This window comes from Bufo bufo, chromosome 7 (assembly GCF_905171765.1).
Source record: "Bufo bufo chromosome 7, aBufBuf1.1, whole genome shotgun sequence".
In the NCBI taxonomy this organism is placed as follows: domain Eukaryota; kingdom Metazoa; phylum Chordata; class Amphibia; order Anura; family Bufonidae; genus Bufo; species Bufo bufo.
Window position 1 is genome coordinate 214732327 of NC_053395.1, and position 1153433 is coordinate 215885759.

General features: G+C 44.6%; 5 protein-coding genes, 1 long non-coding RNA gene and 1 pseudogene across 7 annotated transcripts; 2 read left to right on the forward strand and 5 right to left on the reverse strand.

Annotated features, from left to right (window-relative positions):
- Positions 1-3861: 3861 nt before the first annotated feature.
- LOC121009085 lies at positions 3862-3961 on the forward strand (annotated as a pseudogene).
- Positions 3962-6791: 2830 nt separating this feature from the next.
- On the reverse strand, positions 6792-23112 carry LOC121008827 (histamine N-methyltransferase-like). The gene is made up of 4 exons (XM_040441525.1): positions 23011-23112; positions 9403-9533; positions 7626-7719; positions 6792-7144 (listed from the first exon to the last, which is right to left on the reverse strand). The coding sequence occupies exons 2-4, from the start codon at positions 9526-9528 to the stop codon at positions 6792-6794; spliced, it is 573 nt and encodes a 190-aa protein (XP_040297459.1). The 5' UTR covers positions 9529-9533; positions 23011-23112.
- On the reverse strand, positions 16780-278036 carry LOC121008100 (histamine N-methyltransferase B-like). 2 transcript variants are annotated; one of them, XM_040440448.1, is made up of 8 exons: positions 277953-278036; positions 192807-193037; positions 30105-30249; positions 23885-23937; positions 23011-23118; positions 22011-22141; positions 20317-20410; positions 16780-17390 (listed from the first exon to the last, which is right to left on the reverse strand). In XM_040440448.1, exons 3-8 carry the CDS (start codon positions 30239-30241, stop codon positions 17032-17034), a joined length of 882 nt encoding a protein of 293 aa, XP_040296382.1. In that variant the 5' UTR covers positions 30242-30249; positions 192807-193037; positions 277953-278036; the 3' UTR covers positions 16780-17031. The 2 variants fall into 2 exon arrangements, with proteins under 2 accessions (XP_040296382.1, XP_040296381.1); XM_040440447.1 differs by lacking the exons at positions 192807-193037; positions 277953-278036 and adding an exon at positions 127407-127685 and having other exon boundaries at positions 30105-30382.
- On the forward strand, positions 33725-56384 carry LOC121008105. The gene is made up of 3 exons (XR_005780517.1): positions 33725-33852; positions 37650-37654; positions 56373-56384. It is a non-coding gene; the product is annotated as an uncharacterized LOC121008105 (long non-coding RNA).
- Positions 178703-189562, reverse strand: LOC121008828 (histamine N-methyltransferase B-like). Its single transcript, XM_040441527.1, has 6 exons — positions 189342-189562; positions 187649-187701; positions 186785-186907; positions 185834-185964; positions 179646-179739; positions 178703-179280 (listed from the first exon to the last, which is right to left on the reverse strand). Exons 1-6 carry the CDS (start codon positions 189476-189478, stop codon positions 178937-178939), a joined length of 882 nt encoding a protein of 293 aa, XP_040297461.1. The 5' UTR covers positions 189479-189562; the 3' UTR covers positions 178703-178936.
- Positions 197583-211908, reverse strand: LOC121008103 (histamine N-methyltransferase B-like). The gene is made up of 6 exons (XM_040440449.1): positions 211665-211908; positions 209960-210012; positions 209136-209243; positions 207114-207244; positions 199706-199799; positions 197583-197966 (listed from the first exon to the last, which is right to left on the reverse strand). Exons 1-6 carry the CDS (start codon positions 211799-211801, stop codon positions 197623-197625), a joined length of 867 nt encoding a protein of 288 aa, XP_040296383.1. The 5' UTR covers positions 211802-211908; the 3' UTR covers positions 197583-197622.
- Positions 278037-339572: 61536 nt separating the features above from the next.
- Positions 339573-934333, reverse strand: THSD7B (thrombospondin type 1 domain containing 7B). Its single transcript, XM_040440450.1, is given in 29 exon segments — positions 339573-340027; positions 340728-340815; positions 344853-345042; positions 347042-347068; positions 347070-347125; positions 356764-356859; positions 360061-360234; positions 362707-362866; positions 392007-392152; positions 407031-407148; positions 409543-409658; positions 420087-420228; positions 432199-432352; positions 442787-442920; positions 472182-472360; positions 527751-528014; positions 542261-542455; positions 591625-591728; positions 598026-598158; positions 604770-604885; positions 605246-605471; positions 607072-607260; positions 647883-648083; positions 648279-648434; positions 676116-676279; positions 707722-707967; positions 712135-712945; positions 768555-768721; positions 934250-934333. Coding segments are annotated over 29 exon segments (4848 nt in total). The 5' UTR covers positions 934264-934333; the 3' UTR covers positions 339573-339945.
- Between the last annotated feature and the right edge of the window lie 219100 nt (positions 934334-1153433).

Consider the following 1153433-nt stretch of genomic DNA (forward strand, 5'->3'; position numbering starts at 1 on the left):
AAAGTGGGACAAAAAATAAAGTAAAAAAAAATTTGAAAAAATAAAGTCCCCCCCCAAAAATTTTTTTTTTAAAAGTTTCAAGTAAAAATAAACAAAGGCGTAATTTTCCCCAAATAAAGTAAAATAAAATTAGTAAAAATTAGGTATCGCCGCATCCATATCGACCGGTTCTATAAACATATCACATGACCTAACCCCTCAGATGAACACCGTAAAAAATAAAAACTGTGCTAAATAAACAATTTTTTTGTCACCTTACATCACAAAAAGTATAACAGCAAGCGATCAAAAAGGCGTATGCCCACCAAAATATTACCAATCTAACCGTCACCACAAAAAATGAGCCCCTACCTAAGACAATCGCCCAAAAAAAAAAAAAAAACTATGGCTCAGAATATGGAGACACTAAAACATAATTTTTTGGGTTTTAAAAAAGCTGTTATTGTGTAAAACTTAAGTACATTTTAAAAAATATGCATATTAAGTATCGCCGCATCCGTAATCTGCTCTATAAAAATATCACATGACCTAACCCCTCAGGTGAATACCGTAAAAAAAAGCAATTTTTTGTCACCTTACATCACAAAAAGTGTAATAGCAAGCGATCAAAAAGTCATACACACCCCAAAATAGTGCCAATCAAACCGTCATCTCAGCCTGCAAAAATAATACCCTACCCAAGATAATCGCCCAAAAACTGAAAAAACTATGGCTCTCAGACTATGGAAACACAAAAACATGATTTTTTTTTGTTTCAAAAATGAAATCATTGTGTAAAACTTACATAAATAAGTAAAAGTATACATATTAGGTATCGCCGTGTCCGTGACAACCTGGTCTATAAAAATACCACATGATCTAACCTGTCAGATGAATGTTGTAAATAACAAAAAATAAAAATGGTGCCAAAACAGCTATTTCTTGTTACCTTGCTTAACAAAAAGTGTAATATAGAGCAACCAAAAATCATATGTACCCTAAAATAGTACGAACAAAACTGCCACTCTATCCCGTCGTTTCTAAAATGGGGTCCCTTTTTTGGAGTTTCTACTCTAGGGGTGCATCAGGGGGGCTTCAAATGGGACATGGTGTCAAAAAACCAGTCCAGCAAAATCTGATTTCCAAAAACTGTATGGCATTCCTTTCCTTTTGTGCCCTGTCGTGTGCCCGTACAGCAGTTTACGACCACATATGGGGTGTTTCTGTAAACTACAGAATCAGGGCCATAAATATTGAGTTTTGTTTGGCTGTTAACCCTTGCTTTGAAACTGTAAAAAAATTATTAAAATGGAAAATATACCAAAAAAGTGAAATTTTATCTCTATTTTCCATTCATTCTTGTGGAATACCTAAAGGGTTAACAAAGTTTGTAAAATCAGTTTTGAATTCCTTGAGGGGTGTAGTTTCTAGAATGGGGTCATTTTGGGTGGTTTCTATTATGTAAGCCTCACAAAGTGACTTCAGACCTGAACTGGTTCTTAAAAAGTGGGTTTTTAAAAATTTCGGAAAAATTTCAAGACTTGCTTCTAAACTTCTAAGCCTTATAACATCCCCAAAAAATAAAATATCATTCCCAAAATGATCCAAACATGAAGTAGACCATATGGGGAATGTAAAGTAATAACTATTTTTGCAGGTATTACTATGTATTATAGAAGTAGAGAAATTGAAACTTGGAAATTTGATAATTTTTCCAGATTTTGGGCAAATTTTACTCCATTTTACCAGTGTCATGAAGTAAAATATGTGATGAAAAAACTATCTCAGAATGGCCTGGATAAGTCAAAGCGTTTTAAAGTTATCACCACATAAAGTGACACTGGTCAGATTTGCAAAAAATCGCATGGTCCTTAAGGTGAAAATGAGCCCGATCCCTAAGGGGTTAACTGTTGGTTGTAACATCCTATCTATATATTGAGATAGATTCGATTATATGGATCCTATGCCAGATATATTAGGTCTACCGGGTGGATTTCTTGGATCTTTATGGATTTTTGGAATACAATAGAATACCGGTATTCTCTGTTGTGTCTTCATTAATATTTTCAGATTTTTGTAATTGTTTAATAGCGTGAATCTCCTGTTTCGATTGTTTCTCATGTTTTATTACCCAATGTCCGATTCAACACATTTTGAAATGTAGCCATTTCTTGCCCGATTTGTTGTTTGGGATATCTTCGGGATTTATGTCTTAATTCCATATGTGTATATTTTGGAGGGTCCATATTAGTTTTTAAAATTGGATTTTTCATATAAAATGTTTTCAAACAAAGCTTTCTTATAAATTTCTCTATCCCAATATAAATGTTGAATCTATCTATACCTATAATGGGTGAAAATGTTAAACCTTTATTTAACAATTTGTTTTGAGATTGTCAAATAAATTTTACTTAAATTACTGACCATATCCTCTTTTAATAACGTGTCCGGTGTCTTCTGGGAATTTCTCCCTCATCTGCCTCTCTCCGTATCTTTTTGTGTTGTTGTTTGTATGTGGTGTTCTGTGATGTTGACTCCTTTACCATTGGTGTGTTTCCTTTCAATAATGTTGTACATCCTGTGAATGTGTCGGTCTTTGTGGCTGAATCGGTGATGTATTTCTCACATATTTTTGTTTGTGATGTACAGTACAGACCAAAAGTTTGGACACACCTTCTCATTCAAAGAGTTTTCTTTATTTTCATGACTATGAAGGCATCAAAACTATGAAATAACACATGTGGAATTATATACATATCAAACAAGTGTGAAACAACTGAAAATATGTCATATTCTAGGTTCTTCAAAGTAGCCACCTTTTGCTTTGATTACTGCTTTGCACACTCTTGGCATTCTCTTGATGAGCTTCAAGAGGTAGTCACCTGAAATGGTCTTCCAACAGTCTTGAAGGAGTTCCCAGAGATGCTTAGCACTTGTTGGCCCTTTTGCCTTCACTATGCTGTCCAGCTCACCCCAAACCATCTCGATTGGGTTCAGGTCCGGTGACTGTGGAGGCCAGGTCATCTGGCGCAGCACCCCATCACTCTCCTTCATGGTCAAATAGCCCTTACTTTCAAAGTTTTCCCAATTTTTCGGCTGACTGACTGACCTTCATTTCTTAAAGTAATGATGGCCACTCGTTTTTCTTTACTTAGCTGCTTTTTTCTTGCCATAATACAATTCTAACAGTCTATTCAGTAGGACTATCAGCTGTGTATCCACCTGACTTCTCCTCAACGCAACTGATGGTCCCAACCCCATTTATAAGGCAAGAAATCCCACTTATTAAACCTGACAGGGCACACCTGTGAAGTGAAAACCATTTCAGGGGACTACCTCTTGAAGCTCATCAAGAGAATGCCAAGAGTGTGCAAAGCAGTAATCAAAGCAAAAGGTGGCTACTTTGAAGAACCCAGAATATGACATATTTTCAGTTGTTTCACACTTGTTTGTTATGTATATAAAGCCACATGTGTTATTTCATAGTTTTGATGCCTTCAGTGTGAATCTACAATTTTCATAGTCATGAAAATAAAGAAAACTCTTTGAATGAGAAGGTGTGTCCAAACTTTTGGTCTGTACTGTATGTGTCTGAGATTGTATCTGTGTGCTGGTGATGGTGATCTCTGGTGTCTGTTCTCCATTATTTGTGATTGTGTCAATTTCTTGACCGATGGTAAGGTGGTTTCCTGTCTAAAAAATGTACATCCGTGTGTGATTCAAGTCGGTCTGTTACTGGGATATTATATTGAATTTTTGTTTTATTCCGATTTCTATCCGTTTCTTTGTTGACTAAAACATCTGATTGTGATTGTATTATATCCAAGGAATAAAATAGAAATCGGAATAAAACTAAAATTCTATATAATACCCCGGTAACAAACCGCTTCTAGGCCTTTTGGCTAAGATCAAGTGTAGTATCAGTTCTGGAGGTAGATCTGGGCCTTTAGACTGTAAGGCAGAGAACCACACAGCATCCCTAGGGTGTACGGCTTGGGCCGTTAGTGTCCTATGCTAGGTGACCAAGGGCTCTGCTGGATCGAAGCCAGGGGCTGAGATGTTTGAAAGCCTGAGGTGCAGAAGTGCCCCAGGAGTGGTGAACCTGGGGTGCCTGAACTCACTGGGAGTGGGAGCCCACTGAATGATGGCCCATTTGCACGCCTCAGAACTCATCCATTATTTATTTAAGTTTTTGTTCACTGTGTGTTCACTTTCCATGTTTGTTTGTCACTAGGATTTCTTGGGTTGCGGCGCCCTTACGGGTACACCCCTAGAGGTCTAGGCAGGATGTGTGTGGCCATTCTAGTTCCGTACCCCCCTGCAAAACTCCTTGCACTCTCCCTCCGGGAAGAGTCCAGCCTAGTAGTAGAATCTCCGTGCCGACACCTGGGGTGGCACCTAAGTGGAAGCCGGAGCACAGACTTGGCGTAACCCCAGCTTCGGGATGCCTGGGCGTACCCCTGGCTCCGACTGGGGGTTGCCTGTTTTGTCTCAGTCCCTTGCGGGAGCCTTCTAGCCCTGAGGGACTGGGAAAGGTTTATGAAGGGCCCTTCTCCTTTGGAGAGGGCCTGCGATGGACCGTAACCTAGTGCACGTTTTTTGTGTGGCACGCTGCACGATTTTGTTGCATGGGTGTAGAAAGCACGCTCCTCGAGCTTTTAATAAAAAAAATGTAAATGATTAATGTAAGCTCTGTACAGACACACAGCCTGCAGGCAAAGTTGGGGGATTTCAGCTCTGAAGGCTGCAGAATAGTGAAAGCAGCTCTGAAATATAATACAGAATGTAACTCAGGATCAGTACAGAATAAGTAATGTATGTACACTGTGACTGCACCAGCAGAATAGCGAGTGCAGCTCTGGAATATAATACAAGATGTCATTTTCCGGCAGGGCAGACTGGGAACTTAAAGTGGCCACATGTTTGAGGTTGGTCCAAATTGACAAAAGGTGGGACAACAGAATTAGGCAGGGCTAGCAATACCATAGTGCTGAACAAAATACTGCCCCAGCAGTACCAGATATCACAGTGCAGCACAACATACTGCCGCCCATGCTACAGTATGAAATTGCATCATCGTCCTGAGAAAGGCAATACAGTTTATAACTGAGCATTGCAAAAAGCATATTTCAGTGTGTCAATAGCAGCGTTCTGTATATTTCTTCCAAATTACGCCTGTTTTTTTTCCAAAAACCAGTCCAAAACCTCCCAAAAAAATTCTACTGTTTATAATAAAAAAATAGAGACATCAGAGTCATACTCAATTTTTCAGGCTGATTGAAGCACTGGCATGTCCATCTATTCAAGTTTCATCCAATGTCAAAAGCAGGAGGACCAGCTGGAAGCCATCATATACATAAAACCCCAAAATAAGAAACTGGCTCTTTAAAAAGTTCAAACTTTACCAAAAGTTTTAAAAAGTAAAAAAAAAAAAAAAGTATAGAGCCAGGTTTATTGTTCTACATTGTCACATTTATTAAACATTATACATTAATCAAAGCAGAATCGCAAATCTAAAATAAAAGCCATTACAAGAATTAATAAGACGAGTGGCGAGGAGCGAGGCACCAGCCTTTGCAGGAGCACTTGACATGGCGGCGTGACCCAGAGACTCTACTCAATATCGCTGTTATTCCTTTTAGCACAACCAGCCCGTAATAACCAAGTGACTCATTAACAAGATGGTGCAATATTTAAAAATCAGAACTATGGAAAACAGGAACAGCCTTACCAGAGCTCATATTATAAGCATTGAGATTCTTAAGGTCACCAGCACCTGGGTCTCAGGTCTCAAAGGGGTGGTTGTATTGTCTTTGTCTTAGGTAAGGTTGGTTCCTTGACTTGTACAAGACATTCACTAGGAATATTGTTTTTCTTAAAGGGGTTGTCCAGCCAAAACATGTGGCATGGAAAGGCGTGGCTGCATGGCAGACGGGGCAGCTGCCGATCCGACATCGAGCATGTAGAGGCGCCGCTGCACAGCGCTCAGGACGGTTGCTGGGTAGAGATGAGCAAATTCATTCGACACTAATGAAATTCATTACGAATTCCCTTAAAACGTTGGTTGCCAGCTAATTCAAAACTTTTAAAATTCAACCAACATGAACCGCTCAAAATGTTGTCTGCCATTTTACAGATCAGAAGGCTCTTCAATTCCTGGCCCCGAATCGACTTGTCCGATCACTTGTGGTGGACTACTTTAGCCCGTGATTGGCTTTTCCAGGTATTTCTGGTGCATTAAACTGGGACCAGGAATTGAAGAGCAGCAGGGACTGGAGCATGGTGAAATCAGTATGGCCTTTATTTTTAAGCCACTGGGAGTCCTAAACAAAAAAGATTAATACAACGGGACAATCCTTTAGTAGGACACATGCACAAAACTAGGTGTTGGACCCATCTTTGTGACTCTTACCTATTTAAAAGAATCCTGTTGCCGCTTCTGTGTGTCTAGTGCCCCATATATTTAAACAGAGGGCTGGTTATGCTTGGATATGGTGCTCTGCATTAAATGTGTATAAGACTTACGGAAGGGGCATTGAGTAAATAATGGAGGAAGAGATTGTAGGTTTTGCCCTTGACCCAAAAAAACTAAATAAGAGGAAAAAGCATAGAATATGGAGGTGTAGAGAAGCCCCAAGCCTTCCCACCTTGATCCTGAATTCCACTACACTAACAGTCCCCATAATAGCAAAAAGGGTGACCCCCAATCTTTTTAAACATCGCATCTAAAAACAGTAAAAATTTGTTAAGATTTAGAGAATTTTTGCAATCCCTGAGACCAGTTGCATGGACGTGCCCATTGTTCCTCATATCTATCCACTCCCCACCACTATAGTGCTAAGACTATTATTTAAAATGATCTTTCCCTCTTTAACAGAGCTGTACTTTGGGCACTTGAGATATTGAATTATTTCCTCTCTCAGCTCGGGAGGGGCGTTTTTGTTAAAATCATACGACAACGTGAGAAAATCCAACATCAAGTCCCCGTTCCTGTTCCCATCGATGAAGCATTCGGTGATGTTAATGTAAGATGGCAGCTCATAGCTCTGATACTTTGTGCCCTCTGATCTCAGCATGTCTGCAATGTTGTCCGCTGAGATGCCCTGGTCGTTTCGGGGCAAACGTGGTCCATACTTCTTCCATAAAATAGAAGATCCGCTGTTTCCTGATTGGAAGAAAGAAAATTTGGATGGAACTTGAGGAAGGGACATAACTTATATAAAATGATGTGATATAAAACCAGGCCCGATCAATAGGATCTGCTTAAATAAAAGCTCTAAGTGGCCATGACTTGACAGCCGCTCCTATAGATCTTTAGGAATGAATCGGCTGTCACATGGCAGTCACTCCTTTCTGTACCAATATCTGTGGATCATCCTCCTGTTTTGAGCTAGCTAACCAGTTGGGGAGGTATACCTGCACAGACTGAAATTGGCAGCACTGATTGAATAGAGTGAGTCTGTGCAGGTACACACCCCCAACTGGTTACCTCCCTCTGTGCCCTTACTGCAGACTGCTAGCAATTCATTCATAACTTCTAGCAGGAATAATAAAGGAATGGCACAACATAGAGCCATAAGAATAGATGCTCCAGAACTATTATTACATGTGGAATGCATGAAGCTATTAAAACAGGCATGTCTTACCGGATATAAGTATTATAAGGAGTTTTCCATTCGGTGCCAATAGGCTCCTGAAGAAGGTCAGTGTTGCTGGCACATCTTCTACGTAGTACAGCATCTGGAAGCATAAAAGAACAATAGACGTCTATGCCGAGGACATATTTCCACTTGTGTACTCTTCATGTAGATGCCGTCAGTCTTTTGTGTATTATATTTTGCTACTGTTGTGTATGCATGGCCCTGTTGAAATAAATGCACCTCAAGTATGTAGGTGGGCATGAGGTTTCAAAACTGAGCCGTCACTTCTCCTGACATTTCTGTTTTTAGTTACAACTTGCATTTCCCATGCAATAACAATTCTGGAGCATCTATTCCTATGACTCTGTGGTGTGCCGTTCCTTTATTTTTCCTGCTAGAAGTTATGAATTGCTATCAGTTTGCAATGAAGGTCCAGCTAAGTGTTACCAGTTGGGGGGGGGGGGTGTCTCTGCACAGTCTGACACTGGCAGCACTAATTGGATAGTTTCAGACTGTACTGGGACACACCCCTAACTGGTAACACCCATCTGGATCATCATTGCAAACTGATAGCAATTCATAACTTCTAGCAGGAATAATAAAGGAATCGCACAACATAGAATCATAAGAATAGATGCTCCAGAATTGTTATTACATGTGAGTAGTTACTAAAACGAACATGTCAGGAGAGAAAAAAAAACAAAAAACTTTCATGTGTAGTACCCCACATTGGACACTACCATTCCTACACCGTGGTACTGTCCTGAATGGCTAACCAATAATGTCATCTGTGTATTTATTCCAGGTCCTCCTTTTTGTGCATTAATAATATTGCTATGTAACTTATGTATTGTTATTACATGTAATCATGTAATGTGCCTGGTTCACCAGCAGGTGGCAGTCTATCTGGCAAAGAGATCTTTAGATAGAATGGAACTTACCATTCCATTCTCTCTACATCCCCCCCCCCCCCTGCATTGAGCAGAAGTGGGCTAGTCCTGCTTCCTACCAAGGGAGGGGTTGCAGGAAGCTACAGTTAGTTGAGTCAAGAGTCGGAACCAGGCAAGTCAAGTCATGGGGCAGTGAGGGAAATGCCCCCCCCCCTCCTGCATCAGAGGTCTCCCAAAGGAAACAGCTCATAGATCACCCTGACTCCTTACAGATACAGAGCATTACGAGGGGGTCAATAGCAAAAGGTACCCCCTCAAAGGTTCCAGAACTGACATAGAGTCCAGCTACCAGAACGAAGCCAGTCTAGCACAGCAGTGAAAGAGAAAGTAAGGTATCTAAGTTTGCCTGCCAGTTTACCCCAAAACCTGCTGGAGTCAAGAGAAAGACCAAATGTTGTCTGGATGCAAGTTTATTCAAGTAAAGCTGTTGAACTTTTACCAGATTTGGACTCTTACTCCACCAACTATCACTCTCCCCTTTATTGCTACGGAGCCTAACCATGGGGGGCAATGGTATCCAGGTAGGAGCACCATGACAAAACAACTAATAAGGCCACATCGGCATTTCTAAAAACCTGGGACATGATCGGCCCTGGGGGGCGGAATGCTGCACATGCCTAAAGTTCATTATTGCTCAGGAAAGGCTTGTGCACAAGTCATGTGCAGGGGTATTGGAACTGATGTGGTGATCGCCCACTGTGTACAGCGCTGCAGAATATGTAGGCGCTGTATAAACCATGGGAAACAAGTGAGTGTAATCACACAAATCATCCCGGCTTTTGTCTCATTGGCTCTCATCAGCACAGAATACATGATCTCTACGGTTCACTTACATGTATCATATGGATGAAATCATACTTTCTTTCTGACTTCTCTTCCTTCACTTGAAGCTCAAAGTCAAAAGCTGTTTTGTTGATCCAGTTAAAATGAACATTTTCAAGTCCCGGGGTCTTGGCCATGTTCTCTGCAACACATGGAGCAGAATCAGATTACTGCCATAAAACAGCCAGAGAAGGTTTTGCTCTGTCCAATGTCCACAGAAAAGTGATTCAGCGAGCCCCGGAAGAGTTGGTGCAGAGAATGGGAGTGGTAGTAGTCCTAATGATGTGTCACAGTGTACTCCCTCAAGCTATTGCTTCCTTGGGATTGGTTTAGTGGAATTTTAATAGTGAAGAATGAGGACAGAATTAAATGTATAAGGGTCTATTTTACTAAGTGCAATGTAGAACTTCAAATACATTCAATAGCACCTGATTTTAAGTGCAATCTTCTCTCCTGCACCAGTAAGTATGATGGAGGCAGATTGTTTGGCTAAAGTTTAACACTATGTATTACTGGCCTAGTAGTATTCTAGACAATGGGTGCCTTAGCTGTAGTCCCTCACCTAACCTATGTCTTTAACCCCTTAGGGACGCATGACGTACCGGTACGGCATGTTTCCCGAGTCCTTAAGGACCTATGACGTACCGGTACGTCATGAGTTTAAAACGAGATTGCAGAGCTGCAGGGGTTAATCGGAACAGGATGCTCGCTAAAATCATTCAGCGGGCATCCTGTCACAACGCCGGGGGGGGGTCATATGACCCCCCCGTATCGGCGATCGCAGCAAACCGCAGGTCAATTCAGAGCTGCGGTTTGCTGCGCTTTCTGCAGATTCTGATCCGCGGGGATCAAACTTTAAAATCCCCCAAATAAAGTATTTTTCACCCCCCCCTGCACCCCTGAATGATTTTATGCTGGCGGGTGGTGCAGGGGGGGTGTTGCAGGCGGTGCGGGAGGCGGGATCGCGATCCCTCGCCCGCCTCCTCTTGAATATTCATTGGCGTCCAGTGGGTATACCAGAGTGTCAGCACATTGCTGACACTCTGGTATAAACGGCTGACATCTGTGCTGTGTTGTCAGCCGTTTAACCCTTTCCATACCGCGGTCCATACGGACCGCTGTATGGAAAAGGTTAACAGTAAGAGGGGGGCTGCTGTGCCTTTGCAGCCCCCCGACAGGATGGGGTCACAGAGGGAGGGAGCCCCCCTCCTTATCCTTCCCCGTCTGCTCAGTTGTGGCCACAACTGAGCAGACGGGGAAGGTTCCCATGGCAACAGGACGCCTTCTCAGGCATCCTGCTGTCCATGGTGCTGAACAGATCTGTGCTAAAGGCATAGATCTGTTCAGACAAAGTGTAAGTAAAATACAGTACAATACACTATATAGTGTACTGTACTGTATTATACAGACATCAGACCCACTGGATCTTCAAGAACAAAGTGGGTCTGGGTCAAAATAATGTAAAAAAAAGTGAAAAAAGTAAAGATTAAAAAAAAAAAACATTATCACTGAATAAAAAATAAAATAAAAAATACACTACACATATTAGGTATCGCCGCGTCCGTAACGAGCTGATCTATAAAACGGTCATGTTACTTTCCCCGCACGGTGAACACCATAAAAAAAAAAAAAAACTATGAGGAAATTGAAATTTTGCCCACCTTACTTCCCCAAGAAGGTAATAAAAGTGATCAAAAAAGTTGCATGTACGCCAAAATAGTACCAATTAAATTGTCATCTCATCCCGCAAAAATCATACCCTACCCAAGATAATCGCCCAAAAACTGAAAAAACTATGGCTCTTAGACTATGGAAACACTAAAACATGATTTTTTTTGTTTAAAAAATGAAATCATTGTGTAAAACTTACATAAATAAAAAAAAGTATACATATTAGGTATCTCCGTGTCCGCATCGACCGGCTCTATAAAAATATCACATGACCTAACCCCTCAGGTGAACACAGTAAAAATAATAAAAATAAAAATGGTGTAAAAAAAAGCCATTTTTTTGTCATCTTACGTCACAAAAAGTGTAATAGCAAGCGATTAAAAAGTCACACGCACCCCAAAATAGAGCCAATAAAACCGTCATCTCATCCCGTAAAAATCATACCCTACCCACGGTAGGCCCAAAAACTGAAAAAATTATGGCTCCTAGACTATGGAAACACTAAAACATGATTTTTTTTTGCTTCAAAAAAGAAATCATTGTGTAAAACTTACATAAATAAAAAAAAGTATACATATTAGGTATCGCCGCATCCGTGACAACCTGGTCAATAAAAATATCACATGTTCTAACCTGTCAGATGAATGTTGTAAATTACAAAAAATAAAAACAGTGCCAAAACAGCTATTTCTTGTTATCTTGCCTCACAAAAAGTGTAATATAGAGCAACCAAAAATCATATGTACCCTAAACTAGTACCAACAATACTGCCACCCTATCCTGTAGTTTCTAAAATGGGGCCTTTTTTTGGAGTTTCTACTCTAGGGGTGCATCAGGGGGGCTTCAAATGGGACATGGTGTCAAAAAAAACAGTCCAGCAAAATCTACCTTCCAAAAACCGTATGGCATTCCTTTCCTTCTGCACCCTGCCGTGTGCCCGTACAGCTGTTTTCGACCACATATAGGGTGTTTCTGTAAACTACAGAATCAGGGCCATAAATATTGAGTTTTGTTTGGCTGTTAACCCTTGCTTTGTTACTTGGAAAAATTGTTAAAAATGGAAAATTTTCCAAAAAATTTAAATTCTGAAATTTCATCTCCATTTGCCAATAACTCTTGTGGAACACCTAAAGGGTTAACGACGTTTGTAAAATCAGTTTTGAATACCTTAAAGGGTGTAGTTTCTTAGATGGGGTCACTTTTATGGAGTTTCTACTCTAGGGTTGCATCAGGGGGGCTTCAGATGGGACATGGTGTAAAAAAAAACAGTCCAGCAAAATCTGCCTTCTAAAATCTACCAAAAAAGTGAAATTTTGAAATTGTATCTCTATTGTCCATTAATTCTTGTGGAACACCTAAAGGGTTAACAAAGTTTGTAAAATCAGTTTTGAATTCCTTGAGAGGTGTAGTTTCTAGAATGGGATCATTTTTGTGTGGTTTCTATTATGTAAGCCTCACAAAGTGACTTCAGACCTGAACTGGTTCTTAAAAAATGGGTTTTTGAAAATTTCTGAAAAATTTCAAGACTTGCTTCTAAACTTCTAAGCCTTATAACATCCCCAAAAAATAAAATGTAATTCCCAAAATGATCCAAACATGAAGTAGACATATGGGGAATGTAAAGTAATAACTATTTTTGCAGGTATTACTATGTATTATAGAAGTAGAGAAATTGAAACTTGGAAATTTGCACATTTTTCCAGATTTTTGGCAAATTTGGTATTTTTTTATAAATAAAAAAAAATAATTTACTCCATTTTACCAGTGTAATGAAGTAAAATATGTGACGAAAAACAATCTCAGAATGGCCTGAATAAGTCAAAGCTTTTTAAAGTTATCACCAAATAAAGTGACACTAGTCAGATTTGCAAAAAATGGCATGGTCCTTAAGGTGAAAATGAGCCCGATCCCTAAGGGGTTAACTGTTGGTTGTAACATCCTATCTATATATTGAGATAGATTCGATGATATGGATCCTATGCCAGAGATATTAGGTCTACCGGGTGGATTTCTTGGATCTTTATGGATTTTTGGAATGCAATAGAATACCGGTATTCTCTGTTGTGTCTTCATTATATATGTGTATTCTTGCTCTAGTAGAACACGCTTATCAAGTTATTTTTTACAGTATTTAATAAGTTCTTTCAAATAATCTAAAATAAAAAGGGATCCCTTTTCAACGGCCTGTATGTATCGCTATCGGACAATTGTTTCATACATTCCCTATTAAAATCCAATGGCCCCCCTGTCCCTTCCGCTGGTCTAATTGTAATATTTTCAGATTTTTGTAATTGTTTAATAGCGTGAATCTCCTGCTTCGATTGTTTCTCATGTTTTATTACCTAATGTCCGATTCAACACATTTTCGAAATGTAGCCATTTCTTGCCCGATTTGTTGTTTGGGATATCTTCGGGATTTTTGTCTTAATTCCATATGTGTATATTTTGGAGGGTCCATATTAGTTTTTAAAATTGGATTTTTCATATAAAATGTTTTCAAACAAAGCTTTCTTATAAATTTCTCTATCCCAATATAAATGTTGAATCTATCTATACCTATAGTGGGTGAAAATTTTAAACCTTTATTTAACAATTTGTTTTGAGATTGTCAAATTAATTTTACTTAAATTAATGACCATATCCTCTTTTAATAACGTGTCTGGTGTCTTCTTAGAATTTCTCCCTCGTCTGCCTCTCGCCGTATCTTTTTGTGTTGTTGTTTGTATGTGGTGTTCTGTGATGTTGACTCCTTTACCATTGGTGTGTTTCCTTTCAATAATGTTGTACATCCTGTGAATGTGTCGGTCTTTGTGGCTGAATCGGTGATGTATTTCTCACATATTTTTGTTTGTAATGTATGTGTCTGAGATTGTATCTGTGTGCTGGTGATGGTGATCACTGGTGTCTGTTCTCCATTATTTGTGATTTTGTCAATTTCTTGACCGATGGTAAGGTGGTGTCCTGTCTAAAAAATGTACATCCGTGAGTGATTTAAGTCGGTCTGTTACTGGGATATTATATTGAATTTTTGTTTTATTCCGATTTCTATCCGTTTCTTTGTTGACTAAAACATCTGATTGTGATTGTATAATATCCCAGGAATAAAATAGAAATCGGAATAAAACTAAAATTCAATATAATACCCCGGTAACAAACCGCTTCTAGGCCTTTTGGCTAAGATCAAATGTAGTATCATTTCTGGAGGTAGATCTGGGCCTCTAGACTGTAAGGCAGAGAACCACACAGCATCCCTAGGGTGTACGGCTTGGGCCATTAGTGTCCTATGCTAGGTGACCAAGGGTTCTGCTGGATCGAAGCCAGGTGCTGAGATGTTTGAAAGCCTGAGGTGCAGAAGTGCCCCAGGAGTGGTGAACCTGGGGTGCCTGAACTCACTGGGAGTGGGAGCCCACTGAATGATAGCACATTTGCATGCCTCAGAACTCATCCACTATTATTTAATTTTTTGTTTACTGTGTGTTCACTTTCCATGTTTGTTTGTCACTAGGATTTCTTGGGTTGCTCTAGAGGTCTAGGCAGGGTGTGTGTGGCCATTCTAGTTCCGTACCCCCCTGCAAAACTCCTTGCACTCTCCCTCCGGGAAGAGTCCAGCCTAGTAGTAGAATCTCCGTGCCGACACCTGGGGTGGCACCTAAGTGGAAGCAGGAGCACAGACTTGGCGTAACCCCAGCTTCGGGATGCCTGGGAGTACCCCTGGCTTTGACTGGGGGTTGCCTGTTTTGTCTCAGTCCCTTGCGGGAGCCTTCTGGCCCAGAGGGACTGGGAAAGGTTTATGGGGGGCCCTTCTCCTTTGGAGAGGGCCTGCGATGGACCGTAACCTAGTGCACGTTTTTTGTGTGGCACGCTGCACGATTTTGTTGCATGGGTGTAGAAAGCACGCTCCTCAAGCTTTTAATAAAAAAAATGTAAATGATTAATGTAGGCTCTGTACAGACACACAGCCTGCAGGCGAAGTTGGGGGATTTCAGCTCTGAAGCCTGCAGAATAGTGAAAGCAGCTCTTAAATATAATACAGGATGTAACTCAGGATCAGTACAGAATATGTAATGTATGTACACTGTGACTGCACCAGCAGAATAGTGAGTGCAGCTCTGGAGTATAATAGAAGATGTGATTTTCCGGCAGGGCGGACTGGGAACTTAAAGTGGCCACATGTTTGAGGTTGGTCCAAATTGACAAAAGGTGGAACAACAGAATTAGGCAGGGCTAGCAATACCATAGTGCTGAACAAAATACTGCCCCAGCAGTACCAGATACCACAGTGCAGCACAACATACTGCCGCCCATGCTACAGTATAAAATCGCATCATCGTTCTGAGAAAGGCAATACAGTTTATAACTGAGCATTGCAAAAAGCATATTTCAGTGTGTCAATAGCAGCGTTCTGCATATTTCTTCCAAATTACACCAGTTTTTTCTCCAAAAACTAGTCCAAAACCTCCATGTCCATCTATTCAAGTTTCATCCAATGTCAAAAGCAGGAGGACCAGCTGGAAGCCATCATATACATAAAACCCCAAAATAAGAAACTGGCTCTTTAAAAAGTTCAAACTTTACCAAAAGTTTTAAAAAGTAAAAAAAAAAAAAAAGTATAGAGCCAGGTTTATTGTTCTACATTGTCACATTTATTAAACATTATACATTAATCAAAGCAGAATCGCAAATCTAAAATAAAAGCCATTACAAGAATTAATAAGACGAGTGGCGAGGAGCGAGGCACCAGCCTTTGCAGGAGCACTTGACATGGCGGCATGACCCAGAGACTCTACTCAATATCGCTGTTATTCCTTTTAGCACAACCGGCCCGTAATAACCGAGTGACTCATTAACAAGATGGTGCAATATTTAAAAATCAGAACTATGGAAAACAGGAACAGCCTTACCAGAGCTCATATTATAAGCATTGAGATTCTTAAGGTCAGCAGCACCTGGGTCTTAGGTCTCAAGGGGCTAGTTGTATTGTCTTTGTCTTAGGTAAGGTTGGTTCCTTGTCTTGTACAAGACATTCACTAGGAATGTTGTTTTTCTTAAAGGGGTTGTCCAGCCAAAACATGTGGCATGGAAAGGCGCTGCTGCATGGCAGACGGGGCAGCCGCCGATCCGACATCGAGCATGTAGAGGCGCCGCTGCACAGCGCTCAGGACGGTTGCTGAGTAGAGATGAGAAAATAAATTCTACACTAATGAAATTCATTACGAATTTCCTTAAAACTTTGGTTGCCAGCAAATCCAAAACTTTTGAGATTCAACCAACATGAACCGCTCAAAATGTTGCCTGCCATTTTACAGATCAGAAGGCTCTTCTATTCCTGGCCCCAAATCGACTTATCCGATCACTTGTGGTGGACCACCTTAGCCCGTGATTGGCTTTTCCAGGTATTTTTGGTGCATTAAACTGGGACCAGGAATTGAAGAGCAGCAGGGACTGGAGCATGGTGAAATCAGTAGGGCCTTTATTTTTAAGCCACTGGGAGTCCTAAACAAAAAAGATTAATACAACGGGACAATCCTTTAGTAGGACACATGCACACAACTAGGTGTTGGACCCATATTTGTGACTCTTACCTATTTAAAAGAGTCCTGTTGCCGATTCTGTGTGTCTAGTGCCCCATATATTTAAACGGAGGGCTGGTTATGCTTGGATATGGCACTCTGCATTGGATGTGTATGAGACTTACGGAAGGGGCATTGAGTAAATTAGGGGAGGGAGAGATTGTAGGTTTTGCCCTTGACCCAAAAAAAACTAAATATGAGGAAAAAGCATAGATTATGGATGTGTAGAGAAGCCCCAAGCCTTCCCACCTTGATCCTGAATTCCACTACATTAACAGTCCCCATAATAGCAAAAAGGGTGACCCCCAATCTTTTTAAACAGCAAAAAGGAGTCAAGATTTAGAGAATTTTTGCAATCCCTGAGACCAGTTGCATGGACGCGCCCGATGTTCCTCATATTTATCCACTCCCCACCACTATAGCGCTAAGATTACTATTTAAAATGATCTTTCCCTCTTTAACAGAGCTGTACTTTGGGCACTTGAGATCTTGAATTATTTCCTCTCTCAGCTCGGGAGAGGCATTTTTGTTAAAATCATAAGTCTCCGTGAGAAAATCCAACATCAAGTCCCCGTTCCTGTTCCCATCGATGAAGCATTCCGTGATGTTCCTGTAAGATGGCAGCTCATAGCTCTGATACTTTGTGCCCTCTGATTTCAGCATGTCTGCAATATCGTCCGCTGAGATGTACAGGCAGTGGTCGTTTCGGGGCAAACGGGGTCCGTACTTCTTCCATAAAATTGAAAATCCGCTGTTTCCTAATGGGAAGAAAGAAAATTTGGAAGGAACTTGAGAAAGGGACATAACTTATAGTGATGAGCGTCAGGGGCAATATTCGAACTCGTGATATATCACGAATATTTAGCCGAAAATTATTTTCAATTGCGCTATTATACGTACGCACGCACTATTAGCTACATAAGTGATGAAAATGGTTGGCAGCAACTTTCGAGATAGTGAGGAAGAACTCCTGATCACGGTAAGTAATTGTATATTACAGCACTGTTTTAGATTAAAATTACATGCATGTCATAACAATAGCTTTATATGCAGACAGAGTTTTTCAAAGTATTCGAGATCGTGCAAATCGCCACTACTGATTCGAATGTTTTAGCACAATACATACAACTTCACCTTTAATCAGGTCTGACAACATAATACTGATTGCTGAACTTAGTATTGTTGGGACATCACAGCACTATTTCTGTAGCATGTATGTATGGACAGCAGAGAAATCTCTCTCACATGCACATTATAGAAACATAGAAACATAGAATGTGTCGGCAGATAAGAACCATTTGGCCCATCTAGTCTGCCCAATATACTGAATACTATGAATAGCCCCCCGCCCTATCTTATATGAAGGATAGCCTTATGCCTATCCCATGCATGCTTAAACTCCTCCACTGTATTTGCAGCTACCACTTCTGCAGGAAGGCTGTTCCATGCATCTCCTACTCTCTCAGTAAAGTAATACTTCCTGATATTACTTTTAAACCTTTGCCCCTCTATTGCACTTTTTTTTTCCTGCCGCACACTATAACCTATACTATCTAACACTAACTATATGGATTATATATTTCAGCTAACTATCTCTATAACCTACACTACACCCTGCACTGGACCCTATCAGCTATTCAGCTACACAATTCCCTATTACTATCTAAGGGTACTTTCACACTAGCGGCAGGACGGATCCGACAGGCTGTTCACCCTGTCAGATCCGTCCTGCCGCTATTTCGCTGTGTCGCCGGACCGCCACTCCGTCCCCCATTGACTATAATGGGGACAGGGGCGGAGCTCCGGCGCAGCACGGCGAAAGGCCGCCGGACTAAAACTACAACATGTCCGACTTTTTAGTCCGACAGTCTCTCGCCGTGCACTGCCGTGCTGCGCCGGAGCTCCGCCCCCATCCCCATTATAGTCAATGGGGATGGACTGGCGGTCCGGCAGCACTGCGAAATAGCGGCAGGACGGATCCTAAGGGTACTTTCACACTTGCGTTTTTCTTTTCCGGTGCTGAGTTCCGTCCTAGGGGCTCTATACCGGAAAAGAACTGATCAGTTTTATCCCCATGCATTCTGAATGGAGAGTAATCCGTTCAGGATGCATCAGGATGTCTTTAGTTCAGTCTTTTTGACTGATCAGGACAAAGATAAAACCGCAGCATGCTACGGTTTTATTTCCGGCCCAAAAAACTGAAGACTTGCCTGAATGCCGGATCCAGCATTTTTTTCTATAGGAATGTATTAGTGCATTCAAAATACCGGAATGCTGGACCCGTCCTTCCGGTCTGCGCATGCGCAGACCGAAAAAAAAAGGTAAAAAAAATTAATGCCGGATCCATTTTGCCGGATGACACCGGAAAGACGTATCCGCCATTTTAATGCATTTTTCAGACTGATCAGGCATTTTTCAGACTGATCAGGATCCTGATCAGTCTTACAAATGCCATCAGTTGGCATACGTTTTGCCTGATCCAGCAGGCAGTTCCAAATTACTTATATTTGGAATGTAATTTGAAAAACCCAGCACAGTATTCACAAGGTCCTCTCTCTCTTTCACATAAAACTCAAAAAAATGGCTGCTGGGGTGTGTCTTAATTTATATACAGTAGTGAAGGGGTAGGCAACTTTTCTATTGGTTGCTAGGGATGCTGCTAAGCTGTGACAAAGCCTTCTCATTGGCCCACAAACTAGAAGAAGGAAGGGATGATCACCTGATGTGTACGGTGAAAAAAAAAAAAATAAATTATTATATTCGTCATTATGAATATATAGCACTATATTCTAAATATTCACAAATTTTCAAAGTGCTGATATTCGTGATAAAATACACTAATAACTTATAGAAAATGACGTGATATAAAACCAGGCCCGATCAGTAGGATCTGCTTAAATAGAAGCTCTAAGTGGTCACTTGACAGCCGCTCCTTCAGATCTTTAGGAATGAATCGGCTGTCACATGGCAGTCACTCCTTTCTGTACTGATATCTGTGGATCAACCTCCTGTTTTGAACTAGCTATCTCAAGTCTAGCTCTCCAGTAATGAAGCCCGGGAGTCTTGCCCAAATGATCCGTCTTCAATCTGGTCATATGGGACCTTATACTGAGGTAAGACCTAAATAATCTGCCAATAGGCTCTTTACATCACATTTTGCTCTTTCGGCTGTTCCACAAATACAGATGCTTGGAGACGCCTCTGGATGATGGGGAGTAAAATGTTACGTTTTTAAAGAGGACCTCTCCCCGCTCCTGTTTTAATAGCTTCATGTATTCCCCATGTAATAACAATTCTGGAGCATCTAATCTCATGGCTCTATGTTGTGCCATTCCTTTATTATTTGCACTATAAGTTATGAATTAATTACTAGCAGCCTTCAGTAAGGGTACAGAGGGGAGGTAACCAGTTGGGGGGTGTGTACCTGCACAGTCTGACAATGGCAGCACTGATTGGATAGAGTGAGTCTGTGCAGGGACACACTCCCAACTGGTTACCTCCCCTCTGTACACTTACTGAAGGCTGATAGCAATTCAATTATAACTTCTGGTAGAAAAAATTAAGGAATGGCACAACATAGAGCCATAAGAATAAATGCTTCAGAACTGTTATTACATGGGGAATGCATGAAGCTATTAAAACAGGCAGGTCAGGAGAGGGGACAGGTCCTCTTAAATCTCTTACCAGATCCAAGTATTATAAGGAGTTTTCCATTTGGTGTCAATAGGCTCTTGAAGAAGGTCAGTGTTGCTGGCAAATCTTCTACGTAGTACAGCATCTAGAAGCATAAAGAACGATAGACGTCTATGCCGAGGACATATTTCCAGGGTTAACAAGGGGTAGAAAGAAGACAGGAATAGGTTAAGGAAGGAGGGGGCCGGGTTAGTATAGGGGGCGGAGCTTTAGGTTTTTAAGAAGAAGAAGCGGGAAAGCGGGTGCCATTTTAGGTTTGAAAACTCCCGCCCACCCTCCCCTTTTTTCTGGTAGGTTTGTGGGTGGCGGGGGGGGGGGGGGGTTTGGGGTATTTTGGGTCAGGTTTTGGGTAATTGTTTGTCATAGCAGTCTGGCGGTAGGAGGTCCTGGAAGACGGTGGTAGGGCTTGGTGTTTGTGGATGGGGGGCCTCAAACGGTGGGCCTGGACTCCCAAATGTGGAAAGTTGGTTGGTTTCAGTGGGTGACCATCACTCGGTGTCTCCGAGCTGGAGTGATACGGCTGGAGGCAGGGTGGCTTAACCGGGTGTTTGGGGCACCAGCTGGAATCGAATCGGGGCTTCTAGGACCTCCTTTGTCAGGGTTTATATATATTGTTATATATATATTTATATTGATCTTTACATGTTATGTTTGTATTAATAAAAGGCTGCTGTGGCCATTTAATTCCAACATACGGTGTTGTGTCATTTTTGGTGGGGTTTTTAGGTGAGTGGTAAGGTAGTTGGGGAGATGATATTATAAGGTGGGTGTAGAGGACCCGAGGAAATTCCCCAATAACCCTATCATGCTTCCTACTAAGGGAGGGGTTGCAGGAAGCTACAGTTAGTTGAGTCAAGAGTTGGAACCAGGTGAGTCAAGTCATGGGGCAATGAGGGGAATGCCCTTCCCCCTCCTGCATTAGGAGTATCCCAAGGGAAACAGCTCATAGAGCACCCTGACTCCTTACAGATACAGAGCATTACGAGGGGGTCAATAGCCAAAGGTACCCCCTCAAAGGTAAAAGAACTGCCATAGAGTCCAGCTACCAGAACAAAGCCAGTCTAGCACAGCAGTGAAAGAGAAAGTAAGGTATCTAAGTTTGCCTGCCAGTTTACCCCAAAACCTGCTGGAGTCAAGAGAAAGACCAAATATTGTCTGGATGCAAGTTTATTCAAGTAAAGCTGTTGAACTTTTACCAAGTTTGGACTCTTACTCCACCTATCACTCTCTCCTTTATTGCTATGGAGCCTAACAATGGGGGGCAACGGTATCCAGGTAGGAGCACCGTGACACACACAAAACTAATAAGGCCACATCACCACTTGGCATTTCTAAAAACCTGGGACATGATCAGCCCTGGGGGGCGGCATGTTGCACATGCCTAAAGTTCATTATTGCTCAGAAAAGGCATGACGAAGAAAACCTAGAGCACTAAGGCATTGGCTGGTCAGGTGCAATTAGCATGTACTGGTTCCTTAAAATGGAGGGATTTTGTACATGTGCACAAGTCATGTCCAGGGATATAAGAACTGATGTGGTGATCGCCCACTGTGTACAGCGCTGCAGAATATGTAGGCGCTGTATAAACCATGGGAAACAAGTGAGTGTAATCATACAAATCATCCCGGCTTTTGTCTCATTGGCTCTCATCAGTGCAGAATACATGATCTCTACGATTCACTTACCTGTATCATATGGATGAAATCATACTTTCTTTCTGACTTCTCTTCCTTCACTTGAAGCTCAAAGTCAAAAGATGTTTTGTTGATCCAGTTAAAATGAACATTTTCAAGTCCCGGGGTCTTGGCCACGCGCTCTGCAACACATGGAGCAGAATCAGATTACTGCCATAAAACAGCCAGAGAAGGTTTTGCTCTGTCCAATGTCCACACAAAAGTGATTCGTCGACCCCCGGAAGAGTTGGTGCAGAGAATGGGAGTGGTAGTAGCCCTAATGATGTGTTGTGTCGCAGTGTACTCCATCAAGCTATTGCTTCCTTGGGATTGGTTTAGTGAAATTGTAATAGTGAAGAATGAGGCCAGAATTAAATGTATAAAGGTCTCTTTTACTAAGTGCAATGTAGAACTTCAAATACATTCAATAGCTGTCACGACCATGCTGTTGTCCTGGCCGAGCAGCGACTAACATCTCGTGGCATCACACGGCTGAGAGTTTTCCCCATCCTTAGCCGTGACAATAGCACCTGATTTTAAGTGCAATCTTCTCTCTTGCACCAGTAAGGATGATGGAGGCAGATTAATTGGCTGAAGTTTAACACTATGTATTACTGGCCTAGTAGTATTCTAGACAATGGGTGTCTTAGCTGTAGTCCCTCATCTAACCTCTGTCTTTAATGCTGGTTGTAGCTGTTCAGTCTGTTGTCTGTCTTCTCAATGATATACTTGATGCTGTGTTTAGCTGTTATTCAGTTTGGAGAATCCTTCTTAGGAGCAGGAGCACTCCAACCAAGAGGAGCAGAACAGGGTGGTTAGCCGTGGTCCTGTCAACCTTTGCCAACCATATCCTTACTGGTAATAACTGCCATAACATACAAAACACATAAGAATATATACATAACTATATACAATTGTAGTACCCACATGTCTGGGGTACTAGAGTGACTCCTTGACAGGCACCAAATGAGAGCAAAGTACAAAGAATAATGAGCAGGGAGGACACACTTACCCTTGTAGCTGAGGATCTGCTCTGGGCTTGGCTCAACAATGTCAGTATGGATGGGGACTCCAGGATATCGAGCTTGTATTTTGGAGAAGATTTTTAGGTCTATTTCACCTAAATATGGAATTTACAAGAAAGTGTTTCAAAGAAACCAATAAAGTCTATCATGTAATATCTTCTAACAACAAAAGAAAGTGCCTCTGCATGTAAATTAAAGTATTGCAAGGCACCTATTCCAATCACTGAATGTCTACTCCAGCTGCAAACATCGCTTATATTGACAAAACCGTATCAGTTGGTGGTCAGTCTAACCTGTATGTGGGAATCCAGCAGAAAGAGATGGATCAGCGGTATCCTCTTCATGATGTCTGCTCCTGCCCCTCCTTGCACCTGATGTAATAATCCGTTCTTCAATTAGTCCCACTTGGTGGCAAGCTCGGGACCAAAAATTAAACCGAGCTGGGACAAGGCACCTGATGAAGGGAGGTGTACCTTCGAAAATGAGAATTGTTTGCCCCTCTGGACTATCCTTAGTGGTAGTGACATCACCCTACCGATCAGTCAGATTCACCTCTGATGGGTACAGGCTGACCAATTACCGATATAGTTTTGTCAATATAGATGCTGTTTACAGTTGGTCCAGGCACAGAGTGTATCCGCTGGGTTTTTGAGGTTTAGGAAGTGCAAGTTATGTTCCGATTTTCTTGTAAAAGGTTTTTAGCGCTTAGGTGGGCCAATATTTTCACTTGCAGCAGTTTCTGGTAACCCATGTAACTGCATTTGTCCATTGACCATTATATTCACTACTACATGTTGTCTTCCGATTTCTGCCCTGTACACAGACTTTACAATGACTCTACGGCACTAACATTGCTCTTACCTGATCCACTTCCTACTCCAAGGACATTGATGGTCGTCTTTCCATCCCCTATACTGGAAAACAGATACTGGTTGATATACACAATCCAGGAATACCTAGAGGCATAACTTGTGTTATTCTGGACTAGAAAAACTGAAGACCTAGTGATAGGCCAGCCATTTAAGATCAGTGGGATAAAAGTCTACAGAACCACTGGCCATCAGCTGATGAAGGTGCTCCAGCAAGCACTATATCCCTTTCGTATTGTACCAGGCACAGCGCCATACTTTTAGTTTTGCATCTCAGTCCCATTCACTATGGTACTAAGCTGTTCATACTTATTTTCTGTAAGGGTCAGCCATAGAGAAAATGTTTATATTGGTTATTGGGGAATACATAATTTCTAACAGGTGTGTGCAGCCTGCCTCTGCTAATGAAAGGATCATCCTTACCTGCTCCCCGCCACTGTGCACTTGCTCCTACACCTCAATCTTCTGGTCCAGGGCTTGTTTACTTCCTCCCTGGCATGGTCATGGTCACCTGATCCTCCTCAGCCAACTGCTGTCCACAAGAGACACATCGTTGTCAAAGTCAGCAGTTGGCTGAAGAGGATCGGGTGACGATGCCCGTGACAGTGAGGAAGTAAACAAGCCCTGGAGTGAAAAATGGAGACGTGGGACCAACACGCTACAATGGAGAAGCTCACCACCAAAATGAACAGGGGCCACCAGACGTGTGTCTAACACAACAGTTTAGTGAACCCTACTGGGTATGGGGATCCAGAGCAGACGGACAGTCACTGCACCTCTGATAACAAAGCTGCATCAACAGAAAAGGCTTAACCAATTCATATCAGAATTGGACCTCTACTGATTGGTAAAGGGTTGTCTTCTCCGATGAGTCACATTTTCTGCTTCATGGAACGGATGGACGTTGGCAGGGCCGGACTGGCCATAGGGCAGACCGGGCATTTGCCCGGTGGGCCGGGCCGCCTGCCTCAAGGCTTGAGTCGAGGGGGAACGGGTGGGAACCATGGGTATAGGAAGCGGGGGGGACGGATCCCCTCCAGGAAATAATCCCCCCCCAGCGGCAGTGTGTGCGGCGGCGGCGGGGCAGGCACTGAGATGAGCGCTTCCATTGTGGAAGCGAAGCGCTCATCTCCATAGTGATCTCTCTGTTTGTATCGCCGTCCTCAGGACAGCGATACAAACAGAAGGCTGTGTGGAGGGGCAGGGCAGGGAGGTGTGTTTTTTTTCCTGTTCCTCTGATAGGCTGCCGGCACTACTAGGCCGGCAGCCTATCAGGGGCCGGCGTAGGCAGCGCGATGACGTCATCGCGCCGCCTGAGCCGTACAGCGCTTGAGGCCTGCATTGCATCGCTCCAAAGAGGTAAGTATAAGTGTTAATTTTTTTTTAAACTATATACAATACTTCGTTTTTTTACTGGCACATAATGGGGGGGCCCTGTTATTACTGGCACATAATGGGGGGGGGGCCTGTTATTACTGGCACATAATGGGGGGGGGCCCTGGTATTACTGGCACATGATTTGGGGGGCCCTGGTATTACTGGCACATGATTGTGGGGCCCTGGTATTACTGGCACATGATTGGGGGGGCCCTGGTATTACTGGCACATGATTGGGGAGAGGGGCCCTGGTATTACTGGCACATGATTGGGGGGGGGGGCCCTGGTATTACTGGCACATGATTGGGGGGGTCTGGTATTACTGGCACATGATTGGGGGGTCTGGTATTACTGGCACATGATTGGGGGGGTCTGGTATTACTGGCACATGATTTGGGGGGGTCTGATGTTACTGGCACATGATTGGCGGGGGTCTGGTATTACTGGCACATGATTGGGGGGTCTGGTATTACTGGCACATGATTGGGGTGGTCTGGTATTACTGGCACATGATCGGGGGGGTTGTTATATACTATACTTATACAATGCTTAGTTTTTTTACTGGCACATAATAGGGGGGGTCTGGTATTACTGGCACATGATTTGGGAGGGGGGGTCTAGTATTACTGGCACATGATTGGAGGGGTCTGGTATTACTGGCACATGATTGGGGGGGTCTGGTATTACTGGCACATGATTGGGGGGGTCTGGTATTACTGGCACATGATTGGGGGGTCTGGTATTACTGGCACATGATTGGGGGGGTCTGGTATTACTGGCACATGATTGGGGGCGTCTGGTATTACTGGCACATGATTGGGGGGTCTGGTATTACTGGCACATGATTGAGGGGGTCTGGTATTACTGGCACATGATTGAGGGGGTCTGGTATTACTGGCACATGATTGGGGGGGTCTGGTATTACTGGCACATGATGGAGGGGGGCTGTTATTACTGGCTGATGAGAGGCGCTGGGGGGGCTGATGAGAGGAACTGGGGGGCTGATGTGAGGCACTGGGGGGGCTGATGAGAGGCACTGGGGGGGCTGATGAGAGGCACTGAGGGGGCTTATGAGAGGCACTGGGGGGCTGATGAGAGGCACTGGGGGGGCTGATGAGAGGCACGGGGGGGCTGATGAGAGGCACGGGGGGGCTGATGAGAGGCACTGGGGGGGCTGATGAGAGGCACTGGGGGGGGGCTGATGAGAGGCATGGGGGGGCTGATGAGAGGCACTGGGGGGGCTGATGAGAGGCACTGGGGGGGGCTGATGAGAGGCACTGGTGAGAGGCACATGATTGGGGGGGCTGTTATTACTGGCTGATGAGAGGCGCTGGGGGGGCTGATGAGAGGCACTGGGGGGGCTGATGAGAGGCACTGGGGGGCTGATGAGAGGCACTGGGGGGCTGATGAGAGGCACTGGGGGGGCTGATGAGAGGCACTGATGAGAGGCACATGATTGGGGGGCTGTTATTACTGGCTGATGAGAGGCGCTGGGGGGGCTGATGAGAGGCACTGGGGGGGCTGATGAGAGGCACTGGGGGGGCTGATGAGAGGCACTGGGGGGCTGATGAGAGGCACTGGGGGGCTGATGAGAGGCACGGGGGGGCTGCTGGAGAGGCACTGGGGGCTGCTATGAAGCATGGGGCTCTTATCTGAGATCTGATTGGGGGTCATTCATATTGGGGTGTGAGCTGAGGTGTGATCTGAGGTCTTATTAACATTGGGGATCTTATTGGGGCTGTTAGCTGAGGTCTGATTAACATTGGGGGTCTGATTGGTGGTCTGACCTGAGGTGTAATGAAAAACATTTTTTTCTTATTGTCCCCCTCTAAATTGATTGGGGGGGTCTGGTATTACTGGCACATGATTTGGGGGGGTCTGATATTACTGGCACATGATTGGCGGGGGTCTGGTATTACTGGCACATGATTGGGGGGTCTGGTATTACTGGCACATGATTGGGGTGGTCTGGTATTACTGGCACATGATCGGGGGGGTTGTTATATACTATACTTATACAATGCTTAGTTTTTTTACTGGCACATAATAGGGGGGGTCTGGTATTACTGGCACATGATTTGGGAGGGGGGGTCTAGTATTACTGGCACATGATTGGAGGGGTCTGGTATTACTGGCACATGATTGGGGGGGTCTGGTATTACTGGCACATGATTGGGGGGGTCTGGTATTACTGGCACATGATTGGGGGGTCTGGTATTACTGGCACATGATTGGGGGGGTCTGGTATTACTGGCACATGATTGGGGGCGTCTGGTATTACTGGCACATGATTGGGGGGTCTGGTATTACTGGCACATGATTGAGGGGGTCTGGTATTACTGGCACATGATTGAGGGGGTCTGGTATTACTGGCACATGATTGGGGGGGTCTGGTATTACTGGCACATGATGGAGGGGGGCTGTTATTACTGGCTGATGAGAGGCGCTGGGGGGGCTGATGAGAGGAACTGGGGGGCTGATGTGAGGCACTGGGGGGGCTGATGAGAGGCACTGGGGGGGCTGATGAGAGGCACTGAGGGGGCTTATGAGAGGCACTGGGGGGCTGATGAGAGGCACTGGGGGGGCTGATGAGAGGCACGGGGGGGCTGATGAGAGGCACGGGGGGGCTGATGAGAGGCACTGGGGGGGCTGATGAGAGGCACTGGGGGGGCTGATGAGAGGCACTGGGGGGGGGCTGATGAGAGGCATGGGGGGGCTGATGAGAGGCACTGGGGGGGCTGATGAGAGGCACTGGGGGGGGCTGATGAGAGGCACTGGTGAGAGGCACATGATTGGGGGGGCTGTTATTACTGGCTGATGAGAGGCGCTGGGGGGGCTGATGAGAGGCACTGGGGGGGCTGATGAGAGGCACTGGGGGGCTGATGAGAGGCACTGGGGGGCTGATGAGAGGCACTGGGGGGGCTGATGAGAGGCACTGATGAGAGGCACATGATTGGGGGGGCTGTTATTACTGGCTGATGATAGGCGCTGGGGGGGCTGATGAGAGGCACTGGGGGGGCTGATGAGAGGCACTGGGGGGGCTGATGAGAGGCACTGGGGGGCTGATGAGAGGCACTGGGGGGCTGATGAGAGGCACGGGGGGGCTGCTGGAGAGGCACTGGGGGCTGCTATGAAGCATGGGGCTCTTATCTGAGATCTGATTGGGGGTCATTCATATTGGGGTGTGAGCTGAGGTGTGATCTGAGGTCTTATTAACATTGGGGATCTTATTGGGGCTGTTAGCTGAGGTCTGATTAACATTGGGGGTCTGATTGGTGGTCTGACCTGAGGTGTAATGAAAAACATTTTTTTCTTATTGTCCCCTTCTAAAACCTAGGTGCGTCTTATGGGCCGGTGCATCTAATAGGGCAAAAAATACAGTACTTGCTTGCTCCAGCCCTCCCCTGCCCTTTGCGAACACGGCGCTCTGACATCACGCGGAGGCACTTGGGTGAGTTCCCACACTTTTTTTCCCAGGACTTGACTCCTGGCTAGCCTGATTGTGTTCGGCCGGGCACGGCCGCTATTCCCGAGCACGGCAGCTATTCCATTTCCCGGGCACGGCCGTTATGCCCGATGCACATGTTGAGGTAGCTCCTCCCTCTCATTGCCCTGCTCAGAGGCCGAGCAGGCAGATGTAAACGAGCGTTGGTCATCTGAGCAGGCTGATGCATACTGCACTAGGACCTGACAGACCGGCGCTCGTTTACATCTGTCTGCTCTGCCTCTGATAACATTTTATCACCTGTATGCTAGCTCCACATTCTGCAAGCATCCACCTGAGTGTCAGCATTCTCTGCTTCCAACAAAGCTTTCAATTTGGAGAGGAAATTGTGTATCACAGCAGACTTCCCAGCCAATAGAGAATTGTCTTTGACAGACCAGGAAAAAGCTGTCAGTGAGGTGGTGTTGTGGTTCGCCTGTGTACGGAATTGGTGGTATTTGCCAGAGTTGCTGGAGAACTGTGAGTGCTATTTCGGGGGCACTGACCTGTACAGGGTGTGGAGGATGGGGAGGTTGAGATCCACTGAGGATATTATAAGACTTTTCTGTAGCTTCCTATATTGTTGCAAGGTCTGTATGTTGGTTGTTGCAAAGCTTGTGTGTTGGCTGAAGCCTTCCTATCTTACTGGTGGCTGGCCCTGCCCCTCAATTGTGCTTGTGGTTTTGGCTCCGCCCCTAGACTGCAAGGGGGTGGGGCCTGTTGGGGGTCATGTGATTGGGCTGCTCAGTCAATAATTCCCGGGCCTATTTTTTGTCCCAGTCCGGCCCTGGACGTTGGCGTGTCAGGAGAGAAACATCAGAGAACAAACACCCTGCACCCATTAGTGGAAGAGCACATGCTGGTTGAGGCAGCTTTATGGTTTGGGGGAAGGTTTTCCTGTCATTCTCTGGGCCAGTTATCCCTGTGGAAGGCACTCTCAACCGATTTGGGTAAGAATCCATACTTGCAGATCACGTATACCCATACATGCTGATTGTTGTCCCTCGGGTGGATAGGATCTTCCAGCAAGATAAGGCAACATGTTGCATTGCTAGAAATGTCCGATATTGGTTGGAAGAACCTTCCCCAGACTTGAACCCAACTGAGCATCTGTGGGGCCACCTGGATGGTCATGTTCTCTCCATCGATTTCCCCCACGTCCCCTCCAGCAGCTGTGGGATGCTCTGTAGTCAGCATAGCTCCAGATACCTGTGACAACCTACCAGAACCTTTATGGAGTCAGCCCCAGCCCGTCTAGCTGCTGTCCGTGCTGCACACAGTGGTTACTCTAGATATTATCTGGTGGTCAGAATAATGAGACTTGCCTGTCTATAAAGTGAGGGTGACTTACCTGGAAATGACGTCCGGCAGCCTGGTCTCTATAAACTGCTGCATGCACTGGTGCTCAGTGGAATTCTTAAGGAAGAAGTGGAAGGACTCGAGGTATCTGCTGTTATCTGACAGAAGGCTCCGCATTGCAGTCTCCATCTTTCTTCCTGAGCAGCGAGGAGGAGAGCAGTGAATGAGCTGTTCTTGAGTTTCTTGTCCTCAGCACAAGTATCTGTCTTATTGCTCCTCCAGGGGATAGGCTGCTCTGTCAGGAAATATCCTTTAAATCAGGCAACATTCCTTTAAATCAAGCATTTCATAATTATAGATAGTTGAAAGTCATGGCAACCCTTACAATTGGTCAATTTTGCGGCATTTCATGTCCCTCGCCACTTTTCAAAGTGGTCTATGTTTAAGAGCTAAAAGTGAGATTAGACTTTTGCAAAAGTGACAACCTACAGCAGGCATCCCCCTGCTCTACTTCTACACTCACACCACATATATTATTGCTGTGTGCCGTTTCAGAAATTTGGTGCAACCACACAATGCAAAACCAGACTTAAAAGTGCCATTAAAATGATCTGAAATGAATCATGACCCCCATAGCGTCTGTGGCAGATAGCGTCAAAAAAGGCCCAGAGGTCTAACTTAAAGCTCCTGGGCGCCAATGCAAAATCTATAAGAGGATCCCCCCACGAACATGTACCATTTATAAAACTGGTGTCTTCCTGAGCCTTTGGGTCTATTAAAGGTGCTGTGCAGTGGGTACATATTGAGGACTAATTCTAAGGATAGGTCATCAACATTAGATTGGTGGAGGTCTGACTCCTAGGATTTCCTGCCGATCAACTGTTGGAAGAGGAAGCTGTGTTCGTGCGGGCGCTGCTTCCCCCCTCGAAATTAACTGCTGGGGGAGGGGGGGAGGGGGGGGAGGGTGTTGGTGGTGTTGATATTAATGATGTATCCTGAGGTTAGGTCTTCAACGCAAACACGACTGCACAACCTTTTTAAGATGGGACTGCTACTACTTCTACACCCTGTATCTAGGCAAAGGTCATAATCCAGGTCATCTGCCACATTTATGGGGGCTGGTACACACCGTTACAGTACGTGACTTACTTTTATTAATACGACTGTAAAGGCTCTGTGCTCGTGCTATGGACTGCTAATAGCGGTCCGCAATGCACCCGCGCTTGCCATGTAAATCCCATATTGCGGGATTTACTTGAATGGGTCCATGATCTTCAAAATACGGCAAAAGATAAGACATGTCCTATCTTCGGCAGTGCGGAAGCACGGACCCAAAAGCACTTCTTAGTGTTTCTGTGGGCTTCCGAACCATGCCTCCACTCCGTAGAAAATAGGACATGTCCTATCTTTCGCTTTATCTTGCACATCGCTGAACCATTTAAGTCAATTGGCGCTTATCCACAGCATGGAGTACACATGGCCGGCAGCCGTTTATTGCGGACCCGCCGTTTGCAGGAGCCGTTACGTTCATGTGGATGAGCCCTAAAACTTCATGAAAAATTAGAGCCTCCTGATTACACACCAATGGTAATTCCCCAGAAAACCAAAATACTGTGAGACTGTGGCGGAAAAGACACGGCTGTCACATCCACATGTCATGCATTGACTTCTCAGCATCATTTATAAACGTGGACACGTGGGACTTAGGGAGTAATTTATTATACTGAAATACATCTATATTAGGTGGATTTCAGGTGCAGATGGTGGCGCAATGGTTAGTTGTGTCGCCATCTGCAACTTTTCCCTGCTCACATCAGGTCTAAACCAGGGCTTGTGGGCGTGGTGTGGGGGGGGAAGGGCCGGCACACCCGCCTCATTTACCATTTTTTACGCCTGTTTCAGATGTAGAAAAAGATCTAAATGTAAGACAGTTTGGAAGTGGTCTTACATTTCAAAATGCCCGATCCACCGCCGAAGTTATGAAAAGGAAGGCGCCTCTTCATAACTTTGGCGGATCCACCTCCAGCTATAGGGCTTTATTAAGACCGGCTCCTAAAACCCAATTTTTAATAAATGTGCCCCATAGGCCTCTTGAATATATAATAAAACTATGTATGAAGGTATACGTCCCTAGTAATCAAACAGAACAAATATTGAAGAGGGACGTTAAAAGGGCAAAAATAATAAAAGGTTTATTAGTGCTACAGGGATGGGGGTGAATGCCTACATTAATCATGAGACATAGTAACAAATCCGTCTAACCAGCTAGTACAACCAAAATATTGTTATTCAGGAACCAACCAGACCAGGGTTAATTGGAGGATCACTGTATAGTAGTTAGCGGATAGACGGACTAATATGTTAAAAAATATATATAAATCCACTGCATAGAAACCATTTGTGGTCTATTGAGATTCATGGGGAATGTCACTCAGTGGTAACCTATGCAGACGGACTATGGACAAAATGGTATGGTCACTGAGTTGGTCAAAGTGTGGATGACCTATATAACCATCAGGACCCTACCACATACAGCGCACATCTACCACTAACCAGAGACAGTGGTATCGCTGGGCAGTAAGGGATAGTATGAGGAGCAGTAGTATGTAATACCGTGCCTCCCAATACCTATCTCCGATGTGGAAGTGTATAATCACAGGTGAGAGGCTATTGCTGCCAAGGCGCATGCAGCAAACCGCCCACCCGTGCGAACTGAGCTACGGCTCGGAGCTGTTGCCGTCAGAGTATATGCAGCAAACAACCCGCCCGTATGTGTTGAACTACGGCTCATAGGCCTCTTGCACACAAACATATGCTGCCTGTGCTGCGGACCGCAAAATGCCTGCTGCATGATGATCACGACCGCATTCCCTTGAATGGGGTCCGCGATCCGTCTGTCCCGCAAAAATATAGGTCAAGTACTATCTTTTTGCGTAACGGAAGCATGGAACGGAACACAAAAGAAGCACTCCATAGTGCTTCCGTTCTGTGGTTCCATTCCGTTCTGCACTGCATCTCCAGATTTGCGGACCCATTGAAGTGAAAGGGTCCGCATCCGTGATGCGGAATGCACACAGCCGGTGTCCTGTGTATTGCGGACCCGCAGTATGCAGCCACGGGGGACAATACGGTCATGTGCAAGAGGCCTTAGTACCGTATATATTTTGAATGCATAGTCCCACTCACCACGTCAAGGTGGCTTCTATTCAGTGGGTCCCTTCTCTAAATCTACCACTGCAGCACCCACAGGTAGGCCCACATTGGCGGTCTGCCTTGCCGGGCAGATTCTCGGTGGGCCACACTGCCTGATAGGGGCTCATGCACACAGCCGTTGCAGTTTTGCGGTCTGCAAACCATTGATCTGCAAAATACGGATACCGACCATGTACCCGTTCTGCGGGCTATACTGTAGAAATGCCTATTCTTGCCCACAAAATGGACAAGAATAGGACATGTTCTCTCAGTGGGCTGAACGGCATGAATCCAGACAGCAAACGGATGACATCCGTGTCCTGTCCAAATTTGCAGGCAAATGGGTTTGTTTGAGATCTGCAAATATTGTGGATTGGACGCAGGCCCAATATGCGGTCATGTGCATGAGCCCTTACCGCGTGGCCTGCTCTGATGCTATAATTGATGTTCATTTTTCTTGAAGCTTGTGTTACAGGCAAAGGGAGATTTATCAAAACTGGTGTAAAGTAGAACTGGCTTAGTTGCCCATAGCAACCAATCAGATTCCACCTTTCATTTTTTTGAGCTCCTTTGGAAGATAAAAGGAGGAAGCTGATTGGTTGCTATGTGTAGCTGGCCAGCTAAGACCTGTCCTAGGTTGCTTGTATAGCTTATTTGTGTATACAGCTAGACCTGCCAATAGCCTTAATACAGTTCCTATCTTTATGTGTTAAAGACAAAAGCAGAGTAATTTACTGTGACATCATGTTTTGGATGTCATATAACTGTTATATTTTGTGTTCACAGAAGCAGAAAAAGATAATATGCCTTTAAGATTCATTTTGTAATGTAAGGTAAGCTCAGTGACACAGCAGAAACAACAGAAAGCATAGTGTTAATATGTTGTTGCTGGGCAGAAGTCTAGAGCAATCACAGCCAGCCTCACACACAGCCTGTCTGGGAATTCACCTAGCAGGAGCTGCTGGAATCATTACTCACCAGAGAGAGGAGCTGAACAGACACACAGTTCCAGTCAGAGTCCAGTTTTATGGGAACAAGAGGCCAAAATAGGTATTTAGAACAGTTATATAAAGTTCATATTGTTAGTATTGTGATTAGAACTGTATACTGAACCAGTTATATATGTGTTTACTTACAGTTCCACCAAATTGCAAGCATACAAGCCAGATTCCATACAAATTGCATACAAACTGTGAACTGCTCATACCAGATCATAAGCAATTGCATACTGTAAACCAAGTTGAGCAAGCAGAACTATTAGTTAAACCAATAAAGATACATAGATCAAATCCTAAATAACAAATTATAACTCCATAGTTAATCATAGTTCAAAAAAATACTCAATTTTATTAGTACTTACAGAGTCATAACCATTTCTGGCCACACAGAAAATTTAAGAACATTTAAAATTACAATCAGACTGCGGGTATATGGCAATTGCTGTTACAAACATATAAAGTGCAAGTGCAACAATGGGAAAATATAATCAGTGCATACAGGGTTTATTATTCTATCCACATAATATGGGCACAGTCTGACGGGTTGTGGCAAAACTTTGGGTCAGTATGCAATATTCTCTGCTAGATATATGCACTTTATTATGGCAGTAGGTAGGGTAATGTCCCATGGATCCAGGATCGGAACTCTGATTCTGTGACCATATTATGAAAACCTGAAAAACCTCCAGGTCATATTTGCAGCCACAAAATACTTACTAGATGTGCACACATAGTCCCACAACATGGACACTGACATACCAGAAGTATTAAGCGAATCTGCGATCTACATGCATAATTTTTTTAATCAGCGAAATTTCGGCAAAGTATTAATCGCAAGAGCACATGTGCTAGGAAGGCGTGGCCTACAGCAACTGGTTTGCACCGACTAGCAATTAAATGGATGTGATGGTTGGAACCAAGTTCAGCGACGAAGAGGAAGAACTCCTGGTGACTGTAAGTTATCTTACATTAAAGTAGTGTATTTGATTACATTTCACCTGCATGTCTGAACAATCGCTTTATATGCGACCTTCTGCGATTCAAATTTTTCTTAAGTGCACAAAACTTCACATTTTAAAAGGTCTCACTAGATATTAGTGATTGTTGCACTAAGTATTCCTGTGACATCACACCCACTATGTTAGTAGCATATTTGTATGGAAAGCATAGAAATATATTTCACATGCACATTGCACATCCATTGTCATGCCGCACACTATATACCACACGCACACATACACACTATATACCGCACAGACACACTATACCCCACACACACACTATATACCGCACACACACAGACACACACTATATACCGCACACACACACACACACACACACACAGTCTATAGATTATAATTTGTGTCCTGTTGGTCAGGACTCGGGAGAAGCTTTCTTTGTCTAACCGCCAGTATTTGCTGGTTCATTTAGAGTTACTCAGGGTGCATCCCGGGGAGGCGAACCAGCTGTACACCCCATACCGTACCGTCACTTCACTAGACAGGTACATCTCTGCTTAGCTGGACAATATCTGATAGCTCCAACCTCACCCACATATAGTCGTAATACAATCCCATTTTCTAACCGTAACAGTTAGGCCGCATGCACACGGGTGTGTTTTTTCACAACTACGGACCGTAAAAACCCAGGCTGATGTCCTGCAGAGTGGACGAGCGCACGGCGTCATTGGTTACTAACTCGCTATGACGCCGTGTGCTTCTTGCCGCCACCGCTGTACAGTAATACACTTGTATAGATCATACAACTGTATCACAGTACAGCAGTGATTGCCAGAAGCGCACGTCGTCATAGCAACCAATGACGCCGAATGCTCGTCCACTCTGCAGGACGGAAGGCCGGGTTTGTACAGTCCGTAGTTGTGAAAAAACACGCCCGTGTGCAGGCGGCCTAAATCTAATATTTCCACTTCAAAGCATTAAATACTTTTTGCAGTTTACTTGAGTAGAGTATTTTTAATACTATTATTGTTAAAAATTGGGATTATATGCTTGCATTTTTATCTTGCAGCGGATGTTAGGGCGGGGATATGACCGCACCCGGTCCCACACCGAGAAGCAGCGGATTGTGCAGGAGCTGGCATTTGAGATCTGGCGCAAAGCGGGTCTCAAACACCGCCGTCTGGCCATCATTAAAAAATTCTCAGACATGAAGCGAAGACACCCCTGGTTTGTAAAAAGAATGCGGGACGAAAAATGCCCAGGTAGATGCGTAAATAACTTTTGTATGTTTTGCCAACACTCTGTAATGTATACAGTGCTAAGCAAAAGTATTCACCCCCCCTTGACTTCGTTCTTTTTTTTATTGTCTCACATCCTGGAATTAACATCGATTGTTTGAGGATTTGCATCATTTAATTTGTAGAAGATGCCCACAACTTAGACCTTTTTTTTAAATTGGTTAATTGTAAAGCATACAACAAATAGGACAAAATAACAGAAAAGGTCAATGTGCATAACTATTGACCCCCTAAAGTCAATACTTTGTAGAGCCACCTTTTGCGGCAATCACAGCTCCAAGTCGCTTTGGATAAGTCTCTATGAGCAGTTGCCACATCTTACCACAGTGATTTTTGGCCATTCCTCCTTGCAAAACTGATTCAGCTCCTTCCAATTGGATGGTTTGCACTTGTGAACAGCAATCTTTAACTCTGACCACAGATTTTCCTATTGGATTGAGATCTGGGCTGTGACTAGGCCATTCCAACACATTTACATGTTTCCCCTTAAATCACTCAAGTGTTTCTTTAGTCGTGTGTTTGGGGTCATTGTCCTGCTGGAAGGTGAACCTCCGTCCTAGCCTCAAATCACACACAGAGTGGGACAGGTTTTGCTCAAGAATATCCCTGTATTTAGCACCATCCATCTTTCCCTCAACTCTGACTAGTTTCCCTGGTCCGGCTTCTGAAAAACATCCCCACAGCATGATGCTGCCATCACCATGTTTTATTGTGGGGGTGGTGTTCTTTGGGTGATGTGATATGTTGGCTTTGTGCCAGACAAGTGACGAACTGAACCATCACTGTGTCTGCAGTAGAAGCCTGATGGCTAGCCTCCTTCCTACGGGCTATGGACCCAGGACTATGGAGACCCCCACTCTGACCTATTTGGGTTAGAGGGAACTATAAACCATGATTTATTGGTTGAGTTTATAGGCCACATCTTTCCTATTCCCCATTAAAGTTGCATGGTGTGAATCCATAAAAGTAATAAGGGTTAACTCTGCTCAGAGACTCCAAATGAATGTGTTGGTTTACAAACCGGATTCCAAAAAAGTTGGGACACTAAACAAATTGTGAATAAAAACTGAATGCAATGATGTGGAGATGGCAAATGTCAATATTTTATTTGTAATAGAACGTAGATGACAGATCAAACGTTTAATCCGAGTAAATGTATAATTTTAAAGGAAAAATACGTTGATTCAAAATTTCACGGTGTCAACAAATCCCCAAAAAGTTGGGACAAGTAGCAATAAGAGGCTGGAAAAAGTAAACTTGAGCATAACGAAGAGCTGGAAGACCAATTAACACTAACTAGGTCAATTGGCAACATGATTGGGTATAAAAAGAGCTTCTCAGAGTGGCAGTGTCTCTCAGAAGCCAAGATGGGTAGAGGATCACCAATTCCCACAATGTTGCGCAGAAAGATAGTGGAGCAATATCAGAAAGGTGTTACCCAGCGAAAAATTGCAAAGACTTTGCATCTATCATCATCAACTGTGCATAACATCATCCGAAGATTCAGAGAATCTGGAACAATCTCTGTGCGTAAGGGTCAAGGCGGTAAAACCATACTGGATGCCCGTGATCTCCGGGCCCTTAAACGACACTGCACCACAAACAGGAATGCTACTGTAAAGGAAATCACAGAATGGGCTCAGGAATACTTCCAGAAACCATTGTCAGTGAACACAATCCACCGTGCCATCCGCCGTTGCCAGCTGAAACTCTACAGTGCAAAGAAGCCATTTCTAAGCAAGATCCACAAGCTCGGGCGTTTTCACTGGGCCAGGGATCATTTAAAATGGAGTGTGGCAAAATGGAAGACTGTTCTGTGGTCAGACGAGTCACGATTCGAAGTTCTTTTTGGAAATCTGGGACGCCATGTCATCCGGACCAAAGAGGACAAGGACAGCCCAAGTTGTTATCAACGCTCAGTTCAGAAGCCTGCATCTCTGATGGTATGGGGTTGCATGAGTGCGTGTGGCATGGGCAGCTTGCATGTCTGGAAAGGCACCATCAATGCAGAAAAATATATTCAGGTTCTAGAACAACATTTGCTCCCATCCAGACGTCATCTCTTTCAGGGAAGACAATGCATTTTTCAACAAGATAATGCCAGACCACATTCTGCATCACAACATCATGGCTGCGTAGGAGAAGGATCCGGGTACTGAAATGGCCAGTCTGCAGTCCAGATCTTTCACCTATAGAGAACATTTGGCGCATCATAAAGAGGAAGGTGCAACAAAGAAGGCCCAAGACATATTGAACAGTTAGAGGCCTGTATTAGACAAGAATGGGAGAGCATTCCTATTTCTAAACTTGAGAAACTGGTCTCCTCGGTCCCCAGACGTCTGTTGAGTGTTGTAAGAAGAAGGGGAGATGCCACACAGTGGTGAAAATGGCCTTGTCCCAACTTTTTGGGAATTTGTTGACACCATGAAATTCTGATTCAACATATTTTTCCCTTAAAATGGTACATTTTCTCAGTTTAAACTTTTGTTCCGTGATTTATGTTCTATTCTGAATAAAATATTAGAAGTTGGCACCTCCACATCATTGCATTCAGTTTTTATTCACGATTTGTATAGTGTCCCAACTTTTTTGGAATCCGGTTTGTATTTGTCCCTTTGTTCTTTTGTGTTAGTGATGGGATTAAGAAGTAGCCGACTCTGGTGTAGAGAAGTAGATCATCCTATGATACACTCAGGAGATAATCCCATCCGATGGGTCTCCTCTCGCCCTATTATTTCATCAAGACACTGTGGCGGGGATGTCTTTTTGCATGCTTTTCATTTTTGATTGAGTTATGCATCATAAAGCTGGCAGGCACTGCAATTATATATAGATCCCTCCATATTGGAATTTCTTTATATCTAATGTTGTTAAGATTTCTGAGTTGTTTATCTAAAATCTAAACATTTTGTGATCACAGAAGTTCCTATTCCCTCCATTCGGAAAAGGCGATCGGCGGAGGATGTGTAGGTGGTGGAGGTTGAGGAGGAAGAGGAGTAGGAGGCCGGACTCTCCCAGCCTATTGAGCCACCCCCACCAGATGTGGGAGAAGTGAAGGAGGTGGAAAGTGCTGGACCCTCCAGCACCGCCCCATCTCAGGACTCGGAGGAAGAGGAGGCGATCAGCAGCCCCCGCCAGGAGGGTAAATATGTGCACATAGCAATATGATTATGTATCCATAACATGTACATAAACATTAAAAGGGCAAACAATGAGGGGACAACATACACTCTAGTAATACAAAAACACTGGACAATAACTCTTTAATCTACATTAAAACCATTAACTTAACAAATAAATAATATTAAACTCTATAGAACCATCACTAACTAGCAAACAAAATAAAATGATACTGTACTGAAATATCACTAACTAATAAACTATATAATCATCATAAATATCACTAACTATTAAAAATAAAATCTATAAAAATATCCTATGATCTAACCCCTCAGATGAACACTGTAAAAATAAAAAATAGAAACAATAAAAAAATAATACTAATTTTGTCACCTAACATCACTAAAAGTGCAACACCAAGCTATCAAAAAAGGCATATGCCCCCCAAAATAGTAACAATCGGTCATTTCATTCGGCCAAAAATGAAATCCTAACATTAGAAAATCGCCAAATAAAAATAATAATATGGCTCTCAAACTATGGAGACACTAAAACATGAATTATTTTTGGTTCAACAATGCTTTTATTGTGTAAAACAGAAATAACAAAAAAAATAAGGAAAAATATTAGGTCTTGCCGCATCTGTAACAACCAGCTGTATAAAAATATCATACCATCGAACCCCTCAGGTGGACACCTTTCAAAACAAAAATTTAAAACTCTCCATTTTTTTGGACAACTTTTATCACAAAAAGGTGTAATAGCAAGCGATCATAAAGTTAGATGCACCACAAAATAAAAGTTTAAAGGTTTAAAAAGAATTACAAATAATGTTCATATATATATATATTTTTAAAACAGTAATAAAGACATTGAAGACCAAATTGGCCAAAATGCAGAAGGAGCACTGCCAGGATATGCGGACCATTTAGGAGCGGATGAAGGCCATGGAGGAGAGGCAACGCCAGGCCATGGAGGAGAGGAACGTTTACAGACCCATTAATTTTAAATTCCAGTCAGAAAAATTTGGCATTCACAGGATAAATAAGTAAGTGTCGGCCAGTACAGGCCTCAAAAATTAGCCGACAGGCGTTCACCTGACAGCAAAGAACTTTGTATTCTGTGGCTGGAGGTACATTAGGCATTCACAGGATAATGAAGTAAGTGTCGGCCAGTACAGGCCCCAAAAATTAGGTATTCAACGGACGTAAAAGACCTTTTATGCCGCTGTATTTACCTAAGACAGGGACCATGAATTGTTATGGGTGGTGGCGGATACTTGTGGGCTGTCATGAGGAATTTGAATCAAACATGGTCTACTGGTCACATGTGTTGAATTTCTCCGAGATCCATGCCTCATTCATTTTTAGAAATGTGAGGTAATCAACACTGTCGTCAGCTAGGCGAGTGCGGTTATCGTTCACGATCCCCCATGCTGCGCTGAACGTCCTTTCGGACAGCACACTGGACGAGGGGCAAGCCAACAGTTCCATGGCAAATTGTGCCAGCTCTGGCCAGAGGTCAAGCCTGCCCACCCAGTAGTCCAGGGGTTCATCACTTCTCAGAGCGTCCACATCGGCCGTTAACCCAATGTAGTCGGACACCTGTCGGTCTAGGCGTTCCCTGATGCTGGATCCGGAGGGCGGCTGTCGATGGGTCGGCTGAAAGAATGATCTTACATCAGAAGTGACCAACACATCTTTAAACCGCCCTCTTCTTGCAGGCGCTGCTGGATTGGTACCCGCAACTGTTTCTCTGTGAGTGGAAATTCCTCTGCCAGCGCCCGCAAAAGCAGAATGCAGCATTTCTCGAAGCAAGGCCTGGAAGTGCTGCATTCTGACAGCCCTCTGTGATGGTGGTAAAATTTCCGCCATTTCCGGGGGTCTAAGTACGTTGCCACCCAGTATTGGTCCTTGCCCTTTATGCTTTTTATACGGGGGTCCCTCTTAAAAGACTGGAGAATGAAGGCCCCCATTTGCACTAAACTGGAAGCGGTGGAGCACTCTGGCTCCTGCTCATGATCCAGGATAATGTCGTCCTTGTTCTCCTCCCCCCATCCACGGACAACACCAGGGATCCCAGAAAGATTTAAAGCATGCTCTTCTTGCTCCTCCTCATCCGCCCCGGCACCATCCTCCTCTGACTCCTCTTCAGACTCCTGTTGTTGACTTGTCTCAGATGGAGTAGCCCCCCTGGGAATTCATCCAGCATTGCTCCTGCTCCTTGATGGCTTGATCAATGACACGACATAATGCACACTCCAGAAAGAAGGTGTAAGGTACGATGTCACTGATGGCGCCCTGGCATGAGCAGCCACTGGCGCGGTGAAAAAAAAACAAGCTCCCCAGAACCTGTCCTGCCGCAGAGTTCGTACAGGTAGTCATTAACTGCACGTTTCTGCTGGAGCAGCCTATCAAGCATATACAAGGTGAAATTCCAGCGCGTTGGGCTGTCACAAATAAGACGTCTGACGGGCAGGTTGTGTTGCCGCTGAATGTCAGCAAGGTGAGCCATGGCCGTGTAAGATCTTCTGAAATGGCTAGAGATTTTCCTGGCCTGCCGCAAGACGTCCTGGAACCCAGGGTATTTGACAACGAATCGCTGCACGACCAAGTTCAGGATGTGTGCCATGCATGGCACACGTGTCATTTTGCCCTGTTTCTGCGCGCTCAGCAGATTGGCACCGTTGTCGCACACCACTTTACCAACTGTCAAATTGAGCGGGGTTAGCCACTGATCGGCCTGTGACCGCAGAGCTGAAAGGAGTGCAGGACCCGTGTGGCTTTTGGCTTTCAGGCACAACAGATGCAGCACAGCATGGCAACGTCCCACCTGGCATGTCGAATAGGTTCTGGGGATCTTGGGCGGCACAGTGGAAGAGACGGTAGCAGCGGAAAAGGAGGAGTCAGCCGAGGAGGAGAGGGAGGATGGAGTAGGAGGAGTTGAAGAAGAGGCAGGCCTGCATGCAATCCGTGGCGGTAAAACAAAAATCTACACTGGTGCCACGGGTTACATGCTTGACAGCCGTCAGAAGGTTGACCCAGTGGGCAGTAAAAGTTATGTACCTTCCCTGCCCGTGTTTGCTAGACCATGTGTCTGTGTTCAGATGTATCTTGGCACCGACACTGTGTGCCAGAGATACATTCACTTGCCGCTGAACGTGGCCATATAGCTCTGGGATGCCCTTCTGGGAGAAACATTTCCTTCCTGGGACCTTCTATTGCGGTGTGCCAATGGCCACAAATTTCTAAAGGCCTCCGAGTTCACCAGTTTATATGGCAGTAGTTGGCGGGCTATCAGTTCCGACTAGCCAGCGGTCAACCGTTGGGCAAGAGGGTTATCCAGCGTCATCATGTTTTTTACGCTGGAACATTTGGGCCACGGAAGCCTGCCTTTTGCCAGATAAATGTGAGGACGGCATGATGGAAGGTGGAGTGGAGGACAATTGGGAGGAGAGAGGAGAAGGAGAAGAGGCTGGATGGTGAGCGCCTGGAGTGTGGCTTTGTGGGTTTTGACGGCGTTGCTCCCACTGGGCTCGGTGATGGAAGGCCAGGTGCCTTCTTAAGGCGGTCGTCCCTAGGTGAGTGTTGGGCTTACCACGACTTATGTGTTGACTGCAAAGGCTGCAGATGGCAACACTATTGTCAGCAGCTGACATGTTGAAAAAAGCCCACATTGCGGAGCCATGTGCCGGCGTCCTGGGAGCACCAGATGTGACCGTACATGGTTGATGGCTCGCTTCTGATATATTAGCAGTCTGTTTTTTCCCTCCTGTGCAATGTAAGTTCTGCCTGCTTCTCCTCCCTATCTGCTGGTCCATCTCTCCCTCTGAACTCCCCTCCTCTTCCTCTCTTGTGGGCACCCACGTTACGTGCATAGACACGTCATCATCGACGTCACCTTCCCCACCACTAACATTAGAGATCTCGGAGTAGGCAGCAACAGCAGGGACCAACCTCCTTGGGCTGATCTGGGTACTGTCGTCAGACTGTTGAGTGGCGGCCATTGCTACCTCCTCTTCCTGATCCGATTCCAAGAATGGCTGTGCATCGGAAATGTCTTGTGATGGATCGGAAAATAATTCCTGTGACTCAAGCGGAGGGTATTGGTGGTGGTGTCTTTGGGGGTGCACACATCAGAGAGTGAAGAGGGTGCAGATAGAGAGGATGAGGAGGGTGCAGAAGCGGAAGGCTGAGTGAGCCACTCAACCAAGTCTGGTGCGTCTTTTGACGTAATCGAACGCACCTTCTGCAACTTCCCACTTAGGCTCCGGCCTGGTGCTTCTGCCCTACCGCTACCACCCCTGCGGAAGGGCCTGCCTCTTCCTCTGCCTGTCATTTTTTAAATGACCCTGTGACAAAAGTCTCTAGAAAAGCGCAGTGTATGTGGAAGAAGGTATATAACACCCCGTATCAATCTGTCGTTTTGGGGGGCCACTGGTTTATCACACCAGTTATAATAATTTTTTCCAGTACTGTTTGTCACTGTGTGTAGCAAAAACAGAAAAAAAAATTCTGCAGTACCTAAATACACTATTATGAAAGTATATTGGTATATAACACCCCGCTTTAATCTGTCGTTTTGGGGGGCGACTGGTATATCACACCAGTTAGAATACTTTTTTCTAATTGCGTTTGTCACTCTATGTAGTGGTAGTATCGCTGCAGAACCGCTCACCAGTCACAATGCTGCACAATACAAATCCACTATAATATGCTTTCTATATTAGAAAGTATATTATAAGTGTATTACACCCCTATATACTGCACATCAAACAATAGTACACCTATACCAGTCCTTAAAAGGACTTTTGTAGACCTATTAGCTAGCGATTTGTGTCCCTAACAGTCTGTCCCTGCTCCACACAGCAACCTCTCTCTACACTGGCAAAACACTGAATGTAAAATGGCAGCCAGATCCGGTCTATTTATAAGGTAGGGGGTATGTCCATGTGCTGAAATGTCTCAATTGGCTGTCCTGTACCACCTGATGGATGTGTCATGGGTCAAAGTTCTTCACAATGTAAAAGAATATGGCAGATGCGAATATCACCATATGTTCACATGTTCGGCAAACCGCGAACGAGCATAGTTCGCCGCAAAAGGACCGCCGGTCGAACCGCAAGGCCATTTCTAGTAATAGACAGTCTGGTAAGACCAAAAAGTCAGAGATATCAAAATTCTTCTAATGCCACAACGCAAAAGGCACTTCATAGTGCTGCGCCTGCCACACTAGGGGCAACTGAACCAGTTCTACTTTACACCAGTTTTGATAAATCTCCCCCAGTGTAGTCGCTTTATCAGCTCCCAGCAGGAGAAGGGATGCAAGTGAACAGGTCTGTGCATGCTCTGCACTGATGGCTCATGGGAGATTTTCTCTCACCTCAGGACCGAAGGGATATGTATGGACTTAAGCAGTCCTGCAGCCATGGTCTCCTCCAACACAGGCCAGGAAGATCAGTGTAAAGGGAGGACAAACCTACCCCCTGCTGAGCGCTAAAGAAGAGAACTACAGGGATCTGCTCATTAACTGCTTAGACCACCAGGGATCCCCTTATTAACCCCTTCTTTGTTCTAGACCACTAAGCATCTGCCCCTTAAAGGGGTTGTCTCATCTGAGGCATTGGTGGCATATCACTAGGGTATGTTACCAATGTCAGATAGGTGCAGGTTTCAGAGGTGGGATCCACACCTGTCTTCAGAATGGGACAGTCAATGGAGAGCAGCTCGGGCGCGGCTTTCTCTGGCAGTCCCATAAATGGTAATGGAGCGGTGGACGTCCAGAAAATAGCCAAGTGCGCTCGCTCAGCTATTTTCAGAACGCCCTTAGAAATGAATAGAGAAACTTCCAGGGGCCCGTTCTGAAGATAGGTGCAGGTTCCAGAGGTGGGACCTAGCGATATGCCACCAGTTTTTCTAATGAGACAAGCCCTTTAACTTTTTGCCTGCCCAAGATCAACAAAGCTCTGCCTGTCGACCCCTCCTCTGCCTTAGACAATCTGATATTATTCTTTCCACTATTCTAGACCCCCTAGATCAGGGATCAACAACCTCCGGCACACCAGCTGTTTTGAAACTACAACTCTCAGAATCCTCCTATCACTTCTATGGGAGTTAGGCCTCATGCACACGACAGTGTTTTTTCACTGTCAGTGATTTGGCTTCAGTGGTCCGTGTCCGATTTTGCTTCAGTTGTGTTTCCTTGTGTCTTCCTTTTATTTTGTCTGACAGGGGGAAAAATGAAAAGTGTAAGTAGGTGATCAATTGAGGGTTAAAAAAAAATAAATAAAATTAACTCACCTTCTCCTCTTGTTCGCGTAGTTCCCGGTCTCTTCTTTACTTCATTAATGATGAACTACCAGCTAGGACCTGTGGTGACGTCAGATCACATGCTCCAATCACATGGTCCATGGTGGTGATGGACCATGTGATTGGAGCATGTGATCTGACGTCACCACAGGTCCTTTAGCCCACAGCTCATCATTAAAGAAGTAAAGAAGAGACCGGGAACTAAGCGGAGGAGGTGAGTTAATTTATTTTTTTTATTTTTTTTTAACCCTCAATTGATCACCTACTAAGCATTCTGTATTCAGAATGCTATTATTTTCCCTTATAACCATGTTATAAGGGAAAATAATTAGTTCTACACAACCTTGAACCCAAACCTGAACTTCAGTGAAGAAGTTCGGGTCTGGGTACCACATTCAGTTTTTTATCACGCGCGTGCAAAACGCATTGCACCAGCGCAATAAAAACTGAACAACGGAACGCAATCGCAGTCAAAACTGACTGCAATTGGGTACCTACTCGCGTGGGTTTGCCGCAATGCACCCGGGACACATCCTGAGCCAAAACATGATGCCCGTTTGAACCCAGCCTAAGGCCCCTTTCACACGAGCGAGTTTTCTGCACGGGTGCAATTCGTGACGTGAGCGCATAGCACCCGCACTGAATCCTGACCCATTCATTTCTATGGTTCTGTGAACATGAGCATTTTTTTTCACACATCAGTTTTGCGTTGCGTGAAAAACACAGCGTGTTCTATATTCAGTATTTTCCATGCAGCCCTGGCCCCATAGAAGTGAATGGGGCTTCAGTGAAAAATGCATTGCATCCACACGGCAGCAAGTGCGGATGCAATGCGTTTTTCACTGATGGTTGCTAGGAGATGTTGTTTGTAAACCTTACGTTTTTTACCACGTGCGTGAAAAACGCATCAAAACGCATTGCACTCACGCAGAAAAAACTGAACAACTGAACGCAATTGCAGACAAAACTTACTGAACTTGCTTGCAAAATGGTGCGAGTTTCACTGAACGCACCCTGAATGCATCCGGACCTAATCCGTCACGCACCATTTTGCAAGCAAGTTCAGTCAGTTTTGTCTGCAATTGCGTTCAGTTTTTTCCGCGCAAGTGCAATGCGTTTTTCACTTGCATGAAAAAAAACTGAAGGTTTACAAACAACATCTAGCAACCATCAGTGAAAAACGCATTGCATCCGCACTTGCTTCCGGATGCAATGCGTTTTTCACTGAAGCCCCATTCACTTCTATGGGGCCAGGGTTGCGTGAAAAATATATAACATGCTGCGTTTTTCACGCAACGCAGAACTGATACAAAAAAATGTACACAGACCCATTCAAATGAATGGGTCATGATTAAGTGCGGGTGCTATGCGTTCATGTCACATATTGCACCCTCGCGGAAAACTTGCTTGTGTTAAAGGGGCCTAAGGGCTCTTTCACACGAGCGGATGCCATGCGGTTAATCTGCTGCATGAAAGAGAACGAAGCCCCGTTCCGGACAGCAGAGACACGGAGCAGTAACATGATTGATAATGCTCTTTGCCTCTCTGTGATCTTTGTACTACAAAATCACAGTGAGATAAAGTTGTCACCGTGATTTTGTAGTAAAAAGGTCACAGAGAGGCAGAGTAGTGTTGATCGAGCACCATAGTGCTGGGGTGCTCAGGGGCTCTAGCCAAAAACATCGGGATTCTCGGGTGCTCTACCGAGCACCCGAGCACAATGGAACTCAATGGGACTCAATGGGAGAACCCGAGCATTAAACCAGGCACCCCCTGCTCTGAAGAGGGGACGGTGTCTGGTTCATAGGAAAAGGTCAGAAATTGATGGAAACACCACCGAAATGGTTCGGGAACAGCATGGGGAGGATGTCTGGATGCATCTTGGACTCCCAGGTCACTGCTGGGAACGATGTTGTCCGAGTAGTACGCCACTTTTACAGACTGACAATAATATGCACCAAACCGAAGATAAAATCGATTTTAGAGGAAAAATTGTTAGGAAACATTCTTTTCAGTATTGTTAAACAAAACAAGCAATGCAACAGCTCACTGCAAATCAAATAAGGTACAAAATTGCATCATAATAGCAAATGCTGAACTAATAAGTTAGAAATACTTGGCAAATCGTTTTGTACAAAATTATTTGAGCCCGTCTGCCGAACGTCAAGGCAATCTCTAGTTAGACGGGTTCCTAACACTAAATATTCCTAACACTAAATATGTAGTAAAAAGGTCACAGAGAGGCAAAGAGTAGTGTTGATCGAGCACCATAGTGCTGGGGTGCTCAGGGGCTCTAGCCAAAAACATCGGGATTCTCGGGTGCTCTACCGAGCACCCGAGCACAATGGAACTCAATGGGACTCAATGGGAGAACCCGAGCATTAAACCAGGCACCCCCTGCTCTGAAGAGGGGACGGTGTCTGGTTCATAGGAAAAGGTCAGAAATTGATGGAAACACCACTGAAATGGTTCGGGAACAGCATGGGAGGATGTCTGGATGCATCTTGGACTCCCAGGTCACTGCTGGGAACGATGTTGTCCGAGTAGTACGCCACTTTTACAGACTGACAATAATACGCACCAAACCGAAGATAAAATCGATTTTAGAGGAAAAATTGTTAGGAAACATTCTTTTCAGTATTGTTAAACAAAACAAGCAATGCAACAGCTCACTGCAAATCAAATAAGGTACAAAATTGCATCATAATAGCAAATGCTGAACTAATAAGTTAGAGATACTTGGCAAATCGTTTTGTACAAAATTATTTGAGCCCGTCTGCCGAACGTCAAGGCAATCTCTAGTTAGACGGGTTCCTAACACTAAATATACCTGTTATGTGCCATAGCGGTTATCATAAAATTCAGAAAGTGCAGGTTCCACTTACATGCTGGATCCGCCTGAATTTCCGTCATTTTCGGTGCCAAAATGGCCTCCATTATATCTTTTCAGTATATTTACTTGCATATAAAGTGCAAGTGCTGCCAAAAATTACAAGGAAGAGGCACTCCGATACAACCTGTGTATCACATAAAGGAGGGCCTCATTCATATTGTGGTACAATTGTTCAGTTAGTGGGACTTCTACACTCATAAAGCCTATGCACTAAGTGAAAGGGCTGCCAAAAATTACAAGGAACCGGCACTCCAATACACCCTTTGTTACACATAATGGAGGGCATCATACACAGCCTTGAAAAATTATGATTGATGGCCTGCTGGTGACCCTCAAAAACATTTGGAGCAAGGGTCTGCTGATCTGACCATCTAAAACATTATGGGTGAGGGCCTGCTGCCGCTTTGATGACTCTAGATAAACTTGGCCCCTATCGCACGGCCCCGTGATGGCAACGATCCATTCAAATGGCTGACCTATCAACTTTCGATGTTATTTTCAGAGCGAACCATGGTGACCTTCAGGGTTTGATTCCGGAGAGGGAGCCTGTGAAACAGCTACAGCTACCACTTCCAAGCAAGGCAGCATGCGCGCAAATTACCTATTAGGTATAATTAGGTGAGGGCCTGCAGGTGAGCTGACCCTGTAAAAAATTGTAGGTGAGGGCCTGCTGGTGAGCTGACCCTCTAAAAGATTGTAGGTGAAGGCCTGTATGTGAGCTGAACCTCTAAAACATTATATGCGAGGGCCTGCAGGTGATCTGACCCTCTAAAAAATTATATGCGAGGCCTTGCTGCTGAGCTGACCCTCTAAAACATTATGGTTGGGTGCCTGCTGCTTAGCTGACCATTGAAAAAATTTACAGTGTTCAAAGCAGGCCGGGTCGCCTAAATACTGCAGCTAGGAATAATGGAATGGGACTCCGGTCAAAAGTCGGAGGTTCGAAGATGATCAGATACCGTCATAGTTCCGACCATAAACGATGACGACCGGCGATCTTCTTATGACCCGCCGAGCAGCTTCCGGGAAACCAAAGTCTTTGGGTTCCGGGGGGAGTATGGTTGCAAAGCTGAAACTTAAAGGAATTGATGGAAGGGCACCACCAGGAGTGGAGCCTGTGGCTCTATTTGACTCAACATGGGAAACCTCAACAGGCCCGGACACGGAAAGGATTGACAGATTTATAGCTCTTTCTCAATTCTGTGGGTGGTGGTGCATGGACGTTCTTAGTTGGTGGAATGATTTGTCAGGTTAATTCCGATAATGAACGAGAATCCTCCATGATAACTAGTTACACGACCCCTGGCGGTGAGGATTGTGTTGACCAGACTCTGGGATAGTGAGATTGGACTTGTAGGTGAGAGCCTGATGGTGAGCTGACCCTCTAAAAAATTATATGTGAAGGCCTGCAGGTGAGCTGACCTTGTAAAACATTATTTGCGTAGGCCTGCAGATGAGCTGACACTATAAAAGATTGTAGGTGAAGGCCTGCTGGTGAGCTGACCCTGTAAAAACTTATATCCAAGGGCCTGCTGGTGATCTGACCCTGTAAAACATTAAATGCGAGGGCCTGCTGGTGAGCGTACCCTCTAAAAAATTATATGCGATGGCCTTCAGGTAAGCTGACCCTGTAAAACCTTGTAGGTGAGGGCCTGCTGGTGAGCTGACGCTGTAAAACATTGTAGGTGAAGGCCTGCTGGTGAGCTGACCCTGTAAAACATTATATGCGAGGGCCTGCTGGTGAGCTAACCCTCTAAAAAATTATATCTGAAGGGCATATATGCGAGGGCATTATATGCGACGAATAAGCATGTTGATATGATGGAAGAGGAGAAGGAGGATGAGAAAAGGAAGATTCAACCATATACCCTTGTTTGTGGTGGAAGGGGTGCATGGGAATACAGTGTATTCAGTACATTATAAACAACACATTTAAAGTGCCTTTATGTTCATCAGCTTTCCTCTGGTGGAGTCGAGAAGTCATGGTCAATCCAGGCCTTGTTTATTTTTATAAGTCAACCTGTCAGCATTTTCAGTTGACAGGCGAATATGTTTATCTGTTATAATGCCACCAGCAGCACTAAATACCCGCTCAGACAAAACGCTGGTGGCAGGGCAGGCCAGCACCTCCAAGGCGTACAGCTTCAGTTCGTGCCACGTGTCCATCTTTGACAACCAATACTTGTAAGACACTGAGGGATCATTGAGGACGCTGACATGGTCTGCTATGTACTCCTCCATCTTCAAAAATGTTTCCCTCCTTGTGACACTAGACCGTGCATCAGGATGAGGGTGCTGGCGGGGTGCATGAAACTGTCCCAGGCTTTGAACAGTGTTTCCCTGCCTCTGTTGGAACTGCTGTGTGTTCCCCTTGTCTCCCCTCCTCGGTTGTCCAAGGAACTACGTACTCTGCCGCCAGCATTGTCAGAGGGAAATTTCTGGAGCAATTTTTCTGGTATTGCACCGTTTTGCTCATCCTCTCCACCAGAGGAATGAGAGATGAGAAGTTCTCTTTGTAGCAGGGGTCGAGAAGGGTGAACAACCAGTAATCTGTGTTGTCTAAAATGTGTATAACGCGCGGGTTGCGGGAAAGGCAGCCTAACATGAATTCAGCCATGTGTGCCACAGTACCAACAGGCAAGACTTCACTGTCGTCATCAGGAGGATCACTCTCTATCTCCTCATCCTCTTCCTCCTTTTCTGCCCACTCATGCTGAACAGATGGAATTAAACTTCCATGGGTACTACCCTCTGTAGCGCAGGCAACCGTCTCCTGCTCCTCCTCCTCTTCATAGTCCAATTCATGCTGAGAAGACGAACTGAGGGTGGTCTGGCTATCACCCTGTGTAATGTCTTCCACCATTTCCACCTCTTCCACATGCAAAGCGTCGTCCTTAATTGTGAGCAGCGAGCATTTGAGTAGACACAGAAGTGGGATGGTTACGCTGATGATAGCATTATCGCCGCTCACCATCTGTGTTGATTCCTGAAAGTTTCTTAAAACCTCACAGAGGTCAGACATCCATGCCCACTCCTCGCTTGTGAATAGCGGAAGCTTACTGGAAAGGCGACGACCATGTTGCAGCTGGTATTCCACTACTGCCCTCTGCTGCTCACAAAGCCTGCCCAACATATGGAACGTTGAGTTCCAGCGCGTGCTCACATCGCACAACAGCCGGTGAGCTGGCAATTTCAAGCGCTGCTGCAGAGTTGACGGCCATTGACAGACAGCTGAAGCTGTCGATGACTTGCGGAAATGGGCACACACGCGGCGCACCTTCACCAGTAGCTCATGCAAATTGGGGTAGGTTTTGAGAAACCACTGAACCACTAATTTTAAGACGTGGGCTAGGCATGGGATGTGTGTGAGCTTGCCGTTCTCCAAAGTCGCCACCAAGTTAAGGCCATTATCAGACACAACCATGCCTGGTTCTAGGTTGAGTGGCGGGAGCCATAGCTCAGTCTGGTCTCTTATCCCCTGCCACAGCTCTGCGGCGGTGTGCTGTTTGTCCCCTAAGCATATCAGCTTCAGCACGACCTATTGCTGCTTCCCCACTGCAGTGCTACACTGCTTCCAGCTACCGACTGATGACTGACTGGTGCTGCACGCAGATAATTTGGTGGAAGTGGAGGAGGAAGCGGAGGAGGAGAAGTGGGGGCTGGAGCCACTAACGTAGGTGCTGGCGGAAACTCTGATCGACATAGGGCCCGCAATCCTTGGCGTCGGTAGCACCTGTGCCATCCCAAGGTTCGACTTGCTCCCGGCCTCCACAACATTCACCCAGTATGCCGTCAGAGAAATGTAGCGTCCCTGGCCGAATGCACTTGTCCATGTGTCCGTGGTTAAGTGGACCTTCCCAGTAACTGCATTGGTCAGGGCACGTGTGATATTACGGGACACATGTTGGTGTAAGGCGGGCACTGCACACCTTGAAAAATAGTGGCGGCTGGGGACTGCGTAACATGGGACGGCCACCGACATGAGGCTGTTGAAGGCCTCAGTATCCACAAGCCTAAATGGCAACATTTCCAGGGCCAGTAATTTGGAAAGCTGCGCATTTAGTGCTATGGCCCGTGGGTGGCTGGGTATTTGCGCTTGCTTTCAAATGCCTGGGGTAAGGACATTTGTACGCTGCGCTGGGACACGGAAGTTAATGTGGTCGCTGATGGTGCTTGCGAAGGTCCAGGTGCAAGGCGGGAGGCATCCGGGCCTGCGCCTTCGACAGAGGATTGGCCAGAACGTAACACAGGGGAAGAGGAGGCAGTGGTGTTACCCACAGACCCAGGCATTCAGCCCACCTATTACGGTGCTTTGATGCCATGTGGCGAATCATAATGGGGGTGGTGAGGTTGCTAGTGTTCACGCCCCTGCTCATTTTTGTATGTCACAGGTTGCAAATTACAATTCTTTTGTTGTCCACACATTCCTCAAAAAAGCGCCAGACTGCGGAAAACCTACCCATTGGCAAGGGAGATTTCCGCAATGGGGTGCTCCGGGGAACAGTTGCGAGCCTGTTTGGTGTGGCCTGCCTTCTCCCTTTTGCCACCCCACTGTCTCTTCCAGCCTGTTGCGGTGCTGCAGATCCCTCCCCCTCTGTACTGCTGTCCTCACTCGGCTTTGCACCTTCCCCGGTTGGGTCAGTAACTTCATCGTCCACCACCTCCTCTTCTATTTCCTAACTCTGCTCATCCTCCTGACTTGTTGACCTAACCACAACCTCAGTGATTGACAACTGTGTCTCATCCTCTTCCTCAACCTCTTGAGAGAGTAATTGCCGTTCAGTTATTAGCAACTGTGTCTCATCATCATCCACCTCATTAAACAGTAATTTCCGTTCCCCACCGTCATCTTCTTGTGATTGTGGATGCTCAAGGGTTTAGGAATCAGGGCACAAGATCCGTCTCTCTTCAAGCGTGCTTGGCGAGAGGACCAAATCAAGGAATGGCGCAGAAAATAGCTCCTTGGAATATCCGAGTGTGGGATCACTTGTTTGCCAAGACTCTCCATGGTGGGAGGAAGAAAGATCAGGGTGAGGATTGTGTTGAGAAGACTCTTGGCTACCGAGAATGGACTTGGTGGAAGACAGGGTGGTGCTTAAGCGACTGGAAGCATTATCTGCTGCAATCCAACCGACCACCTGGTCGCATTGGTCTGACTTCAAGAGTTGTGTCCTGCGCCGCCCTGCAAACTGGGACATGAAGCTACAGTCCTGATCAAAAGTTTAAGACCACTTGAAAAATGGCAAAAAATCATATTTTACATTGTTGGATCTTAACAACGTTCCAAGTAGAGCTTCAACATGCAACAAGAAGAAATGAGTGAGACAAAACATTTTTTGAGCATTCAATTAATTGAAAATAACTATTAAACTGGAACAGGCTGTTTTTCAGCTGATCCAAATTTTAGGACCACATGCCTTTAAAAGGCTAAATCTGTGCAAAGATGTGGATTCATTGTCATTTTCTGTCAGGTAGTCACACGTTGTGATGGCAAAGGCAAAAAAACTCTCCCTTTTTGAACGTGGTCGGGTTGTTGAACTGCATAAGCAGGGTCTCTCACAGCGCGCCATCGCTGCTGAGGTGGGACGCAGTAAGTCAGTCATTTGGAATTTCTTAAATGATCCTGAGGGTTATGGAACAAAAAAGTCAAGTGGAAGACCCAAAAAAATTTCATCAGCAGTGAGCCGTAGGATCCAATTGGCTGTCCGTCAAGACACTGGACGATCCTCGACCCAAATTAAGGGCCTTACTGGTGCTGACTGCAGCCCCATAACATCAGACGGCATCTGACACTGAAGGGCTTCAAAAACAAAAAACGTCTTCAAAGACCTCGTCTCCTTGAATGCCACAGAACTGCTCGTTTGGACTTTGCAAGAGAGCACCAAACATGGGACATTCAAAGGTGGAAGACAGTTTTATTCTCTAATGAGAAAAACTTTAACCTTGATGGTCCTGATGGTTTCCAATGTTACTGGCATGACAAGCAGATCCCACATGAGACGCGCCACAGTGGAGGAGGCGCCATAATGGTCTGGGGTGCTTTTTCCTTCAGTGGAACAATGGAGCTTCAGGAAGTGCAGGGGCGTCAAATGGCCGCTGGCTATGTCCAGATGTTGCATAGAGCATTCCTCATGACTGAGGGCCCTCGTCTGTGTGGTAACGACTGGGTTTTTCAACAGGACAACGCTACAGTACACAATGCCCGCAGGACAAGGAACTTCTTTCAGGAGAATAACATCACTCTTTTGGCCCATCCTGCGTGTTCCCCTGATCTAAATCCAATTACATGTTTATTTTATTTTACTGCAATTTATTCTGATACATGCATAATCAATTATATTTGAAACGTAGATTATGTGTTCCCACCTCATGTGATATGAAGTAATATTACATGTGAAAAATTAAATTTTTCTGTATGTTATATTGAAATTTCTTTGAAAATTCAAATAAAAAATTATTTTGTTCTAAATCCAATTGAGAACCTTTGGGGATGGATGGCAAGGGAAGTTTACAAAAATGGACAACAGTTCCAGACAGTAGATGGCCTTCGTGCGGCCGTCTTCACCACTTGGAGAAATGTTCCCACTCACCTCATGGAAACGCTTGCATCAAGCATGCCGAAACAAAATTTTTAAGTGATAAACAATAACGGCGGAGCTACTCATTACTGAGTTCATGTTTGGAAGTTGGATCTCTGTTTTGGGGGGGGTTTCGTTTTTTTTTGGAGGTGTGGTCCTAAACTTTTGATCAGCTGAAATACAGCCTGTTTCAGTTTATTCGTTGTTTTCATTAAATTGAATGCTCAAAAAATGTTTTGTCTCACTCCCATTTCTTCTTGTTGCATGTTGAAGCTCTACTTGGAACCTTGTTAAGATCCAGCCATGCTAAATATGATTTTTTGCAATTTTTAAGTATTCTTAAACTTTTGATCAGGACTGTATGTATCGTGGATGATTGTTTTTCTTGTGCTCTGGCAGCAGGCACAGTTTTACCGCGCCCAGGGCCACGGCCTCTGCGTGCACCATCAGCATCACGGCCACTGCCCCATCCCTTACTGCTTACTTCTTCATATTAAATGTTAGATTAATGATTGAAAGTCTGTCATACGTACAGTAGTGTAGGATTTGGAAGTGTATGCACAAACAAATTTAAAAAGGTATTTGGGATGTGGAAATGTCACACAGGAGATATCCCGCAGATAATGTCAATGATGTCACCAGCAGCTAATGCAAAATTACAGGGAATGTCACAGGTATTTGGGATGAGGAAACGTTATACAGGAGACGCACCACCGGTAATGTCACTGTACGCAGTGTCTACGTGTAACGAATACCACACCTCGTGCCCGCTTGACGTCACCTACGTCAAGCTCACGAGTCGCGGTATGGTCACGGGTTACCACAGAGCCTCCAGAGGAGCAGGTAAGGTCAGCTTGGTACAGTTTACACAGACACCTCCTGTTCACGTGGGCACAGAGAGACAACAAGCTGAGAGAGCCTTTTCACTGCCGGAGTGAACACAGCGCTGTCTCAGCCCGGGTATCTGCCACCAGCTTCTCGTTTGATATAAGCCCGGTCTGCTAACGGGACTATATAGGGTGAGAAACCAACCCGCGGTACCTTATAACTAGGCCAAAACACGGATGTGGGGATTCGTGATCGAGATACAAGATAGCATAAGATTAAATTATATATTTAATCGCCGTAAGGGAACACTAGATATAACACAATATACACAGAGAATATATACAGTGTTCTGAGGTTACAGATACAGGTTATATGGGTACAACAGGGTTAAGCAGAGTAAAAGTCAGTTACCGGGTAAGATGAAAGTTCCTTTGGGTTGTGAGGTGTTCTTTGCTGTAGTCACATGAAGGGCAGTGATCTCAGCTAGTTCCTGGGTCCCCTAAACACATTACACGATGTGACCCTTCTTCAGAGAAAGACACGCCCACTTTCTGGCACAAGCCTTTTAACCTGTAGCCGGCCCCTCCCCTCCCGGCCTTTGGGAGAGGTCCAACCCCCTCTGCTGGACTGGCTGCAAATGACCCACAAAACCCTTTAGGATTTATAGCTCCAGTCCAGAAGGTCACAGGGAGATGGTTCTAGGACCAACGGATCTGCCTGGGTTCCGGCTACAACTAGAGTCTAAACATGGTGCCGCTATTGGGTTTCTGTGGGGAGATATGTATATCTCCCTTTCCTGGCACCCTAGCCTCAAGCGAAGACCATGGGCACGATCATCGTGGCCACCGGGACACAAATATGTATCTGTTTTGCGCCTGCGATGGCCGGGCGATTCATAATTCCTTATTAAATGTAGGAGCCAACATGTCTGGAAGGTATCATTGACAGACATCCCAACCTGCAAAAACTCATTTCAGGGAGGTGTACGTCTCATTTCAGGGAGGTTTTCTTTTTTTTTCTTTTACGAACTTTTTATTACATTTTCCAGACATATGCAGTATCTGCACACTTTGCTCTATGGTGTGGAGGACTGGGCTCATTACCCTGCCCCAAATTATCATATTTATGTATATGATTAAAGGGATTCTGTCACCACCTAGAAGCCCTGTGAGCTAAACATATGCTCATGTCCAGGTAGCATTCTGATTTCTAAGGTGGCCTTATAAAAACTATTTGTGGCTTTATTCTGCGGAAAAACAGGTTTTACTAACCTGTCAATCATTGAATTAAGGTGCCCAAGCAGGGGAGGTCTGTGGATGCATGGTGCCCGGCCGCACGCATCGCCGCCTTCTACTCCTCAGTGCTGCCTCTCCCTCCATCCCCCTCCTCCCGCTTTGAGATCCCGCCTATGCGCACAGGCTCTGCCTGATGCGCCGTTGCGGACTGCTGGCATCGGCTTCTTCTTGCACTGTGCGCACGAGCCGAGAAGGGGACGCTGCTACAGGTTGCCGGAAAGGTTTACTGCGAGTAAACTAGAGATGGGAAGTTCGGATCTTTCACATGAATCGGTTCATTCGCTAAGCTGACAAGAAGCAAGTGAACCGAAGCTTAGGTTGCGCAATGCGCATGCGCGGGTGCTTCCATTCACTCGCTGAGTCGGCTCTTGGTCTGAGTCAGGAAGTTTATTCTTTAAAACCCTGTGTGTAATTATCTACCCCACTGTAGGAAAAAACAAGCATCCAGGGGGGTGAATTTAACACTGGGGTAAATAATATAATTAAAATGGAGGGTTAAATGTGTAAGTGTATTTAAAAAAAATACATCTCTTTCAATAGTTCTACAGCTACTGAATGAGACAGAAGGAGGGATGCCTTTAACATATATATCTCCTTGAGAAGCCAATTTGACCCTAAAGGGTTAATTCAACTTGTAATCTAAACTCTGTCCTGTCACTTCTCTTATCTCTCTGCTCTGCTATCTGACTGAGATAAACCATATACACTGCGTGCAGAATTATTAGGCAAATGAGTATTTTGACCACATCATCCTCTTTATGCATGTTGTCTTACTCCAAGCTGTATAGGCTCGAAAGCCTACTACCAATTAAGCATATTAGGTGATGTGCATCTCTGTAATGAGAAGGGGTGTGGTCTAATGACATCAACACCCTATATTAGGTGTGCATAATTATTAGGCAACTTCCTTTCCTTTGGCAAAATGGGTCAAAAGAAGGACTTGACAGGCTCAGAAAAGTCAAAAATAGTGAGATATCTTGCAGAGGGATGCAGCACTCTTAAAATTGCAAAGCTTCTGAAGCGTGATCATCGAACAATCAAGCGTTTCATTCAAAATAGTCAACAGGGTCGCAAGAAGCGTGTGGAAAAACCAAGGCGCAAAATAACTGCCCATGAACTGAGAAAAGTCAAGCGTGCAGCTGCCAAGATGCCACTTGCCACCAGTTTGGCCATATTTCAGAGCTGCAACATCACTGGAGTGCCCAAAAGCACAAGGTGTGCAATACTCAGAGACATGGCCAAGGTAAGAAAGGCTGAAAGACGACCACCACTGAACAAGACACACAAGCTGAAACGTCAAGACTGGGCCAAGAAATATCTCAAGACTGATTTTTCTAAGGTTTTATGGACTGATGAAATGAGAGTGAGTCTTGATGGGCCAGATGGATGGGCCCGTGGCTGGATTGGTAAAGGGCAGAGAGCTCCAGTCCGACTCAGACGCCAGCAAGGTGGAGGTGGAGTACTGGTTTGGGCTGGTATCATCAAAGATGAGCTTGTGGGGCCTTTTCGGGTTGAGGATGGAGTCAAGCTCAACTCCCAGTCCTACTGCCAGTTTCTGGAAGACACCTTCTTCAAGCAGTGGTACAGGAAGAAGTCTGCATCCTTCAAGAAAAACATGATTTTCATGCAGGACAATGCTCCACCACACGCGTCCAAGTACTCCACAGCAAGGCTGGCAAGAAAGGGTATAAAAAAAGAAAATCTAATGACATGGCCTCCTTGTTCACCTGATCTGAACCCCATTGAGAACCTGTGGTCCATCATCAAATGTGAGATTTACAAGGAGGGAAAACAGTACACCTCTCTGAACAGTGTCTGGGAGGCTGTGGTTGCTGCTGCACGCAATGTTGATGGTGAACAGATCAAAACACTGACAGAATCCATGGATGGCAGGCTTTTGAGTGTCCTTGCAAAGAAAGGTGGCTATATTGGTCACTGATTTGTTTTTGTTTTGTTTTTGAATGTCAGAAATGTATATTTGTGAATGTTGAGATGTTATATTGGTTTCACTGGTAAAAATCAATAATTGAAATGGGTATATATTTGTTTTTTGTTAAGTTGCCTAATAATTATGCACAGTAATAGTCACCTGCACACACATATATCCCCCTAAAATAGCTAAAACTAAAAACAAACTAAAAACTACTTCCAAAAATATTCAGCTTTGATATTAATGAGTTTTTTGGGTTCATTGAGAACATGGTTGTTGTTCAATAATAAAATTAATCCTCAAAAATACAACTTGCCTAATAATTCTGCACTCCCTGTATTGTCTCACATGTGGGTGTCAGGGAGCCGCTATTTAATAGAGGGAGACTCCCTGAACCTCCGGGAGAGTTGAGATCCCTGCATTGATCCTGGCAAGGGCTGATACCTCCTGCTGGGGGTTTTCCTGCAGGATCCGGGCTGTCTGACTGGAGGTGTGAAATGTAAATAAATGTGGCCTGCTAGGAGTTCTCTGCCATATGGCTGGGGCTTTGAAGCAGGGCCCTCATGTGGAGTTTACTACCTCTGCTATCTGTCAGCAAATGGTGTGTGTGAGGACATGGCTGACAGTAAATATTAATCCATATTCCTCACATCTATGCAAAAAAGTACACTTTATGTCACAGATACATTTTTGAAGCGCACACGTTACACTCGAGATGTGCCCCTGGTAATGTCACTGTCCGCAGCAGACACCGTCTACGGAAAAAGTACACGGTATGTCATAGATAAATTTTTGAAGCACACACGTTACACTGCAGATGTGGCGCTGGTAATGTCACTGTCAGAGGCGGACACCGTCTATTAAAAAGTACACTGTATGTCGCAGTTATTTTTTGGATGCGCACACTTTACACAGGAGATGTGGCACAGCTAATGTCACTGTCCGCAGCGGACACCGTCTACGGAAAAAGTACACTGGAACGTCAGATATTTTTTGGATGCGCACACTTTACACAGGAGATGTGGCGCAGCTAATGTCACTGTCCGCAGCGGACACCGTCTATGGAAAAAGGACACTGTATGTCACAGATATTTTTTGGATGTGCACAATTTACACAGGAGATGTTGCGCAGCTAATGTCAGTATCTGCAGCAGACACCGTCTACGGAAAAATTACACTGGATGTCAGATATTTTTTGGATGCACACACTTTACACTGGAGATGTGGCACAGATAATGTCGCTGTCTGCAGCGGCCTAACTATTGTACGCTATTTAGCGCAGGATACGCTAAAAATAGATATTGCTGCCACACAAAATAGAAGGACTTTTTGGTCTGTAAAGTTTTAGCTATTTAGCGCAGGTTGCGCTAAAAATATAGATTGCTGCTGCCACACACAATAGTTCTTAAAATGACTTTTTGGTCTCTTAAAAGTTTTGGTGGTAATAATATTCCTAAATCACTCCCTACACTATTTGTCCCTTCCTGAGCGCAGCTCTCCCTGACTAAGAATGAGCCGAACATGCGTCATCGGGTGCTATATAGCACCCGATGACGCGTTCCGGCCAGCCAATCAATGTAATGCCAGCAGCCAACATGGCTACAGCATTACATTGAGGGCAGTAGGTACCTGCCCATTTATTGGCTGCGTAGCAGCCAAGAAAAGTGCGGGGCAGAGACTCGAGCATTGCGCTCAAGCACATGTGGTATTTGGCTGAATACCGCTATGTGCCGAGCATCGAGATGCTCGAGCTGAACTGGTGTTCGGCCGAGCATGCACGATCAACACTTATCAAAACGCATAAACCTACTCACCACATCGTTCAAGTGGGTTCCTATTCTACTTTGGCTCAGCACCACAGGACAAAGACTCGATCATTGCGCTCGAGCACATGCGGTATTCGGCCGAATGCCACCATGTGACGAGCATCGAGATGTGCAGCGACCCGGACCGCAGGGGGAATAACTTGTGAGGTGACGGTGTACCGAGGAATAATAACAGTCAGTTCTTTACTCACAGTTTTGATGCTCCATGGGCCAGCCTGCAGTGAAGGGGAGAACAGAACCAAATTCTCCGGGGCACGCTCTATTACAGGGGACACCGGCCAGGTGGTGATCAAGGTGCCCTTGATGGTGATTGGCTTTCTGGGTGCTTGTGCAGCTGGGCCCCTGACTTAGGTAATGTCGTGACGCCAGCACCTTGGTGGTACAAATTGAAGAGAGTGATTGTAGTATGGAGATAGAAGAATGAGACAGGGTTTGAATCCAACTAAGAACTTTACTGTAACCAGGATCTTGACGGTGGTATTGGTTATCAGCTGTCCGATCCCTTTCCATACCCCACTCTTTTCCCTCCAAACCCCGTGTCCTACCTTCACCCATACCTCATCTCTAACATGCCTCAAAATGACACACGGACACCGAGCTTGGAATAAATCGGCCACAGCAGCTGTCTTTTATTAACATATAAACATAACATATAATAAATAACAATTCTCCCCCCCCCCCCCCCCCGAGGGGAGGTCCTTGAAGCCCCCAAACAACCGCAAATACCCCACTGGGTGAGCCATCTTGCTTCCAGCCGTTGCCCTCCAGCTCAGAAGCACCACTGAATGGCCCCTTTTAAATCCGTCACCACTGGGAGTCCAGCCCCAACCATGGAGCCCTCCCAGCATCCTCCTCTGTGAATCAGACCAACTTCAAGGACCTCCCCCTGCCACAGCCACCGTGACACCTAAACTACCCCCACCTGCCCCATTACCCCTTAAACCTCCACCCCAACCCCTTAAATAAAGGGAGGGTGGGCGGGAGCTCTTTTCAGGATCTGACAAAATGGCCCCCGGTCTCCCCTCAGCTTCCTTATTTAACCCCTTAACCACACCCCTACGCTTAAACCACCCAATCCCCCACTTTCACCAATTCCTCCTCCCATCCCCTCTAACCTCCACCTAACCTACTAACTGGGGTCTCCCTAAAACCAAACCCCCGTCATGATACCCTCCCCTAAGGCTACGCCCCTCAGTCCGGCCATGACTTGACATCCAGATATCAATAGTCTCTTATGAATATGGAGGTTGGACATGGTAAATCCAGGTAACAGGCTGTATATGTGGCTATATCTCAGGCTATGGTAGAAGATTGTGTACTTACTGGTATTTAGTCCTGAATCTGGTCCTGGTCTCAGTGACTGTGGTTTTAGGATCTTAATCTACTTCAGTGTTGCTACAGATGGCCTTTCTGTACTTGTAATAATAAATGGTTAGGCTTCCGGAAGCTAATGAATCCTTCACCTTGGTATAAAGGTGCCTGAAGCTTAATAAAATGGCTATTGTCCTCCTTTGTCTTTATATAGAAAATAATCTTTCACTGGGCACCCCGGAAGGGTGTACCGTAGAAGCGAGTTCCCACCTTTTGCCTATTCCTTGGCTTTAATAACTGAGATAGGTCTGGGCTACTCTGGGCCGTGGAGCTCCAGAGAGCTGAGAGGAGAGGGTCCTCTCCTTCCCCCTGCTCCTCACTACTCCTTCTACTACATCTCACCAACTCCCTTCTCACTAGCTACTGTTGTGCTATCTCCATCTAGTGGTGGAATCTGTGTAGTGCACCTAACAGCCTGTTAACAGGGATCGTTATACAAAAATGCAATACAACATGATATAACATACATCATAACAAGATTTGCAGTGCCCACGTATACAAGTGGGACGCTGCATACACCCCTTGTTTAACATGTGTTGGCCTCGACACATTCAGGACATGATGAAGTCTTCTGAAAAATATAAAGGGGAAAGCATGCAGGCAGGTATACTGATATAAATACAACAAACAGTATGAAAATACATATTATGAAAATATCATAAATTATGTGGATCATGACACAAAATGGACACTGGGCGGCGTATCTTCTGAACTTGCCAGTGACACAAATTGGCGTTGATCTCACAAATATGGTATAAAGTCCATGGCAAAGTCCAACCAAGTCTTCAGGATATAAAACCCTTTTAGTGCAGCATAATAATTAAAGTGCAAAAGTCTGTTGACTTGTAAACATAAGCATTACTTAAGAACAAACACAGAAAACATCCTTCTGGGTACATGCCTTGAACATTATAAAATAGTCCTGTTGCATAGCTCCACTCAACCTGAAAAGGGGGTAAAAAGGGGTAAAATTTGCGCAGAACAGGAGCAACAGGGAAAGAAACACAGGCCAGAAGGGGTCCTGGGAAATTCCTCAAAGGAACAGCAGGCTGAGTAGTGACTTGAAAAACTGTCACTGTGCCTTGGGGAACTGGCAACAGTCCATGAGGGGCAACAACGGACTCCTTTGCGGCACAGTCAGTAGTGAATGGCCTACAGGCCTACTTACAAGTAGGTATCCTCTTCCTCTGGATCCTCCACAGGTATGGGCCAAAGGACTCGACCATCAGGGGACAGGATCTGCACTCGGACTCCCGAGGGGGTAGGCTCGATCGCGTGCGGATCCTTGATCGGGCATAGCACTGCTTCTCTGGAACATGTGCAGGCACGGGGCAGGCCGACTCCGGTGTGTCAACCTGTTTTTTAGGCTCCTGTTCATGAAGGTCATTCTTCTCCTGCTGCGCAGCCATCTGGCGTTGACTCTCCAGGTAGGCCCAAAGCTTCTCCCGCACTTCAGTTGCAGCTACCTCTTTTGCCCTTTTGCTGAGGTCGGCCGGCGGATAAGGCCTGGCTCCTCCCTCTAGAACAGTCGGCTGCCAAAAGATGTTAGGCCCAATAAAGGAGGCCTGTTGCTGGTAAGTGGACCGGACAGGCCCTGGCGGGGTGTTAGGTTCACTACCTGTCTCTGCGTCATCACCCGAACCTTCCCAGTCGGGTCGTGGTCTGGACACCGCAGTGACGTATGGGCCTCGCATGCCCTTGGTGGGGATAAACTCCACTGACTCTCCCACCTGTAGATTGTGTAGCCGGCTGGGTAGATAACTCCTCTTGATGGATCGGCAGTTCACATAGTAGTCTCTGCCTGTGTCTTGATCTCTTTCCTTGTCGAAGGCTAACAAGACTCCCACTCGCCTCTCCAACCGGGAATGGCTGTCGGCTGGGTGTTCCATTAGGCGTTTAGTCAGTTCTTCAAAATAAATTTTGGTTTGGTTGGTTCTCTTCACCGCAGCTTCGCGGATCTCTGCCATAAGCACAGGCCATAATAGATTAGGCGAGGCGAACCCTCCTCGCGGTCGTGGTGACGGCGGTTCACATGCAATAGGCTCATAGATGCCTTGATGGTAATTTCAGGGTCCTTCATGCGGCCATGGCAAGGGTAAGGTAGCAGTTCTTCACCTTGGCTGTATGGCAGCGGTGCACTCATCTCGCACTCTGGCCCCGACTGAGTCAACATATCGGCAGGCCTAGCATCTCTCTGCACGTCCGGAAACAACAACTCCTCTAGCAGACTGATCCATTGATCACGCAGGCTCCACCTTTCCTCTTGCACGCCCCCTCTAGGTTCTGCAGCATAGGGGAGGCGGCGCTCCTATTGTAATCCATGTTAATGAGGTGATTGCGCAGCAGAGATATTTTCCTGCACTTTTCAAGAGGCAGCACTTAATTTTTCCTGCCAAACAGGGCGTTTTGTACAAGGATGGCACCATAGATTAAGCAAGAAGGCCTCCGGCGGCCATTTTGGGTGCAAGCAAAAAAGCAATTCAGTCACAACTAGTGATGAGTGGGAGGTGCCATATTCGATTTCGCAATATTTCGTGAATATTCGATTGAATATTCGTCTTATATTCGTTGAAATTGAATATTCGTCATTATTCTATTTATCGCGAATAATATGCGATTTAATTATATCGTGTATTGCGATATATTTTTTTAACTGTATAAGGCAACTTTCCTTTTGGTTTTGGTATGTGTATTTTACGAATATTCGCTATATTGCTATATATTCATGTTTTAGAATCTGACGAGTATTCAAAAAAACGAAAATATAGCAATATAGCGAATGTTCGTAAAATACACATATAGACTGCAATGTAAGTAATATAGTGCTAAAATCTTTTTTTTTTATAGTCAATTTTTTTTTGTCTCTTCTGAACTTCAGATTTGGAAAAAATTTACACTATAAAAAAAAATATATATAGCACTATATTAGCTAAATTGCAGTCTATATGTGTATTTTACGAATATTCGCTATATATTCTTGTTTTAGAATATGACGAATATTCTAAAAAACAAAGTTATAGCAATATAACGAATATTCGTAACATACACATTGCGGAAATGGCAATGAAATGTTCATATGCGCATGCGCACATATGGCCGTGAGTCACTCCTGGTAGGAAGGAACCAGTTTCATCTTGAAAAAAAAGTGTATTATTGAGTCGACTTGTAGATGAGAATCGAAAGATGGTGGCAAGCAAATTCACACAAGTGGAGGAAGAGATCCTCGTCATAGTAAGTAAATGAACATTACAACTCACACGCTTGTTTAGTAATGTTTACTGTTATCTTACTAATATTCTTATGTAGGTTTATGGAATTAAAGTTTTCGGAAATATCCTTGTATGTGAAAACAATTTTCGCATGACATTTAAATTCCATTGCACGTACTTTGATTAGATATAAATGATTTGTGGAAACAAGTATTGTTGACATTCAAAAACAATATTTATTCCCCTTAATCATTAACATCTACTCATACAAGATAAAATGTGATTTTATTTGTATTACTAAAATAAATAGTTAAAGCGAACCCTTCACCTAATTTTCACTTTATAAACTAGCAACAGTTCCTTATAGATCATCTTCAGTGTGTTCTTATACATCCTTGTGCCGCTTTCATGCGCTGTATCTGCCTGAAAAAATCGTCTTATAAAGTTATCATTTCCTGCTCCAACAGTCACGCTAGAAGTCAAGGGGGCAGCCCTTCCCTCACCTCTGGCTGTACCTCCCCTGCCCTAACCCCGCCTCTATGCACTGTAATTGACAGCCGGCTCAGTCGCCGGGACCGCGCTTGTCAAGGCTGCGCATGCGCGTCCTCCTCATTCGCCGCTCGATCCCGTCTTTCGCGCGGACTCAGGCAGATACAGCGCATGAAAGCGGCACAAGGATGTATAAGAACACACTGAAGATGATCTATAAGGAACTGTTGCTAGTTTATAAAGTGAAAATGAGGTGAAAGGTTCGCTTTAAGCATTTTCGATATCACAATAAACGTTTGGTCTGCCATCAAAGCACTATCTCACTGGCATCTGCTATATATTTATATGCTATCCATACATACAGTACAGACCAAAAGTTTGGACACACCTTCTCATTCAAAGAGTTTTCTTTATTTTCATGACTATGAAGGCATCAAAACTATGAATTAACACATGTGGAATTATATACATAACAAACAAGTGTGAAACAACTGAAAATATGTCATATTCTAGGTTCTTTAAAGTAGCCACCTTTTGCTTTGATTACTGCTTTGCACACTCTTGGCATTCTCTTGATGAGCTTCAAGAGGTAGTCCCCTGAAATGGTCCTCCAACAGTCTTGAAGGAGTTCCCAGAGATGCTTAGCACTTGTTGGCCCTTTTGCTTTAACTCTGCGGTCCAGCTCACCCCAAACCATCTCGATTGGGTTCAGGTCCGGTGACTGTGGAGGCCAGGTCATCTGGCGCAGCACCCCATCACTCTCCTTCATGGTCAAATAGCCCTTACTTTTAAAGTTTTCCCAATTTTTCAGCTGACTGACTGACCTTCATTTCTTAAAGTAATGATGGCCACTCGTTTTTCTTTACTTAGCTGCTTTTTTCTTGCCATAATACAAATTCTAACAGTCTATTCAGTAGGACTATCAGCTGTGTATCCACCTGACTTCTCCTCAACGCAACTGATGGTCCCAACCCCATTTATAAGGCAAGAAATCCCACTTATTAAACCTGACAGGGCACACCTGTGAAGTGAAAACCATTTCAGGGGACTACCTCTTGAAGCTCATCAAGAGAATGCCAAGAGTGTGCAAAGCAGTAATCAAAGCAAAAGGGGGCTACTTTGAAGAACCTAGAATATGACATATTTTCAGTTGTTTCACACTTGTTTGTTATGTATATAATTCCACATGTGTTAATTCATAGTTTTGATGCCTTCAGTGTGAATCTACAATTTTCATAGTCATGAAAATAAAGAAAACTCTTTGAAAGAGAAGGTGTGTCCAAACTTTTGGTCTGTACTGTACATGTGGCCGACATGTCATTATGTATGGATAGCAGACAAATATATATCAGATGCACATTGTACATCTCATTTCCTGCCTCACACAATATACCACCAAACTCCCCTTCAAACCCACACCCCCTCCGACCACCCCCAACACACACACACACACAGTCTATAGCAGGCATCCTCAAACTGCGGCCCTCCAGCTGTTGTAAAACTACAACTCCCATGATGCGCTTCTATAGAATGATAGCTGTAGGCTGTCATGGAATGATGGGAGTTGTATTTTTGCCACAGTTAGAGGGCCGCAGTTTGCTGGAGGGCCGCAGTGTGAGGATGCCTAGTCTAAAGATTCTAATAAGTGTCCTGTTGGTCAGGAGAAGTAATTTTTGACATCCAGTATTTGCTGGTTAATTTAGAGTTACCCAGGGTGCACCAGGGGAAGGTGTACCAGCTGTACACCCCATACTATGCCGTCACGTCACTACACAGGTACACCTCTCCTCAGATGGCCAATATCCAATAGCTTATACCCCACACACATACAATTTCAATACAATCAGATGTTATAAGTAGAGTTGAGCGGACACCTGGATGTTCGGGTTCGACAGGTTCAGCCGAACTTCGGAAAAAAGTTCGAGTTCGGGACCCGAACTTGACCCCGAACCTGAACCCCATTGAAGTCAATGGGGACCCGAACTTTTGAGCACTAAAATGGCTGTAAAAATGTCATGGAAAGGGCTAGAGGGCTGCAAATGTCATCAAAATGTGGTTAAGAGCATTGCAAGTGCTCTGCAAACAAATGTGGATAGGGAAATGACTTAAAATAACATAAAATACGCAAAAATAAAAAATAATAATCTTGATCTAGGAGGACCAGGTCCATATGGAGTAGGAGGTTGAGGAGGCGGTGGATGTGGCGGTGTAGGTGGAGGAGGAGGAGGTAGCCTACACTGCTTTTTGGTTTAAAATTTATTTCTATTTTTTTAAATTATGGTACACCCCAAAAGATTAGGAAATATAACCTGTGTTAACCCCCTCCAGTCATGCTAAACACACGTTCAGACAATACACCGGCTGCAGGGCAAGCCAGCACATCCAAGGCGTAAAGGGCAAGCTCAGGCCATGTGCCCAATTTGGAGACCCAGAAGTTGCAGGGGCTGACCCCTGTCAGTTAGTTCGTGTAGGCGTGTGCACACTTACTGCCCCACCATGTCGCACGTCCCCGTGATGTTCACGATCCAATTCGATTCGCTCTATCAACTTTCGATGTTCTTTTATGCGCCTACCATGGTGATCACGGGTGGCGGGGAATCAGGGTTCCAGGCCGGAGAGGGAGCGTGAGAAAGAGAGACCAAATTTAAGGGAGATAAATTCATTTAAAAAAATTGGGATCAAGCAGAAATGTGGGAGAAGCTATTGAGGCGCAAATGTGGGACAAATTACAGAAGCCCAAATGTGGGCCAAAAGAGTCAAGCGGAAATGTGGGACAAAGTATTGAAGCTTAAATGTGGTACAACTTGTTTAAGTTTAAGCATTGAATCAAAGGAGGTGGCGCGCATCAATTAAAGAAGCATTTTAGAAATTGTATTCCCTATCACCTATGCAGAGCAGGTGTCTATTCACGTCTAAAATTGTATAATGTCAATCAACCCAAGAATGTAACAGAAAAATTACAGAAATTAATTAACCTGTCTACTTGGTAGAGCAGGGGTCTATGACAGAAAACAATTGTTTGTCACCCAAAAATGTAAAATAAAAATTATTGAAATTTATTAAGCTGTCAACTAGGTAGAGGAGGGGTATATTACACCCAAAAATTGGTGAATTTGACCATAAAATGTAACTGACAAATGTTGTTTTTTTTTTACCGGTCTAAAAGGTATAGCAGTGGTACATCACACAAAAAATTGCTGAATTTCACCAGAAAATGTTAATGACAATTTTTTTTTTTTTAACCGACGTACTAGGTATAGCAGTGGTACTATACACCCAAAAATTGGTGAATTTCACCCAAAAATGTAACTGACAATTTTTTTTTTAACCGGCCTACTAGGTATAGCAGTGGTACTATACACCCAAAAATTGGTTAATTTCACCAGAAAATGTAACAGATCATTTTTTTAATTTATTTTACCGGTCTAATAGGTATAGCAGTCGTACTATACACCCAAAAGTTGGTGAATTTCACCCGAAAATGTTAATAACAATTTATTTAATTTTTTTAACCGGCCTACTAGGTATACCAGTGGTACTATACACCCAAAAATTTGTGAATTTCACCAGAAAATGTAAATGACAAATAAGTGAAATGATATAGTTCCATATGGAGTAGGAGTTTGAGGAGGCGGTGGACGTAGCAGAGTAGGTGGAAGCGGCGGTGGAGGAGGACGAGGTAGCCAACACAGGTTTTTGGTTTTAATAAAAAAATTTAAATTAAGGTACACTCCAAAAGAGTGTGAAATATCCAAAATACAAACATGAGCAATTGCGCTGCAGTATAACAATGGCTGCTTAGTGCCGGTATACATGTCTATTCTGGACAAGGTACGGACATGGTATGGTTCATTTTAATGAATGTGAGCTTGTCCACATTGACTGTGGACAGGCGACTATGCTTGTCTGTGATAACGCCCCCCTGCCGTGCTAAACACATGTTCAGATAATACACTGGCTGCAGGGCAGGCCAGCAACTCCAAGGCGTAAAGGGCAAGCTCAGGCCATGTGCCCAATTTGGAGACCCAGAAGTTGAAGGGGGAATACCCGTCATTCAGTACGTGTAGGCGTGTGCACACATACTGCTCCACCATGTTGGTGAAATGCTGCCTCCTGCTAAGACGTTCCATATCAGCTGGTGGTGCTGGTTGTTGTGGCGTGCTAACAAAGCTTTTCCACATTTCAACCATGCTAACCCTGCCTTCTGAGGTGCTGGCGGTGCCCCAGCTGCGTTGGCGACCTCTTCCTCGTCCTCTGCCTTCGCCTTGTGCTTCCACTGTGCCCCCACTGTCAGGTGGGAATGCCACCAGCAGCGCGTCTACCAGCGTGCGCTTGTACTCGCGCATCTTACGATCACGCTCCAGTGAGGGAATTAAGGACGGTACGTTGTCCTTGTAATGGGGATCCAGCAGTGTGGCCACCCAGTAATCAGCACAAGTTAGAACGTGGGCAACTCGGCGGTCGTTGAGACACTGCAGCATGTAATCGCTCATGTGTGCCAGGCTGCCCAGAGGCAACGAAAACCTCTGTGGGAGGTGTATCGTCTGTGTCCTCTGTATCCCCCCCATCCACGCACCAGTGATGGCCATGATGGTCTGGGTGCCACCCTGCTGTGAACATGGTTCCTCCTCCTCCATCTCCTCCTCCTCCTCCTCATCCTCCACCTCCTCATCCTCCAAAACTGTGACCTGGCTCGACAATTGTGTACCTTGGGTTTGTGGGTGCAGGAACCCACCCTCGGAGCCAATTGGGAATGACTGGCCGGAAACTCTACGAAATTATCCCTCTTCCTCCTCCTCCTCCTCCTCCTGTGCCACATCCTCTTCCATCATCGCCAGGAGCGTTTTTTCAAGGAGGCATAGAAGTGGGATAGTAACGCTCAGAACGGCGTTATTGGCACTGGCCATGTTGGTGGAGTACTCAAAACAGCGCAACAAGGAACACAGGTCTCGCATGGAGGCCATGTCATTGGTGGTGAAGTGGTGCTGTTCCGCAGAGTGACTCAACCGTGCGTGCTGCAGCTAAAACTCCACTATCGCCTGCTGCTGCTCGCAGTCTAGCCAGCATGTGCAAGGTGGAGTTCCACCTTGTGGGCACGTTGGATATGAGGCGAGGAGCGGGAAGGCCGAAGTTACGCTGCAGCACTGACAGGCGAGCAGCAGCAGGGTGAGAATGCCGAAAGCGCGCACAGACGGCCCGCACTTTATGCACCAGCTCTGACATATCGGGGTAATTAAAAAAAATCTCTGCACCACCAAATTCAGCACATGTGCCAGGCAAGGGGTGTGCGTCAAACCGGCTAGTCCCAGAGCTGCTACGAGATTTCGCCCATTATCGCACACCACCAGGCCAGGCTTGAGGCTGACTGGCACAAACCACTCATCGGTCTGTTGTTCAAGGCCCGTCCACAGTTCCTGCGCGGTGTGGGGTTTGTCCCCCAAACAGATACGTTTTAAAACTGCCTGCTGTCATTTACCCCTGGCTGTGCTGAAGTTTGTGGTGAAGGTGTTACGCTGACCGGATGAGGAGCTGGTAGAGGATGAGCAAGCAGAGTAGGAGGAGGAAGCAACAGGAGGCAAACTGAAGCGCCCTGCAATTCTCGGTGGTGGAAGGACATGCGCCAAACTGCTATCCGCCTCAGGCCCAGCCGCCACTGCATTTACCCAGTGTGCTGTTGTGGAGATATAACGGCCCTGACCGTGCTTACTGGTCAACGTATCCGTAGTCAGGTGCACCTTGCCACAGATGGCGTTGCGCAGTGCACACCTGATTTTGTCCCCTACTTGGTTGTGCAGGGAATGGATGGCTCGCCTGGAAAAGTAGTGGTGGCTTTCACGACGTACTGTGGGACAGCCACCGTCATAAGGCCTTTAAAACTATCCGTCTCCACCAGACGGAATGACAGTATTTCAAAGGCCAGTAATTTAGAAATGCTGGCGTTCAGGGCTAGGGATCGCGGGTGGGTAGGGGGGTACTTCCTCTTCCTCTCCAGTGTTTGGGAGATAAAGAGCTGAACGCTTCCGTGGGACATTGTGGAGATGCTTGGTGACCCAGGTGTTGGTGTTGCTGGCAGATCCTCTGTTTGCAGGGTGGCAGGTGGCACTGTCACTCCAGAGGTAGAAGAAGAGGCTGAGACTGCAGCAGAAGAGGAAGCAGGAGGATCCAGAGACCTTTCTTGGTTTTTGCTGTGTCTACTCCACTGCAGCTCGTGCTTTGCACTTAAATGCCTGGTCATGCAGGTTGTGCTCAGGTTGAGAACGTTTTTGCCTTGTTTTAGGCTCTAATTGCACAGCGTGCAAACCACTCGTGTCTTGTCGTCAGCACATTGTCTAAAGAACTGCCACGCCAGGGAACTCCTTGGAGCTGGCTTTGGTGTGCTCGGTCCCTTGCTGCGGTGGGCAGTAGGAGTAGTACTGTCTAGAGGACAGCCACTCCGCTTTTGCACCCTGCTCCCTCTTCTGCTGTGCTGGTGGCTCTGTGCGACCACCGCCTCTTCCGAGAGGTAACTCGCATGACCTTGATTCCATGTGGGGTCGAGGACCTCATCGTCCCCCACATCATCTTCCACCCAGTCTTCACCCCTGCCTTCCTTGTCGGTCTGCACACTTTCGAAAGCCCCAGCAGTTGGCACCTGTGTTTCATCATCATCCGAGATGTGCTGAGATGGTCCTCCCATGTACACATCTTGAAAAATAAGTGGTTGGGCATCGGTGCACTCAATTTCTTCCACTTCTAGGGCAGGGCTAGGTGGATGGCCCTAGGAAACCCTGCTGACAGAGTCATCAAAAAGCAGAAGAGACTGATGCATGACTTAGGGCTCAGACTGCTTGGCTGATTTGCAAGGGGGTGAGGTGAAAGACTGATGGACATCGGCTGCAGGTGCCAACTGTGGTCTTTCAGCAGGAGACTGGGTGGGAGACAATGTGAAGGAACTGGTGGATCCACTGTCAGCAACCCAATCTACTATCGCCTGTACTTGTTCAGGCCTCACCATTTGTAGAGCCGCATTAGGCCCGACCAAATACCGCTGCAGGTTCTGTCGCCTACTCGCACCTGAGGAAGGGGTTTCACTTGTGCTTGTAGCTGGCACAGATCGACCACGTCCTCTCCCTGCAACAGGAGCTCCACCAGCAGCACCACAACCTGGGCCACGTCCCTTATTTGACGCTCTCCTCATATTTTTAGAATTTAGGATCTTGCCCTAAATGGGTGTTTAATTAATAGTAGAATAGAACGACAGTATGTAAAGGGTGTATCTCACACGGCCTGAACCAGACTAGGCCTTAATTAAAGATTTCTTTGCCCAAAATGGCTGTATTTCAAATGCCTGAATCAAACCCCTGTATGTAGAGGGTGTATCTCACACGGTCTGAACCAGTGTAGGCCTGAATTAAATATTTCTTTGCCCAACAAGGCTGTATCTCAAATGGCTGTATTTCAAATGCCTGAATCAAACCCCTGTATGTAGAGGGTGTATCTCACAGGGCATGAACCAGTGTAGGCCTAAACTAAATATTTCTTTGCCCAAAATGGCTGTATTTCAAATGGCTGTATTTCAAATGCCTGAATCAAACCCCTGTATGTAGAGGTAGTATCTCACAGGGCCTGAACCAGTGTAGGCCTAAATTAAAATAATTTTTGCCCAAAATGGCTGTATTTTAAATGCCTGAATCAAACCCCTGTATGTAGAGGGTGTATCTCACAGGGCCTGAACCAGTGTAGGCCTAAATTAAATATTTCTTTGCCCAAAATGGCTGTATTTCAAATGGCTGTATTTCAAATGCCTGAATCAAACCCCTGTATGTAGAGGGTGTGTCTCACAGGATTTGCTGTTAAATTAGTGACTTTTAAAAATACCTTTATTTAGTTATAGTGCGGGTATAGGTATGCATATACCAACAGAGTGTACTACAATTTCAAAAGGATTATATATAAATTTCTTTTGACAGGGGAGTAGTGACCCCTAGCTAAAACGTATGTTAGTGACACAAAAACTATCAGTAAACTACGGCGGTTCGAGGATCAAAACAAAAATTAGTACATGGTCTGAGGAGAAAAGGGCAGGGCAGACAAGATGCTTACCCTAAAGGCCCTAAAACCTGCTCAGCCCAGGGTAACCCCCTGATGGTGGAGGTTCCCTGTCCCCGAACCTAAAACTGTCAAGTCCCTAGGTTGACCCTAACCGGGGAAAGGTAATAGATATACAGTAACGGTATCAAAAAGAATATACCGGAGGGAAAAAGGTGGTTCAGATAGCCAGGGTCGCCACCTGTCCTCTCCGAAATTCAAACAATACAAATAATGAATACAAAAAGTGAGTGGAAGGGGGTCCAGATATTCGGGGGATCACCATTCCTCACCAGTAAACAGTACGCGCATTTTAAAATATACACATCTTATAACTCAGACCTCAACGCGTTTCACCTGTATAGAAACAGGCTCATCAGGAGGTAGATAGAAATTTGGACAAACGTCCGGCAATGATATAGATGTGACCAATGATGCGAAAGCGATAATATAATAAACCGATACTTAGCTAAAGATGTTCAGACGGAGGGAGCGTAGATATAGCATTACCAGAAGGCAAGATAACTACATCAACACGTGATACATAGTGCTGGTGCTGGCCAATACCTCCCCCAGTAGCCTGCTTTGGGCCCAGGAACTGGTGGATCCACTGTCAGCAACCCAATCTACTATCACCTGTACTTGTTCAGGCCTCACCATTTGTAGAGCCGCATTAGGCCCGACCAAATACCGCTGCAGGTTCTGTCGCCTACTCGCACCTGAATCAAACCCCTGTATGTAGAGGGTGTGTCTCACAGGGCCTGAACCAGTGTAGGCCTAAATTAAATATTTCTTTGCCCAAAATGGCTGTATTTCAAATGGCTGTATTTCAAATGCCTGAATCAAACCCCTGTATGTAGAGGGTGTGTCTCAGAGGGCCTGAACCAGTGTAGGCCTAAATTAAATATTTCTTTGCCTAACAAGGCTGTATTTCAAATGGCTGTATTTTAAATGCCTGAATCAAACCCCTGTATGTAGAGGATGTATCTCACACGGCATGAACCAGTGTAGGCCTGAAGTAAATATATCTTTGCACAAAATGTCTGTATTTCAAATGGCTGTATTTCAAATGCCTGAATCAAACCCCAGTATGTAGAGGGAGTATCTTACAGGGCCTGAACCAGTGTAGGCCTAAATTAAATATTTCTTTGCCCAAAATGGCTGTATTTCAAATGGCTGTATTTCAAATGCCTGAATCAAACCCCTGTATGTAGAGGGAGTATCTCACAGGGCCTGAACCAGTGTAGGCCTAAATTAAATATTCATTTGCCGAAAATGGCTGAATTTCAAATGGCTGTGTTTTAAATGCCAGAATCAAACCCCTGTATGTAGAGTGAGTATCACAGGGCATGAACCAGTGTAGGCCTAAATTAAATATTTCTTTGCCCAAAATGGCTGTATTTCAAATGGCTGTATTTCAAATGCCTGAATCAAACCCCTGTATGAAGAGTGAGTATCTCACAGGGCATGAGCCACTGTAGGCCTAAAATAAATATTTTTTTGCCCAAAATGGCTGCATTTCAAATGCCTGAATCAAACCCCTGTATCAAACCCCTGTATGTAGAGGGAGTAGCTCACAGGGCCTGAACCAGTGTAGACCTTAATTAAATATTTCTTTGCCCAAAATGGCTGTATTTCAAATGGCTGTATTTCAAATGCCTGAATCAAACCCCTGTATGTAGAGGGTGTATCTCACCGGGCCTGAACCAGTGTAGGCCTGAATTCAATATTGGTGCACCAAATGGCGGTATTTAAAATCTCTGAATATAACCAACATGTATTAAGGGTGTATCTCACAATGACATCTGCATCAAAGGCTGCCAACTAAATGTTTTGTGCCCAAACGAGTGTTTGTTTCACAACTAAATTTGACAGTAGTATATAAGCCTGTAATTTTACACGTGCTGATGCTGCAAGGCCTGAAAATATAGTTTTTTGTCAAAAAAGTGTGTTTTTCAAACCCCAGAAAATGATGGGTGTATTTCTAGCTTAAATTGCACACTGACTAATCCAGATGTTGTAGATTGCCAAAAAAGTGTTTTTTTGGTAACAGAATATGAAAGCTGTATATATTAAACTTGAATTTAACACTTGAAGATCAGGAAAATACAGTTTTTTTGACAAAAAAAAGTGTGTTTTTCAAACCCCAGAAAATGATGGGTGTATTTCTAGCTTAAATTGCACACTGACTAATCCAGATGTAGATTGGCAAAAAAGTGTTTTTTTGGTAACAGAATATGAAAGCTGTATATATTAAACTTGAATTTAACACTTGCAGATCAGGAAAATACAGTTTTTTGACAATAAAGTGTGTTTTTCAAACCCCAGAAAATGATGAGTGTATTTCTAGCTTAAATTGCACACTGACTAATGCAGATGTTGTAGTTTGCCCAAAAAAATGGTGATTTGCAATGTCCCAAAAGCTCAGATGCAGTGCTGGTGCACTGAGCATGCATAAAATGGCCGCCGCCGCCGCCCACCTAACTAACAGAATTATAAAAGTTATTTTTTTTTGGTCAATGGCCTCAGGGCAGGGTAAAACGATAGTGCCTTGCACCCACACAACTATTTCACTGTAGATCGCTGAGTTAGATTCTCTCCTATTCTCTCCCTGAAATCGTAAGTCCAGCAGCATCCTCTCCCTACACTTGTAACAGCAGAGTGACGTGCAGCGCTCCACATCCGTTCCGCAAAATTGCAGCCCCATTCATTTTTAATGGGGCCGGAATGTGCTGTCCGCAACCGCATTTGCGGATCCTCACTTCCGCATCTGTGCTTCCGTTTTCACTTCCATGTCCTATTCTTGTCCGCAATTGCAGACACGATTAGGCATTTTCTATTATAGTGCCGGCGATGTGCGGTCTGCAAATTGCGGAATGCACATTGCCGGTGTCCGTGTTTTGCGGATCCGCAAAACACTTACGGACGTGTGAATAGACCCTCATAGTAACATTATTAAATGTTACGTTTTATCTTTATGTATATTCTAATGGATTGCCTTCCGTGTACAATGTTATAATATACACTCACCTAGAGAATTATTAGGAACACCTGTTCTATTTCTCATTAATGCAATTATCTAGTCAACCAATCACATGGCAGTTGCTTCAATGCATTTAGGGGTCTGGTCCTGGTCAAGACAATCTCCTGAACTCTAAACTGAATGTCAGAATGGGAAAGAAAGGTGATTTAAGCAATTTTGAGCGTGGCATGGTTGTTGGTGCCAGACGGGCCGGTCTGAGTATTTCACAATCTGCTCAGTTACTGGGATTTTCACGCACAACCATTTCTAGGGTTTACAAAGAATGGTGTGAAAAGGGAAAAACATCCAGTATGCGGCCGTCCTGTGGGCAAAAATGCCTTGTGGATGCTAGAGGTCAGAGGAGAATGGGCCGACTGATTCAAGCTGATAGAAGAGCAACATTGACTGAAATAACCACTCGTTACAACCGAGGTATGCAGCAAAGCATTGGTGAAGCCACAACACGCACAACCTTGAGGCGGATGGGCTACAACAGCAGAAGACCCCACCGGGTACCACTAATCTCCACTACAAATAGGAAAAAGAGGCTACAATTTGCACGAGCTCACCAAAATTGGACTGTTGAAGACTGGAAAAATGTTGCCTTGTCTCACTCCCATTTCTTCTTGTTGCATGTTGAAGCTCTACTTGGAACCTTGTTAAGATCCAGCCATGCTAAATATGATTTTTTGCCATTTTTCAAGTGGTCGTAAACTTTTGATCAGGACTGTAATAACAAATTTATTTTGAATTAATGCCGGTTACCCCCCCCCCAAAAAAAAATCTGTAACAATAGGCAAAAATGTAATGGCGTGGGGTAAGAACTAACCAGCACTGATCCTTGATAGTGCACATTTTTTTTTAAATTGTTAATGTCCAAGCATTGCTTCCGCCAAACAGACCGAAACATGTGATTACATGACTCTGAGTATAAGAATTCTCTAAATGGTGACATGGCTTCCAAAACATTATATAGTACACAGTTTTTACAAAAAAATCTTTAACCTGTATCTATATATACTTAGCATGTGAAAATTATCATTACATAATTGATTTCATAATTAACAAAAAATATAAAAGTAACTATCCATATATACATGTGTCAATCAGGCTTCATTCACAAAACCGGATTTCCACAAGGATGAGTATAACGCCAGTCACACCCAACCATGTAGATAGGTCAGCACGGAAGTCAGCTTTCACTCCCAGGACAACAGACAACACCATGTTCGAACCTAAATCCGTATCTAAATTAAAAATAAACAAATAAAATAAATAAATTTGATTTAGGTTCATCAATCAGTCCAGTACAATGTTTACTGCACAAGACCTTTTGACAAGGGAAGGCCACATGCGGTCCACAACTTGCTACAGCGTGAACCACAACACGGCGCACCAAACCCAACTTATTTTAAAATAAAATATAATAAAATAAAGTAAAATAATTTAATTTTGTGAATGAAGCCAAACAACGCATGATTCTATTTTTAAAAAAAATATTATTTATATACATATTTAAGTGTCTAAATATTGACAATACATAATTAACAGAGCACATGCATGAATATGAAACATGCAAACCATGTTAAGAGAATTCCTAACTCTATACTTGTTAAAGTGAAAAGTAGAAAAAGTGATCCATGCTGGTTGTCTACGCACGATCACGACATACAGGTTGTTCAGTTAACACTGTAGTAGAATGCCGACTCGTAAGTTATGAGTCGCAAAATATGACTCATAACTATGCAGAATAACGGCAGAAAATAACCCGTAAGTACACTGCTATTTAAAAAAAAAAAAAAGAGCATAAAGTGGTGAAGGTCTGGACTCTGTGGTTTGTACCTGGGTTAAAATTATGTCTAATGCTCCCTGAACCACTATTTCACATTTTATACACGATGCATGATGGCATTGTCATCTTCAACACTGCCCCTGCCATCATGGAAGAAAAAAATGCATTGATGTATTAATAACCTGGTCACTCGATCTGTTCAATTACTCATGTGACCTCATTCTTTGAAAACATACTGTTGCTGAACATAGACTTGAGCAACTGCAGCAACCCCAGATTATAGCACTGCCACCACAGGCTTATACAGTAGGCACTAGGCATGATGGGGGCATCACTTCATCTGCCTCTCTTCTTGTTGAGCCTATCACTCTGGAACATGGTAAATCTGGAATCATCTGACAACATAACATTCTTCCATTGGTCCAGAGTAGGGATGAGCGAATTTTGGGGTGTCCGTGACACGGACCCGAACCCGAACATTTTCGTAAAAGTCCGGGTTTGGGTTCGGTGTTTGGCGCTTTCTTGGCGCTTTTTGAAAGGCTGCAAAGCAGCCAATCAACAAGCGTCATACTACTTGCCCCAAGAGGCCATCACAGCCTTGCCTACTATTGGCATGGCTGTGATTGGCCAGTGCAGCATGTGACCCAGCCTCTATATAAGCTTGGGTCACGTAGCGCTGCACATCACTCTGCTGATTCAAGCATAGGGAGAGGTTGCTGCTGCGACGTTAGGGCGAGATTAGGCAGATTAACTCCTCCAAAAGACTTAATTCAGTGATCGATCTCCAGCTGTGGATCATTGAAGTGCTAATATCGACTTGCTCACTTTTTTTAGGCTGCCCAGAGCGTTTTTAGATCACTTTTTTCTGGGGTGATCGGCGGCCATTTTGTGACTTGTGGTGCGCCAGCACAAGCTACCACCAAGTGCTTTTAACCATCAATAGTGTGGTTATTTTTTGCTATATCCTACATCAGCTGCAGGCTGAGCCTGTGTCACCGAAGTGCATTTAACCATCAACAGTCTGGTTATTTTTTGGCCATATACTACATCAGGTGCAGGCTGAGCCTGTGTCACCCAAGTGCATTTAACCATCAACAGTGTGGTTAATTTTTGGCCATATACTACATCAGGTGCAGGCTGAGCCTGTGTCACCCAAGTGCATTTAACCATCAATAGTGTGGTTATTTTTTGGCCATATACTACATCAGGGGCAAGTTGAGCCTGTCACCCAGCCCCATAAAAAATAGAAAAACTTAACACACACGTTACCGTGCAGATACAAGTCTAATTCTGTGATTAAACGTATACCTGTCACACAGCGCAAAAAAAAATAGGCCTCACATTTCTATTCAACCAAATCTGTACTGTTTGAGCTGGTCAAATTATTTGTAGTGACCGTAAAAGCACAGTTTTTGTTCTGGGGTGAAAAACTATTCCAAAATTTGACATTCTCAAAATAACTAAGTAGTTTATGCTATATGAGGCCTACTTGAAATCTATCCCAAAAAGGATATCTTAGATTCAAGGTGCTGATAGTGTCATTCAGAAAAACTTAACACACACGCTACCGTGCAGATACAAGTCTAATTCTGTGATTAAACGTATACCTGTCACACAGCGCAAAAAAAAATAGGCCTCACATTTCTATTCAACCAAATCTGTACTGTTTGAGCTGGTCAAGTTATTTGTAGTGACCGTAAAAGCACAGTTTTTGTTCTGGGGTGAAAAACTATTGCCAAATTTGACATTCTCAAAATAACTAAGTAGTTTATGCTATATGAGGCCTACTTGAAATCTATCCCAAAAAGGATATCTTAGATTCAAGGTGCTGATAGTGTCATTCAGAAAAACTTAACACACACGCTACCGTGCAGATACAAGTCTAATTCTGTGATTAAACGTATACCTGTCACACAGCGCAAAAAAAAATAGGCCTCACATTTCTATTCAACCAAATCTGTACTGTTTGAGCTGGTCAAGTTATTTGTAGTGACCGTAAAAGCACAGTTTTTGTTCTGGGGTGAAAAACTATTGCCAAATTTGACATTCTCAAAATAACTAAGTAGTTTATGCTATATGAGGCCTACTTGAAATCTATCCCAAAAAGGATATCTTAGATTCAAGGTGCTGATAGTGTCATTCAGAAAAACTTAACACACACGCTACCGTGCAGATACAAGTCTAATTCTGTGATTAAACGTATACCTGTCACACAGCGCAAAATAAAATAGGCCTCACATTTCTATTCAACCAAATCTGTACTGTTTGAGCTGGTCAAATTATTTGTAGTGACCGTAAAAGCACAGTTTTTGTTCTGGGGTGAAAAACTATTCCAAAATTTGACATTCTCAAAATAACTAAGTAGTTTATGCTATATGAGGCCTACTTGAAATCTATCCCAAAAAGGATATCTTAGATTCAAGGTGCTGATAGTGTCATTCAGAAAAACTTAACACACACGCTACCGTGCAGATACAAGTCTAATTCTGTGATTAAACGTATACCTGTCACACAGCGCAAAAAAAAATAGGCCTCACATTTCTATTCAACCAAATCTGTACTGTTTGAGCTGGTCAAGTTATTTGTAGTGACCGTAAAAGCACAGTTTTTGTTCTGGGGTGAAAAACTATTCCCAAATTTGACATTCTCAAAATAAGTAGTTTATGCTATATGAGGCCTACTTGAAATCTATCCCAAAAAGGATATCTTAGATTCAAGGTGCTGATAGTGTCATTCAGAAAAACTTAACACACACGCTACCGTGCAGATACAAGTCTAATTCTGTGATTAAACGTATACCTGTCACACAGCGCAAAAAAAAATAGGCCTCACATTTCTATTCAACCAAATCTGTACTGTTTGAGCTGGTCAAATTATTTGTAGTGACCGTAAAAGCACAGTTTTTGTTCTGGGGTGAAAAACTATTCCCAAATTTGCCATTCTCAAAATTGTGGTGAACGGGAACAATGAGGAAAACATCTAATAAGGGACGCGGACGTGGACATGGTTGTGGTGGTGTTAGTGGACCCTCTGGTGCTGGGAGAGGACGTGGCCGTTCTGCCACAGCCACACGTCCTAGTGAACCAACTACCTCAGGTCCCAGTAGCCAGCAGAATTTACAGCGATATTTGGTGGGGCCCAATGCCGTTCTAAGGATGGTAAGGCCTGAGCAGGTACAGGCATTAGTCAATTGGGTGGCCGACAGTGGATCCAGCACGTTCACATTATCTCCCACCCAGTCTTCTGCAGAAAGCGCACAGATGGCGCATGAAAACCAAGCCCATCGGTCTGTCACATCACCCCCATGCATATCAGGGAAACTGTCTGAGCCTCAAGTTATGCAGCAGTCTCTTATGCTGTTTAAAGACTCTGCTGCCAGGGTTTCCCAAGGGCATCCACCTAGCCCTTCCCCAGGGGTGGAAGAGATAGAATGCACTAACGCACAACCACTTATTTTTCCTGATGATGAGGACATGGGAATACCACCTCAGCACGTCTCTGATGATGACGAAACACAGGTGCCAACTGCTGCGTCTTTCTGCAGTGTGCAAACTGAACAGGAGGTCAGGGATCAAGACTGGGTGGAAGACGATGCAGGGGACGATGAGGTCCTAGACCCCACATGGAATGAAGGTCGTGCCACTGACTTTCACAGTTCGGAGGAAGAGGCAGTGGTGAGACCGAGCCAACAGCGTAGCAAAAGAGGGAGCAGTGGGCAAAATCAGAACACCCGCCGCCAAGAGACTCCGCCTGCTACTGACCGCCGCCATCTGGGACCGAGCACCCCAAAGGCAGCTTCAAGAAGTTCCCTGGCATGGCACTTCTTCAAACAATGTGCTGACGACAAGACCCGAGTGGTTTGCACGCTGTGCCATCAGAGCCTGAAGCGAGGCATTAACGTTCTGAACCTTAGCACAACCTGCATGACCAGGCACCTGCATGCAAAGCATGAACTGCAGTGGAGTAAACACCTTAAAAACAAGGAAGTCACTCAGGCTCCCCCTGCTACCTCTTCTGCTGCTGCCGCCTCGGCCTCTTCTGCTGCTGCCGCCGCCTCGGCCTCTTCTGCTGCTGCTGCCGCCGCCTCGGCCTCTTCCTCCGCCTCTGGAGGAACGTTGGCACCTGCCGCCCAGCAAACATGGGATGTACCACCAACACCACCACCTGCGTCACCAAGCATCTCAACCATGTCACACGGCAGCGTTCAGCTCTCCATCTCACAAACATTTGAGAGAAAGCGTCAATTCCCACCTAGCCACCCTCGATCCCTGGCCCTGAATGCCAGCATTTCTAAACTACTGGCCTATGAAATGCTGTCATTTAGGCTGGTGGACACACACAGCTTCAAACAGCTCATGTCGCTTGCTGTCCCACAGTATGTTGTTCCCAGCCGGCACTACTTCTCCAAGAGAGCCGTGCCTTCCCTGCACAACCAAGTGTCCGATAAAATCAAGTGTGCACTGCGCAACGCCATCTGTGGCAAGGTCCACCTAACCACAGATACGTGGACCAGTAAGCACAGCCAGGGACGCTATATCTCCCTAACTGGGCCCCAGGCGGAGAGCTGTTTGGCGCACGTCCTTCCGCCGCCAAGGATCGCAGGGCAACATTCTTTGCCTCCTGTCTCCTCCTACTCAGCTTCCTCCTCCTCTTCTTCCACCTGCTCATCCAGTCAGCCACACACCTTCACCACCAACTTCAGCACAGCCCGGGGTAAACGTCAGCAGGCCGTTCTGAAACTCATATGTTTGGGGGACAGGCCCCACACCGCACAGGAGTTGTGGCGGGGTATAGAACAACAGACCGACTAGTGGTTGCTGCCGGTGAGCCTCAAGCCCGGCCTGGTGGTGTGCGATAATAGGCGAAATCTCGTTGCAGCTCTGGGACTAGCCGGTTTGACGCACATCCCTTGCCTGGCGCATGTGCTGAATTTGGTGGTGCAGAAGTTCATTCGCAACTACCCCGACATGTCAGAGCTGCTGCATAAAGTGCGGGCCGTCTGTTCGCGCTTCCGGCGTTCACACCCTGACGCTGCTCGCCTGTCTGCGCTACAGCGTAACTTCGGCCTTCCCGCTCACCGCCTCATATGCGACGTGCCCACCAGGTGGAACTCCACCTTGCATATGCTGGACAGACTGTGCGAGCAGCAGCAGGCCATAGTGAAGTTTCAGCTGCAGCACGCACGGGTCAGTCGCACTGCGGATCAGCCCCACTTCACCACCAATGACTGGGCCTCCATGCGAGACCTGTGTGCCCTGTTGCGCTGTTTCGAGTACTCCACCAACATGGCCAGTGGCGATGACGCCGTTATCAGCATTACAATACCACTTCTATGTCTCCTTGAGAAAACACTTAGGGCGATGATGGAAGAGGAGGTGGCCCAGGAGGAAGAGGAGGAAGAGGGGTCATTTTTAGCACTTTCAGGCCAGTCTCTTCGAAGTGACACCAGAGGCCAGGTACAAATGTGGCCAGACAGGGCCCACTACTGGAGGACGAAGAGGACGAGGATGAGGAGGAGGTGGAGGAGGATGAGGATGAAGCATGTTCACAGCGGGGTGGCACCCAAAGCAGCTCGGGCCCATCACTGGTGCGTGGCTGGGGGGAAACACAGGACGATGACGATACGCCTCCCACAGAGGACAGCTTGTCCTTACCTCTGGGCAGCCTGGCACACATGAGCGACTACATGCTGCAGTGCCTGCGCAACGACAGCAGAGTTGCCCACATTTTAACGTGTGCGGACTACTGGGTTGCCACCCTGCTGGATCCCCGGTACAAAGACAATGTGCCCACCTTACTTCCTACACTAGAGCGTGATAGGAAGATGCGCGAGTACAAGCGCACGTTGGTAGACGCGCTACTGAGAGCATTCCCAAATGTCACAGGGGAACCAGTGGAAGCCCAAGGCGAAGGCAGAGGAGGAGCAAGAGGTCGCCAACGCAGCTGTGTCACGGCCAGCTCCTCTGAGGGCAGGGTTAGCATGGCAGATGTGTGGAAAAGTTTTGTCACCACGCCACAGCTAACTTCACCACCACCTGATATGGAACGTGTTAGCAGGAGGCAACATTTCACTAACATGGTGGAACAGTACCTGTGCACACCCCTCCACGTACTGACTGATGGTTCGGCCCCATTCAACTTCTGGGTCTCCAAATTGTCCACGTGGCCAGAGCTAGCCTTTTATGCCTTGGAGGTGCTGGCCTGCCCGGCGGCCAGCGTTTTGTCTGAACGTGTATTCAGCACGGCAGGGGGCGTCATTACAGACAAACGCAGCCGCCTGTCTACAGCCAATGTGGACAAGCTGATGTTCATAAAAATGAACCAGGCATGGGTCCCACAGGACCTGTCCATCCCTTGTGCAGATTAGATATTAACTACCTCCCCTTAACAATATATTATTCTACTCCAGGGCACTTCCACATTCAATCCTATTTTTATTTTTATTTTACCATTATATTGCGGGGCAACCCAAAGTTGAATGAACCTCTCCTCTGTCTGGGTGCCGGGGCCTAAATGTGTGACAGTGGCCTGTTCCAGTGGTGGGTGACGTGAAGCCTGATTCTCTGCTATGACATGAAGACAGATTCTGTGCTGACATAAGGCCAGATTCTCTGTTACGGGACCTCTCTCCTCTGCCTGGGTGCCTGGGCCTAAATGTGTGACAGTGGCCTGTTCCAGTGGTGGGTGACGTGAAGCCTGATTCTCTGCTATGACATGAAGACTGATTCTGCGCTGACATAAGGCCAGATTCTCTGTTACGGGACCTCTCTCCTCTGTCTGGGTGCCGGGGCCTAAATGTGTGACAGTGGCCTGTTCCAGTGGTGGGTGACGTGAAGCCTGATTCTCTGCTATGACATGAAGACAGATTCTGCGCTGACATAAGGCCAGATTCTCTGTTACGGGACCTCTCTCCTCTGTCTGGGTGCCGGGGCCTAAATGTGTGACAGTGGCCTGTTCCAGTGGTGGGTGACGTGAAGCCTGATTCTCTGCTATGACATGAAGACTGATTCTGTGCTGACATGAAGCCAGATTCTCTGCTATGGCATGAAGAGACTGATTCTCTGCTGACATGAAGCCAGATTCTTTGCTATGGCATGAAGAGACTGATTCTCTGCTGACGTGAAGCCAGATTCTCTGCTATGGGACCTCTGTCCAATTGATATTGGTTAATTTTTATTTTTTTAATTTTAATTTTAATTCATTTCCCTATCCACATTTGTTTGCAGGGGATTTACCTACATGTTGCTGCCTTTTGCAGGGGCTTTTGCTCTTTCCTGGGCTGTTTTACAGCCTTTTTAGTGCCCAAAAGTTCGGGTCCCCATTGACTTCAATGGGGTTCGGGTTCGGGACGAAGTTCGGGTCGGGTTTGGATCCCGAACCCGAACATTTCCGGGAAGTTCGGCCGAACTTCTCGAACCCGAACATCCAGGTGTTCGCTCAACTCTAGTCCTGAGTCCAATCTTTATGTTCCCTAGCATATTGATTTTTTTTTTCAGATTTCCGTCACTATAAAAAAAAATTCATATGGGTACACAACTGTTCAGTCCCAATAAGTTTTTAACAGTGTTTAGAACATTTAAATCAATTTTAGGACTCACTTTCAATCTCTTTGTTTGCTCTATGCTTGATACTTGCCACTGTTTTGACCTTTCTCTAAATGACAAACATATTTTTGACCAAGCAGAAGATATGTCTTTCAACATGGTTGTTTAAGAAATAAAAAGAAAATGAATACGAGCAGAAATATAATAACACATGCATTAATTTTCTAATAGGTGTCTCAGAACTATTATCTTATTAAAAATCACGTATTTAATTTTTTAAGTATACGAAAGCCATTGTAGTAAAGCTACAATTTAAGGCTTAAAAATCTACCGCCAAAACAAACTATAATCATGTGAGACAGCAGCATTGAAATGTCAACTATGTAGTGAAAGGACTACAAATTTATTGACTCAACAAAGCAGGTAATGTAGTGTTATTAGGCCCCTAGATGACACAGCTAGATCAGGACAGGCAGCAGCACCAACAGCAGGATTTTTAAAATGGTCTAGTATGAGGCCCATATATAGATCGGACCAACTCAGAAGGACAGGCAGCACCAGCAGGTAATCTAGTGTTATTAGGCCCCTAGATGACTCAGCTAGATCAGGAAAGGCAGCAGCATCAACAGCAGGATTTTTGAAATGGTCTATTATGATGCCCACATATAGCTCGGACCAACTCAGCAGGACAGGCAGCACTAGCAGGTAAAGTAGTGTTATTAGGCCCCTAGATAACACAGCTAGATCAGGACAGGCAGCAGCATCAACAGCAGAATTTTTGAAATGGTCTAGTATGAGGCCCATATATAGATCGGACCAACTCAGCAGGACAGGCAGCACCAGCAGGTAATCTAGTGTTATTAGGCCCCTAGATGACTCATCTAGATCAGGACAGGCAGCAGCATCAACAGCAGGATTTTTGAAATGGTCTATTATGATGCCCACATATAGCTCAGACCAACTCAGAAGGACAGGCAGCACTAGCAGATAAAGTAGTGTTATTAGGCCCCTAGATAACTCAGCTAGATCAGGACAGGCAGCAGCATCAACAGCAGGATTTTTTAAATGCTCTAGTATGAGGCCCATATATAGATCGGACCAACTCAGCAGGACAGGCAGAACCAGCAGCTAAATGTGCAGCAGGAATATGTTACCCAGAATGGCCCCACCACCAAACAGGGGCAGCACCAACACTAAAAGAATACACCTCAGATCGCATCAGTTTCTAACTTTGCAGCAGGAATGTGAAGCATGAATTGTCTAAAACAGTAATGTGGTAACATGGATAGTTTATTAAATATTTAAAATTTAAATTGTTTTATGTAAAGCAATTTTACCTTTTGAACACACTCTATCTATAAGTAATCAATAAGCTATCCTCTACGCCAACAACGATCAGCTGTAATTGTGCATATAAGGCACATCAATTCTGTAGCAGACAACTGAGTTTACGCAGCCTGACTCACCGTGTTCTGATTTCTCCGAGCCAGAGGGATGAAGGACTGCTATGGTTTAGTAGTGGCTCTGTTGTCCTCCGTTTGTCTGTGAGGAGGGATGTGTACCACAGGTCGCCAAACCCATACACGATCGGCGCTGCTCACACCCAGCGCTAAGGACATGGGCACGATCACACCGTCCTCTGATCTTCAGAGCCCAAAAGTCAGTGAGGAAGTTGCTTGCCCTGGGCCACGTGTGTTAGTGTCACCGTCTCCCCCACCTGGGTCAGTTCACCTTCCCCTTGTTCATGACTCTGTCTTGGTCCCCGTCTACTGGCGTTGTTCTTCTTACTTTCTTCTCTACTGCGCAGCCTGGTTTATCTATTGCCGGTCATGCAGCAGAATAAGGCTTTAGTTGCGAGGCTTGACTACAAACGGGGAGTAGTGTCACACATCCCGGAGCATACTTCACCAGGGAGGGGCTGACAGTCACAGGGGAGCACCTACACTGTCATCCAGCAAAGCGGTGGTTGTAGACTTTTTGGAAGGCAACATGCGTGCTGGAGTGACATCGAACAGCAGTTACAATTATTCTTCCCCTTAACGAGAACTGCATTATAGAGGAATGGATGACTGTCTTATTTTACAGATCTTAAATCAATAATAATTGGCATGTAAAATCGACCACAAATAAGCACTTCTGCATTAGTTATGCGGGTTCTGTTTAACGGCACTTCTCTGTAACAACAGTACACATGTTGACTTACAAAGTTGAATATTTGCTCTGCAGGATGACAGTGTAGGTGCTGTCAGCCCCTCCGCAGTGAAGTATGCTCCAGGCTTGGTGACACTACTCGCCGTGTGTAGTCAAGCCTCACAGCTACATCCTTATTCTGCTGCATAGCCGGCAATAGATGAACCAGGCTGCGCACAAGAGGCAGCCAACGAGAACCACGCCAGTAGACGGGGACCATGACAGAGTTATGAACGAGGGGAAGTTGAACTGACCCAGGTGGCGGAGATGGGGACACTAACACACCTTGCCCAGGACAAGCAACTTCTTCACTGACTTCTGGGCTCTGACGATCAGAGGACGGTGTGGTCGTGCCCAAGTCCTTAGTGCTGGGTGTGAGCAGCGCCGATCGTGTATGGTTTGTTGACCTGTGGTACACATCCCTCCTCACAGACAAACGGAGGACAACAGAGACACTGCTAAACCCTAGCAGTCCTACCGCCCTGTAGCTCGGAGGATTCAGAGCACGGTGAGTCAGGCTGCGTTAATGCAGTTGTCTGCTACAAAATCGATGTGCCTTATATGTAAAGTGTTATAGGGCAAACTTGTTACTTTTTAAAAAAATATTAAAAAATAAAAATGATTACAGTTAATAAAAAAAAAAAAGATAGATTACGAATAATATTTGGAAAACAGTAATCAATAAATATATACACAAAGTACTCAACAATCGAACAATAGATAAATAATAAAAAGCAACATTATTTGTAAAAATGACATACAAAATAAATAAATCAAGGAATCAAGAAAAACATGACTTGAAAAAAATTCATAAATATACATAGACATTACATGATTCAAACATTTACCAATTTATAAATAATTAAAATAATAAATTAAGAAATACATGATTAAAAATTTACAATAAATATAGATAGAACAAATAATAATCCGTTAATAAGTAAATAATTAAAAATATATTGAATTTTCATAAAAAAAGGAAAAAACAATGGAGTGTTCGAGGGAGAGCAAAGGAAAGGGATGGAAAAGGGACCCTTCAGTGCCCTGAACCGACAGCGGGGGCCAAGAAGTCACTGCCGATCCAGGACTCATTCATTTTGATGAATGTGAGTTTGTCCACGGAGTCAGTGGACAGACGAGTCCTCTTGTCGGTGACCACCCCACCTGCCGCGCTGAATGTCCGCTCAGACAGTATGCTGGAGGGGGGGGGCAAGAAAGTAACTCCAGCGCATACTGAGGGAGCTCACGGCATGTGTCCAGCCTGGCAACCCAGTACTCCATGGGGTCGTCAGTGCTCATGCTGTCGGAAGCACCAACGGACCCCATGTAGTCTGCCACCATGCAGGCCAGCCGCTGGTGGTGACTGATGCTGCTGGTACTGGGTCATGCAGACTGGTAGAACAGCCTCATCTCACCCATAAGGTCACCTGCTCGGCTGATGCTGCTGGTTCCAGCCACCTACTGGGTGAGATGGGCGGGGAGAACTGGATCGTGAGCCGAGGGTTTGCCTCCTCCTGCCGGTGGACCAGACAGGCCCGCAATTATTCAATACGGGCCTGCCTCCGGCTGGCTGGGATAAACTGCTCCAGTTTCCCTTTGCAGCGAGGGTCTAAAAGGGTGGCCAACCAAAACTCATCCCTCCTGAGGCATCGCAGCATATGGGCAGCCGCTGTGACTCTTCAGGGCTGAACAGGACCATGACCTTTTGGTCCTCCTGCTGCTGATGCTGCTGCTCCTGGTCGGAGCTGCCCCACCCCCGGACTAACGGTGACCCCAGCAGTGGCTCTCCCTCCTGACCAGGCCCAGACTCCTGGACGTCCACTAATTCATCATTATCCTCCTCCTCCTCGTCCTGGTCCTGTGGAGCATGGTTGACTCTTCATGCTCCACCAAGGCACTCTCCCCAGCCTCGAGCAGGCGATCTAGTGTCCTGTCCAGCAGGAACACTATGGGGAGCACGTCATTGAGGCCGACATGCTCCCTGCTGACCATCTTTGTCGCCTACTCGAATGGGGCCAACACGTGGCAGACCTGCTGTATCTGCCCCCACTCCGCATTAGTGATGTAGAGGAGTGAGTGTGATGGCCCTGGAGTGCCTAGCTCCAGCAGGTATTCCCTCACCGCCCGTCGCTGCTCCCACAACCTCTCCAGCATGTTGAGGGTGGAGTTCCACCGCGTCACACTGTCCACAATCAGCCTGTGGGGGGGCAGGCTGTTGTCCTGCGGCAGTTTGGACAGGGATGCGGCGGTGGTTAGGGATCGGCGGAAGTGGCTGGCAATCCTACGTACCCTTTGCACAATGTCACTCAACCGTGGGTAAGTGCGTAGGAATTTCTGGACCACAATGTTGAGGACATGTGCTATGCAGGGCACGTGTGTGAGACTGCCAGCATGAAGGGCGGCGAGTAGGTTGCTGCCATTGTCACAGACAACCATACCTGCCTGGAGCCTTCGGGGTGTCAGCCACTTCTGGACCTGAGCCTGTAGTGCGGCCAGAACCTCAGGTCCAGTGTGTCTCCGTTCCCCTAAGCTCACAAGCTGGAGCACGGCCTGGCAGCGGACATGCCCCACACTTGCGTAGCAACGGGGACGCTTACTGGGCAGCTCAGCAGCCGTGGAGACAGTGGCTTGCGGGAGAGCAGCAGTTCTCCCCTGGACACCCTGGGGCGTCACCACAAACTCTGATGCCGCCAGTCCCTCCCCGGCGCCTCGAAGGGACACCTAATGGGCAGTAAAACTTATGTATCGCCCCTGCCAATGCCTGCTGATCCAAGCATCCATTGTGAGATGCACCCTGTCGCTGACAGCATGATCCAGCGACAGGGATACATTCTGCTGGTGTAGGGCAGGGACGCCAGTCCTAGCAAAGTAATGTCGGCTGGGGACACGCCATCTGGGTTATGCTTGCTCCAACATCTGCCTGAATGGATTGTTGTCCACCATATCGTAAGGCAGCAGATGTTGGGCGATAACCCTTGCCAGGAGCCCATTGAGTGAACGCACACGTCGGTCCCCGGGGACACAGGGCGCGGTGCGTTCAAAAGCGTCTGTAACTGTAGGCTGGCGCCAGACGGCAGAGGAGGAGTGGATAGAGGAGGGTGCAGTGGTGGCAGAGTTATGGCTGCCGTTACCATTACCTCTACTAGAGGGAGCGGAGAAGTGGGAATCAATTGTTGGAAGGGGTTGGGGTGGCTGCAGTACAGTGGCAGGAGCTGCTGTCCCCTGCACACTGCTGGTGGTGCTGCTGCTGCGACCACCCTTCATCTGTTCCCACTCTCGCCAGTGGTTGACTCGCATGTGCTGGGTGAGGGCAGTGGTACCCAGGCGAGCCAACGACCTCCCTTCCCTCACCCTGGCATGGCAAAGGTTGCGAATGCCAATTGTAACATCATCTGCTGCCAGGGTGAAGTAAGCCCAAACAGGCGACTTCCGCACCAACCTTCTGGCAGCTGGGGAGGTGATGGATTGCGCCTGTTCGTGCTCAGTGCGCACAGGTGGAGCTGGCTGCTGCCTGCTCCTGCTGCCATTACCAGTGGTGCCCCTGCTGCTGGGCTCCCTGGTGACCTTGCGCATCGTTTGCCTTGGGTGCCTACCTTCATCGGTGCCCCTGTCACCTGACAAAGTAGGTGGCACCCATTCGGCATCACCCTCCTCTTCTTCTATAATGTCAGACCCAGGGCCAACTAGTGGTACACTGAGGGGAACAGCAGACATGGAGCCCCTGACCGGGCTCCGCTGTCCCCTCGCTGATGACTGGGTCTGACTAGGTGCGGGGTTGTGTGGCTGACACCACCCGCACCAGTTGAAAGGGATTTCAAAGGGGTATTTATTGGCGTTAACCCCTCCTCCTCCCCCATCCCTTCTAACAAGTCCTGCCCATCTTGAGGGCTGAACTGTAAATCCGCCTCCTGCTGTTCCTCACCCAAGATGTCCGGCTCTGTGTCCTGGTCTTCGAACATAAGCGGGGACAATTCTTGGGGGCTGGGGGTTAGTCCTACAGGAGGCGGAGTGGTACAGCTGCTGCTGCTGCTACGAGCCGGGGGGGGGGGGGAGGACTCCATAGCACTAGAATCAGCCACGAGAGCCATCACAGCCTCGGCATCTTGTGATGTTATGGTCCTTTTGCCAAAACTGAAAAAGTCACGGATTAGGCGGACGCCCCTGCCACCTGCTCCCGTCTGTCCGTGGCTAGAGGAGCGGCCCTGTGCTGGCAGCGGTCCAGCAACGGAACCAACTCCCCTAGTAACCTTACTCTGACCTACTAACACACAAACAGTAACTAAAACACAGAGACAAAAAGACGATTTAACAAACGACGGAAAAAACTAACCTATACACTAAACACGTAAACCTATAAACTTTTTTTTTTTTTTTTACACCTAAAACACAAACACTAACTAAAACACAGAGACAAAAAGAACGATTTAACAAAGGACGCAAAAAACGTATGCACTAAACACATAAACCTATAAACTTTTTTATAGTACACTAACTGGACGGACACTAAGAGAAATACTTTTTTTTTCTAACTGACCGACAAAACAGGCAGACAGACCCTGCACTAATAACACTATTTCCCTAACTAACCTAAACTACACCCTACTGTGAAAAATATAAACTGTACTATTCCCTAACTGTAGCCCTAAACCCTAACCTAAACTATGAATAACTATCTATATATTACAGCTCCCTAATGCCCTACAGTAAACACTGCACTAAACCCTATCTGCTACACTATGCCCTAACACTGTCACTAACTAGATTTTTCAGCTAACTAATAGTATTCTAAACTATCTATAATTATTCAGACCCTAACAACTATAAAACTGCACTATTCACTAATCCCTATCTAACACTAAATAACAATATTAAAGGTTATTAAAATAAGATTATTTGTAAAACACAAGCACACCACAGCTCCTCTCTCAAAAACAACACCACAAAATGACTGCTGGGGAGCACCTTCATCTATATAGTGAAGAGGTAGGCTAGTTTCTGATTGGTTGCTAGGGATGTTGCTGAGCTGTGACAAAGCCTTCTTATTGGCTATTCAAGCTAGGAGAAGGGAGGGATTATGAGTCATGTACTGTAGAAAAAAAAAAACACGAATATTCGAATTGCGAATATATCGCTATGTTCCACATATTTAAAAATACTACTATAAAAACCAATAGGAAAATTACTTAACGCCCTTACGCGAATCGATTTAAGCGAATATTCTGTACCGTTTGGTACAGTACCGAATGGTATTTTAGCTGTTACTGTCACTTACCAATCGGTACTGAATATTCGCTTAAATCGATTTGCGTAAGGGCATTAAGCAATTTCTCCTATTGGTTTTTTTAGTAGAATTTTCCATTATGTAATCCACATAATGGAAAATTCTACTAAAAAACCAATAGGAGAAGTTGCTTAACGCCCTTACGCAAATCGATTTAAGCGAATATTCAGTACCGATTTTTTCGCATACTATAATCCATAATGAAAAATTCAGTCAGGACTGAATGGTATTTTAGCTGAATGGTATTTTTCCGTAGACGGTGTCCGCTGCAGACAGTGACATTAGATGTGCCACATCTCTAGTGTAAAGTGTGCGCATCCAAAAAATATCTGTGACATCCAGTGTACTTTTTCCGTAGACGGTGTCCACTTCTGTCAGTGACATAATCAGTGCCACATCTCCTGCGTAATGTGTGCGCTTAAAAAAATGTATCTGTGACATACAGTGTACTTTTACAAAGACTCTTTGGACACTGACATTACCGGTGGTACCTCTCCTGTATAACGTTTCCTCATCCCAAATACCTGTGACATTACCTGTAATTTTTTAATAGCCGGTGGTGACAGCATTGACATTATCTGCGGCATATCTCCTGTGTGACGTTTCCACATCCAAAATACCATTTTAAATTTTTTGGCGCATACACTTCCAAATCCTACTCTACTGTACGTTTGACATACTTTCAAGCATACTGTATATAACATTTAAAATGAAGAAGGCGAGCAGTAAGGGAAGGGGCCGTGATGCTGATGGTGCACGCAGAGGCCGTGGCCCTGGGCGCGTTGAAACGGTGCCTACTGCCATATCACAAGAAAAAAAAATCATCCATGATACCTAGCTTCATGTCCCAGTTTGCAGGGCGGCGCAGGATATCACTCTTGAAGTCAGACCAGTGCGACCAGTTGGATTGCAGCAGATAATGCTTCCAGTCTCTTAAGCACCACCATGTCTTCCACCAAGTCCATTCTCGGTAGCTAAGAGTCTGCTCAACACAATCTTCACCCTGATCCTCCTTCCTCCCACCATAGAGAGTCTGGGCAAACAAGTGATCCCACACTCGGATATTCCGAGGAGCTATTTTCTGCGCCATTCCTTGATTTGGCAATCTCGCCAAGCATGCTTGAAAGATTTGGGAAGAAGGTGAAGGAGTACAAAGCAGACCGTGTCAGCGTCCTCACTGATCCCTCAGTGCCTTACAACTACTGGGTGTCCAAGCTGGACACGTGGCACGAACTGGCGCTCTACGGCTTGGAGGTGCTGGCCTGCCCTGCCGCCAGATTTTTGCCTGAGCTTGTATTTAGTGCTGATGGTGGCATTATAACCGATAAGCGCATCCGACTGTCAACTGAAAATGCTGACAGGTTGACTCTTATAAAAATGAACAAGGCCTGGATTGACCATGACATCTCAACTTCACCAGAGGAAAGCGGCTGAGTATAAAGGAACTTTAAATGTGTTGTTTATAATGTACTGAATACACTGTATTCCCATGCACCCCTTCCACCACAAACAAGGGTATATGGTTGAATCTTCATTTTCTCATCCTCCTCTTCCATCATATCAACATGCTTATTCGTTGCATATACAGTACAGACCAAAAGTTTGGACACACCTTCTCATTCAAAGAGTTTTCTTTATTTTCATGACTATGAAAATTGTAGATTCACACTGAAGGCATCAAAACTATGAATTAACACACGTGGAATTATATACATAACAAACAAGTGTGAAACAACTGAAAATATGTCATATTCTAGGTTCTTCAAAGTAGCCACCTTTTGCTTTGATTACTGCTTTGCACACTCTTGGCATTATCTTGATGAGCTTCAAGAGGTAGTCCCCTGAAATGGTTTTCACTTCACAGGTGTGCCCTGTCAGGTTTAATAAGTGGGATTTCTTGCCTTATAAATGGGGTTGGGACCATCAGTTGCGTTGAGGAGAAGTCAGGTGGATACACAGCTGATAGTCCTACTGAATAGACTGTTAGAATTTGTATTATGGCAAGAAAAAAGCAGCTAAGTAAAGAAAAACGAGTGGCCATCATTACTTTAAGAAATAAAGGTCAGTCAGTCAGCCGAAAAATTGGGAAAACTTTGAAAGTAAGGGCTATTAGACCATGAAGGAGAGTGATGGGGTGCTGTGCCAGATGACCTGGCCTCCACAGTCACCGGACCTGAACCCAATCGAGATGGTTTGGGGTGAGCTGGACAGCAGAGTGAAGGCAAAAGGGCCAACAAGTGCTAAGCATCTCTGGGAACTCCTTCAAGACTGTTGGAAGACCATTTCAGGGGACTACCTCTTGAAGCTCATCAAGAGAATGCCAAGAGTGTGCAAAGCAGTAATCAAAGCAAAAGGTGGCTACTTTGAAGAACCTAGAATATGACATATTTTCAGTTGTTTCACACTTGTTTGTTATGTATATAATTCCACATGTGTTAATTCATAGTTTTGATGCCTTCATAGTCATGAAAATAAAGAAAACTCTTTGAATGAGAAGGTGTGTCCAAACTTTTGGTCTGTACTGTATGCCCTTCGCATATAATGTTTTCCAGGGTCAGCTCACCTGCAGGTCCTCGCATATATTTTTTAGAGGGTCAGCTCACCTTCAGGCCCTCGTATATAATGTTTTACAGGGTCAGCTCAGCTACAGGCCCTTGCATATAATTTTTTAGAGGGTCATCTCAGCTGCAGGCCATCAATCAAAAATTTTCAAGAGTGTTTTGGATGCCCTCCTTTATGTGTAATAAAGGGTGTATTGGAGTGCCAGTTCCTTGTAATTTTGGCAGCCTTTTCACTTAGTGCATAGGCTTTATGAGTGTAAGAGTCCCACTACCTGAACAATTGTACCACAATGTGAATGAGGCCCTCCTTTATGTGGATCGGGTTGTATCGGAATGCCTCTTCCTTGTAATTTTTGGCAGTACCTGCACTTTATACACAAGTAAATATACAGGAAAGAATGTTTCCTAACAATTTTCCCTCTAAAATCGATTTTATTTTCGTTTTTTTGAGTATTATTGTCAGTCTGTAAAAGTGGCGTACTACTCGGACAACATCGTTCACAGCAGCTACCTGGGAGTCCAAGATGCATCCAGACATCCTCCCCATGCTGTTCCCGAATCATTTCAGTTGTGTTTCCATCACATTGTGCTCGGGTGCTTGGTAGAGCACCCGAGCATCCCGAGATATTTGGCCCGAGTTCCCAAGCCCCCGAGCACTATGGTGCTCGATCAACACTAGTTTTGATCAAAATGTATACATAGTACACGGCATGTGAATGTGTGATCAATTTTTATTTTTCTATAGATTAGCGTTTTAACTTTTTACCATATACGTATGTGTTAAGTTTCGTGGTGGAGCAGTAAGCATCCATGCAAGGGACATCTGGGCTAGACACTGTCCTAAAATATGTATACGTTAGTGAGTTCCTATACTGGCAAAATTGTATCTTAGATGGCACAGTCAATGTTTCTTTCACATTTTCCTGTTCTTTTAATTTTTGCTTCATATCTACTTCTATTCTACCCAGATCCCCTGGACCAGGACATACTTGAATGTCATTGACTATTATGAGGCACTGACCGAACAAGGGTCCACCACTGATGTCTTGAGGCTGGACACTCTACTGAATCAATGGAGTTACATCCGTCACATATGTGGGCACGTTCATCCATCCTAGTATTGAAGTAATGTTGCCCTCTCTAGTTATGGCATCACAGATCCTTTTAAAAACACAAAACCAAAGGTAACATAAAGAGCAATGTATAATACCACTTCAAATACTTTATGTAATGCCCCTGTCGTCCTTCTGCCAAGGCCCTTAAACCAGCTGGATACATTCAGCCCGCTAAGCCAGCTTGGCCACTAGGAATTCCGTTCCTCCCCAGAATTCTCTTTCAGTAGGTTAAACTGGTTGTTCTCGACATACAGTACCCTCAGGACCTTTTACAAGCTTATTGTCTCATTCCTTCTTTACAACATGTTGAAATGCATTCACACAACCATATGTATTTTGCAGTCCACAAAATGTGGATCTGCACAAAATATGGATGACGTCCATGTTGCATCAGTTTTTTTGGCAGACACATAGTAGCAAAAAATACGGATGACGTTCATGTTTTAGAGATAGGTGTGGGTCCCGGCAGGGATCAGCAAAACGCTGCCTTCATGATAATACAACCGTTATTATGAACGGATTCGGTTGTATTATCTTTAACATAGTCAAGACAGATCCGTCATGAACACCATTGAAAGTCAATGGGGGACGGATCCGTTTTCTATTGTGTCTGAGAAATCCGTCCCCGTTGACTTGCATTGTGGGTCATGACAGATCTGTTTCGCTCTGCATCCCATGACGGAAAGAAAACAGCAGCTTGCTGCGGTTTGCTCTCCGTTATGGGAACGCAACAAAACGGAACGGAATGCATTTTGGAGCATTCCGTTCTGTTCAGTTCCGTTCATTCATGATCTTCCTTAACCCGTTTGATGTGCTTAAAGCGGGAGAACCCATTCTCTGGCTGAACATGTAAGGCAAGCCAGGTCCGCCCAAGGGTGTAGTATTTCCAATAGAATCCCATTCGGTCCTTGGAGGGATCCAGGATTTGTTTAGAAGGGGACCATGGGTGATACCAGGTCATATAGGCTGTGGTTCCCTGCGACCCCATTGTGGTTTGTACAACCATCAGGTACCCAGTAACTGAGGTTACTTGCACAAAAGACTTGAGTGCAGGTAAAGCACTTCTATCCATTCCCATTCCTTCTGGCGTACTATGTATCTGTTGTAACATCATCCTGAAACTACACTATACACAGTGTTGATCCTCCCCCACATATGTAGTTTGATAGCAACCCCTATACCGAGCTGGCCTTAAAGGTGCCCTTCTTTGGGATGTATCAACATTAGAGGGGTGGAAGAGGTGCGGGTTTTCCAGCAGATATAGAAGCACCAGTGCCATGAAAGGTCATCTTGCTAGACAAACTCAGGGAGATTTGGTAATACAGAAATAGAAAAAGGGGCGGATGGAGCTGAGGAAGTATTGTGAGTGGAGTATGAGGGGGTAATGTGGGGAAGACCCCTCCTTGATGTGGAATCGGGGTCAGGTCTAACAGCTGCCTCCCTGTGATCCCAGCAGCTGCATGCTCCTCATCTTCCTGCAAACTATTTACTCTTGTTGACCTTCTTTCTCAACTAACTAAAGATGAGCAAATTTTTCAAAAATTCCATTCGGACGGTTCGCCGAATTGAAAAAAAAATATTTGGTACAATCCGAATTTATTTGCGGTGAATCACCTTAAAAAACTGCTATTTACTATTATAGTAGTGTAGAACACTGTGCCTTGCAGTAACACGCATAGGTAGTGAAATAATACTGTGAGTCAGTATGACATGCAGATGACAGGTGTCATTCTTAGGGTCCATTCACACGTCCGCAAAATGGGTCCACATCCATTCCGCAATTTTCAATGGGGCCGGAATGTGCTGTCCGCATCCGCGGATCAGCACCTCCGTATCCGCACTTCCATTCCGCAATTGCAGACAAAAAAAGGCATTTTCTATGAGAGTGCCGGTGATGTGCAATCCGCAAAATGTGGAACGCACATTGCCAGTGTCCGTGTTTTGCGGATCTGCAATTTGCGGATCCGCAAAACACATACGGACGTGTGAATGAACCCTTAAAATCACTGCACACTTCATTTATTTGGGCAGTCACAGGGCCAAAACTGACCAAATAACTCAAGTATGAACTCATCCTTACAGGTCGATGTTAGCGCCAAGAAGAAGCGCACTCCTTTTACACGTCATTAGCTGATTCCACATAGATGCCTACAGAACCTGTTCTATTAAACGCTTATAAAAGTAGAGCCCCCCGACAGAGTGGAGAGGGTGTCAGCAGTAAGTTTGTGTCAACGTCACTGATTATTTTGCCCTTCCTCTGATCCGTCAGAACAATAACCCCCAAAAAACGTTTCCTGTCTGTGAAGCATCCACCTTCACGTGGTCAGCATTTAGTCAGTAATCCATCAGTATTGCTAATGCAAAAAAAACCAGGAGTGGATACAAAACAGAGATGACACGTGAATGGAATATTTGCATGCCTTCTGTGTTTTGTACCCACTCCTGCTTTTGGCTACCAAATGACAAGTCAATTCTGATGGGACCATACAGCTGCTACACAGACAGGATCCGTTGTGCGTCTCATTTTTCCTCCCTTCTGACAGATCAGAAGAAGGGTCAAATAAATGATGATGTCAGCCAGGCAGAAAGGCTAAATAGTGGTCCACTCATGAAGTGGGAACAGCATGAGAAGCCCACAGAGTGGCCCTATGACATAGTGGTGCGGTGGAAGCAGCATGAGGAGACCACAGAGTGGTTTAATGACATTGTGGAGGTGGTGGCATTATCAGGAGGAGGCAAGGTGACATAGTGTGGAGGTGGCAGCAACATCAGGAGGCCACAGAGTGGCAAGATAACATAGTGTGGAGGTGGCAGCAACATCAGGAGGCCACAGAGTGGCAAGGTGACATAGTGTAGAGGTGGCAGCAGCATCTGGAGGTCACAGAGTGGCACAATGACAGTGTGGAGGTGGCGGCAGCATCAGGAGGACACAGAGTGGCAAGATGACATAGTGTGGAGGTGGCATCAGCATGAAGAGACCACAGAGTGGCAAGGTGATATAGTGTGGAGGTGGCAGCAGCAACAGGAGGCCACAGAGTGGCAAGGTGACATAGTGTGAAGGTGGCAGCAGCATGAGAAGACAACAGAGTCGCAAGGTGACATAGTGTGGAGGTGGCAGAAGCATCAGAAGACCACAGAGTGGCACAATGACAGTGTGGAGGTGGCGGCAGTATCAGGCCACAGAGCGGCACAATGACATAGTGTGGAGGTGGCAGCAGCATCAGAAGACTGAGAGAGATGTGGATATCATTCATGATATTAATGTGAAGCCATTACAACATGGCGCTGGCACCTAGATGTTTACATAGTTTACATACCAAAGTTAGTAAAATAATGCACAATGTGCAGATGCCAAGTGTTATCTCTTTTCTTGTTTTTGTATTTTAGCCAATGAAACAATGGCATGAACCTCAGTAGAGGAACGCCCTCTCTGATTATACAAAAACTTCTTAACTTCCTATAATAAATAAGAACTGCTTTGACCCTTGCCTGGTGTCAGTGTGGTTTCTTCCATGCATGTAAAATTCTAAGATTAAGACAATTTGGAGCAGTAGAGCAAATGCATTTGGCTCTGAATTAGAGCAGCTTTAACAGTTTGGCGCCCAACGTGGGGCTCGAGAGAACGTAACATCGGTAGCCGACGTAGATGACCTCCGAGACCTAACAAAGGGCACTTGAGGAGGGGAATGCAGCACCAAGAGAAGGTAAAAAACTTGTTTATCTTGCCTGCCTCTCGTTGCTTTGTTTCGTTAAGTCACGGCTGTCTGTTCTGCTGGACGATGGTTACACTGTGAGTAGCAGCTTCGGCTGATGTTGAAATCTTGAGTCCCTAGAACCTTAGACTGAGAAGGAAGATTTGCTCTACTGTGGGTACTTCTTTTCTGTGTTTTCGTGTCAGGCACCTTAACGGTTAACAATCAAGCAGAGCAAGAGAAATCCCCTAGCAGGGGGGGCCTCAAGGAGGAGACTACAAAAAAATTCTGCCTGCGGTGGCAGATGGATTAGTCCCGGGGAGCTCCAGGAGGGGACTACAATAAACTTCTGCCTGTGGTGGCAGATGGATTAGTCCCAGGGTACTACAATAAATTTCTGCCTGAACTGGGGAATCTCTAGAGACCCTCCAGAGGCGGTGGCAGAAGGATTAGTCCCGGCCAGCAGACCAGACATGGGAGCCAGGGAAAATATCCTGCCAGTAAAGATGAGCTCTGCTTGTTGGTAAGAAGGAGGAGGTGCCATTTGTTTTTGTCTTGTTTGTGTTCGAGTGAGTAAACTCATGGGATACAGTCTCCATCCCTGCCTGAGGGCGAGTATATGTCCCCTCAGTTGGTAGCCCGAGAAGAAGGAAGTAAGCATGTAAAACATTATAGAAAGTTAATGAAGATAGTTGGTGGTAATGAAATGGAAAGCTGAACGTTGGAATGTGGAGGAAAGTGATGAGACAGTGTCGTGGAAAGTTGAGTGACGAAGGGAGTGTCGTGTCTTGTCTGCCTGTGTACCATGGAAGGTACCATGTCTCTGTTGCCCGGTGAATATACCTCCCCGCAGCTGGTGGCTGAGGTGTATGAAGGGAGATAGCGGGGGCCGCAGCTGTGAGTGGAGTGACGTCATGATATTGGAATGTGTGATAGCGAGTACAATGTCTGCAATACTAAGATATAATAACAAGGCAATGTGTGTGAGGTACTGAGTGTGTGTGTATGGAGCTCCAGAAAATGTTATTTGTTAATAAGTTCAAAGACTTGTGTGTGTTATTGTATGGGAAATGTTTCTTTATGTCTGTCTGTCTGTCTGTTTCAATGTCTGTTCTACATTGAATGTTATGTCTGTTATTTGTTGTGTCTGTGTTGACCAGGAATCTGACCTTGTGTGTTGCCAAATAGAAAACTGACTAGAGGAAGGTCACACAGCCAAGTATACCGTGAGCGAAATCACCTCTACTGATGTAATGATGAAGCCAAATTAAGAGTTAAGTCGAGAGTGAAAGAAATCATCACAGATACACAGGGAGGTGTGTGCTCTAGCTTTAGGCCAAAAAGGAGTGAACTTATTACAAAGTTTCTCACAGGAGTGAACACAGGACATTCGGCCTTGAACTTAGAACATTCTATTCTAGATATTATGAAAAACAATGCAAGCATCAGCATGAAAATAATTAAGTATAAGAAATTAGGCTTGACAGAAATGTATGATGAACAGATAAGTAAATATTTTTACATGCCACCGATACTACCCTCCAAGATGGCGCTGAGAGACCCTACCACGCCCCCAGCAGCCATCTTAAATGAGGTAACTTCCTCACCAGCAGCCATCTTAACTCCTGCAACTTCCGGCCTGGCTGCCATCTTAACTCCTGCAACTTCTGGCCGGCCCGTCGGCCATTTTAACTGAGGGAACTTTACTACCTGCCCAGCAGCCATCTTAGTTACTAATATTTTTCCTGATACGGCTGCAAGCATGAAAAAATACACATAGATCTAAGTAGCACCACATAGAGTACTGAATTAAGGATATACATATACCTATAATTAGTTATTTCTTGTAGTATTGTTTAATTGTTTAATTAGATGAAATGCCTTAACTTCTATGTTTTTTTTCCCCCTTTACTAGGATTAAATCAGCACTTGGAGGCAACTTCATCTCGATTCATAACAGGTTGTTGTGGTTGGTGCAGATTTTCTAGACTCAAGGTCAAATGAAGTACTCGGCCTTGGGGGTCCTCCCCATCTGCTAGAATCACAAAAGGAGGAGATTGTGAGGGAAATGGTTTCAACTGTGGTAAACTGTAGCTTTAAGGCCAGACAGATTCTGTTCTTTCTGTCTTTCATATGATGTTGCTGAAGAATGCTATCCTTGAGATAAGATGTTGTAGAAGTAGTAAGGAAGGAAGAAGGTAGACAGGCAGTGAAGGACATCAGCAAGCTAATGAAAGGTGTAGACATGCCCCCCGGAGGTAAACTGAATACAGAGTAAGGAGAAAAATCATGTAGGGAAATAAAGGGTGGCTGAAAGATTACAACTCACAGAACAGGCAGAAGTCTGGCTGTGAGTAGTGAGGAAAGTGTATAGAGGAATTGTAGAGAAACAGGGAAAGTCAGAAGTATTATTATGAATGTTATGATAACATGCACCAGTCCTTCTTACCTCCCTTTTATCAAGTTGACTTGAAGGACTGTCTTCAGAGGGGAAGTCAGCAACATGCACCAGTCTTTCTTACCTCTCTTTGCATCAGGTCGGTGTGAGGAGTTCATCTTCCTTTGTAGGAAGAAGCAGTACCAGCTCGTTTATGGGTCTGAAGTAGTGTCTTGCAGAACCTTCTTTCATTACCTTAACTTCTGCTTTCCGCACCTTGCCGTTGTTACTTGGAATAGTCTTTGTAATAAGACCCATAGGCCAATTGTTAAAATGAGCATCCCTTTCTTTTCAGGAGAACTATGTCCCCAGCTTGCAGGTCGGGTTTCCTGACTTGCCATTTTCTATGACTTTGAAGGTTGCAAAGGTACTCCATCTTCCAACGGCTCCAAAACTCATTAGCAAGAAGTTGGACCCGTTTCCATTGGTGTTTGTAAACATTTGAACAATCAAAGTCCTGAGGAGGAATAGTGGCTATTCCGATCTTTTGAGTTAGAAGGGTGGCTGGAGTTAACAATACTGGAGACTCTGGGTCTGAGGAAACAGGAACAAGTGGTTTCTCATTGATTATGGTGGACACCTCTGCAAGGAAGGGGACCAAGACTTCATGTGTGATCTGGGAAGATTTGTGGTCCAGCAGCATAGAGTCCAGGATTTTTCTTAAAATCCCAATCATGTGTTCCCAAGAGCCTCCCATATGTGAGGAATGTGGCGGGTAGAGATGTCGCGAACATAAAATTTTCCGTTCGCGAACGGCGAATGCGAATTTCCGCAAATGTTCGCTAACGGGCGAACCGGGCGAACTGCCATAGACTTCAATCGGCAGGCAAATTTTAAAACCCACAGGTACTCTTTCTAGCCACAGTAGTGATGGAAAAGTTGTTTCAAGGGGACTAACACCTGGACTGTGGCATGCCGGAGGGGGATCCATGGCAAAACTCCCATGGAAAATTACATAGTTGATGCAGAGTTGGATTTTAATCTATAAAGGGCATAAATCACCTAACAATCCAATTTTTTTTTTAACAACGTGGTTTAAAACATCCAGTGTGTGTATACGATCAGGTATGATGTTGTATCGATCAGGTAGTGTAAGGGTTACGCCCGCTTCACAGACATTGACAAACCAAACTCCCCTTTTAATGCACCGCAAACAACCGCAAACAGTCCATTTGCCCAACCGCAAACTTCCCATTTGCACAAGGTTGGATACCAAGCTAGCCATGTCCCGTCGATAGCATTGAAGGTTTCTTCCTCCACCCAGCCACGTACAACACCAAGGGCCCCCCGAAAGGTGAATTGAATTGATTTTTCGAACGGGGAGATGGTTAAAAAAATGCTGGCTCCCTCCCCTTTGTTTGAATCCACGCCACGGTCACTGCGTCTACACCTTGCAATTTACTGTCACACCCGTGGGTGGTATTTTCTGTAGTACTATTCTCATCAGTTTAATCCCTGTATGGTCCCCAATCTGGGATCCATTTATTAAATTGATTTTTTGAACAGGGAGATGGTTAAAAAAACGCTGGCTCCCTCCCCTTTGTTTGAATCCACGCCACAGTCACTGCGTCTGAGCCGTGCAATTTACTGTCACACCCGATATGAATGGTATTTTCTGTAGTACTATTCTCATCAGTTTAATCCCTGTATGGTCCCCAATCTGGGATCCATTTATTAAATTGATTTTTCGAACGGGGAGATGGTTAAAAAAACGCTGGCTCCCTCCCCTTTGTTTGAATCCACGCCACGGTCACTGCGTCTGCACCGTGCAATTTCCTCTCACACCCGATATGAGTGGTATTTTCTGTAGTTCTCTATTCTCATCAGTTTAATCCCTGTTACGTCCCCAATCTGGGGTCCATTTATTAAATTGATTTTTCGAACGAGGAGATGGTTAAAAAAACGCTGGCTCCCTCCCCTTTGTTTGAATTCACGGTCACTGCGTCTGCGCCGTGCAATTTACTGTCACACCCGATATGAATGGTATTTTCTGTAGTACTATTCTCATCAGTTTAATCCCTGCTACGTCCCCAATCTGGGGTCCATTTATTAAATAGATTTTTCGAACGGGGAGATGGTTAAAAAAACGCTGGCTCCCTCCCCTTTGTTTGAATCCACGCCACGGTCACTGCGTCTGCACCGTGCCATTTACTGTCACACCCGTGAGTGGTATTTTCTGTAGTACTATTCTCATCAGTTTAATCCCTGTATGGTCCCCAATCTGGGGTCTATTTATTAAATAGATTTTTCGAACGGGGAGATGGTTAAAAAAAGGCTAGCTCCCTCCCCTTTGTTTGAATCCACACCACGTTCACTGCGTCTGCGAAGTGCAATTTACTGTCACACCCGATATGAGTGGTATTTTCTGTAGTGCTATTCTCATCAGTTTAATCCCTGTTACGTCCCCAATCTGGGGTCCATTTATTAAATAGATTTTTCAAACGGGGAGATGGTTAAAAAAACGCTGGCTCCCTCCCCTTTGTTTAAATCCACGCCACGGTCACTGCGTCTGCGCCGTGCAATTTACTCTCACACCCGATATGAGTAGTATTTTCTGTAGTTCTCTCTTCTCATCAGTTTAATCCCTGTTACGTCCCCAATCTGGGGTCCATTTATTAAATAGATTTTTCGAACGGGGAGATGGTTAAAAAAACGCTGGCTCCCTCCCCTTTGTTTGAATCCACGCCACGGTCACTGCGTCTGCGCCGTGCAATTTACCGTCACACCCGTGAGTGGTATTTTCTGTAGTACTATTGTCATCAGTTTAATCCCTGTATGGTCCCCAATCTGGGATCCATTTATTAAATTGATTTTTCAAACGGGGAGATGGTTAAAAAAACGCTGGCTCCCTCCCCTTTGTTTGAATCCACGCCACGGTCACTGAGTCTGCGCCGTGCAATTTACTCTCACACCCGATATGAGTAGTATTTTCTGTAGTTCTCTCTTCTCATCAGTTTAATCCCTGTTACGTCCCCAATCTGGGGTTCATTTATTAAATTGATTTTTCAAACGGGGAGAAGGTTAAAAAAACGCTGGCTCTCTCCCCTTTGTTTAAATCCACGCCACGGTGACTGCGTCTGCGCCGTGCAATTTACTGTCACACCCGATATGAGTGGTATTTTCTGTAGTACTATTCTCATCAGTTTAATCCCTGTTACGTCCCCAATCTGGGGTCCATTTATTAAATTGATTTTTCGAACGGGGAGATGGTTAAAAAAACGCTGGCTCCCTCCCCTTTGTTTTAATCCACGGTCACTGCGTCTGCGCTGTGCAATTTACTCTCACACCCGATATCGGGTGCAATTTACTCTCACACCCGATATGAGTAGTATTTTCTGTAGTTCTCTCTTCTCATCAGTTTAATCCCTGTTAAGTCCCCAATCTGGGGTCCATTTATTAAATAGATTTTTCGAACGGGGAGATGGTTAAAAAAATGCTGGCTCCCTCCCCTTTGTTTAAATCCACGCCACGGTCACTGCGTCTGCGCCGTGCAATTTACTGTCACACCCGTGAGTGGTAATTTCTGTAGTACTATTGTCATCAGTTTAATCCCTGTATGGTCCCCAATCTGGGATCCATTTATTAAATTGATTTTTCAAACGGGGAGATGGTTAAAAAAACGCTGGCTCCCTCCCCTTTGTTTGAATCCACGCCACGGTCACTGCGTCTGCGCCGTGCAATTTACTGTCACACCCGTGAGTGGTATTTTCTGTAGTACTATTCTCATCAGTTTAATCCCTGTATGGTCCCCAATCTGGGGTCTATTTATTAAATAGATTTTTCGAACGGGGAGATGGTTAAAAAAAGGCTAGCTCCCTCCCCTTTGTTTGAATCCACGCCACGTTCACTGCGTCTGCGCCGTGCAATTTACTGTCACACCCGATATGAGTGGTATTTTCTGTAGTACTATTCTCATCAGTTTAATCCCTGCTATGTCCCCAATCTGGGGTCCATTTATTAAATAGATTTTTCGAACGGGGAGATGGTTAAAAAAACGCTGGCTCCCTCCCCTTTGTTTGAATCCACACCACGGTCACTGCGTCTGCGCCGTGCAATTTACTGTCACACCCGTGAGTGGTATTTTCTGTAGTACTATTCTCATCAGTTTAATCCCTGTATGGTCCCCAATCTGGGGTCTATTTATTAAATAGATTTTTCGAACGGGGAGATGGTTAAAAAAAGGCTAGCTCCCTCCCCTTTGTTTGAATCCACGCCACGTTCACTGCGTCTGCGCCGTGCAATTTACTGTCACACCCGATATGAGTGGTATTTTTTGTAGTTCTCTCTTCTCATCAGTTTAATCCCTGTTACGTCCCCAATCTGGGGTCCATTTATTAAATTGATTTTTCGAACGAGGAGATGGTTAAAAAAACGCTGGCTCCCTCCCCTTTGTTTAAATCCACGGTCACTGCGTCTGCACCGTGCAATTTACTGTCACACCCGATATGAGTGGTATTTTCTGTAGTGCTATTCTCATCAGTTTAATCCCTGTTACGTCCCCAATCTGGGGTTCATTTATTAAATTGATTTTTCAAACGGGGAGATGGTTAAAAAAACGCTGGCTCTCTCCCCTTTGTTTAAATCCACGCCACGGTCACTGCGTCTGCGCCGTGCAATTTACTCTCACACCCGATATGAGTAGTATTTTCTGTAGTTCTCTCTTCTCATCAGTTTAATCCCTGTTACGTCCCCAATCTGGGGTCCATTTATTAAATAGATTTTTCGAACGGGGAGATGGTTAAAAAAACTCTGGCTCCCTCCCCTTTGTTTGAATCCACGCCACGGTCACTGCGTCTGCGCCGTGCAATTTACTCTCACACCCGATATGAGTGGTATTTTCTGTAGTTCTCTCTTCTCATCAGTTTAATCCCTGTTACGTCCCCAATCTGAGGTCCATTTATTAAATTGATTTTTTCGAACGAGGAGATGGTTAAAAAAAGGCTGGCTCCCTCCCCTTTGTTTGAATTCGCGGTCACTGCGTCTGCGCCGTGTAATTTAATGTCACACCCGATATGAGTGGTATTTTCTGTAGTACTATTCTCATCAGTTTAATCCCTGCTATGTCCCCAATCTGGGGTCCATTTATTAAATAGAATTTTTGAACGGGGAGATGGTTAAAAAAACGCTGGCTCCCTCCACTTTGTTTGAATCCACGCCACGGTCACTGCGTCTGCGCCGTGCAATTTACTGTCACACCCGATATTAGTGGTATTTTCTGTAGTACTATTCTCATCAGTTTAATCCCTGTTACGTCCCCAATCTGGGGTCCATTTATTAAATTGATTTTTCGAACGGGAAGATGGTTAAAAAAACGCTGGCTCCCTCCCCTTTGTTTTAATCCACGGTCACTGCGTCTGCGCCGTGCAATTTACTCTCACACCCGATATCGGGTGCAATTTACTCTCACACCCGATATGAGTAGTATTTTCTGTAGTTCTCTCTTCTCATCAGTTTAATCCCTGTTACGTCCCCAATCTGGGGTCCATTTATTAAATAGATTTTTCAAACGGGGAGATGGTTAAAAAAACGCTGGCTCCCTCCCCTTTGTTTGAATCCACGCCACGGTCACTGAGTCTGCGCCGTGCAATTTACTCTCACACCCGATATGAGTGGTATTTTCTGTAGTTCTCTCTTCTCATCAGTTTAATCCCTGTTACGTCCCCAATCTGGGGTTCATTTATTAAATTGATTTTTCAAACGGGGAGAAGGTTAAAAAAACGCTGGCTCTCTCCCCTTTGTTTAAATCCACGCCACGGTGACTGCGTCTGCGCCGTGCAATTTACTGTCACACCCGATATGAGTGGTATTTTCTGTAGTACTATTCTCATCAGTTTAATCCCTGTTACGTCCCCAATCTGGGGTCCATTTATTAAATTGATTTTTCGAACGGGGAGATGGTTAAAAAAACGCTGGCTCCCTCCCCTTTGTTTTAATCCACGGTCACTGCGTCTGCGCTGTGCAATTTACTCTCACACCCGATATCGGGTGCAATTTACTCTCACACCCGATATGAGTAGTATTTTCTGTAGTTCTCTCTTCTCATCAGTTTAATCCCTGTTAAGTCCCCAATCTGGGGTCCATTTATTAAATAGATTTTTCGAACGGGGAGATGGTTAAAAAAATGCTGGCTCCCTCCCCTTTGTTTAAATCCACGCCACGGTCACTGCGTCTGCGCCGTGCAATTTACTGTCACACCCGTGAGTGGTAATTTCTGTAGTACTATTGTCATCAGTTTAATCCCTGTATGGTCCCCAATCTGGGATCCATTTATTAAATTGATTTTTCAAACGGGGAGATGGTTAAAAAAACGCTGGCTCCCTCCCCTTTGTTTGAATCCACGCCACGGTCACTGCGTCTGCGCCGTGCAATTTACTGTCACACCCGATATGAGTGGTATTTTCTGTAGTACTATTCTCATCAGTTTAATCCCTGCTATGTCCCCAATCTGGGGTCCATTTATTAAATAGATTTTTCGAACGGGGAGATGGTTAAAAAAACGCTGGCTCCCTCCCCTTTGTTTGAATCCACACCACGGTCACTGCGTCTGCGCCGTGCAATTTACTGTCACACCCGTGAGTGGTATTTTCTGTAGTACTATTCTCATCAGTTTAATCCCTGTATGGTCCCCAATCTGGGGTCTATTTATTAAATAGATTTTTCGAACGGGGAGATGGTTAAAAAAAGGCTAGCTCCCTCCCCTTTGTTTGAATCCACGCCACGTTCACTGCGTCTGCGCCGTGCAATTTACTGTCACACCCGATATGAGTGGTATTTTTTGTAGTTCTCTCTTCTCATCAGTTTAATCCCTGTTACGTCCCCAATCTGGGGTCCATTTATTAAATTGATTTTTCGAACGAGGAGATGGTTAAAAAAACGCTGGCTCCCTCCCCTTTGTTTAAATCCACGGTCACTGCGTCTGCACCGTGCAATTTACTGTCACACCCGATATGAGTGGTATTTTCTGTAGTGCTATTCTCATCAGTTTAATCCCTGTTACGTCCCCAATCTGGGGTTCATTTATTAAATTGATTTTTCAAACGGGGAGATGGTTAAAAAAACGCTGGCTCTCTCCCCTTTGTTTAAATCCACGCCACGGTCACTGCGTCTGCGCCGTGCAATTTACTCTCACACCCGATATGAGTAGTATTTTCTGTAGTTCTCTCTTCTCATCAGTTTAATCCCTGTTACGTCCCCAATCTGGGGTCCATTTATTAAATAGATTTTTCGAACGGGGAGATGGTTAAAAAAACTCTGGCTCCCTCCCCTTTGTTTGAATCCACGCCACGGTCACTGCGTCTGCGCCGTGCAATTTACTCTCACACCCGATATGAGTGGTATTTTCTGTAGTTCTCTCTTCTCATCAGTTTAATCCCTGTTACGTCCCCAATCTGAGGTCCATTTATTAAATTGATTTTTTCGAACGAGGAGATGGTTAAAAAAAGGCTGGCTCCCTCCCCTTTGTTTGAATTCGCGGTCACTGCGTCTGCGCCGTGTAATTTAATGTCACACCCGATATGAGTGGTATTTTCTGTAGTACTATTCTCATCAGTTTAATCCCTGCTATGTCCCCAATCTGGGGTCCATTTATTAAATAGAATTTTTGAACGGGGAGATGGTTAAAAAAACGCTGGCTCCCTCCACTTTGTTTGAATCCACGCCACGGTCACTGCGTCTGCGCCGTGCAATTTACTGTCACACCCGATATTAGTGGTATTTTCTGTAGTACTATTCTCATCAGTTTAATCCCTGTTACGTCCCCAATCTGGGGTCCATTTATTAAATTGATTTTTCGAACGGGAAGATGGTTAAAAAAACGCTGGCTCCCTCCCCTTTGTTTTAATCCACGGTCACTGCGTCTGCGCCGTGCAATTTACTCTCACACCCGATATCGGGTGCAATTTACTCTCACACCCGATATGAGTAGTATTTTCTGTAGTTCTCTCTTCTCATCAGTTTAATCCCTGTTACGTCCCCAATCTGGGGTCCATTTATTAAATAGATTTTTCAAACGGGGAGATGGTTAAAAAAACGCTGGCTCCCTCCCCTTTGTTTGAATCCACGCCACGGTCACTGCGTCTGCACCGTGCAATTTACTGTCACACCCGTGAGTGGTATTTTCTGTAGTACTATTGTCATCAGTTTAATCCCTGTATGGTCCCCAATCTGGGATCCATTTATTAAATTGATTTTTCAAACGGGGAGATGGTTAAAAAAACGCTGGCTCCCTCCCCTTTGTTTGAATCCACGCCACGGTCACTGCGTCTGCGCCGTGCAATTTACTGTCACACCCGATATGAGTGGTATTTTCTGTAGTTCTCTCTTCTCATCAGTTTAATCTCTGTTACGTCCCCAATCTGAGGTCCATTTATTAAATTGATTTTTTCGAACGAGGAGATGGTTAAAAAAAGGCTGGCTCCCTCCCCTTTGTTTGAATTTGCGGTCACTGCGTCTGCGCCGTGTAATTTACTGTCACACCCGATATGAGTGGTATTTTCTGTAATACTATTCTCATCAGTTTAATCCCTGCTACGTCCCCAATCTGGGGTCCATTTATTAAATAGATTTTTCGAACGGGGAGATGGTTAAAAAAACGCTGGCTCCCTCCCCTTTGTTTGAATCCACGCCACGGTCACTGCGTCTGCGCCGTGCAATTTACTGTCACACCCGATATGAGTGGTATTTTCTGTAGTACTATTCTCATCAGTTTAATCCCTGTTACGTCCCCAATCTGGGGTCCATTTATTAAATTGATTTTTCGAACGGGGAGATGGTTAAAAAAACGCTGGCTCCCTCCCCTTTGTTTTAATCCACGGTCACTGCGTCTGCGCCGTGCAATTTACTGTCACACCCGATATGAGTGGTATTTTCTGTAGTGCTATTCTCATCAGTTTAATCCCTGTTACGTCCCCAATCTGGGGTCCATTTATTAAATTGATTTTTCAAACGGGGAGATGGTTAAAAAAACGCTGGCTCCCTCCCCTTTGTTTGAATCCACGCCACGGTCACTGCGTCTGCACCGTGCAATTTACTCTCACACCCGATATGAGTAGTATTTTCTGTAGTTCTCTCTTCTCATCAGTTTAATCCCTGTTACGTCCCCAATCTGGGGTCCATTTATTAAATAGATTTTTCGAACGGGGAGATGGTTAAAAAAACGCTGGCTCTCTCCCCTTTGTTTGAATCCACGGTCACTGCGTCTGCGCCGTGCAATTTACTGTCACACCCGTGAGTGGTATTTTCTGTAGTACTATTCTCATCAGTTTAATCCCTGTATGGTCCCCAATCTGGGGTCTATTTATTAAATAGATTTTTCAAACAGGGAGATGGTTAAAAAAACGCTGGCTCCCTCCCCTTTGTTAGAATCCACGCCACGGTCACTGCGTCTGCGCCGTGCAATTTACTGTCACACCCGATATGAGTAGTATTTTTTGTAGTTCTCTCTTCTCATCAGTTTAATCCCTGTTACGTCCCCAATCTGGGGTCCATTTATTAAATAGATTTTTCGAACGGGGAGATGGTTAAAAAAACTCTGGCTCCCTCCCTTTTGTTTGAATCCACGCCATGGTCACTGCGTCTGCGCCGTGCAATTTACTGTCACACCTGATATGAGTGGTATTTTCTGTAGTACTATTCTCATCAGTTTAATCCCTGTTACGTCCCATATCAGGGTGGGATTGCCTTTTGTGAAAAAATTTAGGCCGGGTACCTTCGACTGCCTTCACAGTGACAGACCAAACTCTGATGCACCAAACTGAATTGATTTTAGGAACCGGGAGATGGAAAAATCAGCTTGGTCGGTCCTCTTACTCCCAAGTTGGGGCACTGCGCGTGCACGAAGCAATGTCCTGTGACACCCTATATGAGTGGTGTCTTAACTAGTACTATTCCTATCAGTTTAATCCCTGTTACGTCCCCTATCCGGGGACGTGTGTCGAATTGATTAACCATTGTCGAATTAACAAACCATTACGACATCCTGGAATAATTTAGTTCTGAGCTTTGTACTTGCTTTGTATTGGAATTGATGGGGATTTTTTTAATTGTCTGCATTATTTCTAATAAACTATTAAGAGACTTTATTATGATTTTTTTATTTTATGTATTAAAAACCCACCCATACAACTTAAATAAAATATATAAATTTATGTTTTTTCTATGAAAAATTATCCAGCCGATCGCTTTTGGTCTGATCATAATGAAGCAACGGCCTTATGGGGTGTGGCAACATTGCCAACACACTCATAGAGGTGATGATCGCTTCATTGTGATACGCAAGCCCCTTCACCACAACAAGGTAACGATCACGAAGGGGAATTGACACTTGTATGTGACTTTTTTTTTTGTTTTGTTTTTGCAGCCACAGTGCAGCACCAGAGGCCAGAAAAATTAGGCATGTACACATGCCTGAAAAATAATGTTATTGTTGCAGCCGCTGTTGTAGCAGCGGCCGGAAAAATTGATGTTTTCAAGGCAGAAAGGTGACTAAAACATTGCGGCTTGAACCCTAGTTGGTGGCGGAGAATTCACGAAAGTCATCCGGTATGCAGACATTAAATACAGCAGCCTGGGGACCATTTTGAGGCCAAGGCATGTCATCAGGCCTTTTGTTAGTCAAACGTATCCCCCACTGTCAGTCCCTTCGGGATCCATGCCTCATTTATCTTAATGAAGGTGAGGCAATCAACACTTTTTTGACCGAGACGACTTCTTTTGTCAGTGACAATGCCTCCTGCTGCACTGAAGGTCCTTTCTGACAGGACACTTGAAGCGGGCAGGCCAGAAGTTCTATCGCAAACTGGGATAGCTCAGGCCACAGGTCAAGCCTGCACACCCAGTAGTCAAGGGGTTCATCGCTCCTCAGAGTGTCGATATCTGCAGTTAAGGCGAGGTAGTCTGCTACCTGTCAGTCGAGTCGTTCTCTAAGGCTGGATCCCGAAGGGCTGTGGCGATGTGTAGGACTGAAAAATCTCTGCATGTCCTCCATCAACAACACATCTGTAAAGCGTCCTGTCCTTGCCGCCGTGGTCGTGGTAGGAGGAGGATTACTTTCACCTCTTCCCCTGTTAGATTCCCGTTGTGCTGTGACATCCCCCTTATAAGCTGTGTAAAGCATATTTTTTAGTTTTGTTTTGGAACTGCTGCATCCTTTCTGACTTTTGGTAATTTGGTAACATTTCCGCCACTTTCTGCTTATACCGGGGGTCTAGTAGCGTGGCCACCCAGTACAGGTCGTTCTCCTTCATCCTTTTTATACGAGGGTCCCTCAACAGACATGACAGCATGAAAGACCCCATTTGCACAAGGTTGGATGCCGAGCTACTCATTTCCCGTTCCTCGTCCTCACTGATGTCATTGACGGTCTGTTCTTCACCCCAGCCACGTACAACACCACGGGTCCCAGATAGGTGTTAACGGTATGAGTGGAGGCCTAGCCAGTGGCCACAATACAGTCTGTGTGGGCCTGACACACACTAGCTTGCAACTGTGATTATATCACAGAAAAATATTAAATAGAATTTTTTTTATCTGCGAGGTATTTGTGAGTGAGTGACACCCTGTAACGGTATAAGTGGAGGCCTAGCCAGTGGCCACAATACAGTCTGTGTGGGCCTGACACACACTGACTTGCAACTGTGATTATATCACAGAAAAAGATTAAATAGAATTTATTTTTATCTGCAAGGTATTTTCCGTCACACCCTGTATGAATGATGTGCACACAGTACTGTCTGTGACTGAGCCTGCAGCCTCTCACACACGGGCAGGCAACTGCAATATATATATATAAAAATAAAAAAAAAGCAGACTGATGTACCAGCCCTGAAAAGGGCTTTTTGGGGTGCTGTCCTTACAGCAGATGAGTCTGTGTACACAGAACACTGCCCTAGCTAACGCTTTCCCTATTGAATCAGCAGCAGCTACACTGTCCCTCCTCTCACTGAGAATGCAGATTCCGAATGAATCTAAAATGGATGCTGTCCAGGAGGTGGGAAGGTCTGGGAGGGAGGGTCTGCTGCTGATTGGCTGGAATGTGTCTGCTGACTGTGAAGTACAGGGTCAAAGTTTACTCAATGATGATGTATAGGGGGCGGACCGAACATCGCATATGTTCGCCCGCCGCGTCGAACGCGAACAAGCTATGTTCGCCGGGAACTTTTCGCCGGCGAACTATTCGGGCCATCTCTAGTAGCAGGTTGAATTCCCATTTACACTTGTTTGCATTGAAGAAGTTCTCAATCTTTTCTGCTCTTGTAAAATTTGTCCCGCAGTCGGATCTAAGTAACTTTACAGGTCCACGTATGGAATGAAGCAAGAACAGTCCACTGATTCTATAACTTCGATATGCACTGCGCGAATGTTCAAACAAGTGAATAGTGCAGCCCAACGCTTATTGTTAACGACTCCGCCATGAGTCTTAGGTGTAGCAACGGTCCAGGGGCCGAAAATATCTATGCCGACATTGGTAAAGGGTGGTTCAGCGCTTATTGTGAACAATGTCCAGCTCACCTGCTGCCTCTATCCCTTGTATCGACTTCCTTGATGCACGGAGACCTTGGTAAGACCGTGAAATAGTAGAAATAAAGCGATGAATCCAGCATCAAAGTTAACAAATGTTGTGGGTTCCTTTATTCAGTATAGTACAGATCCATACAGTGACAGCATCACCTCAGTGTTCCACGTGAACGTCTACGCGTTTCGAACAAACATGTTCTTAGTCGTGACCGATCAGAGATCCAACTGCCCGTGTCTATATAGGCTAGTCACAACCTCTCCTCCCACCACCAGGTGATAGCTAGAAGGAGCTAATTGCAGCACACCCAAGGCACAGCCAATAGGAACACCTGAAATTAACATTGGTGCAAAAATGACATCTATAAAAACCAAGTGGATGCACATAAAAATATATATATACTATTCGGACCCATGGGTCCCAATCAGGAATAATAGAACATGCCAGACATTGGCGAAAAAGTATATAGCTTCCTGAAAAAGCTGCATGGTCCGAATAGTAGTTTACAATGTTAAAAACAGAAAAATGCAATTTAGACATGGCGAAAGTATCCTCATAGCTGCTAATCTGGATGAAACAACACAATAGGAATATGTATAAAACACACCAGGAATGGACCAAATCCTAATAAAGATACATGAGTTCCTTCTTTAGGTTCAAACCATTCGGATGTCTTGTTTTTAATCGTAGAATCCAAAAGGCCTCCCTTTATATTAATCGCCTTTGGAAATCACCCCCTCGAATAGAGGGAAAAACTCGCTCGATTCCAAAGGCAGAAAAATTTCGTAAGCTCCTACCATGTATGGAAACAAAGTGCCTGGCAGCATTCGAAATATTGACATATGAAGAATTAGTGACATAATTCAAATGTTCGAGGATTCTATTTTTCAACCTTCTTGTAGTGCTTCCCACATAAAGGAGGTCCCACTGGGTAATCTGACATAATAATAAATTACCCCAGTAGTATTGCAATTTATATAAGATTTAATGGGGAAGGTTGAAATATGTTCTGAATCCTCGAAGATTTTGGTGGGGACAACATAGCCGCAAGTTTTGCAGGGATGACTGCCGCACCGTGTGAACCCGGTATATTTAAGCCAGGTATTGGTATAAGTTCTTTTCGAAGCTGATTTGAATAATGAAGGGGACAGGGATGAAGCCAGCGTGGGAGACCGTCTGGCTGCCACTCTGTAGCCATCCTGCAGTAAACCATGTAAAATATCGTCATCATATAAAATCGATATACATTCCGATACTACATGTTTGACCTGCTGAAATTGATTACTGTAGGTAAGAACCAAATTAGGTAGATTAATGCGATCTTTCAAACCCGCTGTATTTCCTTCCTTCCCTGCTTTGTCATTTCTCCCAAAAAGTAATGTCATACGATTTTTCGTCTGTGCTATTTTTTCAGCCCTCTTGATCATCCAGATGGGATAACCCCTTACTAGTAATCGTGATGTGATGAGTCGGCATTCCAATGTAAAGGCCGTATCATCACTACAGTTTCTTCTGGCACGCAACATCTCTCCTACCGGAATAGACTTAATAGTATGTATGGGGTGGTGGCTGTTGGCCCTCAGAATCGAATTCCCAGAAACTGACTTACGATAAGTAATTGTATGTATATTCGAACAGGGGATACCCTTGAGAGTTAAATCGAGAAAATTAATCATAAACCTGTCCTGCGAATAAGTAAATCTCAGATTGTAAGGGTTATCGTTGAGGTAGCGCATGAAATCAGGTATGGCAGGCACATCGCCGCTCCAAATAATGAGCAAATCATCGATGTACCTGCTATACCAATCCAATGCTGCTGCAAAAGGGTTATCCGTGGTATATATATACCTTTCTTCCCAATATGACATGGTTAAATTCGCAAGGGAAGGGGAAAATTTAGCCCCCATCGAAACTCCCCGTATTTGCAGAAAGAACAGGCCGTCAAAAGAAAAATAGTTATGAGTCAATAAAAAATCTGTAACTTCTATAACATGATCTATGTAATGTGACTCATGGCATCTGTACTTGTGCAAATGAAATTCTAATGCGAATAAAGCCACGCTGTGAGGGATAGAAGGGTAAAGCGATGAAACATCACTAGTGAGCCTGGTGATGCTGGAAGATCATTCTTTCTGGTAAAAACTTCTTAAGATGTCTCCAGTATCTTTAATATAACCTGGCGCTCGTTTGACAAGGGGCTGTAAAATCGCGTCTAACCACTCTCCTAAATTTTCGGTCAGAGAGCCTATGCCGGAGACAATAGGGCGCAGTGGGGGTGGGTTTAACCCCTTGTGAATTTTGGGTAAGGCATGTATGATGGGTGTTATGGGTGACTCCACCTGTAGGTACAAAAATTGTTTATGGCTAAAATAGCCTAAATCCTTGCCCTTATTTAAAAGAGCAAGGTATTGTGCCTGAAAATCGACAATTGGATCGTTTTTTTATTGTTTATAGGTGGAGGTATCCAGAACAATATCCATCATTTGTTGTTTATAAACCATTTTATTTAATATCACCACTGCGCCCCCCTTGTCTGCCATTTTTACAATGATGTTCTCTTTGTCTTTTAGTTCAAGAAGAGCATTTCTTTGGGATTTGGACAGATTGTTTCGTTGGGAGCTAATTTCTCTTTGGACAGAGAGAAGCCTTTTTTCGACTACCTCTTGGAAGAGGTCCATTTCTGGTGTACGTGAATTCAGAGGGTAGAATCGCGTGTTCCCGGTTCGAAAATCCAGAACCGCGGAAGTCGCAGTGCTACCATCATAATCTGACTGGAGCTCAATCAGATTAACTAAAGACAATTGTTCAGTAAAAGACATGCTAGTGAATTAATTACATTGTTGTGGTTGTGAGAGTTGGTTGGACATATTCTCAGACCCATGAAAATGTCTCTTGACCGTGAGGTTCAATAGATAAATTTATTGATGTCCATGAGGGTTGAAAATAAGTCAAAATCAGGGGTCAGAGCAAAATTCAAACCAAGTCTCAATATGTCAATTTGATTATCAGTTAACACTTCGTCTGACAGGTTAATAACTTCAAAATCATTGGCAGTCCCCACAATGGGGTTCATTTTTGTGATGCCGCGTGAACATAGTATGCGGCTTTTCTGTGTTTGCGGCCCCCTATTCTGGGTCGTTTTTTGAAATTTTATCACCTTTGCCTTTATTTTTTGATTTTTTGTAATACGAAATTTTGTTAGGCAGGATATCGGCTTCATGTTCAGTCGAGGGGTCATCATGTTCGGAATTAGATAGCAAATATTCGGATTCTGAAGAAAAGCTGACAGTCCGAGTTCTGGACAGAGACTTGTGTTTGTTTTTCGATTTTTTGAGGATAGATCTTGATGTATTGCGCATTTGCTCTCCTCCCCCACTCATATACCTGTTTGTGATGATAATCGTATAAGTCTCTCTGAAACTTTCTATGCTTAAATTCAGTTATACTTTCTTCAAGTTGACGAACAGAGGTGGCGATTTTTTGTTGTAGGGCTTCATACTCAGGGAGAGATTCATATTGTTTAAAATTCAATTTACACTCATCAATTTCCTTTTATAGGCCTGCTAGCTTGAGACCCTCCTGTTCGACAATCAGAGACATCAACTTAAGTGAGCAATCAGTGAGAGTGTGGTTCCAGTATTCCACAAATGAATCCGAAAATACAACGGTGGGGATCTTCTTAAGTCTTAAACCCCTGGGTATCATCGATTTTTCCAGATACTTGGTGAGAGTAGTATGGTCCCACCACAATCTGATTTCATGTAGTAGAAGTTTTTCCAATTCAAATGCCAGGTTGTTCATACCTATTTGACTTTGTATAGGCATGTCATCAGTGGAAAAAACCTGATCCGCTCTGATTTTGTGGTCAGGTGCAGATACGAAAGCCATGCTTAAATTTGCAAGAGGAACAATCTAGAGGTAAAGATGCTGTGATATACACACTGTTTTCGGATCCGACGGAACCAACTTTGGAAGGGGATAGGCAGAGAGACACGGAAAACTTCATATATGATTCGTATTGTGAACAATGTCCAGCTCACCTGCTGCCTCTATCCCTTGTATCGACTTCCTTGATGCACGGAGACCTTGGTAAGACCGTGAAATAGTAGAAATAAAGCGATTAATCCAGCATCAAAGTTAACAAATGTTGTGGGTTCCTTTATTCAGTATAGTACAAATCCACACAGTGACAGCATCACCTCAGTGTTCCAAGTGAACGTCTAAGCGTTTCGAACAAACATGTTCTTAGTCGTGACCGATCAGAGATCCAACTGGCCGTGTCTATATAGGCTAGTCACAACCTCTCCTCCCACCACCAGGTGATAGCTAGAAGGAGCTAATTGCAGCACACCCAAGGCACAGTCAATAGGAACACCTGAAATTAACATTGGTGAAAAAATTACATCTATAAAAATCAAGTGGATGCACATAAAAATATATATATATACTATTCAGACCCCTGGGTCCCAATCAGGAATAATAGAACATGCCAGTCTCTGAAAAACTTCAGAAAAAGCAAGACATTGGCGAAAAAGTATATAGCTTCCTGAAAAAGCTGCATGGTCCGAATAGCAATGGCCGGACTGAGGGGGGGCGGAGCCCCCTTTAGGGGAGGCCCCCATGACGGGGGTTTGGTTTAGTGAGCTGGGGGGGGGGGGAGTGGTCGGGCTAGGGGAGAGGGAGGGGGCTATGGCAGGGAGAAAGGTTAGGATAGGTTAGGTTGAGTGAGGGGGTGGAGTTAAGGGGTTAAATAGGCAGGGAAGAGGAAGGCAGGGGGCCATTTTGGGAAAGAGGAAAAGCTGAGTGTTAGCTTACCGGAGAGATGCAGCAACTGGAAGCCATGATCGGTGAATTGTGGGCAGCGGCGGAGGTGAGGGGCCCAGCGTGGGCCCAAGAGCAGATTCAGCTGCTGCTGAGGGGGCCGGGTGAGGTGTCCGTTTTGCCTCACTCACCTGTTTTACGGCCGCGGCGGGCAAGGCCACCGGCGCGCCTTTCTCCATCGGCTTCCCCCCCTCGGGCTCAGCGCCGTATTAGGAGCCCCTCGCGGGACCCTCCACGTTGGGTGCCGCCGACACCAGCTTCCTCCAGGCCCCGACGTGGGAGGAATCCTAAATGTAGGCGGAGCCTAGTGGGTGGCCGGGCCCGGCCATCTACTCCTGCAAGCGGCGACGGCGTGGGAGCGGGACCGGTTACGGCGGGCGCCTCTGTAAGGCAGAGGCAGCCCCTCGGCGTGGGAGGTCAGGCGTACAGCGCGGGGCTGATGCAGGTGGATCCGTCGGTGGCAGCAGGCCCCAGGAGGCAAGCAGCGCGAGAGGCTCCGCCCCCAGGAGCAGTTCCAAAGCGACCGTTAACCCCGGCGTCCCTGGTCTGTGTGGAGCCAGGGGACAGGAGTCGGCCGATACCAGGAGATGTCAGGAGGTCCGGGCTGTGGAGGGATCCTGCTGCACCGCGCGTTCCTGCCCTGCCAGGAGGCAGGGTGAGGATGAAGGTTCCAGCTTCATGGTCTATCCTGGAGAGGACGTCCCTGGTCCCAGCGGGTCCAGGGGACAGAGGGACGGCGACGGCGTGACGCAGAGGAGAAATCTTCAGGAGTCAGGACTTGCGGCTGATGGGAACACAGCGCCCAGGCAGCCAGGTGAGATTGCATGGGGACCACTTGCGCAGGTAGTGCAGGGTGTGGGGGCTGGGGTGGGGGGTGTCTCCCAGTTAGAGTTGAGTAAGGGCCTGGGGCAATTGTTGGGGGGTTTGGCAGGGTTGGTTGCTAGTTGGGGGTTGAGTAGGGGGATGCCGTTACAGGCCTGGGGCGTGCACGGTTTGGCTGCGAGTGCAGGGTCATCGGGGGAGCAGCAGCGGGGTTGCCGTATGTGGGGGTGTCAGTGCAGACGCAGGCGGGAGCGGAGGGGGAGGAGGATTCCGTTCGGGTGGATGATAAGGCGAAAGGGGAGGTTTATGTTTGCTTTGAGGGCCCGTTGGGAGCGCATTTGAAGTCGGAGGTGAGGGAGAGGATTTGGAAGGGGGAATATGTGGAGATATTTTCCCTGCTTCCTTTGGAGCGCTTCAATTTGGATAGGGTGCGAAGGGAGGATGGTAAGCGGGAGGAGGAGAAGAAGCGCCGTTATAGGTTAATACCGAGGACGTTCGCAAGCTGGTTGCAGGCGTTCGCGATATTGGCGAGTGTGATTGGGGAGAAGACGCCGGAGGCTTGTTCGGGGTTGTTTTGTTATTTGGACGCAATCGGTGAAGCGTATCGGGTGTATGGGGGAGTGGCGTGGTTGCGTTACGATGAACAGTTCCGGCAGCGGAAGGTGGTTCACCCTGAGATGCGGTGGGACCATAAGGATATTGCCTTGTGGCTGAAGGTTTACGGCCCCAGTGCGTTCGGGGCAGCCCTTTCGTGGGGAAGGTAGTAGTGGGGGGACGGGCAATACAGCGGTTGCCTCAGCGAGGGGACTGTGTTTTGCCTTCAATGAAGGCAACTGTAGGTTCGGGGCTAAGTGTAAATTTAAGCACGAATGCTCAGGCTGTGGAGGGAATCATGGGGCAGTGAGGTGTTTTAAGGGAGGCAAGCAGAGAGGGGGGGATGGTTTTGGAAAAGGGGGTGACGCCGGTTCGGCTGGAAAGAATGCAACCGTACTTAGATAGGTACCCCAATAGGGAGGCGGCAGGTTTGTTGGTTCTGGGTTTTGCGAAAGGGTTTCGAATTCCATTCGTGCCGGGGGAGGCGGTGTTGCTCAGGAAGAATTTGCGGTCTGCTAGGGAGCATCCGGAGGTGGTGGGGGAGAAGTTGGGGAAGGAGGTGATGCTTGGGCGGATGGCGGGTCCGTTTTTAGAGCCACCTGTTTGAAATTTGCGGGTGTCACCGTTGGGGGTTGTACCTAAGAAGGAGGCGAATAAGTTTCGCCTGATCCATCATCTGTCGTTCCCGAGGGGCTCCTCGGTCAATGATGGTATTGACCCGGTGGTTTGTTCTGTAGTATATACATCGTTCGACGCAGTTGGGTGAGGCGTTTTGGGGCGGGGGCATTAATGGCAAAGACGGATATTGAGGCGGAGTTTAGGTTGTTGCCGGTTCATCCGGAGTGTCAGCATTTGTTGGGATGTTTTTGGGATGGGGGGTTCTTTGTGGATCGTTGTTTACCCATGGGGTGTTCGCTGTCGTGCGCCTACTTCGAGATTTTCAGCTCGTTTTTGGAGTGGGCGGTTGTGGACTCATCAGGTTGTGAATCGCTGATTCATTACCTGGACGATTTATTGTGTATTGGTCCCCCGGGGTCGCCGGTTTGCGCGTTGTTGTTGGCGACGTTGAGCTCGATTTTTTTGAAGTTTGGGGTTCCGCTGGCGGAGGGTAAGACGGTGGGGCCGGTAACGGAATTGAGTTTCCTTGGCATAGTGATTGATGTGGTGAGGATGGAGTGTCGGTTGCCGTGTGATAAGCTGGAAGATCTGAAAGGTTTGGTGGCTAGGGCGATTCGGACAAAAAAGTTGCAGTTGAGGGAGCTTCAGTCGCTGTTGGGAAAGCTTAATTTCGCTTGCCGGATAATGCCCATGGGGCGAGTGTTCTGTAGGCGGTTGTGTGCGCGTAGGCGACCGGGGGGTGGTGGCTCCGCATCATTATATTCGGTTAGGGAGGGAGCTGCGGGCGGACTTACAGGTTTTGAGTTCTTTTCTGGACCAGTACAACGGTCACTCGCTGTTTATGGGGGGAGTTGTTGAGGCTTTTGATTTTGAGTTATTCACTGATGCGGCGGGGGGTTCAGGTTTTGGAGCGTTTTGTGGAGGTCAATGGTGCGCTGGGGTGCGGCCAGCTGTTTGGGTGGAACGGGGCTGGGTGAGGAATTTAGCTTTGTTGGAGTTGTTCCCTATTTTGCTGGCGGTTGCGTTGTGGGGAGAGTGGTTCCGGGACAGAAAGGTTCGTTTTCACTGCGACAATATGGGGGTAGTTCAAGCGATAAATGGGCTGTCGGCATCGTCACCATTGGTGGTGCGGCTGCTGCAGCGGTTAGTGTTGGAGTGCTTGTCGCTTAATGCTTGGCTTGTAGCGGTACATGTGCCAGGGGTAGACAATTGTATTGCTGATGCCCTTTCTCGTTCGCAGTGGAATCGTTTTCGGCAGTTGGCTCCGGAGGCGGATGCGGTTGGATTGGAGTGTCCAGCTTGCCTGTGGGAGCTGTTGGAGGAGCATTGATGGGGCTTATTCGGGCGTCATTGGCTCCGGGTACGTGGGATACGTATATGAGGGCTTGGAGGGCCTGGGAGGACTGGTGTGCCGTTTTGGGAGAGGGGATGGAGGAGCCGGAGTTGGCTTTGTTAATGTTTTTGGCTCATGGTAGGGAGCAGGGTTGGTCGGTTAGCAAGCAATGGCTGGACTGAGGGGGGGCGGAGCCCCCTTTAGGGGAGGCCCCCATGACGGGGGTTTGGTTTAGTGAGCTGGGGGGGGGAGTGGTCAGGCTAGGGGAGAGGGAGGGGGCTATGGCAGGGAGAAAGGTTAGGATAGGTTAGGTTGAGTGAGGGGGTGGAGTTAAGGGGTTAAATAGGCAGGGAAGAGGAAGGCAGGGGGCCATTTTGGGAAAGAGGAAAAGCTCCCACCCACCCTTCCCCTTTTTGCTGGTTTGGAGTTCAAGGGATCGGGGTTGTGGTATTGGGAGGTTTGTGGGGATTGGTTTTGTCACGGCGGCTTGTGGCGGTGGGGGGGGGTCCTTGGAGTTGGGCACGGTGGAATCTGAGGACAATTGGGGGGCCCCACGGTGGGTGCTGGACTCCCAGGTGGACCGAGCGGTTGTGGTGAATCGAGGGGGGGTCATTCGGTGGTGCCTTTGAGCTAGGCGTTACGGCTGGAGGCAAGAATGGCTCACCCCGGTTCGACAGCTCGATGTTTTTGGGGCTTCAAGGACCTTCCCCCATTGGGATTTACAGTATTATGTTATGTTATGGTTGTAATTGTTATTTAATAAACGGCTGCTGTGGCCATTACATTTCAAGTTGGTGGTCCGAGTTTTTATTGGGATTGGGGCTCTGTGGCGGGGAGGTGTAATGGTGATTAAAGGTGTAAAAGAAGGGTATGAAGGTAAATGGAAGGTGAACGTAGATAACCAATACCCTCGTCAAGTAGTTTACAATGTTAAAAACAGAAAAATGCAATTTAGACATGGCGAAAGTATCCTCATAACTGCTAATCTGGATGAAACAACACAATAGGAATATGTATAAAACACACCAGGAATGGACCAAATCCTAATAAAGATACATCAGTTCCTTCTTTAGGTTCAAACCATTCGAATGTCTTGTTTTTAATCGTTGAATTCAAAAGGCCTCCCTTTGTATTAATCGCCTTTGGAAATCGCCCCCTCGAATAGAGGGAAAAACTCGCTCGATTCCAAAGGCAGAAAAAGTTCGTAAGCTCCTACCATGTATGTTAATATTTCGAATGCTGCCAGGCACTTTGTTTCCATACATGGTAGGAGCTTACGAACTTTTTCTGCCTGTTTTCTACATGTTTGTTCGAAATGCGTAGACGTTCACTTGGAACACTGAGGTGATGCTGTCACTGTATGGATCTGTACTATACTGAATAAAGGAACCCACAACATTTGTTAACTTTGATGCTGGATTCATCGCTTTGGTTCAGTGTTTAATCTGTCTTTTGGAAGCTCTGCTATCTGTTGATTTAGATGTTTTCCTCTTAGTTTTTGGCACTTGATGCATTTATGGAGTATGGAGGATATACATCTTTTCATCCCAACTATCCAGAAACCACCAGACCTTACTGTTCCCTCTGTGAAGTGATGGCCTTGGTGTTGCACTTGCTCATGGTAATGTCTGACTAGCAGAGCATTAATGTGGTGACATTCTGGAATGATGAGGGGATTTTGCTCTTCACTCATAACTAGGGTTGAGCGAACCCGAACTGTAAAGTTCGGGTTCGTACCGAACGTTAGGATTTCTGGAGCCCGAACCCGAACATTTCAGTAAAAGTTCGGGTTCGGTGTTCAGCGCCTTCTTGGCGCTTTTTGAAAGGCTGCAGAGCAGCCAATCAACAAGCGTTTAACTGTGTGCCCTTAGAAGCCATCACAGCCATGCCTACTAATGGCATGGCTGTGATTGGCCAGTGTAGCATGTGACCCAGCCTCTATATAAGCTGGAGTCACGTAGCGCTGCACGTCACTCTGCTGTTACTAGTGTAGGGAGAAGATGCTGCTGGACTTGTGATTTCAGGGAGAGAATAGGACTGAATCTTTGTTCAAAACGTGAATCTAACTCAGCGATCTACATACATTTTGTTGTGTGGGTGCAGGGCACAATTTTTTTTATCCTGCCCTGACCCTAGTGACCGGAAAAAAAAAAACTTTTATAAGTCAGTTAGGTGGGCGGCGGCGGCCATTTTATGCAAGCTCAGTGCACCAGCACTGCATCTGAGCTTTTGTGACATTGAAATCCAAGCTTGAAAAACAGCACTAATATTCTGATTGTAAAAAATCACCCTTTTTTGGCAATATACAACATCTGGTGCATTTGCAGCATTAGTCTGTGCAATTTAAGCTAGAAATACAGCCATAATTTTCTGGGTTTTTAAAGACACACTTTTTGATGAGCCCCTGACTGTTTAAGTAAGGGGGTCGTGGACTTCTGAGACCCCCCCTTCTCCTCTTGTGTGGCTTCCACCCCACCTGAAAAGGATTTGAGCTGGTTCGGCTCTGCTACATGGGGAGCTTTTTGGCAGGAAGGGGTTAACACAGCCCTGTGCTTAGCCTGCCACTCCCCTTTCCTTCCACGTGCTGCAGGAGTCAACCCCCCTCTGCTTTAAGTGTTTTCCCCTCCCGTTTATCTCCCTCTTGACGGGCTTTCAGGTACCTGGCTCAAGATGTCCGCAGGAGACCCTCTGATGGCTGCTCCTCTGGCGCGTTTTGAAGTGGAGGGAGATGGCTGGTTGCGTGCGCTTCTGCATGAGCCTATTCAGCAGCACCAGCCTTCTCCAGCCCTGCTCCCTCCTGTGATCTCTTCTCCTCCCCTGCCCCCTCCTCCACAGAGGAGCATGGCTGCGATCCCAGCAGTAGGGAGCCAACGTTCCGCCCACCCCACTTGTCCTCCTAAGCGATTGGGACATAGTCCCCCTGGCAGGGTGCATGCCATTTTACATAAGGGATGCACGGCCATCGCAGCACACCTTACAGGCTCCGCCCCCTCCTTTTCCTGTGTCTCACTCTTCCCGCGCTTTGAAGAGCACATTGCTGCCAGCTATGGGTGCTCAAAATAGTTCTTCCTCTGCCCCCGGCCCCCCCCCCCCCGGCAGCAGCACAAACGCATATCATGCCACCTAACCCCACTCTACCCCAGGGATCCCCTAGTGTTGGACCTGACCCCACTGAGATATATGTGGATGCAGCTGAGCCTCCTACAGACCCAGTAGCTGCCAGCCCCATGCGTTTACAGACGCCCGCCCCTTCCCAGACCCACCATGCCATGTCACGGAGACGTCGTCGGAGATCTCCCTCCTCCTCTTCAGAGGGTTCCAGGAGGCGGAGTCATCACTATTCGCATAGGCGCCAGTCCCGACGCCGCTCCAGGGATTCCGGGAGAAGTCGGCGCTCCAGGTCCTCGCGATGGCGCTCCCTGTCATCTTCGGACGTTTTGTCGGGCGCATCCGGGGAGCCTGGTTCAAGATCACATCCTGGATGTTCACGCCGTGAGCCTCATCACCTCTCCAGGGCCTCCAGCCTGGTCTCTCAACCTCCCCGGACAGATCAGCCTACAGCTACGGTTACAGTGCCAGCTCCTCCATGGCCTGCTACCGGTGAGTTTCCATTTACAGGGGCTTGGGGGGTGAGTTCCGGTGGGCCAGAGGTTGCGGCGGCCCTTAAGGTAATTCTTGACAAATTGCAACCTTCCTCTCCTCAGCCTACTATGCCTACTGCGAAACCCTCTTTGGTCCAGGCAAGCATTCATAAGGATTCCATCTTTTGCAGTGTTAGTCCTTTAGGGGCACATTTGGAGGAGGAGATTAAGGAGAAAATTTGGCAGAACCAGTATGTGGACATTTGGTCTTTAGTCACCGTGGATCAGCATACGCTGGATAAAGAGCAATGTCCGGCTGAGAAACCATTTGTACGTCCACGGGTCGCAAAGACCATGAACACCTGGCTTCCGGCCTTTTCAGTTCTGGGCTTTGTTATGGGTCAGCGTCATCCTGAATGCTGCTCTGAGCTCTTTTTATATATGGACACCATTTAAAGCGCTTACAAATCACATGGTGGTTCCGCATGGTGGAGGTATGACGAGGAATTCCGCCGGCGCCTTGCCCTCCAACCCGATATCGAATGGGTGGTTATGGCTGCTGATGTGTGGTTGCGGTTGATGGTGTCACAGCGGCCCCCCTTTCCCAGCGTGGCCACTGGTTTCAGTCAGGGATCAGTGGCCGTGTGTCGCCCGGGAACATGTTGGCTGCTTAATGAGGGACATTGCAAGTTTGCCGGGCTCTGCAGATTTAAGCATGAATGTTCTGCTTGTGGCGACCTACATTCAGCATCCCGTTGCCCCCGCCCCCAATCCAAAAAACCTTCTTACCACAGTGATCCAAAGGACCCCAGTGACCGTAGTAGAGATGGGGCCTTGGTTAGACCAGTACCCCAATAAACAAGCTGCATCTCAGCTTAGTTTTGGATTTACGTTTGGGTTTTTCATTCCTTTTGTTCTTGGCCATGTCCCAATTTTTTCAGAAAATCTTGCATCAGCAAAAGAACACCCCTCGGTTCTCCGTAAAAAAGTAGCGAAAGAAGTAGTGATGGGTAGAATCGAAGGCCCCTTTATTTTTCCCCCTTTTATAATCTTCGGATTTCGCCCTTGGGCGTGGTACCCAAAAAAGAACCGGGTAAATTCCGTTTGATTCACCACCTTTCCCACCCAAAGGGCACCTAGGTGAATGATGCGATCTCCCCTGAGGATGCCTCAGTTTCCTATGTGTCCTTTGACAAGGCCGTTTCCCTTGTCAGAGCCGCTGGTCAGGGTGCTTTGTTGGCAAAATCAGATATTGAGTCGGCCTTTCGCCTCCTTTCGGTTCACCCAGATTGCTATCACCTGTTGGGTTTTGTCAGTCAAGAAGGCCACCCTCCTCGAGGTCCAATCCCTCCTTGGTTTGTTGGTTTTCGCTTGTCGGATAATGCCTATGGGGTGAGTTTTTTCCCGCCGTCTTTCTCTTGCTACCCGTGGTGCCACTTCTCCGCAGCACCACATTCGCATCACCAGCTCCTTTAAAAGCAGATTTACGGTTATGGCAGGTTTTCCTTTCTTCCTATAACGGTCACACCTGCTTTATTCTGGGCAAGTGCACCAATACGGAACTGTCCTTATTTACAGATTCCTCAGGTTCCTGTGACTTTGGAGCCATTTCTGTTTCCGATTGGTGAGCCGATTTTTGTTTCTGAAGCTTCGTCACGGTTGAGATTTGGGGCCCTAGATTGGCTAACCGGCATGTTTGTTTTTGGACCGATAACCTAGGTGTCGTTCATTGTATTAATGGTTTGTCCACGACTTCCTTGCCCTTTCTCAGTCTTTTGCGGCATCTAGTGTTACGTTGTCTGGAGTATAATGTCTTTTTCAGGGCCCAGCATGTCCCTGGCGCCTCTAACCTTACTGCTGATGCTCTTTCTCGGTTTCGTTGGTGTCTGGTAGAGAACAGTTGATGCCCTTACTGTCTTCCTCAGTGACTCAGGCGACCTGGAAAGCTCACGGTAGGGCGTGGGGGGAGTTTCTTTCCCTTGGTGGGGACCGGGACCTGTGGAGGGATGAGGTACGCCTGCAGGTTTACGATTGAACTGTTATTGCGCTTGCGCTCCTTAGGTGTTTCTGCCGCTGTTGCCCAACGTAGGCTGTCTGGGGTTTCTTTTCATTCCCGTATTCTTGGTTGGCCTGATGTTACGAAAACATTTATAATTACCCAAGCCCTTCGGGGTTGGCGTAGAGAATTTGTACGAACTGAATGCCGGCGCCCAGTTTCTTATCAGCTTCTTTGTAAACTTATTTCTGCTTGTCAGGTGGTTTGCAGTTCCCCTTTTGAAATGGCTCTTTTATCCACTGCATTTAGCCTTTCCTTTTTTGGTGCCCTCCGGGTGGGCGAATTGTCGTTCAGGTGGACTCCTTCCCTCGGATATAGCACTAGGTAATGGGTCAGTGCGTATTAGAATCCATCGCTCTAAGACTGATGTTTTCGGCGGTAGGGGTGCATGGATTCCCCTTCACCAGGTTCCGGGCTTAGCATGTCCGGTAAGCTTGATACACCAGTACATGCAGATACGCCCAGACGGGTTTAATTTGTTGGTCCATCAGGACCTTTCTCCTCTTACAAAATTTTAGTTTAGTTCCCTTTTTAAACGATGCTTGCGACATGCGGGCGTTGATGCTGGTTCGTATGGCACTCATTCTTTCCGTATCGGTGCTGCTAGAGCTGGCCTTTCCGAGGCTGTGGTTATGCGGATTGGGAGATGGCGCTCCACTTGCTTTGCAACTTATATCCGCCCTGATCTATTATTAAAAAAAAAAAAAAAAAACAATACAAACATATTCTTGGGCAGCATGCATACTTATTTTTCTGTTTTACAGGTGTTTTCCATCCGACCGTATGGATCCTTCGCCATTCGTATGTATTTTGGGTGGCCCAGAGAGCAGACTGCAGACCCGGTGGCCGTGAAGTGAAGTGGACGTGTTCTGGAGAGGTATTCGGGGCCTTTGCTGGTCCCAAGTGCTGCCCGAGGTGGTTGATATTAGCAGGTCCATTGTTGGTCCAGTTATTTTGGTTATTCATGTCGGGGGGAATGATCTTTGCTCTTTGAAAATGGCGGAGCTCATGTCTCTTATGCGTGCAGAAATAGAGCGCTTCGCTTCCTTTTTCCCCGAGCTGGTCATGGTCTGGTCGGAGATAATTCCCCGGGTGGTCTGGCATGGTGCTAGGGATGCTGAGGCACTTGAGAGATGCCGCAGAATGGTTAATGCCCGTATTTCCCGGTATGTCCATTCTCGCATGGGCATTGTAGTACATCACCGGCATCTGGAGGGAGACATCAGGTCCTTGATGCGCCCAGACGGTGTCCATTTGTCGGACATCGGCCTGGACATTTTCTTATCCGGGTTACAGGATGGAGTGGAGCATGCTATGTGTATATTGGGTGGTGGTCGGAGCCCAGTGTAGGAGTACATGGGCTCCTTCGTGGAGGCATATATATGCAAATGACAAGACGGGGCGAAGTAAATGGTGGACTTGCTCACTGGGAGTCCAGTGGCCGGCATACCGCTCATGATGGTAGACTGTTTCGAGCAGTTAAAGCTCGGTGTTTGGTTGGTATAAGAAAATAAATAAAGCTGTGGCCGATCACCACCCAACAAGTTGGAGTCCTGTGTTGCTTTGCGGTGTGGTTGGTAGTTCCGATAAGGAAAAGTGTGGGCGGGGTTTGGAGTTGTTCCCCCCCACCTGGTTTGGTTTGGGTTCCTGGACAGTCTGATGAGCCCCTGACTGATTAAGGAAGGGGGTCGTGGACTTCTGGGACCCCCCCCCTTCTCCTCTTGTGTGGCTTCCCCCCCACCTGAAAAGGATTTGAGCTGGTTCGGCTCTGCTACATGGGGAGCTTTTTGGCAGGAAGGGGTTAACACAGCCCTGTGCTTAGCCTGCCACTCCCCTTTCCTTCCACGTGCTGCAGGAGTCAACCCCCCTCTGCTTTAAGTGTTTTCCCCTCCCGTTTATCTCCCTCTTGACTGGCTAGCGACGGGCCCGCCCGACCTCCCTTTATATTGATGTTACGTATATTACAAAAAATAAATAAATAAATAAATAATAAAAAAAATAAAGGAAAAAATTATTAATATGTATTTATATACCTTAATTTTCAATTGCCTGTTTGGTATGTTAATGGCTGTTTGTTTTGGTACAGTGATTCGGTCTACTTCTGTTAAGTCATATATGCAAATGACAAGACGGGGTGAAGTAAATGGCGGACTTGCCCACTGGGAGTCCAGTGGCTGGCATATCGCTCTTGATGGTTGACGGTTTCGAGCAGTTAAAGCTCAATGTTTGGTATAAGAAAATAAATAAAGCTGTGGCCGATCACCACACATCAAGTTGGAGTCCTGTGTTGCTTTGCGTGGTTGGTAGTTCCGGTAAGGAAAAGTGTGTGTGTGTGTGGGGGAGGGGGGGTTGGAGTTGTTCCCCCCACCTGGTTTGGTTTGGGTTCCCGGACAGTCTTGCCAAAATACACAATTTTATGGCCTTGCAGCATCAAGACGTTTGAAATCCCAGGATTATATACTGCTGTCATATTCAGTTATTAATCAAATACCCATTTTTGGCACAAATCTTTAATTGCAGCCTAGTGTGGGTCAGGGCGTGTGAGATACACCCTTTATATACTGGGGTTATATTGTTCTATTAATAAAACACCCTTTTTTGGGCAAAATACACAATTTTCCTGGCCTTGCACCATCAGCACGTGTGAAATTCCAGGGTTATATACTGCTGTCATGTTCAGTTATTAATCAAATACCCATTTTTGGCACAAATTTTTAATTGCAGCCTAGTGTGGGTCGGGGCGTGTGAGATACACCCTATATATATACAGGTTTTCTATTCAGTTATTTGAAATAAAGGCATTTTGGGCACAATTCTTCAATTGCGGCCTAGTGTGGGTCAGGGCGTGTGAGATACACCCTTTATATACAGGGGATTGCAGCGACCCACTCAGGACACGTGGGAACTGCAAAATTACTGTAAAACTGCATTACTGTGTTGCATGTCATTCTGCATTACATCACCTATTCCTATTGTATCCCTGTTCATAGGCTGGTTAGGTGTGTTTTACACATCCCACCACTAGAGGGGGATAGCACTTAATATATATAAATACCTTAGTCAGGCCTAGTGTGGAGGAGAGTTGTTGTGGTTGCTTGTGAAGTTGTAGTGTACGGGAGTTGTAATACCCGTCACTACCAAAGTGTCACTTGGTGTGCTGTCGTCCCTCCTAATTATGGGGAAATTGTTGTATGCCAGTTTTATAAAATGTAATGTAATGTGTGTATTTTCCTGTCACTGAAACTTGCACTTACAGGCCTGCTAGGGGTGTCATTCCTACTTCTAGTCCATAGAGGGAGCTAGGGAGCCCTAGGTTATATAAAGCCCAGTCAGGGAAGTGCAAGAGGAGACGGAGTCTAGTTTCAGTAAGCTACAGTTGGAGATTAGACAATGTCTGAGACAAGTCCAGGCCTGAAGCCTGCTGTTCAGGAGAAGATTCCCTCCTGAATACCCATATGCAGAAGCAGGAACATCTTAGCCTAAGGGCCTGAGGAACCATTCAGAAGCTAGGAGAGACTGAGGCAAAGATCAGAGGAGCCAGAGGTACTAAGAGAAACAGAGGAGGTACTTATTTAAGCCATAATCAAGGATATAAAGCCAGACTTAGGTTAATGGGCCTTGGTGAAGAATTGCTGTATTCCAGGATCAGACAGAATTAGAGTGCAAGCTCCTGTGCTGCAAGTCCTGTGTTCAACACTCTGCTGTACTGAATTGCCTGCATCGACCGAATTGCAAAATCGACTGTATGCTGAGGAACTGCATTTCCTTTATTGTCTCTGCTTGGAAAAACTACTAAAGTTGGAGTTTTGTTTTAATCCTACGTTTCCTCAATTTATTCCTGCATCCGCAAACGGCGTGCCACCGTTTACTTGGCACTGGCGTCACGAACTATTTCTACCTATACCTGCCCTTGCAGAGAGTCAGCTGTACCAGGTTAGTGTATATTGCACTACATCACCCAGAAACACCTACTACACACAACTTGAGTACGCTGCAAAGTGATTCAGTTCAGTTGAGACTCTGCATCACAGAGTAGTGAGTGAAGTCAGAAGCAGCTATGTGGTAGTGCCAAGGTATGAGGAGCAGGAGAGCGTTTTCCTCCTGTGGTCCTCTTAGTTCCTTTCATCCTACAACCAGAGGATAGAGTTTCGTCTCTGGAAGAAATCCAAGCAGAGACATCGGTGATAACAGCCACTACCTAAGGCTTAACGGGCACCTTTGCACATGGTAAAGGACAATATAGCTACAGGCAGCCTCACCATAAAGTATAGAAGACAGATTAGCTACCTGTTCAAGGGCTTGGAAGATACAGAAATTATAGGACTAAGCATACCCGAAAAGAGTACTACCGAACCACAGCCTGAGTCAGGACCTAGCCAAAACCTATTTAACAGTGGATCAGCAGAATTCCTCTAAATACCAAGAGACTGTATTCTGTCTGGATGTTTATGCTGCAACTAAAACCAGCTACAGTAAGAGTTGTATCCTACCACTGTCTACCTCATTCTTTAATACTACCACTACAACTGGTTGTATCACCATAAACGGTACGACAAATACCACCAAGGGACCCAGCCACCACAAGCACCCTAAACACCGCCGACATCAAGGGCACCTCAACCTCCATCTAGGCTGGTGCTCCCCTACCACAGAGTGTTGCCCGGAGGATTTCGTGCTGTCTTCCTCATCACTGTGCTGCCGGCCCAGGGAGGCTTTCTGCTAACCGTGAGTAAACTGATGAACTGTAATATTACTTCCCCTCATCGGCCCACCGTGCACCTCACGTGTCGCCCCTGCGGTTCTGGCACGCCACAGGTTTTATTCTTTTATTAATAAAACACTTTTTTTTGTGCAAAAAACATAATTATTCAGGCCTTGCAGCATCAAGACGTTTGAAATTCCAGGGTTATATACTGCTGTCATATTCAGTTATTAAACAAACACCCGTTTGGGCAAAAAAAAAAAATTTGGCAGCCTTTGCTGCAGATGTCATTTTGAGATGCACTCTTTATATATTTAGGTTATATTCAGATATTTGAAATACAGCCATTTTGTGCACAAATCTTTAATTGCGGCCTAGTGTGAGTCAGGGTGTGTGACATACACCCTTTATATATTTGGGTTTATATTCAGTTATTTAAAATACAGCCATTTTGTGCACAAATCTTTAATTGCGGCCTAGTGTGGGTCAGGGCGTGTGAGATACACCCTTTATATATTTGGGTTATATTCAGTTATTTGAAATGCAGCCATTTTGGGCACAAATCTTTAATTGCGGCCTAGTGTGGGTCAGGGCGTGTGAGTTACATCCTTTATATATTTGTGTTATATTCAGTTATTTGAAATTCAGCCATTTTGGGCACAAATCTTTAATTGTGGCCTAGTGTGATTCAGGGCATGTGAGATACACCCTTTTTATACAGTGGTTATATTCTTCTATTAATAAAACAGCATCAAGACGTTTGAAATTCCTGGGTTATATACTGCTGTCAAATTCAGTTATAAAACAAACACCCATTTGGGCAAAAAATAATAATATTTGGCAGCCTTTGCTGCAGATGTCATTGTGAGATACAACCTTTATATATTTGGGTTATATTCAGATATTTGAAATACAGCCATTTTGTGCACAAATCTTTAATTGCGGCCTAGTGTGGGTCAGGGTGTGTGAGATACAACCTTTATATACAGGGGTTCTATTCAGGTATTTGAAATACAGCCATTTTAGGCAAACAAATTTAATTGAGGCCTAGTCTGGTTCAGGGCGTGTGAGATACACCCTGTACATACTTTCGTTCTATTCTACTATTAATTAAACACCCATTTAGGGCAGGAGCCTAAATTCAAGAAATATGAGGAGAGTATCAAATAAGGGACGTGGCCTAGGTCGTGGTGCTGCTGGTGGAGCTCATGTTGCAGGTAGAGGACGTGGTCGATCTGTGCCAGCTACACGCACAAGTGAAACCCCTTCCTCAGGTGAGAGTAGGAGACAGAACCTGCAGCAGTATTTGGTCGGGCCTAATGCTGCTCTACGAATGGTGAGGCCTGAACAAGTACAGGCGATAGTACATTGGGTTGCTGACAGTGGCTCCAGTTCCTTCACATTGTCTCCTACCCAGTCTCCTGCTGAAAGATCAGAGTTGGCACCTGCAGCCCATGTCCATCAGTCTTTCACCTCACCCCCTTGCAAATCAGCCAAGCAGTCTGAGCCACCAGCACAGCAGAAGAGGGAGCAGGGTGCAAAAGCGGAGCGGCCGTCCTCTAGATAGGACACCTGCTACTGCCCACCGCAGCAAGGGACCGAGCCCACCAAAGCCAGCTCCAAGGAGTTCCCTGGCGTGGCAGTTCTTCAGATAATGTGCTGATGACAAGACACGAGTGATTTGCACGCTGTGCAATCAGAGCCTAAAGCAATGCATAAACTTTCTCAACCTGAGCACAACCTTCATGACCAGTCATTTAAGTGCTATGCACAAGCTGCAGTGGAGTAGACACCTCAAAAACCAAGAAAGGTCTCTGGCTCCTCCTGTTTCCTCTTCTGCTGCAGTCTCGGCCTCTTCATCCACCTCTGGAGTGACAGTGCCACCTGCCACCCTGCAAACAGAGGATCTTCCAGCAACACCACCACCTGGGTCACCAAGCATCTCCACAATGTCCCACGGAAGCATTCAGCTCTTCCTCTCTCAAACACTGGAGAGGAAGAGCAAGTACCCCCCTACCCACCAGCCATCCCTAGCATTTCTAAATTACTGGCCTTTGAAATGCTCTCATTCCGTCTGGTGAAGACGGAGAGTTTTAAAAGCATTATGGCAGTGGCTGTCGCACAGTACGTCGTGCCCAGCCGCCACTACTTTTCCAGGCGAGCCATCCCTGCACAACCAAGTAGGGGACAAAATCAGGTGTGCACTGCGCAATGCCATCTGTGGCAAGGTGCACCTGACTACGGATACGTGGACCAGTAAGCACGGTCAGGGACATTATATCTCCATAACAGCACACTGGGTTAATGCAGTAGCGGCTGGGCCGGAGGCGGATAGTAGTTTGGCGCATGTCCTTCCACCACTGACGATTGCAGGGCGCTTCAGTTTGCCTTCTGTTGCTTCCTCATCCTACTCCGTTTCCTCATCCTCTACCGGCATCTCATCCGGTCAGCGTAACACCTTCACTACCAACTTCAGCACAGCCAGGGGTAAACGAAAGCAGGCAGTTTTAAAACTTATCTGTTTGGGGGACAAACCCCACACTGCGCAGGAGCTGTGGACGGGCCTTGAACAACAGACCGATGAGTGGTTTGTGCCAGTCAGCCTCAAGCCCGGCCTTGTGGTGTGCGATAATGGGCGAAATCTCGTAGTAGCTCTGGGACTAGCCAGTTTGACGCACATCCCTTGCCTGGCGCATTTGCTGAATTTGGTGGTGCAGAGATTCCTTAAAATTGCCCCGATATGTCAGAGCTGCTGCATAAAGTGCGGGTCGTCTGTGCGCGCTTTCGGCGTTCTCACCCTGCTGCTGCTCGCCTGTCAGCACTGCAGCGTAACTTCGGCCTTCCCGCTCACCGCCTCATATGTGACGTGCCCACAAGGTGGAACTCCACCTTGCACATGCTGGCCAGACTGTGCGAGCAGCAGCAGGCGATAGTAAAGTTTCAGCTGCAGCACGGGTGAGTCGCTCGGCGGCACAGTACCACTTCACCACCAATGACTGGGCCTCCATGCGAGACCTGTGTTCCTTGTTGCTCTGTTTCGAGTACTCCACCAACATGGCCAATGCCAATAACGCCGTTCTCAGCGTAACTATCCCACTTCTATGCCTCCTTGAAAAAACGCTGCTGGCGATGATGGAAGAGGAAGTGGCACAGGAGGAAGAGGGATCATTTCGTAGGGTTTCCAGCCAGTCACAAGTGGCTCAGAGGGTGGGTTCCTGCACCCACAAACACCAGGTACACAATTGTCCAGCCAGGGCACAGTTCTGGAGGATGTTGAGGTAGAGGATGAGGAGATGGAGGAGGAGGAACCATGTTCACAGCAGGGTGGCACCCAGACCAGCTCATGGCCATCACTGGTGCGTGGCTGGGGGGATACAGAGGACACAGATGATACACCTCCCACAGAGGACAGCTTTTCGTTGCCTCTGGGCAGCCTGGCACACATGAGCGATTACATGCTGCAGTGTCTCCGCAACGACCGCCGAGTTGCCCACATTCTAACTTGTGCTGATTACTGGGTGGCCACGCTGCTGGATCCCTGTTACAAGGACAATGTACCGTCTTTAATTCCGTCAATGGAGTGTGATCGTAAGATGCGCAAGTTTAAGCGTGCGCTGGTGGACGCGCTGCGGGTGGCATTCCCACCTGACAGCGGGGTCATAGTGGAAGCACAAGGAGAAGGCAGAGGAAGAGGTCGCCAGCGCAGCTGGGGCACCGCCAGCACCTCAGAAGGCAGGGTTAGCATGGCTGAAAAGTGGAAAAGCTTAGTCAGCACGCCACAACAACCAGCACCACCAGCTGATATGGAAGGTCTTAGCAGGAGGCAGCATTTCACCAACATGGTGGAGCAGTATGTGTGCACACGCCTACACGTACTGAATGACGGGTCTGCCCCCTTCAACTTCTGGGTCTCCAAATTGGGCACATGGCCTGAGCTTGCCCTTTACGCCTTGGAGGTGCTGGCCTGCCCTGCAGCCAGTGTATTATCTGAACGTGTTTAGCACGGCAGGGGGCGTCATCACAGACAAGAGCAGCCGCCTGACCACAGCCAATGTGGACAAGCTCACGTTCATTGAAATTAACCAGGCATGGATCCCTCAGGACTTGACCGTACCTTGTGCATAATAGACATGTATACCGGCCTTAACCAGCCATTGTTATACTGCAGCACAATTGCTCATTCTTGTATTTTGGATATTTCACACTCTTTTGGAGTTTACCATAATAAATAAAAAAATTAGTAAAACCAAAAACCAGTGTTGGCTACCTCGTCCTCCTCCATTGCCGCTTCCACCTACACCGCTACGTCCACAGCCTCCTCAAACATCTACTCCATATGGAACTCCACCTCATAAATCAAATTTTTTTTTTTTTATTTGTACGTATTTTATTTTATGCCATTTCACTACTTTATATATGTGGAAAGACTGAGCACTCGCCAGCTGGACCAAGTGAAGACCAAGAGCAGGTGTATATGATGTAACAATAATTTATTAGTGAAATATTTATAAATAGCCCTAAACTTATACTGCAATAAAATATATAAAATACAATACTAATATAAAATAATGTAGTACCCAAATAACGAATTAAAATGTGATAATAGCACCTACATAGATACAGTAATATAACATAGACAATGCTAAAAAAGCTAGAAAAGGGCAAATACTATAATATAGATAATATAAAAAACAGTATAAAATATAGAAGTGGTTATATATTCGATAAATATTCGGTATATATTCGATGAACCACTACTCAGTCCAGTGAAGAAATATGCCAGGTATAATGTCCGATGATAAAAGCGGATAAGTGTCCCTGTATTTGAAGAGATAAATTCGCTTGTGTAGAAACAAATCAACGTACAGTCTAAGAATAAGAATGCACCTGTTGTAGGCACCTGTTATACCTGGCATATTTCTTCACTGGACTGAGTAGTGGTTCATCGAATATATACCGAATATTTATCGAATATATAACCACTTCTATATTTTATACTGTTTTTTATATTATCTATATTATAGTATTTGCCCTTTTCTAGCTTTTTTAGCATTGTCTATGTTATATTACTGTATCTATGTAGGTGCTATTATCACATTTTAATTCGTTATTTGGGTACTACATTATTTTATATTAGTATTGTATTTTATATATTTTATTGCAATATAAGTTTAGGGCTATTTATAAATATTTCACTAATAAATTATTGTTACATCATATACACCTGCTCTTGGTCTTCACTTGGGCCAGCTGGCGAGTGCTCAGTCTTTCCACATATATATACTACAATCCCTTTTATGACTGGGTGAGTCATATTAGACTTAGTAGCACCCACTTCCACAGCTGTGTACAGAGTGAGCCACCATACCTTGATTATATTTCACTACTTTGTCAGTTACATTTTCTGGTGAAATTCAGCAATTTTTGGGTGTAATGTATCACTACTATACCTATTAGACTGGTTAAAAAAATAATAATTGTCAGTTGCATTTTCGGGTGAAATTCAACAATTTTTGAGTGTGATGTACCACTGCTATACCTAATAGACCGAAAAAAAAAAATAATAATTGTCAGTTACATTTTCAGGTGAAATTCACCAATTTCTGGGTGTGAAGTACCACTGCTATACCTATTAGACAGGTAAAAAAATATATAAATTGTCAGTTACATTTTCTGGTGAAATTCACAAATTTTTTAGGTGTGATGTACCACTGCTATAACCTATTAGACTGGTTAAAAAAATAATAATTTTTTTAGTTACATTTTCGGGTGAAATTCACCAATTTTTGGGTGTGAAGTACCACTGCTATACCTAGTAGACAGGTTAAAAAAAAATTGTCAGTTACAATTTCTGGTGAAATTCACCAATTTTTGGGTGTGATCTAACACTGCTATACCGAGTAGACAGGTAAAAAAAAAAAAAAATTGTCAGTTACATTTTCGGGTGAAATTCACAAATTTTTGGGTGTAATATACTTCTCCTCTACCTAGTTGACAGCTTAATAAATTTAAATAATTTTTCTTTAACATTTTCAGGTGACAATAAACAATTTTTTTCTGTCATAGACCCCTGCTCTACCAAGTTAACAGGTTAATAAATTTCTGTAATTTTTCTGTTACATTCTTGAGTTGACATTATACAATTTTAGACGTGAATAAACACCTGCTTTGCATAGGTGACAGGGAATAAAATTTCACAAATTCTTCTTTAATTGATGTGCGCCACCTCCTTTGATTCAATACTTAAACTTTAACAAGTTGTACCACATTTGGGCTTAATAATTTGTCCCACATTTCCACTTTACTTATTTGGCCAACATTTGCGCTTCAATATTTTGTCCCACATTTACTCTTTTGGCCCACATTTGGGCTTCTGTAATTTGTCCCACATTTGCACCTAAATAACTTTTCCTATATTTCCGCTCCATCCCAAAAATGTTTTATAAATTTATCTCCCTTAAATTTGGTCTCTTTTTCTCACGCTCCCTCTTTGGCATGGAACCCTGATTAGCCGATAACCATGATAACATGGTAAGCTCAGAAAAGAACATTGAAAGTTGATAGAGAAGATATCCAAATGGATGGTGGATGTCACTGGGGCACCTCTACACAGGTGACAGGAACATAAATTTAAAAAAATCGTCAATTACATTGTCAGGTGACATTTTTCAAATTTTGCCGGATAGAAACCCCTGCTCTGCATAGTTGACAGGGAATAAAATTTAGGAAATTCTTCATTAATTGATGCGCGACACATCCTTTCATTCAATGCTTAAACTTTAATACTTTGTCCCATATTTCCGCTCTATAATTTTAAATTTGAAAAAATTAATCCTCCCTTGGATGTGGCCTCTCTTTTTCACGCTCCCACTCCGGCCTGGAACCCTGATTCCCCACCACCCGTGATCACCAGATATCAAATTGGATCGTGAACATCACGGGGATGTGCAACATGGTGGGGCAGTAAGTATGCACACGCCTACACAAACTTACTGACAGGGGTCAGCCCCTGCAACTTCTGGGTCTCCAAATTGGGCACATGGCCTGAGATTGCCCTTTACCCCTTGGAGGTGCTGGCCTGCCCTGCAGCCAGTGTATTGTCTGAACGTGTGTTTAGCACAACTGGAAGGGGTTATCACAGGTTATATTTCCCAATGTTTTGGGGAGTACCCTAATTTAAAAAAATAAAAATACATTTAAAACCAAAAAGCAGTGTAGGCTACCTCCTCCTCCTCCACCGCCGCTTCCACCTACACCGCCACATCCACCGCCTCCTCAACCTCCTACTCCATATGGACCTCATCCTCCTAGATCAAGATTATTTTTTATTTTTACGTATTTTATGTTATTTAAAGTAATTTCCTTATCCACATTTGTTTGCAGAGCACTTGCTATGCTCTTAACCACATTTTGATGCCATTTGCAGCCCTCTAGCCCTTTCCATTACATTTTTACAGCCATTTTAGTGCTCAAAGTTCGGGTCCCTATTGACTTCAATGGAATTCGGGTTCGGGGTCAAGTTCGGGTCCCGAACTCGAACTTTTTTGTGAAGTTCGGCCGAACCCGTCAAACCTGAACATCCAGGTGTCCGCTCAACTCTACTCATAACATTAGACCCTGCTATGCGACCACCAACTCGAAGTAGTTTGTTCTTATCTATTACAAACCGGATTCCAAAAAAGTTGGGACACTAAACAAATTGTGAATAAAGACTGAATGCAATGATATGGAGATGGCAAATGTCAATATTTTATTTGTAATAGAACGTAGATGATAGATCAAACGTTTAATCCGAGTAAATGTATCATTTTAAAGGAAAAATACGTTGATTCAAAATTTCACGGTGTCAACAAATCCCAAAAAAGTTGGGACAAGTAGCAATAAGAGGCTGGAAAAAGTAAATTTGAGCATAACGAAGAGCTGGAAGACCAATTAACACTAATTAGGTCAATTGGCAACATGATTGGGTATAAAAAGAGCTTCTCAGAGTGGCAGTGTCTCTCAGAAGCCAAGATGGGTAGAGGATCACCAATTCCCACAATGTTGCGCAGAAAGATAGTGGAGCAATATCAGAAAGGTGTTACCCAGCGAAAGATTGCTAAGACTTTGCATCTATCATCATCAACTGTGCATAACATCATCCGAAGATTCAGAGAATCTGGAACAATCTCTGTGCGTAAGGGTCAAGGCCGTAAAACCATACTGGTTGCCCATGATCTCCGGGCCCTTAAACGACACTGCACCACAAACAGGAATGCTACTGTAAAGGAAATCACAGAATGGGCTCAGGAATACTTCCAGAAACCATTGTCAGTGAACACAATCCACCGTGCCATCCGCCGTTGCCAGCTGAAACTCTACAGTGCAAAGAAGAAGCCATTTCTAAGCAAGATCCACAAGCTCAGGCGTTTTCACTGGGCCAGGGATCATTTAAAATAGAGTGTGGAAAAATGGAAGACTGTTCTGTGGTCAGATGAGTCACGATTCGAAGTTCTTTTTGGAAATCTGGGACGCCATGTCATCCGGACCAAAGAGGACAAGGACAACCCAAGTTGTTATCAACGCTCAGTTCAGAAGCCTGCATCTCTGATGGTATGGGGTTGCATGAGTGCGTGTGGCATGGGCAGCTTGCATGTCTGGAAAGGCACCATCAATGCAGAAAAATATATTCAGGTTGTAGAACAACATATGCTCCCATCCAGACGTCATCTCTTTCAGGGAAGACCCTGCATTTTTCAACAAGATAATGCCAGACCACATTCTGCATCAATCACAACATCATGGCTGCGTAGGAGAAGGATCCGGGTACTGAAATGGCCATTCTGCAGTCCAGATCTTTCACTTATAGAGAACATTTGGCGCATCATAAAGAGGAAGGTGCAACAAAGAAGGCCCAAGACGATTGAGCAGTTAGAGGCCTGTATTAGACAAGAATGGGAGAGCATTCCTATTTCTAAACTTGAGAAACTGGTCTCCTCGGTCCCCAGACGTCTGTTGAGTGTTGTAAGAAGAAGGGGAGATGCCACACAGTGGTGAAAATGGCCTTGTCCCAACTTTTTGGGGATTTGTTGACACCATGAAATTCTGATTCAACATATTTTTCCCTTTAAAATGGTACATTTTCTCAGTTTAAACTTTTGTTCCGTGATTTATGTTCTATTCTGAATAAAATATTAGAAGTTGGCACCTCCACATCATTGCATTCAGTTTTTATTCACGATTCACGATTCCAACTTTTTTTAAATCCGGTTTGTATTAAATTCAACTGGTATAGAGGGCTATCTTTAGATAGGTTGAGTCCCTTTGACATATTGTGAATCTCTTGTGAATATACTTCATGTTGGACACATAGGATGATGAGCCTTTCCGCTTGAGTAACCTCTGCAATTGTGGGGTGCCCTTTACAGATGTGCCACTTAAGACACTCTTGATTAGTGTCAATGCTGCTTGCAAAGTGATGAGCAATGTAAATAAGATGTGCAGTCGCTCATACAGCAGAAGACCACTTGGAAAAACGATCAAAACTGTGAGATTTCAGTTTTACCTTTGCCTCCACGGAGGTATTAATTGTCACTACAATGGCCTTGATTTCCTTATCAGACTCCGGATGGATAAGTTCAAAGGTAGACTCTACAGTGCTTGAGAAGAATTTGTCATTTAAGAGTACTGGTGGAGATATCCATGATGTATCCAGAAAAGCAGCAGCAGGTACTGCACAACTGCCTAGGTCGGCAGGGTTAAGATCAGTGGGTACATAGTGCCATGGAGAGTGGAATGGAGAATTTTCTAATGCGTTCGACTCGATTGCCGACATAGACATGGAACTGTCTTATTTGATTGTGTATGTATCCTAGCACGAATTTGCTGTATGTGTAAAAGTGAAAGGGGTCAATTTTGAAGTCTGTTTCATGCTTTATAAGCTCAGCAATTTCAACAGCTAACATGGCTGCACAGAGTTCGAGCCTTGGAATAGTATGTGCAGGCTTTGGAGTTAGTTTGGCCTTGCCCATGATGAATCCTACAACTATTTCACCATTGGGGTCTACGTTGGCATTCTTCAAGGACGCAAGAGAGTAAGATTGTGGTATCTTAAACTGTTCCAATGCCTGGAGGGTCTGCTTCCAGGATTCCCACCTTTGTTGTTTCTCTTTGGATAAAGGAGTATCCCAGTCAGTGTTCTCTGAAGTAAATTGTCTGAGTAATATCTTGCTCTGAATAGTGAAGGGTGCTATAAATCCCAAGGGATCATAGATATTGTTTACTGCAGACAGTACTCCTCATTTTGTAAAGGGCTTGTCACAGACCAATGTTTGAAATGTGAACGTGTCTTGTTTAACATCCCACAGCAATCCAAGGCTGCGTTGCGTGAGGGGAAGGTCAGACCCTAGTTGGAATCCCTTAGCACTGACAGCATGATCATCAGAAGGAAATGCTCTCATTACCTCATTGCTGTTGGAAATTATTTTGTGTAGTCTGAGGTTGGCAGTAGCGAGCATGTTTTGAGTTTTGGTGAGAAGGTCGATGGCTTCTTCTTCCGTAGGTAGAGACTTGAGACTGTCGACTACGTAGAAGTTCTTTTCAACAAGCTGACATGCATCAGACCCGAACTCTTGTTTACCTACTTGGGCCGTTTTTCTCAGTCCGTAAATGGAAACTGCGGGGGAAGGGCTATTACCAAAAACATGTACTTTCATCCAATAGTCTATAACCTCGTCGTTGACATCATTATTGCGGTACCATCGGAACCTGAGGAAGTTTCTATTGTCTTCAAGGACGATGAAACAATGAAACATTTGTTGGATGTCGGCCATAATGGCAATTGGCTCTTTTCTAAAGTGGAGTAAGACTCCTAGGAGGTTGTTGTTCAGGTTAGGCCCAGTGAGAAGATTGTCATTGAGAGAAACGCCTTCATGACGAGCGCTTGAGTCGAAGACCACCCTAATCTGATCAGGCTTGCTTGCGAGGATAGTAGACACCAAAACACGGGAGGTACCAGCATTTTTCTCCTTCTGTAAGAGGGGATGCAGGCTCAGCATGATCTCTCTCAAACACCTACTTCATAAAGTCGACAAAATGTTTCTTCACCTCCGGTTTCCAGTTCAGGTTGCGCTCTAAAGAGATGAACCATAAATCTGCGTGTTGTCTATTATTTGGAATTCTCTTCCTTTGGGTGTGAAATGGTAGCGGTGCCACCCAGCTGTTGTAATCATCTTGGTAGAACTCTTTACTCATGGTTCTCAAGAATTCTTTGTCTCTTTCATTGACGCTGCTAACTCGTTGTCTCTTGTGGTTACCTGAAACACTGTGTTACCAATGTTGTCATCCCAGAAGATAAATGCTTTCCTATCATCTAGTATGATGCGCTCTTGCATACCTTTGTCACACAGCTTTTCTTTCACACTGTAGTGATGTTGTCGTTGTGGAAAACAAGCAGTGTGTCCATTTGGCAGAACGTGTGTTTTAAAGGAAGAAACTGAGAAAGGTTTCCTGGCGTTGCTAAGGAAGACATTGCCTATGATGACCCAGCCTAGATCCAGATGCTAGGCATAAGGTGCATGATGTGAGCCATTGATTTGATGGCAAACCTTTTTCAGCCTTAAAATGTCTCTTCGAGTAACAGCAGGATATCAGAATTTTCATCAAAGGATGGTATTTGGTTAGCTATGTCCTTGTCACGCCTTGCCCTGTGAATGTGCGGAGATCTGTCAGACTGGCTGCACATGTCTGACTTCTTTCTTTGTTTTGATTTGGGTTTGAGCTGGATCCACCTTCCCTCAGGTGTACTGGGTTTCATTGTTAATGAGGCTATTTATCCCTCCTTCCCCCAGTGGCCTGTGCGGGTTATAGTTGTTTCCTAGGAGCTATTGATGTGTGGTGGATTGTATGCTCCAGCTCTGCTCAAGATAAGTCCTCTCCATTACTTCCCTTTGTGTGTTTTATCTAGGCCTCTAGGGAGACGCTTGCTTCCTTCTGGTTTGAAGAAGCAGGTTGCCTCTTCCCTTTTCCCTGCTGCTTAGGGTTTGCCCAGGGTGTTTAGGTTTAGGCACGAGGGCATGTTCATATCCACCATAAGGGTATACACATGGGCACAGCAGTTTAGGTAAAGCTTTTAGGGATCGCTAGGAGGTGACCCTTTTCTCCCTAGCTTTTGGGCCCAGTCATTTGTTCTGTTTGTTTTTCCTGTGTTTGGTTATTTCCCTGCTTATCTACCTATCGTGACAGTCCTTCAAGTGAGAATGGTGCAAGGCAGCTTCAGGAGTGGGGATCTCATCCTTGTTAGTTGGGATCTTATTACACTAGATAATAGTAGGCAAGGGTATTTCCATGATGCTATTGAGAGGAACAACTACGAAGCCACTGGCTCTTCTACCCAAGACCTCTATGATGCCTGCACAAGTACCTGGGGTATAAAGTAGAGCATCTCCTGCTATGCCTAACAGATCAAAGAACCTTGTACTTGCAAGAGATCGGTTACTCTGATCATCAAGAATGGTATACAGTCTTATGGCCCTTTCAGGTTGGCACGTTGTGTATACACAAACCAAGCATATCTTTGCACAGGATTTCTTACAAAGTCCTTCCCCACAGACTTCAGTGCAGGTAGAAAATACTGGGGTGGAGGCAGCTGTTTATTCAGTGTACTTCCCGACATGCTTTGCCCCAGGAGGGATGTCTGTGGATGGAGTAGAGCTGTGTTGGTACAGATGAAAGGCTTGTATGTGGTTGTCACTACTGCATTCCATGTATTTAATGACAGCCTTACAGTCTTTTGCAAGGTGTTCTGTGGAGGCACAGCATCTGAAACAAACCCCAAATCCCTTTAAACGTTCCTTACGTTCTTGTAGAGGTTTCTTTCTGAAGCCGATGTATTTCTTAAGTGGATGTGGCTTGTTATGTATGGGACATTGGCGATTTGGATCCTCAAGTTTCTTGTTTTGCACAGTCCTTTGAAGAACCGTAGCAGGTGCAAGTTCTCTTCACTGATACTGGACCCCTGCGGTCTCTGTGCGTTATACATGTGTTATACATGTGCAAGTCCTGAAGGAGGTACACTGAGAGGGTTACAGTCACCTAAGAAGAAACTTGGGTCATTCTTTGAGTCCGCGATTTCCCTTATGAAGTCACAGAAGTAGGAAAAAGAAGGAAAGGCAACTCTGTATTTTTTCTTGTAAGTTGATCCCCGATTAACCCATTTTTCTTGAATGCCATATAGTAGCTTAAGGACAATAAGGTTGATGCCATGAGGGATGTCGAGGTAACTGAGCCCAGGTAAGAGGGTCTCAGCTTTAGCAAGTTGAAGCTCTAGTAGAAGATCACTGAGTTCTTGAAGATTTATCATGTCTTTAGCTGTAATCCTTGGGAAGCCTTGCAACCTTTTGAATAAGGCATCTTCGATGGCCTCAGAGCTGCCAAAGCTATGTTCAAGTCTGTCCCAAGCATCGTCGAGACCTGTAGCAGGATTGGAAGTGTAAACAGTTTTGAGTCTCTTGATATGTTCGGCAGACTGGGGACCTAGCCACCTGATGAGTAGATCCAGTTCTTTTGCAGCAGTAATGTCTAGCTCGCTGATTGTGGCTTTAAAGGTGAATTTCCAGCCTTTGTAATTTTCAGGTTTGTCATCAAACGTGGTGAGGCCCGTCCTAGTGAGCTCTCTGCAAAGCATGTGTTTAGCAATCTGTGACATATCTGTGTTTTCAGACTTTGGGTATACAGTAGCATGTGGGACAGAGTTAGTTGCAGTGGCTGCAGTGGCTGGTACACTGATCTGGCGTACAGTACAATGGTGTGTTGGTTTGTAGCTGATTAGTGCCATAGTAAGGTAGAAAGTCTTTTCTATCCGTACCAGTTTCTGCCGCTTGAGAAAGTGCAGTAGGTGCAGAGAAAACACCTTGGTTGAGTGCTTTGGCTGCTAAGACAGAGTGATGGAGTTATGAAGAGGTCCGTGATGAATCTGATGCATAAGATGTAACAGAGTGACTGCTACTGATACCTCTTTCATTATCACTTGCGGCCTGCTCTAAGTCTTGCCATGTCTTTGGCATGCACACATTGTTTTTCCAAAACTTCCATCTGTGCTTTCTTCCTTGCAGCTTCATCTTCCATCTCTGCTTTCTTCTGGGCGAAGGCTGCCTGGATTTTAGAAGCTTCTGCATCAGCGCAGGCTTTGATGAGTTGTTGGCTGAGAGTAGAAGATGTTGATCATAAGGATTTAGAAGAGCTTGTGGAGCGCCTAGACGTTGTGGAGAGATGGGATCTGGATTCATGGAGATGTGCGATTTTTACTTCTGCTTTTGTCTTTGTATTACTAAATCGTCTCTTGCAAGATTTAGTTCATTCAATTCCTTTAATTCTTGTATGGAATCTTCTGTGTTGTACCACTTTAAGAGATCAGCACATTTGGCAGACCGTCTTTGATAGTTCTCATAAGCAGCATTCAATTGCTTAACAGCGCCCTCTAGGTGCAATACCTCATGAGTTGGTTGAGACAGAGCTGACATCCAGTCAACAGTGTTAGACCATAAGTGACTGATGTTACACAGCAGTACCTCTTTGTCAACCTCATAGTTCTGTTGAACTTTCCAAGTTGGTTTTACTAAACTTTTTTGTTTTATGAGGCTTATAGGATCTAACTCCTGATCTGAAGGAAGTTCAGGTTCTTGCTGTGTATTAGGTTCCTCAGATTGTATATTGCCTTGCTGGTGCATTGTGATGATAAGCAGAGGGTTAAAGGGCTTCTGTTACCCCCAAAACACAATATTTTTTTTTTGGGCTTGTTAAAATCCTTATTTAACGACTATTCCCTATATAGGGCTCTTACCTTTGTCTGTGGCTTCGTTTCCTTAAAAATCGATCTTTTAAAATATGCAAATCAGGGGAAACTTACAAAATGCAGAACAGAGATAGGACATCTGGATAGGCACAGATTGTCGGAGGATGGAAAAAGAAAAAAGAAGCATTTTGAGAAAGTAGAAATGTGGACTATCCCACCTATAATTATGCCCTACAATAGTCAGGTCTCAAAGTTTAAGAAAGTGATTAACAAATATTGGGAAATCCCGAAGGAAGATAAGATAATAGGAGACCTTGTCCCTAAGGCCCCAAGATTTGTTTATCGTAGAGCTAGAAATATTGGTAATACCATAGCACCAACTAGCAAATGTATTAGTATGGATAACAAGGCAAATAGGGATGATATTAATAAAAAAGATGGAAAAACAGATGGTATATTAAGAGTTTTTTTTCCCTGCAAAAAATGCCCGGGATGAAAAAACAAACACAGGTAAAAAATACCGAAGGGTCATACATATATGATATAAAAGATTTCATATAGGTGTAATTTATGCGATCACCTGTCCTTGCAAAAAAATATACATTGGACGAACTAAAAGACTCCTCAAAAAAAGAATAGGAGAACATATATATAATATTGAGAGAAAATATGAGGGGCACCCATTATCGTGACACTATAGGGACAAACACCTAGGAAAATTCACAGGATCAACTTTTTGCGGGATAGACATAGTTAGGAAAAACAGTAGAGGTGGGGACTATATTACAGAGATGTCAAGAAACGAGATGGATTTTTAATATGGATACACTGGCCCCATCGTGCCTGAATATGGAAATAGAACTGTTCGCATTTGAGTAATAATAAAAATTGAATTGATGCCAGAAGAGGCAGTATAACAGTGGCGATTGTAGGGTTAAATCAGCGGAGAAAGGGGGGGGGGCAGCAGGCACATATAAAGAAGGGGGAGTATGCAGGAACAATCACCCATCTTTCCTGACGAAGGATAGCAAATCTATCCAAAACGAGTAGAGAGGTCTAGTGGTATCTGTGAACTTCCGTAGTCATAGTAGTGACGTCACTTTCGCTCCGTGCGAGCGCAAACCACCATATTGTTTCAAGAGCCGCGCCACCGGCCGGGGCGTGACTCTATGTTCTATAGCACCCGACCTGTGCCTGCAGCACCCCAGGAATACCCCTCGTAAACGGAGGACCCCTTGTTAAGTGAAGCTCAGATTGCACTTCGTCCGTGGGGTGCTCTCTAACTAGGGGGAGGGGGTATTAGTTATTGCAGCCTATGTCTATAGAGTTAGCGCGCAGTATCACTGTTACTTCAGTGGTAACTAAACATGACACTGCCTAAGAAGCAGAGCTAAGGGCTCTGGAAATATAGATATGCAGATGGTAAAACAGCCAACATTTATACTAATTTCAGGTATGCCTTTGGGATAGCCCAGGGGTCTGCAACCTTTAAGACATAAAGAGCCACTTGGACCCGTTTCCGAAGGAAAAAAAAAACTGGGAGCCGCAAAACCATTGCGACATTTAAAACAAATATAACACTGCATATATTGTTTCTTACCTTAATGCTATATACAGGATCGTGCATCTGTGGATGACGGACACTGTTACAGGGGGGATCTGTGGATGACGGACACTGTTACAGGGGGATCTGTGGATGACGGACACTGTTACAGGGGGGATCTGTGGATGACGGACACTGTTACAAGGGGGATCTGTGGATGTCAGCAGCGGCAACGCCAGAGCAGGTAAGTGTCACAGTGAGCCTCCTCCCCTCGCTAGCATCCGCCCCGGAGCCGCGGCAAAGGTTCAAAAGAGCCGCATGCGGCTCCAGAGCCGCGGGTTGCCGACACCTGGGATAGCCCATGACTATGGGCCCATTTGGAAAGCCAGAGACTTCCTGACTGCTTCAGGTAAACCCATCAAAATGGGAAAGCAGTGAGGTCTCTTATGGTAGCCCTGATGTCGCCAACTTAAGTGGAGATGATAAAAACAAAGGTCACTGTAAAACAGATTCAAAGGAGGCAAAGGGAAAAGCCAAGGCAGATCAGGCCGCAACAATGGCTGCCAAATTGCCTAGGCCAGACCCCTGCCTTAATGGACACAGGTCAGGTCCCTGAAATAACTCCTCCTGTCTCCCTGGAAGTTTCTTAAGACCTTACAGAACCATGCGGGGAAGGAGAAAAGGGACTAGTTGATGTAAAAAGGAGGGACTGCAAATGAGTAAGGCCTAATACAGTTCCAAGGGAAACTCTACCTTCCCAGGTCCCTCTAACCCACGATGGCACAGGCAACCCATGGGGCTACGAACCCCAAAAAAATGCTTTTTGACATGGTACGCCCAAGGGTTCAGCACTGTAGCAGCCAGATATACTCAAGGATGTATGATTTGTGCCCAGAACAACATGGTTAAGGTACCCCAGAAACACACATTTTGCCCTTTGTATCTGTTTCAACGCTTGCAGACTACATTCAACTACCCAAGGTGGGCGTGTATAAGTATGTATTGGTGTGTGATGACTTGTTTTCAGGATGACCAGAAGCATACCCGGTAGCTAAGACCACAGCAAAGAAGATTATGGCCGAAGTTGTACGCAGGTATGGGGTACCTGAGACCATTGAAAGTTACAGAGGTGTTCACTTAACAGGTGAAGTGATGCAGGAGATGAGGAGTTTTGAGTGTAGAACAGGCCTTACATGCGTCGTACCATCCACAAAGCAGCAGTAGGGTAGGAAAAAAAGAACTGAACGGGACACTAAAGTCAGGGCTGTCTTTAAAATTGATTGGGCCCTGGACAAGAATTTACTTGGGCCCCCTGGATCCCGCCTTCCCACACCCTAGCATGCAATCATGCCCTCCACCAGAACACACACACAAAAAATCCACACACCTCGTAGAGTAGTAAACTTTAATAATGATGAGTGGCCACGAGAGGTGTTCCTTGGCAGTGTTTACATCACAAAGCTTGCAGAGACATGCTATAGACACCAGAACTACTACGTTTAGCTGTTGTGGTTCTTGTGACTATAGTGTCTCTTAATATAGAGGGGGGGGGGAGAATCTTAAAAAAGCACAACTTCTGACACAAATATATAGTTTTATGCAGATTACTTTTTTTTTCACAATGTGCAGATAGTACTGTACTACTAACCCCTCCATCCACCCCTACATACAGGGTAATACAGTGCCACATACCTCTTACATCCAGTGACGTAAGATCATTGATGTACAGTAGATGTTCTCTTTCCTCATCTTCTTCTTTTAGACCTTCAGACCAGACCAGAATTTTTCAGACATTTCTCGTCTCTGCAGTTTAACAAACAAAATCTTAGTTTACCACTTTTCCATCATCCTCTCATCTTCTGGACAAATCATCCTACCACCCCCAATACTGTGCCGCTGTGCTCCCCAATACTATACTGCAGAAACAGATAAACCCCCTGATAATAGTAGTACCATGCAGATGGTGCCCTTCAATAATCATTGGCACACAGTGCCCTGAAATAACTGCGCCCAGAAAATAGTGTAAACATAACATCCGCCAAAAATATGTGTGGTAAGCTGATACTGTGCCAAGGTGCCCCCACAGTAATAGTGCTCCCAAAAGTCCCACCAATAGGAATAATTCTCTGCTAGAGCACACATGGTAGTAATAGTGCTCCTACAGTGCCCCAACATGTCCCCACTGTGCCCCAGAAGTAATAATGCTCCCATAGTGCCCATACTAGTAATCATGTTCCCCAAAGACCCCCAGTAGAAATAAAGCCCATCATAATGCCCACCAGTAGTAATAATTCTCCTTATAATGTGCCAGTACAAAAAATACCCCCTTTTAATGCCCCCAGTTGAGCTAATGTCCCCATAGTGCCCCCATAATGTGCCAGTATAAAATACCCCTATATATTGCCCCCAGTAAATGCCCCCATAGTGCTCCCCTCTCCCCTTCTTCCTAGTGCCCCCCATAATGTACCAGTGTAAAAAAAAAAACATATATAGTGCCCCAGTAGATGCCCTCAGTGTCCCCCATAATTTGCAAGTATGAAATACCCCTTCTCAGTGCCCCCCATAGATGAGCCCATAGTACTCCTCTCTCCCCTTCCCCATAGTACCCACCATAATGTGCCCCAGTAAAAAATGCCCCTATACAGAGCCCCCCATATAAAATGCCCCTTCTTTGTGGCCTCAGTAGAAGCCCCCATAGTGTTCCTCTCCCCCCTTCCCCCATATAAAATACCACTTCTTTCTGGCCTCAGTAGATGCCCCCATAGTTCCCCCAATAATGTGCCAGTAAGAAGTGCCACCAATAATGTGCCAGCAAGAGGTGCCCCCATAGATGCCCCCACAGTGCCCCCAATAATGTACTAGTAAGATGTGCCCCCATAGATGTCCCCCAATCATGTGACAGTAACAAATGCTCCCATAGATGCCCCCCCAATCATGTGCCAGTAACAAGTGCCCCCATAGATGCCCCCCCCAATCATGTGCCAGTAACAAGTGCCCCCATAGATGCCCCCAATCATGTGCCAGTTACAAGTGCCCCCATAGATGCCCCCCAATCATGTGACAGTAACAAATGCTCCCATAGATGCCCCCCCAATCATGTGCCAGTAACAAGTGCCCCCATAGATGCCCCCAATCATGTGTCAGTAACAGGTACCCCCATAGATGCCACCAATCATGTGCCAGTAAAAAGTACCCCCATAGATGACCCCCAATCATGTGCCAATAACAAGTGCCCCCATAGATGCCCCCAATCATGTGCCAGTAAGTAGTACCATATAAAAAAATAAACACTTATACTTACCTCCATCAGGCTGGCAGCCATGCAATGCAGGCCTCTTCTGGCCTGTGTCCCGCGCTGTATGTTTCAGGCAGTGCGATGATGTCATCGTGCCGCCTGCACCGGCCTCTGATAGGCTGCAGAGGACGGCGATACAGATGACTATAGAAATGAGCGCTTCCACAATGGAAGCGTTCATCTCCCTGTGCCCTGCCGCCGCCCCCCACTTGTCACCAGGGCCTTTCCGCCTGGGGCCATCGCCTCACTTTGCCTAATTGGCGGTGCGGCCCTGTGTCACGGTGGGTAGGATACAAGATACAATAAACACACAGAAAACCTCAAAACAAGCGTCTAGGCCAGAAGCTAGGGATAAAGGTCACCTCCTGACAATTCCCTACCAGCTCTCCCTGGACTTCTGTGCCCATGTTCAGACCCTAAAGGTGGGAATCAACGTGCCCCTGTGCCTAAATCTGAAGATTCCCTAAAGTCCCTAATATGGTGGAAAGGGGGAAAGAGGCAACCTGCTTCCTCAGGTCCTGGAGGAGGCAGGTGTCTCTCTAACAGCCTAGACAGAACACAAAAAGGAAACCAAAACCAACTTATCTTGTAGCAGAGCAGAAACAGCAAATCCACCTTTCCTCAGAGCAAGATAGAAGCTATAACCCGCACAGGACACTGGGAAGGGGCATAATTTAAACTCACACAAACGACCCCACACAGTGCACCTGAAGGGAGGCAGATACAGCTCAACTCCAAACCCAAAACAAACAAAAAACTACACATGTGCTGCTAACCTGGCAGACCTCTGCACATAACCTGAGCAGGGCATGACAGCACCCCCCCCTTTCTACGGGTGACCTCCGGACTTTATCTGGGTGGGCCCTGTGAAAGGCCCTCACCAGTCGGCTGGCACTAACATCCACAGCCGGAACCCACATCCTCTCCTCGGGGCCGTAACCCCTCCAGTGTACCAGGTACTGAAGGGAACCCCGAAGAACACGTGAGTCGAGAACCCTAGAGATTTCAAACTTTAAATTGCCATCAACCAGAACAGGGGGAGGAGGCAATGGCGATGGTTCCACCGGTTTCACATATTTCTTCAGTAAAGACCTGTGGAACACATCATGGATCCACATCATAGATCCAGACGAAACGCCACTGGATTGACAACCGCAGATATTTTGTAAGGTCCATTAAATCTTGGACCCAGTTTCCAAGATGGTACTCTCAGTTTAATATTTTTAGTAGATAACCACACCAGATCACCCACACACAGGTCCGGACCAGTCATACGTCTCCTGTCAGCCATTCGCTTATACCTCTCACCCATCTTCTCCAAATTCACTTGGATCCTCCGCCAGATAGAAGACAAGGCAGAAGAAAATCTCTCCTCTTCTGACATCCCAGAGGAACCAGTCCCAGAAAAGGTAGCAAACTGAGGATGAAAACCATATGCGCCAAAAAATGGCGACTTACCAGTGGACTCCTGCCTACGGTTATTCAAAGCATGAGGACCAGTCCTCCTGGTTCTCAGCCACAAAAAACCTCAAGTAGGTCTCCAGGTTTTGGTTAGTACGCTCTGTCTGCCCATTCGACTGCGGATGAAAAGCCGAAGAGAACGAAAGTTGAACACCAAGACGAGAGCAGAACGCCCTCCAAAACCTGGAAACAAACTGCGTGCCCCTATCAGAAACCACATCCGAGGGAATGCCATGTAATTTCACAATGTTATAAACAAAAACCTGAGCAAGAGTCTTAGCATTGGGCAGACTAGCTAACGATACAAATTGAGCCATTTTACTAAAACAGTCCACAACCACCAAAATCACAGTTTTCCAGGAGGAACTCGGCAGATCAGTAATAAAGTCCATAGACAAGTGCATCCAAGGACGAGATGGAATAGTCAAAAGAAGAAGTGAACCAGAAGGTCGAGTGTGAGCAACCTTTGACAGTGCACAGGTCTCACAAGCTGCTATGTAATCCTCAACACTCTTACGTAACCCGGGCCACCAGAACCTCAGAGAAATAAGATCAAAGGTAGACTTGCCACCAGGATGTCCAGCAAGGACAGTATCGTGATGTTCCTTGAATAACTTGTATCGCAGTCCAGCAGGAACAAACAACCTCCCTGGGGAACAAGAATCAGGAGCCCCCTCCTGGGCTCCCAATACCTCCATCTCCAACTCGGGGTACAGAGCGGAGACCACCACCCCATCAGCCAAAATCGGAGCAGGATCCTCTGAATCACTTCCCCCAGGAAAACTACGAGACAATGCATCTGCCTTGACGTTTTTAACCCCCGGCGAAAAGTAACCACAAAATTGAACCTAGTAAAGAACAGTGACCATCTAGCCTGTCTAGGATTCAGACGCTTGGCAGATTGCAGGTAAGCCAAATTCCTATGATCAGTATATACCGTAACGGGATGAGACGCCCCCTCCAACCAGTGACGCCAATCCTCAAAGGCCAATTTGATGGCCAGCAATTCCCTATCTCCTACATCATAATTCCTCTCGTCGACCGAGAGTTTCTTGAAAAAAAAAGCACACGGACGCCATTTGCCAGGAGATGAACCCTGCGACAACACTGCTCCAACCCCCACCTCTGATGCATCCACCTCCACCACGAATGGCTGAGACACATCGGGCTGCATCAGAATGGGAGCAGACGCAAAACATTCCTTAATAGCCGAAAAGGCCTGCAATGCCTTATCCGACCAGACAGAGAAGTCGACGCCTTTCCTAGTCATATCAGTCAAAGGTTTTACAATGGTAGAGTAGTTCAAGATACATTTTCTATAATAATTGGTAAACCCCAAAAACCGCATCAAAGCTTTCTGATTCTCCGGTCAGTCCCATTCCAGAACCGCCCGGACCTTTTCGGGGTCCATACGAAAACCAGAGTCAGAAAGCAGATATCCCAGAAACTGAATCTCCTGAACAGAAAACACACATTTCTCAAATTTAGCATATAATTTATTCTCCCGAAGGATCGACAAAACCTGTCTCACGTAATCCTGATGGGTCTTCAGATCAGGAGAGTAAATTAGTATGTCATCCAAGTAAATTACAACGAACCTTCCCACGAAATGATGGAAAATGTCATTGACAAATCGCTGAAACACCGCTGGCGCGTTAGTTAACCCAAAAGGCATAACCAGATTCTCAAAATGACCCTCGTGCGTGTTGAAGGCCGTTTTCCACTCATCCCCCTCCTTGATTCTGATCAGATTGTAGGCCCCTCTTAAATCTAACTTGGAGAACACCATGGCTCCAACAATTTGATCAAAAAGGTCAGAATCAAAGGAAGGGGATACGGATCACGGACCGTAATGAGGTTCTATTCCCGGAAATCCAAACAAGGTCTAAGCGATCCATCCTTTTTCTTTACAAAGAATAAACCAACTGCGACCGGAGACTTAGATGGCCTAATATGACCCTTTGCCAAACTCTCGGCAATATACTTCCGCATGACCTCTCTTTCGGGTTGAGAAAGATTGTATAGCCGAGACTTTGGCAACTTAGCCCCTGGGATGAGATTAACCGGACAATCATATTCACGATGAGGAGGCAACTCCTGAGCCCCACCCTCCGAAAATACATCCGCAAAATCTGAGAGATACTGAGGTAGAACCATAGTAGACACCCCTGTGATAGATGCACTAAGACAATTGTCCGAACAAAATTCACTCCAACCAATGATCTGCCTTGCCTGCCAATCTATAATAGGGTAATGTTTTATCAACCACGGTAAACCTAAGACCATAGGAGCGGGCAAGTCCTTCATGACAAAACAAGAAATGATCTCAACATGTGAATCACCCACCCTTAACTGAATACCATGAGCAATATGAGTGAGACTCATTTGAGAAAGAGGGGAAGAATCAATTGCGAACACCGGAATATCTCTTTCTAAAGTGCAAGTACTTAAGCCCAGATTTTGAAGAAAAAGAAAATCAATAAGGTTTACCCCAGCATCACAGTCAATGAATACTTCAAAATTAAATTTTCCTGAGTCTAGCGCCACCATAGCTGGAAGGAGAAAACGAGTATTGCAGGGAGATTGCATACCTGCTTGCTCCGACACCCGATTCACACTACCAAGAGTCAGGGATGTTTTTTTTTTCTTTATGTAAACCTCTTTGTGGTTCTTTATCATCAACTTGCGGTTTAACAAAAGGACAAGCATAAACAAAATGGCCACTTTCTCCACAGTTATAACATAGCTTATGCAACCTCCTAAAGTTTCTATTACCAGAACGGAAAGACATCTGATCCAGCTGCATGGGTTCCTGCCCTACCCCAGAATTACATGTCATATTACCCTGGGGAAACGGTGAGACGAAACCACTCACAGAAGGGATCCCTCGCGGGGAAGGAACCTTACACCTCTCTCTAATGCGTCTATCTAACAGTACTGCTAAAGACATAGCATTCTCCAACGTATCCAGATACTCATGAAAAGTGAGGGCATCTTTCAATCTCTCAAACAACCTCTGACTAAACTGACTACTTAGCGCGGGGTCATTCCACTCAGACTCCGTAGCCCATCTCCTAAACTCAACGCAGTACGCCTCTGCAGTATGTTCGCCTTGTAATAAATTACGCAACTTAGAATCTGCCATCGAGACCCGATCTGGGTCATCATAAATGAATCCCAAGGCTTTAAAAAATTCATCCACCGACCGGAGGGCCAGAGAACCGGTCGGCAGAGAAAAGGCCCAGGACTGCGCGTCCCCTTTAAACAGGGATATGATTATCCCTACTCTCTGACTCTCATCACCAGATGAAGATAGCCTCAGCTGAAAATACAGCTTGCATGACTCTCTAAAGCAGATAAAGTCATCCACACCCCCTGAAAATCAGGGAGAGCGACTCTAGGCTCCCCATAAATTTGACTTCCTCCTATAGCACCTGATGCCAGAGCATTCTGACACCATGCGACAGAATTACGCAGATCAGAAACCTCTAGGGATAATCCCTGCATGCGATCAACTAACGCATCAATTGACTCCATCTCAAAGAAGCTGAGAAATGGCAGTCTAGGTATTGGCGGGTTATAATGTCACGGTGGGTAGGATACAAGATACAATAAACACACAGAAAACCTCAAAACAAGCGTCAAGGCCAGAAGCTGAGGATAAAGGTCACCTCCTACCAATTCCCTACCAGCTCTACCTGGACTTCTGTGCCCACGTTCAGACCCTAAAGGTAGGAGTCAACGTGCCTAAGTCTGAAGATTCCCTAAAGTCCCTAAGATGGTGGAAAGGGGGAAAGAGGCAGCCTGCTTACTCAGGTCCTGGAGGAGGCAGGTGTCTCTCTAACAGCCTAGACAGAACACAAAAAGGAAACCAAAACCAACTTATCTTGTAGCAGAGCAGAAACAGCAAATCCACCTTTCCTCAGAGCAAGATAGAAGCTATAACCCGCACAGGACACTGGGAAGGGGCGTAATTTAAACTCACACAAATGACCCCACCCAGTGCACCTGAAGGGAGGCGGATACAGCTCAACTCCAAACCCAAAACAAACAAAAAACTACACACGTGCTGCTAACCTGGCAGACCTCCGCACATAACCTGAGCAGGGCATGACACCCTGCTAGCGCCCGCTGGAATTTTGCGCCCGGGGTAATGGACCCCCCCCCCCCCCCCCCCCCCACGCTACGCCACTGGCCAGCGGGGCTCAAGAGGCAGCTGCCTTGGGCCCCCCAGGAGCAACTGGGCCCGGGGAAGCTGCCCCTTTTGCCCCGCATTAAATACGGCCCTGACTAAAGTTAAAGATTCAAATAGCAATAGCAGAGACTTGTAAGCCATGGACAGAGTGCCTGCTGGTAGCCCTGTTTTTTTTCTCTTACTCTAACGACATATTAGATTGAGCACGTATCTGTTCAGTGCATATACAGCAGTATATCTTGCTGCTCTGCATATCAAAAAATAGTTTTTATTATTTTCTGTACCTAGATTAGGTCATTACAAATTGGGCCTTGACTAGACCAAGCCCAATTTATCCCCGGATAGGGGCAGTCCAGGGCATTGCAGGAGGTTCCTGAACATGGGATCGCCCCTATCGGGGCGGCCATTCCATTTTTTAGGCAGGAATAAATATCCTAGGGCAATACTTAGGGACAGGCCCAAGTAAGAATCCATTTTCCTGCCTAGAACAAAGTGTTCTTTAGGAACCTCACTGAGAAACAGAAATAATTCTTTAGAGTGCAATAACTGCACATCCACTCATGAAGTGTCGATTTTTCTTTTTCTTTTTGTGTTTGTCTTTATGGGAGTTTGTTATTTTTATACATATTATACAATAAAGGCTACGTTTTATGGCAGGTGGTACCCTGTGATTATAGCCCTGTTTTCAGTAAGGTATACCCCTAACCATAAGACAGGCCTTAGTCCCTATGAGATCCTTTTTGGGTCAGCCCCTAGGACAGGATTGTATGTCCCATAGCGGCTCCAGATTCAACATGGTTGTCTGACAGATTATGTGATCAGTTTGCACAAGCATTTGACTAAAATACATTATTGAGTTTTTGCTTCACTTGCAGTTCTTGATAAAGCACCAGGAAGCCACTTGTGTCTGGAGATTGGGTGGTGGTAAAAAGACACGTTAGGAAAGTCCTCAAACCCTGGTTTGATGGTCCATTCTAAGTGTTGTTGACCACAAGCACATCAGTGAAGCTCAAAGCTTGAAAGAATGGTGTTTCTTGTTTCCCCTTGTGTGACTGCTGATCCTGACTCAAAGAATATGGATTCTAAATGAGATAATAAAAATAGGTTTCTGGGCTGTGAAAAAGTTGTGTAAAAGGAAGAACAAAGCTGTTACAGTCCGATACTTCCAGCCCAGTGACCCATGGATATTATTGCCCAAAGATTCTCAGTATTAATAGTTTTTTATGTTCAGAATAATCGAGAAGTTGAAGACTGAAACCCAACTAAGCATCCAACACTAGTGTTGGACGAGCAGCAAAGTGCTCAGGTGCTCAAGTAGAACACCTCAATGGTAGAACCCGAGCATTAAACCAGGCACCCCCTGCTCTGAAGAGGGGAGGGTGTCTGGTTCCTAGTAAAAGGTCAGAAATTTATGGAAACACCACTGAAATGGTTCGGGAACAGCATGGAGAGGATGTCTGGATGCATCTTGGACTCCCAGGTCGCTTCTGGGAACGATGTTGGGTTCGAGTAGTACTCCACTTTTACAGACTGACAATAATACGCACCAAACCGAAGATAAAATAGATTTTAGAGAAAAAATTGTTAGGAAACATTCTTTCCTGTATATTTACTTGTATATAAAGTGCAACTGCTGCCAAGAATTACAAGGAAGAGGCACTCCGATACAACCTGTATATCACATAAAGGAGGGCATCATTTACATTGTGGTACAATTGTTCAGGTAGTGGGACTCCTACACTCATAAAGCCTATGCACTAAGGGAAAGGGCTGTCAAAAATTACAAGGAAGCGGCACTCCAATACACCCTTTATTACACATAAAGGAGGTCATCATACATATCCTTAAAAAATTATGATTGATGGCCTGCTGGTGACCCTCAAAAACATTTGGAGCAAGGGCCTGCTGGTGATCCTTTAAAACATTAGGGGCGAGGGCCTGCTGCTGATCTGACCATCTAAAACATTAGGGGTGAGGGTCTGCTACTGAGCTGACCATCTAAAAAATTAAGGGTGAGGGCCTGCTGCCAAGCTGACCATCTAAAATATTTTGTGGGCGAGGGCCTGCTGCTGAGCTGACCATCTAAAAAATTTTGTGGGCGAGGGCCTGCTGCCGAGCTGACCATCTAAAAAATGTTGTGGGTGAGGACCTGCTGCCGAGCTGACCATCTAAAGCATTTTGTGGGCGAGGGCCTGCTGCCAAGCTGACCATCTAAAAAATGTTGTGGGCGAGAGCCCGTTGCCGAGCTGACCATCTAAAAATTTAGGGGTGAGGGTCTGCTGCTGAGCTGACCCTCTAAAACATTATGGTTGAGGGCCTGCTGGTGACCCTCAAAAACATTATGGGTGAGGGCCTGCTGGTGACCCTCTAAAACATTATGGGTGAGGGCCCGCTGCTGAGCTAACCCTCTAAAACATTAGGAGTGAGGGCAGCCTAATAAGCATGTTGATATGATGGAGGAGGACGAGAAAAGAGAGATTGAACCATATATCCATTTTAGTGGTGGAAAGGGTGCATGGGAATACAGTGTATTCATTACATTATAAAAGCCACATTTAGAGTGCCATTATGTTCAGCCGCTTTCCTGTGGTGGAGTAGAGAAGTCAGGGACAATCCAGGCCTTGTTCATTTTTATAAGAGTCAACTGTTCAGCATTTTCAGTTGACAAGTGAATGCGCTTATGCCCCCTGCAGCATTAAATACACGCTCTGACAAAACGCTGGCAGCGGGGCAGGCCAGCACCTCCAAGGCGTAAAGCGCCAGTTCGTGCCACATGTACAGCTTGGACACCCAATAGTTGTAAGGCACAGAGGGATCACTGAGGACGCTGACACGGTCTGCTACGTACTCCTTCATCGGGGTGTCATAAAACTGTCCCAGGGCTTGGAGAGTGTTGCCCTGCCTCTGTTGGAACTGCTGTGTGTTCCCCTCGTCTCCCCTCCTCAGTTGCCCAAGGAACTACATAATCTGGAAATTTTTAGAACAATTTTTCCACAAGGACCTTCTAGTATTGCACCATTTTGCTTGTCCTCTCCACCACAGTAATGAGAGATGAGAAGTTCTCTTTGTAGCGAGGGTTGAGAAGGGTGAACAACCAGTAATCGGTGTTGGCCAAAATGCGTATAACGCAAGGGTCACGGGAAAGGCAGCATAACATAAAGTCAGCCATGTGTGCCAGAGTACCAAAAGACAAGAATTCGCTGTCCTCATCAGGAGGATGACTCCTCATCCTCTTCCTCCTCTTCTACCTATCCACTCTGAACAGATGGAATAAAACTTCCATGGGTACTACCCTCTGTAGCAGAGGCAACCATCTCCTGCTCCTCCTCATCATCATTAGTGATGAGCGGCAGGGGTCATATTCGAATTCACAAATTCGAATATTTATTATATTTAACTTTTTTTTTTTACTCGAAAAATCAGCAAGGTAATGATCGTGTAATATGTGAATATTATGCGATCAATACAGGCGTGTGTCAAAAACGAATATATAGCACTATATAATTTAGTGCTATATATTAGTTTTGTAGAATATTCGTATTTTTTTCCATCTGAAGTCATGATTCCTCCCTGCTTAAGTAACTTAAGCAGGGAGGAAACATGACTTCAGATGGAAAAAACAGACGAATATTCTAAAAAACAAACATATTCGATATAGTGCTATATATTAGTTTTTTAGAATATTTTTAATATTCTAAAACAATAATATATAGCAATATAGCGAATTTTCGAAAAAAAAACGAATGTTGAGCAATTTAGCTAATATAGTGCTATATTTTTTTTAATAGTTGTAATTTTTTTCCAATCTGAACTTCAGATGTGAAAAAAATTACTACTATTAGACAAAGAAGATTATAGCACTATATTAGCTAAATTGCTCTACATTAGTTTTTTCGAATATTCGCTATATTGCTATATATTCTTGTTTTAGAATATTATGAATATTCTAAAAAACAAATATATTCGATATAGTGCTATATATTAGTTTTTTTCGAATATTCGTCATTTTTCCCATCTAAAGTCATGATTCCTCTCTGCTTAAGTTGCTTGTGGGCCAGTGACTCATTGGCACACAAGCAAGAAGCAGGGAGGAATCATGTTTTCAGATGTAATAAAATTACGAATATTCGATATAGCGAATATATAGCACTATATTCAAAATATTCGCAAATTCTCAAAGTTGTGATATTCGAGATAAATATTCATAATTCGAATATTCGCGCTCAACACTAATTCGCGCTCAACGAACTGAGGGTGGTCTGGCTATCCGCCTTCATTGTGAGCAGCGAGCGTTTCAGTAGACACAGAAGTGGGATGGTTACGCTGATAATAGTGTTATCGCCGCTCACCATCTGTGTTGGCTCCTCAAAGTTGCGTAAAACCTCACAGAGGTCAGACATCCATGCCCACTCATCGCTTGTGAAGAGCGGAAGCTGACTAGAAAGGCGACGACCATGTTGCAGCTGGCATTCCACTACTGCCCTCTGCTGCTCACAAAGCCTGGCCAAAATTTGGAATGTCAAGTTCCAGCATGTGCTCGCGTCGCACAACAGTCGGTGAGCTGGCAATTGCAGGCTCTGCTTTGGCGTTGCCAGACCGGTGAAAGCTGTCGATGACTTGCCTAAATGGCCACACAAGCAGCGCACCTTCACCAGTAGCTCACACAAATTGGGGTAGGTTTTGAGAAACTGCAGAACCACTAGGTTAAACACGTGGGCTAGGCATGGTATGTATGTGAGCTTGCCGAGCTCCAAAGCCGCCACCAAGTTATGGCCATTATCAGACACAACCATGCCTGGTTCTAGGTTGAGTAGCGAGAGCCACGGCTCAGTCTGGTCCCTTATCCCCTGCCACAGCTCTGTGGCTGTGTGCTATTTGTTACCTAAGCAGATCAGTTTAAGCGCGGCCTGTTGCCGATTCCCCACTGCAGTGCTACACTGCATCCAGCTACCGACTTATGGCTGACTGGTGCTGCAAGATGAGAATTCAGAGGTGGAAGTAGAGGAGGAGGTGGAGCAGGAGAAGTGGGGGTTGTAGCCACTAACGTAAGTGGTGGCGGAAACCCTGATGGAAGTAGGGCCCGCAATCCTTGGCGTCGGTAGCACCTGTGCCATCCCAGGCTATGACTCGCTCCCGGCCTCCACAACGTTCACCCAGTGTGCCGTCAGGGAAATGTAGCATCCCTCGCCAAAAGCACTTATCCATTTGTCAGTCGTTAAGTGGACCTTCACAATAACTTCGTTGGTCAGGGCACGTGTGATGTTACGGGACACTTGTTGGTGTAAGGCTGGGACTGCACATTGTGAAAAATATTGGCGGCTGGGGACAGAGTACCGCGCCATCAGGCTGCGGAAAGCCTCAGTGTTAACAAGCTTAAATGGCAACATTTCCAGGGCCAGCAATTTGGAAAGGTGCGCATTTAGTGCTATGGCCTGTAGGTGTGTGGCTTGGTATTTGCGCTTTCGTTCAAAGGCCTGAGGTATAGACATCTGTACGCTGCACTGGGACACAGAAGTGGATGTGCTAGCTAATGGTGTTTGCGAAGGTCAAGGTGCATGGCGGGAGGCATCCAGGGCTGCGTCTTGGACAGGGGATTGGCCAGCACAGAACACAGGGTCAGGGGAGGCAGTGGTGTAGACCCAGGCGTTTCGCCCACCTATTAGGGTGCTTAGATGCCATCTGGCGGATCATGCTGGTGGTGGTGAGGTTGCTAGTGTTCACACCCCTGCTCATTTTGGTATGGCACAGGGTGCAAATGACAATTCTTGTATCGTCCGCATGTTCTTCAAAAAAGTGCCAGACTGCGGAACACCTAGCCCTTGGCAAGGGAGATTTCCGCAAGGGGGTGCTCCAGGGAACAGTTGCGGGCCTGTTTGGTGTGGCCCGCCTTCTCCCTTTTGCCACCCCACTGCCTCTTTCAGCCTGTTGCCGTGCTGCAGATCCCTCTCCCTCTGTACTGCTGTCCTCGCTCGACTTGCCACCTTCTCTAGTTGGGTCAGTGACTTCATCGTCCAGCACCCCCTCTTCCACTTCCTTACTCTGGTAATCCTCCTGACTTGTTGACCTAACAACAACCTCAGTTATTGATAACTGTGTCTCATCCTCATCATGAACCTCTTGAGACACTAATTGCAGTTGACTTATCAGTTTTCACATAGGCTAATTATGGTATTACCTTGTAGGGCGGCCCCCACTCATGCCATGAGTGGCACCTAATGGAGTTTAGGCTGAGGGCTGACACCTAATGTCTGAACCCTGATGGCTGATGGAGTTTAGGTTGAGGGATGACAACTGATGGCTGACCCCTGAAGGCTGAGAGCTGACACCTGACGGCTGATGGAGTTTGGGCTTAGGGCTGATGGAGGAGGTATTTTTTGACTGACGTCTGAAGAACAAGGGAGTTTTGGATGAGGGAGGAGCGAGTTTTGGCTGATGTCTGAGATAGGAGGGTAGGAGGGAGTTCGGGCTGATGAGGAGGGAGTTTGGTGTGAGGGAGGAGGACTGATGGAGTTTTGCCTGACTGAGGAGGGAGTTTTGGATGAGGGCGGAGGGAGTTTGGCTGACACCTGAGGTAGTAGGGAGTTTGGGCTAACGGAGGATGGAGTTTTGCCTGACGGAGGATGGAGTTTTGCCTGACGGAGGAGGGAGTTGTGGATGATGTCTGAGGATTTTCTAATATGTATGCCATAGTAATGTATGTACATAGTGACTCCACCAGCAGAATAGTAAGTGCAGCTCTGGAGTATAATACAGGATGTAACTCAGGATCAGTACAGGATAAGTAATGTAATGTATGTACACAGTGACTGCACCAGCAGAACAGTGAGTGCAGCTCTGGAGTATAATACAGGATGTAACTCAGGATCAGTACAGGATAAGTAATGTAATGTATGTACACAATGACTGCACCAGCAGAATAGTGAGTGCAGCTCTGGAGTATAATACAAGATGTGATTTTCGGGCAGGGTGGACTGGGAACTTAAAGTGGCCCCATGTTGGAGGTTGGTCCAAACTGACAGAAGGTGGGACAACAGAAGTAGGCAGGGCTAGCAATACCATAGTGCTGAACAAAATACCGCCCCAGCAGTACCAGATACCACAGTGCAGCACAACATACTGCCGCCCATGAGGAATGAGGCCAGAATTAAATGTATAAAGGTCTCTTAATAACTGCAATGTAGAACTTCAAATACATTCAATAGCACCTGATTTTAAGTGCAATCTTCTCTCTTGCACCAGTAAGGATGATGGAGGCAGATTGATTGGCTGAAGTTTAACACTATGTATTACTGGCCTAATATTATTCTAGACAATGGGTGTCTTAGCTGTAGTCCCTCACCTAACCACTGTCTTTAATGCTGGTTGTAGCTGTTCAGTCTGTTATCTGTCTTCTCAATGATATACTTGAGGCTGTGTTTAGCTGTTATTCGGTTTGGAGAATCCTTCTTAGGAGCAGGAGCTCAGCAGCGTGCTTCCTCTCCACTCTCAGATTCCTCTGGAACTTCCCCCTGGCAGGAAGCAGGACCAGCACACTCCAACCAAGAGGAGGAGAACAGGGTGGTTAGCCATGGTCCTGTCAACCTTTGCCAACCATATCCTTACTGGTAATAACTGCCATAACATACAAAACACGTAAGAATATATACATAACTATATACAATTGTAGTACCCACATGTCTGGGGTACTAAAGTGACTCCTTGACAGGCACCAAACGAGGGCAAAGTACAGAGAAAAAGGAGCAGGGAGGACACACTTAACCTTGTAGCTGAGCATCTGCTCTGGGCTTGGCTCAACTATATCAGTATGGATGGAGACTCCAGGATATCGAGCTTGTAGATTTTTAGGTCTATTTCACCTAAATATGGAATTTACAAGAAAGTGTTTCTAAGAAACCAGAAAAATCTATCGTGTAATATCTTCTTACAAAAAAAAAGTGCCTCTACAGGTAAATTAAAGTATTGCAAGGCACCTATTCCAATCACTGTCTGCTCTAGCTGCAAACATCGCTTATATTGACAAAACCGTATTGGTTGGTGGTCAGGCTAACCTGTATTTGGGAATCCAGCAGAAACAGATGGATCAGTGGTATCCTCTTCATGATGTCTGCTCCTGCCCCTCCTTGCACCTGATGTAATAATCCTTTCTTCAATTAGTCCCACTTGGTGGCAAGCTCGGGGCCAAAAATGTATCCGGGCTGGGACAAGACACCTGATGAAGGGAGGTGTAACTTCAAATTGTGTAGGAGAATTGTTTGCCCCTCTGGACTATCCTTAGTGGTGGTGACATCACCCTACCGATCAGTCGGATTCACCTCTGATGGGTACAGGCTGACCAATTACCAATCTAGTTTTGTCAATATAGATGCTGTTTGCAGCTTGGTCCAGGCACAGAGTGTATCCGCTGGGTTTTTGAGGTTTAGGCAGTGCAAGTTATGGTTCGATTTTCTTGTAAAAGGCTTTTAGCGCTTAGGCGGGCCAACATTTTCACTTGCAGCAGTTTCTGGTAACCCATGTAACTGCATTTATCCATTGACCATTATATTCACTACTACATGTTGTCTTCCGATCTCTGCCCCGTACACAGACGTTACAATGACTCTACGGCACCAACATTGATCTTACCCGATCCACTTCCTTCTCCAAGGACATTGATGGTCATATTTCCATCCCCTATACTGGAAAACAGATACTGGTTGATATACACAATCCAGGAATACCTAGAGGCATAACTTGTGTTATTCTGGACTAGAAAAACTTAAGACCTAGTGTTAGGATAGGCCAACCATTTAAGATCAGTAGGATCAAAGTCTCAGCACCACTGGCCATCAGCTGATAAAGGTGCTCCAGTAAGCACTACGTCCCCTTCATATTGTACCCGGCACAGCACCATACTTTTAAAAGTGTCTGTGTCTGGTGATGCATCAGTCCCATTTACTATGGTACTAAGCTGTTCATCACCTGATCCTCTTCAGCCAACCGCTGTCTATAAGAGACACAACGTCGTTGAAGTCAGTGGTTGGCTGAAGAGGATTGGGTGACGATGCCCGTGACAGTGAGGAAGTAAACAAGCCCTGGACTGAAAAATGGAGACGTGGGACCGACATGCTACAGTGGAGCAGCTTACCACCAAAAAACAGCTCTGGAGTATAATAAAGGATGTAACTCAGGATCAGTACAGGATAAGTAATGTAATGTATGTACACAGTGACTCCACCAGCAGAATAGTGAGTGCAGCTCTGGAGTATAATACAGGATGTAACTCAGGATCAGTACAGGATAAGTAATGTAATGTATGTACACAATGACTGCACCAGCAGAATAGTGAGTGCAGCTCTGGAGTATAATACAAGATGTGATTTTCCCGCAGGGCAGACTGGTAACTTAAAGTGGCCCCATGTTGGAGGTTGGTCCACATTGACAGAAGGTGGGACAACAGAAGTAGGCGGGGCTAGCAATACCATAGTGTTGAACAAAATACTGCCTCAGCAGTACCAGATACCACAATGCAGCACAACATACTGCCGCCCATGCTACAGTATGAAATTGTATCATCGTCCTGAGAAAGGCAATACAGTTGAATACAGGAGGTCACCTGCGGAACATAAATGCCTGATGCTTCTACATTAATCAATGCTGATCTTTATGTACCCGGCTGGCGGCCAAGAGGAGTACTTGGGCGGGTCGCTGTAAATCGCCCACTGGGAAATTTCCCTGTAGGCTCTATGGTCAGTCCCATGTTCTACGACTAACGAAGGAGTAAAGCTTCTACAGTTTATCAATAAGAGTTGAGAAAGAGACGCGGCACTCACCAGACTTCTTTATGCTGTTAGCTTTTTATTGTAGATAGAGCATCATGCGCATGCAGGGGGGGCGGGATGGCCACAGTGTGCGTCGGCGGCGACGGCCGTTTCGCGCTGGAATAGCGCTTCTTCTGGCCGGATATGACGTGCGTTAGCACGAGTAACCTTATATAGGGGAAAGGAAACCGGGCGTGTCCATGATGATCCCGGACCTCCCCTGTATGCAGGTGCTTTAAAGGTATACAGACAGAGACACAAGTAAATAATTCGAATTATACAGGAGTAAGGTGGTAAAACTAAGAACAAGGGAGGGACCAGACAACGCGGCCATGCCCTCACAGGAAAACCGCCATGTCGTTTTTGTCGTTGAGACCGAGAGGACCCATGGCATTGGTCCTGATGATCCATCTGGCCTCCCGCTGCAGCAAGAGGCGGTGGCGGTCGCCTCCGCGGAGGATGGGCCCCACAGCCTCAATGCCCGCAAAGGAGAGGCCAGATGGATCACCGTTGTGGGCCGCATGTACATGTTCGATAAGGCGGGGAGAACCTCGCCTGGTGTGGATTGAATTAATGTGCTCACGCACCCGTTCGAGCATCGGCCTGATGGTCTTCCCGATGTAAAACATGTTACAGGTACAGAAAATAACGTACACCACAAAAGGAGTGCGACAGTTGATAAACTGTCGAACTTTGTGTGTTACGCCCCCTAAGGACAAGGCTTTGGCCTGGGCATTTAAGTGACAGAAAGAGCAGGTACCGCACTTGTAATTGCCTATAGGAATTCTACTGTTCAACCAGTTAGACCTTTTAGGTTGCCGAAGAACGCTTTGGACCAATTTGTCCCTTAGAGCAGTGGACCCCAACCGCCGGGCCGCGGCCCAGGACCGGGCCGTGGAAGATTGTTAGCCGGGCCGCGGCGATCAGAGCAGTCTTTAACTCTGTACTAATGAAGCGCTTCCATTATGGAAGCGCTTCATTAGTACAGAAGGACCAGGGAGCGGTGAAGGATCTGTACTCACCGCTTCCTGGTCCTCGGCTCGGCTATCGGCTGTGCAGGGCTGCGCACAGCGTGAGGTCGCTCTTTGACCTCACGATGTGCGCCGCTATACACAGCCGACAGCAGAATGAAGAGGATCACGATGGTGACCAGGAGCAGGAGAGGTAAGTGTTTTTTTATTTTATTTGATTTGATTTGCACTGATGGCTGACCTGGGGGACATGGGGCTGACATGGGGGGCTTATGGGCTGGCTGACATGGGGGGCTTATGGGCTGGCTGACATGGGGGGCTTATGGGCTGGCTGACATGGGGGGCTTATGGGCTGGCTGACATGGGGGGCTTATGGGCTGGCTGACATGGGGGGCTTATGGGCTGGCTGACATGGGGGGCTTATGGGCTGGCTGACATGGGGGGCTTATGGGCTGGCTGACATGGGGGGCTTATGGGCTGGCTGACATGGGGGGCTTATGGGCTGGCTGACATGGGGGGCTTATGAGCTGGCTGACATGGGGGGCTTATGAGCTGGCTGACATAGGGGGCTTATGGGCTGGCTGACATGGGGGGGTTATGGGCTGGCTGACATGAGGAGCTAATGGGGAGGCTTATGGCTGACATGTGGGGCTAATGGGGGGCTTATGGCTGACATGAAGGGCTAATGGGGGGCTTATGACTGACATGAAGGGCTAATGGGGGCTTATGTCTGACATGAGGGGCTAATGGGGGGCTTATGGCTGACATGAAGGGCTAATGGGGGCTTATGGCTGACATGAGGGGCTAATGGGGGGCTTATGGCTGACATGAAGGGCTAATGGGGGGGCTTATGGCTGACATGAAGGGCTAATGGGGGCTTATGGCTGACATGAGGGGCTAATGGGGGCTTATGGCTGACATGAGGAGCTAATAGGGGCTTATGGCTGACATGAGGGGCTAATGGGGGCTTATGGCTGACATGAGGGGCTAATGGCTGACATGAAGGGCTAATGGGGGGCTTATGGCTGACATGAAGGGCTAATGGGTGGCTTATGGCTGACATGAAGGGCTAATGGGGGGCTTATGGCTGACATGAAGGGCTAATGGGGGCTTATGGCTGACATGAGGGGCTAATGGGGGCTTATGGCTGACATGAAGGGCTAATGGGGGCTTATGGCTGACATGAGGGGCTAATGGGGGCTTATGGCTGACATGAAGGGCTAATGGGGGCTTATGGCTGACATGAGGGGCTAATGGGGGCTTATGGCTGACATGAGGGGCTAATGGGGGGCTTATGGCTGACATGGGGGGCTTATGGCTGACATGAGGGGCTAATGGGGGGCTTATGGCTGACATGGGGGGCTAATGGGGGGCTTATAGCTGACATTGGGGGGGGTTTATGGCTGACATTGGGGGGGGGTATATGGCTGACATTGGGGGCTGATAGATGGCTAAAGGTTTGGTGGTTGATCTGAGCCATTGGGGGTCTAATCTGATGTCTGATTAACATTGGGGGTCTGATTGCTGGTCTGACCTGAGGTGTAATGAAAAATATATTTTTCTTATTGTTCTCCTCTAAAACCTAGGTGCATCTTATAGGGCGAAAAATACGGTACAGTGCAGCAGAGACCAGTGCAGCAGAGACCAGTGCAGCAGAGACCAGTGCAGCAGAGACCATAGTCAGTTTATATAGTCATTATATAGTGTTATATATTTTAATATGCACCTTTGTGTTTTGTTATGCGCGTGAATCAGTCGGTCCCGCCCACCCCTAAGCCCCGCCCCAGAACTCCGCCCCTCCCCCCCCCCCCCCCCCCCAACCGGTCCCTGGGAAAATTGTCTTGCATGAAACCGGTCCTTGGTGCAAAAAAGGTTGGGGACCACTACCTTAGAGTGTGGCACTTCCTAAAAGAAATAATTGGTTTGCTGGAGGCTACTGTGCCCAATGAAGCATCATGCTTCAAAAGGTCCCAGTTGCTGTATATTGCTCGTCTAATGGTATCAGCTACGGGGCTGTACTTGAAGACGAAGGCAAATCTCTCGCCTTTGTCCTCGCCATTGTTGTCCCTGAGGAGACTGGATCGAGGGCGGTTAGCTGCTCGATGCAGTGCATCCAGTACAGTTCTCCTTGGGTAACCCCCCTCCACAAGTCTACCCACAAGTTGGTGAGCCTGTCTAAAGAAGTCTGCATCGGTACTATTAATTCTGCGCAACCGGACGAATTGCCCGTATGGTACCGCATCCTTAACAGCAGGGGGATGGAAACTGGTCTGGTGGAGCAGCGAATTGGTGGCAGTGGGTTTCCGAAAACCTGTTGTGTGCAGGTGACCTTCAACCACGGAGACATGTACGTCAAGAAAATCCAGACATCTGCCTCCGAAGTTGAAAGTGAACTTCATGTTCATATTATTGATATCGTTGAGGTACTGCACGAAAAGTCCACACTGCTCTTCGCTGCCCGACCAGACCAGAAACACATCATCCACATATCTGAGGAACCTGTGGATGTAGACAAGGAAGGGGTTACCCAAGGAGAAAATGTATGTCTCCTCAAATACCGCCAGATACAGGTTGGCAAAGGTACATGAGACAGGTGTACCCATTGCCGTGCCCTGTATCTGGCGGTACCATTGGCGGTTAAACTGGAAGACATTGTTACTGAGAACCAGATGGAGAGACTCTTGTACAAACTAGGAAAATATGGAGCCTTTATCTTTAGCTGAATAACAAATTAGCCATTATTCAAGTTGATATTAAAGAGCGGAAGAGGGATAAGTTCTTGCGTGACAAGATGGACTATGAAACAGACAGAGTGTTCGACTGGAATAAAAACCGCGGCTGCCCAAGACGCAACATACGCCGCACCCGCAGCGATTTCTGGACCTCGGACTCCGACTCCAGCCAGTCCGAGACAGAAGTCTCCGGACCAGTTGGGCGCAACACAGATCTACCCCCTTTAGGAGGAGAACCCGGAGGGGACGAGGCCGCCGCAAGAGGCAAAAACATTCAAACCCGCAGATCCACGAGGAGGCGACGTCAAGTCACCTGGAGACAGTGACTGTTTCTGACCCTTTTCTTTCTACACCTGTTTCCAGCAATACGGTGATTAACCTCACGCCCCACAGGCTGTCCCCCGGCTGTGTCTCACTCCTCTGTCGGGGACTGGGATACAGCCTGGTTGAGCAGTTTGATCCTGTGGGGTTTGAGGTTGACCTGTATAAAGCCGTACGCAAGCTTTTCCTGAGGAAATTGTTTGCTGAGAAGTGCCTACCACGCCCACCTCCTTTACCTGGCGAGGTTCCGGCGTACTTGACGCCTGCCGAGTTCCACCTGCATCCTATATTTGATGCAGACGAATTATCATGCATTTATTTCCTGGCAGACATTGAGACCGAGAATGAGGACACCATCCCTCCACAGCCTCATAAATCTTTTTCGGGAGGCATCGGGTCCACGTTTTTGCCCCCCATGCCGACGGGCTCCTCCATTGACCTTTTTTATAAGCAGGTTCTTAGGGATGTACGTGCACTGGTATATCCAGTGGCACCCCCTAACATAACTCATGAGGAGAAGACTGCTTTACAGTGGCTATGCGGCCTTGATGATGTGGTCATAAAGCCCGCCGACAAGGGGGGCAACGTGGTCCTGATGCCAAGGGCTTATTACCTTGAGGAAGCCTCTAGACAGCTAGACGATGCCACCGTGTACTTAAAGCTTAGTGAGAACCCTGTGCCATCCATCCTTGACAGGGTTCACTCACTCCTTTCTAGATATGTTGACCAGAATTTCTTGCCTAAAAGCATTATGGAGAAGCTAGTTCCTAAGTTCCCTAAGTACCCGACGTGGTACTTTGTGCCAAAGGTACATAAGTCCCTACTTCACCCACCGGGGAGACCCATTATTGCTGGTATCGGGTCCCCGACGGAGCCCATTTCGAAGTATGTGGACTGGCTCCTTAGGCCTCTCCTAGTGGGGACTCCCATGTACCTCAAGAACACCGGGGACTTCCTCCGCGCCATCAATGACCTTGAGTGGCAGGAGGAATTCCACCTTGTGTCCTTGGACGTGGAGAGTCTCTACACCCGCATTCCCCATGATGCAGGCCTTCAAGTGGTGGCGACAGTCCTTTCCCGGACAGATAAAGGCTCCATATTTTCCCAGTTTGTACAAGAGTCTCTCCATCTGGTTCTCAGTAACAATGTCTTCCAGTTTAACCGCCAATGGTACCGCCAGATACAGGGCACGGCAATGGGTACACCTGTCTCATGTACCTTTGCCAACCTGTATCTGGCGGTATTTGAGGAGACATACATTTTCTCCTTGGGTAACCCCTTCCTTGTCTACATCCACAGGTTCCTCAGATATGTGGATGATGTGTTTCTGGTCTGGTCGGGCAGCGAAGAGCAGTGTGGACTTTTCGTGCAGTACCTCAACGATATCAATAATATGAACATGAAGTTCACTTTCAACTTCGGAGGCAGATGTCTGGATTTTCTTGACGTACATGTCTCCGTGGTTGAAGGTCACCTGCACACAACAGGTTTTCGGAAACCCACTGCCACCAATTCGCTGCTCCACCAGACCAGTTTCCATCCCCCTGCTGTTAAGGATGCGGTACCATACGGGCAATTCGTCCGGTTGCGCAGAATTAATAGTACCGATGCGGACTTCTTTAGACAGGCTCACCAACTTGTGGGTAGACTTGTGGAGAGGGGTTACCCAAGGAGAACTGTACTGGATGCACTGCATCGAGCAGCTAACCGCCCTCGATCCAGTCTCCTCAGGGACAACAATGGCGAGGACAAAGGCGAGAGATTTGCCTTCGTCTTCAAGTACAGCCCCGTAGCTGATACCATTAGACGAGCAATATACAGCAACTGGGACCTTTTGAAGCATGATGCTTCATTGGGCACAGTAGCCTCCAGCAAACCAATTATTTCTTTTAGGAAGTGCCACACTCTAAGGGACAAATTGGTCCAAAGCGTTCTTCGGCAACCTAAAAGGTCTAACTGGTTGAACAGTAGAATTCCTATAGGCAATTACAAGTGCGGTACCTGCTCTTTCTGTCACTTAAATGCCCAGGCCAAAGCCTTGTCCTTAGGGGGCGTAACACACCAAGTTCGACAGTTTATCAACTGTCGCACTCCTTTTGTGGTGTACGTTATTTTCTGTACCTGTAACATGTTTTACATCGGGAAGACCATCAGGCCGATGCTTGAACGGGTGCGTGAGCACATTAATTCAATCCGCACCAGGCGAGGTTCTCCCCGCCTTATCGAACATGTACATGCGGCCCACAACGGTGATCCATCTGGCCTCTCCTTTGCGGGCATTGAGGCTGTGGGGCCCATCCTCCGCGGAGGCGACCGCCACCGCCTCTTGCTGCAGCGGGAGGCCAGATGGATCATCAGGACCAATGCCATGGGTCCTCTCGGTCTCAACGACAAAAACGACATGGCGGTTTTCCTGTGAGGGCATGGCCGCGTTGTCTGGTCCCTCCCTTGTTCTTAGTTTTACCACCTTACTCCTGTATAATTGTGCACACCATCAATTCCATCTCTTGATAACCTATGATATTTTTCCCTCGATAGGCCCAGCGCCCACGTGTATATATAAATATTCCTGAATTCCCTTTCATTGCCAACACTCTCGGCCTGATTTCTGAAATTTGTCGCCCATTCAAAATTTGGGTATCTCATGTTTCTTTCGTCCTGTTTTTTATGACAGCTGCTGTATAATTCGAATTATTTACTTGTGTCTCTGTCTGTATACCTTTAAAGCACCTGCATACAGGGGAGGTCCGGGATCATCATGGACACGCCCGGTTTCCTTTCCCCTATATAAGGTTACTCGTGCTAACGCACGTCATATCCGGCCAGAAGAAGCGCTATTCCAGCGCGAAACGGCCGTCGCCGCCGACGCACACTGTGGCCATCCCGCCCCCCCTGCATGCGCATGATGCTCTATCTACAATAAAAAGCTAACAGCATAAAGAAGTCTGGTGAGTGCCGCGTCTCTTTCTCAACTCTTATTGACTTACCGCTATACTACGCTGAGCACCACCTCCTGCTGTATACCTCACCACGGCTGCCTCCTTTGGGTTCGGCACGGACGCATTCAGACATAGGTGTTTGTAAGTAGTGCCGCTGTATCTTCCTTTCCCCGCTCCTCTGCTCGATCCTTCTACAGTTTATAACTGAGCATTGCAAAAAGCATATTTTAGTGTGTCAATAGCAGTGTTCTGTATATTTTTCCAAATTACGCCTGTTTTTCCTCCAAAAACCTGTCACAATTTTTCTACTGTTTATAATGAAAAAAAGAGACATCAGAGGAGACATCAGAGAGTCATACTCAATTTTTCAGGATGATTGAAGCACTGGCATGTCCATCTATTCAAGTTTCATCCAATGTCAAAAGCAGGAGGGACAGCTGGAAGCCATCATATGCATAAAAACCCCAAAATAAGAAACTGGCTTTTTAAAAAGTTCAAACTTTACAAAAAGTTTTAAAAAGTTAATAAAGAGTATAGAGCCAAGTTTATTGTTCTACTTAGTCACATTTATTAAACATTATACATTAATCAAAGTAGAATATACCTAAAATAAAAAGCCCTTGCAAGAATTAACAAGACGAGTGACGAGGAGCGAGGCACCAGCCTTTCCAGGAGCACTTGACATGGCAGCCTGACCCAGGGACTGATATCGCTGTTTATTCCTTTTAGCTTGTTAGCACAACCGGCCCATAATAACCGAGTGACTAATTAAGAAGGTGCAATATTTAAATATCAGAACTATGGAAAACAGGAACAGCCTTACCAGAGCTCATATTATTAGCATTGTGATTCTTAAGGTCAGCAGCACCTGGGTCTCAGGTCTCAAGGGGCTGGTTGTATTGTCTTCATTCTAGGTAAGGTTCTTTCCTTGACTTGTACAAGACATTCACTAGGAATATTGTTTTTCTTAGGCTACTTTCACAATAGCGTTTTTTACTGATCCGGCAGGGTTCAGCAAAAACGCTTCTGTTACTGATAATGCAACCATCTGCATCTGTTATGAACTGATCCGGTTGTATTATCTTTAACATAGCCAAGACGGATCCGTCACAAACTCCATTGAAAGTCAATGGAGGAAGGATCCGTTCCCATTGACTTGCCATGGGGGTCATGCCGGATCCGTCTTCCTCTGCATTCCAGGACGGAAAGCAAACTACATTTTGCGGTTTGCTCTCCAGTCTGGAAACGCAACTAAACGGAACGGAATGCATTTTGGAGGGTTCCGTTCTGTTCAGTTCAGTTTTGTCCCCATTGACAAAACTGAACACATTCAGTTTTGTCCCCATTGACAAAGCTGAATGCATTTTGGAGGGTTCCGTTCTGTTCAGTTCAGTTTTGAGCCCCTATGACGGATCTCAATACCGGAAAACTAAAACGCTAGTGTGAAAGTAGCCTTAAAGGGGTTGTCCGGCCAAAACATGTGGCATGGAAAGACGCTGCTGCATGGCAGACGGGGCAGATGCCGATCTAACATCGAGCATGTAGAGGCGCCGCTGCACAGCACTCAGGACAGTTGCTGGGTAGAGATGAGCAAAAAAATATTAAATATGAGGAAAAAGCATAGACTTTGGAGAGGTGTAGAGAAGCCCCAAGCCTTCCCACCTTGTTCCTGAATTCCACTACATTAACAGTCCCCATAATAGCAAAAAGGATGACCCCCAATCTTTTTAAACATCGCATCTAAAAACAGTAAAAAGGAGTCAAGATTTAGAGAATTTTTGCAATCCCTGAGACCAGTTGCATGGACGCGCCCATTGTTCCTCATATCTATCCACTCCCCACCACTATAGCACTAAGACAATTATTTAAAATGATCTTTCCCTCTTTAACAGAGCTGTACTTTGGGCACTTGAGATCTTGAAATATTTCCTCTCTCAGCTCGGGAGGGGCATTTTTGTTAAAATCATACGTCAACGTGAGAAAATCCAACATCAAGTCCCCGTTCCTGTTCCCATCGATGAAGCATTCCGTGATGTTAATGTAAGATGGCAGCTCATAGCTCTGATACTTTGTGCCCTCTGATCTCAGCAGGTCTGCAATGTTGTCCGCTGAGATGCAGTGGTCCTTTTGTTGTCCGTACTTCTTCCATATAATAGAAGATCCGCTATTTCCTGATGGGAAGAAAGAAAAGTTGGATGTAACTTGAGGAAGGGACATAACTTATAGAAAATGACTTGATATAAAACCAGGCCCGATCAGTAGGATCTGCTTAAATAGAAGCTCTAAGTGGCCATCACTTGACAGTCCCTCCTTCAGATCTTTAGGAATGAATCGGCTGTCACATGGCAGTCACTCCTTTCTGTACTTCTATCTGTGGATCATCCTCCTGTTTTGAACTAGCTATCTCAAGTCTGGCTGTCCAGTAATGAAGCCTGGGAGTCTTGCCCAAATGATCCGTCTTCAATATGGCCAGATCATATGGGACCTTATACTGAGACAAGACCTAGATAATCTGCCAATAGGCTCTTTACATTACCGGATACAAGTATTATAAGAAGTTTTCCATTCGGTGTCAATAGGCTCCTGAAGAAGGTCAGTGTTGCTGGCACATCTTCTACGTAGTACAGCATCTGGAAGCATAAAGAACAATAGACGTCTATGCCGAGGACATATTTCCACTTGTATACTCTTCATGTAGATGCCGTTAGTCTTCTTTTGTGTATTATATTTTGCTACTGTATTTATGGACCTGTTGAAATAAATGCACCTCAAGTATGTAGGTGGGCATGAGGTTTCAAAACTGAGCCATCACTTCTCCTGACATTTCTGTTTTTAGTAACTACTTGCATTCCCCATGCACTAACAATTCTGGAGCATCTATTCCTATGACTCTGTGGTGTGCCATTCCTTTATTATTCCTGAAGTTATGAATTTCTAGCAGTTTGCAATGAAGGTCCAGCTGGGTGTTACCAGTTGGGGGTGTGGGTGTCCCTGCACAGTCTGACACTGGCAGAACTAATTGGATAGTTTTTGACTGTACTGGGACACCCCCCCCCCCAACTGGTAACACCCATCTGGACCATCATTGCAAACTGATAACAATTCATAACTTCTTGCAGGAATAATAAAGGAATCGCACAACATAGAGTCATAAGAATAGATGCTCCAGAATTGTCATTGCATGGGAAATGTGAGTAGTTACTAAAATTGACATGTCAAGAGAGAAAAAAATAAAAAAAACTTTCATGTGTAGTACCCCAAATTTGGCACTACCATACCTACACCGTGCTACTGTCCTGAATGGCTAATCAATAATGTCATCTGTGTATTTATTCCAGGTCCTCCTATATTGTGCTTTAATAATATTGCTATGTAACGTATGTATTTTTATTACATCTAATCATGTAATGTGCCTGGTTCACCAGCAGGTGGCAGTGTATCTGGCAAAGAGATCTTTAGATTGGAATAGTAAGTTCCATTCTTTCTCCCTATATCCCCCCCTACATTCTCAACAACCACCATATCCACCAACTTCTAGGACCTCCCAACGTCAACAACGCGCAACTTTACCAACTTAAGCTTGCGCGTTCCTCCACATTCTCAGGGCTATCTCAATACCACCCTGGATACATTGAGAGTTGGTTCTGAAGGGTGATATTGCTTTTGTTTTGTTGTTTATTTGCAGGTTCGCAGGCGGTATTGGTGTGGATAATGGGATACTCGTTCGTGTTTTGGGGGGCAATAAGATCAATACCAACCGCGTTGAAGTCCACCCCATCAGCCCTCCAAACCGCACCGTTCCTAGACACAAATCTGCCGACCACCCTATTGACCTTAATGCGGGCCTTATTCAACCTGTCCACTGACCTTGCACCCCTCCAAGTCTGCCTTGGCACAATGTCCGACCACACCGTAACCATGTTCGGAAACAAAGCCCATAACCTCAAGAGATCAAATTTGATGTCTCTAATTAACTCGCTGAACGGCCGAGCCCCAAGATCATTCCCCCCAACGTGTAATACCAAAACGTCTGTGGGGCAATCTAAACCCACAAACCTATGCACCTCCTGCAACACCCCGCCCAAAAGCACACCTCTCATCCCGATCCACCGCAAAACCGCAACCTCACGCGCGAAACCCAATTGCCGTCCGTCTGGTCTGACTTCTGCTCTTATTGCCCCCCAAAACTCGAACGAGTGTCCCATTATCCACACCAAGACCGCCTGCGAACCTGCAAATAAACAACAAAACAAAAGCAATATTACCCAAAAACCCTTCAGAACCAACTCACAATCTACCCAACCTCACATAAAAGCGGAATCGAATAGATTCCCAACGCTCTATTTTCTTTATCACCTCCTCGCTCAACCCCAAACGCGCCGCCTCCGTCGCCGCCCCCAATCGTAAAAGAATGCCCTGTATATCCCTCAGAATCAACCCCCAATACTGCCAAGCATCTTTTGAAAATAGCTATGAATTGAAACCTAGACAGGAATGATCCATCCTCATGCCTCAAGAAGGGCCCAGTCCCAGTACCACTCTCCCCTCCATAATCCCGCAATCACCTAATCGGACAAAGAATACATCCCGGAACCTCAAACAAAGTCACCTGCCCTCCTCTGCTCTCACAGTCAGTTTTAGATTTGCGAATGCGTATCTCCACTCTATCCCCATACAAATCCATCTCCTCCGTCCGCAAACCCCCTGCCCTAGTGACACTGCTACTTACCAACTCCCCCAACCGAAAAGCCCCAAAAAACGCTAACGAAAATGCGGCTTTACATAATCTAACCTCCCATTGCAACCTACAAACTGACCCCAATTTAGCACCAATATCTATTAACAACTTAAACGACACCGGTCTTCTAACATCTTCAGCCCGTTTATCTCTTCTCCACTCCCTTAACACTTGTTGAACCAGAAACGTTTTTGTAACATCCATAATACCCGTAAACAAAAACCAAACGCTAAGCCCGCCACGCACCTATTTAACTGTGCCACTGACCATCCTTCTTCCCTGATGTGACCGAAAAATAACAACGCCATTTCCTTGTCAATCTCCTGTGTCCCTAACTGCACACACCACCTCTCCCGAGCCTCCCATGCCTTACCGTACGCAGCCCAAGTGCCAGGACTCAATGATGCCCGAACCAGCCCCATTACCGTTCCTCCAAGATTTCTCACAGACAAGCTGGACACTCCAACCCCTTGGCCTCCACCTCTGGCGCCAGTTGACGAAAATGCTCCCACTGAGAACGAGAAAGGGCATCCGCAATACAATTAAAAACTCCCGGAACGTGAACTGCCACTATCCACGCATTTATGGACAAACATCTGAGCACTAAAAACTGCAACAGCTTAACAACTGGAGGGGACGATGCGGACAAACTATTAATTGCCTGCACTACCGCCATGTTATCCCAATGGAACCGAACCTTGTTATTCGCAAACCTATCTTCCCACAGCACCACCGCCATCACAATAGGAAAAAGCTCCAGCAGCGCCAAATTTTTGACCCAGCCCTAGTAACCCAAGAGTCGGGCCAGAGTCCCGCACACCATTGCCCATGGCAGTATGCCCCGAAATCTGCCCCACCGGCAGGATCGAAAAACAGCTCAAAGTCAACGTTATTAACAGCTTCACCCATAACTAATGTCCTCCCGTTATAGGCCTCCAGAAACCCTGCCCAAACATCTAAATCCCCCCGCAACTCTTTTCCCAGCCGGATAAAATGATGTGGAGCTTTAACCCCAGAAGTCGCAGACGCCAATCGCCAGCAAAAAATACGCCCCATCGGCATAATTCTACATGCAAAATTAAGCTTGCCCAACAGTGAGTGTAACTCCTTTAATCTGATTTTTGCCGCTCGTTTTGCCTTGCCGACTTCTAATCTCAAATTTTTTAACTTATCCTCTGGCAGCCTGCACTCCATTTTTTCTGTGTCGATAACAATCCCCAAAAAACACAACTCAATTGTCGGCCCCTCCGTCTTATCCACTGCCAATGGAACCCCGAACTCCCCAAAAACCGTCTGCACGGTGTGCAACAACAACGAGAACACCCGTGAACCCGCTGGACCCAGACACAAGAAATCATCTAAGCAATGAATAACTGATGAACACCTGGACACCTCAACTATTACCCATTCAAGAAATGAACTAAATGTCTCAAAGTAGGCGCACGACAGTGAGCACCCCATTGGCAAACACTTATCCACGAAATAACACTCATCCCAAAAACAACCTAATAAGTGCAAACACTCTGGATGAACCGGTAACAAGCAAAACGCTGCCTCAATATCCATTTTTGCTAGTATTGTCCCAGGGCCCAACTTCCTTACCCATGCCACAGCCGCGTCAAATGACTTATAAACCACCGAACATAATTCAGGATCAATACCATTATTGACCAACGCACCTTTCGGATAGGACAGGTGATGAATGAGTCTAAACTTATTCGGCTCTTCTTTTGGCAACCACCCCCCCCCATCGCCAAAGGCAGGTCGGAAAACAGGCCCGCCATTAGTTCCAACATCACCTCCCTAGCCAACTTTTCGAAAACTATCACAGGGTGAATTATTGCCGACCTCAAATTCTTATGAACCACGGAACCTTGCGACGGAATTGACGGAATGTAAAAACGTGACTTAAAACCTCCTTCCAATAACTTTGCCGCCCCCCGTTGCGGATACTTATTTAAAAACCGCGCCATCTTTTCCACCCGCATCGGAGTCTGCCCCTTTTCCAACGTTGCCCCCCCCCTTTATGTCGACCTCCCTTAAAGCATCTATTCGCTCCGTGAGTTCCGCCACAAGAGGCGCACTCATGTTTGAACTTTGCGCCAAATTTACAGTTTCCTTCGTTAAATTGCCCTGTCCTGACCCCCCAACATCCCCCGAAAGGACTGTCCCGACCTCACCGGGGCTGTAACCCTTAAACAGAGCCCGATATCCTTATGGTCCCAACGTATGCTGGGCCGTACCGCCTTTCTCTGCCTAAATTATTTGTCGTACCGGAGCCAGCCTGTACCCCGTAAACCCGGTACGCCTCCCCTACCGCATCCATGTAACAGAACAGCGACGAACAAAATTCCGGTGCCTTTTACCCAATGACGCTGGCCAAAATTGCAAACGCCTGCAACCAGTTTGCAAACGTCCGCGAAATCAAGCGATAACGCTGCTTCTCTTCCTCCTCTTTTCTACCTTCATCTTTCTTCCCTTTACCCAAATTAGATCTCTCCAAAGGAAGTAGGGAAAATATTTCCACATACTCCCCTTCCCCCCCCTACCTGAGTCTGTACCGACACTGACCCACTTGACCTACTAGCCGTACCTGCGTCAGGTGCCCCACTTCCTGAACCCACTCCCCAAGCCGGCAGCGGCGATGCTCCCCCCATCCCTAAACCCGATAACCACCCCGCCAATCCGCCCAAAAGTTGTCCCAGACCCCTTCCTACTTCACCCAGACGTCCCACTTCCCCGAAACCCCCGGACAGCTAAGAATAGAAAGAAGAGGACCCCAAGCAATCTCACCAGGCTGCACGGGCGGTGTGGAACTCGCAGCCGCTGATCATGTATCCAGCCGCTCCTGATCTCCGATGGCACGTTCTGCTGATGTACTTGCCACGCTGAACCTGCAGTCCGACCTCCCAGCTTCTTCTCCATTAGCGTCACTTCTGTTCCTTGATAAGATGGCTCCTGACACTTGGGGGGGGCGTGGCCTTCTTCTTCATCCCAGGAAGAATAGGGCCTGTGCACGTCCTTGGCAGCCTCCTGCACATCCCGTCCTACAGGCGCATCTCTCCCTCGCTGAGCGGACCTCCCACAGCCAGGACACCTGGGAGGGACAGCAGACCCTGGTCCTGATCCTGCCGCCATGCTGCAGAGAGCAGGGGAGGGAGGGTTAAACTCCCCACTCTGCTCAGGGGCCCGCCGCTGCATAGGATTCCTCCCACGGTGGGAGCGCCTGACTGAAGCCTGCTGCACTGCTATCCGTCGTGGAGGGTCCCCGGAGGGGCTCCGCAATCGGCGTCTGACCAGCGGGTTTTCGTCGAGGCTCAAGCGAGCCAGCGGGCGTATCCGCCGCGCCCGTCTAGCCCCTTGCTCTGGGATCTCTGCCAGTAATGGGGGTTCCTGAAGAAGGCCTCTAAACTGCTCCCTCAGCCATCCCACTCCCCTTGCCTCAGCCTCAATCCTGATCTGGGCCAGCATCGCTTCTACGGACATGGTGAGTGCTGACTACACTACAGTTTGCTGTCTACCTATAAAATGGCGCCTATCTCCTCCCCACTACCGCTTTTTAATACCTCCAATCACACCCACCCAAGTTACCCCGACAACGCCCCCACCTCCCAGCTACTGGGCCATTAACCCTTCCACTTACCGACTCCTCGCCAACCAAACCAGGGTCATGCTGGCCTCCCCTCAGCTCCGCCCCAGTCTGGTCTCACTTGACGAGGGAAACCTAGAGCACTAAGACATTTGCTGGTCAGGTGCAATTAGCATGTACTGGTTCCTTAAAATGGAGGGATTTGGCACATGTGCACAAGTCATGTCCAGGGATATAGGAACTGATGTGGTGATCGCCCACTGTGTACAGCGCTGCAGAATATGTAGGCGCTGTATAAACCATGGGAAACAAGTGAGTGTAATCATACAAATCATCCCGGCTTTTGTCTCATTGGCTCTCATCAGTGCAGAATACATGATCTCTACGGTTCACTTACCTCTATCATATGGATGAAATCATACTTTCTTTCTGACTTCTTTTTCTTCACTTGAACCTCAAACTCAAAAGCTGTTTTGTTGATCCAGTTAAAATGAACATTTTCAAGTCCTGGGATCTTGGCCACGTTCTCTGCAACACATGGAGCAGAATCAGATTACTGCCATAAAACAGCCAGAGAAGGTTTTGTTGTGTCCAATCTCCCCCGGAAGAGTTGGTGCAGAGAATGGGAGTGGTAGTAGCCCTAACGATGTGTTGTGTCGCAGTGTACTCCCTCAGGCTATTGCTTCCTTGGGATTGGTTTAGTGGATTTGTAATAGTGAAGAATGAGGACAGAATTAAATGTATAAAGGTCTCTTAATAACTGCAATGTAGAACTTCAAATACATTCAATAGCACCTGATTTTAAGTGCAATCTTCTCTCTTGCACCAGTAAGGATGATGGAGGCAGATTGATTGGCTGAAGTTTAACACTATGTATTACTGGCCTAGTAGTATTCTAGACAATGGGTGTCTTAGCTGTAGTCCCTCACCTAACTTCTGTCTTTAATGCTGGTTGTAGCTGTTCAGTCTGTTGTCTGTCTTCTCAATGATATACTTGAGGCTGTGTTTAGCTGTTATTCGGTTTGGAGAATCCTTCTTAGGAGCAGGAGCTCAGCAGTGTGCTTCCTCTCCACTCTCAGATTCCTCTGGAACTTCCCCCTGGCAGGAAGCAGGACCAGCCCACTCCAACCAAGAGGAGGAGAACAGGGTAGTTAGCTGTGGTCCTGTCAACCTTTGCCAACCATATCATTACTGGTAATAACTGCCATAACATACAAAACACATAAGAATATATACATAACTATATACAATTGTAGTACCCACATGTCTGGGGTACTAAAGTGACTCCGTGACAGGCACCAAACGAGAGCAAAGTACAGAGAATAAGGAGCAGGAAGGACACACTTACCCTTGTAGCTGAGCATCTGCTCTGGGCTTGGCTCAACAATATCAGCATGGATGGAGACTCCAGGATATCGAGCTTGTATTTTGGAGAAGATTTTTAGAATTTGGAATTTACAAGAAAGTGTTTCTAAGAAACCAGTTAAATCTATCGTGTAATATCTTCTTACAAAAAAAAAAGCGCCTCTGCAGGTAAATTAAAGTATTGCAAGGCACCTATTCCAATCACTGAATGTCTACTCTAGCTGCAAACATCGCTTATATTGACAAAACCGTATCGGTTGGTGGTCAGGCTAACCTGTATTTGGGAATCCAGCAGAAACAGATGGATCAGTGGTATCCTCTTCATGATGTCTGCTCCTGCCCCTCCTTGCACCTGATGTAATAATCCGTTCTTCAATTAGTCCCACTCGGTGGCAAGCTCGGGGCAAAAATGTATCCGGGCTGGGACAAGACACCTGATGAAGGGAGGTGTACCTTCAAAATGTGTAGGAGAATTGTTTGCCCCTCTGGACTATCCTTAGTGGTGGTGACATCACCCTACCGATCAGTCGGATTCACTTCTGATGGTTGCAGGCTGACCAATTACTGATATAGTTTTGTCAATATAGATGCTGTTTACAGCTTGGTCCAGGCACAGAGTGTATCCGCTGGGTTTTTGAGGTTTAGGCAGTGCAAGTTATGTTCCGATTTTCTTGTAAAAGGATTTTAGCGCTTAGGCGGGCCAATATTTTCACTTGCAGCAGTTTCTGGTAACCCATGTAACTCCATTTATCCATTGACCATTATATTCACTACTACATGTTGTCTTCCGATTTCTGCCCCGTACACAGACGTTACAATGACTCTACGGCACCAACATTGATCTTACCCGATCCACTTCCTACTCCAAGGACATTGATGGTCGTCTTTCCATCCCCTATACTGGAAAACAGATACTGGTTGATATACACAATCCAGGAATACCTAAAGGCATAACTTGTGTTATTCTGGACTAGGAAAACTGAAGACCTAGTGTTAGGATAGGCCATCCATTTAAGATCAGTGGGATAAAAGTCTACAGAACCACTGGCCATCAGCTGATGAAGGTGCCCCAGTAAGCACTACGTCCCCTTCATATTGTACCCGGCACAGCACCATACTTTTAGTAGTGGCTGTGTCTGGTATTGCATCAGTCCCATTTACTATGGTACTAAGCTGTTCATACTTATTTTCTGTAAGGGTTAGCCATAAAGAAAAGGTTTATATTGGTTATTGGGGAATACATAATTTCTAACAGGTGTCGGCAGGCTGCCTCTCCTATTGAAAGGATCATCCTTACCTACCCCCCGCCACTCTGGTCCTCCGCACTTGCTCCTTCACCTCCATCTTCTGGTGCCGGGCTTGTTTACTTCCTCCCTGGCATGGTCATGGTCACCTGTTCCTCTTCAGCCAACCGCTGTCTACAAGAGACACAACGTCGTCGAAGTCAGCGGTTGGCTGAAGAGGATCGGGTGACAATGCCCGTGACAGGGAGGAAGTAAACAAACCCTGAACTGAAAAATGGAGACGTGGGACCAACATGCTACCGTGGAGCAGCTTACCACCAAAATGAACAGAGGCCACCAGATGTGTGTCTAACATAACAGTTCAGTGAACCCTACTGGGTATGGGGATCCAGAGCAGATGGACGGTCACTGCACCTCTGATAATGGAGCTGCTGAAAAGGCTTCATTTTTAATGGCAATATCAGAATTAGACCTCCACTGATTGGTAAAGGGTTGTCTTCTCCCATGAGTCACGTTTTCTGCTTCATGGAACGGATGGACATTGGCGTGTCAGGAAAGAAACATCAGAGAACAAATACCCTGCACCCATTACTGGAAGAGCACAAGCTGGTGGGGGCAGCTTCATGGTTTGGGGGAAGATTTTCATGGCATTCTCTGGTCCAGTTATCCATGTGGAAGGCAGTCTCAACCGATTTAGGTAAGAATCCATCCTTGCAGATCATGTATACCTATACATGCTGATTGTTGTCCCTGGGGCGGATAGGATCTTCCAGCAAGACAAGGCGACATGTCGCATTGCTAGAAATGTCCGATATTGGTTGGAAGAACATGACCAAGACTTCCAAGTACTTCCCTAGCCCCCTTTCCCAGACTTGAACCCAACTGTGCATCTATGGGGCCACCTGAATGGTTATGTTCTCTCTATCGATCCCCCACACGTCCCCTCCAGCAGCTGTGGGAGGCTCTGCAGTCAGCATGGCTTCAGATATCTGTGACAACCTACCAGAACCTTATGGAGTCAGCCCCAGCCCGTCTAGCTACTGTCCGTGCTGCATATAGTGGTTACTCTAGAACAGTAATCAGCAACCTCCGGCACTTCAGGTGTTGTAAAACTAAATCTCCCATCATGCACACTTGCTTGGCTGTTGTCTGAACTCCTACAGAATTGAAAGGAGCATGCTGGGAGATGTAGTTTCACAACAGCTGGAGTGCCGAAGGTTGCTGATCCCTGCTCTAGATATTATCTGGTGCTCAGAATAATGGGACTTGCCTGTCTATAAAGTGAGGGTGACTTACCTGGAGAGGACACCCGGCAGCCTGGTCTCTATAAACTCCTGCATGCACTGGTGCACAGTGGAATTCTTAAGGAAGTAGCGGAAGGACTCGAGGTATCTGCTGTTATCTGAAAAAAGGCTCCTCATTGCAGTCTCCATCTTTCTTCCTGAGCAGCGAGGAGGAGAGCAGTGAATGAGCTGTTCTTGTGTTTCTTCTCCTCAGCACAAGTATCTATTTGTCTTATCGTTCCCCGTGGTGTATCTTGGTTTTGTGCTGCCCTAGGCGAGACTAAACTCGGGCACCCCCCTAATATAAATTTGACCCACCCCTTCCTGTCAAGGCCAAACCCCTTTCTCTCTAAACCCCACCCCTTCCTGTCAAGGCCAAACCCCTTTCTCTATAAACCCCACCCCTTCCTGTCAAGGCCAAACCCCTTTCTCTTCAAACCCCACCCCCTCCTATGTGCCATCCATAGATCCCCCTCCCCTAAACAGTGCCATCCACGGATCCCCCTCCCCTAGACAGTGCCATCCACAGATCCCCCTCCCCTAGACAGTGCCATCCACAGATCCCCCTCCCCGAAACAGTGCCATCCACAGATCCCCCTCCCCTAAACAGTGCCATTCACAGATCCCCCTCCCCTAAATAGTGAAATCCACAGATCCCCCTCCCCTAAACAGTGCTATCCACAGATCTCCCCCCTAAACAGTGCCATCCACAGATCCCCCTCCCCAAAATAGTGCCATCTATAGATCTCCCCCCTAAAGAGTGCCATCCACAGATCCCCCTCCTCTAAACAGTGACATCCACAGATCCCCCTCCCCTAAATAGTGCCATCCACAGATCCCCCTCCCCTAAATAGTGCCATCCACAGATCTCCCCCCTAAATAGTGCCATCCACAGATCCCCCTCCCCTAAACAGTGCCATCCACAGATCCCCCTCCTTAAACAGTGCTATCCACAGATCTCCCCCCTAAACAGTGCCATCCACAGATCCCCCTCCCATAAACAGTGCCATCCACAGATCCCCCTCCCCTAAATAGTGCCATCCACAGATCCCCCCTCCCCTAAACAGTGCCATCCACAGATCCCCCTCCCCTAAACAGTGCCATCCACAGATCCCCCTCCCCTAAATTGTGCCATCTACAGATCTCCCCCTAAGTAGTGCCATCCACAGATCCCCCTCCCCTAAATAGTGCCATCAACAGATCCCCCTCCCCTAAATAGTGCCATCAACAGATCCCCCTCCCCGAAATAGTGCCATCCACAGATCCCCTCCCCTAAACAGTGCCATCCACAGATCCCCCTCCCCTAAACAGTGCCATCCACAGATCCCCCTCCCCTAAATAGTGCAATCCACAGATCCCCCTCCCCTAAACAGTGCCATCCACAGATCCCCCTCCCCTAAACAGTGCTATCCACAGATCTCCCCCCTAAACAGTGCCATCCACAGATCCCCCTCCCCAAAATAGTGCCATCCATAGATCTCCCCCCTAAAGAGTGCCATCCACAGATCCCCCTCCTCTAAACAGTGACATCCACAGATCCCCCTCCCCTAAATAGTGCCATCCACAGATCTCCCCCCTAAATAGTGCTATCCACAGATCCCCCTCCCCTAAATAGTGCCATCCACAGATCCCCCTCCCCTTAACAGTGCCATCCACAGATCCCCCTCTTTAAACAGTGCCATCCACAGATCCCCCTCCCCAAAATAGTGCCATCCATAGATCTCCCCCCTAAAGAGTGCCAACCACAGATCCCCCTCCTCTAAACAGTGACATCCACAGATCCCCCTCCCCTAAATAGTGCCATCCACAGATCTCCCCCCTAAATAGTGCTATCCACAGATCCCCCTCCCCTAAATAGTGCCATCCACAGATCCCCCTCCCCTTAACAGTGCCATCCACAGATCCCCCTCTTTAAACAGTGCCATCCACAGATCTCCCCCCTAAATAGTGCCATCCACAGATCCCCCTTCCCAAAATAGTGCCATCCACAGATATCCTCCCTAAACAGTGCCATCCACAGATCCCCCTCCCCTAAACAGTGCCATCCACAGATCCCCCTCCCCTAAATAGTGCCATCCACAGATCTCCCCCCCTAAACAGTGCCATCCACAGATCCCCCTCCCCTAAACAGTGCCATCCACAGATCCCCTCCCCTAAATAGTGCCATCAACAGATCCCCCTCCCCTAAATAGTGCCATCCACAGATCCCCCTCCCCTAAATAGTGCCATCCACAGATCCCCCTCCCCTAAATAGTGCCATCCACAGATCCCCCTCCCCTAAATATTGCCATCAACAGATCCCCCTCCCCTAAATAGTGCCATCCACAGATCCCCCTCCCCTAAATAGTGCCATCCACAGATCTCCCCCCTAAATAGTGCCATCCACAGATCTCCCCCCTAAATAGTGCCATCAACAGATCCCCCTCCCCTAAATAGTGCCATCCACAGATCCCCCTCCCCTAAATAGTGCCATCCACAGACCCCCCTCCCCTAAATAGTGCCATCCACAGATCCCCCTCCCCTAAATAGTGCCATCAACAGATCCCCCTCCCCTAAATAGTGCCATCCACAGATCCCCCTCCCCTAAATAGTGCCATCCACAGATCCCCCTCCCCTAAATAGTGCCATCAACAGATCCCCCTCCCCTAAATAGTGCCATCCACAGATCCCCCTTCCCTAAACAGTGCCATCAACAGATCCCCCTCCCCTAAATAGTGCCATCCACAGATCTCCCCCCTAAATAGTGCCATCCACAGATCCCCCTCCCCTAAATAGTGCCATCCACAGATCTCCCGCCTAAATAGTGCCATCCACAGATCTCCCCCCTAAATAGTGCCATCCACAGATCTCCCCCCTAAATAGTGCCATCCACAGATCTCCCCCCTAAATAGTGCCATCCACAGATCCCCCTCCCCTAAATAGTGCCATCCACAGATCTCCCCCCTAAATAGTGCCATCCACAGATCCCCCTCCCCTAAATAGTGCCATCCACAGATCTCCCCCCTAAATAGTGCCATCCACAGATCTCCCCCCTAAATAGTGCCATCCACAGATCTCCCCCCTAAATAGTGCCATCCACAGATCCCCCTCCCCGACGCTCACAGGAGAACATTTATAAACTAATCATTAACTTTAATCATCGCTAATCTCTTTACTGGATATCTTACTCTGTCTTGATTCTTAGCTCTGGTAACAGCTGGCAGTGCGGGGGGGGGGGGGGGGGCGGCGCTCACTCACTGACGTCACGCACCTGCTCCTCCCACTAGGCGGTGTTCTCCTGTGAGCGTCGGGGAGGGGGATCTGTTGATGGCACTATTTAGGGAAGGGCTTAGATTAGGGAAGACTTAGAATTTTTTCTGAACTATAATGCAGACGGATCCGTTCTGAACGGATCCCATCGTTTGCATTATAGGAGCGGATCCGTCTGTGCAGACACCAGACGGATCCGCTCCGAACGCAAGTGTGAAAGTAGCCTTACATTGATCCACTGCACGTAACCTAATCCTCTTCTCCCTGCCTGCAGCCGAAATCCCAGCCCCCACTACACAAACACTTCTGCTATGAGGGGGGAATTTGCTCTTTTGATTGACATGGGGTGGGGCTTCATATCATGTGTGAGGCTTTCCAAAAGCAAGAGTCATCTTGGTGGAAGGTTAGAGAACTTTGAATCTTTCAACTTGGCCACTTAGCAGAATGTAAATGATTAAGGCTACTTTCACACTACCGTTCAGAACGGATCCGTCTGCATTATAGTTTAAAAAAAAATTCTAAGTGTGAAAGCAGTTCAGACGGATCCGTCCAGACTTTACATTGAAAGTCAATGGGGGACGGATCTGTTTGAAAATTGAGCCATTTTGTGTCAACTTCAAACGGATCGGTCCCTATTGACTTACATTGTAAGTCTGGACGGATCCGTTTGCCTCCGCAGCGTTCGGGTGTCCGCTTGCTGAGTGGAGCGGAGGCTGAACGCTGCCAGACTGATACATTCTGAGCGGATCCGCATCCATTCAGAATGCATTGGGGCCGTACGGATGCGTTCGGGGCCGCTTGTGAGAGCCTTCAAACGGAGCTCACAAGCGGAGCCCCGAACGCTAGTGTGAAAGTAGCCTAAAGTAAGCTCTGTACAGACACACAACCTGCAGGCAAAGTCAGCAGAATAGTGAGTGCAGCTCTGGAGTATAATACAGGATGTAACTCAGGATCAGTACAGGATAAGTAATGTATGTACACAGTGACTCCACCAGAAGAATAGTGAGTGCAGCTCTGGAGTATATTACAGGATGTAACTCAGGATCAGTGCAGGATAAGTAATGTATGGACACAGTGACTCGACCAGCAGAATAGTGAGTGCAGCTCTGGAGTATAATACAAGATGTAACTCAGGATCAGTACAAGGTAAGTAATGTATGTACACAGTGACTGCACCAGCAGAATAGTGAGTGCAGCTCTGGAGTATAATACAGGATGTAACTCAGGATTAGTACAGGTTAAGTAATGTAATGTATGTACACAATGACTGCACCAGCAGAATAGTGAGTGCAGCTCAGGAGTATAATACAGGATGCGATTTTCAGGCAGGGCAGACTGGGAACTTAAAGTGGCCCCATGTTGGAGGTTGGTCCAAATTGACAGAAGGTGGGACAACAGAAGTAGGCAGGGCTAGCAATATACAAACTAAGAAGACAGGTTGGCATTCGCAGGAGGTGCTCAAACCCACATGCAGTTGTGCATATATATATAGGGGAGCAAATCCTGCACTTGTGGCCCGTTGCTAATGGCAAGTGCAGGATTTGCTCCCCTATATATATGCACAACTGCATGTGGGTTTGAGCACCTCCTGCGAATGCCAACCTGTCTTCTTAGTTTGTATATATAAATTCCTGGAGGTGTATAAACTCCTATTTAAATGTGCCTGTTTTCCATCTACAGGTCACATTTAGGTGCACCTGTGAGGCCTGGGACATACCAGCAAGTCTTGAGTGGGACTCACAGACTCCTCCCTCCTCCCATTGCAAGCATGGTCACATGCTGGAGGTAACTGGTGAGTTGTTTGTGAGTCGGCCTTATGCTCCTGTAATTTGCCCACTGGCTCCTGGTATCGCCCATACGGCTCAGGTAGGAGAGTGTAGGGTCCCGGGCTACTTGAGAAACCTTGTCGTGGTGTCCGGGCTTAGACATGTTCTACACTGTAGGACATGTTGACTAATCTCTCAATTTTAAAATCAGTTTGAGGATTTAGTGAGACTACAGAGTGCACCTGTGTTTGTTATTGTTTTGTTATATTGTTATATTAATTATTACATCCGCACTTGTTACCTTGTGTAGGATGTCTATTGTGGTACTTGTGGTTCGCCGCGGGCATCCTCCATTGTATGCATTTTGCTGGGGATTGCCATTAGCAACGGGCCACAAGTGCAGGATTTGCTCCCCTATATATATGCACAACTGCATGTGGGTTTGAGCACCTCCTGCGAATGCCAACCTGTCTTCTTAGTTTGTATATATAGATTCCTGGAGGTGTATAAACTCCTATTTAAATGTGCCTGTTTTCCATCTACAGGTCACATTTAGGTGCACCTGTGAGGCCTGGGACATATCAGCCAGTCTTAAGTGGGACTCACAGACTCCTCCCTCCTCCCATTGCAAGCATGGCCACATGCTGGAGGTAACTGGTGAGTTGTTTGTGAGTCGGCCTTATGCTCCTGTAATTTGCCCACTGGCTCCTGGTATCGCCCATACGGCTCAGGTAGGAGAGTGTAGGGTCCCGGGCTACTTGAGAAACCTTGTCGTGGTGTCCGGGCTTAGACATGTTCTACACCGTAGGACATGTTGACTAATCTCTCAATTTTAAAATCAGTTTGAGGATTTAGTGAGACTACAGAGTGCACCTGTGTTTGTTATTGTTTTGTTATAGGGCTAGCAATACAATAGTGCTGAACAAAATACTGCCTCAGCAGTACCAGATACCACAGTGCAGCACAACATACTGCCGCCCATGCTACAGTATGAAATCGTATCATCGTCCTGAAAAAGGCTATACAGTTGAATACAGGAGGTCACCTGCGGAACATAAATGCCTGATGCTTCTACATTAATCAATGCTGAGATCATCAGATCTTTATGTACCCAGCTGGCGGCCAAAAGGAGTACTTGGGCGGGTCGCTGTAAATCGCCCACTGGGAAATTTCCCTGTAGGCTCTATGGTCAGTCCCGTGTTCTACGGATAGAGAAGGAGTAAAGCTTCTACAGTTTAGAACTGAGCATTGCAAAAAGCATATTTTAGTGTGTCAATAGCAGTGTTCTGTATATTTTTCCAAATTACACCTGTTTTTCTCCAAAAACCTGTCGCAATGTTTCTACTGTTTATAATAAAAAAAAAGAGAAATCAGAGGAGACATCAGAAGAGTCATATAAATTTTTCAGGCTGATTGAAGCACTGGCATGTCCATCTATTCAAGTTTCATCCAATGTCAAAAGCAGGAGGGACAGCTGGAAGCCATCATATGCATAAAACCCCAAAATAAGAAACTGGCTTTTTAAAAAGTTCAAACTTTAAAAAAGTTTTAAAAAGTTCAAAAAGAGTATAGAGCCAAGTTTATTGTTCTACTTAGTCACATTTATTAAACATTATAGATTAATCAAAGTAGAATATACCTAAAATAAAAAGCCCTTGCAAGAATTAACAAGACGAGTGGCGAGGAGCGAGGCACCAGCCTTTCCAGGAGCACTTGACATGGCGGTGTGACACAGAGACTCTACTCAATATCGCTGTTTATTCCTTTTAGCTTGTTAGCGCAACCGGCCCATGATAACCGAGTGACTAATTAAGAAGAAGGTGCAATATTTAAAAATCAGAACTATGGAAAACAGGAACAGCCTTACCAGAGCTCATATTATAAGCATTGAGATTCTTAAGGTCAGCAGCACCTGGGTCTCAGGTCTCACGGGCCTGGTTGTGTTGTCTTTGTCTTAGGTAAGGTTGGTTCCTTAACTTGTACAAGAAATTCACTAGGAATGTTGTTTTTCTTAGGCTACTTTCACACTAGCCTTTTTACTGATCCGGCAGGGTTCAGCAAAAACGCTTCCGTTACTGATAATACAACCATCTGCATCTGTTATGAACGGATCCGGTTGTATTATCTTTAACATACCCAAGACAGATCCGTCACGAACTCCATTGAAAGTCAATGGAGGACGGAGCTGTTCCCATTGACTTGCATTGGGGGTCATGCCGGATCAGTCTTGCTCCGCATCCCAGGACGGAAAGCAAACTACAACATTTTGCGGTTTGCTCTCTGGTCTGGGAACGCAACTAAACGGAACTAAATGCATTTTGGAGGATTCCGTTCTGTTCAGTTCAGTCTTGTCCCCAATGACAATGAATGAACATGTGGCATGGAAAGGCGTGGCTGCATGGCAGAAGGGGCAGCTGCCGATCCGACATCGAGCATGTAGAGGCGCCGCTGCACAGCGCTCAGGACGGTTGCTGGGTAGAGATGAGCAAATTGATTCTACACTAATGAAATTCATTTCAAATTTCCTAAAAATGTTGGTTGCCAGTAAATCCAAAACAATCCAACATGAACCACTCAAAATGTTGCCTGCCATTTTACAGATCAGAAGGCTAGCACTTCACTTCCTGGCCCCGAATCGACTTATGCCATCACTTGTGGTGGACCACCTTAGCCCGTGATTGGCTTTTCCAGGTATTTCTGGTGCATTAAACTGGGACCAGGAATTGAAGAGCAGCAGGGACTGGAGCATGGTGAAATCAGTAGGGCCTTTATTTTTAAGCCACTGGGAGTCCTAAACAAAAAATGTATACAACGGGACAATCCTTTAGTTGGACACATGCACAAAACTAGGTGTTGGACCCATCTTTGTGACTCTTACCTATTGAAAAGAGTCCTGTTGCCGATTCTGTGTGTCTAGTGCCCCATATATTTAAGCAGAGGGCTGGTTATGCTTGTATATGGCGCTCTGCATTGGATGTGTATGAGACTTACGGAAGGGGCATTGAGTAAATTATGGAAAGAGAGATTGTAGGTTTCGCCCTTGACCCCAAAAAAACTAAATATGAGGAAAAAGCACAGACTATGGAGGTGTAGAGAAGCCCCAAGCCTTCCCACCTTGTTCCTGAATTCCACCACATTAACAGTCCCCATAATAGCAAAAAGGGTGACCCCCAATCTTTTTAAACATTGCATCTAAAAACAGTAAAAAGGAGTCAGGATTTAGAGAATTTTTGCAATCCCTGAGACCAGTTGCATGGATGCGCCCATTGTTCCTCATACCTATCCACTCCCCACCACTATAGCGCTAAGATTACTATTTAAAATGACCTTTCCCTCTTTAACAGAGCTGTACTTTGGGCACTTGAGATCTTGAATTATTTCCTCTCTCAGCTCGGGAGGGGCATTTTTGTTAAAATCATAAGTCTCTGTCAGAAAATCCAACATCAAGTCCCCGTTCCTGTTCCCATTGATGAAGCATTCCGTGATGTTCCTGTAAGATGGCAGCTCATAGCTCTGATACTTTGTGCCCTCTGATCTCAGCAGGTCTGCAATGTCGTCCGCTGAGATGCAGTGGTCCTTTTGTTGTCCGTACTTCTTCCATATAATAGAAGATCCGCTATTTCCTGATGGGAAGAAAGAAAAGTTGGATGGAACTTGAGGAAGGGACATAACTTATAGAAAATGACGTGATATAAAACCAGGCCCGATCAGTAGGATCTGCTTAAATAGAAGCTCCAAGTGGCCATCACTTGACAGTCCCTCCTTCAGATCTTTAGGAATGAATCGGCTGTCACCAGGGGCGTAACTAGAACTGACCGGGCCCCACAGCAAATTTTTTACAGGGCCCCCCTCCCTTAGGGTCCATTCAGACGTCCGCAAGTGTTTTGCGATCCACAAAATGCGGATCCGCAAAACACGGATACCAGCCGTGTGCGTTCCGCATTTTGATAGTTCCTTATGATAGAAATGCCTATTCTTGTCCGCAATTGCAGACAATAATAGGACACGTTCCATCTTATTTTGCGGGGGCCGCGGAATGGAACTACGGATGCGGACAGCACACAGTGTGCTGTCCGCATCTTTTGCGGCCCTATTGAAATGAATGGGTTTGCACCTGTTCCGCAAAATTGTGGAATGGATGCGGACCCAGAACAACGGACGTGTGACTGGACCCTTACTTAAAATAAAACCTTTGAAAAAACCTATTTGTCTTTGTATCACCAGTTTTTGACAGCTAAAACTTTTTTTTAGATTTCTGCCTAAAGAGCTGAAGCTTTTTTTCAGGTGGATGAATTGTAGTTTTTATTGGTACCCTTTTTGAATGAAAATTATTTATATTTTTTAATAGTGAAGACATTTTTGGACATGGCAATGCTTATTTTTTTTATGTTTATTTACCTATATTTAAAACACTGTGAAAGGGGGTGATTGGAACTTTCATCCCAACCTCTGCCCACTCCTTCCTCTGCCAGCCTCCTGTACTATAGCATGCGGTACATGGCAGCCTCCCCTCTCTGCCATGTACTAGTGCTTATTATGACACACATATGCATGCACCCGATGCCAGCCCAGAACCATCCTGGCATCACATTTGTGTATATGTAACTTAAAAGAGTGCCATAATAAGCACTAGTAGATGGCGCAACAGCAAGCAGAGAGGGGAGGCTGCCACGTACCGCATGCTATAGTACAGGAGGCTGGCAGAGGAAGCGTGGGCAGAGGTTGTGATCTGGCTACCTGGCAGCTACATGCTGAAGGCTTCAGCATGCAGCTGCCAGGTGGCGATCCCAGCATCTGCCAGCCTCCTGTACTATACCAGAAGCAGATGCATGCATTTTATTATATAGGAGGCTGGTAGGACTGGGATGGCAGCCTGTGGCAGCTACATTGCTCAGAACTTTGCCTGCTGCTGTACCTGGTCTTACCTCCTCTCCTCTCCCAGTCTGTGAACTTGACAGACTGGGAGAGGTGGAAAGGGTTAACTACTTTGACTCTGCCCTGCCCTCCTCTTTCCTCATGCCCAGAGAGGCCCCAGAACCACTGTGTACTAGTGCAGCAGCAGGCAAGGGGGGGGGGGGGGCACAGGGGGGCACAGGGGGGCCCAGGCACATACCTGAAAAAATTAGTGCTGTGCATGCTTCCCTGGTAGTTACGCCACTGGCTGTCACATGGCAGTCACTCCTATCTGTACTGATATCTGTGGATCATCCTCCTGTTTTGGACTAGCTATCTCAAGTCTGGCTGTCCAGTAATGAAGCCTGGGAGTCGTGCCCAAATGATCAATCTTCAATATGGCCAGATCATATGGGACCTTATACTGAGACAAGACCTAGATAATCTGCCAATAGGCTCTTTACATTACCGGATACAAGTATTATAAGGAGTTTTCCATTTGGTGCCAATAGGCTCCTGAAGAAGGTCAGTGTTGCTGGCACATCTTCTACGTAGTACAGCATCTGGAAGCATAAAAAACAATAGACGTCTATGCCGAGGACATATTTCCACTTGTATACTCTTCATGTAGATGCCGTTAGTCTTCTTTTGTGTATTATATTTTGCTACTGTATTTATGGACCTGTTGAAATAAATGCACCTCAAGTATGTAGGTGGGCATGAGGTTTCAAAACGGAGCCATCACTTCTCCTGACATTTCTGTTTTTAGTAACTACCTGCATTCCTCATGCACTAACAATTCTGGAGCATCTATTCTTATGACTCTGTGGTGTGCCATTCCTTTATTATTCCTGCTAGAAGTTACGAATTGCTAGCAGTTTGCAATGAAGGTCCAGCTGGGTGTTACCAGTTGGGGGTGTGGGTGTCCCTGCACAGTCTGACGCTGCCAGAACTAATTGAATAGTTAGACTGTACTGGGACACACCCCCAACTGGTAACACCCAGCTGGACCATCAGTGCAAAAACTGATAGCAATTCGTAACTTCTAGCAGGAATAATAAAGGAATCGCACAACATAGAGTCATAAGAATAGATGCTCCAGAATTGTCATTGCATGGGAAATGTGAGTAGTTACTAAAACTGACATGTCAAGAGAGAAAAAAAAAACTAAAAACTTTCATGTGTAGTACCCCAAATTGGGCACTACCATACCTACACCGTGCTACTGTCCCGAATGGCTAACCAATAATGTCATCTGTGTATTTATTCCAGGTCCTCCTATATTGTGCTTTAATAATATTGCTATGTAACGTATGTATTTTTATTACATGTAATCATGTAATGTGCCTGGTTCACCAGCAGGTGGCAGTGTATCTGGCAAAGAGATCTTTAAATAGAATGGAACTTACTATTCCATTCTCCCTACTCCCCCCCCCCCCCCCCCCCGTGTTGGGCAGAAGTTGGCTAGTCCTGCTTCCTACCAAGGGAGGGGTTGCAGAAAGGTAGTTAGTTGAGTCAAGAGTTGGAACCAGGCGAGTCAAGTCATAGGGCAGTGAGGGGAATGCCCCCCCCCCCCTCCTGCATCAGGAGTCTCCCAAGGGAAACAGCTCATAGAGCACCCTGACTCCTTACAGATACAGAGCATTACGAGGGAGTCAATAGCCAAAGGTACCTCCCTCAAAAGGTACCTAAACTGTCATAGAGTCCAGCTACCAGAACGAAGCCAGTCTAGCACTGCAAAGAAAGAGAATGTAAGGTATCTAAGTTTGCCTGCCAGTTTACCCCAAAACCTGCTGGAGCCAAGAGAGAGACCAAATGGTCTGCATGCAAGTTTATTCAAGTAAAGTTGTTGAACTTTTACAAAGTTTGGACTCTTACTCCACCAACTATCATTCTCCCCTTTATTGCTACAGAGCCTAATTATGGGGGGCAACAGTATCCAGGTAGGAGCACAGTTACACACACAAAACTAATAAGGCCACATCACCACTCTGCATTTCTAAAAACCAGGGACATGATCGGCCCTGGGGGCAGCACGTTGCACATGCCTAAAGTTCATTATTGCTCAGGAAAGGCATGACTAGGGTATTGGTGACTAGGAGTCTTCCTAACCCCTAACCCTTCTTGCTCCCCCCTGACAAATAAGAGCCAGACTCAAAATTTGGATTAATTCGGCCACAGCAGCCGTTTTATTAAATAAATAATATAACAAAACATTTATAAATTAACATCAACCCCCAATAACCTGAGTAAATGAGGAGGGAGGTACTAGAAGCCCAAATAAAATAAAATCACCAAAACAAACTGGCAACTCCATCTTGCCCCCAGCCGATGAATGCCAGATCGGAGGCACCAACTGATGGGCGCCTAATGTCTAGATTCCTGTTAACCGATGAGAGTCCAGCACCACCCGTGGGGGCCCTCCCATTCTCAACGATCTCCGTATCCACCAACTTCTAGGACCTCCCACCGCCAACGACGCGCAACTTTACCCACTTAAGCTTGCGCGTTCCTCCACATTCTCAGGGCTATCTCAATACCAACCTGGATTCCCAAAGCCTATAAATCAATACCAACCGCGTTGAGGTGCACCCCATCAGCCCTCCAAAATTCGCCCACTCTTCCTTACAGCTCAGCATGCCGAACGGCAACCGCACCGTTCCTATACACAAATCTGCCGACCACCCTATTGACCTTAATGCGGGCCTTATTCAACCTGTCCACTGAACTTGCACCCCTCCAAGTGTGCCTTGGCACAATGTCCGACCACACCATAACCATGTTCGGAAACAAAGCCCATAACCTCAAAAGATAAAATCTGATGTCTCTAATTAACTCCCTGAACGGCCGAGCCCCAAGATCATTCCCCCCAACGTGAAATACCAAAACGTCTGGGGGGCGATCTAAATGCACAAACCTATGCACCTCCTGCAACACCCCGCCCCGAAGCATACCTCTCATCTGGATCCACCGCGAAACCGCAACCTCGTGCGCGAAACCCAATTGCCGCCCGTCTGGTTTGATTTCTGCTCTTATTGTCCCATTATCCACACCAAGGCCGCCTGCGAACCTGCAAATAAACAACAAAACAAAAGCAATATTACCCAAAAACCCTTCAGAACCAACTCACAATCTACCCAACCTCACATAAAAGCGGAATCGAATAGATTCCCAACGCCCTATTTTCTTTATCACCTCCTCACTCAACCCCAAACGCGCCGCCTCCGTCGCCGCCCCCAATCCTAAAAGAATGCCCTGTATATCCCTCAGAATCAACCCCTAATACTGCCAAGCATCTTTTGAAAATAGCTATGAATTGAAACCGAGACAGGAATGATCCATCCTCGTGCCTCAAGAAGGGCCCGGTACCACTCTCCCCTCCATAATCCCGCAAGCACCTAATCGGACAAAGAATACATCCCGGAACCTCAAACAAAGTCACCTGCCCTCCTCTGCTCTCACAGTCCGTTTTAGATTTGCGAATGTGTATCTCCACTCTATCCACATACAAATCCACCTCCTCCGTCCGCAAACCCCCTGTCCTAGTGACACTGCTACTTACCAACTCCCCCAACCGAAAAGCCCCAAAAAACGCTAACGAAAATGTGGCTTTAAATAATCTAACCTCCCATTGCAACCTACAAACTGACCCCAATTTAGCACCAATATCTATTAACAACTTAAATTACACCGGCCTTCTAACATCTTCAGCCCGTTTATCTCTTCTCCACCCCCTTAACACTTGCTTAACCAGAAATGTTTTTGTAACATCCATAATTCCCCGTAAACGAAAACCAAATGCTAAGCCCGCCAACCACTGACCATCCTTCTTCCTTGATGTGACCGAAAAATAACAACGCCATTTCTTTGTCCATCTCCTGTGTCCCTAACTGCACACACCACCTATCCCAAGCCTCCCATGCCTTACCGTACGCAGCCCAAGTGCCAGGACTCAATGATGCCCGAACCAGCCCCATTACCGTTCCTCCAAGATTTCCCACAGACAAGCTGGACACCCCAACCTCTTGGCCTCTGCCTCTGGCGCCAGTTGGCGAAAACTCTCCCACTGAGAACGAGAAAGGGCATCCGCAATACAATTAAAAACTCCCGGAACGTTAACTGCCACTATCCACGCATTTATGGAAAAACATCTGAACACTAAAAACTGCAACTGAAACTATTAATTGCCTGCACTACCCCCATGTTATCCCAATGGAACCGAACCTTGTTATTCGCAAACCTATCTTCCCACGGCACTACCGCCATCACAATAGGAAAAGGCTCCAGCAGCGCCAAATTTTTGACCCAGCCCTTAGTAACCCAAGAGTCGGGCCACTGTCCCGCATACCATTGCCCATGGCAGTATGCCCCGAAACCTGCCGCATCAGAAAACAGCTCAAAGTCAACGTTATTAATAGCTTCACCCATAACTAACGTCCTCTCGTTATAGCCCTCCAGAAACCCCGCCCAAACATCTAAATCCCCCCGCAACTCTTTTCCCAGCCGGATAAAATGATGTGGTGCTTTAACCCCAAAAGTCGCAGACGCCAATCGCCAGCAAAAAATCATCCCCATTGGCGTAATTCTACATGCAAAATTAAGCTTGTACAACAGTGACTGTAACTCCTTTAATCTGATTTTTGCTGCCCGTTTTGCCTTGCCGACTTCTAATCTCAAATTTTTTTACTTATCCTCTGGCAGCCTACACTCCATTTTTTCTGTGTCGATAACAATCCCCAAAAAACACAACTCAATTGTCGGCCCCTCCGTCTTATCCACTGCCAACGGAACCCCGAACTCCCCAAAAACCGACTGCACGGTGTGCAACAAAAACGAGAACACCCGTGAACCCGCTGGACCCAGACACAATAAATCGTCTAAGTAATGAATAACTGATGAACACCTGGACACCTCAACTATTACCCATTCAAGAAATGAACTAAATGTCTCAAAGTAGGTGCACGACAGTGAGCACCCCATTGGCAAACACCTATCCACGAAATAACACTCATCCCAAAAACAACCTAATAAGTGCAAACACTCTGGATGAACCGGTAATAAGCGAAACGCTGCCTCAATATCCATTTTTGCTAGTAAAGTCACAGGGCCCAACTTCCTTACCCATGCCACAGCCGCGTCAAATGACGTATAAACCACCGAACATAATTCAGGATCAATACCATCATTGACCGACGCACCTTTCGGATAGGACAGGTGATGAATGAGTCGAAACTTATTCGGCTCTTTTTTGAGAACCACCCCCAACAGTGACACCCTCAAATTTGCCAAAGGCAGGTCGGAAAACAGGCCCGCCATTTGTTCCAACATCACCTACCTAGCCAACTTTTCGGAAACTATCTCAGGGGGAATTAGTGCCGACCTCAAACTCTTATGAACCACGGAACCTTGCGACGGAACTGACGGAATGTAAAAACCCGACTTAAAACCTCCTTCCAACAACTTTGCTGCCTCCCGATGCGGATACTTATTTAAAAACCGCGCCATCTTTTCCACCCGCATCGGAGTCCACCCCTTTTCCAACGTTGCCCCCCCCTTTATGTCGACCTCCCTTAAAGCATCTATTCGCTCTGTGAGTTCCGCCACAAGAGGCGCACTCATGTTTGAACTTTGAGCCAAATTTACAGTTTCCTTCGTTAAATAGGAAACACAACCCTTTTGCTGATGACGCCACAAAATTGCCCTGTCCTGACCCCCCAACATCCCCCCGAAAGGACTGTCTCGACCTCACCGGTGCTGTAACCCTTAGGCTACATGCACACGACCGTAAGTGTTTTGCAGTCCGCAAATTGCGGATCCGCAAAAAAAACTGATGACTTTCCGTATGGCATCCATTTTTTTTGCGGATCCGTTTTTTTTGCGGATCCATTGTAATAATGCCTATCCTTGTCCGCAAACTAGAAAAAAATAGGACATGCACTATTTTTTTTGAGGAGCAACTGGACGGACATACTGATGCGTGCTGTCCACGTTTTTTGCGAACCCATTGAAATGAATGGGTCCGCATCCTATCCGCAAAAAAAAACGTAACGGACACGGAAACAAAATACGGTCGTGTGCTTGAGGCCTTAACCAGAGCCCGATATTCTGATGGTCCCAACGTATGCTGGGCCGTACCGCCTTTCTCTGCCTAAATTGTTTGTCGAACCGGAGCCAGCCTGTACCCCCGTAAACCCGGTACACCTCCCCTACCACATCCATGTAACAGAATAGTGCCGAACAAAATTCCGGGGCCTTTTCCCCAATGACGCTGGCCAAAATTGCCTGCAACCAGTTTGCAAACGTCCATGGAATCAAGCGATAACGCCGCTTCTCTTCCTCCTCTTTTCTACCTTTATCCAAATCTTTCTTCCCTTTATCCAAATTAAATCTCTCCAAAGGAAGTAGGGAAAATATTTCCACATACTCCCCTTCCCCCCCCCACCTGAGTCTGTACCGACACTGACCCACTTGCCCTACTATCCGTACCTGCGTCAGGCGCCCCACTCCCTGAACCCACTCCCCAAGCTAGCAGCGGCGACGCTCCCCCCATCCCTAAACCCGATAACCACCCCGCCAATCCGCCCAAAAGCTGTCCCAGACCCCTTCCTACTTCACCCAGACGTCCCACTTCCCCGACACCCCCGGACAGCTAAGAATAGAAAGAAGAGGACCCCAAGCAATCTCACCAGGCTGCACGGGCGCTGTGTAACCCGCAGCCGCTGATCCTGTATCCACCCGCTCCTGATCTCCGATGGCACGTTCTGCTGATGTACTTGCCCCGCTGAACCTGCAGTCCGACCTCCCGGCTTCTTCTCCATTAGCATCACTCCTGTTCCTCACTAAGATGGCTCCTGCCACTTGGGGGGCGTGGCCTTCTTCTTCATTCCGGGAAGCATAGGGCCTGTGCACGTCCTTGGCAGCCTCCTGCACATCCCGTCCTACAGCGGCATCTCTCCCTCGCTGAGCGGACCTCCCACAGCCAGGACACCTGGGAGGGACCGCAGACCCTGGTCCTGATCCTGCCGCCATGCTGCAGAGAGCAGGGGAGGGAGGGTTAAACTCCCCGCTATGCTCAGGGGCCCACCACTGCATAGGATTCCTCCCACGGCAGGAGCGCCTGACTGAAGCCTGCTGTGCTGCTACCCGCCATGGAGGGTCCCCGGAGGGGCTCCGCAATCGGCGCTTGACTCGCGGGTTTTCGTCGAGGCTCAAGCGCGCCGGCGGGCGGACCCACCGTGCCCATCTAGCCCCTTCCTCTGGGATCTCCACCGGTACTGGGGGTTCCTGAAGAAGGCCTCCAAACTGCTCTCTCAGCCATCCCACTCCCCTTGCTTCAGCCTCAATCCTGATCTGGGCCAGCATCGCTTCTACGGACATGGTGAGTGCTGACTACACTACAGTTTGCTGTCTACCTATAAAATGGCGCCTATCTCCTCCCCACTACCGCTTTTTAATACCTCCCACCACACCCACCCCAGTTACCCCAACAACGCCCCCACCTCCCAGCTACTGGGCCATTAACCCTTTCACTCATCGACTCCTCGCCAACCAAACCAGCGTCATGCTGGCCTCCCCTCAGTTCTACCCCAGTCCGGCCTCACTTGACGAGGGAAACCTAGAGCACTAAGGCATTGGCTGGTAAGGTGCAATTACCATGTACTGGTTCCTTAAAATGGAGGGATTTGGCACATGTGCACAAGTCATGTCCAGGGATATAGGAACTGATGTGGTGATCGCCCACTGTGTACAGCGCTGCAGAATATGTAGGCGCTGTATAAACCATGGGAAACAAGTGAGTGTAATCATACAAATCATCCCGGCTTTTGTCTCATTGGCTCTCATCAGTGCAGAATACATGATCTCTACGACTCACTTACCTCTATCATATGGATGAAATCATACTTTCTTTCTGACGTCTCTTTCTTCACTTGAAGCTCAAAGTCAAAAGATGTTTTGTTGATCCAGTTAAAATAAACATTTTCAAGTCCCGGGGTCTTGGCCACGTTCTCTGCAACACATGGAGCAGAATCAGATTACTGCCATAAAACAGCCAGAGAAGGTTTTGTTGTGTCCAATGTCCACAGAAAAGTGATTCGTCGACCCCCGGAAGAGTTGGTTCAGAGAATGAGAGTGGTAGTAGCTCTAACGATGTGTTGTGTTGCAGTGTACTCCATCAAGCTATTGCTTCCTTGGGATTGGTTTAGTGAAATTGTAATAGTGAAGAATGAGGCCAGAATTAAATGTATAAAGGTTTCTTAATAACTGCAATGTAGAACTTCAAATACATTCAATAGCACCTGCTTTTAAGTGCAATCTTCTCTCTTGTTCTCAGCCATAGCAACGTGCCCCTGCACTTTGGGATGTGCTGACTGACCCCCTTTTTTCTCTGCAGTTCGTGCTGGAGGTGTGGCTGCCTCCCCAGTCGTGCACTCCTGACCAGCTTGTCTGTCCCACAGGTTGATTTTAATTAGTGTTAGTATATAGCTTGGCCTGCTCCCCCTCACTCACTGAAGCCATCTGGCACCAGGAGAGAGATAGTGTGTGAACTCTCATTGCAGTCCTTGGTGACCATGTGGCGCCAGGGGTGGTGTGGAGTGGGCCCGGCGTGCATGCTGGTAACTGTTTTCCCTGGATATAATGGAGGCCATTTTGGCACCGAAAATGACAGAAATTAAGGCGGATCCAGCATGTAAGTGGGACCTGCACTTTCTAAATTATATGATAGCCACTATGGCACATAACAGGTATATTTAGTGTTAGGAACCCGTCTAACTAGAGATTGCCTTGACGTGCGGCAGACGGGCTCAAATAATTTTGTACAAAACGATTTGCCAAGTATCTCTAACTTATTAGTTCAGCATTTGCAATTATGATGCAATTTTGTACTTTATTTGGTTTGCAGTGAGCTGTTGCATTGCTTGTTTTGTTTAACAATCTTCTCTCTTGCACATGACAGTTGTTTTATTCTGTGTCCGTTGTTCCGTTTTTCGTGATTTTCTGCGGACCCATTGACTTTCAATGGGTCAGTTGAAAACTCGGCTAATGCATCGTTTGTCATCCGCGTCCGTGATCCGTGGTTCCAGTCCGTCAAAAAAATATAACCTGTCCTATTTTTTTCACGGAAAACGGTTCGCGGACCCATTCAAGTCAATGGGACCGTGAAAAAACGCGGAGGCACACAAGATTGTCATCCGCGTCCGCGCATCCGCGTTTTTTTCCTATCATTTGCATGGCAAACTTGACTTAGACTTTTTTTTACTTTCCTTCATGTCTGGTGATCCTCCAAAAATAAAGCAAGACACACGGCAACAAAAACGGAAACGGATCACAGAACCCTATTTTGCAGAACGGAACACAACAACGGTCGTGTGCATGAGGCCTAAGGATGATGGAGGCAGATTGATTGGCTGGAGTTTAACACAATGTATTACTGGCCTAGTAGTATTCTAGACAATGGGTGCCTTAGCTGTAGTCCCTCACCTAACCTCTATCTTTAATGCTGGTTGTAGCTGTTCAGTCTGTTATCTGTCTTCTCAATGATATACTTGATGCTGTGTTTAGCTGTTATTCGGTTTGGAGAATCCTTCTTAGGAGCAGGAGCTCAGCAGTGTGCTTCCTCTCCACTCTCAGATTCCTCTGGAACTTCCCCCTGGCAGAAAGCAGGACCAGCCCACTCCAACCAAGAGGAGGAGAACAGGGTGGTTAGTCGTGGTCCTGTCAACCTTTGCCAACCATATCCTTACTGGTAATAACTGCCATAACATACAAAACACGTAAGAATATATACATAACTATATACAATTGTAGTACCCACATGACTGGGGTACTAAAGTGACTCCTTGACAGGCACCAAACGAGGGCAAAGTACAGAGAATAAGGAGCAGGAAGGACACACTTACCCTTGTAGCTGAGGATCTGCTCTGGGCTTGGCTCAACAATATCAGTATGGATGGAGACTCCAGGATATCGAGCTTGTATTTTGGAGAAGATTTTTAGGTCTATTTCACCTAAATATGGAATTTACAAGAAAGTGTTTCTAAAAGTGCCTCTGCAGGTAAATGAAAGTATTGCAAGGCACCTATTCCAATCACTGCATGTCTACTCCAGCTGCAAACACCGCTTATATTGACAAAACCGTATCGGTTGGTGGTCAGACTAACCTGTATGTGGAAATCCAGCAGAAACAGATGGATCAGTGGTATCCTCTTCATGATGTCTGCTCCTGCCCCTCCTTGCACCTGATGTAATAATCCTTTCTTCAATTAGTCCCACTTGGTGGCAAGCTCGGGGCCAAAAATTAAACCGGGCTGGGACAAGACACCTGATGAAGGGAGGTGTACCTTCAAAATGTGTAGGAGAATTGTTTGCCCTTCTGGACTATCCTTAGTGGTGGTGACATCACCCTACCGATCAGTCTAAATCACTTTTGATGGGTACAGGCTGACCAATTACCAATATAGTTTTGTCAATATAGATGCTGTTTACAGTTGGTCCAGGCACAGAGTGTATCCTCTGGGTTTTTTGAGGTTTAGGCAGTGCAAGTTATCGTCCGATTTTCTTGTAAAAGGCTTTTAGCGCTTAGGCGGGCCAACATTTTCACTTGCAGCAGTTTCGGATAACCCATGTAACTGCAATTGTCCATTGACCATTATATTTACTACTACATGTTGTCTTCTGATTTCTGCCCCGTACACAGACGTTACAATGACTCTATGGCACTTACCCGATCCACTTCCTACTCCAAGGACATTGATGGTCGTCTTTCCATCCCCTATACTGGAAAACAGATACTGTTTGATATACACAATCCAGGAATACCTAGAGGCATAACTTGTGTTATTCTGGACTAGAAAAACTGAAGACCTAGTGTTAGGATAGGCCATCCACTTAAGATCAGTAGGATCAAAGTCTCAGCACCACTGGCCATCAGCTGATGAAGGTGCTCCAGTAAGCACTACGTCCCCTTCATATTGTACCAGGCACAGCGCCATAGTTTTAGTAGTGGCTGTGTCTGGTATTGCATCTCAGTCCCATTCACTATGGTACTAAGCTGTTCATACTTATTTTCTGTAAGTGTCAGCCATAGAGAAAAGGTTTATATTGGTTATTGGGGAATACATAATTTCTAACAGGTGCAGCCTGCCTCTCCTACTGAAAGGATCATTCTTACCTGCTCCCCGCCACTCTGGTCCTCTGCACTTTCTCCTTCACCTCTATCTTCTGGTGCAGGGCTTGTTTACTTCCTCCCTGGCATGGTCATGGTCACCTGATCCTTCTCAGCCAACCCCTGTCCACGAAAGACACATCGTCGTTGAAGTCAGCGGTTGGCTGAAGAGGATCGGCGACGATGCCCGTGACAGGGAGGAAGTAAACAAACTCTGGACTGAAAAATGGAGACGTGGGACCAACACGCTACAGTGGAGCATCTCACCACCAAAATGAACAGGGGCCACCAGACGTTCAGTGAACCCTACTGAACACAACAGTTCAGTGAACCCTACTGGGTATGGGGATCCAGATCAGACGGACGGTCACTGCACCTCTGATAACGAAGCTGCATCAACAGAAAAGGCTTCATTTTTAATGGCAGTATCAGAATTAGACCTCCACTGATTGGTAAAGGATTGTCTTCTCCCATGAGTCACGTTTTCTGCTTCATGCAACGGATGGACGTTGGCGTGTCAGGAGAGAAACATCAGAGAGCAAACACCCTGCACCCATTACTGGAAGAGCACAAGCTGGTGGGGGCAGCTTTATGGTTTGGGGGAAGGTTTTCCTGGCATTCTCTGGGCCAGTTATCCATGTGGAAGGCACTCTCAACGGATTTGGGTAAGAACCCATCCTTGCAGATCACGTATACCCATACATGCTGATTGTTGTCTTGCTGGAAGATCCTATCCGCCTCAGGGACAAGGCGGCATGTCGCATTGCTAGAAATGTCTGATATTGGTTGGAAGAACATGACCAAGACTTCCAAGTACTTCCCTAGACCCCTTCCCCACAGTTGAACCTAACTGTGCATCTATGGGGCCACCTGAAAGGTTGTGTTCTCTCTATCGATCCCCCGCACGTCCCCTCAAGCAGCTGTGGGATGCTCTGCAGTCAGCATGACTCCAGATACCTGTGACAACCTACCAGAACCTTATGGAGTCAGCCCCAGCCCGTCTAGCTGCTGTCCGTGCTGCATATAGTGGTTACTCTAGATCAGTTATCAGCAACCTCCGGCACTCCAAGTGTTGTGAAATTACATCTCCCTTCATACACACTTGCTTGGCTGTTGTCTGAACTCCTACAGAATTAAAAGATGCATGCTGGGAGTTGTAGTTTCACAACAGCTGGAGTGCCGAAGGTTGCTGATCCTTGCTCTAGATATTATCTGGTGGTTAGAATAATGGGACTTGCTTGTCTATAAAGTGAGGGTGACTTACCTGGAGAGGACACCCGGCAGCCTGGTCTCTATAAACTCCTGCATGCACTGGTGCTCGGTGGAATTCTTGAGGAAGAGGCGAAAGGACTCGATGTATCTGCTGTTATCTGACAGAAGGCTCCTCATTGCAGTCTCCATCTTTCTTCCTGAGCAGCGAGAAGGAGAGCAGTGAACGAGCTGTTCTTGAGTTTCTTGTCCTCAACACAAGTATCTATTTGTCTTATCGCTCCTTCAGGGGATGGGCTGCTCTGTCATGAGAGGTCACCTGTAAACAGGCAACATTCCTTTAACCACCTCCCGTCCGCCCATAGACTATAAACGTCCGGGAGGTGGTTCTCTATCTTTGAATGGACGTTTTAAAACGTCAATTCAGAGATCGCAGCTGCACGCTAATCGTGCAGCTGCTGATCGGGTTGCCCGCTGTCAGTGACAGCAGGGCAACCCTTAGAGAAGGCAGGGACAGTTCCCAGGTGTCCCTGCCTTCTAGATCGCTGCATACACAGCGCTCACCGAGCCCTGTGTATACAGCGCAGGAAGTGCTATGCGCTTCCTGTTCCGCCCTGGCGGTCATGTGATCGCCGGGGCCGGGATAGTGCAGGAGCTGTGAGGTCTTTCAGCAGTGGCGTCTCTAGCTTTCAAATTTTGGGGGGGCACACTGGGGGCCAGGACAAAAGTAGGGGGAGCAGCTATAACAACGATACATTTACACAAGTACGCTTAGAAATGCTGCGATACGTTACCCAATACCTAAAACCGCAACAGGGAAGAAAAGTCCTGAAGTCACTCAGATTTCAACATGTCCTAGATGCCTGTGGATGACACTTTTTCAGCTAATGTCCCCATAGTGCCCCCATAATGTGCCAGTATAAAAAAAAAAATAATAATTAAGTAATAATTTTTTTAAAATAAAAATAAAAAATAAAATAGACATATTTGGTATTGCCGCGCCTGTGACGGTCGGCTCTATAAATATATCACATGATTGACCCAGTCCGATAAACACCATAAAATAAAAAAAAACTGTGTCAAAAAAAGCTATTTTTGTCACCTTACTAGTGATGATCGAGCATGCTCGGCCGAGTACCGGTTCGGCTCGAGCATCGCTATGCTCGGCAGATCCGAGCACTCTGCCGAGTACCACATGTGCTCGAGCGCCATGCTCGAGTCTCCTCCCTGGACGTTTGGCGCCTTCTAAGCAGCCAATAAACATGCTGGTAAGTATTGCCATTACTGTAATGCCATTAGACATGTTTTTTACTGCCATTACAGTGATTGGCTGGCCGGAACACGTCATCGGGTGCTATATAGCCCCCGGTCACGCGGGTACGGCTTATTGCAAGTCAGGGAGAGCTGCGGTTAGGAAGGGACAGAGTAAGTGTAGAGGGAATTTGATCTCAAACCTTTCAGAGACCCAAAAGTCCTTTTAAGGACTATTGTTAAAGGTGGCAGCTAAATTTATTTTGGGGGAATTTTTTTTTTTGTGTCAGGGCGACAGTTAGTGACATTCATTTTCTGCATTCTACAAACGCTGCTTGCTGTGACCAGTAAGAAGCAAATCAGCACTGATATCTAGGCCGTCTGTGACGCCTATATTTAATCCAAATTGCAGTTACAGTCAGTTTCTGTATTATACAAATTCTGCTTGCTGTGATCAGTGAGAAGCAAATCGGCACTAATATCTAGGCCGTGTGTAACGCCTATATTTAATCCAAATTGCAGTTACAGTCTGTCACGGGTGAAGTTGCAGATAGCTGGAACTTATAAATAAATGACCGACTGGCTTGATCCCAAACTAAGGAGCATATAGGTGAGCCCTTTAAAACCCTAAGAGCTCTCCCTGACTGCTATGCACATGCAAGGGTCTCAATGGTAGACGATTGCATGCCCACGTACCTAAGACTGTGTGACACCTGAAAACCCTATAATAGTGAGGGGACACGACCACCGGCTACCTGCACGTAATACGGACGAAGTCAGGGTCACCTAGAATCAAGCCAGCAAGGAAACACAATAAAGGAAAATACTTATCTGAGCAAACAGCAGCAGCAGCCTCCAGCAGTGAACACTTCATCCAGGAAGTAGTATAAACCGCAAAGTGAGGCAGTATGGGAGGGAATATAAAGGAAGACGATTAGTCTAAATAAGTGACACCTGGAAGAAGGAAAGGAGATGACAAAGTGAAACCAAAACAAAGAACGTCATACAAGAGGTAGAGAAGAACGTCTGTCAGACCTTCTCAGAGAACTGGCAGTGACACAGTCAGTTTCTGTATTAAACAAACTCTGCTTGCTGTGACCAGTGAGAAGCAAATCTACATTTATTTCTAAACAGTGTGTGAGGCCTATATTTAATCCAAATAGCAGTTACAGTCAGTTTCTGTATTGTTCAAACTCTGCTTGCTATGACCAGTGAGAAGCAAATATACACTGATATCTAGGCCGTGTGTGATGCCTATATTTAATCCAAATAGCAGTGACATCCAGTGTCAATATGAAGAAGGCGAGTATTAGGGACGGGGAAGTGGACGTGATTCTGATGGTTCACTCAGAGGTCGTGGCTCAGGGGGCGTTGCAACAGTGCCTGCTGCCAGAGCACAAGGAAAACAGTCATCCACGATACCTAACTTCATGTCCCAGTTTGCAGGGCGTCGCAAGACAACACTCTTGAAGTCAGACCAGTGAGACCAGGTGGTCGGTTGGATTGCAGCAGATAATGCTTCCACTGGGTTAAGCACCACCCTGTCTTCCACCAATTCCAGTCTCAGTAGCCAACAGTCTGGTCAACAACACAATCCTCACCCTGATCATCCTTCCTCCCACCATGTAGAGTCTGGCCAAACAAGCGATCCGGTACTCGGATGTTCCGAGGAGCTATTTTCACCCCATCCCTTAATTTGGCCCTCTCCCCAAGCACTCTTGAAGAGGGATATGAGATCTTGTGCCCTGATTCTCAACCTCTAGAGCCTTCACACTCACAAGATGATGTGTTTAAGGAGGTGGATGATGATAAGACACAGTTGCCATCAAGTCAACCACAATTACTGTCTGCAGAGGTTGATGAAGAAGATGATATACCGTTGTCAATCACTGAAGTTGTGTTGGGGTCAGCAAATGAGGAGGATGATTAGAGTGGGGAAGTTGAAGAGGACTTGGTGGACGATGAGGTCACTGACCCAACATGGGAAGGCGGAAACGCGAGCGAGGACAGCAGTTCCGAGGAATAGCGATCTGCAGCACCGCAACAGGCTGGAAGAGGCAGTGGGGTGGCAACAGGGAGAAGGCGGGCCACGCCAAACAGGCCCGCAATTGTTCCACGAAGCACCCCCTTGCGAAAATCTCCCTTGCCAAGGGGTAGATGTTCCGCGTTATGGCGCTTTTTTGCGGAAAGTTCAGATGACAAAATAATAGTAGTTTGCAACCTGTGCCACACCAAAATGAGCCGAGGTATGAACAGTAGCAAACTCACCACCACCAGCATGATCCGCCACATGGCAGCTGTTGAGGGAAGTGTTGGATTTAAATACAGTCAGGTCCATAAATATTGGGACATCGACACAATTCTAACATTTTTGGCTCTATACACAACCACAATGGATTTGAAATGAAACGAAAAAGATGTGCTTTAACGGCAGACTGTCAGCTTTAATTTGAGGGTATTTTCATCCAAATCAGGTGAACAGTGTTGGAATTACAACATTCTGCATATGTGCCTCCCACTTGTTAAGGAACCAAAAGTAATGGGACAGAATAATAATCATAAATCAAACCTTCACTTTTTAATACTTGGTTGCAAATCCTTTGTAGTCAATTACAGCCTGAAGTCTGGAACGCATAGACATCACCAGACGCTGGGTTTCATCCCTGGTGATGCTCTGCCAAGCCTCTACTGCAACTGTCTTCAGTTCCTGCTTGTTCATGGGGCATTTTCCCTTCAGTTTTGTCTTCAGCAAGTGAAATGCATGCTCAATCGGATTCAGGTCAGGTGATTGACTTGGCCATTGCATAACATTCCACTTCTTTCCCTTAAAAAACTCTTTGGTTGCTTTTGCAGTATGTTATGGGTCATTGTCCATCTGCACTGTGAAGCGCCGTCCAATGAGTTCTGAAGCATTTGACTGAATATGAGCCGATAATATTGCCGAAACACTTCAGAATTCATCCTGCTGCTTTTGTCAGCACTCACATCATCAATAAATACAAGAGAACCAGTTCCATTGGCAGCCATACATGCCCACGCCATGACATTACCACCACCATGCTATACTGATGAGGTGGTATGCTTAGGATCATGAGCAGTTCCTTTCCTTCTCCATACTCTTCTCTTCCCATCACTCTGGTACAAGTTGATCTTGGTCTCATCTGTCCATAGGATGTTGTTCCAGAACTGTGAAGACTTATTTAGATGTCGTTTGGCAAACTCTAATCTAGCCTTCCTGTTTTTGAGGCTCACCAATGGTTTCCATCTTGTGGTGAACCCTCTGTATTCACTCTGGTGAAGTCTGCTCTTGATTGTTGACTTTGACACACATTCACCTACCTCCTGGAGAGTGTTGACCTGGCCAACTTTTGTGAAGGGTGTTTTCTTCACCAGGGAAAGAATTCTTCGATCATCCACCACAGTTGTTTTCACCGGTGCATTCCTTCTTCTTAAGAATGTTCCAAACAGTTGTTTTGACCATGCCTAATGTTTTTGCTATCTCTCTGATGGGTTTGTTTTGTTTTTTCAGCCTAATGATGGCTTCCTTCACTGATAGTGACAGCTCTTTGGATCTCATCTTGAGAGTTGACAGCAACAGATTCCAAATGCAAATAGCACACTTGAAATTAACTCTGGACCTTTTATCTGCTCATTGCAATTGGGATAATGAGGGAATAATACACACCTGGCCATGGAACAGCTGAGAAGCCAATTGTCCCATTACTTTTGGTTCCTTAACAAGTGGGAGGCACATATGCAAACTGTTGTAATTCCTACACTGTTCACCTGATTTGGATGTAAATACCCTCAAATTAAAGCTGACAGTCTGCAGTTAAAGGGCTTCTGTCAGCCCACTAAACCATTTTTTATTTTTTTTGTTTACTAATAATCCCCACACTGCGAGCTCTGCATACATAAGTTAAATAATAATTTTGGTTCATTAGAATTTGATAAAAAGCTATTTTTATAATATGTAAATTACCTACTTGCTGGTAGCAGCCGCATCCTCCTATCCTAATGACGCCCCCCTCCGCATTGTGATTGACAGGGCCAGGGAACGGAATAGTTCTCTGCTGGCCCTGCCTGCTTTCATTCAATATCTGGCGCCTGCGCCGCGGCCGTACCTATCTTCAATCTGCGCAGGCGCACTGAGAGGCGGCCGCTCGCTCCTCAATGCGCCTGCGCCGGGTGTAGATGTGACGTCATCGGCGCAGGCGCATTGAGGATGGAGCGGCCGAGTGAGTGGCCGCCTCTCAGTGCGCCTCCGCAGATTGAAGATAGGTACGGCCGCGGCGCAGGCGCCAGATATTGAATGAAAACAGGCAGGGCCAGCAGAGAACGATTCCGTTCCCTGGCCCTGTCAATCACAATGCGGAGGGGGCGTCATTAAGATCGGAGGATGCGGCTGCTACCAGCAAGTAGCCGCCCTACTTGCTGGTAGCAAGGTAATTTACATATTATAAAAATAGCTTTTTATCAAATTCTACTGAACCAAAATTATTATTTAACTTATGTATGCAGAGCTCGCAGTGTGGGGATTATTAGTAAACAAAAAAAAAAAAACGGTTTAGTGGGCTGACAGAAGCCCTTTAAAGCACATCTTGTTCGTTTCATTTCAAATCCCTTTGTCACGGCTGAGGATGGGAAAAACCCTCAGCCGTGTGATGCCAGAAGATGTTGGTCGCTGCAAGGCCAGGACAGAGATCAGGTCACCTCCTATCATATCCCTAACTCTGACCCTGTCTCCTAGCCGTATGAGCCGACCCTGATGGTAGGAGGTCTCATACACCGGAAATCTAGGATTCCTACTAGCCCTCAGGGTGGCCCTCAACTAGGAGCAGGGTAAGACGACCTGTTCCTCCTAGGAACGGAGGAACAGGAGTCTCACTGGGCAAGCTACAAGAAAAGGGGGACATAAAAAACTTATGGCAATGGCAGGTAAATGCAACAAGTATAGCACCTACCTGCCACAGACACAAAGCCTGGAACCCATGCAGAAGCGCTGCTGTCCACAAGAACACAAACGGACACAGCACACACCACACATCACACAGGAACCCAGGACCATAAGCTGCAATAAACAAGCATACCAAAAACACACCTTCATAACATCATGTATAACATAAACTTATGACCACAAGGGTGGCCCACACTGGCAGATGGTAAATAAGCAGGAGGATGACTCCAGCAACCATGGCTGAAGTACCCCTCAGCATCAGGTCTCCAGAAAGGCTTTATAGCCCAAAGTAGCCACACCCACACTCAGACACACCCAGTGTTCACAGACAAAGAAGGGAGTTAACCCTTCCAAAACCAGACAAGGGAAGACAGCAACTTAAAGGGGAAGTGTACACACAAATAACACAAGTTGCCTGAGACAACCGCCTGCTATGACAGCGAGCAGCCTAGCAACCAGCTCCAGCTGCTCTACTGCCACATACCTTATGTTGCCAGCGGCAACCACAAGTGAGGCAACAAACTAGCGGCCCTCACCTGTGATTGAACAACCAAACCAGACCGCAGGCAACAGCATGCGGTTCAGGAGTCACGACCATGACCATGATCGTGACACCATTGTGGTGGTGTATAGAGCCAAAAATGTTAAAATTGTGTTGATGTCCCAATATTTATGGACCTGACTGTATATATGCCCTTACATATATGCATGTACATTGGCCCTTTTGCATGGGCCAGTCCAGGTGGTAGGTGTATACATAGAGATGTATTTATGCCCCCTTGTCAGCATACATCTCTATGTATATAATATATGTGTAGGTGGGCTTATTGCCCCTGTTTATATATATATATATATATATATATACATATATATACATACAGGGCCGGCGTCATAACCCGGCATCCCCGGGCAAGTGCCGGGGCCCAATGCTCCTGGGGGGGCCCACTCAGCTGCTATGAGCACTTCCATCAATACAGATGGGAGCTCTCACTGCTGTCCTTTCACATACGCAGTACCCCTCTGGTGGGCCCTCTGAGCTGCAGAGACTCAGGACACGCCCCCTCTACACAGGACACGCCCCCTCTACACAGGACACACGCTGCCTGAGGAGACTGGAGAGAGACCGCACGGCTGGAGCTGGAGCTGGAGCAGAGAAGTGTGGAGACAGTCTGTGAGTGAGTCTGCACTGTGACTGTCTCTTCTCTGTGGGACAGAAGGAAAGGGGGGGACACTGCTGCTTCATTCTATTTAGTTGTGTTACTGTTTTATTAAGCTGATTGTCTCTATGACACCTGCCCCCCCCCCCCCCCCCCCATATCCTGTCCTATATCACCCTCATGGAGACCCTGCCGTCTCCTTTCCTCCCTCATGTATCCAGGGCTCCTGTTTCACCCTCCTATCTCCTATTGCTGCCCTGCACAGACCTCCTGCCACTACTTGTATGAATCCCCCTCAGAGCCCCTTCAACCTACTTGCTGTGTCCACCCCTCCTGTCCATCCAGGGCCCCGGGCCCCTGTCTCACTCCTCTGCCTCTCATTATGGTGGCATCTGAACCGCATTCACCATAAGGACCTTCTAACATCACAGGGTCATGTGACTGTGCCCCCCACCCCGTACTGTGCCCCTTTATACCCTGCATTGTGCCCTCTTACCACACTCTGTGCAGTGCCCATAGTCATTCCCTGTACTATGCCCTCTTATACCCTTTTATCCGGTCACTGTATGGTGGTTTTATCCTTGTATGGCGGTGTTATCACTATATGGCGGTGTTATCACTATATGGCGGTGTTATCACTATATGGCGGTGGTATCCAATAACTGGATGGCCATAACTGTATACCTTTCTGCCCACACCACTTTTTTTAGACCTGGCATGAGCGGGAAAAGATACAGATTGCGGTGTTAAGGACCTTTGCGCCACATCTGTGTCAGAAATACGCCTAATATAGACGTATTTCTATATAATAAATGACCCCCTAATCGTATGATTATTCGGGGGGTGGGGCTAATATCTTTATATTATATAGATTCTAGTGTATTATACTGTGCCCTGTATTTTCCAGTAGAAAATGATCCTTGGGAAGCACAGTCCTCATCCCTGACCACCAGGACCAGGTAGCGCTCTGTCAGTACATGGCGGCCTCCCCTCTCCGCCACGCTGCTCCGCTGTGTACTGGGGCTTATTCTGACACTAGGGCTGGGTTCACATCACATTTTTGCCATCCATTTAATGCATACTGAAAATGTATGCGTTAACAGATGCCTCAGACTGATGCCGTACAGTGGCGTCCGTTCACCATACAGTTCCATGGTAAAAAAACATATACGTTAACGTCTGCATTTTTTACTTGACTCTGCAGGATACAAAAACGTGGAGTGCAGCACATGTGTATACATCAAACCGATAGGAAAAACGTAATGTGAACACACATTGGGGGGAGGGGGGCGTACTAAATTTCGCTGTGGGGCCCAGTCAGTTCTAGCTCCATCACTGCACATCTCCTTCTCTCCTCCAGGCCTGGCTCACTGCTGCAGCGGAGGAGAGAAGGAGCGCAGGGAGCTGCGGTTAGTGAATGACAGGACCACCAGCTCCCCTGCAATGATAGGTATGTGAGGGGGCCACTGGGGGGTCATTCATCACACTGTGAGGGTCCCTTACACAGTATAATGACTCCCAGTGCCCCCCATTTAGTATAATGATCCCCATTGACCCTCCATTTAGCATAATGACCACCAGATCCCCCATTAAATATAATAACCCCTCGTGCCCCCTCCATACAGTATAACCCCCAGTGTGGGGGCGACTGGGGGTCATTATTCTGAATGGAGGGTCACTGTGGGGTCATTATACTGTGAGGGCCCTTTACATAGTATAATGACCCCCAGTGTCCCCCATTTAGTATAATGATCACCAATGACCCTCCATTCAGTATAATGACCCCCAGAGCCCCCTCCATACAGTATTCCCCTCGTGTGGGGGCTACTGGGGGTCATTCAGGGCCGGCTCCAGGTTCATGTGGGGAGCTGGGAGCTGCGGTTAGTGAATGACAGGACCACCAGCTCCCCTGCAATGATAGGTATGTGAGGGGGCCACTGGGGGGTCATTCATCACACTGTGAGGGTCCCTTACACAGTATAATGACTCCCAGTGCCCCCATTTAGCATAATGACCACCAGAGCCCCCATTAAATATAATAACCCCTCGTGCCCCCTCCATACAGTATAACCCCCAGTGTGGGGGCGACTGGGGGTCATTATTCTGAATGGAGGGCCACTGTGGGGTCATTATACTGTGAGGGCCCTTTACATAGTATAATGACCCCCAGTGTCCCCCATTTAGTAATGATCACCAATGACCCTCCATTCAGTATAAATACCCCCAGAGCCCCCTCCATACAGTATTCCCCCAGTGTGGGGGCTACTGGGGGTCATTATTCTAAATGGGGGCGACTGGGGGTTATTATTCTGAATGCAGGGCCACAGGTGGTCATTATACAGTGGGGGGGAATTGGGGGTTCATTATACTGTGTGAAGGGCCACTAGTAGTCATTATACTGTATAGGGGCCACTGGGGGTCATTATACCGTGTAGGAGCCACAGGGGGACATGTCAATGTAAAAAAATGCCTCATGGGGGCCCACTGGGATTTATCGCCCAAGGGCCCACATGAACCTGGAGCCGGCCCTGTATACATACATACATACATACATACACACACACACACACACTTATGGATGTGCCCCAAGCATCTATAAGTATATATGTAAAGTTAAAACTGTGCCCAGAAGCTCCCATGTATGTCCCCCCTCTGGAATGTGCCTGCTGGGGGGGGGGGGGGGGGGAGACCGACAACTGGACAATTATGTCCAGTTTTGGCCTCTTCAAAGGACAGAGGATCAATAAAGATCCTCTGCCCTTTGCCCCCACCCCCACAGCGCCGGAGATTGTATGCCTAACAGGGACATGAGAACAAAGTGTTCCCATGCCCCTGTGTGCCGCTCACGTCCGGCACTGTAATTACAGCCCCAGAGATGTGCGATATCTCCACAGGCGGGAGGATCAAAGGATCCCCCCGCCTGGGAGCGCGGGCTGGTACGGTGATATCATATCACCGCGCCAGCCCACGTGGTCCTGGCTGCAGGCGTGTGTGTGCACGCCTGCAGGGCGGGAAAACGGGAGCGAGCGCCGCGGGGTTTAAATACCCCAGCGGCACTGCGCTTTAGAGTTGAGAACCCCTAACGGCCTCCCTGAAACAGGGCGCTGTGCTGCGCTCAGAAGATGAGAAGAGCGCAGCCAGCGCTCAGACAAGATCGGGACCCCCTCTGAAGTAGAGCGCATTCGGCGCTTATACAAAGGACCTCTACCTGCCGCCCAGCAGAGCGCTGTGCTCTGCGCTCAGGAGTCTACCCCCTGCATGAAGGAGAGCGCAGGCAGTGATATGCTGCACTGCGCTCTGAAGACAAGAGTGAAGATCGCCCCCCCCCCCCCTACTAAGAGGCGAGAGCGCAGCCAGCAAAGGAGCTGCGCTAACCCCATACAGCCCTGCACATACTGAGTAGTTGAACCCAGAGCAGCCCAGAGGAGGAGAGCAGAAGGACGGAGCAGCCAGAGGGAGCAGCTGGCTTAGTATCGATTTCCCTGCCTCTTCCTTAAAGCGAACCTTTCACCAGGATTTCACTTAATAAACTATTAACAGTACCTTATAGATTATCCTCATTCTGTTTCAATGCATTCTTGTCCCGCTTTCCTGGGATGTATATTCATATAAAAAACGACTTATAAAGTCCTTGTCTCCAGCTCCTGCAGTCACGCTAGAAGTCAAGGGGGTAGCCCTTCCCTCACTCCGGGCTGTAACTCCCCTGCCCTAACCCCTCCTCTAAGCAGTGTAACTGACACCCGGCTCAGTCGCCGGGACCACGCTTGTACAGGCGGCGCATGCGCCGTTGGACTCAAGCGCGATCCTGTAACTGAATCGCGCATTCGCCGTCCCCGATGCCTGCCTGTCTTCTCTTCCTCACGTGCGATTCAGTTACAGGATCACGCTTGAGTCCGACGGCGCATGCGCCGCCTGCACAAGCGCAGTCCCGGCGACAGAGCCGGGTGTCAGTTACACTGCTTAGAGGGGGGGTTAGGGCAGGGGAGTTACAGCCCGGAGTGAGGGAAGGGCTACCCCCTTGACTTCTAGCGTGACTTCAGGAGCTGGAGACAAGGACTTTATAAGTCGTTTTTTTCATGAATATACATCCCAGGAAAGCGGCACAAGAATGCATTGAAACAGAATGAGGATAATCTATAAGGTACTGGTAATAGTTTATTAAGTGAAATCCAGGTGAAAGGTTCGCTTTAACCCCTGCTGCCCTGTACCTAACTCCTACTGTACCTTGCTCTTCTGCCCCAGTCCACAGTCCCTTGTACCCCTGTAGCACACCATTTACCTCTGCTCCCAATAACCCCTTCAGTGCCCTGTTCCCCTGCTCTGCCCAAACACCCCTGCAGTCTGCCTTGCAAGTCCTTGCAGAGCATTAACCCCTTCCCCTGCTCTGCCCTGTCCCCGCAGAGCATTAACCTCTGCATTGCCAGTCCCTGCAGAGCATTAACCCCTGCATTGCCCTGTCCCTGCAGAGCCCTGACCATTAACCCCTTCACTGCATGCTGTCCTGCCTCAGCATTAACCCCTGCTGAGCTCCTGTACCCTGGCAGACCTCTGCAGCAGTCCTGATCTCTGCTGCCCTGATAACCCTTGCCATACCAGGTGTTAACCCTTTCCTGGGATACCCCTTGCCCTGCCTTTCCCAGAACCCTGTGTTCCTTGGCCTGCATGTATTTACCCCTGCAGTGCCACAATAGTGTTTAACCCCTTGTACCCCATAGGGACAGTGATTAGCCAGGCGGGTGGGTTACTGATATTTGTGTGTATGTAAGTGTATTGTAATTAAATAGTTTGTGGGTGGAACTTGGGATTGTGTAGTGTAGTTTAGTACTGTATATTTAGTACTGTATATTTAGTGCTGTATTGTTAGTACTGTATTGTTAGTGCTTTGCGTACGTTGTGTACTGTAGGTTAGTAAAATACTGTGTGTTATTTGTACCTACTGTGTAACGTGTTGCTCAGTTAGGCGCTTGCAGCTAGCTTAGTGATTAGCGTAAGACAAAGTATTGTATTATTAATATATAAAGGTATAAATTGGCGGAGTCATCACTAGACGGCTCCTCCTATTTATGAATATTAATTATTGATATTTGCATAAATATTGGTAATTAATATTCCCCCTTTACATTGGCGAGCCAGGCTCACTGTTTAGATATTTTTAATCTGTATTTGGTCTTGAGGCTAGAGGTCGCTTATACTGTGAATTGTCAGGCAAGAGAGACGCGGTCTGAGCGTCTAGGACCTGATAATTCGGACAGGTAACACGATTCTTCCTTATAGTACCAAACGCAGATCAAAATCTCTAGCAGAGAATCTATAATCTATCTGTGAACTAATATTTTGCTGTTTGCTTTATACGGTCTTTGCACCACTCGAGTGTTGCAAGGGAGAAGATGACACATCACTGGAGAAGATTCATCTTCGTTGGAGCAGAGTACAAGTCCGGCTGGTCGGGAAGAAGCGATCCGGGAGAAAAAGGACTTCTTCCAAGCAGCTGCGTAGGACGAAGAGGTACGGCACCAATGAGAAGATGGACGCTCAGCAAAAAGTGAGTAGGGACTTCTCCACACTGCAACACTTGAGCAGACACAGCACCTTCAATCCCATCCTCCCCACCACATACAAGTCAGCAGAAATGCTGTGGTCCGATTTGTTAACACAGGCTTGTAGTTATGACAAACGGACGGTGTTGAACAAGGTCACCAAACGGCTTCGGATGCTAGCCAAACTTGTGCATACATTTGAGGTTAGCATCTGCAAGCCAAAGGAAGTTGCGCTGGTGTCTCAGTCAACGGAGACAATTACAGTCTACCGCGGACCGAGATGCGTAGGTGGCTAGGTTAGAGTCACAGTTAGTAGAGCTGCAGAGGCAGAAGGAAATTGAGGCTAAGTTGACTCAGTCTTATACTGAGATCAAGGCCTTCAAGGAGCAGACTGCCTCTATTGATGTGACGGTAGCCAAATTGAAGGCTCAGGTTGCTGTAAGCTCCCAGATAATGACTGGCATGCAACAGGTCATGACCAATTTGGTGCCGGCCCTTTCTTTTTCCGTAAAGTCAGGGACGGAATCTCCCAAAATTTTGCCCTGTCTAGGGCAAAAAGGGGGGAGAGTAGGCCAAATCACCAGACCAAGCCTGTCCAGACTAAGAGATTTTTCCCGGACTTTTGGAAAAAGAAATATCGTGAAAAGTGCATCCCTGAGGATGGAACAATTCAGGGAGCGCGGATGCAGTGTGGACGCACCTAAGCCATGCCGTGGAAACATCAAATGTTTTGCGTGTGGTGGCTTGGGTCATATAGCGAAGCACTGAAAAACAAGTAAGAACAAAGCACACAGGACAGAAAGCCCAATCAGGTGCTTCAGGTGTGGGAACAAAGGACACATTGCAAGGAATTGCCCTTGTGCAAGTAATTGCAATGTGTCCATGATGGGATCCAGGTAACAAATCGTGCAGTGGGGTCTAGTCACTTTGGCCATAAAGGGGTTACCTCTCAGCGACACATGTCTCATCAGGCGCTGAGGGGTCAGAATGGCCAAGCTAGGCTAGGCAACATTTGAAACCCCTGTACTATTTGTTACACCGTTTGTTCCCCGTGTATGTCCATGTTGTGTGTTTGTTACCTGTTTCTATGTTTTTTATGTGTACGGCAGAGGTCCTTGTCTATGAATGTGTCTCACCCTGCTGATTATTGTAGTTTACATTCCCCGCTGTGAGTCCAGTCGCTGCTGTTTTGTTTCATTCTTGTGTCCCCTTGGAGTGGAACAGTGTTAAACTATGGATCGGGAAAGTATAGGTTCGCGAGCAGATAATTTCACACGGGAATTCCTGCTGGTCGAGAGAGGGCGTAAAGGACCTTCTCCATGCAGCACACAAAGGATGGTGTGATATTATTCTGGGCAACCAGGGTCTCAGATCGATACAGGTAACACTGTTTTGCTCAAGGTTTTCGGTGGGGCTGTGTTACACCCGGGACTGGGGCGGACAGACAACATTGGTGTAATGTTGTGCTGCGCACTTAATTCTAGTCCGAACAGGTAACACAGCTCTAATGGGGATTGGACACAGAATGATTGGCAGCAGAGTGTGGACTGTGTTCTTGTGTTGTGGAGTCCTGGAGAGCCCGGGCATGACCCATGCCATTGATTCTGCGGGCCTCCACAAGACAGGATCACAGGGGGAAATCAGCCTGGGTACACATGAGTGGATGGGGATACGGTGCCATCAATAACAAGATGGTGCTTTGTACACAGCTCACCTTAGATATCCTAACCTAGTAGGGTGGCCATCCTTATCTGTTGGTACAGAAGGAATATGAAGCAGGGGACGCGATCCTCTGAAGGTAGGGTGTTCAGACACCAGTGTTAGGATAACGAGGGGATGAAGGGCAGCCCAATACCTTTCTCTACTCATGGGTCAAAGGTATTGGTGCTGGGATTTTGACATTAATTACACTGAGGGGAGAAATTCCCCAGGAGCGCCTGGTATTTTCTTCTGTCATAGGTGTGTTCACTATGGAGCAGAGGAAAAACCCAGATGACGCCCCAGAAGAGACTTGCTATCCCCCCTGACATTCTTGTGAGGCTCCAGAGGATCCCACTGGATTTTGGCAATCAAGCGACCTTTGTTCAGAGGTTTTCAAGAGATGGAGGACTGTGCCACAATCCAGCGGGAGCATTATCTCAGGCTCTGGAGAAAGACTTGGAAATGTTCGGGTGGAAGAGCTTATTCAGCTATGATCTCTTGTTTCACCCAGTGAAACTTCTTCTGGTTCTGGTCATCATCATCTACATTAGACTGTGTATCGGAGGGTCAAGAGACTTATTGACCAAACACACCAGAACCAGACAGAACTTTACCAAACTAACCAGAGGAGGAGGCTCAGGACATAACTCCAACATATAGCCAAATATCTTATGGACACACTTTGTTTCCTATGAGGGTTCAGGACGTATAACTTGTGCTATCCTGAAACCCCATAGCACTATGTACTTATATTGATTTTGTTTGTTGTTGATTGTGTACCCATGGACACTCTAGGTACAAATGTGTGACAGCCTATACCCAGGGAAACTCGCACAACGCACTGCGGTGAGTTATAACTTGGCTGTACACATTTGCATCCTATAGTCGTTTCCCATGGACACGTGGGTCTATGACCTACCTGTGTCTTTGGAGGTGTAGAGAGATAGGCCAGGTTGCATTAGTCTCTATGGGTACACACATTTAATGGAATTTGGTGGTGTTGGGAGGGATGTGACCTGTTTTTGTGTGAATGGGGAAGAGTAGATTCCCTAGGGACAGGCCCCCTCCTTTACCAAGTTTATGAGACTTCTACTGTTATAGCTGGCTAAGTGTACATCTATACACATGACAGCTGCCCCAACACACCCAGCACTGCTATATCTCTATATGACAGCTGTCCCAGCACACTCAGCTCTGCTATATCTCTATATATGAGCAGCTGTCATGTGTATAGATGTACACTTAGCCAGCTATAACAGTAGAAGTCTCATAATTTTTCAGTCAGCAGCAAGGCAGCTGTTATGGTCTTGTGGTTAGATGCTTTGCTACCTAAAGATCGACACTGACAGCGGAAACGAAAGGAGGCCAGTCCACGGTTGCTACGTGGATCGACCCATAGACTGTGAGGATGAAGCCATTCCAGAGTCATTGGGAGTGGCTGATACCTTAAGATCGACACTGACAGACCACAGACCAAGAAAGTTCCAGAGAAGAAGCTAGTGTATTCTGTGGATGGAGACGCCTGGTTAGGTTGAAGGACAGGTCGGAGGTGTTAGTGCGCAATGGGTGATGACTAGGTACCTAAGGGCCATATTACTTCAGTCCTTCCTGAACTGTCACCAAGAGGGCGGTTAAGGGGGCAAATATATCCCAACCCTTCCCCCGAAAGTTTATTGTCGTGTTTCCGACAACAGGGGGATTGGTGAGGGAAGTTTTGGATTTAAATATATATGTACATATGCCCTTACATATATGCATGTATATTGGCCCTTTTGCATGGGCCAGTCCAGGTGGTAGGTGTATACATAGAGATGTATGTATGCCCCCTTGTCAGCATACATCTCTATGTATATAATATATGTGTAGGTGGGCTTATTGCTGCCCATTCAGACCCCCCTGATAGATATAGATAGATATATATATATATATATATATATATATCTATATCTATATATCTCTATATATACTTATGGATGTGCCCCAAGCATCTATAAGTATATATGTAAAGTTAAAACTGTGCCCAGAAGCTCCCATGGATGCCCCCCCTCTGGAATGTGCCTGCTGGGGGAAGGGGGGGAGCCACAACTGGACAATTCTGTCCAGTTTCAACCTCTTCAAAGGACAGAGGATATAACAAAATAGCAAAGACAGGTGCACTCTGCGGTCTTACTAAACCCTCAAACTGATTTTAAAATTGAGAGATTATTTGACATGTCTAAGCCCGGGCACCACGCCAATTTTAAAATCAGTTTGAGGTTTTAGTAAGACCGCAGAGTGAACCTGTCTTTGCTATTTTGTTATATTGTTATATTGATTATGACATCCACACAATTGCTACCTTGTGTAGGATGTCTATTGTGGTACTTGTGGTTCGCTGCGGGCATCCTCCACAGTATGCATTTTTGCTGGGGATCGCCATTAGCAACGGGCCACAAGTGCAGGATTTGCTCCCCTATATATATGTACGACTGCATGTGGGTTTGAGCACCTCCTGCTAATACCACGCTAGTCTTTTCAGTTTGTATTGTAGGGGATTAGCTCTTCTCCAGGGGTCATTCTCACAGATACGCCTTTAGGACACCAGGTTTCAAGTCCAAACAGTGTATTTATTGTGCAACACCAGCAACAACAAAATGACAAAATAATAAACACTCGCCCGTCCAGGCTCTAACTAAACATAAAGTTTCCTGACTCACCTAGGTCCCAGTTCACACCCCGTGAACTCATGCGGCTTTGTCAGCCAATGTCCCACAGCCTCCTGGCTGTACAGAGCACAGTACGCCCACTGTCTCCAGTTCAGTATTTCTTGTGGGGGATTGGGGCTCAGTAATCTGCCTGACTATGGCCCTGCGACCCTCCCAGGCATCGCTGCGTCCCCCAACTCCAGGCTATCTCCAAGGCTTGTGGTCCCTCAGCCTTGCCCAGCTGATAGCACACTGACAGAGCCTCCAGGCCTCTGTCCACAGGTAACACACTCCCCCCTTGCTGACACCCTGGGAAGAGCTTTATGCCAGCCTTATTACAGTACATCCAGCTTGTCTCACCTGTGGTGGAATAGGGGTGTGGACCGCACTATCCACCCCTTCCTTGCCTCTAACCTGTGTGAGACCTGTCACTGTCTCACAGTATATATAGAGATTCCTGGAGGTGTATAAACTCAAATTTAAATGTGCCTGTTTTCCATCTACAGGCCACATTTAGGTGCACCTGTGAGGCCTGGGCCATATCAGCAAGTCTTGAGTGGGACTCGCAGACTCCTCCCTCCTCCCATTGCAAGCATGGTTACATGCTGGAGGTAACTGGTGAGTTGTTTGTGAGTCGGCCTCATGCTCCTGTAATTTGCCCACTGGCTCCTGGTATTGCCCATACGACTCAGTTAGGAGAGTGTTAGGTCCCGGGCTACTTGAGAAACCTTGGCGTGGTGCCCGGGCTTAGACATATCCTACACCGTAGGATATGTTGACTAATCTCTCAATTTTAAAATCAGTTTGAGGGTTTAGTAAGACCGCAGAGTGCACCTGTCTTTGCTATTTTGTTATATTGTTATATTGATTATGACATCCACACAATTGCTACCTTGTGTAGGATGTCTATTGTGGTACTTGTGGTTCGCTGCAGGCATCCTTCACCGTATGCATTTTTGCTGGGGGTCGCCATTAGTGCAGGATTTGCTCCCCTATATATATGCACGACTGCATGTGGGTTTGAGCACCTCCATCTAATACCACGCTAGTCTTTTCAGTTTGTATATAAAGGACAGTGGATCAATAAAGATCCTCTGCCCTTTGCCCCCACCCTCACAGCGCCAGAGATTGTATGCCTAACAGGGACATGAGAACAAAGAGTTCCCATGCCCCTGTGTGCCGCTCACCTCCGGCGCTGTAATTACAGCGCCAGAGATGTGCGATATCTCAACAGGCAGGAGGATCAAAGGATCCCCCCGCCTGGGAGCGCGGGCTGGTACGGTGATGTCATATCACCGCGCCAGCCCACGTGGTCCTGGCTGCAGGCGTGCGTGTGCACGCCTGCAGGGCGGGAAAACGGGAGTGAGCGCCGCAGGGTTTAAATACCCCAGCGGCACTGCGCTCTAGAGTTGAGAACCCCTAACGGCCTCCCTGAAACAGGACGCTGTGCTGCGCTCAGAAGATGAGAAGACCGCAGCCAGCGCTCAGACAAGATAGGGACCCCCTATGAAGTAGAGCGCATTCGGCGCTTAGACAAAGGACCTCTACCTGCCGCCCAGCCCCCTGCATGAAGGAGAGCGCAGGCAGTGATATGCTGCACTGCGCTCTGAAGACCAGAGTGAAGATCGCCTCCCCCCCCCTACTAAGAGGCCAGAGCGCAGCCAGCAAAGGAGCTGCGCTAACCCCATACAGCCCTGCACATACCTGAAAGACTGGCAGCACTCAGAAGAGAGGTGGAGGGGGCTGAGTAGTTGAACCCAGAGCAGCCCAGAGGAGGAGAGCAGAAGGACAGAGCAGCCAGAGGGAGCAGCTGGCTAAGTATCGATTTCCCTGCCTCTTCCTTAACCCCTGCTGCCCTGTACCTAACTCCTACTGTACCTTGCTCTGCTGCCCCAGTCCACAGTCCCTTGTACCCCTGTAGCACACCATTTACCTCTGCTCCCAATAACCCGTTCAGTGCCCTGTTCCCCTGCTCTGCCCAAACACCCCTGCAGTCTGCCTTGCAAGTCCCTGCAGAGCATTAACCCCTTCCCCTGCTCTGTCCTGTCCCCGCAGAGCATTAGCCTCTGCATTGCCAGTCCCTGCAGAGCATTAACCCCTGAATTGCCCTGTCCCTGCAGAGCCCTGACCATTAACCCCTTCACTGCATGCTGCCCTGCCTCAGCATTAACCCCTGCTGAGCTCCTGTACCCTGGCAGACCTCTCCAGCATTCCTGATCTCTGCTGCCTTGATAACCCCTGCCATACCAGGTGTTAACCCTTTCCTGGGGTACCCCTTTCCCTGCCTTTTCCAGAACCCTGTGTTCCTTGGCCTGCATGTATTTACCCCTGCAGTGCCACAATTGTGTTTAACCCCTTGTACCCCGTAGGGACATTGATTAGCCAGGCGGGTGGGTTACTGATATTTGTGTGTATGTAAGTGTATTGTAATTGTATAGTTAGTTTGTGGGTGGAACTTGTGATTGTGTAGTGTAGTTTAGTGCTGTATTGTTAGTACTGTATTGTGCTTTGCGTACGTTGTGTACGGTAGGTTAATAAATACTGTGTGTTATTTGTACCTACTGTGTAACGTGTTGCTCAGTTAGGCGCTTGCAGCTAGCTTAGTGATTAGCGTAAGACAAAGTATTGTATTATTAATATATAAAGGTATAAATAGGCGGAGTCATCACTAGACGGCTCCTCCTATTTATGAATATTATTATTGATATTTGCATAAATATTGGTAATTAATATTCCCCCTTTACAGCAGCCAAGCACCGCAATAAGTGGGAGGAACGCCTGGGTCCACAATCTGTGTCCGCGGGTCACAACACTGCCTCCTCTTCCATTATGTTGGGTGACGACCAATCGCCTGTCGAAGGCCCAGGCCTGGATGCCTCCCGAGCTGCACCTGTACCATCGCAAGCACCATCAGCGACCACATCCACTTCCCTGTCCCAGCGCAGCGTCCAAATGTCTTTACCCCAGGCATTTGAATGCAAGCGCAAATACCCAGCCACCCACCCACAGACCATGGCACTAACCGCCCAACTTTCTAAGTTACTGGCGGTTGAAATGTTGCCATTTAGGCTTGTGGACACCGAGGCCTTTCGCGGCCTGATGTCAGCGGCCGTCCCTCGGTACTCAGTCCCCAGCCGCCACTATTTTTCCCGTTGTGCCGTCCCCGCCTTACACCGGCATGTGTCCCGTAACATCACCCGTGCCCTGACCAACGCAGTTACTGCTAAGGTCCACCTAACGACTGACACATGGTGAAGTGCTTGTGGCCAGTGACGCTACATTTCCCTGACGGCACACTGGGTGAACGTAGTGGAGGCTGGGAGCGACTCGTACCCTGGGATGGCACAGGTGCTACTGACGCCCAGGATTGCGGGCCCTACTTCAATCAATGTTACCGCCAGCACCTATGTAAGTGGCTCCTCCACCTCCTTCTCCACTTCCACCTCCGAATTCTCCGCGTGCAGCACCAGTCAGCCATCAGCTGGTAGCTGGAAACAGTGTAGCACTGCTGTGGGGATGCGTCAACAGGCCGTGCTGAAGATGATATGCTTAGGGGACAAACAGCACACCGCCGCAGAGCTGTGGCAGGGGATAAGAGACCAGACTGAGCTGTGGCTCTCGCCACTCAACCTGCAACCAGGCATAATGGGCGTAACTTGGTGGCGGCTTTGGAGCTCGGCAAGCTCAGACACATCCCATGCCTAGCCCACGTCTTTAACTTAGTGGTTCAGCGGTTTCTGAAAACCCACCCCAATTTGCCCGAGCTACTGGCAAAGGTGCGCCGCGTGTGTGCACATTTCCGCAAGTCATCAACAGCTTCAGCCTGCAGCAGCGCTTGAAATTGCCAGCTCACCGGCTGTTGAGTGACGTGAGCACGCGCTGGAACTCAACGTTCCACATGTTGGCCAGGCTTTGTGAGCAGCAAAGGGCAGTAATGGAATACCAGCTGCAACATGGTCGTCGGCTTTCCAGTCAGCTTCCGCTCTTCACAAGCTGCTCACAATTAAAGGATAACTGTCACATTTAGACCCCAATTTCAATTTTCATATATGAAGTTGCTAATAACATGATATTCCAGAATCAGTTACTATTAGACTGACTTACCCCATATTTAATAAGATTTAGCCCTTAGCAACCAGTCTGCATAAAACTGCAGTTTCACTATTCAGTTAAGATGGCCGCCACTGCCCTCACCCTGAGGCTAATCCCTCCTGCCCTCACTAGCCAGTAACAATAGCCCCCCAAAAGTGTCAGTAACCAGAGCCCTCCCCCCTAAAGGGTTAATCTCCTGCAGCACAGAGGGGTCCTCCTACCACATGTTGCTTTCATTTATACACTGAACAGATGGCAGACCTCCCTTTCCTGCTCTGCGCTGCTTCAACTCTGCATCCTCCAGCTCTGCTGAGTGAGGGAGCGTCTGCCAAGTGCAGGGACAGGGAGTAGTGCACACAGTCCAGGCACTGTTATCAGCTGCTGGGGAGGACCTGGCTTTAATCATTTACCTACAGTCCCTGGCTGTCTGTAATCTGACCTTGCAGGTTGCGTGCTTCTGTGTCCTCCGTCCTTCAACACAGAGGACGGACCATGCATAGCAACCTGATTTTAAGCAGAGGTAAAAGTAGGCAGTACAGGGAACTAACTGTTGAAAAGGGGTAATTGAATACACAGTGAAAAGTTGAAATAGGGCCACCAAGGAGATATTAATCACCACAATCCAATACTCCAAAAAAAAAAAAAAATTACAGTTATCCTTTAAGGCAGACGCTGTTCGTGGGGAAGAGTTGGAAATGTGCAGCACGCCAGACTTGCAGGGTACAGCGACAGTGAGGTCACGGTATGGGCAATCGAGGGCTACTCACTTTTCTGAGGAGAACCCTGGGCAGGCATGCGGCAGTGAAGGAGAGGCAGACACTAGTTCCTCTGGGGCACACTCTGTAGATAGGGACCAGGCCTGATGTTGGGTGAGGTGCCCTGGATGTTGTAGGTGTTTTGAGTGCCTTAGGTAAGGTCCCTTTAAGGTTCGTGACGCCAGTGCCTGTAACTGTGGCACACCGACTTGTAGGAGGATTAATAGAGTACACAGTTGATAAACCAAACGTTGCTTTACTTGGTGAAACAGTCCAACTTTTTACAATCAGTTGCAGTGGTGTATAATGCAGTCCTTTACAGTACAAAATTCACAGCAGGTTTCAATCTTGCAAGATACTTGGAGGGTAAACAGTTAATGCTTTGCAGTACAATGCTGCTCTATCCCCACAGCTATTCTAGCTGGCTGGATCCCAAGGCCTGGATGCCTACGTGCTGGCTTAAATCCTTGGTATAAAATCCTTCCTCCAGTATTGGCACTTGCTTAAGGTTACAATACCTTCTTTTCCTAGCTGTCTTCACTGCTGGGTGTGAAAGGTGGCTGCAGGTTTCTCCCAGGAGGTGCTGTCCTACTACTGGGGTATCTCATCTGTGTTGGTTGGATGACTGGTCTCCAGGCAGGCTGTACTCCTCCTAGCCTCTTAGTGCAACTAGAAACCAGGACTATCTAGCTGCATGTCAGGAGGAGGCCCTCAGCATATCTCGGGCTGGTGCCTTCTCACTTCTGTCTCCACAGACTCCTGACTATGACCTAACTCCTCCCTGTCTGGGCCTGGACATTTATACTAGGGGCTCTCTATCTCCCTCTAGTGTCTAGGATGCCTAACTACACCCAAATAGGCCTGCTATTCATAACACAGGGGAAACATTGCATGTAAAAACACATAGCAAAATACATTAAAGTGCACAGTTAAATGTCATATTACGGTCCCTTGTGAGCAGAAGTAACACGTTTACCAATTGACCCTTGTGTAGTGCCCACGCCTACCTAGTGGGACACTACAAATGGGGGAAGAAGACATGACCCTGGGTGATAGCCAGAACACCCTCAGTTTGTCTTCTCAGCGTGTATTGGAGGAGGAGGAGGAGCAGGGGACGGTTGCCTCCGCTACACAGGGTAGTAGCCATGAAAGTAGCAAAAATTTCCATCTGACAGCGCTGGCAGCAGAGTCTGTACTTCCTTGGGAAACCGAGGTGGGGAGACAAGGGGAACACACAGCACTTTCAGCAAAGGCAGGACAACACTCTCCAAGGCCTGGGACAGTTTTATGACACCCCGCCAGCAACCTCACCCTGATGAGTGGCCTAGTGTCACAAGTAGGGAAAAGTTTTGGAATATGGTAAAGGAGTACATAGCAGACCGTGTCAGCGTCCTCAGTGATCCCTCAGTGCCTTACAACTACTGGGTGTCCAAGCTGGACACATGGCACGAACTGACGCTCTACGCCTTGGAGGTGTTGGCCTGTCCTGCCGCCAGCATTTTGTCAGAGTGGGTATTTAGTGCTGCTGGGGGCATAATAACTGATAAGCGCATCCGCCTGTCAACTGAAAATGCTGACAGGTTGACTCTTATCAAAATGAACAAGGCCTGGATTGCCCCTGACTTCTCTTCTCCACCAGAGGAAAGCGGCTGAACATAAAGGCACTTTAAATGTGGCTTTTATGGTGTATTGAATACACTGTATCCCCATGCACTCCTTCCACCACTAAAAAGTGTATATGGTTCAATCTCTCTATTCTCGTCCTCCTCCTCCTCCATCATATCAACATGCTTATTAGGCTGCCCTCACCCCTAATGTTTTAGATGGTCAGATCAGCAGCAGGCCCTCGCCCCTAATGTTTTAGATGGTCAGATCAGCAGCAGGCCCTCGCTCCTAATGTTTTAGATGGTCAGATCAGCAGCAGGCCCTCGCCCCTAATGTTTTAGATGGTCAGATCAGCAGCAGGCCCTCGCCCCTAATGTTTTAGATGGTCAGATCAGCAGCAGGCCCTCGCCCCTAATGTTTTAGATGGTCAGATCAGCAGCAGACCCTCACCCCTAAATTTTTAGATGGTTAGATAAGCAGCAGGACTTTGCCCCTAATGTTTTCGAGGATCAGCTCAGCAGCTGACCCACACCCCTAATGTTTTAGATGGTCAGATCAGCAGCAGGCCCTCGCCCCTAATGTTTTAGATGGTCAGATCAGCAGCAGGCCCTCGCCCCTAATGTTTTAGATGGTAAGCTCAGCAGCAGACCCTCACCCCTAATGTTTTAGAAGGTCAGATCCGCAGCAGACCCTCACCCCTAATGTTTTACTTTATATGGTCAGATCAGCAGCAGACCCTCACCCCTATTTTTTTTGATGGTCAGCTCAGAAGCAGATCCTCACCCCTAATTATTTTTGATGGTCAGATCAGCAGCAGGCCCTCGCCCCTAATGTTTTAGACGGTCACCAGCAGGCCCTTGCTCCTAATGTTTTTGAGGGTCACCAGCAGGCCATCAATCATAATTTTTCAAGGGTGTTTTGGATGCCCTCCTTTATGTGTAATAAAGGGTGTATTGGAGTGCCGGTTCCTTGTAATTTTTGGCAGCCCTTTCACTTAGTGCATAGGCTTTATGAGTGTAGGAGTCCCACTACCTGAACAATTGTACCACAATGAGGCCCTCCTTTATGTGATATACAGGTTGTATCGGAGTGCCTCTTCTTTGTAATTTTTGGCAGGACCTGCACTTTATATACAAGTAAATATATAGGAAAGAATGTTTCCTAACAATTTTTCCTCTAAAATCGATTTTATCTTCAGTTTTGTGCATAATATTGTCAGTCTGTAAAATTGGCGTACTACTCGGACAACATCGTTCCCAGCAGCGACCTAGTGTCCATCAATTTCTGACCTTTTCCTGTGAGCCAGACACCCTCCCCTCTTCAGAGCAGGGGGTGCCTGGTTTAATGCTCTGGTTCTACCATTGACTTCTATTGTGCTCTGGTGCTCTGTAGAGCACCCGAGCTTTCCAAAGTGTTCTACTCAAGCACCCAAGCACTGTGGTGCTCGATCAACACTAGTAAACAATGTAACAATTGTAAGTGGCGGCATCATGGGTAGAAAACCTAAAAAAAATATAATTCCAATGCAGCTCCGAGAAGCAACTTATATTTCAGTAAGGACTCCGTTGCAGCTTCCCGATCGGAACCTGAATGGACTCTATTGTAGTCAATGGAGTCTGTTAAGCTCTGCTTGGTTCTGTTATGGGCTCTACCCGGCGCTTCCGTTATTTCTGTTCTGCTCCAATAATGGAGCATAAAAATTGAAAAAAATCTCCACTTTTTGCTTTCAAATGCTACAAACACCTTCGGGGCAAAAAAAAATTTTGTGTGCGAGATTGTTTTACTTATTTTGCACTAAAAAAATTTTTTATTAAAACATTTCACCAGTTTTTGTACTACAGGGTTAAGTTTCAGACTGTAGACTGCCAATTTCTGTTTTATATTGAGTTCCGGCATGGTGCTCTTCTGACGGCTCCTTATCTCTGAACTCCTGACAGCTCAAAGACTTATTTAAGCCACATTCTTATCACTCTGATAACATTTTACCTAGGAGGATTTTTTTATGAGCAGTGAGGACTTCAGATATAAGGGCTACACATGAGCCGTCAGAACAGAAACATGACGGGACTCAATGTAAAACAGAAAGTGGCAGTATGCCGACAGACTGAAACCTAACCCCGTTGGACAAACACTGCTGAAATTTGCTGAAAGACCAATTGAAAAAATGATTTTAGCCCAAAATCTGTAAAACACATCTATTGGGTGTCGAAGCTGGATACGTGGCACGAACTGGCGCTCTACGCCTTGGAGGTGCTGGCCTGCCCTGCCTCCAGCGTTTTGTCTGAGCGGGTATTTAGTGCTGCAGGTGGCATTATAACAGATAAGCGTATCCGGCTGTCAACTGAAAATGCTGACAGGTTGACTCTTATAAAAATGAACAAGGCCTGCATTGCCCCTGACTTCTCCATTCCACCAGAGGAAAGACACGGCTGAACATAAAGGCACTTTAAATGTGTTGTTTAGAATGTACTGAATACTCTGTATTTCCATGCACCCCTTCCCCCACAAAAAGGGTATATGGTTGAATCTTCCTTTTCTCATCCTCCTCCTCCTCTTCCATCGTGTATATGCCTTCTCATATAATTTTTCGGATGGTCAGCTCACCAGCAGGCCCTCACCCATAATGTTTTAGATGGTCAGCTCACCAGCAGGCCCTCGCCCATAATGTTTTAGATGGTCAGCTCACCAGCAGGCCCTCACCCATAATGTTTTAGATGGTCAGCTCACCAGCAGGCCCTCACCCATAATGTTTTAGATGGTCAGCTCAGCTGAAGACCCTCATCCCTAATGTTTTAGTGGGTCACCAGCAGGCCATCAATCATACTTTACCTCTCCTGTATAACGTTTCCTCATCCTAAATACCATTCCCTGTAATTTTTTTGTACTCGTTCCAATGACAGGCTCTCTTAAGAGTCCTGTATTGTTATTTATCGTCACTACCTCCCTGAGTCGGTACTGGGAAATTTGCGCGCCCTCGCCTGCCTTTCTTGGAAGTGGTAGCCGTGGCCATCCCTCAGGCTCCCTCTCCGGAAGCAAACCCTGATTCCCCATTACCCGTGGTCACCATGGTAGGCGCAAAAAAGAACATCGGAAGTTGATAGAGTAGACATCCGAATAGATCGTCAACATCACGGGGACAGCTTAGAAGTTATCTAGAGTTAACAAAGCGGCAGCAGGCCCTCACCTACAATTTTTTACACAGTCAGCTCAACGTCCGTTCCTCTTCCAAGTTCATTATCATCAGATGATAGTCTGGTCAACACAATCGTAATCACCGGGGGTCACGTAACTAATTAGCACGGAGGAGTCTCTTTGGTTATCGGAATGAACCACACAAATCGACTCGATCCACAAGCTCAAAACGGCCATGCACCACCACCCACAGAATCGCGAAATAGGTATCAATCGGTCAATCCTTTCTGTGTCCGGCCCGGGTGAGGCTCCCCGTGCATAGTCAAATTAAGCCGCAGGCTCCACTCCTGGTAGTGTCCTTCCATCAATTAGTTTAAATTTCAGCTTTGCAACCATACTCCCCCCGGAATGCAAAGACTTTAGTTTCCCAGAAAATGCTCGGCGGGAAATGGGAATAACGCTGCCGGGGATCGTCTTCGAACCTCCATCTTAAGTTGTTGATTAATGAAAACGTTTGTGGCAACAAAGGTTTTGGCTGTGATTCGGCTTGCGCCGGTACAAGAATTTCACCTCTACAGGTACAATACGGATGCCACCGGCCGTTCCTCTTCCAATGAGTTCAGTTTGATCGTCCAAGAGTCCGGTGAACACAATCGAAACCACCGGCCGTCCCTCTTAGTCATGGCCCCAGTTCCGAAAATCACGAAAATTTTTGTCTGAACTTGCTCTTTATATAAAAGTAAATATACAGGAAAGAATGTTTCCTAACAATTTTTCATCTAAAATCGCTTTTACTGTATTTTCGGTTTTGTGAGTTTTATGGTCAGTCTGTAAAAGTGGCGTACAACTCGGGCAACATCGTTACCAGCAGCGACATTGTAGTCCAAGATGCATCCAGACATCCTCCCCATGCTGTCCCAGACCCATTTCGGTGGTGTTTTCATAAATTTCTGACCTTTTCCTATGAACCAGGCACCCTCCCCTCTTCAGAGCAGGGGGTGCCTGGTTTAATGCTCGGTTCCTCCCATTGACTTCTATAGTGCTCGGGTGCTTGGTAGAGCACCCAAGCATCCCGGTGTGCTCGGGCAGAGCACCCGAGCACCTGAGCATCGGGGTACTCGATCATCACTACACCTTACATCACAAAAAGTGCAACACCAAGTGATCAAAAAGGCGTATGTCCCACAAAATCAATACTGGTACCAATAAAACCGTCACCTCATTACGCAAAAAATGAGCCCCTACATAAGAAAATTGCTAAAAAAAAAAACTATAGCTCTCAGAACATGGAGACACTAAAACATTATTTTTTTGGTTTCAAAAATGCTATTATTGTGTTAAAGTGAAATAAATAAAATAAAAAGTATACATATTAGGTATCGCTGTGTCTGTAACAACCAACTCTATAAAAATATCACATGACCTAACTCCTCGGGTGAACACCGTAAAACATAAAAATAAAAACTGTGTAAAAAAAAAAGCCATTTTTGTCACCTTACATCACAAAAAGTGCAACACCAAGTGATCAAAGAGGTGTATGTCCCACAAAATGGTACCAATAAAACAGTCACCTCATCCCGCAAAAAATTAACCCCTACATAAGAAAATCTCTCAAAAAATAAAAAAAACTATAGCTCTCAGAACATGGAGACACTAAAACATAATTTTTTTGTTTCAAAAATGCTATTATTGTGTAAAACTTAAATAAGTAATAAAAAGTATACATATTAGGTATCGCCACGTCCATAACGATCTGCTCTATAAAAATGTCACTTGACCGAACCCCTCAGGTGAACGCTGTAAAAATAAATAAATAAAAACTGTGCTAAAGCAACCAATTTTTTTGGTCACCTTGCCCCATAAAGTGTTATAATGAATGCTCAAAAAATCATATGTACCCAAAAATAGTACCAATAAAACTGGCACCTTATCCCCTAGTTTCCAAAATGGGGTCACTTCTTGGGAGTTTCTACTGTAAGGGTGCATCAGGGGGGCTTCAAATGGGACATGGCATCTAAAAACCATGTGGCGCTCCTTTTCTTTTGCGCCCTGCCGTGTGCCCATACAGCAGTTTATGACCACATGTGGGGTGTTTCTGGAAACCGCAGAATCTGGGTAATAAATATTGAGTTTTGTTTGGCTGTTAATCAACGATATTAGTAGAACCGAAAACAATTTCACAAACAATGAGAAAGTCATATGTGAGTAATAACTCAATGAAAACCGAAAGACAACAAAACACATATGCATGAATAATTAATTTATTGAATGGTCACATAAAGGACAACAACATGGACAATAATAAATAAAATAGATGAACAAAATAGCAGTAATGTAGTGGTACTGTAGACAAGCGCCTCGCTGAGGTACCAGATGGTATGTCTATCCCCAAAGCATACGTCACCAATTGGTCTGATTAAGCCTTAAGGGGTGCGCTCACTCAGGTCTCCAGGTTGGTTTCCCCTTACATTGTATTTGTATTTAATCTATTCATGCATGTTGTTTATGCTGGCTGTGTATTTGAGTGCTGGGTGCATGGAGCGATCCAGCTACTTGGTGTGAATATTTCATCTACACACTGCATTCGTTCACTCTTATAACCTGGCCAGCATGACAGCATTTATATTATATCATTCAATAAGCTTGCGCCACTGTTTGGTCTGGATATGAGATCATTCATCTCAGATATTTGCCATTAGGCTTAATCAGACCAATTGGTGACGTATGCTTTGGGGATAGACATACCATCTGGTACCTCAGCGAGGCGCTTGTCTACAGTACCACTACATTACTGCTATTTTGTTCATCTATTTTATTTATTATTGTCCATGTTGTTGTCCTTTATGTGACCATTCAATAAATTAATTATTCATGCATATGTGTTTTGTTGTCTTTCGGTTTTCATTGTTAATCAACGATGTGTTAAAGAAAAATTTTGGATTAAAATGGAAAATCTGCCAAAAAAGTGAAATTTTAAAATTTGATCTCCATTTTCCTTTAATTTTTGTGGAACGCCTAAAGGGTAAAAAAAAGTTAGTAAAATCGGTTTTAAGTAACTTGAGGGGTGTAGTTTCTACAATGGGGTCATTTATGGGGGTATCCACTATGTAGGCCCCACCAGGGCCGGCCTTTGGGGTGTGCGGGCTGTGCGGCCGCACAGGGCGCCATAGCAACAGGGGCGCTGGGCGGCCGACAGCTCGCAATGTAATATGCGGCAGGCGAGGCTGCACTTGTGTTCTCCCTCGGGGCGCCCCCTCCATCTCCCCCTCCCCTGTCTGACCTGATTCCTCCTCCCCTGTGTCTGACCTGCCTGCTGCCCCCGCCGCTGCCAATAAGAAGAGAGACGGGAGGAGGAGGGGAGGGGCTGTGGCCACTGTGCCACCAACGTTTCTTATACTGGGGTGTTGGGGGGGGGAGGGGGGCGCACTGTGCCACCAACGTTTCTTATACTGGGGTGTTGGGGGGCGGGAGGGGGGCGCACTGTGCCACCAACGTTTCTTATAAAGTTATACAAATACAGGAGGCGGGTGCCGGAATCAAATAGCCGGCACCCGACCTCTGTGACAGGGAGCTGCGATCAGCGGCAGTTGAGTTAACCCTTCAGGTGCGGTACCTGAGGGGTTAACTGCCGCTGATCGCAGCTCCCTGTCACAGAGGTCGGGTGCCTGCTATTTGATTCCAGCACCCGCCTCCTGTATTTGTATAACTTTATAAGAAACGTTGGTGGCACAGTGCGCCCCCCTCCCTCCCCCCCCCAACACCCCAGTATAAGAAACGTTGGTGGCACAGTGCGCCCCCTTCCCCCCCCCAACACCCCAGTATAAGAAACATTGGTGGCGCAGTGGGAAGTGCCAATGAGGGTTAAAAAATAATAAAAAAAATTAACTCACCTCCTCCAGTTGATCGCGTAGCTGCCAGTCTCCTGTTCTTTCTTCAGGACCTGTGGTGACGTCACTGAGCTCATCACATGGTCCATTACCATGGTGATGTATCATGTGATGAGAACAGTGATGTCACCACAGGTCCTTTGACAGGTCATGAAGAAAGAACAGGAAACGATCAACTGGAGGAGGTGAGTTAATTATTTTTTTATTTTTTAACCCTCATTGGCACTGCCCACTGCACCACCAATGTTTATTATATTGAGGGGGGGCGCACTGCACCACCAATGTTTATTATATTGCGCCACCAATGTTTATTATATGGGGGGGCGCACTGCGCCACCAATGTTTATTATACTGGGGTGTTGGGGGGGCCCACTGCGCCACCAATGTTTATTATACTGGGGTGTTGGGGGGGCGCACTGCGCCACCAATGTTTATCATACTGGGGTGTTGGGGGGGACGCACTGCGCCACCAATGTTTATCATACTGGGGTGTTGGGGGGGGCGCACTGCGCCACCAATGTTTATTATACTAGGGTGTTGGGGGGGGCGCACTGCGCCACCAATGTTTATCATACTGGGGTGTTGGGGGGGCGCACTGCGCCACCAATGTTTATCATACTGGGGTGTTGGGGGGGACGCACTGCACCACCAATGTTTATCATACTGGGGTGTCGGGGGGGACGCACTGCGCCACCAATGTTTATCATACTGGGGTGTTGGGGGGACGCACTGCGCCACCAATGTTTATCATACTGGGGTGTCGGGGGGGACGCACTGCGCCACCAATGTTTATCATACTGGGGTGTTGGGGGGGACGCACTGCGCCACCAATGTTTATTATACTGGGGTGTTGGGGGGGCGCACTGCGCCACCAATGTTTATTATACTGGGGTGTTGGGGGGGCGCACTGCTCCACCAATGTTTATCATACTGGGGTGTTGGGGGGGGCGCACTGCGCCACCAATGTTTATCATACTGGGGTGTTGGGGGGGACGCACTGCGCCACCGATGTTTATTATACTGGGGTGTTGGGGGGGACGCACTGCGCCACCAATGTTTATTATAGGGGGGGGCGCACTGCGCCACCAATGTTTATTATACTGGGGTGTTGGGGGGGGGGCGCACTGCGCCACCAATGTTTATCATACTGGGGTGTTGGGGGGGGCGCACTGCGCCACCAATGTTTATCATACTGGGGTGTTGGGGGGGGCGCACTGCGCCACCAATGTTTGTTATACTGGGGTATTGGGGGGGCGCGCACTATGGGCCAGTGCACAGGTGCGGTGATCGGATGGATGTTCTCAGCTGGACACCGGCCGACACTGCGCATGCGCTGGGAGCCTCACCAGCGGTTAGGGTAGGGAAAAAGCATTGGCCCGTACGTAATTTTTCTCTTCCCTAACCGCTGGTGAGGCTCCCGGTGCATGCGCAGTGTCGGCCGGTGTCCAGCTGAGAACATCCATCCGATCACTGCGCCTGCGCACTGGCCCATAGTTTTTACCTACCCTAACCGCCGGCGAGGCTCCTGGCGCATGCGCACACTGCTGTGAAATTTCCCTAACCTGTCGTTGTGCGCCTGCGCGGCGCTGCACACCTCCTCACGTCATGTCCGGTGCGACCGGAAGTGACGAAGGTAGGGAAATCTCACGAATTAGGGAAGTATAACATTACACCGGCCTTTGGGGTGTGCGGGCTGGTAACTACTTGGTTGGATAGTCAGCCAGCCTATGCCATGATGCCAGCGACAAGCAGTGTTTTTTGGTTTTTTTTTGGGGGGGGGGGGCGCCACAAGGTTAGCTCGCACAGGGCGCCTGAACACCTAATGCCGGCCCTGGGCCCCACAGAGTAACTTCAGACCTGAACTGGTCCTTAAAAAGTTGGTTTTGTCAATTTTCTTAAAAATTTTAAGAATTGCTTCTAAACTTCTAAGCCTTCTAACGTCCTAAAAAAATAAAATGACATTTCCAAAATGATGTCAACATAAAGTAGGCATATGGGTAATGTTAAGTAATAAATATTCTATGAGGTATCACTTTCTGTTTTAAAAGCAGAGAAATTGAAATTTTGAAAATTGCAAATTTTTCAATTTTTTGGGTAAATTTGGGATTTTTTCATAAATAAAGGTGAAATATATTGACTCAAATTTATGACTATCATGAAGTACAATGTGTCACGAGAAAACAATCTCTGAATGGCTTGGATAAGTAAAAGCGTTCCAAAGTTATTACCACATAAAGTGAGATATGTCAGATTTGCAAAATTAGGCCTGGTCAGGAAGGGGGCAAATGGCCCAGATGTGAAGTGGTTAAAGGGGTTTCCGGGTTCAGAGCTGAACCCGGACATACACTTATTTTCACCCAGGCAGCCCCCCTGAGGCTAGCAGCGGAGCATCTCATGCTCCAATGCGCTCCCTTCCCCTGTGCTAAATCGCGCAGGGCAAGGTCTCTTTTGTTTTCAATAACACACTGCCGGGCGGAAACTTCCGCCCGGCAGTGTGTTCGGTGATGTCACCAGCTTTGATGGGCGGGCTTTAGCGCTGCCCTAGCCGTTTTACTGGCTAGGGCAGCGCTAAATCCCACCCATCAGTGCTGGAGACGTCACCGGGCTTCCTGGCAGCCCCATGGAGAGGCTGATACGTCACCGGATCTCCAAAAAATGCCTTTGCCCTGTGCGATTTAGCGCAGGCCAAAGGTGAGCATCGGAGCATGAACTGCTCCGATGCTCCTGTCAGGGGGGCTGCCGGGGTGAAAATGGAGGTATGTCTGTGTTTAGCTCTGAACCTGGACAACCCCTTTAAATAAAGCATTTCATGGGTATAGATATAGGGAGACCTTTATCAAATCAAATGCTATTTTTGTGGAGTAAAAGTTGCAAGTCATGGCAACCCTCACAATTGGTCAATTTTGCGACATTTCGTGTTCCTCGCCACTTTTCAAAGTGGTCTATGTTTAAGAGCTAAAAGTGAGATTAGACCTGGATTATGGCTCATTTACTATGTACGACTTTTGCAAAAGTGACAACCTACACCAGGCAACTCCCTGGTCTACGTCTACAATCACGCCACATATTTTATAGCTGTGTGCCGTTTCAGAAATTTGGTGCAACTACACATTGCAAAACCAGACTTAAAAGTGCCATGAAAATTATCTGAAATGATAAATGACCCCCATAGAGTCTGTGGCAGATAGCGTCAAGGCCCAGAGGTCTAACTTAAAGCTCCTGGGCGCCAATGCAAAATCTATAAGAGGATCCCCCCACCGAACATGTATCATTTATAAAACTGGTGTCTTCCTGAAACTTTGGGTCTATTAAAGGTGGGTACATATTGAGGACTAATTCTGAGGATAGGTCATCAACATTAGATCGGTAGGGGTCTGACTCCTAGGACTTCCTGCCGATCAGCTATTGGAAGAGGAGGCGGTGTTTGTGCGAGCGCTGCTAACCCATCAAAATTAACTGCTGGGTGGGGAGGGTGTTGGTTGATGTCGGACCCCCGCCAATCTGATATTAATGATGTATCCAGAGGTTAGGTCTTCAACACTAACCCAACTGCACAACCCCTTTAAGATGGGACTGCTACTACTTCTACACCCTGTATCTAGGCAAAGGTCATAATCCAGGTCATCTGCCACATTTACGGGGGCTGGTGCACACACTTACAATACGTGACTTACTTTTATTAATACCATTGTAAGGGCTCTGTGCCCGTCTTGTGGACTGCTAATAGCTGTCCGCAATGCACGGGCGCTGACCATGTGAACCAATGATCTGCAAAATACGGCAAAAGATAAGCAATGTCCTATCTTCGGCAGTGCGGAAGCACGGACCCAAAAGCTCTTTGTAGTGTTTCCGTGGGCTCTATGCCTCCACTCCACAGAAGATAGGACATGTCCTATCTTTCACCGTATCTTGCACATCGCTGAACCATTCAAGTCAATGGGCATTTATCCACAGTACGGAGTGCACATGGCCGGCGCCTGTATATTGCGGACCCGTCGTTTGCAGGAGATGTTACGGTCATGTGGTTGAGCCCTAAAACTCTATGAAAAATTGAAGCCTGCCGATTACATACCAATGGTCATTCCACAGAAAACCAAAATACTGTGAGACTGTGGCGGAAAAGACACGGCTGTCACATCCACATGTCATGCATCGATCTATTGCTTCTCAGCATCATTTATAAATGTGGACACAGCGGACTTAGGGGGTCATTTATTATACTAAAATACGCCTATATTAGGTGTATTTCAGGCGCAGATGGCAGCGCAACAGTTAGTTGTGTCGCCATCTGCTACTTTTCCCTGCTCACACGAGGTCTAAACCAGGTCTTGTGGGCGAGGAAGGGCTGACACACTCGCCTCATTTACCATTTTCTACGCCTGTTTCAGATGTAGAAAAAGGTCTAAATGTAAGACAGTTTGGAAGCGGTCTTACATTTAGAATTGCCTGATCCACCGCCGAAGTTATGAAAAGGCCGGCACCTCTTCACAACTTTGGCGGATCCACCGGCAGCTATAGGGCTTTATTAAGAACAGCATCTAAAACACCGGTCTTAATAAATCGGCACAGCGCTACCACCGCAGCACCTGCAGGTAGGCCCACATTGGCGGTCTGCCTTGCCGGGCAGATTCTCGGTGGGCCGCACTGCCTGATAGGGGCTCATGCACACAGCTGTTGTAGTTTTGCGGTCTGCAAACCATTAATCTGCAAAATACGGATACCGACCATGTACCCGCGCTTTCTACGGGCTATACTGTAGAAATATACAATAATGATTGGATACCTTAAAACGTAACTTTTATTCTAATAGAATATTTAAATCTGTAAATGTTTAAGATGAACACCACTCGCTGCGGCCTTTGGTAACCAGGAGCTAGGGATGTTGGGGAGACTACAATGGATGTACCTTAAAGTAGCAGTCGCACTATCCACAGAATTATCCCGCAGCTGCCCGTGGACACCTAATAGACCCTCCCTGTCCCTGCGTAGCAATGGAGACTGCCCGGCTTCATCACACTGTGGTGGAGGGCCCTGTTACCAATAAAGTTATTCTTTTTGTCCCTAGTTAACAATGCAACGCGTTTCGTTGGACATTAGTCCAACTCATCAGGGGACCTGTTAGTAATGATCCCAGTATCTGAAGTGATAATCCCGTTGCTGGGCTGTGCTGATAACCGCACAAACACGTTTTTTCAGGCCATAAGAAACAAATGGGTTTGTGTGAGATCTGCAAATATTGCGGATTGGACGCAGGCCCAATATGCGGTCATGTGCATGAGCCCTCACCGCGTGGCCTGCTCTGATGCTATAATTGATGGTAATTTTCCTTGAAGCTTGTGGTACAGGCAAAGGGAGATTTATCAAAACTGGTGTAAAGTAGAACTGGCTCAGTTGCCCATAGCAACCAATCAGATTCCACCTTTCATTTTTCAGAGCTCCGTTGGAAGATAAAAGGATGAAGCTGATTGGTTGCTAGGGGCAACTGAACCAGTTCTACTTTACACCAGTTTTGATAAATCTCCCCCAGTGTAGTCGCTTTATCAGCTCCCAGCAGGAGAAGGGATGCAAGTGAACAGGTCTGTGCATGCTCTGCACTGATGAATCATGGGAGATTTTCTCTCACCTCAGGACCAAAGGGATATGTATGGACTTAAGCAGTCCTGCAGCCATGGTCTCCTCCAACAGAGGCCAGGAAGATCAGTGCAAAGGGAGGACAAACCTACCCCCTGCTGAGCGCTAAAGAAGAGAACTACAGGGATCTGCCCATTAACTGTTTAGACCACCAGGGATCCCCATATTAATCCCTTCATTGTTCTAGACCACTAAGTATCTGCCCCTTAAAGGGGTTGTCTCATCTGAGGCATTGGTGGCATATCACTAGGGTATGTTACCAATGTCAGATAGGTGCAAGTTTCAGAGGTAGGATCCACACCTGTCTTCAGAATGGGACAGTCAATGGAGAGCAGCTCGGGCGCGGCTTTCTCTGGCAGTCCCATAAATGGTAATGGAGCGGTGGACGTCCAGAAAATAGCCAAGTGCGCTCGCTCAGCTATTTTCAGAACTGCCATAGAAATGAATAGAGAAACTTCCAGGGGCCCGTTCTGAAGATAGGTGCAGGTTCCAGATGTGGGACCTAGCGATTTGCCACCAGTTTTTCTAATGAGACAAGCCCTTTAATTTTTTGCCTGTCCAAGACCAACAAGGCTCTGCCTGTCGACCCCTCCTCTGCCTTAGACAATCTGATATTTAGCCATTATCCTTTCCACTATTCTAGACCCCCTAGATCAGAGATCAGCAACCTCTGACACTCCAGCTGTTCTGAAACTACAACTCTCAGAATCCTCCTTTCACTTCTATGGGAGTTACAAGAATAGCAGAGTAAGTGTGCATGCTGGGAGTTGTAGTTTCACAGCAGCTGGCGTGCCGGAGGTTGCTGATCCCTGCCCTATATCTACCCAAAAATCCCTTACCTGAACTGGAACATCTCTTCCCTAGAGCTGCCCATTAACCCTCACCAATTTCAATTGTTTGTGCGATTCCGTACCTGTGTAGACTGGTTTTCCCCGTAGACTTCAATAGGGCTATTAACGTAAACAGAAAATCCGCACCAAAACCGCAATAAGTAGTGTTGGGTTGTTTTGGTGCAGATTTCACACAGTTTTTCTCCACACAAATCTGCGTCATGTGCAGCCACCCTTAGGATATTGTTTTGTTTCCTTTTTAAGCATTTTGGGGGATGCCCTGATGTTGTATGTGGGCTAATGGGATTGGTGTGCCAGGGCTGCTTTTTAGTCCCAGTAGAAAGACCCTGCAGCCCAACAACACCCCTGCTGTCAGGCTAAGCCCCCCACAGGCACAGCAGCAACAGCCACCAGGCAGCACTGCACAATGTGAACAGATGTAAAAAGCTCACCCCTCCATGTGCTCTCAGAAACCAGATTGAGACCAAGTGCTTGTAAGGTATCAGCTCTCTTCCCATTTGACCCAGGTGTGTTAATTAGCAGGAGACTGCCTAAGGGTTAATAAACTGCTGCTGCTCTGTCTCAGTCTGGTTTCTGAGACGACATGGAAAGTTGAGCTTTTGAGGTCTGTTCCCATTGTGTGGTGGCTGTTGCTGCTGTTATCAGGTGCCTGTGGGCTGGTGGGGCCCAAGCTTCACAGCAGGCGTGTTGTTCGGTTGTGGCAGCCATAGTCGCCATGTGGTGCTGCACCAATTTGGAGTAGAGGCCACCTTGACGTGGTGAGTGGGCCTATGTATCAAAAATATATAAGATGTCTTGTGTACAGTTTATAAATGAGTTTGACCTCGTCATAAATTAGGCGCACCCTCGGCCGTCTGTGCACCTGTACTAAGAACTACTCCAGCCCCTGACTTTAGGTAGTGTTGAGCGAACTTGTGTTTTAAGCATCCAAAGTTCAGGTTATCAAAGAATCCCATTATGGTCAATGGCAGCGGAATCCATAACGGGATTCTTCAATAACCCGAACTTTGGATGCCGAGCTTAAAACACAAGTTCGCTCAACAATAGTCGTAGTTTTTACTCTGATTTTATGCCTGTTTCCATGTGTAAAAGTTATGCCTCATTTATACATCAGTGTTTGGTCAGTGATTTCCATCAGTGATTTTGAGCCAAAACCAGGTGCGGCTCTGAACACAGAACAGGTGCAGATCTTTCCCTTATTCTGTGGAGGCTCCAATCCTGGTTTTGGCTCATAATCACTGACCAAAACACTGATGTGTAAATGAAGCTTTAGTAAATGTGTCAAAATCGGTCCCTGACATGCCCTTGACACTCCCAAGTTTGTAGCATGGCGCAAAAACGTCCATGTGACAAAAGGTGTATAAAGGGATATATGGAAATACTGGCATAGCATAGTGACCATAGGGCACATTTACTAAAGTGTTTGCGCCTGTTTTTAGTCTAAAAATGCAGTTTTAGACAGTCTTATTTTTTGAGTTGCATTTACTACTGAAATTGTTTCTGTTTTGGAGGCTTTTGTGCCTCATTTGACTATTTAGATTTTTTTTTTGACTAATTCAGAAGTGTTCCAACTTTTGCAACCTATTTATGTAGGTGTGCCTTTTTTTGCGCCTGAATTTGTCGCAAAAACAGTCTAATTTCTATAACACCCCTGGGCTGGTATACTTTTCTTAGTCTGTTTTGGATGGTGAATTGCGACTTTTTTTTGCATTAAAAGTTGCACTTTCAGGGAGAGGTGCGACTTTTCTCACAAAGATATAAATTTGACCAGTCTTAGTGAACATGAACCTGTCTTACTGAAAAACAACCACCAGAGGGCAGATGAATAGCAATACGCCTAGTCTAATTCATCAACGGCTGTGCAACTTTATATATATACTTGGCTATAACTTTGCTTCCTTTCTAAATCCAGTAACCACCTTCTCTCAAACCTCTTCCTTGATGCAAGGATATGTTGTGGTAGTGATCAACAATCAATCTTGTGAAGGTAGAGTTTTTGGGTAGAATTGCTGGATGCTTCACTCTGCTAGGTAACAATGCATTTTCCAGTCTCTCTCCGACCTTCAGTATACCATCCTGCAGAACAAGATTAAGCTTGTACGATGGGTGGTTGTTTGGAAGCCTTTTAGGTTCTTGACTAAGTCTCTTCAACTCTTCACTGTAGAATCTCTGTTGAATGAGTCTTATGACTGTTCCTTCAGCTTTCATTCTTTCTTCTACATTCAATGATTTCTTCTTTCTGATTCCCTTTGCCAAACGTTGAATTCGAGCTACTACATTTATGACCGTATTCCATTTTGAACATCTGGCTAGTCTTTCAAGTATGTCATCTTGACACTTGGCAGCAGTGCTCAATGTTTGTACAACTTTTACTTCTGGATCACCCATAGACAATTCTATGTAACCTTTACGGAGCGTGATTTCCTTTTCCCAAAGGAACTCTGGACCTGTGAACCAATTATAATTTTTCAATTCTGTTACATTCAGGCTTCTTGAAGCATGATCTGCTGGCTTTGTGTCAATGTGATGCCAATGTTCCAGATTTGTTATTTCCCCAATTTTCTCAACTTCAAAGATATGGAATCTTCGAGCTTCGTTGTTTATGTATCCTAGGACAACTTGTGAGTCTGTCCAAAAATATTCTTCATCTATTTTCAATTCCAATTCCTCTCAGAAACTTGCTTACTGATGCTGAAACTACGGCTGCTGTCAGTTCAAGTCTTGGTATTGTCTGAATACTGGTAGGTGCAAATCTGGCCTTTCCCATAACCAAGGCACAGTGTATTTTTTCTTCTCCTATTACTCTGATGTAGGAGAACTGACCATAACCATAACTACTGGCATCTGAAAAGTAATGAAGTTCTATTTTCTTGTACTTTCCGAAATCATGAGGTACAAACTTCTCTCAAGTTTTGCAAGTCTCTTATCCAACTCTCCCACTTTGGCCTGAAATTTTCAGGCATGGATTCGTCCCATCCCAACTTCTGTCTGCATAATTCTTGTAGTATTTATTTTGCTCTGGGGATTACTGGGGCCAAGAATCCCAATGGATCAAATATAGAAGCCATTGTGGAAAGAATGGTACGTCTAGTTGCAACTTTCTCTTCAATCGATACTTCAAAGAAGAACTTGTCATTCTCTACATTCCATCCTAATCCAAGTACGTTTTGAACTGGAAAATGATCATAATTGAGATCTACATTCTTCATTGTTGATGCACGTTCAGAGTCACTGATGGATTCCAGTACCTCTCTGTTTGAGATGAATTTGTGAAGGTGCAGGTTTTCTGTTGCGCATAACTCTTGGCTTTCTTTCACTAGTTTGATTGCAGATTCTGTAGACTCTAGACTTATGAGACCATCATCTAAATAAAAGTTTTTCATCAGAAAATGTGCTGCTGATGGGCAATTCTTTTCATTCTGATTGGTCAGGTACTTCATACCATAATTGGCACAACCTGGAGATGATGCTGCTCCAAACAAGTGTACTTTCATTCTGTATTCTGCTGGTGGAACATCTGAAACTAGTGGAACATCTTTTCAATGTCACACATGACCACTTCGGGATACTTTCTGAATCTACAGAGTACTCCAGGCAGAGTGTTTGTAAGATCTGGTCCTTTTAGTAGATGATCATTCAATGCAACACCATTGTACAGTACTTTGCTGAGCAATCAAATACTACTCTAATCTTATCTGGTTTCTTTAAGTGGTAGACACCTTGATGTGGGATGTACCACACTTCTCCTTCTTTAGGCTGATTATTAACTTTCTCTGCATGTCCTTCTTCAAGGATGCCTTCCATGAATTTCAAATAATCATTCTTGAGTTTGGGATCTCTTCCCATCCTTTTCTTCAAACATTTAAATCTTGCTAGGGCAAGATTTCTGTTATTTGGCAGACGAGGTCGCTCTCTAAAGAGTAAGGGCATTTTAAGATGACCTTGTTGATTCTGCTGAATACTTTCTTCTAGAGTGTGTACAAACTTTATGTCTTCTTGGGATACACTCTTTTCTTTAGAACTTATGTCTGCAAAGTCAGATTCAAGGATCTTGATTACTTTTGCTGGACTTACAGTTGGTATTTCTTGGACAGATATTCGATGACACAATCCTGTCACCTGTCTTGAGTTTGCGATCTGCTGTTTTCCTCCAACAACACCCCATCCTAGATCAGTTTGAACAGCATAGGGTTCACCCTTTCCTCTTGTGATTACCTTTCGTGGTACCAAGGCTTCGGGACAATCGTAACCTATCAACAGTCCAACACTAAACTCCTTCAGCGGGGACATTTCTTGAGATATGACAGATAATTGTTCCCATTTATTGGCTGTATCACAGGTAGGTATGCGATCTTGATCTAGAGGTATATCATCTTTTGTATAAGCCAGAGGTATATCTAATGCGAAGTTTGAATGAAGTCCTCTAACTCTCAGTCTTTTGACCCTTTGACTGTTCACTAATGTGTCTCTCCCCGTCATTGTGGTGAGTTTGAGCTTCACTGGTTCTGTAGCCACTTGTAATTTCTTGAAGATTTCTTGATCAATGAAGGTGACATCACTCTGGGCATCCAGTAGTGCATTGGCGTATACCTTCTTGTTTCTCCTTTTAGGATTTGAAATGACTGGTACAACCATTGAACTATAGTACGACTTTTTGAACTTTAGTACGTCTCTCAAAATACAGTAGGTTCTGGAACGGGAAGTCTAGTTAGGACTGTTCTCTGGGGTTTTGCTGGGACAATGGTTGTAATATTCTCCTGAGCATTGCCGTGGCATCTAGGAATAGAATCATCCGGTTCTATTTTCTCACTTATTTCTGAATTAGGTGAGTCCCTTTCTTCTTCTTTTCAGGTAGAGATAGAGGGTAAATCCACACACCTTTTTCCTAACACTGGACTAGGCCTCTCTTTGTCTTTCTGAGCAGGAATAGAAGGATAATGACTTATTTCCTCACTAAGTGCTAGAGATTTCCTTCCATTCTCATAGGAGTATGTAGGAAAGTAGGAGTCTGCTTCTTCACTTAGTACAGATCTGAACCTAAGACTACTCTGATTCATATCCTCTTCGTGTACTCCGAGTCTGGCTTCTATGATCTTAACTTCTTTCTGCCTTTCCAGACTTTTCATCTCAGCTTCCATTTGATGGCGCTGTGCCTCGATGGCAGCTTCCATCTCAATTTCTGCTCTCTTGACAGAAAGTTGTTCAACCAATTCCTTTCTTTTGGCTGAAGTATTTGAGGACTCTGATATATGGGTGGCACTTTTGCTAGCGAAGGAAGTCACACTTGAGATTGTGGTTTTCCCTAAGGACCTAGCATAGTGTCTCATAAAAAGCTCATTCATTCTACTTCTTGCTTTAACTTCATCATAATTAGCTGCAGATGAAAGTTCTCTCATGAGCTTTACTAAATCTTTAGTGACTGCAGTACATGTGTCCATGTTCCTTACAATATCCTGGGAAGGTGTCGTAAACGACCGCAAGTTGACATATGCTGCCATAAGCTCTGATTCAGATTCTTCTACCGTCTCTACCATATCACTCAAGTTCCCTTTTATACTTTCTTGCTTTCGCTTTTTACGAATGTCTTTAATGTATAATTTCCACTTATCATACATTCTGACTAACTTTTTTTCTTTCAGCGCTGCTTCTTGCTCCAAATTTTCCAGCATCTTTGAGGTCGGTTTTCTGAGACATGATGAATGTCTTAGTTCATCTGCTTGGGCTATATTTGTTTGAGGCAAGACTAATGCTATATCAGACTCTTCTACCTCAGATAGGTTCCCTTCTACCTCAGATAGGTTCCCTTGCTCTTCAACTTCTACTCTCTGCTATCACAATCAATACAAATAATAAGATGCCTTTCACTTTAAATGCAATACTGACAAATGCAGAAATAAATTACTTTCACTTTAAATACTTTAGAGTCCATATACTACAAACTGTCCTTTGTTTTTACTTTAAAGTCTCTTATTTCTGAACACAAAAAATGTCTCTTTATGCCAAAGCCTATATGCAATAATAAGTAATAAAAGTAAAGCTTTGACCTTATTCTGAAGAGCAGGAACAATTGTCAATCTTAAGGGAGACGTGTATTTTCTTGATATGATGCAATGCTCTGCGCTGACTTGCAATGCTCTGTGCAGACATGCAATGCTTTGTGATGACTTGCGATGCTCTGTGCAGACTTTCAATGCTCTGTGCAGACTTGCGATTCGCTGGCTTGGATGCGCTGCTGCAGGCTTTGGGCTTAGCGGCGGGAAACTAGCTGGCTGCAGTACGTGGTCTCTCCGTGGATAGCGATGCGGGCACTCTAGCTCTGGACTTTGGCCTCCCACCATGCGTCTCTTTCTCTCTCTAGGGATCGCAGGAGAGTTGGCGCTCTTTCTCTGACTAATGCACACGTCCTATGGCCTCTATGGTAGCTCCGCTGAGATGTCTTTGCTTGCTCACTCAGGGAACAGTTGCTGCGCGGTGGAATATGCTGGCGCTCTGCCGCTCTATTGCGCTCTTTTCTGTGCAAGTTGAGGAGCGCTATCGCTTTGCCATCTGAGGGTAATAGTTACATTGTGGCAGACGCAGCACTATGAATTGTCTTTTGTGCTGTGGCATTAGAAGAATTTTGATATCTCTGACTTTTTAGTCTAACCAGACTGTCTATTACTTTAAAATTCCTCTAGTGCCATTCTATGGAAACAGTAAGTTTAAAGAGCACACCAAATGCTTGAAATAACTTCTTTATTAACTTCAACTTTTATTCATATATAATACTGCCGCCTCCGCAGCAGATAGTCAGATAGTCCATGTACAAAACACATGTTAAATAAAGTATCATAAAATGGCGGTATCTATAAGATGGTGGTTCAACTGCTTAATCTTGTCATTCAACATAAAATGGTGGATATGTTTCTCTCTTGAGTATCTGTACTCTGACTTTAAGTTATTTAAGCGCTTTATGATCTCTCTGAGAGGTATATCTGAGGTTAACCAATAGTTCACTTGCTCTACTTGGTTTGCAGTTTGCTCTATACAATTGTTTATGCTCTTGTCACTGCTGGCCCTGTGAGAGATCTGAGGAGATCAGATAGACTTGTTGCACGTGAGTCTATCTGACAGGTTCTAGGTGTTTCCTTTAAGTTTTTTGTTGTTGTGGGCCGGATCCCACCTCTCCACAGGTTCGGCTAGTTTGCTGGTTAGAGGCTCTATTTTAGTCTGCTTCTGACTTCTCACCATGCGGTTGATATTTCCTTCTGGAGTTCCTGCTGGTTGTTTGTGGATCCTTTGTTCCCCACTCTTCCCAAGCTAAGTGCTGCTTTTGCTCTGTGTTGTTTGTGTCAGTCTAGGTCTTAGGGAGACGCTGGCCCCTTCACTTTGGAAGGTACCGGCAGTCTCATTTCCCGTTCCCTAATCTAGGGTTTGCTACAGTATCAGTAGGGCCTCGGCACGTGTGTATGTGTTCGTCCACCATTAGGGCTTGCACATACTGTCAGGAGTCAGGGAGAGACTCAGGGATTGCTAGGAGGTAACCATCTCTCCCTCACTAGCTTCTAGGCCTAGACCAGGCATGGCCAACCTGTGGCTCTCCAGCTGTTGTAAAACTACAACTCCCACCATGCCCTGCTGTAGGCTGATAGCTATAAGCAGTCTGGGCATGCTGGGAGTTGTAGTTTTGCAACAGCTGGAGAGCCTCAGGTTGGCCATCCCTGGCCTAGACTGTTATCCTATGCTGTCTGTTTATCTGGTGTACCTGTTATCTACATTTTCCTGTGACAGATCTGGTATGAGCAGTTCGCATTTGTATGCAATTTGTTTGGATTGTATGATTGTGTGGCTGAGTAGTTCATTTGTATGGTATTTGCAATTGGTGGAACTGTAAGTAAACATAGATATAACTAGTTCAGTATACAGTTCTAATCACTATATTAACAGTAGGAACATTATATAACTGTTTTAAATACCTATTTTGGCCTCTCTGCTTCCATAAAACACAGCTCTTATTGGAGTGTGTGTCTGTTCAGCTCCTCTCTCTGGTAAATAATGATTCCAGCAGCTCCTGCTAGGGGAATTTCCCACAAAGCTGTGTATGAGGCTGGCTGTAATTGGTCAAAACTCCTGGGCAGTGTGAGGCTAGATAGGATTGGTCAAGACTCCTGCTTAGCAACAACAGTTTAACTCTATGCTTTCTGTTGTTTCTGCTGTGTCATTGAGCTTACCTCACATTCATATAATAAATCTTAAAGGCATATTATCTTTTCTGCTTCTGTGAACACAATATACACTCACCTAAAGAATTATTAGGAACACCTGTTCTATTTCTCATTAATGCAATTATCTAGTCAACCAATCACATGGCAGTTGCTTCAATGCATTTAGGGGTGTGGTCCTGGTCAAGACAATCTTCTGAACTCCAAACTGAATGTCAGAATGGGAAAGAAAGGTGATTTAAGCAATTTTGAGTGTGGAATGGTTGTTGGTGCCAGACGGGCCGGTCTGAGTATTTCACAATCTGCTCAGTTACTGGGATTTTCACGCACAACCATTTCTAGGGTTTACAAAGAATGGTGTGAAAAGGGAAAAACATCCAGTATGCTGCAGTCCTGTGGGCAAAAATGCCTTGTGGATGCTAGAGGTCAGAGGAGAATGGGCCGACTGATTCAAGCTGATAGAAGAGCAACGTTGACTGAAATAACCACTCGTTACAACCGAGGTATGCAGCAAAGCATTTGTGAAGCCACAACACGCACAACCTTGAGGCGGATGGGCTACAACAGCAGAAGACCCCACCGGGTACCACTCATCTCCACTACAAATAAGAAAAAGAGGCTGCAATTTGCACGAGCTCACCAAAATTGGACTGTTGAAGACTGGAAAAATGTTGCCTGGTCTGATGAGTCTCGATTTCTGTTGAGACATTCAAATGGTAGAGTCCGAATTTGGCGTAAACAGAATGAGAACATGTATCCATCCTCTGATGGCTACTTCCAGCAGGATAATGCACCATGTCACAAAGCTCGAATCATTTCAAATTGGTTTCTTGAACATGACAATGAGTTCACTGTACTAAAATGGCCCCCACAGTCACCAGATCTCAACCCAATAGAGCATCTTTGGGATGTGGTAGAACGGGAGCTTCGTGCCCTGGATCTGCATCCCTCAAATCTCCATCAACTGCAAGATGCTATCCTATCAATATGGGCCAACATTTCTAAAGAATGCTATCAGCACCTTGTTGAATCAATGCCACGTAGAATTAAGGCAGTTCTGAAGGCAAAAGGGGGTCCAACACCGTATTAGTATGGTGTTCCTAATAATTCTTTAGGTGAGTGTATATAACAGTTATATGACATCCAAACATGAAGTCACTGTAAATAACTCTGCTTTTGTCTTTAACACACAAACATAGGAACTGTATTAAGGTTATTGGCGGGTTTAGCTGTATAAACATATAAGCTATATTAGCAACCTAGGACAGGAAGCTGGCCAGCTACAGTACTGTATGGTGACTGTTTTACCTGTGCCATTGAGTAGGTGGGGCCCAGTGCCAGGGTGGCTTGGCCCTATAGCAGGGGTGTTGTTGGACTGCTGGGTCTTGCCGCCTGCTGGTGTTCTTCCTGTGGTGCTGAGCCAAAGTAGAATAGGAACCCACTTGAACGATGTGGTGAGTAGGCCTATGGGTTTTGATCAAAATGTATACAAAGTACACGGCATGTGGATGTGCGATCCATGTTTATTTTTCTATAAATTAGCACTTTAACTTTTTACCATATACGTATGTGTTAAGTTTCGTGGTGGAGCAGTAAGCATCCATGCAAGGGACATCTGGGCTAGACACTGTCCTAAAATATGTATACTTGGGTGAGGCCCTATAATGGCAAAATGGTATCTTACATGGCACAGTCAATGTTTCTTTCACATTTTCCTGTTCTTTTAATTTTTGCTCCATTGCTACTTCTGCCCAGATCCCCTGGACCAGGGCATACTTGAATGTCATTGACCATTATGAGACCCTGACCGAACAAGGGTCCACCACTGATGTCTTGAGGCTCCTGAGTACTGGACACTCTACTGCATCAATGGAGTTACATCCATCACATATGGGGAACATTCATCCATCCTAGTATTGAAGTAATGTCATCCTCTCTAGTTATGGCATCACAGATCCTTTTGAAAACACAAAACCAAAGCTTAAAGGTAACATAAAGAGCAACAATGTATAATACCACTTCAAATACTTTATGTAATGCCCCTGTTGTGCTTCCCCCAATGCCCTTACACCAGCTGGATACATTCAGCCCGCTAAGCCAGCTTGGCCACTAGAAATTCAGTTTCTCCCCAGAATTAGCTTTCAGTAGGTTAATCTGGTTGTTCTCGACATACAGTACCCTCAGGACCTTTTACAAGCTTATTGTCCCATTCCTTCTTTACAACATGTGGAAGTGTATTCACACAACCGTATGTATTTTGCGGTCCACAAAATTTGGATCCGCACAAAATATGGATGACGTCCATGTTGCATCTTTTTTTTTGGCAGACACATAGTAGCAAAAAATACGGACGACGTTCATGCTCTAGGGATAGGTGTAGGTCCTGGCAGGGATCAGCAAACACACTTCCGTCATGATAATACAACCGTCTGCATCCGTTATGAACTGATTTGGTTGTATTATCTTTAACATAGCCAAGACGGATCCGCCATGAACTCCATTGAAAGTCAATGGGGGACGGATCCATTTTCTATTGTGTCTGAGAAATCCGTCCCTGTTGACATGCATTGTAGGTCAGGAAGGATCCGTTTTGCATCCCATGACGGAAAGAAAACAGCAGCTTGCTGTGGTTTGCTCTCCAGTATGGTAACGCAACCAAACGGAACGGAATGCATTTTGGAGCATTCCGTTCTGTTCAGTTCCGTTTTGTCCCTATTGACAATGAATGGGGACAAAACAGAAGCGTTTTTCTCCGGTATTGAGATCTTCTGCCGAATCTTAATACTGGAAAATGTAAACGCAAGTGTGAAAGTAGCCTAAGACAGGTTCAAATTCACGAAAACTTGTCTCATTGGTGTGCGCATGAAAAAAGCATGCAATTTACCAGAAAAAAGTCACTTCTCTATCTCTTTTAATCTAAAAGATTGGGCAAGTTCACCGTCAAAACAGAAAAAATAAGCCTGGTCAGGCGTGGAGTAGAAATAAGACTGTTTATGCAAAAAAGGCACACCTACTTAAATAGTTTTGAAAAAAGTTGCAAAAGTTTGAAAACTTCTGAATTGGTCTTAAAACCCAAAATAGGTGCAAATGCCTCAAAACCTGGCTCAAAATCACTTGGTAATTGAGATTTAAAAAATAAGACAGTTGGAAACAGGCTTTTTACAAATGAAAACAGGTACAGACGCTATAGTAAATGTGCTCCTATGAGTATTTCTTAGCTTGGACTAGAACCCCAAATGCTTAAACTTTCTTAGTTTGTCCCTCGTCCTAATCCCTTGCCACCATAACAATTCTTTTCACCACCAAGCATCTGGTGGACATCAATTTCAAACCATTCGGTCCTAATCCCCATTAACTCATTCCTTCATGAAGTCCGAAGTCCATGAATGAAACAGGTCCTAAACAGTCCACTGTCCCACTGTAAATCCAAACCATGTTCCTAATCACTGAAGACCAATTGTAACTGTGTGAAGAGATTTCTGGGTCCTATGACCAGATTTGAACATTATGGACACTAAAACTTCCTCCCTCAATCTTATTTAGCCAGATCTGTGTCACGGCGCGGTCTAGGAGGCGGGCACGTCCGGAGCGCGCACTCATCATCAGCGCGTCCATCGTCGCCCGCGCTCCTGATAATACTATGCACGCCCCCCGCGTGTCTATGCACATTCATGAGAATTGTTTTAGGGCTGAGGGCCCCTCTGGCTCCCTATTTAAACAGGCAGTCTGCTGGCCACAGATTGCCTGTTATTAAGGTTCCACCTGCGACTTTGTCTTTCCTGGCGTACTGACCTCCTGCTGAATTCCTGACGATCCTCTGCCTGCTCCTTGTGTACTTTGCTGCTCTCCTGGTATTCTGACCCCGGCCTCCTCCTGACGATCCTCTGCTGACTCCTTTGGTACTTCACGACGCTCCTGGTATTTATGACCCCGGCTTCTCCTGACTATTCTCTGCTTGCTCCATTTGTACTTCGTAGCTTTCCTGGTATAGACTCGGTCCGTTCACATTCTGTTGTTTGTTTGGTCTGTCCTCCCTGCACTTATTCCAAGCCAGGGATTGCCGTCCAGTTGTCCCCTGTCATTAGGACTCGCGAGGCAAGTAGGCAGGGCCAGGAGTGAGGGTGGAGCGCAGTAGTCACTTCCCTCCCCCCTGTGTGTGTGTGTACGCGACCTTACAATCTGAAGCATGTTAAGGAGCTCATGTCATGAAGATTCACCATCTATCATAGTCCCTTCATGATCTTCCTTAACCTGTTTGATGTGCTTAAAGCGCGGGTACCTCTGCTCTGGCCAAACATGTAAGGCAAGCCAGGTCAGCCCAAGGGTGTAGTATTTCCAATAGAATCCCATTCGGTCCTTGGTGGGATCCGGGAGATATTCTACAACAGTGTTTTGTTTAGAAAGGGACCATGGGTGATACCAGGTCGTATAGGCTGTGGTGCCCTGTGACCCCATTGTGGTTTGTACAACCATCAGGTACCCAGTAACTGAGGTTACTTGCACAAAGAACTTGAGTGCAGGTAAAGCACTTCTATCCATTCCCATTGCTTCTGGCGTACTATGTATTGGCTGTAACATCATCCTGAAACTACACTATACAGTGTTGATCCTCCCCCACATATGTAGTTTGATAGCAACCCCTGTCCTGAGCTGGCCTTAAAGGTGCCCTTCTTTGGGCTGTATCAACATTAGGGTGGTGGAAGAGGTACGGGTTTTCCAGCAGATATAGAAGCACCAGTGCCATGAAGGGTCATCTTGCTAGACACACTCAGGGAGATTTGGTGATACAGAAATAGAAAAAGGGGCGGATGGAGCTGAGGAAGTATTGTGAGTGGAGTCTGAGGGGTTAATGTGGGAAATACTCCTCCTTGATGTGGAATCGGGGTCTCTTCTAACAGCTGCCTCCCTGTGATCCCAGCAGCTGCATGCTCCTCATCTTCCTGCAAACTATATACTCTTGTTTACCTTCTTTCTCAACTAACCTTTCAGTATGTCCTTGTTTCTTTATTTCCTTGCACACTTTAAGCAATGCTTCTGCCTGTTCTCTTACTCCTTGCTTCTTTATCCAGGGGACCTCAACTCTTAGAAAGTCTTTCCATGATCTGTCTTTATCATTTTACCATATTTGAGATAGATGGAGCCACGCTGATATCTAGGTAATCTTTAGGCTGACTTCTCTGGTTATCAGAGATTGACCACCCATTCTATGGTGTCCATTTGTGCTTAAAGGGGACATCAATCCACCCTTACACTATAGCTGTCCACAGGCATATGACCGATCAACCAAGTATTTTACAGTACATGTTCCCCCATTACCTTGGATGTCCATCTATTTAAGTTTAATCCAACTTCAAAAGCTGGAGGACCAACTCCAATATGTCCACCACACATCTATGTAACATATCTAGAGGTAGCCATAGTCATGGCACTCCAAATATTCCTTTAAAGAACAGCATATCTGAAAGCCAGCATAGACATGACACCCCAAACATTCCATCATACATCTGTAGCCAAGATAGATGATACCCCAAATAATCTATCATAAATCTGTACAGTATATCTGGAAGCCATGACAGATGTGATCCCCCAAATAACCCATCATAGAATTGTACATCTGTAAGCAACCTTAGATATGACACCCCAAGTACTGCTTTGCAAAACTGTGCATCTAGAATCCACCATAGATATGACACCACCAACTAATCCATCACAGATCTGTACATCTTGAGCCATGAGAGATACGATACCCCAAATAATCCATGTACATCTGACAACCACCAACTGTACATGGCAGCCCAAATAATCCATCATCTGTACCTCTATATTTCTTTCATTCTCTCTCTCAATCGCAAATGTTTCAGGTTTGCCCAGAAACTGAATTTCTGGGAAATTCAAGACTAATTTGATTAAGAATGTGAACTTTCTGTAGAAACAGCGTCATCTTTTTCTTCTTACAGATTCCAGTACAACCGAATGCCCAGGAGGAGATTCCAACCTGTGAGATTTCAGAGCAATGTCACAGTTTGGATCTGTGTGTACAGAGAAGAGAGATAGCAGTTACATAATACGGTTATAAAAAATACATCGAGTTTAACCAAGTGATGGGTGGGGATATGAAGTTTAGGAACGAGGTGCAAGTCACTTACAAAAGCATTAATGTTATTTAATTTTACCACATGACAGGAGGCTTCCTATTTTGCATACAACTTCCTTTACTAACTTCACATAGCAGTAAAGAAAAGAGAAAACGATGACCAATCAAAATGCAACAGGAGGTATATAATGCCAGCGGTGTAACTCCTCCTCCTCTTTCTTTACTGCTCCATCAGGCAAGACAGGTCAGAGTTTTTGCTCTTCCTTTTATTGATGGTTTTAACATGTTATTAATTTTATATCATGAGAGGGGGGTTTTCCGTTTATAGTGGGTCTGTTCCCTGTAAGGATTAGGTTGGAGCGGCAGGATTTTTTCCCTATGCCGCCATTACGTGCGTCTGCGCTTCCCTCCCAATCGGTCCGCCACCTATAACATCGGCGGATCGCTTATCTCTCTCTCCCCCTGGGGTAACGCTCACCCCTTCCTCATAGCTGAGTTACCTCAACGGTCTTACCTGTTTTTTCTTTTCCACGGCGCCGACGGAACTCTCCCGCCCGTCATCTGCGGCGGCCATCTTGTTTCTCGCATCGCGAGATCTGAGGCCGCCATCTTGGGCATCGCCGTGCTCAGGTCACTCGGTGCTCGGCTCCTTCTGCCCCCGTTTTCTACTTGCGGCAGACCTACAATCGGAACGGGGGTTCTCCAGGTCAGTTACCTGAGTCTGTGTAAGCACTAAAGGGGTTGACTACCCTGTGCTTCAGGGTGAGGCCCTGTTCTCTGCTGCTAAAGTGGTGTGACTACATACATCCACAATTACCTGGGTACAACCCAGAGGAAAACCCAATTACCCTGCTGGGGTTATAGGTACTGCGGGTACCGACACTATACAGACTACCTACTCTTCCTGCCCTGTGCCGTGCGCTCTGTTACGTAACCCTTGCTATCATAGATCAGAACGCAGCAAGTTTTCAGGCCATGATAGATGAAGCTGTAGCGGCCTCCATGGAAAAGGCCCTCGCCAGGGTTATGGCCACTTCAGCCGATCAGGGGAAAAACCCTGCGGTACCCCAAGCCCAGGACTATGATTCCGAAGCTTCCCAATCTCGGGGCTATACCGAAGCTCGTCCATCTAAACGACACTGGAAAGGAGATAGGGAGACTGCCACGGACAGGGGCAAGGCCCCCAAACTTAGCAAACTTGCTCCCTCTGTTCTCCCGCCAAGACACCATTATTCCTCGGATGAGGAGGAGAGGCTTTCTCCCTCCATGAATGTCGTGGATTCGTGGCAAGCCGCGGACTCCGATTCGCCGTATGATTTTTGGGGATCAGATGAGGGGTCACAAACTGGATTTCGACAGGGCGTTTTATCAGACAACAAACATCCTCCAGATGATCCAACACCAACCCGGGACGGGGAGGAGGTCATTCTGGGCCCTTCGGGCCAACGTCTCTTCGACCCAAGAAACATTCGCCACCCGCGGTCAGGGGACTGGACACCTCCTGATCACTTGGCGAGGTTCATGCATCTGTGGCTCCGCAAGCCCATGGACAAGACGGTACGTAACCGTCTACGTTCTGAATGTCCTCGTCCTTCGCTACCCGACCAGGTGGCTCAGACTCCCGAATTCGATCAGATCATGACCACCTTTATGTCTCGGGGAGGCCGTGACCCCCGTAAAGGGGTGGAGAAAGCATTCCATGGCACGCAAGATAAATTGCTGGACGCCATCGGCCCACTTTCCCGCATCTTATTTTTGGCGGATGACGCCCTCACTAGGGCTGACCAATTCGATACCAATATGGTTCGTGAATGGGCGCACGATATTCGTGAATGGGCTCAACGATGCTTCTGTTTCGTGGGCAACGCCAATGTATCCCTCTCCGCTGAGAGGAGGAAAGCAGCATTACTCCGTTTGGACGGAAAGTTGGTGGAATTGGGCACCAAGGAGCTAGGACCACTGGCACAGGGCAAACTCTTCGGTGACGCCTTTTTGAAGGAACTCAACAAACATGTGAATGTTTTCACGTCACTCAATAAAGCGCAGACCTCTATGAAGCGGGTCTTTAGAGGCAATCCCCAGAGAGGTGTTTTTGGCAGGGCTGGCCGCTACAGGGGCCGCGCAGCCAGCCGTTTCTGGCCTTCTGGCCCCCGATCTCAGAGGCCTCAACCATTTTACCCAGAGGTGGGCTACAGGCAGCCTTTCTCCTTCACCAGAGGGGCCGACAGAGGTCGTGGATCGCGTTCCCGAGGCAGAGCACGTTTCAACCCCACAGGTAAGTCTGTTGCCTCAGGTGCCTCTTACCAATCGTACTGCAGGTCGTATCTCTCTTTATTTTCAGAACTGGACGGACATCTCGACGGACGCTTGGATCCTTCAAACGGTGCAAGGCTATGTCATAGACTTGGTGGGCCTCCCGGAACAAGCAACCCCACCGCGTCCTCTGAGTTACTCTGCGGAAGACGACCAACTTATCGAGATCGAATTACAGGAACTCCGATTGAAGGGAGCAATAGAACCCGCTCACGATCAGGGAGGGTTCTTCAGCAATTTCTTCCTGGTGAAGAAAAAGACCGGGGATTTCAGGCCTGTTATAAATTTAAGGAGGCTCAACGCCTTCGTTCGATACAGGCACTTCAAAATGGAGGGCATCCACCTCCTGAGGGACCTTCTCCAGGACGGGGATTGGTTCACAAGGCTGGATCTCAAGGACGCATACCTGTCGGTGCCGGTCCACAGGACTTGCCGGCGCTTCCTCAGGTTCCTGTGGCAGGATCTTCCCTGGCAATTTACATGCCTACCGTTCGGCCTCAGCTCCGCCCCGTGGTGTTTCACCAAGCTGCTGAAGCCTGTAGTCACTCATATAGGCGCACAAGGAATTCGGTGCATTATTTACCTGGAAGACCTGCTTCTGTTTTGCTCCGACAAATCCAGACTGGATCTACACACACGCTTTACCGTAGATTTCCTGACTTCTCTAGGTTTCGTGGTGAACTTCCTGAAGTCGGAGTTATGCCCAAGGCAAACGGTGCAATTTTTGGGCTTTGTGATAGACTCCAGAACCAGCACGTTAAGTTTGCCGGTGTCAAAGATCACGGTCATCAAAAAGGAGCTGCGCAGAGTCATTCGTTGCCACTCCATCCCACTTCGTGTTCTGGCTCGGATTGTGGGACTTCTATCCGCTTCCATACAGGCCATATTTCCGGGACCGCTCCACTACAGAGCGATGCAACGGTTGAAGACCTCCTTCCTTCACCGGAATCCTTCCTACGATCAAACAATTCCGATATCGGAAGAAGTCAGGGAGGAATTCAGATGGTGGCTCGACAGCATGGAGGCATGGAACGGCCGGGCCATCTTCGGGAGCTCGCCCGACATCGTTCTGGAATCGGACGCCAGCGTTTGGGGCTGGGGCGCGACGGGCGAAGGCAGGTCGACGGGAGGGACTTGGTCCTCTCAAGAGATTTCTCTTCACATCAATTGTCTGGAACTCCTCGCGGGGTCATTTGCAATCCGCAGTCTGACAAAGGGCAGGTCGAACTGCTGTATTCTTCTCCGGATGGACAACATCTCGGCGGTGCGTTATATCAATCGCCTGGGCGGAGCCCGGTCTCGGCGGAGCCCGGTCTCGGCTCTTATCCGAGATAACGAAGGAGATCTTCGAGTTCTGCCTTCCCCGCAATATCTCGCTCAAAGCGGAATATCTCCCGGGGGAGACGAATCTGACGGCAGACTGGTTCTCTCGACATTGGAGGGACAACAGCGACTGGAGACTGGATCCTCGGATCTTCCAGAGGCTCTCAACCAGGAGAGGCCCCTTTCGACTGGATCTGTTTGCTTCCCGCAACAACAGACAGACACACGATTATTTCAGTTGGCTTCCGGACCCGGAGAGCAGGGCAGTGGACGCGTTTCTCCAGCAATGGCCGGCCGAGGGGGCGTACGCGTTTCCTCCATTCTCCATGATAGCGAGGACAATTTAGTACCTAAGGAATCAACGTGTTTCCCTTCTAATCATCACTCCCCTTTGGCGGAGCCAACCATGGTTTCCGGATCTCTTGGCGCTGTCCTACATGGATCCACTACTCCTACCATCGTATCCGATGCTCCTCACGGATCCGAAAGGGAATCCCCATCCCCTGGTGATCGAGAACCGCTTCGTTCTGGTGGCTTGGTCTCTTTCAGGGGAGCCTGGCAGACCAGCAACCTATCGCAGACGGCTAGAGACCTCATATGGGACTCCTGGGCACCGGGACCAGCAGATGTTACTTATCAGCTTGGGATTCCTGGTCCTCTTGGTGCGGTGAACGGAACTTCGATCCATTTACTGCACCTGTGTCTGCCATCCTGAATTTCCTTTCCCATCTTTTCTCTATGGGCCGCTCCTATCGCTCTCTCAATGTAGTTCGTTCCGCAATTTCTGCGGCGCATGTCCCCACCTCGGGGATTCCTGTCGGTAGGGACCCGCTGGTGTGTCGCCTACTTAGGGGTATACGATTACAACGGCCACCTGGACCTAAATATTCTCATCTGTGGGACGTAGAGTTGGTTCTCCAATTTCTCAGGGATTGGCCGACAAATGATAATCTGTCCCTCAGACAACTCTCGGCCAAATTAACTCTTTTATTATGTCTAGTTTCTTTCAGACGGTTCTCTGATATACGAGCGTTTGACATTGACGGTTTTTCGGTTTCTCCTGAAGGGGTTACTTTTAGAGTGTCTCGTCGTACCAAATCAGACTCTTCTTCGGTGTTTTATCCTTTCTTTGCCTCCGAACCACAGTTATGTGTGGTGTCTACTCTTCATCGGTACGTGGAGCTCACGTCCACCCTCCGGGTTTCGACTGTGGGGCAGCTACTTGTGTCCTATGTTAGACCTCACGTTCCCGTCTCGACTACCACGCTCGCGAGGTGGATACCATGGATCCTATCTCTGGCGGGGGTAGATTCCTCTTTTGGGGTGCATTCGGTACGCGGGGCAGCTGCCTCGTCGGCCTTCTTAGCGGGCGCTTCTCTTGCAGACATCCTTCGTGCGGCGGACTGGTCTAGAGAATCCACTTTCCGGACTTTCTACTTTCGCCCGAGCTCGGGTGCGGCCATGTGTCTATTAAATCAGCGTTAAAAATGCAAAATAGGAAGCCTCCTGTCATGTGGTAAAATTGAAGATTATGCTAGCTTTAGTGTACTTATAATCTTAATTTTAGTAATGACAGGAGGCGAGTATTTTCCCACCTCTTTTTTCTTTCCCACCCATAGGTCAGGAGACTCACGCAAGTACAATTGTAATGTGGTTTTGTCTCATCTTTATCATTTCGTTTCTCTTCAGGTGGTGAGGTTGTGCTGTTTATGTGCAATATTCATTTTCTGTTAAAATATGTGCGGTATCTAGATGTCAGTTCATTATTACGTCCAGGTTCAAATCGGTTTCCTAACCCATTGCACGCTTTCTTTTCAGTGTAAATCCGCAATGTTAGCGGTTTCGTCTTAGGATGGACGTTTTGATGTTTGACCTTCGACTTCAGAAGATCTTGGTTCAAGCAAGTTCCCTTTGATGATGGTCTCAAGTTTCGGGATCAGTCTTCTTCGGCAAAGTTCCTCTGGTTTGGTTTTCTTCCGGTGATACGTGTGGTAGACGGTTGGACTTTGTTCTTTGGTTTCCTGATGTCGCTTATGAAAGAGGAGGAGGAGTTACACCGCTGGCATTATATACCTCCTGTTGCATTTTGATTGGTCATCGTTTTCTCTTTTCTTTACTGCTATGTGGAGTTAGTAAAGGAAGTTGTATGCAAAATACTCGCCTCCTGTCATTACTAAAATTAAGATTATAAGTACACTAAAGCTAGCATAATCTTCAATTTTAAGAATTTATCTACACCCATTCTAAAACTGTTCACTGTTCCTGCTGTGACCACGTCCTGGGTGACCATTCCACAGATTCACAATTCTTATGGTAGAGAAGCAGGGCCGGCGCCAGCACCCAGCATACCTGGCAAGGGTCGGGGCCCACTGCTCCTGGGGGGGTCCCACTGCGCATTGTGCCAAGAGGGGAGAGCTGGGGCCCCGGCACTCCCCGTTCCGATCCCTGAGGAGTAGACACGCGTTCTGCAGGATGCAGGATCCCACCAGACACGCTGCATGGAGTCTGATCCACCCTGCTGTGACCCTGAGAACCCCTTTGCTGGACAGTGCATGGTCTATATCACTTCCAGATCTGGGGATTTCAGGTTGCAATTAAGTTGATAGGGAGATGAGCTGCGGCTTCCCTGCACTTCAACAACAAATCATATGTGAGGGGGCCATTGAGGGGGTCATTATACTGTGTGAGGGGATCATAAAATACTGTGTGAGGGGGCCACTGGGGGGCATTATACTGTGTGACGGGATCATTATACTGTGTGAGGGGGCCACTTATACTGTGTGAGGGCCCTTAACACAGTATAATGACCCCCAGTGCCCCCCCCCCCCCATACAGTCAGTATAATTGCAGCAGGCGCCTTCCCCAGGGCCCTGTAAGAGGAAAAAGTTTTGTGATGCCAGTTACAGTGAAGCAACAAGAGCACAGAGCCCCTTTTAGTGATACTGTGGATTGTACCCAGGTATAGATTTGCCAGAATGGTGTAGGGTAGCCTACAATGTCCCTTAATGTTGGTGCACGTGTCATGGTGCTCCTACCTGGATACGACTGGACCCCAGGCGTTTGCCCCAAAGCAATGAAAGGGGGGTTGTTGATGAAGGGGATGATGAAATTAATTGAGTCCAGACCTTGTGATGAATTTCAATAACAGCTTTACTTTGCATAGACATTTCTCCAAACGATTTACAGGCTTTGTCTTGGTTCTAGCAGGCTTTAGCATTAATGGTGGCAGGCAAACTCCTCTTTACTACATCTGTCGCTCTCTGGCTCTGCTGTGCTGACAGGCTGGCTGTATACCTTAGCGTTAGCTGTAGGCTGCAACTTCCTTCTTTAGTCCGACTCTAGATTTGTCCAGGGAAAACTTTACTCCTGGCTTCTGAGGCTTCAAGCTGTGGCCTCCACATCCAGCAAAGCTGAAGGTGCTCTAGCTGGCCTAGACAGGGCTTGGCGTGGGCACATCAAAGGGCGGCGTGCCCAGCCCTTGCTTCCTTCCCCTAGCAGGGGGTAAGCTAGACTTTCCCCTAGCAGAGGGTAAGCTAGACTGACTCTAACTAGGACTGCACCCTCCCTGCAGCAAGTGGGACATGCCCACCACACCACAGAGGGGGTGTTAGAATAGAATGGAAAGCTCCATTCTCTGTACCTGTAGCTCTGCCATTTATGCTGCCACCTGCTGGTGAACCAGGCACATTATATTTTAACACAACAGTTGCAAAATAGGAAATGCACATTATAAAGGACCTGGAAATAAATATACAGAATGACATTAGGTTAACCATAGGAGATAGTAGCGAGGTGCAGAAGTGGTAATGCCACTTAGAGGCATAACATAATGACCCCCAGTGCCCCCCTTTCAGTATAATGATCCCAATGGCCCTCCATACAGTATAATGACCCCCGAGCCCCCCTATACAGTATAATTACCCCCTGTGCCCCCCATTAAATATAATGACCCCAGTAGCACCCCATACAGTATAATGACCCCCAGTGCCCCCTATTCTGTATAATTACCCCCAGTGAGCCCCGATACAGTATATTGTCCCCCAGTCCACCCTCTATACAGTATGACCCCCCACTGCAGTTTCACTGCTGAGTAATTTGTGCAAAATACCACAAGGGAGGCCAACAGTGTCTTTTTCGCCCAAGGGCCCACTGTCACGGATGAAGTTAGCAGATAGCTGGAACATATAAATAAATGAGCGACTGGCTTGATCCCAAACTAAGGAGCTTATTGGTGAGCCCTATAAAACCCTAAGAGCTCTCCCTGACTGCTATGCACATGCAAGGGTCTGTATGGTAGACAATTGCATGCCCGCATACCTAATACTGTGTGACACCTGAAAACCCTATAATAGTGAGGGGACACGACCACCGGCTCCCTGCACTTAATACGGACGGAGTCAGGGTCACCTAGAATCAAGCCAGCAAGGAAACACAACAAAGTAAATTACTTATCTGAACAAACAGCAGAAGCAGCCTCCAGCAGTGAACACCTCATCCAGGATGTAGTATAAACCGCAAAGTGAGGCAGTATGGGAGGGATTATAAAGGAAGACAATTAGTCTAATAAGTGACACCTGGCAGAAGGAAAGGAGATGAGAAAGTGAAACCAAGACAAAGAACATAATACAAGAGGTAGAGAAGAACGTCTGCCAGATCTTCTCACAGAACTGGCGGTGACACCCACATGAACCTGGAGCAGGCCCTTGTCTTGACGCCTCTTGTCTTTTGAGGGGATTTTATATGGAACAGCTTTTCCCCATATTTTTTATAATCTGTATTTGTATAGGTTAATAGGGTTCACATTTAGACGTCTCTTCCCAAGACTAAGTAAATTTAATTCTTCTGATTTTGCCTTATAACTTTCCCTCCATGACCTTTATCAATTTAGTTGCTCTTCTTCACACTTTTTCCATCTCCAGGGTATCCTTTCTGTGGACTGGTGCCCAGAAATGAACTACTTGAGGCCTCATCAAAGCTTTGTAAAGCTGTAATATTACATCCTTGTCCCACGGGTCCGTGCCTCATTTAATACATGGAAATATCCTGTTACGTGCAGTACCTTCCGAGTGTGTTAAGCAAGCTTTTTAATTGGTTTGTCCCCATGAAGTTATTTAGAGATGTCTATACCTGGCCACATTTTTACAGCAATAGGTAACTGTAAGTGTGTACTAACCTTTACGTCTTGCTACCATCACCTCTCTTTGTATCATATGGGAGTCGGCCAAGTGGCATATGGGGTAGGAACCGGTTATTTTGGGTGTCAGCGGCAGCTAGTGCTTGCTGACACAGTTTTTTCTTAGTGTGGCTGAAAAGCCGATCCGGGCCAGTTCTTATTGGGAGCAGCCAAAGAGCAGGGTGGGTGGCTGTTCCCCACGTCCAGGCCAGGTTTTGGGCTGGGATTTAAAAACCCAGCCAGCAGCTCAGCTGGGTGTGGAATAATCCTCCAGGTGATAGAGGAGCTGTGGAATCTCTGTATTGGGATCTGAGGCTGTGTCTGTGTTTGAGGATTGTATGCCTGCGACCTGTCTGGAAGGACAAGGGAACGACATCCAGGTCTGGGACTCTTTATGCGGTACCCGCAGCAAGGTGTGAACGGAACACCAGGATTTAAACCAAGGTGACTTTGTTTATATTTTGTTTTCTGCTTTTTTGTGTGAATAAACACAGAACTTTTCCTTTTCAACCACGGTCTTGCCTCTGTATTGCGTCCGCTTACCCTGCCTACCAGAGCAAATCCCTACAGTGTATATGTATGTGAAAATATATATATATATATATATATATATATATATATATATATATATATATAGTAAAGCTCTGAAGCGTGGTAGGGCAGTGTGGCGGTGACACAGACACAACAGTCCCGATGCAGTAACGTAGCGATTTATTTCAGCTCCACACGGATTAAACAATTGCAATGAGCCGGACCGTGGTTTGGTTACACGGACGCCAAATTATGCAGTGGGTCAGGATATGGGTATAATAGTCTATCGTTTTGTTTGTGATGCCAATTGCAGTGTGCGCAGGGTACTAACACAGGGCCCTCTAAGGTGTTGTAACTCACGTACCAGGTTAGGAATGCCAGAGTGTTGTAATGTCTCTGTATGGTAGTGGTAATAGTGTCAACGGTGTCTCCTACCTGGGTACGGCTGGACTCCTGGATCCTGACTCACTTGCAATAAAATTGAGTGTAGTGCTAGTAGGAGTAATAGAGGGATTTGCAGCAGTAATTGAGATCCAGACTTTGGGTGAAGTTCAAACTTGTCTTTACTGGTGATAACTTTCATCAAAGCAAGATACAGCATTAGTCTTTGGTCCCAGCAGGTATTGGCAATGTGTGGTAGGAATTTATCTTCTGCTCTCTCATGTGCCTGGAGCTTTTGCAGGAAAGGACGTCTGCTTAGTAGCTCTGTAATGTGGCAGGAATTTGGCTTCTGCACTGCCCAAAACAGAGGGAAGTCCCGCCCAACAATTACATTATGCATAAGGATTTTTACCACCCCCACTTCATCTTCCACTCTTCCCAGGATACCTTCTGGTGTCACCATGAATACATATAACATTCACAAATTGATCCGGTATATAGGTTCTGGGTACAAGGCTGGCATGTACTAAGGTCACCAGACTACCCGAGTATAGCAAAGACATGACCGGGCAGTCGTTCACAACCAGGTTGCACACTTGTGGCTCAGTCTCTAGGCCCACGGTAGCCAGACACGACGAAGCTGCAAACAGGGATTGGCGTCGGCTGTAGTTACATTCCATAGCCTCGGTGGCCAGTGGACACTGGGCCATGATGTGACCAAAATCCCGACACCCCCAACACTGGACCTTCCCTGGTCTCCTAAACATGAAGTCTCTCCTGGGACCTAGGGTTTCTTTGTCATCCCCTTTTGCCAAATGACACCGTTTGCCAATCGGCCCTACCATTCCCTGAGGGGCCCGGGATGGTGGGCCCCTCCTGGAGGTTTCCCTCTGTGGCAACAAACTTCTCCACTAGTTCCACTAGATGGTCCGCCCCCTGGGGATCTCCCTGGCCAACCCACCGCTGCAGCTTACTGGGGAGGGCCTGGGAAAAAAGGTCGATGACACCCTCTCAACAATCTGTGCTGGAGTACAGACATCTGGTTCCAGCCATTTTTTTACCAGATGGAACAGATCAAACATTTGGGATTGAGGGGGCCAATCTGACTGGTATGCCCAAGCCCTGACTCTCCTGGCCCGTACCGCTGCCGTGCATAGTCTCGAACATCTTGCTCGCTGAGGTCATGATAGGCTTTCTGGGGGTCACCTATAAGGTAGGGTGCAAGTACCGCTACCCAATATTTCGGAGGAAGCTTTTCACTTTGGGCTGCCCTCTCAAAGATGGTAAAGTAAGTCTCAACATCGTCCCCTGGAGTAATTTTTTTGAAGGGAGCGTTGCACGGCCTCCCTGGCATCCCAGCTCGTAGGGCCCCTCCCTAGGTGGGTCTCAGAACGTGCCAACACCACCTCTTTTAACAACGGCATCTGTTCCAGCATTAGACATGTGGTTTGTTCCTGGGACTGGCACTGTTGCTCCAAGGCACGTTCTTAGGCCTGCACCAGAGTTTTTACCACTTCCTCCATAGGGTGGGTTTGTGACTGCAAGGTGGATAGGGACTTCACCCAGGACATCAACAGTACACCATATAACTCCTACCAGAATCTTCGTGAATCCGCCGATTCACAGGCAATGCTCCTCGGAGTGACTGCAGAGTTTTCGTGGACTCGCTGATCCACAGGCAAAGCCGCCCTTGTAGCTGCTGAAGCGAATCTTTAGCGTCTATATGTGTCACACCTTACTCTTAGCAACGGCTCTCTCCTGCCCGCATCCTCCACCACTTGTAAAGCTCTGAAGCGTGGTAGGGCAGTGTGGCGGTGACACAGACGCAACAGTCCTGATGCAGTAACGTAGGGATTTATTTCAGCTCCACACGGATTGAACAATAAACAGAAATAACACCAAAGAAAGTGTTCGCCTGGCTCGGCTCCTATATTGATGGAGCACCCCTGCCTCATGCTCCCAGGGGTGCTGGTAATACTCGGCTCTGTTACCAGCCTGCAGACTGCTTCTGTCCCTCAGCTAGGTTCTTTTACAGAGACACCTTTGATAAGGCACCCTTTTCTCAGCTGAACGGACTGAGTCTCCCACACTCTCTGTAATGGAGTGGTGAATCCCACTACCACCTATTCACCAATCTAACATAGCCGACCCAAATTTTACCCTTTACCAACAGTTTAGCAGCTAGGCTCCTGAACAAAACAACATTATCCGACTTTTAATATCTCTCCCAGCTTAACTTTCTGGTCAAGATATACACCCCCTCCAATACAATTTCTGCTGTCTGCCTACAATAAATATATATATATATATTAGGGGTGCACCGAAATTTCGGCAGCCGAAAATATCGGCCGAAAATGCACCTAATCCACTTCGGCCGATATTGTTACATATCGGCCGAAAATATGGGGTGTGGGATTTGTCACCCACCATCTGCGGGCGGGCGGTTTACTTTGTCACTGCATCTTTATTTTACCTTACAATCGTGAGGCTCCAGTAACTAACAACTCTGCAGGCAGAGCGGAGGCCGGCGTAACGTCACTTACTCACGTGACGCGCCTGCTCCGCCTCCTTCATTCATAAAGTGGGCGGAGCAGGTGCGTCACGTGAGTAAGTGACGTTACGCCGCCCTCCGCTCTGCCTGCAGAGTTGTTAGTTACTGGAGCCTCACGATTGTAAGGTAAAATAAAGATGCTGTGAGCAGCAGGGCCGGGGCTGTTATGGGTAGGGGGGATCGGTCTATGGAACTGCTATGGGGAGGGGGGATCTGTGCACTGCTATGGGGAGGGGGGGATCTGTGCACTGCTATGGGGAGGGGGGATCTGTGCACTGCTATGGGGAGGGGGGATCTGTGCACTGTTATGGGGAAAGGGATCTGTGCACTGTTATGGGGAAAGGGATCTGTGCACTGTTATGCCCATAACAGTGCACAGATCCCCCTCTCCATAACAGCGCCACCCACAGATCCCCCTCTCCATAACAGCGCCACCCACAGATCCCCCTCTCCATAACAGCGCCACCCACAGATCCCCCTCTCCATAACAGCGCCACCCACAGATCCCCCTCTCCATAACAGCGCCACCCACAGATCCCCCTCTCCATAACAGCGCCACCCACAGATCCCCCTCTCCATAACAGCGCCACCCACAGATCCCCCTCTCCATAACAGCGCCACCCACAGATCCCCCTCTCCATAACGGCGCCACCCACAGATCCCCCTCTCCATAACGGCGCCACCCACAGATCCCCCTCTCCATAACGGCGCCACCCACAGATCCCCCTCTCCATAACGGCGCCACCCACAGATCCCCCTCTCCATAACGGCGCCACCCACAGATCCCCCTCTCCATAACGGCGCCACCCACAGATCCCCCTCTCCATAACAGCGCCACCCACAGATCCCCCTCTCCATAACAGAGCCACCCACAGATCCCCCTCTCCATAACAGCGCCACCCACAGATCCCCCTCTCCATAACAGCGCCACCCACAGATGAATTTCATTCATGAAAAAGAATTATTAATAAAATCATTAAAAAAAAAGTATTTTAAAAGTATTTGGGCAAAAAGGCAGTTTCGGTTTCGGTTTCGGTTTTCGGTCAAGGGCATCCTGAATTTTCGGTTTCGGTTTCGGACCAGAATTTTCATTTCGGTGCACCCCTAATATATATATATATCTTTTATCATAGTTTAGTAAACTGTTTATGCACTTAAGTTGTGTTAATCCTATTTTTTCCCCAAAACTTCTGATCTCACAATAATACACACTGTCACTCTTTTGGGGGACAGCCCCTACTAATGAACCAAATCCCTGAGTCTCTCTGTAGGAGCTGATTAAGGCTTCTTGCACACGGCCATGTGTCCCCCGCGGGTTCGCAAATCCGGAGATGCATTGCGGAAGCACGAATTGGAACCCCACGGAAGCGCTACGGAGTGCTTTCGTGGTGTTCCGTTCCGCAAAAAGATAGAACTTGTCCTATCTTTTTGAGGAACGGGCGGATCTTTGACCCCATTCAAGCAAATGGGTCTGCAGCACGGGCACGGCCAGCACACATCCGTGTGCAAGAGGCTTAATAGACCTGCAGTCACTGATTAAAGATTAAAGTGGTATACTCCGGTCACGTGATCACTTTTCATCCATACTGATGTAACATCACCGTTAGGGCCACATGATGTCACATTCATTATATAGAAGGAATCATTTATTATTTCCTATATACAAAAATAAAAAATAAAAAAAATGTAAAAACCCTCCACAAATTTTGGTGCACATTAATACATTTATTGCAATATTCACCTTTTTTTTTTTTCTTATCTTTTTTAAGCAAACTTAACTTTATACTCTTATTTTGCAAGCATAGTCGGCATAATTTAAAGCCTCTACACAGAGAAGCTGAAAGCCCTCAGTCGCTGATACTGTGGCCATTTTAAATATTTTTTTGGAGAACCCCTTTAATAATGTGGAAGGAACTAAATCCATGCAACACATTCCAACCTGTCCAGGGAAAGTACTCTCAGCTTTTATCTTCTCGCTCTGCTGGCTAGCATGCTCCACAGAACTGTTTTAGTTGAGCAGCTATGCAGAGATTTTAATAGGACATGTGCAATGCTTCATTTCTCCTGTGGTGGCGCTGTAGGGGAATTGAACGTTTCCTGTCAGGCTCTCCCACAGATCACACAGCCAGGGTCACTACACAGAAGGTTAACAAGCAAGTATGGGGGACAGACACAAAGCACAGATGGGAGCCCAGAACACAATACACAGTCACAAGCACTTACATGGTGCCACTGCCTAGTTTAAATCCCCCAGCCTAGCTTCTGATGGGATGCCGAACCAGAGCCCTGAATGGTTCAGAATCTCAAGCCTCTGATTGGCCGACCAGTTAACGCTTGACCGGTTGGAATACCAACGCTAAGAGAATGACTGTGCTACTGTAGCATGCACCATCCCCTGCCGCTCAGTACTATGCAGTGGCTACCGGCAGAAGGGACAGCGGAATAGAAAGAGCTAGCTGTACGACAGTTGTACATTTTGCTCCTGATCTCCCCCAGACAGAAACCACTGGATCATAGTCAGGAAAGATTATAGCACAAGTTCTGTACAGACACACAGCCAGCAATTAAAGATGGGGCATTTCAGCTTGAAGCCTTCAGAATAATTAGTGCAGCTCTGAAGTATAATGCAGGATGTAATTCAGGATTAGCTCGAAGCCTGCAGAATAGTGAGTGCAGCTCTGAATGCAGAATGTGACTCGGGATTAGTACAAGATAAGCAATGTAATGTATGTACCCAGTGACTCCACTAACATAATAGGGAGTTCAGCTCTGGAGTATAATACAGGATGTAACTCAGGATCAGTACAGGGTAAGTAATGTAATGTATGTACACAGTGACTGCACCAGCAGAATAGTGAGTGCAGCTCTGGAGTATAATACAGGATGTAACTCAGAGTATGAAGAAAATAAATTGGTTGGTCCAGCTTGTATTCGTGGTAATCCAAAGGCTTTATTCAATATTCAGTATAAAATCCAGGTACAGTCATGAGTAAGGGCTAAGATTGTATTGTGCCCGAAACATGTAGACCTGCATTCCTGTACCTGGATTTTATACTGAATATTGAATAAAGCCTTTGGATTACCACGAATACAAGCTGGACCAACCAATTTATTTTCTTCATACTTATATTTCTCCTATTTCGGGTGAAGGAGCCGGTCCGTGCTATACCAGTGGAATCCCTGGCAGGTGAGAGCTGCTCAAACCTCTGATTTTTACAGGATGTAACTCAGGATCAGTACAGGATAAGTAATGTATGTACACAGTGACTCCACCAGCAGAATAGTGAGTGCAGCTCTGGAGTATAATACAGGATGTAACTCAGGATCAGTACAGGATAAGTAATGTAATGTATGTACACAGTGACTCCACCAGCAGAATAGTGAGTGCAGCTCTGGAGTATAATACAGGATGTAACTCAGGATCAGTACAGGATAAGTAATGTAATGTATGTACACAGTGACTGCACCAGCAGAATAGTGAGTGCAGCTCTGGAGTATAATACAGGATGTAACTCAGGATCAGTACAGGATAAGTAATGTAATGTATGTACACAGTGACTGCACCAGCAGAATAGTGAGTGCAGCTCTGGAGTATAATACAGGATGTAACTTCAGATCAATACAGGGTAAGTAATGTAATGTTTGTTCATAGTGATTAAACCAGCAGAATAATTGAGTGCAGCTCTGGTCTGGAATATAATACAAGATGTAACTCAGGCTAAGTACAGTATAAATAATGTATGAGCAATGTGCCAGCCCATAGCGGGGAGTGTGAGGGTGGTGCACTGCAGAGAGGATGGGAGTGGTGGTGTTTATGATGGTGGTTATAGTCCTCATCGTGGTTAACCCTGCTCCAGTGCTCTCCCGGGCCTAGTGTCCAGTGCCTGGAAGGGTGCAACTCTTCTTCCTCTAATGGCACACCCTGGACTTTAGGGTCTCCTGGCTGGTGGTTGCTGGGGTGCCCTTGATGTTGGGTGAATGGGTAGCGGGGTGCAAGACTAGAGAGAGCAGGCCAGCTTGGTTATAGTAAAATAAAGTCTTTATTTTTTACTGAATATATGATGTGAGTTCTCAGGTATAGAAAGTAGGCTTTTCCAAAGGCTGTGTATAAGGATGGCTATGATGGTAGTCCTCCCTGAGTCTCTTTCTATAGGTATATGCAATCTTCCCATATGACCAAAGGCGTACACTCACTCACCCGGGTCTCGGACCCCCGCTGATCAGATGCTGATGATCTATCCAGAGGATAGATCATCAGTTAAAACAAAGTGCAGAACCCCTTTAAGCAAAAAGCATAGATGTGTTAGGCAATAACAAGTGCTCGGCGAGTCGGCGGCACCAAATCAGAAACCATATGTCCTACCACAATCCGTGGGGTCCCAGTGCACATCCATGAATCCCGGAGGGAAAGCAAAAACAATCTATCCCTGGGCTAGATGATAATGTGGTATTAAAGGACAGGGTGGGCAAAGAACTGTCCCTGATATTGCCCTACAGGGGGTGCTATTCTGGCCCTGATAGCCTAACCACAGACCACCCGCCCTGATAAGAGCGACCCTGTCCGGAACCTTACCCTATATAAAAATGGCCCTAGTAAGCCCCTAGCCCCTAGGCCCCTGACTTCCAGGTGATCACTATATAGATCTATGTGTTTTTGACTCATTATAAAAGTATATTATAAGTATATCGCACCCTTCTGTGTATCAGAGAACTGATATGTGTCCAATTTGGTACATGTAGGTTGTACTCACTATTCGCTGGTCCAAAGATGTGCACTACAGGCTAATGTCAGCTAAATTGAAATATAATTTTATTTACAGGACGTACGGTACATTACATATTTATGGATTCTTACAAACAGAAACAGTGACGTCATCATTAATATTTATATTATGTATGAGAATGTATAACTCTAATGAAGTGTACTGTACCTCGTTATAATAACATCCTATAAAAATAATAATAAATATCTCCACAGCTCTCTGCCTAATCATAACACAATTTTACAGGCGGCTAGTTCCCTTATTAGTGAGCTGAAGGTAATTAAGCAGAGGTGGAAGAATTCCTGGAGAAAGCAACTGCAGAAGATTCTAGCAACACACAAGTCACAGGCTCCAGAAATACACCGAGCCAAAACACTGGCATCATCTGCATGTCAGTGAGACAATCTTATTGTATTATAGTAATTATATTCCTGTACATAGGAGAAGTATTATAGTAGTTATATTCTTGTACATAGGGGCAGTATTATAGTAGTTATATTCTTGTACATAGGAGCAGTATTATATTAGTTATATTCTTGTATATAGGAGCAGTATTATAGTAGTTATATTCTTGTACATAGGAGCAGTATTATAGTAGTTATATTCTTGTACATAGGAGGCAGTATTATAGTAGTTATATTCTTGTACATAGGAGCAGTATTATAGTAGTTATATTCTTGTACATAGGAGCAGTATTATAGTAGTTATATTCTTGTACATAGGAGCAGTATTATAGTAGTTATATTCTTGTGTATAGGAGCAGTATTATAGTAGTTATATTCTTGTACATAGGAGCAGTATTATAGTAGTTATATTCTTGTACATAGGAGTCAGTATTATAGTAATTATATTCTTGTACATAGGAGCAGTATTATAGTAGTTATATTCTTGTACATAGGAGCAGTATTATAGTAGTTATATTCTTGTGTATAGGAGCAGTATTATAGTAGTTATATTCTTGTACATAGGAGCAGTATTATAGTAGTTATATTCTTGTACATAGGAGTCAGTATTATAGTAATTATATTCCTGTACATAGGAGCAGTATTATAGTAGTTATATTCTTGTACATAGGAGCAGTATTATAGTAGTTATATTCTGGTACATAGGAGCAGTATTATAGTAGTTATATTCTTGTACATAGGAGCAGTATTATAGTAGTTATATTCTTGTACATAGGAGCAGTATTATAGTAGTTATATCCTTGTACATAGGAGCAGTATTATAGTAGTTATATTCTTGTACATAGGAACAGTATTATAGTAGTTATATTCTTGTACATAGGAGCAGTATTATAGTAGTTATATTCTTGTACATAGGAGCAGTATTATAGTAGTTATATTCTTGTACATAGGAGGCAGTATTATAGTAGTTATATTCTTGTACATAGGAGGCAGTATTATAATAGTTATATTCTTGTACATAGGAGGCAGTATTATAGTAGTTATATTCTTGTACATAGGAGCAGTATTATAGTAGTTATATTCTTGTACATAGGAGCAGTATTATAGTAGTTATATTCTTGTACATAGGAGCAGTATTATAGTAGTTTTATTCTTGTACATAGGAGCAGTATTATAGTAGTTATATTCCTGTACATAGGAGAAGTATTATAGTAGTTATATTCTTGTACATAGGAGCAGTATTATAGTAGTTATATTCTTGTACATAGGAGGCAGTATTATAGTAGTTATATTCTTGTACATAGGAGCAGTATTATAGTAGTTATATCCCTGCACTTAGGAGGTGGTGTTATAGTAGTTATTTTCTTGTATGTAGGAGGCAGTAAATAGGAGGTAGTATTTATATTCTTGTACATACGAAGCAGTATTATAGGAGTTAAATTCTTGTTCATACTGTAGGGGGGAGTATTATAGTAGTTATAATGTTGCGCAAATTTTGAGTATGAAACGGTTCCTAATCTTCAAGATGCATATGTGGGGGCTCCCTTCTCTGGTCTGCGGAATTTGTTCACTCTTCCCTTGAAACGCACGAATTCAGTGTGAAGTTGGCCATGTAGATCACCCAGCAGGTGGATTGTCATTTGCATTGGGAACTGCTATGTCTTTTACTATCTGTATTTTTTCTGCATTTCTCCTCCTCCTCCTCATCTGCTTACAATGTATTCGGTAAAAGAATAGTCAGTGTGATCATTATTCTGTTGCCTGCTGTTACTTGGGCTCATTGATTGTGAATCTGTAATTACATATAGATTGTTTAGTTCATTTGATTGAACAGTATAGATGAAGTGCAGTAAACCTTTGTGCAGGACTTGAATGAATAAATAAATACAGGAGAAGTTCATTAACATTGATGAAATCATTGAAGAGCCCTTAGCTGATATGATTACAAATGGACACTCATCTTCTTCTCTGCAATTTGTCTCATTGCCACTTTATTTACTAAACCTCAACACCGACACCAAGATGGACGTCCAGCCGTCAATCCTTCTGACCAATCTGACCATTGTATCCTGGAGGAGTTATCTTCTCTGCTCATTCTACGTGTAGATATTCAGTTCTGGCACATGGATGGGGAGGGATGTATCAGTGTATAAGAGCTTTTGTGTTGCATCTTTTCCTGACCATACATCAGAAAATGAAATCTATGCCTGCCCTGTGTTTTATACCGATTTCTGGCGTAATTTATGGTAAATATGTCAGGCTGATGGTACCGCCGCCCCCTACCCCCACACCAAATTTCATCTCCTCACTTTAAGGGCTCATGCACACGAACGTATTTTCTTTCCGTGTCCGTTCCGTTTTTGCGGACCGTATGCGGAACCATTAGTTTCAAAAGGGTCTACAAAAAAAAAAATGAAATTATTCCACGTGCTTTCTGTTATTTTCCATAATGCGGACAATAATAGGGCATGTTCTATTTTTTTTGCGGAACGGAAATACGGGGACATACGAATGAGAAGGATAGTACTGTTCTATTAGGGGCCAGCTGTTCCGTTCCGCAAAATACGGAATGCACACGGACGTCATCCATATTTTTTGCGGATCCGTTTTTTGGGGACCGCAAAATACATACGGTCGTGTGCATGAGCCCTAAGAGTGTGTGGACTGAAGTAAGAAGCTGCAAATTTTAGTGAATGGCATGTGCAAAAAATGTCTGACTTAAACGGCTTTTAATACATTTCCTCCCTTTGTTTCAAGTCAGGAATTGGAAACTGTGATACATTGTAACGAGACCTGTACTTTTATCCATTGCAATTGATCTGCACAGATGAAACATTGAGAATGAGATGAAACAATGTGTATTACAAAGTTGCAGTTTCCATTATTATCCAGTAATTAAAGGATTTGTTCGGTTTAGAAATTGTATATTCTGTTAGCGAATTCTTTGATTCCAGTGGGCACCATGTAATTCTTCATTTCGCCTGTGGGGGTTCTGTAGGGGAAAGGAACACTTCATAAAAGGTTCTTCCCAAGATTGAATCTGATAGCTGTGGGTCCCAGCACTTCACCTTGTGATTATATTATCTTCAGGAGTCCCGTGAAAATGGAATTGCCCAAAGTGGACAGCCTCTTTAAGCTTTACTTACATAAAAGTGGAAATCCGCAATAGTTACTGTGATGCCGTACAAGGAATGGGCATCGCAGTGCGCATGCGCCGGCCGACGGACTGAGTGCGCGGGCGCGGGATCTCCGCGAAACAAATAAGATAGTAGATAGGCGGTCAGAGGGAAAGGATGGGCGGGCGGAGGGAAGGAAGGGGCGGGGGGAAGCGAAGAAAAGGCTGAGCTAGCAGGGCACCTACGAGGGTAACGCCGCCCCTGGGCACTTGCGAGCCCTCATTTGCATATGTTACAAAGATGTTTTTTGACGGTTTTATAAGTCCAGGATTGATGCTAAAGGTAACATTTTTATTAACCGTAAGCATGCTTGAAAGCTATGGGAAGGGTTAAAAACGTGAAATGCTGGTGACAGACTCCCTTTAAAGGGAATCTGTCATCAGAATTTAGGCCTATAACCTAAACATATGGCGAGGTCCCTACTAATACACTGAATCCTAAAGTGACCTTATCAAATGCGCCTGTGGCTCTATAATCATAAAAAACTGGTTTATATCACCTGTCACTCACGTCAGAAATGTGTCCAAGGGGACGTCTCATGGTGCAGGGTGCCCGGCTGCAGCCATCTCGTTTAGGTGCCCAGCGCCGCCTTCTGAATTGAAATCGCCGCCCTCCCTTTCATTAGAGCCGCCTACCTTAGTTCATCGCCGCCTCTCTAACGTCCGCTCTCCTCAGCCAGATCCCGCAGGTTCGAGCGAAGTGCGCCGGCCGGCGCATGCGCACTTCGCTAAATGAGGTCGCTGCCAGTAGTCCGTACGGGCGTATCAGGTTATACCTACTGCGCACGCGCGGGATCTGGCTGAAGAGAGCGGACGTTAGAGAGGCGGCGATGAACTAAGGTAGGCGGATCTAATGAAAGGGAGGGCGGCGATTTCAATTCAGAAGGCGGCGCTGAGCACCTCAACGAGATGGCTGCAGCCGGGCACCCTGCATCATGAGACGTCCCCTTGGACACATTTCTGACGTGAGTGACAGGTGATATAAACCAGTTTTTTATGATTATAGAGCCACAGGCGCATTTGATAAGGTCACTTTAGGATTCAGTGTATTAGTAGGGACCTCGCCATATGTTTAGGTTATAGGCCTAAATTCTGATGACAGAATCCCTTTAAAAGTCACCAGCTATTACCCAGTGAGGACCCAAGAGTGACATTTACCGTATGTATCCCTTTATGCAGTGTAGGGGATAAGTGTCTAATTACTGAGGGTCCCACCGCTGGGTGCTCTGCTGATCATGACAATGGGTCCCATGTCCCCCATTTGACTGAAGTCATGCATGCATACGGCCTCTCCATTGCAGAACTGTCAGATGGTAAAGTGTGTGGGTGCTACACCCTACGGGTTCTTTTGATAGCATGGTAATAAATCCAACTTCTTTACACCAAGACTTAACTATACAGTGTGTCCATACTGACACTACACCGAAGGGCATGGTACTTTGATGGACATTGTATTAACACATATTTACAAGTCCTTTAAAGGCACAGTAGTGTGCTTAATGATTGCAGTCTTTCAAGTGAGGGCACATATACTTGGCGGTTACACTTCTGTATTCTAAAGGTGCAATAAACATATCAGTTGGTCGCAGAGGCACATTCCTTGAACTAGCTACACTCCATGAGCAGTCTGAAGGGGACCTCCCAACTACAGGGACGACGTTGGGTCACTAGGTCCCAGGTGGTCCATTCACATGCAGTCTCCAACACCTGCTCAGAGCTTTGCTCCTCCAGCTGCTCCAGGGACTGATGCATGGACCATGACCATGGCTTCTCTTTTGCCCGACATCTCTAACTCTTACTGGCTCTTCTTAATGGGACCCAGCTTGGGTTGACACCTTTGCCAAATAAAATACTGGCCAAGCTTACATGGGTAAAAAGGTGTAATTTTAAGGATATTGTGTTAAAGGGAAGTTCATATTCACGCTTTTTGACATTTGCCCAAGTGAGGTTAATTTATTTTCCTGTTGTTTTTAACATATGCCTCATATGTGATTAGATGTAATGAATGGGCTCTTACAGAGAGGCAAATAACCACAAAGACAAGAAAATATATCCCCTCCAACTATTTTTTGTGCTGCCCCTGAGCCGTGTGGCCCTATGCAAGAGCCCAGTTTGCCCTGGTTTGTCATACTGGTTTGTTTTGTAAAACTGATTGAAAACAATCATTTATGGTGCCAGTCAGTGAGAGAAAATGTATTTTCTGAGTGACAGAAACCTTCTCCATCTGTCAGAAGTCTTTTAGATATTCCTCTCTATTACTGCAGCGTGTAACGCGTTTCACTATAGAAGCGCTCTGCATGTTTTATGCTAAAGATCCGATATGGACAGGAGGGACAGTGTAAGTGGAAACTTTTTTGATGTTTATGTGTTTGTTGCTCCTCTGCCACTTCTGCAGGAGGAAGGGGGGGATGTCTTCTATCCCTGTACAGATTGATTACCTTTCACCTGTTGCAGCAGGCCTATATTCAGTGCTCACCCCCAACAGGGGTTATCTCTCTTACTCTGTCTCTCCCTTCAGATCACACTCTTCCATTATTGGTGCTATAGCACCATCTAGTGGCAGGACCTAACCATTACATCGGTGCTAGTACTTTTCACATTGGAGCAGCAATGCTATTGCTTTAGAGCAGCAGTACTGCTCATGTTTTTGGGGAGAGGTGGGTGTGCTCCATGCCATCTTACAGGATAACCCTTTTAGACCAGTACAAGTGCTCCCATTAGTTCCAGTCCTGGAATCTCTCTGCTCAGACTGATTAGCTTTCACCTGCTGCAGCAGGCCGTTATTCGGCGCTTACCCCCAGCGGAGTCAGTTTTTTCTGCTTCAGAGCACACTGTTCCAATTATTGGTGCTATAGCACCAACTAATGGCCAGACCACCTCACCGCTACATGGGGACTGACAATTTTCACATTGGAATGGCGGCAATACTCATACTTTTGGGGTAGTGGTGACTCTTTTAAGATTGGTATGCTCCCGATCCATCCTACAAGACAACCCCTTTAAACTAGTAAAAATTCCTCCCATTAACACCTGTTTTTGGTTAATTCACAGGATGTTTTTTGGTTTAGTCTTGAATATGAATGTCCCCTGCTTTCTTTGCATGAGAAACACCCCCCATTTAACCGCACGGCTGGAGGGGCTGAAACGCTCCTCATTCTCCAGAGTCCTTTTCAAGTTTCAGGATTTCATCCAAATACAATTTTGTTTCGATACACAAAAAATGCAGGCGACGCGGCTGTCTCTGTCAGATAATGTATGGAGAGGCTTCAGCCGCCCCAAAATAAAGAACATTTTAATTTACAGTAAAATATCACGTCTCTCCATCCTGATGAAGGATCGGGCATTGGAGCCTGCTAGATGAGCTTGTACCTTCCTTGCCTTCTCCAGAAACCTAATCAGAAGGAGACTTACAAAATAAGTAAATGCAGTTATTTGCCTGTGCCGGCTTGTCGGGGGAAACGCGTTTACCTGTCGTCGCTATAATCACATTTTTGTAATGGAAGAAAATCTGACTTTATTAATATTAACATTTCCAGACGTGATGGAATCAGGCGATGCATGGATCTATCGCATGTCTTGGGAGGTGCTGTATATGAATGGATCACCCCTGATAATAATAATGGTGAAGTAATCTTATAAGTTACTGACTACATTTAGAATTGACATTAATATCACTGACAACTCTGATTTCTGCAGCTGAAATCCAATGCCAAAATTCCAGTAGCAGTGACACCTGCTGGTCATAACTGGTAGTGCAGTATTATACTATACATATAAAGGGGTACATTACTCCATTATAAACACCTAAGCTGCTGCAGAACCTCTGTGGAGTAGTAAGCAGGAGCCTCATGTCGTCCACTGAATTGAACAACGCGAATCACAGCCTTTTCAAAGTGAGGGTCTGCCGCATCTGAGCTGTGTCTTACAGCACCAGCAATAGTGGTCCTACATAGCGTCAGTCATCATGGAGCCCTAATCGTGTCAAACACAATGCAACCCCATATGGCAACCACTACTTCCATCTAGAGTCAGCAACAATGAACCCCCAATGTCAGCCACAATGCCCATCTAATAGCAGCTTCTATGTACCCCAAGTGCCAGGGAAAATGCCCATTAGTGTCAGACCTCCATTGTCAGCGACCAATACCGCGCTAGTGGCAGCTGCTATATACCCCCCCCCCGGTACTAGGGTAAATGCCTCATTAGCGGTAGCTACAATACTCTCCTAATGGTTATGCAATGCTCAGTGCCAGGAAAAATGCCCCCTACTGTGAGCCTCAGTGTACCCCCAAGTCTTAGCCATGATGCCGCCCTAATGACAGCTGGTATATCCCGCCAAGTGCCAGGGAAAATGCCCCCCGTAGTGCCGGCCACAATGTATCTGACCTGGCCTCCACAGTCACCGGACCTGAACCCAATCGAGATGGGTTGGGGTGAGCTGGACCGCAGAGTGAAGGCAAAAGGGCCAACAAGTGCTAAGCATCTCTAGGAACTCCTTCAAGACTGTTGGAAGACCATTTCAGGGGACTACCTCTTGAAGCTCATCAAGAGAATGCCAAGAGTGTGCAAAGCAGTAATCAAAGCAAAAGGTGGCTACTTTGAAGAACCTAGAATATGACATATTTTCTGTTGTTTCACACTTGTTTGTTATGTATATAATTCCACATGTGTTAATTCATAGTTTTGATGCCTTCATAGTCATGAAAATAAAGAAAACTCTTTGAATGAGAAGGTGTGTCCAAACTTTTGGTCTGTACTGTATATAATTAAAAAAATAATAATATGAAGATCTCTGCTTGCTGTCAGTGAATGGGACTAGTGTGAGGGTTTGGAAATGGAGAGCCCACATATAGGCGGGTGAGAACTCTGCCCCCACCCCCCATGAAACTGATTTAGGACTTTATACATGATGTGTCTTTTTTACTATTAGTATTAGACGTGTCTATAGGCTGCTGTTTGCAGGATGCTCTCACAGCTAGTCGTATAGGCAGCTGCTGCCACCTGCTGTTTGTATTGTGTACTGCACAAACAGCTTCTCTAGGTGGCTGGGTTTTGAGGCTGGTTTGACTCTTTAACCGCTTCAGTTCTGGAGTCCCCCCCCCCTCCCCTGCCTATGACCCTGACAATTTCTAACATATGCAGCCAATAAAATCGTAAGAGATTTTTTGGTTGACTGACTTTATATTTCGACTATTTCTCCTGTAACTGTGGTGTCACATCAGAGCACTCAGGGACAACTACAGTAACCAGCATATGCAGTTGCTGTTGCGTGTATGTAACCTCCATTGATCATGTATAAAAGAAAGTCCAAGAATCCAATCGTATTCTGAAATGGTATTCAAAATGATTTTTACAATAGTAAATATGACATAACTAAGAAAGATCTAGGGATAGAAATCACAGGATTATTGGGAGATAATTGATGTATCATGATAGGACAGCAAAAAATACAAATAATTTAAGATTGAGTGTGAAATCAAATAATGTCCATAATTAAACAAAAGGAGAATAATAAATGACAATAATGGTTCATATGATTAACGATACAATATAAGTTATTAGGTCATTGAAATAGAGTATATAAGGTGCGATCCCTAAATGCAGAATACGACACTATTTAATATGAAATGCAACAATGAAGTATCTAGCCATGCGCAGTGGATATAGTATTAGGAGCGCAATGGATAGGAACGAAGCGATTGTATCTTAAGTCCCCAGACATGCGCAACTAAATGAAAGAGATGAGTAAGGTCTAAGGGCTTGTTCACACGGCAGAATATGCAGAATGGAACAGGAGGACCATTATAGAAATGCCCATTCTTGTCCGCAAAACGGACAAGAAAAGGATATGCCTCATCATTTTTGTGGGGCCACGGAACGGAGCAACGGATGCGGACAGCACACGGAGTACTGTCCGCATCTTTTGCAGCCCCATTGAAAGTAAATGCGTCTCGGATGCGGGCCAAAACCACGGTCGTGTGAATGAGCCCTAATTCTAAGGACATGCGCAGTAAGATGAAGGAGACGGACATTCTAAGTCCGGAGACATACGCTGTGCTGACTGGAGGTACGGAGGGGTGAGTGCGTCACAAGTTAGAGGCGGAGGATCGTCGATATGAGCCAATAAGGATTTCTATAACAAACTATAGACTAATATATGAATAGTAGAAAAAGCAATAGTCGAGGCTCAACTGGTCCCAGTTTGAAGTGGAGGCACGGATATTCGCCAGGAACTCAGCGATAGTGGAAATATAAGTGAAAGAGGAGATCCAGCTTCCAATCAACCGTATAAATGCTTTAATGAAAAACGTGCTAAAATCCGGACATGTACATCAGGTCTACGCGTTTCAGATTCAGCAAATTCCGATCCTTACTCATGACAACATGATGGTGTGAGGCACTGGCCTTAAATAACAGGGCAGGTCAAACATGTCAGGTGGACACAATCAACACATAAAAACATAGGCTAAAAATAGAAAGAAAAAGAAGAAAATCTTCAAGGGAAACAAAAAAGTACCACGGTCAGTAATGCAATATGGGATCGTGCCTCCGATTCAGACCCGTTGGTACACAGGTACCCATGGTAAAGATCCAGTAGGATTCTCTATTTAAAAGAACTCTCCTATGATCATCACCTCCACGTTTGGGAAATTTAACCCGTTCCACCCCCTGCACCACAAGACTACTGGTATCACCTGCATGACAAGCCGCATAGTGTGAACTGACCGCGGAAACATTCCGGGTCAGCGCATGCGGAATGTCAGAAATATGTCGGCGAATCCTGGTTTTGAGGCTGTTGGAGGTAAAACCACAGACAGGTCTAGTTTTCCCAAAAAATAGGGCCAGCAGTCGTTCCAACTTCATTAGTGAGGTCCTTAAGGACAGAGCCCCAATTTTCTCCACGAGCTACTGTCATATAATCAGAAAAAATCTGTCCCTGCTGCGCATGGATGAGCAGTGGTCTGATGTCCTCAGCTCAAACATCATAAGCATTGCTCGTCGAGCCCCAACTCTGGGTCAACGTATTGGTCCTAGCCTATTTGTGGATGATCCCCAGACACGGCAGAGTTGGCTACGCTTTAAAGGCAACTATAAGTGCGGACATCGTCTCTGTACTTGTTGTAAGCACCTTTCTATTGGCCAAACTGTGGTCTCTGTATCTAACCCAAAAAACTTTCACTCTGAAACAATATATCAATTGTAACACCAGTTTTGTGGTTTACTGTATCACCTGCATGACATGCCGCCTGCAGTACATAGGCTGCACCTCTAACAGCCTCAAAACCAGGATTCGCCGACATATTTCTGACATTCCGCATGCGCTGACCCGGAATGTTTCCGCGGTCAGTTCACACTATGCGGCTTGTCATGCAGGTGATACCAGTAGTCTTGTGGTGCAGGGGGTGGAACGGGTTAAATTTCCCAAACGTGGAGGTGATCATAGGAGAGTTCTTTTAAATAGAGAATCCTACTGGTTCTTTACCATGGGTACTTGTGTACCAACAGGTCTGAATCGGAGGCACGATCTCATATTGCATTACTGACCGTGGTACTTTTTTGTTTCCCTTGAAGACTTTCTTCTTTTTCTTTCTATTTTTCGCCTATGTTTTTATGTGTTGATTGTGTCTACCTGACACGTTTGACCTGCCCCTTATTTAAGGCCGGTGTCTCACACCATCATGTTGTCATGAGTAAGGATCTGAATTTGCTGAATCTGAAACGCGTAGACCTGATGTGCATGTCCGGATTTTAGCACGTTTTTCATTAAAGCATTTATACGGTTGATTGGAAGCTGGATCTCCTTTTTCAACTATATGAATAGTAGGTCCGGGGTGATGGGGCGCACATGTTGTGATGTCAGACTCAGAGGCATTAAAAGAACCGTCCCGCCCGCCCTAAACAATCACTGCCCATTCCCCTGAAGACGCCAGTGTAACTGGCGAAACATGTCGGGGGGGCAGAGTTTAAGGGAATTTTAGGAACAGGAGTGTAGCATCCTATGGTTATAAGTGGAGGTCTAAATTCACTAATAGCAAGGGAAAGAGACAATAGGGGAGGCTGGTGGCAGCGCGCAGCTACCAGCTAGCCACGATCCACTGCTACAATAGGAGCGCCGTGAAAAGAACAGTGCCCTGCTACTTAACGGATAAGAAAAAGGATGCAATACAACTGATTTATCAGGTTCTAAGAGATATTTTTATTGACTATGTAATAAAAGTTAAGTCTTAACAACAATAAACAAGAGGCATATGTAGAAATAAGGCAATTATTAGTCCAAAAGACTATTTGTAAATAAGTATGTAACCTCCGTTGAACACCGTGGGGGCATGTCCTAAGACTGGCTTTTTACACCAATCTTAAATTCTACGCTGCTGTAAGATTTGGCTAATTTTTGACAAGGCGTACCAACCTGGGTGCAGCTCACGGCACGCCCCTGCTCCTCCACTAACTAGGTGCAATTTAGTGATTTTCATATTACGCACCAAAAACCCGTGGCCAGTGATTAAAGCCTCATCCACACATGGTTTTAACCATTTGCAATCCATGAAATACATGTGGATTTGCAGAAGATTAGCAGAAAAATGATGCCTGAACCCACCCTAGTGGACCTCCTCGGCCGTCTCTATGGAGTGTCAGTTGAAGGAAAATGGTAAATTATCCCGGATATCAAGCGGATGAGGACCAGTTGCATGGCAATGGATTTATCTCACAGTGGATTCTAAGGAATTTGAAGAGTGCTGCTCCCCAGAAGATATGAGCTCTGCTGCCATTCCTATGGGGAATAGGAAGGCTGGCCCTGGCTTGAAACACATAAGTGGAATGTACTGTAGTGGCGAGATCTAGCCACTAGATGGTGCATCACAAATGGGAGCAGTGCTCTATAGAGAAGGCAGAGCATGGAAAACACTGACCCCTTTGTCTGATGCAAGGAGTAGGAGGGCCCCAGATATAAGCCTGGTGCCATGTTCTTGAGTTCCGTTGTGGGTCACCTGCCGGGGGTGAGCACTGAATGAGACCTGCTGCAGCAGGGAAAGTGCAGATGGGACCCTTAAAAGGAAGGAGTGCCAGAAGCTCCACCAAATAAAAGACTGCAACTAATTGAATCTACAGTAAGAAGAAAATCAACACGTCCATCACACCAATAATCAAACAACATCCGAAGGATACTACAATAGACCAATAAGCAACTGAACCCTCAGAATAAAGGTGTATATTTTGGAAAAAGTCCTATCACTAATTTTTTTAAAAGAGAACCTGTCATCTGAACTGGCCTATTGAACTACTTACATGTTCCCTGTCTTCAAGCTGCAATCCTTCAGAAACTGGTTTTGTTGAATTTCACAATTAAGGTGTCTGTGTGAAAAATCCACTTTTAACACCTTAATGATGGGTAGATTTTCCATTTTGTAATTTTCGTTTTTTAGTCCCAAAATCATAACCTTTTTTATTTTTCTATTCACAGAGCCGTAAGAGTGTGTGCAGAGCACAAGGCGTGTTACATAGCAGTGCTCAAAGGATTCAGCCCGGCCTCCTGGCGCTCAAACGTGCTCATTTACATATGAATACGAATGCAGATATCTCTGCAGCTGTTTGTCATACAGACAAAGAAAGGTATGGTTTTAATCAGCATGATGAGCCCTACCAGGCAGTATATATATAGAGATGCACTCACCTAAAGAATTATTAGGAACACCTGTTCTATTTCTCATTAATGCAATTATCTAGTCAACCAATCACATGGCAGTTGCTTCGATGCATTTAGGGGGGTGCTCCTGGTCAAGACAATCTCCTGAACGCCAAACTGAATGTCAGAATGGGAAAGAAAGGTGATTTAAGCAATTTTGAGCGTGGCATGGTTGTTGGTGCCAGACGGGCCGGTCTGAGTATTTCACAATCTGCTCAGTTACTGGGATTTTCACGCACAACCATTTCTAGGGTTTACAAAGAATGGTGTGAAAAGGGAAAAACATCCAGTATGCGGCCGTCCTGTGGGCGAAAATGCCTTGTGGATGCTAGAGGTCAGAGGAGAATGGGCCGACTGATTCAAGCTGATAGAAGAGCAACGTTGACTGAAATAACCACTCGTTACAACCGAGGTCTGCAGCAAAGCATTTGTGAAGCCACAACAGGCACAACCTTGAGGCGGATGGGCTACAACAGCAGAAGACCCCACCGGGTACCACTCATCTCCACTACAAATAGGAAAAAGGCTACAATTTGCACGAGCTCACCAAAATTAGACTGTTGAAGACTGGAAAAATGTTGCCTGGTCTGATGAGTCTCGATTTCTGTTGAGACATTCAAATGGTAGAGTCCGAATTTGGTGTAAACAGAATGAGAACATGTATCCATCCTCTGATGGCTACTTCCAGCAGGATAATGCACCATGTCACAAAGCTCGAATCATTTCACATTGGTTTCTTGAACATGACAATGAGTTTACTGTACTAAAATGGCCCCACAGTCATCGGATCTCAACCCAATAGAGCATCTTTGGGATGTGGTGGAACGGGAGCTTCGTGCCCTGGATGTGCATCCCTTAAATCTCCATCAACTGCAAGATGCTATCCTATCAATATGGGCCGACATTTCTAAAGAATGCTATCAGCACCTTGTTTAATCAATGCCACGTAGAATTAAGGCAGTTCTGAAGGCAAAAGGGGGTCCAACACCGTATTAGTATGGTGTTCCTAATAATTCTTTAGGTGAGTGTATATATATACATACATACACATGCTGGTTTGGTTTAATAGTGTTGATCCTGGTGATAGAGCGGCTTTAAGATAAATAGTATATACAGCAGTGTACTGACATGTGAAGTACAAGCTGTCATTTATACCTCATACCTCAAATATCAGCATACCTTCCAACCGTATGTACAGTTGTTGTTTTTTTACTTCCTTTTTACTTCCTGTGCACACAACTACTGTGAGGGGCACATATCTGTGCATAACTACTGTGAGGGGGCACATATCTGTGCATAACTACTGTGAGGGGGCACATATCTGTGCATAACTACTGTGAGGGGGCACATATCTGTGCATAACTACTGTGAGGGGGCACATATCTGTGCATAACTACTGTGAGGGGGCACATATCTGTGCATAACTACTGTGAGGGGGCACATATCTGTGCATAACTACTGTGAGGGGGCACATATCTGTGCATAACTACTGTGAGGGGGCACATATCTGTGCATAACTACTGTGAGGGGCACATATCTGTGCATAACTACTGTGAGGGGGCACATATCTGGGTATAACTACTGTGAGGGGGCACATATCTGTGCATAACTACTGTGAGGGGGCACATATCTGTGCATAACTACTGTGAGGGGGCACATATCTGTGCATAACTACTGTGAGGGGGAACATATCTGTGCATAACTACTGTGAGGGGGAACATATCTGTGCATAACTACTGTGAGGGGGCACATATCTGTGCATAACTACTGTGAGGTGGCACATATCTGTGCATAACTACTGTGAAGGGGCACATATCTGTGCATAACTACTGTGAGGGGGCACATATCTGTGCATAACTACTGTGAGGGGGCACATATCTGTGCATAACTACTGTGAGGTGGCACATATCTGTGCATAACTACTGTGAGGGGGAACATATCTGTGCATAACTACTGTGAGGGGGAACATATCTGTGCATAACTACTGTGAGGGGGCACATATCTGTGCATAACTACTGTGAGGGGGCACATATCTGTGCATAACTACTGTGAGGGGGCACATATCTGTGCATAACTACTGTGAGGGGGCACATATCTGTGCATAACTACTGTGAGGGGGCACATATCTGTGCATAACTACTGTGAGGGGCACATATCTGTGCATAACTACTGTGAGGGGGCACATATCTGGGTATAACTACTGTGAGGGGGCACATATCTGTGCATAACTACTGTGAGGGGGCACATATCTGTGCATAACTACTGTGAGGGGGCACATATCTGTGCATAACTACTGTGAGGGGGAACATATCTGTGCATAACTACTGTGAGGGGGAACATATCTGTGCATAACTACTGTGAGGGGGCACATATCTGTGCATAACTACTGTGAGGGGGCACATATCTGTGCATAACTACTGTGAGGGGGCACATATCTGTGCATAACTACTGTGAGGGGGCACATATCTGTGCATAACTACTGTGAGGGGGCACATATCTGTGCATAACTACTGTGAGGGGGCACATATCTGTGCATAACTACTGTGAGGGGGCACATATCTGTGCATAACTACTGTGAGGGGGCACATATCTGTGCATAACTACTGTGAGGGGGCACATATCTGTGCATAACTACTGTGAGGGGCACATATCTGTGCATAACTACTGTGAGGGGGCACATATCTGGGTATAACTACTGTGAGGGGGCACATATCTGTGCATAACTACTGTGAGGGGGCACATATCTGTGCATAACTACTGTGAGGGGGCACATATCTGTGCATAACTACTGTGAGGGGGAACATATCTGTGCATAACTACTGTGAGGGGGAACATATCTGTGCATAACTACTGTGAGGGGGCACATATCTGTGCATAACTACTGTGAGGTGGCACATATCTGTGCATAACTACTGTGAAGGGGCACATATCTGTGCATAACTACTGTGAAGGGGCACATATCTGTGCATAACTACTGTGAGGGGGCACATATCTGTGCATAACTACTGTGAGGGTGCACATATCTGTGCATAACTACTGTGAGGTGGCACATATCTGTGCATAACTACTGTGAGGGGGAACATATCTGTGCATAACTACTGTGAGGGGGCACATATCTGTGCATAACTACTGTGAGGGGGCACATATCTGTGCATAACTACTGTGAGGGGGCACATATCTGTGCATAACTACTGTGAGGGGGCACATATCTGTGCATAACTACTGTGAGGGGGCACATATCTGTGCATAACTACTGTGAGGGGGCACATATCTGTGCATAACTACTGTGAGGGGCACATATCTGTGCATAACTACTGTGAGGGGGCACATATCTGGGTATAACTACTGTGAGGGGGCACATATCTGTGCATAACTACTGTGAGGGGGCACATATCTGTGCATAACTACTGTGAGGGGGCACATATCTGTGCATAACTACGGTGAGGGGGAACATATCTGTGCATAACTACTGTGAGGGGGAACATATCTGTGCATAACTACTGTGAGGGGGCACATATCTGTGCATAACTACTGTGAGGTGGCACATATCTGTGCATAACTACTGTGAAGGGGCACATATCTGTGCATAACTACTGTGAGGGGGCACATATCTGTGCATAACTACTGTGAGGGGGCACATATCTGTGCATAACTACTGTGAGGTGGCACATATCTGTGCATAACTACTGTGAGGGGGAACATATCTGTGCATAACTACTGTGAGGGGGCACATATCTGTGCATAACTACTGTGAGGGGGCACATATCTGTGCATAACTACTGTGAGGGGGCACATATCTGTGCATAACTACTGTGAGGGGGCACATATCTGTGCATAACTACTGTGAGGGGGCACATATCTGTGCATAACTACTGTGAGGGGCACATATCTGTGCATAACTACTGTGAGGGGGCACATATCTGGGTATAACTACTGTGAGGGGGCACATATCTGTGCATAACTACTGTGAGGGGCACATATATGTGCATAACTACTGTGAGGGGCACATATCTGTGCATAACTACTGTGAGGGGGCACATATCTGGGTATAACTACTGTGAGGGGCACATATCTGTGCATAACTACTGTGAGGGGGCACATATCTGTGCATAACTACTGTGAGGGGGCACATATCTGTGCATAACTACTGTGAGGGCGCACATATCTGTGCATAATTACTGTGAGGGGCACATATCTGTGCATAACTACTGTGAGGGGGCACATATCTGGGTATAACTACTGTGAGGGGGCACATATCTGTGCATAACTACTGTGAGGGGGCACATATCTGTGCATAACTACTGTGAGGGGGAACATATCTGGCATAACTACTGTTAGGGGCACATATCTGTGCATAATTACTGTGAGGGGGCACATATCTGGGTATAACTACTGTGAGGGGGCACATCTGTGCATAACTACTGTGAGGGGGCACATATCTGGCATAACTACTGTGAGGGGGCACATATCTGTGCATAACTACTGTGATGGGGCACATATCTGTGCATAACTGCTGTGAGGGGGCACATATCTGTGCATAACTACTGTGAGGGGGCACATATCTGTGCATAACTACTGTGAGGGGGAACATATCTGGCATAACTACTCTGAGGGGGCACATATCTGTGCATAACTACTGTGAGGGGCACATATCTATGCATAACTACTGTGAGGGGCACATATCTGTGCATAACTACTGTGAGGGGCACATATCTGTGCATAACTACTGTGAGGGGCACATATCTGTGCATAACTACTGTGAGGGGCACATATCTGTGCATAACTACTGTGAGGGGGCACATATCTGTGCATAACTACTGTGAGGGGCACATATCTGTGGATAACTACTGTGAGGGGCACATATCTGTGCATAACTACTGTGAGGGGCACATATCTGTGCATAACTACTGTGAGGGGCACATATCTGGGTATAACTACTGTGAGGGGCACATATCTGTGCATAACTACTGTGAGGGGGCACATATCTGTGCATAACTACTGTGAGGGGGCACATATATGTGCATAACTACTGTGAGGGGGCACATGTTGGCATGACTATGGTGAAGGGGTCACAATGTGGGCATAAATACTGTGAGGTGGCATAAAGGGAGAATAATTACTATGTGGGGGCATTTAGGGGACTGGGTGGGATTAGGTGCATAGCTATGTTTTGCGTGGAGTTACAGTAGGTGCGTGGCCTAGTATGAAAGTTCTATGTACGCCCCTGACGTCAGGTACATTATACGGCTCCATTTACACGTCCGCAACGTGTTTTGCGGATCCACTGAGCCGCGGACCGCACATTGCCGGCACTAATAGAATATGCCTGTTCTTGTCCGCAATTGCAGACAAGAATAGGACTTGCTCTATTTTTTGGCGGAACGGAAGTGCGGACCCAGAAGTGCGGACCCGATGTGCTGCCCCATAGAAATGAATGGGTCCGCAATTCCGGAACAAAATTGCGGACGTGTGAATGGAGCCTAAAAGTGGATTTTTCACACAAACACCCTAATTGTGAAATTCAACAAAACCAGTTTCTGAAAGCTGGCAGCTCGACGACAGGGAACATGTCAGCAGTTCAGTAGGCCAGTTCTGATGACGGGTTCCCTTTACTGCACAAAGCAGCGTAAAAGACAGAATGGAACGGATGCAGCCGGTTGTATTATTAGAACGGAAGCGTTTTGCTGATGCCTGCCAGATCTCAAAACCGGACAGCAAAAACGCAGATGTGAAAGTAGCCTTAAAGGGCTTCTGTCACCCCCAAAATAAATTTTTCATTTTTGGGCTTGTTAAAATCCTTATTGGACGACTATTCCCTATATCGGGCTCTTACCTTGGTCTGTGGCTTCGTTTCATTAAAAATCGATCTTTTAAAATATGCAAATTACTTCACTACCAGCAAGTAGGGCGTCTACTTGCTGGTAGCCGCCGCATCCTCCTTTTAAAAAACCGCCCCCTCCTCCAGTTGATTGACAGGGCCAGCGAGCGCTCTCCTCCTCCGGCTGGCCCTGTCAGCATTTCAAATCCCGCGCCTGTCTTTATTCCGCGCAGGCGCTCTGAGAGAAGGAGGCTCGCCTCCTCAGCACTCCCTCAGTGCGCCTGCGCCGATGACGTCTTCTCTTTCGGTGACCTCCATAGCCCCAGCTCGTCTATGCCAGGGGAGATCAAAGTTGCTTTATACTGTATATCTTGTGCTAATAGGGGCTGCACCTATAAGGTTTATCTCATTTCTGACCTCATGCAATACCACTGTCTTAACACAAGGTGGCAGCATTTCACTGTCCATAAAAAAAAGTGCTAGTTTTGTGCAGATCCTTGAGGTTTATTTTACAGAAATAAACACGGTTATGAAGCATGTCCCCCATCTATCAGCAGATTTCTCGGGGTCTTGCACTATAAGTGTATGTTCGTTCACATTGGCCGCGTTTGGTGACTCTTGAAGTTGCCAGTTGGCGGTCCTGCTCTGTGCACATGGTCACACATGGAGGGCTGTCAATCATTCACTGAATCCTCCGCTCCCAGACTTTAAGCCCAGAATGAACAGGAATTTGCATGACTAAAATACAATTTCCTTTGAATCTGTCCCCACAAAACGATATATCCGGCTGCTCAGCTCCTTCTGCTCTATGACTTGCAGCCTGAAGATCAGACACCGTGCTCAATATTCCTGAATCCTTTCCTAGAGAACACCAAATTTTTGATTTATGTTTGATCTATACATTTCTTTAAAAAAAAAAAAAAAGAACCTTTCCTCTGATGGCTTTACTTCTAACTTTTGGAAAATGAAAACAAAATTAAAAACCTAGCCCAGACTAAAAGTAAAGGAATCCGTTTTTATATTTTCCAGTATATTCTCATTTCACGCACATGGATTGACGAATTCCTGCGTTCAATTTATTTTATCTATAGTCAGAAAATTTCTCAATTGTTGTTCTCAGAATTGTCCACCAGATGGCAGCAGTGCGGCATATATTCCTCATGATCCGTAGAAACCATTCGGCCCATCTAGTCTGCCCAATAAATGTATAGGATCAGGCCACTGGGGTGCAGGCGGCAGCCGCTGTGGGTCACTCTCTATATTCTCTGTGATGATTTGGGCATAAAAGATATTTAGAATTATAATGGCAGGTAACTGGATTTTTTTCTGATAATTTTTATGCTTTTTAAGGTCTAAGGAGAGCTGGATGACAAGCCCTGTGCTGGCAGAGGAGTCACTGCCTTCTAAGAGTCCTGATACCAGTGGAAACAGCCTGTCCAGTACGGAGACCTCCCTGGTACCAGTGACCACTGCCTGTCCTGTATATAGACTGTCTTGGTACCAGTGGGAACCGCCTGTCCAGTACAAAGACTGTCCTGGTACCAGTGACAACCGCATGTCCAATATATAGACTGTCCTGGAACCAGTGACAACAGCCTGTCCAGTACAGAGATGGTTCTGGCACCAGTGACAACTGCCTGTCCAGTATAGAGATTGTACTGGACCAGTGGGAACTGCCTGTCCAGTATAGAGACCATCCTGGTACCAGTGACAACTGCCTGTCCACTAATGAGCCTGTCCTGGTACCATTGACAACCACCTGTCCAATATATAGACCGTCCTGATACCAGTGACAACAACCATTCCAGTATAAGCAAGATTAAAGAAATTTACAGCTTCCGTTGATCTCAATGGTAACTATAAAAATTCCTTTGCACAGAACTCCCCCTAGTGGTGGCAACAGGCATCCAGATTTATAATATCCTGTTTGAGATTTCTCACAGTATTTATGACAATCGTCTGATGTAAAAACATTGAGAAACATTGTGTTAAAATGGGTGAGGAGGAGTGTGACCGCTTTTTTCCCTGTGCCTCCACAGCAGCACGCACCTAACAGGAGGGTTACCCAGGGAAGGAAACAATGTGAAGATCAATAAAAGCCCTCTCCCCTTTACCTGCTCCAGTTGTTTCCTGTCCCTCTGGAAGTTCGTGGATATCACCCTTCAGGTGCGGAGGTGCTTTTTCTGCTTTAGCATCACTGGAGTTAACCAGGCAGATAGAGGGTGGCGCGGAGCTGGCTCAAACTCTTTCCTTTGGCATAAGTCCTCCGGTGGAGGCAGCCCAGGAGGACTAGGTCTAGGCCATGTCATGCAAGAACGGTTGGTCATGTGGAACTCACGCAGGTGAGGTTCTTGTTGGGCACGAGATCTCCTTCGGTGTCACTTCTGAAGATAAATGCAGAGGGAGTCAGCGTGCAGATATTGTGCCGATTCCTTTGTGGAAACTGCTCACCGCTTGGACAGGATATCGGCACCAAGCGATTCCGATAAGATGGGCAGGCCTGCAGACCAGAGCCCTCAGCCTGGTAAGCCTCCTCCCCTGGAGTATCTTCTCACAATCTGTCTGTCACTGACGTTCAAGTGGTGTTTGTTTCTAATGTCACCCTAGGTGGTGGGTCCTTAGCTAGAAAATTATGTACACCCCTCACATTTTTGTAAATATTTTTATTCTATCTTTTCATGGGACAGAACTAAAGATCTGACACTTTGACCCAATGTAAAGTAGTCAGTGTATGGTTTATATAACAGCGTAAATTTGGTGTGCCCTCAAAATAACTCAACACACAGCCATTGATGTCTAAACCACTGGCAACAAAAGTGAGCACACCCCTAAATAAAAATGGCCAAATTGTGTCCAATTAGCCAATTTCCCTCCCCGGAGTCATATGTTTCGTTAGTGTTACATTTGGTGTTCTCGCTCTTACCCTCTCTCACACTGGTCACTGGAAGTTCAGCATGGCTCCTCATGGCAAAGAACTCTCTGAGGATCTGAAAAAAAGAATTGTTGTCCACATAAAGATGGCTGAAGCTATAAGAAGATGTCCAACACCCTGAAACTGAGCTGCAGCACGATGGCCAAGACCATACAGCGGTTAAACAAGATGGGTTCTACTCAGAACAGGCCTCAGCATGGTCGACCAGAGAGCTGAGTGCACGTGCTCAGCTTCATATCCAGAGTGCTGCCAACATTGCTGCAGAGGTTACAGAGGTGGGGGGTCAGCCTGTCGGGGACGCTCGGGGTTGCTCCTGCTGTCTGCAAAGCCATCACATGTTGTAGCAGCAACTGGTTAGTCTCCTGCTGCTGCTTATTAGCCTCGCGTTGCTGCAGGTTTGTCTCTCGCTGCTGCAGATTAGCCTCCATGAGGGCCTTCACAACAGCCTCCATTTTGTCATGGGGCACTGGTTGTAATACAGCTGGTTTAATGTACGACATACAAGTGTGCCTGAAAAATGCAGAAACAAAAAATATTGGCATTCACGCCAGCCTCACTGCTCTTGCCCGCATCCTCCACCAATTGTGGGGTTTTGCTCTGGTAGATAGGGTAAGCGGGTGCAGTACAGAGGCAAAATACAAGTTCTTAACTGAAAACGTCAGTGTTTATTCACATTTGAGGCAATTGCACAAAACAGCACGTAACTTTGCAGTCTTGGTGTTAATTCACCCACAATGGAAAGTTCATATAACACAAGTCACCTTGCTGGCAGTTCTGCCTCCAGTAGTCCACAGCAGGCTTTAGGGGGCCAGTTTCCCGTCTCTCAGCCCTCCAGCACGGCACAAAGCCTTAGATCCCAAAAACAGAGACATCTCTTCTGAGCCCTGCTGCCTATTTAAGGACAGCCAGGTGCTGCCAAAACCCGGACCGGCACTTAAACTCTGGTCCGGTATTTGACCTCACCTGGCTGGAAACTAGCCCAGCCGCACATACTGGGAGGAAAATACCTGCCTTGCCAGACACAACCCCTCACAGTTGATATGCCAAGATGTGTGCCCCTTCACAGTAGATATGCCAAGATATGTGCCCTCTTATGGTGAATATGCCAAGATATGTGCCCAGTGCCCCCTTCACAGTGGTTATGCCCAGATGTGCCCCCTTCACAGGAAGTGAAAAAAACAATCAATAAATACTGCTCGCCTCAGTCACCTGGCTCCTCCCCATCAGCAGGATACTGTGACACATCTCCGCTACTTTGTCGGAGGAGCAGAGGCTGATTCCCAACCTGCCCCGCTCCTCCTCCTACACAGATCAGCAGGACCATGTGTGAGGACAACGTGCTGCTGTGGAGCGCTGGCGGCTCAATGGTGGAGCGGGGAGCAAACAGTTCCCTGCTTCAGTGGCGTGTCTACGGTGTTTGGCACCCAGGGCTGGTCCTTTTTCTGGCACCCCCCCAATACTTAAAAAAAAATTGTACCCCCTCACAGTAGTATTGCCCTCATTGTGCAACCTTCACAGTAGTTTTGTACAGATGTGTGCCCCCTCACAGTAGTTATGCCCTCTCTGTGCCCCTTTCACAGTTGTAATGCCCTATATGTGCCCCCTTCACAGTAATAATCCCCATTGTGCCCCCTTCACAGTAATAATGCCACTGTGCCCCCTTCATTGTAGTAATGCCCTCTGGCTCTGTGCCCCCTCCACAGTAATAAAGTCCTCTGTGCCCCCTCCACAGTAATAAAGACCTCTGTGCCCCCTCCATAGTAATAACGTCCACTGTGCCCCCTCCATAGTAATAAAGTCCACTGTGCCCCCTCCATAGTAATAAAGTCCTCTGAGCCACCTCCATAGTAATAAAGTACTCTGCGCCCCCTCCATAGGATTTAAGTTCTCTGCGCCCCCTCCATAGGAATAAAGTCCTCTGCACCCCCTCCACAGTAATAAAGTCCTCTGCGCCGCCTCCATAGGAATAAAGACCTCTGTGCCTCCTCCACAGTAATAAAGACCTCTCTGCCCCCTCCACAGTAATAAAGACCTCTGTGCCCCCTCCATAGTAATAAAGTCCTCTGTGCCCCTCCATATTAATAAAGACCTCTGTGCCTCCTCCACAGTAATAAAGACCTCTCTGCCCCCTCCACAGTAATAAAGACCTCTGTGCCCCCTCCATAGTAATAAAGTCCTCTGTGCCCCTCCATATTAATAAAGACCTCTGTGCCCCCTCCATAGTAATAAAGTCCTCTGTGCCCCTCCATATTAATAAAGACCTCTGTGCCCCCTCCATAGTAATAAAGTCCTCAGTGCCATTCATAGCCCTTTAGACAGTCTGTGCCACCTATTAGGCTCCATGTGCCACTGCTGGGCACCCTGTGCCAGTAAGAATCTATGGCCCCTAGTTAAGCAGCAGGTGTGCCCTGACCCCTGTACACAAGTGTGTGCCACCCTGCTGCCAGTCACTGTCCCGCAGCCTCTGACACCCTAGTGCAGATTGTCAGAGTGCGGTTGCCAGGGGTGCTCACCAGGTTCTGCTCCTCGCTGTGCTCCAGGTCCACATTGCCTTGGCTCTTGCCAAGATCATGAGTCTTCGGCGCATGATCCCGCGAGACCCACCTCTGGAGGTCACTGGTCTCGCAGGATTGCGTGCCCGAAGTCAGGGCCGGTGCAAGGATTTTGTCAACACAAGCGAATCTACATTTTGCCCCCCCCCCCCCCCCCCCCATCATTTCACATTTCTGCCCCTCATGATTCATGTCCATTTTCCCCCCCCCCCAATCATTTCACATTTCTGCCCCTCATGATTCATGTCCATTTCTTGCCCCCCCATGTGCTAATATCATAGTGCCATCCTCTCCCCCTGCCCCCTAATGTGCCAGTATCAAGTGCCTCTCTCCTCCCCCCTCCATGTGCCAGTATCATGGCGCCAATAGCCCCCCTCCCCCGTGGCAGTAAAGTAACAGTCCGGTATTTAAAAAAAAAAAAAACTTTTATACTTACCTCCATGTCAGCCTCTTGTGTTGAAGATTTGGTGCTCGTGTTCTTATTTAGCCTGTCTTTCAGAAAAGTTTATGCTGGGATTTAAACCCATGACCTTCTGTATCAGAGGCAATGCATTAACCCACACAGCTATGAGAGCTGTATAGCTAGTTACTTTAAAAAAATATATATAAGTCTTCTACTGTAGATAACTTTGATACCTAGTGTACATCCATACACATGACAGCTGCCCCAGTACACTGTGTATGGATGTAGCAGGGCTGGGTGTGTTAGGGCAGCTGTGATGTGTATGAATGTACACTAGGTATCAAAGTTACCTACAGTAGAAGTCTTATATATTTTTTATTTTTTAATTTATTTAATTTATTTATTATTTATTTATTTATTTATATATATATATATATATATATATATATATATTTTTTTTTTTTTTTTTTAAACAACTAACTGGCTATACAGCTCTCATAGCTGTGTGGGTAAATGCTTTGCCTCTACTGTGAAAGGTCGTGAGTTCGAATCCCAAGAGAAAATTTTCTGAAAGACAGACTAAATGAGATTTAAATACAGACTAGGGTCTCGTAGCTGTGTGTCAGCTGCGTGCCGCTCGCTCTGCCGGAAGTGACAGAACAAACTCGCAGCGCATCCGGCCGGCAAGTACAGGAACAGAAGGGAGTCAAGGAGATGATGTCAGATGGATCACAAGTAGGGGGTGGGGCGCAGGCGGCTGCCGGGTGCTACTGCTTGGGATTCGGACTCCAGAGTGTCGGCGCCCCCAGGCAGACTGCGCTCTATGCGGTGGCCTACTCTGCTTATGGGTGGCGCCAGCCCTGGACAGGAGCAAGGGGAAGTAAAAAGATAAAAGGGGATGGAAGGGTCAGTTAAGACATATATGAATAAATAGTTAATGTGGATATTCACAATGATGAAAAGATTAGAATTAAAGAATGATTGATACTAATAAAATATATATGAATTTGTGAGAAAAAATACAATTATATAGTAGATATGAAAATAAATATGATTGTAATATAAAAATACTAATTATAAATAAAAAATATACACAGGAAAGGGTCCGTTTGTACGGGGATCAAATCTGTGTGTGAAATTTATCAAATAATAAAGAGAGGTCAAAAGGTCTATTATAGGTGAAACCAGAAACCTATATTCTACTGCAACCTCAACCTCAGAGAGAACTTGGCAGTAAAACGCATACAAAAAAATACTGATATCGTGATCCGTAGTGCAGATAAGGGTGGAGGTGTTGTTATTCAAGACAGAGAAGCACTCCACATTCTATCAGACACGAACTACTATCTTCCTCTGAGTGAGGATCCATCAACAGAACACAAATTGGAATTCAAGACACTCATCGAGTCTGCAATGCGTATACTCAATACGAAAAAACAAGAATATATCCTTAGTCGAGATCCAGTAATTGCAACATTTTACCATCTACCCAAAATTCACAAAGATACGGGAAAAAAAACTGACCGTCCGATCATTTCAGGGATTTCTGGCAAGTATAGGGAGGGTGATCAGGCACTGATGGTCCACCCCATTCCCCCTTTTCCCCCTAGGGTGTTTAGGGAGTCTGGCCCCATCACATTAGTGGTTAAGTAGGTGGCAGATTAGGGCCATTAAAGAGGACCTTTCACTAGAATAAAACATCTAAACTAACTATACAGACATGTAGAGCGGCGCCCAGGGATCTCCCTGCACTTACTGTTATCCCTGGGCGCCGCTCCATTCGCCCGGTATAGGCTCCGGTATCTTCATGGTTAGGCTCCACCCAGGGGAACCTGCCAGCGTCTCATTCTCCCAGGCTGTAGCGCTGGCCAATCGCAGCGCTCAGCTCATAGCCTGAGAGAAAAAAAAGCCTCTCAGGCTATGAGCTGAGCGCCGTGATTGGCCAGCGCCAATCACGACGCCTGGAGGTTCCCCTGGGTGGAGCCTAACTATGAAGATACCGGAGGCTATACCGGGCGAACGGAGCGGCGCCCGGGGATAACAGTAAGTGCAGGGAGATCTCTGGGCGCCACTCTACATGTCTGTATAGTTAGTTTAGATGTTTTATTCTAGTGAAAGGTCCTCTTTAAGGGTTAATTTACTGGGGATCCTCCTTAGACAGGATGTGGGCGGTGCAGGAATCCTGAAGGTTACATATACCCCCTCCCTGTTCCGGGCACTTCCTCTTGTAAGTGGAAGCAAATTGGTGAGTACTACCATTGCTCTGTCCACACCTAGAGAGGTCCGCGGGTGATGCTGTCTTTATGGTGGCTCTCCTGGCGAGATTTGCGGAGGAAGGTGAGGGTGGCTGCGCTCTTTTCTGAGCAGCATCGGCTCTCCCCCGACCTTCCTTCTCCCCTGCCTGTCTGCGATACCTGCTGGGGAGCTGCCGCGGCCGGCGGTTAGTTCTAGTTCTTCTGCGAGGGATAGGCAGCCCGCTTGGCGTTCCTGCCCCCCCCCCTGTCCGGCTTGGCCATATTTCCTTTCGTCCCGTTCTCCACGCGCTAGGCGCTGACTGCGCACCGCTCATCCCAGCCAGCCGTGTTGAGATTGTACCTGCCCCCCTTCCCTGTGACACTTCCGGGCGCGAATGACACAGGCGCCGCGCGGCATGCCAGAGTGTATGGCACGATGGGGGCGATTAGCGGATCTTCATCCCAGGGCCGTCGCAGCCCCTCGTGTCGCTCGAGAATATGGCTCTGCTCATGTGGTGGGGGCGCTTTCATTATTCATGGCGCTCATGCACTTGGGGATCGCAGCGGTGCACACCCCCCTTATCCGCTCGTATTGCAGTGCCCCCCGCTAATATAGTCTTCTGGCAGGGGAGATGCTGCTGCCCCCGTTTCTGTAGTCAGCACCCCTACAGTACCGTGGGGGCCTCAGTGGTAGCCCATTAGCCCTCCCCCAACCCGAATTACCGTGAACCCGCTACTATGGCTTAACTACAAAGGGGTGTTCCTGCTGCCCCTGTTTCTGCAGTTGGTGCCCCTCTTGGAGCCCATGCTGGCGACAAATACCCCCACCAACGGCAACCCCACCCCCTCCTCCCCATGCCCCACCCCTGCCCCCCTCTCGGGTCACGCAGACGCAGGTGCTCTCTGTTTTTCCCGCAAGCGCCAGTCCCGTTGCCGTTCCAGGGTTTCCGGGAGAATTAGGCTCTCCAGATCCTCCGGGTGGCGCTCATCGTCTTCTTCTGACGTTTGTCGGGAGCATCTGAGGAGTCTGATGTTGCAATCAAAAACCGTAAGAGGCAGGTGCCTACCATCCATCCAGGGTTCTCAGCCTGGTCACTGTAGCGACCCTTCAGGACGAGGGCCTGTACCTGCTACTTCGGTGGCGCTATCCCTGACTACGCTACCAATGCACTGGGGCATGGGGGGCGGGAGGTTCTTGTATAGAGATGAAGTCGTTACTATGGCACTCTTGGATGCGGGGGACCCTGCCCCCTCCCCCAAAATCAATCTGATAGCTCAAGTAATGTAATTTCATGTGCAGCTTTCTTGTTTTAAAACTTCTATAATCTCCTTTTAGCTTGCTGCTTGGATCAGGTCATTGCCTCTAATGGACAGGGTTGGCTCCTTCTAGGGATGGTACGCTATAGGTTTTATGTTTGTGATATATAATGTTGTGGTTAAAGTTCTGGGCTGTGATGCAGAAGCCCTTAGTTCAAATCACACCACAAGCTTTTCGCTATATGTTTGTAATGTAGAGATGGGATGCGTCCGCGGCGGGTAGCTTAATAGTATGGTGTAGGAATAAGTTGAGTCCAGACTTGGTTGTATGGAAGTTCACCAGTTGTTTTACTTGTCATATCCGGAGAGTTATTCTATACCGTAGTGGGTAAGGCTTATACTGACGGTCTGGGGTTCAATTCCGAGTATTATTATCCACACGGTCCGCAGAGTTGGTGACGTGATTATTTCACATATTGACGGAGGTAGGGTGTAGTAGTAAAAAACACTCAGTCCCTCTGGGTGTCCTGCGGTTAAAGAATTTAAATAATAAATAAAATAAAATATACATAGGAGAGTATAAGGGAGCGGTATATATTCGGGTGCTTTCCTGTGTGAAGGAGCCTGTTATGCTCTTACATGCGGGCACTAGGCCATGTGTAGGTACTAAAAAAATAATAATATATATATATATATATATATATATATAAAATAAAAATGCATTTGTTCTATTTGGGCTTTCAATAATGGCATATATGACAGACTTCGGTACTGGTCCGCCGGACCAAGGTTCCTTTGGTATGGTTGATAACTGGGCACTTCTGCTGAGTTCTAACGTGTCTATGTAGGCTGGCAGCTTGGTGGTATTCCAATTTCCTCAGATCCAGTGTTACAGGAGTTACAGTTCGGTGAGATTCAGTAGGGCAGAATCCAAGGGAGATGTACGCTATGTAAGAAGTACAAGAGACTTTATTCTAGTTCAGCTGGGTTGGTTGCCATGAGGGCGGTGTTGGTATACTTCTGCCGCATGGTTTGTACGAAGCAGGGCTGCCCCTAGTTGAGTGGATATGGCGACATCAGCAGTCACAGGTATAATCAGATGGTAAGCCAGAAGCGGATAACCAGGTCCGGTAGTAGACATCGCTCAGGGTAGAGCCTTGATGCAAACACAATTCATGGAGTTACACAGTAAAACTGCAGCCTTTCATTCCCCGTTCAGATCTAGGTTTTGATGCAGGTCAGACACTCTGACTGGTCCTCTTGACAGGACTTCACAGGTCGGCATGGTGACCCTCAAGGCATCATTTTGCATGTATCTTTCCTTTGTACGGTAGGCGATACGGGTATAGTTAGGGAGTATTTAGTTTGATAGCTATGGCCCGTCTCCTTCAGCCTTCTGTTCTGGCTGATTGATATTTTCTCCGGGTGTTTGTCTCTTCGTTGTGGGGGTGTTATCCCAGGATTTTGTACGGTGTAATAGTACTCTTCGGATTGGGGTCGTCTATACATAACGATCCAGTTAATATAAGGGGGTGTGTACCTCCCCTCTGCCCGGTTTCGTTCCGGTCTGGCCGGTTAATTGGGTATTCAGTTATGACTTCCCTTATGGTGGGGCTCCAGTTCCTTTTCCCACAGCGTGGTTCCCCCTCTGTGGTTTTACAATTTACCTTGGTCTTTCAAAAAAAAAATAATAATAATAATAATAAAAATATACAGTACAGACCAAAAGTTTGGACACACCTTCTCATTCAAAGAGTTTTCTTTATTTACATGACTATGAAGGCATCAAAACTATAAATTAACACATGTGGAATTATATACATAACAAACAAGTGTGAAACAACTGAAAATATGTCATATTCTAGGTTCTTCAAAGTAGCCACGTTTTGCTTTGATTACTGCTTTGCACACTCTTGGCATTCTCTTGATGAGCTTCAAGAGGTAGTCCCCTGAAATGGTCTTCCAACAGTCTTGAAGGAGTTCCAAGAGATGCTTAGCACTTGTTGGCCCTTTTGCCTTCACTCTGCGGTCCAGCTTACCCCAAACCATCTCGATTGGGTTCAGGTCCGGTGACTGTGGAGGCCAGGTCATCTGGCGCAGCACCCCATCACTCTCCTTCATGGTCAAATAGCCCTTACTTTCAAAGTTTTCCCAATTTTTCGGCTGACTGACTGACCTTCATTTCTTAAAGTAATGATGACCACTCGTTTTTCTTTACTTAGCTGCTTTTTTCTTGCCATAAAACAAATTCTAAAACAGTCTATTCAGTAGGACTATCAGCTGTGTATCCACCTGACTTCTCCTCAACGCAACTGATGGTCCCAACCCCATTTATAAGGCAAGAAATCCCACTTATTAAACCTGACAGGGCACACCTGTGAAGTGAAAACCATTTCAGGGGACTACCTCTTGAAGCTCATCAAGAGAATGCCAAGAGTGTGCAGAGTAGTAATCAAAGCAAAAGGTGGCTACTTTGAAGAACCTAGAATATGACATATTTTCAGTTGTTTCACACTTGTTTGTTATGAATATAATTCCACATGTGTTAATTCATAGTTTTGATGCCTTCAGTGTGAATCTACAATTTTCATAGTCATGAAAATAAAGAAAACTCTTTGAATGAGAAGGTGTGTCCAAACTTTTGGTCTGTACTGTATATATATAATATATATACATTTTTGTATGAAATATAGGTATTTTGTGGCTGGCTATACGATCCTCTATGTGTGTTGCTGCTCGGGCTATTGTGTGAGTTAAAGGTGTTACCCCTTCCCATGTTTCCCTGGATACCAGCAGTCTGGCAAGCGCCCGACCGTATAGGGAGGGTGATCAGGGACTGAAGGTCCACCCCATTCCCCCTTTTCCCCTAGGGCGTTTAGGGAGTCTGGCCCCGTCACATTAATGGTTAAGTAGGTGGCAGATTAGGGCCATTAAGGGTTAATTTACTGGGGATCCTCCTTAGACAGGATGTGGGCGGTGCAGGAATCCTGAAGGTTACATATACCCCATCCCTGTTTCGGGCACTTCCTCTTGTAAGTGGAAGCAAATTGGCCCTCCCTTTGCGGTTATCATTGAGAGGCGGGTCGAGGTGCACGGTTATTATCAGTTATGGATACTTGGTTATTCTGTTTTGTTTTTTCTGTTCTTCAGAGCCCCCGCTGGGAGTCCAGCGGATTTGGATATCGCTTCGATGATTTCGGCTTGTGGGAGCTGCGAATTCTGGTTGATTTTATGGAGTCACAGCTGGCGGCATTTGAGTACAGCAGAGATATGGTGGTAGCAGATGGCGTACTTGCCCGCTGGGAGTCCAGCGGTGGGCATACCGCTCTGATGATTATGGTTTAAATTGCCCGCTGGGAGGCCAGCGTTTGGCATACTGCTCCGATATTATGGTTTATTAAGGTTTGCCGCTTTAATAAAGAAGCTGTGGCCGATCACCACCCAGCAATAAAATGATACAGTTGTTGGTGTTTTTGTTATGGGTCAAGGTTGGGTAAAGGGGCCAAGGGTGAGTTAAAGGTGTTACCCCTTCCCATGTTTCCCTGGATACCAGCAGTCATCACTTACCTGCAGTCATCACTTACATCGCGTTATGTTGATATTCTCTTACAAAAGTATGTCGTAGACCTACCCTCTTATCTTAGGGATTAAACTTTCTTGATACAATCACTTAACGGGAACCTGTCACCAGTTTTATGGTGTCCTAACTAAGGGCAACATAAATAAGTGACTGATTCTGTTAGCACAATGCTGGGTCACTTTCTTTAATTGACCCAGTCAATCTGCCAACATCTTGTATTGAAAAGCTCCAGCTCATAATGATGAGTCCTGAATATTCATGAGCTCCTGACTCTTCCCGCCTACCTGCTGCTGATTGACAGTTATTTTCCATATGAATCAGCAGCAGGTGGGCAGGGGAGTGGCTATAGCTCTGAATTGATTTTATGAAGTCACAGCTGGCGGCATTAGAGTACAGCAGAGATATGGTGGTAGCAGATGGCGTACTTGCCGGCTGGGAGTCCAGCGGTGGGCATACCGCTCTGATGATTACGGTTTAAATTGCCCGATCACCAATCACCACCCAGCAATAAAATGATACAGTCATTGGTGTTCTTGTTATGGGTCAAGGTTGGGTAAAGGGGCCAAGGGTGAGTTAAAGGTGTTACCCCTTCCCATGTTTCCCTGGATACCAACAGTCATCACTTACCTGCAATTTATCGCGTTATGTTGATATTCTCTTACAAAAGTATGTCGTAGACCTACCCTCTTATCTTTGGGATTAAACTTCCTTGATACAATCACTTAAAGGAAACCTGTCACCAGTTTTATGGTGTCCTAACTAACTGGGACAAAGTCCTCAAAAGAAAAATACAGCCACAAAATGGATATCTTTAAAAGCATTATATATGTATAGGAATAAAAGGTTAAGGAACAAAAATAAACCAATGTGGATAAATAGAACTGTATAGAAAGCAGTAAATAACAAAAAGAAAGCATATAAATCACTAAAACAGGAGGGTAGCGAGGAAGCACTGAAAAACTATAAGGAAAAAAATAGAACATGTAAAAAACAAATAAAAGTGGCCAAACTAGAGACCGAGAGATTAATTGCCAAAAAGAGTAAAAGGTGTCGGTCCTTTAAAGAGTAATAAGGGGGGAGTCACAGAGAGCGACGAGGAGAAAGCAAAGCTGTTAAATATTTTTTTTCTCCAATGTATTTCCTGAGAAAAATAAACTGTCAGATGAAATGCTGAATGTAAAAATAAATTCCCCATTAAAAGTGTCCTGTCTGACCCAGGAAGAAGTACAACAGCGAGAATTTTAAAAGATTAAAATAGACAAATCGCCAGGACCAGATGGCATACACCCCCGTATCCTAAGGGAATTAAGTAATGTCATAGCCAGACCCTTATTTCTGATATTTTCAGACTCTATACTGACAGGGAATGTCCCACAGGATTGGCGCATGGCAAATGTGGTGCCAATATTCAAAAAGGGTCCAAAAACAGAGCCTGGAAACTACAGGCCGGTAAGTTTAACATCTATTGTGGGTAAACTGTTTGAAGGTTTTCTAGGAGATGCTATCTTAGAGCATCTCAACGGAAATAAGCAAATAACGCCATATCAGCATGGCTTCATGAGGGATCGAGAGGAAAAAAAGAGACAATGCAGCAGCACTCTGCAAATCAGACAAAGTACAACAATGCTTACAAAAATTATGGTGCTAATACTACGCTTATTTATAAAAGCGAGATGCTTGGACAATGCATTTTGTACAAAACCATCTAAGCCCGTCTGCCGAACGTCAAGGCGATCTCTGTTAGACGGGTCCTAACACTAAATACTACCTGTTATGCGCCATAATGACCGCCATAATATTCAGGGAGAGTTGGACCCACATGCATGTTGGATCCACTCTGCCTTTTTCCATTTTTTGTGCCAAAATGGCCTCCATTACCTGCATCCCTTGTAATGGAGGCCATTTTGGCACAAAAAATGGAAAAAGGCAGAGTGTATCCAACATGCATGTGGGTCCAACACTCCCTGAATATTATGGCGGTCATTATGGCGCATAACAGGTAGTATTTAGTGTTAGAACCCGTCTAACAGAGATCGCCTTGACGTTCGGGAGACGGGCTTAGATGGTTTTGTACAAAATGCATTGTCCAAGCATCTCGCTTTTATAAATAAGCGTAGTATTAGCACCATCATTTTTGTAAGCATTGTTGTACTTTGTCTGATTTGCAGAGTTGTCTCTTTTTTTCCTCTAGGTCTTTGCCATGGCAGCGTGCACCTGCGCACTGGGAGGTGCTGACTAACCCCCTTTTTTTTTGCAGATTCATGAGGGATCGGTCATGCCAAACTAATTTAATCAGTTTCTATGAGGAGGTAAGTTCTAGACTTGACAGCGGCGAATCAATGGATGTCGTATATCTGGACTTCTCCAAAGCATTTGACACTGTACCACATAAAAGGTTAGTATATAAAATGAGAATGCTCGGACTGGGAGAAAATGTCTGTATGTGGGTAAGTAACTGGCTCAATGATAGAAAACAGATGGTGGTTATTAAAGGTACATACTCAGATTGGGTCACTGTCACTAGTGGGGTACCTCAGGGGTCAGTATTGGGCCCTATTCTCTTCAATATATTTATTAATGATCTTGTAGAAGGCTTGCACAGTAATATCAATTTTCGCAGATGACACTAAACTGTGTAAAGCAATTAACACTGAAGAGGACAGTATACTGTATATATGTACTACAGAGGACAGTATACTGTATATATACACTACAGAGGACAGTATACTACTACAGAGGGATCTGGATAGATTGGAGTCTTGGGCAGATAAGTGGCAGATGAGGTTTAACACTGACAAATGTAAAGTTATGCACATGGGCAGGGCCGGCTCCAGGTTCATGTGGGTCCTTGGGCAATAAATCTCAGTGGGCCCCCTTGTGGCATTTGTCAAATGTCACCACTCACCACGGCATTTGAGAGTGTTAAAAAACGGAAGCGCGGGCTTCCTGCTCAGACACGCCTTCCCCCAGCAGAGATGGGGGAAAGCACCCTGTTCTAAAAATGAGCCACAGCCTGTACTAGGCTTCCAGGCTCATTATTAGTATATCCCAGTTCAGGCCACTAGGTGGCAGCACTAAACTGTGAAAGTGATTTCTATACAGAATAATGGAGCAATTTCCATTTTTCTGTATAAGGTGCAATCTGATGAAAAGTAATTAAGAAAAGTAAAAAAAAAGACGTTTTGAAAATATAAAAAAAAACCTTAAAAAGTAAAATCCCCCCACTTTCCCCAAAGAATAAAATTATGAGCATCGTCACATGCGAAAACACCCATACTATTAAAATATAAAAAAGTTAGCCCATATGGTGAAGGATGTATTGTCAAAAAAAGACAGATTTCCCTCAAATGAGCCCCCACACATCTCCGTAGACATAACAAAAAAAAAAAGTTATGGGGGTCACTGGGGAGCAGGGGTTCTGTTAGGGTTGCCACCTTTCCCAACAAAAAATAATAGCTACACAAATTAAAAAGGTTGGCGTGTCTATTTAGCCTCTATTTTTTAAAGGATTCTGCTGGGATTCAAACTCACAGCCTTCAACATAAAAGTCAAGAACCTTAACCACAGAGCTATAGAGCTTCATGTTAACCTGCTGTAACTATATAATGGCTAAAAACCTCAGTAGTAGTTTCCCACATATTATGCATTCATATATATCAGAGGTATGATTTTATATATTTATTTTTTAGTAATTACACATTTATTTTGTGCCATACATTTTTTTACAATTACTAAAAAAATACTTCTGTATAGGAATACCTAATACATGAGAAACTACTATGAGGTTTTTCTGTTGCAGCTTAGCATTGAGCTCAATAGCTCAGTGGTTAAGGTTCTTGCCTTTACTGTAGAAGGTTGTGAGTTCAAATCCAAGCTGGGATATTTTAGAAAGAGATGGTAATAATACTTAAATGCACAGGGTATCCCCAAGCATATTGACAATGCTTGGGGATACCCTCTTCATGGTCATAGCACTGATTCCATATATGGACATATCCATATATGGAGTCAGAGCAGGGACTCCTAAGCCAGGAAGAGTCCCAACTCTTCGGGATTCCCCACTGTTCAGTGATCTGCCACTAGACCTGAGTGGGCTTCCCCAAGAGCAGTGGGTGCTGACACCGGCCCTGCACATGGGAAGGAATACTGCAAGTCACTAGTACATACTAAATAGTAACACTGACATGGAAAAGGATCTAAGAATTTTAATAAACAGCAAACTAAGCTGCAAAAAACAGTGTCAGGCAGCTGCTGCCAAGGACAATAAGATAATGGGTTGCATTAAAAGGGGCATAGATGCCCGTGATAAGAACATAGTCCTACCACTTTACACATAACTAGTCAGACCACACATGGAGTACTGTGTACAGTTCTGGGCTCCTATGAACAATGCAATCATAGCAGAACTGGAGAGGGTCCTGAGGAGGGCAACTAAAGTAATAACTGGAATGGGGGGACTACAGTACTCTGAAAGATTATCAAAATTAGGGTTATTCACTTTAGAAAAAAGAAGACTGAGGGGAGATCTAATTACTATCTAATTACTATCCCCAGGACTGTGACTGTGACGAGGGGACATCCTCTGCGTCTGGAGGAAAGAAGGTTTGTACACAAACATAGAAGAGGATTCTTTACGGTAAGAGCAGTGAGACTATGGAACTCTCTGCCTGAGGAGGTGGTGATGGTGAGTACAATAAAGGAATTCAAGAGGGGCCTGGATGTATTTCTGGAGTGTAATAATATTACAGGCTATAGCTACTAGAGAGGGGTCGTTGATCCAGGGAGTTATTCTGATGCCTGATTGGAGTCGGGAAGGAATTTTTTATTCCCCTAAAGTGGGGAAAATTGGCTTCTACCTCACAGGTTTTTTTTTTTTTGCCTTCCTCTGGATCAACTTGTAGGATAACAGGCCGAAATGGATGGACAAATGTCTTTTTTCGGCCTTATGTACTATGTTACTATGGTTTAGGGCAGGGATGCCCAATCTGCGGCTCTCCAGCTGTAGCAAAACTACAACTCCCAGCATGCCCAGACTGCCTACAGCTATCAGCCTACAGCAGGGCATGGTGGGAATTTTTTACAACAGCTGGAAAGCCACAGGTTGGCCATCCCTGGTTTAGGGATTTTAAATTGATTCTTGCCCTGTATGAGCCATTTGTTTTTTGTTTGTTTGTTTTTTACCAGGAAGTTTGGGGAATAGAAATCTAGGCCCTGTTTATCTGGTGGGACTGGTATTAGTGCTCCCTTCTGAAGGAGAATAGTCACTTGTTCTTGTAAAGCCTTTTAATCCTCTCTTTTTGTTTATTTATAACAAAATTCGGTGGCAGGGAAGAAAGCTTAAAAAGAAAACCAGAAATTATTACAATCAGAATCAAAGGAAAGTTGGACACTTCTCTCCAGGCATGGAAGTAATTTTTTTTAACTTTTTAGGCTTTTGCCTCCGATCCGTCTCCATTCTGCTCTGGAGGCGGACACCAAAACGCTGCTTGCAGCCGGCGCAACCATATAGGCGAACTAGGAGTTCGCCTAGGGCGCCGGCCTGCTGGGGGCGCCCTGGTGGGCTCCCCCTGACTGGGGCTGCAGCCCTGGGCGAGCGGCTCTTGAGCCGCCCCCAGCGCCGTTACAGGGGGGCCAGGAGGTGGAGGTCCTTCTTAAATATGGCAGAGCAGGCATCTGCTTACCCTGATGGAAGGTGCCTGCTCTGCCAGTAAATTACCGGAGGAGAGGAAGCGGGCGGCAAGGGAGGCTGTTCCAGCAGATAAGGTGGAGTAATAATACATGTCACAGAGTATGTGTCCGCTCGGGGGACACCAGACTCCACAGTCACCTCTCTATTTATTTAGGTCGCTGCCTTTGGGCGCCCTACTACATGCAGCAGAGGTGCTGTGCGATCATTACTGGGGAAGGGGGGTAACGCTTTATTAAGGGATGGCCCTGCACATACAACACATCTTTAACCCCTTGGGTGCTTGATGGACTAGTGGTCAGCACTCTATTCCAAACCACGTGTGGCCAGCAGGAGAGGATAGGGATTCTTTGTCTGGGACTTTTAGCAGACAGATGCGGGGGTTTGGTATTTCAGAGCTCAGGCTGCACACACACGATCTGCTGCTAGCACACCATTACTAGGAAACGTGAAGTCTGCGTCTGACATGTCCCCTTAAGGCTGGTTTCACACGGGCGTTGCGGGAAAAGGTGCGGTGCGTTGCGGGAACATGCACGATTTTTCCGCGCGAGTGCAAAACATTGTAATGCGTTTTGCACGCGCGTGAGAAAAATCGTGCATGTTTGGTACCCAAACCCGAACTTCTTCACAGAAGTTCGGGCTTGGGATCGGTGTTCTGTAGATTGTATTATTTTCCCTTATAACATGGTTATAAGGGAAAATAATAGCATTCTGAATACAGAATGCATAGTACAATAGGACTGGAGGGGTTAAAAAAATATATAATTAACTCACCTTAATCCACTTGTTCGCGCAGCCGGCATCTCTTCTGTCTTTAACTGTGAGCAATAGGACCTTTGATGACGTCACTGCGCTCATCACATGGTCCGTCACATGATCCATCACCATGGTGATGGATCATGTGATGGACCATGTGATGAACGCCGTGACATCATCAAAGGTCCTATTGCTTACAGTTAAAGACAGAAGAGAAGCCGGGCTTTGCGAACAAGTGGATTAAGGTAAGTTAAAAAAAATTCTATTTTTTTTAACCCCTCCAGCGCTATTTTACTATGCATTCTGTATTCAGAATGCTATTATTTTCCCTTATAACCATGTTATAAGGGAAAATAATAATGATCGGGTCCCCATCCCGATCGTCTCCTAGCAACTGTGCGTGAAAATCGCACCGCATCCGCACTTGCATCCGCACTTGCTTGCTTATGGGGCCTGCGTTGCGTGAAAAACGCAGAATATAGAGCATGCTGCGATTTTCACGCAACGCATAAGTGATGCGTGAAAATCACGGCTCATGTGAACAGCCCCATAGAAGTGAATGGGTCGGTATTCAGTGCGGGTGCAATGCGTTCAACTCACGCATCGCATCCACACGGAATACTCGCCCGTGTAAAAGGGGCCTTAAGGTGCTGAGTGTGACTGCTACCTCTGCACCCACAATAGCGGATTGGATTTTGTCACTGTTATTAATATTCTCCTTTTTTCACACCTCCGGGTATTTAACACCTACAGGGCAGTCACTTACCACTGTAAAGATCTATCTGCTCCTCTCTTAGGCCCGCAGACTCATCAATTCGCAGAAACAAAAATGATATCTCACCTGCTGCAACATATTTGAAGATATGCGCAATACCACCTCTGAACACCAGATGGCACTGTGATGCCATGCCAGTTAGGGTACTTTCACACTTGCGTTGTTTGATTCCGGCAGGCAGTTCCGTTGCCTGATCAGGCAAACCGTATGCAAACTCATGTAATTTTTTTTGACTGATCAGGCATTTTTCAGACTGATCAGGATCCTGATCAGTCTGAAAAATGCCTGATCAGTCAGAAAAATGCATTGCAATACCGGATCCGTTTTTCCGGTGTCATCAGGCAAAACGGATCAGGTAGTAATTTTTTTCTCATTTTTAAAGGTCTGTGCAGACCGGAAGGACGGGTCCGGCACTAATACATTCCTATGGAAAAAAACTGCCAGATCCGGCATTCAGGCATGTCTTCAGTTTTTTTTTTGCTGGAGATAAAACCGTCGCATGCTACGGTTTTCTCTTTTGCCTGATCAGTCAAAATGACTGAACTGAAGACATCCTGATGCATCCTGAACGGATTACTCTCCATTCAGAATGCATGGGGATATAACTGATCAGTTATTTTCCGGTATAGAGCCCCTAGGAACACATTTTTCCACTACAAAAAAATCCTAAATTCTGTGGAGTTTGCATCCCGCTTTGCCTGGGAGTGTTTGACACACGTCCACTGTGGAGCCCGGTTGGGGGGTCCATACTAAGTTCTGTGTATGCCGCTGCTGGTGTTATCCTTTGGGCCCCCTCAGGTGCTGAGTGTGACTGCTACCTCTGCACTCATAATAGCGTATAGCAAATAGGGTAGGATCTTCTAAATGCTACCGAGGATTTTTTCACTGTTATTAATATTCTCCTTTTTTTCACACCTTCGGAGAAATCACTTACCACTGTAAAGATCTATCTGCTTCTCATGTCGCTCCATAGACTCATCAATTCGTAGAAGCAGAAATCATACATCCCCCTGCAATATATTTAAAGATATGTGCAATACCGCCTCTGAACACCAGATGGCACTGTGATGCCATGCCAGTAACAGTGATAAGGTCGTTGGAGTCTGCCACTCCACTGGAGTCTGGAAAACCAGTATTCATACAGGCATTAGATGTTAATAAGGCTTTCACTAGTATTTAGAAAAAATATATTTTTCCATTAACGAGCAGCACGGTGGCTCAGTGGTTAGAACTGGTGCCTGGCAGCGCTGGGGTCCTGGGTTTGAATCTGTCCAAGGGCAACATCTGCATGGAGTTTGTATGTTCTCCCTGTGTTTCCTCTGGTTTCCTCCCACACTCCAAAGACATACTGATAAAGACCTTAAATTGTAAGCCCCATTGGGGACAGTTGGATGCTGATGTCTGTAAAGCACTGCAGAATATAGTAGCGCTATATAAGTGCAGAAAATTTAAAAATTAAAGGAATTATCCAAGTGCAGCGTCCCACTCAGGACACGTGGGAACTGCAGCTGTATTGCTCCATTGTCATTGCTGTATTGCATGTCATTTTACATTTCTACGCCTGTTTGTATCCCTGTTCATAGGCTGGTCAAGTGTATTTTATACATCTCACCACTAGATGGCGATAGCACCACTGTGGGATATCTTATTATAGCCCAACTCAGGTCTTACCTGTGGCTCCGTCTGTTGTTAGTTTTGAGAGAGTGCAGATCAAGCAGACATCTAGTCTAGTCCAAGAAGGGACAAAGAAAGGAAAGACTTAAGACCAAAGGATAATAGCCACTACCCAGGCATCAAAGACCTTTGGGAATTCAGGTGAAGGATTCCTTAGCCACGGGCAACCTCACCAAATTACTCTGGTTTAAAAGGGACCTGAAGCAAAGTCACCTACCAGAAATACCTCTACAGAACCACAGCCTGAGTCAGGACCACGCCAAACCTATTAACAGTGGATCAACAGAATTCCTCTAAAGAACAAGAGACTGTATTCTGTCCGGATGTATATGCCGCAACTAAAACCAGCCACGGTAAAAGTTGTGAGTTGTATCCTACCACTGTCTACTTCATTCTTACCATTGGTTGTACCACCATTAACGGTACTGGCATCACGACAAATACCACCAAGGGACCCAGCCGCCACAAGCACCCTAAACACCACTGCCATCAAGGGCACCTCAACCACCATCTTGGCTGGTGCTCCCCTACCACAGAGCGTGCCCCGGAGGATTTTGTGCTGTCTTCCTCAACACTGTGCTGCCGGCCCAGGGAGGCTTTCTGCTAACCGCGAGTAAACCGATGAACTGTATTATTATTGGCCCCTCATCGGCCCACCGTGCACCTCACGTGTAGCCCCTGCGGTTCCGGAACGCCACACAAGTGCGGCTGGCACTTACGGGATCATGTGATCCCAGTCTGGCGTTAGAACCAGTAGGGCATACATGAGTCTGAATCACTTGCTAGCACTTTAAACTTTTGAAAATCGCAGAGGGACAATATGTGCGCTGCGCATCGGCCATTTTTTTAATTCTGGGCCACGCCTCCAACTCCGCCCAAAGCATAATTACTGACAAATCTGCAGCAGCTGAGAATCGGTTAGGTGAGTATAAGTTCCTTTATTCCTGGGACTATTTTTTCCCCGCTTCAATATAAAAGAAGAAACCATATAAACAGCTTAGTAAGGAGCAATTTAGTAAATGTATTAATGCACATTTATACATTAATTCCCAGGTCAAAAAGAGGGACATTTAAGGATCAAAGAGGGTCGGAGGGACTTGGGTCAAAGAGCCATGCCATAAGGAGAGATTAAGACTTACGCATAAGCTGCAGATACAAGATGAGATACAGCCTCTAGCCTGGATAAAAGATGAGATACGACTTCTAGCTTGGATACAGGGGCGTAACTACCATAGCGGCAGACCATGTAACTGCTATGGGGCCCAGGGCAAGAGGGGCCCCAGTTAGGATCATCACATCTTCTACTGGGGGTGAAAACTTGGTCAGGACTCTACCGTCTAAAGAAACAACTTTCAGCAAATGAAGCAGTGGAAAAATGGCCCAAGGGTCATTGAAAGGGGTTTAGGCGGAAACCCTTCTGTCCTGTGTAGGGGGCCTGGTTTTATCCTTGCTATGGGGCCCTTACTTCTCTATGTATGCCACTAGCCTGGATACAAGATGAGATACAACCTCGAGCCTGGATAAAAGATGAGATACGGCCTCTATCCTGGATACAAGATGAGATACAACTTCTAGCCTGGATACAAGATGAAATACAGCCTCTAGCCTGGATACAAGATGAGATACGGCCACTAGCCTGGATACAAGATGAGATACGGCCTCTATCCTGGATACAAGATGAGATACGGCCTCTATCCTGGATACAAGATGAGATACGGCCTCTATCCTGGATACAAGATGAGATACGGCCTCTATCCTGGATACAAGATGAGATACAGCCTCTATCCTGGATACAAGATGAGGTATGGCCTCTAGCTTGGATACAAGATGAGATGCGGCCTCTAGCCTCGATACAAGATGAGATACGGCCTCTAGCATGGATACAAGATGAGATACGGCCTCTAGCCTGGATACAAGATGAGATACGGCCTCCAGACTGGATACAAGATGAGATACGGCCTCCTGCCTGGATACAAGATGAGATGCGGCCTCCAGCCTGGATACAAGATGAGATGCGGCCTCCAGCCTGGATACAAGATGAGATGCGGCCTCTAGCCTGGATACAAGATGAGATGCGGCCTCTAGCCTGGATACAAGATGAGATACAGCCATTAGCCTGAATACAAGATGAGATACGGCCTCTATCCTAGATACAAGATGAGATACAACTTCTAGCCTGGATACAAGATGAAATACAGCCTCTAGCCTGGATACAAGATGAGATACGGCCACTAGCCTGGTTACAAGATGAGATACGGCCACTAGCCTGGATACAAGATGAGATACGGCCTCTATCCTGGATACAAGATGAGATACGGCCTCTATCCTGGATACAAGATGAGATACGGCCTCTAGCCTGGATACAAGATGAGATACGGCCTCTAGCCTGGATAAAAGATGAGATACGGCCTCCAGCCTGGATACAAGATGAGATGCGGCCTCTAGCCTGGATACAAGATGCGATACAGCTACTAGCCTGGATACAAGATGAGATACGGCCTCTATCCTGGGTACAAGATGAGATACAGCCTCTAGCCTGGATAAAAGATGAGATACGGCCTCTAGCCTGGATAAAAAATGAGATACGGCCTCTAGCCTGGATAAAAGATGAGATACAGTGGGGCATGGATACAAGATAAGATACAGCCTCTAGCCTTGATACAAGATGAGATACGGCCTCTAGCCTGGATACAAGATTAAATACGGCCTCTAGCCTGGATACAAGATGAGATACGGCCTCTAGCCTGGATACAAGATGAGATATGGCCTCTAGCCTGGATACAAGATGAGATACGGCCTCTATCCTGGATACAAGATGAGATACGGCCTCTAGCCTGGAAAACAGATGAGATACAGTGGGGCATGGATACATACAGGTTCCTGGTATCCTGTGGCACATTTTTCCCACAGATGTCACAGCTGGGCCAGTAGATCCTGCACACTCGTAGGCTGGCAAGGCTGGTGTCCCAGCTGGTACCATAAATGCTTGATTGTTAATAAATCTGGTGACCGATCAGCCAAGGAAGTATTGTAATATGGTGGAGACATTCTTGGGAAAATCGTTTAAGGGCCGGCCTTAGGGGTATGTGACTGCACAAGGTGCACTACCCTTAATTACCAGATGGCCTCCTCTCTAGGTCCCCTGGTCAATTCACCCAGTGTCCATGCACCCCTACACTTAATAATACCTGTCTCTATAGGACACAGATATAATTATTTGCCTTAGCACTGGTGAGACAAGGAAACGAGTGGTTCTCTGCCTCACCATACGTGCTTTGTTGTGATGCAGACAGCCTGCGCCACCTGCGACATTCCGCAGATGCCAGCTTGGCCAGAAGAAGCCAGGACTACCTCGCTGGAGGATGTTGTGGGACCAGGAGGAGGTAAACATTATGCAGTGTGTGCACTGCATACAGGGGGGCACAGTATGGGGTCACAGAGCATGAGGCACAGAACCTGGTACTATATATATGGGACACAGAATGTGAATCAATATATACGGGAGGACACAGCGGGAGCCACTATTTATAGAGGGCACTATTATGTTATGAGCTTAGTTCTGGTGCTGTATTTATGTAATAAAGTTGGTTCTGGTCATGGGCGTCACTAGATTAAAACATTCGGGGCCTGGGCCCCAGATGTTTTTGTACTGCCTGCTAATGAAAAAAAAGCGTGACTACTAACGAGGGACGCACTGCAAGAGCTGAGGGACCTGTGATGACATCACAGTCAGGTGATCTGTGCTAGAGGCAAAGCTCTGGTGAAGGACCTTTGATGATGTCACCGTCATGTGATAAGTGCAGGAGGGGGCGGAGCTAAGCTGTGAAGAGGAGAACTAGTGGAGAAGACCCTGACTGTGATGGCTTCTGTGAGTGAGGAGAGGTAAGTGAAGGTATGGAAATAGTGTGAGAGCCAGAGGAATGCTGAGAGTTGTAGTTCTGCTCTCTCACACCACCTCCCTGTTTGGTTGAGAGAGTGATGTTATTTACAAGGGACTGTATGTTAGGGCTGAAGAGAGGGGTGTTATTTACATGTAGACTGTAAATTGGAGGGGCTGAAGGGAGGGGTGATGTTTCTTACATGGGACTGTGTGTTGGATGAGGCTGAAGGGAGGGAATGATGTTTCGTACATGGTACTGTATGTTGGAGGGGCTGAAGACAGGGGATTGCTGTTATTTACATGGGACTGTATGTTGGAGGAGGCAGGAGAGATGGCGTGATGTTATTTACATGGGACTGTATGGTGGAGGGAGGGAAATTATGCTATTGGGTCTGTATGTTGGAATGTCTGGGGCATTATATTTTCTGAGGGCACTACAGTGAGGATTATAACTATGGGGGCACTGCAGGGGGGCATTATAAATACAGAGGACATTATTGGGGTCCTGATTGCTACAGGGGGCTCTGTAGGAGTGTTCATACATCGGGGCTGTAGAGAGCTTTATTACCACTGGGGGAACAATAGGGGGGGCTTATTTCTACTGGGGGCTGTGTGAGGGCATTATTAATACTGGAGGGCTCTTCTACTAATGGAGGCACTCTTGGGAAGCATCATCACGATTGGGGGCACTGTAGGGCACGGCTTGACAAATTTCCTTGGAATCTAGGAGCCAGCTAAAAAAGTTAGGAGCCAGGCGGAGCCGCGTCATAAAATCTATATTGCAATATAATTTTAAGCATGTGCGATATGCGATATATATCGCGATATATTGTTTTCTATATTTGGGGGGGTGTTTAAACTTTTTTTTTTTTTTTTTACTTTTTATTTAATAACTATTAGCCTCCTTAAGGGCTAGAACCCTTGTCATATTCACCCTAATAGAGATCTATTAGGGTGAATAGGACTTTACACTCTCCCTGCTGCCCTGTGCTTTGTGCACACAACAACAGGGAGCTGACCATGGCAGTCAGCCTCTGATCAGCCCCTCCAGCCTCTGATCAGCCCCTCCAGCCTCTGATCAGCCCCCCCAGCCTCTGATCAGCCCCCCCAGCCTCTGATCAGCCCCCCCAGCCTCTGATCAGCCCCTCCAGCCTCTGATCAGCCCCTCCAGCCTCTGATCAGCCCCTCCCCCCTCCCTCTTATCAGCCCCCTCTGCAGAGAGTCGAGACTGAAGAACATTCCCGGCACCCGACCTCTGACAGGACGCTGTGATCCGCGCGATTAACCCCTCAACTGAGGGGTAATCGCGCGGATCACAGCGTGCAGTCATAGGGGCCGGGATATGGCCGGCACATTCATTGGTGGCGCAGTGGCCACAGTCCCTCCCCTTCTCCTCCTACTCTGTTCTTAGTGGCCAGCGGCAGCCGCACACAGTGGGGAGGGAGGGACTCCTCTCCTTCTCCACTGTGCCGGCTCAGGAAAACATGGTGCGCGCCGAGAGCGCATCTTTGAAAACGGGCTGACAAATACCCAAGCGCCAGGACCAAATTCCTGGTCGCCATGGCGACCTGGCGCCCGGGATTTGTCGAGCCCTGCTGTAGGGGGCAGTATTACTAAAGAGGGCATTCTAGAAGGGAATTACTATTGGTGGGACTTGGAGGAGCACTTTTACTATGGGGGGACTGTTTGTATGGCAGTAATTTTTCTTCAGGATAGTATTTGGAGGTATTGGGGGGCACAGCGAGCAGCAGGATAACACTGTGGGTACTGCAGATTGTTGGGGGTGATGATAGAAATGTGAGGAAGCTAAGATGTCTGTGTGTCACACTCTGCAGAGATGAGGTGCGACTGAGAGAAGTTGTCCTGACCTAATGTAGAAGATGATGACAGAGAAGATCAGTAGAGACGCCACTTGGGAGGCTCTGGATGTGCGAGGTATGTGCTGCTATATACTCCTGTATGTTTGAGTGTCTATGCAGCAAGTAAAATGTCTTTAGTGCTAGTGCAGGCAGGGGGCGTTGACTGGGGCCATATGCATTGGGGCTTGGGCCCCGGATCTTTTGAGACCCTAGCAATGCCCCTGGTTCTGGTCCTGTATGTATGTATGTAAAGAGCTTGGTGCTTTATTTATGTAATGAGTAGTGATGAGCAAAGTATTGGAAAATTCGATTTGGCTGCTTCACAGAATTTTGCAAAAAAATTTGCTTCATGATAAATTATTTTGTCACAAAGCGCACTTCTTTGTAAGTAGTGGGTGCAATGACAGGGAATGGACATTGCACTGCTCCCCGTCATTGTACCCGTCAGATGCCGCGTTCATAGCTGATCGCGGCATCTGACAACAATATTACAGTGTAAAATGAAACTTATAAATACAGTTGCAAGAAAAATTATGTGAACCCTTTGGAATTACATAGATTTCTTCACAAATTGGTCATAAAATGTGATCTGATCTTCATCTAAGTCACAACAATAGACAATCACAGTCTGCTTAAACTAATAACACACAAAGAATTAAATGTTACCATGTTTTTATTGAACACACCATGTAAACATTCACAGTGCAGGTGGAAAAAGTATGTGAATCCCTAGACTAATGACATTTCCAAGAGCTAATTGGAGTGAGGTGTCAGCCAACTGGAGTCCAATCAATGAGATGAGATTGGAGATGTTGGTTAGAGCTGCCCTGCCCTTTAAAAAACACACACCAGTTATGGGTTTGCTTTTCACAAGAAGCATTGCCTGATGTGAATGATGCCTCGCACAAAAGAGCTCTCAGAAGACCTACGATTAAGAATTGTTGACTTGCATGAAGCTGGAAAGGGTTATAAAAGTATCTCCAAAAGCCTTGCTGTTCATCAGTCCACGGTAAGACAAATTGTCTATAAATGGAGAAAGTTCAACACTGCTGCTACTCTCCCTAGGAGTGGCCGTCCTGTAAAGATGACTGCAAGAGCACAGCGCAGACTGCTCAATGAGGTGAAGAAGAATCCTAGAGTGTCAGCTAAAGACTTACAAAAGTCTCTGGCATATGCTAACATCCCTGTTAGCGAATCTACGATACGTAAAACACTAAACTAGAATGGATTTAATGGGAGGATACCACAGAGGAAGCCACTGCTGTCCAAGAAAAAACATTGCTGCAAATTTACAGTTTGCACAAGAGCACCCGGATGTTCCACAGCAGTACTGGCAAAATATTCTGTGGACAGTTGAAACCAAAGTTGAGTTGTTTGGAAGAAACACACAACACTATGTGTGGAGAAAAAGAGGCACAGCACACCAACATCAAAACCTCATCCCAACTGTGAAGTATGTTGGTGGGGGTATCATGATTTGGGGCTGCTTTGCTGCGTCAGGGCCTAGACGGATTGCTATCATCGAAGGAAAAATGAATTCCCAAGTTTATCAAGACATTTTGCAGGAGAACTTAAGGCCATCTGTCCACCAGCTGAAGCTCAACAGAAGATGGGTGTTGCAACAGGACAACGACCCAAAGAATAGAAGTAAATCAACAACAGAATGACTTAAACAGAAGAAAATACGCCTTCTGGAGTGGCCCAGTCAGAGTCCTGACCTCAACCCGATTGAGATGCTGTGGCATGACCTCAAGAAAGCGATTCACACCAGACATCCCAAGAATATTGCTGAACTGAAACAGTTCTGTAAAGAGGAATGGTCAAGAATTACTCCTGATCGTTGTGCACGTCTGATGTGCAACTACAGGAAACGTTTGGTTGAAGTTATTGCTGCCAAAGGAGGTTCAACCAGTTATTAAATCCAAGGGTTCACATACTTTTTCCACCTGCACTGTGAATGTTTACATGGTGTGCTCAATAAAAACATGGTAACATTTAATTCTTTGTGTGTTATTAGTTTAAGCAGACTGTGATTGTCTATTGTTGTGACTTAGATGAAGATCAGATCACATTTTATGACCACTTTGTGCAGAAATCTCTATCATTCCAAAGGGTTCACATACTTTTTCTTGCAACTGTAAATTATAATAAAATCATACTTACCCTCATCCATTTGATCGCAAAGAGCTGGAGGCCACCATCATGATTGTAGATCCAGCGCGCAATCTTGCTGGCCTGTGATGGCGTCGGCCAGCGTGGTGATGTCATAGGTCACAGCACACAGGATTTCGCGTGGGATCTTCAATCAAGATTGCGGCGGCCGGCTCTTCACAGTCAAACGGGAAAGTTAAGTATGATTTTTTTTTTTTTTTACCGCCATTCAGGAAAAATCGATTTGTTACCTTGAAGAAATTTGGCTTCGTGGCGGATCGAGATCCACTTCATGGAGTACGATTTGCTTAACAATACTAATTAGCTTGGTTCTGGTGCTGTATTTATATAATGAGCTTAGTGCTGTATATATGGAATGAGTTTGGTTGTGATGCTGTATATATGTACCTTTCTTTGTTCTATATTTCTACAATGAGCTTAATATGGCACTGCTTCTACTGTATCTTAAAGAGGACCTGTCCCCTCTCCTGACATGCCTGTTTTAATAGCTTCATGCATTCCCCGTGTAATAACAGTTCTGGAGCATCTATTCTTATGGCTCTATGTTGTGCTATTCCTTTATTATTTCTACTAGAAGTTATGAATGAATTGCTAGCAGTCTGCAGTAAGGGTACAGAGGGGAGGTAACTAGTGTTGGTCTGGTGCTCGAGTAGAACACTTCCCGATGCTCAGGTGCTGTACAGAGCACCCGAGCACAATGGAAGTCAATGGGAGAACCCGAGCATTAATCCAGGCACCCCCTGCTCTGAAGAGGGGAGGGTGTCGGGACTCTAGTTCGGCTTAGGAGTCCCTGCTCTGACTCCATATATAGCTATGTCCATATATGGAGTCAGTGCTTGGGGACACTAAGTGTATTTAAATCTAATTTAGCCTTTATTTCTGAAAAGTTTCTGGCAGGATTTGAACTCGCAACCTTCTACATTACAGCCAAGAATGTTACATGGCCAGTTACTAAAAAATAAATAAAAAATATATGAGACTTCTGCTGTATAGGAATACTTAGTAGTAAGTATTCCTATACAGCAGAAGTCTCATATATATATATATTTTTTATTTTTATTTTTTTATTTTTTTTATTTAAGTAACTGGCCTTGCAGCTGTATAGTCTAGTGGTTAACATTCTGGGCTGTAATGTAGAAGGTTGTGAGTTTGAATCCCGTCAGAAACTTTTCAGAAATAGAGGCTAAATTGAATTTAAACATATATATAAGTTTTAGCCATAATATATTTATATATATTATTATATATTTAGAATATACAGTACAGACCAAAAGTTTGGACACACCTTCTCATTCAAAGAGTTTTCTTTATTTTCATGACTATGAAGGCATCAAAACTATGAATTAACACATGTGGAATTATATACATAACACACAAGTGTGAAACAACTGAAAATATGTCATATTCTAGGTTCTTCAAAGTAGCCACCTTTTGCTTTGATTACTGCTTTGCACACTCTTGCCATTCTCTTGATGAGCTTCAAGAGGTAGTCCCCTGAAATGGTTTTCACTTCACAGGTGTGCCCTGTCAGGTTTAATAAGTGGGCTTTCTTGCCTTATAAATGGGGTTGGGACCATCAGTTGCGTTGAGAAGTCAGGTGGATACACAGCTGATAGTCCTAATTAATAGACTGTTCGAATTTGTATTATGGCAAGAAAAAAGCAGCTAAGTAAAGAAAAACAAGTGGCCATCATTACTATAAGAAATGAAGGTCAGTCAGTCAGCCGAAAAATTGGGAAACCTTTGAAAGTAAGGGCTATTTGACCATGAAGGAGAGTGATGGGGTGCTGCGCCAGATGACCTGGCCTCCACAGTCACCGGACCTGAACCCAATCAAGATGGTTTGGGGTGAGCTGGACCGCAGAGTGAAGGCAAAATGGCCAACAAGTGCTAAACATCTCTGGGAACTCCTTCAAGACTGTTGGAAGACCATTTCAGGGGACTACCTCTTGAAGCTCATCAAGAGAATGCCAAGAGTGTGCAAAGCAGTAATCAAAGCAAAAGGTGGCTACTTTGAAGAACCTAGAATATGACACATTTTCAGTTGTTTCACACTTGTTTGTTATGCATATAAAACCACATGTGTTAATTCATAGTTTTGATGCCTTCATAGTAATGAAAATAAAGAAAACTCTTTGAATGAGAAGGTGTGTCCAAACTTTTGGTCTGTACTGTATAAGATATGTAAATATATTATGGCTACAACATCAGTAGTAGTTTCCCACATATTATGCATTCATATATATCAGAAGTATGATTTTATCTATATATACCTCTATTTCTGAAAAGTTTCTGACGGGATTCAAACTCATAACCTTCTACATTTACAGCCCAGAATGTTAACCACTACACTATAGAGCTGCATGGCCAGTTACAAAAAAAAAGAAAATATAAGACTTCTGCTGTATAGAAATACTTACTACTAGTAAGTATTCCTATACAGCAGAAGTCTCATTTTATTTATTTTTATTTTTTAACCTCTTCCAGACACATGACGTACCGGTACGGCATGTTGTCCCGGTACTTAAGGACACGGTACTCGGCGGGCGGTGATCGGAACCCGGTGCCTGCTCAAATCGTTGAGCAGACATCTTGGCTAAATGCGCGGGGGGGGGGGTCCTGTGACCCCCCCCGTGTCGGCGATCGCCGCAAACCGCAGGTTAATTCAGACCTGCGGTTTGCGGCTTTTCAATGTTGCGGCGGCGGCGATCGGCGGTGTCATCGGGTCCCCGTGGGGCTGTAGGGGGGACCTGATGACATGGAAGGCAGCGCGATGCCTAAGAAAGGCATCAGCTGCCTTCTGGTGACGAGCCTGTGAGATCCAGGCCCCTGGATCTCACAGGCAGGAAGCTGTATGAGTAATACACACAGTATTACTCATACAGCCAGTGCATTCCAATACAGAAGTATTGGAATGCATTGTAAAGGGGATTAGACCCCCAAAAGTTGAAGTCCCAAAGTGGGACAAAAAATAAAGTGAAAAAAAGTTGAAAAAATAAAGTTTTCCCCCCAAAAAATTCAAAGATTCAAGTAAAAATAAACAAAAACGTAATTTTCCCCAAATAAAGTAAAAATAAATTGGTAAAATATAGACATATTAGGTATCGCCGCGTCCGTATCGACTGGCTCTATAAACATATCACATGACCTAACCCCTCAGATGAACACCGTGAAAAATAAAAAATAAAAACTGTGCTAAATAAACAATTTTTTTGTCACCTTACATCACAAAAAGTACAACAGTAAGCGATCAAAAAGGCGTATGCCCACCAAAATAGTACCAATCTATCCATCACCTCATCCTGCAACAAATGAGCCCCTACCTAAGACAATCGCCCAAAAAATAAAAAAAACTATGGCTCAGAATATGGAGACACTAAAACATAATTTTTTTTTGTTTTAAAAAAGCTGTTATTGTGTAAAACTTAAGTAAATTAAAAAAAGTATACATATTAGGTATCGCCGCATCCGTAATAACCTGCTCTATAAAAATATCACATGACCTAACCCTTCAGGTGAACACCGTAAAAAGCAATTTTTTGTCACCTTACATCACAAAAAGTGTAATAGCAAGTGATCAAAAAGTCATACGCACCTCAAAATAGTGCCAATCTCATCTCATCCCGCAAAAATCATACCCTACCCAAGATAATCGCCCAAAAACTGAAAAAACTATGGCTCTCAGACTATTGAGACACTAAAACATGATTTTTTGTGTTTCAAAAATGAAATCATTGTGTAAAACTTACATAAATAAAATAAATGGATACATATTAGATATCGCCGCGTCCGTATCGACCGGCTCTATAAAATTATGACATGACCTAACCTCTCAGATGAACACCATAAAAAAATAAAAACTGTAAGAAAAGCTATTTTTTGTCATCTTACATTACAAAAAGTGTAATAGCAAGCGATCAAAAAGTGATATGCACTCCAAAATAGTGCCAATCAAACCGTCATCTCATCCTGCAAAAAATGAGACCCTACCTAAGATAATCAAAAAACTTAAAAAACTATGGCTCTCAGACTATGGAGACACTAAAACATTTTTTTTGTTTCAAAAATGAAATCATTGTGTAAAACTTACATAAATAAAAAAATTGTATACATATTAGGTATCGCCACGTCCGTGAAAACCTGGTCTATAAAAATACCACATGATCTAACCTGTCAGATGATGGTTGTAAATAACAAAAAAAAAAAGCGGTGCCAAAACAGCTATTTCTTGTTACCTTGCCTCACAAAAAGTGTAATATAAAGCAACCAAAAATCATATGTACCCTAAACTAGTACAAACAAAACTTCCACCCTATCCCATAGTTTCTAAAATGGGGTAACTTTTTTGGAGTTTTATACTCTAGGGGTGCATCAGGGGGGCTTCAAATGGGACATGGTGTAAAAAAAAACAGTCCAGAAAAATCTGCCTTCCAAAAACCGGATGGCATTCCTTTCCTTCTGCGCCCTGCCGTGTGCCTGTACAGCAGTTTATGACCACATATGGGGTGTTTCTGTAAACTACATAATCAGGGCCATAAATATTGAGTTTTGTTTGGCTGTTAACCCTTGCTTTGTAACTGGAGAAAATGGATTAAAATGGAAAATTTGCCAAAAAATTGAAATTCTGAAATTTGATTTCCATTTGCCAATAACTCTTGTGGAACACCTAAAGGGTTAACAACGTTTGTAAAATCAGTTTTGAATACCTTGAGGGGTGTAGTTTCTTAGATGGGGTCACTTTTAAGGAGTTTCTACTCTAGGGGTGCATCAGGGGGGCTTAAAATGGGACATGGTGTAAAAAAAAAACGTCCAGCAAAATCTGCCTTCCAAAAACCGTATGGCATTCCTTTCCTTCTGTGCCCTGTCGTGTGCTCGTACAGTAGTTTACGATCACATATGGGATGTTTCTGTAAACTACAGAATCAGGGCCATAAATATTGAGTTTTGTTTGGCTGTTAACCCTTGCTTTGAAACTGGAAAAAAAATATTAAAATGGAAAATCTGCCAAAAAAGTGAAATTTTGAAATTGTATCTCTATTTTCCATTAATTCTTGTGGAACACCTAAAGGGTTAACGACGTTTGTGAAATCAGTTTTGAATACCTTGAGGGGTGCAGTTTCTTAGATGGGGTCACTTTTATAGAGTTTATATTCTAGGGGTGCATCAGGGGGGCTTCAAATGGGACATGGTGTAAAAATAAACAGTCCAGCAAAATCTGCCTTCCAAAAACCATATGGCATTCCTTTCCTTCTGCGCCCTGCCGTGTGCCCGTACAGCAGTTTACGACCACATATGGGGTGTTTCTGTAAACTACAGAATCAGGGCCATAAATATTGAGTTTTGTTTGGCTGTTAACCCTTGCTTTGTAACTGGAAAAAAAATATTAAAATGGAAAATCTGCCAAAAAAGTGAAATTTTGAAATTGTATCTCTATTTTCCATTAATTCTTGTGGAACACCTAAAGGGTTAACAACGTTTGTAAAAGCAGTTTTGAATACCTTGAGGGGTGTAGTTTCTAGAATGGGGTCATTTTTGGGTAGTTTCTATTATGTAAGCCTCACAAAGTGACTTCAGACCTGAACTGGTCCTTAAAAAGTTGGTTTTTTTAAATTTCTGAGAAATTTCAAGATTTACTTCTAAACTTCTAAGCCTTGTAACGTCCCCCAAAAATAAAATGTCATTCCCAAAATGATCCAAACATGAAGTAGAAATATGGGGAATGTAAAGTAATAACTATTTTTGTAGGTATTACTATGTATTATAGAAGTAGAGAAATAGAAACTTGGAAATTTGCTAATTTTTCCAAATTTTTGGCAAATTTGGTATTTTTTTGTAAATAAAAAATATTTTTTTCAACTCCATTTTACCAGTGTCATGAAGTACAATTTGTGACGAAAAAACAATCTCAGATTGGCCTGGATAAGTCCAAGTGTTTTAAAGTTATCACCACTTAAAGTGACACTGGTCAGATTTGCAAAAAATGGCTTGGTCCTTAAGGTAAAATAAAGGCTGTGTCCTTAAAGGGACACTTACAGGCCGTTAGAGCATATAAAGTGACATATATTCTTCTATTGGTCTTAATATGCTTAATTAAACGATACCATTATCACCCCTCGCTGCCTTTCCGTTACTTAAAAATTTTTTTTTTAGCAATATGCAAATCACCTTACTTTGTGCCCATGGGGCTGTCCTTTATACAGTTCTGTGCCCAGCCACGCCCCAACTGCCGTCTCCTAGTGCCGCCCAGCTCATTAGTATTCACTGCACTGGGCGGCTTTTTTTTTCTCCCGACGCGGTGAAATTCCGCGCATGCCCAGTACTATCTTCTACTGGAGCTGGAGGGTGCCAGGGACCTTATCTGGCGCAGGCACGGAGAGACAAGATGAAGCTGATGCCAGGAAGATAGTACTGGGCATGCGCGGGATTTCGCCGCGTTGGGAGAAAAAAAAGCCACCCAGTGCAGTGAATACTAATGAGCTGGGCGGCACTAGGAGACGGCAGTTGGGGCGCGGCTGGGCACAGAACTGAATGAGGGACACCCCCAATGGGCACAAAGTAAGGTAATTTGCATATTGATAAAAACACTTTTTATAAGTAACGGAAAGGCAGCGAGGGGTGATAATGGTATCGTTTAATTAAGCATATTAAGACCAATAGAAGAATATATGTCACTTTTATATGCTCTAACGGCCTGTCAGTGTCCCTTTAAGGAGTTAAAGTAACGGGCCATGAAGCTCTATAGTGTAGTGGTTAACTTTCTTGGCTGTAATGTAGAAGGTTGTGAGTTTCAATCCAGCCAGAAACTTTTCAGAAATAGAGGCTAAATAAGGCTACTTTCACACTGCCGTTTCTGGGTCCACCTGTGAGATCCGTTTCAAGGCTCTCACAAGCGGCCCCAAACGGATCAGTTCAGCCCCATGGATAAGGATCCGCTCAGAATGCATCAGTTCGGCTCCGTTCCGCCTCCATTCCGCTCAGGAGGCGGACACTAAAACGCTGCTTGCAGGTGTACCTGTACAGTCTCACGCTATCCAATCAGTGCTGCCCTTTTCAGACTGTGCAGGTACACCCCCCCCCCTCCCCTCTGTGAACTTCCTGCACATGTGCATCTTGCTCTCCATTCACTTTGGAGCCCCTGTTATTGGGTAGGCGAGGATCCCCTAGAGGTGGGACGCGCACCTATTGGACATTTATGGCATATCCTATTGATTATGTCATAAATGTTTCAGATGGAAATATCCCTTTAAACATTAGTTATACAATCTCTTCTCCATAAAATTAAGTAACATTTTAAATCTGATGCTACAAATTTAATACATTTCTCTATACTGGTTGCAAAAGTAGGTGTGTGTGGGGGGAGGGGACGCCAAAAAGACTTCTCGCACAGGGAGCCCGGTGAATGCAGGGTGTCCTGCACATATCGCTGAGCTGTTAGTGTCCCTCGTATCACTACTAGGGGTGACCGACTGTCGTATGCGATGGCTCTTCAGATCATCGCCAGCAGAGGGGCAGTGTGTCGCTCCACAGCAGAGGCAGGATTGAAGAGCTCACAATGAGGCCTCCATACTCGAACCTGACCATCGTTGGATCCCAAACAAAACCTGGATTTGACACTGTCTTTGATATGCTTCCAGTCCATAGCAACCAAGGTTTCTCTCTGCAAACGAAGGCGACGGTGGTCGGCTGTCAATGGCAGGACACATAATGGACGTCCTGACACTAAATCTTCTTCTGTTAAGCGCCTGGAAATGGTCCAGGCAAAGACAAGGGTGTCATCATGGAGGGACCACCATTTATAAGAATAAACGTTACCTGTCATTGTAATCCTGCCTGTGATGATAATGAGATGACTGCTGAGAAGTGACCTCTACAGAACAGAAAGTGTCAGGCTCAGTGGCCACAAATGCAAACTATAAGACTTCAGGGTTACATCAAGGTTGACAAAAGAAATAATAAAAGTAGCAAATGATGTAACAATAAATAAAAGTATCATAAAACCTTTTTATTTTTTAAACAATGGATCATATTTTGACGATATTTCCCATCTGAACATTTCAGGGGGGGGGGGGGCTTTGATCTTTATTCACTGTATACATGTATGTCTATGGCTGCAGGGGGAGCTGATCCCAGTTTGTTGCTATCCCCTATCTGATAGATGCCTCATTGCCGTTGTTTCATGCCATTTGCACAGACTTTTCCATGGTTAAGTCTATTAAGATTCCTCCGCCCGGCTCTGTTCTCCCTGAGGTTTGCTCAGTGTGATCTGTAAACAATCCATGTCCTAATTCTCCAGACTCTTGACAGCCGACATAAGTCTTATGTAGAACCAGGGCATTCAATCTAGCTTGTTTGGCAAAACTCCTCCAGGGGAGCGATCAAGTGAGGCTCAGCTACATCAGTGCATTTCCAAATTAACTGTTTGGAGCTAATGTTACTGGCTGGGGCTGGTACTGAGGGTCATGTCTTTATACAGTAGAAATTGAGGTAAATTCTGTTTATTATAGGAGAATGCAAGGATTTTTAAGTTGAATGTGAATGGGCAGATATTAGCTGTTCTTCAGAAGGGAGAACATTGTCTCTTAGTGCAACCTATAGGTAGATACCCATAAAAGATGTGTCAAACGTGGACTTATAGAATATCTACCTATAGGTGGTACCAAAGAACCTGCTTTCTTCCTTGTGGTGGGGACTGGAGCTAATTCGCATACTTTTCCCCCATTGAGTATTGCCTGTAAGAATCCGTACACCAACTGTACCTCCTCACATGGAACCACTTTTTTTGTATCTGAGTAGGGTGCGGCCTGATTAATTGCTTATTATATCTTCATAGGAGGTCGGAGCTTTGTTTTTCTGATACAGAGCTACAAATCTCATGCATGCACCTACATTTAAAACAACACACTCTGGCTCCCTGCAGTCACCACTAGAGGGAGCTGTATACTAGTTATACATTGAACGAGGTAGTTAGCTCCCTCTAGTGGTCGGACTAGGCAGCCATAACTGCAGCATTTGACTCTAAGCATAGAATTTGGAGCACTGAATCAGAAAAAGGGACCACCAACCACTACACTCTTTTAGGAAGAAATAGACAATCTTGTTTTTTATTTTAGGTCCTCAAGCAGTGGGACGCCCATTATCGTCAATGAGTGGGCTGACCTACAATGTACATTTTCTCTGCGGGCAAAAGCAATACATTTGGTATCTCTGGGCTGTCCATTGACTCCAGCGGTTGTGCCAGGTCCTCTCCTCTTCCAATCACGAGACGCAACTCTTTGACCTCGTGCTAGGTCCTTTTGGAAGAGCCCTCCTTGAACAATATATAGATGTCCCTGAGCTGTAATGATTTATACTGGAGATGCTAGATGACAACCAACGAATGGTCACTATGATCGGTGATCTGACCCTTTTAAATCAGTTGTTGTACTTGAAACCTTAAGGTCTTTCCATATAGGAAAAGTTTTAATTTGGATGTCTTCACCCTTATACCTAGCCACCAATGATTACATATCTTCATTCACCACCTTTACATCATCCTTCTCACTCCGAGGCCATTTAAACCATAGGCTTGCAAGGTGGAGGCCAAGTTGGGCCCGGTTGCAATGGCCATCATTACAACCCTTAGAGCAATGCCACTCAGTGTAGCATCCTTATGGCATCATGTCCACCCTTAGACAGCTTGCGTTTTCCATGGTCTTCAACGATACCCAATAATGCACTGAAAAAGGACACCAGAATGTTCCTCATTGAAGTTTAATTGTCAATAACAACCGAATCCATTATGAGTCTTCCTCTGAAGGCTTAATTGGCCGAAGAGCATGGATGCGACAGATTTGTACATAGATACAAAATTCGGGTTATAAAGATATCACAAAATCCCATGTAGAAAAAACTGTTCTGCAGGAGTTAAAATGTGGCCAAGTATATACAGTATGTACAATTACATATACTGGGTAGGAGCAAGCAGAGCTCACCGGCATTCCTATGACTTACAGATGACAGTGCCACCTATGTAAGGAGCTGAAAAATAATGGTGTGCCAAGATGGGGTTAGTCTATAACAATCATCTCCAAATTGTGGTTCTCCAGCTGTTGCAAAACTACAACTCCCAGCATGCCCTGACAGCAAGAGGCTGCATAAGAAGTGTCAAAAACACATAATATATTTGGTGCACACCATGCACTTCATTTACTTGGTGCCTTCATTTACTTGGCAGCTTGTCAACATGACGTACAGGTTCTCCTGCTTCCCAGATGCAGTCTGTGCAAATCCTCATAAAGCTCCTGTTCTGTCTCCTTGGCATCTGTAGCCACTGCCAGAACTTCTCAGTTTTCTCCTTTTGTGTTGTAAGGAAAGCGTAGTGTGATTACAGTTTACAGAGAAGACTGTGCAGAGATGTATGCAGCCTGCCGCAGAGAAGCAGGAGGATCTGCAAACTCCATCTAAGATGGCTATTATTACATGGCATGAGGTGCACCATAGTGGAAAACTCTACCAATGTTGCGACTGGTTTGGAAGGGCACCATTAGAGGGGAACATGACTGCAGACCGTTTCAGATTCACTCATCACCTGGCCACAAAGGTCAAGTGACATTTTGTGCCTAAAATGGTTTAACTGGGCATCAAAACCTCATCCTGTGGATCAAGATGCATTGAAACCGATCTTGCAATTTTTCCTCTTGGTTCACAAGAGTCCAAAGTGAGCCAGAGTCCACAGAGCCAAATAGGGTACGAGCCACCGGTACTCCATTCCACATCTTCCATATTGTCTCATACTTCGTTTCAATGCCGATTCCTACAGGACAAATTTAGATTTCAACTGCTTTAATTTTTATTATTTTTTTTAAACCTTGGGAGGATGCCATCTTCTCATACAGAGGAGCAGTTAAGGCAGCTGAATATCAAGGCTCCATCATGTAGATGTAAGTCACATGTCAAAATCTCCGTCATAGGCCAAGGTGAGGGGCTTTTGCTGAGGAAATACAGTTTTTGGTTCTGGTGGCTTTTTGCTGCAAGGTGAAAAAGAGAAAATACCAATTAACTACCAGAAGAAATCCAGAAAAGACTCTCCAGCCAGTGATGTAAATATGTAGACGGTGAACCAGTGGGATCCAAATCACCGGCAACATCAATGTCTACATGTTAACATATACTATATAAATGTTCCTATTCAAGCTACTTAAGATGTGGACATTTAATGGCAATTTGGATGAATGTCTATGACAGCATTGAATTTTTGGGATGCTGCATGCACAACATGTTGGAGCTTGGAGAATTGTAAGAATTGTATGATTTTGCGACTTGCAGAAATGGGAAGTGAAAGCCATCAGAAGGATCATCCTATCTGACAGCGGTTCTCCTCCTCAGCATCTCCAAGATACAAAACATTTAAAAAGAAATGGGACAATGAGATGGTCCACTGTTCTAAATGGTTAGAAATACTGGACCCTTAATGGGGTTTTCCCAAAAGAGAATCTGCTAGAGCGTGGTCTCACCTCAGGATCCTCCACCTATGGGGAGGCAAAATGAGAATCTTCTGGAATTTACCAGGTGAGGCCACCAGCAGATGCAGACATAGATGGAACAGAGCGGTGGCCTGGACCAGTTAGACATTTTTGGAATATCCTATGAATATCCCATAAATGCCTTTCATGTGGAAACCACCTCTTGTCCTGTAAAGAGCCAAAAAATGTACTAAAAACTACTTACCAGACTAGATAAGAAATAATGATGAGGAAAACCAAGATGAGGAAGCTCCCGACACATACAACGTAGACCCAGAGACTCACCCTTCCATCTGCAAATGAGAAACAGGAGAAGTCAACAAAAATGGGGACAACTCTGGACCTGACGGAGTATAAAATTGGCTTTGCGGAGTTCTCTTTGCAGTGTCTTATGCAATTGAACTTTGCAATCACCATTGGGATCTGCATTATAAAAAATGAGAGCTGAAGCTTCTTCTAGACACGCTTCATAGGATCCTAATGTGTCTGCTTGAACTTGACCTTTTGTGATATCTCCTTGTCACAAAGATAATCTGCTATTTTTCTACCAGTTTCAGCTAAGCCACCAAGGACACAGCTAATTTTGGGTATAAAGATAAGAAAAAGTTATATTTTTTTTCCCCCTCCATGTTCCTTCAGTGATCATTGTAGTACAGATTGTTATGGTCATAGTATAGTTTTGTCCACAAGCAATTTCAGGGACCGCGCTGATATCAGCAGTTAAGACACAGTGCAGACTCGACACTCGATCCAACAGATGGTTGTTCACATTCCACTCCTATGAACCTCTCCTGCAGCGTCTTGCCACCAACCGAAACATTCAATACATAGCGCCAATACCTTCACAAAGAAAAGAAGCACATGGCGCAATACCATTTATTGTACTTACAAAATTCAAGGAGTGAAAAGCATTTCATCCTTGTTACCACATGGCCTTAACATTGAATGGGATATGAAGGCAGCCTGTATGTCATAAGTGCAGGTTGCGTAGTTTGTGTAAAAAAAAAAAATTTAATACATTTTTTAAAATATTTTTTATACTGTCCATGCGAATAGCATGTGGGTATTGTACTGGAAATGTATTGGTTTTAGGGTATTATTATATGTGATATTTTTGTATAGTTTAGTATTCCTGATTTAATATATGTTACCTCCCTCCGGATGTTAGGGGGGTGGGGTGCTGTCCCAGAGCAATCATGGAAGGATATATAACACCTGTTCTGAGGGAGTCCATTCCCTTAGCCCCTGACGAAGCCTAAGGCGAAACCCGGGTCGGGCGCGTTTTTATGAAATGCTTTTCACTCCTTGAATTTTGTAAGTACAATAAATTGTATACTTACTTTATCACTTGGGTATTGCGCCATGTGCTTCTTTTCTTTGTGAAGGTATTGGCGCTATGTATTGAAAGTTTCGGTTGGTGGCAAGACGCTGCAGGAGAGGTCCATAGGAGTGGAATGTGAACAACCATCTGTTGGATCGAGTGTCGAGTCTGCACTGTGTCTTAAACTGCTGATATCAGCGCGGTCCCTGAAATTGCTTGTGGATTTGACAGTTTTAGGGCTCATGCACACGACAGTATTTTGCGTTCAGTATACTGGCCGTTTTTGTAGTTCAGTATGCGGAACATATACTGAACCATTCATTTCAATGGTTCAGCAAAAAATACTGAAGTGTCTCCGTGTGCATTCCGTTTCAGTATTTCAGTATTTCCGTCCTGTGAAAAGATAGAACATGTCCTATTCTTGTCCGCAAATCACGGTGCTTGGCTCCATTCAAGTCAATGGGTCCGCAAAAAAAACGGAACACATATGGAAATGCATCCGTATGTCTTCCGTTTCTGTTCCGTTTTTTGCTGAACCATCTATTGAAAATGTTATGCCCAGCCCAATTTCATCTATGTAATTACTGTATACTGTATATGCCATACGGAAAAACGGAACGGAAAAACGGAACAGAAACGGAAACACAACGGAAACAAAAAACGGAACAACGGATCCGTGAAAAACGGACCGCAAAACACTGAAAAAGCCATACGGTCGTGTGCATGAGGCCTTAAGGAGACTGAACCTACTCCTGGATAAGGGTTCCGCTGCTTATTTGTGACTGTACACCAAGCTTTTTCTCTATAGTATAGTTTTGCCCTAAGGCTAGCCCTGACGGAAGCTATTACAGCGCAGCCCCGGGGGTCCTTTCACAGGGCCGGCATTGTTAATATAAAATGGTTAACCCTAGTGAATGCATTACTGGAGTCTGCAGTGACTTATAGGCCATATAATACATCTTCACAATTAATTTTTACATTTTCCCAATAAATGTAAAAAAAAACAACATAAACATAAGGCCTCATGCACACGACCGTTTTTTTTTACGGTCCGCAAAAACGGGGTCCGTAGGTCCGTTATCCGTGACCGTTTTTTCGTCCGTGGGTCTTCCTTGATTTTTGGAGGATCCACGACATGAAAAAACAGTCGTTTTGGTGTCTGCCTGGCCAAACGGATCCGTCCTGAATTACAATGCAAGTCAATGGGGACGGATCCGTTTGACGTTGACACAATATGGTGCAATTTCAAACTGATCCGTCCCCCATTGACTTTCAATGTAAAGTCAGGAGTTGATATACCATAAGATCGGAGTTTTCTCCAATCCGATGGTATATTTTAACTTGAAGCGTCCCCATCACCATGGGAACGCCTCTATGTTAGACTATACTGTCGGATATGAGGTTACATCGTGAAACTCATATCCGACAGTATATTCTAACACAGAGGCGTTCCCATAGTGATGGGGACGCTTCTAGTTAGAATATACTACAAACTGTGTACATGACTGCCCCCTGCTGCCTGGCAGCCCCTGATCTCTTATAGGGGGCTATGATATGCACAATTAACCCCTTCAGGTGCAGCACCTGAGGGGTTAATTGTGCGGATCACAGCCCCCTGTAAGAGATCAGGGGCTGCCAGGCAGCAGGGGGCAGTCATGTACACAGTTCTCAGTATATTCTAACTAGAAGCGTCCCCATCACTATGGGAACGCCTCTGTGTTAGAATATACTGTCGGATCTGAGTTTTCACGAAGTGAAAACTCATCTCTGAAAAAGCTTTTATGCAGACGGATCAGCGGATCCGTCTGTATAAAAAGTAACCTACGGCCACGGATCACGGACGCGGATGCCAATCTTGTGTGCATCCGTGTTCTTTCACGGACCCATTGACTTGAATGGGTCCGTGAACCGTTGGCCGTGAAAAAAATAGGACAGGTCATATTTTTTTCACGGCCAGGAAACACGGATCACGGATGCGGCTGCAAAACGGTGCATTTTCCGATTTTTCCACGGACCCATTGAAAGTCAATGGGTCCGCGAAAAAAAACGGAAAACGGCACAACGGCCACGGGTGCACACAACGGTCGTGTGCAGGAGGCCTAAAGCACATTTCCTATAGTTTTTTTGCCTACAGGTCCTATGCAGATTATGTGTCTCCATGGTAACAGACAGCAAACAAACTCTGTGTAGTGTAATCCTACAGTCTGCAGGCTCATGCTGTCTTCCATCTGGACATTTGGTAGGTTAGCCAGAGGAAAAGACAGATAGATCAGAGTATGACTGCAGGATCAGACTACACAGAGCTTGTTTGTTGTCTGTTACCATGGAGACACATAAGTCCCTATAGAACATTTTTAAAGAATGAGTAGAGCAGGGATCAGCAACCTTCAGCACTCCAGCTGCTGTAAGACTACAACTCCCAGCATGTTCTTGTAACTCCCATAGAAGTGAAAGGAGGATTCTGGGAGTTGTAGTTTCAGAATAGCTGGAGTGCCGGAGGTTGCTGTTCCCTGGCCCAGAGCAAAGTTGCTCCATTTTCCACTTTATATGCATTGAGGAAATAAAACAAATTTATTTGCGAAGGTGGATATAGCCTTTAAAAGTTGACTGTGTTGTTTCAAGGGCTAACTTGCAGAGATCGGAAGTGCAGTTGTCAATCACTTCCTACATACATATAGTCTACACTGCATGGGGTGGACTGGGGTCAACACCCATACTGCCTGATTCATTTTCTTATATGATATATGTTTAGAAACCTCCTTAACCCTAAAAAAAATCCATCTAGTGTAAGACAGTAAACAGTTGGCAGGGAGGAGGGACAGGCAGCTGCAGCTATTCTGTCATCTGATTGGTTAACGTTACCAGAAAACTCCTCCAACTCATAAAAAATGCAACAAAAAGCAAAAAAGTAACTTGTATACATTTGCACATACGGTACCAAAGGAAGCAGTGAGATTTTTTTGTGGGTTACTATGTACCCATAAATGTATTTTTTTCTCCCATACTTGCCTTGGTCAAATAGCTGAATGGACCAGTTGAATATCTCCGGGAGTTTGGAGTTGATGGGTTTGCTCTTTGGAATGAATGTTTTCACATCGGCCTTCTTGGACTCGATGCCCGGGACCTTCAAGCAGTAGTCGAGAACCCCGCTAGATCTCATGATCTGTGTGTACCCGCTCTCGCAGCCACAGACTCCACTCTGCAGAACCAAAAAAAACAGCTTGACAATCGGCAATGATAGACCATCAGACATAAACTAGGCGAACATTCTGGCGTCATACACACGAGCCCTCAACCACCTACAGAGGAGACATTTTTATCGGCTGAGTTCAATAAACGTTGACTGCAGCTCGAGCTGAAGTATAAAGAGGGATCATTGATTTCTCTGTGGGGCTGATCGATAAGGATGATAGACCACAGGCGGCTTTTCTGGTTTGGGGTTATTGATGGTCGGATTCATGTGCTGCGCTTTCCATGTCATGAATATAAAGCAAGACAAGACTTGGATGACCAAACAACAGGTATCAATAAATAAGGGAAAGCACATAAACACAGCATATTAAAGGGGTCATCCTGGGCCTTCAAAGGACTGCAGACCACTTGCCAAACACTTCCCTATAACATGCCCAGCATGCCTATGTCTGTATCAAACGCCAGTATCTATTTCCAAGCAACGTGATTTGATTAGAAAAGGCTTGAAGTTCACCCAGCATCATCCACCCATTTACAAAAGTCTTGGCATCCCATTCGAATCCCCCTTTTTGAAATGCATTGATTATGGTTGAGGAGCCACCAGGGTCGTACTGTATCTGAATCCAAATGAATGGGTGGTCACCTGTGTAGGGTCATAAGATCCATTGTGTAGAAACCCAAATATGGCATCACAAGATAATCAGGATATACCTTGTGACCACAGTGATTCCAAGGGCCCATGCTCCACCTAAAAAGACCACGGGACACATCCACCTGCAGGACATGTAATCACTAAGGTATAATAGTTCATAGGTGAATCATCGATTAAGACCCTAGTGGTCAGTGATGAGCTCCGAAGCCACCTCCAAATGGGGTGGTCTCCAGCTGGGCTTCATGGCCCACGATTTGTAAGATTCTAGGACAACTAGAGGAGCCTCTGGTAATCTGGTGGGGTAACTATTGGACACCAAAAAGGATGTCTGTTATTTTCCAAAAACAGCACCACCACTGTCCACAGGTTTTGTGTGGTCTGATACTGTGTATATTTCAGCACCACTTACTACAATGGAGCTAAACTGGAATGCCAGATACAACCCATGGACAGGTGTGGAGCCGTTATTGGAATATCACAGCCATATTTTTCTGTGTTGCACATTGGAACCATTTCAAATAATTCTCCACTTTTGAAAAAAATATAAAAAATCATAGCAAAAATCTACACATTAAGTTGAGAAACTTTGTAAATAATTTCCATTTCTTCTCTTGTACTTCTTTTCAGGTACATGCAATTTTCTTCACCATTCACACCCATATTCTGGTGGTTCCTTCTTGGGATTGTATGCCTCTTAGATCTTCCTCCAACAGACATGTGACCTAACAAATGAGCTCTAACCATGTGACATCTGAGGCCTAGAAAAACATGGCTACTCCTCCAGAAATAGCGCCACCGAACTGTGTCTGGTGTTGCCGCTCAACCCATGGACAAGAATAACATTGCTTATGGAAGAAAGCATACAACCCCTTTAATTTATGGTTAGCTTTATTTTATTTATTTCCTAGATAGGCTTGACTGTGTATTAAAAGGGGTTTCTTAAAAAAAAAAACAGTGCCGCACCTATCCAAAGGCTGTGTGTGGTATTGCAATTCAGCTCTATAGAAGAGAATGGGACTGAGCACCAATACCGCACACATCCTGATGATAAGTGCGGTGCTGTTTTAAAAGAAAGCAGCTATGTTTTTGAAACCTTTAAGCTTGTGCAAGTGAGAGATGAGACCAGTCTCTCCTGAGACAGCCGAAATGCAATGGTGAGCAGTCACTTTTACACAATCCGTTAAAGGCTGCCATCCCCTTGGAATGAATATCCTACTACAGGATCATTTGAATTGCCTTATACCGCGAATCTCCACTAGGGGGCACTATATCCTTTCACAAGACAATGCCATTGGAATGTATTTCTTCACAGACCAGGCTGGTTATGTGGTGTTCCTTTCTATAAGTAGGTTACCTGCATGCAATAAGAAAATGGTTTTTTTGCAGGGTGGATCGCAGTGTCGAACAGCTGCCGGCCGGAAATTGGAGGAGCAGCCTCCTGCAAGGAGAAAAACATCAATATCCCATATTATTTAAGCCACCATCTTCACCTGCCCCCACCCCATCTCTACGTGAAAACCCTGTGCGGAACGTTCTCCACCCTGGATGTGTTTTGTGCTGGTGAGGAGCAGAAATCAATGATAGTGTGCCTGCTGCAAATATTCCATTATATTCTGTATTATACGGCAAGGTGAGGAGGAGGATGGCGGTGCGAGCGGTTATCATAGAGGAGGAAACATTATTAGCATTTATTCATGGGAAGACAACAAATTCAGAATATTTTACAACACCGCAACATTGTATAATGTAACACCGCAACATTGTATAATGTAACACCGCAACATTGTATAATGTAACACCGCAACATTGTATAATGTAACACCGCAACATTGTATAATGTAACACTGCAACATTGTATAATGTAACACCGCAACATTGTATAATGTATGTATCATAATAGGTGCCTAGAAATTAAAGATACAGAACCTGGAAACACAAGGCACACAGGTTTAGTATATACCAGTGCTGACAGGCGCACCCCTAAAACCTCATCACATCATGGGTGTCATTGCAGGAGATGCAACTTTTTAGTTTATACTGCTTTTCCTACAGCCGACCAGCAGGGGGCATCCTAAATGCAGCCTTGGCGTGGAGCTTGAGGGCAAGTTCTAAATAATTCTTCCTTGGATCTCATCGTAAATCTATGGCAAATTGAGTGCAGGAAAACACACTACAAATCTGCCACATCTGAACTTGACCTAAGTCATGATGAAATTAAAAAGTCTATCCACAAAAAAAAAACTTTAAAAAAATCAGGCTTGATTCTGGAGTCAGGAGTATCACAATTAATGAAAGTTTGTGCAAAATAAGAAATGCGAATGGTTTAGAGCAAGGTTATGCTGCTCACCATCATCAGTACACAGCACCGTTCCTCTGTTCTGCCATACACATACTTGGCTGCCTGCTGCCACCACTAGGGGGGGCACTCTATAGACAGCTTTAATCCTGTTCACCTAGAGCGTTGTACAGATGCCCCCTAGTGGTGACAACTAAGCAGTGCTACATTAAACTGTCAGCACATTCCTGAAAATACGTGAATTCTATAAAAGTCGTTTGATATTAATTTCTGTTCAAAATGTATGAAATACCAGTCCAGGAATCTAAGAACACTGCGACATATGGCATCCCTATATAAGTAATACAGGTTAGTTCCCATCATGAGCGGACTGGCAGGAATGATCCAGGAATTTCTCCAGAGTCATAATTACAGCCTATTTATCATAAATCATAAATTAATCTGCAGTTCTTGGCAACTGCCCATCTGATGGATGGAATAAATATGTCTGGGATACAACCGCAGAGGAAGCTCGCAATCTGCAGGATAATGGGAATTAAAGGGGCCATACCATGACTAATGTAAAATATAGTACATGACAATCTCTTTCTAACAAAGCTAGAACCAGCCCTGCACCTCACATGGATCCAGAGATCTCCCCAGTCATTGCTCCAATTACTCTGCTAGCTTTATATCCAATGGGGCAGCACGTGGCTCTGCGGAATATAGTAGCGCTATATAAGTGCATAAATAAATAAATAAGCTGGCAGCTCAAGGGGAGGGTCTTTTCTGCTGCAGCTCAGGGGGGCGTGTCTGAGCTCTCTCCCTATCACAGCTCAGGGGGCGTGTCCTTTCTCTCCCTATCACAGCTCAGGAGGCAGTTGAAGGATGAAACTGAGCATGTGCGACCATCTCAGTGAGCAGGACAAAGAAATGAGAAGACCAAACACCCAGTGGCGCCATAGAGATACATTTTATTGAATAACTCAGTGGCTTTACAAAATTTGCAATTAAATGCTGTTACAAAAGTATTCAGATCCAGGTGCTGATTTGAAAACTGTAGAATATTTTTCATGGGACAGCCCTTTTAAATCAGTAATTGAGTGGTTTTATATAGGACTGCAAATAAACCCAATGCTCCAAATTCCAAAAACATCCTGAAAAAAAAAAGGTCAGTCTGATGACGCAATGCAGGAGAATGGATACATCTACAGGATTTTAGAAACGCATTAAAAACTAAAAAAATGCCTCCCCCCCCCCCAAATGCCCAGGTCCCTCACACAGATTGTACTTACATGCTCCCCGTCACCCACATCGCGACTGTTGCCCACACGGCCACTGCTGCATCTCCCATGATGCTAGGGAGGCTCGTCCACGTCGCGGCCTGCTATTGGCTGCTCCCCCTGTCGACGGATGTTTTAATCTACGCGATGGGGAGATGCAGCGGCGGCCGTGCGGGCATCAGGAGCAACGTGGGTGCCAGGGAGCGAGGTAAGTACAATCTGTGTGAGGGGCCTGGACATTTGGGTAGGTCATTTTCGGGTTCGGAAAAACCCTTTAACATTAAATCCAAAAATCCACCTACAATTCGCCCTCCATTCCTATGTAGTTAAAACCTCCCATGAGATTCAAAGTTTTCCAGCATTTAGTTTTTAGGTCCAAAATTCTAGAACGTAGCTCTACTTTTCTGTCTTTATAAAGTCTAGCATTCCGGCTGTAATACAGCCACCACTAGGGGGAGCTCATCGCCTATGGATAGCTAGAGTTAGTATAGAAGACAATGGGAGCGCCCCTATTATGTATGGAGTTAGCTCCAACTATTGGTGGCTGCTGGTGAAATCAGGGAAGCTATAAAGCCCCTTCCATGGGGTGGGGCCATCATGGGAAAGTGGAGGCGCTGAAGTGCCAGCCATTCAGTGCACTGAAGCCCTTATGTGGATAAAGATTTTTTTTTTCAAGGGAATCGCACAATCGATTTTCATAAGACAATTGATCAGCAGGATCAACCCTACCAGGCGTTGTGTTTGGGTTAATACGGTTGATCCTGCTGACAGGTTGTCTTTAAAGGGGAAGCTCTACTCTACATTACTTGTCATCTTAGCTTCCTTTTACGTCTGTTTTCACTTTTTGGTAGTTTTTTTTCCCAATGATATTAACTTCTGTAAATTCTTCAGAATATGTTACTTATTCTCCAAGTCTAATTGCGCGCCTCTGGGGAAGAAATGTTCTATAAATGCTGGTTATTTTATTCAATTTCCATTTATTTGGATTTTATCTAGTCTTTTTGCATGTACTTTTATGCTTTTCCCACTTGAATAGGAATTTGTTAATAACCGCACCTGGCAGCTTGCGAAAAATGACTGGAATATTCATAAAATGATGATTATTTTAATAGACAATATTAGCAAAGTTTTAAACACAAACATAACGGGGTTGAAATTTGGTGAAGGTGTATTTTCGTGCTCAGATAAAGCGTTCGCCATTAGCGGTTCATTTTCCTAGTGCCGCAGGGGCACAATACATATGGAGTAGGCCATGTGTAAAATCGTTTCCGACACGGCGTCCATTATGGGCCCTCTATGAACCCCCAATGGTTGTGTACATTAAGGGCGTACGTGCCATAGAGCCATCTAATGATGCTGTTAATGGGCCCCTGTAGAGAGGGGAACCATTCCAGGTTGGTCTCCTCCCCATTAGGACTCATGCACACAAACGTATTTTTTTTCCGTTTTTTTTTTTTTGCGCACCGTATACGGAACCATTCATTTCAATGGGTCCTCCAAAAAAACGGAAGTTACTCCATGTGCATTCCGTGTCCGTATGTCCGTTCCGCAAAAGGATTGAACATGTGCTATTATTGCCGCATTATGGACAAGGATAGGACTGTTCTATTAGGGGCCAGCTGTTCCGTTCCGTAAAATACAGAAATCCGTATTCTTTGTGGATCCATTTTTTGCGGACCGCAAAATGCATACGGCGTGTGCATGAGCCCTTAGAATGAATGGTGAGAACCCGCACAGGGGATGGAGTTACAGGACCTTATTTCCTGGGTGGCTAGGTGTGTGCTAGACAAGCAGCTCCTGAAAGGGCCTTCATTTTTATATTTGCTACGCAACAGCCCATTCTCTATGAATTATATAATGCATATTTGGCAGGGCCTTTCCTATATCCAGCACTGTCAGTCTAAGGGTCCATTCACACATCCGTTTTGGTGTTCCGCATCCGTTCCGATTAAAAACGGAACGTTATGCGGATCCATTCATTTTCAATGGAATCCGCAAATAATCGGAGAGCACTCATGGTGCTCTCCGATTCCGTGATTCCGTTCCGTGGGTTCCGTTATTCGGATCCTGGAAAAAAAATATACCCTGTCCTACTATTTGTCCGATTTTGCGTTCCGTCATCCCATTCTAGTCAATGGATCCGTCAAAAAATCGGATGACATGCTAAAAGCATCCTCATGTCATCCAGATTTTCGGATCCGCAAAAAACAGGAACGTTTATCTGGAAAGGTAAAAATACTGACGTGTGAATGCACCCAAAGGAGAAGGGTAGGGGTACAGAGAACACAGGGGAGATTGAGCTAGCAGTGCTCCTAGCACTATGGTCAGCACCCTGGTGCTCCAAATACCTAACTTACATAAATATAAAAAATAATATACTTCTGCACTTATTAAAGAGGAAAGGCGTATATTGTTTTACTTAGCATGATCAACCCTACCAGGCTATATGTCTGGTTTAATAGGGTTGATCATGCTGACAGAGGTTCTTTAAAGAGTTATCTAGGCTTGAGAAGATAACGCAACTTCTGGCACAGAAGAGGAGGTCACGCATAAGGATCTGATGACCAGGAAACCTCCTTCCTGTGTTAGATGTAGGGTTGTACTGTCAGGAACATTGTGGCTGCTTCTTTTTTTAGGAAGAACTTTAGCATTGTTATGGGGACACTCTGCCTGCCACTGTTACCAAGTCATTTTGGCTTGTACAGTTAAAGGGATACTGTGGTAAATTAGCATTTTAGGGGGCACCATCAGTGGCATAGCCATAATAAAACTGAAGGAACTTACATTTTTACATAAACTGAGCCCCAAAATTCATAGTTTGCACACAAAAAAGATTTCTCATTTTGCATCGTACTTGCCAAGAGTTGAAAAAGTGAGCATACTTTACTAGGAGGGGCGAGGCCTAAAAATGTATTTAACGGAGTTGTGCTACATTTGAAAGCCATGTAGCTGATCGGTGGGGGATTCTATCTCTGTGACCCCCTCTGATCCTAAAAATGGGGGTCCCATTTCCGTGTCTATGGGACTGCTGAAGATAGCCATGTACAGCACCATCGCTTGCCTGACCTGCCACTCCTTTCAGATATGGCTATGGGGCCTCTGTTCTCATCATCAGTGGGGGTGTCCTAGTACAAAGTTTATATTAGGGTCACTCCGCCTGTAGGGGGCACTGTGACTGCTGCAACTATTAGGGAACATTGTGGCTGGCTGCCATTGTACGGGGGCACTCTGCTTGGCAGGGAGTCATTGAGCATGTAAAATAAAATTGCTATAGTGCCACATACAAACCTGGGGTGGTACAAGGCTGAGAAAATGTGTTTGCCCCTCACCCAATTTCTTGCATTTTTGCTACTTTGTCACACTTCAGATCTAACTCATTTTAATACAAAAGACAAAATAAAGACAAGGAAACCCAAAATCTAGAATTTAAATGATCATTCCAGTAACTGAAGGTAAAGATTTATTCAAAACCCATATCATCCATGTAAAAAAGTAATTGCCCCCTAACCCTAATAATTGGTTTAGTTCTGGCAGAATTGCTTTAATTTGCTTCCGATGGAAGGTTTTCAGGCATGAACTGCCTTTTTAAGATATTAGAAAATCATCTGAAAGGGATTCAAACAAGGACTCCAAAACCTTCCTCTTGTCTCTTTTGCCCATTTCCAGGTGGACTTGCTTTTTCTTCAGATCATTGTCAGGGTGCATGACCAAGGTTGGGCTAGAGTTTTAGGTCATGAACTGATGAGAGGACATTTCCCTTCAGGATTTTGCAACAGAGAGCAGAATTCATGGTTCCATCAATGATGACAAGTTGTCCAGGCCATCACACTCCCACCACCATGTCTGAGTGTTGGTGTGAGGTTCTTATGGTGGAATCCAGTGTTAGTATTACACCAGATGTAATGGGACCCATGTCTTCCAAAATGTTCCACCTTTGACTTCCACAGAACATTATTCCAAAAGTCTTGGATGTCATCTAGATTTAATTTTTTTTGCAAATTCAAGATGAGCCTTTGTGATGTTTCCAGGGCCGTCTTTAACGCGGGGAAAAAGGGGCAGCTGCCCCGGGCCCAGTTGCTCCTGAGGTGCCAAAGGCAGCTGCCTCTTGAGCCCCGCTGGCCACTGCCCCATAAGACACACTTTTTCCCCCCCAAAGTAAAAATGCCCCTGCGTCTTATGGGGTTAATACTAATGAGCGCTTCCATTATGGAAGCGCTCATTAGTACCGGAGGACCAGGAAGCGGTGAAAGCTCTGTACTCACCGCTTCCTGGTCCTCCGCTGTCAGCTGTGAAGGCTGTGTGCATTGTGCCTCGGTTCACAGAGCACAGCCGACAGCAGGAGGAAGAAGATCGCGGACGGTGAGGAGCAGCGGCGTCCAGGAGCAGGAGAGGTAAGTGCTTTATTTTTTTGGTGATCTGAGGCTGGGGGCTGCTGCATTGTGGCTGGGGGCTGATTATATATGGCTGGGGGCTGATTACATATGTCTGGGGGCTAATTAAATATGGCTGGGGGCTGATATGAGGCATGGAGGACTGATATTAGTCATGGGGGTCTCATCTGAGGTCTGATTGGGGGTCTACTTTATATTGGGCTCTGATCTGAGGTCTTATTAACATTGGGGATCTGATTGGTGCTGTGAGCTTAAGTCTGATTAACATTGGGGGTCTGATTGGTGGTCTGACCTGAGGTGTAATGAATTTTTTTTTTTCTTATTTTCCTCCTCTAAAACCTAGGTGCGTCTTATGGGCCAGTGCGTCTTATGGGGTGAATAATATGGTACTTGCTTGCTCCTCCTCCCGATCTCCCCTGCCCTTTGCGTATGCCGCGCGCCGTGACGTCACGCGGAGGCACTGCAACACTAAGGTGAGCCGAGCCCCGGTCTCCTTCCTGAACTTCAGAGCAGTGCCCACTTCCAGCCCTCCGCCCAGCTGCCCAGAGCACTGATCCTGAGCCCGCTGGAGTCTTCAGAACTGTAAGTATTTACAGTAATTCACTGTGAGCTATAATATATATATATATATTGTTTTATGTGAGTAAGGACTCATGCACACGACCGGTGTGTGTTTTGCGATCCGCAAAACACGGGTGGCAGCCGTGTGCGTTCCGCCATTTGCGGAATGGCACGGACAGCCATTGATATAACTGCCTATTCTTGTCTGCAAAACGGACAAGAATAGGACAGGTTATATTTTTTTTGCGGACCACAGAACGGAGCAACGGATGCGGACAGCACACGGAGTGCTGTCCGCATCTTTTGCGGCCCCATTGAAGTGAATGGGTCCGCAACCAAGCCGCAAAATCTGCGGCTCAGATGCGGACCAAAACAACGGTCGTGTGCATGAGGCCTAAGGGTGCTGGGTGGTTGGAGAAAGGGGGGGGTCGGAGAAGTGGGAGAAAGCTACAGGTGGTAAATAGGTCAAGCTAAGGACTTATTTGTAAACCAGTTCTTTATGTTTACATTATTAAAGTTTACTACTCTATGAGGTGTGTGGATTATTTTTGTTTGTGTGTGTGTTGTGGTGGAGGACGTGATTGCATGCTAGGGTGTGGGAAGGCGGGACCCAGGGGGCCCAAGGAAATTCTTGCTTAGGGTACAATCAATATTAAAGACGGCCCTGGATGTTTCTAGTCGGCAGTTTTCTGAGCCTTGCAATTCTTTCATGGATGCCATATTTACCCAGTATCTTTCTTAGGTCTCATGCACACGACTGTTCCGCTTTTTGCGGTCCTCAATTTGCGGAACGGAACTGGCGGCCCATTGTAGAAATGCCTATTCTTGTCCGGACAAGAATAGGACATGCTCTATTTTTTTCGCGGGGCCAAGGAACGGAGCAACGGATGCGGACAGCACACGGAGTGCTGTCTGCATCTTTTGCGGCCCCATTGAAGTAAATGGGTCCGCATCCGAGCCGCAAAAAATGCGGCTCGGATGCGCACAACAGCGGTCGTGTGCATGAGGCCTTATTGTGGAATTGTGTACACAGACCTTTAATTGAGGCAAATGAGGCCTTAAATACTTTAGATGTTCGTCTGGCTTCTTTCGTGACCTTGAATGGTGACATTTTGGCAGGCTGTTCCGAGTTTTTCTCCATTTGTGGATGATGGCTTTCTCTGTGGTTCACTGGAGTCTCAGCGCCTCTGGGTTCTTTTGTCACCTCCTGGGTGAGTCATTGATGAGCTCTAGGTGAAATTTTTGTAGGTCAGCCACTTCCGTGAGGCTTCATCAGAGCTGGATAATGGCTCTCTTTGTGGTTTGCTGGAGTCCCGGAGCCTTAGCCTTTGTAACTAGAGATGAACGAATTGTTCAAAAATTCGATTCGGCTTGTTTCGCAGAATTTTACAAAAAATTCGCTTCGGGAAGCTCATTTCTTTGTAAGAAGTGGGCGCAATGACAGGGAGTGGCGATTGCGCCCCCCCAATATATATGATCACGGTATCTGATATAAATAACAGAGTGTAAAATAAAAACCAAAAACAAAAAATCATACTTTCCTCATCCATTTGTTCCCGACGGGGTCGCGTCAAACGTCACCGCGCATGGGATTTCATGCAAGATCTTCAAGTAAGATGCCAACGGCCGGCCCGTCGCAAGCAAATGGATGAGGTAAGTAAAACATTTTTTGTTTTTTTTTTACACTATTTCAGGTAAAATCGATTTGCTACCACGATCGAAGCACGAGGAAATTTGGCTTTGCGGCGAATCGAATTGCATTGAAGCCCACTTTACGGACTTCGATTCGCTCAACACTACTTGGAACCCTTTCCAGACTGGTATGCTCTAAAACGTGCTGCTTTTTGAGACCTTCTAGCTCAGGGATCAGCAACCTTCCCGCACTCCAGCTGCTGTGAAACTACAACTCCCAGCATGCAAACATGCTCGGCTGCTCTTCTCACTCCCACAGAAGTGAATGAAGCATTCTGGGAGTTGTAGTTTCTGAACAGCTGGAGAGCCGAAGCTGGCTGATCCGTGTTCTAGCCTGTTGGTTCGAAGCGATGTTTAGACAGAACAGGTCTGAGGGATCATATCCACGTGACTAGCGAATTTAGACTCAGTTGTCCACTGGATGGAACTACCTGGATTTGAGCAGCAGCTCCTGAGCAATTACTTTTTCACATTTAAAAAAAAATCACTCCATAAATGATCCCTCCAGAGACGTCTCCGCATCTTTATCGATTCGTGCATGACAAAATCATAAAAGTTTTTAGAATTTTTGGGGAAATTCGTAACACATTTGAGTTGTGTAGGATGGACACGCTCATCGCTCATTGTTGATCTGAAACATTGAAAAGTGACCAATATGGAAAGAGGGCAAATAATGAGCCATTGTTCAGGTCATCATTTCCTCCAAATATAACTCAGTAACTAATGACTTGGAAGCCTGAAACCGAACGTCTCCAGAGCCGCAGCCCTGATTACATACCGTATCTCCATCCGGAGAGACCTGACATTAAGAAACGATTAAGAGACAGGAAGGTAATAAATCGCGCCGAGTACAGTAAGGCTCAGCCGCCGGTACCTGTGACGTTTATTCCGTCCGAGCGCTGGCACCACACCGTCCTCTTATTATCTACCCAGGGGCTCATCTTCCACGAGTATCGGAAACACTTTCCCCCTGCGAATAAACACACAAGCCACGTCATGTCTTCTCTTTCCAAAGCAGGAAACTCTCAGCTGTCGGTGACTAATTGCTTGAATTAGATGGAACTGAAAGACTCACGAAATTTAATATCGGCGCTGGGCAATTATGATGCAGGAGCCAAATAGGTGCAAAAGCTTCCAATGCGGAGCTGGATTATTAATGAACACTAAGTGAGGCCGAGAGAGAAGCCGAAATGTATGCCAGCCGTTATTACCGGCCGCCGCTGCCAAGTTCTGACTCTCAGCTGCGGCTTTCGCTGCCAAGTCAGCGTCAGTAGAAATTGTGGCAATAAATACTTTGACGACTTTAAAAAAATGCCTCCTGGGGGGGGGGGGAGTGTAAAAAATGCAAAGAAAAAGGGAACGTAAACTAACTGGTTGCTAGGGACAACCCATCGCCTGATACATTTTCCCCACTTAAAGGGTAACTGTCATATTTTTTATTTATTTGCTAGTTTATTAGAGCTAGACATGTATACCCGAGTTAGTCTGTCAATGATTGCCTAAAGATCTGTAATCACCTTCTAATAACAGCTTCCATTAATGTCCTCTGTCCCTTTCCACTGCTCCCTTAAAAGACCATTGCTAGGGCTCATCTGTCTCCGGCTAGGAAGACGGAGGGGCGGTCCTTCACACTGCATGCCTGCATTAGGCTTCAGAGTGAGGAGGTGTGTCTCTCAGTAATCCAATCTGATTGGCTGGCAGGGAGCTGCTGGCAAGTGTGTATGTGACCTGAGGGAAAGCAGTTTGGCCTCAGAGAACTGGGCCATCTTGAGAAGGTCCTCGTATTGGTAAATGTTTAAACAGCCGTAACTAAGGGAAAAACTTAAGGAAAACAGTGGTATGGGAAGAAACTAAAGATTGCTTTATGCATAATGCTGCTGCAGCAGTAACATATGCAAAAATATTTTTTTTTTTTATGAAAACAGGACGGTTACCCTTTAAGCTACATATATGGGTGCAAGATATGTGACAGGGTCCAGCAGGGGGAGTGCTTGAGCAGACAGAGGCCGTGGTTGATCGTGACTACTCTCTCATGCTCCGGGCAAGCTGGACAGAAGCCTCTAGATCGCAGCATCTCGCCGCCCCAGATTACTAAGATTTTAGGGAATGGGGGAACTATCATAACCCAAAGCAATATTGGTTTATAATAGAGATTCCCTTTAAATATGTAATGATATATGCACACATAGATATGTAAAGATCTAAATGGTGTGACTTTAAATTCAGGTGCTATAGCAACAACCTGCAGCCTCAATGACTAGTGAGTTTATAGGAAAATAGTCCTATTAGAAGACTGAGATATATAGGGTATCTTAAAGGGGTTTTCTGGAAATTAAATATTGATGACCTATGCTTAGACTAGGTCATCTATATCTGATCAGTGGGGGTACGACTTACATCACCCCTGCCCATCAGCCTTTGAAGCGTTCTATCACTGCCGCCTCTTCATACTATCCCATGCACAGCGCCATACATTGTATAGTGGCCGTCCTTGGTATTGCAGCGCAGTGCAATCAAGTGACCAAGACCCCCAATGATCAGATACAACCTATCCTGAGGGTAAGCCATTAAAGGGGTCCTCTCACTTCAGTAAAATGCATTTATCATGTAGAGAAAGTTAATACAAGACACTTACTAATGTATTGTTGTTGTCCATATTGCCTCCTTTGCTGGCTGGATTCATTTTTCCATCACATTATACATGGCTCGTTTCCATGGTTACAGACCACCTGCCATCCATCAGTGGTGGTCGCGCTTGCACACTATAGGAAAAAGCGTCAGCCTCTCTGGTGGCCAGGACCATGGGAGCGCACATAGGCTGGTGCTTTTTCCTATACTGTGCAAGCGCGACCACCACTGATGGATGGCAGGGTGGTCTGTAACCATGGAAACGAGCCATGTATAATGTGATGGAAAAATGAATCCAGCCAGCAAAGGAAGCAATATGGAGAATCACAATAAATTAGTAAGTGGCTTGTATTAACTTTCTCTACATGATAAATGCGACTTACTGAAGTGAGACGACCCCTTTAATATTTAATTTCTAGAAAACTCCTTTAAGATATTCTAAAAGAAATAAAACGGTTTATGCACCCATGTCCTTACAATGTTGGGGTACACTAGGGCCACCAAAGGAGATTATTCCGAGGGCCACCCTCCATCTATATAAAGCATGTAGTTTCATCCTAAACTTTCAGTAAGACGATGTTCACACTGTGTTTTCAGTGCATGTTTAGCCTTAGGGCTCATTCTGCGGATCCGTTTTTTGCGGACAGATCATCATGTTGCGGACCCATAGACTTCAATGGGGCCACTAACAAGTATAGAAAATGTTTTATTTGTTTTGCGGAGCTGTGTAATGGAATAAAAGGGGCCTAATAGAAGTGAATGGGTCTGCATCTAATACGCAAAACAACGAATCTGCAATTTTTGCGGACAGCATACAGCCGCCTGAATGAGCCCTAAGGGTCAGGAAATCCCAGCATATACCTTAAAGTTTTTTTTTCGAGATTTTTATACTGATTATTTGATCGGCGGGGATCCGACACCCGACACCCGACACCCCTGCCGTTCAGCTGTTTGAGGAGGCAGTTCTCGCAGCTTACCAAGCACAGCGCCGTACATTGCATAGTGGCTGTGCTTGGTATTGCGGCCAGCCCCTTTCATTTGAATGGGGCTGAGCTGGTCCTAGGCCACGTGACACATGAACGTGTCATCACTGGCCTAGCAGGGAGAAGTATGCAGCGCTCCAGCTGGTCGGCAGGGGTTCCGGGTGTCAGACCCCCACCGATCAGATAGTTATGACCCATCCAGAGGATAGATCATCAGTATAAAGATCTCGGAAAACCCCTCTAAGTGTAGCCATAGGTTCCATTTCACCTGATGGGGGCCAAAACAGTGTCCTAAATCTAACGAATGTGAATGAGCGGAAACACCTGGTTGGGTGGAGTCTCCTGGATCGGGGGCTTCTCTCCGCTATAACTCCCAACCATAAACACCCGAAAAGGGGCTTATGCAAAGGTGCCCTAAAGTGGGTGTTCTCAGTATGCTTAGAGATGGGGCTTAAAATGTTCGCAGGTATGTCCCCAATTTTCCCAATGTTTGTCCTAATAAGACAATCTCTTTTAGTCATTTATGGGGGTAACAACAAATGGCAGTTTTGTAAATTAACCTGTGCATGGCCGAGTCTCGATGACGGGCTTTGGGCAGTTTTCCTGGTTCTCGGAGGACTGGACAATGAAGGTTCTAGATCGGGATTGGCGACCGCTGGTTTCGAAGCTGCGTCCATCGATGCAGGCGACCTGGCAGGCGCTCCAGCCTGACCAGTCTGTGCGATGACAGTCACCTAGAAGCCGGGCAGACATATCAGGTGATTAGAATGTAACGTCCGCTCTCTGGAGCCGAACATAACGCAATCTAGAAATGTCAGCCAGCAGCGGCGCCTCGTACTCGCCGTAATGATGCACCTGGGACATGACCCACACTGCGCCACCGGCTGCTCTTTTTTATGCAAAGCTGCATACGTTACAGGGAGATAAAATGCACAAAGTCGTGGGAGATAATCCTCCACAGGAGACAGAGGGAGATTTCTATTTCACACTTGTTTCTGTTACCTGCGTAGTATAGCAAACAATGCAGAAATCCAAAGACGGTCACAAAAAAAAAAAACTTTAAAGGGCATCTGTCAGCAGTTTTGTACCTATGACATTGGCTGACCTGTTGGATGTGCACTTGGCAGCTGAAGGCATCTGTGTTCGTCCCATGTCCATATGTGCCCGCATTGCTGAGAAAAATTATGTATTAATATAGGCAAATGAGCCTCTAGGAGCAACGGGGGTGTTACCGGCGTACCAGACGGGGCGCGCTCACGTCATCAGGGCACCCGGTGTCGCCCGCTCCCATGGTAACCACTCGGCGCTCGGCAGCATTAGAACTCAGGAGTCATGTGACGCTGGCCACGTCACATGACTCCACTAGCGCCCTATTTAAACAGGCAATCTGCTGGCCACAGATTGCCTGTTATTGAGGTCCCTCCTGGTTTGTTGTTCCTGCTTGGCTTCTGATTTCCTGTCCGCCTCATCCTTTGGTCTTGGCGTTCCCTCCTGGTCCTGACTTCGGCTTCTCCTGACGATTCTCTGCTTGCTCCTCCATTACCTTTCTGCTCTCTTGGTTATTGTTTGTCTTCCCTGCACTTTCCTAGCTAAGGGTTTGTCGACCAGTTGTTCCTTCTCGCTAGGACTTGCGAGGCAAGTAGGCAGGGACAGGGGTGCGGGTGGAGTTCAGTGGTCACTTCCCCACCACCTGTATGTGTTACACCTGGTCCTGTCAAAGTGGAGAGGACGCAGCAGTTACAGAGAGAGCAGAGCCTCTAGGTGTAATGGTAACGCCCCCGTTGCTCCTAGAGGCTCATTTGCATATATGAAATCATCATTTTTTTCAGCAATGTGGACACATATGAACATGGGACCAACACAGATGCCTTCAGCTGCCAAGTCCACATGTAACAGGTCAGCCAGTGTCATAGGTACAAAACTGCTGACAGATGCCCTTTAAGGAAATGGCACCCCAGGTTCTCATACGGGTTCTGAATTACAGCACGTGCTTCAGGTAAATTCAGGGGGTAGAGATAGCAGTCACCCCAGCCTTGGTGCCTAAGGGCCCTCAAATGCACATGGTAGGTGGGAGCCCTGTGACAGATTTGCAGCTGCAGGGTACACCTCTGTGTAAATTAATGTGCAGCATGGCACAGGGTCGCTGGCAGCCACAGCCCCATGGCATCTCAGTGGTGACTACTTCAGTGCAACCATGTTGTGCCTCCTCTCAGCCAAGCAGCACATTAATAAGTCTTTTACAGAATTAGAAAAATATGGCTGCTTTCTTCCAAAAACAGCACCACACCTGTCCACAGGTAGTGTGTGGTATTGCAGCTCTGACGTATCCACTTAAGTGAAGCCGAGCTGCAATACCAGGCACAATCCATGGACAGGAGTGATTTTGTTTCTGGAGGAGAGCAGCCATTTAAAAAAAAGAATAATCCTCTACAAGCTGTTATAATGCACTGATTAGACGTACTGTGTGCAGCACTTAAAGCATTTCCTATAGAGATGCTCTTTATTAATGGAACAAACATTGTTTGATGCTTGATGCAGGAAATCTTTGTTCCTCGTGTCTAGGACTTCTTCAGACCCTGAACTAAGTACGACACAGTACAACGGAGTTGTCTGTCCACAGTCCAGGGGACAGTCTCCCTTTCCACCAATGGAGTGGTCTGTCCAGATGACAATCTCCCTTTCCACCAGTAGGTGGCGGACATGTTGACGGTCCAGCCCCCATGCTGGGGTTCAGTGGGGTTGCATGTGCTGAATCGGATGGATGGGCAGAGGACATGTAGACGTCCTCAATTATTATGCACCTGTCCCATAAATAGCTAATTGTTAGACAGCAGTCCAGGACTCCTCATTGCTTACCAAGATAATGGCATGTTTAATTCATGAGAAATGCATCAATCTTAACATTTACGTTTTATTTTAGCTCAGTCCCTTCCACTATTCCATGCACGGCAGCACAATCTCATGCTCTACTGTCTATCCCAGCTTCCAGGTTCATGAATAAAATATCAGACCTACAGTGAGGACTGACACTCACATAGGCAGAGTATCAGGAGACAGCAAGGAGTCAGTGACTCTGCCCGGTGTAGCTGTGTAATTACTGGATGCTACTCATTAGCATGTATTATGTAAAGTAATCCCTGACATTTCACTGCTCTCATACAGAAATGGTTAATTATCAGCTCAATGGTTCCCTGCAAAGCCTTCACCTGGGCAGGGCACGTGGCAGGGCAGACTCAGTGCACTTTCCTCTCTTGGCAGTTGACCGCAGAATTTGGGGTCTACTTGTAGCTTCACAGCGGAGGAGGAGGCGTTGTGCGCCAAACACGTCAGGTTCCGGGACTTCAGTCCTTCTCCACACTGACCGTTCTGTAAAGATCAACAGAAATGCATCATTGTATCACACGCTGAACGCGAGAGTGGGGTAATTAGTGCACTCACTGATCTGGTTATACACACTATGCTTTGTACATAAAAGGTGCTCAATATGCAGAAAAAACCCTATAGAGAACTATGGGATATAAAGTCCACAAACTGACATAGAAGTGCCCTTTCTTCATTTCTTTCCCTGCAGAGATCATTGAGCGGAGATTATATTTCAGCTCTGGAAATTAGAATACAAACAAGAAATTCAGTACATATGTTACATATCCTGTACTGATCCTGAGCCACATCCTGTATTATACTCCAGAGCTGCACTCACTATTCTGCAGGTGGAGTCACTGTGTACATACATTACATTACTTATCCTGTACTGATCCTGAGCCACATCCTGTATTATACTCCAGAGCTGCACTCACTATTCTGCTGTTGGAGTCACTGTGTACATACATTACATTGCTTATCCTGTACTGATTCTGAGCCACATCCGGCCGGCATTATACTTCAGAGCTGCAGTAGCTATTCTGCTGGGGGAGTCACTGTACATACATTACATTACTTATCTTGTGTTGCATCCTGTATTATAATCCAGAGCTGCACTCACTATTCTGCTGGAATCACTCTGTACATATGTTACTTATCCTGTACTGATCCTGAGCCACATCCTGTATTATACTCCAGAGCTGCACTCACTATTCTGCAGGTGGAGTCACTGTGTACATACATTACTTATCCTGTACTGATGCTGTGTTACATGCTGTATTATACTCCAGAGCTGCACTCACTATTCTGCAGGTGGAGTCACTGTGTACATACATTACTTATCCTGTACTAATCCTGAGTTACATCCTGTATTATACTTCAGAGCTGCACTCACTATTCTGCAGGTAGAGTCACTGTGTACATACATTAATGTTACTTATCCTGTACTGACCCTGAGTTAAATCATGTATTGTACTCCAGAGCTGCACTCACTATTCTGCTGGTGCAGTCACTGTGTATATACATTACTTATCCTGTACTGATCCTGAGTTACATCCTCTATTATACTCCAGACAGTGGAGTACATAGAGAAGAAAGGGCCCCATAGCAAAGATCAAACCAGGCCCCCCACACAGGACAGAAGAGTTTCTGCGTAAACCCTTTTCAATGACCGTTGGGGCATTTTTCCACTGCCTCATTTGCTAAAAGTTGTTCCTTTCGAGGGTAGAGTCCTGACCAAGTTTTCACCTCCTCTAGAAGAGAGGATGATCCCAACTGGGCCCCCTCCTGCCCTGGGCCCCATAGCAGTCGCATGGTCTGCCGCTATGGTAGTTACGCCTCTGACTCCAGAGCTGCACTCACTGTTCTGCTGGAATCACTATGTACAGTCGTGGCCAAAAGTTTTGAGAATGACACAAATATTAGTTTTCACAAAGTTTGCTGCTAAACTGCTTTTAGATCTTTCTTTCAGTTGTTTCTGTGATGTAGTGAAATATAATTACACGCACTTCATACGTTTCAAAGGCTTTTATCGACAATTACATGACATTTATGCAAAGAGTCAGTATTTGCAGTGTTGGCCCTTCTTTTTCAGGACCTCTGCAATTCCACTGGGCATGCTCTCAATCAACTTCTGGGCCAATTCCTGACTGATAGCAACCCATTCTTTCATAATCACTTCTTGGAGTTTGTCAGAATAAGGCCTCTTTCACACTTGCGTTGTCCGGATCCGGCATGTACTCCACTTGCCGGAATTACACTCCGGATCCGGAAAAACGCAAGTGTACTGAAAGCATTTGAAGACGGAACCGTCTTCCAAATGCGTTCAGTGTTACTATGGCACCCAGGACGCTATTAAAGTCCTGGTTGCCATAGTAGTAGTGGGGAGCGGGGGAGCAGTATACTTACAGTCCGTGCGGCTCCCGGGGCGCTCCAGAGTGACGTCAGAGCGCCCCATGCGCATGGATGACGTGATCCATGTGATCACGTGATCCATGCGCTTGGGGCGCCCTGACGTCACTCTGGAGCGCCCGGGGAGCCGCACGGACGGTAAGTACACTGCTCCCCGCTCCCCACTACACTTTACCATGGCTGCCAGGACTTTAGCGTCCCGGCAGCCATGGTAACCACTCTGAAAAAGCTAAATGTCGGATCCGGTAATGCGCCGAAACGACGTTTAGCTTAAGGCCGGATCCGGATTGATGCCTTTCAATGGGCATTAATTCCGGATCCGGCCTTGCGGCAAGTGTTCCGGATTTTTGGCCGGAGCAAAAAGCGCAGCATGCTGCGGTATTTTCTCCGGCCAAAAAACGTTCCGTTCCGGAACTGAAGACATCCTGATGCATCCTGAACTGATTTCTCTCCATTCAGAATGCATTAGGATAATCCTGATCAGGATTCTTCCGGCATAGAGCCCCGACGACGGAACTCTATGCCGGAAGACAACAACGCAGGTGTGAAAGAGCCCTCAGTGGGTTTTTGTTTGTCCACCCGCCTCTTGAGGATTGACCACAAGTTCTCAATGGGATTAAGATCTGGGGAGTTTCCAGGCCATGGACCCAAAATGTCAACGTTTTGGTCCCCGAGCCACTTAGTTATCACTTTTGCCTTATGGCACGGTGCTCCATCGTGCTGGAAAATGCATTGTTCTTCACCAAACTGTTGTTGGATTGTTGGAAGAAGTTGCTGTTGGAGGGTGTTTTGGTACCATTCTTTATTCATGGCTGTGTTTTTGGGCAAAATTGTGAGTGAGCCCACTCCCTTGGATGAGAAGCAACCCCACACATGAATGGTCTCAGGATGCTTTACTGTTGGCATGACACAGGACTGATGGTAGCGCTCACCTTTTCTTCTCCGGACAAGCCTTTTTCCAGATGCCCCAAACAATCGGAAAGAGGCTTCATCGGAGAATATGACTTTGCCCCAGTCCTCAGCAGTCCATTCACCATACTTTCTGACCCTGATGTTTTTTTTTGCTGCCCTTCTTGACACCAGGCCATCTTCCAAAAGTCTTCGCCTCACTGTGCGTGCAGATGCGCTCACACCTGCCTGCTGCCATTCCTGAGCAAGCTCTGCACTGGTGGCACTCCGATCCTGCAGCTGAATCCTCTTTAGGAGACGATCCTGGCGCTTGCTGGACTTTCTTGGACGCCCTGAAGCCTTCTTAACAAGAATTGAACCTCTTTCCTTGAAGTTCTTGATGATCCTACAAATTGTTGATTGAGGTGCAATCTTAGTAGCCACAATATCCTTGCCTGTGAAGCCATTTTTATGCAACGCAATGATGGCTGCACGCGTTTCTTTGCAGGTCACCATGGTTAACAATGGAAGAACAATGATTTCAAGCATCACCCTCCTTTTAACAGGTCAAGTCTGCCATTTTAACCCAATCAGCCTGACGTAATGATCTCCAGCCTTGTGCTCGTCAACATTCTCACCTGAGTTAACAAGACGATTACTGAAATGATCTCAGCAGGTCCTTTAATGACAGCAATGAAATGCAGTGGAAAGTTTTTTTTGGGATTAAGTTAATTTTCATGGCAAAGAAGGACTATGCAATTCATCTGATCACTCTTCATAACATTCTGGAGTATATGCAAATTGCTTTTATAAAAACTTAAGCAGCAACTTTTCCAATTTCCATTATTTATGTAATTCTGAAAACTTTTGGCCACGACTGTACATACATTACTGTACTGCCTCTTACATCCTACGGCAGAGCTGCACTCACTATTCTGCTGGTGGAGTCACTCTACTGAACCTTTATAGGTAGACATACTCATTAAGCAGCATAAACGTCACCTTTAGTGGTCCTGCTGTCCACACTGAGCGCATCATTGTACCAACCAAACACCACAAAATAAGCAGAATAGTTGGATAATGACCCACATCTACAAGTGCGGCATTAAACGGCTACTGCATAATGTTGACTTTTCACAGTTTTTCTGGAGATGTAAAACATCAGCACCATTTACATTTATTATTCTGACAAGTGTCAAAGGAAAATGAAGAAAAAAAAAAAACCTGGAAAAAGAAAAAACTTGTAAACGAGGAAGCAATTCATTATTTGTAAGAGTGGGAAAATAAGGCTGGGGAATGGCAGGTTAGCAAATCTATATTCCAGCGGCGGGAGAAATAATGAGCGAGGGAGGGGGTCGGAGTGGACACACGAACCCAAGAACAAAACCATTTAAATAATCCAGTTTGTAAAAATAGAAGCATTCTAGAACTAATGAGTTGCTCAGAAGTTATTCTTAGCCAGATTCATTATTTCAACATTATCGCTCAAAATCCTTCAGCCTCATATGTGGAATTGCAATTTAGAGGGATTTAACTACACAGCGGTGATGAGGAAAATAAAAGAAGCTGAGAGCATCAAATGCTGCGATAACACATAATGCCATAATCAGAACTTTACAAAAACTGAGGTTATTATCATCTATCTATATATAAAAAAAAAAATTGCACTACTCTCCGGGGTGGCTGGGATTAAACATCAGCCCTGGCACAGAAATACCACCAGTCCACCTACAATATTACCCCCCTTCCCATATAGCTAAAAAATAGTTGCAGCAAAGCAACATGGAAACATCCAAACATATGTTACTCCCCCAATAGCACCACTGCAATAAGAACTGAAAATACCTCTGGGGCAGTGCCAAATAAATACCACAGTGCATCACAAATTACCCCCACCCCCCAGCAGTGTCACAGAAATACCACCATCCAACACAAAGTACCTTAACGTCATCAAATGAACAGTACCAAACCAGTACTACAGAGCATCACAAAATACCTCCTCAGCAGCACGAAAGACACTCCATAGTGCAGCACAAAATACCCTCCCGGCAGTGTCAAAATATATCACAGTGCAACACAGAATACCTCAACAGTATCACTACACAATGCTAAACAAATACCATAGTACCGTACAAAATACCTCCTCAGCTGTGCAAATACTAAAGTGCAGCACACAATACTTCCTCAGCTGTGCCAAAGACTAAAGTGCAGCACAAAATACCTCCGCAGCTGTGCCAAATACTAAAGTGCAGCACACAATACCTCCTCAGCTGTGCCAAATACTAAAGTGCAGCACACAATACCTCCTCAGCTGTGCCAAATACTAAAGTGCAGCACATAATACTTTCTCAGCTGTGCAAAATACCACAGAGCCACACAAAATACCTCCTCATCTGTGCCAAATACTAAAGTGAAGCACATAATACATGGCTCCAGACTAAAAAAAATATCAAGGAGCCATTGGCTCCTAACCTGAAAAATTTAGGAGCCAAAAAAAACTTTTAGTCACCAAATTTAAAATACATATAATTACGGTATAATAAAAAAAAAAAGTCTTACCGAGGGTTGTCACGACACCAAAATTTTGACTCGATTTTGATACCATAAAAAAGTATTGCGATACTCGATACCACGTGAAAGAAATAAAACACCAAAAAAGCCGTGAGCATTCCAGATTTTATGGAACGTCTGGACCATAATAGAACAGTCCTAACCTAATTTTTGTTGGGACAAGGTGACAAAAAAATGGCAAATTGCAAGTTTTTTTATTTTTTTTTCTGTTACGGCGTTCACCGCATAGGAGATATTTTTAAATATTTTAATAGTTCACACTTTTTCGGGCGTGGCGATGTGTAATTTTTTTTATTGTTTATATATTTTATATGTAAAATTGGGCAAGGCGGTGATTTAAACTTAATATTTTGGTGTTTGTTTTAACCTTTTTCTTTTTTTACTTTTTATTTAATAACTATTTCCCCCCTTAGGGGCTAGAACCTGGGATCTTTCATCCTTTCATCCCTTGTCCTATTCACCCTGATAGATCTCTATCAGGGTGAATAGGACTTTACACTCTACCTGCTGCCCTGTGCTCGGTGCACACAGCAGCAGGGAGCAGACTATGGCAGCCAGGGCTTCAGTAGCATCCTGGCTGCCATGGTAACCGATCGGAGCCCCAGGATTACACTGCTGGGACTCCGATCGGAACTGCCACTGCCACCAATGAGGAGGGGGGAGGGGACCCTGTGGCCACTTCCACCAATGATTATAATAATTGGGGGGGTGGGGGGTTGGGGGCGCACTGCGCCACCAATGATTCTACTTTATAATACTGGGGTTGGGGGGGGGGGTACGGTGCACTGTGCCACCAATGAATATAGTCTATGCCTGAATACAAACGCAGGCTGCGCTGCGGGTGCCGGCCGCATGCCATACCGGGCACCCAGCCTCTATGACTGCGCGCTGTGATCCGCCGCTATTAACCCCTAAGGTGCCGCACTTGAGTGTTTAATAGCGGCGGATTGCAGCACACAGTCATAGAGGCTGGGTGCCCGGTATGGGATATGGCCGGCACCCGCAGCGCAGCCTGCGTTTGTATTAAGCATAAACTATATTCATTGGTGGCACAGTGGCCATAGCCCCTCCCCTCCTCCTCCCTGCTATCAGCCCATTGGTGGCAGTGGCGCAGGGGGGAGGGACTGCCTCCTTCTCCCCTGTGCTGTTGAGAAGAACATGACACACGCTGACAGCAGCACGTGCCATGTCAGCTCCTCGTGTGTGAGAGGCAGAGTAGCGGCGAGTCTAGGCGCAAATGGCGACAAGACTACAAAGTCTTGTCGCCAATCAGCAATTCTAAGTCGCATTGGCGACCATTTTGGTCGCCATCTGGAGCCCTGTAATACCTTCTCAGCTGTGCAAAATAACACAGAGCCACATAAAATACCTCCTTAGCTGTGCCAAATACCACAGAGCCACATAAAATACCTCCTGAGCTGTGCCAAATACCAAAGAGCCACATAAAATACCTCCTCAGCTGTGCCAAATACCACAGAGCCACATAAAATACCTCCTGAGCTGTGCCAAATACCACAGAACCACACAAAATATGTCCTCAGCTGTGCCAAATACCACAGAGCCACACAAAATACCTCCTCAGCTGTGCCAAATACCACAGAGCCACACAAAATACCTCCCCAGCTGTGACAAATACTAAAATGCAGCACAAAATACCTCCCCAGCTGTGCCAAATACCACAGAGCCACACAAAATACCTCCTCAGCTGTGCCAAATACCACAGAGCCACACAAAATACCTCCCCAGCTGTGCCAAATACCACAGAGCCACACAAAATACCTCCCCAGCTGTGCCAAATACTACAGAGCCACACAAAATACCTCCCCAGCTGTGACAAATACCACAGTACCGTACAAAATACCTCCTCAGCTGTGCCAAATACCACAGAGCCACACAAAATACCTCCCCAGCTGTGACAAATACCACAGAGCCACACAAAATACCTCCCCAGCTGTGCCAAATACCACAGAGCCACACAAAATACCTCCTCAGCTGTGCCAAATACCACAGAGCCACACAAAATACCTCCTCAGCTTTGACAAATACCACAGAGCCACACAAAATACCTCCCCAGCTTTGACAAATACCACAGAGCCACACAAAATACCTCCCCAGCTGTGCCAAATACCACAGAGGCAGAGCCACACAAAATACCTCCCCAGCTGTGCCAAATACCACAGAGCCATACAAAATACCTCCTCAGCTGTGCCAAATACCAGAGCCACACAAAATACCTCCTCAGCTGTGCCAAATACTAAAGTGCAGCACAAGATACTGTACCTCCCCAGCAGCACCAAAATCCCTACCCAGTCACTTCTACTACTTTACACCAGTCTAGCTTTACTAAATCAACTCTAGTCCGGCTCTGCTATATTCACTCCGCTGTGCCAGTCCAGCTGTGCCAAGTTTAATAAGCACCACCTGCTCATCTGGACCAGAACCTTAGAGAATGCCCTTCTTCTGAGTGAATTTTCATGCACACTTGTAGTCACTGTCATTCCTGGGCAGGTTGTCCGATGTGGTTCCATTGTGTGAAATGCTTTCCGTCTATTATTGCCTTCATACACTGTAATATCTATGCCGCCTCTTTCATTCTATGATATTCTACAGATCTGTCAGAAACTGTCTAAGCTCCAAGTTATTTCAATAAAACATTTTTTTTTGGCTAATACAAAAATAAAAGGCTGAGCGCCAAGTTCCCCTATAAACACGTGGTTTAGAATGTAAGTGAGGGGCTGTGGGGCTCCTAATGCTCTGGGCCCTCATTCCCTTATCTCAATGAGAACGATCCTTGGATATTTATGGTATATCAGTTACATTCTAATTCATCAAGCTCTGAAAACCAGTCAGAAAAACTAAAAAGTTACATTTCTAAAACTTCTGTAAAATGTTGCACACTGTAATCCCCCAGGAGGAGAAGAAAGTGAGAAAATTGATCCATGTGAAATAGATTTTGTACTTAGACTTGGAATATTTACTCTGCATTTAGAAATCAGGACCGCGCCCGCTGTGGACGATATGCTAAGTGTGTAATCTACGCCGAACGGCATCTGTTGTGCTATCGCTACCGTATACGCATAGTCTCAGACTTGTAGAAATGGCCCGGTAAATAACATCTTTTAGAAAATCCATTATCTTCTTCTGACAAGTCTGAGCCACAGCTGGAAGGATGCAGGAGCAATTTAAACGTCAATGGGGGAAAAGTAACATAGAAGAAAGTCTACTCTTTATGATTTCCCACCGATCCTCTCGGGAGATCGCAATTCACAGGTTGAAGGCCGTCTAAGGTGGCATCAAGAAACCGGTTTTACCAAGGAGTGTCTATTGGACCCAGAGCACATCATTGTGTACCAATTCTGTATTTAAAGGGATTGTCTGGTTTAGAAAACCCTTTTGATAGAGGAGGGGTTAAAAAAACAGGATCACAAAAGAGAGTTTCCCGCTCTGGAGGATGAAACAAGTTCATGCAGTTTATTGGAAACGGTGTAATACTCAGTTTCTCCTGTGGAGGCAGTGTAGGAAAATTGAGCACAGGTTCCTCCACAGATCACAGCTGATCAGGAGTCCCTGCAGAAACACAAAGGACCCTTTTAACAAAATGCACAAACCATTGAATGCTATGGTCAAACAGCAAACTGGTGCGCTGTAGGCAACTCTGTAGTATCTGAAGATGCATGACAAATAGTGAAATTGTTGGTACAGAGCAGGTATTGCCAGCACAGATGCCACCTGGCAATACATGAAATCACACCTATGACTTCAGTACATATACAGTAAGAAAAGACTCTGTGTTACAGATTCACCAAGGATTGCTCAATTGTCAGTAGACCACCCTCCTGCAACTTTGTTCTTTTAGGTTCATCCTGATGCACAAGCTCTTATAAAGCACACACCTCCAGGATTCTTATCTGAGTAATGTCTGATTTACCGACACCCCTGAATTCTGGGATTTGCTTTTCTTACATTTACCATGATAGCATGTAGCCGCCAAATCCCCCCCAACAGAGGTCCAAAATCCCCTGCATAGATTTAAGCTGGCCGTGCATGTATTAGATAAATGTCCTTTGAATCTTCGAGTTCAGTAGGAGCAGCAGCCATGAGGGTCTCGGGATGTCTGGGGAGGTAAGGATCGGGCTTGCTGGATTTGAGTTGCAACATCCTTTTGTTCTCAGAAGATAAGCTGCTGCATGAGGAATCTGGCAGGGGTTTTCTCCCATCTCCCCATTCAGGACACATGCATGCTCGGCCGAGCTGACAGTGCATGTGTATAAAGGGGTGAGGAGGGATAGCTGTCGGTTCAGCTATGTAATGTGTATGACCAGCCTCAGGTTCCTTTTACAAAGGCAGATAAATTACCTGTAACAAGCGATGATGATTAGCTAATTATTGGGAACAATGATTCTTATGAACATTCTTTTGGGATGATTATTGACCCATGTAATGGGCCCATTATCTTTAAAAGATAGCCAGAAGCCAATATGGGGAGCATGCAAGCTCTCTGCATACTGTCATATTGTGTGTCTGCAATTAGCTCCTAGGCTACCTCTAGTGGCGACTGCAGCCAGCTAGAGAGTTACGTTTTGGGTATACTGTACTTCTATGCAAGGGATTTGGAGCTCTGTATCAGAAAAAGCTCTGACTACTATAAATATATATATATAAATTAATCAGCACAAAAAATAGTAGAAATCAGTGGCGTAACTACCGGGGAAGCAGCTGCTTCGGGGCCTGGCGTCCCGCGTGTGTGACAGTTTATTTTCAAGTTCGTTCGTTAAATATCGATGTCTTACTGTTCAGGGCCCCTTCACAGCAGCTGACCAGGCCCCCTCGCTAATGTGATCTAATCTTACTGTCTTCTAAAGTCTTCTGATGTGTCTGGGATTCGAACCCACAACCTCCAATGTCTGAGTGTATCAGAGGCAAAGCATTAACCCTCACAGCCATAAAGGCTACAATACAACTGATTGAAAAAATATGAGACTACTGTTATAGCTGGCTAAGTGTACATCTATACACATGACAGCCGCCCTAACACACCCAGCACTGCTACATCTAATACACATGACAGCTGCACCAGCACACTCAGCTCTACTATATCTCTATATATGACAGCTGCCCCAGCAAACCCAGCTCTGCTACATCTATACACATGACAGCTGCCCCAACACACCCAGCACTGCTATATCTCTATATGACAGCTGTCCCAGCAAACCCAGCTCTGCTACATCTATACACATGACAGCTGCCCAAACACACCCAGCACTGCTACATCTAATACACCACATGACAGCTGCACCAGCACACTCAGCTCTACTATATCTCTATATATGACAGCTGCTCCAGCAAACCCAGCTCTGCTACATCTATACACATGACAGCTGCCCAAACACACCCAGCACTGCTATATCTAATACACATGACAGCTGCACCAGCACACTCAGCTCTACTATATCTCTATATATGACAGCTGCCCCAGCAAACCCAGCTCTGCTACATCTATACACATGACAGCTGCCCAAACACACCCAGCACTGCTACATCTAATACACATGACAGCTGCACCAGCACACTCAGCTCTACTATATCTCTATATATGACAGCTGCCCCAGCAAACCCAGCTCTGCTACATCTATACACATGACAGCTGCCCAAACACACCCAGCACTGCTATATCTCTATATGACAGCTGTCCCAGCAAACCCAGCTCTGCTACATCTATACACATGACAGCTGCCCAAACACACCCAGCACTGCTACATCTAATACACATGACAGCTGCACCAGCACACTCAGCTCTACTATATCTCTATATATGACAGCTGCCCCAGCAAACCCAGCTCTGCTACATCTATACACATGACAGCTGCACCAGCACACTCAGCTCTACTATATCTCTATATATGACAGCTGTCCCAGCAAACCCAGCTCTGCTACATCTATACACATGACAGCTGCCCCAACACACCCAGCACTGCTATATCTATACACATGACAGCTGCCCCAACACACCCAGCACTGCTATATCTCTATATGACAGCTATCCCAGCACACTCAGCTCTGCTATATCTCTATATATGAGCAGCTGTCATGTGTATAGATGTACACTTAGCCAGCTATAACAGTAGAAGTCTCATAATTTTTCACTCAGCAGCAAGGCTTTTCTTATGGTCTTGTGGTTAGATGCTTTGCCTCTGATACAGAAGGTCGTGGGTTTGAATCCCAGCAGATACCTTTTTTGAAATACAAGCAGTGACTCCATATATGGACATACAGGGCGGGACACAATACAGGGAGGGACACAGGAAGAGGCTGCATCGCATCGCTGACATGGAGGTAAGTAGAAGTGTTTATTATTATTTCTTAATACCCGACTGTTACTGCCATGGGGGGAGCGGGGGGGGGGGGGGGGTTGGCACCTGATAATGGCACATGGGGGGGGGGAGAGGGGTTGGCACCTTGGCTCCTGATACTGGCACCTGGGGGGGGAGGGGGGGTTGGCACCTGATACTGGCACATGGGGGGGAGAGAGAGGCACCTGATACTGGCACATGGGGGAGGGATAGGGTTTGGCACCTGATACTGGCCCCTGGGGAGGGGGGGGGGGGGTTGGCATCTGATACTGGCACATGGGGGGGGGGAGAGGCACCTGATACTGGCACATGGGGGGAGGCACCTGATACTGGCACATGGGGGGGGGGGGGGAGGCACCTGATACTGGCAACTGGGGGGGGGAGGGGGGTTGGCACCTGATACTGTCACAGATACTGGCACATGGGGGGAGGCACCTGATACTGGCACCTGGGGGGGGGAGGGGGGGTTGGCACCTGATACTGGCACATGGGGGGGGAGGAGAGGCACCTGATACTGGCACATGGGGGGGGAGGGGTTGGCACCTGATACTGGCACCTGGGGAGGGGGGGGGTTGGCACCTGATACTGGCACATGGGGGGGGAGGGAGAGAGGCACTTGATACTGGCACTTTTTTTGTGGGGGGGGAGATGGCACTATGATACTGGGACATGTGGGGGGGAGGAGAGAGGCACTTGATACTGGCACATGATGGGGGGGCATCTATGGGGACACTTACTGGCACATTATTGGGGGGCATTATGGGGGACACTAGGCCGGCAGCCTATCAGAGGCCGGACACTGAGGGGCATCTACTGGGGCACTATATAGGGGTATTTTATACTGGTACATTATGGGGGGCACTAGCAGGAAGGGGGGAGAGGAGCACTATGGGGGAATTTACTGGGGGCACTATATAGGGGTATTTTATACTGGCACATTATGGGGGCACTATGGGGACATTAGCTCAACTGGGGGCATTACAAGGGGGTATTTTTGCACTGTCACATTATAAGGAGAATTATTACTACTGGGGGGGGGGGGCATTATGGTGGGCTTTATTACTCCCCCATGGTATGACCCCCTAGTAGCAGCACCAGCCTCTCCCTGCTCTGCTATTCCTCTGCCCCTTCTCCAAATCCTTATTATGAAATCTTTCTCATTAGGATAAAGCACAACATCAGCTCTGCCGAGCCCCCGGCCAAAGTGTGGAAGTGGTGTCCGAGATCCCCAAGGGTCAAGCCAAGTAACTGTAAGTTTTCATGTGGAATATGTTTATGTTATACACATATAGCATCCACTGTGCCACACAATATACAGTATACCGCTACACTGTGCCAAAGGAGTGGGGTTTACACAGGAGGAGGGAGGTGCGAAGCGCGCTGGGGGGGGGCCCTTACAAATATTTGCTGTGGGGCCCAGTCACTTCTAGTTATGCCCCTGGTAGAAATTCACTTCATTGGGAGTCTGTCAGCAGTTTTCACCATGCTAAACTGTTGACAGCAGTAGGCAGCTTTTATGATCAGGAGTAGTGTGGCTGTGAACTTTTATTCTGCCAGATTCTGCTCCTGCAAGTGCCTTGATGGAGTTTCACTGTGAAGAGTTCACTGTTCTTTGCATTAAACTGTTTCACAGTCCTGCCCCTCCATTCTGAGTGACAGCTGTAGCACCCAACCAGGAGACCACTACGGCTGTCATTTAGATCAGAAGGGAGGGGCTGTAAAGAAGATTAGTGCAGAGAGCACTGCACAGAGAAGCTCTGCCTCCAGTGCACTTGCAGGAGCAGAACCTGGCAGAATAAAACTTCATATTAACACTACTTCTGATAATAGAAATAGCACAAAAGGTATGCTTTCCTTCTTTCCCTCACTCTTAACTACTGCGGTCAGCAGGTCAAAACTGTTGACAGACTCCCTTTAAAGAAGGCTACAAGCATAATATTTGCATGCTTTCCACCTGGTGCTGGTTGACTTCGATGGGCAAATCTTCAACTTGTGTATGCCCTATATTATACATACTGTATATACAGTATGTGGCCTCAATGTCTTTACAAACTGATATTTGTCAAGAAAACCAACAGTCACCCGAAAAACACATATCTCTTGTTTAATAATATAAACCCTTCCAGGGAACTCTGTAATTATTAAAACTTTCTGCCTTTCTTTGCAAGCGTCATTATTTCTCTTTGAAAGCAGTAATGTTCATTTAAAAGACATAAGTGCGTCTTATAAGACAAAGCAATAGTCCAATTCCAGCCGAGCGTATCCCTGCGACATGTTAAACGATAAGAAAAGGAAATAAAAGGGGCCAATAAAATGAGCTCCACTCTAGATAAGAAAATAAACCATAAAAAGCATCGGTTCTAGAGGAAATAACATCACAAATCCAGCACTGCACACATGACACGCAAAGGGAGGGAGGGGTTCAGAGGGAGTGCACACTTCTGAATCTGGAATTTTGCTCTTCAAACTTTGTCTTAGCGGGTATTTAGGGTAAATGGAGTCTGCATGACGGCACATGGAGCATTAAAGGGGTTATATTTTTGTCTTTTGTATGTTTCTAACTAGTCAAATGTAAGGGCTTTACCATGCACTTACTTTATCTGCAGTAGCTCCTCTCTCAGATCTCACTGAGGGTCACATGACCTGTGATGTCAGCTTCTCTCCCTGCTCTGATGATGTTTCTTGCACAAGCCTGAGGAGCAGGTCTGTGTCTGTTCACAAGACGTCACTGTGCTGGCCACGCCCCCTGCACTTCTGTCTGCTCTCTCCCTGGATTCTTCAGGAAAGATTAACCCCTTCACCAGCACACTCTCTGGGCTGAAGGCTTTGCTGAGTAACGGCAGTGAAGAGACAGGATCTTACCTCTTCCTCTTCATCCTGCAGACACAGATCTGACAGACTGGAGGAGTTCTGCAGAGCATTGAACAAGAACAGGTAGGGTGAAGATCCTGTATGTTTCAGCAGTGTCATTGTACAGATGGGACTTGTAGTCCTACACATACAACATGCTGCTGAGTCTCCCAGCAGTCAGACATGTCACTCAGGGCAGCACTTGTAGTCACTCCTTTTGCAGAGCAGGGGGAGGGGCACAAATATTCATGAGGAAACTCCAGAGATTGTTGTTAATGCAGGTAAACAAAGGACCAGAAGAGAACCAGGGAAAAGAAGAAATAGAATTTGTTTTGCCTAAAACTTGCTTAGCTTATGCATATATTGTTGACCATCAGATTTACAGTGCTATATTTTTTTTTTCACAACTCGGACAACCCCTTTTAATCTAGGGGAAAACCTCCATAATATGTCATCTAATGGAACATGGTACAAATTTAGTCAACTTCCATTTGAATCCAGCAGAAAAAACTTCCTTTGCCTTAATACAGTATATAATCAGGGGCATACTACAAAACTACAATATAGGCCTATAGACCTAATACATAAATCTATCTAATGTCTATCTATCCAATATCTATCTAATCTATCTCATGTCTATCTATCTATCTAACAACTATATATCTATCTATCTTTTGTCTATCAATCACATATTTATCTATCTAGCTGCCTAGCATATCTATCTTTACACTTCTGAACTATTTCCTAATATATTTTAGTAGCTGTTGGACCTTTGTTTTTTCGAATATCTGCCTGCAGCCACCACTAGGGGGGGATCACTGCATATAGATTCATACAGCTCCCATTAAACATAATTTAATAAAGTGTCTTCACCTAAGCTCCCCCTAGTGGTGGCTCAAAGCAGTGAAAACTTACCATTTAAGTCTGTGGCTTTTTGAAGAGAAGCAGAGGATTTGAAGCTCTACAAGACCAAACCCTATCCGTATATACATTATAAAATAAATCCAGACAGAATGTGGAACCTAGTCATAGTAAACTATATGACTCCTACAATTTAAAATATCACACAGAAATACATTTTATTCTCGACAAGGGGTCTATCAGGGAAGAAGTGAAATATTATATTACACTCAACCATTTTTACCCAATGTTATTGCTCTCAGTTTTCAGGTAGATAAAGATTTTATTAAACACATCTACATTTTGTGATTTACAAAGTAGTTGTTGTCCTATAGGCATTTGAAGTAACTGGAAGTGAGGATGTTTCTATAGGTTTATGGATGTGCCTGGCGGTTTGATAGATGGCCGTTTATATGGTATAGTTGTGCTGAGATGTAGATGGAGAGCATCCTATAAAGGCCGTGTCTTTATGAAAGCCTTGCAGGAGGACGATGTGCATTCATCTCCGCAATTGCTAAGATTAACCGAGCTCTCAGTCACTTTTACTGCCTCTTAACTCCTGTTATTGGGAACAGGAGGTCACCAGTATAAAATCTATATAACTTACTGGTTACCATATTCTGGAAGTACTAAGGTTTCATGTGCTCCACACATCATCTTATAAGGAAAAAAGACTTTATCCTGAGAAATGAGGAATACTAATAGTCTTGTATCGCCACCCATGCGAAAACGCCCTGAAAACAGAGTGGAAAAAACAGTGCCAAGAGCCTGGTCCGGTCTTCTAGGCCACCGCCCGCCCCATAGATAACAGCAGTACAATGTGCATAATTATGTCAAAAGTCAGAGTAACCCTTGGAAAACTGGCAAAATGAGCTATCCACATTGTGCTGATGACTTAACCCCATGGCCTGGACAACCCATGGTTTGGTGCCATAGTTCCCTGTAGTCCGTGGACCAGGACTGCTTTCCTTGATGTCTACAAAAGTCCCTTGTGGCCAATGCTTTGGCACCTCTCTTGACCAGTCACCAAAGATTCCTGTTGCGGATCCAAGAAGTAGAAAATGGAGCAGATGCTTCTATGCTACTATCCTAATCAACTAAATCATTTTGAAGTTTCCAATAGTGGTGCTTCCAGGAATAAGCATACGCACGTCACGCGTTCTTCTCTTTATTATAGGTGCACTCATAGTTACAATCAGTGATATCAACAAAATGATCAAAACGGATTAATGTGCATTATTTAGGTTAATAAAAATAAACCTCAGTCTCCAAAAAAGTGATTAGAAGAGGGGGTGGGAGGGGGGTGAAGCTGCAATTTGTCTTCTTCAGTGTTTGCATGAGACTGCATGCTGTGAGAGGGGAGGAGGAGCAGGAATATATCTGACTGCAGCACATCAAATATACTTCTAGATAGTAACATAGTGGCATCGTTTATAAGACTGAAAAAAGACATCTGACCATCCAGTTCAGCCTGTTATCTAAACGAGTGATTAAGATTCAAGGGTATGCAGACTGCTGCAGCTTCCAAACAGATTTTTAACCCTTTGTATATCAAAAACGGCTGAACAGTTTTAATACAGACCAACAGAAAACATGATTTTTATCCCAAAATGAGTAAAATGCAATCATAAAAATTGCTCCAAAGGTGTCCATAGCCTTTAATTGTCATTATTAACTCCTATAGGGTAATGCTAGTTTTATATGTGCTAACCTGCTATAACGTAAGCTTGGATGGCCATGCATTCTCCATCGATGATTGCTGTCCATTAGACCATCTCTGTTCACAGGTAGGAAATAACTGCATTTATATAATTTGACCCTCAGAAGTCATTGTTCACAGCCCCCCCCCCCCCCCCCCCCGAAATCCACGGCCTTGATACGCAGCAGAATGGGCCTTCCGAGATCCTCCTGGATGAAGTATTCCACGTAGTATATAACGACTTATTGATCTTCCTTGCCAATAACGTCAGCGGCAAATAAGCCGAGGAGGTACCTGCGCTCCGAGAACCATTATTCTAATTGTATGCCGCACAGATGGAGGGAAGAAGTGTCAGGAATGTTTACCTAAGTAACAATGACCTTTAATAATCATGTCAGCGAACAGGATGGTGAACGTTAATCAGGGCATGACATAAATTGGCTGCCCGCTGACACTGCTTGCGTCATGCCTCAGTATTTACAAGCAATTGCCCTTTAAATTAGAATTAACTCGAGTGAAGATCTGCCTTTAATTGCCGATTAGTATATACAGTAGTCAATATCATCTTTGTAATATCTTTGGATTATTTTTTATTGCTGTTAGCTATTTTTTTTAATACTTGTAAGAATACTAAAACTGCCCCAAGCTTCTGTTGAAGGATCTTTTCTTCTTAGGTGTGTGAATTTACCCTAATTACCCTTTAACTGGCTAAAGAGTCAGTAGTATAGCAGTACAGTAATCGCTACTATTCTGTAATATACAGTGGATATAAAAAGTCTACACACCCCTGTTGAAATGTCAGGTTTCTGTGCTGTAAAAAAATTAGACAAAGATAAATCATTTCAGAACTTTTTCCACCTTTATTGTGATCTATAAACTGTACCACTCAATTGTAAAATAGGAGTCAGCATACACCGGCCATCATGTAAAGGGCCTCTGATTAACCCCAAATAAAGTTCTGCTGCTCTAGTTGGTCTTTCCTGACATTTTCTTAGTCGCATCCCACAGCAGAAGCCATGGTCCACAGAGAGCTTCCAAAGCATCAGAGGGATCTCATTGTTAGAAGGGATCAGTCAGGAGAAGGGGACAAAAGAATTTCCAAGGCATTAGATATACCATGGAACACAGTGAAGACAGTCATCATCAAGTGGAGAAAATATGGCACAACAGTGACATTACCAAGAACTGGACGTCCCTCCAAAATTGATGAAAAAACTAGAAGAAACCTGGTCTGGGAGGCGACCAAGAGGCCCACAGCAACATTAAAGGAGCTGCAGGAATATCTGGCAAGTCCTGGCTGTGTGGTACATGTGACAACAATCTCCCGTATTCTTCATATGTCTGGGCTATGGGGTAGAGGGGCAAGACGAAAGCCTTTTCTTACAAAGAAAAACATCCAAGCCAGGCTACATTCTGCAAAAAGACATCGGAAGTCTCCCAAAAGCATCTGGGAAAAGGTGTTCTGGTCTGATAAAACCAAGGTTGAACTTTTTGGCCATAATTCCAAAAGATATGTTTGGCGCAAAAACAACACTGCGCATCACCAAAAGAACCCCATCCCCACAGTGAAGCATGGTGGTGGCAGCATCATGCCAAGGGGCTGTTTTTCTTCAGCTGGAACTGGGGCCTTAGTTAAAGGGTTTCTGTCACCCCATTAAACCGTTTTTTTTTTTTTCTTTAATAATAATCCCTATAGTGCGATCTCATGATACATAATCAAATTAATAATTTTGGTTCAGTAGATTTTGATAAAAAACGATTTTTAAAATATGCTAATTACCTTGCTACCAGCAAGTAGGGCGGCTACTTGCCCCCTCGGCATGCTGATTGACAGGGCCAGGGAAGGTAATCCTTCTCTGCTGGCGCTGTTAGAATTTGAAATCTCGCGCCTGCGCCGCCTCTCAGTGCGCCTGCGCCGATTGAAGCCAGGTACGGCGCAGGCGCGAGATTTCAAATTCTAACAGCGCCAGCAGAGAAGGATTACCTTCCCTGGCCCTGTCAATCAGCATGCCGAGGGGGCGTCATTACCATCGGAGGATGCGGCTGCTACCAGCAAGTAGCCGCCCTACTTGCTGGTAGCAAGGTAATTAGCATATTTTAAAAATCGTTTTTTATCAAAATCTACTGAACCAAAATTATTAATTTGATTATGTATCATGAGATCGCACTATAGGGATTATTATTAAAGAAAAAAAAAAAAACGGTTTAATGGGGTGACAGAAACCCTTTAAGCTAGAGGGAATTATGAACAGTTCCAAATACCAGTCAATATTGGCACAAAACCTTCAGGCTTCTGCTAGAAAGCTGAACATGAAGAGGAACGTCATCTTTCAGCATGACAACGACCCAAAGCATACATCCAAATCAACCAAGGAATGGCTTCACCAGAAGAAGATTAAAGTTTTGGAATGGCCTAGCCAGAGCCCAGACCTGAATCCGATTGAAAATCTGTGGGGTGATCTGAAGAGGGCTGTGCCCAGGAGATGCCCTCGCAATCTGACAGATTTGGAGTGTTTTTGCAAAGAAAAGTCAAAATGTGCCATGCTGATAGACTTATACCCAAAAAGACTGAGTGCTGTAATAGAATCAAAAGATGTTTCAACAAAATATCAGTTTAAGGGTGTGCACATTTATGCAACCATATTATTTTATTTTTATATTTTTCCTTCCCTCTACCTAAAAGATTTCAGTTTGTTTTTCAATTGAGTTGTACAGTTTATAGGTCACATCAAAGATAGAAAAAGTTCTGAAATTATTTATCTTTGTCTCATTTTTTTACATCACAGAAACCTGACATTTTAACAGGGGTGTGTAGACTTTATATATCCACTGTATCTGTGTTTTATCTTCTTTGTTTTCACTCGTTTAGCAATTGCTCTTTACATTATACTTAACCACCTCCGGACCGCTGTACGCACAGACGCGTCCTGGAGGTGGTTGATTCATTCCTCCTGGACGCGCCGGCGCGTCATCTCGCGAGACGCGAGATTTCGGTCACAGCCGGCCCGCGCATGCGCATCGCGGGCCGGCAAAAGTTAGAGGAGTATTTCATCAGCAACCTGCCAGCCAATGATCGTCGCTGGCAGGTTGCTGATTTTTAAAAAATCGAATCACAAGCCAGATAACAGATCATATTAGTAAATATGATCTGTTATATGGCTTCTCTGCTTCTCTGCTGGTCCTTTTCGTCGGTTGGATCCAGCAGAGAAGCAGACATCACTGTGAGTACACACCAAACACTGCCCTTAGCCCCTGATCACCATCCATCACCCCCATCATCCAAATTAACCCCTTGATCGCCCCCTGTCAATCACTTAGTGAAAGACAAAAAGTGATCAGTGTAAACTGACACTTTTTTTTTTCACTAGTATTGGCTGTTAGGTTTTAGGGATAGTTTAGGCCCCTTGGTTAGGTAGTTAGCGTCAGTTAGCGCCCACCCCACCGCACCGCAGTCACTTTTATTCGCTGTTTAGCGTATCGCTAATCAGCATTTGTACTTTTATAGTATCTGTAAGTGATCAAAACTGATCACGGTCAGATCTATAATAGTATTAGTGTCACTTTAGTTCGCCCTCCACCCAAAACGCAGTGTTTGCCCGATCAGGCCTGATCGGTCGCCCACACGTGCGTTCACCCACGCCCGCCCCACCGCAGTGACAAAAAAATTTTTTTTTTTGATCACTGCACATTCACTTTACACGCTCTGCGGCGATAAAAAAATCAGTTTTGATATTTTTTATCAACCGCAGCGGCCTCCGGTACTTCGCTAGCCTCCCCTTTGTAAGACAGGCTTGCTTTTTTTCTTGGGTAGTCTCAGGGAATACCCCTAAATTTAGTAGTCCAAATGTCAAACAGGGGGTATTCTTCTGAAGAGGCCTACAGGATTCTGACCCAGTCGGATGAGGAGTGGGAACCCTCATCTGATGAATCTAGCGGGTCAGAATATGAACCTGTAGAAAGCAGTGGCTCTCTGACCCAAAGTTCGGACGAGGAGGTTGAGGTCCCTGGCAGCACCAGGCGTACCCGGCCCCGTGTCGCTAGACCACAGGTTATGCAGGATCCGCTTCAAGAGCAGCAGAGTGGGGCTGTCGCTGCCGGATCACGTGGTGAGGCATACACCAGCAGCGCAGCCCTTCCTGGACCTAGTACCAGCACTGCCGTACAACATGGTGAAGTAGCGAGCACCAGAAGGGCAGTTGAAGCTGGTACGGTGGCACGTGCACTAGTTACCCCGTCGCAGCCACCGCACAGACAGGCCCGTAGAGCCCCTAGAATCCCTGAGGTGCTGGCAAACCCTGATTGGCAGTCACCAACTTCAGCCGCACCAGTAGTTCCCCCTTTCACCGCCCAGTCTGGAGTTCGGGTTGAGACGGCTCAGATCAGTACGGCCCTGGGATTTTTTGAGCTGTTCTTGACTGCGGAGCTCTTGGACTTAGTCGTGGCAGAGACCAACCAATATGCCACACAATTTATAACCGCAAACCCGGGAAGCTTTTATGCCCAGCCTTTCCGGTGGAAACCAGTCCAAGTTTCCGAACTTAAAATTTTTCTGGGCCTTCTCCTCAACATGGGCCTGACAAAAAAGCATGAATTGCGGTCATATTGGTCAACGCACCCAATTCATCACATGCCCATGTTCTCTGCTGCTATGTCCAGGACACGATTTGAGGCCATCCTGCGTTTCCTGCACTTTAGCGACAACACCACCTCCCGTCCCAGAGGCCACCCAGCTTTTGACCGGCTCCACAAAATTCGGCCCCTCATAGACCATTTCAACCAGAAATTTGCAGATTTGTATACCCCTGAGCAAAACATCTGCGTAGACGAGTCCCTAATACATTTTACCGGGCGCCTTGGCTTCAAACAGTACATCCCAAGCAAGCGTGCCCGGTATGGGGTCAAATTGTATAAGCTCTGTGAAAGGGCCACAGGCTATACCCACAAATTTCGGATCTATGAGGGAAAAGATCAGACCCTGGAGCCGGTCGGTTGCCCTGACTACCTGGGGAGCAGTGGGAAGACAGTCTGGGACTTGGTGTCACCCTTATTCGGCAAGGGGTACCATCTTTATGTGGACAATTTTTACACAAGTGTGGCCCTCTTTAGGCATTTGTTTCTAGAACGGATTTGCGCCTGTGGCACCGCGCGAACTAGTCGCGTGGGCTTCCCCCAACGGCTTGTAACCACCCGTCTTGCAAGGGGGGAGAGGGCTGCCTTGTGTAACGAAGAACTGCTCGCGGTGAAATGGAGAGACAAGCGTGACGTTTACATGCTCTCCTCCATTCACGCAGACACGACAATACAAATTCAAAGGGCAACCCGTGTCATTGAAAAGCCCCTCTCAGTCCACGACTATAATGCGCTCATGGGAGGGGTGGACTTCAATGACCAGATGTTGGCTCCCTATTTAGTTTCCCGCAGAACCAGACGCTGGTATAAGAAGGTGTCTGTATATTTAATTCAATTGGCGCTCTACAATAGTTTTGTTCTCTACAGTAAGGCTGGGAGAACACGATCCTTCCTCAAATTCCAGGAAGAGATCATCGAGAACCTCCTTTACCCAGGAGGTTCCGTGGCCCCATCCACCAGTGTAGTTAGCCGTCTACACGAGCGACATTTCCCCAGTGTCGTTGCTGGTACCTCAACCCAACCGCCACCCCGAAAAAAATGTCGTGTCTGTAGCAGGAGTGGAATAAGGCGTGACACCCGCTATTTCTGTCCTGACTGTCCGGACCACCCTGCCCTATGCTTAGGAGAGTGTTTCCGGAAGTACCACACACAGGTACACCTAGCATAGGGATCACATCTCACCAGGACAGGCACACAGGGCTATTAGGGCCCTTTCTCTCACAGCTGCTGCAAACCTCTCCTTTCACCTGGGATAAAGTGCATAACGTACTTCGCCACATCTTTGGGCGATTTGCGCTTTGCACATTGTCCCATGGGGAAGGAGAGGTTTGTTCTATAAAGGTAAAAAAAACAAAACAAAAAAAAAATTACCGGTAAGTAAAAAAGTTAAAAAAGTTTAAAAAAGTTAATATGTTCTGTTCTAAAGTTAATAAAGTTATTGCTTTGCGGCCTGGTTTTTTCTTTTTTGTTTTGTTTTTTTTACCTTCCAGGTGGACCATCCGATCGACCAGCTGCAGCACTGATGTGCATTCGGACAGAAGCATTGCGCTGCTGTCAGATTACACGCAAGTCGGTGTATGCGGCGCTGCAAGACGAGATTTCTCCTCTGCAGTAAAAGATATGTTTGCCAAGGCATATGAGCTGAGGAGGTGGCGGTGTTCATATACTTTGGCAAACACTTTGTATATATAAAAAAAAAAATCCCGGCAATGATTTATTCATCCACATCGATTGATGTGAATGGAGAAATCTGGTTTGCCAGGGCATACGAGCTGAAGTGGGTATGGATGTTGGGCGGAGCTCCTATGTCCTGGCAGACGCCTTTCCCCTCCTTTTTTCTTTTTTTGGCCGAGATTTTTTCATCCACATTGATCGATGCGAATGAAGAAATCTGTGCCGTTCATTTTTTTCTTTCAGCCCAGAGGCTGAACGGAAAAAAAAAATCTCATTACCCGTATGCTCAATATAAGGAGAATAGCAGAAACTCCTAATGCTGGGCATACATGTAATGATTGCGGAGACCCTCAAATGCCAGGGCAGTACAAACACCCCACAAATAACACCATTTTGGAAAGAAGACACCCCAAGGTATTCGCTGAGGGGCATATTGAGTCCATGAAAGATTGAAATTTTTGTCCCAAGTTAGCGGAAAGGGAGACTTTGTGAGAACAAAATCAAAAAAATCAATTTCCGCTAACTTGTGCCAAAATTTTTTTTTTTCAATGAACTCGCCATGCCCCTCATTGAATACCTTGGGGTGTCTTCTTTCCAAAATGGGGTCACATGTGGGGTATTTATACTGCCCTGGCATTTTAGGGGCCCCAAAGCGTGAGAAGAAGTCTGGTATCCAAATGTCTAAAAATGCCCTGCTAAAAGGAATTTGGGCCCCTTTGCCCACCTAGGCTGCAAAAAAGTGTCACACATCTGGTATCTCCGTACTCAGGAGAAGTTGAGGAATGTGTTTTGGGGTGTCTTTTTACATATACCCATGCTGGGTGAGATAAATATCTTGGTCAAATGCAAACTTTGTATAAAAAAAATGGGAAAAGTTGTCTTTGCCAAGATATTTCTCTCACCCAGCATGGGTATATGTAAAATGACACCCCAAAACACATTCCCCACCTTCTCCTGAGTACGGAGATACCAGATGTGTGACACTTTTTTGCAGCCTAGGTGGGCAAAGGGGCCCACATTCCAAAGAGCACCTTTCGGATTTCACAGGTCATTTACCTACTTACCACACATTAGGGCCCCTGTAAAATGCCAGGGCAGTATAACTACCCCACAAGTGACCCCATTTTGGAAAGAAGACACCCCAAGGTATTCCGTGAGGGGCATGGCAAGTTCCTAGAATTTTTAATTTTTAGTCACAAGTTAGTGGAAAATGATGATTTTTTTTTTTTTTTTTTTTTTTCATACAAAGTCTCATATTCCACTAACTTGTGACAAAAAATAAAAACTTCCATGAACTCACTATGCCCATCAGCGAATACCTTGGGGTCTCTTCTTTCCAAAATGGGGTCACTTGTGGGGTAGTTATACTGCCCTGGCATTCTAGGGGCCCAAATGTGTGGTAAGGAGTTTGAAATCAAATTCAGTAAAAAATGACCTGTGAAATCCGAAAGGTGCTCTTTGGAATGTGGGCCCCTTTGCCCACCTAGGCTGCAAAAAAGTGTCACACATCTGGTATCTCCGTACTCAGGAGAAGTTGAGGAATGTGTTTTGGGGTGTCTTTTTACATATACCCATGCTGGGTGAGATAAATATCTTGGTCAAATGCCAACTTTGTATAAAAAAATGGGAAAAGTTGTCTTTTGCCAAGATATTTCTCTCACCCAGCATGGGTATATATAAAATGACACCCCAAAACACATTCCCCACCTTCTCCTGAGTACGGAGATACCAGATGTGTGACACTTTTTTGCAGCCTAGGTGGGCAAAGGGGCCCATATTCCAAAGAGCACCTTTCGGATTTCACAGGTCAATTTTTACAGAATTTGATTTCAAACTCCTTACCACACATTTGGGCCCCTAGAATGCCAGGGCAGTATAACTACCCCACAAGTGACCCCATTTTGGAAAGAAGACACCCCAAGGTATTCCGTGAGGGGCATGGCGAGTTCCTAGAATTTTTTATTTTTTGTCACAAGTTAGTGGAAAATGATGATTTTTTTTTTTTTTTTTTTTTTCATACAAAGTCTCATATTCCACTAACTTGTGACAAAAAATAAAAACTTCCATGAACTCACTATGCCCATCAGCGAATACCTTGGGGTCTCTTCTTTCCAAAATGGGGTCACTTGTGGGGTAGTTATACTGCCCTGGCATTCTAGGGGCCCAAATGTGTGGTAAGGAGTTTGAAATCAAATTCTGTAAAAATTGACCTGTGAAATCCGAAAGGTGCTCTTTGGAATATGGGCCCCTTTGCCCACCTAGGCTGCAAAAAAGTGTCACACATCTGGTATCTCCGTACTCAGGAGAAGGTGGGGAATGTGTTTTGGGGTGTCATTTTATATATACCCATGCTGGGTGAGAGAAATATCTTGGCAAAAGACAACTTTTCCCATTTTTTTATACAAAGTTGGCATTTGACCAAGATATTTATCTCACCCAGCATGGGTATATGTAAAAAGACACCCCAAAACACATTCCTCAACTTCTCCTGAGTACGGAGATACCAGATGTGTGACACTTTTTTGCAGCCTAGGTGGGCAAAGGGGCCCACATTCCAAAGAGCACCTTTCGGATTTCACAGGTCATTTTTTACTGAATTTGATTTCAAACTCCTTACCACACATTTGGGCCCCTAGAATGCCAGGGCAGTATAACTACCCCACAAGTGACCCCATTTTGGAAAGAAGACACCCCAAGGTATTCCGTGAGGGGCATGGTTAGTTCCTAGAATTTTTTATTTTTTGTCACAAGTTAGTGGAAAATGATGATTTTTTTTTTTTTTTTTTTTTTCATACAAAGTCTCATATTCCACTAACTTGTGACAAAAAATAAAAACTTCCATGAACTCACTATGCCCATCAGCGAATACCTTGGGGTCTCTTCTTTCCAAAATGGGGTCACTTGTGGGGTAGTTATACTGCCCTGGCATTCTAGGGGCCCAAATGTGTGGTAAGGAGTTTGAAATCAAATTCTGTAAAAATTGACCTGTGAAATCCGAAAGGTGCTCTTTGGAATATGGGCCCCTTTGCCCACCTAGGCTGCAAAAAAGTGTCACACATCTGGTATCTCCGTACTCAGGAGAAGTTGAGGAATGTGTTTTGGGGTGTCTTTTTACATATACCCATGCTGGGTGAGATAAATATCTTGGTCAAATGCCAACTTTGTATAAAAAAATGGGAAAAGTTGTCTTTTGCCAAGATATTTCTCTCACCCAGCATGGGTATATATAAAATGACACCCCAAAACACATTCCCCACCTTCTCCTGAGTACGGAGATACCAGATGTGTGACACTTTTTTGCAGCCTAGGTGGGCAAAGGGGCCCATATTCCAAAGAGCACCTTTCGGATTTCACAGGTCAATTTTTACAGAATTTGATTTCAAACTCCTTACCACACATTTGGGCCCCTAGAATGCCAGGGCAGTATAACTACCCCACAAGTGACCCCATTTTGGAAAGAAGAGACCCCAAGGTATTCGCTGATGGGCATAGTGAGTTCATAGAACTTTTTATTTTTTGTCACAAGTTAGTGGAATATGAGACTTTGTAAGAAAAAAAAAAAAAAAAAAAAAAATCATCATTTTCCGCTAACTTGTGACAAAAAATAAAAAGTTCTATGAACTCACTATGCCCATCAGTGAATACCTTAGGGTGTCTACTTTCAGAAATGGGGTCATTTGTGGGGTGTTTGTACTGTCTGGGCATTGTAGAACCTCAGGAAACATGACAGGTGCTCAGAAAGTCAGAGCTGCTTCAAAAAGCGGAAATTCACATTTTTGTACCATAGTTTGTAAACGCTATAACTTTTACCCAAACCATTTTTTTTTTACCCAAACATTTTTTTTTTATCAAAGACATGTAGAACTATAAATTTAGAGCAAAATTTCTATATGGATGTCGTTTTTTTTGCAAAATTTTACACCTGAAAGTGAAAAATGTCATTTTTTTGCAAAAAAATCGTTAAATTTCGATTAATAACAAAAAAAGTAAAAATGTCAGCAGCAAAGAAATACCACCAAATGAAAGCTCTATTAGTGAGAAGAAAAGGAGGTAAAATTCATTTGGGTGGTAAGTTGCATGACCGAGCAATAAACGGTGAAAGTAGTGTAGGTCAGAAGTGTAAAAAGTGGCCTGGTCTTTCAGGGTGTTTAAGCACTGGGGGCTGAGGTGGTTAAAGAGTCACTGTACATTCACACAAGTTCATTTCATTTACTAGAGAATGGTGTAACTAGCAAATTTCCAAATCACTTCTTTTAAAAAATCTACCTGCATCCACCAGAAAAAAGCTGTAAAGTCATGGCCACTAGGGGGCTCACTTCCACCTAACTTGCAGTCCACTGCCTGTTGTCAGGCAAGATACATTCCTAGTAACAGAGACACAGAAGACGGGTCACAGGAAATAGAGGCGTGACAGAGCTAGCTGAGATCCTGAGCCTGATAGAAGAACTGCTTCTGCACTGCTTTTGAAGATTATTGGAGCATCCTTTGTGTGTGTGCGATCTCCTCTCCTTAACAGTTCTGTGAACTCTAGAGCTGAAAACATACATGGTGGGAAGTAAAGAAAAGGACATCACAGCACTACAGTGCTGGCAGATTTCACAGAAGGGATTTGACCTCTGCTTCTGAGTGAAATGCATCTAGCTGTGTAGCTGAAACTATGGGTAAAAGAAACAATAGGGAAAAAAAACCTGTTCCTTCACAGTTATGATTGCACAAGGAAGCACAGTCCTTATGCAAACATTTTTTGAAACCTCTTATGCAAACACATTTTAAAGGGGTTATCTACTTTAGACATCAATACTGATATACCTTTATTAGGAAAGCCTAACAGAATGAGTCATTTATTAGGGATTCTTATCTCTTGAATAGAGAGTGGTTTCGAAGAGCATCTTTCGCTCTGGAGGACCTGTCCTGTCCTGCATTATATAGACAACCCATTCATTACAATTGTAGGTTTTTACACTGTGTAATGTTTAATTTTCCATGTGATGGAGTTGGCAAGGAAACGGAACACTTGCTGTCAAGTTTCACAACAGATTACAGTTGATTGGTGAACCACTTACTGTCATGGGATTACTTATTGTAGGGGTTGTTCAGAACCCCTGTAAAGCGATATTTCCAGACTAAGATATTGATCACCTATAATTCAATATTGAAGAGGCTGCCACGGCCCCATCATGGTTTACCAAGTTGAACTCCATACTCCAGTGTGGCTATAAACAGTACTGCAGCTCATTTCCTTTTCCTTGAATAGGATGAAGTTGCAGTGATCTGTAGTACCAGGCACCACCACTAACAAAAGTGAGGTGCTGTGCCTCATAAACAACGCTTGGGCTACATGATGACGGACCCCTGCCAATCCTAAGGATAGTTCTACAATTTTCTAATCTTGCAAAAGCCCTTTGAATAAAGTGAATTTCCACCTTTAGCATTAGAGTGTTGTATGACACTCGTATTTGTTGTTGTTCTTTGCATATATTTTCAAACTATTTGTACAGTTTATACAGTCTGTGCTGTCACTTGGTGACTGTCAGCAAGCTACTTCTGCTGTGAATGGCCTTTGAGTCTGAGTGACAAGTGAACACCTTATAAGTGGAAACCTCTTTTGAAAAAGCAAAACTCCTGACCGCACACCTGTAGCATTGCACTAGTCAGTTCCCGTCACGTTACATACCTCCACTTTACACACTGACCATTCCCCAAATTTCCAGGAATGGCAGGGGTAAACTGTACAACTTCTGTACTGGTGGAGTTGCACTGGACAAGGTCTCCCATCTGCTTCAGCTTGCATCTTGATGTGGCGGGATCGCATCTGCTGACCTAGGATAGAAAACGCAATAGTCACTTCTTAGCAGCTCTTCGTAAAGGGGAAATGCTCATAAATCAGGATGCAATTACACAGAGGGCCACAGTAAAGGTCCAAAAGCTACAGAGCCATTGCCAGTGCAACAGTTTATGTGCAATATGTGAACAAGATACACAATGGCATATAGCGTTGGAAAAGATACCAGTTATAAATGCTGAGATACAGTAATGTTTATCTCACCAGAAGTACAGGTTTATGGTCACACAATTAGGCACAGTTTTTAGTGGCGAAAGTCGACATAAGGTTAAAATGCGTGGTGGTTTCACAAGAAAGCTTTTTACAGCCTGGACAAACTTCTGGCAACTGAACACAGAGTTGGGTAAAGATATACAGTCATGTGAAAAAATTAGGACACCCTTTGAAAGCATGTGGTTTTTTGTAACATTTTTAATAAATGGTTATTTCATCTCCGTTTCAACAATACAGAGAGATTAAAGTAATCCAACTAAACAAAGAAAACTGAAGAAAAGTCTTTTCAAGATCTTCTGTAAATGTCATTCTACAAAAATGCCTATTCTAACTGAGGAAAAAGATAGGACACCCTTGCCCCTAATAGCGAGTGTTACCTCCTTTGGCTGAAATAACTGCAGTGAGACGGTTCTTGTAGCCATCTACCAGTCTTCGACATCGGTCTGAGGAAATTTTACCCCACTCCTCAATGCAGAACTTTTTCAGCTGTGAGATGTTTGAGGGGTTTCTTGCACGTACAGCCCTTTTTAAGTCACCCCACAGCATCTCAATGGGATTCAAATCTGGACTTTGACTTGGCCATTCCAGGACTCTCCATTTCTTCTTTTTCAGCCAATCTTTGGTTGATTTACTAGTATGTTTTGGGTCATTGTCATGTTGCATGGTCCAGTTCCGCTTCAGCTTTAATTTTCTAACTGATGGTCTCACATGTTCTTCAAGCACCTTCTGATACACAGTAGAATTCATCGTGGATTCTATGATGGTGAGCTGACCAGGTCCTGCTGCAGCAAAGCACCCCCAAACCATGACACTTCCACCTCCATGCTTCACAGTTGGTATGAGGTTCTTTTCTTGGAATGCTGTGTTTGGTTTACGCCAAACATGTCCTCTGCTGTTGTGTCCAAATAATTCAATTTTGGACTCATCTGTCCAAAGAACATTATTCCAGAAGTCCTGGTCTTTGTCAACTTTATCTCTGGCAAATGTCAGTCTGGCCTCGATGTTTCTCTTGGAAAGCAAAGGTTTCCTCCTTGCACACCTCCCATGCAAGTTAAACTTGTACAGTCTCTTTCTGATTGTAGAGGCATGTACTTCTACATCAACAGTAGCCAGAGCCTGCTGTAGTTCTCGAGATGACACTTTAGGGTTTTTGGAGACCTCTTTTAGCATCTTGCGGTCTGCTCTTGGGGTGAACTTGCTGGGGCGACCAGTCCTGGGCATGTTGGCAGTTGTTTTGAAAGCCCTCCACTTGTAGACTATCTTCCGGACAGTGGAATGGCTGATTTCAAAATCTTTTGAGATCTTTTTAAATCCCTTCCCAGACTCATAGGCTGCTACAATCTTTTTTCTGAAGTCCTCTGACAGCTCTTTTGCTCTCACCATGGTGCTCACTCTCACTTCAACAGTCAGGAGCACACCAAACTAAATGTCTGAGGTTTAAATAGGGCAAGCCTCATTCAACATGCAGAGTAACGATCTACTAATTATGTGCACCTGGTGTGATATACCTGTGTGAGATCTGAGCCAATTTAAGAGGGAATACATGTGAGGGTGTCCTATCTTTTTCCTCAGTTAGAATAGGCATTTTTGTAGAATGACATTTACAGAAGATCTTGAAAAGACTTTTCTTCAGTTTTCTTTGTTTAGTTGGATTACTTTAATCTCTCTGTATTGTTGAAACGGAGATGAAATAACCATTTATTAAAAATGTTACAAAAAACCACATGCTTTCAAAGGGTGTCCTAATTTTTTCACATGACTGTATACCACTTTAAGAGGCTACGATGCCTCCTCTCAAGTCTGCGGCAGAGGACTGTTTTATCACTTGTTGGGACCTGTGTGTTACAGCAGCCTCCTCTCACACCATGTGGCGGCTTCAGCTACACACTATTACCTGTTCCCTGCTGCAAGCCCTTATATAATGTTTAATAGCAACACCTAGTGTAAGGAGTGAACACTACAATACCCAATTAATTACAGATAAACAGCATGACAACACATATCAATATAATACACAGGGGATTGTTTGCCTTTAATCAGATTTATTTTGCCATAATTGCAATATACTGCACTCAGGTCTCAGTCTATAGTGATGGTACTAATTCCTACAGGAACCAGGCAAGTCCAGAATCCCTGCTAAGCAATGGGCACCTCCTTACAATCCTCTTGCATCACACAGCAATTCTTAATCTCCTTTCTGTCAGTGAGTGCTGGACCTTCTTCGCTATATACTAGTGAGACTCCTTCCCTGGACGCGCGTACCACATGCAAATCGCAGTGGCGGCTCATCTTCTCCGATCCCCTTTCCGTCAGTCTGCACACCAGACCACTGACTCATCACTCCAACCCAACTCCTTAGTAAGGACCTGTTTTTTTACAGCAGCCTCATCTCACATACCATGTGGCTTCAGCTACACACTGCTGCCTGTTCCCTGCAGCAAGCCCTTATATAATGTTTAATAGTGATGGACGAACATCGGCCGGGACAATTCACGAACACGTGTTCACAATCAAATATTTGCGAACCTCACGTTCGCGGCGGACCCCATTGACTTTAATCAAGAAAAAATCCCAGCAGTCGTGTCTTGTATGTTCGTGATGTTTTATTACATCAGATCAAATCAAAATGTCCTCAATCCAGGGCGCGTTTCGGCAAGCATGCCTTTATCAACAGGTAGAGGTATACTCAAAAAAACAGGTATATATAATAGAATAATACCGCCTATTATGACGTCATAACCCCCTCCCATCCACCCAAAACAGGTGGTGGAAGGGGTGGGGATGAAAGCAAAAAGTATCAACCCATATATCAGAAGCCGACAAAGTATATGTCTCAAAGTATGTTTCAAAATATATCAAAATATATCAAAGTATCTCCAATACATATAACAGACCATATTTTCCGGTGTATGTGATCCCTCAATGGATAATAGATGTCTGAAAAATAATAAAAATATGAATAAATCACATGTCAAATATGCATAATCTCATAATCCCTGTTGAGGCCCCTCGGATGCAGAGTATCCAACATATGAATCCAATAGGCCTCTCTACGTAATAACAGTTTCTTCATATCCCCACCTCTCCTAGGTCTTTTAACCTGTTCCAATACCTGGAACCTAAGCTGCGCATCCCATGTTTGCACTGATCGAAATGAGACTTTAATGGCAGGCGAACCTGAAAAACCTTCAGGTCATATTTGCAGCCACCAAATACTTACTAGAAGTGCACAAATAGTCCCACAACATGGACAGTGACATACCAGAGTGGGATCAATGGCAAAAATTCCCACAAAAAATATGTATTTTAATCAGGAGCCATTTTTATGCGCCTTAAAGGGAAACTCTCAAAAATGTGCCCTGCTGGAGCCTAGCTAAAATTTTATTTTAGGCCACGGGAGTACAGGCCCCAAAAATGAGGCATTCACCTGACAGAAAACATCAAGCGATTATGTGGCTGAAGGTATATTAGACGGTCAGTGGATCACAATTTTACTGTAGGCCAGTACAGGCCCCAAAAATTAGGCATTCACCTGACAGAAAACATCAAGCGATTATGTGGCTGAAGGTATATTAGACGGTCACTGGATAACTATTTTACTGTAGGACAGTACAGGCCCCAACAATTAGGCATTCACCTGACAGAAAAGAACAAGTGATTATATGGCTAGAGGTACAATAGGCAGTCACTGAATAACAATTTTACTGTATTCTAGTGGAGTAGAGGCCCGAAAAATTAGGCATTCATCTGACAGAAAAGGCCTTTTATGCCGCTGTATATACATAAGACAAGGACCATTCTTTGTCCTGGGTGGTGGTGGATATGTGTGGGCTGGCATGAGGAAATTCAATTACACGTGGTCGTCACAGGTGTTGAATTCCTCCAAGATCCATGCCTCATTCATTTTTAGAAATGTGAGGTAGTCCACACTGTCGTGAGCTAGGCGTGTGCGCCTATTGGTCACGATCCCCCCCCTGCTGCGCTGAACGTCCTTTCGGACAGGACACTCGACAAGGGGCTAGCCAAGAGTTCCATGGCAAATGGTGCCAGCTCTGGCCACAGGTCAAGCCTGCATACCTAGTAGTCCAGGGGTTCCTCGCTTCTCAGAGCGTCCACATTCGTTAACCCAATGTAGTCGGACTCCTGTCGGTCTGGGTGTTCTGGGGCGCTGGATCTGGAGGGCGGCTGTCGATGGGTTGTTTGCAAGAATGATCTCATATCCGAAGTGACCAACGCATCTTCAAACTGCAGTCTTCTTGCAGGCGCGTTACAATTGGTACCCGCACCTGTTTCGCTGTGGGTGGAAGTTCCTCTGGCAGTGCCAGTAACAGCAGAATGCAGCATCTCTCGCAGCATTCTGACAGCCCTCTGTGATGCTGGTAACATGTCCGCCATTTTGTGTATTTACCGGGGGTCTAAGTACGTTGCCACCCAGAACTGGTCCTTGCCCTTTATGCTTTTTATACGGGGGTTCCTCTTCAAACACTGGAGCATGAAGGCTCCCATTTGCACTAAATTGGAAGCGATGGAGCGCCCTGGCTCCTGCTCATCGCCTAGGAGAATGTCATCCTCTGTCTCCCCCCACCAGCCATGGACAACACCAGGGATCCCGGAAAAGTTAAAAGTCCCCCTCAAAGCCTGCTCTTTATGCTCCTCCTCCTCCCCCCAGCCACCATCCTCCTCTGACTCCTCTTCAGACTCCTGTTGACTTGTCTCAGATGGAGTAGCCCCCCTGGGAATTCACTCAGCATTGGGACTTCCTCATCTTCCAGCTCCTGCTCCTCGACGGCTTGATCAATGACACGACGCACTGCACACTCCAGAAAGAAGGTACGATGTCACTGATCGTGCCCTGGCTGCGACTGACCAGTTTTGTGATCTCATCAAATGGCCACTGGCGCGGTGAAAAGAAGCCAAGCTCCCCAGAACCTGTCCTGCTGCAGAGTTCGTACAGGTAGTCATTAACGGCATGTTGATGCTGGAGCAGCCTATTAAGCATATACAAGGTGGAGTTCCAGGCGCGTTGGGCTGTCACAAATCAGACATCTGACAGGCAGGTGTCGCCGCCGCTGAACGTCAGCAAGGTGAGCCATGGCCGTGTAGGATCTTTTAAAATGGCCAGAGATTTTCCTGGTCTGCCGCAAGACGTCCTGGACCCTGGAGTATTTGGCAATGAATCGCTGCACGACTAAGATCAGGATGTGTGCCATGCACAATACGTGTGTCATTTTGCCCTGTTTTAGCTCGCTCAGCAGATTGGCACCGTTGTCACACACCACTTTACCAACTGTCAAATTCAGTTAGCCACTGATCTGCCTGTGACCGCAGAGCTGAAAGGAGTGCAGGACCGGTGTGGCTCTTGGCTTCCAGGCACAACAGCGGAAGAGGCGGTAGCAGTGGAAAAGGAGGAGTCAGCCGAGGAGGAGACGGAGGATAGATTAGGAGGTGGAGAAGAAGAGGCAGGCCTGCATGCAATCCGTGGCGGTAACATCAAATCCACACGGGTGCCACGGGTTACATGCTTGATGGCTGTCAGAAGCTTCAACCAGTGGGTAGTAAAAGTTATGTACCTTCCATGCCCGTGTTTGCTAGCCCACGTGTCTGTGGTCAGATGTATCTTGGCACCCACACTATGTGCCACAGATATATTCACTTGCCGCTGAACATGGCCATATAGCTATGGGATATCCTTCTGGGAGAAAAATTTCCTTCCGGAGACTTTCCATTGCGGTGTACCAATGGCCACAAATTCTAAAGGCCTCCAAGTCCACCAGTTTATATGGCAGTAGTTGGCAGGCTAGCAGTTCCGACAAGCCAGCGGTTAGCCATTGGGAAAAAGGGTTATCCGGCGTCATCAACTTTTATCGCTCAAACATTTCGGCCGCGGAAGCCTGCCTTCTGCCAGATGAACGCGACGACGGCACAGTGGAAGGTGGATTTGAGAACAAATGGGAGGAGAGAGGAGAAGGAGAAGAGGCAGGACGTGGGGTGGGGGGAGTGTGGCTTCGTGGGTTCTGATGGCGCTGCTCTCACTGGGCTCGGTTATGGGAAGCCAGGTGCCTTCTTAAGGCGGTGATCCCTAGGTGAGTGTTGGGCTTACCACGACTTATGCGTTGACAGCACAGGCTGCAGATGGCAATACTATTGTCAGCAGCTACAGCGGGGAACACCATCCTTGGACTGATCTGGGTACTGTCGTCAGACTGCTGGGAGGGGCAGTTGCTACCTCCTCTTCCTCATCCGATGCCAAGAATGGCTGCACCACTCAATCTGTATTTTGTGGAAGCAGTTATATAGAACCCCTTAATCAGTATTTTGTGGAAGCAGGTATATCGCACCCCTCAATCAGTATTTTGTGGAAGCAGGTATATAAAAAAAACCTTAATCAGTATTTTGTGGAAGCAGGTATATCGCACCCCATAATCAGTTTTTTGGGGGGCAACAGGTATATCACACCAGTTGCAATTAGTTATTCCAATAGCGTTTGTCTATCTATATAGCTGCGGTATCGCAGCAAAACCGCACACAACTGCTGCACAATACAAATGCACTATAATATACTTTTTTTGTTAGAAAGTATATTATAAGTTTATCACACCACTCAGTATATCACACCTATAGATAGCACACCTATACCAGTCCTTAAAAGGACTTTTGTGGCCCTATTAGATAGTGTTTGGTGTCCCTAACAGTCTGACCCTGCTCCACAAAGCAACCTCTCCCTACACTGGCAAAACACAGAATGCAAAATGGCTGCCAGATCGGGTTCTGTTATAGGGTGGGGTTGTGTCCATGTGCTGAAACGTCTCATTTGTCTGTCTGGTCCAACCTGATGTGTGTGTGTCATGGGTCAAATTTTGTTGCAAAGCAAAAGAATATGGCGCCAGCGGACATCGCCAGATGTTCGCATGTTCGGCGAATCAAAGACTGCCGGGCGAACCACAAGGCCGTCTCTAATGTTTAACAGCAGCACTTAGTGTGATGAGTGAACAGGTAAACCAGGTGCTGCACAGCATGACAACACATATCAATATAATACACATGGGGAATGTTTGTTTGCCCCATGCTCAGATTTAGATGGTAAAAACTGCAATATAATGCACTTAGGTTCTATTACAAGAACCAGTCAATAGTGATGTACGAACATCTGCCGGGGCGGTTCGCAAATGTGATCGCGAGAACGTGATCAAATGTTCGCGAGCCGCAAGTTCGCTTCGGGTCCCATTCATTTTAACGGCAGGCGAACCTGAAAAACCTTCAGCTCATATTTGCAGCCAAGAAATAATTACTAGAAGTGCACAAATAGTCCCACAACATGGACAGTGACGTACCAGATGTATCATTCGAATTTGCGATCTCCATTCATTTTTTTTATTATGTGAAATATCGGCAATATAATTTTTGCGTACGCGCATTCGCAAAGAAAGTATATTGGTATATAACTCCCCGCTTCAATCAGTTTTTTGGGGGGACGACTGGTATATCACACCAGTAGAAATTATTTGTTCGAATAACGCTTATCCCTCTATATACCTGCAGTATCGCAGCAGAACCGCACACAACTGCCGCACAATACAAATGCACTATAATATACTGTCTAACATAGAAAGTATATTAATAACAATTTATCCATATGTTCGCATGTTCGGCGAATCGCGAACACGCCAAGTTCGACGCGAAACAACCGCCGGGCGAACTGCAAGGCCATCTCTACCAGTCAAGTCCACAATCCCTGCTAACCAAAGGGCACCTCCTTGCAATCCTCCTATGTCACTCAACAATCCTCCGGCCCCTCTTTTGCAGTCTGCACCCTTCCTAGATCAATGACTCCAACCCGATTCCTTTGTATGGACCTGTTTGTTATAGCAGCCTCCTCTCTCACACCATGTGGCTTCATCTACACACTGCTGACTGTTCCCTTGGGCAAGCCCTTATATAATGTTTAATAGTGATACTTAGTGTCAGAAGTGTACACTACAATATCCAATAAATTACATGTTAACAGGGTAGAACAGGGAATGACAGCACAAAACACTGTACTAATAGTCATCACCTGTATATTTCTCTTAAAGTGGTTGTGTTCTGCAAATACTAGCAAATAGTAGCGGTAGCAATACATTGAAATAATGGCACCTTTTCTCTCTGAAGACCAAAGAATAGTGTTGAGCGAGCATGCTTGGGCGAAAACCAGTTCGGCTCGAGCATCGCTATGCTCGGCACATGGCAGAGTTTGGCCGAACACCGCGTGCGCTCGAGTCAGTGCATTTAATACTAATTTAGCCCCTATTTCTATGCAAAAGATCGCTGCACAGTGAGGGAATCCCTCAGTATCAGTCTGCGGCTTAGGAGTCCCTGCTCTGACTCCATATATAGCTATGTCCATATATGGAGTCAGTTCTTGGGGACACCCCAGTGTATTTAAATCTAATTTAGCCTGTATTTCAGAAAAGTTTCTCCTGGGATTCAAACTCACAACCTTCTGCATTAGAGGCAAGGCACTTAACTACTCAGCTGCATAGCCAGTTACTTAAAAAAAAAAAATAATAATAGAAAATACATAAATAAATATGAGACTTCTACTGTACTGTACTTCTACTGAGACCTATATAGTAGAAGTCTCATATTTTTATTTTTGTTAGTGATTGGCTATGCAGGTATATAGTGTAGTGGTTAAAGTTCTGGGCTATGATGCAGAAGCTGTGAGTTCAAATCCCATCCCAAACTTTTTGAGAAATAGAGGTTAAATTAGATTTATATATTTTATATATTTTTAGCAATTGTAAAAAATGTATGGCACAAAATAAATGTGTAAATACAAAAAAAAAAAATAATTGAAAAAGTTTGCGACAGGATTTGAACTCACAGCTTCTGCATCACAGCCCAGAACTTTAACCACTGCACTATATAACTGCAAATAGAAATAAAATAAGACTTCTACTGTATAGGTCTCAGTAGAGGTACAGTACAGTAGAAGTCTCTTTTTTTCTTTTTTTAAGTAACTGGCTATGCAGCTATAGCTGAGTGGTTAAATGCCTTGCCTCTAATACAGAAGGTCATGAGGTTAAATTACATTTAAATACACTGGGTGTTCCCAAGCACTGACTCCATATATGGACATAGCTATATATGGAGTCAGAGCAGGGACTCCTCAGCCGAACTAGAGTCCCGACACCCTCCCCTCTTCAGAGCAGGGGGTGCCTGGTTTAGTGCTCAGGTTCTTCCATTGACTTTCATTGTGCTCAGGTGCTCGGTATTAGTGTTGAGTGCGAATTTTAATCGCGAATATCGCCACTTGGAGAATTTGCGAATATTTTGAATATAGTGCTATTTATTCGTATTCGTGAATAGTGTTGAATATTCTAATTGCGAATTTATCGCAAATATATTACATTGCCGATTTTCGCAATCAAGTAAACAATGACTAGAGATCACGAATTCTCGAATTTGAGAATTTATGGCAAATATTCAGCCAAAAATTTACAAAATATTGCAAATTTGAATATTGCCTATGCTGCTCATCACTACTCGGTAGAGCACCCGAGCATCGCAAAGTGTTCTACCTGAGCAAATGAGCACTTTGGTGCTCGATCAACACTACCAAAGATATTTTCTATGTACTGTTCAAAGAAAGGGAAAAAATTTGTAAAAACGTGTAAACTTGTCCTGAAAATTGCTGGAAAACCTACCAGCTATTTTATCTCATTATCAAGATGACAAAGAGCCGTGTGTAGAGCGAGGATGCGTTCCTGAGAGCTTAGAAGTCCCAATTACCCCAGATGAAAACACAAATGTAATGGTGACGGGAAACACTGGCCGGTGTTCAGTCCGCAGGAGAGGGCTGTAATTATTGAATAAATTATCTGTAATTTCAGAGCACCCCTTCCTGACCCCCTCTTTTCAGGCAGTGTTAACATTTCTGACGGGTCACATGTAGCGGGACACAATTACCATCTACCTCACAATGCGGCTCCTCGCCTTTGAAGAGATGTTTTGTAATAAAGCAACCATTGATTTGCTACAACACCCGCCATTGTCATCGCTGAATCTCATTACGGATTCACTTTCTTCTTGTGCATCTTTTTCTGCATCTCTCCAAAGGATCACTTAGGAGACGGCGTCTCAGTGGTAATAAGTGAACCTTGCTATCTATTCTATTCTAAGTGATATCTCTCCATAGACAGGGAGATGTTATAGGGGAGACTAAATATTTAAAGGAGAAACCCAAAGCAAACATATGATCTGATGTATTATGGAAGGTACCATCGGTGGTGGTGGTGGTGGTGGGGTATGAGAGCGCAGACCATTGACTATTTCTGAATATTGAGTGGCTGCATTGCTGATTGTCCAAACACTTTTGCAGCTAGCCAGTGTGATCCGTCAGGCGCTGGTGTGATCCGTCAGGCTCCTGTGTGGTCCGTCAGGCGTCGGTGTGATCCGTCAGACTCTGGTGTGGTCCGCCAAGCACCGGTGTGGTCCGCCAGGCGTAGGTGTGATCCGTCAAGCTCCGGTGTGATCCGTCAGGCTCCGGTGTGGTCCGTCAGGCATCGGTGTGGTCCGTCAGGCTCCTGTGTGGTCCATCAGGCGTCGGTGTGATCCGTCAGGCTTCGGTGTGGTCCGTCAGGCGTCGGTGTGGTCCGTCAGGCTCCGGTGTGGTCCGTCAGGCGTCGGTGTGATCCGCCAGGCTCCGGTGTGGTCCGTCAGGCGTCGATGTTATCCGTCAGGCTCCGGTGTGGTCCATCAAGTTCCGGTGTGGTCCGTCAGGCGCCGGTGTGGTCCGCCAGGCGTTGGTGTTATCCGTCAGGCTCCGTGTGGTCCGTCAAGCTCCGATGTGGTCCGTCAGACGCCGGTGTGGTCCGTCAGGCGCCGGTGTGGTCCGTCATATGATGGATCTGGTCCGTCATACGATGATCTGGTGTTGCATTGTGGTTTCCCATTCATACTCCAGTGGTCGAGTCATGTTGGAGGTTGTAGTGTTCTGTGTATAGAGTATAATAGAACTGTATTATGGTTATGGTCAGTGGTCAGGTGATGTTGGGGGTTGTGGTACTCTAATTATAGAGTATATAGAGATGCATTATGAGCATGTTTAGTGGTCAGGTCATGTTGGGAGCTGTAGTATTCTGTGTATAGAGTATATAGGAATTGTATTATGGTTATGTCTTGTGGTCGGTCATGTTTGGAGTTGCAGTGTTCTGTGTATAGAGCATAATAGAATTGTATTAGGGCTCATGCACAAGGCCATTGCGAGTTCACAATATATGGGCACCGACCGTGTGCACACCGTATCATGTATGCGGACCCATTAACTTGAATGGGTCCGCAATCCAGGAGATATAGTGCGTTGCGGAACAGAGGCACAGATCGGAAGCACTACGGAGTGCTTCAGTGAGTTTTCATCCATGCCTCCGCACCGCAAAAAAGTAGTGCATGCACTTTTTTGCGGTGCGGACCGTCGGATGCGGATCACGGACTCCATTCAAGTGAATGGGTCCATGTCCGCAGACGGCAGGCACACGGTCATTGCCCTGCATTGTGGACCGCAATTTGCAGTCCCCAGCACGGGCAAGGCTGGCACACATTTGTGTGTATGAGCCCTTATGGTCATGTCCAGTGGTCGAATTATGTTGAGAGTCCTAATGTTCTATGTATACAGTATAATAGAATTGTATTATGGTCATGTCCCGTGGTCGGTCATGTTGGGAGTTGTAGTGCTCCACGTATAAAGCATAATAGAATTGTATCTTTTCCTCTGGTCCGTTCACACTTCACTAAAAAAATAAAAATAAAAATGTAAAAAGCAAAATGCTCTTGAAGGGTTATAAAATACTGGAAAATAAAGCAGCAGATGAGAACGGTTCTGCCTCTGGAAATACAAGTGAAGCCCTTTCATTCATTGACAGCTACTGAAAATGAAGCTGTCGTACATAAATCTCCAGTTTAAAAAAATATATAAAATATGGATTTATTGTATCTCCTAATCAAAAACTAGAAATTGACTTGTAGAGCTGTGTTCCTTCATTCCTATTTTTACCGACATATTAAGCAATCCTGGAGGCGCCTCTTCTCCCTTATAATAAGGATGTCACGGAGTGACTGGGGCTCTCATGACACCATATACAAAGATACCTACTGTAGATGGATAATAGGCCTCAAGCAGAAAGGGGAGGGGTTGACCACAGCACCCAATCAGATTGAAGCTTCTAATGCATGCCAGAAGATTAAAGAAATTATCTGATTGGTTGTGATGTCAAGTGGCCCATGATTCTGTGAATGTGAGGCTCTAATATTTATGTTTTTAAAAATCTGATTAATAATGCAGGTTGAGGCTTAAATCACATGAAAAGCTGTTTTCCTGACAGTAACTTGACCATCCTGCTTTAAAGAGGACCCTTCAGGGCTTCTGACAAGTCAATATTAGTGAATACTTGCGTTCTTCAGAATAATTCTGGGGCAACTGACTGCTGCAGCCAATCATTGCCTTCAAATGTACACTGTTGAGGCCAGTAATTGGCTGCAGTGGTCACATGTTGCAGCCTTGTAAAGGAAGCTCAACATGGAAGACCAGAATCGCATTGGAAAACTCAAGGAAAGTAATGCTGATATTTAATGCCAGTCCCGGACCTCTGCCTGTGCCCCACAGTTTCCTAATCTCGAAAAAAATAACTTTTATACATTGATTTCCAGGAGGAATAACAGTGGAGCATTCAAAGACACCACAAAATTATAAGTACAGATACTCCAGATGATATATGTCAGATCCTTTTTCATCTGAAAAGCTGAATCCATAGATTTAAGCCTTACCCCAAGCTCACCCGCAAACACCCACATCTGGGTGGGGTTTACATAAACCCTGCTCATTTTCAAGCTAGGACAAGCCGAATATGTTGGGATCGCCTATAACAATTTGGGGTAAAACAGGCAGATTCAAGATTTTTGGCAACTATGTAAATCATATGGAACAGACTGGTTGCTAAGGAAAGTCTCCCTAACAACCACAGCCTTGGTTGCCAGGAAGCACCCCCATAGCAACCGGCCTGCGAGATTCCGCATGATCATCAGCTCAAGACAGAATTGGTGCCGAAATGAGTTCGAGGAAGGTGCAGCAAGGCCCGGCGCTGCGCAGCACCAGGTTTCCTGGGCCCTAATACCCGCTCCGCTCTTGTACGTTTAGTGCGTCTTGTCATGTTTAACGCAAATTTCCAGTTAAATATTAAACACCACGGAGTGTTACTTCTCGAGACTCCTAAGAAAAGGAATAAAGTTAAGGCGACCTTGAGCAGAGAGAAATTGAAATGTTCTCCTTAGCCGATCTCCTAATTCTATCAGCTTAATACAAGGAAAAAAAGCGTTCCGTTAATCGCTCTGCCTCACATTTTCAATTCTGGAGGAAATAGAGAGGCTCAGTATGCCGAAAATGAGCTGCGATTCAGACTCTAAAGTCATCTGCAAAGCCCAAGACACCTTATGATCCCACATATACAATAACAAGTGGACAAGGGCAGGGCAACATGGACCTGAACGTAAAGAAACCACACATTAAGCAATACTCTGGTTTTTAGATTTATTTATTTTTATCGTAAAATTTTATACAGGTATTTTTTTCGGGCATTTTCAACGCCCATAGGAAAATGCCTGAAAAAATGTCCCAAAAAAATCACAGAAGGGTCTAGGAGTCCTTAAAGGGAATACATCAGCTACATTGTAATTAATTAATTAAGTAATTAACACCATACATGACTGGAGCATATTATTTTGTGGATTGTAGATGTTTTTTATTTTATTTTTGTAGCTGATCATGGAGCTGTTCTGCTCTGTTAACGGCATTCACAGATATACTTTAGTGCAGCCACATGGGAGCCTGTTGTCTGGAAATGACTCATTTTGACTTCTATAGGAGAGTGTTGGTGGGCATGCTCTGTGACCTGTGCAAAGGTCATTGTGCAGGGAGGAGGAGGAGGCACGCTCTTCATATAGAGCTTGTATGGCCTACACTGATTCCTCACGACTTGACATCTATGACCCTGCCCAAAAGATGATCGCCACTCTATTCCCTTCTGGAGGAATTGTTGATCTTATGAACACGCGAGCCCTTCACCTTATTCTATAGATAAAGTTATTCAGTTTCATAAATATGACAACCATCATCTGATAGAAGGTTGTCACAGCCCCATCGCTTTTATCATTAATGATTGGTGATATTATTCTATTTATGACCTATCCTCTGGATAGGTCATCAGTATCTGATTGGTGGGGGTCCGACTCCTGGCACCCCCACTGATCAGCTGTTTGAAGAGGCCGTGGTACTCTGGTGAACGCCACAGCCTCTTCCTAGGCTAGTGACATCAGAGTCATCAGTCACGTGGCCTAGGAGCAGCTCAGTCCCATTCAACTGCAATACCAAGCACAGCCACTATACAATGAATGGTGGTGTGCTTGATAAGCTAAGAGGAGGGTGTGGTGTTCACCGGAGCACCACAGTCTCTTCAAGCAGCTGATCGGGGGTCCCGAATGTCACACCCTGACCAATCAGATACTGAGGCCATCAGTATTAAACACACAGAAAACCCCTTTAAGTTCTTGACATATTTCACATCCACATCCCAATGCAAATCAAAGTGTAACACAGAACTTGCGAGGTCTTACCTCCGACTCCACACGTTTGTGAGCAGGATGACCAGGCTGACCAGTCAGAGACCTGACAGTCAATGGAACATTCTATTAGACAGCGAAGACTCTGCTTTTCAGGTTTCCTCAATCCAAGCTGGAAGGCAAAAAGAGAAAAAAACATGAGGTGCCGTGCTGCCCCTAAAAAGATAAACCTGCAGACCTGTTCAATATCAGCCACTAAAAGAAGAGTTCTTAATAACCTTAAAGGAAATGTCCACTTTTAAATATTAGAGCTCCATTGTCTTGATACAGAGATCCAAATTCCCTGCATGAACAGAGATTTGAAGACTATCAACCTGGGGGGGGGGGGGTCATGTTTTTTTTTACATATTCTACTAGTCTTGGTCTAAAGATCATTTTTTCAATTGCTCTTTATGAAAAATGTTCAACTGTTTTTCCTCTACAGTCTTCAGTTTTCCCTCCTCTGCAAACTGTTCCTTCTTCTTACTTAAATCTGTCGGGGAGCTTCTCTGTCTACGCAATTCACAGCCCTGATCTGTATCTTAAAGGGTTGTTTCATCTTGTCCTTAAATAACCACAGGTTGGTTGGTGGAACTATTGAAACATCCAAGCAGCTGGTACTTCTGTGGTGGCTGGAATTACAGAAACATCCAACCAGCTGCCACTGATGGGGTGGCTGGAATTATGGAAACATCCAAGCAGCTAGCATTCCTGGGTTGGTCAGAATTACGGGAACATCCAACCAGCCGCCACTGCTGGGGTGGCCGGAAATAAGGAAACATACACCCAGCCACCACTGCTGGGGTGGCTGGAAATAAGGAAACATCCAACCAGCCGCCACTGCTGGGGTGGCCGGAAATAAGGAAACATACACCCAGCCACCACTGCTGGGGTGGCCGGAAATAAGGAAACATCCAACCAGCCGCCACTGCTGGGGTGGCCGGAAATATGGAAACATCCACCCAGCCGCCACTGCTGGGGTGGCCGGAAATATGGAAACATCCACCCTGCCGCCACTGCTGGGGTGGTCGGAATTACGGAAACATCCAAGCAGCCGGCACTTCTGGGTGGTCGGAATTATGGAAACATCCAAGCAGTCGCCACTGCTGGGTTGGTCAGAATTACGGGAACATCCAACCAGCCGCCACTGCTGGGGTGGCCGGAAATATGGAAACATCCACCCAGCCGCCACTGCTGGGGTGGCCGGAAATAAGGAAACATCCACCCAGCCGCCACTGCTGGGGTGGCCGGAAATATGGAAACGTCCACCCAGCCGCCACTGCTGGGGTGGCCGGAAATAAGGAAACATCCAGCCAGCCGCCACTGCTGGGGTGGCCGGAAATATGGAAACATCCACCCTGCCGCCACTGCTGGGGTGGTCGGAATTACGGAAACATCCAAGCAGACGGCACTTCTGGGTGGTCGGAATTAAGGAAACATCCAAGCAGCCGGCACTGCTGGGGTGGTCGGAATTACAGAAGCATCCAAGCAGCTGGAACTCCACTGTTTCCGTAACTCCCATAGCTATGAATGAGAGCTACGCAAACAGCACTACACAGCAAGTGATGCTGTATCTGTACCTCAGGAGTAACTGTGCTGCGTTGTTTGTGTAGCTCCTGTGCCCAGCTATGGGAGATACGAACACAGCGGCGCACCGGACGTTCAGCCATTTCCATAACTCCACCTCCTCCTATTCCGATCTTGGCCACGAAAGGCCAAGATGGGACAACTCCTTCACATGAGTGTTTGTGAGCTGAGAAATAAGGGCTACAGTTCGACTCGAAAGAGTAGCTTTCTAATGGATTTCAGTGAGAAGGAGAAGAAACAGTCTACAGAGCAGTGAAAACTAAAGACTGTAGAGGGAAAAACTGTTGACTTGTTTTTATAAAGACCAATTGGACAAATGATTTGAAGCCCAAAATGAGTAGAATGTAATTTTTTTTATTTTTTATAAAAGAATGTCCCTACAGGTGTCCAAGGCTTTTACATAATAAAATGTAACTGCCTACTGCCACCAATAGAGGGAGCTTAGGAGCTTCATGAATACAGGTTTATAATTGAGTTCAATGTATAATAGCCAGACTATTTTTCAATTTGGTGCTGGACTACCAGCTGCCAAATTAATGGAATTTTCATATACCGTCCAGGCCTTGGTATAAAATTGCATTCTTGTAGCATAATTGAATTCTATCTTGAGATTTCTCAGCAGCCTCTTGAGAACCCTAAATCCAATTACACTCTGAGCAGAGAAGTTTTTTTTTTTTTACCATTGTTTATTCTCATCTTCCCTGATGGGATAATACACAATGGCCACACTGACAGTAACAATTTTTATTTATTTATTTTTTTACTTTTGCACTATTTTATTCTTTGATAAAAACTTCGATATTTTCAAGTTGCTAAATGTAACAACTATTGTTAGGAGAGGAAACCGTTGCGAAGAGCGCACCGCTCGCCTTCACGCTGGGCCCAGCACAGCGGAGGTTAAGAGAGGCCGACTGGAGGAGTTTTGTAAGCTAAACATTACCTGCTCACAAAAGGACATTTTTACAGATTTTCCATCGCTGCGGGTGCAGTCTGAAAGGCGAGTCTTTATTCCCTCTCCGCAGACGGCCTTTTCACTCAGCTGACAGGCGCTCCACTCTGAAATCACCAACAAAAAACGCATTTAGACTCAGACACTGCAATACATTATCCATTTTACTGCATCACTGACCCTTTAAGTGCCACTCGAGGGCTTGACAGAATTTAAAATCACTCGCATCCACTTGTCGCGCCGTGGGACTATCACGCATCCCCAATATGCAAGTAAATCAATTCGGGAGGAACTCTAATCTTTACATGATCTTACATTCATAAGTCCCCTATAGGATGCCTGGAACTGAAAATGGTGCAATGGAAAGGTATACTTCCCTTATGTTTTTCATTTTAGTGATCTCCCATGATGCATCATTTCCAGCCTTTAGTTTTTTTAAAGGGCATCTGTCAGCAGTTTTGTACCTATGATACTGGTGACCTGTTACATGTGCGCTTGGCAGCTGAAGGCATCTGTGTTGGTCCCATGTTCATATGTGTCCACATTGATGAGATAAATGAAGTTCTAATATATGCAAATGAGCCCCTAGGAGCAGTGGTGTGCACAGGGGGGCGGAGGGCGGTCTGCCCCGGGTGCCAGCTCTCACAGGGGTGCCACTGCCAGGCCCAGAAGCAATGAGCGCTTCCATCAATACAGATGAAAACGCTCATTGCTGAAGCGCTGACACCCACGGGAGCAGAGCGCATAGTTCCCTGCCCCGCCGCCGATCACCACCATAGGCCTCAGGCCTATGCGGTAGTGAAATCCCGGCGCAGGCACACGCGACTTTTATTGGCTAATGCATTTTTTGGGAATATCTCAGGAACGGCACGTGCTAGAGAACTAAGACCTGGTCTAAAACCTTCCCGGACACCTGATTTACCTTGTGATTGTAACTGTGACGGTGCGGATTGCTTTAGCGGACATACACACATACACTCATATATTAGATGTCCTATATATAAAAGGCATTTCTATCATAGTGATGGCTGGTACCCATGTTTTGCGGATCCGTAATTTGCTGACCGCAAAACACTTACAATTGTGTAAATGGACCCTTAGGGTTTCAAACTGGCCCACAGCAAATCCATCTATCCCAGCAAACAATAATAAATGAAAATTAAACTTACCAGGGGAAGAGTCCAGGACTCTTCTCCAGCAGAGCCCGCCCATGAGCATTGCGCTAATTATGCGGAGTGTGGTACGAGGTGTATGTGGCCAAACTACAATGTATGTGTCATGAAGTGAGGTGTACCACCCTTGGTGTCACTGGCACAGTGACCAGAAGAGTCCAGGACTCTTCTCCTAGTAAGTCTTACTATTCTGTGTGGGGATGGGTGGCTTTTTGTGGGAAGATTTGTGACCCTAAACCCCAGCTCTACCACAGTATTCTGGTTGTTTAGTGGACTGAAGTCAGGTGGCACAGTCCCTTTAAGAAACAGCACTCAGCCCTCGCCATAGATCCAGTATCGTGTGAGACCTCACAGCTAAGGGGGCTTGGAGACATCTTATACCCACTCGCTATAGATGGTGGTTATAATGACCAAAGGGCCCATTACAAGCTTTGCTGGGGGCCCATCTATCAGTCTAGCTCTCGGTTTCCATAAGGACTATATTGCTTGTCTTATATTTCGGGGGTTCTGCCTATCTCAAGGCAGATCCTGTGAGAAATTTGAGTAAAGAGAAGCCCAAGCAACCAAATCAGTACCAGGAGGAGGGGCCTTATTAGAAGATATCTGCCTAAATTTACTCTGGATGTTGCCTAGCAACAGTCAATGCACTCACTAAGTGACAACAGCAAGACTCCATCTCCCTGTGTGGCCTGTTGTCACTCAGAGGTTTTCTAAGCCACTTCCTGTCCGCTCTAGATGACATATGGCTATTACCAAACAGTCGTGTATCTCACTTAGACCCAAAGGCCTGACATCATCGCGATTTCTGGAAGAAATATGGAGGTTGGAAGCCAACATTCAATGTTAAGGAATGAAGGTATAACTTCATCACAGTGGAGCTGTCCTTTAAATCATAGCGGTCTATATCTGGCGGGCCTGTGCCTAGTGCCATGGACTTCATAACCAATCAGTAAACCACTTCTAAGCATAGTAGCCAATAGCCCTGGGGAAAAAATATGGTTCGCGGGAGGGGTGGAGCTTATTTAAATTGACCTCAAAGTGGGAGTTTTTTGGCTGGGAGGTCCCAGGGTGGGGCGTAAATGTCCCAGGATATGTTGTAAACAGCAACCAATCACAGCGCAGCTTTAATTTTTCAAGAGCAGAATACAAAATGAAAGCTCAGCTCCGATTGGCTTCTATGGCCAACAAACTCAGATCTCTTGCTGTCACTGGAACCGATTCCCCCAAAAAAATAAATCCTATCGCCGGATAGCGACAGAAGCCGCATGGGAATATCATAGTAAATATTACAGTGGATGGTAATGGATGGAATAGTCCCGTAATTAAGCAATTACATAAATTTCCACCAAAATTAATTACATTTTATCATTGTTTTATAATGAAATTGAATGCAGTCATTTGCATTTTAATTAAATGTCTGTTTTTACATTGTCAAAAGCAAGAAATGTCTGAGAATATTTCAATGTGAAGAAAAAAAAAAACGGATGGCTTTTGTTTGATTAGTGCATGGAGCTCGAGATCGTCGGAAGGTTATTGAAATATTACATTCACGTTTGGGGGCAAAGTTAAAAATGTAACGCAGCATCCAAATCTATTGTTCCCTGTTATCAGCCATTATTGATGGGAGACAACGGTACAGAAATTTCTGGACAGTCCATAAAAATAGGCAAATTGTTTTTCCTGTGTCCGTGAAAAAAATGGATGTGTCCGTGATTTTTTTGAGGCTGCTGGTACACGACTAGATTATTTTGGTGTAAATTATTGTGGTTTTACAGCTCTTATCAGTATATTGAGCTATAGAAATTTGCTACTTACAATCTTTAGCATTTAAAATGGTTTTCCAATTTGTCTGTAAAAAATAGTGGCTGTCCGTGATTTTGGTATAAGTTGTCCAGAAAAAAGAAAAAATTCTGGTTGGCAACCCTGATGGGAGAGGCTGGGTCCAAAAGACCCTATCACAGCTATTTTCTCCATTGGCTGTGCAGCTGAATGCAATCAGAGATTATAGATGGGAGATAATCACATTTTTATATTTAACATATTTTTTTATAATTTTTTTGATGATGATATTTTTAATTTTCCATGTCACTATCTATATTTAAACAAAAAAAACGAAATCCTACAGTTTTCCCACTGGCCGCTAAGCCTAATAATAGGCTCCACTTCTTGGGTCTGTACAGATCACTTTAGGCCTGTATGACACCAACAGATTATCTGACCAATATCTGTCCAATCAGACCAATAGTTGGTGTGTATAACAAAACGTCTGTGTGTTATTGGCCATCAGGAAATCGGTCAGATAATCTGTTGCTGTAATACAGGCCTTACTGAAGTTACCTGCTTATCTGTCATCCTGCCTGTAATGAGATCACCTCTGTGTAGTGATAAGACAGGATCCACCACTCACAATAGGTGATTGTCAAATTTTATCTATTCTTTCCTCGTACAATGACCTCTGCACTGGTCACAGAGCATGCCTAAAAAACTCTCTCATAGAAGTCAATGATCCCCTCCGGACCAATGCATACTTACCTCCTCCATTTGCTCGTGACGGGCCGGCTGCCGCCATCTTGATTGAAGATCTCGGCTGAAATCTCGTACGTGGTGACTTATGACATCACCACACCAGCTGGCTTGATGACGTAATCTCGCGCCGCGCAGGATTTCGCTCCAGACCTTCAAGCAAGATGGCGGCGGCCGGCCCGTTGCGAGCAAATGGAGGCAGTAAGTTTGATTAAAAAAAAATAATTATGTTAATTTCACACTGTTCTTACACTCAGATGCCACGATCATGTCTGAATACGGCATCTGAGGGGTACAATGACGGGACGGCAGCGCTATCGCAGCTCCCTGTCATTGCACCCGCTGCTTACAAAAAAATGCGCTTCGTGATGAAGTAATTCGTCAGAAAGCAAATTTTTTTGTAAAATTCGGCGAATCAGCCGAATTAAACTTTTCATAAATTCGCTCATCTCTATGTCATGAACACTATTGAAAGTCAATGGGGGACGGATCCGTTTTCTATTGTGTCCGAGAAAATGGATAGATAGATGCAGCGCTATGCAGCGTTATTCTGTCCACTAAGGGGACGCAACCAAACGGAACGGAATGCATTCTGGTGCATTCAGTTTCGTTCAGTTAAGCTTTGTCCCTATTGACAATGAATGGGGACAAAACGGAAGCGTTATTCCCCCGCTATTGAGATCCTATGACGAATGTGAAAGTAGCCTTATACTTTGGGATTAGAAGTTTCAAAGTTTTCTCTTAGCAAACTTGTTGAGATGTGGACAAATATTAATGTGCCAAAGTCCACAAGTAATGATGCGTGAAGTCAGTGTATTTATGGGCCCGTGAAATATACAATTAATAATTCTTCTGCCGGTGCATCATTAAACCAGTTAATGACTATATACTGAGAGGGAAAATTACACTGGTTTTATAGGTTCAAGAAATATATTGCTACAGACAGTTAAGTCTTACATTACTGACAGGAAGGGGCAATGTGCTAGTAAGGATAAAGAATGTGTAAAAGATCCAATATCATCAGTATTTATATAACATTTATGTAGGGAGTCATAAGTGTATCTCTAAAATGTATCTATCTATATATCTATCAATCATTCTCCTATCTATCTATCTATCTATCTATCTATCTATCTATCTATCTATCTATCTATCTATCTATCCATCCATCATCTATCTCAAATCTATAACTTTATTGGCAGGACTAATTCCATATTAGCATTAAAGCAAGTGGGAAATAAATGGGATGGGGATAGGGACACTTTCAGGGTAGGTGTACAGGAGCCCATGACATATCACGCTCCTCTCAGTCTATGGCAGGCACTGACATATTGTGCTGCTATGGCCGCTGTGTTCTCTTCCCCCAGCAGTATAGAGTGTCTCTCTTGCTCCTCCATGGAGGTGACGTTTGGGCAGAGATCAGACAGTCTCCCAAAGTGATTGTCCCTCACTGCTGAGTATTTGGGGCACCGCACCAGAAAGAGAGCCTCATCATCCATGGCCTCCTGGTCGCACTGCTGGAACAGTCTGCTTTCCCTAGGTTTGTAATTCTGTTGGTGCTGCCCGGATCAGATGAGCAGGCTGTGGGCACTCAGTCTGTAGCGGCTCAAGATCTGTTGGTCTCTGAGGATGGGGAGTTTCTTCAGATATGGAGCCAGTTTGTACTCCCCCTGCAGGCTCTGGTATACTGTCAGCTTATGTGATGTTCTTATGTTGTTGCTCCAGATGCTAGGCAGTTGGCAGTTGAGAGCAGTTCAGTGCAGTCAGTAAAATATGGTCTGGGGAAGTTTAGTCTGCAGCCAAGGGAAGATAATCCCAAGTCAGACCCAAAAATCCTGATGCCTCAGTCAGACCGCAGAGTCAGACAAGGGAGTTGGCCAACCAAAGCTAATGCTGGACTCTAAAACCTTCAGAAGTCAAGTAATCTGACAAGTAGCTACCCCTCTGAGTTGTGCGCAGACCAAGGGTAGGCCTCAAGAAATAAATAACAGAAACCCAGAGTATTAAGTATAAGGAGAGACTAGTGGAGATGAGATTGTTGCCTCAGCCTATGGAATCCATTAGCACCCAATGTGAGACAGAAGATAGCCTACGGTGCCTGTTCACAATCTACAGTTATAGTAGGTACAAGCTGTATTTGGAGCCGCATTCCTCTATGGATAGTGTGAACGTACTATTGGAAATTGTGAGTGAGCCAGGAAGGCAAAATATATGTGCCGGCCGTGTGAGACAGAGACGTATATTGATGTATACTCACACCTGGAAGACAGACAGTCAGCCAGAAGTTACAACAGCCTGAGTGTGACCAGAGTCCAAAGCTCACCAAGAGCCTGTTATTAGGATTACAGATACAACTAACTTCTGATGTCCTTTGAATGGATTACAACTACCGCTTTGCATTGCAAAAATCTGTACATCTACCTCAAGGCAAGTGATTCACACTAAATGTTCCATTTATGTATTCAAATGGACTCCTCTTTATTTTACCACCTCATTTGCATCCAAGGGTGCTGGCGTCACAACATCAGGGACCATGCCTTCCCTGCACCTTAAATCCTATACCATCAAGGGCACCTCAACCAACATCTGGCAGGAGATCCCTCAACACCAGAGTGTGCCCTGAAGGAATCGGGTGCCTTCCTTCCCATCACTGCTCGCTGTCCTAGGGAGCTCTGCTAAACCGTGAGTACCAACTACTAAACCCAACCAGCTACCCACACTCAAGCGCGCCTCTGCGGCCCAAACGCTGCAGTAGAAGCTGGTACTGCTGCTATGTAGATGGTCTCTGAATAATAGCGCCCTCTTCTGGACAGCAAGATATAGTGGAAACAGCTCTGATCAACAGGCACTGTTAGAGGTGCTCCGACGGACCTGGAAAGGGTGTTTGCAGAATTCTTGGTGGAATATTTCTGTTGGCCCAGGGTCCTACTTTGACCAGTCTGGTCGGTTGGTAATAGTAGCAGAAGGTTATCTGCATAAAGCAGAAATTTCACCTGGGTGTCATGGAGGGTGATACCTGGTGCCGAGGAGGACTCCAGAGCTGCCGCCAGCTCATTGATGTAGATATTGAAGTTTGGACTGAGGCTGCAACCCTGTCTGACTCCTCTGCTTTGCTAGAAATAAGCCATTTTCCTCCCATGTACCTTCATGCTGCATCTGTTCTCAGTGTAGGAGTTTCTGATGACATCATATGTTTTTCCTCCTATTCCGCTTTCCAGAAGTTTCAGGAATAGGCCTTGGTGCCACACTGAGTCAAAAGGCCTTCATAAAGTCCACAGAAAAGGCATAGATCTTTCCATGCTTTGTATTGTGCACATGGCTCTTGATGAGGCCTTGCAGAATATAGATGTCGTTTGTGGTGCAGTGGTTTGGCATGAAGCCTGCTTGGCTTTTGCTGAAGACTTTGTGCTGGGTGAGGAAGCTGAGGACCCTCTTATTCAGGATGCTATTGAAGAGTTTCCCCAGGTTGCTGCTGACACCTAGCCCTGGATAGTTGGCTGAGTTGTATCTGTCTCTGCTCTTGTGTATGGGTGTTATGAGGCCTTCTTCCAGCTCTCGGGGAAGTAGCCAACACTCAGCACAACTTTGAAAGGTTTTACTATTGTGGCCTGGATACCCGGCGTATTTTATAATTTCTGGAAGAAGCCACTGGATTTTTTACTCTTTATCAATGACATCCTCTCTGTTATCTACTGCAGTGTGATTGGTTTATCCAGAGGGTTAGGAAAATCTTTGATTTTTTTTTCTCCATATCCTTCAATTTTTTCTTGATTTCTTTTTGTTTTGGGCTTTGGTCCTCCTTCAGGATGTCTTGGAACCAGATGTTGCTGTTTGGGATGTTGTTGTTCTTACAGTTTGTTTTCATGAGGTTCCATAGTTCCGAGAGTTGTCCTGGAGAGCATCTTGGAAGTTGGAGGAACTTGGTTGAGATGTCATCTTGTTTTTTCTTTCGGAGTATGGTTTTGCATTGCCATTGTATGGTGTAGTAGGCTTCCCTCGGACTGGGGTTGTTCAGGTCTGAATGTTTTCTATTTGAGACCATTCTTAGAACCTTCCTTACATCTTTTCACTCCCAGTCAAACCAACGGTTGGGTTGTTGCTTTCTTGGCCTCTTGTTGTTGTGTCTTTTGAGGTCGGACATTTCTGCCATGGTCTTTTACCGCGAGATTTACTCCTTCTGGGTTCAGCTCATATATCTTATTATGGAAGCTATGGAGCATCTCATAGATCCCTGGTCTGTTTATGTTCTCTGTGTATTTTGGACGACATCTTAGACTATATTAAAAGTTAGAGGAAGGCTGAAGAAGCTGGTCTGCTGCGGTGTTTGTGAAGGTTGTTTGCATGTTGATTTAATGTATAGGAGCAGTTGGTTGTGGTCTGACAGGTGTGTTTGTGGGGTGACTATGAAGCCACCAACATTTGTTGGGTCCATGTCTGTGATGGCATAGTCTACCACACTCCTGCCTACAAGGTAATTTAGGATATGTCTATCAAGAGAATCTCCATTGGTGTGGCCATTGAAAATACAAAGTCCGGGGCTTCGATAAAAGTTCAGCAGTTTTCTGCCACTCTTATTAACTGTGCCGTCATAGCTGTTCCTCTCTGCATGCACTGAGCTGTCACAGTCAGTGTCTGCTCTGAATATATAGAGGTTTCCGTCAGTGGTCAGGTAGTTTCTCTTCTTCCCTGTTCTGAGGTCTCCATAGATAAGACCATTGCCCAGGGCCTGGAAGTGGGTGGCTTTCCTCTGTAGGATCTCAAAGCTGTCTGGATTGAAGTACAGAGACTGTGGTAGAGCTATGTATAATGCATAGAGGTGGATGTTATCTATCTATCTATCTATCTATCTATCTACCTATCTATCTCATATCTGTCTGTCTATCCATCTAATTTCTATTTAATCCATGCTATATCTATCTATTTTCCACAAATCTGTATAGTAACATCCACATTTACCTACTGGGGTGGTCACACATGCTCAGTTCCATCCTTTAACCGCAACCAGCCATATCTATTGTTAGAAGCTGTGTCAGTTACAGGGAGAGAGCAGCAGCAGAATGTACACCCGCCCTGAGCTGTGACAGGAAGAGAGCTGCAGAAGAAAGGACACACCCCTGAGCTATAACAGGAAGAGAGCTGCAGAAGAAAGGACACACCCCTGAGCTGTGACAAGAAAGAGAGCTGCAGAAGAAAGGACACACCCCTGAGCTGTGACAAGAAAGAGAGCTGCAGAAGAAAGGACACACCCCTGAGCTACCAGCCTGAAGATAATCTAGCAGGGCAATGAATGTGGAGATCTCTGGATCCATGTGAGGTACAGGACTGGTTATAGCTTTGTTAGAAATATATTGTCATGTACTATATGAGAGAGGTTGGGTTACACACAGAGCCAGGAGAGGAAGAGAAAAGAGAGCAGTCATCTTAAAGGGAGGTGAAACTAAGGAACTGTGTGAGCAGAGAATCTGACGACATCGAGGTGTGAGAGCATCCCACAGATACCAGAGCTGCAGCTAAGTGAAGATGATCATGTTCAAGTCCCTAATCCTGTCCAGAAGAAGAAAGATTGCGGCCAGGAATGCTGATGAGAGCAGGGGAACAAAGCAACATACACTGCGGTACCGCATGCTTGTTGGAGAGGCGTTTGTTCTGTTCAGAGTCACCAGCGGATGCAAAATAGACCTGGGTCGGTAAGATCGTGCACGCACCTCATCACAGTGTTAGCGCCTAGAGACTGAGACCAGGCCTGTAGTTAGTTAGTTAGTTAGTTAAGGTTTCTGTTTGCCACAAGTGTTACTCCTGTTCATTTCAAGGACTTCATAACTCAAAGGGGTTCTACAGTTTGTTTTAACTGATGATCTGTCCTCTGGACTAATATCAACTGGCCTGGGCAAGGCTAAGCTCCGTTCACTTGAATGGAGCTTAGCCCCGCCCAGGCCAGTTGATACTAGTCGTGACGTCACTGGGCCTGCGGTAAACAGTGAGAAGGCCGCGGCGCTGCTGGAGCGCCGCTGCTTTCTCAAACAGCTGATCGGCGGGGGTCCCGGGTGTCGGACTCCCGCCGGTCAGATGCTGATGCTTTATCCAGAGGATAGATCATCAGTTAAAACAAACTGTAGAACCCCTTTAAAGCAACATTTCACATTGATAAAATTCTTACGAACTTAAGCCAGGCTGGTGTTTTCTTGCTTAGGAGGAATGCTCAGGCACGTGCTACAGGACCAGTTATGGGAGGGGGAATACTGTAGAACTTGTTAAGATTGTAAGCTGTTGTGCTGCACCGCAGGAAAGCCCGTAACACACACCTATACAGTGGTTCTTGTTTTTAGGGTAATAACAGGTAAGGTGTGGCAGTTTAGTTGTGCCCGCCAGCAGGTAAATTATTTCATTTTTCTCCTTCATCCATTGGATGGCGCCGTGCTGTGCAACACAAGGGTCTCAGCCTTCAGACTGGGTGTATGTAAATTGATTGTATGTTCCCAGCATTTGTGGTTGTGTTTATTGCCACATTTAAGTAAAATTCTGTTCTGGCAAAAGCTGGTGTTGGGGTTGCTTTCCTTTTATCCTGGGGAGCCCACCCCGGTACACGGGTTACACATTCATCTCAGTATAAGGGATCTCTACCCATCAGCTTTGCCTGGAGATCAGTTCATTATATGGTAACATTTACTGTATAAATCCCTGTATGTAAGCAACACAAATCTGATGAAAGTAAGACCAAAAATGAATGAATAATATAAGGTCACATCCAAAGTACTTGTCACTCTGGTGGACTCTAGATCCCTCTGGAGGGATTTATTAGGCTGCAGTACAGATTATAATATCCGAAAGGTGCGCTCGTACCTGTGACATTATACTGGTAGTGGAAACAATTACTGTTCAGGACACAGAGCTCAGTCTCCACATCCTCAGGACAAGTCTTCCCGTCAGTCGGAATTCTCAGTGGAAATCTCGTCCTTGACCTCGTAGAGTTGATGTCGCATGACTGATGGGAAAAGCAGAGGAGAAGATGGTTAATATCATGAATGCTGCATCTCAGGCCCTCGCATGACGGATATCTGCAGAAGCAAATTTCACAGATGCTGACCCAACCTGAGATTGTCATGCGGAGATCGGGCGCCAATTAGACAAGCTGCAGTCGAGAAACATGTTACATCAAAAACACAGGACAGAATTTGAATAATTTTAATTGCTCATATGTCCTAGAATTCATATTGCCAAATGTATGTATTCTAGCAAAACTAGCTGATCAGGAGTCTAGGAAAGCTGGGTGACAACACAGACTGCCCCTGTGCAAGACCAATATATGGGCTCCTTGCTCTTAAAGGCCACAAACACCTTCAAAACCAATTGAAGTGAAAAGTGAAGCAACTTTGCAATAGGTCTTAATTAGAAATGTTGTATCATTTTGTTTCAACAACTCCCTTGAAGATCTAAACAAATTCAGATGGGAGGGAATATGAGTACAGGATCAGACTACACAGTTTGATTGTTGTCTGTTACCATGGAGACACATTGTCTGCATAGGAGCTGTAGGAGCAAAACAATTGGACATTTTTAATGACCACCTAATTTCACAGAAAAAAAAAGACATACATTGTAAACTAAAACAGATGAAAACTTAAGGCGGTGACTTACCTTATTTAGAGGCAGGGATCGTGACTGTTATGAGACCCAAAAAGATAGGGGGTGTAATTATTGCTTACAGTGATACTAATCACAGTGGCCCCCTACAGCCACCACTAGAGAGAGGTTACAGCATAAAAATGTATGCACACTCATAGAGTTCAATTCTAGCTCTTTAAACCTATATGCACTGAGAGGTGGCTGTAGAAAGCCAGATCATTAACCCCTTCTCGATATCTGCTGTACATGCACGGTGCTGTCAGGAAGTCGTTGCCAACTTAGTGATAGATGCATCATCTAAGTGGCAAAAGGCAGCATCTAAGTGGCAAGAGACAGTTAAGGGGCTTCCTTTGTCAACGCGTCAGCACCTTCCCCCCCCCCCACCCCCGGGTGCTAATAGGTTGCTATAACTGCTAAGGGTCTAATCACGACCTCCAGGTCTGCCATCTTAGTGCAGAGGCAGGGCCTAATAGGCTGTACAGAAGTATTACAGTGTATTTTACCAGACCCAATTTAATATTCAAGTCACCTTGAAGAACTAGAAAAAAAAATCAATAACAAAAATCACCTTTTTAACTATATCAGGCCCATTGTTATTACAAATGAAAAAAATACATGATTGGTACTACAGTACCACACCCTATCACTTAAAAAAAAAAAACTGTGGCGGAAATATATATATATTTTTTTAATAAACAGCAGCTAAAAACTTGTACTACAAAAATTGTACCAATGAAAACATTGCCCAAAAATATTAATAAAAGTTTTTCATGCAATAAAATTAACAAATTATGAAAAGGTCCAGCTTCTCCAAAAAGTAACAATCTTTATTAAATATTACATGGTGCAGATAAAATCCATAATCCAAAAAAACTGCATCTGCGCGTTTCGCACCTCTCTGGTTAGGTCCTTAGTCATGACCTAAGTCATGAGAGGTCTGAAATGCGTAGACGCATTTTTCTTTGGATTATGGATTACAGTGTTACAGTGGTGTAGGAGAGCCTGCGGTGGAGAGCAGGGCGCTGTAATTTCTGTGCGTGCCTTTGATGCAAACCTTTTGCTTTACTTTCTATTTTTTTAAAATAATTTTCTTTGTTAATAAAAAATATGTTTATTAAAGCCTTGCCGTCATTTCCACGCACATTTACTTTCCAATAACCGGTGCCCGGTGCAGCCTGGGCTGACAGTTATTAAATGTCTGTCAATAATTCACTATCCTACATTTCATTGTACGTCCTCTGGTGACTAATTAACTTCCCGCGCTCCCTCGTTCAATGCCGGCAGCTCGACGAATTACTCCAGACTGATAAGCGCAAATAAATGAGAAAAAAAACAGCAAACTCACTACCAAATAAACAGGAAATTGGATGGGTTTTATTAAATTTCTGCTAAAAGGAATAGCTCATTATCTAGAGGAATAGGGGTCTGCATCCTACGAATACGAGTCCAAAAACAACAGTGAAGTAATTTTTACTGAGAGAACCTATTAATAACCGCTATGGACGGACACCGCGGCTAATTGGCCTTTATCTGCCATCTAAATGTCCCCGTGTCTAGTACATGTCAGCAGATTCTCGCCATAGTTCTCTACAGAACTGTATTTCACTTTCACCCTCAAGTAGTTTAATTAGATCGATCAAAGTAATGATTAAAGCGCGCAGGAGACTTCAGCACGATTCCAGGATGGGAGGTGTCAGAACTGAGACCTAATATTAAAAGTGCAAATCTGAAAATTAAAGTTACTATAGAGACATTAGTAGAACCGATACGGGAAAGAATGGGTCCCCTCCCTTAGCAAAATGGCTGGTATCAAACTGGGTATGCCAACGCGGTATCTATTACTGATGATCCCAGGTTTTGTTGCATGTGTCCTCCTACTATTACTTGCGCTGCAATCCGTCCATCTCTCAGTAAAGTCAGTGTTCAGCTTAGCTTCTGTGTCCATGACTCTAAGGCCAGATCTACTGTGGCACACAAGCAAAGCAGAACATGTAGCTCTTAGGGTCTGTTCATGCAGTAGCCCAGGAGGTGTGCGTGGAGGATTTGAGTAGTAGTTGTGACTTTGTGGGTGGTGGCAATCTCCACTCTGGCACAATATATGCCTATACTGTGGCATATATCAGAGCTGTCGGTGACAGGCGTATATATACGAAAGTCCTCCAGACGTACAGTAGCTTCAATATGGAGCCGAAATGTGATATGAACAGATTTCTTTCAATGACTGTGAGAGCACCGCATGGGTATTTACAGGGGCACCAGACACTATGGGTGCCACTATAGATAAGCGAATCGAAGTTGACGAAGTGGAATTCGATCCGAATATCAGGAAAAATTCGATTCCCACCGAATTTCCTCACGCTTTGTGGTGACGAATCGCATTTTTTCTGCTGCACATGTTAGGACATGGAGCAAAGAACTCTGGGAACGAGGGATCACCCACAATGCCACGCATGCAGCCAATCAGCAGCTAGCTAGCCCGTGTGATGTCACAGCCCTATAAATAGCCTCAGCTATCTTTGATTCAGCCATTTTGCAGTGTGATTAGTGCAGGGACAGACGTCAGCAGGTGCTAGGGAAAGTGGTAGAAAAGACTAAAACATTTTTTTGGCTGAATAGAAGTTTAGGGAAAAATAATTAGAAGTGTAGGGAAAGAATAGGGAGGAATTATTTGACACTATAAAAGGAGAACAGGGTCCAATAGGGGAGTATACAGCCTGGGTAATAGGAACAATCCTATTACACCTTGCTGCACTGACTGGGGATCGAAATTGCTATTATACTGCTGCTTTTTGGTTTGCAATAGATGATACCTCTGTGCAAGTGCTGTGTGTTACAGTCATTAACAGGATGTATTGCTAGGAAATATTTGTACGTCTTATTAGCCATTCTGCGGTGCAGCTATACTGTATGTTCTAAAGTATTTTTTGGGGTGTTTTAGTGGGAAAAAAAGTCTTATTAGCCATTCAGCGGTGCAGTTATATGTTCTGAAAAGCTTTTTGGGTTGTATTAGTGGGAAAAAAAAGGCTTGTTAGTCATTGTGCGGTGAAGGGATAAAATAACAGCCTTTTTTTGAGTTGTAGTAATTTCCTTTTTATTTATTTATTTGGTCTAACAGTATGTCAGACAGAGAAGAGCCAGGCCCTGCACAGGGGAGTGGCAGAGTCCTAAATGTTTCTGGCGCAGGCACAGGTCGCAGCAGAGTAAGGGGCCGTGGCAGCAGGGGTTATTTCAAGAGGCCTGAGCTCCCAGTGTTATCTAGAGGTCGTGTCTTGACCAGCAACCCAGCGGTTCTTGAATGGTTGACTTGGTCATCCACTTCATCCCAAATGACATCAGACAACCCCAGCCAAGAGCCGGTGGGTTCGTCAGACACAACCCTTAGTTGGCATGGCCCGGGAGCAGGCCCTGTGCCCTCACCTGTCCTCAACCTGCCTCTGTCCTTTTCTGTTCCCTCAGCCACACAAGTATTGCATGCTGTGGGCTCAGCTCCACTATACAGCAAGGACGAGTTAATAGAAGACAGTCAGCAGCTACTGGCAACTGGCCAGCCAAGATGTGGAGGAGACATCTGCCGCTTCCTCCGGTAGGCGGGCAAGTAGTGATGAGTAGAGTGGCGTGGGAGCTGGTGTTACAAGCGGTCAGGCTCCTGGCTCCGAGACCGTTGAGGAGGACATCAGTGATGTGCAGACAGTACGTGATGATGATGTAGCCGATTGCAATTGGGAGCCGGGTGACAAAGGGACTTCATCATCATACGGGAGAAAAGTGTGGCAGCTTGCAAGTGAGGCAGCAGGAGAGCCAGCAAGTCGGTAGCGTGGTCGGGAGTCAGCAGGGTGGCAGCAGTGAGAGGTCGTGAGCCAAACCAAGCCCGGAAAGTAGTGGTGCAGTGGTTCACGGAGGCAGTAGCCACAGCAGTCAGTCAGTGTGGAGTGTTGGGGGTAAAATCACCTACTCGGTGATGTGGCAGTTTTTCATGAAGCCGCTGGAGGTGAACATGGCCATATGTAGAATCTGTGGGCAGAAAGTGAAGCGTGGCCAGGGTGCCAATGTCAGCACCACGGCCCTACATCAACATATGCAGCGTCACCATAAAGTGACCTAGGAGAACCGTAGCTCCGATGTGGTGGTCCAGCCTGCCGCAGCAACCACTGCATCACCCAGTGTCACGCACCCAATTTCAGGCAGTCAAGGCTCCACCACCTCAGCCGAAGGGAGCTGTCTGCTTTCCCATCATCTACAGGTCCTGATGCTCCTCTTCCTACTACTCCCCGTCACTCATTTCATCAGCAGTCACCAAAGCGATTGCCAAGAGACAGCAATTTGTGTGGTCATCCTATGGCGCAAAAGCTGAACATGCTCCAGGCCAAGTTGCTGGTACCGCAGTCCCTCCCTTTCCAAGTGGTGGACTCTACACCTTTCAGAGAACTGATGGCTTGTGCCGAGCTGAGGTGAAGAGTCCCAAGCCGTCATTTCTTTGTGAAAAAGGCAGAACCAGTCCTGCACAAATATGTAGAACAGAAGGTGAGCCCGTGCTCGAGCCTGTCGGTGTCTACCAAAGTGAACTGCAGCGCCGACGTGTGGCGCTGTAACTACGGTCAGGTACAATACATGTCCTTTATGGCCCACTGGGTGAATGTGGTTCCTGCCCAGCCACACCAGCAACTTGGCCAGATAAAGCCGCTTCCGCCTCCATGTTCTCAAGGCGTTGGTCCTGCAACAATGTCCGCCTCTGCCTCCTCACCCTCCACTGTGTCCTCAGCCTCCACTGCAGTGTCACACTGTTCTGCACCTCATTTGCCTGGGCGAACTGAGTCATACAGGGGAAGAACTGCTCCGTGTACTTCATCAAGAAATCGAATCCTGGCTTTCTCCGCAACAACTCAAAATCTGAACCATGGTGACCGACAACGGGAAGAACATGGTGTCGGCGCTGCATCAAGGAGGGTTAAGCTATGCGCCCTGCATGGCGCATGTGTTCAATCTGGTTGTCAAGCGGTTCCTAAAGTCTTCCACCTATCTGCAAGACATCCTGAAAATGGACAGGAAACTTTGCATGCACTTCAGCCACTCGTACACCGCCAAGCACACCCTCCTTGAGCTGCAGTGGCAGAATGGCGTCCCCCAACATAGGCTGATATGTGACGTTTCCACCCGTTGGAATTCCACCCTCCATCTGTTGGACCGACCATACAAACAGAGAAAGGCTAGTTGACAGTAGTACTCCCCTATGTAACTTTGATGTCAACCAGTGGCAGCTCATGTGTGACACCTGCCGTTTGCTCAGGCCCTTTGAGGAGGCCACGTTATTTGTCAGTCGCCAGGACTACGCAATGAACAACGTCATTCCACTGCTTCATGTCCTGGAACAGATGCTGGTAAATTTGGTTGGTCAGGGGACTGGAGACGTGGCGCCTACATCTCACGGCCACATGAGCCCTGTGGGGGCTGAACTGGAAGAGGAGGAGGACATTGGAGCACAAGCAATGTGTAGCGAAATGGGTGGTTTTTCTACCCAGGTGACAGGAAAGGAGGAGCAGGAGCAGCCGGAGGAGCGAGAGATGAGGAAGACAAGGCAGATGACCCAGGCACACAGTGGCAGTATGCAGTGGAGATGGAGGCAGGGAGTCCCTCCGAGTCACTTGCGCAAATGCCACGCTGCATGCTCACTTGCTTGGGTAGTGACAGCCGAATTGTCACCATTCGGCAGAGGGATGACTTCAGGCTATCCCCCCTGTTGGACCCTCGCTACCGGTCCAAAATGGGGGCATTTTTTACACCCGCAGAGAGAGAGGACAAACTGAACTACTATAGAGACATCCTATGTAGTCAGTTGACCGATTTCTATCTGCGCCATCGTCCATCCTCTCACAGGTCTGACCTGTGGGGCCCTCTGCGCTCTCGTTCCACTGCCATGGCTGCTGTGGCGAGGTAGGAGCAGTACCAGCACCATCAACAGCAGCTTGAGTCTAAAGTCGCTGATGAGTAGCTTTCTTCACCCGCATAGTGAAAAAACTACTCACCAGCAGCAGCAGCTAGACCTGGAGTAGAACCTGAATCAGCAGGTGGTGGCATACTTGGACAGCACTCTGCCACTCCAAAAGGAAGATCCGCTGGACTACTGGGCAGCAAAACTGGATTTGTGGCTGCAACTGGCCAAGTTTGCCCTGGAAAAGCTGTCCTGCCCGGCCAGTAGTGTGGCATCAGAGCGGGTGTTTAATGCAGCGGGGGCCATAGTTACCCCAAGGAGAACTCGCCTGTCAACCCAAAATGTGGAGAGACTGACCTTTGTCAAGATGAATCAGGCGTGGGTCAGCCAGGATTTCCATCCACCAATGCCTGATGCATCAGATTAGATCATCCTTGCTGCCTCACCCAAACCTTGACAAAAGAGACCGGTTTCTTCTGGGTACCTGCCTCAGCTACTATTCTGATGCTGCCACCCGCCTAATGCTACACATCTGATGCCAAGTGCTCCTTCTTACACCCACCATCATCTGCAGGTACTGTTATTGCCACCCACCTCCCCACTCTGTTACCGGGTCACTCTGTGGTCTCCTGATGCTGCTGCCACCTCACCATTCAGGTCTCCTTATGCTGCCGTTGCCAACTCCACACTATGTCATTGTGCCACTCTGTGGTCTCCTCATGCTGCTGCTGCCAACTCCACACTGTCACCTTGACACTCTGTGGCTTCCTCATGCTGCTGCCAACTCACAACTGTGTCTCTGGGCCACTCTGTGGCCTCCTTATGCTGCTTCCACCTCCACACTATGTCATTGTGCCACTCTGTGGTCTCCTCATGCTGCTGCTGCCACCTCCACACTGTCACCTTGACACTCTGTGGCTTCCTCATGCTGCTGCCAACTCACAACTGTGTCTCTGGGCCACTCTGTGGCCTCCTCATGCTGCTTCCACCTCCACACTATGTCGGTGTGCCACTCTGTGGTCTCCTCATGCTGGTGCTATCTCAACACCATGTCACTGGGTCACTCTGTGGTCTCCTTATGCTGCTTCCTCCTCACCACTATGTCATTGGGCCACTCTGCGGACTTCCCACGCTTTTCCCACCCTCCCACTCCATGACTGGGCCACTATTTTGCCTTTTTGGCCTGGTTGACATCATCATTTATTTGACCCAAGGAAAAAGAGACGCAAAATGGATCCTGTCTATGTAGCAGCTGTAAGGCCTGTATGGCCCTATCAGAATTTTCTTATGATTTGGTAGCCAAAAGCAGGAGTGGGTACAAAACACAGAAGACATGCAAATATTCCATTCACGTGTCATCTCTGTCTTGGATCCACTCCTGTTTTTTTTGGGCTTTAGTAATACTGATGGATTATTGACCAAATGCTGACCGAGTGAAGGCAGATGCTCAACAGACAGGATCCGTTTTTTTGGGGTTGTTGTTCTGACGGATCAGAGGAAGGGCAAAATAATCAGTGATGTCAACACAAACTTACTGCTGACAACCTCTCCACTCTGTCGGGGGGCTCTACTTGTATAAGCATTTAATAGAACAGGTTCTGTAGACATCTATGTTGAATCAGCTGACGGTGTAAAAGAAATGCGCTCTTTCACGCTATAGTAGGATCTGGGGCCTTTGCACGGTTCTTTATACCTGGCGCTAACATCGACCTGTAAGGCTGAGTTCATACTTGAGTTATTTGGTCAGTTTTGGCCCCATAACTGCCCAAATGAGTGAAGTGTGCAGTGATTCTAAGAGCGATGCCTGTCATCTGCATGTCATACTGACTCACAGTATTATTTCACTACCTTAGCAGACTCCCTATGCATGTTACTGCAAGGCACAGTGTTCTACACCACTATACAGGCTCTCTACAGCCAGGAAATAGCTGTTTTTAAACACGATTTGCCACAAGTAAATTCAGATCGAATCAAATCTTTTCGGAAAATTCTGCAAACTGACCAAATCGAATTTTTGAGAAATTCGCTCATCTCTAGTTGCTGCACGGCTTACTGAGGATAATTTAAGATTTAAAAAAAAATAAAAAATTCTAGGTTTTGCTGCTAAGTGCTGAGTTGTTAAGGGTCACCATCTGCAGTCTGGAGTTTGTTGAACATTTTTTGTGTTTGGGATATGATGCTGTTATCTTACATTTCATGTCATGCATTAAAAGAAAACTGAACAAGTTTGTGATACAATTCATGTGCACCACCCATGATGCAATGGCCATTCTCTACAGCTGCAAGAAATATAAATGACCCCCTTTGGAATTACCTGGAGTTCTGCATTGATTACTAAAGAACTGTGGTCTAATGTAAAATTTAAGTGAACTTCTGTGATAATGACTTCTCCAAGAACTTTTAAGAACATAAGATGGGAAGTATTGCTTCCCAGGTGCTTTGCCCACTAAAGGCACACAAAGCATGGTTACTGACTAATCTGTTCTTGTCAAGAAAAATTGATTAGTTTCAACCATACCTCGATGCAAACAACTTTAGTAGACCCCAGAAGACTACTATAGAGACGCATGAAGCAGGAATATGTTACAAAAGCATTGCTAAAGACGGGTGTACATCAATCCACAAATTCACAAAAGGAGAAAATTTAAAACTGTTGCTACTCTCCCTAGGATCAGGTGTCCTGTTAAAGGGGTTATCCCATTTTCATACTTACCTGCTGCCAGCGCGCCGTTCACGTCCTGTATTCTGGCTGGGGGCGGGCTTCATCTTGATTGAAGTCTTCTCCCGGCCGGGCCGCGCGCTGAACTGAATGCGCATGCGCCATGGTGACTTATTCCTGGCCAGTATAGTACAGAGCCAGCGTGCGCGTTCGCGGTTCTGTACTATTCTGGCCAGGAAGAAGTCACCATGGAGCGTGCGCGTTCCGGACAGTGAGCGGCCCGGCCGGGAGAAAAGAAGGAGTCTTCTACGCAAGCGCGGCCACTGGGATTCCGGAGAATATTAGTGGCCGTAACTAGGGGAGACCGAATGACAACAATGTAGGTAAGTGGGGATGAATTTTCTCCTAAACGGTGGGAATTGGTTAATCAAATATATTTACAAAAATTATCACTGTCAAATCATTAACAGATTTAACAGTGATCATTATGATGGAATACCCCTTTAAGATCACTCTAAGAGTATCTTTTTCTTGCAATCGTATATATTAAGTGAGGTTGGACAAGTCTGGAAATTTGGTGTCAAAAGAGTTTTTGAGGACTCTAATACTGATAGCCTATCGTTAAGATTGGTCATCAATATCTGATTGGCGGGGGTCCAACTTCCAGCACTCCCACCGATCAGCTGTTTTGCAGTTTGCCCTAGGGCAAGGAATAGGCACAGCTCTATCTACTGTGTTGTGGGTAGGACTAGTTTCTGCAGCACTGCTCCCATTGAAGTGAAGGGTAGCAGCACTACAGTAACTAGCTCCATCCAGTATACCATGGACGAAGCTATGTATTCCAGTCACAATTGATGCTCAAAGACTTATTTAAATTGTACTTGCAAAAATGATGTCCAGAAAGCGATCCACTTAGGATTTATACATGCAAGAGACACCACATAGTATAATAAATCTCCAGACGTTTCGGTCCAACGGGACCTTCTTCAGATGAGCCAGGGCGGGGTGTAATGGAAAGTCCTGGATAACCCCTTTCAACACATCCATATTTTCTGCCATTTGCCAACCTTTGGTTAGGGAAGTATATTGGAAAATGTTTGATTTTGCTCCAAATAATCACTTTTTTGACTGTTGCACTCTACAAGGGATATATGAGCGTACCTTAAGAAAAGTGTTCTCAGCTAATCTCCATTGGCCTACCGTGACCCAAGGAGAGCATCTTGTGTCTTGTTCAACAGATGACCGATACAGATCTGATGGGATGGGAGGGATAGTGTTCAATGGAAGACAATTGTATTCACATCTTCCTTGGTACAAGGCATCTTCTTATACAATGGAAAGACAACCGGTCACTCCACTGCACTAAGACGCCATGCATCTCCACTGTCATCCATATTCAACACGTTTCCTAGGAATACATTCTCGTGTTTTTTTGTTAATGAATGCGATCCCCTCTGGCAAAGGAAGGACACACAGAGAAGAAATCCGTGTCTCATATGGCCTCTCCATAAATGTGTCCATTTCGTGTATGCAAATTTCACAATAAATAAAAATGTAAAAATAAAAAAACAAAACAAGAAAAAGAAGAAAAGAAGAGGCTTTGACAAACAAGATGCCGTTTTGTACGTTCAGAATCCAAATTGGCAGGGAAGAAGAGGCTGACAATTTCCGTCGGAGTCAAGTGTACAACATCAATGCAATTTAATTCCAGCAGCGGGGTGAATAGTAATGAACAGCTATTGTGTTTAGAGCGGTTCGACACAAATATATTGTGGAAATTAAAATCCTGTTATTATTGAGTTCCATGATTCACCTCTTGGAAGTCCCCCTGAAAATTTTATTTTATTTGTTTGTCTTAGCTAATTTATTGTAATGGAAATTGCATTGTTTAGATTTACATCACAGATGTAATCACCTCCGAAAACAGATGGCTCACACATCCCACTTATAGATGTCACCGTGGGTGGTGGCAGCAGGTCCAGCAGCTCAGGGAGTCCATCTCTGCTATGAGTCAATGGATAGCAAAAATGCAAAGTATAGTACTAATCAACTAAAGGATGAAAAAAAGTTGAAAACATTCACCTGACCCCCTTTAAGCATAAGATAGAAGGGGGTGGTAGGAGTTGGACCCCCACTGATCTGACACTGATGACCTATCCAAAGGATGGGAGACCCTTTTAAAGCGCATTCAAAGTTATTATTTACCCATGCATATATAAATGCTTTATCCTGTGGATATGTATTCCTACACCCTTGTAGACTAGGGGAGCTTAGTTCTATAAAAAAGAGTATTTCAGCTTCTAGAGTTTCTTTGTGTGTGAGAATGGGGCATAAATACATGAGAACATTTTGAAGTGCTGTACACAGTCACATTTGGCCTTTCAATATAATTTCCCTACGCCTTCTCCATCCCTATGCTAGTATCAATATCGTAAGATACCGTAATAGTAAACATATTAATCTATTTTTTGAAAATAAAGGAGGAAATCAAAGAAAACAAAAACATATTGACACCAAGCATAGGATAATGTGACTGGATGTAAATCCAAGGTCCAAGTGGTGGAGGCAGCAAGACCCTCAGCTTCTACACCAACCCTATGTCATCTTACATTCAGGAAATAATGGATGCAACAATGTTCCAAACTCTATGATTTCCACTTCCCTTGTGACTATTTCGTTTTCAGCCTGTAACAAAACCATTTTCTCAGTGCAATAAATAAACCATAGAGAAGTTATTACGTTACCTTTGCACATTGGCTCCACTGACCCCAGTTAGACATCACACATTCCCCAGGGCAAGAAATGCTACACTGCTGCCTGACCGTAGGAGTTTCCAGGTGGTTGCAATAGGTTTCATTTACAAAAGCATCTTCTGCATTTTCAGAAATATTCACACATCTAGGAGAAATCATAAAGAAATTGGTTCATTGAGTCACAATAATCTGGGGGAGAATTATGAAAATGACTTGATGTGCTGCTAGTGCAACATGCTCCTCCCGCTAGGGCCCTCTACATAACGCGTCCCAGGTGTAGGAAATGCTGAGTGGTATAGTGCAGCCTAAAATGTCTCTTTATAGGTGTCACTGCTTTGGTTATGAAGCAATAAATAGGGGGAATAATTGAGGGATAAAAGAATAACTTGAGTCCAGACCTTGAGATGAAGTTCAATGGCAGCTTTACTTTGCATAAACGTTCTCCAAAACAGTTTACAGGCTTTGTCTTGGTTCCAGCAGGCTTTAGCATGAAACTGGCAGGCAAACTCCACTCTGCTATATCGGTTTCTCTCTGAATCTGCTGTACTGACAGGCTGGCTGTCTAACTCAGCTTCTTCTGTATGCTGCACTTCACTTTGATAACATTTGCAAAGATAGGTGCACTCTGCGGTCTTACTAAACCCTCATACTGATGTTAAAATTGAGAGATTAGCCAATATATCCTACTGTGGAGGACATGTCTGAGCCCGAGCACCTCGCCAAAGTTTCTCAAGTAGCTCGGGACCTAACACTGACCTACCTGTGTCATATGGGCAATACCAAGAGCCAGTGGGTGAATTAAAGGAGTGTAAGGTCCGACTCACAGCCAACTCACCAGTTACCTCCAGCATGTAGCCATGCTTACAATGGGAAGAGGAGGCGAATTACAGTATGAGGGTTAAGTAAGACCGCAGAGTGCACCTGTCTTTGCAAATGTTATTATATTGTTATATTGGTTATCACATCCACATAATTGCTATCTTGTGTAGGATGTCTATTGTGATACTTGTGGTCTGCTGCAGGCATCCTCCACTGTATAAATTTTTGCTGGAGATTGCCATTAGCAACGGGCTATAAGTGCAGGATTTTCTCCCCTGTATACACATGTACAACTGCATATGGGTTTGCGCACTTCCTGCCTGTTTAACACCAGGCCATTTCTTCTGTTGGTTTGCAATTCACTTTGTAGTCTGACTCTAGGTTATGCCAGGGAACTTTCCTCCTGGCTCCTGAGGCTTCAAGCTTCGGCCTCCATGGCCAGTAGAGCTTAGGGTGCTCTGGCTTGCGTGGGCATGTCTAGCAGAAACGTGCCCCTGCACACTCTTCCCCTCGCTGGGGGTAAACTAGACTGAAGCTATCTGGTCCCCACCCTTCCTGTAGGAAGTAGGTCTTGCCCACTTCTCTTCAGAGGGGGGTTAAAATGGAGTGGAACACTCCATTCTACCTAAGTACAGCTCTGCCATGTTTGCTGCCACCTGCTGGTGAACAAGGTACATTACATGAACAGTTACATAACATTAGAAATGCACAGTGTGGAGGACCTGGAAATAAATATATAGGTGACATACAGGTTAGACCATAAAAGATAGTAGCAAGGTGCAGAAGTGGTAACACCACTCTGGGGTGTTACACCAGGTAATATGTATGTGGGAGGTCACGTGGACATTCCTAATCGGTGCACCTGTGTCCTCATCCAAGTAAACACTGAAGTCATGAAGGATCATACACATCATTGACATATGGTACATGGAGGGAGAAAACGACGAGTAAGGAAAAAATAAGGATACATTTGGATACATTTTTATGACATTTGTCACCATTGTGGCAAAATGCATAGGGTTTTTAAAATGGTTTGTAACTAGTGTTGTAAAAGCACTTAAAAACTGAAAAAGCTAAATAAAATAGTAAAAGATAAAAAGCATGACAAAATTGAACCTAGGCTAATCTGGAAATAATCACAATTATAACTGTGATTGATTATATGAGACACTTTCTAAGGGCTCGTTCACACAAACGTATTTTGCATTCCCTATATGGGCCGTTTTCTGCGTTCCGCATACGGCCCGTATACGGAACCATTCATTTCAATGGGTCCGCAAAAGTTGCGGACAGCACTCTGTGTGCTGTGCGCATCCTTTGCTCCGTTCCGTGGCCCTGCAAAAATTATGAGTCCTGTCCTATTCTTGTCCGTTTTACGGACAAGAATAGGCATTTCTATAATAGGCCTTTTTTTCCGTTTCCGCAAATTGCGGAAGGCACACGGGCGGCATCCGTGTTTTGCGTATCCGCAATTAGCAGACCGCAAAAAAACGGCACAGTCGTGTGAACGAGCCCTAATTCACAAATTCTCCAAATCCTTAAAGGTGACGTGTTATGGTGGGATGACCCTATTTAAGTTCCATCATTACTCAGGGATGTCTTGCCATGGACAAAGGCCATGGTCTTGAGATTTGGACCATTTCCTGACCAGGTAGTGTACGAATAGGTTACCTCTGACTCTGACCCTATGATGTTGGTCATTTCAGTCACTTTGTCTCCATGCATAACTGGTCACAGACAGTGAAACAGTGCCTTCAACTCAAGAGCATCCCTCATATTCACTCCTTCATCAACCCTTAGTTAATTAAAATACTAGTGCAAGCTTTCATCTCCCGCCTGGACTACTGCAACATCCTCCTCTGTGGCCTCCCTTCTAGCACTCTCGCACTCTTCCTATCTATCCTCAACTCTACTGCCTTGTTAATCCACCTCCCCCCCCAGCCCCCAGTTCTCCTCTGCCTCTCCCTTCACTGGCTGCCCACTGCCCAGTGAATTCAGTTTAAGATACTAACAAATACATATAAGGCCCTTTACAACCAGTCTCCTCCTTATAATTCTTTTCTTCTTTCCCAATACATCCCCACATGTTATCTCTGATCCTCACAAGAAATCCTTCTTTGTTCTCCTCTTGTCTGGTCCTTGCACAATCATCTACAGGATTTCTCACATGAATCCTCAATACTCTGGAACTCACTACCTCAGAACATCAGACTCTCCACCAGCATCCAAACCTTCAAAAGCAACCTGAAAACCCACCTCTTCAGGAAAGCCTACCACCTTCTATAAGCATGTTTCCACCACAAAGCCAGCAGCTTTTATTCTCACCTCCTGTGTCCTTCCCTTGTAGATTGTCAGCTCTCTTGGGCAATGGTACTATGGTAATATTAGGTCAACACTCTACAAGGCCAAAGTAAGGTAGAAAAAGGTCTTGAGCTCTGAGACCCTAGATCTTGGCCTTCAGAGGCGTAACTTTAAGGTCTTGTGCTCCAATGCAACGTTTGTAACAGGCCACCACCTACCATGTTCTCTGTACAATAATGGTGTCTTCTTACATGTATGTGGCAGAAGGTCCTTGAGTGTGACTACTACCTCTGCCCCCTTATAGCTATACCTGTGCTGGTGAGAGCCATAGTTTTTAGTAGCACATAAGAAGTCAACTCCATATTTCCATTTTTTTAGAGAAAGATCATAAGCATCAACTATAAAACTCAACTACTAAAAGGTCCAACCAGGAGAGGATTGCCCATAGACCTTACAGAGAAATTTCCCAGTAGGACGATGCCCAGGGGGCCGCCCAAGCCCTCCTCTCTGCTGCTGGCTAGGTACAGAATGAGCTCTCAGGGATAACTAAAGCTGTGAGAATCAGATACTCATGTACATGGCCAGCTATCGCACATGTCCTCCTGAATTCAACCACTGTGGCCGCATCTCACCTCCTAAGCCCCCCTGCTCCATATCCTAATGAGAGACACCTGGAGGAGGACAAAAAATGGCATCTATTGATGGCCACCACATAGGGACAACTTTTGAGGCAATATATCGTGCTATACTGTGGTGTAAGAGTCTTATGGGAAAGTAGTTCTATGTTATTTCTGACGTTGCCTACTTATGTTGCTCCACCTTCTGTCAATTTGGACCCACCTATAACATGGGGCCACTTTCAGGTTCTTTTTTCCAGGGCCACTTTAAGTTACCAGTCCTCCCCTGGGTCCAGCCTTCTAGCATCTGACCATATCATCTAAACCACAACCCCGTAGGTCCACTGCTATCGATTCTCAAGGCCATTAAACAGGGATGTGTATTTGGCGGGCACCATATCACACCATTATTGTAATATTCATGGATCAATGAAAATATGAAAAAATGTCATCAAAATGTGCAACTTGAAATCTGAAATAAAAATGAATCAAATGGACCAAACCAAATACGTGTGTCTCAAAAATGATGTATCAAAAAGCAAAAAATTTGTAGAAAACGTCTTCGGCTTGTAATCTTGTAGCTGGAAGCAATTACATTACAAAAAAGAATAAAACGTCTTTCAACAGATAGAGTCCGTCATGATGGATGAGTCTCCGAGCGCATAGCAAGCGCGCTGGAACGGCTCCACCGGATGGGATTATGCGCGGCTGCTCATGTATACATGTCTCATTTGATAGAATGCCCCCTGCTCTTCTGCCTACATTAACATCACATGCATTTTCCTGGCCTATATTTCAGGCTCGCCCCGAACACCTTCTACATTTATGTCAGTGGGGTTCCTGCAATTTCTCCATGTAAATGTAATCTAAGCGTAGGCATAAAGGATTGGGAGGACCTAGGGAATGGGGTCCGCTTTATGAATTCAGATTCAGGAGAAAATGATGATTCTACGTTTTTTATATATATTACCTGTGTGCTCATACATCAGTGTAATATATTATTATTATTATACACATTTCGAATCCATATTAAATGAATAATATTAACTCAACTCTTAGTCATAGGGACAGTTGGCGTTGGCGTAACAATCTCAGTTTCAGGCAGTGCCCCCAAGTCCGAAGGGGAAGGGGGTCCACCGGTGTCCAGTATCATTTACCAACTGAGTCTACATCCTTACGCCTCTTGCATACGACTGTGTCTGTATTGTGGTCCGCAAACCATGGATCCGCAAAATCCGGACACTTTCCATGTGCAATCCGTATTTTTCTCACTCCCATTACTAGAAATTTCTAATCTTGTCGGCAATATGGAAAAGAATAGGACGTATTTCATAATCTGCGGAACGGACATACAGAATGCAGACAGCACATGGAGGTCAGTTTTTTTTTTTGAGGATCTACAGAAATGAATGGGTCCGTGTGCAATCTACAAAAAATGCAGATTGGACGCGGATGGAAAATACGGTCATGTTCATGAGCCCTTAGAATAAAAGCTATTGCAGCGAAAAGAGCCATGGGCCCCTTACCCCGCCCTTTACTGTGGTAAGTCGCAGGCTGGGGGTGTACTAGAGGCTGGAAGTATTCGATGACGTCAGAGTCCCAGTGCAGTGAGGTCATCACGTCACCTTTGCCAGGACATTTATGGTCAGTAGGTACCAAGAAGAAGATCCAGCTGTTCATCACAGGAATGGGAGAGACATTGGCACAAAGGGGGAAATTACAACTATGTGGGGGGCACAAAGGGGGCAGATTATTTTTGTAGGGGCACAAAAGAGGGACGTTGTCATGTTGTGGGGCACAAATGTTGTGAGGTCATTATTAAAAGGTGGGGGCACAAAAGGGAGACATTTGTACAATATGGAGCACAAAAGGTAACATTATATTGTGGGGCGAACAAACAATGTAGGAGCTAGAACAGGGGCATTATTACAAAGTGGGGCACAATGGGAGACATTCAATTCTGAGGCACAAAGAGAGGCACTGACGTTTAGACAGCACTCAGAGCAAACCGCTGCTATGTGGGGAGTCGGGGCACTATGACTGTGGGGGGCATGTTTACTCTGTGATGCACCAAAAGAGGGCATTATTACTGTCTGGGTCTAGCCTAGATCCAAAATTTGCCCTCGGGGTCCATAGGACCCTGATCTTTAAGGGTCCCTTGAAAATAAGCTACTGGAACCACTAACGATCAGCTGTAACCTGGCAGTGAGCACTTAATGTCCCTGCAGTGCCACCACAGGTGAAATCAAGTATTACACAGTGTCCATTAAAATCAATGGGCTGTCCATGTAATGTAAGGATCTGCTGGGTCATCCAGAAAGAGATGCTCCTTGTAGCTCCTCTCTTCTCTGGCTTTTTGATGACTTTCCTAAAAAAAAAGGACCCCTGATCTACTAAGTCAGAAAGGATTTGGAAAGGATTTTCTAAGCCAAAGGACGACTTAAAACTCAATAAGACGGAACTTTAATATCTACTGACTGTGAAAACATACACCCAGCATATGAAGAACTTGACTTACACATATAATGGCCATCATGACTGCGCCTATAGGGTTGTCAGCCAGGGTTTATTCCACGAAAAACTTGTGACCCCTACTCTAGTACCCAAGAGCCAAGAGTGGAGCCCCTAGTAATGATGCCTTTATCACCCACTGATCAATGTTTTTAATGGGGTATCCTCTTTTAACATCCTAATTGTCTATTCTATCACATACCCTTAAAAAAAAGTCACGTAGGTCATTAAAGGGGTTATCCTACAAGTAATGTAAAAAATGAGAATCAGATATCATAATACAGAACTATATTTTTCTAAGAAAGCTAGAATCAGCCCTGTACCTCTCATGGATCCCGAGAAGTCCCCATTCATTGCTCCAATTATTCTGCTAGATTTATTTGAGACTGACAGGGAGGGGGGGGGGGGGGCCCTTTTTGCTGCAGCTCTCCCTATCACAGCTCAGGGGGGGAAATCCTTTTTGGCGGCAGCTTCGGGGCAGTGTCCTTTCTGCAGCAGTTCTAACCCTATCACAGCTCAGGGGCCATGTCTTCTTTTCTGCTGCAGCTCATGGGGCATGTCCTTTCTGCTGCAGTTCTCACCCTATCACAGCTCAGGGGCCATGTCTTCTTTTCTGCTGCAGCTCATGGGGCATGTCCTTTCTGCTGCAGTTCTCACCCTATCACAGCTCAGGGGCCATGTCTTCTTTTCTGCTGCAGCTCATGGGGCATGTCCTTTCTGCTGCAGTTAACCCTCTATCACAGCTTAGGGGTCATGTCCTCTCTTCTGCAGCCCTCTCCCTATCACAGCTCCTTTCTCTGTCACAGCTTGATGTGACTGGTGACAGTTGAAGGATAGAACTGAGCATGTGCGACCACCTCAGTCTAGGCAGAAAAATAATGAAAAGAACAGACAGCATCCAGATCCATGTGCTGATTTGAAAAATGCAGAATAATTTTTTTGCGGACAACCCCTTGTCGTCCTGTAAATTTAAAAAAAATTGTATCAATCCATTAATCTCTGTTTCTGAGGATACCGGACCGTCCCCCAGCTTTCTTGTGACAACTTATAACTCCCACATTTTAAGGCGCGCCCTATTCTGTCCAGAAAGTCCCCGATAATGCCTGCAAATTCCCAGTTCATGCAAATATACACAAGCCCTGCCTCTTAATGATCCTGCTCATGGGACAGTCCTGCAAAAACGGTGACGCTTGGTTGGTGGGTGATGGAGCCGCACCATATGAGCTCCTGGTCCCCTCCCCCTCGTTACAGGCACTTTGTAAAATTACGTTTAATCTGATTGGGGCTTTCTGCATCGTCTTTCCTCCTGAATTACAGCCAATTCCCATACAAAGCTCAATATTTACACACAGGTTTATGCATAGCGTATGAAAACGGCAAGATCCTTCATAAATCTCCATAACCTTCATACACGCTCCAATTATTGTATTCATACATTCTATAAATGCCAACCATGCGTAATAAAATCCCAGGCTAAAAAGATTCCAGAATTTAATTAAATGTATTTTGATATTATTTTTCGAACCCTGTAAACAGCGCGCCAGTTCCGGGGCGATGATTTAACAGGCGCGCCGCAATTCATTAATGCGCAGAAAAAGTAACTTGCTGAAAAATAAATGAATCAGCGTCGGTGTAAATGTCTGCTTTGATGTCCTAATGCAGCCGTTCTGATTACCAGGTGTCAGTATCAGCCGCTGTCACTAATCAATGAAATGGACTGAGTTCTGCTTTTCATGCCAAGGAGTTGATTTTCCCTTCCTGTGCTGCAGAGATGCCGTGAGTCACTGCAAAAATTTGTCATAAATTTGTCACAGCTGCTACACGCACAACTTAAAGGGCTAAATCTGCCTAAAAAGAGAAGAAAAAAAAAAGGAAGGAAAATCATAAAATCCATTGCATGGAAATAATCACAAAACTGGGTTAAGCTATAGGGCCCCTGTGAAGGGTACCAGGAGGGGTAAAATCAAATACTTTAGATATAGGGCTCTGACATAGCACAACGTTGACCCTTTGCTAGGGAGAGCAACTGTTTGGGTTAGAAGGAAAACTTGCAGCAGTTACAGTATTAAAGGGGTTTTCTGGGAGTAGAATATTGACCTATCCTAGGACCGTCATGATACTAGAAAGCACCTGACCAGCTTCAAAAAGGGCACTAAGCTAAGTGTCGAAGTGTGGAACCACTGTGTAAATCAACAGATTCAGCTTCGGCTACTTCTAAGAGCGTTATCCCGGCAGTCTCTTGGTTTTCACCCTTTAACACCTATACAGAGATCTGGACTTTGGTGCAGGGGAATCACTAGGCCACTACCTCCTGGAGTAGTGTCTGTGTGACGGATAGCTGACCCGCGGGAGTCAAAGAGACACCGGTGCAGAGCACCGAGCGATCAGGCAAAATCGTAGTCAGGGACAGGCCCGAGGTCAGGGCAGGTACAATACAAGAAATCCAATAAACAGTCCAAAGTCAGGACAGGCAAGGTCAATATGAAGGTCAGGCACGGGTCAGGTCAGGCAACGAAGGGTCAATATCCAGGAATGGGAAGAAGTCGGCACACATGCAAACAAATATTGCACATCTTTGCAGGAACTAGCAAGATAGGAACCAGGGAAATATGCCTTAAGAACCCCAGGGTTGGCAGTCATTGGCTGGCGAAGATTAGGCAGAGCATGCATTGGCCCTCTAAGAGCCTGAGGGAGCATGCGCACATGCCCTTGAGGCAGTAAGCAGGCCGCAGCCTATGTCGAAGGCATCCAATCAAATGAGCGTTGTCTCTTTACTGTAAAAGATTACCAATTGAGACTGAAATCAGTCATTCTCACCTTAGCACCGATAACATGACAAATCCTTACCTAGGAACCTCCTTCATCAATTATCTTCACTTTAGGAGCTGATGACATCACCTGTCCTGTTCTAGTAACCCATGACAACATTAATCTTGACACGCAACCTTTGGCATCCTAAATCCTCTACTAGAAAATAGTGACATCAATAAACCTTAGCTTTTAGACCCAATACATTACCATTTCTCTCCTAAGAGACCATGACATTATTTATTTTCACTTGGTGACCCTTGCTATCGCCAATCCTCTACTAGAAATACATGACATCACAGAGTTCTACACTAGGAATACATAACATCACCAATCCTCTACTAGGAATACATGACATCACCAATCCTCTACTAGGAATACATGACATAACCAATCCTCTACTAGGAATACATGACATCACCAATCATCTACTAGGAATAAACGGCCTCATCAATCCTCTACTAGAAATACATGACATCACCAATCCTCTACTAGAAATACATGACATCACCAATCCTCTACTAGGAATACATGACATAACCAATCCTCTACTAGGAATACATGACATCACCAATCCTCTACTAGGAATACATGACATCACCAATCCTCTACTAGGAATACATGACATCACCAATCCTCTACTAGGAATACATGACATCACCAATCATCACCAAGGAGACAAGGGAACCGTCATTCCAGCCATAAACCCCTTGTACTGCCCAGTCTATATCTTCCACATTGAGCACCTAGACATCAGACACGTGTGGACAAGTTTTATGTCTTGCAGTAATGGAAACTTTGTGCTCAATGACGAATGAGCCTCGAGACTAATGTTATTGAATCTCTGCATCCAGACTCCTTTTCAGCCTCAGATAATAATCTGTTTCTCTTCAGCTGCAATAACCTGAGCTGAAATTGTTAACCGACGTTCCAAAAATGATTTTTCGCGGTAGATAATCGACTCTGCCTTGGCAACCACAGTTGGAAAACACTGTTTGGATGTAGTAGTATTATCTCATTCTGAAAATGGAACGGTTCAGCAAGCCTGGATAATATGCAACATCCTGAGACCCTTTACATAAGGAGAAGTAAGAGATACCTGAAAAGAATTAAACACCAGGGGCCCTCAAGAACCATAGTGTATGCCGTGTTCCACCTGGAAAGGACACTTGGGTGGAGCTCTGGGTGTCTTTATCAGAGAGGCAGCCAATAAGCACTGATGGGAGTGATCTCACAATGCTCCTCCCAAATGTCCTTTTCAGTTGCATGCCAGGCAGAATATTTGCAGCTCCCTATCTCACTGTGTGTGCAACATGTAGATTTGGAAATTACACAAAGGGGCAAACAACTCCCTGACTCTGGCTTTTGCTGGGGATCCCAACCCTTAGTGCAGTTTAGATTCTCTCGCAGAATTAGTTTAATACATTAGAATATAAAGTAAAGTATATTGCTATTAAGATATGATGCAGCATCAGATTGTAATAATATGCCATTGCTGCAGGATATTTATCTCTGTCACTCACCGCACTCTCCTGATCTGTATTCCCGCCCCGCAGTTAGCCGTCTTCTCCTCGCTGTGCAGTTTGCAGGCAGACCACGGCTCAGTCACCCACAAGTACTGATTACATTCATTGTAGCATTGGACCGTCTCATAGACCTGTCAGGAGACACAAAAGTGCAGGGTGTAAACAACACCAATCAGCGTTAACAGCTGTCAGACCCAGGTGACTCCATAAAATCACTGGCTGCCCGGTAGATACTGTATGTATTTTTAAAGAATGTCATAAAAACCACATAATGTGAAAATGCTGCTCTTATGAAGTTCTAGTGTCTGTGGAAATTTGTCAGAAATTGCTTAAACAGCAATTACCAAGCAAAATGTTATGATTGGAAATGCTTCTCCTTCATTGCAGGACTCCCCTTCAATCTTTCTAGGCTGTTTTAGGACAGACTGTAGAGTGTTGTAAATGCTTCTATAGTCTACAGGTAAAGGCTGCCTTCACACAGTCCCCATGTGGTTGCTTTGTTTGCACCCGTAATACAGAGGAAACATTCGAACCTTCTGCAATTGATGAGATGTCTATGGAGATCTGGGTGTTACTGTACATAGACACAAAATAACGCAGCGGTATATTATGGCTGATTGAAGATGTTATTAACGGGGTATTCCCATCACAGACAATGGGGGCATATTGCTAGGATATGCCCCACCTCTGGGACCCGCACCTACAACGAGAACGAAGCGGGGAGAGCTGTGGCTGGAGGACCACAGATTTCCCGGGGTCCGTCCACCACCAAGCTCCTATAGAAGTGAATGGGAGCGCACCGCACACGTGCGGCCAGCGCTCGGCTATTTTCGGAGGCCCCATAGAAATCAAAGGAGGGCGGCAACGCATGCGCCGGTGAGCCCTCCGTTCATTTCCCTGCTCCATTCACATTGTACGTGCGGGTCCCAGAGGTGGGGACCAGCATCTATCAGACAATGGGGGCATATCCTAGAGATATGCCCCCATTGTCTGTGATGGGAATACTCCTTTAAGTCAGAGAAGTTACTGGGAGTGCAACTCTAGAGTATTGTAATACAGGGTGAAACTCGGTATTAGTACAAGATAAGTAATGTAATGTATGTACACAGTGACTCCACCAGCAGAATAGTGAGTGCAGCTCTGGAGTATAATACAGGATGTAACTCAGGATCAGTACAGGATAAGTAATGTATGTACACAGTGACTCCACCAGCAGAATAGTGAGTGCAGCTCTGGAGTATAATACAGGATGTAACTCAGGATCAGTACAGGATAAGTAATGCAATGTATGTTTACAGTGACTGCACCAGCAGAATAGTGAGTGCAGCTCTGGAGTATAATACAGGATGTAACTCAGGATCAGTACAGGATAAGTAATGCAATGTATGTACACAATTACTGCACCAGCAGAATAGTGAGTGCAGCTCTGGAGTATAATACAGGATGTAACTCAGGATCAGTACAGGAGACTTAATGTAATGTATGTACACAGTGACTGCACCAGCAGAATAGGGAGTGCAGCTCTGGAGTATAATACAGGATGTAACTCGGGATCAGTATAGGATAAGTAATGTATGTACACAGTGACTCCACCAGCAGAATAGTGAGTGCAGCTCTGAAGTATAATACAGGATGTAACTCAGGATCAGTACAGGATAAGTCATGTATGTACACAGTGACTGCACCAGCAGAATAGTGAGTGCAGCTCTGGAGTATAATACAGGATGTAACTCAGGATCAGTACAGGATAAGTAATGTATGTACACAGTGACTGCACCAGCAGAATAGTGAGTGCAGCTCTGGGGTATAATACAGGATGTAACTCAGGATCAGTACAGGAGACGTAATGTAATGTATGTACACAGTGACTCCACCAGCAGAATAGTGAGTGCAGCTCTGGAGTATAATACAGGATGTAACTCAGGATCAGTACAGGATCAGTAATGTATTGTATCTACACAGTGACTCCACCAGCAGAATAGTGAGTGCAGCTCTGGAGTATAATACAGGATGTAACTCAGGTTCAGTACAGGATAAGTAATGTAATGTATGTACACAGTGACTGCACCAGCAGAATAGTGAGTGCAGCTCTGGAGTATAATACAGGATGTAACTCAGGATCAGTACAGGATAAGTAATGTATGTACACAGTGACTGCACCAGCAGAATAGTGAGTGCAGCTCTGGGGTATAATACAGGATGTAACTCAGGATCAGTACAGGATAAGTAATGTATGTACACAGTGACTGCACCAGCAGAATAGTGAGTGCAGCTCTGGGGTATAATACAGGATGTAACTCAGGATCAGTACAGGATAAGTAATGTAATGTATGTACACAGTGACTGCACCAGCAGAATAGTGAGTGCAGCTCTGAAGTATAATACAGGATGTAACTCAGGATCAGTACAGGATAAGTAATGTATGTACACAGTGACTGCACCAGCAGAATAGTGAGTGCAGCTCTGGAGTATAATACAGGATGTAACTCAGGATCAGTACAGGAGACTTAATGTAATGTATGTACACAGTGACTGCACCAGCAGAATAGGGAGTGCAGCTCTGGAGTATAATACAGGATGTAACTCGGGATCAGTATAGGATAAGTAATGTATGTACACAGTGACTCCACCAGCAGAATAGTGAGTGCAGCTCTGAAGTATAATACAGGATGTAACTCAGGATCAGTACAGGATAAGTCATGTATGTACACAGTGACTGCACCAGCAGAATAGTGAGTGCAGCTCTGGAGTATAATACAGGATGTAACTCAGGATCAGTACAGGATAAGTAATGTATGTACACAGTGACTGCACCAGCAGAATAGTGAGTGCAGCTCTGGGGTATAATACAGGATGTAACTCAGGATCAGTACAGGAGACGTAATGTAATGTATGTACACAGTGACTCCACCAGCAGAATAGTGAGTGCAGCTCTGGAGTATAATACAGGATGTAACTCAGGATCAGTACAGGATCAGTAATGTATTGTATCTACACAGTGACTCCACCAGCAGAATAGTGAGTGCAGCTCTGGAGTATAATACAGGATGTAACTCAGGTTCAGTACAGGATAAGTAATGTAATGTATGTACACAGTGACTCCACCAGCAGAATAGTGAGTGCAGCTCTGGAGTATAATACAGGATGTAACTCAGGATCAGTACAGGATAAGTAATGTAATGTATGTACACAGTGACTCCACCAGCAGAATGGTGAGTGCAGCTCAATGGTGTCGCAATGTTACATGCTGCGACTGCGATGCCACAGTTGCAAAATATCCATCCAAGTTGTTTTTTTGTTGTTTTTTGTTGCGTCGTAGCTTGGGGTTTCCTCTAAACAAGCATATTTATCGAGCGAGACGATTGCCTTCACTTTGTGAGACGTATGAAGTTGATTTACAGCGTGATCTGAAAGAAGTTGTAATTGACAGACTCTAAGGAGACGTTCTCCTGTACAACATCCGGCCTCAAATGTCATCAGGCGGTATTTCATCTGACAGAAACTCAAAACAAGAGACGTCTGCAGAGACAAAACTAATCATTCCTTGTAGATATCAGAGGCCCGGAAAAGCTGGAATCAAACAGAACATTTACATATTTCACATTTCCGTCCCATCAAACGTGTGAAATCTATTTCAGATAGTTGGATTTTGTGCGAGGCGTCCGCCAGATTTGTGCTCTTTGAAGCTCCATTTGGCAATAACCGGTCTCTTTAACACTTCGACATCGATTATAAAGACACTCGACCCAACTGGTTTATAATCCTGCTGCTCTGTAGTCCTACTGAAGCCCAAATGTCTATGTGCTATCAGACTGCTCCATAATTGCACTTGAGGAGGGACTCTTAGAGGGAGCGTGTCACCAGGAAATCCACTGTTATACCAGGCACAAGGCCTTGTAGGGCTCGCTCAGCTGAACGTAATCACACCTTTCATTCAGTAATCTGCTGCTCCATTCTGCTGAAAAAGCACTTTTAATCCATATGCAAATGAGTAGTTAAGTGCACTGAGGGCGGGCCCAAACAACTCTGTGCATTCCTGCTCCTCCTTCCACTCCCTCTCCTTCTTGATTGACAGAACCAAGCAAGATGACTATGCAGGAACCTGGCCCTGTCAAAGGGGTGGAGGGGCCAGTAGAGGAAGCAGAAGGAGCAAGAGTGCACAGAGGGGCTCGGGCCCGCCATTGGTGCACTAAACTGGCCATTTGCATATGGATTAAAAGTACATTTTCCCCAGTACATATTACATAAAAGATCCAGTCGTCATGTAAAACTATGCAAAAAGTACTTTGACAGTGTAGAATATAAAAAAAGTTAGGACCATTAAACCAACAGGTATGAAAAAAGTGGCTGGTCACTGAAGCCTTTTCAGGCCTGATTATTAAAACGTTAGGGGTTGTCCCTTGAAAAATATTGTACAGTTGTCAAAACAGCACCTAGGTCTGAATATTTTTGTAATTGTATATAATTAAAAATTTAGCATAGCCACTGAGTTATTCAATAAAATGTATCTGTATAGTGCCACCTGCTGTTTGTTCTTTTTCTTATTTCTTTGTCCTGCTCACTGAGATGGCCGCACATGCTCAGTTTAATCCTTCAACTGCCTCCTGAGCTGTGATAGGGAGAGCTGAGACACGCTCCTCAGCTGCAGCAGAAAAGACCCTCCCCTTGAGCTGCAAATCTAGCAGAGCAAAAAAAGAGATACAGACCGAAATCTCATAGAAGTGCATCATAGTGTTTCTGTGGGCTTCCGATCCATGCCTCCACTCTGCAATACTCCGTATTTTGAGGATTGCGTATCTATTCAAGTCAATGGGTGGGCTTCCGTGATATGGAGTGCACGCGGCTGGTGCCCGTATATTGTGGACCCTCTATCTGAAGTCTGCAACACGGACACGGGGCACACATGCTCGTGTGCATGAGCCCTTATTTGTGTATGCACAGAGCAGTTGTGACTTCCCACCCCCCACCCCTCCTTCCAGATCAATAAATAGCATTATTAAAGGGGTTATCCAGTGTTTATATATTGATGACCTATCCTCAGGTTCAGATCATGGAGGTCCACCATACAGCCCCCTCCCCAATCCGTTGGCGCCGGAAGGACCTAGAAGCAGAAAGCACGGTTCACTGTAGTGGCTACTCCAAGGTACTGCAGCTCAGCTCCTGAACTGATCTGAATGGGGCTTGCCAAAATCCATGTGCTTGCCACCCAACCCATGAAGATGAATGTAATTTTTCATTAATCAAAGTTTTTGTAACAAATCTGCCACTTTCTAATATACACTAATGGTTAGGTAGAGAAGTTTCAAAAACTAGAAGTGAAGCTTCACATGCAAAGTATAGCTGCATCCTGCCAAGAATACCAACCCGTTCAATATATGGAAATCCTAAGGAAAGAGTTTGCATTCCTAGCTTCCAGAGGGCACTCGGACAATGCTACAGTAGGAGTACAATATATTGTATAGAAAGCCCATGAGTGTAACGTGTGAACGGTTGACAAGTACCACTAGACTGGGCTTGGGGGAGATTGGTGTTAGAAGGACTTGTCTGGTCGCACAGAGACTTGACCTCACAAATGCTCTTCTGGATGAATGGACAAAAATTCCCAGACACCTCCAAAATATTTATAGAAATGCCCTTCCAGAAGAGCTAAGGGGAAAAACTCTATATTATTGCCTGTGGATTTAGAATAGGATGTCTGGAGGTATAATGAGTTGGTTTTCCAATACTTCTATCCATATAGTGTGTCCTCGACACATCAGCAATACCTTAGTGACCACCAATATGCTTATTTCCAGAGATTACTAAGGGGCCTTAGGCTATGCCGCCAGTTTTGTAGTGCATTTTTAAGGCGGCCTAGGCTAAACCCATGCAGCAGAAAGCAGGGGTTCAGCTCTCACAGAGGCCCCCCAATCCAGGCCTTTTAACCCTTTAGATGCCACTATCAATAGCAACTGCGGCATCTAAGTAGTTTAGTTTTTGTCTCCCATTGGCGGCTCCCAAGAATGAATTTGCAGGGTGCTGATTAGTGATGTGCAAAGTGAACTTTGGATTCTAGATCTGAAGTCGCTTCACTCAAAACTTCAGTTTAATGCTATAAGGAGACCCATCTCTATACAGCATTAAAAATGTACGGCCTCCGACGAGGCGAAGTCAGTCATTCCCGAAGTCTCGCGAGACTTCAGTGAATAACTTCTGTATTTGATTTTCAAACTGAAAAAACTTTGGTTCCAAGGTACCAGTCGGAACCAAAGTCGAGTTTGGATCCAAGTTTTATAATGGTTTTTCAAGTTAAAAATCAAATACCGAAATTATTCACCAAAGTCTTGCAAGACTTCGGAAATAACTGACTTCGCCTCGTCGGAGGCCATGTATTTTAATGATGTACGTAGACGGATCTCCTTACAGCATTAAACCGAAGTTTTGAGCGAAGCAACTTCTGATCTAGGATTCGAAGCTCGCTTCGTTCATCACTAGTCCTTATGTATTTGCATGGCAATCTGGGGTCTGTCATAGGCCATGGCCTGCCTGCTGTATATCCGTATCAGGCTGCCCCTCTCAGTAGAGCACTGACAGTATAATACTCTGTACGGCAGGAGCAGAATAAAATATTATATAAGGGATCAAAAGATTGCTTGTAAATAATCCCCTTGTGGGAGTAGTAAAAAAAAAATGTTTTATTAAATTAAAAAAAACTTTGCGTTATAAAAGACACCTTTTTCCATTGAAATAAGCTTTTCAATGGAAAAAAAATAGCAAAAATAAAATCCCCACCACATATTTAGAATCGCTCTCTCCATAAGGACTAGCACAACAATGTAATTTATCCCATACTGTTGTTGAAGTTATTTATCCCATACTAAATTGTTGTTTTATGCTTATTTGCCCGCCAAAAAATGGAATAAAAAGAGATTAAAAGGTCTGATGTACCCCAAATAATACCAGTGAAAACTACCACCTGCAAAAATGAAGCTTTCACAGAGCTCTGTAGGGCGAAAAAAGTTATGGGACTCAGCATGCAAGGATGCAAAAATGTTTTTTGAAAAAAGTTTTTTGTGCAAAAGTAGCAAAACATTCAAAACTAGATGTATTTGGTATTGTTATATAAGTTATGCTGTTATTCTGAAAAATAAAAGTCGCTAAGTCGATAACATAATAACTCAGTGGCGGTATTGTTTTTTCCCATTCCCCAAAAAAGAGTTAAAGGGGTTATCCAATGTTTAAAGCATGCCGCCCAATGCACAGGCCCCTCATGTAGATTATGCTTACCCGGCTCCCCGACACACGCGTCACTCCTCATCCCCCACGGCCACCGCTGCATCTTCCCATCATCTACCGCTGCGACAGGGGGAGCAGCCAATAGCAGGCCGCGACGGCGACAAACCTCCCTAGCGTCCCCTGCTGTCCCACAGTAAAAAAAAAAAAAAAAAAAGAGCCCTCCTACGACTACATCGATGGAGAAATGAAAGTTCTAGCTCTTGGAATGCAACGAAAATAAAAAAAATTGCTTAGTTACTAAGGGGTTAACAAAGATGTAAAATACATTTTGGATAGAAATCTTTTGTTCTTAACACTATGACGCTATCACGGCAATTTCCGTTTCACACATTTAGAGACTGGGGCGCAAAGATGAAATTCATCATCTGGATTCTCCATCCGCAGCTCCAACCTCCATCATTAACCTTCTGAATAGTTGTACTTTCACGGTGACATTTTCATCGCAGTTCAGTAGAGAACGGCGCTCCAGTCCCGTCCGCGCTTTGAGACGTCAAAGATTGACATTTCAAGATCAGCTTTTCAGCGTAAGTTCAGCGCTTGGGATTGCAGCAAAAGAGGAGAAAAAAAGTCGTGTCTCATTAAAGACGCGTTCATATCATCCTAAAGTTAGATGTTTCCATTCACGTGTAATGATTATCACTAAAAACAAGATACTAAGTATCTTCTCCGATCACAACCGGTCGGGTTTGGCAGGCCGATCGAAATCCTCATCCCCCCGATGGTAATATAGATTTAAAGGGGAGAAATGTTGAAAATGATTACGGTTCGTGATAAAATAGATCAGTATTTCTAAGCATTTATTTTCCAGATTTAAAGGGAAAGTGTCCTGTTTACATTTATCCTGGGGTATTCCCGGCTGATAATGTCATGGCATATCAGTAGGAAATGCCATCACGTTATGATTGACGGGCTTCTGACCTCAGGGTCCTCTGTCAATCACAAGGATGAGGTTCTTTGCACAGCAGGAGATGGAGTAATGCTGAGCCTAGGGAACTAAAACACAGTCCCATGTGTGCGGCAGCAACAGACAAAGTACCCAGGCGTGAGTAGGGTAAGTATATCATTCTGGTCTGGGGTCTGCACAGATATAGAGATCTAGACTAGGATATTCATTAATTTGTGGGTCCGGTCTGGTTTCTGAATTAAGTAGTGGGTCTGGTCTGGGGTCTGAATTTATTTAAGACTCTGATCCAGGGTCTGAATTTAGTCTAGTCTGAAGTTTTCTGTTTTTATTTAGGCTCCTGGTCTGGGGTCTGCATTAATTTAGAGATCTGGACTAGGATATTAATTCATTTGTGGGTCCGGTCTGGTTTCTGAATTAATTTGTGGGTCTGGTGTGGGGTCTGAATTTATTTAGGATTCCGGTCCAGGGTCTGAATTTAGAAGTCTAGTCTGGAGTTTGTTTGTTTTTTTAGGGCCCACCAGTAAAATTATTTTGGGGGCCCACCGTACGGATATTTTAAAATATTACCTGCTCACACAGCAGTAAGATGCTACCAGATGATTGAATATGGGGGTCCCTGCAGTGACTTTGAGAAGGTAGGTCCTGGGGAGAAGAGGACACTGGTGGCTTTCCTCTACACCTAGAAGTCATCTCAGCTCTGATCGTGTCTAGAATAATAAACTGGGAGTTTCTTTAATAATCTATCAAGTTTTTTATATGAACACAGGCTGGTTGAGGTGCTGGACATGGAATATATGTATGTAGTGCAGCAAGTCTACTGTGTTATGTGCCACTTGTGCAGGTGGTAGGAGACTAGGGGCCCACCGTGCTCAGCGACCCACCAGAGGATTCACCTGTACCCCTGTGGGCCAATCCGAGGCAGCTTGTAGCTCACAGAAATGAAATACAAAAAATTCCAACAGGTGGTCAGTATAAAGTATATAAAAAAATCTCACTAAAATGTAACCTTTTATTAAAATATAAAATAAAACCTGTGGCAAAGGATCCTCACCAAAATACCGATAAACCAGAAGAAAACGTTTGAAGAAAACGATGAGAGTCCCTCAGTCAGCTGTTGGGACTCTCACCAATCTAATATTAATGGCCCATCCTAATCCGTTCCGTAGACCCCGAATCCCTTTTTTAATAAAGGTAATAATTTTGTATTTAGAGTAACAGTTAACTCTTCGTTTGGGTTCAGGTCTACTCATTTAGAAATTGAGTTATTAAAGAGAGGGGTGACATGCTTGCACTCAGCACCGAACACATTAGAGAAAGTGCTGGCATGTGATAAAGTATTTCATCAATCATAATTATGACACAGCTTAGCATAATTTGTTAAATGACGAGACCTCTCCAGAGCCATTACTCTTGCTGGACACAGTGAATCAGTCATTTTCCTGCTGCCTCGGCAGTATCCCCTCCAGTCCAATTACCGAAAGACAAAGCCATTTAACAAAATGATTTCTTAGGAAGTTTCCTGTTTTAGACCCTTAAAGCTCCATTCATATTATTATTACACCGTGACCCCCTTATCTGCTCCTGTAATGTACAGCACGACTGATGTACTTTAATAACAATATTTGGATTTAAAGTTTTTTTCCAATTTTTGTACATTATTTTTAAGCTGACTAATTCTCAGATCTTTAAACTGAAACACCAGCTAAACTAGTAAAATGAGCCTGCTAGGGATATTAATCAAACCTTGAACTTTTCCTTCTGTCTCTCACTGCGGATGCTCAACACCGCAGGCGATAACTGCAGCACGTTACTGGGCTGTACAGGAGAGGGAGACTAAGCACCGCCCCCTTCTCTTACATCACTTCCTGCTCTGTAACTATTAGCCGAAATTGCACCTTGCAGACTTCCTGCTTTGCCCGCCCCCTGTTAATATTTTAAGCTTTCCCCTCCATTTTATCTTCCTTATCAATGAAGAGGTAGGCAGGGGTGCACTTAGCCTTTCACTCATTGCCCATGGCCCTTCCGCTGCTCCCCTCTTGCCTGAGGCGATCGCCTCACTTGGCCTCATTGGTGGTGCACCCCTGGAGGTAGGTGACCGGGAGCAGAGAGCACACAATATTAACAGGATTATTGTGACAGTACATGGGGAGGGGGCCAATGTAGCTTTAGCCCATGGCTGCAGAGCACCAAGTGGTGTCAGAGCTGGCAGCTTTGAATGTATAAGTCATTAACATGCAGCAGTTGTTATTGCCTGTGGTTTAAAAGAGCACTTGTCAGCAGGGTCAACCCTAATAGATCCTGATATGGTTGGTACTGCTGATTAAAACAATGCCTGTCTTGAGAAAATTGGTTGCAGCATTCCCGAAAAAAATGACTTCTATTCTTAGGGCTCATGCACACGATTGTATTTTCTTTCCATGTCCGTTCCACTTTTTTGCAGACCCTATGCGTATTCATTTCTATGGGTCCGCAAACAAAAAAACGAAGTTACTCCTTTTCCATAAAGCCGTATGTCCGTTCTTTCCGCAAAAAAATAAATAAAATAGAACATGTCCTATTATTGGCTGCAGCCCTATTGAAATGAATGGTTCCAAAAACAAAACAAAAATAAAAAACGGATTTGTGTGCATGACCCCTTATTCGTATTAAGGTTCCAGTGCACCAAGGGACATGGCCAGCACGGGAAAGCTGAAAAGCTGAGGTGCATCGAGGTGTTAGGCCCCACCCCTCGGTGCAATGAAGTCCTCATTTGCATAAAGAATAAAAGTCTGTTTTTTTTCTCTTGTAAACGCCACAACTGATTTTCACAAAACAGGTATCATTTTAATCAGCATGATCAACCCCACCAGGCGGTATGCACAATTTAATAGAATTGATACTGCTGACAGGGGCTATTTAAAGGACTTGTCCACCGTACACAATGCCATGTCTTTATAATACAAGACAGGTTTTCCAGGAGGCAGCACTCTATGTAATCGCTCTCCTAAGTGTCCTAATCTCGACAACCCCTTTAAGTACCCTATACGTACAAGGTCATATGGAAACTTGTGTGGGAGGTGACACAAAGTATATGAATGGTTCACTCAAGTCTGCTACCTATTATTTTAAAGAACAACTTACAATCGCTCCCTAAGCAGCTGTAGATGTGTATTAGATGTAATGCAGACTGAACTAGAGTATAACCTGCATATTTAGTTTTTTTTCCCCCTTCCTTTTGCTCATAGATGCACATTTTCTCACGCCATGCATCTTGAATAGCTAAAGCTTTTCCTAGTATGACGTCAGAGCTGTGCTGCATGCTCTAAGCCAATCAGATGTCTCTCCCTACTGCTCCCTCCCCCCTCTCACAGCACACAGCTTCACAGAGACAGAGATACTTGCAGCCGCATCCCCCTCCTACCCTTCCACCTTGTCTAGTATCCACATCCTTGCTTTTTGATGGACTTTTTGGTGATTGAAAAGGTTTAATTTACGGACAGGGGAACTACAGACTGCTGAAGGGTGACCAAGACGCCACATTCGCCATATAAGATATACTACAACTGTTGATAGACTCACATTTTATGCGAAAAAAAAGTAGGTCCACTTGCATTTTTTTGCTATGCTTTGTTCTATGACCGTTTGTCCTAGCTCCTGATGAGGTGTCCGCAATAAGGGACACATGAAACACGTCGAGCGGGATTGGCAACTTGACATTAGCAGCGCTGCATTTTACATATGGCTTGTGTGTTGTGAATATATAGAAAGTGTCCAGATCTCTGAACAGTATACTTTGTTTCACCGCATCGGGGTTGACATACATTGTATCTAATGCCATCTGAAGCCCTGGGGGCGAGAAGGATATGACTACTGACCAGCTCCGCTTACAAGGAATGATATCAGTTCTTCTGGCAGTAAGATACTTTTTGGCTTTGGCAGTGTCTTAATGATTATACATCTAAGGCTACTTTCACACTTGCGGCAGAGGGATCCGTCAAGCAGTTCCATCGCCGGAAACTGCCGGATCCGGCAAAACGTATGCCAACTGATGGCATTACTAAGACTGATCAGGATCCTGATCAGTCAAAAAAATGCATTGAAATGCGGGATCCGTCTTTCCGGTGTCATCCGGCAAAATGGATGCAGCATTTATATTCCGGTATTTTGATACATTCCTATGCCGGATCCAGCATTCAGGCAAGTCTTCAGTATTTTTCGCCGGAGATAAAACCGTAGCATGCTACAGTTTTATCTTTTGCCTGATCAGTCAAAATGACTGAACTGAAGACATCCTGATGCATCCTGAACGGATTAGGGCTCTTTCACACCTGCGTTCTTTTCTTCCGGCATAGAGTTCCGTCGTCGGGGCTCTATGCCGGAAGAATCCTGATCAGGATTATCCCCATGCATTCTGAATGGAGTGAAATCCGTTCAGGATGCATCAGGATGTCTTCAGTTCCGGAACGGAACGTTTTTTGGCCGGAGAAAATACCGCAGCATGCTGCGCTTTTTGCTCCGGCCAAAAATCCTGACGACTTGCCGCAAGGCCGGATCCGGAATTAATGCCCATTGAAAGGCATTGATCCGGATCCGGCCTTAAGCTAAACGTCATTTCGGCGCATTGCCGGAGCCGACATTTAGCTTTTTCTGAATGGGTACCATGGCTGCCAGGACACTAAAGTCCTGGCAGCCATGGTAAAGTGTAGCGGGGAGCGGGGGAGCAGCATACTTACCGTCCGTGTGGCTCCCCGGGCGCTCCAGAGTGACGTCAGGGCTCCCCAAGCGCATGGATCACGTGATCGCATTGGACACGTCATCCATGCGCATGGGGCGCTCTGACGTCATTCTGGAGCGCCCCGCGAGCCGCACGGACTGTAAGTATACCGCTCCCCACTACTACTATGGCAACCAGGACTTTAGTGTCCTGGGTGCCATAGTAACACTGAAAGCATTTTGAAGACGGTTCCGTCTTCAAATGCTTTCAGTACACTTGCGTTTTTCCGGATCCGGAGTGTAATTCCGGCAAGTGGAGTACACGCCGGATCCGGACAACGCAAGTGTGAAAGAGGCCTTACTCTCCATTCAGAATGCATGGGGATAAAACTGATCAGTTCTTTTCCGGTATAGAGCCCTTTTGACGGAACTCAACACCGGAAAAGAAAACCGCTAGTGTGAAAGTACCCTTATCTCTGACACTGCCAGGCTTTAGCACTATATATTTCTGGAATCGGGTCACTATAGGCCGGATCCTAAATTTCTTCATCCGGTTCAATTCATATACACTAATATCCATAGCGTGCATGTGACAGTAATCTGGACAGGGATAAATACAAACTATCCCAACGATACACACCTATTGTAGGATACGGATTCCACTTGCCTGGTTCCCTTATACTTTATAGGGTGCAGCCCAATTTTAGTGTGTTGTATTAATAAAATATTTTTTTGTTTTCTTTTATACCGTCTGATTCAGGCAGTGCGCTATTGCCACTTTATGTAATAACTACCCTACAACTGCATTGTAGGCACTTTTCCTTAAGTATAGTAAATAACTAAAACGTTCTAAAACGTTTCAGAATTTTTTCTTTTTTCCCCCTTTCCAGACTTGTTTTCCCATTTCTTGCGCATCTTTTGAAGCCCTACGACCGAGTCGTGTGGGTGTAATATCACTTATTCTTAAAAGGAGCTGTTTGGCGGAGCGCTGCTGACTGCTGTACAACACACAAGCATTTCTTAGTGCAACACTTGTGAGGGATCTGAAATGCTGCTGAATAATTTACAGGGAACGCACATTGTATCTGAAATGAGATATAAGACGTACGGTAAAGCTTCCATAGCGGAAAGCTGCTGGTGCGGAATGGGTAATTACTGTGGCTTGCAGGTGTCCTTGATTTCCCAGAATAGTTCTCAAAATTTTTATCGCTGGAAATCCTTAAAATAACTGTAAATGTGGCGCCAGGGTGTATGGGGGACGAACCGTGCTGCGGGAAACAGATTACTGTAATTATAGACTATTTTTTACAAGATCCACTTCAGATGTATGGGGGAAATGAGGCTTACTCGGGCTTGGCTTTTACTTCAGAAATGGAGACTGGGCTTCGACGGTCTATGTTCTCTGAGATCAAAGGGCTGTTACTTTTATACTACTTTTTTATGTCAAAATGAGGTGATCGAGTGCCGCAGCTGATCGCGGAGTGCTGGGATTTGGACCTCAACTGATCACATATTGATGACTAAGGATGGGTCATCAATATTAAACACTCGGAAACCTCCTTTAAGGGCCAACACAGGCCCCACCAGGAGTACTATGTACTATCTACAGTGGGTACATCACTGTTTAAAGTCCATCTGTCAGCAGTTTTGTTTCCCTATGACACTGACTGACCTGTTACATGTGCTCTTGGCAGCTGAAGACATCTGTGTTGGGCCTCATGCACACGGCCGTTGCCGGCTGTGGCCCGTATTGCTGCCCGGCCGCAAACAATGGGTCTCAATCCGTCCCGGATGTTGCCAAATTGCGGTCCCCAATGCACGGAACAGCCGCACAATGGCCGTGTGCATGAGTCCTTGGTCCCATGCATTGCTGGAAAAAAAAAAAGAGGTTTTAATATATGCAAATGAGCCTCTAGGAGCAATGGGGGCGTTACCATTACACCTAGAGGCTCTGCTCTCTCTGCAACTGCCACACCTCCTCCACGCTGACAGGACCTGGCCCTGTAAAAGTGCGGAGGGCGGGCAGTTGCAGAGAGAGTAGAGCCTCTAGGTGTAACAATGATGCCCCTGTTGCTCCTAGAGGCTCATTGGCATATATAAAACATCATTTTTCTCAGCAATGCGTGCCCATATAAACATGGGACCAACACAGATGCCTTCAGCTGCCAAGCGCACATGTAACAGGTCAGAGAGTGTCATAGGTACAAAACTGCTGACAGATGCCCTTAAAAGTTATGCAACCAAGTGCAATGCTGGCATTCATTTTTTTCTCTGATTTACTCAGGAAAAGTTCTTTCAATGCAATATATTACCTAGGAACCATCTAAACACTACTGAAAGCAGTTGCCAAGGCGGTGAAATTTCCCTGGTGCCCCTAGAGCCTTATCTGACATCCCCGCGCTCGCCTGCTTTATGGAAATTACATACAACACTTCATAGGCAAATTATTATTTACACACAGAGTGCAGACAAAATAGAGAAGCTGCTGCCCGCTGCCGCCTGCGAGGAAGAGTAATGACACTGGGTTCGAAATGATAATCAATACATAGAATGAAATACCAACCTGAGCCTTTGTCGGGGTCCAGATTAGCAGAGCGCGTGACAAGCAGGGAGAAAAGAAAATTACACAGCCATTAGTTCACCTGCTTGATGACAAATGCCCACCAGATGCTCATCAGCCCTCCACAACTTCACAAACCTCTCTAAGTCGGATCTGTACGTGTTCTGCGCCATGATCAATTTCTACAATAAACGTGTGGTGCTGAATTACGGCGACTAATTACACAGGTTCTGGTCACACAGAGGCAGGAGGTGACTCCTAAAGCTGATTTCATTTTAGTTATGTAAAGTTGTAGGGAGAATATCTCAAACCTCTTACAGATGCATTTATAACAAGGTGGAGGGGTAAGGGGACAGAAATCCGGGCTGCACCCATTCATCTCATGACTAAGTGCAAGGATGAGCTCAAGATTCCTACAGAACATCTGGTGGATCTTGAATTGCCCTGTATTGAGGTATAAATTGGCTTATGTAGCGGAGAGGAGTTTATAAAGATGTGCAGAGGTGAAACCGCTACCACCAGCCCAGCAAAGAACAAGCTCGGTATAGAATAGATGACACACAGCAAATCCACATCATGTGCATCATGGTCTACACCGAGGGGCTGATTAGGAACATCTATCTATCTCATATCTATCTAATTATTATGTATCTATTGTGGGGATTCGCTCTGGCTGGTAGACAGGGTGTGCGGACGCAGGACAGAGGCAAATTACCAGTTCTTAAATCAAACTTCCGTGTTTATTCACACATAAAGCGAAAACTAAATATCACTTTGCAGTCTTGGTGTTAGTTCACACACAATGGAAAGTCCACATAGCAAAAATCACCTTGTTGGCAGTTCTGCCTCCAGCAGTCCATATGAGACTTTTAGGAGGCCTGTTTCCCCTACAGATGGTTCTCAGCCCTCCAGCTCGGGACAAGCCTCAGATCCCAGCACACACACCCCCTGAGCTCCACTGTCAGACTGAGGTAATCCCCCTCACCTGGCAGTGCTGGCTGGTTTTTATGCCTGGCAAAACCCGGCCTGGAACATGGGGAGTAGTCACCCACCCAGCACTTTGACTACTCCCAGTAAGAGCCGTCCCGGATCAGCTATACAGACATACTAAGTATAAAGGTGTCAAACAGCAACTGCTGCTGACACATAAAAAACTGCTCTTACTCCACCGAGGCCAGGAACTTCAGTGACAAGTACCTATCATCCACGATGATTCCTTGTACCTTCTTACATACCTCCCCCTTTTGTTCAACTCTGAGGGGGTGTACACATGCCATACAGTATATTCGAGACAGGGCATCCGCGTTTCCTGCAACCAGCCTGCCCTGTGTTCTACGGAGAACTTAAAGTTTTGTAAGGACAGGAACCACCTGGTGACTCAGGCATTTCTCTCTTTGGCCTGGCTCATCCACCTGAGAGGGGAGTGGTCAGTCACCAGGCAGAATGTTCTCCCCAACAAATAATAGCGGTGAGACTCGAGTGCCCACTTGATAGCCAGGCACTCTCTCCCCACCTTACTGTACCTGGTCTCGGCTGGGGTGAGCTTGCGGCTTAGGAAGACAACAGGATGCTTCTCCCAGTTGACATCCTGAGACAGTACAGCGCCGAGGCCTACTTCGGAGGCGTCTGTCTGTACTATGAATTCCCGGTTGAAGTCGGGCGTCACCAAAACCGGGGACCCACACAGGGCTGACTTCAAAGGGGAGAAAGCCTTTTCAGCCCGGTCATTCCAGTGAACCATCACTAACTTGCGTCCCTTCAATAACCCTGTCAATGGTGCGGCTACAGTAGCAAAGTGGGGAATAAATCTCATGTAATAGCGTATCATTCCTAGGAATGACTTTACTTGTTTAGTGGTGACAGGTCGGGGCCAATTTCTTATCGCCTCTATTTTGTTCACTTGGGGTTTGATCACTCCGCGCCCAATGACATACCCCAGGTATTTAGTCTCCTCTAAACCTATCGCACATTTTTTGGGGTTAGCGGTTGGTCCCGCCTTCCAAGTTCACTACAGCCTGCACTTTGGGTAGGTGACTTTCCCAGTCGGTACTGTGGATGAAAATCAGTAAAGGTAAGCTGAAGCGTACCAACGATGTGGACGCAGCACAATGTCCATAAGCCGTTGAAAAGTGGTGGGGCGCCATGCAGACCAAAGGGTTGCACCTTGTACTTATACAGCCCTTCAGGTGTGATGAAGGCAGTTTTCTCTTTGGCAGCCTCCGTTAAGGGCATCTGCCAGCAGTGATGGCCAGTTTGCTGTTCTCAGAACTGCCTGCTCCTGGTGACCGCATGTGTTTCAGAGCGGCTCGCGGTGCAGGCACAGGTAAGGACTTACCTCTGCATCACCAGGCTTGGAAATAAAGATGGCAGATCGCATGTGTTCGTCGGCGAACACTGCGAACTGGCCATCACTGTCTGCCAGTACCCTTTCGTGAGGTCCAAAACAGAAAAATACCGGGCTTGTCCTAACCTCTCGATAAGCTCATCCACCCAGGTCATGGGATACGCATCGAATTTGGAAACCTTGTTCAGTTTACGAAAATCGTTACAGAACCGGAGTGTCCCGTCCGGCTTGGGTATTAGCACTATAGGACTAGCCCACTCACTTTTAGACTCCTCATTGACATCTAGCCTCAGCATCATCGGCACTTCCTCTGAGATGGCTTGTCGCCAAGCCTCGGGTACCAGGTATGGTTTTAGCTGGACTTTCGCCTGAGGCTCAGTGACAATGTCATGCCGAATTGTGAAAGTGCGTCCAGGGAGTTCCGAAAACACATCCGCAGCCTCCTGAGCCTGCGTAGAGGAGAGGCTGTCAGCAATTCTTACTGTGGCAGCCGCTTCCCTTGCTTCAGACAGAGGGGCCGAAACCGCTTCACCTAGAAAACCTGGCCGCGGGCCGTCTTCCGTACAGGTTTCCCTATCTTTCCACGGTTTGAGTAGATTCACATAGTACACCTGCTCCAGCTTTCGCCTCCCTGGCTGGTGTACCTTGTAATTTACCTCTCCAATTTTTTCAAGTACCTCATAGGGTCCCTGCCACCTGGCCAGGAACTTACTGTCTACGGTCGGCACCAGAACCAAAACCCTATCACCCGAGTTAAAGAACCAGACCCAAGCCTGCTGATTATAGATCAGACTCTGGGCTCGCTGAGCGGCCTCCATATGCTCCCTGACAAGAGGCAAAACGGTGTCTATCCGCTGTTGCATCTTGGTAACATACTCAAGGACACTTCTATGTGAAGTGGGTTGCTGTTCCCACGCCTCTTTGGCTACTTAAAACAAACCATGAGGATGTCAGCCATATAGCAATTCGAAGGGCAAGAACCCAGTAGAGGCCTGGGGAACCTCTCGCACAGCGAACATGAGATAGGGCAGAAGAAGTTCCCAGTCCTTCCCATCTTTAGACACCACCCTTTTTGACATAGCTTTTAATGTTTTAGTAAACCTTTCAACCAGACCGTCCGTTTGCGGATGGTAAACGGACGTCCGTAAGTGTTTGATATGCAGCAACTTACAGAGCTCCCTAATGACCTTAGACATAAAAGGGGTCCCCTGGTCAGTCAGAACCTCTTTAGGTAGCCCCACTTGGGAGAACATTTCCATTAGCTCCTTAGCTATCAGTTTAGCCGATGTATGTCGCAGTGGCACCTCCTCCGGGTACCGAGTGGCGTAATCTAGGACGACCAGGATGTGTTGGTGTCCTCTACCGGACTTCGGTACTGGGCCTACGAGGTCCATTGTGATTCTCTCAAACGGTACTTCGATGAGAGGTACCAAGGGACTGCGGGAAAGGTGCTGGGGGCTAGTTATCTGGCAGGTCGGGCAAGACTTACAGAATTCATCCACCTCTCTAAACACACTGGGCCAGTGAAACCGTTGTAGTATCCGGTCTTGTGTTTTCTGCATTCCCAGATGCCCCCCGAGAACATGTTGGTGGGCTAACTCTAACACGAGTTTGCGATAAGCCTGGGGCACCACTAACTGTTCAATATGTTCACCCCGTAGTTGGTTTACCCGATACAACATATCCTGATGAACCACGAAACGGGGAAACACTGACTCTGCCCCTGGTTGTTGTGGTTCACCATCTACTATTAATACATTTCCCCAAGCTCGGTATAGGATTGGGTCTCGGTGCAGTACCAAAGTTATCCCCAGAGACATTAAGGTCGGCCAGCTCAGGCCCCAGCGGCAAGTCCTCTACATCTCCCACCATTACATTCAGTGGGGTTGTCTCCCCCTCTTCCACTGAAGTGGCGGTTACCCCTACCACTGGCCCTTCGGCCTCGGGTTCCCAGGGTTCTGGCCTCCCCCTGGAGCCAGCCAACTCTGATGGGGTTACCCCTGTCTCATGGGTATCAGTCACTCTTGTAGCAGGCCACAGTGCCGGGAATCCCGGGAAGTCTCTCCATATTATAAGTTTGTAGTGTAAAGTTGTGGCAACTGCCACTTCGTGAGTCCACCTGCCGGACCCTGTGGTTAGAGACACCAGGGTGGTGGATAGTCTTTTAAGTCTCTTTTAAGTCTCCAAGGATGCACATAACCCCGACTTTACGGCCAGTATACTCCATGTACAGTACCAGGGGAGCCCTTACTAGAGACACCAGACTCCCTGAGTCCAGCAGAGACTCCGCTGGAGTGTCCCCCACTTCCACCCGGCACAAGTGGTTTAGAGTTTCTGGGGTACCTGCTGCACACAGCTTCCTGGCACATAACAACACATCAGCTCTTACATGGCCAGGGTTTTGACATCGCCAGCAGACTATCGGAGCCAGGTTCGTAGGGGGTACATCCCGGGTGGGTTTAGTCGGTACAAGTCGCCGGGTCTGGGATGGAGATTTATGGGGTTTGACTGCCACCCTCCCAAAAGAGCCCCCCCATAAGATTCTTAGTAGCCTCGTAGCGCTCCACCAGGTCCACTATTTCCAGGGTATTGCCAGGAGATCCAGTGCTGGAGAGGGGGTGGCAGAGCCCTCCAGAACATATCAGCCAATAGTCTATCCAGCATAGCCGTGGGACTCAGCACATCAGGCTGTAGCCACTTTTGCAAGAGGTGGAGTAAGTCATAATACTGGGGTCTCGCAGGCTCCACCGGCCTAAACCACCACTGATGCACCCGCTGGGACCAGACCAACACATTCACCCCCAGTCTTGACAAAATCTCACCCTTTACTTTTTGGTAGTCGGACGCTTGATCGTCCGGCAAGTTGAAATACACTCGCTGGGAATCGGATGCCAGGAATGGAGAGACAACCTCAGCCCACTGGTCTCGAGGTAGCTTTTCCCTGATGGCCACTTTCTCGTACATCGCAAGGTAGGTTTCGATATCTGCGGGGGTCATCTTCGGAATCGGGGCACGGACTGCTTTCCGGGCATCGTGGACGTTCAGGGTTGCTCCTGCTGTCTGCAAAGCCATCACATGTTGTAGCAGCAACTGGTTGGTCTCCTGCTGCTGCTTATTAGCCTACGTTTGTCTCTTGCTGCTGCAGATTAGCCTTCATGAGGTCCTTCACAACAGCCTCCATTTTGTCGTGGGGCACTGGTTGTAATACAGCTGGTTTAATGTATGACATACAACCGTGCCTGAAAAATGCAGAAACCAAAAATATCAGCATTCACGCCAGCCTCACTGCTCTTGCCTGCATCCTCCACCAATTGTGGAGCAACTGTCCCGGATCAGCTATACAGCCATACTAAGTATTAAGGTGTCAAACAGCAACTGCTGCTGACACATAAAAAACTGCTCTTACTCCACCGAGGACAGGAACCTCGATGACACGTTCCTATCATCCACGATGATTCCTTGTACCTTCTTACACTATCTAATAACCATTTAACAATCTATCAAACTGTCTATCGGTCCTTTTATGGCTTCTTTCACACTGGCATTAGGGTTCTTGGGCAGGCTGTTCCGGCATGGGAACAGCCTGCCGGATCCGTACTAACACTAGCCCACGCGTTCCGCAGGAAGTCTGCTCCGGCCCCATTCACTATATTGGGGATGGGTCAGAGATGCGGCTGCAGCACATCAAACATGCCGAGAGGCGGATGGACAAAAAATGCAGCATACACTTGTGGTAGCGTTGCTGGACATTCCTAACACTAAGGAAAAGAAGCCTAAGGGCCCTTTACATGGCCGAAGAATTTCGCTAATGAGTGGTCATAGCAACACTCTTTAGCGATTATCTGACGGTTTAAATGTGCCTCTGATTACCCAATAAATGAATGAAACGCTAGTTTGTGGGATAATTGTATAGTTTGTAGGCACCTAAATCACCGTTTGCCACCAGCAGATTGTGCTATGCAATCACGCTCTGATGCCGGCCAACAAGGAGTCTGTATGGAGCGATGGCATTAACGATCACTCCTCCTCATACTGTGGAGGAGATCACTGCATGTAAATGCTGCGGTCTCCTCCACTAACGAGCAGGCGACTGTCAGAAAGGAACGCTTCCTTCACGACAATCACCTGCTTAATTGTCCCGTCTAAAGAGACCTGTCCTTTACCCATATAGATGATCTGGCAGATTTTCGAGAAAGAAGCAGACTCTCCCGATATCTGTCAGATCATCAGAGGAGATGAGAGCTTCACTTACATGCCGCAATCACCTCTGCTGTATGGAGACAAGCAATCGATACAGCGATTGCTTGTGATTGTAACAAAACATTATTCCTGCACAGCATATCGTTGTTTAGACAGCGCAATCTGCGACATACAGTGGGATCGATGACTTTTCGTGCCAGCAGAACGCCAGGTGAAAGAGCGTTTTCCATCGGGTCATTGCTGAAACCTTTCACACAAGCAGATAATCAGATATGATAGTTTGTAGAAATTCTCATCCCCTAATCTGCCAGATCATCCACGTAAATGGATCTTTATTTCTATTTATCTCGTATCTATCTATCTATCTATCTATCTATCTATCTCATATCTATCTTCTATCTATCTATCTATCTATCTATCTATCTATCTATCTATCTCATATCTATCTTTCTATCTACCGCAAAACACGGACACCGGCAATGTGCATTCCACAATTTGCGGACTGCACATCGCCGGCACTATAATAGAAAATGCCTAATCTTGTCCGTAATTGCGGACAAGAATAGGACACGGTTTGTTTTTTTGGCGGAAACAGAAGCACAGATGCGGAAGTGCAGATCCGCAAAACACGGACATTGGCGATGTGCGTTCTGCATTTTGCGGACCGCACATCGCTGGCACTTAATAGAAAATGCCTATTCTTGTCCGCAATTGTGGACAAGAATAGGACGTGTTCTATTTTTTTCGGGATCGGAATTGCAGACCCGGAAGTGCGGATCCGCAATTCCGGATCCGGGCAGCACATAGTGCTGCCCCATAGAAATTAATGGGTCCGCAATTCCGTTCCGCAAAATGCTAAGGCTACATGCACACGACCGTATGTGTTTTGCGGTCCGCAAAAAAAATGGATGACGTTCCGTATGGCATCCGTTTTTTTGCAGATCCTTTTTTTTGCGGATCCATTGTAATAATGCCTCTCCTTGTCCGCAAACTAGAAAAAAATAGGACATGCACTATTTTTTCTTTTGCGGGGCAACGGAACGGACATACTGGTGCAGACAGCACTGTGTGCTGTCCGCGTTTTTTGAAGACCCATTGAAATGAATGGGTCCACATCCTATCCGCAAAAAAAACTTAACGGACACTGAAACAAACAACGTTCGTGTGCATGTGGTTCACCGGTTTAGCAGTGGATGTTCAGATGCTCATGCAGAGCATGGTCAGGATCAGTGTACAGGACATTCTCTGCTCCTTTCACCGTACAAGCAGCAGAATTACTATAAAGAGCTGAAATCTATCATTAGCCACTAATTATTCCTGGCAGCGATGTACTGCCGCAGTAATTGTATTGTGCTGCAGCCTCGACTGAACACAGGGGTCATCCATAAGCTTATCAACATCACATAGACTGTGACCTCATGAGAAAACACCGGCTCAGAAATATCAGCGAGCGCCTGGATATGTCTCCCCTTAAAGGAATCGCTAAACTGCATGTAACTCTGACTATCAGGAATCCAGATGCAACGAGAAAGGAACATTTTAAAAAAATCTACAAGTATAAAGAAACACTCAGAATGGCAACCAACATTTTCACGCTTTTGGATGGAGTTTTCCTTTACATTTCACACAACACACCTGTCCTCTATTAAGTGACAGGAAGCAGAGATCTTGAAAACTACAAGAAATTGATACACAAAAGGTATAAACAATATATTAACAATAACCTGTATTTACTAAACCTGGATTATCTCTTTAAGGAGCCTCTGTAAGCATGATCAACCCTATTAAACCAGGCATACTGCCTAGTCGGGTTGACCATGCTGATTAAAATGACACCTTTCTCTGAATGTTAAATATGGTCGATCCTGCTGACAAAGGCTCTCTTAGGCCTCTTTCACACTTGCGTTGTCCGGATCCGGCGTGTACTCCACTTGCCGGAATTACACGCCGGATCCGGAAAAAGGCAAGTGTACTGAAAGCATTTGAAGACGGAACCGTCTTCAAAATGCTTTCAGTGTTACTATGGCAGCCAGGACGCTATTAAAGTCCTGGTTGCCATAGTAGGAGCGGGGGAGCGGTATACTTACAGTCCGCGCGGCTCCCGGGCCGCTCCAGAATGACGTCAGAGCGCCCCATGCGCATGGATGACGTGCCATGCGATCACGTGATCCATGCGCGTGGGGCGCCCTGACGTCACTCTGGAGCGCCCCGGGAGCCGCACGGACGGTAAGTATGCTGCTCCCCACTACACTTTACCATGGCTGCCAGGACTTTAGCATCCCGGCAGCCATGGTAACCATTCAGAAAAAGCTAAACGTCGGATGCGGCAATGCGCCGAAACGACGTTTAGCTTAAGGCCGGATCCGGATCAATGCCTTTCAATGGGGATTAATTCCGGATCCGGCCTTGCGGCAAGTCTTCAGGATTTTTGGCTGGAGCAAAAAGCGCAGCATGCTGCGGTATTTTCTCCGGCAAAAAAACGTTCCGTTCCGGAACTGAAGACATCCTGATGCATCCTGAACAGATTTCTCTCCATTCAGAATGCATTGGGATAATCCTGATCAGGATTCTTCCGGCATAGAGCCCCGACGACGGAACTCTATGCCGGAAGACAAGAACGCAAGTGTGAAAGAGCCCTAAAGCTGATTAAAACACTTGTGATATTGTTACAATGTTGTTACAATGTGTATAACAGTCTCAATGGTGTTACAATGTAACTACTGTGATCACTGACCAGAGCAGCTCATTTATGATCAGCTAAAGGGGGGTCTCAGTCTAAACTACTTTTTTCAATAAGTGTTGGTTCAAGCCCCAACGAGCCGGCCATGTTCTTTTAATACCTGCAGGCGGCCATCACGGAATATCTCACTTGACAACAAAGGATCAGGGCTCCTCTCCACGGGCCCCATAGCATCCAGGTGTGCCACACCAATGCAAGTATGCATGTCCCTGGTATCAGAATATTAGCCTTCCTCTCATCACCAGATGACTCTGTTACTTTTGCATTTAGAACATCATACTGTTTCCTAACTGATTCATACCCCATGATGTACTGGTAATGGAAGGGTCTGGGGCTTGGTCACTCTCCACATCCCCCCTTGACCTTCTTTCCAGAACTCTTGGTGGGTTCGTGGCTTGGTGGTCCTTCCTGTGGATGGACAGAGACCTTCACTGCCCATGGAGAAGAACAGTAGAGCCCTCCATGCTCCCATAGCAGCCAATCTATGGTGTGTGTTACCTTGGCCCCCTGTATCGGTGGATTACGCTTCCTCTATGGCTCTATGACTGCTCCCTTATTGGTACATGCCCTATGATGTCTTGATTGTAGGATGGCCTGGGCGTTGTTCACGATCCTTGGTGGCCTTCACAATGGACTGCTAGAAACCTCCATGTTTTAAACTGTCAATAAGAAAGAAGCATGGGGCCAAGTTGAGCTGATACGCCATGCCATGGGCCCCCACGTGAACCTTCACTTGCCCTCTAATTCTGTGTGGCTTGTGTGCTCGGAACATTAAGCTGTTCCATCATTGGTTCTCGCTCTATCTCACCCAGATAATAGGCAGTCGTGTGTGTAATTGTCACTCTTCCCAATCCTTGTGCCCCTTCCTAGACGTGGACGGAGACCTCCACAGCTTTACATTGTCCATAGAGAAGAATTCTTCTCCACGGATGCCATTACCCATCCTCTTCTATGCTCTATGACCAGGTAACTGCATTGTTTTTGCACTCAGCACATTGTACTGCTTCCTAATTAGCCAAACCGTCTCTGCAGCAATTTGTCATGTCGAGCGCACATTTATCATGATTACTGTATAAATGGTATAATAGAGCATCATTACAGCTCTGGATCTGACAAATAGCAAGAAGCTTTGTAATTCCATGGCGGAACGGACATGTTTTCTACATTTATTATCCCAGAATAAAAGTGAAAGTGCCCCAAAAAAAATAATAATAATCAAAGCCTGTTCCACGCTGGTTACTACAGATACTCGGCTACTTTTAATTGATTTCAGTCTTCTGTCTGCTCATCCAGACTGCGTGAGAATAAAAACCGACTCCAAAGAAAACACAAAGAGAAAAGAGGGGATATTGATAAAAGTTTAGTCCTTGCCTGTGGGGCCGGAGGCGTTTGGACTACAGAAAATCTCTGAAATGTCATATTTGTTATATATATATATATTATTTTTTAAGGGAGGTCAGATCTGATATAATTATTATGGGGTCAGTTCTGATATAATTATTATGGGGTCAGTTCTGATATAATTATTATGGGGTCAGTTCTGATATAATTATTATGGGGTCAGTTCTGATATAATTATTACGGGGTCAGTTCTCATATAATTATTATGGGGTCAGTTCTGATATAATTATTATGGGGTCAGTTCTGATATAATTATTATGGGGTCAGTTCTCATATAATTATTATGGGGCCAGTTCTCATATAATTATTATGGGGTCAGTTCTGATATAATTATTATGGGGTCAGTTCTGATATAATTATTATGGGGTCAGTTCTTATATAATTATTATGGGGTCAGTTCTGATATAATTATTATGGGGTCAGTTCTGATATAATTATTATGGGGTCAGTTCTGATATAATTATTAGGGGGTCAGTTCTGATATTATTATGGGGTCAGTTCTGATATAATTATTATGGGGTCAGTTCTGATATAATTATTATGGGGTCAGTTCTGATATAATTATTATGGGGTCAGTTCTCATATAATTATTATGGGGTCAGTTCTCATATAATTATTATGGGGTCAGTTCTGATATAATTATTATGGGGTCAGTTCTCATATAATTATTATGGGGTCAGTTCTGATATATTTATTATGGGGTCAGTTCTGATATAATTATTATGGGGTCAGTTCTGATATAATTATTATGGGGTCAGTTCTGATATAATTATTATGGGGTCAGTTCTCATATAATTATTATGGGGTCAGTTCTGATATAATTATTATGGGGTCAGTTCTGATATAATTATTATGGGGTCAGTTCTCATATAATTATTATGGGGTCAGTTCTGATATAATTATTATGGGGTCAGTTCTCATATAATTATTATGGGGTCAGTTCTCATATAATTATTATGGGGTCAGTTCTGATATAATTATTATGGGGTCAGTTCTGATATTATTATGGGGTCAGTTCTGATATTATTATGGGGTCAGTTCTGATATAATTATTATGGGGTCAGTTCTGATATAATTATTATGGGGTCAGTTCTTATATAATTATTATGGGGTCAGTTCTGATATAATTATTATGGGGTCAGTTCTGATATAATTATTATGGGGTCAGTTCTGATATAATTATTATGGGGTCAGTTCTCATATAATTATTATGGGGTCAGTTCTCATATAATTATTATGGGGTCAGTTCTCATATAATTATTATGGGGTCAGTTCTCATATAATTATTATGGGGTCAGTTCTCATATAATTATTATGGGGTCAGTTCTCATATAATTATTATGGGGTCAGTTCTGATATTATTATGGGGTCAGTTCTCATATAATTATTATGGGGTCAGTTCTCATATAATTATTATGGGGTCAGTTCTGATATAATTATTATGGGGTCAGTTCTGATATAATTATTATGGGGTCAGTTCTGATATAATTATTATGGGGTCAGTTCTCATATAATTATTATGGGGTCAGTTCTGATATAATTATTATGGGGTCAGTTCTCATATAATTATTATGGGGTCAGTTCTGATATAATTATTATGGGGTTAGTTCTCATATAATTATTATGGGGTCAGTTCTCATATAATTATTATGGGGTCAGTTCTGATATAATTATTATGGGGCCAGTTCTGATATAATTATTATGGGGTCAGTTCTCATATAATTATTATGGGGTCAGTTCTCATATAATTATTATGGGGTCAGTTCTCATATAATTATTATGGGGTCAGTTCGGATATACAGTAATTATTATAGGATAAACACCGCTATGCTAGATTATTGTAAATTATCATATAATCGGACAGATTCGCCTGCTGGGTAGCGAGTATTTGCTCATTTGTAAACCTCACCGCAGGCCACATGACCTCTGTCTAATATGACATTAGTGGCTGTAATTGAATATTTCACACATCCATCCTCTTGTACCCCATAATGATAGATTAACCATCATTCTGACATGTTTATTGAAAGTAACTCCACACCATTGATACGATTTCAATCACCTGGGTCTCTCTCGTCTCATGTCTGCAGCTCTGAGGCCTAGTAATGATGGCTTCCCACTGCTTTCATATTCTAATACCATTAAATATATATGTAGTGCGCAGCATTGCAGCGTGGCTCGGGGTGTGTATATTTACCCCCCGCCTGATAACCTCATTTGTGGCCGAGATAATGGAGTTATTACACATCTACAACATCTGGTGAGGACGGCTACAAATGAAATTCATTATGTCTGTGAAGTGTAATCTTGGCCCCGTCTCCGTACATAACCTAGTTAAGAATCCTGACTGTGACAACGTGCAAAGGCAATAATGTAATATTACAGATGATGAAATTATAAAAGTCCTCACAAGATGGAAGAAATAATAATTGCAGATTAATTATGGTGAAGAGACCAAACGTATGTAGATAAGAGATAGGAGAAAACTAGACAGACAGGAGGTAGACCAAGAGATTGCGTGTAAGAAAAGATATGAGACAGACAGATAGATATGAGATAGACAGACAGATAGATATGAGATGGACAGACAGATGGATATGAGTGGCAGGTCGGGCCTGAGCACTGAGGCTCCAGTTATCTCTATGGGAGTCCGGAGAGAGTAAAGCGCTGTACTATGTCCAGGACTTCCGTAGAGATGGAGCGTCAGTGCACATGCCCACCCATTCCTTCTAGGGGGCCAGAGGCGTACGTGTTCCCTGTTCTCATGATCAGTGGGGTTCCCTGCGGTAGGATTTCCAAAGATCTAATAGATATCGCCTCTCCTATGGACAGGGAATAATGTCTTACAACCAGAATACTCTAAGGGTCCATTCACACGTCCGTTGTTTCTTTCCTAATCTGTTCCGTTTTTTGCTGAACAGATCTGGACCAGATCTGGACCCATTCATTTTCAATGGGTCCTGAAAAAAAATCAGACATTGAGCTGTCCGTTTTTTTTCACGACCCATTGAAAATGAATTGGTCCAGATCTGGTCCAGATCTGTTCAGCAAAAAACGGAACAGATCAGGAAAGAAACAACGGACGTGTGAATAAGGCCTTAGCTAGACTTTATTAATGGCACAAGAGTAAAGATACCATAAATGTCCAGATGTGATATATCCGATGTACATCTGGCATTCTGTGCACCAAATGACAGAAAACCCTCATAAAGAAACAGAAGACCCATGGCCCGGTTTAGAACAGAACTAAATATGATTGTCCTTGTCACCACTCACCTGATTTTTAAGGTTCAGTTTTGGACAGGGCCGCCCCCCATTATAAGGTTTTTCTTTTAAAAACTTAGATCGAAATTTCACTCCGGTTCCACACGAGGCGCTGCACGAGGACCAGGAGGACCAGTCGCTCAGCTTACAGTCAAACGGACAAGGACTTTCACAGCGTTCCTCAATGTACCCTGCAAAGAGAGCAGACAAATCCTCAATAAATAATGGGGCTTCAATCATTTCCCATAAAGACAGACTGAGGGTAAGGTGGTCCTAATGGTCTCATCACTGGTCACTATCACAACCTACTGTACATAAATATACTGTACCTAATACAGAGGTCCTCAGGAGCAGAGCTGTATTCACTACTGTGTGCTGAACTAGGGATAGATAGATATTAGATAGATATTAGATAGTAGGATAGTAGGATAGATAGATAAATAGATAGATATAGATATGTGCGCGGATGAAAACATCCGGTGTCGAGGGGTGGGGGGGGGCAGCCAATGGCAGACGGGGACGAGCCTCCCTAGCGTCACCCGCGAAGCTAGGGAGGCTCGTCCCCGCCCGCCATTGGCTGCTTTTGATTTGTTTAACAAAAGTGATTTTATTCCCCCTCTTTCATCACGAGCTATTGATCTCTTCATAGAAACAGTACTGAGAGACGTACATAGTTTAAAGACCAAGAGAGAGAAACAATTTTGCCATCTCACTGTATCTCAATTTGAATGGCAGGCGTTACATGAGTTAGTCCAAGACCACAGCCTCACCATTAAACCTGCTGACAAGGGTGGTGCGGTTGTGGTCATGGACAGTCAAAAATATATAGCTGAAGCACATCGACTGTTGGAAGACCATTCGGTTTATCAACAATTGAATGGTGATCCCAAATGGTATATTGAGATTTTTTTTTTATCATATCTTAGGTGAAGCCCTTCAAGCAGGTTATACTGATACTAAATTGAAAAAGTTTCTCACTGTTTCTCATCCAACTACTCCAATATTATATTTATTGACGAATATACATAAAGATCTCGATAATCTACCAGGCAGACCAATAGTATCCGGCAAGGGGTCTCTATTAGGTAACATCCCTATCTTCCTTGACAAGGTTTTACGTACTTACGCTATTTCAGCTAGGTCTTATATTCAGGACTCTACAGATTTTTTATTTTTTTTTACTTTATGAGATAAATATTCCATCTAATGCGATATTGGCTTCTTTTGATGTTGTAAGCTTATATACATCAATTAGACATTCTTCTGGTATTAACGTTGTGAGAAGAGCATTGACAAAGTCTGACTTTTCTATAGGTTGTCAGGATTTTATCCTGAACCTTTGACACATAGTGTTGACATGTAATTATTTTTGGTTTGGAGATTACTTCTTTATGCAAATGAAGGGGACAGCCATGGGGTCTAACATGGAGCCGACGTATGCAAACATGGCGGTCTACTTCTTGGAGGAGGCATTCATCTATGTGTCACACCACTTTGACCATGTGTTGAGGTGGTGGAGATACATAGATGACATTTTTCTGATTTGGATTGGGACAGAACATCAGCTTTTATCTTTTTTTTTTTCTTTTCTTAATACTATTGATGCTGACATTAAGTTTACCTTGAATTATTCAATGGAGGAGATTAACTTTTTGGACACTAAAATTAGATTACAAAATGGACATCTATCTACAGATGTCTATGTTAAACCAACTGACAAGAATACATTGTTGAGTTATGATAGTGCCCATCCAAGGGCTATGATTAAGTCTCTTCCATTGAGCCAATTTTTACGGGCTAAGCTGATTGTCAGTGATGATGAACAATTGGATGTGACACTTAATGACATGTTTGCTGCATTTTGTAACAGAGGATTTCCTAAATCAGTGTTAAAATCACATTCAACTACTATTCGTACTAAACATCGTTCTGAACTTTTTGACAAAAAATCTGTCAAAAAACTCCTTAATAGGGTTCCTACTTATAGAGAGGAAAGTCACACCATTAGGGCAATAATCAATAAACATTGGCGAATTATAAGGAGTGGACATGATAACATCCAAAAATTTAAATCCCCCCCCCCCTTCATGTCATATAGGAGGCCTAAAAACTTGAGATAGGCTTGTACATGCGGATATATGCCCACAAAAAAAATTAGGACAAAGTTTCTTACGCAGTAAAAAAATGGGATGTTTCCCTTGTTTGTGTTGTGTAAATTGTCGCTACATACAAAAGGGTGGCACATTTGTGCACCCAATTACTTCTCAAAAATAGGCTATCAAACACTAAAGTGATTCTACTTTTGTAGTCTATATTCTTTGGTGCCCCTGCAATATGTTATATATAGGTGAAACTTCAGCATAGGTACACTATCAGAAAAAAACGGATGGAGATGGAAGGTCCTTAAAAATGATTTTAGGGAACTAGGAGAAGCTTAAGTCCAGGACCTCCAAGGTAGTGTTTTCAGAAATACTACCAGTGCCACGAGTGTCACTACAGAGACAACGGGAGCTTAGGGAGTTAAATAAGTGGCTCAGAAGCTGGTGCAGAAAGGAGGGGTTTGGGTTCATGGAGAACTGGGCCGACTTCTTGGTCGGTTACAGGCTCTACAATAGGGACAGGCTGCACCTCAATGAGGAGGGTGCAACTTCCCTGGGGAAAAAAATGGTTTGATCGCTGGAGGAGCTTTTAAACTAGGATCTGGGGGGAGGGTGGGGGATAATACTAATAAGGTGGTAGTAAGTGTAGATAGTGAGTGGGATATAGAAGGGGACAGTGGGGATTTAGTGGGGGCTTGGGTTAGCGAGGAAAGTAGGGAGAAGACTGGGCATAACAATACACTTATGAAACAAAGAACTGCTGGTAACAAGAACCTGTTACATACAAACATCGAACAAGGCAACCCAAAAATCCCGGATATTCACTTTACGGGTAATGGTCATTTAAAATTTATTTTCACAAATGCCAGAAGTCTAGCTAGCAAAATGGGGGAGCTGGAGGCTATGGCACTAGAAGAACACATAGATGTAGTTGGTGTGGCTGAGACATGGCTGGACTCTTCACATGACTGGGCTGTTAATATTAAGAGTTTTACACTATTTAGGAAAAAAAGGGTCAATAGAAAAGGTGGTGGTGTTTGCCTGTATGTGAGGAGTGATGTGAAGACAAGTGTGAAAGAGGCAATTGTGGGTGCAGATGGTGAGGATGTGGAAACCTTATGGGTGGAAGTTTAAAGGGATATAAACACTGAAAATATAATACTTGGTGTAATCTATAGTCCTCCTAACATCACAGAGGAGATAGAAACGCAACTGTATAACCAAATAGAGCGGGCGGCACAGGCTGGTACAGTGGTCATAATGGGAGATTTTAACTTCCCAGACATTGACTGGGGTCATGGTTCTGCCTCAACCGCAAAGGGGAGAAGATTCCTCAACTTGCTGCAGGACCACTTTATGGGGCAGTTTGCAGAAGCTCTCACTAGGGGCGATGCTCTGTTGGATCTGGTAATTTCTAATGATGCAGAGCTTGTTGGTAATGTTACTGTTCGATAAACACTAGGTAATAGTGACCACAATATAATTATATTCCCCCTAAACTATAAGAAGCAAACTCTGTCAGACAGAGCAAAGACACTGAATTTCAAAAAGGCTAATTTCCATGGGTTGAGGGCAGCATTTCAGGTCACATAATAATACAGAGGATAAACGGGAGAGCTTGAGTAATTGCACTAAAAAATGTATCCCTTTAGGTAACAAGTATAAAAGGCTAAAATTAAACCCCCCATGGCTTACAGCTACTGTAAAAAGGGCAATAAAAGACAAAAAATCTGAGGGGTCAGCTGGAGTGTTTGAAGATTACAAAGGGCTTAATAAAATCTGTAAAAAGTAGCAAAAATACAAAACGAACAGCAGGTAGCAAAGGAGAGCAAAACAAATTCCCAAAACGTATTTAAATTTAAAATGCTAAAAAAAAAATAAGTCTGAGCAGGTAGGTCCACTAAATAATGGTAAAAGGGGGGGGGGGGGGTAGTCACTGAAGATAAGGAAAAGGCAGAGTTACTAAATGTTTTTTTTTAGCTCTGTATATACAAAAGAAGAGAAAGGAGCTGATATCTGTGGCGCCGGGGCTGTTAGTACATCCAGTGATATACTCAATTGGCTAACTGTAGATATGGTCCAAGATAAGTTAAATAGGGTAAATGTGAACAAGGCTCCGGGTCCAGATGGATTACACCCAAGAGTGCTTAAAGAGCTCAGTTCAGTCATTGATGTGCCCCTGTTTATAATTTTTAAAGATTCTCTAGGTACTGGTACAGTGCCAAGTGATTGCCGCAAGGCAAACGTGGTGCCCATATTCCAAAAAGGATCAAGGTCCTCCACAGGTAATTATAGACCAGTTAGTTTAACTTCTGTTGTGGGAAAAATCTTTGAAGGACTCTTAAGGAACTATATACAGGAGTATGTGACTGTAAATAATATCATAAGTGATAACCAACATGGGTTTACCAAGGACAGAATTTGTCAGACTAACCCGATTTGTTTTTATGAGGAGGTGAGTAGTAGTCTGGACAGAGCGGTGGCTGTGGATGTAGTGTTTCTGGATTTTGCAAAGGCTTTTGATACTGTCCCTCATAGATGTTTAATAGGTAAAGTAAGGTCTATAGGCTTGGAAAGTATAGTTTGTAATTGGATTGAAAACTGGCTGAAGGACCGTGTCCAGAGAGTTGTGGTCAATGATTCCTATTCAGAATGGTCCCAGGTTATAAATGGTGTACCCCATGGTTCAGTGCTGGGCCCTCTATTATTTAATTTATTTATTGATATTGAGGACGGGATTAATAGCACCATCTCTATTTTTGCAGATGACACTAAGCTGTGTAGAACTGTACAGTCTATGGAAGATGTCTACAAACTACAAGCTGACTTGAACACTCTGAGTGATTGGGCATCAACTTGGCAAATGAGGTTCAATGTGGACAAATGTAAAGTTCTGCATCTTGGTAGTAATAATCTCTGTGCTTCATATGTCCTAGGTGATGTAACCCTGGGGGAGTCACTTATAGAGAAGGATTTGGGTGTCCTCGTGGATGGTAGATTAAATTACTGCTTCTAAGGCCACCAGGATATTGTCATGCATTAAACGAGGCATGGACTCGCAGGGCAGGGATGTAATATTACCACTTTACATGGCGTTGGTGCGGCCTCATCTGGAATATGCAATCCAGTTCTGGGCACCAGTACATAGAAAGGACGCACTGCAGCTGGAAAACATACAAAGGAGAGCGACTAAACTGATAAGGGGCCTGGAGGGTCTTAGTTGTGAAGATAGATTAAAAGAATATAATGTATTAAATCTTGAGAAGAGACGTCTAAGGGGGGGACATGATTAACCTACACAAATATATAAATGGGCCATACAAAAAATACGGTGAAAAACTGTTCCATGTAAAATGCACCTCAAAAGACAAGGGGGCACTGCCTCCGACTGGAGAGGAAAGGGTTCAGTCTCTGGAAGCGTCAAAGCTTCTTTACTGTAAGAACTGTGAAGCTGTGGAATAGACTCCTCAGGACGTGGTCACAGCAGGAACAGTGGACAGTTTTAAAAAGGGTTTAGACGAATTCTTAAAAGTAAACAACATTAATGCTTATGAAAATGTGTAGAAATCTGAGTCTCAATTACTTCTGGGAGTCGCATCCCCACCTATCCCTTGGTTGAATTTGATGGACTTATGTCTTTTTTCAACCATATTAACTATGTAACTATGTAACCTTCCGGTTTCCAAGCAATTTGTGGAGCTTGGTCACAAGGAAGGTGATCTGAAGTGTATGCTATTGGATTATGTTCCAATTTCTCAGAAAGGTGGTAATAGAAATTTGACACTGAAAAGACATGAAATTCATTGGATTTCATTATTGAATACTCTGAGACCCAATGGGTTAAAAAGGACCTTTCATCAGTTTAGCCCTAGTCTAATTATGGTCTTACCGTATAGGGCGGCCCCCACTGATGCCATGGCACTTTTTTTTTTTTTTTCCAAAGAGCCCCCCCGTTCGTCCGCGGTTGACCGCGTTGATTTCGGCGCCTTATATTATAATGAGCCGATTCGGTTATACTAGGCGCAGACTCGCAGTTTCTTTGGGGGCTGTTCTCTTCTCCCTGGCTGTGAGCGCATCCAATCAGAGCGCACCGCTCTTAGCCAGGGAGAATGAGCTCCTCCCTGGCTAAGAGAGGTGCGCTCTGATTGGATGCACTCACAGCCAGGGAGAAGAGAACAGCCCCCAAAGAAACTGCGAGTCTGCGCCTAGTATAACCGAGTCGGCTCATTATAATATAAGGCGCCGAAATCAATGTGGCCAACAGCAGACGAACGGGGGGGGGGGGGTCTTTGGAAAAAAAAAAGTGCCATGGCATCAGTGGGGGCCGCCCTATACGGTAAGACCATAATTAGACTAGGGCTAAACTGATGAAAGGTCCTCTTTAAATGTAGATTTAAATACTTTGGATTTTTGTATAATAACTCTGTCTTTTTGCATTCAGCCTATATTTCATCTTGTGGAAATTCTGGTGCTATAAAGCCTTTTTATATATTTCTATTTGAAATTAAATATGTTTTTATCTTTTATAGATAATGGATGTGAAGTACAGAACAAGTGGAACCAGCATGGACCATCTTTCTTGCGTGGATTTTTCTCTATAGAGTATAAGATTTCTTTGAGCTGGCATATATTTATATATATTTTGGAATGTTTTAAGTTTTCTTTCCATCATTAGTGTTTTAATTAAAAATATGATTTATTTTAGTGTTGGGGGATTTGAATGGGATGCTTGATCTATAAAAGATTGGGATTATCATGAACTCTAGTGTTGAATGGACGATGACACTCCATATAATGGTCGTTTACTGAATTTTCGATAGTGACCATTTGGGGTGACTGGTATCAGACTGCCCCATGCACCGTAATTGTTGTATGTTGTGACAGACTGATTGTCTTTGGCACATTTGATATTTCAATAAATACTCTATCGTTTTTATTGGATCAGTGGTTTAACGCGATATTGTTTGGTGTCTCTTTTACGCAGATGCCAAGCACTTGCGTTGACTTCCCAACATGGTTATGGTACGGTGGAAGCCGTGCCTAACCTTGTGAGGATCCATGATTGTGGATCCAGCATTCTGTTCTTTGCCCCTGTATGTAATATTTTTCTTTATTTGTGTTAATTGACTAGTTGGATGGTGAGATATACCGTACATATTTTTCCAACACATTATACATTTACTATTGTGTAGCCAGTTGGATGCATCGTGGGCAGCGGGCGGTTCATTGTGGTCATCAGTGATCTTCAATCACGTGATTGTAGTGCTAGGTATCCACTTGCGTGTCACGATGCGCTCCAGCGATGGTATGACGGCGCGATCATGTGACTTTGTGTCACGTGACTATAGAGCGGGTGCCGTCTCTATTATTGGTTGTTGGGCATGCGCAGTCTCTAATAGGAAACGCCAAATACACCGGTTGGATCCATGCTGGTTTGTACTTCTTCCCATCCATTCTATAAGGATTTTAATTATGCACTTGGTTGTTCACATTTGTGTTGCATTTTTAATTCTGATCAATTATGAATATATTGGGATTATTTAGTGAATGAACATATATCATTATATTTTTATTGACAAGGGAATCATGTATATTGAATTTTTTGTACACAGTGGTGGTATTAAGCATTATTAAATTATGTATTTGATTCAATTTATGTATTGATTGTTTCTTGATTATTCATTATCATGAGGGTGGATATATACCTGTCTTGGGCACCATTGTATCTTTGTCACTGCTTGAGAAAGGTCCCATTGAGAGGACTGAAACGTTGCTATCTGGTGCTATCTTTTGGGAGTGCCGTAGTGTTCATTTTTTAAATCTATCTAATATCTATCTATCTATCTAAGTATCTGTCTGTCTGTCAATCTATCGTAGAGCTTCCATGTACCTCCGCATCCATGCAGCTGTCCTGCAAAAGATTGGATGCGTCTTATACTTTACCGAAACATGCTGACCACGGACCCATTGAAGTCAATAGGTCCACAGTGTGACGCGGCACGCAGACGGACGGCTCTGTGTTTTGTGGATCCACAGTTTGCGGTCTTGTGAATACCCACTTATTTTTCTAAAATTGGACCCTTGGGTCTGCTCTGTAAAGTTCACTGTAGGGAGGATTCCAGGATAAACTGATGTAATTACCTGATTCTGAATGTGTACAATATATTCTGGAGATATTGCTTATGCTGCAGCTGGAGACCAAATCACTCAGTTCAGTCATCCATAAATGCAGAACCAACAGTGTCTTGTAATATTAATAACCGCTTGTCGCTCTGTCAGCATAAAACCAATTTAAAGCGCTCGTCTTCTGGTTGTCCGGCCGGTCAGTGACTCGGGCTGTGATATGAGGCGGCAGCTCTGTTCTTCTTCGCTTACAATCACACTATATTATTACGGGTGTGAACGAGCGCACGTTTATTTGTATTCTCTCTCAGAGCTGGTAATAAAGTATCCTAGGCCTTCTCAATGCACACAGCTAATTTTTTTTCGGAGATTTCCCCGGTGCCTTCATGATTTTTTTTTACATTGTTGGACGAGTACAGAAGGAAAAGAACATTTTCATACAAGGAACAAAGTGAAATTCCTATTTCCAGCAAATATGTTTTATAATCTAAAGAGTAACATTGAGGCAACTGGGAAATTACTTGCTAAATGAGGATTACAATCATTTCCTGAAGCTTCCAAGTTTCGCACAGGAGCTCAAACCCATTGCATGACTCCAGTAATAAGGGTAAAATAAAATTCCACTGTGCCATGCTGAGTGCAGAACCTCGGGGGTGGAGCATGACGCAAGGATCATAGAGATAATCTCCACCCCCGCAGAGCCTGTACTCAGTACAACACAATAAGATTCGCCTTTTGAAAACTGTCTAATAGAAAAATTGCCTACATTGCAAATTGACATAACCATTGTATTGCATTTCTATTTGTATGATCTCTAAAATTCTATAAAATAATTTGTTTTGCAAAGTTCAGCTTTCAATATTTAACTTGCTCTCTATAATGTAAAGTAATGGTATATTTCTAGGATGGCTTTATAATCAGTGGTGATCCAACTTCTGGGATCCCACTGACCCTGGGAATAAAGGGGCTGCGGTGCTTATTCAGAGCTACGTATCCTTCTAATGTTTCCCTACACAGCAACTGGTCCCATTCACCTGACTGGAGCTGTACAGCTGGTGGCTAGTGTGTAACGGTCCACGGAGAACAGTGAAGCTGATGCACTGCAGTTCCATCATTCTCAGTATAAGTGTTGATCCCAGAGGTCGGACTCCCACTAATCATATAGTAGTGGTGCGTCCTAGTGATATCTCGTCACTATGCAGTGTAGAAATATCCTCGAAAAGGAAAAAGCATGGATAAAAGATTTGGTCTCCCACTTGGTACAGCTGCTATAAGTGGACCAGGCCCCTTCACATATTCCATGGTAGATCATTTATGTCAATGGTCAGCGTGTAATACCACATTTCATCTGCAGAGGCCAGTCTAGAAAAATAAACTATGGTGAGCGCCATCTGCCATGGTCAGCTGATCGTCTGGTAGGCTTCATACTAAAAAGAGGTAACATCTCAATGAAGCAGGTATGTTTAAGCAGAAATATAACCCATCTCACAGCAGTCGGCAGTCATGTTATGTTCACGAGCCCGAAAGTTCAGGATGGACAGAGATTGTAGGGAATGGGGGAAAGGTGAATAAACTTTTTAACACATAATAGGAGAACAGCACGCGTAAGCAAATGCAGTCTAGGGGGACTTCTGGACTGGTCCTTTAAAAAGCCATGTCCCTTAAATCACAGCAAATAAAGGAAGCATGAACTGTCTTATTGGAAACCTGACTTCAGATTTTCAGAACCCAGCACACAGCCAAACATAACAAAATTCTGACTGCCTGCAAGGACCACTAGGGGAACACAGAAACTTACTGCATATGAATTTCTTATGTGCCTAAGGCTACTTTCACACTAGCGTTGTTTGAATCCGGCGTTCAATTCCGACATCGGAACTGCCCGCCGGATCCGGAAAAACGTCTGAAAACGGATTACATTTGAATCCTGATCAGGATTTTGATCACAATGAAAAAATGCATTGGAAAAAACGGATCCGCCTTTTATGGACTTTAACTCTTTTTTCACATTTTTCGGGTTTAACATGCAAAAGCCGGATCCGGTTTGACGGAACACACGGCGCCGGATCCGGTGTTAATGCAAGTCAATGGGAAAAAGGCCGGAGTCGGCGTTCAGTCAAAGTGTTCAGGATTTTTGTCCGGAGGTAAAAATACAACATGCTACGGATTTCTGAAAAGCCTGATCAGTCAAAAAGACTGAACTGAAGACATCCTGATGCATCCTGAACGGATTGCTCTCCATTCAGAATGCATTAGGATAAAACTGATCAGTTCTTTTCTGGATTTGAGCCCCTAGGACGGAACTCAGCGCCGGAAAAGAAAAACGCTAGTGGGAAAGTACCCTAAATGGGTTCTATAGAAATATGTATGCACTGTGCTCCCCCTAGTGGTAGCTGCATGTAGACAAAATTTTATCACTCTGTAACTACAAAGAATATAAGCAGATATACACGTGTATATATATATATATATATATATATATATATATATATATATATATATATATAATTGGTTTCCTTTAAGTATTTTAATTATTCCTTCTTTGCTAATTTAGTCTGATATGCTATTTTTTATTTTATTTTTATTTATTTTTAACAGAAAATGTTAGAGTAATGGAGTCTTGTGCGGTAGAAATAAGTCCCTGAGTGGTCTTTTCTCTCTTTTTTTAATCTTTTCTTCCTATTTGATTTGCTCTTGTAAAGTGCCTGAGCACATTGTACCTCTGTGAGCTGGAAGCTTTATAGAAGTGTCACTTGCGCTGCGGAGTGACGGGTAATAACTGAAGTCAGCACGCTGTGTTCTCTACTCCCTGACCTGCAAGGGCGGCAGAGACTACTAACACCTCTCTGGAAACAGCTCTTTGCAGTAAAAGCATTCTATGGCTTTCTGATGGCGATAATGTTACTGCACTTACTGGGGCCTGTAATGAATGGCGGCAGCTGTTTATTACAGTAGTGGAGTCAAAGGAGGAGGAAAAGGCATTTTTTGTAAATGGAGAAAATGAAAGTTATATTTTGAAAACTCTATAGAAATAGATATGACATGAATTGCAGAAGTCCTACTGAATATGGAACATGTGCTCTAAGTTTTTTCAGAACCTGAAGGTAAAATAAATATCAGATTATCTACGGCTAAAAACAAACATAAAATGTAATTATAACTGAACATAAACTGGTCAGAGGAACCCAAATTATACAAGCTACACATCTGTAAAAAATCTTATATTTCTCCTTTCATTTCATGAACTTATATCCCATGGTTCAAGAAAAGCCAGTAGGAGGAGGTTAGCTATGTCTTCCCTCACTGATGTCATTATGAGAGGGAATGGCGAGAGGGAAGGGTTCTCTTTACTGTGATTGACTGCCAGGAAGAACTAAGAGAGGGACGGGGAGCACCTGTCAGACGGATAATTCAAGTTCCATAGTCTAAAGACGGAAAATGATGAGTGACACACAAAAACACTAAGATTATTAGACAGAGATTACCACTAGCTGTTTTATTCATTGTAGTAATTACTGTGCATTCTTGTCCTTAAAAGGGGTTTGCAGAGAATTTGATACTGATGACCTATCCTCTGGATAGGTTATCAGTATCTGATAGGTGGGGGTCTGACACCTGGGACCCCCGCCAATCAGCAGTGTGAGAAGGCACCAGCGCTCCTGTGAGCGCCGTGGCCTTCTTGCAGCTTATCAAGTACAGCACAGTATTATAGTAGTTATATTCTTGTACATAGTAGCAGTATTATAGTAGTTATATTCTTGTACATAGGAGCAGTATTATAGTAGTTATATTCTTGTACATAGGAGCAGTATTATAGTAGTTATATTCTTGTACATAGGAGCAGTATTATAGTAGTTATATTCTTGTACATAGGAGCAGTATTATAGTAGTTATATTCTTGTACATAGGAGCAGTATTATAGTAGTTATATTCTTGTACATAGGAGCAGTATTATAGTAGTTATATTCTTGTACATAGGAGGCAGTATTATAGTAGTTATATTCTTGTACATAGGAGGCAGTATTATAGTAGTTATATTCTTGTACATAGGAGGTAGTATTATAGTAGTTATATTCTTGTACATAGGAGCAGTATTATAGTAGTTATAGTCTTGTACATAGAAGGCAGTATTATAGTAGTTATATTCTTGTATATAGGAGGCAGTATTATAGTAGTTATATTCTTGTACATAGGAGCAGTATTATAGTAGTTATATTCTTGTACATAGGAGCAGTATTATAGTAGTAATATTCTTGTACATAGGGGCAGTATTATAGTAGTTATATTCTTGTACATAGGAGCAGTATAATAGTAGTTATATTCTTGTACATAGGAGCAGTATTATAGTAGTTATATTTTTGTACATAGGGGCAGTATTATAGTAGTTATATTCTTGTACATAGGAGCAGTATTATAGTAGTTATATTCTTGTACATAGGAGCAGTATAATAGTAGTTATATTCTTGTACATAGGAGCAGTATTATAGTAGTTATATTCCTGTACATAGGAGCAGTATTATAGTAATTATATTCTTGTACATAGGAGCAGAATTATAGTAGTTATATTCTTGTACATAGAAGCAGTATTATAGTAGTTATATTCCTGTACATAGGAGCAGTATTATAGTAGTTATATTCTTGTACATAGGAGGCAGTATTATAGTAGTTATATTCTTGTACATAGGAGCAGTATTATAGTAGTTATATTCTTGTACATAGGAGCAGTATTATAGTAGTTATATTCTTGTACATAGGAGTAGTATTATAGTAGTTATATTCTTGTACATAGGAGCAGTATTACAGTAGTTATATTCTTGTATATAGGAGCAGTATTATAGTAGTTATATTCTTGTATATAGGAGGCAGTATTATAGTAGTTATATTCTTTGTCAATTGTCTTTTTATTGAAAAGCATATCAAAAGAGATGTTTACATACATTGATGCACAAATCAGAGTTATTACAGACAAGTCTAAAGCGTACTTTGACAGTATAGTGCATAGTATACATATGACATATATAAAGTGCATGTCTTCAGAGCAAGGTCATCTAGAACCAACTAATTGACATTTGGTGTGTGACCTGATGTAGGTAGGTCAAACAAACATATAAAAAGGGGGGGGGGAGGATGGGGGATGGGGGGGGGGGTGTCCTTAGAACTGGACAGATACGGTCTGAGGCTGTTAAGATAACCTTTGATGATTCCAAAGGGAGGAAGAAGGTTTAGCACCCTCCATTCTCACTAATGTGTCGTTCCTGTCTGCGGGGACATTTTCAAAGTTGTTTGTCTGTTGAAAATTGTTTAAGATGTTGGTGTACCATTCGCATATCTATATGTAATCCATGGGGCCCATAGCTTTTTGTGCTTCTCATGTGCCCTAAGTTCCCAGCCCGCTAGCTCTTCCATACGATGAACATGATCTAGTTTGCTTAACCACTGAGAGGTGGTGGGGGGTTCTTTACTCAGCCACTTTTGGGGGATAAGTAGACGGGCAGCTTGAATCAAGTGTATAACAAGTTTGTTCCTTGATGGCGATAGTTCTTTTGTTGGAAGCCATAAAAGAACCAACTCTGGGGTTAATGTCAGGTTAGTGTTTAGAATTTCATTAATGGTCCGAGAGACGTCATCCCAGTATCCTCTTATTTTAGAACAGGACCAAAAAATGTGTAGAAGAGTGCCACTCTCTTCCCCACACCTCCAACACCTGTCATGATCACTCAGACCACTAAGAAATAGTTGTTTAGGGGTGAGGTACCACTGTGTGAGGACCTTATATGAGTGCTCTTGGATCTTCACGCAGCGGGAGAAGCCATGCGAGTGTGCGTGCATACGGAGAATATCTGTCTCCGAAAAGGTAACCTTAAGGTCATTAGCCCAGGTGTGGACATATTGTGGAGTAATGCGACGTTGTGGTGAGATCAAGGCCAAATATATAGTGGATATCAATTTGCGTTGAGGGGAAGGGGGGGTTGCTAATTTTTCAAACCATGTCGGGGTCATTACACATGACTTCTGAGTAGTTAGTTGTTTCCCAGCAGATTTTATAGTTATTAGGTCTAGAAAGTTAAATGTACTCCAGGCTAAGCTAAGGGGATGTTGATCCGGTAAAGTGCCGTTTACCTTTCCTATAAAGTCAGCTGTGGAGAAATCTCTTAATCTGTGCCAAATCTGTGAGACCTGAGATCCTGGAGGCTGAATCGAGTGTGGTATGAGATCTGCTGGCATTATACTAGGGGGGTTCTGTAGGAGCCCATGTGTCTTGTTGAGCTGTTTAATGACCAGGCTAGTGCCCTTTAAGAGGACATGTGAATGGAGTGATGCATTTGCCTGACCCCATAGTGCTGCTTTCTGTGGTTGGGTGAGCTGCATTAGTTCCAGTTCCGTGCCCAATGTGCGGTAGACAGGGGAATAAAGCTGCAACCACCTCCTCAGGTGAATAGCCCTGTAATATGTTTGGACATCCGGCAGTGCTATACCTCCATGACCACGCCCCAGTATCAGCCTCTGGTGAGGAGCCCTAGCCTTCTTGCCGCCCCATAGGTAAGTCATAAAAAGCCTGCGAATCCTTGTAAAATATGAGTTAGGTAAAAATATTGGCAACATCTGTAGTACGTACATAATTTTTGGGAGGACAAACGCTTTTAGTATATTCTTCCTTCCCATCCAAGAGGAATAAGGGAGGTGTAGCGATTGGAGCAGGTTTTGGACCTCTGATATTAGGGGAGTATAATTAAGCCGGAATAAATCTTCCGTGCAGGCGGAAATCTTAACTCCTAGATAGGAAACACAGGAGGACTGCCATTTAAATGGTGTATTTGATTTCAAAATGGCTATGGAGCTCGCCGGAGCATTAACGTTTAAAGCTTCTGACTTGGTATAATTCATTTTGTAGTTTGACAGCCTACCATACTCTTTAAACAATGTCAAAAGATGCGGGAAGGCCTCGACCGGGTTAGAAACCATGATCAGTAGATCGTCAGCATATGCCACGTTAATGTATTCTATGGCGTCATTTTCTGTTTTCACACCACGTATATTTACATGGTCTCTAATGGCCTGAAGAAGGGTCTCCATGACCAATATATATAAGGCAGGAGATAGGGGGCAGCCCTGACGTGTCCCGTTGCGAATAGGGAAGGATGGGGACAATGTGCCATTGACCCTGATTCTAGCACTCGGATCCTTGTACAACGACATGACTGCCTCCTGAAATCTCGTCGGGATTCCAAACCTCAGTAGAGTCCTCCTCATAAAGTCCCAGCTCACCCGGTCGAAGGCCTTCTCCGCATCCACACTGAGCAGCGCCAAGGGGAGGTTTTTCTTTTTGGCCCACTGTATTGCTGTGATTAACCTACAGGAATTATGATTCCCTTCCCTCCCTGGAACAAAGCCAGATTGGTCAGGGTGGATAAGTTTAGGAAGTAGATTTCCCAGACGTGTCGCCAGAAGTTTGGCCCATATTTTTATATCTACGTTAAGTAACGAGATTGGCCTAAAACTACCGCAGAGAAGGGGATCTTTCCCCGGTTTGGGGAGGATGGTTACCGTGGCCTCCAGTGATTGTTTATGAAGGGTTTCACCATTTAGGAGTGCATTGCACCACGTTACCAGGTGGGGTATTAATATATCTGAGAATTTTTTATAATAGCCCACTGGGAAGCCATCTGGGCCAGGACTTTTACCCATGGGCATAGAGGCTAGTAACTTTTTCACTTCTAGTTCGGTGACTGGCTCTAATAATGTGTCACTTTCTTGGGAGGTTATCTGGGGTAGATTGAGGCCTTTTAAAAACAGGTCTGTTGCTTCTGGTATTGATGGATCTGGGTGATTAGGGTCTGACAGGCCGTATAGTTGCTTATAGAATTTTTGAAATTCTTCTGCAATGTCAGCTGTTTTATGCAGCATATTTCCAGTACTGGATTTGATATTGGGTATGAACATGGACTCTTTCCTTTGTTTAATAAGGGAGGATGTCAGTTTAGAACCTTTATCCCCGTGTGAGTAGTGTTTAAATTGGGCATATTGATAGGCCTTTGCGTTTTGAATGTTTAAATGGTCTTTTAGTTGTGATCTTAGCTGGGTCAGTTCAGTCTGGACTTTTATTGCTCTAGACCGTTTATGGACCGCTTCTTTATCTGCTATCTGAACCAAGAGATCGTGTAGGATCTTTTGTTTCTCTTTTTTAACCCTACTACCTAAGGCTATTAACTCTCCCCGGATAACCACCTTGTGCGTCTCCCACAGTGTCGTCTGGGGCATACCTGGTGTCGCATTATCTATAAAGAAGTCCTTTAATTTTTGCTCCAGGATTGAGGTATCTGCTTGTCTATCTAGCAGCGTCTCGTTTAAGCGCCACTGTCTAACTGAGTCAGGCAAGCTGGAAAATCTGAGGGCAGCAGAGACTGGGGCATGGTCAGAGACGGACACAACACCTATGTCAGCCGAGTCCACCATATCCACGGCATTGCTTGACAGTAGGATATAGTCTAATCTTTTATGTGATTTGTGTGGGGCCGAGAAGAAGGTGAAGTCCCTAGTATCTGGGTGGGCTAGTCGCCAGACGTCCAGCAGATTCATGTCTGATATGTACCTATTGATGCACCCCAGTGCTGATTGGGTCAATTGGGAGGAGCCGTCAGAAGCATCAATCAAAGGATTCAGTGTGACATTGAGGTCTCCCCCAATCAATCTAATCCCCTCTGCAAACAGATCTAGTTTACTTAGTGTGATCTTGATCCATTGTTTCTGGCCACGGTTAGGGCTGTACAAACTAGCGAGTGTAACCTTTTGTGTACCTATGAGGCCTTTCACGAAAATGAAGCGGCCCTCAGGGTCCGTCAGGGTAGATATCAATGTAAATGGTACTTTTCTAGAAATTGCAATACCCACTCCTCTTTTTGCTTTCTCAAAGGCACTGAAATACCAGTGTTGGAAGTATGGGTTCTGAATTTTAGGTACATTTGTTTCTCTAAAATGCAGCTCCTGAAAGAAGCAAATATCTGTATTGTTCTTTTTTAGCAGACGGATGACCTGAGAGCGCTTTTGTGGGGTGTTAAAGCCCCTTACATTATACGTTGTACATTTAATTGACGACATCATTGAGAAAATGGGGTGACTTTGGAACCGGAGAACTCCAGTTATTCACATCGACCGTATCTAGGGAGTGAACAAGTAACATCACAACTAAAGTTTCTGTCAACATGACAAGTATAACAGTGCAATGGCTCTCATGCCAGCAACACCGCAGCAGGTCACTTAGCTGCAGTGAAGCGGGCGTGAGCAGCCATTTAATCAGGCACATGTACCAGGTCTGTGCCAAGATAACCCTGGTAGGTAGGGGGGGTACAAAGTGGAACCATATCTTCATAATGGTGTCCACATTGCGCCACCTGCTGAACTGGTGCGGGATAGCACCTTACATATTATGGTCTAGGTTGAATGCAGTAAAATAACATTGCAAAGCAGAATGTCTGCTCTGCAGATTACAACAAGAACGGGAACAATTCAGGACTCATGACAGACAGGTATACTTGCAGACTTAAGATGTGATATAATCAAGTAAGAACCTGTCCCTCTATGATGTCTGTGGAGAACTTCATCTGAGGTAAGATAACTCCTCTGTATAGTCTCTAGGACTTCAAGTGTCTCTAGATCTGTGCTGGTTCCTCTTCTTCTGTGAAGCTTTAAGCCATCCTGAGGCCTCTGGGAGATCTGGCAGCTGTGTTCCAATCTCTGCAGACGGCAGCCATGATGGTACATCTAGTGGATCTGTTTGCAGCAGCTCCCAGGCCGCCTGGAGATCTTGTGGCAGGCGAATGGTGCAGCGCTTCCCATCTACAGCAAAAGTGAGGCCAAAGGGGAATAGCCATTTGTATGGCACCTTGTGATGGCGCAGATGGTCAGTGAGGGGCCGCAGCGCCCTCCTTTTATTCAATGTGGAGGATGCCAGGTCCTGGTAGATGGAGATTTTAGCCCCCTCATATATGATCTCCTTCATATTTCTGGCAGCTTGCATCAGGGCAGCAGTGTCCACATACCTCAGGAGACCGCATACCACGTCCCTGGGGTTCTCTCTCTCTTTTGGCTTCGGCCTGAGCGCTCTGTGGATTCTTTCTATTTGAATCTCGGCCGCTCTGGAGCTTCCCAGGAGCAGGGAGAAGATGGCGCCGGCAGCTTCTGGTAAGCCTTCATGTGGGGTGCTTTCAGGCAGGCCGCGGATCCGGAGGTTTTTCCTCCTATTCCGATTCTCCTGGTCTTCTATGAGGGAGTATGCAGTGTCCAGTGAGGCTGCCAGAGCCATGGTGTGATTGCTTGCAGCTCTGATGTAATTCGAGATGGACGCCTGGTTACTTTCCAGTGTTTCCACCCTCGTGCCGATATGCTTCAGGTCAGCTTTAATCTCCTGCAGATCCTGAACCACTGGGGCCAGGGCTGCTGATAAAGCCTGCTGCAGGAACTGCCTGGATATCGGGGCAGCACTTTGTGATGTGGAGCCTGCTGTGTGCTCTGCAGCAGCTTCATCTTCTCCCTCCGGATCCCTGCCCCAGACATCTAGTTCCGGCAGCACCATCTTAGGACCGGCCGGCACAGGAGCTGCAGTTTTCTTGTTGAGATATTTATCCATGTCGGAGGCACCACGCTCCGGTTTGCTGACTTCAGGTTTCTCTCTGGGTATATATCTACCGACTTTTCCCATTCTTGAGCAAATTAGACCGCTGAATTTACCAGTTAGCAGAGTGGTAAGGAGGAGAGCTCTCCTACATGTGTCCTGCTAGGTCTGCAGTCCATAGTAGTTATATTCTTGTACATAGGAGCAGTATTATAGTAGTTATATTCCTGTACATAGGAGCAGTATTATAGTAGTTATATTCTTGTACATAGGAGGCAGTATTATAGTAGTTATATTCTTGTGCATAGGGGCAGTATTATAGTAGTTATATTCTTGTACATAGGAGCAGTATTATAGTAGTTATATTCCTGTACATAGGAGCAGTATTATAGTAGTTATATTCTTGTACATAGGAGGCAGCATTATATTAGTTATATTCTTGTACATAGGAGCAGTATTATAGTAGTAATATTCTTGTGCATAGGAGGAGTATTATAGTAGTTATATTCTTGTACATAGAAGCAGTATTATAGTAGTTATATTCTTGTACATAGGAGGCAGCATTATATTAGTTATATTCTTGTACATAGTAGCAGTATTATATTAGTTATATTCTTGTACATAGGAGCAGTATTATAGTAGTTATATTCTTGTACATAGGAGCAGTATTATAGTAGTTATATTCCTGTACATAGGAGGCAGTATTATAGTAGTTATATACTTGTACATAGGAGCAGTATTATAGTAGTTATATTTTTGTACATAGGGGCAGTATTATAGTAGTTATATTCTTGTACATAGGAGCAGTATAATAGTAGTTATATTCTTGTACATAGGAGCAGTATTATAGTAGTTATATTCCTGTACATAGGAGCAGTATTATAGTAATTATATTCTTGTACATAGGAGCAGAATTATAGTAGTTATATTCTTGTACATAGAAGCAGTATTATAGTAGTTATATTCCTGTACATAGGAGCAGTATTATAGTAGTTATATTCTTGTACATAGGAGGCAGTATTATAGTAATTATATTCTTGTACATAGGAGCAGTATTATAGTAGTTATATTCTTGTACATAGGAGCAGTATTATAGTAGTTATATTCTTGTACATAGGAGCAGTATTATAGTAGTTATATTCTTGTACATAGGAGTAGTATTATAGTAGTTATATTCTTGTACATAGGAGCAGTATTACAGTAGTTATATTCTTGTATATAGGAGCAGTATTATAGTAGTTATATTCTTGTATATAGGAGGCAGTATTATAGTAGTTATATTCTTGTACATAGGAGCAGTATTATAGTAGTTATATTCCTGTACATAGGAGCAGTATTATAGTAGTTATATTCTTGTACATAGGAGGCAGTATTATAGTAGTTATATTCTTGTGCATAGGGGCAGTATTATAGTAGTTATATTCTTGTACATAGGAGCAGTATTATAGTAGTTATATTCCTGTACATAGGAGCAGTATTATAGTAGTTATATTCTTGTACATAGGAGGCAGCATTATATTAGTTATATTCTTGTACATAGGAGCAGTATTATAGTAGTAATATTCTTGTGCATAGGAGGAGTATTATAGTAGTTATATTCTTGTACATAGAAGCAGTATTATAGTAGTTATATTCTTGTACATAGGAGGCAGCATTATATTAGTTATATTCTTGTACATAGTAGCAGTATTATATTAGTTATATTCTTGTACATAGGAGCAGTATTATAGTAGTTATATTCTTGTACATAGGAGCAGTATTATAGTAGTTATATTCTTGTACATAGAAGCAGTATTACAGTAGTTATATTCTTGTACATAGGAGCAGTATTATAGTAGTTATATTCCTGTACATAGGAGGCAGTATTATAGTAGTTATATACTTGTACATAGGAGCAGTATTATAGTAGTTATATTCTTGTACATAGGAGGCAGCATTATATTAGTTATATTCTTGTACATAGTAGCAGTATTATAGTAGTTATATTCTTGTACATAGGAGCAGTATTATAGTAGTTATATTCTTGTACATAGGAGGCAGTATTATAGTAGTTATATTCTTGTACATAGGGGCAGTATTATTGTAGTTATATTCTTGTACATAGGAGCAGTATTATAGTAGTTATATTCTTGTACATAGGAGGCAGTATTATAGTAGTTATATACTTGTACATAGGAGCAGTATTATAGTAGTTATATTCTTGTACATAGGAGGCAGCATTATATTAGTTATATTCTTGTACATAGTAGCAGTATTATAGTAGTTATATTCTTGTACATAGGAGCAGTATTATAGTAGTTATATTCTTGTACATAGGAGGCAGTATTATAGTAGTTATATTCTTGTACATAGGGGCAGTATTATTGTAGTTATATTCTTGTACATAGGAGCAGTATTATAGTAGTTATATTCTTGTACATAGGAGGCAGTATTATAGTAGTTATATTCTTGTACATAGGAGGCAGTATTGTGGCAGTTATATTCTTGTATATATGAGGCAGTATTATAGTAGTTATATTCTTGTACATAGGAGCAGTATTATAGTAGTTATATTCTTGTACATAGGAGGCAGTATTATAGTAGTTATATTCTTGTACATAGGAGGCAGTATTGTGGCAGTTATATTCTTGTATATATGAGGCAGTACTACATTCTTTTCTAATGTATTTGCAGAAGATAACAATAAGCACAATAGAATAGACTTTTTTCTTTTTTACAGAGCAATGGGATTAAGATAAAAGTGCTCTATGGTGGATGATGGAAGAAACGGTAAGCATAGGAAATGGTATTTAATAGAATCTCGTTATCGTATAACTTAGGAATCATTACTGTAGCAGTGATATTTACGTCCATCGTCATTGAAATTGCCCTTTAATAATAATAAGATGTTTCCATTTGAAGTGGCCATAAAGGGCAGGAGCAATGATCTGGCAGTGTGTTTTTCTTCTGTCTCCATCCTCTCCTATTGTTCCTGACACTCACTGACCCTTTTTTAAAGCTGAATGTCTGCTAGGTGCGATAAGAAAGTTATTGTGCCACTCGAGGTAACATACAGGAGCTCAGGAAATCTCTGCGCAGTCTATTCATTCAGCACTGACCCTTCAAATACAAACACGCTTTATCTCCCAGTAACGTTGTATCAGCTTTTCTACACATACCCTGTACAATTATCTTGATCCAGCTGTATCCACATCCATTTTATAATAGGAACATCTCATGTAAGCTGAATCACCTTATCACAGGCCTTACAGCTCTGCCGCCACTGGTAAATGAAACAAGATTATCTATAATAGTGAGCTAACCTGCAATATATAATACTAGCGGCGCAGAATGCAGCCAGCGGTAACAAAATAAGACAGTTTATGAGAGAGCAATAAATGGTGCTGTACTAGTGAAAGGGAAATAAGGATCCATAAGATTTTATGTTGTTTTATCGCTGCAAAGAAAAAGAGGTAATATGTTAATGAGTGGACACTGGGTTTTCTACTATTTTACTATTTCAAAGTCACCCATCAGTCATGAAGGAAATCTTCATCAACAGAAAATTCTATTATTTTTATCTAATGAAGTTTACAATTGGTGGTGATTATTTTCATAGTTTTCTGTTGCAGCGCTTCAAATCCCCCGTTTGCTTTTATACAGCCATTCGGTTAAATTATAACATTTTGGCTCGCCACCAGGGGGAGCTCACTGAAGACAGATTTATATATATTAATGTCAATAACAAATCCATCTTTAGTAAGCTCTGAAGCTCCCCCTAGTGGTGGTTAAAAGTAGCCATAATTTTATGATTTTTAAGGGTGTGTATAAAAATTAAAAAAAACTCGAAGCGACAAAAGTTATAAAATAAACACAAAAAATTCTCACCGCTTAAATCAGACACAAATAGTCTTTAATTATATCCTGGAATGACATGCTTTATTAGCACATTGTTATGTCTGCGGTCTGTGCCCACCGCTCTCCTGTAAGCGTAGACACTAGGCCACTTACCATGCCATCCAGTTTGCTGATCCCCGGAGCCATCACCATGCTGCTGCCTCCATGCCCCTGCCTTATGCTCCCTTAGATCACACGCGCACTCACCTTCATCCTCTTTACTCCTTACCGCATAATGCGTCGTATATGTACGCCATTATGCGCCCGCAATTGTATGGAGCAGGCTGCTGCAGTGAGCCCACTCCATGCGCGGCTCCCTTTGCCTTCTGATCTGAGCCACCGCAGTTAAATCACAGGGGCTCCTATCAGTTACAATGGCAGCCTGGACCCCGCACAAGTCTTCCAGGCCTGTCATGATAACTTCCCTGCTGATCTGTGCACGAGGCACAGAGCAGCAGTGACAGTAAAAAAAATCCTATATACCCAAATAGATCTCCATTAGGCCTCTTGCACATGACCGTATGCCCTCCGAGACATACGGTCCATGAGCAAGCCATATGTCCCGGAGCGGCATTGATCGCGCGCACAGCAGTACACAGCATCGTAGATTGCAATGATGCTGTGCACATCGGGCCGCCCGCTGGGCTATTCTCCCGCACTGATATGATCTTATGAGTGCGAGACAATAGCCCTGTGGGCGGCCCGACGTGCACAGCATCATTATAATCTGTGATGCTGTTCGCCGCCGTGCGCACAATGTATGCCGCTCCGGAACATATGGCGTGCTCACGGACCGTATGTTTCGGAGGGCTTACGGTCATGTGCAAGAGCCCTTAGGGTGACAAGACATGGATCAATAAAGAAGGAAGGACCAGCACTCGCGATGATGATGAATGTTGCGTTTATTCAGTCACATATTAAGGACATATAGTGACGCGTTTCAGCACAACACGTGCTTTCTTCAGACTATACAATAAACTCCTATCACATCTCTTTTATACACAGAGAGAGGGAGGAGTAACAAAACAAAAGGAAAATGACATCATACTATGTAGCTCCACCCACCTCAGGGCTGACACAGGTGAAGTAATGAAAGATGCAATAAAAAAAAAAAAAAAAAAAAAAAAAAAAAAAAAAAAAAATCAATGTGGATACATTGATGAAACAATGGAACAGTTGATAACAATTCAGGAATCAAGTCCGCTGAAAGAGACAAATGAAATGTATATTATTATAATCTAAATTCTTATAATAAGAATAATATAGTCAAGAACTAGGTGAAACTGGAAATATTATACTCGCGGTTGAGCCCCCTTGGATCCACAGTTTGTAACCGGTGGATCCAATAAGCCTCACGCTTTAAAAGCAAACTATTCCTGTCGCCGCCTCGGCGAGGTAAAGATACACTCTCAATCACTTGAAACCGCAACTGCGATATCGCATGACGCTTCTCATGGAAATGATGCGGTAGGGGTAACAACAAATTCTCAGTGCGGATAGTGGACTTATGCTTGCTTAATCTATCTTTAATCCGCATTGAGGTTTCCCCTACATAGACCAAACCGCAGGGACATTTCAAAATATAAATGACATTTTTACTATCACATGTGAACATGCCTTTAATGGGAATTTGTTCTCCAGAATGAAGGTGGGTCAGTGTAGAACCTCTAATGACACTCGAACAGTTGTTACAATTTAAACACGGAAATGTGCCCTGACGCGGAGTAGTCAGTGTGGTTTGTCTGACTATAGGTTTGTTAGTGCCTATGTCTGCTCTAATAATTTTGTCACGGATATTGTCCGCTCTTTTGAAACACATCATTGGAGAATTTTGAAATATCTCCATATGAGGATATGATCTAGACATGATGTGCCAATGCTTATTGATTATGCCCCTTATTCTCTGTGTCCAAGGATGGTACTTCACTATTAATGGGATACGTGGTGGTTTAATAATCTTCTGTCCCTGCGGTTGATCTAACTTCTGCTTTTGAGATTGTAATAAGTGTAGGGGATAGCCTCTGTTGAGGAACTTTTTCGTCATCTCTTGCAACCTAATTTCACAGGTGTCAGGATCAGTCACGATCCTTTTAACCCTCTGGTACTGTGAAAAAGGAATCGCCTTCTTGATTGCTGGGGGATGGCTGCTAGTGTAGGTAAGTAGACTATTTCGATCTGTATCCTTGATATATAAATCAGTGTACACTGTACCATCATCCTTGCGCTTTACCCATGTATCAAGAAAGGATATTTGTTGAAAATCAAAGTGTATGGTAAATTGAAGCTCACTCCAAATGGAGTTAAGATGACTGTTAAATTCCATGAGGGATCGAACGTCGCCTCGCCATACGCAAAACACGTCATCTATAAATCGACGCCAAAATATGCAATGCTTTAAATATAAAGAATTGGAATAAACAAATTCACTTTCAAACGATGACATATAACTGTTTGCGTACGGCGGCGCGACGTTCGATCCCATCGCGGTCCCGCGGCGCTGTTGAAAAAAGGTGTCTTGAAATAAGAAGTAATTTTCCTCCAACACTAGTTTTAAAAGTGTCAGAAAAAAATCCTTCTGTGCTGATGTATAATGACTGGTATTCAATAGTCTGGATGCTGCCTCTAAACCCTTTTCGTGAGTAATGGAAGTATAGAGGCTGCATACATCAAAAGTGACCAGTATGCAGTCTCTATCTAGATGAAGGGGACGTATTTCACTCAAGAAATGCCCTGTGTCTCGTAGGTAGGAAGGAGATAACATGGTCAAAGGTGTGAGCACTTTCTCCAGAAAAATGGCTGGGGGAGAGAGGATTGAATCAGAGGAGGCCACAATAGGGCGTCCCGGTGGTCTGGTCATGGACTTGTGAATTTTCGGAAGGGTGTAAAACACCGGTGTAATAGGATGCTGATTTATCAAAAATTCACTTAATTTATTATCTATGATGCCATCCTCTCTCGCCTCAGTCACTATCCTCTGTAATACACCTTTAATTGAAAAAACCGGATCAGATTGTAAAATCTTATATGTCTCATTATCACTCAGTTGACCTAAAATCTCTGTGATGTAATACTCCCTATCCAGAATCACAAGGGCACCCCCCTTGTCAGCTGGTTTGAATATAAGTGACTTATCCTCTAATATACCATTCAGTGCATTGCATATTTTGGCGTCGATTTATAGATGACGTGTTTTGCGTATGGCGAGGCGACGTTCGATCCCTCATGGAATTTAACAGTCATCTTAACTCCATTTGGAGTGAGCTTCAATTTACCATACACTTTGATTTTCAACAAATATCCTTTCTTGATACATGGGTAAAGCGCAAGGATGATGGTACAGTGTACACTGATTTATATATCAAGGATACAGATCGAAATAGTCTACTTACCTACACTAGCAGCCATCCCCCAGCAATCAAGAAGGCGATTCCTTTTTCACAGTACCAGAGGGTTAAAAGGATCGTGACTGATCCTGACACCTGTGAAATTAGGTTGCAAGAGATGACGAAAAAGTTCCTCAACAGAGGCTATCCCCTACACTTATTACAATCTCAAAAGCAGAAGTTAGATCAACCGCAGGGACAGAAGATTATTAAACCACCACGTATCCCATTAATAGTGAAGTACCATCCTTGGACACAGAGAATAAGGGGCATAATCAATAAGCATTGGCACATCATGTCTAGATCATATCCTCATATGGAGATATTTCAAAATTCTCCAATGATGTGTTTCAAAAGAGCGGACAATATCCGTGACAAAATTATTAGAGCAGACATAGGCACTAACAAACCTATAGTCAGACAAACCACACTGACTACTCCGCGTCAGGGCACATTTCCGTGTTTAAATTGTAACAACTGTTCGAGTGTCATTAGAGGTTCTACACTGACCCACCTTCATTCTGGAGAACAAATTCCCATTAAAGGCATGTTCACATGTGATAGTAAAAATGTCATTTATATTTTGAAATGTCCCTGCGGTTTGGTCTATGTAGGGGAAACCTCAATGCGGATTAAAGATAGATTAAGCAAGCATAAGTCCACTATCCGCACTGAGAATTTGTTGTTACCCCTACCGCATCATTTCCATGAGAAGCGTCATGCGATATCGCAGTTGCGGTTTCAAGTGATTGAGAGTGTATCTTTACCTCGCCGAGGCGGCGACAGGAATAGTTTGCTTTTAAAGCGTGAGGCTTATTGGATCCACCGGTTACAAACTGTGGATCCAAGGGGGCTCAACCGCGAGTATAATATTTCCAGTTTCACCTAGTTCTTGACTATATTATTCTTATTATAAGAATTTAGATTATAATAATATACATTTCATTTGTCTCTTTCAGCGGACTTGATTCCTGAATTGTTATCAACTGTTCCATTGTTTCATCAATGTATCCACATTGATTTTTTTTTTTTTTTGATTTTTTTTTTTTTGTTTATTGCATCTTTCATTACTTCACCTGTGTCAGCCCTGAGGTGGGTGGAGCTACATAGTATGATGTCATTTTCCTTTTGTTTTGTTACTCCTCCCTCTCTCTGTGTATAAAAGAGATGTGATAGGAGTTTATTGTATAGTCTGAAGAAAGCACGTGTTGTGCTGAAACGCGTCACTATATGTCCTTAATATGTGACTGAATAAACGCAACATTCATCATCATCGCGAGTGCTGGTCCTTCCTTCTTTATTGCAAGTATTGGGACGTCTTCCCACTGACTCGTGCACCGCGTCTATTCCAGCAGTGCCGACCCTTTCCCACATAAGATTGCCTGACTTTTGGGTACGAGCACGCATTACTCCTATAAATGAGCACCTTTGCCTACACAGAGGATGAGGCCCGTGATATTGTATCACAAGTCACAGCTTCAACTGATTTTCTCCAGATTCCCACCAGTGAGCTGAAGAGCAGGAATCTAATGAAGGAAAGCAAACACCTGATTGCGCTTGAACTACATGCTGCTACTCTAGCAGAATATCACCGCACACAGAGAATTCCGCGAGGACTAAGGGTGAAATTGAGACCAACATTTTTTGGTAATAACCTTGAATACTGCACTCGTTTCTCTAACATCCTCAATAAATGCTCATTGGACTTGATTGTTCTAACTGTGGAATACCTCAATACTGCCATTGAAGAGTGTAAAGCTCACATCACCACTGCTAAAGAACAGCTGAGGGATTGCCTCAAACCAGAGGATCTCGCGACATTGTATGAGAAAACCGACAAACAATGCAGAGAACTTCAGGTGAAAATAGAAGCTACCAAACGCTCCAAGTTCCTCCGAGATGTGGAGGATTATTCATCACAGCGTGTATACAGGTGGCAGGACAAGTCCGGGACAGCTATCCCTTTTTCGTTTACAAGAGATCGCAGAACGGGATCTGCATCTTCCAGTACAGGCAGCGACACCTCGGGAGCAACGTCAATTCATTTTTTAGGCAAGCGCCGCGGCAAAAGAAGAGCAACACCAGGAGAGCCGGCCGCCATCATAGGAGAAGCAGACGCACCGAGACTGACGAGATCGCAGGTACTGCCGAGAACTTAGTTGTTAATCTTTCAAGTAAAACTGTGAGTCCTGCGCAATTGAATTTACTAAAGAAGGGACTGTCCTTTAGCCCCACAGGGACGCTGGACACCTTTTCTCTGGACATTGATTTGCAGCGGTTTTTTCCGTAATATACGTCTTAAAGTACACTTTACTAAAAATGTTGATGTAGATGACATGGGGGGCGGTCATGCTAGCTCTGAGGAGCCGTCAGGTTCTTTAACATTGCAACAATTTTCATTGAGAGTTAAAAGTCATTTTGCACCTCCGAAAATATACCATCCAGTGGAAACCTTTGCTAATTTAGTTCAACGGGATGTTAATTCTCTATTGCAACAGTGTAGACAAGGTTCTTTACAGATACGTAATAATTTAACAGCTGAAGAGAAACATGCACTGAATGGTATATTAGAGGATAAGTCACTTATATTCAAACCAGCTGACAAGGGGGGTGCCCTTGTGATTCTGGATAGGGAGTATTACATCACAGAGATTTTAGGTCAACTGAGTGATAATGAGACATATAAGATTTTACAATCTGATCCGGTTTTTTCAATTAAAGGTGTATTACAGAGGATAGTGACTGAGGCGAGAGAGGATGGCATCATAGATAATAAATTAAGTGAATTTTTGATAAATCAGCATCCTATTACACCGGTGTTTTACACCCTTCCGAAAATTCACAAGTCCATGACCAGACCACCGGGACGCCCTATTGTGGCCTCCTCTGATTCAATCCTCTCTCCCCCAGCCATTTTTCTGGAGAAAGTGCTCACACCTTTGACCATGTTATCTCCTTCCTACCTACGAGACACAGGGCATTTCTTGAGTGAAATACGTCCCCTTCATCTAGATAGAGACTGCATACTGGTCACTTTTGATGTATGCAGCCTCTATACTTCCATTACTCACGAAAAGGGTTTAGAGGCAGCATCCAGACTATTGAATACCAGTCATTATACATCAGCACAGAAGGATTTTTTTCTGACACTTTTAAAACTAGTGTTGGAGGAAAATTACTTCTTATTTCAAGACACCTTTTTTCAACAGCGCCGCGGGACCGCGATGGGATCGAACGTCGCGCCGCCGTACGCAAACAGTTATATGTCATCGTTTGAAAGTGAATTTGTTTATTCCAATTCTTTATATTTAAAGCATTGCATATTTTGGCGTCGATTTATAGATGACGTGTTTTGCGTATGGCGAGGCGACGTTCGATCCCTCATGGAATTTAACAGTCATCTTAACTCCATTTGGAGTGAGCTTCAATTTACCATACACTTTGATTTTCAACAAATATCCTTTCTTGATACATGGGTAAAGCGCAAGGATGATGGTACAGTGTACACTGATTTATATATCAAGGATACAGATCGAAATAGTCTACTTACCTACACTAGCAGCCATCCCCCAGCAATCAAGAAGGCGATTCCTTTTTCACAGTACCAGAGGGTTAAAAGGATCGTGACTGATCCTGACACCTGTGAAATTAGGTTGCAAGAGATGACGAAAAAGTTCCTCAACAGAGGCTATCCCCTACACTTATTACAATCTCAAAAGCAGAAGTTAGATCAACCGCAGGGACAGAAGATTATTAAACCACCACGTATCCCATTAATAGTGAAGTACCATCCTTGGACACAGAGAATAAGGGGCATAATCAATAAGCATTGGCACATCATGTCTAGATCATATCCTCATATGGAGATATTTCAAAATTCTCCAATGATGTGTTTCAAAAGAGCGGACAATATCCGTGACAAAATTATTAGAGCAGACATAGGCACTAACAAACCTATAGTCAGACAAACCACACTGACTACTCCGCGTCAGGGCACATTTCCGTGTTTAAATTGTAACAACTGTTCGAGTGTCATTAGAGGTTCTACACTGACCCACCTTCATTCTGGAGAACAAATTCCCATTAAAGGCATGTTCACATGTGATAGTAAAAATGTCATTTATATTTTGAAATGTCCCTGCGGTTTGGTCTATGTAGGGGAAACCTCAATGCGGATTAAAGATAGATTAAGCAAGCATAAGTCCACTATCCGCACTGAGAATTTGTTGTTACCCCTACCGCATCATTTCCATGAGAAGCGTCATGCGATATCGCAGTTGCGGTTTCAAGTGATTGAGAGTGTATCTTTACCTCGCCGAGGCGGCGACAGGAATAGTTTGCTTTTAAAGCGTGAGGCTTATTGGATCCACCGGTTACAAACTGTGGATCCAAGGGGGCTCAACCGCGAGTATAATATTTCCAGTTTCACCTAGTTCTTGACTATATTATTCTTATTATAAGAATTTAGATTATAATAATATACATTTCATTTGTCTCTTTCAGCGGACTTGATTCCTGAATTGTTATCAACTGTTCCATTGTTTCATCAATGTATCCACATTGATTTTTTTTTTTTTTTGATTTTTTTTTTTTTGTTTATTGCATCTTTCATTACTTCACCTGTGTCAGCCCTGAGGTGGGTGGAGCTACATAGTATGATGTCATTTTCCTTTTGTTTTGTTACTCCTCCCTCTCTCTGTGTATAAAAGAGATGTGATAGGAGTTTATTGTATAGTCTGAAGAAAGCACGTGTTGTGCTGAAACGCGTCACTATATGTCCTTAATATGTGACTGAATAAACGCAACATTCATCATCATCGCGAGTGCTGGTCCTTCCTTCTTTATTGCAAGTATTGGGACGTCTTCCCACTGACTCGTGCACCGCGTCTATTCCAGCAGTGCCGACCCTTTCCCACATAAGATTGCCTGACTTTTGGGTACGAGCACGCATTACTCCTATAAATGAGCACCTTTGCCTACACAGAGGATGAGGCCCGTGATATTGTATCACAAGTCACAGCTTCAACTGATTTTCTCCAGATTCCCACCAGTGAGCTGAAGAGCAGGAATCTAATGAAGGAAAGCAAACACCTGATTGCGCTTGAACTACATGCTGCTACTCTAGCAGAATATCACCGCACACAGAGAATTCCGCGAGGACTAAGGGTGAAATTGAGACCAACATTTTTTGGTAATAACCTTGAATACTGCACTCGTTTCTCTAACATCCTCAATAAATGCTCATTGGACTTGATTGTTCTAACTGTGGAATACCTCAATACTGCCATTGAAGAGTGTAAAGCTCACATCACCACTGCTAAAGAACAGCTGAGGGATTGCCTCAAACCAGAGGATCTCGCGACATTGTATGAGAAAACCGACAAACAATGCAGAGAACTTCAGGTGAAAATAGAAGCTACCAAACGCTCCAAGTTCCTCCGAGATGTGGAGGATTATTCATCACAGCGTGTATACAGGTGGCAGGACAAGTCCGGGACAGCTATCCCTTTTTCGTTTACAAGAGATCGCAGAACGGGATCTGCATCTTCCAGTACAGGCAGCGACACCTCGGGAGCAACGTCAATTCATTTTTTAGGCAAGCGCCGCGGCAAAAGAAGAGCAACACCAGGAGAGCCGGCCGCCATCATAGGAGAAGCAGACGCACCGAGACTGACGAGATCGCAGGTACTGCCGAGAACTTAGTTGTTAATCTTTCAAGTAAAACTGTGAGTCCTGCGCAATTGAATTTACTAAAGAAGGGACTGTCCTTTAGCCCCACAGGGACGCTGGACACCTTTTCTCTGGACATTGATTTGCAGCGGTTTTTCCGTAATATACGTCTTAAAGTACACTTTACTAAAAATGTTGATGTAGATGACATGGGGGGCGGTCATGCTAGCTCTGAGGAGCCGTCAGGTTCTTTAACATTGCAACAATTTTCATTGAGAGTTAAAAGTCATTTTGCACCTCCGAAAATATACCATCCAGTGGAAACCTTTGCTAATTTAGTTCAACGGGATGTTAATTCTCTATTGCAACAGTGTAGACAAGGTTCTTTACAGATACGTAATAATTTAACAGCTGAAGAGAAACATGCACTGAATGGTATATTAGAGGATAAGTCACTTATATTCAAACCAGCTGACAAGGGGGGTGCCCTTGTGATTCTGGATAGGGAGTATTACATCACAGAGATTTTAGGTCAACTGAGTGATAATGAGACATATAAGATTTTACAATCTGATCCGGTTTTTTCAATTAAAGGTGTATTACAGAGGATAGTGACTGAGGCGAGAGAGGATGGCATCATAGATAATAAATTAAGTGAATTTTTGATAAATCAGCATCCTATTACACCGGTGTTTTACACCCTTCCGAAAATTCACAAGTCCATGACCAGACCACCGGGACGCCCTATTGTGGCCTCCTCTGATTCAATCCTCTCTCCCCCAGCCATTTTTCTGGAGAAAGTGCTCACACCTTTGACCATGTTATCTCCTTCCTACCTACGAGACACAGGGCATTTCTTGAGTGAAATACGTCCCCTTCATCTAGATAGAGACTGCATACTGGTCACTTTTGATGTATGCAGCCTCTATACTTCCATTACTCACGAAAAGGGTTTAGAGGCAGCATCCAGACTATTGAATACCAGTCATTATACATCAGCACAGAAGGATTTTTTTCTGACACTTTTAAAACTAGTGTTGGAGGAAAATTACTTCTTATTTCAAGACACCTTTTTTCAACAGCGCCGCGGGACCGCGATGGGATCGAACGTCGCGCCGCCGTACGCAAACAGTTATATGTCATCGTTTGAAAGTGAATTTGTTTATTCCAATTCTTTATATTTAAAGCATTGCATATTTTGGCGTCGATTTATAGATGACGTGTTTTGCGTATGGCGAGGCGACGTTCGATCCCTCATGGAATTTAACAGTCATCTTAACTCCATTTGGAGTGAGCTTCAATTTACCATACACTTTGATTTTCAACAAATATCCTTTCTTGATACATGGGTAAAGCGCAAGGATGATGGTACAGTGTACACTGATTTATATATCAAGGATACAGATCGAAATAGTCTACTTACCTACACTAGCAGCCATCCCCCAGCAATCAAGAAGGCGATTCCTTTTTCACAGTACCAGAGGGTTAAAAGGATCGTGACTGATCCTGACACCTGTGAAATTAGGTTGCAAGAGATGACGAAAAAGTTCCTCAACAGAGGCTATCCCCTACACTTATTACAATCTCAAAAGCAGAAGTTAGATCAACCGCAGGGACAGAAGATTATTAAACCACCACGTATCCCATTAATAGTGAAGTACCATCCTTGGACACAGAGAATAAGGGGCATAATCAATAAGCATTGGCACATCATGTCTAGATCATATCCTCATATGGAGATATTTCAAAATTCTCCAATGATGTGTTTCAAAAGAGCGGACAATATCCGTGACAAAATTATTAGAGCAGACATAGGCACTAACAAACCTATAGTCAGACAAACCACACTGACTACTCCGCGTCAGGGCACATTTCCGTGTTTAAATTGTAACAACTGTTCGAGTGTCATTAGAGGTTCTACACTGACCCACCTTCATTCTGGAGAACAAATTCCCATTAAAGGCATGTTCACATGTGATAGTAAAAATGTCATTTATATTTTGAAATGTCCCTGCGGTTTGGTCTATGTAGGGGAAACCTCAATGCGGATTAAAGATAGATTAAGCAAGCATAAGTCCACTATCCGCACTGAGAATTTGTTGTTACCCCTACCGCATCATTTCCATGAGAAGCGTCATGCGATATCGCAGTTGCGGTTTCAAGTGATTGAGAGTGTATCTTTACCTCGCCGAGGCGGCGACAGGAATAGTTTGCTTTTAAAGCGTGAGGCTTATTGGATCCACCGGTTACAAACTGTGGATCCAAGGGGGCTCAACCGCGAGTATAATATTTCCAGTTTCACCTAGTTCTTGACTATATTATTCTTATTATAAGAATTTAGATTATAATAATATACATTTCATTTGTCTCTTTCAGCGGACTTGATTCCTGAATTGTTATCAACTGTTCCATTGTTTCATCAATGTATCCACATTGATTTTTTTTTTTTTTTGATTTTTTTTTTTTTTTTTTGTTTATTGCATCTTTCATTACTTCACCTGTGTCAGCCCTGAGGTGGGTGGAGCTACATAGTATGATGTCATTTTCCTTTTGTTTTGTTACTCCTCCCTCTCTCTGTGTATAAAAGAGATGTGATAGGAGTTTATTGTATAGTCTGAAGAAAGCACGCGTTGTGCTGAAACGCGTCACTATATGTCCTTAATATGTGACTGAATAAACGCAACATTCATCATCATCGCGAGTGCTGGTCCTTCCTTCTTTATTGCAAGTATTGGGACGTCTTCCCACTGACTCGTGCACCGCGTCTATTCCAGCAGTGCCGACCCTTTCCCACATAAGACATGGATCAAAAGATCTCAGGTTCTAACCCCCTAAGGGGGCTAATAGTTAATAAATAAAAAGTTTTAAAAAAAGGGAAAAATAAAAAATAAAAATTTTTTAAAGTTTAATTTACCCCCTCTCCAAATTTTACATATAAAATTATATAAGCAATAAAAAATAAACATATTAGGTATCACTGTGTCCAAAAATGTCTGAACTATGAAAATATTTTTTCTGTGCAGTGAACGCAGTAATGGAAAAAAAAATAAAAAAACACGATTATAAAATTGAATGACAGTGATCAAAAAGTCGCAAAAATGGTATCAACAAAAATAACCGTTCATTACTCAAAAAAACAAGACCTTATATAGCTCTGTAGACCAAAATATAAAAAAGTTATGGCTGTCTGAATATGGTGATGTAAAGAAAATTTTGATTTTTTCAAAGGTTTTTATTTTTTTAACAGTAATTAAAATAAAAACTATGCAAGTTTGGTATAGCTGCAGAATTAGGCAACAGAATAAGAATGTCATGTCACTTTTAGCACGTGATGTCAAAACCCCAAAAACCTTGGTGGAATTGTGTTTTGTTTTTTCAAATTTACCCCACAAAGATTTTTTTTCCTGTTTTCTAATACAAGATATGAGCAACAATAAAAAATGTATCTTGGTCTGCAAAAAATATGCCCTCATATGGCTATATGAACGGAAAAATAAAAAGTTATGGCTATTGGAACGTGGGGAGATAAAATAATTTTTTATTAAATTAAAATAGATCAGGTATTTAAGGGGTTAAGTTAACCCAGTCTGTCTTTTCCATCTGTGTTTCAGTCAAGTTCCTAGCCTGCCTGCCTTGTGTGTGTCTCATCACTACCCCACCCACAAGTTTTTCTATGTCTACATTAACTGTGTGCTGCCTGGATCTCAAAAAACATTATTCAAGCCTTGGTGCCTGTTCAGATTGTACCTGTAGTTTTGCTACATTTTTGCTTTGTATTCTATCTCCAGAGCTCCTGGTGCTTGCACCGGAGTCCCTGACCAGAGTCGGTCAGCTGCCAACTTCACCAGAACTATTCTAAGAGGCAGCAGTCTGGTTGCTTACACGCAGCGAAGACTAGGTCCCTGTATAGGGGTTAAAGGGTGAAAACCAAGGAAGCCCCAGAATAACCTCCTAAGGGTTAGCCCTATGTTTGCACAGTGGGTTCACACTCAATAACCTGTAACAAGCATGACTGTTAAGTCAATCACTGCCCTCAGTTTTAGTGCCAGAAAATACTGCATGTGACTACTGAAGTCAGAAATTGGCTACATCAATCACATGGAAGTATATTATCTCATTGCAGCATTTTAATCAAAGACTACTGAAGCATTGGTGCTGGGACAGCAAAGGATTTAAGAGGTGATGACTGTGGTGTTTGTAACATTTGCTAATACTGTTTTTCACCTCAGGCAATGCATTTAGTTAAATGGCTGTGTAAAGGAAAGCAACGGATTAGGAGTTCTGTAAGAACTGTGTGAAAAAAACAAACACCGATAATACTGTCCCTTACTGAAAATAATGTATCTGCTGCCAGACTGCCTCCTTTGTATAAAATTAACCTACTATAATGCTGCTCCTATGTACAAGAATATAACTACTATAATGCTGCTTCTATGTACAAGAATATAACTACTATAATACTGCCTCCTATGTACAAGAATATAACTACTATAATACTGCTCCTATGTACAAGAATATAACTACTATAATACTGCTCCTATGTACAAGAATATAACTACTATAATACTGCTCCTATGTACAAGAATATAACTACTATAATACTGCCTCCTATGTACAAGAATATAACTACTATAATACTGCCTCCTATGTACAAGAATATAACTACTATAATGCTGCTTCTATGTACAAGAATATAACTACTATAATACTGCTCCTATGTACAAGAATATAACTACTATAATACTGCTCCTATGTACAAGAATATAACTACTATAATACTGCTCCTATGTACAAGAATATAACTACTATAATACTGCTCCTATGTACAAGAATATAACTATTATAATACTGCTCCTATGTACAAGGATATAACTACTATAATACTGCCTCCTATGTACAAGAATTTAACTACGATAATACTGCTCCTATGTACAAGTATATAACTACGATAATACTGCTCCTATGTACATGAATATTACTACTATAATACTGCTCCTATGTACAAGAATATAACTACTATAATACTGCTCCTATGTACAAGAATATAACTACTATAATACTGCTCCTATGTACAAGAATATAACTACTATAATACTGCCTCCTATGTACAAGAATATAACTACTATAATACTGCTCCTATGTACAAGAATATAACTACTATAATACTGCTTCTATGTACAAGAATATAACTACTATAATACTGCCTCCTATGTACAAGAGTATAACTACTATAATACTGCTCCTATGTACAAGAATATAACTACTATAATACTGCTTCTATGTACAAGAATATAACTACTATAATACTGCTCCTATGTACAAGAATATAACTACTATAATACTGCTCCTATGTACAAGAATATAACTACTATAATACTGCTCCTATGTACAAGAATATAACACTATAATACTGCTTCTATGTACAAGAATATAACTACTATAATACTGCTCCTATGTACAAGAATATAACTGCTATAATACTGCTCCTATGTACAAGAATATAACTACTATAATGCTGCTCCTATGTACAAGAATATAACTACTATAATACTGCTATGTACAAGAATATAACTACTATAATACTGCCTCCTATGTACAAGAATATAACTACTATAATACTGCTCCTATGTACAAGAATATAACTACTATAATACTGCCTCCTATGTACAAGAATATAACTACTATAATACTGCCTTCTATGTACAAGAATATAACTACTATAATACTGCCTCCTTGCTGAGAGGTTGTGTGTCAGGAGCTCTCCTGAGGCTTTGGATGTCTGGAGAAAGTCCAGGGAGTGGCCACCCCCGGGGGGGGGAAGCTCCCCAAGCAAGGCCCAGGCTTCTAGGCCAAATCTGGGAAGCACCCAGACAACTCCGTCAGGGGATGTAAATCCCAAAGTTTCTATGGACAGAAAGTATGTCAGCAGTACCAGTTCCAGCGTAAGAGAAGAAGAAGGAAAAAGTAAGTGTCCGGTGAAACCACCTGCCAGTGTGAATGAAGGGTCACCTGTGTGCAAGACCAAAGTGTTGGAGAGTCCAGAAGTAAGAACCGTGCAGAGTGTGCAGGAGCTGAGACAATCTCCATTGCCGGCCTCAGGTGGACAATCCACCTCCACCCCGGGGAGGCAGAGGAGGACATCTCTGGAAAAGCAAACCATCCAGGAGAATCTGCAGCAGCGTGTGGTGATAGGTTCTGAGCGCAGAAAGTCTGGGGGCATGCAAGCTGTGAAGGAGATCAAAGGCAGTAATGGAGGAAGACCTCAAGGTGCTACCAGTACTGTCTCTGCTACACAGCCGGGATCCAGTCGCCCACCAGGAGATTGTGACCCAAGAGCAGTGACAGCAGCCGCAAAACTCCAGGGACTGCGAGGCTCTGCACCAAAAATGCAGATTCTTGTTCCAGGACAGACAGAAACCTGTACTGCAAACAAACAGCCTGTAAAACTCCCCAGCAGCAACCAGAGGCCTCCGGAGCAGCCACCTGAGCTCCACCTGGCTGAGCAGATCCCAGCACTGGTGAGGAGAATGGAGACGCTGAAGAAACATAAGCTGTACCTGCAGAAACAGATAAACTGCACATACAAACTAAAGGCTGCAAACCCAGGGAAGCAGGCCTTACTGGACAAGAAGCTGGACTCACTGGCCAAGGAACTCGCTGACAATGCGCAGGAGATCGACTCTGTCTTGGAGAAAATGGGACCAGTGGGAGAGACATACCAGAACCAGCAGAGGTTTGAGAAGGACAAAACTCTGGGACCAAATCAACATCTAGGTCTGAAACCCTGCAGTCCCACGTAAGACCCATATTACAGCCAGCAACTCTTCCCTTTGAGGAGAGAGAGTTGTACAAGAAAAGTACATCTAAGAAACAAGAGCCAAGTCCTGCATCAGCCCCCGGTGAGGTACTACAGCAGTAAGTACTGCACAAAATGAAAACTGTGGACTCTTACCTGATGACAGCAATGAAGTGGCAGTGCAGACACCACAAGTCCCAGGAGGCAGTGCACTGCAGGAGGACTGTGGACTGACACCTACAGGTAACACTGTAGCAGCACCTCAGGGTGTGTCTGAGCAGGACGCTCAGGACTGTGGGGTGCAGGGGGTTAATACTGAGCACTGTAATGCTGCTGAGATGTCTGATGTCTCTGTGGATGATAATGTCCCAGCTGAGGAGTCCTCTATGGCTGCTGAGATGTCTGATGTCGCTGATATTTCTGTGTGTGATAATGTCCCAGTGGAGGAGTCCTCTATGGCTGCCATGTCTGATGTTGCTGATGTCTCTGTGGGTGATAATGTTCCAGCGGAGGAGTCATCTATGGCTGCTGGGAACATAGAGAACCCTGGTATTGATGGTGGGGAGGGGGCAGTACAGTCTCAGGCTGAGGAGTTCCCCCCTTTAGTTACACCACAGGCAGCAGAGTCCCACAGTACGGGCGGTCAGCAGCCCACACGTCGCCCCCCGCAGGATACTGGTACTGGTCAGACATCTGGGAATGCTTGGAGTCGGGGTTCTCCATCATTTCCCTCTAACGCCAGATACACAGGCCAGGCCTTCAAGAGAAGGAACGTTGTCAGGTTTAGACATAAAGGGGCAAAAGAAGATCTCCCTGACAGAAGGTGTGTGGTCAGAGACATGTTGTGCACCCAGATGGGCTTCCTGCCAGCCAACATCCTGGCAGTAATAAACCTCCCAGACAGACAGGGCTATGATATTAGCTTCAAGCTCATGTCTGATCTGGACCGGTTCTGGGTTCTCTACACCCGGGTCAGAGATACTGAGGGGTGGAACAAGTTCAGCTTCATTCCCATCTCTAAGCCTGACACTGTAAATGTCACCATCATTTTCTGGAACGAGTCTGTCCCCCCTCAGGATATTATTATCTGGCTCAGGAGGCATTGCGACCTCAAGTCAAACCTGACCAAGACCAGGGATGAGGATGGAATCTGGACTGGGGGATGGAGGGTCCTGGTTACATTACACCAGCACCAGAACATCACCCATCACCTTCCCAATTCCTTCTTCATTGGCCGGGAGAAAGGGGTTTGTTTCTATGCTGGTCAGCCCAGGCTATGCTTCAAGTGTGGGAAATCAGGTCACGTGGCGAGTGTCTGCACCATGATGAAGTGCAGCCTGTGCGGGGACATCGGCCATGTGAGCGCCACCTGCCAGAACATAAGGTGTAACCTGTGCGGTAACATCGGTCACCCCCATAGAGACTGTCCTGAAGCGTGGCATAACATCTGTAGAAATCTCCCTGATGAGGACTTGGTGGAAGGGGCAGATGTCCCAGATGAGGAGCAGGAGGAGGAGGCGCTATTGTCAGGGTCATTATACACAGTGCCAGAGACCCCACACATGAATGATACTGTGCCGGACCACCCGCAGGCAGGTAACACCGAGGGGGACATGGAGGTTGTGGAGCAGCCTGTAGAGCATCCAGTGTCTGTCTCCTCCCCTGCCCCAGCACCCACCACTGGGGAAAATAAAATCCTTAAACGGAAAAAAGATAAGTCCAGCCGCAGGCCTGAGGGTGAATGGACCACCGTCCAAAAACCCACTAAAATGAGAGTGGACAGGCAGGCTGATGGAACTGTAACAACCAACAGATACGGTGTGCTCTCCAAGTCAGATGGAGAGGCAGAAATAGAGAGAGAGCTGAAGCGTATGATGGCGGAATGTGATGACGACCCAGGAGGGGATCCTCCCACAAAAAGGAGACCTCTTCATGCCGAGTCACAGTCTGTATGGGATATGGAAACTGGTAGTCAGCAAGAAAACTCTGACCCTGATTTATGATGATGGGGGTTATCTTTCTTCTTCTTCTCCTGATGGCAGACTTCCATCTTAAAGTGGTCACCAGCAATGTGAATAGTATTAGAGCTAGAAAGACCAGACATGCCGTCTACGAACACCTGAGATACCTCAAGGCCGATGTGTTTTTCTTGCAAGAGACACGCTTAAACACCTCAGGTCTCATACGAGAGGCAGAGCGAGAGTGGCAGTCTGGTCCGTCCTTTTGGTCGATGTCTGTGGAGCCTTATGCCGGGGTCTCTATCTTGTTTAACACCCATGATGTAATTGTACATAGACTAACGGAGATCTCGATGGGAAGGTGCCTTCTGCTAGAGATTACCATCCGAGGTAGAAGACTCCGGCTTATTAACGTCTATGGGCCACAGACAGTGAGCGAAAGGACTCAGCTTTTTAATGATGTTAAGCCATACTTATTCACATCTATTCCTATTATCATGGCTGGAGACTTTAAGGCCACCACTACAACCAGTGACAGGCCTAGTGGTAGACCCCTTACTAGGGACTGTAAGGTCCTAAACAACATTATTCTGCATGCCGGCCTGTCTGATGTTTTTGTACAGGGTGGTAGGCGTCCAAAGTTCACTTACACCTGTGCAGGACGCAGTAGTAGGATAGATCTGGCTCTGGTGAGTCCTACTGAAGCCATCAGTGAAAGAAGGGAAAAGACAGTCCCTTATTCTGACCATTTGGCCTTGTACTTTTGTTTGGGCGCCACTAAGCATCCAGATCTTGGTAGAGGGCTATGGAAACTGAACGCTAGTCTTTTAGATGATAGCTCTGTCCAGGAATACATTTACTCTTTCTTTCAGAACCAACTTGACAGAGTGGATTTCTATGAGAACATGGCTGACTGGTGGGAGGATGTCAAGGAGGAGATCAGGTCCCTCTTACAGAGACTGTCAGTTAAGAAGGGGAAGAGTAAGTATGGCCAGTATCTGAGACTGCGCAAAGAATTGGAGTCACTCTATTCGATGGGTGGGGATGACCAACAAAGGATTGACCGGCTGAAATCTGAGATAAGGCAGTATCAGTACAGCAGGTACACCTCCCTGGTAGCTGAACGGGATTATGGGTCCTTAGGGGCTCCTGATCCCTTTGAGAACTGCCGGGAGCACGTGGCTAAAAATCTGATCACAGGTCTCACTGACTCCCAGGGTGTTTTACAAGAATCTCGGGAGGGCATCCTGGGGATGGTGAGATGCAACTATGCTGACTTGTTTCAGAGGAAGGCTTTGGATAAGGAAAAAGTGACCCAATTTTTGGAGGCAACTCCAGGGCCTGATACTAGAGATTTGGACTTTTCTCCTTTAACAGCAGAAATAACGGTGGAGGAGGTTAAAGTGGCCATTGATAAATTACATCTGAAGAAGGCACCAGGTCCAGACGGTATTACTGCAGAATTTTATAAGAAGTTCAGAGACCACTTAGCTCCAATCCTCGTGGATGTGTACAAAAATTGTCTAGAAAATCACCTGATGCCTCCGTCCATGAGGGTGTCCTCGTTAATTCTGCTGTCTAAAGGGAAAGAGCCTAGTGACATCAAGAACTGGAGGCCAATTGCCCTCTTGAATGTCGACAGGAAGATTTTGGCAAAAATTCTGTTCTCTAGGTTAGTTTGTTTGTCCCGGGCACTGTTGGCAGGCTGTCAGTTCGGCACAGTAAAAGGGCGGAACATCTCTGGAGCAGTCATCTCGATAAGGGAGATGTTTGAGAGATGTAAAGCTCTGAGGTGTGGGAGATATGTTGTAGGTCTGGACCAGGCTAAAGCCTTTGACAGAGTAGACCACGAGTATCTATGGGCCACTTTATCAAAGTACGGCATTCCGGGACAATTTGTAGATTGGCTGAGAACTTTGTACAGAGAGGCTGAGAGCTTTCCTCTAATCAATGGTTGGCAGGGTGACACGTTCAGGGTTGAGGCTGGGGTGAGACAGGGTTGCCTGCTGTATGTGTTTGCCTTGGACCCGTTCCTGAGGTCACTGCAGGAGTGTGATTTTCAGGGGGTGCCGGTCCCCCATTGCCTGCCCCTGAGTATTGTTGCCTACGCGGATGATGTGACTGTGGTGATATCTGAGCCTCGTGAGGTGGAGATGTTGTCGGCAGCCATCAGAAGCTACTCGGAGGCCTCAGGGTCTCTGGTCAACCTTGAGAAGAGTCAAGCTTTCTGGACATCGGATACTGACCCTGATTTTGATCTGCCACAGTTTGCGACGGCCTCCACCCATATTAAAATCCTTGGGGTTAAATTTGGAAGGGAAGATAATGCCAAACTAAATTGGGAGGAAAAGTTGGATGCCGGAAATATAAAGGTTCAGCGATGGAAGAACTGGAGGCTGACCTATAGAGAAAGGGTTACTATGCTGAAGACTTACCTGGTCCCTGTCTTCTTGTACATCTCTGTCGTCTTTCCTTTGCCAGAATCTTTCTCGGCTAGGCTCTTTAGCCTGTTCTTCCAGCTGTTATGGGGGAACAGGTTGAACCCAGTAAAAAGAGGGATCACCTACCTACAGAGGAGAGAGGGTGGGCTGGATATGTTAAATCCAAGGGTTTTCTTTGACTCCATGTTTCTTAAAGTTAATTTTGGTGACCTGGACTCAAACAACAGCTCCCTGTGGGTGAATAGTATCAGGGATTGGATATTGCCTTTTGCAGAACCTTGGATGCGAGGCGGCAGTCTCAAGAGGGGCCGATTGACCCGTGACTTCCTCCCCCAGTACCTGGACTATGGTGTAAGATGTCTGAAGAAATGGGGTATAGACAAGTCTTTCATTGAGAGTAAAACCAGGAAAGAGCTATACTCCAGAGTATGTAGGACCTTCTACTGTTTACAGCTAGCACTTCCAGACTGTCCAACCTCAACCTTACAGGATAGTCTGAGGCTTCTGAATGGACCAAGGCTGCCCCCTAAGTTCTGTGATATTGGCTGGCTCTCATTGCAGGGAAAACTCTTTGTCAGGGGGAATCTAAAATTCCTCAGTGTGTCAGATCGCATGTGTCCCTTAGGTTGTCAGCAGGAGGAGACTATGCTCCATTTTATATCAGAGTGCTGGGGTGGGCGGACAATCTGGCATGACATATCCGCCAAGCTAAAAATCCCATCATTACAGTCCCTAAAATACCCAGAAATTATTTATGGTGTCACATCTCATGTGAATAACATCGACCGGGGGACCATGTATCTGATAATCACCGTCATCAAATATTACCACTGGCAAACCAGAACCCGAGTGTCCATCCATAACGAACCATTCCATCATACCACAGCTATAACCCTCATCATGTCAGAACTCAGGTGGATCCGGTCATTAGAGGTCAGGAAAAAAGGGGAAAATATAAAACTATGGAGGAACGTCCATCTAGTCTGACGGTTCAAGTGTACGATGTAACTGTGTTTGTTTCTTATTTTATTTTATTTTTCTTCTTTTTCTGCTTTAGCTAAAATGTGCTTTTAAGTTACAGTTAATATGCATTTTATTTCCTGATGAACATGTATAATTTATACTGAATGATGAAAAAGTCTGATTTATTATGATGAAAAAGTATTTCTGTATTTATGTTTGTTTTATACCAATAAAAATTGCCTCCTATGTACAAGAATATAACTACTATAATACTGCTCCTATGTACAAGAATATAACTACTATAATACTGCTCCTATGTACAAGAATATAACTGCTATAATACTGCTCCTATGTACAAGAATATAACTACTATAGGGGCGGAGCTTGGCCGCTGAGCTGTATGGCTGCTGGTTTCTGAGCTCCTCATCCTAACTGGCACAAACCCCCTTTTATAGCACCTATCAGACGCTCAAAATGGGCAAAGTGGGGAGAGATCGCCCCAGGGAACATGCCGACCCACCTGTGAGACGCTCCAAGCAGCCTGACATGGAGCAATTCCTGAGGAAATCTTCCAAGGGCCTCGCTGCGGAGACACCTAAGATGGGGCCGGCTCCTTCTCTTCATTCCGCGCTGACGAATTTTCGGAAGCGGGAAGTATATCGGATGCTTCCGAATATAAAAATCGCAAGCGGGGAGCGACTTTTTCCAAAGCGATCCTTCGCGAAATCTTGGATTCCGCCCTGGCACCTCTGAAGCAAGACCTGACCGAAATAAAGACCGATCTTCGATCCATCGGCCAGAGAGTAGCTGCGTTGGAAAATTCGCAGGACTCGATTATTCGCTTCGGTGAGGAAACCTGCTCGACACTTTGTTCGCACAGAGAACTCATCAACGATGCCCTCCTGCGAATTGAAGATCAGGAAAATCGAAGTCGCAGACGGAATATTCGTATCCGCGGTCTTCCAGAAATATTTGCATCGGAAGTTCTCGAAAAAATTGCGAAAGAAATATTCGCGAATCTTTTAAACCCAGAAAGAGCAGCAACTATCATCATTGAACGCATTCATCGCGCTCTTCGTCCCAAGCCAAAGGCATCAGATCCTCCGAGAGATGTTATCTGCGGCCTCCTCAGTTTTGTGGACACAGCGGCCCTATTGAAAGCAAGTAGGGAAGCTGACCGCCTGGAATATGAAGGCTCACAGCTGCAATTCTTTCAGGACTTAGCACCCTCCACGCTGGCAAAGAGACGTATTTTGCGTCCGCTTCTTGAGGTTCTCAAAACCTCGGGGACCCAGTTTCGATGGCTGTACCCCTTTGGCTTAGCTGTCTTCAAAAACGGAAGGCAGATCACCATACGCACTCGCCAGGACTTATCCGGGGCCTGGGTCTCACTGGGCATAGCTCTGATTGAAATCCCGTCCTGGATGCCGGCGGACCAGGGAGCCCATACCCTCGCCTCCAAAAGCAGACACCTGGTCCCTTGTGCCTGTGTAGTGTACGGGGACTGTAATGCCCGTCACTACAAAAGGGTCACTTGGTGTGCTGTCGTCCCTCCTTATTTATGGGGAAGTTGGTATATGTCATCTTTATAAAATGTCATGTAATGTAATGCTATATATTTCCCTGTTACTGTGAAACTTGCAAGTACAGGCCTGCTAGGGGTGTCATTCCAGCTCTTAGTCACTAGAGGGAGCTAGGGAGCCCTAGTCTATATAAGGCCCAGTCAGGGAAAGGAAGGCAGTCAAAAGTTGAGTCTAGTATAGAGTCTAGCCCCACCAGAGTGAGAACCAAGTTGGAGACTAGACAATGTCAGAGACAAGTCCAGGCCTGAAGCCTGCAGTCCAGGAGAGGGTTTTGCAGTCCCTGTAACCGGGTTCCAGATTTAAGGAGAAGGTTCCCCTCCTGAATTCCCATAAGCAGAAACAGGAATATCTCAGTTAAAGAGCCTGAGGAAGCCGGGAGAGAGACAGAGGCAAAGCTCAAGAAAGCAAGAGGTACTCAAGATAACAGAGGAGGTACTTTATAAAGTTAAAACCAAGGATATACGCCAGAACTAGGTTATTGGGCCTTGGAGAAGATTTTCTATGATCCAGGATCAGTCAGGAATAGAGTGCAAGCTCCTGTACTGCAAGTCCTGTGTTTCACACTCTGAAGTCACCTTGCTTAATCTGTATTGCCTGCATCAACTGTATTGAAAAATCAACTGTATGCCAAGGAACTGCGATTCCGTTAATGTCTCTATATGAAAACTACTAATAGTACCCCATACCCCTGACGAAGCTCAACCGAGCGAAACCCGGGTCGGGTGATTTTGATCCATTGTATACTGCTTGTTTATACGTGTGCATTGTGAGTATAATAAAACCGTTTTTACTCCGACTTGCATGACGGTACTTCACTATTGGATGCAATTTTGGTGTTCCATAGAAGCCTGGAAAGGAGAGGAGGAGAGGTTTTGACTGGCCTGTTTGCTTCCCCATGCTTGTGAATATCTTGCTGGCTTCGATTGTGGATTCTCTGTGATTCCAGAGGTAGCGCGGTCCTATCCAAAGAAACACTTTTACCTGTGTGAACTGTACCCACTTCACCGTCGGGACCTGCGATACCACCAAGCAACGTATTTTTGAGGCTTATTTATTTATTTTTATAAAATGAAAACTACTAAAGTTGGAGTTCTGTTTTAACATCACATGGTTCCTCATTTATTCCTGTTATCAGCAAACGGCGTGCCACCGTTTAATTGGCACTGGCGTCACGAACATTTTCCTACCATCACCTGCCTATGCAGAGAGTCAGCCGTCTCAGGTTAGTGTCTATTGCACTACTACACCCAGGAACACATTTCTACACACAACTTGAGTACGCTGCACCTCTCTTTTGGCGTCACGAACAGGATACGCACGCTTTCTAGTGCAAGAAGCGTGAACTTTGTGCCTTATACAGTTGCCCTGTGACCAAAGTGACAAATTGCCTGTTTTATTAAAGTGGACTTTGTGGACCGAAAAACATACCAAAAGTGTCCCTAAAACCTCCAAAAAGCGCTGTGCAGTGTTGCGCTATCAAGAGGAAGAAAATCGCCACATTGGAGTGTGGTTTTGTGGACTTTTCATCATCCTGCTTGCTGTCAGTGAATAGACAGCGTTTATACCCAAAGATGGCCGCTGAGGCTACTGAAATAGCTGCTGCGTCATCTTCATCCCGAAAAGGCGGGAAAAATTGGCGCCTTTCTGAGGAAATAGCGGGAAGGAGTTCAAGGTCAGGCGCCACTGCTTATCTGGACATTTGCATGTCTGCCAGCATGGACACCGACTTCCATATACTGGAATACCTGGGGGGCGGCCTCCCAGTGCAATGGGAGGAGCTGGCTGATTTAATTGACGCGACCCTATCGCTCTCCGGAGAAGGATCGAGCATGTTGGAAAGTGAACAGAGCGTTGCTGCAACGTCCGCACCTGAGATTTCAAAAATGAGTGATATTGGTGTAGAGCCAGAGGAGGCTCCACCGGCCTACTCTCCGGGACCGGAGAAACCCGCCTGCCGCCCACGGGAGAAAGAACCAGAGCATCATTTCAGCTCATGGAAAGACTTCTTTCAACCCTCTTTCAAGTGGTCATCACTTATGGCAGAGATCCGGGAGGCCGCTATAAAGCGGAATACAAAGACCAAGATCTATTATGAAGAGTTGACCAAGACAATCCATGAAAGACACACCAACACCCAACCCCGCCTGGAAAGGAGAAAGGGAGTGGTGGTGTCCTTTGACAAAACCCGTGGCTACGGGTTCATACAAGATTACCTGATTGGCAGAGACCTATATGTGAATAGAAGGTCTGTCAAGAGAGACTACCTCCCTTCCTATCAGCACAGCCTCCGCGAGGGAGAGGAAGTGGAGTTCACCCCTGCCGAGAGCCTGAGAGGCCCTTATGCAACTGCCGTGACCCGTCCCAAGCGAGTACCTGAGGACTGGGAGAGAGAAGAAGAAGACTACTCTGGCTGCGAGCGGGAACCGGAACGCTCTCCAGAGCCGGTCCATCACGCCTTCCAGGAGCGGAGCTCCTTCATTGGGCTTAACATCTTCTGGCAGCCAACCGTGTTGGAAAAATGGGTGGGCCCTTATCCTTCCCCCGAGCTGCCTCGTCGGGAGAAGACCATGCAAGAGATGGAAAATTTAAAAGGACTTCGAAATACCTTTGAGAACATCCGGAGGGGTCGGAGACCCGATGCGCCACCAGAACCTGCAGAGGCCGAGTCCGCGCCAGCAGATGACAGCGACTCTGACAAGGAAAGCATCGGTGACCAGATTGTCCGGCTGGAGGAGAAGTTGCGGGAGCTGCGCAAGATCGCGACCGCCAGGATCCAGACGCCGCCAAAGAAGGACGAGGTAAGGGTGCCTGTCACCACCCGTAGACCACCTTCTGCTGCCACCGCTCCGTCAGTGCCCCAAAGAAGACCCGCTGTTGCTGTGAATTGCTGCACAGAGCCCACCGGACCGCTTGAGGCGGCGGTATCCACTCCACTTCATCCCACAATTATCATGCCGGGACCGGTACGGTCCACCCAAGGGTTTACCCCTAGGCCCATGGGGCCAATACCTATTAGGGGCCCCTTCACCTTGCAGCTGCCCCCTAGCACTGTTATGTGGGCACATCCTCCTGTAGAGGACTACTACAGGCCGTATTTGCCAGCAGGGCCGAGTGATTGTGATATGCCTCTGTAAATCAGCCTGCTAGGCCTTTGATTTATTTCATCAAGGAATGATCTTATTAACCCTTCCAGGACAGGAGTCCTATGTTTCCTGGTCGTTTATTGCTGCTGCCAGTTTATCCACGGCTCAGTGGTGGGTGTTGACCACTGAAATATCAAAGTCGACAAAGCCAAGTTTGTTTCCAGGACCTCCTGCCTGCTTTTGCTATCCCACGCCAAGTTGTGCCTGTTCCTGAGTTGCACCTTTTACCCTTAACCCCCTTTTCAGGTTGATCAGGCGTATTACAGCACTTGTTTTATATTCTACAATTTTATTGTGCAACTTGATACTAAGGAACCGTGCCCGGAGACAGACTCAAAAGAACCTGAGCCTCTGAGATTTTTGCTCTTTTAAAAGGAAATGTGCCCAGAGATGGACTCCACCGCATGAGAGCCTCTGTGATTTATAGGTAAATAACCTGGGTACGGACTCATGTTTGTTCTTTGAGCCTCCAAGAACTTTTATACTGTTTTATCTATTTTGCTGTTCTATTATGGACTTATTCATTGTCATGGACTATCCTGGTTTAAATGTCACGCTGTGCCAGGTCAGCGCCCCAGATCCATTAACTATCCTGAGAGAAGAGAACGACGCCCCTTGTCACCACCCTTCATCTTTGCCAATTGGACCTGATATGAATGTAAATGCAGATGAATTACATATATGTATGCCTGCATGTCTCTTTTTCTGTTTCAGGTAGAGATTCCAGTTGGGCGAGCCCTGATGGAGTACGAGGGCGTACTCAGCTTAAAGCAGTGGGGTATGTAGTGTACGGGGACTGTAATGCCCGTCACTACAAAAGGGTCACTTGGTGTGCTGTCGTCCCTCCTTATTTATGGGGAAGTTGGTATATGTCATCTTTATAAAATGTCATGTAATGTAATGCTATATATTTCCCTGTTACTGTGAAACTTGCATGTACAGGCCTGCTAGGGGTGTCATTCCAGCTCTTAGTCACTAGAGGGAGCTAGGGAGCCCTAGTCTATATAAGGCCCAGTCAGGGAAAGGAAGGCAGTCAAAAGTTGAGTCTAGTATAGAGTCTAGCCCCACCAGAGTGAGAACCAAGTTGGAGACTAGACAATGTCAGAGACAAGTCCAGGCCTGAAGCCTGCAGTCCAGGAGAGGGTTTTGCAGTCCCTGTAACCGGGTTCCAGATTTAAGGAGAAGGTTCCCCTCCTGAATTCCCATAAGCAGAAACAGGAATATCTCAGTTAAAGAGCCTGAGGAAGCCGGGAGAGAGACAGAGGCAAAGCTCAAGAAAGCAAGAGGTACTCAAGATAACAGAGGAGGTACTTTATAAAGTTAAAACCAAGGATATACGCCAGAACTAGGTTATTGGGCCTTGGAGAAGATTTTCTATGTTCCAGGATCAGTCAGGAATAGAGTGCAAGCTCCTGTACTGCAAGTCCTGTGTTTCACACTCTGAAGTCACCTTGCTTAATCTGTATTGCCTGCATCAACTGTATTGAAAAATCAACTGTATGCCAAGGAACTGCGATTCCGTTAATGTCTCTATATGAAAACTACTAAAGTTGGAGTTCTGTTTTAACATCACATGGTTCCTCATTTATTCCTGTTATCAGCAAACGGCGTGCCACCGTTTAATTGGCACTGGCGTCACGAACATTTTCCTACCATCACCTGCCTATGCAGAGAGTCAGCCGTCTCAGGTTAGTGTCTATTGCACTACTACACCCAGGAACACATTTCTACACACAACTTGAGTACGCTGCACCTGCCGGGAAGAAATCTCGACCCAGCCAGAGTTCTCAGGCCTCTGCTGCAGCGGGTCACTCTCCTCATCGCTGAAGCCTGTCTGCTGAGATGTTCATCATTTTGCCGGACACCATTCCGGTGTTCTCCTGAAGTGGACTTCCGAAGTTGCGGATCCCTCCTTTTTGCCGTTCAGGACATGCACCAGGGCCTTTTAGTCCTTGACATGATTTTTCTGGATGCATTCAGGCCTTTGTTTACTTCCCTAAGGACTTCACCATCCTGAGTGCTTTCTACCTCTCCCCTCCCACCCCCTCTGCACAGGGGATTTGTTTGCCACTGTTCTCCTCGTTGACTTCCTTGTTACCTGATAGCCTTCCCTTGGCCTACCCCAGCTCTACGAGACCCCCCGCCTGATGGATCCCGACACCAGTCCGTGATGAGAAAGGATCCTCTGATTTCCAGGCGCTCTGTAGAGCTCTTAGTTCAGCGCTATGTGATAATGCTTTCCTGTTTGCCTTATTGTCTATCTTCTTTTGCCCTAATGTGTTTTCCCTTTTGTGTACTCTTATCCCATCCTTATGGTCTTATTTGGCTCGTTCAGATTTTGATTTTAATTGCTTGTAGCTTCCTCCCTTAATGTCCCGGGCCTGAATGAGCCGTGCAAAAGATCTCAGGTGATTTCTTTGCTACAAAAAGATAAAGTCTCCATCGCTTTTTTCCAAGAAACACATTTTCGGGCAGGTAAGATCCCTAATCTTCCCTCCAAGAAATTCACTCAATGATTCCATAGCGCGCAGACCTCCGCTAGCCGGGGTGTCAGTATTGTCATTCACAAGCAGGTACCTTTTGCGGTTGCAGCCTCCTCCTCGGATCCTGGTGGCCGGTACCTGTTTGTGAAGGGCTCTATAGCGGACACACCGGTTACACTGGCCAACATATACGCACCTAACAGGGGACAAGTTGCATGGCTGATTCAGACCCTCTCTGCGCTCGCTGCATTTAAACATGGTATGGTAATCCTGGGGGGTGATTTTAATGTGACCCTAGACCCACTCTTGGACTCCTCCTCTGGGAGATCGGCCATCACCCATGTTCGTCTTAGACGCCTGAAAGCGGCTCTGCGTAAATTGGGTGTCATTGACACCTGGCGTACCCTGAATCCCACAGGTCGTGACTATTCGTTCTACTCCCATGCCAAGTCCTCACACCATAGATTAGACTATGTATTCACACCCGAATAGGCAACATTACACTGTCGGACCATGCCTCTGTCTTTTTGACGGTCTCGCTGTCCACTCTCCTTACAAGAGAATGGAACTGGCGTCTCAATGAAACTATCATTCAGGATCAGGTATCCTCCGAGAAAATAGCCTCCTCCCTCCGGGATTTCTTCAGTACTAACACCGCAGGTCCCTCCCCTCCCTCCCCTGCTGTAATCTGGGAGACCCATAAGGCTGTGATTCGTGGAGAGCTCATCGCCCTCGGCTCCCATATTAAAAAACAGAGGTCCCAAGCCATATCCACCCTCCTATCCCGTATCGCCACTCTTGAGCTCAGCCATAAGCAATCCCAAGCTATAAGCCTAGCGGAGGAGCTTACGGTCGCGCGAACTCAACTCAAAAATCGACTAAACATTACCTCGGTTAAACTACTCCTACGTGCGCGTTTTAAATCTTACGCCCACGGGGACAGAGGGAATAAACTTATGGCGGCGCTAACTGAACAACAGTATTCTGACTCCTTCATACCGGCAATCAAAGACGCGGCAGGTAATCACCTTAAATCTACCCCTGACATAGCCAAAGCATTTTGTGCTTTTTACGAGGACCTTTACAATCTCCCGGCCCCTCCTGGCTCATCTCCCTGTTCTATCGCGGATGCCTCGAATAAGTTCCTCTCCTCCCTTCAACTCCCCTCTATATCCTCAGACCAGTCCTCCCAATTACTAGCTCGCATTTCCGGCCCAGAAGTCCTGAAGGTCCTGGGCACTATCCCCTCCGGGCGTAGTCCCGGACCCGACGGTTTCACTATCTCTTATTATAAAACTTTTAAACCCATACTGGTCCCTCACTTTAGCTCTTTATGTAATTATCTTCTGGACGGTGGCCACCTCCCTCCCCAATCACTTACAGCCCATATCACCATTATTCGTAAAGAGAACAAAGACCCGTTGCACTGTGGAAGTTACCGCCCTATCTCCCTACTAAATACGGACATTAAATGGTGGGCTAAGATCTTAGCCCAGCGGATTCAAAAAGTCCTTCCGGATGTTATTCATAAGGAGCAGGTTGGCTTTGTCTCTGGCAGACAGGGTATTGAGAATACCGTTCGCCTCCTACATCTCATGAACTGGGCGCGGACTACTTCTACTCCTCTAGCTCTGCTAAGCACTGATGCAGAGAAAGCTTTTGACAGAGTGGGCTGGCAGTATATGTCCCTGGCTTTCTCGAAGTTTGGCTTTCCTGATCAACTTATCTCGGCTATTCTCTCTCTGTACTCAGCCCCCTCTGCCAGGGTCAAAGTCAACGGCACTCTCTCGCCTGCCTTTGCCATTACTAATGGCACTAGACAAGGTTGTCCTCTCTCCCCCTCCCTCTTCGTGATAGTCATGGAAACTCTCCTGTGCAAAATCAGGCAAGATCCCGATATTGAAGGTCTTCGGTGGGCCTCCCACACGCACCTCACAGCTGCGTTTGCAGACGACCTCCTTATTATGACCACTAACCCTGAGAAATCCTTCCCCCGGCTACACTATATATTTGAGGAATTTGGTTGGATCTACAATTTTAAGATCAACCTTGAGAAAATGAGGAAGCAGCACACTGTGTGAACACGGGGTGCACGTCAGGCTGGTGAGGACCAGCACCTAGGTCCAATGAGCTAGAGATGAAAAAATAGCCAGCAGCAATCCAGGATATCAAAAAGCAAACGGTGGTTTATTAGACCCAAAGTCAAGCGACGTATCAACAGCTTGTTGCTGTCTTTATCAAGCATGATGCTTGATAAAGACAGCAACAAGCTGTTGATACGTCGCTTGACTTTGGGTCTAATAAACCACCGTTTGCTTTTTGATATCCTGGAGTGCTGCTGGCTATTTTTTCATCTCTAGCCAATTTTAAGATCAGCTATAGCAAATCCCTTGCCTTGAATGTCACCTGTAAACCTGCTCTTGTAGCGTCGCTTAAACGCTCCACCCCCTTCGCATGGGCCACCTGTGATATCACATTTTTGGGGATCCACATTTCTGCCAACCTGAAAACCCTTTTCAGCCTTAACTACACCCCTATGCTTAACTCTATTAAGTCTCACTTACAGTCGGTTAAACTTCCCTTCATCTCTTGGATAGGCAGGAAGAACTATCTTAAGACTTTCATCATCCCCAGAACTACGTCGGAGGTTCTCCCTTTTTCTTTGGGCGAACAAACCATCTAGGATAGCTTACTCCACATTGATGAGGGAAAAGAGGTTTGGGGGCTTCGGCCTACCCGATGTCCACCTATATTATGTTGCTACGCACCTGAATAGGTGCTTCTCTCTCCTTTTTCCGAGGCTCCCCGAACTTATGCACGGCCCTGGAATGTGACCTTATCACATATAAGGATAAACTCATCCTATGGGGGGTTCGTAGCTGCTCGCCCTCACACTCCTTTGTCTCTCCCATTTGGAAAGGCATGCTCGTTGAATGGGCTAAACTCTACAAATCTAAAGATCTTAGATTCCCAAGCCCCCACCTCCCTCTGCACCTCTTACAAAATTTTGTGCACCCTGAAACCTCTGCCCCCTCAGGTGTTTGGTATAGGTTGTCTGACCGCACCCTACAAGAGATTGTGTCTACGGCTGGGGACTTGGCATGGGACACAATTCAGGCTTTACCCGAGGTTCAAAAACAATCCTTCCTGGCTCTTGCTGACTTCCGCAAAGATATTGCAATTTTAAAACTTCCTCCTCTTTGCAACAAAGAACCCACCTGGCTGGAAAAGAAACTAGATAGACCGATCTCCCCGAGGAAGCCCCTGTCGACTCTTTACAAGGAGTTACTTTCTTCCACACCTCCAGTACTATCCTTTATAGCCGCCTGGGAGAAGGAACTTTCGTTCCGCTTTTCGGATCCTGAAAAAGCATTTATTCTTGCTAATTCTCATGGATTCAGTCGCTGTATCAAAATACAGGAGAATTCCTTCAAGTTACTGACGCGTTGGTACAAAACGCCCGAATTCCTACATAACCTTAACCACGAGATCCCTGACCAGTGCTGGCGGTGTGGAACAGAGAAGGGGTCCCTATCTCACATATGGTGGTCCTGTAGTCTAATCCGTCCCTTCTGGAAACAGATTGAGAGCCTACTCAATTGAATCTGCGGCTCTCCTATAAGTCTAGACGCACAACTGGTCCTGCTCTGGTGTCCCAATATGTCCCTAACCTCTTCTAAGAACAATTTACCAACTTTGCTTCTTACCGCTGCCCGCCTGTGATTCCTGTCCTGTGGAAGAATGATTCTGCGCCCACGCTACTGATGTGGCAAAAGAAAGTTGACCAGATATGCCGTTTTGAGGAATTGGCTCACTGGGAATCTCACACTCGCCCTCATTTCCTAGACACATGGAGTCCCTGGAAGGCCTACCACCACCCGGCAAACTGAGCGATCCCACCATGTACTGAGCGACCCCACCACTATTGTAGCTATCCCCCCCCCCCCTCTTTTCTTTTCATGTGTGTTTTCTTCTTCATGTATGTTAGTCTCGTCTGTTCGTTTGTGTTAACCCCCCTCATAAGTTTAAGTACCAGTGTATTTGATTGCATTTGTTTGATGCCATCTGCGTATGGCGTTTGTCATGCTATAACGTTATTTAACTATTTGCATTCTCAAAAAAAAGAGATTTGGTTAAGAATATAACTACCATAATACTCCCTGGTATGTGCAAGACTATAACTGCTCTAACACTACCTCACATGGACAAGGATTTATAGTTAGGTTTCCAGAAGACTTGAATAGTTACATTGAGACTATTTCTTTACATATCCCCCCATCCAGGGTGGTAAGTAGAGGACCTCCTCTCTGTGAGGCAGGGATCATGTAAATGTAAGATAATAACTCTACTTGTTAAACACTGAACCTACACGAATACAAATCCCTTCTCCGCCTTCACAATTAAAATTCAATGAGAAATGGCAGCTCTAAAAATAATTTTGTGTTTCTTCTCACCAGTATGACTACAGAGAGTGGGCTCAACTATTCTGCCAGTTAAATCATAACAAGCGATGGCTCGGAGTCGGATGCCTCCACCGCAGCCTTTCATGATTCCCCGAGTTCTCGCTCCCAGCTGCATCTCATTTCTTGCATCTTGTATTATGCAGTCCGACCAATTTCCACACGGCTGAGATTTATATACTTCACAGGCGCACAGCTCTGTCTCCACTAACGGATAAGCCTCTGCGTTCTGACATCTGTCCCGCTTCTTGCTTCTCCCTGTAACCAGAACGGAACAGTATTATTGAAATTTGAAAAAATCTACAAGTATAAGGAAACTCAGCTAAATACAGAAGCATTCATCTTCTCAGGCAAATGTTGAAGGCACTAGATCATATTCCTCATCGAAAACAAGTCATAGATTTTGTTTACAGAATAGTCTTGAAGGTTAGGGTGAAGAGCACTTCAAGGAACCAAGAAGAACTTTAACTCTAGCTATGTAAAATACAGAAAATGTTACATTGTATAGCTTACGTCAATCCTACAAACCCAAAGAACTCTTCTTTGGACAGGTCGTACTTATTTGAAGGATCTTTTCGCAATAAGCTGGAGTACAAAGTGTCCCTATGCTAGCGATCAACTATCCTTTATGATAAGGCTTGGCAGTAAGTGTTCAATTTCCCTGAAGCGCCACCACAGGAGAAATTAAGCATTACACAGTGTCCATTTAAATCAAAGGGTTGTCTGTGTAATGCGGGAAAGGACAGGTCCTCCAGAGCCAGAGAGGCTCTTTGTAATCCCTCTCGACTCTGGACAGAAGAGGAGGTTCTTGAACAGTGGACCGCCCTTTATTAAGGCAGATTTCCAAGTATTCCATGTTAATGACCCATTTTCAGGATAGGTGATCAATATGTGATTGGTTGGGGTCCAACTCCCAGCCCCTTTGCCGATCAGCTTTTTAAAGAGGTGCTCCAGTGAGCCTCACAGCATACTAAGCGAGACACCATCCATTGTATAGCAGCTGTCCTTGGTTTGGCACCTCAGTCATGTTAACTGGATTAGGACTGAGCTGCAGCCAGGGGCAGATTGGCCATAGACCTTACAGGGAAATTTCTTAGTGGACCGATGCCCAGGAGGCCACCCAAGCCCTCCTCTCTGCCGCTGACTGGGTACATAATGAGCTCTCAGCGGTAATTAAAGCTGTGAAAATCAGGTACACATATCTGGCCAGCGACTGTACATGCCCTCCTGAATTTGACTGCTGTGGCCAAACCTCAACCCCTAGCCCTCTGCTCCATATCTTAATCAGAGACAACTGGTGGAAGAGGACAGAAAATGGCATATATTGAAGGACACCACAAAAGGGGCAGATTTTGGGGCATATATTGTGTTGCACTGTGGTATATGGTTCTGATGGGACGGTATTGCTCACCCTGCTAATTCTGCTGCCCCTCTTTCTATTAATTTGGACCCGCTTACAACGTGGGGCCACTTTTAGACTTTTTTCCAGGGCCACATTAAGTTCACAATCCATCCCTGGCTGCAACTAGGCAATGTGACTGAAGAACATCTCGTCACTGGCCTAGGAAGAGGAGCGCTGCCGCCTCTTCAAACAGTTGATTATCAGAAGTGCTGGAAGTTGGAAGCCCATCGATAAGATATTGGTGACCTATCCTGAGGATAGGTCATTAATAGAGAAGAGTCAGAAAACCTATTTAATTTAGATAAAACTTGTCGAAACTGGACAACCCCTTTAAGGGCATTTGTGAAAACATTTTAATTGTTCCTTGAGGCGCCAAATGGAGGGCTGCTCCATAATTGCCAGCAATAGTAATTAAACAGTGAACATAGTGTCCTCATGACAGTGACAGCCACGATGCCCCATTCATAGTACCAACTACAATGTCCCCTTCATAGTACCAACCAGAGTCACAGTCCTTCTTGATGATTTGGACATGGATCTGAGCAGTGATACATTGTATCAGCGAATAAGAATAACAGCGAATGAAACAGAACAAAATTGCTTATTGGAATGAACAAGGCTCCAGAACGGTTAATCATGAAAGAGTGGAAAGACCGGCCGTAGATCAGAGAGCGGGCATTGAACGCAATTGTGCCGCTTTCCTAATACGAAGGTTATATAGGCTCTTTATGTCCCTCAATTACATGCCCCGTGTAAAACAATTACTCTGCCTTTGTGTTCAATAAACATTTCCAGCATTATTCACAATTTGCTGGTGTCCCTGCTGTATTTTACACCAAAGGCAATAAATGAGATTTAATGTGGAGCTGAGATTTTCTGTACACAATTCTTTTTGAAGGTTTAAAGCCCATGAAGGTGAAACAGTCGGAGTACGCTTTTTATGTTTTTATTGATGTTTTATGCTGTTTGTTCTGATGAATTTGATTTTATACGCCTGCTAGATCGTCTAATGAAGTCTGAAATATGGATTCATCGAGTCTTGTAATGAACTCCAGTTGAAACAAACTTATCATAAGGTCATCTAGAAAAGGTTATGGAGCTGCGGTGGGTCCTGCTGGGTCACAGAATCTAGATCTGTGTGGTCAGTGCAATCACTTTCCTGTAGTGCACCGTTTTTAATTAAATTAGTATTGGGCTTGGTAGTACCTTTGTGTTGCATGGAGCCAGAATACAAACTTCTGTGGGGGTCTAGTGTTATTCTGGGGTTATTCTGCTTGTACCTGATAGAAATTGTAGCAGGTTCTATTAGCGAGGCTACCACAGGTCCTCTCAGTCACAGGATATTATTGTCCTCACAGTACAGAGAACCTCATGATAAAACGTAATGGGGTTGTCTCATCTGGGAGACTGGTGGCATATCGCAAAGATATGTCACCAATGCTAGATTGGGACCCAGACCTATCTCGAGAATGAGACATCTGTTGTGTGCGGAGAGCAGCCATGCATGCGTGCCCGCCCTCCATTCATTTCTATGGGAGTTCCGAAAATAGCCAAGCGCTTGCTCGGCTGTTTCTGGCAGTCCAATAGAAAAGAATGGAGTGTCAGCCACGCGTGGGACCTGGAACCTGGGACTGATGAATCTTACCCTATAAGGGTTCATTCACACGTCCCTAAGTGTTTTGCGGATTCGCAAAACACGGACACCGGCAATGTGCGTTCCGCAATTCGTCAGTACTCACATAGAAAATGCCTTTTCTTGTCGCCAATTGCGGACAAGAATAGGACATGTTCTATTTTTTTCAGGAATGGAATTGCGGATCCGGAAATGTGGATGCGGAGAGCACATAGTGTGCTGTCCGCATCCGTTCCGTCCCCATTGAAAATGAATGGGTCTGCACCCGTTCCGCATAATTGTGGAACTGATCCGGACCATTCATATGGACGTGTGAATGGACCCTAAAGCACCTAATGCTACACCTGCCTACAAGTAGAGCACATACTCGACAAGGGCAACCCCACTTCTCAGTATTTGTCCTATGTGACCCCGAGACAAAATCCCATAACCTTGTTTGGAAAGTCCTAAAGCTTTTCCTCAGATAATTATTTGTTCTTTTCGGGACCAAAGTATTGGAAAGGCAAATCCATAGATAAAGCTGACATCCTGATATCTATTAGTGAGCTATACGGAACAAGCAGGGTCAGACTGACCCACCAGAGTACCAGAGTATCCCCCGGTGGGCCCAGTCTCTGAAGCTATAGTAGAACCCAAAGAGCAAGGAGGAAAATCCCATTTGGAGCTGCTTTTGGGTACAATTACTTGCCCCTAGACTGTATTTCTTTAATTTAAAACCTATTAGGCTTTATTGATGATATAGCGTTTGGGCCCCGAAAACAATTTTGTTTGGTGGACCCAAGGAATCCCAGTCCAACTGGAAACAAGCCGGGTGTAACTATTAAGGTAGCAGGCATAGCAGCTGCTATGGGGCCCAAAAACGGTGGGGGTGTCATCTCAATACAAAGGTTAGGTGCAATTTGTGATAACTATGGATGATGGAAGGAGATGTAGAGAATTGAATGTGGCTCTATTCTATGGGATTTCATTGTGTGTATGGTGACCTTTTTATATGAATTATTTCTATGCTGATAGAATGGGGTACATTATCATTGCACTGTGACATCACTGTGTGCATTATCCATGTATTTCTCCTGGTGGAGAACGCCTAGTAGGCATAAGAAGTCTTATATGCTCCACTGAGAATAAAGTATGCAAATTAGCTCTCTTTTCAAAAAGAAAGCTGAACCTCTAATGCTACTATATGTAATGTAGCTATCCTATAAGTCTATGTTATCCCTGTACTGTGACATCACTGTAATTATTATCCCTGTACTGTGACATCACTGTGTTTGTTATCCCTGTACTGTGACATCACTGTGTTTATTATCCCTGTACTGTGACATCACTGTGTTTATTATCCCTGTACTGTGACATCACTGTGTTTATTATCCCTGTACTGTGACATCACTGTGTTTATTATCCCTGTACTGTGACATCACTGTGTTTATTATCCCTGTACTGTGACATCACTGTGTTTATTCTCCCTCTACTGTGACATCACTGTGTATATTATCCCTGTACTGTGACATCACTGTGTTTATTATCCCTGTACTGTGACATCATTGTGTTTATTATCCCTGTACTGTGACATCGCTGTGTTTATTATCCCTGTACTGTGACATCCCCCTATACTGAGAGATCAGTGTGTGCAGTATCCCTGTACTGTGACATCACTGTAATTATTATCCCTGTACTGTGACATCACTGTAATTATTATCCCTGTACTGTGACATCACTGTGTATATTATCCCTGTACTGTGACATCACTGTGTTTATTATCCCTCTACTGTGACATCACTGTGTTTATTATCCCTGTACTGTGACATCACTGTGTTTATTACCCCTGTACTGTGACATCACTGTGTTTATTACCCCTGTACTGTGACATCACTGTAATTATTATCCCTGTACTGTGACATCACTGTGTTTATTATCCCTGTACTGTGACATCACTGTGTTTATTATCCCTGTACTGTGACATCACTGTGTTTATTATCCCTGTACTGTGACATCACTGTGTTTATTATCCCTGTACTGTGACATCACTGTGTTTATTCTCCCTCTACTGTGACATCACTGTGTATATTATCCCTGTACTGTGACATCACTGTGTTTATTATCCCTCTACTGTGACATCACTGTGTTTATTACCCCTGTACTGTGACATCACTGTGTTTATTACCCCTGCACTGTGACATCACTGTGTTTATTATCCCTCTACTGTGACATCACTGTGTTTATTACCCCTGTACTGTGACATCACTGTGTTTATTACCCCTGTACTGTGACATCACTGTGTTTATTATCTCTGTACTGTGACATCACTGTAATTATTATCCCTGTACTGTGACATCACTGTGTATATTATCCCTGTACTGTGACATAACTGTGTTTATTATCCCTGTACTGTGACATCACTGTGTTTATTATCCCTGTACTGTGACATCACTGTGTTTATTATCTCTGTACTGTGACATCACTGTAATTATTATCCCTGTACTGTGACATCACTGTGTATATTATCCCTGTACTGTGACATAACTGTGTTTATTATCCCTGTACTGTGACATCACTGTGTATATTATCCCTGTACTGTGACATAACTGTGTATATTATCCCTGTACTGTGACATCACAGTTTATTATCCCTGTACTGTGACATCACTGTAATTATTATCCCTGTACTGTGACATCACTGTGTATATTATCCCTGTACTGTGACATAACTGTGTTTATTATCCCTGTACTGTGACATGACTGTGTTTATTATCCCTGTACTGTGACATCACTGTGTTTATTATCTCTGTACTGTGACATCACTGTGTTTATTATCCCTGTACTGTGACATCACTGTGTTTATCCCTGTACTGTGACATCACTGTGTTTATTATCTCTGTACTGTGACATCACTGTGTATATTATCCCTGTACTGTGACATCACTGTGTTTATTATCCCTGTACTGTGACATCACTGTGTATATTATCCCTATACTGTGACATCACTGTGATTATTATCTCTGTACTGTGACATCACTGTGTTTATTACCCCTGTACTGTGACATCACTGTGTTTATTATCCCTGTACTGTTACATCACTTTGTTCATTATCTCTGTACTGTGACATCACTGTGTTGATTATCTCTGTACTGTGACATCACTGGGTGCATAATCTCTATATTGTATGGGAATATAGACATCAGAGGCTCTTGGTAAACTTGTTCTCATCTTATGTTGGCAATAGGAAGAGTGCAGAATTTCCTGCTACATAACTAATAATTCCAAGAGAGGGAGAAAATGGCAGGAATGACTTGCCAAATGTACACTGTCTTGGAATGGTATTCATACCCCCTGAACATTTCCCCATTTTTACGTTACAACCCCAAACATAAATGTATATTATTGAGATTTTATGTGATAGACCAACACAAAGTAGCAAGTATGTGTGAAGTAAAAATAAAGTGATACGTGGCTTTCAAAATTTTTATAAAATTATATCTGAAAAGTGTGGCGCATATGTCTATTCAGCCCCCTGTACTCTGATAATCCTAAATAAAATCCAGTGTGACCAATTGCCTTCAGAAGTCACCTACTTAGTAAATCAAGTCTACTTGTGTGTTATTTATTTCAGTATAATTCCGGCTGTTCTCTCTAGAGAACATTAGTGATCAAACAGCATCATGAAAACCAGGGAACACAGCAGACAGGACATGGATAAAGTTGTGGAGAAGTGTAAAGTAGGGTTAGGTTATCAATAGAGTTGAGCAAAGCAAGCTTCGGATGCTTAATCTGAAATCACTTTGTTCAAAACTTTGGTATAATACTGTACGGAGATTTGTCTCTGTACAGTACTAGAATGTATGGGCTACGATGAGCCGAAGTAAGTTATTCACAAAGTCGTGCGTGATTTCGTTGAATAACTTCTGTAGTTGATTTTTAAAATGGAAAACCACTTTAAAACTTGAAACTGAACTCGGCTTCGGTTTCGAATAGTACCTTGGACGAATCTCTGTACAGTATTATTCAAAAGTTTTGAATGAAGGCGACTTAGAATTAAGCATCCTAAGCTCGCTTCGCTTAACTATAATTATCAACAAATATCCCAAGCTCTGAACATCTCACGGAGCACTGTTTAATCTATCATCTGAAAATAGAAGGAGTATGGCACATGCAAACCAACCAAGACATGGCCGTCCACCTAAACTGACAGCCCAGGCAAGGAGAAGCAGCCAGGAGTGCCATGGTCACTCTGGAGGAGCTGCAGAGATCCACAGCTCAGGTGGGAGTATCTGTCCATAGGACAACTATTAATTGTGCACTCCACAAATCTGTCCTTTATGGAAGAGTGGCAAGAAGAAAGACATTTTTGAAATCAAGCTCTGTCCTGTTTGCAGTTTACCACATGCCAGGTAGGGGACACAGCAAACATGTGGAAGAAGGTGCTCTGGTCAGATAAGACCAAAGTTGAACATTTTGGCCAAAATGTAAAAAGCTATGTGTGGTGAAAAACTAACACTGCACATCACCCTGAACACACCATTCGCACCATGAAACAGGGTGGTGGCAGCATCGTGTTGTTGGGAGATTTTTCTTTAGCAGCTACAGGAAAGGTGGTCAGAGTTAATGGGAAGATGGATGGAGCTAAATTCAGGGCAATTCTGGAGGAAAACCTGGTAGAGGTGGCAAATGACTTGAGACTAGGGCAGAGGTTCTCCTTCCAGCAGGACAATGACCCTAAAATATAGACAGAGCTACAATGGAATGGTTTAGATCAAAGCATCTTCATGTATTAGAATGGCCGAGTCACAGTCCAGACCTAAATCCCATTGAGAACCCGAGGCGAGACTTGAAAATTGCTCTTCACAGTCGCTCTCCATCCAATCTGACTGAGTGCAAGCTTTTTTGCAAAGAAGAATGGGAAATAATTTCAGCCTCTACTGTAGATGTGCAAAGCTGGTTGAGACATACCCCCAAAGACTTGCATGTGTAATTGTAGTGAAAGTATTGACTCAGGGGGGCTGAATACAAATGCATACTACACTTTCCAGACTTTTATTTATAAAAAATGTTGAAAACCATGTATCATTTTATTTTCACTTCACACATACTTGCTATTTTGTGTTGGTCTATCAGATAAAATCTCAATAATATACACTTAAGTTTGTGGGTGTAACATAAAAAAAAGGCACTGTAGGTAAGGTGATGAGCAGGGGCGTTGCTAGGTTAAAACATTCGGGACCTGGGCCCCTGATGTTTTGTCCCAGGCCCCGAATGTCCTGCCTGCCTGCCTGCTAGATACAACTGTATTGCCATCCACAGGACAGCAATACAATTGAATCTAATGAGGTGGAAGAGCTGAAGGACCTGTGGTGACATCACTGTCATGTGACCAGTAAAACAGTCAGTGATTGAGAAGGACCTGTGATGATGTCACCATCATTGACCAGTGCAGGGGAGGGCGGCAGTGAAGAGGGGAAGAAGCTGAGGTGATGTCTGCTACATCAGGGGAGTGAAGGGAGAGGCAGAGCAATGCTGGGAGTTGTGGTTATTTAACTGGGACTGTATGTTAGGGCTGAAGGGAGGAAAGTTATTTACATGGAACTGTGTGTTGGAGATGGCTGGGGAGGGGGTCATGTTATTTACATGGGACTGTATGTTGGAGGGGGCTGGAGCAGGGGGATGTTATTTACATGGGACTGTATGTCAGAGGGGGTTGGGGGAAGCAATGAGGTTATTTACCTGGGACTGTATGTTGATGGCGGCAGTGGGAGGGAGTGATGTTATTTACATGGGACTGAATGTTACAGGGGTCTGAGGGAGGGAGTGATGTTATTTGCATGGGACTGAATGTTCAGGGGGTGATGTTATTTACGTGGGACTGTATGTTGAAGGTGGCTGGTGGGTGGAATGATGTTATTTACATGGGACTGAATGTTGAGGGGGTGATGTTGTAGGCGTCTGGGGAGGGGGTGATATTATTCACTTGGAAATGTATGTTGAAGGCGGCTGGGGAGGAGGTGATGTTATTTATATGGAACTGTATTTTGGAGGGGGCTATAGATAGAGAGGGATGTTATTTACATGGGACTGTATATTGGAGGGGGCTGGAGAGATGGTGTAATGTTATTTACATGGGACTGTATGGCGGAGGGAGGGAAATAGTGTTATTTACATGGGACTATGTTGGGGGGTGAAGGGAGTGATGTTATTTACATAGGACTGTATTTTGGAGGGGGCAGGAGAGATGGTGTGATGTTATTTACATGGGACTGTATGGTGGAGGTGGGAATATAACAACAGGGGCATTGCAAATGCAGGAGACATTAAGCATTCTTATTACTACTTGGGGCTCTATAGGAGGGACTTATACAGTCAGGTCCATAAATATTGGGACATCAACACAATTCTAACATTTTTGGCTCTATGCACCACCACAATGGATTTGAAATGAAACGGACAAGATGTGCTTTAACTGCAGACTGTCAGCTTTAATTTGAGGGTATTTACATCCAAATCAGGTGAACGGTGTAGGAATTTCAACAGTTTGTGCCTCCCACTTGTTAAGGGGCCAAAAGTAATGGGACAGAATAATAATCATAAATCAAACTTTCACTTTTGAATACTTGGTTGCAAATCCTTTGCAGTCAATTACAGCCTGAAGTCTGGAACGCATAGACATCACCAGACGCTGGGTTTCATCCCTGGTGATGCTCTGCCAGGCCTCTACTGCAACGGTCTTCAGTTCCTGCTTGTTCTTGGGGCATTTTCCCTTCAGTTTTGTCTTCAGAAAGTGAAATGCATGCTCAATCGGATTCAGGTCCGGTGATTGACTTGGCCATTGCATAACATTCCACTTCTTTCCCTTAAAAAACTCTTTGGTTGCTTTTGCAGTTTGCTTTGGGTCATTGTCCAGCTGCACTGTGAAGTGCCGTCCAATGAGTTCTGAAGCATTTGGCTGAATATGAGCAGATAATATTGCCCGAAACACTTCAGAATTCATCCTGCTGCTTCTGTCAGCAGTCACATCATCAATAAATACAAGAGAAGCAGTTCCATTGGCAGCCATACATGCCCACGCCATGACACTACCACCACCATGCTTCACTGATGAGGTGGTATGCTTAGGATCATGAGCAGTTCCTTTCCTTCTCCATACTCTTCTCTTCCCATCACTCTGGTACAAGTTGATCTTGGTCTCATCTGTCCATAGGATGTTGTTCCAGAACTGTGAAGGCTTTTTTAGATGTATTTTGGCAAACTCTAATCTACCCTTCCTGTTTTTGAGGCTCACCAATGGTTTCCATCTTGTGGTGAACCCTCTGTATTCACTCTGGTGAAGTCTTCTCTTGATTGTTGACTTTGACACACATACACCTACCTCCTGGAGAGTGTTCTTGATCTGGCCAACTGTTGTGAAGGGTGTTTTCTTCACCAGGGAAAGAATTCTTCGGTCATCCACCACAGTTGTTTTCCATGGTCTTGCGGATCTTTTGGTGTTGCTGAGCTCACCGGTGCGTTCCTTCTTTTTAAGAATGTTCCAAACAGTTGTTTTGGCCACGCCTAATGTTTTTGCTATCTCTCTGATGGGTTTGTTGTGTTTTTTCAGCCTAATGATGGCTTGCTTCACTGATAGTGACAGCTCTTTGGATCTCATCTTGAGAGTTGACAGCAACAGATTCCAAATGCAAATAGCAAACTGGAAATGACCTCTGGACCTTTTATCTGCTCATTGTAATTGGGATAATGAGGGAATAACACACACCTGGCCATGGAACAGCTGAGAAGTCAATTGTCCCATTACTTTTGGTTTCTTAACAAGTGGGAGGAACATATGCAAACTGCTGTAATTCCTGCACCGTTCACCTGATTTGGATGTAAATACCCTCAAATTAAAGCTGACAGTCTGCAGTAAAACACATCTTATTCATGTCATTTCAAATCCATAGTGGTGGTGTATAGAGCCAAAAATGTTAGAATTGTGTCTATGTCCCAATATTTATGGACCTGACTGTAGATCCGCCTTATTTCTACTAAGAGCACTATGGGGGCCTTATTACTACTGAGGGGTCTGTAGATAGCTTAATTACCACTTGGGAACAATAGTGGGCCTTATTTGTACTAGGGGCTCTGTGAGGGTAATATTAATACTGGAGGGCTCTTCTACTAATGGGGGCACTCTTAGGGAGCATTATCACGGTTAGGGGCACTTTAGGGGGCAGTATTACTGTGGGGGCACTAATTTTTCTTCAGGATAGTATCTGGGGGTATTGGGGGGCACAGCGAGCAGCAGAATAACACTGTTGGGACTCCAGTTTGGGGGATGATGATAGAAATGTGAGGAAGCTAAGAGGTCTGAGTGTCACACTCTGCAGAGACGAGGCGGCTGAGAGAAGTTGTACGGACCGAGTGGAGAAGATGATGACATAGAAGATCTACATCGGAGGAGACGTCACCTGGAGGCCCTGCATATGAGAGGTATGTGCTGCTGTATGGCAAGTACAGCAAAATGTGCTGTGAGGGGGGATGACTTAGAGAACTGGGCCATATTCATTGGAGCTTGGGCCCCGGATCTTTTGAGACCCTAGCAACGCCCCTGGTGATGAGACCTCCTGTGATGAGGGTCCAGTGATGTGAACCAGCACCTGTAGGTGGCGCACTTCCCCATGTTTACCTTGCTCTTTGTCATGACTTCCCATCAGGCCCTTCCAACCAAATCAGGTATATCATTTAATTTTTAGCTATTAATGCTACATAGTTAATAAAAAAAAGTAATTTATCTTTAATTACATCAGATGTAAACACAAATCCTGCAATAAATGAATCTATTAAGCCTGATTAACATCACAGCAAGACACAGCAGCTGCATCTCAGGAGGACGTAAAGTACGGAGAGACTGGAATCTGTTATATTTGGTAATGAGGAGGCGTAAAACCCTTAAGCAGTTACTATATAAAAAACTGTGCCTCGTAGCAACATATTTTATCTGCACAATAGTGCAAAACATGGAAGTTCCCTAGGATATGTTCATCAATTTTGTAAATACATTACATTAATCCAGAGCTGCATTCATAATTCTCCGGCTTCAAAACTGACATCTCTTACCATCCGTTGCTTGATCAGTGTCTTCAAAGAGGTATCTTTACAGCAGGCACTGTAAAAACTGAAAGTATGCTTACAGGTTCTATCTGCCAGGGGCGTAGCTATAGGGGCAGCTGCTGCTTGGGGGCCCGAACTTAGAAGGGGCCCTCCCGGGAGGAGGACTAAAATATTTTATTGTCAGGTGCCCCTCAACAGTATTATACAATGACATTATATACAGTGACATGACATACAGTATATACATGCGATCTTGACTATATACTGTATGTACACAGTGACTGCACCAGCAGAATAGTGAGTGCAGCTCTGGAGTATAATACAGGATGCAACTCCGGATCAGTACAGGATAAGTAATGTAATGTATGTACTCAGAGACTCCCCCAGCAGAAAAGTGAGTGCAGCTCTGGAGTATAATACAGGATGTAACTCAGGATTAGTAAAGGATAAGTGATGTAATGTATGTACACAGTGACTCCACCAGCAGAATAGTGAGTGCAGCTCTGGAGTATAATGCAGGATATAACTCAGGATCTGTAGAGGATAAGTAATGTATGTACACAGTGACTCCACCAGCAGAATAGTGAGTGCTGCTCTGGAGTATAATACACAATGGCACTCAGCATTAGTACAAGATAGTTAATATACAGGGAGTGCAGAATTATTAGGCAAGTTGTATTTTTGAGGATTAATTTTATTATTGAACAACAACCATGTTCTCAATGAACCCCAAAAACTCATTAATATCAAAGCTGAATATTTTTGGAAGTAGTTTTTAGTTTGTTTTTAGTTTTAGCTATTTTAGGGGGATATCTGTGTGTGCAGGTGACTATTACTGTGCATAATTATTAGGCAACTTAACAAAAAACAAATATATACCCATTTCAATTATTTATTTTTACCAGTGAAACCAATATAACATCTCAACATTCACAAATATACATTTCTGACATTCAAAAACAAAACAAAAACAAATCAGTGACCAATATAGCCACCTTTCTTTGCAAGGACACTCAAAAGCCTGCCATCCATGGATTCTGTCAGTGTTTTGATCTGTTCACCATCAACATTGCGTGCAGCAGCAACCACAGCCTCCCAGACACTGTTCAGAGAGGTGTACTGTTTTCCCTCCTTGTAAATCTCACATTTGATGATGGACCACAGGTTCTCAATGGGGTTCAGATCAGGTGAACAAGGAGGCCATGTCATTCGATTTTCTTCTTTTATACCCTTTCTTGCCAGCCACGCTGTGGAGTACTTGGACGCGTGTGATGGAGCATTGTCCTGCATGAAAATCATGTTTTTCTTGAAGGATGCAGACTTCCTCCTGTACCACTGCTTGAAGAAGGTGTCTTCCAGAAACTGGCAGTAGGACTGGGAGTTGAGCTTGACTCCATCCTCAACCCGAAAAGGCCCCACAAGCTCATCTTTGATGATACCAGCCCAAACCAGTACTCCACCTCCACCTTGCTGGCGTCTGAGTCGGACTGGAGCTCTCTGCCCTTTACCAATCCAGCCACGGGCCCATCCATCTGGCCCATCAAGACTCACTCTCATTTCATCAGTCCATAAAACCTTAGAAAAATCAGTCTTGAGATATTTCTTGGCCCAGTCTTGACGTTTCAGCTTGTGTGTCTTGTTCAGTGGTGGTCGTCTTTCAGCCTTTCTTACCTTGGCCATGTCTCTGAGTATTGCACACCTTGTGCTTTTGGGCACTCCAGTGATGTTGCAGGTCTGAAATATGGCCAAACTGGTGGCAGGTGGCATCTTGGCAGCTGCACGCTTGACTTTTCTCAGTTCATGGGCAGTTATTTTGCGCCTTGGTTTTTCCACACGCTTCTTGCGACCCTGTTGACTATTTTGAATGAAACGCTTGATTGTTCGATGATCACGCTTCAGAAGCTTTGCAATTTTAAGAGTGCTGCATCCCTCTGCAAGATATCTCACTATTTTTGACTTTTCTGAGCCTGTCAAGTCCTTCTTTTGACCCATTTTGCCAAAGGAAAGGAAGTTGCCTAATAATTATGCACACCTGATATAGGGTGTTAATGTCATTAGACCACACCCCTTCTCATTACAGAGATGCACATCACCTAATATGCTTAATTGGTAGTAGGCTTTCGAGCCTATACAGCTTGGAGTAAGACAACATGCATAAAGAGGATGATGTGGTCAAAATACTCATTTGCCTAATAATTCGGCACGCAGTGTATGTACACAGGGACTTAACTTTTTAAGTAGATTAATTGAAGATAAACCTACAGTTTAAATAATGAAATATGAGCCATGAAGAATCGCTACACTAACTTGAGGTGATCAATAAGATGAAGTTTTACATTTTTATTAACAGCTTGTAATTAATGACTATAGAAGGTGTATGGAGGTAGTAACGTACCAGCGAGGGATCTTCTCCTCACTCTAGTTGAACTGCAGTCTGGGGTACAAGAGGTATATTTAGTCCATGGAGTAAATGCACACTCTTCTTTGCAGGGGACCTTACACTCCTGAGCTGAGGGTGGAGCAGGACCTGCCCATCGAAGACATTCAGTGACATCTGCAGGACGGTCATCAGCAGTGACACAGCTGACCCCTAGAAGACAAAGCCGCATATCTGATTTCTGAGCTTTCTTTATAGTTGGCTAAAATACATTTCAGTATCATGCAGTTTATAGACTGTTTCATAATTTCAAAATACTTGGTGGTCTTGGATCGTAAAAGGGTTCACAGTAAAATTTCTAGTAGCCTATTCATATTACTTCTTCTGGTGGTCTATGACAGTGAAAAGATTAATGGTAAATTCAAGTTGCTCATGGTTGACCTGTCCATGGAAATGTGGGCACTGTGCAATCTGCTACACCCTAAAATGGACCCTGCTCATGTATTTCTAAATAGGACTAAAACAACACATATCCCAGTCATTGCGTTGTCAACAGTAGGAGGAGTGTCCATTTTGGATGGTGACGACAGGATTAGATTCTTCATGTAAAAGTTATGACTTCCTAACCAGAACTATTGCTAGTATTGATGGAAAACTGCCACTCCCAACAGCATAGCCATGTCCTGCTGGCTACATATTGTTCTACCCACTTTAAAACTCATCTCCTGAGCAGTGGTGGGACTTGGGGTAGGCAGAGTAGGCGGTGATCTAGGGTGCCACTGAGTGAAGGGAACTGCTTCTGAATGTTTCCTTCCCACCCATTAGGGGACATACAGACAGTATGGAAAAGAGGAAGCAACAACCCCTGAGGAGTCGGTGCAAAGGATGGGAGTGATAGTGGCCCTGATGAGATGATGTGTCACACTGTACTCCCTCAGGTTCTTGCTCCCTGGGGATCGGTACAGTGAAAAGGTGGTTTGAAGAAGAAGTAAAAGTATAAAAGTGTCTCTTTTAATATACCCTGTAGTACATCAGCAGTAGTAGGTATAAAGTGAAGTTTCGGTCACCAGGTGATGAGGTATGGTGGCTGGTTAGGTGGCAATTAAATGGCACTTGCAGGCACTTGTGGATATAGGTGTCTACGGTATGATACAGGCCTGATGTGTACTTTTTTGGGAGAGGTCTAAGTGATGGGTGTCTGAACCATAGTCCCTCACCTGCAGCAGAGTCTGTAAAGCTGTGGTGATCACTCTGCTATCTAAGCATAATGAAGCTTTTTGGAAGCTGTCTTCTTGACTCTGACAATCTCCCTGGAGTGAAGATCTCACAGGAGCACTGGTTAAGATTTCCTGAAGAAGGAGCTCAGACATGTGCTTCCTCCCTCTTCGCTGTCTCATTGTAACTCCCAGTCCTGGCAGGAAGTAGGACAAGCCCACTCCTACCAAGAGGGAGGGACCATACTTCATTTGCTGGAGTACACAGCAGAAACCGGGCATAACATTACAATAAAAATAAAACTATTGCAGATTACCCCCTGTCTGAGTTTCTGCACAAGCTCACATATTATAGACGAATGCATGTTCATAGTCAAAGTTATTTTTATCCTCACCTTTTCCAACTTTTAATAAAAGACTACATTTCAAAAACATTTTTTGTTCTCCATAAATGCCATTCATTGTCATCTGCAGATATTCCTTCCATGCAGACGACAGATACAAAGTTCTCGAAACAAGTGGGGAACGTTGTGAATAGCAGCGACAAGTGGCGGATCATAAGAGTACATTATATTTTTTTGTCACCATAGCAACATGCCGCATGTATCAGGTCGATGTGCATTAAAGCCCCAAAACACTTTGTATCATACCTTAGAAGAACCTATTTAAACGAGGATTTACGAGCTGCTGCTCGCCAGGTAGAAAGCCACCCCACGCTGTGTGAAGAAAAAGTCTTTAAATGGAGCAAGATCTGTCATCTTCTCAACCTGCGACTGTTAATAAGTGACATTCCTCACAGCGTGCCAGGGACCGCTAACACTCTCTGAAATAAATGACAATGCCTGCTCTGTATAGGATCACACCATGGGACGGCCCTAGGCGCCATCTGTATAGATAAGACGGTGTCAGCATCTCTACCAGCAGCCTGATCGTAGACAAATGACTGTTTTTAGAAAAGGATGCCTCCAAAGTCCTAGTCCATTTCCTTTCGGCGACTGAATATTTGTTCTTTCATTCAATGCAATAAACTGATTGTAAATGTTACCTTCGATGTATAATACTGTAGAGTAGGGGGCTCCAATCCACGGCTTTCCACTTTTGAGAAACAACAACTCCCAGCATATTTCATAACAGTAGGAAAACTAAAGGCTGGATCTTACTCCTGCAGACAATGTAACAATTTACTGGTAAACAATAGTGTTGGGCGAGCATGCTCGGCCGAACACCATTTTCACTCGAGCATGGCGATGCTCGGCACATCGCAGTTTTCGGATGAACACCACGTGTGCTCGAGCGCGATGCTCGAGTCTCCTCCCCGCACGTTTGTTGGCTGCTACGCAGCCAATAAACGTGCGGGGAAGTACTGTCACTCACTGTAATGCAGTAGCCAAATTGGTTACTGGCATTACAGTGATTGGCTGGCCGGAACGCGTCATCAGGTGCAATTGTTTGGCCGCTGGTGACAGCGACATTACCTGCGCTACATCTCCTGAATAACGCTTTGTGCATCCTAAATATCTGTCAAATTCAGTCTAATTTATTTCTGCATACACTTACATGCGCTACTGTACATGTGACATACTTGCAAGCATATATACCATTTAATATGCTGAAGGCGAGCAGTAAGGGACGGGGAAGTGGCCGTGCTGCTGATGCTGCACGCAGAGGCCGTGGCCCTGGTAGCGGTGAAACTGTTCCTGCGGCCAGAGCACCAGAAACACACTCATCCACTATACCTAGCTTCATGTCCCAGTTTGCAGGGTGGCACAGGACATCACTCTTGAAGTCAGACCAGTGCGACCAGGTGGTCGGTTGGATTGCAGCAGATAATGCTTCCAGTTAAGTACCACCCTGTCTTCCACAAAGTCCAGTCTCAGTAGACAAGAGTCTGGTCAACAGAATCCTAACCCTGATAATCCTTCTTCCCACCATAGAGAGTCTTGGCAAATAAGTGATCCCACACTCGGATATTCCGAGGAGCTCCTTTCATAGCCATTCCTTGATTTGGGCCTCTCGCCAAGCCCGCTTGAAGAGGGACATGATTCCCAGACTCTTGAGCATCCACAGTCAGAAGAAGATGACGGTGGGGAACGGCAATTAGTGTTTCACGAGGTGGATGATGATGATGAGACCCAGTTGCCAATAAGTCAACGGCAATTAGTGTCTCAAGAGGTTGATGATGAGGATGAGACACAGTCGTCAATAAGTTAGGTTGTTGTTAGGTCAACAAGTCAGGAGGATGACTAGAGTGAGGAAGTGGAAGAGGAGGTGGTGGACGATGAAATCACTGACCCAACCTGGGAAGGTGGCAAGCCGAGCGAGGACAACAGTACAGAGGGGAGGGATCCGCAGCACCGCAACAGGCTGGAAGAGGCAGTGGGGTGGCAAAAGGGAGTAGGTGGGCCACACCAAACAGGCCCGCAACTGTTCCCCGGAGCACCTCCTTGTGGCAACCTCCCTTGCCAAGGGGTAGGTGTTCTGCAGTCTGGCGCTTTTTTGCGGAAAGTGCGGACGATAAAAGAATTGACATTTGCAACCTGTGCAGGGGCATGAACACCAGAAAACTCACCACCACCAGCATAATCCGCCACATGACATCAAAGCACCCTAATAGGTGGGCCGAACGCCTGAGTCCACAATCAGTGTCTGCGGGTCACACCACTGCCTTCCCCGTGTTACGTGCTAGCCAATCCACTGTCCAAGACGCAGGTCCGGATGTCTCCCGCCCTGCACCTGGACCTTCGCAAGCACCATCAGCGACCACATCCACTTCTGTGTCCCAGCGCAGCGTACAGATGTCCATACCCAAGGCCGTTGAATGAAAGCACAAATACCCAGCCACCGACCCACAGGCCGTAGCACTAAATGTGCACCTTTCCAAATTGCTGGCCCTGGAAATGTTGCCATTTAGGCTTCTGGACACTGTGGCTTTCCGCAGCCTGATGGCGGCAGCCGTCCCTCGTTATGCAGTCCCCAGCCGCCACTATTTTTCCCGATGTGCCATCCCCACCTTACACCAGCATGTGTTTCCCTTATCACCCGTGCCCTGAACAATGCAGTTATTGAGAAGATCCACTTAACGACTGACACATGGAGAAGTACTTTTGGCCAGGGACGCTACATTTCCCTGAAGGCACACTGGGTGAATGTTGTGGAGGCTGGGAGCGAGTCGTACCCTGGGATGGCACAGGTGCTACCAACATCAAGGATTGCGGGCCCTACTTCCATCAGGATTTCTGCCACCACCTACATTAGTGGCTGCAACCCCCCCTTCTCCTCCTTCGCCTCCTCCTCCACTTGCACCTCTGAATTCTCATCTTGCAGCACCAGTCAGCCATCAGTCGGTACCTGGATGCAGTGTAGCACTGCAGTGGGGAAGCAGCAACAGGCCGAGCTGAAACTAATTTGCTTAGGTGACAAACAGCACACCGCCGCAGAGCTGTGGCAGGGGATAAGGTACCAGACTAAGCTGTGGCTCTCGCCACTCAACCTACAACCAGGCATGGTTGTGTCTGATAATGGCCATAACTTAGTGGCAGCTTTGGAGCTCGGCAAGCTCACACACATGCCATGCCTAGCCCACGTGTTCTACTTAGTGGTTCAGCGGTTTCTCAAAACCTACCCCAATTTGCCTGAGCTACTGGTGAAGGTGCGCTGCATGTGTGCCTATTTCCAAAAGTCCTCTACAGCTGCCTCCATTCTGGCAATGCTGCAGCGCTTGCAATTGCCAGCTCACCGACTGTTGTGCGACGTGAGCACGCACTGGAACTCCACGTTCCACATGTTGGCCAGTCTTTGTGAGCAGCAGAGGGAAGTAGTGGAATACCAGCTGCAACATGGTCGTTGCTTTTCCAGTCAGCTTCCGCTCTTCACAAGCGATGTGGGCATGGATGTCTGACCTCTGTGAGGTTTTACACAACTTTGAGGAATCAACACAGATGGTGAGCGGCGATAACGCTATTATCAGGGTAGCCATCCCACTTCCAGTGGCTGATCCAGAGCCTGGTCTCGGGAGGGGCACTTCCATATTGTTTTGTGGCGGCGGACAGAAAACAATGTGGTGCTTATAGAACAGACTATTTTATTTAACCTGTCTATGGCCTCATGCACACGACCATTCTGTTTTTTTGCGGTCCGCAAACTGCGGATCCGCAAAACACGGAAGCCGCCCGTGTGCCTTCCGCAATTTGCGGAACGGAACAGACGGCCCATTGTAGAAATGCCTATTCTTGTCCGCAAAATGGACAAGAATAGAACATGTTATATTTTTTTTGCGGGGCCACGAAACAGAGCAACGGATGCGGACAGCACACAGAGTGCTGTCCGCATCTTTTGTGGCCCCATTAAAGTGAATGGGTCCGCACCCAAGCCGCTAAAACTGCGGCTCGGATGCGGACCAGAACAACGGTCGTGTGAATGAGGCCTATAACTAAGGGATATCAGGGTATATTATACAGGGGGTAATATAACTGAGGAGGGGTATCAGGGGACATTATACAGGGGGTAATATAAGTTTTGGAAGATGTTGAAGGACTACGTAGCAGACCATGTCAGCGTCCTCCTTGATCCCTCTGCGCCTTACAACTACTGGGTGTCCAAGCTGGACATGTGGCACGAACTGGCGCTTTACACCTTGGAGGTGCTGGCCTGCCCTGCCGCCAGCGTTTTTTCAGAGCGGGTATTTAGTGCTGCTGGTGGCATAATAACTGATATGCGCATCTGCCTGTCAACTGAAAATGCTGACAGGTTGACTCTTATCAAAATGAACAAGGCCTGGATTGACCATGACTTCTCTACTCCACCAGAGGAAAGCGGCTGAACATAAAGGCACTTTACATGTGGCTTTTATGGTGTATTGAATACACTGTATTCCCATGATCCCCTTCCACCACTAAAAAGGGTATATGGTTCAATCTTCCTTTTCTCATCCTCCTCCTCCATCATATCAGCATGCTTATTAGGCTGCCCTTACACCTAATGTTTTAGATGGTCAGATCAGCATCAGGCCCTCGCTCCTAATGCTTTTGAGGGTCACCCGCAGGCCATCAATCATTTTCAAGGGTGTATGATGCCCTCCTTCATGTGTAATAAAGTGTGTATTGGAGTGCCGGTTCCTTGTAATTTTTGGCAGCCCTTTCACTTAGTGCATGGGCTTTATGAGTGAAGGAGTCCGACTACCTGAACAATTGTACCACAATGTGAATGAGGCCCTCCATTATGTGATATACAGGTAGTATCGGAGTGCCTCTTCCTTGTAATTTTTGGCAGCACTTGCACTTTATATACAAGTAAATATATAGGAAAGAATGTTTCCTAACAATTTTTCCTCTAAAATCGATTTTATCTTCAGTTTTGTGCGTATTATTGTCAGTCTGTAAAATTGGCGTACTACTCGCACGACATCGTTCCCAGCAGTGACCTATTGTCCATCAATTTCTGACCTTTTTCCTATGAACCAGACACCCTCCCCTCTTCAGAGCAGGGGGCGCCTGGTTTAATGCTCTGGTTCTCCCATTGACTTCCATTGTGCTCTAGTGCTCTGTAGAGCTCCCAAGCTTTCCAAAGTGTTCTACTCGAGCACCCGAGCACTGTGGTGCTCGATCAACACTAGTAAACAATGTAACAATTGTAAGTGGCGGCATCATGGGTAGAAAACAAACAAAAAAAAAAATTCCAATGCAGCTCCGAGAAGAAACGTATATTTCAGTAAGGACTCCGTCGCAGCTTCCCGATCGGAACCTGAATGGACTCTATTGTAGTCAATGGAGTCTGTTAAGCTCTGCTTGGTTCTGTTATGGGCTCTACCCGGCACTTCCGTTATTTCTGTTCTGCTCCACTAATGGAGCAGAAAAATAGAATAAGATCTCCACTTATTGCTGTTAAATGCTACAAACACCTTCGGGGCAATTTTTTTTTTGTGTGCGAGATTGTTTTACTTATTTTGCACTAAAAATAATTTTTATTAAAACATTTCAACAGTTTTTGTACTACAGGGTTAAGTTTCAGACTGTAGACTGCCAATTTCTGTTTTACATTGAGTTCCGGCATGATGCTCTTCTGACGGCTCCTTATCTCTGAACTCCTGACAGCTCAAAGACTCATTTAAGCCACATTCTTATTCATCTGATAAGATTTTACCTAGGAGGATTTTTTTTATGAGCAGTGAGGACTTCAGATATAAGGGCTACACACAGTGGCGTACCAAGGGGGGGGGGCGGCCCGCCCCGGGTGTCACTCACAAGGGGGGTGCCAGTGGCGTAGGGATCGCCATAGCAGCCATAGCAATGGCTATGGGGCCCTACGCCACTGGGGGCCCGCCGCTACTGAGGATAAAAAAAAAAAAAAATGTGGCGAGTGGGCCAGGCGTGGCGCTGTGATAGGGGCAGGGCTCCAGATGGTCTCCCCCTCCCCCTGTGCTGCTGCCGCCGCGGCCAATAAGAAGAGGGACAGGGCCGGGGGAGGGGCTGTGGCCACTGCGCCACCAATGAAGATATCTTCATTAACATTGAGTGCGGCCCCCCCCCAGTATAATAAACATTGAGTGCGGCCCCCCCCCCCAGTATAATAAACATTGAGTGCGGCCCCCCCCAGTATAATAAACATTGAGTGCGCCCCCCCCAGTATAATAAACATTGAGTGCGGCCCCCCCCCCCCAGTATAATAAACATTGGTGGGCAGTGGGCAGTGCCAATGAGGGTTAAAAAATAAAAAATTAACTCACCTCCTCCAATTGATCGCGTAGCTGCTGTCGGTCTCCTTGTAATTTCTTCAGGACCTGTGGTGACGTCACTGAGCTCCAGCCTCTATCACATGGTCCATTACCATGGTGATGGATCATGTGATGTATCATGTGATGAGCTCAGTGACATCACCACAGGTCCTTTGACAGGTCCTGAAGAAAGTACAGGAGACCGGCTGCTACGCGATCAATTGGAGGTGGTGAGTTAATTTTTATTTATTTTTTTAACCCTCATTGGCACTGCCCACCAATGTTTATTATGTTGAGGGGGGCGCACTGTGCCACCAATGTTTATTATACTGGGGTGTTGGGGGGGGGGGCGCACTGCACCACCAATGTTTATATGTTTATTATGCTAGGGAGGGGGGGCGCACTGCCCACCAATGTTTATTATGTTGGGGGGGCACACTGCGCCACCAATGTTTATTATACCAATGTTTATATGTTTATATGTTTATATGTTTATTATACTAGGGAGGGGGGGCGCACTGCGCCACCAATGTTTATTATGTTGGGGGGGCACACTGCGCCACCAATGTTTATTATACCAATGTTTATATGTTTATATGTTTATTATACTAGGGAGGGGGGGCGCACTGCGCCACCAATGTTTATTATGTTGGGGGCGCGCACTGCGCCACCAATGTCTATTATACTGGGGTTTAAGGGGGTGCAGGTTTTTATTTTATTAAGGAAGGGTTAAGGGGTCTATTAAGGGGTGGTTAATGGGTTTTATTAAGGGGGGTTAATGGGTTTATTTCGTTAAGGGGGTGTGCAGAGGTTTATTTTATTAAGGGGTTTTATTTTTATTTATAAATATTATTGAAAACATTGAAAAAAGTTTGTGCATGTTTTCTTAACTTTCTTGGGGGGCGGGGGGGGGTGCCAAACAAAGGGTTCGCCCCGGGTGCCAAATGCTCTAGCTACGCCCCTGGCTACACATGAGCCGTCAGAACAGAAACATGACGGGAGTCAATGTAAAACAGAAAGTGGCAGTATGCCGACAGACTAAAACCTAACCCCGTAGGACAAAAACTGCTGAAATTTGCTGAAAGACCAATTGAAAAAATTATTTTAGCCTAAAATCTGTAAAATGCAATCATTAAACAAAATTATGCCCGAAAGTGTTGATAGCCTTTCAGACAGGGGCGGACATTCCGCCTGTGCAGTCTGTTTAGCTGCACAGGAGCTTAGCGCTGGAGGGGGGCCCATTCTATTCGGCGGTGGCGGCAGGATCAAGGTAAATGAGCATTTCCATGTGCCCCCCTCATATGCCCGGGCCCCTCACACAGATAGTACTTACTTTGCTCCACGGAACCTGCACACTTATGATGCTGGCACGGGCGCCTCTGCATCTCCCCGTCCGTGCAGATCAAAATATCCGGAGGCGGTGGGCAGCCAGAAGCAGGGCGCGACCCGCAATGCTAGGGAGGCTCGTCCTCGTCGCGGCCTGCCATTGGTTGTCCCCCCCATAACGCCAGTTGTTTTGCCGTGGCCATGGCGGCATTAGAATTGAGCGGGTGGCAGGGAGCAAGGTAAGTACTATCTGTGTGAGGCGCACGGGCATATGGGGAGGGGGCATTATAGGTCTTGGAAAACCCCTTTAATATTTCAAAGTAAGCTGCTATAGAGAACATTTTCTGCCATTCAGATGTGTGACAATCCCACTGGGAGATATAATGCCAGCCATATGTTTTCCGTCATCTAGCTTTCCAAGAAAAGTATTTACATTTTACAGGAAATAGCCAAGGGCAAAGCTACAAGGGGGTGCAACGTTACAGATTACACTTTGGTCCTGCAGCCTAAGGGGGGGGGGGGGAGGGGGACTAAAGGCCCCTCTGCCATATAAGACACCAGTTATATAAATGGCACATGGTAGGTGGGCGGCCCCATTACAGATTTTGCATTTCATCCCAGGATATTGAAGTTACTAAGATCAGTTCAAAGTCAAGATGTAAGCCGTGTACCAAGATACAGCAAAGTCATGAACGAGGAAAACAACTCCACCACTAGCTTTTGCTAAAACAGAATTTTACTTAAACGTGGTAATGAACACAACCACAAATGCTGGGAACATACAATAAATTTACATACACCAAGCCCGAAGGCTGAGACCCTTGTGTTGCACAGCACGGCGTCCTCCGATGAATGCAGGAGGAAAGAGTGCTAATCCTTTAAGTTATGGAATCCTTGCAATGAACAGTAGCAACACAAACAGAGACCCTAACTAGCTAACTACAGGCCTGGTCTTAGTCTCTAGGCGCCAACACTGTAATGAGGTGCGTGCACGATCTTACCGACCCGGGTCTGCTCTGCATCCGCTGGTGACTCTGAACAGAACAAATGCCTCTCCAACAAGCATGCGGTCCCGCAGTGTATGTAGCTTTGCTCCTCAGCTCTCATCAACGTTCCTGGAACCAATCCTCGTTCCTCTGGTCAGGATCAGGGTCTTAGACACAATCAGCTTCACTTAGCTGCCGCTCTGGTCACTGAGGGATGCTCTCACACCTGGATGCCATTGGATCCACTGCTGACACAGTTCCTCAGTCTCAGCTCCCTCTAAGATGGATGCTCCCTTTCTCTTCCTCTCCAGGCTCTGAGTAAGGCCTCTTGCACACGACTGTATGGATTTTTCAGTATTTTGCGGTCTGCAAAAAATACGGATGACGTCCGTGTGCATTCCGTTTTTTGCGGAACGGAACAGCTGGCCCCTAATAGAACAGCCCCCCGGAGTACCTTCCGTTTTGTTTGCAGATCCCTTGCAAAAAAACGGAACGTAAACTAAATAAAAAACGGTAGTGTGCAAGAGGCCTTACTCCCCTTCTCATGAATATGGAAATATATACAGTCTGTAGCTGTGTTTAGGAAACAGCGTCATCTTGTGGCCAAACAGCAGAATGTCAGTCCAGATCATTTAATTTAATCTACACAGTGTTCAGACAATGAGAGCTGCTTCCCCACCTCACAAATACACCAAACTTGACCCAATATCTTAGGCCTCGGAGATAAACGTGACGGAGCCACAACAGTCAATAATCCAGAAGTGGTTTGTAACTTCAAAAGCAAAAAAATACATTTCCATTTCTCTCAGCCACAGAAATCAGTCATTTGTGACTGCTGTGTATTCACTTGCCAGGTTCCTGCCGGATGGCTGGGAAATAAGCGAGTGACAGCTCAGAGATTACTATTTCACTTTTCAAAGTTCTAGTAAATGCGCGTGGTGAATTAAATTTGTTTTAGAAATCTGTATCGGTAGACGCAGACAGCGTGTTCCGCTAGGAATCAGCTCAAGGCATCGTGTCTGTATTACTGATCTGCGCGGTGTGGCGTTCCTGGGCCCAAAGCAAAAACGCCATGTTCCCTCTGAGCCCCTGTAACAGTGATCAGGGCAGTTTGGGACACGGGAACTCCTTTACATGGGGAATGACCAGGAATGAAAAATGTCAACCCGATCATTTAGCGACAATTACATGCAGCAATGATCGCAATGTATCTGCCCCCATACAATTTCATTGCCTTAGTGCGATGAAAGATGCGATCATTCCAGAATCATTTGCACTGCAGTGTTGGGTGATCGGCGCCACCTGTGTTTGGATCAATTACTGAAATTTTTTTAAATAAAATCAGGAGTAGTAAACTTGTATAAAATACTAATAAACAAAACCCCCACAGACAAGCCTTAACAATTCTAGAGGCTTCAGGGCTGAAATCTTCCAGCATTCCTTACTGGTCCAGCCTTCACACATCTCCTGATTTGTTTTCTAGGCACTGTGCAGAAATCTGATGTAGGAAACAGTAAGGCCCCTTTAACACGGGCGAGATTTCCACGCAGGGTGCAATACGCGAGGTGAACGCATTGCACCAGCGCTGAATCAGGACCCATTCATTTCTATTGTATTATTTTCCCTTATAACATGGTTATAAGGGAAAATAATAGCATTCTGAATACAGAATGCATAGTACAATAGGGCTAGAGGGGTATATAACTCACCTTAATCCACTTGTTCGCGCAGCCGGCATCTCTTCTTTCTTCAGGACCTGGGTAAAGGACCTGTGGTGACGTCACTGCGCTCATCACATGGTCCATTACATGATCCATCACCATGGTGATGGATCATGTGAATGACCATGTGATGAGCGTAGTGACGTCATCAAAGGTCCTTTTCCTCACAGATGAAGACAGAAGAGATGCCGGCTGCGCGAACAAGTGGATTAAGTTGAGTTATATACCCCTCTAGCCCTATTGTACTATGCATTCTGTATTCAGAATGCTATTATTTTCCCTTATAACCATGTTATAAGGGAAAATAATACAATCTAGACAACCTTGAACCCAAACCGGAACTTCTGTGAAGAAGTTCGGGTCTGGGTACCACAGTCGGTTTTTTATCACGCACGTGCAAAACATATTGCACCCGCACGATAAAAACTGAACAACGGAACGTAATTGCAGTCATAACTGACTGCAATTGCGTACCTACTCGCGCGTGTTTGCCGCAATGCACCGGGACGCATCCGGACCTAATCCGGACACGCTCGTGTGAAAGAGGCCTAACAGTCTGCATTATAGGAGATGAACTAAGGTCTTAAGACTATTTCTAAGGAAAAGATTGATGTTACCTATAACAACCAGCAAAACAGTGAGTGCAGCTCTGGAGTATAATACAGGATGTAACTCAGGATCAGTACAGGATAAGTAATGTAATGTATGTACACAATGACTGCACCAGCAGAATAGCGAGTGCAGCTCTGGAGTATAATACAGGATGTAACTCAGGATCAGTACAGGATAAGTAATGTAATGTATGTACACAGTGACTCCACCAGCAGACTAGTGAGTGCAGCTGTGGAGTATTATACAGGATGTAACTCAGGATCAGTACAGAATAAGTAATGTATGTACACAGTGACTGCACCAGCAGAACAGTGAGTGCAGCTCTGGAGTATAATACAGGATGTAACTCAGGATCAGTACAGGATAAGTAATGTAATGTATGTACACAGTGACTGCACGAGCAGAATAGTGAGTTCAGATCTGGAGTATAATACAGGATGTAAGATGCGATCAGTGCAAGGTGATATTTTGTTTTAATCTATGCAGGGACTTTGTATAAGAAAAATAGAGCTTTAACTATTTTAAATATATATTACAGGAATTAATCATCACAGAATGAGGGACCTAAAATGAACATATGTGTTAAATTGGTAAAAAAATTGACATTCAGGCTAGGTCTACACGGCAACATATATTGTGTGACTTCTTGTCGCAGAAAAGTTGCACAACGTTGTGTTATTAGGATAGTCAATGGTGTCGGGCTGCGACGCAACAGTCGCAAAAAATCCATCCAGGTTGTATTTCTGTGTGACTGTCGTGTCGCAGTTGCAGCATGTTACAGTGTGACACCATTGACTATCATTGCAAAAAAGGGCGCGCAACTTTGATGCAACACATGTCGCCATGTACTACCCACTTTGTCACACAACTTATTCTTAACAGAAATGTAATTATTTACGTCTCCCTTAGAAAATGCAGGTGAAGATATAAGTGTGTGACGCTGGGACTTGCTCATTAGCACAGAAGAAACGATCACTTGAAGAATCTCAGCTCTAAATATTCCGTCCCATAGAACAAAGGTTATAAACAATGTTCCATCTCCAGACAGATCAGGTGCGGCGCATTACAAAGGCACCGCTGATTATATCACAGACCCCCTGGAAATAATTTGCTATTTAACAAGTACGGATCTTACTTTGAGATGAAGAAAAGCCAAGATAAAATAACAAAGCGTCCACGAAAGATGTTACCTTGTGTTATTGCCGCTTTCATCAAAGCCGCTCCGTATAAATATCATTAAAAATTCCTTAACATTTTTGCTGTTTCTTACATCAGAAGTGAGCACAACAAAGGGAAGGGGGTGATCAAAATCTGATCCTCACAGCCATCAGGCTCCTGGTAAGTTTATATCTTTATAACTCATGAGGTACAAGACCTGCAGTTTAGTGTCCTTCAAGTTTTTCTCATTGGCTCCTCCCAATTTTAAAGGGGATGTCTCACAATTTAAATTTAAATTTCAATGATGAAATATAAGTCACCGTGAGAGAAAGAACATGGTCCCTATTTTATTTTAATGTTCTAGACATTTATTTAATGTTTTTCAAAAAGGTTTATTGAGGCGGCTGTGAGAGATAGAACTCCATCTTGTATATCCTATATCTATCTGAACCAGAGTTCAATTAGAGGTTATTAAAATTTTAGACAAGTGTCAGCTCTTTGCAGGAACGCAAGGGGGGAATTCAGATGACAACCTCCCCCCCCCCCCTCCCTCCTGTTCTATTTGTATAAATGCTAGTTTCTGCTGTTCTAAGTTTAAGATCCTCTTTCTGCTAAAGGTTTCATTTCTTCTGCCTTATCTTTGTGGTTTTATGTGACGCATGGCTGTGGGGCGTCTGCCAATAATTATGGTATAAGATTGTCTGCTAATTCTATAATAAAGGAGATGACTGATTACAACCATTGCATGTATCAGCCTTCTCTGTGCACATTACACTATTTGAATTCGGAACCCATAATCATAGACGCAGGGGTAATTGCCCTCACAAAACTTGGCCCCCAATGTGGGGCTGGACTAATCAGCTCTCCTTCGACACCCCGATAACCACGGTCAGAGGACGTACAGATCCACTTAAAGCAGCGCTGCAAGGTAAGATACTTTATCTTGCTAAAATCTGTGCCTCATCTTCTGTCTGTCCAAATCGGTGTGGAGTTGGAGTCTAAAAAGCTGATTTACAGTCCAGCCTGTTTTTGGTAAAGAACTCTAAAGAGATGACATTCCTATGATTATTGGGTAAGACTTTTGACTATGACGTTTGAGACAGTAAACTGGGATTACTGAGATAGATGTCTGTTGTCCGGCATGTATTGCGGAAAATAACTAAGAACACCAAAAAGGGAAATCAGGAGCCCTGGAACCCCCTGAGGGGTTGAATAAGTTTAGGGTCAGTACAGAATACACTAGGTATATAGTGGGGAAGTTCTGTGGAAAACTGCGTTGGGTTCCCTGGAAAAATTATTTTAGTCTTCTAGAGTACACTGGTACAAATGAGGAAGCTTTAGGGAAGGACTAGGAGAAACTGACGTCAGGAAATTGTATTCTTTGGTGTTGAATGACAAAACTTGTGGACAACTGACAGATATGGCTAATAATCTTAGTGTCCCAGAGGGTTACAAGACAGAAAAGACTCTAGTGGAAGTGTGGGAAAAGTTCAAACAAACTTATGGTGGTTAGATTAGGGATCATGGATGCAATGGAGTTGTTGACATATGTATAAAAGTAGTTTGTGAGGTTGAAACTGGGTGTTTGAGAGAAAATGAAGCATCTGTAGCCAACATAAATGACCTCCGGGGCGTTACGAAGGGCACTTGAGGAGGAGACCGCAGCCCCATGAGAAGGTAAGCAATCTTGCCTGCCTCTAGTTGCTTTGTTTCGCTACATCACGGCTGTCTGTCTGCTGGACGATGATCATACTGTGAGGAGTAACTGGTGTTGACATTTTGGGTCTTTAGAACTTCAGGCTGAGAAGGAAAATATTGTGGATATTCTTCTCTGTGTTTTCTGTGGTTTGTGTTGTGTGTCAGGCGCCTCCCAGGTAACAATTAACCAGGGCAAGAGAATTCCCCTGGCAGGAGGTTGCGCTTTGAGCGCAGGGACGGGACTGACGGAGACCACAAGAGATTTCTGCCTGTGAGAGTCTGGAGGAATTGCCAGACGAGAGGGCGGAGGGGGTGGTCCGACCGGCAGGCCAACCGTGGGAGCCGGGGAAAAATCCTGTCTGCCAGTGAGGTGATCCCTGCTTGTTTTGACACCTAAAGGGGAGGTGTCGCTTGTTTTAGTCTTGTTAATGTTCAAGTGGGTAAACAAGAAGTTGAAAAGTTTATCTTTATTGTGTATACTTGTTGATTGTGTCTCCCCTCAAAAGAAAAAACAAAACAAAGAAAAAACAGTGCAATGTAGCAGAGGAAATTCCCGTACTGATTCTTTGAAGTTGCGACTCATTAAGTCCGGTTGTTACTGCCATCCCTCTCAGGGAGTGAGGGGTGTTTGGGTTAAATGTACATGCAAGAATTACTGCTGCAGAACCCGTAGGAACTCTGTTTGCTGAGATAGAGAACATATGGAGACGGAGAGCTGGGTACTTGTAAGGGACACCCCGTGTTGAGGTTATTATAGACCTGGTGGGTCCCCAAGGTGGTCTGCGAGCAAGTCCTGACTAGGTGAACCAGAAGGACTGTCCGAAGCAGGATGATCTAGAGTAGGTGAACCAGAAGGACTGTCTGAGGGAGGAGGACCTAGGGTACATTTTAACTAGGTGTACCAGAAGGCTTATGATCCGAGGGAGGAGGACCTAGGGGAAGCCCGGCCGGCAAATTATGTAATTCAGGATTTGGGGTGTTAAAGTGCCTTGTGAGTCAGACCCAAATCCTGGGATTGGACTGAGACAGACTATGGGGACCATACCAAACAAGTCCAGGGATCAGAAGAGGAAAACTTCCAGACAAATAGTGAGAGAGAGAGTAGGAAAGAGTTTCTTGCAGCCTTATCAGTTAACCCCTTGTTATGTACCGGCTGTGGGATTTATGGGAGAAACAGTTTTTGTCTGTGAATCTGAGCCAGTTAAACTAAAGATAAGATAGTACGGTTGTTACCCAATTGTTACTAAAGAAGAAACCCAGTTAAGGGGGTGCCTGTCAGTTACAGGATGGTTCCTGTTCCTAGAGAAGTTAACAAGGTGACAATTTTGAAAACCCCAGATAGAAGGGAGGCTGTTGAAAGGATTCAAGTGCCCAAAGGAGCACAAAGCCTAAGGGTATTTTTGGGGATGGTGTCATACTGTCGCCCCTGGATTAAACATGCCTCCATGTTAATGCAGCCTCTGTATGATTGTCTGTTATCTGACCCATTTCACCTGACAGAAGAGGCAGTGAATAATTTTCATACAATGAAGCTGTGCATAACCTCAGCTCCAGCCTTGAGTATTCCAAAATATGATGAGGAATTTAACTTGTTCTGTTCTGAAATTCAGCATCACAGTCAGCCAGGTTAGACCCTGTTGCCCGCGGCGCCCCCTCATGTGTCAGGGCAGTCGCGGCAGTGCAAGCAATGAAATTAATGAGCAGCTGTGAAAACATGGCAGTTTCTGTGTATAGATAGCACCCACACGCACCCCCTTTCCCACAATTTCCTCTTTAGCAATCAGTTTGAGTTTCAGGAAGTGCAGGGGGGAAGATGGAAACATACAATTGTGCAAACACACAGGACATACTCACACAAGTGCAACCAAAACATATTTCTATGGCTAGACAACTCAGACTCCAATATGCACTCCTCATTTCTTTCAAAAGATGTGCTACTCTGAATCCTGCTACTTTGTTACCAATTACAGATTCAGTAATGGGGAGGGTAGCACAGGTAGCCTTTTGTCTGATTTAGCTTAAAATGCTCCTCATGATTGTATACAGTTGATGCAACAAGAAACATCTGGATATTCTCAAGAAAAACCTCTTGATAACCCTGATTTTGAGTGTTTTGTAGATGGAAGAAGGAATATGGGAGATGATGGCCGGTTCCACACTGGATATGCAGTGGTCACACAACATGAGGTAACCATTGCTGAACCACTCCCTCCGCACATGTCTGCGCAGGAGGCAGAGCTGAAGGCACTCACTGAGGCGTGTAAATTGGCTGAGGGGAAGAAGGTGAACATCTATACAGATTCAAGGTTTGGTTTTGGTATTGCACATGACTATGGACCCATATGGCAGGTTAGAGACTTTCTAACCTCTGCAGGTCAGCCCATTAAAAACAAAGACTCAGTGTTTGACCTAATGAACTCACTACTGCTTCCAGAGGAAGTAGCCATTGTCAAAGTTAAAGCACATACCAGACAACAAACCCGTGAGGCTAGGGGCAACAACAGGGCAGATGGGGCTGCAAAAGAGGCAGCAGTGAAGCCTTGGAAACCCGAGGTAATCCCTGTTGGCGTCCTGGAGCCTCACCACATGTCTGAAGATGTGTTGATTAAACTGTCTGCACAGGCAGATGAAGGAGAAAAGAGCTCCTGGACTCAGAGAGGAGCAGTGCCGAATGGGCAGGGACTCTGGGAAGTGTCAGGAAAAATATGCCTACCCAGAGCCCTCTATCCTATGATGGCTCAGGAGGCCAACGGGCCCACACACCTATCGAAAGGTGCCATGGTAAGTGTGGTTAATACAGGGTGGATTGCTCCAGGGTTTTCTCTGTGCACTGAATAACCCCGGTCAAGTGGTGAAGACTCCAAGCAAGCATACCCCCAGGCCACTTTACCCGTTTCAGAGACTGCAGATAGACTATATACAATTACCAAAAGGTAGGAATGTATGAATTTGTTCTCGTGTGTTTTGATCGCTTTTCAGGTTGGCCGGAAGCCTTCCCAATAGCCAAAAGAAATGCCAAGAATACAGCAAAGAAACTGGTCAGTGAACTGATATGCAGGTATGGTGTTCCTGAAGTTATTGAGTCAGATAGAGGTTCTCATTTCGCAGTTGAAGTGATGAGGGAAGTTATGCAAGCATTAGGGGTGATCCAAGCTTTCCGAGTTGAGCGTTTGAATGGATAAAAGGCCATGCGGGAGATCCAGAGGCCCTAGACAGAGTGATTGCCTCTGGCTCTATTTTCAGTAAGGACTACCCCAAACAAGAGGACAGGGTTGTCCCCATTTGAGATCCTGTTTGGAAGTGCCCCCAGGTTAGGGTTGTACTTTCCCCAGCAGCTGCAGATGAATAATGACAGTCTGACCAGTTACATACGGGCCCTCACAAAAAGGCTAGAATACACCATAAACAGGTGTTTGCTTCACTTGCAGATCCTGACTCAGTAGAAGGAACTCACAACTTGCAGCCCGGAGACTGGGTGGTGATAAAAAAGCATGTGAGAAAAAGACTAGTTCCAAGATTCGATGGTTTATTTCAAGTACTGTTGACCACCCACACCGCTGTAAAGGTTGAAGGAAAACCCAACTGGATACACGCTTCTCACTGCAAGAAAGTCTTGGAACCACAGGATGAAGGTCCTTCTGCTGACAGTGGCTCTGACCCTGAGCTTGTCGGCAGTGTTTCGTACACTGAATGATGAATGGGACAATGCTTTGATACAGCACCATCAGGTGCTGTTTGAAGGAATGAATGAAAAGTGACAGACTGTTGGATCTGTACTCACAGTCCTGTGAGTTCAGCCACTATGCCCTATTTCGCCGTGCCCCTCAGTTTTTCTGAATTGACTAAACTGGCCAACTCTACTATCTTTTCACAGGCATGAAGCAGGTTAAGTCCAAACTAAAAACAGGGAGATACCCTTAACCGCTGCAGGATGGGCTGAGCCCCCTGGCTCATGGTAAACAGATCAGGGCCACCAGTTGATTATAGCTCTACTCCCTGGAACGAGAGCATGTGGTGCAATGTGTCATGCTTTTGCAATGAGCAGGACACTGGGTCAGTGGGAATGCTATGCAGTGGGTCAGTGTATATGTGTAGTAGTTCGTGACGCCAATTGCAGCTTGCGCAGGTACTGTAGCAGGGCCCTTTAAGATGTTATAGCTCACGTACCAGGTGAGGAATGCCAGAGGGGGATAATGTCTCTGTATAGCAGATATGGTAGTGTCAACGGTGTCTCCTACCTTGGTACGGCTGGACTCCTGAATCCTGGCTCACTTGCAATAAAATTGAGTGTGGTCAGTTTGAGTAATTGAGGAATAATTGCAATCCAAACAGGTAATACGATCCAACTTGTCTTTACTTATTGCGCAATTGCGGTCCCCAATGCATTGAACGGCCGCACAACGGCCATGTGCATGAGTCACATTGCAACCAAATTTCAGTGCAGCAGGTCCATAACTTTTACAGCCCAAAAGTGCTCATATAAAATTGTAAAATCTCTTATTAGGGGGGGGAGCATCATCCCCCCCCCCACCCCACCCCAGCAGCCTTTACTTCTTCTTTCCCTTAGGCCTCTTTCACACGACCGTTTTTTTGTCCCGTTTTTACGGGCCGTTCTTTGCGTTCCGTATACGGTCCGTATACAGAACCATTCATTTCAATGGTTCCGCAAAAAAAACAGAATGTACTCCATATGCATTCCATTTCCGTATTTCCGTTTTTCCGTTGAGTTGAAAGATAGAACATGTCCTATTATTACCCGCAAATCACGTTCTGTGGCTTCATTCAAGTCAATGGGTCCACATACATATGTCTTCCGTATCCGTTCCGTTTTTGCGGAACATCTATGTAATGAAAAACGGAATGGAAATACAGAACAGAAACGGAGACACAGTGGAAACAAAAAACAGAACAACGAATCTGTGGAAAACGGACCGCAAAACACTAAAAAAGGTCTCTTGCACACGACGTATTTGCGATCCACAAAAAACAGATCTGTAAAAAAAAACGGATGACGCCGGTGTGCATTCCGTTTTTTGCAGAACGGCACAGCTGGCCCCTGATAGAACAGTACTATCCTTGTCCGTTATGCGAAGAAGTCTGGGTTCGGGTCTGGGTACCACAGTCAGTTTTTTATCAGGCGAGTGCAAAACGCATTGCAACCGCGCGATAAAAACTGAACATCGGAACGCAATCGCAGTCAAAACTGAGTGCAATTGCGTACCTACTCACTGGATTTTCCCTTATTGCAGACAAATTGCATCCTGACCTAATCCGGACACGCTCGTCTGCAAGGGGCCTTACTGCAGACTCTGCAATCCATCTCGAGTATTAGGGTGCCGCTATAAATTCAGTTTTTTTGATGCAGTATTTGAAGCCCAAACCAGGAGTGGATTCAGAATAGTCGCATCTGTTCTGAATACTTTTTTCCTTTTTATGATCCACTCCCGATTTTGGCTTCAAAAACTGCATAAAAAAAACCCTTAGGGAATTTCCTCGTGCTTCGTTGTAGCGGATCGATTTAACCTGAAATAGTGTAAAAAATCCCAAAAAAATCATACTTACCTCCTCCATACTTACCTACTCGCGATGGGCCGGCTGCCGCCATCTTGATTGAAGATCTCGTCCGAAATTCCATGCGTGGTGACGTATGATGTCACCACGCCGGTCGGCGTGATGACGTCATCTCGGGCCGTGCAAGATTTCACGCCAGATTTTCAAGCAAGATGGCGGCGGCCGGCCCGTCGCAAGCAAATGGAAGCAGTAAGTTTGATTAAAAAAAAATAATTATGTTAATTTTACACTGAGATGCGATCGTGCATGAACGAGGCATCTGAGGGGTATAATGACGGGGGCGGCGCTATCGCAGCTCCTTGTCATTGCACCCGCTACTTACAAAAAAATGTGCGTTGTGATGAAGTAATTCGTTACGAAGCAAATTTCTTTGTAAAATTCGGCGAAGTAGCCAAATCCAATTTTTTTAAAACTTCGCTCATCTGTAGTGTCTTTACATCCTGTGGATTTTGTTGCAGTGGATTTCGGATTTTGATTTTTTTGCACAATTTTCTGAGACTGAAAATCAGTTCCATTCACATGAATGGGGTTTGCAGAAATCCATGCGCTTGCTGCCCCATCAGTGTCGGACCTGAGTGCCTAGGGCCCACCAGTAAAATGTATTTTGGGGCCCACTGTGCGGATACAGTCAGATATTACCTGCTCACACAGCAGCAAGATGCTACCAGATGATTGAATATGGGGGTCCCTGCAGTGACTTTGAGAAGGTAGGTCCTGGGGAGAAGAGGACACTGGTGGCTTTCCTCTCCACCTAGAAGTCATCTCAGCTCTGATCAGGTCTAGAATAATAAACTGGGAGTTTCTTTAAGAGTTTTTTATATTAACACAGGCTGGTTGAGGTGCTGGACATTGAATATGTGTATGTAGTGCAGTAAGTCTACTTTTTTATGTGCCACTTGTGCAGGGGGTGGGAGACTAGGGGCCCACCTTGCTCAGGGGCCCACCGGGGGAATCACCTATACCCCTGAGGTCCAGTCCGAGCCTGTGCCCCATTCAAATGAATTGAAATGATTTTCAGTTGCCGAAACAAAATCCTCAGCATGTGAAGGAAACATACAGGGAACAGAAGACGAGCTGCAGGGGGAGGAGGGGGATGCAGCTGCAGGTTTTGGGGTATTTTTGCTCCTTTTTTTGTTACCATAGATATACCTTCAGTGATTTGTACAGATCTGAACTAGAGAGCCCCCTGCATAGGGCCCAACACCCACATTTGGCTCAACCCACTGATGAGGTAAGATCCCATCAACTACCGATGAATTAGTAATATCATAGATGCAGGTGAACCAGCTCACTAGTTATTCGCAACCGGCTACGTCTTCCAGAATACTGATACCTGGCTGCTTGAATCCGCACCCACAAGAAGTTTCAAAATAGCTTGTTTAATGGCGACATGATTTTTACCCGCAAAACATTAACAATTGTAGAAAAAAACTGCGGTAATCAGTAAAATTGTGCTGCAAACATCATTCAGAAGGTCGCTCCAACCAGACATGGTTTTGGAGGCATTCACCTGCCGTGAAGTGGGCACGAACACTTGGGAACTGGAGACACTGATACAAATGAAGAATTCTTTTTACTTCTTTAGATGTCTTTTGGGAGTTTTACAGCACGTCCATTTAGATTTTAGTTGTCACAGCCGGAGAGGCGGCACGCAGGAGCAGAGTTGGCAGCGCCCAGCGTGAAGATAAAACGCTTTCAGTGGGATAGGTTATTAAAGCCCCACAAGGCAGCTCTGAAGAACTCATTTCCACCTTGGTGAAGTTCTGCGAGGTCACGGTTCATCTTGTCTGTTTTCCAGCTTTCCAGCCATCTCAAGGCTTTCTGCCCAATTCCTCGCACAAGCAGTCACACAAATTAATAAACTTAAAAAATAAAATATCTAGAAAGCCGACAGGCGTTCCTGGTTGGGATTAGTGGTGGAGCAGCCAATGCAGAACACATTCAGCCAGTGGAGCGAAGGGGGTAGAAAATAAATCTAATCCCAGTCTGCGGAGACGCTTCACTGGTGTGGAAACTGGAAATGTGGAGTATATGTCGTCAGGCTCTGGTTTTACAGCTTTTTTATTACAACTATTATTATTGTTTATTATGCTTTTGACCCTGGTGGCCCTCATGTCCCCTCCGCAGGGCAGGGAATATCACAGTCAGGTCTGGGGACAGGAGTTTGAACCCAATGCGTCAGATTTACTTTTTGAAAACGTGACAGAGCAGAACTGGCGTACATCTCTTGCACCACATTTATTAACTGTTTTAGACATTTTTAGATACTTTTTCCGCCTCGTCCGACAACGTGGTATAGCATAGTGTTTTTGTGACATCACGACGCTAGGAAAATCAGGTCCTGCTGCATCTGGTGAATAGCGAGGGTTCAAAGAGTGCGCGTCCAAGTGGAGGAGTTGAGCTTTTTTTTAATTATTTTTTTCTATGTTGGCTTTTTAATGTTGGTTGCTTCGCCAAATTTGGCAATAAAATTTGCTTTGTGACGAATTAATTCTAAGTATGACGAAGTACATCTCTATGTAAGTAGTGGGCACAATGATAGAGAGCGGCAATTGCTCCGCCCCCCGTCATTGCACCCCTCAGATGCTGCGTTCACACATGATTGCGGTATCTGATTAAAATAAAAAAAAATAAAAAATCATACTTACCCAATCCATTTGCCGCCATCTTGCTTGAAGATCTGGTCACAAAATGTTGCACGGCCCATGATGACGTTATACGTCACTGTGCACTGGATTTTTTGCAAGTTCTTAACGCAAGATGGCGGTGGCCGGCCCGTTGTGAGCAAATGGATCGGGTAAGTATGATTTTTTTTTTTTTTTTTTTTACAGTATTTCAGGTTAAAATGATTCACTACCGCGAAGCACGAGGAAATTCGGCTTTGCGGCGAATCGAATGTATCATATTTCAGTTTGCTCAACGCTAGTTGTAACTATCTGGCATGGAGAGAGGGTGGGGGCATTACATATGGAGGCCTTTCTATCTGTATTGGGGCACAACTTGGCGGTTATTATAACTACTGCGAGACAATAATGGGGGCACAACTGGAGGCCATTATAACTACAGGAGGCACAAAGGGGTGCAGTATTTATCCTGGGGCACTATGGGGGCGGGGGTAAATATATATATACTGGGGACACTGCAGGGAGTGGGGTTTAAACCTAAAAACCCAATGAAAAGCATCCGTTTTTAATTGCCATTAAAAATAGATGCAAAACGGCCATAAAAAATGGACAGACGGACAAAAAAATGGAAGCACCAATGGTTTAAAAATGGCTATGAAAAATAGACAGTGTGCCCCACTTTTTGGCCATTTTGTGTGTAAATGTAGCCTAAGGGCTCTTGCACAAATAAATTTGGCTTTGGCATTTTTTTTACCATTAAAAACTCCCAGAATAACCACTTTATTTTTTTTATTTTTCGCTACCTGTGGTTTCTGCTACATTTTTATGTCAGTTTTTTTCTTTATGTGTCTCACCACTAGCAGTTCCTACATGATGTTTTCCTCTATAGCAGGGATGCCCAACCTGCGGCCCTCCAGCTGTTGCAAAACTACAACTCCCAGCGTGCCCTATTAGCTGTAGGATGTCCAGGCATACTGGGAGTTGTGGTTTTGGAACAGCTGGAGGGCCGCAGGTTGGGCATCCCTGCTCTATAGAGTACGAAAATAGAAAATGCCTGAAAAGATGCTGAGAGCTCCAGCATGCTGCATTTTTGAAAAGAAGCCAAAAACACCACCTAATGAAGAAAATCACCAGGAGCTAAAACCCGATGGTGTGACCTGCATTTCATGTTTCCCATAGACCTCCAGCTAAAATGTAAAGTTAGCATTTTTACAGCAAAAAAAGTAAAAGTGCAGAAAAAAACCACAAAAAAAAAGACATGTGAAAGCACCCTTAGGCCCCTTTCACACGGGCGAGTATTCCGCGCGGATGCGATGCGTGAGGTGAACACATTGCACCCGCACTGAATCCGGACCCATTCATTTCTATGGGGCTGTGCACATGAGCGGTGATTTTCATGTTGTACATTGAGGGGTTAAAAAAATTAATAAAAATAACTCACCTTATCCAATTGATCGAGCAGCCGGCATCGTCTTCTTGCTTCTTTATTCAGGACCTGCAAAAGGACCTTTGGTGATGTAATCGCACTCAGCGCAGGTCCTTCTGAATGAAGATGGATGATTACATCACCAAAGGTCCTTTTGCAGGTCCTGAAAGAAGAAGCAAGAAGACGATGCCGGCTGCTCGATCAATTGGATGAGGTGAGTTATGTTTTATTTTTTTTTTAACCCCTCAATCTACATTTTACTAAGCATTCTGTATTAAGAATGCTTTTATTTTCCCTTATGACCATGTTATAAGGGAAAATATTAAAATCTACAGAAAACCTAACCCAAACCCGAACTTCAGTGAAGAAGTTCGGGTCCAGGTCTGGGTACCACAGTCAGTTTTTTATCACGCGCGTGCAAAACTATTTTCCCTGATCGCAGACGCAACGCATCCGGACCTAATCCGGACACGCTCGTCTGCAAGGGGCCTTAGGCTACTTGCACATGTTGTGGAATATGCATGTTTCCGCAGCGCATTACAGTACCAGCAAAGCGTATGAGATTACAAAAATGTACGTATTTTTGTGTGTGGATAGGGGATAACTTGAAACAACCGGAATACCCCTTTAAAGTAAATGGGGCTGAGCTGCAATACCACGCACAACCAGTAGAGAGGTGTGGTGTTGTTTTTGAAAGAAAATGGCCATGTGAATCTAATTCTAGACTGCCCCTTTTTTTACGTGCCCAGCCGCACGATCGTCATCATCCACATGACTGAATTCTTTTTCTTTTTTATGACAATTTCTTACCAGTAAACGGTACATTTTGGTCAAAGTGCACCCCCTTTAAGCTGTTCATTAAATTAAGCAGAAATATATATTTTTTTTATTGGTTTTTAAAGTTTTTAAATCTCTGACATTTGACTGTAATCTTTGGTAATCGGCAGAGTGATGAGTAGATTTTATGATAAAAACCCGTTTCGTGGATATTATGGTGATTGCTTCTATTTGTTGCAGCCGTAACAAGTCCTCAGCGGATTCCTCTTCGGGGTGAACTAATTCATTTCAAATTGCATTTTAATACCATGCTTTTGAATACTTTGCTGGAGCAGTGGATGGTAACTCATTACTGAGTACTGAGATAAAAATAAAATAAATCAGGGAAAAATGTGGAGAAGGAGAATGTCTCAGTTTACTGAAAATCAAGGGCTGTGGGACTGAAATTATAGTTAATGTGCACTTAGCGCACTGACAAACAGCGCCATTAAGTTTGCAGAGCGTAACCGGCAGCAAGACGTAGAGCAGCAGCTGCCATTGTTCTGGTCGTACAAACTGGAGATTTTTTGTTGTTTATATGCAACAATAAACAGGATTTTTCTTGTACTATTATATCGGTAACTACATTATTGACATAAGAGCAGGAAAAAAGCAAAAGAGTCAAAAGGATAAGTCGTTGCCGGCATCAAAACGGGTTCTCTGTAAATGAAAACGATGAAAACAAATCAGTTCCTCCAGGGTAAGGCTTCTTTCACACGAGCGTGACGGATGCGTTCAGCGAAACTCGCACCATTTTGCAAGCAAGTTCAGTAAGTTTGGTCCGCGATTGCGTTCAGTTGTTTAGTTTTTTTCGCGCGGGTGCAATGCGCATTGATGCGTGATAAAAAACGAAAGGTTTACCAACAACATCTCTTAGCAACCATCAGTGAAAAACGCATCGCACCCGCACTTGCGTTTGCGGATGCAATGCGTTTTTCACGCAGCCCCATTCACTTCTATGAAGCCAGGGCTGCGTGGGGAAAAAAAAATGCAGAATATAGAACCTGCTGCGATTTTCACGCAACGCAGAAGTGATGCGTGAAAAATATGGCTCATGTGCACAAATTGAACGGGTCAGATTTAGTGCGGGTGCTATGCGTTCACGTCACGCATTGCACCCGCACAGAAAACTCGCTCGTGTGAAAGGGGCCTAAGGAAAAACAAGTTAAGCTTTAAGGCCCCTTTCACACGGGCGAGTATTCCGCGCGGATGCGATGCGTGAGTTGAACGCATGGCACCCGCACTGAATCCGGACCCATTCATTTCTATGGGGCTGTGCACACGAGCAGTGATTTTCACGTATCACTTGTGCGTTGCGTGAAAATCGCAGCATGCTCCTCTTTGTGCGTTTTTCACGTAACGCAGGCCCTATAGAAATAATTGGGTTGCGTGAAAATCGCAAGCATCCGCAAGCAAGTGCGGATGCGGTGCGATTTTCATGCACGGTTGCTAGGAGACGATCGGGATGGAGACCCGATCATTATTATTTTCCCTTGCATTCTGAATACAGAATGCATAGTAAACTAGCGCTGGAGGGGTTAAAAAAATTAATAAAAATAATTAAACTCACCTTAATCCACTTGATCGTGCAGCCGTCATCTCCGTCTGTCTTCTTCTTTGCTGTGTGCAGGAAAAGGACCTGTGGTGACGTCACTCCGGTCATCACATGATCCATCACATGATCTTTTACCATGGTGATGGATCATGTGATGGACCATGTGATGACCGGAGTGACATCACCACAGGTCCTTTTCCTGCTATCAGCAAAGAAGGAGACAGAAGAGAAGCCGGGCTGCGCGATCAAGTGGACTAAGGTGAGTTTAAATTAATTTTTTTTAACCCCTCCAGCGCTGTTTTACTATGCATTCTGTATTCGGAATGCTATTATTTTCCCTTATAACCATGTTATAAGGGAAAATAATACAATCTACAGAACACCGATCCCAAGCCCGAACTTCTGTGAAGAAGTTCGGGTTTGGGTACCAAACATGCGCGATTTTTCTCACGCGAGTGCAAAACGCATTACAATGTTTTGCACCCACGCGGAAAAATCGTGCATGTTCCCGCAACGCACCCGCACCTTTTCCCGCAACGCCCGTGTGAAAGAGGCCTTAAGGGATTATGTCATGTAGACCACCCCTATCCAAATTCCCTATCAGGACATCCTAGAGCAGGGATCGGCAACCTCCGGTTTGCATGCTGGGAGTTGTAGTTTCACAGCATCTGGAGTGCCGAAGGTTGCTGATCCCTAGAGGAGGGTCTCCTGTAATGCTCTCCAGAGTAAAGAGCTGCTCTGGGAGACCTGGCTTGTCCATGCACTACATGGTCAGGAATTCACTGACTGGCTGCCATGTAATACAGGGTGGCCCACGAAATAGTAGCCCGACTCCAGCGATGAACCGGCAAGTGGATGTTTTGTTTTTTATTACCCACAAGCAGGGCGGATTGGCCATAGACCTTACAGGGAAATTTCCCGCTGGACCTATGCCCAGGGGGCCGGCCAGTGGAAGCTTTTGGGGATGTATTTTGTGCCGCTGACAGTATTATGTGGTATTTGGCTCTGTTGGGGCGGTATAATGTGCCAGAGTATGGTATTGCTGGCCCTGCCTTCCATCAATTCGGACCCAACCACAAAACTGGGCCACTTTTCGTATTTTTTCCAGGGTCACTTTAAGTTCCCAGTCCGCCCCTGCCCACAAGAGGTCCCCGTTGACGTCTAGGCATCTTTGGGCACGTTGGTTTATGCTGGCTGATACTGCGTGCAGACCTTCAGCAGTGACGCCGCAGAAGAAAAAGTGTCCTGCTTTTCCCAACAAGATGGGGCAGCATGCAAGGGTTCGTGAACTGTTTACGGAGGAGCGAACTGCGGTCGACTGATGTCGCCGTTATGTTTCAAGGCAACTTAAGTTAGAGTGAAGCTACCTGTGGGCACCAATAGAAAGACCGTTTTCTTCCTTCTTGGGGAAAGCGTATATAAATGTTTTCCCAAGTCGAATTGCTTGTAAAACCCCTTTCACACGGGCGAGTTTTCCGCACGGGTGCGATGCGTGAAGTGAAGGCATAGCACCCGCACTGAATCCTGACCCTTTCATTTCAATGGGTCTGTGTACATGAGCGTTTTTTTTTTTTTTGCGTTGTGAGAATCGCAGCATGTTCTATATTCTGTGTTTCTCACGCAGCCCTGGACCTGTAGTGAGATGGGGGGGGAGTCTTCAGTGAAAAACGCATTGCATCCAGATGTAACCTGGATGCAGTCCAGATGTAAGACGTTTTTCACTGATGGTTTCTAGGAGATGTTGTTTGTAAATCTTCTGGTTTTTTTTTCAATTGCATGAAAAACGCATAAAAACTGATTGCACCTGCTCAGAAAAAACAGAACCACTGAACGCAATTGCAGACAAAACTGACTGAACTTGCTTGCAAAATTGTGCGAGTTTCCCTGAACGCACCCTGACAGAATCCGTATTGTTCATGGGAAAGAGTCCTACGTGAGCACGTGTTGCACCACAACATTTGATATAACGTATTTCGATAGTGTCATAATGCAAAGCGCCACATGTTGCGATTGCAGCATGACAGGCGCAGATAAATATGACTTAGATGGATTTTACGCAGCATGTAGCATATCCCATAGTGACACCATTGAAATTCATTACATAAAATGTTGCGAAACTTCCTTGTCAAGCGACACCTGTCACTGTGGAGCTGGACACTAAGACTCCCTACAAGAGCTGGGTGTCTGCAAGGAGAACCAATCTCCCCAAGAGAAAAGTGAGGTTCCAGTTGTTAAAGAAGACCTGTCACCCCTTCTGACAAAGTCCAGGTGCTACCACCGCTGCAAAGCAAAAGCAAAGACTATATGGAGTGGCAGCACACCGCTCCATGTGCAGACTCATGCAGACACTGGAAACATGGATAAACGGCATTACTGTTATCCTTACTATATGAAAATTAGAAGCTCTTTGTGCACATTTTTATCAAAATTGTGTCTGGCCCATCTACCATTGACAAGGTGACTTCTAACAGACGGGACCTGCACTATCAGACCAGTTCAATATACTCTGATTAAAAGCCCTGTAGGTCCCGTCTGGTGAAAGTCACCTTGTTGCTGGTAGATGGGCCAGACACAATTTTAATCAATTAGCTTCTAATTTCCATATAGTAAGGATAGCAGTAATGCAGTTCAGATGTATCCATGTTTCCAGTGTTTGCATGTGTCTTTGTGCATGGAGCAGTGTGCTGCTGCTTATAGTGTTTCTTAGCTTTTGGACTGCAGCAGCGCTCTTGTGCACTGTACTTAATTTCGTGTTGTTCTGTGGTGCTGATCGAACTTTGTTTTTTGCATTGTATATTTGGCGGAGTGGCTGCCTCCATTTGGACCGTGCACTCCTGACCATCAGCTCAGGGATTTAAATCAGAGTATAATACAGCTGGATTCTACATTGCCCTGAACTTTGTAGGCCAAAGGCCCAGGAGAGGCAAGTCCGGTAGTGTAGGTCCTGTCTTTTGGAAGCCACCTTGTGGATGGTAGATGGGCCTGACACAGAACAGCTCTTGTCTAGTAGCTGTTTCTCATATTGCAGCTCATTTACTTGAAAAAGGCTGAGCTGCAATACCAGGCACAGCCACTAAACAGGAGTGGCACTGTTTGTGAAACAACCCATGATCTTTTATGTTTTTTGTTACTGTATTAAGATAACTAACTATGCAGAGGCTGATATTTTTGCGAATCTCACTGATTATGCACATTTTACACCATTACTATAAAGTGTTTTGTTTCTTTGATGAATATTTTAGAAGCAAACAGCAATTTGTCCTAGAGAATAATAGCATGGCTCTTTCGTGTGCCCATGGGCCGTCCTCTGTGCTTTATTTTTACTTTGCCCTAACAAGCCTGTGAAGCCTTTATAAAAAATCGGTGTATAATGACGGGGAATGAGAAGAAGTCTGTCGGCGCGAGCAGTAATCTGGCTGCACTAATTAGCAGTGATTCCCAGTGTCAGATTAGACATAACAATGAAGAAGACTTGCAAATCTGTGAAACATAAATGACCCGGGCACCGGCTCTGATGCCAGTAAATATTAAATGAGCTCAGTTTCTGAAGTGTCTGCTCTGTCATGGATATGACTATACGGTATGCAGAAGAGGAATTTCTATTTAATCTTTTAAGGGCAGTGGTCCCCAACCTGTGGCTAACCAGCTGTTGTGTAACTACACCTCCCAGCATGACCTGAAACCTGCAGACTGGTACATTTTATCTATAATGATAAATGGTTGCAAAATATCAGGGCTGAATAGATACTTTGTTTGTGCAAGGAAGAGAAAAAGCATACATTTTCCCATAGTCCTATCTCTGGTTTTAGTATGAACTCCAGTAGTAGATTTGGGGGCAAAATACAAACCATATTTGTAAAATATCAAATAATGGCAAATGGAGTATCCCAGAAAAGATATTTCCAACCTTGTGGCTTACGAAACTACCACACCCAGCATGCTTGGAGTTGTTGTTTTGCATGTGCTGAAGACCCAGATCCTGCCCTAGAAGCATTGCCCCAATAATACTCTTGAGCAGACAGCATGTAAGGCACACTAATATTAATACTTTTTTTGTTGTTGTAGTAAAAGCAAATAAAAAAAAACAACTCTTTATATAAAAAGACATAAAAGATGGCTTATTGGGGGGAGCAATAGAACCCCACAGACTCAGGAGCTGTAATACGTGGAGCTGCTCTTGTGTACAAGCCCTTATGGAGCCGAGGCATGCAGAGGATTCCACACAAGTGTAACTTCCACTATGGAACTGATACATTGTAGCTAAATATAAATACAGGGCAGAGACTTGTGATGTTGTGGATGCACAGAATGAAACTATTGTTAATTGTCTGGTATTGATACATTGTATCCCTCTTTGGCCGGAGGCGTTGCCGGAAAAGATGCGGGTGCGTTGCGGGAAAATGCACGATTTTTCCGCGCAAGTGCAAAGCGTTTTAATACGTTTTGCACGCGCGTGAGAAAAATCGGAATGTTTGGTACCCAGACCAGAACCCGGACTTCTTCACAGAAGTTCGGGTTTGGGATCGGGGTTGTGTCGATTTTATTATTTTCCCTTATAGCATGGTTGTAAGGGAAAATAATAGCATTCTGAATACCATGTTATAAGGGAAAATACTAAACATTGGGTCCCCATCCCGATCGTCTCCTAGCAACAATGCGTGAAAATCGCACCGCATCCACACTTGCTTGCGATTTTCAAGCAGCACCATTCACTTCTATGGGGCCTGCGTTGCGTGAAAAACGCACACTATAGAGCATGCTGCGATTTTCACACAACGCACAAGTGATGCGTGAAAATCACGGCTCATCTGCACAGCCCCATAGAAGTGAATGGGTCGGGATCCAGTGCGGGTGCAATGCGTTCACCTCACGCATTGCACCCGCGCGGAATTCTCGCCCGTGTGAAAGGGGCTGTAAGAAGTGTGAGGTTATGCTCGCACTAGTGGAACAGAATCCGTCTTTAATGGAAGCCATGGTGCTTTGACAGATTGGTCATTTCATGTATCCAAATGGTCCCTAATGGTTTATTTTCATCTGGACGGCAGCACCGCTCCATACTGTGCTAATTCTACTGCCGAAAGTGACACAACCCACGACCGAGGCTCAGGACGACAGTATGAACACGAAAGTACAAAGTCTTAAAGGCGTTTACCAGTTTTATGTCAAGTTTATTACTGAATAAGTGAATATACAATATATTATGCCTTTTATTATACAGATGTAGCAGGGGTAACACACACACTAATAACTCCAATTTCTTAACTCATCTCATTATCAAAAGCCATTGAAAAGCAATCGCTTAATGCATTTAGTTGAATTTAGTTTAGATAACACGTCTCATAAAGCATGCGTGTTAACCCTGCTACATCCGTATATCTATCTACACACACACACATTGGGGATAATTAAAAAATTTTACGCCAGTTTTTGGAAACTGGTGCTCCAAGGGCTCCGGTCGGCCCCTAAGTTCTCTAACTAGCTAAGGCCTCATGGACGCGGCCGTTGCCCAGCTGTGGCAGTATTGCGGACCGCAATATGCGGGCACCGGCCATGTGGTCCCTGCATCACTTGAATGGGTCCGCAATCTGGAACATATTCTATTTTTTTGCGGTGCGGACGGATCACGGACTCGCCCAAGTTGAATGGGTCTCGATCCGTCCCAGCCGCCACACGGACGCTGCCCGTGCATTGGGGACCGCAAATTGCGTGTGCATGAGGCCTAAGTCTGTTCAGTGTTCTTTTTCACTGACAGCAAGTAGACATATTGAAAACGGTGAGAAATTGAAGCACTAAGGCCTCCTGCACACGACCGTTTTTTTCCCTCCGTTTACTGGCCGTTTTTTGCGTTCCGTATACGGTCTGTATATTCATTTCAATGGTTCCACAAAAAAAAACGGAACGTACTCCGTATGCATTCCGTTTGCGTATTTCCGTTTTTCCGTTCCGTTTAAAGATAGAACATGTCCGCAAATCACGTTCCGTGGCTCCATTCAAGTCAATGGGTCCGCAAAAAAACGGAACACATCCGTATGTCTTCCGTTTCCGTTCTGTTTTTTGCGGAACCATCTATTGAAAATGTTATGCCCAGACCAATTTTATCTATGTAATTACTGTATACTGTATATGCCATACGGAAAAACGGAACAGAAACGGAAACACAACGGGAAAAAAACGGACCGCAAAACACTGAAAAAGCCATACGGTCGTGTGCAGGAGGCCTAAGTCAAAAATTTTCTGCAGTTTTCTGTAGGTAATGTTTATTGTTGCCGTTAATTCTATATGATTAATAAAGAATTAGATTATAATGGGGCCGTTATCTTTTTCTTATATTCATTCCTTTAGTTCTTACGAAAAGAGACATAAAAATTCAAAATTCTGAGATTTTGTGTAGCCAAATTTTAAATGCTTTTCTTGGCAGTGGGAGCTAAAACGTCATCCGCCACCTTCTTATCGGCTGACGGAGCCAAAACCCGTCCTGCGATTATCACAAGTAGGAGGCTGAACCCAACGACATCTTCAAGCAAACACAATTATTTCTGCCTCCATGAGCCTGTTATCTTGGTGCCGCGGCTGGCGGTGGTTTAAGGTGCCGCGGCCTCCTGCTCCTCGCGCCGGTTCACTATGAGGGTGACCGTACCACGGCCCCGGGGCTAAGGCTTTGCTGATGTTTTTACACTTTGCTGATTGTCTGAACATTGCCATGAAGGTTCCCCCCACAGTAACAGCTTCTTGTCACAAGTTTACGCGTCAGATGAGATTCCAGCCGAGCCGGTTACATTAGAAATTCTACAGCCTGAGCATTTAAAACGCCCCGGGCGCCGATTTGGGTGCGAAGTGTTAATGCAGAGTCCATGTCAGGAGTCCCTGGGTGAGAAGTGGTTGACTGAATATTACACGAATGACGGCACAATGGTCATCACTGCAAATCCGACCTGATACAATGGAAACAACATGCACAGTAGTGTTCTCCGGGTCGGAATCATTTTTGGAAATGCAACTTAAAGGGGTATTCCCATCTCAGACATTGCTAGTATATGTCAGATAGGAGCAGGTCTCAGAGGTTGGGAAGTGGACGGGACCGACGAAGTACAGGAGAACGCGCTGCCTGCTCTCCATTCAACGCTATGGGAGTATTGGAAATAGCTGAGCGAGTTCATTTGGCTGTTTTTGGAAATCCCAGAGCATTGAATGGAGAATGCACAGTGCAAACACGGCCATCAGTAATATCACTGGGAACGCAAAACACGGATACCGGCCTGTGTGCGTTCCGCAATTTGCAGCCAGCGCACAGCCAGCGCTGTGATAGAAATGCCTATTCTTGTCCACGATTGCAGACAAGAATAAGATATGCTCTATCTTTTTTGCAGGAACAACCGATGTGGACAGCATACGGTGTACTGTCCGCCTCTTTTGCGACCCTATTGAAATGAACGGTTCCGCAAAGTTGTGGGATGGACGCGGGCCCATTCATATGGTTGTGTAAATGAGCCCTTATTCATTCAATAACAAATTACCAGAATATCCCCTTAAGGCCTCTTTCACACGAGCGTGTCCGGATTAGGTTCAGATGCATTGCGGCAAACCCGCGCGAGTAGGTACGCAATTGCAGTTAGTTTTGACTGCGATTGCGTTCCGTTGTTCAGTTTTTAACGCGCGGGTGCAATGCGTTTTGCAGTTCAGGTTTGGGTTCAAGGTTGTGTAGATTGTATTATTTTCCTTTATAACATATTATAAGGGAAAATAATAGCATTTAGAATACAGAATGCATAGTGCAATAGCGGAGGGGTTAAAAATAAATAAAAAATAATTTAACTCACCTTAATCCACTTGTTCGCGCAGCCGGTATCTCTTCTGTCTTCATCTGTGAGGAATAGGACCTTTGATGACGTCACTGCGCTCATCACATGGTCCATTACCATGGTGATGGATCATGTGACGGACCATGTGATGATCACAGTGACGTCATCAAAGGTCCTTTTCCTCACAGATGAAGACAGAAGAGATGCCGGCTGCGCGAACAAGTGGATTAAGGTGAGTTAAATTATATTTTATTTATTTTTAACCCCTCCAGCGCTATTGTACTATGCATTCTGTATTCAGAATGCTATTATTTTCCCTTATAACCATGTTATAAGGGAAAATAATAATGATCGGGTCCCCATCCCGATCGTCTCCTAGCAACCGTGCGTGAAAATCGCACCGCATCTGCACGTGCTTGCGGATGCTTGCGATTTTCACGCAGCCCCATTCATTTCTATGGGGCCTGCGTTGCGTAAAAAACGCACAAAATGGAGCTTGCTACGATTTTCACGCAACGCACAAGTGATGCGTGAAAATCACCGCTCATGTGCACAGCCCCATATAAATGAATGGGTCCGGATTCAGTGCGGGTGCAATGCGTTCACTTAAGGGTCCATTCACACATCCGTATGTGTTTTGCAGATTCGCAAATTGCGGATCCGACAAAACACGGACACCGCACATCGCCGGCACTCTCATAGAAATAGGACATGTTCTATTTTTTTGCGGAACTGAAGTGCGGATTCGCAAATGCGGATGCAGACAGCACATTCCGGCCCCATTGAAAATGAATGGGTCCGCAACTGTTCTGCAAAATTGCGGAACGGATGCGGACCCATTTTGCAGACGTGTGAATGGACCCTTAGGACTCATGCACACCAACGTATTTTCTTTCCATGTCCGCTCAGTTTTTTTTTTTGCGGACTGTATATGGAACCATTTACTTCAATGGGTCCGCAAAAAAAATCGGAAGTTACTCCGTGTGCATTCCGTTTCCGTATGTCTGTATTTCCGTTCCGCAAAAAAAATCGGAAGTTACTCCGTGTGCATTCCGTTTTCGTATGTCTGTATTTCCGTTCCGCAAAAAAATAGAACACGTCCTATTATTGTCTGCATTACGGACAAGGATAGGACTGTTCTATTAGGGGCCGGCTGTTCTGTTCCGCAAAATACGGAATGCACACGGACGTCATCCGTATTTTTTGCAGGTCTGTTTTTTGCGGACCGCAAAATACATACGGTCGTGTGCATGAGCTTTTAGGTGGACCTGCCCATTGTTATACACTTTGAACACCAGGTGGCGACATAGTATGTAAGCCATAACGTCACTGGATACGTTTTAACAGCAGATAAATGACACATTGTTACAGTTTTAGGATATGTATTATGAATGGGATATTTAATAGCAGGACGGCCTCTTAAAGGGGTTTTATGTCAGTTAATAAACTTTTGCAACTTTTCATCACAGGAACAGAAAACCAAAAATGACAGACATGATCAGCTTCTGACGGACCGCATTGACTTAAAATGGGATCTGTTAGGTTCGGTCACGGTGCCTGCCGTTTACCAAATAAAAAAATTATATAAAGCAATGTTTCCTCCTAATTTTCTGGATCTCAGCTTTATGTCAGGCAATAGGAATATTCAGGATTTTAGTTAGAGACTGAAAACTGGTTAAGGCCTCATGCACACGACCGTTTTTTTTTGCGGTCCGCAAAACGTATTTCCGTTGTTCCGTGATCTATTTTTGGAGGATCCACGGACATGAAAAGAGAAAAGAAAAACTAAGTCAAGTTTGCAATGAAAATGATGGGAAAAACGGACACGGATCACGGACGTGGATGACTATCTTGTGTGCATCCGTGATTTTTCACGGACCCATTGACTTGAATGGGTCCGTGAACCGTTGTCAGTGAAAAAAATAGGACAGGTCATATTTTTTTCACGGACTGGAAAAACGGATCACGGACGCGGAAGCCAAACGGTGCATTTTCCGATTTTTCCACGGACCCATTGAAAGTCAATGGGTCCGCGAAAAAAGCGGAAAACGGAACAACGGCCGCGGATGCACACAACGGTCGTGTGCATGAGGCCTAAAACTGAAAGGCTTTACTGCCCTTATAGTTTGCTACAGTGTATCAGTGCAGGTAAAATGTAGCAGCCTGGAGTCCAATCTTTCGAGCTCCCACGCCATTGCCTGAATATGACTGTAACAAAGTATAGGATGTAAGCTCTGCATAAATACTCCGTTTTCAACAGCTGAATGTAAATGGAAAGGCTTCCTTTCACTGAAAGCAAGCAGAGCTTTTAAAATTAGATTTTATTGACATAAAATCAGAAAACTCTGCAAAGAAAGGGAACTTGACCCACTGGGCCCTAGTGGAAATTTTTCATGACCAATGCAGGTTTCTTTTTTTCAACATTTTTATACACATTTGGGCACATTTACTAGGTTTGAGCCTGTTTTTAGTCTAAAAATGCTGTTTTAGACAGTCTTATTTTCTTAGTCACATTTACTACTGAAATTGCACCTGTTTTGGAGGCTTTTGCGCCTCATTTGACTATTTTCATTTTTTAGACTTGTTCAGAAGGTTTTTAACTTTTGCAACTTTTTTCCAACCTATTTATGTAGGTTCCCTTTGTTTTGCATTAAAAGTAGCACTTTCCAGGAGACTTTTCTCTGCAAAGATGAAACTTTTTTCATGTGCAAATAAATTAGACCAGTCTTAGCGAATACGAACCTGTCCTACTGAAAAACAACCACCAGAGGTCAGACTAATACAAATTCACAGAGTCTAATTCAACTGCTGTGCGAGTTTTAATAAATGCTCTGCAAAAGAAAGACAAATGAATGAAATACGCCGGTCTAATTTTATGGCCAAAAACAGGCAAGCTTGGTATACGTGTCCCATTTTTGCTTTCTTAATATTTTTTGGCTTATAATTAAAAAAATAAAAATAAAACAAGATAGCTTTTTTTTTATATAATAATTAACATTTATGGCAATCATAGTGTTACCCTGGTGTTAGACTTTTGGGGGTAATGCATTAAGAGGGGTGTTTCTTATATCAGACATCATATGTACATGACAAGCTCTAAGACCTCCTCTACATGACTGTATCCATTTTGCAGTCCGCAAATCGTGGATCCTCAAAAAACGCATGCAGCCCATGTGCATCCTGCAATTTTCACAGGGCACACTTTAAAAAAGCCTATTCTTATTCGCAAAATGGACAACAATAGGACAGATTTTATACACTGCCTGTCCAAAAAAAAAAAGCCGCCACCTGGATTTAACTAAGCAAATAGTTATGAGCCTCCTATTGGATAATTACTGCATGGGCGATTATCTTTCAGCTGGCAACAAGTTATTTCACCCCAACTGGTGCTTCTGAATGAGTTACTTCTCATTTCTTAAACAACCATGTCGAAAGAAACATCTCGTGGTCGTAGAAAGGATGTTAGTCTTTTTGAGAAGGGTCAAATCATTGGCATCAAGCAGAGAAAACATCTAAGGAGATTGCAGAAACTACTAAAATTGGGATAAGAACTGTTAAACGCATTATTAAAAACTGGAAGGATAGTTGGGACCCATCGTATTCGAGGAAGAAATATGGCGGGGAAAAAATCCTGAATGATCGTGATCGGCGATCACTTAAACGTTTGGTGAAATCAAATCGAAGAAAAACAACAGTAGAACTCAGGGCTATGTTTAATAGTGGAAGTAAGAGCATTTCCACACGCACAATGCGAAGGGAACTCAAGGGATTGGGACTGAACAGCTGTGTAGCCGTAAGAAAACCACTAATCAGTGAGGAAACCAGAAAAAAAGGCTTCAGTTTGCTAGGGAGCATAAAGATTGGACTCTGGAGCAATGGAAGAAGGTGATGGGGTCTGATGAGTCCAGATTTACCCTGTTCCAGAGTGATGGGCGCATCAGGGTAAGAAGAGAGGCAGATGAAGTGATGCACCCATCATGCCTAGTGCCTCCTGTACAAGCCTGTGGGGGCAGTGCTATGATCTGGGGTTGCTGCAGTTGGTCAGGTCTAGGTTTAGTAACAGTATGTGCTCCAAGAATGAGGTCAGCGACCACCTGAACGTACTGAACGACCAGGTTATTCCATGAATGGATTTTTTCTTCCCTGATGGCACGGGCCTATTCCAAGATGACAATGTCAGGATTCATCGGGCTCAAATTGTGAGAGAATGGTTCAGGGAGCATGAGACATCATTGTCACACATGGATTGGCCACCACAGAGTCCAGACCTTAACCCCATTGAGAATCTTTGGGATGTGCTGGAGAAGGCTTTGCGCAGCAGTCAGACTCCACCATCATCAATGCAAGATCTTGGTGAAAAATTTATGCAACACTGGATGGAAATAAATCTTGTGACATTGCAGAAGCTTATCGAAACAATGCCACGGTGAATGCGTGCCGTAATCAAAGCTAAAGGCTTTTTTTTTGGTGGCAACTTTTTTTTTGGGACAGGCAGTGTAGTTTGCTGCCTGGCTGCCTTCACAAGGTCAGCACACAGGGAATTTTTTTTTTTTTAAATGATAGAAATGAATGGGTCCTTGTGTGATCCCCAAAAAAATGTGCATTACAGACAGACCAAATAATACAGTTGTGTGCATGAGACCTAACAAAGCTAGAACCAGTCCTCTACCTCACATGGATCCAGAGATCTCCCCATTCATTGATCCAATTGCTCTGCTAGATTTATTTCAAGCTGGCAGCTCAGGGGTGTGACCTTTCTGCTTTAGCTCTCTCCCTATCCCAGCTCAGGGGTGTGACCTTTCTGCTTTAGCTCTCTCCCTATCCCAGCTCAGGGGTGTGACCTTTCTGCTTTAGCTCTCTCCCTATCCCAGCTCAGGGGTGTGACCTTTCTCCTCTAGCTCTCTCCGTATCCCAGCTCAGGAGGTGTGTCCTTTTTTGGGCAGTTTTCTCCCTACAACTGTCACAGCTTCTAGCATTAGATATGGTAGATGGTAGTTGATGGATGGAACTGAGCATGTGCGACCCCCTCAGAGAGGTTACTGAGATGGACAGAGAAATAAAGAACAGAAAAGTATTCAGGTCCAGATGCTGGTTTTAAAAAAAAAAAAATTTGAAAATCTTTCATGGGATGATCCCTTTAAGAGGTAATAATTGTAGTACATCGTTGGGCATTTTGTGCACCAGAAAGAAATATTCTGGGTGGATTTCTGGTCTAATGTGTTCCCATCTTCTGGTGCATATGTTGCTGAATGAGTTGGAGGGCGGGGATCCTGCCCTCGGCTGTTTTTCTAATCCTGGACAACCCCTTTAAGAATATTCTTGGAACACCTCTCCTTTAGAATTTCTAATCTAAAATTTAATTAACGCCTGACTTATAATTAGTTGCGCTCAATGCCTTCTCCTAAACAGGGGCTCAGACGTTGGGGGCGTTGCACCAGATGGAGCTTTCGGGGCCATTTCAAGCCCTAATAAACCGGGGCCATTAATAGAACAATTACCATTGAAAGGCGCTGTGTCTAAGATTATAATGAGTACAATGAGTACGTCTAATACATGCAATTAAGCCGCTCCTCGTGGTAATGAAGTCGCGCTTTCCCCGCATACTTTGCTCTTTCAGGACACAATGGCTGAAGTTTTCGACTGGCGAATTTAATGTGATTTGTACAATGAAATTAATGATGTCTACTTTCTTCCCCGGACTTAATAACAATCATATCTCCTCCTAAGAAGATTATTACGGCCTGTGACAATGATCTCCTTGAGCTTAGAGGCGTCTGGAGACCTAATCTCGGTATTTGAGACATGAAAAAAGTGTCATTAGCTTCACGCTATGACGTCCCCCAAGAAGAGGACGGTAAATGGCTCTGCAGGGGCCCCGGAGGAGAGCTGGCTGAGAAAAAGAAAGGCCCTGTCACCCATGGCAACCAGAATCCAGCCTCCATCTTATGTGTAGTTGGGAAAATAAAAGCTGAATTCTGATTGGCTTAAAGGCTATGGACACCTTCAGGGGCAATTTTTTTTTTATGATTGCATTTGACTAATTTTGGGCTAAAATACATTTTTTCAATTGGTCTTTATTAAAAATATTCAACCGTTCCATCTGTGGGGTTTTGCTCTGGTAGACAGGCTAGCGGACGCAGTATAGAGGCAATCACAAAGTCTTTAAAGGGAGTCTGTCACCAAATTTCAGCATATTAGACCGATCAAATAGGGTTATATGATCCACCCAGAACTTAAAAACTGTACCTTTGTTGTAGAAAACTGACTTTTCTTTTAGCCGAAAATGAACTTATAAGGTTATGTTAATGAGTCCTCTCAAGTGCCCAGGGCGGTCTCTCGATCCTCGGAGCCCCAGGCAGCACCTCCTAAACGGCTCATAACCCCGCCCTCCGTGCGCCTCTGCCTGGCAGGGCATCGCGATACCTACTGCGCATGTATTCGGCGCAGGCGCAGTGACTGTCTCCCTGCGCCGGCATCTTCACTGCGCCTGCGCCGATTACGGCGCAGGGAGCAGTCCAACAGTCACTGCGCCTGCGCCGAATACGGAAGCACACGGCGCAGGCGCGAGTAGGCTGTCAATTTAGAGGAGAGGGGCGGGCTGGAGCGCGCTGGGCGGCAGAAATGGTGAGTGGACGGAGCCTCTAGGTGCTGAAAGACGCCCCCATAGCACCTAGAGGCTGATTAGCATAGCAATAAAACTATGTTTTTTAGGGTAACCGCTGCACAGAAAGGGATTACAATAGCATGGTTAGGTAGAGCAGACACTAGCAGATCGCAAGTGTCTGACAGCTAAATAGGTGAAAATGTGGTGGTAGAAACCCTTTAAAACTACCAGCTCTTACCTCACCAAGGCCAGGAATCTCAGTGACACATACCTTCCATCAATGACGGCCCCTTGCACCTTCCTACATACCTCCCCCCTTTGTTCAACACTGAGGGGGTGAACACCCGCCAGACAGTGTACCCGGGACAGGGCATCTGCGTTTTCCTGTAACCTGCCTGCCCTATGTTCCACAGAAAACTTGAAGTTTTGTAAAGATAAGAACCATTTGGTGACCCGAGCATTCCTCTTTGGCTTGGCTCATCCACTTGGGAGGGGAGTGGTTGGTCACCAGACGGAACTTTCTCCCCAACAGTTAATAGAGGAGAGACTCGAGTGCCCACTTGATTGCCAGGCACTCTATATCCACTATACTGTACCTAGTCTCGGCTGGGGTAAGTTTGCGGCTCAGGAAAACAACAGGTTGTTCCCTCCCATTGATGTCCTGAGAGAGTACAGCTCCGAGGTCTACTTCAGAGGCATCGGTCTGTACCACAAACTCCCTCTCGAAGTCAGGCGTCAACAATACCGGGGACCCACACAGGGCCGACTTTAAAGCAGAGAAAGCCTTTTCGGCCTGCTCATTTCACTGAACCGTCACTGACTTGCGTCCCTTCAAAAGGCCCGTCAATGGTGCGGCGACTGTAGCAAAGTGGGGGACAAACCTCATATAGTATCAGTATATTGGGCAGACTAGATGGGCCAAATGGTTCTTATCTGCCGACACATTCTATGTTTCTATGTTTCTAGTATCCCACCATTCCCAGGAACAACTTTACTTGCCGAGTAGTGACAGGTCGAGGCCAATTCCTAATTGCCTCAGTTTTGTTCACCTGAGATTTAATAATTCTGCGCCCAATTACATACCCCAGGTACTTGGTCTCTTCTAACCCTATCACGCACTTTTTTGGGTTAGCGGTTAAGCCAGCCTTCCTAAGGGAGTCCACTGCAGCCTGTACTTTAGGTAGGTGACTTTCCCAGTCGGTGCTATGGATAACGATATCGTCCAGGTACGCCGAAGTGTACCGACGATGTGGATGGAGTGCAATGTCCATTAGCCTTTGAAACGTGGAGGGAGCGCCATGTAGACCAAAGGGTAATACCTTGTACTGATACAGCCCCTCTGGTGTGATGAAAGCCGTTTTTTCCTTGGCAGCTTCCGTCCAGGGTACCTGCCATTACCCTTTGGTGAGGTCCAACACAGAAAAATACCAGGCTTGGCCCAACTTCTCAATAAGCTCATCCACTCGGGGCATGGGATATGCGTCAAACTTGGACACCTCATTCAGTTTACGGAAGTCATTACAGAATGGCAATGTCCCGTCCGGCTTGGGTATTAAGACTATCGGACTGACCCATTCACTTTTTGACTCCTCGATGACACCTCTTACCTCACTGAGGCCAGGAATCTCGGTGACACATACCTTTCATCAATAACGGCCCCTTGCGCCTTCCTACACATCACAAAGGGTTAACTATCTATCTAGCTGTGTGACTGGTACTTTCACTTTCGCTTTATGCCGGTGTTCTATAAAATTTCCCTACCCATAAAATTTCCCTACCCTCGTCACTTCCGGCCGCACCGGACATGACGTTGCCAGGTTTGGAAGGAGGTGTGCCGCGCCGCGCAGGCGCACAACGACGGGGTAGGGAAATTTCACAGCAGAGTTGGTGAGAAGCAATGCGCTTGCGCCGTACTTCTCAGCAGGACACCGGCCGACACTGCACATGCTCGGTATGAGAGATCTCCCTATCCGCCAAGCGTGCGCACTGGCCCATAATTTTTTCCTACCCTGTAATGCTGCTGAGGGTCCCGGCGCATGCACAGTGTCGGACGGTGTCCTGCTGAGAAGTACGGCGCAAGCGCATTGCTTCTCATCAACTCTGCTGTGAAATTTCCCTACCCCGTCGTGGTGCGCCTGTGCGGCGCGGCACACCCCCGACACACCTCCTCCCAAACCTGGGAACGTCATGTCCGGTGTGGCCGGAAGTGACGAGGTTAGGGAAATTTTATAGAGCACCGGTCATCTAATAACCTCATCTCTAAATTACCAAAAGCTCATAAACACTTATTTTAAGGTCCATATACACCAACAGATTATCTGACAGATTTTCTGACCAATCATTGGTTAGATGGCCGTTTACACACTCAGATCTTTTGTTATATACACCAACTATTGGTCTGATTGGACAGATATTGGTTATATAATCTGTTGGTGTCAATGCACCCTAAGGCCTGATGCACACGACCGTTGTTGTGTTCCGTTCCGCAAAATGGGGTTCCATTGTTCCATGATCTTTTTTTTCGTTTTTGTTTCCGTGTGTCTTCCTTTATTTTTGGAGGATCACCAGACATGAAAGAAAGTTAAAAAAAATCTAAGACAGGTTTTCCATGCAAATGATAGGAAAAAAACGGACGCGGACGCGCGGACAATCTTGTGTGCCTCCGGTTGACTTGAATGGGTCCGCAAACCGTTTTCCGTGAAAATAATAGGACAGGTTATATTTTTTTGATGGACTGGAACCACGGATCACGGACGCGGATGACAAACGGTGCATTAGCCGAGTTTTCAACGGACCCATTGAAAGTCAATGGGTCCGCAGAAAATCACGAAAAACGGCACAACGGACACGGAATAAAACAACGGTCGTGTGCATGAGGCCTAAGCCACATTCTTATCCGTAAGATAAGAACTGAGCTATAATGAGCGTTAAGGAGGTCAGAGATCAGACATAAGGAGCCATCAGCTGAGCTGCCTGAAGGAACATAGTAAAAACAGACAGAATGCTACTAGAGAATCCCAAGGCTGTGTAGAGAAAAGGGAAACAAAGCTTTAAAATTCCAGTCTGTTGTTACCAGGATTTACCGCAGCGACTCCAGAAGGTGAAGTGGGAACAATTCACAGTTCAGTCAATGCGTTATATGGGACGGCACGTTCCCTATCTAGTCAGGAGAAAGCCTCTTCAAGCTCAGATCATCCACTTTCATACACATAGGCAAAACATCAGGTCCCACCAATATTGTTTTCCACCAGATGTTCCTGTGGGATATCAGAAAATGCACTGATAGTGAAGCACTGTAATCCAATGCTACTGATACTCGTATGATTATACTCACGAGCGCAAATGAACATGCAGGCACATCAAACAAATGCGGAGGCCCCTGATGAAGCTTTTGGATCGTTGGATTGGTTTTAATGTATTGCCTGCAACCCTTTTATGCTCGTGAGTACAATAAATCAATTTTTATACTGGTTTTAAAGCGGTGCTTCACTATTGGAGCGATTTAAATATTTTATACAGCTACACTGGATAAAAGAGAGGAAAGGAAGGAAAGCGAAGCCTCCGGATTTGTTTGATGTGCCTGCATGTTCATTTGCACTCGTGAGTATAATCATACGAGTGCCAGTAGCATTGGATTACAGTGCTTCACTATCAGTATCATTTTCTGATATCCCACAGGAACATCTGGTGGAAAACAATATTGATGTTTTGCCTATGTGTATGAAACTGGATGATCTGAGCTTGAAGAGGCTTTCTCCTGACTGGATAGGGAACGTGCCGTCCCATATAACACATTGTATATGCAGCATCCCACGTATGTGTGTAAAAGGGACGCTTCAAACATCTGTCATTCCATTGTATGGTATTTCCTATTATCAGGCTGGCAATGTCATTTCACCCATTCGCCCCTAGGTGGTGCTGGCACCACATAATATATATAGTGGGGGTGTGTCTAGCTTAGAGCAGAATGTAGTCAGAGTAAGAAGCAAGTCCATAGAGGAAGGAGAAAGGCCAAATTCACCATGTAGCTGCTTCACGTTCCTCTGGGCCCTGATCTGTCATGCCCTGCTCAGGCTATGTGCCGAGGTCTGCCAGATTAGCAGCACGTGTCTAGCCTTTTGTTTTGTTTTGTTTTGGAGTCAAGCTAGATCCGCCTCCCTTCAGGTGCACTGGGTGGGGTCGTTGGTTTCAGTTTAAATCACACCCACTCCCAGTGTTCCCTGCGGGTTATAGCTTCTGTCTGGCTCTGTGTTTGCAAGGAAGGAAGGATTGGCTGTTCCTGCTCAAAAGATAAGTTGGTTTTTGTTCTCTTGTGGTTTGCTGTCTAGGCTGTTAGAGAGACGCCTGCCCCTCCAGGTTCGGAGGGAGCAAGTTGCCTCTATTCCCCTTTCATCATCTTAGGGATTTTTAGGGTATTCTCAGCCCAGGCATGAGGACACGATATTCCCACCTTAAGGGTCTGAACGTGGGCTTAGCGGTCTAGGGAGAGCTGGTAGGGATTTATCAGGAGGTGACCTTGATCCCCAGCTTCTCGCCTAGAAACTTGTTTGTTTATTTATCTGTGTTTCTATGTCCTGTCCGCCGTGACATGATCAAGCCTAGAAAAGCACCCTAAACATCATCACCATCAAGGGCCCCTCAACCAACATCTGGCTGGTGTTCCCTGCAACCGAAAGTGTCCCAGAAGATCTCGTGCTGTCCTCCCATCCACTGCACGCCGGCCCCAAGGGACAACAAAACCTTGAGTACTACTATCCTCGGCACCTCATTCACTAGTATGCTCACGCCCGAAAAAAAATCCTTAGGGGGTCCTGGCACGCTGCATATAGAGAAAAGGGCTAAAAAAATTTTTTTTTTAATAAAGACCAATTGAAAAAATGATTTTCAGTTCAAAATGAGTTCAATGCCACAATATAAAAAAAAAATGGCCTCAAAGGTCTACATAGCCTTTAAGGCTCTGTTCACATTGGCATCATGGCTTCAGTTTATAGAATCTATTAGAAGAAGTGGCTTTGGTTCGCATAAAACTTCATTTCAATACTGTACGGGGCAAGCGCTCCGTACAGTATTAGAATGTATTGGCTCCGATGAGCCGAAGTTATTACGTCGTGAAGTATCGCGAGACTTCGCGCAATAACTTCATAAATTGATTTCTACTGCAAAAAAACATTTCCTGAACTCGGGTTAACTTCGGCTCGTCACAGCCAATACATTTTAATACTGTACTGAGCGCTCGCTCCGTACAAAATTGAAATGAAGTCTTATACGGATCGACTTCGGATGTTTCATCCGAAGTCGATTCGCTCATCCCTAGTTGCCACCTCCAAAACAGGTGCAATTTTCAGAGGTGGCAAAATGCTGTCTAAGGCCTCATGCACACGACCGTTGTTTTGGTCCGCATTCGAGCCGCAGTTTTTGTGGCTCGGATGCGGACCCATTCACTTCAATGGGGCCGCAAAAGATGCTGTCAGCACTCCGTGTGCTGTCCGCATCCGTTGCTCAGTTCCATGGCCCCGGAAAAAAAAATAGAACATGTCCTATTCTTGTCCGTTTTGCAGACAAGAATAGTCATGTCTACAATGGGCTGCCCGTTCCCTTCCGCAAATTTTGGAAGGCACACGGGCGGCTTCCGTTTTTTGTGGATCCGCAGTTTGCAGACCGCAAAAAAATGGCACGGTCGTGTGCATGTAGCCTAAAACAGCATTTTTTAAACTAAAAACAGGCGCCAACGCTTCAATAAATGTGCTCCCACACGTCAGGGCACATTTACCAAGACCGGGTTTTTACGCCGGTCTCAGTTTTCCCCTCTGCACTGCCATAAGATCCATCTAATTTGGCGCCTCGTCATAAATTAGACGCATCTGTGGCAGTCCGTGCACCTGGAGTAAAAACTACGCCAGTTCCTGACCGCTTCCAGGACTAAACGTAAGTAAAATTGCTGGGGCACCCCGGCATGGCCCCGAAACACACCACTGACGTACACAGCGCCAAACCGACTGTGGGACACAATACTGTCACACTGCCGGACAGAAAAGGGGACTCGCGATACTTTTTATGTCTAAAAGTGTAGCAAGTCCTTTATTAAATGTGCTCCGTCAAGTTATCCTCAGATTTCCTTGCAGCGTGTAGATGAGATGTGTGAAAATCTGGCACGGATTGTACCGCCAGCGCTCAGCAGCAAAAACCTCTTACAGATTTGCCATGAATTTCCCCCTGCAAAACGTGAAAATCCATGGCGAAAATCTGTGCCATAGAAGGCATGTCTAGGCATCCATTTTCCATATTAATAATACCGCCATCTGGCTACTGTAATAAACTTTTCCGGTTTTCATGTAAACAACATAATATAATACGCATCTGCAGGTGCCGATATGCTTAGGGCTGTGATGGCGAACCTCCGCAACTCCAGCGGCGGTAAAACTGCAACTCCCCAAGATGAACACTTGCTTGGTTGTTCTCAGAGCTCTATAGAAATGAATGGAGCATGCTGGGAGTTGTAGTTTCAACACAGCTGGAGTGCTGTGCATGCAATTTGCCCATGCATTGGGGACCGCAAATTGCATGCATCTCAACGAGGATGACCCAGATCGGCGCACTGAATTGGCAAAACAAAAATTGGAACAGGACCCTCAGTTTACGTAGAAGATTTTGTTCAGTGATGAGGCAAACTTTTATGTGAATGGTGAAGTTAACAAACAAAACCACCGCTATTGGTCTGACACTAACCCACATTGGATAGATCCCTCCAAGACTGTTGGAACAAAAAAAATTATGGTATGGTGTGGTATATGGGGTACAAAGATAGTGGGGCCATTCTTCATCAATGGAAACCTCAAGGCCACTGGATATGCAAAATTGCTACATGATGATGTGTTTCCCTCTTTATGCACTGAAGCTGGCACGTTCCCTGAGTTTTTCCAGCAAGATGGTGCACCACCACATTATGGGTGTCAGGTCCGAGCATTCCTAGATGAACAGTTTCCTGGAAAGTGGATTGGTCGTCGTGGGCCAGTTGAATGGCCCCCAAGGTCTCCCGATCTGACCCCCTTAGACTTTTATCTTTGGGGTCATCTGAAGGCAATCGTCTATGCTGTGAAGATACGAGATGTGCAGCACCTGAAACTACGGATACTGGAAGCCTGTGCTAGCATTTCTCCTGCGGTGTTGCTCTCAGTGTGTGAAGAGTGGGAGAAGAGAGTTGCATTGACAATCCAACACAATGGGGAGCACATTGAACACATTTTATAAGTGGTCAGAAACTTGTAAATAACTCATGAAAGAATAAAGTTACGTTAAAACCAAGCACACCATTGTTTTTCTTGTGAAATTCCCAATAAGTTTGATGTGTCACATGACCCTCTTCCTATTGAAAAAACAAAAGTTAATATCACCAACCATTCCCATTTTATTAAGGTGTATCCATATAAATGGCCCACCCTGTATTTCACCTCTGAGGTTAAGTCATTGCTGTAGTCACCACGTGTCATCCAGTATGTGGGAATACTGCGTGACAGCCACTGTGTCCGACATGTAGACAATCAAAAGGATTTCTCCAAGACTTACCTCTAGATTGTATCCCGGGGCCACATGATTCTGTGGCCCCTCCAATGCCCTGTCTCACATAATCCGGCACAAGGATGCACTGACTCCACTCCTGGGGCCTCCACCTGCAAACCATTACAAGACATGGATATGAGAACAGGTGTGCACGCCCCCCCTCCCCCTCCATGTGTATTGGGAACGTAATTCGGTTGATGCTGATGGAGCCGCGGCTGCTAATTCCCGTTGAGGCATAAACCACCTGAATGTATACGGAGAACATGGATGGAAGGCTAATGACAGTACATTGTATTCAAGTCATTCCTGCCAAACGAATGCATACGTTCCCCGATGGCGTCTCTGTCCGTGATCTGCACAATCCAGAATCTTTCATCCCTGACTTTTTGCACGTCCTCCTGTCCTGGTCTGCGGTTACTGGTTATCATCGAAGGGACTGACTGGTCTCAGTGGTGACCGCTCCCCAAGCAGCATGTCACTTCTAGGTCACGTAGCTCTTAGGGACACGTGATTGGCTACAGCGGCCAGAAGTTTACAAATCGCGGACTGGAGGATCACAGCTCGAAAGGAGTGGCGGGGAGCAGGTACGTTTTTTTCACCGGGTGCAACACGTTGCTGGGGACACTCAGACATGAGCTTAAATAAGGCCTCTTTCACACGACCGTATGGCTTTTTCAGTGTTTTGCGGTCCGTTTTTCACAGATCCGTTGTTGCGTTTTTTGTTTCCGTTGTGTTTCTGTTTCAGTTCAGTTTTTTCCGTTTGGCATATACAGTATACAATAATTATGTAGAAAAAATTGGGCTGGGTAAAAATTTTCAATAGATGGTTCTGCAAAAACAGAACGGATACGGAAGACATACGAATGCATTTACGTATGTGTTCCGAATTTTTTGCGGACCCATTGACTTGAATGGAGCCATGGAACGTGATTTGCGGGCAATAATAGGACATGTTCTATCTTTCAACGGAACGGATAAACAGAAATACGGAAACGGAATGCATACAGAGTACATTCTGTTTTTTTTGCGGAACCATTGAAATGAATGGTTCCGTATACGGCCCGTATACAGAACGCAAAAAAACGGCCCATAAACGGAAAAAAAAACTGTTGTGTGAAAGAGGCTTAAAGGGGTTGTGTAAGAGGAAGATTACTTACTTGCTTCCCGGCACTGGCCCCCACGTTCGACACAAAGTAGTGTGGAGGGAAAAAGGCGTAAAAGTTGACTGAAAACTATGCCAGCCACTCGCATGGACTTACCAAGGATGGTAATTTTTGTCCTTTTTAGGGCTCATTCACACAACCGTATGAATGAGTTCACATCCATTCCGCAATTTCGCGGATGAGTGCGGACCCACTCATTTCAACGGGATGGCTTGGGTGTAATTACACCTGCTCACCACTGCAGATGCAACGGCGAGAAGGTAAACAGTGAAGAGGAGGCAGCGCTGGTACGGCGCGCGCCTCCTCTTCAAACAGTTGATCGGCTGGGGTGCCGGGTGTCAGACCCCAGCCGATCTGATATTGATGACCAAATATAACTTGGACAACCCCTTTAAGGCTAGGTCTACACGACGACACTTGTCACAAGACATTTTGTTGCACTAATGTCGCGCGACAATTTTTATAATGGCAGTCTATGGTGTCGCACTGCAACATGCAACATGCTGCGACTGCGACGCAACAGTCGCAGAAAATCCATTAGAGATGGATTTTTCTGCGACTGTTGTGTTGCAGTCGCAGCATGTTGCATGTTGCAGTGCGACACCATAGACTGCCATTATAAAAATTGTCGCGCGACATTAGTGCAACAAAATGTTGTGCTACAAATGTTGCAGTGTAGTTGTGCCCTATCTGTCGCGCGACAAATGTCGTCGTGTAGACCTAGCCTAATACTGCAGACCGGACAGAAGGGGAGAGACTCCTGCTGCAGCCAGTTGTCTTACATCTAAGCCGGGGACAGTAGGGAGAAGGACATGGCTGATCTCTCAGAACACAAAGAATTATTACACAAAGAAACCTTTTTTTATATCTATACACCTAAAACATGCTCAAGGGAATAAGAAGATTAAGGAAGAAAGATCAGGGACATTTTATTTATTAATTAATTTTTTTGTGCATTTTCTCTATTTATTTTTGCTTTAAACATATTTTCTATTATTTATTCCCAGAACACATTTGCATGAATTTGTTAACACGTTTGACGTTCAATATTCTCTTATGTTTGATCCTCCAGCAAATGCATTACATATAACCCCCGGAACAGGTATTAAAAAAAATAAAATCCTCAAATCGTTGCACTTATCTGTAATTATACAGCGTGGAGTGCATTAGAGACAATGTCAACTATGGGCCAGAAATGCTATTTATCTTCATAGATTCACTGACAGATACGAGAGAACCTACAATTACTGTAAGTCACACACTCGGTTTTAGATGTTTTAAGTTGAATCTGAACATACAATTCCTCCTTCCTTGAAGTATTCCAGGCACAATAATTCCTTAGGTTCGGCTGTTTCTTCTACATGCCCAAGTATCGCAGTGTAGATACCGTAGGTTGCAATAGGAAGGCATGGGGTCGCAACACGACCTCGCTGCATCCGCAACATGCTAGGGTTTGCTGCGACCACGACACAAGACTTGCAAAATATGCAGCAGGATTGGATTTTTTGCAATTTACATGTCGCAGTTCTATGGCAGCCCTGCTACACTGTGATCTCTGGTCGCACTGCACTTGTCTCAGCCAAAATTCCCATATAGCGGAACCCTTAATCTGCAAAGCTGGGAGCTTCAGGGATCTAGATCAGAACCAAACTCCCTTTCATTGAGGGTGACCCCGTCATCCCTGGACATTGGGCTGCGTCTGTATTGTTATGTTTTGTTGCTGATTTAGGATGAAATGGGATTATCCTGATGTCACGGACGTTCCCGCGACAGGTGGCAGCAGATCGGTGAGACTGGCAACACCTGGTTTAATCTGATAGCTTTTCCTTGTGGATCAATAAGCGCCTGTGTTGTTTCTGGTAATGACCACATCCCTTGCCTCTGGTGTTGCTAATGTGGTCATTTAACCTTCCTTATTTATTGTTGCTTCTCCCACAATGCTGTGCGGTTTATAGCTTCAGTTTCAGATGTGGATTGCTGGTGTGTGGATCTCGGCAGAGTTCCTGGTGCTTCCATAGCCCCTTTGAAGTTAAGTCTTTCCTTTCCCTTTTTGTATTCTGTTTGGGTTCTGTGTGTTGCATTTCCCTATTGTTTGTATTAGGCCTGAAGGAGACTCCTGTTTGTCCTTCCTTTTGGAGGAACAGGTAGTCTTGTCCCTGCCATTAGTACCAGGGTCATATAGGGCTAAATAGGACTCTAGGTATTCCTGCGTATGACCTCACCTACCTCTGGGGTCTGTTCATACTGGTAGTCAGTCTGGATTTTGGTTAGGGTTTTACTAGGGGGTGTCCATCTTCCTTTCCTAGTTCTCAGGCCTGATTCCCTGTTCCCCCCTTCCCTCTTATGCTCGATGTGGTGTTTCCCTCCCACACCAAAGCGTGACATCTGGTATTGAACAGAGTCTGACGCCAGGAAATTCAATGATGAACCAGGCAGAATGCCTTGTAAGGCTAGCTCAGCTGAATACAATGATACCTTTCACTTAGCAATCCATAGTACTTTTAATCTATATGCAAATAAACTGTTAAGTGCACGGAGGGCGAACCCAAGAAGACCCTTGGTACACACTTGCTCCTCATGTTTCCTCTGCCAGGACCTCCTTCTCCTTGATTGACAAGGCCAGGCTCCTGCATAGTCATCTGATCTAGTGAATTAGGGGCAGGCAGAGGAAGCAGGAGGAGCAATGGTGCACAGAGTGGCTTGGACCCATCTTCGGTGCACTTAAATGCTAATTTGAATGTGGCTTAAAAGTACTTTTTCTCCCAAATTAAACATACTCTGACATTTAATACATTGGATTTCATGCTTTTTTTTTTCATTTCCATTTGACAAATTGGTGAACTTATCCGATGAGTGGCAAAATTGGCGACTCACATTGATTTGCTCGTCTAGTTGCTATGTATTTGCTCCTTTTCTTATCCCAATTTAATTAAATAAACCAAGGCTTCAATAATTAGCTGACATAAAAAATGGCCTGATAGCTGTTAATGAGCTGAGCTGAGGTTAATTTACTCAGATCACCAGAATGGATAGGGGAGCAGACAGGCGGCGGCAGGATGCGGCAGGTCAGGGCGCTGTCTCCACTAATACATTGAAACTCTTATTTTAGGTATAAGCTTTAATTACTCCAACATTCCCGACAACAGCAGTGTAATTACATCACTGCGACATAGGTCGTCTGCGGACATAAATTTGCTTTGAAATTCTTTCCTTTTAAATACCGCAGAGAATTAATCTCCTGCAAAATCCGAAAACATCGGCTCCCGCTAATCGTGATCATTGACACCAGATCATCGGCTTGTTAATTAACCTTCATTGTGTAATCTAAAAACAAATATTGAAACTAGAAAACAAACTCTAAGGCCCCTTTCACACAGGCGAGTTTTCCACGCGGGTGCAATGCGTGAGGTGAATGCATTGCACCCGCACTGAATCCGGACCCATTCATTTCTATGGAGCTGTGCACATGAGCGATGATTTTCACACATCACTTGTGCGTTGCGTGAAAATCGCAGCATGCTCTATATTGTGCGTTTTTTACGCAACGCAGGCTCCATAGAAGTGAATGGGGCTGCGTGAAAATTGCATAGTATCTGCAAGCAAGTGCGGATGCGGTGCGATTTTCACGCACGGTTGTTAGGAGACGATCGGGATGGAGACACGATCATTATTATTTTCCCTTATAACATGGTTATAAGGGAAAATAATAGCATTCTTAATAGAGAATTCTTAGTAAAATAGGGCTGGAGGGGTTAAAAAAAATAATCATTTAACTCACCTTAATTCACTTGTTCGCGCAGCCGACTTCTCTTCTGTCTTCTACTTTGCTGTCCAGGAGGAAAAGGACCTGTGGTGACGTCACTGCGCTCATCACATGGTCCATCACCATGGTGATGGATCATGTGACTGACTATGTGATGAGCGCAGTGACATCACCACAGGTCCTTTTCCTTAAAGAAGAAGAAAGAAGAGAAGCCGGGCTGTGCGAACAAGTGAATTAAGCTGAGTTAAATTATTTTTTATTTTGTTTAACCCCTTCAGCCCTATTTTACTAAGCATTCTGTATTAAGAATGCTATTATTTTCCCTGATAACCATGTTATCGGGGAAAATAATAAAATCTACACAACACCTAACCCAAACCCGAACTTCTGTGAAGAAGTTCGGGTTTGGGTACCAAACATGCCGATTTCTCTCACGCGTGTGCAAAATGCATTAAAACTTTTGCACTCGCTCAGAAAAATTGCGCATTTTCCCGCGACGTACCCCCATCTTATCCGGTCCATGACCCCCGTGTGAAAGAGGCCTAAGGCCGTCCATACGCTTCAGATAGCTGTCCGTTCAGCCCACGCCGTCCGAGTGTGCATGTGTTCCCAATGGAGAGAGGGGAGTAATGACCTTAAACAAAAGATGCCTGATAGAAAAGAGTGAATCGATTTGTAAGAGTTGGTTTGTCTCATCAACAAGAGTTCTTCACCTAAGAGAGGTTGTCCCTTACAAACATGCTCCCCCTGACACTTGATTGACAGGGCCAGACATCTCGCCCAGCCCTGAGAATCTCATGCCTGCTCAGAGTGGTGGTGCAAGCGCTGAAGTGCCGGAGGTTGCTGATCCCTGCCCTATAGGATGAAAGGGCAAGCCCAAACACCAGAAGCAAAGCAACAAGGATATTTATTCACCCAATGTCAGACAAGCGACGTTTCAACTGCTCAATGCAGTCATTCTCAAGCTTGAAACGTTGCCTGTCTGACATTGAGTGAATACATATATTTGTTACACCGGAGTGCTGTTTCCCTTCGTTTGTTTTCAGATTCCCTGCATAGATTTAAAGTTAAATTCTGGCTTCCTGCAATCACCACTAGATGGAGTTACAGAGCTTACTGCATACTGTTTGTACATTGAACTCATAAGCTCCCCCTAGTGGTGCCTGCTGGCAGATAGAATTTAACTTTAAAACTCAATGGCATATATTTAGTAAAAATTGGTGTTTCACACACTACTTAGCACAATATGTGGCAACTTTATTGATATTTGTGTGCCAGAAACTGAAGTCCATGCCACCTATGGGCTGGTGTAGATATCACATATAATTTATGGTCTGGAGCAGAAAATCTGTGCTCCACCCTCTATAAAGATATTGCTTATATTGGAAGATTGTGTAGCCTCCATTTAGGAAGATTAGTGTGGAAAACGATGCATCTATCACCAGTTGCATGGTATAAGGCTGAACAGGACCAGAATTTACCTGTACATTAGACAGATAGGGACATCCTCACACTCCCTCTCCTCATACAGAGTATCCGGGCACTCCTGACCGCCATTCATTGCATCTTGTAATATTATCCTGTATCGCGACTGCTTGATCACAGAGTGGTTCCCTGAAATGATACGAAACAGTTAAATAACTATACTCACAAGAAACACATTAATATAAGCTTCTATGGTGGCTCCATGGATTACAGGACTTTAATATTGATTTGTCATCAGATTTGTAAGGGTCTGACACCTCCACAGTTCAGCTGTTTTGGGCAGCCTTCACTAGGATAAGCCCTATTAAACCAGACATACTGGCTGGTAGGGCTCATCATGCATATTAAAACTATATCTTTCTTTTGTCTGTATGCTAAACAGCTGCAGAGAAATATGCATTTATATTTTTTGGGAAATGAGCAAGTTTGAGCACCAACAGACGGGGCTGAATCCTTGGAGCACTGCTTTGCAAGACCCCCTGTGCTCTGCACACTCTCCCCTTACCTTGATTGACAGGGCTAGACATGCTGAGGGCAGAGCTGTGTCCAAGAGCTGTGTGCTAGCAAGTAAATATCATATACACTATGTACTATAGCTTGACCACACTGAAATCTGCTCAGAAAGCTAATCTACATATTACTGCTTTATTCACAGACACAATATATGATTATAAAGACACCAGTGATATGTGTTAGCTTATAAGCAAAGAAAAAACATTTTTCTATATGATAATGTTGTAGCTTGGTGGTATAGTGGTCTATTATGCATGTAGAGATCCTAGGTTTGAGTTCTAAGGGAGACTTACTTAAGTTATATTTTTTCATATATTTTTTTTAAAATTTTATTTAAAACCATATTAAAAGGCAATACTATAATAAATAATATATAATCAAATTTATAATAATAGTAAAGGCCTTACTATATTGACAATAGTTTCTTGTTAACCACCTCAGCCCCCCTAGCTTAAACACCCTGAAAGACCAGGCCACTTTTTACACTTCTGACCTACCCTACTTTCACCGTTTATTGCTCGGTCATGCAACTTACCACCCAAATGAATTTTACCTCCTTTTCTTCTCACTAATAGAGCTTTCATTTGGTGGTATTTCATTGCTGCTGACATTTTTACTTTTTTTGTTATTAATCGAAATTTAACGATTTTTTTGCAAAAAAATGACATTTTTCACTTTCAGTTGTAAAATTTTGTAAAAAAAAACAACATCCATATATAAATTTTGCTCTAAATTTATTGTTCTACATGTCTTTGATAAAAAAAAAATGTTTGGGTAAAAAAAAAAATGGTTTGGGTAAAAGTTATAGCGTTTACAAACTATGGTACAAAAAAGTGAATTTCCGCTTTTTGAAGCAGCTCTGACTTTCTGAGCACCTGTCATGTTTCCTGAGGTTCTACAATGGCCAGAAAGTACAAACACCCCACAAATGACCCCATTTCGGAAAGTAGACACCCTAAGGTATTCGCTGATGGGCATAGTGAGTTCATAGAACTTTTTATTTTTTGTCACAAGTTAGTGGAAAATTATGATTTTTTTTTTTTGATTTTTTTTTCTTACAAAGTCTCATATTCCACTAACTTGTGACAAAAAATAAAAACTTCTTTGAACTCACTATGCCCATCAGCGAATACCTTGGGGTGTCTTCTTTCCAAAATGGGGTCACTTGTGGGGTAGTTATACTGCCCTGGCATTCTAGGGGCCCAAATGTGTGGTAAGTTGTTTGAAATCAAAATCTGTAAAAATTGACCGGTGAAATCCGAAAGGTGCTCTTTGGAATGTGGGCCCCTTTGCCCACCTAGGCTGCAAAAAAGTGCCACACATGTGGTATCGCCGTACTCAGGAGAAGGTGGGGAATGTGTTTCGGGGTGTCATTTTACATATACCCCTGCTGGGTGAGAGAAATATCTTGGCAAAAGACAACTTTGTATAAAAAAATGGGAAAAGTTGTCTTTTGCCAAGATATTTCTCTCATGCTGGGTGAGAGAAATATCTTGGCAAAAGACAACTTTTTGCGTTTTGCGGATCCGATCCATCTATCAGTGGATCCGTAAAAATCATGCGGACGTCTGAATGGAGCTTTACAGGGGGGTGATCAATGACAGGGGGGTGATCAGGAAGTCTATATGGGGTGATCACCACAGTCATTGATCACGCCCCTGTAAGGCTCCATTCAGACGTCCGTATGCGTTTTGCGGATCCGATCCATCTATCAGTGGATCCGTAAAAATCATGCGGACATCTGAATGGAGCTTTACAGGGGGGTGATCAGGGAGTCTATATGGGGTGATCACCACAGTCATTGATCACGCCCCTGTAAGGCTCTATTCAGACGTCCGTATGCATTTTGCGGATCCGATCCATCTATCAGTGGATCCGTAAAAATCATGCGGACATCTGAATGGAGCTTTACAGGGGGGTGATCAATGACAGGGGGGTAATCAATGACAGGGGGGTGATCAGGGAGTCTATATGGGGTGATCAGGGGTGATCAGGGGTGATCAAGGGTGAATAAGGGGTTAATAAGTGACAGGGGGGGTGTAGTGTAGTGGTGCTTGGTGCAACATATTACTGAGCTACCTGTGTCCTCTGGTGTCGATCCAAACAAAGGGGACCACCAGAGGACCAGGTAGCAGGTATATTAGACGCTGTTATCAAAACAGCGTCTAATATACCTGTTAGGGGTTAAAAAAATCACATCTCCAGCCTGCCAGCGAACGATCGCCGCTGGCAGGCTGGAGATCCACTCTCTTACCTTCCGTTCTTGTGAGCGCGCGCGCCTGTGTGCGAGGGTTCACAGGAAATCTTGCGTCTCGCGAGATGACGCATATATGCGTGATTGTGCGCAGGGCTGCCACCTCCTGCGTTAGGCGGTCCGGAGGTGGTTAAAAACCTATCACTGGTTTATTCATAGATATAATATATGATTATAAAGAAACCTGTAATATTTATTAGCTTTCAAAAAAAAAAATATTATTCTCAGTATGATAAGGATATAGACTTTTCTAACGGGATAAATGTGAAATAAAAAAATATATCTGAAGAAAAAAATATTTGAAGTCTCTCCTGGGATCTCTACATGTAAAATCAAATACTGAGCTATACCATTACCAACAAGATAAAAAAAAAGTGTCTTTCCTATGGATATAAGTGAATACATATCACTGGTGTCTTTATAATCATATATTGTGCCTGTGAATAAAGCAGTAATATGTAGTTTTCTGAGCAGATCTCAGTGTGGTGAAGCTATAGTACATAGTGTATATGATATGTAGATGTTAGGACTCAGCTCTGCCCTCAGCAAGTCTAGCCCTGTCAATCAATGGGAGGGGAGAGTGTGAAGAGCACAGGGGGTGTTACGAAGCAGTGCTCCAAGGATTGAGCCCCGCCTCCTGGTGCTCGAACCTCTCATTTGCATATACATATAAACGCAGATATCTCTGCAGCCATTTATCATACATACAAAAGAAAGGTAAAATTTGAATCAGCACGATGAGCCCTACCACGCAATCTGTCTGGTTTAATAGGGTTGATCCTGGTGACAGAGTCTCTTTAAAAGGCATCTGTCAGCAGATGAGCAGATTACGGTAGCTCATTTTCATATATTAAAACATCATTTTTCTCCGCAATGTGGGCACATATGAACATGGGACCAACACAGATGCTTTCAGCTGCCAAACGTGTACCCAGCAGATCAGCCCGTTTTATATGCTTAGATTTATGCTATAATCTATATTAGTTTCTGGTGTAAAATTTTTGTAAATCCATTGAGTACTGGCCATAAAAGTGGCATACATCCTTTAATAAATCTGTAATGAGAAAAGGGTTGCACAGGAAACTTATAGGTGGTCATAATGTATTACATAGGAAGCAGGAGGCACAGGCAAATGATACATGACCATAGGGTATTATACATAAAGCATGAAAAAGGTAGGGGGGCACAGGTAGGTTGTATCTGTCCATAATTTAATATATAGAGAGCAGAATAAAAAGAACACAGGCAGACCATACACAGCCATGACATATCATATAGATAGCTGCGTACATACAGGCGACTTCTACTCCGAGGAGCGAGGGGGGGGGGGGGTGTAGGGACTTATGACTTGCAATAGGGCTGTGCCATACAAAGAGGGGCATGGCCTATGTACAAAAACTGCAACGTACTGTGTAGGCAACTGTTCCCACATCTCCCTGAAGACTATCTCTAAAAGTTGGCATGTATGGCCTTAAGTACCAACGAGGTAGCCCATATGGCTGTTATAGGGCTCTTTCAGGTTGGCTTTTTTCTAATTAGGTTGTCAGAAAATGTGCAGGGATCTCCTCTCCTCAGATCATATAATGTTAGCAATCAAATGGATCATGGAAAAAAAATATGAGGTGAATACCAGCACCAGGTCCTTCTGTCTCTGAGAGTAAGGAGGTGGTGTTAACGAGCACCAGCAGGGGGCCCCTTTTAATCTTGCTATAGGGCCTCTTTTCTTCTACATATAGCGCTCGTCAAAACAATAACATACTGGTCATAATAACATTATGCATTCCAATATAAAATAGGCATTAAAATACTTAGCAACAGTTACTATTGGCAAATTTGGGGCATTTAAAGGAGTTGTCCACCTTTGAAACACATTTGGGTAGCCCCTTGTGGAGAGAAGCATTCATATAATCGAATGCCCGTTTCTGGCTTGTTCGCTCCTCTGCTCGCCGGTCTTTATCAATGGGGGTAACATGTACTGCTTCTGCCAATCACTGGCCACTGCGGAGACATATCCCCCAAGAGGCAGCAGCATATGGAACCCAAGTCCATTGACAGGTGGAGACTGGAGTGTGGTGGGTCCAAGGAGCCAGAGCAGAGTGGCAGGAACCTGGTAAGTATGGTTCCATCACAGGTCCGGCAGGGAGGAGCAACTACCCAAAAGTGTTTCAAAGCTGGACAAACCCCGCTAGGTAGAACCCACTCTTGGGTGGGGTATAAATAACCCCCTTCCATTTTCAGCCTGGGACAAGCTTGGCCATTCTGGGACTATTAGCAACTATGGATTTAGAGGGACTAGTTTTCCCTCCGCTATTTATGGTCTGCTACCTCATTTTCTACAGATTCTCCAATCTCGCACGCTGAGGGAAAGTGCTCTCTCCATGAACATAATATCATCTCTTTCTATAACTGTGCAGGTATTTAGAGCCGCAAATAACAGCAGCACAGATGTTACAGATTCCATTCAATGTGCACATCAGCCGGTTATTCCTTTCATTAGGTTGTGAACGCGTAGGCAGGATAGCCTGGGGACGCGGTGGCTCTGTCAGGGCTACTGCACATTCATAACGCTCCACTCTCTTTCATTTATGGATAGGCTTTATTTATAAAAAAAAAAACATATACATTATGCATCATTGCCTAAATTATTCACAGGTACTAAATAGCAAACAATTTAAGAAAAGAAAAAAAAACTTCTTTCTATTATTCTGTACTGAATGGTGCCCCCTGCTGATTAATGCTCTGTGTATGACCTGCATAGATGAGGGGAGGGGAGGAGGGAGTGACAACTGTTCTGACCATATTTATGGTTTAGGAAAATGTTTTTCACATGTAATGGTCATTCAACCATTGTTTAAAAAAAACTATACCAGCATCAGATTCTGTAATATTGTCTCCTATTTATGTTATATAAATACTATGATACTGCTCCTATGTACAAGAATATAATTACTATAATACTGCCTCCTATGTACAAGAATATAACTACTATAATACTGCTCCTATGTACAAGAATATAACTACTATAATACTGCCTCCTATGTACAAGAATATAACTACTATAATACTGCCTCCTATGTACAAGAATATAACTACTATAATACTGCCTCCTATGAACAAGAATATAACTACTATAATACTGCCTCCTATGTACAAGAATATAACTACTATAATGCTGCCTCCTATGTACAAGAATATAACTACTATAATGCTGCCTCCTATGTACAAGAATATAACTACTATAATACTGCCTCCTATGTACAAGAATATAACTACTATAATGCTGCCTCCTATGTACAAGAATATAACTACTATAATACTGCCTCCTATGAACAAGAATATAACTACTATAATACTGCCTCCTATGTACAAGAATATAACTACTATAATGCTGCCTCCTATGTACAAGAATATAACTACTATAATGCTGCCTCCTATGTACAAGAATATAACTACTATAATACTGCCTCCTATGTACAAGAATATAACTACTATAATGCTGCCTCCTATGTACAAGAATATAACTACTATAATACTGCCTCCTATGAACAAGAATATAACTACTATAATACTGCCTCCTATGTACAAGAATATAACTACTATAATACTGCCTGCTATGTACAAGAATATAACTACTATAATACTACTCCTATGTACAAGAACATAACTACTATAATACTGGTCCCATGTACAAGAATATAACTACTATAATACTGCCCCCTATGTACAAGAATATAACTACTATAATACTGCTCCTATGTACAAGAATATAACTACTATAATACTGCCTCCTATGTACAGGAATATAACTGCTATAATATTGCTCCTATGTACAAGAATATAACTACTATAATACTGCCTCCATATGTCTAATTGAATATACTACATACAGAATATTCCCAATGAGAACCTTCCATATAAATCTAACCCTGGGCAACCTAAATGAAGAACATCAGAAGGTCTCCTCGTAACTCACCAGGCCGACATGTTTTGGGACATGGAATCCACTCACTAAAGAGAGTTACAATACAGTCCTTAACACAAGGCAAATTACAGGTCCGAACTGTTTCAGGTTTTGTAGATTCTGGGCATCTGAAAATGATAACAGAAGTGAAATATTAAAGCTAGAGTCATCTAGAACCCACCTCAGCGTGAAATATCCTTTCCTTAAAGACAACTATATACCGCATTTAACACACAATTGGATTAACTGTATATATCAGAGCTATATTAATCTGCATGCCGTGCACTCCCCCTAGTGGTGGCTGCAAACAGGTAGAATTCTGTAATTCTGAATTTATATGATTATGACATGCTCTCTGTACGATTATCATAAAATGAAATCTACTCTATGAATTTCCTCCACATGCTATGAGAAATATTAATCTACTTGGGGTCATAGTAGGAGAAGATTTTGCTATCTTGCATTTCATTAACATTTTGGTAAATGACCTTTTGCTGGTGACTTGGCCTCCATGGCTCTTGATGCATGAGACTCTTCGGGTTTGCACCCCCAGACCACACGCCACCTCATTGTTCCAGCTGCCGGTGGCATTTAGTGGTGTTATCTTTGTGCACGGTTCCCATGGTGATGACTCCCAGTAAAACGTCGAGCAGGGGTGGTTGTTACACAGTCGATACTCGTACAAGGCTTGGTTTGAAGGACAGAGCTTTCCACCTGCAGATATCATTGCGTCACTTAACAATTACAATGTACCAGGTTCAAATGTTTTGGTAAAATACAGTTTAACCTTCAAAGTAAATTTCTGAAAAATTCCTTGAATCCTGTATTTGTAAATTTGAAATGGCCTCTTGCATTAAATGTGCAATCCTTAGATGTCCTTTAAAGACATATGGAATTTCATGGAGTCGGGGGGGGTCTGCTGCTTGGACGGACCCTATCTAATAGCCAGAGTGGAGAATGGCTGCATGTAATACTACACTAACCCTCAAAGGCAAATTTAGTTACTTTCCCCGAGGTCTCATGGGCTGGAACCACAGAAAATCTCATATAAAACTATGGCTCTATGGTGACTTTGGCCATATGGCTCCATGGTGACTTTGGCCATATGATTCCATGGTGACTTTGGCCATATGGTTCCATGGTGACTTTGGCCATATGGCTCCATGGTGACTTTGGCCATATGGCTCCATGGTGACTTTGGCCATATGGCTCCATGGTGACTTTGGCCATATGGCTCCATGGTGACTTTGGTAAAAAAGAGGGTTAAGCAGCACTCCAGGTCCCAATATAGGGACAGTTGCCAATAGAAACCTAGATAGGTCGGTGCTCGCGGATGAGGATCCTGGCTGAGGGTCCCATAGGTATACAGATAAAGAAGAAAATCCACAGCACTCCTTAGTTCTGGTGAACAAGCTGGTTACTTTGTTAAACCAGCTAACCAGCTTGTTCACCAGAACTAAGGAGTGCTGTGGATTTTCTTCTTTATCCATGGTGACTTTGGCCATATGGTTCCATGGTGACCTTGGCCATATGGCTCCATGGTGACCTTGGCCATATGGCTCCATGGTGACCTTGGCCATATGGCTCCATGGTGACCTTGGCCATATGGCTCCATGGTGACCTTGGCCATATGGCTCCATGGTGACCTAGGCCATATGGCTCCATGGTGACCTCGGCCATATGGCTCCATGGTGACCTCGGCCATATGGCTCCATGGTGACCTCGGCCATATGGCTCCATGGTGACCTTGGCCATATGGCTCCATGGTGACTTTGGCCATATGGCTCCAAGCTGACTTTGGCCATATGGCTCCAAGCTGACTTTGGCCATATGGCTCCATGGTGACTTTGGCCTCGACACAGGTCATACAACCAGAGTTCGCAGTGAAGCGCTGCCTGTAAATTTGTAATCAATCTAATGACACTGCATGGGGTTGCGCAAACTTCAGTTTTCCATGACACAATAGCTGCAAGATTTCCAGCAGGTTTTGGTTTCTTGTGACTGCCCTGTCATGCTTTCGGCAACTTGTTGGTTGCAACGTTACTTTATTTACTTTCATGAGATGTAACACTGTGGGCAACCAATATGGTCACCACTACAGGTCCAACCAGGGTTGTCACCCAGTGTCTCCAGAATCCTCAGCTTTAGTTGTCACTGTGACGGGTGACAACTCCTGGTAGCCGAGCAGATGTCACTCTACTGACTCAAGGATGTCTGGTAATTCTTTAATGTACTGTACTTCTCTATTTCTGAATGCTTGATTATCTGGCACCCAAGGGACCTGGTTTACATGGGCACACAGGTTGGCACTTACCTTCTCCAGGGTAGGCAAGGATTGACCTGCTTCTGCTCTGCTTCCCTTCTGCATTTTTAGTGGAACAGGACCTGGAGCACTGCGACCAGTCTGACCATTCACTGATGACACAGTCCAGGCTGCAGGGCACCTTACATACCAGCTGCACAGGGGGCTCATCCACGCACAGGTCCGCAGAGACCGGAAGACCTACAAGAGAACAGAAAGATTACAGCCTCGTGCCAAGAGAACAGAGACATTACAGCCCTGAGCATGGAGTACTCTGTAATACCATTAACGTTACAGTCAGGGGGTATACTCTCCATTGTATGTGCCTGCTGACTATTTCAATGGTACCAACACCAAAGGAACAGGAGCACCAAAATCAAGTCTGGTATTTCCATAGGTCTCAATGGAAATTCAATGGAGTCCAGTATAGTGAAAGAACCCTGGTGCAAATAAAATTAATAATACCTGATCCAAACTCTGTAAGGATCCTGTATCCTTACCACTGACCTAGTATCAGCATAGTGTGAAGCTTCTGGGGCCAAAAGCAATACCAGGGGCCCACCAACAATGGCATCATGATCATGTCCATGTGCTTGCATCCATCGTATTGTATAGGATCGAGATATGTGATGAAAATGAATACGTAGGTTACATTGCTGCAATACCTCACTTCTTATGAAACAGAGTAAGTATGTAGCCTGTGGTCCTCCAAGCACAGAGACTCATAGGCAAAAGAACCTTACATCCTTCCATTGCCATGCATTGTGTTCTTTAGGAGTCTTTAGTTTCTTTGGCCTAGTTTGGATGATCCCCTTTTTATACTGTCTCTGCCCTTCAGGGTAAAGTTGGGGAGCCCCTTGTCATGGTCATCGCTGGGGTAACAGCAAGATAAATGATCATCTCCTCAATGATGTAAGGTAATTGAGACATCACAGACCACTGATGACTTCAATGTAGAATGGTGGTCCTTCAGATCTAGAGACCCTTCTTTTACCTCAACACCAATTAGTATAGCATGGACAGGGGCTACCTCATCCGGGTCACCTCTTACAATTGTTTGAACTTGAATTAACACATGACGTTTTCATGCGTTTTTGGTTTGAGCCAAAGCCAAAAATGGATTCAAGAGGAACGGAAAATCTAAAGGAAGGACTTAGGCCTCTTTCACACGAGCGTGTCTGGATAAGGTCCGGATGCGTTTCGGCAAACCCGCGCGAGTAGGTAACGAATTGCAGTCAGTTTTGACTGAGATTGCGTTCCTTTGTTCAGTTTTTATCTCGCGGGTGCAATGTGTTTTGCACGCGCGTGATAAAAAACTGACTGTGGTACCCAGACCCGAACTTCTTCACAGAAGTTCAGGTTTGGGTTCAAGGTTGTGTAGATTGTATTATTTCCCCTTATAACATGGTTATAAGGGAAAATAATAGCATTCTGAACACAGAATGCATAGTACAATAGGGCTGGAGGGGTTAAAAAACAATAAAAAATAATTAAACTCACCTTAATCCACTTGTTAGCGCAGCCGGCATCTCTTCTGTCTTCTTTGAGGAATAGGACCTTTGATGACGTCACTGTGCTCATCACATGGTCCATCACATGATCTTTTTTTACCATGGTGATGGATCATGTGACGGACCATGTGATGAGCGTAGTGACGTCATCAAAGGTCCTATTCCTCAAAGAAGAAGACAGAAGAGATGCCGGCTGCGCGAACAAGTGGATTAAAGTGAGTTAAATTATTTGATATTGTTTTTTAACCCCTCCAGCGCTATTGTACTATCCATTCTGTTATCAGAATGCTATTATTTTCCCTTATAACCATGTTATAAGGGAAAATAATAGAGCTTGGGTCCCCAACCTAGCAACCGTGCATGAAAATCGCACCGCATCCGCACTCGCTTGCGGATGCTTGCGATTTTCACGCAGCCCCATTCACTCCTATGGGGCCTGCGTTGAGTGAAAAACGCACCATATAGAGCATGCTGCAATTTGCAAGTGATGCGTGAAAATCACCGCTCATGTGCACAGCCCCATACAAATGAATGGGTCCGGATTCAGTGCGGGTGCAATGCGTTCACCTCACGCCCCGTGTGAAAGAGGCCTTAGGCTTTTGTTTACATGCAGTGGATACTCTGCAAATTTTCTGTCTGGATTTGTGGATGGAAAATCCTCTACATATTACAGTAGCAGCAAAGTGGATAAGCGTTTAACAAATCTCTTCCACCTGCTGTGGGGAAAAACAATGTGTAAAACAACCTGCCGTGCGGATTTTAAATGTTGCAACATTTGTGCCGTGGATTCGCATCTACAGTCGTGGCCAAAAGTTTTGAGAATGACACAAATATTAGTTTTCACAAAGTTTGCTGCTAAATTGCTTTTAGATCTTTGTTTCAGTTGTTTCTGTGATGTAGTGAAATATAATTACACGCACTTCATACGTTTCAAAGGCTTTTATCGACAATTATATGACATTTATGCAAATAGTCAGTATTTGCAGTGTTGGCCCTTTTTTTTCAGGACCTCTGCAATCCGACTGGGCATGCTCTCAATCAACTTCTGGGCCAATTCCTGACTGATAGCAACCCATTCTTCCATAATCACTTCTTGGAGTTTGTCAGAATTAGTGGGTTTTTGTTTGTCCACCTGCCTCTTGAGGATTGATCACAAGTTCTCAATGGGATTAAGATCTGGGGAGTTTCCAGGCCATGGACCCAAAATGTCAACGTTTTGGTCCCCGAGCCACTTAGTTATCACTTTTGCCTTATGGCACGGTGCTCCATCGTGCTGGAAAATGCATTGTTCTTCACCAAACTGTTGTTGGATTGTTGGAAGAAGTTGCTGTTGGAGGGTGTTTTGGTACCATTCTCTATTCATGGCTGTGTTTTTGGGCAAAATTGTGAGTGAGCCCACTCCCTTGGATGAGAAGCAACCCCACACATGAATGGTCTCAGGATGCTTTACTGTTGGCATGACACAGGACTGATGGTAGCGCTCACCTTTTCTTCTCCGGAAAAGCCTTTTTTCAGATGCCCGAAACAATCGGAAAGAGGCTTCATCGGAGAATATGACTTTGCCCCAGTCCTCAGCAGTCCATTCACCATACTTTCTGCAGAAGATCAATCTGTCCCTGATGTTTTTTTGGAGAGAAGTGGCTTCTTTGCTGGCCTTCTTGACACCAGGCCATCTTCCAAAAGTCTTCGCCTCACTGTGCGTGCAGATGCGCTCACACCTGCCTGCTGCCATTCCTGAGCAAGCTCTGCACTGGTGGCACTCCGATCCCGCAGCTGAATCCTCTTTAGGAGACGATCCTGGCGCTTGCTGGACTTTCTTGGACGCCCTGAAGCCTTCTTAATAAGAATTGAACCTCTTTCCTTGAAGTTCTTGATGATCCTATAAATTGTTGATTGAGGTGCAATCTTAGTAGCCACAATATCCTTGCCTGTGAAGCCATTTTTATGCAACGCAATGATGGCTGCACGCGTTTCTTCGCAGGTCACCATGGTTAACAATGGAAGAACAATGATTTCAAGCATCACCCTCCTTTTAACATGTCAAGTCTGCCATTTTAACCCAATCAGCCTGACATAATGATCTCCAGCCTTGTGCTCGTCAACATTCTCACCTGAGTTAACAAGACGATTACTGAAATGATCTCAGCATTAAAGGTAATGACAGCAATGAAATGCAGTGGAAAGGTTTTTTTGGGATAAAGTTAATTTTCGTGGCAAAGAAGGACTATGCAATTCATCTGATCACTCTTCATAACATTCTGGAGTATATGCAAATTGCTATTATAAAAACTTAAGCAGCAACTTTTCCAATTTCCAATATTTATGTAATTCTCAAAACTTTTGGCCACGACTGTAGGTGAAATCTCTGGTAGATCCGCGAAAAAAAAAATATGCATACAAAATATGCAGACTTTGCTGCCGATTTTACTGCAAGTTCTGCCATGGATCTGAAGAACATTGTTTACATTCAATTTACATCCCACGTGGACACATCTTAAAGGGGTTGTCTACGCCTTTACTTCGATGGCCTTTCCTTAGGATAGGCAAGCAAAATGTGATTAGTGGGCGTCCCTCACCCCGTACCCCAACGATCAGCTCTTCTGCAGTAGCAGAAGTTGGCGCTAGAACTACACAGCTCCATCCAATCTGTGTAGGGGAAGGACCTGGTTCCACCGGGGCTGCTCCCATTGAAGTGAATGGGCACAATCCCTTTATAGGTTTTAATCCATGACTGACGTAAATGAAAATGAAACCTCATATACAACATGACAGTCTCTTTGTAACAAGCCTAGAACCAGGCTGGTAGCTCAGGGGGCATTTGCTTTCACAGTGGGTGCGTCCTTCTTTCTGTAGATCTTTCCCTGTAACAACAGTAGATATGGCTGCTGGCAGGTGAAGATTTGAACTGAGCACGTGCGACCACCTTAGTGAGGTGGACAAGAAATAAGGAAAAGAGTAAACAGCAGGTGGCACTATAGAGATACATTTTATTGAATAGCTCGGGGTCTATACAAAAATTTTAATTACATGTAGTTACAAAACTATTCAGATCCAGGTGCTGGTTCGGAAACTGTAGAATATTATTCATGGGACAACTCCTCTAATGCTTGCCCGTCCTGCTGGATCGGCATAAGACTTTAGCTAAAAAAACGACAGTAAAAACTGCTAAAAAGAACTGCATGTATTATTCCAGCCGTATGCTAATTGGTAGAAATGTACTTTTCAATCAAAATCCCACAGTGTTAATATGTTGCTTCCCCTTTCACTTCCATCCAGAGTCAATGTACAGAGCCGAGAGTTGTTTCCATTATAAAAAATGCATGGTCGCGATCTGCTGTTTGTTGGGAACCTCTGCATTGTGTTCCAGGCTGCGCTCACTCTGCATGGACAGAACATGCTGGCTTCTGGTGGTAATTGAATTCTCTATTTTCCCACTGCCATTCTCAGTTATTTCAGAGCCTTCTAAATATAACTCCAGGAATAAATGTGAAGACTTAGGCCTCTTTCACACGAGCGAGTTTTCCGTGCGGGTGCAATTGCGTGAGGAGAACGCGTTGCACCTGCACTGAATCCGGACCCATTCACTTCAATGGGGCTGTGCAGATGAGCGGCGATTTTCACGCATCACTTGTGCGTTGCGTGAAAATCGCAGCATGCTCTATACTCTGCATTTTTCACGTAACGCAGGCCCCATAGAAGTGAATGGGTCTGCGTGAAAATAGCAAGCAAGTGCGGATGCGGTGCAATTTTCACGCATGGTTGCTAGGAGATGATAGGGATGAGTGCAAAGGTGTGTGTAGCAAGGTGCAAGGTAGGACGACATCACAAGGGCCGGTGGATGGTGGAGGAAATGACCAGGCCCAGCTTGATTATAACAAAGATCATTATCTTTACTGAGGATGATGGGTGTCACCGTGCAAATACAAGTAGTAGACTAAATTCTGAGGTATATCACAGGGCAAGGTTTTCTCAAAGGCTGTATATAGGAGGTGGCAATGATGGTAGTAGTCCTCCCACAGTCTCTCTGGATACACTATGCAATCTTCCCAAATTGAACAAAGACATGCAAAGTCTGTGTTGTCCTGTCCAGTCCTAGGTCGGATGGCAAGTCCGTCTGAAAAGTGTGGCGTGCACCTGAAGCACATAACCCTTTCCACATGCAGTAAAGTATATTGCCATAAATGTGCCTTTACCTTACTGTCTCAGTCTAGCACAGCCTTAAATTGATCCTCAAGCTTCTGTAAATATTCAGTGCTTTCTTCCTTAGGAAAATTGCTTTCTGGCAGTTTTCCACTCTCAGGAATGGTGTTTTCCTGCATAAGGCTTCTGCTTTGGCCTGCTTTTTGGCAGTACACACAAACAGGTCTTTACTCTCGCTTTGCTTGCTAGGAATATCCTACTCTACAAGCCAAGGGGAAGGGCCAGCCTGTCTCCTAGCAAGCAACTAAAAGCTGCCAGTTAAACTATTTCCTGCTTATACACAACTATTTGAGGTTACAAAGAGCATCACAAAATACATTAACCATTTACTAGCTTTAGCAGTGAACACAATGGATCACCGCACATGCCAGTGCAGTTTATGCAGATTTTCTGCGCTGATTTTTTAGGGGATTTCGCTGCATTTTGGTACCAAATCTGTACCGAAATCTGCTTTGCATTATTTGCGGGTTTTGTTTTGGATTTTGACCCAGGTTTGCCCCGATCTCACCTTTTCCGCACGAAAATCCGTACATATTACCTACCTTATACAAATTTAAGAGGGTCATGAATGGGAGCACCCCTTCTTTTAGAGGGAATTTCCAGATTTATGTACATGAAGCTCAAAGGGGTTGTCCAAGTTATATTTATTGATGACCTATCCTCAGGATAGGTCATCAATATCAGACCGGAGGGGGTCCGACACCTGGCACTCCAGCCGATCAGCCTGGGCTCCCGACTGATACATTGTAACTTATTTATTTAGCTCACAGAGCATTGTCTGGACTGAATACAATTGTATCTACTACTTGTACAAACATGTGACTATCTTATAAGAGAACGTGAATTACACTGGCCGATATTTCGGCCGATAATCGCTAACGAGCATTCACATGGACACTCGTTAGTGAACATATTGCAGTGTAATACTGCTGCCGATTGCCCGATGAAATTCTTATTTATTTATTTTTTTAATAGTATTTATTTATTCGTTTTAAACAAGAAAAAACAAGTAGGAACATTAGACATTATTAGAGACATCAAGCCCAGGTATCGCAGTATTCAGTCACAAGAAAAATCCAATTATAAAGAGGGGATCCAAACAAAAGCACTTGCGTGTGTCTTTTTATGACAGTAGCCCCCCGAACACATTGAGCGATCACTAGACATCATTCACACCACACACATACACACCTGAGCACCCTGTTGCCCCACCCAAGTCAACACCTAGACCGTGTGCTGCGCACGCAGCCAAACGCCCCAAATCTTTTCAAAGCGGTCTGGAGTTCCTCTAGCGGTGTATGTTAGCTTATACATGGTGAGATCAGCATTTAGAAGTTGTATCCACTGTTGAAGAGTAGGGGTCTTAGGTGGCTTCCAGTTTAGGTGGAATAGTCTTTCTCTGTTATAAAACATTAATAAGCGGAGAAACCTTCTGCCATATTTAGTGGGAATTACGTCTACCACAAATCCCAAAAAGCATACCACAGGGGAACAGATCCCTGGGAGCCCCAACTCCGTATTGATAAAAGTGCATATCCGACCCCAGTACAGCTGCAATGTGGGACACGTCCATATCATATGATACAAGGATCCTCTTGACTCCCCGCATCTCGTACATGAGGGATCAGGCGCACCGACGTCAGATACACCCTGTGTATCCGATTGACCTGGATGAGCTGGTCTCGGGCGCTAATGACCGTGGTTTTCCATACAGAGCTCAACTCCTCCAGGTGAGATGCCTCCAGGCCAGGAATATCCACGGACCAGCGATCAAAGGATCGCCGGAGTGGAGAATCTTGCATTTTCATTATCTCCTCGTAGAAAGAGGAAACTGGTTTATAGGGCTGTGCTCGTCTAGCAATAGATTCGAGGGGCCCACATTTCAACTGTAGGGGCGAAGCTCCAAACTGCGTCCCGCAGGCATGTCTCATCTGGAGGCATCGATAAAAATTTGTACGGGGTAAGTCGTATTCTCTTTTGAGACTGTCAAAAGTGCGGAAAGCACCGTTTACATCTAATTGAGTAAGGCATCTTACTCATTTCTGGGGCCAGAATTCAAAGTCATTGAGATGGAAAAGCTCTTTAAGATGCTTGCTTCTCCACAGGGGGATATGTGGGCACCAGGTCTCTCCATCTGCACTCTCCACATGCACCTCTACAAATGCCTTCCATGCCGCTACAACATTCACCATAGCCACCGTGTAGTGTTTCACCCCCGTACACCAAGTTTGCCAGCGCCTCATACGAGCCCGCTAGCGCAGCTTCAAGGACCACTGTTGGGTTGTTTGCATCTGCCCTGATCCACCATGATGCATATTCCAGTTGCGAAGCAATATAGTAGATATACATATCTGGCAATCTCTGTCCCCCCTGTGAATATAAAGCCTTTAAAGGGAATCGGTCACCTAGTTGAGCATATTAAACGGTTAACATAGCAATGTTCAATAAAGTACCTTCATTCCAGCAAGGGTCTTTCTTTTATTCAAGTTTTCATTTTGATCAAAAAGCGATTTTTCAAATACCGTATGCTAATTAAGCTTCAAGGTGCCCAGAGGGGCGTTATTCCTCTCCCCTAGTGCCCAGTAACGCGCCCCTGCAGTGCCCAGCCGGCCTTTATTTTAAGCCCAGCACGCCTCCTCATAAATTAATTTACTCCCACATCGGAGCCGAACGGCGCCGCCCCCTCCGCTACGTCATGTAATTTATTTACCCCACGATCCTTGCGTCCTCCTTTCTTTCCCCAGAGATCTCGCGCAGCCGCAGTACCGCCTGCGCCTGTTCTATACTACGGCTCCTAGAAGAGAGGAATAACGCCCCTCTGGGCACCTTGAAGCTTAATTAGCATATTTTAAAAATTGCATTTTTGATCAAAATGAAAACTTGAATAAAAGAAAGAAGACCCTTGCTGGAATGAAGGTACTTTATTGAAAATTGCTATGTTAACCGTTTAATATGCTCAAACTAGGTGACAGATTCCCTTTAAGGATTTCCTAAGACACCCTGGGAGCCTGGTGCCTCCACAAGAACGGCACCCTATCTAAGGACTCAAAGTGAGATTTGGGAATTTTTGAAGGAGTTACTCTGCAAACATAAAGCAACTTAGGCAGTGATACCATTTTGACAATGTTTTCCGGCCCACCAGAGATAATGGCAGGTTTTCCCAGGCCTCAATCTTACGGGTGATATACTCCATCGCAGGTACCACATTCAGTTGATAAAACTGACTAGGGTCTCTGTGTATCCGAATCCCCAAAGCAGTCAACTACCTCTAAGCGAGACAGTGTAGACACGTCTGATCTGTCCACCTCGTCAACAAGGCACAGGATAGACTTCGCGCAGTTCACCCGAAGTCCCAAATAGGATCCAAAACTATCTACCGTATTCAGGAGGGACTCCAGAGAGGGACCAGGATCTGCCAGATATATATGGTCTGCATATAACGATAACTTTTCTTGTATTCCAAGCTTTTATACACTTCTCTATCAACGTACTATTATTGATCAATTGAGTCAGAGGTTCCATGACGAGGGCAAACAGCATAGGCGACAAGGGGCACCCTTGTCTGGTACCCCTATGCAACCTAAAGGGGCGCGACAGGTAATCTTTAACCCTTACTCTTGCCTTTGGAGCCCGATATAACAGCTACACCCACCGTATAAAAGACAGAGGGAACCTCAGACATTTCAGTGTCTCCCACATGAACTTCCATTCAACAGAATCAAAAGCTTTCTCATTGTCGAGGGAGGCAATCGCCCGGGATCCCGCCTTCTCGTGTCTAACCTGCAGATTCGTGAATTACCTCCTAAGATTTATATTTGTGGTCTTGCCCGGGATAAAACCGGATTGATCGGGGTCTATCACCGATAGTATAACGTCCCTGAGACGTCCAGCCAGAACTTTCGCTAAGATTTTTGTATCAATGTTCAGCAGGGAAATCGGTCTATATGAACTGCACTGGTCCGGGGAAGCTTCCCCGGTTTGCGGATTACCACAATAGTCGCCTCCATGAAAGATGGGGTCAGCTCATTGTGTTCAAAAGCATAATGAAACAATTTAATGAGCCGCCCACATTGCACGTCCACATCTAGTTTGTACCACTCCAAAGGGAAGCCGGACCAGGGGACATCCCGACCGCCATGCTCTCTATTGTCGTCTTGATTTCTCCCACGGTTACTGCGGAAGCCAAGAAACTCTTGTCCGACTGGGATAGTGGTGTGAGCGGAATGGCCTGTAGGAAATTCTGCAAGTCACTGCTCTCAGAGGGTGCTTTAGATTTGTATAAGTCAGAGTAATATCGGGCAAATTGCTCGCATATTTCTTTAGGCTCATTTATCCGACTCCCCCCCCCCCCCCCCACACTGGTAATATGTGAAACCACTGTCTGCGGCGATTACGTTTTTGCTAAATAGGCTAGTGCTCTCTCATTCTTGTCGCCCTCCGAGAAGACCACCTGTTTTTGGAATAACAGTTTTTTCTGGGTATATTCCACTAAATGGAGGTTGAGGCGTCTATGCACTTCCACCCAATCCCCATGGGTATCATCCCTCGGGTTCTGGATGTATTTTTCTTCCGTAAGCCCCAGTTCAGATTTCAATTTAGCTCTAGTTATCCCAAGCTCTTTCCTATAGGATGCTATAGCGTGTATAAGCGTGCCCTGCAAAACCGCCTTGAAAGCCTCCCATTCTACAATAGGGTTTGAGGATCCCTCGTTGCAAGCCCAGTAGTCAGTCACACCCTATTGCGCTGCACTAGCCACAGGCAAAACCTCCAGCCATTTACAGTTAAGGGTGCCACTGTCTGTCCGGGGGTGAAGTTGGTTGGGTCAGAATCACAAGCAAGGGGGCATGGTTTGAAATCTCAGCGCGGTCTCAAGTCCGGAAGCCGCGCCCGATCGACGTGGCCGGAGCAGAGGGCAGAAGAGGGCCCAAATAGGTCTACCCCCTTGGTTGAACCTCCCTGGGACTCAGGGCAGCGGTCTGGAAGCGATTATTTGCCGAATGGCCAGGTTATGGTCAGGATGGTGGAGGAGCTTCTGTGCCGAGCGTCCTCACTTCATGACGGTTAGGATGTGTCCCCGAAATTCTGATTTTTAAGCACGCTTAATAATCAGCACTTGCCAGCGGTAGATCGTGCTGTCTAATAGCGATCTAATAGCGATCTGCCGCCGGCAAACCACTAGACAGTATGGGGACGAGCGATGACATAGCGATTTCTTCTCCCCATGGTGCAGAGGAGATCGCTGCATGTAATTGGTCATTAATATCAGATCAGCGGGGGTCCGACACCCGGCACAGCTGTATGAGGAGACAGCGAGCGCAGTGCGCATGTCCCGTCTCTCTTCCTGCTGTGCTGCTGCTTTGCATTGACGGCAGCAGTGAGCAGGAAGAGAGTCGGGAGATGCATATGCACACTGCGCACAATGTCTCTTTCTACAGTCGGACCCCTGCCGATCTGATATTGATGACTTGTCCTGAGGATAGGTCATCAATATAGGAGAGCCTGGAGAACACTTTTAAAATGTGTTACTTAACAGCTTCCCCTATTAAAAATGACAAGCATCTAATTACTGTAAACTAGGGCTGGTACAAGGATTACTCAAAAATCTGCAGAACATATGTCGGTTTAAATCACTCTAGCTAACAATAAGCTATAATTAACCAATAAAGTAGAGGCTCTTTATGCCTTCTTAATTATTGTGCCATCTCTGGGTAGTTACAGAAGCAGAGAGAGAAGACTCTCATCACAATAAAAGCAGCCAGTGATAGATCAGTGACATACGACTGCTATCCCCTATCTCACACCTATCCCTGTGTATATCGTATGTAATGCAGCTTCACAGCTCCCCCCGCCTCCTGCTTGTGATAGGTTTCTTCCTGTCACTTCTTACAAGCAGTGTGAGGCCGTATCTCCTAGAAATACACTGGAAATTCTGCACACAGCGCTCACAGATAATGTAGACACATTGTGCACATCAGGGGAGTTTTATAACTCTGCAGCTAATCATTGTATGGTTTTGCCTATTATATCACTGCACTCCTGCTCTCTTACATGCAGAAATAAGATCTACAGATCTTCAATCAAGATGGCGGCAAATGGATGAGGCGACTATGATTTTTTAACTTTTTTTTATTTACACTGTTATTTCTATCAGATGTCGGGATCATCTATGAGCAATCGCTGCTCCCTGTCATTGCACCCACTTACAAAGAAATGCGCTTCGTGACAAAGTAATTTGTTACAAAGCAACTTTTTTCGTAAAATTAGGCAAAGCAGTTGAATCAAATTTTTGCATACTTCTCTTATCTCTAGTATGCATTATATGTCAAAGAAATGAAATAACTGCCGGAGTGCTTAATTAATTCCAGGGATTTCCTTAACAGTGTGAATACGGTAAATTTTTGATGCAGAAAGTGACTTCAGTGGTGAATAAAATGATCTGCAATTTCACATGTCATATCATGGATGAAGAAGCGGGCGTCTGTAGAGATCACAATTATATAAATTGCCTCCTTCTCCTGAGTAAAGCGCATACTAAACATACTGTGCCGACATATGCTGCCATCCCAGCAGAATGCAGCGGAGAACACGTATACCAGTAGGGAAATAAGCCTGAAAGATTGTTAACAAAGCAGACATGAGAGCGCTGCCATGTGAGCTGCATACCAAAAACGACAGCTCCTTATCTATTAAAGGGATAGAATGCTTCTTTACACAGCGATTTTGGGCGCGCAAGTAACAATACAGTACCACCGCACCAGCGGCACAATGGGTCAATGACAGGAATGGTATGAACAGGTGAACATAAAACAACAACAGTGGTAATGAGATTTTCCATAGACACAGAATAAGCTAAACAGTCAGCTTGCAGGCTACTCTCACTACCAATTTCCTATCTAGCCCTGCTACCCAGGGGACACTTCTACAGCGCACTGACTAAGTCCCTGACTCTATAACCTATCACAGATAAGCACCGGTGCCACTCACAGTTCTGCAGATTCTTTTGGATCCAATAAGATGCAGTCTGGCTCCAGGTCCGGTCGCTTGCTTGTCTGTCTTTCTCTCTCTGGTCACAACAGATGCAGATCTCCACCTCTGGCAGGAAGGATCCAGCTGGTCTCTACACATGGTCCCACTTCTTCTGGAACACACAGTGAAGTCCTCTGTGTGCAGCTCACAGCTGTCAGGAAAATCTCAGCTAATATTGCCTCCTGCTGCTACAGTCTTTTTCTGTTATCTCTCAGCAGTCCATCTCTCCCTGTTATCTCAGCCAGGCCCCCAGCAACTTCTGGAACAGCCCGGGAAAAACTTCTTAACTCTTTCTTGGCCTCTGGCCAGCACAACTCAGGTTCCTGTTTAGTCACAGTGGCCTCTGGTGGCCGGAGGGAAACATGACAGTCTGCATAGATATACGTGCTGGAAATGCTGCTGGTTGATTCAGGGCTGCCTCTTACACACCTAGCCTTTCTGCTGCCTGAGGTGAAAATTAATAGTGTCCCCCCTCCACCAGCCCTACTGTTAAAGGCATACTATGATACAGGTGAATATAGAGAGATGGGCACTTCCACAATGGAAGCCCTCATTTCTCATGGCCCTGCCACTGTCCCGCATGTCTCTAGGTCTCGCCGCCTGAGACAGCCGCCTCATCTGGCCTCATTGGAGGTGCACCTCTCTCCCCCAACTCGCACGTTTGCTACAACTGCAACCCAAGAATCATGAAAAAATCCAGAAGTGTTGGAATTTTTGTGATTTTGGGGTCACAATTGTGGCAAACATGTGAATCGCACTTCGACCCCGTTCATTTTTATAGCTGGTCTGCTACATTGCAATGCTTGGGTACATGACACGTCACACCAAACCATTATGCGAGCCCATTGTGCATGAGGCTCAGAACATTTTTCACAGCGTGTAGATAAAAATCTGCAGCATATATGCCATGTGTGAACATACCCTAAAGGAGCACTCCAGGTAAAACTGGTACAACTGTGCAATGTTTTGCTTGATTAAATGGATTGTCTGTGATCAGAATACTGATGATCTATCCTCAGTATCAGATTGGCATACCTCCCAACTGTCCCAGATCCGGTGGGACAGTCCCACATTGCAGTGGCTGTCCCACTGTCCTGGTACAGGGGAGCTGTGTCCCGCTTTCTGGCAGCTGTCTCTGCATCTATAGGAAGCAGAGACAGTTGCCTGTATTATAATGAGTAGGCATCGGCTCCCTGCTCCATCATTCCAACCCCCTGCCGGCTATCCACATCGTTGGTCTGTGCTCCACCTCCTCCATAGACTAGAGCAGCCGCTGTGCTGCTGCTAGGAACAAGGTAAGTATGTGGTGTCTATTTTTTTTTACTTTCTGTGAGGGGCACATAACTGGACATGCTACTGGGGGCACAGCTGGGCATATTACTGTGGGCACATATGGACATATTACTGGGGGCACAGCTGGGCATACTACTGAGGGCACAGCTGGGCATATTACTGGGGGCACAGCTGGGCATATTACTGGGGGCACAGCTGGGCATATTACTGGGGGCACAGCTGGGCATATTACTGGAGGCACAGCTGGGCATATTACTGGAGGCACAGCTGGGCATATTACTGGCGGCACTTCTGGGCATATTAATGGGAGCACAGCTGGGCATAATTCTGTGAGGGGGCACAATGTCGGCATAAAACACTGTTCGGTGACATGAAGGGGTAATAATTAATATGTGGAGGCATTAAGAGGACTGGTTGGGATTAGGTGCATAGTTATGTTTTGGGCGGAGTTAGAGGCGTGGCCTAGTGTGAAAAAAAATTGCCGCGGCGTGCTTTGTGCTCCGCACGATATGTCCCTGTTTGTTTATTTAGAAACTTGGGAGGTATGGATTGGTGAGGGTCCAACTCTTGGCACCCTCGGAGATCAGCTGATGAAAGGCGCCGCTGCAATCGTGCAAGCACCACCGCCTCTTCATAGTTTACATAGTGGCGCCTACTTAGTAGAAATGCAGGACATTACAGCTTTGTCCCATTTCCTTTAACAGGATTAAAACTGCAACATCTTGCACTGTCCCACTGCTGCTAAGTACAGTAGAATGTCTTTATGCACTGACAGCAAGCAGAGGTCTTGAAACACAAAGTATATTAGAAAGTTTCAGCGCTTTTCATTATCCAGTGCGCTTTAGCGGATTCCCCGATTCCAGATCTGACCCTGCGGCTGGATACCGACATTCATACAAATTCTTTCATCTTCAAGACTTGAAGATGTGACTGTTCAGACAGGGGGTCAGACTGGCGCCTGTGCCAGCTCATGCAGATCAGCCAATTCAGGATCTTCCCTTCCGCGGCTGCTGCCAACATAAATACTATGAGGCATTCAAGGGCCCTCGTCTCCATCTGCAATTTCTCCAGACGAGAAGACGCGCTTATACTAAAGGGCATTACGTGGGCGTGCTGCCTAATAAAGTGACACTCCACCTCCAAGAGCAGTTACTTATAAATATGAAATGGAGAATATGTCTAATACACGGCTATGGTCCTTTCGCTTTCCTTGGTTTTACACAGAGGCTAGCTGGAGCAGGCTCGCTGGTTGAACAGTTTGGTTTATTTACATATGACGATCCTGTTAATACACTGTGTGAGGTACAGTATTTATGGATAAACCTGCAGCACACGACGAGAATCGTCCGGACGAAAACCGCTGGGCGGACCGGACGTCAACAAGGTAGCTTTAGGCAATGCCGGAATGCGAGAGATCCGGCAGGGAACATAATTCAATGGGTCCGCAAAAGATGCGGACAGCACTCGGTGTGCTGTCCGCATCCGTTGCCCTGTTCCGTGGCCCCGCAAAAATGGTCAATTCTATTCTTGTCCGTTTTGCGGACAAGAATAGGCATTTCTATAATGGGCCTCCTGTTCCGTTCCGCAAATTGCGGAAGGCACATGGGCGGCATCCATTTTTTGCGGACCGCAAAAAACGGCACGGTCGTGTGCATGAGGCCTAAGCCTCATTCACACGTCAGTGTTCGGTCAGTGATTTCCATCAGCGATTGTGAGCCAAAACCAGGACTGGAGCCTCCACAGACATAAGGTATAAGGGAGAGATCCGCACCTGGTTTTGGCTCAAAATCACAGTTGGAAATCACCGACCAAAATACTGACGTGTGAATGAAGCATAATTCTCTAGCAGTAAAGTCATGCAGAGACACACAGCATTATAAATCATTATAATGCCGCGTGCTCCTGCGAAGCCAGCAGAGTCCACAGGGAATCACACATGAAGTGTGACGATTAATCTCATCTATGCATAAAGCCTCAGCACTTAGAGGCCCCTGTAGAAGCACAGATATTCCAGCAGCGCCGCCATCTTCAGATATTCCAGCAGCACCACCAACTTCAGATATACCAGCAGCACCGCCATCTTCAGATATTCCAGCAGCGCCGCCATCTTCAGATATTCCAGCACTGCAGCCGTCTTCAGATATTCCAGCAGCGCCGCCATCTTCAGATATTCCAGCAGTGCTGCCATCTTCAGATATTCCAGCACTGCAGCCATCTTCAGATATTCCAGCACTGCAGCCATCTTCAGATATTCCAGCAGCGCCGCCATCTTCACATATTCCAGCAGTGCCACCATTTTCAGATATTCCAGCAGTGCCCCCATCTTCACATATACCAGCAGCGCCGCCATCTTCAGATATACCAGCAGCACCGCCATCTTCAGATATTCCAGCACTGCCGCCATCTTCACATATACCAGCAGTGCCGCCATTTTCAGATATACCAGCAGTGCCCCCATCTTCACATATACCAGCAGTGCCCCCATCTTCAGATATACCAGCAGTGCCCCCATCTTCACATATACCAGCAGTGCCCCCTTCTTCAGATATACCAGCAGCACCGCCATCCTTAGATATTCCAGCAGTGCAGCCGTCTTCAGATATACCAGCAGTGCCCCCATATTCACATATACCAGCAGTGCCGCCATCTTCAGATATTCCAGCACTGCAGCCGTATTCAGATATACCAGCAGCGCCGCCATCTTCAGATATACCAGCAGCGCCGCCATCTTCAGATATTCCAGCACTGCAGCCGTCTTCAGATATTCCAGCAGCGCCGCCATCTTCACATATTCCAGCAGTGCCGCCATTTTCAGATATACCAGCAGTGCCCCCATCTTCACATATACCAGCAGCGCCGCCATCTTCAGATATTCCAGCAGCGCCGCCATCTTCACATATTCCAGCAGTGCCGCCATTTTCAGATATACCAGCAGTGCCCCCATCTTCACATATACCAGCAGCGCCGCCATCTTCAGATATTCCAGCAGCGCCGCCATCTTCACATATTCCAGCAGTGCCGCCATTTTCAGATATACCAGCAGTGCCCCCATCTTCACATATACCAGCAGCGCCGCCATCTTCAGATATACCAGCAGCACCGCCATCTTCAGATATTCCAGCACTGCCGCCATCTTCACATATACCAGCAGTGCCGCCATTTTCAGATATACCAGCAGTGCCCCCATCTTCACATATACCAGCAGTGCCCCCATCTTCAGATATACCAGCAGTGCCCCCATCTTCACATATACCAGCAGTGCCCCCATCTTCAGATATACCAGCAGCACCGCCATCCTTAGATATTCCAGCAGTGCAGCCGTCTTCAGATATACCAGCAGTGCCCCCATATTCACATATACCAGCAGTGCCGCCATCTTCAGATATTCCAGCAGTGCAGCCATCTTCAGATATTCCAGCAGCGCCGCCATCTTCAGATATACCAGCAGCGCCGCCATCTTCAGATATTCCAGCACTGCCGCCATCTTCACATATACCAGCAGTGCCGCCATTTTCAGATATACCAGCAGTGCCCCCATCTTCACATATACCAGCAGTGCCCCCATCTTCAGATATACCAGCAGTGCCCCCATCTTCACATATACCAGCAGTGCCCCCATCTTCAGATATACCAGCAGCACCGCCATCCTTAGATATTCCAGCAGTGCAGCCGTCTTCAGATATACCAGCAGTGCCCCCATATTCACATATACCAGCAGTGCCGCCATCTTCAGATATTCCAGCAGTGCAGCCATCTTCAGATATTCCAGCAGCGCCGCCATCTTCAGATATACCAGCAGCGCCGCCATCTTCAGATATTCCAGCAGCGCCGCCATCTTCAGATATACCATCAGTGCCCCCTATCTTCAGATATTCCAGCAGTACAGCCGCCTTCACATATACCAGCAGTGCAGCCATCTTCACATATGTTGTGGAAATTTTATTATGCGGACATTTTACTTTAGGATGTGTGTGTGTTTTTATAGTTTGTCATCTGTCTCCCTGTGTCTGATTTAGCCAAGGAGCGCTCTAGCAGAGGGCACTTTGACTGAATCGGGACCAGTGGCAAAACCTTCAGTATGAAAACCTTCTCATTGGCTTGGAGACATATCTGCCTTTAAGACATGCATATCTGCCTTGTCGGTATACTAGTACCGTATACTGACAATAGCCGTAGCAATGCCTCGCAGATAATTTCAAACCTATGGGAACCAGTAGAATGATCTTTATTAGACACTGATCACCTTTGAGCAGTGTTGAATGAGGTCCATGCTGACAGTGATGGGGGTGGGCGGCCACCTGGCTGATCAGACAATGGACATGACTCATCCTTCCTTATACAGGGATGGGGCGTGTGCATTGTCTGCCCGGCCACATTGATTGCCCCGCCCTGTCCTTTGACATCACTTCCTGCATGTCATCACTTCCTGTACCCTTGTCTTGGGCCAGCCCCTTTTACACCTTTTGTTAGTAAATAAAGGTAAGCAGACTGAGAAGGGCGGAGGAGTCTCTCAGGATTTTCAACCAAGATGGTAACAGATGTGTCGCTCTCTGACTGGGGCTGAGGGAAGGGGGACTCACCATTTTCCTTACACAAACTTTGATGCGAGCTGATTGCAACTATTAATATTTACCACAACACATATATCCGCACTGCCACCATCTTTAGATATTCAAGCTTCGAGATCCCCTCATCAATTTTGCCGAATTCAGATTATTGCAAATGTGGAAAACTGCTGAAAACTGCTGTGGATGCCAATCTCTGCCGCCAAAGGATATGTATTTGCAGCTGGGTCCATGTTTGCTTCATTCTTATGCTAATGATAGTGAGTCGTAATTATTTCTTGGCTACATAGATTTTGCGCAGAAGAACCTAGATCTGCGAGACACGGCTTCACTGGCAGAGGTTTTCTTAAAGGGATACTACAGTTTTTTAGGAAATGAAAGTTATAGTTTGTATAATGAAAAATGTATCAAATTTACTAATAATCTTTAGGTAGACATTTCTTCTGGTTTGAGAGCTATCTACTTGCTGTCACTGAAAGAGAACCTTCTTTGTTTACATCCTGAGGATATGAATCTGCCCTGGATCCTAGGACTGAATACCCTTACAGTCACCGCAAGCCAATGCAAAATCTGTACCAGGGCCCCACCTGTAATGTGCCATTTCTTATGTGGCAGAGGCCCTTGGGTCCCCTTTGGCTGCTACATGGAAGTTTGGCAGTGTCAACCGGAGCTACAAGAAACCTCTTTGGAGTCAGCAGAGCTGTAATTGGCTCGCGTAAAATGATATCGAAATACAATAATAGCCTAGATGGGGAAACCCTGATCACAAACACTGCGACGAGCCATGCAGATGCGCAAGCAGCACTTTTTCATGGCAGTTTTTTTATTTCTATTCACAAACAGCTAGCAGGGATTTTTTTTTTCATGGTGAAAAACTTAAACAGAAAGTATAATACATAAAACTCCTTTAAAAGGGAATCTGTCAGCAGTTTTCACCACGCTAAACTGCTGACAGCTCTAGGTAGGGAATGGGGATAGCCAGACCAATTCATCATTTGAATTTTTACTATCAGGAGAAGTGTGAATATGAATTTTTATTCAGTCATATTCTGATCCTTAGAGGGTTATTCCCATCTAGACCTTTATGGCATGTGCACAAGACAAGTCATAAGTGTCCAATAGGTGCTGTCCCTAAGGCTCCATTCAAATGTCCGCATGAATGGTCCGGTCCCATTCATTTTCAATGGGGCCGGAGAAGATGCGGACAGCACACAGTGTTCTGTCCGAATCCGCATTTCCGGTCCGCGGCTCCACAAAAAAATAGAGCATGTCCTATTCTTGTCCGCAGCTGCGGACACGAATAGGAATCCTCTATATAGTGCCGGCCATGTGCGGTGTCAGTGTTTTGCGGTCTGCAAATTACTACGGACGTCTGAATGGACCATAACTCTGGGACCGGCTCCTATCTCATGAATTGTGCCAGTCGCGTGCCACTGGGAATAAAGAGGAGGTCAAGAATGGATAGATTAAGGGCTCATGCACACGAACGTATTTTGTTTCTGTGTCCATTCAGTTTTTTTTACATCCCACGTGGGGAACCATTCACTTCAATGGGGCTGCAAAAAAACGTGCATTCCGTTTCCGTATGTCTGTTCCGCCAAAAAATACAACATCCTCTTATAGGACTGTTCTATTATTGGCTGTCCGTTCCGTTGCACAAAATACGGAATGCACACGGACGTCATCTGTATTCTTTGCGGATCCGTGTTTTGCGGACCATACATATGTGCATAAGCCCTAAGCAAGATTGGTTATTTTTGGAAGTCCCATGGCAGTAAATGGAAAGATCCAGGCATGCACAGCCTTGCCTCCATTGGGACCCTTAATCAACCCGCACCTTTAAGACATTTATGACATATCTTCCAGGACACTTGCAGGAACAGAACCTGGCAGAATAAATCTTCATATTCTCACTACTCCTTATAATAAAAGCTCCAGGAAAAGTATGTTTTTCCTGTTCTCCCCAGCCTTTACCTAGTGCTGTCAGAAGTTTAGGATGGTCGAAACTGTTGACAGATTCCCGGATTGACAGAACTGGAGAAGTCTTCCCAAAATTGTGATTTATATTTCGCCTCCAGCCCTTTTAGAAAATTGCCCGTACTAATAAATAGTTCAGTGTTCAAAACCTGGGCCATTAGGTGACTGTTATTCCCATTCAGCAGTTCTGCTTTGGTTGGGTCCCCGGAGAGGAGCCTCATTAGAAAAGTTTTGCTTCTGCTTATTGCAGTTTTATTGCTTTATTTCTGTTTATGGTTTTTTAATGATTATTAGATTTTTTTTTATATTTGAATAACACGTTGCACAAAACATTAAACAATCTGTGAAAAACCTTATACACAATTAGAAAAGTAAGTGAGGTCCATTCTGGATGTCTGCAGCTGAGGATCGACTGTAACTACTGTGGGATAATTTCTTTAAATAATGGAGAAATGGAGACTATTGGGCCTAATAAACCATTCCCAACAATGCCAAGCAATGCTCTTCCAGGAGCTGGGAAATATCTGGACACATTGGCTCCTGCCTGAATTTGCCTCTGAATCTTAATAAAACATGGTTCCTCAAGAACTTGGCGGCTTCCATGCTCTTTTGATGGGACTTTAGAAGGAGAAATGGTGGATTCTATAATTTGATTCTATAAAGAACTGCACCCGGGGAGACCTTCATGACCAATAAGAAGGTAGTGGGAAAGGTAAAAGTTGTACAATGACATAACCTATTGCAACAGTTATGGCTTGTCTTACATTGTTGCAGAATCACAAATTGACAACGTTGTGTGAATCTGTGAGAACATGACCTCTGTATCGGTCCATAAATTTCTATGGGCGCCAGAATTGTATATATTTGGGGGTTCAGAGGTAGGTAGCGTTTGTACCATGGCTCTGGTGCCTTAAAGGCTATGTACAGTACAGGGGTTAAAAATCATTGTACTCCTTTTGGGTTAAAAATCCTTTTTCAATTGCTCTTTATTAAAAATGTTCAGCCGTTTCCCAGATACAAGGGTTATGTCACAGAAGGTGTACAGCAAACTAGAAGACACAAAAGGAAGATCCGACTGACTGGATCCAAAACTAAGGAACCAAAGGGATAGCCCTGCAACAGACCTGTCTCTCTCCCTAACTGCTAGGCCTATGCAAAATTCTCAATGGTAGAAGATCGCATATCCTCGTACCTCGACTGTATAACCCCTGAACACCCTATAATAGTGAGGGGACACGACCACCGGCTCCCTACACTTGATACGGAGGGAGTCAGGGTCACCTGGGATCCAGCAAACAGGAAAATACAAATGAATGAACAAAACTTATCTGTAGAAGACTCAGTAGTAGCATCCAGCATGCATACACTCCAGGAAGTTGTATAAACCGCAAAGTGATGCAGTATGGGAAGGGATTTAAAGGGATGCAATCAGTGCAACTACATGACAGTTGAGAGAGGCTAACGAGGAAACTAAAGCAAAACAAAAGAAACCTCAAGTGGGAGGTTCTGAAGAACGTCTGTCAGAGCTTCTCAGATGTCTGGTGGTGACAGGTTAAAAATCAGTCTGACGGCTCATGTGTAACTCTTATCTCTGATCTCCTGACCTCATACACACTCATTATAGCCCAATTCTGATCAAACTGATATGAATATAGCTTAAATAAGTGTGAATGAGCCCTGAAGATCGGAGATAAGAGCTACACATGAGCCATCAGATGACTGAATTCAAAGAAAACTGAAAATAGAACCTTACAGACTGATTTTTAAACCTTATATCTCAGAAGCAGCTGAACATTTTTACTAAAGACCGAATAAAAAAAAAGGTTTTTTTCCCACAAAATGAGTAGAGTGCAATTATACAAAAAATATCTTCTAAAGGTGTACATAGCCTTTAAGTTCCATTAGTATCATAAATGGTGCATGGTCGATGGAACAGGGGTTCATAATTTGCGTTAGGGTACAACACCAATGTGCAGTATGTTCCTAATCAGTAGCTCTTAGGGATAATCCGTTAGACGACATGTCTGACAATGGGGTGGAGCTAAGGTTTTTAGTCCGCTACCAAGGGCAACCCACAGTTTTTTGAGAAAATGTATGATACAAGAAATAAAAACGTTTAAGCAAAGAAGTGTCCGGACTTCCCACGGTTCTGTGTGTGGTTTTCTTTTCTATGTACATTTAAAGGCTGAGTCCATTCAGCCAAATGCTTCCATTATCGTAATGCATCGAAAATGAAAAATGAAGCAACTTTGCAAAACATCTTCATTAAACATTTTGGGGGTCATTCAATAAGTCCGGCGTTTTATACGCTTAATACCCCTTTAGCTGGTGGTGGATCTGCCGAAGTTATGAAGAGGCGCCGGCGTCTACATAACTTTGACATGTCCACCCGCCTGTCTAAACCTACGCCATCTCCCTTGCTGGCATTAGATTTAGACCATCTTCTAGAAAATGATTAATGAGATGGGCCCACCGGAGAAAAGTCACAGACTGTGTACGCAAATAACCTTTGCGCCGCAATCTGCAACTGATATACTCCAAAAAGTAAATGACCCCCCCTTTGTGTCTGCAACTCCTGTGTAGATCTTCTTACATCTCCATGGCAACAGACTACAAACAATCCTTGTGAAGTCTGAGGAGATGCTTGGATCCCTCCTCAGCTTCTTGATACTATGTATACATTCTGTACGTTACAAAGTAACAGGAGACAGATAGAAGCCGGTACGGCTGCGAGATGAGGCTGGCTTCTTTCTGTTACCATGCAGACACATAGATCTGTGCAGGAGCTGAAGACAAAAAATTAAAAAAGATACATTTTTAGATTTAAAATCTACTTGCAAAGTCGCTTCATTTTCCATTTTTGAAGCACTGGAACAATTAAAACATATCATGCCAGTGTTAATGCTGACAGATATTTTATGTTTTCATCGCTTTTGGAGTAAAGAACATAAAATTACCCGATCTTACACAGAGGGAACTGTTACCGACCACATGAGCGAGTTTTATTCCGCTATAAAATCTCATAAGATTCATTTCTCAGAATCGCTCTGCTACTTCATCCTGACTTTCAGGACATTAATTGGATGGGAAAAAAATTCATTTGGTCTCTGTGAACGTTTCCATTAATATCCGATAATCTCCATAGTGCGTCCAATGTGATTTATAAGCTGATTCGCACCGGAGCTGCACAGAGGCTTGTACCAGATGACAGCTTCAACATATACGGTATAAAGGCTGCAGGAGGAGACATCAATAAGAAAGACACCGGGAGAAAAAAAGTTGCATGAAGGTTCAGTGTGACAGCGGCTACTGAAGGCTATTTGTTTTTGCAGATTCCATGACAATCTTTCGTGATTCAAATGTCTACCATGGGGGGGTGGGGGGAGAAATATCCATCAGCCATGTTGAATTTTGTTGCATCCTATTAACCCCTGATAAGCAGCGGCAGATGTTTCTGGCAGCCCCTGATCACTGTCATCATGGCAACATGTTTTTGGCTGTCAGTTATCTCGTGTCGATGGCCGCTCTAAATTTCACCTGTTCATCTCGATTCATAGCAAATACGTGTTGGTGATGAGTGCAGAGTTGCTCAAATGAAAATGAAAACATGACCTCCGATAATGTTGTTTGTTTTTTGTATAATTAAATATGAGGTGAACTGTGATTGATCTGTCATCCCTGTACTGTGACATCACTGTTTATTATCCCTGTACTGTGACATCACTGTGTTTATTATCCCTGTACTGTGACATCACTGTGTTTATTATCCCTGTACTGTGACATCACTGTTTATTATCCCTGTACTGTGACATCACTGTGTTTATTATCCCTGTACTGTGACATCACTATGTTTATTATCCCTGTACTGTGACATCACTGTTTATTATCCCTGTACTGTGACATCACTGTGTTTATTATCCCTGCACTGTGACATCACTGTGTTTATTATCCCTGTACTGTGACATCACTGTTTATTATCTCTGTACTGTGACATCACTGTGTTTATTATCCTGTACTGTGACATCACTGTGTTTATTATCCCTGTACTGTGACATCACTGTGTTTATTATCCCTGTACTGTGACATCACTGTGTTTATTATCCCTTTACTGTGACATCACTGTGTTTATTATCCCTGTACTGTGACATCACTGTGTTTATTATCCCTGTACTGTGACATCACTGTTTATTATCCCTGCACTGTGACATCACTGTGTTATCTCTGTACTGTGACATCACTGTGTTTATTATCCCTGTACTGTGACATCACTGTGTTTATTATCCCTGTACTGTGACATCACTGTGTTTATTATCTCTGTACTGTGACATCACTGTGTTTATTATCCCTGTACTGTGACATCACTGTGTTTATTACCCCTGTACTGTGACATCACTGTGTTTATTATCCCTGTACTGTGACATCACTGTGTTTATTATCTCTGTACTGTGACATCACTGTGTTTATTATCTCTGTACTGTGACATCACTGTGTTTATTATCCCTGTACTGTGACATCACTGTGTTTATTATCCCTGTACTGTGACATCGCTGTGTTTATTATCCCTGTACTGTGACATCGCTGTGTTTATTATAACTGTACTGTGACATCACTGTGTTTATTATCCCTGTACTGTGACATCACTGTGTTTATTATCTCTGTACTGTGACATCACTGTGTTTATTACCCCTGTACTGTGACATCACTGTGTTTATTATCCCTGTACTGTGACATCATTGTGTTTATTATAACTGTACTGTGACATCACTGTGTTTATTATCCCTGTACTGTGACATCACTGTGTTTATTATCTCTGTACTGTGACATCACTGTGTTTATTATCCCTGTACTGTGACATCACTGTGTTTATGATCTCTGTACTGTGACATCACTGTGTTAAATTAACCCTGTACTGTGACATCACTGTGTTTATTATCCCTGTACTGTGACATCACTGTGTTTATTATCTCTGTACTGTGACATCACTGTGTTTATTACCCCTGTACTGTGACATCACTGTGTTTATTATCCCTGTACTGTGACATCACTGTGTTTATTATATCTGTACTGTGACATCACTGTGTTTATTATCTCTGTACTGTGACATCACTGTGTTTATTATACCTGTACTGTGACATCACTGTGTTTATTATCTCTGTACTGTGACATCACTGTGTTTATTATACCTGTACTGTGACATCACTGTGTTTATTATCCCTGTACTGTGACATCACTGTGTTTCTTATCTCTGTACTGTGACTTCACTGTGTTTATTATCTCTGTACTGTGACATCACTGTGTTTATTATCTCTGTACTGTGACATCACTGTGTCAAATTAACCCTGTACTGTGACATCACTGTGTTTATTATCTCTGTACTGTGACATCACTGTGTTTATTATCTCTGTACTGTGACATCACTGTGTCAAATTAACCCTGTACTGTGACATCACTGTGTTTATTACCCCTGTACTGTGACATCACTGTGTTTATTATCCCTGTACTGTGACATCACTGTGTTTATTATTTCTGTACTGTGACATCACTGTGTTTATTATCCCTGTACTGTGACATCACTGTGTTTATTATCCCTGTACTGTGACATCACTGTGTTTATTATCCCTGTACTGTGACATCACTGTGTTTATTATCCCTGTACTGTGACATCACTGTGTTTATTATCTCTGTACTGTGACATCACTGTGTTTATTGTCTCTGTACTGTGACATCACTGTGTTTATTATCCCTGTACTGTGACATCACTGTGTTTATTATCCCTGTACTGTGACATCACTGTGTTTATTATCTCTGTACTGTGACATCACTGTGTTTATTATCTCTGTACTGTGACATCACTGTGTTTATTATCTCTGTACTGTGACATCACTGTGTTTATTATACCTGTACTGTGACATCACTGTGTTTATTATCTCTGTACTGTGACATCGCTGTGTTTATTATCCATGTACTGTGACATCACTGTGTTTATTATCTCTGTACTGTGACATCACTGTGTTTATTATCTCTGTACTGTGACATCACTGTGTCAAATTAACCCTGTACTGTGACATCACTGTGTTTATTATCTCTGTACTGTGACATCACTGTGTTTATTATCTCTGTACTGTGACATCACTGTGTCAAATTAACCCTGTACTGTGACATCACTGTGTTTATTACCCCTGTACTGTGACATCACTGTGTTTATTATCCCTGTACTGTGACATCACTGTTTATTATTTCTGTACTGTGACATCACTGTGTTTATTATCCCTGTACTGTGACATCACTGTGTTTATTATCCCTGTACTGTGACATCACTGTGTTTATTATCCCTGTACTGTGACATCACTGTGTTTATTATCCCTGTACTGGGACATCACTGTGTTTATTATCCCTGTACTGTGACATCACTGTGTTTATTATATCTGTACTGTGACATCACTGTGTTTATTATCCCTGTACTGTGACATCACTGTGTTTATTATCCCTGTACTGGGACATCACTGTGTTTATTATCCCTGTACTGTGACATCACTGTGTTTATTATATCTGTACTGTGACATCACTGTGTTTATTATCCCTGTACTGTGACATCACTGTGTTTATTATCCCTGTACTGGGACATCACTGTGTTTATTATCCCTGTACTGTGACATCACTGTGTTTATTATCCCTGTACTGTGACATCACTGTTTATTATCCCTGTACTGTGACATCACTGTGTTTATTATCCCTGTACTGGGACATCACTGTGTATATTATCCCTGTACTGGGACATCATTGTGTTTATTATCCCTGTACTGTGACATCACTGTGTTTATTATCCCTGTAATGTGACATCACTGTGTTTATTATCTCTGTACTGTGACATCACTGTTTATTATCCCTGTACTGTGACATCACTGTGTTTATTATCCCTGTACTGTGACATCACTGTGTTTATTATCTCTGTACTGTGACATCACTGTGTTTATTATCTCTGTACTGTGACATCACTGTGTTTATTATCCCTGTACTGTGACATCACTGTGTATATTATCCCTGTACTGTGACATCACTGTGTTTATTATCCCTGTACTGGGACATCACTGTGTTTATTATCCCTGTACTGTGACATCACTGTGTTTATTATCCCTGTACTGTGACATCACTGTGTTTATTATCTCTGTACTGTGACATCACTGTGTTTATTATCTCTGTACTGTGACATCACTGTGTTTATTACCCCTGTACTGGGACATTACTGTGTTTATTATCCCTGTACTGTGACATCACTGTGTTTATTATCTCTGTACTGTGACATCACTGTGTTTATTATATCTGTACTGTGACATCACTGTGTTTATTACCCCTGTACTGGGACATTACTGTGTTTATTATCCCTGTACTGTGACATCACTGTGTTTATTATATCTGTACTGTGACATCACTGTGTTTATTATATCTGTACTGTGACATCACTGGGTGCATCATCCTCATGCATTGTGCACCTGCATAATCCTATGCTTTTTGAAACTTGCTGCTGACAGTGGTGATGGAGGAATGGGTTTTGCAGTGGGATCTGTTGTCTTTTCCCCCTTGTAGAGGGGTCTTCAGAGTGACAGCGACTGTTTGTTAGCATCTGTAATCCCTGAATAATAGAGCACCCCCCCTTTCCATATGGCTCCAATAGGGTCTAATGAAAGGGGGGTCTCAACTCCTTCAATTAGATGACAGAAAGCAATCTTATCCATCGTCAACCCCGACACATATGGTGAAGGTAGGTCTAGGACAAACAATTACCCTCAGCCCATCCACGTCGAGAAGAAGTGGACGAGTCTGCAGTATTGCCATTTAATATGCATGAATATAATCCAGATTGCAATGCATTACTTCTGCCAGGTGCTGGAAACCGCAATAAATAAGAGTTCAGGGGTGAGATAAATATCAGCGGAACCGAGAGACGGAAAGTAATTTAGAAACTCAAGCACAATATTATCCACATATATGATTTATGAATTTATCACACAAGGCAATAGCTGCTTCCCGGAATCCGCTATGAGAAGGTATCCGTTCTCAAAATGTCCTTTATTTTAATATTTCTCCCTCTGATTGAGCCTCTGCGAAAAAAATCTATCCAAAACGCAAGCCGATGGTGAAGGCAATCCTCGCGAAGACCAGCAATGAGGCGGCCATTGTATCCGAGGTGGAAGAGATATTACATTTTACAGCGAGGTCTCGGAGAACAATCGCTAATGGGGACCATTTGCCTGGACGCCGCCGCTTGCTGCAACGCTAAGTGAGCAGGAAACATTTTGGAAAGCAACAAAGTCAGTTTATATTAACCCCTTTAGGACCAGGGCTATTTGCAAGGCAGTTTTTGTTTTTTCCACCCAATCTTTCAAAAGCCATGTTTTTTGTTTTTGTTTTTGTTTTTTCCATTAACGTGGAATTTATTTTAATTTTTTTGCACAATGAATTTATTTTTAGTAGTACCATATAATGAGAAACTGTAAAATGTAATATTTTGGCGGCAATGGAAACAAATGCAGTTCAGCCATTCTTTTTGGGTATTGTATGAACGTTGTTTGCTAGGCAATAAAAACCTCATGATGTGGGTCAGTATGATTACAGTTTCAGTATTAATTTTTTTTATTTTTTTTATTGCTTAGGCCTTGTCCACATTTCCGTTTTTCACTGACGTGTGCTGTCCGCATTTTCCACGGACAGCACACGTACCCATTGATTTAAATGTGTCTGTTCACATTTCAGTATCCTTCTTACTGACCGCGGGTCAGTAAAAAAAAATCACGGGGAAAATGCACTACTTTGATCCGTGATGCGGACCAAGCACGCCCATTAAAGTCTATGGGTCCGTGAAAATCACCTACACACATCCGTGTTGAGTCAGTTTTTCACTGAAGACTAATAAGAGATTCTTTGGAAATTAATTTATTTATTGAATTACTGATGACACACGGATGGTAAAAACGGACACACGGACCAAACACGGATCCTTCACGTACAGCTTCACGGATGAAACATGTACGCTTTTTTTCACGGACGTGTCACTGACACAGAAATGTGGACGAGGCGTTAGGCCCCCTATTCACACGGGCGAGTATTCCGCGCGGATGCGATGCGTGAGTTGAACGCATTGCACCCGCACTGAATCCTGACCCATTCATTTCTATGGGGCTGTGCACATGAGCGGTGATTTTCACGCATCACTTGTGCGTTACGTGAAAATCGCAGCATGCTCCTCTTTGTGCGTTTTTTCACGTAACGCAGGCCACATAGAAATGAATGGGGTTGCGTGAAAATCGCAAGCATCTGCAAGCAAGTGCGGATGCGGTGCGATTTTCACGCACGGTTGCTAGGAGACGATCAGGATGGGGACCCGATCATTATTATTTCTCCTTATAACATGGTTATAAGGGAAAATAATAGCATTCTGAATACAGAATACATAGTACAATAGGGCTGGAGGGGTTAAAAAAAATATATAAATAATTAAACTCACCTTAATCCACTTGCTCGCGCAGCCGGCTTCTCTTCTGTCTTCTTTTTTGCTGTGTACAGGAAAAGGACCTGTGGTGAAGTCACTCCGGTCATCACATGGTCCGTCACATGATCTTTTATCATGGTGATGGATCATGTGATGGACCATGTGATGACCGGAGTGACGTCATCAAAGGTCCTTTTCCTGCACATAGCAGAAGACAGAAGAGAAGCCGGGCAGCACGAGCAAGTGGATTAAGGTGAGTTTAATTATTATAAAAAAAATTTAACCCCTCCAGCGCTATTGTACTATGCATTCTGTATTCAGAATGCTATTATTTTCCCTTATAACCATGTTATAAGGGAAAATAATAATGATCGGGTCCCCATCCCGATCGTCTCCTAGCAACCGTGCATGAAAATCTAGCATTAAGATATTTTTTTATATATACATTCACCTTGCAAGATAAATAATGTAATATTTTATGCGTGAAAATCACCGCTCGTGTGCACAGCCCTATAGAAATGAATGGGTCGGTATTCAGTGCGGGTGCAATGCGTTCAACTCACGCATCGCATCCGTGCGGAATACTCGCCCGTGTGAAAGGGGCCTTAGTGTCTCCATAACTTTTTTTTTCTGAGGAGGCAGCTGTGGGAGGGCTTTTTGTTTTTTGCACATGAGCTGTAGATTTTGTTTGTACCATTTTGCGTAACATAAGGCTTTTTCATCCTTTTTTTTGTAGGGGAGACAAGGTGGCCAAAAAATGGGAATTCTAGCATTAAGATATTTTTTTATATATATACATTCACCTTGCAAGATAAATAATGTAATATTTTAATATTTCAGAGCTTTTGTACATGGTGATACTAATTATCTTTATTTTTGGTATATCTAATAAATGAGAATTTTTTATTTATTTATTTTTACTTTTTTCTCAGTCACTCTAGGGGTCTTGAGCCTTCTTGTGATTTTTACCATGCAATTACTCCCTTCCAGAGCCAGAAGTGTAATAGGAGTGCTAACATGGTAGTCCTTGGGGCCTTCGCATGGCCCCTGGCTGCAATGACAACCACTTGGCACCCTGTGATTGCAATTGACGGCAACATACCGAGGGGTTAAACTGCTGGAATTGGAGTAACTAACCATGCCACCAACTGCCAGCCGGTACCCACCGTGTTTAGAGCAGACTCAGGAGGCGTGAATGGGTCAAGATACTTACAACATACGTGCCAACAATCGTAAGTCGACCTCAGGAAAAACCTGCTGTGTGTGTGACAGTAAAGTTTGACATGCCCACTTGTTAAAGGCTCACCCCCTGAATATACATTTGGGCTCGGGGGTTGCATGTAATGACGCAGCATCCCAGGGCCAGATGCAGTTACAATACATAGAGGGCTGCCTCTTGTCCCAGGAGCTATGCCAGCTCTTCCAGGGGTCCGAGAGGTCCCCCCATTTTCTGGGAGCCACTCTGATGATCCGGGGAGAGTTCGCAAGTACACTATGTCTTACTATAGTGGAAAGCAGGGGTAGCAGTCTCTACCAGGCCCAAGAGCCTAAGGGGGCCCAAAGACCCTTGTGCCGTATAAGAAGACAACAGTATTATAGAAAGTCACACTGGGAGGGCTCTGTAATAGATTTTGCACTGGGGCCCAGAATCTTCATGTTACACCTCTGGCTGGAGGAAAGGGGTTAGGTCAAGAAGTTGGCATGGGGGGGGGGTGGCTGTTTCAATTTTTGCTCAGGCAGCATGAAGGCTGTGTGCACCCCTGCCCCTGGCCACTGAGAAAAGGGGGGCCCAAGCTGACCTCTTGCACCAGGGCCCATGAGCCTTTAGTTACGACCCTGGTGGAAAGTCTCTGGGCTCATGAACCCACCTTCTATTTTGTTCTAAACCGGGGGTCACCAACGTCCGGTGCTCCAGCTGTTGTAAAACTACAACTCCCAGCATGCACGTTTCCTTAGTAATCCCATAGAAGTGCATTGAACAGACCAGGAGTTGTAGTTTCACACCAGCTGGAGCACTGGAGGTTGCGAATCCCTGTTCTAGACACTCAACTTGTCTATTAGATGACATGTGAGGGATGATGCTCCTTACCACCAGTGTCTCACAATTACACACTGTAGTGGCCAACAACAGTCCCGAATTTGTAGGCATTGTCCCTAATTTTCAGTCCATGGGCCAAAAAAAGGGCAGGGCTTGTGTAAGCACCACCCATTAGTAGATGTTCCTGGGTGGGTTTGATGGCAGGGCCTCCATGCACTAAATTTCCCAACTACGGTGGTGGTGAGGAGTGAAGGATCTTCTGGAGAACCATGAAGGAGGTGGTCTACGGCTAATGGGAGTCGGACACCCACCTATCCATCTATATTCAGTACTTGCCTCTGCAGGTGCTATGTTCCCCAAGGGTGAGTGTCGAGAGAAGAGAGAGGAGAGGCGCTGAGCCTCGCTCTTCTGGTTCTCCCCATCTCCACCAGCCACCCAGCAGCTTATTAGCAGCATATCCTATGAACATGCTTTTCATCTGCCACATCTCCTCCTGCCATCTAGTTAGACTCCAGTAAATGATAATTCCGGCCTCACAGCTGAACCTTCCGTCCGAGCCTCTTGAACAGCAGCCATTCGTCATATACTGTTAAGTAATTCAGATTTGTCCCCATCTGCAGCATCATCTTGCATGCATTTCAATAAAACGAGTCACCAGGTGCCGGAGCTCGAGGATCCTCTTGTGACGGTGGCACGGCTGCCTGGGATCTTGTCATTTCAGAGGTGAAAGGCGACAAACGCCGATCATTAATATGTATGTCCGGAATATGAATGGCGCTGCGCACGGAATTATTTATTCATTGTGTTCCTCTGCTCCTGCGTGTGTGGGGGGGAGGAGGGGGTCCAAATAACAGACAAATAAGTTTAACCCCTTAACATATAATGGCGTACATGCATGTATAATACATAAGGCACCTGGCCGCAATGACTGGGATCATTTAACCCCTGAGATGCCACGTTCAATAGTGATTGCGGCATCTGCGAGGTTAGGGAGAGGGATGCGGTTACTTCTGCCTCCCAATCAGAACCCCCGCCATGGGAGATTTAGTCTGTGGCCTTTCCTTACTGTCCATTTATGAAACAGTGCACAAAATAATTCACTGCTTTATAGGGCGGTCACCTGCAGGTGGCGCCGGAAGCGGCTGTTTTAATTCTTATGGAGGAGGAGACCTAATTTGCAGAGTTTTCCCAGGATGCATTGCATTTAAAGGACATCCGCCAGTACTACAAAATTAATGGTGATAGATACCAGATCGGCGCTGCCTCCCCCTCACTGGTTACCAGACACGGTGCCACACTTTTGGTAGCCGCTGTGTACTAATTTGCGATTGCGTCTGAACAGGGATACAGAAACCCCATTCCCATGCATGTGATGTAGATGGTGGTGGGATGTGACTCAGATCTCGGCGACAGATATGAATGTAGCCTAAGGAAAGTCTGCCAATGTCGTGGTCTGAAACCCTTTAAATTCTCCCTATTTCTTAAAGGGGTTGTCACAAGACAAGAGCTTATCCCCTACCAACAGAGAGGCAATAAGTGTCTATTCAAATAGTGTCCCTCTATCTGGATGGAGCAGCAGACGTGTATATGTATCTGCTAATCCATTCAGCTCTATGGGACTGCTGGAGATGGTCGAGTACAAGTGCAACGAATAGAGTTAACGGCTATGTACACCTTTGGGGGGCATTTATTTTATTATTGCATTGTACTTATTTTGAGCTAAAATATTTTTTCCAATTGGTCTTTATTAAAGATATGGCGTCCTTTTTTCTGTACAGAGCTGAGATTCTCTAGTAGCACCTTTTGGATTTTCTATCTTTTCCGTCAGACCAGGAGCTGACGGACTCCTTATCTCTGCTCTCTGACCTTATAAACACTCATTATAGCCCAGTTCTCATCTTACTGATAAGAAAGTGACTTAAATTAGTGTTTATGACCTCTTAGTTTACAGATAAGGGTTATTAGATGATTGTCAGTAAGTGAAAGTACCATTCACAACGCTAGACAAATAGTTAGCCCTTTGTGACAGAACAGCTGAAAAATATGATTTATAGCCCAAAATGAGTAAAATGCAATCATAAAAAAAATTGCCCTGAGGGTGTACCCTATTGTAGCCTAGTTTGCCTGTGATTTCCCATGGAGCCACACGGAGGTTTGTCTCACAGATTCATACTGTACATGCTGTATAGGGGAGAACAGAATGCTATATGGCGGCACAACGGATCTGTGATACGAAACTGTAGGGGCGCTAAGTGCCGCCATATGGCATTGATATACGCATGAGGCTTTAGTGCTGGAGTCCCTAGCACATGACAGTGCCCATACATCTACACAATGGATGGCGAATGAATATTTCAGGCAGTGGTACATTTCGGGGGCCTCCAGGGACGTGTCACCTATTTTCCTGCCTGCAGCTTGACTTGGTATTGACTTCTCCTCAGAAACGAGGGACATGCATTTTCGACGAGCCTGAAACTCACCCGATGTAGTAAGACGAATACATCACACATCCTAATGTTGTTTGGATGTTCCTTCGCTCTTAGTGTCTTCTTCTTATAATTAATTTACAACTTGCATTAATATTTTAGGAATGAAACATAAAGACTGAAATTAAAAAGTCCCCCATCCCCCGATGGCTTAGACTTTGAAACAAGTTCCTGTTTCTGTTCCTACAAAATATATTCTGACAATCCACAACTGTAGGACAAGGTGATGGTCCTCCTAACACTTGGCGTGATCCAGACTCCTGGTCTGGACCATATCAGGTCAGAGCTAGGCTGTGGTACTAGATTCATGCAGAGCTGGACATTGAAACTAGAGAATTAGAGACGAGCCAAGTATTCAAAAATTACATTTGGCTGCTTTGCCAAATTTTTTAAAAAAATCACTTCTTGTCGAATTACTTTGTCACAAAGCGCATTTCTTTGTGAGTAGTGGGTGGCGCCGCCCCCCATCATTGTACCCCCCAGCTGATCGCGGCATCTCACAGCAAAAATACAGTGTAGAGTAAAATAAAAATAATAAAATCGTACTTACCTCATCTATCCGATCGCTAAGAGCCAGCCGCCGCCATCTTGATTGTAGATCCAGCACGAAATCTCTTGTCATCACATCGGCCGGTGTGGTGACGTTAAACGTCAACGCGCACAGGATTTCGAGCGGGATCTTCAATCAAGATGGCGGCGGTTGGCTCTTTGCGCTAAAACTGATGAGGTAAGTATGATTTTTTTTTTTTTTTTTACCACCATTCAGGGAAAATTGATTCTTACCACAAAGCATGAGGAAATTCGGCTTCGCGACAAATAGAATTTTCCCTGAATTCCATTTTGTGGAGTTTGATTCGCTCAACATTAATTGTAACCTCTCGTCAACCTAAGATAGATAGAGATCTGTACGTGGACCCCTTGCTTCCTTAGGGCTCATGCACACGACCGTATGCCCTCCGAGACATACAGTCCGTGAGCGGGCCATATGTCCCGGAGCGGCATACATCGTGTGGACGAGAGCGCACAGCATCATAGGTTATTATGATGCTGTGCGCGCTCGGGCCGCCCGCGGGGCTATTGTTCTGCACTTATAATATCATATTTTGAAATTCGTTCACACTTCGTTTACTGGTAAAAGGTGAATTGCGTTATGGATTCCGTTACCACGGACCATAACGCAATTCTATGACGGAATGCATAGCGGAATGCCTTTAGAGGAGGGGAGGACTCTCCTGCATAACCGAAACGGGGCGGATCCGTTTTGCAGCCCATAGACTTCTATTATGACGGAATGAATAACGGAATGCTTCTAAAGGCATTCCGTCATAGAATTGCGTTATGGTCCGTAGTAATGGAATCCATAACGCTATTCACCTTTTACCAGTAAACCTGAAATTCGCTCACCTCTAGTTTCCACCAATCTGATATGTATCCGATCCGTCTAATAATCCTGGACAACCCCTTTAATATCGTCTTGGTCATTTTATCTTCAGGAGAAGCCAGTTATTTTATTGGGGTTGTCCAGAATGTCCAACCCCTTTGATCCGTTTTCTGACCAGTAAGGGTCCATTCACACGTTACGCATTTTGTGGAACGGAATTGCGGACCCATTCATTTTTTATGGGGCAGCACGATGTGCTGCCCGGATACGGAATTGCAAGACTGCACTTCCGGGTCCGCAATTCCGTTCCCGAAAAAAATAGAACATGTCCTATTCTTGTCCGCAATTGCGGACAAGAATAGGCATATCCTATTAGTGCCGGCAATGTGCGGTCCTCAAAATACAGAACGCACATTGCCGCTGTCTGTGTTTTGCGGATCTGTGGATCCGCAAAACACGTTACGGACGCCTGAATGGATCCTAATCCTGATTGGGTTATTACATCTCCAGATATCACATCTCCACATGAATCAAAGTTTTGTTTTTTTAAGTTTTAGATTGAAAATATATTCATAGCGTTGTTATGCAAAGTGCCAAATTCCTGATTTTATGCACGGAGCGGCGGTAGACGTAAAACACATTCTATGTGCGAACTAGCAGCCCAGCAGCCCGCCGAAAGTAATTCTTTTTTACTACATATATCAGTAACCCCTGCCATGATAATAAGCCACACGCTGATTCCCAGGACAATCATTAATCAGAATCTGTGCTGCGCCGACTGATAGGCAGGGAACAGACTTAAAAGATTAACCTTATATAATCCCAGAGCTCCAGATGGGGGAACCCCGCCCATGGCATTAATACCTCACTTATGTTACATTAGATGCTGCTTATCCAGGACCCCCTGAGTAGTTCTCCATCACTAGCAGCTGAAAAGACAGGAGGTCCGCAGAACCTAAACCCAGCAGCTCGGGATGTGCTACCAGGAGCCGAAGCGGCTGGGGACAATGCCTATACTCCTTAAAGGGGTTTTCTGAGCATTTAAAAGGGTTTCCGAGATTTTTATGTTGATGACCTATCCTCTGGATAAGTCATCAGTATCTAATCAGTGGGGGTCCGACACCCGGGACCCCGACCAATCAGCCCCCTCAACAGTATTACACAATGAAATTATATACAGTGTCAGTATAGACGGTGTAGAAAACGGATGGAGCAGCCGCCGCCCCTGGTCTGAGAGAGCGATCTTTACTAGCCACAGGGAGGGGGGCGACATGAAAGGAAGGGGTCACTAAAAAATGACTGCGGGATGGAGCCCCATTCAAAAATTTGCTGTGGGGCCCAGTTATTTCTAGCTACGCCACTGACCGCGACCTTCTCGGAGCTCACCGAGCACAGCGCCATACATTGTATAGCGGATGTGCTTGGTATCGGACTCAGCCCCATTCACTTCAATGGGGCTGAGCTGCTCCTAGGCCACGTGATTGATGGACATGTCGTTACTGGCCTATGAAAAGCAGAAAGAAGGCCCCGGCGCTCACAGGAGCACTGCTGCTTCATCAAACAGCTGATTGGCGGGGGTCCTGGGTGTCATCAGTTAGAAAGTCTTGGAAAACCCCTTTCTTACTGATGACTATCCTCAGGATCGGTCATCAGTTTCTGACGGGCGGTGGTTCGATACCTGGCACCCCTGTCGGTCAGCTATTTAAAGCCACTGCCGGAACCCCAGCCCCCCTTGCAGCTTACCAAGCACAGTGCCATCCATTGTGTAGTGGCGGTTCTTGGTATTGCAGCCCTGCCCCATTCACTTGAGCTGCGCCCAGTCCATGTGATCAACGAACATGAAGTCACTGGCCTCTTCAAACAGCTGATCGGCAGGGGTCCCAGGAGTCGGACCGCCACTGATCGGATCCTTTGGGTAGGTCATCAGTTTTAAACACTTGGACAACTCCTTTAAATGTGATCCGTTGTATGTATTATACATTAAACATTTTGCAAATTTATGATAAACTTTGTGTTTGTATTTTTCACAATTTTCATGTTGTCTGCTTGCCGTCAGTGAATGCAAACATTACTGCATTCGGAAGGTAAAAAGAAAACCTTACTTATCACAGCTGACAGGTGGATATGCTTGAACTGCATCCTTTCCTGTCCTATTAGTTTTGCTACAATGTATCACGGCAGGTGCAATGTATCAACCTGGCTGTTTAGCTCACAGAGGATTTCCAGGACTGGATACAACTGTAACTCATCCACAATTGTGAGTATTAAAGGGGTTGTCTGGGTTCAGAGCTGAACCCGGACATCCCTCCATTTTCACCCCGGCAGCCCCCTGACAGGAGCATCGGAGCAGTTCATGCTCTGATGCTCTCCTTTGCCCTGCGCTAAATCATGCGGGGCAAAGGCATTTTTTGGAGATCCGGTGACATACCGGGGCTCTCCATGGGGCTGCCAGGAAGCCGGTGACGTCACCGGCACTGATAGGCGGGATTTCGTGCTGCTCTAGCCAGTAAAACGGCTAGGGCAGCGCTAAAGCCCGCCCATCAGAGCCGGTGATGTCACCAAACACACTGCCGGGCGGAAGCCTCCACCCGGCAGTGTGTTATTGAAAACAAAAGAACCCGTGCACTGCGCGATCTAGCGCAGGGCAAGGGAGCGCATCGTAGCATGAGATGCTCCGATGCTAGCCTCAGAGGGGCTGCCTGGGTGAAAATAAGTTTATGTCCAGGTTCAGCTCTGAACCCGGACAACCCCTTTTAAGTCAGGAGTCAGGACTTGTTTGAGCATTTGGATATAAGCAAGAATGTTCTTCACTGACAGCAAGCAGAGATTTTGATTTACATAAAGCTAGAAAAAATGCAAAATCACTACTCTAGGCCAGTCTATTTAATCACCTCTGTACTGAAACACAAAAGGCTACATACATAGGGATGAGAAGCTCATAGCATAGTATTCCCCTTAAAAGGGTTGTCTCATCTAAGACAATGGGGGCTTGTCATCGCTAGGTTATGCCCCCATTGTCTTATAGGTGTAGGTCCCAACACTTGGACCCGCACCTACAGTACAGACCAAAAGTTTGGACACATCTTCTCATTCAAAGGGTTTTCTTTATTTTCATGACTATGAAGGCATCAAAACTATGAATTAACACATGTGGAATTATATACATAACAAACAAGTGTGAAACAACTGAAAATATGTCATATTCTAGGTTCTTCAAAGTAGCCACCTTTTGCTTTGATTACTGCTTTGCACACTCTTGGCATTCTCTTGATGAGCTTCAAGAGGTAGTCCCCTGAAATGGTCTTCCAACAGTCTTGAAGGAGTTCCCAGAGATGCTTAGCACTTGTTGGCCCTTTTGCCTTCACTCTGCGGTCCAGCTCACCCCAAACCATCCCGATTGGGTTCAGGTCCGGTGACTGTGGAGGCCAGGTCATCTGGCGCAGCACCCCATCACTCTCCTTCATGGTCAAATAGCCCTTACTTTCAAAGTTTTCCCAATTTTTCGGCTGACTGACTGACCTTCATTTCTTAAAGTAATGATGGCCACTCGTTTTTCTTTACTTAGATGCTTTTTTCTTGCCATAATACAAATTCTAACAGTCTATTCAGTAGGACTATCAGCTGTGTATCCACCTGACTTCTCCTCAACGCAACTGATGGTCCCAACCCCATTTATAAGGCAAGAAATCCCACTTATTAAACCTGACAGGGCACACCTGTGAAGTGAAAACCATTTCAGGGGACTACCTCTTGAAGCTGATCAAGAGAATGCCAAGAGTGTGCAAAGCAGTAATCAAAGCAAAAGGTGGCTACTTTGAAGAACCTAGAATATGACATATTTTCAGTTGTTTCACACTTGTTTGTTATGTATATAATTCCACATGTGTTAATTCATAGTTTTGATGCCTTCATAGTCATGAAAATAAAGAAAACTCTTTGAATGAGAAGGTGTGTCCAAACTTTTGGTCTGTACTGTATATCGAGAACAGAGCCCCCGCAAAGTGGTGGCTGGAGGACTGTGGTCCAGCCACCACCAAGCACTCTCCCCATAGAAGTGAATGGGAGAAACTGCGCATGACCGGCCACTGCTCCCATTCACTTCTATGGGCCCCGATGGAAATAGCCGAGCCAACACTCAGCTATTTTCGGCGGCCCCATGGAAATAAATGGAGGGTGGCCGCGCATGCGCAGTGCGCCATCCAACACTTTCGGGGTTCCGTTCTTAATATAGGTGCGGGTCTTAGCAGTGGGACCCGCAGCTATCAGACAATGGGGGCATATCCTAGCGATATGCCCCCATTGTCTAAGATGAGACAACCCCTTTAGGTCCTGGCTACCAAGGACTAACCCTCCCCACAGGGACAGCAGGATTACTCAGAGAGAAGAGAGCAAACTTGCAAGTGACTCCTCCACAAAAGATAAAAAAAGATGGAATAAAGCTATTGGGACCCTTCGCTTTTATACACAAGACCAGTGATGCCCATCCTGCGGCCCTCCAGCTGTTGTAAAACTACAACTCCCACCATGCCCTGCTGTGGGCTGATAGCTGTAGGTAGTCTGGGCATTCTGGGACTTGTAGTTTTGCAACAGCTGGAGGGCCGCAGATTGGGCATCCCTGCACAAGACCTTTCAAGCTCTATAAAGTTATTACTTAAAGGGTTAACACCTCTAGGTGGCACAAGAGAGACCGTTTCCTCCCCTCTGCCGTAGAGCTATTTTGCGTACTTTTTCCCAGAAGGCATTGCTCTAAAGTCTTCTTACCAGCTGGACCTCTATAAGGAGGACCAGGACCTTCCAAGGCAAAGCAACTATCTCCCAGATATTTTAAACCAGAGAATAATCTAATGCAGGAGACTCACCGTTCTCCCCCAGGCAGGTCGTGTTTACGTTGTATTTTCCGTGTCCACATTCTCCGTTTTCAGGTACACAGTGTAACTGTCCAGATACCGCCCTCCTATAGCACACAGGATCTTCACACGGGACCGATTCTACTAAATGGGGGCAAGTCCCAGCCATTCTTGTGGGCTTCACGACAACTTGTCTTCTTCTGAATTTAAAGCCTGAAACAACAGCAGTGTCAAAATTGTCTCCTGAAATGTTTTGATTTCATAAATTCCTAAATCTGCAATTTGCAACAGTTTCCTCTTTGATACAATGTATCAACATTACTTCAATATTTCAATAGGCACATGTATCATTGTTCTGCCTTTTTCAGTTTTTTTTTCTTTCTGTGTACCAAAGTAAAAAAAACGTACCTTTTCTCCCATGAGGGGCCAGACAATTCTCATGTATACACGGTCCCCAGTCAGTCCATGGAGACAACAGGTAACCTGATGGGCAGGGGATGTTGCAGAGCTGAACTGCTGATGGTGCCGGTTCCACACAGAACCCCAGTTCTACAGGTCTGAAGACTAAAGAAGACAAAAATAATGAATTTCTAGGTACCGGATATTCCCGATGAGTCATCATTAAACTATGAAAGAGTTTTATGACAGGTCAGAAGAACATGTCTTATGGGGATCAAAGGCCCCCAATGATCCTAAGTATAGAACAATTTTAGCCCCCACAATTTAGAGACTGCACAATTAGTAACATGGAGGCCCCCAACTACCATGTGCCATTTATAATACTGGTATCTCCATATGTGGCCGTCACACACTTTGGGTCCCTTAGGCTGGTTTCACACGGGCGTTGCGGGAAAAGGTGCGGGTGCGTTGCGGGAACATGCGTGATTTTTCCGCGCGAGTGCAAAACATTGTAATGCGTTTTGCACTCGCGTGAGAAAAATCGCGCATGTTTGGTAGCAAAACCTGAACTTCTTCACAGAAGTTCGGGCTTGGGATCGGTGTTCTGTAGATTATATTATTTTCCCTTATAACATGGTTATAAGGGAAAATAATAGCATTCTGAATACAGAATGCAAAGTACAATAGGGCTGGAGGGGTTAAAAAAAAATATATATAATTTAACTCACCTTAGTCCACTTGCTCGCGCAGCCGGCATCTCTTCTGTCTTCTTTCTTTGCTGTGTAGCAACAGGACCTGTGGTGACGTCACTCCGGTCATCACATGATCCATCACATGATCTTTTGGATCATGTGATGGACCATGTGATGACCGGAGTGACGTCACCACAGGTCCTTTTCCTGCACACAGCTAAGATGAAGACAGAAGAGATGCCGGCTGCGCGAGCAAGTGGAATAAGGGGAGTTAAATTATTATTATTTTTTTAACCCCTCCAGCGCTGTTTTACTATGCATTCTGTATTCAGAATGCTATTATTTTCCCTTATAACCATGTTATAAGGGAAAATAATAATGATCGGGTCTCCATCCCGATCGTCTCCTAGCAACCGTGCGTGAAAATCGCACCGCATCCGCACTTGCTTGCGGATGCTTGCGATATTCACGCAACCCCATTCACTTCTATGGGGCCTGCGTTGCGTGAAAAACGCTGAATATAGAGCATGATGTGAATTTCACGCAACGCACAAGTGATGCGTGAAAATCACCGCTCATGTGAACAGCCCCATAGAAATGAATGGGTCGGGATTCAGTGCGGGTGCAATGCGTTCACCTCACGCATCGCATCCGCGCGGAATACTCGCCCGTGTGAAAGGGACCTTAGGCATCATGGCTGAGTACAACTGCTACCTGTGCCCCCACTAATGGAGAGCACTCATCATCTGCCAGTTCACTGGACAGAGGCCACACAAGAGCAGCCAGAGCTAAAGTTTTCCCATTCTCAAGATCAGTGTCATGTACATACATGCCTCACTGCGGGGGCGTCACCAGTGTCTCACAACTAGCGCCGCTGATAGTGGGGCTGATGGGCACCGAGCCAATCAGGTTCAGCGCCGGCGTCATGTACTTCCTGTGTTTTTAACCTCACTAGTGTCTATTACTATTTTTTTGATTCCTGGTATTCTGATTTCTGCATTGTCCCTGACCTTGGCCCTGACTTTTGATTATACCTCTGACTTATCTCCTGGTACTGACCTCGTCTGGTATTTGACTCTGTGTTTGTATCTTGTGTTGGTTCTGATCTATCTCTGGATTCTGGCCTGATTTTGACTTAGCTTTTGGATTCTGATCTGATCCTGGTTTTGCCTGTCTGGTTCTGACCTCCTGTCTGACTACTCTTTAACCCCACAAGGTTTAGGCCCCTGCACTGAGTCAAGTTAGGGACCGTCGTCAAGTTGGGGGCCGCCATTTAGTCTGGATCATCCAAGTAGGTGATGGTGCCTGTGGAGTACTGGGCTGCACTGTTCTATATCCTACATGACTAGAGGATCCTAGTGATGGTACACCTACTGGTTAGTGTTTCATGACATGTCCTAATGCTGGGCGGTTCTCGTCTCACCTCACAGCAAAGGTGGTTAGATCAGTCCGCTAATCCCAAGGTCTAATGGGTATGGGGTGTTCCTACGTCAGATGTTAGGGCAAGGAAGGATCGGGCATGTTGGATTTGAACATGCCTGCTCCTTTGTACTCAGGGAAGATAAGCCACCACCGGAAGAGTCAGGAAGTGGATTATTCCCCTTGCCGAGCAGGACTGAGCATGCATGTGTGCGGGGAGGTTGGGAGGAAGAGAGACTGGGCACTTTGAGACACCATTATACACACTACGTGGTGAGCTGGACATGCCAATATCAGTGGGTTTGCCTAACGTTAATTTAATGGGTATGATGCATATAATCTTAATGATGGAACCAGGAGGATCAGGATTAACATTTCCATTGCTCTCTGCACGGGGGTTGCTGCAGTGCAGGCAGCTGTGAGATCACACACAAAAAGGGAACTGTTGGGATAGTAGATACCTATATATATATATATATAAAGTTCCCCTAATTTATGGAGATAAAAGATCCAATCACTGCATAAAATAGTTTTCTACATAGATTGCGTCTGTCATCCACCCGGATAATAAAATAAAGCATCGCATTATTTAGAATCCGATCGGTGCCGTTTTTGTAAGGTAAAACCCGATTTCAGGCGGCGGAGCATTGGTTTCTCACCGTGCGGCACATGAAGCTTTGTCTTGATAAGAAAAGAGGCTCTTTACAAACCCCAGGACTGAGGATTGGGACTTCACAGCCGTCTGCACATCCATATAAAGGTCAGAAAACGCAGGAACGGCTTGACATTCACCGTCTATATGCAGCATTTATCGATGCTAATCAGCAGCGCTCGTTTCCAGGGACATTTTGTTTCTAAACTTTCACAACTGAAGGATTCTGGGTAATTACTACAGTCTATACGCTCAAAAACACAACTCACAGTATATTATACGGAAAGGGGTCCTGCAGGGGTGTTAGGTGGAGGAATCTACAACCGAGCCAGGCAACTGGACGCTAAGGAATTAGAAACCAATATTGTAGGAGTTTTCAGAATTAAAGAAAATGATCTAGTGCAGTTTTCATACTGGTAACTAGGGGGACACATAGAGCACAGTACAGCATGCCTCTCACTTTTCAGCAGTGCTGTGAACGCTACCAGAAGATCATTTCTAGTATACTATTATCACTAAACGGGTTATCTCACAAAGTTATAACAGTTCTACTCACATATCTGGAGGACTTTCTTCCCTTTCTGTGGGTGGGTAGTAGTTCATTAAGCCCTTGAATCTCACAGGATGCACTGCAATTTCTGATTATAGCCCCAGAGATACATAGGGTAGGCAATGCCTGCACAAGTTTCTTCTCCACTGTCTAGATAGAAATATAGCCACGTACAGTACAGACCAAAAGTTTGGACACACCTTCTCATTCAAAGAGTTTTCTTTATTTTCATGACTATGAAGGCATCAAAACTGTGAATTAACAAATGTGAAATTATATACATAACAAACAAGTGTGAAACAACAGAAAATATGTCATATTCTAGGTTCTTCAAAGTAGCCACCTTTTGCTTTGATTACTGCTTTGCACACTCTTGGCATTCTCTTGATGAGCTTCAAGAGGTAGTCCCCTGAAATGGTTTTCACTTCACAGGTGTGCCCTGTCAGGTTTAATAAGTGGGATTTCTTGCCTTATAAATGGGGTTGGGACCATCAGTGGCGTTGAGGAGAAGTCAGGTGGATACACAGCTGATAGTCCTACTGAATAGACTGTTAGAATTTGTATTATGGCAAGAAAAAAGCAGCTAAGTAAAGAAAAGCGAGTGGCCATCATTACTTTAAGAAATGAAGGTCAGTCAGTCAGCCGAAAAATTGGGAAAACTTTGAAAGTAAGGGCTATTTGACCATGAAGGAGAGTGATGGGGTGCTGCGCCAGATGACCTGGCCTCCACAGTCACCGGACCTGATCCCAATCGAGATGGTTTGGGGTGAGCTGGACCGCAGAGTGAAGGCAAAAGGGCCAACAAGTGCTAAGCATCTCTGGGAACTCCTTCAAGACTGTTGGAAGACCATTTTAGGGGACTACCTCTTGAAGCTCATCAAGAGAATGCCAAGAGTGTGCAAAGCAGTAATCAAAGCAAAAGGTGGCTACTTTGAAGAACCTAGGATATGACATATTTTCAGTTGTTTCACACTTGTTTGTTATGTATATAATTCCACATGTGTTAATTCATAGTTTTGATGCCTTCATAGTCATAAAAATAAAGAAAACTCTTTGAATGAGAAGGTGTGTCCAAACTTTTGGTCTGTACTGTATTTATATGAAGTAGGGATCAGTGAATGAAAGGTGTTTGCTACGCTTCACTATGAGATCGCCATCGGCACTCAGAGGAAGAAGGGGGCAGGGAAGCTATTGAGCATGTCCGTCCACTACTGAATGCAGGAGAAGGTGGACCAGAAGGAGGTACGGCAGGGAAGGCTACCAAAATGTAAAATACATGAAACAACCAAATATTTTATTGTATGTATAGTGCAATAATACTTCATTTACAAAGCTCCGTCCATTGCATAGTATTACTTTTTGTGTGATTAGCCATTTAAAGGCATATTCCCATCTCAGACAATGGGGGCATATCGCTAGGAAATGCTAGCAGAATGCTGGGGTGTATAGGGAGAGGCATTACCAGTAGACAGAGGGAGGTGCTCATGCCGCTCTACAGATCACTAGTGAGACCTCACTTGGAGTATTGTGCTCAGTACTGGAGACCATATCTCCAGAAGGATATTGATACTTTGGAGAGAGTTCAGAGAAGAGCTACTAAACTGGTACATGGATTGCAGGATAAAACTTACCAGGAAAGATTAAATGACCTTAACATGTATAGCTTGGAAGTAAGACGAGACAGAGGGGATATGAGAGAAACTGCTAAATACATAAAGGGAATCAACAAGGTAAAAGAGGAGAGAATATTTAAAAGAAGAAAAACTGCTACAAGAGGACATGGTTTTAAATTAGAGGGGCAAAGGTTTAAAAGTAATATAAGGAAGTATTACTTTACTGAGAGAGTAGTGGATGCATGGAATAGCCTTCCTGCAGAAGTGGTAGCTGCAAATACAGTGGAGGAGTTTAAGCATGCATGGGATAGGCATAAGGCCATCCTTCATATAAGATCGGGCCAAGGGCTATTCATAGTATTCAGTATATTGGGCAGACTAGATGGGCCAAATGGTTCTTATCTGCCGACACATTCTATGTTTCTATGTTTCTTTGTCTGAAAGGTGTGGGTCCCATCTCTGGGACCTGCACCTACACCGAGAACGGAGCGGTGAAAGTGGTGATCGGGGTTCGGCCACCGCCAATCGTCTTGCGTGCCCACTGCTCCCATTCATTTCTATGGGGCAGACGGAAATAGCCAAGGCAGTGCTCAGCTATTTTCGGCGGGCCCCATAGAAATGAATAGAATGCACCCTCCATCACTTTTGGGGCTCCATTCTCGATGTAGGTGCGGGTCCCAGAGGTAGGACGCATATCAATCACACAATGGGGGCATATCCTAACGATATGCCCCCCACTGTCTGAGATAGGAATACCCCTTTAATATGTGAATTATAAGTCTATGGTACTGCTAGAGACTAGATAGGCAGGATCACCCATTTGACAATGGAGGAAAGGAGATGAATATCCACATGTGTCCTTCTCTGTTTTACTTGTGGACAGGCTGGGTGTGGAGCAGTAGGCTTCCTCTTCATGTAGATTCTTTAAAGACTTTCAGTCCCATTAATTTCTGTAGGCCATACCCATTGAGAGACAGAGATGTATGCTCCTTCAGTATGGAAGTTCCCATAATAATAAAGAACATATTAGGTAACTTTTAGTGTTGAGCGAGCACCAAAGCACCCGAGCACAATGGAAGTCAATGGGAGAACCCCAGGCACCCCCTGCTCTGAGGAGGGGAGGGAGTCGGGACTCTAGTTCGGCTGAGGAGTCCCTGCTCTGACTCCATATATAGCTCTGTCCATATATAGAGTCAGTGCTTGGGGACACCCCAGTGTATTTAAATCTAATTTAGAGGAATACTTACTACTAGTAAGTATTCCTATACAGTAGAAGTCTCATATTATTATTATTATTATTAATTTTTTAAGTGACTGGCTATGCAGCTGTATAGTGTAGTGGTTACAGTGACTGGGCTCTGATGCAGAAGCTGTGAGTTCAAATCCTGTCACAAACTTTTTCAGAAATAAGAGGCTAAACTTAATTTAAACATATATATATATATATATATGATTTTAGCCATAATATATTTACACATATTATTATATATTTAGAATATATAATATAATATATTATAATATATGTAAATATATTATGGCTAAAACATTAGTAGTAGTTTCCCACATTATGCATTCATATATATCAGGAGTATGATTTTATATATTTTTTATATAAATTTTTTTCTTCGAGTAATTACACATTTATTTTGTGCCATACATTTTTACAATTACAAAAAAAAATATAAAATATATAAATCTAATTTAACCTCCAATTCTGAAAAAGTTTGTGACGGGATTTGAACTCACAGCTTCTGCATCATAGTTCAGAACTTTAACCACTACACACTATATAGCTGCCTAGCCAGTCACTTAAAAAAAATATCCTTGAGACTACTACTGTATAGGTCTTAGTAGAACTAGAAGTACAGTAAAGTAGAAGTCTCTTTTAAGTAACTGGCTATGCAGCTATTATAGCTGAGTGGTTAATGCCTTGCCTCTAATGCAAAATATTGTGAGTATGAATCCCGGCAGAAACTTTTCTGAAATACAGGCTAAATTAGATTTAAATACACTTAGTGTCCCCAAGCACTGACTCCATATATGGACATAGCTATATATGGAGTCAGAGCAAGGACTCCTAAGCTGCGGACTCACACTGAGGGATTCCCTCACTGTACAGCAATCTTCTGCATAGAAATAGAGGCTAAATTAGATTTAAAATACACTGACTCGAGCATCGCGCCGAGCCTAACTGGTGTTAGGCCGAGCATGCTTGCTCAAAACTAGTAACTTTCCAAATGCTGTAATTCAAAATGACTGTTTTGGCAAAAGTAGAGGTGACTATCCCACGCCTAGAATTCATGACTTCTAGGAATGATTGCTCAGATCCCTGGCAGCAGTTGTCATGACTCGCCCAGGAGATTGTACATGATATAACTCTGCACTGGGAAAGGGGGGCTCCTCTGCCCTGGACCATAGGTGGTCAAAAACTTTAGGTAACTGTCAGCTGACAGCTTTTCCTCCAGATTCTCATATAAACATGTACATTTGGCTCGGCTGCCGTACTATATTGTATTAATGGACAGAGCGGAATAAGCTGGTGCTAGACTCCTCGGGCAGTGGCTTATCTCCTGTGGGAACAAGAGATCAGACATGCTGAAGTCCAATACATGTGATCCATATGACATCTGCCATAGGGAGAAGTTAGGAGACCACCAAAATCAGCTGGTTCTACAAACATTTATCTAATGTGTAGGGCCACCACACAGCTAACTTTTCACCTTTTTGCCCCAGGGGTCAGTTTAATGACTAAAGTCTGTTGTAGATAGCTGTGTGTGGTCCATGACCACATAGACCATGTGTGTGGTCTATGTGAAGGACACATTTTGTGGACAGACTTCTGGTTGACTGACCTTGACCCACTGTATTATAATGCCTTAAAGGGGTTTTCTGGGACCCACCAGGATCCGGTAAAGCCACCGTAATTATATATAGAATACTGTATTCTGAGGCTGGCACTCACTCGTACGGAAAAATATCAGTCGTAATAGTGTTATCTAAGTAGTACACAAAATTTTATGTGGCACATAATCTACAATCCTAACATTAACATATCACATAAAGTACAATAATTAATACTTAACAATCACTGCAGCAAACAAAGTTAAAATGATCCCTAAAAAGTACCTAAAATCTAAAACTTAGAAGCTCCAAACGCGTTTCAGGGATCTCCTTTCCCATTCCTCAGTGGGACCACTCCAGCTACCTTAACCGGTTAGCATAAGTCTACCTCTCGCGATACTACACCTTGGTCACATGACCAGATCTGAGACCTGTGCTTAACGGTCGAGAGAGACCAGTGACGCACAAACTAAGTGGGACGCCTAACATTGAAACCGCGGGAATACGAAAAGTTACTGTGAGTAAGAATCGAATATTCGGATCGCGGGAAAGGTGAAATTTACAGTGAGTAAGAACTTTGTATTTAAATCGGATACTCCCCGAATATGGGAGATTGATCCATTGAATATTTAAATCGGACACTTCCGAACATTGGAAAAAGTGCTTTGAATGATTTTTGCCACATTGCTTATAAGAAAATGAATATAAGTTAAGGTCAAAAGAGACCAATACAAACATAAGAAACAGACTGACCTTTGGTCTGCGTTATACCCCTCCTTTTGGAATTTCATTGACTTTTTATTGAAGTTTTAGATTTTAGGTACTTTTTAGGAATCATTTTAACTTTGTTTGCTGCAGTGATTGTTAAGTATTAATTATTGTACTTTATGTGATATGTTAATGTTAGGATTGTAGATTATGTGCCACATTAAATTTTGTGTACTACTTAGATAACACTATTACGACTGATATTTTTCCGTACGAGTGAGTGCCAGCCTCAGAATACATTATTTATATGCCCCTTTGTTTAATCTGAGTGAATCAATTGAGACTAGAGCACCCATTCCAGAATTGTAAAAGGGGTGAGCGGTTTGTCTACATTTTTACTTATATATAGAATACACCTTTTGGAGAAAGTTTGTAATATACATAGTTTTACCATTCCCTCCTGGGAACCTGATCATGGTGGTGCTCCACTTCTGAAAATCCAGCTTCCACCGACATCACATCCTTTGGCAGGTTTCCGGCCTGATCTATGGACGGGACTTTACTTCCACTGTAGATGGGGCCAGAACTATTCCTCTCCCTGGTGAGGTGGATTCAGGAGACAATGCACCGTGGAGAGAAATAATTCTTCACCCTGTCCACAGAAGATGTGACATCTCGTCCATAGCCCTATCTGGAAACCTGGAAAAGGATGTGATGTTGGTGGAAGCTAGATTTTTTGAGGAGGCGCATCATCTGTGACCGATCCACATAACTTCGGATTGGCGAGTATCTTACAAGCTTTCTCCTACAGGTGTGTTGTGTAGCTTTGTGGGACCCAGAACACAATTTTTAAGTGTCTGACACTACAATGGTCCTGCAGGACCATATGATGCTTCACCTGGTGCTACGTATATTTTGGAGATATTCTTCCCTAGAAGGGATAGAACTACTGGATCAGAGATGCGCCTCTTGCATCCTAGTTATTAAAATTTTAAGAGGACTCAGAAAGTGCGACTTATTGGTATCTTTATTTACCACCACCTCATCAAAAATTCAGCAGCCACCAGCAAAAGCGTCTGGGCTGTTCATGCAAAAAAAATGTATTAGGGGATTATTCTTATACAGCAATTACACAAGATGAACAGATCTGGTCCCAAGAAAGCTGATAGAAAAATTTCTCTCTAATTGATATAATTTTGCAGGATATTATCATGCGGCAACACAATACACTGGAACTCGTTGCCGCTTGGCTCTCAGACAAAAGAACAAAACTGTCAGACTACTTAAAAATTCTTCCATAAGCCTCTAGAACGGTGCACATACAGAATTAGTATCAATAGGCGCAAATGTTTCCGCCGTTGAGTCCTTCTGGAGTAATTACATACCTGCAAAGCAGAGATGATAAAAGGCCAGGATGTATCTAAATGGTCGCACTCCAATTCAAAACAATTAATTTGACTCAAAGTTCTCATAGTTAATAATAAATGCAAATGGAGCTTGGATGGGGAATCAGTGTCTTAAACTTAGACCAATTATCTTCCATCTACATTTAGTCTAAAGCTTATTATCTCCACATAGACGATGCTCGGGCACAACTTAATCTTCCAGTGAGAGGTAATGCTGGACTTCATGTTCTCTGACATGTTCCAAGCCCACTGCCCTAACGGGGTTAATAATGAAGGCACATCCTTCCTGCATTGTCTGTGTAGACAGTGCAACAGGGGCTGAGTGACTTATGGCTGCTCTAGTGAATGAGAGTCGATGGACATAAAAGTGTCCATTGATCTTTGACTTCTTTGGAGGAGACATTATACAGCCCATCTCCCATACAGCAGGGAGTGGGAGGACAACGGCATAGAGAGCCTTAGGCCTCATGCACACGGCCGTTCCGTGCATTAGGGACTGGAATGTGCATTCCCCAATGCACAGGCACCATTCGTGCGGCTGCCGTGACGGATCCAGAGCCATTCAACTTGAATAGGTCCGTGATCCGTCCGCACTGCAAAAAAAATTAGAACAAGTTCTATTTTTTTGCGGAGGCATGGAGAGGAAACCCATGAAAGCACTCCATTCCACACCACACTTCTAGATTGAATGGGTCCGCATCCATGATGCGGTGAGCACACGGCCGGTGCCCACATATTGCTGGCCCGCTGTTTACGGGCCACAATACGGGCCACAGCCGGCAATGGCCGTGTGCATGAGGCCTTATAGTGTTAGTATCCTGCCTTATCTAGGCCTCTAGCAGTTAAAAGGAGCTTTCATTGAATTCCTAATCAAACTGAGATGAACCTGAGGACGCTATAATGATTACAAGATGACCCTGCTGACTCTGTCCCAGTCAACTCAGCAAAGCTGTACAGCTAAAATCTCAGCCTATCCTTTGGGTTGATAATATTTCTTCTTTAAATATTTTCAAGAGAAATAAACAATGCCCCGGGTATGTTTTTTCACTGATGATATATCTGTACAGATGTTTCAGTTCATGAAAGGAGTATTATTGCATGCTGGCAGTTGTTGTACAGCTGGAGACCTAACTTAGAGGCCACTGCTATAGAGTATGGGGTATAGTTTACAAACATACCTTTTTTAGAGCTTTTCTAAAGAGTTTTTTTGAGTAAATTGAATATGAACTTTTATTCTGCCAGGTTCTGCTCCTGCAAGTTCCAAGAGTAGAACTTCACCGTGAAGTGCTTCATAGCCCTGCCCCTCTACTCTGAGTGACAACTTTAGTTGCAGGGCCCAGGGGAGGAGAGAGGAGTGATTGTAGCAAGAATAGCGGTTGTAGTTGGTACCCTGATCTTTGGGGTCTACTGCCTGGTTTAGGTTGGGGCGCCTATGGTGTTGGTGGTTTTGAGGTGAAAAGTAGGGTCCCTTGGGGCAGCGGTAGATGCAGTGTAGAGATGCAGAAAATAATGTAGCCAATTTGCAGCAAATGGTTCTTTACTGAAGGTTCAAATAAAAGCACATCAGTTGCAGTTCTCAGCATGTATGGACTGGCAGATGTTACACAAATGCACTTTTTAACAATTCTTGTAGGTTACCCGGCTGCAAAGGTACTTAATAGACTTAGATATGCCTTCAAAGCTATCCTCCTTACACTGCACTTCTTTAACTGAATCTTGCACAAGCATCCAGGAATGGGGTGTAAGGGCTCTTTCACACTTGCGTTATTGTCTTCCGGCATAGAGTTCCGTCGTCGGGACTCTATGCCGGAAGAATACTGATCAGGATTATCCTAATGCATTCTGAATGGAGAGTAATCCGTTCAGGATGCATCAGGATGTCTTCAGTTCCGGTACGGAACGTTTTTTGGCCGGAGAAAATACCGCAGCATGCTGCGCTTTTTGCTCCGGCCAAAAATCCTGAAGACTTGCCGCAAGGCCGGATCCGGGATCAATGCCCATTGAAAGGCATTGATCCGGATCCGGCCTTAAGCTAAACGTCGTTTCGGCGCATTGCCGGACCCGACGTTTAGCTTTTTCTGAATAGTTACCATGGCTACCGGGACGCTAAAGTCCTGACAGCCATGGTAAGTGTAGCGGGGAGCAGGGGAGCAGCATACTTACCGTCCGTGCGGCTCCCCGGGCGCTCCAGAGTGACGTCAGGGCGCCCCAAGCGCATGGATCACGTGATCACATGGATCACGTCATCCATGCGCATGGGGCGCTCTGACGTCATTCTGGAGCGCCCCGGGAGCCGCACGGACTGTAAGTATACCGCTCCCCCGCTCCCCGCTACTACTATGGCAACCAGGACTTTAATAGCGTCCTGGGTGCCATAGTAACACTGAAAGCATTTGGAAGACGGTTCCGTCTTCAAATGCTTTCAGTACACTTGCGTTGTTACGGATCCGGCAGGCACCTCCGGCAACGGAAGTGCATGCCGGATCCCAACAACGCAAGTGTGAAAGAGGCCTAAGACTTCTTTTTTCTGCAATGCAACCTCAGGGCGGACCCTAACATCAGACTACGCTCTGCATTTTTTTTTGGACAGGTTGCCATACTTAAAATTTATGCCTCTACATCATTCTCTGCGGGATGTGGATATTCTTATGCAGATGGTCAATCTGCTCTTAAAGAGGACCTTTCACTTGTAAAAACTATGTGAACTAAGTATTCTGCCATGTAGAGCGGCGCCCGGGGATCTCACTGCACTTACTATTATCCCCGGGCGCCGCTCCGTTCTCCCGTTATGCCCTCCGGTACCTTTGCTCCTTAAGTTATAGTAGGCGGGTCTTACCTTGTCCTGTGGGCGTCTCCTTCTCCTAGGCTGCAGCGCTGGCCAATCACAGCGCACAGCTCACAGCCTGGGAGGTTTTCTTCTCCCAGGCTGTGAGCTGTGCGCTGCGATTGGCCAGCGCTACAGCCTAGGAGAAGGAGACGCCCACAGGACAAGGGAAGACCCGCCTACTATAACTTAAGGAGCATAGGTACCGGAGGGCATAACGGGAGAACGGAGCGGCGCCCGGGGATAATAGTAAGTGCAGTGAGATCCCCTGGCGCCGCTCTACATGGCAGCATACTTAGTTCACATAGTTTTTACAAGTGAAAGGTCCTCTTTAAGATGTGTCCAGGCACCATAAGACTTTAAAGTCCTCGACATGTGGCAATGAAGACTCAGTGGTCCTTGTCAGATAGCAGTTCTCCAAAGAATTTCTCTCTATACCTCCTCTTCTACATCTGGCCTGCTTTTCCAAATATATGAAGTCCTTTTTTGGCCCGTCCATGGATTTCACCTAAACCAAGTCTGGCTTCTCTGTCAGCTCCTGTTATAAGACCTCATGCAAACAACTGGAATTTTTTTCTGTATCCAATCCACAATTTTTGCAGATTGGATACAGACCCATTAATTTCAATGGGGCTACTAAAAAACCGTGTGCTGTCTGCATCTGTGTGTCTGTCCCGCAAAAGAATAGAACAATTCTTGTCCGTTTTGCAGGAAAGAATTGGCATTTTGACAATGGCGCACATGGAACGTGTACAGTAGGACTGAGACCATATTATTAACGTAGTTATTAGATACAGCGATTCGAACCCGATTCGCTCAACCCTAGCCATGTACATGAGGCCTCTCGCCTCAGTCTAAACTCAGACTCCTCTAGCGCTATCCTGATTCATTCCTCCCTTTGGGTAAAAGGTAACAGCCCCACCTAGTGGCTGGTGGTGTTTACTATGGCCTATTAACTCCTTGTGCATAGATATATAGGAATGCATTTAACATACAAAAATACATGTTCACCCCTTTTTGCAGTGCATTGTTGCTCTTCAGTAAGACGCTGCATAGAGGTCCCCTGGTTGTATACTGCAGTTATCACTCAGAGCAGAGAGGAGAGGCTAAGAAGTAGCTCAATGCAGGGAGCAGTTCACAGTGAGGCTCCACTTCCTGGGCACTTGCAGGAGCAGAACCTGGTAAAATAAAAGTTCATATTCACACTACTCCTGATAATAAAAGCTCTGCTAAAGGTGTGTTTGGCCTGCTCTCCTCAGCCCCAATCTAGTGCTGTCAGCAGTTTAGCATGGTCAGAACCGTTGACAGACCTTCTTTGCGGTCCCAAATGCACGGGCAATGTCCGTGCGGCGGCCGGGACGATCGAGACCCATTCAACTTGAATGTGTCCGTGATCCATCCACACCGCAAAAAAATAGAACATGTTCAAGTGAATAGGTCCACATCCGTGATGCGGGGAGCACACAGCCGGTGCCCGCATATTGCAGACCCGCTGTTTGCGGGCCACAATATGACTACGGCCGGGCAACAGCCGTGTGCATGAGGCCTTGCATAAGGCCTTAGAGATATAAAAAATCTATGTTGCACATCTGTTCCAGTGATTGATCTGCACAGCCAGGGAACTGCAGACACCTCAATAAATCCACCTTTTTTGGAGCATTAAACTCTGTCTGGGTGATATCAGCCCCAGATATGCCAAGCAGATGATATCAAATTAAATTATTCCACGGCCTAATATCAATGTTCTGCCAAAAGTTTGAGTTGTGCCATTTGCAATCATTTTCACTTCATTTTCAGCAGCTGGGGATAATGAACTGGGTTATAAAGTTATATATGCTTTCTCTGAGGGAGCGATCTCCAGGGAGGGACGGCCGTTTAAATGAACCAGTCATTTGCCAGTCGCACAAACCTAATTATTTCTACCGCTTTGCGACATTTGAACATTTCACAAGCAAATGATTCTGAAAATGTCAACTAGTAATACGTTACTTATGAAGCTTTATTAGCGAGGGTCGTAGCTGTCAACTGCGTGTGATTATTGGGAACATATGAAGATTTATGGTTTCTACAGGTTAGGTGATAAATATTGGATAGCTGAGGTCTGACCGCTGAACCACTCGTGATCTGGACAGTTCCCCTCTCTGAATGGAACTGTAGTGTGCACGTCGGTCTACCATTCCATTCACTTCTATGGGGCTGATGGAGCACTGTCTACGTCAGCCCCATGGAAGCATCATCCTAGAATCGCCGCCCAGAAAATGGGCCTCATCTTGTTGTGTGTGAGCTTCAAATCTTGAGTTCCCTCTAGGAGTAAGGGAACGTACCAGGAGACAGATGACACAATGAGTCTTCTGAGCTCCCCTAGAAACTTCCTTTATTTTACAGCAAATGCTCTGGGACTTTTCCTTACAGTCTAAGAAAATACTGCTCTTGGTGGTGGACTTCTGCTCCTCGTGGGTGGTCCTTATCAGTGATTCTCTGTAGGACCGCCCACTAGGCTCACAATAATTTAGTAGGGATTTCCATCAATAAATGACTAGTTGTACTAATATTTTTCCAATAAAATTATATATCAATCTGCTCAGCTCCTCCTGCTCTATAACATGCTGCTCGAAGTTCAGACATCATGCACAACATGACAGGTTCCCTTTTAGAAATCTGTCTGAAATCCAAAGAAGATAAATATAGCCATATAACGGCTTAGAGGCGTCTCACATTCCAGGTTGAATACGGTTAGGATTTTCTTCCGCAATTAAACCAAACTTGTACATTCCTCCATCAGAAGACAATAGATCGCTAATGCCATCCATACATGCTATTTTCAAACTGCCATTAAATTCACACTGATTCGTGGAGAAGCGGCATTTGGCTGCTATCGGGGACTGTTCCTCAGATCATCCTTTTATCTGACAATACAAACTATTCAGAGACATCGCAGTGAATAATTTAATGAACCCATACGGCTACATCCGAGAAGAAGATGTGTTTACATTGCAAATTATATATCACGCTTGTGCGGGTCTAATAATTTGAGAATTTCGATTAGAAGAAGCCTCGATGGATCATAGCAGCACTTCTTTAATAGTTATTCCAGCGGCCATCAATTTTAATTAAAGCTGTATTCACCGTATTAAATCGCTGCTTTCATCTTACAAGCTCGGAAAATGTAAACCAATTACGAAGCTTAGATGCAGTAAAGAGACGACGGAGGATTGAAAATGTGGAAAATATCACCACTGCACCCAAACAAATAGTTTTACATTAATGAATCTTGAATTATTTATAACATTTAAAGTGGTTGCCCAGGATTAGAAAAACATGGCTGCTTCCTTCCAGAAATAGCGCCTCAGCTGTCTACAGGTTGTGTAGTACCCAACACAACCTGTGAACAGGCGGGGCATTGTTTGTGGAAGAAAGCAGCCATGTTTTTCTAATCCTCAACAATCCCTTTAATTAGTCCTTTAAGGGTGCTTCCGCCCTACATCTCTGAGGGTACGGCCACACAGAGTTTTGTGGACAAGGTTTTGAGGCAGATCTGCCTGCAGGACTATAAAGGGGTTTCTCGGGATTTTAATATTGATGACCAATTCTCAGGATAGGTCATCAATATCAGATTGGCGGCGGTCCGACACCCGGCAACCCCGCCGAACAGCTGTATGAAGAGAAGGCTGTGCACGCGTGTCGTCTCCTGTCTCTCTTCCTGCTCACTGCTGCTATGTCTATCCTGAGGATGGGTCATCCATATTAAAAGCCTGGAAAACCCCTATAACCCAAAAGTGGATCCACCAGTACATATCCTTTTTTTTATATTTCCCATTCCTTTCGAATCTACTTCTGACTTTTGCAAAAAATCCTGCAGATTTGCCTCAAAACCTCATCCAAAAAACTCTGTTTGGCTGTACCCTTAGTGTTTTTTTTGCTTGTAGCAAATACCATGAAATTCTGGAATTTTTTGCAAGCTTTTTTGAGTTAGCATTTTTAATTATATGTGTAAGCTAAAAACACTAGAAAACTGTCATAAAAAGTTACTGCAAAATAACGCATTAAGTTTCCTGCTGGCCAGAGTGACATCTGGCTTTTTCGCCAACAAAAACTACAAAAAAGGGGTGCCATTTGTAAATAAAATAAACGTCATGTGTAGAGATGAGTTAAATGCTCAACATTTGATTTGGGGTCGATTTGACCGAATTGGTCGACTGATTCATTTGGGGTCCAAATTGTTTTCACCCAAATCAAAAGTGCTTCAACTGGCTGGAAAATTTGGTATGACAATTTTTTCCCTCTTGTCTCTCTCTTTTTTTTATTTTTTATTATCATGTTTTAGGATTCTGGATCCACTTCAAATTTACAAAATTTGGGTCCAATCAGATTAGTTTATAATTGATTCGCTCATCTCTAGTCATGTAAAACCACCCTGTTGTTTTGCGGTCCGTTTTTCACGGATCCGTTGTTCCGTATCTGAGGTTTTTTTTTCTCTGATTTAAGTCCTCTTCCATTCCGTTATTCCACAAAACATATCCGTATGGTTTCCGTATGCAATCCGTTTTTTGCAGATCGGAAGCGGAAACAGTAACTTATTAATCACAAAACACATGAGCAATATGGGCTGGGCATAGCATTTCTACAGTATGGATCCGCAAAATACGGATGACATATGGGTGTGTTCTGTGTGCGTTCCGTATTTTTTGCGGACCCATTGACTTGAATGGGACCCCGGACTGTGATTTGCGGGCAATAATAGGACATGCACTACTTTTTTGCGGAACAGAAATACGGAAATATGGAAACGTAATTTACACGGGGTACCTTCCGTTGTTTTTGCGGACCCATTGAAGTGAATGGTTCCGCACACGATCCGCAAAAAAAAACGGAACGGAAGCGGAAAGAAAATACGTTCGTGTGCATGAGCCCTAAGGCTGCCATAACTTTTATCCTTTTACCTCAAAGCAACCCTCTATACTGACATAGCTGTATGAGGGCTTGTGGTTTTCGCAGGATAAGTTGTGTGTTTTTATGGTATTAATCCAGTCTATGTATTGTGTGTAGTTTATTTAAATTTAATTTTGGTAATGCATATTGTTTTTGGAGATTGCTTTGCTCTACAAATAACATTAACTTTATTGCACATGGTATTACGGATATGATGATGCCAAATATGTGTTTTTAAGTTTTATTGTTTTAATTAAGTATAAATTGCCTATTCTGCCTATACTTTGTTAGCTTTTTTATTTTGTCCCACTTGGGGATTTTAAAGGCTATGTACACCATTATTTTTATTTATTTTTTTGCGTTTTACTTATTTTAGGCTAAAAATCTTTTTTTCAATTGGTCTTTCTTAAAAATATTGAGCCATTCTGTCACAAAGGGTAAATTGTTTTTCTAGCGTGACTGATACTCTTACTTTCACTTTGTGTAGTCTTCTAATAACCCTTATATTTTAATTACTAAGAGGTCAACTCATAAACCCTTATTTAACCCACATTTTTATAGGTAAGATAAGAACTGAGCTATAATGAGTGTTTAGGAGGTCAGAGATCAGAGATATGGAGACTGTGAGCTCCCCAACTGACGGAAAAGAGAGAAAATCCAGAGCCTGCTTTTAGAGCGTCTCAGCTATGTACAAAACAGCAATTGGAAAAAAGATTTTTAGGTCAAAATGAGTACAATTTATTAATAAAAAAATTTGCCCAAAGATTTACATAGCCTTTAACTTTTATGTTTTAGTTTGTATTTATAATGCACTGGAATATCTATAAGTCTCTGGTTTCATATGGACCTGTATTATGCCTGATGGGAGATGCCTAAGGAGCCTTTTACATTGTTCACAGTCATTATTGCAAGCACTGATCAGCTCTTTTGATGTTGGTCACATCTTTTATATTGACATAAAAAACATTGTTTGGTATAAAATTCTCTTGTGAGAATGAGGAAAATGAGCAATCATATTGTAAAGCCTAGAAGGTTCCAAAGAGTTTCCTAAAAAAAAAAAGAGGCTCATTTCCAAAATGCCAGAGTTGGTGTTGATCGGCATCTCCTGTGGAGATTAATAGGGCAGCTGGCCCTTCCTAAAGGATGCTTTAGTTTCACACCATCTCATTAAACATTGCCACACTGATGTCCAATACACATATATTTCATTAACAACCGCCAAAGCTATCTCTAAAACCACAGGGAGTTTTTCTTTTGCTGCAGTTATTTTTTACAGTTGTATTGAAGCTCCTGATTTCCCAAGCCTCACACTAACTCCTGTGATTTTTATGACTTTTGCCTGAATAATATTCTGGTATTTAGATGGGGAAGCTACATGGGGTCATATATATACTTCTCTAGATACCGAAAATTTTATTTTTTGTGGATATTTTCAAAACGTTCATCAACTTATGCACATGAAACTGCAAGGGTCTTCGAGGCTCTTTTGATTTTTTTTATACAATGGTGGACACTAGTTTTGAGCGAAGCGAGCTTCGGATGCTTCATCTAAAGTCGCTTCTTTCAAAACTTCGGAATAATACTGTATGGAGATCCATCTCCGTACAGTATTAGGCTTCATGCACACGGCCGTTGTGCGGCCGTTCCGTCCATTGGGGACCGCAATTTGTGGTCCCCAATGCATGGGCAACGTCCGTGCAGCGGCCGGGACTGATTGAGAAGCATTCAACTTGAATGAGTCCGTGATCCGTCCGCACCGTAAGAAAATAGAACATGCTCTATGTTTTTGCGGTGTGGATATTCAGAAAAAAACACCACGGAAGCACTCTGTAGTGCTTCCGTGGGGTTCCGTACCTCAGTTCCGCACTTCAGCTCCGGATTGCAGACCCATTCAAGTGAATGGGTCTGCATCAGTGATGCGGGGAGCACACGGCCAGTGCCCGCATTTAGCGGACCCGCTGTTTGCCGGCTGCAATACGGCCACGGCCGGGCAACGGCTGTGTGCATGAGGCCTTAGAATGTATGGGCTATGAGGAGCCGAAGGTATTAGCGAATTTGCGCGTGATTTCGTTGAATAACTTAGTTATTCAACAAAATTTAACGATTTTTAAAGTGCAAAACCACTTTAAAACTTAAAACCGAACTCGGCTTCGGGTTCCGACTACTACATCATACATTCTAATACTGTACGGAGACGGATCTCCGTACAGTATTAATCCGAAGTTCTGAATGCTCGCTTCCCTCAACACTAGTGGACACCTCCTACATGGGCTTCCACTTCTAGAATTTTTACTTTTTGGCTCTTGGAATTTTAAAATACAGGGTCCCAAATATATTGAGCATCCATAATAACAGCTGAGTAAATTGATTATAAACAAATCAGATTTAACCCAAATTGTGCAAAAATCTGTGGTTGATCTGAATCCAACTTTTTAATGTTTCGATTTGGGAGAATTTTGCAGGGGGGGAGAGAAAGGGAGAGAAAAAATAAATAAAACCTAAAAAAACTGTGGGTCCTAGGAGACCTTAGGGTGTCATACACAAGTTTTCAGGAGTACTTTCATGGTGGCTCAGTGGTTAGCACTGGTGCCTTGCAGCGCTGGGGTCCTACGTTTGAATCCAACCAAGGACAACATCTGCATGGAGTTTGTATGTTCTCCCCGTGTTTATATGGGTTTCCTCCGTGTTCTCTAGTTTACTCCCACACTCTAAAGACATACTGATAGGGAACTTAGATTGTGATCCCCATTTGGGACAGCTTGATGCTAATGTCTGTAAAGCGCTGCAGAATATAGTAGCGCTATATAAGTGCGTAAGATAAATAAATAATAAGTACTTTTGATTTGGGTTTGAGTCACAATTTGCTCATCTCTATCCTTGATATTGTAACGCACCTAGTTGATCAGTTAGGATCTCAACTGCGGAAGCAATGGACATGCACTATTATCCCACTGCCCTTGTTCTTGGCTGTGGGATTCGCGGTTACTCAGTATGTACCCCAGGCGTCTCTCTCAGTCTTGGGCGGAGAGTTTGGGGTAACAAAATCATTTACCGCTATCCATCTATTTAGTATTACTGCTGGAGAAGAAGGTCTCCTAGTATTACAGGAGTCACAAGTTAGTATAAGCTTGTGCACAGTTCAGAGTTAGTATCTAGTATGCAATAAGTTCAGGGTTAGTATATAGCATGTCCCCAGTTTAGTATATTGTATGCCATAGGTTCAGGGTTAGTATATAGCATGTCCTCAGTTTAGTATATAGAATGCAGTAGGTTCAGTACATGTCCACAGTTTAGTATATAGTATGCAGTAGGTTCAGAGCATGTCCACAGTTTAGTATATAGTATGCAGTAGGTTCAGAGCATGTCCACAGTTTAGTATATAGTATGCAGTAGGTTCAGAGCATGTCCACAGTTTAGTATATAGTATGCAGTAGGTTCAGAGCATGTCCACAGTTTAGTATATAGTATGCAGTAGGTTCAGAGCATGTCCACAGTTTAGTATATAGTATGCAGTAGGTTCAGAGTTAGTATAGCATGTCCACAGTTTAGTATATAGTATGCAGTAGGTTCAGAGTTGGTTTGGGAGTATCGTCTCACACCAGTCAGGAACCACCCCACTCAGAGTTCCAGGACATTAATCAGAGCAGGTAACCGGCATATACTTGCGGTTAGTTGGTCCTGGCTAGGAAGCCAGCAGTGGGGAAGCCAGTGGCAAGAAGGTAGACAGTCCTTCACGCTGTTGTTAGGGATCCAGGTCTGGATATGTGGACAGAGTCCTCAGATGCAGTGGAGCTAGCAGGGTGCGCACTCCATTAGTGGAACACCCTGCTTAGCACCTGTCTTCTATTTAAGGGCCGGACGGTAAGTGGGCGGAGTCACAGGACGGCCCAGCAGCCACTGCGTTCCACGCTGGAGCGCAAGCCAGCGTAACAACACAGGCGGTCGCTGCGTTCCACGCTGGAACGCAAGCCAGCATATCGTCACAGGGAGCCGCTGTGATCCAGGCTGTACTGTTACAGTACCCCCCCCTTAAGGGACCCCTCCGGGGTACCCCACTAGGAGAGGGTCGGTTGGGAAATCTTCTATGGAACAATCTTTGAAGTCTGGGAGCATGAACGTTTTGCACATCTTCCCAAGAGTCATCCTGGGGACCATACCCCTTCCATCTAATGAGATACTGGATCTTCCCCCGTCTTCTTCTGGAATCAATGAGCTGCTCAACTTCAAATTCTTCTTCTCCTTGGACCTCTATCGGAGGCAAGGGTCGAGGATCACTTGATGGGAACGGCCTAGATCTAAACGGCTTCAGTAGTGACACGTGGAATGTACCTGTAATCGCGGAGGAAGGGTGAGTCTCACCGTGTTGGGGTTAATAATCCTTTCTATCGGAAAAGGACCCAGGAATTGTCTTCCCAATTTCTTGGAAGGTACCCCCAACCGAAGGTTTTTTGTTGATAACCAAACCGAGTCCCCGACCTGGTAGGGAGGACTTTCTCTCCTACGACGGTCGTAGTAACACTTCTGTCTTTCTTTTGCCCGTTGAAGGTTGTCTTTTAGCGTCTTAAGGGTAGTTTGCAAAGTGGTCAGATAATCGTCTGTGGCTGGAACGTTTGTGGGAAGGCTGGTTTGAGGAAGAGACCTAGGGTGAAATCCGTAATTAGCAAAGAATGGAGTATGTAATGTGGAGGAATTCGTAGAATTATTATAGGCAAATTCAGCGAGAGGAAGTAGGCCCTCCCAGTCATCCTGGAGAAATGAGCAGTGACATCTGAGATACTGTTCCAGACACTGATTCACCCTTTCAGTCTGCCCATTAGTTTGGGGGTGATAGGCGGTAGACATTCTGTGGTCGATTTGAAGTCTGGAACAAAGTGCTCTCCAGAATTTGGATACGAATTGCGAACCCCTGTCTGATATGACCTGGCTAGGAATTCCATGTAACTTAATAATATTAGACAGGAATACCACGGTCGTTTCCTTGGAGGAGGGTAACTTCTTGAGGGGCACGAAGTGTGCCATCTTAGTCAGCAAATCCACTACCACCATGATGGTGTTGTTTCCTCTGGAAAGGGGAAGTTCAACTATGAAATCCATCGAGACCCATTCCCAGGGTCTGTTGGCGATGGGAAGACTCATTAGGAGACCATAAGGTCGGTTTCTGTCAGTTTTACATGAGGCACAGGTCTCGCACGTGGAAACGTATTCCTCAATTTGTTTGGTCATCTTTGGCCACCAGAAGTTCCTGCGTATCAGGGTTGTGGTTTTAGCAATGCCGGGATGTCCCGCGAGGGGTAAATCATGGCAAAGTTTGATCACCTGATTGGTGAGGGAGGGTGGTATGTACAGTTGGCTGTCCTTGTAAAGGAGACCCTGTTGGTTCTGCGAAAGACCAGGGGGGATATTAGCATGGTCATTAATTAGAGCATCCTTGAGCTGGGTTTCCAACGTTATGGTGGCAAGGACGAGTTTCTTCGGTGGAATGATCCATGTGGGGGCCGTGTCTGAGGTGCGAATTTCAGCCAGTCGTGACAAGGCGTCGGCCTTCCCATTTTTTGAGCCTGGTCGGTATGTAATTTGGAAGTTAAACCTGTCAAAAAAAAAACTCCACCGTACTTGACGGCCTGATAATGTTTTATTGGTTTTCAGGTATTGTAGATTACGGTGATCCGTATAAATTGTGATGGGGTGTATTGATCCTTCAAGTAAATGCCTCCAATTTTCCAGGGAGCACTTTATGGCGAGGAGTTCCTTTTCTCCTATGGGGTAATTGAATTCGGCGGTATTTAGCGTCCGGGAGTAGAACCCGATAGGATGTAACGGAGTTGAAAAAGAGCTTTGCTGGGACAGAACAGCTCCTATGGCTGCCTGGGATGCGTCTACTTCCAGTACGTAGTGATGGTTCGGATTTGGGAGAGTCAGTATCGGTGCCGTAGTGAACCTGTTCTTTAATAACTCGAACGCTGATTGGGCGTCCTTGGACCAAACGAACTTCGTGTTGACACTAGTTAAGCGGGTTAGTGGTTTAGTGGTAGCGGAGAAATCTTTAATGAATTTCCTATAGAAGTTTGAGAACCCCAGGAACCGTTGAAGAGCTTTCCTGGAATCCGGAATCGGCCAATTTTGGATGCAAGTGATTTTTGAGGGATCCATCTGGATACCTTTGGGTGAAATTATGTATCCGAGGAAGGGAAGAGAGGTAGTCTCGAATACACATTTTTCCTGTTTGACGTATAAGCGATGAACACTTAACCGTGCGAGAACCCAACGGACATGTTTCCTGTGATCGTGTAAGTTATCGGAATACACTAGTATATCATCAAGATAGATGATTACACATACGTCCAGTAGATCCCTAAAGATGTCGTTAATAAAATTTTGGAATGTGGCAGGGGCGTTGCACAACCCGAAGGGCATCACTGTATACTCAAAGAGTCCATACCGAGTGCGGAAGGCTGTCTTCCATTCATCACCTTTTCTGATCCTAATTAAGTTGTATGCGCCTCTCAAATCCAGCTTGGTGTAGATTGTTGCTGTTTGTAATCTTTCTATGAGTTCGGATATTAGCGGCAAGGGGTACCAATTTTTGATTGTTACTTTGTTCAAGGCTCTGTAATCTATGATGGGCCTTAGGCTTGAGTCTTTGTTTCTCACAAAGAACATCCCTGCTGCTGCCGGGGAGGTTGAAGGCTGAATAAAACTTTTCGTAAGTTCTCTTCTAGGTACTGTTTGAGGTGAACAAGTTCTGGTTGTGCCAATGGATAAATTCTACCCGTGGGTATCTCACTACCCGGCAGCAAGTCTATGGGGCAATCGTAAGATCTATGGGGCGGAAGAGATTCTGCCTTCTTTGCGCAGAATACCTCAGCAAAGTCTGCGTATTGGCTGGGGACCTGGTTCACTCCCACATGCATGAGAGATTTGAGAGGAAAGCAGGTCTCCATACAATAAGGTGACGTAAACTGAACTCTCCCCTGTTTCCATAGGAGGGTTGGCTGGTGTATTTGCAACCATGGCAACCCAAAAATCACGGGAAACAATGGAGAGTGTATGATATCAAGGGATAAGAATTCTGTATGGTTATTTTCACATGTCACCATGAGGGGTTGAGTCTGACTGTGGATAGGACTAGAAGTGGTACCGTCAATGAAACTCACGGATATCAGAACGTTTTTTCTCATGTGGGGAATTTTATTTCGCTCAATCAGATGCATATCGATAAAATTCCCCGAAGCTCCAGTGTCCACCATGGCTTCAACGATAATCCGGTTTTGGTCCCACTGTAAGGTGAGAGACGTGTATATGTAACCACCAGTACTATTTTTTGTACTGCCTAAGGTACAAGACGTGCCGCTCTTACCTTCGCACTTCTTACGTATCGCGGGGCATCCGTCAACGGTATGGTCAGCAGACGCACAATATAAACAGAGGTTGAGGTTACGTCTCCTGGCTTTCTCTCTCTCGGTCAGAGGACCTCGGATCGCCCCAATCTCCATCATCTCTACAGCAGGACCCTGGCTGGACGGTCTTGGGTTGGGTGTGAAGCCTGAGACTCTCTCGGCTCTGCGTTCCCTCAGCCGTCTGTCAATGGTGGTGGCCTTCTGCATCAAGGCATTAAGTGTAAGTGGTAATTCTCCTCGGGCTAATTCGTCCTTCAGGGCCTCGGAAAGACCTAGGCGAAACTGATTCCTAAGGGTGAGGTCATTCCATTCAGTCTCCCGGGCCCAGCGAGTGTATTCCGCAATAAAGTCCTCTACAGGTCGTCTCCCTTGTTTAAGGCTGCGTATAGCGGTCTCAGCGGTCAGCTGTTTACTATGGTCCTCGTAGAGAAGGGCCATTTTTTCAAGGAACAGAGGGAAGGATTCCAGGACTGGGTCTTCTTTTTCTAAATAAGTATTGGCCCATGCTCTGGGCTCCCCCCTGAGGTATGAGATCATGGTAAGTACTTTTGTTCTGTCAGTTGGGTAAGTCCGGTGCTGCAGCTCAAACATTAGTTTGCACGCGTTCAGGAAATCCCTGAACTGCCTTCGGTCACCCGCGAATATCTCAGGTGGGCTGACCTTGGGTTCTGGTCCATCACGGGGGTGTCCTGGCCCCTGAGTGACAAGTTGCCGTATTGCCTGGTTTTCTAGCTGGAGATGTTGTATAGTCACATTGAGGGTCTCCACCCTCTTAGTGAGGGTGACGAGGTGACCTGCAACCTCCGCTGGATCCATGTGGGTTCCACTAATATGTAACGCACCTAGTTGATCAGTTAGGATCTCAACTGCGGAAGCAATGGACATCCACTATTATCCCACTGCCCTTGTTCTTGGCTGTGGGATTCGCGGTTACTCAGTATGTACCCCAGGCGTCTCTCTCAGTCTTGGGCGGAGAGTTTGGGGTAACAAAATCATTTACCGCTATCCATCTATTTAGTATTACTGCTGGAGAAGAAGGTCTCCCAGTATTACAGGAGTCACAAGTTAGTATAAGCTTGTGCACAGTTCAGAGTTAGTATCTAGTATGCAATAAGTTCAGGGTTAGTATATAGCATGTCCTCAGTTTAGTATATAGTATGCAGTAGGTTCAGAGCATGTCCACAGTTTAGTATATAGTATGCAGTAGGTTCAGAACATGTCCACAGTTTAGTATATAGTATGCAGTAGGTTCAGAACATGTCCACAGTTTAGTATATAGTATGCAGTAGGTTCAGAGCATGTCCACAGTTTACTATATAGTATGCAGTAGGTTCAGAACATGTCCACAGTTTAGTATATAGTATGCAGTAGGTTCAGAGCATGTCCACAGTTTAGTATATAGTATGCAGTAGGTTCAGAGTTAGTATAGCATGTCCACAGTTTAGTATATAGTATGCAGTAGGTTCAGAGCATGTCCACAGTTTAGTATATAGTATGCAGTAGGTTCAGGGTTAGTATATAGCATGTCCTCAGTTTAGTATATAGAATGCAGTAGGTTCAGAGCATGTCCACAGTTTAGTATATAGTAGGTTCAGAACATGTCCACAGTTTAGTATATAGTATGCAGTAGGTTCAGAGCATGTCCACAGTTTAGTATATAGTATGCAGTAGGTTCAGAGCATGTCCACAGTTTAGTATATAGTATGCAGTAGGTTCAGAGCATGTCCACAGTTTAGTATATTGTATGCCATAGGTTCAGAGCATGTCCACAGTTTAGTATATTGTATGCCATAGGTTCAGAGCATGTCCACAGTTTAGTATATAGTATGCAGTAGGTTCAGAGTTGGTTTGGGAGTATCGTCTCACACCAGTCAGGAACCACCCCACTCAGAGTTCCAGGACATTAATCAGAGCAGGTAACAGGCATATACTTGCGGTTAGTTGGTCCTGGCTAGGAAGCCAGCAGTGGAGAAGCCAGTGGCAAGAAGGTAGACAGTCCTTCACGCTGTTGTTAGGGATCCAGGTCTGGATATGTGGACAGAGTCCTCAGATGCAGTGGAGCTAGCAGGATGCGCACTCCATTAGTGGAACACCCTGCTTAGCACCTGTCTTCTATTTAAGGGCCGGACGGTAAGTGGGCGGAGTCACAGGACGGCCCAGCAGCCACTGCGTTCCACGCTGGAACGCAAGCCAGCGTATCATCGCAGACGGCCGGTGCGTTCCACGCTGGAGCGCAAGTCAGCGTATCGTCACAGGGAGCCGCTGTGATCCAGGCTGTACTGTTACAGATATTGGGTATAACACCTCATAAGGTATATAGACCGAGCAATATGCTTGGCTGTTTTCATCACATCATACACATCTCCAGAAACTCAAATGTTGAATTTTTGGGGGGCTTTTTCAAAAAGTTCAACAAACTATGGTGGAATCATATACAAATTTGAAGTTTATGTAAAGAACATGGAAATGTGTAGGTCTTAGGATTCTCCTATATGGGGTTCTACTGTAACATTTGAATCTTTGAATATCGATTCACTAACATCCGAAAACATTGATCATCCATGATATTAGGTATAGCATAACATACGATATGTAGAGTTTGAATGGAGCACCAGTGCATGCTCAGCCACCACTCTTTCATGCAGCTGGGGGGAAGTAGACAAGAGTCCTCCGTTTAGAGATCAGCGGGAGTCTCCGTGATCAGGTCTCCAACCATTGGAGACAGAGATTTTCAGTGGAATATCCCTTAACCATATTAATATTTGCTGGACATGTTAGACCATGATCTGGCCCATGCATAGTCACCCCAACTGACCTTCTTTATTTGTTCCTGACTCATTGATACGCTGGGCACAAAACACCTGACGAGTCTGAACGCCACCCCCACATTGTGCTGCGTCTTCCACCCGTGAAGCAGTGTCCTGGTCTGTGAGCAATGATATCTTACAGTCTGTCCATTCAGATGTTTTCCAAACAAATCTGGAAGAAAGGTTAAAAAAAAATGAAATTAAATTGTAGCAATACATGTTCCCCTATGCTACTGCCAGTCCTGCCTATCTAGTCTCCTGCAGTACAACAGAAATCCAATTCAGTTATTATATCCCCCATTCCGATACAATTCAGTCTGCACAGCAGCATAAAATAAATAAAATATATATAAAAAATAATAAAATTCAGATAAAAAATACACTAACCTCCATCCCTGTTTTTATGGTTTCTTGAGAAATTAAATTAAAGAGACACTTTGATCAGAAAGGGGTATTTTTTATTTCAATATTCATAGAAAACACTATTTATTTTTTGAATTTTTGACTGTCTTTCTTTTTCATTTCAGCAGCACCATACCATTGAAAATGAAATACAAAATATTGTCCTTCTGTAGCAGTCAGCACAAATAATAAGACCTTATATACAGATAGGCAATCTACTGTCAGTTTACTGCTGCTGTGAGGGAAGATGTTATCTAAAGGGTAATTCTTGTCATAACAGTAGGTGTATAATGGGGATAACAGTATGAAAGTTCTATTTTTTCTCTTGATAGGCCTAGATAATGATGCCCACAGAAGAGAAATGAATTGATTAGTGTAATGTGTGATGCTCTAAATGTGTTACTACAGCAGCTACTACTAGCAGCTAAGATCAGCTCTGTGCCAAACGTCACCCTGGCACAACACCCCGCCATCAACCGCCTTTATCTATATGACAGCAAACACCTCAATAAGCAGGGAGTCAGCCTCCTGGCCAAATAAATGAAGGACATTGTACTAAACAGAACCCCCCGGCCTAGACCCTACACAGGCCAATTTGGAGACAACAGGGAAAGTCCACCGACAACACAAATACCTCAAGTATCAAACGCCACACCACAAACAGGAAACAAGGCCCTGTACCCCAACACGGGCCACCAGAGGCAAAAACCATGGAGGAAACCACCCGCCTCACACAGAGAAATACAGAGCAGAGATCTAGACGAGATAGAAAACCTGGTCAGAACTTTATGTAGAACATTCAAGTGACTGGACAACACAAGCCTTATCGATCATACCAGAACCAGTCAGACCCCCAGCTCGTCTTATGAAACCCGCTCATTACAAGGTATAAGGAACCCGCTATGACACCCTTTATAATCAGCAGCTGGAATATCCAAGGTCAGAACATGTCAGCCTTTGGATGTAAAGTAAATGATCCAGACTTCACCTAGAGTTTGAGAAACATTGACATTCAAATCCTTCTAGAAGCATGGACTAAGGCAGAGAGCGAGTCCCTGGCTCCCAGTGGATACAGGGAAATCTCTTTCCCGGCCCTGAAAAATAAAGCCACCAAACTTGGTCGCTGTTCGGGAGGAATACTAGTGTGGTATAAAGTGGAGCTCCATGAGCAGATCAGACCAGTGAAACGGGGAAACAGCCACATCTGGATCAGAATAGACCGCTCCAGCCTCACCTCCCAGTCCGACATTTACCTCTGTGCGGCCTACATACCACCACCTGAGTCCCCCTACTACAACAAAGAATGCTTTGAGATCCTGCAAAGGGAAGCCGTCCACTATCAAAGTCCTTATCATGGGAGACCTCAATGCCAGAACAGGCAGGGAAAGAGACTACCTGGCCACAGATAGAAACAACTATATATATGGAGCACAGACGGACAGCGACAGCTCAGTACATGCAGAGAGGAACAGCACAGTAAATAAAAGTGGCACAAAATTGTTGAAACTTTGCCGAAGCCTAGGACTCCACATCCTCAATGGTCACACCCAGGGAGACTCTCTAGGAAGGATTACATTAAACTCCCATGTGGGTAGCAGCATAGTGGACTACGCCATCACAGACATGGACCCCACAAACTTTGGGGCCTTCATAGTCAGCCCACAATCGCACTTGTCTGATCACAATCAAACATCCCTATATATTAAGTTCACAAACAAACCACCAGGACAAATACCTCTTCAGGCCGGGCTCTTCACACTACCTCCATCTTATAAGTGGTCCAAGACATCGGCTCAGAAATATAAAGAGGTGCACAGTAAACCAGAAATCCAAAGGATGCTCTACTACTTCAACAACAAAGTGTTTGAGATAAACCCAGAAGGATTCAATCAAGCTGTAAGAGATCTTAATATATTTTACACCATGGCAGAAATGGCTAACCTGAAAAAGTATAGCCACCTGAAGCAAAAAGAAGATAACCCCAACACTTCTTTTGATGAGGAGTGCAGAGCTGTACAGAAAACCTTAAGATCGGCCTCAAATAAAAAGCATAGAGATCCCAACAACACCAACCTACGGGAAGTCTACGACACAACGCAGAGGCAATACAAAACCCTTCTCAGAACGAAAAAGCAAGAATATACCTCAACCAAACTTACACAGCTTCAAGATGCCCTCCAAGATAACTCCTTCTGGGAACTATGGAACAAATGAGAAGAGAAACAACCTCCATATTCAGAACAGCAACATCTGGCTCCAGTATTTCAGAGACCTCTACAGAGACATCCCAAAAGAAGAACGTAACCCAGACCAAGAACAAATGAGGTCAAAACTGAAGAGCATGGAAGAGATACTTAAAGATTTCCAAAACCCGCTAGACTCACCCATAACACTGCAGGAGATATCAGAGAGAATATCAACCATGAGAGTTTAAAAAAGTCAGCGGCACAGATGGCATCCCACACGAAATGATTAAGTACAGCCCACCAGCAATACAGGCAGCCATAGCAAAACTGTACAACATTGTGCTAAGCGCTGGCTACTTCCCCCAAGCCTGGAACCAAGGTGTCATAAGCCCAATACACAAGAGTGGGGACAGGTATGACCCGGCCAACTACCGCTGGATATGTGTCAGCAGCAATCTGGGGAAACTATTTAACAGTATCGTGAACCAGAGAATCCTCGGCTTTCTCACCCAGCACAATGTACTCAGTAAAAGCCAAGCAGGGTTCATGCCACACCACCGCAACACAGACCACGTCTACACCCTGCACCGCCTCATCCAGAGCCATGTCCACAACACAAAGCAGGGAAAGATATACGCTTGTTTCGTGGACTTCAAAAAGGCCTTTGACTCAGTGTGGCACCCAGGATTGCTCCTGAAGCTATTGGAGAGTGGAATAGGAGGAAAGACATACAAAAGCTCCTACACCGAGAACCGATGCAGCGTGAAGGTAAGGCTACTTTCACACTAGCGCAAAAACGCTTCCGTTACAATAAAACAACAGCATGCATCCGTCCTGAAAGGATGCGGTTGTATTATGTCTTCTATAGCCATGACGTATCCGTCTTGAACACCATTGAAAGTCAGTGGGGGACGGATCCGTTTTCAATTGTGCCAGATTGTGTCACAGAACATGGATCCGGCCCCAAAATGAATCCGTTTGGCTCCGCTGCAGGCAGTGTTTGGTGTCCGCCTCCAGAGCGAAATGGTGACTGAACGGAGGCAAACTGATGCATTCTGAGCGGATCCTTTTTCATTCAGAATGCATTAGGGCAAAACGGATCCGTTTTGGACCGCTTGTGAGAGCCCATGACGGATCTCACAAACGGAAAGCCAAAACGCCAGTGTGAAAGTAAACTAAATGGGAAAAGAACGACTTACTTCCAGCAGAGCCGATGAGTCAGACAGGGCTGCAGCCTCAGTCCAACTTTCTTTAACATTTACATCAACGAGCTGGCAGGGGCTCTTGAATCCTCCTCAACACCAGGTCTCATCCTCCATGACACTAAGGTGAAATTTCTCCTGTATGCGGATGACCTTCTCCTACTATCACCAACTGAGAAAGGTCTCAAAGACCATCTAGTTATTCTGGAGAAATTTAGCACCACAAGGGCCCTTCCCATCAATTTAAAAAAGTCAGCCAGGCCCTCTACCTTCATGCTACACAACCGCCCTCTTACAGCCACCAACAGGTACACCTACCTGAGCCTGATAATTGACCAAACTGGGAACTTCAAATCAGCCATTGAGGAGCTGTAAGACAAAGCATGCAAGACCGTCTACAACATCAGAAGACGACTGTACCACCTCAAAGCACCCATGAGGGTCTGGCTTAAAATCTTTGACTCCATCATTGCACCAATCCTCCTGTATGGCAGTGAAGTCTGGGGCCTTCACACGTACCCCGACTGGTCAAGATGGGATTCCAGACCAACAGAAATATTCCACCTGGAATTCTGTAAGCATCTCCTCCAGGTCCATCGGAGCACCTCTAACAGTGCCTGTTGAGGGGAGCTGGGCAGATTCCCTCTACACTTTACAATCCAGAAGAGGGACGGCATTCTGAGGGCATCTACATGGTAGTAGTGAAGGTTCCATTCACCATAAAGCCTTGCTACACCAAGGGATCCCAGGCAAGGCAAAGCCCCAAAATCAACTTACTGAAACCCAGTCCGACCAGATAATCACCCCACACCACCTCACAAAAGCCGGGATCAGGAACACAGTAAACAAAAGACACGAGGAATACATCAGTGAATAAGGGAGGAGGTGAGAGCATCCCAGAAGCTGATGGTGTACCAGAGCCTGCAGAGAGACTATAAACTGGCCCCATATCTGGAGAATCTAGGGAACCCCAGGGAACCCCAGAGACAGGAAAATCCTGAGCCGCTACAGACTGAGCGCCCACAGCCTGGCCATCGAATCCGGACGGCATCGACAGAGCTACATGCCTAGAGAAAGAAGACTGTGCCAGCAGTGCCAAATGGAGACGGTGGAGGATGAGGTCCACTTCCTGATATACTGTCCCAAATACTCAGCAGTGAGGGTAATCCACTTTAGAAGACTCTCTGATCTACTCCCAGACTTCAGCTCCATGGAGGAGGAAGAGAAGCTGCCCATCCTGCTGGGAGAGGAAGAGAACACTGTGGACATAGCAGCACAATATATCAGTGCCTGCCACAGACTGAGAGGAGCGTGATATGCCATGGACTCCGATACCCTGACCCCGGATGTGTTCTGCACCCCTTCCCCCTCTGTCATGATACGCCACAGACTCCTATACACCGACCCCGGGTGTGTCCCCATTTCTGAACCCCATATTTCCCCACATGCTTTGGCAATACTAATGTATAATTTTAGACCTACTAATAAAACTTTATTGATTGATTGACTACAGAGAGGGCTGCCCCTGGTCGCACTGCAGTTTGTACTGGAGGTGTGGCTGACACCTCAGTCGTGCACTCCTGACCAGCTCGTCTGCCCCATAGGCTGATTTTGAATAGTGTGAGTATATAGCTTAGCCTGCTCTCCCTCATTCACTGGAAGCCATTTGGCACCAGGAGAGGTATAGTGTGGACTCTCATTGCATTCTTTGGTGGCCATTTGGCACCAGGAGAGGTGTGGAGTGGGCTCGGCATGCATGTTGGTACCTGCATTCCTTGGATATAATTAAGGCCATTTTGGGACCATAGATGACAGAAATTAAAGCAGGCCCAGCATGCATGTGGAACCTACACTCCCTGAATTGTATGGTAGCCGTCATGGCACATAACAGGTAGAATTTAGTGTTAGGACCCCGTCTTACAGAGATCGCCTTGACGTGTGGCAGACGGGCTCAAATAATTTTGTACAAAATGTATTTTACAAGCATCTCTAATTTATAAGTATAGCATTAGCAATTATTATGCATTTTTGTACTTTATTTGGTTTGCAGAGAGCTGTTGCATTGCATATTTTGTTTTACAGTGTTGTTTTCAGCCATAGCAACGTGCCCCTGCGCATTGGGATATGCTGACTGACCCCCTTTTTCTCTGGTCGCACTGATGGTCTGACCGAGAGAGTTAAGTGAGACTGTCTGCCATGCTAATAGTCCAAACAAATAGGAAGTAAAGGAGAGAGGACGCCCTCTGGGTTTAAAAAAAAAATTATACTCAGCCTTCAACTGTCACGGATGTTCCCGCGACAGGTGACAGGAGATCGGTGAGACTGGCAACACGTGATTTGATCTGACATGTTTTGGATCAAATGACGTCTGTGCTGTTTCTGGTGCCTACCTCACCTTCTTTCCCCAGGTGTGGTTATTATGGTCATTTAACCTTCTCTATTGTTGTTTCTCCCACTATGCTATGCGGTTTATAGCTTTTGTTGGAGTTGTGGATAGCTGGTGTGTAGATCTCGACTGAGTTCCTGGTGCTGCCATAGCCACTTGAAGTTAAGTGTTTTTTTCCCCTTTTGTATTTTGTTTGGGTTATTTTGTGTGTTGCATTTCCCCGTCTTTTGTATTGGGGCCTGAGGGAGACTCCTGCTCGTCCTTCCTTTTGGAGGAACAGGTTGTCTCAGTCCTGACATTAGTACTAGGGTCCTATAGGGTGAGTTAGGACCCTAGGTATACGGTGTATGAACTCACCTACCTCCGGGGTCTGTTCATAATGGTAGTTAGTCAGGACTTTGATTAGGGTTTTACTAGGAGGTGTCCATATTCTTTCCCTAGTTTCCAGGCCTTATTCTCTCACCCCTTACCCTCCTATGTTGGGTGTGGTGTTTCCCTCCCACACCCGAACGTGACATTAACATTCTAGTAATGATTATGAAAGATGATGTAGTATAGATATTATTAGAGACCACTATTAGAAACCATACCATTCAATAGAGACTTGACAGTTATGTCTGGCTATAATACTGCAATATCCACAAATCAGACGACATACAGGAAATTGGGATAAGGCTGCGCGTTTCAAGCTGCACTGTCTAGTAGTGATAGCTACCACAAAAAATCTAAATGCAGGCAATGATGAACTCTTAGGCAATGCTACCATAAAGAGAAGCTAAACGAGTTTCAAGCCCCATTTACCTGTACTCATAGCTAACACAAAGAGATGAAAATGCTTTTGAAGCCCAAGTTACCTGTAGTCACAGCTACCAGCAAGAGATTCAAATCATGCTTTGTGACCCACAGACCTTTAGTTACAGCTACTGTACCACAAAAAGATAGCAAACACGCTTTGAGCCCCACTGACTCTTAGCCATAGTTATCACGAAGAAAAGCAAAACATGTTTCAAGCTCCAGTGACTAATCAAGGCTACCTAAAATAGGCACAAAACACATGTCAAACCCAAATAACCTTTTATTATAGCTACCACAAACAAACTACTTCCTAGTTAGAGAGTTAGTAAACCTGAAACGCATTTTGAACCTCAATACCAATGAGCTCTTAGCCATACCTACTAAGAACAAACATAAAACACCTTTTGAGCCTCACTGACTCTTAGACACAGCTACCACAAAGAGACGTGTTTTGAGTCCCAACAACTTTTATAAAAAGATGGCATAAAAATATGTGAAACGCATTTCAGGCTCCACTGACATCTAGTCATAGCTACCGCAAAGAGTTGAGAAGTGTGTTTTGAGTGCCAATGACTTTTAGTTGTGGCTGGCACATCTAGAAAAATGTGTTTTGAGCCCCCAAGACTCGCAGCTACGACAAAAGAAACCAGAAACATAATCCTAGCCCCCAAAGAGTCTTAGTCATAGCTACCACTAATGGACTCAAAATGTGTTTTCAGCCCTCCAGGCTATAAAAAAAAAAAGAAAGAAAGTGAATGCAAGCTCCAGTGAATCAGCTATAGCTAGCACTAATAGCACTAATAGATGCAATATGTTACTTAAGGCCCACAGATTCTTAGTCATGGCGATTACAAATCAACAGAGAAGTGCGTTTCAAGCTCTACTAAAAAATGTACAGTAAAATGCATCAGTTATTACCATAAAATGATCATTTTGTTTAGTCCTTTGTCCTGGATTGATTTAGTCATGGCTACCAAAAAGAAACACAGAAACGCGTTTCAAGCCCAACTAAGTAAAATGTAAATAAACGTGTGTATGTTGCTAGCTAACTATGTGACCATAAAACTGATAGTTCTGCTTAGTCTTTTGTCCAGGATTGATTTCCTTTATGGTCCATTCATGCAGATGGTAAGCTGGTCGGATAGGAACCCTGCGAGGCGTCAGTACTGAATGCAGTGCTGACCATATGTACACAAACACTCATTACGAGTATCTACTCTCCTAATTAGTAAGTATATAAACCTGGCCTGGAGATAGCATAATTCACCTCCCAACGCTGCAGTCCCCGTGCGCTGTTGTTTAACAGTCTATCCAGGTTGCATCCCTCATTTCTTAATGTTTGCAATTACGTATCAAGTGCCTATTTGCCTTAATAATTTCCTATGCCGGTTCCCAGGCTCTGTGTGTACTGCTGGGCACTCCCACTAATAAAGATTCATTTCACCGGTCTGTGGAAGTGGTGACAATGTATAAATAAATATAATAAAATAATAATTCCCACAAAGAGATGATTATATGATCAGAGGCGACAGCCAACATCAGCACATTAGTCCTCGCTCACATTTATGGGCCATACCGTAAAGTGAATCCAACCAGGGAGGCGATGGCGTCTCACCAATTAATATTTTAGCAGCGCTGTTTGCTCTTTCTCTAGTAAATAACTCATACAGATTTTCTTCATAGTGAAACATTAATACAAACATATAATTATAACGTTGCGAGAGAGTTTTCCTTTTAAAGAACCTGCAGGTTTCCCGAGTCATAAGCAGCAGGGTGTCATTAAGTGAGGAAACAGCTCAATCTGATGATCGGGTAATGACTGTAATTTAAAGAAAATGTACTAATGCTGACAGCACTACAACAATCCATTACTTGGAGGGTTTTTTTCTTTACTTTCACTGGTATGAAGAAAAGTGATATAATAAAATAAATGTGTTAGAATCTAACATGGTGGGGGTCTACTGCTGGAAATCACACAGATTAAGTTCAGCTACTATGGACATACAAAGGTTAGTCAAGTCACTTTGGGGTTTAAAGGGATGTGTTGTATAGATAATACATTTTCAAATACCCCATCAGAGAATTCTATATTGATAGATGGGGATCTGCATAAAATAGCTACAAAGAGCATCTTTCTCTTTGGAAAACTAAATAACTATAGTACTGCCTCCTATGTACAAGAATATAACTACTATAATACTGCCTCCTATGTACAAGAATATAACTACTATAATACTGCTCCTATGTACAAGAATATAACTACTATAATACTGCTCCTATATACAAAAATATAACTACTATAATACTGCTCCTATGTACAAGAATATAACTACTATAATACTGCTCCTATGTGCAAGAATATAACTACTATAATACTGCCTCCTACATACAAGAATATAACTAATATAATACTGCTCCTATTTACAAGAATATATCTACTATAATACTGCCTCCTATGTACAAGAATATAACTACTATAATACTGCTCCTATGTACAAGAATATAACTACTATAATGCTGCTCCTATGTACAAGAATATAACTACTATAATACTGCCTCCTACATACAAGAATATAACTAATATAATACTGCTCCTATTTACAAGAATATATCTACTATAATACTGCCTCCTATGTACAAGAATATAACTACTATAATACTGCTCCTATGTACAAGAATATAACTACTATAATACTGCTCCTATGTACATGAATATAACTACTATAATACTGCCTCCTATGTACAAGAATATAACTACTATAATACTGCTCCCTATGTACAAGAATATAACTACTATAATACTGCTTCTATGTACAAGAATATAACTACTATAATACTGCCTCCTACATACAAGAATATAACTAATATAATACTGCTCCTATTTACAAGAATATATCTACTATAATACTGCCTCCTATGTACAAGAATATAACTACTATAATACTGCTCCTATGTACAAGAATATAACTACTATAATACTGCTCCTATGTACAAGAATATAACTACTATAATACTGCCTCCTATGTACAAGAATATAACTACTATCATACTGCTCCCTATGTACAAGAATATAACTACTATAATACTGCTCCTATTTACAAGAATATATCTACTATAATACTGATCCTATGTACAAGAATATAACTACTATAATACTGCTCCTATGTACAAGAATATAACTACTATAATAATGCTCCGATGTACAAGAATATGACTACTATAATACTGCTCCTATGTACAAGAATATAACTACTATAATACTGACCCCTTATGTACAAAAATATAACTACTATAATACTGCTCCTATGTACAAAAATATAGCTACTATAATACTGCCTCCTATGTACAAGAATATAACTACTATAATACTTCTCCTATGTACAAGAATATAACTACTATAATACTGCTCCTATGTACAAGAATATATCTACTATAATACTGCTCCTATGTACAAGAATATAACTACTATAATACTGCCTCCTATGTACAAGAATATAACTACTATAATACTGCCTCCTATGTACAAGAATATAACTACTATAATACTGCTCCCTATGTACAAGAATATAACTACTATAATACTGCTTCTATGTACAAGAATATAACTACTATAATACTGCCTCCTACATACAAGAATATAACTAATATAATACTGCTCCTATTTACAAGAATATATCTACTATAATACTGCCTCCTATGTACAAGAATATAACTACTATAATACTGCTCCTATGTACAAGAATATAACTACTATAATACTGCTCCTATGTACAAGAATATAACTACTATAATACTGCCTCCTATGTACAAGAATATAACTACTATCATACTGCTCCCTATGTACAAGAATATAACTACTATAATACTGCTCCTATGTACAAGAATATAACTACTATAATAATGCTCCGATGTACAAGAATATGACTACTATAATACTGACCCCTTATGTACAAAAATATAACTACTATAATACTGCTTCTATGTACAAGAATATAACTACTATAATACTGCCTCCTACATACAAGAATATAACTAATATAATACTGCTCCTATTTACAAGAATATATCTACTATAATACTGCCTCCTATGTACAAGAATATAACTACTATAATACTGCTCCTATGTACAAGAATATAACTACTATAATACTGCTCCTATGTACAAGAATATAACTACTATAATACTGCCTCCTATGTACAAGAATATAACTACTATCATACTGCTCCCTATGTACAAGAATATAACTACTATAATACTGCTCCTATGTACAAGAATATAACTACTATAATAATGCTCCGATGTACAAGAATATGACTACTATAATACTGACCCCTTATGTACAAAAATATAACTACTATAATACTGCTCCTATGTACAAAAATATAGCTACTATAATACTGCCTCCTATGTACAAGAATATAACTACTATAATACTTCTCCTATGTACAAGAATATAACTACTATAATACTGCTCCTATGTACAAGAATATATCTACTATAATACTGCTCCTATGTACAAGAATATAACTACTATAATACTGCCTCCTATGTACAAGAATATAACTACTATAATACTGCTCCTATATACAGGAATATAACTACTATAATACTGCTCCTATGTACAAGAATATAACTACTATAATACTTCTCCTATGTACAAGAATATATCTACTATAATACTGCCCCTATGTACAAGAATATATCTACTATAATACTGCTCCTATGTATAAGAATATAACTACTATGGGGGCGGAGCCTGGCTGTGTAGCTGGATGGCTGCAAGTTGCTGAGCTCCTCAACCTTACCGGCGAATTAACCCCTAAAATAAGCTCACAGCACCGCTAGGATGGGCAAAACGGGCAGGGATCGATTTAAAGATCAGGTGGATTCGACTCCTGTGAGATCCAGACAGCCCGACATGGATAAATTTGTTAATAAGCAACCGAAGCTGAGGTCGGCTGAGACCCCCAAGATGGCGCCCGCTCCAGCCCAGGCATCTGACATGGAGGAAGACACAGATGGCGGCAGTGTCTCAGATGCCTCGACTAACAAATCGAGGAAGCAGAGGGGCTCATTCACTAAAGCGGCACTTTTGGAAGTGATGAATGCGGCATTAGCCCCTATTAAGAGGGACCTGTCTGAGATTAAAGAGGACCTCCGGAGCATGGGTCACCGGGTGTCGGATCTGGAGGGCGCGCAGGAGGCGGCTCTCCGGAGAGAGGAGAGAACATACAAAGCACTCAACTCCCACACTGACCTGCTGAATGAGGCGCTCCTGAGGGTCGAGGACCAGGAGAACCGGAGCCGCAGGAGGAATCTAAGGATTCGCGGGCTCCCAGAATCCTTTGCCAGCGAAGCGCTAGAGAAAGTGGCACATGAGCTATTTTCCGACCTGCTGGGGCCTGAGAGAGCGGATCGGATCGTTATTGAACGAATACACAGAGCGCTTAGGCCCAAACCTAAGAACACCGATCCCCCACGCGACGTCATCTGCGGCCTCCTGAGTTTCGTCGATACTGCAGCACTCATGAGAGCTGGGAGAGAAACGGATCATCTGCAGTATGAAGGTACGCCGGTCATGTTCTTCCAGGACCTGGCCCCTTCTACTTTAGCTAAGCGGCGCATCCTTAAGCCGCTCTTGGATGCCCTCAGAGCAGCAGCTACCCCGTTCCGGTGGCTATACCCGTTCGGGATCGCAATCCTCAAGAACGGGCGTCAGATCACCATCCGATCGCCGAGGGATCTTCATGCTAGCTGGGCCCAACTGGGGCTGAGCCCGATCGAGATCCCTTCATGGATGCCGGCCGACATGGCAGATCCTCCTCTCCCGCCACCCCAGGCAGCAGAATGGCGCCCTGTTTATAATAAAAGGTCGCCCAAGGCCAGGGCTGAGAAGTCTGATCACCCTCCTACCTGAGCATGAAGATCTTGAAGGGATCTCTGTTCTGTTCCTGCTCCATTTGAAATACCTGGGACTTAGTGCCTTATGGTGACTTGCCCTGGAGCTTCTCTGTTCCCTGAGAGATGTTGACCTGAATTTAGGCCAGCCATGTCCACCTGTTGTGGAAAATATTGTTTCAGCATGCGGCTGATGCTTAATGAGTTCCAGAATTTCTTCTGGTTCACTTAAAGTTATGGACCTTCTCTATTGCCTGTTCATTTCTAGTTTGCAGGGGTTAACCCGGTATCACCTTTGGGTCACCCCCTTTTCCTTGTTAGATGGCCAGTCAATGGCCCTCTATAGCTCTGCGGGACCCCCCACCTGACAGACCCCGGCTGGTAGCCGTGATGAGTAAGGGTCGTGTAGTCAGGTGCTCAGTAGAGCTCTTTTTGCAAAATGTATTTGCACTATTGCTATGTACCTTACCTGTTTGTCTCCCCTCCTCCCCTCATGTGTCTCCCCCCCCCCTCACCATCAGATGTCATGTTTTGCATTATGAATTGCTGACTGTCTGCTTTCTATTTCAGAATGTCGTCTATTGTGATTTCTTCATTTAACGCCCGGGGAATGAACGAGCCATGCAAACGGTCCCAAATCCTGGCCCTGTTACAGAGGGATAAAGTGTCTATAGCATTCTTCCAAGAAACCCATTTCAAAGAGGGTAAGATTCCTAAATTGCCCCCCAAAAGATTTCCTCAGTGGTTCCACAGCACGTATAGTTCGGCTAGCAGGGGTGTCAGCATAGCGATCCACAAACAGCTCCCCTTTAAGCATTCTGCCGTCTCTGCAGACCCTGAGGGTCGTTACCTGTTTGTTAAGGGCACTATCGCTGACACTCCTGTTACCCTGGCAACTGTATATGCTCCCAACAGAGGGCAGGTTGCTTGGCTCGTTCAGACCCTTGGCCTACTTTCCTCCTTTAAGGAGGGAATGGTTATTTTAGGAGGTGATTTTAATGCTACCCTCGATCCTGCATTAGATTCTTCTAATGGGAAGTCTGCCATTACACATGCCCGGTTGCGGCGCCTTAAGATAGCCCTACAGAGGTTAGGGGTTCTAGATATCTGGCGCACCACAAATCCTACTGGTAGGGACTTTTCCTTCTATTCAGCTGCTAAATTGTCCTATCACAGATTAGACTACCTATTTTTATCTAAATCCTGTGCTAATAGAGTTATCAATTCTCACATAGGGAACATCACCCTGTCTGACCACGCTCCGGTATTTTTGAGTGTGTCCCTGCTGGACCTCCCAAAGAGGGAATGGAATTGGCGCATTAATGAGACCATCATCTCTGACCCCTCCCATGCTGCGAAATTATCTTCTATTATAACGGATTTCTTCACATCTAATACCTCAGGCCCTGATGCTCCCTCCCCGTCCATTATTTGGGAAACCCATAAAGCGGTTCTGAGAGGAGAACTAATAGCCTTAGGTGCCCATATTAAAAAACAACGGGATCAGGCTGTGGCGACACTTCTCTCCCAGATTCAGGCTCTAGAGCTAACGCACAAAGCCTCCCAGGCCCTTAGCTGTGCCTTGGAGCTCTCAGAAGCCCGTACTAAGCTCAAGAACCTGCTAAATGTCACGTCAGCTAAGCTTTTACTTAGAGCCAAGTTCCGCTCCTATGCGCACGGGGACAAAGGGAATAGATTAATGTCCGCTTTAGTGAAGAAACAAAACACGGACTCCTTTATTGCTGCAGTTAAAAATGACAAAGGCGTCCTTCATAAAGGAACTCCAGACATAGCAAAGACCTTCTGTGCCTTCTATAGGGACCTATACAACCTTAAAACACCAGATAATATGTCACCAGCTCAATTAGGTGAGGCAACTGAGAAGTTTCTGTCCTCCCTCCAGTTACCTACTATTACCCCCGCTCAGTCAGCCCAGCTCTTATCTCCTATCACAGACGATGAAATTGGTAGGGTTCTCTCCTCCATACCCTCAGGGAAAAGCCCAGGCCCTGATGGTTTTACCATCTCTTATTACAAAACCTTTAAGCAGACCCTAATTCCCCATTTTAATACCTTATGTAACTATTTACTCCAAGGGGGCTCCCTCCCTCCCCAATCGCTTTCAGCCCATATCACGGTAATCCATAAGGAAAATAAGGACCCCCTAAATTGCGGGAGTTACCGTCCTATCTCGCTTCTAAATACGGATGTGAAGTGGTGGGCCAAAATTTTGGCTCAACGGATTCAGTCGGTTCTCCCTGGCATTATCAACGAGGAGCAGGTGGGGTTCGTCTCTGGCAGGCAGGGGAGTGAGAATACAGTCCGTGTCATACAATTGATCACGCATGCTCGTCAGCACTCAATACCTTTAGCTCTTCTCAGTACAGATGCAGAAAAGGCCTTTGACAGGATCAGCTGGCAATTCATGTCTCGGGCACTGTCGAAGTTCGGCCTTCCGGACCAGTTCATCCAATCCGTTTTCTCACTTTATTCGCTCCCCTCTGCCAGAATACGGATTAATGGGACACTCTCTCCAGCTTTTCCCATTACTAATGGGACAAGGCAGGGGTGCCCACTCTCACCTGCCCTCTTTGTTATTGTCATGGAGACCCTGCTGGCCAGGATCAGGCAAGATCCGGACATTAAGGGGATCACCTTGGGGTCGCATACCCATCTAACGGCCGCTTTTGCAGACGACCTTTTGGTCATAACGTCCAACCCTCTAACCTCCTTCCCCAGACTTCAAGCCCTTTTTGAAGAATATGGAGTGGTCTCAAATTTTAAGATCAACTATACTAAGTCACAGGCCCTGAATATTTCTTGCCCACCCGCTACTGTAGACACGCTTAAAGGTTCCGCTGCTTTTTCGTGGGCCACTAAGTCAATCCCTTTTCTAGGTACCCATATCTCAGCAAAACCAGAAGATCTTTTCGAGTTAAATTATGTCCCCTTACTGAAATCCATTAGAGCACACTTACATTCTCTAAAACTTCCGTTTATCTCTTGGATTGGGCGGAAAAACTTCATTAAAGCTTTTATTGTTCCGAGACTGCTCTATCTCTTCCAAACACTTCCTATCTGGCTACCCCATTCCTTCTTTGTGGAGGTCCGCAGGGTCATCTCAACCTTTGTTTGGTCTGGTAAGTCCCCCAGGTTGGCTTATGCCACTCTCACTCGGGAGAGAAGGTTGGGAGGCTTCGGCCTACCCGACATATACCTCTATTACAAAGCATCAATGCTAAACAGAGCTTTGAGCCTCATCTCCTGGCGCCCTCTCGGCCTTGTCTCCCGACTGGAGTGTGATTTGCTTTCATATAGGGACAAGTTAGTTCTATGGGGCTTACGCAAATGTACTGCTAATAATAAGTTTACCTCGCCCTTATGGAAGGGTCTGTTACTGGAATGGACTAAACTGTATGGGTCCTCAACCCTTAGGTTCCCAAGCTTGAGTCTCCCCTTAAAGCTGCTGCAGGCACACGTTCACCCTACCACCTCTGATGTAACAGGAATTTGGGCTTTACTATCTAACTTTAAACTGAAAGACATCATAACTGCATCAGGTGCCTTAAATTGGAGTAAAATATATGAAATCCCTAGGGTTCAGGGAGCCTCCTTCCTAGCGCTTATGGCTTTTAAGAAAGATTTGGCGCTTTTGGAATCTTTTCCCAGGCCTACGGTAGATCCCTCTTGGTTGGAGGGGAAAATCTCTAACGCCCTTCGCCCCAAGAAACCTCTCTCCACTTTCTACAGAGAGCTACTCTCCTCCGCACCTCCAGATCTGTGGTTCCTTGCAGCCTGGGAGAAGGAGCTGTCCCTGTCCCTTTCAGAACCTGAAAAAGCCTTCATCCTCACACACTCACATGGTTTCAACCGTTGTATTAGAATACAGGCAAACTCTTATAAATTACTTACAAGATGGTATAAGACACCGGAATTCCTTCACAAGCTCAATCCCGCTATCCCAAACGGTTGCTGGAGGTGTGGAGGAGATATTGGTTCTTTATCTCATATTTGGTGGAGCTGCGAGAAAATAAAACCGTTTTGGGTTGAAGTAGAAGCAGCTATAAACAGGATATGTAATAGCCAGATTACCTTAGACGCAAAACTCCTGCTGCTCTGGTGTCCAAATGGCACGCTTACCCCCTCAAAGTATAACCTACAAACCATGCTTATTACAGCAGCTCGACTGCTGATCCCTCTATTGTGGAAAAATGAATCAGCTCCCTCGTTCTTGATGTGGACGGAAAAAATTGACCAACTATATCGGTTTGAAGAACTAGCCCACTGGGAAAATCAATCGAGAGCAGTTTTTGTAAAACTATGGTCTCCCTGGAAGCTATACCGCAAATTCTAGGCTTAGATATGTCTTGACTTAAGATTTTGATTGACATCCAACTCTTCCCCTCCCCTCTCTCCCCCAACCCACCTTCCTTTGTCTTGTTATAGCCCCCCCCCCTCGTCAGATATTTGTTTGCATATTTCACTCCATTATCTGAAGTCGTGTATGCAATCATTTTGAATATAATGTGTTTGCTGAATATTCACTTATCCAGCTGCGTCTGGACACAAGATGCATGACTCTCTACATGACTGTGTATTTTTCTCAAATAAAAAGAAATTTGATAAAGAATATAACTACTATAATACTGCCTCCTATGTACAAGAATATAACTACTATAATACTGCTCCTATGTACAAGAATATAACTACTATAATACTGCTCCTATGTACAAGAATATAACTACTATAATACTGCCTCCTATATACAAGAATATAACTACTATAATACTGCTCCTATGTACAAGAATATAACTACTATAATACTCCTCCTATGTACAAGAATATAACTACTATAATACTGCCTCCTATGTACAAGAATATAACTACTATAATACTGCCTCCTGTGTACAAGAATATAACTACTATAATACTGCTCCCTATGTACAAGAATATAACTACTATAATACTGCTCCTATGTACAAGAATATAACTACTATAATACAGCCTCCTATGTACAAGAATATAACTACTATAATACTGCCTCTGAAGATAAACAGTAAATTCAAGCCTTTAGATGCCGGACACGATCTGTACCATAACCCTGCAGATGTAGAAGGTAACATGGCCTTTTGCAAATAGTCACTGAGACGTCTTCCTTCTGTTCCGCACATTACTGTAATATACAGGTAGACATAAGATACAACAAGCAATGGACAGGATAAAGGGGGCATCTTGTAACTATTAAACTCCAAAGCAAAATGTGTAGCAGGGCCCCACCTGCTATTTGACATTTTTAATCCTGGTGTCTCTGTAGAGGAGCCTTTGGCCGCCCTCCGACTCCAAGGCTTGGGCTGCATATGTTGCTTCTGACTAGGGATGAGCGAACTCCATATATGAAGTTCGAGTTCTTGTTCAGGTTGGGGTACATGCTGAATTGTGTTATGGATTCCGTTACCACGGACCATCACACAATTCCATAACGGAATGCCTTCAGGAAAGGACTCCCCTGCATAACGGAGCCCATAGACTTCTATTATGATAGAATGAATAATGGAATGCCTATAAAGGCATGGAATTGCGTTATGGTCCGTGGTAATGGAATCCATAACGCAATTCAGCATTTACCCCAACCTGAACACGAACTTGAACTTCAAAATATGAAGTTTGCTCATCCCTACTCCTGACCCCTATACTGTAGTTACCTCCTTGGGTAATGATCAATCACAACCAGTACAAAAGAAAATACGGAAGGTGACCGACCGGCTGTGATGGGTTTTATTGTACTGTATATAAATCCAACCAACCAGCTACTTAAAGACACACAAAGTATAATTGCCTATCTCCCGAAACCTTTCTAGGGATGATCTGAACCTAAAGTCATGTGGACACTGGTGGGGGCAAGTCAAAGGCGGGCAAAGTGGAGATGAGGCAGCAAGTCAGTTACAAACACCTGGCATAATGGAAGGTTTCTATACAGTGTAGCATTATTTGGCCCCATGCAGATTCTGCATTACTCCAAAAATTAGGAATTTGTTTTAGACAAAATGTCACTTGTGAGAATTCTTCATCTCTGGAACAGGTTTCACTGCAGATATCATTCTAATTGGCGCTCACTGTGGCTGATACTATTCTCGTCTACTCCTGCTAATTATTAATAAGGATCAGGGAAGAAATATGGCCGCCAAATCTCAGAGGAGAGCTCGTGATGGAATAGTTCAGTGTAACTACTGTTATTAGAGAATATATTAGTAATGGCTATTTATAGCTTCCCCTCCCCCAGTCTCAGTGCACTAACTGCTATTAATCAGACATTTTCATTTCACTGCTACTCTAGACCACCAGGGAAGTAAACATTAACCTATTAATTACTCTAGACCACCAGGGAAGTAAACATTAACCTATTAATTACTCTAGACCACCAGGGAAGTAAACATTAACCTATTAATTACTCTAGACCACCAGGGAAGTAAACATTAACCTATTAATTACTCTAGACCACCAGGGAAGTAAACATTAACCTATTAATTACTCTAGACCACCACCAGAGAAGTAAACATTAACCTATTAATTACTCTAGACCACCAGGGAAGTAAACATTAACTTATTAATTACTCTAGACCACCAGAGACATAAACATTAACCTATTAATTACTCTAGACCACCAAGGAAGTAAACATTAACCTATTAATTACTCTAGACCACCAGAGAAGTAAACATTAACCTATTAATTACTCTAGACCACCAGGGAAGTAAACATTAACCTATTAATTACTCTAGACCACCAGGGAAGTAAACATTAACCTATTAATTACTCTAGACCACCACCAGAGAAGTAAACATTAACCTATTAATTACTCTAGACCACCAGGGAAGTAAACATTAACTTATTAATTACTCTAGACCACCAGAGAAGTAAACATTAACCTATTAATTACTCTAGACCACCAGGGAAGTAAACATTAACCTATTAATTACTCTAGACCACCAGGGAAGTAAACATTAACCTATTAATTACTCTAGACCACCAGAGACGTAAACATTAACCTATTAATTACTATAGACCACCAGAGAAGTAAACATTAACCTATTAATTACTCTAGACCACCAGGGAAGTAAACATTAACCTATTAATTACTCTAGACCACCAGAGAAGTAAACATTAACCTATTAATTACTCTAGACCACCAGGGAAGTAAACATTAACCTATTAATTACTCTAGACCACCAGAGAAGTAAACATTAACCTATTAATTACTCTAGACCACCAGAGAAGTAAACATTAACCTATTAATTACTGTAGACCACCAGAGAAGTAAACATTAACCTATTAATTACTCTAGACCACCAGAGAAGTAAACATTAACCTATTAATTACTCTAAACCACCAGAGAAGTAAACATTAACCTTTTAATTACTCTAGACCACCAGGGAAGCAAACATTAACCTATTAATTACTGTAGACCACCAGAGAAGTAAACATTAACCTATTAATTACTCTAGACCACCAGAGAAGTAAACATTAACCTATTAATTACTGTAGACCACCAGGGAAGTAAACATTAACCTGTTAAATACTCTAAACCACCAGAGAAGTAAACATTAACCTGTTAAATACTCTAGACCACCAGAAAAGTAAACATTAAACTGTTCATTACTCTAGACAACCAGGGAAGTAAACATTAACCTATTAATTACTGTAGACTAGAGTTGAGCAGACACCTGGATGTTCGGGTTCGGCAGGTTCGGCCGAACTTGAAAAAAAATTCGGGTTCGGGACCCGAACTTGACCCCGAACCCGAACCCCATTGAAGTCAATGGGGACCCGAACTGTTGAGCACTAAAATGGCTGTAAAAATGTCATGGAAAGAGCTAGAGGTCTGCAAAAGGCAGCAAAATGTGCTTAAGAGCATACAAGTGCTCTGCAAACAAATGTGAATAGGGAAACAAATAAAAAAACATAAAAGACTGTAAAAAAAATTAAATTAGGAATGATATAGGAGGAAGAGGTTGAGGAGGCAGTGAATGGGTGGATGTGTAGTCTCACGTGGTGGTCTAGGTGGAAGCGGCGGCGAGGGAGGAATAGGTAACCAACACAGATGTGTGTTATTTAGCATTTTTACATAGGGGTATCCCCCAAAATATTGGGACATATAAAAAAAAAAAAAGGAATAAGTGCACTTGAGTACAAGGATGGATGGTTGAGGCTGTTAGAACTGTCTATTCTGCACAAGGTACAGACAAGTCCTGAGGGATCCAGGCCTGGTTCATTTTAATAAACGTGAGCTTGTCCACGTTGGCTTTGGACAGGCGGCTGCGTCTGTCTGTAATGACGCCTCCTGCCGTGCTAAATACACGTTCAGAGAGTACACTGGCTGCAGGGCAGGCCAGCACCTCCAAGGCATACAGGGCAAGCTCTGGCCATGTGGACAATTTGGAGACTCAGAAGTTGAATGGGGCAGAACCATCAGTCAGTACGTGTAGGCGTGTGCACAGGTAATGTTCAACCATGTTGTTCAAATGCTGCCTCCTGCTAACACGCTCTATATCAGCAGTTGGGGCCGGTTGTTGCGGCGAGGTGACAAAGCTTTTCCACATGTCGGCCATGCTAACCCTGCCTTCTGAGGTGCTGGCGCTGACACAGCTGCGTTGGCGACCTCTTCCTCCTCCCCTGCCTTCGCCTTGTGCTACTGGGACCTGAGGTAGTAGGTTCAGTAGGACATGTAGCTGTGGCAGAATGGCCACGTCCTCTCCCTGCACCAGAGGCTCCACCAACACCACCACCATGACCGCGTCCCTTATTAGATGTTTGCCTCATAGTTAGCGTTCACCAAGCAAAGTAAAGTGAGTGGTTAAGTCTGTTAAAAATAATTAACCGCCATCAAAAACACTGATGTAGGGTATTGCACGTAATTTTTTTTTTTTTAAAACTCTTTATGACAGCGGTTTTTGTGGCCTAAATTTCACAGTAACTTATGCACGTCTAATCCCAGATGTGCAGTATATCAGAGGGTTTTTTCACCCCAGTAAGCAAAAAGCTGTATTTCTGGCCTAAATGTGACAAAAATTAACTCCTCTTTGTCTATTATTTTGTAATGGGCAGTGAGTGTGGAACCAATGTGCCAACTAACCGGCTATCCCTAAGGGCGTTATCCCAGCATTCCCCTGGTTTTCACCCTTTATTCCCTATACAGGGATTTGGTCTTCCCTGCAGGGGGAGCCACCGTGCCACTACATCTTGAGATAGCCACAGTTTACTTGGCAGCTGACCCATGGGGGAAAAACGCTGGTGCAAAGCTCTGAGGCGACAGGCAATGATCATACTCAGAAGACAGGCCTAGGTCATGGCAGGCAGAGTTTGTGTGTATCCGTGAAACTGATCCAAGGTCAGGGCAGGCAGCAATGGTTCAATACAGTAGTCAGGCTATAGGCAGAGAATGATTAAAGTCAATGAACAGGCCGAGGTACAGTACACGAGCAAACAGATAAGCACACCTTCATTGGAACACTAGCAAGCTAGGAATCTGAAGGGGAGGACACCTTAAACACCCAGAAGTAACCAGCAATAAGACAGGGAAGATTAAGGGTGCATACACTGGGCTTTTAACAACCGCGGAGACTCCTAAGACAGAGGACCTGGAAGGAGAGCGCAGGGAGGCGGAGGAGAGCACACAGGTCTGTACCACAGGTGAATGAACATGCAGTGGTGGGCTTGGGCCACCATCATAATCTACTCCAGAATTAACTCTGCAACTATCTTAGACCACAATGGAGGCAATCATTTACCTTTCCACCTCCCTTCACCACCAGGGAAGAAGTTATTAAACCCTATACCATGACTACCCCATTACCTTGGGGCAACCAGGAAGTTAAAATTTACCAAACCACTACCACAGAGCACTAGAGAAATAAACATTAACCCCTGCATTGCCCTAGACTACAAGTGAGGCGGGCATTAAAGAGGACCTGTCACCGCCCCTGACTTATCTATTTTAGTAGCTAGTTGCATTCCCCATGTAATAACAATTCAGGAACATCCATTCTTTTGACCCAATGTAGTGTCTTTCTTCTACTATTCTTGCTAGAAGTTTATGGATAAAGGTACATATGGGTGTTACCATCTGGGGGATGTGTCCCTGTACAGTCTGACAATATCCAGTCAGTGCTGCGAGTGTAAGACTGTGCAAGGACACACGCCCAGCTGGTAACTTTCACCTGTACTTTTATCCATAAACTTCTAGTAGAAGAAAGGCACAGCATAGAGTCATAAGAATAGATGCTCCAGAATTGTTATTACATGACGAATGCAAGTAACTACTAAAACAGACAAGTCGGGAGAGGTGACAGGTCCTCTTTAATTCCTCAACTATCCTAGACCACCAAGAAGTAGGCATTAGCCTCTTCAATATCCTAGACTATCAAGGAAGCTAACATTTAACCCAATACTTTACACCACTTCCTTTGTTGGCATTAACCCCTTTACTAGCCTAGACCACCAGAGAAGCTGGCATTTACTGATTTACTAACACAAACTATAAAGGGAACTGTCATTAACCCCTACACTACCCTTGACCACAAGAAAAAGCCAGTGTGTTCTACTGTCTGGAAAATATGTTATGCAAGCAAAGAGGCCTCTTATGGCTGTCTTTCCTCACCCCTGTAGCTCTTGCTGTTTCTATAGAGTCATGAGTCAGGGGTGATTGACGTGCACAGTTTATTATACATTATCTCCAGCAGACAAATACAAAAGCGAAAAATTAAAATGTTTTTACAGTCCCTCCCGGCAGAGATGCAGTATCTCCCATATCACTAATATTTAAAAAAAAATTAAATAAAAATGCCAACAATTTCTGAAATTACAACTTTTCATTTCTAATCAATAAGCACAATAACTTGTTATCTCTTTTAACTTCTCAATAAATCCATCTTCCTGGAGGAGAAGTAATGTTTACCATGTTTAATAGACTGCATAAAATCCATTATTAAGCACTTATCGTACATTAGGCTGCAGAGCGGGGAAGCCATCACATTATAATTTTAGGCAACAGAAGAAAAGAGATTACGGAAATTAAAACTGTGTTTGTAGACTGTGAAAATGCGCCTGACAGCCAAAAAAGTATTTTATTTAATGTAATACAAAAAATGTTCACATAAAATATATATATATATATGTTCAGAATTGCAACAGGCGGCATCCAGCCTAATATTGCCAATCCTGAATAAGCAGGTGACCACAACCAACGGATGGACGCAACCTCAGAGCCCAACCCAAGCTTCGCCATCAGTTAAAAAGCTTCTTATATACTGTACTCTTTACTTGTGTATCCTTATTATATCTTCTTGTGTGTGTATTCTTATTATTATATAATCTTTACTTCTGCTATATCCTTACTATATCCTTTTTACTTGTGTATCTCCTTTTTACTATTTATTCTTTTGTCTATATCCTTCTTTCTATATCATCTATAGGCCTCATGCACACGACTGTTCCATTTTTTGCGGATCCACAAAAAACTGAAGCAGCCTGTGTGCCTTCCCCAATTTGCGGAACGGAATGGGCGGCCCATTGTAGAAATGCTTATTCTTGTCCTCAAAACAGACAAGAATAGGACATGTTATATTTTTTTTTGCGGGGCCACCGAACGGAGCAACGGAAGTGAATGGGTCCGCATCCGAGCCACAAAAACTGCGGCTCGGATGCGGACCAAAACAACGGTCGTGCGCATGAGCCCTTACTTGTATGTATATCCTTGTTATTATATCCTCTTTACTTGTGTATTCTTACTATATCTTCTTTGTGTGTATATCCTTATTACTATATCATCTTTACTTCTGTGTATGTCCTTCTTACTAGATCCTCTTTAATTGTATGTATATCCTTCTTCTTCTATAAGGAAACAAATAGAATATGTAAAAGACAAATAAAAGCAGCCAAACTAGAGACAGAGAGATGAATTGCCAAAGAGAGTAAAAGTAACCCTATGTTCTTCAATTATATAAATTGTAAAAAGTATAAATCTAAAGGTGTCGGCCCTTTAAAGAGTGGGGGGGGGGTTGCAGAGAGCAATGAGAAAATAGCAAAGCTATTAAATATTTTTTTTCTCCACTGTATTCACGGAGTAAAATAAACAAAAAAATCTGATGAAATGCAGAATGTAAAAGTAAATTCCCCATTAAAAGTGTCCTGTCTCCTTATCTTTTTCAAGGGGGCTGTGGGGGGAGGCGGGGGTTCACGCATCACATGCTGGGGGGGATTAAGGGGGGGAAAGAGATGGGGGGAAAAAATAAGGGGGTTTGAAAAATGTATACTAATTTCTAATTATATTTTTGTGTACTGTTTGTATAGTAATAAAGATGTTAAATAAAAAAATAAATAAAAAAAGTGTCCTGTCTGACCCAGGAAGAAGTACAACAGCGACTTAAAAAGATTAAAATAGACAAATCGCCAGGACCGGATGGCATACACCCCCGTATCCTAAGGGGATTAAGTAATGTCATAGCCAGACCCTTATTTCTGATATTTGCAGACTCTGTACTGACAGGGAATGTCCCACAGGATTGGCGCGTGGCATATGTGGTGCCAATATTCAAAAAGAGTCCAAAAACAGAGCCTGGAAACTATAGGTCGGTAAGTTTAACATCTGTTGTGGGTAAACTGTTTGAAGGTTTTCTGAGAGATGCTATCTTGGAGGATCTCAACGGAAATAAGCAAATAACGCCATATCAGCATGGCTTCGTGAGGGATCGGTCATGTCAGACTAATTTACTCAGTTTCTATGAGGAGGTAAGTTCTAGACTTGACAGCAGAGAATCAATGGATGTCGTGTATCTGGACTTCTCCAAAGCATTTGACACTGTACCACATAAAAGGTTAGTATCTAAAATGAGAATGCTCGGACTGGGAGAAAACGTCTGTAAGTGGGTAAGTAACTGGCTCAGTAATAGAAAACAGAGGGTGGTTATTAACGGTACACACTCAGATTGGGTCACTGTCACTAGTGTCACTTCAATATAATTCATTCTTAACTTCTAGCAGGAATAATAAAGGAACGGCACATCACAGAGCCATAAGAATAGATGCTCCAGAATTGTTATCACATGGGGAGTACATTAAAACAGACATGTCAGGAGTGGTGACAGGTCCTCTCTAAATACTATCTGAAACTAAAAGGTAAAAGAATGGCATCAGCAGAAAGCCTGGCCTGCCAATCTGGAAGCCCTGGCATTTCTCAGCAGGGTTACTGCCTAAGAGTATTAGTGGGTTAATCCGGGCTGCTGTGAAGTCAATGCCAGGTTCCAGTTGTCGTCCTGGACTGGTCCTGTTGATGGGTCTTTGCTGTGAAGTCTGTTACTGGCAGCGTTATTGGCTGCGAGGAAACAATGTAATTGATCTAAATCTGATGCGCAAGAGTATGTCTGTGACAGCGGGACACGGGCCCAATTTCTAAGCGGCCTGTCATCTATGCATTGTGCTCGTACTACCGCGCTATAAGCGTAGAATACATTGTAATTAGTGTTGAGCGAATCGAAGCCAAACGAATTGACTTCCATCCAAATTTAAGGAAAAATTAGATTTGGCGCAAAGCCATTTTTCTTAAAATGGTGGCAAATAATAATAATAAATATAATATCATACACACTGACCTCATCCATTTGCTTGGGGAGAGGCTGTCCTGGCCATCTTGATTAAAGATACCACGCAAAATCTTGCGCTGGGTGACCACGTCACCGCCCTGGCTGGGCGCAGTGACGTCATGAGATTTTGTGCTGTGTTTTCAATCAAGATGGCCGTGACAGCCTCTCCACGAGCAACCCATAAGGTGAGTATGTATTTTTTAAAAACCGGATTAACCCTTGAAAGATCTTCATTTTAGGACTCATGCGCACGACCGTATGTATTTTGCAGTCCGCCAAAAAATCGGATCTGAAAAAAAATACGAATGTCGTCCGTGTGCATTCTGTATTTTGAGAAACGGAACAGCCGGCCCCTAATAGAACAGTCCTATCCTTGTCCGTAATGCAGACAATAATAGGACATGTTCTATTTTTTTTGCTGACCCATTGAAATGCTGATCCATTAAAGCGAATGGTTCCGCATACGGCCAGCAAAAAAAAAAAAAACGGAACGGACACAGAAAGAAAATACACTTGTGTGCATGAGCCCTTAATCTCAGATGCTGTGATCATTGATTAACTCAGCATCTGAGGGGTTCAATTATGGGGGGGGGCATGATCGCCGTTCCCCGCCATTGCACCCGCTACATACAAAAGAATGTGCTTTGTGATGAAGTAATTTGCCGCAAATTGAATTTCTTTGTGAAATGTGGCGAATCAAATATCACTAATTGCAATCAATAGGTTAAAAATAATAATAATAATAATATATATATATATATATTAGAGCATCTGAATAAATTAGAATATCATCCAAAACATAATTTATTTCAGTAATTCAGTTAAAAAACGTAAAGCACATATATTCTATGGATCCGATACACACAGAGCGATCTGTTACCAGTGTCTGTTTCTTTTACTGTTAATAATTATGGCTTAGAGCTAATGAAAACCCAAAAGTCAGGATCTCAGAAAATTATACGGCAATGTGGCATAAGACGATCAGCCTGTGGCACTGCCAAGGTGTTATGGAAGCCCAGGTTGCTTTGATAGCGGCCTTCAGCTCGCCTGCGTTGTTGGGTCTGGTGTCTTTCAACTTCTCTATGGGGTTTAGGTCAGGCGAGATTTCTGGCCAATCAAGCACATTGATACCGTAGTTATTACACCAGTTATTAGCACTTTTGGCAGTGTGGGCATGTGCTGAGTCCTGCTTGTGTAACGCCCCACAGTGACATTACCACTTCTGCACCCCGCTTCTGTCTTTATTGGTTAACCTCATGTCATCTTGTGTATTTATTTATTTATTCCAGGTCCAAACAGTGTGCATTCCTGTTTCTAATGTAACTGTTATGTTCAAAGGTAATGTGCCTCTGCCACCAGCAGGTGGCAGCAAACAAGGCAGAGCTATAGTTACATAGAGTGGAACCTTCTTTTCCATTCTAACCCCACCACTCTGTGGTGTGGTGGGCATGTCCCACTTGCTACAGGAAGGGTGGAGTTCTAGTTAATTGTTCCAGCTTACCCCCTGCTAAGGGAGGTTGTGCAGGGCCACGTGCCAGCTAGAGCACCTTCAGCCCTGCTGGATATGGAGGCCACAGCTTAGAGCCTCAGAAGCCAGGAAGTAGAGTTCCCTGGTGATACTTAAGAGACAGACTACCAAGAGAGAAGTTGCAGCATCCAGAGGAAGCTAAGTTATACAGTCAGCCTGTCAGTACAGCAGAGTCAGAGAGAAACAGATGTAGCAGAGACGAGTTTGCCTGCCAGAGTTTTAATGCTAAAGCCTGCTGGAACCAAGACAAAGTCTGTAACCCGTTTGAAGAATCATTTATGCCAAGTAAAGCTGTTATTGAACTTTATCACAAGGTCTGGACTCAATTTATTTCATCATCCCCTTCATCAACAACCCCCCTTTCATTGCTTTGGGGCCAATGCCTGGGGTCCAGCGTATCCAGGTAGGAACACCGTGACACATGCACAAGCACACTTAAAGGGACATTTAAGCCACTCTGGCATTCCTACACCTGGTTACCATCCACAGTATCATTGTTGCTTCATTGAAACTGGCGTCATGAAACAAGTCCTAGTCGCTTAAAGGGCCCTGGGGTGAGGCGCCCCCTGCACTTGAAAATGAAATCAGCATCTCCATGAAGCTTGTCAGCAGAGGGAAGCATGAATTTCCTGTCAGATGGCTATGCTGACTTTGGACTTGATTAGAGATGAGCAAATTTATAAAAAGTTCAATTCGGCTTATTCGCTGAATTTTACAGAAAAATCCACTTCGTGACGAATCACTTCGTCACGAAGCACATTTTTTTGTATGTAGTGGGTGCAATGACAGGGAGCTGCAATAGTGCCGCCACCATCATTGTACCCCTCAGATGCCGCGTTTATACATGATCGCAACATCTAAGTGTAAAAACAGTGTGACAGGCCGGCCGCCGCCATCTTGCTTGAAGATCTGGAGCGAAATCTCACGTGGCGCGGGATTATGGGATTTCAGCAGAGATCTTCGATCAAGATGGCGGCTGGCGGCCCATCGCGTGCAAATGGAGGAGGTAAGTATGATTGTTTTTGTTTTTTACACTATTTCAGGTTAAATCGATTCGCTAACACAAAGCACAAGAAATTTCAGCTTTGAGGCAAATCGAATTTATCCTGAAATTCGGATCGAATTCCACTTCGTGGGATTCGATTAGCTCATCTCTAGACTTGATATAACACAGTGGACCAACACCAGCAGATGACATGGCTCTCCAAACCATCACTGACTGTGGAAACTTCACACTGGACCTCAAACAGCTTGGATTGTGGCATCTCCACTCTTCCTCCAAACTCTAGGACCTTGATTTCCAAGTGAAATATAAAATGTACTTTTATCTGAAAAGAGGACTTTGGAGCACTGAGAACAGTCCAGTCCTTTTTCTCTTTAGCCCAGGACATTGTCTCTGGGTCATGAGTCTTCACACAAGGAATGGACAGTTGTAGCCCATGTCCTAGATACGTCGGTGTGTGGTGGATCTTGAAGCACTGACTCCAGCCGCAGTTCGCCCCTTGTGAATCTCCCCCAAATTTTTGAATGGCCTTTTCTTGACAATAATTTAAAGGCTGTTGCTTGTGCACCTTTTTCTACCACACTTTTTCCTTCCACTCAACTCTCCTTTAATATGCTTGAACAGAACAGCCAGCTTCTTTGCCTTTTGTGGCTTAGCCTCCTTGTGGAGTGTCAGTGACTGTCTTCTGGACAACTGTCGAGTGAGTAGTCTTCCCCATGATTGTGTAGCCTACAGAACCAGACTGGGGGACCATTTAAAGGGTTTCTGTCACCCCACAAAACAAATTTTTAATTTTTTTGGATAGTTATATTCCTTATAGCGCGATATAGGAGAATATAATAGTCTTACTTACTTTCATGCGGCCGATTCTTTAGAAAACGAAGTTTTATAATATGTAAATCAGGGCTCTACCAGCAAGTAGGGCGTCTACTTGCTGGTAGCCGCAGCAGAAAACCGCCCCCTCGCTGTGTTGATTGACAGGGCCAGCCGTGATCTCCTCCTCCGGCCGGCCCTGTCAGTATTTCAAAAATCGCGCGCCTCTGGTCATTCGGCGCAGGCGCTCTGAGATGAGGAGGCTCGTCTCCTCAGAACTCCCTCAGTGCGCCTGCGCCGATGACATCACCGAAAGAGAAGACGTCATCGGCGCAGGCGCACTGAGGGAGTGCTGAGGAGACGAGCCTCCTCATCTCAGAGCGCCTGCGCCGAATGACGCGAGGCGCGCGATTTTTGAAATACTGACAGGGCCGGCCGGAGGAGGAGATCACGGCTGGCCCTGTCAATCAACACGGCGAGGGGGCGGATTGCTGCTGCGGCTACCAGCAAGTAGACGCCCTACTTGCTGGTAGAGCCCTGATTTACATATTATAAAACTTCGTTTTCTAAAGAATCGGCCGCATGAAAGTAAGTAAGACTATTATATTCTCCTATATCGCGCTATAAGGAATATAACTATCCAAAAAAAAAAATATGAGTTTTGTGGGGTGACAGAAACCCTTTAAAGGCTTAGAAAACCTTTGCAGGTGTTTTGTGTTGATTAGCTGATTAGAGTGTGACACCATGAGGGACATTTATCAAGCTTTTTACGCCACAAGTGGCATAAAAAAGTTGAAGATTATGGTGCACGCCACATTCATTTGCACATTTTTTGTGCTTCTTGCCACTTTTATGAAATGAAAAGGGGAGGGACTTAGCAGAAATAGTTGGGCTCCGTACCTACCCACCGCATTCACTATAACTTTTGGTAGAAAGTGTCTGAAGCTATAGCTGAAGTCTGCGCCAGCCTGTGAAACCACCTTAGCTAGCTCTAAACTAATCTGGCGCATCTCTGCCCTGTTGTGCGCCAGATTAGTTTAGAGCTATCTAAGGTGGTTGCACATGCTCAGTTTTATCCTTCAACTGCCACCAGGCGGATCTACTTTAGAAATATAGCAGAGCAATTAGAGCAATGAATGAGGAGATCTCTGGATCCATGTGAGGTGCAGGGCTGGTTCTAGCGTTAGACATAGATTGTCATGGACTAATTGTTTACATTAAAGGGGTTCTCTGGGCTTTTAATATTGATGACCTATCCTCAGGATAGGTCATCAATATCAGATCGGCGGGAGTCCAACACCCATCACCCCCAGCCATCAGCTGTATGAAGGGAAGGCGTGCGCAGTGTCCATGTGCCATCTCTCATCTCTCTTACTGCTCGCTGTTGCTATGTCTATGGCAAAGCAGCGGCGAGCAGAAAGAGAGACAGTAGACGGCACGTGCACATTGTGTGCGCCTTTCCTTCATATAGCTGATCGCTGGGGGTGCTGGGTGTAGGATCCCCGCAGATCTGATATTGATAACCTATCCTGAGGCTAGGTCATCGATATTAAAAGCCTGGAGAACCCCTTTAAGCATGGCATAACTTTAAGCCAATTCTCCACCCACTTGTTTGCCAGCATTGTAGTTTTCTATAGGAGGGAGTCCTTCACAAATCCTTGACCAACAAGTGGCAAGAGGTAAGTGACCAACCTGGACTAGGCCCTCTCTCTTCCCAGCTGCATGTGAAAAAGTAACAACAAGAGGATTTAGATAAGAAGGGACATACCCAAGACAGGGCAGCTGATGTCCTCCTGTTTCACATGCCTCTTCTTCTTCCAGGGCCGGACAAGGTTTCCCTCCTCCAATGGCCATGTGCTTGACATGTCTTCTCCTGATTCGCAGTCCAAGGACAGTCCCTTCGGGCTGACAGCTCTTAGAACAGACATTCCATTCAGACCACTCTGATACTTCGCAGTCTTTTGGCAACATACATGACTGGTAATGCAGAGGCATGTCGTCCTGGGTGCAGATGCTAAGATAAGAAAATTACATCAATTACTTTATGTCAAATTGTGCATTTCAAGGATTAGGATGTCCATCAAAGAGTAAAAACAAATGATTTTAGATGCAAGTAAATGTTATTCTTTGAAATTTCACATTAAACCCTTTATACACAAGTGGACAAAATTGTTGGTACCCTTCCATTTATGAATGGTCACTGGTCAATTTGTTATCACTTTTCCTCTTGTGGCCACGTCCAGGGAGGTTGGCTACAGTCCCGTAGACCTTAAACGTCTGAATAATATGTGCAGCTGTAATAACAGGAGCATCAAGCTGTCTGGAGATGGTCTTCTAGCCTTTACCATGTTTGTCTATATTTTTTATCTGATCTCCTGAGACAATTCTCTCTTTAGCTTCCGTTGGTCCATGCTCAGTGTGGCACCCACCATGACACCAAACAGCACAGTGACTACTCTTCACCTTCTAAATACAAGTTTGAAGACATCTGTGATGCTGATTACAGGAAACACCTTGGTTTAACCTGTCCTTGTGGTCAAATTATTTTCAATCTTTTCTAAGGGGACCATCATTTTTGTCCAGGCTGGTTTCATAATTTTTTAAAAAATTTTATTATTATTCTGTTGAACCACAATTCAAAAGCAATGTCTGATTTTCATTAGTTGATTTTCAAGAAATTTTTATTTATTAGTACATTGTTAGTTTCACGTTATTTCAGTGACCATTTTGGGTTTTTCTTTCCTTAACAGAAAGTTACCAACAATCTTGACCACGTGTAAATGTTTCTACTGCAATACCATACCTGACCACAAGGCGTGCTATTTAGAAAACCTTGCCAAGAGCATGGAAGCCTAGTCCTACTTTAAGCATACCTAAAGGGAGAAACTTTATTTCTATAATCCAAGGAAAAATATTTTAAGAATTAAACGGGGCTGATATATAAAAGCCTTACCCAAATTATACATAGATTTGCACCACATGAAACAGCACCCCTGGAGGTCCAGCTAGGACAGAATAGCAACACTACCCACTGTACAAACAGAGCTCTATGCAGCTCCACTGCTGCTTCCTCATAGTATATGATGAACACTGTATTAGTCTATGGACATATTTCTGTCAAATAACTCCAATATGTTGTCTATAAAGAAATAAATAATTAACATAAATAAAATTAAAAAGAAATAAATAAAAATACAATTAAAATATAAATAGATGTTACCAAAATATATGACCATATTGCAGTGTGCCAGCCCTCTGGGAAGGTGCGCTGTGAGTCATAGAATAGAGATGGAGGATAGGAATAGCGGTTGTGGAAATAAGGGTGGTTATAGTCCTCATGATGCCTAATCCCTGCTCCAGAAATACCTGGGCTGTGCGTGCAGTGAATAGAGGGGCACACCCTGGACTTTGGGGTCTCCTGCCTGATGGTGGCTGGGGTGCCCTTTATAGTAGATGGCTGGCGGGGTGCAAGGCAGGAGGACAGGTGCTGAAGCAGGCGGATGCTGGAGACCATGACCAGGCCAGCTTGTTCAGGAAGAATAACAGTCTCCTTACTGAGGATGATGGGGGTCACAGTGCAAATATCAGCAGAAGTTTTGAGATATGTAACATCACAGGTTTTTCTCCCCCAAAATACACTAGCTCCAAACAGAGTAATTGCTGTGTATATATATATATATATAGAGCTAAATTTGAATTTTTCACACCAAAACAAACATTATAACTACACAGCACATGATCAGTCTGAATAAATATTTTATTCATTTCATATCAAATAATGCTTAAAAACCAGTAGCAGTGGCATACATATACAAAAGAAAAGAAAAGAACCACAATGGAGAAGTCATATACCAAAGAAAAGATCCATTTATGAATGGCGCTAATATGTATTCAAAGGTATTGGGAAGATATCCAAAATTGCAGTGCAATCCTTTCATGCAAGTATACCAAAATACATTTGGGGGGAATAGTCAAATTACTACAGTAAATCCATCAAAACAAAGTGCCTAGTGCAATATATCATACGCAAAATTCATCAAGAAGTACATAACACCACAAATAGTACCGACCAGTGTGGCTCTGACCCCGATGCGCGTTTCGCATATCGCTTCCTCAGGGGATCATGTTTTTCCCAAAGGCTGTGTGTAGAGGTAGGCAAGGTGATAATTCCCTCTACGTCTCTTTCTGATTACACTATGCAATCTTAACAACTGACCAAAGACATGCAAATCCTAGATTGGATGGCCTATGCCTCTCAGAAGGCAGTGAACTCAGACCACGGTGCACAGTGTTGCTTTTGATGAATTAGTCCACCCACTCTCATAAATGGTCCTCAACATTCTGTAAATGTCTGTTCTGCTTTCTCTTAGAGGTCAGACCTTGGTAGAGTTGCCTTTTGGTAGCAGGACACACCAGCACATCTTCTCTGTAGCTTGTCTAACAGAAGACCATCTAGACAAGGAGGCAAGACCAGACCAACACCCACCAACAATAACCAATGTGTATCTGTTAACCATTTTCCTCCTACAAACAGCCATTTGGAACACATAGGGCATAAAGTATATAGCTTGAGCAATGAACAATGTTTCAGTTTTAGCAATGAATCACTGCGTTAACTCTTGAAACATAATATTAACTCTTTTTGCACTGATCCACTTGGTCACTGCAATACACACAAATGATTTTCCTTCCACAGGCATCTAATGAATGGAAAACATTAAATTCATGATACATTCAGCAGTAAATGGAGAGCCCACCATGTATGCATGCTGTTCTATCATTCAATCCGGGGGCCCTGTTATGGGTGGGACCTGCACCTATCTGACATTGATGGCATATGCTAGTGATATGTCATCAATGTGTGAGATGGCAATACTTCTTTAAACTTCTTCTTGCTGGATTTCCTTCTGGCATTGGGTCAAAAAACTGCATCAAAAACTGCAGTGGTGCTTAAAAGAAAAAAGCATTGGGGCAGATTTATTAATCCTAACACTTAGAGAGTGTAAACTTAGACAGACATTGTAAAGATGAGCCAAGTTTAGCAGGGTGCCTCAGGCAGGATAATGAATTTGGTGTGTCTTTAGTCACTGTTATCTAACTTTACACCACCTATTTATTGGCTTACGTTGCGCCAACTTTTGCGCAAAAACTTTGGCACCCATTAAGGGATCTTAAGCCACACCACCTTTCAACCAAGGTTACAGTAAGCCTTGCCCGTCTTCAACAATGTCACAGCTATTTTCTGGTAAGCCATGCCTCCTTGCCAAGGGATGAGCAAAATGTATGTGAAACACACAGTAAATATGGCGCAAAGCTCGTAAACTATTTCTTTGGCTTAAATTGAGCCAGAAATGATCCCCACACGTATTTGCAACCGATCTTCAGCAAAATCCACATGACTAATATACAGTTCTAGTTTTGGCTGCAGATTAGAGACGAGCAACTCGATTCTTCAAAATCAGAATTTGACCAAATTTTTATGATTTTTTTTTCGAATTGCTAGTATCAGAATTTCTTGAGATTTGATTTGGGCAAATGAAAGAGATTGAAAAAGAGAGAGAGAGAGAGAGAGAGAGAGAAATACTTTTCCAGGCATTCAAAGTTCTTTCATTGTACCCGAATCAAATCACAAGGTCGATTCAAACAAATTGGACCCAAAACTGTTTTTTTTGGAGAAATTGACTCATATTTACTGTAGGTTTGACGTGGATTTCACATTCTTTATTGCAAATGGTGAGAAATCCACAGCCTAAATTTTAATGTTATAGATTTAAAATCCATGTGAAGAAATGTGCAGATTCCATTGCAGAAAATTAGATGAAATGTAAAAATCAAAATCTCAAAAAGGTAACTTTTTGGAATTATGGCTCAAGAGAAACATAGCTAGTGTGCCAGAGGCATGTTCCTTACCCTGTTATCCTTTTCTTAGCAATGACCTACCAAGGTGCAACCAGACACAACTGGGAAATGGGCAATGATACCCCCGTAAACACTATTCTGGACTTTACAACAGCTCTTGGTTGGCTTACCTTTATTTGTACTAAAATTGTGGTGCACATCATTTATACATTTGGTGCATCTTAGGACTCCACTTAGCCACATAAATCTGGTGCACGGTTACCATATTTGTAGGCACACTTGCCAAAATAAATCTGCCAATTGTATTAATAATGTATCCTACCTTAGTAAAGCATTCTTTCCATCGCTCCGTGCACACTGCACCTGTCTTGTCTGATAACCGATCTCCAAATCCAATGTTTCTGAACGCTCATAAGACCTGGAGCCCTCTTGTCTGAATGTGCTTCTTTCCCCAGAATCGGACCCAAAATCCAACATGGTTCTTCCACTCAGATTCATTTCTTTCAAATGAGGCAGCCTGCATTCACTCCATGGTCCGACCTTAAGACTGTACGTATGTTCCTCTTCTCCGAAAGAGCAGTAGTTTAGAAATGGACAAGTCCTCCATTCCGTGAGGTTTGGACAATCTGCCCCACCATATGAAGGTGGAGAGATGACGGAACGAGTTCTGTGCTGGAGATGGGTTCCACAACTTTTACTACAGGTAGACCATGGTGAGAATTCGGAAACAATACAATCCTGGGGGCAGGGTACCAGACAAGTTTGTTCTGTTGGTGGCCGTGGTGAAAAATGTTCACAGATAATGGAATTTACAATAGACTTTTGGATCTTGTGGATACAGGTGACTTCTCTATGCTGTAAACCTCGTTGAGCCGTGACACACTCTAAGGTTCTGATTTTACCATCGTTGTGGGCAAAGGGCACAAGAACACAAGTGTCCCATTCTGAGGGCTCCCAAAGAAAGAGGTCCCTGTGCCAGTCACAGATTTTAAAGCAATTCCTTTGGCTTGCAGGCTCATCCTGTGGATCACAGTTTTTGATGTGAGCCACCCAACCTTCTCCATGCTCACACCAAACTGAGCGGCTTTGTAGTCCACCAGGTCCACATTCACCTATGCACTGACCCCATGTTCCTGCAAAACCAATAAGTATTCATTAGTAAGTATTCATCATTCATAACCATACTACTACTGTGTAATGGACTAGGCGTGGATGCTCTAAATAATCTACCAGACGCATATCTGTCCAACAAAACTGTATTTTGCCTCCTTGACAATCTGTTCTGGTATTATAGTAGTTAAAATGCTGTCAATGGGGGTAGTACTATAATACTTATATTCTTCTACAAAGGAAGTATTATTACAGTAGTTATATTCTTGTATATAGGAGCAGTATTATAGTAGTTATATTCTTGTACATAGGAGCAGTATTATAGTAGTTATATTCTTGTACATAGGAGGCAGTATTATAGTAGTTATATTCTTGTACATAGTAGCAATATTATAGTAGTTATATTCTTGTACATAGGAGCAGTATTATAGTAGTTATATTTTTGTACATAGGAGGCAGTATTATAGTAGTTATATTCTTGTACATAGGAGCAGTATTATAGTAGTTATATTCTTGTACATAGGAGCAGTATTATAGTAGTTATATTCTTGTACATAGGAGGCAGTATTATAGTAGTTATATTCTTGTATATAGGAGCAGTATTATAGTAGTTATATTCTTGTACATAGGAGGCAGTATTATAGTAGTTATATTCTTGTATATAGGAGCAGTATTATAGTAGTTATATTCTTGTACATAGGAGAAGTATTATAGTAGTTATATTCTTGTACATAGGAGCAGTATTATAGTAGTTATATTCTTGTACATAGGAGCAGTATTATAGTAGTTATATTTTTGTACATAGGAGGCAGTATTATGGTAGTTATATTCTTGTATATAGGAGCAGTATTATAGTACTTATAGTCTTGTACATAGGAGCAGTATTATAGTAGTTATATTCTTGTACATAAGAGCAGTATTATAGTAGTTATATTCTTGTACATAGGAGGCAGTATTATAGTAGTTATATTCTTGTATATAGGAGCAGTATTATAGTAGTTATATTCTTGTACATAGGAGGCAGTATTATAGTAGTTATATTCTTGTATATAGGAGCAGTATTATAGTAGTTATATTCTTGTACATAGGAGCAGTATTATAGTAGTTGTATTCTTGTACATAGGAGCAGTATTATAGTAGTAATATTCTTGTAAATAGGAGCAGTATTATAGTAATTATATTCTTATACATAGGAGCAGTATTATAGTAGTTATATTCTTGTACATAGGAGCAGTATTATAGTAGTTACATTCTTGTACATAGGAGCAGTATTATAGTAGTTATATTCTTGTACATAGGAGCAGTATTATAGTAGTTATATTCTTGTACATAGGAGCAGTATTATAGTAGTTATATTCTTGTACATAGGAGCAGTATTATAGTAGTTATATTCTTTATAATGGGTATTAGAGTCCGGGCTTCAGATGAGTTGGTCTTTGTTCCGTGCCCTGTGACCAGAGAAATGATTGAAAAAATTGAAAATATAGAATCGGGGGATCAAATTGTCTCTTGTAATTAAACAGAGGTTAATGCTTTTTCTAATTCTCACTGCTATTCCCCAAACGCATTTCAGAGCCAAAGGTGTTCCTCCTTCAGTGGAGCCAAAGGTGTTCCTTCTTCAGTGGACCACTGAAGAAGGAACACTTTTGGCTCCGAAACGCGTTTGGAGAAAAGCAGTGAGAATTAAAAAAAGCATTAACCTCTGTTTAATTACAAGAGACAATTTGATCCCCGGATTCAATATTTTCAATCATTTCTCCAGTCAGACTGCACGGAACAAACACCAACTCATCTGAAGCACGGACTCTAAGACCCAGGAGAAACAAACCTGCCCATATTACGTGGGACGCCACGTGGGAGGTTTAAATCACGTGGGACGCCGCGTGGGATCTGATAAGCGGGCATACACGGAAAATCGGCAAAAGCAGGCACCAGATCCGGGGGCACATCATTACTACAGGATTGGTAAAGTACCCTATGCAACACCATATACCTATATATCGCACAATAAGGAGGTGATCAAAAAAATATTGCGAGTGTTATATGGACACTTCAGAACAACTTTACGCAACAACACTCTCCTTATTACAATACTAAATACTTGCATATAAGTGCGATAATTAAGAAACACAGTGTTATCTATGCAAGGTGTATTCATAAATCTTATAACATCACCTGTGGTTGAACAGAGCAAAATACTACATGTGCTGGAAATATCGCTGTCTTCAGACTGGTGTATAACAATTTGCGGATACATAATATCATTGATTTGAAAAGACCTTAACTATAAAAATTACTAGGTCCAAACAACCTATTTCCACCTCTTAATTCAAAACCTTTTTTATTCTTTTACATTTTTTCAATAGGAGATTTATTTTTAAGTATTTTCATTTTTATTTTATTACAAGTGCTTCCTTGACAATTGCTCTATATTTTATGACATACAGGTGAAACTCGAAAAATTAGAATATGGTGCCAAAGTCTATTATTTATTTCAGTAATGCAAACTAAAAGGAATTGCATTAATGCAGCTTAAAATTTGAATTTTGTGAAAAGGTTCTATATTCTAGGCTCAAAGTGTCACCCTATAGTCAGCTAATTAATCCATACCCCCTGAGCAAAGGGGACCTGAGATTGAGACTTTGGGGTTTCTTAAGCTGTAAGACATAATCATCCAAATTATAACAAATAAAGGCTTGAAATATCTCGCTTTGCATGTAAAGAGTCTCTTTCATATATTAGCTTCACCTTTGAAGTTGCATTACTGAAATAAATGAACTTTGCACGATATTCTAATTTTTCGAGTTTCACCTGTATGTATGTGAATATCTTAAATATGCACCAATAGTGTGAGGTTGGACGGACGTTTTTCACCAGGTGACGTCCACCCATCACATTGGTATTCACCCTGTATTTATCGAACTTTAATAAATCTCATTATTATTTTTAAAAAACAATTCAAGATGTGTCCATATACCACCAGAAGATAGAGTGCCCCCCATACTCTATTATATTTATTTATATTTTTATATATTTATTTATATATATATCTATATTTATATATTATACTACGATTGATACACCTGCTTCCACCAAATACTGATTGAGGCCTGCCAGATACCTGCTTCCACAAATACTGCTCTTCTCTAAGGACTTTTGTCACAGGGTCATTTTTAAAATGACAGGCAGAGGAAGAGGCAGGCCGTTCCGCAGGGGTGGTAGGGGTCGGGCAGGTGCACCAGGCCGGAGCCTAAGTGGGAAGTTGGAGAAGGTGCGTGTGATTACGTCAAAGGACGCACTAGAGTTGGTTGAGTGGCTCACTCAGCCTTCCGCTTCTACACCCTCCTCATCCTCTGTATCTGCACCCTCTTCACTCTCTGCTGTGTGCACTCCCAAAGACACCACCACGACCATCATAGCCCCTCCACTCAAGTCAGAGGAATTATTTTCCCATCCATTCCCAGACCTTACTGATGCAAAGCCATTCTTGTCATCGGATGAGGAAGAGTAGGTAGTAGCGGCCACCACCCAGCGGTCTGACGACAGAACCCAGATCAGTCCAAGGAGGGTGGTCCACACTGTTGCTGCCTACTCCGAGATCTCTAATGTCAGTGGTGGTGAAGGTGACGATGATTACGTGCCGATGGACGTCACGTGGGTGCCCACAAGAGAGGAAGAGGAGGGGAGTTAAGAGGGAGAGATGGACCAGCAGATAGGGAGGAGAAGCAGACCAAACATACATTGCACAGGAGGGAAAAACTAGACTGCTAATGTATCAGGAGCGAGCCATCAACCAGGCACGGTCACATATGGCGCTCCCAGGACACTGACACATGGCTCCGCAGTGTGGGCTTTTTTTTTTAACATGTCAGCTGCTGACAATAGTGTTGCCATCTGCAGCCTGTGCTGTCAACGCATAAGTCCCGGTAAACCCAACACTAACCTAGGGACGACCGCCTTAAGAAGGCACCTGGCCTCCCATCACCAAGCCCAGTGGGAGCAACGCCGTCAGAACCCACAAAGCCACACTCCAGGCGCTTCACGTCCTGCCTCTTCTCCTTCTCCTTTCTCCTCCAATTTGTCCTCCACTCTACCTTCCACCATGCCGTCGTCGCGTTCATCTGGCACAAGCTAGTTAGCACACTGCTAGCCTGCCAACTATGCCATATAAACTGGTGGACTCGGAGGCCTTTAGAAAATGTGTGGTCATTGGCACACCGCAATGGAAAGTCCCCCGAAGGAAATATTTCTCCCAGAAGGGCATCCCCGAGCTATATGGCCACGTTCAGCAGCAAGTGAATGTATCTCTGGCACACAGTGTCGGTGCCAAAATACATCTGACCACAGCCACGTGGTCTAGCAAACACGGGCAGGGAAGGTACATAACATTTACTGCCCACTGGGTGAACCTTCTGACGGCCATCAAGCATGTAACCCGTGGCACCCGTGTGGATTTGTGCTACCACCACGTATTGCATGCAGGCCTGCCTCTTCTTCTCCTCCTCCTACTCCATCCTCCGTCTCCTCCTCCGCTGACTCCTCCTTTTCCATTGCTACCGCCTCTTCCGCTGCACCCCCCAAGCTCCCCAGAACCTACTCGACGTCCCAGGTGAGACGTTGCCATGCTGTGCTGGGTCTGTTGTGCCTGGAAGCGAAGAGCCACACCGGTCCTGCACTCCTTTCAGCTCTGCAGTCACAGCCCGATCAGTGGCTAACCCCGCTCACTTTGACAGTGTGCGACAACGGTGCCAATCTGCTGAGTGCGCTTAAATCGGACAAAAAGACACGTGCCGTGCATGGCACACGTCTTGTCGTGCAGAGATTCGTTGCCAAATACCCCGGGTCCAGGACAGGAAAATCTCTGGCTATTTTAGAAATTCTTACACGGCGATGGCTCGCCTTGCTGATGTTCAGCGGCGAAACCACCTGCCCGTCAGACGTCTGATTTGTGACTGCCCGATGCACTGGAACTCCACCTTGAATATGCGCACGCATGCAGACTTCTGCGGCCATTTGATGACATCACCAAACTAGTCAGTCTGCAGCCAGGGCGCCATCAGTGACATCGTACCTTACGCCTTCTTTCTGGAGCGTGCATTGCGTCGTGTCATTGATCAAGCCGTCGAGGAGCAGGAGCTGGAAGATGAGGAAGTCGCAATGCTGAATGAATTCCTGGGGGGGGGGCTACTCCATCTGAGACAAGTCAGCAGGAGTCTGAAGAGGAGTCAGAGGAGGATGGTGGCTGGGGTGAGGAGGAGGAGGGGGAGCAAGAAGAGCAGGCTTTGAGGGGGACTTTAAACTTTTCGGGGATCCCTGGTGTTGTCCGTGGCTGGGGGGAGGAGACCGAGGACGACATTCTCCTTGGCGATGAGCATGAGCCAGGGCGCTCCACCGCTTCCTATTTAGTGCCAATCGGGGCCTTCATGCTCCAGTGTTTAAAGAGGGACCCCATATAAAAAGCATAAAGGGCAAGGACCAGTACTGGGTGGCAACAAACTTATACCCCCGGTACAAACACAAAATAGCGGACATGTTACCAGCATCACAGAGGGCTGTCAGAATGCAGAACTTCCAGTCCTTGCTACGGGAGATGCTGCATTCTGCTGTTGCGGGCGCTGGCAGAGGAATTCCCACCCACAGCGAAACAGGTGCGAGTACCAATCCTACCGCGCATGCAAGAAGAGGGTGGTTTGAAGATGTGTTGGTCACTTCGGATATGAGATCATTCTTGCAGCCAACCCATCGACAGCCTCCCTCCGGATCCAGCCTCAGGGAACGCCTAGACCGTCAGGTGGGTTAATGGCCGATGTGGATGCTCTGAGAGGCGAGGAACCCCTTGACTACTGGGTGTGCAGGCTTGACCTATGGCCAGAGCTGGCACAATTTGCCATGGAACTCTTGGCTTGCCCATCGTCCAGTGTCCTGTCCGAAAGGACGTTCAGCGCAGCAGGGGGGATCGTGACCGATAAGCGCACTCGCCTAGCTCACGACAGTAAGGCATGGAATTCAACACCTGTGATGACCACGTGTAATTGAATTTCCTCATGCCAGCCCACACATATCTGCCACCACACAGAACAAAAAATATTCCTTGTCTTTTATATATATATATATATATATATATATATATACAGCGACTTAAAAGGCTGTTCGGTGAATGCCTAATTTCTGCCACCTGTACTGGCCGACAGTAAAATTGTTATCCAGTGACCGCCTAATATACCTCTAGCCACATCATCACAAGTTCTTTTCTGTCAGGTGAATGCCTAATTTTTAGGGCCTGTTCTCCCGTGGCCTAAAATAAAAAATTTCTAGGCTCCAGCAGGGCACATTTTTGAGAGTTTCCCTTTAAGACGCATAAAATTGGCCCCTGATTAAAGGGAACCTGTCGCCGGGATTTTGTGTATAGAGCTGAGGACATGGGTTACCAGATGGCCGCTAGCACATCCGCAATATCCAGTCCCCATAGCTCTGTGTGCTTTTATGGTGTAAAAAAAAAATGATTTGATGATTTGATACATACTTGTTAATTTGCATATGTATCAAATCGTTTTTTTTACACAATAAAAGCACACAGAGCTATGGGGACTGGGTATTGGGGATGTGCTAGCGGCCATCTAGCAACCCTTGTCCTCAGCTCTATACACAAAATCCCGGTGACAGGTTTCCTTTAAAATACATATTTTTATGTCACTGTCCATGTTGTGGGACTATTTGTGCATTTCTAGTAAGTATTTGGTGGCTGCAAAAATGACATGAAGGTTTTTCAGGTTCGCCTACCATTAAAGTGAAGGGGGCCCGCCGCGAACGTGCGGTTTGCGAACATTTGATCGCGAACGCGAGTTCGCAAAACGTCCCGGGCGATGTTCGTCCATCACTACACCTTTGTCAGAAAGGTGCTCAGAGCTGACGCTCCTTCCCTTCCTCCTCTTCTTTGCAGACATTATTCAACAGCATAAAACAATGTGTTGTCTTCATCTCCACTGAAAGTAAATGTTTTACTGGTCCCAAAGAATGAAATATCCATGGGATTTGCGCTTCTATTTATGTCTGGTTATAACTTTCGCTACAATAACTTTATTAACATGTTCCCATACATGCACACACACATTTTTACAGAAGACACAATAGCTTAGCTGTCTCATCATAGATGTCTGAATGCTGCCATCACTTCATTGTTAGAGCCCTGTCATTGTTTTGCTGCTGGCGGCTTTATCTTCTGTAGTCTATGTCGGTTTCTTTATTTGGCGGTTTTGTTTCAGATTTCTGTATTCCAACATTTTTCAAGGTTACAGTATGTATAAAAATTAGGGCTGAATACAGTGAGGTTGTGTAGATTCTGCACAAAAAGATGAGCCATATCCAATGACAGGTGCTTTTTGAGGACACTTTTATTTATAAATCAAAATATTGGGCACGAAACATAATTTTTTACCGTCGTTATATCGACGATTTGATCCTAATTTGGGAAGGTGACCTTTTAACAATAAATAATTTTATGGAAGACCTAAATTCAACCAATTGGGGTCTCACTTTTTCAGGCATAAGTGACAAGTCTAAAGCTGAATATCTTGACCTGGAATTAAAAATAAACAATGGATCAGTCAACACACGAACATTTTTTAAAGAAGTCGACTGTAACAGTTACTTGGACTATTCAAGTGAACACTTTAAGAAATGGAAGAAAAACATTCCGTATAGCCAATTTAAGCGAATTAGGCGCAACTGTTCCAGAAACGAAGATTTTGTTATACAAAGTAATGTCATTCGGTCTAGATTCCTACAAAAGGGCTATCCAATAGACATTATAGATACAGCCTTTAATAAAGCAAAAGCGTTGACACAGCTAGAATGTCTGGTAGGAAGCAAAAAACAAAATGACACCAAATACCACAATACTAATTTTCTTACCACCTATAATAGCAACCACATACAGTATAGACCAAAAGTTTGGACACACCTTCTCATTCAAAGAGTTTTCTTTATTTTCATGACTATGAAAATTGTAGATTCACACTGAAGGCATCAAAAACTATGAATTAACACATGTGGCATTATATACATAACAAACAAGTGTGAAACAACTGAAAATATGTCATATTCTAGGTACTTCAAAGTAGCCACCCTTTGCTTTGATAACTGCTTTGCACACTCTTGGCATTCTCTTGATGAGCTTCAAGAGGTAGTCCCCTGAAATGGTTTTCACTTCACAGGTGTGCCCTGTCAGGTTTAATAAGTGGGATTTCTTGCCTTATAAATGGGGTTGGGACCATCAGTGGTATTGAGGAGAAGTCAGGTGGATACACAGCTGATAGTCCTACTGAATAGACTGTTAGAATTTGTATTATGGCAAGAAAAAAGCAGCTAAGTAAAGAAAAACGAGTGGCCATCATTACTTTAAGAAATTAAGGTCAGTCAGTCAGCCGAAAAATTGGGAAAACTTTGAAAGTAAGGGCTATTTGACCATGAAGGAGAGTGATGGGGTGCTGCGCCAGATGACCTGGCCTCCCCAGTCACTGGACCTGAACCCAATCGAGATGGTTTGGGGTGAGCTGGACCGCAGAGTGAAGGCAAAAAGGCCAACAAGTGCTAAGCATCTCTGGGAACTCCTTCAAGACTGTTGGAAGACCATTTCAGGGGACTACCTCTTGAAGCTCATCAAGAGAATACCAAGAGTGTGCAAAGCAGTAATCAAAGCAAAAGGTGGCTACTTTGAAGAACCTAGAATATGACATATTTTCAGTTGTTTCACACTTGTTTGTTATGTATATAATTCCACATGTGTTAATTCATAGTTTTGATGCCTTCATAGTCATGAAAATAAAGAAAACTCTTTGAATGAGAAGGTGTGTCCAAACTTTTGGTCTGTACTGTAGATATCCGAAAAATTCTGTCCAGGCATTGGTGAATCCTAAAAAAGGATCCCTTCCTGAACTCAGAAATAACAAAACAACCTTCTCTAGTATTTAGACGAGCAAAAACACTGAAAAATATGCTAGCCCCAAGCAAATTGAAGAATAAACGAGAAGAATTCACCAGATCAGTCAGCGCTAAGACTCCGGGGAGCTATAGATGCAATCAACCAAGATGCCTCTGCTGCAGATCTTTAAATATCACCACTTCTTTTTTGGGTCGAAATGACGAATTTTTTTAAAATTAAGGACGAATTGAATTGTGGATCGTCAAACATCATCTATCTTATCACATGCCCTTGTAATCTCCGTTAGGTGGGGCGCACTATACAGACCTTGCGCAATCGACTCAATAAGCACAGATCCATTGTGAAGAAAAAATTCCTCCAGCATAGCATCTCCAGACATGCTACCATCCATCACCAAGGTTCTTTTCTGGGATTCACGGTTACCCCGATTGAGCAAGTCCGATCAAACGGATATATAATATTATCCAGACTCTGAGGAAACGCGAGATGTTCTGGATATATAAATTGAACTGCCTCAATCCATATGGCCTGAATGAAGCTTTTGAAATCAATTTATGAAATCCCCTATACCCCCCCCTTGCCACTACCCATGCCACAATAATCTTTCCTCCTTCGATATTGCCGTGTCCCTCCCCTCTCTTTACCTCACCCTGGACACCCATGTTCCATTTATCCCCCCCCCTACATCTATCTTACCTTAGACACCCACCTAAGGATCTATTTATTCTTCTTATAGTCATTTCACATATTTTGTACTTCTTCCATTACCAAAAGATCCATGTTACTGTAGTAATCACAATCAGCAGTCTTTTTACATTTTTACATTCTTCTTATCCCGTTTTCTCTTGCCACCTCATGTAATGAATAGATGTATCTTAACCACCTCAGCCCCCAGTGCTTAAACACCCTGAAAGACCAGGCCACTTTTTACACTTCTGACCTACACTACTTTCACCGTTTATTGCTCGGTCATGCAACTTACCACCCAAATGAATTTTACCTCCTTTTCTTCTCACTAATAGAGCTTTCATTTGGTGGTATTTCATTGCTGCTGACATTTTTACTTTTTTTGTTATTAATCGAAATTTAACGATTTTTTTGCAAAAAAATGACATTTTTCACTTTCAGTTGTAAAGTTTTGCAAAAAAAACGAGATCCATATAGAAATTTTGATCTAAATTTATTGTGCTACATGTCTTTGATAAAAAAAAAATGTTTGGGTAAAAAAAAAATGGTTTGGGTAAAAGTTATAGCGTTTACAAACTATGGTACAAAAATGTGAATTTCCGCTTTTTGAAGCAGCTCTGACTTTCTGAGCACCTGTCATGTTTCCTGAGGTTCTACAATGGCCAGACAGTACAAACACCCCACAAATGACCCCATTTCGGAAAGTACACACCCTAGGGTATCTGCTGATGGGCATAGTGAGTTCATAGAACTTTTTATTTTTTGTCACAAGTTAGCGGAAAATGATGATTTTTTTTTTTTTTTTTTCTTACAAAGTCTCATATTCCACTAACTTGTGACAAAAAATAAAAAGTTCTATGAACTCACTATGCCCATCACGAAATACCTTGGGGTCTCTTCTTTCCAAAATGGGGTCACTTGTGGGGTAGTTATACTGCCCTGGCATTCTAGGGGCCCAAATGTGTGTAAGGAGTTTAAAATCAAATTCTGTAAAAAATGACCTGTGAAATCCGAAAGGTGCTCTTTGGAATATGGGCCCCTTTGCCCATCTAGGCTGCAAAAAAGTGTCACACATCTGGTATCTCCGTACTCAGGAGAAGGTGGGGAATGTGTTTTGAGGTGTCATTTTACATATACCCATGCTGGGTGAGAGAAATATCTTGGCAAAAGACAACTTTTCCCATTTTTTTATACAAAGTTGGCATTTGACCAAGATATTTATCTCACCCAGCATGGGTATATGTAAAAAGACACCCCAAAACACATTCCTCAACTTCTCCTGAATACAGAGATACCAGATGTGTGACACTTTTTTGCAGCCTAGGTGGGCAAAGGGGCCCATATTCCAAAGAGCACCTTTCGGATTTCACAGGTCATTTTTTACTGAATTTGATTTCAAACTCCTTACCACACATTTGGGCCCCTAGAATGCCAGGGCAGTATAACTACCCCACAAGTGACCCCATTTTGGAAAGAAGAGACCCCAAGGTATTCGCTGATGGGCATAGTGAGTTCATGGAAGTTTTTATTTTTTGTCACAAGTTAGTGGAATATGAGACTTTGTATGAAAAAAAAAAAAAAAAAAATCATCATTTTCCACTAACTTGTGACAAAAAATAAAAAATTCTAGGAACTCGCCATGCCCCTCACGGAATACCTTGGGGTGTCTTCTTTCCAAAATGGGGTCACTTGTGGGGTAGTTATACTGCCCTGGCATTCTAGGGGCCCAAATGTGTGGTAAGGAGTTTGAAATCAAATTCTGTAAAAAATGACCTGTGAAATCCGAAAGGTGCTCTTTGGAATATGGGCCCCTTTGCCCACCTAGGCTGCAAAAAAGTGTCACACATCTGGTATCTCCGTACTCAGGAGAAGGTGGGGAATGTGTTTTGGGGTGTCATTTTACATATACCCATGCTGGGTGAGAGAAATATCTTGGCAAAAGACAACTTTTCCCATTTTTTTATACAAAGTTGGCATTTGACCAAGATATTTATCTCACCCAGCATGGGTATATGTAAAAAGACACCCCAAAACACATTCCTCAACTTCTCCTGAGTACGGAGATACCAGATGTGTGACACTTTTTTGCAGCCTAGGTGGGCAAAGGGGCCCATATTCCAGAGAGCACCTTTCGGATTTCACAGGTCATTTTTTACAGAATTTGATTTCAAACTCCTTACCACACATTTGGGCCCCTAGAATGCCAGGGCAGTATAACTACCCCACAAGTGACCCCATTTTGGAAAGAAGACACCCCAAGGTATTCCGTGAGGGGCATGGCGAGTTCCTAGAATTTTTTATTTTTTGTCACAAGTTAGTGGAAAATGATGATTTTTTTTTTATTTTTTTTTCTCATACAATGTCTCATATTCCACTAACTTGTGACAAAAAATAAAAACTTCCATGAACTCACTATGCCCATCAGCGAATACCTTGGGGTCTCTTCTTTCCAAAATGGGGTCACTTGTGGGGTAGTTATACTGCCCTGGCATTCTAGGGGCCCAAATGTGTGGTAAGGAGTTTGAAATCAAATTCAGTAAAAAATGACCTGTGAAATCCGAAAGGTGCTCTTTGGAATATGGGCCCCTTTGCCCACCTAGGCTGCAAAAAAGTGTCACACATCTGGTATCTCTGTATTCAGGAGAAGTTGAGGAATGTGTTTTGGGGTGTCTTTTTACATATACCAATGCTGGGTGAGATAAATATCTTGGTCAAATGCCAACTTTGTATAAAAAAATGGGAAAAGTTGTCTTTTGCCAAGATATTTCTCTCACCCAGCATGGGTATATGTAAAATGACACCCCAAAACACATTCCCCACCTTCTCCTGAGTACGGAGATACCAGATGTGTGACACTTTTTTGCAGCCTAGGTGGGCAAAGGGGCCCATATTCCAGAGAGCACCTTTCGGATTTCACAGGTCATTTTTTACAGAATTTGATTTCAAACTCCTTACCACACATTTGGGCCCCTAGAATGCCAGGGCAGTATAACTACCCCACAAGTGACCCCATTTTGGAAAGAAGAGACCCCAAGGTATTCGCTGATGGGCATAGTGAGTTCATGGAAGTTTTTATTTTTTGTCACAAGTTAGTGGAATATGAGACTTTGTATGAAAAAAATAAAAAAATAAAAAATCATCATTTTCCACTAACTTGTGACAAAAAATAAAAAATTCTAGGAACTTGCCATGCCCCTCACGGAATACCTTGGGGTGTCTTCTTTCCAAAATGGGGTCACTTGTGGGGTAGTTATACTGCCCTGGCATTTTCCAGGGGCCCTAATGTGTGGTAAGTAGGTAAATGACCTGTGAAATCCGAAAGGTGCTCTTTGGAATGTGGGCCCCTTTGCCCACCTAGGCTGCAAAAAAGTGTCACACATCTGGTATCTCCGTACTCGGGAGAAGGTTGGGAATGTGTTTTGTGGTGTCATTTTACATATACCCATGCTGGGTGAGAGAAATATCTTGGCAAAAGACAACTTTTCCCATTTTTTTATACAAAGTTGGCATTTGACCAAGATATTTATCTCACCCAGCATGGGTATATGTAAAAAGACACCCCAAAACACATTCCTCAACTTCCCCTGAATACAGAGATACCAGATGTGTGACACTTTTTTGCAGCCTAGGTGGGCAAAGGTGCCCAAATTCCTTTTAGGAGGGCATTTTTAGACATTTGGATACCAGACTTCTTCTCACACTTTGGGGCCCCTAAAATGCCAGGGCAGTATAAATACCCCACATGTGACCCCATTTTGGAAAGAAGACACCCCAAGGTATTCAATGAGGGGCATGGCGAGTTCATAGAAAAAAAAAATTTTTGGCACAAGTTAGCGGAAATTGATTTTTTTGATTTTGTTCTCACAAAGTCTCCCTTTCCGCTAACTTGGGACAAAAATTTCAATCTTTCATGGACTCAATATGCCCCTCAGCGAATACCTTGGGGTGTCTTCTTTCCAAAATGGGGTCATTTGTGGGGTGTTTGTACTGCCCTGGCATTTGAGGGTCTCCGCAATCATTACATGTATGCCCAGCATTAGGAGTTTCTGCTATTCTCCTTATATTGAGCATACGGGTAATGAGATTTTTTTTTTTCGTTCAGCCTCTGGGCTGAAAGAAAAAAATGAACGGCACAGATTTCTTCATTCGCATCGATCAATGTGGATGAAAAAATCTCTGCCAAAAAAAGAAAAAGGAGGGGAAAGGCGTCTGCCAGGACATAGGAGCTCCGCCCAACATCCATACCCACTTCAGCTCGTATGCCCTGGCAAACCCGATTTCTCCATTCACATCAATCGATGTGGATGAATAAATCATTGCCGGGATTTTTTTTTTTATATATACAAAGTGTTTGCCAAAGTATATGAACACCGCCACCTCCTCAGCTCATATGCCTCGGCAAACATATCTTTTACTGCAGAGGAGAAATCTCGTCTTGCAGCGCCGCATACACCGACTTGCGTGTAATCTGACAGCAGCGCAATGCTTCTGTCCGAATGCACATCAGTGCTGCAGCTAGTCGATCGGTTGGTCCACCTGGAAGGTAAAAAAAACAAAACAAAAAAGAAAAAACCAGGCCGCAAAGCAATAACTTTATTAACTTTAGAACAGAACATATTAACTTTTTTAAAACTTTTTAAACTTTTTTTACTTACCGGTAATTTTTTTTTGTTTAGTTTTTTTTACCTTTATAGAACAAACCTCTCCTTCCCCATGGGACAATGTGCAAAGCGCAAATCGCCCAAAGATGTGGCGAAGTACGTTATGCACTTTATCCCAGGTGAAAGGAGAGGTTTGCAGCAGCTGTGAGTAAAAGGGCCCTAATAGCCCTGTGTGCCTGTCCTGTGAGATGCAATCCCTATGCTAGGTGTACCTGTGTGTGGTACTTCCGGAAACACTCACCTAAGCATAGGGCAGGGTGGTCAGGGCAGTCAGGACAGAAATAGCGGGTGTCACGCCTTATTCCACTCCTGCTACAGACACAACATTTTTTTCGGGGTGGCGGTTGGGTTGAGGTACCAGCAACGACACTGGGGAAATGTCGCTCGTGTAGACGGCTAACTACACTGGTGGATGGGGCCACGGAACCTCCTGGGTAAAGGAGGTTCGCGATGATCTCTTCCTGGAATTTGAGGAAGGATCCTGTTCTCCCAGCCTTACTGTAGAGAACAAAACTATTGTACAGCGCCAATTGAATTAAATATACAGACACCTTCTTATACCAGCGTCTGGTTCTGCGGGAAACTAAATAGGGAGCCAACATCTGGTCATTGAAGTCCACCCCTCCCATGAGCGCATTATAGTCGTGGACTGAGAGGGGCTTTTCAATGACACGGGTTGCCCTTTCAATTTGGATTGTTGTGTCTGCGTGAATGGAGGAGAGCATGTAAACGTCACGCTTGTCTCTCCATTTCACCGCGAGCAGTTCTTCGTTACACAAGGCAGCCCTCTCCCCCCTTGCAAGACGGGTGGTTACAAGCCGTTGGGGGAAGCCCACGCGACTAGTTCGCGCGGTGCCACAGGCGCAAATCCGTTCTAGAAACAAATGCCTAAAGAGGGCCACACTTGTGTAAAAATTGTCCATATAAAGATGGTACCCCTTGCCGAATAAGGGTGACACCAAGTCCCAGACTGTCTTCCCACTGCTCCCCAGGTAGTCAGGGCAACCGACCGGCTCCAGGGTCTGATCTTTTCCCTCATAGATCCGAAATTTGTGGGTATAGCCTGTGGCCCTTTCACAGAGCTTATACAATTTGACCCCATACCGGGCACGCTTGCTTGGGATGTATTGTTTGAAGCCAAGGCGCCCGGTAAAATGTATTAGGGACTCGTCTACGCAGATGTTTTGCTCAGGGGTATACAAATCTGCAAATTTCTGGTTGAAATGGTCTATGAGGGGCCGAATTTTGTGGAGCCGGTCAAAAGCTGGGTGGCCTCTGGGACGGGAGGTGGTGTTGTCGCTAAAATGCAGAAAACGCAGGATGGTCTCAAATCGTGTCCTGGACATAGCAGCAGAGAACATGGGCATGTGATGAATTGGGTTCGTGGACCAATATGACCGCAATTCATGTTTTTTTGTCAGGCCCATGTTGAGGAGAAGGCCCAGAAAAATTTTAAGTTCGGAAACTTGGACTGGTTTCCACCGGAAAGGCTGGGCATAATAGCTTTCCGGGTTTGCGGTTATAAATTGTGTGGCATACTGGTTGGTCTCTGCCACGACTAAGTCCAAGAGCTCCGCAGTCAAGAACAGCTCAAAAAATCCCAGGGCCGAACCGATTTGAGCCGTCTCAACCCGAACTCCAGACTGGGCGGTGAAAGGGGGAACTACAGGTGCGGCTGAAGTTGGTGACTGCCAATCAGGGTTTGCCAGCACCTCAGGGACTCTAGGGGATCTACGGGCCTGTCTGCGCGGTGGCTGCGACGGGGTAACTACTGCACGTGCCACCGTACCAGCTTCAACTGCCCTTCTGGTGCTCGCTACTTCACCATGTTGTACGGCAGTGCTGGTACTAGGTCCAGGAAGGGCTGCGCTGCTGGTGTATGCCTCACCACGTGATCCGGCAGCGCCAGCCCCACTCTGCTGCTCTTGAAGCGGATCCTGCGTAACCTGTGGTCTAGCGACACGGGGCCGGGTACGCCTGGTGCTGCCAGGGACCTCCACCTCCTCGTCCGAACTTTGGGTCAGAGAGCCACTGCTTTCCACAGGTTCATATTCTGACCCGCTAGATTCGTCAGATGAGGGTTCCCACTCCTCATCCGACTGGGTCAGAATCCTGTAGGCCTCTTCAGAAGAATACCCCCTGTTTGACATTTTGGACTACTAAATTTAGGGGTATTCCCTGAGACTACCCAAGAAAAAAAGCAAACCTGTCTTACAAAGGGGAGGCTAGCGAAGTACCGGAGGCTGCTGCGGTTGATAAAAAATATCAAAACTGATTTTGTAAAGTGAATGTGCAGTGATCAAAAAATAATTTTTTTTTGTCACTGCGGTGGGGCGGGCGTGGGTGAACGCACGTGTGGGCGACCGATCAGGCCTGATCGGGCAAACACTGCGTTTTGGGTGGAGGGCGAACTAAAGTGACACTAATACTATTATAGATCTGACCGTGATCAGTTTTGATCACTTACAGATACTATAAAAGTACAAATGCTGATTAGCGATACGCTAATCAGCGAATAAAAGTGACTGCGGTGCGGTGGGGTGGGCGCTAACTGACGCTAACTACCTAACCAAGGGGCCTAAACTATCCCTAAAACCTATCAGTCAATACCAGTGAAAAAAAAAAAGTGACAGTTTACACTGATCACTTTTTTTCCTTTCACTAGTGATTGACAGGGGCGATCAAAGGGGTGATCAAAGGGTTAATTGGGGTGCAGGGGGGTGATCTGGGGCTAAGGTGTAGTGTTTGGTGTACTCACAGTTCAGTCTGCTCCTGTGCTGGATCCAACCGACGAAAAGGACCAGCACAGGAGCAGAGAAGCCATATAACAGATCATATTTACTAATATGATCTGTTATCTGGCTTGTGATTCGATTTTTTAAAAATCAGCAACCTGCCAGCGACGATCATTGGCTGGCAGGTTGCTGATGCAATTCTCCTCGAACTTTTGCCGGCCCGCGATGCGCATGCGCGGGCCGGCTGAGACCGAAATCTCGCGTCTCGCGAGAGGACGCGCCGGCGCGTCCACTCGGAATGAAACAACCACCTCCAGGACGCGTCTGTGCGTACAGCGGTCCGGAGGTGGTTAAAGGGAACCTGTCACCGGGATTTTGTGTATAGAGCTGAGGACATGGGTTGCTAGATGTCCGCTAGCACATCCGCTATACCCAGTCCCCATAGCTCTGTGTGCTTTTATTGTGTAAAAAAACGATTTGATACATATGCAAATTACCTGAGATGATTCCTGTATGTGAGAGGAGTCAGGGACAGGACTCATCTCAGGGTAATTTGCATATGTATTAAATCGGTTTTTATACACAATAAAAGCACACAGAGCTATGGGGACTGGGTATAGCAGATGTGCTAGCGGCCATCTAGCAACCCGTGTCCTCAGCTCTATACCCAAAATCCCGGTGACAGGTTCCCTTTAATACACGAAATATATATAGGATATAGCACAGAGTGGATCACTATATCATAGTGAAACCTTGAATCACATTATCATCATATATTATAAATACTTATTATAATCCCTCTTTCATTCATCTATTTCTCACACTTTAAACAATCTGCCGTCCAAGTATAGCAAATTTTCTGTGCCCTTAATATTTCTACAAAATATCCCAATATAAGTATCGTTGGGTTCATATGTTATCTTTATGACTATTTCTGATTCCCTTATTGTGCGATATGAACGCACTGCCCTCCAGCCGGCCGCTCTGACACTCCCCCTCTCTGAGGCGGCAACAGCGTCTGGTTGCTGAGAGACGGAGTGTGACGCCTCGGCCTCCAGACCACGTGACCGGCCGCTGCCTCATGCGACCGCCCATCTCCTCTAGCGGCCGCATCTCCATGGCGCCCGCTGTTTTCCTCTGACGGCGGTCACATGGCATAAGTCATGTGATCGCATAACATGACCTCCCAAGGTCCTGCGCCCTTAGAAGCTCCTTATATGATTTTACCTATATTTTATTTGAAACTAGAAATCGCACCACTGGGAAAGATCTTCCTTCGAATAGGGACAATAAGATGATATATTAAAAGCAAGTTTGACAGTTAGCAAACTTTTTTAACCCTTCTGTCTGCTGAGCTCTGAGAGCTCATCCAGTACCGCCCACTGACCCGCCCCCCACCCCGCCCCTCGTGTGCTTTTGGCGGTTTTTTACACTGTATTTAAATGTATGTAATTTTACCTTCATGCATGCAAGTCAATTGTACCTGAAGAAGGGGTTAAACCCCAAAACGCGTTGTACCGCTTGCCTAAATAAACAAGAACCATCATTACTCCAACTACTGGGTGGTTTTTGCGCCGTGGGATATCCTTTTTCCTTTATTTGAAATGACAGGTGCACGACACCTATAGATATTACTGCTCAGTTGTATCCTTGCCTAGGAGATGTGGGTGACATCCAGTACTGGCACCCTTACAGATATCACCATGCTTTTGGCCAGGGCTTCATCAAGGCAAACGTGGTTGCAAACAACCAAAAACGCAAATGAAAGCAGTCGCTTGGTGACTTGCATGCTGCAACGACCACAACGATAAAGCCTCAAGAAATCCAAACCTGCTGGATGGTTTGCCATTGTATTATCACTGACATGATAACGGCAACCCACCAGTCACGGAGAATATATATATAAGAAAAACTTCGTGGCACTCTGCCGTCTGTTTGCTGCTGGAAGTCGGGTTCCCACCCCGTCTTGTAATAAACATAGAAACTCCAGCGATTATGATGCAAGAAAAGGATTTTTTTTATTGGTCTTGCGGCTGTATACAATGTGACGTTTCGGCCACACATTGGCCTTCATCAGACTACAGTAAGAGAAAAAAACAATATAATCAAATAATAGATATAAATTTAAATATACCATGGCAAATTCATTTGGAGTTTCTATGTTTATTAACCCACCAGTCAGAACACGACTCCGTTCTCTATCATTATGCTGCGATGTAGCACGGTGTAAGTGCGACCCTCCATCATGCAACATGTGTCGTGGTCAAGAAGATCACTGTGTAGTCCTGGGCACAGAGAAAAGTAGGGTCCCCCTTTTTGGATGTTTTTCTTCATCATATGTAAAGATGTATAAGCTGCCCAAAGTAAAGTACTCCATGCGGATACGAACCTAGGACCCCAATGCTGCAAGGAACCATATACATTCCACATAATACTGCCATACCGTGCCTAAAATAATATTTTTATGCACATAATACATATTACTACATGTACAGTCAACATAATAGCGCCATCCTGTGTCTAAAATAATATTCTAATGAACATAATAGATATCACTACATATACAGTCAACATAATACCACCATACAGTGCATAAGTAGAACATATTACCGCCATAAAGTGCCTATAGCAATATTCAAATGCACTTGAAATATATTACTATATACAGTATACATAAATACCGCCATACAGTGCCTAAAAGAATATCCTTTTGCACTTAATACATTTAGCTCTATATATTCAATCCATATATATTCAATGTCATACAGTGCATAAAATAAAATCAATTATTGCCATACAGTACTTGAAATATTCTAATGGTGTCTACACAATATTGGCTATTCAAACCTCATAATACCACCATATAGTGCCAATATAATACTACCATCTATAGCCCATGCAATACCACCACAAAGTGGTATGCATGAAAAACTTGTTTAAAACGCCCTCACAAAATAGTCCTATAATAGTGCAATTCATCTACAAAATAATACCACCATGCACTGCTCAATACTCCAATACTCCATTGTTGGGCCGGGCACTCCCTGTCTGTGCCATGTCTGACTGCTGAAGTGATGGTGGAGCAGAATGGTTTTATACCGTCTTGGATTGTTCCTAAGGGTCCAGCCTTTGGGGGCCCCTAGGTAATTGGGGCTCTGAACAATTGTCCAAATATCCACACTCTCAAACCGTCCAGGTCTGGACTTCGCAGAAAGTGTCTGAACGGCACTGCTAACTGAAGGTTTAATACTTACTAGAACTTTTCTTAATCAGCAAAGTAAGCGGTCAAGAGATACCGTAAGATACCGGAGTACAACCGTACCGTTCTCCAACTAACATGGCAGCGCTGTGATCGAGTAGGTTTTCTGTCTTTATCGAATAGAAAATATTATAGCCATATATTTCTCTGACAGGAACGAAGTGGATTGACTGCAATGGCCATGAAATTTGGGTTCCCAAATGATAAACCAGCCATCAGTTGTAATGAATGGGAAAATGTGGCAGCAAGTGTTACATTTCTCTGCAGTGCCACCGCTGGTAAAATGACGTATTGCACAATTATCAATGGGCCGTCCATATAATGCATGGACGTGCTGGGTCCTCCACAGTCAGCCACACTCTTTGCAGCAACCCTCAGCTCCAACTTATTGTTGAAGTTCCCGATGCCCTTCTATTTTCTTAGAATAGGCCACCTGCTTTATGGAAGATCTGTCATGAAAAAGTCCATGCATTTATGGTATACCACACTTATATAGTGCACCCACTGAAGACCCTTCTTAAGCTGGCCGTACACATGAGGTGTATGTTGGCAAGAAGCTACCAATTTCTGCTGACCATCCATTGTGCATGAGGGCCTGTCGACTATCCCCAGGAGATGAGAATCGAGCGGTTCAGTGTCAACCATTCTCTCATTTACAACATATGCATGCTCAGATGAACCAAGAATGCACGTATGGGGATATTAAGAGGAACACTTATGGCTGTTTCCTTCAATGCCATAGACGTTAAATGGAGTGGTGGGGTCCATCGTGGTGGTCAACCGCCGCTCCATTAAATGTTATCTCATTGTAGCTGTGCAGTAAGCGGGAATGGGTGAGGGTCCTTGGGATGGCCAACCTGCGGCTCTCCAACTGTTGTAAAACTACCATTACCACCATGCCCTGCTGTAGACAGTCTAAGCATGCTGGGAGTTGTAGTTTTGCAACAGCTGGAGAGCAGCAGGTTGGCCATCCCTGCTCTATGGGGCTCTCAGTCATTATCAAGGGCCCCAGCGATCAGATATTTATTACTTTACCCAAATGTGCAACCTCTTAATTAAAGGGACAAGTCGGAGGGATTTTGGTCAAAGGTAGGGGGTGCACCCCCCCCCCCAAAAAAAAAAGGGACACTTGCGAGGTATATGCTCCTCTATGAACATTTTGTAAAATTAGCATTAGGACATTTTCCCTATTTTTCTATTATTTTTTTTTACACACAAGCCCCAATGACTGGACTATAAAGAACCAGGGACAGATTTTTACGCCAAGTATATTAACATAAGGCACAGCCTAGCTGAATGTACCCAGAATGTACTCATTACACTCGGCTCCTGCTCAATGATTACTATTTTTTTCCCCACAGAAACTAAAACTGTTCCTCATACATTTCTTCTCTGTAACTTTTTCTAATAAAACCTAATAAGACCATCTGCTCCCGGCTGTTATAGCAGCGTATCCATCTGTTTAAGAGCACTGTTTTCCTAACACCAAGTGCAGTGTGTAATAAATGTTACTAAAAAATACTGTCTGGATACATCGTACACACGGTAAAGTTCACGAGTGCCGAGCCGGTAGAACAATCTGTCAGTGTGTGATGTTAAAGAGGACCTGTCCCCTCTCCTGACATGTCTGTTTAATAGCTCCATGCATTCCCCATGTAATAACAATCCTGGAGCATCTATTCTTATGGCTCTACGTTGTGCGATTCCTTTATTATTTGCACTATAAGTTATGAATGAATTGCTAGCAGTCTGCAGTAAGGGTACAGAGGGGAGGTAACCAGTTGGGGGGGGGGTGTACCTGAACAGTCTAACTCTATCCAATCAGTGCTGCCATTTTCAGACTGTGCAGGTACACCCCCCCAACTGGTTACCTCCCCTCTGTACCCTTACTGCAGACTGCTAGCAATTCATTCATAACTTATGGGGGGCCCCGTCAGGGCTGTCTTCTGCACTCACATGTAATGGACCACTCTGAAGGGGCCCGGCATGAAGTACAGTGACCATACCGGGCCCCGTCAGAGCGCTCCTCAAACATGTACTATATGAGGCAAGGAGAGGGGGGGTGTTGGCGCAGAGGCAAGGGGGGGGGGGGGGAGCGCGCTCACACACCCGGCAGTTCTTATCACTGCCGGGCTGTTGTTTCCATAGCGAAGCAGGAAGCGCTCTCTGTTCCCTGTTCTTCTGAGCGCTCCCCCTGCTGGCCACACATCGCACTGCTGGCTGTGGGAGGAGCGCTGAAAGCCCGGGGATCGGCCTCCAGCACAGCCAGCAGTGCGACGTGAGTGTGGAGGCGCGTCATCAGGAAAAAAGGTAAGTATGTGTTTTTTTTTTATAAAGCTGCAGACTGGGGGCAACAACTACTGTGAGGGGCTGTGGGCATAACTAATTTGAGGGGGCACATATCTGGCATAACTACTATGAGGGGGCACATATCTGGGCATAACCACTGTGAGTGGGCACATAATCTGACATATCTACTGTGAGGGGCACATATGTGGCATAACTACTGTGAGGGAGGCACATAATCTGGCATAACTACCGTTAGGTGGCACATATCTGGGAATATGTACTGTGAGGGGCACATAATCTGGGGACTGAGAGGCATAATTGGGGCTGATGAGAGGCATGGGGCTCTCATCTGAGGTCTGATTGGGGGTAATTTACATTGGCGTCTGGGCTGAGGTCTGATTTGAGGTCTTATTGGGGTCTTATTTGCATTGGGGGTCTGATGGGGGCTGTCAGCTGAGGTCTGATTAACATTGGGGGTCTGATGGGGGCTGTCAGCTGAGGTCTGATTAACATTGGGGGTCTGATTGCTGGTCTGACCTGAGGTATAATGAAAAATATTTATTTTCTTATTGTCCACCTCAAAAACCTATGTGCGTCTTATGGGTCTCCTTCCTGAACTGCAGAGCGGTGCCCACTGCCCAGAGCACTGACCCTGAGCCGCTGGAGTCTTCAGAACTGGAAGTATTTACAGTCATTCACTGTCAGCTATAATATATATATTACTTGTTTTATGTGAGTAATGGTGCTGGGTGGTTGGAGAAGGCGAGGGGGGGGGATGGTAAAAAGAAATTCTGTACCAAGTGTAGGTGATGTGGGTGGCGCAATATGTGGGTGGGGCTGTGTGTGGGTGTGATTTGAGGGTGGGGGGGGACACAAGGGCCCCATAATCTCCTATTGCCCGGGGGCCCCATGAGTTGTCAGTCCGCCCCTGGTCAGTAGTGATGAAAGGTCCTCTTTAAGGTAAAGAGTCAGAGGGGTTATTCACAAACAGACTGCGATATTACATTGTAGCGAGTCCCTGGAGATACTGTTTACATTGTAGCAAAGAATAAGAGGAGCTGTTGCCCATAGCAACCCATCAGGTGGCCACATTCATTCATTTTCCAACGGCTTCTGAGAGCTGGGGTCTGATTGGCTGCTACGGGCAATTGTTCCATTCATTCTTTGCACCACTTTTGGTGAGTCTCCTCCAATACAGTGGGGACATTTACTAAGCATGTTGCATCAGAATTATGGTGTAAAATGTGCCAAAAAGAATGGCGTTTTGAGTTGCGTCAAATATATCAACAGTTTTCTCATGAATTTTCACCATAAAGAATGCATCATGCCAGAAATTAGTTAGAAAAGTCAAAGTGGTGGCGGGGCTATCAAATTGGTGCATATTTCCCCTCATTTATCATCCTCTTATCTGCAGAAATGGCTCAAAGTGTTGCAGAGTTCCGCAACAATGGTTCTGCGGTTCCCTCAGAAAAGATAGTCCGCAGCCACGGACAAGAATAGGCATTTCTAGCATAAGGTCGGCCATGTGCGGTTTGCAAAATGCGGAACGCATATGGCCGGTGTCCGTGTTTTGCGGATCCGCAAATTGCGGACTTCAAAACCCTTGCGGACGTGTGAATGGACCCTAAATTGACAAAAACAAAACAATGACAAAAAAACGTCCCCAGTCTGAGACAAAAGTCGCAATTTACCACTGGAAATGTCGCAAATATGCTTCAAAAGTCGCGAATATGTTTCAAAAGTCACAAGTGCGGCTCCGCAGTGTTGGCTCAAATGGAGCATTTCTCTTTAAAAAAAAAGTCGCATTTTAGTGCTATCGGCGTTGAAATGTCGCAAATCAAGAGAAATAGGTGAATAATCAAGTTTATAGTTAAAGAAAGTCACATTATAAAAGTGGCGTGTGCCTTTTGATATATGAGGTGAAACAAATCACCGGTTTTGATTTGTAATGTAATATATTTTTTTTTGCGCAAATTATGTCATTATTGATAAATGTCCCCCAGTAAGTTCAAGAAGGTTTTCCCAGTTCTCCTATAAAGCCATCAGGGGTGGACATACCGCCTGTGCAGCCGGTTCGGGGAGGGGGAGGTGAGCGCGTCTTCTCAGGGAAGGTTCAACAGCTCGAGAGGTTTAGATTCAGCATGGTGGAAGCCAGACTGTGCTGCGTTTTCATTTTCACATTGATGATTTTTTTATTTTTTTATTATTATCCTCACTTATATAGCGCTGACATAATATTCCACAGCGCTACAGACATCAGCATTACTCTGGGTACGATGTAATCGTTAGCAGTACATTCTGTGATCAATCAGGTTTCTTTATCTAACATTACATTTTGTGTAAACCGATCCAGTGTGACAAATGTACAATAATAGCGAAAACTCGAGAGGGGCAAAAACATTTCCAAATCAGTCACCCTTAACATCAATGGCTCATCTACAAAGAAAATCTTGAAAAAAAAAAATCTCTAATTCTAGTTATAATCATTAGACTAGTTGTGCTGGATTCCAGATCAGCGCCTGAGAATGCTCTAGATCTAGAGGTATAAAATGATATTTTGAGTCAGACACTTTTTGATCTGAGTGCAATGTATATGCTACGTTTACAGTCAACACTAGGGGGAGCATAAGAGCTTACTGCATACAAGTTCAATGGCAGTTGGATAAATCTCCCCCTAGTGTTGACTGTAGGTAGTGAGATACATTATGACATTAAATGTCATACAATTTTGCAGCTGATTCACTGTTGGGATATCTGTTTAGTCCTTTAAATGATGATTTTGCTTAATGGGGTTTGGCTAATTTAGAAAAAAAAAAATTCAACTAACTTAGAAGGGAAATCGGAGCTAAAAAAAAGGAGGAGAATGGATCAAAAAAGTAGTCTTGTCAAAGGTGCCATTGATGTCAGGGTCAATCGATTGATTTTTAATGTGAATTGTGTAATGTCAAATTTCCCCTGTGGTGGCGCTGCAGTGAAATGAGGCACTTGCTGTGATCTTGTGATTAACTTTCTTGGAAAACACCCTAACGAAAAGACATCATCCAAAGTAATTGACCCCTTTGATTATAATTTTTTTAAGGGCATCTGGCAAGGGCAAAATCTTTTCCCCAAAAAGAGAAGTTGTCTTAGTTCACAAAAAAAATTGGATCATTGGTTAGGGCAGGATGCTGAATCAGCTTAAGGGGTTTTTCTGAGATATTTTTAACTGACGACCTATTCTCTTGATAGGTAGGTCATCAGTATCTGATTGGTTGGGGTCTGACATCGGGACCCCTCACCGATCACTTATTGGAGAAGGCACCGGCGCTTGTAATAGCACCGCGGCATTCTCACAGTTTTGCCTAGGACAAGTGACGTCATATTCATCGGTCGCATAGTCTAGGCGCAGTTCAGCCGCGTTAAATTGCACGGGGATGGGCTGCAATACCAAGCACAGCCACTATACAATGTACGGCGACGTGCTTGGTGAGCTCAAAGAAGGCCGCGCCCAGGGGTGCACCACCAAGGAGGCCAGGTGAGGCGACCGCGCAGCACCAGATAGGGGCAAGAGGGGAGCAGCCGAAAGGCCATGGACAGTGAGCGCCTTCATTGTGGCAAAGGGGTTAGGTTAAGAAATTGGCATTGGGGGGGCAGAACGTTGTTTTAGTTTTCACCTCAGGCAGCAGAAGGGCTAGGTGAACCCCTGGCCATAGCAGCTGACCCCTTTGAAGAGACCAATACTGAGTGGAGACTTACTGGAAGTACTCAGTGGTATTGAGACTTGTTGGCAACGCTCCATGGAACCAAATACGCAAAGAGGTATCTCCCAAGGAAGAGAACCATCTCACTAGCGCCACCTCTTGAATGTGGCTCTTATGAGTCAAAATCTGACGTTCCAACAAGCTTTGGAATTTATTCCCTTGTCGGCTTGTTGGAAAGTCGGATTTTCACTCATAGGTAGCCATTTCCAAGAGGTGGCACTAGCGATCGAACATTGGTTAATGAATGTGCGGCATCTAATGTCCATAATGCCAAAATAAGAAAAGGACCAAAATTGCTATTCTGTATTTTAGTGGAATTTCTTTAAAGATGCATTTTGATCGTACGTTTAAATAAAAAGTTCCCCAAACTTTATTTATCAAAAAGCAAGTAGACTGTCACTGGGAAAGAGATAAGCCTGCCAATGACGGCCGTGTCAGCACTCGAACAGTTACTGTCCAATCAAGTTAGTGGTGCCTCATGGGTATCCGTGTGCTCAGCTGGTAATACCTGGCAGCCTGGCAATGAACAGATGGGAAGCCAAGTGAACTATGTAAGTGACTCGGGATGAAATCAACACAGAACACAGAAACTGCAGCAATTCTTCAGATTACAGATAAAAACGTTGTTTGCTAAGAGTGAGACAAAACCAACAATGGAACAGATGATTTAAAGAGCAATAAAAGTTGCTACAGTAAATTCCACCGTTATATCAATTATTCCATGTATTCAACAGCAATTCTATATCTGGATATTCTTATTTATAAAGCAGCAGTACAGTAATTACTGGATAATCTTGTAAAGAACAGGCAGTATTAATGAAGGTATATTCTTGTACATAGGAGCAGTATTATAGTAGTTATATTCTTGTACATAGGAGCAGTATTATAGTAGTTATATTCTTGTACATAGGAGCAGTATTATAGTAGTTATATTCCTGTACATAGGAGCAGTATTATAGTAGTTATATTCTTGTACATAGGAGCAGTATTATAGTAGTTATACTCTTGTACATAGGAGCAGTATTATAGTAGTTATATTCTTGTACATAGGAGCAGTATTACTGAAGGTATATATTCGTGTACATAGGAGCAGTATTACAGTAGTTATATTCTTGTATATAGGAGCAGTATTATAGTAGTTATATTCTTGTACATAGGAGCAGTATTATAGTAGTTATATTCTTGTACATAGGAGCAGTATTATAGTAGTTATATTCTAGTACATAGGAGGCAGGATTATAGTAGTTATATTCCTGTACATAGGAGGCAGTATTATAGTAGTTATACTCTTGTACATAGGAGCAGTATTATAGTAGTTATATTCTTGTACATAGGAGCAGTATTATAGTAGTTATATTCTTGTACATAGGAGGCAGTATTATAGTAGTTATATTCTTGTACATAGGAGCAGTATTATAGTAGTTATATTCTTGTACATAGGAGCAGTATTATAGTAGTTATATTCTTGTACATAGGAGCAGTATTATAGTAGTTATATTCTTGTACATAGGAGCAGTATTATAGTAGTTATATTCTTGTACATAGGAGGCAGTATTATAGTAGTTATATTCTTGTACATAGGAGCAGTATTATGGTAGCTATATTCTTGTACATAGGGTTCAGTATTGTAATAGTTTTATTCTGGTCTTCACACACATAATGATCACTATTTTTCTTATTTCTTATTTATAAAGCAGCAGTACAGTAATTACTGGATAATCTTGTAAAGAACAGGCAGTATTAATGAAGTTATATTCTTGTACATAGGAGCAGTATTATAGTAGTTATATTCTTGTACATAGGAGCAGTATTACTGAAGGTATATATTCTTGTACATAGGAGCAGTATTATAGTAGTTATATTCTAGTACATAGTAGGCAGTATTATAGTAGTTATATTCTTGTACATAGGAGCAGTATTATGGTAGTTATATTCTTGTACACAGGAGGCAGTATTATAGTAGTTATATTCTTGTACATAGGAGCAGTATTATAGTAGTTATATTCTTGTACATAGGAGCAGTATTATAGTAGTTATATTCTTGTACATAGGAGCAGTATTATAGTAGTTATATTCTTGTACATAGGAGCAGTATTATAGTAGTTATATTCTTGTACATAGGAGCAGTATTATGGTAGCTATATTCTTGTACATAGGGTTCAGTATTGTAATAGTTTTATTCTGGTCTTCACACACATAATGATCACTATTTTTCTTATTTCTTATTTATAAAGCAGCAGTACAGTAATTACTGGATACTCTTGTAAAGAACAGGCAGTATTAATGAAGTTATATTCTTGTACATAGGAGCAGTATTATAGTAGTTATATTCTTGTACATAGGAGCAGTATTATAGTAGTTATATTCTAGTACATAGTAGGCAGTATTATAGTAGTTATATTCTTGTACATAGGAGCAGTATTATGGTAGTTATATTCTTGTACACAGGAGGCAGTATTATAGTAGTTATATTCTTGTACATAGGAGCAGTATTATAGTAGTTATATTCTAGTACATAGGAGGCAGGATTATAGTAGTTATATTCCTGTACATAGGAGGCAGTATTATAGTAGTTATACTCTTGTACATAGGAGCAGTATTATAGTAGTTATATTCTTGTACATAGGAGCAGTATTATAGTAGTTATATTCTTGTACATAGGAGCAGTATTATAGTTGTTATATTCTTGTATATAGGAGCAGTATTATAGTAGTTATATTCTTGTACATAGGAGCAGTATTATAGTAGTTATATTCTTGTACATAGGAGCAGTATTATAGTAGTTATATTCTTGTACATAGGAGGCAGTATTATAGTAGTTATATTCTTGTACATAGGGTTCAGTATTGTAATAGTTTTATTCTGGTCTTCACACACATAATGATCACTATTTTTCTTATGCAGAACCTGGAAGAAATTCAACCGCTTCTGGATCTTCAGGTTTTCCCACCTGATTTTTACTGTACTTTTACTTTCTCTGTAACTTAATTCTTATTTCAGGGGGTTTCAGCATTTCTGGCATTTCACCTTCAGCCACACATCACTTCAGAGACACAAAAAGTCATTTATTGCTCTTCAGTCCATCTATCTTTGAAGAAATCTTGAAATACAATCATTTTTTCCTACATAATATATAAACCCAGAGGATCGGGAGAACATTTTTGAGAATCTTTTCATGTGGGCTCAACTGCTTCTGAGTATTATTTGAGATTTTAGTTTTTCCACTGTTTCACTGATGATCACATCTCATTTGGGAGTCGCTGTACACTCATCTTTGTGAGTGTAATGGGAAAGGCAAACTGAATAGATTCACAATATAACCATCGCCGTGTAAACTGTAAGCTCCTGGGACCAGTAAAGGAAAAATTCTTTGTATTGCTAAAATGCACCTGTCGCCATGAATTAACATTTTAATAGCTCAGTAAAAAAAAATCTCATATTTCATGCATTAACATGTTCCTGAATTTGCAATGTTTTGTCTTTTCCATTGTGAAGGAGTATTATGCAAATTACAACTGTAACTTCAGAGAAATAGACCCTCAAGATTCCCCCTGCCAGTACAAACTTAGGAGGGGGTGGTAAAATATTGTGAAGATAAAGGGAGCTCAAAAACAGGGAGGGACTGACACTTCCCCAAGCCCAATGTTTAATATTCAAAGTTATCCAACAGTGTGGAGCGAAACTAAGCATCCAAAGAGGAATTTGGTCCGAAGTTTAGGAAATCTTCCATTCTAAACAAATCCGAGTTTATTTTGTGGTAACAAATCGGTTTTCCTAAAATAGCGCTTGCACGTGTTAGAGAGTGAAAGTAAGTGCGGAGGAGACAAGCCCAGAAATGTGAGATCACCCATAATGCTGTGCAGCCAGCCAATCCGCAGGTAGCTATCCCCCTGTGATGTCACAGCTAGGCAGAGCCTCTACAAAACTCTGATCCTGCGCGGTCGCCGCCATTTTACTGAGAGCTGAACATAGGGAGAGACGTTACATGACGCTCATGCACTAGAGACAGTGTTGTTACAAAATCTTAACAGAGAATGTAGGAGAGTGTAGTGAGTGCAGTGTATTAATAGTCATAGCTAATCCATTCTGTTAGCTGTAGAGTTACTGTGCGTCAGTATTACAGGCAGGTCTAATTTATTGCCGTGTACATAAGTGTGCAGTGCACCAATATTCATAGCTAATCTATACTGTAAGCTGTAGAGTTACTGTGCTTCAGTATTACAGGCCTCTGTTACCGGCAGTTCTAATTTATCTCTGTGTACATAAGTGTGCAGTGCACCAAGATTCATAGCTAATCCATTCTGTTAGCTGTAGAGTAACTGTGCGTCAGTATTACAGGCAGGTCTAATTTATCTCTGTGTACATAAGTGTGCAGTGCACCAAGATTCATAGCTAATCCATTCTGTTAGCTGTAGATTTAGGCTACTTTCACACTAGCGTTTTCCCTTTCCGCTATTAAGATCCATCATAGGATCTCAATAGTGGGGGGAAAACGCTTCAGTTTTGTCCCCATTCATTGTTAATGGGGGAATAAAACTGAACGGAACGAAACGGAATGCACCAGAATGCATTCCGTTCCGTTTGGTTGCGCTCCAATCGCGGACAGAATAACACTGCAAGCAGCATTTTTCTGTCCGCGGTGTTCAATGGTAGGGTAGTAATGGACCAATAAACATTCGACGATCCTAGCTTCTACTGAATCTCAGGGGCATGTCCCTTCTCTCCCTATCACAGCTCAGGAGGCGATTGAAGGATGGAACTGATAATGTGCGACCATCTCAGTGAGCAGGTCAAAATAATAATAAAAAGAACAACCAGCAGGTGGCACTATGCAGATGCTTTTTTTTTTTAATAGATCAGTGGCTATGCAAAATTTTTAATTAAATGGAATTACAAAAGAATTCAGATCCAGGGGCTGGTTTGAAAACTGTAGAATATTTTTCGTGGTGGGACAACCCCTTTATTTAGGGGTTTCTAATGGTGACCATATTTGTTGTCACCTAGTACTCACCAGAAATGACTTACATGAGTTTTTAACTATAGAAATTGGCTCAAAGAAATATATTTACTGCAGATTTTATATATAAGCTCTTTTAAGAAGATAATTATATTATTGCTTTGTACTAAAGTATTATAAGGATTTTGCAGTAGATTCTGTGCTTTGCTGCTCTGATGCCACAGCTGGGGAGACTCCGAGTTGTACAAACAGAGATATACCGTACCCTACCCCACAGTTATCTGTAGTGCAGCAATTGCACTTCATTCTGCCAAAGAGCTCTCCAGGGCTGATTTATAAGAGCTCTTCTTCCCTCAGCATACATCCAAATTAAATGTGAGAACCTCCGACTAAAAAGTAAATTGCTCCGAGGCCATGATTCCAAAGGATAAAAAAAATCAATTTTCGTTTCATTTGAAAGGAAGGAAAGTTTAGATCCACAATTGCCTCCCATCTAATACTGAAATCATTGATTGAGCTGCTTTACATGGTAAATAAACACATTTCTTGCAATAAGGCACATTGGTGGAAATACATAAAAAAGAGTTCAAGTGAAAAGTTGAGCATTTGCCAATAGCAAACCAATCATCCATCTGCAAATTCACAGAGGCCCTGCTCAAGTTTTCTCAACTGAATAATAACTACTAATAACTACTATAATCCTGCCCACTATATACAGGAATACAACTACTATAATACTGCTCCTATGTACAAGAATACAACTACTATAATACTGCTCCTATGTACAAGAATATAACTACTATAATACTGCTCCTATGTACAAGAATATAACTACTATAATACTGCTCCTATGTACAAGAATATAACTACTATAATACTGCTCCTATGTACAAGAATATAACCACTATAATACTGCCTCCTATGTACAAGAATATAACTACTATAATACTGCTCCTATGTACAAGAATATAACTAATATAATACTGCTCCTATGTACAAGAATATAACTACTATAATACTGCTCCGATACAAGAATATAACTACTATAATACTGCCTCCTCCGTACAAGAATATAACTGCTATAATACTGCTCCTATGTACAAGAATATAACTACTATAATACTGCTCCTATGTACAAGAATACAACTACTATAATACTGCTCCTATGTACAAGAATATAACTACTATAATACTGCTCCTATGTACAAGAATATAACTACTATAATACTGCTCCTATGTACAAGAATATAACTACTATAATACTGCCTCCTATGTACAAGAATATAACTACTATAATACTGCTCCTATGTACAAGAATATAACTACTATAATACTGCTCCTATGTACAAGAATATAACTACTTTAATACTGCTCCTATGTACAAGAATATAACTACTATAATACTGCTCCAATGTACAAGAATATAACTACTATAATACTGCTCCTATGTACACGAATATAACTACTATAATACTGCTCCTATGTACAAGAATATAACTACTATAATACTGCTCCAATGTACACGAATATAACTACTATAATACTACTCCTATGTACAAGAATATAACTACTATAATACTGCTCCTATGTACAAGAATATAACTACTATAATACTGCTCCTATGTACAGGAATATAACTACTATAATACTGCTCCTATGTACAAGTATATAACTACTATAATACTGCTCCTATGTACAAAAATATAACTACTATAATACTGCCTCCTATGTACAAGAATATAACTACTATAATACTGCTCCTATGTACAAGAATATAACTACTATAATACTGCCTCCTATGTACAAGAATATAACTACTATAATACTGCTCCTATCTACAAGGATATAACTACTATAATACTGCCTCCTATGTACAAGAATATAATTACTATAATACTGCCTCCTATGTACAAGAATATAACTACTATAATACTGCTCCTATCTACAAGGATATAACTACTATAATACTTCCTCCTATGTACAACAATATAATTACTATAATATTGCTCCTATGTACAAGAATATAACTACTATAATACTGCCTCCTATGTACAAGGAAATAACTACTATAATACTGCTCCTATGTACAAGAATATAACTACTATAATACTGCTCCTATGTACAAGAATATAACTACTATAATACTGCTCCTATGTACAAGAATATAACTACTATAATACTGCTCCTATGTACAAGAATATAACTACTATAATACTGCTCTTATGTACAAGAATATAACTACTATAATACTGCTCCTATGTACAAGAATATAACTACTATAATACTGCTCCTATATACAAGAATATAACTACTATAATACTGCTCCTATGTACAAGAATATAACTACTATAATACTGCCTCCTATGTACAAGAATATAACTACTATAATACTGCTCCTATGTACAAGAATATAACTACTATAATACTGCCTCCTATGTACAAGAATATAACTACTATAATACTGCTCCTATGTACAAGAATATAACTACTATAATACTGCTCCTATGTACAAGAATATAACTACTATAATACTGCCCCCTATGTATAATATTATAACTACTACAAACATGACTGTAAAGTTAAGCACAGATAATATTTTATTGTCCTTTAGTTGTTCTTTTAGATATCTTTTGACTTCTGTAATAAGACGCTGCCTTTCTCACATGTACTCTTCCCATCATTTCCTTTGTACTTATTCCTGACGCCGTCTGAAAACATCTACAACAATTAATTGTTTCGATTGATCGAGCCGCTTCCTCATCTCTTATTTTGATCAGAAAGTCACAAGAGGGTTTGTGGTTGCAGGAGAGCAGGAATCCTTCTAGCGGCAAAGAGAAGAGATATTGACAGTGTGATAACGATTTCATTACTACACTATTAAAAACTGCGTCCAGAGATTGACTCCGCGGGCCGAGGGGGGAACAGAACAGATTTCGGCAATATGGAGTCTATTTTTATCTTCTCAGGTTCAATATGGTAAGAGTCCATTCGAGAATAAACAATGGTTCATTAACTTTCCTTCATTAGTGCGGATGCTAACATGCGGATTGTCACGTACAATGGTAATTTACACGAGTTATTAAAAATGTAAATTATCATTAAAAAAAACCTGAAATTTTCCTCTCATTTTACAGTGATGACCCCAACTGATGATCACTCTAATTGTAAATCTGAAATTAGAAATTTCCATGGGGCAATATTTTTACACTTTTTATTTTTCTACCCTAGTTAGCGGTCAGATGTCACGTGACTGTGTGCACCCACCATGGACATAACATGGTGGAGTCTGGTAGCTTGGGAAGATATATGTTGTATAGATAAGGCTCTGTTCACATAGTATTATTCCCGTACATTCTGTAGGTAATCTCCCAGCATAGACGCCAACATTATCTATAGGGCCTTGATTACCTGACGTATGCCAAAAGAGCGCCCCTATATACTAGAGTGACCCATACTTGACATATGTTAGGATCTATACGGTTTCATACCCTATATTCAATTTATGAAAAGTGTAGCTAACTATGTTTTTTAGTGAAGAGACTTTGTGCATGTGTATCCCGCACAGAAGGGAAACCTTTGACCCAATGTGAAAAAGGCCTTACCGACACAAACTGCTACCATGTAGAAACCATACTGTAACAGTCAATACAAGAAACCCAAATCCCTGACAATGGTGGATAGTTAAACAATATCATTAGACTAATGTTGTCTGAAACCCGCTGATTTTGGTGGGGCCAGCTGACTATCTAATTCGTATGTGGGTGTCCCGACTAGTGATGAGCGAAGTTTTCAAAAATTCGATTCGGCCGCTTCACCGAACTTCGAAAATAAATTCGATTCATTACGAATTACTTTGTAACGAATCACCTCCCATTGCATGGAGCGGGCGGCAATGACGAGGAACGGCGATCGTGCAGGGGCCCGTCATTTAACCCCTCAGATGCTGCATTCAACCCTGATCGCAGCATCTGAGAGTCACATTCAGCCTGTCAGGGGTCAATCAGGCTGTCGCAGCCATCTTGATTGAAGAAAATGTGCCAATTCTCGCCTACGTTGACGCGATGACATCACCACATCATCATGCCGGCCGGGCGCGGTGACGTCATCAGTAGGAAGACTTAGTGATGTCACACCTCTGCCCATGCAAGAATTGCCACATTTTCTTCAATCAAGATGGCCGCCACGTTCTCTCCGCAATCAAATGGATGAGGTGAGTGTGTATTTTTTTGTTTTTTACTGCCATTTCAGGAAAAATTTACTTGGATTTGTGGCGAATCTAATTTTTCAGTTCAGTTCACATCACAACCACTTCTTGGCGGCCACATATAGACACGTATATGATAGACATCTCGTGACACAGTATCACAAATCATTTTTGTTTGTTTTTTTAGAGCTCCTCATCTTGCTCCACACAGCTCTGGACATGTTGAGCAAAGAGGAAAGGTAAGAAAACTCAACCAACCTTATTTCATGGAAAACTTTCACAGGATCACACTTGTGGCTTCAGGCAGCTTGGACCACCACCATTTTCCAAAAATTATAGACTTTTTACCCTCAGTGCTATAAGACACTCCAGATAACTGGTGGTTGAACACTCATTTAGTCGACAGCTATCTTTTGCGATCCTTCCATAGACATGCATGTTAAGGATATAGGTATGGGCCACTGCCAGATTGGCTGAGCTTATGGCTGTGTAGGTGGTTTAAAGTGGGTGTGGACCTGCTGAGTCTACTGAACAGATTTGCCTTTAGGCTACTTCCAAGGTCATTATCTAAGTGGTCCTTGGTCTTCAACCTTTGACCCCTATACAGAGATCTAGACTCTGCTGCAGGAGAACCACCAGGCTGCTTCCTCTTGGAGTAATCTCTGTTCAATGAGGGTGAAGAGACCAAAGGCAAAACTATAGTAAGGGACAGGCTGAAGTCATGTCAGGCAGAGTTCATGCAATAGTCTGGGGGGTCAGGGCAGGCAGCTCAGTCAGTACGGAAATCGGGCAGAAATCAGGTCAGGTAGTGATGGGTCAAATCCGGAGTCCAACAGATATTGGTAGAGAGCAAAACAAGACAAGCAGAACATCTTTGCATGAAACTAGAAGTTTAGAACCTATTGCTCTGGCATACTTCCAAAGAGGCAGGGGCCTCAAGTACCCCATAATAGCCTCCGACTGGCAGGGGAAGGGTCCGTGTGCAGGCCAGGAAGCAAGCAGCAGCCTGTGTGGAGTAGATGGAGTAGCGTCACTCCAGCAATCGTTCCCTCCAGGTAGAAGGAAAGGAATGTCGTCGGGTCCAAGCAGCCGGAGTGGAAGATCGGGTGAGCAAAGCGAAGGGCATGCCCAATGGGGGGAGTGAAGCAGTGGTGGCCACAGAAAGCCAGGACATTCATTAGACCAATCCATGTCGCCAATTGAATATTTTTGAAAGCCACCAAAGGGCTATTATAGGCCAACCCCAGCCCTATTCTAGAATTATTTTACCCATTCGATGTTACACTTCCGAAAATAAGGTCCAATGGGAATCCAAATTCAGTGAAGGAATCAATGGAATTCATTTTGGGAAATATATACGGGAATGAATTCCGAGCTCGGCGTGTGTACTGCATCGATCTGCTGAGCAGATTATCTGTGCTAGGAAATAATCTCTAAAACACATATTGGGTCCTCGTCGTTCCCAGTGCTTACTGTCTCCGCCGCCGCCGCTCAATCCCTGTATTAAACGGCTGCATAAGAAATCTGATTCCCCACGCGCTAAACAGACAGGATACATAACTCTTATTTGCTCGACACTAAGTCCTGGTAGTCTGACTTGCAAGATGTCAACTGCTCCTTCTCTGTGTTCCGATTGGATTCCCTTTGAACATATGCCCTTTCAAGTAAAATTAATCAATCTCTTTATCACTCCGGCAGCATCTGGAGCCATAATCATTACCCAACTGCTGAGAAAGGAACGAAACCGCTAATCGCCCTGGGAGACAGGCTTACCGCGCGGAGAAAAAAAAAGTTTTTGTGAAGTTCTAATTTGGAGAATTATTCTTTCGAGTTGTCTGCTCAGGTTTCCCAATCCACCAGGAGGTTCTCACTATAGCAACCGCTCTCCGCAGGGTGGGAATAAACAGGCGGGAGACGGGCATTTTTTTTTATCTTTGTGTATTATATTTCGTGCTGTCACCAAGACATTACCAACTCTGTATGTCTTTAAATCTGACAGATGGTTGGAAAACAAAAATCAATATCCATATACAGTATGAATCTCTTTTTATCTGGCATCAATGGGACCATGCGGGGGTCCGCTGTTAGGCATTCTGGATTATCAGGGGTCACAGAAATGGATGTAAACCTTTCTCGTAAGGGCACAGAGCCTGCATGAGGACAGATCACTAGAAGAACATGGTTGGATGTTTTTCTGACCTAGGGCTCATGCACACGAGCGTTTGTTCGTTCTGCATCAGATCCACGTTCTTTGCAGATCGGATGTAGACTCATTTGTTTCATAGGGGCCGTATAAGATGCGGATAGCACACAGTGTTCTATCCGCATCCGTATGTCAATTCCGCGGCCCTGCATCAAAAAAGAGAACCATGTCCCGTACTTGTCCATTTTGCTGACAAATATAGGAATTTTCTGCAGTATTTAAAAAAGAAATGGCGGTGTTCACTCACACTATCCGTGTTTTGCAGATACGCAATTTGCGGACCAGAAAACAGACCCACACCTATATCGAGAACGGAGCCCCCAAAGTGGTAGAGGCTGCACTGCCATTGCGCGGCCGCCCTCCATTCATTTCTATTGGGCTACCAAAAACACCCGAGGCCCATAGAAGTGAATGGGAGCGGCGGGCGGCCATGCGCGCTGCGCTCCTATTCACTATGGGAAGAGCGCTTGGTGGAGAGCTCCGTTCTCGATACAGGTGCAGGTCCCAGCATTTAGACCCGCACCTATAAGACACTGGGGGCATATCCTAGCGATATACCCCCAGTCTCTCAGATGAGACGACCCCTCTAACTCGTTGTGTAACTTGTTTTTAAGGTGTGTTCCCAACAAAGGCGTTTATGGCATATCTGTATAATTTGCCTTAAATATCTGAAAGCTGTGGGTCCAGTTTTTGAAACCCGCATCTATGTGGAGAACCTCGGGTTTGCCTGTTTCCATTGCTCCCATAGCAGTGGATGGGTAGACCTGTGCATACGAGCAGCCACCTTTCCATCCATCGGGGGGTCAGGGGTTAGGAGACCTCCCTGTAACTAACATGGGAGAGAGTCCCAGAGGTCCACCCATCAATCACACAGCTATGGTATATCTTGAAGAAAAGGTCATCATTTCTAATTTGGGGATATACCCCACTAAAAATATTCTATATGTTTCAACTCAGCACCTGGATCTGAATTTTGTAATTGCAAGTAATCCAAAATTTTAAGTCACAAAAAATAATGCACTGGAACAATAGATGCAAACATAATACATGGACTGAGCCCTCACCCTAATGATACAATCTGAGACTCTTAGCCAATACATCGGTGCCCACCTACCCAGCGCCACTGTGGTCTCAGGGGGGGGAGGGAGGGCTCAGTCCATGTATTATGATTGCATCTATTGTTCTAGTGCATTATTTTCTGTGACTTTATAAATGGAGCCGCGCACATCCGCATATTTACCATCATATCGTGCAGGATGTTTTGTATCTTTTTTCCGTGATTTAATAAAAAATGTAGTATAGCCGCAGTGGAAAGGACAAACACCCCTGAGAAAGGACACACTCCCTCATATGTGATAGGAGGAGGCCTGTAGCAAAAAGGACACGTCCCCTGAGAAAGAACACAGCTTCCCCTGAGCGGCCAACTTGAAATAAACCTAGCAGAGCAACCGGAACAATGAATGGGGAGATCTCTGGAAACTTACTAAATAAACAGATGCTGAGTTAGGGCTCGTTCACACGAACGCGTGAAGCCCGTGCCCGTGCTGTGGACCGCAAATTGCGGTCCGCAATGCATGGGCACCTTTCGCGGGGCAGGCGCATAGGGAACGCAGACCCATTCACTTGAATGGGTCTGCGATCTTTCAGTTTCGCAAAAAGATAGAGCAAGTTCTATCTTTTTGCGGTGCGGAAGCAGGGATTGGAACACGCAGAAAGCACTCCGTAGTGCTTCCGTAGTGTTCCGTTCCGTTCTTCCGTTCCGCATCTCCAGATTTGTGGACCCATTGAAATGAATGGGTCCGCATCCACGATGTGGAATGGCCACGGAACGGTGCCCGTGTATTGCGGATCCGCAAATGAGGTCCACAATACGCGTTTGTGTGAACGAGCCCTTAAAGGAATTTAACATGTAATATTTTTAGGCCGGAGCATGCGGTATTTTGAAAATAAAAAACAGTCATGTGCTCAAAAAGCGCAGCAAAAGTGAACAAACAACACAACTAAGGCGACTTTCACACTTACGGCAGAGGATTCCGTCGCTGGAACTGCCTGCCGGATCCGTCAAAACGTATGAAAACTGATGGCATTTGTCAGACGGATCAGGATCCTGATCTGTCTGACAAATGCATTAAAAGGCCGGATCCGTCTCTCCGGTGTCATCTGGAAAAACCGATCCGGCATTTAATTTTTTTCACACTTTTTGCGGTCTGAGCATGCGCAGACCGCAATGCCGGATCCGTTTTGCCAGAACACTCGGGGCCGCCATTAATGCATGTCAATGGGAAAAAATGCCGGCAAGTGTTCCGGAATTTTGGACGGAGATAAAACCTCAGCATGCTGCGGTATTATCTCCGTCGTGAAAAGGCAAAAGGACTGAACTGAAGACGTCCTGATGCATCCTGAACTGATCGCTCTCCATTCAGAATGCATGGGGATAAAACTGATCAGTGCTTTTTCGGTATAAAGCCCCTAGGACGGAACTCAGCGCCGGAAAAGAATAACGCAAGTGTGAAAGTACCCTTAAAACACTGTAGTTGTGTCTTTCATATTTCTATATAAAGTTTTAGTTAACATCTGGCCGCATATAAAAAGAACACATGAAAAAAATGGCAGGAAAAAGGCCCCAAGAAAGCTGTGTGGGAAAATAATTGACGCAGCCGAATGTAGACAGTAAGTCTATAGGAAGCTATAAAATGCAGTGCAAACAGGGCGTTTTTTTGGGGTGCTTTTCTGCACTTGCATCCACTTACGCTGCAGTTATTGGGTCGGTGTCTTTTTTTCTTTTTTGTTTCAGAGTGCGCCAGGTTTGCAGTTTTTTATGGCATTGTCCCTATAGTGTAACTACCCAACCTTAAAGGGGTTTTCCAGTTTGCATCAACATCCTTTAAAATAATCCTTTATGTAGGTCGCTGTGATTTTGTAATGTATTTTCTTTTTACCTTTATTGCCCATATTTCCTGTCGTGAGCGGTGCATGCAACAGGGCAGTGATAGGGGAGTGTCAATGTAACTAGCTGGGTGGGAGGAGCTATGAACTAGCTGGGTGGGAGGAGCTATGAACTAGCTGAGTGTTGTTAGGGGCGGTGATAGGGGAGTGTCAATGTAACTAGATGGGTGGGAGGAGCTATGAACTAGCTGGGTGGGAGGAGCTATAAACTAGCTGGGGCTCGTTAGGGGCGGTGATAGGGGAGTGTCAATGTAACTAGCTGGGTGGGAGGAGCTATGAACTAGCTGGGTGGGAGGAGCTATGAACTAGCTTAGTGTTGTTAGGGGCGGTGATAGGGGAGTGTCAATGTAACTAGATGGGTGGGAGGAGCTATGAACTAGCTGGGTGGGAGGAGCTATGAACTAGCTGGGGCTCGTTAGGGGCGGTGATAGGGGAGTGTCAATGTAACTAGATGGGTGGGAGGAGCTATGAACTAGCTGGGTGGGAGGAGCTATGAACTAGCTGAGTGTTGTTAGGGGCGGTGATAGGGGAGTGTCAATGTAACTAGATGGGTGGGAGGAGCTATGAACTAGCTGGGTGGGAGGAGCTATGAACTAGCTGGGGCTCGTTAGGGGCGGTGATAGGGGAGTGTCAATGTAACTAGCTGGGTGGGAGGAGCTATGAACTAGCTGGGGCTTGTTATGGGCGGTGATAGGAGAGTGTCAATGTAACTAGCTGGGTGGGAGGAGCTATGAACTAGCTGGGTGGGAGGAGCTATGAACTAGCTGGGGCTCGTTAGGGGCGGTGATATGGGAGTGTCAATGTAACTAGCTGGGTGGGAGGAGCTATGAACTAGCTGGGTGGGAGGAGCTATAAACTAGCTGGGGCTCGTTAGGGGCGGTGATAGGGGAGTGTCAATGTAACTAGCTTGGTGGGAGGAGCTATGAACTAGCTGGGTTGGAGGAGCTATGAACTAGCTGAGTGTTGTTAGGGGCGGTGATAGGGGAGTGTCAATGTAACTAGCTGGGTGGGAGGAGCTATTAACTAGCTGGGTGGGAGGAGCTATGAACTAGCTGGGGCTCGTTAGGGGCGGTGATAGGGGAGTGTCAATGTAACTAGCTGGATGGGAGGAGCTATGAACTAGCTGGGTGGGAGGAGCTATAAACTAGCTGGGGCTCGTTAGGGGCGGTGATAGGGGAGTGTCAATGTAACTAGCTGGGTGGGAGGAGCTATGAACTAGCTGGGTGGGAGGAGCTATGAACTAGCTGGGGGTCGTTAGGGGGGGTGCTCGAGCTGTGGTAGAGGAAGGAGAAGTGCATCATGGGTTTGGTTGGATACAGGAACAGGAAGTGCTACATACAGGATGGAAAAAAAGGGATTGGTTTACATGGTGAATACGGGTCAGGAGAGTCCAAATTAAAAAAAGCACGGGGAAGGTCTACATGAGGTGAGCAACGACATCAGCGAATCTACATAGTAATCCTGGAACACCCCTTTAAAAGGATTCCGGGGTTAAATTTTGATGACCTATCCTTAGAATAGGTCATCAATATGAAATCAGTGGGGAGCACCTAGCGCTCCTGTCGATCAGCTGGTAGCGCTAGTACAGCACCATACATTGTATAGTGGCTGTTCTTGGTATTGCAGCTCAATCCCATTCAGTTGAATGGGACCGAGTTGCAGAAAGGCCATGTGACCAATGGACATGATGTCACAGGCCGAGGAAGATGACATGGTACTCATGTAAGCTCTTTCCTGCAGCTGACAGGTGAGAGACCCAGGAGTAGAACTCCTTTGATCAGATATTGATGACCTGTCCTGAGGATATGTCTCAGACAACCCCTGTAGTGTTTTAAACGCACAGATGTAGCAGAGCTGAGGTTGATGTGCCTCATGTGCTGCAATATCTTATCTGGAGATTTTTCTAGAACTGCAGGTAAATCCTACCCTCAGTTATCATGGAAGAGACAGTCAGCTCTATTCACACACGGAAGATTTGTTGCAGAAATTTCTGGGACTGAAAATCATTTTCATTGAGACGAATGAGACAGTTGTAACAAATCGTCTGTGTGAACATACCCGTGCATGACAAGTCGGCTCTGCTACATCTGCAGGCATGTTAGCTGTATCATCAGAACCTGCGCACAACATTCAGTAAAACACGACGGGCGCCTTCACTTCGCAATTCTGTGCGATCGATTAAAAGAAATGACTTTGATATTTAAGAGCAGAGAAGACAACAAAGTTTTTCTCCGCATTTCTCGGACTTTTGCGTCTGAGCTGAACATTAGGTTGGATGAGGACAAGATGACTGCGCGTCGTGTCTTATTCTCTGCCACTTCATATCATGTACAGACGTCACAGCGAGTGTGGGGCAGCGTGCAGCCGAGCCAGCGTATCTAAGCTTAATGTGTGATACTGTCTGCTGAGCCAGGGTATCTAAGTCTAATGTGTGATACTGTCTGCTGAGCCAGGGTATCTAAGCTTGTTGTGTGATACTGTCTGCTGAGCTAGGGTATCTAAGCTTAATGTGTGATACTGTCTGCTGAGCCAGGGTATCTAAGCTTGTTGTGTGATACTGTCTGCTGAGCTAGGGTATCTAAGCTTAATGTGTGATACTGTCTGCTGAGCCAGCGTATCTAAGCTTAATGTGTGATACTGTCTGCTGAGCAAGCGTATCTAAGCTTAATGTGTGATACTGTCTGCTGAGCCAGGGTATCTAAGCTTGTTGTGTGATACTGTCTGCTGAGCTAGGGTATCTAAGCTTAATGTGTGATACTGTCTGCTGAGCCAGGGTATCTAAGCTTAATGTGTGATACTGTCTGCTGAGCCAGGGTATCTAAGTCTAATGTGTGATACTGTCTGCTGAGCCAGGGTATCTAAGCTTGTTGTGTGATACTGTCTGCTGAGCTAGGGTATCTAAGCTTAATGTGTGATACTGTCTGCTGAGCCAGGGTATCTAAGCTTAATGTGTGATACTGTCTGCTGAGCCAGGGTATCTAAGCTTAATGTGTGATACTGTCTGCTGAGCCAGCGTATCTAATCTTAATGTGTGATACTGTCTGCTGAGCCAGGGTATCTAAGCTTAATGTGTGATACTGTCTGCTGAGCCAGGGTATCTAAGCTTGTTGTGTGATACTGTCTGCTGAGCTAGGGTATCTAAGCTTAATGTGTGATACTGTCTGCTGAGCCAGGGTATCTAAGCTTAATGTGTGATACTGTCTGCTGAGCCAGGGTATCTAAGCTTAATGTGTGATACTGTCTGCTGAGCCAGCGTATCTAAGCTTAATGTGTGATACTGTCTGCTGAGCCAGGGTATCTAAGCTTAATGTGTGATACTGTCTGCTGAGCCAGCGTATCTAAGCTTAATGTGTGATACTGTCTGCTGAGCCAGGGTATCTAAGCTTAATGTGTGATACTGTCTGCTGAGCAAGCGTATCTAAGCTTAATGTGTGATACTGTCTGCTGAGCAAGCATATCTAAGCTTAATGTGTGATACTGTCTGCTGAGCCAGGGTATCTAAGCTTAATGTGTGATACTGTCTGCTGAGCAAGCGTATCTAAGCTTAATGTGTGATACTGTCTGCTGAGCTAGGGTATCTAAGTCTAATGTGTGATACTGTCTGCTGAGCCAGGGTATCTAAGTCTAATGTGTGATACTGTCTGCTGAGCCAGGGTATCTCAGTCTAATGTGTGATACTGTCTGCTGAGCCAGGGTATCTAAGCTTAATGTGTAATACTGTTGTTTGCTGAGCCAGCGTATCTAAGTCTAATGTGTGATACTGTCTGCTGAGCCAGGGTATCTAAGCTTAATGTGTGATACTGTCTGCTGAGCCAGGGTATCTAAGTCTAATGTGTGATACTGTCTGCTGAGCCAGGGTATCTAAGTCTAATGTGTGATACTGTTTGCCGAGCCAAGATATCTAACTCGTGTGAAACTGCTCTGTCAACGTATCTAAGCCTATCAGGTGTGATACTGTTTGCTGAGCCAAGGCAGCTAAGCCTACCATGTGTAATACAGTGCTGTTAAACCAATGTAGCTAAGTGTATTATGTGTTACATACATCGGATTATATGTAGGACAGTGCATTACTGAGCCAGTGTATCTAAGCCTAAGGTGTGATACACAATGCTCAACAAATGTATCTATTTTCCTATCATGCCCACTACATTCCCTATCATCCCCACTACATTACCTATCATACCCACTACATCCCCTATCATACACACTACATTCACTATCATACCCACTTCATTCCCTATCATACGCACTACATTAGTGTCATAGATGTAGTAGGGGAGAACACCAAAAGACAAGAATAAGGAAGAGGAAAGACACTAGGCCTCACCACTAGGGAAGGAAAAGGGTCACCACCTATAAAACTCTGCTCCTGGCCCTAACTCCTATCCGTATGGGCACCTCTCGATGCCCATACACAGGAATCTGGAAAACCCTGGTCACCCTTGGATGTCCTAAAGGTAATGACGGGGCAGAGACAACCCGTTCCTTCCCTGGTGAAGGAACCAGCGTCTCGCTGAGGCCTAGTAAACAACCAGGGGGGGGGGGATACAAAACACAACAAGCGGAACACTTAACATCTGAGGATGATGGACGAACAGGACTTCAACAAGAACCACACCCCAGCTCTTCCAAAACCAAATGAAGCTATCCAGAGCAAGGAGTGATGGGTAAAGTCAGACTAAATAGGGTGAGGTAAAGGTCACATGATCCCCACCTGACCAGGAGGTGTGGACCTACCAGCAACACACAGACAAAGTGAAACCGAAAGAGGCTGTCAGATCACTCATGTGCAGTCAGTCTTTCAGACCTTCTAACACCTGTCACAGGTGTGACAATTAGCTATCATCCCCACTACATTCGCTATCATCCCCACTACATCCCCTATTATACACACAACCTTCCCTATCATCCTCACTATATTCCCTATTATTCATACTACATTCCCTGTCATACCCACTACTTCCCTATCATACACACTACATTCTCTATCATACGCATTACATAAGCTATCATACCCACTACATTTGCTATCATACATACTACATTCCCTGTCATGCGCACTACATTCCCTATCATACACACTACATTCCCTATCATACACACTACATTTCCTATCATACCCACTACATTCCCTATCATACACACTACATTTCCTATCATACCCGCTTCATTCCCTATCATATATACTACATTCCCTATCATCCCCACTACATCCCCTATTATACACACAACCTTCCCTATCATCCCCACTATATTCCCTATTATACATACTACATTCCCTGTCATACCCACTACTTTCCCTGTCATACCCACTACATTCCCTATCATACTCACTACATTCCCTATCATACTCACTACATTCCCTATCATACTCACTACATTCCCTATCATACTCACTACATTCCCTATCATACACACTACATTCCCTATCATACCCACTACATTCCCTGTCATACCCACTACATTCCCTATCATACTCACTACATTCCCTATCATACTCACTACATTCCCTATCATACTCACTACATTCCCTATCATACTCACTACATTCCCTATCATACTCACTACATTCCCTATCATACTCACTACATTCCCTATCATACTCACTACATTCCCTATCATACTCACTACATTCCCTATCATACACACTACATTCCCTATCATACTCACTACATTCCCTGTCATACCCACTACTTTCCCTGTCATACCCACTACATTCCCTGTCATGCGCACTACTTTCCCTGTCATACCCACTACATTCCCTATCATACACACTACATTCCCTATCATACCCACTACATTCCCTATCATACCCACTACATTCCCTGTCATACCCACTACATTCCCTATCATACCCACTACATTCCCTGTCATACTCACTACATTCCCTGTCATACTCACTACATTCCCTATCATACCCACTACATTCCCTATCATACTCACTACATTCCCTATCATACCCACTACATTCCCTATCATACACACTACATTCCCTGTCATACTCACTACATTCCCTATCATACCCACTACATTCCCTATCATACCCACTACATTCCCTATCATACACACTACATTCCCTATCATACTCACTACATTCCCTATCATACACACTACATTCCCTATCATACTCACTACATTCCCTATCATACACACTACATTCCCTATCATACCCACTACATTCCCTATCATACCCACTACATTCCCTATCATACACACTACATTCCCTATCATACACACTACATTCCCTGTCATACTCACTACATTCCCTATCATACTCACTACATTCCCTATCATACTCACTACATTCCCTATCATATCCACTACATTCCCTGTCATACTCACTACATTCCCTATCATACTCACTACATTCCCTATCATACTCACTACATTCCCTATCATACCCACTACATTCCCTATCATACACACTACATTCCCTATCATACACACTACATTCCCTATCATACTCACTACATTCCCTATCATACACACTACATTCCCTATCATACTCACTACATTCCCTATCATACTCACTACATTCCCTATCATATCCACTACATTCCCTGTCATACTCACTACATTCCCTATCATACTCACTACATTCCCTATCATACTCACTACATTCCCTATCATACCCACTACATTCCCTGTCATACCCACTACATTCCCTGTCATACCCACTACATTCCCTATCATACCCACTACATTCCCTATCATGGCCTGGTCATTAAACCTTTATGTTCAGTACCACCTTTCAGTCTTACGGAGCTTGGCTCTGGGGGTCACGTAGCACATACATGTCCCAGTCACACATTGTGATGCTTAATGGAGCAGGACAGGGCTCTCTGCAGTGATAAATGGTCTGACTGATGTTAATTAAGACCCATTCTGGAGCCCAACACTTTGCCAGCGCAGAGGCGAGTGTGAAGGCATGAATGAATTGTAGCCGGACGCTCTAATAGAGAAATTTGGCTGCCCATAAAATTGCTGGGACATTGACAAATGAGCCTCAGCATCCAAAATCAGAGGCCGCATGCTGCCGAGAACATTTTTGGAAAGCAGAGTGTAGCCTGACACATTGGGATTCATTCCTTAATATTCCACTCACATCCTACCCAGGATGATGAAGTATGGGCTCAGGTATTCTGCTCCAGCCAAATATCAAGGGGCGAGGACCTAGAGGTGCCTACAGTCCATGGAAATAGACTCAAGAGGACACAAATAGTTTGGTCGATATTCTGTCTGAAATCATTCACAAATCCATCCATTATTGAATGACAAAGGTCAGGCAGGTTTTTATGTCTCAGGATTCATCCATGGAAGAAAGGGATGCAAATGAGCTCTTAACAAGCTCTGCCTCTAATGCCACCAGATGTAAGGCAGTTATCCTAAGTCAATGTTTGACCCTTTAAATAGGCCTTGAGACATAACTTGGATTATAACTAAAGCCAGTACCTTATCTGCAGACAGATGTTTCGGAGTGATTGCCCCTCATCAGTGTAGAGTACTGGCTTAACTGGGTGAGAGGACTGAACCAAGATTTTGGGGGTACTTTCTCTCCTTGGGGAGAGAGCGCCTAAATCAGCTTGAGGAGACTTATAGGCCATACATGCTCCTCATCCATGTAACACCTATATTTTTTTTTTATTCAATTCAATCAATCTTGAGATGCCTCATATGCCCCCCCCCCCCCCCCACTTCTCCCAATTCTAATGCGTAATGAGACCATCTAGAAAGCATTGGACCAAAGCGAGCATGTTCGATGATCAGAAGTAGGAAGTGACAAGGAATTATGGTGTCCCCTCAAGCATGACCTCTGCTCTCCACCTCTGAGGATCCTCTAACACTGGTGTTGGGCCCGAGGGAATCTGCTATGGCGGTTACCCAATTACATCTGTTCTCAATATCAGACATGAGCATAAAAGAGACAAATGGGACCAATAGAAAAATAAAAAGTTGGTGGTTGACCCTTTGGTGTTGGTCCAGGCCACTATAACCAATCCCTTTCAGAAAATTCTGGTGGGTGCTTGTTTGCCACCCAGCTCCTTCCCAAACCAAAATGCGCAGACTTCGTACCCCTGTGTTGTTTGCTTTGTGCGTGGGACACAAGAGTCCTTCCTAAATTTCCTGTTGGGAATAGAAGATAGAGACAACCAGTTTCTGGTTCCAGATTTCTCCAGAAACCTCAAAGACGTAGCTTTGAATGCCTCCATGGTACATGTACCCCTAATATCGAAGGAGTCTAGTCAAGGGAAGCACGATATGTGATGTTTATACACCAGATCTATAAGACTTTGGTTGATGGTTCTACAGATGGTCTGAGGAGGATCAGCAGATGTTTCAAAGACACTGACTGGCAGTCACACCCCATGCAGTGACATCACAAAGCTGTCAGTGGAGCAGAAAGTAATCCAGTCCACAGAGAGGCTAATGGAGCACAAGAACCTGTTGTTGATCTCAGCTTTGCACCCAAGGAGAACTAGAATGAATGCTCCTGGTTTCAGTAAGATTTCTTAATATTTTTGGCCAATTCAATAGACTACTTTTTTTTAGAAGACTATCTTAGAATTTTCACTGATGGCTTTTCAAGGTCCTTAACACCAATGTATATTGTCCCTCTTCCTTGAGAGGACCACCCCTCTTGATGATTGTCATCTCTAAGATGCTCTAATATATTTATCAATACATTGCTCCCATTTACCATATACCAACTGACCTTGACCTTAAGACATAGTGTATATAGGAAAACAAAATTTTTGTAAACGGGACAGAATGGGTAAAAAATAAATAATCATTACTTAACTCTCCAATCCTCCACCGGTGGTATGATCCCCACTGCTCTCTGCTTCCTGGTCCCGACTCGAAACACAGCAAATAGCTGGAAATGCCTTCTCAGTCAATCACTGGCTGAGGAGGATCACTGGTGGTCACTGCCTCAGCGGGCATTGTAGACCATAGCAAGTTCGTCTTACTTATGGTTGTCTATATTAGGGTATGTTCACATGGATTATGATGCCTATTCCACTTTGAAATCCATTGCACTTCCAAATTGCATTTTTTTCCAATGAGAACCTCATGGATCATATGGCCATGGATCTTTTCTGCACAATTTCTTCGAACAGGTATTTAGTCTTCGTGACAATACCCTTGGGGAGGGGAGGGGGGGGGAGTCAAGCCACAGGATCCCTTTAACAACCTTCACTGATTATGTGATCCTTCCTATGACCTAAACCAGTCTTGAAAATGTTCTGGTTTTCCTTAAAACAAAGATTTTCCAATTAACTGGTGTGGGCCGGTAATGAAAGATTAATAAAATGCCCCAAGAGCCCCAAACCATCAGCAAGGAGAAAGTGACCCACCGGGGGTATTTCATGGCTGTAAATTGTGTTCATTATACTGTATTATCAAAAGAAAACACTTAGTGAAATTCAAAAGCTGAAGGAACTGATTTCATTCTGCCGTTCATCACGATCTGCAGATAATGGTCACGCTGAGGATTCTCACTGTAATCATCTCCTCCTCTACCCACTGATATTAAGGATGTTCTAGCCCAGAATGACGGGGTCTATTTGTAACGAAATTCAATGAAGTCTCTGGAGAACGGCAGCAAATAGGTGATAGGATCCTGGCGGGGCCCTGATTCTATTAATATTACATAATATCAGCAAGTACTACTTTTAACATAGTATAAAATGTGTGTAATGTACGTCATTTATATGATAAATATGCTCATCACAAAGTAGCGTAGAGGTAATAAAAGAAAATTTGAAAATTTGAGGAGGGTTATTATAACTGTCTTAAATTTTGTAAATTTTTATGCCATTTTGACACAATTTATGCATTTTAAGCTACGCAGCCTTTTGTAAGCCACAAATGAAAACTGACAAAAAGTGTCTAAACCACATAATAAATCTGACACAAGGCAAATTAAGATAGAATTCTTGCGGATTCAGCTTAATACATTCCTTCCATTCTTCCTGTACTGCACCATGCAAGAACGGCACTGGTCCAAATATGAAATTTGGTTCTTAGAATGCCCTTTTTATTATAAATATATTTAGTAAAAAATTTTGTATATATTTTTTGTTTTTCTTCATATAAGAATGTCTTCAACTATTCAAGTCTTCACACAGGTCACTGGAGCATATACACTAGGCCACCTATTTTCTACTCAGTTTCTAATGTTTACCTTTGCTGTGTAGATTGGGGCAAGCTCAGCTGAGCCATCTCATTATCGTTAGACAGTGGTGATTTAATGACAGATAAGGGCTCTGTTATACAGCTGAAGGCTGGACAGTAATGCTATACATGCAGAAAATATCCTATATGGAGCTTCACTTTCACTGCCTGTCTGTATGGGAAGGGCTGCACTCTTCCTGGAAACTGTGTTAATATATGGACATTTTTACCATTCATTACCATTCATTGCAGCTGCCATAAAATGCATGCACCCTGTTTATGTCAGAAAGGTAATGAAGAATTGTAATACAGGCCACCTGTTTCCATTGCTCAGTTTTAATTTTTTTTGCTTTGCTGTGTAGACAGGGTTAGAGTAGCATTGTCATCTCATTATCATTAGACAGTGGGGATTGTATGACAGATGAGAGCTCTGTTGTATAGCTGGAGGCAGGATAGCAATACTTTACACATAGATAAGTCTATATATGCAGCTCCCTTCTCACTCCCTGGTCTCTAGGGGAAGGGTTGTGCTCTTATCTCTCCCTGGAAACTGTTAGTCTATTGACATTTTTCTGACCATTCACTCACATTCATTGCAGCTACCATAAAGTGAATGTATATTGGAATAGTAATGAATGACTGTGATAAAGCCCAAAGGTTTTCTGCTCAGTTTTCCAAATTTCTGCTTTGCTGTGTACACTTGGTTAGAGTCAGCAGAGTCATCTCATTATCATTAGACAGTAAGGATTTAATGACAGATGAGAGCTCTATTGCATGGCTGGAGGCAGGATATTAATACTATACACACAGATAAGACTCTCCCCTCTCACTCCTGCACTCTTCTCTGTCCCTACAAAAATCTATTAGTCTATGGACATTTTTCTCACAATTTACTCCCATCCGTTGCAGCTGCCATAAAGTGCATGCACCCAGTGTACATTGGAAAGGTAGGGTTAATTTCCGATCGAGAACAGAGCGGCGCACGAGTGAGATAACCGCAGTAAATTATTAAGCACACAGGGTATGTAGCAGACAAAACTTCTACTCTGGTGGTATAAGCCAAGAACAGACGGCATACGGCTGAATATAAAATCTGGGTATTTTATATCCCACGGCTGCTTTATTTATCAGTATAATTATGACAGATGTACAAACCAGCTCGCCGTGCCGTCTATACAAGCCACAGAAATGTATGAAAATTCATCATTTTATTCCAGACAAAACAAAGGTACGGCCAAAAAGGAGTTGGGGGTCAGGGAAGGTGGGGGGGGGGGGATGGGGCTACCGTAAATGATATATGGGATTTTCTGGTTCACTCTACAGAGGAAAACAATTTGCATACAGCAGCTATACGCACAATGTCTCTTTTTCACAGATAAATGCTACACAAATAGCCTTCGGCAATTGTAATAGTGCAGGTTGTTTCTGCCATAAATCATCTCCGCATTGAGACTCTACACGATAGCAAAATCTTATTTTTTTTTAACATAAGTTCAATTTAAGAAAGACAATGGAGATTTCCAAAATTGAGCAAATTCCACAAACATAAGCCCAATTTTACAATTAGGTCATCAATCTTCATCAGTTCGGCAAAAATAAGAAAGTACTGATGCAAAATATACATACTTAAGAAAGGGTTAACGTATTCTTATTACCAGGATTACTGAAGGTGCTCTGCTTTATTAAAGGAGTTGTAATAGCGCCACCCTTGTCTATGGCTGATTTTGGTATTGCAGCTTGTCCCTATTCAAATGAATGATGCAATCCAAGCCACATCCTATGGACTGTGTGTGTAAAAAGGATAATAAAACTTCTTGGATACTCCCATATTAGATACATGCCGATAAGAGCAATTCTGGAGCAGAAAGGTGTAACTGATGTTCCTCGGCCCAATGTCTGATGTATCATGTGCTGTTTATAATACTGGTATCTCCTTATGTGGCAGAGAGACTTTTAGATACCCTCAGGCACCAGCTGTCTTGGTAAGACAGCCACCTCTGCACTTCCTAAAATTACACTCCCTGACTAGGTAATTTGCATTGCAATTTTCCTCTGTTATCCCTCCTGGAAATATATGGAATAATGGATTGAGTGGTACAGTTACCTTTGTCAATAGAGTGTATCTCTATGAAGTCTGACATGGTCACCATTGACTACTCAGTGTCAGATTATGTAAGGACACATTGCTTTGACAAGAGGAATAGTAAGACCCAGTTATCAATGTGTTCATATATTTCCAGGAAGAATAATAGAAGACAGGCACAATGCAGAGCTTTAAGACCAGACACTCCAGAATTAGCATTTAACCCCTTAACAGTTTTGCCCGAGCTCTGCTCCAGCTTTGGGAAAAAGAGCCGAGCTTAAATGGGTCTTCGATCCGCAACATACGGAAAAAGATAGGACATGTCTTATCTTTTGCGGTGCAGAGGCACAGATCGGAAGTCCATGGAAACACAAGAAAACCCTTCCGTGGGTTTCCAGGTCCGTGCCTCCGTACCACAAAAGATAAGAGATCTTTTGCTATATTCAAGTCAATGGGTCCATACTGCAGCCCAGAGTTCACACGGCCGGTGCCCATGTCTTGCGGACACGCTGTTTGCAGTCCACAACATGGGCATGGCAGAAGTACGGTCGTCTGAAAAGGGCCTTACTAATATATTAGCCCTCAGAGAGTCATCAGAAAAAAAAAATGTTCTGGCTCTTGGAATGCAGCCACCCAAAATAACGTGTTACTTTTTATCTTTCTCCATAAAAATAAAATAGTTATTTAATACTCTATATGTACCCGAAAATGGTTAAAATAAACTACAACTCATCCAGCAAAATTAAAATTCTCATATAGCTAAACTAAATAAAAAAATAAAATAAAGTTATGACCACTGGAACATGGAGGGGGGGGGGGGGGGGGGGGGAATGTTACTGGTGAGGCTAAAGGGGTTAAAATGGACTTCAATCACCCGAGTTGTGCAGCAACTATATTTCCTTCAGACATAATTTCAGAATCTACAACAAAAAGTGAAATTTTTGGGATGGTTTTTCCAATTTTAGTGTGACTGTTGGGGGGGGGGGGGGGGGTTAATAGGGGACGCAAGTAGTTATTCAAACTATTTTACTGTTTTTATGTTAACCTGATTTTGTGACAACTAGCTTGGTAGCCGATACATATGACAAAGGTTGTCACCCAGTTTTCCTAAGGCACTGAACAGTAAATCTGCCGATGGAAGTTGGGGACGTATCACTCAAGAGCGAGACAGATTGGCGGGCCGCTTTTAGGGTACATCCAAGCGAGACACATTTTGCTGCAGATCCAGGGCGTGTTCCCTGCGCATTTTGCGGTGGATTTGCCATACTTTTTTCCTCTGAGTTGCAAAAGGTGAAATCTGCAAAGGAAATCTACAGCGCAAATTGACATTTTTTGGATTTAAAATCCACACACCGCAGGACGTCGATTTCCATGTGCATCGTGTTGTCCACCGCTCCATTCAGCTCTATGGGACTGCCAGCTCTGCTACCTCCAGCAGCCCCATAGAGCTGAATGAAGAGGCAGCAGGCATCAGATCAGACACAATCCCCTACCCTGTGGATAGTGGATACGTTGTTGTAATGGGACAACCCATTTAAAGGCTATGTACACCTTCTGGAGCAATTTCTTTTTATAATTGCATTTTTCTTATTTTGGGCTCAAAATCTTTTCTTCAATTGGTCTTTAAAAATATTCAGCCATTTTATCACAAAGGGTTAAAGGAGTTATCCAGTATCTACAAAAGCCCTCCCATGTGCTAGGCCCCTCTGTGGGAAAACACTTACCCCGTTCCCTGCAGCGCTCCTGGTCCCCGCACCACCGCTGCTGCTGCTTCTCCCTGTACACGGATTAAAACATCCGGTGTAGGGGAGGGAGCAGCCAATGGCATGCGGGGACGGGGACGAGCCTCCATAGCACCGCAGGTGACGCTAGAAAGGCTCGTCCCCACCTGCCATTGGCTGCACCTCCTCGACACCAGATGTTTTCATCCGTACACTGCCTGACAGGAAACAGTAAAAATACAGATCCTGCTAGAAGAGAATCTCAAGGCTATACAGAGAAAGAGGCTCAACATGTTTAATAAAGACCAATTGAAAAAACAATTTATAGCTCAAAACGAGTACAATACAATAAGTAAAAAAAAAAAGCCCCCAAAGGTGTCCATACGTTCAGCATTTTGAAATTTGGCAGAAACACCCTGCTGGATAATGCCCAGAACTATCGAATCCCCATTGACTACAATAGGATCCGGCTGCTATTTCCACCATAAATGCTGGCTTTTGGCTGGACAAAAGTTCCTGCAGCATGACTTTTTGTCCATCCAAAAGCTGACATTTATGCCGGAAAGCGTCCAGATCCCTGTTGGATCCCACTGTAGTCAACAGGGATCCAGCAGTTCCCGACATGATCCGGCTATGCCGGATGAATGAACTCTGGCAGGTTGCTTCTCAGCGGGAACTGGCTGCCGCACTTTGGATGGCCTATGGGAACATAGCCACCAAAGTCTATGTGCTTACAGACTCCCGCAGGAAAAATCCAGTATGCCAGCAGTATTTATACCATACACAGGCTCGGACTGGACCACAGGGGTACAGGGGAATCGCCTAGTGGGCCCCCGAGCATGGTGGGCCCCTAGTCTCCCTCCCCTGCACAAGTGGCACATAACACATTAGACTTACTGTACTACATACACAACTTGTTAGATTATTTATTATATTTTAATATATCCGTACTGTGGGCCGCCTAAATACATTTTACTGGTGGGCCCTAGGCACCCCAGTCCGACACTGACCATACAGGAAGAGTTTTTACCTGATTTCCACGTGAACGGTTTGACTTCTTGAAGTGTAAAATCCGCTTTCGTAAAAGGCAGGAGCAACGTCATGAACAGCAGATACCTGCGCATGGTCTGCCGGGGACAGGTGTCTGCTCCTTTTCTCACATACATTCTGCTGCTGTTTTTCACTCCCCTTTTGCTCCTAGAAATAAGACATAAAATTATATACATCTGTTTCTGGGAAAGCTGGGTGACAATATCTGTCAGTCATAAATCCTCAGCGTTCACACAGTCAGACACAATTTGAGTACGGGTCAGGTAAGTGGGACCCACACCTATCTGACACCGATGTGTGAGACGGGCCAACCCCTTTAAATCTGACTATATATACAGAAAAAAATATTATAGCACAAATCAGAGCCCACGGATGGACCTTCACTTTAAGGCAACCGATTTGGTACAGAAATTTCTGTGACCCAAACTCAGTTCCGTATATCCAAACGGGGATGTTACTGTGGCGTCCTCCATTCAGATAAATGGTACATTACCTAATAAAGGAGCGGTTCTGCAGGTGGTGACTACACACCACTTCTCAGTTCCTATGCTTCCTGGCTGATGTTTTGGTCACTTTTGAATGCTGGCGGTGCTTTCACTCTAGTAATGGTACATTACCCAAATGGTACATTACCCAAATCTGTCCAGTGTGAATAGACCTTAAAGGGATATTCTGGTCTCTCATGATCTCCCATGGAATACCCCTTTAAAGACATTGTACCAGGATAAATACTCTCCATTTTTCAAACCAGCACCTGGATCTGAATACTTTTGCATCTGAAGGTAATTAAAAATTTAGCATAGCCCCTGAGTTATTCAATTAAATGTATGTGTATAGTGCCACCTGCTGTCTGTTCTTTTCCATATTTCTCTTTTCACTTGGCAAGATGGTCACACATGCTCAGTTCCATCTTTCAACTGCCACCAGCCCTATCTTTAGTTAGAAACTGTGACCGTTTAAAGGAGACAGCTGCAGTAGAAAGTACACGCCGCATGGGCTGTGATTAATAGGTAGACAGCTGCAGCAGAAAGGATACTCTCAATGACCTGTAATAGGGAGAACGCTGCAGCAGAAAGGACAGCCTCCCTGAGCTGTGGTAAGGAGAGAGCTGCAGCAGAAATGACACGCTGCATAGGCTGTGATAGGTACAGAACTGCAGCAGAAAAGATACTCTCAATGACCTGTGATAGGGGGAACGCTGCAGCAGAAAGGACAGTCCCCCTGAGCTGTGGTAAGGAGAGAGCTGCAGCAGAAAGGACATGCATTCTGAGCTATGATAGGGCGAAAGCTGCAACAGAAAGGACACACCTCCTGAGCTGTGATAGGGAGAAAGCTGCAGTAGAAAGGACACTCCCCCTAATCTGTGGTAAGGCGAGATCTGCAGAAAGGACACACACCCTGAGCTGTGGTAGGGAGAGAGCTGCAGAAGAAAGGACACACACCCTGAGCTGTGATAGGGAGAGAGCTGCAGAAGAAAGGACACACACCCTGAGCTGTGATAGGGAGAGAGCTGCAGAAGAAAGGACATACACCCTGAGCTGTGATAGGGAGAGAGCTGCAGAAGAAAGGACACACACCCTGAGCTGTGATAGGGAGAGAGCTGCAGAAGAAAGGACACACACCCTGAGCTGTGATAGGGAGAGAGCTGCAGAAGAAAGGACATACACCCTGAGCTGTGATAGGGAGAGAGCTGCAGAAGAAAGGACATACACCCTGAGCTGTGATAGGGAGAGAGCTGCAGAAGAAAGGACACACACCCTGAGCTGTGATAGGGAGAGAGCTGCAGAAGAAAGGACACACACCCTGAGCTGTGATAGGGAGAGAGCTGCAGAAGAAAGGACACAGACTCTGAACTGTGATAGGGAGAGAGCTGCAGAAGAAAGGACACACACCCTAAGTTGTGATAGAGAGAGATCTGCAGAAGAAAGGACACACACCCTGAGCTGTGATAGGGAGAGAGCTGCAAAAGAAAGTACACATTTCCTGATCATGAAAAGGAGAGAGCTGCAGAAGAAAGGACACACACCCTGAGCTGTGAGAGGGAGAGAGCTGCAAAAGAAAGGACACACACCCTGAGCTGTGAGAGGGAGAGAGCTGCAGAAGAAAGGACACACACTTTGATCTGTGATAGGGAGAGAGCTGCAGAAGAAAGGACACAGCCCCCAATCTGCCAGCTTTCAATAAATCTACTGTATTGGCACAATGAATGGCTAGATCTCTGGATCCATGTGAGGTACAGGGCTGGTTCTAGCTTTATTAGAAAGAGATTGTCATGTACTGCATGAGGTCTTATTTTAATTGTTTTTACATTAATCATGGAATAACCCTTTAAGGCAATGTTAATGGATCGTTATTAAAAGTCACTGACTTATTTAAGAAAGTAAAAGTCCTTTGACTACAGAGTCAGACGTTGAGTCATTATTTCACGTTCCCTCCTCCGATGCTTCCCCGGTAATTTCCAAGGACGGGCACTGAATATGGGAAGGGGGAATCTGTCAATAGTTTGTGAATCCGCAAAAAATCAACTTTTATGTCTGAACTTACAATCAACAAAACAGCAATTTAATTACAGCAGGCGGTAAATAAATTATGTATTTAATCATTCGTTGTGCTCCATCTGGGCGCCGCGTACGAACCTCAGTCTAATGTGATTTGTTTCTGATTCATCCGTCTGTAATCTTTATTAGCTTCCTATTTGGGGTTTAATTTGATGTCTCTACTACATTATAGAAACATACAGGATATTTAATTTGGCTCTGTCAGGACTGTACACCCTCACGTTACAGCAAATTGATGATGAGAGTGAGAGTAATCCAAGTAATATCGTGGTGTCCTGTCCCGATCCTCTACCAACAAGCCACCATTTATAATGAAGGTAGGTTACCTCCAGGTTGGTACTATGTAAGACCGTAGTGAAGGAGGGTTCCTTGCTGGACTCAAATACTAGCACTGGTTGGGGCTGTTTGCATGTGGTGGACGGGAAGATTTTTCCTGATTGCTTTAGTGCATTGCTAAAGTATTCAACCCCTTTAGGCTTCCTTCACATATAGATTTATCAAGACCTGCACTCCAGAATGCAGAATTCAGGGTTTTGCAAACTTTTGGCCTTATTTGTGCACAAAATTACAACCTTTTTTATTTTTGCACATTTTTGATTAGTGGCTGTGGTCAGCAGATAAAACTGATTTAAAGGGATTTTCCATGTGTAAATAAGATAACTATATGGCACTTTGTGGATATTCTGCGCCGTTTTCTATATTTCTTAAGCCATTTCCCATTTGAGCAAATCTTGTGTGCTGTCCACATAGAGGTCCTGTCCATAAAATGGCTGCTGATGGAGGGTCATGTGACCAGACACATCCCTCAGCCTCCTCCATTCAAGCACACTGCACCTGCACTGAACTCCCAACAGTGCAAGCGTAGATATCAGATTAGAGAATGGAGGAGGCTGAGGGATTTGCCTGGTCACATGACATCAGCAGCCATTTTATGGACAGGACCTCTATGGGGACAGCACAGAAGATTTGCCCATCAATGGGACATAGCTTATGAAATATAGAAAACAAAATATCCACAAAGACTATATTAGTAAGTGTCTGTGTTGTAAGGGTATTTTACATAATTAACTATTGATTGGTTCTGTCCCCTTTAATTATTATATCACCTTTTTTATTCCTTGTAATGTAGGGATAGTTAGAAAACATATACACTGAGAAGGCTGCATTCCTGAGTGATTATCTTAGAGACTTGCGTACTTCACACTGGACATCCTTAGGAGGAGGAGCTGAAAGGTATAAACCTTTGGGCACAAAGACAAATAACTGGAACTCCATTTAGAACATCATCTAGGTAGGATTCTGTAGGTCACTATCTCTCTCTCTCTCTCTTGTATTACCATGGGGCGTTGGCCATGTGCTACAACATGGCTACATGAATTCCCTCTCATATTGTATTGTGTAGGCCAGGTGATTGATTACTATTTATTTTGTATGTGATTTCACACTTAGTAAATATTTTTATCACTTAGCCTGCTTAAGCCTATTTATTAATCATAAAATTCACCATAAAACAGTGTCATATAGTCATTTTACAAACACATATCTACAAAGTTGGCAACCCCTTTAAGCCAAATTTATTAACTACGACTCTTAAAAATGTCAAAAATTGCAACTGTCTTACTGTGGAGCAACGTCTCTAGAAAGGTGTTACACTTAAACATGCACCAAATGTATCAAATATTGTTCGACATTTAATAAATTTGGCGCAAATTATGGCAATTCAGGCTCCAGCAAAATTGACTTTAATAATTCGCCTCATGATTAATCTCCCCCATACTTTCTTTTTCTGTGTTTTTACTGATCATATTTTTTTTTTACCTTTGTACAGCCTTCTTAGCGTTATTTTTATTCTAACATTTTAAACAGGAGTATTTTACGATGTTTTTCAACTCCTAAAGAAATGTCCAAGGAAAAAATACCAGCAAAAACAGCATTAGCTATGGCATAAAAAAAATGTCCAAAATGCTGAAAATACATAAATGTAAGACAAAAAACCTCCATGACAAAACACTATGGGGGGAAATGTATCATAGACCAGCATTTAACGCTGGTCTATGATCTCCCCTGTGCTGTTGTAAGAGTTAGCTAATTTATGATGAGGCACATGCTTCGTCATAAATTAGGCTTATCTCCAGAAGTCCATGTGCCTTAAGTGAGATCTACTGCAGTCCCTGGCTGCCATAGATTTCAGTTTTCTACCCTGGCATAAAGGAAGATAAATGTGCTGGAGAAGGGGGGCTGGCCCCCGACCCCTCCATGCCCTCGCCGCATTCACTTTTTGTCAAAGTGGCAAGGGCAGTGGAGCAACACAGGTGGCACTTAAAAAGTTGCAAACACGCAGTTTGCAACTTTTTAGTCCCAAACAACTGGTGTGGGTGGAATAATAAATTTCCTCCTTTGTCTGTAGTGTGTTTCAAAAAGTAAAAAAGAAAAGAAAAAATGTAAAAAATAAAATAAAAAGCTGAACAAAATGATGCAAGGTGCAGTAAATGCAGCACAAAAGAAAAAAAACTGCAAAAAAGGTGTAAATCTACTAAACCAACAACATATGAGTAATACTCTGTTCCTTTAAAATTCACTTTTTATTAAACATGATTAAAAAATACTAATTACCATTTCATAATTACAGTAGGGATTCAAACATATAGTGCCATAGTACATATTTAATCACAGAACCATGATGTCAGGATAGTATAAAGGTACCAAAAAATCTTTTAATGCCCCGCATCCATCTCATTTAGGCAAGGCATGGCCGACTAACTCTTTTTAGTTAGTTACTGACAGCAATGATATATGAGGTTAGCGTAACACATCCTAGGCAGTTCAATACCGCCTCTGAACCAACCCCTAAATCATTATAAATCTTTCCTCACTGTGTAATGGATGATAAAGATATAATATCATATGGTTAAGACTGCAAATGGACCTTACTAGCTGTAACATGTCTTCGATTAAAGTGTAAAATGGCGACTTCCCCTCAACGCGCGTTTCACGTTATTGCTTCTTCAGGAGGAGAAAAAAGGTGTAAATGCCCCGAAAAAAGACTACCAAGTGGATCAACCCTTTGTGCCAGAAAACTGGTGTCGAAAGGTTTGGTGCATGCCCCAATTGTACAAAAATCCGATACTTTTCCAGGTCTTTGTGCCCCACTTGCCACGTTTCCTGTTCAGTTGAATGTAAACTGCTGCTCCCTGTTATCAGCCATTTATCTGGTTGCAACGAGTGATAGAAAGTGCCGAAAACTCGTCGCCCCCCCCACCGTGATCACTTTATATTACGTCCGCTGACACCCTCCAGAGACTCTTCCACCCATCTATGTGGGAGTGCTGTCAGCCGCCGCCGTTGTACCGCTGCCGCTCTTATATAAGCACGTTCAGACTGTTAGTGAAGCTTATTCCTTACGCTCCCTTCATGAATAATTCATACATTTAGTGCTTTTTTTTGTTTTAAAATGATATTCACATCGCTCTTCGTGAAGATTTCTGCTACTACATTACGGCTTTTTTTTTTTTACGTTATTAACAATCCCACATTGCTCGGCTTCCTCAATCTTCCTGAGAAAGTTAGGGCCGAGGCCACGCTGCGACACTTGCATAAAAAAAAAAAATTGGGGCGAGTCAATTCTTCAGGCACATTATGCATGCAAACCCATGACAGTTCTAAAGGCAACACGAGCTGAACCCGGACATACAGTGAGGAACAGAAGTATTTGAACACCCTGCAATTTTGCAAGTTCTTTCCCTTAGAAATAATGGAGGGGTCTAAAATTCACATTGTAGGTTCATTCCCACTCTAAGAGAAAGAATAATAAAAAAAAAAACAGGAAATCACATTGTATGATTTTTAAAGATTTTAGTTGTCATGCACTGCTGAACATAAGTATTTGAACACCTGAGAAACAGCAAGAATTCTGGCTCTCAAAGACCTGTTACTGTGCCTTTCAAAAGTCGATCTCTACTCCACTCATTAATCTAACTTAGTAGCACCTGTCTGAGCTCTTTAAAGAAACCTGTCCACCCCACAGTCAGTCAGACGCCAACCACTACCATGGGCAAGATCAAAGAGCTGTCAAAAGACACCAGAGACAAAATTGTGGACCTCCACAATCCTGGAAAGGGCTACGGGGCAATTGCCAAGCAACTTGGTGAAAATAGATCAACTGTTGGAGCAATTGTTAGAAAATGGAAGAGGCTAAAGACGACTGTCAGTCTTCCTCGGACTGGGGCTCCATGCAAGATCTCACCTCGTGGGGTATCACTGATGATAAGAAAGGTGAGGAATCAGCCCAGAACTACAAGGGAGGAGATGGTCAATGACATGAAAAAAGCTGGGACCACAGTTTCAAAGGTCACTGTCGGTAGAACACTACGCCGTCATGGTTTCAAATCATGTATTGCACTGAAGGTTCCCCTGCTCAAGTAATCACATGTCCAGGCCCGTCTGAAGTTTGCCAGTGACCATCTGGATGATCCAGAGGAGGCATGGGAGAAAGTCATGTGGTCAGATGAGACCAAAGTAGAACTTTTTGGTCTAAACTTCACTTGTCGTGTTTGGAGGAAAAATAAGAATGATTTGTATCCCAAGAACACCATCCCTACTGTAAAGTATGGGGGTGGTAACATCATGCTTTGGGGGTGCTTTACTGCGAAGGGGACAGGACGACTGTACTGTATTAAGGAGAGGATGAATGGGGCCATTTATTGTGAGATTTTGAGCAACAACCTCCTTCCCTCAGTCAGAGCATTGAAGATGGGTCGTGGCTGGGTCTTCCAACATGACAACGACCCGAAGCACACAACCAGGATAACCAAGGAGTGGCTCCGTAAGAAGCATATTAAGGTTCTGGAGTGGCCTAGCCAGTCTCCAGACCTAAATCCAATAGAACATCTTTGGAGGGAGCTGAAACTCCGTGTTGTTCAGCGACAGCCACGAAACCTGACAGATCTAGAGGAGATCTGTGTGGGGGAGTGGGCCAAAATCCCTGTTGCAGTGTGTGCAAACCTGGTCAAGAACTACAGGAAACGTTTGACCTCTGTAATTGCAAACAAAGGCTTCTGTACCAAATATTAACACAGATTTTCTCAGGTGTTCAAATACTTGTGTTCAGCAGTGCAAGACAAATACATTCTTTAAAAATCATACAATGTGATTTCCTGAATTTTCTTTTTTTCAATTCTGTCTCTCAGAGTGGGAATGCACCTACAATGTGAATTTCAGACCCCTCCATGATTTCTAAGTGGGAGAACTTGCAAAATCGCAGGGTGTTCAAATACTTCTGTTCCTCACTGTATCCTCTTCTTCCCCCACTCAGACCCTCTGACATGAACATTGGAGTATTTCATGCTCCGATGCTCTCCTTTGCCCTGTGCTGAATCCTGCAGGGCAAAGGCTTTTCTTGGAGATCCACTGATGTACCGTGCTCTCCTTGGGTAAAGACTAGCAGCTCCCGCCTAGCAGTGAACCTGGAGACGTCACCAGCACTAATGGGCGGGCTTTGGCGCTGCCCTAGTCTGTAAAATGGCTAGGGCATTGCTAAAGCCCCTGTAAAAATATTTTAAAAAAATCCCTGTGCGAACCAGCGCAGGGCAAGGGAGAGCATCAGAGCATGAAATGCTCCGTTGCTCATATCAGGGGGGGCTGCCTGGGTGAAAATGGGGGCATGTCAAGGTTCAGCTCTGAACCCGGACAACCCTTTTAATAGAGAAAGTGCACAAGCAAGCATGGACAGCTCCACTTCTCTTCTCACTTATGATCCCGGCAAAGAGGGGATCTGGACCGCCATTCCGGTGATTAGTTGGGTTTCCAATGGTCAGACTTAGAGACAAACAAATCAATATGAAATTAATCGAATTCAACTCCAATTTTGCAAAAATTTGAATTGCATCCGAATCTTTGGTAATTCAATTTGGGGGAATTTTGTTTTTTTGAAAGAGAAAATAAATAATACAAAAAAAAGTTAAAAAGTGAGGCGCTAGAGGGGAAAATTATCCTAGTCCTAGGAGACCTCAGAGCATCAAACACAAATGTGCAGGCCAGTTGAAGCATTTTTGATTCTGGTCAAATCGATCGACTGATTCAGCAGATCAGACCAGAATTGATTTTTGAGCGATTCGCTCATTCGACTCCAACCTATATCCACATTTCCCTCATTTGCGCCATTTTTTCGATAATTTCTGCAATATTGCTTTCCTTTGGTTTGTTTAAGGGGGCTGAGCAATATCTGTCGAAAATGGAGCATTCTGACCAGGGGTTGTAGAGGTAGCAGTTGGGGTGGTCCTCTGCCACACCAGATTGGCTTGAAAAAGACTTGCTTGGGTCAAAATGTGGCCATGCCCGGGTGAATGAAGACACCAACTTCCTTTTGCAAATCTGCAGTTTCTTCCTTGCCCGTATCTGATGAGCTGGGGCCCCCAAGCTAGAGCCTAACACCACTGGCACCATCTGAATTGGTAATACGTGTATACGGCCCACGTCTGTGCTGCTGCCCCTTCTCTTGTTCCACACCAGATACTGCAATTATACTTTATGCCTCTGCTTCTTATGATAGACTAGACTTGGCATGCAAGCTCCTTGAAAGACATGGGTGCAACCTTCGTGACCTTCTGAATCATAGCGGCATCTTTGATGGCAGACAAGGCTTTATAAATGGCGCTATTAATACATACCCCCCCCCCCCCCCCCCCCCATGCTCAATTGTGTTATAATCATCATGCCGGGTACTTTCTTCTATCTTCTTTGGAGACTCTGAACTTCATTATGCTTATAAAGAATCTTAATTACTACAGCAGAGAGAAGTATTTTAATGAACGCAGCTCCTCAGAAGATCAGAGCAAACACTTAACAATGTTTAAAGTCAGAGGCTCTGGAGAGGAACCTGTCCCATATTTTAATTAAGCGTAAAATCCTCAATACAGTAAGTAGATGACTATACAACCTCATATAATAATGCCGGAGGCTCCCTGCTGCTACTGTGCATCCAGACTATACAGAAAGTACATACAAAGCTTGGATACCAACCCCCCGATTATTATATAACCCATTTATCATCTGCGGGGTGTCCTGCTGAAGCTTTTTTAATCTACTGCTGGCTTAGAAAATGTTTCTTGGATTGCATGTCTACTTCGGTCAACCCTTTCCTCTAACCCAACTACATTCCTTCCATTGTCCCGGGAAATGGACTTCAAAGGGGAGGTGTTTATATGCTGTGAGTGTTTTTATGGGGACGTCTACAATTAGGAGCCACTAGACAGGTTGTACCCCATTTAGGACCAGCCTCCCAGGTCTGAAGAATCTGGAAGGTTTGCATAATACATGGGCAGCAACCACTGCAGATGAAATGTAGTATTATAAGGCAACCGTTCAGATGATACAAGGGCTGTGCAAGAATGAAGGTTCTGGGAGGGTTTATGGATGTCTTTAGGAGGAGGTCTGGAACTGGAACTACTTGGGAGACTGGCCCCCATTTAGGACCATCCTCCCAGGTCTAGAGAATCCTAAAGGTCTGCATATTACATGGACAATGCCCACTGCAGGGGAAATGTAGAATTACAAGGCAACCATTCAGAAGAGGGTCTGTCCGTGTAATAAAAAGGTTGCCCCAGAAAGGGGGTTCTGGGATGGTTTATGGATGTCCTTGTGGGGTGGTCTCCAAATGGAGCTACTAGGGAGGCTGTCCTGCACTTAGAGCCACCCTCCGAGGTCTGGAGAATCTAGAGCTTCTGCATGTTACATGGACAGCGGACACTACAGGAGAAATTAAGTATTACATGGAGACCATTAAGATGAGAGCCTGTCCATATAATACAAGGGATGCTCACGTCCACCAGAATGCAAATAGCTTTCATATAGCCATCTTCTATTCTGCTCATAGATGAAGGTCCCGAGAGGAGGACCACATCTATGACACAATCCTTTCAACTCATGGCCTCATGGCAACCAGAATTCAACTTTAGTTTGTATAGCACAGCTTCACTATACCTCAATCCAGAGGAAAAACGGACCCTACTGGGGAGGTAAAATGGACCATAACAGGTTGTCCTAGAAGAAGCCATGACACTAGTGGGAACAGTGGCTTAAAAACTGAAAGAAGATATGACTGGCTACTATGAAATAAAGCATCTCTCTGATAACACTGCTGTGCTCCAAGACAGGGAAGTGTTGTTGTATTGACAGAAGGAAGGAACTAAGATCAAAGGAGATTTTTTAAGGGCAAACCACCTAAAAATCTTAGGGTACGACCACACAGTCGGGGTTCTTCATGCAGTTTTGGAAGCCGAAACCAGGAGAGAATTTAAAAAGAATTTAAAAAGAGAGAGAAGTTGCAAATGTATTTTAGACTTTCTCTCCTTTTATGGTCCATTCCTGATTAAAGCTTCCAAAATTGCATGCAGAGACCTGACCGTGTGACCGTAGCCCTAAAGTGTCTCCTTACACGATATTCAAAAATAAAATTCTGAAGTTAAGTAAAGCGAAATGTTCCTGACAGATTTTGAGCGCGCCGGCCCAAAAAATATTCTCTGAACTGAATCATTTACAAGTGCAAAGTCTCGTTGAATCACAATAATTTTCCTCGACTTTTCAGAATATGTAACTTCCAACGGAATCACTGACTAAACTGCGAGCCTGAAAGGCGACTATTATACTGAAAGTGAGGTCACAGCATGCTGCCGAGAGAAGGAGCTGAAACAATTTCTATAGAGGCTCCAAAGTTTCAGACTCACCTGGAAATCAATTTCAAAGGACGGTAATATGGGATAATTTCAAGGCTTCGTGTCAAAAGCATAAAAAAAAAAAACAGCACGTCTTCCAACAAACACAGTACGAAAAGAAAAACTCTGCCAGAGAGACTTAAAGTCCCCTGTGGGTGACCCTCTCCCCACTGTCACCAACAAAAACTCTGGTGGAGAAACACAAAATTTCCATGTTCGTCCCTCTTCCCCCACGACCAGTAAAATCTAAATGTACAAATCAATAAATACCATGAAATCTACGACACGGGAAGGTGGGAGTTGTAGTTTTGCAATAACGAAGGATATATTTTTTTCTCTAATTACAACCAAAAAGTGACATCTTATTTTTCTAATTTTTTTATTTTCAGATTTTTAAAATATTTTTTTTATGTGATTATGAGAGCGGCCGCCTTGCTTGAACTTCAGGAACCTGTAGAACCTGTGACTCCTTGACTTCTATGGGAGAGTGTTGTGGGCATGCTCTTTGACCAGTGCAGAGGTTATTGTGCAGGGAGGGGAACAAGATAAGCTATGCTCATCCGCTATTGTGATTGGTGGATTTTGCGTTCTCTCTACATTGGTGTTGCCTGTCACTGTAATCTTCCTTGTGATGATAATGAAGAGAACTGATAAGAAGTGATATCAAAAGAACAGAAATGTTCTCAGGTGCTGCACATCTAGTATCTTCACAGCATAGACGATTGCCTTCAGATGATACGAGATGTGCAGCACCTGAAACTACGGATACTGGAAGCCTGTGCTAGCATTTCTCCTGCGGTGTTGCTATCAGTGTGTGAAGAGTGGGAGAAGAGGGTTGCATTGACAATCCAACACAATGGGCAGCACATTGAACACATTTTATAAGTGGTCAGAAACTTGTAAATAACTCATGAAAGAATAAAGTTACGTTAAAACCAAGCACACCATTGTTTTTCTTGTGAAATTCCCAATAAGTTTGATGTGTCACATGACCCTCTTCCTATTGAAAAAACAAAAGTTGGATTCAAAATGGCTGACTTCAAAATGGCCGCCATGGTCACCACCCATCTTGAAAAGTTTCCCCCCTCACATATACTAATGTGCCACAAACAGGAAGTTAATATCACCAACCATTCCCATTTTATTAAGGTGTATCCATATAAATGGCCCACCCTGTATTGAGTAGTGTAACTACAAATGGCGTCCCTTGCTCTGGAGGACCCAACATGTCCACTCGTTGTCCATTAAGATCAATAGGAGCTGTGTAATGCATCATTTCCCCTGTGGTGGCGCTGTAAGGAAATTGAACGCTTGTTCCTCTACAGATTGCAAGTGATGGCTGAGGTTTCAGCACTAAGACACCTCTAAACCACAGCAATGACAAATGTGCGCAGCCTCTGAAGGGCTGATTTAGTGACCGTCTATCGAAAAACAGGAGAAACGGCCGGCAGATAAATAAGTTGTGGCATCACCTTGAAGGCATGAGCGGGATGGATCGCCCCCATTTGCGCCCGATGATGAGCCTTTTTCTTATCCTAATGCAAGATGTTCTGAACAAACCTTTCTGTTGACTCGTGAGATGTGTCAAACTGCAGCGCTAACAGAACGGCGCGCTCAGCTAAGTCAGCACCGAGCCCCGCGCCTAATTGAGGCGCCGTAAAAACCACCACATGGTGGGAAATAATGGACACCTTAGGAGCAATTACGGAAGTTAATGTGTCAGTTCTCCTCACTAAGTACAAAGCTTTTCTTGTCTGTCTTTAAAGAAGTCTTACAACCCCATGTCGGTTCACGGCTAATGGTGGCAGCACCTGATTCTAATCTTACTGCTCTAACACGGGTAGTCGCAGCTGCGGAGGATGGTGGGGCTTGTTTTACTATAACAAGCAGCATAGGATGGAACTGGCACAATTCACAGAAACTGGAAGCCAATGTGACTTTTAAGGGGAATTTCCATAAACAGTTAATTTGTCATTTTACTTCATCACTTAATTCTGCCGCAGCCTTACAGCTGAAATCTCCCAGCATTCCTCACTAACTTACAAAAAATGTACAGTATAACAGCGACTCTATAGTAATACAATGTAGGAAAAACGTTATGGGAACTCAGCTACTGTAAGTTCTTACAGGTGTCTCTAACAGCGAGCTTTTTGATTACTTCTAATGACAGCGAGCAGAACAGTGAGTGCAGCTCTGGAGTATAATACAGAATGTCAATCAGACTCAGTACATGATATGTAATGTAATGTATGCAAACAGTGACTGCACCAGCAGAATACTGAGTGCAGCTCTGGAGTATAATACAGGACAAGTAATGTATGTATACAGTGATTCCACCAGCAGAATAGTGAGTGTAGCTCTGGAGTATAATGCCTCATTCACACAGTCAGCGTTTAGTCAGTTATTTCCATCAGTGATTTTTAGCCAAAGCCAGGTACGGCTCTAAACACAGAACATGAGCAGATCTTTCCATTATATCCTTATCTCTGTGGTGGCTCCAATCCTGGTTTTGGCTCACAATCTCTAAAGGAAATCAGTGACCAAACACTGATGTGTGAGTAATGCTTAATACAGGATTTAGCTCAGGATCAGTGCAGAATAAGTAATGTAATGTATGTACAGAGGGACTCTACCAGCAGAATTGTGAGTTCAGCTCTGGCGCATAATGCAGGATGTAACTCAGGATCAGTACAGGATAAGTAATGTATGTACACAGTGACTGCACCAGCAGAATAGTGAGTGCAGCTCTAGAGTATAATACAGGATGTAACTCAGGATCAGTACAGGATAAGTAATGTAAAGTATGTACACAGTGACTGCACCAGCAGAATAGTGAGTGCAGCTCTGGAGTATAATACAGGATGTAACTCAGGATCAGTATAGGATAAGTAATGTATGTACACAGTGACTGCACCAGCAGAATAGTGAGTGCAGCTCTGGAGTATAATACAGGATGTAACTCAGGATCAGTACAGGATAAGTAATGTATGTACACAGTGACTCCACCAGCAGAATAGTGAGTGCAGCTCTGGAGTATAATACAGGATGTAACTCAGGATCAGTACAGGATAAGTAATGTAATGTATGTACATAGTGACTGCACCAGCAGAATAGTGAGTGCAGCTCTGGAATATAATACAGGATGTAACTCAGGATCAGTACAGGATAAGTAATGTATGTTTACAGTGACTGCACCAGCAGAATAGTGAGTGCAGCTCTGGAGTATAATACAGGATGTAACTCAGGATCAGTACAGGATAAGTAATGTATGTACACAGTGACTCCACCTGCAGAATAGTGAGTGCAGCTCTGGAGTATAATACAGGATGTAACTCAGGATCAGTACTGGACAAGTAATGTATTGTATGTACACAGTAACTGCACCAGCAGAATAGTGAGTGCAGCTCTGGAGTATAATACAGGATGTAACTCAGGATCAGTACTGGATAAGTAATGTATTGTATGTACACAGTAACTGCACCAGCAGAATAGTGAGTGCAGCTCTGGAGTATAATACAGGATGTAACTCAGGATCAGTACTGGACAAGTAATGTAATGTATGTACACAGTGACTGCACCAGCAGAATAGTGAGTGCAGCTCTGGAGTATAATACAGGATGTAACTCAGGATCAGTACAGGATAAGTAATGTATGTACACAGTGACTGCACCAGCAGAATAGTGAGTGCAGCTCTGGAGTATAATACAGGATGTAACTCAGGATCAGTACTGGACAAGTAATGTATTGTATGTACACAGTAACTGCACCAGCAGAATAGTGAGTGCAGCTCTGGAGTATAATACAGGATGTAACTCAGGATCAGTACTGGATAAGTAATGTATTGTATGTACACAGTAACTGCACCAGCAGAATAGTGAGTGCAGCTCTGGAGTATAATACAGGATGTAACTCAGGATCAGTACTGGACAAGTAATGTAATGTAGGGCATGTATTACACTACCTGGATCAAGTGAAGATCATGTCCCCATAGATTATTTTTGGCAATATTATTAATGATTGGTGCACAAAGTTTATTGTTTGTTTTATATTTCATTAAAGAAATGCTGTTAAATAAATTAAAATAAAGATTCCAGAGGGAACACAATCTTGACTCGATCCCTATAACACAAGGCACAGAGAGCACACGGCTGCAGTAACGATGGGATCCCTCGTTACTTTATTTAGTAAGTTCGGGGCTCATTCGTTGCTGGGCCCCACTACAGCCATGTTGTCTGCTACCATGACAGTTACGCCCACGTACCCCAACATTTAAAAGTTTTATGTAAAAATAACAAATTCCCAGTTCTAAACAAGTCGAGTGCGACGAACTATGTAAACTTCACCGACAGATATCTATAGGATTTCAACATTGAAATTTAAGAAAATATGAAACCCAGCCGTATAATTTAGAAGATCATTTTAAGAATTCAACTCATCAAACGATCCATCAATCTCTGAGAGGTGACAGTGTTTGCCCACACGTGACAGTGATGGATGCCGAGTGGGCCGGAGACTGAACACAACAATGTAAAGTATTAGCTTCACTTCATGTGGCGGCACATTTCACACTGCTCCATAGCTCCTGAAAGAGATACTGTCACACGGCTCCACTCTACGTCGTCATATAGCTGACATCGGGGCCAGATTATACCATGCACAAAGGAGACAAATGTCCCCATTTATGGGACAACTTCTAACACATGAAGTCTCACATAAAGTTCCTCCATGGATGGACATGGGAAATTTAGAGCTTAGTTGGGTACCTTGTGGTGGTATTACATAGGCGCTCTCTGACCCTATCATGTGGTCTCCTAGACCTTAGACCGGTACTGTGTGGTGGTATTACATAGGCGCTCTCTGACCCTATCATGTGGTCTCCTAGACCTTAGACCGGTACTGTGTGGTGGTATTACGTAGGCGCTCTCTGACCCTATCATGTGGTCTCCTAGACCTTAGACCGTTACTATGTGGCGGTATTATGTAGGCAGTGTGTGGCCCAATCATGTGGGTTCCTAGACCTTAGACCGGTACTGTGTGGTGGTATTACGTAGGCAGTGCATAGCCTTATTATATGGGCCCTCAGATCTTAGTTGGGCACTCTATGGTGGTATTATGTAGGCATTGTACGGCTCTACCAAGTGAGCTCATAGATCTTAATTGAGTACTGTGTGGCGGTATTATATAGGCACTACCTGGTCCTATCATGTGAGCTCATAGATCGTATTTGAGTACTATGTGGCGGTATTATATAGGCATTACCTGGTCCTATAATGTGAGCTAATAGATCGTATTTAAGTACTATGTGGCGGTATTATAAAGGCATTACCTGGTCCTATCATGTGAGCTCACAGATCGTATTTAAGTACTATGTGGCGGTATTATGTAGGCAGTGTGTGGCCCTATCATGTGGTCTCCTAGACCTTAGATCGGTACTGTGTGGTGGTATTACGTAGGCAGTGCATAGCCTTATTATATGGACCCTCAGATCTTAATTGAGTACTATGTGGCGGTATTATATAGGCACTACATGGTCCTATCATGTGAGCTCATAGATCCTATTTGAACACTGTGTGATGGTATTATGTAGGGACTGTATGGCCCTATCATGTGGGTTCCTAGACCTTAGATCGGTACTGTGTGGCGGTATTACATAGGCACTGCATACCCCTATCATATGGGTTCTTGTATCTTAGTTGGGTACTGTTCAGTAGTATTATATAGGCATTGTCTGGTCCTATAACGTGGGCTCTTAAATCTTAGTTGGTTACTGTGGGGTGGTATTATGTAGACACTGTACGGCACTATCACGTGGGCTCTTAGATCTTAGTTGGGTACTGTCTGGTAGTATTATGTTGGCACTATCTGACCCTTTCATGTAAGCTCGTAGATCGCATTTGAGCACTGTGTGATGGTATTATGTAGGGACTGTATGGCCCTATCATGTGGGTTCCTAGACGTTAGATCAATACTGTGTGGCGGTACTACATAGGCATTGCATAGCCCTATCATATGGGCTCATATCTTACAAAGTAGTTGGGTACTGTTTGGTAGCATTATATAGGTATTGTCTGGCCCTATAACGCGGCATGTTACATCTTAGTTGGGGACTGTATTATGCAGGCACTGTATGGCTGCACCATGTGGCAGTATTCTTTGGGCGATTTAAGCCCAGTGGGCTTCTGCTTCTGTCCCGGGTTCGCCTGGTGATGACGTTAGTCCTACTGAACTTTAGATATAGAAACATTAGTGTCTCAGCCTTAAGGGATTGTCTCATCATAGACATTGGCGGCTTCCAAGCAGAAATAGCAGGAGACATGGCGGCATTACCCTTCTATTACTGCAGAGATTGGCGGGGTCACGTCGGTCGGTCAGTTGGGTCCCGGTTGCCTAATGTGTCGTGAGACAAGAAGAACACACCTCATTAAACTGTCTGATCATTGCTCTACTTTACACTGCAGATGGATCAGCTCCAGGAGCCTTGAGACGCAGCAGAGACAGGAGGATAACGGATAGCGAAAAGAAATGGCGGTAAGTGAAAATGACAAAAACAAAAGTAAAAAAAACCCTGCAAAATCAGATCTAAGGAAAGCTTCGGGAGGACAGATACAAATCTCCTGGTGTATCCTTCTCAACACTTAAGAATCCGTTTCAACCTAAACCTCAAGTCGGTCTTGCAGTTTTGCTTAAGAAATGCTGAATTGATTTTTTTTTTTTCCTAGGAAATATTGTTCGTCTCTGAAGGCAAAAAAACGTTGAGCGTTGGCGCTTCAGTGTGGACACCTGGGACTGAGAACTGGGTCATGTATGTAACACGGCTCCGAAGATGGGTTATTAATCCTGGGGCTTTGCTGCCTTCTTGTTTGCAAAGCTTTAATGGAAGACCACAAGGGGTTAAATGGGCTGAAAAGATTTTTTATATTTTTTTTTTGTGGATCCAGTTCTCTGAAGGCAGCTAGCAGCGTAAACATCGGGGGCTTTCATTCCGGTGTCCATGGACCTTGCGGTAATCTCAATGCATCATCTTATAATGAGTCATTCCTAGTCTTAGAAAAATGGCGGCGGTTCCTTCATTTCTTGGCAGTACCCAAGGGCACTTAGGTGCGCCACAGCTATATGACGCTACAAAGCAGGGGGGGTTGGCGCTCAGTTTTTCTTTATCAGAGCTCTGAATCCCCTTGGGAATAACTAATAGATCGGTGGTGGTCTGATCTCCGGGACCACCAACGATCACAAGGTTCTGTGTCCCCTGTGGAGCATGTGCACGATGGGACTGATGGAGATAGCGGAGGGCTGTGCTCGGCTTCTCTCCGGCAGGGACCATAGAGATGAACAGAGCAGCAGTGCACGCGCTCGACCACTGCTCCATGGGGGACATAGCAATCCCCGCGGTCAGACCCCTGCTGATCTAACAGTCATCCCTTATCCAGGTCGCTAAGGCCTCTTTCACACGGGCGTTGCGTGAAAATGTGCGGGTGCGTTGCGGGAACACCCGCGATTTTTCCGCACGAGTGCAAAACATTGTAATGCGTTTTGCACTCGCGTGAGAAAAATCGCGCATGTTTGGTACCCAAACCCGAACTTCTTCACAGAAGTTCGGGTTTGGGATCGGTGTTCTGTAGATTGTATTATTTTCCCTTATAACATGGTTATAAGGGAAAATAATAGCATTCTGAATACAGAATGCATAGTGCAATAGCGCTGGAGGGGTTAAAAATAAATCAAAAATAATTAAACTCACCTTAGTCCACTTGATCGTGTAGCCCGGCATCTCCTTCTGTCTCCTTTGTTGAATAGGACCTGTGGTGAGCATTAATTACAGGAACAGGACCTTTGGTGACGTCATTCCGGTCATCACATGGTCCATCACCATGGTAAAAGATCATGTGACGTACCATGTGATGACCGGAGTGATGTCATCAAAGGTCCTGTTTCTGTAATTAATGCTCACCACAGGTCCTAATCAACAAAGGAGACAGAAGGAGATGCCGGCTGCGCGATCAAGTGGACTAAGGCGAGTTAAATTATTATTTTATTTATTTTTTAACCCCTCCAGTGCTGTTTTACTATGCATTCTGTATTTAGAATGCTATTATTTTCCCTTATAACCATGTTATAAGGGAAAATAATAATGATCGGGGCTCCATCCCGATCGTCTCCTAGCAACCGTGCGTGAAAATCGCACCGCATCCGCACTTGCTTGCGGATGCTTGTGATTTTCACGCAACCCCATTCACTTCTATGGGGCCTGCGTTGCGTGAAAAAAATATAGAGCATGTTGCGATTTTCACGCAACGCAAAAGTGATGCGTGAAAATCACCGCTCATCTGAACAGCCCCATAGAAATGAATGGGTCGGTATTCAGTGCGGGTGCAATGCGTTCACCTCCCGCATTGCATCCGCGCGGAATACTCGCCCGTGTGAAAGGGGCCTAAGAGTTTTAATTAAACATAGAATTATAGGGAAGAGTATCTCATCGGGATAAATGGATATCATATGGGGGACCCCAGCTTAGGACCCCCCTTAAGAGCAACAGGAACTAAAAAGCAAGAAATGCCCGACTGGCTGTAGCTTCCTCAGGAGCCGCACCTTGGACGGTCCGCTAATCAATATGGCGGCTCCTAAATAAAAGGACCCCAAAACCCTTCTTGCCCATGGACCCAATTCTCAATTTGCCCCTCGTCTCCTGACACGTCTGCTTTAGTAACTACTTGCGTTCCCCGAGTAATAACAAGTCTGGAGCGTCCATTCTTATGACTCTATGATTAGTGATGATAACGAATATTCGAATTGCGCCCACAACAACTGGTAACACCCATCTGTCTGACATTGGCAGCACTGATTGGATAGTGTCAGACAGGGACACGCCCACAACAACTGGTAACACCCATCTGTCTGACATTGGCAGCACTGATTGGATAGTGTCATACAGGGACACGCCCACAACAACTGGTAACACCCATCTGTCTGACATTGGCAGCATTGATTGGATAGTGTCAGACAGGGACACGCCCACAACAACTGGTAACACCCATCTGTCTGACATTGGCAGCATTGATTGGATAGTGTCAGACAGGGACACGCCCACAACAACTGGTAACACCCATCTGTCTGACATTGGCAGCATTGATTGGATAGTGTCAGACAGGGACACGCCCACAACAACTGGTAACACCCATCTTCATTGCAGACTGCTAGTAATTTGTTCATAACTTTTTCTAGTAGGAGGAATAGAGGAATGACGCAACATAGAGTCGTAAGAACAGATATTGGAGAATACAAGTAGCTAATAAAGCCGACGTGTCCTAAATTTAGGATGGAGCGCTTCCAAGAGGTGGAGGACCGTCATGGCAGCTAGACAGAAGTATGTATCTATAACGCCACTTATTCCGCCATATTCATGTCACAGCCCTGGAATAGTTGGTCTATAGGGTCCTATAACGTACCCGTTGGTATATCTTCCTCTCACACATCCATACGGCAATGGGCGATCGAGCGGAGTCGCACCTTATGTTTCCTGACAATATCTTGCAATTAATTCCATATTGTTAACCGCGCCTTGTCGTATCTAATGCTCATCGCGGCCGCGTAATGACAGCGCTGCTAACAACCAGGCTTATGGTTAATTAGCGGAAACGTCATTACTACAACTGTCACAATAGGCGGAATAGCAGAGCTGAGTGTGCTACACCGGCAGGACTGTATGCTGCGCAGCTGGGTGACAACATTTCTGTCCACCACTGTAGTTCTAATGTGTTGTCACCCAGCTGTCCCATAGTCCTGAAAGGTCAGCCTGCTTCCATAGGAGATGTACGATTACATAGAGGGGCAGTTCTGACACTCAGGAGTCCGGGAAAGCTGAGTGATCACCTCTGTGGGAGCCATAATGTCATTTATAACAAAGTGGAGATTGAGATTTTTCTTTTTTTGAACAAACCACAGAAAAAGACGATGGAGCCATTTCTTCGAGATATCTGTGCTCAGGAAAGCTGGGTAACGACTATTACAGCTCCGCTGGGGATGTTACTCAGCTTTCCCTGGCCCCTGAGCAGCAATATAATAATAAGGGTAAATGCTCGCACAATTAAACAGATGTGGTATTCTGGTGTCTGGGAAAGCTGGGTGACAGCCAATATGACATCACAGCTTCCATATTGTTGTGACCCAACATTCCCGGGCTCCTGAGTGGCGCTCATGAAGAAATAATGGTTAAGTGCTTGCTTGCATTAAGATAGCAGATGTTGTATTCTGGAATCTGGGAAAGCTGGGTGATATTGGCCTGACCCAGCTTTCCCTGGTACCTCAGCGGATCTGGTATTCCAGAATCTGGGAAAGCTGGGTGGCAGTCCTATAATGTCTACTTGTCACCCAGCTCTACAGACAAAGATCTAATTAGGAGACCAAATCTTCTCTTGAATCAAGGAAAGCTGGGTGGCAGTCCTATAATGTTACTTGTCACCCAGCTTTACAGATGCAGATTAGAGACCAGACCTTCTCAGGAGCCTAGGAAAGCTGGGTGGCAGTCCTATAATGTCTACTTGTCACCCAGCTTTACAGACACGGATATAACTAAGAGCATAGGAAAGCTGGGTGGCAGTCCTATAATGTCTACTTGTCGCCCAGCTTTACAGCTGCAGATAAGAGACCAAAACTTCTCAGGAGCCTAGGAAAGCTGGGTGGCAGTCCTGTACTGTTTGCTGGCCCCCCTGGCTTTACAGAAGCAGATATGAGAGGACTTCTCAAGGACTCTTATTTTTTTCCTCTTAAAGAGAGAGGCTTCCTTAATGAACAACGTCCTTGGCTAAAATGTAAATTTATTTTGTTAACCGACAGAAGAGGACGCCGCGCCGCCGCCGCCCCCCCCCCCGCCCGCTTATCCTACATCTGGAGATGACAGTATGAATTCATATCAGATTTTCTTTGCTGAAAACTTCTGTCACTGCCACAATTAATTCAGACAAAAGCCTTTTCTTCTAACATGTCATCCCGCGCAGCGTCTCGCAAACCGATTCCGCTCTGACAAATATTTGAATCATTTACTGAATGGAAAAACCTGCCACCAGGAGCCCAGCCGCGCGCCGAGCACCTCCGCCCCTCAGCCCATTGAATCCTAACCTTCCCCAGATGACGGACAGGACCCGGCGAGGGAGTCGCCTCCGAATAATTAGATCCGCCAACGGACAGGCGCCTGATTAAAAGGCCATGAATCCGGAACACGTTAAAGGGCATGTGTCACCGTGTCTTGTCTATTCAGCAGGAGGTGAGGCGTGGGGTCTATATAATACTCCTAATGCACTGGTCATGATGGGACTGTCCGGGACTGTAAAAAAACTAAAAACAAACAGCTTCTTTCTTCCAAAAACAGCACCACACTTGTCCACAGGTGGCATCTGGTAATGCAGCTTGGTTCCATTGGAATCAATAGACCTAAGCTGCAATACCGCACACAGCCTATGGGCAGGGGTGGTGATATTTTTGGAAGTAAGCAGCCATGTTTTTGCAATCCTGAACAACCCCTTTAAGGAGAGGCAGCACTGTAACAGCAAGTAACTTATCAGGTCAGTCTTTGATGGCACCTAAGCCCCTTTAATAGCACAGTCCCTGGTGGTCCGGGGCAGTTTTACAAGCCCTGCTCTCAGGTTAATCTTGGGGGGGATCCATTCATTGGGGACTGCTTAGTAAACCAGGCCCCTGGGCATCTCTGTGCTCAGCAGTTAGAACTGTTTCCCTGGGGGACCTGGGTTCGAATCCAACCAAGAGCATAGTTGCCAACTGTCCAGAATTTGCAGGGATTTTCAGTCCCGGAAAATTTAGGCTGTTCCGTGGCGAAAATGGGCAGGGCTAATGATAACCCAGGGGTGGGGTTTTGGATACCCCCCCGATTTTACCAACCTAAACCTTGGTAAGTATGCAAGAATGATGCCCGCCACGTGTTAGTTGTCCTCACGTGTGTGGAATTCCTCCACGTGCTCTGATTTTCTCCCTCGCTCCAAAAAATAGGTTAATATGGAATTTCGACATTCTCGGAAAAAAAGTCGAGACCTCCAGGACTCTCAGAAGAGTTGGCAGATCTCCCGGCCACGGCATGGAGGGCTGCTTTCTCCCAGATTGCAGCCCGCTATATACTGTCATGGTTTTTGGTGCCGAATTTTAGCTTCATTAGAAGCTAAATACCTGGAGCGGATGGGGCGCTGCTCAGAGGGGGCAGGACCTGAAAATGGGAGGCAAGCCCCATTTTGACCCCCGCTACGGCCTCCCCTATCATCTCTTATCTCATGACAACATGTCGTCCCCTATGGCTTTAACCTCAACCTGCCTTCCTCTGGATCAGGGATGGCCAACCCGAGGCTCTCCAGCTGTTGCAAAACTACAACTCCCAGGATGCCCACAATGCCTACAGCTATCAGCCTACAGCAGAGCATGGTGGGAGTTGTAGTTTTACAGCAGCTGGAGAGCCGCAGGTTGGCCATCCCCGCTCTGGTATCAACTTGCAAGATTACAGGCTGAACTGGATGGACGGAGGACTATGTTACTATGTTACATTCCTGACTTAAAGGCTATGTACACCTTCGGAGGCAATATTTATTTTGATTGCATGTTACTCACTTTTGGCTAAAAATCATTTTGTCAATTGGCCTTTATTAAAAAATATTGAGCCGTTTTGTCACAAAGGGTTAACTGTTTTTCTAGCTGTGTGACTGGATCTTTCACTCATCTAACAACCCTTATCTCTAAACTACTAAGAGGTCAGAAACACTTATTTAAGCCACATTCTTATCAGTACCATGAGAACTGAGCTATAATGAGAGTAGGTCAGAGAGCAGAGATAAGGAGCCCGTCTGCTCCTGGTCTGACGGAAAAGACAGAAAATACAAAGGTTGCTTCTAGACTCTAGAGCATGGCAGCTCTGTACATAAAAAAGGATGCCATATTTTTAATAAAGATCAATTAAAAAAATAATTTTTAGCTCAGAATGAGTACAATGCAATAATAATAATAAAAAAAATCCCCCAAAGGTGTAGATAGCCTTTAAGGCCCTATTACACCTGAAGATGATCGTTCAGATCATTGCTAACCAGTTCACATAAGCCTCATCCATTTTTGGTCCGCCATATGTACCAGGATTATCTCACAGTAAATTCAGCACAATCCCAACTGTGCATTATAAGTAAGTCACCCGACATCCGCGGCTCCGTTTTTTTTTTTCTTCCATGTTTCTGCTCCACTTACATAACGGAAAAACTAAAAAATAATGCATGAAAATGTGAACAGAACCTTAGTGATAAAAAGAGTTCTGATCTCTGCTTGACTGATGACAAAACCTCTGTAGTAATTGTCCTGTTTTACGGAGAATTCCCATATAAAGCCATTTATACCGCCATATAAGCCTGTGATTTATCTGTTTTCACTGTTTTTACACCCCAGAGATGAAAGCAGCGGGGTTGTCACTTTCCTGTTAAATGGCTCAGAAAATGGAGAGCTGAAGACACCGCAGCCGCCATGATGTTATAAATGATAGCAGCCAAAAGCACCGTTAATCAGGCAGAGCTTGGATTCTGCAAGGCTGGCATCGCGCGTTCCTTGGCTCACGCAGCGGCAGATTTGTTACTTGCACCCTTAGCATTTTTGCTTATTTCCTTCGGCTAAACTTTGTTTTGGCTCAGATCCCTCCCGAATGGCGAATGGCTATGTGAGAAGGTCGGCCATCTTGTCTTATGTATTTATCTATGTCCTATTGCTTTTATAGCACTGACATGTTCCACAGTGCAGTACACAGTCCACGTCACCAGTGGGGCACACAACCTCCTTTTTTTCCTATTTTCAGATGCTCAAACACTTTCTAACATCCACTGCTGGTGAATTTCAGGATTTATCTTTATAGGGTCCTGAGCTCCATTTTTCTGATCCAAAGCGCCAAAATCGTATTTTCTACGAAACAATAGTAGAGGGCGGGAGGGATCATGGGGAGCGTACTGCATACTGTCCTGTAATGGTGTTCAGTGCATAACAACGTGCAGTGAGCTCCCCCTAGTGGTGACTGCAAACAGACGTTTTATACCACTAGGCAGGGAATTTGGAGCTTGTATAATAACACTAAACCCAACTGATATAAAGACATATTATCACATCAGTGCAGAATTCTAGGCATATTTAGATATAAAGCAAACTGGTTTTCAAGGGTGGATGTTTGGGTAGGTGATAGATATTAGATAGAGATAGATAGATATTAGATAGATAGATAGATAGATAGATAGATAGATAGATAGATAGATAGAAGATAGATAGATAGATAGATAGATAGATAGATATGAGATAGATATTAGATAGATAGATAGATAGATAGATAGATATTAGATAGAGATAGATAGATAGATAGATAGATAGATAGATAGATAGATAGATAGATAGATATGAGATAGATAGATATTAGATAGATAGATAGATAGATAGATAGATATGAGATAGATAGATATTAGATAGATAGATAGATAGATAGATAGATAGATAGATAGATAGATAGATAGATAGATAGATAGATAATAGATAGACAGAATAGATAGATAGATAGATAGATAGATAGATAGATAGATAGATAGATAGATAGGAGATAGATAGATAGATAGATAGATAGACAGAATAGATAATAGATAGATAATAGATAGATAGATAATAGATAGATAGATAGATAGATAGATAGATAGATATGAGATAGATAGATATTAGATAGATCGATCGGTATTTAAAGGGGGATAGGTTAGGACATACCTTTAATTTTGGAAAAGCCCAAAGACAGACAATAGTAGCAGCGCGTGTAGTTGCGCTATGGCAATATTCTAATGCTAAGCCTCTAGCTCAGCCCCTATGCCATCTATAAACGCCCAATCCTGCCCAGTCTCTTTAGTGCCCCACATGGTAATTATTTTCACATTGTGCCTCCACACAGTAGTAATACCCGCTTTGCGCCCCAACACAGTAGTTATGCAACCCATATTACCCCCACACTGTAGTTATGCCCCCCACATAGTAGTTATTCTCACCCTTACAGTAGTACCCCCAGTAATACTCTCCGAGCTCCATTCCCCCAATGAATGGAGCTCACCCTGTTCTCCCCAGCAGCAGATGTGACGCAGTGATATCATGGCAGAAGAGCGATCCTCCTCGGCCTGTGCGCTCCTCCTACACAGCCCAGCATGTGTGATGTGTTACTGCATCCTGCCGGCTGCTGGGGGCTCATGGCTCACTGCTTCACCATTGTATTCCACTGGATCTGTGTCCTCAGCCATCCCACCAAGACCTCAGACTGTCACACTGGATCCAGGATGGGTTAGGATAATGCATCAATGTCAGATAGGTGCGGGTTGCACCTCTGGGACTGGCTTTTATCTCCAGAATGGGCCTCCTGAAGGAGAGGAGAACGCACGTTACATGCTCGGCTTGTTCTCCATCCACTGCTAGCCAAGAGAGCGTGCTTGGCGGTTTTTGGAAGTCCCATAGCGATGAATGAAATGAAATCCCGCACGCCGGCCACCTCTCCATTCACCGCTATGGGACTTCCGGAAAAAGCCGGGCCAGTGCTTCCATAGCGGTAAACAGGGGGTGATTGGACATGCTCTCCCTTCAATTCAGCAGGGACCCCAATAGGAGCAGGTCCCAGAGGAGCGACCGACACCTAGCTGACGCTGATGGCATATCCTATGTATTTACCATCTCAGATCGTAATATCCCTTTAAGGATGTGAATACAATTTACAATCCCGGTTTTACTCCAAAAATTTTGGATAGTCCTTTAATCTGGAATAATGGGATTTGATGACTTCCAGACATTCTGGATTATTGGACAGTCACAGAATACCACTGGTTGCCGGACTAATGGAAAGTCATCGTGTATCTCTATTATCCCGGGGCTCTAATCAGTCCTGCTCCATATTGACTCAATCCTGACATTGTTGAACTGCTGCGTTTCGATTCCTAGGCTTCGATAATATTTCCTGCGACGATCAGCGCTCGCGTTATCAGTAAAAATTATTTCCACTTTTCGAAGCAACAAAACGGCAGCGTCGACGGCAATCTGCTCCTCCCGGAGACACTATGGGAATTCTATTTGCCGGAACGTCAAACGCACTTTGTAATACAATGAATACGCTCCCTGCGAAGTGACCGACGTGCGCGGGAGACGAGCGACACTCCGCGCCGCGTCCGAGAGCATCCTGAGCAGTTTAGTCGCGCGGCGGGATGGAACGAGCGCCATTCATCCCTAGACGGTGGTAATCACTCGGCCGGTTGTCAGAGGCGCAGAACGTATGCGGTTCTTCAAGCTTAATAAGGCTGAAGGTGAAAGAAGCTGATTGTATCAAGGGATCCGGACTGATGAGAGACGGCAACTTCCAATCTAGTGATGATTGGAGCAGCAAGTAAAGTGTTCAGTGAATGAAATCCTGTGCCCCCGGAGGCGACTCCATGGCGGACGAAGCCGGAGAAACTGCAGGTATACAGCCAAGAAATATCTGGGGGGATGGGGGCCGTGGTGGTGAAAGGGTTAAAATATAACCAAGTTCTAAATAATAGGAGCTAATACAGAACGACAATAGCTAGAATGACCACGATGAGCGTCACAAGCTCTGGAGGACCCATTACACAAAGAGAGCTTTGACTGTACTGAGCATCATGCAATGCTTCGTTTCACCAGCGGGGGCACTGCAGGGAAACCGAACACTTGCTGCAAGGCTTTTCCTACTTACTAGAGCCGATCGAGGGGGTTGTCCAAAAAGTTAAAAACCTATAGAGGTCACAGAACTCACACACAGATCTCAGCTCTCAGACTGACGAGAGACGGCAGCTTCCAATCTAGTGATGAGTGTAGCGGCAAGTCCTCAGCTTCACACTTCTCAGCTCCCCCTAATGGTGGTGGAAGGCAGAAGTCATTTTTTTCATGTGACTGCGTCAAAGGAAGAGGGATATTTCGATCTCTAAGGCCCCTTTCACACGGGCGAGTATTCCGCGCGGATGCGATGTGTGAGGTGAACGCATTGCACCCGCACTGAATCCCAACCCATTCATTTCTATGGGGCTGTTCACACGAGCGGTGATTTTCACGCATCACTTGTGCGTTGCGTGAAAATCGCAGCATGCTCCTCTTTGTGCGTTTTTCACGTAACGCAGGCCCCATAGAAACGAATGGGGTTGCGTGAAAAAATCGCAAGCATCCGCAAGCAAGTGCGGATGCGGTGCGATTTTCACACACGGTTGCTAGGAGACGATCGGGATGGAGACCCGATCATTATTATTTTCCCTTATAACATGGTTATAAGGGAAAATAATAGCATTCTGAATACAGAGGGGTTAAAAAATAAATAAAAAATAATTAAACTCACCTTAATCCACTTGTTCACGCAGCCGACATCGCTTCTGTCTCCTTCATTGCTGATTGCAGGAAAAAGACCTCTGGTGACGTCACTCCGGTCGTCACATGGTCCGTCACATGATCTTTTACCATGGTGATGGACCATGTGATGACCGGAGTGACGTCACCACAGGTCCTTTTCCTGCAATCAGCAATAAAGGAGACAGAAGGAGATGCCGGCTGCGCGAGCAAGTGGACTAAGGTGAGTTAAAAAATTTTTACATTTTTTTAACCCCTCCAGCGCTGTTTTACTATGCATTCTGTATTCAGAATGCTATTATTTCCCTTATAACCATGTTATAAGGGAAAATAATACAATCTACAGAACACCGATCCCAAGCCCGAACTTCTGTGAAGAAGTTCGGGTTTGGGTACCAAACATGCGCGATTTTTCTCACGCGAGTGCAAAACGCATTACAATGTTTTGCACTCGCGCGGAAAAATGTGCATGTTCCCGCAACGCACCCGCACATTTTCCCGCAACGCCCGTGTGAAAGAGGCCTAAATGGGAAAAAAAAAAAAGATCAAGCTCCAATTTCTATAAAGCTATATAATATCTGGAATGTCATTAGAGGCAAAATCTCAAATAAATCCCTACGAGGCCGTTAAAATTAGAGTACTTTCACACTAGCGTTTTTGTTTTCCGGTATTGGGTTCCGTCCTAGGGGTTCAATACTGGAAAAAGAAACGATCAGTTTTATCTCCATGCATTCTGAATAGAGAGCAATCCGTTCAGGAGGCATCAGTTCAGTCCCTCTTACGGGTTTTTTGGACGGAGAAAATACCGCAGCGTGATCACTTGCCGGATCCGGCATTAATTTACATTGAAGTGTATCAGTGCCGGAACTGGCATTAAGTGTTACTGCAAAAACGGATCCGGCTTTCCAGTCCGCGCATGCGCAGACCTTTAAAAATGCAAAAAAATAATTATACCGGATCCGTTTTTACGGAGAGATGGATACGGTATTTCAATGCATTTGTCAGACGGATTGGCATCCGGATCCGTCTGACAAATGCCATCAGTTTGCGTCCGGATTGCCGGAATCCTCTGACGCAAGTGTGAAAGTACCATAAACTGTGTTGTCCTTGATTTTTTTTTACAGAAAAAAGGAAAATGTCTTTCCACTGATTAGTCATTGGAAGATAACTAAGGATGAATATACCTGACTAGTGAGGCCATTCCCATCCTCCCTGAGCAGCCTGTGGCAGTAATAGGATATAGCAATATAGGATAGCAGTAATAGCTCCTGTACTAATTGTGCCTGAGGTCACAAAAAAGGCGTGGCTAATATTTTTCACTAACAGCGCCACACTTGCCCATGGGCCATGTTAGGTATTGCAGCTCTTTCCTATTACTTAAACTGCAATACCAGATGCGGCCATAGAGAATTGTGGCGCTGTTTCTGGAAAGAAAAAAAAAAAAACAGATCCTTTTTCTAATCTTAACCTGTTAGATGAATAGACTGGTAGAAATTGCAGTACTGGGCCTGGATATCCAGAAGAGTTACTCCACCCAAGCGCCATGTACTGTCCATACACCAGTTTCATGTGGAGAACTACCAGCTCATGCGCTCTCTGATTAGCAGTCGTATAATACGGTTTTCACAAATAAGTGACGGGTTCGCTCTGATTTTCCTACCAGCAAAAAAAATAATTAGCAAATAACTGTTCATAAACCAGTCAATGTCAGTCGGCAGCGCACATGACGGGGGGAACAACGCGGCACATTCAGCCGTCAGTCTCCGTCTATCATTCTCAAACACATTTGATTTGTACAATTGGAAAAAAAGCAACTCGTATTTTCTACTAATCTATCATGGGGAATCTGCCAGGGCATATTTTTATTTTTTTAATAGTCTTTATCATTTTAAAAGAGAAAAACAAACATATAAAATAGTTCACAACACACGTATCACGCGGATCATGGAGACATTGCAGCAGCTTGCTTGATACAATAGAGAGAACTTCATAAAACTCTAAGGCCCCTTTCACACGGGCGAGTTTTCTGCGCGGTTGCAATGCGGGAGGTGAACGCATTGCACCCGCACTGAATCCGGACCCATTCATTTCTATGGGGCTGTGCACACGAGCGGTGATTTTCACGCATCACTTGTGCGTTTCGTGAAAATTGCAGCATGCGCTATATTGTGCGTTTTTCACGCAACGCAGGACAGAAAATCGCAAGCAAGTGCGGATGCGGTGCGATTTTCACGCATCGTTGCTAGGAGACGATCGGGATGGAGACCCGATCATTATTATTTTCCCTTATAACATGGTAATAAGGGAAAATAATAGCATTCTTAATATAGAATGCTAAGTAAATTAGGAATGGAGGGGTTAAAAAAAAAATATAACAATTAAACTCACCTCATCCACTTGTTTGCGCAGACCGGCTTCTCTTCTTTCTTCTTCCTTGATGACCTGGGAGGAAAAGGACCTTTGGTGATGTCACTGCGCTCATCACATGGTCCATCACATGAACCATCAGCATGGTGATGGACCATGTGATGAGCACAGTGATGTCACCACAGGTCCTTTTCCTCCCATTTCATCAAAGAAGAAGAAAGAAGGCGAGCCAGGCAGCGCGAACAAGTGGATGATGTGAGTTCAATTTTTTTAAATTTTTTTTTAACCCCTCCTCTTAAAAATGCTATTATTTTCCCTTATAACCATGTTGATCCGGTTGAGCAGTGCGGTCAGGGTGCAGCTTTTAGATTGGTGGACTAGGGGTTCCTCCGATGACCCAGATGCCAACCATATCAAGGTCCATCAGATTAAGCAATGCTATCAGGACAGCTGAAGAACCATAGGCTGCAGACCACTGGGCCAAAGGATCCTGTAGTGCTCCCAACCATGTCAGGATCCAGGGCGTTGAGTAGTGGAGAATTCCAGTTTCTGGAGGGTTAACCTTTTAGTTCCCAATAAAGACCGATTGATACACAGCAGCCATGTTTTTGAACATTCATGATAAATGAGTCAATTAGAAAAAAGACCCTGCGATATGTTACATTGTATCCTTGTCTTCCTGTTCTGTAAATACCACTTCCCTCTCTGTGACAAGGTCTCCATTCCTTCAGAAGCCCGGCCACACGTTCCTATCCACAAGGACTCGCGCTCCAAGGACTGCTCTCTGAATACGCTTTGCTGTCAGCGTGAGGGAAAGATAACCCATTAAAGCTTCTCTGTTGACTTTTGGTTCGAGAATTTGCACACCCTGGGGGGGGGGGGGGGAAATTAATTCTTTTTAGAAGTGCGAACAATGGCAGTGCCCGAGGTCCTGGAGTTTTTGTACTGTGGGTAATTGGATGAAATAAATACACCCCCTGTTGGTGTCTGCAATGATTACGCCAACTTTATTTGGAAAAGCATATATTAAAGGGGTTATCCCATGACTAATATAAAAAAATTAAAATCAAACATCATATAGTACAAGACAACCTCTTTGTAAGGAAGCTAAAACCAGCCCTGTACCTGCCACGGCGGAGTCTCGGTTGTTGTGGATCCCCGTGACACGTCTGCCGTGCATGCAGTCGCCTGAGGCAACGTGCTGTTCTGCATGTTTGTGCACTGCTCCCTTTATCTGTGTTCCTTACCAGTCTGGTGTGTGTGGGGTTAAGGTGTGGATCTCGGTGTGGTCTGGGTGTGGCCTCGTGGCTCTACTTATAGGTGTGTGATGGGTGTGGCCTCATGGCTCTATTTATTCTGGTGCTGTGAGCCTGAGGTCAGTGGTATTCCTGTATTACTGTAATGAGGGTACTATGCTGGCACTGTTATTAGGTATTGTGGATAGTACTGTAATGAGGGTACTATGCTGGCACTGTTATTAGGTATTGTGGATAGTACTGTAATGAGGGTACTATGCTGGCACTGTTATTAGGCATTGTGGATAGTACTGTAATGAGGGTACTATGCTGGCACTGTTATTAGGCATTGTGGATAGTACTGTAATGAGGGTACTATGCTGGCACTGTTATTAGGCATTGTGGATAGTACTGTAATGAGGGTACTATGCTGGCACTGTTATTAGGCATTGCGGATAGTACTGTAATGAGGGTACTATGCTGGCACTGTTATTAGGCATTGTGGATAGTACTGTAATGAGGGTACTATGCTGGCACTGTTATTAGGCATTGTGGATAGTACTGTAATGAGGGTACTATGCTGGCACTGTTATTAGGCATTGTGGATAGTACTGTAATGAGGGTACTATGCTGGCACTGTTATTAGGCATTGCGGATAGTACTGTAATGAGGGTACTATGCTGGCACTGTTATTAGGCATTGCGGATAGTACTGTAATGAGGGTACTATGCTGGCACTGTTATTAGGCATTGTGGATAGTACTGTAATGAGGGTACTATGCTGGCACTGTTATTAGGCATTGTGGATAGTACTGTAATGAGGGTACTATGCTGGCACTGTTATTAGGCATTGCGGATAGTACTGTAATGAGGGTACTATGCTGGCACTGTTATTAGGCATTGCGGATAGTACTGTAATGAGGGTACTATGCTGGCACTGTTATTAGGCATTGTGGATAGTACTGTAATGAGGGTACTATGCTGGCACTGTTATTAGGCATTGCGGATAGTACTGTAATGAGGGTACTATGCTGGCACTGTTATTAGGCATTGTGGATAGTACTGTAATGAGGGTACTATGCTGGCACTGTTATTAGGCATTGTGGATAGTACTGTAATGAGGGTACTATGCTGGCACTGTTATTAGGCATTGTGGATAGTACTGTAATGAGGGTACTATGCTGGCACTGTTATTAGGCATTGCGGATAGTACTGTAATGAGGGTACTATGCTGGCACTGTTATTAGGCATTGCGGATAGTACTGTAATGAGGGTACTATGCTGGCACTGTTATTAGGCATTGCGGATAGTACTGTAATGAGGGTACTATGCTGGCACTGTTATTAGGCATTGTGGATAGTACTGTAATGAGGGTACTATGCTGGCACTGTTATTAGGCATTGTGGATAGTACTGTAATGAGGGCACTATGCTGGCACTGTTATTAGGCATTGTGGATAGTACTGTAATGAGGGTACTATGCTGGCACTGTTATTAGGCATTGTGGATAGTACTGTAATGAGGGTACTATGCTGGCACTGTTATTAGGCATTGTGGATAGTACTGTAATGAGGGTACTATGCTGGCACTGTTATTAGGCATTGTGGATAGTACTGTAATGAGGGTACTATGCTGGCACTGTTATTAGGCATTGTGGATAGTACTGTAATGAAGGTACTATGCTGGCACTGTTATTAGGCATTGTGGATAGTACTTTAATGAGGGTACTATGCTGGCACTATTATTAGGCATTGTGGATAGTACTGTAATGAGGGTACTATGCTGGCACTGTTATTAGGCATTGTGGATAGTACTTTAATGAGGGTACTATGCTGGCACTGTTATTAGGCATTGTGGATAGTACTTTAATGAGGGTACTATGCTGGCACTGTTATTAGGCATTGTGGATAGTACTGTAATGAGGGTACTATGCTGGCACTGTTATTAGGCATTGTGGATAGTACTGTAATGAGGGTACTATGCTGGCACTGTTATTAGGCATTGCGGATAGTACTGTAATGAGGGTACTATGCTGGCACTGTTATTAGGCATTGTGGATAGTACTGTAATGAGGGTACTATGCTGGCACTGTTATTAGGCATTGCGGGTAGTACTGTAATGAGGGTACTATGCTGGCACTGTTATTAGGCATTGTGGATAGTACTGTAATGAGGGTACTATGCTGGCACTGTTATTAGGCATTGTGGATAGTACTGTAATGAGGGTACTATGCTGGCACTGTTATTAGGCATTGTGGATAGTACTGTAATGAGGGTACTATGCTGGCACTGTTATTAGGCATTGCGGATAGTACTGTAATGAGGGTACTATGCTGGCACTGTTATTAGGCATTGTGGGTAGTACTGTAATGAGGGCACTATGCTGGCACTGTTATTAGGCATTGCGGATAGTACTGTAATGAGGGTACTATGCTGGCACTGTTATTAGGCATTGTGGATAGTACTGTAATGAGGGTACTATGCTGGCACTGTTATTAGGCATTGCGGATAGTACTGTAATGAGGGTACTATGCTGGCACTGTTATTAGGCATTGTGGATAGTACTGTAATGAGGGCACTATGCTGGCACTGTTATTAGGCATTGTGGATAGTACTGTAATGAGGGTACTATGCTGGCACTGTTATTAGGCATTGTGGATAGTACTGTAATGAGGGTACTATGCTGGCACTGTTATTAGGCATTGTGGATAGTACTGTAATGAGGGTACTATGCTGGCACTGTTATTAGGCATTGTGGATAGTACTGTAATGAGGGTACTATGCTGGCACTGTTATTAGACATTGTGGATAGTACTGTAATGAGGGTACTATGCTGGCACTGTTATTAGGCATTGCGGATAGTACTGTAATGAGGGTACTATGCTGGCACTGTTATTAGGCATTGCGGATAGTACTGTAATGAGGGTACTATGCTGGCACTGTTATTAGGCATTGTGGATAGTACTGTAATGAGGGTACTATGCTGGCACTGTTATTAGGCATTGCGGATAGTACTGTAATGAGGGTACTATGCTGGCACTGTTATTAGGCATTGCGGATAGTACTGTAATGAGGGTACTATGCTGGCACTGTTATTAGGCATTGTGGATAGTACTGTAATGAGGGTACTATGCTGGCACTGTTATTAGGCATTGCGGATAGTACTGTAATGAGGGTACTATGCTGGCACTGTTATTAGGCATTGTGGATAGTACTGTAATGAGGGTACTATGCTGGCACTGTTATTAGGCATTGTGGATAGTACTGTAATGAGGGTACTATGCTGGCACTGTTATTAGGCATTGTGGATAGTACTGTAATGAGGGTACTATGCTGGCACTGTTATTAGGCATTGTGGATAGTACTGTAATGAAGGTACTATGCTGGCACTGTTATTAGGCATTGTGGATAGTACTTTAATGAGGGTACTATGCTGGCACTGTTATTAGGCATTGCGGATAGTACTGTAATGAGGGTACTATGCTGGCACTGTTATTAGGCATTGCGGATAGTACTGTAATGAGGGTACTATGCTGGCACTGTTATTAGGCATTGTGGATAGTACTTTAATGAGGGTACTATGCTGGCACTGTTATTAGGCATTGTGGATAGTACTTTAATGAGGGTACTATGCTGGCACTGTTATTAGGCATTGTGGATAGTACTGTAATGAGGGTACTATGCTGGCACTGTTATTAGGCATTGTGGATAGTACTGTAATGAGGGTACTATGCTGGCACTGTTATTAGGCATTGCGGATAGTACTGTAATGAGGGTACTATGCTGGCACTGTTATTAGGCATTGTGGATAGTACTGTAATGAGGGTACTATGCTGGCACTGTTATTAGGCATTGCGGGTAGTACTGTAATGAGGGTACTATGCTGGCACTGTTATTAGGCATTGTGGATAGTACTGTAATGAGGGTACTATGCTGGCACTGTTATTAGGCATTGTGGATAGTACTGTAATGAGGGTACTATGCTGGCACTGTTATTAGGCATTGTGGATAGTACTGTAATGAGGGTACTATGCTGGCACTGTTATTAGGCATTGCGGATAGTACTGTAATGAGGGTACTATGCTGGCACTGTTATTAGGCATTGTGGATAGTACTGTAATGAGGGCACTATGCTGGCACTGTTATTAGGCATTGTGGATAGTACTGTAATGAGGGTACTATGCTGGCACTGTTATTAGGCATTGTGGATAGTACTGTAATGAGGGTACTATGCTGGCACTGTTATTAGGCATTGTGGATAGTACTGTAATGAGGGCACTATGCTGGCACTGTTATTAGGCATTGCGGATAGTACTGTAATGAGGGTACTATGCTGGCACTGTTATTAGGCATTGTGGATAGTACTGTAATGAGGGTACTATGCTGGCACTGTTATTAGGCATTGCGGGTAGTACTGTAATGAGGGTACTATGCTGGCACTGTTATTAGGCATTGTGGATAGTACTGTAATGAGGGTACTATGCTGGCACTGTTATTAGGCATTGTGGATAGTACTGTAATGAGGGTACTATGCTGGCACTGTTATTAGGCATTGTGGATAGTACTGTAATGAGGGTACTATGCTGGCACTGTTATTAGGCATTGCGGATAGTACTGTAATGAGGGTACTATGCTGGCACTGTTATTAGGCATTGTGGGTAGTACTGTAATGAGGGCACTATGCTGGCACTGTTATTAGGCATTGCGGATAGTACTGTAATGAGGGTACTATGCTGGCACTGTTATTAGGCATTGTGGATAGTACTGTAATGAGGGTACTATGCTGGCACTGTTATTAGGCATTGTGGATAGTACTGTAATGAGGGTACTATGCTGACACTGTTATTAGACATTGTGGATAGTACTGTAATGAGGGTACTATGCACTGTTATTAGGCATTGTGGATAGTACTGTAATGAGGGTACTATGCTGGCACTGTTATTAGGCATTGCGGATAGTACTGTAATGAGGGTACTATGCTGGCACTGTTATTAGGCATTGCGGATAGTACTGTAATGAGGGTACTATGCTGGCACTGTTATTAGGCATTGCGGATAGTACTGTAATGAGGGTACTATGCTGGCACTGTTATTAGGCATTGTGGATAGTACTGTAATGAGGGCACTATGCTGGCACTGTTATTAGGCATTGCGGATAGTACTGTAATGAGGGTACTATGCTGGCACTGTTATTAGGCATTGTGGATAGTACTGTAATGAGGGTACTATGCTGGCACTGTTATTAGGCATTGTGGATAGTACTGTAATGAGGGCACTATGCTGGCACTGTTATTAGGCATTGCGGATAGTACTGTAATGAGGGTACTATGCTGGCACTGTTATTAGGATAGTACTGTAATGAGGGTACTATGCTGGCACTGTTATTAGGCATTGTGGATAGTACTGTAATGAGGGCACTATGCTGGCACTGTTATTAGGCATTGCGGATAGTACTGTAATGAGGGTACTATGCTGGCACTGTTATTAGGCATTGTGGATAGTACTGTAATGAGGGTACTATGCTGGCACTGTTATTAGGCATTGTGGATAGTACTGTAATGAGGGTACTATGCTGGCACTGTTATTAGGCATTGGGGATAGTACTGTAATGAGGGTACTATGCTGGCACTGTTATTAGGCATTGGGGATAGTACTGTAATGAGGGTACTATGCTGGCACTGTTATTAGGCATTGCGGATAGTACTGTAATGAGGGTACTATGCTGGCACTGTTATTAGGCATTGCGGATAGTACTGTAATGAGGGTACTATGCTGGCACTGTTATTAGGCATTGTGGATAGTACTGTAATGAGGGTACTATGCTGGCACTGTTATTAGGCATTGCGGATAGTACTGTAATGAGGGTACTATGCTGGCACTGTTATTAGGCATTGTGGATAGTACTGTAATGAGGGTACTATGCTGGCACTGTTATTAGGCATTGTGGATAGTACTGTAATGAGGGTACTATGCTGGCACTGTTATTAGGCATTGCGGATAGTACTGTAATGAGGGTACTATGCTGGCACTGTTATTAGGCATTGTGGGTAGTACTGTAATGAGGGCACTATGCTGGCACTGTTATTAGGCATTGCGGATAGTACTGTAATGAGGGTACTATGCTGGCACTGTTATTAGGCATTGTGGATAGTACTGTAATGAGGGTACTATGCTGGCACTGTTATTAGGCATTGTGGATAGTACTGTAATGAGGGTACTATGCTGACACTGTTATTAGACATTGTGGATAGTACTGTAATGAGGGTACTATGCTGGCACTGTTATTAGGCATTGTGGATAGTACTGTAATGAGGGTACTATGCTGGCACTGTTATTAGGCATTGCGGATAGTACTGTAATGAGGGTACTATGCTGGCACTGTTATTAGGCATTGCGGATAGTACTGTAATGAGGGTACTATGCTGGCACTGTTATTAGGCATTGCGGATAGTACTGTAATGAGGGTACTATGCTGGCACTGTTATTAGGCATTGTGGATAGTACTGTAATGAGGGCACTATGCTGGCACTGTTATTAGGCATTGCGGATAGTACTGTAATGAGGGTACTATGCTGGCACTGTTATTAGGCATTGTGGATAGTACTGTAATGAGGGTACTATGCTGGCACTGTTATTAGGCATTGTGGATAGTACTGTAATGAGGGCACTATGCTGGCACTGTTATTAGGCATTGCGGATAGTACTGTAATGAGGGTACTATGCTGGCACTGTTATTAGGATAGTACTGTAATGAGGGTACTATGCTGGCACTGTTATTAGGCATTGTGGATAGTACTGTAATGAGGGCACTATGCTGGCACTGTTATTAGGCATTGCGGATAGTACTGTAATGAGGGTACTATGCTGGCACTGTTATTAGGCATTGTGGATAGTACTGTAATGAGGGTACTATGCTGGCACTGTTATTAGGCATTGTGGATAGTACTGTAATGAGGGTACTATGCTGGCACTGTTATTAGGCATTGGGGATAGTACTGTAATGAGGGTACTATGCTGGCACTGTTATTAGGCATTGGGGATAGTACTGTAATGAGGGTACTATGCTGGCACTGTTATTAGGCATTGCGGATAGTACTGTAATGAGGGTACTATGCTGGCACTGTTATTAGGCATTGCGGATAGTACTGTAATGAGGGTACTATGCTGGCACTGTTATTAGGCATTGTGGATAGTACTGTAATGAGGGTACTATGCTGGCACTGTTATTAGGCATTGCGGATAGTACTGTAATGAGGGTACTATGCTGGCACTGTTATTAGGCATTGTGGATAGTACTGTAATGAGGGTACTATGCTGGCACTGTTATTAGGCATTGTGGATAGTACTGTAATGAGGGCACTATGCTGGCACTGTTATTAGGCATTGTGGATAGTACTGTAATGAGGGTACTATGCTGGCACTGTTATTAGGCATTGTGGATAGTACTGTAATGAGGGTACTATGCTGGCACTGTTATTAGGCATTGCGGATAGTACTGTAATGAGGGTACTATGCTGGCACTGTTATTAGGCATTGTGGGTAGTACTGTAATGAGGGCACTATGCTGGCACTGTTATTAGGCATTGCGGATAGTACTGTAATGAGGGTACTATGCTGGCACTGTTATTAGGCATTGTGGATAGTACTGTAATGAGGGTACTATGCTGGCACTGTTATTAGGCATTGCGGATAGTACTGTAATGAGGGTACTATGCCGGCACTGTTATTAGGCATTGTGGATAGTACTGTAATGAGGGCACTATGCTGGCACTGTTATTAGGCATTGCGGATAGTACTGTAATGAGGGTACTATGCTGGCACTGTTATTAGGCATTGTGGATAGTACTGTAATGAGGGTACTATGCTGGCACTGTTATTAGGCATTGTGGATAGTACTGTAATGAGGGCACTATGCTGGCACTGTTATTAGGCATTGCGGATAGTACTGTAATGAGGGTACTATGCTGGCACTGTTATTAGGCATTGTGGATAGTACTGTAATGAGGGTACTATGCTGGCACTGTTATTAGGCATTGCGGGTAGTACTGTAATGAGGGTACTATGCTGGCACTGTTATTAGGCATTGTGGATAGTACTGTAATGAGGGTACTATGCTGGCACTGTTATTAGGCATTGTGGATAGTACTGTAATGAGGGTACTATGCTGGCACTGTTATTAGGCATTGTGGATAGTACTGTAATGAGGGTACTATGCTGGCACTGTTATTAGGCATTGCGGATAGTACTGTAATGAGGGTACTATGCTGGCACTGTTATTAGGCATTGTGGGTAGTACTGTAATGAGGGCACTATGCTGGCACTGTTATTAGGCATTGCGGATAGTACTGTAATGAGGGCACTATGCTGGCACTGTTATTAGGCATTGTGGATAGTACTGTAATGAGGGTACTATGCTGGCACTGTTATTAGGCATTGCGGATAGTACTGTAATGAGGGTACTATGCTGGCACTGTTATTAGGCATTGTGGATAGTACTGTAATGAGGGTACTATGCTGGCACTGTTATTAGGCATTGCGGATAGTACTGTAATGAGGGTACTATGCTGGCACTGTTATTAGGCATTGTGGATAGTACTGTAATGAGGGCACTATGCTGGCACTGTTATTAGACATTGCGGATAGTACTGTAATGAGGGTACTATGCTGGCACTGTTATTAGGCATTGGGGATAGTACTGTAATGAGGGTACTATGCTGGCACTGTTATTAGGCATTGCGGATAGTACTGTAATGAGGGTACTATGCTGGCACTGTTATTAGGCATTGTGGATAGTACTGTAATGAGGGCACTATGCTGGCACTGTTATTAGGCATTGCGGATAGTACTGTAATGAGGGTACTATGCTGGCACTGTTATTAGGCATTGTGGATAGTACTGTAATGAGGGTACTATGCTGGCACTGTTATTAGGCATTGTGGATAGTACTGTAATGAGGGCACTATGCTGGCACTGTTATTAGGCATTGCGGATAGTACTGTAATGAGGGTACTATGCTGGCACTGTTATTAGGATAGTACTGTAATGAGGGTACTATGCTGGCACTGTTATTAGGCATTGTGGATAGTACTGTAATGAGGGCACTATGCTGGCACTGTTATTAGGCATTGCGGATAGTACTGTAATGAGGGTACTATGCTGGCACTGTTATTAGGCATTGTGGATAGTACTGTAATGAGGGTACTATGCTGGCACTGTTATTAGGCATTGTGGATAGTACTGTAATGAGGGTACTATGCTGGCACTGTTATTAGGCATTGGGGATAGTACTGTAATGAGGGTACTATGCTGGCACTGTTATTAGGCATTGGGGATAGTACTGTAATGAGGGTACTATGCTGGCACTGTTATTAGGCATTGCGGATAGTACTGTAATGAGGGTACTATGCTGGCACTGTTATTAGGCATTGCGGATAGTACTGTAATGAGGGTACTATGCTGGCACTGTTATTAGGCATTGTGGATAGTACTGTAATGAGGGTACTATGCTGGCACTGTTATTAGGCATTGCGGATAGTACTGTAATGAGGGTACTATGCTGGCACTGTTATTAGGCATTGTGGATAGTACTGTAATGAGGGTACTATGCTGGCACTGTTATTAGGCATTGTGGATAGTACTGTAATGAGGGCACTATGCTGGCACTGTTATTAGGCATTGTGGATAGTACTGTAATGAGGGTACTATGCTGGCACTGTTATTAGGCATTGCGGATAGTACTGTAATGAGGGTACTATGCTGGCACTGTTATTAGGCATTGTGGATAGTACTGTAATGAGGGTACTATGCTGGCACTGTTATTAGGCATTGCGGATAGTACTGTAATGAGGGTACTATGCTGGCACTGTTATTAGGCATTGTGGATAGTACTGTAATGAGGGTACTATGCTGGCACTGTTATTAGGCATTGCGGATAGTACTGTAATGAGGGTACTATGCTGGCACTGTTATTAGGTATTGTGGATAGTACTGTAATGAGGGTACTATGCTGGCACTGTTATTAGGCATTGTGGATAGTACTGTAATGAGGGTACTATGCTGGCACTGTTATTAGGCATTGTGGATAGTACTGTAATGAGGGTACTATGCTGGCACTGTTATTAGGCATTGTGGATAGTACTGTAATGAGGGTACTATGCTGGCACTGTTATTAGGCATTGTGGATAGTACTGTAATGAGGGTACTATGCTGGCACTGTTATTAGGCATTGTGGATAGTACTGTAATGAGGGTACTATGCTGGCACTGTTATTAGGCATTGCGGATAGTACTGTAATGAGGGTACTATGCTGGCACTGTTATTAGGCATTGCGGATAGTACTGTAATGAGGGTACTATGCTGGCACTGTTATTAGGCATTGTGGATAGTACTGTAATGAGGGTACTATGCTGGCACTGTTATTAGGCATTGTGGATAGTACTGTAATGAGGGTACTATGCTGGCACTGTTATTAGGCATTGCGGATAGTACTGTAATGAGGGTACTATGCTGGCACTGTTATTAGGCATTGTGGATAGTACTGTAATGAGGGTACTATGCTGGCACTGTTATTAGGCATTGTGGATAGTACTGTAATGAGGGTACTATGCTGGCACTGTTATTAGGCATTGTGGATAGTACTGTAATGAGGGTACTATGCTGGCACTGTTATTAGGCATTGCGGATAGTACTGTAATGAGGGTACTATGCTGGCACTGTTATTAGGCATTGCGGATAGTACTGTAATGAGGGTACTATGCTGGCACTGTTATTAGGCATTGCGGATAGTACTGTAATGAGGGTACTATGCTGGCACTGTTATTAGGCATTGTGGATAGTACTGTAATGAGGGTACTATGCTGGCACTGTTATTAGGCATTGTGGATAGTACTGTAATGAGGGTACTATGCTGGCACTGTTATTAGGCATTGCGGGTAGTACTTTAATGAGGGTACTATGCTGGCACTGTTATTAGGCATTGTGGATAGTACTGTAATGAGGGTACTATGCTGGCACTGTTATTAGGCATTGTGGATAGTACTGTAATGAGGGTACTATGCTGGCACTGTTATTAGGCATTGCGGATAGTACTGTAATGAGGGTACTATGCTGGCACTGTTATTAGGCATTGTGGATAGTAATGTAATGAGGGTACTATGCTGGCACTGTTATTAGGCATTGTGGATAGTACTGTAATGAGGGTACTATGCTGGCACTGTTATTAGGCATTGCGGATAGTACTGTAATGAGGGTACTATGCTGGCACTGTTATTAGGCATTGTGGATAGTAATGTAATGAGGGTACTATGCTGGCACTGTTATTAGGCATTGTGGATAGTACTGTAATGAGGGTACTATGCTGGCACTGTTATTAGGCATTGTGGATAGTACTGTAATGAGGGCACTATGCTGGCACTGTTATTAGGCATTGCGGATAGTACTGTAATGAGGGTACTATGCTGGCACTGTTATTAGGATAGTACTGTAATGAGGGTACTATGCTGGCACTGTTATTAGGCATTGTGGATAGTACTGTAATGAGGGCACTATGCTGGCACTGTTATTAGGCATTGCGGATAGTACTGTAATGAGGGTACTATGCTGGCACTGTTATTAGGCATTGTGGATAGTACTGTAATGAGGGTACTATGCTGGCACTGTTATTAGGCATTGTGGATAGTACTGTAATGAGGGTACTATGCTGGCACTGTTATTAGGCATTGGGGATAGTACTGTAATGAGGGTACTATGCTGGCACTGTTATTAGGCATTGGGGATAGTACTGTAATGAGGGTACTATGCTGGCACTGTTATTAGGCATTGCGGATAGTACTGTAATGAGGGTACTATGCTGGCACTGTTATTAGGCATTGCGGATAGTACTGTAATGAGGGTACTATGCTGGCACTGTTATTAGGCATTGTGGATAGTACTGTAATGAGGGTACTATGCTGGCACTGTTATTAGGCATTGCGGATAGTACTGTAATGAGGGTACTATGCTGGCACTGTTATTAGGCATTGTGGATAGTACTGTAATGAGGGTACTATGCTGGCACTGTTATTAGGCATTGTGGATAGTACTGTAATGAGGGCACTATGCTGGCACTGTTATTAGGCATTGTGGATAGTACTGTAATGAGGGTACTATGCTGGCACTGTTATTAGGCATTGCGGATAGTACTGTAATGAGGGTACTATGCTGGCACTGTTATTAGGCATTGTGGATAGTACTGTAATGAGGGTACTATGCTGGCACTGTTATTAGGCATTGCGGATAGTACTGTAATGAGGGTACTATGCTGGCACTGTTATTAGGCATTGTGGATAGTACTGTAATGAGGGTACTATGCTGGCACTGTTATTAGGCATTGCGGATAGTACTGTAATGAGGGTACTATGCTGGCACTGTTATTAGGTATTGTGGATAGTACTGTAATGAGGGTACTATGCTGGCACTGTTATTAGGCATTGTGGATAGTACTGTAATGAGGGTACTATGCTGGCACTGTTATTAGGCATTGTGGATAGTACTGTAATGAGGGTACTATGCTGGCACTGTTATTAGGCATTGTGGATAGTACTGTAATGAGGGTACTATGCTGGCACTGTTATTAGGCATTGTGGATAGTACTGTAATGAGGGTACTATGCTGGAACTGTTATTAGGCATTGTGGATAGTACTGTAATGAGGGTACTATGCTGGCACTGTTATTAGGCATTGTGGATAGTACTGTAATGAGGGTACTATGCTGGCACTGTTATTAGGCATTGCGGATAGTACTGTAATGAGGGTACTATGCTGGCACTGTTATTAGGCATTGCGGATAGTACTGTAATGAGGGTACTATGCTGGCACTGTTATTAGGCATTGTGGATAGTACTGTAATGAGGGTACTATGCTGGCACTGTTATTAGGCATTGTGGATAGTACTGTAATGAGGGTACTATGCTGGCACTGTTATTAGGCATTGCGGATAGTACTGTAATGAGGGTACTATGCTGGCACTGTTATTAGGCATTGTGGATAGTACTGTAATGAGGGTACTATGCTGGCACTGTTATTAGGCATTGTGGATAGTACTGTAATGAGGGTACTATGCTGGCACTGTTATTAGGCATTGTGGATAGTACTGTAATGAGGGTACTATGCTGGCACTGTTATTAGGCATTGCGGATAGTACTGTAATGAGGGTACTATGCTGGCACTGTTATTAGGCATTGCGGATAGTACTGTAATGAGGGTACTATGCTGGCACTGTTATTAGGCATTGCGGATAGTACTGTAATGAGGGTACTATGCTGGCACTGTTATTAGGCATTGCGGATAGTACTGTAATGAGGGTACTATGCTGGCACTGTTATTAGGCATTGTGGATAGTACTGTAATGAGGGTACTATGCTGGCACTGTTATTAGGCATTGTGGATAGTAATGTAATGAGGGTACTATGCTGGCACTGTTATTAGGCATTGCGGATAGTACTGTAATGGAACTTTTATCAAGCGCTATGATGAGAAAAGTGATGTGTGCATTACCTTAGCCAGTGCTGAAGGCACCAAACCTGCAATGTTACGTGGCATTGTGCCTAGCAGTATGATTAGCAGACTATGCTGGCACTGTTATTGGGCACTGTGAATAGTACTGTGATAAGTGCCCTACACTGGGACTCTAATGTGAGCATCTAATTGACATTGGCATGGGGCAGTGTGCCCAGCATTGGGGTGAATGCACTATGCTGGCACTGTTATTGAGCACTGTGGGTGGCACTGTTCTAAGGGAACTACACTGGAGCTTTTATGGGGCACAGTGGCTAGGATTGCTATGCGATTACTGGGCTTCTGCCATGTGCCAGCTCTTCTTTCCCACCTCCAAAGCTGAAACAGAAGGGTGAATTTTCCGCAGCAGAATTTGCACCAAATATTTTTCCTCAATTCCTTGTCAACATGTATGGCAAATTCTCTGCATAATATTCATGAATGTTGCAGCAGATTTCTCTCAGTGCAAATCCATAACATAAATTGACGCGCTCTGGATTTATATCACGTGTCCATTTTCGCTTTTCTGCAGATTCGTTACAATTTCATCCACGCTGCAGATCTACAGAGTATCCACCGCGTGTGAACATACCCTGAAGATGGCATCATAGAGGACGGAGACAGCAGAGCGGCATCTCATCCCTCCAGTCATATCACATGTGATCGGAATACTATTCCCACTTTTAATGTCTCCCTCGTGTTCCCAGGTAAAGATTGGAAGATAAAGAACGCGTCTGACGTCCCAATTCCACTTGTGTAAATCAAATAAGCCTGGAAATGAATGCTGACTGACGGCTGAATGTGCAACGCGCCTCGTCTCCCGTCATGGCTTTTATGACGATAACTAGTTTATGAAAAGTATCATGCAAGGAATAGAGATATATATGAAGTAAGAAAGCGAAGGATTCCTGGAAGGGTTAATTATTCAAATACACCGAGTACAAGGAACTAATGTCAATGGGATCTCCAGGGTGCTTCTCCTCAAACTATAATCTTCTCCTCTCACAGGTAGTTTAGTTGCTTGCAGAGTATAATTACCCCAACCTTGTTGTAACGGAAATCATATTTTATTGCTATGACTTCCCAGTGGGCTTTTGCTTATACAAAGCATCTAATAAGATCTGCAGTGTAAAGCATGGGAGAGGAACTGAAGAGCACCTTGAGTTGTAGTACCCTGGAGCAAGGGTATTTTGGAGTCTGGACATTTGTGGCATGTTTTCCTATTGCTACTATGCAAAACCACGTTCTTACTACTTTAGTGCACTTTGAAGGGTTAACTTGGACTGTGATTTATGCTCTTATTTGTACTTTTTTTATACTCAGGAATGTTGCATGTTATAACATATATTCTGGTCACTTGCACTGTTATTGTGCAGAATTGTGGAAATGATTAATGCACAGCCAGTTGACACTAAGAGACTTTGGGAATTTCCAGCCTGTGCACTGAGAAGCTGGTGTTTTCCACTGCTGCCATAAGGGACTATGCAGAGCTGAGTTTTTGGGGGGGAAAGGTCGGACACAGTAAACCTTTGGCCACCTGATTTAGCTCTGGCTGAAAACTGCTTGGTCATTCCCAATGACTTGCATTGAAGCCCAAAACACGTCTTTGTCAGCTTTGAATTGCAACATTGTTCCTGTTTAGGCCGTGCTTCTCCAGCTTCACCCCTCCCACCAGAAGGTTCTAGATCAGCTAGAAACTGTATAAAAGTAGAGCAGTCAGAGCCAGTGTTTAGTAGGAGAGACTCTGCCAGGTGACATGAGTGACCAGAAGAAGGTGCTGAGACATGGATACCCTGACACAGACCCTGGGTCACCATCCCTTTGGCAAGGTTACCAGCCTTCTGAGAGAGAGCGGGACACGGAACCACCAGAGGGGAGACTGGAGAAGACAGCCCTACGCCTAGCCTGTATTGTTTTATACTTGAGTTCCTCCAGTAAAGAAGCCCCCTGGTTACTGCAGACCCTGACTCTCTGGACTTATTTCACATTGGGGTGCACCACGCCTTACCATCTCTTCCGGAGAACAGCAACACGTGGTGACACCTCGATGGTGTCCGGGGGACCCATAGTGTTGGGGGACACGTTCAAACCGGGTCACTGCAAAGACAATAGGTGGATTCTAGACTGCTTTCAGGCAGTGCAGCAAAGCTCGAATTACTCATCATAGGAACCCAAATTTAGACCAAAATGTTTCTGTCCTCCCAGAGAACACTGCAGTATAGGCGCTCAGGCAGCAGAGTTACTCTTGTCAGATACATAAATTCCAATTTCACACAGTAAGGTCTCATTCACACCATGGAGGGACAAGCTGGACCCACAATCCGCAAACTACGGATCCGCAAAACATGGCCACTGGTTTGTTCTATCTTTGTGGTATGGAAGCACGGACCCGGAAGCACACGGAAGGACTTTTATGTGTTACTCAACTTTTCACATAATACAGAGTCTGTTTGCAAAGCCGAGGAACAGAAGTTTTGAAAGCAGCTTTGGATGGGACTAGAGCAGAAGACAACGTTCTGTGTACGTAAACGGCAGAGTTTAAGGATTTTTCATTTTTTTTCTTTCGATAAGAGGCAATCTTGTTTCCGACTTTCGGAGGATTCAGTAAAAATTTATCAGCGGTAGAAGTCTGAGTAACGCAGACAGATTTGAAGGATCTCACCCATGTGGACCAAAGAAGATGAGAAAGTGGAATTTGATAGTGTAACATGTATTTTCTTTTCAGTCAGCGATTCTCTAAACAGCTATTACTCTTCATCTCAAAGATTTTAGCATTCTACCTGTGGAGGACTACACAAGATTTAGAAGCTATAGATCCAGCACTGTCGCCCACCCCCCCTCCCCTCATTATGGATCCTCTTCGCCGCCGTCTACTCCAGAATGCTTAATTATAGATTAAAGATGCAAATACAACTGCGCCCTTATAATTATGCAGACCGCGTAGCTACTGTATATTTAAAGGTCAATTTGTTGGTGAACTGTTACATTATTTCATTATGGAAATGATATTTAATTTGCTACACTGAAAATAGATCAGGCTCCGCGACTTCAGACGAGCGCACTCGGGGTGTAGGGTGAAGGACCGCCAAGTCACTTTTAGGGTAAATGCACGCCTTCAGGATTTATGTGCGGTCAATCCACACTGAAATCCGCAGGTGTTCGCAGGGAAATCCGTGCAGTCAATCCGTGCGGATTTTACTTTTCCCCATTTCAAATTCTCATAGAATACAATGTACATCACCTACAGTGCGGATTTTCCGCAACACAAATCGTGTGCATTTACCCTTAGGCTACCTGAACATGGGTGCGGGTTGACAAACAGAAAATCCGCACAGATTTTGCGGGTGGATTTCTGTGCATTTCCGCACCAAATCTGCACCAAAAAGTGCATGTGTTGATGCGGTTTAGCGTAGAGCATTAAAAAGGGTGAAGTCCGCACAAAGAACTGACATGCCGCATACAGCAGGTCAATTTCCACAGGGTACATGAGATCTGCGAACTCTCATACACTTTACTGGATAAGGGTTCGACCACGCGGCGCGGTCGAGTCACGGTGGTGACACAGCAGTGCTGCGTTCGAGTGCTGCTGTGAAGGTGCTGCGCGGCCATTAACAATACAGACCCACTGAACAGGGCCATCTTCATTCGTTTCATTGGAGCCCTCTGCGGCCCTTTAGTGCCATGCGGTACTCAAACGAGGCACGGCCGCGCCACAACCGGGCCGCGTGGTCGTACCCTTTCAGTGTAGCAAATGAAATATCATTTCCATAATGAAATAATGTAACAATTCACAAACAAATTGCTCCTTTAAATATACAGTAGAAAAAAGTGCACCCAATTGAGCCATTTTGTGCCCCTTTTTTAGACCGATGCGTTAGTAAGTCTGGCCCGCGCTCTTGTTCTCTATCAACCATTTCAGATGAGTGAAAAAGGCCGACTGCTGTGTTCTTCGATGGAATTGCTTGAAGGTGTCACAGATGAAAGCAAAGCATTGCTGCTTCCTTCTCAATAGTTTCACACCTGTGGAACTGCTCAGCCTCATTCCCTGCAGTACCCTATACGACCAGTGAACAGGGGTGGCACTGTTTCTGGATGGAAGCAGTCATGTTTTTCTATTCCTGGACCATCCCTTTAAAGCAGTTTTCTTAAGAAGAGTTGCATGGATTGGCATGTACGTCTTTTCTGTGGACATAGGGATTGTGAGGGTCTCAACTGTGGGGTCTTTAACAATCTAGCATTTGGCACCAATTCTGTGGATCATAAGTGTTAGTGAGAATGCCCCTTTAAGTCGGGGAACGTGGCTGCTGCCATGGTCTCTACTTCATCCCATCTCCAGTTTCATCATTTTGGGGTCACATATTAAAGGGGTTTTCCCATCTCAGATGATATGCCCCCATTGTCTGACAGGTGTGGGTCCCACACCTACAATGAGAACGGAGCCCGGAAATGAACGGAGGGCGCCCTGCGAAGTCGGGTCTGATGATTGCTGAGCTCATCTCTTCTGGCTAGGGTTGCCCCCCCTGTCCTGTATTCTGCTCTGCCCGCCGGTTCCTGATCAATGGCTCCAGGCAGGGACGTAACTAGAAGTGCCTGGGCCCCACAGCAAAAAAATGTATGGCCCCCCCGCCCAATTTTTGATATACTATTTTTACCCCCACCTGTCCTTTTTATTTTTGATAAAAATCTTTTTTATTTATATGCAAATTACCCTCCGGCCGTTTGTGCCCAGCTGCGTCCATTATCGCCAAGCCCAGCGCCGTCCCGCTATTAATTATTCACTGCTGTCCTCGTCTTTTTCTAAGTGTGCCGTAGTCTCGCGCATGCGCCTATGTTACTCACGTGCGGGCCCACGCGGTGTCCTGGCAGCAGCCTCAAGTAATGTAATTGCGCATGCGCCAGAAAGCGGAGAAAGCTGGCGCATGCGTGATTACACTACTTGAGGCTGCTGCCAGGACACCGCATGGGCCCGGACGTGAGTAACATCAGCGCATGCGCGAGACTACGGCGCACTTAGAAAAAAAGAAAAGACGAGGACAGCAGTGAATAATTAACAGCGGGGTGGTGGTGGGCTTGGCGATAATGGGTGCGGCTGGGCACAAACGGCCGGAGGGACAACCTCTTAGGCACGTTAGGAAGGTAATTTGCATATAAATGAAAAAGATTAAACTTGACTGACACGCTGTCGGGCGCTGGGCCCCTAGTCAGCCCGGGCCCCCGAAGCACCCGCTTCCCCTGCTTCCCCGGTAGTTACGCCACTGGCTCCAGGTCTGCACCAGTATCTGACCAGATCACACAGTGGGCCACCCGTCCCAGGAGTGCAGGGCACACTGAACCAATGAGGAGCAGGCTTAACACCTGTACCCGCTGACTGATGCTGCCCGGCGGTCCGCGTTCACAGGAGGAAGCATGCAGAGGCCACGTGTAGGAAAGACCTGTGCATGCCAACAACCTGCCCTCCACACTGCCTCCCGACTGCTCCTGCAGCCTCCAAATACAGTAGGAAGGTAGGTGACCAATCTGTGTTTGTTATGTATGTATGTCTATATATACTATAGATATATATATATATAGTGGCATAGCTATAGGGGCGGCAGCAGTCACAATTGCGACCAGGCCCTTAAGACAGTTGCACTGTATTTCTCCCTTTATAAGACGCAGTGCGTCTTATAAAGCGAATACTAGTGAGAGCTTCCATTATGGAAGGCCTCACTAGTCTGCAGGAGTTACGGGGGGAGAGGTAAATGATGCTCGGTACTTACCCCACCTCCCTGATCTTCCCCGGGCTCCGAGCTGCGTACAGCGTCAAAACGTAGTGTGTGCATTATGACCTGATGCAGTACGCAGTCAGGTGACAGCGCAGCGCAGCATGGAGAGTGGCGGCGGAACAGGAGAGGTGAGTTACTTTATTTATTTTAAGGTCTGATCTGAGGTTTGACATGGAGGTCTAATGGGGGTCTGATCTAAGGTCTGACACTGGGGTCTGATCTGAGGTCTGATATGGGGGTCTAACATGCAGGCTCGGACTGGCCCACAGGGGTACAGGGGAATCCCCCGGTGGGCCCCTAGTCTCCTACCACCTGCACAAGTGGCACATAACACATTAGACTTACTGCACTACATACATACAGTACATGTACAGCACCTCAACCAGCCTGTGTTCATATAAAAAACTTGTTATATTATTTATTATATTTGAATGTATCCGTACGGTGGGCCCCCAAAATAAATTTTACTGGTGGGCCCTTGGTACCCCAGTCCGACACTGCTAACATGGATGTCTAAAGTGGTTCTGATATGGGGGAGTATAACATGAAGGTCTGATGTGGGTCTCATCTGAGGATCTGATATGGGGGTCTCATCGGAGGATCTGATATAGGGGTCTCATCTGGGGATCCGATATGGGGGTCTGATCTGAAGATCCGATATGGGGATCTGATCTGAGGTGTGATATGGTGGTCTGTTCTCAGGTCTGATATGGGGGTCTAATTTGAGGTCTGATATGGGGGTCTAATTTGAGGTCTGATAGGGTTTTTTTTCTATACTGGTACACAATAAAAGGCAGGTATTTTTGCACTGGCACACATTATAAGGAGAAGTATTAGTACTGGGGGGCTATGGGGAACATGATTACTTTATGGGCACAATGGGGGCTTTGGTAACACTAAGTGCAGTCTGGTAAATAAGTATTACTATTGGTGGGACTTTGGGAGCACTATTACTATGAGGGCCCCCTGGCACAGTATCAGTTCATCACAATTATTTTTGGGGGACATTATGCTTGTGGCATAACAGAAACGCTGCAACTGATCTTTACAAGACAGGTATCATTTTAATCAGCAGGATCAACCCTATCAGGCAGTATTCCCGATTCTATAGTTTTGAACCTGCTGGCTAGTGTCATTTTTCCAAGGCAGAAATGGTTTCTGTAACTTTAAATAACAAATCTGGACTTCTCACGTATAGATGGGTGCGGCACCAGTCAGATTCACCATTCTAAACATGTTCTACTACCAGTGTGCTGGGGCACTGACGTGGTCATGTGATCAGTGATGAAAATGGCGCGAGAGCACATCTGAATGACGTAACGCACATCTGTAAGTGAGTAGTCCAATCTTGTTATTTAAAGTCAAAGAAACCATTTTTACCCAAAAAGTGCTGTCACTCATCCTTCCCCATGACCCTTCTCTGCCGTAGGGTCTACAGGCTCCATCTAGCCTCCAATCAGTGGCGCCTTAGGCTGCTGTCTAATCTGCCTTTTCCTCATGCTGACCCTGTAGGGGTTGCTTTATGGGAATTGTACGCCATGTACAGTGTAGTCTACGGTTTTATTTTCTCCTGCTCTTTTGCTGTTCTTCAAAGAGTTGCTCCCTATTACAAAACTAGTCCCACTGCAGTACCCCAGAACGGGCCGTATTGCAAAGGATACATTGTTGTCCTGTCATATTACTAAGAGAAATGTTCTAAATGTGTAGTATTTGTATATCTTATAGCACTGTATGGAGAGTTTAGGGTTAAACAACTTGGCTCATCCTCTTTGGTTTCTAGCAGGTGGACTTGGGTCCGTCCCCTGGTTAGTCACAGAGTAAGGCCTCTTTCACACGGGCGTTGCGGGAAAAGGTGCGGGTACGTTGCGGGAACATGCGTGATTTTTCCACGCGAGTGCAAAACATTGTAATGCGTTTTGCACTCATGTGAGAAAAATCGCGCATGTTTGGTACACAGACCCGAACATCTTCACAGAAGTTCGGGCTTGGGATCGGTGTTCTGTAGATTGTATTATTTTCCCTTATAACATGGTTATAAGGGAAAATAATAGCATTCTGAATACAGAATACATAGTACAATAGCGCTGGAGGGGTTAAAAAAATAATAATAATAATTAAACTCACCTTAATCCACTTGATCGCGCAGCCGACATCTCTTCTGTCTCCTTCTTTGCTGATTGCAGGAAAAGGACCTGTGGTGACGTCACTCCCGTCATCACATGGTCCATCACATGATCCATCACCATGGTAAAAGATCATGTGACGGATCATGTGATGACCGGAGTGACGTCACCACAGGTCCTTTTCCTGCAATCAGCAAAGAAGGAGACAGAAGAGATGCCGGCTGCGCGATCAAGTGGATTAAGGTGAGTTAAATTATTATTATTATTTTTTTAACCCCTCCAGCGCTATTGTACTATGCATTCTGTATTCAGAATTCTATTATTTTCCCTTATAACCATGTTATAAGGAAAATAATAATGATCGGGTCTCCATCCCGATGGTCTCCTAGCAACCGTGCGTGAAAATCGCACCGCATCCGCACTTGCTTGCGGATGCTTGCGATTTTCACGCAACCCCATTCATTTGTATGGGGCCTGCGTAACGTGAAAAACGCACAAAGAGGAGCATGCTGCGATTTTCACGCAACGCACAAGTGATGCGTGAAAATCACCGCTCATGTGCACAGCCCCATAGAAATGAATGGGTCCGGATTCAGTGCGGGTGCAATGCGTTCACCTCACGCATCGCATCCACGCAGAATACTGGCCCGTGTGAAAGGGGCCTAAGGCTCCATTCAGACGTCTGTAGAATGGGTCCGCATCCGTTCTGCAATTATCCGGAATGGGTGCGCACCCATTCATTCTCTATGGGGCCGGAAAGAGATGCAGAGAACTGTGCCTTGTTACTGTCGGATGTACTACTACTCCTATTCTGTACTTTAACAATGGGAGACTTATTTATTGATACCAGTTGGCCTCGTTACTGTGTCCACCATTCACCGGCCATTGCACCCAGGCCAACATCTAACATCACGGGCACCCCAACTACCGCCAGGCAGGAGCCCCAACTACCGCCAGGCAGGAGCCCCAACTACCGCCAGGCAGGAGCCCCAACTACCGCCAGGCAGGAGCCCCAACTACCGCCAGGCAGGAGCCCCAACTCCAGGAATTGCCCAGAGGGAACAAAGGGTGTGAGCCCCCAGTCACTGCAGGGCCTCAGAGGGAGAGATTGTTACTGTCACCTGTGAGTATCCGGGACATAACTACCACTCCCATCCTCCTCACTCCACCCCCGGCAATGTTTTGCATGTGCTGAAGTGCACGTTTTATCCTTTTAGTAGATGAATTAATGACTGATCTATTGGTCAATCCTTTTACTTTCCAGCACCTTTCATCCACCGTCGTCCGGTCGGGACTGCACTTCACCACTACAATTACAGTCCAGGGCGAGAGCTTAACTTCTGTGACTGCGGCAATGTCTTATTGATTTCTATAAAAGGCCCTGAATACGGTTAACCGCGGCTTACTGACAATTTGTGGTTCCACCCCTGAAGTAATAGCGCAATGTTCGTTAAAGCAGATGATTGCTCCCGGGGGTCGTCAGGTGGTGGATTGTCCTGTACTCAGAAACACTGCCCCGCACCTCGTCCTCCACTTCTCACATTGTCTCATTAACAAGTATCTGGGGGGGGGGGGGGGGGGGGTTTCAATTCCTCAAAGTGACTCATTTAAAGGGATACTCTACTTTTCCCTGTTATCAGCCAGCTCTGACTGGGATGCTATCATCTTATGATCTGCAAAAACCTTCCAAAATTTGGTATAGTGCTTTTACTGGATTACTATTTCGGTTCATTGTCTTTTAGGCTAGGTCTACACGACGACACATAGGGCACAACTACACCGCAACATGTGTGGCGCGACATTGCTGAAAAATCCATCTTGATTGGGTTTTTTGCAACTGTCGTGTCGCAGTCGCAGCATGTCGCATGTCACAGTGCGACACCATAGACTAACATTATAAAAATTGTCGCGCAACATTGGTGCGACAAAATGTTGCGCGAAAAATGTCATTGTGTAGACCCAGCCTTAATCATCCCATGTGCTACTCGTATGCATGCAGACCTGCCAACAGTCTAGGACCACAAAAAGGGGTGGGATATGCAAATATTTTATTTAAATATGTATTTCTGGACTTAAAGGGTGGGGCTTAAATGCCCCATGTTTTGGAATTCGGATGTTGGTATACTGAGGCATGCAGGAGGGTGTGCTAGTAAGCAGTGATGGTCAGTTCACAGTGTTCGCCAGTGAACACATGCGGGCTGCCATCTTTAGTAAGGTAGACTCACCCGTCCGCCGATGCACAGGTAAGCCCTTACTTGTGCCTGTGCCGGGAGCCGGTCTGAAATCAAATGCGGTCACCGGGAGCAGGCAGTTCCGAGAAGAGCCGCCGGGGACCTTCATCGGGCTGTTCTCGGAACTGCCTGCTCCCGGTGACCGCATTTGATTTCAGACCGGCTCCCGGCACAGGCACAAGTAAGGGCTTACCTGTGCATCGGCGGACGGGTGAGTCTACCTTACTAAAGATGGCAGCCCGCATGTGTTCACTGGCGAACACTAGGAACTGAACATCACTGCTAGTATGTACCCAAGCATTTTTCGTGTAAGGCTACATTCACACAACCGTATTTATGAGTCCACATCTATTCCGCAATTTTGCGGAATGGAAGCGGACCCATTCATTTCAATGGGGCCACACCGTGTCCTGTCCGCATTCGTACTTCCGTTCTACGCCTGTCAAAAAAGATAGAGTGTGTTCTATTCCTGTCTGCAATCGCGGACAAGAAAAGGCATTTCTATCATAGGGCTGGTAGTGTGCATTTCACAAAATGCAGAACGCACGCAGCCGATGTCCGTGTTCGCAATTTGCAGACCGCAAAACTCATACGCTCGTCTGAATGTGCACGCAACTGTTGATGTTTTGTGGTCCGCAAATTGCTACACAGATACCGGCCGTGTGTATTCCGCATTTTATGGAACGGAACAGCCGGACCCTAATAGAACAGTCCTATCCTTGTCCGTAATGTGGAAAATAATAGGACATGCTCTATTTTTTTGCGGAACGGCCATGCGGGCATACGGACACGGAATGCACAAAGAGTCATTTCCGTTTTTCTGCAGCCCCATTAAAGTGAATGGTTCTGTATACAGTACAGGCCACAAAAAAAACTGAATGGACTCAAAAATACGTTGGTGTGCATGAGCCCGTAATATGTGGGTAACTATTAGGCATGTTAGGCTACTTTCATCTACGGCAAGCTGTTTCGGCAGGGAGCAGCCTGCCGGAGATGTCTGGACCCTACCCGACACCCGCCGGCCCCATTTACTATAATGAGGATCGGTGGAGATCTGGTCGCAACTGGCAAGTGGCACTTTTCATCCGGCCGATTCCTGCATGTTTGCCAGATTGCAGGTGGATATCCGCCGGTCCCCATTATAGTGAATGGGGACGGCGGGTGTCAGGCAGGTTCCAGCAATGCCGGAACCAGACATCTCCAGCAGGCTGCTCCCTGACGGATTTAAAAGCACTAGGTGAAACTAGCCTTAATGTAACTTGGGCTCTCTGAAGGGAAGAAGGGGCCCTAACGTCACCTGTTATTCCCTTCTAGTCATAGTCCAGTCTCACATCTATCAGGTTTATACTGAGCTGTCTTGTTGCAGTCTGAGCTGCAGGCACCATGTTATAGAGCAGGAGGAGCTGAGCAGACTGACATATAGCGGACTGGGAACTTAAATTGGCCCTTGAAAAAAAAAAAGCTAAAAGTGGCCCCATGTTGTAGGTGGGTCCAAATTGACAGGAGGCCGAGGCAACAAAAGTTGTCGGGGTCAACCCAAATAGGCAAGGCCAGCAATACCAGCAGAGCCAAATACCACCCCAGCAGAGCCAAATACCACAGTGCAGCTCCATATACTGCCCCAACAGGGCACCACAAAATAATCCTCCAGCAGCACAAAATACCTCTCCAGAAGATGCCCTACTGTGGTGGCCGAATCTCAACATAAATTCCAGGGAGCAACCGGTTTCCAATATAGTCAATGGGCTCCGGTGGTAAGCGTCAGTATCCGGTTAGGCTGGATCCAGAGAACTCCGGAGGGCTGTTTCTCAGCTGGATTGCTCTGCCACCGGTGTAAAACTAGCCTAATTCTTATGCCTAATTCCCCTGCTCTGCACCCGCAAAGATGCCATGGAATGCACTGAGAGGACTCCTGTCCGTGCGCACATAATAGAGGGAATGGGGATGAGCATTGACATACGAATTACTGGTGTCAGTGGTAGGGCTTCTATACATGTATTAGTGATAGATCCCCTTTAAAAGTGTACCTCCAGTTTTGATCTAAAATGTGTAGTAGGTTGAAGAGTCTTTCTCTAAAGTTCAGCTGATTTTTTTTCTCTAGACCTGTCCCCGTCTATGCGGAGGTGTATGGTAAACTTGACATCTCATGGGGCTGCAGTTTGGTCTCCTGGTCTTCTGCTCAGTCTACAAGCCCTAATTACGCTAACATGTTCTCTGGGCTTTCCTTACTCACGACCTTTTCTCTTATGTCCCTTTCAAAAAGTAAATGTGACTAAAACTACCCAAGAGCCCTGTCCATGTCATGCATTCAAGGGTAGGAACTGTATGTTAAACTTAATATCTGATGGTACTGAAGATTGGTGTCCTGGTCTTCTCTTTAGTGTACAAGCCTGGTTGCATCAACATGTTCTCTGGGCTTTCCATACTCAATACCTTTCTCCTTATGGCTCTATCAGTTTAAAACGCTCTTCATAAACATGTCCATGTCTATGTATTTAAGGGTAGGAGGTTTGTGTTAATCTTCATCTCCCGGTCTTCTCCTTAGCCTACAAGCCTGATTATGTCTACATGTTCTCTGGACTTTCCTTACTCATTGCCTTTCCCTTAGGTCTCTATTGACTAAATGGGATTAAATTTACCCTTATAGATATGTCCATAGCTATGCATTCAAGGGGAGGAACTGTATGTTAAACTTAATATCTCATGGGACTGCAGATTGGCCTCCTGGTCTTCTTTTTAGTGTACAAGCCTGGTTGCATCAACATGTTCTCTGGGCTTTCCATACTCATTGCCCTCATAGACCTGTCCATGTCTATGCATTCAAAGGTTAAACTTGATCTGTCTTCTCCAGGGCCTACAGGCACACTATGTCTACATGTTCTCTGGGCTTTCCTTACTCATTGCCTTTGCTCTTATGTCTCTATCAGTGAGTAAATGTGATTAAAACTGCCCTCATAGACCTGTCCATGTCTATGTGTTTTAGGGTCGGAAGTGTGTGTTAATCTTCATCTCCCGGTCTTCTCCTCAGCCTACATGTCACGGCTGTATGTGAGCAACAAGAGTATACACAGTAAAAAGAGCTACTGACCGGACCCAAACTAGGGAGGATAAAGGGTGACCCCTGTCAGACCCTCAAAGCTCTCCCTATGCTGCTAAAGCACATGCCCGGATCCAAATGCGGAACGAGGCATGCCCACGTACCTAAGACTAATGACCACTGTAACCCCTACAATAGTGGAAGGGGCACGGCCACCGGTGCCCTGATCAGTATATGGAGGGAACCGTGGCCACCTCAGATCCAGTCAGAAAATAACCAGGTACACAACAATGTCTGCACACTTAGCTGAAGGAGCTGCAGCCGCAGTGAAGACGGATCCAAGGACAGCTGGCAATATCCGGAGTGCTTGCTGCAGCAGAACATAAGGTCCAGTGAACTGATAGCTACAAGTGAAGATACTCAAGCAAGAGCTACAACTGAAATGAGAAATATAATCCACGCCCTACAATAGGAGAAGGGGTGATTTAAAGGCAGGGAAATCAACCGCAGGAGGAACAGCTGGGAGGAAGGAAACAGAAAGTAAAGACTCCATCACAGGGGCGGAGAAACAGAGCAGTGAGAACTCCTCCAAACTCTAGTAGTGACATCATCACAGGGGTGGAGAAACAGAGCTGTGAGAACGTCCCAAAGCTCTGGTAGTGACACTACAAGCCTGATTATGTCTACATGTTCTCTGGGCTTTCCTTACTCATTGCCTTTGCTCTTATGTCTCTATCAGTGGGTAAATATGATTAAAACTGCCCTCATAGACTTGTCCATAGCTATGCATTCAAGGGTAGGAACTGTATGTTAAACTTAATATCTCATGGAACTGCAGATGGGTCTCCTGGTCTTCTCCTTAGTGTACAAGCCTGGTTATATCGACATGTCCTCTGGGTTTTCCATACTCATTGCCCTCATAGACCTGTCCATGTCTATGCATTCAAGGGTTAAACTTGATCTGTCTTCTCCTCGGCCTACAGGCACACTATGTCTACATGTTCTCTGGGCTTTCCTTACTCATTGCCTTTGCTCTTATGTCTCTATCAGTGAGTAAATGTGATTAAAACTGCCCTCATAGACCTGTCCATGTCTATGTGTTTTAGGGTCGGAAGTGTGTGTTAATCTTCATCTCCCGGTCTTCTCCTCAGCCTACATGTCACGGCTGTATGTGAGCAACAAGAGTATACACAGTAAAAAGAGCTACTGACCGGACCCAAACTAGGGAGGATAAAGGGTGACCCCTGTCAGACCCTCAAAGCTCTCCCTATGCTGCTAAAGCACATGCCCGGATCCAAATGCGGAACGAGGCATGCCCACGTACCTAAGACTAATGACCACTGTAACCCCTACAATAGTGGAAGGGGCACGGCCACCGGTGCCCTGATCAGTATATGGAGGGAACCGTGGCCACCTCAGATCCAGTCAGAAAATAACCAGGTACACAACAATGTCTGCACACTTAGCTGAAGGAGCTGCAGCCGCAGTGAAGACGGATCCAAGGACAGCTGGCAATATCCGGAGTGCTTGCTGCAGCAGAACATAAGGTCCAGTGAACTGATAGCTACAAGTGAAGATACTCAAGCAAGAGCTACAACTGAAATGAGAAATATAATCCACGCCCTACAATAGGAGAAGGGGTGATTTAAAGGCAGGGAAATCAACCGCAGGAGGAACAGCTGGGAGGAAGGAAACAGAAAGTAAAGACTCCATCACAGGGGCGGAGAAACAGAGCAGTGAGAACTCCTCCAAACTCTAGTAGTGACATCATCACAGGGGTGGAGAAACAGAGCTGTGAGAACGTCCCAAAGCTCTGGTAGTGACACTACAAGCCTGATTATGTCTACATGTTCTCTGGGCTTTCCTTACTCATTGCCTTTGCTCTTATGTCTCTATCAGTGGGTAAATATGATTAAAACTGCCCTCATAGACTTGTCCATAGCTATGCATTCAAGGGTAGGAACTGTATGTTAAACTTAATATCTCATGGAACTGCAGATGGGTCTCCTGGTCTTCTCCTTAGTGTACAAGCCTGGTTATATCGACATGTCCTCTGGGTTTTCCATACTCATTGCCCTCATAGACCTGTCCATGTCTATGCATTCAAGGGTTAAACTTGATCTGTCTTCTCCTCGGCCTACAGGCACACTATGTCTACATGTTCTCTGGGCTTTCCTTACTCATTGCCTTTGCTCTTATGTCTCTATCAGTGAGTAAATGTGATTAAAACTGCCCTCATAGACCTGTCCATGTCTATGTGTTTTAGGGTCGGAAGTGTGTGTTCATCTTCATCTCCCGGTCTTCTCCTCAGCCTACAAGCCTGATTATGTCTACATGTTCTCTGGGCTTTCCTTACTCATTGCCTTTGCCCTTATGTCTCTATCAGTGGGTAAATATGATTAAAACTGCCCTCATAGACCTGTCCACGTCTATGCGTTCAAGAGTAGGAAGTGTGTGTTAAACTTGATCTCCCGATCCTCTCCACGACCTACAAGCCTGATTATGTCTACATGTTCTCTGGGCTTTCCTTACTCATTGACTTTGCCCTTATGTCTCTATCAGTGGGTAAATATGATTAAAACTGCCCTCATAGACCTGTCCACGTCTATGTGTTTAAGGGTAGGAAGTGTGTGTTAAACTTGATCTCCCGATCCTCTCCTCAGCCTACAAGCCTGATTATGTCTACATGTTCTCTAGGCTTTTCTTATTCTTTGCCTTTCCTCTCACATCCCTAAATGTGACTAAAACTGCCCCATTAAAACAGCATCAGATCACAGATTTTTTAAAATCCTTTGTAAACATCAAATCAAAGTCAATGGGAAGAAAATACCAGACGCTTTGGGTCACATCTCCATTGTTTACCCTGTATTGGTTTTTCCTATGTAATTTCCACCCCCAGACCTGGCTGCAGGTTAAATATATTGTACAAATGCGCCTTCTACATCCATCCTCCGCCACAGAGCACAAATCTCACTCACCTTGTGATTTCTCACTGTCTGGCCCCATTGATGCCAGGATTAATTTTCACATCCTGCTCCTGCGCTCGGTAATTAGATTCTGTGCCTCTAAAAACCTGTCAGATGCTTTTTATAGTCGTGACCTTTGGATTTCAATATTGTCACCTCACTAGACCCCCTGCGAGGTGTGACTGTTCCTACATAGCGCTATAATGTGCTTATTATAAAGCATAACAGCCCCACATGCAATGTTCAATTTTGACCTCGTTTTCATCCATATAACGTAATGATCGTGTCAGTTCCTATCAGTTTTCCCTATTAGTCCTTAGAAGACAAAGTACTTACCTGTAAGGCTTCATGCACATGGCGGAATTACGGTACAGATCCGTAATACAGCACTCATAGACGTCTGTGTGTCAATACCGTACCTCTGTACACCTCCAATTTCCAGTGGAGGAACATGGAGGGTCTTTCTCATGGATTAATAAACTTTACTCCTCTGCTCAATCCCCCAATCTTCCAGTGCTCTCAATGGTCTTTGTTTTCTAGGCTGCAGCGATAATGTTACGGCTACTCCACGTGACCACAAGGACTACTACATACTGCAGGGATTATTGGCGCTCTACAACGGTGGGGGACTGAGCAGGTAAGAGGTTTGTTAACTTTAGAACATTCCCATCTTTTTAGAGTCTGGAACACCCTATAATTTTAGGTTTCTGACATAGTTATAATATTACACATAGAAGCAGTATTATAGTAGTTATATTCCTGTACATAGGAGCAGCATTATAGTAGTTATATTCTAGTACATAGAAGCAGTATTATAGTAGTTATATTCTTGTACATAGGAGCAGAATTATAGTAGTTATATTCTTGTACATAGGAGGCAGTATTATAGTAGTTATATTCTTGTACATAGGAGCAGTATTATAGTAGTTATATTCTTGTACATAGGAGCAGTATTATAGTAGTTATATTCTTGTACATAGGCAGTATTATAGTAGTTATATTCTTGTACATAGAAGCAGTATTATAGTAGTTATATTCTTGTACATAGGAGGCAGTATTATAGTAGTTCTATTCTTGTACGTAGGAGGCAGTATTATAGTAGTTATATTCTTGTACATAGGAGCAGTATTATAGTAGTTATATTCTTGTACATAGGAGCAGTATTATAGTAGTTATATTCTTGTACATAGGCAGTATTATAGTAGTTATATTCTTGTACATAGGAGCAGTATTATAGTAGTTATATTCTTGTACATAGGAGGCAGTATTATAGTAGTTCTATTCTTGTATGTAGGAGGCAGTATTATAGTAGTTATATTCTTGTACATAGGAGCAGTATTATAGTAGTTATATTCTTGTACATAGGAGCAGTATTATAGTAGTTATATTCTTCTACATAGGAGCAGTATTATAGTAGTTATATTCTTGTACATAGGAGGCAGTATTATAGTAGTTATATTATTGTACATAGAAAAAGCATTATAGTAGTTATATTCTTGCACATAGGAGCAGTATTATAGTAGTTATATTCTTGTACATAGTAACAGTAATATAGTAGTTATATTCTTGTACATAGGAGGCAGTATTATAGTAGTAATATTCTTGTACATAGGAGGCAGTATTATAGTAGTTATATTCCTGTACATAGGTGCAGTATTATAGTAGTAATATTCCTGTACATAGGAGCAGTATTATAGTAGTTATATTCCTGTACATAGGAGCAGTATTATAGTAGTTATATTATTGTACATAGGAGGCAGTATTATAGCAGTTATATTCTTGTACATAGGAGGCAGTATTATAGTAGTTATATTATTGTACATAGGAGCAGTATTATAGTAGTTATATTCTTGTACATAGTAACAGTAATATAGTAGTTATATTCTTGTACATAGGAGCAGTATTATAGTAGTTATATTCTTGTACATAGGAGCAGTATTATAGTAGTTATATTCTTGTACATAGGAGCAGTATTATAGTAGTTATATTCTTGTACATAGGAGCAGTATTATAGTAGTTATATTCTTGTACATAGGAGCAGTATTATAGTAGTTATATTCTTGTACATAGGAGCAGTATTATAGTAGTTATATTCTTGTACATAGGAGCAGTATTATAGTAGTTATATTCTTGTACATAGGAGCAGTATTATAGTAGTTATATTCTTGTACATAGGAGCAGTATTATAGTAGTTATATTCTTGTACATAGGATGCAGTATTATAGTAGTTATATCATTGTACATAGGAGCAATATTATAGTAGTTATATTCTTGTACATAGGAGCAGTATTATAGTAGTTATATTCTTGTACATAGGATGCAGTATTATAGTAGTTATATTCTTGTACATAGGAGCAGTATTATAGTAGTTATATTCTTCTACATAGGAGCAGTATTATAGTAGTTATATTCTTGTACATAGGAGCAGTATTATAGTAGTTATATTCTTGTACATAGGAGCAGTATTATAGTAGTTATATTCTTGTATATAGGAGCAGTATTATAGTAGTTATATTCTTGTACATAGGATGCAGTATTATAGTAGTTCTATCATTGTACATAGGAGCAATATTATAGTAGTTATATTCTTGTACATAGGAGCAGTATTATAGTAGTTATATTCTTGTACATAGGAGGCAGTATTATAGTAGTTATATTCTTGTACATAGGAGCAGTATTATAGTAGTTATATTCTTGTACATAGGAGCAGTATTATAGTAGTTATATTCTTATACATAGGAGCAGTATTATAGTCCTTATATTCTTGTTCGTAGGAGGCAGTATTATAGTAGTTATATTCTTGTACGTAGGAGGCAGTATTATAGTAGTTATATTCTTGTACATAAGAGCAGTATTATAGTAGTTATATTGTTGTACATAGGAGCAGTATTATAGTAGTTATATTCTTGTACATAGAATCAGTATTATAGTAGTTATATTGTTGTACATAGGAGCAGTATTATAGTAGTTATATTCTTGTATATAGGAGGCAGTATTATAGTAGTTATATTCTTGTACATAGGAGCAGTATTATAGTAGTTATATTCTTGTACATAGGAGCAGTATTATAGTAGTTATATTCTTGTACATAGGAGCAGTATTATAGTAGTTATATTCTTGTATATAGGAGCAATATTATAGTAGTTATATTCTTGTACATAGGAGCAGTATTATAGTAGTTATATTATTGTACATAGGAGGCAGCATTATAGTAGTTATATTCTTGTACATTGGAGGCAGTATTATAGTAGTTATATTCTTGTACATAGGAGCAGTATTATAGTAGTTATATTCTTGTACATAGGAGCAGTATTATAGTAGTTATATTCTTGTACATAGGAGCAGTATTATAGTAGTTATATTCTTATACATAGAAGGCAGTATTATCGTAGTTATATTCTTCTACACAGGAGATACTACTATAGTAGTTGTTTTTTGCACATTGAGGGCAGTGTTATATTAATTATATTCTCGTGCATATAGACTTGCATTGACATGTGTGATATGATCTTCCTCTGGATATGGTCTGTTTTGGATGGGATTAAGGCATTTCTTCAGGGAAAAGCAATTAACAAGGGGGGGGGGGGGTTAAATAGCTGATAACATGAGAACTAGACATTTTTCATTGATAAAGCATATTACAAAGTTTCTTGTGCTATTGGCTTATGCAAAGCTGTGTGAAAAAGTTGGTGACCATTTAAATGTAATATTATAAAGACATATTCCTGCTTCACAACATTGATGACCTGTGCTCAGATATCAGACTGATAGTGGTATGACTCGCGGCACCTCTGCCGATCAGCTGTATGAAGGGGCGGCAGGACAAAACCTTCATTACCCGGCATTACTATGTATTCGGCATGCAGGTAAAGATTCAAGAGGCTGCAGCCCTCGCTTAATGTGTCATGTTTTCTTCAAACAGCTGATTGTCGATGTGCTGGGACTTGGCCGCGCTGATCTGATATTGATGACCTGTCCTGAGGACAGACCATCAATATTGTGAAGATGAAATAACCCTTAAGTCCTAGAGACAAGTTGCTAAAATCAAATTTTTTAAAATTTAATAATGTACAGTTGAAACCAGAAGTTTACATGCACTATATAAAAAGACACGTATGCATGTTCTCAATATCTGACATGAAATCGGAATAAACCTTTCCTGTTTTCGGTTAATTGGGATTACCATAACTATTATTATTTGCCAAATACCAGAATAATGAGAGAGAATGTTTTAAGGCATTTTTATCACTTTCTGCAAAGTCAAAAGTTTACATACATTTAATTAATATTTGGTACCACTGCCCTTAAACTATATGACTTGGATCAAACGTTTTGGATATCCTTCCACAAGCTTCTCACAATAGTTGGTTGGGATTTGGGCCCATTCCTCCTGAAAAAACTGGTGTGACTGAGCCATGTTGGTTGGTCGCCTTGCTCGCACCTGCCTTTGCAGCTTTGCGGCTTGCCCATACATTTTCAATAGGATTGAGATCAGGGCTTTGTGATGGCCGCTCCAAAACATTGACTTTGTTATCCTTAAGCCACTTTGTAACCAGTTTGGCAGTATGCTTCTGGTCATTGACCATTTGGAAGACCCATCCCACCCAAGCTTTAACTTCCTGGCTGATGTCTTGAGATGTTGCTTCAGTATTTCCACATAATCTTCTTTTCTCATGATGCCATCTATATTGTGAAGTGCACCAGTCCCTCCTAAAGTAGAACAACCCCACAACATGAGGCTGCCGCCCCGTGTTTCACAGTTGGGATGGTGTTCTTAGGCTTCCAAGCTTCTCCCTTTTTCCTCCAAAAGTAACGATGGTCATTATGGCCAAAAAAGTTCAATTTTAGTTTGGTCAGACCACGGGACATGTCTCCAAAAATGTAGGTCTTTGTCCCTGTGTGCATTTGCAAACATTATTCTGGCTTTTTTAAGTTTCTTTTTGGAGTAATGGCTTCTTTCTGGCAGAGTGGCCTTTCAGCCCATCTTGATACAGTCCTCGTTTCACTGTGGATATTGACCCAATCTTACCAGCTTCCGCCATCATCTTCACAAGGTCTTTAGCTTTTTTTCTTGGGTTGATATGCACATGTCGGACCAAAGCACGTTCATCCCTGGGACACAGAACCCGACTCCTTCCTGAGTGGTATGATGGCTGGACATTCCCATCTTGTTTGTACTTCCGTATAATTGTTTGTACAGATGAATGAGGCACCTTCAGGTATCTTAAAAACTGCACCCAAGGTTGAGCCAGACTTGTGCAAGTCCACAATTCTCTTCCTGATATCTTGGCTGATTTCTTTAGCCTTTCCCATGATGCTACACAAAGAAGCAGTGTGTTTCAGGGGTGCATTTAAATACATCCATAGGTGTGTCTCTAAATAACTCAGATGTTACCAACAAATCTAACAGAAGCTTCCAAACACATGACATCATCATATGGGCATTCCAGAATTGTTTAACCCTTTCTACCCCTGGCCAGTTTTCACCTTCCTGCCCTGTGTCACTTTATGTGGTAATAACTTTGGAACACTTTTATTTATCCAAGCCATTCTGAGAATGTTTTCTCATGACACATTGTACTTCATGATAGTCATAAATTTGAGTCAATATATTTCACCTTTATTTATGAAAAAATCCCAAATTTACCAAAAATTTTGAAAAATTAGCAATTTTCAAAATTTCTATTTCTCTGCTTTTAAAACAGAAAGTGATACCTCATAAAATATTTAATACTTAACATTCCCGATAGGTCTACTTTATGTTGGCATCATTTCGTAAATGTCATTTTATTTTTTAGGACGTTAGAAGGCTTAGAATTTTAGAAGCAACTCTTAAAATTTTAAGGAAAAAATTTCCAAAACCCACTTTTTAAGGACCAATTCAGGTCTGAAGTCAGTTTGTGGGGCTTAGGGCTCGTTCACACGACTGTGCCGTTTTTTTTGCGGTCTGCAAATTGCGGATCCGCAAAACACGGATGCGCCTGTGTGCCTTCCGCAATTTGCGGAACGGAACAGGAGGCCTATTATAGAAATGCCTATTCTTGTCTGCAAAATGGACAAGAATAGGACAGGACTCATAGTTTTTGCGGGGCCACAGAACTTTTGCGGACCCATTGAACGAGCCCTAACATAGTGGAAACCACCCATAATATACCCCATAGTAGAAACTACACCCCTCAAGCTACTCAAAACTGATTTTACAAACTTTGTTAACCCTTTAGGTGTTCCACAAGAATTAAAGGAAAATGTTGATAAAATTTCAAAATTTCACTTTTTTGGCAGATTTTCCATTTTAATCAATTTTTTTCTTTAACACATCGAGGGTTAACAGCCAAACAAAACTCAATATTTATTATCCTGATTCTGTGGTTTACAGAAACACCCCACATGTGGTTGTAAACTGATGTAAGGGCACACAGCAGGGCGCAGAAGGAAAGGAACGCTGTATGGTTTTTGGAAGGCAGATTTTGCTGGACTGGTTTTTAGATGCCATGTCCCATTTTAATCCCCCCTGATGCACCCCTAGAGTAGAAACTCCCAAAAAGTGACCCCATTTTGTAAACTAGGGGATAAGGTGCCAGTTTTATTGGTACTATTATGGGGTACATATGATTTTTAATTGCTCTATATTACATTTTTTGTGAGGCAAGGTAACAAAAAAATGGCAGGGTAGATCACGCAGCTGGTTGGGAAGGGGTTAAAGGCATAGTAATCTTCTGGAAAGCTGGATGTTAATGGAAGTTCTGGTAGCAGTGATTGGCTGTCACCCAGCTTTCCCAGAAACAGATACAAAAACACATAATAGGGTAAAGTTGTATAAGAAGATAATGGATCAATCTCACTGACGCCAAAGCTGGCAGTAAGTGCAACGGGCACCTCCCCATAGGGCCCTCTATATGACGCACGTCCCAGGTGTAGGAATGCCGAGTGGCATAGTGCGGCCTAAAATGTCTCTTTTATGGGTGTCACGGTGCTCCTACATGGATACGGCTGGACCCCAGGCTTTGGCTCCGAAGCAATAAATAGGGGGAATAATTGAGGGATAAAAGAATAACGAGTCCAGACCTTGAGATGAAGTTCAATGGCAGCTTTACTTTGCATAAACGTGCTCCAAAACGGTTTACAAGCTTTGTCTTGGTTCCAGCAGGCTTTAGCATTAAACTGGCAGGCAAACTCCCTTCTGCTATATCTGTTTCTCTCTGACTCTGCTGTACTGACAGGCTGGCTGTATAACTCAGCTTTTTCTGTACGCTGCACTTCACTTTGTAGTCTGACTCTAGGTTATGCCAGGGAACTTTCCTCCTGGCTCCTGAGGCTTCAAGCTTTGGCCCCCATGGCCAGCAGAGCTTAGGATGCTCTGGTTGGTGTGGGCACGCCCAGGAAATAAGTGCCCCTGCACACCCTTCCCCTAGCTGGGGGTAAGATAGACTGAGTAGAACTTCTGCCCCACCCTTCCTGCAGGAAGTAGGACTTGCCCACCTCTCTCCAGAGGGGAAAGGGGGGGGGGGGTAGAATGGAATGGAAGGTTCCATTCTATCTAAATATAGCTCAGCCATGTTTGCTGCCAACTGCTGGTGAACCAGGCACATGACATGAACAGTTACATAACATTAGAAAGGCACAGTGTGGAGGACCTGGAATAAATGCATAAGATGACATGAGGTTAGACCAATAAAGACAGAAGTGCAGAAGTGGTAACACCACTCTGGGGTCTTACATAAGGACAGTATAATAGCTCAGTAATTACCCTGCAGAAGACCTCGTCCTGGGTCACATAATGATCGCTTCCCATGTCTGGGTCAGCCGGAGACTCCATTGTGTAACTCATATAGGAGGACAGCAGTTTTATTACATCCATATCCCACAGCAGGATCCGCCACGCTCCCTCCCCAGCCCCAAGCTGTGGACTATAATGAACCGGCAGCACCAGCGGCTGTGACCTGCTTCCACTGCAAGCGCTGTGGACGATTAACCCTGTATTACCTGCACATTTACAGCTAGTACATAAGCTTCATGGGTAAAAACAAGTGTTCCCCTACCGACTAATAATGTCCTGAAAATGGTCGCCGCTCCACCAGGAACATTCTCAGACTATTCTTCTACAGTGGACTCTTCTGTGGGCTCAGACCGGACGCCCAAACCTGGGCCCCTTATTTATATGATATATGAGCGTATCATTATCTACTGCTATTCATCTATCTCCTATCTCTCTCCAGTAACTATCTCATATCTATATATTATCTATCTATCATCTATCTATTATCTATTATCTATCTATCTATCTATTATCTATCTATTATCTATCTATCATCTATTATCTATCTATCTATCTATTATCTATTATCTATCTATCTATCTATCATCTATCTATTATCTATTATCTATCTATCTATCTATTATCTATCTATTATCTATCTATCATCTATTATCTATCTATCTATCTATTATCTATTATCTATCTATCTATCTATCATCTATCTATTATCTATTATCTATCTATTATCTATTATCTATCTATCTATCTATTATCTATCTATTATCTATCTATCTATTATCTATCTATCTCATATCTATCTATCTATTATCTATCTATCTATCTATCTATCTATCTATCTATCTATCTATCTATCTATTATCTATTATCTATCTATCTATCTATCTATCTATTATCTATCTATTATCTATCTATTTATCTATTTATCTATCTATCTATCTATCTATTATCTATCTATCTATTATCTATCTATCTATTATCTATCTATCTATTATCTATCTATCTATCTATCTCTCTATTATCTATCTATCTATCTATCTATCTATCTATTATCTATCTATTACCTATCTATTATCTATCTATCTATCTATTATCTATCTATCTATTATCTATCTATCTATCTATCTATCTATCTTTCTGCCACAAGCCCCAGAGGAGCGGAGTGGAAGATGGGACTAGTAGTGGCTCTGGCTGCAATAACTATCCACTGTGGTAATCCTCCCACTGATGCTACCTAGGGCCGTTGAGTGGTAGGAGGTCACACCCTTTCTTCCCTTGGAACACACCCTGATGTTAGGCTCCCCCCTGATGGTAGTTGGGGTGCCCTTTATGTTAGGAGTATAGTATGGGTGCGAGGCAGGAGGTGTAGGTGCTGTGGCCGGTAAATGGTGCTGGAGTCAGTAACCAGGCCAGTTATAGCAGATAAACGTCTCTCTTTACCAAAGTGCAAAATGGGTGTTGTAGTACATTCAACGTGATCAAAACACAGTTCCACGACATGTCACAGTGCAATCTCTTCCCAATAGCTGTATATAAGCTATAATAGAGGTAGTAGTGCCTGAGTTCCTTCTAAACACTTTGCAACCTTTCCAAGATGGTCACAGGAATGCTACGCTCTCAAAAATGTGGTAGACGCCCCAGACTAAAAAACATTCACATACATAGCAAGAAGGTGCGGTGGGTGCCGGAGACTACAAGCCTTCCACATACAAAAAGTCTCACCCCCAGCTCTGCTGACTGTATAGTTACCAAACTGCACTAATGTTCTGCAAAGAGGAGCAATCAGAAGAAACCTCCAGTGAATGAGATCGCCCTGCGCTGCCGCCCAGTATTGACTACAAGATGCTCTTTGTCATTACAAGAAACATAAAAACTGCTGTCACCGGAACCGAGGAGATCGCGGCTTATTCATCCTGATCTACACGGCTTCATCACACAACGCGCCGATTATACCGAGCAAGTAACAGAGGCTGGAGATTATCATTCTGAAGCAGAACAATAAAGTCCTGAAGTTTCTGTGTGATATAAAAAAGACCCTTTGACCTAATTTAAGAATTGTATCTTTCTAATTTTCTTGACAAAGGCCTCATTGAGTCGGCTGAAACGTTGCCTGGGAATAAATTGGGTCATCACCTTTCACTTTATCTGGAGCGCTGCCTAATTTTTTGGAAATATTGTACAGTGGAATGGTCGCCTGCCTTCCCTGAGGATTTGCACCCTGTGCTGCTGTTGTATTTTAGTTTTCTTTGTATCTATCTATTTATCTATCTGTCTAGTGGTGTAACTAGAAGTGACTAGGCCCCACAGCAAACGTTTGTATGCACTCACTCCTGCGGCTAGTCACGATTGTTTCCTACATGTATATACTGTATGTCATCTCACTGTATAATACTGCTGATTGGCCCCTGACAATAAAATATTTCAGTCCTCCTTCCGGGCCCCTTCTGAGTTCGGGCCCCATAGGAGATGCTTCCCCTGCTTCCACTATAGCTTCGCCCGTTTATCTATCCATCTCATATCTATCTTTCTAGCTATACATCTGTTATTCTGTCTCTATTTATTATCTATCTACTTCATATCTATCCACTTATCTGCCTGTCTATCTCGTATCTATTTATCTACTGATCAATCTACCATATATATCTATCTATCTACTCATGTATCCATCATTTATCTTTTTCTAACTACCAATTTACTTCATATATATCTATTTATCGATCATCTATCTATCTATCTATTATCTATCTATCTATCTATTATCTATCTATCTATTATCTATCTATCTATCTATTATCTAACTATCTATCTATTATCTATCTATCTATTATCTATCTATCTATTATCTATCTAATATCTATCTATCATCTATCTATTATCTCTCTCATATCTATTATCTATCTCCTATCTATCTATCATCTATTTATTATCTATCTATTATCTATCTATCTATCTATCTATCTATCTATCTATCTATCTATCTATTATCTCTCTCATATCTATTATCTATCTCCTATCTATCTATCATCTATTTATTATCTATCTATCTATTATCTATCTATCTATCTATCTATCTCCTATCTATTATCTATCTCATATATATATCTCTCTATTATCTATCTATCTATCATTTATTTATCTATCGTTCTATATCTGTTATTTCTTTCTCTCTCTTTCCTGCCATATTAAATTCTATGTTTCTTTTTTTCTTTTCTTTTCTTTTCTTAGTATTTAAGTACATATCCTCCAGGCTTTCTATTTTCACGCTGGCATCTGCAGTTCACCTTCGCTTTCTTCTTCAGATGTAATCAAACCCATGAATTATATGCGGCCTTCAAGGTGACAATCTTATGTTAGCGACACACAACATTAGTCAGCGAGGGCCAAGAGGTTAATACATGTCCTTACTCATGTAATATCCTATGAAACATATCTGCAGCATGATGTTTGCACAGGTAAGAGTCCGGAGAGCGAGATTAATATGAACCCACCTCGGCAGCGGGAGTCTCAGGCGCGGGCATGCACCAATGCTTTGTGAAATCTAATAAAAAATATGTCGGAGGTAGAATATATCCTATTTTACAAGTGATTACCACACTGGGGAAGCGGAATATAGTGACATGCTTCATCCATCACCCCTGACACTGCTGCATGCTGCAAGACGTACTTAAGACGTTCGCCATATACAGCACCTGTTACATTCTGATACAGACTGAGGGATTGCATTGGCGGGACACAGCGGGGGGCAATGAGTACATGTACAGTATCTGCAAGGACTGAGATTGCAGGAAAAACACTCAGGGGGTCATTTATTAAGACGTTTTCATAAAGGCTCATAGCTGGCGGTGTAGTGCTGAAGTTATGAAGAGGCGCCGGCCTCTCCATAAATTAAGCGCATCCAGAACCGCTTCCTAGCTGGCTTACATTTAGATCATTTTCTAACAGGCGTTGAAAATGATGAATGAGATAAGCCTGACGGCATGTCCCCTTTCCTTGCTCCCACTTTTTTAGACCTGGCGTGAGCGCGGGAAAGTCGCAGATTGTGGAGCAACTAACCGTTACTGAGGAATAGATCGTTGCATGTAATAGCAGCAGTCTACTCCGCGAGCGAGCAGGCAATTGTCAGGGAGGAACGATTCCCTGCCGACAACTGCCTGCTTCATCTGGAGGTAAAGTCTTATATGGTAAAAATTACTATACTAATCACCAAGAAACACGTTTAACCACCTCAGCCCCCAGTGCTTAAACACCCTGAAAGACCAGGCCACTTTTTACACTTCTGACCTACACTACTTTCACCGTTTATTGCTCGGTCATGCAACTTACCACCCAAATGAATTTTACCTCCTTTTCTTCTCACTAATAGAGCTTTCATTTGGTGGTATTTCATTGCTGCTGACATTTTTACTTTTTTTGTTATTAATCGAAATTTAACGATTTTTTTGCAAAAAAATGACATTTTTCACTTTCAGTAGTAAAATTTTGCAAAAAAAACGACATCCATATAGAAATTTTGCTCTAAATTTATAGTTCTACATGTCTTTGATAAAAAAAAAATGTTTGGGTAAAAAAAAAATGGTTTGGGTAAAAGTTATAGCGTTTACAAACTATGGTACAAAAATGTGAATTTCCGCTTTTTGAAGCAGCTCTGACTTTCTGAGCACCTGTCATGTTTCCTGAGGTTCTACAATGCCCAGACAGTACAAACACCCCACAAATGACCCCATTTCTGAAAGTACACACCCTAAGGTATTCGCTGATGGGCATAGTGAGTTCATAGAACTTTTTATTTTTTGTCACAAGTTAGCGGAAAATTATGATTTTTTTTTTTTTTTTTTTTTTTCTTACAAAGTCTCATATTCCACTAACTTGTGACAAAAAATAAAAAGTTTTATGAACTCACTATGCCCATCAGCGAATACCTTGGGGTCTCTTCTTTCCAAAATGGGGTCACTTGTGGGGTAGTTATACTGCCCTGGCATTCTAGGGGCCCAAATGTGTGGTAAGGAGTTTGAAATCAAATTCTGTAAAAAATGACCTGTGAAATCCGAAAGGTGCTCTTTGGAATATGGGCCCCTTTGCCCACCTAGGCTGCAAAAAAGTGTCACACATCTGGTATCTCCGTACTCAGGAGAAGGTGGGGAATGTGTTTTGGGGTGTCATTTTATATATACCCATGCTGGGTGAGAGAAATATCTTGGCAAAAGACAACTTTTCCCATTTTTTTATACAAAGTTGTCATTTGACCAAGATATTTATCTCACCCAGCATGGGTATATGTAAAAAGACACCCCAAAACACATTCCTCAACTTCTCCTGAGTACGGGGATACCAGATGTGTGACACTTTTTTGCAGCCTAGGTGGGCAAAGGGGCCCATATTCCAAAGAGCACCTTTCGGATTTCACTCCTCATTTTTTCCTGAATTTGATTTCAAACTCCTTACCACACATTTGGGCCCCTAGAATACCAGGGCAGTATAACTACCCCACAAGTGACCCCATTTTGGAAAGAAGACACCCCAAGGTATTCCGTGAGGGGCATGGCGAGTTCCTAGAATTTTTTATTTTTTGTCACAAGTTAGTGGAAAATGATGATTTGTTTTTTAATTTTTTTTTTCATACAAAGTCTCATATTCCACAAACTTGTGACAAAAAATAAAAACTTCCATGAACTCACTATGCCCATCAGCGAATACCTTGGGGTCTCTTCTTTCCAAAATGGGGTCACTTGTGGGGTAGTTATACTGCCCTGGCATTCTAGGGGCCCAAATGTGTGGTAAGTAGGTAAATGACCTGTGAAATCCGAAAGGTGCTCTTTGGAATGTGGGCCCCTTTGCCCACCTAGGCTGCAAAAAAGTGTCACACATCTGGTATCTCTGTATTCAGGAGAAGTTGAGGAATGTGTTTTGGGGTGTCTTTTTACATATACCCATGCTGGGTGAGATAAATATCTTGGTCAAATGCCAACTTTGTATAAAAAAAATGGGAAAAGTTGTCTTTTGCCAAGATATTTCTCTCACCCAGCATGGGTATATGTAAAATGACACCCCAAAACACATTCCCCAACTTCTCCCGATTACGGAGATACCAGATGTGTGACACTTTTTTGCAGCCTAGGTGGGCAAAGGGGCCCATATTCAAAAGAGCACCTTTCGGATTTCACAGGTCATTTTTTACAGAATTTGATTTCAAACTCCTTACCACACATTTGGGCCCCTAGAATGCCAGGGCAGTATAACTACCCCACAAGTGACCCCATTTTGGAAAGAAGAGACCCCAAGGTATTCGCTGATGGGCATAGTGAGTTCATGGAACTTTTTATTTTTTGTCACAAGTTAGTGGAATATGAGACTTTGTATGAAAAAAAAAATTAAAAAAAAAATAAGCATTTTCCACTAACTTGTGACAAAAAATAAAAAATTCTAGGAACTCGCCATGCCCCTCACGGAATACCTTGGGGTGTCTTCTTTCCAAAATGGGGTCACTTGTGGGGTAGTTATACTGCCCTGGCATTTTCCAGGGGCCCTAATGTGTGGTAAGTAGGTAAATGACCTGTGAAATCCTAAAGGTGCTCTTTGGAATATGGGCCCCTTTGCCCACCTAGGCTGCAAAAAAGTGTCACACATGTGGTATCGCCGTATTCAGGAGAAGTTGGGGAATGTGTTTTGGGGTGTCATTTTACATATACCCATGCTGGGTGAGAGAAATATCTTGGCAAAAGACAACTTTTCCCATTTTTTTATACAAAGTTGGCATTTGACCAAGATATTTCTCTCACCCAGCATGGGTATATGTAAAATGACACCCCAAAACACATTCCCCAACTTCTCCTGAGTACGGCGATACCAGATGTGTGACACTTTTTTGCAGCCTAGATGCGCAAAGGTGCCCAAATTCCTTTTAGGAGGGCATTTTTAGACATTTGGATACCAGACTTCTTCTCACGCTTTGGGGCCCCTAGAATGCCAGAGCAGTATAAATACCCCACATGTGACCCCATTTTGGAAAGAAGACACCCCAAGGTATTCAATGAGGGGCATGGCGAGTTCATAGAAATTTTTTTTTTTTTGGCACAAGTTAGCGGAAATTGATATTTTTAATTTTTTTCTCACAAAGTCTCCCGTTCCGCTAACTTGGGACAAAAAATTCAATCTTTCATGGACTCAATATGCCCCTCACGGAATACCTGGGGGTGTCTTCTTTCCGAAATGGGGTCACATGTGGGGTATTTATACTGCCCTGGCATTCTAGGGGCCCTAAAGCGTGAGAAGAAGTCTGAAATATAAATGTCTAAAAAATTTTACGCATTTGGATTCCGTGAGGGGTATGGTGAGTTCATGTGAGATTTTATTTTTTGACACAAGTTAGTGGAATATGAGACTTTGTAAGAAAAAAAAAAAAAATTCTGCTAACTTGGGCCAAAAAAATATCTGAATGGAGCCTTACAGAGGGGGGGATCAATGACAGGGGGGTGATCAATGACAGGGGGGGTGATCAATGACAGGGGGGTTGATCAATGACAGGGGGGTTGATCAATGACAGGGGGGTGATCAGGGAGTCTATATGGGGTGATCACCACAGTCATTGATCATGCCCCTGTAAGGCTTCATTCAGACGTCCGGATGCGTTTTGCGGATCCGATCCATCTATCAGTGCATCCGTAAAAATCATGCGGACATCTGAATGGAGCTTTACAGGGGGGTAATCAATGACAGGGGGGTGATCAGGGAGTCTATATGGGGTGATCACCACAGTCATTGATCATGCCCCTGTAAGGCTTCATTCAGACGTCCGGATGCGTTTTGCGGATCCATCTATCAGTGCATCCGTAAAAATCATGCGGACATCTGAATGGAGCTTTACAGCGGGGTGATCAATGACAGGGGGGTGATCAGGGAGTCTATATGGGGTGATCACCACAGTCATTGATCATGCCCCTGTAAGGCTTCATTCAGACGTCCGGATGCGTTTTGCGGATCGGATCCATCTATCAGTGCATCCGTAAAAATCATGCGGACATCTGAATGGAGCTTTACAGGGGGGTGATCAGGGAGTCTATATGGGGTGATCACCACAGTCATTGATCATGCCCCTGTAAGGCTTCATTCAGACGTCCGGATGCGTTTTGAGGATCGGATCCATCTATCAGTGCATCCGTAAAAATCATGCGGACATCTGAATGGAGCTTTACAGGGGGGTGATCAGGGAGTCTATATGGGGTGATCACCACAGTCATTGATCATGCCCCTGTAAGGCTTCATTCAGACGTCCGGATGCGTTTTGAGGATCGGATCCATCTATCAGTGCATCCGTAAAAATCATGCGGACGTCTGAATGGAGCTTTACAGGGGGTTGATCAATGACAGGGGTGTAATCAATGACAGGGGGGGTGATCAGGGAGTCTATATGGGGTGATAACCACAGTCATTGATCACGCCCCTGTAAGGCTTCATTCAGACGTCCGGATGCGTTTTGCGGATCTGATCCATCTATCAGTGGATCCGTAAAAATCATGCGGACATCTGAATGGAGCTTTACAGGGGGGTAATCAATGACAGGGGGGTGATCAATGACAGGGGGGTGATCAGGGAGTCTATATGGGGTGATCAGGGGTGATCAGGGGCTAATAAGGGGTTAATAAGTGACGGGGGGGGGTGTAGTGTAGTGTAGTGGTGCTTGGTGGGACTTTACTGAGCTACCTGTGTCCTCTGGTGGTCGATCCAAACAAAGGGGACCACCAGAGGACCAGGTAGCAGGTATATTAGACGCTGTTATCAAAACAGCGTCTAATATACCTGTTAGGGGTTAAAAAAAACACATCTCCAGCCTGCCAGCGAACGATCGCCGCTGGCAGGCTGGAGATCAACTCTCTTACCTTCCGTTCCTGTGAGCGCGCGCGCCTGTGTGCGCGCGTTCACAGGAAATCTCGCCCATCGCGAGATGACGCATATATGCGTGACTCTGCGCAGGGCTGCCACCTCCGGAACGCGATCCTGCGTTAGGCGGTCCGGAGGTGGTTAAAGAGCCACACAGAGCTGAGACAAATAAGTAATATAGGAAATGAGATCAAGAGAGAATGATCTTGTCTGATACTTTGCTTTAATTTTGTGACTGACTGTAAATAACTACTATAATACTGCTCCTATGTGTAAGAATATAACTACTATATTACTGTCTCCTATGTACAAGAATATAACTACTATAATACTGCCTCCTATGTACAAGAATATAACTACTATAATACTGCCTCCTATGTACAAGAATATAACTACTATAATACTGCTCCTATGTGTAAGAATATAACTACTATAATACTGCTCCTATGTACAAGAATATAACTACTATAATACTGCTCCTATGTACAAGAATATAACTACTATAATACTGCTCCTATGTACAAGAATATAACTACTATAATACTGCTCCTATGTACAAGAATATACCTACTATAATACTGCCTACTATGTACAAGAATATAACTACTATAATACTGCTCCTATGTACAATAATATAACTACTATAATACTGCTCCGATGTACAAGAATATAACTGCTATAATACTGCTCCTATGTACAAGAATATAACTACTATAATACTGCTCCTATGTACAAGAATATAACTACTATAATACTGCTCCTATGTACAAGAATATAACTATTATAATACTGCTCCTATGTACAAGAATATAACTACTATAATACTGCCTCCTATGTACAAGAATATAACTACTATAATACTGCTCCTATGTACAAGAATATAACTACTATAATACTGCTCCTATGTACATTAATAAATCTACCATAATACTGCACCTATGCACAAGAATAGAACTACTATATTACTGTCTTCTATATAAAAGAATAAAACTACTGTAATACTGCCCCTATGTACAAGAATATAACTACTATAATACTGCCTCCTATGTACAAGGATATAACTATTATATTACTGCACCTATGTACAAGAATATAACTACTATAATACTGCTCCTATGTACAAGAATATAACTGCTATAATACTGCTCCTACGTACAAGAATATAACTGCTATAATACTGCTCCTATGTACAAGAATATAACTGCTATAATACTGCTCCTATGTACAGGAATATAACTACTATAATACTGCTCCTATGTACAAGAATATAACTACTATAATACTGCTCCTATGTGTAAGAATATAACTACTATAATACTGCTCCTATGTACAAGAATATAATTACTATAATACTGACTCCTATGTACAAGAATATAACTACTATAATACTGCTCCTATGTACAAGACTATAACTACTATAATACTGCTCCTATGTACAAGAATATAACTACTATAATACTGCCTCCTATGTACAAGAATATAACTACTATAATACTGCCTCCTATGTACAAGAATATAACTACTATAATACTGCCTCCTATGTACAAGAATATAACTACTATAATACTGCTCCTATGTACAAGAATATAACTACTATAATACTGCTTCTATGTACAAGAATATAACTACTATAATACTGCCTCCTATGTACAAGAATATAACTACTATAATACTGCCTCCTATGTACAAGAATATAACTACTATAATACTGCCTCCTATGTACAAGAATATAACTACTATAATACTGCTCCTATGTACAAGAATATAACTACTATAATACTGCTCCTATGTACAAGAATATAACTACTATAATACTGCTCCTATGTACATTAATAAATCTACCATAATACTGCACCTATGCACAAGAATAGAACTACTATATTACTGTCTTCTATATAAAAGAATAAAACTACTGTAATACTGCCCCTATGTACAAGAATATAACTACTATAATACTGCCTCCTATGTACAAGGATATAACTATTATATTACTGCACCTATGTACAAGAATATAACTACTATAATACTGCTCCTATGTACAAGAATATAACTGCTATAATACTGCTCCTATGTACAAGAATATAACTGCTATAATACTGCTCCTATGTACAAGAATATAACTGCTATAATACTGCTCCTATGTACAGGAATATAACTACTATAATACTGCTCCTATGTACAAGAATATAACTACTATAATACTGCTCCTATGTGTAAGAATATAACTACTATAATACTGCTCCTATGTACAAGAATATAATTACTATAATACTGACTCCTATGTACAAGAATATAACTACTATAATACTGCTCCTATGTACAAGACTATAACTACTATAATACTGCTCCTATGTACAAGAATATAACTACTATAATACTGCCTCCTATGTACAAGAATATAACTACTATAATACTGCCTCCTATGTACAAGAATATAACTACTATAATACTGCCTCCTATGTACAAGAATATAACTACTATAATACTGCTCCTATGTACAAGAATATAACTACTATAATACTGCTTCTATGTACAAGAATATAACTACTATATTGGCTTTCCTAATCCCTGTATGCCTCTTAAATTGTTACAGAGCTATATTCATCCTTCTGTGTCAAACCCCTCTGGGATTTGGTCTAGGCTCGCTGGCTTGTCTATGCGGGATGTCCTTCTCCCAGATGGTAGTTTGCATTGGGATTTAATTATGGACCGCCCTGAAATTAAGACTGCTCCCTTTTTCCATTTGGCGGATTTTAGGAGAGATACCAAGTTATGCGTAGTGAACTTTTCTAGTAGCAGCTCCCCCTCCTGGCTTGAGAAGAAAATCCTGGCCCCTAGGCCTCCTCTTAGGCCATTATCCCAGATGTATAAGGAAATGCTTTCCTCCTTGCCACCAGAGCTGGGGTATTTGACTTCATGGGAACGAGAGCTTTCTGTGACCCTGACGGAACCGGAGAGGGCCTTTGTTTTGGCCCATTCTCATGGCTTCAGTCGCTGTGTAAGAATTCAGGAGAATTCTTTTAAGCTGCTAAGTAGATGGTATAAAACTCCTGAATTCTTGCACAAACTTAATCCTGAGGTACCCGAGGTGTGCTGGAGGTGTGGCATAGAAACCGGTTCACTATCACACATCTGGTGGTTCTGCCATAAGATTCAGCCGTTTTGGAAATTGATAGAATCAATGATCAATAGCGTTTGCAAAACTAAAGTCGTTTTGGATGCTAAACTTATCCTACTGTGGTGCCCTAATAGCACGCTAACTCCCGCCAAAAACAATCTCCCTACAATGTTGATCACAGCAGCTAGATTACTGGTTCCCTTTCTGTGGAAGACTGATTCCCCTCCAAATCTTAATATGTGGACGGACAAGGTAGACCAAATTTACCGCTTTGAGGAATTGGCGCATTGGGAGACAAACTCTCGCCACTGTTTCCTAAAGCTATGGTCCCTGTGGAAATCACATAGGAATTTTACATGATAGAGCAGGAACCCTTCCTTTCTCTGTTCCCTTCCCCCTACCTATCCTATGGTCTCCCCCCTTCCCCCCTTTTCTTTTCTTTTTGTTCCTTGTGATGTATATCTCTGATGATGATGTTAACAGCTGGTATTGTTTACACATGACATGTATGCTGGACAACTATTGTGACTCTTAATGTTATGATACTGATGTCTTGTGTAGGCGTGTGGCCTTATTTTCTTACCTCAATAAAAAGAAATATGGTTAAGACTATAACTACTATAATACTGCCTACTATGTACAGGAATATAACTACTATAATACTGCCCCCATGGGCAAGAATATAACTGCCATAATATGGCCCCTATGTACATAATATAACTATTGTAATACTGTTCCAATGTATAATAGAACTACTATAATACTGCCCTTTATATGCAAGAATATAACTGCTATAACAATGCCTCTTATGTACAAGAATATAACAACTGTAATAATAACCCTATGTACATTAATAAATCTACCATAATACTGCACCTATGCACAAGAATAGAACTACTATATTACTGTCTTCTATATAAAAGAATAAAACTACTGTAATACTGCCCCTATGTACAAGAATATAACTACTATAATACTGCTCCTATGTACAAGAATATAACTACTATAATACTGCTCCTATGTACAAGAATATAAACTACTATAATACTGCTCCTATGTACAAGAATATAACTACTATAATACTGCTCCTATATACAAGAATATAACTACTATAATACTGCCTCCTATGTACAAGAATATAACTACTATAATACTGCCCCTATGTACAAGAATATAACTACTATAATACTGCCTCCTGTGTACAAGAATATAACTACTATAATACTGATCCTATGTACAAGAATATAACTACTATAATACTGATCCTATGTACAAGAATATAACTACTATAATACTGCCCCTATGTACAAGAATATAACTACTATAATACTGATCCTATGTACAAGAATATAACTACTATAATACTGACCCTATGTACAAGAATATAACTACTATAATACTGCTCCTATGTACTAGAATATAACTACTATAATACTGCTCTTATGTACAAGGATATAACTACTATAATACTGCTACTGTGTACAAGAATATAACTACTATAATACTGCCTCCTATGTACAAGAATATAACTACTATAATACTGCCATCTACATACAAGAATATAACTGCTATAATACTGCCTCCTATGTACAAGAATATAACTGCTATGATACTGCTCCTATGTACAAGAATATAACTACTATAATACTGCTCCTTTGTACAGGAATAGAACTACTATAATACTGCACCTATGTACAAGAATATTACTACTATAATACCGCTCCTATGTACAAGAATATAACTACTATAATACTGCTCCTATGTACAGGAATATAACTACTATAATACTGCCTCCTATGTACAAGAATATAACTACTATAATACTGCCTCCTATGTACAAGAATATAACCACTATAATACTGCTCCTATGTACAATAATATAACTACTATAATACTGCTCCTATGTACAAGAATATAACTACTATAATACTGCTCCTATGTACAAGAATATAACTACTATAATAGTGCCTCCCATGTACAAGAATATATCTACTATAATAGTATAGTATTATAGACATGCATTCTTCCCTTGGAACCACTCAAGAACAATGATTGCGTGTATATAAAACTGTATCTAACATATACGTATTTATTAACACATCTCCAAGGGCATATATATAAAATATTGAACAAAAAATATAAAATAAAATATAAGAAAACTGATCAAAGATTATATCGCATTAGCAGTGGGCTGTGCCCATGATACATCCAATGAAATCACAATGTCTGTCAGCCATACAGCCAACATGGCAATAATAGTAAGACTTAATACCAATAGTTCATTCTGGTCTCACACAAGGTGAAGAATGAAGGATGTAATTTAGTAATCTCAGTAAAAGTATGGTATATGTGTGACAGACAAAGGGAAATGGATATGGTTAATGTATTAGTTATATCCAATACCATAAGTTCAAATGTGACACTGAAGATTTTCCAGTTAATGACCAGGTAATTCACTCTGACGGCATATATATGAAATATAAAAATATAAAAGCATAAAAGTATATAATTATCTCAATGCATTGAGTTAGCATTTGTTATTATATTCAGTTCAAAGTTCTTCTTTGTTGGTCCTTCCGTGATAGTAAGAACTTAATAATGATCCATATATTATATTCACTGTTGGTGGTAAAGTGTAAACCGACCCTGCGTCCCACGTGGTAACAGTGAGGCTTGTCTAACCTCTACACCTCCGTATAAGGCGAGTGCTGCCACCTGCTGCAGCCGCTCGTGCCGGCGTCTCACGTGGTATCACTAACTGTTCTTAGCGGTCCACGTTTTGCGGTGCAGATACACTCGAGCCGGTCGGCTGTTGTAGAGAAGTGCTTGCAATGTACGTGGAGCGCTCCACCTTTCTTTCAATAAGGCAATATTCTGGCAATAGATGAATGCATTATCCTGTGGGTCCTGGATCTTTACTATGAATTCTGTAGTTTCAAACGCGTTTCGGAGTTTGCCTAACTACTTCTTTGTTATGGAGTATAATGGACACTTGCTTGTCACTAACAAAATGGTGTCTGTCCGAGAGACAACCCCCAGTATGCATTCTATGATTGAAACTATTTGCAACAAAGACTTGAAACTGTCAGGAATTGATAAGTATTTGTCTATCACACATACTTAAACGTATTTCCTGTTTACATTCCTTCATGCTAAAAGACCAATCATGTGAGCCCTCTCCTCCCACTAATATGGAGGGTATATAATGTGAAGCCCCCACCTAATAAATTAGAGTTATGCTTTGACCTTATCTAGTATCAGTGTTATTTCTCTCGCCGTGCATGCACGTATCTATCTATCTAATTTGGAGCAGTGTATCAACCTACCTGACCCTTGATCAGAACCAGAACATTTTGGCGCCCAACGTGGTGCTCATGTTTCATCAGAGATCCACCCCACTTATATACCCATATTCAGTCCCAAAAGGGATTCTCAATTAACATAAACTCAAGTTGTTTTTGTATTTTGAGATTATATATTATCCATATTTCATTCATATATCTGAAGGTTTGGGTCCCTTTCTTATTTATTCACAATGTGCTCTCCCATAACCCTAAAAAACACATGCGATTATGATGTGTTTTCGATGCGTTTTTTTATCTTACTATGCTTATTTTTGTATACAGTTGCTCCTTACTTCAATAATGACCCTATGTACTCATTTTCATGGGACAAATCAATGTCTTCTAAGTTCTTAGTTATTATAATTATCTTATTTATAGTTCTATTGTTACTTTTAACAGATGGTCTTCTTCTTTTCTACATAAGCCCTCATCTCCATTACATCGATGTACACATTATCTGTAGAAAAGAAGAAGTCCATCTGTTAGAAGTAACAATAGAACTATAAATAAGATAATTTAATGACTAAGAAGACATTGATTTGTCACATGATTACATCACTTTATATTTTTATAATGACAAGATTACGTCTTTTTATTTATATGTATTTATATTTTTTCATATTTTTTCATTATTGACACTTTATTTTTATACAATATATTTTGTAAATATTATACATAATATAATGAAATGAGCAACTGTATACCAAAATACGCATATTTAGATTTAAAAAAGGCATCGAAAACGCATCAAAATCGCATGCATTTTTTAGGGTAATGGGAGAGTACATTGTGAAAAAATAGGAAAGGGACCCAAACCTTCAGGTTTATGAATGAAATATGGATAATTTATACTCTCAAAATATACGAAAACAACTTGAGTTGATGTTAATTGAGGATAATCAGTAAATAAGAGGGAGACCAATAATGTCTCTCCTATGTACTCCCAGATCAAAACTGAACTACAGAAACCCCAAAAAGAAGGGGGCAAAGGAAATCAAAACTAAACTTTTACTCATGCTACAATAAAAATCATGCTACACCAAATAGACATACAAATCACAGTTATGTAAATACTGCAATCACCTAAACTGTAACAGATAATAGCACACCACACAGTATTGACGGGCCCATAGAAAACAATGGCAGAGTGAAAAAAGGAACAATCTCACCAGTCCAGACGTAGTAGGTCAATAGGGAGATGTGGATCATTCACGAACCCCAACAGCAAAGTGGTGCCCTGATGTGTTCACTTGGGTACGTTGTCTGTATACAGCTGGGCGGTTCAATAATTTTTTTTTATTGCAAAACAGCCAGGCGGGCGGGTGGCTTATAATTTCTTGCGTCAAGATGGCAAAAGGAACAGCTAGCCCTATATCACCCTGCAGTAAAGGGAGGGGACTAGAAGTGCCCTACCTATCTATACAGAGCACTCGCCCTAAAAGGGGCAACCCCGTCTTGATACCTGTCCCTAAACCCAGGCAAAATCCCTAATGTACCCTAAATGAAGGCTCCCGAGGTGCCACGTTTCGTTTGGATAACTCTTCAGGGGAAACGGACAATCTTAGGGTATGCTGAGTACATGATATGCTGAATACACAAAAAATGGGGCCCTAAAATAGGGAAAAAGATAGGAACAAAACTTATGGGGATAAATGGGAAAAATTATCCCACGATGATCCCATGATTCAGTGGAGCCACATGGGAGGTAACAAAGATCCCCTAAATAAAAATGTCCTGCGGTGAAAGGGGGCTACAGGTATACAATGCAATAACTAGTCTGCCAGTGGGTAGGGATTGCATGGCTGAGCGCCACTGATGTTAACTGAGAATCCATTTTGGTTGTTGGGAAAGACTGAATATGGGTATATAAGTGGGGTGGATCTCTGATGAAACATGAGCACTGAAAAAGGAGTTAGGCAAACTCCGAAACGCGTTTGGTACTACAGAATTCATAGTAAAGATCCAGGACCCACAGGATAATGCATTCATCTATTGCCAGAATATTGCCTTATTGAAAGAAAGGTGGAGCGCTCCACGGACATTGTCAGCACTACGCTACAACAGCCAACCGGCTTGAGTGTATCTGCACTGCACCACGTGGACCGCTAAGAACAGTTAGCGATAATACCACGTGAGACGCCGGCACAAGCGGCAGCAGCAGGTGGCAGCACTCGCCTTATACAGAGGTGTAAAGGTTAGACAAGCCTCACTGTTGCCTAACTGATACCACGTGGGACGCAGGGTCCGTTTACACTTTACCACCAACAGTGAATATAATATATGGATCATTATTAAGATCTTACTGTCAAGGAAGGACCAACAAAGGAGAACTTTGAACTGAATATAATAACAAACGCTAACTCATTGCATTGAGATAATTATATACTTTTATGTTTTTATATTTTTATATTTTATATATATGTGGTCAGAGTGAATTACCTGCTTTTTTCAGAATAAGCAGGGTGGTGAGCCGCTATTATATAGATATATCTACTATAATACTGCTCCTATGCACAAGAATAAAAATACTATAATACTACCTCCTATGTACAAGAATATAACTACTATAATACTGCCTGCTATGTACAAGAATATAACTACTATAATACTGCTCTTATGTACAAGAATATAACTACTATAATACTGCTCCTATGTACAAGAATATAACTACTATAATACTGCCTCCTATGTACAAGAATATAACTACTATAATACTGCCTCCTATGTACAGGAATATAACTACTATAATACTGCCTCCTATGTACAAGAATATAACTACTATAATACTGCTCCTATGTACAAGAATATAACTACTATAATACTACCTCCTATGTACAAGAATATAACTACTATAATACTGCTCCTATGTACAAGAATATAACTACTATAATACTGCTCCTATGTACAAGAATATAACTACTATAATACTGCTCCTATGTACAAGATTATAACTACTATAATACTGCTCCTATGTACAAGAATAAAAATACTATAATACTACTTCCTATGTACAAGAATATAACTACTATAATATTGCCTCCTATGTACAAGAATATAACTACTATAATACTGCCTCCTATGTACAAGAATATAACTACTATAATACTGCTCCTATGTACAAGAATATAACTACTATAATACTGCCTGCTATGTACAAGAATATAACTACTATAATATTGCCTCCTATGTACAAGAATATAACTACTATAATACTGCCTCCTATGTGCAAGAATATAACTACTATAATACTGCTCCTATGTACAAGCATATAACTACTATAATACTGCTCCTATGTACAAGAATAAAAATACTATAATACTACCTCTTATGTACAAGAATATAACTACTATAATACTGCTCCTATGTACAGGAATATAACTACTATAATACTGCCTCCTATGTACAAGAATATAACTACTATCATACTGCTCCTATGTGCAAGAATATAACTACTATAATACTGCCTCCTATATACAAGAATATAACTACTATAATACTGCCTCCTATGTACAAGAATATAACTACTATAATACTGCTCCTATGTACAAGAATATAACTACTATAATACTGCTCCTATGTACAAGAATATAACTACTATAATACTGCCTTGTATGTACAAGAATATAACTACTATAATACTGCTCCTATGTACAAGAATATAACTACTATAATACTACCTCCTATGTACAAGAATATAACTACTATAATACTGCTCCTATGTACAAGAATATAACTACTATAATACTGCTCTTATGTACAAGAATATAACTACTATAATACTGCTCCTATGTACAAGATTATAACTACTATAATACTGCTCCTATGTACAAGAATAAAAATACTATAATACTACTTCCTATGTACAAGAATATAACTACTATAATATTGCCCCCTTTGTACAAGAATATAACTACTATAATACTGCACACTATGTACAAGAATATAACTACTATAATACTGCCTGCTATGTACAAGAATATAACTACTATATTATTGCCTCCTATGTACAAGAATATAACTACTATAATACTGCCTCCTATGTGCAAGAATATAACTACTATAATACTGCTCCTATGTACAAGCATATAACTACTATAATACTGCTCCTATGTACAAGAATAAAAATACTATAATACTACCTCTTATGTACAAGAATATAACTACTATAATACTGCTCCTATGTACAGGAATATAACTACTATAATACTGCCTCCTATGTACAAGAATATAACTACTATCATACTGCTCCTATGTGCAAGAATATAACTACTATAATACTGCCTCCTATATACAAGAATATAACTACTATAATACTGCCTCCTATGTACAAGAATATAACTACTATAATACTGCTCCTATGTACAAGAATATAACTACTATAATACTGCTCCTATGTACAAGAATATAACTACTATAATACTGCCTTGTATGTACAAGAATATAACTACTATAATACTGCTCCTATGTACAAGAATATAACTACTATAATACTGCCTCCCATGTACAAGAATATAACTACTATAATACTGCCTCCTATGTACAAGAATATAACTACTATAATACTGCCTCCTATGTACAAGAATAGAACTACTATAATACTGCTTCCTATGTACAAGAATATAACTACTATAATACTGCCCCTATATACAAGAATATAACTACTATAATACTGCTCCCTATGTACAAGAATATAACTACTATAATACTGCCTTGTATGTACAAGAATATAACTACTATAATACTGCCTTGTATGTACAAGAATATAACTACTATAATACTGCCTCCTATGTACAAGAATATAACTGCTATAATACTGCTCCTATGTACAGGAATATAACTACTATAATACTGCTTCCTATGTACAAGAATATATCTACTATAATACTGCTCCTATGTACAAGAATATAACTACTATAATACTGCTCCTATGTACAAGAATATAACTACGATAATACTGCTCCTATGTACAAGAATATAACTACGATTATACTGCCTCCTATGTGCAAGAATATAACTACTATAATACTGCTCCTATGTACAAGCATATAACTACTATAATACTGCTCCTATGTACAAGAATAAAAATACTATAATACTACCTCTTATGTACAAGAATATAACTACTATAATACTGCTCCTATGTACAGGAATATAACTACTATAATACTGCCTCCTATGTACAAGAATATAACTACTATCATACTGCTCCTATGTGCAAGAATATAACTACTATAATACTGCCTCCTATATACAAGAATATAACTACTATAATACTGCCTCCTATGTACAAGAATATAACTACTATAATACTGCTCCTATGTACAAGAATATAACTACTATAATACTGCTCCTATGTACAAGAATATAACTACTATAATACTGCCTTGTATGTACAAGAATATAACTACTATAATACTGCTCCTATGTACAAGAATATAACTACTATAATACTGCCTCCCATGTACAAGAATATAACTACTATAATACTGCCTCCTATGTACAAGAATATAACTACTATAATACTGCCTCCTATGTACAAGAATAGAACTACTATAATACTGCTTCCTATGTACAAGAATATAACTACTATAATACTGCCCCTATATACAAGAATATAACTACTATAATACTGCTCCCTATGTACAAGAATATAACTACTATAATACTGCCTTGTATGTACAAGAATATAACTACTATAATACTGCCTTGTATGTACAAGAATATAACTACTATAATACTGCCTCCTATGTACAAGAATATAACTGCTATAATACTGCTCCTATGTACAGGAATATAACTACTATAATACTGCTTCCTATGTACAAGAATATATCTACTATAATACTGCTCCTATGTACAAGAATATAACTACTATAATACTGCTCCTATGTACAAGAATATAACTACGATAATACTGCTCCTATGTACAAGAATATAACTACGATTATACTGCCTCCTATGCACAGCTGGGAATGCATGGTGGCTTGCAGATCCAGGAAGAGGGCGACTTCTGCACCCTCAGGCTTCTTTCTCTCCTAACAGTCTAGTTGTTGATCTTTTTTTTGGTCGCCACTTGTTTTTTCCCTCATTACTATCTCTAAATGTTGGGAGGTATGGATGCATGTTATACTGCTTGGGATATTACATAGTTTTTTTTCCCCTAGGAGTATTGTGTCTGGAGGTTTGATACGGCAGCTCGTAGTGCTTCCACAAGGATCCATGCACACGGCCAAGGTCCATGTGTGCAGACCAGTGCTTGTCATTATTACCGCACATAAAACAAGTCTCCGGACAACAATAGTGACTTGTAAAATTTGATGTATCGGCAAAAATAGTGTAAAAAAGATTCTTCCCTGTCCCCATAAGTCTGACTGTTTCTCTAATAAAGTTGTTCCCGACACTAGATAATGATCCGGGGCCCTTTATGACTGGTTGGGGCTTTCTTTACTGCAGACATGGAAGTAGCCCCAGTGCCGTATATCCAGAGCATTCTCCTCCACCGGACAGAAAAACATGATGAAAGTATTCACCGGGAAGATATAGTTTCACCCATTTTATGTACATGATAATATGGGCAGCCATATTACTGCTGCAGTCAGATATAATTTACATCAGGCGCCTGGACATAGGAAGGTAAAAGCCAGAAAAGTACTAATTGACTTCTACAGGAGAAAGTAGTGAGCATGCTCTGTGCCCGAGAGGGGGAGGAGGGAGGTGGAGCTGCTTCTGCTGGGATTCTGTATTAGTTGCCTTCAGTTTTATAATGACTGTATTGCCTTTCATTATAAACCTCTATTCCAGTATTAGGCCTCATGCACTCGACCGGATCTGTTTGGTGGTCCAGAAATTGTTGATCCGCAAGGATATGGTCCATGTGCCCTCCGCATGTTTCTTTTGTGGACTCATTGACTTCAATGGGTGCGTCATCTGCATTTTCCGAACATATTCTATTTTTTTTTGCGGAAGGGACATATGGATGCAGAAAGCACACAGATGATCCTTGTGCTTTCCTCATCCATATGACCCTTCCGCAAAAAGATAGGACATGTCCTATTATTGCCCGCAAATCACGTTCCATGGCTCCATTCAAGTCAATGGGTGCGCAAAAAAAAAAACGGAACACATATGGAATGTACTCTGTATGTCTTCTGTATCCGTTCCATTTTTGCAGAAGCATCTATTGAAAATGTTATGCCCAGCCCATTTTTTTCTATATAATTACAGGACACTGTTTATGCCATACGGAAAAACGGAATGGAACCAGAAACTACTGAAACAAAAATCGGAAAAACAGATCCGTTAAAAACAGACCGCAAAACACTGAAAAAGCCATACGGTCGTGTGAACAAGCCCTTAAAGGGATTGTTCAGGGTTTTACTTTATCAGAACCGGCCTGCAATATCTGATCTGTGGGGGTCCGACACCCGCACCTCCGCCGATCAGCTGTTCCCAAGTAGCTCCAGCACCATAAGACAGTGCCAGAACTACACAGCTCCATCTCCGTGTATGGGAGGTCTGCACTGTGTTATTAAAGGGGTTTCCCTTTGTTTGTAAATAAAATGTAAATATTGTGATAGAAACTGCAACTTTGTAATTATTTTATGTTTCAATTCACCTTTTTTCAACACTTCTGTTTTGCTGTCAGTGAAAGAAAGCATTCCCTTACCAGCAGCACAGATGGGGTTAACTGCCCCTGTGGACTGGTAGGACCGGCGGAATTTTAATGAGCCCAAGAACCAATAAACGATCTTCAGCTCCCTGAAAGGGAGGAGATCACCCCCCAGCCCACCGTGTTTTTTTTCTGTCCTCTGGACAGGTGGACTGGCGTGTCGCTCCCCCTCTGGGAGCTAAAGATTGCTTAGGGGCTCTTTTCCCCTCCTTAAGCTTAGCTCGCTTTCTATGGATCTCAGTGCCTTTATTTTAGGCCTGATCATGGCGATTTCGGTCTGGGGTACCGTCGGGGAGGGGGGCGTCCCCTCCCCTCTTCTCTCATCATCTGTAGACGGTGCTCCGTCCCTCCGTTACCGCATGTGTGCGGCGCTATGGGCGCCGCCATTTTCCGGAAGTGACGCGCCCTAGGTGCGCTACGTCACTTCCGGTTTTCCGAAGCGTTGCGGTGATGTATAAAACTCACCTTTCTTTTAAACTGGCTCCCTAGAAGGACATCCTGGACTTAGGATTAGTCTGGGGAGACAATTTTCATATAGGTAGAGCCAGTATAGGCTCTGGTTTTTCTACAAGAGAAAAAAAAAAAGGGAGTGGTGCTGATCTCGTTTCAGGAACCCGCCCATTGGGCGGGGCTTTCTCCTTTTAAGCGCCCAGAGCCCATCAGTCAGTGCTCTGGTTGCGTTGCTTTCACAAGTTAGCTCCAGAGCTCTCCTGTGCTTTGTGATATTCCTGCAGTATTGCTTTGCTTGGGTTTTGTACTTCCTCTTCTTTCAGCTCTATTTCTTCTAGTGCTGGTGGGCCCCCTTAAGGTCTGGTTTTCTCCACCTCCTGATATTGTAGGTGTTATGACCTGTTTTGTTTCTTCCATTACAGACTATGGCTTCCCCTAAGGAGCAGGATCAGCGGAAGGCTGGGGCCAAGAGGAAGCATTTGGCATGTTACGAATGTAACACACCCCTTGATGACAGCTGTCCTTACTCCAGATGTGAGAGTTGTCGCTAAAGGCCGTAAAGCGTCTAAAGCCACCATTAGTCGCTGGATCAAGGAGGCCATTATGGAAGCTTTCGTCTCCCAATCCTTAGATCCTCCTGAGTTTGTGAGGGCCCATTCTACTAGGGCGGTCTCCACCTCGGTTGCGGAGAGAAGACTCCTCCCCTTAGAGTTGATCTGTAAGGCGGCCTCCTGGAGCTCTGAGTCAACCTTCATCTCCCATTATAGGATAGATGCTAGGATGGCAGAGTTTTCGGCTTTTGGGCAGACTGTTCTTAGTTCTGCCAGGCATGAGGACCCTCCCTAGGGGATTCTTCTTGCTATCTCCCCATCTGTGCTGCTGTTGAGGACGTAAGGGAATCGTTAATTTCTAACGATAATTTGTTTTCCCTTAGTCCTAACAGCAGCACACAAATATCCCACCCTAAATACATTATGCTTGTTAAAAACACGGTGGGCTGGGGGGTGATCTCCTCCCTTTCAGGGAGCTGAAGATCGTTTATTGGTTCTTGGGCTCATTAAAATTCCGCCGGTCCTACCAGTCCACAGGGGCAGTTAACCCCATCTGTGCTGCTGTTAGGACTAAGGGAAAACAAATTATCGTTAGAAATTAACGATTCTTGCGCTTCGTTCACTGCATCCAACATTTCATTCTTGTGGTATGTTACAGGAACAGAAAAAAACTAAATGCCAGCCAACTTTGGATTTGTCTTATGTTGGTCACCAACTGCGACTGCCCTGGTGTCCGTCATATTACCGGACAATCCAGCGCAGCTTGCTCCATTCAGAGATATGAATGCTACTGATGATTTATTGCCAGACAGATATGTAAGGCTGAGTTCACATCAGCGTTCAGCCTTTCCGTTATAGGAGCAGGAGAACGGAAAGGACGGATTCGGCGCATAACTGAGCCCGACGGAGCCTACGGACCCCATAGACTATAATGGGGTCCGTTAGGTTTCCGCTCAAAAGATGATTTTGGAGCGGAGAAAAAAGTAGTGCGCGCAGGACTTTTGTCTCCGCTTCAAAAATCTTCCTGTGAGCGGAAACCTAACGAACCCCATTATAGTGTATGGGGTCCATAGTCTCCGTTCGGCTCCGTTCCGTGACGAATCCGTCCTTTCCGTTCTCCTGCTCCTATAACGGAGAGGCTGAACGCTGATGTGAACTCAGCTATGCAGAATAAATCTGGACATGCACTTTAATTGAACTTGAATTGAAGGGATAGGACTGATGCGCAGCATAGCTATACTGAGCTCCTTAAATCCTCATTCCTTGGCAGAGTCCTCTGAAGATCATTATCTTTATTCTAGAATTATCCAAAATCCTCCCAGGTGTTTGTCAGCCCCGGAAATGTCAGCGTCAGTAGAACATGTCATCCATAGAACATAATGAAACAGCGCCCCTTGTGGTGATGTCGTGTCATGAAACAAAAAGAATCGTACATTCTTCGAGATGAAGTTTCATGTCCCCCATTTTTTACACACTAGTGGCATCATTTTAATCAAACTAGGAATCCAGTAAAAAAAAAAAAAAAAAGGTATGAGGTATGATATTACTTTGAAATATTGAATAACTAGACTGGCCGGTCCCCTTGAAATCATAGTCAGCCCTAAATGTCTGATGAATTCATTTATTAATTCCAGGCCGAGGTTAAAGGGTTGTCTGTGATTAGAAAAATAAACCTCTGCTTTTCCTTTCCAGACACAGCGCCACTCCATAGGCTGCGTCTGGTATTGCAGCAGTCACTTAAAGGGGTTATCCCCATCTCAGACATATTGCTTGGATATACCATCAATGTCAGATCGGTGCTGGTCCCACCTCTGCAGACCTATCATCTCTCTCCAGAATGGGCCTCCGGAGGTGAATGAAAGTGCTCCGCCCAAGCACAGCCGCCGCCTCCGTTCACCGCCGAAAATATCCGACAGCTGGCTCAGCTACCCGGCAGTCTCACAGCAGTGAACGGAGAGGGCGCCGTGCATGGTGTGCTCTCCATTCACTGCTATGGGACTTCTGGAAATAGCCAAGAGCGCTTGGTCCGCTGTTTTTGAAACTGGAGAGTACCAGCACATGAACAGCGTGCTCTCCTTCATTTCGCGGGGGCCCGAGACAGGAGCAGGTCCTGCACCTATCTGACATTGATGGCATATCCTAGCAATATGCCATCAAAGTCTGAGACTGAGCCAAGTCCTTTAAATGGGGATGAGATGCAATACCACACACAACCAGAGAGGCGCTGTTTCTGGAGAAAAAGAAAATGACATCTTCATTTCTTACTTCAGACATTCCCCTTTCAACATCAGATTAATAAATGTAGCAACATATTTAGCAGTGGGGCTCTTGAAAAGCCGCCAAACAATAAGCTGATCGTAGGGTGACCCTCATGGATCGGCTGTAATCTGTGGGGGAACCCAGCGGCAAGTATTTAACATCCCTGCAGCGCCTCCAAAGGAGAGATTAAGTATTACACAGTGCCCACTGAAATCAGGTGTAATACATGGATATGATAGGTCCTCCAGGGACAGAGACACTTCTATATGGCTAATCGATGAGGGTCCCAAACCGCCCCCTTCCCCCATCATCGCCAGCACCCACAACCTCTTGATTCCCTAAAAGGGTATTTATGAACCCGACATCACCTTTAAGAACAGTCCTTCTTCCAGGAGCCTTGAAGACTAGTACAACTGCTGGAATAATAATGCCGCCTACAGTCACATCTTTGGTCATTATTATCCTCATTATAACTACTACTACCACCATCGTCATCATTATGCATTATACCTGTTCTAGCCCCGGCTCCTTCTTTTCTATTGAGGAGATGATAAATGCCCAGAAAGGACCACGTTTATCTACAGTAAGCAGGGAAAGTCTTTCAATGAGCCTGACCTGACAGACGGCGGATTATCAGGAGGCTATGGAAGGCAGAGTGATCCGGCAATCTGCATGAAAATGGACGCCATTTGTAGACGGATCCAGATGCGGATCCGTCTCACAAATGCATTACAAAAACGGATCTGTCTCTCCGTTTGTCATATGGACAAACGGATCAGTTTCTATTTTTTTTTCACCTTTTTACTGGTCTGCGCATGGGATGGATCCGGCATTCCGGCAACTGATCTGGAATTTAGGACGGAGATAATACCGTAGCATGCTGCCGTATTTCCTCCGTCCAAATCGCTGTTCAGTGACTGAACTGAAGACGTCCTGATGCATCCTGAACGGATCGCTCTCCATTCAGAATGCATGGGGATAAAACTGATCAGTTCTTTTCCGGTATAGAGCCCCTAGGACGGAAAAGAATAACGCAACTGTGAAAGTGCCCTAATACCTGAGAGAGTGTCCAGCCCCCAGGAAGAAAGACCACACAAAGTGACTGCACAAAATCTGCTGATGGGAAATTCCTCTGTGCCAGATTACCAGATTTATGTCAGCACCCTCATTGCCCCCAGGAGGGTGCCAGGACTGTAGGGACTTACAGCACCAGTCTCAGGGATGTCCCATAGTCACACCGACAGATAATGGCATCAAAGCAAAGCTTCAACTCCTAGGAAACCTACCTGTACACATTGGGAAGTCGCATAAATAGCAATTCCTTAACAGGAAGGGGTTAAGGGGATTTAAAGAACCTGACTACAGAGGAGGAGGTGATGGGGAGGCATTCTGTGCAGATCCTGGATTATTAGTAGATAGATAATAGATAGATAGATATATATATAGATAATAGATAATAGATAGATAATAGATAGATAGGAGATAGATAGATAGATAATAGATAATAGATAGATAGATAGATAGATAGATAGATAGATAGATAGATATGAGATGATAGATAGATAGATAGATAGATAGATAGATAGATAGATAGATAGATAGATAGATAGATAGATAGATAGATATGAGATAGATAGATAGATAGATAGATACTGTAGATAGATAGATGATAGATAGATAGATAGATGATAGATAGATAGATAGATAGATATGAGATGATAGATAGATAGATAGATAGATATGAGATAGATAGATAGATAGATAGATAGATAGATAGATAGATAGATAGATAGATAGATAGAAATGCTCAAAAAATGGCAGCACAGGACAAAAAGAAACAGAGCAAGATATGGAGGGGCAGCCCCATTGGTCCCACACTGACCCAAAATTACAAAAAGAAGAGAATCAGGCAGCTCTCTCTCTCTCGCTCTCTCTCTCTCTCACCTTAAAAAATAGATATAATTTATTCCCCCAATGCTGGAAGCCGGAGGTTCACTCTAAACTGGAGCCTGGGGTGAGAAATAAATTATATCTATTTTGTAAGGTGAGAAAGCTGCCTGGTTCTCTTCTTTTTTAGATAGATAGATAGATAGATAGATAGATAGATAGATAGATAGATAGATAGATAGATAGATAGATAGATAATAGATAGATAATAAATAGATAGATAGATAATAGATAGATAGATAGATAGATAGGTAGGTAGATAGATAGATAATAGATAGATAGGAGATAGACAGGTGATGTAGATGATATCAGTCACTTCCTTCTTGCTCTCTGGTGTCAGCCAGCCTCGCAGCCTCTAATACTTCCATCTGTCTTTGATTATAGGGGCACATTGTAGCAGAACCTCAGCTGTGGAGGAGTACAAGTTATCGATAGCACCCCTGCATCCTTGTCACCTAGAGGACCAGTAGACCCCCCACTGTCACTGCGTACAGAGTAGTAGTACAACGACCCCCAGCATGCTCCGCTAGCAGAGACTGGCAGTTCCCCTCCAGCCGGGCACTTACCTCTAAGAAGCCCATGCAGACCGGAGACCTGGCTCAGGTGATGGACACGGAGGCATCTTGGACACCGCAGGGAGAATGTAAGAAGCTGGAGACGGAGCATTAAGGAAAGTGCCTGGGTCTTGTCATTGAGCATCGGCTTGTTCACAGCTGCCCGGGGGGGAAGGGGTTAATGGCAGCTGGTCCTCCTAGGACTGCAGGGTCCATGGCTGGGTCCAGGATAATCCACTTCCAGCTGAGGACGGATGGAGAGGACGCAGGGTCCAGAGAACAGCGCAGCTCTGCTCCTCAGCTCCACATCAGCAGTGGTGCTGGCAGCAAGACCCACCTCCTGGCTGTGATGCCATCTGCCTGTCTGAGGGGAGGGGGCAGCACCACTGCTACTACCTGCAGGGGAGGGGGCAGCACAGACTGACCCCCAACATGGGGCAACTGGAGGTGGGGGGCCACATGGAGGGACTGCTCCTTCTAACAGGAGATTGTTCTAAGATAGATAGATAGATAGATAGATAGATAGATAGATAGATAGATAGATAGATAGATAGATAGATAGATAGATAGATAATAGATAGATAGATAATAGATAGATATGAGATAGATAATAGATAGATAGATAGATAGATAGATAATAGATAGATGATAGATAGAGAGATAGATAGATAATAGATAGATAGATAGATAATAGATAGATAGATAGATAGATAGATAGATAATAGATAGATATGAGATAGATAATAGATAGATAGATGGATAGATAATAGATAGATAGATAATAGATAGATAGATAGATAGATAGATAGATAGATAGATAATAGATAGATAGATAGATATGAGATAGATAGATAGATGGATAGATAATAGATAGATAGATAATAGATAGATAGATAGATATGAGATAGATAGATAGATATGAGATAGATAGATAGATAGATAATAGATAGATAGATAGATAATAGATAGATAGATAGATAGATAGATAGATAGATAGATAGATATGAGATAGATAGATAGATAATAGATAGATAGATAGATAGATAGATAGATAGATAGATAGATAGATAGATAGATAGATAGATATGACGGAAGAAGCCAGCAGCTCACCATTAAGATAATAAAAACCCCGTGCGGTTTATTCACCCAGTGTCATGTAGCAGCGACGCTTCATCCGCTTGTTGCGGTCTTTCTCACGCTATGTGCACATGTGTTACAACCACAATATATATAAGTTTATCAATTCATAGTACAAAAGAATCAATTAACTATAAAAGTGAACAAAATTCATAATAAATCACATTTAAAACATATAAAAACTCATCCATATCAATGTGAAATATACATAATTGAAATCAAGTGACAGCGCCATATAAATACTACATGATATACAGGGACAATACATAATAAGGTGTAATTGATAATTAAAAAGTACAGGTGCGCCCATTACATCGTGTGTATTAAAAGACTCGCACAATCAGCTGATAGACTGCGCGCGCCGAGCATCGCGGTCTCGGTGGCGTCCACATTCGGTTACTGCGCATGAGCGGGAGCAATAAATCTCGCGATATCTCAGATAACTCAATAGAGACCACATCAAAGATGGCCTAATCGGACGGTGCTCACATGTGCGCATGTCTACGCCATAGAGGCCGCCCACTCTAGAGTCATGTGATCCTTGTCACATGATCCAAATAGAACCAGGTAACCAAAACCATAGGTATGTAAAGGATCTGAGCGGCAGACTGCGGGCCAGGATCGCACAAACGGCCCATGGTTCCCCAATGATCAGCGGCGCTGCCATGGAACCCAAGGTCCGGCGTCCTACCAACCCTCCTGCCGCTGTACAGACCCCTTCATGGAGTACACAATGTGGGAAAAGAGAGCGTCTCACAGTCAGGACCAACCGGGTCAGCAGTAAAGTCATCACCGTAATCGGGCAGCAGTGGCGTCGACGCGGGTCACCGTGTCAAACCGCCACCGTACCCTATGAGGCACTGAACAAATCCACACGTGTCCTACATGAATAAAACAAAAACTGGCGTGACCCTTTAGCAGACAAGGTTATAGCATATTGTAGAAGCATTGAATGTGTAAGTGGACCTAAAAATTGCCATATGCCACGCGTCACATGTGTGGCACAATTCAGACACGACCACCATAAATATATAGAGCAGAATGTGGACAGCTGATGGGGCCCGAGATGCTCCTGTCTTCATGCAGAGTGTCAGCCATGATCGGGATTGATGGCCGAATCTACACATAATACAAAATAAGAAAATGTTAAATACCATTGAGATTTCAGCTTGGTTGTATTATACAGATGTTCACTATATCCATATCAGGGAATACGGACAACGCGGTCCACGGGGAGAGACACCACTAGTCCACCCTGAAGTCAACATTTAGACCATTTGGCCTGAGGGTCTTCAAGGTAAAAATCCCAAATAGCTCTGGCTTCTTGAGGAGAGCCTCCTGTCTCCACCACGTCTGCCCATCTGTATCTGCTCTAATATGAGGAACCTCAAATCTTTTTCCGAATGCCTCGCCTCCTTAAAATGCTTGGAGACTGGCAAATCCATTTCTTCTTTTCTGATGGAGTATCGATGCTGATTTAAACGTGTCTTAATATCCCACGTGGTCTCACCAACATACCACTTCTCACAGGGGCATGACAATAGGTAGACCACGTAGGACGAATGACCCGCATCGACGCCACTGCTGCCCGATTACGGTGATGACTTTACTGCTGACCCGGTTGGTCCTGACTGTGAGACGCTCTCTTTTCCCACATTGTGTACTCCATGAAGGGGTCTGTACAGCGGCAGGAGGGTTGGTAGGACGCCGGACCTTGGGTTCCATGGCAGCGCCGCTGATCATTGGGGAACCATGGGCCGTTTGTGCGATCCTGACCCGCAGTCTGCCGCTCAGATCCTTTACATACCTATGGTTTTGGTTACCTGGTTCTATTTGGATCATGTGACAAGGATCACATGACTCTAGAGTGGGCGGCCTCTATGGCGTAGACATGCGCACATGTGAGCACCGTCCGATTAGGCCATCTTTGATGTGGTCTCTATTGAGTTTCTTTGCGCCTGAGATATCGCAAGATTTATTGCTCCCGCTCATGCGCAGTAACCGAATGTGGACGCCACCGAGACCGCGATGCTCGGCGCGCGCAGTCTATCAGCTGATTGTGCGAGTCTTTTAATACACACGATGTAATGGGCGCACCTGTACTTTTTAATTATCAATTACACCTTATTATGTATTGTCCCTGTATATCATGTAGTATTTATATGGCGCTGTCACTTGATTTCAATTATGTATATTTCACATTGATATGGATGAGCTTTTATATGTTTTAAATGTGATTTATTATGAATTTTGTTCACTTTTATAGTTAATTGATTCTTTTGTACTATGAATTGATAAACTTATATATATTGTGGTTGTAACACATGTGCACATAGCGTGAGAAAGACCGCAACAAGCGGATGAAGCGTCGCTGCTACATGACACTGGGTGAATAAACCGCACGGGTTTTTTTTTATCTTAATGGTGAGCTGCTGGCTTCTTCCGTCTTATTGAATGGGACTGTGGTGCTGGTTCACACTGGCCTGATTCTGCACCCAACCGAGAAAGTGTGCTGCGTCTTCATTTTCCATTTTAGATAGATGGATAGATAGATAGATAGATATATATGAGATAGATAATAGATAGATAGAGAGATAGATAGATAGATAGATAGATAGATAGATAGATAGATAGATAGATATTGAGAGACAGAGCAGGGGGTGGTAGAGGCTAAATGTAATGCTGGAAGGGGCTCTGCTGCTCTGTCCATGTAGATACTGCTCCTTCTAACAGTAGATTGTTCTAGATAAATAGACTAAAAGATATAGATAGATTTTCATTATCAAAGGTTTTAATCTCATATCTATCTATCTATCTATCTATCTATCTATCTATTATCTATCTATTATCTATCACCAATTACTCACATCTTTCTAATATGTATCCATCTACACTCACCTAAAGAATTATTAGTGCCCCCATACTAATACGGTGCTGGACCCCCTTTTGCCTTCAGAACTGCCTTAATTCTACGTGGCATTGATTCCACAAGGTGCTGATAGCATTCTTTAGAAATGTTGGCCCATATTGATAGGATAGCATCTTGCAGTTGATGGAGATTTGAGGGATGCACATCCAGGGCACGAAGCTCCCGTTCCACCACATCCCAAAGATGCTCTATTGGGTTGAGATCTGGTGACTGTGGGGGCCATTTTAGTACAGTGAACTCATTGTCATGTTCAAGAAACCAATGTGAAATGATTGGAGCTTTGTGACATGGTGCATTATCCTGCTGGAAGTAGCCATCAGAGGATGGATACATGTTCTCATTCTGTTTACGCCAAATTCGGACTCTACCATTTGAATGTCTCAACAGAAATCGAGACTCATCAGACCAGGCAACATTTTTCCAGTCTTCAACAGTCCAATTTTGGTGAGCTTGTGCAAATTGTAGCCTCTTTTCCCTATTTGTAGTGGAGATGAGTGGTACCCGGTGGGGTCTTCTGCTGTTGTAGCCCATCCGCCTCAAGGTTGTGTGTGTTGTGGCTTCACAAATGCTTTGCTGCATACCTCGGTTGTAACGAGTGGTTATTTCAGCCAACGTTGCTCTTCTATCAGCATGAATCAGTCGGCCCATTCTCCTCTGACCTCTAGCATCCACAAGGCATTTTCGCCCACAGGACGGCCGCATACTGGATGTTTTTCCCTTTTCACACCATTCTTTGTAAACCCTAGAAATGGTTGTGCGTGAAAATCCCAGTAACTGAGCAGATTGTGAAATACTCAGACCGGCCCGTCTGGCACCAACAACCATGCCACGCTCAAAATTGCTTAAATCACCTTTCTTTCCCATTCTGACATTCAGTTTGGAGTTCAGGAGATTGTCTTGACCAGGACCACCCCCCTAAATGCATCGAAGCAACTGCCATGTGATTGGTTGACCAGATAATTGCATTAATGAGAAATAGAACAGGTGTTCCTAATAATTCTTTACGTGAGTGTATATTGTATTTGGTATATGCATCTAATCCTACAGCTATACTGTGCCTTGAAAACGTATTCAGACCCCTTGAACTTTTCCACATTTTTTCACCCACAAATTTAAATGTATTTTATTGGGATTGACCAACACAAAGTAACAAGTATGTGCGAAGTGAAAAGATAAGGATACATGGTTTTCAACATTTGTTGAAACATCAAGTCTTTTGGGGTATGTTTCTACATTTTCAAGATATCCCACCTGAGCTGTGGATCTCTGCAGCTCTCCCACAGTGACCATGGGCCTTTGGGCTACTTTTCTAATTAGTGCTCTCCTTGCCTGGGCTGTCGGTTTAGGTGGACGGTCATGTTATGGTAGGTTTGCAGTTGTGCCATACTCCTTCCATTTTCGGATGATGGATTGAACAGTGCTTTGTGAGATGTTCAGAGCTTTACACTTCTCTACAACTTTATCCCTGACCTGTCTGGTGTGTTCCTTGTTTTTCACGATGCTGTCACTTACAGTATGTTCTCTAGCAAACCAGCTGAACCGCTGTAGTTATACTGAGAATAAATTACTAGATTTACTAATTAGGTGACGTCTGAAGCAATTGGACACACTTATTTATTAGAAATTTTGAAAACCATGCATCATTTTCTTTTCACTTCGCACATACCTGTTACTTTGTGTTGGTCTATCACCAAAAATCCCAATAAAATACATTTAAGTTTGTGGGTGTAATGTGAAAAAAATGTGGAAAAGTCCAATGAGTATGAATACTACCCACATCTTAATTAGGACTCCATAGTGCGGTGTCATTTACATTTCTGTCTCTTATAGACGTGTATACACTCAGTTCTGTGCCCCCAGGTTTTTACAATATGCATACATCCAGGGGCGTAGCTAAAAGCTCATGGGCCCTGGTGCAAGAGTTCAGCTGGGGCCCCCATTCCTTCAATGCTTTGTGGCCAGGGGGCAGGGAAGCACAGAGCCGTCTTTGGACCCCCTCAGGGTTCTGGGTCCGGTAGCGACTGTCACATCTGCACCCCCTATAGAGGGAGTATATATATATTCTCACAAATTATAGTTTCTGAGGGATGTCACTTGCATAAAAATTGACCACAGACAAAATGGCTGCTGCACTCTAGTTAAAGGGGTTATCCCAGGATGTAAAAAATGAAAATCAGACATCATATAGGACACGGAAACCTCTTTCTAACAAAACTACAACCAGCCCTGCACCTCAGATAGACGCAGAGATCTCTCCATTCGTTGCTCCAGTTGAGCTGAGGGGCGTGTCCTTTCTTAGGGGGCGTATCCTTTTGGCTATAGCTCTTTCCCTGTAACGGCCAGAGCTTCTAACAGAAGATATCATTGGTGACAGTTGAAGATTTAAACTGAGCACGTGCGACCACCTCGGTGAGGTGGACAAGAAATAGGAAAAAGAACAAACAGCAGGTGGCGCCATACAGATACATTTTGTTGAATAGCCAGTATTCAGATCCAGGCGCTGGTTTGAAAAATGTAGAATATTTTTTTGTGGCACAGCCCATTTAAAAAAACACCATTTTGTTTCCGTGCCCGTTCCGTTTTTTTGTGTGGATAGGATGCGGACCCATTCATTTCAATGGGTCTGCAAAAAACGAGGACAACGCACCAGTATGTCCGTTCCGTTGCCCCGCAAAAAAAAATTGTGCATGTCCTATTTTTTTCTAGTTTGCGGACAAGGATAGGCACTATTACAACGGATTTGCAACAAAAAAAAACGGATGCCATACGTCACCCTTTTTTTTGCAGATCCGCAATTTCCGGACCGCAAAACACACACGGTCGTGTGCATGTAGCCTAAAGGAAATCAGCTTCTGACATAGACTTACTTTAACGCCTTAAACAATGGGGCACTATTGAATCTCACTGATGGCTCTGAGGCGCCCAATGACCCTCGAAGCGCAGGCGGTCACCTGACACAGAGTGCCGTTCTGAAGAGTCAAGGGGGTAGAGATTGTTTGAAGAGAGCTCCGCCCCCTGGATCTGTAGTAACAGCAGCTTGTCTATGTGTGTCATGTGACCTATATTAGCTTTGCTGAATGGCTAAGGGTGCGCAGAGGGGGAGGGGCACACGTGGCACTTTGAGAGGCCACTTAAAAGGCAGTGATATTCGTAAGATCTTCTCATTTTGAAGGGGCCCATGAGAAGATTTCTTCCAGGGGCCGTGCTGGCTGAATCTTACATAACCTGATTTTTTTTTATAATTCACATCCGAATTCAACTTCGAGGCGCTGAACATAAATCTCTAAGATTCCAGACTTGACAGTCAAGGGCCGCCTCTCGTTCTCCATGTTACTCTTACAGCCGGGCCGGGAATTAACATTCTAACTTGTAGAAGGAGAATCTTCATAAATTATGGATCCGTTTATAGAAGCCAGAACTCCCCTTCTGGGTGAGATGTATTTTGGCGAGATGTTCCTCCGTAACAAACGACAGCAAGTCCTTAAACCCCGACTCCACCATCGTCCCAACATCCTGCAGTCATTAGGAAGATTTAAATAAAGTCTTTGTATTGCACCGGGAACCTCTCATACAATGTGGATCGGGTAGATAATTTATAAGGGGGGCTAAAAATCATACGGTGGTCTTAAAGGAATATTACAGTCAAAAGGGAAGGAAGGCAAAGTAAGAGCGGTGAGCGCTACGGAAACGTGAAGCGCCTGCACTCTCCGCTGTTTTCAGGCAGCTGGAGGTCCTGACTGTGTCTCATCTCGGGATGGGATAGAGGCAGCAGGTGAGCTGTTACCGTCCATATTGCTACATGTCTCATCTCATAATGGCAAGATGCGACAACCGCTTTAACGCACTAGTATTTTCATGCCACAGTCCGGGGGGCACTGTTTCTCCTTGTGGAGAGCACTAGAACTGGGGTAAGGAGTCTTCTAGGGCAGGCAGTGCTTCCTGGGTAAAAGCATATGCAGATTAGCTCTCTCCTAAGGGAAGGAAAGTTATCTCTGCAGTGCCATCTGGTGGAGGCTGCAGGTCTTGCAACGTCACTCAGGATCTTAGTCAGACAGCTGTTTCGAGGGCCCTTGCCCCTCATGAGAATCATATATAGACTACCTACAATACCTACCTACAATTTCAAAAATTCCAGGAGCATTCCTAAAAAAGGACATCCCTCTGCTGAAACCTTACTTTCCACGGGGTCACCTTTTGTTGGTACCTCTTTCATACTTCCGGGGGCCGCAATTCCGTTCCCGAAAAAAATAGAACATGTCCTATTCTTGTCCATTGCGGACAAGATAAGGCATTTTCTATTATAGTGCCGGCGATGTGCGGCCCGAAAAATGCGGAACGCACATTGCCGGTGTCCGTGTTTTGCAGATCCGTGGATCCGCAAAGCACATACGGATGTGTGAATGGACCCTTAGGTCTCTTTCACACTACCGTTTTTTTTTTTCTGTTTACGGGCCATTTATTGCGTTCTGTATACGGTCCATATATGGAACCATTCATTTCAATGGTTCAGCGAAAAAAAAACGGAATGTACTCCGTATGCATTCCGTTTCCGTATTTGTGTTTTTCCGTTCCGTTGAAAGATAGAACATGTCCTATTATTTCCTGCAAATCACGTTCCGTGGCTCCATTCAAGTCAATGGGTCCGCAGAAAAACGTAACACATACGGAAATGCATCCGTATGTCTTCCGTATCCGTTCCGTTTTTGCAGAACCATCTATTGAAAATTTTATGCCCAGCACAATTTTTTCTATGTCATTACTGTATACTGTATATGCCATACGGAAAAATGGAACAGAAAAACGGAACAGAAACGGAAACACAACGGAAACAAAAAATGGAACAACGGATCCGTGAAAAACAGACCGCAGAACACACTGAAAAAGCCATACGGTCGTGTCAAAGAGGCCTCAGAGTAATAAAGTAATTTTTAAAAAAGTTACATCCAGAAAACCGTGAGCTAGAAAAGCGCAAAAAAATGTAACCATCTCAAAGAACGCGATGGAAAAAGCAGAGAGAATTGGAATGTGAATGAACGGGATCCGACTGCTTTGATCTTTACATTAAATAAAGGAGCGCAGCTCAGGAGAATGTCCCTTTAAAAGCGAAAATCACAGAGGAACAAATATATAGAAACGGTCATTTTCACAGACGGCTGAAACAGATGGCTGCGCCCCAGAGGCGCAATCTAATACCCGCCGATAGGTGAAAGGTCACACTGAGCGTGCCGTATCCTAAAATGACACACAAGATCCATTTAGTTGGCTTTTAAATTATTCGTGAGGCCCCGGGTGCAGCGCGAGAGCGACATCAGCCTCCGACGAAAGAGCGGTCGTTATTTAAATTAGAGAGGAGAAGATTCAGAAGAAATCGTTCTCATGACCCGAAAAAAGCGCAACGATCAGACTAAGAGGACTGACATTTAAAGGGAAGACATGGGAAGGAATTCGCCTGCTGGGTTAATGGATCCAGATCTGCCGCAGAACGGTTTGCACGTGTAAAGATGTCGCGGGGACGTGTCCTGTGATTTCTTTGGGGGCAGACAGCCCACATCACCCCCGCAGGGACCTGTACATTTTAATAGGATGTGACTGGTGCCACCTGTTGCCTGAATTCTCCCAGATGCCGTATGCATCTGGGAACTGATACGTACTTACGTGGCGACTTTCTTGTCTGCCAGGCTGAATTTCTTAAAGGGACATTTGCTGTGTCTATTGTTCCCTGTTATGAGCCATTTGATGAGAATCCAAACTTGCCACCCCTCTCGTGATGACTACTTTGCTGACGTGTCTAGATATGATCTGGATCAGCACTTTATAAGCTGCACTTAAAGGGGAAATCCTCTTAAAGGGAATGCGTCACCAGCAAATTCAGGCACAGTGCCTTGTAGGGCTAGCTCAGCTGAATGTAATGATACCTTTCGCTTAGCGATCCGTTGCTTCATTCTGGAGATAAAACTACTTTTAATCCATATGCAAATGAGCCGTTAAGTGCACCCCAAGTCACTCTGTGCACACTTGCTCCACCTGCTTCTTTTGCCAGCCCCTCCTTCTCCAGGTGAGATGACTGTGGAGGAACCTAAACCTGTCAATCAAAGAGAGGGAGGGACTGGCCAAAGAAGCAAGAGGAGCAAAGGTGCACTGAGTGACTAGGGGTGCACTTAACTGCTCATTAGCATATGGATTAAAAGTACATTTTCTCCAGATTGAAGCAAAGGTATCCATTTTTGTAATACCGGTTGTTCTGTCCAGCAGAGTTAGAGAATCATTACAGATCACGTCTGCCTCAGTCTTGGTATTTCTGAAGTATTTAGTGTGGTTATAGCACCATCTAGCGGTGTTAAGTTGTATTACACTTTGTTTTTCCTGTTACAACACTACTGCATTGTGGAAGTGCAAAGCATCCTGGGAAACAGAAGTCTCCAGTCTCCAGGACACAGCACAGAGCTGTCCTATGCATGTCTCCTTCTCAGACTCCACCATCCTTGTAAGGCCTCATGCACACGACCATTGTATGCATCCGCGTCCGTTGTTCCGTTTTCCGTGATTTTCAGCTGACCCATTGACTTTCAAGGGGTCCGTTGAAAACTCGGAAAATGCACCGTTGTACATACGCATCCGTGTTTCCTGTCCGTCAAAAAAATATGACCTGTCCTATTTTTTGACGGACAACGGTTCACGGACCCATTCAAGTCAATGGGTCCGTGAAAAAACACGGATGCACACAAGATTGTCATCCGCGTCCGTCATCCGTGTCCGTAGGCTACTTTCACACAGACGGATCCGCTGCGCCGTCTGCATAAAAGCTTTTTAGATCTGAGTTTTCACTTCGTGAAAACTCAGATCCGACAGTATATTCTAACACAGAGGCGTTCCCATGGTGATGGGGACGCTTCAAGTTAGAATATACTACGAACTGTGTACATGACTGCCCCCTGCTGCCTGGCAGCACCTGATATCTTACAGGGGGCTGTGATCCGCACAATTAACCCCTCAGGTGCGGCGCTTAATTGTGCGTATCATAGCCCCCTGTAAGAGATCAGGTGCTGCCAGGCAGGAGGGGGCAGACCCCCTCCCTCCCCAGTTTTAAATTCATTGGTGGCCAGTGCTGCCCCATCCCTCCCTCCTCTGTATTTAACTCATTGGTGGCCAGTGCGGCCCCCCTCCCTCCCCTGTATTTAACTCATTGGTGGCCAGTGCGGCCCCCCTCCCTCCCCAGTATTATATTCATTGGTGGCCAATGCGGCCTCCCCTCCCCCCCTAATTAAAATCACCCCCCCATCATTGGTGACCAGTGCGGCCTCCCCTCTCCCCCCCTAATTAAAATCACCTTCCCCCATCATTGGTGGCAGCGGAGAGTTCCGATCGGAGTCCCAGTTTAATCGCTGGGGCTCCGATCAGTTACCATGGCAGCCAAGACGCTACTGCAGTCCTGGCTGCCATGGTTACTTAGCAATAGAAGCATTATACTTACCTGCGATGTCTGTGACCAGCCGGGCGCTCCTCCTACTGGTAAGTGACAGGTCTGTGCTATAAGCAATGCGCTGCACAGACCTGTCACTTACCAGTAGGAGGAGCGCCCGGACGGTCACAGACATCGCAGGTAAGTATAATGCTTTTATTGCTAAGTAACCATGGCAGCCAGGACTGCAATAGTGTCTTGGTTGCCATGGTAACCGATCGGAGCCCCAGCATTTAAACTAGAACTCCGATCGGAACTCTCCGCTGCCACCAATGATGGGTGAAGGTGATTTTAATTAGGGGGGGGGAGAGGGTAGGCTGCACTGGCCACCAATGATGGGGGAGGGGTGATTTTAATTAGGGGGGGAGAGGGGAGGCCGCACTGGCCACCAATGATGGGGGGGGTGATTTTAATTAGGGGGGGGGAGAGGGGAGGCCGCACTGGCCACCAATGATGGGGGGGGTGATTTTAATTAGGGGGGGAGAGGGGAGGCCGCACTGGCCACCAATGACGAGGGAGGGTGATTTTAATTAGGGGGGGAGAGGGGAGGCCGCACTGGCCACCAATGACGAGGGAAGGTGATTTTAATTAGGGGGGGGAGAGGGGAGGCCGCACTGGCCACCAATGATGGGGGAAGGTGATTTTAATTAGGGGGGGGAGAGGGGAGGCTGCACTGGCCACAAATGAATATAATACTGGGGAGGGAGGGAGGGGGGCCACACTGGCCACCAATGAGTTAAATACAGGGTAGGGAGGGGGGGCCGCACTGGCCACCAATGAATTTAAAACTGGGGAGGGAGGGGGGTCTGCCCCCTCCTGCCTGGCAGCACCTGATCTCTTACAGGGGGCTATGATCCGCACAATTAACCCCTGAGGTGCGGCACCTGAGGGGTTAATTGTGCGGATCACAGCCCCCTGTAAGAGATCGGGTGCTGCCAGGCAGCAGGGGGCAGTTATTACACAGTTCTCAGTATATTCTAACTTGAAGCGTCCCCATCACTATGGGAACGCCTCTGTGTTAGAATATACTGTCGGATCTGAGTTTCACGATCTAACTCAAATCCGATGGTATATTCTAACATAGAGGCGTTCCCATGGTGATGGGGACGCTTCAAGTTAAAATATACCATCGGATTGGAGAAAACTCAGATCCGATGGTATAATAGGGACTCCTGACTTTACATTAAAAAGTCAATGGGGGACGGATCCGTTTGCAATTGCACCATATTGTGTCAACGTCAAACGGATCCGTCCCCACTGACTTGCATTGTAAGTCAGGACGGATCTGTTTGGCTCCACACGGCCAGGCGGACACCAAAACGACTTTTTTTTCATGTCCGTGGATCCTCCAAAAATCAAGGAAGACCCACGGAAGAAAAAACGGTCACGGACTACGGAACAATGGAACTCCGTTTTGCAGACCGCAAAAAAAAACGGTCGTGTGCATGAGGCCTAAAAGCGTATCTGGTGAGAGATCTACCTTTGTTTCAGGGACATCATGTTATGCAGAGCTGTTCAGTTAGTTTGTAATTGTTACTCAGGGAGTTATGACTGTTAGATAGACATGTAATCCTATGTATAGGCAGCCATTTTACCTCGTCCATTCACTGTTAATGTAATGTTATAGTACATGCTATCCTGTGTTTAATACTTAACAATCCTGTTTTACCAATCAATCAATCGTATATAATCAATCAATCACATATGTACGACCTGTTGACCAATAAACAAGTTAGACTACAACGAACAGTCCTCTTATTTGGAAGACAGGAATTGACTTTCAATGAAGTTAATTACGGATCCGTCTTGGCAATGTTAAAGATAATACAACCGGATCCGTTCATAACAGATGCAGATGGTTGTATTATCAGTAACGGAAGGGTTTTTGCTGAACTCTGCCGGATCCAGCAAAAACGCTAGTGTGAAAGTAGCATTATTTGGAAGACAGGAATGGTTTATGCTGAATGTCGGACTGCACACTGTGTGAACGTGTATGAAGACAGAACACCGGATATCGCCCATCTTTCTAAAAATGCTCTGAGCTGTTGAGAATAAGGATCTTCTTTCAGTCCCGTCCTCGGGTTCCTGTCGAGGGGGTCATTTTCCAGAATGTACGACTCCATCTGTCCTGTCTCAGATAGGATCTCCCCAGGAAATGAATGGCGGCGCCCCGGCACACCGGCCCGTCATTGGTATGCACAGCTGTGCGCTAAACATGCTACATTCTGTGTACTGCTCCTGATCGATATACACGCCGTATTGTGTGCTGCACCATAATGACTCCGCAAATAGCCCATGATCAATCACTGCAGCTTCTGTCCTCCAAAAGGGATGATTACAGGCGGCTTTATACTGTAAAAACATAAAAACAAGACGCAAAAATCATAGAAAAAGGGGACAAAAGGTGTTTTTATGTTTCCTCTTAGACTCCATGCAGGGGGTATCGACTGTCCTGTTTTATGGGCGGGGGTGGGGAGGATCGGGATGGTACGCCATCGGAGGTCACTAGCCCACAGCAAGCTCACATGTCCTGCACATCCGGGCACGTTTTTGGGGGAGGGCAAACTAGGCAGTAGCTTAAGAACCCTATTTGCGGTTTGCAAACCAATCATAGAATTATTCGTAAACTGAATTGCAGTTTTATGTAGGAACTACAGTACAGACCAAAAGTTTGGACACACCTTCTCATTCAAAGAGTTTTCTTTATTTTCATGACTATGAAGGCATCAAAACTATGAATTAACACATGTGGAATTATATACATAACAAACAAGTGTGAAACAACTGAAAATATGTCATATTCTAGGTTCTTCAAAGTAGCCACCTTTTGCTTTGATTACTGCTTTGCACACTCTTGGCATTCTCTTGATGAGCTTCAAGAGGTAGTCCCCTGAAATGGTCTTCCAACAGTCTTGAAGGAGTTCCCAGAGATGCTTAGCACTTGTTGGCATTTTTGCCTTCACTCTGCGGTCCAGCTCACCCCAAACCATCTCGACTGGGTTCAGGTCCGGTGACTGTGGAGGCCAGGTCATCTGGCGCAGCACCCCATCACTCTCCTTCATGGTCAAATAGCCCTTACTTTCAAAGTTTTCCCAATTTTTCAGCTGACTGACTGACCTTCATTTCTTAAAGTAATGATGGCCACTCGTTTTTCTTTACTTAGCTGCTTTTTTCTTGCCATAATACAAATTCTAACAGTCTATTCAGTAGGACTATCAGCTGTGTATCCACCTGACTTCTCCTCAACGCCACTGATGGTCCCAACCCCATTTATAAGGCAAGGAATCCCACTTATTAAACCTGACAGGGCACACCTGTGAAGTGAAAACCATTTCAGGGGACTACCTCTTGAAGCTCATCAAGAGAATGCCAAGAGTGTGCAAAGCAGTAATCAAAGCAAAAGGTGGCTACTTTGAAGAACCTAGAATATGACATATTTTCAGTTGTTTCACACTTGTTTGTTATGTATATAATTCCACATGTGTTAATTCATAGTTTTGATGCCTTCAGTGTGAATCTACAATTTCCATAGTCATGAAAATAAAGAAAACTCTTTGAATGAGAAGGTGTGTCCAAACTTTTGCTCTGTACTGTATATGGCAGTATTATAAGGTCACCTTATGGCAGTTTTTATTTTATACCATATATTATTTGGGGTCTATCTGGCGGCATTATGTAGGATGTACATTAGTGGCCCATTATGATCTCACTATGGGGGACCCATGACCTTTGTGTATGACATTACTCCCCAGACTCATTTTGCAGGTTATAGGGTTTGCACAGACAGGGCCCTGGGCAAAAGTGAATTAGTCCCCCCCCATTACTGCTTATCATTTTAATAGGTTTGTTTTTCATAAATTCTGCATAAATGTAGTAGTATATGGTGCTACAGTGCTATATAACGCAACATTGGCACTACATGGCGGTATTACCTGTGCTCATTGGTTTAAATTTTCCATGAACGTGGTCTGTGCAAATAGCAATGCATGTATGGAGGCACACAGAGTCCTGAAGAGGCTGTATTCACCGGAGGCAAATGGAGCAATGGCATAGAATATGATGGGGCCCCGCAGCAAATTTCAAGATGGGATCCCTAGTATTTCAAGAGGGGCCCCGTGGTTGGCTCCTGCTTTTATTAACCTTGGACCACTTGTTTTCTAACCCTGCGGTACCTCCACAGGAAGGGGGTCTTGCACAAGTTCCTGTGGGGGAGCCCCTCTGTCCAAGAGCCCCATTGTAGCTGCATAGATGGCCTCTATAGTATGCATGGCCTCGCCAGGAAAGCAAACTGTGTGCCCATTGCTGTATGGGTGCAGCAGAAGGGAACTGCTGCATGTGAACAGGTCCTTGCAAGTGGGGCTATTACTGGAAGAAAGAAGCCATGTTCTTCTGAACTTCACTTCTAATGGCTTCTGTGAAGGACTTTTATGCAATTGCCTATATGCTTCAGTTTGATTCTCTCCCTGCTATTTTGAGGACTATATTGTTCGGTTCCAAGTGTCAAGAATGAATGTATTCGTGTACCGGACAATGATGTTGAGATTATGTTTGTATGTGGGATAGAAAGTACTTGTGTGAAATTGTTAAGAATTGTAAATGTTCTGGCCAGCAGATAATTGAGCTGTGTGTATTGGTAAAACTCAATTGTCTAGCCTGGCCCAGAGGAGGAGTTTTAGGATAATTGAGCTGTGTGTATTCTTAAAACTCAATTATCTAGCCTGGCCCAGAGGAGGAGTTTTTGCTGCATAAATTGTGAGTTCTGTGTACCAGTAAATCAGTCTTGTTCCAGCATTAAGTTGACTCATGTGTGGATTATTCGGCGATTCCAGGGATATTCCTACTCGTGGAATATTGGGTGATTTTCTTTTATGGGAAGAAGGGAATGCTTGACGAGGATATTTTCTACTACCGTCACAATTGGTTGGCAGCAGCGGGATTTTCCCTTCTACTTTCCTTTACACCAGGATTCCAAGCAGACACTGGGAACAGTGAATGGAAGGCTGGTACACCTTGCTTAAAAGAAATACACTTAAAGAACTACTGGAAGTCCGTGGAAGGATTGCTAGCAACAAAACCAAGCGGGTCATTATAGCAGAAATTAATGGAGCTAGACCAGGAGAACTTGGTTGCAGCAACGCCAGCAGTACAAGAGATGGGGACACCAGTGATTCAGGAGGAGGAATCACCAGCCAACAAGTCAATGAGAGAGAAGCTAGCATGGTTCGGTCCGAACCCAACGGCGGATGTGGTGCTGAAAGTGATGAACCTGTTAGCGGAGGAGGCTAAACAAATAAGAGACGCAGAGCTACAGTTAAAATTGGCAGCAGTCCAACGAGCAGCCGCACATTCTCCAAACAGTGAGTACAGCACAGCAGACACAAGGAAGATTCCGTTTAGCGCTTTTAAAGCTTTTGATGAAAAAGACTGTGACATTGATAATTACCTGGCAGATTTTGAGCGACAATGTAACCTGCACCGAATAGATAGAGGAGAGTGGGTCGCAATATTGTCAGGCAAACTGTCAGGCAAAGCTTCTGATGCTTTCCGGACCGTGCCAGAGCAGGAGATCCATAGCTACGCCAGGGTTAAAGAAGTGCTCCTGGCTCGTTATGCAGTAACCCCAGAGTCCTACCGACAAAAGTTCAGGGACTCACGCAAAACCACGAAAGACTCTTACGTGGAATGGGCATGCCAGTTATCCCTGTCGGCCTCTAACTGGGTCAACAGCAGCCAGGCCACCTCCGCAGAGGACATTTTACAACTAATGCTCCTGGAACAATTTTACAATCACATCCAGACGGATGTCAAAGACTGGGTGAGAGATCGCAGGCCCATGACTCTACCAGAGGCCGCTAAGTTGGCGGATGAATATGCGGATACTCGCCAGACGAACCCGGTCACACCACGGGTACAACCTCCACGACCAACGGTGCCCTCACACCCACCAGCCGCTAGATACCAACCTCCTAACAGACCGGTGACATCTAGCCCTCGCTATCCACGCCAGGAGGACAATGAACAACGCTGCTTCCGGTGCAAACAGCTGGGTCACTACAAGCAGAATTGCCCCATGGATAACAACACCAGGTCAAATTGGTCTCGACCTGGGTACCGCCCACCAGCAGCAGCCCATTGTGTAGACTCGGCTTGGGATCCCCAGGAACTGGGTCAGGAAGAACCATTGGGCACCCTTTACGAAGCCCTCATGGTACAATCTGTTATTACGGACAACAGGAAACACCATTGTCAGCTGGTCATGGTTAACGGAAAAACCGCCCGGGGATTAAGAGACAGTGGGGCAACCATCACGTTGGTACAAAGACACCTTATTAAGGCATCAGAGAAACCGGGGAAATCAATTGCTGTGAGAGTGGCAGGGGGGGCAGTATACCGTATTCCTACTGCACAGGTACACCTAGACTGGGGTGCGGGAGCTGGCAATGTTCATGTGGGCGTCATGAAAGACTTACCTTCTGAAGTCATCCTGGGCAACGACATTGGCCCCCTGACTTCGGCGTTCGCCTCTACCCCCGCTCAGGAGGCCCACGCAGTAACCACCAGAGCACAAAGTCGCGCTGCCGAGAGCCATCCGCTTCCTACTGAGACCCAGGTAAGCCAACCCAACCTATCCTTGACTGTAGAACCCCTACCCTGGGACACCCCAGAGGATTTTGGGCGGGAGGTGACCGGAGACCCTTCCCTCAGAAAGTATCGAGAGAAAGCCAGGAGGGGCCAAGGGGGGTTAGAGAAGGAGCAATTTATCTGGGAGGAAGGCCGCTTGTACAGGCTCACCGAGACCCGGGGTAATACACCAGGGCCTAAGCAAAAACGCCAGCTGGTAGTTCCCCGGAAATACCGCCAGGAGTTATTGAGGATTGGGCACGACGTACCCTTGGCAGGCCATTTGGGAATACGCAAGACAGGGTATCGGATAACCCAGAACTTCTTCTGGCCTGGGGTGTCCGACGACGTCAGGGCGTATTGTCAAACGTGCGAGGTATGCCAACGTATAGGTAAAAAGGGAGACCACCCAAAGGCTAAACTAGTTTCCATGCCCATTATTGAAGAACCGTTCACAAGGGTAGCCGTGGACATTATAGGGCCCCTGGCCCAACCTAGCCGTTCCGGCAAGCGGTATATACTCACCATAGTAGACTACGCCACCCGTTACCCCGAAGCGGTAGCTCTCTCTAACATACAGGCTGAGACCGTAGCAGAGGCCCTAGTTAAAGTATTTTCCCGAGTAGGCTTTCCCAAGGAGGTTCTGTCCGACCAAGGTACCCAATTTACGGCCGAGGTAACCCAGCAGATATGGAAAACCTGTGGAGTTAAATCCCTGACTAGCTCCCCATACCATCCCCAGACTAACGGCCTGTGCGAGCGCTTCAACGGAACGCTAAAGCAAATGTTGAAGTCGTTCACGGGGGCATACAAGGATTGGGAGCGATTCCTGCCACACCTTCTCTTTGCCTACCGAGAGGTACCGCAGGAATCGACCGGATTCTCACCCTTCGAACTTCTCTATGGGAGGCGGGTGAGGGGGCCCTTAGATCTCATCAAGGATCACTGGGAGGGGCAGACAGAGATTGAGGGGACCCCGGTTGTACCTTATGTCCTGGAGCTGAGGGACCGCATGGAGGAATTAGCCCAGACAGTGCGAGAGAACCTCCGGGCGGCCCAACAGCGCCAGAGGGTATGGTATGACCGACGGGCTAGGCACCGGAGCTTTCAGATAGGCCAAAAGGTCATGGTATTAAGGCCGGTCCGAACAGACAAGCTCCAGGCCGCCTGGCAGGGCCCCTATAAAGTTATAGGACAGATATGCGACACTACCTACACGATAGCCAGCTGCGAGGATGAAGATGTGAAACGAACCTTTCACATCAACATGCTCAAGGCCTATCAGGAACGGGCAGAGGAGGTAGCCGCTATCTGTGCACCAGCAGGAGAAGACACAGAGACCCTACCCCTTCCCGACCTATTGGGCAGTAACGAAGGGATGACCCAGATAAAGAAAGTCCAGCTAGGTGAACAGCTGGAGCCGCAAGAGCGGGATCAAGCTGTCCGCTTACTAGAAACAAAACAGGCCACATTCTCTCAGGAGCCTGGATACACACTCCTAGCCATACACAAGGTAGAGACTCCAGGACAGGCACCCCTGAGACAGCCTCCCTACCGTATCCCCGAAGCAGTCCGGGAAGGGATGCGGAAGGAGATAGATGAGATGCTTCGGCTAGGCGTAATCGAACCCTCAGAAAGTCCTTGGGCCTCGCCGGTAGTCTTAGTGCCAAAGAAGGATGGGACAACCCGCTTCTGTGTAGATTACCGGCGCCTCAATGACAAGACAGTTACAGACGCCTATCCGATGCCACGGATGGACGAGCTGCTTGACCGTATCTCTGCAGGGAAGTATCTGACCACAATAGACCTATGCAAGGGATATTGGCAGATTCCCCTAGCAGAAGATGCCATACCCAAGTCGGCCTTCATCACCCCGTTCGGCCTATACCAATTCCGGGTTATGCCGTTCGGGATGAAGAACGCCCCGGCCACCTTCCAACGGATGGTGGATCAGTTACTTAGGGGTCTCCAGAGCTTTGCATGCGCTTACCTGGATGACATCGCCATCCACAGCGATACCTGGGAAGCGCACCTAGAGCACGTAGGGGTAGTATTAGATAGGATCAGGGGGGCCGGGCTGACCCTGAAACCCGACAAATGTCACTTGGGTATGGCGGAGGTACAATATTTGGGCCACCGAGTAGGATGTGGTAAGCAACGGCCGGAGCCGGCTAAGATCGAGGCCGTTGCCAATTGGCCCACTCCCCACACCAAGACACAAGTCATGGCTTTCTTAGGCACAGCCGGCTATTACAGACGCTTTGTACCCGACTATAGTGCCCTGGCCAAACCCCTGACCGACTTGACCAAAAAGAAGCTACCCCGACAAGTCCTGTGGTCCCCGGAATGCGAGGTGGCTTTCCAAGCACTAAAGACTGCTCTGGTTAATGCTCCGGTGTTGGTTACCCCAGATCCTAACAAAAGATTTATTGTCCATACAGACGCTTCAATGTTTGGACTGGGGGCAGTACTAAGCCAGATCGGGGAGGATGGAGGAGAGCACCCGGTGGCATACCTGAGTCGGAAGCTGTTGCCAAGGGAGGTCAGTTATGCCACCATTGAAAAAGAGTGTTTGGCCTTGGTATGGGCACTCAAAAAGCTCACACCTTACCTTTATGGCCGGGCGTTCACTCTCATCACCGATCACAACCCCTTGGTGTGGCTTAACCGGGTTTCAGGGGACAACGCCCGTTTGCTACGCTGGAGCTTGGCCTTACAGCCCTATGACTTTACGATTCATTATCGCCCAGGCAAGCAAAACGGGAATGCCGATGGATTGTCACGCCAAACGGATTTAACCTCGGACTAAAAGCTCTGAACCCGTCAACCCTACTGGACCAGGAAAGGTCCAACCGAGTTGCCGGAGCAGGGAGAAAAAGGGGGGCCATTGTGAAGGACTTTTATGCAATTGCCTATATGCTTCAGTTTGATTCTCTCCCTGCTATTTTGAGGACTATATTGTTCGGTTCCAAGTGTCAAGAATGAATGTATTCGTGTACCGGACAATGATGTTGAGATTATGTTTGTATGTGGGATAGAAAGTACTTGTGTGAAATTGTTAAGAATTGTAAATGTTCTGGCCAGCAGATAATTGAGCTGTGTGTATTGGTAAAACTCAATTGTCTAGCCTGGCCCAGAGGAGGAGTTTTAGGATAATTGAGCTGTGTGTATTCTTAAAACTCAATTATCTAGCCTGGCCCAGAGGAGGAGTTTTTGCTGCATAAATTGTGAGTTCTGTGTACCAGTAAATCAGTCTTGTTCCAGCATTAAGTTGACTCATGTGTGGATTATTCGGCGATTCCAGGGATATTCCTACTCGTGGAATATTGGGTGATTTTCTTTTATGGGAAGAAGGGAATGCTTGACGAGGATATTTTCTACTACCGTCACAGCTTCTGCCTGCGGACAGAATTCCTATAAGATTAAAATCTACCCATCGGCCATATTCTCACAAAGTTCCAGCTTTTCAGCCTCCTTCCATCTCAAGTAGTCGTCGGAGGCCATTAAAACACAGATGTTTATAGGCAAACTTCAATAAATGGTATTTCCTCAATAGTCCTCAGGTCATAGGTTATCATCGAAATCCATAAAGTCAGTCCACCATGGCCGTCCTAGCTGTAGGACACAAATTAACATTGATCTGAGCGGTCTCCGCCGCTGCGGTCCGGCACTTTTTTCTCTTTATTAAACCTGGTGGCGCATTATCTGCTTCACCGGCAGGGACCTGTCAGCGCATGACACATGCACTAAATATTTTCCCGTTAGGGATTAATCAAATGAACAAACTAGTCTATGCAGCGTGCAGATAAAAGGCAGCCAAGGATAGAGGGTGAAATATCCTGTGCATGCCATTACTGGAGGAATCGATTTTATAAAGAATTTTCCCCGAAAAAAAAAATATATATAAAATAAAAAATCAGCAATGAAGTTGTTAAAATTCTCTCAAACCGTTATCAGATTCTGGGAGAGCTGAGTGACAACCAATAAGGCATGATGGCCCGCTGTCTTGGATTGTCTAGGAGATTACACAGACAGATGCTGCTCCTGTTTGTGCACATGTGTGCAGAGGTGAGGTGTGAGAGGACCAGAGCCATGGAAGAAGAAGTTACAGCCTTGTGGTCCCAGTGCAGAATGTCAGAAGTGAGCTCCCTCTAGTGGCAACTACAAGCATCCAGGATTATATCATTATAGTCTATGGTTACTGAATCTGCTCCAGTGTGTGCAAGTGTGTGCAGAGATGAGGTGTGTAGCTCAGTCAGAGCAGCCAGAGGAAACAACCAGAACCATGGAAGGAGAAGTTATGGCTTCATGGTCCCAGTGCAGAATGTCAGAAGTGAGCTTCCCCTCAGTGGCAGCTACAGGTTCCCAGAATGGTAGCATTATAGTCTATGGCTACCGAATATGCTCCAGTGTGTGCAGCTGTGTGCAGATATGGCATGTGTAGCTCAGTCAGTGCAGAGAACCAGAAACATAGAAGAAGATGTTATGACTTCATGGTCCCAGTGCAGAATGTCAGAAATGAGATCCCCCTAGTGGCAGCCACAGGTTCCCATAATGGTAGCATTATAGTCTATGGTTACCAAATCTGCTCCAGTGTGTGCAGATATGGCATGTGTAGCTCAGTCAGAGCAGCCAGAGCAGAGAACCAGAATGGTAGCAATATAGTCTATGGCTACCGAATCTGCTCCAGTTTGTGCAAGTGTGTGCAGAGATAGGGTGTGTAGTCAGAGCAGAGAACCAGAGACATGGAAGGAGAAGTTATAGTCCCAGTCCAGAATGTCAGAAGTGAGCTCCCCCTATTGGCAGCTACAGGTTCCCAAAATTATATGATTATAGTCTATGGCTACTTGAATCTGCTCCGGTGTGTGCGAGTGTGTGTAGATATGGGGTGTGTAGGTCAGTCAGAGCAGAGAACCAGAGACATGGAAGATGACATTACAGACGTGAGCTTCCCCTCAGTGGCAGCTACAGGTTCACAGAATGGTAGCCTTATAGTCAATGGCTACCAAATCTGCTCCAGTGTGTGCAGCTGTGTGCAGATATGGCATGTATAGCTCAGTCAGAGCAGAGAACCAGAAACATGGAAGAAGATGTTATGGCTTCATGGACCCAGTGCAGAATGTCAGAAGTGAGCTCCTTCTAATGGCAACTACAAGCACCCAGAATTATATCATTATAGTCTATGGCTACTGAATCTGCTCCAGTGTGTGCAGGTGCATGCTGAGATAGGGTGTGTAGGTCAGTCAGAGCAGAGAAAGAGAAACAGAGACATGGAAGGAGAAGTGACCGCCTTGTGGTCCCAGTGCAGAATGTCGGCAGTGAGTAACCCTTAGTGGCAGCTAGAGGCATGCAGATTTATATCATTATAGTCTAGGGCTACTAGAATCTGCTCCAGTTTGTGCAAGTGTGTGCAGAGTTCAGGTATGTAGCTCAGTCAGAAATACCTGAGAAGGCGGAGTGAAAAACCAGAGCCATGGAAGGAGAAGTTATTGCTTTGTGGTCCCAGTGTAGATTATCAAGGTGAGCTCCACCTAGTGGAGACTACGGGTAGACAAATTTCATCAATGGAGGGACTCTACTGGGCATTCTGCTGGCACTTTTTATGCATAGTACTTTGCTTGCACTGCTGTCTATGGCAGTGGTCCATTGGCACTGTTTATCGTCTGGCAGTCAAATTATGGGGTTACTCTGATGGCAGTAGACCATCACAAGACAGGATGGACCTTACTCTTTCCTGGTACCTGTTGTTCTACTCCTGGCTCTGTTCCTTTGCTCTTGACTTTGCTCCTGTCTAGGGATGAGTGAATCAATTTAATGAACTGATTCATCTCATCAGCAAATATTCTTGACTTGTGAGGGCCTGTCCCTGCAGGTGAAGATGCGACCACCTACCTTGCTATGAGGAGCCAAGGAACAGAGCCGGGAATAGAACAACAGGTACCAGGAAAAAGCAAGGCAGGAACAAGGCTAAGGTCAAGGTCAGGAGCAGGAGAATAGAATGGGTATAGACCTCAATCAGCAGGTGGCACGGTAAAGCTGAAGCACCATTTAAGTAGGCCACCAGGGCCTGATGCCATCTTCGGGCATCTTGGCATCCTGGTGGCACCATGCAGACAGACAAGGAGAGCCATGGCCCAGTCCAGAAGGACAACGGCAGAGGCCAGGAGACATCTCTGGCAAGACAACCAAATGTGACCATCCTCTGCAAACTAAAGACGGGCCCCGATTTAGCTAAAAGCTGTTATCCGATAGAATTAGGTGTTAATAAACCTGGAGTAGATAATTATCAGCTTCATGATGAGTGTGTTCATAGACTGCACTGTTCACACCACGTGTTATGTCTTAATTAAAAGCAGTGATTCCCCCCCCCCTCCCCCCACCCCAGGCGAAGGTATCAGGGTATATGCAGCATGTAAAAAAAAAAAAGGTAAATTGGTGTTTTTAATTTTAAGCAATGTCGATAAATCAAATTAACGCAGCGAGACAATGAAAAAAAAAATTGTCGCTTGTTACGGCGTGAGATATAAAGCTGTGCTGTTCAGAATTCTTACTCTATGAGGAGAAAACTAATTCCCTTGTCAATGCACCGTACACTATCTGGGTGACAGTCAATCCATATCGCCAGGCTCCTCTCGCGGGACACCAAGTAATTGCCAAACACAAAGAGAGAGGAAGCTGGAAGTCATTGCCGGCTGATATATAGCGCTGCAGATGGGGTGTATATTGGAAGGAGAGGCTAATTGCATTCAGTCTGTTTATACTATTGCAGAATAGATTGCTCTAATTTAAGTTTTATTTCTATGATTTAGAAGATTGTTTCAGTCATCTCATCAGCGGAGGCCTCGTATTGTAAAGAAAAAAGAGCCGGTTTCATCCGCGCTTGGATTATACAGCCGCAAATGGGGCATTAATTAACAAAATCCACAGTTTTAGCTCATTGTGGTTTTAATTACGATGATTTATAAGCTCTTTTTTTCTACCATTCTGACCATTTTTATACCGCAGGTTCCTCCATTTTACTGCAGGTCGCTACAGGAAAATCCTTACCCGGTGACTTATAGAATGGAGCATAGGATAATCGTTATAACCGCTCTGCGGGTAACATGCGGGAAAGTCTCTATTATCGCTCTGGGCATGAGATCTAGAATGCATCGTATCTCTGCTTGCTGGGGCATTGAATGCAAGCTATTGCTGCCTGTTATCAGCCACTTCAGACTCAGGTGTGCTATAGCCAGTGGCGGTCTGTACCACCGTGCAAACCAAGCAAAGGCTTTGGGCCCCAAAGATCAGGGGGCCAACTGCTGGCTGCAAGTAGTTGGCTGAAAGAAACAACTAAAGGGGCCCCAGGGAAGAAGGGGCCCTTCTCAGGAGCGGTGCTCCTCCGCTGCAGTCCCAGCCTCTGCTTTCTCTTCGATGCACAGGACGGAGGGAGCACAAGACAAACAAATAGATGGACTGGGACTACACAGGACCGCTGGTACATGAGGGGCACATACACAAGAAAGGGGGAGGCATTGGTTCCAGCCCCCTCTTGAAATAAAGATGGCCCAAAATGAGCAGCGGGTAGCACTGGTGCCTTGCAGCACTGCGGTTCTGGCTATCCTCCAGGTTCTCCGGTTTCCTCCTATCAGGATTGGGATTGGGAACTAAAAGTGGCTCTGGAAAAAAACATAAAAGTGGCCCCATGTTGCAGGTGGACAGAAGGCAAGGCAACATAATTTGGCAGGGCCAGCAATACCATAGTGCAGAGCAATATACCGCCCCAGCTGAACCAATACCACAGAGCGCAGGGTGGACGCTCGGAGAGAGCAGGGTGGACGCTCGGAGAGAGCAGGGCGGAAGCTCACTGAGAGCAGGGTGGACACTCAGAGAGTGCAGGGCGGACGCTCACAGAGTGCAGGGCGGACTCTCACAGAGAGCAGGGTGGAAGCTCAAAGAGCAGGGTGGACACTCAGAGAGCAGGGTGGACCCTCAGGGTGGACACTCACAGAGAGCGGGGTGAAGGTCACATAGAGCAGGGTAGACACTCACAGAGCGCAGGGCGGAACGTGGAAGCTCACAGAGTGCAGGATGGAAGCTCACATAGAGCAGGGTGGACACTCACATAGAGCAGGGTGGACACTCACAGAGAGCGGGGTGGACGCTCACAGAGAGCAGGGTGGACACTCAGAGGCCAGAGTGGACGCTCAGGGTGGACGCTCAAAGAGAGCATGGTGGACACTCACAGAGCGCAGGGCAGACGCTCACAGAGAGCAGGGTGGACGCTCACAGAGAGCAGGGTGGACGCTCAGGGTGGACACTCACAGAGCGCAGGGCAGACGCTCACAGAGAGCAGGGTGGACACTCACAGAGCACAGGGTGGACGCTCACAGAGAGCAGGGTGGACGCTCACAGAGAGCAGGGTGGACGCTCACAGAGAGCAGGGTGGACGCTCAGGGTGGACACTCACAGAGCGCAGGGCAGACGCTCACAGAGAGCAGGGTGGACGCTCACAGAGAGCAGGGTGGACGCTCAGGGTGGACACTCACAGAGAGCGGGGTGGACCCTCAGGGTGGACACTCACAGAGAGCGGGGTGAAGGTCACATAGAGCAGGGTAGATGCTCACAGAGAGCAGGGCGGACGCTCACAGAGTGCAGGGTGGAACGTGGAAGCTCACAGAGTGCAGGGTGGACACTCACAGAGTGCAGGATGGAAGCTCACATAGAGCAGGGTGGACACTCAGAGGCCAGAGTGGACGCTCAGGGTGGACGCTCAAAGAGAGCAGGGTGGACGCTCAAAGAGAGCAGGGTGGACGCTCACAGAGAGCAGGGTGGACGCTCACAGAGAGCAGGGTGGACGCTCACAGAGAGCAGGGTGGACGCTCACAGAGAGCAGGGTGGACGCTCACAGAGAGCAGGGTGGACGCTCACAGAGAGCAGGGTGGACGCTCACAGAGAGCAGGGTGGACGCTCACAGAGAGCAGGGTGGACGCTCACAGAGAGCAGGGTGGACGCTCACAGAGAGCAGGGTGGACGCTCACAGAGAGCAGGGTGGACGCTCACAGAGAGCAGGGTGGACGCTCACAGAGAGCAGGGCGGACTCTGCGCAGAGTATATTATCAGCAATGTGACAGCGCGCTGACCTCTACCCTGCTGCCATAGTGGAGGTGACCCCTGCAGCCATATGGCCAAGATACCTGATATGTGATAGGTTGTATTTCTTTAACACTTATCCTTCCCCGATCATCTTACTACATTACCCCTGAAGTGCAGCTGATGTTCATGTCCCTGCAGATAATGGATGAAGCTGACTGCATAAATATGGGGCCCCATCCATATGTCCTAATGTTCTTTTTGACCATTTCCTAAACCCTGCAGTCACAATGCTACACACGCGTCAAGGGTGAGTGATGTGAGTGACCTAGTGCCGGAGCTGAGGTCGATCCATCTGTGCCCTGGTGTTCACCTAGGTCAGTGGTCGTGAACCATTTAGAGACCAAGTGCCAAAACTGCAGCCCAGAACCCACTTATTTATCGCAAACACAGCAATTTAAAGGGGTTGTCGGGGTTCAGAGCTGAACTCGGACATACCCCGATTTTCACCCAGGCTACCCCCTGTTATGAGCATCGGAGCAATTTGCAGAAGGATTCAGACCCATTATACGGACGTGTGAATGGAGCCTTAGTGGGAGATCGTCAGTGTAGGTTAGATGGTGATATAGTGGAGCTGAGAGGTCCCAGTGCAGGGGGTTATATCCATTTTGGGAATGTATTGGGAAGTTACTGATGTGCACTCACCAAACGTATCCATAGGGCCCCATGAGCCCGGCATGTGCCACAAGACAGCGCGGTCAGTATATGCCAGGTTGGTATACGGGAAGCATCTGGCGATGTGTGAGATATACGTGGGGGATGCATACTCCAGCTCTTACCCAAAAATACCCTCTTCACCTTTGACACCACTGAGAAGGATTTTTGGACTACTCCCATCATGGCTTTGAGGACTGGATGCTGCTGTAAAGATATAACAGATATTAAATAAATCACATTTTCATCTGGTATTTGTGTAAATCTGCCGCCGAGGATATTCAGGTAATTACATTGGACGCTGCGACCACATTCTCCACTTTCCTGGATATTTTTATCATTTTCTTTCCAATCATTGTTGCTGAATATCTCCAGTAATGACGGGGTATGATGGTGTAGACGAATGATAGATAGATAGATAGATAGATAGATAATAGATAGATAATAGATAGATAGATAGATAGATAAGAGATAGATAGATAGATAGATAGATAGATAGATAGATATGAGATAGATAGATAGATAGATAGATAGATAGATAGATAGATAGATAATAGATAGATAGATAGATAGTAGATAGATAGATAGATAATAGATAGATAATAGATAGATAGATAGATAGATAGATAGATAGATAGATAGATAGATAGATAATAGATAGATAGATAGATAGATAGTAGATAGATAGATAATAGATAGATAGATAGATAGATAGATAGATAATAGATAGATAATAGATAGATAGATAGATAGATAGATAGATAGATAGATAGATAGATAGATAGATAATAGATAGATAATAGATAGATAATAGATAGATAATAGATAGATAGATAGATAGATAGATAGATAATAGATAGATAGATAGATAGATAGATAGATAATAGATAGATAGATAATAGATAGATAATAGATAGATAGATAGATAGATAATAGATAATAGATAGATAATAGATAGATAATAGATAGATAGATAAATAGATAGATAGATAATAGATAGATATAAAGATAGATAGATATAAAGATAGATAGATAGATAATAGATAGATAGATAATAGATAGATAATAGATAGATAGATAGATAGATAGATAATAGATAGATATAAAGATAGATAGATATAAAGATAGATAGATAGATAGATAGATAGATAGATAGATAGATAATAGATAGATAGATAGATAGATAGATAGATAGATAGATAATAGATAGATAGATAATAGATAGATAATAGATAGATAGATAATAGATAGATAATAGATAGATAATAGATAGATATATAGATATTAGACAGATACATACGGTAGATAGATTTATAGACAGATAGATAAATAGATGATAGAGTTTGCAGTTGAGTTGACGTCCGTTCCACTTTGTAGGTTTTCTCTTTACAGAACAGAATTTTTTTATTCTCTTTCACCGATTGAACTGTTTTACTTGATAATTCCTGTTATCGACCGGTTATGATTTGGCTTGTGGCGCTGCGCGGTGCACGGCTGCGGAGAGGGCGCGCTCCTCGGCTGAAAACAAAGTAATAAGAGAAGATTAAAGTACATGGAAGGAATTGATAGGTTTTCAGTCAGGCTTTCATCCTGCCCCGGGCAGTCCCATGATTCTGACACTGATGTAGCAGAGTCCACCCCGCTGACCTCGCATGCTGATGGACACCCCACTAATAGCTTATTTCAGCTCCAATAATTCAGGGGGGCACTGGGGCTCTTCTATTTATGGTTTTGGGGCTTGGTCACATTGGGTTTGGCAAGTAAACTGGTGTCAGCCTGACTTGGCTCTGGACTATGAACAAAGGACATAGGCCGGGGGCATGAGACACAGGACTTGGTTTGGGTATAATGTGTACAGTTTAGTGTTTTTGGTGAGTAATATTTACAAAGACACAAATATGTCAGGTAGATGGAGGTCTGCTTTCCTCTTTTTTCATTATTTATGATTGGCAATTAGACTGCATAGTAAACCTTTTATTTAGTTTGCTAAGAATATAATTTGTATATATTTGCTTCTGAGTGTGGTGTGTATATGCTAATAAAATGAGTGCAGCTCTGGAGTATAATACAGGATGTAATTTAGGATCAGTACAGGATAAGTAATGTAATGTATGTACACAGTGACTGCACCAGCAGAATAGTGAGTGCAGCTCTGGAGTATAATACAGGATGTAACTCAGGATCAGTACAGGATAAGTAATGTAATGTATGTACACAGTGATTGCACCAGCAGAATAGTGAGTGCAGCTCTGGAGTATAATACAGGATGTAATTTAGGATCAGTACAGGATAAGTAATGTATGTACACAATGACTGCACCAGCAGAATAGTGAGTGCAGCTCTGGAGTATAATACAGGATGTAACTCAGGATCAGTACAGGATAAGTAATGTAATGTATGTACACAGTGACTGCACCAGCAGAATAGTGAGTGCAGCTCTGGAGTATAATACAGGATGTAACTCAGGATCAGTACAGGATAAGTAATGTATGTACACAGTGACTGCACCAGCAGAATAGTGAGTGCAGCTCAGGAGTATAATACAGGATTTAACTCAGGATCAGTACAGGATAAGTAATGTAATGTATGTACACAGTGACTGCACCAGCAGAATAGTGAGTGCAGCTCTGGAGTATAATACAGGATGTAACTCAGGATCAGTACAGAATATGTAATGTATATACACAGTGACTGCACCAGCAGAATAGTGAGTGCAGCTCTGGAGTATAATACAGGATGTAACTCAGGATCAGTACAGGATAAGTAATGTATGTACACAGTGACTGCACCAGCAGAATAGTGAGTGCAGCTCTGGAGTATAATACAGGATGTAACTCAGGATCTGTACAGGATAAGTAATGTAATGTATGTACACAGTGACTGCACCAGCAGAATAGTGAGTGCAGCTCTGGAGTATAATACAGGATTTAACTCAGGAATAATAAATTAGAAAAATAATTCAATTTGATACCTATCAATTTATCTGCCTCATATCTATTTATATTTGTGAATGTTGCATACATTTCTGCTATGCCCCTTTAAATTCTTTAATAAAACACTTGCCCTCACGTTCCATCCTGTTCTGCACGTTAACTCAAAAAATGGCGTCACTGCTCTAAATAAATAGACAGTCAGACAAAAGGCTAAAAAATCATTATAAAAATAAATTGGAATTGCATGGACGACTTGATTTCAAATTATTTCACTTGAAATGTCTGCCTGGCAAATAATCAAGTGAGAGGCAGTACAATATGTGTAATAAAATGTAAAGAGACGGTTAATTTCATTAGCTTCGTCTACATCCCCATTAAAATGTTGTCTTAGAAATTAACCCAGGACTTACAGCTCTTTATGGTAAACCGCTAAAAATAGAGTTGCAATTAGCTGCTACGTCATAAAATATCTTAATGACTAGAAGCATGTAGCAGTGAAAAGAAGGAATCTGTCCTATATAAGACGCCACATAGGAACACTGCAGGAGTTACATTGTCCATAGCGGGCCATTCAGTCTGAGCTTGATCATTTTTGTAGGGGGAAACACAGTAAACACTGTTAAATGGTGAAACTCTGACTACCTGAAGCCACCACTAGGGGGAGCTCACTGCATATGGGTTTATATAGCTGTTATTAAACTCAATGGAACTCTGCAGTGTGCTCCCCCTAGTGGCCACTGTAGGAATACTCTATGACTGTGTAATGGGAGGAAGGCCACTTCCCACCACAGACCTCTATATGTATGATAATATGATGCTCCAATAGACATATGGATATAGGCTGTCCACAGTAGACAACCCCTTCAAGCCTTTAAGGACATTGCAATTTTTTTCATTTTCTAATGGAACTTGTATTTTTGTGGGACTACCTAAAGATTTCATAGGTACCCCATGGGTTGGCAGAGGGAACCCTCCTCCTTTGTCCATCCACTTGGATGCCACGGCCACCATTGACCAAGGCATCTATAGGGTTGAATGGGTTATTTCTGATCCTTGCCCTTAGAGCTGCTACATAGTGATAGACGAACATCGGCCGGGGCGATTCGCGAACGCGATCAAATGTTCGCGAACCGCAAGTTCGCGGTGGACCCATGGTACACACAACTTCACATTTTATAAGGTCTCATTAGATATTAGCCTACTTTCACACTGGCGTTTTGGCTTTCCGTTTCCGAGATCCGTTCATGGCTCTCACAAGCGTCCAAAACGGATCAGTTTTGCCCTAATGCATTCTGAATGGAAAAGGATCCGCTCAGAATGCATCAGTTTGCCTCCGATCAGGCTCCATTCTGCTCTGGAGGCGAACACTAAAATACTGCCTGCCTTTGCTGTCTGAGCCAAACGGTGGTTGTATTATTGTAACGGATCCGTTTTTGCAGATCCATGACGGATCCGCCCAAAACGCGAGTGTGAAAGTAGCCTTACTGATTCATGCGCTAATTATTGTTGTAACATAAAGCACTATTTCTGTAGCAGGTATGTATGGCCAGCAGAGAAATATCTCTCACAGACACATTGCACATCCATTTTCCTGCCGCACACTATATACCGCACACACACTATATACCGCACATACACAGACACTATATACCACACACACACACACACTATATACCACACATACTATATACCGCACACACACAGACACTATATACCACACACACACACACACTATATACCACACATACTATATACCGCACACACACAGACACTATATACCACACACACTATATACCACACACACACACAGACACACACTATATACCGCACACACACTACATATCACACACACACACACTATATACCGCACACACACACACTATATACCGCACACACACAGACACACACTATATACCGCACACACACTATATACCGCACACACACACACACACACACACACACAGTCTATAGATTACAGTTTGTGTCCTGTTGCTCAGGACTCCGGAGAAGCTTTCTTTGTCTGGTTCATTTAGAGTTACCCAGGGTGCATCCCGGGGAGGCGAACCAGCTGTACACCCCATACCGTACCGTCACTTCACTAGACAGGTACATCTCTGCTCAGCTGGCCAATATCCGATTGCTCAGACCCCACACACATACAGTCGCACTACAATCCCATCTTCTAACCGTAACAGTAAATCTAATATTTCCCCTTCAAAGACTTAAATACTTTTTGCTGTTTTATTGAGGACATTATTTCCAATTCTAGTATTTAAAAAAAATTGGCATTATATGCTTGCATCTTTATCTTGCAGCTCATGTTGGGGCGGGGATATCATCTCACCCGGGCCCATGCTGAAAAACAGAGGATAGTCCGTGAACTAGGCGACGAGCTGTTGCAGAAGTTGAAAGTTAAAGGGAACCTGTCATGTGGATTAGGGATCGACCGATATTGATTTTTAGGGCCGATACCGATCCCGATAATTTGTGAAATATTACTGATATTCTGTGAAATTTCATTTTTGAAAAAAAATAAAATTCCTGCACAAATCTGCTGAAAATGAATATTTTTATTGTTAATGTGTATATTTTTTGGGGTAAATCTTTCTTTTTTATTTATACTTAATATTTTGGTGGGGGTTTTTTTACTAACTTTTAGCCCCCTTAGGGACTAGAACCCTGTCCTATTCACCCTGATAGATCTATCATAGATCTATCAGGGTGAATAGGATCTCACACTGTCCCTGCTGCTCTGTGCTCTGTGCACACAGCAGCATGGAGCTTACCATGGCAGCCAGGGCTTCAGTAGCATCCTGGCTGCCATGGTAACCGATCGGAGCCCCAGACTTACACTGCTGGTCAGAGGAGGAGGGGAGAGGGGACCCTGTCGCCACTGCCACCAATGATTAAAACTGGGGGGGGCTTGGGTGGGGGGGGCGCACTGCGCCACCAATGTTTTTAATACTGGGGTGGGGGGCGCACTGCACCACCAATGATTAATACTGGGGGGCTTGGAGGGCACACTGCGCCACCAATGTTTTTAATACGGGGGTGGGGGTGGGGGGCGCACTGCGCCACCAATGATTAATACTGGGGGGCTTGGGGGGGTGCACTGCGCCACCAATGAAGAGAAATCTCTCATTAATTCATATACAGGAGGCGGGAGCTGGCTGCAGAATCACATAGCCGGCTCCCGACCTCTATGAGCGGTAGCTGCGATCCGCGGTAGTTAACCCCTTAGGTGCCGTGGATCGCAGCTACCGCTCATAGAGGTCGGGAGCCGGCTATGTGATTCTGCAGCCAGCTCCCGCCTCCTGTTCAATTTGAATGAATGAGTAAGTTAACATCATTGGTGGTGCAGCGGCCACAGCCCCGCCCCTCCTCTTGTCTTCTCTCCTCTCATCGGCGGCAGCAGCACAGGGGGAGGGAGACACTGCTTCCTTCTCCCCTGTGCTGCTGAGGGAACACAGAGAGCGTTGTCAGCAGCGCATTCTGTGTTCCCCATACCTTATCGGAATATCAGCAAAATAGATGCCGATACCGATAACTGTCAAAATCCTGAATATCGGCCGATAATATCGGTAAAACCGATAATCGGTCGATCCCTAATGTGGATATTTGATTATAATCTAACTAATTATATACAATCATTAACTACTAAAAAGTACCTTAGATGTATTCACTTACTGGTGTGACAGATGGTTACCTCATAATATACACACAAAGATGCCGCATGCTATTGAGCTGATTTGAGTCCAGCGTGATGTCATTGAGTCCAGCGTTTATTTAATTAACAGCTATAGCCACTCCCCTGCCCACCTGCTGCTGATTCATATGGAAAAAAACTGTCATTCAGCAGCAGGTGGGCGGGGAGAGTCAGGAGCTCATGAATATTCAGGACTCATCATTATGAGCTGGAGCTTTTCAATACAAGATGTTGGCAGATTGACTGGGTCAATTAAAGAAAGTGACCCAGCATTGTGCTAAGAGAATCAGTCACTTATTTATGTTGCCCTTAGTTAGGACACCATAAAACTGGTGACAGGTTCCCTTTAAGCACCACAGAATGGCCCTTATAAAAAAAAATGGTCCGATTTAAAGTGGAGGAATCCAGAGCGGATCAGAGAGATCCGAGACCGAACACGCCCAGGTACAATGCACACATTACTTTTGTATCTCTCTCCGACACTCTGCAATGTATATATACAGTTATGCAAATAAGTATTTCATCCCTTTACAAATAATTACTTAGTACCTGGTGTGACACGTAGCAAATCAGCAGGTAACATCATACATACATCTCTACCTCGCCATGAGTATATGTATTAAGGCCGATTAATTGGCCTGCATTTGTGGGAGGGGCGCCCTGCCCTATATCTGGCACGCACCTCTCTCCAGAGGACGGACGGCAGCAGTGTTCCTGTTACAGCCGGCGGCGTCAGCATCTCCTAGGCGGCAGAGCGTCACTTCCGGTCGGCGCTTTCTCCTGCAGTCCGGCGTCCTGTTCCTCCTCGTGCGGCTGCCTCAGCGCAGTGTCGGCTCCTTAGTCCGGTCGGTGGGGTCGGTCCCTCTAAGGTATGAGAGAGACATCCCCACACCGGAACGGCAGTCTGGCAGCACGCCCCGCTCCCACGTGACTTGCACGCAGGTAGCAGGAGTCAGCGGGACTCCGTTCGTATATTTGCTGGGGCACCTCGCATTAGGCTCTATCTTTCTGCATTGGGGGAGGCTTGTAAGGGAGTGAGGACGGGGGGAGGGGGGGGGAATGTCAATGAGAAGGCTAGTCTTTGAGGGCGGAGTTTCAATCTGCCTGATTAATCACAGCCTAGCTGTTTTTAACTTTTCTGTCAAGACGAATTTGGTATATTCACCATGACTGTTATATGGGGGGCAAAGTCTGGCACGGGCCGCCGTGCTGTCAGTTAGGTAGGGGGTTAATGCCATACAGCGTGATGGTGATGAGTTGTTGGGGGTAGTACCCCCAGTAACAAGCGCCCCTAGACGTAGGCCAGCAGGGGCACGCCAGACCCTTCACATTGTGTGGCATTCCATTGTTCTGTGTCAGATGGGCAGGTTTCTCGTTTGCCTGTCTTCATACACTTGTCGCAATTTGCTTGCTACGTAGATAGCTGTGTTTTATTTTTTGGCATATGCCCGTCAGCCGTTCAGCCAACTCTGTGAGAACCCCGGCAATCTGACAATCGTGTCTCGTCACCCAGCTTCGGGCCACCTGAACGCAGGCGCGAGCGTTGTTAAAAAAAAAAAAAAAAAAATTATTCTGCTTAATTCATGCGAACAGGTCTATTTCCACGGTTGGTTCCTTGTGTTCTTCTCATATCAGCATCGTGTCCTGTTTCCGGTAAGTTCCTCCTTCTTTGTCTCCAATTTATTTTCCACTGTCACACGTCTCCTCCTTCTCCGTACCTGTCAGGTGGTCACCAGGGTCGGTTACCTTTACATGACGGTTTCTGCAGTGGCGGTGGTGGTGTCTAGGCACGGGTGGTAGTCAAATTGTTGCTAAACAGTGGTAGTGACGGTCCGTCTTTTGCTTGCTTTTCAGTCACAGAGAGCATGTCAGCTAGGTTGCCGGGAGACAAGTTGGTTAGGGTCCGCGCAGCCATTCACAGTTTCGTCACTGGTAGGGTCACCACCAAGGTGGAACTGCAGTCGTTGTTAGGCATGTAAATTTTGCGATGCGCGTCATTCCTCAGGGTAGGTTTTCGTAGCCAGATTGTTACCACTCCCACTGTCATAGCTATCATCCAGCCGTGTCTCAGTTATTCCCACTGTCATAGCTATCATCCAGCCGTGTCTCAGTTATTCTCACTGTCATAGCTATCATCCAGCCATGTCTCAGTTATTCCCACAGTCATAGCTATCATCCAGCCGTGTGTCAGTTATTTCCACTGTCATAGCTATCATCCAGCCATGTCTCAGTTATTCCCACTGTCATAGCTATCATCCAGCCATGTCTCAGTTATTCTCACTGTCATAGCTATCATCCAGCCGTGTCTCAGTTATTCCCACAGTCATAGCTATCATCCAGCCGTGTCTCAGTTATTCCCACAGTCATAGCTATCATCCAGCCGTGTGTCAGTTATTCCCACTGTCATAGCTATCATCCAGCCATGTCTCAGTTATTCCCACTGTCATAGCTATCATCCAGCCATGTCTCAGTTATTCCCACTGTCATAGCTATCATCCAGCCATGTCTCAGTTATTCCCACTGTCATAGCTATCATCCAGCCATGTCTCAGTTATTCCCACTGTCATAGCTATCATCCAGCCGTGTCTCAGTTATTCCCACTGTCATAGCTATCATCCAGTCGTGTCTCAGTTATTCCCACTGTCATAGCTATCATCCAGCCGTGTCTCAGTTATTCCCACTGTCATAGCTATCATCCAGCCGTGTCTCAGTTATTCCCACTGTCATAGCTATCATCCAGCCATGTCTCAGTTATTCCCACTGTCATAGCTATCATCCAGCCGTGTCTCAGTTATTCCCACTGTCATAGCTATCATCCAGCCATGTCTCAGTCATTCCCTGTCAGGGTAGTCCAGTGTTCCTGGACAGTCAAGCGCAAGCGGATTTGAGCATGTGGGACCACTTCTTGAGTCATGGGAATTGCGTGTCCATGTTTGTCCCGGCGGTCTCCCACAACTCCCCTGTCATATTCTCCAACAGCGGGGTCAGCACTGGTTTCGCTGCTATTTTTGGCCCCCATTGGCTGAATGGGGCGTGGCCGGAGGAGTTTTGTGAGGCCACGGGAATTTCCAGTCAACGGAGGCTAGGGACCTGTATCCCGTGGTGGCAGCAGCGCATGTTTGGGGTAACCATTGGACAGGCCGTACTGTGGTCTAAATGACCAAGACCTCCCAGTCAGGTCCCCCTACCCAGGTCAAATTCTTCCCCACGTCTCACAAATGGGGTCCGGTCCACGTCCTGCAGGGATTGTCAGGGGCACTGGCCGGTCGCGGCACTAACACCCCACTGTTACCCTTCGGGACAGCAGCGTTGTCCACCTCCCAGTTCATAGCGCATGCGCGTATACTGGCGGTCAATCTAGGTTTTGACCCCCTCACGGTGTCAGGGCATTCGTTCAGGATTGGGGCAGCCTCGGCCGCTTCAGGAATCAGGTGCCAGCACACATTATCCGTAAGTTGGGCCGGTGGCGCTCGTCTTGTTACAGCCGTTATGTTCCGAACCCCGTTAGCGAGATTTCTTGTGCCTTTCAGAATTTGGCGTTGTAATACGTCAATGAAACACGCTTTGTATTTTCATGCTGGGTTTTTGGCCTCTTTCAGGTGTACTCTCGACGGAAGCGGTTATGGCACAACTCAAGCCGCTAGTTCTGTTGGGGCGTACATTAGGGGGTAGGTTCTTTCACACATAGCCCCGACCACAAGTATTAAGGCCGATTAATTGGCCTGCATTTGTGGGAGGGGCGCCCTGCCCTATATCTGGCACGCACCTCTCTCCAGAGGACGGACGGTAGCAGTGTTCCCCTCCCAGCCCGCCCTTTTCCTTTCACTCTCCTACAGGGTATGCCCTCTTTCAGGTGTACTCTCGACGGAAGCGGTTATGGCACAACTCAAGCCGCTAGTTCTGTTGGGGCGTACATTAGGGGGTAGGTTCTTTCACACATAGCCCCGACCACAAATATATATTTATACACACAGCGAGGTACAGATTTGTGATGTAAATCCCTCACTTCATTTGCATGGGATTATAGATTATATATATATATATACACACACCCCAATAACTTAACCTCATAAACCAATTATAATATAAGAAACATGGACACATAATGTAAATGGATAAATTAGGCCACGGCCAACGTTATTAAAGAATAGTTAGACATATTGACCACTGAATAGACATGCCATAAGCTTTGAGAAAATACCATAAAAACGTCTAATCCGCTCGCCACCTATCGGCAAGTGACTTTACCCCTCCTTCTAATAAAGTGACCGTGACAAAAAAATCAACAGGGAGGACAGGCAGCAGATCTTCAAAATGCGGCTTGGCAGACAGTATAACGCTGGCAGCCACTGCAATTATCTACCCACCATAACACCACCCAATAACCCCTTATCCAATGTCATAATTGTTGCTGGGGTCCCATAAACCAGTGTTTCCCAACCAGTGTGCTTCCAGCTGTTGCAAAACTACAACTCCCAGCATGCCCGCACAGCCAAAGGCTGTCCGGGCATGCTGGGAGTTGTAGTTTTGCAACAGCTGGAGGCACATTGGTTGGGAAACAGTGCCCTAAACTTCAATAACCCAGTAACAGTACACCAATCCCCTGCTACCTCATCCTACCTAGTAACAGGCCATTTTAGCCATCTTTACCACTTGTTTTGGTAGGTAATTTACTGCCAAAACCAGACTAAGCCCCCATTGGGGTAATCCTAATCCATTGGGGTTGTTTGTCTAAATTCTGAACATTGTGTGATTACAGATGTTCCCCTTCCCTCAGTCCGCTGCAGGCCTTCCACCGAGGATTTGGAGGTGGTGGAGGTCTCCGCGGAGGAGGAGGAGGCCAGACCCTCCCATCTTGTGGATGCGCCAACCCCACCAGAGTTTGGCGATTTGGTGGAGATGGGGGCGGAAACTGCGGGACCCTCCAGCACCAACCCAGCTCAGGAGGAGGAGGTCACCAGCCCCCCGCCAGGAGGGTAAATATGTGCACACAGCAATATGATTATGTATTCGTAACATGTACATAAACATTAAAAGGGCCAACAATGAGGGGACAACATAAAAAATTATCCACGCAATGCACTAATTTGCTCTTAATCTGAATTGCAATTTTTTTTATCCTAACAGTAATTACGAAAATAAATGTGAAAATAAAAAAGCTGCAGCAGGAGCACCAAAAAGCAATCAAGGAGCTCCGGGAGCAGCAGATGCTGCAAATTAAGGAGCTGCAGCGCAAGATGCGGGCGTAGTGCAGGACATTTGTGCACAAGGTGCAAAAGTTGGATGAGCAGCACCGCACTGGGATGCAGGAGGTGCTAGACCTACTGGGCCAACTAAAAAAATTGCCATAAAAGGCATGTTATTTTTGTAAAATTGTTCATAAATAGTTTTTTCATTTATAACGTGTGCTTTTATTTTTTTTTATATTGTTTTTGTTTTGGTGTAATTTTAAACGATAAGGTTACAGTAAGGCCCCTTTAGTCCGGGGCAAACGCATCAGGATCAGGACAGACAGCAGCATCAGCAGGTAAAGGTAACGGTTGAGTATAAGGCCTACACATACCCTGGGAATGGATGGGAAAATAATTCCTCTGACTGGAGTGGAGGGGTTATGGTGGTGGTGGTGTCTTTGGGGGTGCACACAGCAGAGAGTGAGGAGGGTGCAGATACAGAGGATGAGGAGGGTGCAGAAGCGGAAGGCGGAGTGAGCCACTCAACCAACTCTGGTGCGTCCTTTGAAGTTATCGCACGCACCTTCTCCAACTTCCCACTTAGGCTCCGGCCTGGTGCACCTGCCCGACCCCTAACACCCCTGTGGAACGGTCTGCCTCTTCCTTTTTTCTAAATGACCCTTTGCCTAAATCCGTAGAGAAGAGCAGTATTTTGTGGAAGAAGGTAAATCACAGCCCTCAATCAGTATTTGGCGGAAAAAGGTGTATTGCACCCCTTAATCAGTATTTGGTGGAAGCAGGTATATAGAAATAGCACCCCTCAATCAGTATTTAGTGGAAGAAGGTATATAGCACCCCTCAATCAGTATTTGGCAGAAACAGGTATATAGCACCCCAGTATTTAGTGGAAGAAGGTATATCGCACCCCTCAATCAGTATTTAGTGGAAGAAGGTATATCGCACCCCTCAATCAGTATTTAGTGGAAGAAGGTATATCGCACCCCTCAATCAGTATTTAGTGGAAGAAGATTTATGGCACTCCTCAATCAGTATTTAGTGGAAGAAGGTATATGGCACCCCTCAATCAGTATTTGGCAGAAAGAGGTATATAGCACCCCTCAATCAGTATTTGGCAGAAAGAGGTATATGGCACCCCTCAATCAGTATTTAGTGGAAGAAGGTATATAGCACCCCTCAATCAGTATTTAGTGGAAGAAGGTATATGGCACCCCTCAATCAGTATTTAGTGGAAGAAGGTATATGGCACTCCTCAATCAGTATTTAGTGGAAGAAGGTGTATCGCAGCCCTCAATCAGTATTTAGTGGAAGAAGGTATATGGCACTCCTCAATCAGTATTTAGTGGAAGAAGGTATATCGCGCCCCTCAATCAGTATTTAGTGGAAGAAGGTATATAGCACCCCTCAATCAGTATTTAGTGGAAGAAGGTGTATCGCAGCCCTCAATCAGTATTTAGTGGAAGAAGGTATATCGCACCCCTCAATCAGTATTTAGTGGAAGAAGGTATATGGCACTCCTCAATCAGTATTTAGTGGAAGAAGGTATATCGCGCCCCTCAATCAGTATTTAGTGGAAGAAGGTATATAGCACCCCTCAATCAGTATTTAGTGGAAGAAGGTGTATCGCAGCCCTCAATCAGTATTTAGTGGAAGAAGGTATATCGCACCCCTCAATCAGTATTTAGTGGAAGAAGGTATATGGCACTTCTCAATCAGTATTTAGTGGAAGAAGGTATATCGCACTCCTCAATCAGTATTTAGTGGAAGAAGGTATATCGCACCCCTCAATCAGTATTTAGTGGAAGAAGGTATATCGCACCCCTCAATCAGTATTTAGTGGAAGAAGGTATATTGCACTCCTCAATCAGTATTTAGTGGAAGAAGGTATATGGCACCCCTCAATCAGTATTTGGCAGAAAGAGGTATATCGCACCCTTCAGTCAGGATTTTGTGGAAGAAGGTATATCGCAGCCCTCAACCAGTTTTGTGGGGGCAACTGGTATATCACACCCATTGCAATTAGTTACTCCAATAGCATTTGTCCCTCTGTATAGCTGCGGTATTGCAGCAGAACCGCACACAACTACTGCACAATACAATTGCACTGTAATATACTTTCCATGTTAGAAAGTATATTATAGTATATTACACCCCTCAGTATGTCACACCTATTGATAGCACACCTATACCAGTCCTTAAAAGGACTTTTGTGGTCCTATTAGCTAGCGTTTGGTGTCCCCAAAAGTCTGTCCCTGCTCCACACAACAACCTCTCCCTACACTGGCAAAAGACTGAATGTAAAATGGCTGCCAGATCAGGTTTATTTATAGGGTAGGGGGTGTGTCCACGTGCTGAAACGTCTCAATTGGCTGTCCTGTCCCACCTGATGGATGTGTCATGGGTCAAAGTTCGGCGCTATGCAAAAAAATATGGTTCGCGCGAATATCACCATATGTTCGCATATTCGCCGCGAAATGACCGCCGGGCGAACCACAAGACCGTCTCTACTGCTACATAATCCAGCTGGCCTGCATCTCATGAATCTCATCAGACTGCTCACTGCAGCGGACATATAAGTTATGAAAAACCCCACCACACATCCAAATGAGTGACAGACTGCTGAAATAGCTAGCCTATCAGAGAGGGCCGCATAACGGACCTGCCAGTTTTCCCTTTAAAATGTAAAGTTCTAACTTTCTGCAGCCACCACTAGGGGGAGCTTAGGAGTTTACCACGTAATGACACAGTATGCAGTTAGCTCGTAAGCTCCCTCTAGTGGTGACAGCACGGAGTCGGAATCATATCATTACATGTCTATGGAGGGGATTTGGAGCCGTGTATCAGAAAAATGGAGCTCCAACCGCTGTAGAGATATATAAAAAAAATGAATCAGTGAAGAACGCTGTGTCTACAGACTGCGGAACGTGAAAAAGGTGCAGACACATTTTATGACACTGTTCATTAATAGGATGCATCTAAAAGAACCTCTTTGTGTTGTTTTGCCTATTTAGTGAATTTGTTTAATTTTAGCAAACTTTAAGTAACACGGCCAATCTTAATGCAAACCAATAAAACACGATTATTAATTAGACTTCGTTATATTTAAATGAGGCAGTAGCGTCGGGGGTTTTAATAGCTCTCCTGCATTAATAATTGACTTTGATTAGATTTAATGAGCCCTCCATCACCGCGTGGAGCACGCGTGCAGATAATGTGTAAAACGGCGCAATCATTAAAGCTGCATTTCATATTTGTGAGTTTACTACCTGAAGAGCAGCAGATGAATTGTAAAAAGAGGGAAACAAATGGGGGTTTTGTTCGCGCTGCGCTCCAGGCTCGTAGAGGGTCCCATTATTCAACGTGAGAGCTCTCAGCCCGAGCGGCGGCCCCCTCCTGCTGCTATCACTCAAATCAGTCTGACAGTCTTCAAGGCATAAATGGCGTCATTGAGAGGTGAAGAGATGGCGGACAGATAGAACTGGTGATGGGCGCAGAACCTCCGCTCCATCTTTACCTTGTCTACTCTTTAGACCTTAAAGAGGTTGTCTGTTTTCAAACAGCCTATTAGGGTGTGGCCCTCTGCTCAAAAAACCCTAGATCTACAGCATGTGCATCACATGATTACTGTAAAAAATGTCAGATGTCATATAGTACACGATACAATGCTAGAACCAGCCCTGTACCTTACATCCATCCACAGATATCCCCATTCACTGCTCCAATTCCTCTGCTAGATCTCCCTCAGGCTGCAGCTCATGGGGTGTGTCCTTTCTGCTGCAGCTCTCTCCCTAATCACAGCTATGGGGTGTGTCCTTTCTGCTGCAGCTCTCTCCCTAATCACAGCTATGGGGTGTGTCCTTTCTGCTACAGCCCTCTCCCTAATCACAGCTATGGGGTGTGTCCTTTCTGCTGCAGCTCTCTCCCTAATCACAGCTATGGGGTGTGTCCTTTCTGCTGCAGCTCTCTTCCTAATCACAGCTATGGGGTGTGTCCTTTCTGCTGCAGCTCTCTCCCTAATCACAGCTATGGAGGGTGTCTTTTTCACTGCAGCTCACTCACTGTCACAGCTCGGGGCATGTGTCTTTTTTGCTGCATCTCTCTCTATCACAGCTCAGGAGGCATATCCTTTCTGGTTTAGCTCACTCCCTATCCCAGCTCAAGAGGTGTGTCCCTTCTGGTATAGCTCTCTCCCAATCACAGCTCAGGGAGGACGTCCATTCTACTGTTGCTGTCTCCCTATGACAGCTCATGGGGTGTGTCCTTTCTACTGCAGCTTTCTCCCTGTAACTGTCACAGCTTCTAACAGTAGATATAACTGGTTGCAGTAGAAAGATGGAACTGAGCAACCTCCTGAGGTGGACACAGAAATATGGAACTAACAGCAGGTGGCGCCATACAGATAGATGTTATTGAATAACTCCAACATTTTTAATCACATACAATTACAAAAATATTCAGATCCAGGTCAGATTTTTTTTTGTGGGGCAACCTCTTTAAATGCTTGTGTTCATGGCGTGGACATATCATATGTGCAACCTGTGCAGGGGCCCTGTTGAAAAGTGGCTTCTAGACTGGGACAATATAATTCATGACTGATGATTACTGGTGCATGGTCAAAGATTTAAAGGGGTATTCCCATCACATACAATGGGGGCATATTGCTAAGATAAGCCCCCATTGTCTGATAGGTGCGGGTCCCTACAAGGAGAGCGGAGCGGGGAGGAGCTGTGGCTGGGTTTCCCGGGGTCCGTCCACCACCAAGTGCTGCTCCCCGCTGCATCCATACAAGTGAATCGGAGCGCACCGCGCACGTGCGGCCCCTGCTCCCATTCATTTCTATGGGGCAGACAGAAATAGCTGAGCCAGCGCTCGGCTATTTTCGGCGACCCCTTTGAAATGAATGGAGGGAGGCAGCGCATGCGCAGTGCGGCCTCCATTAATTTCCCAGCTTCGTTGTAGGTGCGGGTCCTAGCGATATGCCCCCATTGTATGTGATGGCAAAACCCCTTTAAGGGGGTACTCTATTATGAACTACTGGAGAGCAAGGGCCAATATATATTTCTTGCACAGGGACCGTGTGCCATCTGTGGCCACGCCTGGGGTCACCACAGATTCCAGTGGAGTCTTCTACAATAAGAGATGGTGGATATCTCCTTTAAACTGATGTCAGGAGGAATGCGGTATTATGTAGTGTACCTTAAATGAATGGGTGACCACTAGGTAATATATTGGGGTCCAGGACACCCCTCTATATTATCCATATGTCCTAATAGGGAATGCAGGCAGAGGGTATCCTAATAGGACCCTCATCCTATATCTTATATACTTAGATCCCCCCATAAGAAGGCAGTGCTGTGATTTGCTGTACTTGAGTTACGTTTTTTTTAAAGATCTTATTCTTACGTTCGATATTAACCCATTTGCTACTTCTCACACTTTTTGGAGCAAGGAAGCGAAATTGAGAACCGTCCGCTGTCCATGGTGCTGAAACAGGTTAACCAGCAGGACCTGTGAAAAAAGAAGATCCATACTGGAATTTTTTCTTTTTTTTTTTTAGGTTTTCTAACATTCTTTGTGTTTCAGTTTCTCATATGCAGGATCTCTGCTTGTAAACATGAGCCTTTTCTTAGGCTACTTTCAGACTTGCGGCATAGGATTCCGGCAATCAGGACGCAAATGGATGCATTTGTGAGATGGATCCGGATGCGTTTTCCGTCCGAAAAAAGCATTGCAATACCGGATCCATCTTTCCGGTTGTCATCCGGAAAAAACGGATCCGGTCTTTATTTTTTCCTCATTTTTAAATGTCTGCTCATGCGCAGATCGGGAAACCGGATCCGGAATTAATACATTTCAATGGAATCCGGCATTCCGGCAAGTGTTGAGGATTTTGGCTGGAGAGAAAACTGCAGCACGCTGCGGTATTTTCTCCGGCCAAAGAAACGTAAGAGGGACTGAACTGATATATCCTGAACGGATTGCTCTCCATTCAGAATGCATTAGGATAAAACTGATTCGTTTTTTCCGGTATTGAGCCCCTAGGACGGAACTCAATACCAGAAAAGAAAAACGCTAGTGTGAAAGTGCCTTATTCACATCCACAACCTGAATAACGGCGCAAACATAAAACTTTGCTACAAATGTATCCAGTCTATATAATATTTGGATTCTGGACTGATACATTTAATCTGCACTGATACATTGTAGCAAAGATCGGGAGAGAAGAGAAAATTTGCTGCTGCTGTATTTAGCTGCCCCAGGATTGTCTACGCCGTCCATGATTGTAACAAACACCCAGCTGTGAGAAGTGTTTGGTTTACTTGACTCTAAATTAACAATGTTCCTAGTCACTGACTGCAAACAGAGAACTTGTAATCGGAGAAGAATTGAACCCCCCCCCCCCCCCAAAAAAAATAAAAAATCAATTTAAAAAAAGTTGGTTTTAGGTGGTGGCAAACCTTGCAACTGCCCCGCACCACCAATTCATTGGGGGTCCACAAAGGTTGGAGCAACAGAAGCAACCTGGGAGTGGAACATGTAATCCTTCAGTGCCCTGGACCACCGGGGACTTTACCGCTAACTCCTGCACTGCACTGGACCACCAGGAACTTTACCAGTTAGTCACCCCTTCATTGCCCTATTAACCCCTTCACTATTTAAGAATTGCATAGCGGTATTATATTTTACTGAACGGCAGTATTGTGTGGTCTTTGTATGGTAGCACTGAGGTATAAACATTCAGGTACTGGTGCATCTGTATTTGGGAGCGAGGGGGGGGGGGGAGTATGTTCCATCATGTCCAGAGCATATTAAACTTTCTCTAAAACTTTGTCAATCGGCTTTCACAAATTCCTGCAGGAAACATCTGCAAATCCGCATCACTGAAGACCATTGGTTATGACACAACTTTCCCCCAAACAGATAAAACTAAGAAACTTCAAGAGTTTGGGAAGCTTCATATGTATTTTTGCTGGCAGGTTTGCCTGCAGGGAAGGTGACTGAGTTGCAGCTGCCATGACTTGGCTGCAGGGAGAAAACCTAGACGGGCACTGCCAGTCCACCAAACCGTACAGCAGCAAAATCTGACAGAAATATTGTTTCTGCTCATATTTATGAAGATTGCTAGGTACTGTAAAATTATTTTAATCCAGCATCCAATAAGCTAGAAAAGTTTTATAGTGCGGCAGTTGTTTGTACCAGACGACTGCGACATAACGTATAATATCACAGGACCCAAAGATGAAAGCTGAGCAGATACAATTAGAAAATGCCTTTGATTTATGGAAATGTAACACGAGAAAATAAAATAATATTTATACATAGAAAATAAATCTTGAAAAATTCCAGTTTTCATGCTAATCATAGCACACAAGTGACTGGCATTCCTGTTAAACCAGATGTTGACACTTGGGCAGCCCTAGCCATGCAGGGGCAGCAGGGGAGTGAAGGAGCCAGAACCCAGCAGCAGCCGGTAAGTATAATTCCCTCTGCAGGTCCGGCCACGGGTGGAGGTCTGCCTGACAAGCCTCCAAAGATGGAAAACCTCTTTAACTCCCATTCACTGCAGCTTACCATAAAGCACACACTCTGCTGCACAATATAGGACTGTCATGAACGTTCCCGCGACAGGTGGCCAGAGATCTGTGAGACTGGCAACTCGTGGTCTATTCTGACATGTTTTCCGTTTGGATCAAATGACGTCTGTGTTGTTGTTTCTGGTGCCTACCTCACCTTCTTTCCCCAGGTGTGGCTATTAGGGTCATTTAACCTTCTCTATTTATAGTTGCTTCTCCCACAATGCTGTGCGGTTTATAGCTTCTGTTTGGACCTTTGGATAGATCGTGGTTGGATCTCGGCTGAGTTCCTGGTGCTTCCAGAGCTCCTTTGAAGTTAAGTCTTTCCTTTCCCTTTTGGTTCTGTGTCTTTCCTTTCCCTTTTGTATTCTGTTTAGGTTCTGTGTGTTGCATTTCCCTATTGTTTGTATTAGGCCTGAAGGAGACTCCTGTTCGTCCTTTCTTTTGGAGGAACAGGTAGTCTCGTCCCTGCCATTAGTACCAGGGTCCTATAGGGCTTGATAGGACTCTAGGTATTCCTGCGTATGAACTCACCTACCTTTGGGGTCTGTTCATACTGGTAGTCAGTCAGGATGTTGGTTAGGGTTTTACTAGGAGGTGTCCATCTTCCTTCCCAAGTTCTCAGGCCTGATTCCCTGTTCCACACTTCCCTCCCACACCGAAGCGTGACATTATAAACCGCCCAAAACCGTTGTATTTTGTTTGTTTGTGTGCAGCCATGGATCCTATTGCTGCATTGGAAGTTCAGCTGCAAGGGCTATTTTCCTTCCCTAGCTCTCAGGCCTGATTCCCTGTCCCCCCCCCCCCCCCCCTTCCTTCCCTGCTATGATCGGTGTGGTGTTTCCCTCCCACACCGAAGCGTGAGAAGGACCCAGGTCTACAGACTGAAATCAAATACATGGGACTAGCTGGAGTCATTCCATTAAAGCCTCATGCACACGACTGTGTCTGTATTTTGGTCTGCAAAACACTAAACAGCAAAATACGGACACCTGCTGTGTGCAATCCACATTCTCACTCCCATCAATAGAAATGGCTATTCTCATCCGCAGTGTGGACCAGAATAGGACATGTTCTATAATTTACGGAACGGAAACACAGATGCAGACAGCACATGGATTACATCAGTGCACTGTCCAGTTGTTTTTTTCTACCCATAGAAAGCAATGGGTCTGTGTACTATTTGCAAAAAATGTAGGGAGAACAAGGATGTAAAAAATACATGTCGTGTGCATGTGCAGTGGCCAGATTTGGGCTGGTCCCTCGGAGACTGTGAAAGTATCACCAAGTGTTACTGCTCTCCAGAGGGGATGGTAATAAGTTCAGAGAGACGGGGTCTGCAGTAAACCAGTGCGCTTCTTTACTGGAGGAACACAAATACAAAACAGTACAGGTAAGGCACTGGGCTGTCTTCTCACTGGTGCTGAGGAAAGGCCTGAGGTAGCTGTACCGCTCTCTCTTCAGAAGGCTGGTAACCTGGACAAAGGCTGGTGGCCCAGGGTCTGTGGCTCAGTCATCCAGTAGGCTGCAGTGATGAGAGGCAGGGGCAATATTTGAATTTGCGATATTTCATGAATATTTGGGCGAATATTCGTCATATATTCACAAAATCGAGAATTCATGATGTCCCATCATTATTTTCTTGCTTGCGAAAAAATTGGTAATTGTAAAATTTGCGATAAAAATTTGCCATACGAAAATTTGCGATCAACACTACTTCTAAAGTCAAAGATATTGCAGCCTTCTCATTGGCCCACAAGCAAGAAGCAGTGAGGGATCATGGGTACTGATGAAAAAAAATCTAGAATATTCGCGATTACGAAGATATAGCACTATATTCTAGGTATTCGCGAATTCTCGAATGCCAATATTCGCGATAAAATTTGCGATTAGAATATTTGCGATCAACACTAGTAGGCTGCCTGTTCAAAGGTCTGTTGACTCAGGGTCTGTAGCAGAGTATCCCCATCTCAGCGTCTTCTTCTGGTCACTTGTACAGTCTGGCAGACTCCCTTCTACTACACAGTGGTCCCCTTCTGCAGAAAAACTAAGGACTCTGACTGCTTTCATTATATATAGTTTGTAACCTAACTAGAACCTTCTAGTGGGAGGAGTGGAGTCGAGCAGCACAGTCTAACAGAAACAATGTTGCAATTCCAGTTTGCCATAGACTTGTACTGAGCCTCAATACAAGTCAATGGGAATGACTAAGCATTTTTCAGACATAAACAACAGACAAGACAGAGCTTAACCCTTTCAGAACTGGGCAATTTTCTGTTTTTCATTTATATTTTTCCCATTGACATAGATGTATGAGGGCTTGTTTTTTGTGGGACAAGTTGCAATTTCTAATGGCACCATTTAATTTTGCAAACAATGTGGTGGGAAGCTGGAAATAAATTCCAAATATGGTGAAAAAATGCAATTCTGCATAGTTTTATGCATTTTGTCTTTACTTTACTGATCTACACTCACCTAAAGAATTATTAGGAACACCTGTTCTATTTCTCATTAATGCAATTATCTAGTCAACCAATCACATGGCAATTGCTTCAATGCATTTAGGGGGGTGCTCCTGGTCAAGACGATCTCCTGAACTCCAAACTGAATGTCAGAATGGGAAAGAAAGGTGATTTAAGCAATTTGGAGCGTGGCATGGTTGTTGGTGCCAGACGGGCCGGTCTGAGTATTTCACAATCTGCTCAGTTACTGGGATTTTCACGCACAACCATTTCTAGGGTTTACAAAGAATGGTGTGAAAAGGGAAAAACATCCAGTATGCGGCAGTCCTGTGGGCAAAAATGCCTTGTGGATGCTAGAGGTCAGAGGAGAATGGGCCGACTGATTCAAGCTGATAGAAGAGCAACGTTGACTGAAATAACCAATCGTTACAACCGAGGTATGCAGCAAAGCATTTGTGAAGCCACAACACGCACAACCTTGAGGTGGATGGGCTACAACAGCAGAAGACCCCACCGGGTACCACTCATCTCCACTACAAATAGGAAAAAGAGGCTACAATTTGCACGAGCTCACCAAAATTGGACTGTTGAAGACTGGAAAAATGTTGCCTGGTCTGATGAGTCTCGATTTCTGTTGAGATATTCAAATGCTAGAGTCCGAATTTGGCGTAAACAGAATGAGAACATGTATCCATCCTCTGATGGCTTCTTCCAGCAGGATAATGCACCATGTCACAAAGCTCGAATCATTTCACATTGGTTTCTTGAACATGACAATGAGTTCACTGTACTAAAATGGCCCCACAGTCATCGGATCTCAACCCAATAAAGCATCTTTGGGATGTGGTGGAACGGGAGCTTCGTGCCCTGGATGTGCATCCCTCAAATCTCCATCAACTGCAAGATGCTATCCTATCAATATGGGCCAACATTTCTAAAGAATGCTATCAGCACCTTGTTGAATCAATGCCACGTAGAATTAAGGCAGTTCTGAAGGCAAAAGGGGGTCCAACACCGTATTAGTATGGTGGTCCTAATAATTCTTTAGGTGAGTGTATACACTTTATTCTCTGGGTCAGTACTATTACAGTGATACCACGTTTGAATACTTTATCTTGTGTTTTAATACTACCCCCATAACTTTTTTTTTATAGTTACATCTGCGGTGTAGTAGTAGTTTTTAGTGATATCATTTTGGGGTGTGTATGACTTTATGATCACTTGTTTTTCAATATTTTGGGGGAGTTGTACATTTTAATAGAGTTCACCCTATGGGATTAAATATATTTATATCTGTGGCAATAAATGACTGTGATCGGCATTTGTTCTGATCGCAGACATTAGCCCCAGGTCTCTGCTGTTTTAAACAGGCTATGGTGCTCACAAGCAGGTGCCATGTTTACATGTACGGCGGCAGTCCTAAAGGGGTTAACCATATACTCAAAAAGTTATTGTATCTGTTGTTTCCCTCCGAAACTTATTAGTGTCTTACTGCATAGGTAGAAAGTCCCAAAGTCTCACAGTATTAGCTGGCTGTGCATTAACCCATTCCACTGTGCAGCTATAGTGTAATAACAGAGCAAATGAACAGAATATATTACATAGAAAATGCAGTTCAACAATATAAAACAGTATAAGTGTACACAACAGCATCACAGTGCACGTTCACCCTTCAAATTGCACTAAAGTAGTGAGTTTATGGCTTTGCATAGTAGCAACAAGAGCAAATGCCCACAAGCATCCAGACTTCAGTTCTCTTGCTCCACATGAAGCCTAGGGATGTACTCACGTGGCAGGCAGTGTGGTAAGAAGTAGTGTTGATCGAGCACCCAGCAGGGCGCTTCTGGGAACGATGTTGTCCGAATAGTACGCCACTTTTACCGGCTGACAATAATACGCACAAAACCGAAGATAAAATCGATTTTAGAGGAAAAAGTGTTAGGAAACATTCTTTCCTGTATATTTACTTGTATATAAAGTGCAAGTGCTGCCAAAAATTACAAGGAAGAGGCACTCCGATACAACCTGTATATCACATAATGGAGGGCCTCATTCACATTGTGGTACAATTGTTCAGGTAGTGGGACTCCTACACTCATAAAGCCTATGCACTAAGGGAAAGGACTGCCAAAAATTACAAGGAACCGGCCCTACAATACACCCTTTATTACACATAAAGGAGCGCATCATACACCCTTGAAAAATTATTATTGATGGCCTGCCGGTGACCATCTAAAACATTAGGTATAAGGGCTTGCTGGTGACCCTCTAAAACATTAGGTATAAGGGCAGCCTAATAAGCAGGTTGATATGATGGAGGAGGACGAGAAAAGGAAGATTGAACCATATACCCTTTTTAGTGGTGGAAGGGGTGCAGGGAATACAGTGTATTCAATACACCATAAAAGCCACATGTAAAGTGCCTTTATGTTCAGCCGCTTTCCTCTGGTGGAGAAGAGAAGTCAGGGGCAACCCAGGCCTTGTTCATTTTTATAAGAGTCAACCTGTCAGCATTTTTAGTTGACAGGCGGATGCGCTTATCAGTTATTATGCCACCAGCAGCACTAAATACCCGCTCTGACAAAACGCTGGCGGCAGGGCAGGCCAGCACCTACCAGTTGTAGGTTGAGTGGCGAGAGCCCCAGCTCAGTCTGGTCCCTTATCCCCTGCCACAGCTCTGCGGCGGTGTGCTGTTTGTCACCTAAGCATATCAGCTTCAGCACGACCTGTTGCCGGTTCCCCACTGCAGTGCTACACTGCATCCAGGTACCGACTGATGGCTGACTGGTGCTGCAAGAGGATAATTCAGAGTTGGAAGTGGAGGTGGAGTAGGAGAAATCCGGATGGAAGTAGGGCCCGCAATCCTTTGCATCAGTAGCACCTGTGCCATCCCAGGGTACAACTCGCTCCCAGACTCCACAACGTTCACCCCGTGTGCCGTCAGGGAAATGTAGCGTCCCTGGCCAAAAGCACTTGTCCATATGTCAGTCGTTAAGTGGACCTTCCCAATAACTGCGTTGGTCAGGGCACAGGTGATGTTACGGGACACATGCTGGTGTAAGGCGGGGATGGCACACAGGGAAAAATAGTGGCGGCTGGGGACTGAGTAACGAGGGACGGCTGCCGCCATCAGGCTGCGGAAAGCCTCAGTGTCAACAAGTCTAAATGGGGTATGGACATCTGTTTCCTGTGCTGGGACACAAAAGTGGATGTGGTCGCTGATGGTGCTTGCAAAGGTCCAGGTGCAGGGCGGGAGGCATCCGGGCCTGCGTCTTTGATAGGGGATTGGTCAGCACATAACACAGGGGAAGAGGAGGCAGTGGTGTGACCCGCAGACACTAGTTGAGAACCCAGGCGTTCGGCCCACCTATTAGGGTGCTTTGATGCCATGTGGCGGATCATGCTGGTGGTGGTGAGGTTGCTAGTGTTCACGCCCCTGCTCATTTTGGTACGGCACAGGTTGCAAATGACAATTCTTTTATCATCCGCAATTTCCTAAAAAATACGCCAGACTGTGGAACACCTACCCTTTGGCAAGGGAGATTGCCGCAAGGGGGTGCTCCGGTGAACAGTTGGAGGCCTGTTTGTTGTGGCTTGCCTTCTCCCTTTTGCCATCCCACTGCCTCTTCCAGCCTGTTGCGGTGCTGCGGATCCCTCCCCCTCTGTACTGCTGTCCTCGCTCGGCGTGCCACCTTCCCAGGTTGGGTCAGTGATTTCATCGTCCACCACCTCCTCTTCCACTTCCTCACTCTGGTCATCCTCCTGACTTGTTGACCTAACAACAACCTCAGTCTTTGACAACTGTGTCTCATCCTCATCATGAACCTCTTGAGACACTAATTGCGGTTGACTTATTGGCAACTGTGTCTCATCATTATTATCCACCTCATGAAACACTAATTGCCGTTCCCCACCGTCATCTTTTTCTGACTGTGGATGCTCCAGAGTTTGGGAATCAGTGCACAATATCTCATGTCATGAAAAGAGCTCCTCTGAATATCCGAGTGTGGGATCACTTGTTTGCTAAAGTCCAGCTAGAGCATAACCCTTCTAGAGAGATTAAATTTTAATAGTAATTAAACAACAAATAGAAGTCCACTGATGTCCCGATGTATATGGATCCACCGGAGATATAACATGCTCATTAAGTCTATGGAGGAACTGTCCCTAGATGCATGCCCTGAGGCTAAGCCCTCAGCCCAGGGACGACCCCTTATGGTGGGGACCCCCTGTCCTCGATCCTAGGCTAGCACTCCTAAATTGCCCTATTGTATACGGGCTAATAATTATCGATCTAACGGTGGACTAATATACATCCAGACAGAAAGGACCAAACAAACAATAGAAAATGCACAATGTATACAGCCCTAATGATGTAAACCACCAAGGGGTACATGGTGCATCAGACTAACTATTTAAAAGACACCCTAATATGATAGCATTTGATATCACAGACTATTTCTGTGGCCAACCCGAACGCGTTTCCCCCACGGTGTGGGATCATCAGGGGGTAAATAAATCTATATACTTAAACAGATGAAAAAGACTAAAGAAAATCGAACGGAAGGAGACCCAAATTATATTAGGGTTCCGTACAGTCGGTATTAATAACCGTTCAACTTACAGTGGTGTCAAATCACAGGTAATAGTAAAGTTAAAAAATGGACCAGATGATAATCCTAGGAGGAGTGTAATCCTAGGGTGTAATACAAACTTTGTTTATATATGCACTGAGTTATCTCCGGACACAAAACCTACCTTGAATTCGACTCATGTGAGATATGTGTTTACATATCAGTTGATGCGATATCTATTCTTCCTCCTTCTCCTCCTAGGATTATCATACAAAAAGTTTAGTCCTATTATTATGACCAGCAGCTAATCTCCAGAGTAAACGCCATGTGCAGCACGGACAACAGCTAGACGGGCGAGGAGGGACTGGTACTGGTCGGTTGTCCAGGTATCTGGAGCCATGCTGACTGCAGAGGCTGGAGGGTGCGTGGTGGAGGAGCCATAGAGCGAACACGGCCATCGATGTGGTCCCACAGATACTCAATTGGGTTCAAGTCCTGGGAATTAGAGGGTCAGGGAAGTACTTGGAAGTCTTGATCATGTTCTTCCAACCAATGTCGGACATTTATAGCAGTGTGACATGTCACCATGTCTTGCTTGAAGATCCCATCAGCCCAAGGGAAGACAGTCACAGTGGCGGATTACAATAGGGATGTTCGGGTCGGCAGCCCAACGCCGACCCGAACACCCACATACTGCGGCAGGGCACGGGAGCCCATAGACCCCTGAACTAAAGCTAACGGGCACAGTATTGGGGGTGGCAGCAGGATGACACTGTGGGGACACCAGGATGGGGAGGTCGATGGAAAATTTTTAAAATCTAACGTGTCTGTGTTACAAACTGTAGAGACGAGATGTGGCTGAAAGAATTTGTCATGGCGGTCTGGGTCAAATGGAGGAGAAGAGGAAAGAGAAGGTCTACATGACAGGAGATGTCACTGGATGTAAGAGGTATGTGGTGCTGTATTCTCCTCCATGTCTTTTTTATTACAATTCTATATATTTTAAATTTGGCGACCAAATTTTTCAGTTTAGGACCCAATTTGGGGTAATTTGGGGTATTTTTTTTAGTCTGAAGATGTCATATGGCCTAGGAAGAGACTGTGGCGCTCATGAAGCACCGCAGCCACTTTATACAAAAAAACCCTAAACTAAAATGGAGGGAGGGGCCCAAGTTGGGCCTATCATGCACTTAATCCGCCCCTGGACAGTCAGCAAGTATGGGTGCACGTGATCCGCAAGGATGGATTCATGCCAAAATCGGCTAAAACCAGGCATGCTCAACCTCCTGCCCTCCAGCTGTTGTAAAACTACAACTCCCACAATGCCCTGCTGTAGGCTGATATGTAAGCTGTTTGGGAATGCTGGGAGTTGTAGTTTTGCAACAGCTGGAGGGCCGCAGGTTGAGCATGCCTGGCTTAGACTGTCTTCCACATGGATAAGTGGCCCAGAGAATGCCACAAAGACCTTAACGTTGCCCCCAACAGCGTGTGTTCTTCCAGCAATGGTTGCGGGGCGTTCCCTCTCAGATGTTTCTCTCCTGACACGCCAACATCCATCCATTCCATGAAGCAGAAAACGTGACTCATCAGAGAAGACAACCCTTTACCAATCAGTGGAGGTCCAATTCTGATACTGCCACGAAAACTGAAGCCTTTTCTGACGATGCAGCTTCGTTTTCAAACCGTCCGTTTGCTCCGGAGTCCCAAACCCAGTAGGGTTCACTGAACTGTTGTGTTACACACGTCTGGTGGCCCCTGGTCATTTTGGCGGTGAGCTGCTCCACTGTAGGGTGTCAGTCCACCCCTGCGCACCTTAATAACCGACGTTCACCTCTCACATCACGTGGTGTTCTGAAGTCTCCACGTCACAATGGTGCCATTTGTCAACTCACCAGACACTTTCACCACAGCAGCAGAGAACAGTTCACACTGCGCAGGTTCAGAAATACCGACACCCGGGGCCTGAAAGCCAATAATCATCCCTTCCTGGAACTGTGACAGCGACGAGAGATATACAGTATGTGCAGACAGCCTATTACTCACCTTATATACCCACCGATCCAGCTCAGCACACCTTATATACCCACCGATCCAGCTCAGCACACCTTATATACCCACCGATCCAGCTCAGCACACCTTATATACCCACCGATCCAGCTCAGCACACCGTATATACCCACCGATCCAGCTCAGCACACCTTATATATCCACTGAGATAGCTCAGCACACCTTATATACCCACCGATCCAGCTCAGCACACCGTATATACCCACCGATCCAGCTCAGCACACCTTATATATCCACTGAGATAGCTCAGCACACCTTATATACCCACCGATCCAGCTCAGCACACCTTATATACTCACTGATCCAGCACAGCACACCTTATATACCCACCGAGCCAGCTCAGCACACCGTATATACCCACCGATCCAGCTCAGCACACCTTATATATCCACTGAGATAGCTCAGCACACCTTATATACCCACCGATCCAGCTCAGCACACCTTATATACTCACTGATCCAGCACAGCACACCTTATATACCCACGAGCCAGCTCAAAACACCTTATATACCCCTGAGCCTGCTCTGCACACCTTATATACCCACCGATCCAGCTCAGCACACCTTATATACCCACCGATCCAGCTCAGCACACCTTATATACTCACTGATCCAGCACAGCACACCTTATATACCCACGATCCAGCTCAGCACACCTTATATACCCACCGAGCCAGCTCAGCACACCTTATATACTCACTGATCCAGCACAGCACACCTTATATACCCACCGATCCAGCTCAGCACACCTTATATACTCACTGATCCAGCACAGCACACCTTATATACCCACCGAGCCAGCTCAGAACACCTTATATACCCACCGAGCCAGCTCAGCACACCTTATATACCCATGAGCCAGCACAGAACACCTTATATACCCCCTGAGCCTGCTCTGCACACCTTATATACCCACCGAGCCTGCTCTGCACACCTTATATACCCACTGAGCCAGCTCAGCACACCTTATATCCCCCCTGAGCCTGCTCAGCACACCTTATATACTCACCGAGCCTGCTCTGCACACCTTATATACCCACTGAGCCAGCTCAGCACACCTTATATACCCACCAAGCCAGCTCAGCACACCTTATATACCCACCGAGCCAGCTCAGCACACCTTATATACCCCCTGAGCCTGCTCAGCACACCTTATATACCCACCGAGCCAGCTCAGAACACCTTATATACCCACCGAGCCAGCTCAGCACGGATGACTTCCTTCATGAGCTATGAGCTGCCAACCTCGAAAGTTGGAAGTGGTCCGAATAACGGGACTCGGCCACATATATACGTACAGTATATATTCCCAGTTGCTCACATATTTCTCGGAAATAGTTATTTCAGTTTCTGGAAGGTAAGGAGGAAGTTCCATCTGAATGGCGCCATCAGGCAGCAGAATGGACGGGGACTGAACATCCCTGGAGCAAGTCTTTTAATTTAATCATGAGAACAAGTTGAGCGCACAGGTAGCGAGTATCCGGAGCGGACTGTTCTGCATGGACTAACAGGTACAGTCAATGGAATTAATCACTCCTGTAGCCTGAATAGTAATAGTGTGAACCGGGAAGAGCCGCGGTGAGACGCCTCATCTCTGCTACCTGCAATAACGTCCTTGTGACTCAGCAGTGGAGCCTTATAATGAGATTCCCCGGTGAGTACTTCACACCCATCAGACAGTGTGAACCCCTGTAGGACTAGGCTGGTAAATAATGAAATACCCAGCTGTCTATCTCGCTCCTGATAGCGGCGCCTCAGCAGTGCAGATGTAGCAGAGCTGAGCGTCCTATGGTTTGCAGATCATTATTAGCTTCTAAGTCGGAGACTATTCGCTACTAAAATAAAGTCAAGTTCAATTATTGATCATTGCGTTCACCTGTTGTGCTTTTGTATCTGTTCCTGGGAAAGTTGGGTGGCAATAAACATGGCTGCCGGTACACCTCCCATGGGGATGACCATCCCGAATCCTAAAACTCCCACCTTCCTTAGGGCTGTATAGCTAGACAGGTTTGTCATGCAGGAGGAAAAAAGCATGCTGACTGGCGGATTTCTGATACATTTGACTACCTGAGTAATACTACATCTGACAACTCCGGTTCTGCTTCATCTGACAACACTAATAGATCTGAGAATCCAATCTCTCCCTCATTTGACAAGCCAAGCTCTACTAGATGTGACAACCCCAGCTCTGTTTCATATGACAGCTTCAGCACCACTACATCTGAGAACCCAAGTTCTGCTTCATCTGACAACCAAAGCAGTATTGGATGTGACAACCCCAGCTCTGTTTCATATGACAGCTTCAGCACCACTACATCTGAGAACCCAAGTTCTGCTTCGTCTGACAACCAAAGCAGTATTGGATGTGACAACCCCAGTTCTATTTCATATGACAAATGTATTGTATCTCCTAGTATCAGGCTGGCATTGTCATTACATCTATTCGCCCCTAGGTGGTGCTGGTGCCACACACTATATATAGCTTGGGGTGTGCTAGAACAGGAAGTGAAGTCGTTAGGTGGAGAGAGAGAGGAGAAAGAAGGAAGTTAATGGAGGAGGAGAACAGGCAAGTACCACAATGTAGCTGCCTTTCTTTCCTCTGGGTCCTGATCAAGCCTGGAGATGACAGACCAAGGAGTCACAGCAGCCCAGCACAAGACAGTAAGTCTCCGTCTGAATATAAAGCAGGTCTAGTAAGGATAAGAGCTGAGTCTAGCCAAGGGACTTCACCAGCACCAGTGACCAGGAGGAACTTAAAGCTGCCTGGACACAAATGGATAATTAGTGCGCAGAATTGTCCTTTTTCACTAAATGCCTTCTGGGAACCTAGTGAATGTGAATATTTCAGGAGAGCATCCTGCATCAAATAATGTAGCAGAGAGTTTGCCTGCCACGAGGGAGAACGCCCTTATTGGATTGCTCAAGATAAAACATATTCAGTACCTGAGTGCTAGAAAGTGGACTTAGTGCAAAACTACTTAAAGGGGTTGTCCCATCTCAGCTAGGATATGCCCCATTGTCTGATAGGTGCGGGTGCCACCGCTGGAACCCGCACCTACAATGAGAACGGAACGGGGAAATGAACGGAGGGCGCACTGTGCATGCGCAGCCACCCTCCATTCATTTCTAAGGGCAGCCGAAAATAGCCGAGCGCTGGCTCTGCTTTTTCCGTCGGCCCCATAGAAATGAATGAAAGCAGGGGCCGCGCGTGTGTGGTGCGCTCCCATTCACTTCTATGGGAGCAGAGCTTGGTGGTGGACGGACCCTGGGGTCCTCCAGCCACAGCTCTCCCCGCTCCGTTCTCGTTGTAGATGCTGGTTAGGGGACCCGCACCTATCAGACAATGGGAGCATATCCTAGCGATATGCTCCCATTGTCTGAGATGGGAATACCCCTTTAAGCAAGAATTGTCATTCTGCCTGTTAAAGTCAAAGTATTAAGAGAACTCCTCAACTGACAATTGCCAGACCTGTATTAATTAATTCCAGCTAAAGTAACATCTGGAATATTACCTTTGATATATATATGAACTGTAACAACTGCCCTGAGCCCATTGATTCAGTAAATGTTCAACTGTTTTACAACTGACTCCTCATCCTTTCTACTACTCTCAACATTTGCACCTTACAGTGCTGGCGTCACGAACACAGGGGCCCAGCCACCAAAGCACCTTAAACACCTATACCATCAAGGGCACCTGAACTTCCATCCGGCTGGTGTTCCCTGTAATAGAGAGTGCCCTGGAGGATTTAGTGCTGTCTTCCCCATCACTGCACGCCGGCCCAGCGTAGCACTCACATACTGCCCCTGGGGCCCGATCCGCTGCACATCTGACAGCCCCACTTATGCTACTGCATCTGAAAAATTAAGATCTTCTTCACCTGACAACCTGAGTAGATTTAAGCATGTTGCACGGCCAGCGCCTCTACATAACTTAAGTGCGTCAGGCGTCTAAATCGCCGGTCTTAGTAAATGTCCTCCTTAATCTCTACTGACAACCTGCATCTTACAACTTCTCTGCTGTTTCTGACAACCCACGCAGTAGTACACATAACAACCAAGCTCTGCTTTATCTGACAACTCAAACTGTACCCCGCTTGACGTCACACATAATAATTTAGCTTCTGCTACATCTAAAACTTCAGGCATTACTACATCTGACAACTCAGGACTGGGCTTCATCTGACAACCAGAGGGCTGCTACTTTTGAGAGAGTAACACAACATCTGCACAGACTTTCCTCCCCACAGTGTTATTCTTAGATCCGTCTTGTGATGCAGACTGGCACCGTCATTGCCCTGGCCACCTGCCAGTCCTGCGTTGTGCCAGACGCCGCATCATTTGTATGTCGTCTAAGATCCACCAGAGATTTATTACACAGTTTGACCTATATTAGACGTCTCTAAGGTTCCTCACGTCTAATACACAGAGAGAAGGTTTCTCTGAGCACTTCATACATGTGAGTGTCGTCCTCCATAGGGTGAACAGAATTCCTTGTAATGTAATGTATGTACACAGTGACTCCACCAGCAGAATAGTGAGTGCAGCTCTGGAGTATAATACAGGATGTAACTCAGGATCAGTACAGGATAAGTAATGTATGTACACAGTGACTGCACCAGCAGAATAGTGAGTGCAGCTCTGGAGTATAATACAGGATGTAACTCAGGATCAGTACAGGATAAGTAATGTATGTACACAGTGACTGCACCAGCAGAATAGTGAGTGCAGCTCTGGAGTATAATACAGGATGTAACTCAGGATCAGTACAGGATAAGTAATGTAATGTATGTACACAGTGACTGCACCAGCAGAATAGTGAGTGCAGCTCTGGAGTATAATACAGGATGTAACTCAGGATCAGTACAGGATAAGTAATGTATGTACACAGTGACTGCACCAGCAGAATAGTGAGTGCAGCTCTGGAGTATAATACAGGATGTAACTCAGGATCAGTACAGGATAAGTAATGTATGTACACAGTGACTGCACCAGCAGAATAGTGAGTGCAGCTCTGGAGTATAATACAGGATGTAACTCAGGATCAGTACAGGGTAAGTAATGTATGTACACAGTGACTCCACCAAAAGAATAGTGAGTGCAGCTCTGGAGTATTATACAGGATGTAACTCAGGATCAGTACAGGATAAGTAATGTATGTACACAGTGACTGCACCAGCAGAATAGTGAGTGCAGCTCTGGAGTATAATACAGGATGTAACTCAGGATCAGTACAGGAGAAGTAATGCAATGTATGCACACAGTGATTCCACCAGCAGAATAGTGAGTGCAGCTCTGGAGTATACTTGTATCCCTGTGGGCCAGTCCAAACCTGCAGCACACTGTGTCTTTTCCGCATCAGCGTGTCCATTCCGTGACATCCACAAAAATATAGAACATGTCCTATTCTTGTCCACATTACGGACAAGGGTAGGACTGTTCTTTTATGGGGCAGACGTTCTGTGGGACGCACACAGCCGGTATCCGTGTTTGGTGGATCAGCAATTTGCAGACCACAAAAATGGCTACGGCCATGTGCCCGAGCCTTAGTAACTTTTCAGGAGCACAGGATCACATATGACACCGAGTTAAGGCTCTGGGTGTCACAAACATTTTAGAACAACTTTTTATCTTCAAAAAATTGCAAAATGGAGATTATTTTTTTTTTATGTAAATGTTATGCTGAGGAAATCTAGGTCACCAGAATGGCGGTCTCCGCCTCAACATTAACGATGATGTCCCTTTGAATAGCTGGTGGCTTTGTAGTTCAGCAACGCACAGCAAAGTGCCTAAAAGTCTCAAATCCCCGGGCAGGCTGCGGCAGCGATGGTTCCCTTTGTTCCGTGTCTTTGAAGGCTCTCAGGTCTCGACGCGGCACCGCATTAGCTGCATGTTGCATCTGAATAAAATAATTCACAATGTCAAACATTTGGAGGGCGAGAGCGTCTGTCTGTATTCCAGTCTTCTTCAGAGGTCACAGGGACGTCTGCTCAAGAGCGGCGGCTAATGTCCTACAATCCCATTTATCCAAAACCGTAGATCATTTTTTTTATCGTCATTTATAACCTTTTAGCGTATTAAATATAGGGCAAAGTGAAGGGCGTCATTAGCTAGTCAGACCAGGGACTCAACGGGCGTTTCGTAAGGACGAAGCAAGGTTTTTGATGGGTTAAAGTCTCTCAAGAGATTCTAATTAACCCATTGTGGTTGAGCCACATGTGGTCAGGGATGTAGCTAAAGACTTGTGGACCCCGCCACAAAAATTCTGCTTGGGCAGCCTGTATTCCTGGTTGTAGCTCAATGAAGGGATCAATGTCCGTATACCTGGCAGTAAACGTGTTAGTGTCGGCATCCCTAGTAATCTAGATTAGTAAAATATTTAATATCAGAATCCCTGGTGGTCTAGGGCAGCAAAGGGGTTAATGCCAGTACACCTAGTGGTTGTGAACAGTGAGAGGGTTAGGCTACATGCACACAAACGTATTTTGTTTCCGTGTCCTTTCCGTTTTTTTATGCGGACCCTTTCATTTCAATGGGTCCCCAAAAAATGTGGACAGCACACCGTGTGCCGTCCGCATCAGTATGTTCGTTCCGTAGCCCCGCAAAAAAATTGGAACATGTCCTATTCTTGTCCGTTTTAGGCATTGTTACAATGGATCCGCAGATAAAAACGTATGGCATACGAATGTTGTCTTTTTTTTTTTTTTTACGGATCCGCAAATTGCAGATGGCAAAACACATACGGTTGTGTGCATGTAGCCTTAATGTAAGTATTTCTGATGGTCTATGGCACTAAGGAGATTAATGTATGTATCCCTGATGGTCTTGTGTTAATGGGTTAACATCAGTATACCTGGTGGTCAATGGCAGAGTTAATGTCAGAATACCTTGTGGTCTCGGGCAGTGAGGGGGCTAATGTCAGTATTCCTAGTGGTTTAGGGCAGTGAGGGGTTTACTATAAGGATCCCTGGTCACCTATAACACTAAGGAGTGGTCTACGGCAGTGAATGGCTTAATGTAAGTGTACCTTTTGGTCTAGGGCAGAAAAAGGGTTAATGTCATTGTACCTAGTGGTGTAGGGCAGTGAAGGGGCTGGCAGTATTCCTGGTGGTCTAGGACAGTGAGGGGGTAATGTAAGGACCCCTAGTGGTATATGGCAGTGAATGGGTTAATGTCATTGTACCTAGTGGTGTAGGGCAGTGAAGGGGCTGGCAATATTCCTGGTGGTCTAGGACAGTGAGGGGGTAATGTAAGGACACCTAGTGGTATATGGCAGTGAATGGGTTAATGTCATTGTACCTAGTGGTGTAGGGCAGTGAAGGGGCTGGCAGTATTCCTGGTGGTCTAGGACAGTGAGGGGGTAATGTAAGGACCCCTAGTGGTATATGGCAGTGAATGGGTTAATGTCATTGTACCTAGTGGTGTAGGGCAGTGAAGGGGCTGGCAGTATTCCTGGTGGTCTAGGACAGTGAGGGGGTAATGTAAGGACCCCTAGTGGTCTATGGCAGTGAATGGGTTAATGTCATTGTACCTAGTGGTGTAGGGCAGTGAAGGGGCTGGCAGTATTCCTGGTGGTCTAGGACAGTGAGGGGGTAATGTAAGGACCCCTAGTGGTATATGGCAGTGAATGGGTTAATGTCACTGTACCTAGTGGTGTAGGGCAGTGAAGGGGCTGGCAGTATTCCTGGTGGTCTAGGACAGTGAGGGGGTAATGTAAGGACCCCTAGTGGTCTATGGCAGTGAATAGGATAATGTCATTGTACCTAGTGGTGTAGGGCAGTGAAGGGGCTGGCAGTATTCCTGGTGGTCTAGGACAGTGAGGGGGTAATGTAAGGACACCTAGTGGTATATGGCAGTGAATGGGTTAATGTCATTGTACCTAGTGGTGTAGGGCAGTGAAGGGGCTGGCAGTATTCCTGGTGGTCTAGGACAGTGAGGGGGTAATGTAAGGACACCTAGTGGTATTTGGCAGTGAATGGGTTAATGTCATTGTACCTAGTGGTGTAGGGCAGTGAAGGGGCTGGCAGTATTCCTGGTGGTCTAGGACAGTGAGGGGGTAATGTAAGGACACCTAGTGGTATATGGCAGTGAATGGGTTAATGTCATTGTACCTAGTGTTGTAGTGCAGTGTGTGTGGGGGGGGGTAATGTAAGGATCTCTGGCGGTCTATGACACTAAGGGGATTAGGGTAAGGATCCATGGTGGTCTAAGGAAGTGAACAGGTTAAAGTCAGGATACCTGGTGGTCTAGGACAGTGAAATGTCAGTGTAATGTCAGTATTTGGATGGGCGAATTTTTCTAAATTTGCTTTGTGTCTGATTTGGTTGAATTCTCTGTCTTCTAATCTGTCGAATGGTGGCTGCAATTTTAAATGATTCACGTGGGTCAAACCACAAAAGTCCACAATTACAATCTTTTGGGAAATGTGTAACGAATTTGATTCATTTCGAACTGATTCACTCATCCGTAGTCAATGTTCCTGGTGGTCTAGAGCAAAGTGGGGTTACTGTAAAGACTGGCGGGGGAGGGCAGTACGAGGGATAGTGCCACGTACATACCATTCCTGGGGTCCAGTGACTACTCCCCACTCCGGGCTCCAGTGGAAAGGGTAGAGCATGGCTACCCAGAGCGCCGTGGCACCCACCCAGTAGTGCAAAACTTGGTTGGCACAGTGGATACTGTACAATGAATAGAGCATATGGTATCAGGGAGATCAGAGCGACCCATTCAAGGAGAAATGATAGATTTCCTACTGAATACAGATCCCTGCTTGCTGTCAGTGAATGGGGGCGTTCTTGTTTACTCTACGAGGCTGAAAACATATCATTGGCTGAATTGGGGTGGCACATTAAAGTCTGTGGGTACTGTGGAGATTTTCTTGGCATATAAACGGATTGTGCACCACAGACATGGTGTGAACTGAGCCTTTGTAATGACCAGGGCAGGTCTTTAGCCTCTGGATATAACTGACAGCAAGCAGAGATATTGAGAATGGTGAGGAACTGAAGCCGAGCTTTAACTAAGTATCTGTAGCTTTGCGACTCCCACAGAGAAGAATCTGAAGTTATAACAGAGAATTTATCATTTCTGGTTTGTTCCTTCATCTTCTGCAGGGAAGGACCCAGAAGCAACAGGCAGAGGAACTGTGCCAGGCCGAATGCCAGAAGGCAGAGACGGGCATCCTGGGGAGCAGAGATCAGCGCCAAAGAGAATCAACTATCACTAATGGTGGCATCAGAGGATATGTATTCTCTAAGCTGGGTGGCAGTATTATGTGAGCACTGTTTAATACTGTTACCTTTGCAGTGCATGACATTATTGTCTGGCTACTATATGGCGGTATTATATGGGCACTGTATGATACTGTTATCTTTTCAATTCAAGACACAATTGTGTAGGTACTCCTTGGTAGTATTATGCGAGCACATATGCTGCTGTTATAGTATTGTATGGTTCTGTTATCTTTGGCATGCATGACATTACTGGTGTTGAGCGCGAATATTCGAATCACGAATTATAATTGCAAATATCGAATATAGTGCTATATATTCGTATTCCCGAATATTCTAATTGCAAATTTTATCGCAAATTTTCCGATTGCCAATTTTCAGAATCAAGAAAATATGACAAATATTCGCCCAAATATTTGCAAAATATCGCGAATTCGAATATTGCCCCTGCCGCTCATTACTGGACATTACTGTGTACCTACCGTAGGATAGTTTTATGCAGACACTCTATGGTACAGTGACCTTTCCAACACGATACCACTGTGTTTAGCTAGTATATGACGGTTTTATGTAGGTACTGTGTTATACTGTTATCTTCTGATGGCATGGAGGTAATATCTATGTGATGTCTATGGCAGTATTATTCGGGTAATATATGGCACTATTAACTTGAAATGCTGGACACTATTGTATGCATACTATATGACAATATTGTGGGGGCACTATATGATACTGTTATGTCAATTGTTGTGTAGATACTATGTGACATTATTAGGTGCAGCATAAATCCCCATATAATACTGCCATATAGTGTCATATTGAACATAAGAGTGCCATGCAGTGCCCACATAATTCGGATACATATTACTGTCATGCAATTAAAATACAACACAAAAATGTGTGGGCACTGCATGGCACTCTTATGTTCAATATGACAATATATGGCAGTATTATATGGGGATTTATGCTATGGTTATATTTCCATGACATGGCAGTAAAATGTAGGTGCCACTGTATATGTCAGTATTATGTGGGCATTGTATGGTACTGTTATCTTTTAAATGTACAACACTTTTATGTAGGTACTATACGGTAGTATTATGTGAGCATATATGCTACAGTTACTGTGGGCACTGTATGGTGCTGTTATGTTTTCAATTAATGACACTGTCGTGTAGGTATTATATGGCAGTATTATGCGGGGAGTGGGGGCATGTGCTATTATCTTTTCACGGCAGTAATGTGTAGGTCATATATGGCCGTGTTACGTTGGCATTATGAGATACCAACTCATGCCACTACTGTGTAGGTACTACTTGGCGGTATTATGCGGGCATTGTTTAGTACTGTTACCTTTGCAATGCATGATACTATTGTCTATACGAGCCCGCTGAAGCCAGTGGTCATATGGATGGAGGGGCGTGCGTGCCATCGCTGCAGCCAAGTGACCAAAACACAGTGGGGGGGGGGGGGGTATTGGATCTCTACTATTAAATACAATTAGGACCCCCCCCCTCCACCACCACACATAGATTTTGTCTGATCCGCACGACCCCTTTTACCGTGGACATTACCTTAAGTCTATCATTTGTGGGTTCTGGTCCGGCGCGGGGGATGCACTGAGCCGCGTTATCCGCTGCGCTGAGCATTCTTGCTGATTTCTGCCTCCTCTATAATTTAGAATAGACATTGTTCATTCCGGGGAAGGAACGAAACGCGCTGCTGTTTGATCCGTGCATTATTTACAGATAAGATCTTCTCTTTGACTTCCTGACAATTTCTCTTCCATATTGTACTTTATTATTATTCAACACAATAAAATCCCCCATTACGAGCAAAGACGGCGGCGAGGGATTCTCAGCGTGAACTAAGATGTAACTTTATTTTATTTCTTTTCCACCGGATACTTCGGCGGCACGTGCGCCATTTCCTGCTGGGAAGAAGCTGATTGTTCTGTCTGGTAGAGACTTTGTACGTGTATATACTGCCTCGTATGCCCCTGCGATATGCCCCTATATATGATCAATACGGACCATGTCCAGCCATGTGAATAATGCATTCGGTATGGATCCCAGATGAGCCACATTCGCACACGTCTTGGCGCCCCATTGCCGACGTGCGGTGAGCTGCAGCAAAGGTTAAACGCACATGTCTCATTTCAGATTAAAATGCTAATCCTCTCATCCAACAGAATGGGAGATTAGATGTTTTGTTTTTTCTATGAGAACATATTTAACACAGTTTGGCCAAATCCCATCTAAACCTCTGACATCTGACAACACAGAGAAGAGGCTCTGCCCAGACATTGTCTTAAACTTTACTCCCATAAAAATTGCAGTCATAGATGATGGAATAGAATGCCAGAACTACAGTGAAGACTGACACTGGAAGAATTTATATAACTCTAGATAACAATGCAAATTTACAAGCCGTTTAAGGTTAAAGACTGGGCAAATACCTTCCGCCTCAGTTAGCTAGGCGGCTCCAGATGACACCTGACAGCAGGACAGGGGACAATCAGAAAGCCCTAGCCTGTCCCGGACCACCAGGGATTCAACCTTTAACCCTTTCACTTTCCTAGACAATCAGGGATTGAAATGACCTTGACCTCCAGGGATTTAATTATGGTCCCCATCACAACCCTAGACCACCAGGGACGTAATCATTAACTCCTTCACTGCAACCTGGTCAGAGCTTTAACCCTTTTAATGTCCTAGACCTCCAAGGATTTAATTGTTAACTCCTTCACAACTCTACACAACCAGGGACGTAATCATTAACTCCTTCACTGCAACCTGGTCAGAGCTTTAACCCTTTTAATGTCCTAGACCTCCAAGGATTTAATTGTTAACTCCTTCACAACTCTACACAACCAGGGATGTAATCATTAACTCCTTCGCTGCTTTAAACAACCTGGTCTGAGCTTTAACCCTTTCAATGCCATAGACCTCCAAAGATTTAATTGTTAACCCCTTCATAACTGTACACTACCAGGGACATAATCATTAACTCCTTCACTGCCCTAAACATCCTGGTGGGAGCTTCAAACCTTTCAATGTCCTAGACCCCCAAGGATTTAGTTGTTAACCCCTTCATAACTCTACACAACCAGGGATGCTATCATTAGCTTCTTCACTGCCCTACACAATCTGGTCCAACCTTTAACCCTTTCACTGTCCAAGACCTCCAGGGATTTAGGTCTTAACCCCTTTACCACTGTGGACTACCAGAGACGTAATCATTAACTCCTTCCTTGCCCTAAACAACTTGGATCAAACTTTTAACCCTGTCACTGTCCTAGACCATCAGGAGTATTACCATTATCCCCTTTACTGTCCTATACCTCCAAGGATGTTACTTTTAACCCCTTCATAACTGTACACTACCAGGCATGTAATCATTAACTCCTTCACTGCCCTAAACATCCTGGTCGGAGCTTCAAACCTTTCAATGTCCTAGACCCCCAAGGATTCAGTTGTTAACCCCTTCATAACTCTACACAACCAGGGATGTTATCATTAACTTCTTCACTGCCCTACACAATCTGGTCCAACCTTTAACCCTTTCACTGTCCAAGACCTCCAGGGATTTAGGTCTTAACTCCTTCACCACTGTGGATTACCAGAGACGTAATCATTAACTCCTTCCTTGCCCTAAACAACCTGGATCAAACTTTTAACCCTGTCACTGTCCTAGACCATCAGGAGTATTACCATTATCCCCTTTACTGCCCTATACCTCCAAGGATGTTACTTTTAACCCTTTCACTGCCCTAGAGCATTTGGTATTCTAGTGCTCTTCCTGTACCTAAATGTTTGCCCTCCTCCCTGGTGTCTGGGTGAAAACTAGAGATCGCCAGGTGACTCAATGAGGGTGGCTTAAAAAATGGTGAGTCCCTTTAAAACTGGGTAAGCTGACATGCCTGTATTCTAGCCCTGCAAAGCCCATTAACCCCTTCACCACCCTAATCAGTCAGGTATGTAACTGTTAACCTTTTCCCTGGCCTAAACATAAATGTTTCTATTAACCCCTTCACCACCCTAGACCCCCCCATTATTGAAGTTATTCAGAATAGTACATAAAAATGGCAAACAAAGGGCCTTTTGCTGTATTTTCCTTAAAAAAGATATTTTGAGCAGCACCATCTAATATTCAGGGTTGGTGCACATCGCCCGGTGGCTTTGGTTCCACAACTGACCCTGGACTTTTGACCACAATGATGACATCTGCACAGGAGACAAGAAGACGACTCGGCAGTTTCCAGGATTTCTTCATTAGTCACCGACACAAATGCTTCTTTGTATCGATGACGGCCGGCTTTGTTATTTGGATGTTCATGACAAACGCCTCAAGAGACTGAGCTTGTACTTTTTAGGTGTTTTAATCTTCACAAAACAGGGATTTGTCAGCAAATAATGGGAGACAAAGAGGGGTCGGAGTGTCTATAGACTCTGAGATGAAGGGGAAGGATACAATTAAAGGCCTAATCTTCACTAAATTACATGTATTGTGTGCGGATGTTTCTACCCTGCACTTGGTTTTTATGGAAATAATAATGATGTTATTAATGTGAGTTGTGGCTATTACCGGGCAGGCACAGAGGAGGCTACGCGCTGATATAGAGACTATAGGAGTAAGTACGGGGGCTGTCATTTGTATATTTAATCCATAAGTGGAGTTATATATTGTATGTAGATGATACTATCAATATTTAGAGACTTAATAGCCGTATACAAGCACGCTTCTTCTCCCCCTGCCCTGTCTATCCTCTTCCCCGGCAGGCTGCAGCCTCCTGCTCTGGATATACCAGTGAAACCAGCACCTAAATGTGATCTCAGGCTCAAACTGGTAGTTAAAGGGGAGTCATGCTGCCATGCTGCCATGCTTTGCCCAGTAATTTAGGTACATCTTTCCCGACACTGGTCTTGTGTGTGATTACTATTGGTTTTTGCTATTGATCCTGATCCTGACCTTGGCTTTGTTGCTGACTACACTCGAGCCTAGCCCCTTGGATATTGTATTCTACTCCTGGTCCTGACTTTTGCCTATCTCCTGACTGCACTCCAGTTTTTCCCTTGCAATACTACGCCTGGTAGTTGTAGTGCTACTCCTGGTCCTGACTCCTGGCTATGCCCTGACTTGGCTCCTGTATAACCCTTTGGCTTGTTGCTTCCTATCTGCTAAACAGTAGCCCAGTGACAGTAATGTACTTTACCCCCAGGAACAGTGACATACAATACACCCAGTAACAGTAATGAACAGTACCCCCAGGAATAGCGCCAGGCAGTACCCTCAGTAATAGTGATGTACAGTACACCCAGGAACAGTGCCATATAATACCCCAGTAATAGTAATGTGCAGTACCAACAGGTACAGTACCATACAGTACCCCAGTAATAGTAATGTACAGTACTTCCAGGAACAGTGCTATACTATAACCTCGGTAATAGTAATGTACATTACCGCCAGGAGCAGTGCCATACATTACACCCAATAATAATAATGCACCGTACCCTCAGGAACTGTGCCATACAGTACCCCCAGTAATAGTAATGTGCAATACCGCCAGGAGCAGTGCCATACATTACACCCAGTAATAGTGATGAACAGAACCCCCAGGAACAGTGCTATACAGTACCCCCAGTAATAGTAACCTACAGTACCCACAGGAACAGTGCGAAAAAGTGCCTTCAGTAATAGTAATGTACAGTACCCCCAGTAATAGTAACCTACAGTACCCCCAGTAATAGTAATGTACAGTACCCCCAGTAATAGTAATGTACAGTACCCCCAGTAATAGTAATGTGCAATACCGCCAGGAGCAGTGCCATACATTACATTGAGTAATAGTGATGTACAGTACCCACAGGAACAGTGCAAAAAAGTGCCTTCAGTAATAGTAATGTACAGTACCCCTAGGAACAGTGCCATGCAGAACCCTCAGTATATCAATGTACAGTAGTAGCTTCAGGAATAGTGCCATACAGCGACCCTGCGGCCTCTCACATCTGGTGCTGTGGGTTACAGGTCACACCGTGGCCAGTCATGTGTTGTACCTCCCATGTAGACAGACCACTCAAGTGCTGGGGGGCCCACGGGGGGAGGGGGTGTCTAGCATTATGCTGCTTTTCCAGCAATAATTAAGGACAGCTCACTGAATAGAGATCTTCAGGACACGTTCACAAGTGTTGGATTTGCATATTGCCGATCTGACAGGCATCTTACAGCAGGATTCATGGCAGAAGTCTGAGGCTTACAGTGGGACTAATCTCCGTGTGAAATAAGTAACACGCAGAAGCTGCATTGAAATCCAGGTCCAATCGGACATGCGCGAACTGACCCCAACAGTTCTTATTGAGTTGATTACTATTGTATTCAGTGAGCTCCCCCTAGTGGCACCTGCAGGTAGACAGAATTTTATCATTCAGCTCTATGAATGTGAACATCTCAGCTCTGACATTCCCCTGACTACGGATGTGTGTGATATCAGGATCTGGGAATGAATGGAGGGGACAGGCAGGCCAAGGGTGATGCCCAGGTATGGGTTACGGCAGAGAACTGATTCATCGCCCTGCGGGAAACCTAAGCAATGTCCCCAATGCTGCAAGGTGACAGACAAGTGACAACCAGCACAACAGCTGCAAGATAAAGTGAAAGTCAAGCAGGACATTTCCAAACTTCCAAATGTTTGACTTGTCTTTCATCAAACCAGACAGACAGCGAGCTCTTCGTTACCTTAATAAAAAATCCAGTTAATACTTGAAGGCTGCGCGGCCCCCGCCGCAAAACGCTTTACCGGTGACATGAATTATGTCAGTGATTTCTTATCCCTCTCATCTGAGATATGAATCCATGGGCTGTAAACTAATAGCAAAGCGAAGATGTTATTTCAGCAAAGCGCCGCCAGTGGATTGTTTTTTGGCTCCTATAGGGAAAGTCTCACGTCCTGGCAGCAGATGTGTCGGGGGCCGCCGGATGTCCTCAGTATTTTCTGGTCTCTGATAAGTCAGTTAAGCTCAAAAGTAAAAAAAAATAGTATTTGACAGCCAAAAGGGCGTTTCAGAACAAGAAGTTAGTGAAGTGAAGGGCAACATTTTCTTTTACCATCCAAGGCATTGTCCCATTTTAACCAAAAACAATGTATCTATTATCATTTCTTACTGTGCAGAGACGAGCAGCACACGGGCGCTGCTGATCCCTTTCTGTACAAGCCCTCCGTCACACATCTTTCTCCTATGACACCTACTGATTGAATGACATGTACTTCGCCAATCTTTACAAAAGAGGTTCTTCAACAGCTGCAGCATGTGTTATGTGCCCCAGGTGCTGCAGAACATCTTAATATATTCACCCCAGCTGCTGCAGAACATCATAATACACACCTCAGCTGCTGCAGAACATCATAATACACACCTCAGCTGCTGCAGAACATCATAATACACACCTCAGCTGCTGCAGAACATCATAATACACACCTCAGCTGCTGCAGAACATCATAATACACACCTCAGCTGCTGCAGAACATCATAATATCCATCTCAGCTGCTGCAGAACATCATAATATCCATCTCAGCTGCTGCAGAACTTCATAATATCCATCTCAGCTGCTGCAGAACTTCATAATATCCATCTCAGCTCCTGCAGAACATTATAATATCCATCTCAGCTGCTGCAGAACATCATAATATCCATCTCAGCTGCTGCAGAACATCATAATACACACCTCAGCTGCTGCAGAACACCATAATATTCATCTCAGCTGCTGCAGAACATCATAATACACACCTCAGCTGCTGCAGAACACCATAATATTCATCTCAGCTGCTGCAGAACATCATACTATTCATCTCAGCTGCTGCAGAACATTATAATATCCATCTCAGCTGCTGCAGAACATCATAATATCCATCTCAGCTGCTGCAGAACATCATAATATGCAACTCAGCTGCTGCAGAACATCATAATATCCATCTCAGCTGCTGCAGAACTTCATAAAACACACATCAGCTGCTGCAGAACATCATAATACACACCTCAGCTGCTGCAGAACATCATAATATCCATCTCAGCTGCTGCAGAACATCATAATACACACCTCAGCTGCTGCAGAACATCATAAAACACACCTCAGCTGCTGCAGAACCTCATAATACACACCGCAGCTGCTGCAGAACATCATAATATCCATCCCAGCTGCTGCAGAACATTATAATATGCAACTCAGCTGCTGCAGAACATCATAATACACACCTCAGCTGCTGCAGAACATCATAATATATTAACCCCAGCTGCTGCAGAACATCATAATACACACCTCAGCTGCTGCAGAACATCATAATATCCATCTCAGCTGCTGCAGAACTTCATAATATCCATCTCAGCTGCTGCAGAACTTCATAATATCCATCTCAGCTGCTGCAGAACATTATAATATCCATCTCAGCTGCTGCAGAACATCATACTATCCATCTCAGCTGCTGCAGAACATCATAATACACACCTCAGCTGCTGCAGAACATCATAAAACACACCTCAGCTGCTGCAGAACCTCATAATACACACCTCAGCTGCTGCAGAACATCATAATATCCATCCCAGCTGCTGCAGAACATTATAATATGCAACTCAGCTGCTGCAGAACATCATAATACACACCTCAGCTGCTGCAGAACATCATAATATATTCACCCCAGCTGCTGCAGAACATCATAATATCCATCTCAGCTGCTGCAGAACATTATAATATCTATCTCAGCTGCTGCAGAACATCATAATATCCATCTCAGCTGCTGCAGAACATCATAATACACACCTCAGCTGCTGCAGAACATCATAATATCCATCTCAGCTGCTGCAGAACTTCATAATATCCATCTCAGCTGCTGCAGAACATTATAATATCCATCTCAGCTGCTGCAGAACATCATAATATCCATCTCAGCTGCTGCAGAACATCATAATACACACCTCAGCTGCTGCAGAACACCATAATATTCATCTCAGCTGCTGCAGAACATCATAATACACACCTCAGCTGCTGCAGAACATCATACTATTCATCTCAGCTGCTGCAGAACATTATAATATCCATCTCAGCTGCTGCAGAACATCATAATATCCATCTCAGCTGCTGCAGAACATCATAATATGCAACTCAGCTGCTGCAGAACATCATAATATCCATCTCAGCTGCTGCAGAACTTCATAAAACACACATCAGCTGCTGCAGAACATCATAATACACACCTCAGCTGCTGCAGAACATCATAATATCCATCTCAGCTGCTGCAGAACATCATAATACACACCTCAGCTGCTGCAGAACATCATAAAACACACCTCAGCTGCTGCAGAACCTCATAATACACACCTCAGCTGCTGCAGAACATCATAATATCCATCCCAGCTGCTGCAGAACATTATAATATGCAACTCAGCTGCTGCAGAACATCATAATACACACCTCAGCTGCTGCAGAACATCATAATATCCATCTCAGCTGCTGCAGAACATCATAATATGCACCTCAGCTGCTGCAGAACATCATAATACATACCTCAGCTGCTGCAGAACATCATAATATCCATCTCAGCTGCTGCAGAACTTCATAAAACACACCTCAGCTGCTGCAGAACATCATAATACACACCTCAGCTGCTGCAGAACCTCATAATACACACCTCAGCTGCTGCAGAACATCATAATACACATCTGAGCTGCTGCAGACCCTCATAATATATATCTCAGCTGCTCCAGAACATCATAATACACACCTCAGCTGCTGCAGAACCTCATAATACACACCTCAGCTGCTGCAGAACATCATAATACACATCTGAGCTGCTGCAGACCCTCATAATATATATCTCAGCTGCTCCAGAACATCATAAAACACACCTCAGCTGCTGCAGAACATCATAATATGCATCTCAGCCGCTGCACAATCTGTAAGAGGTCCCCGACTACCAAGTTCCTTTTATAATATTGATGTCTTCTAAGGGGGCAGAAGGGTATTTGGCCCCCATTAGGCACACGGGTCCAGGTTAGACTGCTACCTCTGCACCCCTGGAGCTACTGCCCTGCACTCAGTTTGGGATTTTGTGCATTGTGATCACGTGACTTCCAACATTATTTCCCAAAGGATACATTGTTTGTAACCAGATGTTTCTAATATACTTTGTGGTCCTGGCTACGGTGGGAGCAGAGTGGACGAACTGAGTTGGGGAGGGGTGACTGATTGTCAACTATCAATGGCTGAGGTGTGCCGGAAGCCATGGCCGTGTGCGAGCTAAATGAGGGGGAAGCCTGATGGTGAGAGAGGTGAAGAAAGGGGAAGGGTGGGAGGGGTAGAGCGCGGCGTCCATGATGGGAGAGCGAGGCGGCGCTATATAGGTCTCCTTCGCCCCTCCCACAAACACAGGCTGATCTTCAGCCTTGCTACTTGTGGTCCTGGCTACGGTGGGAGCAGAGTGGACGAACTGAGTTGGGGAGGGGTGACTGATTGTCAACTATCAATGGCTGAGGTGTGCCGGAAGCCATGGCCGTGTGCGAGCTAAATGAGGGGCAAAAATCAATCGGGTAGGAAAGATTAATGCGGAACTCGTAAAGCTAAGCTGGTGAAGGCTCCGGCAACCTCAACCTGCGGGTTCGGAACGTAGTGCGTGAAACGGGAAGATTGCCATCTGCCCATTTTCTGGATGACGTGCGCTGGGACCCCATGACTTGACGCTGCGGATGCCGCCCCTATGCGGAATGAATGTCCCGAAATGGCCTTGGCATCGAACCCTAGTCCGAAGCTAAGATTCTGATGTGGTGAACGAACTGTGACGCCGTGAGATGTTTAGAGTTGAAAGGGAAAAGAGGGCTGCCCGGCGCGGGATCTTTTGCAGTGGCGAATAGCTTTTGAACACGGCAACCGGGCACCAGTCATTGAAGGTCTGGTAGTAGCGAATTTTGACTGGCGGTCCCACTTGAGAAGTTTTGGTGAAGTGGAGTGATAGGGTGCAATGCGTCTGCTGCCAGGCTAGTTGATCTAAAGTGGGGCCTGCGTGTCCTGGAGAGCTGCTGAATTCCCCGGGCCGTAAGAACCCGTAAAGACACTATGCTTTTATATGGCCCGAAAGGATCATTGTCTAGGGAGGTGGAAAAGGCCCTGAACATTGCCCCGGTGACTGGTTTCCTGCGGGACTCTGGCTTGCTGCTGTTCTTTTGAATCTGGCATTACCTGATGAGCTGACCTAGATTACCTGGACTTGGCGTACGAAACCGTGGAACAGGAACGACCTGGATGGAAAGGGACCTGAGACTGGTACCTGGATGAAATCACCTAAGCGAAATTTGAACAAAATAGACCTCTGGGATGACCCTGGAAAAACATGGGATGAGGCTTGAGAGATGCTGGAGATAAAGTAGAACCTGACGTGGATCAGGGAGCGGGAGCGCGCGTTGTCAATTAACTTAACCGTGCCTGATACATGCGAGGCCAGAGAGCGAAACGAAAGACCTGATCCGTGTCAGGTGGTCGAGCTCGTGAACTAGCTGTGTGGCTAGTGGCAAGTGCCCCTGAGGCGCACCAGGGTCCAACCGGGCTGAAACGGCCTGATGCGTGTCAGACGACTGACGTACCTGCTGCGTGGCAGGACCGTGGAGAAGCACATGATGCGAGTCAGGAATATGAAATATGACATGAAAGAAAACCCTGTCCCTGATGCGTGTCAGGGCGGTAAATGAACCTCATGCGTGTCAGGAAAATAAAACATGAACTGCTGCGTGGCAGATATAAAGCGAATGAACCTGATGCGTGTCAGGAAAATAAAACACGAACTGCTGCGTGGCAGACCAAATATCGAATGAACCTGATGCGTGTCAGGAAAATAGAACATGAACTGCTGCGTGGCAGATATAAAGCGAATGAACCTGATGCGTGTCAGGAAAATAAAACACGAACTGCTGCGTGGCAGACCAAATATCGAATGAACCTGATGCGTGTCAGGAAAATAGAACATGAACTGCTGCGTGGCAGATATAAAGCGAATGAACCTGATGCATGTCAGGAAAATAAAACACGAACTGCTGCGTGGCAGACAAAAGATCGAATGAACCTGATGCGTGTCAGGAAAAATAAAATGACATGAATCTGCTGCGTGGCAGACAAATGACCGGATAAGATCGATGCGTCTCTGGAAAATAAAATCACATGAATCCGCCGCGCGGCAGACAAACGACAGAACAAACCCAAGCGTCTCAGTAAATTAATGACGTGAATCTGCCGCGCGGCGGACAGACGACCGGACCCATCTTTTTTTTTTTTTTTTTTGAACGGAAGTGACCTGGATGAAAAAGGGGGGCCTAGGATTGGTACCTTGAGGACTTCGCCTAGCGAATTTTTGAACCTAGACGAACCTCCGGGGTGACCCTAAAAACATGGGGTGAGGTTTGAGAGATGCAGAAGAAAGGTAGAACCTGACATGAATCAAGGAGCGGAAGCTGAGGGTCAAGCTTGACCGTGCCCGATACATGTGAGGCGCCCTTGAATGACCTGATGCCTTGCGGGCGGCCGGAACCCGTGAACTAGCTGCGTGGCTAGAGGCGAAGCCCCTGAGGCGCATCAGGGTCCGACCAGGTTAGAACGGGCCGAGTAGGGCGGCCGATGCACCTGCTGCGTGGCAGGACCACGACAGCACCTGATGCGTGTCAGGAAGTGCAAACGAGACGTGAGAACCAGACCCTGATGCGTGACAGGGCGGTGGATGAACCTGATGCGTGTCAGGAAAACTAACATGGACTGCTGCGTGGCAGACCAAAACTGAGAACCTGATGCGTGTCAGGGAAAGAAACGAGACCGGAAAGGGCATCTGCTGCGTGGCAGACGATTACGTGGATGAAACATTAAATGAGATAGAAAATTGACATGAATCTGCTGCGTGGCAGACAATTGCGTGAATGAACCTAAAGCAAGAAATTAAATTGACATGAATCTGCTGCGTGGCAGACAATAGCGTGCATGAACCTAAAGCAAGACAGAAAATTGACATGAATCTGCTGCGTGGCAGACAATAGCGTGCATGAAAACCTGAAAGCGAAACCGGAAAATTGACAACCGGAAAATTGACATGAATCTGCTGCGTGGCAGACAATAGCGTGCATGAACCTAAAGCAAGACAAAAAATTGACATGAATCTGCTGCGTGGCAGACAATAGCGTAAATGAATCCAAGGAAAAGATAACTTTTTGACATGAATCTGCTGCGTGGCAGGCAATAGCGTGGATGAACCTAAGGAAAAATTGACATGAATCTGCTGCGTGGCAGACAATAGCGTAAATGAATCTAAGGAAAAGACAAAATTGACATGAATCTGCTGCGTGGCAGACAATAGCGTGGATGAACCTGAGGAAAAATTGACATGAAACTGCCACGTGGCAGACAATAGCGTGAATGAATCTAAGGAAAAGACAAAATTGACATGAATCTGCTGCGTGGCAGAAAATAGCGTGAATGACACAGACCAAATTGACATGAATCTGCTGCGTGGCGGACAATAGCGTGGATGAACCTGAGGAAAAATTGAAATGAAACTGCTGCGTGGCAGACAATAGCGTGAATTAATCTAAGGAAAAGACAAATTGACATGAATCTGCTGCGTGGCAGACAATAACGTGGATGAATCTAAGGAAAAGACAAAATTTGACATGAATCTGCTGCGTGGCAGAAAATAGCGTGAATGAAACAGACAAAATTGACATGAAGCTGCTGCGTGGCAGACAATAGCGTGGCGGACAATTTGACCTGAATCTGCCGTGTGGCAGACACTGACGTTTTAGTAGAGATCTTAAGAATGGTGGAGAACTGCATAATTGACGAGCTACCATGGAAATATGAACAATTAGCAAAGCTTGATAGCAGCAGAGGATAAGAGAAGTTGCAGGACAATGCTATATGATCTATGTACAGATAAGCAGATACATGCTGGTGAAGATCGCTGCGATCGTACCATTATAATGTAATGATATAGCAGAGCTGAGTTTGACTTTTGGAAGGAAGCATGAGAGCTGGACTGCCTGCTATGTGTGGTCCTATACAGGACGGCATTCATTACTGTGGTGCAGCACCAAAGAGAGTTCTTCAGGAACCTATCTCCACTTACAGATGAGGGAATTGATTCTAAACTAATTGGATTTGGGAGGTGGGGCCAGCAGGCAGACGTGTGGAAGCGTCGGCGTTGCCTGGAGACCAGTGCGGGGGGTGAGGCCAGCAGGCAGACATGTGGAAGCGTCGGTGTTGCCTGGAGACCAGTGCGGGAGGTGGGGCCAGCAGGCAGACAAGTGAAATCGTTTGAAGAGCGCGGCGCCGAGGCTCCCAGGAAAGGGAGCAGCTCAAGGCGCCGCTTCGCTTACCAGGGGAGCGCGGTTCGGGAAGGTTGAGAACTTCCGACCGGAGGCAGGAACGAGCAGGAACGAGCACAAGCAGGAACAGGAACGAGCAGCAGCGGTAAGCGGCAGCGTCGGCACTGAAACCGGAAGTGCAGAGACGTCACGGTAGAGCGCGGCGTCCATGATGGGAGAGCGAGGCGGCGCTATATAGGTCTCCTTCGCCCCTCCCACAAACACAGGCTGATCTTCAGCCTTGCTACTTGTTTCATTTTTCCACCGCCTTTCCTGCAGGGAATATGAACCTTTCTGCTTAAAGAGGACCTTTCACCGATTCTTACCCTATGAACTAAGTATACAGACATGTGGAGCGGCGCCCGGGGATCTCACTGCACTTACTATTATCCCCGGGCGCCGCTCCGTTCTCCTGCTATGCCCTCCGGTATCTCCATTCCCTAAGTTATGGTAGGCGGAGTCTGCCCTTGTTTTTCTGTAGCGCTGGCCAATCGTATTGCAGAGCTCACAGCCTGGGAGAAAGTAACCTCCCAGGCTGTGAGCTCTGCGCTGCGATTGGCCAGCGCTACAGAAGAACAAGGGCAGACTCCGCCTACCATAACTTAGGGACTGGAATCTCCGCCTACTATAACTGAGTGAGCGGAGATACCGGAGGACATAGCGGGAGAACGGAGCGGCGCCCGGGGATAATAGTAAGTGCAGTGAGATCCCCGGGCGCCGCTCTCCATGTATGTATACTTAGTTCATAGGGTAAGAATCGGTGAAAGGTCCTCTTTAAATCTAGAGGCTCAAAGCCCTTCCTGACCTATACATTCTCACCGCTGGGAATCTGCTACAGTTGTATCCAGTCTAGGCAATGCTCTGCAATCTCTGTACTGCGTTTAGAGATAGTGAGGGTGTACGCTCACAGACGAGCCGACATCTTAACGACTGCACTAAGAGACGGTGAAGAAACCTCCTGTGGTTCTGGTTGCCGCAATAACACAAATATTGAGAGATCGTTGCTTCTCTCGTGTCTCTTCTGCGTCGCACTTCCGCCAAGTGTTGTCAACTATCGATAAAGAAGGGAATCTAATGACGCCCCTACTGTCCTAGAGGATCGGTGAAATTTCAGGGTTCGCTGATTTGTTGTTGGAGAAGGGACAGCTTATAATTTGCAAGAAGTGTGAAAGTGGCGGGTTCCTTTCTTCAAGGTTTTGCATCAGGATGGAAGATCTAAGGGCCCGGTGATTACGGAGCCTATGGCGCGCTCCCTCTCAGCAGCATTAAAGCGAAGACAAAACGCTTTTCTCCTGTCACAACGTGGGTCAGGATGCGGCATGGTGACAATGTAATCACTCTGGTGTAACACAGACCTGCCTTCTCCATTACCTTCAATGTCTTCTCCTGAGAATGCGTCCTTCCATTACAGTGTGCGAGCTTCCGAGCTGAAAGCCGCCTCTCACTAAAATAATATCCAAACTGCAGCTGCATGCCGGTAAAGCAACCCAAATGTAGGGTGTGTGCACTTTTGCAATCAGTGTGGTGCTTTACGTTCTACTCCGAAGCATCTAAAGTAAAAAAAAAAAAAAAATTAAAGGGTTTTTCCGAGACTATTGTACCGATAAACTGATCGACACTTGGGTCCCTTGCTGATCAGTAGCCCAGCAGCCTTCTTGCAGCTTAGCCTGGGCCGTATGACGTCATGTTCATTGGTCTCATAGGTGCAGCTCAGCCCTATTCTAGTGAATGGGGCTGAGCTGCAATACAACGTACAGCGCTAGAGTGAGCACCGGCGCCTTCTCAAACAGCGGGTCGGCATGGGTACTGGGTGTCGGACCCCCACCGATCAGATACTGATGACCTGTGAAGATGATAGGCCATCAGTATAAAAGTCTTAGCAACTTTGCCATTAGTCTTGATTAAAAATCTCCTACCATTTAATGTACACAGTTCCAATGCATACCCATATATCTCCATGCTAACCCACTGCAAACATTACCCGTGTGCCGCCTGATCCTGACATCACATGCGCCTCCACTCCCTCTGCTTCCCCTGCTACTGTTTGTAGATTAGCAAGCAGAGGGATTGGACCAACCCCTGACTGCACATAGTCTGTTTGTAGTCTGTAGCTATGGAGACGCATTGGTCTGCAGGGGAGCTGTATGTGCAAAATGGTCGAGTGTTTTTTAATCACAACTCAGGTGGTGTCATCTTTTTATTTCAGATGCATTAGAGCATAATAAAAATGTTGCTTGCAAAAATTGTCATACCCTTTGGTGGAACACACAGTTAAAAGGGTTTTCTGGTATTTTAATACTGGTGACCTATCCTGAGGTGTGGGGTCTGACACCTGGGAATACCGCCAATCAGCTGTTTGAGAAGCTCCTGTAAGCACCAAGGGCTTCTCGCAGTTTATCAAGCGCGGTACATTGCATAGTGGCTGTGCTTGGTATCGCGCTCAGCGCCATTCACTTCTATGAATGTGACGTCACTGGCCTAAGGAAAGCTGTAAGAAGGCTGAGGCACTACTGCTGCCTTCTCAAACAGCTGATCGGCGAGGGTCCCAGGTGTCAAACCCCCATGATCAGATACTGATGATCTATCCTGAGGATAGGTCAACAGTTGTAATGTCTCGTAAACCCCCTTAAAAAAAAACTGCTGGGAGATCTGAGAATCTTTCTCATTTTATCATGCATTTGACCTTAAAGGGGTAGTTCTCACTTCAGCAAATGGCATTTATCATGTAGAGAAAGCGAATACCAGGCACTTACTAACAGTGATGGTCAGTTGGCAGTGTTCGCCAGCAAACACATGCAGGCTGCCATCTTTAGTAAGGCAGACTCACCCGTCCGCCGATGTACAGGTAAGACCTTCACCTGTGCCTGTGTCGGGAGCCGGTCTGAAATCAAATGCAGTCACAGGGAGCAGGCAGTTCCGAGAACAGCCGCCGGGGGCCTTCATCGGGCTGTTCTCAGAACTGCTTGCTCCCGGTGACCGCATTTGATTTCAGACCGTCTCCCGTCACAGGCACAAGTAAGGGCTTACCTGTGCATCGGCGGACGGGTGAGTCTACCTTACTAAAGATGGCAGCCCGCATGTGTTCACTGGCGAACACTGCGAACTGACCATCACTGCTTACTAATGTATTGTGATTGTCCTTATTGCCTCCTTTGCTGGATGGGTTAATTTTTCCATCACATTATACACGGCTCGTTTCCAGGGGTTATTACCACCCTGCAATCCATCAGCAGTGGCCGTGCTCGCACACTGTAGGAAAGAGTGCCGGCCTCTCTGGCAGCCAGGACTGTGGTGATGCACACATGCGGATCAGCTCCCGTCCTGGCCACCTCGTATCTGCGCTGCTGGATTACAGGGTGGTCATAACCCCTGGAAACGAGTTGTGTATAACGTGATGGAAAAATGAATCAAACCAGCAAAGGAGGCAATGTGGACAATCACAATACATTAGTAAGTGCCTTGTATTAACTTTCTCTACATGATGAATTCCATTTGCTGAAGTGAGACGACCCCTTTAAGTCTGGAAAGCCCAAGACATCAAGCAATATAAACAAGGATATATTCACTCATTTATGAGATTTTATGGAATGAAAAGTATTTAAACCTAGCCTTTCAACATCAGTTCACATTTGGCATCCGTTTTCCACCTGAGATCTGTTTTTTAGACGGAAAAAAAAGTACTGCATGCAAGACTTTTTTCCATCTAATAAAATGGATCTCAGACAGAAACGGATGCCAAATGTGCAGAACTGATGCTCCGAATTAGTTTTTTTACCGGATCTTGTTTTTTTTTTTTTTTTTTATTGTTCTCCGGATGGATCAGAAAAGCAGAAAATGAAATGGTGACGTGAAGTCTCCCTTAAATTAATGGTGTAATAATTGTAGCTACCTTTTTACATGGGGGACATTGCTATTACATAACTTTGAACCGTGTTACATTGTTAATTTCTATGTCTCCAATATATTTTAAAGGTCACAACATGAATCCACTGGATTTTCACATCATTTTTCTCTTCCAGCATTTTAATTTTAGCTCCGACATTGAAGTACACATTTTCTACCGTGCAGCAGCAATTACGGTACTTCATCTGTTACTCACAGATCTGACTTTCATGACTCCTTTTTCAAATGAATCCATGCATGAAGATGAGTAACATAAAGAAAGCATAAAACGTATATCCACCTTCCCAAGATGCTTTACAATTTACATTAGAATAAATCTGTATAAAAAGTTAAAGGGGTTTTTCAGTACTTACTGAGGACGAATCCCTAGGATATCATTATCACATTAGTGGGGGTCCGACTCCTGGAACCCCCGACAATCAGCTGTTTTTTAGTAGCAGTGGCGCCTGAACCAGTTACCAGTACGGTGGTCATGGCCATGGCTGGTTACTGCTGCTCAGGCGCCCCTTATCTCTCGCACACTGCTACCCAAGTTCATACCTCCCAACTTTTTGGACGGTCAAAGAGGGTCACTTATGGTTTATTGTATGAAAGTCAATTTTTCCTGTATATTTATACGCTTTAATAGTTTTCTTAGCGCAACATAGCACAAAAATTATCTGAATAGAGAAATTTCTAAAAACCAAATTGCATCAAATAATGAAATAATATACAAGGTAGGGTCAAATATACAGAAAGGAACCAGACAAACACTTTCTGGATTAATATTGTAAGTGTAACGATGAAAATCTATACTCCAGATCAAAAAGAGGGACACTTGGGAGGTCTGCAAGTTGTCTCCTATTATACAAAATTCTCCTATGCCCCCTCTGTATACACAGAATGTTCCTTATACAGTCTCCTAGACAGCTCCACACGAACTCCTATCTCTCCATGCCCCATCCTGTCACACAGACTGCTCCCCCATGAACCCTATTTCACAGGCTGCTCCCATGCCTTCCCCTCACACAGACTGCTCCCCATGCCATTTTTCTTACAGATTGCTCCCGGTGCCCCACTTTCTCACACCTACTGCTCCTCATATATTTTCTCTTGCACAGACTTCTCCCTATACCCTATTTTGTAACAGACTGCTCCTCATGCCCCCTCTGTATACACAGACTGCTCCCCATGCCCCTCTGTATACACAGACTGCTCCCCATGCCCCCTCTGTATACACAGAATGCTCCCCTTGCCACCTCTGTATACACAGACTGCTCCCCATACCCCCTCTGTATACACAGACTGCTCCCCATACCCCCTCTATATACACAGACTGCTCCCCATATCCCCTCTGTATACACAGACTGCTCCACATACCCCCTCTGTATACACAGACTGCTCCCCATACCCCCTCTATATACACAGACTGCTCCCCATATCCCCTCTGTATACACAGAATGCTCCCCATGCCCCCTCTGTATACAAAGACTGCTCCCCATGCCCCCTCTGTATACACAGACTGCTCCCCATGCCCCCTCTGTATACACAGACTGCTCCTCATGCCCCCTCTGTATACACAGACTGCTCCCCATGCCCCTCTGTATACACAGACTGCTCCCCATGCCCCCTCTGTATACACAGAATGCTCCCCATGCCACCTCTGTATACACAGACTGCTCCCCATACCCCCTCTGTATACACAGACTGCTCCCCATACCCCCTCTATATACACAGACTGCTCCCCATATCCCCTCTGTATACACAGACTGCTCCCCATACCCCCTCTGTATACACAGACTGCTCCCCATACCCCCTCTATATACACAGACTGCTCCCCATATCCCCTCTGTATACACAGAATGCTCCCCATGCCCCCTCTGTATACAAAGACTGCTCCCCATGCCCCCTCTGTATACACAGACTGCTCCCCATGCCCCCTCTGTATACACAGACTGCTCCTCATGCCCCCTCTGTATACACAGACTGCTCCTCATGCCCCCTCTGTATACACAGACTGCTCCCCGTGCTTCCCTCTTTCACACAGACTGATCCCTATGCTTCCCTCTTTCACACAGACTGCTCCCCATGCTTCCCTCTTTCACACAGACTGCTCCCCATACCCCCTCTGTATTCACAGACTGCTCCCCATACCCCCTCTGTATACACAGACTGCTCCCCATACCCCCTCTGTATACACAGACTGTTCCCCATGCTTCCCTCTTTCACACAGACTGTTCCCCATACTTCTCTCTTTCACACAGACTGCTCCCCATACCCCCTCTGTATACACAGACTGCTCCCCATACCCCCTCTATATACACAGACTGCTCCACATACCCCTCTGTATACACAGACTGCTCCCCATACCCCCTCTGTATACACAGACTGCTCCCAGTGCTTCCCTCTTTCACACAGACTGATCCCTATGCTTCCCTCTTTCACACAGACTGCTCCCCATGCTTCCCTCTTTCACACAGACTGCTCCCCATACCCCCTCTGTATACACAGACTGCTCCCCATACCCCCTCTGTATACACAGACTGCTCCCCATACCCCCTCTGTATACACAGACTGTTCCCCATGCTTCCCTCTTTCACACAGACTGTTCCCCATACTTCTCTCTTTCTTACAGACTGCTCCCCATGCTTCCCTCTTTCACATAGACTGCTCCCCATACCCCCTCTGTATACACAGACTGCTCCCCATGCTTCCCTCTTTTACACAGACTGTTCCCCATGCTTCCCTCTTTCACACAGACTGCTCCCCTGGTCCTCCCTCTCACAGATGCTGCTTTCCCATGCCCCATGTCTTGCAGACTTCTCCCCACCTCTCACAGAGTACTTCTATACCCCCTCATTCACACAGACCGTTCCTCATGCCCCTTTTCGCCAAAAAACAACAGTGGAATTGTGTTTTGTTTTTTTTTCTTTACACCCCATAAAAAATTAAGCATTATATGGTACATACAATAAATGATGCAACTAAAAATATAACTCACTGCACATAAAACAAACCCTGACTACTATAAAATGTTATGTTCAGGAAATGAAGAACAGATGTTGTTTTACCATTTTATTGACATTATTTGATGGTTTTTGTACATTCTTTATTTTGCACTTCTGCTCCTTGCAGGATTTGTTCTTCTTCACTTTACTTCCTCCAGAGCCTGCCTTATGCGTCCAGGAACTCCATCTTTCCTTCATTATTCCTCTGACTGTTTGAGACCATTGATGCTGCAGTTGTTGGTAATAGAGAGTCCCCCGCATTCAGGCAGCAAATCTTACGGACCTCCTGGCGGGCCTAAACTCCTCCAGATCTGTTTACAGCAGTCGTATTCCGGAGCGCTAGCCTCTCTCATATTAGGCCGAAATGACCTTTACTGGCAAATGTTTGTTCCTGTACAGAATTTCATTGCATGGATCATTTTTACACAATGTTTTACAGCATTGTTTTTGTTTATTTTTCTGAATTTTGATTTAATTTTAGATACATTTTAAAAATACCTTGAAATAATATATACAGCATTATATAGCTATATATTTTACTAGGTGCCTTTCCATAGACTATGGTATTCCATATTGTGGGGGGGACATACCAATATGTATCTTTCTCTTTGGCCGCTATTGTGAATGGGGGTTTATGGGTCTGCTTGATCTATATACACTATTGTGTGGGGGGGCACCATTACTCAAAGGAAGGTACTATTATTGTGTGGGGGTCACTAAGGCGTACATTACTATTTGTTACACAAAGGAGGGTACTATTATTGTGTGGGGTGCTAAGGGGCACCATTACTGTGTGTTACTCAAAGAGGGTACTATTATTGTGTGGGGTGCTAAGGGGCACCATTACAGTGTGTTACTCAAAGAGGGTACTATTATTGTGTGGGGTGCTAAGGGGCACCATTACTGTGTGTTACACAAAGAAGGGCACCATTATTGTGTGGGGGCATCGGGAGGACTGAGCGGGATTGCAGGGTGGTCTGTAACCATGGAAACGAGCCGTGTATAATGTGATGGAAAAATGAATCCAGCCAGCAAAGGAGGCAATATGGAGAATCACAATACATTAGTAAGTGCCTTGTATTAACTTTCTCTACATGATAAATGGTTTTATTGCTGAGAGCATCAGATCTTTATGTACATGACTGGTGGCTACGAGGAGGGCTTGGGTGGCTTCCTGGGGATTGGCCCACCAGGAAATTTCCCTGTACAATCTATGGCCGGTCCACCCCGCCACAGCGCATTCATTGTCTGTATGTCATGACGTAGATATTGATGCACTTCAAAAGTGATGTCACATTATCGTTGTTGTCCTTTAGCACTTTATGTATTGGACACTTTTCGCGCACTGCTTCTTTGTGCGTTATTTTGGTCTGACTTAGCCTCATATGCCGCGGTTTGCCTTATTATATTGGCTGTGTGCTGTTATTTCTTGGAGTTCTCTTCTATTCTCTCACATACATTTTTAATTCCTTTTAAATGTTAGTCTTTTGTGTTATGTCTTTTGTTGTACCAATTAAAAAAAAAAACATGATTTTAGTTATTGTCTTTTTTCATGTGCGGTTTTGCACACGGGAAGCCCCCCCCCCCCCCCTCTCTCTTCGCTGTGACTCTTGTGATGCCGCTATTTTTCACTGTTATCAGTTGTCAGATACAAAAGGAGTGAGGAGCAGGAGGGGTGAGCACGTCCCATCTCCCAGGACGCAAAGAGATTTCATAATATATTTTGCAGTTTTAATGGTGATATGAGACCAAAAAAAAGTGCTGGGATTAAAAAAAATTTTTTTTTCACATTTTCCATATGTTGCCATTTTCTGAGACATAATTACAATCCATGCAAATGTCTTTAGTGTAAAAGCTCTTTAAGTTTTGGAGAAATGGGATTACGTTTCTGCTCGGTGTGACAGGGGCTGAAATCTGCAGGAAGCTCAGATTTAAGTCTCGCTGGTGCCATAGAGCATATGCCTGGCAGGATTTCCCAAGGTCTGGTAGCAGATTTGTCTACACAATGCAGTCTTCTGGCTCCGTGTCAATGATCTGCTTCATGCAATAATTAAACAATATTTTAATGAAACACATTCGTCTTGATGAAGTTAAGCAAGAAAAGCAAAGAGCGCCCCATCAGAGTCCTTCCTAGACAGCAACAAAGAGCAAATCTGATAGATACCACTAAGAGGAATAATGATCATCTGCTCCATGCAAGAAAACAAACTCCAAAGAAATGATAGTATAAACTGTTGCAAGTAATTGTAGCAGTAGTATTAATGTTTACACAATATCATATGAAACATGGGCCACAGCGCAAGGATAAAAAAAAGACTCATTAAGTAAATTTAAGTATCCAATCTAGAATAAAAAATGTAGTGCTCTATGATATTTATTAGCTTCATTTACTTTCAGGCCGAACACTCCATTAGTTTCTACAAGATGTAAGGGAATATGAGAAGACTTATTTCAGCCCTTTACTTCCTCACTGTTCATGTTGACTTCAATAGCAACTAGACCAGTGGTGGCGAACCTATGACACGGGTGCCAAGGGCGGCACTCAGAGCCCTCACTGTGGGCACCCGCGCCCTGGAAAAAGTCTATGGTGTACCAATAGGCCTTAGACTTATTCTGCCATTCATCAGCGCAGGATGTACAGCACAGGCAGCGCATTGAATATAGGCAGGCTATTATAGGTACAGTGGAGATAAAAAGTCTACACGCCCCTGTTAAAATGTCAGGTTTCTGTGCTGTAAAAAAAATGAGACAAAGATAAATAATTTCAGAACTTTTTCCACCTTTAATGTGACCTATAAACTGTACAACTCAATTGAAAAACAAACTGAAATCTTTTAGGTGGAGGGAAGAAAACAAAAAAAACTAAAATAATGTGGTTGCATAACTGGGGATGTAGCTGTGTTCAGAATTAAGCAATCACATTCAGAATCCTGTTAGATAGGAGTCGGCCTACACCGGCCATCATGTAAAGTGCCTCTGATTAACCCCAAATAAAGTGCAGCTGCTCTAGTTGGTCTTTCCTGAAATTTTCTTAGTCGCATCCCACAGCAGAAGCCATGGTCCACAGAGAGCTTCCAAAGCATCAGAGGGATCTCATTGTTAGAAGGGATCAGTCAGGAGAAGGGGACAAAAGAATTTCCAAGGCATTAGATCTACCATGGAACACAGTGAAGACATCATCAAGTGGAGAAAATATGTCACAACAGTGACATTACCAAGAACTGGACGTCCCTCCAAAATTGATGAAAAGACGAGAAGAAAACTGGTCTGGGAGGGACCAAGAGGCCTACAGCAACATTAAAGGAGCCGCAGGAATATCTGGCAAGTCCTGGCTGTGTGGTCCATGTGACAACAATCTCCCGTATCCTTCATATGTCTGGGCTATGGGGTAGAGCGGCAAGACGAAAGCCTTTTCTTACCAAGAAAAACATCCAAGCCAGGCTACATTCTGCAAAGACACATCTGAAGTCTCCCAAAAGCATGTGGGAAAAGGTGCTATGGTCTGATGAAACCAAGGTTGAACTTTTTGGCCATAATTCCAAAAGATATGTTTGGCGCAAAAACAACACTGCGCATCACCAAAAGAACCCCATCCCCACAGTGAAGCATGGTGGTGGCAGCATCATGCCAAGGGGCTGTTCTTCTTCAGCTGGAACTGGGGCCTTAGTTAAGCTAGAGGGAATTATGAACAGTTCCAAATACCAGTCAATATCGGCACAAAACCTTCAGGCTTCTGCTAGAAAGCTGAACATGAAGAGGAACTTCATCTTTCAGCATGACAACAACCCAAAGCATACATCCAAATCAAGAAAAGGAATGGCTTCACCAGAAGAAGATTAACGTTTTCGAATGGCCCAGCCAGAGCCCAGACCTGAATCCGATTGAAAATCTGTGGGGTGATCTGAAGAGGGCTGTGCCCAGGAGATGCCCTAGCAATCCGACAGATTTGGAGTGTTTTTGCAAAGAAGAGTCAAAATGTGGCATGCTGATAGACTCATACCCAAAAAGACTGAGTGCTGCAATAAAATCAAAAGGTGCTTCAACAAAGTATTAGTTTAAGGGTGTGCACACTTATGCAACCATATTATTTTATTTTTATATTTATTTTTCCCTCTACCTAAAAGATTTCAGTTTGTTTTTTTAATTGAGTTGTACAGTTTATAGGTCACATTAAAGGTGGAAAAAGTTCTGAAATCTTTGTCTCATTTTTTTACATCACAGAAACCTGACATTTTAACAGGGGTGTGTAGACTTTTTATATCCACTGTAGATGATAAAGTACATGGAAGATATACTATACTGGACTGTAGTATTCAGGTTAAATTGCCGTGTTGGCAGTTTTGCAAAAAATATGTACGTTTTGGGTTACAATTTGGGCACTCAGTCTTGTAAAAGATTCGCCATCACTGAACTAGAGAGATAGACAGACAGATAGAATATGTTACAGAAACAGGAAATTACAATCCCTCTGTGTGTCTGTAGGGGCAACTTGTTTGGTAAAAAACAAAAAGGTCTTGTGATTACAGCAGCATCAGTACAGATTAACTAAGAAAAACAAAGAACACCCCATCAGACTTGTTCCTGGACAATCTGATACCACTCTAAGGCCTCATGCACACGATCGTTGTGTGTTTTGCGGTCCGAAAATTGCGGATCCGCAAAACACGGATGGCGTCCATATGCGTTCCGCAATTTGCTGAACGGCGCGGACGGCCATTAATATAACTGCCTATTCTTGGCCACAAAACGGACAAGAATAGGACAGGTTATATTTTTTTGCGGACCACGGAACGGAGCAACGGATGCGGACAGCACATCTTTTGCGGCCCCATTGAAGTGAATGGGTCCGCATCCAAGCCGCAAATACTGCGACTCGGATGCGGACCAAAACAACGGTCGTGTGCATGAGGCCTAAGAGGAATAATAATCATCTGCTCTATGCAAGAAAAAAAAACTGAAAACTAAAAATGCAGTGCTCTATGAATTGTATTAGCTTCATTTACCTACAGGCTCCACACTCCATTAGTTTCAAGAAGGCAGAATCTATCTATCTATAAAAAAATCCTGTGATTACAGCAGCATTGGCACAGAATCAAGCAGTGCACAGTTCGGTGCAATTGCACACTTCCTAGGTAGAGACAGTCCTATAGTCCTTTTAAAAGAGGAATTTTTATGGTACTGTTATAATAGTTTTTGTGCCACCCATACTATGCAGTTCTAGTCCATGAATAGAATTACAGAAATGCATACCTGCCAGAACAACTGTCATATTTACTGACAAAGCGGCAGGGAAGCTGTTATCAAGAGTTATATGTCATTTGATGCAGAAAGCTGGATGGGCACTGTAAATGCTGCTATTAGTGTCTTTCCCAAAGCATTTATTTTCTTTCTAGGAGAATGAGCTCATGAATTATGAGAAGATGTAGCAGAGCTGAAATTGTCACAATGCATTTCATAACTGTAGATTTCCATAGAAATACAGGTAAATCTAATATATTGTGTTCTGCCTGTGGCCGGGTATAAGGGTGCCTGACATAGGGAATCCTTCTTAGTGCACCTGCTTGTGTTTTGGGGCTAATGCGTCCAGCTTTATGTTCCGTCCGTCTATCCTGCCCCTTGGCTGATCAGCTGCAACAGTTGCTGCTTCTGTTGTTCTTGTGGCCTTCCAGTCCTTGTTGTTAGTCTGCATGTCCGACCTGATCCCGCCTGAGTTCCTGCTGTATTCAGTCTGTGTTATCCCGCTTGTTTGGTCTCAGTTTTAGTTGTCCAGTCTGGTGATTTAGCTCTGTTTTTCGGTCTGCCTAAATCCCAGAGACTTGCATTCTAGTGTTGGTGCCTGTTCAGATTGTCGCTGTGATTTTGGTATGTTTTTTTTAGCTCCTGAGCCTCGTGCACCCCAGTTCCTGACTTCAGGGTGTGGGGGATTGGGGGGGCAGATGCCAAGTACAACAGAATCATCCCAGGAGGTAACAGTTCAGATTCTACCCTGCAGCGAAGTCCACATCCCCATACAGTGGATAAACACCTTTAGGGTTTGGTCCAACGTCAAACTGGTCACTTGCCACAGTGGTATCACAACCACTGACCCACTGGTGTATGTTGCCCCAGAGTTACTTATAAGTGCTGATTATTCTGGTGCACGTTCAGGAGTTCCATGCCCCACAAAATGAAATCTACTCCAGCAATGGAGCCGACATAGATTCCAGGTATGATGTGATCTGCTGGTTTCTTGACAAATGTGTTGGGCCATGGGTGACTTGCCGATGCCCCATCCACTTTTTATAAAAGTGCAAAAAGTTAAAAATTTGGGCACATGCACCCCAATTGTGACCTTATGTATGCCAGAAAACTGCCATACAAGATTGATACATCTTCCCCTCTCTGTCCTGCACAGCCCCTCAGGCCCATCACTAATCAGCAAAGCGTGTATAATTTTTGCCCAGAGTGCTACTTTCAAAAATTTCAGACAAATACTTACATGGTTTGAACATGAAAAGCTGCTGACAGGACTAGGAAGGGGCAGGAAGAGAAGGACACATATACGTTTTATGGAGCTTTGATTATCAGGAGTAGTGTGAGTATGAATTTTTATTTTGCCATATTCTGCTCCTGCAAGAGCCCTGGAGGCAAATATTCTCTATAAAGCCCCTCCCTTCCCCTCTGTAGTGGTCTCTTGGTTGGATGCTACAGTTGAAACTAAAAGCAGAGGCACCTCACAGTGAAGCTCCAAGCCGAGAACTTGCAGGAGCAGAACCTGGCAGAATAAACTCTCATACTTACACTTCTCCTGATAATAAAAGCTCCACAAAATGTATGTTTGTCTTGCTCTCCACAGCCCTCAACTAGCCAGACTCCCTTTAACCAGCTATTTCCTAAATCCACACTAAGAGATGTTCTCAAGGAGCAGAACCAGCATTCCCAATTGGTGTCCACTAAGCCACTTCCAACCTTTCACAGTACTTACCCCAGCATGGTGATTTGCCCTTTTGGCAATCAGTCTGTCAATGGGCAGGGGGTTCTATTACATGATAAGCAGTTCATCTCTGACAGATCTGCATTTTTGAGGGGGGGGGGGGGGGTTGATTAATAACAGAATGAGGTTAAATATGTAAATTCTACATGCAGTTTAATGCTCCACTGAGAAAATCTACTGCTGGAAAAACATGAAGCAGGTAGATTAAGGGTCTATAAGTGTCCTATATTGTGCATCCTGAATTCTGCTATTTTACATGCTGCTGATACAAGGATTGACAATTGTGCCGACATTTGTATGAATTGCATTACAATTGCCGTTGTGATCTCAGCCTCTTTATTATGTTATGTATAATTCTGTCACAAAACTAAAAATCTACAAATTATTCAGCACATGAAGCATGTCAGAGAGGAATCAAATCACTGTCGCTGTGGGATGAGATCCACTTCAGGCGCTTCATATAATGCATATTCAGTCATTTATTGGGTTGTGTCATTCCTACTGATCACCATGCGCCGTGAAATTTAAAGCCTGACTCCGATGCAGTAACTGCATACACATAAGTTAATTACAGCGACTTATGTAGCATACCAAACCACAGGGGAAAACACGTGAGGCTCACGGTGGGCCGATGGGTGCAATAGTTCATGTACTCACGGTTAGCAGGTCGTACAGTGGATGGGAAGACAGCACAAAATCCTCTGGGGCGCTCTCGGTTGCAGGGAACACCAGACAGATGGAAGTTGAGGTGCCCTTGATGGTAATTGGTGTTTAAGGTGCTTTGGCGGCTGGGCCCCTGGTTCGTGACGCCAGGTAGTAGTAGTAAGAATGAGGAGTCGGTTGTCGTAAACCAGTTGAACATTTACTGATAATCAATAGTCTCTGGACAGTTGGTACAGTTCATCGATGGCAAGAGTTCTGTATGGCACAAATAATAATAAGTTCACTGGTAATCCTATTATCAGGTAGTGGCAGTTGTCCAAGGAGGGATTCTTCTAATGCTGATACTTTACAGGCAAACTGAAGATTTACTTTAAGTTCCAACTCTAGCACTCTGGTACTGAATATGACATTTGCTTACTTTATATTTTGAGTTATCCAATAAGGGGCGCCCCCCTCGGGGCAGGCAGACACTTCCGCCACATCATTTGCAGGATACTCTTCTAAATAGGTTTAGGTTTTTCCACTATGACCCGGAAGGCTTGTATAGTGGATAAGGACAATTCTGCGCACTAACTGTCCATTTGTGTCCCGGCACTCGGAAAGTTGCTCCCAGGCCCATAAGCTGAGTTTAGCTGTTACTCTCACTAGTCTCTCCCCGTATACAGACATAGACTTACTGCCTTGTGCTTTGCTGCTGTAGATAAATGTTAGGTGTACTCCCTTAGCCTGGCCATGACCAAGGGGTAGAAATAGCAGACTACAGGGTGGACGATGCCTGTTCCTCTCCTCCATGAACTTGCTTCTCCTCCTCTCACACTCCAACTTCAACTAACTCAGACTCCATCTACCTTCCTGTCTAGAGACACCCAAGCTATATGTATTATGTGGTGCCAGCACCACCTAGGGGCGAATGGGTGCAAATGACATTGCCAGTCTGATAAACGGAAATACCATACAATGCAAATAAACACATGTATATATAATAAAGGGAATCTGTCATCAGGTTTGAGCATATTAAGCTATTACCATTGCAAAGTTCAATAAACTACATTCTTTCTTTTTTTCATGTTGTCATTTAGATAAAAAAGCGATTTTTTGGGTTATGCTAATGAACCTTCAAGGTGCCCAGAGGGGCGTTATTCCTCTCCTCTAGAGCCCAGTAACGCCCCCCCCCCCCCTGCAGTGCCCAGCCCGCCTTAATTTCAAGCCCAGCACGCCTCCTCATAAATAAATTTCCTCCCACAGCCGAGCTGAAAGGCGCCGCCCCCTCCGCTACGTCATGTCATTTATTCAACATACGAACCTTGCTTCATCCTTTCTTGCGCATGAAATCTCGCGCAGCCGCAGTATCGCCGACTGCCTGCGCCTCTCCGATCCTACGGCTCCTGAGGCAACAGCGCTCTGATTACGTCACTGGGCTCGGCGCATGCCCAGTGACACTATTGAGGGAGCCGTAGGATCGGACAGGTGTAGGCAGTCGGAGATACTGCGGCTGCGCGAGATTTCATGCGCAAGAAAGGATGAAGCAAGATTCGTATGTTGAATAAAATCCGTTCTCCTACTCTGTTATAGGGGCAGGAAAAACGGAAAGGATGGATTCGGCGCATAACTGAGCCCATAGACCCCCATAGACTATAATGGGGTCCGTTAGGTTTCCGCCCAGAGGAAGATTTTTGAAGCGGAGATAAAAATCCTGCGCGCACTACTTTTGTCTCCGCTCTAAAATCATAACCTAACAGACCCCATTATAGTCTATGGGGGTCCGTAGGCTCCGTTCGGCTCAGTTATGTGCCGAATCCGTCCTTTCCGTTTTTCCTGCCCATATAACGGAGTAGGAGAACGGAAAGGCTGAACACTGATGTGAACTCATTCTGAATGGAGAGCGATCCGTTCAGGATGCATCAGTTCAGTCACTGTACGGAGAAAATACTGCAGCATGTCAAGATTAGGCATTTATTATGACATCATACAGTGACATCATAAGACTTCATAATGGCATCATGATATGGTTATGGCATCACAAGATATCATGACGACATCCTAAGAGAAGCGCACTGAGCTCCCTGATTCACCCGGTACCAGGATTTTACAGCCTAGAGAACGAAATGATCAATTTATTCGCTTTAATTTATGAAAAGTGAATTAAAAACACATCAGATCGATTTGTCTAAATGGATTTACGAACTGGGGAAACTTGAACTGTAGGATTTACATCGTCATAAATAACAGCGTTCTTCTTCGTGCGCTGAACCCGAGCTATTCATAGAACATCGGAACATGGAAGAATCTTCAAGGCTCTTCTACATGAGGAGCTTTCTTCACAGCTGGATGCCTAATGTTGACGATAAGGAGTAAAATATTCATTGTTGAAAAGGTTATCTCTGAGCCGGAGGCGATTCTCTCTTCAAGTCGCAACGACCGTCTTATCTCCTCGAAGCTGGACACGAACAAATGTCCATAACATTGCAATAACAGCAGCAATTATGAAAATCTGAAAATATAAATATATAACATGAGGCGTGTACCCTGATGTCTCTGATTTTAGACTTTTTTTATTGTATTTTCTGTACATGAATTTGGAGACGGGTATCTTGGGTGATATGCTTTACAGAAGCCACAGGGATCATAGAAGATGACTTATTGTCTTCTATGGGAGAGTGTTGTGGGCATGCTCTGTGACCTGTGCAGGGAAAGAGTTGACGTGACTTGTATTGTCACCTATTCTTAATAGGGAAACCTGTGATTATCTATCTATCTATCTATCTATCTGTGTTGCCTGTTATTGTTATCCTGCCTCTTATGATAATGAGATGACTGCAGACCAATAGTCTATGCAGAATAGGAAGTGTCAGCCCAATATGAAGCTCAGTGTGAAAACTGCAAGATTTCAGAATGATTAAAAAAATCTATAAAATTCTTCAAAACTTGACTTAAACAATAGGTCATTTACCACATTCCCTTTAAAGGGAACCTGTCATGTGGATATTTGATTATAATCTAACTAATTATATACAATCATTAACTACTAAAAAGTGCCTTAGATGTATTCACTTACTGGTGTGACAGATGGTTACCTCATAATATACACACAAAGATACCGCATGCTAATGAGCTGATTTGAGCCCAGCGTGATGTCATTGAGTCCAGCGTTTATTTAATTAACAGCTATAGCCACTCCCCTGCCCACCTGCTGCTGATTCATATGGAAAATAACTGTCAATCAGCAGCAGGTGGGCGGGGAGAGTCAGGAGCTCATGAATATTCAGGACTCATCATTATCAGCTGGAGCTTTTCAATACAAGATGTTGGCAGATTGACTCGGTCAATTAAAGAAAGTGACCCAGCATTGTGCTAAGAGAATCAGTCACTTATGTATGTTGCCCTTAGTTAGGACACCATAAAACTGGTGACAGGTTCCCTTTAAGGCAGCCATGCTTATTAGATAAATCTCGTCTCAGCCAACTTTGGTTGATTTTATTTGATTTTGGGAGTAGACACATTTTCGCTAATAAGCCTGCAGTAGGCTCCGGCTTTTCTCAGTGCTCTTCTCAGATACTTGACCCATGTCATTTTTTGCATGTTTGAGGCATGATAAAGGGATTTTCTAGGACCCCCAACATAAAAAAGGAAACCTTGTTTGCCTGTACAATACCCTGCTGCCATTCCAGCACTGCTACTCACCATAGTCTGTGCTTTCAGCGCCGCATTAATGATGTGCCCAACTACTCTATATGAGCACTGCAGCCAGTAACTAGCATCAACCAACAGTCAAGTGAGGCAGTTGTGGACATGCCCAAGTACTCCGAGTGACCACTGAGGTCAGTGATAGGCTGCAGCGGTCACATGGACCATTCAAGCACGTCATCGATGCAGCATTGGAAGCACATAGACTTCCAGGAGCATCGGAGCATAGACTGGAACAGTTTGAGATTGAGCAGGTGAGGTCAGGGGTGCACCACCAATGAGGTCAGGTGAGGCGAGAGGGGGGCAGCGGAAGGGCCATGGGCAATGAGCGCTTTCATTGTGGCAAAGAGGTTAGGTTAAGAAATTGGCATTGGGGGGGCACCGTTTCAGTTTTCTCATCAGGCAGCAGAAAGGCTAGGTGCACCCCTGGATGAGATACTTTGTTTTTTAAATTTTATAAAATTCCTCACCTTTTCCCAAAATGTATGGGGTCTTGGAAAACCCCTTTAATACTACCTTGTAAAGTCGCACCAGGAGCAGCTACTCTACACCGCTGGAGATTATTACTGGGGAGCCAGTTTTCGTCTGCACACATGTAAAAAACCCAAAATGTGTTTTTTATGCATAAAAAAAATCCAAAAAGATGCCAACCAGAGCATGCACAAGTCGTCTCCAACCTGGAAAACCACAACTCACAGCAGGCCCTGACCGCTTTTGACTGTCAGTGTATGCTGGGAGTTGTACTTTTTCAGCAGTTGGAGAGCCACAGGTTGGAGCAAACCGCAATCCCGACTTGTCTATTGATTTCAGAAATGGCCCTGTCTCTTCCCGCCACATCGCAGTCATTGTCAATTTAGGAAAGTGAAATCCAAGAGTTAACAAGTGGACTGAAGCCCAGTAATTGTAACAAACGAGAGGGGACTGCAGAGCAGCGTAATAATAGATCTGCCAGTCTTGCGGGAACCTGTTTAGACTGCAACGATCTCCTTATAAATCATCAAAGACCCCGGTGAAGTGGAGCGGCAAATTACCGAGAAAAGTCATCAGCCATGCTAATATGGGAAATATGATTATTATGTCAAATATTAAAATGGATTTCTCTTCCTAAAATTGATTCTCGTGGTTGGTAAAGTGAAGAAGTTTAATGAGAGAGAGAAGTCTCGTAATCTCATTGGGCGTTCATGAGCCAATGCTCAGAAATAAGATCTGTCATATGCGATGGCGGTCAGTTATGGAAACTGGGTGCGCTGCGCTGTTCCCGTCACCTCTTTTATCTAGGGGAGTCATGGAAACAATGTAACACAGCCCCCTCAGCTGTTTCTGTAATTTCGGCTCATATGATGTGTACTCTGGACTCACAATTTACTGAGATGAGACTAAGGGCTCATGCACACGACCGCTGTTGCTTTGCGGTCCGTTTTTCACGGATCCGTTGTTCCGTATCTGAGTTTTTTTTCTCTGATTTAAGTCCTCTTCCGTTCAAAACATATGCGTATGGTTTCCGTATGCAAAACGTTTTTTCTTTGCGGATGGGAAACGGAAACAGTAACTTATTAATCACCAAACACATCAGCAATATGGGCTGGGCCTAGCAAAGTTGTACAGTGTGGATCCGCAAAATATGGATGACATACGGATGTGTTCCGTGTGCGTTCCGTATTTTTTGCGGACTCATTGACTTGAATGGGGCCTCGGATTGTGATTTGCGGACAATAAGAGGACAGGCACTACTTTTTTTACGGAAATACGGAAACGGAATGCACACGGAGTACCTTCCATTGTTTTTGCGGACCCATTGAAGTGAATGGTTCCGCATACGGTCCGCAAAAAAAAACGGAACGGAAGTGGAAAGAAAATACGTTTGCACGAGCCCTAACTGTATAAATAATACTACCATACAGTCCTTAAATAATATTATCATCTATTGGCCATATAATACTGCCATAAACTGCAAAAATAGCAAAATACAGTGTATACCTAATACGGCCATATAGTGTGTAGTACTGCTATAGAGTGCCTACATAATATTACCATACAGTGTATACCTAATACGGCCATATAGTGTGTAATACTGCTATAGAGTGCCTACATAATATTACCATACAGTGTATACCTAATACGGCCATATAGTGTGTAATACTGCTATAGAGTGCCTACATAATATTACCATACAGTGTATACCTAATACGGCCATATAGTGTGTAATACTGCTATAGAGTGCCTACATAATATTACCATACAGTGTTCACATAATAATGTCCTAAGAGAACTATACAGGACTACAGTACATACGGTCCTTATATATTAGTATCATTTATTGGCCATGTAATACCTCCATAGGCTGCAAAATGAGCATAATAGAGTGCATACCTAATACAACAATATAGCGTATAATACAGCTATACATAATGCTGCTATAGAGTGCCTACATAACATAACTACTGTATACAGTGCCCACATAACGCCACCATGTAGTACCTATAATGCTGCCTCATAGAACAGTGAACAGATAGCAATACTAAACAGTTGTTACATAATAATACCGTACAGTACAGTACATTTGCTGTATGCACCAGAAAAGCTACTGATACGCATGTCAAAAGGTTTCCATTCAAAGAGTGTCTTCTTGGCCTCCTTTGGACGACAGCACTATTCCTTCCAGTAAAAAATGTACGGTATACTATGTTTGTTTAAATAAGAGCTGTTTGAGAAGGTAGCGGAGCTGGCAGTAGCGCCGCGGCCTTCTCGCTGTTTACCGCAGGCCCAGTGACGTCACGACTAGTATCAATGGCCTGGTGGTCTGTTCACTTGAATGGAGCTTAGCCCCGCCCAGGCTGTTGATACTAGTCGTGACGTCACTGGGCCTGCGGTAAACAGCGAGAAGGCCGCGGCGCTACTGCCAGCGCCGCTGCCTTCTCAAACAGCTGATCGGCAGGGGTCCTGGGTGTCGGACCACCGCCGATCAGACGCTGATGATCTATACAGAGGATAGATCATCAGTTTTAAAAAACTACAGAACCCCTTTAAAGCGTCCAAACAACGGCGGCTCTGGGAGGGACCTCAAGCTGACGGCTCGCGCATTTCAGTGAATATACTGCTGAATAAAGATGGTCTTTACAATGGATGTCAAACATTTCAGTCCGGCTGCCCTCTCTGTAGGCACAGCTTATGTCTTCTGCATTCAGTAAGTGTGTCTCTCCTCTGATTGAAACCTGTAATAAGCAGGTAGCTGGAGAGCACAGAAGTACCCAAGACTATCAGGACTTGAGTTCTCTGGTGTAGAGCGGTGGAAATGGCGGCTGTCAGCGTCTGCACCTTCCATAGAATAAGCTTTCCACCCAGGGGTGCACCACTAATGAGGCGAGGTGAGGCGATTGCCTCAGGCGGCACCAGATAGTGGAGGGCAGCGGAAAGGCCTTGGGAAATGAGAGTTTTTATTATGGAAGCTTCATCTCTGCATATTCAACTGTATTGCTATATTACCAGTATGTTTTGTAGCACTGCATTTAATGTCTTCCAAGCGAACCTTTAACTGGAGGGAAGGGCTAAGGTTGAGAATTTGGCATGGGAGGGGCATCATTTTAGTTTTCGCCTCAGGCAACAGAAATGCTAGATGCGCCCCTGTTTCCACCCTATAGAGAAGAGTGCAGGCAGTGGCGGATTACAATAGGGACGTTCGGGTCGGCAGCCCCGGGCCCAGCACCGCTGGTGGGTCCAAAGCCGACCCGAACGCCCACATACTGCGGCAGGGCACGGGAGCGCATAGCTCCCTGTCCCGTCGCCGATCACCACCATAGGCTTCAGGCCTAGTAGGCCTGAGGCCTATGCGGTAGTGAAATCCCGGCGCAGGCGGGCGTGATGACGTCATTGTGTGCCTGTGCCGGGACGCAGCACTGTGACGTGTGCACGCCTGCCTCACTCTGTTTCCTCTGCGAGCAAGCGTCTGGCCCTGGACATAGGTGAGTATTTAGCTTTTATTTTATTTTTTCATTTTTATTTTTTTTATTTCATGTGCCTACTTTGGGGGACATGTGGGGGGGACTACACAGGAGGACATATTAGTGAAGAGACATCGAGTACATCGGGGGGGATGTGGGGGCTGTGTGGGGCCAAATTATTATGGGAGGGACTACTATGTGGGGGCAAATTACTATATAGGGCAGTGTGGGGGCAAATTACTATGTGGGGGAAACTATTGTGTGGGAGTAGTGTGGGGGAAATTGCTATGTGGGGACAGTGTGGGGGTAATTGCTATGTGGGGGAAATTGCTATGTGGGGTCAGTGTAGGGGAAATTACTATGTTGGGGAAATTACTGTGTGGGGGCAAACTACTATATGGGGGCAGTTTAGGGGAAATTACTGTGTGGGGGCAAATTACTATGGGGGCAGTGTGGTGGAAATTACTATATGGGGTGTTGCTATTGGGGAGGCACTGTAGGGGCAATTCTATTATTTTTGGGGACACTATACAGGGATTATTACCTGGAACACAATATAGGGTGTTATTATTACTCGTGGCACTCTAGGGGACATTATAGCTGCTGTGGACACTATAGGAACATTTGGGGTAATTTATCAAACTGGTGTAAAGTAGAACTGGCTTAGTTGCCCATAGCAGCCAATCAGATTCCACCTTTCACATTTGACAGCTCTTTTGGAAATCCAGTTCTACTTTACACCAGTTTGATAAATTACCCCAATTATGTCTATTAGGGTCACTATTTTTTCAGCAGCATAGTACCTGGGGAATTGGGGGGCACAACGGGCACAGTATTGGGGGTGGCAGCAGGATGACACTGTGGGGACACCAGGATGGGGAGGTTGATGGAAAAATTGAGAAATCTAACGTGTCTGTGTTACAAACTGTAGAGACGAGATGCGGCTGAAAGAATTAGTCATGGGGGTCTGGGTCAAATAAAGGAGAAGAGGAAAGAGAAGGTCTACATGACAGGAGATGTCACTGGATGTAAGAGGTATGTGGTGCTGTATTCTCCGCCATGTCTTTTTTATTATAATTATATGTATTTTCAATTTGGCGACCAAATTTTTCAGTTTGGGACCCAATTTGGGGTAATTTGGGGTATTTTTTTTAGTCTGAAGATGTCATATGGCCTAGGAAGAGACTGTGGCGCTCATAAAGCACCGCAGCATCTTCATACAAAAAAAACTAAACTAAATGGAGGGAAGGGCCCAAGTTGGGTAGACAGCTCCGGGCCTATCATGCACTTAATCCGCCCCTGAGTGCAGCATGGAGCAGTTTTCTATCCTAGAGAATATGCACAGATAGAAAGCAGCCAGTATATAATACAATGTGTCAATATTAGAAAATATAAATAACTCTCATACAAATACATGGGACCTGATACACTGTATCTAGATTGGTGTAAATCATGGGTGTCAAACATGCGGCCCGGCAAAGATATTCATTGCTCTGGTTACGCTTCCATAGCAGGCAGAGCAGACGGCACCAGTAACGTCACTCACTGACGTCGCGCGTCTGCTCCGCCTGCTTCATTCATAAAGTGGGCGGAGCAGGCGCCAGTGAGTAACGTTACTGCTGCCGTCCGCTCTGCCTGCTATTGAAGCTTAAGTAAGTGCTTTATTTATAAACGTGAATCCTTATCCTGTTATTAAGTTGAACTAACGCTGCCCTCTCCCATGTTCCCATGTTCCCCTGTATCCCCATAGCACTTACTTAAGCTTCAATAGCAGGCAGAGCGGACGGCAGCAGTAACGTTACTCACTGGCGCCTGCTCCGCCCACTTTATGAATGAAGCAGGCGGAGCAGACGCGCGACGTCAGTGAGTGACGTTACTGGTGCCGTCCGCTCTGCCTGCTATGGAAGCGTGTTCGTAAGTGCTGTGGGGATACAGGGGACATGGGAACATGGGAGAGGGCAGCGTTAGTTCAACTTAATAACAGGATAAGGATTCACGTTTATAAATACTTCGGTGAGCGGCGGGCCGGTGTATTGGGGGACATCCACAGATTTCCCCCATAACAGTTCCATCCACAGATCCCCCCACCTCATAACAATGCCATCCACAGATATCCCACCCCATAGCAGTTCCATCCACAGATCCCCCACCTCATAACAATGCCATCCACAGATCCCCCATAACAGCACCATCCACAGATCCCCCACCCCATAACAATGCCATCCACAGATCCCCCCACCCCATAACAATGCCATCCACAGATATCCCACCCCATAGCAGTACCATCCACAGATCCCCATAACAGTGCCATCCACAGATCCCCATAACAGTGCCATCCACAGATCCCCCATAACAGTGCCATCCACAGATCCCCATAACAGTGCCATCCACAGATCCCCATAACAGTGCCATCCACAGATCCCCCATAACAGTGCCATCCACAGATCCCCCATAACAGTGCCATCCACAGATCCCCATAACAGTGCCATCCACAGATCCCCCATAACAGTGCCATCCACAGATCCCCCATAACAGTGCCATCCACAGATCCCCCATAACAGTGCCATCCACAGATCCCCCATAACAGCACCATCCACAGATCCCCCATAACAGCGCCATCCACAGATCCCCCATAACAGTGCCATCCATAGATCCCCCATAACAGTGCCATCCACAGATCCCCCATAACAGTGCCATCCACAGATCCCCCATAACAGTGCCATCCACAGGTCCCCCATAACAGTGCCATCCACAGATCCCCCACATGACAGTACGTCATCCACAGATCCCCCATAATAGTGTCATGCACAGACCACCATTAATTCAAAGCCCACCAAAAGCACAACTTTTGGTTAAAAATATTTTTTTCTTATTTTCCTCCTCAAAAACCTAGGTGCGTCTTATAGTGAAGTTTAATATTTGTATATATATATAGGTCTCACTTGTGTTATTGGGCAACGGGATGTTGGGGGTCAGCAGTCATGAAACAACAATGTTGTTCTATGAAAATGTACGATTTTTTTTGATGCGGCCCACATAAACTTAAATTTTGTTTTTTTGGCCCATGTTAGCCTTTGAGTTTGACATGCTTGGTGTAAATGGTAGATTTACTCACATGGGATGGGAGCTAAAAGATTTACTCAGATGGTAGTTTGTCTCATGTCGACTCAGCCCAGCTTTGTCTGGAGGCCACTTATTATACTTAACGGCTATGGACACCTTTGGGGGCATTTTTTTTTATTATTGCATTGTATTCATTTTGAGCTAAAAATCATTTTTTCAATTGGGCTACTAGAGAATGTACAGCCTTGAGATTCTCTAGTAGCAGGCTCCGAATTTTTACTTTGTTCCATCAGACAGGGAGCTGACGGACTCCTTACCTCTGCTCTCTGACCTTATAAACCCTCATTAGTGCTCAATTCTTATCTTACTGATAAGGTGGCTTAAGTAAGTGTTTATGACCTTTTAGTAATTAAGAGATAAGATTTATTAGATGGCACAAAGTGAAAATGAAATTATGATTCGCACAGCTAGACAGTTAACCCTTTGTGACAGAACGGCTGAAAATTTTTAATAAAGACCAATTGAAGAAATTATTTTTTTGCCCAAAATTAGTAAAATGCGATCATAAAAAAAAATTGCCTCCAAAAGTGTACATAGCCTTTAAGAATTATAGAAATTGGACCCCCACCAATCCAATGGGACTATCAGCGGTACATGTTACTTACCTCACCTGGTTCCAGCAGATGCGCAGGAGAGATGTCTTCTGCCACATCTCTCCTGCTCTGGCTGATGATGTCCGATCTGGCGGCCTATTTGAAGGGCAATCGGCCTGCACATTGAGGTTCATACCCAGTCCTGGCCTTCATTCCTTGCCCTATTGTTCCTGGTTTTGACTCCTGATTGACTATGGTCATGAGCTGGACTTGTGCCGGGATATTGTCTTGTTGATCTGACTATGCTCCCATCTGGTTCTTTTGCTTTTTGTGCTGGAAAACCCCTGTAAAGTGCTTGTCCAAGATTTTACTATTGATGGCCTACATCAATATCTTATCGGCGAGGGTCCCCGTCCATCCGCTGTTTCAGGGCAGTTCCAGTGCAGAAGTTGGCATCACAGTTACTCAACCAGTGGATGGAGCCGGTTAGCGCAGTGTAAATTGAATGCTCCATCCACAATACTACACAATGGACAGAGCTGTGTAGTTCCAGCACTGACCTCTGGCGCCGAAGCTACCCCTAAACAGCTGATTGGGGGGGTGCAAGGTGATGAACCCCTACCGATCAGATATTGAAGGCCAATCCTGCGGATAGGCTATCAATACTAGTATCCTGGACAGCCCCTTTAAGGAAATGTCCTCAATTTTAGGCCATTTTTAATTATGAATAATATGCTGTCTGCTGTTCTTGCGTCCCTGTTCTATTTCATACAGTAAAAGTGAGGAATCATTATGCCAAATGGGGTTTGCGATATAATTATAGCATGTAATCAAAATCCATACGACATCATATAAAGGAGATGATTTGCTCGTGTCTATAGCGCGCCTAATTAACAACTCTTACGTGGTTAATTATAAAGGCTTCAATTCACAAACAAGACCGAAACAAAGAATTGGCAAATTACGGCGGCGTACATGTCTCATGACTGAAAGAAGTTCCCACAGCAACAAATGGCTCTATTATCCCCCTGAGTGGTCCGAACGCGTCTCTGGATAATTGTACGAATGGTGCCGTTGGTCAGGGATGTACGGGTTCAACGGCGGAATTTGCAGGGGCTGGAGCATAACAATAACAACACAAAAGACTAGAAGCCCAATGCAGGAAAAGTAGATGTCCAGGGGGGGTCTTAAAATCCAGATATTGGTCATCACCTTTGGTTTATATAGGATTAACTGATGACTCTAGCTGAGCTGCATCGTCTATTGGAGTCTGAGGTAGTCTGAAAACCCATCGGCTGTCTTCTCAGAGGCTCAGGTTGCTGCTCTCTCCCTCCCCCATGCTTTACACTGCAGCTCTGACTGTTCTGATTGGCTGCTTTGTATATGCACAAGCTCACTAAAATCTCAGAAGGTAAACCACCAGTGAGAATAATATAATTAGGTAACTGCCACATAGTTATGGCCGGCCTCAGGTTGGTTGGTGCCCGGCACAGTATTTGATGTACCCAATGTGCCCAAATATTACAGTCATACAGGACTCAAATAACATTGTCATAAGGCGACCATATCATAGTGCCTGAACGGTAAAGACATCAGTGTGGGATCAGGGGTACAAGCTGCAGGTGCCCAGACCATTGAAGACAAAAGCGCCCCCTTCAGTACTGACTGATGATGCACAAATTTCACACCTATAAGGTCGGCCGTGGGGCACAGAGCGTAAAGAGAAAAGTTACTGTACTTTACCCAAGAGAATAACAGGGACTGACACACTTGGACAACATTTTTGGTACCCGTCAGTTAAAGAAAGAAAAAATCCACAATGGTCACTGAAAGAACTTGAAACTGACAAATGTAATAATAAATAAAAAAAAAGTTACTAAATATCAACTAATGAAAATCAGACATTGCATTTGAATTGTGGTTCAACAGAATATTTAAAAAAAATAAAAATTAATGAATAAGGCCTGGACAAAAATGATGGTAGTCCTAGAAAAGCTTGAAAATAATTTGACCATAGGGACATGTTGTGTCCTGTAATTTTGGTATAATGGTGTGGACTACAGTGAACATGGACCAAAGAAAGCTAAGGAGAGAGTTGTCTCAGGGGATTAGAAAGGAAATTATAGACAAACATGGTAAAGGTTAGAAGACCATCTCCAGACAGCTTGATGCTCCTGTTATTACAGCTGCACATATGATTCATAAGTTTAAGGTCTATGGGACTGTAGCCAACCTCCCTGGACGTGGCAGCAAGAGGAAAATTGCTGATAAATTAAAGAGATGGATAATACGAACAGTAACCAAAGAGCCCAGAACAACTTCCAAATATATTAGAGGTGAACTCCAAAGTCAAGGTAGATCAGTGTCAGATTGCACCATCCGTCGCTGTCTTAGCCGAAGTGGACCTAATGGAAGACGACCGAGGAGGAAACCACTGTTGAAAGAAAATCATCAACAAAGTGAGACTGGAATTTGCTAAAATGCATATTGACAAGACACAAAGCTTCTGGGAGAATGTCCTTTGGACAGATGAGACAAAACTGGAGCTTTCAACTGAAGCATTCAAAGGAAAGAATATTGCACCTACTGTGAATCATGGAGGAGGCTCGGTTATGTTTTGGGGCTGCTTTGCTGCATCTGGCACAGGGTGTCTTGAATCTGTGCAGGGTACAATGAATGCTCAAGACTATCAAGGCCTTCTGGAGCGATATGTGCTGCCCAATGTCAGAAGGCTTGGTCTCAGTCATAGGTCATGGGTCCTCCAACAGGATAAAGACCCAAAACACACCAAAGCATCGGACTGTTCTGAAGTGGCCCCTATGAGCCCTGCTCTATATCCTATTGAACATCAGTGGAAGGAGCTGAAACGTGCAGTCTGGAGCAGTTTGCTCACAAGGAGTGGCCGAAATTCCTGTAGACAGGTGCAGAAGTCTCATTGAGAATTTGCTTCATTGCAGTGATTGCCTCAAAAGGTTGTGCAGCAAAATATTAAGTTAAAGGGGTTGTCCCATGAAAAATATGCTACAGTTTTCAAACCAGCCCCTGGATCTGAATTCTTTTGTAATTGCATCTGTATAGCGCCACCCGCATTATTAATTTTTTCTTATTTCTTTGACCTGCTCCCTAAGATGGTCGCACATGCTCAGTTTGATCCTTCAACCGCCCCCTGAGCTGTGATAGGGAGAGCATGGACACGCCCCCTGAGCTGTGATAGGGAGAGCTGAGACACGCCCCCTGAGCTGTTATAGGGAGAGCTGAGACACGCCCCCTGAGCTGCAGCAGAAAAGACACTCCCCTGAGCTGTCAGCTTGATATAAATCTAGCAGAGCAGTGAACATGGAGATCTCTGGATCCATGTGAGGTCAAGGGCAGGTTCTAGCTTTGTTAGAAACAGACTGACATGTACTATATGATGTCTACATTAACCATGGGAAAATTAGTTTGTTTTGTACATTACTCTGTTGAACCACAATTCAAAAGCAATGTCTTATTTTCTTTAGCTGATTTTCAGAAATGTTTTTTTTTTGTATTACTTTTGTCAGTTTCAAGTGACCATTGTGGTTTTTTTTTCTTCAACCTTTCTACCCCAGAGGTTTTTTCATTTTTATGTTTTCGTTTTGTGCTCCTTACCTTCCCAGAGCCATAACTTTTTTATTTTTCCATTCACATAGCTGTTTGAGGGTTTGTTTTTTGCGGGACAAGTTATACTTTCCAACGCCACCATTTAATATTGTATATGATGTAGTGGGAAGCAGGAAAGAAATTTCAAATGGGGTGGAATTGGAAAAAAAAACAATTCCGCCATGGAATTACGGGTTTAATGAGTGTTTATGAGGTCAGGAGTAGTGTGGAGCGCGAATATTCTAATCGTGAATTTTTACCGCGAATATCAGCACTTCGAGAATTCGAGAAGATCTAGAATATAGTGCTATATCTTCATAATTGGGAATATTCTAGTTTATTTTTTTCATCAGTAACCTCCCTTCTTGCTTGTGGGCCAATGAGAAGGCTGCAATGTCTTTGTCTGAGCTTAGCAACATCCCTAGCAACCAATAGGAAAGTTGCCTACCCCTTACTATATAGGAAACTCCCCAGCAGACATTTTCTGCAGTTTTTTGCAGTTCTGAGCGAGCAGTGTCATTGCTGTGCTCTGTGCTTTTCTGAGTCATCTGGATCCTTATTCAAATATATTAGATAGTTAGTTAGCTCATATATATAATACAGATAGTCAGTGTAGGTTAGATAGTCATATAGTGTAGCTGATAGGAATTACTGTGATAGGGATTAGTGTCTTTGTCTTTCGTCTGTTTTTCTGTGCTGTGACAGGGATTACTGTGCTGAAAAATGTATCAAAAGTGAGCCACGCCTGTATTAAGCGCACAATAGGCGCATATTACATTGCCGATTTTCGCAATCAAGAAAATAACGACGAGATCACGAATTCTAGAATTTGCAAATTTATGGCGAACACTAATATTGCCTATGCTGCTCATCACTAGTCAGGCGATCAGAGATAGGAGCTACACATGAGGCGTCAGCTGATGAGACTGAGAAGTGATACTCCGCAAACAGACAGATTTTTAACTCTTGTATCTCAAAAATGGCTGACCATTTCTAAAAAAAGATCGACGTAAAAAATTTTTTTTAGCCCAAACTCAGTACCATGCAATTATTAAAAAAATTCCCCAAAGGTGTCTATAGCCTTTAAAAGGGTTGTGCCAAATGGACATTTACAGGTTATTAATAGGACATGCTATAAATGTCCGACAGGGAAACATTTCTATGTCAAGAAGGGGGCCTTGTCCTGAATGAAGAGCATGCTAGGCCCATAGCAGAGAATGGAAGAATGCACATGTGCGGCCACTCCTCCATTCGCTGGTTCGGGACTTCAGAAATGAGTCGTGTCCTCCCATAGCAGTGAATGGAGAAAGCTGAGCATGCACTCCATTCACAGCAGGGATGGGAGTGGGTCCTAGAGGTGGAACCCCCACCTATTGGACATTCATGGCATATCTTATCAATATATACATTTTACACATAGTTAATATGAAGGACAGGTTGGGCCCCAGTGCTGATGTTACGGTGGGGGCCCTTCTTCTAATTGTCCCTATATGTTTCCATGGCCCTCCTTGGTGTTCTGGGTGTGACTGCACCCCTATAGCTATACCAACCGTTATAACCCATCTGCAATGCCCGCCGTAAGTATCTAGCACAATAATAACAAGAACCCGGCAGCCGATACTTCGTCAAAGCAGAAAATTGATTTCTTTTTTTCTTTCTATGAAGTATTGAACGCGGGGAAATTGGATTGTATTTCTTTATAATGCTATTGACTTTCTCGCTATATAGAGGATAAAACATAGAGATAAGACATGAGGGATGGAACAAAGAAAGGAGTCCATTAATTAAACCGCGCTCCGTGTCAATGGGAAGTTCTCTAATGACAAAGAAGTGCTTGATATTTAGGGGTCGCCGGGGTCTGGGGTGTACTCTGAATTTCAAGTAGAGCAGTGCTGTGAGGTCTGTATTCAAAAGGCATAAGTACGGGGCCAGTTATAGAGGAATATCTAATATTTCAGTATCAGCTCTGATTTAATGGGGTATCCCCGCCTTAGACATTTATGTCCCAATTCAGAATGGGGTGTCACCGAACTGCCACTCACCTCTGCATCAAGGCAGAGAACAAATGGAGAGGTGGCTGCGCATGTACCCAGCTCACTCTATTCACTTCTGTGGGAATTATGAAGACTGCCTACAGTCACCACTAGGGGGAGCTCACTGCATACATTTAAAAAGATCCCAAGGATGCCCCAAGGAGTCTAAACCGATATTGGGGAAACTCCTAGGCAGTCTAAAGTCTCTTCATTGCAGTAAAACCACCTTTTTTGAGATTTTCGCTTGCTGTCACTGAATGTGAACATTGAGGGGTTAGATTTGCTAAACAAAACGTGGCAGAGTTCTGGTTCAATTTGCACCCAAAAGACCCGCTTGTTTTGCATGTTTCTAGGAAAGGGGTGTGGCCTATATGCGAAAAGGGGCGTGGTTAACACTGCACCGCACTGCGCCATTGATTTGGCGCAAAAAAAAAATTGGTTTAAAGTAAGACAACCAAGTGTTAACCTAAAGAGGCTCCAAATCTATTACACAGGGTGAGCCACTGCGATGAACATTGGACAGCGTGAATAAACTCTGCTCCATTAAATCTAAAAACCAGTACAGACCTAAGACTTCTCACAGCTGAGAGTTCGCCACAATTGTATCCAGTTTACACAATCCTACTGTATATGAGCTAAACAGCCTGGACTTCAAACGGATACATTATCTGCACTGATACATTGTAGCAACATTTCAGGACAGGAGAGAGATTGGAGCTGTGGATGCTATTTGTCTAGACAAGATGCCATTGTAGCAAACTCTCAGCTGTGAGACCTATCAGGCTGGTTTCAGGTCGTGTCTGCATTACGGCTGCTGCTCCCCCACTCCCATTGTGATTCTAAACTGATCCCCATAGAGTCCACACTCCTATACCGCCATTCAAGTACTTGATGTGAATGCCAATAAATATATTTTAAGTGGAACTCCGCTTTAAATCAGCTTTTTGACAGTTTATAACTTTTCAACAGGGAAAAAGCTGACGAGCCGAGAATGCAGTAAAGAGACAGAGAAAGGATTACTCCAAGATCAATTTCACGCTGACCCCATGGGCTTGCTTAGAAGGTAAAATTCTTTGCACAATTCATCAGGAAATACTGCACCATTTACCGCTGCCACAGAATTATGAACTGTAACATTTTACGAGTCAAAGAAAAACGCCGTTCCATCAGGTCACGTGACCCACAGTCGAAGCCAAAAATCTCCCCCGTTCTGGAGGATCTAGACGAGTCTCTGGCCGGTCGAGTTGCACTCGGATTAACCTACTATTTCCTCAGTGCACAGATTTAAAGGTCATAAAATTGTCACAGTCAGCTCCAGCCCGAGCGATGGATGAGGCCACGAGGACTGCAGTCCTCATTTATTCTGGAACTACCAGGAAAATGAACAGGTTTTACTTTCTAAATTATGGACACAGCAGAGGAGCAAAGAAGAACATGGCAGAGATCGCAAGTTAGTGGTCGCTGTTTTTTGCTCAAAGTGTATCTGTCATTTCCTCTTTTTTTCCGAACATGTAAGGGAAGTGACAAGGAAAGTTTTTCTAAATCTACTTTTACATCAGTTTTTTTTCCGGATCCGGCAGGGGATCAGCAAAAATGCATCCGGTCAATAATAAAACCGTCTGAACCGATCCGGTTGTATTGCCTCCAAAATAAACAACATGGATCTAAAACCATTGTCCGAAAAAAACTGATCCAGCACCTTTGAGTTACATTGTGTTTCATGTTAGATCCGTCTTGATCAGTATCCCATGAAGCACACAAACAGCGGTTTTGTGTCCGGCATGGGAACGCAATACAACAGAACGGAATGCATTCTGGAGCACTCCGTTCTGTTTTGTTCAGTTTTGTCCCCATTGACAATAAACGGGGACAAAACTGATGCGTTTTCCTCCGGTTTTTAGATCCTCTCCCGGATCTCAAAACTGGAAATGAAAACGTGATGTGAAAGATACACTTTATTAAATGAATATGCACATTTGCATATACAAAAACTGTCTCTGAGATGCCCCTAATCAGGGCTCTCTAAATGAGCATTGCCAAGGAATATCTCTCTTCACAGCGCAGTACTGAACTGTGGCAACATTGGTCTCACTGCTGCTGAATTCACTGTTCCCTCATATATATCCATGGAACTGACTGACACACATTTCTCTTATATACACTACTCACAAAAAGTTAGGGATATTTGGCTTGTGGGGGAAATAAATGGATGAACCTAAAATGCACTCTAACCTTTACAGGTGAACTTAATGTGACCTTCTCTAACCTTCTGAATGCACACGTCCAACTGTTTAACGTTTCAGTACTTTTTGCACAACTTGCTGTTCTCTAACAAGGAGCTTAACGGCAAAATTCACAACAGCTGTTTGATCCATGAATCGCCCAATAAATTTCCTGGTTCAGTTAGAATTGGTATTTAAACAGTCCTCCTCATCAGGCTGTTCACATTTTGACATCATGAGACCAAGAGGACATCTAACAATTGATCAACAGTACCATTACAGGCTTCAAGCAGGATGTTCTCAGACGGAAGTGGCCACTGAGCTTAGAGGGACACAGAGTGTCATCAGCAGGTCGTGGAAGATACTGGGAGACTGGAGGAGTCACAGAAAGACATAGAAGTGGACGTCCTTTGGCCACATCGAACACCGATGACCGCTTCATGGTGAACAATGTCCTCCAGTACCTGAAGATGAATGGCACACAACTCCAGGCACATTGGGGGTGTCACGTCAGACCATTCAAAACCATTTACATCAGCGTGCTCTGCATGCTAGAGGACCTGCAAGGGTACATGACTACACCACCAGGCACGGGCGTCATCGTTTTGCATGGGCCAGAGAGCATCTACGCTGGACGATGGATGAAAGTCGATTCACGCTGAGCAAAAATGATGGCCACCAACGATGTTGGAGACATCAAGGAGAGCGCTATGAATCAGCCACTGTTGTCACCAGACCAGTGGTGGTGGTGGTGGTGGTGTCACAGTGTGGGCAGGCGTGTCTAGTCAATACAGAACTGACCTACACTTTGTGAATGATCCAGTGACAAGCACATACTAATTGAATAACATCATTAACCCAGTCATTGTGCGTCTGCAGGAACAACACCGGCCTAACTTCATCTTCATGGATGACAATGCGCCAGCTCTTCGATGTCGTATCATTAGGGAATGGCTGCTGGAGACTGGGGGACCTCACATGGAGTGGCCTGCACTTTCTCCAGACCTGAATCCCATTGAAAAACTTATGGGATCAGCTAAGTCCCCGTGTAGAGGCTCGTAACTTTGTACCCCAGAACCTCAATGACCTGAGGGCCGCCCTTCAAGAAGAGTGGGATGCCATGCCTCAGCCGACAATAAGTCGACTTGTGAACAGCAGGAGACGTCGTTGTCAAGCTGGAATTGATAATCAAAGCCACAGGACAAGTTCCTGAGACGTTGATATTTTGTGGCGGTATACCCACCAATGGTGTCGGCTTTTGTGTCAATAAATCGTTCGAGATGAGGAAATCACCATTGCTGCTAGTACTGAAATGCCCAACTTTCATGATATAATATCACTGGAGTGGGAACTTTTTTTACGTTTTCCAAAAATTTCACCCGAAAGCCAAATATCCCAAACTTTTTGTGAGTATATATATATATATATAGTCCTTCTCAGCTCTCCTGTATGAGTAAATAAACAACTGGGCGCTGCCAATCCCCTTCTTATCAGAGAGCGTCCCTACACAGTCTGACACAGTCAGAATTAATTGGACATTGTTAGACCATGTAGGAGCACAGCATAATGACAGGGGGAATAGTAAATCACAGTTTCCACTTTATTCATGTATTTCCAAGAGGAACAACAGAGGAACAGCACAGAATAGTAAAGATGCTCCAACATTGTTATTTTATAAGAAGTGCAATTATTCCCTAAAGCAGACATATCAGGAAAGGTCAGAGTTTCTCTATAAATCACATAGATGTAAAACACATTTTATAATAATGTAAATAATTAATTTCAAATATAATTTTTTTATTACAAAATCTTAAATCTCCTCTAACCAGGAGAACCTAACTCTTTTATTGCAGTTAAGTTATTCCTCTACATCGTGTATAATTTGAATTTTCTGACATGGGAATATGGATTTTGTGCTGCAGAGATTTTTCTCTGGATTTAACAACATGGAAATGGAAATTATTCTGGGAAACCTGTAATTTTTCACATTGAACTTCTCCTTTGCGTTTTTTTATTAATAGCCCGTGTCTACTTCCATACAAATTTTTGGTGAAGTAAAAAAAATGAATTCATATGTGGGGAGCAGTGTATGGTCATGAATCTGCCCATAAACCACAGTGACAACAGTGACACCTATAGGCCATAGAGGAAACAGCAGCCATTGTATTGATAAATACTAACATTTCAATGTATCAAACTTCAAATGATAAAATTGCTCAGTGTTACTTCTATTATTCGTGCACCCTTACTCTTCTGGGTGATGAAAATCAGAAATCAGTTACACCTCCTCAGCTGGCATTTCTGGGACCCTAAGCAAAGCTGTATCTGGTGGCCCCCGTCACACCATTAAGATCTGCCCCATCACACAGCTAAGTTCCACCTACTATCATCTGACGGCCGCTCCACTCTCTGCTTTACAGTTTGTCTAATTCCTTGAAGGGTCACTAACTTTTTTTAAAATATAGATTTTTTTTATATGTCATAGAGACAAAAAATAGACTAAAGTTTAGTTTGGTGGGGTACTGAACGCTGAGACCCCCTCCCTTATCTAGAGTAAAGGGAGAGAAGTGCGCCTATAGCGCACCCTGCTGAGGACAGAATGGAGACAAGCCCATAGACCTCTACGGCGCCCGCCTCAGCTTTCTCTGGAGGCTGCATAGTTGGAAAAAGTTTAATGGAGCCAAAGTGGCGCAACTCTTTCCTAGCACCACTTCATCCTAGTGGTCGCCAGGGGTCACAGCAGTTGAACCGCTGCACGTTATTGGTCGAGGCTGATAACCCCTTTAATCATGAAGGAGTTCATTGAAATGCAGAGATTCTTTATGGCATAAAATAACCGGGTTTTTTCCAAGCTCCCGTCCGGCTCTTTGACGTGCACCGGTGAAAATCAATGGGAATTCCATTTAACAACGTTCCATCTTTCAAAAGCAAAAGTGTGAAGTGCGACACCTCGGCTTCCTTTACAGGGGCGCGATGATCGGCAGAACGCGCTCCTTTAAATCATGAGATTGTCTAGGATTTTAGCCTCTTTCTGTCATCTAGAAATGTCAGATTCTAACAGCCAATAATAATCTGACGAGGAGAAAGTGACTGCAAGTCGGAGGATCACCAGCTGTGACAGCGAGATTTCTCCTTTCAATGTCCTCCTGTTCACGTGACTTCTTTCATCGTTGCGAAACCCAAATCAAAGACTTCTTGTTACTCATGTTTTCATGCTTAGATTAAAATTGTTGCAATTTTTACAACGCTTTCATTAAATATTTTGTCACATACAAATGAATCGATTATAACTGACAAAACTTCTCCTATCGAAAGCACTTACAGAGTTAGTAGGGCTGAGTTAGTAATTTGGTTCAGTTCATGATGATAATGTGTTACGTGTAGTTACATAGGACTGCGCATGAAGAATTAGCAAAATGCACAAACAATGTAGCACCAAAGAAGCTTTTAACAAATTAAGCCTGCTGCGTTTCCGGACATACAGAACTGCAATGATGTTCTGCCTTTGTATTTTATTAAAGGCTTTGCCCAGATTTAAGCCTCTTTCACACGACCGTATGGCTATTTCAGTGTTTTGCGGTCCGTTTTTTCACGGATCCGTTGTTCCATTTTTTGTTTCCGTTGTGTTTCGTTTCGGTTCCGTTTTTCCGTATGCCATATACAGTATACAGTAATTACATAGAACAAATTGGGCCGGGCATAACATTTTCAATGGATGGTTCCACAAAAAATGGAACGGATACGGAAGACATACGGATGCATTTCCGTTTTTTTTTGCGGACCCATTGACTTTAATGGAGCCACGGAACGTGATTTGCGGCCAAATATAGGACATGTTCATTCTTTGCACGAAACGGAGATACGGAAGGACGGAAACGGAATGCATGCGGAGTACATTCAGTTTATTTTTTTTTGCGGACCCATGGAAATTAATGGTTCCATATACGGGTGCAATGCGGGAGGTGAACGCATTGCACCCGCACTGAATCCGGACCCATTCATTTCTATGGGGCTGTGCACATGAGCTGTGATTTTCACGCATCACTTGTGCGTTGCGTGAAAATCGCAGCATGCTCTATATTCAGCGTTTATCACGCAACGCAGGCCCCATAGAAGTGAATGTGAAAATCGCAAGCATCCGCAAGCAAGTGCGGATGCGGTGCGATTTTCACGCACGGTTGCTAGGAGACAATCGGGATGGAGACCCGATCATTATTATTTTCCCTTAGAAGATGGTTATAAGGGAAAATAATCGCATTCTTAATACAGAATGCATAGTACAATAGCGCTGGAGGGGTTAAAAAAAACTAAAAAATTATTTAACTCACCTTAATCCACTTGCTCGCCCAGCCCGGCATCTCTTCTGTCTTCTTCTTTGCTGTGTACAGGAAAAGGACCTGTGGTGACGTCACTCCGGTCATCACATGGTCCATCACATGATCTTTTACCATGGTGATGTATCATGTGATGAACCATGTGATGACCGGAGTGACGTCACCACAGGTCCTTTTATTTTTTAACCCCTCCAGCGCTATAGTACTATGCATTCTGCATTAAGAATGCTATTCTTTTCCCTTATAACCATGTTCTAAGGGAAAATAATACAATCTACACAACCCCGATCCCAAGCCCGAACTTCTGTGAAGAAGTTCAGGTTTGGGTACCAAACATACCCATTTTTCTCACGCACGTGCAAAACGCATTACAATGTTTTGCACTCGCGCGGGAAAAATCGTGCATGTTCCCGCAACGTACCCGCACCTTTTCCCGCAACGCCCGTGTTAACCCAGCATTAGGGAGGAAAAGTGACTGTTTTCTTCCAAAAACAGCTGTCCATGGGTTGTGTCTGTGGAGGAAAGCTGCAATACCACCTACAACCTGTGGTCAGGGGTGGAGCTGTTTCTGAAAGAAAGCAGCCATGTTTTTATAATCCTAGACAACTATTTTAAAATTTTATTAAAGAGGACCCGCCGACCCTCCTGACATGTCTATTTTAGTAAATAATTGTAAATGTCATTTTGGAACATTTATTCTTATGATTTTATGTTGTCCGGTTCCTCTATAATTTCTACTAGAAGGTTATAAATGTGCAACTTATTCTTCCAGCTGGAAGTATGTCTCTGCACAATCTGACCTTGTCCAATCAGTGCTGCCGGAGTCAGACTGTGCAGGGAAACAGGTTAACCGAGTAGGGATGGACGGGTAACATAAAGTAACAAAACTTTATTACTATGTCAAATATAAAAATTATCCCCTCTTACACTTATACAGACTAATTTATTAGGTGGATGACCTTTGGGAGTGAAACTGGGATCATCACTCCCCACTGAGCTGTGAACATCTATATGGTGTGTCTGTAATCCACCACTCGATCACTGCGGTCCACAGCGTAGTGGCACCACCTACAATGTGGTTTACGTGGAAGCACTGGGATTTTATTACTGTATAAGCCCTATTATCTCCACCACCACCAAAAACAGGACCCACCCTCTGCTAAACTGCGATCTCCTGTAACCCAGCCATGGCTGAGTGCGCACGCGCGGTGTAATCCTGATGTGTGTGGCCGACGGGAGTATATAGCTGCGAGTGTGCACCCTTTCCTATCCAGCCGTGGCTCCGGGCGCAGGCGCAGTGTGTCCCGGCCGGTTTCGCGCATGCGCATTAAGTTGGCCCAACTCCCGCGGCGGTGCTATAACTTTGACTTACCCGTGGATCTGCACTTGCGCAGCGCCGCACACCCCCTCCTCCAGCTGATTCTCGGCACTTCCATTGCAGCCGCGTCACCTGAAGTGACTAGGGTATGGCTCTCTGATAAGGTACAGTATTCTGACAGAAAACAGGGCTGCTGCTTATTGCTCTCTCCCAGGATTCTTAACCCCTTCAGCTGCACAGACTCAAGGCTGAGGTGTTTACTGTGTAGCTGCAGGCAGTGAGGAGACAAATGCTGGGCACAGGAGCCGAAAGAGAAGTTCTGCAGAGCATTGCAGGTAGGGGGAAGATCCTGTGTGTATTAGGCTACTTTCACACTTGCGGCAGAGTGATCCGGCAAAACGTATGCCAACTGATGGCATTTGTAAGACTGATCAGGATCCTGATCAGTCTGAAAAATGCCTGATCAGTCAGAAAAAGGCATTGAAATGCCGGATCCGTCTTTCTGGTGTCATCCAGCAAAACGGATCCGGCATTTATTTTTTTCACCTTTTTTTCGGTCTGCGCAGGAAGGATCCGGCACTAATACATTCCTATGGGAAAAAATGCTGTATCCGGCATTCAGGCAAGTCTTCAGTTTTTTTGGCCAGAGATAAAACCGTAGCATGCTGCGGTTTTATCTTTTGCCTGATCAGTCAAAACGACTGAACTGAAGACTTCCTGATGCATCCTGAACGGATTAGGCTACTTTCACACTAGCGGCAGGACGGATCCGACAGGCTGTTCACCCTGTCGGATCCGTCCTGCAGCTATTTTGCCGTGCCGCCGGACTGCCAGTCTGTCCACATTGACTATAATGGGGACGGGGGCGGAGCTCCGGCGCAGCTCGGCAGTGCACGGTGAGAGGCTGCCGGACTAAAAAGTCGGACATGCAGGACTTTTAGTCCGCCAGCCTCTCGCCGTGCACTGCCGTGCTGCGCCGGAGCTCCGCCCCCCCCCCCCCCCGTCCCCATTATAGTCAATGTGGACAGACTGGCAGTCCAGCGGCACGGCGAAATAGCGGCAGGACGGATCCGACAGGGTGAACAGCCTTTCGGATCCGTCCTGCCGCTAGTGTGAAAGTACCCTTACTCTCAATTCAGAATGCATGGGGATATACCTGATCGGTTCTTTTACGGCATTGAGCCCTTTTGACGGAACTCAGTGCTGGAAAAGAAAAACGCAAGTACCCTTAGCAGTGTCATTGTACAGCTGGGACTTGTAGTTCTACACATACAACATGCTGCTGAGTCTCCCAGCAGGCAGACATGTCACGCAGGGCAGCTCTTGTATCCACTCCCTTAGCAGTGTCATTGTACAGCTGGGACTTGTAGTTCTACACATACAACATGCTGCTGAGTCTCCCAGCAGACAGACATGTCACTCAGGGCAGCTCTTGTATTCGCTCCCTTAGCAGAGCAGGGGGAGGGGCAGAGATTGCTTTTATTGCAAGTAAACAAAGGGCCAGAAGAGAACCAGGGAAATTTGAAAATAAAACTTGCTTAGCTTGGTTCTATATCGCTGACCATCAGATTTACAGTGCTAGAATGGGAGGCAGCATGTAACATTATTCGCAAAGCAACTACATGCATCTCACACAGAGAGCAAATATACAAAATGAATTCCAGATGGTATTACACACCGAAAAAAACTCCATGATATACAGTACAGACCAAAAGTTTGGACACACCTTCTCATTCAAAGAGTTTTCTTTATTTTCATGACTATGAAGGCGTCAAAACTATGAATCAACACATGTGGAATTATATACATAACAAACAAGTGTGAAACAACTGAAAATATGTCATATTCTAGGTTCTTCAAAGTAGCCACCTTTTGCTTTGATTACTGCTTTGCACACTCTTGGCATTCTCTTGATGAGCTTCAAGAGGTAGTCCCCTGAAATGGTCTTCCAACAGTCTTGAAGGAGTTCCCAGAGATGCTTAGCACTTGTTGGCCATTTTGCTTTCACTCTGCGGTCCAGCTCACCCCAAACCATCTCGATTGGGTTCAGGTCCGGTGACTGTGGAGGCCAGGTCATCTGGCGCAGCACCCCATCACTCTCCTTCATGGTCAAATAGCCCTTACTTTCAAAGTTTTCCCAATTTTTCGGCTGACTGACTGACCTTCATTTCTTAAAGTAATGATGGCCACTCGTTTTTCTTTACTTAGCTGCTTTTTTCTTGCCATAATACAAATTCTAACAGTCTATTCAGTAGGACTATCAGCTGTGCATCCACCTGACTTCTCCTCAATGCAACTGATGGTCCCAACCCCATTTATAAGGCAAGAAATCCCACTTATTAAACCTGACAAGGCACACCTGTGAAGTGAAAACCATTTCAGGGGACTACCTCTTGAAGCTCATCAAGATAATGCCAAGAGTGTGCAAAGCAGTAATCAAAGCAAAAGGTGGCTACTTTGAAGAACCTAGAATATGACATATTTTCAGTTGTTTCACACTTGTTTGTTATGTATATAATTCCACATGTGTTAATTCATAGTTTTGATGCCTTCAGTGTGAATCTACAATTTTCATAGTCATGAAAATAAAGAAAACTCTTTGAATGAGAAGGTGTGTCCAAACTTTTGGTCTGTACTGTATATCCTGATCATTCTGACCGATGCTGGAGGAACTGTGGTGGTGTAGGAACGATTAAACACATTTTCTGGTCTTGTCCCAAAGTGAAAAAACTGGGCAAAGACCTGGAAAGTCTCCAGTTCTTACTGACAGGAAAAAAGAATATTCTTACTCCAGAACCAATCCTATTAAATATAGGACTAGGAAATTAACCAACAGACTGGAGATTTCCAATTTGCCATATAGCAATTGCCACTAGACTTCTATTAGCCAAATCCTGGAAATCAGCAAAAATCCCAGAGATAAACGAAATAATCTCTACAGTATCGAGCAATTATATTGCAGAACAAGCGTTTGCTTGGCAGATTGGAAATGGCTATAAATGTATGAGGGGCTGGAGCTGTTGGTTAACACACTTTCCCCAAAAAACTTAGGAACATGCTCTAGGTCTTCATCAGCACATCTACACAATACAAGACTTATCTTTTACTCTGGGTAACACCCGTGAAGCCGAGGAGGAGTTTGTATACGTTAGCTGAGCCGATCATTCTACTGCTAATAAAATAACACTATGAGGCTCAACTCGAGTTATACTATGTTTTATGTTTGATGTTCTATGTTGAATCCTATTTCGTAGAATATTGAAACATGAAAATGTATAAATTCTTGCTACATTCAAACCATACTACAAATACTTTGATGTAACTGGAAACATTTGCACATTATTCTTTATTGCTTGTATTTACATAAACATACTTCAATGTTTTAAATGTAAGTTTAAATTGAAAAATCCTAATAAAAATAATCTTTGAAAGATTTACAGTGCTATTTTTTTTTTCTCCATAACTCGGACAACCCCTTTAATGCAGACTGCTAGCAATTAATTCATAACTTCTTGTAGACATAATAAAGGAATGGCACAACATAGGGCCATAAGAATAGATGCTCCAGAATTGTTATTACATGGGGAATGCATGAAGCTATTAAAACAGTATACTATGTATTACCGTTTTCTCAGGTGCTCGCTGCAGCCTGGGCTGTGAAGTTATTGGTATGATTAAGCAATTGTATAAAGCAACTGACTACATATTACTGATTGGTGCCCTAAGTGTTGTTGCGACATCACAGCACTATGTATGAATGGACATCAGAACCTATCACACTACCTAACACCCTGCACTGCAACATCTACACTATATCAGGATATAACCTACACTGACTATCTCCCACTAACTATCTGTATATATTATTATTATTATTATTTATTATTAAAGTGCCATTCATTCAATAGCACTGTACATATGAGTTATATATATAAGCTAACTATCTATCTACTGTAGTGTGTAAAGCACTGAGCACAGCAATGACACTGCTGTCTCTCTCAGAACTTAAAAAAAAAACTGCAGAAAATGGCTGCTGGGGAGGTTCTTATATAGTAAGGGGGAGGCAACGTTCCTATTGGTTGCTAGGGATGTTGCTAAGCTCAGACAAAGACATTGCATCCTTCTAATTGGCCCACAAGCAAGAAGCAGGGAGGGATTATGGGTTCAGATAAAAAAAAAATCTAGAATATTCGATATTCGCGATTAATATTCGCTATTCGAATATTCACGCCCAACACTATTGTATAGACAGAGTATTGTCCTCAATATCCTAATAGGGTAGCATTTGCTTTCTAAAGGATCTTTCAATTTTTTGGAGCATAATAGGATAGTGTGTTCTCTTCATCTGGCAAATCTGTAGTGTCCTATCTGGCAGATGGTGACCCACTTTAATATGTAGTAGTGATCAGAGGTCATTTATACTAGAGTTGCAATACTAAATATGGTAACTTGGTTCTCAAGTAGTACTCTGTCAGGTGATCACTGCAGCCTCTGCAACCAGTTTATGGTGAGAGTTAAGCTAAGTTATAAAAGTATATTCTTTGTTTCTTTTTTTTTCTTTTTTTAAAGACAATACACAAAAAGACAATTACCGTACTTTTTTGTAAAACCTGAAGCAACACTAAGCCCAAGTAGTAAGGGTGAAGATTTTGAAACATCATTAATCATTGGCAAATCTGTAGTTACCAATCTGGCAGGTGGTGAGACACTTTAATTGGTAGTATTGATTACAGGTAATTTATATCAGAATTCCACTGCTAAATGTGGTTCCTTGGTGGTCAAGGTATACTCTGTCTGGTGATCACTGCAGCCTCTGCAGCCAGTTGATATTGAGAGGTAAGCTAAGGTATAAAAGCATGTCCTTTTTTTTTTTTTAAGGTTATGCCAAAATTGGCAATTAACTTTTTGAAAACCTAAAGCTAGACAAAGCCCAAGTAGCAAGGGTTAAACATTCAGAGCCATTGTTAATCATTGGCAAATCTGCTGCCTTCATCAATGTGTAGTCACACAGAGATAAATGCTTCTCTTAAAAGCCTATGCTTATGTAAGTCATGTGGCAGACCCCTCGCTGTACCGATATATATGGGTTCTTCTCCTGGGAATAAAAACAGATTAGGAGAAGTAATTCAGGGGTTTTTTCAGAGTTGACGGAAATATAACGCCAGCTTTTATAGCAACCTTTCTGGCTGAACTGCTTTTTAGCAAAGCCCAGCATGGGACGGCAATTTTTTACATGCTCGGTGTGACACTTTCAATGCTAAAACCACTTATTGCAATATGCCAGCACCTAAAATAAAGGGACGGAAAAAGAGGCAAGCCAAGAAAATGTCTATGCAGGGCTGAGACGGATGGGCATTTTGTATACAAGTTGGGCAGGCAGCCTAAACCTGTCAAAGTATTTTCAGATTTTTGCAAAATTTTTGGACTCTTCACTCAAGTTTTCCACAGCACCTTCTTTACCATCAGTCTCTTCACACAATCCTAAAGCGACTTAGTAAAAACCCGACTGGTCCTGACACTCGCTGGAGAGGAGGATATTTCGGGAGCGCGCTCTGTGATTCTCTGGCACAGGCTGATATTACAGTAACAATGAATACTGATGTGACTTGGTTATTATGTCGAAGGTTCCTGCCTCAGTAGGTGATACCGATGGTGTGAAGACCATGTTTACTGTCATGTACAATCACCCTCACCGTGCTGCTGATTATAAGTGACTGCTGCGACGAGCGAGGTTTCAAGGCCACCTCAGGAAGTGAAATGACATGTTTTTTGTCAACGTTGCAAATTGCTCGTTGACAACTTTCCATCATTTGTGTCCTTAATAACTTCATTAGCAGCCGCTTTGATGAGAAGATGTTCTTGTGTCAATGCCGAGGGCCTAGCGTGTACTGCAGTGAGGAGCAGCACAATAAACTGGAGGAGTAGACAAGAAAGATATTAAGAAAGACAAACATCTGGATACTTAGAGACTTAGAGACTGTAACATTTTGTTTAATATAGTCTGTAGCTTGAAGAGGACGTGGAACACCTACCTGCAACTAGTTACAAGATCTGATGTGTGGGAGGTTTGGTCGGGGTCAAGGCAATGTGTAAGGAGGCCACCAAGAGACATGGACCCACTGGGTTGGTAATGAATTTGGCTAAGGCCTAAACAATTGAGTGAAGTCTAAGGTATACTTCACCCTTAAAGGGGTTGTGTCACAAAACATATTCCACATTTTTCAAACCAGCACCTGGATCTGAATACTTTTTTAATTGCATGTCATTAAAAATTTAGCATAGCCACTGAACAACTCAATAAAATGTATCTGTATAGCGCCACCTGCTGTTTGCTCTTTTCCTTATTTTTTTTGTCCGTCTCACTGAGCTGGTCACACATGCTCAGTTTAAACCTTCAAAAGCCACCCGCCATATGTTCTGTTAGAAGCTGTGGCAGTTACAGGGAGAGAGCTGCAGCAGAAAGGACACACTCCCTGAGCAGCCAGGCTGAAGATAATCTAGCAGAGGAATTAGAGCAATGAATGTGGAGATATCTGGATCCAAGTGAGATACAGGGCTGGTTCTAGCTTTATTAGAAAGATATTATCATGTACTATATGAAGATTTTTATTTTTTACATTAATCATTGCATAACTCCTTTAACCCTTGCAAGTAGGGTACCAATGAGTGGTCTCCGGATGGCATGTGGAGGCACTGAAGACTCCCAATTCTTTTGTTCTGACAGGAGATAAGCCCTACATGTGTATGAGGGATTTGGCAGGAATAGCTGTAAGCCAATGAGCATCCAGACGACAGCTGTTGGATGTGTATGGGCACCTGTAGTATGCAATGTATGGTGGTGGCAGCACTGTATAGCCTTGTTATTAAGGCAACTGTATGGAAGTGTTATTTGACCAATTTATGGCACTGCTATGGTATCACTACTTGTGCACTGCATGACAGTAAACTTAATGTAGAGGGAGTCTACCAGGGAAGCAAACCATGCTACTGCTATGGAGCCCAAGGGGGACGGGGGGCTAGGTGTTGAACTGCTGGTCCTGTTCCTGAATTTTCCATCAGCCACCACTAGGGGGAGCTTAGTGCAAAAAGACTATTTAAAGCTTCCATTGAAATTAATGGTAACTGTATAAATATCTATGCACCATGCTCCCCCTAGTGGCAGCTACAGACAATACAGTGTATTTATTCGACTTGGCTGATGAACATACAATGAGAAATACGGTGTTCAGAATGATGCCATTTTTACGAAGCACATGTTAAAAAAAATTCTGAAAGTGGTTGAGGTGCAGGGCAACCTTTTTTGTAATTTTTTTAAAAAAAAATAAAAGTCTACCACTTAATAAAAAAAACTGTAGTCATCGTGCATTTAGAGTTGTCTGGGAGTGTTTGACGCACATAGTGCGGTTGGGCTCCTTTCTAAGTTTTGCTATGGTGCCCTATGTGACCTGTGTACACCCCTGCCATACAGGGCACCATCCACAGTCCGGTCAGTTAGCAAACAGGGATATTGCAGGCAGAACAGATTCCAATATTTGGAGGGAGGTTTACATTATGGGCACCTTTTGCCTCATAAGACACCAGTATTATAAATGGCACATGGTATGCCGGGTGCCCACTACAGATATTACATTGGGGGACCTTGAGCTTTAAACTACGCCCTTGATCATGACTTAAACTTCTAAATTCCTTTTTTTTTATGTGACCACAGTCTCGGGCTGCGGTCTGGTTGGTATTTGTCTGTGAAGATGCATCACCTTCTGGCATCCTGCAATTTACCTTAAATGAAAACCAGACAATGGCCGACCTCAGTGCATGTCTAATGAAAAAAACAGCCCCCGAGAAGAGAATATTCTCAGAATAATCTGCAAGGACAAATACATAAAAAAAAACAAGGGAAAAAGAATCCTGCATTCTACAGAAATGAAATATTTTACCTTGTACAGAACGGCTGCCACTTGTAGAGAAGAAGATTCTGGTCCCCGCACAAAAAGAAACAATGTCCGTCTTATGTCAAATACTCAGAGAAGACAGTGATACAATGTTACCACATCTCTGTGACTTCACTGCAGGGCCACACTGAGCCATCACCCCCTAAGGGGTTCTGTCACCAGAAATACCTAAATTAAACTGGCTGACATTAGCGATGTGCTACTGTCAGCTGAACCTGACTAGCCTATTCCTAGTTTTACTCCATAAATGTAACTTTTATAATATGCAAATTAGCCTCTAGGAGCAGGGGGAGGGGCTCCGTTCTCCCACCTCTGTCACCTCCCTCCGAGTCTTGATTGAAAGGGCCAGGCAGCGTTCGCATCCTCCTGCCGGCACTGAGTGCATGGTAAATATCGCGCTTGCGCCGTGCCGTTCAGTATTCAGCGCAGGCACAGTAAGGAAGTCGGCAGAAAAGTGAGCATCCTTCCTTCACTATGCCTGCGCTGAATACTGAACGGCACGGCGCGAGATTTACCATGCACTCAGGGCCGGCAGGAGGATGCGAACGCTGCCTGGCCCTGTCAATCAAGACTCGGAGGGAGGTGACAGAGGTGGGAGAACGGAGCCCCTCCCCCTGCTCCTAGAGGCTAATTTGCATATTATAAAAGTTACATTTATGGAATAAAACTAGGAATAGGCTAGTTAGGTTCAGCTGACAGTAGCACATCGCTAATGTCAGCCAGTTTAATTTAGGTATTTCTGGTGACAGAAACCCATTAACCCCTTTTTATCAGACAGGAGTAACCTGACAATGGTAAGTCTTCACTGCTCTGGACCATCAGAGACCTTCCTTTTTACCCCTTCAGTATGTAGGCATTGTATGGCGGTATTACTAGGACACTGAATGGCAGTTTTACTTGGGCACTGAATGGCACAACTATGTTTGAAATATATGGCAGAGTTATTCTGGGTACTACATGGTAGTAGTATTTAAATACTGTATGGAGTTATTATTAAACCATTATGCAGCGGTATTATTTGAGCAGTATTGTAGGAGCATGGTATTACTTGGCATTGTATGGCCATATTTAGGCAAAAACAGTCCTTAAAGGGGTTGTCCGAATTATGGAAAAAAAAGATATAGCACTGTAAATCTGATGGTCAGCGATATATAACTAAGGCTACTTTCACACTAGCGTTCGGAGCGGGTCCGTCTGATGTTTCATCAGACGGATCCGCTCCTATAATGCAGACCTTTGCATCCGTTCAGAACGGATCCGTCTGCATTATAACTTAGAAAATTTTCTAAGTGTGAAAGTAGCCTGAGCGGATCCGTTCAGACTTTACATTGAAAGTCAATGGGGGACGGATCCGCTTGAAGATTGAGCCATATGGTGTCCTCTTCAAGCCAGCGCTTGCCTCCGCACGGCCAGGTGGACACCCGAACGCTGCAAGCAGCGTTCAGGTGTCCGCTCACTGAGCAGAGCTGAGGCTGAGCGCTGGCAGGCGGATGCATTCTGAGCGGATCCGCCTCCACTGAGAATGCATTAGAGCTTCAAACGGAGCTCACGAGCGGACACCTGAACGCAGGTGTGAAAGTAGCCTTAGCTAAGCAAGTTTTAGGCAAAATATCTATTTCCTCATTTCCCTGGTTCTCTTCTGGCCCTTTGTTTACTTGCAATAAAAGCAATCTCTGCCCCTCCCCCTGCTCTGCAAAGGGAGTGAATACAAGAGCTGCCCTGAGTGACATGTCTGCCTGCTGAGAGACTCAGCAGCATGTTGTATGTATAGAACTACAAGTCCCAGCTGTACAATGACACTGCTAAGGGAGCGAATACAAGAGCTGCCCCGAGTGACATGTCTGCCTGCTGGGAGACTCTTTCCCCTACCTCTTTCAGCTCCTGTGCCCAGTATTTGTCTCCTCACTGCCTGCAGCTACACAGTAAACACTTCAGCCCTGAGTCTGTGCAGCTGAAGGGGTTAAGAATCCTGGGAGAGAGCAATAAGCAGCAGCCAGCAGTGCGGGGGGGCGTGGCCAGCACAGTGTACAGATCTCTCAGGTTTGTGCACAAACATTATCAGAGCAGGGAGAGAAGCTGACATCACAGGTCATGTGACCCTCAGGGAAATCTGAGAAACCAGCCACTGGAGATAAAGTGAGTTAATTGGAACGCTATTACATTTGCTTAGTTAGAAACATAGAAAGAATAAAAAAAAATAATAACTCGGACAACCCCTTTAACGTTAAAATATTTTGCAGATAGACACTATAGACCCTCACATCTGCCGCCCCGATATAATCACAAAAACAATATGTGATACAATAAATGTGGGAGAATCAGGCGATGCACACTGTGTGGGCGTTTATGTAGGAGGCCATTAAGGACATAATCCATTCAAAACCAGTAAACTATAATCATTTCTTTGTTCTGCACGCAATTCCAAGAGAACTTACTTTTTGCAGTAATTATTGATTCTGGCTCCTTCCCTACAAAGTTTGAAACTCATTTTGCTGCATGTTATCAGTTGCGTTCAAGCTGTGAAAGGATCAGTTACTTACAAAAGTAGCAAGTGTCCTCTTAAAGTGAACCCATCAGGTCACAGTCCTATCTGTGGGCAGCATCTCCTAGAGCAGAATGAGCTGAGCAGATTGATACATTGTGGGCAAACATTTGATGTATTTTTTATTTTAATTCCTGTTTTTTCTATACTTAAGAGTCCAGTGGGCGGTCCTACCCAGAGAGTGACTCTTTCTTGTGTGAGAATGCAAACAGATATACAGTTGCAAGAGAAAGTATGTGAACCCTTTGGAATGATATGGATTTCTGCACAAATTGGTCATAAAATGTGATCTGATCTTCATCTAAATCACAATAGACAATCACAGTCTGTTTAAACTAATAACACACAGACAATTAAATGTTGCCATGTTTTTATTGAATACACCATGTAAACATTCACAGTGCAGGTGGAAAAAGTATGTGAACCCTTGGATTTAATAACTGGTTGAACCTCCTTTGGCAGCAATAACTTCAACCAAACGTTTCCTGTAGTTGCAGATCAGACGTGCACAACGGTCAGGAGTAATTCTTCACCATTCCTCTTTACAGAACTGTTTCAGTTCAGCAATATTCTTGGGATGTCTGGTGTGAATCGCTTTCTTGAGGTCATGCCACAGCATCTCAATCGGGTTGAGGTCAGGACTCTGACTGGGCCACTCCAGAAGGCGTATTCTCTTCTGTTTAAGCCATTCTGTTGTTGATTTACTTCTATGCTTTGGGTCGTTGTCCTGTTGCAACACCCATCTTCTGTTGAGCTTCAGCTGGTCGACAGATGGCCTTAAGTTCTCCTGCAAAATTGTAACGGTCACGTCCACACACACACAGGGGGAGGGATAGTGACCACTGCGCTCCACCCTCACCCCTGGCCCTGCCTACTTGCCTCATGAGTCCTGATGACAGGGGACAACTGGACGACAGTCCCTAACTTAGGATACGTGCAGGGAAGACAGACAAGACAAAATACGGAACATGAACGGACCGGGTCAGAACCAAGAGAGCTACACAGTACAAAGGGTTAAGCAAAGAATGGTCAGGAGAAGCCGGGGTCAAATACCAGGAGAGCAGAGAAGTACAAGAGGAGTCCTAAGAGAGTAGTCAGGTGGGAGCCGAGGTCACAATACCAGGACGGATGCGCAGTACAGGAGGAGCAGGCAAAGGATCGTCAGGGAACGGAATCAGGTGAGTCTTCAGTAGTCCAACAAATAGCCAGGAACCTAGAAATTAACAGGCAACCTGTGACTAGCAGGCTTCCTGGATTTATAGTGGGGAGTGAGGGTCATGTGACGTGGCCAGCGTCACATGACCGACAGACCAACCAGTTGAGCACCGAGTGATCAGCTCGGCGCTCAAGGCAGACTTAGGAGCAGGGAGTCACCCAGCAGTAAAGCCGCCCTGGGAATGAGGTCAAACACAGATCCTCATTCCCAAAGCTAAGCAACAGGTCTGCGGGTAATGGGGGACCGAGTGCACCTTCGGAACCCCGTTACAAAAATGTCTCGATAAACTTGGGAATTCATTTTTCCTTCAATAATAGCAATCCGTCCAGGCCCTGACGCAGCAAAGCAGCCCCAAACCATGATGCCCCCACCACCATACTTCACAGTTGGGATGAGGTTTTGATGTTGGTGTGCTGTGCCTCTTTTTCTCCACACATAGTGTTGTGTTTCTTCCAAACAACTCAACTTTGGTTTCATCTGTCCACAGAATATTTTGCCAGTACTGCTGTGGAACATCCAGGTGCTCTTGTGCAAACTGTAAACGTGCAGCAATGTTTTTTTTTTTACAGCAGTGGCTTCCTCTGTGGTATCCTCCCAGGAAATACATTCTTGTTTAGTGTTTTACGTATCGTAGATTCGCTAACAGGGATGTTAGCATATGCTAGAGACTTTTGTAAGTCTTTAGCTGACACTCTAGGATTCTTCTTCACCTCATTGAGCAGTCTGCGCTATGCTCTTGCAGTCATCTTTACAGGACGGCCACTCCTAGGGAGAGTAGCAGGAGTGCTGAACTTTCTCCTTTATAGACAATTTGTCTTACCATGGACTGATGAACAGCAAGGCTTTTGGAGATACTTTTATAACCCTTTCCAGCTTTATGGAAGTCAACAGTTCTTAATCGTAGGTCATCTGAGAGCTCTTTTGTGCGAGGCATCATTCACATCAGGCAATGCTTCTTGTGAAAAGCAAACCCAGAACTGGTGTGTGTTTTTTTATAGGGCAGGGCAGCTGTAACCAACACCGCCAATCTCATCTCATTGATTGGACTCCAGTTGGCTGACACCTCACTCCAATTAGCTCTTGGAGAAGTCATTAGTCTAGGGGTTCACATACTTTTTCCACCTGCACTGTGAATGTTTACATGGTGTGTTCAATAAAAACATGGTAACATTTAATGCTTTGTGTGTTATTAGTTTAAGCAGACTGTGATTGTCTATTGTTGTGACTTAGATGAAGATCAGATCACATTTTATGACCAATTTGTGCAGAAATCCATATAATTCCAAAGGGTTCACATACTTTTTCTTGCAACTGTAGCTGTCAATCACTAAGTAAGACTGCCCACTGGACTCCTAATCCCAGAATGAGCAGAAATTAAAATGAACAAAGTACAGGTTATACTGAATTTTTGTCAATCTGCTTGGCTCCTCTTTCTCTAATCTGCCTGCAGATTAGACACCATGTTCAACGTGACAGGTACTCTTTAAATTTTTATCAATTATTATTTGTCATTCTTTGTCATGGTGACTCAATGCATCAAAGATGACTGCACACAAAGTTACTCTAGGTAGAGCTGTTGAATACTGCACTATATGTGCTTGCAAGGACATAAGCTCCTGGGCCCTAATGCATAGGCCCAATGTCCACCACTAGCCATGTACCATTTAAAGGGGTTTTCTGACTTTATCATACTAACGATCTATGCTCTGGATAGGTCATCAGTATCTGAGTGGTGTGGATCAGACACCTAGCTCATCGTCAGGGATCCCGGGTGTCGGACCTGCAACAGGCTGCCCCCCAGGGCCGATTGTGTCCCAGGATTTTAGGAAATGCCAAGTGGTGATGTGTCACGGTGCACCTACCTGGATAACATTGCTCCCTAGGGTTAGGCTCCGCAGCATTCAAAGGAGCTGTGGTTGGAGGAATAAGCAGACCCAGACTTGATAAAATTTGACAGTTTTACTTGAATTAACTTGCATCCAGACAATATTTGATATTTTTTTGGCTCCATTAAGTTTTGGGGTGTATTTGCAGGTCAGCTCAGACACTTTGCTTTGCCTTTCTCTGCTGTACTAATCTATGGCTTTGGTCTGATATCTGGACTTTTCATCAGTTCTGGTACCTTTGAGTGGGGTGCCTTTGGCCGTTGACCGCCTTGTAATACTTAGGCACCTTGCAGACGAGCGTGTCCGGATTAGGTCCGGATGCGTCCCGGTGCATTGCGGCAAACCCGCGTGAGTAGGTATGCAATTGCAGTCAGTTTTGACTGCGATTGCGTTCCGTTGTTCAGTTTTTATTGCGCGGGTGCAATGTGTTTTGCACGCGTGTGATAAAAAACTGACTGTGGTACCCAGACCCGAACTTCTTCACAGAAGTTCAGGTTTGGGTTCAAGGTTGTGTAGATTGTATTATTTCCCCTTATAGCATGGTTATAAGGGAAAATAATAGCGTTCTGAATACAGAATGCATAGTAAAATAGGGCTGGAGGGGTTAAAAAAATAAAATAAAAATTTAACTCACCTTAATCCACTTGTTCGCGCAGCCGGCATCTCCTTCTGTCTTCATCTGTGAGGAAAAGGACCTTTGATGACGTCACTACGCTCATTACATGGTCAGTCACATGATCCATCACCATGGTGATGGATCATGTGACGGACCATGTGATGAACGTAGTGACGTCATCAAAGGTCCTTTTCCTCACAGATGAAGACAGAAGCAATGCCGGCTGCGCGAACAAGTGGATTAAGGTGAGTTAAATTATTATTATTTTCCCTTATAACCATGTTTTCCCTTATAACCACCGCATCCGCACTTGCTTGCGGATGCTTGCGATTTTCACGCAACCCCATTCATTTTTATGGGGCCTGCGTTACGTGAAAAACGCACAAAGAGGAGCATGCTGCGATTTTCACGCAACGCACAAGTGATGCGTGAAAATCACCGCTCATGTTCACAGCCCCATAGAAATGAATGGGTCCGGATTCAGTGCGGGTGCAATGCGTTCACCTCACGCATTGCACCCGTGCGGAAATCTCGCCCGTGTGAAAGGGGCCTTAGTCTATATACTGCAAGGAGTTGTGGTGATCTATGAGCTGCTTCCCCTGGAAGACTCCTACTGCAGGACGGGCTCCCTGCACTGCTCCATGTCTCCTCTCCTTTCAACTCACTCAGAAGAGGCAAGACATCCCTCCCCTTGGAAGATCTGGGCAAACCCACTCCTCCAAGGAGGAGGAGAGAGTGGAAATGGCTAGTTCCATTCTACCTGTAGCTCACTGCTAGACACACTGCCACCTGCTGGTAAACCAGGCACAGTGCATGAAGTACAATAAATAACACAATAAATAACACATAAATACAATACATAGCACCTTCTAAACAGAACTGGAAATAAAATGCGTAGTGGTGTCGCACAATGGTTGGACATTAGAGACAGTAGCAGGTTGAAGGGATGATAGTGCCTGCTCTGGGGTACTACAGACCCCACATATCTGATACTGGTGACCTATCCAGAGAATAGCTCATCACTATAAAAAAAAGTCAGTTTTCTTATGTGGTTTGTCTTTGGGCCTTTCAGTGACCAGGTTGTCTACTTCTTACGCACCCCATATACCCACACCCCTGCATGCTTGAATGTATGCAGTTTGAGTCTGTGCTACTCATAAAAAGGCTCACTTTTAACAGCACTCCATGTGGACAGATAGGGTATTTCAAGTACAATATGAATCATTTTATTGCGCATACATTATAATTATCGTAAAAACCATTATAATACTTGGGGCAAAGCAAGATAAAGTCATTATAAAAGGATAAATATCCAAAAAGAGCACCCCCTCTATTCCAATGAATACATTCATAGGAGAATATGGTTGCAGACAATCATACAGCAATCACCTGTTATCTCTAATGGGACCGGGTGGCAAGTGTTCAATTTCTCTGCAGTGCCCCAAAAGGACAAACAAAGTATTACACAGTTTCCATTGAACTGACTAGGCTGTCTGTGTAATGCATGCACGCCCTAGGTCCTCCAACGATAGAGACTCTCTTTCTAGCTCTTTCAGTAGACAGATTTTTAGGACAGACAGAGGTCGTTCTGTCTACTCTGACTTAAAAAAAAAAAGGACATTTCAGACAAGCAAGAAAATACTGGATCCTTTTAAGTGCTCACACCCTAATCAAAAGCATCTTATAAACCTCCTCAAGTAGCTAATTCCACACGTTCATTATAAACTATTATGTTCAGTGAGTGGAGTGGCTCCCCGGCGACAGCGAAGGTCATTTTTATTGCACTTTCAAAAAATGAATTATTACTTGTATTAATGATGCTGGTGACGCTGCGGTGGAGAGAAGACAGTCTGATCGTAAAATGTCACAATACTTAGGTTAATCGCATAAATATGTTTTTACAGCAGCCGATACACCGGACCGCGGGTCACAGGAGGAGCCGTTTATTACAATGTGCACAGGACTGATCTCCATATAAAAGAGAGAAAATTCAGCCGCAAAGTATAAGAGCATTCATACATTGCAATCCTGATAATCTGGCACCGCGGCGCTAGGTTTGGGTGATGCAGGACTACAAACCCCGAAATGGCGGTCTACAGGTGGGGTCTCCATATCTCTAGCCATATTTCATAGATCTGTTATAGGTTAGACTTCCAGGGTAGCTACCTATAGGGGGCGCTAAAGACCCAGTTGTCTTCCTTCTGGAGGAGAGCTAATTTGCAGATTATTCCCAGGGTGTATTGCCTGCATGACGCCCTGCACCAGAGGGATTTCTGCAAGGAAAACCGCTACCCCGAAGACAGGGCCGGTTTTAGACAAAATGTGGCCCTGGGCAAATTCAAAAGCGGTGCCCAAAATCGTATAATAATGGGCTAACAACACAGTCACATCCCGTCGAATCCGTGAAAACAAATAGGTGAACGTGTGTGTTCCCGGCCTCCATTCTCCAGGTCAGTACAATGACAGTGATACCACATTTATATTGTTTTTCTTGTGTTTTAAAAACTTTGGAAAACATTTTTCTTTTCATCGCCATATTCTGCCCGCCCAACGCTGTGAGAGGGTTCATTATTTGCAGGACGATCTATAGTTTTTATTTATACCATTTTGGGGTGCGTATGACCTTTTGATCCGTTTTTACAAATTTTTTTGGAGGAGGTGAAGTAACAAAAAAATGGTGAATTGGCCATTATTTTTATTTTTTTTTTCGTTATGGCATTTACCATATGGGTTAAATACATTCCTATTTTACTCTTACGGGTGTTTTTGGACATTATGCCTATGATGTTTATTTTTTGTTTGTTTTTAATTTGGGGATAGGGAGTGATTAGAATTTTTATATATTTTATTAAACCTTTATACACATATTAGGTTTCCTTAGAGGACTTGAACATGTGATCACTTGATCGCCTCTCCCCTATACTGCAATGAATTACCATTGCAGTCTATGGAAGATTAGCTATGTTCCTATGGACAGGGCAGCACCGCCAATTAGGCGAGGTGAGGCGGTCGTCTCAGGCGGCACGGCCCTGGTGACAAAAGGGGGTGCGGCGGCAGGGCACCTTCCTTAGGACAGTGATACAGATGGATGTTGCTGGGCAGGGGAGAGGCGTCTAGGCCTGCAGCCTGTTAGAGGCCTGTGCAGGCAGCTTGATGACGTCATCACGCCGCCTGAGCCGTACAGCATGGGACACAGGACGGAAGAGGGCTGCATCGCATCGCTGCCAGCGTTATAGAGGTAAATATGTGTGTTTATTTTTTTTATATGGTACAATACAGGAGAGGAGCGCTATGGGGGCACTCGGGGGGCATCTATGGGGGGGCACTTCTTACTAGCACATTATTGGGGGGCATCTATGGGGGCATTTTATTCTGGGACACATTATGGTGGGTACTATGGGGAAGGGGGGAGAGGAGTACTATGGGGTCATCTACGGGGGGCACTAAGAAGGGGTATTTTATATTTGCAAATTATGGGGGACACTGAGGGTATCTACTGGGGCACTATATAGGGGCATCTTATACTGGTACATTATGGGGGGCACTAGAAGGAGGGGGGAGAGGAGCACTATGGGGGCATTTATTGGGGGCAGTATTTAGGGGTATTTTATATTGGCACATTATGGGGGCACTATGGGGACATTAGCTCAACTGCGGGCATTAAACGGGGGTATTTTTTGCACTGGCACACATTATAAGGAGAATTATTACTAATGGGGGGCATTATGGTGGGCTTTATTACTACTGGGGGTCTATGGGGAACATGATTAGTAGTATGGGCACTATGGGAGCATTATTACTTCTGGGGCACAGCGGGGACATGTTGGGAGCACTGTAGGAGCACTATTACTACCATGTGTGCTCTAGCAGAGAATTATTTCAGTTGGTGGGCCTTTTGGGAGCACTATTACTGTGGGGGCACCTTGGCACAGTATCAGCTTACCACAATTATTTTTGGGGGACGTTATGTTTACACTATTAGTGTCAGGGGCACTATTTGCTGGGCGCAGTTATTTTAGGGCACTGTGTGCCAATAATTATTGAAGGGCACTATCTGCATGGTACTACTATTATCAGGGGGTTTATCTCTTTCTGCAGTATAATATTGGGGAGCACAGCGGGCACAGTATTGGGGGTGGTAGGATGATTTGTCCAGAAGATGGGAGGATGATGGAAAAGTAGTAAACTAAGATTTTTTTTGTCAAACTGCAGAGAAGAGAAATGGCTGAAAAATGGCGGTCTGTACTGAAGCTCTGAAAGGAGAATATGAGGAAAGAGAACATCTACATCACAGGAGACGTCACTGGATGTAAGAGGTATGGGGCTGTATTACCCTGTATGTTCTGTAGTGATATATGTAATGCTAGGAGGGAAGGGGCTAGGTTAAGAATTTGGTATGGGGGGGGGGGGCTGTTTCAATTTTCGCCTCAGACAGCAGAAAGGCTAGGTGTGCAGCGTACTCAAGTTGTGTGTAATAGAGTTTCTGGGTGTAGTAGTGCAATGACACTAACCTGAGACGGCTGACTCTCTGCATAGGCAGGTGATGGTAGAGATTGTTCGTGACGCCAGTGCCAATTAAACGGTGGCACGCCGTTTGCGGATAGCAGGAATAAATTGAGGAACACGTGGTATTAAAACAGAACTCCAACTTTAGTAGTTTTCATGCAGAGACAATATTGGAATCGCAGTTCCTTGGCATACAGTCGATTTTGCAATACGGTTGATGCAGGCAATTACAGATTTAGCAAGGTGATTACAGAGTGTTGAACACAGGACTTGCAGTACAGGAGCTTGCACTCTATTTCTGTCTGATCCTGGAATATAGCAATTCTTCACCAAGGCCCAATAACCTAGTTCTGGCTTTATATCCTTGGCTATAGCTTTAGAAAGTACCTCCTCTGTTATTTTTAGTACCTCTTGCTTCTCTGCACTTTGCCTCGGTCTCTCTCAACTTCCTGAGGCTCTAGAAACTTCTGAGCTCTCCACTAGACTGACTTTTGCTTCCTTGACTGGGCCTTATATAAACTAGGGCTCTCTAGCTCCCTCTAATGACTAGAAGCTGGAATGACACCCCTAGCAGGCCTGTACATGCAAGTTTCATAGTAACAGGGAAACACACAGCATTGCATTACATGACATTTTATAAAACTGACATATACCAACTTCCCATAATTAGGAGGGACGACAGCACACCAAGTGACACTTTGGTAGTGACGGGTATTACAATCCCCGTACACTACATACCCCACTGCTTTAAGCTGAGTACGACCTCGTACTCCATCATGGGTCGCCCAACTGGAATCTCTACCTGAAATAGAAAATAGAGACATGCAGGCATACATACATGTAATCCATCTGCATTTACATTTACATCAGGTCCAATTGGCAAAGGTGAAGGGTGGTGACAAGGGGCGTCGTTCTCTTCTCTCAGGATAGTGAATGGAACTGGGGCGCTGACCTGGCACAGCGTAACATTATAACCAGGATAGTCCATGACAATGAATAAGTCCATAATAGAACAGCCAAATGGATAAAACAGTATAAAAACGGAACTACCCAAGATTTTCCTGTGGGTGTATCACAGGCAAGGGCTCACGTGGAGGAGTCCATTCTTGCGCACAAATGTCAAGTAAGGTATTGCCAGTGGCAACTGTTTGGGAGGAGACACCACCAGAATAATCAAAGTCTCCTAAACGGACTGGCGGGCGTCCCTTGGTCATCCGGGTAGACCTTCTCAAAACAGGGGTCTCCTCTTCCCTTAGCAACGAGGTAGAAGAGAGAGGAGCAACAGGAGGGTCTCCATCAGGGAGATCTTGGTCAGGAACAACTGGAACAACTGGAACAATTAGATCCACTAGAGGGGGAACTGGATCCGGGGCATCTTGAACCAGCTCTTCCGGAGGTGAAGCTACAGTAGGTGCCGGAGCAGGCACCAGCAAGTTCAACCAAGGTGTCAGAAGCCAATGCATGGGATCAGCGTCATACCTCAGATTACTAACAGCCTGCATAGGATCCTCGGGCTGTATTGCTGACTCTGACACAGGATATTCAGATCCAGAACTCTCGGCACTAGGTTCTGGTGTCAGGCAGAGCTTCAACCGGTTTCGGTGTAAGATTTGGGATCCCTTGTCTTCCCGGGTGATCTCATAAGTGTGAGTTCCAACATTTGGGATTGCAGTGATAACATAGGGACTTCGCTCCCACTTACTGTCCAATTTACTGGTACGGCGGTTATTCTTTAACCATACCACAGCCCCTATTGTCAAGGGTTCTGCATGGGCTGCTTGATCATAGTCTCTCTGTTGTCGGTCCCTAGCATAGTCCATACGCTCCTGAACAATGGCTTTGGCTGTATTCAATCGCCTTTGATGTTCAGCAACCCAGTCGGTGTTAGGTAATGGGTTAATGCAATCAGGTACGTGTATGTCCAATGAATGATCAGCAGGCAATGTCCCTTGGCGCCCAAACATCAAGTAAAAAGGAGTATACCCGGTGGAACAATGTATGGTATGATTGTATGTGAACATGAGCTGTGGCAACAGACTGGGCCAATCTCCTCTGTTCTCAGGAGGCACGGCCCTCAGCATCTCTATCAAGGTCTGTTTCATTTTTTCACATAATCCGTTACCTTGAGGATGGTAGGCCGTTGTCCGGATCTTCTTACAGTTGTGTAAGCGGCACAGTTCATGGAACAGATGGGACTCAAAAGCAGGTCCTTGATCGGTGAGGATCTTTTCTGGACATCCATAGGGCAGGAGGAAGTGCTTCCAGAACATTTCGGCTGTAGTCTTGGCTGTCTGGTCTCTCACAGGCACTGCTACAACAAACTTTGTGAAATGATCAATAATAGTCATGGCATAAGAATACCCTGAGCGACTAGGCTCCAGTTTTACATGGTCGATGGCGACAAGTTCAAGAGGACGGGTACTTACAATGGGTCTCAGTGGTGCCCTCTGATCATGGTGCTCACTTCGATTTAAGGCACAGGCTACACACTCCCGACACCACTTCTCAATGTCTTCTCTCATGCCCACCCAGTAAAACCGCTGGCGGATAGTAGCCTCAGTTTTTTGGACCCCAAAGTGACCGGATTGATTGTGGTACATCTCCAACACCATACCTGCATCTCGTCGGGGTATGAGAATCTGGTGCACTCTCTCATTGGACACTGGGTCTAGGCTTCTCCGTAGCAATAGGCCCTTTTGTATGAAGAGTTGCTGGCGCTGTCTCCACAGTTTGATGAGCTCAGGATCTGCACTCTTACGCCGAATCCTCTCAGGGGCTCTGCCACTAGTAATGAAGTCCAACAACTCACCCAGCACTCTACTTTCAGACTGTAGTTTCACCCACCTTTCTTCTTTAGGATCAGGCCTACTGGAGGATGAAGGAACTGCAGCTCTGTTATTGGTAGCTCGAGCCTGATCCTGTTGAGCAAATTTGTTATAGAAAGCCGGCATCTCTACATCTTCCCAAGCATCTCGCACATCATCAGGAGCTGTCTCTGTGGGAAGCCTGGATAAAGCATCAGCATTATCATTAGTACGTCCAGCACGATACTTTACAGAGAAATCATAGTTGGCGAGGCGAGAGGCCCATCTCTGCTCCAAGGCCCCTAATTTAGCTGTATTTAGATGTGCCAGAGGGTTATTGTCAGTGAATGCAATGAACGGGGTGGCGGCTAGATAATCCTTGAATTTTTCTGTCACCGCCCACACTAATGCCAGGAACTCTAGTTTGAAGGAACTATAATTCTGGTCATTTTTCTCAGCTCCTTTCAAGGAGCGGCTTGCATATGCTATCACTCTCTCTTTTCCCTCTTGGATCTGGGCTAACACAGCTCCCAGGCCTCGCTTGCTAGCATCAGTATAGAGATGGAAGGGCTTGCTATAATCTGGATAACCTAACACTGGAGGCTCGGTCAGTTTCTTTTTTAGCAATTGGAACGCGATCTCTCTTTTCTCATTCCACTCAATGGGCACAGGAGTTCTAGGACTCTTTTTGGGTTGCCCCCTCAAGAGTTCCTGGATAGGATCAGCTATTTGAGCAAAATGGGGGATAAAACGTCTATAGTAGCCGGCAAAACCAAGGAAACTCCTCACCTCTTTGACGGTAGTAGGAACCGGCCAATTACGGACAGCTGCTAATTTATCAGGGTCAGGTTGCACTCCCTCTCCGCTGACCACATGCCCCAGGTATCTTACTGCAGGCTTGAGCAGGTGACACTTGGATGGCTTTACCTTCAAGCCATATTTGATAAGGATTTCAAATACTTCTGCCAAATGTTTCAGATGGTCTTCATATGTTTTTGAATACACAATGACGTCATCTAGATACAGCAGCACTGTTTCAAAGTTTTTGTGACCCAAACACCGTTCCATTAGTCTCTGGAAAGTTCCTGGGGCATTACATAGCCCGAACGGCATACAATTGAATTCGAACAGGCCCATGGGAGTAGTGAAAGCAGTCTTTTCCCTATCTGCAGGGGCCATGGGTACTTGCCAATAGCCACTGGTCAAGTCCAAGGTGGAGAAATAGGCAGAGGAGCCCAGAGCAGTTAGTGACTCCTCAATGCGGGGCAGTGGGTATGCATCTTTGTGGGTTATTTGATTAATTTTCCTATAATCCACACAGAAACGGATACCACCATCCTTCTTCTTTACAAGGACCAGGGGTGCAGCCCACGGGCTACGGCTGTCCCGGATTACATTAGAGTCCTTCATCTCTTGGATCATTTCCTTTACAGTCTGATATGAAGTAGGCGGTAAAGGTCTGTATCCCTCCTTGATAGGAGGATGAGAGCCAGTAGGTATGGTGTGTTGTATGGCACTCACCTCTCCATAATCAGTGGCATGCTTACTGAAGGCCTGGTGGTGCTCCTTGACAAGCTGTATAATCCCTTCTTGTTGTTGTTGGGGGGTAGTCTCGTCCCCGACATGGAGCTCCTCCCACCAGGGCACTTGTGGCTGGGTCATCGGCGAGCATCCGCTGACTGCGGCTGGCGGCTTTTCTGTCACTGGAAGACGAATGATGTCTTGGAAGGATACCTGAGAAAGCTGGGCAACACGGCAATGCTTATTAAGCGCCACAGGATGATCACTCAGGTTAATCAGACGGACAGGTACTTTACCTTGGGAGACATTCACCAGGGACTTGGCAGCTCTCACAAAAGGGTAATCCTCCATCTGGATTGGTTCCACCAGGGCTGGATAGTCTCGGCCTTGGACTCCCAGGACAGCACGACACCATAAGAGAGTTTGAGAATTAGGAGGCAAAGTCACAGGCTTAATATCACTAATCCTGGCAGTACAAATTTCTCCTTTCCCATTAGCAAACCTCTGCTGGGCACTTAACACAGTAATAGTCTTTTGAATCACCCTCCTGGATGCAGAGGAAGCTGTGGGCAAAGTCTGGTGTAATACGGCAAGTATTTCTGAATAACAGTTTTTGAAGACATTGGTGCCTAGAATGACAGGATGTCCTCCTCTGTCACCGGCCTGTACTACGATCACTCCCTGTTGAGGCAGGGTTACTTCTCCCACCTGCAGGGTGGGTTCCCAGTATCCATGAACCTTTACTGGTTTGCCATTGCTGGCGATAATTTCCACCCAGGATTCAGGCGGTTGGGTCAACTGGTTGGTGTCCCAGAACTTTTCAAATGCAGGCAGCTGAATAGTAGTGACCTGAGACCCAGTATCTAATAGGGCTTCAAAGGGGATCCCGTTGATCTCTATATTGATTTTAGGATGGGATCCTACATAACGTGGAATCCAATTTGGATCCTCTGGACCTAGTGTTCTACCTCCCGAGGGGTGGTCCTCAGCCTCAGGGGTTGCCCGTTTAACTGCCAGCACGTGGATTCTGTGTGTCCCAGCTTTTTGCAGTATGTACACACGGGCTTCTTGCGACCTCTATTACGCCTCCCAGGATCCCTGGGGTGAGTCTCTTGGTATGGAGGTGGGAACGGCCTAGGAGATGACAGGAACTCTTCTTCTGTCATTATGGGTTTTTCCCATTCCTCTATTTTTCTGCACACTTTCTCTAGACTTTTAGTGAGGTGATTTACTTGCTCTGTCAGCATGGCAATAGTATCGGTAGCTGACACTTGAACAGCTTGGCCGGCCTCAGCTCGGTTAGTGATAAGCGGTTTTGGCCTGCAGGCTGATGACTCAGATAGGGCGCTCAACTCAGGAGATACTGTGGACCCCAGGATCTTTATAGCCAGTTCTTTAAAGTCTAGAAAGGCACTGTTAGGGTGCTGGGCAGACAGCATCTTTAACTGGGTCCTTATTTGTTCACTAGACACCCCGTTGATAAATTGTTCCCTTAGGGTCTGGTCCTGATTATCAGCCTCTTTGGGATCTATCTGGAGTACAGCCCCTAAAGCCTCCTGAAGTGATAGGGCATAGTCACGGAGGGACTCACCGGACTTCTGTTTCTTGCCAAAGAAATGCATCTTTATCTCTGAGGCAGTCCTAGTTTCAAAAGTGGCTCTGAGGCGGGTGAATATCTGTTCTATAGTACTCCGCTCAGGAGCCGGCCAGGATAACACTTCTCTACGGGCAGCTCCCTCCAGTTGTGCCAGCAGGATTTCCATTTGCTGGTCGGCATTTATAGGGTACAATCGGAATAGTGCCAGCAACTTTTCTTTAAAGTCCCTTAGGGTATGGGTCTCTCCCCTGTAGCGAGGGAACCATGGGGCCCCGAAGTAGTAAGGCATGGTAAAGGGCATCATGCTGGGGGCTGTAGGATGATTAGGAGCCGCAAGCTCTCCCGGGGCCGGCTGCTCAGGCACTCCTGGCTCTGACATCGTAGTCTATTGAGAGGTGGCCGCTGGCGACTAAAGGGGCCGGTACACTCCCCTTCCCTCCGGTTACCAGTGCTTACCGTTATCACCGGGCTTGCGCAGGCCAAGTCTCGCGAGGTTCCGGACGTCCTGAGCACCCGATGACGCAGAAGAAGCAGGGCCGCGGCGGTGCGATGATGAAGAGGGGCGGGACTCTCTGTGTCTTTGCAGGGATCCGCCCACGAAGGTCCTCAGCGGCGCGGGAAACTTTACTCCAGGCAGCTGGTGGCCATCTTTAGCAAAACGCTGTCCATTCACTGACAGCAAGCAGGATTGTAAAAAGTCCACAAAACCACACTCCAATGCGGCGATTTTCTTTCTCTGGGTAGCGCAACACTGCACAGCGCTTTTTAGAAGTTTTGGGTACACTTTGGGTATGATTTTCAGTCCACAAAGTCCACTTTCAATAAACAGGCAATTTGTCACTTTGGTCACAGGGCAACTGTATAAGGCACAAAGTTCACGCTTCTTGCACTGGAAAGCGTGCGTATCCTGTTCGTGACGCCAAAAGAGAGGTGCAGCGTACTCAAGTTGTGTGTAATAGAGTTTCTGGGTGTAGTAGTGCAATGACACTAACCTGAGACGGCTGACTCTCTGCATAGGCAGGTGATGGTAGAGATTGTTCGTGACGCCAGTGCAATTACAGATTTAGCAAGGTGATTACAGAGTGTTGAACACAGGACTTGCAGTACAGGAGCTTGCACTCTATTTCTGTCTGATCCTGGAATATAGCAATTCTTCACCAAGGCCCAATAACCTAGTTCTGGCTTTATATCCTTGGCTATAGCTTTAGAAAGTACCTCCTCTGTTATTTTTAGTACCTCTTGCTTCTCTGCACTTTGCCTCGGTCTCTCTCAACTTCCTGAGGCTCTAGAAACTTCTGAGCTCTCCACTAGACTGACTTTTGCTTCCTTGACTGGGCCTTATATAAACTAGGGCTCTCTAGCTCCCTCTAATGACTAGAAGCTGGAATGACACCCCTAGCAGGCCTGTACATGCAAGTTTCATAGTAACAGGGAAACACACAGCATTGCATTACATGACATTTTATAAAACTGACATATACCAACTTCCCATAATTAGGAGGGACGACAGCACACCAAGTGACACTTTGGTAGTGACGGGTATTACAATCCCCGTACACTACAGGTGCACCCCTGCCACAGGGCCCAAGGCCACCATAGCAACTGAACAGCTCCCTCAATCTTGGGGGTGCAGTGCTCCCATGGTTAACCCCTCAGATGCTGTGGTCAACTGCAACCATGGCATCTGAGTTAAATGTCCGGGTGTCTGCAGTGTGAAACAACAGAAACCCAGCAGCTATGGCGCCTGCTCAGCTTCTGAGCGAGCACCATGGGTTAAATGAGCCTAAAAGTACTGCTTACTAGGGAGAAAAATATGTAGTATATAGATGTACAGTATACAATAGATAGATAGATAGATAGATAGATAGATAGATAGATAGATAGATAGATCAACACCATCAGCACTGCAGCATCAGTGACAGAGAACAGTAGAGAAAAGGAAGAAGTGAAACTCAAGAGAGCTTGTAATCAGACAGCGCCCCCTTCACTCTGCAGGTATCATGCGCCCCGTACCACCTCGCAGTACAGCAGCGCAGCGGGCGGCCTAAAAGACAGCAGGAGCTCCTGAGTCCCGGTTCCGTCGCTCCTGCATGTTTAATTAGCTGTCTGAGACACTGCAGTTTAGACTGCTGCTTTTCAGCTGTCCGTCCGCTCGCTTCCACGGACGTTCAGCTGAACAGCAGCACTGAAGCAGGGGGCCCCTTAGATGATGGGGGCCCTGGGCAATTGCCTAGTTTGCCCCCCCCCCCCCTCCTTCCTAACACCGGCCCTGTCCAAAGATCTGCATCAAAGGCATCTCACCCAGTACCCTACTTTGCACTAGTACCTTGGTGCACTGAAACCCTCATTTGCACAAAGAACAGGCAGGTATAATTTTAATCAGCAGGATCAACACTGCTGATCCTGCTGATAGGTGCTCTTTATGTACCAGCCTCCTACCATAGACAGACCGGTAATCGTGCATGGGACTGCTTTTTTTTTTTTTTACATGCTTGATTCATGGGATTTCCGCAAAATGGTTTGTAGATTCGAAGAATCCGCTAGGACAGACCCTTAAAAATTGAGCCATCAAATATATATTGTAAAAAAATAAGGCAATGAGTTCACCCGTTAATTAGACCCCTGTGTGTGCCCTTTCCAGGGCCAATGAACTAATAACCTACAAGCCTTCACTGTGTGAAAGGTCCTGGAAACGCTGTAGTGAAGCTTCCTTTTTTATATTAGATATTAGACTATTGTCAGGCTTGAAAGCAGAGATTCGAGAAGTTTGCCTCTCCTAATACAAGACAATAGACAGTTTCCTAATTTCATGGCAAGACACTTTTTTTCCAATACAATCTTTTTAACAATAAGCAATAGGTTTTTTAAGAGTTTTTTTGTTTTTTTTTTCACAACATTTATTCTTAGCAGGAATAACAGCAGAAGAATATTATTAATTCAGCCTTCTTCTATCAGGGTGACTTGGTGTGAATTTCTGTGTTAATTAGCCTACGCACGCAAAATTAACATTTTCTAGTCTCTAAATTTTGGGAAAAATTCTTTACCTTGTTAATTAGACACAGAACAACTCCTGGTTAGACAGTCCTTGAAGCCACAAGACAACGCCTTGAAAAGGACAGCCTCCGAGGAGCACAGACATTAGCCACATAAACCCAAGACAATCAGCTGTCCTATCACCGGGAAACGTTTTGTTTGACCATTTATTTCCCCTGAAGCAAATAAATACAGAAACAGCACAGCTACCCCATAGAAGATCATCATCATCTGGCTCCTAGGGGGAGGACCCGAGAAGGCGACATCCCTCTATGACGTCAATATGTCCTTATAGGATATATGGGTGGGATGAGACAACCTATTTATCAGGAGTCTTCAGATCATTGGAAAAGCAATTGAAATTTTCTACAAAGGAGAAGGTATCCTCAATATTCACAAATTCAACTCCATGCAATGTGCTGTGATCTGCTAGGACTTTTGGGTCTTTGAGCTTCTCAAAAACTGGTTAAAAAGTTTTGTCATCCATCATATGGACCCTGGATGTTTCTTCCAATTCTCACTACCCTATAGAAGATGATCATCATCTGACTCCTAGAGGGAGGTCTCTAGAACGGAATGTCAATATGCCCTTATAGGATTGATGGCCGGATGAGACAACCTATTTTTCAGGAGTCTTCAGATCATTGGAAAAGCAATTGAAATTTCCTTAAAAGGTGAAGGTATCCTCAATATTCACTAATTCAACTCTATACAAGAAAAATCAAAGACCATGTGTTGTGATCTGCTAAGACGTTTGGGTCTTCGAGCTTAAAAAGTTTTGTCATGTATTACATCCATCATATGGACCCTGGATGTTTCTTCCAATTCTCACTTTACCTTTTCCAAGCTGGTTCTTTCCATAGTGGGTAGAAAATAACAAAAAGTTTAGGCTTCAAGTAGAAGATGAGGCTTAATTGTGGTCTACCACACCATGTTGGATGTTTTCATATGGACTTTTCCAATATTAGACCAAATTCTACAAGGTACAGATTTGTGATGTACAATGAATATGCAACAGAGCCGCAGTTACCAGGACCCCTTTTAATGGTGTAGGAATGGCCGAGTGGTATAGGGTGGACTAAAATGTCCCTTCTAGTGTAAGTGAGTGTTATGGTGCCAGGCGTTGGCTCCAAAGCAGTCAAATAGTGGGGAATAGTTGAGGAATTTGAAGAAATAATTGAGTCCAGACCTTGTCATGAAGTTGAATAGCAGCTTTACTTTGATAAACTTTCATCAGACGCAATCTTCAAACTTTGTCTTGGTCCCAGCAGGTTTTGGCATTAAAACTCTGGCAGGCAAACTCAACTCTGCTACATCTGTTGCTTTCTGGCTCTGCTGTGCTGACAGGCTCGCTGTATAACTTAGCTTCTTCTTTATGCTATAACTTCTCTCTTTGTAGTTTGTCTCTTAATTATGCCAGGGAACTCTCCTCCTGGCTCCTGAGGCTCTAAGCTTTTGCCTCCACTTCCAGCAGAGCTGAAGGTGCTATGGCTGGCTTGGCCTGGGCATGTCCAGCAGAGACGTGAACAGCACACCCTCCTTCCCCTAGCAGGGGGTAAGCTAGACTAACTAAAATGAATCTCCACCCTTCCTGCAAGAAGTAGGTCTCCCCCACTCCTCCACAGAGGGGGCTTAGAATGGAATGAAAATCTCCATTCGACCTAACTGTAGCTCTGCCGTGTTTGCTGCCACACGCTGGTAAACCAGGCACATTACATTTGAACATAACAGTTACATTAGAAATTGGAATGGAAAGTGTAGTGGACCTGAAATAAATACACAAATTAGCCCATGAAGAAGTGGTAATGCCACTCTGGAGCGTTACACGTCTTTCTCATTAAGCCCTCTACCTTCATGGTTAAAGGGTCAGAACATTCCCAAAGGCGTTAATTCTTTGGTATGACATGTTAAGAAGAAGCAGTAGTTAATGATCTACTTCATTGATGTTACCTCGATTCAATGTAGCTAACATTGTAAATATATTGCTCGACGATTGCCAAAATTATGGGTCACTTGCAAATAATTGCCAAGCTATGTAAGAAGTCTGAGTAACCTCTTGTAACTTTGGCTATAGTTTCAAAAATATAGAGGGATAATAACCAATTTCTGGAACCTAAGACATAATAGGCCATTCGATTTGCCGAGTACTTGTACTGATTTACCAAAAATGAATCAAAAGTATCAAATTGCTTTGACCAGTCTATCTCGTTATGGATCGATTTACGTATTAACGTATTAAGGGCTTGTACAGAGCTAGAAAAACAAGGCTGCTTTCTTCCAAAACCAGTATCATCCCTGTCCATGGGTTGTATCTGCAGCAAAAGCTCCACTGAAGTAAATATGACTGAGCTGCAATACCAGACACAACCTACAGTGCATTCGGAAGGTCTTCAGACCCTGTCACTTTTTGCACATTTTGTTATGTTGCTCCTTGTTTAAAAATAGGAAAAAAAATCAAGTTTTCCTCCCATGAACCTGCATAATGAGAAAGTGAAAACAGAATTTTAGAAATGTTAGCAAATTTATTAAAAAGGAAAAACTGAAATTTCGCCAAGACATAAGTATAATGACCCTTTGCTATGACACTTAAATTGTGCTCGGGGGGCCTCCCATTTCTCTTGATCATCTTTTAGATGGTTCCACACCTTGATTGGAGTCACCTGTGGTAAATTCAGCTGATTGCACATGATTGGCAAACACTCAGCCCTGTCTATATAAGATCTCACAGCTGACATAGGCTAGACACATATCAGAGCAAAAAACAAGCCCTGAGGAGGAAGAAACTATAGAGCTCAGAGACAGGATTGTGTGGAGGCCCAGATCTGGAGAAGGGGGAAAAACATTTATGCTGCACTGAAAGTTCCCAATAGCACAGTGGACTAAAGGTCTCAGACATGAGAAACAAGATTGCCTGGCCTGATCTTATTGGCCTTAATTCTAAGCATCATGTTTGGAGGAAACCAGACAGCTGTCCAATACCATCCCTACAGTGAAGCATGGTGGTGGCATAGTTATGTTGAGGGGACAGGGAGACTGGTTAGGGTTGAGGGAAAGCTGAATGGAGAAAAGTACAGAGATATTCTTAATGAAAAACTGACCTCAGAGCCGAAGGTTCACCTTCCAAGAAGACGATGACCCTAAGCACAGAGCCAAGACAACACAGGAGCGGCTTAAGGACAACTATGGGAATGTCCTTGAGTGGCTCAGCCAGAGCCCTGAACCCAATGGAAGATCTCTAGAGAGACCTGAAAATGGCTGTCCACTGACGGCCCCCATCCAACCTGACAGAGCTTGAGAGGGTCTACAGAGAAGAATGGCAGAAAATCCCTAAATCCAGGTGTGCAAACCTTGTGGCGTCATCCTCAAGAAGACTGGAATCACTGCCAAAGGGGCTCCAACTAAGTGCTGGGTAAAGGGGCTGAATACTTATGTCCTGAGTAAAGGGGCTGAATACTTATGTCAATGCAAGATTTTAGTTTTTCCTTTTCAATAGATTAACAAAGATTATTAAAAACATTCTCTTCCCACTTTCTCATTATGGGGGATTGAATGCAGAACGGTGGGAGGAAACCTGAACTTTTTTCATTTTAGCACAAGGCCACAACATAGCTAAGTGTGAAAAATGTGAAAGGGTCTGAGGCCGTCCTGAGTGCACTCTATGGACATGAGAGGTGCTGTTTTAAGGAGAACGCGCCCATGTTTTTCGAATTGTTTGCAAGCCCCTTTAAACACGGATTATAGACCTTCTCACGTAGACCCATATTATGTGTTGCAGGGTCTTGCTTTGTCCACAATATCGCAGCCATAGGACGGTGAGACAATTTAATCCCCTTGTAAGGTTAACAGACTTGCATTTGTCCCAATTATACTAATAGGTTGAGCTTGTCCTGAAGCCTGACCTTTATGCATGCGTCCTGTCAGGTCTCGATATCTCATTAATGTAATGAATTGTGGATGGACGAGTTGTCCCTTCGCACCTATCCTTCCTATATTCTCCAGCCCCTAATAAACAAGGCACAGGCCAGGTCTCATCCGGCAACCCTTCCATCTTACTGACATTGATTCGGAGATAATAAGTTAAGTGCCTTTAGATAGACTTCCATTGATTGTGAGTATTTTTTTTATGATGACTAGTGTTGGGCGAGCATGCTCGGCTGAACACTAATTTTACTGGAGCATCGCGATGCTCGGCACATCGCGGTGTTTGGCCAAATACCGCGTGTGCTCGAGCGCGATGCTCGAGTCTCCTCCCCGCACGTTTGTTGGCTGGTACGCACATATACTTAATTATATTTTTATATGCCTGTTGAGGTTGTATCTATCTACACTGCGTGCAGAATTATTAGGCAAATGAGTATTTTGACCACATCATCCTCTTTATGCATGTTGTCTTACTCCAAGCTGTATAGGCTCGAAAGCCTACTACCAATTAAGCATATTAGGTGATGTGCATCTCTGTAATGAGAAGGGGTGTGGTCTAATGACATCAACACCCTATATTAGGTGTGCATAATTATTAGGCAACTTCCTTTTCTTTGGCAAAATGGGTCAAAAGAAGGACTTGACAGGCTCAGAAAAGTCAAAAATAGTGAGATATCTTGCAGAGGGATGCAGCACTCTTAAAATTGCAAAGCTTCTGAAGCGTGATCATCGAACAATCAAGCGTTTCATTCAAAATAGTCAACAGGGTCGCAAGAAGCGTGTGGAAAAACCAAGGCGCAAAATAACTGCCCATGAACTGAGAAAAGTCAAGCGTGCAGCTGCCAAGATGCCACTTGCCACCAGTTTGGCCATATTTCAGAGCTGCAACATCACTGGAGTGCCCAAAAGCACAAGGTGTGCAATACTCAGAGACATGGCCAAGGTAAGAAAGGCTGAAAGATGACCACCACTGAACAAGACACACAAGCTGAAACGTCAAGACTGGGCCAAGAAATATCTCAAGACTGATTTTTCTAAGGTTTTATGACTGATGAAATGAGAGTGAGTCTTGATGGGCCAGATGGATGGGCCCGTGGCTGGATTGGTAAAGGGCAGAGAGCTCCAGTCCGACTCAGATGCCAGCAAGGTGGAGGTGGAGTACTGGTTTGGGCTGGTATCATCAAAGATGAGCTTGTGGGGCCTTTTCGGGTTGTGGATGGAGTCAAGCTCAACTCCCAGTCCTACTGCCAGTTTCTGGAAGACACCTTCTTCAAGCAGTGGTACAGGAAGAAGTCTGCATCCTTCAAGAAAAACATGATTTTCATGCAGGACAATGCTCCATCACACGCGTCCAAGTACTCCACAGCGTGGCTGGCAAGAAAGGGTATAAAAGAAGAAAATCTAATGACATGGCCTCCTTGTTCACCTGATCTGAACCCCATTGAGAACATGTGGTCCATCATCAAATGTGAGATTTACAAGGAGGGAAAACAGTACACCTCTCTGAACAGTGTCTGGGAGGCTGTGGTTGCTGCTGCACGCAATGTTGATGGTGAACAGATCAAAACACTGACAGAATCCATGGATGGCAGGCTTTTGAGTGTCCTTGCAAAGAAAGGTGGCTATATTGGTCACTGATTTGTTTTTGTTTTGTTTTTGAATGTCAGAAATGTATATTTGTGAATGTTGAGATGGTATATTGGTTTCACTGGTAAAAATAAATAATTGAAATGGGTATATATTAGTTTTTTGTTAAGTTGCCTAATAATTATGCACAGTAATAGTCACCTGCACACACAGATATCCCCCTAAAATAGCTAAAACTAAAAACAAACTAAAAACTACTTCCAAAAATATTCAGCTTTGATATTAATGAGTTTTTTGGGTTCATTGAGAACATGGTTGTTGTTCAATAATAAAATTAATTCTCAAAAATACAACTTGCCTAATAATTCTGCACTCCCTGTATATATATATATATATATATATATATATATATATATACATACATGTATTTATATGTGTATATATGTGTATATTCTTTTAACATCTTTTTATTTCTGGGTAGAAGTAATTGACAGCCCCTCATCAATCCATTTATCCCCCTTTGCGATATAGAAAAAGTTTGAAATGTATTATCTATGAGCATACTTGTCCTTGAGATATACGGAATGCAGAGGAAACAGGAGTGCACTTGCGCTTCAACTATGCGCTCCACGCATGTGCAATAGAACCTATGCGTTCCACAGGAGCGGACTGCAAGAGCTTCCCTTCCGCATCTGCCGTGCATTCCACGCATGCACAATGGAACCCTTGCGTTCCATAATTGCGCTCCACTACGATCAGACCCGCTGACCCGGGTAAAACACTTCTATCTCAGCTTTTTTCCTGTATATTGTATATTGAATACGTGCCAATAGTGCTCCACTCCCCCATAGTTGCCGCTCTCCCCTATAGTGCCTACCATAATGTGCCAGTAAAAAAATGCCCCCTTAGTGACACCAGATGCCATAATGCCCCCATAATGTGCCAATAAGAATAAAGGCCCCTTTAGAGCCCCCACTTCCCCTTAGTGCCCCCAAATAATGCCCCTATAGTGCCATTCTCCCCTATAGTGCCCCCATAATATGTCAATTAAAAAAAAGCCCCTTTAGACCCCCCAGATGCCCCCATAGTGCTCCTCTCCCCCATGGTGCCGCCCCATAAAGTTCCACCATATGCCCCAATAGTGCTCCACTCCTCCATAGTGCCGCCCTCCCCTATAGTGCCTCCCATAATGTGCCAGTAAAAAATGCCCCCTTAGTGCCACCAGATGCCATAATGCCCCCATGTGCCAATAAGAAAAAAAGGCCCCTTTAGTACCCCCACTTCCCCATAGTGCCCCCAAATAATGCCCCTATAGTGCCACCAGATGCCCCATAGTGCTGTTCTCCCCTGTAGTGCCTCCCATAATGTGTAAAAAAAAAAAGCCCCTTTAGAGCCCCCATAGTGCTCCTCTCCCCCATGGTGCCCCCCAAATAATGCCCCTATAGTGCCACCAGATGCCCCCTTGTGCCGTTCTCCCCATAATGTGTAAAAAAAAAAGCCCCTTTAGAACCCCCATAGTGCTCCTCTCCCCCATGGCCCCCCCCCCCCCATAATGTGCCAGTAAGAAGTGCCACCTAAAAAAAAAAGTACCACCAGATGCCCCAGAGTGCCGTTCTCCCCTTTAGTCTCCCCTTTAGTGCCCCCATAGTGCCAGCTCCACCCCTCCAAAAAAAACAAAACAACAAAAATAAAGCAAAAAATACACTGATACTTACCTCCATCAGCAGCGATGCGATGCAGGCTCTTCCGGCCTGTGTCCCTGCTCTGCTGTGTGCTGCCCGGCTCAGGCGCGTGATGATGACGTCATCTTGCCTGAGCCGGCCTCTGATAGGCTGCAGGCATTAGTGCCTGCGGCCTATCAGAAGAACAGGGGAGGGACACGCCCCTCCCTCCCCTGCCACAGCACAGCACAGGCATCTGTATCGCTGTCCTAAGGACGGCGATACAGATGGATTAGATATGGAGATGAGCGCTTCCACAATGGAAGCGCTCATCTCCTAGTACTCCCACTGTCCCCCCGGCCCCCCCCACCGCCGCGGCCGAAATTACATCCAGGGCCGCGCCGCCTGTGGTGATCGGCGGTGCGGCCCTGAAGGATTAAAAAAAAAAAAATTCGGTTGGTTGTTCTAGGGGGGGTCCAGACCCGCTGGACCCCCCCTGTAGGTGCGCCACTGTACGTACCCACTGTGGACTGCTGTTCTTCCTTAGATTCTTCGAGCGATCCAGGCGAGGGAGGTTAGTTTTGTGGGTTAGCTTTATTCCACAAAACACCTCCCTGGTGAAGTGAGTGTTTAGCCACAATTCTTTTCTTTTCTTATATTATATTTTTATGTATATATATCTTCCCAATGGCATCTACTAAACTTTAGGTAGGTGTGAAAGTAAGAAAGGGGATTATCATTTAATACACATTTATTATTAATATTATTTTCTATGTATTTTTAGTATTAATAATTATAGTAATTACCATTTGAGGTTTGGCGCCATTAGTGGGGTTTTCTTCTTTTTATTTTCTTTTTTATCCTTTTACTCGTCCAAATATAATTACCTATGTAGTGGTATTCCCTGCAGATATGACCACCACTGGCAGCCTTCTCCTTTATTCTCATTTCTACACTCGTCCATCCTTTGGCGCCCTGCAGATATTCCCGGACCTCTTGGGAGACATTTCCTGGAGTTCCTGGTATTACCACTCTGTTTTTTAATCTTTCAAACCTCAGAGCACAAGAAACACACTCATCCACGATACCTAGCTTCATGTCCCAGTTTGCAGGGTGGCGCAGGACACCACTCTCGAAGTCAGACCAGTGCGACCAGGTGGTCAGTTGGATTGCAGCAGATAATGCTTCCAGTCGGTTAAGCACCACCCTGTCTTCCACAAAGTCCAGTCTCAGTAGCCAAGAGTCTGGTCAATACAATCCTCACCCTGATCCTCCTTCCTCCCACCATGGAGAGTCTTGGCAAACAAGTGATCCCACACTCGGATATTCCGAGGAGCTGTTTTCATCGCCATTCCTTAATTTGGGCCTCTCGCCAAGCCTGCTTGAAGAGGGACATGAGGAGATCTTGTGCCTCTATTCCCAAACTCTGGAGCATCCACAGTCAGAAGAAGATGATGGTGGGGAACAGCAATTAGTGTCTCAAGAGGTGGATGATGAGGATGAGACACAGTTGTCAATAAGTGAGGTTGTTGTTAGGTCAACAAGTCAGGAGGATGACCAGAGTGAGGAAGAGGAGGTGCTGGACGATGAAGTCACTGACCCAACCTGGGAAGGTGGCAAGCCGAGCGAGGACAACAGTACAGACGAAGAGGGATCCGCAGCACCAGAACAGGCTGGAAGAGGCAGTGGGGTGGCAAAAGGGAGAAGGTGGGCCACACAAAACAGGCCCGCAACTGTTCCCCGGAGCACCCCCTTGCAGAAATCTCCCTTGCCAAGGGGTAGGTGTTCCGCAGTCTGGCGCTTTTTTGAGGAAAGTGCGGACAATAAAAGAATTGTCATTTGCAACCTGTGCAGGGGCATGAACACTAGCAACCTCACCACCACCAGCATGATTCGCCACATGGCGTTAAAGCACCCTAATAGGTGGGCCAAACGCCTGGGTCCACAACCAGTATCTGCGGGTCACACCACTGCCTCCTCTTCCCCTGTGTTACGTGCTGGCCAATCCCCTGTCCAAGACGCAGGCCCGGATGCCTCCCGCCCTGCACCTGGACCTTCGCAAGCACCATCAGCTAGCACATCCACTTCTGTGTCCCAGCGCAGAGTACAGATGTCCATACCCCAGGCCTCTGAAGGAAAGAGCAAATACTCAGCCACCAACCCACAAACCATATTACTAAATGCGCACCTTTCCAAATTGCTTGCCCTGGAAAACGGAGCTGGAGCTGGATTTCATCAGTCCTGGTCTTTGTCAACTTTATCGCTGGCAAATGTCAGTCTGGCCTCGCTGTTTCTCTTGGAAAGCCAAGGTTTCCTCCTTGCACACCTCCCATGCAAGTTAAACTTGTACAGTCTCTTTCTGATTGTAGAGGCATGTACTTCTACATCAACAGTAGCCAGAGCCTGCTGTAGTTCTCGAGATGACACTTTAGGGTTTTTGGATACCTCTTTTAGCATCTTGCGGTCTGCTCTTGGGGTGAACTTGCTGGGGCGACCAGTCCTGGGCATGTTGGCAGTTGTTTTGAAAGCCCTCCACTTGTAGACTATCTTCCGGACAGTGGAATGGCTGATTTCAAAATCTTTTGAGATCTTTTTAAATCCCTTCCCAGACTCATAGGCTGCTACAATCTTTTTTCTGAAGTCCTCTGACAGCTCTTTTGCTCTCACCATGGTGCTCACTCTCACTTCAACAGTCAGGAGCACACCAAACTAAATGTCTGAGGTTTAAATAGGGCAAGCCTCATTCAACATGCAGAGTAACGATCTACTAATTATGTGCACCTGGTGTGATATACCTGTGTGAGATCTGAGCCAATTTAAGAGGGAATACATGTGAGGGTGTCCTATCTTTTTCCTCAGTTAGAATAGGCATTTTTGTAGAATGACATTTACAGAAGATCTTGAAAAGACTTTTCTTCAGTTTTCTTTGTTTAGTTGGATTACTTAATCTCTCTGTATTGTTGAAACGGAGATGAAATAACCATTTATTAAAAATGTTACAAAAAACCACATGCTTTCAAAGGGTGTCCTAATTTTTTCACATGACTGTATTTAGATATTTTCATCCGCACAATGCTCCGTTTTGTGTAGGATGCTTTTGTGGTGCATGTGGACCGGCATCCTCCATTGTACGCATTTTTTGCTGGGGATGGTCGTTTGCTGCAGTCCACATGCGGTGGGACTGCTCCCCCAATGAGAAACACGCTACAGTGTTTGGGGTCTGAGCGGTTCCCCCATATTGGCCACAAAATTTCTGTGATTTTGTTCCATATGTATTAAATGTGCCTTCACCTGGCATTAACCCCTTAAGGACACATGACGTACCGGTACGGCATGTTTCCCGAGTCCTTAAGGACACATGACTTACTGGTACGTCATGGCTTTAAATAGCGATGCCGGCGCCGCGGGGGTTAATCGGAACGGGATGCCGGCTGAAATCATTCAGCCGGCATCCTGTAACAATGCAGGGGGGGGTCATTTGACCCCCCCGCATCGACGATCGCAGAAAACCGCAGGTCAATTCAGACCTGCGGTTTTCTGCGTTTCCGGTCCATTCGGGTGTCCTGTGACCCGATGAACCGGAAAAAGACTGCGATCGGTGGCGTAATTATACACCACCTATCGCAGTCCGAGGATTTGGAGAGGCGGTGCTGGCCCTGGTGCTGAATGCCGCTGTCCAGGGTGCTGATTGGTGCAGGGGAGAGAGGCGCGAGATTCAAACTTCCTGCGCTCCTCTCTCCCCTCCTCTTGCTGTCCAGCACCCTGACCGTGCAGCATCGTCCAGCACCAGCTCCTGTGTCCCCCTAATCGCCATCCATCACCCTCCTGCACCCATCGCCACCCAGGTAGGTTAGGGTCAGTGAGGGAGAGGCACCGTTAGGCAGGGAAAGAAGGGAAAAGTTAGAAAAAAAAAAAAAAAGCACATTTATTCTAAACTTTTTTGTTTCAGCTTTCAGACCCCAGACCCCCCCTGCCACTTGCTCCCCCGCATCCCAAGTGGCAGCACAGTTCGTCGCTCAAAACCCGGGCTCATTTTTGGCTAGACCCGGTGGCTGGACGCCGGTCAGTGCAGCCGAGATGAGGACATTTTGGGGCCTCGTGCTGCATATGGGTCTCGTGCAAAAACCCAGTGTCAGGCAATACTGGAGTGGGGACATACTCTACCAGACCCCACTGTACAGTACGGCCATGACACACTCCCGGTTTGAGGCCATCCGGAAATGTCTGCATTATTCCGATAATGCAGCATGTCCCCCCCGAAGTGATCCTGCCTATGACCGGCTGTACAAGATACGGCCGGTCATCAATCACTTTGGGGCCAAATTCATGGAGGCCTACGTACCTGGAAGGGAGGTCGCGGTTGATGAGTCTCTCGTTGCGTTCAAGGGGAGACTCAGTTTCCGCCAATACATTCCCACAAAGCGGGCGAGGTATGGCGTGAAGCTATACAAAATTTGTGAGAGTACCTCAGGGTACACTTACAAATTTCGTGTGTACGAGGGGCGAGATTCCCGGATTCAACCACCAGAATGTCCCCCCACTCTGGGTGTTACCGGGAAACTCGTGTGGGACCTTATGTACCCACTGCTAGATAAGGGTTACCACTTGTACGTGGACAACTTTTATACCAGCATTCCCTTGTTCAGGTCCCTTGCCGCCAGATCCACGTTCGCTTGTGGGACCGTGCGGAAAAATCAACGCGGCCTCCCTGCCCACCCCCTCCAGGTACCCATCCCCAGGGGTGAGACCCGTGCCCTTACCAGTGGAAGCCTGTTGCTGGTCAGGTATAAGGACAAGAGGGATGTCCTTATGCTGTCCACAATCCACGGTAACAGCACCACCCCCGTCTCTGTGCAAGGTACCGCGGCAACGGTCCTCAAGCCCGATTGTATCGTCGCCTACAATCGGTATATGGGAGGAGTTGATCTCTCTGATCAAGTCCTCAAGCCATATAATGCCATGCGCAAAACCCGGGCATGGTACAAAAAAGTTGCGGTCTACTTGGTACAGGTTGCCATGTACAACTCTTTTGTACTATCCCGAAGCGCTGGCAGCACAGGGACATTCCTCCAATTCTATGAGGCAGTCCTCAAGGACCTGATCTTTTCGGACCGGGAAAGAGCAGGCCGGAGTACCTTGGGAATTGGAGGCGCCCGGATCGTCCCTGGCCAACATTTTCCAGGTGTGGTCCCCCATACTGGAAAGAAGGACGAACCCAAAAAAAGTGCAGTGTGTCGCAGGAGGGGGATACGGAAGGACACCACCACTCAGTGCGACACGTCCCCGATCATCCGGGCCTCTGCGTTATCGATTGCTTCAGGGAGTATCACACTTCCATGGAGTACTAAATTTTTATAATCCCCAACAGTCCACTAGAGAACATAAAAAACTATGGCTCTCAGACTTTGGAGACACGGAAACAATTTTTCTTTCCCCAAAAAATATTAGTTTTAGTGCAGGCATCCTCAAACTGCGGCCCTCCAGATGTTGTAAAACTATAACTCCCAGCATGCCCAGACAACCTACAGCCATCAGCAGGGCATGGTGGGAATTGTAGTTTTACAACATCTGGAGGGCCGCAGTTTTAGAATGCCTGCTTAGTGTCTCCAAAGTCTGAGAGCCATACATATTGGGCATCGTCGCGTGCATAAAAGTCGTCGCTATAAAAATTACTTTTGACCAAACGCCTCGGATGAACGGTGTTAAAAATATAAAATAAAAACGGTGCCAAAACACCTATTTTTGGGCAAAATTTCAATTTGAATCCATTTTGCCGGTAATAAAGCAACGGTTAACAGCCAAACAAAACTAAATATTTATTGCCCCGATTCTGTAGTTTGCAGAAACACCCCATATGTGGTCGTAAATGGCTATATAGCCGCACGGCAGGGCATAGAACGAAGGGAACTCCATATGGTTTCTGGAAGGCAGATTTTGATGGACAGTTTTTTTTTTGACACCATGTCCCATTAGAAGCCCCCCCTGATGTAGCCTAGACTAGAAACTCCAAAAAAGTGACCCCATCTAAGAAACTACACCCCTCAAGGTATTCAAAAGTTACTTTACAAACTATGTTAACCCTTTAGGTGTTCCACAAAACTAAATAGCGAATGTAGAAACAATTTTAGAATTTAATTTTTTTGTTACATTGCCTCAAAAAGAGTAATATAGAGCAACCAAAAATCAAATTTACCCCTAAAATAGTCCCAAAACAACAACCACCTTATCCCGTAGTTTCCTAGATGGGGTCACTTTTATGGAGTTTCTACTCTAGGGGTGCAGCAGGGGGCTTGAAAGGGTACATGGTGTAAATAAACCAGTCCAGCAAAATCTGCCTTCCAAAAACCATATGGCGTTCCCCTTCTTCTATGTCCTGCCGTTTAGCCAAATAGTAGTTTACGACCACATATGGGGTGTTTCTGCAAACTACAGAATCAGGGCAACCCATTTTGAGTGTTGTTTGGCAGTTAACCCTTGTTTTACTCCTGGAAAAAATTGATTATATTGGAAAATTTTCCAAAAAATAGAAATTTCAAAATTGTTTCTCCATCTGCCATTAACTCTTGTGGAACACCTAAAGGGTTAACAAAGTTTGTAAACCCAGTTTTGAATACCTTGAGGGGTGTACTTTCTTAGATGGAGTCACTTTTTTGAAATTTCTATTCTAGGGGTGCAACAGGGGGCTTCAAATGGGACATGGTATAAACAAAACCAGTCCTGCCAAATCTGCCTTCCAAAACCCATATGGTGTTCCCCTCCTTCTATGTGCTACCGTTCGGCCAAACAGTAGTTTACGACCACATATGGGGTGTTTTTGCAAACTACAGAATCAGGGCAACCCATTTTGAGTGTTGTTTGGCAGTTAACCCTTGTTTTACTCCTGGAAAAAATTGATTATATTGGAAAATTTTCCAAAAAAAAGAAATTTCAAAATTGTTTCTCCATCTGCCATGAAGTCTTGTGGAAGACCTAAAGGGTTAATAAAGTTTGAAAAAACAGTTTTGAATACCTTGAGGGGTGTAGTTTCTAGAATGGGGTCATTTTTGGGAGGTTTCTATTATCTAAGCCTCACAAAGTGACTTCAAACCTGAACTGGTCCATATAAAGTGGGATTTTGAAGATTTCTGAAAATTTCAAAATTTGCTTCTAAACTTCTAAGCCTTGTAACATCCCCAAAAAATAAAATATCATTCCCAAAATGCTACAAACATGAAGTAGACATATGGGGAATGTAAAGTCATCACAATTTTTGGGGGTATTACTATGTATTACAGAAGTAGAGAAAGTGAAAGTTTGAAATTTGCTAATTTTTCAAAATTTTTGGTAAAAATTGTATTTTTTTATGCAAAAAAATTAACTTTTTTGACCCAATTTTAGCAGTGACATGAAGTACAATATGTGACGAAAAAACTATCTCAGAACGGCCTGGGTAAGTCAAAGCGTTTAAAAGTTATGAGCACTTAAAGTGACACTGGTCAGATTTGCAAAAAATGGCCTGGTCCTTAAGGTGAAATAGGGCTGTGTCCTTAAGGGGTTAAACATTCTTTTGCACCTGGTGGCCTCCATCACACAGTCTGATGTGGGTGTGGCTTACAGTCTTGCTTTATTCACATTGCATTAGTTGTCCTGCTATGCGGTTGTGTGGAAGCTTGGCTGTGAGCTGGATTTCATCACCTTCAGGCCGTGTTCACACCATAGTTAGCGTAGTGGTAGGACCCCTTGCCATGCTGAGAGACCGTGACGTGGTGCATGAGGGGCTCCGATGTGTTCCTGACAGGAATATATTGGCAAAAGTCTCAGCTTTTAATATCTGCTTGTATATAGTCAGTGGCATATCCGTTTGGTGCATTTTTTTTTTTCTGTGATTTATATGCTTGTGGAAAAGTTGCTCCAAAAATTTCCAGCTGAAAAAAGGATTTTGGTATCTCTGACTTTTAGTCTAACCAGACTGTCTATAACTCTGTAATTCCTCTAGCGCCGTTCTATGGAAACAGTAGGTTTAAAGAGCACACCAAATGCTTGAAATAACTTCTTTATTAACTTCAACTTTTCTTCATATAACACTGCCACCTCCGCAGCAGATAGTCCATGTACATAACACGTGTTGAATAGATATCACAAAATGGCGGTATGCATAAGATGGTGGTTCAACTGTTCAATCTTGTCATTCAACATAAAATGGTGGATATATTTCTCTCTTGAGTATCTGTACTCTCACTTTAAAGAGGACTTTTCACTTGTAAAAACTATGTGAACTAAGTATGCTGCCATGGAGAGCGGCGCCCAGGGATCTCACTGCACTTACTATTATCCCCGGGCGCCGCTCCGTTCTCCCGTTATGCCCTCCGGTATCTTTGCTCCTTAAGTTATAGTAGGCGGGTCTTCCCTTGTCCTGTGGGCGTCTCCTTCTCCTAGGCTGTAGCGCTGGCCAATCGCAGCGCACAGCTCACAGCCTGGGAGAAATAAACCTCCCAGGCTGTGAGCTGTGCGCTGCGATTGGCCAGCACTGCAGCCTAGGAGAAGGAGACGCCCACAGGACAAGGGAAGACCCGCCCACTATAACTTAAGGAGCAAAGGTACCGGAGGGCATAACGGGAGAACGGAGCGGCGCCCGGGGATAATAGTAAGTGCAGTGAGATCCCCGGGCGCCGCTCTACATGGCAGCATACTTAGTTCACATAGTTTTTACAAGTGAAAGGTCCTCTTTAAGTTATTTAAGCACTTTATGATCTCTCTGAGAGGTATATCTGAGGTCTAACTAATAGTTCACTCGCTAAATTTGGTCGCAATTTGCAATATGCAGTTAGCGGTAACTATTTGCAGATTGGTTGAGTATGATCTGGTATGGTTGTATGCAATTTGGATTGCAATATGGAATTTGAATTTGTATGTGAATTTTGTAGTTTGCAATTGGTGGAACTGTAAACACACATAGAACTAGTTCAGTATACAGTTGTAATTACTATATTAACAGTAGGAACATTATATAACTGTTTTAAATACCTATTTTGGCCTCTCTGCTTCCATAAAACACAGCTGTTAGTGGAGTGAATGTCTGTTCAGCTTCTCTATCTGTTGAATAATCATTTCTAGCAGCTCCTGCTAGGGAATTTCCCACACAGGCTGTGTGTGAGGCTGACTGTGATTGGTCTAGACTCCTGCCCAGCAAGCAACAACAGTTTAACTCTATGCTTCCTGTTGTTTCTGCTGTGTCATTGAGCTTATCTCACATCCATATAATGAATCTTAAAGGCACATTATCTTTTCTGCTTCTGTGAACACAATATATAACAGTTATATGACATCCAAACATGAAGTCACTGTAAATAACTCTTTTGTCTTTAACACACAAACATAGGAACTGTATTAAGGTGTTTGGCAGGTCTAGCTGTATAAACATATAAGCTATACTAGCAACCTAGGACAGGTCTTAGCTGGCCAGCTACAGTAAAAGTGGCATACTAGTCGGACAACATCGTTCCCAGCAGCGACCTGGGAGTCCAAGATGCATCCAGACATCCTCCCCATGCTGTTCCCGAACTATTTCAGTGGTGTTTCCATCAATTTCTGTCCTTTTCATGTGAACCAGACACCCTCCCCTCTTCAGAGCAGGGGGTGCCTGTTTAATGCGCGGGTTCTCCCATTGACTTCCATTGTGTTCGGGTGCTCAGTAGAGCATCCGAGCATCCCGAGGTTTTCTACTCGAGCACCCAAGCACTTTGGTGCTCAACCAACACTTATGATGACAATTCTATGCAGTCGGAGGGATCCTGGGGCATCGCCAGGCATTTAGCCGTAAGCGCAGGCTCACCAATTATCGTAGTTGATGGTGATTTACTAGGGGGTGTGGATGCAATCAGAAGGCTTATAGAGGGAGCGTCATATTGTTTTTGATTAGCTATTATACCAGGCTAGAAATGGCTTTGCTTCTACAGTGCGGTCATCTCCATTTCTTCAGCAGATGTGACCACTAGAGATGAGCGTATCGAAGTTGACGAAGTGGAATTCGATCCGAATTTCAGGAAAAATTCAATTTTCACCAAATCCAAATTTCCTCACGCTTCGTGGTAACGAATCGCATTTTTTCCTAAATTGGCTGCTGCACGTGTTAGGACATGGAGCAAGGAACTCTGGGAAGGCGGGATCACCCATAATGCCATGCATGCAGCCAATCAGCAGCCAGCCAGCCCTGTGATGTCACAGCCCTTTAAATAGCCTCAGCCATCTTGGATTCAGCCATTTTCCTGTGTACTGCAGGGAGAGACATCAGCAGGCGCTAGGGACAGTGCTAGGAAAGACTTGAAAACTTTTATTTTGCTGAAAAGAAGTTCAGGGAAAGGATAGGGGGGAATCATTCCACAGTATTGAGGCAGAACAGGGTTCAGTAGGAGAGTGTACAGCTTGGGTAATAGGAACAAGCCTATTACACCTTGCTGCACTGACTGGGGATCCAAATTGCCATTATACTGCTGCTTTCAGGTTTGCAAAAGATGATACCTCTGTAATTCCAGCAAACCGTTCTTGTTATTGGGGTGCAAGTGCTGTGTGATACAGCCATTAACAGCGTTTATTACAAGGAAATATTTCTACTTATTAGCCCTTGTGCGGTGCAGTTATATGTTCTAAAGCCTTTTTTGGGGTGTATTAGTGGGGAAAAAAAGGGCTTATTAGCCGTTGTGCAGTGAAGTGAGAAAATTACAGACATTTTTGGCATGTATTAGTGGCAAAAAAAGTATTATTTGCCTTTCACTGGTGCAGTTATATATTTTTAAGCCTTTTTTGGTGTGTATTAGTGACAAAAAAGAGTATTATTAGCCATTGTGTGGTGAAGTGACAAAACTACAGCCTTTTTTTAGGTGTATTAATTTCCTTTTTATTTACTTATTTTATCTAACAGTATGTCAGACAGAGAAGTGCCAGGCCATGCACAGGGGAGTGGCAAAGATCTAAATGTTTCTGGCACAGGTCACCGCAGAGTAAGAGGGCCGTGGCAGCCGGAGTCTCAGCGAGAGGCCTGAGCTCCCGCTGTCATCTAGCGGTCGTGTCTTCACCAGCAACCCAGCGATTCTTGAATGGTTGACTTGGTCATCCACTTCATCCCAAGTGACATCAGACACCCCCTTCCAAGAGTCGGTGGGTTTGTCAGACACAACCCTTAGTTGGCATGGCCCGGGAGCAGGCCCTGTGCCCTCACCTGTCCTCAACCTGCCTCTGTCCTTTTCTGTTCCCTCAGCCAGAGAAGTATTATATGCTGTGGGCTCAGCTCCACTATACAGCGAGGACGTGCTACTACAAGACAAGATGTGGAGGAGACATCCACTGCTTCCTCCGGTAGGCGGGCAAGTAGTGATGAGTAGAGTGGCGTGGGAGCTGGTGTTGAGAGCAGTCAGGCTCCTGACCCAGAGACCGTTGAGGAGGACATCAGTGACGTGCAGACAGTACTCGATGATGATGTAGCCAATCGCAATTGGGAGCCGAGTGATAAAGGGGCTTCATCATCATTGGGAGAAGAGGGTGGCAGCTTGCGCGTGAGGCAGCGGTGGAGCCAGCAAGTCGGTAGCGTGGCCATGAGTGGGAGATTGGGGCCAAAATGTGTCTGGGGTAGACCACCCGCTTCGCAGGAGCCTACCTGCCCGGAAAGTAGTGGTGCAGGGGTTCAAGGAGGCAGCGGCGGTAGCAGTCAGTCAGTGCGTAGTGTTGGGGGTAAAATCACCTACTCAGCGGTGTGGCAGTTTTTCGTTAAGCTGCCGGAGGAAGTGAACATGACCATATGTATAATCTGTGGGCAGAAGGTGAAGCGTGGCCAGGGTGCCAATGTTGTCACCACGGCCCTGCATCAACATATGCAGCGTCACCATAAAGTGGCCTGGGAAAACCGTGGCTCCGATGTGGTGGTCCAGCTTGCCGCAGCAACCACTGCATCATCCAGTGGCACGCACCCCGTTTCAGGCAGTTCACCACCTCAGCCGAAGGGAGCTGTCTGTCCTTCCCTTCATCTACCGGTCCTGATGCTCCTGCTCCTCTCCCTTCTACTCCTTGTCAGTCATTTAGTCAGGAATCGATCACCAAAGTGATTTCCAAGAGACAACAGTATGCGTGCACTCATCCAACGGCGCAGAAGCTAAATGTGCTCCTGGCCAAGTTGCTGGTGCTGCAGTCTCTCCCTTTCCAAGTGGTGGACTCTGCACCTTTCAGAGAACTGATGGTTTGTGCCAACCCGAGGTGGAGAGTCCCAAGCCATCATTTCTTTGCCAAAAAGGCAGTACCAGCCCTGCACACACATGTAAAACAGAAGGTGGGCCAGTCCTTGAGCCTGTCGGTGTCTGCCAAAGTGCACGGCAGCGCCGACGTGTGGAGCTGTAACTATGGTCAGGGACAGTACATGTCCTTTACGGCCCACTGGGGGAATGTGTTTCCTGCACAGCCACACCAGCAACTTGGCCAGGTGACGCCGCTTCCGCCTCAAACGTTCTCACGCTGTCGGCCTCTGCCTCCTCATCCTCCACCGTGTCCTCAGCCTCCACTGCAGGGACAATTCACAGCGCTCTTCCAGCATACCACATGTGCAGGGCACGGCGGTGTCACGCTGTTCTACTTCTCATTTGCTTTCTCGGCGACAACTGAAAATCGGAACCATGGTGACCAACAACGGGAAGAACATGGTGTCGGCGCTGTGTCAAGGAGAGCTGAGCCATGCGCCCTGCATGGAACAAGTGTTCAATCTGGTTGTCAAGCAGTTCCTATAGTCTTCCACCCATCTGCAAGACATCTTAAAAATGGCCAGGAAACTTTGCATGCACTTCAGCCACTCGTACACCGCCAAGCACACCCTCCTTGAGCTGCAGCGGCAGAATGGGGTCCCCCAACATAGGCTCATATGCGATGTTTCCACCTGTTGGAATTCCACCCTCCATATGTTCTACACCACTATAAAGGCTCTCTGCAGACAGGAAATAGCTGTTTTTTAACGTGATTTGCCGCGAATAAATTCGGATCTAATTGAATCTTTTCGGAAAATTCGGTGAACAGGCCGAATCGAATTTTTTAGAAATTCGCTCATCTCTAGTGACCACTGAAGCCTGTGATTGGGTACAGCGGTCATGGGACCAAGCCATTTCCTGGTTCTGCAGGGAACGTAAGGGAACGGGAATGGGGCAGCAGTGTGGGCATGGCAGTACCATAGGGGTGTTTTTTAATGGGGCACTAGGGTTGTTGACTCTTAGGCTTGATAACCCCTTTAAGGAGACCAGCTGTGTATGGAGACAGCAGCAATGCTCAATGGGAAAATAATTCCTCTATTATTCCTACTAGACATTAAGATTTAATTACTTAGGAGGGAGGAGAGCACACGCAATGTGCAGAGGTGCAGAAGGCAAGTGGTGCACCCCAAAAGCCAAGGGGGTACTCACCAGATGTGGTTGTGCCAACCGCACAACGGCTTGAAGAGCATGTAACTGCAGTACAGGTTCCTGCTGCGTGCGGCCTCTCCAGGAGTGATGTACACCGGAGCTAGATACGGATACCTCATAGTGACTATGTCTGTGCACCCAATAAAAGATTTTTTTTTGTCAATTTCTGTTTTTCAAATTTTCACCACAGATTTTACCTCGACTAGTGTGCAGTGCATCTGCATCAAACTCTGCAGCAAGATCCAAAGGTAATACAGAATTAGAATGGAAATTGTCTGTCCCATGTGGTGGAGGAGGTCCTGGTGGAGGGGGTCAATGCCCACCTAATAAGACACCAGCTTGGCACATAGTATGGAGGGGACACAGGAGCTTGAGAGGTTCTACTGTTACTACATTACTAGGATTTGCACCACATGGGCCTATGATGCTTCAGTTTCCCAGTGCAACAAGTGAAAACCCCTAGAGCCATAATCTAGTGCTCAGAGCATTAGTTGTCACTTACTTTGCCCTCCAAAAGAGCATAGTTGAAAACAGTCCCAAATTTGTAGAGACTTTCCCTAATATTCAGAGACAATCCCAGGAAATTTGTGCTGTCCCGGGCCAAAATGGGTTTGGCTTATGGGTTTGGCTTACCCCAGAAGTGGGTGCCCCCATGCGGGTCTGGGTGTTCCTGGGGGCAGAGCTTAAATTACCCAAATGTACCAACAAGAATGTTAGTAAGTATAAAATGGTGACCTAGACTCATCAAGTTTTTACATTTTTTGGTCCTGAATTTCAATATTATGTCTATAATATATTTTGAGTGTGCTTTTGGAGTTTTTTTATGTGAACTTATGCCTTAAGTAAAACCAGTTGCTCAGTTTTACGAGTCTGCAAGATGTGAATTGTTCATTCTAAAAATGAGCTATAGAAACAATAAAATGTAAAATTTTCACAGGGGACCTTACATCATCATCACCCGATCACACGATCTCTATTTTATGCTGGAATCCCAATGATGTTTTGTTTTTTTCTCTCTTCTCGCTGTGAACCATAAATCTGAAGCAGAACCTTCTATTCACAAGATTTAAGATCTCAGTCACCAACACAAGCCTGGGATAAGCTCTAAATAATCTGTGGGCCAGAAACCGGGCGAGTACTATCAGGGAGATACAGGACGGCTCAGAAGGATGCGTCAGACCTCTGGTAGCCGGACCGGAGATGAATGTGACACGAAGGGTAAAGCAGGTCCAGGATCCTCGGAGAATTATGGAAACAAACTATTCATTTTTGTAACATCCAACCCAACAAAATCATTTACAATCTGCGATCTAAGAGGAGCAGAAGTTTAAAGATCTTACAATTGCTTTTTCCAGAATATCTGCTCGGCTATTACAAGAGTGGAAGCACAGGAATCTGTCATCTGTAATCTGTCTGTAATCACAGGAGAAGTAAGATTTAAGGGGCAAAGTACAGAAAAGAGAAAGACCTGGAAATATAAGTCCCTGAGTCATTACCATGTCTATTCCTTCAGCAATTTCTGGGGAATTGCCATAAAGGTCTCCAGCGGGAGTCCCATTTCTGAGACCTCCATGGACTGGGAGAACAGGGGTCCCATGTCTGCTCTACTTGAAGTAGACTTCTGTAGCGCGGCCGATTCAGAAACTGGATGGCATAGTGCATAGCTAAAAGCCCAATCAAAAGAGAAGGTTGGCTCTTCACGCCAAAGTCCTGGGGTCTGAAGAGAACCAAAAAGGCCTTCTCTTAATCTCATCTCTTAAGGAAAACCACAAGGCACTGTAGCATCCAAATCAACAGCGCCCCACGAACCCCCCATCTATTAACCAAATAGTATCTCACTGGAGGACCCTATATGTCCATACATTACAATGGAAACTGTGTAATGCTTCATTTATCCTGTGGTGGCGCTGCAGAAGAGTTGAACACTTTCTTCAGGGTTTCCTCCCACCGATCACAGCTGATCTCTTCAGGAGGACTCCCTGTGATCCGCTCATTTTCAGTAGACTCTTTAAAATCATGTTTAAGATATCTGTTTGATCCAAGTACAGGGCGGAGGGTAAGCGTCCCATAATATTACTGATTTTCCAGAAGACAATCCTTTTGATCTAAGAAAAAGAAATTCCTGGAGAACAGATCTCTCATATTCAGGTGCAGATCTGGAATTTCTGGGACCCTAATAAAGTTATATTTTGGGGGGCCTCTGCCACACCGCTAAGCTCTGCCCTTGTTGGTCTGGTAAGTCCCACTTTCAGCTTAGCCGTGCAGAATGTGCACTTTTTCTACTGCTCTACAGCTCCCTTCTGTGGCCCCAATGTGGCTGAACCAGCTTCACTGGGAGAATGTCCGTCACTTTTTTTGCCAAACACTAGTGGCCAACAGGTGTCCTAGCATTGTGTGTTGGTAAAGTCCAACACTGCTTGCATGTGGGCATATAACGATGGGGCATATTAAAATCCAACTGCCTGATTCTTCTTTCCCCTGACACCTGTTGTTGGAGGAGAATCGGGAGGGCCCCATACACAATAGATGGTTGTTTGGTCTCGTTGAAATTGATTGGCGTTTGGGCAAAATTCATCTAACCGTTCGTCTTCCAACAGCCCATTGTGATTTAGATCTGCTGAGAGGCAGGAGAGACACAGATGGAGCGTCTCCTCTGCATCTCTGAGTGAAATCAGTTATAACATTGTAATAAATCATTTAAAAAAAATACAAAGAATCAAAAATAGCATCCTGCTCGACGCTGAATGGCGGCACTTACACGCGGAGTGTTGGCCAACATTAGGAAGCACGAGGGAAGCCCGGCATATCGCCGTTTCTTCATTACAAAGCAATTAATTATAAAGCGCAAGTCAATGAATGACAACTAATAAATGGGCATTTGCTTGAGTTCTTGCTTGATTACACAAGTTATAAAACTAATTAGATTTTTAGACAATTGCTCGGTAAATAATACATTCCCCTCCAGCCGTAAATGAGCTTGTAGGGATTTGCGGATTAGAAACCTGCTTAGCTGATGTGTATTTGTATCCCAGCGAGAATTCAATGCCTTAAACCATTTACAGAAAATAGAAAATAACATCACTTTTCCCTGCTCGGCAGTGCGATTTAATTGTCCGGAGGGATGGGGGGCTTGGTGGGGGCAGTTTTTCCTGCTCATGGAGGTTCATCTCCTCCTGGGACCGACATTAGCGAGGTAAGTGTGTTCTGGGTTATAAACTGTATTTTAAAGGATATCAAGGAAGCATTACGAATTTAGTTAATAATGTAATATATAGGCAATAAATCCCAGGCGCCAGTCTGTTTACGGGTAATTGTTTCTTAATTTTCTTATTATATAGCATTCATCCTGATTGAAAGTTTAAATGGGGACTACCGATTCCAGAATGAGTCAGAACCGGTGCCTCTTTATCTGATACACCTACGTATCATGACATCTGTCCAGTTGTTTCCAATCAGTTGCTCTCCAAAACTACAACTTCCAGAATGCCCTGACCGCCACAGGACGGAGACCCTTGCTTTGCTGTACAGAGAGTATAAGCCACTGGTTAACACTGAGGCCCTCTGCTGGGGAATGTAAGTAACAGCATCCCTATAAAGAGGAGGAGACAAAAAATATTGTCAAGATTGGTTACTAAAACCGTAGCCCCTCCCCCTCCCGACTAATAACGCCTTAATTTACAATAATGAAATTACAAAACTGCTTACTTAAAACCTTCTTAAAATGAGGACCACCAGTTGATCACTATGAGTTCGACTTCAGAAACTGATCAGCTGTAAATGAAGAGGATATTTGCACCCAGTCATACAATTTGCAAGGTATGCGCTGTATTACATGTCAGCATAAATAAATGGCTGTCCATGTAAGCTTAAAGGGGGTCTGTCAGCAATTTTGACCATGCTAAAGTGCACTGAGGATGTAGAGACTGAGGAGAGCATTACAAACATAACTTTTTTTTGGAGCTTCTATTATCAGGAGTGGTGTGAATATGAAGTTTTATTCTGCCAGATTTTGCTCCTTCAAGTGCCCTGTAGGCGGAGCTTCACTATGAAGTGCTGTCTGCATTGAGCCCCTCTGCTCTAAATGACAGCTATAGTGGGCTCCTAGTTGGATGCTTTAGCTGTCACTCAGAACAGAGGGGAGGGGCTGGGAAACCACTCAAGGCAAACATTATTTCGCAGGAAAGTTCTGGCTCATGGGCACTTACAGGAGCAGAATAAAATTTCATATTCACACCACTCCTGGTGAGAAGTACTTGTTGTAAAACAATCCGTTTGACACCCTACACTAATTATTTACCTATAGCAATGGTTATCGACTCAGGGGCACCCACTCTGCTCATCCGTGACTAAAGCTTATATATCAATGGTCAGGTCTCCAAACAATTTCACATGTGTCAAAACGTAACTGTAGCAAGCAGTGTCAGGCAGCTGCTGCCAAGGCAAATAATAGGGTATATTAAGGTGGCATTGACTGTAACTAGGAGGACATCATCTACATCTGCAGGAAAGAAGGTTTTTACACCAAAATAGAAGGGGTGTTATGTCTCACCTGATGAGGTGGATTCAGTAATCTACTGGTCCTAATGAAAAGGTATTTAGCAGCATGGATAGTTAATGCTGGTGCGGGCGAGTGGAAGTACTGATGTAGAAGAGGTGAAGTGGTGATACGGATGCTGATCTGTGGGCACGTGGCAATGAAGGAGAATGAAATAACAACTTGTGCAGATGTGCAGAACTGTGGATGTGCAGCAATGAAGCTAAGTTGAAGCACGCTTGGTGTAGAAGAGTTGGAGTAGTGCTGGACAGATACAGAGCTGTGAAAGTGTAACAAATTTTATGTAGTGTCACGGGGTAATGTGGATAACAGGTACACCAGATAAACAGACAGCATAGGATAGCAGTCTAGGCCTAGAAACTAGTGAGGGAGAGATGGTTACCTCCTAGCAATCCCTGAGTCTCTCCCTGACTCCTGACAGTATGTGCAAGCCCTGATAGTGGACGAACACATACACTCGTACCTAGACCCTGCTAATACTGTAGCAAACCCTAGATTAGGGAACGGAGAATGAGACTGCCGGTACCTTCCACAGTGAAGGGGGCCAGTGTCACCCTGAGACCTAGACTGACACAAACAACACAGAGCAAAAGTGGAACTAAGCTTGGCAAGAGTGAGGAACAAGGGATCCACAAACAACCAGCAGGAACTCCAGAAGGAAATATCAACCGCATGGTAAGAAGTCAGAGGCAGACTAAAATAGAGCCTCTAACCAGCAAACGAGCCGAACCTGTGGAGAGGTGGGATCCCACCCACAACAACAAACTGAAAGGAAACACCTAGAACCTGTCAGATAGACTCACGTGCAGAAAGTCTATCTGATCTCCTCAGATCTCTCACAGGGCCAGCAGTGACAGTACCCCCCCTTCTACGGGTGACCTCTGGGCACCCAGGCCCGTCCTTATCCGGGTGGGCCCTGTGAAAGGCCTTAAGAAGGTGACTGGCACTGATATTAGTCACTGGAATCCACGTTCTTTCCTCTGGACCGTAATTCTTCCAATGTACGAGGTACTGAAGGGACCCCCGAAGAACACATGAGTTAATTATTCTGGAGATCAAACTCCAGATTACCATCCACCAAGACAGGAGGATGTGGCAAGGGAGATGGTTCAGCAGGTTCAACATAGTTTTTCAACAACGACCTGTGGAACACATTATGGATCTTCCAAGTCTGTGGAAGTTCGAGACGAAATGCAACAGGGTTAACAATGGCCGAGATTTTGTAAAGACCAATAAATCTTGGGCCCAACTTCCAGGAGGGTACCTTCAACCTAATGTTCTTAGCGGACAACCACACCAAATCACCCACACACAGGTCCAGACCAGACGTACAGTGGATATAAAAAGTATACACACCCCTGTTAAAATGTCAGGTTTCTGTGCTGTAAAAATATGAGACAAAGATAAGTCATTTCAGAACTTTTTTCACCTTTAATGTGACCTATAAACTGTACAACTCAATTGAAAAACAAACTGAAATCTTTTAGGTGAAGGGAAGAAAACTAAAAAAACTAAAATAATGTGGTTGCATAAGTGTGCACACCCTCTTATAACTGGGGATGTAGCGGTGTTCAGAATTAAGCAATCACATTCAAAATCATGTTAAATAGGAGTCAGCAAACACCTGCCATCATCATTAAAAGTGCCTCTGATTAACCCCAAATAAAGTTCAGCTGCTCTAGTTGGTCTTTCCTGAAATTTTCTTAGTCACATCCCACAGCAAAAGCCATAGTCCACAGAGAGCTTCCAAAGTATCAGAGGGATCTCATTGTTAGAAGGTATCAGTCAGGAGAAGGGTACAAAAGAATTTCCAAGGCATTAGATCTACCATGGAAGACAGTGAAGACTGTCATCATCAAGTGGACAAAATATGGCACAACAGTGACATTACCTGGAACTGTCCCTCCACAATTGATGAAAAGACGAGAAGAAACTGGGAGGGACCAAGAGGCCTACAGCAACATTAAGGCAGCTGCAGGAATATCTGGCAAGTACTGGCTGTGTGGTACATGTGACAACAATCTCCCGTATTCTTCATATGTCTGGGCTATGGGGTAGAGCCTAAAGACAAACATCCAAGCCAGGCTACATTTTGCAAAAACACATCTGAATTCTCCCAAAAGCATGTGGGAAAAGGTGTTATGGTCTGATGAAACCAAGGTTGAACTTTTTGGCCATAATTCCAAAAGATATGATTGGCCCAAAAACAACCCTGCACATCACCTAAAGAACCCCATCCCCACAGTGAAGCATGGATGGTGGCAGCATCATGCCAAGGGGCTGTTTCTCTTCAGCTGGAACTGGGGCCTTAGTTAAGCTAGAGGGAATTATGAACAGATCCAAATACCAGTCAATATTGGCACAAAACCTTCAGGCTTCTGCTAGAAAGCTGAACATGAAGAGGAACTTCATCTTTCAGCATGACAACGAACCAAAGCATACATCCAAATCAACAAAGGAATGGCTTCACCAGAAGAAGATTAAAGTTTTGGAATGGCCCAGCCAGAGCCCAGACCTGAATCCGATTGACAATCTGTGGGGTGATCTGAAGAGGGTTGTGCACAGGAGATGCCCTCGCAATCTGACAGATTTGGAGTGTTTTTGCAAAGAAGAGTCAAAATGTGCCATGCTGATAGACTCCTACCCAAAAAGACTGAGTGCTGTAATAAAATCAAAAGGTGCTTCAACAAAGTATTAGTTTAAGGGTGTGCACACTTATGCGACCATAGTATTTTATTTTAATATTTTTTCTTCCCTCTACCTAAAAGATTTCAGTTTGTTTTTCAATTGAGTTGTACAGTTTATAGGTCACATTAAAGGTGGAAAAAGTTCTGAAATGATTTATCTTTGGCTCATTTTTTTTACATCACAGAAACCTGACATTTTAACAGGTGTGTGTAGACTTTATATATCCACTGTACGTTTCTTGTCAGCCATATGTTTATATCTTATATAGATGACAAAGAGGTATACCAGAGGACTCAGTCCCCGAAAAAGTACCAAACTGAGGGTGAAACCCATATACACCAAAAAATGGTGACTTATCAGTGGACTCCTGTCTACGGTTATTTTAAGCAAACTCGGCCAAAGACAAAAATGAAGACCACTCCTCCTGATTCTCGGAGACAAAACACCTCAAATAAGTCTCCAGGTTCTGGTTAGTGCGTTCAGTTTGTCTGTTCGACTGGGGATGGAAAGCCGAAGAGAAGGACAACTGAACTCCCAGACGAGGACAGAATGACCTCCAGAACCTGTAAACAAATTGCGTCCCCCTATCTGACACCACATCAGAGGGAATGCCATGTAATTTCACAATGTTATCAATAAACACTTGTGCGAGAGTTTTGGCATTAGGCAAAGCTGATAAAGGTATAAAATGTGCCATCTTACTGAAACGATCCTCCACCACCACCAAAATCACCGTCTTCCCACAAGAACGGTGATGAAGTCCATGGACAAATGTGTCCAAGGACAGGATGGGATGGACAAAGGAAGAAGAGATCCTGAAGGCCGAGTATGAGTCACCTTGGCACATGCGCAGGTCTCACAAGCTGCCACATAGCCCTCCACACTTTTACATAACCCTGGCCACCAGAATCTCCAGGGAAAGCATCCGCCTTGACGTTTTTGACCCCAGGGCAATAGGTGACCACAAAATTAAATCTGGTAAAAAACAATGGCCATCTGGCCTGCCTTGGATTAAGCCGCTATACCGATTGCAGGTAAGCCAGATTCTTATGATCAGTAATTACAGTAATGGGATGGATCGCTCCTTCCAACTAATGGCGCCACTCTTTAAAAGCCAATTTAATGGCCAGCAACTCTCTATTACCAACATCATAATTTCTCTCAGCAGAAGACAGTTTTTTAGAAAAGAAAGCACAAGGGCGCCGATTGCCAGGAGAGGGACCCTGCGAAAAAACTGCTCCGACTCCCACTTCTGACGCGTCAACCTCCACAATGAAAGGTTGAGAGACATCGAGTTGCACCAGAATGGGAGTCGCAGTGAAACACTTCTTTATAGTAGAAAAGGCATGCAATGCCTCATTAGACCAGACTGAGAATTCAACACCTTTCTTGGTCATATCGGTCAAAGGTTTAACAACAGTAGAATAATTCAGGATAAATTTTCTGTAGTAATTGGTAAACCCCAAAAACCGCATCAGCGCTTTCTGATTCTCAGGTCGATCCCAGTCCAATACCGCACGGACCTTTTCTGGATCCATACGAAAACCTGAGGAAGAAAGCAGGTAACCCAGGAACTGCAGATCCTGAACAGCAAACACACATTTTTCCAACTTAGCATATAACTTATTCTCCCTGGGGATCAATAATACTTGTCTTAAATGATCCTGATGAGTCTCCATATCGGGCGAGTAAATTAGTATGTCATCGAGGTATATAACAACAAACCTCCCCACCAAGTGATGAAAAATGTCATTAATAAAGTGCTAAAAGACCGCCGAAGCATTCGTCAACCCAAAAGGCATTACCAAGTTCTCGAAGTGACCCTCAGGTGTATTAAATGCTGTCTTCCATTCGTCCCCTTCCCTGATTCTTATGAGATTATAAGACCGTCTTAAATCCAACTTGGAGAACACCTTGGCTCCGACAATCTGATCAAACAAGTCTGGAATTAAGGGAAAGGGGTACGGATCACGGACAGTGATAACATTGAGCTCACAAAAGTCTAAACATGGTCTAAGGGTCCCATCTTTTTTTTTTATGAAAAGGAAGACTGCAGCCACCAGTGACTTAGAAGGTCTAATATGTCCTTTTGTCAAACTCTCGGCAATATACTCTCGCATAGCTACTCTTTTGGGTTGAGAAAGATTATACAGCCAAGACTTTCGCAATTTAGTTCCGGGAATCAGGTTGACCGGACAATCATACTCTCGGTGAGGGGGTAACACCTGATCTCCACCCTCAGAGAATACATCAGCAAAATCAGAAAGAAATGGGGGTAACACATTAGTGGATACCACAGAAAGTGACGTGCCAAGACAGTTGTCAATACAGAAATCACTCCAATTACTCATCTGTCTTGTTTGCCAATCTATAGTAGGATTATGTCTGGTCAACCATGATAAACCCAGCACTAGGGGAGCAGGCAGACCCTTCAGAGCAAAACAAGAAATGGACTCAAAATGGGAATCACCCAGCCTCAAATGAATATCGTGCACCATATGAGTCAGACACTTTTGTGATAGGGGGGTGGAATCAATAGCAAACACAGATATCACCTTGCTTAATGCGCTAGTTTTAAAACCATGATTCTGAATGAACTGATAATCCACAAGGTTCACCCCTGCCCCACTGTCAATAAATACTTCCAAATCAATATTTTCTGAGTCTAGCGACACCATGGCAGGCAGGAGAAATCAGGTTCTACAGGCAAACAACAAAAATACCTTCTTTACTAACACTGCCAAGAGTAAGAGAGCTAAACCCCTTAGTTACAACACCTTTTTCACCCTGAGGTTTAATATAAGGACATACATTAACAAAATGTCCTTCTTTAACACAAAATAAACAAAGTCTTCTCAGGACCTTGAGTTTCCTATTATCAGGGCAAGAAGAGATCTGTCCCAATTGCATAGGTTTATCACCTGACACAAACTGAACCCCTAGGGACAGAAGAGGCAGTCTCTCCATATGATAATGCATCCCGAGTGAGGGGAACCTTGCACCTCTCTCTCAGGCGTCTATCAATCCAAACGGCCAGGAAAATAGCTGCCTCCAACGAATCAGGGTTTTTGTGGAATGCCAGGGCGTCTTTTAGTCTCACAGACTTGACAGAATTGACTGCGGAGTGCTGGATCATTCCACTCCGAATCAGTCGCCCATCTACTAAATTCAGAACAATATGACTCTGCAGAACGTTCTCCCTGGCTCAAGCTACGCAGCTTAAATTTGGCCAAAGAAACCAGATCTGGATCATCATAAATAGGGCCCAGGGCCCTGAAAATTTTATTTACCGATCGGAGGGATTGAGAGCCGATCGGTAGAGAAAAAGCCCATGACTGAGCATCACCTTTTAGCAGAGACATAATAATCCCCACTCTTTGATTTTCGTTCCCCGAAGAGAACGGACGCAGACGAAAATACAGTTTGCAAGATTCTCTGAACAGAACAAAATTATCACTCCCTCCAGAAAACCTATCTGGGAGGGCAACTTTAGATTCAAGGCTAAACTGGTTCCCACTGACCGAACCAGACGCCAGAGAATTCTGAAACTGAGCAACAGATTCACGGAGGTCAGCTACCTCCGAAGATAATCCCTGCATGCGAACCACCAGTGCATCAACAGTATCCATATCTGCACACAGCAAGGAAAATAATGACGGTGTCGGCGGTTGATAATGTCAGGGGGTAATGTGGATAACAGGTACACCAGATAAACAGACAGCATAGGATAACAGTCTAGGCCTAGAAACTAGTGAGGGAGAGATGGTTACCTCCTAGCAATCCCTGAGTCTCTCCCTGACTCCTGACAGTATGTGCAAGCCCTGATGGTGGACAAACACATACACTCGTACCTAGACCCTGCTAATATTGTAGCAAACCCTAGATTAGGGAACGGGGAATAAGACTGCCGGTACCTTCCACAGTGAAGGGGCCAGCGTCTCTCTGACACCTAGACTGACACAAACAACACAGAGCAAAAGTGGAACTAAGCTTGGGAAGAGTGAGGAACAAGAGATCCACAAACAACCAGCAGGAACTCCAGAAGGAAATATCGACCACATGGTGAGAAGTCAGAGACAGACTAAAATAGAGCCTCTAACCAGAAAATTAGCCAAACCTGTGGAGAGGTGGGATTCCGCCCAGAACAACAACAAACTGAAAGGAAACACCTAGAACCTGTCAGATAGTCTATCTGATCTCCTCAGATCTCTCACAGGGCCGGCAGTGACATGTAGTGGCAGGGCCAATGTAGTCGGGTTGGATGCAGAACAGTTGTTGCCGTGTCAGGGCCAATGTAGCAGGGTTGGATGCAGCAGAGTTGATGTAGTGACAGAAAAATTGTAGCAGTTGGACACAGCAGAGCTGATATAATGACATTGCCAATGAGTTAGTATAGTGGAGAGAGGAGTGGGGCAGCGTGCAGCTCTGGATCCAGGAAACGTGAATAACAAGGGGATTCTTTACAGTAAGAGCAGTGAGACTATGGAGCGCTCTGCCAGAGGAGGTGGTGATGGTGAGTACAATAAAAGAGAAGAGGGGTCTGAATGTATTTATGGAGTGCAATGGTCGTCCATCCACGGAGTTATACTAACTGCTGCCTAAATGGAATCAAGAAATAATTTTTTCCTTAAGATGAAGAAAATTGGCTTTTACCTGACAGGGGGAAGTAAGGGGGGGGGGGTACCTTCTTTTGGATCACCTCTGCGGGATAACAGGCTAAACTGAATGGACAGCCTTATAATGTATGTTACTATGAGCTGGAATAAAGAATAGCCTGTATCGTATCAAGGGGAAGAATCCGGAGATTCACAACTTTTAGGCTAAATGCACACAACCGTATGTATTTTGCTGTCCGCAAAATGCAGATCCACAAAAAAGAAGCTGATGACATCCGTGTGACATCCGTGTTGCATCCTTTTTCGGCGGATCCATTGTAACAATGCCTATCCTTGTCCGCAAAATGGACAATAGGACATGCTCTATATTTTTTGCGGGGCTTCGGAACAGACATATGGATGCGGACAGCATTTTTTGCGGACCCATTGAAACGAATGGGTCCTCATCCAATCTTTAAGAAGAGCCATTGAAGGGTAAATGTCTGTATCTCACTCGGCACTGTCAAGTTCCTCCGGTCCAGACCTCTGGCTTACCCATGACTACTCTTCTGGATTATTCCTCGGACCTGCCTTTCTGTTTACAAACCCCGGTTTTGTTCCTGACCTCGCTACTGTCCAGCCAGCACCGCGGTCACCAACCTAGGACTACTCCGGGCATTGCAACCTGGGGATTGCCTGCAGTGATGTCTCTTAGATCTCCTCGAAGGTCCATTTATACTTCTCTCCAGCACGTGAAATGTAATACCCATAACCATACTAGCCAAATAAAACCGCCACTCTGTGTTCCAGTCACACCGCCATACAAAACCTAAAGAGCAAAGCTGACGGTAAAGTCTCTGCTTGTCTATTGCAGTCAGTGAGATCATTCCTGGGGCGCCCATTGCCCAGGGTTCGGTTTTTAGGTACCTAAAAAGAAACAGGGGAACGAGGACAGAGACAAGCAAGAAGTCACAGACGGAGAGTTATACGGACAGGAAGCAGAATTGTTGTCAGGCTGACACAGAAGGATAGGGCTGAAAAATATTCCTCCATAAACAAGAAGATTCATGCATCCAAGTTCTATTAATTTTCGGAAGCCATCGCTCTGCAGCGCGCAGCATTACAGAAGTGTCCCCAGTGGGTTTGTCTGTCCAAATGATGTTGAGGAGCCAGTAGTTTTTAGTGATTTGGAATACAAGAGGGATATTAACTTTGAGGCATCACTGCTGCCAACGTCTCCGGCTCTCCTGGCACTGATGGCGCTGTAGAGACCAGAAATACAGCAGCTGGTAAAATATGACTGCTCCCCCTGGCACTGACAGAGTAAAACATATTCCGCTGTCAGGACGCCGTGTTGATCAATGATTTAACACTACGTTCCGGCATGTGAAAGATTGTTTTTTTTCCTGAGAGCTTTCTGCACCTGACCAGCTCCGCTTGAATTCGCCACCAGTCTCTTAATTTGTCATTTTTCAGAACAGCTCAATTTACAACGCAACGTGCAGGAGGCAGCAGAAACTTTATGTTCTGCGAAAAGTTTCCGATATTTAAAGGGAAACCCAAAAATAAAGAACAAAACTTCTATTTTGCTGTATTTGCAAGGATCTGCTGAGTAAGGGGCTCATTCGCAAAACACGGATACTGCCGCGTGCATTCCGCATTTTGCAGAACATAACAGCTTCCCCTAATAGAACAGCCCTATCCTCGACCAGAAGGCTACATTCACACGACCGTACGAATGAACCCGCATCCGTTCCGCAATTTTGCAGAACGGGTGCGGACCCATTCGTCTCAATGGGGCCGCAAAAGATACGGACAGCACACCGTGCAATTGCGGACAAGAATAGGCATTTTCTATGGTAGCGGCGGCCATGTGCAGTCCGCTAATTGCGGTATCCGTGTTTTGCGGATCCGCAAAACACTACGGTCATGTGAATGTAGCCTAATGCAGACAATAATAGGATATGTTCTATCTTTTGCAGAACGGACATACGAACACGGAATGCACACAGAGTCATTTCCGTTTTTTTGTGGCTCCATTGAAGTGAAGGGTTCCACATACAGACAGCAAAAAAACTGAACGGACATGGAAAAAATATATGTTTGTGTACATGAGCCCCAAAATTTGGGACATTGCCTAGCAACAGAAGCTCCTTTCAGCCGGTGACTACCCTGGATCTCCTTACATAGTCACCTGCCAGACTCCCAGTGGTACCCAGGATGTGTCTACTGGGAGTCTCCCAAAATAGGGGGGCAGGAGGTCAGTGTACAACAGAGGGGCAGCGCGCTTCATATGTATTTATGGGATTCTCATTTACACTCATTGGCGTCACTATATGATTATGAATGCAGAAAGAATGGCTACAGATGGTTAGGGTTCTCACATGGTTGCAGTTTCATCAAAATGTGTAATAGACGTATTTCTCAAAAGTAGCACCGAGAATCGAGCAGAATTCACTTGCACTGACGTGTCCATCCTGCAGGTGGCGATGCAGAGCTGCATCACTCAGTCTTTACTGTCCATTTAATAGAAAATTAAGCTCAATAAAATAAAAATTGATGATAATATATTAATATCATATTGATCTCTATATCATAAGAATATTTCCCCCTTGCGCCTGTTTTCCCGACTTTTGCAGACGCTTATAATGTTCCCCCTCCCCCAGTCTGGGCCAAATTATAAGGAACGCATCAGATATGGGGAGCGACGGTAGCCTTCCCCACTCGCCAACAATAGGTGGACAGGTGGTGAGGGAGCCCTGGCTTGTCTCTATACAATTTAGCAATGCGGGGTCCAGATTCCATAGGTGGAATGGGTTCCACCATCGCCAATCCGGACATGACTCTTAGGCTCCATTCACACGTCCCCAAAATGTGTCCGCATCCTTTCCGCAATTTTGCGGAAAGGGTGCGGACCCATTCATTCTCTATGGGGATGGAATGTGCTGTCCGCATCCACATTTGCAGATCCGCACTTCCGCATCCGTGCTTCCGTTTCCGCAAAAAAATAGAACATGTCCTATTCTTGTCCGCAATTGCGGACAAGAACAGGCATATTCTATTATGTCGGCAATGTGCGGTCCGCAAAATGCGGAACACACATTGCCGCTTTCCGTGTTTTGCGGATCCGTGTCTCCGTGTATCCGCAAAATACATTGCGGACGTGTGAATGGAGCCTTAGGGTTCATTCAGACGGCCGTATGCTGTCTGCAAAAATGCGGATCCGTTTTTTTGGGGACAGTTCAGCATGTCCGCAAAAAAACGGACTGCATTCAGTTTTTTTGCTGATCCATAGACTTCAATAGGGCCATGTCTTGATTTTCACTGACAAGTATAGGACATGTTTCATTTTTTGCTGAGCTGTGCAATGGAAGAAAAGGGCCCCATAGAAATGAATGGGACAGCATCTAATCCTCAAAAAAAAAACGGATCTGCATTTTTGCGGACAGCATACGGCCGTCTGAATGAGTCCTAATGATGAGCTGATCACAGGATTTCCAGATGCTGGGGTCCTCTTCATTTTTCCCTGCAGCGCCACCATAGGGCAAGCGAAGCATTACATAATGACCACCGAAATCTATGGGCAGCCTGGACTTTTTTATGTGGTGAGGTGACGGTTAGGAGCAGGACATAGGGATTATACACTGCTCAAAAAAATAAAGGGAACACTTAAACAACACAATGTAACTCCAAGTCAATCACACTTCTGTGAAATCAAACTGTCCACTTAGGAAGCAACACTGAGTGACAATCAATTTCACATGCTGTTGTGCAAATGGGATAGACAACAGGTGGAAATTATAGGCAATTAGCAAGACAGCCCCAATAAAGGAGTGGTTCTGCAGGTGGTGACCACAGACCACTTCTCAGTTCCTATGCTTCCTGGCTGATGTTTTGGTCACTTTTGAATGCTGGCGGTGCTTTCACTCTAGTGGTAGCATGAGATGGAGTCTACAACCCACACAAGTGGCTCAGGTAGTGCAGCTTATCCAGGATGGCACATCAATGCGAGCTGTGGCAAGAAGGTTTGCTGTGTCTGTCAGCGTAGTGTCCAGAGCATGGAGGCGCTACCAGGAGACAGGCCAGTACATCAGGAGACGTGGAGGAGGCCGTAGGAGGGCAACAACCCAGCAGCAGGACCGCTACCTCCGCCTTTGTGCAAGGAGGAACAGGAGGAGCACTGCCAGAGCCCTGCAAAATGACCTCCAGCAGGCCACAAATGTGCATGTGTCTGCTCAAACAGTCCGAAACAGACTCCATGAGGGTGATATGAGGGCCCGACGTCCACAGGTGGGGGTTGTGCTTACAGCCCAACACCGTGCAGGACGTTTGGCATTTGCCAGAGAACACCAAGATTGGCAAATTCGCCACTGGCGCCCTGTGCTCTTCACAGATGAAAGCAGGTTCACACTGAGCACATGTGACAGATGTGACAGAGTCTGGAGACACCGTGGAGAACGTTCTGCTGCCTGCAACATCCTTCAGCATGACCGGTTTGGCATTGGGTCAGTAATGGTGTGGGGTGGCATTTCTTTGGAGGGCCGCACAGCCCTCCATGTGCTTGCCAGAGGTACCCTGACTGCCATTAGGTACCGAGATGAGATCCTCAGACCCCTTGTGAGACCATATGCTGGTGCGGTTGGCCCTGGGTTCCTCCTAATGCAAGACAATGCTAGACCTCATGTGGCTGGAGTGTGTCAGCAGTTCCTGCAAGACGAAGGCATTGATGCTATGGACTGGCCCGCCCGTTCCCCAGACCTGAATCCAATTGAGCACATCTGGGACATCATGTCTCGCTCTATCCATCAACGTCACGTTGCACCACAGACTGTCCAGGAGTTGGCAGATGCTTTAGTCCAAGTCTGGGAGGAGATCCCTCAAGAGGCCGTCCGCCACCTCATCAGGAGCATGCACAGGCGTTGTAGGGAGGTCATACAGGCACGTGGAGGCCACACACACTACTGAGCCTCATTTTGACTTGTTTTAAGGACATTACATCAAAGTTGGATCAGCCTGTAGTGTGTTTTTCCACTTTAATTTTGAGGGTGACTCCAAATCCAGACCTCCATGGGTTGAAAAATTTGATTTCCATTTTTTTATTTTTGTGTGATTTTGTTGTCAGCACATTCAACTATGTAAAGAACAAAGTATTTCAGAAGAATATTTAATTAATTCAGATCTAGGATGTGTTATTTTTGTGTTCCCTTTATTTTTTTGAGCAGTGTATATTTGGTGTTTCTTGAATTCCAGTGTCATGCTCCTCCATCTCAGACCCTGCAGTAAGCATAAAACAGAGCATATGTTTGGCATGGAGCGTTCCTTTAAGCAAATAAAAGCTGTGATTGCAACAAGACCAAAAATATATACAATTTTCGAAAGGCGATAGGTCAAAAATATTAACTGCAAGACATAAGAATAAACTATAAACGTGGACAGAGTTTAAAGGGACATTCACCAAGCTTTGTGTGCCATTCCACTAATGACCAATAGGTGGCAGCAGTGCTTCATGCTCTGCCTGGATCCCCATCATTTTGCCTGCTGCAAGCTGCTTCCTGACAAAATGTGCAAGTTCTTGATACTGAGTGCAAAGGAAATTATAATTCCAACCTTCGGTTTTTCTTCTGCCCGCAGCATTGTATCAGCAGGGACTGCACATATATTGATCAGCTGGAGGAGAGCGGCCCCAGCTGTTAGACATCAGATTCATCATATAAATGTAGAATTTAAAGTGCGCATCCCACTCCACCTGTAAACATAGCATGAGAAATATCAGGCTGGAGCAGCTGCTAGTTATAGCTGATTTATAAGGTAAAAAGCCCTCTGGTCCCACAGAAAGCGCTGCGGCTGAGAATAGCTCATTTTTATATGTTTACAGGTTACCGCAATAAACTGAAAACCGCCATTTAGTTTGAATATTGGTGTCATATACGTACATAAAAAGGGTACTCACCAATTCACTTTCACTATGGCATGAATTAACAGTAAGTTTAATAGAGGTTCTGCCTAATAATATAACTCTAACTGCCTGCAACTACCACTAGGGGGAGCTCACTGCATATGGATTTATACTGTACAGCTAGCACTAAGGGGAACATAACACAAGTACAGAATATGCCAAATCCTCTCAGTCTTCATGATAACGGGCAATGACTGGTGAAGGTCCCAGGGACCAGAGCACCACAGATCACGCTTTATAAGATATGATGTAACAAGATTATATTAATACTATTCTTGAACATAGGGGGCAGTATAATAGTAGTTATATTCTTGTACATAGGAGGCAGTATTATATTAGTTATATTCTTGTACATAGGAGCAGTATTATAGTAGTTATATTCTTGTATATAGGAGCAGTATTATAGTAGTTATATTCTTGTACATAGGGGGCAGTATTATAGTAGTTATATTCCTGTACATAGGAGGCAGTATTATAGTAGTTATATTCTTGTACATAGGAGCAGTATTATAGTAGTTATATTCTTGTACATAGGAGGCAGTATTATAGTAGTTATATTCTTGTACATAGGAGCAGTATTATAGTAGTTATATTCTTGTATATAGGAGCAGTATTATAGTAGTTATATTCTTGTACATAGGGGGCAGTATTATAGTAGTTATATTCCTGTACATAGGAGGCAGTATTATAGTAGTTATATTCTTGTACATAGGAGCAGTATTATAGCAGTTATATTCTTGTACATAGGAGCAGTATTATAGTAGTTATATTCTTGTACATAGGAGCAGTATTATAGTAGTTATATTCTTGTAGATAGGAGGCAGTATTATAGTAGTTATATTCTTGTACATAGGGGGCAGTATTATAGTAGTTATATTCTTGTACATAGGAGGTAGTATTATAGTAGTTATATTCTTGTACATAGGAGCAGTATTATAGTAGTTATATTCTTGTACATAGGAGCAGTATTATAGTAGTAATATTCTTGTACATAGGAGCAGTATTATAGCAGTTATATTCTTGTACATAGGAGCACTATTATAGTAGTTATATTCTTGTACATAGGAGCAGTATCATAGTAGTTATATTCTTGTACATAGGAGCAGTATTATAGTAGTTATATTCTTGTACATAGGAGCAGTATTATAGTAGTTATATTCTTGTACATAGGGGCAGTATTATAGTAGTTATATTCTTGTACATAGGAGGCAGTATTATAGTAGTTATATTCTTGTACATAGGAGCAGTATTATAGTAGTTTTATTCTTGTATATAGGAGCAGTATTATAGTAGTTATATTCTTGTACATAGGGGGCAGTATTATAGTAGTTATATTCCTGTACATAGGAGGCAGTATTATAGTAGTTATATTCTTGTACATAGGAGCAGTATTATAGTAGTTATATTCTTGTACATAGGAGGCAGTATTATAGTAGTTATATTTTTGTACATAGGAGCAGTATTATAGTAGTTATATTCTTGTAGATAGGAGCAGTATTATAGTAGTTATATTCTTGTACATAGGAGCAGTATTATAGTAGTAATATTCTTGTACATAGGAGCAGTATTATAGTAGTTATATTCTTGTAGATAGGAGCAGTATTATAGCAGTTATATTCTTGTACATAGGAGCACTATTATAGTAGTTATATTCTTGTACATAGGAGCAGTATTATAGTAGTTATATTCCTGTACATAGGAGCAGTATTATAGTAGTTATATTCTTGTACATAGGAGCAGTATTATAGTAGTTATATTCTTGTACATAGGAGGCAGTATTATAGTAGTTATATTCTTGTACATAGGGGCAGTATTATAGTAGTTATATTCTTGTACATAGGAGCAGTATTATAGTAGTGTATTATAGTAGTTATATTCTTGTACATTGGAGCAGTATTATAGTAGTTATATTCTTTTAAATAGGAGCAGTATTATAGTAGTTATATTCTTGTACATAGGGGCAGTATTATAGTAGTTATATTCTTGTACATAGGAGCAGTATTATAGTAGTTATATTCTTGTACATAGGGGCAGTATTATAGTAGTTATATTCTTGTACATAGGGGCAATATTATACTAGTTATATTCTTGTACATAGGGGCAGTATTATGGTGCTGGCAAACATATTCTGCTACTAAGGGTATTATTACACTGCCTGATGTTTGGGAAGGACAATCACTGAACGACGATAAACTCTTCGTTCAGCATCCATTTTCATTAGCCTATGACACTGGCAAATACAAAGTATATAGGGGAGGAACGATTGCTACAGCAATCATGCCTCCCCCATTCATTTCTATTGTGTATCGGCAGCACATTCCTGATTACACAGGGTGATGTACTGGTGATAAGGCTGAGTTCACATCAGCATTCAGTCTTTCAGTTCTCCATTATAGGAGCAGAAGAACAGAAAGGATGGATTCGGCGCATAACTGAGCCAAAACGGAGTCTACTGGCTCCATAGACTATAAAGGGGTCCGTTAGGTTTCCGCTCAGAGGAAGATTTATGAATTCGTGCTTGCAGGGCTTTTGTCTCGGCTTCAAAAATCTTCCTCTGAGCGGAAACCTAACAGACCCCTTTATAGTCTAGGGTGTCCGTAGGCTCCGATCAGTTCAGCAAATCCACCCTATAATGGAGCAGAAGAACGGAAAGGCTGAACGCTGATGTGAAAGATGCACACTCGGCCAGAAAATCCGGCGGGCAAGACTATTGTGAGGGCTTTTTAAAAATGCATAAAAAAACGTAACACAACAGCAACGTGCAAACCCACAAATAAGTCAGAATTGTATTTGGATCATTTTCACCCCCCTTCCCCATTCCTTTTTTTTTTTTTCAGTTCGGCAGCAGCAGGGGGCGATAGTGAGCATGACTGAAAGCTCCTCCCTGGGGTAAAGACCACATAAAATCTGTGCTTCATCCTGAGCCATGATGGTTACTTTGTCTTTCACAATGTTACAATGTAATTATCCTGATTATTATCACCTAGTGGATATATATTACTATTGAGATAATCATTTACTGTGTGATTGAGACCATTCTTATCATAGGAGCCCCATCGTCACCGTTGATTATCCTGACTCCGCCCATCACCTGCTTCTTCTGTTAGAGGCGATGAAGTGTAAATAATAAACAAGTCATTATGTAACCGTGGTTACGGCTATTATCAGACCAGCAGCACCTGGTTTTACTTGGTTACAAATCGTCGCCGAGATAGTTTGGTGGTTTTGTGGCTCCCAGTGTCTCACGTGCAAATTTCACTGATGAAAAAAAACCACCAGAGACGACCGCTCTAGAAGCTCCTCACACAGGCGACCCAAAATGTCTAATCTTCAAGACTGACTGTTCAATCTTAGGGGGTTTAGGTGCTAAAGGTTAAAAGCTGGATGTTGCAATGGTAATTTCTACAAGTGAAAAAACATTTTTTAACATATTTCACCTGTAAAAACCGCAGGGCCAAAAACCTCATTGCCAAACCGCGGCAATCGCAGCCCAGCCTAATGGTTTTGCTCCGGGCAGCACCATTACAGCCCCTGTTACGTAAACCCATGCACCTGTATTGGACATGACCAAGGCAACTTTGTAAATTATATATAATTCCATTCACTGACAGCAAGAAGAGATCTAGAAAATGGTGAGGAATCTAAACACAAAGTATATTACAAAGTAGCGTGTTAATATACGATAACGATTCATTTTCATAAAATGGGAAACCCCCTTTCGGCCTCACGCACACGATTTGGGCATTTTTCAAGCATCATAAAAACTGCTCAGTTTTTTTTTTCTTCTTCCAGGATTGGACATGGAGTATAAAAGCTTGTTCACACATGGCATCTTTTATGTTTTGAACCAGGGGCACACACAGATAGCAGAGGGACCTTGTGCTAGAACAGAATATGGGCCCTTTGGTCTTCAATTGCTCATTCCATAGCACTCCATAGGCCTGTCTTACAATCCACCTTCATTGTCTCAGTTCCTTGTATGCAATCTAAGTAGCAGAGGGCCCTCCTGAATATTGGGCCCCTGTGCAGTACACACGTGATGTCCTTCCATGTCACAATACACAATAGCTCCACAGCTCTCTGCTGCCCCCACTGGTGGCAAAAATGTTTGCGCTAGACAAAAATAACATCTGCAATGTGCGTCTTGAGAATTCTCCCACCACCTACAAGACAGTTGAGCAGGTGTCAGATGTTAGCACGAGTTGACTGGAAGACAGTGAAATAACTGTATTTTCTGACCCTTGCTAGTTGCATGCAAAAATATCTAATTTCCTCAAGTGAGGCGCTGGGCTTTATTCTAATTTTTATCTAAACTTTGGGCACCTTAACATTGCATCAGGAAAGAAACAGACACAAACACAGGGTCCAAGCTTTATTGTGACCTTGGCCTATGTAAGTAGTGTGAGCAATATGGCAGTCGAGTTTATGGGCACTACTGTGGGGTTTACTATATGATGATAGAGATGAGCGAATTTTATATTTAGAAATTCGTTCACGCTTCGTTTGGTGGTAAAAGCAGAATTGCGTTATGGATTCCGTTACCACGGACCATAACGCAAATCTATGACAGAATGCCTTTAGAGGGATTCCGTTATTCACTCCGTCATAATAGAAGTCTATGGGCTGCAAAACGGATCCGTCCCGTTTCCGTTATGCTGGGGAGTCCTCTCCTGATCCTGAGTCCTCCCCTGCATAACGGAAACGGGACGGATCTATTTTGCAGCCCATAGACTTCTATTATGACGGAATGAATAACGGAATCCCTCTAAAGGCATTCTGTCATAGATTTGCGTTATGGTCCGTGGTAACGGAATCCATAACGCAATTCTGCTTTTACCACCAAACGAAGCGTGAACAAATTTCATAACGTGAAATTCGCTCATCTCTAATCATTAATATACAGACAGAATTTGCTGCGTGGTCAGTTATTGAAGGCACAGCTGAGCGGGCACTAACTTATTCTCCTAGCCAGGGATGCACCGAGCCTTTCTGCTGCTTCAGGCAAAAACGGAATCAGCATCCAAAACATCCAAAACCAGGGCAGTGAGCCCCTGAGGAGCCGGTGCAGAGGATGGGAGTGGTAGTGGCCCTGATCAGGTGTTGTGTCATGGAGTACTCCCTCAGGCCGTTGCTCCCTGTTGATCAGTGCAGTGGAAAGGTGGGTTGAAGGGTCAGGCCAGAAGTAAACCTATAAAAGCCTCTCTTTATTTGGTGCAAAATATAACTTGTGGCACATCCAGCAGTATTAGGCTACTTTCACACTTGCGTTTGGTGCGGATCCGTCATGGATCTGCACAGACGGATCCGTTCAGATAATACAACCGTCTGCATCCGTTCAGAACAGATCCATTTGTATTATCTGTAACATAGCCAAGACAGATCCGTTTTGAACACCATTGAAAGTCAATGGGGGACGGATCCGTTTTCTATTGTGTCAGTGAAAACGGATCCGTCCCCATTGACTTACATTGTGTGCGAGGACGGATCTGTTTGACTCAGTTTCATCAGACGAACACCAAAACACTGCAGGCAGTCTCCAGAGCGGAATGGAGGCGGAACGGAGCCAAACTGATGCATTCTGAGCGGATCCTTATCCATTCAGAATGCATTAAGGGCAAAACCGATCCGTTTTGGACCGCTTGTGAGATCCCTGAACGGATCTCACAAATGGAAACCATAACGCCAGTGTAGCCTAAAATACAAAGTGCAGTTTCTAACACCACATAATGAGGTATGGTGGTAGGTTGGATGGCAATTTAATGGCACTTGTGGATATAGGTGTCCACTGTGCTTGATGTTAGTCTGGCCTAGTGATGGTTCTAGATGATGGGTGTCTAAGTTGTAGTCTCTTACCAGCAGCAGTATCTGTAAAGCTGTAATTTCTACTGTCTTGGCACATTGATGCTTTCTGGAAGCAGTGTTCCTGATACTGAAGATACCGAAGATCTCTCTGAAGTGTTGGTCTCACTGGAGAATTAGATACGGTTCCTAGGAGTAGGATTTATGACATGCACTTCCTCTCTCTTTGCTGTCTGAACTGGAAGCTCCCCTGCTGACAGCCTACTATTACCAAGATTGGAGGAACAGGGTGGTTAGCGCTGTTCCTGCCAACCATGGCCAACCATCCCTCTGCTGGTACATAAGGCCAGTAGATAATATGAACATAACAATAAGAATACATAAAACAATACATATAAAACATTGCAGATATCTAGGGGCCTGGGGTACTGCACATCCACACGTAAAAAACTGGAACACTACTGAAAACAATCGCAGACAAAACTGATTAAATTTGCAGGCAAAACCATCAGTGTTTCCCTTGAACAGACTCTGATTCCGTATTACTAGCACTACATACCTGTTACTTCCAGCGACGTCTCCTCTGATAAGGATGTTCTCTCTCCTCATCTTCTCCACTAGGAGCAGACCATAATGATGACATCTTTCAACTGTATCTCGTCTCTGCAGAGATTACCACACAGACATCTTAGCTTCCTCACTAGTGCCCCCAACAGTGTTATCCTGTTGCTACCCCCAATACTGCGACCACTGTGCTCCCCATACCCCAAATACTATACTGCAGAAATAATGGTGCCATACACATAGTGCTCCCATACTAATATGCTCCCTGAGAGTGCCCCTGTTCATAGTAGTAGTGCCTTCCATACTGTGCCAATAACAATTCCCCCACTCTATCACCAGTAGTAATAAGGCCCCTTTATAGTGCCCCCAGTAGTTATCATAAACTCCTCTATAGTGCCCCCCATAGTAACAATATAGGCCCCTCTATAGTGCCCCGAATAGTTAATATAGGCCCCACTATAGTGCCCCCAGTAGTTAATAAAGGCCCCTTTATAGTGCCCCCAGTAGTTATCATAAACTCCTCTATAGTGCCCCCCATAGTAACAGGGCCCCATCATAGTGACCCAAATAGTTATCATAAGCCCATCTATAGTTCCCCCAGTAGTTAATATAGGCCTCTCTATAGTGCCCCCAGTAGTTAATATAGGCCCCTCTATAGTGCCCTGAATAGTTAATAAAGGCCCCTCTATAGTGCCCCCAGTAGTTAATAAAGGCCCCTCTATAGTGCCCCCAGTAGTTATTATAGGACCCTCTATAGTGCCCCCAGTAGCTGATATATGCCCATTTATAGTGCCCCCAGTAGTTATTATATGCACCTCTATAGTGCCCCCAGTACTTGATATAGGCCCCTCTATAGTACCCCACTAGTTATTATAGGCCCATCTGTAGTGCCCCACTAGTTATTATAGGCCCATCTATAGTGCCCCAGTAGTTGTTATAGCCCCCTCTATAGTACCACCAATAGTTATTATAGGCCCCTCTACAGTACCCCAGTAGTTATTATAGGCCCCTCTATAGTGCCCCCAGTAGCTGATATAGGCCCATTTATAGTGCTCCTAGTAGTTATTATATGCACTTCTATAGTACCCCACTAGTTATTATAGGCCCCATAGTACCCCAGTAGTTATTATAGGCCCATCTATAGTACCACCAATAGTTAATATAGGCCCCCTATAGTACCCCAGTAGTTATTATAGGCCCATTTATTTTCCCCCTAGTAGCTATTGTAGGCACCTCTATATGCCCCCCAGTAGTTATAGTTTCCCCAGAAGTGACAGGCAAAAAAATAAAATAAAAAAATACTCACCAGAGTCCTGCACCTTGCTTCAATCTGCGATCTCTTACGACCTGAAGCCTGTGTTCCAACTTCCTGGAGTCCTGGCAAAAGCAGCTGCTATGAAGACATTACCATTGGTTCCCATGCACTATTCCACTGTATCGCCAACGAATTTTGGGGCCTGGCCCATCTGGCATTTTATAGAATTGCCAGATGGGCAATCTGGCTCTGTCAAGGACATCCCAGACACCAAAGGACAGGAGCCCCAAATGCCCAAAGGAAAGAAGGGTTTCTCCTACCACCATCAATGCATGGCCAAGGGAGCACCAGGGTGAGGACTGTCACCATGAGTACAACTACCACTAATAGGAATTACAAGTATTTTTTCTCAGGATAACTAAGTGAAAGGCAGGGGCATAGCTTAAAGGCTCATGGGCCCTGATGCAAGAGTTGAGCTTGGGCCCCCATTCCCTCAGTGCTTTGGGGCTAAGGGCCGGGAAACACACAGCCTTTATGCTGCCTGAGGCAAAAATTGGAACGCCCTAAAACCTAACCCCTTGCCTCCAGCCAGAGGTGTAACATGACCTGTAAGCACTTTCTATAAATCTGGTGTCTTCTTATGCGGCACAAGGGTCTTTGGGCCCCCTCAGGCTCCTGGGCCCGCGAGCGACTGCTACCTCTGCACCCCCTATAGCTGCGCCCCTGGTGAAAGGCATCCTTACATTCAGCTGAACTAGCGCTACAATTCCTTGCGTCTGGTTTAACTGTGAATTTCCTGGTGACAGAGCCCTTTAACCCAATGCTATTTTGGCTTGTCACTATTGACTTACCGCCGCAGAGACAAAGTATTTTCTTGAGATTGAGATTATTATTTTTTTTCTTGCCATTTTCTACATATAATACTTCAGCAGCCACATGTTCAATGGAAAACGATGGGGAATAATGGATTATGTAGCGCCAACGCATTTCATAGCCCTTTACAAATCTGGAGATCAGAGGCTGTTCAGGATCAGCTTCATTTTGTCCTTGAAAAGCCAAAAGACTATAAAGGAGCAGAGAAGAACATGACAATTGTACTACACACAAAAGAGCACCGGAGACCCGGACAGAGGACAAGCCAGGGGTGCCCGGTGCCCAACTGGTGAGTACAAAGCTGAGGAGGCTGATGATTAGATGTCCGAGAGGACAAAGGTGAGCAGGGAGGTCAACAGGCCAAGGACCATTATAAAAGAGCCAAACAGAAAAGCCGTCATCTGGACTCTTCTGAAGACCAGGACTACTGACCATGGTAGCTGGGGGTGGACATCACCCTCCCTCTACCTATAGGAAGTATCAAACATTTACATTTAGTCTTCACTTCTATTTGCTCCTATAATGTCTCCTCGATCTGTCTCTCCAGATAATAAAGGGAAGGTCCAGTGATAAATCTGGCATACACCTAACTAGCAGTGAACCAGGCCCATTTTTCCACTCACTTTGCTGAAAAATTACAAATTAGAATGATAAATTCCCCTCCGTGGACTACAAAACCCTTTATATTGTAGACATTGTAAATAGGTGTCGATCTCGTTGTAACGAATCAATTTTCCTTGAAATAGGGGTAAAAAAAAATACATACATACCTCATCCATTTGCTCTAAGAGGCCTCCACAGCCATCTTGATTGACGATACCGCACTAAAACTCGCGAGCGGTTGTTGCGTATGACGTCACCACGCCGGCTGACGTGATGACATCATCGCGTCACCGTGCAAGATTTCGTGTGGTGTCTTCAATCGTGATGGCGGCGGCGGTGAGTTAAAAAAAAAAATCAAATTAACCCCCTGAAATCCCTCAATGTTAATCTCAGATGCCGTGATCAGCGATTAATGCGGCATCTGAGGGGTTAAATGACCGGGGGGGGGGGGGGGGGCAGTGCCATAGCCGTTCCCCTTCATTGCATCCGACCTACAAAGAAACACGCTTCGTGACAAAGTAATTAGTGAAACTAAGTGAAATTCTGCAAAGCAGCCAAATCTATTTTCCATAACTTCGCTCATCTCTAGTGACAACTTCGCTCATCTCTAGTATTGTTGGCCATGTGGTATTGAAGAGGCCACGTGGCCATTAACACCCACTGTATTAGAGTCCGCTGTGGCCCTTTGGGGCCTTTGCTACTCGAATGCAGAGCATCCGCGTCCCAACCGCACAGTGTGGTCAAATCCTTAGGCACCAATTTAAAGGCGTTGTCCCAGGATTGACCCCGAGCTTCCCTCTGACTTTGAGAGTCAATTTATTTTATGATGAAAAAATATTAAACTGAGGATGTTTTTATTTTGTTAAAACATTTTTACATTTTATTTTATCCCTTACATTTTATTAGAGTGGAGTAGCAGGGGTTTGAACTCACTGGGGCAATTAAAGCAGCAGGGGGAAAGGAAAAAGTAGACACGGAGAGGGGAGCTGAGGGGTCATCTAAACGTTTTCTTTGTCTAATGCTTCCTATGTAAAATACAAAGGTTTATTATTTGTATGTGTAGTAACATGCTGGCACCATTTATGAGGGGGCTCTGTGCTGGGGGATGGGCACCCTGTGGGCACTGTAAATGGGGTCACTCCGATGGCACTGTTAACGGAGGCACTTTGGTCCCTTTTTATCGGGGAGCGGTCTGTGCAGAGCATGTCCGAATAGCATGTGCTGCAAGCAGAGGCGTATCTAGTGAAAATGGCGCCTATGGCAAGCACTGAAACTGCGCCCCTGTCAAAATATTTTAAACCCATCTTTCAGATAACCTTAACAAAAAAAAAAACACGATAGCTCTTTTGTAGAACCCCCATAAAAACTTACAGTTACTTGACTTGGCCCTTGGGGATCTCGGACGCCACTTCAACACTATGGCCGGGGGCTCGGCGGAGCTGATGTTGTGCTTTAACCTAATGAGAAAGATTTCATAATAAGGATTTGGAGAAAGGGCAGAGGGATAGCAGAGCAGGGAGAGGCTGGTGCTGCTACTAGGGGGTCATACCATGGGGGAGTAATAAAGCCCACCATAATGCCCCCCCCCAGTAGTAATAATTCTCCTTATAATATGCAAAACATTTGTAATGCCCCCAGTTGAGCTAATGTTCCCATAATGTGCCAATATAAAATACCCCTTCTCAGTGCCCCCGTAGATGACCCCCATAGTGCCCCCCCCCCTTCCCCATAGTACCCACCATAATGTGTCCCAGTATAAAATGCCCCTATACAGAGCCCCCATATAAAATATCTTCTTTTTTAGCCTCAGTAGATGCCCCTATAGTGCCCCCCAATAATCTGCAGTAAGATGTGCCCCCATAGATGCCCCCAATCATGTGCCAGTAATAAGAGCCCCCCCACCATCATGTGCCAGTAGCCAGAGCCCCCCCATATCATGTCAGTAGCCAGAGCCCCCCCATATCATGTGTCAGTAGCCAGAGCCCCCCATATCATGTGCCAGTAGCCAGAGTGCCCCCAATCATGTGCCAGAAATAAGAGCCCCCCCACCATCATGTGCCAGTAGCCAGAGCCCCCCATATCATATGCCAGTAGCCAGAGCCCCCCCATATCATGTGCCAGTAGCCCCCCATATCATGTGCCAGTAGCCCCCCTTATCATGTGCCAGCCCAGTAGTCCCCCCTTATCATGTGCCAGCCCAGTAGTCCCCCCTTATCATGTGCCAGCCCAGTAGCCCCCCTTATCATGTGCCAGTAGCCCCCCATATCATGTGCCAGTAGCCCCCCATATCATGTGCCAGTAGCCCCCCTTATCATGTGCCAGCCCAGTAGTCCCCCCTTATCATGTGCCAGCCCAGTAGTCCCCCCTTATCATGTGCCAGCCCAGTAGCCCCCCTTATCATGTGCCAGTAGCCCCCTTATCATGTGCCAGTAGCCCCCCATATCATGTGCCAGTAGCCCCCCATATCATGTGCCAGTAGCCCCCCTTATCATGTGCCAGCCCAGTAGTCCCCCCTTATCATGTGCCATCCCAGTAGTCCCCCCTTATCATGTGCCAGCCCAGTAGCCCCCCTTATCATGTGCCAGTAGCCCCCTTATCATGTGCCAGTAGCCCCCCATATCATGTGCCAGTAGCCCCCCATATCATGTGCCAGTAGCCCCCCTTATCATGTGCCAGCCCAGTAGTCCCCCCTTATCATGTGCCAGCCCAGTAGTCCCCCCTTATCATGTGCCAGCCCAGTAGCCCCCCTTATCATGTGCCAGCCCAGTAGTCCCCCCTTATCATGTGCCAGCCCAGTAGCCCCCCTTATCATGTGCCAGCCCAGTAGTCCCCCCTTATCATGTGCCAGCCCAGTAGTCCCCCCTTATCATGTGCCAGCCCAGTAGCCCCCCTTATCATGTGCCAGCCCAGTAGTCCCCCCTTATCATGTGCCAGCCCAGTAGCCCCCCTTATCATGTGCCAGCCCAGCCCAGTAGTCCCCCCTTATGTGCCAGCCCAGTAGCCCCCCTTATGTGCCAGCCCAGTAGCCCCCCTTATCATGTGCCAGCCCAGTATTGTACCTATATAAAAAAATATAAAAAAATAATACACTTATACTTACCTCCAGCAATGCGATGCGATGCAGGCCACCTCTTCCGTCTGTGTGTCCCTCGCTATACGGCTCAGGCGACGACGCGATGACGTCATCGCGCCATCACCGGCCTCTGATAGGCTGCCAGCACTAAGCCGGCAGCCTATCAGAGGAACAGGAGGGGACACACCTCTCCCTCCTCTGCCGCAGCACAGACAGGCATCTGTATTGCCGTCCTGAGGACGGCAATACAGATGACTATGGAGATGAGCGCTTCCGCAATGGAGGCGCTCATCTCCTGCTCTGCCCTGCCGCCGGCCGCGGCCGCCCCCACTTGTCACCAGGGCCGCAGCGCTGGGGTGCGGGGCCCGGGCCCCCACTGCACCCCGTGTAGGATCGGCCCTGGTCGCCCCCCCCCGCTTGGCGCCTATGGCACTAGCCATGGCTGCCATAGCTTGGATACGCCACTGGCTGCAAGCCCAAGTCTCGAGAGTGGGGTGTAACTGCTCTAGTCAATATCCCCAATTAGAGATGAGCGAATTTCTTAAAAGTTCGATTTGGCTGATTCTGTGAATTTCACAAAAAAATTTGCTTTGTGACGAATTACTTCGTCAGGAAGCATTTTTTTTGTAAGTATCGGGTGCAATGACAGGGAGCTGCAATAGCGCCGCCCCCGTCATTGTACCCCTCGCGGCATCTTAGTGTAAAATTAACAATAAAAAAATTTTTTTATCAAACTTACCGCCTCCATTTGCTCACCACGGCCCGGTGCCGCCATCTTGCTTGAAGATCTCGTCCGAAATCCTGTGCGGCGCGAGATTACGTCATCATGCCGGCTGGCGTGGTTACGTATGACATCATCACGCCGGTTGGCGTGATGATATAATCTTGCGCCGCCAGCTGCCCCCCCCCCCCCCAGTGATCTGATATTGATGACCGATCCTGAGGACAGACCATCAATATCTACATGCTAGAAAAGCCCCTTAATGTGATAGGTTGTAATATCCGGCCAGTATTAGGTATATAAGCATTTACACTGTGACCTTTCCGGCGTGTGCTACCCTATATGGATCCACCAAAACATCTACTGTGTGACCTGTGACATTTCCATCCACATTACCCTCCCGTACATTTACACTGGGGATATGGGCAATTGCTAGAACCAAGAAACATCAAAAGAAGAGGCCCGATCCCTGCTGAGAGTGTGAAGATCGGAGGGAAGAGTGTCCTGGTGGTTTCCCTATCTAGCTGTGTGATGTGACAGATGTTAGATAAGTTACTGGGAAGTGAAGCAAGATCTGTATTATCAATGAGGAAAACGTTTTCCTATCGTTACCAGCCTTCCTCAAAGAAGAGACAACGAGGAGACACCGGGTGTAGGATAGTCTTTCCCCCTTACAAATCGGGTAACAATAATTCTATGTGGGCTGTATGTAAATCCAAAACTAAATCCACCAATGCCCAGATTTGCCAACAGACAGAATACAAAGTGCTTGAGTAGTCACCACAACGCCAGCCATGCCCAACTGTAACAAGGGATTATTTGAGCACCATACTGCAGTTTTATTTATGCACTGTAGGCAGGTATTATTTGTGCTTTTTATGCATATGCATTATGAGACAGTATTATTTGAGCAGTATACAGTAAAATGGCATCGCATAATGATATTGGCTGTGGTACTTTTTGTGCCCTGTATGACAGTATTATTATTAATATTTATTATTAAAGCGCCATTCACTGTACATATGATAAGCGGTGCACATACATAATACAGACAATTGCACTAATCATAAACTAGACGAGTTACAGACTGGTACAGAAGGAGAGAGGGCCCTGCCCGCGAGGCTTACAATCTACAAGGTGCGGGTGAAGTTGGTCATGGCGGTATAGAGGCAGCAAGGTCACTGGTTGTAGGCTTGTCTGAAGAGGTGGGTTTTCAGGTTTCTTTTGAAGGATTCCACTGTCGGTGAGAGTCTGATATGTTGGGGTAGCGAGTTCCAGGGTATGGGGAATGCACGGGAGGTGATATTTGTTCTGGTGTGTCTGAAGGTATTACAGGGAGTGCAGAATTATTAGGCAAGTTGTATTTTTGAGGATAAATTTTATTATTGAACAACAACCATGTTCTCAATGAACCCAAAAAACTCATTAATATCAAAGCTGAATATTTTTGGAAGTAGTTTTTAGTTTGTTTTTAGTTTTAGGGGGATATCTGTGTGTGCAGGTGACTATTACTGTGCATAATTATTAGGCAACTTAACAAAAAACAAATATATACCCATTTCAATTATTTATTTTTACCAGTGAAACCAATATAACATCTCAACATTCACAAATATACATTTCTGACATTCAAAAACAAAACAAAAACAAATCAGTGACCAATATAGCCACCTTTCTTTGCAAGGACACTCAAAAGCCTGCCATCCATGGATTCTGTCAGTGTTTTAATCTGTTCACCATCAACATTGCGTGCAGCAGCAACCACAGCCTCCCAGACACTGTTCAGAGAGGTGTACTGTTTTCCCTCCTTGTAAATCTCACATTTGATGATGGACCACAGGTTCTCAATGGGGTTCAGATCAGGTGAACAAGGAGGCCATGTCATTAGATTTTCTTCTTTTATACCCTTTCTTGCCAGCCACGCTGTGGAGTACTTGGACGCGTGTGATGAAGCATTGTCCTGCATGAAAATCATGTTTTTCTTGAAGGATGCAGACTTCTTCCTGTACCACTGCTTGAAGAAGGTGTCTTCCAGAAACTGGCAGTAGGACTGGGAGTTGAGCTTGACTCCATCCTCAACCCGAAAAGGCCCCACAAGCTCATCTTTGATGATACCAGCCCAAACCAGTACTCCACCTCCACCTTGCTGGCGTCTGAGTCGGACTGGAGCTCTCTGCCCTTTACCAATAGAGATGGCCCGAACTATCCGACGGCGAACAGTTCCCGGCGAACATAGCTTGTTCGCGTTCGCCTCTGCCGGGCGAACACATGCGATGTTCGGTCCGCCCCCTATACATCATCATTGAGCAAACTTTGACCCTGTACCTCACAGTCAGCAGACACATTCCAGCCAATCAGCAGCATACCCTCCCTCCCAGACCCTCCCACCTCCTGCACAGCATCCATTTTAGATTCATTCTGAAGCTGCAGTCTTAGTGAGAGGAGGGAGACTGTAACTGCTGCTGATTTAATTGGGAAATCGATAGCTAGGCTAGTGAATTCAGTGTCCACTCCAGTCCTGAAAGACTCATCTGATCTCTGCTGTAAGGACAGCGTCCTGACAGCACCCCAAAAAGCCCTTTTTAGGGCTGCAACATTAGTCTGCTTTTTTTTTTTCCTTTATATACATATTGCAGTTGCCTGGCCTGCCTGTGTGTGAGGAGCTGCAGGCCCACAGACTGTAGTGTGCCCACTGCCAGTGCTCACCCCTGTCATTCCGTGTGGCACAGGACTTTGCTTAAAAAAAGGCACTTAATTTTTACACTTTAATCTAAGGTTAGTTGCCTGCCAGTGTGTGTCAGGCTGACTTCCACTGACTGTAGTGTGCCCACTGCCAGTGCCCACCACTCATACCGGCTGGCACAGGACTTTGCATAAAAAAGGCATTTAATTTTTACACTTTAGTGTAATTTCAGCTGCTTGCCTGCTGCTAGTGTGTGTCAGGCCGACTTCAACTGACTGTAGTGTGCCCACTGCCAGTGCCCACCCCTGTCATCCCGTGTGGCACAGGACTTTGCTTAAAAAAAAGGCACTTAATTTTTACACTTTAATCTAAGGTTAGTTGCCTGCCAGTGTGTGTCAGGCTGACTTCCACTGACTGTAGTGTGCCCACTGCCAGTGCCCACCACTCATACCGGCTGGCACAGGACTTTGCATAAAAAAGGCATTTAATTTTTACACTTTAGTGTAATTTCAGCTGCTTGCCTGCTGCTAGTGTGTGTCAGGCCGACTTCAACTGACTGTAGTGTGCCCACTGCCAGTGCCCACCCCTGTCATCCCGTGTGGCACAGGACTTTGCTTAAAAAAAAGGCACTTCATTTTTACACTTTAATCTAAGGTTAGTTGCCTGCCAGTGTGTGTCAGGCCGACTTCAACTGACTGTAGTGTGCCCACTGCCAGTGCCCACCCCTGTCATCCCGAGTGGCACAGGACTTTGCTTAAAAAATAGGCACTTAATTTTTACACTTTAATCTAAGGTTAGTTGCCTGCCAGTGTGTGTCAGGCTGACTTCCACTGACTGTAGTGTGCCCACTGCCAGTGCCCACCACTCATACCGGCTGGCACAGGACTTTGCATAAAAAAGGCATTTAATTTTTACACTTTAGTGTAATTTCAGCTGCTTGCCTGCTGCTAGTGTGTGTCAGGCCGACTTCAACTGACTGTAGTGTGCCCACTGCCAGTGCCCACCCCTGTCATACCGAGTGGCACAGGACTTTGCTTAAAAAATAGGCACTTAATTTTTACACTTTAATCTAAGGTTAGTTGCCTGCCAGTGTGTGTCAGGCTGACTTCCACTGACTGTAGTGTGCCCACTGCCAGTGCCCACCACTCATACCGGCTGGCACAGGACTTTGCATAAAAAAGGCATTTAATTTTTACACTTTAGTGTAATTTCAGCTGCTTGCCTGCTGCTAGTGTGTGTCAGGCCGACTTCAACTGACTGTAGTGTGCCCACTGCCAGTGCCAACCACTGATACCGGGTGGCACAGTAGCTTGCCGATAAATAAGGCATTTAATTTTTAGACAGTAGTCTAAATTCAGTTGCTTGCCTGCTGCCAGTGTGTGTCAGGCCCGCTTCCACTGACTGTAGTGTGCCCACTGCCAGTGCCAACCACTGATACCGGGTGGCACAGTAGCTTGCCGATAAATAAGGCATTTAATTTTTAGACAGTAGTCTAAATTCAGTTGCTTGCCTGCTGCCAGTGTGTGTCAGGCCCTCTTCCACTGACTGTAGTGTGCCCACTGCCAGTGCCAACCACTCATACCGGGTGGCACAGTAGCTTGCCGATAAATAAGGCATTTAATTTTTACACTTTAGTGTAATTTCAGTTGCTTGCCTGCTGCCAGTGTGTGTCAGGCCCGCTTCTACTGACTGTAGTGTGCCCACTGCCAGTGCCAACCACTGATACCATCTCCCCGTTCGAAAAATCTATTCAATAAATGGCACCCAGATTGGGGACGTTAGAGGGATTAAACTGATGAGAATAGTACTACAGAAAATACCACTCATATCGGGTGTGACAGTAAATTGCACGGCGCAGACGCAGTCACCGTGGATAAAAACAAAGGGGAGGGAGCCAGCGTTTTTTTAACCATCTCCCCGTTCGAAAAATCAATTCAATTGACCTTTCGGGGACCCTTGGTGTTGTACGTGGCTGGGTGGAGGAAGAAACCTTCAATGACATCACCGGGACGTGGCTAGCTTGGTATCCAACCTTGTGCAAATGGGGAGTTTGCGGTTGTGCAAATGAACTGTTTGCGGTGCATTAAAAGGGGAGTTTGGTCTGTCAATGTCTGTGATGCGGGCGTAACCCTTACACTACCTGATCGATACAACATCATACCTGATCGTATACACACACTGGATGTTTTAAAGCACGTTATTCCAAACAATTTAGGAATGTTAGTTGATTTATGCCCTTTATGGATTAAAACCCGACTCTGCGTCCACTACGTAATTTTCCATGGGAGTTTTGCCATAGATCCCCCTCCGGCATGCCACAGTCCAGGTGTTAGACCCCTTGAAACAACTTTCTCATCACTATTGTGGCCAGAAAGAGTCCCTGTGGGTTTTAAAATTCGCCTGTCTATTGAAGTCTATGGCGGTTCGCCCGGTTCGCCAGTTCGCGAACATTTGCAGAAGTTCTCGTTCGCTGTTCGCGAACTGAAAATTTTATGTTCGCGACATCACTATTTACCAATCCAGCCACGGGCCCATCCATCTGGCCCATCAAGACTCACTCTCATTTCATCAGTCCATAAAACCTTAGAAAAATCAGTCTTGAGATATTTCTTGGCCCAGTCTTGACGTTTCAGCTTGTGTGTCTTGTTCAGTGGTGGTCGTCTTTCAGCCTTTCTTACCTTGGCCATGTCTCTGAGTATTGCACACCTTGTGCTTTTGGCCACTCCAGTGATGTTGCAGCTCTGAAATATGGCCAAACTGGTGGCAAGTGGCATCTTGGCAGCTGCACGCTTGACTCTTCTCAGTTCATGGGCAGTTATTTTGCGCCTTGGTTTTTCCACACGCTTCTTGCGACCCTGTTGACTATTTTGAATGAAACGCTTGATTGTTCGATGATCACGCTTCAGAAGCTTTGCAATTTTAAGAGTGCTGCATCCATCTGCAAGATATCTCACTATTTTTGACTTTTCTGAGCCTGTCAAGTCCTTCTTTTGACCCATTTTGCCAAAGGAAAGGAAGTTGTCTAATAATTATGCACACCTGATATAGGGTGTTGATGTCATTAGACCACACCCCTTCTCATTACAGAGATGCACATCACCTAATATGCTTAATTGGTAGTAGGCTTTCGAGCCTATACAGCTTGGAGTAAGACAACATGCATAAAGAGGATGATGTGGTCAAAATACTCATTTGCCTAATAATTCTGCACGCAGTGTATTGGTACACTGATTGCAGTATCATTTATGCACTGTGCAGCGGTATTATTTTGTGCACTATATGGCAGTACTGGAACATTATTATTTGAGAGTGTGTGATGGTATTCTCTGGCCACTGTATGGTGTAATTACTGTATTTTTGCACCATGGGGAGGTATTATTTGTGCATTGTATGTTTTACATTAAAGTATTAATTATGCACCATACTGCAGTTTTATGTATTCACTGTAGGAAGTTATGATTTGTGCACCATATGGCAAAGGCCTCATGCACACGACCGTGCCGTTTTTTGCGGTCCGCAAACCGCGGATCCGCAAAAAACAGAAGCCGCCCGTGTGCCTTCCGCAATTTGCGGAACGGAACTGGCGGCCCATTGTAGACATGTCTATTCTTGTCCACAAAACGGACAAGAATAGGACGTGCTATATTTTTTTTTGCGGGGCCTCGGAACGGAGCAACGGATGTGGACAGCACACTTTGCATATTATTTTCCCATGGAGCACTGCTACTTAGGCCTCTTTCACACGAGCGTGACGGATTAGGTCCGGATGCGTTCAGGGAAACTCACACCATTTTGCAAGCAAGTTCAGTCAGTTACTGTATGTCTGTGATTGCGTTCAGTTGTTCAGTTTTTTCCGTGCGGGTGCAATGCGTTTTGATGCGTTTTGATGCGTTTTTCACGCACGTGATAAAAAACGGAAGGTTTACAAATAACATCTCTTAGCAACCATCAGTGAAAAACGCACTGCATCCGGCACTTGCTTGCGGATGCAATGCGTTTTTCACTGAAGCCCCATTCACTTCCATCAGAGGTACATTTTGGGAGCAGCACCCAACTCTTGATGGAAGCCTCCACCATACACCACTATCTACACATACAGTGGCATTCGTTGGCTGTTGTAAAAAATAAATGTGTACATTTTGTTGTATCTGTCTGAATAGGAAAGCGCATACCTAAAAAAAAAAGGTCTGTGGCCCAGTGCCAAAAGGACAAAGTGTGAACAGAGTCTTAATCAGAAGCATGATAAGGATTTACAAGCTTTATAACTACTGGTTTATATGGTGGGAACCTAGCAACCAAATTTAGATAGGCATAGTCTAACCTCTCACAAAATGTTCTCCCCGGGATGTGATCCCCAAGATAGTTTCCGATGAGTTAGCTGCACTAACACAATGAAGAGCAGACTCAAGATTAAACATAGCCAAAGTCGGAGCATGTAGGAAAACATTGTCAGCCAAGGGTGAAGAACGAAGACAACAAGCATCAGACTGGCCCTCCAGAGCACCAGAGGATCCTCCAGAGGGCCCAGATACCATAGTGGGTTTCAAAGGTCCAGGAGAACAAAAAAAAAAAAACATTTGGAGCTGCCTTTGACGCCAATAACTTCAATCAAAATCTATGAGACTTTATTCATATGGGTTTGGGCCCTGAGACTGATTTCCTCTGGTGGGCCCAAAGGACTCCAGACCGACCCTGAAGACAACAGCCAAAGAGACATCATTGGTCATCAAGAAGCAGCGTAGTTGCCCACTGCAATTCAATAAAATTGTAAAGAGTTTTTTATCGTTGGCCTGCTCTTGATAAAGTTTAGCTAATTTGTGCTAGTTTATTCCATCCGACACAAAAACTGTTCTTGACTTCTCAGAAGAGTGTCCCACCCGCTGAGCTGTGCACCGCCATCCTGACGCTGTGTAGGAAGATTTGACTCTCTTCTCTATAGCAGCAGGATGTTTAGACAGTCAGTGATGTGTTAAATCACTCAAGAGGTAAACCAGTGCACTCCAAAAACCTTTTGTCCTTCCGAAGAAAACCTTTTATTGGCGGGATCTACAAGCCTATGGGTTGGATCACAAAAGAAAAGTTTTTGTAGGCTCCACTCTGACGTCCATCAGTGAAAGGGGATTTAGGTTCATTCAATGAAGCACAATTAAGATACCATAAAATGTTTGGAACACAATTAATGGTAGATAATGGTGCTGGGCTTACTAGAAGCGTGGGGGTTGCCATAAATTATCTGGGGAAAGTTGTGCTGATGGAGCAGCCTTTGTTGTAGATCGAGTCATTCCTGGAAGTTAGTTATTTACTGGGGTGCTTTATTTGGCAATTATCTATGGGCAATATAAAAGACTGAAGGTAAAAGTAGCAATAATTCAACGTGGAAGGTGCTTGATACTGTCACTGATATATCTTTGACTCATTACCATGTGATTTTCCTACAAGTCTTGTTTCTTCTTGTTGTCCAAGCTATTAAGATTCGATTCAAATGGATGATCAGCTTCAAGTTTGATGGATTTTAGGTCCTGTATGCACTTAATTCAACAGCATTGTGGGTTATTAAGGAGCAAACCTTAGGGGAAAAGGTAGAGAGATATAAGGACTGGTGTGGAAGTCAATTTAGTCCTATAGAAGGCAATGGGCCATTGACTTCAGTGGAGAATATAGGCTTATCGGGGGAGATTTATCAAAACTGGTGAAGAGGAAAAGTGGCTTAGTGGCCAATAGCAACCAGAATCCACCTTTCATTTTTCAGAGCTCCTCTGGGCAATGAAAGGTGGAATCGGATTCTTTTCTATAAGCAACCTAATCAAGTTTTCCTTTACACCAGTTTTGATAAATCTCCCCCGTTGACTTCTCAAGAAACATGGATAGATCTTACATAAAGGACATACTTATCCTACATAACACTAGGACACCATCTGAACATCTGAAAAATGTAATTAAAATGAATACATTCCTTCTATATTTTGCAATGGATGCCTGAGCTGGACCAACACATCTCCAAAAAGATCATATAATAGCAACTAGAGCTTCATCTACACTACATAACTCCAAAAGTTTTCAGGTTCTAGGTACCAGTAGTGGTAAATGTTGACTCAGACTACAATGTAAGAGAATTTGGTCAAGAACCAGGTCATGTGAAAGAAGATAGTCATCTATCCCACATAAGAAGATCTTCAGAACATTGGAAACATTTCCTCGGAATTAATACAATCCTTCTATTTCTACGAAGAATGGGGAAGGATGGTTTTCACAAGGATAGGTAAAAGTACTATTAACTATGGTCAGTGTTGGTGTATTAAAACATACATAAAAACAGTGAAAAGAAACTCATAGCAAAAATCAAACTGATGCCCTCTCATGGTGCAGATTCAGTCTTCTTCCTTCACATCTTCTCCACCCTCCAATAATGTAAAGATCCTCAATAGTCACAAGAGGAAATAACATAAGAAGATGCTTCCAGTCTACATAAGTAAAGGGAGCGTTGGTAGACCCTGATGATACCTGGCACACTGGACGAGTAGGAGGACACAAATAACATTGGATTTGGTGAAAGTTAGTGCCAAGAGACCTGGAGCTAAAGACCCAGCCAAGGCATATGCCCAAGTTACTAGCAATGCCACTGCTCTCAACCACCCAGGTGGTCAAAAGATGTACAAATGTCTACCATAGTTCTTCCCTATCCATGGTTGTCCTACGATTTTCTTTTTCATTTTAATTCTTTACTTAAAGGGTATTCCCATCTTATACATCTCCTCCGGAAATGTCATAAATGCCTGAAACTCAGTTACCATCTCTGGGACCACAACTATCTCCAGGTCTGGACATCTGCTGGTCACTGTGTCCAGGCTGAAAATAAATGGAGAAGTAGTGACTCTCTTCATTCACCTCTGTAGGAGTCACAATAACAGCCCAAAAATTTTGCTTGGTATTCTCTTTCTGAATGCAATGGCCAGCAGCTGTGGATGTTTCATAGATACCTAAAATCTATGTAAATGAAATTAAAAACTGGAAACCACCCATCGTACGTCTGTGAAGGTATATATATATATATATATATATATATACATTTGATACACCCACCGTACATACATCTGCTTACTCATTCATCCAGCATTCATACAGTGGACTCTTCCCAGAACAAGAACATATGGCCCGGAAGGACAAACTATTTAAAAGCCACCATTGCTATTTAGGCTAAATTCTGTGAGGTTATTTCAATATTCGCATGGAGTTTCCTGGATCCACTTGTGAAGACGCGCTAATAATATGTCTGTAATCATCTCGTCTCTGATCTCTCACAGAAGGACATCCTGGATGACAGAGGGGTCTCTATATTCTCTCTGACCCCTGTTCCGTATACTCATCGGCTGCTTCCTATCCTGGTTTCCTACACCTCCAGAGGACTTCACACAACATGTGGGGAGTTTATTACATAGATGCTGGTAAAACAAGTGACACACGTGCCGTGAGTCACATAAAACACACAAATACTGGTGGAGCCATCATCTTAGGTGAAGCTAAATGCTTCACCATGGGCACTGTCCTGCAGTATCTCTGTGTCTTAAAGAAGACCTGTCACCGCTCCTGACATGCCTGTTTTAATAGCTTCATGCATTCCCCATGTACTAACAATTCTGGAGCATCTATTCTTATGGCTCTACGTTGTGCCATTCCTTTATTATTCCTGCTAGAAGTTATGAATGAATTGCTAGCAGTCTGCAGTAAGGGTACAGAGGGGAGGTATTCAGTTGGGGGGGGGGGAGGTTGTACCTGCACAGACTCACTCTATCCAATCAGTGCTGCCATTTTCAGTCTGTGCAGGGACACACCCCCAAACTGGTTACCACCTCTTTGTACCCTTACTGCAGACTGCTAGCAATTCATTCATAACTTCTAGGTGAAATAATAAAGGAATTGCACAACATAGAGCCATAAGAATAGATGCTCCCGAATTGTTATTACATGCAGAATGTACTGTATGTATACCTATTAAATCAGGCATGTCAGGAGTGGTGACAGGTCCTCTTTAAAGAGCATCTGTCAGCAGATTTGTACCTATGAAACTGGCAGACCTGTTGCATGTGCGCTTGGTAGCTGAAGGCATCAAAGGTACAAATCTGCTGACAGATGCCCTTTAAGGGCTCATACACATGATTGTATTCAATGGGCGTACATGTCATAGGAGCCGCCAGGGTGGCTGCTAAGGGGGCAGTGGAGGCAAGCAGCCCATATTCGGTTATACCCCATCCTTCTTACATTGGTTGTGTGAACCTGCATAAGACTCCCTCTCTACAGGGGTCTCCATGTAAGCAGTCAAAGGCCACATGTCCCATGTGTCCAAAAGAGATGGGCAAGAGGAACAAGCAACCTATCATCCTGTTACCAGAATGGACTGAGCCACCACCAGGAGGGGATCCCATTTTGCTCAATATCCTCCGCTGACACTATATGATATACACTCACCTAAAGAATTATTAGGAACACCATACTAATACGGTGTTGGACCCCCTTTTGCCTTCAGAACTGCCTTAATTCTATGTGGCATTGATTCAACAAGGTGCTGATAGCATTCTTTAGAAATGTTGGCCCATATTGATAGGATAGCATCTTGCAGTTGATGGAGATTTGAGGGATGCACATCCAGGGCACGAAGCTCCCGTTCCACCACATCCCAAAGATGCTCTATTGGGTTGAGATCTGGTGACTGTGGGGCCATTTTAGTACAGTGAACTCATTGTCATGTTCAAGAAACCAATTTGAAATGATTCGAGCTTTGTGACATGGTGCATTATCCTGCTGGAAGTAGCCATCAGAGGATGGATACATGTTCTCATTCTGTTTACGCCAAATTCAGACTCTACCATTTGAATGTCTCAACAGAAATCGAGACTCATCAGACCAGGCAACATTTTTCCAGTCTTCAACAGTCCAATTTTGGTCAGCTCGTGCAAATTGTAGCCTCTTTTTCCTATTTGTAGTGGAGATGAGTGGTACCCGGTGGGGTCTTCTGCTGTTGTAGCCTATCCGCCTCAAGGTTGTGCGTGTTGTGGCTTCACAAATGCTTTGCTGCAGACCTCGGTTGTAACGAGTGGTTATTTCAGTCAACGTTGCTCTTCTATCAGCTGGAATCAGTCGGCCCATTCTCCTCTGACCTCTAGCATCCACAAGGCATTTTTGCCCACAGGACGGCCGCATACTGGATGTTTTTCCCTTTTCACACCATTCTTTGTAAACTCTAGAAATGGTTGTGCGTGAAAATCCCAGTAACTGAGCAGATTGTGAAATACTCAGACCGGCCCGTCTGGCACCAACAACCATGCCACGCTCAAAATTGCTTAAATCACCTTTCTTTCCCATTCTGACATTCAGTTTGGAGTTCAGGAGATTGTCTTGACCAGGACCACCCCCCTAAATGCATTGAAGCAACTGCCATGTGATTGGTTGACTAGATAATTGCATTAATGAGAAATAGAACAGGTGTTTCCTAATAATTCTTTAGGTGAGTGTATATACAAGCTGGAGTTAATCAAAGATGACCTTTTGTTTTTAATATAATGACCTATCCCTACCAAAAAGTGACATCACATAAACACAAAAGGCCCTCGGGGATTTCATCAGTGAGGTTCCTAATGACCTGTAAACCAGAATGTACTGAATTGGTCTAAATACAATGTCTTGCCTCCATGTAGGCGACCATTATACTGTAGTATTCTTTTAACTGAAGCTTGAAATGTCAGAATTTTAGCATCTCAATATGTATATTTAGTTATCAGTTTGTATTTGGATTACAAGGATGATGGAAATCGTAGGGAAATGTCACAGAATGTAAAAGTAAACTCATATTTCATTAAAATGATATTTCAATATGGCAAACAAATCCCTCAAGATGGTGTATTTGCATACCTTCATTGTGTGCAAATATCATGCAGGGCTCTGACACATACATCACCAGAGGATTGAATAAAATATTTTGTTATGTATCTGTGTGTAATGTATTATTAATAATGATGTCATGGACTTTGCTGCAGTTATCAAAACATCCTGTACTGATCCTGAGTAACATCCTGCATTATTCTGCAGAGCTGCACTCACTATTCTGCTGGTGCAGTCATTGTGTACATACATTACATTACTTATCCTGTACTGATCCTGAGTTACATCCTCTATTATACTCCAGAGCTGCACTCACTATTCTGCTGGTGCAGTCACTGTGTACATACATTACATTATTTATCCTGTACTGATCCTGAGTTACATCCTGTATTATACTCCAGAGCTGCACTCACTATTCTGCTGGTGCAGTCACTGTGTACATACATTACTTATCCTGTACTGATCCTGAGTTACATTCTGTATTATACTCCAGAGCTGCACTCACTATTCTGCTGGTGCAGTCACTGTGTACATACATTATATTACTTATCCTGTACTGATCCTGAGTTACATCCTGTATTATACTCCAGAGCTGCACTCACTATTCTGCTGGTGCAGTCACTGTGTACATACATTACTTATCCTGTACTGATCCTGAGTTACATCCTGTATTATACTCCAGAGCTGCACTCACTATTCTGCTGGTGCAGTCACTGTGTACATACATTACATTACTTATCCTGTACTGATCCTGAGTTAAATCCTGTATTATACTCCAGAGCTGCACTCACTATTCTGCTGGTGCAGTCACTGTGTACATACATTACATTACTTATCCTGTACTGATCCTGAGTTACATCCTGTATTATACTCCAGAGCTGCACTCACTATTCTGCTGGTGCAGTCACTGTGTACATACATTACTTATCCTGTACTGATCCTGAGTTACATCCTGTATTATACTCCAGAGCTGCACTCACTATTCTGCTGGTGCAGTCACTGTGTACATACATTACATTACTTATCCTGTACTGATCCTGAGTTAAATCCTGTATTATACTCCAGAGCTGCACTCACTATTCTGCTGGTGCAGTCACTGTGTACATACATTACATTACTTATCCTGTACTGATCCTGAGTTACATCCTCTATTATACTCCAGAGCTGCACTCACTATTCTGCTGGTGCAGTCACTGTGTACATACATTACATTATTTATCCTGTACTGATCCTGAGTTACATCCTGTATTATACTCCAGAGCTGCACTCACTATTCTGCTGGTGCAGTCACTGTGTACATACATTACTTATCCTGTACTGATCCTGAGTTATATCCTGTATCATACTCCAGAGCTGCACTCACTATTCTGCTGGTGCAGTCACTGTGTACATACATTATATTACTTATCCTGTACTGATCCTGAGTTACATCCTGTATTATACTCCAGAGCTGCACTCACTATTCTGCTGGTGCAGTCACTGTGTACATACATTACTTATCCTGTACTGATCCTGAGTTACATCCTGTATTATACTCCAGAGCTGCACTCACTATTCTGCTGGTGCAGTCACTGTGTACATACATTACATTACTTATCCTGTACTGATCCTGAGTTAAATCCTGTATTATACTCCAGAGCTGCACTCACTATTCTGCTGGTGCAGTCACTGTGTACATACATTACATTACTTATCCTGTACTGATCCTGAGTTACATCCTGTATTATACTCCAGAGCTGCACTCACTATTCTGCTGGTGCAGTCACTGTCTACATACATTACTTATCCTGTACTGATCCTGAGTTACATCCTGTATTATACTCCAGAGCTGCAATCGCTATTCTGCTGGTGGATGAAGAAGAGCAGCGGCAGCATCTTCAGTGAATTCTTTATTGGACGGACTTCACAGAAAGTGTACTATAAAATCAAGCAGCAATGTTTCGGCTATATCATAGCCTTTATCAAGGCTATGATATAGCTGAAACGCTGCTTGATAAGTAATGTATGTACACAGCGACTCCACCAGCAGAATAGTGAGGGCTACTTACACATCCTTTCCGTTTTTGAGATCGGGTCTGGTTTGTGAAACTAAAGACAATGTACCGGATCCGGCGCCCATTGACTTACGTTCACATTTGATTTAATACAACCGCATCTGAACGGAACAGATGCAGCCGGTTGTATTAAATTACACTGAAGCGTTTTCCTCCGGTTTTGACATCTTCTGCCGGATCTCAAAACTGGAAAGGAAATTGCATATGTGAAAGTAGCCTAAGACATTTGCTATGTATCCCCCTTGCGCCTCTATGGCGGTCCTTGAGCGAGACGTATAAACTACGCCAGGCGTAAATATTTGTAAATTTGCCTGGGCCAGGGTCCCAGTCCCCGGCACAATCCCCAATACGGTCCTGCTTCACCCCAGTCCCGTCCCCAACTTCCGAACACGGTGTAAGACCGGCCTTGTGACTACATATTGTTACCCAGTCTTTGTTTAAAAGTGTCCGGCACATGACTGCGGCAGTGTCCTCACATCTCAGGAGCATTAGGGAAAGGTGGGGGATGGAAGAGGTAATTAGTGGGATCTTTTTAGTAGCAATTTATATCATTCTTTTAATCATGTTATAGGCAAAGAGGTCTCTCCTAAGAAAGAGAACCATCTCGCTAGCTCTACCGCGCTACTTTGTGGAAGTGGCTCCCTAGGAGTCAAAATCTGACTTTTTAACAAGCCTTGGGATTTGACACTTTACAAGGTGGCGCTAGCGAGATGATTCTGTTCCTTGGGAGATACCTCTTTGCATATTCTTTTCCCATGGAGCATAGCCAATAAGTTTCCCTACAGTACCGGTCTCTTTAAGGAGATCCAGTACTCTGCCTAAGCATGTCATAGCATTTTTAACATTTTGTAGCATTTTTGAAGCTTTTTATAACATTTTTAACAATGTATAGCATTTGTTCTGAAAAACTGAATATCTGGAAAACTCTGTTCTACATGCAAAAAAATTATTATATATATATAAGTGCCCCAGGAGGCATTTACCTTTTATTTTCCCCTCTTTCTCCCCCCTCCAGTGCTGGTGCAGGTGAAGCAATGGGTGGAAGGGGTGGGGCTTGTAACAAAGCCTAGCCAATCCCTGCCTGAGAAGGATGGGGACCAGGAGAACACGGACCTCTATTTTTGTCTCATATCTGTTTATCAAAAATTAGACAATTCCAGTACAAATTTGATCCATTTTCACAAAATCTATATTGGGCATTTTATAATTTTGCCAACCAAAAAATAAACCTCTTTTTTTTTTTTTTGTAGAATAAATTTGGTGCCAGCAGCAGTAACCATAAATACAAATTGTATCAGCATCCAGCAGAGTGTTTTGCTCCAGAATACATCTAGATCTGCCGCGTCCGTCTTTTTGAGCTGCATTCATTTAATGAAACATCCATCGAGACATAAATCTCCTTATCTCTCACAGCGAGGACAAAGGCAGTCACATCCTCCTGACTTGTCTACTCAGAATGTCCCATTTAATAGGTATAAAGCTCTACAGGATCTGTCCTAATAAATGGAGACATTGCGGTGACCCTCCTTACACCTTCCATGAAAATATACAGCCACATAAAAGTGATGCACGGCGCCCGCGCCCGGCTATCCCCCCCCCCCACATTCCCTATCGATATAACTTATTAGAGATACATAGTGCACCCTGTATTATCTCCAGCCTGCCGAAGGCCATGGGGCACACAAATTACTTTTTAAATGCCGCTCTGCTGCGCTCAGATATACGCGGTGGCCGTTAAACCAGGCCTGGGATTGCCATCATTTGTCTTATTTGATCTATGCAATAAAAGTGACAGTGTCTCGATGCTATACATGTTCTCATACTTTAAACTGGATTTTTGGGGCATAAAATTTTCTATAGTCAAAATTGTGGAAATTCTATTGATATTCTGATCTCCACAAAATTTAAAGGGGTCCTCTCACTTCAGCAAATGGCATTTATCATGTAGACAATGTTAATACAAGGCACTTACTAATGTAATGCGATTGTCCATATTGCCTCCTTTGCTGGCTTGATTCGTTTTTTTCCTCTCATTTTACGCTACTCGTTTCCAGGGGTGGGAACTGCTGCGCATATATGCCTATGCACGCCCCCCCCATGGTCGCAACGTTTTTTTTCCTATTGTGTGCAAGCACGGCCACCGCTGTTGAACTGCAGGGTGGTCATAAACCCTGGATATGAGCAGTGTATAATGCGACTGAAAAATGAATCAAGCCAGTAAAGGAGGCAATGTGACTCACAATACATTAGTAAGTGCCTACCCTTTCACCTGAACAGATCACTTTAAAGGGGATCGATGCTATAGTAAAATTGACCCCACAGGTTGAGGTGACATAGCTTGAAGCTCCTGGGCTTTAGTGCAAAATCAGTATCAGGTCTCACCACCCATCAGGTTTCATCATATGGTCCTGTATGTAAACAGAACATTTTGTACAACAAAATGCATCATGCAAGAATATAAATGAAAAGGAGAAAAGTGTCACAAAATGACATGTAACAGACATGTAACAAAGCTCCTGAGTCCCAGTGCAAGGTCTGTTACTGGTCCCCCACCTCCCATGAACTTCCCCAGTGATGGCGAACCTTTTAGAGACCGAGTGCCCAAACTGCAACCCAAAACCCACTTATTTATTGCAAGGTGCCAACACAATTTACCCTGAATACTACAGTCCGGTATAGTATATCTTCCATGTATTCTATCATTTACCTATAATAGCCTGCCTGCATTCAACGCGCTGCCTGTGCCGTACATAGTGCGCCCTGCACTGAGGAATGGCAGGAGAAGTCTAAGGCATACTGGTACACCATAGACTTTTTCCAGGGTGCAGGGCTCTGAATGCCACCTCTGGCACCCATGTCATAGGTTTGCCACCACTGTACTACCCTATAATATCATTTTGTGACACAGAATCCACTTTTGTAATTGTCACTTTCCATTTGTGTCCATTCCTGCATTTTGTGTTTACAAATAAATAGTTGTTTACAAAACGTGCAGTGTTACATTTTAGTGCATTTATATATCTAATTATTTTTTTTATATATATATATATTTTTATTTTTTTTATTTTTTTTGCATCTCCAGCTGGTGCTTCTCTCGCTTTTGCAAAACTACAACTCTCAGCATTAAGTGGCACTTCCTCAGCTACAGGGGTCAATGAAACATTTATGGCTTTATAGGAAACCCCACAACTGCAACAGATCAAACCATCAGTCCCACATTCCAGCATTTTGGAAGCATGTGTACTATTGATTACTGTCCTTTAACCCTTGCAGTCAGGGGCAGGATTTATAGTGTTGATGCAGGTGTATAGCAAAGACAGAGTTAGGGGAGAGGTCAAGCGATTTGTTCTGCTGGGTAAGTGATATGTTCTGCTATGTTAACCTTGTGACATAAGACAGACAGGTGGCTAGTCTGTGATGACCAAAGGCGTCCATTATTAACCCGATGCCCACTATGAAAGATATTCTGAGGAATTCAGCGATGGCCTATATGGAATGAACAGCAGTCATACAGTGAAGATGGAGAAGATGGATCAGTGCTTTAAATAGTTTGGATAACTTTTCATAGCCTGGTGGCTCTGGGGGGCAGCTGATATATAACACCCCCCTGGTTTGGGGTAAGTACTGCATGAGATTTATACCCTTTCTGTCTCTGGTAATATGAACTTTTTCCATGGGTGTTAACTCTTTTTTTTTTAAATCAAATCGTTTTTATTAAACAATAAATACATATTATAACATAATACAATATGTTGACTTTTTCTTTCTTTAAATTATCCACGATGCAGATTCAGTGAACAACAATACTCATAAGTATATCACCACTCAGTATTATCATGAATCCATACACTACATATACCTTTGCTAAAACATATTATGGGCAATAGAAAAAATTACCAGAAACTTGACCTTTCCAAACTCCCTCCCCCCCTTACCCTACCCTAACCCCCCAACCCTAACATTGGTCTTGACCATCACATGACTATATAACCACGTGGGTATGAGATAACCATTCAGTCCACATTTTTTCAAACTTCTGAGGGCACCCTCTCTTCACAAACACCCCTTTTTCAAGTACCAGCATGTCATGCACCTTCCGTTCAAACTCACTCAGTGTGGGCGGACTCCCCTGGATCCACCTCATAGCGATCAGTTTCCTGGCCACATATAGCAATCTCCCCGCAGCTACCCTAACCGGTTCATTTCCTCCAATTTCAGACACATACCCCAGAATACACACCTTAGGATCTTTTTGAATTCTTAATGTCAATTTACTATTAATCATCTCTACAACTTCCTCCCAATAATTAGCAACTACTGGACAAGACCACAACATATGTAATAAGTCTGCACCATCTTCCATACACTTTGGGCACTTGTCATCACCTCTTACTCCTATCTTTTTCAGGAACACCGGTGTTTTGTACACTCTGTGTATAATAAATAGTTGGGACAGTTTGCCCTGTTCACTTAGAGACACCTTGGGGACTGCTTCTAAAATATCTTCCCACATATCCTTAGACATATCCCCCACGTCAGCCTCCCACTTTTTCATTCTTGAAAGCGGATATCCCTCTAAGAATTTTTCCATTAGAAGAGCGTACACCTGTGATATTAACCCTCTTTTTCCCCCTCCCGACGGAAGAACAAGCTTATGGACCACCTCCATTTGAGCTATCACACATCCCTTCCGCATCGTGACCCCAAGGGCATGTCTTATTTGAAGATATTTATAAAACCACTCCTTGGGGATATTAAATTCCTGCTGCAGGCTTTGAAATGACTTACATGTCTTGTCCTTAATTAATTGTCCAATTCTCGTCACTCCATAAGTTTCCCAGTTCCTAAGTCCTGGTATGGCCAATAGTTCTGGCAACAAGTGGTTCTTTCCAATAGGTGAAAGTTCACTAATACCTCCCACTCCTCTTAGCAGCTTCACTTTTGCCCAAACTTTTTTCATGAGTTCAATCAGAGGAAGTTTTTCCCTCCCTGCATGCATTCCTAAACCTTCCAGAATGCCCATGAGGTCACGACTGCCCAGCCAATGCTGCAATATCTGCCCAGTCATATCCGGTGCTTGTAGATCAATCCATCCCTTAAAATGCTGACATTGGGAAGCCAAAAAATAAATCCATGCGTTAGGGACAGCTAAGCCCCCTTCCGACTTAGAATACTGCAATGTCTCCAGTTTGATCCTAGCCTGTCCATACTTCCAAGTAAGATCTCTAAATATAGAGTGAATTTTCTTAAATCTATCCAGAGGGATCCAAACTGGAGCATTATTCAGTATATATAACAGTTGGGGCATCATAACCATTTTTAAAAGGTTAACTCTACCTACCACCGAAAGAAAGAGCCTACACCATGACCTCACTTTAAGCCTAAAAGTAGCTAGCAAAGGGGATAGATTTAGTTCTTCAAAATCCGCTAGTCTCGGTGTTATATGTAATCCCAGATATTTAAATTTATCCACCCAGGGCACCAAACTATCTACTTGTCTGCCTACCAGGGCCTGCCCGTCAATTGGCATCAAAGAGGATTTCTGCCAGTTTATCCGTAGTCCGGAAAAGCTACCAAATCTGTCAATCAATGCCATGGCCGCATCCAGGGACGCACCAGTATCGCCCAAGAAAAGTAGGGTATCATCAGCGTACATAGCCACTTTATTATGCAGTTCACCATATCTAAACCCCTCTATACTTGTAGATAAGCGAATATGCGCCGCCAACGGCTCTATTGCAAGAGCAAACAATAAGGGCGACAGTGGGCATCCCTGTCTGGAACCCCTGGCGAGGGGAAAACAGTCTGATAATCCTCCATTAGCTCTAATTCTCGCCTTAGGGCTAGAATACAGAACCTGTACCCACTGAATGAACCGTTCACCAAAGCCCATAATTCTCAGGACCCCCCACAAATACCTCCATTCCACACTATCAAACGCCTTAGCGGCGTCAAGCGCAAGCAAGGCCCTGTCACCACCATTATCCGCCGGAATATTTAAGCTAGTGTACAGCCTACGAAGGTTAATAGCCGTTGATTTTCCTGGCATAAATCCCGTCTGATCCGGATGTACTATGGTCAGAATTACCTTGGACAGCCTGTTCGCCAACACCTTCGCCAGTAGCTTAACATCAGCCGTGAGAAGTGAAATTGGCCTGTAGGAATCCGGTATTTTAGGATCCTTCCCAGGCTTAGGCAAAACCACAATTATAGCTTCCTGCATCGAATGTGGTAACGAACCTGCCTCCAATGAGTGCTCAAACACCTTAAGTAATTCAGGGAGTAATATCCCCTGTAGTTTTTTGTATATCTCTACTGGGAGACCATCAGCTCCAGGGGCCTTACCACTTGCCATGTCCCCAAGTGCAGCTTCCAGTTCCTCTAGTGTAATCGGCTCCTCTAGCCTCTCTCTATCTTCTTCTGACAGCACCGATAACTGCGCCTCCTCTAGGAAATCCTTCAGGGCCTCATCAGAACTAGATCCAGTGGAAGTATATAGAGATACATAGAAGCTTTTTAAAATTCCTAATATTCCTTTTGTGTCCTGACAACTGTTCCCCCTGTCATCTCTCAACTCCTGAATACAAGAGGAGCCTCTCTGAGCCTGCGAGACCACTGACAACAAATGACCCACCTTCTCTCCTTCCTCAAAAGATCTCTGACGGTAAAAGCTTCTCTTTCTATCTGCGGCCTGTACCAGATGACATCTCAGCTGCTCCTGAGCAACCTCCAGCGCCTCACTACTAACCATGGTGGGGGATCTACTAAACTCTCTCTCAGCCTCGGACACTAGTACATGCGCCTTGACATCCGCCTCTCTGGTCCTGGATTTATGTTTGTTGATTTCTTTCATCAGAACTCCCCTCAGAAATGCTTTCATGGCGTCCCATACACCTGGTATCGAAGCCGACCCTGTATTGATATCAAAAAATTCCTTAATTTCCATAGAAATCCCAGATAGGTCACCCAACACATTCAACCAATGAGGATTACACTTCCACAGCCTCGGTCCCTGTCTGAGCACCCCCAGGCACAAGTCAATCTGCACCAGAGAATGGTCAGACAACGACCGAGGATGATAAACAACATCCCTAACTAGTGGTAGCATTATGTCGTTAACAAGGGCCAGATCTATACGCGATAGTGAATGGTGCGTGGCGGATCTACATGAATATTCACGCTTATCCGGGTTACGCCGTCTCCATACATCTTGCACTCCTACCTCACCCAAAATATTCCTGAGAGCCGCACTCCCCGGTGAACCACCTGCTCCCTCCACCCGGCATCTATCTAGGGAGTCATTCATCGTGCAATTAAAGTCCCCAACCAACAGCCACGGCAGCCCAGGGAAGTCCGCCACAAAGCCCATGATCTCTCTTATTAATGGGGAAGCAAACGGTGGAGGCACATACACAGACACCAGCACCAGCTGTATTCCATCTACCTTACACACCACACACACATACCTGCCCTCAGCGTCCACACACTCCTGCATATGTTCATACCTGATACTCCTATGCACAATCATACTTACACCTCTAGAATGAGAGGAATGAGTTGAATGTAACGCATGGATCACCCAATTTTTATTCATCCAGTGTAAATTTTCTCCTGTCAAATGCGTTTCCTGAAGACAACATATAGCCGGCTGAAACCGCCCCAGATACTGAAAAATACACTGTCTTTTCCGTGCTTCAGCCATCCCTCTCACATTCCAGCTTAAGATTCTAATCGCCTGTGACATGGTAAAATTTTAAACCATATTTGAATCTCACACCCCATTCAGATAACACTCGCTCATAGTTCAAGACCCTAACCTTCCCCCCCAACCTTTTCCCTACCCCCCCACCCCCCTCCCTCCCTCTCATACTCAGGTTACTGTAGCTGGGGAAACCTTTCCCTTTCTTATCCACTTCCCACATTAAAACAAGGCAATCCGAGAGCAACATGCCCTTCAACCTACAATAAGCATAACAATTTATAACACTTTTCCTCAGGTAGAGAATCCTCCCCACAACTGAGAAATACATTTTACTATCATTACCGCCTGCTCCCTCCTCAGGAACTACCATTTGGTAGCATTACATAATACACTCCCTAACTGGTGCAACATTTAAAGCAATCCTAGAGTGTAAATGCATATATAACTTGAACATAAGAAACGTATATCTGCCTCCTTCAAGTGTCCAGGGCCCCACTTCTCAATTGTCGCTCGTGGACGTCCAGCCACTGCGTCGCCTCCTCCGGATCTTCAAAAAATCTGGTGGATCCCAATGCCACCACACGCAGTTTAGCAGGAAACAGCATAGCGTACTGGACTTGTAGAGCTCTCAGCCTTTTCTTTATATCCATAAATCTGCTTCTCCTCCGCTGCACTTCGTTGGAATAATCCGGAAATATGGATACTTTCACCCCATTCAGGACCATCTCCTCATTGTCCCTAGATTGTCGCAGGATAGTGTCCCGGTCTTTAAAATGGAGTATCTTCGCCAGTATGGGACGGGGAGGTCTGCCAGGCGGAAGCGGCCGCATGGGGACTCTGTGCGCCCGCTCCACCGCATATAATGAGGATAGACCTTTTTCATGAAATAATTGGTGCAGCCATTTTTCCACAAATTCGGTGGCATTATCCCCCTCCGTCTTCTCTGGCACACCCACAATCCGCAGGTTATTCCTTCTGGACCTGTTCTCCAGGTCATCTGTTTTGGCGTATAACGCCGCTATATCTTTAGCAGATGATTTTGCCGCCATTTGCATAGGCTGGATAACGTCCTCAATAGTGGACACCCTCTTCTCCAATTCAGAGGTGCGTTCTGTGATTTTGTGTAGGTCATGCCTAATTAAAGACACATCCGACCTCAGGCTGCCAACCTGTACTGTAAGCACCTTCAGTGTGCTGTTACAACTGGCCACAGCGGCCATAATATCTTTTAGAGTAGGCTCTGCTCCATCCACAACTTTAGGGCCTACCGCGTCTTTTGCCGGCCGTGCAGGGGTTAATGGCGGCCAATTTACCGCGTCCAGGGTCTCCCCGTCGGTGGATTCATCCTCTTGTCCAGAGGAAACCTGAGCGTCCATCTCCTTCTCCTCAGCCCAGTCTCCCCCAGCACTCTCCGTGCGAGCAAACCTGCTCAGCTTTGCGGCAGCCGTCTGTCTCGTCTTGGGCTGTAAGGCCGGCCCCTCTTCTTCCTCGGCGCCATGCCGACTCTCCTCTGGCCTGTCACAGCGCGGCCCTTTACCGGACTTTCTAGGCATGTCGGGACTCAAAAGATCAGCACCACACTCTCCTGTCTCCTCTCAACCACCAGGTAGGCAAGGATCTGCGAAATAGGGGGTTGCTACCACTCTAAAATCAGGATGTCTGCAGGAGCTCAGTGCGATGCGACCTACTCCATGCGCTCTCAGGCCACGCCCCCGGGTGTTAACTCTTTAAAGGATTGTCCCATGTCTAATCTAAAGAATGCCGCCCGGTGACCACTGGAAAGCTCCAGTTGGCCATACATATCCCCTGCTGCGACTGCTAAAGGAAACATATAGTATTGTTGGCTCATTAAATAAATGGCTGATTATGGGAAAAGAATAGTTGGATGGAGTCTGTCGTAGTGAGAGATGCTCCAGCCCAGAGCTGGGGGACACCGTATGATATCCATATGTCCTAACAGAACATATGGACAGGGGTCGTCTTTTTTTCTTATTTCTCTCATAAGCAATTTTCAACTATCCACAGGTTGACACGGAGGTACACGCAGGCATGGGATTCAGCCAGTTCCCTCCAGTTCTCTAGATCCGGTTGTTAAAATTACAACTGGATCGGAGAACCGCGTTACCGGCTGAGTCCCGATCCGGTGCTCTGGCGGCGGCAGGCCAGCCGGAGATGATTGCTTCCATTGCTTTGCGCACCGCTGATAGTTTAGCTCCTTAGTTGGGTGGTATGTGCATGTAGTGTATATATGGTGTATTTATGTATGTGTACCATGTATACGGTGTATTTATGTGTACGTGTGTTGCATATACTGCACATGATGTACGTATAATATGTAAACATGTGTCGCGATGCCGCGTGTCCGCTGTTGAGTAGGGAAACTGTTGTTAAAAAGTTTTAATTCCACCCCTGGGTAGACGGCACCCGACCATAACCGGGAGCTTGGTCATGAAGAAGTGGTCACTTTCTGCTTTCTGGAACTATTGTCATAAACTGTTATGATTATTTTAAAATACTATAATGTGATCTTCTGTCCTATATGTACCAAGAGGTGCAATGTAAATGTAATGTAAGAAAATTAAATAAATTAATAAATTAAAAAAATAAATGTAAAAAAAATCATGGCCCCAGAAATACAAGGAGACAAGGAGAATACTTGAGTCCTCCCCTCCCCCCCTTCTCCACTACAAGGGTCAATAGTATTGTTATTAAAAAGTAAATTAGGTATTACTACGGATAGGCCTGAGTTATTTATATTTATGTATGTCTATCTCTCTATCTATCTATCTCATATCTATCTATTATCTATCTATCTAATATCTATCTATCTATCTATCTATCATCTATCTATCTATTATCTATCTATCTATCTATCTATCTATCTATCTATCTATCTATCATCTATCTATCCTATCTATCTATCTATCATCTATCTATCTATCTATCTATCTATCTGTTTTGTGTCTGTCTATGTCTATTTGTCTATCTTTTCTATCTATCTATTTATTGATCTATTATGTAATTAAAAAAAAAATATATATATATATATCATTATCTATTATCTATCTCCTATCTATCTATTATCTATCTATAACTATCTATTTTCATTTGATTTTATACTGTTTGAATTCTGTCATGTGAAAAAGGGACATTCCAATACTTACAAAACTGAAACAGTTTCAGAAATGTAAACATAGAAATAGTTATATTTGGTGTCACACCCAGAACATTTGGTAAGATACGTATTTGTAAGTGATGGAACACTGTATCCAGCACCCATGCTGCCCCCCCCTCCCCACATCTGTACTTTTCTCACAGGACATAATGTTTATATCATTTTATTTTTAACCGGGGTATAGAATATTTATGCACAATGTGTTCTTCCGTTTTCTGACTAGAAGAGAGCAAAGGGACCAGCTAAGGCTCTGATCACATTAGTGACTGACAGCGAATAAATCTTTAGAAAATGGTGAGAAATTGCAAAACAAAGTCTATTACATAGTTGTACCTGGTTCAGCTGAAATAGCTGAGGGTTTGTTACAATTTATCAATGCAAGTGATAAATGTGAAAAGCAAGATGGGAGATATTTGTGCTGCTTTGTTTAGCTCACAGTTTACTCTGTGCTGATGCAATGTCATAAACTCTCAGCAGAAGTGAATAAGCACTGGTTTTGGTTTTAGAAGTGAAATCTTCCATTCAGTGACAGCAAGCCAGAACTGTGCTTGCAAACAATAAGGAATTGTTGCAGAAACCGTTTACAAAGATGCACAACTAGGAAAATACTATTTATTAGAATGATACAGGTTCAAGCCTTGGTTTTACAAACTGGAGGAAAAGCCGAGGAATGCTGACCATAAATGTGCAGAAGTCTCGCCATTGAAGTCCATCAAGTGCATGTGTCAGGAGACCACCATTCTCCATTCAGAGCTGTAATCCCTAACTATAAGACATTTTCCACATATCCTATAGTGTTGATTGCGAATATTCTAAACGCAAATTTTTATTGTGAATATCGGCACTTCCAGAATTCGCGAAGATCTGGAATATAATGCTATATCTTCGTAATTGTGAATATTCTAGATTTTTTTCATCAGTAACCTCACTGCTTCTTGCTTGTGGGCGAATGAGAAGGCTGCAATGTCTTTGTCTGAGCTTAGCAACATCCCTACCAACCAATAGGAAAGTTGCCTTCCCCTTACTATATAGGAAACTCCATGTTTTGCTGTTTTTTGCAGTTCTGAGCGAGAGAGAGAGAGAGAGAGAGAGAGAGAGAGAGAGAGAGAGCAGTGTCATTGCTGTGCTCTGTGCTTTTCTGAGTCATCTGGATCCTTATTCAAATATATTAGATAGTTAGTTAGTTAGCTCATATATATAATACACATAGTCAGTGTAGGTTAGATAGTGATATAGTGTAGCTGATAGGTTCCAGTGCAGGGTGTTAGGTAGTGTTATAGGGATTACTGTGATAGGGATTAGTGTCTTTGTCTTTTATCTTTGAAAAAAAAATGTCATTTGCTGTCTGTTTTTCTGTGCTGTGATAGGAATTACTGTGCTGTGATAGGGATTATTGTCTTTGTCTTTCGTCTTTGAAAAAAAAAAAAAAAAACAGTGCTGTAATGTAAAATGACTTACAGTGATCAGGAGTTCTTTCTCACAGTCACGAAAGTTGCTGCCAACCATTTTCTCCAGTCTCAGGAAACTTCTAGCAGCTTGAAAAATGTAGCAAAAGTGAGCCACGCCTGTATTGCGCGCGCATTACGTGAATATTACAGTGCCGATTTTCGCAATCAAGAAAATAATGACTGGAGATCACGAATTCTATGGCGAATATTAGGCCAAACATTCGCAAAATATCGCAAAAACGATTATTGCCTATGCTGCTGTCACAGGTTTGAGAAGGTCTGAAAGATTATCTACGCATTAGTGATCTGACAGCCTCTTTCGCTGGTATGTCCACACCTCCTGTTCAGGTGTGGATCATGTGACCTTCACCTCCCCCTATTTAGTCTGACTTTATCCATCACTCCTCGCTCTGGATAGCTTCATTTGGTTTTTAGAAGAGCTGGAGTGTGGTTCGTGGTGAAGTCCTGTTCGTCCATCATCCATCAGCCTCAGAAGTTAAGTGTTCCGCTTGTTGTGTTTTGTATTCCCCCCTACCTTTGTTGTTTACTAGGCCTCAGCGAGACGCTGGTTCCTTCACCAGGGAAGGAGCGGGTTGTCTCTGCCCGGTCATTACTATTAGGGCATCTGAGGGTCACCAGGGTTTTCTAGGTTCCTGTGTATGGGCATTAGTGATGTCGCGAACATAAAATTTTCAGTTCGCGAACAGCGAACGAGAACTTCCGCAAATGTTCGCGAACTGGCGAACCGGGCGAACCGCCATAGACTTCAATAGACAGGCGAATTTTAAAACCCACAGGGACTCTTTCTGGCCACAATAGTGATGAGAAAGTTGTTTCAAGGGGTCTAACACCTGGACTGTGGCATGCCGGAGGGGGATCTATGGCAAAACTCCCATGGAAAATTACGTAGTGGACGCAGAGTCGGGTTTTAATCCATAAAGGGCATAAATCAACTAACATTCCTAAATTGTTTGGAATAACGTGCTTTAAAACATCCAGTGTGTGTATACGATCAGGTATGATGTTGTATCGATCAGGTAGTGTAAGGGTTACGCCCGCATCACAGACATTGACAGACCAAACTCCCCTTTTAATGCACCGCAAACAGTTCATTTGCACAACCGCAAACTCCCCATTTGCACAAGGTTGGATACCAAGCTAGCCACGTCCCGGTGATGTCATTGAAGGTTTCTTCCTCCACCCAGCCACATACAACACCAAGGGTCCCCGAAAGGTCAATTGAATTGATTTTTCGAACGGGGAGATGGTTAAAAAAACGCTGGCTCCCTCCCCTTTGTTTTTATCCACGGTGACTGCGTCTGCGCCGTGCAATTTACTGTCACACCCGATATGAGTGGTATTTTCTGTAGTACTATTCTCATCAGTTTAATCCCTCTAACGTCCCCAATCTGGGTGCCATTTATTGAATAGATTTTTCGAACGGGGAGATGGTATCAGTGGTTGGCACTGGCAGTGGGCACACTACAGTCAGTAGAAGCGGGCCTGACACACACTGGCAGCAGGCAAGCAACTGAAATTACACTAAAGTGTAAAAATTAAATGCCTTATTTATCGGCAAGCTACTGTGCCACCCGGTATGAGTGGTTGGCACTGGCAGTGGGCACACTACAGTCAGTGGAAGAGGGCCTGACACACACTGGCAGCAGGCAAGCAACTGAATTTAGACTACTGTCTAAAAATTAAATGCCTTATTTATCGGCAAGCTACTGTGCCACCCGGTATCAGTGGTTGGCACTGGCAGTGGGCACACTACAGTCAGTGGAAGCGGGCCTGACACACACTGGCAGCAGGCAAGCAACTGAATTTAGACTACTGTCTAAAAATTAAATGCCTTATTTATCGGCAAGCTACTGTGCCACCCGGTATCAGTGGTTGGCACTGGCAGTGGGCACACTACAGTCAGTTGAAGTCGGCCTGACACACACTAGCAGCAGGCAAGCAGCTGAAATTACACTAAAGTGTAAAAATTAAATGCCTTTTTTATGCAAAGTCCTGTGCCAGCCGGTATGAGTGGTGGGCACTGGCAGTGGGCACACTACAGTCAGTGGAAGTCAGCCTGACACACACTGGCAGGCAACTAACCTTAGATTAAAGTGTAAAAATTAAGTGCCTATTTTTTAAGCAAAGTCCTGTGCCACTCGGTATGACAGGGGTGGGCACTGGCAGTGGGCACACTACAGTCAGTTGAAGTCGGCCTGACACACACTAGCAGCAGGCAAGCAGCTGAAATTACATTAAAGTGTAAAAATTAAATGCCTTTTTTAAGCAAAGTCCTGTGCCAGCCGGTATGAGTGGTGGGCACTGGCAGTGGGCACACTACAGTCAGTGGAAGTCAGCCTGACACACACTGGCAGGCAACTAACCTTAGATTAAAGTGTAAAAATTAAGTGCCTATTTTTTAAGCAAAGTCCTGTGCCACTCGGTATGACAGGGGTGGGCACTGGCAGTGGGCACACTACAGTCAGTGGAAGTCAGCCTGACACACACTGGCAGGCAACTGACCTTAGATTAAAGTGTAAAAATTAAGTGCCTATTTTTTAAGCAAAGTCCTGTGCCACTCGGTATGACAGGGGTGGGCACTGGCAGTGGGCACACTACAGTCAGTTGAAGTCGGCCTGACACACACTAGCAGCAGGCAAGCAGCTGAAATTACATTAAAGTGTAAAAATTAAATGCCTTTTTTAAGCAAAGTCCTGTGCCAGCCGGTATGAGTGGTGGGCACTGGCAGTGGGCACACTACAGTCAGTGGAAGTCAGCCTGACACACACTGGCAGGCAACTAACCTTAGATTAAAGTGTAAAAATTAAGTGCCTTTTTTTTAAGCAAAGTCCTGTGCCACTCGGTATGACAGGGGTGGGCACTGGCAGTGGGCACACTACAGTCAGTTGAAGTCGGCCTGACACACACTAGCAGCAGGCAAGCAGCTGAAATTACATTAAAGTGTAAAAATTAAGTGCCTATTTTTTAAGCAAAGTCCTGTGCCACTCGGTATGACAGGGGTGGGCACTGGCAGTGGGCACACTACAGTCAGTTGAAGTCGGCCTGACACACACTAGCAGCAGGCAAGCAGCTGAAATTACATTAAAGTGTAAAAATTAAATGCCTTTTTTAAGCAAAGTCCTGTGCCAGCCGGTATGAGTGGTGGGCACTGGCAGTGGGCACACTACAGTCAGTGGAAGTCAGCCTGACACACACTGGCAGGCAACTAACCTTAGATTAAAGTGTAAAAATTAAGTGCCTATTTTTTAAGCAAAGTCCTGTGCCACTCGGTATGACAGGGGTGGGCACTGGCAGTGGGCACACTACAGTCAGTGGAAGTCAGCCTGACACACACTGGCAGGCAACTAACCTTAGATTAAAGTGTAAAAATTAAGTGCCTATTTTTTAAGCAAAGTCCTGTGCCACTCGGTATGACAGGGGTGGGCACTGGCAGTGGGCACACTACAGTCAGTTGAAGTCGGCCTGACACACACTAGCAGCAGGCAAGCAGCTGAAATTACATTAAAGTGTAAAAATTAAATGCCTTTTTTAAGCAAAGTCCTGTGCCAGCCGGTATGAGTGGTGGGCACTGGCAGTGGGCACACTACAGTCAGTGGAAGTCAGCCTGACACACACTGGCAGGCAACTAACCTTAGATTAAAGTGTAAAAATTAAGTGCCTTTTTTTTAAGCAAAGTCCTGTGCCACTCGGTATGACAGGGGTGGGCACTGGCAGTGGGCACACTACAGTCAGTTGAAGTCGGCCTGACACACACTAGCAGCAGGCAAGCAGCTGAAATTACATTAAAGTGTAAAAATTAAATGCCTTTTTTAAGCAAAGTCCTGTGCCAGCCGGTATGAGTGGTGGGCACTGGCAGTGGGCACACTACAGTCAGTGGAAGTCAGCCTGACACACACTGGCAGGCAACTAACCTTAGATTAAAGTGTAAAAATGAAGTGCCTTTTTTTTAAGCAAAGTCCTGTGCCACACGGGATGACAGGGGTGGGCACTGGCAGTGGGCACACTACAGTCAGTTGAAGTCGGCCTGACACACACTAGCAGCAGGCAAGCAGCTGAAATTACACTAAAGTGTAAAAATTAAATGCCTTTTTTATGCAAAGTCCTGTGCCAGCCGGTATGAGTGGTGGGCACTGGCAGTGGGCACACTACAGTCAGTGGAAGTCAGCCTGACACACACTGGCAGGCAACTAACCTTAGATTAAAGTGTAAAAATTAAGTGCCTTTTTTTAAGCAAAGTCCTGTGCCACACGGAATGACAGGGGTGAGCACTGGCAGTGGGCACACTACAGTCTGTGGGCCTGCAGCTCCTCACACACAGGCAGGCCAGGCAACTGCAATATGTATATAAAGGGAAAAAAAAAAGCAGACTAATGTTGCAGCCCTAAAAAGGGCTTTTTGGGGTGCTGTCAGGACGCTGTCCTTACAGCAGAGATCAGATGAGTCTTTCAGGACTGGAGTGGACACTGAATTCACTAGCCTAGCTATCGATTTCCCAATTAAATCAGCAGCAGTTACAGTCTCCCTCCTCTCACTAAGACTGCAGCTTCAGAATGAATCTAAAATGGATGCTGTGCAGGAGGTGGGAGGGTCTGGGAGGGAGGGTATGCTGCTGATTGGCTGGAATGTGTCTGCTGACTGTGAGGTACAGGGTCAAAGTTTGCTCAATGATGATGTATAGGGGGCGGACCGAACATCGCATGTGTTCGCCCGGCAGAGGCGAACGCGAACAAGCTATGTTCGCCGGGAACTGTTCGCCGTCGGATAGTTCGGGCCATCTCTAATGGGCATCTCTACCATCGAGAAGTGCCAATACGGATAGGAGTTAGGGCCAGGAGCAGGGTTTTATAGGTGGTGACCCTTTTCCTTCCCTAGCGGTGAGGCCTAGTGTCTTTTCCCTTCCTTCTTGTTGTCCTTTGGTGTTCTCCCCTACAACATCCGTGACAGCTGCTCATCACTGACATAAAATGCATTGGTTGCAATACCCCTTTAAATTCAGCACTATAGTCTACATCTGGTTTTAGATGACCGGGTGCAGACTACAGTGCTGCAGTAAGAAGGCATAGCATTCAGTCATCACAAGGTTATCAGTGCTCAATAACTGGCATCATTGCTGCCAATAAGGTCTCCTTAAGGTTTCTTAGATCAAAAGGCAGCATTTTAATGAAATCTACAGTAAAGAAAACATCATTCTCTAGACTGGGAGACAGGAAATGCCACACGTTAGAGGCACGAGGAACAATGGAGGGACACGCAGAAATTGTACTTTTCTGTAATGTATACAAAATATAGGAATGTCAATTTCCTGCACTGAGACTAAATGTATCTGTGGGAGATCACTTTTCCCACCCATAAAGGAATGTAGAACATGTGGACAGATTTCACCTAATTTCTGTTATCTTCTTAAAGGGAGGCTCCACCGTGGAGCAAGTTTACAGAACGTGTTAGGAAGTGACATCATTAGCAATTAAGTCAAGAGTGCACAACCTAATGGCCGCAATCCTTTAGCGTATATTTACATGGCGCGGTTTTAAAGGGAACCTGTCATCAACTTTATGCTGACCTCGATTAGGGCAGCATAAAGTAGTGACAGAAATGCTGATGTCAGCGGTGTGTCACTCATGAGCTAATAGTCAGTGGTTGCTGAGAACCAGCATCATAATCATTGCAGCCCAGGTCTGGAAAAGAGTCATAGCCACCTGAGAAGAGTCCTGGTTATTCCTAATCTCCCGCTCTCTCACCCATCTGCTGAGGATTGGCCATTCTCTCCTAGAGAGGAAGGGAGAAACTAGGTAGAAGACTGTCAGTCATCAGCAGGCGGGCAGGGAGAGCAGGAATTCATGAATAACCGTGACTCTTCTCAGGTGGCCGGGACTCGTTCCCAGGCCCAGTCTGCAATGATTGTAATGTCGGTTCTCGGCAACCACTTACTTTTAACTTATAACTGACAGACCGCTGAAATCCGCTCACCTGTCTCTACTTTATGCTGCTGTTAGTATGGGCTGCACAAAGGTGAGGACAGGTTCCCTTTGATTTTGTAAAATAGCAATAAAAAATGAGGTATATCACCAATGTGTGAATATACCCTAAGATGAGATTGTTAAACAGTTCCATCCATTATTATAGAACTAATTAAAAAGCTGGGAAACTTTGTAAATACATGAGATATTTTATCTTGTATTGATCCTGAGTTATATGCTGAGACCGGATCTCAAAAATGGAAAGGAAATCGCATATGTGAAAGTAGCCTTAGGCTGGGTTCACACCTGAGCTTATCCGATAAGCGCTGTTTACAGGCGTTTTTATCGGGTGTATTTTGGGGCGTTTTTGTATTTGGCAACAGAGGCGTACGCGCGACAATACGCCCCAAAGAAGCTCCTGTACTTCTTGGGGCGTAGGGCGTTTTACAGCGCGCTCGTACGCGCTGTAAAACGCTCAGGTGAGAACCATGCCCATAGGGAATCATTGGTTTTTGCCTGTTGAGCGTTTTACAGCGCGTAGGAACGCGCTGTAAAACGCTCAGGTGTGAACCCAGCCTTAGTCTTAGTAAATGTGCCCCATTGTTTTTTGAAGCTCTTCTTACTTTTTTTTTTAGATTTTGAATAAGCCCTTTATAGAAGAGGAGGTCATTGTACTTTTTATTTCAACGTCCCTTTAAGGGTCATTTTATGTTTTTAAGACTGATTTGTCAAATAAATGTATTTTTTGCCATGACTCATCTCAGGATATTGGGCTCTGTATCCAGATGGGCAGGTTAGGGACCCCTGGTCTATTACTTGTCAATACACCTCCCATTAGTTCTACAAAACAGATCGATGATAACGTAGTGATACACTCTGCGGGCTGGAGCGCGGGGTGCAGAGGGCGACGCTCGCAGTAGAGAGCTGTGAGTGATCAATAACGGCTAATGACGGATCACATTGCTCCTCGCTGCTCACAATGAGTCAGTCCACAAATGACCTAATCAATGAGTAAACAGCAGATGATGCTCCTAAAGTTCAGATTATAAATGAGCCGGGAAACCTGCCCCTCTCCGTCTAAATTGTTTTTAACTAATGACTAGTGATGAGCGAATGTGTGAAAGCGTGAGGGTCGATTTTCCAACGATGAGGCTATAGTCCCTTACAGCTCCAATGCAGACCTGTATGTCTCCGTGGTTACAGACTACAAACAAACTCTATGTCGTCAGTCATATTTCTATCCTCGTTTAGGGGGACAGATGGAAGAGAGGATGACAGCAGGATCAGACTACACAGGATTTGTTTGTAGTCTGTAGCCATGGAAACCCATAGGTTTGCATAGGAGCTGTATACAGCTGCTGTTTATGGTAGTCTGTATTTTCTCAATGCTCTGCTCACAAAGGCTCCTTTGTTCTATATATTATATTTATAGGATATATTAGGATTCTCACAGGGGTGCCAGCAGGCCCAGAAGCAGTGAACGCTTCCATCAATACAGATGGAAGCGCTTATTGCTGAAGCGCTGACACCCACGGGAGCAGAGCGCATAGTTCCCTGCCCCGCCGCCGATCACCGCCATAGGCTTCAGGCTATGTGGGAGACACTACTGTGTGGGGGGCAGTGTGGGGGACACTACTGTGTGGGGGACACTACTGTGTGGGGGCAGCGTGGAGGACACTACTGTGTGGGGGCAGCGTGGGGGACACTACTGTGTGGGGGCAGCATGGGGGACACTACTGTGTGGGGGCAGCGTGGGGGACACTACTGTGTGGGGGCAGTGTGGGGGACACTACTGTATGAGGGCAGATTGGGGGACACTACTGTGTGGGGGGCAGTGTGGGGGACACTACTGTGTGGGGGCAGCGTGGGGGGCAGTGTGGGGGACACTACTGTATGGGGGCAGATTGGGGGACACTACTGTGTGGGGGGCAGTGTGGGGTACACTACTGTTTGGAGGACACTACTGTGTGGGGGACACTACTGTGTGGGGGACACTACTGTGTGGGGGACACTACTGTATGGGGGCAGTGTGGGGGACACTACTGTGTGGGGGCAGCGTGGGGGACACTACTGTGTGGGGGCAGCGTGGGGGACACTACTGTGTGGGGGCAGGTTGGGGGACACTACTGTGTGGGGGCAGGGTGGGGGCAGTGTGGGGGGCAGTGTGGGGGACACTACTGTGTGGGGGACACTACTGTATGGGGGCAGCGTGGAGGACACTACTGTGTGGGGGCGGCGTGGGGGACACTACTGTGTGGGGCGGCGTGGGGGACACTACTGTGTGGGGGCAGTGTGGGGTACACTACTGTTTGGGGGACACTACTGTGTGGGGGACACTACTGTGTGGGGGGCAGTGTGGGGGACACTACTGTGTGGGGGCAGTGTGGGGTACACTACTGTTTGGGGGACACTACTGTATGGGGGCAGTGTGGGGGACACTACTGTGTGGGGGGCAGTGTGGGGGACACTACTGTGTGGGGGCAGCGTGGGGGACACTACTGTGTGGGGGCAGCGTGGGGGACACTACTGTGTGGGGGCGGCGTGGGGGACACTACTGTGTGGGGGCAGCGTGGGGGACACTACTGTGTGGGGGCAGCTTGGGGACACTACTGTGTGGGGGCAGCGTGGGGGACACTACTGTGTGGGGGCAGTGTGGGGGACACTACTGTATGGGGGCAGCTTGGGGGACACTACTGTGTGGGGGGCAGTGTGGTGTACACTACTGTTTGGGGGACACTACTGTGTGGGGGGCAGTGTGGGGGACACTACTGTATGGGGGCAGTGTGGGGGATACTACTGTGTGGGGGGCAGTGTGGGGGACACTACTGTGTGGGGGCGGCGTGGGGTACACTACTGTTTGGGGGACACTACTGTGTGGGGGGCAGTGTGGGGGACACTACTGTATGGGGGCAGTGTGGGGGATACTACTGTGTGGGGGGCAGTGTGGGGGACACTACTGTGTGGGGGCGGCGTGGGGGACACTACTGTGTGGGGGCAGCGTGGGGGACACTACTGTGTGGGGGCAGCGTGGGGGACACTACTGTGTGGGGGCAGCGTGGGGGACACTACTGTGTGAGGGCAGTGTGGGGGATACTACTGTGTGGGGGACACTACTGTGTGGGGGCAGCGTGGGGGACACTACTGTGTGGGGGCAGCGTGGGGGACACTACTGTGTGGGGGCAGCTTGGGGGACACTACTGTGTGGGGGCAGCTTGGGGGACACTACTGTGTGGGGGCAGCTTGGGGGACACACTGGGGGACACCAGATTATTACCTGGAGCACAATATAGGGTGGTATTATTACTGGGGGCACTCTAGGGGACATTATAGCTGCTGTAGACACTATAGGAACATTTGGGGTAATTTATCAAACTGGTGTAAAGTAGAACTGGCTTAGTTGCCCATAGCAGCCAATCAGGTTCCACCTTTCATATTTGACAGCTCTTTTGGAAATCCAGTTCTACTTTACACCAGTTTGATAAATGACCCCAATTATGTCTATTAGGGTCACTATTTTTTCAGCAGTATAGTACCTGGGGCATTGGGGGGGCACAACGGGCACAGTATTGGGGGTGGCAGCAGGATGACATTGTGGGGACTCCAGGATGGGGAGGTTGATGGAAAAACAGAGAAATCTAACGTGTCTGTGTTACAAACTCTGTAGAGACGAGATGCGGCTGAAGGAATTTCTCATGGAGGTCTAACGGAGGAGAAGAGGGAAGAGAAGGTCTACATGACAGGAGATGTCCCTGGATGTAAGAGGTATGTGGTCAAGTATGGGAAGGGGGGGTGCCAGAGAAATGACCCGCCCCGGGTGCCAAACACCCTGGGCACACCACTGGACTGGCCATAGATTCTACAAGGAAATTTCCTGGTGGGCCAATGCCCAGGAAGCCACCAGTCATGTACATAAAGATCTGATGCTCTCAGCATTAAAACCATGTATCATATAGCCAAAGTTACCACAAGGCAGTTACTAATGTATTGTGATTCTCCATATTGCCTCCTTTTCTGTCTGGATTCATTCTTCCATCACGTTATACACTGCTCGCATCCAAGGGTTATGACCAGCGTTGCAGCGCAGATAAAAGGTGGCTGGGACAGGATCTGTTGTGCCTATCTGAGCTCCTATGGTCCCGGATACCAGAGAGGCATCGCTTTTTCCTTTAGTGTGCAAGCACGACCACCATTGCCGGAATGCATGGTGGTCGTAACCCCTGGAAATAAATAGCGTATAATATGATGGAAAAATGAATCCAGCCAGCAAAGGAAGCAATATGGAGAATCACAATACATTAGTAAGTGCCTTGTATTAACTTCCTCTACATGATAAATGCCATTTACTGAAGCCTTTAAGGCTAGGTTCACATCTGTGGGGCATTTTCCGTTTTTCTGTTCCAGTATAGGAATAGAAAATCAAAAAAGGGAAGCACTGGCTCTGGCATACTAACAGACCCTACAGCACATAATGGGGTCCATTAGGTTTCTGCTATGCTTTCGTGCTGGAATCTGCAATGGAGTCTCCTAAAGGAGTGTCCAACGTTGATGTGAACCTAGCCATGTCCGCAGGACAGTGAGACCTTCAGAGTCAGACCCTTTCTGCTGCTATCATTAGAAATATCACAGTATATTATGCAGCTGCCATTCATGCAATTCCCCTAATAATCGTTACATAGTTTGAAAGCTGAACATTGCTCTAAATATCAGCAAATCCGCACTACAAAATATCGATAGCCTCCACATTATATGACTTCATCCACCCCTCCCCCGTGGCCTAAAATCAATGTGTTCTCTTACAGGAGAGCCATCTGACTGTCTGAGCCCCCAGCACATTGCAGGCAGCGCTCCGGGGGTCTTCTTGTCTTCTCTTCTTAGAGCTGATGAAGACTAAATATGTTACTTGATATTCTTGGGATGGAATCTTATAACCGGCTCTGACTACCCTAATAAAATCACAAAAGGTGTAATAAAATTACAGCAGGATGGGGTCACAAAGCCACTGACGGGAACGCGCAGCCAGCGGCTTACAGCCACAGCGACATAAAATGTGCTATGTGATAATGGATGGGAGGAAACCGCGTGTGCTGGAGCATCAGGAGAGACAAAGCCGACCAGGATCATCTGCTGTGCTCACTGTATATATATATATACTGTACCTATCATCTATCTATCCAATATCTGTCTGTCTGTCATTTATCAATTTATCTTTTTTATATTTATACATCTATCTCTCTATTATCTATCTATCATTTATCAGTTTATCTATACATCTATCTCTCTACTATCTATATATATCATATCTATTATCTATCTATCATTTATCAATTTATCTTTTTTATATCTATACATCTATCTCATTCCTATTATCTATCTATCTGTATATCTATCATTTAGCAGTTCATCTATACAGTACATCTATCTCTCTATTATCTATCTATCTATCTATCTATCTATCTATCTATCTATCTATCTATCTATCATCTATCTATTATCTGTCTATCCAATATCTATCTATCTATCTATCTATCTATCTATCTATCTATGATTTATCAGTTCATCTATACATCTATCTCTCTACTATCTATATATATATATATATATATATATATATATATATACAGTACAGACCAAAAGTTTGGACACACCTTCTCATTCAAAGAGTTTTCTTTATTTTCATGACTATGAAGGCATCAAAACTATGAATTAACACATGTGGAATTATATACATAACAAACAAGTGTGAAACAACTGAAAATATGTCATATTCTAGGTTCTTCAAAGCCACCTTTTGCTTTGATTACTGCTTTGCACACTCTTGGCATTCTCTTGATGAGCTTCAAGAGGTAGTCCCCTGAAATGGTCTTCCAACAGTCTTGAAGGAGTTCCCAGAGATGCTTAGCACTTGTTGGCCCTTTTGCCTTCACTCTGCGTTCCAGCTCACCCCAAACCATCTCGATTGGGTTCAGGTCCGGTGACTGTGGAGGCCAGGTCATCTGGCGCAGCACCCCATCACTCTCCTTCATGGTCAAATAGCCCTTACTTTAAAAGTTTTCCCAATTTTTCAGCTGACTGACTGACCTTCATTTCTTAAAGTAATGATGGCCACTCGTTTTTCTTTACTTAGCTGCTCTTTTCTTGCCATAATACAAATTCTAACAGTCTATTCAGTAGGACTATCAGCTGTGTATCCACCTGACTTCTCCTCAACGCAAATGATGGTCCCAACCCCATTTATAAGGCAAGAAATTCCACTTATTAAACCTGACAGGGCACACCTGTGAAGTGAAGACCATTTCAGGGGACTACCTCTTGAAGCTCATCAAGAGAATGCCAAGAGTGTGCAAAGCAGTTATCAAAGCAAAAGGTGGCTACTTTGAAGAACCTAGAATATGACATATTTTCAGTTGTTTCACACTTGTTTGTTATGTATATAATTCCACATGTGTTAATTCATAGTTTTGATGCCTTCAGTGTCAATGTACAATTTTCATAGTCATGAAAATAAAGAAAACTCTTTGAATGAGAAGGTGTGTCCAAACTTTTGGTCTGTACTGTATATATATATATATATATATATATATATATCATATCATTATCTATCATTTATCGATTTATCTTTTTTATATCTATACATCTATCTCTCTATTATCTATCTCTCTATTATCTATCTATCTACATGTCTATCTATCATTTATCTATCTGTCTATCATTTATCAATGTATCTTTTTAATATCTCTCTATTATCTATCCATCTATGGGAGTCATTTACTAACATTCTTACACCAGTTTTTATACGTCCATACGGCGATAGTTTGTTGCGCGGGTGTTTGTATGCTGTGACGGGGGAGGGCCAGGACATCGGCCCCGACACATTTACTCACATTTACTCCTGGAAACAGATATAAATGTTAGCGAATAACTACTCCAGTCAGGGGCTGCAGTATTTTTTAAACTGGGACAAGGAATGCCAAAGGTGCACCTAATTTATGACAAGGTGCACACCTCATCATAAATTAGGCCTTTCCTTCTGCAGCACAGGAGGGAATCAAACACCAGTTTAAAATTCCAGTCTTTGTAAATGACCCCCATAGTTTCTTGTGTCCTTCCTTTTCTCCTCAAGTAGTTACATCCATGATTAACATTATTTTTTGCCAACAGCAGAATGGATGGGGTAGTTTTGGAGCAGAAGGGAAGCTCTACTTTTTTTTTAGAAAAAGCTCATGTCCTTGGGTTCCACTTATCATTTAGGCCTCATTCACACGACTTTATGTTCAGTCTGCATCCGATCCACATTTTTATGGATCAGATGTAGACCCATTCATTTCAATGGGGCCGCATCCGTATGTCCATTCTGCAGCTCCGCAAAAATTTAGAACTTGTCCGTTTCTTGTCCGTTTTGCGGACAAGGGTAGGACCGTTCCACAGGAGTTAAAAAATAAATGGCAGCATGCACTCTAGATCCACGATTTGCGACCCGAAAAACACAGTCACAGTCATGTGCATGAGGCTTTAGGTGACTGCTCTGAGATGCAATACCATACACATCCATTAACAAGAGTGGCGCTGTTTCTCAGGAAAAAAAAATCCAGCTCAGCATGTAGTATTTTGGTGCATCAAAGTCTGCCATCCGGTATATCTGGATCACAAAAAGGGGTCACCACTGATGTCACTAGATTCCTGCAGCCAGGAAGATCCATCTGGTATCCAAAAGTATCATCAATACACAAAGCAATTCTAATAAATTCTATACAAAAAATCCCAGCAAAATGCACATTATGTAAAATAAGTTATAATCACCCATAGAATGAAGTGTGTTAAATATGTCAGACTGAAAAGGACTCTCATAGACTCACTCGTCATGGGATCAATAGACTTCCACCATCTGTGCTGGAAACCGGCCCTTTAAGGGCATTACTCAGTGAATAATTGGGATGGTGTCAGCTGTGGTCCTGTCCTCAACAGGTAGGATGAATGCCACAGGGTGATTGATTGGCTGGAGATGGACTACAGAGCCAGGGCTGAAGGTAAATCGATGCACAGGACACTTGAAGATTTGTCTGGTACCATATGGACTGTAGAAATCCAAATGGCACATACAAGTGTAGCTGATTCACATACGAGACAATGCAGGGGAGGCAAGGGACAGTCAGGAGAGACACGGGGGTCATTGGGGTTGCCTCATCTCAACATTGATGGAATATCTCAAGAGTATGCCCCAAATGTCAGAAGCCTTGCCCCCACCTGGAGAAGCTTAAAGGGGTTTTCTGCTTTCCCTATACTGATGACCTAACCCCAGGATAGGTCATCAATATCAGATCGGTGGCGCTAATTAAAAATGTTGCTAAAATTTCCTGGAGCTGAATTTCAAGATGATGAGAAACACTTCCAAGGGGTTGTCCAAAAAGGTGCAGGTCCTAACTATAGGACCCTCTCCTATCTCCAGAACAAGGCCTCAAAAGTAAAGGAGAGGACACCACGCTCTTTATTCTTGGTCCGCCAAGCCAGTGCTCCCATAGTGATGAATAGAGGGGCTTGCTGCCCCTTCACTTTGTGGGCCCCATCCTCAGAGGTGGGACCCTCACCTTTTTCACATTTGTATCATATCCCAGCGATATGTCATAAATGTTGAGATGGGATGACCCCTTTGATGTTTTTCAAGAAATTCAATGTGAACTACCCTTAATGTGTTTTTCATCACCTTGAAATTCAGCTCCAGCAATTTTTTTGTAAAATTTTCCTCCAAGACAATGATCGATCAGAAGTCCGGAGGATCCTTTAGGCCAAGGCTTTGACCTGACCCCAACCGCTGGTTAACCATGTTTTTAGGGGGTTCTAGTGACTCATTCACATGACTATATTCAGGGCCGGTGCAAGGATTTTTGTCAACACAAGCGAGGCTACATTTTGGCGCCCCCCCCCCCCCATCCCCCAGAACTCCAGGGGGCAAAATGGAATATATATACAGAGGGGGCAAAATGGATATATATACAGGGGGCAAAATGGAATATATACAGAGGGGGTAAAATGGATATATATACAGGGGGCAAAATGGAATATATACAGAGGGGGTAAAATGGATATATATACAGGGGGCAAAATGGAATATATACAGAGGGGGTAAAATGGATATATATACAGGGGGCAAAATGGAATATATACAGAGAGGGCAAAATGGATATGTATACAGGGGGCAAAATGGAATATATAAAGAGGGGGCAAATGGATATATATACAGAGGGGGCAAAATGGAATATATACAGGGGCCCTGTATATATCCATTTTGCCCCCTCTGTATATATTCCATAATCATTTGTCCCCTGTGTATATATTCAATTTTTTGCCCCCTCTGTATATATTTCATTTTTTTCATTTTTTGCTTACTTTACTTAGTTTACCAGTGCCATACATTTTTGCCCCCGGGGCTGGGCCCCTGTGAAGGATTTGCTGGTGCCTGCCATATAGTGGCATGCCAGGTGTGGTGCCCCCCTGTGTGAGTTATGAAGCCAGGCTCATTTAAAACAAAAATACTTACCTCACTCTGAGAGTGAGACTGCTCCGCTCCCGCCATCCTTCTCTCGCTCGCAGCCTCCCACAATCCCGTCTTCCGGAGTGCGTCACGGGATCCCGCGTGACTCGGCGCGAGGGCCCGGATGAGTGGAGGCTGGCCCGGGGGTGGTGGGGCGGCGTAACTGCTCACAGAGGACGGGCGGCCGGCGGCGCAAGTGATTTATTTTTTTTAAAAAAGTTTCATTTTTCTGCCCCCCTGCCTGACTATATTGCAGCAGATCATACGCAGACCTATTCATTTCTATGTAGGACAGCACATAGCTGTCATCCGTGTGCTGTCAGCCTCCGTGTGGTCGAGCCGCAAATGACAGAACCTGTCCTATTATTGTCCATTTTGCAGACAAGAATAGGCATTTTGACAATGGGGCCTGCGAAAAGTGCGGGATGCACACGGCCAGTATCTGCAGTTTGTGGACTGCAAAACGAATATGGTCGTGTGAATGTAGCCGGAGTCTGTGCCCTCCTCCCCTGTACATGGTCATAAAGAAGGGGCAGGAGATCCACAAAGACTCTAAAAAACGTGAATGCCCACCACAAAATCCAGATCGAAGTGAGTGTTGTGGCCAGTAGCAACCAATGACATTTTATGCCCCTTTCATTTTTACAGGTTATAGGTGACGTAGAACATTTAGGTGACGTAGAACTACCAGAGCGTGAGACAAACCCTGGGGATCTAATCAGTGATCAATCAGATTACAGTTTTTGTAGCTGTGAAATTTGTGTTGGTCTCGGACTTTGGGCATTGACTTCCTCTGTGAACGGTTGATTGTACTGCACATAATAACTGTAATATTACAAAACCAACTCCACCCAAATCTGAAAATTGGGTTTTATGCGGTGACGACACGAGTGTTACGTAGATAAGACACAAAGCTACAGAGTCTTCTGCACAGATCAGGAACTTCTCCGGCTGTGGTGAAACAACGTTACTTCACCAACTGTATGAAATATTCACGTAAACAACCCGCCGTGTTTCTCTATATATTTAAAGGGGTATGCAGTGATAGGGCATTTCATATTAAGTATTATTGCAACATACATGCCATAAAATTATTATTTGGTTTTTCATGTGCATTACATTTTCCTCTCTGGTGGCGCCCCCTGCTGTTTCTCCTTCTGGTCCACCTTCTCCTGCATTCAGTGGTGGACAGACATGCTCAGTCATTTCCCTGCTCCCGTCATCCTCTCAATGCTGTCATAGTGATCTGATAGTGAAGCGGCCCAGACACCTTTCATATATTCATCCCTACTTCTAAATCTACAGATGTATATAGCTCTATCTCTCTCTCTCTCTCTAGACGGTGGAGGGGTATTGCATACTCTAGTGCTTGATATCAGTGGAATCGGTGGGGCTGGCTGTGGGGGATTATTTTCTATGCAGGTTAAGAAAGGATTGTCAAGAGCAGATGGTAATGCACTCCTGGGAGATGCAGGTTCTTGCTGGTCACATTTAAGGAGCTGCTGCCCACCCACAGAAAGGGGAGGAACAAGGACTACAAAGAGGTAAGGAAATGGGTATTTTTGCATCAATATAGTTACAATTCTATTCATTTATTTCTTTTCATTTGTGGAATAACCCCTTTAAGTAACCAATCAGGTCATGTTTACTTGAATAAAGTAGAAGCTTTTAAAGGGGTTGTCTCATATGTCCTATTATGGAGGGACCCCCTTATAAGCTGGGATAGAGAGCTGCTGTACTAACCGCTCCATTTCTGACAGAGGCGAGCCATCCTTGTATTACAGATAAATGGTCGCCATGTAATACTACACTTCCTCATATTCAGGAAAAAGCTTGGCTTCTTGAGGCTTCCCCTGGAAAATCAGCTGTTTGCCAGGGTTGCTGGGAGCGGGACCCTGAACGACCAGCTGATGGCCCCTGGGGCCACATTTTAAGAGAGGTTGTCTCTAATTAACATCATGATATATATAGTCCCAGCTTTCTGCGCTGATTAGTTTCTTAATATATTTTTATTATCAACTGGAGTTCAGTTGTTCTGATACAGAGCAGCAAATCCTATGGATATGGAATTTAAAGAGCACTTGTCACCAGTGATGGCCAGTTCACGGTGTTCGCCCGCGAACACATGCGAGCTGCCATCTTGACTCACAAGTCCGGCAATGCACAGGTAAGTGTCACCGCCAGCTCTCTGAGAAGCTCTGGCAGACGTTCTTCTGTACCTCTTGCATGATGTTCTTTGTTTAATTTCACTTTGTCATCTCTTTTCCTTCTCCCAGCTTTCATCTATTTACACTGATTGCCTCCCTTTATATTCCCTCCCATACTGCCTCACTTTGCGGTTTATACTACTTCCTGGATTGTGTTCACTGCTAGATGCTGCAACTGCTGGTTCCTCAGATAAGTCTTTTCCTTTATTTGTGTTTCCGTGCTGGCTTGATTCTAGGTGACCCTGACTCCCTCCGTATTAAGTGCAGGGAGCCGGTGGTCGTGTCCCCTTACTATTATAGGGTTTTCAGGTGTCACACAGTCTAGGTACGAGGGCATGCAATTATCTATCATAAAGATCTTTGCATGGGCAGAGCAGTCAGGGAGAGCTGGCGCGGGCGAACACGGTGAACTGGCCATCACTGCTTGTCACCAGTCTCCTGACATGTCTGTTTAGTAACTACTTGTATTTCCCATGTAATAAGAATTCTGCATCACTTATTCTTCTATGACGAGCCATCCCTTTATAATTCCTTCTAGAAGTTATGAGTGAATTACTAACAATTTGCATTAAAGGTCCAGATGGTTGTTACCAGTTGGGTGTGTCCCTGCACAGGCCTGACATTGACAGTGCTGCCAGTGACAGACTGTGCAGGGACACACCCAACTGGTAACACCTGGTCGGACATTTCTTGAAAAATCCTAGTAATTCACTCATGATGTCTAGCAGGAATAAAACGTGAATGGCACAACATAAGAATAGATGTTTTTACAAGGGAGAAACAAGTAGTTATAAAAACAGACATGTCAGGAGAGGTGACAGCTCATCTTTAAATATACAATTCTACCCACAGACACCACTAGAGGGAGCTGGAGCAGTAACTGCATACTGGATTATTATTGAGATCAATATAAAAACAGCATTCAGTAAGCTCATAAGCTCCCCCTTGAGGTATCTGTAGAAATGGCAATAGGATCAATATGTGATGCAGAATTCTTATTACATGGGAAATACAAGTAGTTACTAAACAGACATGTCAGGAGACTGGTGACAAGCAGTAATGGCCAGTTCGCCGCGTTCGCCCGCGAACACATGCGAGCTGCCATCTTAACTCACAAGTCTGGCGATGCACAGGTAAGTCCTTACCTATGCCTGTGCGTGAGACGGTCTGAAATGAAATGCGGTCACCGGGAGCAGGCAGTTCCGAGAACAGCCTCCGGGGGCCTTCATCGGGCTGTTCTCGGAACTGCCTGCACCCGGAGACCACATTTCATTTCAGACCGGCTCGCGCACAGGCACAGGTAAGGACTTATTGTCACGGATGGTGTTGCAGAAAACTGGAAGTTATAAATAAACATCCGACTGACTTGATCCCAAACTAAGGAACATATGGGTGAGCCCTATAAAACCCCTAGAGCTCTCCCTGACTGCTCTGCCCATGCAAAGATCTTTATGATAGATAATTGCATGCCCTCGTACCTAGACTGTGTGACACCTGAAAACCCTATAATAGTGAGGGGACACGACCACCGGCTCCCTGCACTTAATACGGAGGGAGTCGGGGTCACCTAGAATCAAGCCAGCACGAAAACACAAATAAAGGAAAAGACTTATCTGAGGAACCAGCAGTTGCAGCATCTAGCAGTGAATACAATCCAGGAAGTAGTATAAACCGCAAAGTGAGGCAGTATGGGAGGGGATATAAAGGGAGGCAATCAGTGTAAATAGATGACAGCTGGGAGAAGGAAAAGAGATGACAAAGTGAAACCAAAACAAAGAACATCATGCAAGAGGTACAGAAGAACGTCTGCCAGAGCTTCTCAGAGAGCTGGCGGTGACACTTACCTGTGCATTGCCGGACTTGTGAGTCAAGATGGCAGCTCGCATGTGTTCGCGGGCGAACACGGCGAACTGGCCATCACTGCTTGTCACCAGTCTCCTGACATGTCTGTTTAGTAACTACTTGTATTTCCCATGTAATAAGAATTCTGCATCACTTATTCTTCTATGACGAGCCATCCCTTTATAATTCCTTCTAGAAGTTATGAGTGAATTACTAACAATTTGCATTAAAGGTCCAGATGGTTGTTACCAGTTGGGTGTGTCCCTGCACAGGCCTGACATTGACAGTGCTGCCAGTGACAGACTGTGCAGGGACACACCCAACTGGTAACACCTGGTCGGACATTTCTTGAAAAATCCTAGTAATTCACTCATGATGTCTAGCAGGAATAAAACGTGAATGGCACAACATAAGAATAGATGTTTTTACAAGGGAGAAACAAGTAGTTATAAAAACAGACATGTCAGGAGAGGTGACAGCTCATCTTTAAATATACAACTCTACCCACAGACACCACTAGAGGGAGCTGGAGCAGTAACTGCATACTGGATTATTATTGAGATCAATATAAAAACAGCATTCAGTAAGCTCATAAGCTCCCCCTTGAGGTATCTGTAGAAATGGCAATAGGATCAATATGTGATGCAGAATTCTTATTACATGGGAAATACAAGTAGTTACTAAACAGACATGTCAGGAGACTGGTGACAAGCAGTAATGGCCAGTTCGCCGCGTTCGCCCGCGAACACATGCGAGCTGCCATCTTAACTCACAAGTCTGGCGATGCACAGGTAAGTCCTTACCTATGCCTGTGCGTGAGACGGTCTGAAATGAAATGCGGTCACCGGGAGCAGGCAGTTCCGAGAACAGCCTCCGGGGGCCTTCATCGGGCTGTTCTCGGAACTGCCTGCACCCGGAGACCACATTTCATTTCAGACCGGCTCGCGCACAGGCACAGGTAAGGACTTATTGTCACGGATGGTGTTGCAGAAAACTGGAAGTTATAAATAAACATCCGACTGACTTGATCCCAAACTAAGGAACATATGGGTGAGCCCTATAAAACCCCTAGAGCTCTCCCTGACTGCTCTGCCCATGCAAAGATCTTTATGATAGATAATTGCATGCCCTCGTACCTAGACTATGTGACACCTGAAAACCCTATAATAGTGAGGGGACACGACCACCGGCTCCCTGCACTTAATACGGAGGGAGTCGGGGTCACCTAGAATCAAGCCAGCACGAAAACACAAATAAAGGAAAAGACTTATCTGAGGAACCAGCAGTTGCAGCATCTAGCAGTGAATACAATCCAGGAAGTAGTATAAACCGCAAAGTGAGGCAGTATGGGAGGGGATATAAAGGGAGGCAATCAGTGTAAATAGATGACAGCTGGGAGAAGGAAAAGAGATGACAAAGTGAAACCAAAACAAAGAACATCATGCAAGAGGTACAGAAGAACGTCTGCCAGAGCTTCTCAGAGAGCTGGCGGTGACACTTACCTGTGCATTGCCGGACTTGTGAGTCAAGATGGCAGCTCGCATGTGTTCGCGGGCGAACACGGCGAACTGGCCATCACTGCTTGTCACCAGTCTCCTGACATGTCTGTTTAGTAACTACTTGTATTTCCCATGTAATAAGAATTCTGCATCACTTATTCTTCTATGACGAGCCATCCCTTTATAATTCCTTCTAGAAGTTATGAGTGAATTACTAACAATTTGCATTAAAGGTCCAGATGGTTGTTACCAGTTGGGTGTGTCCCTGCACAGGCCTGACATTGACAGTGCTGCCAGTGACAGACTGTGCAGGGACACACCCAACTGGTAACACCCGGTCAGACATTTCTTGAAAAATCCTAGTAATTCACTCATGACGTCTAGCAGGAATAAAACGTGAATGGCACAACATAAGAATAGATGTTTTTTTTTCAAGGGAGAAACAAGTAGTTATAAAAACAGACATGTCAGGAGAGGTGACAGCTCATCTTTAAATATACAATTCTACCCACAGACACCACTAGAGGGAGCTGGAGCAGTAACTGCATACTGGATTATTATTGAGATCAGTATAAAAACAGCATTCAGTAAGCTCATAAGCTCCCCCTTGAGGTAGCTGTAGAAATGGCAGCAGGAGCAAAGTAGTCCAAAGATTAGTATTATCAAGTCGGTAAAGAGCATGGAGAACTATACTGTTGTCTGAGCAAAGCTTGTTCATTCTGACATTCTGCAAACACAATACTATGTGTATAAAACAGAAGCCTGTGAAACATGTAGATACGGTAAAACCTAGGACCGTGATGGCGAACCTCCAGCACTCCAGCTGCAGTAAAACTACAACTCCCAAGATCCTTGGCTGTTCTCAGAACTCCATAGAAATGAATGGAGCATGCTGGGAGTCGTAGTTTCAGAACAGCTGGACCATTACTGACCCAGTACTACTTCTGTCAGGACATGTAATGAAGTGGTGGTCACCCAACCTAGAAGCAAGAATTCTTATACCCTGTGAAATAGTGGGATCTACAAGAACAGAAACCAAAAGTATCTCACACTAAGGGTACATTCACACAACCCATTCATTTCAATGTGCTGTCTGCATCCATACTTCTGTATCCGCAAAAAAGATAGAACGTGTCTTATTCTTGTCCGTAATTTCTATCGAAATGTGGAACGCACACGGCCGGTATCCGTGTTTTCACTCTCACGACTGAGCCTTACAACAAGCTGATGCTTTCTGTAGAGATCACTGCTCAGCAGTCATCTCATTATCACCACAGGCAGCATTACAATAACATAGAGCTCCTACATAGAGAAAACACAGGATTTACCATTCACAATGGATGGAATCATTGCTTACTTCTTTCCCTTCCCTGCACAATGACCTCTGCAGAGGTCACAAGGCGCGTCCACAATACCCTCCCATATAAGTCAATGAGTCAACGCCATACTACAGATTCCTATGATCCGTGTGGCTGCTGTAAAGCATATCTCTGAATGCTGTTAAGGGCGGCTCAGGCAAGATGGCTGCCCCTGTACAGAAGTAGCATACAAATATCTGCAATCAGAAAATAAAAACGGATAAAAAAAAAATATATGTATTAGTATATGGTTTTAATTAGCAAAAAAGTTTATATGATTCATTCCTAGAAGGTTTCACTGGTACAGAATATAACTTAGGCAAATCTGTTGACATTCCAGGGGGTTGAATACTTTTGCAAGGCACTGTAAATGGCCATCTCACCACGGTTCGCTTTGTTCATGGGTAAAATCACCATTTTATTTGATCTGAGAGTCTCGGGTAACAGCCGAACCTCCCCTCCCCCTCGTCTATGTGCCTTTCACTGCCCGACGGCTCCATGTATTAGACTCTCCTGCGCTATTACAGGTCTTTTGTTCTGCGGATTCCACTCTCAGGTTTAATGACGGGTTTGCGCGGTGCCTTCTGTATTCCCATTACCTGTGCATTCACCGTAAAATTGCAGTGTATATGAGGAGGGCAGGTGAATTTCTGACATGACGCAGCCAAGTGTAGAGAACAGCAGATCTCTGGAATGTGTGGGAAATTCGAGGCTGGCACAAACAATGTACCCAGATATACAATACGTGCCTCGCTATATATATCGTGAACCATTGTAACCCATGACGGGAGGAGACAGCATGGGGCGGTGTGCAATTATTTCATCAAAACCAAGGAGCAAAGTGGAATTATCAGTAATTATCTATACTAGGGATGAGGTGACTTCTGCCCTCGATAATATCCTTTACCTAAAATTCTCCTCCTGTAAAAGCCGCGCATAGGGAGGCGCTGCGGAAAATTGAAACACCAGACTTTTGGGGTGCAAAATTGGGGTGCAAGCTCCATTCACTGCACAATGGATGGAAGAGTGTTGTACTCTAAAACAGCTGATGCAGGGTGTCGGACCACCATTAAACATTAATCATAGTAATATGTCATCAATATCAAAATCCTGGAATTGCCCTTTAAGTATTTAAACAGCCATCATAGTGCTGCACCCCTAAAATTGGAAGCGATCCCAAAGATTTAGATGGGATCCTTTGACAATGTTGTGTCTATGAGGACAACCAGACTGTGGTCGAAAGAAGCAATGATTGGAAAAGTTGTGTCACGTCAGGTAGGGAACAGTGCAGACCTGACCTCCACTCACACCACTGTCTCTACCTGATTGAAAGATCGGTCCTAAACGGCAGCCTCCAACTGGGCGACGGTCTGTGACCTGACTAAATGCACAGGACCTACTTAGAGGAGGCAAAAGGGAAAGTCAGACAGGCTGACTCAAAACCAGAGAAGACCATCAGAACCAAGGAAGAAACAAATGCAAAGTAATATACCAAGCAGAGTGAAAACTGGGAGGTAATGTCATAACCAGAATCAGCAGTGAGAGACGAAGGTCACTAACGGGCAGAAAGTCAGAAGTCCAGTAATCCCCATGAAACATAATCTAAGCACGTGAGGCAAGAAGACCAATCACAGGCAACTCTGGCGAGCAGCTGCCTGTTTAAGGGTACTCTCACACTAGCGTTATTCTTTTCCGGTATTGAAATTCGGTAAAGGGTCTCAATACCGGGAAAAAACACATCAGTTTTGTCCTCACGCATTCTGAATGGAAAACAATCCGTTCAGTATTCATCAGGATGTCTTCTGTTCCGTCCCTTGTACGGTATTTGACCGGCCAAAATCCTGGAACACTACTGCACTTGCCGGATCTGGCATTAATTTCCATAGAGATGTATTAATGCCGGATCCGGTACCAAGTGTTCCGGAAATTGCCATATTGCCGGATCCGGTTTTGAATGCGCCGGGACATAGGAGGAGCTATTTTCCCTTTTGATCTTTGAAAAAAATTAAATACCGGATCAGTTATTCCGGATGATACCGGATGAGACGGATCTGGTATTTCACCGGATCAGTCTAACGGACCCGGGAAAAAAAGGATTTCCGTTTGCATACGGTTTTCCAGATCCGGCAGGCAGTTCTGTTGCCGGAACTGCATGCCGTATCCGAACAACGCTAGTGTGAAAGTACCCTAAATACCCCGCCGACATAAAGCACATGATGCAGGCACTGAGCCTGAATAGCCCGAAGTCCTTGATAGGCCGATCAGCAGCTCTGTCAGCTGGGCTGGTTACCAGCGCCGCATTAGGGAGCGCGGATGGGTAAGTATCGGACAAGTTGACTTTAAAGGCACTTTTACACAGACCAAGGATCGAGGCAATTACCTATTAGGGAAGTGCGGCGGTATGTACGCTCATTCCTAATAATTACACCATATAAAAGTGCCACTGATCACCAACAAATAGGGTAATTAAATCTTTTATGCGCCACATAAAATCCTCATTTTTCGGTAGCAAATCACTCTGAGTATAAAGGGACCTGTATGGGGACGAATGACCCTAGTAAAGATCATTCAGCCCCCAACAGCCCTGATCATGTCATGAAATGCACTGAAAATCTGGGGCAATGATTAGGAATGAACGTCCATAGGAAGCTCAGTGTTTGTTCTCGATTGTTGCCCTCGTGAAAGGACCTTTGCGCTGTCAGATCCTTAGATAGAGGCAGCTTCTGGTCTCCTATTCTCCAGAGAAAGAACATACCGGTCTGGTTTGACAATGCAGATAGAAGTCGGAAAAGACAACTATCAGACGAGCAGCGGTGCAGACAACTACCTGCTTTAGCTTGGGGAATGGGTGGAGGTCCAAGCGTAGGCTCCAAAGTTATCTCCTGACATGTCTGAAAAGATCGCTTTCGTTGAAATTCCCCTTTGAGGCAGCCTCGGTCGTAAAGATTTCCCTAGTACCTAATCTTTATTCATGGCCAGAGGCTTTGTCTGAAGACACTTGTATCAGCGAGAAAATCAATCTGATCCAAGAAACAAATCAAAGTTATTGAACATTCTCACTGTGGAACACGCGCCATTCTCTAATTACCGGCATTACCGCCGCAGACATCTGACTGTGATGTTTGACCCGCCTGACCCTACAAAAGAGCGGATCGACTTCAGGTGAAAGAACCGAGAATATCCAGTAATCTAATGAATGATAAGGCTGCCATGATGGCCCCTCTGTTACTCCCCATTGTGACTGTAATTATTATGAGGGCACTGGAGAGGATGCCATTAGAATGGGAGCACTGCCATGGCTGGCACAGTAATGGGCACTTTGATGGGATTCGTGGGCGCAGAAGTGGCCGGTACAGTTATGGGGGTGCTGATTTGGCTGTCAGTCCCTGTTGGGACACTAAAATAGTCTTGTACCAGTATTGGGGTACTGCTGTGGGACAATAATGTGTCTCTATCATGGGGGCACCAATGTAGTTAGTACAGATATGGAGGTGCAGATGTGATTGCTATTGTTATACAGTCACTGTTGTGTTTGTCACAATTATGGGGGCACTAACATAGCCAACAAAGCCAGCACTGGGGCACTAACATAGCCAACATAGCCAACACTGCTATGACTGTCACTGTTATAGGGACACTGATATGGCTGGCTTTATTATGGAAACATTAACCATTAACTTAGTAATTTAATTTCTTGATTGTCAGAAACCCATATCCTAGTCTGACCGAGTCATAAAGTGCAAAGGTCATTAGATTATTGGTGAGGAAATCACCTCAATGTCAAGTAACCACTGGCCCAGCAATATCAAGAAGGAAAAGTCATGGAATGATGCAAAATCAATAGACATATTAATAATATGCAAATGATAAAAAAATGGAAACAAAATATTCATTTTCACTTATTCAGCATCGAGTATGAGAGCCAATCACAGAAATCCACGCACGTCCACTCCTTGGCATGCTATAACTGACGTTATTAAAGGTTGTCTGAGGAATGTTCTGGCACGCTGAATGCACTGGGGGGCACGCAAATCATCATGATCTGCTGCTGACAGCTCGGCTTGCAATTGCCAACCAATGACTTCCCAGATGCGCTTGACGGAAGACAAGTCCACAGACACTGCAGGACACGGTAGTATGTTTAGGTTGTGTAGGCTGCTCACAGTAGCATTGGGCAACATGCAGCCTGGCTTTGTCCTGTTGAAAAAGGGCTCCTGGGACACTTTGGAGATGTAAGCTGTAAGTGTTCCTGAAATGTAAGCTGTAAGTGTTCCTGAAATGAAGACTAGCGAGGTCCACCTATCGTACGTTATGCACCACACACCATAATCCTGGGTGTAGGGCCAGTGTGACGTTCCATTGTAAAGGCCACCTTATATCGTTGCCCACTTAGCCTCCAGACCAATCTCCGAGATTCATCACTGGAGTGGACAGACCTCCATTCCGGCCTCCATTGTCTTCTTGCTTTGCACCATGATATCCTTTGAGAGCAGTAGTGTGAGGCAAACGGAACACCCGTAGCTGCAGATCTGGCTCCTAGCCCAAAGTAATTTAGGCATCTTCTGATGGTTTGTGTAGACACTGCTTGCCGCCCTAGGCTTAGGCTATATCGTCAATGCCACTTGCAGTACAGAACACAGACGCGCCATTCTTCTGATCAGACGATCCATCCATGCAGAGGTTCTCCTCTTAGCACCTCTTGCTGTCATTCCAGTTCATCATTGTTCTTCCAACCACCAGGACACACAACATTGAACAGCGCCGACATCTTCGCCTGTTCAACGCCTCAGTTCAAGGATTTTGTCCCACTCTGTTTGTGACAAGCCACGATAACTGGGACATTAATGAACAGGAGGCATTACACAATCCTCCAACACAACTTTTTGAGTTTCATGTGGCTAAAACATTTTGCTTTTATCTGTTTTTTATGTCCCTCCCACATGCCACGGATTGGAGCTAGGTGCTTGAAAATTTGATCATCTGCAGATATTAATAATATTTTAATAATCTTACAGCTTGTCCTTCTTGGTATTTTTCAATTGAAATCTCAATTTGCAAATTGTGTAAAACAGGGGATGTCTCATCCACCAGAGTTATATGGCCAGTTTAAAAAATACATCAATTTCAAATTATTAGGAAAATGATAACATTCTGTTTGCCCAGGGCAAAGTGCTGCACTAAAGTCTGCTCCGACAGATAAGCCATTCATGTCAACAGAGACGTTTGCTTCAGAAAAAGGTAAAAAAATAAAAATCTTCCAGGAGCAAACAATGGCTGGGAGAGAGGCCTGTAGACAAGTGCTTGCATAAAAAAAAATGTAGGCACTGCTGCCTTGTGCATACAGATAAGTGACCTGCATAGGTAAATACCCCCAATCCACACCCCAATCTGTCAGCTGACACTAGGCACAAGGTCAGGGATGGAAACCTCAGCTGTCTGTCTCTTGAAGTCACCTTAAGTATTTATGGCACTAAATTAATATTCACTGGGAGCAGTCAATGCAAATGTAGATCAAAGGGTCATCCGTGTGATGACCTCCGTACTCATTAACCCTTTTATCTCTGAGACAACTTATTACTCCTATACAGTGCTGTGAGAAAGTATTTGCCCCCTTCTATACGTCCCCTATTTTTGCAAATGACATACTATTTTATAAAATGGCTACGACTCCCTGATTATCGCGTGACCTCCAGCGGCATTAGCTCGTTCATCGGGTGATTCCCAGCACTTTTCAGATTATCAGGAACGGCGTTTGTATGAACGCTCATCCCCGATAATTTGCCTGCTGATCGGTCTGTGTTAAATTACCTTTAGTGAAAAAGTAACTACTCCCTCCTCAGGGAGTAGTGACTACTAACTGCTAACTAACTAACTAACTAACTACTAACTACTAAGTAACTACTAACCAGTCCTCAGTGACTGGCTGAGGAAGATCTCACTGACCTTATCTGTTCCTTAAAGGGGTTTTCCAACTCTTTTCAATGACCTATTCTCTGGATAGGTCATCAGTATCTGATTGGTGGGGGTCCGACATTTGGGAACCCCACCAATCAGCTGCTTGAGAAGGCTGTGGGCGCTGCGACTTTCTCTCCGCTCACCAAGCACAGAGCCGTACATTGTATAGTGGCTGTGCTTCGTATCGCAGCTCAAGCCCATTCACCTAAAGCCTATTGCACACAAACTTTTATTTTTTCAGTTTCCGTTCCGTTTTTTTGTGTTCCGTTTGCGGTCCGTATGTGGAACCATTCACTTCAATGGGTCCGCAAAAACAACGGAAGGTACTCCGTATGCATTCAGTTTCCATATTTCCGTATTTCCGTTCCGTTCAAAGATAGAACATGTCCTATCATTGCCCGCAAATCTTGTTCCGTGGCTCCATTCAAGTCAATGGATCCGCAAAAAAAAAACTGAATGCATACGGAATGCATCCGTATGTCTTCCGTAGCCGTTCCGTTTTTTTTTCGGAACCATCTATTGAAAATGTTATGCCCAGCCCAATTTGTTAATGTATTTACTGTTTAAACATTATTGTATGCCTCCGTTTCCGATCCGCAAAAAACGGAACACAAACGGAAACCAAACGGAAAAACGGAACGGCAAAACGGAACAGAAGCGGAAACACTACTAAAACAACAAAATGGAAAAACATGACGTCACTGGTCTAGGGTAAAGCCAGTGCCTTTTCAAACAGCTGATGTGTGGGAGTCCTGGGTGTCGGACCCCCGCCGATCAGATACTGATGACCCATTCAGAGAATAGGTCATCACATCAGTTAAAAAGTGTTGGAAAACCCCTTTAAAAGGGATGTCCCACTCCAAACGATTGGATGGAGCGGCGCTGCACATGCATGAAATTCTGGAATTTGTTTTGTTTAAAGCACAGATTTGCATGTGTGAGGCTGGTTTCACGCAATGCCAATTTTTGCAGCATTTTTTTTTAGCAATATTTTATTCCATGTTTTTTTACGCAGCGCAGTTACTTTAAGGCCCCTTTCACACGGGCGAGATTTCCGCGCGGGTGCAATGTGTGAGTTGAACGCATTGCACCCGCACTGAATCCGGACCCACTCATTTCTATGGGGCTGTGCACATGAGCGGTGATTTTCACGCATCACTTGTGCGTTGCGTGAAAATCGCAGCATGCTCCTCTTTGTGCGTTTTTTACGTAAAGCAGGCCCCATAGAAATGAATGGGGTTGCGTGAAAATCTCAAGCATCCGGAAGCAAGTGCGGATGCGGTGCGATTTTCACGCACGTTTGCTAGGAGACGATCGGGATGGAGACTTAATCATTATTATTTTCCCTTATAACATGGTTATAAGGGAAAATAATAGCATTCTGAACACAGAATGCATAGTACAATAGGGCTGGAGGGGTTAAAAAAATATATATATTTTAACTCACCTTAATCCACTTGTTCGCGCATCCGGCATCTCTTCTGTCTTCTTTCTTCAGGACCTGGGTAAAGGACCTGTGGTGACGACACTACGCTCATCACATGATCCATCACCATGGTGATGGATCATGTGAATGACCATGTGATGAGCGTAGTGACATCATCAAAGGTCCTTTTCCTCACAGATGAAGACAGAAGAGAAGCCGGCTGCGCGAACAAGTGGATTAAGGTGAGTTAAAATATATATTTTTTTTTTAACCCCTCCAGCCCTATTGTACTATTCATTCTGTATTCAGAATGCTATTATTTTCTCTTATAACCATGTTATAAGGGGAAATAATACAATCTACACTACAACTAACCCAAACCTGAACTTCTGTGAAGAAGTCCGGGTCTGGGTACCACAGTCGGTTTTTTATCATGCGCGTGCAAAACACATTGCACCCGCGCAATAAAAACTGAACATCGGAACGCAATCGCAGTCAAAACTGACTGCAATTGCGTACCTACTGGCGCTGGTTTGCCGCAATGCACCGGGACGCATCCGGACCCAATCCGGACACGCTCGTCTGCAAGGGGCCTAAAGGGTTTCTGTCATCAGAAATTTTGTTATGTAGCTGACTGACATTAGCGATGTGCTGATGTCGGCAGTACATAACAATGTGATTTATTATTGTGTCCCTGCCGCCGTTCTTCTAAAAAATACACTTTTAAAATATGCTAATGAGCCTCTAGGTGCTATGAGGGCGTTGATTCAGCACCTAGAGGCTCGGTCTACGAACCATTTAGCACGCCCAGGTCCTCCATTTAGCACGCCCAGGTCCTCCATTTAGCACGCCCAGGTCCTCCATTTAGCACGCCCAGGTCCTCCATTTAGCACGCCCAGGTCCTCTTGAGTGACGTCGGACTTCTCCTGATCGGCGAAGAAATCCTGCGCCGTCCCATTTTGTGTTTGGCGCAAGTGAAGGACGGTGAGTGAAGGACGCGCTCCTGGTGCCGGCTTCCTCACTGTGCCTGCGCCGAAGGAAGGAAGCCGGCACCAGGGGCGTGTCCTTCACTCACTGTTTCTTTCTGGCATTTTTCCTTTAGGGAAAATGCTTGTTTTAAGTATACAGTGCAGCAAAAATGCTAAATAAATGGTTGAAAATTGCCTAAAAACACCAAAGAAAAGTTTAAAAAAATAATTACGATAGGCACAATTGCTACCCCTACACCCCCTACGGCTCTACCCTTGATCACAGTATTTCTTCACTGTGACCTTGATATTTCCCTATGACCTTGCCACCTTGATCTTCACAGGTCACTGAGAAGCCATTTTTATTGCCCCCTCCTTAGGCCTCATGCACACGACTGTATGTATTTTGCGGTCCACAAAAAATACGGATGACGTCCGTGTGCATTCCGTATTTTGCGGAACGGAACAGCTGGTCCCTGATAGAACAGTCCTATCCTTGTCCGTAATGCAGACAATAATAGGACATGTTCTATTTTTTTGCCGAACGGACATACGGACATACGGAAACAGAATGCACACAGATTCATTTCGGGTTTTTTGCAGACCCATTGTAATGAATGGTTCCGCATACGGTCTGCAAAAAAATAAAAATAAAAAACTGACACGGAAAGAAAATACATTCGAGTGCATGAGGCCTTATGGTAACATTTTTATGATTTTCAGTATTCCGGATTATTTGATAATCCAGCACTTGAAATCCTCTTTATGCCGGATTACAGGAATGTGCTTATGTAGAGTCGGGTGACAGAAGTGAACAGGTACTTATAGCTCGCTGCTCATCCGGATCCCGTTACCTATGGGAAACCTCTCAGCGGAGCTGACCTGTGTCCGCAGCCCCATTCATAGCGATGATGGAAAGGGAAATATGTTTGTTGTTTCAGGATTTAGTGTTTGGTAAATCTGCGTTTAGCTTGAAGCTGATGAAGGTCAGATTACCGCAGGAGCGAGGATTTTCTCAAAATGCTAAAAGGCAGTGGAAAAACCATTTACTTCGCTACAAATTGACCGTGGAGCATCCATAACTAGACATTACCCAGCTTTCCCATACTCCTGAAGGGCAGGATTTTGAAGTTGCACTGCAACATAAAGGCAGAGCTGAAAAACTAGGCAGATGTAATGTTGAAGATTCTGGGAAAGCTGGGGATAAAAACCTGTGTGGAATCTGTAATAGCAGCCATCTTACTAAGGCCTTGTCCACATTCCCATTTTTCACTGACGCGTGCTGTCCGCATTTTCCACGGACAGCACATGCACCCATTGATTTAAATGTGTCTGTTCACATTTCAGTATTTTTTTACTGACCGTAAAAAAATCACGGAGACATGCTCCACTTTGATCCATGATGCGGACCAAGCACGCCCATAGAAAAATCACGGACACACCACGGATGGCATACCGATAGGAGATTCTTTGGAAATAAATTTTTAGCTGAGCAACCTTAGTGAATTACGAATAACACATGGATGGTGAAAACAACACACGGACCAACCACGGATCCTTACGGACATCTTGACGCATGAAACATGTACGCTTTTTTTCACGGACCTGTCACTGACACGGAAATGTGGACGAGGTCTAACTGTATTAGGGCTTGTTCACATCACCATTATGGATTCCGTCATTGTTATAACGGAAAATAACGGAATCCATAAGACGGAAGTCAAAACAGAAGCCTTTAAGAGGCATTCCGTTTTGATCCGTCATAATAGAGGTCTATGGGCAAGAATAACGGATCCGCCAGGTTTCCGTTATGCAAGACGGAAAACAAAGCCCTGTAGACAGTGGGAGGTGGTGTGGAGCACTTGAGTAAATATGGAGTCGTAAAGGGGTTATCCCATGACTAATGTGAAAAATGAAAATCAGACATCATATAGGACATGACAATCTCTTTCTAACAAAGCTAGAACCAGCCCTGTACCTCACATGGATCCAGAGATCTCCCCATTCACTGCTCTGCTAGATTTATATCAAGCTGACAGCTCAGGGGAGTGTCTTTTCTGCTGTAGCTCGGGGGCGTGTCTCATCTCTCCCTGTCACAGCTCAGGAGGCAGTTGAAGGATGAAACTGAGCATGTGCGGCCATCTCAGTGAGCAGGTTAAAGAAATAAGAAAAGAAACAAAAAGCAGGTGGCGCCATACAGATCCATTTTATTGAATAATTTGGTGGCTATACTTAAAGGGGTTCTCCAGGAATTAAGAAAATAAAAATACTTAAATATTACTGTATTATAAATATATTCCCAAATACCTTTCATTAGTTATAATGGCTCATTTTGTCTAGGGAGCAATCATTAGGAGAAATAAAATGACCGACGTCCTATTAGTGCACACAAAACCTGTCCTAATCACACAGAACTGAGCTAAAGAGCTGCCTCATCCTCCTCTCTGCTCTGCTTGTCAGAGATTACGATCCTGAATACAGTTTAATATGATCTTCAGCTAAATCTCTGTAGGAATGGAGACCATCAGGAGACATGAAGAGGAGGTGTGGGGTGCGCCAGATGGGCCGCAGCACTTGTATGTAGTCTCCATTAGGCTACTTTCACACTCGCGTTTGGGGCGGATCCGTCATGGATCTGCAAAAACTGATCCGTTACAATAATACAACCGCATGCATCCGTTATGAATAGATCCGTTTGTATTATCTGTAACATGGCCAGGACGGATCCGTCATGAACTCCATTGAAAGTTAATGGGAGACGGATCCGTTTTCCATTGTGTCAGAGAAAACGGATCCGTCTCCATTGACTTACATTGTGTGCCAGGACGGATCCGTTTGGCTCAGTTTCGTCACGCTGCAGGCAGCGTTTTGGTGTCCGCCTCCAGAGCGGAATGGAGACTGATCGGAGGCAAACTGATGCATTCTGAGCGGATCCTTTTCCATTCAGAATGCTTTAGGGCAAAACTGATCCGTTTTGGACCGCGTGTGAGAGCCCAGGACGGATCTCACAAACGGAAAGCCAAAACGCGAGTGTGAAAGTAGACTTACCACAGCCCCACATTACCACAGTCTCTCTTGTCCGTCCTCTCTTTACTTCAGCTGTTTCCTAATGAACTCCATTCCTACAGATCATAATCCTCATAACAGAGAGGAGGATGAGGCAGCTCTTTAGATCAGTGTTGAAAAGTAACTTGTCCTTCTGTGTGATTAGGACAGGTTTTATGTGTACTGTGTCATTAGGACAGGTTTTGTGTGGACTAATAGGACGGCAGCCATTTTATTTCCACTGATGATTGCACTGATGAGCCATTATAACTAATGAAAGGTATTTGGGAATATATTTATAATATTTAAGTATTTTTATTTTCTTAAATCCTGGAGAACCTCATAAATGTTTGTATTTTGTATGCAATCACAAAAGTATTCAGATCCAGGTGCTGGTTTCAAATATGTAGAATATTTTTCGTGGGACAACCCATTTAATTTTAAATATTCACTTCATTTTCATAATCCAGCAGTTGGTAATTTTTATCCTAGATGAAATTTTTTTAATTTGTTGACATTTTCCTGTAATATCATGGAGGTCACCTAGCTGTAAGGACTAAGGAGGGATGGGGCCAGCAGGACGGAGACCTCTGATCATATGAAGCCTCCTGTTTTCAGAGCAAATGGCTTTCAGTTTGTCAGGGCTTGGTCGGCCATATTGTTAGGCAAAAGGCTTCAGTTTACAAGCTTGTAAAACCGGACTATGTGGGGCTTCTCATTAAAGCTTCGGCACCAAAAGCCGTATTTAAAGCTCCGGATCCCTAATATATATTCATCACCGGAACGTGTCATTAATATGGGAATCTGGGTCCATCAGCAGAATGAAAGCGCCTCTAATAGTATCCTCCAGTCTGCATATGGCACATGAAAAACATTCTCAAAATGTTTTTCTTTAATATACTTACTTTTAATATTTGGCACCATTCCTGCTGCTCCACCTGTCATTTACCTACATAAAATACTGATAAATACTTTGATTTCCTTATTTTATGCTGATTCTTCATTTTCTTCTCCATTCAGGTCTAAATTCACAATTTTGCAGGTACCCAGAGTAGCGCATTAACCACCTCCGGACCGCCTAACGCAGGATCGCGTTCCGGAGGTGGCAGCCCTGCGCAGAGTCACGCATATATGCGTCATCTCGCGATGGGCGAGATTTCCTGTGAACGCGCGCACACAGGCGCGCGCGCTCACAGGAACGGAAGGTAAGAGAGTTGATCTCCAGCCTGCCAGCGGCGATCGTTCGCTGGCAGGCTGGAGATGTGTTTTTTTTAACCCCTAACAGGTATATTAGACGCTGTTTTGATAACAGCGTCTAATATACCTGCTACCTGGTCCTCTGGTGGTCCCATTTGTTTGGATCGACCACCAGAGGACACAGGTAGCTCAGTAAAGTCCCACCAAGCACCACTACACTACACTACACCCCCCCCCCGTCACTTATTAACCCCTTATTAGCCCCTGATCACCCCATATAGACTCCCTGATCACCCCCCTGTCATTGATCACCCCCCTGTCATTGATTACCCCCCTGTAAAGCTCCATTCAGATGTCCGCATGATTTTTACGGATCCACTGATAGATGGATCGGATCCGCAAAACGCATCCGGACGTCTGAATGAAGCCTTACAGGGGCATGATCAATGACTGTGGTTATCACCCCATATAGACTCCCTGATCACCCCCCCTGTCATTGATTACACCCCTGTCATTGATTACCCCCCTGTAAAGCTCCATTCAGACGTCCGCATGATTTTTACGGATCCACTGATAGATAGATCGGATCCGCAAAACGCATCCGGACGTCTGAATGAAGCCTTACAGGGGCGTGATCAATGACTGTGGTGATCACCCCATATAGACTCCCTGATCACCCCCCTGTAAAGCTCCATTCAGATGTCCGCATGATTTTTACGGATGCACTGATAGATGGATCCGATCCGCAAAACGCATCCGGACGTCTGAATGAAGCCTTACAGGGGCATGATCAATGACTGTGGTGATCACCCCATATAGACTCCCTGATCACCCCCCTGTAAAGCTCCATTCAGATGTCCGCATGATTTTTACGGATGCACTGATAGATGGATCCGATCCGCAAAACGCATCCGGACGTCTGAATGAAGCCTTACAGGGGGCGTGATCAATGACTGTGGTGATCACCCCATATAGACTCCCTGATCACCCCCCTGTCATTGATTACCCCCCTGTCATTGATTACCCCCCTGTAAAGCTCCATTCAGATGTCCGCATGATTTTTACGGATGCACTGATAGATGGATCGGATCCGCAAAACGCATCCGGACGTCTGAATGAAGCCTTACAGGGGCGTGATCAATGACTGTGGTGATCACCCCATATAGACTCCCTGATCAACCCCCCTGTCATTGATCAACCCCCCTGTCATTGATCAACCCCCCTGTCATTGATCAACCCCCCTGTCATTGATCAACCCCCCTGTCATTGATCAACCCCCCTGTCATTGATCACCCCCCTGTCATTGATCACCCCTCTGTAAGGCTCCATTCAGATATTTTTTTGGCCCAAGTTAGCAGAATTTTTTTTTTTTTTTCTTACAAAGTCTCATATTCCACTAACTTGTGTCAAAAAATAAAATCTCACATGAACTCACCATACCCCTCACGGAATCCAAATGCGTAAAATTTTTTAGACATTTATATTCCAGACTTCTTCTCACGCTTTAGGGCCCCTAGAATGCCAGGGCAGTATAAATACCCCACATGTGACCCCATTTCGGAAAGAAGACACCCCCAGGTATTCCGTGAGGGGCATATTGAGTCCATGAAAGATTGAAATTTTTGTCCCAAGTTAGCGGAACGGGAGACTTTGTGAGAAAAAAATTAAAAATATCAATTTCCGCTAACTTGTGCCAAAAAAAAAAAATTTCTATGAACTCGCCATGCCCCTCATTGAATACCTTGGGGTGTCTTCTTTCCAAAATGGGGTCACATGTGGGGTATTTATACTGCTCTGGCATTCTAGGGGCCCCAAAGCGTGAGAAGAAGTCTGGTATCCAAATGTCTAAAAATGCCCTCCTAAAAGGAATTTGGGCACCTTTGCGCATCTAGGCTGCAAAAAAGTGTCACACATCTGGTATCGCCGTACTCAGGAGAAGTTGGGGAATGTGTTTTGGGGTGTTATTTTACATATACCCATGCTGGGTGAGAGAAATATCTTGGTCAAATGCCAACTTTGTATAAAAAAATGGGAAAAGTTGTCTTTTGCCAAGATATTTCTCTCACCCAGCATGGGTATATGTAAAATGACACCCCAAAACACATTCCCCAACTTCTCCTGAATACGGCGATACCACATGTGTGACACTTTTTTGCAGCCTAGGTGGGCAAAGGGGCCCATATTCCAAAGAGCACCTTTAGGATTTCACAGGTCATTTACCTACTTACCACACATTAGGGCCCCTGGAAAATGCCAGGGCAGTATAACTACCCCACAAGTGACCCCATTTTGGAAAGAAGACACCCCAAGGTATTCCGTGAGGGGCATGGCGAGTTCCTAGAATTTTTTATTTTTTGTCACAAGTTAGTGGAAAATGATGATTTTTTTTTTTATTTTTTTTTTCATACAAAGTCTCATATTCCACTAACTTGTGACAAAAAATAAAAAGTTCCATGAACTCACTATGCCCATCAGCGAATACCTTGGGGTCTCTTCTTTCCAAAATGGGGTCACTTGTGGGGTAGTTATACTGCCCTGGCATTCTAGGGGCCCAAATGTGTGGTAAGGAGTTTGAAATCAAATTCTGTAAAAAATGACCTGTGAAATCCGAAAGGTGCTCTTTTGAATATGGGCCCCTTTGCCCACCTAGGCTGCAAAAAAGTGTCACACATCTGGTATCTCCGTAATCGGGAGAAGTTGGGGAATGTGTTTTGGGGTGTCATTTTACATATACCCATGCTGGGTGAGAGAAATATCTTGGCAAAAGACAACTTTTCCCATTTTTTTATACAAAGTTGGCATTTGACCAAGATTCTTATCTCACCCAGCATGGGTATATGTAAAAAGACACCCCAAAACACATTCCTCAACTTCTCCTGAATACAGAGATACCAGATGTGTGACACTTTTTTGCAGCCTAGGTGGGCAAAGGGGCCCACATTCCAAAGAGCACCTTTCGGATTTCACAGGTCATTTACCTACTTACCACACATTTGGGCCCCTAGAATGCCAGGGCAGTATAACTACCCCACAAGTGACCCCATTTTGGAAAGAAGAGACCCCAAGGTATTCGCTGATGGGCATAGTGAGTTCATGGAAGTTTTTATTTTTTGTCACAAGTTTGTGGAATATGAGACTTTGTATGAAAAAAAAAATAAAAAAATAAATCATCATTTTCCACTAACTTGTGACAAAAAATAAAAAATTCTAGGAACTCGCCATGCCCCTCACGGAATACCTTGGGGTGTCTTCTTTCCAAAATGGGGTCACTTGTGGGGTAGTTATACTGCCCTGGTATTCTAGGGGCCCAAATGTGTGGTAAGGAGTTTGAAATCAAATTCAGGAAAAAATGAGGAGTGAAATCCGAAAGGTGCTCTTTGGAATATGGGCCCCTTTGCCCACCTAGGCTGCAAAAAAGTGTCACACATCTGGTATCCCCGTACTCAGGAGAAGTTGAGGAATGTGTTTTGGGGTGTCTTTTTACATATACCCATGCTGGGTGAGATAAATATCTTGGTCAAATGACAACTTTGTATAAAAAAATGGGAAAAGTTGTCTTTTGCCAAGATATTTCTCTCACCCAGCATGGGTATATATAAAATGACACCCCAAAACACATTCCTCACCTTCTCCTGAGTACGGAGATACCAGATGTGTGACACTTTTTTGCAGCCTAGGTGGGCAAAGGGGCCCATATTCCAAAGAGCACCTTTCGGATTTCACTGGTCATTTTTTACAGAATTTGATTTCAAACTCCTTACCACACATTTGGGCCCCTAGAATGCCAGGGCAGTAGAACTACCCCACAAGTGACCCCATTTTGGAAAGAAGAGACCCCAAGGTATTCGCTGATGGGCATAGTGAGTTCATAGAACTTTTTATTTTTTGTCACAAGTTAGTGGAATATGAGACTTTGTAAGAAAAAAAAAAAAAAAAAAAAAAAAAAAAATCATCATTTTCCGCTAACTTGTGACAAAAAATAAAAACTTCCATGAACTCACTATGCCCATCAGCGAATACCTTAGGGTGTGTACTTTCAGAAATGGGGTCATTTGTGGGGTGTTTGTACTGTCTGGGCATTGTAGAACCTCAGGAAACATGACAGGTGCTCAGAAAGTCAGAGCTGCTTCAAAAAGCGGAAATTCACATTTTTGTACCATAGTTTGTAAACGCTATAACTTTTACCCAAACCATTTTTTTTTTACCCAAACATTTTTTTTTTATCAAAGACATGTAGAACTATAAATTTAGAGCAAAATTTCTATATGGATGTCGTTTTTTTTGCAAAATTTTACAACTGAAAGTGAAAAATGTCATTTTTTTGCAAAAAAATCGTTAAATTTCGATTAATAACAAAAAAAGTAAAAATGTCAGCAGCAATGAAATACCACCAAATGAAAGCTCTATTAGTGAGAAGAAAAGGAGGTAAAATTCATTTGGGTGGTAAGTTGCATGACCGAGCAATAAACGGTGAAAGTAGTGTAGGTCAGAAGTGTAAAAAGTGGCCTGGTCTTTCAGGGTGTTTAAGCACTGGGGGCTGAAGTGGTTAAGGGAGCTCAGATGACAGTTATACAGTGGGATTTTGGCTGTTAGGTCACATGTCTGACAATGGGGTGGAGCTAAGCTGCTGTCTGTTTCCAAGGGCAACCAACAGGATTCTCAACGCAGCTTTGGCTGTAAATGGAGAAGACATAAAACTGGTACAAATAGTATAACTATAAGGCAATTCATTTATTTTTCAGAAAGTTTTTATAAAAGGCAACAATAAGTTACTAATTATAGAGACTGATACAATTTAACAAACTTTCAGCTTTATCAGTAATATCGGACCTATACCTCAGCTACTTTCTAATATACTATCTGTTCCTTTAACCTTATTAAAATATCTGCTTGCTGTGACTGAATGCAGATATTCTTGAGTGCCTTCACATGGGGGGTAATTTCCATAGCAAAAAAAAATCCACTACAGAAATTTATACCATGTATTCCTAGCGGGGGAGGGGGAGGTCCGTAACACATCCATGGTTTAAATATCCGCATGGAATTTTTCCACTGTAGTCAGGGTCGGACTGGCCCACCAGAGTACCAGAGGATCCTCCGCTGGACCCAAGCTCTGACAATAATGGACCCCCAATAAAACAGGGCCCTTAAGGTCCTATATACACAGAGGGTGGGCCCTCAGAATCATTTCCTCTGGTGGGACGAAGGGGCTTCAGTCCGACGTTGGCTGCAGTACTACATGGCGGTCGTTGGTCATGTGACAGGTGTTGCAGCCAAGACTGCCATATAACATACTCACCAATGTTTTAGTTAGTAAAATCAAGACATCCTGTATTATGGGCGGGGCTTACATTAGCCCCACCTATTTGGGGGGCGCAAGACAGGCCGCATTTGCTGAGACGGTCTCTGAAAATCAGGGACGATCCTGGCAAATTCGGGACAGTTGACTACTAGGATGTGGCCTCATCATAAGGCCTCTTGCAGACGAAAGTAAGGGCTCCACACGGCTCCACAATCTTTTTGCAGAACGGAAGCACAGAACACCACAGAAGCACTCTGTAGTGCACTCTGTAGTGCTTCCGTGTTTCCGTTCCGCACCGTTCCGCATCTCCGGATTTGCGGACCCATTCAAGTCAATGGGTCTGCATCCGTGATGCAGAATGCACACGGAACGGTGCCTGTGTATTGCGGATCCGCATATGCGGTCCACAATACGGCAACGGAGCCCTGCAAGAGGCCTAAAGCCCCGTTCACACAACCCAATTTTTGTTCTGCATCCGATCGGACGCAGACCCATTCGTTTCAATGTGGCCGCAAAAAATGCAAACAGCACAGCGTGTAATCTCTGTATCCACATGTCCATCCGCAAAAAAGACAGAACATGTACTAATCTTGTCCTCTTTGCTGATAAGAATGGGAATTATTACAATGGGTCCACATCAAAAAATAAAAACTGATGCAACTCTGACGTCATCCGTATTTTGTATGGATCCACATTTTACAGACCGTAATGAATGCATCAGGACTGTGGAGATGGACAGTAATGGCGGCATATTGACTGTCACCCAACTGTTATTCACATGCCCTTCATCCTCTGAAACGCCCTGACGCCTGACACCTATAGGGATCACATAGGCAAACACTTCCAGCATTAATCCCCCGACGCCCCCGTTACTGTCGCATCATCCACCTTTGTCTTGGATGTTTGCTCTTGAGATCTGCTTAAGACGTCTCCCTTCTTCCCTTACTGCCTCTGTTATCTGTCACAATGTGAAACCACAAACTCAGCCAGTTACAAGATAGATCAAGATAGCCAAATTAATCATGTCACAATGAGGTGATAATTGGCACAGCTTTTCCCCCCGCCCCCTCCACCCAAAAAACAGCATTGCCCCATATTGAAGTAATGATTTGTTTAGTGATTGCCCGCCACCGGCGCTCCTCTAGACACACCAGTAGGGTCAATGTGAGCGGTCGGCCATTGCCCAGGGGCACAACAGCTTGTTAGGGTTATGGGGCTGTTTGTTCGTCTCTTCCCGTAAGGACGGGTTCACATCATTTATTTTTCCCTTCTTCTGATCCATCAGAACAGGAAAATATACAAAAAAAACAGATCATTTATTTTAAGCATCAGTTAGGGCCCGGCCGTGTGCATGCTGCATTACAGATCCGGAAGGAGCGGTGCAGAATGGAGGCACAGAACCCCACGAAAGCACTACGGACGGATCACGGACCCCTTCAAGTTGATCAGATGCGGACTGAAAATACGGTCGTGTGCATGGAGCCTTATGCTCCGTTTGCACTTAAAATAACTGATCCGTGTTTTTTTTTTTATCATCAGTTATGATCAATTTGTGCCAGAGAACGGTTATTTTTGACGGCAGAAAAAGTACTTTTTGTAGGACTTTTTTCTGTTAAAAAATAAATAAATCTCTGACGGAAGTGACACAAACTGATCATAACTGATGCTTGAGGCCTCTTGCCCACAAACGTTGTGCATCCGTTCCGTGCATTGAGGACCGCAATTTGCGGTCCCCAATGCACGGGCAACGTCCGTGCGGCGGGCCGGGATGGATTGAGACCCATTCAACTTGAATGGGTCCGCGATCCGTCCGCACTGAAAAAAAAATAGAACAAGTTCTATTTTTTTGCGGTGCGGAGGCACCCACAGAAACACCACGGAAGCACTCCGTTGTGCTTCCGTGGGGTTCCAATCCGTGCTTCCGTTCCGCATCTCCGTGATTGTGGACCCATTCAAGTAAAGGAGTCCGCATCCGTGATGCAGAGTGCACATGGGCCGGTGCCCGTGTATTGCGGACCTGCCGTATGCAGATCGCAATACGGCCACGGGCACACAACGTTCGTGTGTAAGAGGCCTAAAACAACGGATCCATTTTTTTATTTTTTTCCCCCCTGTTCTTCTGACGGATTTCTATCTGAGATCCATTAGTTTAGATGGAAAAAAAAAAAGTCCTGCATGAAGTATTTTTTTTCCATCTAAGAATAACAGATCTCAGATGGAAATGGTTAAAACGGATCTCAGAAGGAAATGGTTAAAACGGATCTCAGATGAAAATGGTTAAAACGGATCTCAGAAGGAAATGGTTAAAACGGATTGTTGTTTTCTGTTCTTCTGCTGGATAATAAGAACGGAAAACGAAGCCGTGATGTGAACCCGGCCTAAGTCCAAAAGACTTCAGTGGAGAGGGTTGTGCGGAGAATTAGCCATCCTCATCACCGGTTCATCGATTGTCCTTCCTTGGACCACTTTTGGTAGGCACTACCCTCGGCATACCAGAAACACCTCACAAGAGCGGCCATTTTAGAGATGCTCTGACCAGTCGTCTGACCACCACAGTTTAGCCCTTGTTCAGATCCTTACACTTGCATACATTTTATGAACTGATGTTTGACTTGCTGCCCGCTATATCGCACCCATTGGTGGCGGCCATAGTTGCGGGATAATCCGTGCTATTTACTTCAACTGTCAGTGGTTTTAATGTTATGGCTGATAGGTCTGTATATTGTAGTGAAGGCAAAATGGAGGGAGACAGCCGGCCCGTTACTTAGCAATTATTTACGAGGGTGTTAATTCCAGTAATGAACTAACAAACTAACAAGCATCCATTTTATGGTCCCAAATCCAGTGACGAAACCTGTCGCCTTTCAGTGAGCGCAGTTCACACCTGAGCGGCCTCCTGTTTCTCACTTGTGCAACTTTAAAGTCTCCTTGAAGTTTTTTTTTTCTCTTAAGGAATGCCTGAAATGTGTTGATACTCCAGGCGACTGATTAGACGTAGCCAGATTCCAAACCCTGGTATCACTATCACCCCTATTATCCTCTCCCAGGAAACACTGGGCCTCATCAGAGCTAACCGTTTTTTCATTGCAGTGAAGGATTTGGTTGTTATGGGCAACAAGGCCTGTTTTTTCTGTCAGGCTATATTTCCATGTTGCGGCCTGGTCATGTTTTTGCTGTGAATTTGTAATCCTGAAAAAAAAAAAAAAAAAAAACAGACCCTTAGGCCTCATGCACACGACCGTTGTGTGTTTTGCGGTCCGCAAATTGCGGATCCGCAAAACACGGATGGCTTCTGTGTGCGTTCCGCAATTTGGGGAACGGCAGGAACAGCCATTAATATAACTGTCTATTCTCGTCCGCAAAACGGACAAGAATAAGACAGATTATATTTTTTTTGCGGACCGCAGAAAGGAGCAACGGATGCGGACAGCACACGAAGTGCTGTCCGCATCTTTTGCGGCCCCCCATTAAAAGTGAATGGGTCCGCATCCAAGCTGCGGCTCGCATGCGGACCAAAACAGCGTTCGTGTGCATGAGGCCTTAGACTGTTTGATAAATGAGGCCTGATGTTTTGGATGTGTTCACATGTCACATCGTAAATGGTCTTTTTGCCGCATTTATCACAAAATTGCAGCAAAACGACATTGTGTGAAAGTCGCTGCAAAGACTGTAGTTTTACCATGTGAACACGTCTTTACATACATCCTTAGGCCTCATGCATACGAACTTATTTTCTTTCCGTGTCCGTTCCGTTTTTTTTTGCGGAGCGTATACGGAACCATTCATTTCAATGGGTCCGCAAAAAATATGGAACGTACTCCATGCGCATTCCGTTTTCATATGTCCGTATTTCCGTTCCGCTAAAAAATAGAACATGTCCTATTATTGTCCACATTATGGACAAGGATACTAGTGTTCTATTAAGGGCCAGCTGTTCCGTTCCGCAAAATACGGAATGCACACGGACATCATCCGTTATTTTTGCGGATCCGTTTTTTGCTGACCACAAAATACATACGGTTGTGTGCATGAGGCCTTAGGGTTCGCTCACACAACCGTTGGAGTCCCGTGCCCTTGCTGTGAACCGCAAATTGCGGTCCACAATGCACAGGCACCTTCCGTGGGGCAGGCGCATGGGGGGGCAGACCCATTCACTTGAATGGGTCCACGATCCCTCCGTTCCGCAAAAAGATAAAGCATGTTCTATTTTTTTGCTGTGCGGAGGCACAGAACGGAACCTCAGAAAGCACTGCTTCCGTAGGGTTCCGTTCCGTGCTTCCATTCCGCACCATTCCGCATCTCCGGATTTGCGGACCCATTGAAATGAATGGGTCCGCATCTGCGATGCGGAATGACAACGGAACAGTGCCCGTGTATTGCGGATCCGCAAATGCGGCCCGCAAACGGGAACGGGACACCAACGGTCGTGTGAACGAGCCCTTAGTCTAAGAACGGGTCCTTATCTGTGCATGGTGGGGGCCACATAGTGTGGCTGACCAAACTCCGCCAAGTAACGCCCACTTACTGCAGTCAATGACAAATGAGTATGACGTGAAATCATAGACACTGCAGTAAACTGTGGCGGTTGTCGGCTTGCGGTTTAGCTTCATTCAATAAAGCTAGCGCTACACGGTGATATGTGTCGCGTGACTTCTTGTCCCAGAAAAGTCACGCAACATTTTTTATAATGATAGTAAATGGTGTCTCATCCAAGTTGGACAGCGCGACACCATTTACTATCATGGCAAAAAATGTCGTTTGGCTACATGCACACAACCGTAAGTGTTTTGCGGTCCGCAAATTGCGGATCCGCTAAAAAAACGGATGACATCCATATGTAACAATGCCTAAAACGGACAAGAATAGGACATATTCTATTTTTTTTGCGGGGCTACGGAATGGACATACTGATGCAGACAGCACACGGTGTGCTGTCCGCATTTTTTGCGGACCCATTGAAATGAATGGGTCCGCATCCTATCCCCCCAAAAAACGGAACGGACACGGAAATAAACAACGTTCGTGTGCATGTAGCCTTAACTTTATACGTTGCGCGACACAATCGTGAGCAGCTTTGCAACATTCACATTGAAAAATATATGGCGGGTTTTGCCTTTGCAAAATCCACCATGTGAATTGGGTCTAAGGCCTTAGGACTCATGCACACAAATGTATTTTGTTTCCGTGTCCGTTCCGTTTTTTTTGTGTCTGTTTCGTAGCCCCGCAAAAAAAAATAGAACATGTCCTATTCTTGTCTTGTAAGTTTTAGGCATTGTTACAATGTATCCGCCAAAAAAACAGAAGGCATATGGATGTCATCCGTTTTTTTTTTTTGCTGATCCGCAATTTGCGGACCGCAAAACACATACGGTCCTGTGCATGTAGCCTAAGGCTGGCTTTCTGTTTTCTCTGATGCAGTTTTTGAAGCTAAAGGCCTCATGCACACGACCGTATTTTTTTGCGGTCAGCAAAACTGGGTTCCGTTGGTCCGTGATCTGTGACCGTTTTTTCGTCCGTGGGTCTTCCTTGATTTTTGGAGGATCCACGGTCATGAAAAGTGAAAAAATAAAATAAGACAAGTTTGCATTGAAAATGATAGGGAAAACGGACACGGATCACGGACACGGATCACGGACGCGGATGACAATCTTGTGTGCATCCGTGATTTTTCACGGCCCCATTGACTTGAATGGGGCCGCGAACCGTTAGCCGTGAAAAAAATAGGACAGGTTATATTTTTTTCACGGCAGGAGACACGGGTCACGGGCGCGGGTGACAAAACGGGTGCAGCAGCCGAGTTTTCAACGGACCCATTGAAAGTCAATGGGACCGCAGAAAATCACGTCAAACGGAACAACGGCCACGGGTGCACACAACGGTCGTGTGCATGAGGCCAAAGCCAGGAGCAGATCATAAACGGAGGAGACGTGTATAGGAGAGAGCTGGACACACACAGAAGAAAACTTGCGGCCGAACCATCTCATAATTAACCCTAAGGGCTCGGCTACACCGCGACTTTCGGCATGACACATTTGTCGCAAGCCCAAGTATTGCAGTGTAGCCGGGCAGCCATAGAAATAAATGAGTTTGCGGCGTGACCCGCACATTTGCTGTGACTGCAACCCCAGAATTGCGAAAAAACGAGCAGTGTTGGATTCATTGCAGTTCTGGTCATGGTCAATGTGTGAGACACACTGCGACGCCATTTATTTCTAAGGCTTCCTTGTTACACTACAATATTTGGGCGCCTGACACGTGTCGTGCCCAAAATCGCTGTGTAGCCAAACCCTAAAGCATTCAGAAACCACAATGTCAAAAAAACAAAAGACAACCAAAACCACATCAAATTATAAAAAATGCACGTTTTTGTGGTGGTTTTTGATTCAGTCAAAAAACAGTAAATTTATTCTTAAAGGGTTTTTTTCCAAGATTTTTGTACTGATCCATTGGGATCCGGCACCCGGGACCCCCTCCAATCAGCAGTTTGAGAAGGCATAGAGAGATCAGTTATTTTTGATGAGAGAAAAAGTACTTTTTGCAGGACTTTTTCTCTGTTCAAAAAAACTGATCTCTGACGGAAGTGACACAAACTGATCATAACTGATGCTCAAAATAACAGATCCACATTTTTGGGGTTCTATTTCTTGTTATTCTGATGGATTTCCGTCTCAAATACGTTATTTTAGACGGAAAAAATGTTGTAAATAAAGTCTAAAATAACGGATCACAGTTGGAATTGGTTAAAACGGATGCAAAATGTGCATTACGTTACATTCACACGAATGTATGAGTTTCGCGGTTCTCAAAACACTGATCTACAAAATATACGGATGACGTCCTTTTGGCATCCATATTGCATCCATTTTTTGCGGCTCCATTATAACAATGCCTATGTTTGTCCGCAAAAGGGACAAGAATAGGACATGTTCTTTTTTTTTTGAGGGGCTACTGAACGGACATACGGATGCGGACCACACATGGTGTGCGGTCTGCATTTTTTGCGGACCCATTGAAATGAATGGGTCCTCATCCAATCTGCAAAAAAAACGGACACGGAAACAAAATACGTTCGTGTGTATGTAGCCTAACTCAGCATAACGGATGCTTGAAATACAGGATCTGTTTCCTGTTCTTCTGATGGATCCAAAAGACTTCAATGGAAAGGGTCGTGCGGACATGGCCACCTTTTCAATCCCCATCACCGGTTCACCGATTGTCCTTCCTTGGACCACCCACTTTTGGTAGGCACTACCCTTGGCATATCAGAAACGCCTCAAAAGAGAAGCCATTTTAGAGATGCTCTGACCAGTTGTCTGACCACCACAGTTTGGCCCATGTTCAGATCCTTATACAGTCAGGTCGATAAATATTGGGACATCAACACAATTCTAACACTTTTGGCTCTATACACCACCACAATGGATTTGAAATGAAACGAACAAGATGTGCTTTACCTGCAGACTGTCAGCTTTAATTTGAGGGTATTTACATCCAAATCAGGTGAACGGTGCAGGAATTACAACAGTTGGCATCACCACCAGACACTGGGTTTCATCCCTGGTGATGCTCTGCCAGGCCTCTACTGCAACTGTCTTCAGTTCCTGCTTGTTCTTGGGGCATTTTCCCTTCAGTTTTGTCTTCAGCAAGTGAAATGCATGCTCAATCAGATTCAGGTCCGGTGATTGACTTGGCCATTGCATAACATTCCACTTCTTTTACTTAAAAAACTCTTTGGTTGCTTTTGCAGTATGCTTTGGGTCATTGTCCATCTGCTCTGTGAAGCGCCGTCCAATCAGTGATGGCCAGTTCGCATTGTTCGCCGACAAACACATGTGATCTTCCATCTTTATTCCCAAGCCTGTCGATGTAGAGGTAAGTCCTTACCTGTGCCTGCGCCGCGAGCAGCTCTGAAACACATGCGGTCACCGGGAGCAGGCAGTTCCGAGAACAGCCTTCATCGGGCTGTTCTCGGAACTGCCTGCTCCCGGTGACCGCATGTGTTTCAGAGCGGCTCGCGGCACAGGCACAGGTAAAAACTTACCTCTGCATCGCCAGGTTTGGGAATAAAGATGGCAGATCGCATGTGTTCGTCAGTGAACACTGCGAACTGGCTATCACTGCGTCCAATGAGTTCTGAAGCATTTGGCTGAATATGAGCAGATAATATTGCCCGAAACACTTCAGAATTCATCCTGCTGCTTTTGTCAGCAGTCACATCATCAATAAATACAAGAAAACCAGTTCCATTGGCAGCCATACATGCCCACGCCATGACACTACCACCACCATGCTTCACTGATGAGGTGGTATGCTTAGGATCATGAGCAGTTCCTTTCCTTCTCCATACTCTTCTCTTCCCATCACTCTGGTACAAGTTGATCTTGGTCTCATCTGTCCATAGCATGTTGTTCCAGAACTGTGAAGGCTTTTTTAGATGTCGTTTGGCAAACTCTAATCTGGCCTTCCTGTTTTTGAGGCTCACCAAGGGTTTACATCTTGTGGTGAACCCTCTGTATTCACTCTGGTGAAGTCTTATTTTGATTGTTGACTTTGACACACATACACCTACCTCCTGGAAAGTGTTCTTGATCTGGCCAACTGTTGTGAAGGGTGTTTTCTTCACCAGGGAAAGAATTCTTCGGTCATCCACCACAGTTGTTTTCCGTGGTCTTCCGGGTCTTTTGGTGTTGCTGAGCTCACCGATGCGTTCCTTCTTTTTAAGAATGTTCCAAACAGTTGTTTTGGCCAGGCCTAATGTTTTTGTTATCTCTCTGATGTGTTTGTTGTGTTTTTTCAGCCTAATGATGGCTTGCTTCACTGATAGTGACAGCTCTTTGGATCTCATCTTGAGAGTTGACAGCAACAGATTCCAAATGCAAATAGCAAACTGGAAATGAACTCTGGACCTTTAGGCCTCTTTCACACGGGCATTGCGGGAAAATGTGCGGGTGCGTTGCAGTAACACCCGCGACATTGTAATGCGTTTTGCACTCGCGTGAGAAAAATTGCGCATGTTTGCTACCCAAACCCGAACTTCTTCACAGAAGGAGGGGTTAAAAATAAATAAATAATAATTTAACTCACCTTTGTCCACTTGATCGCGGCCCGGCATCTCCTTTGTTGAATAGGACCTGTGGTGAGCATTAATTACAGGAACAGGACCTTTGATGACGTCACTCCGGTCATCACATGATCCATCACCATGGTAAAAGATCATGTGACGTACCATGTGATGACCGGAGTGACGTCATCAAAGGTCCTGTTCCTGAAATTAATGCTCACCACAGGTCCTATTCAACAAAGGAGACAGAAGGAGATGCCGAGCCGTGATCAAGTGGACTAAGGTGAGTTAAATTATTATTTATTTATTTTTAACCCCTCCAGCGCTGTTTTACTATGCATTCTGTATTCAGAATGCTATTATTTTCCCTTATAACCATGTTATAAGGGAAAATAATAATGATCGGGTCTCCATCCCGATCGTCTCCTAGCAACCATGCGTGAAAATCGCACTGCATCCGCACTTGCTTGCGGATGCTTGCGATTTTCACGCAACCCCATTCACTTCTATAGGGCCTGCGTTGCGTGAAAAATGCAGAATATAGGGCATGCTGCAATTTTCACGCAAAGCACAAGTGATGCGTGAAAATCACCGCTCATGTGCACAGCCACATAGAAATGAATGGGTCCGGATTCAGTGCGGGTGCAATGCGTTCACCTCACGCATCGCATCCGCGCGGAATACTCGCCCGTGTGCAAGGGGCCTTAATCTGCTCATTGTAATTGGGATAATGAGGGAATAACACACACCTGGCCATGGAACAGCTGAGAAGCCAATTGTCCCATTACTTTTGGTCCCTTAACAAGTGGGAGGCACATATGCAAACTGTTGTAATTCCTGCACCGTTCACCTGATTTGGATGTAAATACTCTCAAATTAAAGCTGACAGTCTGCAGGTAAAGCACATCTTGTTCGTTTCATTTCAAATCCATTGTGGTGGTGTATAGAGCCAAAAATGTTAGAATTGTGTCGATGACCCAATATTTATGGACCTGACTGTATATCCTTAAATGTTTGTACTGGTCGGTTGGGGTCCTACACCCAGGACCCCCTCAGATCAGCTGTTTGATGAGGCACTGGCACTCACAGTACCGCCATGGCTTTCTCTCAGCTCACCAAGCACAGTGCCGTACCAGCCCCATTTACGCCTAGGTCATGTGACCGATGAACGTGACGTCACTGACCTAAGCTAAGCTACGAGAAGGCTGTGGCACTACTGTGAGCACCAGTGCCTTCTCACACAGCTGATCGGCAAGAGTCCTGGGTGTCGAAGCCCAACCCATCAGTACAAAAATTTTGGAAAAACCCTTTAAGGATATATAAGGATCTAAACAAGGGCCAAACTATGGTCGGGCCCCCCACAGATCAGATACTAATATCTATCCTGAAGATAGGTCATCATTTTTAAAGTCTCGTAAAACCCCTTTAAAGATCATCGGCCCACGTTATTTCAATACACTCACACTATTACAGAGCGGGACATGGGAAGCCGATCTGTTAACAGCCCCTCCTAAACCCCCTTCATACATTTCCTCCCCCTCATTTCTGGGTTTTGTGTTCTTCGTCTGATTGAGCCGTCTTGAACTGCACAAAGTTCTTTGTGTGAAGTTTCCACCAATTAATTTTCCCAGGGTCCCGGCGGGAATGTTGGTGTCAGGTACAGCGTTTTTACAAGAGATATACTGGACAATCAGCTAATCGCAGGAGCAGTCTATATGTAATGATACGGGTGGAGCGCGCCTGCTCATTGTTCTTGTTTTCACTTTTCATTCATTTGCATTCGCTTCGTTGTCGCGGGACCTAATCCTGCCAAAATTCCTATTTTACAGTAATTAGGTCTAATCAGCAAGATTTATTAAGGCGCAATCACCCTGTAATCAGTTTGAGACAGTTGGACGGGTTATGTCTGTTATGAGATATTGAAATAAAGCAGAATTCCAGGAATTATGTTATTTAGATTCGCACTCCTAAAATGATGATAAATGTATGTACTGCGGGGGCCTGTAGATCAAGGACCGTCTTTGTCCCCGCTGGGGCTCACAGTCTAATTTCCCTATCTCAGACACACACTAGAGCCAGTTTCATAGACAATTAACCTGGTAGTATGTTTTGGAGTGCGAGAGGAAACTGGAGAACCCAGAGCAAACACAAGAAGACCATATAAATTCCATGCAGATCTAAATACAAAAATACTCACGTAAACAGGACTGGGTCTTGCTCTGGGCAATTTTTTAGACCACTTCCTTTTTTCACGTGGAAGAAGATAAAACAGTTTAGAAAAATAATAAAAACCATATTGTGCACCAATGAAAATGCTACAAAGTGCCCAAATACCAGTGTTTTGCAGTGCCTAAATTATATAAAGTTAGCCCGCAGAATAAATTATAGTGCCATAAAGTGCCTAAATAGTACTACCATCATAGTATTTCCGGATAATAAATTATAGGGATATACGGTGCCTAAAATAATACTACCATTATAGCATGTCAAAATAATCACCACATCAGTCTCCGCGATTTATATTAAAATATACTAGTATTACAGCCCTTTGTCTAGAAAATAGCTTTTAATCATATGTTAATTACCTCGATAAGGAGCCCAAGGGGCTGTCCCTCCGGCCGTTGGAGCCAAGCCGCGCCCATTATCTTGGAGCCCAGCACCGCCCCACTGCTAATTTATTCACTGCTCATTGCCGACGTAATGTGTTTGTTGCGACCGAAAGCTCGCACATTTCCGGGTCGAGTGAAGCTGGCGCATGCGCACTTCGTTCTGTGAGGCCGATGCCAGGACACCGCACGGGCGCTGACATGAGTATCCATGGCGCATGCGCGAGATGCTGGGCTCCGAGATAATGGGTACGGCTGGGCTCCAGCGGCCGGAGGGACAGCCCCTTGGGCTCCTTATCGAGGTAATTAACATATGATTAAAAGCTATTTTCTAGACAAATGAAAAGACAGAGGGCTGTAATACTAGTATATTTTAATATAAATCGTGGAGACTGATGTGGTGATGTTTATAGCTCAGTAAGTGAAATCCAGATGACAGAGTCCCTTTATAGGGGTTATACCATGACTAAAGTAAAACAGGAAAATCAGACATCCTATAGTACATGACAATCTCTTTCTAACAAAGCTAGAACCAGCCCTGGACCTCACATGGATCCAGAGATCTCCCCAGTCATTGCTCTGCTACATTTATATCAAGCTGGCAGCTCAAGGGGAGGGTCTTTTCTGCTGCAGCTCAGGGGGCGTGTCTCAGCTCTCCCTATCACAGCTCAGGGGGCGTGTCCATGTTCTCCCTATCACAGCTCAGGAGGCAGTTGAAGGATGAAACTGAGCATGTGCGTCCATCTCAGTGAGCAGGACAAAGAAATGAGAAAAAAAAACAGCAGGTGGCGCTATACAGATACATTTTATTGAACTCAGTGGTTAGGCAAAATTTTTAATTACCGGTTCATGCAATTACAAAAAGAATTCAGATCCAGGGGCTGGTTTGAAAAATGAAGAATATTTCTCATGGGACAACCCCTTTAACAGAATTAACATTATGGCATTTCCAAATAACAAATTACAGTGCTATACAGTACCAAAGCAATACTACCATTATAGCATGTCCAAATAATAGTGCTACACGATGCCTAAATAATATTACCATCGTAGAATGTACAAATAATACACTACGGTACCTAAATAATAATAATATGAACATACCATTTCCAAATAATAGTGTTCTGCAATGGCTAAAAAGTATTACCATCATAGCATGCCCATGAGCTACCTATCCTGCTCAATGGAGATCCTTACATCCTGAGGAAGTTGGCGCACGTGAGTGGTCCACATGGACCTTGCTATATTGTATTGCCTTGTTATTGTCCCTGTTAATCAGTCGATGATGGGGGTCTACACCTGTTGGCCTGGGTAAATTGTCCGTGAGGTTGGGGAGGTCAAAGACAATTTTGGAGCTTCCAAAATTATGATGATTTTGATGTTAGACAACATTTTCTTCAGGTTAAAATCACTGCTGAGCTCAAAGAGAGCTGTATACATCTGTATGTAGCAAACTCCCCCTAGTGGTGGCTTCAGACAGGCAGAATTGGGTTTTCCAGGACCAGGCACAGTTTAGCCAAGAGGAAGGAATCGGGATACAATAATAAAAGACAAAGCACTCAACCTTTTTTTATGCCGATTTTATCTGGGGAATTCTGAAGACCTCTTCAGTTGCCAAATTGATCGTATAGTTGTCACCCAATAATGCAAAAATGTTTTATGGAAGTGACCATGGAGCGAAGCAAATCATGGTTACCATGGCAACAAACCGTCGGCATGTATGCATTGATCGAGTGATTCATAATGGTCCTTTAGATAACAGGAGAAGATTCGCTCCTCAGTTCAATACAACTTTTTGATGTCTTAGGGAACTTCAAGGAACATTGTCAGTGTCTCGGCTCATTTGCATGCGAAGAGCTCATTAAACATTTTAATTGCTATTTTCCTTTAATTAACACAGTATGAGAGCGTGCTCCCCCTCTGGAGATAAAGTTCAACCCAATTTATTATCACTTAATGAATTTTCACAGTATTTTCCATTCTTCTTTGTTGTGAGCCCAGATTCACATTCTGTTTGCCTCGGGCAAGGAAACCTCTTGGCCCCTTGTGGAGATGGGAAGATGGAGATGGGTATCAATAGAAACCACTGGAATGTGAATAGCTGGTATTGTCCTGCCGTGTACAGGTGTATAATTGCCATATTTCATCTGGGTCTTCCCGCTCTAGGAGGCCTTGGTCTACTGTTTCCTACATTAGATGCTGCCTGTTAAAGGGGCACCATAATGGGACGAATATGGAAAAAAGGTTTAGCCACATATTGCCAGCTGTGGCTAAAGTGACTGGTAAGTGCATTCACTGTTCGCCTCTGGCATCCCAACCAACTAGGGTTCAAAGATGGCTGTCCAACAATCCTAACCAGTCAAAAAGAAGAGTAGAGGTGGTCAAGGAACTGCACGGCTCTCTCATTCGCAGTCATTGTAAGCCGGCCGTACTCATTACAGAAATGTCAGCCAAACCTCTAATTTTGCAAAAAGTGCAGGGATGATCCATGTGCTTTCTGCATCCGTTTGTCTGTTCCACAAAATGATAGAACATATCCTATACTTGGCTGAAAAATGCGAACCACTGACCCCTTCTAAGTTAATGGATCCACACAAAAAACTGACGCAAAACAGACGTCAACACGGACGTCATCCATATTTTGCGGATCTGCATTTTGCAGTCTGCAAAATTCATATGGTCATGTGCATAAGTCAAGAGCTTCCGCTCTGAACTCCATGCTTAATGGGGTTGTCCCAACACAGACAATGGGGGCATATCTCTTGTATATGTCCCCATTGTCTGATAGGTGCAGGTCCCACCTCTGGGACTCACACTTACACCGAGAACGGAGCAGGGAAAGGTGGTGGAGGGAGCACTGCGCATGTGCTGGCTCAGCTATTTCCGTCAGCCCCATAGAAATGAATGGGAGCGGTACGCTCCCATTCACTTTGTATGGGGAGAGTGTTTGGCGGCGGCCGAACTCCGAGAAACACGGGGTCCTCCAGACACTGCTCTGCCCGCTCCGTTCTCGGCGTAGGTACGGGTCCCAGAGGTGGGACCGGCACCTATCAGACAATGGGGGCATATCCTAGTGATATGCCCCCATTGTCTGTGATGGGAAAACCCCTGTAAGGCTAGAGGTGGGGCCAGCCCACATCTAACCTCCTACGATGGCTAAGCCAGGGTTGTGCCATCCATACATAGCTATGCTGGGTATATAACATCGGATAACATTCAATAAATAACATTACATAAGAAGCAAACAATTTGCTGATAACCCCATACTCTGGGGTACTACAATTGAGGTGTAAGTTTCCCACTATGACAGATTTACTTCACCCTGGGAGTTGTAATCCAGTAATTTTGATTCTTCGGGGCAGATCTTTCCATGAACCTTTAATATCCCGTAGTATCCATCTGACGTCATGATTCCACCCCGCGGCGCTCCTATGACAGAACAGACGGCAGCGATATTGCAGGCAGCTGGGACGGTTTTATTACATGGCCGTGAAGGGCAAATATTTACTGTTTAAAATAGCTCTCCCCCAGCAAATGTGAACTTGGGGGTCAATCTTGGTTGTAATTAAGCAGCCTGGGCTATTGCCATTACTAGAGCCAGGTCAGAGGACGGACTGACCCCGGCCTGAACAACTGTGGTTTATTTTATGCTGCATGGACAAGGAATGCGGGCTGGATTTTTGTGCTGTCCCTTTAAGAAGCACTGCGTATACTAGGAGGGAATTCCTTCTCAGACCAAGCGCATTGTCAAAAGTCCATACAACTGACAGGTGCTGCTGAATGAGCAGGTGGCATCCAGCACAATAGAAATATAGAGACGTATTCTGCTGACAGACTGGAGAAAATCCACTATTAAAAGGAATGTGTCACCTGTGTGATTGTGACTCGTTAAAACCAGGTATGAAACCTAATCCTTTTTCTAGGCTGTTTTTATTTTCTGATTATATATTTTTTTTATTTTATGCATTTACAGGTAAAACTCGAAAAATTAGAATATCGTGCAAAGTTCATTTATTTCAGTAATGCAACTTAAAAAGTGAAACTAACATATGAGACTCATTACAGGCAAAGCGAGAGATTTCAAGCCTTTATGTTATAATTTGGATGCTTATGGCTTACAGCTTATAAAACCCCAAAGTCATACTTTTGAGGTCCCCTTTGCTCAGGGGATATGGACTAATTAGCTGACTATAGGGTGACACTTTGAGCCTAGAATATTGAGCCTTTTCACAAAATTCTAATTTTAAGCTGCATTAATGCAATTCCTTTTAATTTGCATTACTGAAATAAATGCACAATATTCTAATTTTTCGAGTTTCACCTGTATACAGCACTACTACCATATATTCTGCAGCGCTTTACAGACATTAGCATCCAACTGTCCCCAATGGGGCTCACAATCTAAGGTCCCTATCACTATGTCTTTGGAGTGTGGGAGGAAACCCACGCAAACATGGGGAGAACATACAAACTCCATGCAGATGTTGCCCTTGGTCAGATTCGAACCTAGGACCCCAGCGCTGCAAGTCACCAGTGCTAACCACTGAGCCACCGTGCTTTTTTTTGCTATACAGGGGCCAAACCTTTGCTTTGCTTTGCAGCAGCCACATAGACCATCACGCTCAATAGGTAAGGGATGTTCATTGACTTTTATGGAAGAGCCATGCTTTGTGACCTGTGCTGAAGTCATTGTGCAGGGAGGGGGAGTAGATAAGCTGTGACCATCACCTGTTGTGAATGGTGCACTTTGTGCTATCTATATATAGGTGTTATCTATCATCGCAATACTGCCTTTGATGAAAATGAGAAGACTGCTGAGAATTGATCTTCACAATACAGAAAATGTCAGACTAATATGAGGCTCAGTGACCTGCAGGATTTTAGGATTTTTTTTTTTTTGTGTATACTGGGGTCCATCAGAGTTCTGTTGTGGGCTTGCAAGATATACTATTCTTTCCATGTAATCTGACAGTACCTTTGTAAATAGTGTGCACGAGCCTAGTTTCACGCGGTAGCAAATTTGGACTGCACGTGCGCCATTCACACTTAGATGATTTTTTTTTTTTTTTTTTAGGAGGGTTCTGCAAAGAAACTGCCTCCAATTCACCAAAAAGGGAGCATTCGGGGTCATCTGTAAGCTCGTTACACAGTCCGGCAGACTTCATACGTGAAATCCACCCCCCCCCCTCCATTCAGTGCATTGATCCCATTTATGCCGACTGTGCCAGATGCGGCTCGCAGCTTTGGTGGTAACGCTGCGGTTACATCTCGTAGGTTCCTTCCAGACAAAGGACGCAAACGGCAACTCTGTTGTATCTACACTTTCTGTTAATTGCACACTCTCCGAATCAAGGTTATCAGCATCTGCTTATATTATGCCTGAGCCTGAGGGAGTCCCGCAGAGGGGTTTGGGGAGCACAAATGCATCCATCTCATTAGCATTCTCATCATCGCCATCCTTTGTAGAACAGTGTGAATCTTGGATTTTTGGAAGGAGCCATAAGCAGCATATGCGAGTTTAATGAATAAGTCATGTCGGCGGCTGCATCCCCGCTCATTGTGTCTGGTTTGTTTCCCTAATCATCAGAAAACACTGACAGTCGGTCCAGAGTCAGGAAACGGCCATGAGTGATAGGTCTGTTGGCTTCTTCCCAGAATCCTTTGGGGGGTTTCAAGCTCGTAAACAGAAGAAAATACAAGACGTGGATTCTTATTGATCGTCTTAAGGAGCTCTCGTCTCTATAACCGTAAATCCTTGAGTTCTTCTCTTCTGTCAAAGTTTCTAAAAAGTTTATTCAATCATTTTCTTAGTGATTTTTGTCTCTCAGACAGTTGACAACCAGTTCATTAAAGGATTGTCACCCGGCTGGGTCTACAGAGCTGTGTGAGGGCTCATTATTTGCAGGGCGAGCTGTGGCTTTTATTGGTACCTTGGTAGATATAAATTCTTTATCATTTTTTATTAAAATTTTAGTTTTTTGGGGTGGAGGGGGCAATTGACTAAAAAATGAATACTTTTTTTTTATACGGCCTTCACCACGCACAATAATTTTTATTTTATTTTATTAGTTTGGATGCAGCAATACCAATTATGTTAATGTTTTAATTTATTTTTATATGTAAAGGTGAGACATTAGGTGATTCTAATTATTTTTTTGTTTTGTTATATTTTTTTAAAACTTTTTCCGTTTTTTTTATCTTGTACCTTTTAGTACATCTAGGGTACTATACCATAGGCTGCAATAGAATATAATTGCAGTCTATGGGGTTCTGACAGGCTGCTTGTCAGGCCATGCCTCAGGCTTGGCTTTGCAGGCAGCTCTCTATGACAGGCCTGGGAGATTCTTAAGGCCCCAGGCTGTCATAGCATCTGATCGGAGCCCCACAATTTCGCTGGGGGCTCTGATAGGAGGACAGAGGGAGCCCTCCCTTTGTCTAACCTCTCAAATATTGGGGTCAGTATTGACAGTGACATCTGATGGGTTAAACGGCCAGGATCAGAGCCATCTCCACTCCTGGTCACTGCCGGAGGACGTCTGCTGTATTATACAGCCGGCACCCACTGTGTGAGAAGCAAGCTCAGTTCGTGATCCCCCTGCATATATACTCTTATACTCCATCCATAGACCAGACTGAAAAAACTGGTATTCAGACTATAGGATGTGACATTGGCGGATTAAGGATTTCCGAAGAGGCGTCATGTGAGTGGTTGATCCACACATTTAGACAGTAAGTACATAGGAAACTTTCTTCTGCAGGCAAGTTACGATTAATTAGAGTTGGTTGATGGGTCCCATAATACAAGAACACATGACAGCAAGGGAAGTCCCTGGTGCTACAGAAAACTACCTCAAACCGACCCACCACCAGCTGTATAACTGGCTTGTTGGCATCGATAAGCCACCTGTAGATGCCCAAGGTTTACATGGTTGAAAAGGGAAAACACCCTAAGGAGCAAAAAATTTATAAATAGCCATACAGTTAAAGCCACACCAAAATTTGTGGAATGCATATCCTTCACCAAATTGACCAACTCCATGGACACCAATTCAGCTGCCATTACAGACATTTATACACTCCACACCCAGCTACTGACAACCAACCAACAAACCAGTCCCCACCAATAGACGGTTTATCTGTCAACAAGATGAAGATGGGGAGCACCCAACAAATAAGAACAGGATGGGTGGGACTGTAGGCCACGTACAGTCCAATGAAAAGAGGACTCACCTAGCCAATGGTAGGGGACTAAAGCCCTCTGAAACCACCTACCTATCCCGTTTTCCTGGCTAACCACTCCGTGCAACCTCCTCCAACTGGCCCAGGGCCTCTATTGTCTATGGGCCTTCACCACCACCATCCATATTTTGCAGTTGATCATAGAGTCATAAGCCTAGAGACTATTGGCCTTGGCTAATAAATAACCATAGATGATAAGATTGTACCTGTTCTGACCAAGGCTTCAATCTTTTTCACAATTGGGAGGCTGAGCCGTCAAGGACAAGGATGATCAAAAGATGCTGAAACTATGGGATTGATGGGTACTGTACGCCGCTGCTAATGTAATGGGGGAGCTAAGCATTGGGTGTTCCGCGTTTTTGCACACTTTTTTATAACTAGCTTAAAGAGGACCTTTCATGTTTTTTTTTAAATTCTAGATAAAAACCTTTCCTTGCGCGGTTGGTAAATGCTCAGATTTACTAAAAACTGGTGCTATTTTTTGTTTTAGATCAGATCAGAAAAGTTAAAGGTGTACAGGCCAGCTGCTTGTATGTGTCTTCCTGGCCATGGTTGTCTGGAGGAGGTAACAAAGGAGCTTGAAGTAGATAAGCAGTCACTGTGGGGGAGGATGGCTGAAATAAATCTTTTTGTGCCTGTCGTCATAGGTGCACTATGGATGGGGGCACCGTGGCCACTGTTATGGGGGACAGTGGCTGATATAATGAGAATCGCTGTGGCTGCTATCCTAGGAGCACTAGACTTTTGTTACATGGAGCACTATGTCTGGTTTTATGTCACTGTAGCTGATATTATGGGTCACTGTTGCTGGGGTTATGGGGTCACTGAGGATGATATTATGGGGCACTGCAGCCATTGTTGTTGGGTCACTGTGGCTGATATTTTAGGGGAATTGTGGCTGGCATCATAGGCTCACTGGAGCTAATACTTTAGGAAACTGGCTGATATTTTAGCATTGTGGCTGGTATTATGGGGCACCGTGGCTGGTAGCACAGGAACAGGTTGGTGATTTTTGCCTCTAACCTTCTAAAATCTGTTTTTGTGAGGCCTCCAGAGTGTACGTCAGTGGTCATCTTCACCACTTTGTAGAACATCTTAAGCACTTTACTAGTCATCCATCGCTGACATGTACTTGTTTTACAGCTACTCAGCTCGCTGTATTATTTAGGAGCCGTAATATTGCTAATTTGTAGCAAATGCGTCATTTACACAAAGCTGAAATAATGGGGGAAGCAAATGGCAAAAAAAAGCTCTCTTTTTTTCACCAGCCCCTCTTCCTTTTTGCAGACCAGTAAGCAATTAGGCAAGGCCGGGTTATTAGGCAATAAAGTTGACAAAGCTCTGAGTCGTCCAAGATTAATGACATCCCGAATATCTAAAGGAAGTAGCAGAGGAAATAGGAAAAAACAGCAGAAAAGATATTCTTCTTTAGAAGTTGCAGGCTGGGGGGCCGGTTATAGAGCGGAGGGAGCATCACCCGAGGAAGTTCTCCTCCAGTCACTACTTATACTGTGGTGTAAGACAGAGGATTATTTTGCATGCTGGGTGGCTTCCTGATAACTTCTGGGTCAAAACAATTCTGCATGACTGCCAGAAGCGCGTTTTATCATGTAGATCCATTTATAAGAGGCGGTAATAGATTGCGCTGCACTGTCAGCCATTGTCTCTCATAACCATTAGCTTGGACGGCAGCCGAGGACCATGGGAAAAATAGATCAGGCTGTGGGGGTTCAAGAGTTCAAAAAGATTTATCCAACTGAGGACAATGCAAATTTTGTCTCAAATAATAAAAATATCTGTTATGTTCAGTTTTATCAGGGGTGCACAGACTTTTCTGGTCCATCTTTTGCAGCACACTGTCCATTGCTCCCTTTTTTGCAGCACACGCTCTATTGCCTCCAGTTTTGAGCACCCTTTATCGCTCCCTCTTTTGCAGCACCCTCTATCGCTCCCTCTTTTGCAGCACCCTC

Coding starts and splice junctions, on each gene's coding strand:
- LOC121008100 (XM_040440448.1), bottom strand. CDS start 30,241: ATGGAGACTGCAATGCGGAGCCTTCTGTCAGATAACAGCAGATACCTC. Junction 23,938..30,104: donor CTGCCGGACGTCATTTCCAG/GTAAGTCACCCT, acceptor TCTGTTTTCCAG/TATAGGGGATGGAAAGACGA. Junction 20,411..22,010: donor ATTTCATCCATATGATACAG/GTAAGTGAATCG, acceptor TTATGCTTCTAG/ATGCTGTACTACGTAGAAGA.
- LOC121008103 (XM_040440449.1), bottom strand. CDS start 211,801: ATGGAGACTGCAATGAGGAGCCTTCTGTCAGATAACAGCAGATACATC. Junction 207,245..209,135: donor GCAGATCCTCAGCTACAAGG/GTAAGTGTGTCC, acceptor CATGTGTTGCAG/AGAACGTGGCCAAGACCCCG. Junction 197,967..199,705: donor CCTTATAATACTTGTATCCG/GTAATGTAAAGA, acceptor TCTTCCCATCAG/GAAATAGCGGATCTTCTATT.
- LOC121008828 (XM_040441527.1), bottom strand. CDS start 189,478: ATGGAGACTGCAATGAGGAGCCTTTTTTCAGATAACAGCAGATACCTC. Junction 187,702..189,341: donor CTGCCGGGTGTCCTCTCCAG/GTAAGTCACCCT, acceptor TCTGTTTTCCAG/TATAGGGGATGGAAAGACGA. Junction 179,281..179,645: donor TCTTATAATACTTGTATCCG/GTAATGTAAAGA, acceptor TCTTCCCATCAG/GAAATAGCGGATCTTCTATT.
- LOC121008827 (XM_040441525.1), bottom strand. CDS start 9,528: ATGGCCAAGACCCCGGGACTTGAAAATGTTCATTTTAACTGGATCAAC. Junction 7,720..9,402: donor ATTTCATCCATATGATACAT/GTAAGTGAACCG, acceptor TTATGCTTCCAG/ATGCTGTACTACGTAGAAGA. Junction 7,145..7,625: donor CCTTATAATACTTATATCCG/GTAAGACATGCC, acceptor TCTTCCAATCAG/GAAACAGCGGATCTTCTATT.